At 40.6% G+C, this 1,153,433-nt stretch overlaps 4 protein-coding genes, 1 long non-coding RNA gene, 3 other non-coding genes and 2 pseudogenes across 64 annotated transcripts; 8 read left to right on the forward strand and 2 right to left on the reverse strand.

Annotated features, from left to right (window-relative positions):
- Window positions 1-73,946: 73,946 nt before the first annotated feature.
- Window positions 73,947-592,540, forward strand: ANK3 (ankyrin 3). Of its 50 annotated transcripts, none has more exons than XM_067025591.1 (51): window positions 255,696-255,908; window positions 365,059-365,160; window positions 365,656-365,754; window positions 365,963-366,061; window positions 372,777-372,875; window positions 378,009-378,194; window positions 378,880-378,903; window positions 380,083-380,181; window positions 408,188-408,286; window positions 428,357-428,455; window positions 433,519-433,716; window positions 435,565-435,663; window positions 438,397-438,495; window positions 441,121-441,219; window positions 444,192-444,389; window positions 446,240-446,338; window positions 446,626-446,724; window positions 452,959-453,156; window positions 458,135-458,233; window positions 465,501-465,599; window positions 465,687-465,785; window positions 466,317-466,412; window positions 470,480-470,552; window positions 470,714-470,776; window positions 492,212-492,335; window positions 497,479-497,584; window positions 513,461-513,567; window positions 518,973-519,197; window positions 519,716-519,814; window positions 521,916-522,070; window positions 534,493-534,704; window positions 536,282-536,489; window positions 537,547-537,643; window positions 538,254-538,482; window positions 539,142-539,267; window positions 540,035-540,157; window positions 540,599-540,625; window positions 541,705-541,786; window positions 546,028-552,519; window positions 554,449-554,523; window positions 557,621-557,752; window positions 558,669-558,812; window positions 561,453-561,761; window positions 562,041-562,131; window positions 564,602-564,980; window positions 566,759-566,809; window positions 568,796-568,882; window positions 575,665-575,748; window positions 575,873-575,932; window positions 577,359-577,449; window positions 591,119-592,540. In XM_067025591.1, exons 1-50 carry the CDS (start codon window positions 255,795-255,797, stop codon window positions 577,425-577,427), a joined length of 12,531 nt encoding a protein of 4,176 aa, XP_066881692.1. In that variant the 5' UTR covers window positions 255,696-255,794; the 3' UTR covers window positions 577,428-577,449; window positions 591,119-592,540. The 50 variants fall into 50 exon arrangements, with proteins under 50 accessions (XP_066881667.1, XP_066881664.1, XP_066881685.1 ...); XM_067025598.1 differs by having other exon boundaries at window positions 546,028-548,613; XM_067025580.1 differs by lacking the exon at window positions 561,453-561,761 and having other exon boundaries at window positions 546,028-553,824.
- LOC131751503 (SWI/SNF-related matrix-associated actin-dependent regulator of chromatin subfamily D member 2 pseudogene) lies at window positions 381,820-384,122 on the forward strand (annotated as a pseudogene).
- Window positions 497,884-497,956, forward strand: TRNAD-GUC (transfer RNA aspartic acid (anticodon GUC)). The gene has a single exon. It is a non-coding gene; the product is annotated as a tRNA-Asp (tRNA).
- LOC136793557 (uncharacterized) lies at window positions 563,246-679,929 on the reverse strand. Of its 2 annotated transcripts, XR_010838972.1 has the most exons (5): window positions 678,555-679,929; window positions 660,991-661,090; window positions 569,600-569,780; window positions 567,282-567,366; window positions 563,248-564,305 (listed from the first exon to the last, which is right to left on the reverse strand). It is a non-coding gene; the product is annotated as an uncharacterized lncRNA (long non-coding RNA). The 2 variants fall into 2 exon arrangements; XR_010838973.1 differs by lacking the exon at window positions 567,282-567,366 and having other exon boundaries at window positions 563,246-564,305.
- LOC131751688 (small nucleolar RNA SNORA72) lies at window positions 590,659-590,787 on the forward strand. The gene has a single exon (XR_009334257.1). It is a non-coding gene; the product is annotated as a small nucleolar RNA SNORA72 (small nucleolar RNA).
- Window positions 679,930-696,731: 16,802 nt separating the features above from the next.
- CCDC6 (coiled-coil domain containing 6) lies at window positions 696,732-811,464 on the forward strand. Of its 4 annotated transcripts, XR_010838971.1 has the most exons (10): window positions 696,948-697,676; window positions 751,418-751,567; window positions 768,562-768,690; window positions 785,383-785,486; window positions 787,637-787,797; window positions 792,655-792,811; window positions 795,475-795,575; window positions 805,931-806,055; window positions 806,177-806,253; window positions 806,857-807,531. XR_010838971.1 is itself a non-coding variant. In XM_059055076.2 (9 exons), the coding sequence occupies exons 1-9, from the start codon at window positions 697,368-697,370 to the stop codon at window positions 807,316-807,318; spliced, it is 1,431 nt and encodes a 476-aa protein (XP_058911059.1). In that variant the 5' UTR covers window positions 696,732-697,367; the 3' UTR covers window positions 807,319-811,464. The 4 variants fall into 4 exon arrangements, 3 of the variants coding, with proteins under 3 accessions (XP_058911059.1, XP_066881708.1, XP_066881709.1); XM_059055076.2 differs by lacking the exon at window positions 806,177-806,253 and having other exon boundaries at window positions 696,732-697,676; window positions 807,124-811,464; XM_067025607.1 differs by lacking the exon at window positions 806,177-806,253 and having other exon boundaries at window positions 696,850-697,676; window positions 806,857-811,464.
- A 22,865-nt stretch (window positions 811,465-834,329) lies between these two features.
- On the reverse strand, window positions 834,330-835,284 carry LOC131751375 (heterogeneous nuclear ribonucleoprotein A1-like; annotated as a pseudogene).
- A 15,294-nt stretch (window positions 835,285-850,578) lies between these two features.
- Window positions 850,579-863,601, forward strand: MRLN (myoregulin). 2 transcript variants are annotated; one of them, XM_067025609.1, is made up of 3 exons: window positions 850,579-850,668; window positions 852,506-852,691; window positions 863,584-863,601. In XM_067025609.1, exon 2 carries the CDS (start codon window positions 852,526-852,528, stop codon window positions 852,664-852,666), a length of 141 nt encoding a protein of 46 aa, XP_066881710.1. In that variant the 5' UTR covers window positions 850,579-850,668; window positions 852,506-852,525; the 3' UTR covers window positions 852,667-852,691; window positions 863,584-863,601. The 2 variants fall into 2 exon arrangements, with proteins under 2 accessions (XP_066881710.1, XP_058911083.1); XM_059055100.2 differs by lacking the exon at window positions 863,584-863,601 and having other exon boundaries at window positions 852,506-852,735.
- A 6,456-nt stretch (window positions 863,602-870,057) lies between these two features.
- SLC16A9 (solute carrier family 16 member 9) lies at window positions 870,058-935,195 on the forward strand. 3 transcript variants are annotated; one of them, XM_059055071.2, is made up of 6 exons: window positions 870,174-870,439; window positions 899,726-899,958; window positions 914,344-914,487; window positions 926,749-926,844; window positions 932,611-933,528; window positions 934,172-935,195. In XM_059055071.2, exons 2-6 carry the CDS (start codon window positions 899,763-899,765, stop codon window positions 934,357-934,359), a joined length of 1,542 nt encoding a protein of 513 aa, XP_058911054.1. In that variant the 5' UTR covers window positions 870,174-870,439; window positions 899,726-899,762; the 3' UTR covers window positions 934,360-935,195. The 3 variants fall into 3 exon arrangements, with proteins under 3 accessions (XP_058911055.1, XP_058911056.1, XP_058911054.1); XM_059055072.2 differs by lacking the exon at window positions 914,344-914,487 and having other exon boundaries at window positions 870,058-870,439; XM_059055073.2 differs by lacking the exon at window positions 899,726-899,958 and having other exon boundaries at window positions 870,163-870,439.
- A 55,123-nt stretch (window positions 935,196-990,318) lies between these two features.
- On the forward strand, window positions 990,319-990,425 carry LOC131751760 (U6 spliceosomal RNA). Its single transcript, XR_009334317.1, has one exon. It is a non-coding gene; the product is annotated as a U6 spliceosomal RNA (small nuclear RNA).
- Window positions 990,426-1,153,433: the final 163,008 nt, after the last annotated feature.

The following is a 1,153,433-nucleotide window of genomic DNA, read 5'->3' on the forward strand; positions in this document are numbered from 1 at the left end:
GGCTTAAAGATTTTTTTTTTTGGTGCTTAATTGTTGCTGTGATCTGAAGGTTTGTGTCCCCTCCAAATTCATAGGTTGAAACCAAATGCCCAATGTTATGGTGTTAGGACATGCATGGTACCTTTGGGAGGTGATTAGGTCCCTTTTAAAAGAGACCCCAGAAAGCTCCCTTGCCTCTTCTATCATGTGAGGACATAGTGAAAAGATGGCCATGTATGAACCAGGAATTGGGTCCTCACTAGACACCCAGTCTGCTGGTGCCATGAGCTTGACTTCCCAGCCTCCAGAACTGTGTGTGAGAGAGAGGTGTCTGTTGTTTATAAGCCCACCAGTCTGTAGTATTCTGTTACAGCAGCCCGGATGGACTAAGACAGTTGCCAAGCCTTTCTCTGAAGTTGTGGGAAGATACGACATTGGGGCTTCTTGGTTTTTTGTTTGTTTGTTTTTGCGGTTCGCGGGCCTCTCACTGTTGTGGCCTCTCCCGTTGTGGAGCACAGGCTCCGGACGCGCAGGCTCAGCGGCCATGGCTCACGGGCCCAGCCGCTCCGCGGCATGTGGCATCTTCCCGGACCGGGGCACAAACCCGTGTCCCCTGAATCGGCAGGCGGACTCTCAACCACTGCGCCACCAGGGAAGCCCTTGTTTTTGTATTCTTGAAGCCATGTACTATTGGAGCTTTCCAACGTTCTTCCCTGGAAACTTTTTCTTGTGGGACATGTGAAGATAGCTGCTTCTACAGCAGAGTAGAGACTCTGCACAGAATGATGGGTCATAATTCAGTATTTTGGAGAATCAATAAATGTATGAATTGCTCCTGGATAAATGTGGGGCAGCTGAGAGAAAAATGTAAGCACAAACAGTGTTTTGTCAGGTATAGCTTGCATGGAGGAAGTAAGTAGAGTTTGATAGAAAACATTTAAAAAGCTGATCTTCTAATCATGGTGTTATTGTATAGAGGAACCCTTTTGCAAAGAGTAGCTTTAAGTAAAGTTGAGAATAAAATACTCTGAATTGCCAAGCTATGGAGTTCTCAAACAATGATGTTCATCTATAACTGACACATAGTCCTGACAGTTTTATGGATGAGGGAATTAGTAGCTTAATGGATATTATCAATCTGGGATGGGTGTATTGAGTTTAGGAAAAGAATAAAATTAAACATTTGGCATTTAGTGAATGAAGGGTTTATTGTTGAGAATGCGTTCAAAATATTATTGTGTGCATTCATTTTCTCTGCCACAGGATATCTTGAGCAGTGGGTAACAGAATGCCGTGGTTAAAAGCATAGACTTTGGAGTTAGACTGCCTGAATATGATTTCTGGCTTGATCAGTCACTAGCTCTGTGAGTTTGGACAAGTTAATTAACCTCTCTGGGCCTCAATTTCCTTATTCATACAATGGAGATAGTAACAGTAACTGTGTTATAGGTTGTAATGATGGTTAAATGGATTTACATTTGTGAAGTACTTGTTACAGAATGTGCTATTTAGGTGTATGTTAATTAAAATGGAAAAAAGTAGGAAGGTTGGGGCTTTGAGTCACCCAGCTGAAGACAGCTGATCAGAGGGCGAACTTCTGACCGAATCAAAGATTAATTGATGTCAAAGTCTTCAGATAAACAATACCATAAATAATGAGCTTGTTTCATTATTTTTAGATTTAAAATTACATGCAAGACATTGATATAACATTAGTAACCTTTTACACTGTATACCAAAGTTCCATTTGCTAGCAAGCCTATTCAAGCTCAACAAGAATTCATTAACCTTGACCTTTATGATCTTCAGTCCTTGTAGAGAGGTTTTTGACATCAGAATACAGGCACCTTTTCTTTCTTTTAATGGCAGAAGATAATGAAGTCAAATAGAATTTTTTATCATCATATACTACCCTCCTGTATGTACCATTTTTTCCCCTTGATGGATTACTTAACAGAAAAATTAAACAAGATAAATATAATTCTCAACAGAAAAATTAAACAGAAGATAAGTATAATTCTCTCTAGAAGTTGCAGTTTGATTTGGTAAATAATTTATTGCTATAGTTAAATTCCTTTTATTGTAATGGATCTAGGTTGTTTATTTATTTTTATTTTTTTTTGGTGTACGCGGGCCTCTCACTGTTGTGGCTTCTCCCGTTGCGGAGCACAGGCTCCGGACGCGCAGGCTCAGCGGCCATGGATCACGGGCCCAGCGGGTCCGCGGCATGTGGGATCCTCCCGGACCGGGGCACGAACCCGCGTCCCCCGCATCAACAGGCAGACTCTCAACCACTGCGCCACCAGGGAAGCCCCCTAGTGTCTTTTAAAACCAGTGGCTCCTCTTACCTTTGCAGTTCTGTCAGGGCATCAGCATCTCCCAGGCACCAAGGGTCAGTATTTGGAAGATCTGTGAATTCAGTATAATTACCAATAGACATGCCAAAGCTTTACTTCAAGGAATTTTAATCAACTGACTCTGAGTAGAATTTCCAAGGCCCCTCAGTTTGAATGGGGAAAAATTACTTTATTTCAGTAATCTCTAAGTCAGAATTTAGCTTCTCCTTTTATGCTGAATATAAGTAAGAAACCACAGTAATGTTAATAGTACCCGTGACTTTGTCACCAATAGTAGTTATGAATATTTTCAGATTATATTAAATTTGTTGAGGATATCTTGATATATCTTTTATAACTTCTTGAAAATTATAGTCGTTATTAGATGGGCCACTAGATTGTACAATTTAATGCATTAATAATGAAGCACCTTTATAATTTTATCCTGAATTTGTTTTTAAAAACATTTCGATAGCTGTGTTTGGTTTCCTTTAAATACTGTTTTGTTTTATGCCTTTATACGCATTATTTTGAGAAGTGCTACAGAGGCTTTACCAGTCTGCCAAATGAGTCTGTGTTCCAAAATATGGTGAAGAACCCCTGCTTTCCTGTAACATGCTCATATAAAATTTGAAAGCCATTGTAAGGTTTGAATGGTACTGCATGTTTATTTTTCATTGAGTGTTTTAAAAATACCTTCTTATGTCTCAGGCATTATTTTAACCAGTACTTTTTCTTAGTTTTTAGAACCAAAATGCCATTATTTTATAAGAACCATGGATTCTTTTGAACAGTTTTTCATATAGCAAAATACAGATTAAGGAATAGGTTAATTTATTCACACTGCTCTGTGTGTGTGTGTGTGTGTGTGTGTGTGTGTGTGTGTGTGACTTTCTAGTGTGACTGCAAATAACAAAGAACTGAGCAAGCTTCCCAGCAATTTATCAAACAGGATTCCATTGAAGATATTAATAAACTGGAAAAGGGGAGATAGGAAGCGAAGGGGTGGATGCGCCAGGTATGATCAGAGACCTGACTGAGCTCATTCCCCTTAGCAGCTCCTCATATATAAATTGGGTACTTTGGAAAATAAAGTGATTTTGATCATCTCTAGCCACATAGTAAAATGTTCTCAAGCTCTTTGGGTTGTCCGTGGATTTTAATTAGTTATACTTCTTACTCCTGATCTCCGTTATCTTGGAGGATTGTATACTTTCTAAAGAAAGAAATTAGCTAGGGAGAATGATTTCATTGAATTATGTTTACTGCCTTGCGATTCAATTATCTATTACTTCATAACAAACCATCCCAAAGCATAGTGGCCTAAACGACACCGTGTTATTTATTATCTCTCATGGCTCCGAGGGGTTCTTGCCTGGGGTCCCTTGGGCGGTGGCTGGCATCTAAAGACCTCCCACTCTGCATGCTCAGGGTGCTTCTCTACTTATGCTTCTGGTACCTCGGTGCTTCTCTTGTGGCCCCCTCTCAGCAGAGTGGCCTGGACCATTTTTTATGGTGGGTCAGGTACTAAGAGGCAGGAAGCAGGGCCTCCCTGTCCTCTTAAAGGCCACGACCACAGTGGGCACAGCATCACGTATGCTGTGTTCTGTTGGCGAGGAAAACTTCCATGGGGTGAAGGAACAGGCTCCAGCTCTCGACTGGGGCTTCAGCATGTGTACACAGTGAAGGAAGGAACCGAAGGTAGGCAAACTTCTTGTTTCCCCTGCTTCAACCTTGCTTTCCTCTGCAAACTAGCTCTTCCTTCTGGTTCCTCAATTTTTACTTATTAATAATTTAATTGGTTACTTTCTCCCAGGTGAACTCTATTTAATTTCTAATAGCTACTCTGGTCTGTATCCATTTTTGTTTGTTTTTTCTCTGTAGCATCAATCTACCACTGTTTTTTAGTCTCTTGTAACTTTCCCCCGCGCTGTGATGGAGGCTTTTCCTGTTGGTTATTTTAAAGTTTGGAAGTCTCCAAAATCACCCTGACTTCTGACACCAACTGCAAGTTTGGGCTCACAAGAGCACCCTCAGATTTGACAATCCACTAGGAAGACTCTCAGAACTCTGAAAGCTGTTATACACACAGTTATGGTTTATTACAGCGAAAGGATGGCAGCTTCAAATCCGCGAGGGAAAGGGGCACTTAGATCAAGGTCTAGAAGACTTCCAAAAGCTTCCATCATCCTCTCCCAGTGGAGTCACGCAGGCAGGATTTACATCTCCCAGTAGCAATGTGTGATAACACATATGGAGCACTGCCAACCAAAGAACTCACTCAAGCCTCCGTGTCCAGAGTTTTCACTGAGGCTCGGTCACATAGAATTGGTTGGTCACACAGACATTATTTTTTATTTTTATTTTTTCAGATGCATTGGGTCTTCGTTGTTGAGCACAGGCTTACTCTAGTTGAAGCAAGCGAGGGCTACTCTTTGTTGCGGTGCGCGGGCTTCTCACTGCCGTGGCTTTTCTTGTTGCGGAGCATGGGCTGTAGGTGCATGGACTTCAGTACTTGTGGCACGTGGGCTTAGTCGTTGTGGCGTGTGGGCTCTAGGGCCCTTGGGCTTCAGTAGTTGTGGCTTGTGGGCTCTAGAACCCAGGCTCAGTAGTTGTGGTGCACGGGCTTAGTTGTTCCGCGGCACGTGGGATCTTCCCAGACCAGGGATCAAACCCGTGTCCCCGGCATTGGCAGGCGGATTCTTAACCACTGCGCCACCAGGGAAGTCCCTACACAGACCTTATTAACTTACTCTCCAGTGCCTCCTGAGATCAAGCTGATAGCACAGGCTCACAAGCACCCACCGTAAATCACATTGTGAGTATAGCATATATGCTGTGGCTCCAGACACCAAGGTAAACAATGACACTGTTATCAGACAGGTATTCCAAGGGCTTAGAGGCCACTGCCCAGGTGCAAGAGCAAATGCTAGACCTCTCTTCTGACAAAGTTAATCCTTTACTACAGACTTACTTTATCTCTTTCCCCTTCCACCCCATCTCACAAGCTCTTGCCAGAGCAGTCTTTCTAATGAGTAGTCTTAGTCATGCCACTGTCCTGCTCAACAACCTGTGAGGTCTTGTTGTAATTTTGTCCCTCTGCTCCAGTTTTTACAGGTGTTTTTGATTATAAATACTCTCTTTTCTCGGCCCCATAAACCAGTAAACTATCGAAGTTATCCCATAGTACTTAGTTGTCCTATGTGTTTCTAACTATTCCTTTACTCTTGATGTCTTCCCAAACTCTGATGCACTTGCCCATTCAAAATCCTGCAGGCTCGTCTGTGCACCCACTATCATAAAGTCTTAATTGCTTAAAATAGATTTATTTGAGTCCTCTATGGATCCCTTTCCTTGTACCTCTCCATGACACTTGCCTTTCGCTGAAGTTATTTTTGTACCTGTCTCATTCTCTTTATTAGACAGCGCATGCTCCTTCAGAGCAAGGACTGTGCCTTATTCCTCTTTATATTCCCTGTAGAGGCCAAGATAATGCCTGGAACCTGGAAGGGACAGAATAAGTGCAGAATTTAATTCCTATCTTTTGGAGAAGATCCAGCAAACAGTCAATGTCACAAGAACAGGCTCCTTAAAATGGTGGCTTGTCTATTGTACTCCAGTGCCAAATGAACATTATACATAATAGACCTTCTCAGGGTTGGTGGTGGGCTGGGGTAGTTAGGGAGTTTCTTTTGAGGATTTAGCTTTGTTTTGAAGAACTGAGTTCACATGAGCAGATAAACACAAGGAGCAAGCGTTGTGTTCCTTGGTCCGTCTGCAGCATTTGGCACCATAGAGAGATCAGTGATTTGGGGAATCTAACCTAAAGGATCTGAGTGGGTCTTGTTGGTCCCAGTGTGAAAAACAATCTTATAGAATTCACTTAACTCCAGTTCTAGGTCTTTTTGTCTCTCCTGTGTTAAACCCTACCTCTTCCCCCTGCCAGGATTCCCATATGTGTTACACTGAGAGAGACAACTCTTTTTTTTTCTTTTGTTTTTGCGGTACGCGGGCCTCTCACCGTTGTGGCCTCTCCGGTTGCGGAGCACAGGCTCCGGACGCGCAGGCTCAGCACCCGTGGCTCATGGGCCCAGCCGCTCCACGGCATGTGGGATCCTCCCGGACCGGGGCACGAACCCGCGCCCCCTGCATCGGCAGGCGGACTCGCAACCACTGCGCCACCAGGGAAGACGGAGACAACTCTTTTAATGTATTCATTCGTGTAATGATTCAGCATGTATTTAATGAACATGTATTTATCAGGCAGTTTGTCAGGTGTTGGAGATACAGTGGTGAACAAGACAGAAATAGCCCTTGTCCTGGTTTTCTCCATTAGAAAAGATTGTAAAACTCTAAGGCACATTTTCTGTTGGTTTACTTAACCTCCAACTCATTAATTTCCTTATCATGCCTGTGAAACAGGAGAGCTAAATGGATAACATCTGCAGCAGATATTAGTTGAGCACTTACTGTGTGCTAATAAGCGCTCCACCGCCATTACCTTACTTCATTCCTCACGACCCTGTGGGTAGAAACCTAATCATCATTACATTATAGATGAGAAGACTGAGGCTGTGTTTCAGGTCTTGCCTCCCTAGACCTCGTACTTTTTACCACTGCGTGATAGATTACTACTAGACTGAGTAAGCCTTCCCACCTTTTGCTGTGGTTGACTTTGACCTTGCATTGTTATTCTCACCAGGTGATCAAACATAGCTCTTGCCTGTGTTAAAATTCACACTTGGAGTTGCCCCTACAGTATCCGCTGAAAGAAAGGATCAAATCCGTTACCTGTTCAGGGTAGCAGTTCTTATCTTTGTTCTTTACTTTACAGAGCCTTATTATATTGCTTGGCTATCATCTTAGAAAAAAAGAGGAAGAGATGATATTAGACATGTTTTTTAACTAGCTACAAGTTGCTAACCGTAATTGTGCCACTTGAAATTTTCTGGTAGTTCATTCTAAGTACATTAGTTGGTCTGAGTTCAACAAGTAAATGATGACTTACCAACAAGTGGGTTGACATTAAGCTTCTCAAACCTGCAACAAATCACATGACTCCCAGAAGGTCTGGAATGGTGGTTTGTCAGTGATAAATTGTTTCCCTGCTCTCTGATGCAAGAATATCATGAATGTTCACCATCTCAGTTTATTTATTCAAGTATATTTGAAATGATATGTTTGGAGATCGGGGCATTTTGAGCTTTATGACAGGCTTATTTCCTGAGGGAGAGATTAATAAAGTGTCAAATTCAGGACTAAACAATCTAGAATTTTAATTATCTAAGTAAGTGAAGGAGATAGTATTGCTTTTTACTGTTCTAATGACTCTATCCCCTAAAGGTCCTTAAAGTGCTTCATTTCAGGAGACATTCCTCTTGAACATATCGGCTGGTGCGTTTGTGGATATAAGGGAACACATTACATTGTGTTGCTTTGCACAGTTGCATTTGCAGTGGAGAAATATTTGCCCAAATTGCTTTTCACTGATTTAACCAGTGTTATTTCAGTAGAATAGATTGAGGGCAGGTTAGTAGAATGGCTAAGAGTAGGGCTCTGAAAATTGGCTTTGAGTGGTGCCTTCACTACTTATAAGCTGTGTAACTAGGCAATTTAATCTAATGTCAGATTCTTCATCTGTAAAATGGGAACAATAATAATTCTTGCCTCATGTTGTTTGAAGAATTAAACATGTTTTGTGCTGGCTATATATTAAATACCCATTAGCTCCAAAAGGCTAGTTGTTGTTTTATTTATTTTTATTGGAGAAAGTATGTTCTCTTTCTATTTATTAAAAAATTTTCCGCTTTAAGACGATAAGTGGTTTTTGGTGATTAGCATTATTAAATACAAAAGTCACTGCAAGGAAGAAAAAAGAGAAACAACACAAATAATGGTCTCTTAACAGGGCTGTTTTCGAGATGTCATACTTGATTCTAGCGGGCAACATACAAGAGTTTTGAATTCATGCCTAATTCTTGGTAGCAAATGAAAAGCTTTTGGAAACTACAAGGTATTGACATTCTGTGGACTATGGAGCCACCCCATCTGGGTTCAAATCTAAACTTATGTATTTACTGTTACTTATTTACCGTGTAACTTTGGGCAAGTTACTCTCTCTGTGCCTCAGTTTCCATGTATGTAAAAGGAGATAATAAAAGTACTGACCTTATAAGGTTGTTAGGTGAGGATCGAATGAGAAGGTATCTGTGAACCCTTTAGAACAGTACCTGGCACATAGTAAGTACAATATGAGAACTTATTCTTTTAGATTGTTGGTACAAACACAACAAAACTTGATTCCCAACTATAATGGATATGCATATTGAATCGTGGGTAGAATAATTCTGGGTTATTGTAGACATTGACTGACTGGATATATACATAAGGAATATGTCAGATATGGAAAAATCACGAATTCAAGATCTCCTTGGAAATAGGGTCATTATTTAAAAGAAGATATTCATAAAAGTGTACATAGTTATTGTAACTGATGTTGAACCTTTTTTACTTAACATTCATAGCAGCATAATAACCTCCACTCCTGCCTTTATAAACTCAACATGATTTGACCTACATTTCCTTGCTTGTTGCTTTAAGAGATTATTCAGTCAAGGACGAAACAAGAATTGTGTAGGACAGTCTCGAAGTAATTACCGTGGACTTCAGAATAGTCTTGTTGGAGAATAACTGCTGAGAGATGTACCCTAATTTCCTCTGTGGCTCTAATAGAAATTGTAAAAGTTTAGTAACTGTGGTTCTGGGGACTGTGAGAGTCAGATTCAGGCAACAGGAAGAATTTTGGATTTGACAGCAGGAATCTTGGGCGCCATTTCCATTGCTGCCACACGTTGAGCATACAGGTAATCAATTCACTGTTTTCTTTGCTCTTCACTTTCCTCTTATAAATGAACAGTGAGAGTGTCTATCCTCCCATTCTCACAGGATTGTTTTAGGGGCGTGTGGAAGGCAGCTATGCTCACTACTGTACCACAAGGTGGGCGGGAGGGAGGAGTATGTGAGTAACAGATACACACTACTGTATATAAAATAGATGAATAATGAGAACCTACTGTAAGGCACAGGGAACTCTGCTCAATACGCTCTAATAACCTCTATGGGAAAAGGATCTGAAAAAGAGTAGATACGTATGTAACCGAATTACTTTGCTGAACACCTGAAACGAATACAACATTGTAGGTCAACTATACATCAATAAAAAAAGGTAATTAGAAAAAATATGCAGGTGGAAAAAGTTAAAAAAATATACATAACGTGGAACCCCTGGGCACATAAATATGCTTCCCATTTTTATTAACGTCAAGGCAAGGATGAAGAATTAAGCACGTCTGTTTCCCTGAGGAACCATGGGTACATGGTTTTGGCCAGGAGAAGAGAAAAGCAGAAGGGATATTTTCTATCTAAATTCTATTCTACTAAATTTATTTATTTATTTATTTTTTTTTTTTTTGTGGTATGCAGGCCTCTCACTGTTGTGGCCTCTCCCGTTGCAGAGCACAGACTCTGGACGCACAGGCTCAGTGGCCATGGCTCATGGGCCCAGCTGCTCCACGGCACGTGGAATCCTCCCAGACCGGGGCACAAACCTGTGTCCCCTGCATTGGCAGGCGGACTCTCAACCACTGCGCCACTAGGGAAGCCCTATTCTACTAAATTTAATTGTAATTAATTTAATTCTATTTAATTTATTCTAATTCTGTTTAAACATATCATTTTCCCTTACAGCGTATGATTTTGACCTATTTAGTAGTATGAGAATACAGGAGAGGGGGAACTTGGATTGGGTTAAGGGAGAGGAGATGGTCCTTGTGTAAAGCTGAAAAGGGTATGTGTGGATGCGTTTCGTCAAGCCTTTGGTTTTTTTTTTTTTTTAATTTTAATTTTTTTTTTTTTTTTACAGTAGGTCTTTGTTGGTTATCTACTTTAAATATAGCAGTGTGTACATGTCAGTCCCAAACTCCCAATCTATCCCTTCTCCACACCCTTCCCCCTGGTAACCATAAATTCATTCTCTAAGTCTGTGAGTCTGTTTCTGTTTTGTAGATAAGTTCATTTGTGTTATATTTTAGATTCCACATATAAGCAATATCATAAGGTATTTGTCTTTCTCTGTCTGACTTCACTTAGTATGATAATCTTCAGGTCCATTTATGTTGCTGCAAATGGCATTATTTCATTCTTTCTTTATGGCTGAGTAATATTCCATTGTATATATGTACCACATCTTCTTTATCCATTCCTCTGTCGAAGGACACTTAGGTTGCTTCCATGTGCTGGCTATTTGTCATCCAGATGAGGACTTACCAAGATTCTCAGACCTCCTCTGGGGGGAATAAGGGAAAAGATGGTAGGAACAGTATGTTTCGGAATCCGGAGAGGTTTGTGAGGGGAGGCATTGGGGATTCCTGTTAGGGAGAAGGGAGGAACCTGGCTGATAAAGGAGCTCTCCCAGGAAGGGGCAGAACTCACCCAGAGAAAGAGCATCACCTGGTTAATTACCTTCTAGAAAACACAAGGGTCAACTTTATTTGAAGGTTTTTAAAAACTGCAGGTTTCTTCTATCTGCAGTTTTTAATGCCCTGTCGATTTTTCAATAATTGCTAAAGTCAAACTATCCTAGAGCAGCACAGAAAGACATGTATTTATCTGGGTCAGGCCAGTAGAAGGAAAACTTGCCTTTCCAAAATGCAGTGGGTCAGAGGGAGGGGAACAATTTGGGTCAGAGCTTGGGTGCTGGCCGTGAAAAGGAAAGCAGATGGGCCAAATCTTATTCATATTTGGCTTTTGCTCCAGCAGGTACCCTCAACCATAATGGGTCTACAAAGAAGGAGGAGAGGCTACTCTACTCTGGCTTGTCCCTTCTACTCTACTTTTTATCACCATTTCCAGCTCCTCTGCTAACTCCCAACTGTCTTTTTTCAAGAGTTTCTATTTTGCTTTAAAGTCCTACCCTTTTCTGCCTCCAGTGTTTATGCCCTCAGTGGACCAAAGTTATAGAAGTTCTTTTTTCTTTCTGTCTAGGTGATGACTAGGGAGGCTTCTCAGCCATGTCTCTGCATCTCCTACTAAATTCTCTTTCCCATACAAAATCGATAAATCTTGAAATATTTCTACAAATAGTAATGGATGATCTACATTTCTTCAGATCAGATGAGAAGTTAGCCATCATATATTACATTAGTTTCATATGATGTTTTATAAGGTCTAAATGAATTTATACGGCTAAGTTTGGGACAAAAGATATTGCTGAGTTGGAGACTGACTGTATTACGCAGTGGTAGGATGGTTGCAATGGAAAATGAAAAGGCACTGAAATCAGGCAACTTGGGTGTACATTCAGGCCCCACTATGACTTTGGGCAACTCCTGTTACCTCTTTAAAATTCAGTTTCCTCTGTGGGATGGAGACAAAAATATTCAATCTCACAAAACCAAGCATAGAAGGATGCTTCTTCAGTATCATAAAGATTACCTGTTTTAAATCCATTGCCAACATCCAGCTCATCATATGAGGCCCTAGAATTTTAATATTTTAATCAGTTAAAAGATACGGATATCAGTGTTTACCGTGACTTTTAAACATTGTTTGGGAAGTTTTGTTCTTTGTATCAAGGCATGACAAAGAGAGAGAGAGAGAATGGGAATGAAATGTGGGAAGAAAAGAGCATCCTAAGAATAACCGAAACGAAAAGTGGGTGGGGCCTATGTAAAGAAAAAACAGGGCAGGATAGCCAAGAAAACTTAGAAAAAGAAGGTGGAGATATTTCCCCTACCAAATATTATGTGTTCTGTCATCTTTACACTGTGAGCACAAGAATTGACAGATGGATCAGAGGGAGAGAAATAGCCCTGAATCTGGGGTCCAGCCATTGACTTCTTTTTTAAAAAAATTACTTATTTACTTATTTTTGGCTGCATTGGTTCTTCGTTGCTGTGTGCGGGAGCTCTCTAGTTGCCGCGAGCGGGGCTACTCTTCGTTGTGGTGCACGGGCTTCTCATTGTGGTGGCTTCTCTTGTTGCGGAGCACGGGCTCTAGGCGTGTGGGCTTCAGTAGTTGTGGCACGTGGCCTCAGTAGTTGTGGCGCACGGGCTTAGCTGCTCCGTGGCATGTGGGATCTTCCTGGACCAGGGCTCGAACCCATGTCCCCTGCATTGGCAGGCGGATTCTTAACCACTGTGTCACCAGGGAAGTCCCTGCCATTGACTTCTTGAGCACATGTGCTGTGCTACACACTGAAGTAAGTGCTTTCTGTAAATTATCTAGCTTAAGCCTTACTAGGAAACTGTAAGATGGGTATTGTTATCCCCATTTTATTTTTAAGGAAAAATAAGATTTAGAGAAGTTAAAGAACACTTACCCTGTTGTCAAAACTGACATTAGAGCTCAGATTGTACCTCAAGGCAACTGCTCTCAAAGTGAATCTTATAAAAATGAACCATGAAAGAATGAGTGATTTTACCAGTGGTGTTGGGGAAAAGACTGAGAGAGGGGGTCATTAGAAATCACACAAGTACTCGCCTCACACCATACCAACAATAAATTCTACACAGATTGAAAAAAAAAGAGGCAAGGGTAAAAGGTAGTAGCAGAGTTGGAGGGCAAGTAAAAGAAAATATAAGTAGCTATTCCATTGAAATTGGACTGGGGAAAAACTTTCTAAGCAAAGAAACCATGGAAGAAACCACAAAAGAAATGATTGATATGCTTGGTTACATAAAATTTCAACTTCTGTGCATCAGAACCATTATAAAGCAAACCTAAATGCAAAGAAGAGACTAGGGAGGCAAATGAAAATATGTATATATTTATAATACACAAATGATTAATATCTTTATTGTATAATGAACTCTTACAAATCAATAAGAAAACTACAAATTTCCTAAGTAAAAATGGTCGAGGAGAACTCATAAATTTTAAAAATTATTCCACAGTAATAATAAGAAAAACTAATTAAAATTAAAGGTAGATATTATTTTCGTTATGAAATAAAAGTGTTTAATGAAAATATTAAGGTACATTTGAACATTTTGAGAAATAGGAACTGAGCTGCACTGTTCATTTTCCTTTTGGTGGGAAATCTATAGATTTTTGTCCTTTTGGTGGGCAAATTATAGATAAATGCCAGGGGAAAAGTTTATGCCTTTTCTTCAGAAATTCCATTTCGGTGAGTTTCACTTAAGGAAATTAGCCAGTATCATGTTGAGATTTTTATACAAGGATATTATTTCAATGTTAGATGTACTAGACAAAAAGAAAAGCAAGACGATTTAAATAATAAGTATCAGAAAAAAAATTTTTTTTAATTTAAATTTATTTATTTATTTTATTTTTGGCTGCATTGGGTCTTTGTTGCTGCGTGCAGGCTTTCTCTAGTTGCAGCGAGCTGGGACTACTCTTCGCTGCGGTGCACGGGCTTCTCATTGTGGTGGCTTTTGTTGTTGTGGAGCACAGGCTCTAGGCACGCGGGCTTCAGTAGTTGTGGCACACGGGCTCAGTAGTTGTGGCACACAGGCTTAGTTGCTCCGTGGCATGTGGGATCTTCCCGGACCAGGACTCAAACCCGTGTCCCCTGCATTGGCAGGCGGATTCTTAACCACTGTGCCACCAGGGAAGTCCTAATAACTTTTTATAATTATATATAAGAGCAATATACATTCATTGTAGAAAATATGCAAAATGCAGAGAATTAAAACCCATCACAACCCCACCATTTAGAAGGAAATTAACATCTTCTCTTGTTCCCTTTCAATATATAAAGTTATACACACAGTATTTTAAATGAGATTTAGAATTATACTGCATATACAGTGTATCTTACCTTTTCCCCTTAACATCAAATCATTTATATATATAATAGTCTTTGGAAACACAATCTTAATAGATCATGCATCCAAATCTTCATATTCACAAAATTCATTCAAATATTTTCTGAGGACTTCGCTGGTGGCACAGTGGTTAAGAATCCGCCTGCCAATGCAGGGGACACGGGTTCGAGCCCTGGTCCAGGAAGATCCCCCATGCCGTGCAGCAGCTAAGCCCGTGTGCCACAACTGCGGAGCCTGCGCCCTGGAGCCCGCGAGGCACACCTACTGAGTGACAACTACTGAAGCCTGTGTGCCCTAGAGCGCGTGCGCTGCAACTAGTGAGCCCACACGCTGCAGCTACTGAGCCTGCGTGCTGTAACTACTGAAGCCCGCACGCCTAGAGCCCATGCTCCACAACAGGAGAAGCCACCACAATGAGTAGCCCATGCACCGCACCAAAGAGTAGCCACCGCTCGCTACAACTAGAGAAAGCCCTCATGCAGCAACGAAGACCCAACGCAGCCAAAAAAAAAAAAAAAAAAAAGATATTAATGTTATTGTTTTAGAAGATGTAAAGATTAAATTTAAAAATATGGCTAAGAATAAAGTAATGTTTTAGAAATGTTAATGTTATTTTCCTTTAATGGAACCTTAGATAGAAACTTCAAATTTCAGATTTAATTATTTATGATTTGATAGTGGATTTTTAAAAACTGACAGATTAAATAATCTTTGTGGCATCAATTTGTATTGGTTTTGGTAGAGCTGAGTTAACTAATGCAAGTGTCGCTAGAACTGAAGGTCCAAAGCACAATGTTCCTTTCTTCATATTCTACATACATAAGCTTTGATTCCTGTTGGAATAATTTGCATCTTGCACATATTGCTGTATCCTAATAGGAAACGAGCTAAGAGCATTTTTTTTTTCCTGATGGAATAAATTGAGCATTTTGTAGAAGCAGAAAGTCAGCCATAACCATCATCTTGAAGTACCTGTTCTCAAAGTGGGTCCTTAGTTTTCTCTTTCGAGGCTGTAATAATATTATAGGAGCCACTTGTCATCTCTTGCATAATCAGGCTTTTGGCTTTTACATGCCTTGTTATTTCTGGCTCTTGGTAAACAATATTTGCGATAATGAAGTTTGAGAAAGAAAATGGATTTCTCATAATAGCTGTGGAGGGAAATGGTATGGAAAAATGTTTCACCGTGCCAGCATTTTCACACAGAGGAAAATTTTTTTGCCTTATCTTTGCTGTAACTATCGAAGCTGTATCTCATGGACATATTCATTTCAAGTTCAGGGTCATACTTTTTGTGCATTTGGCATAACTTTGTCTTTAAAAATTCTGTTCAGATTATTGATGCCGTTGATTGATTGTGAATACTTCCGAGCCTTTCTTTATTGCATAGTAATCTAAGCATTTCCTGCAGACTTCTTTCCCTGTAATCCATCATATTTCCTCTGTTTTTCTTTGTGTCCCCTTTTAAGGCACTTCCTAGGTTTTTGTTTTTAACATCTTTATTGGAGTATAATTGCTGTGTTAGTATGTGCTGTATAACAAAGTGAATCAGCTATACGTATACATATGTACCCATATCCCCTCCCTCTTGCGTCTCCCTCCCTCCCATCCTCCCTATCCCACCCCTCTAGGTGGTCACAAAGCACCGAGCTGATCTCCTGTGCTATTCGGCTGCTTCCCACTAGCTATCTAGTTTACATTTGGTAGTTTGTATATGTCCATGCCACTCTCTCACTTCGTCCCAGCTTACCCTTCCCCTACTTCCTATGTTTTTAAGTCCATTAATAACAAGCATTTGTAAACTATTCTCATGGTAAATATATGAAATTCTTTCATGTTTGCTAAATGTTGATTTCTTTGTTTTTAGGGTGACTATGGATCCTACTATTCGCAAAGCTCTGGAAAGGTAAATAAAAGTAACAATAACTTCAACAAATATATTATTTTTTTTGTTTTCTTTCTTTGTTGTAATTGTAAACAGGGACTCAAATGAATTTTTTATATGAGATGCTACTTTTAACTAGTTTATTAGTTTTTTAAAATTAGAGAATAAGTTGAAAGCTTTTATAGTTTGCCTAGTGGTGTGACCTGGTCACCTGGACACGTGTTCATGGTAGGATGGTACCTTGAGGATGCTCACTGTGTTCCACACCTGGTCCTCAGCTGTGCAGTTTGAGGTTTGAGTTTATGGCACGTGAGAGTAGCCATGTCCCTCGGAGACTGATGCAGTGTCAATTTCCCAGTTTATGGTGCCATGAGAGCCCAATGCTTGGCTTACCTCATTAGTACCTTCCTTCTCTCCTGTTTGAAAAGCCTGCATGGGAGTCCAATTATGATCGGTCATTGGCTTCTAGATCTGGAATTAGAACAAGGAGAGCCAGTTTGAAGTTTGTAATAGGGAAAGACTTTTTCGCCATGATAACCTGATGTCTCTGTCTAACCTTGAGGGGTGTTCTGCTCAGTGGGCCATGTGGGTGCCTTTTCCCCATACAGTGATGAGTATAGGCACCCCTTGTTTTATTGCGCTTCACTTTATTGTGCTTTGCAGATGTTGCATTTTGTTTTTTGTTTTTGTTTGTTCCGCAAAGTGAAGGTTTGGGGCAAGCCTGCATAAAGCAAGTCTGTTGGCGTCATTTTTTCCAACAGTGTTTGCTCACTTTGTGTCTCTGTGTCACATTTCAGTAATTCTTACAATACTTCAAACTTTTTCGTGACTGTTATATTTGTTATGGTGATCTGTGATTGCTGAGCTTTGATGTTATTATTGTAATTGTTTTGGGGCTCCATGAACCACGTCCATATAAGATGGCAGACTTAATAAATGTGTGTGTTGACTGTTCCACTAACCGGCCTTCCCCCCTATTTCTCCCTTTCCTTGGGCCTCCCTCTTCCCTGAGATACAACAATATTGAAATTAGGCTAATTAATAAGTTTACAATGGCCTCTAAGTGTTCAAGTGAGAGGAAGAGTTGATACCTCTCACCTTAAAGGCCAAAAGCTAGGCTTCTTGCTCCAAGCAGCTGAGTTGTGAATGCAAAGGAAGAGTTCTTGAAGGAAATTAGAAGTGCTGCTCCAGGGAACGTACAAATGATAAGAAAGTGAAACAGCCCTATTGCTGATATGGAGAAAGTTATAGTGGTCTGGATAGAAGATCAAGCAAGTTATCCAGAAGATCTCACTAAGATTTTGAAGGTGGCTACACTGAACAACAGATTTTCAATGTGGACACATCAGCCTTCTATTGGAAGAAGATGCCATTTAGGACTTTGATAACTTGAGAGGAGAAGTCAATGCCTGGCTTCAATTCAAAGCTTCAGAGGACAGGCTGACTCTTGTTAGGGGCTAATGCAGCTGGTGACTTGAAATTGAAGCCAATGCTCATTTACCATTCTGAAAATTCTAGGTCCCTTACAAATTACGCTAAATCTACTCTACCTGTGCTCTGTAAATGGAACAACAAAGCCTGGATAATAGCATGTCTGTTGACAACATCGTTTACTTAATATTTTAAGCCTACTGTTGAGACCTTCTGCTAGGAAAAAAAGATTCCTTTAAAATTATTACTGCTTATTGGCAATGCACCTGGTCATCCAAGAGCTATGATGGAGATGTACAATGAGATTAATGCTGTTTTCATGCCTGCCAACACAGCATCCATTCTGCAGCCCATGGATCAAGCAGTAATTTCAACTCTCAGGTCTCATTATTTAAGAAACACATTTTGTAAGACCATAGCTGCCATAGATAGTGATTCCTCTGATGGATCTGGAGAACGTAAACTGAAAAAAAATTTTAAAAAGGATTCACCATTCTAGATACCATTAAGAACATTGGTGATTCATGGGAAGAGGTCAAAATACCAACATTAACAGGAGTTTGGAAGACGTTGATTCCAACCTTCATGGATGTCTTGGAGGGGTTCACAACTTCAGTGGAGGAAGTAACTACAGTTGGGGTGGAAATAGCACGAGAATTAGAAGTGGAACCTGAAGATGTGACTGAATTGCTGCAATCTCCTGATAAAACTTGAATGGATGAGAAGTTGCTTCTTATGGAAGCAAAGAAACAAAGAAAGTGGTTTCTTGAAATGGAATCTATTCCTGGTGAAGATGCTGTGTGAAGATTGTTGAAATGACAGCAAAGGATTTAGAATATTACATAAACTTATTTGATAAAGCAGTGGCAGGGTTTGAGAGGATTGACTCCAATTTTGAAAGAAGTTCTGTGGGTAAAATGCTGTCAAACCGCATTGGATGCTACAGAGAAATCTTTCATATAAGGAAGAGTCCATTAATGCAGCAAACTTCATTGTTGTCTTACTTTAAGCAATTGCCACCTTCCGCAACTACCGCCCTGACCAGTCAGCAGCTGTGAATATTGAGGTTAGACCCTCCACCAGCTAAAAGATCACTGACGCACTCAAGGCACAGATGATGGTGAGCATTTTTTAGCAATAAAGTGTTTTTTAATTAAGGCATGTACATTGTTTTTTTAGACATAATAATATTGCACACTTAATAGACTACAGTGTAGTGTGAACATAACTTTTATATATGTACTGGGAAACCAAAAATTTGGTGTGACTCGCTTTATTGCAGTATTTGCTTTATTGTGGTGGTCTGGAACCAAACCTACGCTATCTGGAACCAAACCTACAGCTTCTACCATTCATCTTTCCATATGCTCATAACTTCCACTGGTCTTTCTGCTTTTAGTCTGGGAGGTATCATGCTTCCAACTGTCAGGCTAAGGCAACAGTTAAGACAGACTGCTTTTGAATGTCATCTCTACTTGACTCTGTGCTCTTGGACAAGGTACTGAATTTGCTCTATGCTTCATTTTCCTCATTTGAAAATAGTAAGAGTACCTACCTCATAGGTTTGTTGTGAGATGAAACATTTAACTCAGTGACATAATAAGAGCTCAGTAAATTCCAAACAGTATAATTCATGTTATTACGGCTTAGTGTTTGTTCTAAGGTGACTTCTGCACACATATGTGTAGATTTTATTAGGTTGAATGATGTGAAATTGCCATTTTGGTATGTCAAAAACACCAGCTATTTCATATGGCTAAACCCAATGATAACTTATGATTCCATTTCTTGTCTATAGAACCTTTAGTTATTTTGCTTACCCATGTCACTACCCTAATTTAACATATAACTTCCCTTGAATTATCTCCCTTAACTCATGTTATTTTGTTGTTGTTCAATGAAATGACAGAGTAATACTGACCTTGGAGGGTCATGAGCTACTCATAGAATGATAATGTCGTCTGTGGAGATTTTTACATCAGTTCAGTAGGCATTTCTCATCGTGTCACCGGCAGGGTCTCACCTCTGCAGGATGTTGCAGTGTTGCTGGTCAGTGTTATTTGTGTCACTAGTGATAAGCTGAAACCAGATTCATCTGAGTCCTACACTTAATTTCATCTTGCCCGTGTTTCATATGTCTGACCTCTTGAAGAACTTTTGCATGTTTAGGGTATTTTCTTTTCCAATAATTTTAGGGGACAAGAGTATGACTATCTTCATTTTCTAAAGTTAAAAAAAAATGAATCATATGTGAAATGGATCAAAAGCATAGATCCCTGTTAGTGGCTCTGCAGAGATCTGAATGGAGATCTTCAGAATTTCAAAGCTAAGGTAGGTTTTGATTGGTTTCATTTAAAACTCTCATTTTATGTAGTTAGATAAATAAAAATCTTAAAAGGTTGTCTGAAATAATGATAGTAGAATCAAAACAGGAATGGCTGTCTCCCAGCTTCCCCCATTTTTACTCTATTTCTAGGATTCTTTGGTTGCTCAAAAGCATTCTCTGCTTTAGAATCTTAAATCTAGCATAGTTAATAGTTGATACCATTTTCAGAATGAACGAAACATGAATTTTACCAGTACTCTGGCGAAGAACAAAAATATACGTTGTCACGTTTCGCGATTGAAACGTTTTTGCTGATCTTAAAACTTCTATGAGAATGAAAGAGCTAGTCATGCATGGATTTAGAACTTCCTTGTTCTGTTCTACTCATGTATTTGTGCACAGACTGACCTCCTTTATTTAGCCTTTAATCATTTAAACAGCTTCTGGAATGAATGTGTGATCATGCTACCTGCCTCTATAGCAGTCTTTTACGCGTGGTTTAAATGCTGTTTTTGCTGAAGTCCTGGCTTTGTACCTGTGATGTCTGCAGACCTTAGGCAGCTGTTGGGAATGCCAGGCTGAAATGATTTCTCTAGGGGCTCTGACAGCATCAGGAATTCAGTTAGGCGAGCGATCAAGACTGACTGGGGCAAAAACAGGCTCAGAGCTGATGCCTTTTATCCCCAAAGTGAAGGGTTTCTTCTGCTTTTTTGGAGGGATCTTGGCAGTATCTCTTCTGGCCTCTATTTGGTTTGAGTATAAACTCAACTGACTTGGTGCTTTGGAACCTGACTGGTCTGTCAGCTGAGTCTGCCTTCTCCCTTGTCAGTTTCAAAGAACATACCAGAAAAGCCAGAGATCTGAACTCTAAAGAGGCCCCTCACTGCTTGATACCCACTCCAGCCCCTCCCTTTCCAGGCACTTCATGTTCAACCCACTTGGCTAGCAAAACAGGGCCCCAGCAGGCAACATAGAATCCCTGTCGTTTTTTTCAGAATCCTTGTTATTGAATCCTCTCACCCAGTTAAAATAAAGTCTTCCTGGGATTAGAGAATGAGGAGAAATGACTTCATGGTGCATAAATTGAAGGGGCGGCTTGGGTGAATTCTGAGTTTAATGAGATAAAAAGAGTATCAATAAAAATTAAAGGAAACCCATTTATTATGTCTGGTATTGGACTCTCCCCCCCACTTCTTTGATTATATGTTTTTATAGAATGTGAATCAAATGGCAGCATTTAAGAAACCGAGGTCACTTTTTAAATCTTGTCTGCCAAAGACTTGCCTAGGCAGGCCTTTGATTTAGATGTTTGTAGATGTGACTTGACATCTGCACATAGGTGTGCTGTCAGAACCTTTGATTTAGTTAATAGAAAGGATGAAGTAAAGCATGAGCTTCTCTGATAGAATTCTTTTGTCTCTGAACTGAGGAATATGAGTAATCAGGAACGGTGCTCCCTCGTGTTGGGCACTCTGCCTCCTGATGATACAACTCTAAGAACTATCAGAATTGACTCATGCTCACTTTAAGGGTATGGGTTACAATGAATCTGACTAAAAATACCTGGATGATTGGTGGCGTTTGTGAAAGTGTGTTTTCCTTCTACGTTCGGAACAGATCAGAGCTGCCACCATGCAGATGCACTGCTGCCCTGAAGGTCTTTATGGGGAGAGACTGACCGACGTGAGGTTCTGATGTGAGAGAGCTCTGGCTGCACCTGCTGTCACTTCCCTTAGTTCAGGACCAATCTGAAGGCTGAACTGTGTCTTTGCTCCTTCAAGTGGGCCGTTCTTGAAGGTGTGTGGTCAGTAGGAAGAAAAGACTCACACTTTCTCTTGGGAATATCAGTCCTGAAACATTTTTTCATGACATTCAAGGAAGATGTGTTGCTTTGATTTCTGTTCTAAAGAGAATTCTATTGTTGGTCCTTTAAAAACAGTGTTAGGAATACGTGTGTGTGTGTGTGTGAGAGAGAGAGAGAGAGAGAGAAAATGTGATGGGGAGAGATATGGGGGTATGTAGAGAATGAAAGGGGGATTTGGAAGGTTAAAGAATCATAACTCTTACTCAGAATAGTTACAAATGTATATAATTTACCTGTATCAGAAATCATCTTATAAATGACAAGTCGTTAGTTAACTAACATCTAGTTATCATACACAGTAAAGTAACTTACACAAACTCAGAACCTATGAGCTTAGAATCCTGGCCCAGCAGACCAAAGAATCAATAACCAAAACGTGTTAATCTCATGCTCTCACAAAATGGTCCTCCCTGGGATCCTTCTACACAATGAGAAAATCCAATTTTTCAATTGACCCTCTGTTTTCCAGTACGCCATTTTAGAGCTGTTAAAGATTTCGAAAATGTTGTCTGTTATCACAGTATTTTCTCCCAGATCTCTGATGCGGTCTATTTACTGTCTCCCTGAAAGTTCAGAGAATAACCTATTTTATTTTTTTTCTGCATGTTTATGCTCAAGTCAGTGGTGAGGCTGTCATATTTGCCCTGTAAAAGGACTTAACATATGATGGTGACACTACTAGTTTGGATTGGTTACTAGATTCAAGAGTTTGGCAGTTGATAAAGTTCCATTTCTAAAAGTACAATATTATAAAAAAATCTTTCCAAAAGGTCCCCATCCTTTTTTGTTCATGCTTAGTAAACATTGTTTTATCTTAGTAAACATTTAACCTCTTCTTTTGTGAATTGTCTATCCTTGTCTTTGGGCATTATTGTTGTAGGGTATTAACGTTTCTCTCGTCAATTCATAGGAGCTTTTTATATATTAATATCCTTAGTCCTTTGACTCCATTTTGGTGGAAATATTTTTCTAGAGTTCCTTTGCTTTCTAATTCTCTTTATATTATGTTTAACTTGCAAAATTTAACTAAAAAATTTAGTAAACAAGCATATATTTTCCAACAATGGTATAACTGTTAACTGTAGAATTGTTTTCAAATATGTTAATTTTTAGAAAACATGTTACGGCACAGTATTGGGTCATATTTTTGATCTGAAAATCAAAATGTGGTAATTATGGCTGAAAAGGTAGGCTAGAGTCATGCTGGGGGCTTCGAATTCTCAGCTAAGGAGATCAATCTAGTATAAACCTGCTTCACATCAAATTGGATGCAATTGCAGATCACAATATAGTAAGGTATTGAATATGTTAATATTCTCTTTGGAGCATTGGAGCAGACTCCAAGCTACCTGGACACTGTCTTATAAAAAATTTCACTCTTTTTTTAAACACTTATGGAAGTCCCTTTGTGGCAGACCTTCTTATGAATTAATCCATACCACATCTAAATCCATGATCACATCTGAAAGGCTTACTGTGTGAACTGAGTCTCTAGAACTCAAATTAGTACCCTGGAATTCTAAGGTAAATTCTTACCTTACAGCTCTCACCTTTATGATGCTTTCCGTGTGGTTCTAGCTTGGGGAATGGTATGGTTCTTGATCACAAACCACCTTCTTCCAGAGGACAGGGTAGCCTACTGGTTCAAGTCTGGCAGATTAGTTACTAGTTGGGAATTGTGAACAAGTTACCTGACTGCTTATATTCCTCAATTTTCTCATTTCTAAAGGGGAATAATAACAGGTCCTTACCCCATAGAATTATTATGAAAATAACATGAGAACTCACCATTCTCAAAAAAGTTCTGGGTGCATTACATGTATTTGCTAAATGTTAAGTATCATCACCATCAACATGCAGATGCCACTTCCTCCTTCCTTTTCCTTGGTTGATGGCGTTCTAAGCCCATCTTCCATGTGGTAGGTTTTAAGAGAACGGTGGTAATATCCAGAAAATTATGAGGACTTAACATTTTTAATAGTGTAGTAATGAAGCAGTAGGCAAGAAGTTGCTGACAGATCCGGGCAATGATGCTTTAAAAGCCAATTTCAAAACGATCAAAGTTTCTTCCCTGACCCGCATGGCATACACCATTTGTGATATTCTAAAAGTTGGACCAAAATAGATGAACAGGATTTGAGAATGTTAATCTCATTTTGGTCTTAATGATAAATGTTTATCAGTCTGTCTATGTATTTATCCACCTATCTAATGTGTATGTTATCACTATATATATATAGGTATCACTATATCTAATATATATGTATATATGTATACACACGGTTGCGTGCACACACACGTATAGCCTGTATTTGTATAACGTATATAGTGATGGAAGTTAGAGCTCTAAAAAGTCTTCATAATTCCAGATTCTTGCTGAGCCTCTTGCTAAGAGCTGCTCTGCTAATTCATCCACTGGGAGGGCCTGGGGGGAGCCTCAGCGTGATAAATGCTGTTTACGCCAAGCTCTGATGATGTGCTCCTTTCTTCACGGTGGACTGTAATGCTTATCATCCACTGCTCAGCCTGTAATGCCAACTCAAAAGTGATTCTGTCTCAGGTCAGAAAGAAAACAGGACACGTATGTGTTCTTTTTTAAAAAATTCTTTTCCATTATGGTTTATCCCAGGACATTGAATATAGTTCCCAGTGCTATACAGTAGGAACTTGTTGTCCATCATTTTATATGTATTAGTTGGCATCTACTAACCTCAAACTCCCAGTCCATCGCTCCCTGACCCGTAATGTACTCATTCTTAGGTTCACGAAAGAGAAAAAGACTTCCTGATGTAGTTGATTGTAGTTTGTCTTTAGAACATATAACCAATCTGCTGATACTTAATGACTTCAGATCGTGCAGTAGAAGAAAAGGAAACAAGCTAACATTTATTGAGTGGCCATTATGTGCTGCATGCTGTTAACTCATTTGATTCTTGCATGAATCTGTTAGGCTGGTTTAATTACCCTTAACTGAGCCTCGAAGTAGTTGGTAAATAGGAGAGCTCCGATCTGAACCCCAGTTTAACTGATCCCTGAAATCATGCTCTTTCCAGGGCTCTGCTGTCCGCTGATATATTAGATTCTGAATAAGGGAGGCCAGGAAAATTGTTCCATTTTCTGTGTGTGACATTTCAAGTACTGGCCCTGGCTGGCCATGCGCAGGGAAGTCGGCAGGTGCTGCTGCTGACAGTATGAGCTGTGTGAAGTGGGTTCCCCCTCCCACGTAAGATCCCCCCTCTCTCTGTTCTCTCCAGCTGCTCCCAGATTTGGGGGGCACAGCCTTGCTCTTCACGCCTCACCTTGGCCTTCTGGCTTCTAACCTGCCCTCTCCCTCCCACCAAAGTTTTAACATTCACTAGATTAGCTTTGTAACTGGTAAAGCCATATTGGTGACAGCTATTTACTTCACTTACTTATTTCTACTCCAATCTAGTGTTTTGAATATCCAGCTATAATTTGAGGCATGTATCACCTCCTGAGAAAAGAGTCATCGATTAAGATGTCAGCCTTGTCAGGATTCCTGAGCACTGTGCTGATAGGTACTTGGAAATGATATAGTTAGAACATATGCTAAAACCTTCTGCCATGTAAATATGTTGCTCTTTAATGGAAAGTTTCCAGAATTCAATAGGCAGCCTTTTGCAATGATTCAGGTATTCTGTGTTGGATTTGGCCTTTCTTATTAAGATTTTTTTTTTAATTAGAAAGGCAGGAAATGTGTAGATGAGCTTGAAAGTCTGATTGATGCAGACTCAAATTTTATTTATTTATTTATTTATTTATTTATTTATTTTTGCGGTATGCGGGCCTCTCACTGTTGTGGCCTCTCCCGTTGCGGAGCACAGGCTCCGGACACGCAGGCCTAGCGGCCATGGCTCACGGGCTTAGTTGCTCCGCGGCATGTGGGATCTTCCCGGACCAGGGCACGAACCCGTGTCTCCTGCAGACTCAAATTTTAGCCCCATCTCTCACTGCCTGAGTGCCCCCAAACAAGACACGTTACTTCTTCTAATTTTTTCTTTTTAGATTTTTTTTTTGATGTGGACCTTTTTTTTTGCGTTACGTGGGCCTCTCACTGTTGTGGCCTCTCCCGTTGCTGAGCACAGGCTCCGGATGCGCAGGCTTAGTGGCCATGGATCACGGACCCAGCCGCTCCGCGGCACGTGGGATCTTCCCGGACCGGGGCACAAACCCGTGTCCCCTGCATCGGCAGGCGGACTCTCAACCACTGCGCCACCAGGGAAGCCCCTGATGTGGACCATTTTTAAAGTCTTTATTGAATTTGTTACAATATTGCTCCTGTTGTTTATGTTTTGGTTTTTTGGCCGCGAGGCATGTAGGATCTTAGCTCCCCAACCAGGGATCGAACCCACACCCTCTGCACTGGAAAGCAAAGTCTTAACCACTGGACTGCCAGGGAAGTCCCTCACTTTACTTCTTGCAGCTCTGGTTACCCATCTATAAATTAGATGTGATACCTACCTTATGGGACTGTTTATAACACCCAGTATGGTCCCTAGCACAGAGCTTTACTGAGAAAATATTAGTTCTTTGTGTCTTGGCCTGGAAGGCAATGCTTTTTTTTAAGTTCTTGCCTTCAGTGAACACATGTATATGTGGGAAAGACTGATTCAATAAGCCTTTCCTCTCCTAAAGACTGTATTTCCTTTGCAGTTCTGTATCTGTTCCATTTCAAATAAAGGTTTAAGCTCTCTCATTTCCCTGATACCTCTGCATGAAATAAGGCGTGAACTCAACATACAACAGCTTGTTGGGTGTATCCCATACATCTGTTCTGTGCAAGTGTTCTTCCTGCCGGATCTGGGGTGCAGGGAGCTGAGAGTCACATTTGCTAGTAGACTTAGTTATTGATGATTCAAGAACATTTATCATGACGTAGGTGATGCTTTTGAGGTTGTGCAGGAAGCTGAAATGAGTAATGTGACAGGTCAGGGCTTATAGCCATGGGAGAAACACTTCTCACCTGTGTAGCGACAGTTTTCCATTTCACATTCCTCTTCTCTCTTCTGTGATATTGTGCTCCCTGCTACAGACTGGCCTTTCCCACCTGCCTGCCGTATTAAGTGAACTCAACAGTTTCTGCACATGATGTTAATATGCCTAAACAAGGGTTAACCGTTCATGAGTACATGCCTAGCAAGGTTTCACCTTAAATTAATCAGCTCTTAGACACTCTCCAGCATCTAAAATTAAAGTTGATAACTCTTTTTTTACTTTTAATTCTCTCTCTCTCTCTCTCTCTCTCTATATATATATATATATACATATAATGTATATATATATATATATATATATATCTGCAAGGCATACTTTTTAATGAAAAAGTAAATTTAAAAAAATTTATTTATTTATTCATTTATTTAATTTTTGGCTGCATTGGGTCTTCACTGCTGCACGCGGGCTTTCTCTAGTTGCAGTGAGTGGGGGCTACTCTTTGTTGCGGGGCGCAGGCTTCTCGTTGTGGTGGCTTCTCTTGTTGCAGAGCACAGGGTCTAGGCACGCAGGCTTCAGTAGTTGTGGCTTGCGGGCTCTAGAGCGCAGGCTCAGTAGTTGTGGCACATGGGCTTAGTTGCTCCGCGGCATGTGGGATCTTCCCGGACCAGGGCTTGAACCCGTGTCCCCTGCATTGGCAGGTGGATTCTTAACCACTGCGCCACCAGGGAAGCCGGAAAAAGTAAATATTTTTAATCAACAAATGAGGGAAGACTTTTCTCTTTATAGAAATATATGTTTAAAAAAGGATGATGTAATACTCTGGTTTCTCTTCATAAGCAATAAATCTTTCGCCTTTTACTAAAAAAAAAAAAAAAAAAAGGATGATGTGTACATTTCCTAAATCATCTCATGAAACCAATTAATTGGACTAATGAGAGCTTTTAAATTATTTTAAATTCTGTACTGTTATCAGTGTTCCAAAGGAAAATGTTCCCCAGCACAATTTACAATTGTGTTTGCTTTTTGTCGTAATGCAACCATCGAAAATCTGAGATACATCATTTGTTAAAATCAGGAAATAATAGGGAACTGAAGAATGATTACTTTTTTTTTTTTTTTTTTTTTTGTGGCTGCACCGTGCATCTTGTGGGATCTTAGCTCCCCGACCAGGGATCAAACTGGGGCCCTCGGCAGTGAAAGTGTGGAGTCCTAACCATTGGACCACCAGGGAATTCCTGAATGATTACCTTTTATTTTTTATGTTTCTTTTCTAGCTGTCAGTGTTGCTGCCCATCAACAGCTAGCACTATATTTTCTGCTGGTTTAAAGTCTAATGATAAAGCTGCGTTTTTATTTTCCCAAGCACTTCGTTATAGACAGAAATAAGCTGAAATAATGTTACCGTATACTAATAATGTGGATCTCTGGAGATAATCAGTACCAGCATGACACCCCTACAACGTAATTCGAGGAAGCAGGACGTGTTGCACAAAATGAGAAAGAGTATTTTGAGGTTGTATGTGCTTCCTGTTATTTTATTTTATCGATTTTTTTTAGGCCATCCTTATGAAATGGGCAGAGATGCTCTTCTTGATATAACTTTATAGACAAATGGAAGCTGAATTTATATGACTTAACACAAGTCCCATAATTGACCTTCCTGTAACTAGAGCCCAGACCTTGGTCCAGTTCTGTGTTCCACTCTCCCACTTATCCAACTCATTTAAGAGACCGCATGCCACCATTCATGTCATTTCCCTGTGAGAAGCAGGCACGGCCTCTTCCTTGGTGGCATGGACATTAAACATGAATGGATAGAATCTGTAACTAAGTATAGAGAAACTAACACCAGTTCACCAATGAACACGAACCATTCTCTGTGTGTCTCTGCTTTTCCCTTCTCTAAGAGCACCTGCGTCTGGACTCATCACACCTTGCTTTCTCCTTTCGGAACCAAGGTGGAGACAGACCGGTCTGTGCCTATCACTTGTGGTGATGCCAGTAAGTTTACTCATTATGTTTACCAGGCTCAAGCTTTTTTTTTTTTTTTTTTTTTTTTTTTTTGCGGTACGCGGGCCTCTCCCTGTTGTGGCCTCTCCCGTTGCGCAGCACAGGCTCCGGACGCGCAGGCTCAGCGGCCATGGCTCACGGGCCCAGCCGCTCCGCGGCATGTGGGGTCTTCCCGGACCGGGGCACAAACCCGCGTCCCCTGCATCGGCAGGCGGATTCTCAACCACTGCGCCACCAGGGAAGCCCCAGGCTCAAGCTTTTAAGATGAGTCTCTATGGAAATAAATTGCTCATTTTAGGGATTGTCTAGTGCTGTGATCAGACATAATCAAGGATGGTGGAAGATTCTAAAAGAAAGTTTTAATGGTGTGTTTATTGGAAAACGAAGACAGCAAAACCTAAAATAAATCTTGTTCTGTTGTTCAATGGCAATCTTGGGCACAGCATAGAAAGTGAGCCATGAATAGTGGTGTTTATGGAGCAAAGGTCCACTGCCTACCTTATAACTCTTGAACTTAGTAATTTAGTTTTGTGGAGCTTGGTTGTTTTGTTTCAGTGATGACACACACTTCCTATGGGTGTTGGGGCCTTTCCTTCCCAAAATGGGAGTTGTCTGCTTAGAGCATCGGTGGTGAGGAATTATCCTAGAGGGGCTCAAAGTATTATTAGAGAACTTCCTTCTAGGTCTTTGGCTCTAGAAACCCTAAGGGCAGTATTCTGTCTTCCTTTTTTTCTTTTGCAAATATAGGTAACCTTGAAAAATACAGTGAGTAGTTAGCGTCTATTTCCATAGCTCTGGCATGGAAATTTCTTACAGGCTGGAGCAGCTTCTTAGACTGGTTGCTAAGCAACCAAGAGGAGTTCACAAGCTTTGTCACAAGCCAGCAATCAAATGAGAGACAATGTTTTCTTTTGATTATGTTTTTTTTTGGTCAGCTCTTGTTTTTGGTATTGTGTATTTACATCCTTTGGGGAGTATTATTTATAGAAATGCCTTTTACAAAGACACTTTATTTGTTGAAGGCATTTTGGGTTGATCTTTTTAGATAAAAGGTGACCAGTAGGTGTTGAAATTAGGCCTTGAAGCTGATGAAATTGTTTTATAAAACGTGGTGGGAGTCACACATACTGCTTTAGCCACTCTTTTATTAGGAAAACATACAGGTAGCTTTCCATTCTGCTATTTCTGGTTTTTATTTATTGTGCACGTCTCTGACATAAACCAGTGGCTTTGAATCTGCGGTACCTCCAGCTCTTTTGTCTTTGAAAGTCATCTCTGAATAGAAGATCATTTAAACCTTTGTAATCAGGACTTATTCTGACTTAATTTTTTGGAGCCATCTTTTATGTAAATTTTTCTTTTTTTTAATGTATTTATTTATTAATTTATTTATTTAGGCTGTGTTGGGTCTTCGTTGATGCGTGTGGGCTTTCTCTAGTTGTGGTGGGGGGGGGGGCTACTCTTGGTTGCGTGTGCGGGCTTCTCATTCTGGTGGCTTCTTTTGTTGTGGAGCACAGGCTCTAGGTGCACAGGCTTCAGTAGCTGCAGCACGCGGGCTCTAGAGTGCAGGCTCAGTAGTTGTGGCTCATGGGCTTAGTTGCTCCGTGGCATGTGGGATCTTCCTGGACCAGGGCTCGAACCCGTGTCTCCTGCATTGGCAGGCGGATTCTCAACCACTGTGCTACCAGGGAAGCCCATAAATCCTTCTTTTTAAAACATATTTGTATCCTGTTTTAAATTGAAGTTTAGTTGACTTACAGTCTTATATTAGTTTCAGGTGTACAACAGTGATTTGATATTTTTATACATTATGAAATGATTACCACAGTAAGTCTAGAAGCCATTTGTCACCATTCAAAGTTATTACAGTATTATTGACTATATTCCTTATCATGTACATTATATCCCCATGACTTATTTATTCTAAAACTGGAACTTTGTGCCTCTTAACCCCCTTCACCTATTTGCCCATTCCCCCGTCCTCACCCCCATTGTAAATCCTTGACCTTTACAGATTTTGTCTTTCAAGTACTAACGAGTCAGCTTTTAAACAAATGCTTGGGTAAATGCTTATAACTGATGTTTATATTTTTAATTATACATTGATGTTGATTCAGTGCGGCTGAGGAGTGTGCCTCAGAAGAGTGTGTCTTACAGGTAGAGAAGAGGAGGTAGGGAGACTGAAGTGATACAGATCTTCTGCCACTGTTCCAAGGGAGGAAATGGTGGATTATAGAAACTGCATATCAATGAGCATGATATTGATATCTGGCCAAATAGCAGCTTGGGTTATTGAACTAATAGCGGTGATGACAACGAAGAACTGGCAATAATTAGGAGCCAAAATGATTTCACTAGGAAGAACTCATGTGAAATTAAACCTGTTTTCTTTCTGATGATTTTACTATGCTGGTGATTCATGTAAATCTATAGCCACGGGATACGGATTTTAGTAACATGTTTGATGAAATTTCTTATGATAATCAACATTTCATTACTGCAATCCCTTGCTTTTATGCTTGAAAATAGCACTTAGCAATTTTTTTTCTGCAGATGGCTATGTAAATTATTTGAAGAAATGAAACAGAACACTAAAACTGATATAAATGTTTTTGAAATTCAGAGATATAACATTTGCATATAAACATTATCATTTGCATTTTCCCCTTGTAATTTGGCTTACTATGGGAAAAAATTGTTTTTTTATTTTTTACAGTCAGTATGGAGTGTTTTATTGCATGAGGCCACGCTCACATTTTAGGACAGAGCAATTCAAAGCATTTAGGATGAGCTTTCCCACTCATGCCCTCCCAAAGCAAGTGGGGTTCTAGCTCAGGCCTTTGTCACTGCTGCGGTTTTGTGTATGAAGTGTCAGTGTATCAGTGACTATTGGAAAGAGGACTGATACCTTGTCTTAGTTCTTTGTAGAAGTGAACTATTTTTTATAAATCAAACCATAAAACAGTAGTTAGGAATGCTAATTTCTTTCATTTCTTCAACCCACAAGCATTTGCTGAGTGGTGCCCTTCGCTGGTTTGAAGATAGATGCTTTGTTGTTCCATCTGAACTCTCAAACTGACCTTTTTTTAGGCTTTTCTGGCCAACTGATGAAGCCTATGAACCTCTTCTTGGAAAGAAGATTTTAAATACATAAAATAAAACATATGAGAAGTTAGTTATATTAGAATAGTTACCAAAGATTAAAAATTGTGATTAAGTAATAGATGTACTTACTAATGCATTAAGTAATAAAGTCTAGCAGAGTTTAACATCAGCTATATTTTTGAAATCATGATGAGTTTAAGCAATATTGTGAGCTATCTGCCTAACTATAGTGTGTGATAGGAAAGTAATCGTTTTTTCTATTGGTGATGGTTGCAGGTACTGTTAATACCCTGTGGTTTGTATCATGCCTATATTTATAATGCAAGGAGATGCCAGATTTCAGTTAGATGTTCCTGAAAATAAAAATGTACTTTTCCCCATTCCTGAATCCATAGATCCATGATGGGGGGGGCAGGGTGTCCATATACCCCAATTAAAAAAACCCTGTTTACATGTTCACCATTAATGGTATCATAAAAGTAGTTGTCTTAAAAACAAAGTAAAATATAATAGTAATATAAGATTATGATATATTCTTTCTAGATAGTAAACTCACTGAGATTAAAATCCTTGGGGATATTCCAGTTGATGTGTATAGCTCAAACTATATTAAGCATGTGTAACAGCAGCGGCAAATGAGTTTCAAACATGTATATTGCCCATGTGGCCTAATTATCAATAGGCAGATTTTTACAGAAGATGCCACATGCTTGGGTCCTCTGTCAGTCTTCCATTATATTGTTGAAGGAGCATAAGAAATAAAGCCATAATTTAAACGGAGCAATTTCATCTCCATAGCCTATAAAAGGCCAAGGGAAAATACCCATCTCATTAGTGAATAATGCCGTAGTCATATTGGAAATCTTTTGTATTCAATACAAATATTAGCACTGATTTCATAGGTATTTGTAAGTTAATACATACATAACACTTAGAGTCATGCCTGACACATAGTACGCCCTGTAGTAGTACTATTATTACTGTTCCAGCCTAAGTTATTACTGCTGAATTCTACACATTTGTTGCGGAGGCTTTATTTCTTATTTCAAAGAACTGTATTTAGAGAAAGAGAAATATCGTATGATATCCCTTATATGTGGAATCTAAAAAGAAAAGGATACAAATGAACATATTTACAAAACAGAAACAGACTCACAGACTTAGAGAACGAAGTTATGGTTACCAGGGGGGAAGGATGGGAGGAAGAGATAGTCAGGGAGTTTGGGATCGACATGTACACACTGTTATATTTAAAATGGATAACCAACTGTATAGCACAGAGAACTCTGCTCAATGTTTGTGGCAGCCTGGATGGGAGAGGAGTTTGGGGGAGAATGGATACACGCATAGGTATGTCGGAGTCCCTTTGCTGTGTGTCTGAAACTATCACAACATTGTTTTTTTTTTTTTTTTTTTTTTTTTTTTTTTTTTTTTGCGGTACGCGGGCCTCTCACTGTTGTGGCCTCTCCCGTTGCGGAGCACAGGCTCCGGACGCGCAGGCCTAGCGGCCATGGCTCACGGGCTTAGTTGCTCCGCGGCATGTGGGATCTTCCCGGACCAGGGCACGAACCCGTATCTCCTGCATCGGCAGGCGGATTCTCAACCACTGCGCCACCAGGGAAGCCCCACAACATTGTTAATTGGCTATACTCCAATATAAAATAAAAAGTTAAAAAAAAAAGAACTGTATTTACATATACGACAGTGATCACTTAGGGTCTTATCAGCCCTTGATTGTGGCTTACTTAACTTATTTTTTTGAATAGATAATACAAGAATATAAAACTTAAAGATACAAAAGTGAATATGTAGTGAAAAGTAAATCCTTTTTGCTTTCTTTTACCCCAGTCACCCCATTCCCCTTCTCATAGCAATGTGTTTTATATATATGCATGTAATAGATTCATCTTTGAAGGGACATGTTATGTATATACAGGTTCATGTACACATACTTATAGTCTTTTAAATACAGAAATGGTTGCATGCAACACACCTGTACTTCACCCTGAGCATATCAATAAATACTGTATCTTTGAGATTGTTCCATATAGAGTTGCCTTGTCTTTGTAAATAAACTTTTAATTTTAGAATAATGTTACACTGACTTAAAAGTTGCAAAGGTAGTACCACGTTCCCATATTCTCCACACCCCATTTCTCCTACTCCAAACATCTTACATGACTGGGGTACATATGTCATAACTAAGGAACTGGCACTGTTTATTATTAACTAAATTCTTCACTGTATTCGGATTTCACTCGTTTTCCCCTAATGTCCCCTTTTCTGTTTCAGGATCCATGTTATATTTAGTCATCAAGTCTCTTAAAGCTTCCCCTAGCCTCTGATGGTTTCTCAGATTTTCCTTGTTTTGACAGCCTTGACAGCTCTGAGGAATGCTGGTTAGGTAGTTTTGGGAACGTCCTTCTGTTGAGTTTGTCTTGTGTATTTCTTATGGCGAGACTGGAGTTACAGGCTTGGGGGAGCATGGCCGAAGAGGCGAGGAGCCTTTCTCATCACCAGTATCAAGAGTACATGCTGTAGACATGGCTTATCAGTGGTGACACTAACCTTGGTTGCCTGAGCAAGATAGTGTCTGCCAGGTTTTGCACTATAAAGTTACTTTTTCCTCCTTATCCATACTCCACTTTTTGGAAACAAGTCCCTAAGTGCAGCCCACCCTCAAGTGGGCCGAAGTTCCACTTTCTCGGGAGGAGGATGGCGTGTGTGTGTATGTTTAATGACTTTACAATAGTCCCTTGGACTTTACGTGGCATGTAAAAGTCTATTTTTGGCTTCTATTCATTCTCTCCAGAATAAAAATTAAATCTAGAGTTCTAAAAGCTACCTACCAAAATCTATCCTTTCTCTCCTTATGTATTTCTTACTTGGGGACACCTCTCTTTTATTGCCCCGAGACTGCTTTTTGTCTGTTTATTATTTCCTAGTTTTTTTGGTCATGCTTGTACAGAGAGCTGAAATCAAAATAGACCATGTACTGCATTATTGGTTCTGTTGATATTCATAGATGATAATTGCTAAGCTACTTACCTGACAACAAATTATTTGCTGCAGGTGACCAAATAAGCAGTTCTCATAGAGCCACATTAAAAAAATAAATAAATTTATTTATTTATTTTTGGCTGCGCTGGGTCTTTGTAGCTGCGTGGTCTTTCTCTAACTGCAGCGAGCAGGGGCTACTTTTCATTGCAGTGCGCCGTCTTCTCCCTGCGGTGGCCTGTCCCGTTGCGGAGCATGTGCTTCAGGCACGTGGGCTTCAGTCGTTGTGGCACGTGGGCTTCAGTAGTTGTGGTGCGCGGGCTTCAGTAGTTGTGGCACGCAGGCTTAGCAGCTGCGGCTCATGGGCTCCAGAGCTCAGGCTCAGCAGTTGTGCCGCACGGGCTCAGCTGCTCCGCGGCATGTGGGATCCTCCCGGACCAGGGCTCGAGCCCGTGTCCCCTGCATTGGCAGGCGGACTCCCAATCACTGCGCCGCCAGGGAAGCCTTAGAGTCACATTTTTGAAATCACTAACATCTAGGGGTGCTGCTGTCTTATGAAAGTTTATGTGTAACTTTGAAACATAAAACTTCAGTAGGGACTCATTTGGGGGCTCTTTATTCAGTTAGCAGTTATTTACTGAGCTGCCATTGCTGAGTGGTGAGTACACAAATCAGGTGCCTGATGTAAGGCAGATCATGTTTCTAGTGCGAGATACAGACAATAAACACATTAAAAATTAATGGAAAAGATAATTTTAGAGAGTGATAAGTGCTTTAAAGACAGTAACCAGGGTGAAGTGCTAGCACATTACTTGGTCCTGGTGGTGGCGTAGGGGCCGCTTTGATTCTGTGGATTCAGTGAAGTCCTCAGGAGAAGGCAGTTGAACTGAAACCTCACTGTGCAGGAGGACCAGACATTTAAAACCTGGAGTTGGGAGGGGCTTGATGAGTTCCAGAAATAAAAAGAAGGCCAGAGTGGGATAAGTGAGGACAGAGTAGAAGAGACGGGGCTGTAGAGGTAGACAGGGCTTCACAGGCAGAGTTACCTTTTTGGGGAGGTCTCTGGATGGTTTTAAGCAGAAGAGTGACAAGATCTGATATCTGTGCTTTAAAAGAACCTTCCAGTTGTTATGTGGAAAATGGATTTTAGGGGAGAGAAGCGGAAGCAAGAATAGTATGAGTTAGGAGACCATTGTAAGAGTCCACGTGAGAAATGGATGGTGGCTTGGACTAGCAGTCAGATGGACAAAAGTAGATAGATTAAGAAATATTGGGGGGACAGGACTGCCAGAATTGGTAGCTGAATTGGATTAAATTATTACAGCAGATGTGAATCAACCAAAAAGATAAGATAATGATGCCATATAAACTGCCTCAAATACAGATCATTTCATGCAAGTCTAATGCTTTAAAAGAAGAGTGGTATTGGTCTTCCCTGGTGGCGCAGTGGTTGAGAGTCCGCCTGCCGATGCAGGGGACGCGAGTTTGTGCCCCGGTCCGGGAGGGTCCCACATGCCGCTGAGCCTGCGCATCCGGAGCCTGTGCTCCGCAACGGGAGAGGCCATGACAGTGAGAGGCCCGCGAACCGCAAAAAAAAAAAAAAGAAGAGTGGTATCAAAGATTCACATTAGTGCACTAGGCATAAGTTAGGGAGCCATGTCCACTATAACTTAATTCACACATCAGTAACAGAAAAGCAAACTTGCTTACCAAGTTAATGAGCTCTTCATTTTTATTATCTAATAACTCTGTCATAACCACCAAGCCTACAACAGCAATAAGAGTTTGTCTTTAGGGGTTAATAACAAACTGGGGGAGTTAATCAGCCTATTTACTTGATCATTACCCCTCAGGAAATTCTCATCTTAGTAATAATTTTTTTTTTTTTTTTTTTTTTCGGTACTCGGGCCTCTCACTGTTGTGGCCTCTCCCGTTGCGGAGCACAGGCTCCGGACGTGCAGGCTCAGCGGCCATGGCTCACGGGCCCAGCCGCTCCACGGCACGTGGGATCTTCCCGGACCGGGACACGAACCCGTGTCCCCTGCATCGGCAGGCGGACTCTCAACCACTGCGCCACCAGGGAAGCCCAGTAATAATATTTGATGTAATGTTTACTGTGAATCACTTTTATGTTATAATGATTGAACTGTTCAGCAGAGCAGAGCACGTTTCAATCATATATTGATGTTTCACTTTGGAATCATGGAGAAAATATATCATTTTTGTAGCTATTACATGTAAAATGCCTGTTGATAAAGGGTTTTGCAAAGCTTTCTTTGGAATGAGAAACTAAATGTAGTCACAGTTTTGACATTTTGACATTTGTATCAAAGGTAGGAATTCATTTTGTGAGGACTTGGGATTTAATATTTGGTTTGTTTTAAATTTTCAAGGTATTTTTATTTTTGCTGTATAAAGAAAACATTACTGTTAATGTAATAAAAACCTCATTAGTCTCAGTTTAGTATTTTGGGGCAAAGTAGGCAAGGTAAGGATGAGTTATTTTGTATTCTAGAAATAAGGGTTTGCTAAGGAACTGATGAGGTAAAGAGAAGGGAAATATTTGCGTTTTTAATAAACTTTTTAGAAACTGAAGTAGAGTTGATTTGCAACGTTGTGTTAGTTTCAGGTGTACAGCAGAGGGATTCAGATATATATATATATATATATAATTTAGATTATTTCCCATTATAGGTTATTACAAGATATTGAATATAGTTCCCTATGCTATACAGTAACTCCTTGTTGCTTATCTACTTCTTATATAGTAGTTTGTATCTGTTAATCCCATACTCTGGGCTTCCCTGGTGGCGCAGTGGTTGAGAGTCCGCCTGCCGATGCAGGGGACGCAGGTTCATGCCCCGGTCCGGGAAGATCCCACGTGCCGCGGAGCGGCTGGGCCCGTGAGCCATGGCCGCTGGGCCTGCGCGTCCGGAGCCTGTGCTCCGCAACGGGAGAGGCCACAGCAGGGAGAGGCCCGTGTACCACACACACACACAAAAATCCCATACTCCTAATTTAAATCTCGCCTCTCTTTTTTCCTTTTGGTAACCATAACTTTGTTTTATATGTCTCTGAGTCTGTTTCTGTTTTGTAAATAAGTTTGTTTGTACTGTTTTTTACATTCCACATATAAGTGATATCATATAGTATTTGTCTTTCTCTGTCTGACCTATTTCACTTAGCACGATGCCCTTCAAGTCCATCCATGTTACTGCAATTGGAAAACTTTCATTCTTTTTTATGGCTGAATAGTATTCCATTGCATATACGTACAACATCATCTTTATTCATTCATCTGTCGATGGACACTTAGGTTGCTTCCATGTCCTGGCTGTTGTAAATAGTGCTGCCGTGAACACTGGAGTGTTAATAAACTTTCAAAAAGTACTGCATAAGTAGATGGATGTCACTGAAATTAAACAGGTGGGTGGTGGTGGTGTGCAAACTGTCTGTTGGTTCTTGTCTGTTTATTAGGGCAGGTGTAGCTGTACTTTAATTTGATAATACATAGTGAATTTATGTTACAGTGTACCAGAAAGCCCTGTATCACTGTGTATATTTTTTTGTTTTTGTTTTAAGAATAAGATGCTATAAGTTGAAATGGGTTTCCCTATGAAAATGTAAGTTAGTATCAAACAAGGAATTCTGTCCAAGTTTATTACTTGGAATGTAATTAACTCTGTGTGTCAAATATTCTTTAGTATAATCTCACTGAAAGTTTTAGGAGTATTTTAGTGAGCAAAGTCCAGAAATAGGAAGTAAGCTTTGTGAGCTACTTAAAAAATATATACTTTAAGAATTATGAAAATAAAGAAGAAATATTAAAATTGCTTCAGTTGGTATACCAAAAGAATGTTTTGGTATTTCATCTGGTTATTCTTTTTTAAATTAATTTTTTTTGGAGTATAATTGATTTACAGTGTTGTGTTAGTTTCAGGTGTACAGCAAAGTGATTCAGTTATACGTATACATATATCCACTCTTTTTTAGATTCTGCTCCCATATAGGTCATTACAGAGTACTGAGTAGAGTTCCCTGTGCTATGCAGTAGGTCCTTATTAGTTATCTATTTTATGCATAGTAGTGTGTATATGTCAATCCCACCCTCCCAATTTATCCCCCTTGCCCTGTTCATCTGGTTATTCTTCACAAAGAATCGTGGTTCTGATAGCCCAAGGAGATTCTATTCTCAAAGTGACACACAGTAAAAAATAAAACCAAACCATAAGTTGCCATTATGAATTATGTTGCTCCTTTTAAATCTACTTGAACAAAGAGGAAAGCTCTGGAGAAGGTGGCGTGGTAGGTATGAAGAGGATCATGGAGCAATCTTTTCTGCAAGAATTTAAATCTAGTTGTGGAGGGAGAGTCCTGCTTATGTTCCCTTGAGCTCTTCGTGTCTGTGCCTCAAAGGGTGACTGCACCATGCCAGGAGAGTATGCAGTAGGCAGACTAAGTCCAGCCGTGAGAAATTCCATAAAATTTGGCATTTGAACTGACTTTTGAGGGAGCTGTAGAATTTCAGCAAGTGGAAATGACAGGGTGCAAGAGCTTTGAGGAAAGCGACGGAGGTGGGAAGTGACAGCACCTCTTCTGGCTCTGCTGTTACAGGCAGGAATTGTGTCTGTCACTTTCCTGGTCACTGGTCAGCAGTTTATAAAGTGCCCTGAGCAGAGAGGCTGCTGAACAACTCCAGTCGCGTGGATGCGTAGTGTATCTTTACACTGACGGTATACAGATTACTAATGTGTATCTGAATCAGTTAAACAAGGTAATATAATCACATAAACTATATTCACATTATGATGTCTTAGCAGTCTGTTCTATTCACTTCACATCTCATTTGCAATTCCTGATTTGATTGCTGCAAGGCAGAAGGGGAAAGAACATCTTTGATAGGAAAGAGAAGTCAAAAGAATTTCTCTGGATAACTGTTGGTAGAGATCTCTGAGATGAGTTTTTGGTTTCTAGTCTCTTGGTCTGGAACTCTGCAGAAGGATGGTTGTTTTAATATTTCTATTTTCCGATATTTGGGGGTCTCGCTTTAGTGGAGAGGAATGCTAAGAGTTTTAAATGAAGACATTTAAATGGCTGTAATTTTTTAATCAGAAAAATTCCACATTCAGAGTAAATCCTTTTGTATGACATGGAGTCAATTTTTTAAAAATGTATATAGTGTTTTTGAAAAATAATTTACTGGTGTAAAAAACTTGGTTTCTTATATATATGATTTTTGTTTTGTGTTTCTAGTCTCCTGGTCTAGTAGGAGTCTATACATGAACAGTTGATTTAATGCCTCTATTTTCTTATATTTGGGGCTAACTTCAGTGGTATGCATCCTAATCATATTTTTTTAAAATTTTTGAATTTAATTTATTTTTTTATACAGCAGGTTCTTATTAGTCATCAGTTTTATACAGACTTCTATTTCTATTATTTTTGTATTTATTTTTAACATTTTTATTAGAGTATAATTGCTTTATAATGGTGTGTTAGTTTCTGCTTTATAACAAAGTGCATCACTATACATATACATATATCCCCATATCTCCTCCGTCTTGTGTCTCCCTCCCACCCTCCCCATCCCACCCCTCTAGGTGGTCACAAAGCACGGAGCTGATCTCCCTGTGCTATGCGGCTGCTTCCCACTAGCTATCTGTTTCACATTTGATAGTGTGTATATGTCCATGCCACTCTCTCACTTCATCCCAGCTTACCCTTCCCCCTCCCCATGTCCTCAAGTCCATTCTCTACGTCTGTGTCTTTATTCCTGTCCTGCCCCTAGGTTCTTCAGAACCATTTTTCTTTTTCTTTTTTAGATTCCATATATGTGTGTTAGTGTACGGTATTTGTTTTTCTCTTTCTGACTTACTTCACTCTGTATGACAGACTCTAGGTCCATACACCTCACTACAAATAACTCAATTTCGTTTCATTTTATGGCTGAGTAATATTCCATTGTATATATGTACCACATCTTCTTTATCCATTCATCTCTCGATGGACACTTAGGCGCTTCCATATCCTGGCTATTGTAAATAGAGCTGCAATGAACATTGTGGTACATGACTCTTTCTGAATTATGCTTTTCTCAGGGTATATGCCCAGTAGTGGGATTGCTGGGTCGTATGGTACTTCTAGTTTTAGTTTTTTAAGGAACCTCCATACTGTTCTCCATAGTGGCTGTATCAGTTTACATTCCCACCAACAGTGCAAGAGGGTTCCCTTTTCTCCACAACCCCTCCAGCATTTACTGTTTGTAGACTTCTTGATGATGGCCATTCTGACTTGTGTGAGGTGATACCTCATTGTAGTTTTGATTTGCATTTCTCTAATGATTAGTGATGTTGAGCATCCTTTCATGTGTTGGTTGGCAATGTGTATATCTTCTTTGGAGAAACGTCTGTTTAGGTCTTCTGCCCATTTTTGTATTGGGTTATTTGTGGTTTTGATATCTAGCTGCATGAGCTGCTTCTAGATTTTGGAGATTAATCCTTTGTCAGTTGCTTCATTTGCAACTATTTTCTCCCATTCTGAGGGTTGTCTTTTGTCTTGTTTATGGTTTCCTTTGCTGTGCAAAAGCTTTTAAGTTTCATTAGGTCCCATTTGTTTATTTTTGTTTTTATTTCCATTTCTCTAGGAGGTGGGTCAAAAAGGATCTTGTGATTTATGTCATAGAGTGTTCTGCCTATGTTTTCCTCTAAGAGTTTGATAGTGTCTGGCCTTACATGTAGGTGTTTAACCCATTTTGAGTTTATTTTTGTGTATGGTGTTAGGGAGTGTTCTAATTGCATTCTTTTACATGTAGCTGTCTAGTTTTCCCAGCACCACTTATGGAAGCGGCTGTCTTTTCTCCATTGTATATTCTTGCCTCCTTTATAAAAAAATAAGGTGACCATATGTGCATGGGTTTATCTCTGGGCTTTCTATCCTGTTCCATTGATCTATATTTCTGTTTTTGTGCCAGTACCATACTTTCTTGACTACTGTGGCTTTGTAGTATAGTCTGAAGTCAGGGAGCCTGATTCCTCCAGCTTCATTTTTCTTTCTCAAGATTGCTTTGGCTATTTGGGGTCTTTTGTGTTTCCATACAAATTGTGAATTTTTTTGTTGCAGTTCTGTGAAAAATGCCATTGGTAGTTTGATAGGCGTTACGTTGAATCTGTAGACTGCTTTGGGTAGTATAGTCATTTTCACAATGTTGATTTTTCCAATCCAGCAACATGGTATATCTCTCCATCTGTTTGTATCATCTTTAATTTCTTTCATCAATGTCTTATAGTTTTCTGCATATAGGTCTTTTGTCTCCTGAGGTAGGTTTATTCCTAGGTATTTTATTCTTTTTGTTGCAGTGATAAATGGGAGTGTTTCCTCAATTTCTCTCTCAGATTTTTCATCATTAGTGTATAGGAATGCAAGAGATTTCTGTGCATTAATTTTATATCTTACTGCTTTACCAAATTCATTGATTAGCTCTAGTAGTTTTCTGGAAGCATCTTTAGGACTCTCTATGTATAGTGTCATGTCATCTGCAGACAGTGACAGCTTTGCTTCCTCTTTTCTGATTTTGATTCCTTTTATTTCTTTTTCTTCTCTGACTGCTGCGGCTAAAACTTCCAAAACTATGTTGAATACTAGTGGTGAGAGTGGACAACCTTGTGTTGTTCCTGATCTTAGTGGAAATGATTTCAGTTTTTCACCCTTGAGAATGATGTTGGCTGTGGGTTTGTCATATATGGCCTTTATTATTTTGAGGAAAGTTCCCTCTATGCCTACTTTCTGGAGGGTTTTTATCATAAATGGGTGTTGAATTTTGTCAAAAGCTTTTTCTGCATCTATTGAGATGATCATATGGTTTTTCTCCTTCAATTTCTTAATATGGTGTATCACATTGATTGATTTGCATATATTGAGGAATTCTTGCATTCCTGGGATAAACCCCACTTGATCATGGTATATGATCCTTTTAATGTGCTGTTGGATTCTGTTTGCTAGTATTTTGTTGAGGATTTTTGCATCTGTGTTCATCAGTGATATTGGCTTGTAGTTTTCTTTCTTTGTGACATCTTTGTCTGGTTTTCATATCAGAGTGATGTGGCCTCATAGAATGAGTCTGGGAGTGTTCCTCCCTCTGCTATATTTTGGAAGAGTTTGAGAAGGATGGCTGTTAGCTCTTCTCTAAATGTTTGATAGAATTCGCCTGTGAAGCCATCTGGTCCTGGGCTTTTGTTTGTTGGAAGATTTTTAATCACAGTTTCAATTTCAGTGCTTGTGATTGGTCTGTTTCTGTTTTCTTTTTCTTCCTGGTTCAGTCTCAGAAGGTTGTGCTTTTCTAAGAATGTGTCCATTTCTTCCAGGTTGTCCATTTTATTGGCATAGAGCTGCTTGTAGTAATCTCTCATGATTCTTTGTATTTCTGCAGTGTCAGTTGTTACTTCTCCTTTTGCATTTTTAACTTTGTTGATTTGAGTCTTCTCTCTATTTTTCTTGATGAGTCTGGCTAATTGTTTATCAGTTTTGTTTATCTTCTCAAAGAACCAGCTTTTACTTTGATCTTTGGTATTGTTTCCTTCATTTCTTTTTCATTTATTTCTGACCTGATCTTTATGTTTTCTTTGCTCCTGCTAATTTTGGGGATTTTTTTTTTCTTCTTTCTCCATTTAGGTGTAAGGTTAGGTTGTTTATTTGTGATGCTTCTTGTTTCTTAAGGTAGGATTGTATTGCTATCAAATTCCCTCTGAGAACTGCTTTTGCTGCCTCCCATAGGTTTCGGGTCATTGTGTCTCCATTGTCTTCTGGGACCCCTATAATTCGAACGTTGGTGCTTTTAATGTTGTGCCAGAGGTCTCTGAGACTGTCCTCAGTTCGTTTCATTCTTTTTTCTTTATTCTGCTCTGCAGTAGTTATTTCCACTATTTTATCTTCCAGGTCACTTATCCATTCTTCTGCCTCAGTTATTCTACTATTGATTCCTTCTAGAGAATTTTAAATTTCATTTATTGTGTTGTTCATCATTGTTTGTTTGCTCTTTAGTTCTTCTAGGTCCTTGATAAACGTTTCTTGTATTTTCTCCATTCTATTTCCAAGATTTGGGGCCATGTTTACTATCATTATTCTGAGTCGTTTTTCAGGTAGACTGCCTGTTTCCTCTTCATTTGTTAGGTCTGGTGGGTTTTTACCTTGCTCCTTCATCTGCTGTGTGTTTCTCTGTCTTCTCATTTTGCTTAACTTACTGTGTTTGGGGTTTCCTTTTCACCGGCTGCAGGTTTGTAGTTCCTGTTGTTTTTGGTTTCTGCCCCCAGTGACTATGGTTGGTTCAGTGGGTTGTGTAGGCTTCCTGGTGGAGGGGACTGGTGCCTGTGTTCTGGTGGATGAGGCTGGATCTTGTCTTTCTGGTGGGCAGGTCCATGTCTGGTGGTGTGTTTTGGGGTGTCTGTAGCCTTATTATGATTTTAGGCAGCCTCTCTGCTAATGGGTTGGGTTGTGTTCCTGTGTTGCTAGTTGTTTGGCATAGGGTGTGCAGTACTGTAGCTTGCTGGTCATTGAGTGGAGCTGGGTCTTAGTGTTGAGATGGAGATCTCTGGGAGAGCTTTTGCCGTTTGATATTACGTGGAGCTGGGAGGTCTCTGGTAGACCAATGTCCTGAACTCGGCTCTCCCACATCAGAGGCACAGGCCTGACACCCAGCCAGAGTACCAAGACCCTGTCAGCTACATGGCTCAGAAGAAAAGGGAGAAAAAAAGAAAGAAAGATAGAAAGAAAATAACAAAGTTATTAAAATAAAAAATAATAATTATTAAAACTTAAAAATAAATAAGAAAAGTAATAGAAGAAGGAAAGAAGAGAGCAACCAAACCAAAAAAACAAATCCACCAATGATAGCAAGAGCTAAAAACTATACTAAAAAAAAAGAAAAAAGCAAAAAACCATTCAGACAGAACCCTAGGACACATGGTAAAAGCAAAGCTATACAGACAAAATCACACAAAGAAGCATACACATACACACTCACAAAAAGGGAAAAGGGAATATCTATATCTATATCTATATATATAAAAGGAGGAAGAGAGCAACCAAATAATAAACAAATCTACCAATGATAGTAAACTTTAAATACTAAACTAAGATAAACATAAAACCAGAAAAAAATTAGATGCTGAAAGCAAACCCCAAGTCTGCAGTTGCTCTCAAAGTCCACCGCCTCAATTTGGGATGAGTCGTTGTCTTTTCAGGTATTCCACAGATGAAGGGTACATGAAGTTGACTGTGGAGATTTAATCCACTGCTTCTGAGGCTGCTGGGAGAGATTTCCCTTTCTCTTCTTTGTTTGCACAGCTCCCGGGGTTCAGCTTTGGATTTGGCCCCACCTCTGCATGTAGGTCGCCTGAGGGAGTCTGCTCTTCGCTCAGACAGGACGGGGTTAAAGGTGCAGCTGATTCGGGGGCTCTGGCTCCCTCAGGCCGGGTTGAGGGAGGGGCACGGATGCGGGGCGAGCCTGTGGCAGCAGAGGCCAGCGTGACGTTGCACCAGCCTGAGGCGCGCCGTGCATTCTCCCGCGGAAGTTGTCCGTGGATCATGGGACCCTGGCAGTGGCGGGTTGCACAGGCTCCCGGGAGGGGAGGTGTGGAGAGTGACCTGTGCTCGCACACAGGCTTCTTGGTGGTGGCAGCAGCAGCCGTAGTTAGTGTCCCATGCCCGTCTCTGGGGTCCATGCTGATCGCCACAGCTCACAACCGTCTCTGGAGCTCCGTTTTTTTTTTGTTTTTTTTTTTCCGGACGCGCAGTCTCAGCGGCCATGGCTCACGGGCCCAGCCGCTCCGCGGCATGTGGGATCTTCCCGGACCGGGGCACGAACCTGTGTCCCCTGCATCGGCAGGCAGACTCTCAACCACTGTGCCACCAGGGAGCTCCTTTAAGTGGTGCGCTTAATCCCCTCTCCTCGTGCACCAGGAAACAAAGAGGCAAGAAAAAAATCTCTTGTCTCTTCGGCAGTTCCAGACTTTTTCCCGGACTCCCTCCGGGCCAGCTGTGGCGCACTAGCCCCTTCAGGCTGTGTTCACGCCGCCAACCCCAGTCCTCTCCCTGCGATCCGACCGAAGCCCGAGCCTCAGCTCCCAGCCCCGCCCGCCCCGGTGGGTGAGCAGACAAGTCTCTCGGGCTGGTGAGTGCCGGTCGGCACCAATCCTCTGTTCGGGAATCTCTCCGCTTTGCCCTCCGCACCCCTGTTACCGCGCTCTCCTCCGTGGCTCCGAAGCTTCCCCCTCCGCCACCCGCAGTCTCTGCCCGCGAAGGGGCTTCTAGTGTGTGGAAACCTTTCCTCCTTCACGGCTCCCTCCCACTGGTGCAGGTCCCGTCCGGAGTCTTTTGTCTCTGTTTATTATTTTTTCTTTTGCCCTACCCAGGTACGTGGGGGAGTTTCTTGCCTTTTGGGAGGTCTGAGGTCTTCTGCCAGCATTCAGTAGGTGTTCTGTAGGAGCAGTTCCACGTGTAGATGTATTTCTGATGTATCTGTGGAGAGGAAGGTGATCTCCACGTCTTACTCTTCCGCCATATTGAAGGTCTCTAATGAGAGTTTTTAAGAATACATTTAAGAAGCTTTATTTTTTTAGTCAGAAGAATTACATATTCAGTGTGAATCCTTTTTTGTATGAAATGGATCCTTTTTTTTTTTTTTTTTTTTTTAGCTTAAATTGTCTTCTTTGAACAGGTTTCAAAAAGGTTGTACTTTTGTGTATTGGATTCACTTTATGTAGAACCTGTTCAGTATTCTGCTGCCTTTATATTAATCCCGTTAGAGCATCCAGTGGAAAAGTCTATGGGTGCCTCTCAGCATTTTGTTCTAGAACACTATCAGGCTTGGAGAATAGATAATCTGGAAAATTGTTTTTTGACACAATATAAAAATATGAGTTTGTTCAAACGGAGTCCATGGTAAGCTAACGACTATGAATGAGTATAGATCTACTTCCATGTTTGATGAGAACAAGAATATTTGACATAGAAAATATGGCTCTTGTAAATAATCATGACAATGGACTTTTGGCAGCAGATTTTAATTTCCGTGTTGGTATTTCATTATGTTGAGTGTTCAGCCATTTCAGAGCTTGTTAAAGATCTATTCCAAGCATTTGTTTTTCCTTCTGAACAGTTTCTCAGCACCTAATTATTAAGAGAACACACAGTATGTAGAACAAATTCACATGTGCAGAACTGACAATCCCACAAGTATTCTTATTTGCATTACAGTCTTATTCATGTTGGGTAAAATCCATGCATTTCTCTAAATTTCTCCTCCTTTTCTCGTGGAGCCTCTTAGCAGAGATGCAGTACATGATATTGCAGGCATGCTGTCAGGAATATTAAAAAGGCTAATAAGAACCTCACACTGAAGAATTACATGGAAAGAAAAGATTCAGCATGAACTGTCAATCTTTTTTTTCTGGTCTTTTAGGTTCTTTGACTTTCTTGTTGGCAAAATGTGGATCTCTTTCACCTGCCATTTTAAAAAACTCAGTCTTCTGAGGATTTGTTTGACATGCCCTACGTTTAATATCAAGGTCTGAACATTTAGTTTCTTTCTCTAGAATGTTCCATTCCCTCAGATATCAGAGCTTTCAGTGGGTCCTTACCTTGTTGCCATTAAGCCAGAATGCCATTAAGCCAGAATCAGCCTGCGTTTGCTAATAATTACCAAAGGAACAATTACCATTCCCTGTAAGGTGATTGCAAAGAAACCAGAGAGCGTGTATTTCTCAGGCAAAATCAAGGACTAACCCTGTAAGCTTCAAAGACCTCATCACAGTGAGGCTATTGCTGTGTCATCCTAGGCCAAACAAAAGTATATCTGGAATAAAAAGAGGCTTGCTATGAATATAAATTTTCTGCGGATCAAATACAGGCCACAAAATGGCAAAGATGTGTTAAAAGTTTTCCGTATGTGCATTGTACTTTTATAGATGTGTATCTATCAGAAGAGGCCTATATCCTTCTCCTTATGTGTAAAATGCAGAAAGTATGATAGTGACTAGGTTAATAACATTGTTTTGCAAAATGGGTGATAATGAATGACTTTGAAACATAATTTTGAAAGAATGAGACTAAAAACATCAGGTACATGTGGCGATCCATTCTCTTGGAAGCAGTTAATAAAGTCGACAACTGAAACATGGACTTATTTTTAAAGAAGGCACCTTCTGGACCAAGCAGCATACACTGGATTAGTAAATGCTGCCAAGTCTGGTAGAAGTGAAAGCAGTAGTCCAGGGATTAGCCTTAGATTGCGTGAGTCTTTCCGTGGCTACAGCCCCTGCTTTAACTCTTTTCAGATGGAAAGATTGAGGGGATTTTTTGGGAAAGAGACAGAAAGGTAGATAGAATTATCTGGGTAAATGGACAGGTGAGAGAGAGAGGGAAAGAGAGAGAGAGAGAGAGAGAGAGGACAGATAATTTTAGATTATTTTCATGTTTCATATAAAAATTAAAATAGGTAATTCCTTGAGAAACTTGATTTATATAAATCCCCTCTTTGAATTTTGGTCACTTACCCAATGCCAGGATATAGGGAAGAAAACCTCAAAGGGAGTATATCAACATGTGATTTATCCAAATTTGTATTTTAGAGTACGAGGGAAATTGATATTAGTTCCATGTCATCTACCTTTAATGTATAATGTAAAGCACTAAGTTAGTGCTTTCACTGTAATAGCTTTTGAGTCAAAGGTTACAGGCCTTTCACTCACAGAAACCCATGAAAACAACTGCATTTTTTTTCAGTGTCTAGGTTTTATGTCAGCAGAAAAATAAAGGGATTAATCCTCTAGTGAGGAAAATAAGCAATTCACCATACTTCCCTTGAAAAAGAGTATTTTTCTTAGAATACTTTCATCAAAATTGCCTCCAGTACGTACTTAATTTTCTTGTAGTAAACCCACATTTGTCCAGCCAGCCTTAAAGATCCTAAAGGAAATTAACAAACATTGTTTATACTTGTGGAACTATTGAGAATGGCCAGAAAGCAGTAGGAACCTAAAAATTATAATTTTCGTATCATTTTCCTTTTCCTGATTATGGATTAAAGATTTTCTTTGTGACATGAAAAAGATTTGGAGCTGTTGTTTGCTCTGTTTATCTGCATTTTACACTTCTCTGACACACGTACTTGATTCTCTTTACAGTGAGTTCTTGGAGATCAAGACAAGACATCCTGGGGAAAAAAATCTAGGAATAATCTTTTACATAAGGCAATAATTCATACATTTTGATTAAAATATGTATTTTTCACTTCCTAACCGCAAGATAAGCACAAAATGTTTTAAAAGGGCAGGGAAAAAATTGTCATCAATTCCTTAGGTGGGGTGGTACCTATAATGATGAGAGTTAATAAGGACATAAAACTCCTTAAGACTAATTGTTATGTTTACTTAAATATCAGTTATCTTTCTAGGCACTCCTGTAGCCATTGGCAACTCTAAAGATTTCTATGTGGTGTTGATCTCAGCAAGGACCTAGGTGTCATCCATACAGGTTGATGAACAGAAATGCTAAGTAGCTTCCAAAGAGAGAGAAGCAAAGGGAAAAGAGCCCCTCATTTCCTTTCTGCCCCTTCTCTCCACCAGGATCTGTGCCTTTGGAAAGAAAGAGGGCATTTTCCCTGGATTAGTTGTAGAATGCTATCTTTAGCCATAGCTTCGTAGAGCGTTTAGCCAGTCAGCAGGCCAGAGAGCCTACCAGAACTGTTGGAAGGAATATGTGAGGGGAACACTCTCAAACTCTGGTCTGTCTTGAACTAACTCAGTCCAAATTTTGAGTAGCTCAGCTACTCTGGTATTCACTGGACTCCCCTGCAGTCCCTCTCTGCCTTACTTTGCATGTTGACTGAATATGGTGTGCACTCAGGCACCATCATGCACACTCATCTTTGTGTTTACCCTCTAGTTCATAGCCCTATCAATTCTATACTCTAAAATCATTTAGTATCTTGTTCTTGGTTGCAAACAACAAACTGATTCTGGCTAACTTGGGCAGAAAGATAATCTGCTGAAGGATATCTGACAGTTTGCAGAATTGAATGGAAGCCTGGACAGCAAAGCTTGGTGTTACGGCAAAAGCCTGGGAATGTGCACAAGCTGAGTGAGACAGCCAGTCATGCCACAGAAAATGTTCTGGTTAGGACTTTACTAATGGAATTTGCATGATCACTGCTGGACGCTAAGCCCTCTCATCACTTCTGTGAATAACCTGTTATGCCCCTATGCTTTGCATCTGTGGCACCCATGTGTCCTATGAGGCATCTAGGATAACTGCTGCGTCTTCAGGAACTCTCAATATGGTGTCATCAATGTCGTTAACCACTGTGATTTCCTGTAGGTTGGCAAGATGGTCAGAGTTCTTGCAGACTAAATGTTGGAACACGGCCAGGGTGTAGAGGTGATCCTGAGGCAAGACACTAAAGGCGTTACAGCATCCTTGCTAGGTAAAGCAGGCTGTGTCTGGTGTTTTTTAGGATTCAGCATTTGCACAGCCAGTGGTTGCCTAGTGGGTTTCAGGGGCTGAAACAGCTTGTTCTGGTGAGCAGACCATGACCAGCATGATAGGCAGAAGTCCCTTCCCCACCTGATTAAACATATGACAATAGACTGTTGTTCTTCAAGATCCATTTTCTTTCTGCACAAAGGAGGACTCACCATCCCTGCATGTCTCAGGTCTTCATGCTGTCATTAATCCCTGCCCTTCCTTCAGGGATGTTATATTACTTTGATTACAGTTTTGACCATGAGGAAACAAAGCTCAAAGGGCTTCCACTTGGCTGTTCCTACCGAGGTAACCCGTATCTCATGCTTCAGTGGGTTTTTTTCTTAGGAATATCTCTAGCAACTCTGTACTCAAGAACTGAGGAAATAACCACAGCGTGGGTTTGAGGTGCCACTGGGCTTCATGGGAAGTAGATTGAGTCAAAACTTCACTTATAACTTAACCCCCAGAAACCTCCATCCTGACTGTTAGACTGCAGTGTCATATGCCCAATAATTCCTAAGAGGCCTGGGTATTTTCCTTCTCCCAGTATCCATGTCTGCTAAACAGCCACAGAGTCCTTTGAAGAAGGCTGGATAGAAGATTCATGAACTGTGTTTGTGATGTTACTGAAGATATATAAAAGACATATATCTTTTGTTAATGTCATTCATAACTTTAAAGTTGACCTTAAAAATATAGTAAGATTGGGCTTCCCTGGTGGCGCAGTGGTTGAGAGTCTGCCTGCCGATGCTGGGGACACGGGTTCGTGCCCCGGTCCGGGAAGGTCCCACATGCCGCGGAGCGGCTGGGCCCGTGAGCCATGGCCGCTGAGCCTGCGTGTCCGGAGCCTGCGCTCCACAATGGGAGAGGCCACAACAGTGAGAGGCCCGCGTAATGCAAAAAAAAACACAACTATATATATATATATATATATATATATATATATATATATATATATATATAGTAAGATAGAAGCATTAAATCTGAAATACTCAATTCCCAATTATTTGTGTGAATGGACTGGCATTTCCATTTATCTTGGCCAGTCTTCTTTTCAAGTGGTTCTTGACATGAGGTCTACTTTCACTGTAGCCTACAAGAGGTTGGAAAGTATAGACGTAATTCTTACTTCCAAACAGATTGGTGGCCGTCATCTTCTGAGGAGGTGGTGCTTTCCATTCTTAGCAAGTGAATACGAAACCAGGAGTAAGGAAGATGGGAAACTACTACACTGTCCTATATCATTAATTCTTTTGAGCTGCATCTGCACAATGTTGATTTATTATTTCTTTTGACTCACTTATGATCAGCATACTCAAGCCTTAGATTTGAGATGGCAATATTTCACGTGGCTAAGAACAGGGCCAGACAACCTGGCTGTGAACACCAGTAGCCGAGTGACCTTAGACAAGTCATTTAATGTCTCTAACCCTGTTTTTTCATCTACATAATGGAGGAAATAGTCCATGTCTTAGAGGCTTGTTATATGGATGTAATCGAATAATTGTAACATATAGCAACCATTCAATAATATTAGCCAATATATATTTAAAAGCTTATACAATTTTTAATTATAGAAACAGAGAGTAAGTATTGCCAAATGTAAATGCTTTTAACTTCCATATTGGATTATCTGTGCTGCTGATTTCCTTAAGAGTTCATTTATCTGGCTTGTATTTCTTTAATACCTACTATGAGGAAGGCTCCATGCTGATTTTTACATGATGTGCTAACCTTGACCTCAGGTGGCTAGTTGGCCATTGTTATAGGACACAGAGTAGTGGGAAGCTTTGTTGGTAAAACGCTGGGCACATAAAAGTTGTTCCTTTTCTCCCCCCATCTGGGTTCCCTCCTATCCTGACTTCCTCAGTGCACTAAGATTTAGCCTATGTAAAATCATCAAACACTACATTAGTATTATTTAATAGAAATATAATGTAAGCCACAAATGTCATATATATAATTTTAAATTTTCTAGTAACTACATAAAGAAGTAAAGTGAATGAGATGAAATTAACTTTAATAATATATTTTATTTAGTCTGCCATATCCAGAATAACATGATCTCAACATGTAATAAATATATAGAACTGTTGATGAGATATTTTCATTCCTTTCTTCATGCTAAGTCTTTGGAGTTCAGTGTGTATTTTACATTTCACATCTATTCACACCCCTTTTCAAGTGCCTAATCTCTACATGTGTTGGCGAGTGGCAACTTTTAGTGGACAGAGCAAGGCTAAACTGTGTTACTAGATTCTAAAACTTAGCCATGAATTCTTCAGTAAACAGCTTTGAACTATTCTCAGATCCTCACCTTGAAGGAGAAATACAGAAAGAGAAAGAATGAATTGAAGTTATGTAAAGTGCATTTTCAATATGTGCTTTTTATAAAGCTTATTCATGGTAAACGTAAAAAAAAGAGTTTGTGGATCAAAGATCATGTCGGCTATTTGTAGAAATCCAAGTAGCAGCTAAGAATTGTTAGGCAAGATCTAAATTGTGGAAACTTAAAGAAAGGTTATGTCTTTAGTTATTATTGGTTGGGAAGAAAATCAACAGCTATTTAGTGATGTTGAAAGGAAGTTGGTTGAAATAGTAATTTTAAAAAAATGAGTATGATAAATTACCCATAATAGTCAATGAGAAATTACAGTGTTTTTTCCTTTCTGATTGGGGGTACCACTGTCTTTTTTTCTTTATACTAGTTATATGGTCTACAGTGGAATGAAGTCAGTTGTGTAGAGATTAAGGCACTCTCTTTTTTTGTGCCATCTGTTGCTAGAATTTTTTCATGCTTCATGCCACAGTCATCTGTGACTTGTCTTTCATATGGTTGATGACCCAAGTCAACGTGCCACCTGAAACTTTAAAAAAAGCCTCTATCAATAATTTAATATAAATCATTTATTATAAATCATTTATTATAAATCACACCATGCTTATGTGATGACATTACATAGAGAAGAAGCATAAACATTTTACTTATTAGGCATTTGCATTTTTGGATCATAATCATCAAGGATTTTACATGAGATTAATATTATTTTGCCTGAACGTTTTATTACAGAAAATTTCATATATATGCAAAATTAGAAGAGGATGATGAAGCTTGATATAACCTTTAGTCAAACTTCAACAATTATTAACTTATGGCTAATTTCCTTTTCATCTATAGCTGTGTCCCCAGTTACCTCAAGGTATAATTCCAGAATCATTGGCAATTCATCAGTAATTTTAGTATCTTCAATGAAATACATTGCACCTAAAATTGAATAATTTTAGTATCATCAGTCGATGTCCATATTTCCACAGTTTCCTTTTTTAATATAGTAAGCTTGTTTGAATCAGGATATAGTATGTACCTATTGCATTTGATTGATAGGTTTCCTTCTCTTCTTTTTTTTTCCCCATCTCGTAATATTGTTGAGAGAACTAGGTAATTTGTTCTGTACGTTTCTTACAGTCTAGATTTTGCTGATTACATCCCTGTGATGTTGCTTATCATATGGCTCTATCCCCTGCGTTTTTTGTAAAATGATAGTTAGATCGAAAGTTGTTTTTTTTTTTTTTACCAGATAGATTCAGGTTGGTTTGTTTGTTTTGGTGAAAATATTTCCTAGATGCTGTTGTGTTCTTTTATGTGGAAGCATGTAATCTGTGGCTATCTCTCTTTTCATAGTGTAAACATTTTTTAAAAATTTATTTATTTATTTGTTTACTTTTGGCTGCATTGGTTCTTCATTGCTGTGCGCAGGCTTTCTCTAGTTGCGGTGAGCGGGGGCTACTCTTCGTGGTGGTGCGCGGCTTCTTATTGCGGTGGCTTCTGTTGTTGCAGAGCGTGGGCTCTAGGTGAGTGGGCTTCAGTAGTCATGGCATGTGGGCTCAGTAGTTGTGGCTTGAGGGCTCTAGAGCGCAGGCTCAGTAGTTGTGGTGCACGGGCTTGTGGGATCTTCCCGGACCAGGGATCAAACTCGTGTCCCCTGCGTTGGCAGGCGGATTCTTAACCACTGCGCCACCAGGGAAGTCCCCATAGTGTTAACATTGATGGGCATATTCATGTGTCAGCAGCCTGAACCATCCAGCCATTAGAAAGTTCTCCACTTTTCAACAAATAGTTTTAGCAACCACTCATGATTATTGCTTTTGATCCATCATTTCATGAGGGATTGCATAATAGTGATATTCTAATTCTGTAATTTCTTCTTAATTTACTAGCTGGAATATTTACACAGAGAGAAACGTGGCTTTATCAACAATTTGGCTAATCTGAGGTACAGTCTGTATAGCAAAGACAGGATTCATATTTGATTCTTTTCCTTTATTTAGTAGTTTTCAGAATGAGTTGACCCCTAAAGTATCCTCCAAGGGTAAATAATATTCTTTTTTAGTATCGGAATTCATGGATTTAAACATATTTGATGTATTTCAAACCATTCTATATATTACTCTTTTTGATGCCCCACTTCTGACTAGTGGAAGCCTCTTGAAGTTGGCTCTGAGTCCTTTTAACCTGCCTCCAGTGGACTTTGATAGCTTCTTTGCTTTCTGGAATGACAAGATATTCTAGGCTCATCTTACATTTCTCTGTCCCAGATCTTGAATCAGCCATTTCTCCAAGGAGTCCTGGTTTCTTTAAGTGAATAAATGGTATTTAGAGAACATACCTGGGCACCTCAGGTTTTAAGCTTAAGAAATTTTCAATCTGGAGTCTGTATTAGTTAGGAAAACTCCAGTGAAAGTAGCCCCAGTCTCAGTGGCTTAGTGAAATCCAAGTTTATCTTTGCCTCGTGCATTGGCAGGCAGTCCTCTAGGTAGTGATTTAAGGACCCCCAATCCTTTTATCCTGTAACTCCAACAACCTGTAGTGCCTCAGAATTGTCTTCTTTTAGCTGAGAAATGCAAAAAGGAAAAGTGGAGGCACCTACTTTTTAACTACTTTGGCCTGGAAGTGATACACATAATTTCTATTCTCATTCTCTTAGTGAGAACTAGTCATATGGACCTGTCTCAAAGCAACATGACAGTAAAGGTAGTCCTTGGCCGGGGAAACTTACACTGTGGCAGAGTACACATCTTCGTTGAATGTCAGGCTGTCTCCGCCAGAAACCAACACTTTGCCATCGAAAATCATGGGCTCTACCCAACTTCCTCCAAAGAGACAATCCAAAGTCTCAGTCAGTTACTGGATCCAGCTGAAGTACAGGCACACTTCGTTTTATTGTGCTTTGCTTTATTGCACTTCCCAGATAATGCATTTTTTTTTTTTTTTTTACAAATTGAAGGCTTGTGGCAATGGTGCATCAAGCAAATCTGCTGGTACCATTTTTCCAGTAGCATTTGCTCACTTCATGTCTCTGTATCACATTTTGGTAATGCTTGCAATATTTCAAACTTTGTCATTATTATTATATTTATTATGGTGATCTGTGATCAGTGATCTTTGATGTTACTATTGTAATGGTTTTCGGGTGCCATGAACCACGCCCATGTAAGACAGTGAACTTAATCGATAAATGTTTTATGTGTTCTGACTGTTCCACCAACCAGCTCTTCGCTCTCCACAATTAACCAAGAAAGGGCTCGTGTGCCCACAGTGCAGCAGGCCAAACTCTTGACAGCAGGTGTTTGCAGCAAAGTAAGGGTTTATTTGCAGGGGCCAAGCACAGAGAATGGGCAGTCATGCTCAAAAGACCCGAACTCCCCCGATGGCTTTAAGCAAGGGTTTTTAAAGACAGTGTTGGGGAGAGAATTGTAGGATGTGTGATTAGCTCATGGATTTTCTTCTGACTGGTTGGTGGTGATCAAGAATGTCAATTATCAACCTTCTGATTCCAGCCAGTCTGAGGTGTGTGTGTTTGTGGTCAGCGGCTAGTCACCATCCTCCACCTGGGCTGTGGTGGGAGCCGTCTTAGTTTCTACAGAACAACTCAAAGATATGCATCACATTGTTCTCTCTTTCCCTTCAGGAGGGACTGGCAGGCCTGTGACTCTGTTTTCCTAATCATTGGTTGCTTGAGCCTGCCCTTCGGAACTCGGGGAAGGCCTAGGAGATTAAAGCCTTTTTTTTTTTTTTTCCTATAAACAAGAAATAGGGGACCCAGAGGGGCTTTTGTACCCTGGAAGGCCCAGCAGGCTCTTGCTTTGTTTTAATCCCCCATTTTCTTTGATACTCCTCAATCCTGAGGGGAACAGGGGCAGGGACAAGAAAGGGGATAAAGTTTTGGATCCAAGATTAATCACACACTCAGTAAGGGAACTCTGTTTTAGGGGGACTCAGTTTCAATAGGGCCCCTCCCTATTCCCTGAGACACAACAATATTGAAATTAGACCAATTAATAAGCCTGTAGTGGCCTGTACATGTTCAAGTGAAAGGAAGAGTCAATTGATGCTGCAGACTTCACTGCCGTCTTATTTTAAGAAATGACCGCAGCCCCCCACCCTTCAGCAACCACCACCCTTGACCAGTCAGCCCCCATCAACATCGGGGCAAGACCCTCCCCCTGCCAGCCAAAAGATTGTGACTCACTGAAGGCTCAGATGATGGCTAGTACTTTTTAGCAATGAAGTATTTTTTCATTAAGGTATGTACACTGTTTTATTAGCCATAATGCTATTACACACTTAATAGACTACAGTATAGTGTAAATATAACTTTTAGATGCACCCGGAAACCAAAAAAATGTGTGTGATTCACCTTAATTGTGATACTCACTTTATTGCTCTGGAACCGAACTGCAATATCTCTGAGTGATGTATGTAGACCATCTTCCCGCACCCCAGATCAATATATGGTGGAACATAGACAGGACAGCCATAATAAACACTCCCATTTGGAAAAGATAAGAAGGATACGGAGCACAGGTTGATGGCCTGTAGAAATTTTGGAAACTCTTGTGTACACATTATGAGGTCTTGCACTGGCATTGGATGAAATTCCTTGATTAGACTTGAATTCTACTCTCAATTGCTGTAAGCAATTTCTTGTCCACTACTTTCTATGGCAGTTTCCTCCACTTCTGGAAGATTTGTCCTTATCCATTTCCATACCTATCCACATTTGAAGGTTATTGAAGACTATGAGATCCCTAGGAGCTATATGTTTTTTGCAGTCAGCTTCCTATTCTTGCAAGTTGGAAGGTAACTTTGGAGATTGAAAGGGTTATTTTTTTTTAAGGCTCAAACTCTGTTTTTTAAAAAAAAAATTATTGAAGTATAGTTGATTTACAATGTTGTATTAGTTTCAGGTGTACAGAAAAGTGATTCAGATATCTTTTTTTTTTTTTTTTTTTTTTTTTTTTTTTGTGGTATGGGGACCTCTCACTGTTGCGGCCTCTCCCGTTGCGGAGCACAGGCTCCGGACGCACAGGCTCAGCGGCCATGGCTCACGGGCCCAACCGCTCTGCGGCATGTGGGATCTTCCCGGACCGGGGCGCGAACCCGTGTCCCCTGCATCGGCAGGCGGACTCTCAACCACTGCGCCATCAGGGGAGCCCCTCTATCTCTCATTTGAAAGTGGCAGTTGAGAGGCCACCTGTAATCGTCAGGAGAGGACCACATTCTTAATCTGATCATTACCCCAAGGCTGAATCCCAGTGGGCCCTTGGCCTTAAAGCTTTTCTCAGTTTTCTGTCCTACTGTTTAGTGCCCTCAGCGTTTCAATCCTTGCAAGTCCCCACATTTCTGGGGTTTCTCTATCCCATTTTATTTCTCATAAGTTTTACCTGAGCTCATCTCTGTCTTCCAAAACCTTGCTAGATGCTGCCAATAACAACCAACATATGCAAAACATAGTCACAGCAAGCTCACCGTCTGCCTTTCAAGTCACCACAGGTGGGACTTGCCAAGTGTTCTGCCACCGTGTACACTGGGAATCGCCAGGTTTCCAGCCTCCAGCATCACTTTCCTTGCTGCCTGCTGCCTGACTGCGAGGCTAATTTTAGATTTTTATTATGGCAGCACCTTGCTTGAAGGTACTAATTTCTGTATGTGCTGGGGTAATGCTAGCTGCTGTAATAGAGACTGTCACCAAATTAGAGAATCTGGGAACTAAAAAAGGACTTCAGAGACCTTGTAGTACAGCCACCTCCTCATTTTAGGAATCAGGAACCAAGACAAGAAGCAGTGAGGCTTGCCCAGAGGCACACAGTGATCTGGAGCCATACAGTTACCAGCTGGACAGGGCCTTAGTGGTCCATCTTTGCCCTTCAGCCCTTAGCTCAGCCTGGCGCCTGCTACAGGCTTAATGGATATCTCCAGCTGAACTGGGAATGTGTGCTCTGACTCTATTACAGCATCACTGAGGCTCAGACAAAAAGAGAGGAAGGAAGGGAAATTCAGGAAACAGAACTTCAATAAAAATATCTCAAGAAAGATATAGGTTAGAAGACCTGTGTGCTTTTATATATTTTCATGCTTTTGATCTTAATCACAATGCTAAAGACATTTTTAAAAATTTATTTTATTTTTCGCTGCGTTAGGTCTTCATTGTTGTGCACGGGCTATTTTTCTCTATTTGCGGTGAGTGGGGGCTACTCTTCGTTGCGGTGCGCGGACTTCTCACTGCAGTGGCTTCTCTTGTTGCAGAGCACAGGCTCTAGGTGCGTGGGCTTCAGAAGTTGTGACACATGGGCTCAGTAGTTTGGGCGCATGGGCTTAGTTGCTCTGCAGCATGTGGGATTTTCCCGGACCAGGGCTCGAACCTGTGTCCCCTGCATTGGCAGGTGGACTCTCAACCACTGCGCCACCAGGGAAGCCCGCTAAGGACATTTTGATGACATCATTTTGAGATAGCTGTTTTTATATAGTCTTAATAATAAGCCATTTCATATTTAGCTTAAAAACATTACCAAATAATTGACCCAGTGTATGTCCCCTTAGCTCTAGTTCCCACTCTTACTTTCACCATCTCTGACCTTCATTTTGGATGGAGGGTTGGTCATATTTGGGGTGAGATGGGCCAATGTTAAGGAAAGGGATGGTTTGGGGAAACAAAAACTATTGTTCTATTTTGATGCTGAAGGGGAAGTGGCCTGCTGAGATTGCTGTATCAAAGCCCTCTCCCACACCATATCAAAATGTAAAGAGATAGGACTGCAGATTGTAGATGGCATGACACTTCCTGTGTAGGACAATGCCTGACGTGCCACAGGGCTCCACAGTTCTGTTGTTTGTTAATCCAGGTGGTATTTATGAAGCACCTGTTCTGTACCAGGCCCTGTGCTGGCACTTAAGATATATACACATTGTGATACAAGTGCTGTTCCAGGAGCTTACAGACAGTGTAATTTATTAAATTTCAAAATCTTGTACTAGACCATAATATTGGGCATAACATTTTCAAAGGTGATAAAAGTTTGCATGGACATAGATGTCACCCTCTTGAATACTCTATCTTCTCCCACATAGGTAGAGAAGACAAACTTGGAGTCAGTTTTTTAAGGAATTTTTTTGCCCTTCAAGCCTGAAAAAGCCCTGCTCAGATAGGATAGGCCAGACTCCCTGTGGAGGGGTTGTGTCTACTTATTTGAGAACATTTGCAGTTTTTGGATAAGCATATCTTTGGTTTTTAAGTCAAATTCGGTGTAGAAGTTGAATTTGCTTTTGTGGACATTTTTTTTGCAGAATGTGCTACAAGGGTTGAATAATAAAGAATGTATATACTAATAAAGAATGTATATACTTTATTAATGTATATTAATGAAGAAAGTATTAATAAAGAATGTACATACTAATAAAGAATGTATATACCATGCACCACAACTCCTGAGCCCATGTGACACAACTACTTAGCCCATGTGTCACAACTACTGAAGCCCGTGCACCTAGAACCCATGCTCTGCAACAAGAGAAGCTGCTGCAGTGAGAAGTCCGCGCACTGCAACAAAGAGTAGCCCCCACTCACTGCAACTAGAGAAAAATAGCCCACGCGCAACAATGGAGACCTAACGCAGCCAAAAATAAAATAAATTAATTAATTGTTTGGAGTGCTTTCTTTATAACTTTGTAGGATGTTGTAGTGAATCATCCCAGAGAAAAAATAAATTCTCATGCAGAATCATTCTATAAAGATTAATTATGTCAAGCTAACCATGATTTATGTGGAAACTTCCTTGTTCTTTTAAAAACTCTTTTACAGAGGGGGTTAGGAAGGAGCAGAATGTGGACATGTTTATTATTGCAATGTTGGGTTTGAGTTAACTAAAAATGGCACGCCAATAAGTGGTTTGTTTATGCTGGCTGTCATCTGAATAGGACTATTTAGAAACTGATTTAGAAATCAGTTGAGATTTTCTCATCACTTATTCATTTCTCGTTTTGATTTAAGAGTAGAGGCTGTGTGTTTTCCAGTCCTCTGATTCTTACGCCTAGAAATAAATTCGTCTTCCCTGGTTATCTCGATAAACTTGAGTACAGTCTCAAAATTAAAATCCACAAAATAAGAAATACAAGTCGTTAGTAAACATGAAGGGATTCAACTTTTCCATCAATTAAAGAAATGCAAATTAAAACCTAGCATAATAATATTTTTCTTTTGTCAGTTTGACAAATATTACAAAAGATTGAGGCTAACCTATGTTGGTGAAGGTGTAAGTAAACACATCTTTATACATGGTTGAGGAATGTTTTGATTGATAACAAATGATAAACTCTAGAGGAATGTCATTCTTCCTTATCCTCATGTGATTTTCTTTACTTTTTAATTTTTTTAATTGAAGTATAGTTGATTTACAGTGTTGTGTTAATAATTGCTGTACAGCAAAGTGATTCATTTATACATATATGTGTGTGTGTGTATTCTTTTTTAAAATATTCTTTTCCATTATGGTTTATCATAGGATATTGAATATAGTTCTCTGTGCTATACAGTAGGACCTTGTTGTTTATCCATTCTATATATAAAAACTTACATCTGCTAACCCAACCTCCAACTCCAAGCCTCCCCCAACCCCTTCCCCTTGGTGACCACCAGTCTCTTCTCTATGTCTGTGATTCTGTTTCTGTTTCACAGAATGGTTCATTTGTGTCATCTTTTAGATTCCACATATAAGTGATATCATATGGCATTTGTCTTTCTCTTTCTGACTTACTTCTTAATATGATAATCTCTTAGTTGCATCCATGTTGCTGCAAATGGCATTCTTTCTTTCTTTTTTATGGCTGAGTAGAATTCCATTGTATATGTGTACCACTGATGTGATTTTCTGAATAAAAATCTTACCATGTCTTAAACGTATAAACCATTTTAAATTTGAGGCACATTTATTGTGTCAAAGGCATCAATATTAAAAATAATCTGAGGACGATTGTAAAAGGATGGACATTGCCCTGGAATCCCTCACTTGAAGGGGAATTTGTGTTCTCACTTATTTGGTTGGAGGAATATAGGTCAAGGACCTATATATGAGAGATCCAGAGTACTGCATGGCAATTGATATAAACTTATTTTAAAATTAAGGATATTACTTTAATTTTGTAATTCTTACTTCCACTTAATCTGAAGATTAATCATGACATGATGAGAACATCATTGTCTGGAGCCAATGATGGCTTTAATCCACTGTTGTCTTTGACCATGGGGCTAAATGAGGCAACATCCTGGTTTCACAGGTATGTGGGTAAAGGTGAAATAGGAGGCTCTTCCAGCAGCTGTCATGACTTTCCTTCCACAAACTCCACTTCCATAACCAGTTCCTCTTTCACTGTAGTTTCTCCTTTATTTTTTAATTTTTGCTGCTAGAAAAACCTCTCAATCTCATTCATTCTCCTGTTCCTAAGCAAATGATTTCAGGCAATTGTGCCAGCAATTATTAAGCAGAACAAAATAACAAGTAGGAGGTATGCAGACATACTCATCACTAAATCATGATGGCTTGAGTCAAGGTAGTATTAACCTTAGTATAAAATTTTAAGATACTATGAGATATAGCTTAAGATAAGGTTTTAAAAAATCTGATTTTTTTCTAATTCCTTTTATTTTTGTAGGTGAAGGAATAAAGGTCTCAATATTACTAAGCTGGTTGGGATGTGGAGAGGTGAGAAGCTGCTATTTTGGGTGGACATTTGATGAAACAGGATGCCGGCAGAGCTGTGTCTGGCCCTCTTCTGCATGGCTTTTCTACAACAATAAAAGAAAGCCCAGCAGAACCACTAACTCCATGCATTTGGGTGTGGACCCAAACATAAGCATTCATACTTCTTCATCATTTTAATAGTAATGCTGCTGGAGATTATCTTTTACAAAGCAAGGAAATGTCTTTAGAATCTGTCACCATGGTTCTTTTAAAATCATTTAGCGTCTCTATTGTTATTAAGTAAAACACATGGATTTAGGGAAGATCAAAGCAATGACTCATCAGTCCGTCACCTCACAAAAGTATGTATATCTGGCATCTATATATCACCGAGCTTCAGAAGAGATGGTTAGCCTAGTGAAAGAAAATTACCCTGCTCAGAAAATCATACTGGTGAAAATGCAAAGGTTCAGGACAGACCTTAAGCAAAAAACAAAACCACCCCTTTACAGGCTATAACTCTTTGAACATTCTGTCTCTCCCTGTTTTACTAATCCACGCTGATTATATCATTATATATTTAATGGGCACATAGCTGAATAATGGGGAAAGAAAGAACATCCAGGACAAAACGGGAAAATCCTGCTCTGGATCTGCCTGAAGCCTTCCTACGCTTTGTCAGAAGTGGAACTACCATTATCAAAACTGTCGTTTCACAGGTAATGTTGCTTAGAGCAAAGCTAGGTTAAAAAAAAGTTTTTAACCGTGTATTAATGAGTAGTACGGATGGCCACTGACTATGGCAGAAATCACAATATTTGAAATGGGTATTTGAAAATGGGCTGAAAGTTGAGATTCAGTTCATCGTCTCATTCTGCTTCCCCTCATGCCCACACCTACCTGAATTTGCAGTTGCTCTAAGCAGACGTACAGGTGTCACCGTGTCATCGTTCACTCTGAAGACTCAAGAAGACTGGAAGTTTGAATACCTAGCCCATGTTTCTTCAGATGTTTTCACTCATATTAGATATATCAAGACATTGTATAAAACATAATGGCTTTGATACATACAATTACACTATGATACTTTTCATATTCATAAGTGTAGTGATGGCCCAACATTCACACAGAATAGGGCGAGGTAAATACCAGAACCCCATAGTGAGGGTTCTGTGAGATGCACCCAAAGAACCCTAGTTATGTTTTTTAAAATTTTTATTTATTGGGCAGTGGTTGAGAGTCTGCCTGCCAATGCAGGGGACGTGGGTTCGTGCCCCGGTCCAGGAGGATCCCACATGCCGTGGAGCAGCTGGGCCCGTGAACCGTGGCCGCTGAGCCTGCGTGTCTGGAGCCTGTGCTCCGCAACAGGAGAGGCCACAACAGTGAGAGGCTCACGTACCGCAAAATATATATATATATATATATATATATATATATATATATATATTTATTTATTTATTTATTTTTCTATCTATTTTCAGTTTAAAGTACATGCATAGGGACTTCCCTGCTGGTCCACTGGGTAAGGCTCTGCGCTTCCACTGCAGGGGACCCGGGTTTGATCCTTGGTTGGGGAACTAAGATCCTGCATGCTGCATGGAGTGGCCAAAAAAATAAATAAATAAAATATCTTTTAAGAAAAAGTGCATGCATAACTATTGAGGACAAGTTTGCCTACTGCTGAATATTTTCTCAAACCTTGCTGTGGGTTCGTTTCACCCTCTCTGAGAAATACTTGTATAGTGAAAAGAAAGCCCTTAGGAGGAAGAGTCAGTACAACTGCCTCTGCTTCCAGTTCTGCTGTTAACTGGCCAGGTGACCCCAGGGAAGACCTGTCAGGGCTGCAGGTGGCTCTAAAGATTCCCCTGTTTCCAGGAAAGAGCTAATCTGCCTGTAGTTTTGTCCTTATCATTACAAGTATTTTAAACATTAAGGACTAATGAATGGTATTAGGTAATGCTATTAGTAAGATTTAGCAACTATTTAGCTTGCCACCTAGCAGTGTAACTTACAGTAAGTACATGATGTCTAGCCTTAAAAATAAAACTAGTCTATTCATATAGGCATTTCTGCTGAACTTAAATGGAAAGTTTTAAACCTGGCCTGAGGAGCAGGGGTGGGAGCTTCGAGACTATGGTGGTGCGAAAGCTTGAGAGAGGGTTTATTCATCTGTATTAATCACTGCTGTGTTTCCTGAACATGCCTATGAAACATACTGAAGAATGGTGCCTGAAATTTGCCGAGTGGATCAAAGGCTCTTGGCGCTCCAGCCAGGCATCATGGCTGTGCCTCTGAGGTGGGAGAACCAACTTCAGGACACTGGTCCACAAGAGACCTGCCAGCTCCACATGATATCAAATGGCGAAACTCTCCCAGAGAGCTCCATCTCAACGCCAAGATCCAGCTTCACTCAACGACCAGCAAGCTACAGGATGGATACCCTATGCCAAACAACTAGCAAGACAGGAACACAGCCCCATCCATTAGCAGAGAGGCTGCCTAAAATCATAATAAGGCTACAGACACCCCAAAACACATCACCAGACATGGACCTGCCCACCAGAAAGACAAGATCCAGCCTCATCCACCAGAACACAGGCACTAGTCCCCTCAACCAGGAAACCTATTCAACCCACTGAACCAACCTTAGCCACTGGGGACAGACACCAAAAATGATGGGAACTACGAACCTACAGCCAGCAAAAAGTAGACCCCAAACACAATAAGATAAGCAAAATGAAAAGACAGAAAAACACACAGCAGATGAAGGAGCAAGGTAGAAACCCACCAGACCTAACAAATGAAGAGGAAATAGGCAGTCTACCTGAAAAAGAATTCAGAATAATGATAGTAAAGATGATCCAAAATTTTGGAAATAGAGTAGACAAAATGCAAGAAACATTTACCAAGGACCTAGAAGAACTAAAGAGGAAGCAAGCAATGATGAACGCAATAAATGAAATAAAAAATACTCTAGATGGGATCGATAGCAGAATAACTGAGGCAGAAGAACAGATAAGTGATCTGGAAGATAATATAGTGGAAATAACTACTGCAGAGCAGAATAAAGAAAAAAGAATGAAACGAACTGAGGACAGTCTCAGAGGCCTCTGGGACAACATTAAGTGCACCAACATTCAAATTATAGGGGTCCCAGAAGAAGAAGAGAAAAAGAAAGGGACTGAGAAAATATTTCAAGAGATTATAGTTGAAAACTTCCCTAATATGGGAAAGGAAATAGTCAATCAAGTCCAGGAGGCACAGAGTCCCATACAGGATAAATCCAAGGAGAAACACGCCAAGATACATACTAATCAAACTATCAAAAGTTAAATACAAAGAAAACATATTAAAAGCAGCAAGGGAAAAACAACAAATAACACACAAGGGAATCCCCATGAGGTTAACAGCTGATATTTCAGCAGAAACTCTGCAAGCCAGAAGAGAGTGGCAGGACATATTTAAAGTGATGAAGGAGAAAAACCTACAACCAAGATTACTGTACCCAGCAAGGATCTCATTCAGATTTGATGGAGAAATTAAAACCTTTACAGACAAGCAAAAGCTGAGAGAGTTCAGCACCACCAAACCAGCTTTACAACAAATGCTAAAGGAACTTCTCTAGGCAAGAAACACAAGAGAAGGAAAAGACCTACAAGAACAAACCCGAAAAAAGTAAATGATAATAGGAACATACATATCGATAATTACCTTAAATGTAAATGGATTAAATGCTCCCACAGAAAGACGCAGACTGGCTGAATGGATACAAAAACAAGACCCGTATATATGCTGTCTACAAGAGACCGACTTCAGACCTAGGGACACATACAGACTGAAAGTGAGGGGATGGAAAAAGATATTCCATGCAAATGGAAATCAGAAGAAAGCTGGAGGAGCAATTCTCATATCAGACAAAATAGACTTTAAAATAAAGACTATTACAAGAGACAAAGAAGGACACTACATAATGATCAAGGGATCAATCCATGAAGAAGATAAAACAATTGTAAATATTTATGCACCCATAATAGGAGCAACTCAATAGGTAAGGCAAATACTAACAGCCATAAAAGGGGAAATCGAGTGTAACACAATTATAGTAGGGGACTATAACACCCCACTTGCACCAATGGACAGATCATCCAAAATGAAAATAAATAAGGAAACACAAGTTTTAAATGATACATTAAACAAGATGGACTTAACTGATATTTATAGGACATTCCATCCAAAAACAACAGAATACACATTTTTCTCAAGTGCTCATGGAACATTCTCCAGGATAGATCATATCTTGGGTCACAAAACTAGCCTTGGTAAATTTTAAAAAATTGAAATCGTATCAATTATCTTTTCCGACCACAACGCTATAAGACTAGATATCAATTACAGGAAAAGATCTGTAAAAAATACAAACACATGGAAGCTAAACAGTACACTACTTAATAACGAAGTGATCACTGAAGAAATCAAAGAGGAAATCAAAAAATACCTAGAAACAAATGACAATGGAGACACGACGACCCAAATCCTATGGGATGCAGCAAAAGCAGTTTTAAGAGGGAATTTTATAGCAATACAATCCTACCTTAAGAAACAGGAAACATCTCGAATAAACAACCTAACCTTGCACCTAAAGCAATTAGAGAAAGAAGAACAAAAACCCCCCAAATTTAGCAGAAGGAAAGAAATCATAAAGATCAGATCAGAAATAAATGAAAAAGAAATGAAGGAAACGATAGCAAAGATCAATAAAACTAAAAGCTGGTTCTTTGAGAAGATAAACAAAATTGATAAACCAATAGCCAGACTCATCAAGAAAAAAAGGGAGAAGACTCAAATCAATAGAATTAGAAATGAAAAAGGAGAAGTAACAACTGACACTACAGAAATACAAAAGATTATGAGAGATTACTACAAGCAACTCTATGCTGATAAAATGGACAACCTGGAAGAAATGGACACATTCTTAGAAAAGCACAACCTGCCAAGACTGAACTAGGAAGAAATAGAAAATATGAACAGACCAATCAAAAGCACTGAGATTGAAACTGTGATTAAAAATCTTCCAACAGGGCTTCCTTGGTGGCGCAGTGGTTGAGAGTCCGCCTGCCGATGCAGGAGACACGGGTTCGTGCCCCGGTCCGGGAAGATCCCACGTGCTGCGGAGCGGCTGGGCCCATGAGCCATGGCCGCTGAGCCTGCGCGTCCGGAGCCTGTGCTCCTCAGCGGGAGAGGCCACAACAGTGGTAGGCCCGTGTACCACAAACAAACAAACAAAAATCTTCCAACAAACGAAAGCCCAGGACCAGATGGCTTCACAGGCGAATTCTGTCAAAAATTTAGAGAAGAGCTAACACCTATCCTTCTCAAAGTCTTCCAAAAAATAGCAGAGGGGGGAACACTCCCAAAATCATTCTATGAGGTCACCATCACCCTGATACCAAAACCAGACAAAGACGTCACAAAGAAAGAAAACTACAAGCCAATATCACTGATGAACACAGATGCAAAATTTCTCAACAAAATATTAGCAAACAGAATCCAACAGCACATTAAAAGGATCATACACCATGATCAAGTGGGGTTTATTCAGGAATGCAAGGATTCTTCAATATATGCAAATCAATCAACATAATACACCATATCAACAAATTGAAGGAGAAAAACCATATGATCATCTCAATAGATGCAGAGAAAGCTTTTGACAAAATTCAACACCCATTTATGATTAAAAAAACCCTCCAGAAAGTAGGCATAGAGGGAACTTTCCTCAACATAATAAAGGCCATATATGACAAAACCACAGCCAACATCATCCTCAATGGTGAAAAACTGAAACCATTTCCACTAAGATCAGGAACAAGACAAGGTTGCTCACTCTCACCACTCTTATTCAACATAGTTTTGGAAATTCTAGCCACAGCAATCAGAGAAGAAAAAGAAATAAAATGAATCCAAATCGGAAAAGAAGAAGTAAAGCTGTCACTGTTTGCAGATGACATGATACTATACATAGAGAATCCTAAAGATGCTACCAGAAAGCTACTAGAGCTAATCAATGAATTTGGTAAAGTAGCAGGATACAAAATTAATGCACAGAAATCTCTGGCATTCTTATACACTAATGATGAGAAATCTGAGAGTGAAATTAAGAAAACACTCCCATTTACCATTGCAACAAAAAGAATAAAATATCTAGGAATAAACCTACCTCAGGAGACAAAAGACCTATATGCAGAAATTATAAGACACTGAGCAAAGAAATTAAAGATGATACAAATAGTTGGAGAAATATACCATGTTCTTGGATTGGAAGAATCAACATTATGAAAATGACTCTACTACCCAAAGCAATCTACAGATTCCATGTGATCCCTATCAAACTAGCACTGGCATTTTTTCCAGAACTAGAACAACAAATTTCACAATTTGTATGGAAACACAAAACACTCCGAATAGCCAAAGCAATCTTGAGAAAGAAAAATGGAGCTGGAGGAATCAGGCTCCCTGACTTCCGACTATACTACAAGGCTACAGTAATCAAGACAGTTATGGTACTGGCACAAAAACAGACATAGAGATCAATGGAACAGGATAGAAAGCCCAGAGATAAACCCACACACATATGGTCACCTTATTTTTTTTACAAAGGAGGCAAGAGAATATACAATGGAGAAAAGACAGCCACTTCCATAAGTGGTGCTGGGAAAACTAGACAGCTACATGTAAAAGAATGCAATTAGAACACTCCCTAACACCATACACAAAAATAAACTCAAAATGGGTTAGAGACCTAAATGTAAGACCAGACTCTATCAAACTCTTAGAGGAAAACATAGGCAGAACACTCTATGACATAAATCACAGCAAGATCCTTTTTGACCCACCTCCTAGAGAAATGGAAATAAAAACAAAAATAAACAAATAGGACCTAATGAAACTTAAAAGCTTTTGCACAGCAAAGGAAACCATAAACAAGACAAAAGACAACCCTCAGAATGGGAGAAAATAGTTGCAAATGAAGTAACTGACAAAGGATTAATCTCCAATATTTATAAGCAACTCATGCAGCTCAATAACAAAAAAACAAACAACCCAATCAAAAAATGGGCAGAAGACCTAAATAGACATTTCTCCAAAGAAGGTATACAGATTGCCAGCAAACACATGAAAGAATGCTCAACATCATTAATCATTAGAGAAATGCAAATCAAAACTACAATGAGGTATCCCCTCACACCGGTCAGAATGGCCATCATCAAAAATTCTAGAAGCAATAAATGCTGGAGAGGGTGTGGAGAAAAGGGAACACTCTTGCACTGCTGGTGGGAATGTAAATTGATACAGCCACTATGGAGAACAGTATGGAGGTTCCTTAAAAAACTACAAATAGAACTACCATACGACCCAGCAATCCCACTCCTGGGCATATACCCTGAGAAAACCATAATTCAAAAAGAGTCATGTACCAAAATGTTCATTGCAGCTCTATTTACAATAGCCAGGACATGGAAGCAACCTAAGTGTCCATCAACAGGTGAATGGATAAAGAAGATGTGGCACATATATACATTGGAATATTTCTCAGCCATAAAAAGAAACGAAATTGAGTTATTTGTAGTGAGGTGGATGTACCTGGAGTCTGTCATGCAGAGTTAAGTAAGTCAGTAAGAGAAAAACAAATACTGTAAGCTAACACATATATATGGAATCTAAGAAAAAAAAATGTCATGAAGAGCCTAGGAGTAGGACGGGAATAAAACACAGGACCTACTAGAGCATGGACTTGAGGATATGGGGAGGGGGAAGGGTAAGCTGTGACAAAGTGAGAGAGTGGCATGGACATATATACACTACCAAACGTAGGTTGGATAGCTAGTGGGAAGCAGCCGTATGGAACAGGGAGATCAGCTGGGTGGTTTGTTGCCACCTAGAGGGGTGGGATAGGGAGGGTGGGAGGAAGGGAGACGCAAGAGGGAAGAGATATGGGAACATATGTGTATGTATTACTGATTCACTTTGTTGTAAAGCAGAAACCAACACACCATTGTAAAGCAATTATACTCCAATAAAGATGTTAAAAAAATGGAAAGTTTTTTTTTAACTTTTAATTTGACCTACTTTAATTTTTTAGCCAAGAAATTACATTCAGTGTATTTTCAAGCGAATTTTATTCAGAACATAGCTTAAAATTTTTTACTTCCTGATAATCCCATTCCTGTTATTTCTCCTATGGTAAGCCACTTTCATTTTAAAAATAGATCTGTTCTACGAGACTTAACTTGGCCCTGGTTGCTGTCCTCTTATGCGAGTTATTTAATTTAAAAATAGAACTGTCTCAGTAGATCTGTATCAACTAGTTGATGATCATTTCTATCCTGAATAAACTCTAATAAGGCAGGCAGTTCTGTGGAGTCATGTTTGGGAGCATTATAATCCAGTTATATTTTCCTCCTTGGTGACCTGACAGAAGGCTTTTGTGTCCAAGTTGATGATTTCAGTGTATTTAACTTATAAGTTTTTTCTTAGGCTAAATTTAAGTTCCTAAAGGGCTGGGGGAACTTTATAATTTGGATGAAAAAGAGATTATCATTGGAAAATGGTTAACATTTAACGTTTTTGTAATAAGTAATCACCACTAGAATCTTTTTAGATCAATCAGATGACTCTTTAACCCAGAGCAATTTTAATCAAAATGCATTTGTACATTTTGGGTGTATTAAATACAATCAGTGTTTCTGTGAATACATATTTCTCGAGTATAAGGGTACGAAACACCATTAAACAATAAGGAATAATTTTTCTATTTATTGAGTTTAAGTTGTTTTAATTTTTCAACCTTTAAACAAAATTTGTTTGTCTGATTTTACAAAAAAAAAGTCTTATATTGTTAGAAATTAACTTACTATTGATTTTGTGATGTTATAACGCCTTAATTCTAACAAGAAACCTTTTGCTTTACAGACTTTTAGAGATGTAGTTATTTGTTCCTTTCAAAAAGTCTGGAACTTAAGTTACAGAAAATGAATATAAAACATGTTATATATCACATATATTTATTATTAAATATTAAATATAGCTTAATGCATGTTGTTACTTAAGTATATAATTTGATATATTTTATAATTAATTTTCAAAACTGGGCTCTCTATCAGACCTGATTATACAATATCACATATTGTTCAGTCAGATTTATGAGTTCATCATCAAGAAGGATAATTCCTTCCGCAAATGATCTTTTGTAGGATTGGGCCATATGATCCTATCATTAAAAGTCCTGTGTTTTTCCCAACTAACCAGCAGAGAGCACTTTAGCTTGTAATATGAGCATTGTATGTATAAGTGAATACAGTCAAGATGATGCTTTATCAAAGAAATGGCCAGACAGTCATCTTTACTCATAACCTCATTCTTTCCTGTTAATTGCATTTTGTTTCATCAATTTCCTAAATTTTTCATTAATTTAAGCATACTTTCTTAGTTTAAAAAAGTTATTATAATGACATTTTCCCCAAACACATCCTTGCATTATTTACTTGGCCAGAAAATTTCATGTTAGTTGTGTTTTGTATATTTTATAATCTTAATTAGTTTGTAAATTTTTACATGAATGGACTAAGTTTAGTCTCAATTTCTGTACACTTTTTTTTTTTTTTTAATAGGCTCCTACTCTGTGGATACTCAGTAAATAGTTGTTGACTAAGACTTCCCTGGGGAGGTGATTCAACTCAGTGATTGTTTAGACACTAGGAATCAAAATGTCAGAATTCTACTCTAAATGGATACACTATCTTTGTTGCTTGACTAGTGAAGAATGCAGAGATTTAGATAGTCTTCCTTCAGTTCTCTTGCTTATATCCTTTAGCTCAGCGGTCCCCAACCTTTTTGGCACCACATACGAGTTTCGTGGAAGACAATTTTTCCACAGACCGCGGCGAGGCGGGGTGCGGGGGGGGGACGGCTGAGGCAGTAACGGAGTGATAGGGGTGAAGCTTCACTTGCTGGCCTGCGGCTCACCTCCTGCTGTGCGGCCTGGTTCCTAAGGGCTCCCCGGGGGTTGGGGACCCCTGCTTTAGCTGACACAGAATTTGTATAAAGCACCCCCCTCACCTTTGTCCCTCCAAAGGCCCGCAACTAACAAACCCAGGCTTATCCGATTGTAGTAAGTGAAGGATCCAGGCAGTAAATGTACAGCCAGTTTCCCTGATTTCCCTGTGTTTTGAACATGAACGAGGGAAGAATCATAGAAGAAGTTGAAAAGTTTATTCTGCCACGTCATGATTTTCTACTTTTCATTGCTTAACAAGAGGAATGTTGAGAAATAGAGCAGAAAGTAGGAACGGTGGGTAGGTAGCAGTTCCAAGTCAGCAGAAACAGGTTCGATCCCTGAGGCCATTCAGAATTCTGGCCACACCAGACTTACTGAGATGTAAGTAATTAAATAATGTGGAACCTCACAGTGGAAAAGTGGCTCAAGCAGGTAACCCACAGTTGGTAAAATACATTTTGCTCTTTGCAGGGTCACTCACACCCCTGTTCCCGGAGTGCTGGGACATGGGGACCCATCTCAAGCTTCCCTCATCCTCATCTCTTTCTGGGGGACTCTGGTGGTTTGAGGTGTAAGGGATGGAATATTAATTGCATGTAGACCCAAACCCCTTTTGTATGATAGGTAGAGAATGGAGGATATTTTAGCATACACATCTGTCCTTTTGGTTCAATATTTTAGCATCATTTCCTCAAACCAGAGCTAAATCCTCCCCCACACACCGCTGAAAATTAGCCCTTGGGACATATTTTTCCCTGTGCTTTATATTAATTTTAAGCCACTTACTCCCAAATACTAAAAATGTTAATATTAATTTGAATCCAAGTTCGAGTGAGGAAGTAATATGATTTATTACTAGCTTCTGGGCCCCTAAGGATGGGCTGGCTCTGCTTTCCATTTTCTCCTCCCCTATCCACTCGTCCCTGTCTTCCTACCCTGCACCTGTGTCTGTTCTATGCTCAACGAGGTCCATAGCAATCTTAGTAGTTGCCCATGGTAGCTGGTAGAACCTGGTTCCTTCCTGAATCAGAATGTATCTGACACTCTCCAAGAGAGCTTAAATGACACCTTCTGGTACGAATTCAGCTATGTTTAAATGGATGGAAGGCCTGCGGAGGGAGTTTCCACCTAGGTGTGAAGCCCCCCAGATACTGAGAAAACATCCCGAAGCCTCAGGCTTGGGATGGCGTGCAGCATGGCATGTGTAATGTGTTACCACGGTCAAGAGGCACAGAACGTTTCTGCAGCATAGACAGCAGCTTTGCTCTTAGTATTTCCTGAATATTCTGGAAGACTTGTAGTTGGTTGGTTGGTATATTCATGGGAGACCAATGAACAGTGGCCAATTGGGGATGGGGCTTTCTGTAATTAGCCCTTCGTTAGGAATCTTCAGTTGAAGATTGGCAATTTGCCCATCTTTTGGCTTATCGCATAAAACAACTAATCATGGAGAAGTGTAACCTGTGGTTTTTCTAGTAGTAGTAGGTCTCTTTTATTGTTTGAATCACTGAGTATTTTTTAAGAACCAGTAACCCGATCTTTTGTCACTCTGGGGACCCGCCTCCTCTGTTCTGCCCGATGCATTCAACACATGTGTTCTCCTGGGAGGCCCGGCAGCACCAGAGCAATTTACATTCGGCTTCCCAGCCTGCGAGGGGCAGCAAATCAGCCTCTGGGAAGGCTTCGGAGACTTGTCAGCAGTCTGTAGCTTATTTCTGTGTGTGTGAGGGTGTGTGTGTGTGTGTGTGTGTGTGTGTGTGTGTGTCTCTCTCTCTCTTTCTCTCTCTCAACATTTACAGGCTGGAATCACTGTGGAGGAACAAGCGACAGAGTCTTGTCAGGATTTTATCTCAGGGTAATGATTAGTTAAAAAATGAAAGGCAGGGATACTGATTTTCGTTAGAGGAAGAATTGACTGCTTGATGTAGAGAACCCCCAGTTTCTTCCTGAGGAAAGCTGAACAGGGCGACTGCAGCCCGTGGCTCTCTGACAGCAGCAGGGGCTGGGTTTCAGCAGCGGCTGCTGGCCTGGGGAGCACCCGTAAATGGACTTGGGGCTCAATGCTGTGACTCTTTGTCGTGGCTTTGGATGTGGGAATACCGGCGGTGATCTCCCGTCTTTTATAAACTCACCTGATTTAAAGGAAAGATGAGTGAAGAACCAAAGGAGAAAAATGCAAAACCTGCTCACAGGAAAAGGAAAGGGAAAAAGGTAAGAAATGAATAAGCAACATGTTCTCTTGTATTGTTCTCTGGCTCCGGGGAAGGGAGTGATCTTTAGGCTGCATTTTAAGAGATGGGATTTTAAGAAGCTGTTAGAATCAAAATGCTTTTGTTTTCCTGGTCTATTAATGGGTGTGTTCTGTGTTGCGGAAAAGCATCACAACTAGGATGCATGGCTAAAATATTTCAACAGTTAAATACAGTCATGTAGATTTCACTGATGTGGTGTGTTTTTCATAGTGATATTCGGGATTATTAAGTAAACACATGTCCTAATTATGTGGGTGGGTGGGTTTTTTTTCCCTTTAAATTTTCCAGAATGCTTGTTAATCAGCAGGGTACAATTACTAATGAATATTACTGTGGTATAGATGTTTAGCTTTAACACATATTTTAAGCAAACTGAGGGAAACCTGTAGTTATACTTTAAAATTGCAGCAGGGAGGTGAACTCCATTTTAATTATTTATCAGCTTATGGCTGACAAATCTCAGATTTGTAGTCGACTCTGCAGTGGTACAGCCGTGTGCCTAATTTGTCCATTATAATTTATAAAATCAGTTTTGTTTGACACATAAATTGAAGAATCTTCGAAATAGCAATAGGTGATTATTGTAAACCTGTAGATTCATTTTGGTTTTCTTGCATGTGTATATCTTGAAATGTTCTCCTAACTTTTTCATACATTTTGAAATGGGCGAAAGAGGTAATTCCCTAGGTCTGACATTTGCTTTTGATCCATTGTGGTTTATAAACTGGCTTCCATAGGGCGTGCCACAAATGGAAAAGACAGTTGTATATCTGTAACAAAGAAAAAGATATCCTTAAAATAGGATTCTAGTTCATAGCTGTTTAAGGAAAATTTGGATGATATTTTTTTAATCCATACTCAAAATCTTCAGATGTTATATTTTAATCATTAGGACTGTTATATATAATTGTGATTCGTTAAATGCTTCCTTGACCCAGTGTAATGTATGCTCAGCCAGTGGACACATAGAGCATGGTTGGTTAGAGTAGAGAAGATAAAGATTTCAACTACTCATTGAATTGTCAGGCATTTAAATTTTTTTAATAATCTCTTTATTATTTATGAAAAGTTTCATTTGAATACAGTGTTCTTAAAAGAGCTACTCTGTCAGCAGACTACTCTGAGGACACGTTCATGAACACGCCAACATTCTAGGGCAGTGGTTCGACATCCTGCAGATGGTGAAGCTGTTCAGGCTGACTTGAAGTCAGCCCTGACTCCCTGTGCATTGTCTCCGCGGGGACCGATGATGTTGCAAAGGTGCTGTTCTGATTTCCCAAGGGAGCAGGTCACAGCTGCCCAGCACATACAATTTGTTTAACGCGTGGCAGAGTGGTGCTGGTCTCCAGGAAAGGTGTCAGCTCTGCTCATGTTTATGAGATATGGCCTTAAGTGTCTGACAGGCCCCACCATGACTCTGAACACAGGGTGTCCAGGGAAGCCAGATAGACAGCATGAGGCCTGACAGTGCAGCCCAGATTAAAGCGAACAGTGGCTGGGTCAGTTGTAAATCATTGAGCTTTTATGTGACATCCTTTAACATGGGCATTTTTTTTTTTCTCTCTTCCTTGAAAATTGTCCAGCCATGTTCCATTTCTCTTCCTATCAGGTTATCCTACTCAGAGCACAATATCAAGTCAGTTGCTTTGAGTCCTTCCACACTCTGCCAGCTGCTGCCAGCTGCTGCCAGGGTCCTCTTTACGAAAACCTTCAACCTCACACTCTGCCCCACGACCTTCCAGTCCCCCTCCCACCTGCTCAGTGAAGTCCAAATTCCTTGACTGTGGAGCGTGAGGCCCTTCACAGTCTAACCTGCACCCACATCCTGGGCTTTTTTCCCCTTCACCATTGACTTCATTCATATCGGATTCCATCCAGACTGGAGTTCCTACCAGTCCTTGAATAAATCCATTTCTTCGGATGCTTGTCAGAAGCCTCAGAAGAAATGCATGGAGAAAACAAACATTTCTATGCCGGCCCCTTGATGAAATCCTACCCATCCTGGCAGGTCCAACCCAGATCCCACTCTCTTCTTGAAATCTGTCAATTCACCCTAGTTAGAAGTCAGTCAGTCTTATGGACTGACACAGCACCGGGTCCTTTCAGGACAGCTGACACATTCTACTTCTTTTTCAAGTTATCATGTACCTGCTCTGTTCCCTGCCTCACATTGAGCCCACTGATATTTGCCTCACAAGGCACTCAGCATGCTCCTTGTATGCACTTGACACTTAATAAATGTCTCATTGAGCTGTCCCTACCATTTGCTGACCAGAGTTCACCAAGAATTTTCAGTGGGAGAGCAGATGCATATCAGATAGGAGATATCTTTTAAATGAATAGGCCTTTTCTTCTCATATTTTCTGGATAAAGGATGCAACATTTTTTGTCCTTAAATAAACACACACACGTGTATGTGTGTGTGTGTGAGAGAGAGAGAGAGAATTCCATTTCCTCCTAAACCAAATATTTCTCAAGGTCTCTGGGTGTTTCAGATGACCTACACTGTAGCACTGGTGGGTGTGGTCAAATGAAAGCCTTTCAGGTGGGAAATATATGGAACCTGCCAAATTTTTTGGCAAGCTCCCCAAGTATTTAAAATTTTTCCTAGTTATTTATGGAGTTATTTTCATATAAAGTTTAATGTGGAATCCTTTTTGTATAGGAATATATCTCAAAATGGCCTTAAAAATTATATGTTTGTGTTGAGTGTTTTCAAAGCAGATTACATGCTTAGGGCATTTGGGTATAATGTTTCTCATGAGACCTGTTTAATATTGGAGTCAGCAAGATAAATGTGATGGAATCATTGTATTATTCCTTTGTTAGCACATACTGAGTATTTTGGATTCTGCTCAGAGATATAAGGATTGAAATTGATGTTAGGAAATGTTTTTTCTAATAATTTCTGTATTTAGTTCTGGAATGTGAAGAGGATGTGTGCGTGTGTGTGTGTCTGTATGTTCCCCCATCTCATAGCTGTTTCTCTCTCTTTATGCTGGTTACAGGAGAAGAAGCATTTACTGCAAGTCAGGGGACCTGAGTTTTAATCTAGTCCTGCTTCTAACTTAGTATCTTGTCTGGATAAAACAATCAGACTCTTTACTTATAAAATAAGGTTCTTATACCTGGCATAGCTGTCAGGGATATTATGAAAGTAAAATAAAAATAGTAAGACTGTATTTTCCAAAGAGGTTTTAAAATGATAACATCTAAATTCGAAGTGGTTATCATTGTGGAATTTCAAACTTGCTGTAGAGTGGCTGATTCTATAGTAGAAATGACATATGAGGACATATTGTCCCATCTGATATTATACTGCCAGAGGTGCTTAGTTTAACTAGCCACCAAAGAGTAAGTGTAAAAGTAGCATGTAATGATTTTATTTATTTACCATCTGCATTAGCCAGCTAAGGCTGCCATAACAAAATGCCATAGACTGGGTGGCTTAAGCAACAGAAATTTATTCTCTAACAGTTCCGGAGAGTGGCAGTCCGAGATCCAATGCCAGCATGATTGGGTTCTGGTGAGGGCTCTTCCTGCCTTGTAGATGGCTGCCTTCTTGCTCACATAGCCTTTCCTTGGTGTGTGCAAGTGAAGGTCTCTCCCTGCTTCTTCTTCTAAGGCCACCACTCCTGTTGGATTAGGCCTCACCCTTATGACCTCATTTAAATTTAACTACCCCCTAAAAGCCCTGTCTCCACATACAGACACATTGGAGATTAGGGCTTCAGCATGTGAATTAAGGGCATGGGGGAGATGCAATTCCAATCCATAGGAGCATCCAAAGAAGGTTCCAAAGAAGTCTAGGTTCCCAACTTAAATATGCTTAATAAAAAATATGACAGTGATTGAAGCTCTTTCAAGTAATTTAGTTATTCAGCAGATGCTATATGGTAGATAGCCTGAGACTCATTACTAGACTGGAGCCAACTATAGTATACCAACCAATCCCTGCAGAAAGTATAGGGTACCAAATAAAGGTGAGTTCAGGTTCCACTGGTGGCAGAAAGGAGGGAGTGGTGAATCCATTTGAGGATGAAATCAGGAAAAGATAGATAGAAGAAGCCATGCTTGAATTGATGTTTAAAAGATATCTGTTTTTCCAGTGTTCCCCACAGGGTCAGAGGCTTCCAGATAGAGAGTGTGGGATAAAAGAGAAAGATTTGAAGTAGCCGGATATACTTAGGGATGTAAACATTAGTACAGTGATGTGTTTTAGCAAGATATGGGAATGGAGAAAAAGGCAAGGACCATCTCAAGGAATTTAAGCTAAAGACCTCTATTTTTTTTTTTGTCCTGGTATTTAACAAAAGTCTTTAAGCAGATGAATTATCAAAGTAAGATTTGTTTCTTAGAAAAGCATCCCTAGTATTTGGTAGAAATGCTAGGTCTGTATTTTACACCGTCATTCCATCTAGTAGGAATATATGTCATTATGTCATATAGTTTCATTGCCAATGACTACTGCGGAATTGGTCCGTTGAGTGTTATATTCAGTGATTTTTTTTCAGTGTTAGGTTGAAGAAAAATACTTATTTAGACCCTACGAGGTAATGAGTGCAATGAGTTTGCTTGTTTTCTAGGGTACTTCAGTAAAGGGATTTTCATCGTTTTAGTTCAGTTGCCTTTTTCATCTTCAGAAACCAAAATAACTTGCTCTATGTAAATTTGTTTTTATAGTTTTTTTTTTTCTTCTGAGGGTAGACATCACAATGTTCTCTCTTTCTCTTTTCTGTCACATCCTTGCCTTATGTGTGAGAGCTGTACTTGTTTCTTCTGTGATGTAGTTTAAACTATCTAAATGTGTACTCATTTTTTGAGGGACAGTCAAGGGAATGTTCATTTCTGATTTTCATTCAGTATTCCTAATGCTTCTGGATTTTCATTGTTAAATTTTTCTTTGATTCCAAGGTCTCTAATGAGGGTGCCTTCAATACCTAGTTCCCTCTTTAGAGTGATGGTGTTCTGTCATACCAAGAGCATATGGCAGTTGTGTTGACCTGTAATTTTTATTTGTGTATTTGGACATTGTTCATTTGCTCACAGCTGCTCTACAAGTAGATATCCCCTCGAAGTCTTTTATTGGTTATTGGGATGAATTATGTAAGTTATGGTTCGCTGAGCATGATCACGTGTCCAATGCAGTGTAACTTCTGAGGGGCTAATGACACACTCCCCCTTAAGTGGCTTTTATATCTTTTACCATTTCACTATATGCATCCATGTCAAAATGTTTTTTTCTCTTGATCTTTTATAGTTAGAAATTTAAAAAAATTTTTTTAAGCTTTTTTTTTAATGTGGACCATTTTTTTGAAGTCTTTATTGAATTTCTTACAATATTGCTTCTGCTTTATGTTTTGGTTTTTTGGCCCCGAGCCATGTGGGAGCTTAGCTCCCTGACTAGAGATTGAACTTGCAGCCCCTGCATTGGAAGGCAAAGTCTTAACCCCTGGACTGCCAGCGAAATCCCAGAAATTTTTAAATGTTTTTTATTCTCTTAATAGTCTTCCTCTCAGTTGTTATTCCTTCCATCACAAATGCTATCAACTTTTTAGTTCATAGGCACTTCCAATGTTTAAATGTCTATGAAGCAGAAATGTTGGCTCTTCCGATAATTCATTTGTAATGGTATTTTCTTGAACTTAGCATTGGAGTTTGCTCCTTTCGGTGCACATATTTCCATGTTGTCTTTGTATAAGGTTTTTGTGCATTTGGAACTTTCTTTCTGTACGGGGAGAATGAATGGATTCAGAGAACCTGGGAAATAACTTCTTGATTTCAGAATTTCATGAAATAATAGACTTTCTTTATAATACCACCTTTAAAAAGTCAACTATAGTGAGGTAGGTTTACCTGGAGATTTTTTTTTTCAAATTTTTTGTTAAAGCTTGGTATAAATTTCTTTTATGTATAGCAGCAGCCTTGGGGCCTGGGCTTGGAGCATGGCTTTTAAAACAAGGGTCTGATATTCCACAGGTTTATAATCTCTTCGCCATAATTTCAAAATCCAAACCAAAAACCTAAAAATTTCTTCCTAACTTCTTTGGCGGCAAAATCTGACCTAACCCGAACTCATTTCGCAACAAAACCTGTACTGACCTTATGTGAAGCTATTTATAGTCTTTATTTATCCTCCTTAGCGTGAAGTGAATATTCATATGTTTTGCTGCAGAAGTAGAAATTCTGTGCTTATGGGATGCTATCCCGAGATGCTGCTGGGGGTGTCCATAGTATTGATATATACCTTTCTGAAATCTGAAAAGTTCTGCATTCCAAAGTGTTTCTGGCTGCAAGGAGTCCAGATATATAAATCTGTATAGACTTCTGAGCTGGACTAGGGGCGAGCCAGTAGGACTAAAGGTTAGTTTGGAGTGAAGGAGAGGGGGCTTTTTTGTCCTTAATAAATTCCAGATAGAATGGAGCTCTGTAATGCTGGGCATTGTATGTATCAAAGGTCCCTAATGCAGTTTTCAGTCTTGTAGGAAAAATTATTTCCAGGAGCATTGTAACAGATACTGGCTTGCTTGGTAATAAATCTGAACATTTGGACAGGGGGGTTTGAAGATGTTTATAAAGCCTGGTTTTCTCTTTCTTTCTTCTTCCTTTCTTGCTTCCTTGCTTGTAGTGAATTGTGGCTTGTCAATTAGAAGGAAAAAGAAAAGGTCCTAATGTATTGTTTATATTGTTTAGGAAATTCTTAATTTTTTATTGTTCATGACCATTTGATGAGGTCATAAAAAATAACTCCAGTATATATTTTCTGAAAGAAAAGAATCTAGACTTTGGGGAAAATATTGTTTGAATTGTTGTGACTGCTCGCCAAGAAAATACTGTTAATCATATGAAGGATAATTAATTTCCTACAGTGAGCACATAAAATGACTTTCTCTTGCATCCATCTTAAATAAAAATTCCCATTTATGGGCATATTTTTTACACAACTTAATTTTTAAAGTTTTCATTCTATTTTTCCTCTCTGTCTCACATAATTGTAAATACAAAGCAACTTATTACATGGCTATGTTAATAGCTTAAAAGCTAGAAGTTTCTCTCAACTCCCTATTCCTCTATTAATTTTGTAACTCTCTTCTTTGGATTCTGTTGGTCCTTCCACCACCTGGGAAGTAGTAGGAACAAAGCAGATTTAAAACATACTGTCATAAGACCTCTCTTCAGTGTTTTAGAGATACCAGTGGGTATACTGGCTTTCACAGTATCGTTAAGAAAAATAAATCTCTAACTCATTTATGCAGTTTTAATGCTTAAGTAGAGTTTAGAGTGGGAAACTAAATTTGTCTACAGAGACAGAACTTTCATCCTTCACTCCCAGCTCACTTATCTTTTGATTACATGTTCCACAGCACATGAGAAATGTTGGTCTGGCATTTGTGCCGTGTGTGTATTTTAAAATACAGTATAACCATGCCAAGCTATTGAATAGATCTAGTTCTTCATTTTAGTTCTGTCTCAATATCATACCATTTATTCTTTCAACAAGTATTTTTTGAGCACTTACTATTCTAGTGCAAGGGATTCATCAGGGAACAAGACAGACAATAAACAGACAAAATGGGTAACTAGCAATAAGTCAATAGAAAAATTCCACCTGAGGCTGCTGTGCTGGAGGAAGATTCAGAGAAGGGGCAACTCTTATAGCCAGGGTGGCAGAGAAGGTGACCCTGAGCTGTGAGCTCACTCACCACAGGGATTTGGTCAGCTGTGCAAAGATGACATTTTAGGCAGAGGAACTGTTTGGGAAAAGGGCCCCTGTGGTGTTTGGGTTCCGAGGAAAGAACATCACTTTAATGGACTTTCCCGGTGGCCCTGAACTTTAAAGATCTCTACACACAGCTCTTAAATGTTTATTTTTGTTTGTTTGTTTTCCCTCCTGGAATTCAGTTAATGTTTTATGAGTTTTAAGGCTAAGGGATAATATTTTAGGGAGTCAGCTGGGGATTTCTGGTATCTGAGCAGCGTAGCACCCGGTGAACTTGTGAAAAGGATGAACTTTTATTCCGCTTTTCACTTTCCCTTCAGTGCTACCCATTGTTAACGATTGTGACGTAACTACAATGAGGAACTTAAAAACTTCTTGCAGAAACCCACATCTCTTAAGCCTCCAATTAACAATTACTTTCCCCCTTGGTACACAGTCTACTGGATAAATTAGAAATACAAATACAGGCAAACATCAGAAACTGAATTTAGTAACCCTTGATATGATGTTTGTGTACAATAATTTTGCAAGTTGCATGTATGTAGCCTATGAAATATACATTGCCTTAGAATATAGGCTCTACGATATTTATGTCATATTTACTGTCAGCATTCTGTGGGTACTTAGTGAAAAATTAAGCAATAATTGTAGCAAACCAAGCAAATTCCTGACACAAAGCTTCATCTCTAGATAATTTATCCGGAACACTGTATAATTTCTCTTTGTTATTTTCATGATACTGGCTTATTTAGTCTTTACATGCAGTGATTTCATCACTAGATAATTTACCTTGGCATTTTACAGAAATGAAAAGGCTCTCTGGAACATTATCATGTTATCGTCAATGATGGTTTCACTGTTTTTCAATCTAGTTCACTTTAACATAGAAGGAACGTTAAAGATACATACAGAAGTTGAACCATTATGGTCTGATTATTAATGAAAAAGATCTTGTGTGTAATTATAGGTAATTAAGGGAAACATGTACTCAAGTAAATATATGAATAACTTCAAAGTTTCTTTTTAAAAGCAAACGCAACTGCAGTTACTATTTTATGGATTCCCACCCCCCTGCCGCTGCAGAGATGTTTATCAGAAATTTAATGGATTGCCTCCTACTATACATGTGGGGTTATTTCACTCAATCTGTTGTTTTGGACAAATAGAGAAGCACAGGAAACAGCTTGGTCTCAGATATTCGAAGTTCCCTGTTCTTACCCATTAAGCAGGGCTCATCTTCCTCATCGGTTCTTTATGTCTTAAAATTAGAAAAAAATGTAGAGAGCATTTATGAAATTAGAATAGTAATGATAGGTTCCAGGATTCCTGCCTTTAAAAAAAAATTTGCTAATAAGTCTTTTGATAAATTCAGTTATGTGAGTGTGCTTAAAATAGGTGCTAGCAACTTGCTTCAGCACATTCGTGCTTGAGAAGTTTTCACTGTCTTTCACAGAATTTTGTAATTTTAGGGGATCTCTAGAACAAAGCTCTAAAAATGAAGGTCCTCCATACTACTGAAGTATAAAAATTACAAAATATTTTAATTGCTTAAATTAATAAGTTTTCTCTCAGCAGTTTACCTGATAGAAAATGTTTTTAGCACTAATCCTTTATCTCTATAAAAGGTCTTTTGGGGTAAACTTTAGGCATTCTGTTACAATACTTCATGTAATTGATAAACATGCCAATTGTAGCTTTCTCTTTAGAAAGTAGATATACTAATGTAGATGAATTAAACTAATGTGTCAACATTTGCCTTTTATCTTCTACCTTTAAAGCTTTTCTGTAATCTTTAAAGTGGAGGTTCTCCTAAAAATATTATGATCATGGGCTTATTATGGTTCTAGTAAGATACTCTTCCTGGTGAACTGGTGAGAGCAGAGAACAGAATCATATACACTTGAGCATGAATTTGTGTCCCACCATTTAATAGCTATTTAAAGTTAGTCAAATTACTTAAATTTTCCTTGTTTCCTAGTGTATAAAATGGGGAGACTTCGCTTACCTAGAGGTTTAATGTGAGGATGGAAATAGTATATGTCAAGTGTTTGGTACAACTCTTGGCCGAAAGTAGGCATACAGCATGGAGTAGCTGTTGTAGTAATTAGTGTTAGAAGCATTGCTAGTATGAGATTAGTTTTGGTACTGCTTATTACCTATGAATAAAATCAAAATTTGAGGGATATAATTATAGTTCATCATCTCCTTGAATCAGAATTTTTATGTCTAATTTTAATATGACATGCTCTCCTTTCTCTTTACAAATCAGAATAGCTTGTTTTGTGATGGTAAAATTAGTGTGTCATGTTGATTTCCTCCTCTTTAATAAGAAAATTAGAAATTTATCTTCCAAACATCATGAGCTTTTAAAACAAGTATCTTTTGACTTGTTTTAGAAAATTACATATTTAGTCTATCTCTAGTAAAATTTTGATTTAGGAACAGATTTGTGGAACATACTGCCTTACAATCCTAAAAATGGTCAGAGATAGTTTATGATATCTTTGTGTAATGTTAACTTCTGATGGTACATGCCAGATAGGATTTGGGTTATTAACATTCGTATTATATTAACATGGTAGTGTATATTTCACGCTTGTGTTTGTGCTCTAAAAATCCTCCCACCCTGTATTTTACTTAACCATTTAGGATGAGGAAACGGGGTGGTATGGAAGAAAGAACAACACTTTGTGGATTTTCTTCTTGGCTCTGGTGTAACGGCAGCAAGAGGTAGTGGAGTGGAAGGAACATAAGATTCAAAGATATTTACATTGAAGACATTTAAGACAATTTATATGAAAATATAAACATGTTCAATGAGTTTATCTATGTGACATTGAACTGAAACCTCCCGTTTTCTAATGTCTGAAATGTAACTGAACCAGATGATACCTATGATGCTTATGGGTTTTAAGACATTACTTTCTACCAAAGATACTGAATTCATATCTTCAAAGCAGTAGTGTGATAGGCGAGATGCAGGGCGGTGTTTGCTGAAGGGAGGGGAAGGCCTGAGAGCCCCCCTCGCTGTATTTCTTCTCTTCTAGTCAACATCTCTAACGTCATTTTGCCTCTAACAATATAGCCCCCTTATATCCTAATTTGTGTTCTAGTTTTTACGTTTTTAGGATGGAGGTGTGAAGAAAACAAGGAGCCATCGCCTAACCTTTCACCTTTCAAGTAGAATTCCAGTTGCCATTCCGTTATTATATTGAGCAACAACACCACATGAAGCATTCTGAATTTAAAGTCTGGCATCTAAGGCAGTTTTAGAAAGACCACCCTATTTGATGTCAAAGTGCGTAGTCAGGCCCTTTAATTCTGAGCCTTTCATCGAAATCCACTCAGGGACGATTTCTGCATTGTTTAACATCTGGATCATGGACAAATTGGTCACTCTGACTTGTTTTGTTTGTTTGCTTGCTTTTTTTTTTCTGCAGTAAAATACTCATAGCATAAAACTTATCACTGCAGCCATTTAAAAGGGGGATTCCGTGGCATTCACTCCACTCACAATGTTGTGCAACCATCACCAGTATCTAGTTCCAGAACTTTTCATCACCCCAAATGGAAACCCCACACACATTAAGCTGTCGCTCTGTATTCCCTCTGTGTTTACGCCTATTCTGTATATTTTATATGAGTGGTTTATATAATACCCGTCCTTTTGTGTCTGGCCTCTTTCACTGGGCATATTTTAAATGTTTATCCATGTTGTCACATGTATCAGTACTTTATTCCGTTTTTTAGTTGGATAATATTCCATTGTATGGAATTCCACATTTTGTCTATCCAATCATCTATGGATGGACATTTGGGTTGTTTGTATTTTTTGGCTATTGTGAATAGAGCTGCAGTGAACATTTGTGTATTTGTGTACAGGTTTTTGTTTGAACATCTGTTTCCAGTTCCTTTTTTTTTTTTTTTTGGCTGCACCGTATGTCTTGGGGGAATCTCAGTTCCCCAACCAGGGATTGAACCCAGGTTCCGGCAGTGAAAGCTCTGTGTCCTAACCACTGGACTGCCAGGGAATTCCTGTTTCCAGTTCTTTAGGTTATGTTCCTAGGAGTGGAATTGCTTGGTCATACAGTAATTCCATAAACATAAAGCTTATTGAAGAACTGTCAGAGTGCTTTTATAGTTTGATTTCTATTGTATTTGTATTCCTATATCTTATTATATATCCAGTCACATGATAGATTATTCTTTTGGAGTTTGGGGGCTAAATTATAGTGAAAATTTGTATATATTTATTATATATAGAGAGATAGTAGGGAGTTTGTGGAGAAAGACAGTGACACTCACTGATCTCCTGCAAACAGAGAGAAGAGCCCCTTCTGGGCTTTCAGTGAACGGCAGTAGGTGTACCCCGGAGCATCAGAGAACAGTAAAATCATCATCCTGGGAACATTCCTGATGGGAACTTTTACTTGAAATATGAATTTTGAACAGTGGCAGAACTGAGAAACTTTGCCATTTGTGCTATATCCCTTAGCACAAGTCCCTGGCTGTCCAAGAACAGAGTGTGTGAAATGGAATCTGATCTTTACACGAGGCCAGAAAAATAGATGGTGCGTTGAGCCACATCTGGCTTCAGGTTTCTCCCAGAGAGAAGTAATTTAGAGGCTTATAATATCAGACAACCTCTGTATTGCTTATGTTTATGGTTAACTGTAGAGCAAATAGTATATAATTCTCATTTCATAGTGTAGCTTCATTCATTCTCAGTTGTTTCTCTTTCAATATCTGGAAAGAGAGGATACCCCTGGGAATGTCCCAAAGAGGTTTCTGAACCAGGTGGGCTGTGACTGACAACTATAGCCACAATTTTGGTCAACTTTTTGGGGGCAAAACCAGGTGAGCTGCTCTGCTGAGGGTTTCCTCTAAGAGCTACCGAATAGTGATTGTAATAGGAAGAAGGTTGATGTCAAAATAAGCAAGTATTACCTGCTTTGCTCTGTGGTAGACACTGCAAGAGAGAGGAAAGTATTGGAAAAGTATTTGCTTATGGGTCACATGATCTTTACAGAAGCAGCAGGAAAATTCCCAAGGTATTAGATTCCTAAATCTCTTCTAGGTAGGGTAGGTCTTTTTCTTTCCTTTTCTTTTCCCTTTCCTCCCTCCCTCCCTCTCTTCCTTCCTTCCATCCTTCCTTCCTTCCTTTTTTTCTTTCTTTCGTGGCACTTAACCTCATGAAAATATGCAATTAGTCAAGTTATTCCGCTGCCTACTGGGCAAAACTGGTGTTACCCTATAGGTCATGTTACAGTACTGAAGATTTAGAATTAACTATTCTGGAAAGCCATTCAAAGCCTATGGTCTTCCAGTGCAAAATACAACTTAACTTTCATACCTGAATGGTTTTTAAATGTTTCTTGCCTTAAATTTATTTATAACTAGAGAATTTTTATAATTTCAGTTCTAAGAGGATATGTTACAATGAAATATGGCCTCCTTATCTAAGTTTTCGTAAAGCTTCTTGCTTTAAATTGATGTATAACTGGAAATTTTTATAATTTCTATTCTTAACCATGTTTTTCTCTTTATTTCCTACCCTCTTCTCTGAGAATTTTGAACTCAGGTCCCACTTAATGATGGAACAAAGACAAAACTGAAAAGTTAGAAATATTCCTCCTGAGAGAATCAACTTAGAAGCTATTTTGTGTTTTAATTTCAAATAAAAATTTCCCCAGGTCTCTTCTAAGGTCTCATATGATACACATATATTGACTCATGATTTTGATATGATGTTATAACATATAACTCAGAAAAGTGTGTAATAATTATGAAAACTGTATGTAATTATAAAGATAGCACTATAAAGATAAATGGTAAACTGTAGTTGATTTTTATCAGGAAAATAAGTTTATTAGTAAACAGATATAGGAGAAGATCCACCTTGATACATATCATTGAAGATGTCAGGGTCTATTGGGTGGGTTTTAGATTTGTTTAATGAGATTCACAGTGGTTCTTGGCTTGTCTATGGACTTTAAAATGTCGTTTAATCCCTTGGACTTTGATTGAGCTACGAAACCTTATGCCACTCTAGTTTCTGGCTTCATGGTCTTGAAACTGGTGGGCAGGCTTAGGATTCAGCATGAGGGCTCTTGGATCCCAGGAAAAATCACCTGTGCTTACCTGCACTTCTGGTGAAACAGTGTACGGACCTCCATGGGAGCTCCTGTCTCTGCTGTCAGGGACATAATAGTCTCATGGTTGACTTCAGAATTTTACTTAGAGAAAGAGCTCTGGGTGTTGTAGTTTGAAAAGGGTAATACATGTAAAAAATAAAAGAATAACAGAAGACCAGTAAAGACACAGACCTAAGTATATTTTGTGCTATGGTGTGTGACTTGAAATTGTTTTTCACCTGAAAAGGCTTTTCTGGAGAGAGCTTGTCTCGGTGTCAAACTCACATGATTACAGAGTCAAAGAAGTAATATAAATGAATAAGTTGTAATCATTGTGGCCAGATTTAGTGATTATTCAAGAAAAGCTAGAACTTCTCTGAGAAATCTCTTGATATTAAGATATTGAAGCTAATTAATAATTTTTAAAAGCCAAAACAATCATGCAAACTGATAATCAACCAGTCTCCTGGACTCCAAGTTTGTACATCTGTTTTTAGTTGTGTTGTGAAGGGTTGGATACTGTTTTCAGTTCTCTCTGACTAGAACCTTAGAATTGAGGTCCTTTGTAGAGAACCTCTGTGGTAAATATTTATCTAATATAAATCTATCTTCCTTTATTTTATCGGTTAAAAAAAATTATTTTACTCTTTTGATTGTTCAGATGCTGATGTCAGATTTTACCACACCCCTGCCCCAGACAATAATTAGAAATTTATCCTTAAGGCAATTAATAGATTATTTCAAGTGGTGGAAACAATAGAGAAATTGCTGGAAGAACCTGGATGACCCTTGAGAAGCTCAGGAGCTTTAACATGGAGGCTGAAATTCCGGATTTCCAAATTAGTTTTTGTCAGGCAGAAATTTATTTTATTAAAAATGTATTGTAAATCAACTATTTCAGAAAATTAAAAGGTAACATTTCTGAATCCCTGCCATGTATCAGGTATAGTCTATGAGATTTACACGCTCGGTCTCCCCTTCTTAAGGCCTACAGCAAACCAGTGAAGGGTTCTCTTCTGTTGCACGAGTCATTATCCTCAACCTAAGAAAGTTGTGTGAGCTCACCCAGCGGGTGTGTGGCAGACCCAGGATTCCACCTATCCAACACCTGATTCCTTCCCTCCTGCCTTTTGGGCTTTCCTGTTTCAAGGAAGTTTACCATTTAAGCAGTGTAGTTAAATTTCAGACATTGTAATTTATCAATTAATTGTTATTAACATGAAGTAAAGGAAGCAGAAATACCTTTCTTACATTTAGCAAAATAATTAAGTTCTTTATACTTTATTACTATATACAGCAAATTTCTAGGATTCTACAGCAAACTAGATTCATAAAACTTCCTTTTCATAAGATATGGCAGCTTACTGGATAGTTCTTTATTGTAGTTTGACTAGTCCTAGCTCATGTCAACACAAACAAAGTTTCTTTGTGAAAGTGTAGTAAGTACTCTTGCTTATTTCTTTGAAGGCATTCCCTGTCTTCTACTACTGTCCTTGATAACAAACTTCTTACAGGTACCTGTGCAGACAGCCCAGAGTAATATGCCACCTAGTGACCCCGTAAAGAAGTCACAATTTTCAGTCAACAATCCAGCAAGCATTAAAGCCATTTCACAGTATAGGTCTTTATCAAAATGCTTTTGAACAACACCTGTGTATGTATTGTTTTGGATCTTCTTTTTAATTTATATTCCCAAATGTTGTTTATGATAAGGATATTCAGATTAGATGTAGAAAAAACCTCAACATGTAATTTCATTCCTCCTGACCTAATTAGAAATGTGATAGTCCTCAATAGAATCCAAGTTAAATGGCCAAATTGCCTAGAATTCTGGGCAGATTAATCTTTGTGCCTGGAATAAGGTTTAAATGAGTTTAAAATATATTGTAAGCATTAGTTCAGTTAATTATGTACCTTAGGGAGAACTATTAGGTGTTTTCCCTGATGGAGAAATAAGAGTTTTTGTCTTTGTAAATTTATTTATTTTTATTTATTTATTTTTGGCTGTGCTGGGTCTTCGTTTCTGTGCGAGGGCTTTCTCTAGTTGTGGCAAGCGGGGGGCCACTCTTCATCGCGGTGCGCGGGCCTCTCACTGTTGCAGCCTCTCTTGCTGCGGAGCACAGTCTCCAGACGTGCAGGCTCAGTAGTTGTGGCTCACAGGCCCAGTTGCCCCGTGGCATGTGGGATCTTCTCAGACCAGGTCTTGAACCCGTATCCTCCTCATTGGCAGGCAGATTCTCAAGCACTGCGCCACCAGGGAAGCCCGAGAGTTTCTGTCTTTGAATAGCACTTACGTTAGTTGTAAGAGAAATGTTGTGTTATTATAACATTTACGCTCTTAAAGAGCAAGAATAAAATGTTAAACCATAGTAACTTAAATAGTAAGAACAACAATTTAATGATATTCCAGAACACGATAACATTATTGAATCATAAGCCATAAGCCAATTATTAATTGTTAATGTTTTAAACTATAGTTTTTGAAACCTATTTCAAAGTTGTTAAATATTTTAGATTCGTGGTGTGTAACATCTCTTGGAAAATCATGGTATTTTTGTTTACACGTCATCACGATGGTAGGGTGCATGCGTGCGTGCGTGCGTGCGTGTGTGTGTGTGGAATGAGCCCTTCTCTCTCGATATGTGTGGCAGTGCTTGATTAGCTTGGTTTCCTAAAGAACTGTATTATCCTTATAGGTCAAGTATGCTTATTGAAAAAGAGATCTGATTTACCTGGGGTGGGGAGGCGGCGGAGGTTGGGGGAGGGAGAGTTGGTTGAAGGTGGTCAAAAAGCATAGTTATAAGGTAAATAAGTACTAGGATGTAATGTACAACATAATGAATATAATTAACACTGCTGTGTGTAATATATGGAAGTTAAGAGAGTAAATCCTGAGTTCTCATCACAAGAAAAAATTTTTTTTCTATTTCTTTAATTTTGTGTCTGTATGAGAAAATGGAGGTTCTCTAAACTTACTGTGATAATCATGTCATGACGGATGTAAGTTAAATCATTATGCTGTACATCTTAAACTTATATAGTGCTGAATGTCAATTATATCTCAATAAGGCTGGAAGGAAAAAAAAAGAAAATCAAATTCCTCATGAAGGGCATTTTGAGGCAATAAAGATCACTGACTGCTTAAAAAACACTGTTATTCAGAAGGACTGATAGTAAACACTGGGTTTCCTATTTAATTTCTTTTGAAATTAGAATACCCATGAAAGTGCAATTAGTGAATTTGACAGTTATACTTCCCGTTATGCGTATTATTTGTCTTTAGATATGAAGTTGTGGATTAAGTGAAGAGAAGCTATAAATTCTGATGACAGAATGTCCTCAACTCTCTTAGCTGCAGTTTTCTCATCCTTAAAAATAGGGATGATGTCTTGTCTGCCTCATGAAATTGTTTTAAGAATTAAATGAGACTGTGAATGTGAATCTATTCTGTGGGTCATCATTGTAGAACAGTAGTATAAATGTAAACCATAATAATCCTATCCTGTAGTGTTTTAAGAATTAGCTACATATGAGAAATGGAGTGATAAAATATTACAATCAGTAGGAACTAATACAATATATTTACTTGAGTATATAAATGAAGGATGTTAATAAATCAAGACCTAGCCCTCATTTTGAACCCTCAGACTTAAAAGTTTTGGGGGAAATATGTGAAAATGGGTTTGAGACTCATTGGTTATGTAACACAGGAGGTTTGAGATTTTCTGAAATTATGTATATGTATGATAATTGGATATTGTGCATGTCCTCTGTGAATATTTTCAAATATTTACTTCGGGGTGTTTTCCTTTTTGGGAGAAAATAATCAGAACCTGTCCATAGGGCAAATTGTGCTCATTATGCTGTTTCAGACTTGTGTGTTCCCTGTGTGGTGCCTTGTAATTTTACCTAATTATTTCCTTTTCATATACTGTTTATTTTTCCTTAGAAATTAAATCAAACCTAGGGCTGTGATGTCGATCTGATACCACCCTTCCCTATTGCCTGTGGTTCCTAAAACAGAGTTTTATAATAAATTTTAAAGTTTGAATAGATAAGATCCTGCCTTCTGCAGTTTCCTGTTCTTAAGCACATTATTCATCTACTTAATAGAGCAATTTCCTTCTCCCTTTTCCTCTAAATGCATATACTTTCTCGTTAGCTGCAAAAGTTGTTCAAAAAAATTTCACTGAAGAAACTGGTAAGGAAGATGACAAAGAGAAGCGAGCTTATGGGTGAAGGGGGTCGAAAGGTACAAACTTCTAGTTAGAGATTAATAAGTCCTGGGGATGTAATGAACAGTGTGGTGACTATAGTTAACATACTGTATTGTATATTTGAAAGTTGCTGAGAGAGTAGATCTTAAAAGTTCTCATCATAGGGAAAAAAATTGTGTCTACATGTGGTGATGGATGTTAATTAGATTTGTGTTAATCATTTCCCAATACATGCATATATCAAATCATTATGTTGTACACCTAAAAGTAATGCAATGTTATCTGTCAATTATATCTGAATTTTAAAAAGCTCTTAAAAGAATAAAACAAAAGGCAGTGTTTGCATATACAGTGGTTAAAAGTATGTCTGGTTTCAAATCTAGGCTCTGGCATTTACCAGTTGTGTGACCTTGGAAAAATTACTTCCCCTCTTTGTCACTCAGTTTTATCTTCTGTAAAATGGGGTTAATACTACCTACTTTATAGAGGCGTTAAAAACATTTCCTGGCACTGGAAGGCGCTCTGTGAGAGTCTGCCAAATAAAGTGGCCTGATGTATCCTTTCTTGATCTTTTCTTTTGATGTGATTATGTATTCTGCATGCTTTCCATTTTGTAATTATTGCTTTTCCTGTTTGTGTGTGTTCTTCTTGCCTTGCAGAAATTAAGCTCAGTTGCTTGTTACAGGAGGGTCGTGTATCTGAAAGAAACGAAGGTTGTGCAGGAATAAAGGGGCAGGTGAATGGAACAGAATGTTAGTAATTGCTAAGTTATAGTGCAGACAGAATGTACTGGAATATGACAGTTTATCCTGAAGGTACATGAAGCTTCTTGGGTTCGCCTTACGTTACTAAATGGGCAGTCATTTCTGTGGATCCTCTTCCATTCAGGGAGAAGCTCTAAACTAGAGAAACACAATTGCTTTCAGAAAGATAGAAACCGAATTAAGGATTGCAATAGTATTGCAATGTCACTAAAATTACGAATGTGGAGATACTTTGTAAATTATAAAGAGGCCATCAAGGTGTTAGTTATTCTATCTGTTGTATCTTTTGCCTTCTACCTGGGAGCCCCGCTTTCTGGAAGATTGAGGAGCTGATTTGTAGAGCCTGTTACTCCTCAATCCCTCTGGGCTGAGGCCCCCTTATGGAAACTCATCACAGCATCATCTTACCTTCTAAGTGGATAATGGCACAGATCTAGGATTGTGCCAGTTGTATAATTTTAATGATAAAAACTGAGGCGGTATTGCTACTGTGCAATGTCGGTAATTTGATGAAATCTAAATATCGTATACTCAGTTTTTAATTTATTGTGCTCTCCCCCTGTGTCTGTTCTGATCTTTGACCTTGTGAGTTTGCTCTTAATACACAGTATCCTTTACTTTGACTTGATGAATGCAGTAGGCTAAGTCTATTGTTTCTTTCAGTCCCTTGGAAATCTTATCATGTGAATGTTTCTTGTCATCATATTTGCAGTCTTAAGGGCTTCTTGAATATTTGTTCTTCAGGTTTTATAAGCAAGGTCTGTAATACTTGCTGGCACAAAATTGACCAGAAGCCCTAGTAACTATTTTTTCTTTATATGACTTAGAACCATAGAACTTCAGTTTTGCAAGTACCTCAAAAAACATTTAGTTCAATAAAAGATTCTGGTACTCTCTCCAGAGACCCAGAGCTGGAACACAAGGTAACATTGCTGTCCCTGGACAGATCATTTCTGAGGCTGCCAGTTCTGTAATCTTACTTTTCTGTTCTTCTCTAGGACATTGGCCACTTCCTTGTATCACTTTGTTTCTGTCTCTTCTTTGCATCTGATCTTCCTGATCATCTTTGTAGCATTGGTACCTTTTCCTTTACACTCCTGAGTGCTCCAGTTCCCACCGTAATACCATTAGTATCCCTCAGGATACAAATTCTCCTATTCTCTGTATCTTTTATACTTAATGATTATGGTTGTTTAATTTTTTAATGCAGAGATTTTTGTAGGTAATTTAAAAGAATCTTCCTGGGAAGAATCAAGAAGGGACAATCTTAGCCAGAATAACATGGTGCTTTCTTCTAATTTCAAAAACTAGAAAATCAGATAACTCCGCATCTACCGCTGATCTCCTTGAGGATTTTAAATGAATTTGTGTTAAAATATTATTTGTTGAGACCAAGCAATATGGAAATTGGTACCCATCTGTCCTGAATATTTAGACTTCTTCAAATTTCCGAGGTTAAGCAGTACTATAGATTAACACAAACAAAATGATCAAGACAGCCTTATAAATAAGAAAAAAATGGCTAGAACATACTTATGTTATATTATTTCAGTTTTCCGTGTGTTATTTTAGATTAAAATCTAAGTCTGTCATTTTAAAGTGAGTTGTCTAATAATACTTTCATATTTGTAACTGCCATTTAGAGATAACTTCAAGTTCAGTGCAAAGTCATTATTTTTTAAAGGAAGAATTTGTTAACCTGTCAGCATTGAAGATATTAATGGGTGATTAAGCATGAGAGAAAAATGGGAAGCAGTATTTCAACCGAAGTCCTGAAGAAAGCAGGACTGTGGCAAAGGTGGCAAATGACACTGTGGTATTCTTCGTTTATATGTATAGGGTTTAGGAATCATCTTTTCAGTACTCTTCTTTATCTCTCAGAAATTGGAATGATATCCTAATTTTAAATTCTCATTAAAATCAGATGGTTTATTGACTTAAAGGGTAATAGCTCTAGATGGGTTGAAATATTACAAGATTAATATTCTTTCATGCCAGCACATGTTGAGTCAGCTCTTAGAATGAATATGGATATGGATATTTACTGATGCCTGCCCCATTCTCTGGGTTACCTTTGGGATATTGCCATTTATCCAATACAGTTTGCTTTATCTAAATCTCTGAGCATCCCGAATGTAGATACACATATCTATACTTTGCCCTGTAGCAGGTCACAGGGAGAGATGTAGCCAAAGCCTTTCCCTCACCCCATCTTCCTTCCACTCAGGAGTTCATTGAGAGGATGGGTAGTTAAGCAACAAAAACAACAAAACAAGTAACATATAAAGCAAAATGGAGGCATACACTCTGTCCTGTAGAAGTTTAGAAGAGACAAGAGTTTAGTCTGAGTGGCTGGGAGAGTTCCATGCTGGAGCTGAGATTTGAACTGAAGCTTGAAGAGTTTGACAGTTTTAATTAAGTAGTTGGGAGAAAATAGAGGTTGTGAGAAAATGGAGTTTGTATTAAGAATTGTAAAATTGCTGAATTATTTGGAAATTTTAGATAAAATTTTATGAGATTAAAAAAAATTTAATAATAAGTACCGCGTGTATATGATGAAGATCTAAATGTATAAAGAAAGAGTGGTACAAACACAGTGACAAGGAAATCACTCTCCAAGAGACAATCACTGTTACCATTTTCCTTACAGAAGAGATAGTTTATATACACTGAAATGTGTGTATGTGTGTGTCTGTCTATCAATTTGTCTCTCTTTTTTTCTGAACCTTTTTCCACACAAAGATACCTTGTTCTTTGCTACAGCTCATCTCTTTATGTGAAAGAGTATACTTTATTTAAGTACTTTATCCAGTCACCTACTGATGGATATTTTACTTAGTTTTAATCTTAATTTTTACAAGTACTGCTGCTGTAAATATCTTGTACATTTATCTTTGCACATATGTGTCAATATGTCTGTGGAATACATTCCCAGAAATGTAATTCCGGGAGCAAAAGATGGGTACATTGTCAATATAGAGATACTGCCATGTTTTCCTCCACGGACCATCTTCCATTTGGTCCCATATTTTCCTATCAGTAATATATGGTAGTTCCTCTTTCCCCACCGCCCCATCCTCACAGAGTGTGGTCAGACTTTTTGATATTTGTCAACATGAAAAGTGAAAAACATATGTCACTGTAGTTAAATTTGCATTTCCTAGTTTCACAAGAATTTAAGTAATATAAATAGCGTGGTTCCTCATAGACTGTTTAAAACAGGACATTTTTAAAAGATTTGTGGTGAATTTTTTACAAGAAGGATTACTCATTGGATCAAGTTTCAGTGATATGAAAAAGCCATACTAAGGGTGAGCTGAATCGCGTGGGGTATGTAGATTACAAATTACCTCTGCAGTTTTCTGGTTCCCACAGTTTAAACACGGTTAAAATCAGCAAGAGGGAACGCAGTGCTTCAAACCTCAGCCTGGTGCTGGCTGGGGTCTCACTGCTGGTGTGAATGACCCACTGCGTAAATGGGAATCATCACCATTAGAAAGGCGAGGTTTCCAAGGTTGAAAAGACAAACTTTCTGCTCGAGTTTTATTCCCTAGTCATCTCATTATTTTCATTCTCTTCACCCAAAGGCTAGTGAAGGAAGGATGAAGGAACATGCATTATATCACCCTTGGTCTCCTGAAACCACAGATAATGTAATTTATAGATAAAATGGCTCTGGGTTTCTTTGTATGATTTTACCTCCTTCTTTAGATCCACACCTGCTATGAGGCATTTTGTAACTTAATAAAGCTGTAGGGTTTATCTTTTTAGTAAGAAAACAAAACTGCTTACAAGGGAAAAATCCAGCCAATCTAAACATTCTTAGCATTTTTCACGTGGGCTGGTGTAGTGAAGGCAATACTGTCCCCAAAGAAAATGACAATGAAGCTGAGACTTTAGGGTAAATTTCTGCTGTGGTTACTGTAATGTGGACCTCAGACACAACAAAAGAACCAGACAGTTGCCGGGGATGGGGACTCTTGTATTTTTTTCTGAGTACCGTCAAGTGAGTCCAAAATTCACAGGAAAGGGAGAAAAGAAATTTTAAAAAGGATTACAGCCAAACAGTTGGTAATTGGTGTGTGGCATTCACAAGTATGAGGGGAAGTGAGAGGACATCTCTTGGCATGACTGTCATTTTCCTAAAGAAACTACAAATGTGTTTACAAATGAAGAACACACTCCTCTATGGCAGCCCAGTCCCAAGGAAGTGGATCTCCCGTTGCTTGTTCACAAATGGAAAGGCTCTGCCAGGAGCTTTGCCTGCTGTGCCAGATGAAAGAATCCTCACAAATAGGCAAAACTGCCTGTTTCTTTTCTTTCTTTTTTTTGAATAAATTTATTTATTTATCTTCGGCTGCATTGGGTCTTCGTTGCTGTGCGCGGGCTTTCTCTAGTTGTGGCTAGTGGGGGCTACTCTTCGATGTGGTGCGCGAGCTTCTCATTGCACTGGCTTCTATTGTTGCAGAGCATGGGCTCTAGGCGCGCAGGCTTCAGTAGTTGTGGCGCACAGGCTCAGTAGTTGTGGTGCTCGGGCTTAGTTGCTCCACGGCATGTGGGATCTTCCCGGCCCAGGGCTCGAACCTGTGTCTCCTGCATTGGCAGGTGGATTCTTAACCACTGAGCCACCAGGGAAGCCCCAGTCACCTGTTTCTGCAGAAAAGTCTCGGCTTTATTTTTACCCTCAGTACAATGATCTCCCATTTTAGCCTTTTGGGGAAGGCTTCTCAGGATGCTATGACAGCCCTATTTTTCATTCCCCAGAGGAGCTTCTCCTTTGCCAAAGCCATATTCTAGCCTAGAGAGCGGTGCAACTTCCTCTCCAGCCTCACTTTTAGGAGTACTCTAGAGAGTATGGGTGTTATTCTTCAAGCTATTTATAGCAAAGGGAGTTAAATGAAAGTTGGGTGCTGTGTGGTATGGAGATTATTTTTTGTACCTTCAGCACTTTCTAAAACTGCCGGCTTCTATGAGCAGGCTGTGAACTCACTAAGTTTCTTTCTTTACAGGACTGTAGTGCAGTTAAAAAGAGAGAGAAAGAAAGAAAGAAAAATTTATATTCCCTCACATTTCTAGATCTGTGAGTTTGCTTACCGTTTCCATATAGTTGGACATTTTCTGAACAAGCATGGATTGAGTTTAGTGTCTTTATTGGCTCACCGATTAGAAGCATGCTGCACACTTGTGAAAAAATGCTAACAATGTAGAAAACAACAAATCAGAAAATGAAAATCCCCCTTTAATCCTGGTCTAACAAAATTCTCTTCAGTGAAGAGTCTGGAGGAGACTCTGACATTATTTTTTGCATATTCTGATTACATGGATAAGTACACACACATATGTGCTTATGTTTGAACCCAAGATGATATTATATATTCTTTTGTGAAGCTTTGCTTTTCTCCATTTGCCAATATATTTTGATCGTCATTGCATGCCAGTACATGTAGAATTACCTAATAGCTTTTAAATTATCTGACGTTCTGTTATGACTGTGCTATACTTCAGTAAACCAATTGCCTTTTGATGTATATTTATGTTATTTCCAATTTTTCACTATTAGCAGCTGCTGCAATATGTGTAAGAATGCATACTCATGCAAATACTTCTGTAATATGTTTGGAGTGAAATTTCAATATACACGTTAAAAAAACTGAAGATTTTGAGCAAACTGGCACTGTCATGATAGGCTTTGCAAAGGTAGAGTTATTTTAGGAAACCAAGTAGAGACTAAAGCCAGTGAATGGCTCCACTGGTGGTAGGGCCCGGTAACTCTCCATACAGGGTGCCATGATGCAGGAGTCTGTCTAATCTCCTGAGTTTTCAGGACGTTCTAAGCTGTCCTTTGTGTACCTTTGTGAAGCTCCCACCATGGTGTCTCTTTGGTTCACTGTCATCATATCTCCATCTCACCATCCCATGCTTTCTCTTAGCTGGCAGTGTTTAGGATTAATTTGGTACATGGATTCCTAATATGCTTCCAGATGGGGCTAGGGTAGCAATTTAACCCAGTTGTAATAACCGTGTTTTAGAAAGATAAACCCATTTGTAATACTTTAAGACAAAAAGAGAGGAATTTATCTGAAGGATCCACATGGATCTCTTGGACCCCATGGCCTTAAAACACATGGGACCTCAAAAGAGATTAGAACCATGGAAAGCCATGCAGAACTGAGGTCACTCCATCTCCCGAGGACCAGGTGGTTTCTCATCTCTCCTTCATTCTTTGGATGATCCATGGTCTTGGCCCACCAACCAGAAACAAGTTACCCCAGGCCATCTTTACATCACTGCCTGATTTAACCACTTCAAAAGATAACAGGAGTCCTGATTCCAAATTCCCAGGACAGACTATCTCACTGGTTGGCTTAGTCATGTGTTCACCCCTGGATCACCAGGGAACCGAGGTGAAGGTTCATCAACATGCCTGGAGGATTCTTCTTACCATTCACTTCCTCCTCCTCGGGGGTTACCATTTCCCAACCACCCAAAATGTGCCCCTTGCCCATGACTTTCCCTCTCATGATTATGCATTGTTATTTCATGGCACTTGACCTTGAGTTACTTGTTTTGCTCCCATTAAAATATTAGGTTCATGGCATAAGGAAAATCTTCATTTTATTCATTGCCGTAATCCTAGGGTCTAAAATAGTGCTTGCTTTTCAGTAGGCCCTCAGTATATACATGTTGAATGAAGACACAGATGGACAGACCTAAAAGGTGCTCCTGTATCTTGCAGAGGCTATCCTATGGGTATTTTTAATGACAAGTGAAATTGTACATTTCAGCTTCTCTGGGAGTACTTTTCTCCTTTATGTGTATTTGACTCCTTTTCTTATTTGGAGAACCATATCTTTCACTACTTCCTGTTTTTGTTTTCGCTTGTTTTTTTTTTTTTTTTTTTTTGTGGTACGCGGGCCTCTCACCGCCGCGGCCTCTCCCGTTGCGGAGCACAGGCTCCGGACGCGCAGGCCCAGCGGCCATGGCTCACGGGCCCAGCCGCTCCGCGGCATGCGGGATCTTCCCGGACCGGGGCACGAACCCGTGTCCCCTGAATCGGCAGGCGGACTCTCAACCACTGCGCCACCAGGGGAGCCCATACTTCCTGTTTTAAATAGGGCTTGCCAGCTTTAAATTGCTTACAGTTTTGTTAATTTAATTTTCATGGCAGACTTACCTGATAAGGAAGTCAGGGATCATTTTGTTAGGTGGAAGCATTAACTGGGATGCTGGAGGATTTCGTACTTTGTTCAAAGCCAAAAACTTAGTAGATGATAGATCTCACTCTAGAACCCAGGCCTTCTGGTTCCTATGCTAGGGTTAATCTCAGTAATCTCTAGCTCCTAGGATTCATTGTTTGGAGTTAGGAAGGAACTTTTAGTTCAGACCCAAAGGTGCTATTTCTTAATAAAGTAAAGCAGCAAAGGATCATGTAAAAAAAATGGTATTATAGCATATACCTTAAAATTCCTATGGAATCATTTTTATATATATGAAATTTCTAATAATCAGAGCCATATTTTCATAAATGTCTATTTTAATACTATATCAATATAATTGCAACATTTCAGTTGTGAAGTGTTAACTTCATGTTTGTATTGATGACCTATTTTACGTTTCCCTTGGTTATGAATCTCTGAAGATACAATACCAGAGAACAAATACTATGACACTGGCATCCTTCTTCATTTAGCTTTTGCCACTACTCATTCATTTGTGTTAACAGAGAGATACTGTGTGTTGTGTGAAAGGAGCTTCATGGATACAACTTGGGTCGGTTAAATGTGTAAAAACCAATGGTAAACTCCAAATTGAATGCCAAATGTGTCTATTAGAAATTGTTTCTATGACTGTAATACAGAGATTATTATTTTAAATGTACTACTTTTTTTTGAGAAGATGTAAAAGTAGTTAAAATGGACAATCTTGATATGAGTCTCGTGAGCAGTAAATGTATATTTACTACTTTCTATATAGAAGGAGATAGTCTTTGCCTTTGGAAGTTTTAAATGTAGAAGGAAAGTTACATTCAAAAAATAACTGCATACATAATACTGTATGTTAAATGTATATGAACATTCCTTCATATCTGGCCCAGTGTCTAGTGGTTTCATAACATGTAGAAAAGACTATGTAGGTGTTTGTTAAGTGACTAAGTAAGTGAATGACTGAGTAATTGAACAAACTTCCAAGCAGAGTGATTATAGCAAAATTTTAAGAGACAATGCAGTGGCCAGAAGATGAGTATTCCAGGCATAGGGATTTCATATGAGTAACAATTTCCTCTTCCAAGGAAACAAAAGATAATGTACTATGGCATACAACCCGAGGACAAACAATAGTATGAGGAGCTGGCTGTTATGAGAATCATGTACCCTAAACTATAGGACAGGTCCTGTGTAGAAGCCTTTTCTTAAGTGGTAGACAGTAGGTTGTTTTTAATTGGAATTCTGTAAAGTAAATTTCCCTTGTCTGTTATTCTTGTTCACCACTGATTCCTTTTCTTTGGCCTACTCAATTTCAATCATCCTGAAATATCTACTCTACTTCTAAAAACAACTGTCAAAGGACATGTGACCCAACCCAAATATGAGGCCATGGTTGGTGGCCTCATGGTCAGTGAGTAACACAAAAGTAAGTATAACCACATTTGCCCTGGTCAGAGTGAAATAGCATTTCTGTGAAAGTGGTTTTGGTGCGCTCAGATTCCTTACTGTTATTTTTAAAAACAGTTTAGAATTTATTCATTTCGCTAATACATTTTAAATTTATTCCTTCGTAAGAATGACTCATCATGAATCACACATTATGGGAGCATCTTAGTCATTGTTTACAAATGAAATGGTAACATGAAAGAAAATGAAATGTCACCTTGTTTGTTCCATGATGTTAAGTGTGGCTTACAATTCAGGTTTTATTTGAGGATATCATATGGCTAATGCAATTACAGTTTTATATTTTTGAATATTAAATATGAAAATGTTTATTTCTGTAATATATGGAGCTCAATAATATTTATTCTATTTGATCAATGTTTATTTTCATAATATAGAATGTTGTAAGTATGCTTTGTAAATTTCAAAAGCAAACTTCTTTTGGCCAATGACTTGGAGTATTATCATGAATATAACACAACATTATATATTAAGAGTGACTGATTAATCTGGTGGTTTATGTGGTAGAAATTTTACTCAGTACCATCACTTCCTCCATTATCTGTGCATAAGATAGATACCCATGTGGCAGTTTGAGATTCTCAATTGAAGATGATCTTCATTGTTTTCTTTAAAAGTACTTTTATATCATAATCTTAAAATAATTAGTGTGTTCAAGAGATACATGGAAAACCTGAAACTAGATTTGCATTACATTAAATTGCTGAATTGTTTAACACGTCACTTTTTAATTTTTTTCCCCACGTCTTACATCGACAGTTAAGAAGCTGACTAGCTATAACAATGCCATTTTGGAAAATAAGATAACTATTTTCATTCTACAAAATGACAATCCCCTCATGAAAACAAAACTCTTGTTTAGTTGAATGTGGCATTTAAAATATTTTCCCCACATTTTCATTTCTTACAAGTCCTTCTACTGATATGTGATTTTTGTGTGTGCCATTTTTTTTTTCCTGTATGATTTTTCTTGAAGCTGAACGTCAACATTAGCATCTTCTGCCTCTTGCTGAAGCAGGCATTTAGGTTAATGCTTCTGCTGGCTTTGTTTCAGCCAGCTGAAGAACTTTGGTTGTGATTATTGGGATTACTTTAATTTGGAAGAGTGCCGGTCCCTTTTTGTGGGCATGATTTATTCTTGCATAAATCAAATGAAAAGTTTTTATGGCCAGCAGACCTGTCTTCTTGCTTCTTTAATTCTCAGATGCACTCTTATTTCAATAAGAAGGAACTGGAAGAAATGGGGCATGATTTATCACTAGCGATGATGCATTCTGTGTGGAGCTCCCCAGTTGACCTGCAGTTAACTGGTTGGAAGCTTCTTGCTTACCTTTCCTTCTAATGGCAGAATTGGCCATTTTTTGTTGTTTATAAAATTCATCTTTTTTTTAATTTAATTTTTATTTTATATTGGAGTATAGTTGATTTATAATGTTATGTTAGTTTCAGGTGTATAGCAAAGTGACTCATTTATGCATATATCCATTCTTCTTCAGATTCTTTTCCCATATAGGTTATTACAGAATATTGAGTAGAGTTCTCTGTGCTCTACAGTAGGTCCTTGTTGATTATCTATTTTATACGTAGTCGTGTGTGTATGTTAATTGCATGAGAAGATCCCAGAAAAGGGAATTTTGTGCCTAAACTTGTTTTGAGTATGTTTCAGCATATTCAGAAAAGATTGTCCCTTTTCTTGATCATGAAATGTTTTAGAAACTTACCTATTACTAAGTTTTTAAATGAGGGAAATATTTTTATGTTTAGCTTGTAATTTGCTTTGAAAGAATTTTTGAAGGGGGGAGCAGATGAGATGCAGGTGGTATTTGTCTCTTTTTGCTATTACATCATTGTGACAGTACGCGGCTTTCTTAATTTTTCATGCATGCTTTTGAAATTTGTGCATTATTCTGCAAAACAAGTATTCTGGAGTTTAACAGAAGGGATGCAGATTATTACATCTTTAAAATAAGGTTGTTAAATTTTTCATCAGCAGCTATGAAATGATCTGTGATTAGGAATTTGATAGAAGATAATTATATCTATTTTACTATGTTTAATAAGAGAGAAATAGTACGTCGATTCCTGTAAAACGACATGATCAACTTAATAAAAGTAGTTTTTGGTCATTCCTAACAAGATCACAGACCCTTGGTAAAAATATTTGTAACCATATAGAATTATTTTGTGCTTTGTTGTAATTTCCAGTGGCTATCCCAAGATGAAAATAATTTGATTGTTATTGAAAGCTTGAATTTAAACAACAAATTTTTATTTCCAAAATAAATATTGTGATTGTTTTGGCTGGATGTTTCAAACAGTTGCTTTGCCAATATCTAGAGCATTGTTTCTCCACCATTGTTTCATTATCCCCGCCCCCCAAGAAGCCTCTTTAGGCATGTTTTCCTAATCGCCCCTCCCCCAATGAAATTTTGATAGGATATACTGTATATCTTTAACTATACTGTATGTACAGTATATCTGTGCTTTATATATAAAAATCATCTGTAATATCTAAAATTGTTTCACCCCTCCCTCAACCAGTGTTTTCCCTGTTGGGGGGGGCATTATTGCCTCATTGAGAATGCAAGGTCCAGAGCAGACTCCATTCATTCCTACCTGAGGTAAGATCCATATCATGCCAAGAAATTAAGGCCCCTTCTCTTTATTGCTAAGTAAAGTGAAGGATACATAATTTCCTTGCAGATAACATTAGGCTGCCTTGTCATGTCATTCCACTACATACAGCTAATCCGTATTTGCAAATTGTGATTCAAAGGCAAAAGAATGATGAGTCTCTTCAGATGAAGGGGCTTCCAGAGCCTTCTGAAATAAAGAGAGTCTGTGCCCAGAGAGGAGTAATTTGGCTGGATGTCACTGAATCAGAAATTTCAGGTGACCTTATTTTCTCCTACTGCTAATAAACTAGAGAAATGGAAAGTAAGGAATTTCCCAGGCAGGACTTGGCTCACATAGTGTATTAATTTAATATCTGGGCTAAATCTAAAAGCCCACTGGCACTGAGTGATGATGAAACTGCGAACATCAGAGGCCAAAGGTTTTGTTGTTTTAAAAATGACAAATGCTGTGATTTCAGGTCACTAGCCTATAGTGACCATTCCTGTGGTAGTACTCAACGGTTTGATGAAAAGAAAAAATGTGTCTCAAGGTAGCAGCAGCTCTGCAGACCTATCTCCAGTTGTGTGGATATTCACCTAGCTGTGGTGAAATTGGGTTTGGTTTTGAGAATCTATGAAGGCCTAACAGTGGAGGCTGTTTGACCCTGGTTGATCCTGCTGAGGTTCTTTTCTTGAGTTTGTCTCTGGCTGAAGGGCTAGGGAAATATTTTTGCATCCTACAGCCTTGGGACTTTGTTACAAGCCGGTAGTTCACCAATTGCAGTAAGAAGATACATGCATTTTCCTCATACTTGAAGACAGGAATTTGTCATTTGAACTGTTACAGCTGGCTTAGGGCTATGATTCCGGACTATAGTTTTCTCACCTATACTAAGAGCTCTAATTTAGAAGTTTTTAATAATCACTCTGGGGTGGAACTTCCAGCTTCTGAGAAGTGGAAACTTTGTGTATCCCCTAGAGGAAATTTAGGTTGTTGCAAATGTAATGTCCTTACTTACTGTAATGAGATGTATTATTTTTCTTGAGTGTGTTTGTGTTTTATACACAGGACTCTTTAACCAATTTCAAGTAATAATAAAAAAAAAATCTTGAAGGCTTCTTTGACTTGTTATTGCAGCTTAGAATCTCCATTTATCTCTCATGGTATGGTTGACTCTAGACCTTTGCAAATTTAACAGTATAGTCCCAGCATTTCCCAGGTGATCCAGAGTAATCTGCAGTTTTCCTGAGACATGGATGTATTTGGAGCTCTGGAAGGCCGGTGCACAGAAGCAGATGACTCGGTGAGCTAGTCCATTCACCCACTCAGGACCTTACCACCCACGGCACTAAAATTGTCCTGTATTCTTTGTTGCTCCCACCTGTGGAGAAAATTATATGCAGGAGGGGTCCGTGACCTTGGGCAGCCACAGATGTCTCTGTCTCTCCTGGTTGTACATATCAGCATGCTATTGTAATTGTCATTACTATTCTGAAACATCAGAGCAGCCATTCTCACCGCCAACAGGAGATTCTAACATGGCCCTCCTGAGAATCCCTTCCATAGTGATAGTGTGTCGTGAAACCTCAGGTGTGATGGGCAGAAAAAAAAAGTTGGAAAAAGAAACCCACTGGAATGAGGCTTGAAATATAACAATAGAAACAAAACCCCTTAATTTCTTATTAATTGTTTTCATATATCCAGTGTTACCAAGTAACAAGAAATCTTGTTGATGTTTGAATGAATGAGGGGATGATGATTAAGTCTTTCTTGCAATTAGATAAACACAAGTCGAATGGTGTAAAGGGGCTTGAGAACAATCTGTGGTGTAAAGGGGCTTGAGAACAATCTATGTCCTCCTCCCCACTTTTCTCCCCTACCAGTTAATCTTTTTACATTATAAATTTACCTTTGGGGAAATTCCCGGGCGGTCCAGTGGTTAGGACTCAGTGCTTTCACTGCCGGGGGCCTAGGTTTGATCCCTGGTTGGGGAATTAAAACCCTCCATGCCGCAATGCGGGGTAAAAAAAAAAAAAAAGGAAAAAAAAATACTTATCTTTGGAATGTAAAACAACCATTTCCTAAACATAATTCAGCCCAGCTCATGACAAAAATAATATGCATTGCAAATAATGGGGTCAGAAATGAATTCAGTTTTACTCTGCACTGTATCCACCCCCCACCCCTGTCACCTCTCGCTCCCAGCTACTTTTTCCAATGTCACTGATGCGTCCTCCAGAACCCACAGAAATATCCTCCTCTTTAACTCTACCTCCTATGGTGCTACTAAGCCATAATATCCCCTAGCTTTATCTTTCGTTTCTGAGAAGCACTTACTGATAGATGTGGGAGTGCTTAAGTGGATTAGACAAGGCAAGCGCCTGGGCTGGCTGCAGACGAGCCCCCGCCCTGGAGGAGAAATAGGCTCTCAGTGGCCGCTGGGAGCCACTGAGCATCTCATCTGCTGTGGTTCACAGCTTCCTCAACTGTGAAATGGTGGGCTTTTCCTGGATCACAGAGATCCAGTCCAGCTGTACAGTTGAGAGTCTTAGTAAATTTGATCAGTCTTAGTCACTGCTTCATTTACACAGCCAGGGACCCCTGTGTGACCCAGGCCTGGCGCTGTCTCCGTTTGGTCTCATAGCCCAGTCCAGATTGGGCAGCGAGGTTATAAGACAGGACGGGCAGGAGGTGTGCTGATGAGAGCAGTGCCTCCCAGCCTTTAGCGTTCAAGGATCAATTTCACACACAAGAAATGTTGCAGGAACATCTTAAGAGATTAAATCGCATTGCTACATATTACACTTTTTTTAAAAAAAAAAAGATTTACTTATTATTTATTTATTTTATTTATTTTTGGCTGTGTCGGGTCTTGGTTGTGGTACGCGGGATCTTTGTTGAGGCATGCAGGATCTTTCGCTGTGGTGCGCGGACATCTCTCTAGTCGTGGCGTGCGGGTTTTCTCTTCTCTAGTTGAGGCATGCAGGCTCCAGGGCGCGTGGGCTCTGTAGTGGCAGCGTGCGGGCTCTAGTTGAGGCACGTGAGCTCAGTGGTTGTGACACGCGGGCTTAGTTGCCCGGCAGCATGTGGGATCTGACCAGTTCCCTGACCAGGGATTGAACCTGCGTCCCCTGCATTAGAAGGTGGATTCTTCACCACTGGACCACCAGGGAAGTCCCCATATTACACTTTTTACTGTATGAATTTTCTGCTGGTTGAGAAAAACTGTTTGTAATCCTAACCCAGCTTTCTTACATACTCCTGAGGGCACCTGTTAAACATTTAATTACCTTTATCAGGTGTACCCAGTACAAACTGCACAGTGTAACCTGCATAGCTCAAAGTTCTGACTCACATCTATACCCGTAAAGTTTTGCATCTTTGATTAAAGTGAAAATTCTTATATGTGGTGACCATATTTGGCCGCATGTTTGAAAAGGGCGTGTTGCATCCTGGTTGAGAACCAGTGGACTAGAGAAGTGGTTCTCAAAGTGCTTGGGCCAACAGCAGTAGCGGCAGCATGGCTGTCATTTAGAACATGTTCTACATGCAGGTTACAGCCCGTCTCCCTGACTCTACTGACCGAGAAGAAACTCTGCAGTTAGGATGATGCAGTTTGTGTTTTAACAAGCCCTCCAGGTCATTCTAATGGGTGCTGAAGTTGGAGATCTGTTGTACAAAGAGAATTATTACCACACATATACTCAACTGAGAAACTTAACTAATGGTGAGAAGCAGGAATGGGACTGAGGCTGCCATATGCAAATTCATCTCAGTAAAACATTTGGATTATCACAGTAGACTTTGGTTTTAGGAAGTGATTCTTAGACTCTGGCTGTGTGTCATAGTCAGGCCTTTACGCAATACAGATTCTTGTGTTTCATCCTGGATATTGTTATTCAGTCTAGGATGGGGCCCAGGAACCTGTTTTAAATAAACTCTCCAGGTGGGTCCACAGCCAGTCTACGAATTGTTTGTGAATCAGTGATTCTAGACTTGTGCTTCTGTGGGGTCATTAGCATCACCTGGAGGGCTTCTGGAGACAGGTTCCTGGCTGACATCCAGGGAGTCCTCTCAACTAGGTCTGGGATGGGACCAAGAACCTGCTCTTGTAACAGGCTGCTTCTTGCGCTCCGGTCTCAGATGGTGAGGTGATTACTTCTGAGCTCCTAAATAGATGGCACACTTTTTTTACGTGAGCTCACCTCTTCTGGCCCACAGTCAGTGATTTTTTCTTAGTAAACTGTGTCTTTCTAGAGATATTTATGTTTACACGGGTATACATACATAAATATTAACATACTAAACCTTCTTTTTATTTAAAATGCTAGCACTCACTGGTCTGTACCTTGTTTTTTTCACGCAACTAATATATTGTGTGAATCTTTCTATTTTAGTACGTGGAGGGCTCCCTGGCTGGTTCTTTGTGTGCAGCTGTGTAGTACCCATCATCTGATTGCCTCATAATCTATTTAAACAGCCTCCTCCTGATGGGCATAATTGAATTTCCAGTCATGGAGTCCACAAATAAACCAAAGAGCAAACACCCGAAGTCCAAAAACCATGTTGGAGCAAATTGCCTTATATTCTCCATTAGCTCTTGAAGAGATTGCTTTGTGGCATTGTTCAATAATTATATTCTCATTGATTCTAAGTAAACAAGAACCACATTTAGTTTTGATCCGTGCAAAATATAATTTTCTAAAATTCCCTGACCTGACTTGATTTCTGACCTGTCTTGAATAATCCTTTGGTGAGGATTGAGATATTAAATGAAGAGTTCTAGTGGGTGAGGAAAGGTGGAAAGTAATAGTTAATGTGTACACCTTGTGGGCCGGGCTTTCAACTAACATGGTCTCAAACTCAATCATTAAGAGGCAACGCTTTGGTGAATATCGTCATGTTTTTTTCTCAGAAGCAGCATCTGGCTCAGAGAAATTAAGGTTTACAGCTAGTAAATAGTGGGCTAAGGTATTAACTCACTTTTTATTGACTCCAGCGTCCTGTGCTTTCCCTCATGACTATCTTCAGTTTAGGGATGTGTGTAAGGCCTCGGGGTTCAAATGACAGATCCAGCACTCCCAATCCGCGTGGACCCCGCATCTTTCTTAGAAGGGCTCATTCTAGGCTAAGGTCAGTGAGCCACCGAAGGCGCAAAATTCAAGGAGGAGCTCACTCTTGGAGTCATGCACTTGTGCCCTATGTGTTACATTCTCTTACCCTAGTCAGACCCCGTGCCTTAGTTTTCTTATCTATAAAATGGGGATAAAGACTGTACCTTTTTCATAGGGTTGGTTTTGGGTTTTTTTGTTGTTTTTTGGGGGGTGAGAATTAAAGAAATTGAGGATTAACGTAGTTTACATACATAAAGTATTTATAATAGTACCTGGCCCACAGTAAGTCCTAGTTCAAGTTAATTATAATTACAGTTCAGTTTCTTGATTATTCACTTATATAGAACAGTCTTAATCCTGCTTAAAGAAGTGGAACTATGGAAGCTAAAAAATTTTTTCAAAAGAACAAAACAATATTTTTATGGCTTTTTATGAACTTTCTTTTATGATCTGACTTGAATAAGAAGATCCTTACATCTCCTTTGAGGTCATCGTCTTCCACAGATGCCCCCAACAGAAGCTACTCTCTGGCCACTGAGGTTGGCTTCTGTCTCAGGGATGGGGGGCTAGATGGCAGGGCTCTGGCAAAGGTGGTTCTGCTCCAGGGGGTTAGGCCAGGGGCAGGCTTCCTTGTGACTCAACTTTTATTTTCTTCCCCTTCAGAGCAGGAGGTGGGCTGCGGGGAATCCCATCTCCTATTTAATGCCAGCTTTGATTCAGTTCCTTTTGAGAATTCCCTCCACCCCACACTTCCTCCTACTCATATCCCAAAATATTAAAGCCTGAGAAAGAAAGTGAATTCTGAGGCTTTTAAGTAACGACTTCAAAAATGTCTGTCATGTATCCTTATGTACTTGTAAATTGTTTAAAATGTAACAGAGCTGCTGTCTGTGTGTAGATGGTGATGGTGTCTAATAGCTATATTGTCACATCTGATATAGCCCAGTGCTTCATGGGAACCAGGGCGAGCTGATTCATGATTAAAAGCTGTTCAACGAATGGTTTTTTGTTTGTTTGTTTTGGTTTGGTTTTTTTTTTTTGTGGTACGCGGGCCTGTCACTGCTGTGGCCTCTCCCGTTGTGGAGCACAGGCTCCGGACGCGCAGGCTCAGCGGCCATGGCTCACGGGCCCAGCCGCTCCGCGGCATGTGGGATCTTCCCGGACCGGGGCACGAACCCGTGTCCCCTGCATCGGCAGGCGGACTCCCAACCACTGTGCCACCAGGGAAGCCCCAATGAATGGTTTTAAGGCATGTTTGTTTCTTTCCTTTAAGAATGAATGTGCTTTCAGATCACGTGAGCATGTGTTTGAACTTTGCCATTTTTGCTTTGGATAGGAGGGACGTGACCTCAGCACTGTATGTGTATATATATATATATATATATATATATATATATAGGTACCTACCCTGGAGGGTGTGCACAGGAGCCCATATATCACCCATCTTAATTTTCAAAAATAAAGGATATTGATGAAGACTCCATCAATTTGCGGGGATGGTGCGTGGAAGATCTGTTTGCGACTGAGAATCTCTTCCACCCTGTGCATCTGGGAAGACAGTCGTTTGGCTCCTGACTGCACTCTCCTCATGTCTGTGACTAGGCATTTGAGAACATTCTGTGATCTGGTGTTCAGAGGCTTCCGAAAGCCTTTGCTGGAGAAGAGTATAGCAGGCCTGATGACTGCATGCTGGGCCAGCCTCTCTGAGATTGTTGTTTTCCATGCTTCACAGACATGTTTTCTTTCACCCTTGTTGTCTACCCCCGGTTTAGCTTGGGAGAGCAGCTGCTTCTGCATTCTGCTGTGAATGGGTCTTTGCCTGCCGTGGGTAGCGTGGTGCCCTCGTGAGCGTCCTCGGTGTGCTGGTAGATCACGGCATTCGTGGTATTGATGGACCTGTCTTATCTTTCACAGATGGCTCAGATGTGAAACTCATGAAAATGTCCATATTGGGTTAGCATCTTGGCATGATTATAAATGTTAGTGGCAACCATCCCTGTTCTCCAGGCCTGGGTGTCCACACGATTTTAATCATTCAGTCCATGAATAAAAAAAACCAGCCCATGCACTCAGTATATAGCAGTGATTCTCAAAGGGGATGCTTTTGTCTCCCTGGGGAACAATTAACAGTGTCTGGAGACATTTTGTTTATTACCAGCAGGGAGGGGGATGTATTATTGATATCTAGTGGGTAGAGGCCAGGGGTGCTGCTAAACATATTAATGCATAGGACATTCCCCCCCCAAACAAAGAGTTGTGTGGCCTCAAACGTCAACAGTGCCGAGGTTGAGCAGCCCTGATATACAAGTTGAACCGTAGGAAATTGCACACAATTTCTAATTATATGTATTAGGGTGAACCATATAAAATGCTGATGTTCCATCAGTTTTTATTTACAAAAATGGTAGTTTCATACATTTCAACATAATGTGTGTAATTATAGATTGTATGAATGAACTATTCTACTGATGAATTATTTACATTATAAAATTCACAAATAGGCTCTTTTAGAGTCTATAAAAATTAATGTATAGTTTCAATATTTTCTTCTTGTGTCCCTGTGGATCATTTTGCCCATGCCCGCCTTGGAAAGTACTGCTGTAGACTGCAGTTTAATCTGAAGTTTTGTCTGATGACCATTGGTTTACTGGTGCTGTGCTGTGCTCTTTGGTATAGTTAGGGGTTCTTGGGGTGACTGGCTGGTGCTTATAGGGTAGACCTGTAGGAATCTTGCTCTGGTCTTTTTTTGCCTCCTCAATCAGGGCAGCTCTCCCCTGCAAAGCTTAGATATTGAGCAGCCATTTAGATTGCATTTATAGACAGGGTGTAGCAGGCAAAAATTACACTTTGACAAGCACTGCGCTGGTCAGTGACCTCTGCAGTGAGGGACTATCTCCTTTCTGTGTGCCCTTAGTATGTAGCGTGCAGGAGCAGCTCTATAAATGCTCTTTGGAATGAATTCCAGAGGACATTCTGCTTGAATTGAGGAGGACTTTTAATTCAGGAGAGGAGAGTCTTTTCTCTTAATAACATCTCCTTAAAAAAATCTGACTTTCCCAAGGTTCTTATTCTTAGGGAGGTTTATATACTATTTTTACTTTGTTGGCTATGAAGTGGTATTTATTAAGAACTGATTTGGGTGTGGGTGTTTCTGAACTTCTCTTTCTCTTTTGTATTCTTAACTTGTCTGCAATGAATATGGATTACTAAAAACAAAAGACCTCTCCCTGCATATGGTGGCATGGTGTGCAATGATTCTGTGAAGCACGTTGAAGAAATTCAGTGTTTATAGTCTTACCACTCAAGCACTGGATAAATGTTAGACTTACCTGGAGAGCTTTTAAAAATGCAGATTCCTGATCTGGGGAAGGTTTCTAACATCAGTATTTTTAAAATGATCTTCAGGTGATTCTAGCTTTCAGTCAGAGCTGAGAGCCCCTCATGTAGAAGTTAAATACATTTGTTTTCTGTGACATTTAAAAAATATAATTCACTCTCTAGCACTTTATGTAAAAGGTCTTTAATATCTATATTTAAGTGGAAAAAGCCACAAGATATGGATATATTATATGTATATAAATACACATGTATGAGATGAACACTTATGCATATATCTCTATTCAGGCAAGAATTTATGGAGAGATGCCAAAATATTTAGTACTTATCCCTAGGGTGGGATTTGGAGCTTGGTGTGGAAAGGAGACTCACTAATTGTCTGCTTTGCATTTTCTCCCGAGAATGTATTTTTTAAAAAACAAGAACAGAACCTGGGCTTAGCTGGTGGTGCAGTAGTTAAGAATCTGCCTGTCAGTGCAGGGGACACGGGTTTGATTTCCTGGAAGATCCCACATCACGGAGTAACTAAGCCCATGCGCCACAACTACTGAGCCTGCGCTCTAGACCGTGCGAGCCACAACTACTGAAGCCCGTGTGCCTAGAGCCCGTGCTCCACAACAAGAGAAGCCACTGCAATGAGAAGCCCGCGCACCCCAACGAAGAGTAGCCCCCGCTCGCCGCAACTAGAGAAAGCCTGCGTGCAGCAACAAAGAGCCAACGCAGCCAAAAAGAAAAAAAAAGAGCAAAACCAACAAATAACACCCTACCAATCTATGTTCTTTATTTCTTCATATTAGTCTTTTTCTAAATACTCCACTGTAGGTCTCTCATTCCTTTCCCACTGCATTGACATAATTTCTTTGGAAATCTGTTGAAGAAAATATTAATTTTTCATTGGGGAAAGCTGGTTAGCTGTCTCCTAACAGCCTCCTTAGAAAGATTCTGATGTATTCTTAAAACAATGCCTTTTTTGTTTCAAATTCTTTATGGGCAAGCATATTATATGAAAGAGCTGTTTTATCACAATGGCCTAGAATAATCACTACTGACATTTTTATGAGTCACTGCAAAATTCAGAGAATGTGTGATGGAATGCACACTAAAAGGGATTCAAATGTACAGAATCAGGGTATCAGGAATCTGTTACATATTATAGTTGCCTCAACTGAGATGGATTCTGTCTTTAAAGTTGCTGCTGATTTTACTGTTCCAATAACATTGATAAAATCATACTGGGGAAACCTACCTTATAGTCCTCTGAGAACAATGGATTAAGTGCGTCTATTGCATAGTGAGGAAACTGAGTTTCCAAAGCCCTTCTCATTTCCCTGTTACTCTGTGTAGAAAGATGAGTATATTTGATTTCACTGCCAGGAGTCAGTTAACAAGGAAGGTTTACAAGTGAAAAAATACCATTAGGATTGGGAATTCTTTCATGTATGACTTGTTGCTTCATATTGTCACGAGGAGTCAGTTTCTGACAAATGCCATATAACCTGGGCTAGATCAGATAGGTTATCCGTAAGATTCAAATATCCTTTCTTTACAATCTGTGAAGTGGCTTGATCAGTAGGGCCTGGTTTTCCTTGATCCAGCACCAGGCAGTCTGGCCCAGCTCCTTTTTAAAAAATTTTTATTATATATATATATATATATATATATATATATATATATATATTTTTTTTTTTTTTTTTTTTTTTTTTTTTTTTTTTTTTTTTTTGTGGTATGCGGGTCTCTCACAGTTGTGGCCTCTCCCATTGCGGAGCACAGGCTCCGGACGCGCAGGCTCAGCGGCCATGGCTCACGGGCCCAGCCGCTCCGCGGCATGTGGGATCTTCCCAGACCGGGGCAAGAACCCGCGTCCCCTGCATCGGCAGGCGGACTCTCAACCACTGCGCCACCAGGAAAACCCCCAGCTCCTTTTTATACAAATAATGTTATGGAGGTCACGTCTGTGTAGAATAATGGAACTGACAGTCATGAGGCTTCTGGAGGGGCTTCGTCATTTACAAGATGCCTTATCCCCTTTTCTCCCTGCGGAAACACAGATGATGGAGGCATCCTGTTCTCTCATGTGGCACGTGGGGCTCAAGGAAGTTAAATTGAGTGTCCAGATTCACAGAGTTGACACAAATAGAACCAAAACAGGTAGTAAACGGGGAAACATCCCTTTTTCTTGGCTCTGATAGTTGACAAAGTCTAATATGCTTCCCCTCCAAAAGGTTTGCAACTACCAGGGGCAGAACCCATGTCTCGAATGTTGGCAAACAGTGCAGTTCTGTGCACACAGTAGGTTTTCAGAAAGCATTTAGCATCTCTTTCCAAAGATGCCTAATACTGAGTTCTTTTAACATCATGGTCTCTTTCTTTAAAAAGGCACCAGTCTCTTCAAGCCTTCTTGCTTCTGTTATTGAAGGAATGTGTAGTGACCTTCCCTCACGTCCTTGCAGTTCTATCAATAAACAGTATTTACATGGATTTTCTGACTTGCTGAAGGATAACTGTGGTTATTAATACTGGGAATGTGACTTGAAAGTTTTACATGGTTTCTGGGAGTGAAAACGATAAAATCGTGTCTCTTTTCAAGATGGATGTTTTTATTTATAATACATCCTCTGAGATTTTTGCTCAAAATGGGAAACTTCTGCTTACTTTTTAGACTTAACCAGTTCCTCCTGCAGTTTCCCTTAAAGAATTGTTCTTTGGGGTGAGGTTTCTAAAAAGAAATCAATGTCAAATGAAATTATTAGAGGGAAAATAACGTGTCTAAATTATGTTTTGGTGTTGAATATCACAATGATTTCAATAAATAAAAACTGACAAAGGACAATGTGTGCTTTATTATTGATTCAGCTTGTAGTGTCCAATTACATTGCAAAGCACCTCACTTTATGGTTTCAGTTCATCATGTGAGCTGTAGGATCATGGACTGTTTATATTTTGGGGTGATTCTCCCGTTCAGCCTTGAGAGTGTGCCCTCTCAAGAGTTTGAGATGAATAGAATTTCACTTGACCCCAGTCTCAGTTTTGTTTGTTTGTTTGCCTTGGTTAAACATAGGGCTTTACTCAGCCAGGAGCTTTTATGATTGGTTCTCTTCTGCGGACCACTCTCTTCTTTGCCAGGCACGAAGGTGTTGCCCCTTCTAGTGTTTCTCCAACTTGCCTGATCATTAAAATTACTTGGAATACTTAAGATTCCCAAGACCTTTCCTTGGAGACAGGATGTTAGTTAGCCTAGGAGATTCTTGTCATAGAAGTTTGTAGCCCCTTGGTTATACCACCATGCCTAGGGCAGGCAGTTGGTAGACCTAGAGATAACCCAGATGGTAGATGTGGGAGAAAGAGAGGGGAAGGCCAGAAGGAACTGGATGTTTTACTGCCTCGTGGACACAGGAGTTCCACAGCAACCCTCTAACTTAATACAAGAAAAGGCCGGGCCAAAGTTGTGTAAACCTTTTGAACAGCCCAGTGTATGTTTATACATGTGGTTGCACATATACAAGTTTGTTGTTATTAAATAGCTGCCATTTGTTAAGCCCTGGTAGGCCCTCTGCACTGTCTCATTTAATGCTACAACAATTTTTTTCTAGTGGTGGTGATGAAAAGAGTATATGACCACATCTTTTACCATTAGAAAAATATACGTCTCTGAGAAATTACTTTTAATAAATGTTTTCATTCACAAAGGTCTTTTGCACAAATTTACGTACGTGTATACCAGGCAGAGTTGTCAAAAACTTTGCAATGGACGAAATAAAGATGACTAGCTGTCTTTTCAATGGAATGTTAGGTGAAGTCTACTGTATTCTTTCTTCCAAGTTACTAATTCTCCAGAGGTGTGTATCTTTTGTTATTTTTAACATAGGTTGCAGAAAACTGATAGTAAGGCAAATAAATTTTGTCTTATGGAGACTCAGTTGACACTACCCATCTTCCTTGTGGAAGAGGCCAGTTTAGTATCTATTAATTCATTTCCGCATTCCAGATTGCTTATGTATGTATCTGTTCTTTGATCTGATTATAATATCTTATTGGTTCTTTCATTATTTGAATGACTTCTGTAAAATCTTTGAAACACATTCATTTTATGTTCATGAAAGAATCATCATTTTAACCTTTAAAAAGATTATCCTTGGGCTTCCCTGGTGGCGCAGTGGTTGGGAGTCCGCCTGCTGATGCAGGGGACGCGGGTTCGTGCCCCGGTCTGGGAAGATCCCACATGCCACGGAGCAGCTGGGCTCGTGAGCCATGGCCGCTTAGCCTGTGCATCCGGAGCCTGTGCTCTGCAACGGGAGAGGCCACAACAGTGAGAGGCTCATGTACCGCAAAAAAAAAAAAAAAAAAAAAAAAAAAGATTATCCTTTAACTCAATTCATCCTTATGAAGTCTTATAAGGATATATAAAATGGTCATTATTGTCTCCATTTAACAGATGAGAAAATTTCAACCAGTGGATGGGATTAGGAATCCCAGTCATCTAGTTGAACTGGATGAATACTTAGGAGCTTTAGGTTATGCTGGACCAGAGGATCTGGAACTCAGCAATTTAGAGTGGAGGCTCAGGTAGGCTAAAGCCAGACAGTGGGCAGAAATCCAAAACCTGGGTCTAGGGTGGAAAGTAAAGTATCAAAGATTTAAACAAACAGCAGTTGTGGGACATAGGGCAGAGGAGCTGAAAAGTTTGAATCTCGTGAAGGGGTGAGACAGCAAGGAGCCCATGATCCAAGCAGAAATCTGACCAAACAGCATGCATTGCTTACAAAACGTGCATCTTGCTATAGAGCCTTAGCGGTCTCTTTGTGTCAGAGCCATTCTGTGGCCCCTGTCAGCAGGAAGCAACCCCAGCTTGGGCATTTAAACTAAGCATAAAATTGGAAACACCTGGCCCAGTGAGGGAGCTAGTGGGTTGAGGCAGGCAGGGACTCCTGAAACCCACATCAGGACAATGGCCTTCAGCTGGGCTCAGCTGCAAGGACTTGCATTGATTTTTTAGCCATGTGGTTTACTTCAGAAAACTGCACACTTTCCCCAATTCCCTATGGAGCTGACATTTTCTTAGTGCCCTGATTAATCAAACTGTGTTCAAAGTGAAAAAAACCTTCTCTGGCCAAGCTATTTTTAGTTTCTTGATGGTAGCAATGTTACCTGGTCTTTTTTTTTTTTTTTCACTGACTTTAAATTATTCCTGAAGTTATGTCTGCTGCCATTCTAATTTGGAAGCAAAGTAGGTATTTTGGTAGCGTTCATTATGTGCTGCAATCAGGAAATGGTGATGTTTTGGAAGTAATTTAGGAAATAGTGGTGTTTTGGTAATTACTTTTTGGGGTAGGACAATCTTCATATTAAGGCAGCCCTTCTCACAGCTTTGATCAATTACATTACAAAGGAAAAAAGTGATTCCAGATTCGGCCCTGCATGGCTTGCAAGAAACCGTGAATAATGGTTTAAATGTGACATGTTGAAAGTGACTTGGGTGCTCTATTCCACATCATTATCCAATGATGCTGCCACCATTTTACATTAATCTCTAATTTTAACTATCTTGCAAAGTTAGTTAGAGATCTTGCAAAGTTAGCTCATCCTGATTACAAATGAACTGTAATCAGACCTGTCATAAATTTGCTAATTATTTTTTGTGCTCAGGTTTCAACCTCTGCTCAGAACTTCAGGCTCTATTGAAACTCTAGGATGCTTAGTACAAGTATGCTTTTTTTCTGAGTCTTCTCTAATCAGAAAGCTAAGTAGCTAATGGCTAATTAGGAGAGTACTTCTTTGCTTTGGACACGTTAGTTTTTTACCTTGTATAATGTCTAATATATTCCTTTATATGCTGGAAGTCTCTGTACTAGATAGCTTAATAAGTTATTTGCAATATGATACCATTCATTCTTAATATACTGTGACTTGACTCATAGAATCACTAGAACTCGAGATATAGACACACTGAAGGTCTTCTATAAAGAAGAAAAATAACACTTTTATAGCTGATACACAAAGAAAAGAAACTGATAAGAAGTCCCTGATTATTCACAGGCATGATTTGCCCCTGAATAGATGAAACTTGGCTGTATTCATCAAAGGGCTATAACTACTTTTATTTTTGAAATAATGGATTTTGTAGAAAATAATGGCTGGTTTGCTGCTGAAACATAGTGCTCAGATGTGTCGATATCATGAGTTGAGCTACTCTGTGAATCAAACTTTGAAAAAATATTTAAGACAAAATTGCAAAATGGAAAAGGGACTAAGACTTTTGGGTCAGGTATGAATTCAGAGAATTTGAAACATATAAACTCTACATGTAATTGGTCTGTTAATATCTAAAAACTGTTTTTTTGATGTTTACTTTTGCCAAGGGGTCGTATCATATAAATTTTCAGAAGGACAAGTTTTCTGGATGGACAGCAGAGCTTGTGCCCTGAGGTACTTTGTTAGCCTCTGTGTTGGGGCTTGCTATTCTTTCATATCTCACCCAGGGCATTGGGTCTGGGCCAGGGGCACCTCTCACTCAGCTCGTTAGATATTGCAACCTTGCTTTTCTTTATTCTCCTTACGCCTTCAGCAAGGAGGGAGGCGAAGGTAAGATTTTCTGTGTTCTTCACCATCTGCAGGAAGGGCTTTTATGATGAAGGGGGAAAAAAAACTTGATTTCCCAGCCCAGAGGCAGCAGAGAACATGGTAGAAAGAAAGAAGGCTGGGAAGTGAGCCAAGGGTGAGATGGGGAAGCCATCCAGTGCTTCCCAGCAAGGCTGGGGCTGGGCCCTTTTATCCTTTGGATCAGCTGCAAATGATCAAAATGCCTACAGGCATTGGAGGCAGGTTTGCACATTGGCTTGCATAATTAAAAGCTGTTTCCAGAAACCAATTTGTATTCAAGCCATTGGTAGTCTTCAGGTGAAAATCGTCTTCCTGTCATTAAGGTTTATTCTAGGAAGCTGAAGAGAACGGTTTCACAGGCCTTGAGACTAGGGGTTGGAGGGGAGGGGAAAGGGGTAACCAAGTACTGACTTGTCACTAGTAGTCTACCGGGCGTGCAGTGTATTCCAAACAGGCCCAATCAGAAGCCCCATTTGGGGTACGCATTCTCAGGGCGCCCCCTGGAGGAGATTCAGATTCAGGCGTTCTGTGGTAGGGGTGGGAATCCGGATTTTTAACAAGAGCCCCAGGTGATCCTGATGATGGGGTGTGAGAACCCCTGCCTATTCCTCGGTATTTAAAGAACCCAGTTTGCAGTGCTCCTACCAGAGAGCATGCGCTCAGACGGAGTCCGGAGCAGCAGCAGCAGCGGTCCTCCTCACGCGAGCGTGTTATCTTCTGGGAAATGGGAGCTCGCTGTTTTTCAAAGCCTTTTGATAGAGGCTCCCACGAGCCATTTTATTTGAAGACAGAAGAAGTAAGTGCATTTTACGTAAATTATTTGATGACTACAACAGAAGCCTCCGGCAACGTGAAGTAAGTTCTCTCACGATTTCCTTCTTGCCCCAGGCTTTAGGGTTAGGTTTGGCTGCGGCGGCCTCTAGGATGGCGTGGTGCTGAGGTACTTTGGCTGCTCAGATTAATTAGGCAACGTTTATTAAGATTCGGTAGGTTCCATGACTTTGCCAGGCAAACAGATGATGCCTTTTAGGCTTCACGAACTCCTTGAGACATGGTATTATTCTTATCCTTAGGACGAGATGGGTTTGGAGGCACAGAGAGGCGAGGTACAACTTGCTTGGGGTTACACACTAGCCAGTGTGATGATTCTCTGGTTCCCAAGCTTGGCTCTGAAGTGGTCCCCTCTGCTGGGTGCTGGGGAGGGTGGTCTCTAATGCTTGTTCCGTGTGTACCCCCAGGACTTAATTGTTCTTCTTTACAGAGTGCATTTCTCTCTCGTTTCTTATTAAAAACTTTTTTTTCTTTTATTATTGTTCTGTGTTTTACAACTTACAAAGTACTTTCACGTGTCAAGTTTTATGTGATTCCCCACAGCAATCCTGAGAGGCAAGTTGTATACATGAGAAAAATGAGTCTTCCCTGGTGGCGCCGTGGTTGGGGGTCCGCCTGCCGGTGCGGGGGGGCGCGGGTTCGTGCCCGGGTCTGGGGGGGGGTCCCGCGTTCCGCGGGGCGGCTGGGTCCGCTGGGCCTGTGCGTCCGGGGCCTGTGCTCCGCGGCGGGGGGCGGGCCGCGGCGGTGGGGGGCCCGTGTGCCACGAAAAAAAAAAAAATTAAAAAAAAAAAAAAAAAGGTAATGACTTGCCCAGAGTTTCAGTTACTCTTTTATTTTACTTGTGTTTTTTAAAAAAAAAAATTGAATTAAGCTTTCTGAAGAGGTAATAAATACATATGGCACAAAGTTCCACCAGTACAAAGGGTACCGGTAAGAGTAAGCCGCCTGAGTATTGCTTGCAGCCTTGGGGCCCTTCCCCAGAGGCAAAATGGGGGCTGGAAACAGCTCTGCTGATGCTAAGCTTGTGGTCTCCCCACTGCTCTGTAGCTCTCTTCTAGGGTAGCTTTTTTTTTTTTTTTTTTGGTTTTTTTTTTTTTTTTTTTGCGGTACGCGGGCCTCTCACTGTTGTGGCCTCTCCCGTTGCGAAGCACAGGCTCCGGACGCGCAGGCTCAGCGGCCATGGCTCACGGGCCCAGCCGCTCCGCGGCATGTGGGATCTTCCCGGACCAGGGCACGAACCCGTGTCCCCTGCATCGGCAGGCGGATTCTCAACCACTGCGCCACCAGGGAAGCCCAAGTCCCTAATATTTTGAAAGAATGTAGAAACTTAGTTCTATAGATAAAATAAATGTGGTGCTTTAACAATTGTTTCTCACCATTTCTACCCATCCCTACCAGACACCAACACACCAGACATGTACATTTAGCTGTTCCTGAAGGTGGTCACAAAGGAGAATTTTCTTCTAAAAAAAAAAAAGAAAGGGGGTGGTGGATAATGCAGTTCTTACACTGCTGTGACCTTTGCAGACCTTAGGCAAATGCAGGCAGTGGAAAGGGCTTTGGAATAGAGCTTCTCCGGGCTTTCAGTCTGCCAGCTGGGCATGGTCTTGGGCAAATTACCTGCTCCATTCTGATCCTGAGTCTCCTCATCTGTGACACTGGTAAGACTATGAAGGGGAAATGAGGTTTACCAGAATAGGTCTTGGTTCTCAATACCTGTCCCTTTAGTCATATGAAATTGTGTTAGAAGGAGTTTTCCTTCCTATTTCAGCACAAAACGCTTGATATTTTTTCTTTTTCACAGCCACCCTTATGAACATTTGATTTAAGATAAAGCAGTGCTCTCTACCTGTGCATCTTTTTCAGTGTTGTGGAATTGAGTCCTTTGACTGTTGGATAGAGGTGACCTATCACAATGTCACCTCCTCTTTGGTCATCCTAAGAAGGACCCTTGTAATTTCCCCATTATTTTTTTTAAATTAATTAATTAATTTTTGGCTGTGTTGGGTTGTCTTTGCTGTGCGCGGGCTTTCTCTAGTTGTGGCGAGCAGGGGCTACTCTTCATTGAGGTGCACGGGCTTCTCAATGCGGTGGCTTCTCTTGTTGCAGAGCACCGGCTCTAGCCATGCAGGCTTCAGTAGTTGTGGCTCACAGGCTCTAGAGCACAGGCTCTGTAGTTGTGGTGCACGGGCTTAGTTGCTCCGCGGCATGTGGGATCTTCCTGGACCAGGGCTTGAACCCATGTCTCCTGCATTGGCAGGCGGATTCTTAACCACTGCGCCACCAGGGAAGTGCTCCCCATTATTATTCATCATGGTTCCCTGATTATTAATTATCTTTGCCATTGTGAATTTTGCCCTAAGCACTGATTAGCACTTTGGTGGACTTCTTTGCTTGATGTCATCTATCTCCACCATTAGAGTGTAAGCTCCCTTAAGGCAGAGGATATATTTACTTTCTTCACTGGTGTTTATCCAGCAGCAGCACAGTGCCTGGCACATACTTGGTACCAAAGATACCAGTGGAATGAATCATTTTTACCAATGTAATGAGACATTACTAGCTTTCAGTATTTGACAATTGGTTTGCTTCCAGATTTCTCTGCTTAGCTGCTTTCTTTGACTTCTAACCCTAAGCAAGGCAGAATATGTGGAAAGAGGAATTTTTCATGTCCCACTGTTATAGCCATGAATCCTGAAGTCATTTCCTTTGAGAATAAAACTTGCTAAGGGACAGTGATGGGTCTAAAATACCCTGCTAGTCGTGAACCACTGGGATACACACAGCCTCTTGTAAATCCCAGGCACTGATATTTTAATTATGACTTAAAATTACATCAAAGCACTTTATTAAAATGAACTCTTGAAACATTTTTTCTAGGCCTTCTCTGTCAGTGATTTATTTTGAAAAATTCTTTCTCTTCTTTGGGTGGGCTCCTATGTGAGCATGGTGATCTGCTTTCTGGAATATCAAAATTCTTGTAAAATGTTTAATTTTACTTTCAATCCGAGCCAGACCAGACCCTACTTAATGTGCACAGGCTGGAACCACTGGGGAGTATTTATGGCCAATGCTTCCTGCAGTCACACTTTATTCCCCAAGTGATAAGAAAACTGGAAAGTGGCTGATAAGTTGATTTAATCATTTCTGCCCTTGTTTGACCTATGATGTCAGCTGTTTTCTAGAAGTATTCATACCGGCATCATTCCACAATGTGTAGCATAATACATTACCTTTTGTAGGCTCCTGGTCAGAATGTTCTGAATGAATAAATAGTATTGGTCTAGTATTCTTTTTTTAAAATTAACTAATTTATTTATTGCTGCATTCCTTGGGTCTTTGTTGCTGCGCATGGTCTAGTATTCTTATTTTTCGTTAGGCCTATTTAGCTTTAAGCTCAACATATTCACATTTATCCAATGGCAATTTTTTTTCCCTTTAAAAACTTAGCAGTCTTGTTATATTAGAGCCTACAGAGAGATCAAGTTAGCCTCATCAACCATGGGTGAAACTCTTGACAATCACTGTTGACATTTTATATGAAATATCTGAGAGAAGCAGCTCATTAGATGCACCTTTCATTTATTTGCTGTGTTCTTACTAAGTACAATTTTGATTCAGGTTGACATGGTTATAAGCAACTTGGAAACTGATCACAAGTCTAGTGAAAAGTTTCATCCTCCAGTGGCTCCATTTTCTTCTTTACTTGGAGAGCTTTTTAATGGGTGGGTTTCAAAGAAGAAAGGACCTTGGAAGGGCAGTCACAGTGTAAGGTTGTGACTTTACAACCTTACACTGTGACAGTGAGGGAGCGAAGGAGTGTGGGAGAGTACCGAGGTCCTCACTTTGTTTTGTGTTTTCTCTCTTCATTTCGGACTTGAAGGAAGAGAACCCACACAAGAAAGCTCAAATAGGAAGGAACCTATTTTGGAGGCATTAAAAGAATGGATCTTGGAGAATCTCACTGCCAGACGTAGCATTATAACTCAGAGGATCAGGAGGGTCATCTGGCAGCTACACTGTCTGTCCTTTTTGTCTGAGCTGTGTGATCTCCATCTCAGCTTTCCTCTGTCCATCCACTTTGATGTCTTTTTTGGATGCACTTTCCTTCTCTTTCACTTTCACGTGGTCCCACATGGCCTCTCATAATAGGCATCTCCGCCTCCATTGGCCGGCTGACTTGGTCTCAGCATTTTTAAGTTCAAATTTTAGTTGAAATTGGACTAGCATAGATCAGTTGTCTATCTTTTGTTCCAAACCACTCTGGGTAGGGTTTGGGGCATCTAGTACGAATATGACTGCACAAGTGCATCCCTCCAGGAGGGCCTGGGGTGAAGGCCAACTCTCTCTGAATTACATGCGAGCAAAGAGGCAAAGATCTGCATAGCTAGGTGAAGTTTTCTCTTTTCAAGTAGATTGGCCTCGGTCATTTGAATAATTTCTGGTCTTTGAAAGTTTACATTTGCATAAGGTGCTACAGGTGACAGGCAGTGTTGTCATACAGGATCTTTCTTAATCCTCCAAACTTTGTTGTAAGTACACATCCTTATCCTGATTTGGTAGGGGAGGAAGTAGGTTCAGGTGTGTGAGGTGACGCTCTCAGGGCCATAGCAATGTGGCTGGTAGACAGGGGTTTCCAGTTTCCTGGTCATTGTACAGCTCCATCAATGCCTCTAATCCAGACTTTGATTCATACACATGCAGTCAGTTGGGCAGATCACTAGACACTGTTCTTTGTTATTTTAAAAAATGATGATATACAAATTGATCTTGCAGCTAAAGGTAGGCAATTTTGAGCAAAGAAATGTTAGAACTGGGGCTGATAACCCACCAGGTGAACCAGGCCCTGTTCTGATGGGCCAGTGAGCCCTTGTGATTGTTTAATGCCTAAACTGGGCGGCTTATCACATTTGGAATATCATTCCTGATTGAGAGTTTTTTTCCCCCCTTTTGGGAAACTTCATTTTATCAACCAGCTGATTGATTGTATGTACCAATTTTTAAGACTATTCTAGTTCTGTAATAACTACTTGTTTCTTACTGCTGCCTGAGTTGGTATTATACATAAGAATGTCTGTTAAAAAAACAAATGTTTCCCTTTTCATGAATGCTATACAGTGCTTTAAGAATGTTATACAGATGGAGTTTCTAGTTTTTCACAGTGTGTAGAAGGCAAACAGTAAAGTACATTTAGTGGGAGATTGATATGTTATCCATCTGAAGCCATTTGACTGTCAATTTCGGACCCATATTTCATTTTAAACCTTTTTACCCCCCTAATCAATACTAACCCCTATTCTAGCCAAATATCCCTTAACTTCCAAAGATTCATTCCCCTTTAGTTTTCACCTGCTTTGAGTTTTACTTCCTCTAGGAAGCCTCACTTGATTCACTATGCCAATCCAGAGTGGTCGCTCCGTGGTGGGAACTTTCATAGATGATGGCACTTGTATCAGAACGAATAGTTAACCAAGTACAAAGGAGAATCTTGACCAGCAGTTGGCCTTTTATGTTTAAATCTCCCCAACCGGCTTTTCAGGTCTCTGAGAGCAGTGGCCATGCCTTACCATCTTTGGGGCCATCAGAGCACCTCACACCTAGGTGGGTCCTCATTCATCTATTGAGTGACATTGAGCACAGCTTGTGTAGGGCAAGTACTATTTTTCATTCTAGAAATGAGTTCTCATTATTATCAACAATTTCATGAAGGAGGCAGGCACATACATAGTTGAGTGAGAAAACCACTAATAGAAATATGTACCTCGTGAAACAAATTCAGGTTTCTTTGTCAGTTGATTTCATTCCTTATCCCAAGAATTGAAACAAAGCTATTGTTTTTAACATTAAAATTGTTCATGATGAGAAAATTCCTAAGTGCAGGTTATTAATGAAAATTAGTAAACATGAATCATTTAAATTATGAAAAATTGTTCCTCCTTATTTCTATGTTTCGTTCACCTTAGGTGAATTAGCTGTATCTCCCTCAATTCAGACTACCATGTCTCTTTCCCAGCTGTTTATGCAGTCTTAACTTTGTTTATTTTTTTGGAATAACCAAGTAGGGTTTTCTTATGCCTGTCATTTCTCTGTTCTGCATCAAAACCATAGCAGTCAGTAATATTGTTATGTAAAATTGTATTCCCTTAGCGATTTTTCCAGACTGTCAGAAATCTTTGAAAGAATCTTCCTCCTGTTAAATTAAGAGGCCAAGAACGTCTAAAGCCAGTAAATTATTGATAGCCTCCTAAGCCAACAGCAAAATTGTTTCTCTTACATTGCAATGAATAATTGATTTTTTTTCTTAAGTGTTTTTCTCCTGTGGAAAGATCTTTTTGCTATTTACTCAGTGTGAAAATAATCCCTGGCATATATTTCATGACACTTTCCCACTTGGTGGTAACTTTTAACATTTGAAACCAGTAGGGTTTTTTCACTAATTAGATGAATATTTCCTTTCAAAATTCTTTAGTTAAAAAAAAAAAAAGTACAAGGAATATTAGCACTGCTTGATACAGGGGCAAAAAGAGTTCAAGATATGAGTGAGCATTGGTTTTCAATCACTGCATTAAGACACCTCACACAAAATGACGCTACTCAATTCTCTTTCTATGTTTTTGTCTTGTTTTACATTCCTGTCTCTGGAGAGGTTAAGATGACGTTTTTCTTCACAGGGTAAGACTAGATTGATGGCTGCATGCTGTACTTTTTTTTTTTAAAGGGATGGACAGAAAAGGTAAATTCTCTGAAACCAGTGACATGTATCTGTTTCCAGGAAAGGCGATTTCCTTGGGTGTCATCTGTAGTGAAGTTGAACACCCTGTGCTCTATATGGAGAGCTGCTAATGTTTCTAGAATGTAGATTGCTTCAGGATGACTATTTGTTTTTGACTCAGTGGGCCTAAGATTTGTTTGACATTGGTGGCTGAGATGTATAAATGTTTCAGAAATTCTGTCACTACCAGGGATGTTTGAATTCCTCTTTAGAAAGGAAAATACTCTATACTACTCAACTTGCAGAATCCCCTACCATTGGAAAAAAAAAAAAAATGTGCTTCACCACTATCTTGCTGATGTTTGTGTAAAGGGTTGAAAGTGGTAGATAAAAAGCAGGAAGGCAGTCAGGGATCGGAAACTGGGTTCATCATCTCAATATTCTACAAGAGCTGAGGTTTGGTCTCTGGATGAATTGTGCTTAAAAAGAAGCTGGAGGCCATGTGCAGTTATCTACAAATGCTTTGAAAGTAATATTCTGAGGCATTAATTGCTATTTGCATAAAAATGACTCCTGTAGTAAAGAATCTGTAAGGTGCATTAAGCACTTATTTTACCTCTCGCTGCCAATAGCTGTTATTATGCAGTTCCGGAGTATATCGGTGTGGTTTTTTTTTTGTTTTGGGGTGTTTTTTTTTTTTTTTTGGCGGGGCCACAGGCTTGCAGGATCTTAGTTCCCTGACCAGGGATGGAACCCAGGTCCCCTGCAGTGGAAGTATGGAGTCCTAACTACTGGACCACCAAGGAATTCCCATTGGTGTTATTCCTCTACCACAACAATCACCTTTTAGAATCTTATGGAATTCACACAAAACACAATGACTTTTGGAGCTGCTTTTTCTTTTCTTTAGTCTGACTCCTTGTGTTATCATATTCACTCCGTAATTCTCCAACGACTAAAAATTAGAGCCATAGTAACAAAGTGTCCATCACAGACTTATTTCTCAGTGACCAGCATTCTCTTGCTAACAAATTCAGAGCAGAAAAGAGAAGAGACAAGAAAACGTTTGGACAATGTTGATATCAATTTGAATTAAAATGGGTTTTAAATGAACATACATGCTTATTTTCTCTCCAGAGGGTTCAGGTGGTATCCAGAACAGTCAACATGTGTGGGAGAGAGATCTAAAATACAAATGTAAGGAAGAAGGTGACGAGGCCTGATAAATGTTATTTTATTCCTTCTAAAGAAAAATGTTCAGTAGACACATATGTCGCATTATCCTTATAAAGAGGAGATGGTCAGTCATGCAGTTGGATGGAAGCAGTTGGTCCAAAGAATGTCTTGTGGTCTTGGGCCCCTCATTGCTACATTTCTAAAGCTGTTATCTTATCTGTAAAATAGGAATCTTTTATCTTAAGAGAATTTTTACTAAACTAAGTTGAGCTTACCTATGTGAAAATGCTTACCATTTTACTTGTAACATGTTAGTAATCAATGACTATTAACTGAATCAGATCCTATGACTGGCCTCAATGAGAAGGTGATTAGTAGAGGGGATAAAACCCACACACATGTCAGAACATTCAAAGGAATATTTTGCCCTTCAAAGTCTTTGCTCTAGAACGTGCTATGCATATTCAAGAGATACTTACCTTGATGTATAGATGTCTGTGTACAGCTGTATTCATTTACCTATATATCATCTGTCTACCTACCTGCTTATTTATCTCGGTGATAACCTAAATGAAGGCAAATGTTTTATAAGGGTGAATTTGATTTTGGAAAATGTTATCTGATAGTAGGTAAAGGACCACTCTCCAGGTAATAAAGTTATTAGTCAAAAATAAATGCCACCATAAAGTAATGAGACCATTGTCTTGTGGAACTCATGTCTCAATATAGCTCCAAAAAAGGGTTCTAAAACTAGCTAGAGAAAAGCTACTGTAGTAGTTTAAGCCCATAGCTTCCATGTAGGGAATGCACTGAGAGACGCCATTGACTATAAAAGGCTCTATTAAGTATATTTATAATATTATATAATCTATATACTAGGTATTAATCCTAGGAATAATCCTTGAGGGAACTTTTGTGAGACCAGTCTAAGGATAAGTAATGATTTGATACTTGCAAACTTTGATCCACTGAAGCATTTTATTTCTATCAAGCACTTATTGTTAGTAGTTTAATGGAATGATGTTTTCTATCTTACAGAAAACAGCTGTAAAACCACATTATTGTCATAGTGATGTTTTTTGAAGTGCACAATTATAGGCGCTTCTTCAATCTTTCAGTAATATGTCAAAATGAATCCCACGAGGGAAAGAACTTGGTATCTTGACTTGGGGGTCTGTAAAACTGAAGTTGATAATGAAAATGTATCTTTATTCTAGCTTTGTCACTCCTGGCCATGTGGCTCCAAGCAAGTTACTTAATTTCTGTTTCTTCTTGATTGATAGAAAATGAGAACAATACTAGTTCTTGCCTCAAATAATTGTTTAAAAAGAAACCAAAATAGTTTATACATATAAGATGCTTTGGTACTTGGCACATGAGAAGAACTCATAAGCTATTACTATAATTTTAGGTAGATCTAGATATGGTTCATTTTACATTTACTTTTTTGTTGTTGCTCTTTCTATGTCCCTGGGGCATCGGTGTTTGGGTATTTCCTATGCTTTGAGAGGAAGAGGAGTATTCATGCTAAAACATGCATTCTTAAATGTATAAGGGCAAAATTCTTTGGGATAGCAAACAGTGATGGTGTTTGCTGTTCTATTTATGGCTCTTTTAACTGTGAGTTGCCTCAGAGATCATTGGCAAAGTCTCAGCAATAACTAGCACCATTTTATCCTATAAAGAAAAAGCTGCCACTGATCTACTGACAATCTTTAGATACCTCTTAGGGAAACACCCTCAAGATCTTTATGTTGCATAGAATCTAAGATTTCTATCTCCTGTTCTATTGGCACATCTTTCTAACACACTGGAGAAGAGTTGTTTATCAACTCATCATAAAAGGAAATAGTAACTCTGCTTCTGTATCCAATTAACTTTTACCTGTTAAAGGATTCACAATTTATGGGTGGGGGAAGGGAACTTGTATTTCCAAATGGTGTTATTAAAGGCCCCGAGGTTATATTTGTCTTTTCCTTTATCACATAATCTGCTTTACATCAAAGCTAATTAGTAGAGATGTGAAGAGATAATTGTGCCTTCATGATTAGAGAGTTTTAACCCTTTTGCTCTTCCTTTTGCAGGTAAGTGAACATGGCTTTGGGCACTGCTCTTTATACTTGCCATCTGTCCTTTACTCATGTTGCCATTTTATGGACTAAAACTCAACAAGGCAGTTAAAAGGAAATATGCAGGTACTGTGGATACTATGGAAGTGTCTGTTCTAAGAGAGATGGTAAGTGTTTTCTATTTTAACCCTACCTGATGGTACTGAGGTGGGCAGCCCCACTCCTTTCCCCCTCCTCCCAGCAAAAGTGGCTTTATTGGTTTAGTAAGCATCTCTAGCTGGCATGGCTAAAAAAAGGAGATTCACTTTCAGGCCTGTTGGATATGCTTTTATGGAGGACAGTTTTTACCGAAAGCCTGAAATCATTTGGCATTGTTGGTGTTTTAAGTACATCTGTGTCACAGGGTGATGTATTTCACATCTGGCTGGTTTGGAATGAAATGTATATTGTGATACTACAGTGATGTAATTGTCCATGAAATGGTTTTTGTAGATCAGAGAAAAGGAATTCTAGGCTGAAAGAGCCCGAAGTCCCACCCGAAGTAAAACAATTCTAAATTAGTAGTTGCCTAAAGTCTAGAGTATTATTAGATCGTTTTTTTAAAATTTACAGTTCTAAATCAAAGAAGTATAATTGGAGTTTCCTTTTTAAATATTTGAGGGCTGTATTTACTGTACTGTTCAAATACTAGATCTATATTTAGAAGGGAATTTTAAAGCATTTTAAGCTAAAAAGGAATGTGAATTCCTATTCGATTCACTATTGAAAGGATGTACTGTCATTAAAAACTTCTAAAAGTATTAAGTAGCTTTTTAATATTACAGGACTGTTAGAGCTAACTCCTTTATATATTTCCTTTGTCAATTCCCTTGGAATTACAAGTATAGTGACATTTTTGCCTTTTTTTTGAAATTGGGAATTCAGTTTACTAGCTGGCCATTTCTTTTTGTTGAGAATGATGATGATGATTTTTTCACTTTGGTTAAAAATTAGATCCAGAAATGTTATATTTAAATATAAATACTTGGTGGGTTTTTGTTGTTTTCATTTATTTTTGGAAAACATATTGCATTAGTGTATGCATTAGTGTGTTTTTGAAGTATGCATTAGTGTGTTTTCAGATTGACATGAAAAAATATCTGGATTCACTGGCTTCTTGTTATAGCATCATGTGGAATAAATAGAAATATTGTCGTTACTTTTAGAAATTTTACTCTATAGATGCTCAATGTTATGAGTATTCCAAATGCTCACCTATTTCAACTTAACTTTTTTTCTAAGAATATGTTTAGATGCTATATATTTGAGACTGATTCTTTTAACTCTTAATTGTTCTGCTACTATGACACTTTAATCTTTGGGGGATGATTATTTTAATAGAAAACAAAATTCTCCCTCAAAGCGCCAAGTTTTGTACACCTGACACTTTCAAATAGCCAGTTTCTAAATGCTGGATGGATGTGTGTATAAATCTCATTTTAAAATGGTGGTCATGTTCTTCATTGAAGTGTTATCATTCACATTTCACAAATAGGGGAGCTATGATTTATAAATGAATGTTATTCTCACTAATTTATTTGTAACGTGACTACTTTGACTGCTAATGGTAAACGTCCTTTAAGAAAGGACATAAAAATTGAACTTTAAAAATGAGGCCTTCAGAGCATTGGACATGAATTTCAGACCTGTGAAACCTTTAGTTGATCTTCCCGGAATCTTAAATCTTGTATGTTGTAAGTCTTATTACTGGTTTATTCATCAGAAATAAAAACTCAATCGACATTGTGATTTGACCCAATAAACATCATATTATCGCTTCCTAATATCACGGATTTCACTGGGGAACTCCTAGGCACACGAGTTTTCAATTCTGATTAGAAGCAGTCAGGTCTGCATCACTGAATTGCTGAAATCCAGAGCCTTGGATCTTGGGGAAATCAAAGGTTCTTTAGAACCTTCTGAGAAGCTTAAATATCACTTACAATACTGAATTGTGTTTTATGTTTGGAGCATATGGTTTTTACCGTATCATCTCATTTAGTCCTAAAAGATGCCCCAGCCGTCTTGGGTGAGCTTTCCAGAGCCTCTCTGGAATTGAGTGATTTTTATTTGCGATGTGTGTCATTTGTACAGTCCTTAAATGGTCCTGATGGCAACCAAGCTGCCTTCCTTATAGGAGCTGAATCATTTTGGTGGCCTTTATTGCAGGACAGTGCCTTCTTTTATTAAAATAATTCCATTGGATGGGGAAGGAAGTAGTTGTATTTGCATATTTTTCTGTGTCAGGGAGCATTCTTACGACTTTCCTTGTTGATATTTGAAAACATGAGGTAATCACCCAGTCCTTTTTCTGCTCTACTGTGCTCTTCTGAGGAAATGGATTTGAGGGGTTACTATGAATACAAGTAGTTACTTAACTGCAAGAGGAAACTTGATCCAGGTGGCTGTAGAATCAGGGTGTTTTTGAGGGCTGGCTAGACAAGTTTGAACTTAACTCACACAGTGAAACTCACCTTTTCACTGTGTTAGGTTACTTGATCTGTTTGGGATGATAATATTTTTTGTTGTTGGAAGATACACAGTTGAATTTCTATAAAATCAAAAGATTTTTTTCTGACTCCTTTAACTTATTTCAGAGTTTTCCTGTATAGATAGTAGAAATATTGCCCCTCAACACCCCCCAAAAATTGGAAGATTGTGAATCAGTTGGCGTGTCCTAATTTTCTTCCCACGTCAACTGTACCTCTGGACCCTGCCTCTGATAGATTTTTGCATCATAAGTAACTATACATATTACACATCAAATATCTACCAGTAAGTTTAGAAATGTCAGTAAATATAAGGCTTAACTCACAATAGTGACAAGGAAGAATTTCAGTTGTATTTTCCTTGTAACTTTCCAAGAGGAATAGCTAATGCTTAATTTGAGCGATAATTAGCCCTCATGAGTTAAACATTAATGACAAACTAATGGAAAATCTTAGTGGACAAAACAAGAAGAAGTTAACATTGAACAAACTTAATATAAATTGATTTTTTTAGTCTGTAGGTAAAATGTCAGCTCTTTCAAAAACATTTTATATATCTACCTCTTATTTTCAAAGGTCAGGCATTTTCTTTAAAAACATTTTTATTGGAGTGTAATTGCTTTACAATGTTGTGTTAGTTTCTGCTGTATAACAAAGTGATTCAGCTCTATGTGTACATTTATCCCCATATCCCCTCCCTCTTCTATCTCCCTCCCACCCTCCCTATCCCACCCCTCTAGGTGGTCACAAAGCACTGAGCTGATCTCCCTGTGCTATGCAGTTACTTCCCATTAGCTAACTAGTTTACATACGGTTGTGTATATATGTCGCTGCTACTCTCTCACTTCGTTCCAGCTTACCCTTCCCCCTCCCCGTGTCCTCAAGTCCATTCTCTACCTCTGCATCTTTATTCCTGTCCTGCCCCTAGGTTCATGAGAACCATGTTTTTTTCTTTTTTGTAGATTCCATATATATGTGTTAACATACAGTATTTGTTCTTCTCTTTCTGACTTACTTCACTCTGTATGACAGACTCTAAGTCCATCCACATCACTACAAATAACTCAATTTCATTTCTTTTACGGCTGAGTAATATTCCATTGTATATATGTGCCACATCTTCTTTGTCCATTCATCTGTCGATGGACACCTAGGTTGCTTCCATGTCCTGGCTATTGTAAATAGAGCTGCAATGACCATTGTGGTACATGACTCTTTTTGAATTATGGTTTTCTCAGGGTAGTGGGATTGCTGGGTCATATGGTAATTCTGTTTTTAGTTTTTTAAGGAACCTCCATACTGTTCTCCATAGTGGTTGTATCAATTAACGTTCCCACCAACAGTGCAAGAGGGTTGCCTTTTCTCCACACCCTCTCCAGCATTTATTGTTTGTAGATTTTTTGATGATGGGCATTCTGACCATTGTGAGGTGATACCTCATTGTAGTTTTGATTTGCATTTCTCTAAGGATTAGTGATGCTGAGCATCCTTTCATGTGCCAGTTGGTCATCTGTATATCTTCTTTGGAGAAATGTCTATTTAGGTCTTCTGCCCATTTTTGGATTGGGTTGTTTGTTTTTTTGATATTGAGCTGCGTGAGCTGCTTGCATATTTTGGAGATCAATCCTTTTTCAATTGCTTCATTTGCAAATATTGTCTCCCATTCTGAGGATTGTCTTTTCGTCTTGTTTATGGTTTCCTTAACTGTGCAAAAGCTTTTAAGTTTCATTAGGTCCCATTTGGTTTTTTTTTGTTTCTATTTCCAATTCTTTAGGAGGTGGGTCAAAAACGCTCTTGCTGTGATTCATGTCAGAGTGTTCTGCCTATGTTTTCCTCCAAGAGTTTTATAGTGTCTGGCCTTACATTTAGGTCTTTCATCCATTTTGAGTTTATTTTTGTGGACGGTGTTAGGAAGTGTTCTAATTTCATTCTTTTACATGTAGCTTTCCAGTTTTCCCAGCACCACTTATGGAAGAGGCTGTCTTTTCTCCATTGTATATTCTTGCCTCCTTTATCAAAGATAAGGTGACTGTATGTGCGTGGGTTTAGCTCTGGCCTTTCTATCCTGTTCCATTGATCTATATTTCTATTTTTGTGCTAGTACCATACTGTCTTGATTACTGTAGCTTTTTAGTATAGTCTGAATTCAGGGAGTCTGATTCCTCCTTTCGGGGTCTTTTGTGTTTCCATACAAACTGTGAAATTTTTCGTTTTACTTCTCAGAAAAATGCCCTTGGAAGTTTGATAGGTATTACATTGAATCTGTAGATTGCTTTGGGTAGTATAGTCATTTTCACAATGTTGATTCTTCCAATCCAAGAACATGGTATATCTCTCCATCTGTTTGTATCATGTTTAATTTCTTTCATCGATGTCTTATAGTTTTCTGCATACAGGTCTTTTCTCCCTAGGTAGGTTTATTCCTAGGTATTTTATTCTTTTGGTTACAGTGGTAAATGGGAGTGTTTCCTTAATTTCTCTTTCAGATATTTCATCATTAGTGTATAGGAATGCAAGAGATTTCTGTGCATTAATTTTGTATCTTAATGCTTTGCCAAATTCATTGATTAGCTCTAGTAGTCTTCTGGTGGCATCTTTAGGATTCTCTATGTATAGTATCATGCCATCTGCAAACAGTGACAGCTTTACTTCTTCTTTTCCGTTTTGGATTCCTTTTATTCCTTTTTCTTCTCTGATTGCCGTGGCTAAAACTACCAAAACTATGTTGACTAATAGCACTGAGAGTGGGCAACCTTGTGTTGTTCCTGATCTTAGTGGAAATGGTTTCAGTTTTTCAGCATTCAGAATGATGTTGGCTGTGGGTTTGTAATATATGGCCTTTATTATGTTGAGGTAAGTTCCCTCTGTGCCTACTTTCTGGAGGGTTTTTAATCATAAATGCGTGTTAAATTTTGTTGCAAGCTTTCTCTGCATCTATTGAGATGATCATATGGTTTTTCTCCTTCAGTTTGTTAATATGGCATATCACATTGATTGATTTGCATATATTGAAGAATCCTTGCATTCCTGGGATAAAACCCACTTGATCATGGTGTATGATCCTTTTAATGTGCTGTTGGATTCTGTTTGCTAGTGTTTTGTTGAGTATTTTTGCATCTATGTTCATCAGTGATATTGGCCTGTAGTTTTCTTTCTTTGTGACGTCTTTGTCTGGTTTTGGTATCAGGGTGATAGTGGCCTCATAGAATGAGTTTCGGAGTGCTCCTCCCTCTGCTATATTTTGGAAGAGTTTGAGAAGGATGGCTGTTAGCTCTTCTCTAAATGTTTGATAGAATTCGCCGGCGAAGCCATCTGGTCCTGAGCTTTTGTTTGTTGGAAGATTTTTAATCACAGTTTCAATTTCAGTGCTTGTGATTGGTCTGTTCATATTTTCTATTTCTTCCTGGTTCAGTCTCAGCAGCTTGTGCATTTCTAAGAATTTGTCCATTTCTTCCAGGTTGTCCATTTTATTGGCATAGAGTTGCTTGTAGTAATCTCTCATGATCTAGTCAAAATTCCTAGATAAAGTATTTTGTTAATTCAGTTGAGTTGAAGATATTCTGTAGTCATTTAAGAGAGCATTTGAAATGTGTCTTTTTTTTTAAAAAAAGACTACATTTCATTTCTGAACATTCCCTTGTATATGAAGAAATGTAATCTCCTTTGGCAGCACTATGGTTTGTAATATGGAAAGAAAGTGAGTTCCCTGTAATGTAGTTTGCATTCAACTAGGATACAGGTTAGAAGGGGTTCTCAGTGTTGATACCTTAACTGTGCCCTCTCCCCCGACCTCCTGTCTGCTCTCTGGCCCTGTCCTTTCCACCTGCTTCCTCCTTGGCTTACCTGAAGTCAGAAGCTCTTACAAACATATTGATTTGGGCTTGCAAATTCCCTTATTAGTCACGAATACTTTTGGATAGAGAAGCCACTTTGTTTTTTGATATCCTTTTTTCTTTTCCTACTTTTAAATGACCCAATGTAATGATTACATAGTTAAGTTGAGACTGTAAAGTCCTGGAAGGCAGAATATTTATATGGTTTATTTGCATCTCTCAAGATAGTATTTTCAAATAGTAATATTTGTTTAATAAATGGGTGAAGTTACCACAGTCATCTAATTGAGAAGTGCTTATTATGTATGTCTGTAACAGATCTCAAGGTGAGAACTTTAGTCCTTCAAGGAAAGTTGTTAGAACACTCTAGAGCAATGATTCTCAAACTTTGGCGCTGTAGGAATCACCAGAGGTAGTCATTATAAAATGCAGCTTCTGAGATCTCGCTTGGTAGTGATTCTGATTGAGTGGATATGGGGCAGGGCTCAGGAGTCTATTTAGAACATTATTCCACTTGCTTCTCTGCTGGTAATCCTCTTACTACAGATGGAGAATCGCTGCTCTAGGGTCCTTTGTCTCAAAACTGTACTGTTTTTAATGCTGTTTCAGAGTGCCTGCACTTACTGTTAGGGTAGGACCTGAGAATTGTTAAGCCGTTCAATAGCTTTCGGAACCTTATCTCCCCTTGGGGTGTGTGTGTGTGTGTGTGGTGTGTGTGTGTGTGTGTGTGTGTGTGTGTGGTGTGTGTGTGTGTGTGTGTGTGTGTGTGTGTGTACGTACACACACACACACAGGGTATCTGGTATCCTCATGTTATCTGTGTTTCAGATATATTCCCAATTCCTTCTACAAATGGAAACTCCTGTTTCTTCATCATCCATAGCTAGGTGTCTCCAATAAAAACCAAGAGACTAATGTGAGGTGGGGTATGCATGACTGGTGGGTGTTCTACGTGTTACCCCTTCCCAAAGTGCAGTTTACAAAACTCAGATGAATAACTCACATGGTGAAAATTTAGCTAAGAAGACAGATTTGGAGGATAGGCGTGCAGGCAGAAATGATTGGGATCAAGGATCGTTCTTTCTGGAACTATTCCAGTCATACCACCTAGGGAAGCAAGATCACCCATATCTGTAATGCTATATTATTAGTAAGTAAACCCAACCAAGATGGTAGCTTTTTCTGGTCAACAATGTATGCCACCATATATACAAACATGGAATCATATGTTGTATACCTGAAACTAATACAAGGTTATATGTCAATTATATGTCAATTTAAGAAAGTAAGAGATGCTGCAGCAACTCAGCTAATTGAGTCAAGCGCTCTGATTTTTGATGTGCCATGATTGTCTTACAGTGGATAGCATTTAGTTAACCTAGATGTTTTTGTATTCTTTAAAATCGGTAGGTATGAGGGTAGAAGGAATTGTGGGAATCCTGGCTGGAACAAGACTGTCCTTACGTTGATAATCAGTGAAGCTAAGTCGTGGGGACATGGTGCTTAATTATACAGTTCTCTCTATGTTGCATGTGTTGGAGATATTTTTTAGTAAGACAGTAAATTAAAATAAGCTGCAAGCATCTCACTAAACTTGGTCCAGCTCTCTTTTTTGCTGTCTTGGAACTGGTTCCTCAGAAAGGGAGCGTTCTTATACTCCCAGGGCCCAGCTCCTCTGCAGGCCAGGCTTACACACCGCAGAGCTGAGCACAGGAGGGGAAGACGTACTAGCGTTAGGAGAACATTTTGTTTTAAGTAGACTTCATTAAGGCGGTATTTTCCTCCCACATCTCTCACATTTTAATTTGGACAGGAAAGGTCAAACCAAATTGATGTTTGGATGTTTGTTTCAGTCCTTGATTATGAGATTTCATGATGTCTCATGAATTGTTTATAGTTTTCAAAAGAGTTGAGCGTTTTAGTCTTCCTTTTGACTATTTATGAAAAAATATATTGTGTATATAACTAATAGTATAAATCATACATTTTATAGAAGAATGATAATTCCTAAGAGGTGCCCAAATGCAGCTGAATAGGAGCTATCTAATTTCTTTTGGGCATGGCATATTATAAATAAGATACCTGTGAACTTTCGGAAATGACTGGTATGGCTTTTTATACATGACCTTTGCAAGAGAGACTGTATATTTTTGTCAAGTATCCAGGTTGCTAATTAATCTTCATGAACATATCTAGGCTGCTAGACCCTGTGAGGGCAGGAACATGTCTTCATTTGTCTTTTCTCCCCTGAAGCATCTTGAGGACAATATCACAGACACCTTGACTACAGCAACAAATAAGGGCACAGTGGTTAAAAGAGATGCCACTTTACCATATACTGTGATTAAGAAGATGACGTGCCTAGATTGTTTTAATCAATCACTCGATACGACAAGGATGTATTCTTTGAATTCAATCATTTTCATTGAGTTAGTGTGAAGTAATTCTAATATCTTTATCCTTAACATGGCTGTGTTGATCTTTTTACAAATATATTTGTAATTGGCCACATTGAAATTTGGTATTTTTAATAACATACAGTAATATCTAGTTCTTTGCATGGCAGTCTACCTAGCAAAATCAGGCAAGTCAGTTAAAGATGATGGAATGGCATAAAATGTTCAGTAAAAGAGTTAATGCAGGACTTCCCTGGCGGTCCAGTGGTTAAGGCTCCATGCTTCTGCTGCCAGGGGCGCAGGTTCAATCCTTGGTTGGTGAACTAAGATCCTGCATGCCGCATGGCATGGCCCAAAAAACAAAAAGAGTTAATGCATGCATTGCAAAATGTATTATTGTAAAATTAATCCTAAAAATAGGCTACGTTCAAATTTACAGTCTGCTTCCAAAAGACTGTCGTCTAAACAGTAATACATGCAGGTTCAATATATTTAAAGAACTACACATTACGAAGAAACAGTGTTTCACAAATGAAAGTTTGTTTTCTTATGAAATTCTCTTGGACCTCAGGAGTGTGTGAAGAGCAATTATTCTAATCCCACGTGGAACGTGAACCACTGCCTGTAGTCGAAGGAGAAAGAAGGGAGAAAAAGGTCTGAGAGTGTAGAGGTGGAAATGAGAGGCTTAGGGAAAAACTGGAAGAAAAAAGAGATGAGAAGCAACTTTGGAGGTAGAGGTTGTGGGTGGATTGTCAGGAATCCGATGATGATAATGGATGCTCCCACAAGGGGAAGGCTCTAACGCAGATAAACCTCTAAAAATACTTTGTTTTACTGAGACATGCTGGAATTTCTATTGTCTGAGACAGAGGAGTGAAATTGTATTGATTTGGAGCAACCCTGTTTTATCTTGCTGAATTTTCTGTGCTTTGCATGGTACATCTTAATCCCTATTTTATCATTTAGAACAATGCTTTTCCAACTGTGTGCATGAGAATCACTTAGGTAGTTTGTTAAAGCTGTGAAGGGGACTGGAGCATCTGATTTAAAATAGATGGCTGCAGTGCCAATCAACTGAAACTTTTTAGTAGGTGAATATTATCACACAAAACCCCAAGCAAAATCTCACTGTTCTTTATAAGCTCCTGGAGAGCCATGTATAGGAATACCAAAATGAAATAAGAACAAAAGCTTAATCATGTATACATTGAGTTCCCTTGTAGGATTTTGCTTTATACATTTTTTGGGGGGGGTACGCAGGCCTCTCACTGTTGTGGCCTCTCCAGTTGCGGAGCACAGGCTCCGGACGCGCAGGCTCAGCGGCCATGGCTCACGGGCCCAGTTGCTCTGCGGCATGTGGGATCCTCCCGGACCGGGGCACGAACCCGTGTCCCCTACATCGGCAGGCGGACTCTCAACCACTGCGCCACCAGGGAAGCCCGCTTTCTACATTTTTATGCTTACTTGTATCACAGACTCAGAGCACAATCTGCACACCTGGCTTCCTAGGACTTCAGTGTGTGTGTCATCTATTGTTGACTTTTGCAATTTGAGTATTTTTAAGTGTACCTGAGTAAGTGCCAGGACAGCCATAATCTCTGAGGATGCCATTGAGAGAGTGCACATCTTAGGTACACATTGATTACAAACCACTTGGGCCATTTTTTTTTTTCAAAGCCTGTATTGTATTCAAAAATAGAAACAAATTCTTCTTGCGACAAGTCCTTTCTCAGAGAGAGCTGAACATTGGTGGTAGGTAGTCTGTGTAAATGTTGGTGAATTAGGAAGAGAAAAAGATGTGGTACCAATGGGTGAGAAATAAAAGACTCAGGCCTTGTTCCTGCATCTGCTTCTCAACCCCCTCCCAGCCAAGCACTTCAGCTTTACCCACCTAGTGTTTTTCTCCTTTGTAACTTAGGATGATCTTTTTTTTTTTTTTCTTTTGGTCTCGAAAGGTTGTGCAAGGAATACCAAATGGAAGTTCAACGTGTTTTTTATCTTGGAAGGAAGGTTCTCTCGCCTGTAGAATAATTAAAGTTGAATAAATTGAGCCATAATAATAAAAAGGAAAGCTAATATTTATGTGGAAGTTTTCCTTGAAGTCATTTTGGAGAAAAGTGAGAGATTCAGTTTCCCCAGAGATAGAATGCTATGCAGTTTTCTAATTATGAAGAAATAATAATTATAAAGAAATAGCAGGGACTTCCCTGGTGGCACAGTGGCTAAGAATCCGCCTGCCAATGCAGGGAACACGGGTTCGAGCCCTGGTCTGGGAAGATCCCACATGCCTCGGAGCAGCTAAGCCCGTGTGCCACAACTGCTGAGCCCACGTGCCACAGCTGCTGAAGCCTGCACGCCTAGAGCCCGTGCTGCACAACAAAGGAGAAGCCACCGCAATGAGAAGCCCACGCACTGTGCAAGGAAGAGTAGCTCCCACTTGCCGCAACTAGAGAAAGCCCGCGCGCAGCAACAAAGACCCAACACAGCCAAAAATATCTAAATAAATTAATTAATTTTAAAAAAGAAATAGCAGAATACAACTAATTTTGCTTGGCTTGCTTTATCAACAGTTTGCTGGTGTTTATCTTCAGTTACTTGGTAGCAACCAAACTGCTGAAAGCATCAGAAAGGACTTCATTCATGATTCTGCCATTAGAAATATAATAGCGTCTGTGGAGAGTTATGTTGGTTTAATACATGAAGAAGCAAAAGGAAATGTTTCTTAACGTCCCAATACTTGTTTGAATTGTAAGCACTACTTGGTATTGAGTTACTCAGGGCAACTCTTGGGTTCAGTAGATGACCGGAGACTGGAGAGGACAGCAATAAGAGTTCCATGGTTCCATGTTGAACCTTGGTGGTGTCACTGCTGGTCCCTCTCCAAATATTAAATCATGCATCAGGAGAAGCAGAGACTCATTTTTGTGTGCATGCATGCATGCATTCATTCATTCAATATTGAGCTCCTTTATGTAGCAGTCACCATGTCCACCCTGGTCATATAAAAATTAGGAGCAAGCAGTTTTGTGAGGGGCTTCCCTGGTGGCGCAGTGGTTGAGAGCCCGCCTGCCGATGCAGGGGACACGGGTTCGTGCCCCAGTCCGGGAGGATCCCACATGCCGCGGAGCGGCTGGGCCCGTGAGCCATGGCCGCCGAGCCTGCGCGTCCGGAGCCTGTGCTCCGCAATTGGAGAGGCCACAGCAGTGAGAGGCCCGCGTACCACAAAAAAAAAAAAAAGCAGTTTTGTGAGTCTTGAAATCTGGGGACAGAAGGGGGGCCCAAGAAAAGAAAAAGAAAAATGCAACACTCACACACCAGGGATCTGTCCTTAATTCAGATTACATCAGCTATAAGAACACCTATTAAACGCCTTTTGGAATAGGGATTTGCAAAGACAAGTTAATTATTAAAGACAAGCCTCTGGAGTCTCCTAAAGAATTCATAACTAACGGTTGCCTCTCTGCTTGAGGCTTGCTGTCTTTTAATTCTTTGCCCCACTTCATGTTATAATTATATAATTGCAAATTTATTTTTTTTTCTTCTCTTCCTTCTACCCTTTATACTGGAATTTGCAATAAGATTACAGAAATTTCCTCTCCAAGTATTAATAATTGCCTCCAGTGCTTTCACAGTACTTCATAAAAAGGCAGCTGTCATGTCATTGTTTAGTCTTGAGTCAGACTGTTGCCCTTTGCTTTTTGCTGGAGCCCTTGTGCACAGTGAACAATTGAGCGCTGCACTCAAATTGAGACTAGCTGTCATGAGTCATGGGTTCTGTATTATTTCAATGAGAACTTAAGCAAGAGGTCAAATGACGAATACTCTTAGAAGCATGTTTCTCAAACTGTGATATGTCTTCCAAGCATTTAGGGATCATCATCATACAGATTCTGATTTGGTATGTCTGGGTGGAGTCCAGGAATCTGCTTTTCAACACCCTCTCCGGTGGTGACAATGGTGCTGATCCATGGACCACTCTTTCAGTAGTGAGGTTCTACAACCCTGACGTAAGTCTTAACTTGAGGGGTCTTAGTATAGTTTTATAGGATATTGACCTTGAAGTGTCACCATTGCTTTATAAAGCTTTGGATGGAGCTGCTTAGAATTGCCCTGTCTGGGCTTCCCTGGTGGCGCAGTGGTTGAGAGTCCGCCTGCCGATGCAGGGGACGCGGGTTCGTGCCCCGGTCCGGGAAGATACCACATGCCGCGGAGCGGTTGGTCCCGTGAGCCATGGCCGCCGAGCCTGCGCGTCCGGAGCCTGTGCTCCGCAACAGGAGAGGCCACAATAGTGAGAGGCCCCCGTACCGCAAAAACAAACAAACAAACAAAATTGCTCTGTCTACATGACAATTGCAACTTGCTGTTGATCTGAACATTTTGCTACTGTGTGGATATTGTAGGAGATAGTGGTCTCTCTCTTTTACAAAAGAATGAGGGTTTACAGGTTTATTTCCGCCTTCTGCTATTAATCTGAACTTTTGGAGAAGGCATTGTTAGATTTCTCAGTTCCTTTTAAAGGTAGAGTTATCTACGTTTGTAAATGTCTTTGCTAACACCTATATAATTCATCTGATTCTGTGGTGATGTTTTAGAATGATAAAGTCAGTTTGCATTAGATATTATCTATATCTGTATCTATCTGCCATCAATTCTATGTTGTAGATAATATTTTTAAGTAGTAGTACTTAAAAACATCAAATCATGACATAAATTTGTCCTACCTTTTAAAGTGTATTTATTAAATGTAATTCAGAAACCATCTTTCATAGTAACTAATCAAAAAATAAAACTGATCAATCAAATTTTTAAAGGAAAGCCTAAAATTAAACACTTTACAGTACTGGTACCAGTTTTTATTCATCCTACAAATATGTATTTACTGCAGAAATTATGCCAGACATCAGGATAATCTTTGGAGAGAGAACAGGTAAATAGTATTTTTATTATTCTTAATTATGCACTTTTAAATACAATGATCAAGAAAAAGAGGGCTTCCCTGGTGGCGCAGTGGTTGAGAGTCCGCCTGCCGATGCAGGGGACATGGGTTCGTGCCCCGGTCCGGGAGAATCCCACGTGCCGCGGAGCGGCTGGGCCCGTGAGCCACGGCCGCTGAGCCTGCGCGTCCGGAGCCTGTGCTCCGCAACTGGAGAGGCCACAGCAGTGAGAGGCCCGCGTACCCCCCCCCCCAAAAAAAAAAAACAAAAAAAAAAGAGAAGTGCCTATGTTGAGGTATATAGAAATATATATCAGTGTCAATATTTTTTTATGTATACATACATACACATGACTCATGTATCAGGTAGTATCTCTCTTACACTTTCATATGAAATTTGTTTTCTCTCTGTTTTGGTAATAGCACTGTCTTCCTATTTCCAGTCTAATGGTCCCCTTTCACGTCCAGCATGGATACCTTTCATCAGTGTGTCTTCTGAAACTCTGACTCAGTATGGCTCACACATTAAAAACAGTTATTTTCTCACTTGGCTGAAAGTCCAAAAGTGAGACAGACTTCAAATCTGGTTGATACATTAATTCAGCAGTTTCATTAGAGGTCAGGTTCTTTCCTCTCCTAAAACAAGGGAAAAATTTCCATAAGTCTCCCGCCATACTTCTCTCTGGCCTTAATTGGGCCCATGTCTATCCTAGTTACTAGCAGGGGAAATTGAATGATCATGATTGACGTGTTCTGATCATTTCTGGTAAGGTAGAATGGATGTTGGGCAAAGTGGCCACTGTTCTCTTTCTCTGCCAACTTTATTTTTTTTTATTTTTTATGTTTGTAACTAACATTGCAAATTCTTATTACACTGAATATGAGACCCAGAGGAGCAGAAATTCCTGTCTGTTTTGTTCTCTGATGAATCCCAAGTGCCTGGAGCAGAGCCTGGTATAGAACAAGCACTCAATAAACATTTGTTTAATGAATTACATTTCAGCTTATAAATAACCAGTAAACATAGAAACATTGTCGGTTCTCAATTACACCCAGTCCAAAGGAAAAGGCAATCACTTGAACTCTGGACACTGCAAAGAATGGGGGAGATATTTCCAAAGCAGCTCCAGCTACATTTCAGTTCAATCCAGACAACACGTTTCTGTGCTAATTGATGCCGTGCTGAGTAGAGGGAGATGCAGACCAAGATGCTGCAGTAGTCGACTTCACAGGGGACCATCTGCGGCCCCAGGTTAGTCCCCACAGATGGAGAGTCTCAGTACATTGAGTTCCGCAGAGCAAAGGAAGGCTTCTGTCCTGTCTTCTGACTGATCTTTAGGTGATTTCTCACTCTCTCTAATGTGCAGAGCAGCCCTTACGGTTTCAAATTGTACGCCTAGTTTTTAATCTGTTCTGCTTCCTCGGTCAGGGTAACAGGGACGTAGCTGATCAGAAAGTCCAAAATCCATTAGGATAATCAAATTGGGGGAGTGAGGGAGGGTGGCGTTCGGCCATTTTGCCAACTTTAAAATGTTATATTCTCTAGGATTGTGTTTGGGAACCTCTTCCATTCTTACTGCATCCTCTTTCTGTAGTTCGATTCACTCCCGTGGCCTAACCATCACCTTATGTGTGATGACAGTTCCCATGTCAATACATTCGATGCAAAATCTTTGAGAATTTCACATCTATGCATTCAGTTTCTTCCTGGAAAACTCAAATTGGGATTGCCAACAAAGTTCCAAATTCAAGATAATCCAAAATTGAGCTTATTATCTTGACTTAAAAACCCCAACTCCTCTACTCCCAACTTGTCAAGTCCTTTCAACTAAAACCCCAGGCATCGTCTTGGACCGCTGAACCAGTCAGTAAGCAAATTCTGTTGATTCTTCTTCCTTCTTTTTTTCTTGGTCTGTTATCCTTCTCCTTTCTGTGTTTCTCCTGCCTCAGTTGGGGCTCTTGCTATCGCTGGTCATGAACATTATCTTTTAACGATTTCTCCATCTCCACTTTTGTCACTCCACCTTGCAATTTCTTCTTCACATCTGCTAAGTCAACTTTCTAAAGTCATACCTGAACATGGTATTTCCCGATTAGAGTCAGCAGCTCCCCTTTGTCAAGTGCAATTTCCTTACCGTGACATGCCGGGATCTGCCACATCCAAACCTCATCTCATGCCCTGTCTTTCGCAGGACTCTCATCTTCAAAACTTGCATTTTCATTCAGTTGGCTTTTCTTTCTCCCCCCAAATGTGGAGTGCTCTTCCTGATAGTGCCTGTGTTTATGCTGTTTCATTTACTTATTTTTTATGTCTCAGCTCAATCAGTATCCTCTTTTGAAGACCTCACTACTCTTTGACTCCCTTCACATCCCCAGGGGAACTGAGGAGGAGGATGTGGTGGTGGTGATAACTAGTATATATTATATTTCAGGCTTACTATGTGATAAACACTGTCCTACGTGCCTTATTCATGTTAAACCACACGAAAAGTACCTATGAAGTAGGCACTGTTATATTTCTATCTTGTTGATGAGGAAACTGAGGCACAGAGAGATGAAGCAACCTGCCTGTGGACTCAGAAGCAATAGGCAATGACATGTGATTTGACCGTAGAGAGTCTGGTTCTTCGGTCTGTGCTCTTTGGCACCACACCTTAAAGTGTCACTCATTTGATCAGTCTTTTCTTGGGCATCGTTGTACTTTGGATATTTTTATTCTTGTACTTCAAATATTTCACTGCACTGTGTTTTCTGTCTTATTTCCCCAACTATACCAAAGTTTCTCTGAAGGCTGAAGTAATTCTTACTCACGTATGGTCCTAAACTCAGTAGGCACAGAGTGTTGATAAGGTGAGAAAGGAGTGGAAAGAATGTTTGGTGTAGTATTTATGGATAAACAAATGAGTCACATATGTCTCTCAGACACTTTAAAACTGTTATTCCACCTCGGGTTCACAGTAGCAGGGTTTTTGATTGAATCGTGTCTTTCGGAAAGAGGTCTTCCTGCATTTTGCAGAAGCTGAAACTTAAGAACAGGTGATTTATTCAGGACACGTAACCCAGGTTCCCTCACTGTATATGTTTCCTTATTAAATACAAATCAGTCTACAGAAAGACATACATGGATGTATGCCCAATTAATACATGCAAAGTTAATCTTAGTTCTATAAATCAGATCACTGGTGGCCTGGGTGGATGAAGTGGAGTCGATTGGAAACGGGCAGGAAGGAACTTTCTTGGAGATGCTTTATGATTTGATTTTGGTGTATTTACATGGGTTTAGACAATTATCAAAACCTGTTAACCTGAATACTTAGAGTCTGTGCATTTTATTGGGTGTTAATCAGATCTGAGTTTTGAAAAGTGGTAGCAGTAACTAGCAAGGGAAGGTGGGGATCAAGAGAAATTTCTGTTAATGTGGGAAAAATAACAGCAAGTTCATATACTAGTAAAAATGATCCAGTTGAAGGAAATATATTGATGAATAAAATAGGACGGAGAATTAGTGAGTGAGGGAGAGTACTTAAGTAGGAGAGAGGCTGGGGTCAAGTGCCCAATGATGGGACTACTTCAGGAAGGCCGTGGGTACAGCGGGGTCGGGGCAGGTGATGTAGTTGCAAATGATGGTGGATGGTTGGTTGTGGTGTTGCAAGTCTCCACGAGTCTTCTTTGATTTTTTTTTTTTTCCAGGGAGAAGTAGGAGGCCAGGACAGTAGTTGACAGTGAGGGTAGAGGAGGAGGTGCAGGAGATCTGAGGAAGTATAGAACAGTGGCCGTCAAACTGTATCAGAAGCATGAAGCATGTTAAAACAATTTTGCTGGGGCTGCCCCAGAGTTTCTGGTCCAGTAGGGCTGGGAAAGACCCTGAGAATGTGCCAAGAAGTTTGTAGACGATGCCGATCTCGAAAAGGTTCTAAGAACCACTGGTGTAGAGCTTGCATTTTTATTACCGAGACAGCCAGGCTTTGAATAATCAAATGGTTCAGCTAAGGTACCAGAAGTGTGAGAAGTAGCCCAGGCTGCCGTCTCCAGCCCTGGGTTGTCCTGAATGTCCTCTCTGACTTCAGTAAGGGAGAGCAATGGAAAGCCATGGGTGTTGGAGGTGAAGTAGGGGGCGAGCACTAGGAGGGAAACATAGGAGAAAGAAGCTGGGGTTACTAAAGCAACTCTGGCTCAGGTCACCTTGGTTGACCGTGCCCTGAGCCCTGATGAATAAATGTGGACAAGAAATTGTTTTGCCCTGATAAGTATACACGAGCAGAGCTTCGGATTATAGGAAAGCTTTGTTTTGTTTTCTACCGTAAAGGAGGCTGGCTCTTAGGTAGTACATTAATGGAAGTATGATCACATTTTTTAAAAGGTTGGTACTTACTTCATTTGCAATCACATGTTTTCCTTCAGACCTAGTATGTATATTTCACAAATTATAAATACGATCACATGACTATGATTGCCAAAATATTATCCATGAAATTAATATTTAAAGGCCCCTTAAATTAGATATAATCTATTGGAAGGCAATAGTGAAATGGGACTTGAACTGTAAATACAGTATACCCATTCATAGACCTGTTGATTCTCAGGAAAAGCTAGACAGAAATGTGCTAAACATTAGCTGTGGCTTTTTTGTGTGACCATAGATGATTTTAATCTTTTTGTTTTTTTCATGCTTACAAAATGAGTGTAAGTTATTTTCATAGGTCATTTAAAAAACAAACTGTATTCATAATAGCTAATATAACATAATATAATAACTAATAACATACAAACAAATTTTTTTAATGCAGTGGCCTTGAGTCCTCAGTGCTTGAGGTGTATCTGTGATCAGGAAAAATGGCCCTGTCCTTTAAGAATTTATATTTTTGAGGCATCAGTGATGAAACTCACTGCATCTTAGTGAAGCTTGTGATACTATTGGGTATTTCAGCACAGGTGCAAATTTATATTTTGGTTGGAAGTACTGTTATTCTAATTTATGTTGTTTGCCTCCTTTGGGTTGTAAATTTCTTGATGACGGACTGTGGGCATTGTAGAAACTGTTATTTATAATAAAAATGCTGTAATTTTGCCTTCAATAAATTAATAAATCTGTTTGACAAGTATAAAAATAGAGTATATAGTATGCATTTTAGGTTGGAGTTTATTCATAGATATGAGCAAAAATTCCCCAGAGTATAATATTGAATCATACTACATAGGATCAACTCTTTGATTTAAACAACTTAACAGCTTCCAGCATATGATGTATTAGTCTAATACATAAATAAAGGCTTTTGTAAGAATTCTTCCTGCCTTAACACTGGGTTTAAAAATACATTTTTCGGCAATGCAAAGGTTGAAGAACATGCTGCATGCTGCAAGGAGCCTTGAAAAATTAGGCTAAGGGAAAGAAGCCAGGCACTAAAGGGCGAACATATTATGTCATTTAGATGAAATATCTAGACGAGGGAAATGTATAGGGACAGAAAGTAGGTTCCTGGTTGCCTAGAAAAGGAGGCAGGATCAGAGGGGTTTCTACTGGGGGTGAAAATGTTCTAAAGCTGTGGTGATGGTTGCACAACTCTGAATACACTAAAACTATTGAATTGTACATTTTCAGTGGGTGAACTATATGGTGTATGAGTTACATGCCAATACAACTGTTGTTCTTTCTGGGTATTAGGAAACTCCTTTGCTTTAGTGTTTGCTTCATGAAGAGTTAGGCCAAAATGGTCATCTGAGAGATTTGATTTACTTTTGAAGACTGCTTCTAAAATGTTTTAGTTTTTTCCTTTAACTTATTTCCTTTCTACTTTCTTCTTTCTCTTTTTTAATACAGTATAATGGGTGACTCCAGGTGACGAACTAGATATTCTGGGCGTCCCAGTTGATTATCTTCCAAAAACTTACAGTACAGATTTCTCATAAAATAGTTTAGTTTTATCCCCCTCTAAAAATAACTAGATCTTTAAGTTTCTTTTGTCTCTCCACCTGTTTTAGAAGGAATAATATATATGCATTATTAAATCTGGAAAAAAGGATACATGGCTTCTCAGCTTAAAAATTTAGCATAAGTAGCGTTGAATTTTAACTTTAAAATTTTATTTTGTTTAGAAGACTATAATAATAAAAGCTAGCATTAACCATGTAACTTAGAAATTAAGCCTGTTTTGAAAAGCGTGTTTTAAAAATTGTATTACTGTGTTTGCTACAGAAAGTTGGAGATTTCTTTATGTTTGCATGAATAAGATCAATAAGAGAAGTTATTAGTTTCTTTCCCTGTATATTGTTGAAGAACGCTTTCTTCTCAATTCCATGGCTTGGAGTCTTTAAGAAGACAGTTGACTGCAGATGGATTCCAGAATAGAATCAGAAAAGTGTGAAATTCAAATATGCTTATAAGATTCGATCATACTCTTATTACTAATAACCATAAGTTTTAATCGGGGCTTAATATTTAAAACTGATAAGCAGCGCTTCTTCACTATTCTTTTTATTAGAGTGTGAGAATTAATTACTCTTCCGATTGCATGTGTTGATATCATGGTCAGGGAATTCCTGTTCAGAGTTGCTCCTTCTAGTGTGTGGGTAAAGCTTTCACCAGTTTGCACACCTGGAGCATCAGCCTGTAATATATTATATTCCATTCTTTTTGAGTTAAGTTTTCTTTTTCAATCTCTGAGTAGGTATCTTTCTTCAAGAGCCCCCTTCCTCTGTCACTGGTTTCCTTTCTCTTGTCTCCTTCATTTCACCAACTCCATTCTACTTCTTCCTATATCCTCTCTTAATGATAACTTTGCGAATCCCTTCCCATTTTAGTATCTAGAACGTCTTTAATGTGCTACTTGAAATTTACAGCTGCTTCAGATGGAATATTCTCAATGTGCCAGTTATGCTCGTGTTTTCCATGCCCTCCTGTGTGATTGTTACTCTTCCAGCAAACATAAGTCAAGAATGCCGGACACTGTTCTGAATGCTGGAGATACACCGTGAATCAGAAAGCCACAGGCTCTGCCCCAACAGCTCACATAGCTAATTACAAATCAGTACAGCAGATGCACAGATTTATTAACAGGGAACGCTAGGTGGGGACACCTCACTCACCCTGGGAGAGCTGTGCTCACAGGTGACTTATCAGCATCATCTTCCCTATCCACCTATCTCCCTCCGTTTCCCCCAGAGATCTCGTGTCCTTTGTTGGTGTCCCTAAAAGCCCCTTAAACAAGTCTGTCGCAGAACTAAGCACATTGCTAACTCTTCCCCGGGGATAATCCCATCCACGTGACTGGGCTATAACTCCAGGACTCCCTGCCTGTTTGCATGGCTCCATCCACATCCGATGAGAAGGGCCAGAAATAGACTGCTCTTTGCTGCTCTATCAGTCAGACTTGGTGAGACCTGGAGATGTCCTAAAATTGGAGGTGTCATAAGCTGTGGTGAGCACTGGGTTCCTGAACAGGTGTAGCCATGGGAGAGACAGATTTCAGCTTCTGGAATGTCAGAACTGAAGGAAACTTCGATGGCATGTAATAGAATCCAGTCATAGTACAGATGATGAAACTGGGACTCAAGCATTGAATGACTTGCCTGAATTTACGTAGTAAAAGTTACAGCCCGTATGATTACTTATATCTTCTAATTCTTCATTTATTCTGCTTCTTTCTACCATACTGCTTCTTTGAAATTAATAGTTTATTATTTTTTTGGTGATTTTCATGGGTTCTATTACCAGATTTAATTATATCAATGATATAGTTGAGTAAGTTTCATTTTTACAAGGGTGAAAATATAGACACATGTGTATACATATATATATGTATAATTTCAAAATCATTATTTTATTCGATATAATGATAAGGGAAAAGTAACATGAGGGTCATCTTAAATTCATTGTAAAACCAGGTAGTAATTTCTCAAAAGCTTGACTTAGAGTTAGAAATTGGAAATTCTCAATTCTGTGGTTCACTGTGTGATAGTTGGAAGTTGCTTGAATTTTATGTTTTTATTTGCACAATAGTAATATTGAATCTATCATCAGGGGAAAAGAAGTACTTGCAATGAATTGAACATTCCTGTCTTTCCTTTATGTGTGTTACCTAAGCCTTTATTTAATTCTCTCTGGTAATGAACAGCCTAGACTTCTTTTAAGAGAATAATATAATGAACCACTCTTCCCTGTCACTCAGTTATCAATTCATTGCCACTCTAGGTTTGTTTGTCTCCTCCATCACACATGCTATTTATTTATTTGTTTACTTGTTGCTGGAATTCTTTAAAGGAAACCCCAAACATCCTATTATTTCATCCCTAAATACTTTTGTATGTATCTCTAATAGGTACAGACTTATAATATTTTTAAAAAACCATTATTGCATATAAAAATAATCCTTTGAAATCACCTAACACCTATCTACTCAAATTTGGCCATTTGGAAGAGCCAAGATTTGAATCGTGAATTCTCTAGGCTGGCTCCCCACCTTTTGTTAACTAACCTGATAAAACTTCACTTGCACTGTGTCCTTTGCTTTGTAAGCGTGGCCATCACACACATTGCCTGTAGTGGTTTCTCATTATTCTCTGTCCTCCCCACTGATTTGTAGATTTCCTTGTGCTCTCAGTTCTCTGAATTTGTCCATATTTGATCTCTGAATGCCTCATAGATTTTTAATACCTCTCTACCTACCACCATTGGTGGTGGTAAATTTTAGCAATACTTTATTATTGCTTATTTGGGATGTTAGTTTAATAAGAAGAAAAGACATCTCTAAATGCATGCAGGTGGATGAGGAGGTAAAAGTTCAGGGTCTTCGAGTTAGCTTTACTCTTTTTAACAGAATGAACTTGGGCCAGTTTCTTAGTCACTTTGAATTTCTATCTGTAAAATGTAGTCAGTCCTGGACATAATTTTGTCCCACTATATTTATCTTTTACAAGTGTAGCCTAGCCCTCTTTGGCCTAAACCCTGGCATAAATAATTACACATTCTCTCCTTGTCTTCTCCAAAGTTCTTGGTCATTGGAATAGACAGAGCTTGCAGAGTGTGCAGTTGACTTGGGTCCATGGTTAGAAGGTCTCCAGAACAGTTTATGGGGGCTGGAGGGAGAGATCAACAGAAAAGCATATAAACTTGAAAAACTATTACTTCCCTAAAAGCAGAAGCATAGCAGAATACAGTTTTATTTTCAAATTGCTGTATCTTTGATATAAAACCAAAGAAAACGAGAAAAAATGCCAGTTAACTTTTGTAAACATACAAAAAGAACTGAATGGAGTCCATTGGATCAAAGCTTTGTTGCATCCTTTCTCACCATGAAGAAAATCATCTATGAAGAAACATGAGTGTGGAAATAGGAGGAAATGGCAAGAAGTGGAAAAGGATGTTCTATTTACCGACCTACACATTAGATAGTTATATATTTGGGGAAGATTACATGGGATCTGACATGTAAAATATTTTGCAAGTGTTAGGTATTTCCATTACTTTCAGAATTAACTTTTAACGATAGAGATATTATAGGCAGAAATCACTTTGCTTACTATGAACCCTGATTTTTTTTTCCTACCTTTCCCCCAGGAAAAATGACATTTTAGGGTGAGTGAAAGGCTGGGCCCTGGAGTCAACCCGACCTTGTTTCAAATCCCAGCTCTGTCACTAACATTTCTGTCGAGACGAACAAAATTCATAACTTCACCAAATTTCATTTATTCATCTACAGAATAGAAAAGACTTCTTATAAATTGTTACAAGAATTAAACAAGATAATGGACCTAACAGAGGTTAGCACTGACACATACATGATAAGCTCTAGAAGGATGTAGCGTTCTCCTTGATAACTCAGAATTCAGTATAATCCTGGGATTCATTCCCTAATTTTTCTCAGTTCACAGATTTTTTTTCTGTTATATATGTGTTACATTGTGGGCTTCCCCCCACCTTAGGATCAGTCTATTATCTTGAGTAAAATTTTAATTTAATTTTTATTTCTCTTTAATAAATGAAACGTCTTAGATGTTGATAGACGGTAGTTGTGGTTATTTTGATTCAGCTTCTGAGAACACTTGGAAATCTGATGGAGATTTTATTTTGAGATGGTTGGGGATTAGATGTGAGGGAAAGACAGGGAATACTTTTGGCTGGGGAATTAGGAGATCTGGGTCTTAACAGAAACCAATTCCCTGACCTCCCTTGCTGAATTTGTCTGGACACCTGTGTCCTCTGTTTGAAGGAGGGGTTTGGAATAGGTGATGGTGCAGACGCTTTGCATTTCAACATCCTATGACTATCATTGGGCAGGTAGCACTTTGCCATTTGAGCCTCAGAGAGAGCAAGACAGGAGCAAGGCTTATGGGTAGGAGTTGGGAATTCGGGAACAACAGGAGATGACAGAAGGTATTAACTTTTCAGAATGAAGGGAGCGATATGAGGAGTGGGAGGAAATAAGAGAATTAAAGAACAGAAAGGGGGAGCAGTGCCAGAACTTCAGTCTGACTTATTTTTTGAGCCTTGCCAGGATTTCATAGCAACGTCCACTATTGCTTCTGGTAAATATACTTTTTTAAAGGGAATCTCTTTCAGTGAGTGTGTACTCTCAACCCCAATTCTCAGGAAACTCTAAATCTTTGCTACTTATTGGAGATAAAGACAGTGTGTTTGGTGTTGGTGCTAGTTTGCAAGCGGAAGTACGATGTGATGGTTTTTGCTCTAGGGTTAATAGATTCAAATGTGTGATTTGTGTTCGTAGCCAATAGGGACCATGGAATTTCATTCAAAAGCCAGGCAGCAGAATGTAAGGCATGATTTTGGCTAGAGGCCTTGATATTAGTCATGCTCACAGATACGCTGAAATCACCTGAAAAACATGTGCATAAGTTGCCTCGTGCCAGTCTTTCTGTAAAATTTCCAAATATCCCCATCATGACAACTTGGAGTTGGACATAGGCCTGTAGAAAGATCAGCATTTAGCAGTAAAGTACTCCTTGCTACACTTTGGCAAATAGTATCCTGCGTTGTTCAGGTTTACTAAGGTCTCTTTGAGCAACCTTTAAAAGAAAGTTTCAGAGTTCCATGATTAACCAGGGAGATTGGATGGTTACTCAGAGTATCTCAGTGAGGTCATGAGCTCCTAAAATCTGGTGCTTGGCTTAGGAGTCCAGAAGCATCAATTGTCAGCTCTTTCATTGACAGTCTATTTCAAGGAAACTGATCAAAAGAAACCAAATCTGTAAGATGCTGATGTATAAACCAACATGATAGTTTATAGTGAGACATGAATGGAACCAAAACTATGTCAACTGTTTTTCTATCCGAAGGAAAACTCATCTGGAAAGGCCGTCGTTACCATAGTTTGTGGAAATAGTCGAATGACTGTATCCTCAAGTTGTATTACCATCTGTAGTTCTGGGACAGAACTACCAAAAGTACCGAATATCCAAGTTGCTTGACCAGGGAGCTCCCCCGATCACCTTTCTCTCCCTTATTTCCATATCCATCACCTTCTTTGATTCCCTCTATCTTGTTTATCATTGTATTTCCAGCTTCTGCCAAAGTGCTTATCACATATGTGCTAAATAAATGATAGAATGAATGGTAGGGTATTCACATCTATTGACTTAAATTTTGTTGGAATTAAGTAATAATCAGGTGGGTTTTTTTTTTTATCGAGCTTTTATATCCTCCTTTCTCTTATCTCTTCTCAATGCACTTGACTTTTCCCAAATCTCTGGGCCACTCATTGGGTTACTTTGTAATCTTGTCCATTCGGTGTTCTTTCAAGTTTCATTCTCTCTCCCCGCCCCCACAGCTTCTAAACAGTCTGTCAGAATTCATCCGTTCCCGTGACTTTAAATACCTTTAAAATAGTGATGATTCCTACTTGTAAACCCAATAGGTCTTGGGCTCTCATGGCCATTTCAAACTGAACATGACCAGACTGAATTCATCATGGTCCCCCAAATCTGCCCTAGAATTCTCCTTCAGTAATGACTCACATGCTCATGGCAGAACCTAGGAGTACCTTTGACCCCTCCCTGTCTTTACTCATCTAATCATCACAGGTGTGATATGTCAGGGTTGAAAAGCAGTCACATTTCCTAAACAGTAGTTTTGTTTCTCCCAGGCTGTGCCCACCAGCTTTTTGTATGTATTGCTAACCTCCAAATGTAATACATAGTTAGTATATATAATGTAGTAGAAGAAATCAAAGTCAAATAAGACCAAGCCCTTTTCCTCAAGAAACTTACAAGGGACAAAAGACTTGTTCTACAAACGCTGAAAACAAGTCAGTGGATGGTAGGTAATAAAAAGCATTGCAAAGTCCTGGAGGTTAATTTTGGCTGTATATTCGAAGGCTTCAGGAGATCATTATATGTGAACTAAGCCTTGAAGGGCCTGATGTTTGATAAGCTTTGTTGGCAAAGTCCCCTTATATGGCACCAGTCTGTAAAAAGAGATACTTAAATGGGAAGGTCTCTACCTCTTTGGGGCTATTCAGTTTTCTATTGTTGCCTTGTAATAAGGAAATATATTTCACTTGATGACTTTGACAAATATTTAGCTGATGTATAATTTTGTGATTTGATCCTATGGTTTCTAAAACCCTCAAAACCCGGAAATGAAGCTGTCAGTACATCTCCTCAATACACACTTTTGTTTAAGGAGGAAAAATCATTCAGTTCCCATGATCAGTTTTTATTATTTGAATTTCAATCACTTCCTAGTACAACCAATCACAGTTTTAGTTCAACTTGTTAAAAATTGGTGAATTAAATAAAATCTTGGAAATAGCTTTAGTTGCATGTGTCTAGAGATATTTGGTTACTACAGGTAAGATAGTGGTTTGGGAACAGCTGCATTCTAAAAATTATCAACAATATTGACGATAGGGCTTCCCTTGTGGCGCAGTGGTTGAGAGTCCGCCTGCCGATGCAGGGGACACGTGTTCGTGCCCTGGTCCGGGAGGATCCCACGTGCCGCGGAGCGGCTGGGCCCGTGAGCCATGGCCGCTGAGCCTGCGCGTCCAGAGCCTGTGCTCCGCAACGGGAGAGGCCACAACAGTGAGAGGCCCGTGTACCTCAAAAAAAAAAAAATTATTAAAAAAAAAAATAAAAACAATATTGATGAGATGATAATAAAAACAACCACCATTTTCATGAGCCAAGAACAGTATTATGTACTTTTCATGTGCAACCCTATTCAGACTTCCTAACCATCCTACAAGATAGGTATAATAATTCTTATTTTTATAAGTGAGGAAATTAAGTTTCAGAGAGGTTCTTCTGACCCTAACCCAGGCCTTCTGACCCTAAAGCCTGTGCTCTTAACCACTAACATGTTGACATTTCATTTTCTGTGATGTGTGTTAATGAAATATATTTATCAAATTTTGCTTTTTTTTAAACAAGAGTGGTTCCATCAATGACTATGATGAGCTCAAAAACATCATTTTCTCCTCTCACTTTCTTATACTTATTTGACTAACAAAATTATTTGTCAAGGTGAATTAAGGTATCAAAAACTTATATTCTGGTACGGTTTTCCCACATTCTTAAATGATGTGCTCATATTGTTAAAAATGATCTGTATATATTTGAAAGAAGTACCACTGATTTCATCATCGATTGTCTTTAAGTATTGCTGTCAGATTTGAAATGTAGAGCTATACTGGTAATTTCACATAGTCCCATTACTTACTCTTCATTCTGTTTGGTTTTTGTTTTTATCATTGTGTAGATTCCTCTACCATATAACCCACTATAGAGCTACAGAATTTTTTTTTAGCATTACTGAAAATGTTTGACTCTTATGAAGAGAATCAAAGTATGGGGAATGGCTTTTTAAAAAGTTTTTAATTTGAACTTTTAATAAGTCCATGAAAAGGACCCCATTTGGTCAGACTAATAACCTACCCGGATTCGTTTGCTAAAAATGTTGATTGCTGGCTGTTTCACAGATGGACTCTTCGGAAAATCTGTCCTGAATGTTACGTCCCAGTAGAGAAACTGAAATTTGGGGGGATTAATGATGAATTCATTGTCCCCCATCCTTTTCCCCAAATGAAGATGGTCTCTCTTTTCTCATTAAAAGAATATCTATTTAGTGGGTATTGGTAATGGACTTCTTATATAATTATCAAGTATGAATTTTACACTTTACAAGCTTACCTGCCTTCATATTGTCCCAGATATCCTTCCTGTGGGATAATTATAGATTCCATGAAATTGCTTCAACTTGTCTATTTGCAACCTCTTTTTAAATCTTACTGCTTGTGCACTATAGAAAGAATGAGGACATACACTTCAAGTTCCCTAAATGGTTTCAGAGTGACGCTACCATCTTTTTTTGCTTAACTGTTTTCTCTGTCATTTTGACTTTTATTGTGGGAGTATCCTGAGCTCTCTAAAAGCTCTCAACATATATGAATTTTTTTTCAGATTGAAGCAACCAAACTGGAGCCAGTATTCAATCTTACTGCTCTGGTTGGTTGCAATAGCCCTGTAGTAGCACTTGATATTTTCTGCTATTCTTCATTCTCCTCTGTGTATGTGTGTACTTAAATTTTGCTATGCATTCACCTGCACTTTGTGTCCCAAGATCTCTTTTTTTCCTTCAGAAGTTAAAACATAATTCAGGACCTAATAACATAGAAAAATGGTTTCTGTGACTGTTGGACTTATTTTCCTTGTTGCACTTTGCTGCTCATTCTGTATAATTCGGGAATTTGGCCTTGTAAGGTCTTATTCCAGGTCCAATTGCATATAAGTTTCTTTCCTTTTTTTCAAACAGAAATTGGCCATTCCCCTTATGCTTCTCGTTTGTTGCCATACTTATTCCCTGCCAGTTAAATCCTGTAATTATGAAGTCTCCAGGGGAAGAGTTTATTTTTATTTTTAAAGACGGTAGCATCAAAGGCCCTCTGTTACCCACCCAATCCACACTTCCCATTCTTAAAATTAAAATGTGTATTTTAACTAGTAATTTTCTGTGACATGCAGAATTATGGTATTGCTTTTCAAGGGGGCTCACTTGGAGAGTAAAGTGACCTTTTTTGGTGAGTGTTCTAAAAGATTGCTTGCAGGCCTGATTTCCTTGAGTGTGCTACCTGTAGCAGTCTTGAAGCTGAAAGATGCTCATCCACAATCTTTCATATAAACTTAGGAGAGGAAATACTCTATCCATTCACGGTAGTAAGTTTTCAACTAGAGTTGGAAAACGCATAGTTGTTGGCTTTCTTTTTTTATTGAAGTGTAGTTGATTTACAATATTATATTAGCTTCAGGTGTACAGCATAGTAATTCAATATTTTTATAGGTTCTACTCCCCTTAAAGTTATAAAACATTGGCTGTATTCCCTGTGCTGTGCGATATTATCTTTGTAGCTTATTTATTTTAATATATAGTAGTTTGTACCTCTTAATTCCCTGTCCCTATCTTGCCTCTCTGCCCTTCTTCTCCCTTCATGTATCCACTAGTTTATTTTCTGTATCTGAGAGTCTGTGTTTTGTTATATTCATTTGTTGTTGTATTTTTTAGATTCCACATATAGGTGATATACAGTATTTGTCTTTCTCTGACTTACTTCACTTAGCATAATGCCCTCCAGGTTCATCCATGTTGTTGCAAAGAGCAAAATTTCATTCTTTGTTATGGCTGAGTAACATTGCAGACTGTGTGTGTATGTGTGTGTGTGTGTGTGTGTGTGTGTGTGTGTGTGTCTTCATTTATCTGTTGATAGACATTTAGGTAACTTCCCTATCTTGGCTATGATTGTTATTTTTCATTTTGTATTCATACTCTAATTTTTAAGTGAGGAAATCATTTTACAGATGAAAGAACTGAATCTCCAGAGACTCATTGACTGGGTCAGGTTGATACAGCCAGTAAATAAAAGAGCCAGGATTCAAATCCAGACTTTTGCATATAAATGTAGTATTCTCACCGTTAAAGTAGAGCTGTGATTTTGGAAATTGCCCCATTAACTTCATCAAGAGCATATGGTGAGTGTCTACATATAATTTTTGGCATTGCATAAGTTAGTTTAAAATAGCAGAGTAACTACCCTTAGGAGCTTGTAGTTTTATATAAAGTCCTTTGTTAGTTGGGGAAAAACTTTTTATTGTTTCTTGAACAAGAAGAAATCATTTAAAGAAGAATGTTATTTATAATCAGCTATGCCTGGAGAAATTACATTACTGCTTATCCCCTGAATATACAATTTACGTTATGAAATCATGTGTGGGCTGTCATACATTTGGAATGTAGATGGGTCTTAAAGTTACTGCTTTTGTTCCTTCAATTCTACTACCTCCTTCCCTATTCATCATGAAAACTGTTCTGGAGAGCAAATTTAAAACTCTGCATTCTTTTTCTTTCCTCCATTCTACTCCTTTTCAGAATGCTTAATTTCATTCTGAGATCCTTGTTACCAAATTCATAACAAACTTCTAAGTATCCTATTCCTTCTCTTAGCTTCTGGCCTCACAACTGAAGACAAAATATTAACACAACAACATCAGACTCTGAAGATACGGAGTCCTATTTTTTTTTTTTTTTTTGAAAAATTTCCTTTTAGTTCTTGTCCTCTCTGCGCATTGGTCAGAGATGATACATTCGGGGTTATGAATGCTTACTTTTAAAGTGGCTCCTTTTTGGTTGAGTTGGAGTATGTCCTGGCATGCTGTGCTTCGGTGCTCCTTGGCTACTATGGAACTAGATTTTTAATTTATTTTTATTTTTGCTGTGTTGGGTCTTCGTTTCTGTGCTTGGGCTTTCTCTAGTTGCGGCGAGCGGGGGCCACTCTTCATCGCGGTGCGCGGGCCTCTCACCCCCGTGGCCTCTCTTGTTGTGGAGCACAGTCTCCAGGCGCGCAGGCTCAGTGGTTGTGGCTCACGGGCCTAGTAGCTCCGCGGCATGTAGGATCTTCCCAGACCAGGGCTCGAACCCGTATCCCCTGCATTAGCAGGCAGATTCTCAACCACTGTGCCACCAGGGAAGCCCGGAACTAGATTTTTAAAAAAGCAATTGCATGCCGTAAGGCCAAAGTAAATGTGGTGGCAAGATGGACAGATGCATTGGTGTGATACAGTCAGTCTTTGAGATGGGCTTTTCGCTTAGTCAAGAATGCATCTGTGTATAATTTGGAGTGATGGCTTACGTTTTCTTTCTTTGATGAGAAAAAACATCATTTTAAACTTTATGACTGGGTTTTGTTTACAGAGCTAATAGACTACTTCAAAATTAAATTATATAGTCTCCTTGTGAAAAACAGTTTTTCAGATGCATTTGGGCCAGGAAAAATGTATCACATAGAAATATACTTTCTGTCTTGAATAGGTAAAATCTGAGTTCTATCAATTTTGAAATAGAACTAAAACATGTTTGTAGAGCTTATGTAACAAACAGAAGCCAAAATTTATGGACACAGTGAACGGGAAATCCATTTGTTGTCTACAGTTGGTTACCATAGTTATGGGGTGATTATCTTCAATTGGCTTTATATAAAATGGAGAGATGGTAACGGTTGTCTTGTCATGGTTTATCCCGCATGTGTTTTTCCAGTAAGGATTATGGTTGGTAGATTGGGTTATCAGTGGGTCTGTTTGCCTTTATTTTAAAAAAAGCTGAGGTTTGTATTCAAGGTTTCTTTTTCATTCAGCATTAGTATATAGTGGTATATGTGTTTAAATATTTTTGAATGAGTCAATGCTGCCATCAAGTTTTATGAATTTTTAATTTGAATTTCTAATTGGATTTGAATGGTAGCACCTGAATGGCACATATTATTTCAGTAGGTAAGTCAATGAAGGTTTGGGGTTATTTAGCAAAATAATATTTATATTATATAAGTACATATGTATATATATCTGTGTGTATGTATATATATATATATGATTTCTCATCTAGTTATAAAAACCTTATAGAAAAAATTTTAATGCAGAAAAATAAAAAGAAAGCAAAAGTTTCCCATATTCCCCCTTTTAGAAATATAGCTACTAATCACATAGTAGTGTATACGTGCTAAAAAAGCATACACACACGAGTGTGTTTCTTTCAAAATGAGCATGGAATATTTTAAAATAGTGCAATTTCATGCATAATAATTAGATTTTAGGTTCACACTGGAAAACCCCTTAAAAGCCCGCAGAGCCTCTCATTAAGTCATATTCTTTCTTAACCAAAAGAAAAATTCAGGGCTAAGTCCTTTGAAAGCCTGTAATTGCTGGAGGCCAAAGTATGGACCCAGATCCTGAAATTGTCCAGCCTGACTATTCTACTGCACATCCCTGAAGGTTTTAATATAAAGCTGGGCAATGTGTATTGCATTTCATTACACCTGCTGCTCCTGTCACTGATCCTCCTGCTTTCAGAGAGAAGCAAAGCCACATTGAGTCTTGAGTCCCCTCTTTCTTACTTTTTATTTTTTTATTTTTAGTTTTTTTGGGCTGCACCCTGTGGCTCGTAGGATCTTAGTTCCCTGAGCAGGGGTTGAACCAGGGTCCCCACAGTGAGATTGCCAAGTCCTAACCACTGGACTGCCAGGGACTTCCCAGATCCCCTCTTTCTTGTCGGCTGCCTTTTCTTTGGAGTGACGTTAGCAGTCGAAAGGAAATTTGGTCCTCCTCTGTCATTAGAACACCCAAAAGATCTCTAACTCTGTGTATGCTTGGGGGTCCAGGGGAGCACTGTCTGAATAAAGAAGTCTGCACATTGCCCGCCTCTCTGGGTACGTATTCGCCTCCCTTTCCTGCATTCTCCAGACTTTTTGGAAAAACTCCTAAAGGACAGTGAATTGATAGCCGTCACAAACTGTAGCAAGCTTGAAATTCCATTGGAAACTTTGGAAAATTTTTTCCTTATTTTGGAAATTCATGTAAACATGGTCTTCTATTTTATTTTTTTAATTTTTATTGGAGTATATTTGATTTACCATGTTGTGTTAGTTCCTGCTGTAGAGCAAAGCAATTCAATTACACATATACATACATCCACTCTTTCTTTAGATTTCTTTTTCCCATATAGGTCATTACACAGTATTGAGAAGAGTTTTCTGTACTATACTGGCCTTCTATTTTTTTTCTTTTTTTTTTTTTTGTTTGAAGTTCATACTCTTCAATTTTTTTTTTTTTTTTTTGTGGTACGCAGGCCTCTCACTGTTGTGGCCTCTCCCATTGCGGAGCACAGGCTCCGGACACACAGGCTCAGCGGCCATGGCTCACGGGCCCAGCCGCTCCGTGGCATGTGGGATCCTCCCAGACTGGGGTGCGAACCCGTGTCCCCTGCATCGGCAGGCAGACTCTCAACCACTGCGCCACCAGGGAAGCCCCATACTCTTCAATTTTTAAAAAATTTATTGGAGTAGAGTTGATTTACGATGTTGTGTTAGTTTCAGGTGTACAGCAAAGTGATTCAGTTATACTTAATACATATATTCATTCTTTTTCAGATTCTCTTCTCATATAGGTTATCACAAAATATTGAGTAGAGTTCCCTGTGCTATACAGTAGGTCCTTGTTGGTTGTCTGTTGGCCTTCTATTCTATCATAAGGCAGCATTTGTTTTGATCGAAGGGTAATGGGTCAAGCCATTACCACCCACTCCTCCCTAGGCTGTTAAAAGGCACTCCTGGAAGATGTCCACGGTTTTCCATTCATCTTCCAACCTCCTCATCCCCAGCATGTGTCCATGAGGCTAAGAAGCTGCTGAAGTCATTTGTTCAGTGAAGCTCATCACCGAGTGTTCCTACATGAACACGATGGAAGGTGGTGCCTTTCTCAAGGGGACCTTCACCCTCGCCTTATTGTTATTTTTGTCATAGGATCACATTGGAGACGAGCATGATTGCCTCAGTGTTTTCTGAGTCACCTTAGTAAATAGAAAACCCTGAAGTTGTTATGTTTGTGTATTTGAATATAGAATTAATATGTAGACAAAGAATACTTAGGTTTCTGGAAATTTTGAAGGATTGGAAAGAAGATTTGCATCCTGTTTTTACTTTAAAAATTTTTTTATTGAAGTATAGTTGATTTACAATGTTGTGTTACTTTCTGGTCTACAGCAAAGTGATTCAGTTATACATACATATACGTATTCTTCTTCATACTCTTTTCCATTATGATTTATTACAGGATATTGAATATAGTTATCTGTGCTATACAGTAGGACCTTGTTGTTTATCTATTTTATATATAGTAGTTTTATATCCTGTTTTTTAAAATGAATAAATACAGGCTCTTACTGTAGTTATTTGTAAAAATGTAGAAAATAGAAATATGAAGAGAAAATCAGTCACTCAGATAAAAATCACTTTTTTTAGACATTTCCTTCCAGAATTTTTTTCCACTCAAATATGAGTGTGAATGTTTGTGGGTGAATGTAGACATGTCCGTGGGTATTTACAAACTTGGAATCATGTATTACATCCAATTTTGTATCCTGCTCTTTTTATTTGATGTTGTGAGCATTTGTTGGTATCGTTAAGTATTCTTTTTTTAAAATTTTTATTTATTTATTTATTTTTTATTTTTTGTGGTACGCGGGCCTCTCACTGTTGTGGCCTCTCCCGCTGCGGAGCACAGGCTCCGGACGCACGGGCTCAGCGGCCAAGGCTCACAGGCCCAGCCGCTCCGCGGCATGTGGGATCCTCCCGGACCGGGGCACGAACCCGCGTCCCCCGCATCGGCAGGCGGACTCCCAACCACCGCGCCACCAGGGAAGCCCTCGTTAAGTATTCTTAAGTTGTCTTTAAAATATTCTCAGTTGTGCACTCTATTACTTATTACTTATTAAGTAATATTATTACTTAATAATATTACTTAATAATATTAATATATTATATAATATAACAGTAATATTAATGTATCAATTATATTAATATAATAAGATATATAATATATTAATCTAGTAATAATTATATTAATATAATAATATTAATAGTAATATATATTATATAATATATATACTATTACTTAATAATATTACTCTATTACTTATTACTTACTCTATTACTTGTACATTAGATAATACCTAATACATTAGATAATACCTAATACATTAGATAATACCTAATGTGGTATTACCTAATGTGTGTGGGGAGGGGGTGGGGACATCGTGGAAGGTAGGTTCTCGGTTTGGTAAAGGGTTATTGCTCCTGTTATCAGGGTTTTCAGGGTGCTTTCCAGAAACTCCACGGGCACAGTGTGGAAGGGAAAATGCTCTCAACAGCAGTGAGTGCTGTGAGTGTGCAAATGTGGGGTAAATTAAAAACCTCAGTTTTTCTCGGTGATGCCGACTTATTCGTTGACCACACACTTAGTGAGTTTCCACCATGTGTCAGGGAATGTATGCGTGTCATGGAAAGAGTAAGACATGGTTCCATCCTCGGGAATGTGCAGTTGTAGGAGTGAATCTCTGCTCAAAGTAGGAGTGCTGATCCTTAAGACATCAGTGAGTATTTTAGGGGGAGAAATATTCATTGGTCTGATACGTTTGCAAAATGCTGCAACTCTATCTCATTCTTACAGACTCACAGAACTTACTAAGTCTCGAAAAAGTCTTGCAGAAAAAAAAAATCAGTTTTATTAAATCAAGTATTTCCTGAATTTATCACCAAAATATTTACCCCAACACACTAGGATTCTCCCAAGTTCTCCTAACAAATACCATGAATTACTTAACACCACAGAATTTTTACTGTTTTTGTATATTTATGAAAACTTTTAGGTTTAGATCTAGGTTGGAGGTGGGATTGTTACTGGAAAAATCAATGTGGTGATATAAATTACCAGTGGACACGTTCCCTTGCCCTTGTCTTGAGTTAGTCTCAAATAACAGCCTAAGGACATCAATGCCAACACTTTATCTTGAGATTTCAGCACTGCTTCATAATTGTAAAGAAGATTGCAGTGGTGCTTAGCCATGTATGTCTGCTTACAGACAGTGCAATTAGTCTCTGCCTTGAATCCCTGAAGACCTCTCTTTCCAAGTCCATTATTTGACATCTGTCAGAGCATGACCTGAAATGCTAAATTAGAAGCCGCTTGATCTGGTAAGATCTTGCCTCCTTCTCTAAAAGTTTTTCTATTAAGTTTCTCTGAAATAAATTCTGAGAATGTAAGGGCTTTCTCTGAGGACTCCTTATCGAATATTAGTAATATTTTTAATCTGCTCTGCTCTTGGCTCCTACTTGTAACTCTTGGGAACCTTTATTAACAGTACAGCAAGCATCCAGTATCCAGTGGTGGCACCATTAAATGAAAGCAGTTTTGACAGGTGTTGATAATTCACATTTCCATCTCAGCTGACTTATTATTTGGGGTCTGTAAGTGTTTTCTGGCACAGACGTACCTCAGAGGTACTGTAGGTTTGGTTCCGGACCACCACAATAAAGCGAATTTCTCAGTAAAACTAGTCATGTGAATTTTGCTCGGTGCATTTAAAGTTATGTTTTCACTGTACTGTAGTCTGTTTAGTGTGCAATAACATGATGTCTTAAACAACACACATACCTTAATTAAAAATAATGCTACTTCAATTAAAATACTATTGGAAAAAGGGTGCTTATAGAGTTGCTTGATGCAATGTTGCCACAAACCTTCAATTTAAGAAGTGCAATAAAGCAAAGCACAATAAAATGAGGTACGCATGTACAGTATTTCTGAAATGTATCCTGTTGTCAGTCTTTGGGGAAAAATGTATATTAAGTCATAGAAAGTACGGGAAAATTGGTAGTTTTTTATTCTATTGATGGGAGTTTTAAATTATCCTAATGTTAGGCAGTTTGACAATTTTTTCAGTAGTTAAAATATCTATAATCTTCGAACAATTTAACTGCTACGAATTTATCCAGTTAAAATCCTCATAAAAAGAAGCTCCCAAGATAATGTACAAGGATAGTCATTTCAGCTTTGTCCTCCTGTAAGGTATTAAATTAATGTTATTACCTCCATGTAATTGAATACCAGTCAGCCATTAAAACGTATAAACGTATTTGCATGGGAAGATCTCTAACGTGTAATAATAAGTTGATAAAAGCAAAATGCCAAGAGGCTTATACAGAATGATACCTCTTATTTAAAATGAACGCCAACAAAAACTGTTAAACTTTTGTAACACAAACACACAAATACATACACATGAGTGTATATGTATGTATATAGGGTTTTTTCCCCAAGGACTATGCACAAGAACGACTGGTTTTGTTTACTTTAGACATAGGGGCTTACTAGCTTGTATTTTGCCTTTTATATTTTTTTGTATTTGAAATTCCTAACTTTGCATTTATCACTTTTTTTTGTCAATGGGGTTATCTGTATGATGGGTTTTTTTCTAATATTAAATGAGATAACACATGTTAAAAAAAAAAAGCCTAGAGCACTATTCCATTGATATTTCAATATGATTTTTTAAAAATCAGTGTTGTTCAGAAATAGTAAGGGCCAGAGGAGATGAAACGTAATATACCATGGAGAGTCAGAGGAGTGGAAACCAGGGAAAAGCTATGAAAAGGAAGATTTGTTTGGGAAATGTGGGAAAGAGTGGCTTTTTCAAACTTTACCAACTACATTTTCTTCCCTTTTAAGTTTTATTCTCTCTGTCAATGTTACTCTTTTGCAGTTGCATTTCTGCCTTATTCTTCAGCTTCTTTAGCATTGAACTCCATCTCTGTGCTGTTATTTTCTCCTGCTCCCCATCTTTGGTCCATGTGGCTTTTTGTTGTTCTCTTGTCAGGTTAGGGTTGCAGTGAAGAGCGGGGATTAGGGTGTTGGGACCAGGATGACCTTAGCATTGATCGTGCCCTTGCCACTGGCCAGACACACGGTTGATGTCTTCCCTTAGCCTAACCTCTGAACTTCCTTTTCCTTATTACATCAACTGGTTCTGATGTTGTCTAGCCTTGTTGGAGGAGACAGGGCTTGCTGGATTTTTTTTTTTTTTCAAAAAGTGGTTATGAAATTGCTTAAGCATAATACTTCATTGATATGATGGGAAAATGAAATATTGCCTAGTAGAAGAAAATATTGACTTGCAAGAAACCATGTTGGTTTATTTATTGTCATGATTATCTAACTTAATTTACCAAACACAGCCCCCCTACTTGTAATCATATAATTGAACAGCTGAGGCCTACACAGTTACCCAAACTGACTAATCCCTATCCAATTAAACAATATCGAGCTTTAAAATGCACATTCCCCTTGTGATACTGTGGGTTTCTCAAAGCTCAAAAGCTTAATATCCCTCTGTTATTGTGAATTTTCTGACTTTACTAGTTGGTAAACCAAAGAAAATCCAAAGCACTTTGCACACCAATATGGAGGATTATTATAAATAGTTCCTTATCTATACGAGGAAGACAGCATTTAACTCTGATTCTGGTCTCCATTGGCTTTTCTGTATCACTGAGTCTAAAGTTAAGAGCTTGAGGAAAGCAATTACACACAAATAAATAGGTTATCATTGAATTCATCTGTGAGTATTTGATCTAGCCTCTAAAGCTCAATGCCTGTGATCCTGAGTTCTGTCTATGTGTCACAGTTGATTTGGTGAGAGAATTGGTTACATTGGAACAGATTGATTTTCCAACATGGTAAATGAAAGGGTGTGACTTACTGATAATGTGTTGATAGCCGGATTTTAAATACTAACAAAAGTACACAACTGTAAAAAAAACAAAACAAAACAAAACAAAACAACTATGTTCAGTTCATGTTCAATGTGAGTTCAAAGTGGTCTACAGGATGATGACCACAGAGAAATATTGAAAAGAATATTGATCAAGACAGTGTTGTCTTAGTATTTCATTTTAGCATTATCTTTTAATTAATGTATGGCATAGAATAACAAATAATACTAACCTGTGTTTACTGAATCATGTAAGGTATTATGATGAAGTGCTTTAGTTGCGACATCTCATTTATTCTCACCTTAATATTGGCTTTTCCATCAGCTCCATTTTAAAGGAAAGTTAACCTACCAGAGTTCACCCAGCTAGTAAGTGGCAGAGCTGGGGTTTGAAACCAGTCCAGAATACCCTTATGGATGAACCAATAACTAGAGTAAACAACAGGTTGGTTTGGAGACCATTGGAAATGGAATAGGAAGAGAGTACTGATCTTTATAATGTGATTTTGCAATTTTAGTTGAAATGTAGTTTTGTGTAATATCAGATAGTCATACTTAAATATGACCATAGCCTAATTATAGCTGTTCCTTTGTGTTTCAGAAATATGCTGTACAAAAATCTGTTTTGCTTAATTCACCAATGAAAGTTTCCCTACAACGTATGGGCATTATATATTTTAAGTGTGAATGGTGTTGGATCACATAAATCTGTAAAATTTATTTTTTTCCATTTTATCAGTAAATACAATTGTTAAGTTTAACTTTGTATTAGTTACTAATTTCAACGTTGTGTGTATGTGAATTCAATTAGTTTATCTTTCTTTGATCTGCAACTCTGTTTATTAGTTTTCCCCAACTTTTGTATAGTCTAAGAATTCTATGGAATAAACTTATTTTTTGTTTTTTGCTTTTAAACTGGTTTCCTCTTCGTTTAATTACATGTTCTTCTCTGCCATGAGGAAATGCCATGAGTATGAATAGATAGTTTACATGATATCCTGGGAATTATTTTTGGTTTAAAAAAATACAGTTTAACCAATTTTACTCTTATTATGAAAAATTTGAATATAAGATGTGTTTTTAGTGTTTCTTATAAATATTTAGGTGAAAAATGTTCTCATGAAAGATGAACAATGCCAGGCTGTGACTAAATATACATTCGTTAATAATTTTGACATTTAAATGTAATAAACACAAAATTGTTTGGCAATTACTTTTGCAATCTTCTGTTAGTAATGCAGCCATACTTCACAGATCTTGTGATGGTTCCCACATCCTGTTAAAAATGAATTCAGGATCAGGGTGATAAATGTTGGTGGAATAATCTTATCAAAATGAAATGAAACTTGTGCAGTGGCTACATAGGGAGAGGAAGAGTTAATATACATGAGTGAAATGGTTGAGTCAAAGCATAAGAAACGACTCCACGGTGATATTTGAGTTCGTTCTTTTCTCCTATGAAAGTTTGTTGTTTTAATATCAAGTAACAGGGCTGCAATAACACATTAAATTGCCAAGTAATTGGCTTTTAGTCAGTTAATACATTTTTCATCTTGGATAAATTGCATATATTTCCTGAGCTTCATTAACCGTATCTTTTTTTTTTTAATAGCTTTGTTGAGATAGACTTTACATGATAATTCACCCATTTAAAGTCTAATACTCAGTGTTTTTTAGTTTATTCACTGTGGTATAATCATCAGTACTAACTCTAGAACATTTTCATCACCTGCCCCCACCCAAAAAAGAAGCCCCCTTCCTATTGGCAGGCATTGTCCATTACCCACCAATTCTCCTCCACCCCACCCCCTAGGCAACCACTGATTTAATTCCTGACTCTCCAGAGTGACCTATTCTGGACATTTCACATAAATGGAATCATATTTATATGGTCCTTTGTGACTGGCTTCTTTCACTTAGCATAATGTTTTCAAATTTCATCCATCTTGTAGCATGTATCAGTACTTCATCCTTTTAATGGCTGAATAAATATCTTCATAGGGATATACTACATTTATTTATCTTTTCATCAATTGATGGATGTTTGACTTATTTCCACTTTTTGGAAAGACTATTGCCTTGAACTTTGATGTACAAGTTTTGTGTGGATCTATGTTCTCAATTATTTTGGGTATATACCTACGAGTAGAAGAGCTAGGTCATATGGTAACTCTATATTTAACCTTTTGAGGGTCTCCCAGACTGTTTTCCTTCCAAAGCAGCTGTACTGTGTGTGAGGATTCTCATATCTTTACAATAGGAATAATAAAACCTGTTTCACCATTGTTGGGAAAATTAAACAAGACAACCTATGGTCAAGTGGTTAGGGTGGTGTGGACACATAGTAAGGGCTCACTAAATGTTCCCTTCATTGGTTTGTTATCATTAGAAAGACCTCTTCTATCTTGAGCCAAAGCCTGGAGCCACGGGAATCCCACTGAGGACAAACAGAATGAATTGACTGCCTCTCCCAAAGCTAGCCCTTCAGATTCTGGAAGGTAGTTATGATGACCTCTTTATCCAAGGTTTGGCTTTAACAAGTTCACCTTAACCCTATTAGCTGTACCTTGTACACAAATAGACTCACATAGTCTTTCTTCTATAATTATGGAAGTGTTCAAGAGGACTAAGGAGTGACTGGTGTAACCCTGAGTGTAATGAAGGGGCAAGAGCTCTTGTATAGAATCTACTCCCATCTTAGCCACTAACTATGAGTCATTGAACTGTTACTTCATGCATCTATAAAATAAGGACTCAGACAAGATGATCTCTAGGTTGCTTCCAGCTCTAATATTTGAATTCTAATAGAGCCAGAAAAGTAGCTTAACTTTATAAATATCTTGACTTTTCCCAGCGAAATACCTTAAGCCTTTCTCCTAAGTCATCGTTTTTTGTTTTATGTTTTTCTTTTTTTCTGAGTGAAAAGCTTTGTTCCCATTAGATCTTGCAATGCTGGGGAGCATTTCATCAGGTTTTACTACTGAATTCCAAAAACTCAGAAATCATTTAAGAATAGATATCCCTGCCTCTTAATACAAAGATGTATCCTAGAATGTTCAGCCGAGGTGGCAGAAGCAGCTTAGCTTCTCCCTCTCCCTCTGATCTTACATCCTTGCTCATTTGAGTTTGGTTTAATTATGTTCCTAAATTCTCCTAGAGGAATGTCTTTCCTTTCTTCTGCACTCAGTTTCCTGCCTTATGGGCACAATAAATGAGGACTGATCAGGAATATATCCCCTTTTGCTGGACATTGAATGGGTAGATATAGATTTATGTTATTCTAAGTAACTTCAAAACCATAAAGATTACTCCACAATTTTGTGTAGAGTACATAGGAATTTTCATGGCCCAAATAAGGCCCAGCAATCTGGAGTTTCTTCCTTGTTAGACCCAAGGGAAATAATCCTCCAAATGCTTCCTGGAATTTGGTAACTCACTGGCAAAACTATACAAGTTTCAGGAGTAAATTAGTTTTCATGAGAAGTTCATCTATCATAGAAACAAGGTAAGAAAATAGAACCCTGTACCCTTGGCTTTGGAGAGCCTAACAGATGTAGGATGTGGCTCATTGACTTATAGATAAAGAATGAGCTGCAGGGCTTCCCTGGTGGCGCAGTGGTTGGGAGTCCGCCTGCCGATGCAGGGGACACGGGTTCGTGCCCTGGTCCGGGAGGATCCCACAGGCCGTGGAGCAGCTGGGCCCGTGAGCCATGGCCGCTGAGCCTGCGCATCCGGAGCCTGTGCTCCGCAACCAGAGAGGCCACAGCAGTGAGGGGGCTGCGTACCACAAAAAAAAAAAAAAAAAAAAAAAAAAAGAATGAGCTGCAGAAAGTGAAGGAAATTATAAGCATTACTTTTCAAATTTTTAGGGTATATATTTTGCATTTTGTATCATGTGTATAGAATTAGTTCTACACATTGCAACCAAATTATAAGTGGCATTTGTGTTACAGTTTTGTTGTTGAATATCTGCCATGAGGCAAATTGACATTGGGGCATACCAAGTCAAGTTAAGCTTAATATACTAAGTTTTTGAAGACTTAACTTAGTATATTTTGAATAAATTAGTATAATTAGAATAATTTAGTATAACTTAATATACTAAATAACTTAGTATATTTTGAAATACAGCAAAAATGTTCCATCTTCATATACTAAAGAAGAGAAACAGACACTTTGGCAAACAGTAGCTCCTCAGTACATTATGTCAGGATGTTCTCTGTATATGGATAACTTTTGGTTAGATAATGTTTAAGATTTTTTACTTGGAGAATACTCTTGTAAAGACTGCCTATCTCCCTGTCCTCATAAAACCAGGCTTTATGAGTCTTTTTTTTAATTTTAATTTTATTGGAGTAGAGTTGATTTACAATGTTGTGTTAGTTTCAGGTGTACAGCAAAGTGATTCAGTTGCGCATATACATATATACACTCTTCTTCAGATTCTTTTCCCATAGAGGTTCTTAGAGAATATTGAGCAGAGTTCCCTGTGCCACACAGCAGGTCCTTGTTGGTTATCTATTATGTATAGTAGTGTGTGATTGTTCACCCCAAGCTCCTGATTTATCCACCCCCCCCACGTTTCCCCTTTGGTAACCATAAGTTTGTGTTCGAAATCTGTGAGTCTGTTTCTGTTTTGTAAATCTTTGACCAATTATGGCAGAAATGTTGAAATAATTAGGTTATTTCTTTGTCCACTATTATCTAGTTTACCAAAAAATTGTTTGTTACAAAAAGATTTGTTCATTTGAAGCACCACATTTTAAAGTGAGAAATGAACAAAAATGTTGTTTAAAAATGTAAAAACAGAAGGAAAAAAATCCCAGTGATCTCATAAGTAGAATGTTTCTTTCCTGAATAGGTAATTCGTATTGTGCTCACTGCTTTATTAGCTCCATGATATAAGCTGCTCTAATGAGTGGTGACAAAAGCACCAGTTAGCACACCCCGACCTCTGGCATTAGCATCTCCCAGTAGACTTGTAGGTGTTTCTTCCTTAATGTGTGTGCCTTGGGTCCCCAGAAGGGAGGTGGACTTTTAATACAGTGTGGAGATAAATTCTCCATGTTAAACAACCCTTATTTTCTCTGTGCTGCTGGACCTTTTCAGAGTCTGAGAGGAGTGCATTTCTTGGCAAAGAAGAAAGAATCTTGAGTTCCTCAGCAGAGAATTGAAATGTCTCGTTGATGGAATGAAGCCACCGGTCCTCATGGAGCCCTGAATACATGTAGAGCTTCTCTCCTCCAGATAAATATACACTCTTCCTAGAGGAGGAGGAGTCGAGTCAATTTTATTATGTTTGTTCATTAAATTAGGCTAGAAAAAAATGAAAATGGAAAGTATTTGCCAAGAATATCTATCAACCCTCTCAAATCTGGAAAATTCTTGCGTATTTCATTTTCTAAAAAGCACGATTATTAAACTGACAGCTGAGAATGAAATGAAGCAGTTCTGCCATGTCAGACTTTCCTTAGCTTTGACAGGGTTGCTAACCTGGTTGATAAGGGAATTTCAGTGCTTGTTAAGTTCGCTCTTGATTTTCTTATGGAAAGGATGGAGAAACGCCAGGAAGAGAGAGAATGGTAAATAGTTGAATGATCCTACCTAAAGATGACAGGGCTTATTAAAAACAAACAAACAAAAAAACATGCCACACGGTTCTGTCTTAGGCCTGACCAAGCCATTATTTTTGTCAGTGGCCAGGATAAAACATAGGCAAAATGCTTCTGTGATGCACATGCCCTCAAATCTGGGAGGGCAGGAAATATATTGACCGACAAAAAGACGGTTAACAATCTGGAAAAGTAGATCAAAGAGATGATTCTTCATAGGGATAAATGTAAGAGTCAAGAAAATCTATGGAACAAGTCCAGAAGAAATTCTTAGCTATTAAACCTAAGGGAAAGATTACAGGACAGAAATTCTCAGTTTTGGTTATACACTAAAATCACATGTGTGGGTACCTGGGAGCTTTTAAAAAATGCCAATACCTGGGTACCACTCCATCCAATTAAGTCAGAACCTCTGGGGGTGAGGCCCAGGTATTGGTATGTTTAAAAATCTCCCCAGATGATTTTATTGTGCATCGATGCTGGAAAACTACTGATTTTCTTTTGTGGATAAATGCAATAAGGAAGTAACAGTAAGATGTCACTGTCTACCTCTTTACAAAAGCTAATGTTTTCTTAAATAATCAGACCACATTTAGGCTATTGTATGGAACAGGAGACGTACTCGGGAAGAACAAAGTGAAAATGGTGAAGTGATTGAAGGGTCTTGTCTGAGAACTGTGTAGGAAACTGTGAATGCTTACATGGCTAATATAAACGTAAGGCAGTAAACATTTTTAAAGAAGAGATCTCAGTATGCTTACCTTTATACTCAGGTTTATCAAGGAAAAGTTTCTGGGTTATTTTCCTGGGGATGTTACAAAAAATATTAGGCTAGATTGTCTACAAGGAATAGGAATATTACAGAGAATTTCTTGTTAGAAATAGGAGCCTAATTAAAACAAGTCATTTTGATAAGTCTTTGACAGTTTGGGGTTGTACATGTGTATCAACCCTTCTGGTATTTTTTTGATTGTTTCAAAGATAATATATTCATAATTTCAGGTTTTAAATCAATCTTTAGATAAGTCACCAAAGACTTCATTATGGTAGCAGAATAAAAGATAATATAATCAGCTGTGAAATTTTTTAAAATTTCTGTTTATATTGTACTATAGTTGATTTACAATGTATTAGTTTCAGGTGTACAGCAAAGTGATTCAGTTATGCATATACATATATCCATTCTTTTTCAAATTCTTTTCCCATTTAGGTTATTACAGAGTATTGAGCAGAGGTCCCTGTGCTCTACAGTAGGTTCTTGTTGGTTGTCTACTTTAAATAAAGTAGTGTATATATGTCAATATGTGTGTATATGTTAACTGTGTCAACAGACTAATCTAGAATATAGAACCCTGGCTTTCCAGTAATGGAAAAGCACTCATTGCTACCAGTCCTTGACCATATCTTCCTATTCACCACACCTTGTTTTAAATAGTGTAATAAATCTCTTCTTTATTTAGTTTCCTTCTTGGAGCACAAGTCTCACAACCCTAAGCATGCGCTTCCTCTGTTTTTCTTCTGGTTCCTTTGGGCACCCAAATTGCTGGGTGCTTCTTTCCCATCTGAGAAGTATCGTGAAGAACCTCCCCTTTCTCTCCACTTTGAGGTTGGCAGGCAGCTGAGGCTGGCTTGCTGATGACAGAACGGGGAATAGTGTGAGAAGAGGCTATTTTCACTTCAGTCCCTTTCCTCTGTCAGAACTGAGATGTGTGAGTTTATATTTGATTGCGTGATGTTTGACCTGGCCCAATCTGAGCTTGCGAGGGAGTCATTGCAAACACTTGAGCTGATATTGAGCCATTTGAAGACCTGTTATACTTGCCCTGTTGCTAACTGGTCCTCAAGTTACTGATTGACTTTTCCTGATGACAGTTTTGCTGTGATTTCTTCTCTTTTTTTTGCGGTTCACGGGCCTCTCACTGCTGTGGCCTCTCCCGTTGCAGAGCACAGGCTCCGGACGCACAGGCTCAGCAGCCATGGTTCACACGGGCCCAGCCGCTCCGCGGCATGTGGGATCTTCCCGGACCGTGTCATGAACCCGCGTCCCCTGCATTGGCAGGCGGACTCTCAACCACTGCGCCACCAGGGAAGCCCTTGCTGTGATTTTTGATAGGATATTGGGGGCAGGGCATATACCTCGACTAGAAAGTCCACCCAAGTATGTCTTATGTGCCTTGAATTCACTTTCAGCCAGTGTGGTGTTGAACTCATCCTGGCTGACAGGCTTTACTTTCCCTCATTTATTGATGTATCTACAACATCGGCAGGAGAAATTCTCCGTAACAGATGTCTGGACATTGCTACTCATTCGCAATCAATCTATGCATCAAAATGATCATTTTGGTCTGGTTGTTTTATGGTGAGTCTACTGTAGTAACTGTGAAGCCTTATTTAGTAACGTGTTATTTTCAATCTAACTTTAATTATTATTTGGCAGTGTAACGAAGTGGCATGGGAAGTATAGCATTCATTAATTGTTGAAGTGTGAGAAAAGAGTTTCTCCCTCAGTCTCAGCATCAGGGAAAGGATGCTTGCTCCATCAGGGAGCGGGTCGGAAACGAGGGCCTTCCTTTTAATGAAATGTTAGCAGCCTGTGATAGGATGTGATGCTATGGAGAGGCCATACGAGGCCAGTGGGACCGGTACATTGGTGCACAATTAAAAATGGGTGTGCAATGAAAGCTCTGGGACCTGTGCTCAGATCAGACCCCTGCCTGTAGCCAGTCATTGACTGGAGGTAACAAATTATGGGCTTTGATATCTTTCTCTAGAAAGTGAGAGTATTTGGTCTAAATAATTCTAAAATCTCTTCTTCCTCAAAAACTGGTATTACATCTACAGTTATATGGTATGGTATTCTAGGTTGTAATTTTGGCATTATAATTATAGAACCATACCTCATTTGTATATAGTATCAGAATTGTATCTTCATAAGATTTACTAGTTAATTCCGATGTTCATCCCTATTTTCAAACTTGCAGTTCTGCTTACATAGTGTTGTTGACACCTTTACACACAAATGATGAGAATAAAATGAATTCTTAGGATTATGAGTAATAAGAAGAGGTACAGTTTTTTTGGGGGGTAATACTTTCAAAATCAAGAGAACTAAGACATTTTCCCCTCAAGTTCTTAGAGAGTTCAAAATATCAGTGATGATATAAATTTAACATAAATACAGGTATAAAATGATACAAAATAGATAACCCAGGAGCATGAAGTTTGAACACTGCCCTTCAGAAAGCCGTGGGAAGGCCAGCCAGTCTAACTGTACCACAGAAGACAACGTGTCGGCTTTTTAAGAAATAATCAAGAGACATAAGAACAATGAAATGATCTGTCTGTTGGAGCTGTGCGATTTCTATTGTATCTTGAACAATAGGTCTGTACCCCACCCCTTGCAGATAACAATTTTAATTCTGGGAAAATAAGAATTTGCATCTTGATCATAGCCATCTAGGACAACTGACAAAATAACCCAGATGGTGGTTGTGTTTTTTTTCTTTTTTCTTTTGGTGGTGATGGTGATGTTGTTTTAAAGTAATTTTCTAAGACCATACATTTTCTAGATGGTATGGGTTTATGGATTCTAACATAGTACTTTCTGGCCATTATCTTTTTGTGCCTTCACATTGCTGAGGTCAGTACCATGCAAAGTTTTATTTTATCCCTGAGTTCCTAATGATTTTTGCTCTCTTAGATATTGCTTTTCTGGCTCCTTGAGTTTGCTGAATCATTGTCTGTCTCTGGGAGACATGCTGTTATTTCCCAAAGGAGTCACTCCTGACAAGAAGTGATCACCGGCATATTCGCAGCTTAGGTGTTTTTGCTGTTTGGCTTCTCTCTAGATAAATCACAGTTTTTGCAGAGCAAGAAATCACAGTTTTTGCAGAGCAAGAGTGCAGCTAAGCTCCAGATTAGGAGATGGTGTGGTGAACGTGCTCAAAGGAATTGGTGACAGGTTCTGCATGGGTTTTGTCTTCAGCCCTTGCTCCCGACCTCAGAAGGAAGGTGTGCCATCTGCTTTTTTTTTTTTTTTTTTTTTTTTTTTGTGGTACGCGAGCCTCTCACTGTTGTGGCGTCTCCCGTTGCAGAGCACAGGCTCCGCAGGCTCAGTGGCCATGGCTCACGGGCCCAGCCACTCCGCGGCATGTGGGATCTTCCCGGACCGGGGCACGAACCCATATCCCCTGCATCGGCAGGCGGACTCCCAACCACTGCGCCACCAGGGAAGCCCGCCATCTGCTTTTTTGAGCCGAGGTGTTGGTTCCCACTCTCAGTCTTGTGTCTCATGCTCTTGACTTGACTTTTGAAGCTGCTGCCACCAGAGCTCTTGTATATTTCAGAGACGCGCACAAGTTTGACAAAAAGCAATTGGACAGCATTTCTAACTGTGTGTGTAGCTTTCTAAAAGCAGTGGATTACTGGAGATGTCCTCACCTGGACAGTCTGTTGAAGAAATTCGGGGCGCTTGCTCAGAGATCACTTGGGTTAATTAAGGCCATATTCCAAAAAGGGGCTGCATTTTACTTTCTGGGTGATAAAAGCTGTGAAAGCTTAAGAAAATAGTTTTAAACACCGTCATGCATCATTAATTAAAGCTGACAAAAGAAGCAGTCAAAAGGAGAAAAGACCGAGCATAGTGTGTTAGCATTGAAAGCAGATGATTAAAATTGGATAGAAGAGGTTCCCAAGCAAGTGCAAAAACAAGTAAGTCTTCAGGATCTGGAAAAGTCCACAGTGCCTCACACATCTCAGCCAGGTGTGTGATTCCGGTTGAAGTTTCTAGTTAGTACAGGACCCAGTGGTGGTTTCTCAGACCTGCCAGATGTTAGGGAGGTTTGAAGTGAGGAATATGGTAAAAGAGACATCGAGATGTGCCTCTTATTACAGATGATGTAGACAATTTTTAGATGAAGGAAAACTGAAGATACTGGCAAAACGTTTGACTCTCAGACCAAGAGACCATTAAATGTCGCAGGAATAGAATCTCATATTGTTGTTTCTATAGCACATCTATCTATTGAAGAGGGAGTAGATTTGTTCCTTGTAAACAGATTGTCCCAAGGTAACACTGGGTACTTTTCGGTTTAGGTTCTTTGTGATACATGCTCCATCACTTATTTTGATGTACTGGATTTTGTGGTACATTTTAGTTTGCTTTTTATTTCGTATAAAAAATCCCACCCATAAATAGAATAAAGATATCATCTACATTTTTTTTTTTTTTTACCAGTAGCATTAAGGCCAATCCAATTCTCTTTGATAAAGGAGATGCATATCCATAAACTCCTTGTGGTTTCTGGGGTATGAATAACAGGTTTCCTACTTTCCCTACATTACTTATAGACCCTAAAACATGAGCCTGATTTTCTCATCTTCATGCAGGCAAAGCTCCCAGGAAATGATTGGGAACCTTGTGTAACTCTGGGTCAAGTTAATAACTTTGTTTGCTTCCATTCCCTTATACTACTCATTGCTATGTGGTGGATATTTTTACGTAAGCTTATTTTTTTGTTTCCCTTTCATCTACTCAAAGTAATATTTGCAAGTTCACACGGAAAAATAACCTTTCTGCTTTAATCTCCTCTTCTCCCAGAGGACAGAACTGGTGTTCTGTCTTTACCTCCCTTATGTTCTTGCTGAATTTTCTCAGTACAACTGTTGTAACATACAGCCCTTGTTTGTGATGTCACGGTCAGCTGGCATTTGTCTGTTTGTTTCTCTGCGTTGTGAACTCCTGTTTGGGGGGGATGGATGTCTTATCATTATTCATCACAGTGGCCCAAGCTATAGCAGATACAAGGTAGGACCCTAGGAAATGTTCAATTGTACCTTCCTTTAAGGGGAATTATGAACCACACTTAGGGAATCCACGACACCTGGGCTGCTAGCAAATTTCATTTCCTCGATTGACTTCGATGGCAACATGAGATCATCGAAAAGAGCTAGTTTCAAACAGAGAAACGTGACAGAAGAGACTATACTTCCATTTCTCAGCAATTTCCTTTCTTGCTTGTAGGGTGCCAATTCCGAGAAGATGCTTTTCTGCACAGAATAGCACACTGGAATATTTTTACAAGTGGGGAATAATAATAGCAGCCAACAGTTTCTGTTCCTGCTCTGTGCTAGATACTGCTAAAGGTTCTTTCCATCCCTTACCTATTTTAATGCTTACAGTAACCCTATAAAAAAGATAGGACATTCCTCAATAAGTGAGAATTTGTAGAGAGAGGTTAATTAGCTTCACCAAGACCACTTTGGAAATAGCACAACAGAGCCATGACTGAGCCTGTTTCCGATCCAGATCACATCTTCTCTTAACTCTATACTATACTCCTCCCCCCACACTTCACCACTGATTCGCTCTGAGAATCGGTTGGTTACTGGCAGTTTACACTAGACCAGGAGCAGTGAGGATCCAGAGATTCTCCAGGTGTGAAGGGAGAGTTGCTTCCTTTAGCAATAGTACAGAACCCAAACCCTTCAAGGAGATTCTTTTGAAGGAGACCGTGAGGCCCTACTTCCCTCTCCCTCTCCCCCTCTCCCCCTCTCCCCCTCTCCGTTTCACCTTCCCTGTGAGGGGAAGACGATCTCTTTACCCTAGGACTTCCGGGGTAATATGGGATGATCCCCTTCTTTTGCTCCATGAACGTAGCAGAGACCTCCGGAACTTGCAAAATGCCAAGGGAGAACAAAACTGTTATAAACACAACTTTAGACCATATTAGCAATCCAGGCTACAAATGCCAGGCTTCTGTTTTACCTGACTTCACCTTCTACCAGGACTGGCAGATCTTTTTCTTCTGCTCATTTCCTTCTATATCCATGTGTTACCGTGGTGAGTCCTAATGGTTTTTCCCATCATGAGGACAAGTTTACTTACTTAGTGCACAGACAGTGTTTGTTGCATATGTGAATTTGTAGGCCTTTTGTAATGGCTGTGCTCATCATTGCCACCCCTTTCTTGTAGCCACAGTTTAGCTCTCGCTTTGCACGTGTTTAGCTGCTTTCTACGTGTAGGGTGTTATCACTCTCTGCTCAGGAGCCCCTTCTCGTTTGTGACAAACCATGATTAAGGCCAAGGTAGAAAGGTCCTCCTTGTCTCTTACGTGAGGTTGTCTGACTGGTCCAGCTTCTTAAGAGAGTTGCTTCTGCCTCAAGTGGTGGAGGCCGGAAGTGGAAACCCACCAACGTCTGGCCTGTTGGCTAGAAGAGAAGTCCCAAATGGTGTTGATTAGTTGAAGTTCTAGGCAGGAATATTAGCACAAGACCCAGGCTCAGGATAGAGGGGAAGAGGAACCCTCTTGAGTGGTAGAGGGCAATCAGAGAAGTAGGTCAATGTTGGTCAACATTAGGAACCTGACAGCAAGAAGCAGAGACCGAGTTTTGGAAATGGGGGTGCAGGAGTCAGATGTCAATCCCTGAGTTGACTCTCAAAAGGCAAGACTTGAGTTTTGGAGAAACTTGGGTAGGGATCAAAGCAAGACCAGCAGCTAAGTCTGAATTAATGTTGGCCATTGAAGGTCAAAGGTGGTCCAGAACCTGCGACACGGTCATCCTGTTGGTCACAGCGCCTCAGATGCAGGAAGTCAGGATACAGGGTGAGGAGACACACGTGTAAATGAAATTACAATGTTCAGTTTCGGTCTCCTGTGACCATATTGTTACCATATCGATCCCTGCTTAGTTTGGTTAGGTGAGCAGTTTGGGGAGATATCTGGAATATGGGAGAAATGCTGGAAAGGGTGTATTTCCTTTCTCTGTGCCATCAGGCTAGAAGGTAGGTAGTTTGGAAAAAAAAAATATTGACTAGCGTATAATTTTTTTTACTCAGGGTATCAACAGCTCTATTATTTTTGTAATGCAAAGTGTAGAAACTAAAGGTCCATGGATCTTTTTGGCTAGTGGTAGGAAATTAAGTGATTCACCCCAAGGAAGTGAATTATAATCTCCTGGGAAGGTGAGCTATTTTTGTGTATCCAAAAGGGGCACTGTTGGCCTGGCTCCTAACTGGATTTTTGGCCAGCTCTCACGGGCATGTTATTTCCCTGGTCAGAGGCAGGGAAGAAGAGTGTGCTTTCAGAAGAAAACCCTGGCAGGTGTCCTCCACTGATTTGGGGATAATTGATTGAGGCTTTTTACTATAGGTGGACCTCCAAATTATGTGGCCTGCATGACATTTTAAAAAGATGACATGCTGAGCCAAACCAGCTATGAAAACCAAGCATTCCCTGCCCGGGCCACTCGTAAGATAGATTCGCCTTGGACCAAAAAGGACTTGTTTGGATAGATTGAGGAGGGTACTGTTTAAAAATCTCATTGCAGATGTTTTCACCCATATTATCATGTCTCCCAAGAGGAGTGACTCTTAAAGGAAGTTAGAGTGGAAAGAGGATTGACACCAATAAGACCGAGGAAGGATTCATTTTCAGACCAGCAGCCAAGACTGAGTTGACATTGCCTGATGAAGGCAAAGAGGGGTGTCAGGGCTCAACCTGTTGATGGGACCATAGCGCCTCAAATATAGGAAATCACGATATATAATGAGGAGACAGGCACATAATTAAAGTTATACAGAGTTAACTCTTTTATTAAAGTAATTTTTGAGTGTGATATGGACAAATGATTTCTATTTATAGGCAAAATAAATTTTAAACTGTGTTTATAAAGCAATAAAGATAATAGTTTTAAAGTGACCAGTTATAAACTATTTAAAAACTATAATGAAATAAAAGATGTTGGCACACTGAAGTCCTCTGGTGTATTAACTTTTGTGGCCTGGTCGAAATATTTTGTATATACTCTGAATAAAGCTTGTAACATCATCTCTGTTTAATTGAACAGCAGGGTAAAAAATTAAAAACTATTCTTTATTAGTTATTAATAGTTACTAATAGTTGTTCCATAATGATTCTGTAGTAATTAGGCATTTTTGAGTATTGGGCACCCCAAAAGAAAACAGACATAATGTGAATGCTGAAACAAATAATATTATCTATGATGCTCAGTTTGAAATTTGGGAGGTAAATCAAAGCAACCTCATTATTCTCACTAATTAACCTTATATAGTGAGTAAATTTAGTAGTAAAATGAGATTTTCTAAACTTTTCATACTTAAAACGTCTTTTATCTGTTCTATGCATTGAAGGTTTCTTAAGATTTTGAGAATGCTTACCGTGCTTTAAAAACATTTTAACAACAATAAAACAGACGTTTGGACACACCACACTAAAGAATGGTACTTATTGCTACATATTATGATGGAGAAATGCAGTTTTCACAATAATTGACAACTTTTTCAGATTTAAGAATGTGTTCTTATTTTTCCCACTTGTTCAACTTGTTTTGAGTGATTTAAAAAGAAAAAAAAAAAAAACGGAGAAGAGAATGCTGTATAAGCTTTTACTGTCTTCACATGAGAATTTTCTTGGTAGTAACTAATTCAATAAGTGATTCAGGCCCAAAAAGCTTATTTGTGAACTCCAGCGACTTCAAGTAGGGAGAGAGATTGTTTTATCCTTGATTTTCAAGTAGAGGCAGGTTGAACAGAGGCACGTTTTGTGTCTGTAGTAAAAACATCATCCCAGGTTGTCCTACTTCAGGCAGAGCCAAGGGTGGCCTATTTTCATCCTGGAGCATTGAATGGGGCTTCTCTTTGGCAGGGGGCATCCGGTAAACTGACCTCCCTGGCCTTCTTCCCTGTTGGAAAGGAAGTGCTCTTCCTGTCCTTATCAATGTTGAGGTTACCATTTCATGGGGCTCTGAAGCCATGAGACACATGGCTGGGAGGGTGCTAATGGAAACTGAAGGAAAAAGCCAGAGGGCAGTCTGTGGGTAAGAAAAGAGAAGGAAAACTGTCACTCTAGATTGTATTTTCCTTCTGCTGACTTTCCGTGGATTGTGCTTTTTTCCCCCCCTCACTTTCCAGCATATATAAAACAGTACATTTTCATGTGCTGTTAACAGTGTTATCGGAAGATGTGGCCCTTGAGAGCGTCCTCCTCTGAAGCAGCACGACAGTTGAGTTGTTAGAATTCCAACCACGCATATGATTATGTAGATGGAACAAAATGCAAAGGAAGCATTCAGTTTCTTGTGCATTGATATCCACCCTTTCAGAAGAGTGGTGGATAAAAATGATTTTTTAAAGACCTAATTTGCATATAACAAAGAAAACATGCCAGCTGTTTGATTCATTGTTAAACTTAAATGATGAGAAACCTATAAACCAGTCCTTTTCAGTCTGGCTGTAAAATTTATTTTCCACTTGTTTTCAGTGTCTGGTTACCCACAGTAAGCAGATTCTCATAAATCAGTGCTAATGGGAACATACAGGATGATTGCTAATATTTAGACAAAAGATTTGAAAAATGAGGATGTCACAACTTCAGAAGTAATCACAGCCCGGGAAATTCCCACTTAGCTATATTTTCTTTGGCTGTTTCTTGTTGGTTTGGTTCTAGTGTCACAAAAGATCCGTCTTCAGTTAGAATAAAGGGGAAAACAAGGAAAAATGTCAAGCAGAGTTTAACCTTCTCAAACCTTTGTTAAACCGTTCTTTTTCTTGTGTGTCTTCTAGATCCTGTCCAAATCCCAAGGTCATTTACTGTTTAGCTTTGAAGTCCCTAAGACACAGAGAATTTGATAGCTGCACACAGAGAGAGATAAACGTGAGACATATTTTAATTTCCTTTAAGAACAGAACACCATGAGAACAATTTAAATGACTGGAAAATGTATTTAATTAAACAAAGAGTTCTTAACTTGAAGGAATTGGGATGGATTATGGAAGTAGGTCATGGGATTTTATTTTCCAGAAAGCATCTGGGACAGAGCTGTGAAAGAGGGAGAGAGAATGCCTAGTTGGGCATTTTGCCAGGGTTGTGTACCTTCAAGCTTCCCACCCAGTTTGCAGACTGCATATTATCCTTGACACTTTATACGCGAGTAAACTAGCTCAGAGGTTAAGCAAGTTACCCAAGTTTTCACAGCTAGGAAATGCTGGAGTGAAGATTCAAATTCAAGTCTTCATGTTTCTAAAAGCCAAGTTCTTCAGCCACTCAGTGTGCTGCTTCCCCTAGAGATAATTTCCATATGTTTAGTTTTCTTTGAAGCAAACAACAAATTGGACTTGCAGAGTTTCTTTCAGCCCCCCTGCTGCTGTGTGAAACAGAGCAGACACCTTACCAACGTGGACAGCAGATCCCTGGCTACCACAGGAAGTGTGTCCAGGATGGTCTGTGTCCAGGTGTATGTGACGACATCCTTCTCCAGAAGCTGTTAACACCTGAATTCTTTGAATTCAGCTTACGCGAAATTTTCCAACAGTCACAAAACAATAAATCTTCCCAACAGAGCTATAAAAGGAGAAATTAAATGAGAAGAGACATCCAAGTTCTATAGGCAGTGCAGTATTGGTGGTATAGTGGTGAGCATAGCTGCTTGCCAAATCCTACAGGCAACCTGTATACAATTTAGATCAGAAGTATAGTCTTTGGAAACCTCATTGAAAAAATACAAAGCCTTGGGCTTCCCTGGTGGCGCAGTGGTTGGGAGTCCACCTGCCAATGAGGGGAACATGGGTTCGTGCCGCAGTCTGGGAGGATCCCACATGCCGCGGAGCGGCTGGGCCCGTGAGCCATGGTTGCTGAGCCTGCGCGTCCAGAGCCTGTGCTCTGCAACGGGAGAGGCCACAGCAGTGAGAGGCCCTCATACCGCAAAAAAAAAAAAGAGAGAGAGAGAGAGAAAATGCAAAGCCTCATAATTGGATGAAGCTTGAATTTCTAGGCAGCTTTATAAAGTTCTGGAGGATTTAAGATGAGAAGATTCACTTTGTGGACTGTGTTTGGCTTACTCCTTGGAGATGTTATGCAGGCTCTTTACAAGGGCTTGACCCCCTCTTGAGACTTTTAATACATTGCTGGCAAAAAGAATATTCTCTAAGGTCTGTCTTTGTTTCACCAGGTATAGAGTATCAAGAATACTACAAGAGTATAGTAGGTGATTTTTCAGTGATTTTTCCTTATGAAAGATCCAGCAGAGAATACTGCCTGGGACTCTGGCCATGGCTTCACTCTTTGGGGCTGGCTCTGCCGTTCCTGCATTTCTCTCTGCGAGGTCACCCTTCCGGTTAGCACCTTTATCAGAATGCAGATGTCTGTAGGAGGGTCTCGTCCACAATGAGAAGAAACTCTGGGCTCCTGATGTTACTTCCAATGCTCCAAGATCTCTTTGGAAGAACAAGACAGCTGTTGCTCTTGACAGTGAGCCGCCATTCTGGATCCTGCCAGATCTTCATCCCCGATCGACTGTGCTGGTTGCTAGGAGGAAACCACAGTGGAAGAACTGTTGGCGCCGAGGGTGCCTGTAATAATGGTGGTCACACTGAGATCAATGGGGGCACATTCCTGGCATTGTGGAGGGCAGAGCAACAGTTCCTTGAGGTTTGTCCCTGGCAAAGGAAGTGGCTTAGAGTGTTCCCCAGCTGATCAGTCCACTCTGCTGGTTTGTACCATGCTCTCTTCCACGCGATGGACGTCACCTCTCTTACCCCCCGGGATGATCAAGGTTTCTATAAGTTTAAAAGTAACATTTTCGGGCTTCCCTGGTGGCACAGTGGTTGAGAATCTGCCTGCCGATGCAGGGGACACGGGTTCGTGCCCCGGTCTGGGAAGATCCCGCATGCCGCGGAGCGGCTGGGCCCGTGAGCCGTGGCCGCTGAGCCTGCGCGTCCGGAGCCTGTGCTCCGCAACGGGAGAGGCCGCAACAGTGAGAGGCCCGCGTACTACAAAAATAAATAAATTTTAAAAAATAATAAAAGTATCATTTTCAACGAGTTTGCAGGAATGTGGTGTTCTGGGTTTATTTTTTTTCCCCTAGAAGGCAAAGCACTTCGGAGTTTATGGAGCAGGACATGGAGTGTGCCTGACACCCATGTGCTGGTGAGATTCCTTTCTGGTTTTAGATGTGACCTCGCTACAGGGCTTCCAGTGTCCTAGAAGATGGTAGAAACCCCTGGGATACACTTGTCAGATCCTTCAGTGATGGCAAAAATCACTCAGTTCCTTAAGTGACTTTTCTCTCTCGGGCCAGGCCAAAGGTTGGCTCCGCACACACCAGCAGACTGTGAATCATGAGAGCAAACAGCCCAGAGACGGCTGCCTCTGGAGCTGCCCAGAGGCCCAGCACTACCATGAGGCCAACTCACCCTGGCCTGGAACCGGCAGCCTGCCCTGGCCTGGATGCTCACACACACGACCGTGGTACAGGCAGTCGGGGCTATAAGGAAAAGACAGATTAAAAAGCATGATTCCATATTCTTGGTGGGAAGTGAAGGTGACGTCTTGCTTTTTCCCATCCTGAGGCAGCCTCGTGCAGCTTCTGTTCTTGGAAGGGCAAGGCCATGTGTAATACTAGATAGAGCACCGGACCAACTGCCAAGAGACTTGGTTTCAGTTCCAGCCTCACCAAGTTCTAGACCAATGGTTGTAAACAGATAATTTCACCTCTCTGAAGCCTTTATTTACTGCTTATCTGTTTAGAGGTTTTAGGAGTTTCCTAAAGCCACCATAACAAATGACCACAAACTGGGTGGCTTAAACAGCAAAAATGGATTCTCTCACACTTCTCGAGGCAAGAAGTCCTCAATAAAAGTGGTGGCCAGGTTGGCTCCTTGTGGAGGGAGAATCCATGCGAATCCTCTCCCCCAGCTTCTGGTGGTGGTTGGCCCTCCTTGGTGCTCCTTGGCTCATCGTTACATCATTCTAATCTCTGCCTCCGTTGTCACATGACCTTTCCCTCTGTGTATCTCCCTGTCTCTCCTTTTCTGTCTCTTACAAGGACATCAGATTCAAGGTCTGCCCTAATCCAGGATGATCTCTTCTTGAGCACCTTACCTTAATTAAGTCTGCAAAGACCCTTATTCCAAATGAGGTTACCTCCTGAAAGTCCAAGTGGACATACTTTTGTTGTATTCAACCCACTACAGGCATGGCGCTCTCTTCTCAGCCTACTGTACAGGTCCGTGTAAGGAAAACGTGCACTAAGGCATATGCGTTTTGTGAAAGCTCAAGTGCTATGTTGTATCTTAGTCCTCTCCAACTTGGAGGCCTTTGTAAGTTCCTCTTTTTCTTTTTTTTTAAAGGGCTTCGAATGTTTGGCTTATTTATTTATTTATTCATTTATTTATTTTTGGCCATGTTGGGTCTTCATTTCTGTGCGAGGGCTTTCTCTAGTTGTGGCAAGCGGGGGCCACTCTTCATCATGGTGCGTGGGCCTCTCTTGTTGCAGAGCACAGGCTCCAGACGCGAAGGCTGAGTAGTTGTGGCTCATGGGCCTAGTTGCTCCACGGCATGTGGGATCTTCCCAGACCAGGGCTCGAACCTGTGTCCCCTGCATTGGCAGGCAGATTCTCAACCACTGTGCCACCAGGGAAGCCCCCAAGTTCCTCTTTTTATGGAAGAAAGCCTCTCACTGTTCTTGTACTCCATTTCTGTTATCATCTGATCCTAAGCTATCTTGCTGGGTTCATTTTGTGTTGTATTCCCTAAGGTATTTAGACCAGCCCAAAGAGATGACTTGTATTTTGAATCATCATGTATTTTCATCCTCCTAGCTTTTCCCATGTACCCTTCCACCTTACCATGAGTTCTCTTTCCTCTCCTACTTCTCTTTCAAGCCTGGGCTGATACCCCACTTTTGACCAACTGTTCTTCCCCTAAGTTGAAGTTTTTCCAGGAGTGTGCTGGAACTAGCTCACACCGATCAGAGCTGAATGCTGATTGTTAAATATTCAGTGATACTTTTGGCAGCTTAAAATTAGCCATGCAGGGAGTATTTACATCATGGAAATGGGCAATCTGTACAAATGAAAGCCCCTCCCTCCTGCCCATTCTCCTTCCCTCCTTCCCTTCCTCCCTCCCTCCTTCTTTTTCTTTCTTTGTCTCTCTCCCCTTTTTTCTCCCAGCACACCCCTGAATTTTTCCCTCCTCTGCACCTCCATACCACTTTGTTTTTATCTCTATTTTAGCTTTTTAAACATTATATGCTATTCTTATTATGTAAATAGCCATTATTTCTGATAGAGTTCCTTGAGGCCAAAGGAGTATTCTTTGTTCTGTAGGGCTGTCTTGTATCCCATAGCACTTGCTATGGACTTAGTGGTGTCCCTCCCACCTACTAATCCATATGTTGAAGGCTTAACCCCCAAGGTAGCTGTGTTTGGAGATAGGGGCTACAAGGAGGAACTAAGGTTAAATGAGGTCATATACATGGGACCCTGATAATAATAGTATTAGTGTTCTTATAAGAAGAGATACCAGAGGGTGATTTCATTTTCTCTCTATGTGAGGACACATCAAGAAGGCAGCCATCTATCAGCCAGGAAGAGAGCTCTCACCAGAAACCTAACTGGCTGGCACCTTGATCTTGGACTTCTCAACCTCTATAGCTGTGAGAAATAAATGTCTGTTGTTGAAGCCACCCAGTCAGTAATATTTTGTTATAGTAGCCCAAGCAGACTAATATAGCACCTGGTACATACAAAATGCTCAATGTATTATATGTTTGTTAAATTAAGTAGGATGAAGGTATGAAGAATAATAACATTTATAGAGCCCTCTCTCTGTGACAACAACTCTGTACAGTACTATTGCTAGAACCATTTGATAGATGATAATTGAAACTTAAAAAGGTGAGTAGGAAGAAGAACTACAATGCTGCAGCCTGTTGAACAAAAACCACATTTACAGAAAGATAGACAACATGAAAAGGCAGAGTGCTATGTACCAGATGAAGGAACAAGGTAAAACCCCAGAAAAACAACTAAATGAAGTGGAGATAGGAAGCCTTCCAGAAAAAGAATTCACAATAATGATAGTGAAGATTCTCCAGGAGCTCGGAAAAAGAATGGAGGCAAAGATCAAGATGATGCAAGAAGTGTTTAACAAAGACCTAGAAGAATTAAAGAACAAACAAACAGAGGTGAACAATACAGTAACTGAAATGAAAACTACACTAGAAAGAACCAATAGCAGAATAACTGAGGCAGAAGAACGGATAAGTGACCTGGAAGACAGAATGGTGGAATTCACTGCTGAGGAACAGAATAAAGAAAAAAGAATGAAGACAGCTGAAGAGACCTCTGGGACAACATTAAACGCAACAACATTCGCATTATAGGGGTCCCAGAAGGAGAAGAGAGAAAGGACGCGAGAAAACATTTGAAGAGATTATAGTCAAAAACTTCCCTAACATGGGAAAGGAAACAGCCACCCAAATCCAGGAAGCGCAGTGAGTCACATATAGGATAAACCCAAGGAGAAACACACCGAGACACATATTAATCAAATAGGCAAAAATTAAAGACAAAGAAAAATTATGGAAAGCAGCAAGGGAAAAACGAAAAATAACATACAGGAGAACTCCCATAAAGTTAACAGCTGATTTCTCAGCAGAAATTCTACAAGCTAGAAGAGAGTGGCATGGTATACTTAAAGTGATGAAAGGGAAGAACCTACAACCAAGATTACTCTACCTGGCAAGGATCTCATTCAGATTCGATGGAGAAATCAAAAGCTTTACAGACAAGCAAAGGCTAAGAGCATTCAGCACCACCAAACCAGCTCTACAACAAATGCTAAAGGAACTTCCCTAAGTGGGAAACACAAGAGAAGAAAACAACCTACAAAAACAAACCCAAAACAATGAAGAAAATGGTCACAGGAACATACATATCGATAATTACATTAAATGTGAATGGATTAAATGCTCCAACCAAAAGACACAGACTCGCTGAATGGATACAAAAACAAGACCTATCTATATGCTGTCTACAAGAGACCCACTTCAGACCTAGGGACACATACAGACTGAAAGTGAGGGGATGGAAAAAGATATTCCATGCAAATGGAAATCAAAAGAAAGCTGGAGTAGCTATACTCATATCAGATAAAATAGACTTTAAAATAAAGAATGGAATTTGAGACAGGGAAGGACACTACATAATGATCAGGGGATCAATCCAAGAGGAAGATATAAGAATTATAAATATATCTGCACCAAACACAGGAGCACCGCAATGCATAAGGCAGCTGCTAACAGCTATAAAAGAGGAAATCGACAGTAAAACAATAATATGGGGGACTTTAACACATCACTTACACCAGTGGACAGATCATCCAAACAGAAAATTAATAAGGAAACAGAAGCTTTAAATGACACAATAGACCAGATAGATTTAATTGATACTTATAGGACATTCCATCCAAAAACAGCAGATTACACTTTTTTTTCAAGTGCGCACAGTACATTCTCCAGGATAGATCACATCTTGGCTCACAAATGAAGCCTCAGTAAATTTAAGAAAATTGCAATCATATCAAGCATCTTTTCTGACCACAACGCTATGAGATTAGAAATAAATTACAGGAAAAAAATGTAAAAAACATGAACACATGGAGGCTAAACAATATGTTAGTAAATAACTTAGAGATCACTGAAGAAATCAAAGAGGAAATCAAAAAATACCTAGAGACAAATGACAATGAAAACACAATGATCCAAAACCTATGGGATGCAGCAACTGCAGTTCTAAGTGGGAAGTTATAGCTATACAAGCCTACCTCAAGAAACAAGAAAAATCTTAAGTAAACAATCTGACGTTACACCTAAAAGAACTAGAGAAAGAAGAACAAACAAAACCCAAAGTTAGCAGAAGGAAAGAAATCATAAAAGTCAAAGCAGAAATAAATGAAATAGAAACAAAGAAAACAACAGCAAAGATCAATAAAACTAAAAGCTGGTTCTTTGAGAAGATAAACAAAATTGACAAACCATTAGCAAGACTCATCAAAGAGGGAGAGGACTCAAATCAATAAAATTAGAAATGAAAAAGGAGAAGTTACAACAGACACCACAGAAATACAAAGCATCCTAAGAGACTACTGCAAGCAACTCTATGCCAATAAAATGGACAACTTGGAGAAATGGACAAATTCTTAGGAAGGTATAACCTTCCAAGACTGAACCAGGAAGAAACAGAAAATATGAACAGACCAATCACAAGTAATGAAATTGAAACTGTGATTAAAAATTTTCCCACAGACAAAAGTCCAGGACCAGATGGCTTCACAGGTGAATTCTATCAAACATTTAGAGAAGAGCTAACACCCATCCTTCTCAAACTCTTCCAAAAAATTGCAGAGGAAGGAACGCTCCCAAACTCATTCTATGAGGCCACCATCACCCTAATACCAAAACCAGACAAAGATACTACAAAAAAAGAAAATTACAGACCAATATCACTGATGACTATAGATGCAAAAATCCTCAACAGAATAGCAAACAGAATCCAACAACATATTAAAAGGATCATACACCACAATTAAGTGGGATTTATCCCAGGGATGCAAGGATTCTTCAATATATGCCAATCAATCAAAGTGATACACCATATTAACAAATTGAAGAATAAAAACCATATGATCATCTCAATAGATGCAGAAAAAGCTTTTGACAAAATTCAACACCCATTTATGATAAAAACTCTCCAGAAAGTGGGCATAGAGGGAACCTACCTCAACCTAATAAAGACCATATATGACAAGCCCACAGCAAACATCATTCTCAATGGTGAAAAACTGAACGCATTTCCTCTAAGATCAGGAATGAGACAAGGATGTCCACTCTCACCACTATTATTCAACATAGTTTTGGAAGTCCTAGCCATGGCAATCACAGAAGAAGAAGAAGAAATAAAAGGAATACAAATTGGAAAAGAAGAAGTAAAACTATCACTGTTTGCAGATGACATGATAGTATACATAGAGAATCCTAAAAATGCCACCCGAAAACTACTAGAGCTAATCAATGAATTTGGTAAAGTTGCAGGATACAAAATTAATGCACAGAAATCTCTTGCATTCCTATACACTAATGATGAAAAATCCGAAAGAGAAATTAAGGAAACACTCCCATTTACCATTGCAACAAAAAGAATAAAATACCTAGGAATAAACCTACCTAGGGAGACAAAAGACCTATATGCAGAAAACTGTAAGACACTGATGAAAGAAATAAAAGATGATACCAGCAGATGGAGAGATATACCATGTTCTTGGATTCGAAGAATCAATATTGTGAAAATGACTATACTATCCAAAGCAATCGACAGATTCAATGCAATCCCTATCAAATTACCAATGGCATTTTTTGCAGAACTAGAACAAATCATCTTAAAATGTGTATGGAGACACAAAAGACCCCGAATAGCCAAAGCAGTCTTGAGGGGAAAAAAACAGAGCTGGAGGAATCAGACTCCCTGACTTCAGACTATACTACAAAGCTACAGTAATCAAGAGAATATGGTATTGGCACAAAAACAGAAACATAGATCAGTGGAACAAGATAGAAAGCCCAGAGATAAACCCATGCACCTATGGTCAACTAATCTATGAGAAAGGAAGCAAAGATATACAATGGAGAAAAGATAGTCTCTTCCATAAGCGGTGCTGGGAAGACTGGAAAGCTACATGGAAAAGAATGAAATTAGAACACTCCCTAACACCATACACAAAAATAAACTCAAAATGGATTCAAGACCTAAATGTAAGACCAGACACTATAAAACTCTTAGAGGAAAACATAGGAAGAACACTCTTTGACATAAATTACAGCAAAATCTTTTTTGATCCACATCCTAGAGTAATGGAAATAAAAACAAAAATAAACAAATGGGACCTAATGAAACTTAAAAGCTTTTGCACAGCAAAGGAAACCATAAACAAAACGAAAAGACAACCCTCAGAGTGGGAGAAAATATTTGCAAATGAAGCAACTGACAAAGGATTAATCTCCAAAATATATGAACAGCTCACGCACCTCAATATTAAAGAAACAAACAACCCAATGCAAAAATGGGCAGAAGACCTAAATAGACATTTCTCCAAAGAGGACATACAGATGGCCAAGAAGCACATGAAAAGCTGCTCAGTATCACTAATTATTAGAGAAATGCAAATCAAAACTGCAATGAGGTATCACCTCACACCACTTAGAATGGGCATCATCAGAAAATCTACAAACAACAAATGCTGGAAAGGGTGTGGAGAAATGGGAACCCTCTTGCACTGTTGGTGGGAATGTTAATTGATAGAGCCACTATGGAGAACAGTATGGAGGTTCCTTAAAAAACTAAAAATAGAACTACCATATGACCCAGCAGTCCCACTACTGGACATATACCCAGAGAAAACCATAATTCAAAAAGACACATGCACCCCAGAGCACTATTTACAATAGCCCCCAGGTCATGGAAGCAACCTAAATGCCCATCAACAGATGAATGGATAAAAAAGTTGTGGTACATATATAAAATGGAATATTACTCAGCCATAAAAAGGAACGAAATTGAGTCATTTGTTGAGACGTGGATGGATCTAGAGACTGTCATACAGAGTGAAGTAAGTCAGAAAGAGAAAAAGAAATATATATTAACGTATGTATGTGGAACCTAGAAAAATGGTACAGATGAACTGGTTTGCAGGGCAGAAATTGAGACACAGATGTAGAGAACAAACGTATGGACACCGGGGGGGAAAGTGGCGGGGTGGTGGGGGTGGTGGTATGATGAATTGGGTGATTGGGATTGACATGTATACACTGATGTGTATAAAATAGATGATTAATAAGAACCTGCTGTATAAACAAAACAAAACAAACAAAAAAGGTGAGTAGTTTGCCTAAGGTCACAAAGCTAATAATAGTTGAGCCCATAGTCTGACTCCATAGCCCAAATACTTTTTGTTTGTTTGTTTATTCTTTTTAATTTTATCGAAGTAGATTTACAATATTGTGTTAATATCTGTGCAGCAAAGTGATTCAGATATACATACATATATTCTTTTTATATTCTTTTCCATTATGTTTTATCACAGGATATTGAATGTAATATAGTTCCCTGTGGTATATAGTAGGACCTTGTTTTTTATCCATCATATATGTAATAGTTTGCATCTGTTAATCCCAAACTCCCAGTCTTCCCCTATCCCCCTCCCCCTTGGCAAGCACAAGTCTGTATTCTATGAGTCGGTTTTTGTTTCATAGATATGTTCATTTGTGTTGCATTTTAGTTCCACTTATAAGTGGTATCATATAATATTTGTCTTTCTCTGCCTCACTTCACTTAGTATGATAATCTCTAGTGTATCTATGTTGCTTCAGATGGCATTATTTCATTCTTTTTTATGGCTGAGTTAATATTCCATTGTGTATATATATGTATACACATACATACATACCATATCTTCTTCATGCATTCATCTGTCAATGGACATCTTGGTTGTTTCTGTGTCTTGGCTATTGTAAATAGGGCTGCTACGAACAAGGCAAAATTCTTAAATACATTAAATGTTTCTTGAATAAGATGAAACGTCCTATCCCAGACCTCCACCATTCAGTAGAGTAGCCACTAGCTACATTGTGGCAATGGCGCCCTTGAAATGTGGCTAATCTGTATTGAGATGTGTAAGACACATACTGGATTTTAAAGATGGTGTGAAGAAAATGAATGTCAAATATTGAAATGGTAAAAGAGTAATATTTTATATATATTGGGTTAAATAAAATATAGTAGCTTTTACCTTTTTATTGTGGCTACTAGAAAATTGAAAAAAAACATGTGGCTCTATTATGTTTCTATAGGAGCATAGACTATTGTTTCCTAGGACCTGGAGCGCTACTCAACTGCTGCATTATATAGTAGCCTTCATATATCCAAAGAGATCTACCTTTTGTGTAGGGCTAAGACATGACAATTCAGAGACTCTTTCACACGTCCCTGGCCTTCCTCTGAATCTGCCTTTTGGCCATTTCACTGACCCTTTGAAACTAGGCATTTTGTTGTGGGTAAGGGGATAAAGGTCAGTGCTTCAGTCAGATTGGCATCTTGTGAAAAGGTCAGGCAACCAGGGAATCATGGAAGAAGGTTGGAGCCACTGGCCAAAATTTTATCTCTGAATGATCTGTGAATATCAGTTACAGTAGTTAAAACTGAGCGTATGCTCAGTTGAGGGCAGCCACAACTGAAAAGAAGATATTTCAAAGGAATTAGTAATCGATTCCTCGCTTCCTCTAGGGCAGGAAGCTGCTTCCAGTAAACATAGCATTGGCCCTGCTAGAATACCACAGCTCTCCACAGCTAGCAGGTTGAGGTCATGGGGGTGAGTCATCACTTTCAAACAGCTGAGTAGAGGAACAATACACAAAGCAGGTAACTAAGGGTTAGCCGTTCTGCCCTCACCAGGTTATCACAAGAGGCCCATGGTAAGGGAAGAAGTTGTATGTTCTGTATAAATAGGTCAAATCTTTTGTAAAACAGAAAATGGGGTACCAATAAATGTCAGTAAATGAATCATCAGCCTCCCTTGCTTTTATGTTTCTATGCCAGGGGAGCTCTCATACACTCCAGTCAGAGTCAAAAGGAAAGAAAGTTGTGGGAGCCCTAGTTTTCCTGCCTTTCTAATGAAGAAATAAAGTCCAAAAGTGTTATGATGACATTTTATGTTTCTCCGGAGTGCCATAGTTTCATGTAATTATTTCAGATTTTTTTTCAGTGCTCTAAGTTTCTCTGATTGTCAACCCCTAGAAACATCATGAATCTCCCCAATTTTGCAGACACAGAGCCTAGACGTTTGTGCCTAGGCTGTGGCGTTCATGGTGGTCTCTGAACAGTTGCAGAATGCTGCACGATGTGTTTCCTGCCATTTCTCCTCTGGATTTCCCAGGTGCTTGGGACCGAGTCTTAGCTAAACTCCTATGCTGGGAATGAAAGGGCTTTGTAAGCAGTGTCAGGGGGAATTGCCTCTGGCAGGTGGTGCCCGTCTGCTCCTCCATTTACAGAGCACTATGTTAACTTCAAAGGATCCTAAATATATATTAAGATCATTCCTCTAAAACGAACAAAACCATAGAGCTTTACAGATGGTAAAGATTCTTAAAATCATCTAGTATCATCCCGTAATTGTTAAAGGAAGTGACCCAGCAAGGTTAAATCATTTACAGAGGGTCACATAGTCTGGGTCTCCTGACTGCTAGCCCACCCCTTTCCCCACCATGGAAGGTCCTCACATTTCACCATGTACTCTCTAAGTCCTCATTTCATCCACAAGAATAAGCTGAATAGCATGAGCCTAGTTCTTTTGTGGTTTTTTGTTTTGTCTGGCTGCATTGGGTCTTCGTTGCTGCGTGCGGGCTTTCTCTAGTTGTGGCGAGCGGGGGCTACTCTTCATTGTGGTGCGCGGGCTTCTCACTGTGGTGGCTTCTCTTGTTGCAGACCATGGGCTCTAGGCGCGTGGGCTTCAGTAGTTGCAGCACACAGGCTCAGTAGTTGTGGCTCGTGGTCTCTAGAGCACAGGTTCAGTAGTTGTGGCACATGGGCTTAGTTGCTCTGCAGCATGTGGGATCTTCCCGGGCCAGGGCTCGAACCCGTGTCCCCTGCATTGGCAGATGGATTCTTAACCACTGCGCCACCAGGGAAGCCCCATGAGCCTCGTTTTAAATCAAGGTCAGGACTAAGTGACTGTCACTTGGGGTCCTTAAATGTGGAAATCTGTGACACAGGGAACACCTAGTCTCACAATGATTTGGGGATTCCTGGCTGCATCTGTTTCGTAGTGGACATCATTTGTTTCAGTTAATATAGGTGACAAGTACTGAGGCGCTCTTACTACAACAGCAAAGGTCCCTCTCCTTGTTCAGCGGGGGAAAACAGTGAATTTAGTATCCTTCCTGAAGTGTGTTTCCTTGGGGAGAATTACCTTCTCGAGCAGCAATGGAAATGCTCCTACTTTTGCCCTTTTCCTGAACCATCACCATACTTCTCACCACATTCAGTGATGATACTTTATCCCCACCCTCCCTTTGTCCTGATTCCCCCCTCATCACACACAGGCTGTGACATGTTCACAGTGTTTCAAAGTGAAATGCTTCATGTTCTTGGTGGTTTTTTTCCTCCCTGTGGGGAGCCCTCTGGTCTTTCTTAAACCTGCGTCTCCTTTTCCCCGAAGTACGTGTGACGGTGCCCTGGCGCCTGTGATGTGGTAACGTAGCACTTGGCAAGGCGGGTGGCCCTGGGAAAGTGCCCGTTCTCACACTGCACTGATATTTCCTGTCACTTGTGGAATTTCTTTCCTGTTACCCTTGCTAACCCGTCAAGGTTCGTATTTTAAGCAGGCACTTCCGGCTTCCGGAGCATTTCTCATACCCAAGACACAGACTAATCTCAGGATGAAACAGAACGAGTAAATAAATGGTCAAGTAAATTCATCTCAAGTGGCACTCTACTTCCACCTTCCTCTCGGATGCCATATTATTTTTTTCCAAAGGTATTTTCATTGGGTGTGGTAGTTTGGCATAAGGCTTAATTTGTCTGAATAATATCAAAATACCTTGCAGTATCCTAGTCTCTTTCCCATAGATACACCCCCAAATTAACCTTTGAAGTGGGAACTGCTTTTAAAACAACCAATGGCATTGCTATTTGAAAAAAAACAAAACAGTATCAGGCTCAGTAGCTTGTGCATGTTATTTGCCCTTGGCTGTATAGAAACGCTGGAACAAACAAGGAGAGAGAGAAAGGGGAATAAAATACTTTGTTTTGTATGTCATTCTGGCTTTCCTTCAGAATCCAAATGTCTGAATGTTATTCTGAACCCAAAGAAGTCGCCAAAAAGTCTCTAAATCTCTAATCCACCTCTAAAATGAAAACTCATACTAATTTATGCTAATTTTAGGAATTAAGAGATGAAGAGGATAGGGGAGCAAGCCAAGCCTATCAGATGCTACCCAGAATTAATATTAATTGATCCCAAGTCAAGCTGCTTAAGCCTTGGAGATGAGTGAGTTCCCAAGGCATTATGGAGCATGCCCTGAGATGCAATTTTCTCAAACCCTGTTGGCCTTGGATGGGTGCATTTTGTTCTGATGGATGAGATATTTGCTTTGTGGGAGTGTTTTCCCTCACTGCAGGCAAGAAAAATTGCTCTTTAAAATATACCTCTCCATGATTGGGAAACACAAAACCCTTCATGGTTTAAAATTCCAAGTGGCTGGCCATTGTCAGAAGTACCAAGGCATCAAAGCACCCAGGCACTGGGTGTGGATAGCAGGCCAGAGATCGCCTCTGCTTTCCCTTCCTCCTTGTTCTTTGAACACGTGGGTTATAATTTTAAAAACAGCATTAATGCAGACACATGTTGATGATAAATGTCAGAGGTTGCGTTGGGCAGGGAGAAAACACACTAGCTCTCTGGATTTGCATGCTTTTCCTTCATGGTCCATGATCATATGACAGAGCCTTTGTCTACTGTCAGCGTCTGGTTTTTTGTCATTGATTGACAGGCTCATGACAGTCGTGGGAAACAAGATATAACCCTGCATCAGCTCCTTCAAAAAATTCTCTGATGAACCTGGATGGGCTGAGAAGCTGGGGAACTATGGCGCATTGTTTAGGTTACTATTCTGATTGGGAGTTATCCAGAAATTCTTGTTTGAAGCTCTTATTACAGTTACCTAGGAAATCTTGTTTGCCGATGGTATGGGAAACCTGCATTTGATAGTGAGATTTGTGAAACCAGGGATGGTATTTACATCTGAATTTCACTTCTCATTTTACAATAAGATGGAAGATGGAGGGGAATAGACTAGAGGCGGACTAACCCTGGACCCCTGAAATTTTCTTTTAAATCAGTGTTGTCAGCTTAATAAGTATTTATCGTGATCCCAGTGTGCGCCAGTAAGCATGTTTTCTCTTTTTCCTAAACATGGAATTTCAAATTATTTTTTTCTTGTGACTTGGAATGTTGCGTTAATTTGTGCTTCAGAATTGCTTCAAAATCAAGTTTATTAAAGAATAAAATTGGCTCTCAGAACAGTGACTTTTTCTTGCTACTTGTACTTTTACAGCTATATAATTGTGATACTAGCAGAAGGGATTCATTTTCAAAATGATGGAAATGCAAAAAAGAATGTGTCAGAGATTTAATTTATCAGCATCAAGATTGTGCTGGATTCAACTGGAGGTGCTACAGAATTGTAACCAAAGCAACACAGAAAATTAGAAGGTCCTCCAGATACCACATGGCCGTCCATGACCTTTACGATCTAGTCACATTTCAGTACTTAAATATATGTTGAGCATATTAAAGAACAAAAATAAGAATGTTTTTCTTAGCCGTTTACAAACTTAAAAAGAAAAGAACAACTGCTCCCTCTAGTGACAAATTATATACTAGCAACAAAATGAGATTGGGTTAAAATTCTAAACCCTGGACCAAAAAATAAAAAACCCTGTGTTTCAGATGAAACATGATTTATGGCTGAAATCAATAGAGATTGAAATATGGGAAAATGGGTGTGTGGAAAGCCTTCACTCTGTGTTTTTAAGTGTTAATAGCCACTCCCTGTCTAGTCTCTCTCTCCATTCCTTTATTAAGCCTTTACTTTCATAATACTAGCTTTTTTTTTTTTTTTTTTTTTTTTTTTTTGAGAAGCAGTATGTCATGTGAATGGGTTTAAATGTTAAATCTTGGAGGTTGATTTGGAATTCTTTCACAATTTTTTACTTTAGTAACATTCAGTTTTGGTTTTTAGCTGGGGTTAAATATTTTAGTTCTGATACTATATCACTTTGCCAGAATTTCAGTACTAGTGAATGCACAGTAAATGGATATAAGGTGGAGGTAGAAGCAATAAAGAAACCCAAAGAAGAAAATGAACAGTTCCATCTCATTCCTCAGAAACATCATTGTTGACATTTGAGGTAGATCTGTATCTTCTCTCATTTTTTTTTTAAAGAAAAGCTAACATTTTCATGCTTAATATCAATGCCTAAGCAGCAATGGGGTGGCCCCTGGTTAAATGAAAGTGAGTTCAAGGGCTTAAGACACCTCAGGAAAATATATAAGGCTGTGTATGTTCTGATCTGAGTACTTCTGAGATGCATGTGGCTCCCCAAGCACTGGCTGCCATCTTGCCTGGTGGCTGCCATCTTGCCTGGTGGCTGCCATCTTGCCTGGTACCTGCCAGGGGGTCAGATTTGTCTGCTGAAAGAATAAAGGAAGCAGTGCACAGCTGAGACAAGCTTTGAAGGGCGGGAAGGACGTGGAGTGTAGGAGGGCTTTGTGATCATACTAGACCAAGATCCACAGCGTGTTCTGATTGCCCCCAAGCCTCTGCTGGTGTCACAGTCCAGCACTCTCCTTGAGATTTTAAAGGCTTTTATTTTTAATCCACTCTTTAGTGCAATTCCCAGAAGGAATAATGTTTGAATTTGAAGTAAATTGGGTGAAAGGGAATGGGTATCCTGGAATCAAGATAAGGTTTGGAGTGAGCATTGAAAGATGTGATAGGGAAATTTTGGAAATTTGGGGTTTGCTAGTTTTGCAAGGCTTGTGCAGAATCTTTTTTCCCTTTCGTCGTTGTCTCAGGGACCTAGTAAGGAATCAGATGCAGGGCAGAGAAAGCTAAGCATTTCATCTAGGTCATAAGACAAGAATGATCCATCCTTACCCACCTCCCCTGCATTCACGCATGCTCGCTCGCTCGCTCGCTCGCTCTCTCTCTCTCTCTCTCTCTCTCTCTCTCTCTCTCTCTCTCTCTCTCTCTCACACACACACACACACACACACACACACACACACACACACACATATACACACACTGTTATGTTCTAATCAAGTCCTTTGTTTCCCCGCCTCTATGCCTTTCCTTCAGTTGGATACTAGGGGGAAGTGTCGTAAACAGCAAAGGGACACAAATAGATAAGAATTAATAGAGATCTTATGGTACTTACTATAAATATAAAACTATATGTATTTAATTTTATTATTTATTTACTTATGTTGGATATAAACGTTTTCTAAACCTGAGTAAGTTATTTAAGCACTGAACAGATTTTTATAGGAATTCTTCTCATGCAATTGCTGTTATGTATGTGTAGGACCTGCATACGGCATTTCTGAGAGGAAAATGCTAAATTTAGGAAGCAGAAATTAAGCTGAAGAAATGTTACTTATTAGCAAAAGATCCAAAGGAAAAAATATAGCTTTTGATAACGTGAATTAGAGGTGTCATTGTATATTATACTAATTTACTACATAGTAAGAAGAGTAACATTTTACTTAGATTTTTTTTAAAGTACATTAGGATTTTAATCCTGGATTTTCAATTCTCAAGAAATTATTTGTTCTAAGGCTATTTCTAACAATTTTCTCCTCTCTATTATATCAGACATGGAATGATATTTTGATTAATGGTTGTAAAAGTAGGAAAGCGCATTGAAAGCAAATCCAAACAACACAACAGGAATGGTATTACAAAGAAAGTAGAAATCACCCACAATCCATGTTACTACCCAAACATGACCATGGCTAATGCTTTAGTGGATATCTTTCTACCCTTTTTCCTACCTTCTGTTTCTTCCCCTGTCCCTTTGCTGGCATCCTCCTGCTTATAAGCAGTAACCCTTGAATCAATATTGCTGGCTCAGACGTGTCTCCTGAGAGCCACTGGAAGGTCCCACAAGCTCGTCAAGCTCCATGTCATCTGAAGATGCGTTTATGGAAAACCATCTCTTCTTAGTTTTCCATATACGGGGCCTCAAATGTCAGTTCCAGTCGTTGAGGTGATCTGTGGACTCGTGCACTGGACCTCCTCCATTTATTTAGGCTTTTGGATAAGACTGATGTACTTTCCGCCACATACGTCTCTCCACATTGGGAACTCTCAAACTGCAGAGCAATCACCCAGGGAGCAATTTCTGTTACTCAGTCCTGGAGGTCCTCATCTGGTGGGTCTTCTGGTGGGCACCTCAGGAATGCCTGCATCCCAGACTGCCCACACCCCCAGGGGACTGGGGACAGTTATTCTCAAGCCTGTATTTTGAAACATTCCACATATCACCAAGAACAAGCAGATGAACGTTATTTCAGTTGTTATTCTCTCTTCCTCCCACGCTGACCCCGTTTTCTTAGTTTTTGTTTTGTTTTGTTTTTGCATAAATTGTTGGAGCATCCAAGGTTGTGAATACCTACTGGCAGCTTCAGTGTTCTGTGTGACATGGACGGTTGCTGGGGGCACTCAGCGGGGAAGGACATATTGAAATGTACTTTGTACAGATTGAAAAACTCAGTGTATGGAATGTGTTAATTAACTATTAATTTTTTTTTTCCCCATGAAATGGAATTTGCTACAAATGGTTTAGGTTTTCACACAGATTTTTTCAGCTGGTAGAAGGAAGATATCGAGGTGGGTGGGAATTTAGGAAAACCTTAAAGTACAATTGTGAATTGTCAGAGCTGCAGGGACTTCAGAGGTCACTGGAACCAATGTTCTTGTTTCATGGGGACTAAAGCCCAGAGAGGTTAGGTGTCTTGCCCAAGACTGTACAGCAACTTATGGTCAGAGTCAGATCCAGAACTTAGTTCTTCCCCCTGAGCACTGCCTCCTCTGTCTAGAGTTTGTTCTTACCCAGGATTGGATGCATCCCTGAGGCTCCCAAGGGTTTAGTATTTAATACCCCCTGTGGTACCTGGTTCCAGTGTTTCCCAACCCCAAACAGAAGTTCTCAAACAAGGTCTATTGTGTGACGTTTAAAGAACTTGTATGCCAATCTGTCCCGTAGGACTCTGTTTAATGTAGCATGTTTGATAAATAAAATTTTCCCTTCCCTAGCAGTTTGTAGAAGTAGCTACACTAAACCACCACATTGAACCTTATTTACAGTGGAGTCAGAGCCCGTTCGGTGGCCAGGGTCTAAGAGTCAGGGCATATCAAAATTAGCCTTGAAAAGCTCTTAGTAATGTGTCGTCAGTAATTTTAACAACACCAACGTATCCTCCAGCTTTGGAATAGATCCTTGTTTCTTTGGTTGAATTGGTTGGTTTGTGTTTGAGGATGGTGTTAGAAGAAAAACAGTCATCTTAACACTAGAATCACAGGGGCTCGCATGTCCTGGAGATCCTGAGACTTTCTGAGGGCACAACAGACTCTGATCACCTGATTCGGGACTTGGGGAACATATGCTCGTTCTGTGGAACGGCCAAAGGAATTTTCCATGCCCTTACAGTTGTGGCTCGCTCACTCCCAGCAGCCAAGGACCAACACACGAGCTCTTGGGGGAACAGAAGCAAAATGTGATGAGTGGAAAGATCCCACAGCTCCGATGCATTTTCCCTTGTGGTGAATTACAGAGAGCAGAGTCCTTATTCTCTGCCAGCTCCTTCCTTGCATAATGATCGCTGGCTTCTCAGAGACTATATGCAGGTATTGTACTAGGCACAGACTCAGTCTTCTTCTCTTAGAATGCACTTTTTCCCCTTAATCTAATGACCAGTCAGACTGATCATTGTGAGGTCATCAGTGGCTGAAGGTGGCCTATACCTTCACGTTTGACTGTTTGCTCCCCGTCCTTGCATTGGAAACTAGGCTTTTTACTGCTTTAACTCAAGAAATAGGGCACCAGAGGTTGGAATGTCTGGAACTAGGTAGATGCTGAAAGGGATACAGTAGAGGAGGGGGAAATTACAGGAATAAATTTCAGTAGGAGCTTCATTTTCCCTTCTTTCAATGGAGACCTGGTAGTAGTCAGGGTTGCCGAGCTGTTATTTCAGGAAGTATAGTCCTGGGTTTTTGATGCCTGTCCTCCCACCCATCCCAGCCTCCCAGGAGAACAGCCTGGTATATGGAAAGTTACTTGTAAGCTAGGTATGTTCAGAAGACACTAGTCGATCTAGGAATTGGGAACAGAGAAGCACGCCCAGTGATCCCATCCAGGGCTCAGAGTGAATGTCCCTTAGGGAGTGTCCAGCCTCCTTTCAGTTTTAGTAGACAACTCAGGTTCTCCATAGGGAAAAATTAGTAAATAGTGCCTTTCTGTTGTATAATAATGGTCAAAATTTTGATAGAAGCACAGAATCTTGGAGTTTGTAAGAACTTCAGTGCTGCTAACTCACAATGGAGAAATTAGTAAATAGTGCCTTTCTGTTGTATAATAATGATCAAAATTTTGATAGAAGCACAGAATCTTGGAGTTTGTAAGAACTTCAGTGCTGCTAACTCACAACAATGTGAGTCAAGGGAAAGAGAGGCATTCTGGAGACAAACATCAGTCAAATCTCACTTGCAGAGAGAGAAGCAGTCCCAGATGAGATACTTAATCCTTTGAAGTCTGCTTCTTCATCTGACAGGACAATGAGGATGAAGAGATTGAACACAGAAGCTGTTATGAGTACTTGTTCTGGGTCAAGAGAGTAATACATTCGCCTCTCTGTTCCACCGTCTCCTTCTGTTTGCGTATTTCCAGGGACAAGGAATTCATGAATTCCTTGGATAACCATTTGCATAACTGGGAAGCTTGAGTCTGTTCACTCATTCTTTTATTCAGTAAGAGCAATTGAACCCCTCCTCGGTGCCAGGCACTGTGCTTGAAGTCTAGCTTTTCCTTATATGGAATCCCGAGTTCATCTCCCTGGAACCTCTGTCCTCGAGCGCCCCTTCTGGTCTCTGCACCAATGCCAGGTTCCAACATAGCATCCTTTGGCTGAGTACCAACAATCCTCGTGTCTTTCATGCCTCTTTTCTTCAAAGAAATGTCTTCTGTGTTCGCCAGCCCCTTCACTCTCCTGTCCACCAGCAACTGGTTATATTTCAATTTTTTATTTCCCTTAAAATACGGCACCCAGGGCTTCCCTGGTGGCGCAGTGGTTGGGAATCCGCCTGCCGATGCAGGGGACACGGGTTCGTGCCCCGGTCTGGGAGGATCCCGCATGCCGCGGAGTGGCTGGGCCCGTGAGCCATGGCCGCTGGGCCTGCGCGTCCGGAGCCTGCGCTCCGCAATGGGAGAGGCCACAACAGTGAGAGGCCCGCGTACCACAAAAAAAAAAAAAAAAAACGCACCCAGAAATCCTGTCCCATCTGCTGTTGGGCTAATACTGAGTCTTCATGGACTCTATTGATAACTTCCTCTGATTGGGGCTGTCTGCCTGGCCTGATGCATCTGAAGACTGCATTTGCTTTCGACCAGTTTTACCTAGTAATTGTTCATTTTTGATGTGTAAACATACGTCTGAACGCACTCTGAAGTCAGTTGTAGCCCTGTGAAACAGAGCCTTTGTTACAAGGGGCAGTGTTCCGGGTGACAGGAAGGAACAGCATGGGGTAAGGACGGAAGCTCTGAGCATAGGGTGCTGATGAGAATGGTACACTCTGACCCCAGTCTTCATCTGACCGAACGAAGATAAGACGGACATTGTTTGATAACACACTGTCTGCAGTGCCAAGCTTAGGTCTATTCTTGTTCTGTTTCTGTTTAAATCCACCACAGGATTTGTGGATTAAGATCGTGTTGTTATGACAGCAGAACCAGAAGCAATCAAAAGGGGAAAAAAATAGATTGGACTCAGCCAAGTAAAAACTTACATGCTTCGAGGGATACCATCAAGAAAGTGAAAGAGCCACAGAGGGGGAGATACATTTGCAAATCAGTTGACAAATAGTCTGTAGTATATTTACAAAGCTGTGCAGTCATCACCGTCATCTAATTCCAGAACATCTTCATGACTCCAAAAAAAAATCCTGTGCCCGTTAGCAGTCACCCCCACTTCCTCCCTTCTTTCCCGTGTCATGTAAATGGAACCACACAGCATTTGTGCTTTAACATCTTGCTGGTTCCATCCATGTTGTAGCATGTATCAGTATTCTATTCTTTTTAATGGCTGAATAATATTCCATTGTATGAATAGATTGCATTCTGCTTATCCATTCACTGGTTGATGGATGGTTCAATTTTTCCACTTCTTGGCTATTATGAATAATGATGCTATGAACATTTGTGTCCAAATTTTAGTATGGAAGTATTTTTTTAATGTTATTTAAATATAGTTGATTTACAGTGTTGTGTTAATTTCTGCTGTACAGCAGAGTGACTCAGTTAATCATATATATATTCTTTTTCATATTCTTTTCCATTATGGTTTATCATAGGATATTGAATATAGTTCCCTGTGCTATACAGTAGGACCTAGTTGTTTATCCATCCTCTATATAATAGTTTGCATCTGCTAACCCCAAACTCCCAACCCTTCCCTCCTCCAGCCCTCTCTCCCTTGGCAACCACAAGTCTGTGCTTTATGTCTGTGAGTCTGTTTTGTAGATAGGTTCATTTGTGCCATATTTTAGATTCCACATATAACTGATATCATATGGTGTTTGTGTTTCTCTCTCTGACTTAACATCACTTAATCTCTAGTTGCATCCATGTTGCCTCAAGTGGCATTATTTCATTCTTTTTTATGGCTGAGTAGTAGTCCATTGTTCATATATAGCACATCTCCTTTATCCATTCGTCTGTCGACGGACATTTAGGTTGCTTCCGTGTCCTAGCCATTGTAAGTAGTGCTGCTATGAACATAAGGGTGCATGTATCTTTTGGAATTATAGTTTTGTCTGGATATATGCCCAGGAGTGGGATTGCTGGATCATATGGCAAGTCTATTTTTAGTTTTTGGAGGAACCTCCATACTGTTTTCCATATGTGGCAGTATGTTTGTAATTCTTTTGGGAATATACCTAGAAGTGGAATTTCTGGGCCATGTGGTAACTCTGTTAATTTTTTTTTTAGGAACTGCCAAATTGTTTTCCAAAGCACTGCACCATTTTACATTTCTACCAGCCATGTGTGACGATTCCATTTTCTCCATATCCTGTCAACACTTGTTTTGTAAATCTTTTTAATTATAGCCATCCTAGTCAGGGTGAAGTGGTATCTCATTGTGGTTTTGATTACATTTCCCTCAGCTAATTATGCTGAGCATCTTTAATATACTTGTCTGCTATTTGTATGTATTCTTTGGAAAATTGTCCATTCATATTCTTTGCTCATTTAAAAAATTGGGTTATTTATCTTTTAATTATTGAGTTGTAAGAATTTTTTTTACATATTCTAGAATTTTTACCCAAGGAAGATTTTTGAGAAAGCCCTCTATGGTGATTAGAACTCATCTAGAGGAAAGATTTTATAAGGAAAGAGAATGTGCTTGAAAGTAAGAAAAATTAATAGGGAGACAGAACCACACTTGTTTCTCAGGCATTCATTATGTATTTTTTTGATAGGTGGATCATTATCTCTAATGTAAGACATCATTTATATCAAACCAACAGGAAAAGAAAATTTATATACAGACTTTCAAAAACATTCCAATAACCAACATGAAAATCAAATATCAACCCATAATCCTATAATGTCTTATAATACCAGAAAACAATATATTAAAATCTTGGGCAAAACATTATGTCCTCTGATGAAAAGCACTTTTTCCTGTGCTAGTCCTGTTATCACTATTATAATAACCCTTTCATAGTTCTCAGGAATGAGATTGGACCATAAGAATAGATGCAGTATTCAGGTGACCACAAGTATCTTTTCAGTAAGATTTAACTATTATAGCTCATTGCCTCATGAACTCCCTCAGTTACTTCTATTGGACATTTTCACAGAGCTTTACATGTAAAATCTTATTCAGAAAAAAGTGAACATACTTAAAAGGAACTCCCATTCACATGAAACAGAAATTGTTACATTAATCAAAAATGGAACATCAGTGACTTTTTAGTTATTCGGAGAGGGGTCAGTGAGAAATTCTGTAGTATAAAGTCCTTGTAGATATATAAATTCTGAAATCATTTGATTTGAGCTTCTACAAAAATGCATGTACAGTAGTAAATAACAAAAAGTTGAGTGCTCTGGGGAGGCATGGTTTTGTGGTATATTCCTACTAAAGTTAATCTTTCAAGTCTAACTGTCTTCTCAAAATATTCCACAGGGGGGCAGTGCAGGAAAGCGATAGACTGGTAAAAAGTCTATTCAAAGTGAACATTCTGGTACACTAACAGGGCCTGCTAAAGAATGTGAGATTCCCTACCTACAAAAGACTGTTTTCTGAACGTTGACTCCTAATTCGGTGATAAACGGGATTCGATTTTAAAAATAAAACAAGGTGGAAAATGATTCACATTGCAAATTTTTTGGCTATTTTTTTAAAAAACCCACAATTATTCTTGGCATATGAGTTCATGTACAATATTCAACATGTGATTGGATTTACATGCCACATGCCAGTAACCCCATAGCACAGTAATTAGACTAGATTGCTTCCAAATATTGCAAATGTGGGCTGAGACTTGAAAACTAGTCGTAAGCTCTTCCACATACCTGCGTATTGTGTTGAAATCAGGATGAATATACACAAGTTAAGGTAAAGCCATATTATTTAATCAGAAATAGGAGAGATCACAAAAGTATTTTTTGATATTCCAGAGATTTTGAATGTTTAACCAAAACCTTCCTTATTGTACATAGCTTTAAACATATTTTTAAATCACTTGCTTGTTCACTCTATCTGCCTCACTTTTATGAAACATTTGACTTTTTTTGAGTTAATGAACAATAAATGTAGCTGATACTTGCTGTGAATTTCTACAAAACCCTTTCGATACATGTCAAGTCTAGGAATTTTTACCAGCTGGGACAATGCATAGTAAGAGAGACTGAGAATTACTCTGCAGCCCATGCAAACCCCAATCCTGCTGGCAGGATTCAACAAGGAAAGCAATATTTATCTGAGCTGCATTTGATGTGTGCTCAGGACGTGGAAACAGATCAAGAACCTGCATTACTCTGGGGGATTGTATCAGTGATGTAGTAAGAATGTTTTTCTAAAACAGTCTGTAAGCATGATCAAGTAATTTCAGGCCTTTTTCCTGTTTCCTGATCCTATCTCTGCCTTGCATCTCCTTCCTCCACCCCACTCACTCCCCCACCCCCCAGTTTACTTAAGGATCATTTCTACTATTTACATTTCCCTTTTCAGTGTTCTTTCTTGTTTGCCTTTAAAATATATATATTTATTATCTTTGGCTGTGTTGCGTCTTCGTTTCTGTGCAAGGGCTTTCTCTAGTTGTGGCGAGCGGGGGCAACTCTTCATCGCGGTGCGCGGGCCTCTCACTGTCGCTGCCTCTCTTGTTGCGGAGCACAGGCTCCAGACGCGCAGGCTCAGTAGTTGTGGCTCGCGGGCATAGTTGCTCCGCGGCATGTGGGATCCTCCCAGACCACGGCTCGAACCCGTGTCCCCTGCATGGGCAGACAGATTCTCAACCACTGCGCCACCAGGGAAGCCCCTCGTTTGTGTTTTTTTAATGTTTATTTTTGTCTACAATTTCTAGCCATTTAGTTTCTGATTAGCACCTGAAATGGAGCATTTTTTAAAAATTTATGATAGATTTTATTATTTTCTTAGAGCAGTTTTAGTTTCACAGCAAAATTGAGTGGAATGTAGAGATTTCCCACACACTGTCTGCCCCCAGATACACACAGCCTTCCAAGTGGGGTAATTTTTTTTAAAGAGCTTTGGCATTTCAGTTGTCATTATCACACTGTCTCAAAGAAAGCTCCTTCTCCATGGCCAACTATTGGCCGAAGCTGGAAAAAGAAGGGGATATTTGATGCCGTGGCCTGATGCAGGAAGAAAGGCCCGGGGGCAAAGTTTTCAACTTAATCATGAAACTGTAATAGTTCCTTCTGTACGTGACTTTCTCAGAATGGTGGTGGAGCCACACTGGGGTAATTTCACTTGACAAGAACTTGGCATACTCTACTCATTACTGTGAGATCTTAGAATAATGCTGATCAACGCTTTATTCCTGACCTCATGCAGGGCCTCTCCCAGGCTCCCACCTTAATGTATAAGAACTGTAGTATTCGGTCTCATGCTTGTTCAGCTTTTTCAAATGCAACTCAGATGTTTTATAAGTTGTCCATTTTTATTATTTTGTCATCATTTTTTAAGAAGTGAGATGCCATATTCCTCTATGTCTAGTCACTTCCTGGGGTTAATAAGGAATACAATGGATGTCTTTGAATGAAGAGTGCAATGAAGATGCTTACTGTACAAACGTTAGCAGGTGTACTACTCTGAGTGCCACCTGGAATCAGAGCAGAACCTAGGAAGTCTTGGTTATAGGACATTAGATCCTGTCAGCCTAATGCCATTAGAGAAGACCTTTGGGTCGACTTTCTGAAAGTTTATCCCCAAGAAAATACAAAACACCTCATAGACTGTCTTATTTCTGGGCAGTCAGAACACTTCACTCTCAAGGCCCTCATATAAAACTAGAGAAAATCTGATTTGAGGAAAGAAAAATCAATTTCATTCGTAATAGTAATCACTGAATTATTTCTTCATTTGTGAAGATGGCAGCCCGGAGCCCTACACATTAGGCCTACTTGCTGTGATGATAGTCATATCTACTTTGCAAATAGCCATCAGAACAGTGTTTATTGATCACCTCTTTAGACGTATTTTAAGCTTCTTTGAACACTCTGAATTTTTCCTTCAATCCATGAATAGGTAGGATGGAGTATGACATAAAGACAGTTTGTGGTCCACGTGGCTTGGAAAATAGGCTAAAGACAGATGGATAAGAATGAGTCAGAAGGGCAAAGACATAGGAAGAGAAGAATCATTGAGAAGTATGTGGTTGGACATGGGACATTTTTGTGCCAGACAGTGTTCTAGAATTTATATTTTAATGATCATAATGGTGTAATTTAGCATTTGTTATGTTCTAGGCCCTTTGATAAATCCCTTGTAAGCATTAGCTCATTTAATACTTAAACCTATAAGGCACACATTTCTTTCCCTGTATTTATAGATGAGGATACTATGGCTCCGAGAAGTTGTTTCTTTAGCCTAAGGTCACCCAGCTAGGATGTAGTAGAGTTAGAATTCAATTCCAAATCTTTGATTCCAAAGTTAAGATTTTGACTTATGAAAAATGTTTTTCAAACTCTATAAAACTGATTCTCCAGGAAATGAGGGAACAGGAGTTCATTTTTGTCCCCTCATTTCCCCCAAGCTGATTGACTATATTCTATTCTAATAAATTCTCTGGAAAAAACCATGTCTTCATTCAGGCTGTCATAATGAAGTACCAGAGACTGGGCGACTTATAAACAAAAATGTATTTCTCATACTTGTGGAGGCTGGAAGCCTGATATCAGGGTGGCAGCAAGGTGTTGCATTTTGGGGAGGCCTGTCTTCCAGGTTTCAGCCTTCTGACTTCTCACTGTGTCCTTACATGGAAGAAACAGAACTAGCTAGCTCTCTGGCCCTTCTTACAAGGGCACTAATCCCATTCATGAGGACTCCACCCTCATGACCTCCCAAAAATCCCACCTCCAAATACCATCACAATGGTGTTTAGATTTCAATATATGAGTTTTATGCGGACATAAATATCCATTCCATAACAAAATAATAATACATGTAACTAGAATGACTATACTCGTGGATTGCCTGGGACAAACTCTGTTCATATCCGTTGCCTTGGTGTAATTATTGGGAGCAAACCCTTTCCCTTTCAGTAGTGTCCCAATTAGGAACAACAAATTATAAGGTCATCGTATATATAATCTCCACATTTCTGCCAGAGCAGATCTGAGTAGAGAAAAGACCTGTCAGTTGGGAGTCTGTGAGCAGAGGGCTACCCATCTCTCTTGCTTTCCTGTGGACTACCTATCCCAGTCCACTTCAGGCATCTTTAGAGGAATGACAGCTTTTTGTCTTTGGACTGTTTTGAGTCTAGATATTATACACTGCAGATCAGTAAATTCTGGCTGGTGTTCCCTTGCACTCCCTGTATCCAAACACCTCAATCTCCCTTCTTGATTTTCTTGGCATTTGGCCTTCTGGAAGTGTCAAAACTTTCTGTCCAGACTTCGAAGGCTACGAGGCAGTGACCACTCCAGATCCAATCAAGGGTGCTAGTCAAATGCACTAGACAGAAAAACTTTAAATAATGGCTCCTCTAATGAACATTCTATTCTGATGGACGAGATAAGATGCTTAAGTAAAATTTCCAAAAATACCACGTCATACGATTGTTGATCACTTGTCCTTAAGCAATTCTGGAACCACATAGGATAAGCAGATCGTCTTATGCACCACAGTTAAGTAGGACTAGCAGTTTCCAAACTTTATTTTGCCCTTGAGAAAAAGAGTATGAGGATCAAAGTAATGTTTTTTGTTTTTTTTTTTAACTTCACCTCATCCCATATTTTAACCTAAAAGTGATGAAATATTGAATAATGTATGCTATTAATAACATATTTGCATATGCTGCTCTGGTTTTTCAAAGAAATTTTGCATCTATTACCTTAGTTGATCCTCCGGTGCTCCTGGGATTAAAGTAGGGCAGGAAATTTTATTTTTATAGAGGAAGCACCTGAGCTGAGGAGAGGCTAAGTGACTTTCTGTCACTTGCAAGTAAAGCTAAGGCCCAAACCAGGAACTCTCCTCCCAGACAAAGCCTCTTCCACCAAACCGTAGAAAGCCTTGACTGTTCATTTCCATTTCATCTGCATGTTCACTGAAAAACTTAAAAATCATGCTTGCTTTGGTTATATTCACTTCTTGTTTTTTTCCTCCAAAAATAAAATACTAATGCATAAAGAATTTTCTAGAGAAAATGATGTCCACTCGGTTTGGAGTGGGTTACCCTTTTCTGTTTGGAGTGGTTGTACCTTTTTTCTCCCTTGTGTTTCCCTCCTATTCAACATCTCATTACATAAACTTTTCACCTCCTCTCTTACGCTCTCTAGCTTTTTAGAGAAGTAGGTACTGTGCTTGGAAAAAGAAAAAGAAAAATGCTCCTCAAGTTATGTTGTTTACCGGTGACTCAACAATTGTCAGTTAATTGGACCTGATGGGCTACAGAGTTTCAGGATCATAACTTCAAAAACACATGACTTCGTATCTGAAGATGGGGCTCTGGGGTCTATAATCACAATAATATTTGGCAGTGGAATTACAGCCAGAATATAATACTGAACTTTTGGGTTGCCAAATGCATTCGTTGGTAATATTATTCAATAAAATATGTAGAAGTCTCAACATAAAGAGAAGTGCTTATTCCTGGGAATTGGATAGTAATTGAAATTGAATTGCCTTTTTCAAAACATGGAAGGCAAGTTAAGACAGGTCTTCTTTCTATCAAACAGAGAAAACCTGCCTGTTAGAGTTCCTCCTTTGTGCGTATTTGGTACAAGTTGATGCAGTTGTTAAAATGTCATAGCCCATTCTCTACCATGGAAACTAGGTTGGAAACCACCCAGCTCTTTTACTGAACTTATAAGGGAGAGGATCGTACTGATTTATCCAGGGAAACTGAACATGTCTCAGATCCAGGCTCTTTTGAAGTCTTAGGATGTGATTGCAACGCTGTTGGAGTTTCTGGAAACGAGTGAAACCATAGAACGCGTTTAGGGACTTAGTAGAGCATAGGTTCTTCTGTCTCCTTGCAGAAAGAATTCAGCAAGAGGCAGAGTAACAGGTAAGGAAGGAGTTTATTAGCATAGGACGCTTGTGAGATTTACAAGCAGGCAGGCAAGGGAGTGCCACCCCAAGAACTTAGTGGGTTACAATTGTATAATCAAAGGAGGAATGGAGACGGGGAGAAGACCACCTTCTTCCTCATTCTTGAATAGACGTGACACTTACATCATCAGTTCCTCCTCCACATCAGGTGGGGGAGTGTTTTCTTGTCCCTACATGGTCAAACTAGGACTATCTTGGCACAATGGAAATGAGCAAAAAGCCAGTAACATATACTAAAATATTGTAAATCATCTCAGGTTTCAGTATAATGTCACCTTTTCCTTACTTTTTTGTTTTTAGAGTGTGCAGAGGAGCATGTCCTAGGAATCATTAACTTACCTCACTGGGCAAGATATGGGTCTCATTCCACCATTATTTTATTGTTTCGGGGCATGTCTCTGCCTTCTGTTGCATGGTTTTGTTGCGAAGCAAGCCTGCTTGGTTTTGTGGTTAAACCTGTTTTCTTAAGTGATCATTAACTTACAGGGGTCTCCCATATTATTTTCTTTAAATAGTTCCCCAGTAGGGCATGATAAGTAATCTATTCATTAACTCTTTAGTCAACTGCTTTGTCCCTTTAGTCTGTCCCTATCACAAGTGTCGTGTGGTGTCGCCAGTCTACGTTCAGGGTTGTGGTGTCATTCTTACACCTCTGGCACCCCTGGAAACGTCTCAGGACAGTGATGAAGCACTTAAATCACTTGAAAGTGAACTGTGAGGCGCGTGAAAAGTGCGGGGAGCAGCTTCTTTGGGGGTACTTTAGTTAGATGGCTTCTTATGGCCTGAGCCACCAAAGAAGTCACAGCACCCTGACAAATGACAAGTTGTGTCTACAGAAGCTATAACCATATTTGAAAGGAATGCTGAGCACAGAGTCTAGGAGTGGCTGCATGTTCTTAGCATTTGCTAGAACTGCACTCCTCATGCTTGGTAGTGTTTCAGACAGCCTCATTGTTGGAACTTGATTGTTTGATATGCTTGTTTAATTCAGTGATGATCCAAACAGGCTTTGGAGGGACTTTATAAACAGCCGCGAGTTCACCGCCTAGACTCAGTGCATGAAAATGCAATTGAATTAGCCATTCAGAATTGGGTATTGGAGGAGACGAAGCAGTTGGGAGAAGCGGTGGAGCTGGTTGCTGCTGCTGGGGGCTCTGACTTGGGTAAGACATAGCACTGCTGACTGTCTTCTGGGCTAGATGCTGACTGCCTCCATTTTTTTTTAGCCATTTTTTAAAAATTATTTTTTTATTTTGTTGGCTGCATTAGGTCTTTATTGCTGTGCACGGGCTTTCTCTAGTTGCAGCAATCAGGGGCTACTCTTCATTGCAGTGCGTGGGCTTCTCATGTCAGTGGCTTCTCTTGTTGTGGAGCACGGGCTCTAGGCGCGCGGGCTTCAGTGGTTGCAGCACGCAGGCTCAGTAGTTAGGGCACGCAGGCCCTAGAGCATGCGGGCTTCAGTCATTGCCGTATGTGGGATCTAGAGTGCAGGCTCAGTACTTGTGGCCCGTGGGCTTAGTTGCTCCACGGCATGTGGGATCTTCCCAGACCAGGGCGCAAACCTGTGTCTCCTGTGCTGGCAGGTGGATTCTTAACCACTGTGCCACCAGGGAAACTCCCCATTTTTTTTTTTTTTTTCAAAACAAGAGTTCCTGGATGAGTGGAGGCCTTTTGGATGCTCACTAGGAACCGTGTTGTCTAACTGCTGGTGTAGATGTGTTCCTTCCAGAAGGAACGTGGGTGGTGCTCACGTAGTCTGTGTACCTGCAGAAAATCTGGGTTCCAGTCTGGCTCTACATCTAAGCCACCAACTAACCTGGTGACCTTGGGAAAGTCACTTGGCTTCTCTGAGCATGAGGATTGGATGCATGAGTATTTTTCCACACTTTTTCTTTTTATGAGCCCATGAACCCTTTTAAAGTCATTAAAATGTCATGCCCTTTTGCTGTTTTTTTAAAATCACAGAATGCCCACGGTGCCTACAATGAAAACAGTATCGTGCTGAATATGTTATTTTTGAAAGACGTTTCACAGACTTGATTCTGCTATGCCATTTCTTTCACTTCCCAAGTTTAAATCTGGGAGGTCTCTGAGGGCTCTGAAACCCTACATTCTCCATCATGAGACCCACTGATACAAAAGTGCTTCTAAAAGAACCACCATGTGGTTTTTCTTCTCTCTCTGGTTCATCGACAAAATCAGGAAAGCTCACTTCATTGTTCACTTTATTCTGGGTATGAACTTCCCATCAGAGGGTCAGAATGTGTCTGTCTCTCGATACATTTCAGGAGTTAATTTGTACTGGAAAGAAATGTTTACTGCCATCTTCTTTGATAATCTCTGATTGCTTACTTGATTTAGATGTAACATTTTGCTGACTTGGTTACCTGCATTGGATTGTTGGGTGTCAGTATTGTCCTGAGTCCATGGGTTATTCTCAGAATTACCTTCATCAAATGTTCTGTTAGTTTTCCATATGGTTACACATCCTTTATCACTTGTTTTACCGGCCTGGTTGCGTAGAACATCAGAGCTGGACAGGAACTCGGCATCAGAATCAACCCTCTTGCTTTCATAGACTAGAAAACTGAGTCTCCAAGTTCACTGCAGTTGAGCCTCTTTTGAGTGTCAGTCATTTTGATTTTGTTCAAACCAAGGCCTCCCTCTTAATATGGTTATATGATGCCTACAGTTTTTCATAGGATCTGTTGCCATCAGCTGTTCTTCACATACAGGCTTCTATACTTCATAAATGTAGAACTTGGGTGACCTAATTAAGCATGCTGATTTATGCTTTGCTAAAAGCTTCTAAAGCTATAAATAAGTAATTGTGGGAAGAGGCTTGATGGCCTTTCAGCTGAAATAATAATCTCTTGGATAGATAGTTTCATTCTTAAAAGAGCTAAAAAGCGCCTCTTACATATTAACACACTTGCATTCAGCATATCCTTGGGAAGCTACAGAAACAATCTGTTGATCATCCAAGGGATTCAACAAAACTTTGATCAAGGCTTTGTTGAATGATGCGCTATGTGTCCTGCCTACAGACTAAAATCTCAGTTATTGGGATTTAAAAAATTATAAGGCAAAATCCTGGCTTTTCTCATGGTTACAATGAGATAGACCATTATGAGACAAGAGAGAGGCCATCAGGAGGCTTTGTAGAGGTTACTAAATTATGAAAAGTGGAAGATGGTAATTACAACTGGAGTTAGCAGCTAAATATGGTGCCACAACAGCTGCAGGAGCAAAGGGGATGGAATATAGACTTCTGCTAAAGCAAGGAGATGGGAGGAGAGAGAACTAGCATTATGATCGATGGTGAGGCATCAGTGATACAGCTAAAGTTTTATGGGCCGCAGGAAGCAAGAATAGACCAGGGGAGAAGGTTAGAGAATGTGGTGGGCTGCAAAGGTAAAAATACAAATCAACTGAAGGGGAAGAAAAGCACTTTAAAATTGGTATACATTTGCAGACCACTTCAAGCTTTTTCAAGTATTTTTACTGCCCTGTATAATCTCTAAGGCTGGTTTTTAGTCGAACAGGAGTCCACTATTTTTTTCCTCTTCACAGACCTGAAAGATAGGGTGATTCGTCCTCTGCCCATTTTAGATGGAAAAACTAAGGCTCAGGGAAGGTAAGGAGTTTTCTCAAGGTCATATGATTAGTAGTAAAGACTAAACAAACGCAATATCTCCTGATTTTCAGGAGACTCACATTCATTGTTCTACTTCGTTTTCTTCCCCTTTTGTTATCTCTGAGCCTAGCTGAGGTGATGGCCAAAACCCAGTCCTTTCTGTGGCATTTGCTGACTTCCCTCAGTCCTTCCCTTGAATACCGGAGGGCCCCCCTGAACTGCGTTAATCTTTCATGAGCCACTTGCTGTATATATTTTAACTGAGGCAACAGCCTGCCTCAGGAACCAAAACTTAAATTCAGAGTATGACTCTCTCGTTGGGATTGGCTGTTTATTTCAGCAAGGGCTTTGGCCAAGATGAAAGGCATGTGATGAAGAACCGTGTTGAACAAGCGAGGCTTCCAGAGGTGAAATGAAAGGCAGAACCTTTCCTACTTGCTAATAGCCATAGCTGCTGCAAGGAATGTGTTATTTAAACCCACGAGACTTGAAAATAGATGTGGGAGGGGAAACAATCACTGCATATTCCGATATGACTTCCCAATGCTTACTTTACAGTGTCACCAATAGCCTCCAAACTCTTTTGCTTGCCTGTGTTACTGTCCTCTGAACTCAAATCTGTCTTTCCAACACTGCCAGAGATAGTGGCGTACAACCTGCCTGTGTCATTTACCTACAAAAACCCTTTAGTAGCTCCTCATTGGCCTAAAGGAACAAGCCAGCGTCCTCAGCTGGATATACAAAGACCCCATCATTTGGCCTCCATGCACCCCCCAGCATCCCTTTCTGTCCCTCACCTACTTTGAAATGTATCACCACATTGCTGGTATTTCCACAAGCTCCCTATGAAACAACACCTTCTCATATCGTTACTTCTTTTGTTCTGTCTACCTGGATAGCTTTCATCTCTCTTATTAACATGACTGACTATTCCTCATCCTTCAAGGTTCAGCTCTACCTCTAATCAGAGCTCAGCCCTGTACTGTATCTCTTTCCCACCCCTAGTTGGCCTAAGAGCCCCTAGTTAGGAGTTATATATCTGTGAGTGTGTACTATTCAGTAATTGAAATAATACACGGAATATCTGAAATACTAATAATGTCTTTAAACTTCACTGCTTACCATGCACCATCACTGTGCTGATGTCTCTTTCCTCCCTGTAACTGCCTCGTACTTGGCAAGAAGGAGGCAATCAGGAAAGGCTTGTGGAATAGAATCGATGAACCTATGAGAGAGGATTATGTAAATTTCCTTTGATAAAACTCATTTTCAAAGTGATTCAGTGACTTTCCCAATGTTCACAACTAGGAAGTGGGAGCGCTAACTGCTGTACCACACCGCACATCAGCACTCTGCTTGAATTTCTACCTGCTGCACCAAATTGTAAGGACAAAATTTAAGGTTCAAGTAAAGGAATGATAGCTTTTTTCTCATTCCCTACAGCCCAGCATGTTAATATAGTAGATGCCCAATAATGGTCATTGAGATTGACCTGAATTCTCTTCCTATACCCCTTTTGATTATTTTTATTCTAGAGATAGGGGCCATCTTTACCTTTGAACATATACTGTATCTTCCAATAGTGAATAGTCACTATTTAAACTATGTTACAGCCAACAGACATTGAAAAAGGACTTGTTTTTTCCCCCTAATATTAGTTTTCTAGATCCTTTTTTTGGTGACATTGTCATCTGTCTCCCAGTGACTCTGAATATAATGAGGATGACTACATAATTGATCAAACTTTGAAGGATGAAAGGGAGTGCTATTAATAATTACATCAAGAGAACAGATGGGAATGGAACTTTCCGGGCAAACCAGGATGTGTGGTCACCCTAAGTATAATGAACTCACCAACAGGAGAGACTTAATACAAAGCTTTTGACCAAATCCTTAAATCACACTGTATTGTCTTCCGAGTTTCTCATATTGTAGAAAAGCTCTGGTCTTCTAGCACATATTCTCAAAATGTTAAATTCCTAGAAGAAATCAGAAATGGCCAAAGAAGTAATATGTACTTGCTAGTGTTAATATGTTTGTATGAACTTCAAACTTTATTGTTCTTGGAAACCACCATTGGAGGTAAATTTTATGAAAGGGGAGTAGGAGAGTTGTTTGTAGCCGGTGCTTTAGAACTGTAGTATTCCATAAGCCTTTCATGGGAATACTGCCGAATTTGGATCATCGTGGAAAATGTATATTGTGGGTCTTCATGTCTTTACTAGAATGCCTGTGGCATGGCATCCTCACTGAGGTAATGGGACATGAGATGCAGTGGAGAGGCGGGACCAACTTCCTCTGAATTAAGAGAGAAAATGTTGGTCGACATGAAGCCGCTGGCAAAGAGAAGGTGTTTTTCCTGAAAGATGCAAGAACTATGCTTTGATGGTACGTAAGAGATACAGTCAAAGCAGCTGTCCTCCAATAGTCACTCAGCACGAAGGGTCTCCCTATGAAGATTGGGACAACTTCAGATGCTGTTATAGACACTGTGAGCCAGTGTGTCGCTATGGTTACTAAAAGTTCTGGTAATAAAATACTAGCGTGTGCTGTGCAAACAGAAAGATTGGGAAGTGCTATTGCAGAGTAGGAATTTCATCTTGCTGTACCCCACATGGTATTAAGATTTTTTTTTTTTTGACTGAGAGACAGCTGTGGACATGTTTCTTTTTCTCTCTCTTTTTTATTTATTTTTTTTTATTTAGTTATTTTTTTTTTTGTGGTATGCGGGCCTCTCACTGCTGTGGCCTCTCCCGTTGCGGAGCACAGGCTCCGGACGCGCAGGCCTAGCGGCCATGGCTCACGGGCTTAGTTGCTCCGCGGCATGTGGGATCTTCCCGGACCAGGGCACGAACCCGTGACCCCTGCATCGGCAGGCGGATTCTCAACCACTGCGCCACCAGGGAAGCCCTCTCTCTCTTTTTTAAACCAACTTTGTCAGTAATAAAGGAAAGGTCATGTGCAGATACTTGAGCTGGAAATAGACCACAAGTTTTTCAGACTCAAGTTTATCTTCTTTTGTTCTCCTCTTGCCCTACAAAGGTATTTAGGACATGTACCTTTGGAGAATTTCACTAGATTGGTTTTCATCTGGACTAATACTACCTCCCTAGAGGTCTTTAGGAATTATTTAGGGGTGTTTTGATTGTCACAGTGACTGGAGTGATACCATTGACATTAGTGCATGGAGGTTATGGGTAGTGATCATCCTACATGATAAAAATCACCCTTCCCCAGTGTCAGGGGTGCCCCGTTGTGAAATGCCTTGGAAAGCATATACTGTTCTGATTTGGAGAGTATATATTCTGTTTTTCCTTATGTATGAGAGGTGAAGCAAAGTCTTCAGGTTTTAAAGTCACTGAAAATCACTCCAGGGTAAGCTTTTTATATTTTGTTAGTCAGTGTGATTAATTGAGATTTTTTTTTTTTTTAATATTTGGCAAAGCTCTCTCTATTAGCTTGTGCAATATACCTACTGCCTATTTGCATTTTAAAAAGTTCCCTTATTGCAACAGCTGTACAAAAGCCATTACAGGTTAGGAGGGGAAAAAAGAAATTATATTTATGAAGCAAATTAAGGAAAGGCGAAAGGAAAATGTTTTGCTCAAGCTTTGTGACGACTTAGAAATGAATAAAATAATCTTACTAAATTCAAATAGAAGTGAAATACTAAAGATAAGAATCTTATAAAAAGATGTTCTACCTCTTGCCCCTAATCTTGGATTTTAAGCAGATATCTATGATTATTTCAACTAACTTGGATAGCATATAGGGTCTGGATCTCTTGGCAAGTCACCCAAAGTTTAGAGCAGTCTTTCTCAATTCAGATTCATATTGCTCATCACAGGTGAAAACAGAATAATTCTGTAGGTAGGAGATGGTCAGCAGATAAGAAAGAGAGCAAGAAGGAGAAAGTTCCTTGTGGCTTTTTAGTAGCCAGGCTTCTGTGGCTCTAAACCATAGTCAAAAGTTATCAAAGGGAGAATTGTTTGGTGGGGGGGCTTTGGTAGAAGTTATTCAAAATGAAAAGCAAGACAAAGTCAACATTTAAAAAATATTCCGGGCTTCCCTGGTGGCGCAGTGGTTGAGAATCCGCCTGCCAATGCAGGGGACTCGGGTTCGTGCCCCGGTCCGGGAAGATCCCACGTGCCGCGGAGCGGCTGGGCCCGTGAGCCATGGCCGCTGAGCCTGCGCGTCCGGAGCCTGTGCTCCGCAAAGGGAGAGGCCACAACAGTGAGAAGCCCGCGTACCGCAAAAAAAGAAAAAAAAAAGAAAAGAAAGCAAGCAGTGATCAGAGCCTGAAAGTGGATGTCTTCTTTATCACCAAAACCCAACCCGTTTCTGAAACCCTGCTCCGTAATATCCACAATGAATTTTTGTCCAAGCCCGTCTATATTTTCCTACTATCTAGTTCTAACAATCCACTTTGGGATCTGGGCCCTCTAAACAAAAGCCACATTTCAACAAACTCTCCCTTTGGCCACCGGTGTGCCCCCTAAATTAATTGATGCTTGTGGCTTTTACATATAGAGCTGACTGATGCAACTGGATTACAACCACCAAGTTTTAATTTCGGCACAGGTGCTATGTTAACAATGTGAGAGTGAGGTTGGATTTTAACAATAAATTTTTTAAAGTCTCTCGGGATGACTTGTGCCTGTTTAGCATACTCCTGAGTGTCTGCTCAGCATAAGCGACAGGGTTTCACTTAACTATCCCCTTAGAATGAGGGCTTCAGGGGTGCTACCCAAGAGAAAGGTGAGGTCACAGGACCATGCCACTGCTGCATCTGCAGAGATTCCCACCCTCACCCTCACCCTCCGGTATAACTGCACTTCCTCTGTCAGGGCCCCTCCTCACTGACTTTTCCCTTGAGAAATCAAGACCTGATTTCTCTAATCCCAAAGGCCAGTAGGTGGCGCAAGTGCCTCTCTTCGCTCTCCACCTGTGTCACTAAATCGCATGGAGTGCTGAGGTTTTAGCCACGCCCCAACCCGCTTTGCCAGGCCCATATTATTAAAGAAGAGCCCCCCCCATTTTAAAACTTGTGATAAAATATATAAAACATAAAATTTGCCATTGTAACCCTAAGTGTACAATTCGGTGGCATTAATTATATTCACAATGTCGTAAAAGTAATCCCACTATCTGTTTCTAAAACCCCTGCATTACTCCAAACATGAACTCTGTACCTATTAAGCAATAATTCCCTATTGCCCTCTCTCTCTAGCCCCTGGTAACCTCTAATTTACTTTCTATCTTTACGAATCTGCCTATTTTAGATATTTCATGTAAGTGAAATCATATTATGCTTATCTTTTTGAACGTGGCTTATGTCACTGAGCATAATGTTTTCAAGGTTCATCCGTATTGTAGCACGAACCAGAATTTCATTACTTTTTATAGCAAAATAGTATTCCATTGCATGTCTGTACCCCATTTGGTTTATGCATTTATCAGTTGATGGGCACTTGGGCACTTGGGTTGTTTTCACCTTTTGGCTATTGTGGATAATGCTGCAAAAGGAACATTTCACATACAAGCATCTGTTTGAATCCATTTTTTCACTTCTTCAGGGGTGAAATCCTAGTGGTGGAATTGCTGGGTCATATGGCAACTCTATGTTTAACTTTTATTCCCTTTTGGGAAAGAGATCATCTCCTTCTCTCACCAAGTCTGGAGATGGCCAGGTACATTATTAAAGCTTTCTATAGTTTTATTTATACCTCAGAATCTGTGCCTTATGTGTAAATAACTGCTCATTTAGAGGGGGGAAGGAATGTCAGATTCATTCAGATAACTAATACACAGCACGATATTGTCCTGCAAAAGTTTTCCTTCTACATGCTTACTTCACAGAACGCTGGTTTCTGCTGTTCTGGGTGTTCCCCTGTATCCCTACGGTAGCCTGACCAGTAATTGTACCGCTAGCTTGTACCATCCACACTCTGAAGAGGAAGGACAGTAGTAATAAGGCTGGGGTCACTTCCTTTCTTTTGATGCTTGTTCATAAAGTTTCTTCTCTCTCCGATGCTTTTCATCTTGAGGACAGATGCTCTCTGTTCCGGGCTCCTCGAACATGGTGTTTTCACAGTAAAATGCTGGTGAATATACCAGTGATTTGTATAGCATTTTATTCCGCCTTCACATAGCCTCATGTGGACTTTTAATATGTTGGGTGATAAAATATGCCTCTGTGGTGTTTAGAGAATCAACCCACTTTGGGCGCCTTTCCGAGTCTGCTCACTAGGTCTTCCCTATGGTGTCTGAACACAGAGATGGTCCAGGTAAAACGCTCAGTTCTGGTGGAGAGACGCCCTCGACTGATTTCCTGCAGCTGAGGCTGAAATCCTAATGGCAAAGCAAGGATAATGGCTGTTAGAAGATACATGCTAAGATGTGTAGAGAAAAGCAAGGCTCAGAGAGGGGAGATGTAACAGAATGACCTTCACAGAAGAACGCTGGGGTTATCATGTTGTATTCTGATACTGTGGTTTTCCTGAGGCCTACCTCATTGCAAAAGTAGGCAAAGTACCTTCCCAGAAGTTAGGGGTTCCTTCCAGAAGTCTATATTTAAAAGAGGCAGGTGGCTGAACCAAAAATCTGAAATCAGAAAGCAGGCTGTGGTAGGCAGAAGGGAGTCTGTTTCCCCCTGCATGGAACAGACCAAGAGGGCACCCGCCATCTTGGTGCAGACTCTGCTTCCAGTGGGCCCTTGTTTTCGGTGATGTCGTATTTGAAAAGTGAGACGAACCCAAGAGGGAGTGGCATCTCAGTGACATAAGGACTAGGGTGCGTGGAGATTTCCTGCCAGTCCTGGAGGGCAGGTGTACTTTATATATGAAAGTTTCCCAGCAGACTCAGGAGTAGCCCAGGTCTGCGGACTCACAGTCTGTGCTCATTCCTTCCTACCAGGTCTCATGGCATTGGCTTCCTCCAGTTATAGACTGGTAGAGTTGGAGAAGGGGGCTTTTGGAATCATTTACAAATCCCTCTTCATTTCATAGATGGAGAGAATGGGTTATGTGCCGTGCCCAAGTTCACATTTCAAGCTAATGACCGAGGTGAGCCTGAACTGAGAGTTCCAAACTCCTGGCCCAGTACTTTTTCTATTATATTCATCTCTTTTCAAAGGATGTGTTTTAGAGCTTGTGGGACATTGATAAATGTTTCTAAAACTTTAAACTTAGTTTGAGAACACAGATGTTTATATTCAGTAGAAGATTGAATTCACACATTAGCTCTTTGAAATAATCAAGTTGAGAATTTTAATTTAAAATTAAATTACATAATAAATAATGAAATACAGTTTAATTTATCATACTTTATTTTTCAGATTAAAAACACTTAGGAGAGGATTCTTTTCCCCTGATAGAGATTATAAATACAGCTCTAACATTTTTACCTTTGAAAGACTTAATAAAAATGTGGATTTAGAGCATGGGTTTTGATCAGTTTAAGAAGATGGAACGTTATGAAACTCAGGGTACTTCATACTTCTGAAAAGCTCACCCTAAATAAAGAGCACTAAAATAATTTTTTCAGTTCTCTGAAAATTTCTATTTAGAGTTGCTGTGTAAAATACAGAACACCCAGTTATATTTGAATTTCAGTTAAAACATAATATTCTCCAGTATAAGCATGTCCATGCATTATTTGGGACATACTTATACAAAATATTTATTTGTTGTTTATCTGATACTCAAATTTAACTGGGAGTCCCATAAGTTATTTGCTAAATTTGGCAACCTTGTTTTTATTATAATTTTTGACAGTATTACTATACTTTTAGATTTTTAAATTATATCTAGATCATCAATAGTTTAGGTGCTAAGTACAAAATATATAAAATACAGGGCTTCCCTGGTGGCACAGTGGTTAGGAATCCTCCTGCCAATGCAGCAGACATGGGTTTGAGCCCTGGTCCTGGAAGATCCAACAGGCTGTGGAGCAACTAATCCCGTGCGCCACAACTAGTGAGTCTGTGCTCTAGAGCCCGCGAGCCACAACTACTGAAGCCAGACAGCCACAACTACTGAAGCCCCGTGCCTAGAGCCCGTGCTCCGCAGCAAGAGAAGCCACCACAATGCGAAGCCTTTGCGCAGCAACGAAGACCCAATGCAGCCAAAAATAAGTGAATACATTTATTTTTTTTAAAAATGGATAAAATACATTTTTCCTTTAAGAAATTTAGAGCAGACCTAAACAGATCATGCTAATATTGCATTAAGTGCAGCTAAGGGAGCAAAGAAAAAGGGTACCTGGCCAGCCTAGTGGTTTAGGGAAGGCTTCCCCAGGAAATGATATCCAGGCTCAGGTTTAACAGATGAGGGAAAGTTAACCACAGGATGAGACGTAGAGAGTGGTCCAGGCAGAAGCAATGGGAAGAGTGAAAGCTAAGAGGTGTGAGTCAGCAGGGTGTGTGTGTGTGTGTTGAGGATCTGGTGAGGGTCAAAGAGTGGACAGAGGTTTAAGTGTGGTCAGAATCATGCTTCAGACAGACTGCTCTGGTGTGATCTGGAAGCTGCATTTCAGGAGGGTGGGATTGGACGTAAGAAGGTCAGCTTGGAGGCTACTGTCATAGTCCACCTTGCAAATGTTGAGTCAGAACTAAGGCTGTGATCATTGAAGGAGAAGGAACAGACCACACAATCACTCCAGAGAGAAAAATCACCAGTGCTTGCTGGTTCCTTAGATGTGGGCCTCACAAATAGCAGGTGATAACTAGACAGGTGTTTTCACTTCAGGACAACAGGATTGCAATGTGCCGTCCAAGTATATACAAGTTTTACAAGACCCTTTCCACTGTAGCTAATAAGTGCATGAGTTTTCTTTTGAGTGATTATCTTGATATACATACATGAATGCCTGTTTACCAGGCAAGTGAAGATGGTCTAAGGGTATTCAAGACAAAGACATCGGTGCTCATTTTCCCAAAGTTCCTTCCCCCAAAATTCTCTATAGGGAGTAGGATCTGATTTCTGTTAGTTTTTGTTGTAGCATCATCCGCTGGCCATATTGTCTGCCCAATGCCCCCCACCGCCACCCCGCCCTGTAGTACCAGCAAACTGTCCATGAAAACCACTGAAGTTCACGTAGGTTTTCATCACTCTTTCTGCAGGATGCTGACCACATCATAGGTGGCACATCAGCCTTTCACTTCCATCTTTTTTCTGGATCCATTGGAGTCACATCCTCCTCCAAACAATGCCTGCCCAGATATCTGCGTTTGAGTTCAAAGCAATCATTCAAAACACCAACCCTATCCAGAATGTTTGTGCTCCCAGGAAGCAGGCCTGTACTATTAAACTAGCTTGACAAACAGATCAACTCCTACAGGTGTGTTTGTTCCATGTTTCAGACCCTGGCTGTCTCGATGACTTTTTCTGTAACCCTTGAGGCGCTCAGTTTTCTCTGCTAGCCGCAGGGAAGTTGCTCTCAAACCACCCAAATCTCAGCCTAGTGATTCATTTTTTCCTTCAAGACACTTTCCAGAACCTTTATGTCCAACAGCTCTCTTCCAGGACCTACTTTTCCCCTGAATATGCATATTCTCCAAAGGCCTCTTCCAGGTCTCAGACTCCTTGCCCGCTCACCTCTGTTCAGGGAATGACGTCGTTTTCAGTCTGCTGTATGCTGCAAAATGTCCTACACAAATCTTCCTGCCTTCTCAAAAGATCTGCTCTACCTTGTCACTGCTCAAAGACATCCTTTCTGTAACTGCATCTACTTCCCTTCATAGTTACTCTGTCAGGGTCATTTTCTCTCAAAAAGTATCTTTAAGTCATCTTTATTATGGTATAATTAACACACACACACACACACACACACACACACACACACACACACACGGTAAAATATCCCATTTTAAGCGTTTAGTTTGGTGAGCTGTGACATATGAGACCCACACAACTGCCAGAGAAATCAAGATATACAATGTTGCTGCCCAATTACACTTTTGGCAATGATAAAAAAGAAATTCCATTCTGTGTTTTCCAATACAGTAGCCACTAGCCATGAGTTGCTGTCGAGCATTTGAAGTGGGGATAGTGTGGCTGAGGAATTGAACTTTTAGTTAATTAAAATTTTAAATAAATTTAAATTTTAATGAATTTAATTTTTTAAAATTAATACATTTAAAATATGGCTATCTGATTGTGCAGCTCAGATAGAGAACTTTTTCATCACGTCCAGATGTTCCTAATGCCTCTTTCCAGTCAACCCCCCATGCCTGTTCACTAAGAACCCCCGATACGGAATTTTCTTGCTTTAGAACTTAGAGTCATATATTGTTTGTTCTCTTTTATGTCCAGCTTTTACAAACAGAATTTTGAAATATAATTCACATACCACACAATGTACCCATTGAAAATGTACAATGCAGTGGTTTTTAGTGTATTCACAGATATGCGTGCATCTGGCTTCTTTCACTTAACATAATATCTTGTAAGATTTACCTGTGTAATGGCATGCAACAGTAGGTGGTCATTTTAATGTATTTTCTATCTTAAAACCAAAATATAAGTTATGATTACTGTAGCCCAAGCTACATGTGTGTACAGTATTTTTTCCGAAATTTGTTTATTTTTTTACTGAAGTAGAGTCGATTTACAATGTTGTGTTAGTTTCTGCTGTATAGCAAGGTGATTGAGTTTTATATATATATATTCTTTTTAAATCTTTTCTATTATGGTTTATCATAGGACATTGAATATAGTTCCCTGTGCTATACAGTAGGACCTTGTTGTTTATCCATCCTATACATAAAAGTTGACATCTGCTAACCCCAAACTCCCACTCCATCCCTCCTCCAACCCCCTACCCCTTGGCAACCACCAGTCTGTCCTCTATGTCCGTGAGTCTGTTTCTGTTTCATAGATAGGTTCATTTGTGTCATAGTTTAGTTTCTACATATAAGTGATATTGTGTGCTATTTGTCTTTCTGACTTCACTTAGTATGATCATCTCAGTTGCATTCATGTTGCTGCAGTTGACATTATTTCATTCTTTTTTATAGCTGAGTAGTATTCCATTGTATATATGTACCACATCTTCTTTATCCATTCATCTGTCGATGGAGTATGTCCAGTATTTGAATGAGCAGGATTCATGAATCAGAAACAACTCGATTCAATGCCCCTACTTGCCCAGTGAAATCTTTTCTGAGGTGCTATTTCCTTTGCTCCTTGGGTAAAATATTGGGACAAACTCCATGACTTTTTTGGGTCACTCTCTATCACAGGAATACTCACATTTAGGAAATTAATAGATTCATTCACATATAGTAATAATTTAAAACCTTGGAGCTTCATTGGAAACAAAAGCCCTTCCCTCCTTCCGGCTCCAGCCTGAGTGGAAGCCTGCAGCATGGATGGGAGTGCGGGTTTGGTTCCCAGTTTCTCCAGCCTCCCCTCCCCCGCTCGCTGAGCCAGCTCGTGGCCCTTCTGGCGTTAGAGCACATGGAAGGAGAAGAGGCATCACCCTTGATGAAAGCTGGCAGGGGTTCCCTCTGGCTGTTTACGAGGGAAAAGCTTTGCAGATGATCAGGGCTGCCTCTGTTTGGAGTTTTTAGGGGGTCCCCTTTGAAAACATTCAACTATACTTCCCATGCCCTGGGATGGGCTCTCATTTTGCCTTCCTTCTCCTCTGGGACTCCTGGAGGCCTGCAGCTTCTTCCAGGAGCCCTGTTGCACTGGATTTTCAGTAGCTCTTGGCTGAGTCTCCTCATCCCCGTGGGCCACAACTAATCACAAGAAATACCTGGACTCTGCTTCAGGTGGGACAGGGGATTGTGGGCAGCGGCCAGTGCAGCCTGGTTCTTTCCCTGCCTGTGTCCTCCATCCAAAGTCACAGCCGCTTGCATGGAGACTCACCCGGCCCGTGATGCTCCAGACTTGCAAGGCAGTTCCTTGACTCTGCTCTCCCGGTCATTGGGGGTGGGTGGGTTGGGAAAATCAGAGCATAGTGACCTCTCCAAAGGATCCCCTCTGATCTTCAACTGTCTCCTCTCAGCCTTTCTAGTCTCTTACAGTCTAGAGGCGAGAAGTAAACCAGGACATCAGAACTGCTCTCAGACAGTCCCTTTACACACTCTGCTTAGGTCTCTAACACCTCACTTCCAAGGGTGGACATGGTTGCCAGTGACTTTTTCTCCCGGCTGGGGGCATGTTGAATCAGTCTCATTCACCATCCTGTTGAACATACACAATTTTGATGCATACGATTTCCACCAGCGTTATTACACCATCGGTCTTTCTGCAGTAGTCCATTGCATGTGGGAGAGAAGGTATATTAACATAAGCCCTATCCACCCTCCAAAGCCCATTCCTTCACGGTGGCTTCCTTCCCTGATCTTCAAAGGCGATCTCCCTTGTTTGTACCACCTTTTCTTTTTGTAATTACTTATGAGGTCTTGTCTTTTACTGTAGTTATTTGTGGATATGGCTTGTGTTTGCTAAATTGCACTGAAGATCAATCTCTATTAAATAAATAGCCTTGTACGCTTCTGAGACATACTTGAGGATTTGTGGATTCCCGTTACATTCTGGAGTCTACTCCACCACGTGAGGATGGGAAAGGCATTCAGTGGCTGAACACAAAGAGTTCAGTGTGTCCCTGCCCAGCAGGAGGTATGTTTGGGGACTTGCTGAGAATAGGATTGAATCTACTCAGCAGAACACATCTCTTGTTGACATGTTTTACATGATGAATATAAATGTTGGTAAGTTAAAATGACATATTTTCTGTGTTGTGAGAATAATAGAAACCATCTTTTCTTTCTCAAAATACAAAGATTTTAAAAATTGGGGACAAAATAATAGTGCCTATATAAAGTCAGGTTTTCCTTTGGTGCTCAATTTTCATTATGAATTATTAGCACTTGAGTATATCTTATTCTATTTATTAAATATTTATTAAATACTCTTGTCATTCTGAATAAAACATTTCAACTCCTTTTTTGGAAATAAAATTGCTTCTCTTCCATACTTTTGCAGAATCACGTACTTTATTTTGTTGTGCAAGATCTTCTAGATTTCCCCAAATTTAGGGTGATATTTGCTGGTGAACGATGTTTTGGAATTCAAGTGATGGGTCTTACAGATTTTTATACTGTCTCCAAATAAAAGAGGAGTTACTTAATAATGACCCTGGGAGCTAGATGAGAAGCTTGTCAATATAATGAAGATTTTATCTATCATCTGTTCAAAACTTGTTCTTTAGAGCTCAAGCTTAGGAACTTGGCATGAAAGTATTACAGATACAGACCTAAAGCAGTATGGTAGCCACTACTTTCACGTATCATGAATTCATTACTTGTGTACTGTGTGATATAACTTCAGAAGAGGAAATAGACTTCTTTTTTGAACTAGTATGCCTTCTAGTAAATTGGCTAAAATTACGTTTTCATTCAAGGTCATAAAACTGTAGGGAGAAAGAAGTGGCTAGAATTGCCACCATCCCCTTTATAAAAGGGTTCAAGCTTGGTGTCATAGAAAGTGGTGATTATTTTGTACTTCGCCATTCAGTTTTATAAACTCAGATTTTACAGTTTCACAAATGGCAGAGGAAGACTATTAATGAGTTGACAGTGGGTGATCCATCCCTTTATTGATTCATTAATTCTTTCACGTTGTATATTGAGTCTCTATTGTGTACTAGACATTGTGCTAAGTGAGAATGAAAAGGTAGATGAGGTATGAAGTCACTGCCTTCAAGTGACTTGAGAGAGAGATAAGATAGGCACATTAAAATAATCATACTCCTAAATAGAAAGTTTTGATGTCATTAGAGAGACAAAACCAATCAGTTAAATATTTGTTACAGATCTTCTCTGTGGAGGTGCAATAATCAGCACTGGGGACACCATGGGGAAAATAAGAGACAGTATCAGCTCTCAGGGAGCTGGTATGGCTCAGTCTTCCCAGTAGCTGGGTAATAATTGACGGTGAGAGTTTTAAACATTTGCATAGCTTATCTCCCTGGTGGCTATCAGCATCTCCCCAAATGCTTCCTAACTAGCAGTCAGTGAGGAATCCCCTCTCTTGGTTCTTCTGTGGTGCTCAGAAGCCTTTGAGAGATTCAAAATACTAGTTTCTCTTCCAGAAAAACTCTAGAACCCATTATAAGTAGATGGTACATAGTTGAGATTCATTGCCCCGGCTCTGAGTCTATTTTTTTTTTTTTAATCTCACACTTAACATAGCACTTACTGGGATAAGTGCTTTACAAATACTAACTCATTTTATCTCCATAAAGACACTATGAGTAGTTTCTTCTATACCCTCATTTCCACATTTTAGAAATGTGGAAACAGGCACAGAGAGGTGAAGTCACGTGTCTGAGGCCATTCTTCTAGTTAGTGGTAGCTCTGGGCTTCAAGCCCAGCAGCCTGGTTCTGGAATCTGGGCTCATCTCTAGTATGCTGTGGCTACTACCCCCAACCCCAGTTTTGTTGAGATATAATTGGCATATAACTTTGCGTCAGTTTAAGGTGTACAAAGTGATGATTTGATGTCTGTATATATTGCAGGATGACTGCCACAATAGTTATCATCGATCACCTCATATACGGTTGACCCTTGAACAATGTGGGTGTTAGGGGCACTGACCCTCCCCAAAGTCAAAAATTAGCTTGTAACATATAGTCAGCCTTCTGTGTCTGTGGTTTTGCATCCGCAGATTCAACCAACCATGAATTGCGTAGCACTGTAGTACTTAATACTGAAAAAAAAAAGATCCACATATAAGTGGACCCATGCAAAAACCCATGTTCAAGGGTCAAATGTAGTTACAATTGTTTTTTCCTGCGATGAATTCTTTTATGATCTACTCTCTGAACAACTTCCACATCTTCATTCGTATTCAGATGTCGCAAGGTTGGTAAGACTTGCACACAGGTGCCTCACCCCCCAGCTGGGGTCCAGCTCCGTTCCAGTGTTCTCCAGTATTAGAAGCAGACCACCTCTAAACTGGTCCCTTCTCCCCAAGATGGCTCTGTGTGTACAAGTGCTGCTGTTTTAGTTGTTGTTGTTCTTATCTCATACCCACAAAAGAACCAGCAAGAAAACAGAATGTCTTTATCCTTAATAGCCCAACTTTATCTGGCAGGGAGGATTTTAACATTTCTCTGTTTAGGTTGCCCTGAGCAGAAAGTACAGTTATTGCTAACCAATTGTATATTTCACATTGAAACATATTTACCGTCTGAACCCTAAACTTAGCATAACTTTGCTCCAAGTGAGAAAAGCAAAATAGTCTACATAAGGAAATTCACAGACAGAGGGCGAGAACTGCTTAATCTTGTCTCTTCTGAACTCTATGAATTGGCATAGCCTAACGGCTAAACAAACAACCCGAAACCTAATACAGTAAAAGGGTCTCTTTCTGGTCCACATCACAGTCCAGTGGGGCTTGGTGCAGGGGCTGTGCAGTTACTTGCAGAACAGCTTGGGATCCCATCACCCAGGCCCTTGGAGTCCATCAGTGGATCCTTGGTAGCTGGTCAGCAGCCACCAGAAGAGAGGGAAGGAGGAGGGAAAGACTGTGTGGGAAGTTGTAAAGGGCCAGGCCTAGAGGTGCCATATGTCACATCAGTGTTCATCCTTTTCCATTCTCAGTCACATGGCTTCACCCAGCTGCAAGGAGACAGGAAAGGTAGTCAAGATGTGCACTCAGCAGGAAAATGGAAATTGTATGGACACCATCTCGGTGGTGTCTCCTATACCAACCAAAGTTTGATAAACACAAATATTCTCACTGGTTTTTTTCCGCCCTTCCTCCCTCCCTGCCTTCCTTCCAGCAGATGTTTAATGAGAAGCTCCTATTAAGTGTCAAGCCCTCTAAGCTCTATGGAATTACAACTTGAACAAAAACAGACATTGTCCCTTCCCCCCTTGTTTGTGGAGCTAACAACCTGGTGTAAAGAATTCAGACATTAATCAAATATGCACAAAAAGGAAACTTGCATCTCTAACTTGTGCTTTGAAGGGAGGTGATACTATGAAACCTACGAGGAAAGAAGTTGGCTTGGTCAGGATATCAAGGATGTAGTGTTTGAGCTGATACCTGAAGGATGAGGACATCATCCAGGTGAAGAGGGGAGGTAGGAGGGGTGACAGACTCACAGACGCCAGAGTGGCTGGACCAGGAGGAGTGAAGAGCGTGTGTGTGGGGTGAAGCTGAAAGCTGGGTGAGGGTTAGACCACGTGGCCCAAGACCTAAGGAAGGTGGCAGAAGCTTCTGTCTTATGGGTGATGGTGCCATTGAGCAAAGGAACAGTGGTAGACTTAGGGGACGCACATCATGTGTTTACTCTTGTATGTGGTTAGTTTGAGACATCCAAGGGAAGGTGGCAAATAGGCAGTTGAGTTTGGGGGTTGGGAGCTCAGAGGAGGGGTCTGGGCTGGGCCTCATCTAATGTAGGTGATAGATGAAGCAGAGGGTGTGGATGAGATGGTCCAGAGTGGGAAAAGGAGAAGGCTCAGGATGGAAGGGCTCTGATATTCCGTGGGAGAGCAGGCTGGGTCTGCAAAGGGGACAGAGAAGGAGCCAAACTCCTTTACAAAAGCTACTTCCTAATCTTCAGTTTCAGTAGCTAACCCATGGAAAGTAAATCAGGCTAGAGGCTTTATATACTTATACTTAATCAGAAAAGAACTCAGTTTTGTTTTGTTTTGAACAAGTAGCACACAAATAGACTGATATTCTAGACAATGTGGTATATGCAAGGATGTTTGTAGTAAATTCATTTCAGAAAGGAGCCACTAATACCAGCTGATGAGAAAGGGAAAAATAATACTGTCACTTTCTTTTGGTCATCCTGGAACTGGAGAAAGTACCATTTGGGTTGGTGAGAAGCTTCATGAACCAAACATTCAAGCGATGAAAAATGAGACTGCATGGCTAGAGCTGTAAAGTGAGACTCCTTTTAATTTTAATTTTTTTATTGAGGCGTAATTGACATAACATTGTTTTAGTCGCAGGTGTACAGCACAATGATTTGATATTTGTATACATTGCATAAACAATCACCATAACAAGTCTAGTTACCATCGGACACTTCAGAAAAAAATCCAACTGAAAGGAGAAATGAGCTGCAACCCTCACTGCAGCAGTAGCTATGTCTATCATTTCAGGAAAGAGGAATTTGAACCCAGCTGGCAACTTGCAGCACAAATTTTTACTTTGCCTTCTTTCCTAGATGTATTGACATTGCTGCTTGCTTAACGAGGACTGGAGTGTCAGGCAGAAGCCACATAATAATAGCATTGCTCCGTGCGTGTTTGTTTTCTGAACCCCTCACTGTTGTTAATTAGTTCACGTTCCCAGTGTTATTAGCTGATCTCAGAAGCACATCTGAGAAGGTGGAGTCTTTACCCAGATGGCTCTGAGTTGGTATAAAAGCCTGGCTAGGGGAAGAAAGCAAAGAAAGAAAGAGAAGAAACCTCAGGTCCAGGAGGAATGCTTCAGCAAGAGGCTGCAGGGACTGGTGTGTTTGGTACATATCCACTGGGAGGAAGTATCTCTTGAAATTGCACATTCTTTAAAGTTTATAGACTGATGTGTTCATTCCTTTTCACTCACTCTTCCAGTCATTCTTTGTTACAATGAGAAAGCTTGAGCAGTGTAGTTGACTGTTCAGGTATCATTGGCCACGTTCAACGTGTTTAAAGTGCTTCAGAGGAGAGGGAGTCCCTGACTCTATCGCCTTCCACAGTTTAATTCTAGAGAAGCTGGGAATAAAATGAGAAAACATCAGGTGGGGCCCATGCTGGGAAGCGAGCTGAACAGATGGCGGTGGTGGATGAGGGTTAGCCTCACAGACGTTACTGACCTTGGGCTGCACACAGAGCATTGTGGGAGATTTGGAGGATGGGCGTGGAAGGGAGCCTCCTGGTCCAGTCCTTCACTGAGCTAATAAAGTGGCCGGTACAGGACAGATGTACCAGAAAAGGGCAAAGCAGTTACAGAAACATGGGAAACAAGTGATATTAAATGCACCTTCTCAGTAGTTACTAAAAGTCTCCAGAATGTTCCATCTGTGCTAGATAGTGGCTCTCTCATGCCCAGCCACGGGACATTGGGAAAGTAATTTAATTACTTTTAGCCTCAGTTTACACAATTTGTAAGACAGGAATCATAATACCTACCTTATAGAATTTGGGTATGGATTCATAAGGTAGTTTATGTAAATCCTGGCACATAGTAGGTATTTCCTACCTGTTGATGAAGGAATGAATGAATGGAAGAATGAAATGGTTAACAGTGTACCCGGCACATAGTAAATGCTCACTGAATAGGTCTGTTACTGTTCTGATGGTATTAACAATATTTTGTAAGCCATTTTAAAGAAGGCAGAAGATGGCTCTTCACTTGTAACCTAATGCTTGGCTGTACTCTTGCAGCTTTGCCCATTGATATGCTAAATAATTAAGAGATGGTTGGACAATTTGCACCTGCACAGTTCTGTAGAAGGGAATACATTACAAGTATCACTAACGTTTTACTGCCTCAGTTGCTTCAAGGTGTTTGGAGAGAGGCCAAAGACCAAAGAATGTAGAGGCACCAGGCGCTTAAGGAAAAACTTGATTTTCAGTGGGATTTTGGGTACAAATAACATAGCTGGGCGAAAACAAGTAAGTGAAATCAAGCAGGTTGGAGAAATGGCCTGAGAGAAACTCAACCAACTCACTCAAATATGGAGTGAGGGGTGGTAAGTGGCACTTGCATGTGTTTAAGCAGAGCAGAAAACCTGAGGGGCTCTCAGCGCATTTTTGTGTGAAGATTATCCTAGAAAATGCAGGAAACATAATGCATTTCCATTGACATCACAACTGGTATAGATTTCCTAAATAAAAGGTCTACTGTGCTTGATTAGTTCGGTCGAGCAACATTAAGCAGCTTGTTTTCTTATTATAATTTATCCAGGCCCTGAGGGGTAGTGGCAAAAATAATGAACAAGAAAAAGGCAAGGTCATGAAAACACCAACATTTGTTGAATATCCACTATAAAACTATGGCACTATGCTAGTTATTTCATAAGCATTTTCTAATTTAATTGTTATAATAATCCCATGTAGTAAGTAAAACACAGGTCAGCCTGGCTTTAAAATCAATCCTTTTATCTATACCCTCTGTAATGAGAAAACTTGAACTATCCTAGGGATAAGCAAACTATAACTTATGGGCCAAATCTGGCCTCTGCCTATTTTTGTAAATAAAGTTTTATTGGAACACAGCCATGTCTTTTTATTTCAAAATTGTCCATGGCTGCTTTCATGCTGCAAAAGCAGAGTTCAATAGTTGTGACAGAGACTGTATGGCCTAAAATATTTCCTATCTGACCCTTTACAAAAATATTTGACATCCTCTAAACTACTACTTTTCTATTTACCTCCCTGACACTTTAAACAGGCCCTTTATGAGACAGTTTTTTCAGCTGTAAAACAGAATTAATGATGCCAGCCTTGTCTATCTTACAGGATTGTAAGAAAGTAACCTCTTGTATGTGAAAATTGTATGGAAACAAAAGTTGTCTACTGTGTAGCATCAGTTACTTTTTCTCCAACATGCTATTAAGACAATTTTACAAATATATAAAAAAGTTGAAAATTGTACAATGAACACGCATTTACCCACCATCTAGACTCAACTATTAACATTTTGCTGCATTTGTTTTATTACCTATATATCCATCTCCCAATTTCTCTATCCACCCATCAATCCATCTTATTTTTTATTTATTCATTTCAAAGTAAGGTGTTGACATCAGTACAACTAACTGGAGATCAGTGTTTACTTTTTTAAGGTAAGAGGTACACGCAGTGGATTGCCGAAAATGCAAATGTACCATTTGATGAAGTTTTACAAGTGAGCTGTGTTGAGATGTCAACCATTACTGTCACCCCCGAAAATTCCCTCATGCCCCTTTTCAGCCACTCCCAGAGGCAACTACTGTTCTGATCTTTTTCACTCAGCATTATGTGTCAGAGACTCAGTGTGGTGTTGTGATGTTGTGTATAACAGCAGTTTGTTGCTCTTTGTTGCTGAGGAATATTAACTTTATGAATGCACCATAGTTTATCCATTCACCTGTTGATGGACACCTGGGCTGTCTCCGTTTTTAAGTTATTGTGAGTAAATCTACTTTGAACATTCTTACACAGGTCTTGGGTGGACACGTGCTTTTTTGTCTCTTGTGTAAACATCTGGGAGTAGAGTTGTTAGGTCATAAGGTCAGAAAGTGGGAAATCTTTGTTTCCAAAGATTGGAAATCCTTGTTTCCAATTTCAAACCCCTACTAACAGTGTATTAGAGGTCTGGTTGTTGCATATTCTTGCCAACATTTGGTGGTGTCAGTCTTTTTAATTTTAGCCTTTCTGGTAGATGATAGTGGTATCTCATGGTGGATGTAATTTATTTCCCTGATGACTAACAATGAGCAACGTTTTTTGGTTGGACCTTTGTAAGTGTCTGGTGAAGTTGAATTCCTTGTAGTGTATAGTGTGAAGTGGGGGTAGAAGTTATTATTATCCATATGGGTATGTGGTTGTTTTACTCAGTTTGTTTAAAAGACATTGTTTCCCTGTTGACTTGCTTTGTGCCTTTATTATAAATAAATCAAAGGTATCAATGCAGGTCTGTTTCTGTTCCAATGATCGATTTATCTCTCTTAACACCAGTACCATAATCTCTTGATCACTGCGGTTTACAGTAAGTCTTACATTCAGGTAGTGTAAGTCTTCCAACGTTGTTTTTATTTTTCGAGATTACTTTAGATATTCTAAAGGTCCTTTACATTCTGATACAAATTTTTGAATAAGCCTGTCTATTTAAAAAAAACCTGGTGGACTTTTGACAGGAATTTCATTGACTCTATAGATCTGAGGAAAATTGATATTTTAACAACGTTGGGACTTCCAGTCCATGAATGGGGGATATCTCTACGTTTATTTAGATCTTTAATTTCTCTCAGCAGTGATTTCAGTGTAGTTTCAATGTGGCGGTCTTGCCTGTCTTTCATTAGAATTATTCCTAAGTGTTTTATGGATTGTGATGCTTTTCAGAAGTGGGTTTCTTGGGACTTCCCTCGTGGTGCAGTGGTTAAGAACCCGCCTGCCAGTGTAGGGGACACGGGTTCGAGCCCTGGTCCAGTAAGATCCCACACGCTGCGGAGCAGCTAAGCCCATGCGCCACACCTACTAAGCCTGCGCTCTAGAGCCCATGAGCCACAACTACTGAGCCTGTGTACCACAACTACTGAGCACACGTGCCACAAGTACTGAAGCCCGTGAGGCTAGAGCCCGTGCTCTGCAACAAGAGAAGCCACCTCAGTGAGAAGTCCGGGTACCACAATGAAGAGTAGCCCCCGCACACCGCAACTAGAGAAAACCTGGGCGCAGCAACCAAGACCCAACGCAGCCAAAAATAGATAAATAGGGCTTCCCTGGTGGCGCAGTGGTTGAGAGTCCACCTGCCGATGCAGGGGATGCAGGTTCGTGCCCCGGTCCGGGAGGATCCCACATGCCGCGGAGCTGCTGGGCCCGTGAGCCATGGCTGCTGAGCCTGCGCGTCTGGAGCCTGTGCTCCACAACGGGAGAGGCCGTAGCAGTGAGAGGCCTGCGTACCGCAAAAAAATAAATTAATAAATATGCCTTTAAAAAAATAAATAAATAAATTCATTTTTTTAAGTGGGTTTCTTTTTTTAAATTTCATTTTCCAGTTGTTTACAGCCAGTGTATGTGATTTTTGTGTATTGATCTTGTATTCTGAAACCAAGCTAAATTCACTTATTGGTTTTAGAAATTGTTTTGTAAATTCCGTAGCATTTTTCTAGGTAAGTAATCATGTCATCTGTGAAGAGTCAGGTTTACTCTTCCTTTCCAATCTTTAAGACTTCATTTCTTTTCTTTGCCTCATTCTTACACTGCTAAGATCTCCTGTATACAATTGAATAGAAGTGGTGAGAGTGGACAGACTTACCTTGTTCTTACCCTTAGTAGGAAAGTATTCGATATATCACTATTATGTATAATAATAGCTTTTGTAGGCCTTTGATAGACTTTTATAAAAATCATACTGAGGAAATTTCCTTCTGTTTCTAACTTGGTGAGGTTTGTTTTAATATCGTAAGTGGTTGGAATTTTGTTAAAAGAATCATCTGCGCCTGTTGAAATGATCATATAGATTTTTTCCCTTTATTAGTTATTGTGATACGTTGTCTTCCTTGATATTTTTTGACTTGTTAAATCAAGTTTGCATTCTTGGAATAAACCCCACTTCACTGCTAAATTCAATTTTGCTAATATTTTCTAAGGCATTTTTGCATTTATCTTCATGAGAGAGATAATTCTGAATTTTTTGTTGTTAATTTCTTTGTTAGGTTTTGGTATTAAGGTTATGCTAGCCTTGTAAAATGAGTTGAGTCTCTACCTCCACTATTTTCTCAAAGAGTTGGTATAATATTGATATTTCTTCCCTAAATGTTAGCTGGAACTCACTAGAGAAACCATATGTGTGTGGAGTTTCCCTTGTGGGATGATTTTATGTGATTTCAGTTTCTTTACAAAAATAAAAAAAAGCCTTTTAAGATATTCCTCTTCATCTTGTGTAAGTTTGTTTTAAAAAGTTTATTGAAGTACAGTTGATTTACAATGTTAATTTCTGCTGTACAGCAAAGTGACTCATTTATACATATATATTATTTTCCATTATGGTTTATCACAGGATATTGAATATAGTTATGTGTGCTATACAGTAGGACCTTGTTGCTTATGCATCCTATATATACTAGTTTGCATCTGCTAATCCCAAACTCCCAATCCTTCCCTCCCCTACCCCCCTCCACCCCCTTGGAAACCACAAATCTATTCTCTATGTCTGTGAGTCTGTTTCTGTTTCGTATATATATCCATTTGTGCCATGTTTTAGATTCCACATATAAGTGGTATCATATGGCATTTCTCTTTCTGACTTACTTCACTTAGTGTGATAGTCTGCACCCATGTTGCTGCAGATGGCATTATTTCATTCTTTTTATGGCTGAGTAGTATTCCATTGTGTGTGTGTGTGTATATATATATATATATATACATATATGTGCCACATCTTCTTTATCCATTCATCTGTTGATGGACATTTAGGTTATTTCCATATCTTGGTTATTGTAAATAGTGCTGTTATGAACATAGAGGTGCATGTATCTTTTCGAATTATAGTTTTGTCTGGTATATGCCCAGGAGTGGAGTTGCTGGATCATATGGCAACTCTACTTTTAGTTTTTAATCTTGTGTACATTTTGATGAGTTGCATTTTTGAGAAATTTTTCCATTTCATCTAAATCTTCAATTTATTGGCATAAAGTCATTTATAATATTCTTATCTTTTTAATGTCTTAGGCTTTGTAGTGATAAGCCCTCTTTAATTCTTAGTATTTGTAATTTGTATTCTCTGACTTCGAAGGGCATCAGTTACGCTGTGTAGCAAACCACCTCAGACTTAATGAGTTAAAATAGTAACCGTTTATTTCACTGTGGGTAGGCCATTTGGGCTAGGATCAGCTAGGCAGTTCTTAGGGTCCAGCAGGTTCACGCAGGAGTCTTTGGACAGCTGCTTGTCAGTTAGGTGCCTCTGCTTCTGGGGCTTTGGTGGCTTTGGCTGGGGCAATGAGGGTGGCAGGCCCATGTGTCTCCTCATCGTTTAGGCTCACCCAGGCTTGCTGACATGATGAGTCAGCAGTGTCCCTGGAGAGAATGGAAGTATGAAAGTCCTCTTAAGGTTTAGGTGTAGGACTGTAATTGCTCTTTTTCCACATTCTTTTGACCAAAGTAAGTCACAAGAACAACTCAGATTTATAAGGTGGAGAAACAGACCTACCACCAATTCCAAACAACTGTGAGTGTGGGGAGGGGAGAATTAAGACCATTTTGGCAATCTTTCACGTATTCAGGTACATTATTATACAACAACTGTTATCAATTCAGCAATTTTGTGTAAATACTCTGGTCTTACCAGTATTGTGGTACAACAATCTTCCTGCATCTTTCTGGATTATACAGAACATTAAGTTCTTTGGTGTCGCATCAAAAGCAACCCCATTTTTCCTATTAATACTTAGGACGATTTTGATTGTTTACAGGTTTTTGTTTTATAAGTCAGTATATATTTTGGTTGTCTACACAGCCTCAAACCGTTAGAGATCCAAGCTGTTTTTTGGTCCATAATACTTTTGGAATTCAAAATCTGGCATTGGTAAAAATGATCATAGACGTGTTGACTTTGGGCTTAAGAAACAGTCTGGGTCTTAAATAATTCGCATCTGTGAGTCAATTGTACGTAAAAAGAAAGCATAGCCTCTTTAGGTAGCATGGGTAATATATTTCTCTAGGTTTCTCAACATGTGTCAACAGAGAAATTCTTGGACACAGAACATAAAAGTCGAGTTGGGAATGGGATGATAGATTTAAACTGCATTTTTATCAATCCGTAAAGTATTCAGTTAAGCCTATCCATTAAGTCAAATTTGTTTTACCTTTCCAGAAATCTACCTCTAGAAATTTATCCTAAGTACCTGTGGTTGTGTGAACTCATCTGGTGATGAGTAAGGTCACTTAACAGCATTGTTTCTCTCATGGAAAAATTAAAGGCAATCTAAATGTCTAATAAAAGGGGAGCGATTTTTTAAAATATGGCATATTCATCATGTGGAATATTACACAACCATTTAAAAGTTACAGAAGAAATTTAGTGAGCTGCATGGATGTTCATTATATATAGTTGACATATACACTTAAAAGCAGATTTTGTTTCTACTTGTATGATTATATTTTGGGTAGATAATTATATATAAATACATGTATGCAAAAAGAAAGGCTTGGAAGAATATACAAGAAAATTTTAATGGTTATTTCTGAATGATGGCAATATGATTTTTTATAGTTTTATTGAGATATAATTGACGTATAACATTGTATGAGTTTTAGGTATACAACACGATGATTGGCTATATGTGTATAGAGCAAAATGATCACCACAGTAAGTTTAGTTAACATCATCACCTCACATAGTTGCAAATTCTTTTTCTTGTGATGAGCATTTTTAAGATCTGTTCTCTTAGCGACTTTCAAATATATGATACACTGTTATTAATGTTAGTTACCATGCTGTATATTAGATTTCCAGAACTTATTTGTCTTATAAATGGAAGTTTGTACCTTTTGACCACCTTCATCCATTTCACCCGCCCTCCACCCACTACCTATGGCAACCACCAATCTGCTTTCTGTATCTATGAGTTTGATTTATTTTTTTTTAGATTCCACATATAAGTGAGATCATACAGTATTTGTCTTTCTCTGACTTATTTTACTTAGCGTAATACCCTCAAGATCTAGCCATTGTTGTCACAAATGGCAGAATTTCCTTTTTTAATGGCTGAATAATAGTCCATTTGTGTGTGTGTGTGTGTGTGTGTGCGTGTGTGAGTATACAATTTTCTTTATCCATTCATCTGTTGATAGACGCTTAGGTTGTTTCCATGTCTTGACTATTGTAAATAATGCTGCAGTGAACACGGGGGTGCAGATATCTTTCTGAGATAGTGATTTCGTTTCCTTCAGCTATATACCCAGAAGTAGAAGTGCTGGATCATATGGTAGTTCTATTTTTAGTTTTTTGAAGAACTTCCGTACTGTTTTCTAATTTACATTCCCATCAACAGTGCACGCGGTTCCCCTTTTTCCACATCCTTGCCAACACCTGTTATATATACACAGAAGTAGAATTGTGTTTTTGGTAGTAGCCATTCTAACAGGTGAAAAGCCATGATGGCAAAGTGGTTTTCATTTTCCTGTTTATAAATCCATGATATGAAATTTTTAGAATGAATATGTATGAAAGATATGGGAAAAGTAAATAAAAATTATTTTTTACAAAGCCCTACAGAGCCACAATTTCAGGATTATTTGTGTTTTTTGTTGCCACTCTCTATGTAATAAGAGCTTTTGAGCTTTGTAAAATCTACAGAACTGGGACTTCCCTGGTGGTCTAGTGGTTAGCATTCGGCGCTTTCAGTGCCACGGCCCGGGTTCAATCCCTGGTCCGGAAACTGAGATCCTGCAAGCTACGTGATACGGCAAAAGACTGGTTTTATTGCCATCCTAATAGAAGATGGCATCATGAAATGCAGTAGTTCCTTTAGGATTTTTGTTTTGCTGTTAACATTTGCAAGAACTCATAAAGACTAGGGAAATTTTTCTCTAATAAATATCATGTTTTTATTTTAAAACATCACCATTGTAAAAAAGTCTTGTAAAAGTTTGGGTTGGAAGCAGAATCAGCATTCTTATTTCTTTCTTATAACTTGAATAATTGTAGGATCCAGAGTCTTTAAAAAAAATCTGTTGGCTAGAAAATTACTGTTAAAAGTAGACACAGGTATTGTTTCTGTGTTAAACTGCCAAGCATGATTCTGTGCTTTTCTTGCCAGTCTAATTGATAAGCTCCCTGACAGGGTAGCATACGTTACACATCTGTAGTACAGTGGTATTTATATTTAGTAAATTCCATCATTATCACTATTATCACTGGTGGAATATAGACTTTGGCCAAATTCTACTAGATTTTACCATGGCTACAAAACAAAACAAAACCCTGTATTGGAGGTTTGGATGTCTGTTTCACTGTCATTGAATAGACTGTTTAGACCAGTTTGCATCTAAAACATGGTTAATATAGTGTGTCATCTGTAATGAACAAGGACATCTTCAAGGGCTTGTTGAAACTTTCTGGGACCCAAATGAAATTTGATTGTGCTGGAGAGGATTTTTTAAAGTGGGGTAAAGTGTTGTGAAATCACCACATCTGCAGAATAGTCAACACTTTAAAACGTTTGATTGATTTATTTTATTGGGTTTGCTGCCAGAAGGAACAGAACGTGGCTGGGTGTGCAGAGCTGGGTGCACGGTTACCTGGGGCGGGAGGAGGTCTTGGGGAGGATGGGGCGACACCCAGGTAACACCCAGGAACCCGCAGCGCTCCGTGCCTGCAGCGTCGATGTACAGGCAGCCTTTTCCGTGTCAACACCTGTTCATTAGGAACCGGACCAAGACTCCCAACGAGCTCTCAGATGGCCTGAATTCTGTATCTCTGCCAATCTGCACTAGAATTTAATAACAACCTTGAGGTGAAATTTGGGCGTTTCCTCACTGCTAATCCCCCAAACCATCTCGCTTTTCCTTTCTCTGAATAACAGTTTAGTTTATGTGGGGAGGGAGGGAGGGAGGAGGCTGGGGCCAGAAGAAGGGGAGCAAACCGATCTTACATTTCTTAAAGGACAGTCCACTTTCCTTCAGAGCAGATAGAGTTTCTTGTAGGTCCGAGGCCTAAGCTTGTCCTTTCCATAGCTTCCCCATCTTCAATTGCCAGATCATTGTTGAAAATTTGCACCGTTCATTAACTACTGACAAACCTCCAAGTTTCGTTCTTATAACAGAATAATGCAAAAAGAGGCATGTAAGTCTGTAATCGTGATTCTGATATATTTTTTAAAAGGTTATGTGTTTTCTCTTTAATTTTCCACTAGGTTTAGCACACTATTAGAAATATGGGAGATACTCCATAAATATTTGTTTATTCCCATGCCTTGCTCTGCAAAGGAACTGAAGTAATTTAGTAGGAAACACATAGACTATAATAATAAGTGGCTAATAAAATAGAAGGCTTCAGAGCTTCTTCTGCCCTGCTCCCACCCCAGGGGAAGAAACAGAACATAGTGAACCACGTGTCTGTCTTGTGCATTGCGCAGAGAATAGCATAGCTGTGGACCTTTTGGAGGCTCACTGCAGGGCAGATGGCCATTGAATGGAATGGCACATGGGATCAGCTGTACTACTGCAAGTTGCCCTCACTCATTCTCACTCTCCTGAGTGCTTGTTAAGTTTGGGTGTCTTAAATACACGTGTAGGGTTTTGCTGCTTCAATAAAGGAGGTGCCCAATAAATATTCATAAATGAGGGAATTCATAAAGAAAGTTTGTGTGTATACAGTATGGAAAATGCCCGTAGCAACATGTCTTTCCATCACTCCCATGACAGATACTATGTTCAAATGCAAAGGATAGATTTCCACAGGTATTACATAAATTCACACTCATTCACACCTGTGTGTACTTACATGTATGCACACGTACATGTATATACACATAAACATTCTTCGCATCTGGTTTTTGTTTTTTGTTTTTGTTTTTTTTTGTGGTACGCGGGCCTCTCACTGCCGCGGCCTCTCCCGTTGCGGAGCACAGGCTCTGGACGCGCAGGCTCAGCGGCCATGGCTCACGGGCCCAGCCGCTCCGCGGCATGTGGGATCTTCCCGGACCGGGGCACGAACCCGCGTCCCCTGCATCGGCAGGCGGGCTCTCAACCACTGCACCACTATGGAAGCCCTCGCATCCGGTTTTGACCCTACTGTCTGTTCACCCTCTTTCTCAGAGACCCTCACCATGGTATGTCCCCAGCATTGTGAGACCCTAGAAGAGGAGACAGCCTCATTTTGTACAGCCGGCAAGCTGAGAATGGTATTTACATTTTAAAATGGTTGAAAACAAATCAAAAGAAGAATACTATTGGGTGGCACATGAACGTGACCTCAAGTTCCAGTTTCAGTGTGCACAAATAAAGTTTTATTGGAACCCAACCATGTTTGTTCATTTACCTACCGTCTCTGGCTGCTTTTGCACTATGGCAGGAAAGTCGAGCAGGTGTGACAGGCCAGCTGGACTGCAGAAACCCAAATCCTTGCTCTCTGGCCCTCTACAAAAAGGTTTGCTAATCCCTACATTAGAAGATACAAAAAATGAGTAGGATGAAATCTACCTGGCTGAAGCCACACCTCACAATATTTGAGAAAATATTTCCCCAATTCGCCCTTTCTTTTAGGACAAATGAGAAAAGAATAAGAAAATTGTTGTCAACTTTTTATCGTTTTCAAAAGGGCCTCATAACTTTTTTTTCCCCAAACATAACTTTATGTCCCAGTAGTTACTCTGGTGATTATATCCTGGCATGATATAATGGAAGGGCAAGTAAAAAGGTGCCAAGTGGTGGAACATATAACAGAAAGTTTAGTCTGATGTACAATTTGCCTTCAGAATCAACATGGAAGAGAAAACCTACCAAGACTTACCGAGTTTGTAGGACAGGAAGGAATCACAAATACATTTAGGGACCCTGAGTGTCTGTCTCTATTACAGTGTGCCCTGACTTGATAATGCCTTGTGTGTATGTGCACTGTTTTTGTCTTTTGTGATCATGTTGTTTCATAAACATAAGCTATTGGAACATACTGGTAAGAAGCACATATTGTTATTTCCATTCCAGAAGGAAGTGGCAGTAAACTCTGCATGTAGGTCTTTCTATGGCAGTAAATCAGTGCCAGATCCAAGAAAATGCAGGTTTGTTTTTTGTTTTTCTTTTTTTTTGCCACACACAAATCTCTGCATGGTGCATATGGTCCACAGTATGATAAAGAATTATCACCTGAGTTTTAATGTGAATATTTGACTATTTAGTGTGATTTCCTCTGTGGCATCTGGCATAGTGTTTAGTTGTTACCCTACCTGTGGCCACTATAATATGACCTCATGAATCAACTAATTAGATACTTCATTCTCTAAAACTAGGAGTCTTTGCTTTCTTTTGTGCACCACTCTCTTGTATCTGGGGTCAGCAAATGGTCCCTGAGTAGGCCAGAAGTTTCCTGCATCTTCAGATCCCACCTCCTCCTTCATACCTTTGCCTTTTTAGTTGTCTTTTAAAAGAAATGTGTTGAAAGTGAACTCACTGTCCTTGTATCTCAATCAGAATACAACAAAAGAGGAAGCATACATAAGTCAATCATTGCATCCTACCGTAATGGCATTTCAGCATCACAGAATGTGTATGCCGGCAGAGAGACTGTAGAATTCCTTTCCATACCTACAGATATGGAGCCAGGGACTCAGGAAGGATGAGGGATGTCTCTAAGGTCTTACAGTTACTTGTAGCAAACTAGGGAGAACAGCTATTTTGCCTTCCTTGTTTGTTTGCGTTATCTTCCTTTTGGGCCACCTTAAGTATGATTCTGATATAAACATTAAATTAACAAGAATTCAGTGAAATGTCACAAGAATATCTTTTCCTAGAATTGTTTGGCTATGAAACAGTGAGACTTGATTCCATAGATACATAGGAAAATTACTTGGTGGATATATTACGTCAACCTTTTTGGAATAGTTATTAATCTATAAGATAATAGAAGGTGACAGAAGCTATAATTATCCAGATAGTTTAGGAGAAACGTAATACAAAAGCATATTTATTCTTTATCTTCAGTAATAAATATATTTGAACTGAGCCTATTATTTGAGAAACCATTCACTTTCATTATCAGCCAGTGCAGTCAGTTTCTTGGTTGAGAGGGCCATTTGGGGGGGAATTACTACCCTAATAGAGTGGAAGACTCAACTCAACTGGCTCCTCACTATCTAGATTTGTTTTTCCTAGAGAATCTAAAAATGGAAAGAAGTAGAGAGTCCACGACCAATTTTTCCTCATCTTGACACGTTCATTCCAGTCATATGCTTTATTTTCTTCCTAACACTTGTGACTATCTGAAATTTTCTTCTTCATTGATTTGTTGACTGGTTTACTCCCCTGTCCCATACTGCCAAGAATGGAAGCTGCAGAAAGGTGACCTCGTCTGTCTTATTCACCATTGTGTCACTGGCACCTATGAGGGTGCCTGGGCTCTAAAAGGAATTCCATATTACCTGCTCAGGCATGAGCAGTTGGCCATGTTGACTAGAATGTGAAGTGTTGAACTGTGAGGTTGTAAAGTCTATGGATGGGGAAGAGAGTCTTCATAACTGACCTCGAAAGCATTGTTCTGCATGCTGACCTCTTGGGTCTTTATTAAATGTCCCCACCCCTGCTTCCACAGTACCTGTACGTGTGTTGTAATTGTCGGTTTCCTTATCTCTCTCTCTCTCTCTCCCATTGATGACTTGAGGGATAGGACCAAGTCCCATTCACCTATATGTCCCAGATGCTAAATGCAGTGGCCAGCAGATTGAGTGAGTGAGTCCGTGAGTACGCGCATGCTGCTTTTAGCACAAGTGCCTGAGAACATACTGTATCTTTGTGCTTTACCTTTTCACGTAGAAAGCATAATGACTGACTGCTAAGTGTCTTTTAATACTTGTTTGGAGAAATACCTGCCTTCAGGAAAATACTTGCTTGCAAGTTGGGCTCCTTTTGTTAAGATAAGCTCTTTATATAGACTGTCACTGTCCAGTAGAAATGTAGTGTGAGCCACACATGTAATTTTAAATTTCAAATCACCACATTTAAAAAGCTTCTTAGGGACTTGCCTGGTGGTGCAGTGGTTAAGAATCTGCCTGCCGACGTAGGGGACATGGGTTTGATCCCTGGTCCGGGAAGATCCCACATGCCGTGGAGCAACTAAGCCCGTGTGCCACAGCTACTGAGCCTATGTGCTCCAACTACTGAAGCCCGGACACCTAGAGGCCGTGCTCCGCAGCAAGAGAAGCCACCACGATGAGAAGTCCACGCACCGCATCGAAGAGTAACCCCTGCTCGCTGCAACTAGAGAGAGCCCGTGCACAACAACGAAGACCCAACGCAGCCAAAAATAAATTAATTAATTTTTTTAAAAAAACCTTTTTAAAAAGTGAAGTTAATTTTAATATATTTTATTTAACTGAACATATCCAAATATTCTCACTTCAGCATGAATCAATATATAAAATTATTACTGAGATATTTTACATTGCTTTTTTTCATACTGTCTTGAAATCCAGTGTGTATTTTATATCTCAGTGAATTATCATCAGGAATACTTGATCTGTATTTTATTTCATAAAATTGAAAGTTGAAATAGTAGATTCACATATCCAAATTGTTCCAACACTTAAATTTGTTCCAGTATCTGAATTGAGAATGTTTTAAAATTTAAATTTCTTAATTAAATAAAATTTAGAAACTCAGTTCTATAGACACACTAGTACTGTTTTATTGCCAATCACTAAATATGGCTGTTGGCTACTGTTTTGGCCAGCCCAGATTGTAAACTCTTTCCTTTTTTTAAAATTTTATTGAAGTATTGTTGATTTATAACGTGTTAATTTTTGCTGTACAGCATAGTGACTCAATTATACGTATATTCTTTTTCATATTCTTTTCCATCATGGTGTTTCACAAGATATTGACTATAGTTCCCTGTGCTATACAGTGGGACCTCATTATTTATCCTGTACATATAATAGTGTAAACTCTTCTTAAATAAACCTTTTCTATATATCTTCCTTTATTTTCAAACGCCCACCACCTTCTACCACTTCAGATCGCTGCATGTTGCGTTCCTGAGTGGGTGTCTTTGTGGTCATCTGGTCCCACGTGCTCCTCCTATAGGACCAGGGGCGCAGAGAGGAAGTGGCTTGTCCAGTACGATTGTCCACGGCTCTCAGTGCCAGCTTTTCGCTCACTCCTCCACCAGGCACTGCCAGCTCCCTCCTTTGGGAGGGACGGAGTCCGGGCCTGTGCCTGCAGGGGATCTTCCGTGCACAGCCAGGGATCCCCTTCTCTCTGCCGGCCAGTGGACCCCAGGGGAGCCGTCCCCGGTCGCCTCCCCCTGCCGCCCATGGGAGGTGGCAGAGACAGCTGGCAGCTTGGACCAGCTGGCTGGCTCCAGGCTGAGGTCATGCTGGTGAGTTGGACAGATAGCCTGCTCCAGGGACGGAGGGCAGACCGAGTGCAAAGACAGATGGAACCAAGGCCAGCGCTCATTTATCCAAAGGTGCTGCTCCTACAAGGAGGGTGGAGAGGACCGCCAGTCCCTCAGTGTGATTTAGTCAGCGCCTTTTTTCTTTTTTCATGCGTCTCATCTGAAAATGAAGAATCGTCTGTGACTATGAGTTAAGCATTTCCTAGGGTGCCTTTTTGTCATTTATAACCGTTGACAGGTTTAGTACTTGTTTTCTTTCGTGTTCCCCACGTTGTTCAGAACCCACTCAAGATCTCTTGACATGATCTTTATCTAGGGTGCCAAAATTAATGCAGTGACAGTGGATCCATTTTTCTTTCTGAAGGAAAAATATTTTGACTCTCTTATGGTGAGGCTGGTCTGCTTCTAAGAAAACTGAAGTGGGTGCAACACGAAATAGTTCTCAGCCTATCAAAACATGCACTTTCCTCGTTATCAGGAGCCGCGGGCAGGGTTGAGATGCTGCAGCCTCCCTGGTGACGGGAAGAATCGCTCTTTTTCCTTTTTTTCCTGCTCGCATTTCCCATTCTTCTATATACTCCCCACCCTCCACTTCTCCACATCACTGTGTCATATGTTTTTCAAAGTGCACTTTGAAACCATTGGAACTTCAAGATCACCAAGTGACAGTATCACCTCCACAGAAATCAAATACATGGTTGTTTGTGTGTCATCTCAGCTCAACCATGTGGAGACACAGTATAAAATGACAACCAAGAGTAGTTTAATTGGCCAAAGAATAGTCAAAGCTATTAATTGGCTGAAGAATACTCAAAGCTTGTCTCGGAATCCTGGCAAGGTGTTTGCCAGAACTAAGGGGAAAACAGTCCCCTGGCACTGGTAAAACGTCTAGTGTATTGATTTGGTTTTATTTTCATTGGCATATTTAGTCACAGTGTTTTGATTGTTGGATTATCATTTATTTGGGGGGGGGTATAACCATTACTCGAGATGCCAAACCGGAAAGTGATTTTTACTTTTTTGTGCTAGTTTTATTCTCTAATAATTCATGGACAAGAAGAACGCTCGATGAAACATGTCAGGCTGGTAAGAAATCAGGAATTATTTTGAACAAGATGATGAGGAAACTTTTAATAGGAGGAATCACTTTTTGATATAACTTCTGTTATCAAAGGTACATGTCCAGGAAAGATCAGGACTCTTTGGTGGTGTGTTCCACATTTCAAATTTCCAACCATGCTAATCCAGCCTGCCTTCTGGAGGAAGGTTGGGGGAGCTGAAAAGTTGGGACTCTAGGACCCTATTCCTTCCATTCAGCCAGGCAACTCCACTCTCAGGTTTATTCTCAATGCCTTTCCTGTAGGACTTATTCAAGGAAAGATGTGTGCAGCTAATGAAAGTTTGAAAGAGCACTCTTTCACTTTATTTCGAAAGGCTGGTTTAGGAATTCTTGTACCTGGGATTTTTATAAAACCAGAACACTTACTTTTCCCTTGAGAGGAGTGGCCTCAGAACTGTTGTTTGCTAACCTTCTATAGCTTCAATATTCCACGCATGGGCCACCCCATCCCACGCAAGTCCTGTTTCTGCATCTCCTTGTTCTTGCCGTCAGAGACCTGCCACTCTGCTCAGAGACCTACTCTTGTGCCAGCTGCACAGTTTTACTTTGAAGATTCATACTAATTTGCTCATCACCCAGAAGACAACAATCTCTTGAGACTGAAGTGGAAAAGTTTTATAAAACTTCAGCCAAAGAATGAAGTTTTAAAAAGTTCTTTTCTTGTTTGTTTCAGCTATCATAAGGTCTTGCTTTCTAGAATTATTGACAGAACTGTCAATTCAGTTTGGGAGGAATAAAAGCTAATATTGGTGACAATCTTGGGTAAATGCCTTTGCGTTGAGAATAAGTACACCAGGAACATGAGAGTTACCTGTCAGGGTGTGTGCTGGGTAGGGAGAAGGCGACTAAGGTTTTAGTAATATTATCATCAAATCTAGGACTCATAGGGCTGCCCTCCTTGGCAGTGATGCTGTTTAAAGTTCGTCTAGTTTAGAAATGGCAGACAAAAGCCCATATTTTCTTTAAGGAAGAAAATCTAAACAAGCAACGTCTTAGAATTTACTTTTGGTGCGTCAGTCGCTTACCACAAAATCCAGTGTAACAAAAAATTCATATTATGGTAGCATAGAAGTTGTGACAGATTCTCAACTTCTGAACATTTTGGAAAAGCAAGGAATTATTCCAGTTGAAAAATACCTGAGCCTGTTTTCCTAATTTCCAGCTATGCTTTTGCTGATAGAGATCAATGGGAAAGTATAGCTTTGCCAGCCTTAGATGAAGAAGGTCAAGGGTGCTTATAAATGTATTTTAAAGTCTCATTAGTGTCTATAAAGGAAGAAAAAAAAAAAAGAAGGTCCTAGAGCCAGTAGGAAATCAGCCAGTTTTTAAGCAGGCTGTCCACTTCAGCTTACTGAAAATAAGGAAAGGAAATTGTACAAATGCTCTTCACAAGTCCAGGATGATTTATATCAGGAGAAAGCATACAAAAGTTTTACTTTTTATTCTTTTCTCCGCCTCGCCTATTACTATTACAATAAAAATTCTTCTGATAAAAAATACGCTTATTTTTTATTAGGAAGATCCAAATAGAGTTTATCACTTTGGGATCTGAGTCACATTTAGTCCCCCCACATTCCTCCCCCTCCCCCTTTTGTCAGATGTTGGTTTTGTAGGCAGTGGAGAACCTTTCCAGAATTCTTCCCTCGTGTAGAGAGTTTCTGCGGGAGGGCAAGTGCATAAGCGGCAGTGCGCGCAGTAGGCCCTCGGGAATGTTGGATCGGAGTGGTTTTCCTGTGGTTTGCAGTGAGACCCGAGAGGAGCATGCGGTCCCCTTGTAGTGGAAGGCCACGCCCTGCTTCTCCTTTCCCTTCCGTTTTCTATCACTGCCCAGCGGAAAATGAGACCCCCTACAAGGGAGGAAGGAGGAAGGTCCTTGATCTCCAAATCAGACATACAGTGAGTAGTCATTGGCAGGAATTCACACTTGGGGCCCTTAATGAAGCAGGTGGGCAGCAGCTCCAGAGACCCCCAACCAGATCCTCACACAACACCTCCGCACTTTGTGCTCCCGTCTCCACACATTTTAACAGTCAGTTCTGCAAAGTCAAATGCACCGATCTCCAAAGTCGAGGGCTTTGAGTGTTAGAAGCACACACACGAAGTCTTTTCAGTGAAGCATCTTCTTTTATTTATTTTTTTTCCTGCTCATTTTCTTGGTGAATTTAGGTTTTCTCACCAGCACCTAAAAGGTTTTAGGTCCAGTCTGACATTTCAGCCATTTCTTGATAAAGCTGTGTGGGTACCATGTGTCTGTTGTGTGTGAACGATTCCTGACTGAGTAAATTTCTTCCAGCGCGTGTGTCCATCCTAGCAGAAGATAGCCCAGCGGGCCTTGAGCACTGCTGCTACTTTACTTCACATCATGAATATTCAGAGGCTGCAGTCATTGAGGACTCAGGTGGCAGAAATAGTAAAGTGATGGAAGGCCAAGTCCACATTTCAGCGACTCAGAACCCCTGACTGCAGCACAGATTTCCCATTCTCTGAGCCTCGGACCTCAGGAGAGGAGAGTCCTGGAGACTGCTCTGAATAAGGCATCTGTTCCATACACCAACATGCTCATGGCTTGCTGTATGATGTGTTGTAATCAGCATGTTGTTTTTAAAAGACAACAGGCCCTTCTCTGCATCCTCCCCCATAAAATGCATTTAGGCTGATAGTTCAGCATAAAGGACACACTGTTGAGACGGGCAATGCATGCATTGTTTCCCCGTCATGCAGTCAGTATCTCCATAGCAAAATCGAGTGTCTTCTGTAAAATCTTATTTTATATATTTTGTCACCGTCAGCAGTTACACTCAAGTAGGAACTGCTCCATTCTATTATGGGTTAAATTCTGCTCTGTGCAGACCTAGTGGTGATGTATAAATTGCAGCCCTGTCTTTTTTTCGAAGGATTCTAAAATAGGTTTTCAGAATTAGTGCTGGATTTTTGCTCCTGCATGTGTAGTGACTCTTGATTTTTTCCCTTCGGAGAAGCCTCTTTTGCAGCATTCCCCCTTACGAGGAATCACTTAGACACTTCCAGCTGGTGGCAGGGGATACAGCCATAATACAGCTTCCTCTGTCCCAGCTGTCTTTTTCACTACGCTAAATGCATTACGATGGCTGCACTCTCGTGGAAAGGTTCAGGTAGAGGGAGGTGTAGGATGAGGTCTGGAGACCGCCGTTGGGGTTTTTAAGGCTTCAGCTTCCCCAGCATCTTGGCATTTTGAATGTCTTCGTGCTTCGGGTCCAAGGTTTCTCTCCACTGATTGAAATGCTGCTGGAAGCCTGATTAAAGGTGCCTAGAGATAACACCTTCTACCAGGAAGCCCTGCGTGCTTGAGAGGATCTTTTTCAATGCATTATGGCTCATGCAGCCTCACAATTAAAGAAAAACAGGGATTTAGAAATCAATGCTGAAGAAGAGACTGAGAAAAAAAGGAAACACCGCAAACGGTCCCGGGATCGGAAGAAAAAGGTAGCTATGTATGCCAGCGCCTAGATCTTGCCTGTATTCTTTTTGTTTTAATCTTCTCTTGGCATCCGTTAGAAGCATTCGGGGCTATTTTTACATGCTGTGTAGAGTGTAAACTGGGTGTGTAAGTTGGGAACAGATGATAGAGACCCTATGGTGGACAGCTGGTGTAGGGTGGGCACAAGGCAAGGGAAGATTTTACCCTGTGTGTGGATGATTGCAGTGCTGATGCGGAAGGCTTGCACTTCACATAGGCATGGGCATGCTTCCATGACACAGAAAGGAGTTGCAAGGGAGTTAAACGGAGTTTCTTTCCAGCCTGGTCAAGGTGAAATGCACGGCGGTGACTTAGGATTGAGGGAGAGGCTGGAGAACCAGCCTTTTCACTTCTTACAGTTCTGTCTGGTGGAAAAGGAGCTTTTGTGCTAGAACTGTGTCACACGTGTGCATTTCTCAGGCAGATCTGTGACCTTAAAGATGTAGCAGAAAAGTCATTTCCTGCTTTGTTTTTTTTTTGGTTGGTTGGTTGGTTTCTTCTTTCCTTCTGCCTCTTTTTTCTATAAGGTACTTTTAGGTAGGTTGTGCAATGGAACTAAACTGCTGGAAATAACTTTCTTTTGTTAAATACAGATAAAACCAGAGAGGTTGGTCTTTCTCTGCTGGCTGAGAGTGATTATCCTGAATGCAGGAATTCCCGTGACATGGCAGGGACTTGCACCCTTCAACACTGATTGCTTTAGATCAAAGCATGGGCATTGATCCTCCTCTGCTGATGTTCTAATGCAAAGGGAGCAAATAGGAGGACTATTCTAGGTCAGTTGTGTTTTATTACAGCCTGGGAGTACTTACTGTTTGGTGGCTGTGCCCTTAAATATGACTCCTGGAAAGCGACCGGGGGCGTGAGGCCCCAAAGCACTTTTCTTCCTTGACAGTTAATAAAAATTGACTAAAACTCTGCGATCTGAATAGGTCATAAAGCATTTTTATGTCTCTTTGTGAGAGTTCCCAAAGGAAGGATCATCTTAATGTGCTTTGAGCAGTGATGCCTGTGCTTTGCAAATGACATGCAGATTTCATCCGCCACATGCACCTTTTTTCAGGAGTGAGCGTGAATATTTTCGGTGCCTTTGCCATTTTCTTCCAAGTGAGGATCTAGAGAAGAAGCCTCTCTGCCTTTTGTTACCTGGCAGACTTTCTGAGACTGAGTTTGGAGGGCTGCAGTGGTTCTGCTGCAAGATGTTAAATATAGATGGTTCCTGCTTCAGGATTCTTGTAAATAAACTTCTTGAACGTATTTTCATGGAAGTACAAGCTTAAGTTAGGAAATTCTCCGCAAGTGTGTTTCAGAGCCTCGCACAGCAGAGCTGTTGTGAGCTTGCTGTGGTTTGCTAGGTTCTGGTATAATCTTACTGAAGTTAGGTTTGTCTGTGGGTTGTGGTCACTGTAGTTTTGACGCCTCTCTGCACATCTCGCCCCCACCCCAAGTCCATGGTAAACTAGCTTCTGAGAAACACGAGGACAGGAACATAAATCTGAATAAAGATACAGCTTCATCATTAATGTCGATACTGTACTTAAGAGTTATTATAGCCAAGCCAGGCTTATGGACAGCAGTTTCCTGAGGGAGCAATGATAGGTCCGTTGCTTGTGTCTTGTCCCCTATTTGACTTGGAAGCAAAAGAGGGAAGGGATGAGGCAAAGGGGGTTTCTGGGGTCACTGAGCTGAAGCAAATGCTTTGTGGACCAAAAAATGCTTTGTTATGAGTACAACAGAGTCTGTCCAATGTAAATCTCTTAGCAACCAGAAGGGAACATGGAGAAATATCAATATCGCTATTGTCACTGTGCAGGCAGATTTAAACGTTTTGTTCTCGGGGCACTCACAGAGGAGATCCAGAAAGGGGCTGGTGGATAACACTTCCATTGCTGTTGTGCTTGTTCATTCGTAACACAATATAGTGTGTATATTCCCTATCAAAGGTACCTGTATAACAGAAGATGTTAATATTCATAGTCCAATGATCGCATGGACTGCTTCTAATTTGCAAAGTTAAGATTAAACGACTTGGAAGACACAATCTAGATCTCCTTCCTTGACACAGCATATGTAACACTTACTCTCTCCAGAGTGAATTGTTGCAACTTTGAGTTTCTTTCTCCTACCTTTTCCTAAAATCCTAATTCAGGCTTCTGGGTTACTTGGGTTCCATGTTGTCAGCCGCACGTCAATTGGAAAAGCTGCTTTTAAACATGTTGTCGGTTGCTATGGGAATCACCCCCCTTGCTCATATGCAGAAATATCCTCTAGGATCTTTTCATTACATAAAGGAAGAGTGAGCACTCTCATAACATCACCAAACACAAAAGAAAAACTTAAAGAGTATCTAGTTCATAAAGTAAGGAATTTGACTCATGGTACCCCTGCAATTCAGGTTGGAGCAAGCCGAAAATGAACCTTTCTTGATTATATCTCTATGACACAGAATCGTACAGTACGGGACGTTACTAAGCATTATAATCAAATCATAATACACGTGTCAAATGAACATAGGATTCAGGTGTCATCCGTTTTTTTAAACCCAGTGAGTTGCACATTTGGATATTTTTGAATATTGATAACCATGAATAAGTAATTAGCTGTCAAAACGTAGGAAACTTCTAGGAATTTATAATTAGTTGAACTTGAATAACGATATATTTTCTTCTTGGCATCGCAACTTTCCTGTCAAGAACAAGAAAATCTTCCTGTTTGTTAAAAGGAAATTCGTCTAGATAGATGAACCCTTAATCATTTTATCATCAAGTTTTCTGACTTCAAGCAAAAAAAAAAAAAAAGTTTCAGTGAGTATCTAGTGTAAAAGTTCCTTAACCACACTTCCATAGCTCTTCCCTGGTTATCTTTTCCCCTTCATTCTCCTTCTCTCCTGATGGGCTTAGTTTGGCTCAAGTGGGAGGCATGACAAAGGTAGACAGCACCTTTGGGCGGGTCCCTATTGGATCCATGCCCTCACTAAGCAACTTGCAGGGAGGAGCTCTGTATCTCCTGCACCCAGCAGGTCCCTGGCACACAGGTGGTGGTCAGTAGAGGGTCCAAGCCGCCATGAACCCACAAGGGTTAGAATCACAAACGCTCTTCAGCCCCATACTTTCCTTGTTGCTGTTGGCTTCTGGTGCCATATTACCTACATGGTTTGCCCTCTCTCCACATAAGCTATAAAATACATTTCAGTATTAAGGAGTATTAGGAGAATTGACCTTTAGTCAATATTTTTTATGTATGCTTGTATGTACTTAATACGTCCTGTCGGGGAAAAAAAAAAGCAACAACTTTGAGGTGGCCCATGAAAATTTATACTAAAAAAAGGAAACATTTATGGAATTCCCTTCTCTCTATATATGACTGACACAGGAATATACTAGGATAAAGTGACAATTAATTCTATGATTAATATCCTTTCTGATTATTGGTGTCAAGCTCATACAGCTATTCAGTGGCAAAGCAGGAGCGACTATTCACTGCTTCATTTTTGCATTCGTGCATTCATTCAGTAAATATTTATTGAGGGATTTCTGGCATCAGGCATTGCATTCCCCATTGGAGACGAAGCTAAACAAGACAGAGTGGGAACAGTATGGTAGCTCCCTGCAGAGTGGGGAGGAAGAGAAGAGCACCATTAAACACCCTACAAAAAAGGAGCCACAGCAGGACCCCCAGTTCATTAACTCGAATGGGCTCACGGAAGGTTCTCGGCATAGCTGAACCTTGGAGGAGGAGTGAGTGATAAACAAGCAGAAGGAAATCCCAGGCCCACAGTTGTTCAAGTATGAGAGAACATTCAGGTGTGTGAGAAACAAACGGTGTTTTGGAGAAAAGGGGACATGAGTATATGGCAGGAAAAATGGCTGGAAAAGTAGTCAGGGGCCAGATCACGAAAGTCTTTGTATGTCATCTTACGGGATTGGAAATTAACCTGCTCAAAGGAGAGAGGGACTTAAATCACCTTTGGTGGTGATGGTAGGGAGAGGAGACCGAAGAATTTTCTGAGTTTAGAACCATCCATCAAGCATCAGTGTTGTAGACAGCAGCTGGGAAAGCCGTCAGGAAGCACCGATGGTGATGCAGGCATGAGAGATGCTGAGGGTCTGAACCAAGGCAGAGACGATGCCAGTGGAGAAGCGGGTGTTGCATACGAGAGATATTTAGAGGAAGACTCAGTAGAACTTGGCAGTGGATTGCGTGTAGGATGTGAGAGGGAGAGATCGGATTCTAGGGTAACTGCCAAGTTTCTGGCTTGAAGCGGAAGATGAAGAATTAAATTTCCCAGATTCATTTCTTTTCTCCCAGGACATTTCTTGACCTCTTAAAAAATGCACCAGGTAGGGTGTTCAGTTGCTTTTTTAGGTGGAGGCTCATTTAATCTTCACAACAACCCTGTGAAGAAAGTATTTCTATTATCCCCATTTTACAGATGAGAAAACTGAGGCATGAGCCTTTAAGCTGTTCCCTCAAAGTCTCCACACTAATTCATGATAGAGCTGAGATTGCAATTTGGGTAGCCTAACTGTCTAGCTTGTGTTCTTAAGTACTACACTACACAGTGTATGTAGTTAATATTTTCACAGCTACACATCAAAGTGGGCTTGAGTCAGAGAATCTTCTAAAAGAGAAGCTATTTTCTAAGCATCTGGAACCTTGAATAACAGGCTTTATATCTCTAAGTAATCCAGTATCATAGAGAGTCTCTTTTTCTTACCCTCTGAAATAGATTTTAATGTTTTACCTTAGGAATTTCTTTTTTTTTTAATTGTGAAAAATTACCAACACCAGGATATCAACTCCTCAAAGACATGTTGCTGTAATAACATAACAGTGTCTTAGGTGCTTGCTGTATACCAGGCAGTGTACAGAGTGAGTCCCATGGATTATCCTATTTTTTTTCTCACAACTTTTCTATGAGGCAGGTATTATTTTCATCCCCATTTTTCATAGCTAAAACCACGGCTTAAAGAGACTAAATAATTTGCCTGAGGTCATACAGCTAGTAACTGGAGGGCCTAGACTTAAACTTGGGTCATAGGACTTTGGAATCTGTCAGTCTGGGATTATTGTAATGAAACTCTCAGTCCCTTTAAGAGTTAAAGCAACTGAAGGATTTGAGAACAGATTTCGGGAAACCTGAACTATTGAGTGTGATCTCTTGCCACAGAAGCTTAATGCTTCCTGACATTTTACAGGCTGTCCCATGCCTGGTTACCTAGGTACCTGTGGCACCCATGATGTGAGATGCCAGGCAGGGTGAGGCCTTTACTGCAGCACCTGGACTTTGGGGAAGAGGACTGTATGGACCTTTTTGGGACAAAGGGAACCTAGTCGGTTTCCTGCTTTGCTGAGTCCATAGGCTCCAGACATCTAGGGAGCCCGGTTTCTCTCTCAACATGCTTGACACTCTGCACTGTAATTATGTGTTTACATGTGTGTCCTACCCAGGAAACTGTGAGTCCTTGAGGTCAGAGGTGGTATCATACTCACCTACTACCAAACTGAGGCTTGCAGAGTAGGTGATTCAGTGAGAGGGTGGGGGGAAGGGAAGGGAGGGAGGGAGAGAGGTGGCTGGGTGGCTGGCAGGACGGATGGGTGGATGAGAGGCAGTATCATATGCTTCGGAACCTGGACTGTAGGGTCAGACTGAGTTCAGGTGCTGGTGGTATCACTTAGCTGCTGTGTTCTTGGGTGATTTACTTAACCTTTCGATGCCTTCGTCTCTTCACCTGCAAAATGAAAGCAGTAATAGTATGTACTTAGCCACAGGGTTGTAATAAGACGTCAGTGAATTAGTATTGGAACAGTGCTTGGCACAGAGGAAGAGTCATAGAGTGGTAGTTGTTGTGTCTGTTCATAATGAACAGACACATAAACAAAGAATGAATGGACTGTTTCCAACCTGAGGCTTCAGGAAGGATTGTGCCGGCAAGTCAACTCACTGAAGCGGGGCAGGTAAGCCCCCTATAGGAGCACATCCGGCTGCTGCCCTGTCTTTACTCGTCCCCATTTGGAAAAGGATGGATGGAAGAAGTCTTAGCTCACTCATAGGAAAGGCTGTATACCTTTGTCCTTTGGTGTGCCAGAGATTTAGGCATCGGGAGGCAGTTCAGTAAGACTTGCCAGCTGATTGGTTTTCTGTCCTCTGTTACCATATCATGGTACATTTTTTTTTCCTCAGTAAAGTCATCTGTTCATTAAAAAAAAAAAAATGCTATTAGATTAGAGCCAAAATGACTCATACCTTTATACTGAACATGGATCAGGAATGATCTTATAGCAGTGTATCATAATGTGATTAATTATGGCTTCAAAATTATTGCTTATAACCTAGTACTACAAAATAAATGTATATAATACTCCTCCCCAGTACAGCCAAAAACTTAAAACACTGTCTTGCTCTTGATCAGTTACCGTTATAACCAGTACAGGGTCATGTTAGGGATAAATTCTACATTTATTAATGTCCAAATATGTTATTTTAAAGTTCTTTTTGTTAGTTTTGTCGCCAACATACTGCAGCAATTGAACTGTTTCTTCCTCGTTCTCCGAGCTGTTGAGCTTTTCTGTCTTTTAATCTTCCTTTGGCATGATGGTATATTATTGTGTGTGTATTTTACTGAATTTCAGTATGGAAAAGTGTTACCTTTTCATAGGTATGCTTGGGGAATACGCGGATTTGGCAGTGTTTTCAGTTATTTACAGTTATAAGAAAGCTTGCGTTAATCACATCACATTTTACCTGCATCTGTTCATTTAATACAAAGGTATTGTGCACCTCCATTGTGTCTGTCACTGTACGGGGAACTGGTAAGATGAAGGATGGAAGCTGTAGGTCCGTCTACTTGCTCTCTTTGGGATTCTGCTTGTATTACTCTACCCAGGTCGGGGTGAAGGACTGAATTAGAAAATGAGTATTTTTTAGTGGGCCTGCAATATGCTGAGTGCCTTTTGCATTCCTCATCTTATTTGAATCTATGTCAACACTATTCCATAATGTTATCCACATGTACAGAGGTATTAGCCTAAGCTTAAGTTTGTTATGTAACTTGCCTCACTTACAGAAATAGCTGGGCTTAAGGCCAAGGTCTCTGGTTGTAAGTCCCTTGCTTGGGTCATCAGAACCTCTACAGAAGAGAGTTTTTTAAGGGAAGTTCTTATTAATAGACATCTATGGTGAATCCTTAGGTCAAGAGAAGAGTTATCACCTTTGAAATGTTAAAAGTTATTTAGTAATTGGGATTTTTATAAATTAATCATTTAAATTTAACTGCAAAGTCTAAATATTGTATAAACCATTACACTTAAGTCAGTGTCATTCCACATTTAAAAGAATTTTTAAGGGAAATTCAGTCACTGAAAGAAAAAAAAAGAATCATTAGCTTATGTCTATTGACTAATATATAGGTTAAATATTGAAAGAGAATGTCTAAATACAATGTTACACTGTCAGTTACATAATCGAAACTTTATTCTAGAGATATTTCTATAGAAAGGTAACATTTGGAAACAAGCAGTCTGCTCTAATTTTACCCAAATTGTTGTTTCTAGTTTGTACAAATGAAAAGCAGAAGAGTTGAAAGCAAAGCAATGGAAATCAAGCTTGAATCTTTTACATATAAATCGTATTTTTTTGGCACTTATCCCATTCACTCAGGATTATGCTTTCCTGGTCCCAAAGTGGTGTCATGAACTAGAACAGTCCATCATTGCCAAATATAGGAGCTGCCTATAAAATGTGTAGATTTCAATTTAGATTTAGTTGGTTCCAGTGAATTATTTCTCAGTCTTAGGTGGCCTTCCACTAATGAGGCTCATATCACCAGTTCTGTTTGAATGTAGATGAAGCCCATGAGAATGGGTAGAAACTAATGTTCATATCTGCCAGCTCTGGGGCTTGCCTTTAGGCAGAACAAAAGGCAACTGGCACCATCACCATATGAGAAGGATGTGTGGGCTGCATGGAAAAGAACTGGGAGAGAGGAGTTGGCTAGAGGGGGTTAGATGGAAAGAAGCCCAAGATTTTCTAGTGACTGGAAGTCAGTGACCTGGAAACATTTATAATTTACATGTAGATGCCCAAGACCCTTGTGATGTTAATATAAACAGCATTATTTTATCCTAATGAAATATAATTTTGTAAGAACTCTAGACAGTGGAAGAGGTAAATGGTCAATTTTGTTTAGTAGGGGATTAAAAACAAAGTAGGCAAGCAGTAAGGAGAAAGATGTGGGGAAAGGGCTAAGTACTACAATTCATGGTTCTGGAAAGAATGCGCTTTGGGGCTAGATGCGAGTTCATATGGCAGCCACTTCTGATGAGCTGTGTGGCCTTAAACTAAATTTCTTTGGGCTTGAGTTTCCACCTTGGTCAAATGGGGCTATTGATCCTTTACTTGCATACATATCATTAAGAGTAGAAATACCGTAAAGGCGTTTTTGCCAAGTTCCTGGCATAAAGGGACCCTTACAAGGTCTCCTAGCTTCCCTTATAGTGTGGGCTCTCAAATGTAATCAAGTGACTGTAGCCAAGAAGGGGGCAAAGGAATTGAGAAAAATAAAAGGGAATGTTTTGAAGAAGCTTTACACCCAGGAAGTACTCAGATTATTTGATGAATAAAATTTGACTCATAGACTTGTATCCTCGAACAGTCATTTGAGTCCTGCAGTTCAGCTCTTTGCAGACTTTTCTGTAGCCCTCAGGGAGTTGACATCTGTCATTTTGAGAAATCCTCCCAAAGACTCATATGTTAAATACATTTTCCATTCATTAACACTATTATTAATTAGCTCCTCTCAGTAGTTAAATGATAGCCTAGGTAGATATTAAAGAAAGCTTAAGAACCACATGTACAGGTAGAGATATCAGATAATTCTTTTAGCAAATGAACTTTATTTTGCAGATTTGGGCATGAAGGTTGAAATATTTATAGAGGGAAAGTACTTAATTGGGCCGAATGAAACAATCTTCACTGGAGAGTTTATACATTATAATTAATGAGAAGAAACAAAATGTTACTTGTACAATATGTCTATAAGATACATATACTGTATTTCATCACCAAGTAAATGATCACCTCTTCTAGGGAGCATGGCCATTAAAGAGAGTTGCAGGATAGTTGGGGACCGAAGGAAGAGTGGATAATCTGGCCAGTATAAAGTCATCACCTTTTATACCTGGTTTCAGAACCCAAAGTGGCCTGTGGACTGTCTTCCTTTACCAGCACATTCTCTTCTCCCTGCTTTCTCACACTGCCACCGGGAAGGGCCTCTACCATTTTCAGGCAGACACAGCATGTTACCCTGCCTTGGACCAGATTGGCCCAGTTCAGTATCTGCCGCTTAGAATTACCTGTGTGTTTAAACTCTCTCCTTCACCCTAAACCAAATAGAAAAACCGAACCTGAAACCTGGACTTCTCTCCTAAGACATTTTTATTAAAGACTCTATGTGATTTTTTCACTTTTTGAAGAGGACTGTATAGTGAGATACTCAACAGCAAAAGTATATGGAACATAATTTACCCTTTCTTTCATTTATCGAGCTGTAATTCATTGAGGAACTACCGTGGCCCGGGCAGTCTATCAGGTGCTTTGAATATCGTATTGAATCCTCATGCATGGGTGGTACTATCCTCATCCTCTGTATTAGGGGAATTGCACTCTGAAAGTTTCAGCAAGCCCAGGCTTGCACAATTAGCAAGTATAAAGCTCGAGTTCAAACCCAGATCAGCCTGATCACAATTTTCCCGGAATACTGAAATCAATCTTTCCTGGACTATGGAATGCCTTGCTGGGGTTTCTGCCCCCTAGAAAATTCCTAATAGGATGCTTCTTGTGCTTTATCTCTTCCCCTACCAAACGAAAAGTACAAAATGGGGCATGGAGCATGGGAGGGTGGTAATACTGAATGTGATAAATCAATTTACGTAACTTTAAGCCACTTTCACTTCACACATTTACTTGAACTGCATCCTACCTTAACAAAATCATAATCATGCTAATGATTAAGATATATTAATCATAATCTATCATCTATCATAATCTATCTACATAATTTATTGTACCATATTGTGGTACAATAAAGTAATGTAAATATAATTAATTCCCAAATGTTGGTATTTTCCAAGATAAGCGGTGAAATCATTTTGTGTTGGCTAATTTCTTGGGTTTTGAAATGAGTATATTCCCACATGTTTGCTGATGCCTTCCATCTCATGCTTATCATTTTTTAATAAGAAATCTGTGGAAGAAGCTGCTTTTAAATAACCCACTCAGGGCCTCAAAACAGATGAATTTTCAGAGCCTAGATTAAAAATTAAAATATGGTTTGTAGGATGGTAAGAAATTAACACCAACATCAAAAATCTACTTCAGCTGATGACATAGACAAAATGTTAGAATTTGAGTCACCATTGCTTTGCCAGATTCTTTTGTCATCATCAGGATAGAAAAGATCTCTTAGGGCTTATGAAGTGATACTCCTTTTTGTCCTTGACAATAAGGACAATGGGTAAAAAACTTTAATTTGGGGAGGTGAGTTGGTAAAAATTGGAGTCTCCAAAAATGTTATTAGTTAGAACAGATGATTTTAGGCTTTACTAGGCAGCCTCAGAGTGAATCAACAGGAAACTCGCTAGCAAAAGTTAGGTTCCAACAAGGTCCTACGGTATAGCACAGGGAACTCTGCTCAGTGTTTTGTGGCAGCCTGGATGGGAGGGGAGTTTGGGGGAGAATGGGTACAGGTATATGTATGGCTGAGTCACTTTGCTGTGCAACCGAAACTATCACGACATTGTTACTCGGCTATACTCCAGTATAAAATAACAAGTTAGGTTCCATTTACAGTAAAATAATTGGTAGGTGCCAAAGGCTGTTATCTCTGTTACTACTTACATGAACCCTCTGAGTTAGGTGGCTTTATTCTCATTTTGCAGATCAGGAGAATGAGGCTCAGACTTGAATTTATAAGTAACAGGGAGCAAAAAGGAGAGGCAGGGGCTTCCCTGGTGGTGCAGTGGTTGAGAGTCCGCCTGCCGATGCAGGGGACACGGGTTCGTGCCCCGGTCCGGGAAGATCCCACATGCCGCGGAGCGGCTGGGCCTGTGAGCCATGGCCGCTGAGCCTGCGCGTCCGGAGACTGTGCTCCACAACGGGAGAGGCCCCAACAGTGAGAGGCCCGCGTACCACAAAAAACAAAACAAAAAAAAAAAAGGAGAGGCAGAACTTGAACCATGGCTGTCAGACTCGAAGGCCTTCCCCCACCCCTATTTCCCTATTTCACTGTCCTGCCTACAGATTATTCACCAGTCATATAATCTTCTTGCATTTGGAGAAGTCTTTTACTTTCATTTTTCGTTATTTTATTTTCTAATCCGTTTCTAAATCATTTGTATGCCTCCCTGTCGCCAATATTATCATTCATTTGTTTTCTGTGATAAGTACTGGATAAGAAGTGCTTTTTAAATAATGATGCATGTTAAGCTCTATGTTTTTACCTTCCAGTGTTACATGGGGACTTTAAGTATTATTGCAAAGCACGGCAATTTTGAATCAGGTACAAAAAGATCATTACTGACATTCGCACCATGGATTTCCAATAGTCCAGGGAAGCAACCTGTGTCCGAGCCATAACCTTGAGCAATGCATTCTGTTTTCTATTAGTAAATCTTCCACATGTCCAGTCTCATAACTCCTGGCTACATTCCTGCTACCTGGCTGCTGAGAGGTGAAGGAGAGAGGATGTGCTGGAAGGTTCTGAGGTCACTGAACCCCACACTGCCCACTGCTCCCTCCTCTGCTGTGAACACCCGCTGTCCCTGTGTGCAAGTGGCTTGGTCACGGCTGCCTAATTCAGCAACATCATGAGTATATTTACTTAGCTCTGTCAACACTCAAAATATATTTGCCCGCCCTTAAGTAACAGGAAGATAACCATACTGATGTTTAAAAACGCTGAATGCAATTAATTTCTTCCCCTTGAAGAATGGCCATTGTTAATGATCCCCTGCTTTACTAGGCCTCTTGGGCTGGCGTCGTTCTTTGCCGTCTAAAAATAAATGGTTTCGCTATGCACATTTATTCCATCCACATTCATTCCAAATGGAATTAATGTATTAATACTGGTAATTCAGGCCTATGAAATGCACGTATTCACTTGTCTTCATTAGTGTAGGTTGAGTGATCCTTATCCTCCTCATTTCCAGTCTGTGATGCGTTTCAAAAGGTTTTGATGGTGCCTTGTCTTAGCTGAAACTGGATCTTTGAGGGGGACCATGAATACATTGAAAGTAGGTATTTTCCCTGCTGACTGTGTTATGACCTGGTTAATGTGAGCCCCGGTGGTGATTTTCTGCAGACGTTTGGTGTGGTTAAGACAGCCGGGCTTTTTCTTGCTCCACTGTGTGTGGGTCCAGATCCTGGTCTTTTTCCGAGCTTTCCATGGAGGAGCCTTGTCTTCACTGGCTGGCTGTCATTTGATTTTACATAACATGTTTTAGTGGATTTTCTATGGGATAAGATTAAAATAATTATGTAGCCATCCATTTCGCATTTGATGAGCATGATCTTTTTATTTTCTGGTGGATTAGTTCGGATTTGGTTTGCAGTGTCAGGAAGGGAGAGTGTTCTTAGGTTGCATTCGGCATTCTTCTCTGACCTGCTTTCCTAGAGCTTCATTTCAGCTTTAGTGGAACCTAAATTATTAATACGATCTGTGCTGTGTCTGCCTATAGTACTTAATCCAGCCTCTTTTTTTTTTTTTTTTTTTAAAGTGCTGTTGGGGATCTCAAATAATAGAAAAACTGATTTTCTGTGGAAAGAGCGAATGGTCTGGTTGTGAGCTGTGGAGTCACACAGGCTTGGATTTGAATCTCACCACTGTCACTTCTTTGCTGAGTAGTCTCAAGGTGGTTTCTTAACCTCTCTGAGCCTCCGTGCCCTCTTCCTTAATAACATCTACTGCTAGGTAGATAGATTCCACAGAGGACAGTCAAACCCGGAGCCAGATTTCATTAGTTTCCATTAGGAAGAAATGTGGTTTGTGGCTAGAGCCTTGAAGGTGGTCACTGAAGGTGGTGTGGGACACTGGGGTCCTTGGGAGGTGCAGGGCTTTCCCAAGATCACTCAGCACGGGGCACCCAACATCCAACACAGGTGTCTCCGTCTGCTTGGTGGACTTTCCAGCCTGAGTGAGAATCCAGTCCTTTTCCCTGGGTCGGCCTTCATGGGTTTACCTTTGCCTTCCCGTTAAAGGTCTCTCACTGGCAGCTGCTCCTTGGCTCCCAGAGTGAAATCCACCTGGAGGAAAGCAGCCAGCGCAAGTTCAGTTGTAGCGACTCTCCTCTAAGTGTGTCGGAGCCTGTCTCTGATACACGTTTCCCAGGGACAAAGAAAGAGACGTAGGCAAATCACGGACAGACAGGGTGTCTTGCTAAATATTACTGTCCGATCACAGAAGACTTCTTTGAGAGCCTTTGACAGTATTTAATACCTGTTGTGCCACTTCTACTCCCTGCTGTTTGACTTGTCATCGTCTCCTAGGACGTTCTGTGAGTCCTCTTACTTAGGTATTCTCACCGTGTAAATCATCGCCGTCCATTGTAAACACGACATTCCACACAGGGAGGCCAAGATCACCCTGAGAGCATTACTGTGACCTTTTTGAAATACGTCTTCCCAGCCTTTTTCTATGCGTGGATATACTTGGTGTCTTCTTTCCTCTTTCTTGCCCTTTTCTTCCTTTCCTTCTCTTGCCCTTTTCCCCGGGAATTAATAGAAATGAGGCAATAGCGGTATCTCCTATTTTGTGACCTCATTTTTTCTCACTGAACGATACAATATGAATGTATGTTCATGTCAATAAATATATTTCTGTAAGGCTTTCAGTGGAGCTGTATAGTCTCCTACTTAATGGATGTACCAAATTGTATCCATCTGATCTCTTTTGTTAATATATTGAGTTCATTTCAATTTTTGTTATTATGAAAAGTGGCACAAAGGACAGTGCGTCTTCATCTTTTCCCGAAACCACAGTGTTCTCATTTTCAGCCCTTCTTATTTCTGGTGGTTCCTTCGCATCACATTCAGGGTCCTCCGTTCTCAAACCAGAGCCAGCATTTGCAACATCGTTTTCCACACATCCACTAGTTAAGCCTAGTTCTAGTTGGAATGACTCTCTTTCCCCCTTCCCAGGAGATGCTCCTGCTTTCCCACCGCTGATCTTCATGTCGCTCTGCCTGCAATATCTCCTTCCCCCCTTCCCCTTCCAGGTGCCAGGGCTCCTCTCCAATCCCACCTTCTTCCTGGGACACTGGTGCACCAGCTGGAAGTCATCTCTTTCCTCTTAACTATTACAACTCTTTGTACCTCTTAGGAAACTTAAGATACTCTCCATGAAATTACAGCCTTTCGTAAATGAATGCCTCTCGATGAAAAGTTACAAGTCTTGATCCTGAATCTTGGCAAGGCCCATACATTTGCAACTTCAGCTGCTTTTTCCTTGCGTTTTATATTGAGGCCCGTGGCACAGGGCTATGGAGAGGCCTTCCCAGCTCCGAGCGCTCGCTCATGCTCCTACTGGGCTACAAATACCTGGGACCCAGACCATTACTGATTGATAGCCTGTCCTGCCCAGGCCCCCTTGGCTCTGTCCTGTTAAATGAATAAATGACAGTGACCACACAGCTCTCCGCCCAGGGCTCTGTGCCCTTCCTCCAGCCTTCCGTCGAAAGTTTTTAGGCCCATGGCTCTTAACTGGCCAGAGAAGGGGGCCGTGTCACATTCAACTTGGGATAGTGTGACCAACCAGCCTGTTTTGTCCGGGACCGAGGGGTTCCCCAGCGTGTAGGACTTTCAGTGCTGAAATTGGGACAGCCCTGCCCGTCTCCCCAAGGGTGTATTGGAATTGATAGAACATGGCTGGGGAGGGGCTGGGGGTCTCATAGTAGAGCAAGGGGGAGGTCCTCGGTGCCACCTGTCTCTAAAACCCTCTCAGCCTTGCTTCCTCTGAGGGTCTTGCCTTCCATCTATAATTATGACATCACTTTCTCCTCTGGAGTCACGTTCCCATTTTTTAATTTCCAGTGTCTTCAGCGGGCATTATTTCTTCCTGAATTTTCTACCATCTCCTGATTGTCTAAGCACACTGGACCGTGCCACATGCTATGCCAGAGCAAGTATAGGAAACTACATAAAATTGAGCTTTGGGAAACAACTCGTGCTTTCACCATATAGCGTCTCATCTAGGACCCAATTGCTTGTTGCTTGGCTTTTCTCTCTCTGCCTCTTTAACTCCCTGGATCGTGTATGGCACTCACCTTCTTGTTCTGTCTGAGTGTTCCCAGCTCAGACTTGCCAAAGCTGTCTCCTCCTTCCCCCCACCTGAGCCCAGGGAAGGGGACACCCCAGCCTGCCAGCAGTCTCATCCCTGGAGAAGCCCTGGCCTGGTTGCCACTTTCCACCATGTAATGGGGCATCGGACACAGACAGAAAGAACTTTACTACTTTTCAATTTAATTCTGGTTTAGAGTTTCACATCCTAGTCAGAGGGAAGCTACCATTGCTTTTTTAGGAAATGTTTAGATGGGGGCCTCTATGGATTGACATAACTAAAATGTTACATGTGTAGGAGAATCACATTTTACTCTGATTTACATGATTAAGATAAACGTGACTGTTTACAACAAGTTGAAGTACTGAGTTTAAAAATTCATTTACCATGCCTCCATTTTCATACCCATCACTAAATCATATATAATGGATTAGAAGTGACTTTTTTGGACTGTAGATTAAAATATATGATTCAGTCACTTCATTAGAAGGAGTAAATGACTGATTTCATTTCATTTCAATTCAATGAAGAGCTACTGTAGAAATCTAAATTTGAACCTGTAGGACTTACTTCAAGGACAAATACGCGGGTTTTGAAGGGCGCAGCAGTGTGGAAAGTCCCCGCAGAGCGTCTAGAGCTGTGGGACGTTAGAGGTGAGAGGAGCCTCTGAGGTCGCTGAGCTGCCCTCTGCAGAGCTTGCCTCTCTTTGACACAGTCTGGAATTGCCTGTCAGTCTCAGTGTGTGGACTGCCTGTGAGTCCAAGCGTCCTGCCTCTAAACGTAGCCCACACTGTTTCCAGACGGTTCTAAATGTTAGAATATACTCTCCTTTTGAGACTAAATCTAGCACCCTGTTATGCCCACCCATATGCCAGCTCTTTACAGACATGAAGAGAGTGCGTGCCAGGGCTGTTGCTTCTCTCCAAGCTCAGTGTTCTTTGGTCCTTTAGCCGGTGCTCATGAGACAGTTGCAAGACCCCTTGATTGCCCATTTAGGAGTTAGGTGGATTAATTAATCAAGGAATCCTGAGGCTTCCCACTTAGAAACCATGTGGCGCCCTGAATTGATATAATAGTTGTCATGTGGGTTTTCCAGCCCATAATACGTTGATACGGCACAGACTCAGCTGTTGCCACTAATGTGTAAAAGGGGCCAAGGTCACAGTCGTTTTAGGGAGAAGACAGTTGAGAGCCTGTTCAGTCCCTTTTTTTTTTTTTTTTGCGTTATGCGGACCTCTCACGGCTGTGGCCTCTCCCGTTGCGGAGCACAGGCTCCGGACGCGCAGGCTCAGCGGCCATGGCTCACGGGCCCAGCCGCTCCGTGGCACGTGGGCTCCTCCCGGACCGGGGCACGAACCCGCGTCCCCTGCATGGGCAGGCGGACTCTCAACCACTGCGCCACCAGGGAAGCCCTTCAGTCCCTTTTCATGGGAACTTTGTTTCCGTTTTGCATATGGATTTTATCCTTCCTTCTTAACTTTCAGTTTGGCCTTCCGGTTGGCACTGAAGTGCAGTGTATACATTTGGCTGATTTGTGAATACGTTGGAACACTTATAAACAGTACCTAAAACTAGACTTATAAAGATGCGAAAGCTTTGTTCCTTCTAATACTTTTATCTTCTGTATCTTCCATTGCAATATCTCCCATTACTTTATCCCTCATACTTAGTAATTATCTTCTAAGTGATTATTTAGTACCAACCATATGTCCTGCACGGTTCTTTCTCTCCTTTTTCCTGCTTGGCTTCTGCCCTTCCATTTTGTTTTTTCTTATCTTCTTTATCATAAAAGCATTTACTAGACTGCACTAGAACAGATGGAAATACTTCATTATCAGTTGGATACCAGAGAGGAACAAATCGTGTAATGTGGTAAACTTTATCAAAGGTTGATTTTTCATATATTTCAGATTAACCAATTTAATAGTTAAACACTTGGCTTCTTAGAGACTTTTATGAACTGATTCCTTAGAAACTAAGGCATATGGAATTATTCTGACAGAAAAATTAGCCACTAATAAGGGCATAAAAAGAATAAAATTCTGAAGTAAGTTGTTACAGTCCAATGACTGTGAAATATACATATTGTTTTGATTCAGAAACATTTCAGCTCAACAAATATGTATATGCCTTGGGAATACAAAGAGAAACAAGACGTGCTTCCAGTTCTTTGGGGACTCATAGTTTCGTAAAGGAGACAAGTTTAAAAGACTTGAAATGGTCTCATAGTTGATACAGAAAATGTATAAAGTGAGTGGAGGTCGTAGGAAGGGGCAGGTCTCTCAGGACAGAGGGCAGAGAGGTGCAGCCGTTGAAGTAGCTCCTGAAGACTGAGAAGCGTGGGCAGATGACGTAGAGAGAGCACAGCTAGAAAAACTCGCAGAATTAGGATGGATTGGACGCGATGGCCTAATTGAGGTGGAAAAGAAAGGAAGGAGCCAAGAAGGATGGGTTGGAGATGTCAGCTGTGGGCATCTGCCAGGCTGTTACACCTTGTATTAAGAAAGGCATGCAGGGACTTCCCTGGTGGTCCAGTGGTTAGGACTCTGTGCTTTCACTGCTGGGGGCCCGGGTTCAATCCCCTGGTCGGGGAGCTAAGATTCCCGCAAGCTGTGTGGGAATGCAGAGGGCTTGGCTTACATTTATGCAAGATGTGCCCCCTCCCTTCTTCCTGCTTTCCCTTATTCCTGTCAACTGTTACTATTTTTGCAAAGTAAAAAATGTTATTGTATGGTGGCTTTTAACTTGGGTTTTCAGTATGAGCTCAGAGATATTGAAGTTCTGTACTTGGACCACCCAAGAGCAGAGAAATCCACTCAGCTGATCAATTAGAAACCTAGAGAATAATTCCTGAATTATTTTGAGAAATGTTGAAGCCATTGCTTTTGGTCTAGGCTGTTATTCATTGGACATGATGAATTTAGAAATGCTAGTGAAAAGGCTTCTTAACTTTAGATTGTGACAGACTTCATGGTGAGAACTGTGATGTTATATTCATGTTCACCCATATACTGTAAGTATTTGTTATATTCACAATAAACTCTTTATAACCATGACACGCTTTTAATGTATGCTTCCATTTTGCGAACAATGTATTTATAGTGATTTTTTAAAAAGAAGTAGAAAAATCTAAGAAAATCACCCACAATAAACTACATAATCAATCCATTTCTTTCACATCTTTAAATGTTTAATTTTCAGAAGTTTAGAGAAATGAAAAAGAAAATATCTTGAAAAACAATTTAATAGGAGAACAGTTTTTTCCAGCAAATACATTCATTAACAAAAATGGGCTTAATTTCACTTGAAAAATAAGAGTGCTCTGAAAGTTTGCCAAAATGATTCTAGTAACATGCACTAGATTTAACTTTTCTGAAATGTGTTGCTTTTACTGAAAGAATAGTTCAAGTTTGAAGCTGCATTTTAAAGACTTATGCAAAAAAAAAAAAATTAAGTGTGCTCGGCTGACCTTTTATAAACCACTTCTGGGAAACATACATAGTATTCTGATGAAAAATGTTGCTTAAGTATTAAAGCCCAAATACCCGTAAGGAATGTCATTACCCCCAAATTCATGAGATTAATTTTTTCCTAATTCTTGTGTGGTTGTGTTTGTGTCTGTTTGTATATCTGTATTTTTAAGTTCATTAGCTTGACAGCTGCATATCAGTATTTGCAGTTATTAGTTCTAGCAGAAATGAACAGACATCTAATCTGAGTTTAGCTTAGTTGAGAGTCAACATAGATAAAATTAGAGAAAACAGTGCACAGTTTGTTTTTTTAAAGATAAAACAGATATCTATGGCTCAACGTAATAGATAGTTACGTTAAACAGGAAGTTCCCCTGGATAGAATGTAGCAAAATACATGATGGCCCTTGACAATTTTAAAAAGTCCTTTTATATTAGGATAATTGTGTCTTGATGTATCTGTCTTTGAGGTTCACTATCCAATTACGTAAATGAGGCACACACATAGTTTATGAAGAGAGGCCTTCCTCGCCTCAGTGTTTTGTGCTCTAGACCACAGCTGGGACATTTACTTCAGATATGGCTGGGGAGTCCCAAGGTCCCTCATGTCATAATGGGGAATGTGGCAGGAATGCCTAGCCCACAATTTTAGCTTGAATTTGCAATTTAATGTAACGCTTTTAATTGCATGCTCAGCGATATTTACTTTCATCATAACAGCAAACCGTTTATGGTAATGTCTTAGTAAATTGTGGCACCAACGCAGAGACGTGTGGCACCAGGAATGCCTCGGCTTTTATGTGAACTTACAGCAAAAGGCGTTCTTTCTGATTTGCCTTGCAATTATATGTCTGGGAAATTCTGAAAGGAACTCTGTGCATAGAAACTTATTGTTTTTTAATGTTTCCAGGAGAAATTTTTTAGATCGAGTTATAATTCACTTGAGTCAAATGCAGTGATGCTAAGTATATATTTACTCAGTTTTGACAAGTGTATAGTTGTTTAAACCATTCATCCAACAAGGTAAGTGTTACATTTCATCACCTCTGAAAGTTCCTCTGTGCCAGTCAGCATCCCCTCATCCACTTGAAGCAGCCAGTGTTAGGATTTCCAGGACCATTGTTGATCAGAGATCAAAGAAGAATCTTTAAAATTATGTTTTCTTTTTAAGGAATATTTCCCCCTTAGGGAATCATCCAGAAGTACATGCATTGACCAAGAATAAGGATCAAAAACTTGGCCATATAGAATTTCAGTGGATTGCTTCTAAAACACATGCAAGCATCCTAAGTGTTCAGGTGTTTCTAGAAGAGGAGCAGGTCCATTTCCAGACTGTCAAAAAGATTTCAAGGCATTTTATTTCTCATTGCATTTTAAAATCTGGCTCTGTTTTAATTCCCAGTCTGGTAAAAATTGCCAGCAGTGCTTTGTGGTTGTTACCTTAACCTTGTGTGATGTGTACACCCTTGTGTGGGGTAGGATAAATGATCCATCAATGGAAATTTAGGACGAATGATCGGTAAATGTCATGGATGAAGCTGACAAGCTCAGTTAACGCCCCCCAAATGTAGAGAAGCAGTGTTTGCCTGGGTATCCTCTCAGCCTCTGTGGGGGTAATAGGAGAATAAGTAAAATATTCTTCACATCTATTTCTTCTCCATGAGTATGTACCATTGCTTCAAAGGTGAGGCTTTATCATTTGGTTCGCATAGTGACCAGACAAAGAGTACTTCTGTTCTCTCCCCTGGGGTGCGGGAAGGGGGAGAGAGAGAGGAGCATTCCATATTGCCCCTAGAGATTTTCTTTTCTCTTTTTAGCTAATGTGCTCTTCTTGATAAATAAATTTCAGGGACAGGGTTAGAATAGACTGAACAACGCAGAGAGAGAAAAGATTCCAGGATGGAGGGCTCCTTATACTTCAGTATTGCAACCCATGGCATATAGAACGAAATTGCACTGCCATTGTAATTCTCTTTATTAAAATAGACAAGCATTAGACAAGCAATAAAATTTCCATCTGCATTCACAGCAGGCTCCCACCATCTGAAATACCCGCTTCTCTCTAAAACACCCAGCACTGAAACATTTTAATATTGGGGACCAACAGAATTATAGTATTTAATTTGTGGAAGCAGTGGATCTCCTCATCTGCTCTTTGGATTACTGCATCCATTTCAAAGGGTGTCACTGAGGACATGGGAGTTGTGTCGAAAAGAATCTGCAGTGCAGCAGGGGGAAATGAATGGGCTCCCGACTTGGTGATTCTGCTGGACTTCTGCTTTCATCACATCACCAGCCTAATCACCTTGAGAAGGAAAACAAAAGGCGTTTTGACACAGTGAGCTGATGTTCAGTCCAGAAGTGAAGCACCCATCGTCATTTTAGCACATTTTTTGCCATTGCCCGAAGGACAAAGGCTTCTGATAATGGGCTTGCCGTTATTAAAAGCCTGGCAAAGGGAAAACCTCCTTCTTGGGCTACAGGAAAAATTCACTATTATTCTCGCTAATTTCAAAGCCAAACACTTGCTTGACACTTCAGGCCTAGAAAGCAGAGAGTCCTGAAAAGGTGGTTCAAAAGGTAATTGTAAATTTTAATCTTCGTTTTAGCAAACTGTTCCCTCACTTGGAGAATATTCTGCTTCAATTTTTTATGAAGGCAGTCTGATGAAAAATTTAAATGCACTCTTTTAGGAGCAAGCGTCCGTCAGGTGTCATGCCAAGCGCCGCTTTGGTAGGAACGGTTACGTAAGGTGCTCTGTGCCATCTCTCTAAATAATGGACATCTCTTGTGAGTCCAAGGCTCTCATGCTAGCTTGTCTATCCCTGAAGACGTCATGTTGATGGGGCTTCTGCCTTGGTTAACTTACATGTAATAGAACATTTTAATGTAACTCTGCTGGAATAGCATTGGCCAGGGTGGGGTTTGGGTTTGCGGGTATCCTTCTCCCAGAGGGTAAAATTCAGTGTAACTGGTACAATCATGGAAATTTAGTAAGAATAAAAAAGATGTCAGAGTAGGTTTGCCCACTGGCTGAAATGATAGGGTACTGCAGTGCTTTGAGAGGAACTTCTAAGGGCACTGAACAGAGAAGCTGTGAAAAATCAAAGTTTTGGAATCTCAAAACGTGTGTATTGCCTTGTTATTGACAAAGGACTTTCACCTCCATTATCACATTTGCTCCTTGTAACTCTGAAAAGGATATTCTCATACTCAAGGAGTTCTGTTACTAACTCAAGGTCCGTTAGCTACCAGGTTACTTTGAATCCTGAAAGATTTTCTCCCTCCCTCCTTCCCTCCTTCCTTCTTTCCTCCTTTCAACATGTGAGAGCGTAAAATGTTCTCTTCTGAATATGGGCGTCCTGGGGGAGGCGTCCTTAGGTTCCAGTGTTTCTCTTGAGAATAGCTTAAGCCTTGAGACACAGGAGTGGTATTTGAGCTCAAATTTAAAATGTAAATATTGTGTGTGTGTGTGTGTGTGTGTGTGTGTGTGTGTGTATCTCCTACATGGGACTAAAACTGGAGATTCAGGGAGAGTTTTATGCTTGGCGATAAAGCAAGCCGTCAGATTGTTTTCTATACCAGGTAAACCAGTTTATTCTTCTGCCATGTGTTGACCTCACTACATCCTCTCCAGCATTGAGTGTTAACTTTTTTTTCCTTTGCCAACTTCATAGTTGAACAATGTTCATGTCATTATTGTTTCAGTTTGTAATACTTCATTATTAGTGCACATGAGTATTGTTTCACAGGTTTGCTAGCCATTTGCATTTCTCGTTTACAGGTTGCCAGCTCACATAACTCACGTTTCCTGCCGTTGTTCATTTTTTACTTTTTATGTTAATCCCTGTCTTTCCATTCCGAAGTAACTAAAAAGGCCAGTTCATGAGGTTCTAAGTTTACTGTGACATGCCATAAACATGTAGAGACTGAGTTGGTATCAACATAAAACATTAAAGCTGAGGTCTATTTTTAAATAACGAACACCCTCATCAAGGAACTAGAAATACAGAAACTCAGAAGGTACCGATTTTTGATATTTCGGATAGAATAAGCAGGGCCAAGTTAGGACCATGGCATAACCTGCTATGAATAGCAGTTCCCAGAATTTGTTTAAGCCTAGAGAACGAGCACATCTAGTTTGTTGCTTCCATAGACTTTATAATATGAGAAAACTGAGATGATATCTCTTAAGTATGCACTCAGAGTACAGTTAGGATAGCTATTCATTTTCTCTCTGGCACCAAAGAACTGCAAAATCTAGTACCTAGTGTCTTTCTTCTGCCAGAGCAACAGCTTCAGGCGTGTAACCACAGGAAAAGCAGTGAAGAAAGGTCTAACCCTGTCTAGATAGTATCCTAGAGGCCTGGAAGAGATGTTAAAAGTGTCTGCTCTCCTGGCAAGGTCAATAGCACCAAGGTTAAAAGGGAGACAGAACAGTTGGGTTTTGATCAAGAATTTTCAAGTACAGTGATTGAATACTTGAGTCCTAAAAAATAAGTATCTTGCCCTTGGCAGCAGAGGAGCAACTGAGGTTTGCTATATCTTAACAAAGATAAAGTATGCATGAAGTTGCTCCAGCGACTGTTGAGTATGGTAATTTAGTAGTAGTAGTATTACCAATTATTATCATCACCGTCACTGCCACTGACACCATTGTAGTTGATCGCGGTGTGAGGGGTCAGGTCTGTAGTCAGATTCCCAGATCCTCTGTGTGTGACTCCCGTCTCCATCGCTTTCACTAACTGTGTGGGCTTGGATTCGTTCCTTAACCTCACAGAGTCTGTCTGCTCATCAATAAAATGAAGACAGCAGTAATCTCTGTCTTTGAGGGCACGGTTGGGAAAATTTCCTAAAATGGTCAGCATAACCTTAGCATGACATTCGGAAGGGCTAAATAAATCTCTGATGCTTTCTTATTGCCCCAGTAAAGAACATACTTCAGATTCAATCTTGTATGAGAATTGTATAGATAAGTTTCTCATTATCAGGCAACAGGAGGTCTTTCTTTAACGTTAGGCAACCGAGAGAGAAATGCTCCTGACAAGTGAGAAATACTTTGTAGCCTTATTCGGTATAATAGAATATTCGATCTTCCCCTCTCAGAGCAGATTGCCCTTTGCTGTTTCAGAGATTGCCTGAAAATCGTTCAGTGGCAATGGTGATAGGTATTATCTATCTGGTTTTGACTAATAGAATTGAGAACGGAATTTGAGAGTGATCTTCAAAACATGTTCATCCATAACCTACTTCATAAGAATGTATCCACTGTTGGTTTTGATTTCATTAATACCATTTTGCAACTTATGTACATTTTATACTGAATGATTTTTCTGTGACTTGAAAAAACTGAGTTCTTTATAAAGAACATTTTGTTCACATCGGAAGTTTTCCATTTTCCTCTTCCCTCCTTTCCTTCTATTCCCCCCCCCCCTTTTTTTAACAAATATTTTAGCACCTGTTTGTCAGGCTCTGTTCAAGATGCTGGGAAATAGTGGTCAGTGCCTTACTCTCTTAGATTTTAAAGTCTATGTTTTTTCACACCTAGTTTATTTTACACATCTTCTATTTCACACTCAAATGTGTGGTGATTTTTGGTGATTTGGTTATTTCTCAGAGAAACAGAGCCACAAAATAGCACCTGTTAGGATATTGTCTCTCATTCTTTGGGAATGTAGGAAACGTCTCTATGTTTAAGTTTCATTGTTTTTGTTGTTATTGTTTTCTTTAAAATATGTGTTTCCTCTTATTTATTTATGATTGTATACATTGTCCATATTAAAAATGATTGCTGTGTTTTCCCAGTACCTTCGGAAACAGTTTACTAGGACATACGATTTGTTATGACAATAGTCTGTGTATTCATTGTCTTATTTTTCTAACAGATTATATACATGTTTATCATTAGTTCTTTCTTCTCCTGAGATGTGTCTTTACATCATATCTAGATCCCTTGAGCAGCCTGAACAATCTTACTTTTTGACCCTTCAGATGACCAAGATACATGATAGTCTAGAGGCTGTTGTTTGCTTTTCTCTTAAAGTTAAAAAACAATCACTTTCTCTCATTTAACTCCAGTGGGCTGGTAGCACTTGGTTGTTAGCTTTAAAAAAAAAACAAAAAAAAAACCTGGCCTTATATTTTCATTTAAACATTTAATGTTTCTACCAGAAGAAGACAGGATATAGAAAGGACACTATACACATACATTCCTTTTGCCTGGTTGCACTGCCTTTTTCACTCTCACTTGTTTTATTAATGTATTTTATTAAAGTGTAGTTGATTTCACTCTCACTTTTGATTCTTACATTATATTTACCCTTTGGTTCCATAATTCACATTTGGGTTGTCTTGTTTCGGGTACTTTTTTAAAATATAAATTTATTTTTAGCTGCATTGAGTGTTCGTTGCTGTGCGTGGGCTTTCTCTAGTTGCGGTGAGTGGGGGCTACTCTTCATTGCAGTGCATGGGCTTCTCATTGTGGTGGCTTCTCTTGTTGTGGAGCACAGGCTCTAGGCGCGCGGGCTTCAGTAGTTGTGGCATGTGGGCTCAGTAGTTGTGGCTCACGGGCTCTAGAGTGCGGCTCAGTAGTTCTGGTGCATGGGCTTAGTTGCTCTGCGGCACATGGGATCTTCCCGGACGAGGGATAGAACCCATGTCCCCTGCATTGGCAGGCGGATTCTCAACCACTGCACCACCAGGGAAGCCCTGGTTTTGGTACTTTTGAAGTGGATGTATCTTAAGGAAACCACAGTGCTTCAAATTCATTATCAGATAGTGTCAACATATTTTCTAATAAAAAAACGTTCACATGCCCTTTTGCGCCTTGACACTTAGGAGGTATGTCACCCTGTATTCCTAACTATGCCTCCTGATCTTGAAAGGGCTGTATGCTGTGAACCTAAGAGAGTTGTTGCAGTGCATGTTCTGAACCCTGCAGCCATCCTCCCTATATTGCCCTGTCTTGGCCTCTATTCCACTAATATTCTTGCCTCTGTCTAGACACCATCTTGGTTGGAGGAGTGATGTATTGGTTAGGAATGCCTTCAGCTACAAATAGGTGTATCTCTGGCTACCAGTGGTATAAAGAAAGAGAGGTTTATTTTTCCCAGGAAACAAGCAATCTGAGGGTAGACAGCTACTGGTGTAGTTCAGAGGTTTAATTATATTGGCCTTCACTCCTTGCTTGCCTAGCTCCCTGCCTCAAATCTGCATTGAGAGACAAAAAGAAGCGAAGGACTAGCTACTTCTGTGCCTTTATCAGAAAAAGAAAATGCCTTTCCAGAAGCCCCTAGGCATTTCTATCTCACTGGCCATAACTACCTCTTCCAGTCCCCCTCTAGCTGCAAGGGAGGCTGGCAAAGTTAGCCTTTCTACTATGGAGGCAGCAAACAAAGAGGCTGGGGCGAGTCATCCAATAAAAGACCAGAGAACACAAGTCTACCACTGTCCAAGGTAATCCAACCCATTCACCCTCCCAAGACCAGCTCTAATGTCCCTTGTGTGAAGACTTCAGTGAATTGCTCAAGCAGAGGTTTTCCCTATGAACCTACTGGTCCTGCATTTGTTATCAGCCAGACAGAGCATGCTCCCTGAACAAGAACCGCATGACCGTACACGGTGCCCAGTGAGGGCTGCTGGAAGAATGAATTAATGTGGAGGTGTACAGATCCCCTGGATGTTGCCCAAAGCCAGCTGCTGGAGGTAATCAGAGAGTGCTGAATGAGGAAATCTCCCTTCCACCTGACATGCCATCCTGGTCCAGGGGATATTCCCCTGATGAAATGCGAAACCACAACCCTGACCACTTGTATTCATTAAGGTACTATGGGGAGTTTTTGCCAAAGCACTGCTGGCTCACATGTGATAGAATTATTCTTGTTTGGGACAGTAGACTTCCTGCTTTCCTAGAATTTTTATACACAGGTTTAAGTAGTGATGGTCATTTGGTCTCTTGATGATACAAATTTGAACTCAGCATAGCAATCAGTGTACAGTTCTCCAAAATGACAAAATATACAAAATAATCTATTCATAGGAAATATTCTTGGTTGTACCTGAATAATGTAAAATATAGTTTATACTTTGGGAATTTGTCCTAAACAGATAATTAAACAACTGTGCAAAGATATATATGCAAAGTTTGGGGGATTTTTATAGCAGTGCTTTATAATAAAATTTGGAAACATTCCAAGTCATAACTAGGATTTGGGTTAAGTAGATAATGGAACACTATGGAAGGATTAAAAATGATCATGTAGGTTATCCTAATAGCACAGAAATGTTGCTGGTTGTATCAAGTAGGCTATGTGGATGTGAGGCATGATCCCATATGAGTTTACACAGCTGAGATTATGCATTTTCACCAAAAAAGGTAGACAATGACTGTTTCCAGGGCATGATTTTTTTTACTTTATTTAAGTTCTTCTGCACTGTTTAATTTTTAAAACAATGTGTGTGCATATGTTTTACAATCAGACAATATGATTTTCATAAATAATTTTCAGAAAAATATACTTCAGTTTAAAAGTAGTTTGAGGTACTATACGTGAAACTTCTACTGACTAGAACCAAACTAACAATAAACTCGAATGAGCAGATCTTTTTATCTTTACTTTGTGTTCACAAGAGTGGGAAACCAGAACAAAATGATCTGTAACCAGGAATATATTGTAAATAATGGTTTTCAGACTATGTCTTGGAATGTATCTCTTCCATTCCCCTCAATAACTTATTCTCCTACAGTGAATAATATCCATGACTGTGAACTCCTGTAGGTTCCTTTCTTACTCAATAAAGTAGCTGAACTATATGAAACACAAGTGGACTAAGGCATTTATAAAACATTTTCAACATCAAGGGCTAAACAAAAAAGTATTTTCTGAAAAGTTTTTAATTGAACAAAAATTAAATTCATAATTCCATTCCCCCAACATTCCAGTTAATAAACCATTCACCAGAAGTGGTTTAAAATTCCTCTTTGGAATTCCAATATGTCAATATTACTAAAGACCACAGGTATAAGTGAAAACTTCCAAGAGCAGATCGCTTATATTCTATTGTTTTGGTTTCTTCTATGTAGCATAATTATTAGTGGCAGAAACTCTGATTGACTCAAATGCAAAATGTGTTAGAAAAGATGAGGGCACACATCAGCACTGTGGAATACTGAATGCTTCCTTGGGTGGTTGATAATGAAAAGAAGGCCCCAGAAGAAAGATTTCAAAAAACAGAATTGATCTGATGTCTTGATTCAGGACCCTATTTGATATCACTCATCATCTTGTTGATATAAGCTTGCATACAAATGTAGAGTTTTCAGGCTAAAGACTAAAGATTTAATATTGTATTACTTAATAAAACAGATCCATCTGGACTTGTGTTTTTCATTGATAGTTTTTTTTTTTTTTTTGGTTTATTTTATTTTTTTTTATTTTTTATTTTTTTTAAACATCTTTATTTGAGTATAACTGTTTTACAATAGTGGGTTAGTTTCTCCTTTACAACAAAGTGAATCAGTTATACATATACATATGTTCCCATAACTCTTCCCTCTTTTGTCACCCTCCCTCCCACCCTCCCTATCCCACCCCTCTAGGTGGTCACTAAGTACAGAGGTGAACTCCCTGTGCTATACTGTAGCTTCCCACTAGCTATCTAATTTACATTTGGTAGTGTGTATATGTCCCTGCCACTCTCTCACATCGTCACCGCTTACCCTTCCCCCTCCCCATATCCTCAAGTCCATGCTCTAGTAGGTCTGTGTTTTATTCCCTCCTACCACTAATCTCTTCATGACATTTTTTTTTTTTAGATTCCATATATATGTGTTAGCATACGGTATTTGTTTTTGTCCTTCTGACTTACTTCACTCTGTATGACAGATTCCAGGTCTATCCACCTCATTACAAATAACTCAGTTTCATTTCTTTTTATGGCTGAGTAATATTCCATTGTATATATGTGCCACATCTTCCTTATCCATTCATCTGTTGATGGACACATAGGTTGCTTCCATGTCCTGGCTATCGTAAATAGAGCTGCAATAAACATTTTGGTACATGACTCTTTTTGAATTATGGTTTTCTCAGGGTATATGCCCAGTAGTGGGATTGCTGGGTCATATGGTAGTTCTATTTGTAGTTTTTTAAGGAACTTCCATACTGTTCTCCATAGTGGCTGTATCATTTTACATTCCCACCAGCAGTGTAAGAGTTTCATTGATAGTTTAAGCAGCTGTATTATTTTTTATTTTCATCCATCCTTCTTAGAAAGAAGCTCTTACAAAGAATCCTTCTTTGTAATGTCAACTTCCTTTTTCTTTTATGAATAGATCATAGGTAGAAACCAAGAAAAATAATTCCAAGTTTCCGTTTTTAAGTAAAGGTTTTGCAGTATTAGATTGAAAAGTTAAAAGTGATTTTTCATCCAAAATATCTTTTGCCTTCAATAAATCCATTTACCTATCTCCTTAAATCTCCTGTCACTAGAAAGGAAAAGAGAGTGTTTTAGGTAGTACCCTTCATTTGCTCCTTATGTGGTGAGAAATATTTCATGTCTACTTTATTAAAACAAAATGAAACAAACATCACACTCCAAGTTTCTTAACTTTTTAAAAATTAATTATTTTTAATATTTTGGCTGCTTTGGGTCTTCGTTGCCGCACACGGACTTTCTCTAGTTGCAGCAAGCAGGGGCTACTCTTCATTGCAGTGTGCGGGCTTCTCATTGCGGTGGCTTCTCTTGCTGCGGAGCATGGGCTCTAGGTATGCGGGCTTTAGTAGTTGTGGCGCACGGGTTAGTTGCTCCACGGCATGTGGGATCTTCCCGGACCAGGACTCGAACCCATGTCCTCTGCGTTGGTAGGTGGTTTCTTAACCACTGCGCCACCAGGGAAGTCCCCAAGTGTCTTGACTTTTTAGCTGAGTAGTCTTGTTCATTTGGCTCCCTGGAATAAAACAAGTTTTATTAATAAAAACTAATAAATAAAATTAAAATTAATAAAGTTTAAATAAAGTTAGATCTGCATTTAATTCCTTAAAGTCTTGGTCAAAACAGGTGAATACAGGAAGCCCGAAGGTGCAGTTGTCACTTGCCCTTCCATGGGCGCGCGTGCGCACACACACACACACACACACACACACACACACACACACACGGAAACGTGCACATACACAGTACCAAATGCGTTGAAATGTAAACCTGTGGTTAAAAACTATAACTATCAGAACTGTTGCTTGGATTCTGGGTGGGGAAAGGGTGTTTTAAAGTTTTTTCAGAGTCAGGTCATTTTTTTTGTCCCTTTATTGTAGTTGAGAGGTGTGGAGAGAATTACTGATACCAAACAGTAGAAAGCTTAGAAATGACTAGTAGAGCTGTGCTTAACCTTCTAAATTTGGTCAAAATTAGATTTCCTGGTGTTATGGTCATGAATTTTAAAGTTTCAGGTAGCATGTCTGAACTCTTTCCATTCAAACTGGCACGTGATTTAAATTAGCTTTGTTTTAAAAGGAATCTTCAAAGGGCCAATTGATAAGGACTTTGATTGAATTACTCTAAGGAAATTGTAAAGCACACAAACGGAATAAACTTGGGGGTTGAGAATACATGTGACAGATGTTTCAAAGAACGTCAAACTGACATGATAGGGTGCTTTAATAAAATGCAGTAGCTCATTTGAATATGATTTGAAGAGATTATCTATTAGCTCTTCACTACATTAAAGCTTGGTATATATTTGCAGAGAGAAATTATTCTAAGGACACTGTTCTGATCAGTACTTTCAGTCAAGGTGGTACATAGGCTCAAGCTAGAGAGAGTGCCATTGAGGCCACAGATATCACTGAGTGTCAACCCAGTTGTGAAAGTGAGAATAACAGGTGCTTATATAAAGAATATGTAGTCAGAACAGTTTACTAACTGATATTAATCCTTGTTACCATTTATGTACACACAGCAAGTAGTCAAAGATCAGATATTCCCTGAGCGCTTCCCTTGTGGCAGACACCTTTCTAAGTACCAGGGATACATCACTGACTGAGGCAGCCTGAGACCCTCCAAGGATAGAGCTTGTATCTAGTGGAGGGAGTTAATAAACATGCAGACAAATAGGCCAATAAGACAATTGCAGGTCCAAATACATGCCACAAAGAAGGCAAATTTAACCTAGGTAGTGACTAGGAGAACTGCTTTATTTAGAATGGTCAGAGGAGGTCACTCAGAGGAAATGTCGTTTGAGTTCTGATCTGAATTATTAAAAGGCCCTGGGGATGAATCATAGCTGAATGTCCTAAGCTCCAAAAGGTGGCCAAAGTTCCAAGAGTAAAGCATACAGAAGAAGAGTGATAGAAAGTCTGGTTGAATTGAACCTTGATATGCCTGCTCTGTAGCCAACTGTAGCTCCATCAGCAAGACAGTCAGATATGTAAGTATGAATGATGGATGACAGTCAGGGGTCCAAACCTAAAATATGAGACAGTCATCTGTGAATGTGTTGGGTGATTTTTAACCAATGGAGTTTGGTGAGGGGGTAACTAAAGAACAGAGGGTGACAGAGCACAGAGCTCTGGAGCACCTTAATATTTAGAAGAGGAGGAACCAAAAAAGAGACTGAGAAGTACCACCCAGTGAGATGGGAAGAAGACCAGGTAAGCCTGCCTGATTGTCTACAGAGGAAAGTAATTTATGAAGGAGGGTGTTAAACAGAGTTGGCAGCTGACTTTGTAAGGTGTAGGCTACTGGTGATCTTACTAAGGGAGTTCAAGAGAAGAGAAAAAAAGCAGTGAGAGGACCTTATGTTGAGACATTTTATGGTGAAGGAGATGAGAGAAATGGGGTGCTAGACAGAGAAGTGGGGCCATGGGAGAGGTTTGGTTGGTTTGGTTTTTAAGCTTGGGGAGGATGAGAAAAGCATCTCATTGATGGGAAGGAGATTGTAGAGGTGAGGAAACTGACAGTACAAAAGAGAGAGGGGATAATGGCAGGAGCTAAGTTCTTAAGTCAAGAGGAGCCCTGGATGATGTGAGGCAGCCAGTGTCCACATGGAAGGGCTGGCCTGAGGAAAAAGCAGGGACACTTCTTCTGTTGCAGAGAGAAGGAAAGCAGAGGACCTAGAACAGATTCGGGAAGGTTGGTGGAATTGCTGGTCAGAAGATGAAGTCGTGCTCATCCTATTGTGTCTGTTTCTCCCTAAAGTATGAGGCAGCAGGAAGTGGGCTGGTGAAGGAGGTTTTGGAGAATGAAGAGAGAAGACTAGGGGTGAAATCATTGCTTTGTTTGGATGGGAAATCGTGTGCTAGGGAAGTTTTATAAGACCATCTGGCACTTTGGAGTGTTCATTCATGATTTATGGCAACAAATTTGAAGTCAGTCCAGTCTGTGAGGTCAGGTGATTTTCTCTGGAATTGTTCAAGTAGCCAGATCCAGGTGCAACTGGATTTGCTCGCACATGTGCAGGGGAGTTTCCAGGAGGGTGTGGTTGAAATGCCCAGGGCGTAGTGTATAAAGGGAGTGGTTGGCTAGTCATGCTAGGATGTGAAGTATAAGCTAATAGGGAAGAAATTGAAGATAAGACAGAGGTGTTGGATAGAGGAAAAGTGGAAAGGGCCGAATGGAGTGGAGTCCTAGAACCAAGAGACACAAGGTGGTGACTGATGATTGTGAGGCTTACAGTGTGTATTTTGGAGGTGATACAGCTGGAGGTTATCAGGTGCAGTGTATGGCCGTGTGAGTGTACGGCTGAAATGGACTGGAGTAAAGGAGGTCAAGGACTTGAGAGATCAGAGCCTTGGGAATCGCTTTGTGAATGTTGAAGCTGCTAAGAAATCTGCCAGGAGCAGTGATGGAGAAAAAGCTGTTGGGCCATAGGATGCTGTCTTCAGTGAATGAATGAAACAAGGAAGACTAATAGTTGATGGTTTAATGTTTCAGAGGATCTGTTTTTTTGAAGGAGGAGGGAGGAGAAATGGTTTGCAAGCTGCACAAGAGAGCAAAAAGGATACCCACTCCCACTCCAGGCCCTGAATTGTGGGAGCTATGGAAGTAAGACAGACACATGAAAGGATGACAGACCCATCTAAGGAAGCCAGCCCATTTCTGCTAGCGTAACAGGGCAAGGAGAAGATGCAGTGTGTGTCTGGGATGCCTGGACTTCTGATAGGGCCCAAGGGGTTGTTGGATATGAGGTAGGGTGGGACTGCACCTAGAAATCTCTCAGAGGAAGGGTGTCACCCGACAGATTTCAGAGCATTTAGCTGGGGCCACCTCATAGCTGTTGCGTCCTCAAGCCACTGCACATGGTGGGTGGACAGAGACTTCTTCAGGGGACTTCTCTGTTAGTCAGCTTCCTGAGCCCGGGGTACCCAAGAGAGGAACCGGGACAGTAGTTTCCCTCAGGCCAGTAGATGCCATGCCTACATCTACCATAGATGCTCATGCAGCCAGAGGAAATCTCTGGGCATCTCATCTTTCCAGTGGCAGCGGAAGTACCACTGACTATTAAGTGTAGAGTGGAGCCAGTAGATAAATACATGCTAGGAAGTTGAGCATGAGTACTCAACTCCCAGATAATTTCAGAGATTTATAAATTGTATGTATATGAACTCAGAATGTATTTCCTGTGAACGTTGTGTTGTAACAGTGGAGGGTGTCTAGTTCTCAGGGGAGTCCATGAAGACATTTCACACACAAGGTGGATAAACCAGAAATCTAAGGAGGCTACAGTGCTCAGCAGCCTTGAGGCCATTTTTATTGGAAAAGTACATTCTACTCACTGCTCCTTCCCTGGGCTCCCACATAACCAGCCAAGCACATGTTTCATTCTTTCTTGTGAACTTCTTAGGTATGTATTGCAATGACTAGACTGTAAGATCTTGGAAGGCAGGACTATGCCTGAAATCATATCTTCATCTCCATATCACACGGCCTCACAGGCACTCGGAAGTGTGTCATTTCTCTTCCTCCCTTGTCCTTCCTGGGAGGGCAGGAAAGCCAGCGTGAGAAGACAGGAAGGAGAAACGAAAGAAGGGCGAGGACCCTTACTGGTCTCATTTTCCACTTTTGTCTGAGATGTAGAACTTTGTTTAAAGTGATCAGAGGGCAAGATGCTACAGACTACATTTAAGCATATGAAGAAAAGGAGCCAGGAGAAAGATGTTGGAAAGTGTCTTAAAATACAGCTTTCATATGTGAACAAAGAAATAGTATACTATGACTATGGAGGTGAAAGGGTACTGGTAAGATTTTTGTGTGAGTGTGGAGAAAATGGAGCCTGTAAGGTAGTTGTTCATCCAGCTTGTTTTTTTCTCAATTAGAGACATGTTTTCGGAACTGTCTTTGGCCTCAAATGTCTCGCAGAGAATAAATATGATAAAATTGTAGCAAAGACCTTACCCCAAAACTAGGCTGCATTTGACAAAGTCTTCCTCTACAGTGATAACCCAAATAAGGACTAGTTAGGCCACGAAAGGCCCCTGATGAAACAGGCTGTTCAAGACAGTGGCATAAAAGCCAAACTTGAATTAAAAAATTTGATCATTGATTTTTGCCTCTTCACTGTCTTTGAGGGGAAAGCAAATACATTGACTTCTTGACCAGGTTTGTTTTTAGTTAAACTTTTTGGAGAGAGTGCTTGTTTTTTGCTTATTTGAAAATAATTCTTGAAAATTACAATTCTTGAAAGCTGTGAAAAATACAGACTATGTGAAGAAAAAAAGCAATCAGAAATAGTCTCAACTCCCAGGATTAACTCTTACTAACAATGTAGCGTATTACCTTCTAGTCTTTTTTTCGATGTCCTATATTTTTAAGTAGCTAAGTTATATTCTATAAACAGTTTTGATAAAATAAATTTGAAATCTGTTCTTAGATTAAGCCACAAAATATAAGATCTTATAGTCCTAAAATTAATTATGAAGATTATTGGATTCAGGGCTATTTCTTTTTTTCTGTTTATTTTTATTTTTACTTATTTATTTATTTTTTTTTTACTGAAGTACAGTTGATTTACAGTGTTGTGTTAGTTTCAGGTGTACAGCAAAGTGATTCAGTTACACATATAAGTACATATTCTTTTTCAGGTTTTTTTTCCATTATAGGTTATTGTAAGATACTGAATATAGTTCCCTGTGCTATACAGTAGGTCTTTATTGTTTATTTTGTATATAGTAGTGTGTATCTGTTAAACCCAAACTCCTAATTTATCCCTCCCAGATCTTCTTTAGCAGAAATGTTGAACATGGAATTCTCTTTATAGAATATAAAACTATCAATATCTAAAAATTAATACAGAAGGAATGGTATCTTTAATTTTAAAATCCATAAGCATATGATAAACTTGTATTACAATAAAAGTTTCCACTTTTTATACAACCACATTTTGGGGGGCGGGGAACTTCCTTAAAATAGGATAAAAGCAAAGAATTAACATTAACAATTTCTATCACAGTCCTTTCTCTCAATCAGTATCTAAGCAAGAGCCAAGAAGAACTAGGGCAAGGAGCTATTTTTATGCTTTATGTTCTTTATTTCTTGGATTTGCAAGAAAAAATGATGGCAAAGAGTTTCCTGACTGCTGTTCTTTAACCCTAGTTTATTTGGAAAGTGTTATTTTAAGGTAACATGGGTTCTAGTTATTTTTTCATTAAGGATTTACCAATGTCAAATTCAATTTTCTATTGAGTTTGAAGATAGCCTCAGCCCTTTTTTGTGGTAATAAAAGCATTCACTCCCGAGAAGAGTTTTTCCAGCAAGTGAAGATGCATGCCATCTCTCGTCTTTAAAGAAACGTGTAATTCCGGAATAATCACTTAGTTATCTGAAAGGCTTGAAGCACTCTCACTTAAAAAATTCTCAGATTGCCAACAAACACATGAAAGAATGCTCAACATCATTCATCATTAGAGAAATGCAAACCAAAACTACAATGAGGTATCACCTCACACTAGTCAGAATGGCCACCTTCAAAAAACCTAGAAACAATAAATGCTGGAGAGGGTGTGGAGAAAAGGGAGCGCTCTTGCACTGCTGGTGGGAAAGTAAATTGATACAGCCACTATGGAGAAACAGTATGGAGGTTCCTTAAAAAACTACAAATAGAACTACCATACAACCCAGCAATCCCACTCCTGGGCATATGCCCTGAGAAAACCATAATTCAAAAAGAGTCATGTACCACAATGTCCACTGCAGCTCTGTTTACAATAGCCAGGACATGAAATCAACCTAAGTGTCCATCGACAGATGAATGGATAAAGAAGATGTGGCACATATATACAATGGAATATTCCTCAGCCATAAAAAGAAATGAAATTGAGTTATTTGTAGTGAGGTGGATGGACCTAGAGTCTGTCATACAGAGTGAAGTAAGTCAGGAAGAGAAAAATAAATACCATATGCTAACACATATATATGGAATCTAAGAAAAAAAAGGTCATGAAGAACCTAGGGGTAAGACGGGAATAAAGACACAGACCTACTCGAGAATGGACTTGAGGATATGGGGAGGGGGAAGGGTAAGCTGGGACAAAGTGAGAGAGTGACATGGACATATATACACTACCAAACGTAAAATAGATAGCTAGTGGGAAGCAGCCGCATAGCACAGGGAGATCAGCTCGGTGCTTTGTGACCACCTAGATGGGTGGGATAGGGAGCGTGGGAGGGAAGGAGACGCAAGAGGGAAGAGATATGGGAACATATGTATATGTATAACTGATTCACTTTGTTATAAAGCAGAAACTAACACACTATTGTAAAGCAATTATACTCCAATAAAGATGTGAAAAAAAATAACTCTCTGAAAAAAAAAAATTCTCAGATCTTCTCTCACATTTATTCTAACAAATAGGCCACCTCTCTTGGGGGAGGGGGAGAATGGCTTAAATCCTAATGCTTTATTTCCACCATCATTGAACAATTCACAGAGTCTTCTGTGATCAAGTCTAGCTGATTGTAGAAGGTGGGATGGAACTGAAAACTGGGCTTTTCTTTAGATGTCGATAGAGGGTATACAGTACTCTGCAGGGGACAGCACAGTCCCCATGACATCATGGAGTGCATGTGGGCACGGAGATGCCCCAACCAAGCACAGCCACTTCGTGCCTGGTCACGGGCTGCGCTGATGATGACAGCAATACATGTGGCTCTCCTGGCCCTGCCTGCTGACAGCTACTGTTAACAGGCTGGGATCTCCCTGGAAAATCCAGAGAGACCATAAGGGCAAAGGTTAATGGGGGGGAAATGGTAGGTTTCTGAGTCAGTGTTTATTTGAGAATCAGTCTTCATTCTAAAATTCGCCCCTGTGATCTTCGTATTCTGGGAGTGGTTGTTGATTGTTCCCAACCTCCTCTTCCCCCAGGACACGCAGGGGCCCTTGCAGGGATTGGAATGAGGGATGGGGCCTGTCATATTCTTCCTGGGTGCTCACCTGGGGCCAGTGGGCCAAAGGTCTCAGTCACCCATAGCATCTTCCAAATAGATATAGTCTCAGTTTATGTTAATCAATCAACACATTTAATAATGAAAGGAAGGTTGTGTGGCCAGAAATCCTGTAGACTGTGAACAGTATGAGAATCCAGAAGTATACTGGGCAAGGGTCATCAAGGAAATTTTTACAAAGGAGTTTAAATTGAAATAAATAGATTTTCAATTAGGTGATGTTCCAATCCTGGCTTATTACAGTGCATGCGGTAATAGTTCCGGGGGACTCGTATGAACTAAAGGAACTTAGGATTTAAGATTCAGTTTTTATTTTTAATTCACTTATTCATATTCTTTCTCTCTCTCTCTCCCCATCCCTTTGTGCCGCTTTTCCTTTCTCCTTCTACCAAGAGAACCCAGTTTGCTTTACTTAAGCTAAATAGGAGCCTCATGCAGCTGCACTGTGCGTGTGTACTTACAGCCACATGGTGTTGAAGCTGTCTCTGAGACTTAGAAACGTTAGTGGAATAGGAAAGTAAATGGTTCAGAAACTTTTATTTTCTCTTTGTTGGTCACCCAACCCTCTCTTCTTTTGGAAAGAGAAGGAAAGAGGGAGAAACAAATGTTGAAAGCATTGAAGGAGCAGTCCAAAGGTGCTGGGATCATTTCATAAGAATACCTCGGGAAGAACGTTCTCATCTCTGCTCTTGGGGCTTCATTTTAATCAATCAGTGTCAGGCACCACGGTTTCCTGGGATCTGCCAGCTCAGCTGTTCATCGACTGGAACTTCTAAGTTGTGCAGTTACTATGAAGTGAAACTGTCTGTATTTGTTCAGGTGTGGACTCTTTAGCCAGTTCACAAGTATCCGTGTTTGTGTAGGGGTGTGAGTGAGGTCGAAGGCAGACCTTCAGGAAGGGCTTTAGTATCAGAAGTGGGAGGGCTTTTTACTCAGGCTCTGTTTTTCAATTTGCTGCTTATTTTAATTGCTAATTCAAATAGACATGAGAAATAAGTCGCCATTGCACACCTATATTTTAAATTTAAAGTAGGATTATTTTTCTTTCATCTTAAATGCAATTTCTGGATGTTTGCAATGCATTTGGCAGCTAAGCTTTTTGTTTTATAATCCTTGTTAGAAAGCAATTTTTAAAGGAATAAGGATGTACCTTTTCATTCGGATGGTTGCTAAGCTGTTCAGTGGAACCCTGCTGCCCTGAGCAGCTGTCGCCTGCCCTTCTCTGACTGCCCCCGCGCCCCCTCTACGTTCCCTGTGACTCACCTTCATCTTTCAGGAGCCTGGATTGTAGGTAGCTGCCTCCTTTCCTTATCCCGCCATACAGTTTTCCCCTAAAATCTCAAGGCGATAAGATTCAAAATAGAAATTAACATCTTGACGGGGTCTGTAATTTTTGCACATTTTAGTAAGAGAACCTGGACCAAAAGATGCAAATGAGTGGTCTTTTGTTTCCTCTCTTCAAATAGGGAACTTCCCAAATGCTCCTGCCCTCGGATGGAGCAATCTATGTTAGCACTGAAGTGAATAATTCTATATTTGGCAGTTATATGTCAAAGCAAGTCTCCTAAACGCAGCAGATGTACGTTCTGGGTGACTGCCATTAGCGTGCATCTGGGGAGTTATTTGCTGGTTTTACTGGCAGATTTGGGGTTGGGGGATGGCAAAGGAAAGGGAATGGAGGAGTTCCCTCCTCACAGTTTTATCTTCTGAGCAACTGTCCTCAGAGAAAAACCTTCTGAGTCCCAATCCCTAACTGAACCTCTTTCTACTTAAATGTCTGTGGTCCTGTGCGCTGTGGGCAGATTTTGGATTGGGGGTTTTCCAATGAATTAAGAGAAGGAGGCCTGGCCTCTTTCATTGTTTACATTCTAATTGTTTTCTAAAAGCAAAGTATTTGAGGAGGTACATCGGTGCTCTCTTGAGTGGCATTGTCGCTTTGGGTAAAGTCGACTCAGGGAATTGTTCATGTGAAACCAATAAAGCAGCTTAAGTAATTGGAGCTGAACTTTTCTCCCTGGAACACCATCAGGCCAGTGGCCTGGGAAGCACGGCAGGGCAAGGGGAACCCAAAGGTGGGGCAGCTGCGTCCGCTTTGTTCTCTTCTCCCACCTGGTGAGTCGGGGGCTTTTGGAACCATAAAGGCCCCGGGGAACCCAGTTCACTTTTTCCAGCACATGCATCCAGAGGCCCCATTTTGGTCACTGACCTGAAGTTCTCACTGTAACGTTTCTCCTTTTCCTGTTGCTCCAACCTTCTCTTTTATCTCGGTAACAGTTCTATTTGTAGCTTTCCACAGCTGCTTTTCCTTGAGAGATTTGGGCTGGGGTTTAAGAGACTCTTGGGGTTAGATTTCTAAAGTCTCTTTCCTGGAGAAGTAAGATTGAGAGAATTGGCCTGAGCAACCAGAAGGGCCTCCTTCATCTATGGAGACAAACCTGGAATAACTCCTGCAGATTACTTAGTATCTTCTTATCTCCCCTCACCTGTAACTTGCCAAGAGTTAGAGGATCCCGTCTTGCCTGATCACCATACAGTAAAGATCTTTTCATCCTCTAAAGGTTTTTGTTTTGTTTTGTTTTGTTCGCAGTACGCGGGCCTCTCACTGTTGTGGCCCCTCCCATTGCGGAGCACAGGCTCCGGACGCGCAGGCTCAACGGCCATGGCTCACGGGCCCAGCCGCTCCGCGGCATGTGGGATCTTCCCAGACCAGGGCACGAACCCGTGTCCCCTGCATCGGCATGCATATTCTCAACCACTGCGCCACCAGGGAAGCCCCCTCTAAAGGTTTTTAATCACATTCATTTAAAGCCATAGCACTTCTTTGTGGTTTTTTTTTTTTTTTTTTTTTTGCTTCTATTCCTTTAGGCCGCTCCCTCCCTATTTTATTCCCCTTCCCCCATACCCATTCAGTCTCTTCTGAAAGCCAGAACCTTTAGCTACCATCCGAGCTCACAATTAATTAGCCTACATTTACTGGCTATTTACTGTGTACCTTACTATGCATATTATATTATCGATATTTGTATTAATCTATACACATTGTCTTATGTCCCCTACTAGATTGTAAATTCCTTAAAGACAAGTCATTACACATCTTTGACTCTCCCTAGTATGGCGTCTTATACATAGTACCTATTGCGTACTGAATAAACGTGGCTAGCACTGTGGTTTTCAATCGATTTGAAAAGAATGTAAATGAGGGATATGTTAGTTATTAGGTGTGTACTCCGCACCACTGTATGCCCTTCCATTTGTTTCTAGGAAAATGCTTACTAACTGGATAGGATTCTTTTTATCCCAGTCTCCTGCTGTTATCTTATCACGTTTCCCTAAGTCTCAACTTACCTCTCGAAGATGTGACTTGTCCAGAGAGCCAGTGCTCATGAGCTTCTTTTCTTTCCATGAATATTTGTGTCAATTAGAAGGGAGAGCAGAGAGGGTGAGAATCTCTACTTTTAACCTCATTCTAGCTCCTGTTCCAATGATCGCTACTGATTTTTAATTTTCTCCTCTCTTTCACTGTGTTTAGAAAAAATAAGATTCACGCAGGATTTTAGCAAATAAGCTGAGTTATCTGTATCCAGGGAACCTGAGTTATTTTGAGGCCATCTATATGTGAAGCATGGATTTATGAGAAGAAGAAGGATTAAGATTTTCAGATATTTTAGGGGTTTTTTTGGTGTTTTAAGACAGGGGGATATGGGGGTGGATTTTAGACGCACTGAATATTTCATGGATTTACTTATGGAGCAGTTATCTTCCTTAGCATCAAACGGTTATCCTCAACTAATCTTTGTTTACTATTTTCATGAGAACTGAAGGACATTTTCTTCAGTTTTGAATTGCCTGCCAAAGCTATAACACACGAGGTCTTTGTACTTCTTTTCCAGTAGTCAATGAAATCCAGCATTCAGACGATCTGCAGAGACATCTTGCAGAACAAGATCTTTTTCTGATTTCTGTGGTTGAATTCATGAGATCACAAGTTAAACGAAAGGTTGGAGTTCAAGTAGCAAATAAAAGGCCAAGTTGTAACACCAAACAGCTTGCACCAAAAATGTTCTGCATTTCTCTATTTAAAGCAACTACTTTAAAAAAAAAAAAAAAGCAACTACTGCTCTGCTAAGTTGTGTTGATGTTTTCTTCTTTCTTTGTTTCTCTCATGAGCCTGTACTGTCACCACTTACTCAGTCCTGGAGCAAGGCTTCCTCAGAAACCAGTACATGCCTGGGAGACCAAAATGGCAATAGAGGGCTGTAAATATGTGTGGGAGATATGCACGTTGCATTAGTATCGCTTCTGTCTTTAGACGTTGTAGTCTAAGCTCTTTTAGCAGATAATGGATATGTTCCTCTTCACTGATGATACAATTACTGAGAACCTGTCGTGTACATGTCATACTCTACCAGCCATTGTGGGCCTATAGTCTGTATGAAACAACTGTAAATTGATGGCTTGTATGGCTTATGAAATCACATTTTTTTTAGAGGAGCCCCTTCTATAAAATAGAAATATAGTATCTCATGAGTTATAAAACTGCTACTACTGTTGGCACCTACCAAGTGTAGGGGTCTTACATTCTGTTATGCATCCTTGAGGTATATCCCATTTAAACTTCTTAGCCCTCTGAAATGGGTATTTATCCCTGTTTAACAGCTGGGAAAGCCTGAGATTCACAGAGGTTAAATTACTTGTCCTGGGTCCCATGGCTAATGTGTTTCAGAGCTGGAGTTCAAACCTAAGCCTGTCGTACCCCTAAGCCAGTGTCCTTAGTCACTTCCTCCTACTTTCCCTGGAGGTTGTCAAGTACCAAATATCCTGAAAGAGCCAGAAAGTTCCATCTAGTTCTGGGGTTTTCTTTCATGCAACAGGTAAGACAGGTATGTGAATAATTAAAACCCAAGGACCCAGGTTTCGGTACCACCCAGACTCGGAATGGGCTAGCTGGGGTGACAGAGACATAATACTCAACGAGAGTTTGCTTGGAGAAGAGCAGCAAGCAAGATGCAGGGGCCCCCTTTTGCCCTTCAAAGAATTTGTTATCCATCCTTGCTCTGTTGCTAATGAGGCTAGAAAGAATGTGTAGGAAACCAAGCCATTTCCAGGCTGACACCTCCAGTGCGAGGGCAGTAAGCAAGGGAGAACGTGGTGGTGGTGAGGGAACAGGGCTTACAAGTTCAAGGTCACACCTGAAATCTCAGAGCCTTTTTCACTTAGGCTAAAAATAAAAAGAAGCTGTGTTTCAAAATGGTCACACACTGGGCTTCCCTGGTGGCGCAGTGGTTGAGAGTCCACCTGCCTATGCAGGGGACACGGGTTCATGCCCTGGTCCGGGAAGATCCCACATGCCGCGGAGCGGCTGGGCCCGTGAGCAATGGCCGCTGAGCCTGCGCGTCCGGAGCCTGTGCTCCGCAACGGGAGAGGCCGCAACAGTGAGAGGCCCGCGTACCGCAAAAAAAAAAAAAAAAAAAAAAAAGAGGTCACATATTGTTAAGTGTTTAAGGTGGTGGTTCTTCGAGCTTGTTCCCCGGGCCAGCAGCAGCATCAGCTTGATGAAAATACAAATTCTCAGGCCCTACCCCACATCCAATAAGTCAGAAATTCAGGGGGTGGGGCCCAGCAGTCTATGTTTTTACAAGGTAATTCTGATGCACTGTAAATGTGACAACTGCCGGTTTAAGGTATACCTTTGTTCATCATTGCAAATAGGTCTAATAAAGCAAGCAAAAGGGCCTGGTTTATAATAGTATCAATTCACCTGTCTGGAACTTAACCATTCATTTATTCACTCACCATTTCTTGCCAAGGACTTTGACAGATGTCAATTTATTTCATCCTTATAATAATCCTGTGGGATGTTCTTTATCCCCGTTTTACAGTTGAGAAACAGAAGTTTAGAGATATTAGGTGACTTGTCCAACAGCACACAGCCATCTTGGGATTTGAACCAAGTTTTTGGACATGCTCTCTGAGAATTAGACAAGATGCTGCATCCCAAGGAGCTCACAGTCAAGCAGGAAAATGGATACACAGCAAAAATTAGAAACCCCTCCTATGTCTATATGCTTTCCTGGTAGTGAAATTAACCTTCTCAGCATCCAGAGAGCTAAGCAAGTGAAGGTTCCCTTAAAAATATCCACATAAACCCTTCTCAAAAAGAGGTATGGTAAAGAGATTAAACATGCAGTCTTTTTGTCTGTAGTTCATAGTCATGGAACACTGTGTAAATAGTTAAATTTTAAATCCATGATGCTTTAAACACCTGCTAGTGTGCACACTCATTCAGTAAACGTTTATCTAGTGTGTTCAGTACTGCATTAGGTACTGGGTAGAAGCTAAAAAAAAATAACAATAATAATAGACGGTTTCAAGTCACTTAAAAGATTCTTTGTATGAAATCATTAGAAAACAATAAAAGATAGAATATCAGGGCTTAATTAATATGATGCAACAGTGGTTGAATAAAGGATGAGATCAGTGATGGTCATTCAACCCACCAGTGTTTTACAGGAGAATAAGTCTATATAATCAGTACACTGAAGTTTGTTATTCTGGGCCTGGGGCAAAGAGGCATAAGGCATAGCTGCTTACTCTGAGTGGGTGAGTGAGTGAGTGTGTGTGTGTATGTGTGTGTGTGTGTGTGTGTATGTGGAGTGGAGGGATATGGGGGAGGAAGGGAGAGACAGTGTGTGCTTATATGTGTGCACAGATCTGCATATGTATATTTCCAATTTGTGAGAGTGGCTACGCACAAGTAAAATCTCAACAGTAGTTGCTAAAATGCTCCCTGAATAGATGAATGTAGTTGTACTTTCTTTAACAAAATATGATAACCTTATCTCCTTCATGACTGGATGTTTATTATCACTACTCTTAAATCTCTACCAATTTAATAGTAAAATAATGTTTTACTTTAAAGATTTACAAGTTTAAATAATTTTTCATATGCTTATTTTGTCTTTAATATCATTTGCCTGTTATCTTTCGTTGGAGGGTTTCCTTATTTGTAAGAATTCTTTGTACTACATAGACGGCAGCCCTTTGTTGTATGAGTTGCATATATTTCTTCCTCTTTGTCCTTTTTCTAACCTTAATTTTTTGTGTGTGCCTTATATAAGTATTGCATTTTTACGTACACAAGTGTACAGACTCTATTCTCTATGACTTTCGGATTTTGTTTCCTACTTGGAATTCCTTGCTGCAAAACTATTAAAAATACTCACCCATGTTTTCAACCAGTTGTTCTATGGTTTTATTTTCTACACACTCTTTAAAGAAATCTAAATTTTATGTAGTATAAAGAGTGAGCAAGAGACCTAACTTCATTTTTTTCTTCTAATGACCAACCAAGTTCTCTAGACCCAATCGTCATATATAATTCACTGACTTCAGATGCCACCTCTATTGTATATTGAACTCTCAATTTTACTTGAGTGATTTCATTATTTTTAAACCAGTTTGAAGACTTCCTGGCATCCTCCCCAGTTTAGCCTGTAGTCCTAGAATGGATTTCTGGTTAATAAAGAACCACACTTGCTTCCTGTGAATACTGCTTCCAGTACACTTTATAGAAAAGGAGAGAGATATAAACCCTATTAAAGGGTACATGCATCAAGAATATACTAGTATAATAAATATAATAATATAATAATAATAGGGTTCATGATTTTTAATGACATATTCTCCAAGAATGTGAGCCACATGAGATTATGGAGCAACATGTAGAGAAGAATAGATTCTCAATAAATTGAATGAATGAATTGGTAATTTGGTATTGTCATATTATGTCTGCTTTTCACTTTCTAAAGGATTAACATATTTCATCTAGATAAAGAAGCAGTACACCTAAATGGATATGGTTCAGCGATTCTGAATTTGATACAATGTGTCAAAAGCCGTAAAAGTTGTCATAATCTTTAAACCAGTAAAACTTCTAAGGATCTCTCCAAAGGAAAAAAAAATCAAAAAGGAAGGGGGAAATTGCATGTATAAAAATTCTCATTATAGCACTCTTTATATCATAGATATCTTGATAACAAGGAACCAAAATGGCCAATAAGATAAATTACTGAAAACAGTAATTAAAAAGCATAAATCAGGATATAGTATATCAACTATAAAAACCACTTATAGTGAAAGCCTAGAATGAGCAACAGCTAAATGATTAGTTGTGCTGGGAGTGATATTTTGGAGTTCACTTCCTACTTTTTTCCAAATGTTTATAATGCTAGCTTTTTGCTTCTATAGTAAAATGAATAGCACCGTAAATCTAATTTAATGCTTGATTGAGGTACAGGCACATGTAATTGGGCATTGCTTTACTTTATTGACTGCTGATCCAACATTTTGAGCTTTATGCAGTGAGAAATGGGTAAAACAAAATGACATCTGTAATCAGGGTAAGTTCTTGAAGACCCACCTATACAAATGTCAAAAGTTCTGCCAGCCTTTTGAGAATAAGGAAGTCCAAAAGAGATGTATACTTTCTAACCTTTGTGTGGACACACAACCCATTTGTTTAAATCTCTTTCATCTTTCAGAGCTAACTAAACATTTAGTTTGAAATTACAAATCACACAGTACATTTGATTGCTTGCACTTAATCTGTAGATTCTTTGGTGGCTGTAAAATAAGAGGGAATGAACTACCTCTCACTCATTAATCCATTTCTGAACTCTGTTTTCAAAGTTGTATACACTTAGTAAAATCTCAGTCTTGGTCAGATAGCGTCACTGTATATTTGTGATCTAAAACATCTTAAAAGAGTTTTTAAGTTCTGTATTTTGTACCAATAGCAAATGTAAAAGATCTAAGATATTTTCGGGGGTGGGGGGGCAGTGGAATGATGACATTTTTAAGAGGAGCATTCTTTGTAATGAGCTGTATCCTTGAGAATTCCATGGGGGTAGACCACTTTGACCTATTTCCGGTGTGTCTTTGCTTCGTTCCTTAAACTCTACCTGTTGAGCTGTTATCTCTATTCCTCACATCTCTGATCAAATCTAGATCCTCACAAAGCATCTTTGGCATCAGGACAAGCTCAATAGCTATGTTTCGGTTTATTCTTCAGTTGTCTAGTCCCATAGGAGAACCTTTCTTGATGACATTGGTCTTGGCTTCCATGGGGAATAATGAAGCCGTGGACATGATATCAGACACCTGAAATCAGTTCACAGATTGCTGTGAATGCTCTCTTTGCACCTGTACAAAGAGTCACCTGTTGGAATTGGGATGTCGAAAACAGGTCATTTAAGTGGAAATGTCAGTGAAGGACAAACAGGGTCTGCTTTTATGGAGTTGGTTTAAAACTAAGTGGTTATTAGGATGTGCTTCTCCTTTGCCCCTTCACACATTCAACCATGAGCAGCCACTCCAAAAATAAGGGCTCAGGTCCATGGATTATCAGGATGGCATTTGCCCTAGAACAGTGGTTCTCAAAGTGTGGTCCCTGGACAGCAGCTCCAGCATCATCTGGGAACTTGTTTGTTAGAAATGCATTTTCCCACTGAATCAGGAACTCTGGGGCAGGCTCAGCAGAGACTGTTTCAACAAGACCTCCAGGTAATCGTGATGGACACTCAAGTTTAACAACCATGACCATTACAAGAACAGAAACTTAACCCACAAGCACACTCTTACCACCGTCGTCTTTACTTACGACTGCGTAATTCATAAGATCCAATGAGTTCAAACTTTAGGGGGAAGCACACATCTACCTCTACCCTCAGTCCTCAGAGGAGCCATTTTCATCATTTTTGTTTTTAGATATATTAGCAGTGCTTCCCCTACTCTAAGATTTATTCTTCTTTATGTAAAAGTATTTATTGCTACCTTCTTTGAGAACTAAGGATTTAGTTTACTTATACTCCCTTCCCTTTTCCCTGCCTCCTCTGAATTTTTTATCATGTACATATTTTTTTTAATTTTTGGTTCTTCCAGAGATGACCTTTATAACTTTCAGTGATATACTTCAATTCTTAAATCTTCACCGTTGAACTTAGTACTATGTCAAGTGAAGAAATTGGCATTCACTGCCCCACCTTCTCCTTTCCCTTCCCTCTTTCCGATAATTTTAGGCTGTCGACGTTCCTATTTTATTATGATAAATCACTTGATAATTAGTATCTACTTTGCTGCTGAAAATTGGAAATAGTGTTTGCAATAGAATGGTTATGTCAATATTATTGGCTGCAGAAAGAAGGTCTTTGACTTAATGCCTTGTCCCCCTGGTGTGTGTCCTCCTGTGCTTGCCTGCTGCCTGGGTTTGGTCCACAGCCTTAGATTATTCCATGACAACACATCCCAAAGTGTTTTCTGTAGGGGTGAAGCAAAAATGTGGCTAAGTGAGTTTGGGAAAAACCCAAGCAAACTTAAACCTGCTACTGTAGGACTCTTCAGAGCCTACATTTCTAATGGGAACTCTGGGGCAGGCTCAGAGCCTCTTCATTTCTAATAAAAATTATGAATCTTCAAGAGAGGGATTGGCATATAGCATCTCTCAAGTGGAACCCCTGTTTCACAGGCATCTCAAGGAATTAGTCTGATGTGCAACTCATTGTGGAAAGTGCTGCCCTCTGGAATTTGTGGGTCCTCCGATCCAGAAGACCTCCTTTCCACCTGGACTCTGCATACTGCCTGTTGTGTCAGTGCTCAGATTTAGTGAACCATTGTGGACTGAGATCCTAGCTCTTACTTGGACCAAGAAAGTACTTTTCTCCTCAGCTACCATAATAGCTTCTAAGAGCCACATGTGTATGACCTATGATGTAGTCAAGTACTGCCAGCACCGTCTGGCCTCTGTCCAAATACTTGGCCACTGGTTTTCTTGTATCAGATAATATGACTGTGATTTGCATGCTTCCTAAAGGCTTGGTTTCTCTGGTTTTCCTCCAACTTCTCCTAGAGATAATGACCTTAACCAACCTCCTCCTCGGAAGAGATTTTCTTTCTGAAAAACAGAGCCATTTAATAATTAATGGACTCATTTAATAATGAGAAAACCCCTGAAGTACTTTTTCAATTCTTAGATTTCAATATCTGAATTCTTATCTACTTAAATAAAAAGGTCCTTTATGTTGGAAAACACTGTTTTGAAATGTGACAATATAGGAGAACATTTCATTTCAGTCTGATTCATGCTTTATTCATGATTTATTCAAGAATAAATTAGACCGTTCTTGAGGACATGGGCCTTGTCATATTGCAGAATCTAGGAGAGCACAGTAAATGGACACAGTAGATTTTCATAAAATTATTTATTAATCAATTTTACCAGAATGAAAGCTGCCTTCCTTTGCTCCTACAAATTCAGGGTCTCTTGTTTGTTTGTTTTTTCCCCTTTCTCATAAATGTATAACTTGTCGGTGAGAAGGAGCAGGTTTATATTTATCTTTCTGGAAAGTATCCCCAGCTAAACCTCCTTTGAGCCACTTTGTTTCATAAACCCGACCGTCGTATCCTAGAACCTGACATTCCCAAGCGAAACCCATGCCCTCATGTGGATTAACCCAGGCATGGGATACTTAAAAACCAATCTAGATATTTTTAACCTAAAATTAGCCCTTCCTATTTCCTTTGACTAAATCGAGTATTTTGCATAACCAATCATTCCGAAACCAATCACTCAGTGGCTCCTCTGTTTAAAGCATTATATTTTAAGCACTATATTTAAAGCACTGTTTAAAGCCAAGCATAGAGCAGCCCACAAAGATGAACAAGACATTATCCTAACCCTTAAATGCCCACTCTTTAAGTGGGAACATTAGACATGCACAAATACATAAAATGCAGAGCAGAGGCATGCGTGTAACAGGACCACAAACACAGTTTTTCTTGGAGATGGGGAATTCTCTGATCATACATAGGTCATTTTCATGGAACCTCTGATGTTATTCAATCATATCAACTGATGATGCATCCTAACCAGTAGATGCTGGGAAGAATATAAAGAAACATAAAACCTGGTTTGTGTCCTTGACACACTTGCTCAGGAGACAAGCCACGAATGTAAAAATGTAGGCAGTGATAGAAGAGGTAACCAATGTAAGCCAAGAGATATGTGAGCTGTTATAAAGCAGAACATGATTAATCACAGATACGTAGATTTGCATTTCAAAAGCCCTCGCTCCTGGCTTCCACTGGTCTTTTACACTTTCTCAAGAAACGGGAATGTCCCAGATGCTTAATAATAGAAGTAATAACTGTGTAGAGCTAAGCAGCCCATGTCAAGGTTGGAGAGAAAATAAAGGTCAGAATTCTCAGGAGCAGAGTTACTAAGGAAGTGGTTAGGCTTTGAGGGGTTTTGAGCAGGTGCAAGAAAAGCTAAGAGGCAGACAGAATAGACTAATGATTTAGTTTCTGTTCTCAATATTATTGGGTTTGAGTCCCAAGGTCTACTACTTGGCTCATTTTGAAGCCTTGAGCAAGTTTCTTAATCTCCTAGGCCTCAGTTTTCATATCAGTAAAATGGGAATGACTACAGAATGTAGAGGGTCGTTGTGAGGATAAAAAATACCGCACAGGAAGTGCATAAAATAGGGTTTGCACAGACTAAGTGCTTAGTCAATGCTGGCTGCCCGGTGCTGCTTCCATTCTTACTATTACCTCTACAGTCTCCTCCCTGATCTGTAAAAAGGATAGTAATAGTAACTCCCCATAGACTTTTTGGGTGAGAATTGGAGGAGAGAAGCATGTAAGATGCTTCGCCAGGGCTGCAGCTTACTATCATCTGATTTACGCTTTGCACATCTCCAGAGGGAATCAGTCCCCTCATGGTCATCACAGATATACGTAGTGATGAGTACATTTTCTTGAGGAAGGAGATCTTTCCAATATTTGCACAAAGTCATCATGCTGGTTAGCAGTGAGCACATAGTCAACTCTAGCTAGTACTAGTGCTGCTACTACTGTTACCACCTCTAGAACCCCTAGTATTTTTCGTTCTACCTCTTCTCATGTTCCTTGCCTCCAAAAGCCTCAGCTCTGCCCTAGAAGGAGGAAGTTGTCTGGACAAGTCAGAAGAGCTACTCTGGTTTTATTATTTCATTTAGTATTTGTAAAACTGTGCAGACAGGCTTCCCTGGTGGCGCAGTGGTTGAGAATCCGCCTGCCGATGCAGGGGACGCGGGTTCGTGTCCCGGTCCGGGAGGATCCCACATGCCGCGGAGCAACTGGGCCCCTGTGAGCCATGGCCACTGGGCCTGTGCGTCCGGAGCCTGTGCCCCGCAACGGGAGAGGCCACAACAGTGAGAGGCCCGCGTACCACCAAAAACAAACAACAACAACAAAAAACTGTGCAGACTAAATATTGTGTTTTGCATTTTATAAAAGAAGAAAATGTTTCCTTCCTTGCTGAAAGGCCCATGACCCCTAAGCAATAAAAAGATAGAGCTGGAATATAAACCCAGGTCTGTCTGTTTTGTTTTGTTTTTTTACCCCATTAACACATACTGTTAATACCCAGATGAAATGCCCATCCTTGCTTTCAGTGACAGGCAGAACTGACTCAAAGATCATGTGAGAGGATTATGGTCATATAACTATGTGAATGTAGGGTCTTTCCTGGTGGCCTAGTGGTTAAGACTTCGCTTTCCAATGTAGGGGGTATGGGTTCGATCCCTGGTTGGGGAGCTAAGATCCCGCGTGCCTTGTGGTCAAAAAACCAAAACATAAAACAGAAGCAACATTGTAACAAATTCAATAAAGAGTATAAAATTGGTCCACATTAAAAAAATCTTAAAAAATTAAAAAACTATGTGAAAGTGAAATGGTGACATGTTTAGTATCTAAGTGTGGCTATCCAGGAATTCCCATTAACACAGGCAGGTAGAGGTCATAGGCTAGAGCCTCTCTTTTCCTGAGAGAGAAGTCTTGGGATGTGAAGAAGGCTCACGCATGTTTTACCTCTTTGCTAATATTTTCCTGTTATTCCACAGCCCAGAAATATTCTTGGCCTCTGAGTAGACTACATTTTCATAGCAGTGTGGAGGATTGAACTCCCACAGATGTTAATGGAAGCCATATAGCTATGCAGCACTTTCAAAATGTACCACTTAATGTCTGAACCTTTTAATCACGCTAGAAATTTTTTTTTCTAGCAAATAAACACAAATCTATTTTTGAACTAACAAAGAAAAGAAACAAGCACACATCATTCTGTTGCACTCTGCTCTTGGAGTATATTCTGATTCTCTCTTTGGAAAGTCACCAAACATCTGTGAAGCTTTCCCCCAGACTTGATGGCTTCCAGACTTAACTATGACTCCCATTTATTTGGAGACACACGACCAAACAAACAAAACCCTCAAATTTTTCTACGTTAAACTTCTATGGGGAATTTTTTTTTTCTAGGAAGAGGCAGAGAACAAGTCTGTTTCATGGATTTATTTAGAAAATCCATGTAAAGAGTTTAACCAAAGGATAGGGAACATTTAGTCTGGTCTTCTCTATCTTGTAAACTCATCACAGTACACAGGGAAAACTGGAGGAGCAGTAGACCCCATAAGGGCTGGGCGTGCACCATTGTATTCCCATTGCTTGGCACGTGGTGACGTATCTTGGACGTGCCCAGATGCCATTGACATTACAGAACAACAATAACAGAAAGATTCTTTATGATATTCAACTTGAGAAATGAGTTTGTTTATTGCCCTTTTTTCCTTCAATACAAATTCTCTAAGTGTGGTCCCTGGACCAGCATCTCAGCAGCATCTGGGAACTTGTTAGAAATGCACCTTCTTAAGCCCTAATCCAAATTTACTGAATCCATAACCTCTGAGACAGGGACCCAGTAATCTGTGTTTTAAACAAGCCCTTGAGGTGCTTCTGGTACACATGGACATTTGAGAACCATGGGTCTAAGTACTGGCTAAAGCGCTGAATTAGCCTGAGTTCTATTTGAGTGCCTCCTGGGTGGGTGGAGGTTTATTCTAGCCTCTTCTCTGGTCATCTTACTAGTTAATCACGCTTGATTGTATTTGTCCATCAGTGCTCTGTTTTGTGCTGTACTGAACTTCAGTGTGCAGAGAAGTGGAACCCAAGACTCAGGAGAAAATCAGGAATGGAGAGAGAAACAAGGGACCAGGCAGGTACACAGATCTTAGTACACAGTTGAAAGAGTTCAGGCATCAGCCTTCTTCCTAATGGTTCACAGCAGCAGTTCGAGCATTTTTGAGCTATGGAACTGAAATTACAAAAAGGGTTAAGACAAAAAATGTCATCTGGAAAGTCAAATATAAAAGCAGGTAACAGGTTAAATTCAGGGCTACTTTATTGACACTTATGTACAATCTGCTTTTAACTACTATACCACTCCAGGAATATGTAGTTCTGCTGTAGCCCTAACCATGATGTATGGAGATTACTGGTTAACTTGTGTCCATAACTGTGAAGGCAGGGAATACCATGCTTTATTCCTTTTTGGTATCCTTTAGTACATGACTCACACATAGTAGGTGCTCAATGGCTATCTGTTGAACTGAAGCAAACACTTCTGGTTTGGGGAGAGCAGCTCGCTTGCCAAGTAGGATATCACTGAGCATGAAAGGGAAACAGGCAAAGAACACAAACTTGGGAAAAGCTTAAGAGATTGTGGGGTCCGAGGGGAAGCATGGCACTTAGTAAGGAGAATATTCAGTGGGAGCCTGATAAGAGAAAATGCTGTGATTGCAAGCATGAGTCTGTGATTGCCAAAGGGAAGGAGATGATAGGCAAATGCGATGTTTGGAGAAAAACAGAAAACGTTGCGTATGAAGAGGGGAACTCAGATTATAGCAGTTGACAAGAATAGAGCATTCAGACAACAGAACGGAGCGAGGTGGCAGTGGCAGAGAAAAGACGGGATGGAAGATATGAGAACACTGTCAGCAGGAGAGAAGATGAAAAGCCTGGAGGAGGGGGTGGGGATGAGAATTTTATCTGATCAGCTAGACTTAAGGACTTGAAAGTTCACTGCTGCCTTATTGTTTCATCAAAGTCCAACTCACACAATTAAGCTGTCCACGCCCCGTAGCTGCCCCACCGTCTTCCCTGAGAGCCTCCGCTGTATATTTTGGTCCTTGGCAATGGAAACTCTTCCTCTTCAACTGGTTTTAGAGGCTTTCTCTGGATGACAAGCCACTGAGAAGCAATCCCTTTCTTCAGTCTTGTTAATCTGTCCCTGAAAACCAAGACGGAAGGGCCAGCGGGCTCCAGGGTCAGCGCTTCCATCAGGAGCCGTCGCCCAGTGGTCCAAGGAAGGATTCCTTCTCTTTGTTTCGGGGTTGGGTCCTTTTCTCACTGAATATATGTCCTGTGCTTTGGGGATGCTCCCAGCCAATTCCAGGGCTTCAGTGGGCCCTGTGCTACGGGGTCAAAAGTATCAGCTAATATCAGTAGATATGTCAGCTACTCATTTACAGTTGTCATCAGCTCAACGCATGTTTTATTTTGTTTTTAATAGTTTGCTGTTACTTTTTTCCTTCAAATGTTTGTTAATTTTAGAAAATATAAGTAAGAAAAAAAGAAATTATGATTTCTCTAAATCTTACCAAACCAGAAATAACTGTCATCATCTCGGCATGAGACTTTCTGGTATGTATATGTGTTTGCATCCTAGCAAAAGTAAACACATTCCTTCAGGAAAATGCATTGGTGGGAAAGTATGTCAGTCCCATAGTTCGTATGCTCCATTGGGAGCTATCAATAGTGTAATTTATTGAATTGAAGGATACAGTATGAGAAAATGAGACCCCAGGTTTTCATGGGTTCCCTCTCACTCTTGCATTTTAAACTTTTCTCCTCAAGTTCCTTCACGTCTCCCTGCAGATATGCTCACTTCTCTTCCAATCTAAATTAAGCCTGGGTTGCCACCTAGAGGTAGCTGTGCAACTTGGTCAAGTGTCTCAACCTCTCTGTGCTGTTTGCCTCATCTGTAAATTAGAGATAATAATAGAACCTACCACATAGGATTTTTATAAGGATTAAATGAACTAAAAGTTACAAATTACTTAGAACACTACTGAAGAAATAATGATCATGATCGTGTGGGTGATGGTCTCCCATACCTGCTGGTTCCATGCAGGCTAGGTTTTAAATCAAGACTGATGGGTTCATTAAAATTCTGACCACTCCATTCATAATTGCTCAAAATTCTAAGTTCCAAGAACTGTCTTCATTGCCTGCATTTATACAGCCTTGACCCTTTGCCTTTATTTGCTATTCTACAGCTGTTTGTAAAGTCTGGACTTGAGGTGCAACAACTTTCCTCTTTCTCTCTGCTGAACAATAGGAATGGATCAGGTCTAACTTTTCTCCTTGGCAGGGGACAGAATTTTGTAGATTAATTACCTGGAAGAGAACAACTTTCAGGTTAAGTGCTACCAAAACATTTTCCCTCCTCTATGCAGAAATTATTTGCTCTAATATTTACATATAATATAGATATATGTATTGTGTATGTACTTTTTTTTTTTTTTTGCGGTACACGGGCCTCTCCCGTGTTGTGGCCTCTCCCATTTTATTTTTTGTATATATATATTCCTCCGAGAAAACATTGTTCCTTGAGAAAACAAAAACTCTTTTTTTAAGCTACCTAGAGGTTGAATAATGTAAAGTAGACAAGTTTGTCCTTAGGACTCCTATCTGTAGCCTTCACTTCCCCCAATACCCACAACTCATGCTTGTTCCTGGTTCCCAGGGACCTCTACTACCAACTTGGAAACATCCTGCACCCTGGAATGCACTCTTTTTCTTTAACAATTCTCACACACACACATACACACACATGCACACGCACTTGCTGAAGTCCCATTTTCTCAAAGTGGCATAAATCCTCGTAAAGGACTAATCCCTAGGACCTTATCTTTAATAAAAATCCAAGTGCATCCTGGAGAGTGACATTAATAGTGGGAATTTAACCTCTGAGTATCTCATGAGAGCAATAGACTCCACCTTCCCCCCACCCCAGATTACATTAACACCTAGTAGGCACATACTTTTGGGGGGATTTGTGAATTTCCTGACGTTGGCCCATGGAATCCAAGTTAATAAATAAAAACCTCGAGTTTAGACAATTATTTCTATACCCATAAAATGCTAGCAAGGGAAGCATTTTTCTTTGAAGTATACTTTCAAATTTAACAAATCTTAAAGATTATTTAATGTGGTCGGACTGTAAATATGTGAAGCCCTGTTCATGGTGTTAAGTGTTAGTAAAAATCTTTATTAGGTAATAAAGTACAAGATTAATTGGTACCCAACATAACCAAGACTGCAAACATTGTGTAAGAGTTGTGAATACTAACAGAAATTTACCTAATTGTTGTCACCTGGGTTTTTTTCTAACCTTTTAAAAAAGTTTAGTGTTAAGCTCTGCTCTCTTGAAATTCTAGTGAGCATTTAGCTAGGGAATGAAACAAAACATAGCTAAAATGTATTATACATCATTAGTGGATTATTGATGGAAATAAAAGAATGATATAATTAGAAATTAATCCAGGATTCAGAATAGCAGACTATATGTGCCTTGTTTCATCTTTTATGTAGAAAAGAAAATTAAAATCACTTTAAATATACTATGGAGATTTGGGGACTGCAGATATATATCCACATGACCCATTTTAGACTTCTTTATCAGAATTAAAAGATTAAAGAGACTTTATAAAATCTGTAGTTGTATATACACATTTTAAATAGACCTTGCCAAATAAGTCTAAAATTTGCTCAGAGTTATAACATTTGAACCGTGCAATTTATTCTTATTTCTCTTTATCCTTTCAACGGTTCCATTCTCTTTGTGTTGTAATCACTTTTCACAGCTCAGTGATTTCTCTGATACTGTCTTAAGGCACAGTTTCTCCAAAGGGTTGAAATTAAACAGCATCCCAGAAACCCCAGGGGCAGCACACAGCCAACAAACAGCCTCAGACTCATGGTTGCAGAAGGCAGTTATCAAAATAGAACGATGCCGTTATTTAATATGGTTTAGAATTTAGAATCAGGTGCTTTTATTTATGTATTTGGTTTTTGCCTTTTCTGAGTGTCTGCCTGTGTTCCTTCTTTTTTCCCCTCGGCAGCTCCTGCCAAGCAAATGTGGCAATACTGACAGTTGCTACTTTAAGCAGCCTTGCCATTCCCTTCTGTTCCCCCTCCATGTGTCCCTCTAGCTGGGCCAACAATGAGGTGACTACAGGGGGGTACCACCAGCAGAAATTAGTAAATATCATTCTAAAGTTAGAAAATAACACACTCTCTATGCATTAGATAGATGCTTACATCAGAGCAATGGAACCAACATCTGCAGACACAGCCCTGAGAAATTCATACTGGCATTAGGTGAATTCGTACTTGATTTAAGATTAGCTTCTAAAGGAAAATCACTGGGTGTCATTTACTCTCCACATTGTATTAACATATTTTGCATGTAATTAAGCTGCATATGTCTTCAACAGGAACTCTCTAGTCTTTCTGAATAAAGCCCTGAGTTGCTTCTTTATACTTTTCTCAATTTAGGAGCAGACATTAAGGAAATGTGCCCATTTGCATGCACTTATAATAGCAGAGAGAGGAGTGTCTTAATTAGTTTTCATCATGAGGGGCATGGTAACTAGATGATGTGCATTTATGCTGAGCTTAGCACAATAGAAAATGGGCTTGGATTGCAACAAAAGAACTTGTGTTACCTACATGGATCAATTTCCTGATGTTGTGAGTTGTTCACATGAGTTATTCAGAGACTAGATCTGTAGTTTATTTTTTAAATAAAGGTAGTGAGTCGTCGGGAGAGATGAGCCAATTCTTTCTTCTTTTTTGATTTACTATCTTTAAAATAGTTTCTCTGCAGAAGTGAACTGCATTTAATATTCATATCTGAAGGCAGTTAGGTCACTTCAGTTTTAATTGATTGCTACTTGTGATAAGATAGTATATTTTAATTTAGATTGTGAACTCTTATTTTTTAAATCTCCTGGAAGAATAAATTTGGTGTATTTATTAGCCTGTGGTAACTCAAGGACAGGCTAATGTGTTTATCAAAAAGAATGACCTGTGTGGGTTCACAGTGGAAGAAAGATGAGTGGAAACTAGATTCTGAATCACAAGCAGGATTGATAGATGACCTGGATGGTAGCTATAGCAACCATCTTTTTTTTTTTTTTTTAAATGAGGCTGGTTTAACATCATGGTAGTTTCAAGGTTTTCCTCTACTTCTTTCTACTTTAATGACATCTTAACTTTTGCCAAACATATAGACGTAATCATTCTCATTTTTGTAAATATTTATTTAATGTCTGCAAGATATTCCACAAGGATATATTTATTTATTTATTTATTACTTATTTATTTATTTTGGCTGCACCGGGTCTTAGTTGCAGCACACAGGATCTTCACTGCGACCTGTGACATCTTTTAGTTGTGGCATGTGGACTCTTAGTTGCGGCATGCATGCAGGATCTAGTTCCCTGACCAGGGATCGAACCCGGGCCCCCTGCCTTGGGAGCACAGAGTCTTACCCACTGGACCTACGAGGGAAGTCCCTCCACCACAAGGATATAACCCTTCTATTTAACCACCACTTGATTATTAAACATTGCTTCTACTTTTTCCTTATTTATAAAGAATGTTGCAATGAACATTTACTGGTAAATCCTCATCCACATGTAATATTGTATCTTTAGCAATAACAGTTTCAACTCCATCTTTGTCCCATGATTTAAAATTGACACCACCTTAAAGTTGATTTCAAGCCTACATCAGTCTATAGAAGAGATACGTGGTGTTAAAAATGTTGTTACCGAAAGTGGAGTCTGGCTGCTTGCCTCTTGAAAGCCAAAACTTGAGAGGCAAGGTTGGTGGAAAGGAAAGTCTGCTTTACTTCAGAGGCTGGCAACCCGGGGAGAGGGCAGACTCATGTCCGAAGGTCAACTCCCCACTGGCAATCAGTGGGCAAGAACTTTTAAACGGGAGTTTCGGGGGTGAATAGGTAGAGGGAAGAGGCCTTGTGCAGAAAAGGCACAGCCAACTCTGACAGCTGTCTTGAAATTGGTCCTGTGCTGGTGGTCTGATCGGTGTCATCTTGATTGTTTTGCGTACAGTTAATCATCAGTTCCAGGGTCGGTTTGTTCCCATTTCTTTGAGGCCAGTTCTAGGAATTGTGGCAGCTTGTGTCATGGCTACACTCTGGTCATCGTGTAGTTAACTTTTTCCACCTGCTGGGGGTTTCAGTATCAGCTAGACAGCTCATAGGATGTGCCTCAGAATATTATCTGTAGCCCTTGAGGAGGAACTAAAGGGTCCTTGATTTTGTTGGATGAGTAAACTATTATGATTTTATCCTGTTTGACTGCTTTTCTTTGCTTCGGTGTTTCTTATTTCTCTGATTAAACTTATTCTTTGGATAAAGTTTTTCTACAAGACAAGAGGCTGGCTGAGGACATGCCAGGGAAGGGACATAGGGTCCTGCTCGGTTTCAATGTCATTGAGACTTTTATTTCTTGTTGTATTCACTTATATTGTTATATCAACTGTTGTCTCTCAGAAGTATCACGAGCTACATAGACGTCAGTTGTTTTTCTTAGAAATACCTACTTTAAATGAATCAAGCCTAAATTTTAATAGGCAAAACAAATTTGAAGATGATTGCACACCTTTTAGAAAGCATTCTATTTAAAGAAAAGATTCACTCAAGAGTTCATTTAATTGGTACCAACCCAAGTGTGTTTAAAATATAACTGAATTCAGTAAACTTTAGTGCATGCACACCTTTCTGAAAATAAACGGTTTGGGCTGTAAAGTAGTTTTTGCAAACCTGGCTGCGGATCCAGGTTACCCGAAGAATGTCTTCGTGATACAATTTACTAGGACCACTAAATCAAAATACCTGAGGGGTGGTCCTGGAGAATTGGTATTTTTTAAATCCGATCATTTGATTCTGAAAATCAGCCAGATTGGAGAGCTGTAGAGCCAAGGGCATCTTGTAGCCTTTATCCTATGATGCTTTTTAGTTTTAGAAAGACATCAGACAAAAGGAAGGAGTCTTGGAAGAGCCAGGAGACTCTACGAGTTAAGGCATCACAGACTTTAAGCCTCTATTTTATTTCTAAGAAATCCCGCGGCACTCTCCCACATCCTGAGCCTTGTTCTTTTCTAGACCGTTAAAAGGGGCAATGAGGGGGCTTCCCTGGTGGCGCAGTGGTTGAGAGTCCGCCTGCTGATGCAGGAGACACGGGTTCGTGCCCCGGTCCGGGAAGATCCCACATGCCGCGGAGCGGCTGGGCCCGTGAGCCATGGCCGCTGAGCCTGCGCGTCCGGAGCCTGTGCTCTGCAACGGGAGAGGCCACAACAGTGAGAGGCCCACGTACCACAAAAATTTAAAAAAAAAAAAAAGGGGCAATGAGGGAGTCTGGATCTAGAAAACGGTGTAATTCTTATGGACTACTTTGCTTCATTGTAAGGAGAAAAAAAGATTAGTAGAATATGGGAGTCATTACCCCCAAAGAAGTTTTCATATAAGGCAGCATTCACCATCCCACTGTTCAAAATTTACACGTTAATATGTATTGTATCTATCTGCTTATAAAGAAGAAACAAACAAACAAACAACAAAAAAAAACAGAGCTTTGGGCTTCCCTGGTGGCGCAGTGGTTGGGAGTCCGCCTGCCGAGGCAGGGGACGCGGGTTCATGCCCCGGTCCGGGAAGATCCCACATGCCGCGGAGCGGCTGGGCCCGTGAGCCACGGCCGCTGAGCCTGCTCGTCCGGAGCCTGTGCTCCGCAACGGGAGAGGCCATGACAGTGAGAGGCCCGCGTACCGCAAAAAAAAAAAAAAAAAAAAACAGAGCTTGGTATCCTACCTAAGAGAAAATTATTTGCCCCCTCCCTACCTCAAAAGAGAGAGGAAGATCTCCTTGAATATTTATTTACTTAACTCACTGCATATACTGATTATAAGTAGCCCTAGGCACGTGTTAAAGGACAGACATAGCAGTGAGACTGATCATGACTTGACGTCTTACACTCCATCAATCCTACAACTAAATCAATTGATCTGGCTCCTGGCTTTTTCCCTCCCCATTCCATGAATATTTGTATGAAAGCCCCATGCTCAGATAAAAATAAATATATCCAGTCCCTGCCATGTTGAAGCTTACTTTTTTGTGTCAACATTTTTTTACTGAAGTATAGTTGATTTCCAATGTTGGGTTCATTTCTGCTGTACAGCAAAGTGATTCAGTTATACATATATATGCATCCTTTTTAAAATATTCTTTTCCATTATGGTTTATCACTGAATATAGTTCTCTGTGCTATACTGTAGGACCTTGTTGTTTATCCATTCCATATATAAAAGGCGACATCTGCTAATCCCAACGAAGCTTACTTTTTAACAAGGGAGAGAAGATAAGCAAGCCGTCCACATCTACCTGTTCATATAAACAACCGAACAGCATCAGCAGAAGGGTCAGGGGGCGGGAGGTGGTCCTGGTATACTCAGAGATCAGGTGGTAGAGGTAGGAGACTGCTTCCGGGAGCCCTGTCTCTGATTGAAAGAAGAGAAGGGTGTGCTATTAGAAACTGGAGGGGAAAATGCTTTCTCAAGTCCAGATACTTAGGGGAGGGGGGGGGAGCAAGGATGGATACCCACATAAGGATAGAGAAGGCTTTGGAAACAAAAGTGGGTAGGTAAGGGACAGGCTCCTGGTGGAAACTTTTCAAGACAGTAATCAGAGCTTCACCACTGAACTTGAGTGTACTGACAGTATGGAAGCTTTTACAATGCAGCACATGGACACCAGCTGTGGCTTTCTTAAGCAAAAGGTGACTTACTGAAAGCTAGTGGAGCTCTCTGCTAGGAGGCGACTGGAGAACTCCGGCTTGGAAAACAGCAGAGAATCCAGAAAAGTTGATTGTGCATGCTACCTGTCAGGGGCAGGGAAGTGAAAATCCCCTCCTCAGAGTTCTTTGGTTCGTTGCAGGAGGGGAAGAGAGCCCTGGAGGGCTATCCTGGCAATTAAATGCTCCATCCAGAAAATGACATGTCATTTCCACCCACAACCCATTGGCCAAAATTAGTCATTTGTCTCCTCCCAACTGCAAAGAGAGGGTATCCTCCCGCAAGCACAGAGAGAGAGGAAAGCCAGATAGAGGTGCCCCTGGGGTGGACAGGAGGCAAAGCCCAGGAAGCAGCAACGCCAGGAGCCTTGACTGGGTGCTTCTGTTGGGATGGATGAAGCCAAACAATAGTCAAGACTCTGTCGTTGTCTCTAAGAGTCACATGTCAGGGAGGAAACGTCCGATTGGCCTAACTGGGTTGCAGTGTTTCCCATCTTACCTGGGTAGCCGGGTGCATGATGGGCAGTGGTGACGGGTAAAAGGTAAATTCAGAGGGGATCAAGGTGCAGCAGCCCAGCGTATGAATAGGGGGTGTTTGTTAAACAGCAAAAATATCCACCTCAATTGAGAGGCACCGAGAAGTTTCTCTTCTCAGTATTCACTGAGTATTTATGGAGCATCTACTACGTGCTCTTCTGAGAACCATGGATTAGAGCAGAGACACAATAGACAGTCTTCCCTGTTGCTCAGCTTACCGGTTCAATGGTCAGATAATCATGCTTGGTGGATTGGTTGCTGGTGTGAAGAATATTCTGGAATTGCAGGGATAGGAGAAGATGATACGGTCTAGGCAGCCAAAGTGAGAGCTCTCAAAAATAAATGGTTTTAAAGAGCTTAAGGGCCTTTGTGTGTCCCTCAGTCCCATACGACTCCAAACTGACACTGACGGGCCGTTTATTGCAAACGTTAGGACATTTATATTATATTTATATACATTTATATTAATAATATTATAAATATTTTATATCATTATAATATTTCTGTGATGTGAGAGGGCGAGATAGAACAACCTTGACTTCGGTTCCTTCCAGCTCGAAAGTTCACTGAATTAATGAGGGTCCAATAAAGTAAAGTTGTCCTTGGGAAACAGAGACCTGGCGTGAGAGAACTTGAGCAACATTATCACCGGGGAGGAAACCTTTCATCTTGGCAACTGAGGGCCCCATAGGTCACCTTGAGTGGAACTGTACACCCGGGAGCCGGGCGAACACTCTGTGAGCGAACTCGGCAGGCCCGACCGCCACCTCTGCTCCCCCGCCACCTGTACCCTGTCTTCTGTCCCGGCCCAAGCTGTCCGTCCTCCTCCCTGAGGCCACACACTTGACGTGGACACTAGATCCCTCCGTGCTTAGCCGCTCTAGGTCACCGTTCCAGCGTTTCTGTCTCTTCTCTTTCTGTTACAAGGTTTCTCTCCTTTGTGGGTATTTCCCATGTGTCATGTCTCCTTTCATCAAAAAAAAACCCACCCTCTCTGTCCCCTGTCTGCCTCTCTCTGCTGCCTCATTCCTCGGTCCCCCCTTTATGGTTAAAATCTCCTAACGAGTCGTTCACACTCATTGTCCCCCGCCCCCAGGAGCTCTCTGGAAGCAGGCATCCTGCCTTCCCCTCCACCATTGCTGCTCCGGCAAGGACCCACAGCCCTCCCCGTGGCTACATCCTGTAGTCTATTCTCAGTCCTCGTCTGACTTGACCTGGCATTTCACACATTTGATCACTTCCTTCGCTTGGAAACACTTTGTTTCACTTCGAGGACTCTTTTCTCCTGGTTTTCTTCCCACCTTGCTAGTTATCGACACTTTTTCTCATTCGCTTGTCTGGTCCTTCTCTCTGACTTCTAAATCCTGGCATAGCCCCAAGCTCAGTCCTTCAATGCCAGTCCTTTTCCATTTTCCCTTCTTCTCCGATCACCTCATCCAGTTTCATGGTTTTAAAAACCTGCCAATATGTAGGTAACCCCCAAATTTCTACTTGCATTCACTGAGCTCTCTCACAATCCAGGCATATATATCCAGCAGCCTACTCCGAATCTCCATTCGCATGTCGGGATAGACAGTGTCATTGCCCCGTCCTGCCTTCCGTGAATTTGGGCCTGATTTCCAACTGCAAACACCTACGACTTTACGGAACACTGTCTGCTAGGGTCCACGCACCCACGTATGGAGCTGAGCTAACTCTCTCTAGGAGCTCCCTTCCACCAATGGCTAATGGGGGTTGGTGGATAAATGTCCCAGCTCCCTTACCCTTAGGGGCCCCTGTGCCCCTGCAGAGAGGTGTGTTCTGAGGTATGTTCTGTTTCCCAGAGAGACTGAGCTCCATTTACCCATGGTACCAACTGGCTTGGTAAGATACTCTGTGGAGTCCTTCTTCACACCCATCTCATTTCTCCAGTCCCCTTTAGTGTTTCCTGGGATTCTCTCCCAAATAAACTGTCGATACTTGGACTCAAATACTTGTCTCAGGGTCTGCTTATGAAGAGACCTGTACTTAGGCAGATCTCAGGTGGGCATCCCCAACTCTTAACATGTCCAAGCTAAGGGCAGGATCTTCACTCCACACCTGCTCTTCCCAAGGTCTTGCCTGTCTCAGTAAATGGGTAATTCTTCCAGTTACTGGCCAGAAACCTTGACACGTGTCTGTCTCTCACACCTCACACCCAATTAGCAGATGAACCTTCAGAATTCAAACATTTGGTTTTCTCCATAGGATTTCATGCTCTGGCATAGTATAATATTCAACACTGAAGGATTGTTTGTCTTCAGACAATTAAATATAATTCCACGAGGAAAGAAATATTCACGTGTTTTGTTTACTGTTTTATATTCCGTGGCCATAAGAGAGTCTGGAACACAGACTCTCTTGTGAACCCTCAAATATTTGCTGAATGCGTTGCATGGATCCTGAAAAAACTGATTCATGAGAAAATGCTTTGGGGATGAAAGGGTAAAAAGATGCTACTTAGAATGCTTAAAGATGTTAAATGGAGCTTTTTTTTTTTCCAGAACAAACTTCTCTGCTTGTTATTGAAATATTTGTACAGTTAGAAAAAAAAAAAAAAATCCTCTGGGGATTACACTATAGGGTCAGACCACGGTAAGATGCTGTGTTACGAAGATGGTGAGATCAAATGACTAATGAATCATTTTTTAACAATTTTTATTGGAGTAGAGTTGACTGACAATATGTTAATTTCAGGTGTACAGCAAAGTGAAGCGGTTATGCATAGGTACATATCCATTCTTGTTTAGCAACGAATCATTTTTAATAATGCAGCCTGTCTCCTCTTCCCTCCAGCACCGAGTAGTTTATATGTTCATTGTTACAGGAACACACCTATTCGTTCAGGTATTTTGAGAAAAAATTTGCAATTGCCGGGATCACTTTGAATAGGTGAATTACTCCCAGGGTCAGTAAATGAACTGGCATCATGACCCTTCTGTTGAACAAAAGGCAACCAAGGAGGCAGGGTTGCCTCGAGGTTAAGGCCCTGGGCTCTGAAGTCAGCCTGCTGATTTCTGTCCTAGCTTTGTGGCTCACTGGTGACATGACCACGGGCAAGGTTACGTGACCTCTTTAACTTCGGCGTATGCACTTGCATAACGGGGAAAAAATAATCCTCTGGGGATTGCACCCTAGGGTCTGACCCCGGTAAGATGCTATGTTATGAAGATGGTGAGACACGGCAGTGCCTGTTTAATGAGGTTGTTGTGAGGATTAAGTGAGCTAATACATGCAGTATTCAGAGCAGAGTGCTTGGCTCAGAGTAAGCCCTGAGTAAGCGTGAAATACCCTTCTCTGGTTGGTTTCTATATTTACCTGTCGTATGTCCCAGACGACACTGTAAGTTCCAAGACATAAGCTGGGCTTTCTCATAGCATCGTTATTCTGTTTGTATGATGCTTTCCACAGTTTTTCATGCTTTGTACATTTCATGTTCAAAATAGCACCTCTATAATCAGAAGAGTAGGTATAATAGCAGTCACAGAAAGTTTCCCTATAATAGTATTTTCCTCACAGCTGCGGACATTGCAGAGGAGCTGGCTAGGAGGATTTTGTCACTCTACACATACCCACTAGAGATTCAGGGTCACTGCCACACGAAGCCACTCTTAGCAATGGGGTGGGGAGAGGAAAGATGAGGGATTGCGCCCCACAGGTGAAGTCCACCTTGCTGAGTGGCGTTTCACAGTTGTGTAAAATAAGCAACAATAAACCTTTGCTGTCCACGCTCACGGCCCCTCCAAAACAGACCACGAAGGCCACCTCGCCAGGTTTTGCCGCATCCTGGCTGTTCCCTTCAGATCTTTGTCACCAGTGAGACTCCCCGGTGCTGTACACAGAGTGACCTTCAGATGAATTAGCGCTTTGAGTACAAGCACGGAGAGGGCTGGAGTGGGAGCCTCTGTACTTTATCCAGCAGTGTGTTTCTCTGCTTAAAAGTCCCCAAAGTGGGAGCAAGAGGTCGGGGCAGAGTCGAGATGATGTCATGTACATGGTCCCAGGCCACTCTGAGGGGACAGTCGTAGGTGGTAGTAGGGCCATTGCCAGGAGGGTGGACACAGAGCCCGGCTCCTTGGCTACTCCAGAAAAGAAAGTGACTGGAAGCAGAGTGGAAGTCACTTGAAGGCATTTAAGGAAGGAGAGCCTGGCTTAGGAAGACATCATAGGTGTGAAGAAGAAGCACTGAAGGCTGCGGGAAAATCATGTCCGTTTCCTCCAGGAATTCTCTGGAGCACCAGTTTGAGAAACACTGGTCTAGGGTTGTGAGGGGGAAGCTGGAGTGAATGGGGAAGAGACTATAGAAGAGCTTTTAGGTTGCGAATAATCCTCATCAGGTGATTGAATGAATAGGCGTGGTTTATGGACAAGATAGAGTTAGAACTCTCAGGCTACTCAATATATACTTTTTTTTTTTTTTTTTTTCAAAATCTGAACATAATGGCTTTTTGTAGCCAAATAGAGAAAGATTTCTTCATAGCATAGCTGTTATCTCCAAAGACTTTGCCCATTAACTGGGTGGAATACATATACCCGCCAAGGATGTAAGCTCCTTGGAAGCAAGGCCTCATTCACTGTATAGCCCAGCCCCGAGCGTGGTTCCTGATGCCTGGTTAATGATTGTCTAATACATGATGAAAAGAAATGAATACGTGAAAGTGCTTTAGAGCAAGCTGGAAGCTTACCCAAAATATATATTAAAATACATATTAATATACAAAATAGAAGACATATTTCACTGTAACAGATTCTACAGTGCCATCCATTTGTTTTTCCGCAGTCTGGCATTTTTGCATTGTTTTGTTTCCATTCCAATGAAGGGAGGCTGTGTTGATATGCCTAACCTATGTAAACATGTTAGAAATTAAAAGACCTAGTTCTAGTCCAAATTCTAGTCCACCCAGATCCCATCCAGCCACCTGATTTGGGGAAAGGCTGTTAAACTGAGCATTGGTTTCCTGGTCTATTAAAGGGGGGTTATAGGACCCGCTCAGGGTACCTCATATCTCAAGTACTAGTGATGGTCAAATGAAATAATACATGTAACACAACCTTGGAAACTGTAAGCATCCTTCTGCAAATACATAACTAATATAACAGTCTTTGTATAGTGTTTTTAAAGTTTAATTTACTATATAATCTGGCAATACTTTGAAGAAGTCAGTAATCGTTTGTAATAAGAACACGAGCTCACCACTCTTCCGCAGTGAGTTAGCGAGAATGGGACAAGGCTCTGTGAGGCTGCGTTGCTGATGAATGAAGTGTTCTTGAGAACTTGGTGTCATTAAATGGCTTTGTACTTAGGATCACACTGATCTTAAATGCCGTGGGCACTTGGGGTAATTGTCAGGGTTTCTTAGGCTGAGGAAAGTTTTCTTCCAAAATTAGTATTTTGTAATTTTCTAAACCAGATATTTAAGTATCCGATCACTATTAGCATCAAGAGATAGTGTTTTGAAAGGCGGCCCCTGCCCTGCCCTGCCCCCTGTCACGTGCAGTGTGCCCCTTTAATGTGCAAATCCGTATAATACATGGAGGTGGAGAGATGGATGGATGGATAAACTACCTCTGCGACATGGATATATATGATACAGGATTGTATGTATTAGGTTTGGGGATTTTTTCATGCTTGGTCTCTATTTTTATACAGACTTTTTTTGTTGAGGTATATTTCACATGCAACATTATATTAGTTTTATGTGTACAATATATGAGTTGATATTTACAAAATTATCACCATAATAAGTTTAGCTAAAATCCATCACCATGTATAGCTACAGAATTTGTTTTTTCAAGTGATGAGAACTTTTAAGATCTACCCTTATGGGCTTCCCTGGTGGCGCAGTGGTTGGGAGTCCGCCTGCCGATGCAGGGGACGCGGGTTCGTGCCCCGGTCCGGGAAGATCCCACGTGCTGCGGAGCGGCTGGGCCCGTGAGCCATGGCCGCTGAGCCTGCGCGTCCGGAGCCTGTGCTCCGCAACAGGAGAGGCCACGACAGTGAGAGGCCCGCGTACCACAAAAAAAAAAAAAAAAAAAAAATCTACCCTTCTAGCTGCTTTCTAATATACAATAGAGTATTACTAACTATAGTCGCCATGCTGTACGTTACATCCCCGGGACCTACGTATCTTATAACTAGAAGTTTGTGCCTTTCGACTCCTTCACGCATTTTGCCCACCCCACCCCCAGCTTCTGGCAACCACCAGTCTGTTCTATCTGCGAGCTTAGGTTTGTTCGTTTGTGTTTTTTAGATTCCACATAAAAGTGAGGTCATAGAACTATATTGTTTTTAATAGGATACTTTTAAAAGCATTTTCTCTTCCTTTTTATAAACATTAATAAGGTAATTACAACTAATATTTTTGAATACCTACTGTACATGTATTAAATAACCTCTTTGTATGTTACATATATTTGCATACATTAACTTATTTATTCCTTGTAAATGCCCTATGAAGTAAAACTATTATTATCCTCATTTTTAAAATAAGAAAACTGAGAAACAAAAGGCCGAGTAACTTGCTCAAGATTAAGAGCGAAGAAGGGGCAGAGCACATTTTAAAGCCAAGTAGTTGGCCCTTGAACTTACCTACTGAACCATGACACTCACAGCCACTTTGTTTTTATGAGGACATCTAGTTTGCTAAGGAATCATAACTTTACTTAGATTTTCTTATCCTGTTTCTGTTCCCAACAGTTAATAGTTTTCATAGGGTCAAGTACCAGGCTGCACTAGAGTCTGCCTTGATGGCAGCTTAGAAGACTCCACGAGTTCATAAGCACCGCCTCGTGGCTCACCAAACTCGGGGAATTCGCAAGTCCTCCCTGTCTCTCTCCATAGAAGCTGCGACATAGGAACCCTGGTTTCAGCAGTCTTTTGTTGCTGAGGGAGCCCTGGGTCTCTGGAAATCCTATCTTCTGTGCTGACTTGAGTAAACTAGAAATTCAAAAGCTGTTCTTTAACATTTCCATCAGAATTAGCCTCAACACATAGTTTGAAAGCTGGGGAGAGTTCATATACTCCTGAAATATAACCATCGGACCATTCTGAGTTATCACTTTTTAACTCATAGTATCCATTGGTAATATCATGTTGGAACGCCTAAAACAAATACTGAACATGCTAGTTAAGGGGAGAATGATGATAAACGGGGCCAGCTGACTCTTGGCTCAGTAAAACCAGCCTGGGCCTTCTGTCAACGTGCCCTGCGCTCCTGCATCAAATGTTATTCATCCAAGGAAAGTGAGGCTCATGTTTTCAGTCCTGATTGTGCTTTTACAGTTTCATATTCATGGGGCTGCTCCACAGAAATATGCTTATTCCTTTTCTGGTGAGTCACGTATTACTCATAAGACACATATTCCCAGGACTGTGTCCTCATTTACATTTCTTGCCTGATCCAGACTTGGCTCTATTTACATAACACGATTGAAAAATTGTTATTCGAAGGGTTAATTTGGTTCCCTTCTGTTGGGGTTACTGCTCTGCATATTCTCTCCAGTAGAACACAATAATAAAGAGACCTTTCACAATTCACTTATAGAATGAGTAACAGTGACTTCTTATGGCATTATGAAAATTAATAGGAAGATGAATGCACAATGCTTATTGCAGGGCCTGAAATATATCATAAATGTTCAATTAATATCACTAGCATTACATATTTCTGATTATATTGATCACATTAACTGGGTATCATTTGATGAAAGCTATATAATATAATTTTTTTATTTTTTATTGAAGTATAGCTGATTTACAGTGTTTCAGGTGTACAGCAAAGTGATTCAGATATGTATATATGTATATATATACTTTTTCAGATTCGTTTCCATTATAGGTTATTGCAAGATATTGAATATAGGTTCCTGTGCTATACAGCAGGTTCTCATTGTTTATCCATTTCATATATAGTAGTTAATCCCAAATTCCAAATTTCTCCGTCTTCCCCACTCCCCTTTGGTAACCATAAGTTTGTTTTCTGTCTGTGAGTCTATTTCTGCTTTGTAAATAAGTTCATTTGTATCATTTTTTTAGATTCCACATATAAGTGATATAATATGATATTTGTCTTTGATTTATTTCACTTTGTATGTTAATCTCTAGGTCCATCCATGCTGCTGCAAATGGCACTATTTTATTATTTTTTATGGCTAAGTAATATTCCATTGTATATATACCACATCTTCTTTATCCATTCATCTGTCGATGGACATTTAGGTTGCTTCCGTATCTTGGCTGTTGTAAATAGTGCTGCTGTGAACATTGGGGTGCATGTATCTTTTTGAGTTAGTTTTCTCCAGATGTATGTCCATGAGTGGGATTGCTGGATCATATGGTAACTCTACTTTCAGTTTTTTAAGGAAGCTCCATGCTGTTCTCCACAGTGACTGCACCAATTTATTTTCCCACCAACAGTGTAGGAGGCACCCTCTCCAGTATTTATTATTTGTAGACTTTTTGATGATGGCCATTCTGACCAGTGTGAGGTGGTACCTCATTGTGGTTTTGATTTGCATTTCTCTAATAATTAGCGATGTTGAGCATCTTTTCATGTGCCTGTTGGCCATCTGTATGTCTTCTTTGGAGAAATGTCTATTTAGGTCTTCTGCCCATTTTTTGATTGGGTTGTTTGTTTTTTTGATATTGAGTTGTATGAGCTGTTTGTATATTTTGGAAATTAATCCCTTGTCGGTCACATCATTTGCAAATGTTTCCTGCATTCCGTAGGTTGTCTTTCATTTTGTTTATGGTTTCCTTTGCAGCACAAAGGCTTTTAAGTTTAATTAGATCCCGTTTGTTTATTTTTTGTTTGTTTCCATTACTCTAGGAGACAGATCCAGAAAAGATATTGCTGCAATTTATGTCAAAGAGTGCCCTGCCTATGTTTTCCTCTAGGAGTTTTATAGTATCCAGTCTTATGATTAGGGCTTTAATCCATTTTGAGTTTATTTTTGTATATGGTGTTAGAGAATGTTCTAATTTCATTCTTTTACATGTAGCTATTCAGTTTTCCCAGCACCACTTTTTGAAGAGACTGTCTTTTCTCCATAGTATATTCTTGCCTTCTTTGTCCTAGACTAATTGACCATAAGCGTATGGGCTTATTTGGGGGCTTTCTGTCCTGTTCTATTGATCTATGTGTCTGTTTTTGTGCCAGTACCATACTGTTTTGATTACTGTAGTTTCATAGTGTAGTCTGAAGCTCCACTATACATAGTATAGTCTGACTATACTATAGTATAGTCAGGGAGCGTGATTCCTCCAGCTCTGTTTCCTTTCTCAATTGTTTTGGCTATTCAGGGTTTTGTGTTTCCATACAAATTTATTGTTACAGTTCTGTAAGAAATGCCATTGGTAATCTGACAGGGATTACATTGAATCTGTAGATTGCCTTGGGGAGTATGGTCAAGGACATGGTATATCTTTCCATCTGTTTATGTGGTCTTCAATTTCTTTCATCAGTGTCTTACAGTTTTTGGAGGACAGGTCTTTTGCCTCCTTAGGTAGGTTTACTCCTAGGTATTTTATTCTTTTCGATGAGATGGCAAATGGGATTATTTCCTTAATTTCTCTTTCTGATGTTTCATTGTTAGTGTATAGAAATGCAACAGATTTCTCTATATTAATTTTGTATCCTGTAATTTTACCAAATTCATTGATGAGATCCAATAGTTTTCTGGTGGTATCTTTAGGATTTTCTCTGCATAGTATCATGTCATCTGCAAACATTGACAGTTTTACTTCTTCCTTTCCAATTTGGATTCCTTTTATTTGTTTTTCTTCTCTGATTGCTGTGGCTAGGACTTGCAAAACTATGTTGAATAAAAGTGGTAAGAGTGGGCATCCTTGTCTTGTTCCTGATCTTAGAAGAAATGCTTTTAGCTTTTCACCATTAAACATGATATTAGCTGTGGGTTTGTCACATATGGCCTTTATTATCTTGAGGTTGGTCCCCTCTTTGCCCATTTTCTGGAGAGTTTTTATCATAAATGGATGTTGAATTTTATCAAAAGCATTTTTCTCCATCTATTTAGATGATCATATGGTTTTCATTCTTCATTATGTTAATGTGGTGTATCACATTGATTGATTTGCATATGTTGAAAAATCCTTCCATCCCTGGGATAAATCCCACTTGGTCATGATGTATGATCCTTTTAATGTACTGTTGGATTAGTTTGCTATTATTTTGTTGAGGATTTTTGCATCTGTGTTCATCAGTGATATCATTTGATGCAATCTATGTAATTGAAAAATTTTGACTTTTAAACTTGATTCTCTCAAAGTATTCTTCTAATCAGACTCTCCACTGAAGTAACTGTTATTTATTCAAGCACTAAAAAATTATGTACTGACTATTAGGCACTGTTCTAGATATGAGGGATACTGTGTTAACCAACCGTGTTAACACAACAACCTCCTGTCCTGGAGAAGCTTAAACTCTAGCAGGGCGATAGACAATAAAGTAATAGAGATATATATTAATTCATATAGAGATAAGAGCCAATAAGAAAAGTAAGGCTAGAGTAATGAGTGGGGAGGGCTGGAGATACTATTTTTAGCTAAAATGTCTACCATAGTCATCTCTGACAAGGTAACATCTGAGATGCTGTGATCAAAATTAGAAGTGATTTATAAACTTCTTACAGTGTCATCTGTTGAACTATTTATTCTTTGGTTCATTTGAAACTTCTTGCAGAACTATTTCTGTAAATATGGAACATGTCATGTTAGCTGAGTTTAATGAGCATGGTTTGAAACCAGAGGAAGGAATATTTTATGGAGGTGCTGAGTTGCATGTGGAGAGCCAAGGGCAAATTGAAGATTCAAGAAAATCAAGTGATTGATGGTTAAAGAAGTTCAAGGAGAAATGAATGGCCCCAGAGGACAGGTGGAGAGATAAGCATAGGACGGTAAGAGAAAACTTATATATCCCAGCTTACCATTTCCTGCAGGAAAGATAACTAATGATACAGTGAAGTCAGCACTTTTCCCTTCTCTCTGAAAAGGACATTATCCACCTGAGTCAAGTGAAGCGCTCATTCTTTCAATCTTGACTCTGTTTTAGGGTATTATGTTCATACAGTTTTTACAAGAAAAGTGCTTATTCCTTTTCCTATGACTCACATATTACTCAAAAGTCACTGGCTTCCTGTAACTTAGGAACTCCAAAATCTCTGGAGGATATTTCTCCAATTGTGTGTTGAATCTAACAAAACCGCATCTCCTGTCAACCTCCCGGCCCTGCAGTGAGAGCCGTTTCCACACTGGGCATGCTCGGTTCAGGTCTTGGGTACTGTGATCATTAAAAGAGGTGCAAAGGGGAATGGAGCACCTTCCCTGGAGGTGAACCGCTACCAAGTCCAATGTTCCTGGCAAGAGCCCCGCCATGTGTGTTCTGTACCCTTGGGAGGATGCAGCTGCTCTCAGTTGGGCCTCGTTGATGGCTTTCAACCCCGGAGATGCGAAGTCTACTGTCTAGTGAGGCCAGGCCAAGGCACTGGAGCAAACTGCAGAGCAATTTCCCAGCTAAAGGTCATAGCTTTGGCTCAACTGCAATTAATCATTGCCACATGGAAATGAAGGGCTGGTTTTGCCAAAGCATCTGATTTTTTAAGAAGAGGCAGATATCTGGCTTTTTCTGAGAAATGGCTTTATTTTTGAATGTTGGCAATAATTAGAATATATTTTTTTTAATGTTAGAGCCTTAATGAGGTTTTTAATGAAGGAAAATGTGGAACCCACTAACGAGCACTAATGACTTTGGACAAGTCATTAACCGTGTAAGGATTTCTTATGGGGGAAATTGGGTTCCGTTGTCTGTGAGGCTCCTTCGGGATCTAAGATTCAGTGTTTGCCACTTGGAGATCACAATCAAATAGCTATGACATGACAAGGTCAGAATGTAATGGGACTGGGCCCACCTTGCCTATACAGGCCCTCTTTATTGCAGGAACAAAGCATCCAACACGCCTACGTTTCTGAGCCACTAGTAATATAGGGAATAGATGCTTTCAACATTTAACAGACATTGAGGGCTTTCTCTGTGCCAAGCCCTGTGCCAGGCACCATCCTTTCAGCTTCCTTATGTGTATAAAGAGATTTCTGTTCTTTCCAACTCTGAAATACAGGGCACTCAGCCCAATGCCAGGCTCAGAATAAGGGCTCAGTAATTGTTACCATCCCTCTCCTGCTTCGCTGAGTCTGTCCCCATGGAGGATACTTCCAGAACTCACTCTGCTTGATTTTTCCCTTCAGCTAGGATATGCTCATCTTCCTTTAGCAATTGTAATCGCCCTCAAAAGACAGTTCAAGCCTGTCTTTTATTCCTGCCTACGATCTCTGAACTCTGGTTGTTCTCATTCTTTTACAAGTATTTATTGAGCATCTGCTACATTCTTGATCTTGTTCTATCAGTGAACAAGACAGACAAGGCCCTGCTTTCACAAACTAAAATTCTGTGAGGGTTGGGTGGGAAGGAAGAAACAAACTGTGAACTAATAAATGAAAACTTTATCAAATAGTGCTACATAGAAAATAATGGTATCAGGGTAGTTATATTAGGGCTACTTTAGATTGAGGGCCAGGAAAGGCCCATCTGAGGAAATGCTATTTATTCTTTGGCCTCATTGATAAGAAGGAACTAGCAGCCCTGGAAGATCTAGGGGAAAGGAGCATTCTAGGTGTAGAAAACAGCAAGTGCTAAGGCCCTGGGGCAGGAATAAAATTAGCATTTGGAAGGATGTGAAAGAAGCCTGTGGGATTTCCCTGGTGGTACAGTGGTTAAGTATCCACCTGCCAGTGCAGGGGACACGGGTTCGAGCCCTGGGCCGGGAAAATCCCACATGCCACGGAGCAACTAAGCCCATGCACCACAACTACTGAGCCTGCGCTCAAGAGCTCTCGAGCCACAATTACTGAGCCCGCACGCTACAACTACTGAAGCCCGCGTGCCTGGAGCCCGTGCTCTGCAACAAGAGAAGCGACCGCAATGAGAAGCCTGTGCATGGCAACGAAGAGTAAACCCCGCTCGCTGCAACTAGAGAAAAGTCCATGCACAGCAGCAAAGACGCAACGCAGCCAAATAAAAAAGAAAAGAAGAAGAAACCTGTGCAGCCTCAGCGTAAATTCAGGGTGGGTGGGGTGAGAGTGTAGAGATAATAAGTGATCTCAGATAATTTGTTTATATATAGATTGTTTTAAAATTATTTTATGCAAATAAGCTTTCTTTTCCCTCAATTAGAGTCTAATTTCCTTAAAGAAGGGAAGAGGACTAAATCTGTCTTTTTTTGGTCCTCTGTAGTACCCAGTTCCTTAGTTAATATTTAGTTAATTGACTGAATATGAAGAACTTATCCTTTAGTGTAGCAAAGGGGAGTTACAGTTCAGTGTGGTTTGATTTACAAATATTCACTATGGGGTACATCTCATAGCCTAGGAGGTTTGCAGGGGGACATTCTTGTCCAGGTGCTGTTTCAACAGTACCCAAATGAGTACATACGATCTTCCCTTTCTTCCTAGTTTATCCATGTGCTGTTTTGACTGCGTGTTGCTTTGGAGCCAGTGGCCAGCAGACCTCCATCTGTTTTAGGAGATAAAGAAGCAGGGACCTTAACACAAGTCTTTGTAGTTGAACAGCCATCACCCCAAGATGGCCTTTCTCCCCTGAGTCTGGCACTTTGAGGAAAGGAGGAGGTCTTTGTCCTTCTCTGATAACTGACTGCTGCTTCCCCCACCCCCACCCCCTCGTGCCCTGCTGCCTGGGAGAGTTGAAAAATGGTTCGGAATGTGGGCTGGAGTCATCAAGTGTTCTCACCCCTTAGAACACAACACATGACAGACGCCAGTCCTTTCTGCTCAGCAGCGGGCCATCATGTGACTTGTTCCACTTGACCTTTTCAGTACCAGACTTGAGGAAAAGGACAGTGCAGAGAGGAATGATGTGTGAAGATATTTAGTATTTAGTTTTCCCCTTGTTGAATTTCTGGGGAAAATGTACTTTCAGTAAAAAGGAAATAGCTTTCATTGTTCTATCGTTTCTACACATTTTAGACATTGGAGTTGCTTGTGTCAGAATCTGGGGCTCATCTTGATAGCTGTCCAACTGCAGTCTGTTTGGAGAAGGCATCAGAGCTGCCGAGTCCAGACTTGCTTCTTAATAAGTCACAGTGACTTATTAAATTGTTTCGGCTCCTAAGGGTAAGCTGGGATGAAGTGAGCAAGTAACAATGACATATATACACTACCAAGTGTAAAATCAATAGCTAGTGGGAAGCAGCCACATAGCACAGGGAGATTAGCTCAGTGCTTTGTGACCACCTAGAGGGTGGGATAGGGAGGGTGAGAGGGAGGGAGACGCAAGAGGGAGGAGATATGGGGATATATGTATATGTATAGCTGTTTCACTTTGTTGTACAGCAGAAACTAACACACCATTCATTGTAAAGCAATTATACTCCAATAAAGATGTTAAAAAAATTGTTACGGCTCCTCAATTTATGTTGATAAGTGCATTTTTAGTTCCTCCTATTAAACTTTTATTTACTCTTTTCCTTAATCTATCCAAATCATGCATAATTTTTTTTCTAAGGAATAATTTTCTGGATTAATAGTTAGTGTTCCATTTATAAAAGACAACCAGGGACGTCCCTGCTGGTCCAGCAGTTAAGGCTCCATGAGTCCAGTGCAGGAGACATGGGTTCGATCCCTGGTCAGGGAACTAAGATCCCAAATGCTGTGCGGTGCGTCCAAAAATAGAAAAAAGACAACCAGCTTTTGTCAAAGAATTATCCACATTTACTGTATCTCATATAATATATGTGTGTGTATTTGTAACAAAGGCAGTGTCTGGAGCAAGGATCTTAATTTCTTCATTGCACTTGTGGATGAATATCTGTCAGCCATAAGTCAGAATGAGAGCATTGCAATTAGAGCTGAAGAACCATTAGAAGATTCCTGGAAACCTAGGTCATTTTATATGCACACGCACGTGCGCGTGCACATTTTAACCCTATGCCATAAGATATTTAAAGAAACTGTGTACACTGATTTCTGCATGATAAAACACAATTTAGAAAACTATATGCTTGGTTGATTTTGTGCACCTAAGTCCAATTCCTCTCTTTCTTACCTTTGGTTTCTTCCTTTCTGATGGTTTAAATAGAGAGAAATTTTAAACGGTTGGTATATTTCTGCAGGTGTTTTTCCTTTACTCACAAGTGTTAAACAGAGTATGTTATTCCAGCCTTCCGGTTCACCTTCGGAAATGTGTATGCGTGTCACGTTTTCTGGACACCCGCCTAGAGTAATGTGTCAGTGCTGAGAATGCACAACTGTAAGTTGATCATCTCTAAAGGTGTTGTTCTTAAGCCAGTCGGACCCGCAGATTTCATCACGCTTTCAGACTCCCAAGCCCTGATCATGCACAACCATAGAAACATAGTTTCATCTGAGAATATGTACCTTCAGTGGAGCCCCTTGGAGCTGGGGGGAGTGATCATTTCATAATCTGTTCTGAATTTTGCATGCTTTGTCTTTATATATTGAAGAGCCTATGAAATCACGAATAGCTATCTTGCCATTCTGTTTCTTCAGGCTACCCTGAACACAGCTTTGGTAGTCCAGAAATAACCTGGCTTTCTACGTGGGATGTGGGCTCATAAAAACCAGTGTTCCCTCTTCATTAGTGGAGGCACCTTTTATAATCTGTTAGCAGTAAAGTGTGCAGGTATTGCGATCACACATATATGAAGTGCTGAAGACAACATAGGTTGTTACCACATGTCATTTGTTCTCTTGTATCTTTGTATGCATATGGCCTCGTTTGCATACAAAGGAAGGAAGAAGAGAGAAGCTCTGTTGAGTCCATCCATTTCATTTCTCCCGGAATACAAGATGTTAAGGGAGTGTGGTAGTGGGGCTTGGGGAGTAGGGGAATGTATGGATAAGAGTAGGAAGCTGTGCAAGTGGGGGAGCGGCGCCTGAAGGAAAATGTGTCCAGTGCAAGAGGAGTTTGTGGCTACTTTCTGTTGGGGATAAACCAAGCCTCCTGAGGGTTTGATGAATTGGTCATTTTCCCCTTAGAATCGGTTGTTTTCATAACAGTAACCTGTGAGATAGCTGTCGTGTGTTCCCGCCTAGATGACACTTCACTGCATTTTGGATTTTGGATGGTGAGGGCTTGGGGCCCTGGGGATGGAGAGGTAGGGGAGGGGCGTGTCTCCTTCCTGACCACTGGGCTTCCTTTCTCCACCCTCCCCCATGGTTCCCACAGGAGCCATCCCAAACCAGTCTCCTTCCAAAGTCAAGGGGCTCCTGTCCCATCTGAATCCCTAAACTTTTCTTTTATCCTTCATCTTGTGTGTTTTGCTGCTGATAAAGGAGAGTAGAATATGCCCTGATGAAGATCTGAAAAATACTGAATATGGCCAACCAGATTCCTCTGCTCTTTAAAAGCTGCCTTGTAGATTAGATCATTGGCCCTCCTAGAAGCTCAGTGAGCTGCTTTTTCCATGTGTTCCTGTGAATAGTGCCCGTGTCATGGTCTCAACTGGAAAGAAGGGGGAAAACAAGGAGAAGAGAGAACACACTTTGTTACTCTACAAGTTATCAAGAGTCACGTCAGTGATGTCAATACTGGCATCGTTTTGTTCTCCTTTCAAAACACATTTTATGTTTTGTCTGAATGTTGGACAGAGGAAATTACATAGGATCTAGGTCCTAATGCTCAACATTTTGTGTGTGACGCACAAAGAGAGGATAGAGAGTATATTAATACTTTAAATTATTGCATGAAAAGACAGTGATGTTTTCTGACACATAAAGCTAGTGGGTGAATGCATCCTACTGGGGTTTTGTGGCGTTTCTGTCGTTTTTTTCAACCTCAACGACCAGACGGCATCCTAGGTATTCAGGACACTCCCCTGCCTTTCCAAAAGGTGTCATAGGGATGCAACCTCCAATCCCCTGGAGGTAGATCAGGGGTTAGCCAGTGTTCTCTGAAAGGAGGCAGAAAGTATGTGTTTTAGGTTTTGTTGGCCATACAGCCTCCCACAAGTTTCAACAGAACTTTATCTGTGAACACGGAAATTTGCATTGCATATTATTTCCACGTGTCACAGAATAGTGTTATTCATCTAATTTACTTCCGCCGTGTAAAAATGTAAAAGCCAGTTATAGTTCACAGGCAGCAAGAAACAGGGTCAGTTTGGGCCCTCAGGTCATAGTTCAGAGACCCGCTGACCTAGATACTAGCGACATCTCTGGACAAACCGACCTTCCCAATGAAAAAGCCGGGATGTGGGAGGCCCATGTCTAGAATGGACAGGATGAGGGAGGGGCAGCTCTGCAGACGTTTGCCTTCTGGGTCTGGAAAGGATTTGTGGAGCTGCGGGATTTCAGGAATGATTTCAGCACAGGCACAAAACCCCTCTTCCTCTTCTTTGTAATGGTTTCTGACCTTGGGGATTATCCCCGAAACCCACTAGCTCTGCGGATGCTACCGACCTCTCCCCAGTTCTGCCCTGCCTCCTCTCACCTTCCTGAAATGTCCGTTGGGAACACACAGAGGAGCCCCTGATTGGGGGCTTGGTGACATGCAGACCCAGATAGCACAGAGCACCCACAGCCTGCAGGCAGGGCCAGAGAAGTGAGTGGAGGGTCTCACGCACGGAATGAGCAGCACCCCCGCCCCCAGCGCTCCGCCGGCCCCGCCCCCATCCTCTGCTCGCTCGCAGACAAAACTTCCCCTGCCAGACCCAGCTGGGTGACTCACGATTCAGAGTGGCTTGACACGAGTGGACCCTGGATCCTTGGTTCCTAGAGGGGAGCCTGGATTGATGGAAAAGGCCATAACTTCTAAGATGCTCTGTACTTCACAGATCCATGTAGAAAAGTATCTCCAGACTTTGCTTGCCTTACACAGCCTGATGCAAGTTTCTGCCCTTTCGTCTGAGCCTCCAAATGATGAATACCTGAAGGATGCAGGTATCATTATTCCTCGGGAGCATCGTTCCTCATGAGCAGTATCCGTGTCCCTAAAAACATCACAAGTTGAATCCCATTTTGTACATTAAATCACTCGGTAAAAACCCTACGTCCTGGTGCTTGTTGAAGGACTCCATTATGAATTCTAGGCACAGCAATAGCATCGATTCACAGTGTACCCTCATGGAACCCCTTGGCCTTCCATTTCTTCATCTTTCAAATGATGCGTTTTGAGTAAATGAACTCCACGGTTGTGTGGTTCACTCTACTCTTTATCTTTTGTGAGAAAGATATTTTTAACGATTGGGTTTCGTTGAGGTAGTATGCAGTTGATTTCAGAAAATGGTAGAAAATGTGACAATCGTATCTCATTATGGAACATTTAGGGTTTTTTTTTTGGGGGGGGGGGTTGGGAACATTTAGTTTTTAATGTAGACCCACCAGCCTCCCAGTTCAGGCTCCACCAGCCTCCCACATCAGCCCATGCTCACTGTTCGGGGAAGTTACCTTCTGTCTTTGCTTCTCCTTTTGCAGCTACGGTACCTGGGAAATGATCCATGATCGCAGGGGAAACAACATGTCCTGGCCAGGGGGTGGGTTGAAAGAGACAATTATGGGAATTATTACTCTTCTTATTTGGTGTAATTATAGAGCGTTGTTCTCTGAAGAGCTCCACGGAAAGGTTGAATCGGTTGGGATTATTTATCCCTAGGGATGAGAAGACCGGAGGGGTGGGGGGTGGGGGCGGGGATAACTCAGTAACACTTTTGAGTATTTGGGAGATGATAGCCAACTGTTCTGTCTTCTCACTGAAGACAGGAGATTAAGTCTGGAGCCGGAAGTCTTGCTCTCTGATTTTCATTGTGAACGTGAGGGATGGCCTATAGTATCCCAGGGGCAGATCCACAGACCTGCACTCCCAGGCCCCCAGCATTCTGATAAACCAGGCGTATTAACACAGACATCAAGGGTGGCTTCAAAGAGGAGAGAAACACAGTATCATTGGAAGGAAGCCTGCAGCTCCAGAGGAAAGAGCAGGGCTTGGGGATGCAGCCTAGAGTTTGACAGAAGAACAGTTCGTCCTCAATCGGGTAACACCTGGCCTGGGGAGGGTGAGGGACCTTTCCCCTTCCCGGCCCTGTCTCCCACCCACCTCGGGTCTACAGCAGGAGGATCAGACCTGCGATGTTCCAGGGCTGACTCTGACTCTGCCTCCCTGTGTGTCAGTCCAGAAGGAGGCACAGAGCCAGTGAGGGTTTTCCTGGTTTTCTCTGCCAAAGCGTCGTTTCTAGCGCGCGTCAGGTGCTCACTTCCCGTGGGGTGACGGGACAAGTGATTGGATGTGGGAAAGGGGGGACGACAGAGTTGTGCAGACAGCAGGTTCCCCCAGGCATTTCAGAGCAGCGCCTGACCCCTGACCCTCCCAAGGGGGTCGTGCCCCTCTTGGGGGCCCTGAGCCCTTCTGGGATGACGCACTCCCTTGGGAATCACTAGCGCTATGGTCAGAAGCACAGGCTTTAGAACAGAGGCCCACCTCGATGTGCCTCTGGGCAGCCAGGCCTCTAAAGTCAAGGAGTGAAGCAAACCGTGGTCAGACTGCAGGGAGTCCTTTGGGCAGAGGCGCGAAGCCATCACTCAAATGTAGAGACGCGGCCCAGCAGAAATGTGCGCTCAGACTTTCCAGATCCTGGCATTATTTACTTTTCTAAACAGGAACTCTACATTTTGATGTGAAACATCTCAATTTTTAAGTGTTGACAGCTGAAAATATTTTTAAAACACACTGAGGGCCAAGAAAACATGCATTTGCTATTTTCTGCCGGTATGTGACCTTCCCTTTAGAATACTATAGAATTAGATGCAAATCCTGGCTACTTGCTAGCTGGCGTCCTTGGCAAGTTCCTTAACCTCTCTGAACTCTAGTGTCTCACTCATTGTAGAGAGAAAGAGTGCTTTGCGGTGTAGTGATCTGTAAGAAATTAACATAGTGCCTTGCCTGCAGAGTCCTTAATTACTATTAAATGATCATGACAATGATGGCCATGATTATATTATTATTAGACTAAACCATATGAAATTGCTGGTATGTACATGGATGTGACCTACAAGACTGGCAGTTTCATGTGGTTATTAATTTTATAGAGTATAATTCAACTATACTAATAATTATATTATCAAGATAAAAATCCTACCCTGTATACATTATTTTATCATTATTAGTAATATTAAGCTTACACACCCACTCCCTAAACACATACCAATGACCCCCCTTTTTTTCCACAGTACCTGTCCTGCTGATCAAATTCAATAGCTTGTTTATTACGTTTATGACTTAGAGTCTGTCTGCCCCCTCCCTGCTCATATATAAGCTTTATCAAGGCAGGGATGTTTTTCTATTTTGCTCATTGTCTTTCTCTGCCTACACCACCCCAGCACCTAGAGGAGTGTCTGACACATAGTAGGCTCTCTATAAACAGGCAGGGAATGAATAGACTTATACCCTGGCCTTCGCAAAATTGAATTCAGTCCACCATGGAGGCTTTTTCCTTCAAGTCTGACTGGTTTGAGGGACGCATTGATTAGAATGATTCTAAGTAAAACATAAATGCAAGTTCTTAGGATGATGGTTTTTTAGGGCTTTGACTCCTGAGCTCAAGGGTAAGACTAGTAAAAAGTTGCCTAAGTATTATGTGCCCCAAATCTGAAAATTCATTTATTTAAAAAAAAAAAAAACACACCTCAATTGAAGAAAATTGACCAGAAGCATTCAATGAGTATTTTTTTCATTTTCTTTTTACTGGAGTATAGTTGATTTAAAATGTCGTGTTAGTTTCAGGTGTACAGCAGTATTTTTTTTTCCTGATGATACACATGAGCTTTGTAGAGTGCTATATTTTTTAAAAGATCATCTATTATATTTGTCCTTAGGCAGAAGGAAATAATTACATTTGTAAGATAACTGTCCTTGGCAGTACAGTATGCTTTCACTGTGTGTGTGTGTTTGTGTGTGTGTGTGTGTGTGTGTGAGTGTGTGTATACACACTCATCCATATATTCAATAGTGAAGCTAATGCAGCAAAAGAAATGACAAGTTTAAAAAGCCCAGTAGTAAAGGACAGGCCTGAGTGAATCCCAGAGGAGGATAAAATGGTGGTATTGTCTTTAGAAGGAATGTCAGAGTAGCCTGCCTACAGAGGAAAGTGCTGATAAGCGGAATGACAAAAGCTGGTTTCATGAGTGATTCCCAGCAGCCAGGGTACACTCCCAGCTGATTGCCCTGCTATTTTCGGTATCCCCATATCATGACTAAATACACGCAGCTTGACTGGAAGCCACAGATATGGTAAGTCCGTGAGGAATGCTGGGAGGTACTAGATTGTTTGTAAGGACCAAGACGTCGTCCATCCTCCCCTCCGCCCACCCTTCCTTGCAATAGTTCAGAACATTCTGACCAGCTCCGACCTCCTCACTAGGAGGTAGGGGAAATCTTTACCTTTCCCAAGGCGGATATTTTTAGATGTGATGCTCTGTCCAAAGTGTTAACTAATTGAGTTATCAGGTTTCATACTTGGCCACAGAGAATGACAGTGGAAGAGGGAGAGAGCTTCCCAGAACAAGTAAGCATATACGGTTGCCGAATGAAATGCATTCTCTTTACAGAACTGCCGTTTTGGCCTGAATGGTTGTGCCTTTTACAAAATGTTTGTTGGCAGATAGGAAGGAAGCCTGCCTCTCTGCACGACGGATTGCCCGAGTTCCATGTGTGTGGGACGATGGGCTGTCCTTTCTTTTTGTTTTGCTGGGGTCTGGATTCTAGGTATGTTTTCCCTCTGATATAATTTGGAGTGTGCTCAGCTCAGGTCCGTCTTAAGAGGATGCTTATTGAAATGCAAAAAAGCTGGTGGGCGATTCGGGGTGCAGGAGGGGCCTAGTGGACCCAAGAATGTAAAAAAGTTTAAATTGTCAGACTTTTCTCAAGAGAAATCTGAGAGCTTTGACACTCAGCCTTTTCTGGTGTATTAATTACAAGGGGAAGGATGGTCTTTTACAGTTGGGGGAGAAACATTATGGAGTTAAAATCTGTTTTTGAAACTTATGTAAGTAGTAGATGGAGGATGTCATTTGGAGGTTGGAAATGTAATTTTACTGTTTTTTAATAGAATTGCCCATAGGTATAAATTAAGTCATCTCATTTAATTTTAAAGAATTAGCATAGCAAGCCATTTCCCCTTACGGGATACTGTATGGGAAAAGGGGGTTACTATTTGGTGTATGTTTATAAAATTTTGACGTACTTGATTCTGAGGGATTCACAAAATTCTTTTTAGATTATGGCAGAGTTCAAGATTTCATGTGATCTCTTGCTTCTACCTGTGTCTTTTCAGTTAGTGCCAGTTTAACCATGAGAATACACATGTACTATGAATAGAAGGGAGAAGTATTTGCTATTAATACAATATATTAAATCCTGAGCATAAGATGAGCATTTTGTATAAAATACTTATAATGACTAGAAGAAGAAATCATGAAAATGAGGACATTGGTGCTAGATCCAACCTCAGGTAGACAGACATGCTAATGGTTTTGAGAAAAGAACTGTCATTTCTTAGTGCTACAAAAAGCAATTCAGAGAAGTCTCTCCCAACTTCGAACATTATTTTAAATGGATTCAGTTTGAATCTTGGTATTCTTGAAGATAGATTAATCTTTTAGCAAAGAGTATTCTTTTATGATCTTTATGGAATGTCACTGTATTCCAGAGTAGACGTTTATGAGATTTTAATTTGAGGGAGACTTTGCAAACATTCTGTGTGCCTCAGAGAAAGGCCTTTCTAGATTAAACACTGAGATTCAGAATAAAGATATAAATGTTGTTCATGCATTCCTGGCATCAATTGTAATTTACTAGTAATATAAGCCTATTGGCAGATGAGTCCTAAAAATCCTGTTATGTCACTCTAAAAATAATCAGCTCCTCATATATGTGGAATCTACATAAGTGGTACAGATGAACCTATTTGCAGGGCAGAAGAGAGACACAGACATAGAGAATGGACGGGTGGACACAGAGGGGGAAGGGGAGGGTGGAATGAATTGAGAGATTAGGATTGACGTATATACACTACCATGTGTAAAATAGCTAGTGGGAACCTGCTGTATAGCAAAGGAGTCTCAGCTCGGTGCTCTGTGATGACCTAGATGGGGGGAGTGGGGGGGTGGAGTGAGATCCAAGAGGGAGGGGTATATATGTATACATAAAGGTGATTCACTTCGTTTGACAGCAGAAACTAACACAACATTGTAAAGCAATTATGCTCCAATAAAAAAATTTTATAAAATAATCAACTCACCCGTCAAAAATTATGAGCTATATTGAAGGTTGAATTTTCGATATGCATTCTGTTCCATTAGCTGTGAAACTGAAAACTTTACATATAATCATAATGACATTTACTGATTACCTAGTGAGACTTGGCTTTGAGGAATATTAATTGCAAGGAAGTTTTGAGCCAAGTGCAAATATAACAAATCTTAAAGCATGTACCTGAAAAACTTTGGCCTTTAGTGAATTAATTAATAAGTTAATTTTAAAAACCAAGATCTGAGATCTGAAAGGAAAAAAATGAATAAAAGCAGACCATCTTTTTTTCTGCCTCGTATCAGAATATATCAACTGAATGGTAAAAGCATTTGATCTCAGCCCATATGTGCAGCATTTTCTGTTTCGGTGGGCATGCTGTTGAAAGACACGTGTAATAAAATGACAGGCTGAATTTGAAATTATCCTGCCCGAAGCAGGGACTCTGGAAGGGTACTGACCTGATAGAGATCACACAGAAGTCCCGTCACAATAGAGTAGCATGTACTCTTGCTGGACTGGGCTTAGTTGGACAATGAATAAGAATTATTCATCTCCTGGTTTCATCTCTGACTTGAAGACTGAACAGTTCATCTGCATGAGCTGAACTATGGATCAAATTCTTGCAAAAAGGGTATAGTAGATAATTACATTTTTTCCAAATGATCTTTAATACCTCTTGCTCCTTCTGTTTGGCTTGTAGTTTCTGTAGTACTATTTAGAGATTTTCTACAAGATTGCTTAGTCGTGTTTTAGGAGAAACTCCCAGTGATTTTACAACTTCTTATTGTGAAACATTTGCAGCACAAAACTTTTAAAAATGTAGATATATGTGTACATTTGCCAATTTTAGAAGTTCTCATGGGTTGCTAATAATCAAGCCTTTATGGAAAAACTAATTTTGCCATAAATGATTGATGAAAAATTAACTCTTAAACTTTAACTTTTAAAGAATGCTCATGGCCAAAAAACAAAAATCTCGATTCTAATATTGAGCAAAGCTCAAATTTAATACAATTTTATTGTACATTTTAGAAGCAGTTAATGATAAGATCTTTCAATAGCTGTGAATTATTTTTAAATCCTATAAAGGTACTTTATGGAAATTGTTGGTATTATTTGATTTTCTATCTTCCAACTTGGTTGTGTTCTATTTCGTATATCTGGTTTTCAGTAATCCATTAATAAATACATATTTATCTATTAGGAGAATCCCTAACTTTGTTATTGATGATTTTCACTTTAGGAATTTGGGGGCAAGTAGGAAAATGTATATAATCAAACTCAAAAAAGGAATCACAAAACCTATCGTTTTACTGTAAGACTATATCGTTTCTTATATCAAATTGAAAATGTTTAGTTATGTAGTAAGTATGATATTGACTTATCAATTAAATTTGTTTTCTTCTGTGATGATACACAGATACTACTCAGTTATAAATTTGGGCAATAACCAAGTTTAAGCAACATTTATTAAACACAAGAATTTAAAATCTGTCATGTCTTTTTAAACAGTCATTCTCTTTATAATGTTAAGGCCTTTTTAGTCACAAAGCAAAATACATTTGCCAACTCTTTTATCCTAATACAAATATTTATTTGTTATATTTTCTTTTTATTATGGTCCCCAGAATATATTGCAAAAGCTAGTAATAAAAATTAAACTATACCATCTAATTAGACTGTTGATAAATATATTATTAGATTATATAACAAATTTCAGAATATATCAGGGACACATATACAATTACTAAGTAATCATTTTTTAAGCGTAAAAATCTATAAAGAATTTAACTGTTTTGTTTTAGCAGCCCCTTTTTACTGTTATATGAAATGAAGGCATAGATGTATGTAGATGTTCAAGATAGACACTTATTTCCAGAGAATAATACTGGGAAATTAATGCCATTTTTCTTTGGCCAAGTGGCAAGTGAGTGATGGGACCATTTAAAAAGTAGGAAAAGTCAATAATGTTAAATCCTGCTTTGTAAAATCTGGGTAAGCTTCAGTTTTCTTTAGTCTTGAAGTCTTGATTATATTATGTTCTAACTCAGCGTCACCCTGATATATTATTTGTTTTGCAAGGTTCTGTAATTCAGTGATTATTCTGTTGTATTTTGAAAGCACTAAGATCAAAAAGATAAATTATACTTTAAATAACACTGTAACTTTTTTTTAAAACACTGTAACTTTTTAAACAGACTGTCTTACTCATCTTTGGATCCTCAGAGTCCGGCACATATTAAACGCTCAATAAATAACTTGTTAGAATTTTGTAAACAATTCTTCATCTCTGAAGAGTGTAGCTTCTCTTCAAAAGAATATTGAATTAAATTGAAAGTAAACTTGGTATTAGTTACATAGATTAAAAGGAGCCAAAAATTTTTCATAAATTAGATTTAAAATAATGTTTGACCTTCTTGCCACCATTTAGTCTTATAATAAGGGCAATTTTCTTAGATATTTCAATATTTTAAACAGAAAAGTGAACTAGTTAACTTTCCATCTTAGTGACCAAAATGAGACTGGTTTTTCCAGTCCAGAAGTTTCCCAGAATACAGGATTGGTATCTAGAGCTGCGCTTACGCAAGGACAAAGTTTCTATAAAGAATTTTCACGCTGTCGTTCTGATATGGTGGCACCACTTGCAATAGGATGTGTTGTTTCTCACGTGTCACTTCCAAGAACGTTAAGTTGACATTCTGAGGGCCGTATTATCCACTGAGAAAGTGTAGTAGCATCAAAGTATTTGGAGTGTGTGGACAGTGGCCCCTTGGAAAGGTCCTATCTAGGAAGAGGGGTAAAGTAAGGTAGCCGAAAGGCAATAAATAGGCAGCGATTCAAGAGATCCTGCTCTGTACTTTGTGAAAATAGCAGCACTGCATTTATTTAGGCTTTGCCTCCCTGCTCATTCATGGCTCTTGCCTATATTATCCTGTTAGGATGTGGTAGTCCTTGGTACCATGAAGTAAGTCTTTGACAACTTAGCCGTAGACCAGCCATTCTCAAAGTGTGGTGCAGGAACCCCTCGGTGTCCCTGCACCCTTCCAGAAGAGCACCTATGAGGTCCCTCCTTTTCTAACTACATTGTTTCCTTGAAGCCAGATTTCATTTGCATACTTTAACCAAAACAACACATGGCCAAAGATTGAATGCTGAGGTAGATATAAGAATCTGTCTTCTATTGTCAGACATTCAAGAGATTTGCAAAACTGCAAAACACTACCAGTCTTCTCACTTTCTGGTTTGTTTTGGAAAGTCTAGGTACTTTTCATGAGGTATATATTTTATGTTACCAGGTAAGAAATGATGTGTCCTTTTAAAATAAAATTAGTAAACATTTGTTTCTCAGTTTTATCTTCTAATATGGTCAGTAGTATAAGTTATAACCCTATTAGTCAAAAGCTCTTTGGGATTCTGAATAATATTTCAGAGTGGAAAGGGACCCAGAGGCAAACAAGTTGAGAAGCACCCCTGTAGGCAGAAGGCACTGTGCACATTCTCTGGCCTGGTTTGTATGCTTAGCTTAGTTGCTGAAGCATTGATCAAATCAGATCAATTTATGAGTTTAGTTCCTTTGCGACCAGTTATGTTCACTTGGCTCTCGTGGTCATAGCCATGGCCAAGCAAGCTAAAAACTTAACTTTAAAAAAATTTTTAAATGGTAATTGTGGATAACATTAATTGAGGGCCATCTGTGTGCCAGGCTATTTCTAACTGCTTTGCATATATTATCTCCCTTAATCTTATCGACAGCCCTACAAGTTAAATTTTATTGCTATTCTCATTTCATAGATGAGGAAGTGGAGCTACAGTGTGTTTAAGTATCTCATCCAGCGTCACACAGTCTGTAAATTGTAGAGCCAGATTCAGAACTGAGGCATGTTGGCTCTGGAGTCTGAATTCTGAAATCATCAAGATATATTGACTTGCTGATAGGAAGGGATGAATTAGGTTAGATCTCACTCCAAACACTTAAAAAACACGTATGACATGCTATCCCTGACTTAGTACCTTTATCTTCTACATGAAGGGCAGCTCCTTAAACATGAGCCATCCTTCCCATGATCCATGTAGTATGTCTTAGCTGTTAGATTATAATATAACTGGACATTTCAAAGTCTCCTACCGTGTTGTGACTACTTATGACTACACTCCATTGGGTACTTAACTTTGGAATAAAGTCTATTCTTACATGTTTCACTTTATATAGTTAAAAAAAAAAAATCCTTCTTTGTCTTTACCACGTGTTTTCATTGTACTTTTAAAAAGATCTTTGGGACATCCCGGCACCACTTGCCTTCTCTCTCTCTTCCCTTTTATTGCATTCAGTGTAAAGATGTTACATCTTTTAATTACAAATCTTGTCCTGGAAAAATGTAAATGTCACTTGAAGAATATTTAAGAATCCCAAATCTATCTATCTAGCCAGCTAGCTAGCTTTGACTTAACTAGTGACTTAACCTTATTTTTAAATTTTATTCATTCATATAAGAACTTAGTTAGCTGTCTTTGTTGATCATAGACTCAAGTAGAAATGAAAAGTTAAAATGGAAAAGAGCAATAGCATTTCAGTATATTGGTTTTAAAAAGAATCAGTAAAAAACATCCTCCCTTCAAGGATCCTGAAAAAAGGCGGATAGTTTCATATACCAGCAAGGTTCCAGCTGCACCAGCTGGCATGCAACATTTTAGGATGATAAATTCAAGAACCCTTCCTCTCACTGGCTAACGCCTCCTCTCCCTCTGGTATTGTGGGTCTCATCCTTCAGTTCCTCTGGGTTTTCAACCCCAGGCCTCTAATTATCTGACCAGGAAGCAAAGTCCAGCATATTGTGATTTCCTGGCTGATCCCCTCCATATAAAGTACATTTATGCACTGGAAGAAAATAGTTACGTTTGCAGCATTGTCTATCCACACTAAAAACCAAGCTATTTATTTCCTGATCTCAAAACAACAACAACAACAAAAACTGTTGGGAAAATGTTCATCTCCTCGGTAATACTTTCTCTTTTCTCCTGGTACCTAGACCAGTATTAGTTTATCACTGTTTTCAGTTGCTATATTTAAAATGTGAATAGTTCCCTGGATTAAATAGTTTAGGACTTGTGCCAATACGTCCTACATAATAAGGATCCTTAGGTATGAAGCCCTGACATCCTCATTCTGATGCATAACATACCAAATAAATGGAAAAATCCCAAACAGTTGATGTATTTTATATAATCCACCACGTGTGATGCCAGAAGTAACTGCTCTGTGTTTCCTAAATGGTAAAGCAGCGATATCTTAGTATCACAAGGTGCGTTTCTAAGGGACTCTGCAATTTGTCATCATGATTGTTGTTTAGCCAAGGTGTGCAACAACCTGGCATTTGTTTTGTAAATAAAGGTGCCCACAGACTCCCAGATTTTAACTGCATAATACTATACCACTGGGTCATAGAGAAGCTTCATCTGACGTCTAAAGAGACAGAGTTGTCTGTTGTTTTTAGCCCTCTTTGTCTGTGAGGCATGGGGCCACACTGGTGAGATGCATTGTTGTACCTGATAGTGTCCTCAGGATGGCTGTGTCGGGAGAGTTGCAATGTGGGTGGGAGGCTGGGGATGGAGAGGTTGGACCAGGTGACCTTGGAAATCCCATTCATCTTAGGAGTCTGGCAGGAAAATCTTCAGCCAAGTCTTTTCCCTAGTTCAAACCATAAAATTGTGCACGAATTCATTCTTGCTCTTGAACCATGAGGTAGTGGGGAGAACATTAAATCCAGAAATCTTAAATTCTATTTTCAGCAGTTTTCTAACTAATCAAGCAAATCGTGCCTGCTTTTGCTTCAGTTTCCTCTTTATACAGTAGAGATAATATGGTGACCTCAACCTAACACGAAAAAACAAGATGTGTGCAAAAAAAAAAAAACAACAACAGAAATGTACCTTTTTTGTTATTGTTAATACAAAGCAAAGCTATTTCTTAAGACTAAGATTTAATCATCCATATATTAAATCTTTGCTTACCAGTGTACTAGTTTGGGGCTGTGTGTCCTGAGATTTAGTAAATATTGTTGAGGTCAGTCAAGGGCACGTACACCACTGACAGTCACGGTGTAACACAATTGTAAACAAAGGCGCAACGAGGTACATGTCAACTGATCTTTCCCTGGGTGAGGCAGCCTGCTCGTGTAAGACAACCATTTCCCAAAGTGAACAGTGAAGTACAGATTATGCATCAAGCATTTTATAGGCAGCCTCACTCATGGGAGAGCAGAAACGAATTTCTTAAAAGACAAGTTCACTTGGGAAATAATTGAGACAGACGAGCTAGATCAAGCACAGCAAGAAAGGAGGAAGGGATGACTGATAATAAGAAACTTTAAGACCCCGAGTGGCTCTATACTTTTTGTTCAGCACTCAGTTTCTGCCTAACAAATGGAAAAATGCATTTGGTCATACATTTTAGAGAGCCTGACATCTACAAAATGGACATGTTACAAACCAGCAGGAACAGCTAACTATGTTATGTAATCTTCCATTGCATTCTTGTTTTAAGTCAATGGGGAAAATAATTCCCTGAAATAAGATGATTAAAATTTCCAAAAGGACTAAATCTTCCTCATAGTAATGTTCCATCTTTGTGAATGAAAATAGAAAAAGAAAATTCTCCAGGGCTGTTCTATATTCTGAATTGCTGAGCACTGAGAGAGCTGCGAATAGGCTTGTTTTTTTCCAAACAATGTGTTACCGTTTCTCTAGTGCTTCTTTGTCCCCAGGGATAACCAGAAACATGTCTAAACATAGCAGAGATATCAAACAAGCCTGGTAATGAATATACCTGCAAAACAGACTTTGCAGAAATTATTTCTCCATCTGTGGCTATTTCCCAGGCTTACTTATTTATTTGGATCTTTATTGTTTCAGAAAAACCAAAGATAAATATTTTACAAATCTTAAGGTAACATGTCCCTGTGGTATACCTTCACTCTGATGTGAGTCAAGACTGACTCACCCTGTCCTAAAATGTCCTTGAATGGAATGAAGAGTTCATTTGGTTTGCGTTTTAAACTTCAAAAGTATTTTAGATAAAGAGCTACACCTTGTTCCACAACTTGTGTGAAGTATTGTGGCTACAGTAGAACTTTCATGAACACTTTTCCATTTTTGTTCACTGGGGAAATAAACCATTTATTTGCCATAAGCTGTAAGAGTGCTTTCACATCATTCAGTATCAGAGAGCTTTTAGGGAAAGTGGGGACTCACCTGTCATTTAGTCAAATCATTCTACTCTATCAATTTCCTAACATTATTTATGGTTTCTACCTAACACATAATAGTGTCAGGACATAATCTGTGTCTACAGCACACTAAGAGAACCTGCAGCTTCTACTGTGTGAGGAAATTTATTTAAATGAAAGTTTTAAGTCCAAATGATTTGAAATTCTGCTCCAAGCTAGTACAGATCAGGACAAAAGATTACTATATTGCCCTCATGTTATTAAAACATAGAAAACTCTCCCCCCCTGACACATATGGGTTTTATATCCCTTGGGAGGCAGGTGAAACTGGCTCTTTAAATCCTACTTTGTATTCTCAGAAAATTTCAGACAAACTCAAATAAATCCTGTAATGCAACTGAATAGAATCAACCTTACGTTGAGAAATATTGGAAATACCCACTCGCCCACCACCGATAACTGACGTGCTTTTTTTTTTTCTATGAGAAACATCTTTCCTCTCTGTATTTATTTTTATTTCTAATCAGTCTCCAGGAGAATTTTTAGGGCTCTGAATTCTGGGTGAGAAAAGATATCATAAGGGGCCTGTATTCTGGGTCTTCTTCTTGATGTAAACCAGATCATAATAGACAGACTTGATGAGAGTGGATTTATCGGCATGGCAAGGTAAATCTGTATTAAAAACAAAACAAACCAAAAAAACACTGCCTTTATAAAAACAAAAGCCTGCCAGCACTGTATTTATTTTTTTTAAAGGATTCCCATTCCCCTCTACCTAAAGATAAAGGTAGAAATGCTGCTTTGCCTCTCAGTTTCGGAGGAGCTACTGTGTGCAGACGCCCTGGCAGGTTTGAAATGTACAACAGCAGGGGCCTCCCTGGCAGAGGTCCCAGTGAAAAGATGCTAACCATGCCTAACATGTGTTAGGGGACAGTGACCTCATTTTCAGGGATGAACTGACGTTACTTCCAAGCAAAATCCCTACAAACAAAGGCAGCCTTGTAGCAATAGGAAGGAATCTGTGGATGCAGCCCCTTGCACTTGGGGTGGTTTTGATAGTGGTGATTACAAATGTAGATAGCCGTTAGGAGCATTTTCCTTGCTGGGTAAGCCCCCAGCCCCTCGTATTCCTCCTCTTCCCACTTTATGGATGGAGAATGCTGGTTTATTTCCAATAACTAAGTAGCACTTAAATAACAAAGAATGAAAACTTCTTCTTCTTCTTTTTTTTTTTTTTTTTTTTTTGGCTGTGTGGCATGTAGGATCTTAGTTCCCTGACCAGGGATCGAACCCATGCCCCCTGCAGTGGAAGCACAGAACCCTAACCACTGGACAGCCAGCAAATTCCCCAAAAAAGAATGAAATCTTAATAACAACAGGTCTTCCCTAAATAAAAGGTTTCAAGTTTTTCCAAATACTTGCCATGCAAAAGACACACACATAATTTCCCTTTGTTTAATATCTCTATACCCCACCTCCAAACACACACCTAAAATGTATCTATTTGCTGACATAATACTCCTTTGGGGGAAAAAAAGGAAAAACCAGTCTCCCAAAAGTCTGAGGTTTTTATTGACAGGAGGCAGACCGTTGCATGAAATTCACAGTTGTTTTAAGTTGCGCAGTTGGTCGCATTCTTTTGAAACTGGTCAGAAATTAGATCACTGTGTAAAATACCTATGAAATATCAGCACATGATATCATACTCTAAAGTCACTGGAAACTTTGAATGGGTACTATCTGAATGGTTATCATCCAGGGTATAGCAGTGATTCTGCTCTAATCTAGTGAGAAAAAAAATCCATCCCTTTTCACTCTCTTCCCACTTCATGTGCTTGGAAGCACCATGGCCCCATATCTGATCTCAAAGCCTGAAATGCAGAAAAATGTGACTCTCAAGTCACTCGATTTGTTTCCATTGAACACGGTTTTATTCCAGGTAAACACACTGGGTTTGGATTTTGAGAAGTTCCACAAAGCAGCTCCATGTCTGTTTCAAAACTGTAATTGACACTGAAATCACTAATTAAGGAGCAATGCCATAGAGGATTTGGGGTTCTTGATAAGCAGGCTCCGACCCTGTGTAAGTCTCCTTCCTGATGGAGAAGAATTTGCAAATCTGTATTACTTTATCCATCAAAAATTACTGCTAATGCTGCCAAGAAAAGCTTCATAGCTTTCATTTCTGCCTGTAAAAGTTTGCTTTAAAAAGGGGGGCCACAGAAAAGTAAGAAAAAGGGGACGAGAGGCAAATATGAAAGCCAAAATTTACAAATTCAGCGTTGAGAATTTAATCTTTTACATGAAATTAAAAGTTGGTCAGCGGATCTTCAAAAGGCCTCTCATAGCACTCCCTTCTTTTCCGTTCTGTCTGCTGTCCCCTCCCCGAAATCTCCAAATCAATAGAGCCATATTTTTACAGCAACCTAATTCAGTGGTGCTTGCCTCCATTTGTGTATTAGAATCACTTGAGTTGTGTTGATCAAAATGTCCCATCTCAGACAGTTGAATCTCTGGTTGGGACATAAGTGGTTTGACTGTTTCTTTTTAATCTTCCCCTGGAGATCCTTGAAGGATGGTGGATTGACAACCATTGACCCACAGATCTTTTTGTCTTCATTTCCCCCACCACATTCTAATCTGCCATCTTGCTGGGCTAAAATATAGATTTAATGACTCCTTTTCACTCTCTAAAACCCTCATTCTCTCCTGGTATCTTTAGGGTGAAGTTAAATCAGATTTATCTGCCACTCCAAACCTTCTGTGAACCTTTCCTTGGCTATTCTCCCCAGGGGACTGTCCTTTTCAGTAGAGATTGTCTATTCACCATTCTTTCAACCATTCCATTTCTGAATCTCTGGCCACTGCTCCCTCCTTCCTGTCTCCACTGACTAAGTCCCTTGTTGAAGTCCTGCCGCCTCCTCTTACCTCTCTTCCCACCTGTATCCAGGATGCAGAAATGCTTTTCTCAGGGAGCTTCTATGGGCTTTATCATCTGCTGCAGGTTCTTCTATGAATTCTCATTCCACGTGCTGCCTCCAGATCATTGAAAGACAAAACTGCATCCTTAAGGTAGAGGCCGAGTAGACATTACTCCTTAACTGCTGGGTATTGAACCCTTTATTGCGTATGAACTGTTTAATCCTGGTGATGGAATAAACGATGGAACATCCGCTTTGAAGATGTGTTTTAATAGCAAAGATATTTATGACTTCAAGACCCAGACTTGTGGATTTCACTTTCAGCACAACCTCCCAGTGAGGTAAACCATGTGGATTTAAGAAAACAGATTGATTGACCTTCTGGGTATGTCTGCATAAATACACTGGTACCGCCATTCACATTTATATTATTACATCCAATATGAGAATTTTAGAAAACTGTGCTCTTCCTGGGCCGTATTCTCTGATGTGTGATCAGAAACCAGGCAATGTGGTCTATTGGATCTGGTCACCTAGATAAGAGATTATTACTTGTGGAGATTTTTATTGGAAGAAGCTTTATTAGAGGTGTCTTAGAACCTTCTTGAGAAGTAGAAAGCATGGTCAAATAGAAGGCCTTTTATTTTTTAAGATAAAAACATCTTTTTATTTTGGGGAAGCAGATGTCATTTTTAAATTTTTTTATTGCAGTGTAGTAGATTTACAATGTTCTGTTAGCTTCTGCTGTACAGCGAAGTGAATCAGTTACACATATACCTATATCCATTCTTTTTTAGATTCTTTTCCCATATAGGCCATTACAGAGTATTGAGTAGAGTTTCCTGTGCTATATAGCAGGTCCTTATTAGTATCTAATTTATATATAGTAGTGTGTATATGTCAATCCCAATCCCCCAATTTATCCCTCCCCCAACGCTTTCACCTTTGGTAGCCGTAAGTTTGTTTAGAAGGCCTTTTTTTTTTTTTTTTTTTTTTTCGGTACGCGGGCCTCTTACCGCTGTGGCCTCTCCCGTTGCGGAGCACAGGCTCCGGACGCGCAGGCTCACGGGCCCAGCCGCTCTGCGGCACGTGGGATCTTCCCGGACCGGGGCACGAACCTGCGTCCGCCACGTCGATAGGCGGGCTCTCAACCACTGCGCCACCATGGAAGCCCTAGAAGGCCTTTTTGTATAGCAGTAGTTCTTGGGTTAATTTTTTTAAATGGTTAGTGGCCAGGAATCATAAAGTTATTCATATTTGTTAAACATTTGATTTTTACCTTAAGCCACATAAATGCATCGATACATTCATTTGTCAAATGTGGGAGGTGAAGATGAGGACTCTTCACTGAGCACAGAGCCGCTGACTGGAGTCCAGGTTGTCCTCCCATGGTTCCCCACACTTTTTCTGCGAGTCTCAGGTTCTCTGTCTTTAAAGGAAAGCTAGAAAGTAATGTAATCTGACTTCAGAGTTTTTCCGAATTTTTCTGATTTGTATTATCTTCCTTTCCAGTCATGTCATCTATATCTGACTCACCAGCGACATTTTTAGGAACATCTTTCTAATGAGTCTTTCCAAAGCATTTAATTTCGTTTTCATAAAAATACTCTTTCTCTATATACTGTTTCGCAGCTTAAATAATACCTAATTAAGTTACATGATGATAACATCCAGAACAACTGACATAAACATGGTAGAGGAAAAAGAAACAATTGACTACTTGTAGGAACGGGTGGGTGTGGGAAAGGTCTCCTGTTTTTGTGCATGGGTCCTGTCGGACAGAAGGAATGGTAAGCGAGGGAAGCTGGTTGAAAGAACAGTTCCCACGCTCTAGCTGTACTTCCCTGGATGTGGCATCACACAGACCTGAATTTGAATTCTCGTTCCAATGCTGTGTGGCTGTGGAAGATGATGCAGCTTCTTGAGCTTCTGTCTTCTCATTGAAAGCACAGAAATAGCAAATGGTGAGGATCATGAAATAAGTTCATCCATGAGCAGCGTCTAGCCGAGTGCTTGCCTGCCTCTCCTGTGACTCTAAATAAATGTTGCAGCTGTTTCTTTCCTTCTTTTCTTAGTGAATCTAAGTTCCTTTTTGCTCTTTGATAAGTCTGGAACATTTAGCCAAGGAAGGCATTAGATACTAGGGGTTAAGGCCAGAGCTCTAAAACCAGGTGGACTTGAGTTCTAATCCTGGGTCTGCCAGTTTCTAGAAGAATGCCCTTTGGAAAAGTTGCCTGACCTGACTTTTCTAATCTGTAAAATGTGGGTGATAATGGCACAGACTTCACAGACCACTGAGAATAAATATGTGGCAATCAATGAACATGCCTTGTGTGTTATAAGTGCCCAGTGATTGTTAGTTACGTTACCATATTATTAGATACAGGACACTTAAATGCTTTATGATTCATTAGGCCAACAGAACGCAGACTTTACCTGCATATTCTCTCTTTTTTAAAAAAAATCATTTTATTGAAGTATAGTTGATTTACAATATGTGTTAGTTTCTGGTGTACAGCAAATCCATTCAGATCTCATATTCTTCTCCGTTATGGTTTATCACAGGATATTGAATATAGTTCCCTGTGCTATACAGTAGGACCTTGCTGTTTATCCATCCTATATATAATAGTTACCATCTGCTAATTCCAAACTCCCAGTCCTTCCCTCCCCTACCTCCCACCCCCTTGGCAACCACAAGTCTGATCTTTGTGTCTGTGGGTCTGTTTCTGTTTCGTAGATAGATCCATTTGTGTCATATTTTAGATTCCACATATAAGTGATATCATAGGGTATTTGTCTTTCTCTTTCTGACTTTACCTGCAGATTCTCTCTGACAGTTACACCTAAAACAAAAACATTGCTCCATTGGTGATCCCAGCAGGCATATTACAAATCAGGCCATATGCCCAACGTGAATGAAGAAACCAGAATAAACTCAGACCCACTCCTTCATCTTCTCTTCACTTTTGGAGAACTTCTAATTCTGTCACTAGGCTCTTTCTTTAGTGAAATGAAGGGGGAGCAAGAGACTAGAGAGGATACGAAATGGACTTTTTTTGTTCCCAATTAAGTTAGTGTAGGTTTTTGTTTCTCAAGGAACAGTTAGAGCACTGGACTCTGCAAGAGATGAGCACGTCTTCATTTAGCGTTTCCTGAGAGTCTGTCACGCAGAACTCAGCTCTGAGCAGGACGTGGACTTACCCTAAAAGAGAATAGAGTCCATCTTGAGGTGACAGCTGGTATCTAAGCAGAACCAAGTGCTTTAGGAGCCTGGAGAAAGAAGGGCTCATGTCTGGTGTTTATCAGGGAAAATAGCAAAGATGCAGTGACATTGGAGCTGGATCTAGGGTAGAGTGGATGAATCTCTTGGTGGGGGAGGGGAGCGAGGGGTGGCGGTGAGCCTGACTGCTGAAGGGATGTCGTGGGTGATGTCACAGTACCGGGGACTTATGGAGCCTGTTGAGAAATCATAAGCCTTTGTGGGATGGTCAGCTGTCTAGATTGCCTTCAAGATCAGTATTTGTGTTTTAATTTAGGCTGGAAGTGTTGGGGGCAGGTTTTCAAGGGCCTTAGAGACTATGCCATAGGAATTGATTGAATACTATGGTTTAAAAGCAGAAACATTTTTACAAATGAAGCATGTCATCACACGTTAATATATAAACCAGATAAAAGTAGATCTACTTGGGCTGACACTGAAAATAGGCATATGGAACTCTGCTTACTTGGCCTTACTCTTTTTTTTTTTCCTTTTTATTTATTTATTATTATTATTATTTTTTAGAGTATAGTTGATTTACAATGTTGCGTTAGTTTTAGGTGTACAGCAAAGTGATTCAGTTTTATATATACATATATTCCTTCTTTTTCAGATTTTTTACCCATGTAGGTTATTACAGAATATTGAGTAGAGTTCCCTGTGCAAAACAATAGGTCCTTGTTGATTATTTTATGTATGGCAGTGTGTGTATGTTAATCCCAAGCTCCTAATTTATCCCTCCCACCCATGTTTCCCCTTTGGCAACCATAAATTTGTTTTTGAAATCTGTGAGTCTGTTTTTGTTTTGTAAGTATGTTCTTTTGTATCATTTTTTTTTTAGTTAGATTCCACATATGGATGATATCATATGATATTTGTCTTTCTCTCTGGCTTCACATGGTATGATAATCTCTAGGTCCATCCATGTTCCTGAAAATGGCATTATTTCATTCTTTTTAAGGCTGAGTAATATTCCATTGTACATATGTAGCACATTTTCTTTATCCATTCATCTATTGATGGACATATAGGTTGCTTCCATGTCCTGGCTATTGTAAATAGTGCTGCAATGAACATTGGGGTGCATTTTTTCGAAGTATGGTTTTCTCCAGATATATGCTCAGGATTGGGATTGCTGAATCATATGTTAGTGCTATACTCAGCCTTACTCTTGACCTCAGGATTCGTGAACCCTAAGGCTCCACAGAACCTCTGCTGTTGAGGAAAGAGCCTGGGCTTATTATCAAGCAGTTATGGGTTTCAGTTCTTGCTGCCTACTTATTAGCTGCATGACCTTGGGCAAGTCACTTACCTTTTAGGAAACTCAGTTTTTCACATTTGTAATGAAGATTCCTATCTTGATTGAATTGTTAAGAAATAAATAATAATAAAGCATGTATAATGATACAAAATAATATATATATAATGCTCAGTAAAGTCCCTGACCTGTAATAGACCCTTATTAATAATGCAGCTATCATCCTTGTCATAATTTTCTCAGAGCTCTCAGTGGCTCCTCACACTTTCTTGAATAGTGTTCAGTGCTTCTGGAATATTCAGCTAGAGACAGCAAGCTGACTACTACCTCCTGGAGGTTTTTAGATGGATCTGGGCATCACATGGCTAGGGCCCAAACTGGGCAAGTAGCAGGGTGAATTTTTTAAAAAAAAGATTATGTGTATTTCCAGCTGTAAAAAAAGTGAAGATGTTAGGGTAATGATAAAAATAAGTCTTCTGAAGTGTACTGTGAACTGGCACAGAGGTAAGGGATCTTTAGAGGTGAAAAATGACATGAAATCAAGGGCCAGTTTTACTTGGCTGCGTAGACACAGGACATGGGAGACCAAGATGGACAGTCTAGTGAGAGCCTTCCAATAAGCTGGACCCCAAAGGGTGTAGCTCCCAATATAAAAGGTGGCCAGGAAATAAACCCACCGCATAGAAGAATAGAGCAAAAACTTGCCTGTCTCAATTTGTTAACAGAAAGAAAGAAAAAAATCTCCCCTGAGAATTTGTAACCACAAGGAATCCCTCATATCCATACCAGTTTGAGGTATAAATTTATCTATTTTTGTTTTTGTCTTTAAAACAAAAACAAAAATACCTCAAGGCAAGCATTTATTTCAGAAATAATCTTGGGTTGATAGTGCCTCTAGGCAACTGGCAGACACAATCTAAAATCCCTGTTTGGCAGATGGCACTGTTAACCCAAACCTTAAAGTATTCCCAAAGATTTTTTTTTTTTTTTTTTTTTTTTTGCCATACACGGGTCTCTCACTGTTGTGGCCTCTCCCGTTGCGGAGCACAGGCTCCGGACGTGCAGGCCCAGCGGCCATGGCTCACAGGCCCAGCCGCTCCGCGGCATGTGGGATCTTCCCGGACCGAGGCACGAGCCCGCGTCCCCTGCATCAGCAGGCGGACTCTCAACCACTGTACCACCAGGGAAGCACCCAAAGATTAATTTCTAAGGACTATGAGCTCACAACCAATCATCACGAACTACAGAAAGTGTAAATTGGTACCATCACTTTGGAAAACAATTTGTCATTAACTAGTTAAGTTGAATGAGCACATGCCCAATGACCCAGCATTTATGATCCTAGGTATATACCTTAGTATCTTGCCTGTGTGTACCAGGACTGGTGCCATAATGTTCATGGCAGCACCGTTCCTAGTAGACTGAAACCAGGAACAGCACAGTTAACAACTCCACAGTGCATAGATTCTGTTATAATCACATAATGAAATCTTCTGCAGCAGCAGTGATAAATCTACCACAGGTACACATGTCAACAAGGATGACTCTAATACAGCATTAGACAAAAGGAACATGTCACAGAAAGATATATATAATGTATGATTATATATAATGTATTATATATGATTATATATAATGTATATATATATCATAATGTATACATCATAATGTATGATTCCACTTATAGAGAGTGCTAAGATAGCCAGTTATATCATATTTGGCTTATCAAGGTTTATGTAGATGTTAAAACTATAAAGAAAGTCACGAGAATGATTAACTAGAACAGAGGATGCCTTTGGAGAGCCAGTCAAGGAAGGGCTCATTGGAGGTCTACAAAGCTGCTTGTAACTTTGATTCTTGAGCTGACCAGGTATGTGGGCATTGCTCTTACGATTTTTCTTTAAACTGTTCATATATGTTTTATGCAGTCTTTTGTATGTATGATACACATTCTGATAAGCACTTTTTAAAAGGAAGATGGAAACTGTAAAAGCCCCCAGTGACAGAATATTTGATAGGATTCGTGTGTGTAATTTTCTGGGAGGGTTTGAGGGGAATAATGAAGAAGAAAGACATACTTAAAGATTCATGCCTCTCAACACAAGAAAAAAAATTATAACTATGTACAGTGATGGATGTTAACTAAACTTATTGTGATCATTCTCAATATATACAAATATCAAGTCATTGTACACCTAAAACTAATGTAATGTTATATGTCAGTTATACCTCAATTAAAATAAAAAAGATTGACACCAAAGTTGCATGCCTGAGGGGTTAGGATAATCTTGGGACCTTTAAATCGAAATAAGGAGATCAGGGGAGTTTATTACTCACATCTCTGCCATGGGTAGTTAGTTGCAGTGACAGAAATGTGTTCTCAGTAAATGTTTGTTGTTGCTATTGAGGTGAGGAAATTGTGAGACCTGGAAATGGAAATGTTTTAGGATAGATACAGATGGACACAACGTAGATATAGAGTGTTAGGCATACAAAGAATTGTGGAAGTCGTGATAGTGATGAAATCACTTTGGGACGGCGCGCAGGAAGGAAAGAAATGTGAGATCTGAAAATGGAAAAGGCCCATTTTTCAGTGATGGGTTGAGGCAGTGAAGAACACAAAGGTGTGAACAAAGAGTTGAGAGAAGCTAAAGCGAAGATGTTGAAGAAAGAGAAGGTGATCAGTACTGTCCAATGATTCAACATTCAGAGGAGAGAATTATAATTAAGTAATGGGATTTGATGATTGGAAGGTCATTGGTGATTGCATACAGAGACTTTATTGATTAGTGCGAGACGCCATATTGCTAGGGACTCAAAGATGAGTTATCAATAGTATTAAGGATATAGAAGCAGTGAGACTAACCTAAACCAATCCTTCAAAACGTTTGATATTCACAGAATGATTTTAAAATAAAATCATAATCATTTACTGAGTGCTTGCTATGCACTCACCCTGTTAATTACCCTACATGAACTCATTTCATTCTAATAATAGATTAGTTTATCACCATTTGACAGCTGAGAAAACTGAAGCACACATATGTTAAGATACTTGCCACAGGTAGCGCTGCTAGTAAGTGGAATTGTTGGGATACAGACCAATTAACCAGTCTACCACACTGAGAAACAGACATGCCGTGCATGGGTGCTAGGTAGAAGACTGGAAGGAAAGGGGCTTTTTGATTGTATGTATGTAGTTTGTTTGGTTTTTTTTTTTTTTTTTTTGGCGGTACGCGGGCCTCTCACCTCTGTGGCCTCTCCCGTTGTGGAGCACAGGCTCCGGACGCGCAGGCTCAGCAGCCATGGCTCACGGGCCCAGCCGCTCCGCGGCATGTGGGATCCTCCCGGACCGGGGCACGAACCCGTGTCCCCTGCATCGGCAGGCGGACTCTCAACCACCGCGCCACCAGGGAAGCCCTGTAGTTTGTTTGTTTGCTTTAGGTTTAAGAAACACCTGAGTATGTTGGTAGGCCGAGAACAGGACACCAGTAGAAAAAAAGAACCTGAAGCTTACAGGAAGGGTCATCTTCCCTTCATATGGTTCCCAGATAGTTGGGAAGATGAGATGTAGGAAAAGGATTGGAGAATTGGTTGATCCCAGGTATTAATAGGCCTCAGAGACTGCTCCCTGTTGTTTAGAGGCAGTGGAGCAAAGCTCTGTTAGGTACTCACTGAGTCACCGGTCTGCATTTCTTCTGGCGAGATACTCTTAGCCTGATCTTGAGCCTTGAACTCAATGAAGGGATTGTGCTCCCGCAAGGATGTACCTGAAGTATTGCCTAGATAGTTAATTCAATGGATGAATGAACAGATGGACAGATTGATTGATGGAAGATGAATGAACTAATTAACCAAGAGTTACTGGGCATAGACTATTGACCAAATGTTTATTAAGCCCTTTCTTTTTTTCTTTTTTTTTCCTTTTTTCTTTTTTTTTTTTTTTTTTTTTGCGGTACGCGGGACTCTCACTGTTGTGGCCTCTCTGGTTGCGGAGCACAGGCTCCGGACGCACAGGCTCAGCGGCCATGGCTCACGGGCCTAGCCGCTCCGTGGCATGTGGGATCTTCCCGGAACGGGGCACAAACCCGTGTCCCCTGCATCAGCAGGCGGACTCTCAACCACTGCGCCACCAGGGAAGCCCTAAGCCCTTTCTTAAAGTAGTGATTAATAGCCTTGACTCTGGAGTCAGACTCTCTGAATGTATTCCCTGCCACTCACAAGCTGTGTGTCTCTGCAAAAGTCTTTCATGCTATAGCCCAGTTTCCTCATCTATAAAATGGAGCTAGTAGTGCTTACTTGCATTCGTTTCTTAGGGCTTCCATAACAAGCCATCACAAAGTGGCTTTAAACAATGGAATGTATTCTCAGAATTCCCTGGCAGTCCAGTGGTTAGGACTGGGCGCTTCCACTGCTGTGGCCCAGGTTCAGTCCCTGGTTAGGGAACTAAGATCCTGCAAGCTGCACTGGACACAGCAAATAAATAAATAGGGGACTTCCCTGGTGATCCAGTGGTTAAGACTTCGCCCTCCAGTGCAATGGGTTCAGGTTCTATCCCTGGTTGGGGAGCTAAGATCCCACATGCCTTGCAGCCAAAAAACCAAAACATTAAACAGAAGCAATATTGTTGCAATATTGTAACAATTTCAATAAAAACTTTAAAAATGGTCCACATCAAAAAAATCTTTAAATAAATAAATAGATAATCAATCTTTCACAGTTCTGGAGGCCAGAGGTCCAGAATCAAAGTGTCCTCAGTGCCACACTCCCTCCAGAGGCTTTAGGGGATAATTCTCCCTTGTCTTTTCCAGCTTCTGGTGGTTCCTGGCAGTCTTTGTCTTGAGGCAACAATACTCCAGCCTCTTCCTCCATCTTAACATGGTTTCTCTTATGTGTCTGTGTCTCCTCCTCTTTTTTTGTAATTGAGATAGAATTGCTATATAGCACTATTATTAGTTTCAGGTGTACAACATAGTGATTCTATATTTGTTAATCTTATCTTGTTATTAGGACATCAGTCATTGGATTTAGGGCCCATTCTAATCCAGTATGACCTCATCTTAAATAATTATGTCTGTAAAGGTCCTATTTCCAAATAAGCTCATGTTCTGTAGTTCTAAGTAGACATGAATTTGGGGCGGGGGGCAGCATGATTCGACCCCACTATACTACTTCATGGAAATATTATAAGGACTAAGTTAATATAAGTACTTATACAATTATTACATATTTTATTAAGTGACTAATGATATAGTCAAGTGCCAATAATATAATTAAGTTAGTCTAAATGCTTGTAATAGTATGTAGCACATAGTCAGAGGTATGAAGTATCAGTTATTCCTGAGGTTGGCACTCAAGAAATGCTTATTTTTTTCCAGTCACTGCTTTTTGCTGAATAATACCAATATTCAGTACAGGTGAAAATTCTGAGTTAGTAGGTTAATTTATAATGATGTTTGATTCTATCCTTGAAAAACTTTCCTTGAAAAACACAGAAGGTTCATATTTCTTTCCTGTCTAGTAAAATTACTAAGTAGACAAGACATCAAAGTGGCAAAAGACACTTTCATTTGCCAAGTTATTCCTTCAGATTTTCATCATCTCAGCAGGGAAATGAAATGATGACCAACTTACTCATATTCATTTTGTACCAACTAACTCCATAGGCAATGGCCTCCTCAGTATGACTTTCCATGTGACAGTGCTCAGCCTCTCATGGGACCTCATTTCCTTCCATAGTAATTTGTCTACAATTGACTTTAAGGAGACGTTGTTTGGATAGAATGTTCCAGATTAAAAACAGGCTGTAGCCTGTGTTAAGAGTAACCCCTAGTTACTTGATGGAATGATAGCTAAGAGATGCAACACATTGATATTAAGCCTAATATCAAAATATTGTATATATTTTTAAGATTAAGGAAATAAACAACAGTATATAGGTACTACAGGCAGAATCTGAAAAAAGAAAAAAATGAAGACTCCATTATTTATCCTGCCAATGAAGCAGCACAGTTTGGGAAAGTGTAAGGGTGAGATGAAGGCCAGCGAGCGTTAATTGGTACCACATCTGTTTTGTTCTCCACCATACAGCCAGATGTTGGCATGACTAGTTCAAAATTGATGTTCAACAAATATTTGTGGAAGGAAGAGGTGGCTGTGTGGCTTGCAGGTGGTTGTGACTAGAAGGAAGATCTTAGTTCTTTGTGGGCTGTAATAATTGCATTTCCTAAGTCGTCCTGTTTCTTCAAGGCAGTCTTCGTTTCCCTCTTCCTGCTTTTTCTTTGTATTTTCCTCTTCCTCTCCCTAGACTTTTTCTTTGAAGTACAAGCAGTGGCTGATTATTATGTATTGGTGTATTGGACATGTCTGCACGTAACAGAGGGCCGGGAGAAATGAAGAAAATAAATCTTTGTCCTTTTTCTTCTTCCTAAAGTTCTCAGGTGATAAATTAGCTACCTCAGAGAATTATTTGATACCAGGGTTATTGGCTGAAATAGATATAGGGAGGGTATCCACCAGAGAATTATCATTAGAGCAGGTGTTCTTAAACCTAAACCTGTGAGCAGGCTTAGCAATCCTGAGCCGTATGAAATAGCGGGGAAATTGTGTTTGCATATGCATGTTTGATGTGTGTATGCAGATTTGATGTGTGTATGCAGATTTGATGTGTGTATGCAGATTTAGAGTATGTATGCAAATTTGGTGTGTGTATGCAGATTTGGTATGTGTATGCATATATGTGCAATTGTTGAAGGAAAGGAATTTATTCGTTAACTTTTGTTAGTCTCAAAAGAATCTGAGCTCCAAATAGGTAGGCAACCACTGAAATAGAAGATTTGGTTTATATTGTCTGTATTTTGTTTTGCTTTAGAGTTTCTGGTGGGAAAATTCTGAGAAAATGTGGGAGAAAAATGACAGCATGTAGCAATGCCAAACTTTTCAGATCTGGAATCAATTCAGGGGCTTTCCTTGAATTCTGACACCTCTTTTTGAACTTCTTTAACTGCTGTTTTTGTGTACTCAAAGTCAGGGTTTGGGGTGCTTACTTAATTCACAGTTATTATCTTTGGCTGTTGAAATATCCCAGCAGACTAATGTCATTTGTTTCCAGAACAGCGTCAGAGCCCTTCTGGGCAAATTCCCTGATAAGTCACTGAGCTGGCACAAAGAAGATGGTATTTTATGGTACAATGACCCATCTTTGCATAGCTAATTTATTTCTAACTGAACTTATAAACCAAACAAAAACTAACCTTCTCCAAGTACCAAAGCTGTTTAAAGAGTGAATTTTATTTTTCTTTAAATTTCTGGAAACTTTGGTTTGTTCTTTGATTTGAACCAAATCTGTGGTCTTCCTCTTACTTAACTCTCTGCCCTGATTAAATGATCTTCATGCTTGACTCAAATCCCAATTTTACTTTATCAGCACCTACATGTGTTCCCAGATACCCAACTCATGGCTCAGTTTATGCTCTCTGCTGTTCAGCTTTGTATCATAGTAACTTAAGTAACTGCTGTTGTTGTTGTTAATAAAGCCTCCTGTATTGTTCTAGGAAATAATCAGTTATTTCCACATAATTTACTTATTTGTTGATTCATTCATTCACAAAACATTTATAGGCACCTGCTGTGTGCCAGGGATGCTTCCAGCTGTAGAGGAAAGAGAAAGATGGATGTTATACATATAGTCACTGCCTTGTGCTAGGTCAAGGCATATGGCAATGCAGGCAAGCCAAAGATTTAAGACTTTTGAAACCTACAGTCTTTCAGCAAATTGGTTTACCACTTATTTAGAGCAATGGTTCTCAACAGGGGCGGTTTTACCCTTCACCCTGGGAAACTTGGAGACATGAAGACATTTTTGGTTGTCACAAATAGGAGATTCTACCTGGTTGGTAGATGCTGGAAATATTGGTGAACATAGACATTGAACAGGACTGTCCCCATATCAGAGAATTATCTGAATTATCTGGATCAAAATGCCAATAGTGCTGAGGTTAAGAAGCCCTAATTTAGAAGAAGCAGTACTCCTTCAGAGAGAGGCACACTGCTGTACATGGGAAGGGAGGAGACCCTGAAGACAGTGCCCTTTTTCTTTGATGTCTTGAGCAAGTCAACTCAGCTGAATTGACCCGCACCAGAACCAAAGATCCTTCTGAGGGATGGGATTTCCTTCGTGTCAGGTACATTTCCAGGGTTCAATTAGTATTCCTCAAATTGGCATCTTGGTGGCTTTCCAGTTGCCTGCCCCTTAAATCTGCCTCTGCTTTTTCTTAAACGGCTTACAGTTTAGGGAAGAAGGACAGTTATACCAAAAACTATGATACTGGGTGATAAATACCAAGAGGGCTCAATGAAATCAGTGCCTTGTGAGCTCTGAGCAGTTAAGCTCTGCCTGGCGGTCTGGGAAGCCTTTACAGATGAGGTGGTAAGTGAATGGAAGTTTGAAGGACGTAGTTGGCAAATGGCTGAAAGAAGACACTTTCCTCTTTGAAGCCATACCCTGCATGATTGCATTTATAACTAGTGATGTTTTGGGCGGCCCTTTCAAGAAAATCTGCTTCTGTATTGTTTTACATGGAACAAGATTCCTTTACAAATGGTACAGACTCAACTTTGCAGTCTTTCTTCTCATCACCTTCTTTCTATTAAAAAATGTCCAATAGTAGATGATTTCAGCTGCGTAATTGTAGGTATTAGAGTTTAGCAGTAGTTCAGAGTTGTATGCTTTCAGTGAATGAATTACAGACTTGACTTTTGTTGTTTTAAAAATGTGTATATATTTCTTTGAACCTGCTAATGCTTCTGATAAAGTTTTCTGCAGGCTGTGGATTTAGCTAGCTTGAAAATATATAGAAATTATGCTTCACAAACTGTGTAGACGTTTATAAGTGAATGCTTTTCAGATACAGTCTATGTTCCAGCACATGGCTATGTCCTGCAGGAAAATACAAGAGAATATCATTACCCACAAATTCCTGTTAAACTAGTGTGATATTAAATGTATTCGTGAAGCTATTAATTGAAAAGTTGGAGAGATACAAAAGAATGGAGTAGATGTTAAATTTCTTTTTTTAAATTATATGAGTTTCAGGTGTAGCCTTATAGTTCAACATCTGTATAATTAAATTTCTGATTAAAGAGAATAGTGAGGTTTATAATAATGTAACTACCAGAAAGTTACAGGATTTTTCTTAACTTTCATGAAATTGCATGTTGATTTAACCTACCTACACATCATGGAAATTTTCTCTTTTGGTTCAGAATCAGTTATGACATCACAGAAGGGGTAACTTTATACACTTGACACTAACTTTAGAAGAACTCGTTCTTTTCCTGGTGACTTTATGAAGACCTTTTATTAATGTTTTCACGTTAGAAATAAAATAGTTCAATTGAAAAAAATCTCAGTTTTATTTTCTTTTTAGTTTGGACAATAATTCTGGGTAGTTAGCAACATGCATATTAGTTTCGTTTTTCATCAACAAGTTTTTTCTTTTTTATTCAGTCGGATGCCAATGCAAGTTACTTAAGAGCAGCTCGAGCCGGACACTTAGAAAAGGCCCTTGACTACATAAAAAATGGAGTCGACATCAACATTTGCAATCAGGTTAGTTGTGGTGATTGTTGTTGTTATTTACGTTTTTATTTTATTTATTTATTTTATTTTATTTTATTTTTTTATTTAACATCTTTATTGGAGTATAATTGCTTTACAATGGTTATTTAAGGTTTTAGATAAAATTTTAAAATTCCAGACTTCAAACTCCTTAAATCTTTCATTAGATATTACCAAGACTTTCTCTTTTTTGCCAGTGTTTTCTATTAAATGTCACCAGCTTGAATTATCAAGTTATTCTCTGCTTTGTTAGAGAAGCATTCAGAAATGTAGATATGTATACTTTAATAACTAATTCCTAAAATTTAGTACGTAATGACATCAGAACAACCTACCTAATTGCCACGAATACTTTTATTCCTAATGCAAGTTCCTACACTAAACACATACAAGTGGTTGTTGGTGGGAACTCTTCGGAGTTCTTGGTTGACTGTTTACTCTTCTGTTTTCAACCTGCTGAGTAAAGCTTTCCCTTCACTTAATCAGAATGGGTTGAATGCTCTCCATCTTGCTTCCAAAGAAGGCCATGTAGAAGTTGTTTCTGAGCTGCTACAGAGAGAAGCCAACGTGGATGCAGCTACGAAGGTCAGTATCACACATTTCGTGCTTTTTATATCAATTGCCCAATTCAGTGAGAATTCAGCCCTCGGTAAGAATTGGGGCACGCTTCTCATGAGATACCTTTCAACCTTGTTCTCTTTGGGGAACTTATAGAGGGATTTGATATTTTGTAAAATGTTGAAAGTAGAGAGAAAGATGGGTGACCTCATGTATCTTGCCTTTTGTTTTACAGAAAGGAAACACAGCGTTGCATATAGCATCTTTGGCGGGACAAGCAGAGGTGGTAAAGGTCTTGGTTACAAATGGAGCCAATGTCAATGCCCAATCCCAGGTAAGCCTGCAGCTCTACTGCCAAGAAATGTTGTTGTAATGATTCATAAACAATGTTCTGGGTCAGGTGCTTGCTTGGTTTATGTATCTTCTAAGAATATAATACTTAAGAGCTATATCCCATGAATAGCCATATTATTCTGGATTATTCAATTTCATATATATCCTCATTTGCAGTACTCTTTGTGTGAGATGTAGAGGTTTTTAAAAGTCATCCATCTGTAAAACTGGTATGTATGGCTAGTAGTCATAGACACAAATGATTAGAGGACCTCTGTAATGCAGAAACAGACTCTATCTACAAAACAGACTCTCTATGTCTGTGAGTCTGTTTCGTAGATAGGTTCATTTGTGTCGTATTTTAGATCCGCATATAAGTGACATCATATGGTGTTTGTCTCTCTCTTTCTGACTTACTTCACTTAGTGTGATCATCTCTAAGGACCTGACCATTGTTAAAACTGGTCCCTACTCAAACATTCCTTCCAGCTGAAGGCTGACATCTATGCTGGTTCGTCTGTATCTACCCCAGGGTATTAGATTTTGAAACAGTTGACTGTAGAACAAAGCTCCAAGTTTTGCAAAAGATGTAGGATTTCATGAAGTCAGGGAAAGTGAAGCTGGAGGACTGCTGTGGGGTCGTGACTTTCTGGCAGTAGTTGCCCAGACTGTGTGAAGAATTTGGATGATTTCCTGACACGTGTTTCAAACTCGAATGATTTGAAAATCAAAAGATTACATGAAGAAAAAAAATTAGGTGAGGCCTTTGGTTCCCAAGTAGTTTTTGCAAAGGGACTATCTTTTTGCTTATGCTCTGAAAATAAAAAGTGAAGGATGTCAAGCCATCATATAATTTTTTTGGAAGAACATCATACATTTTCTCCCCCCAAATCATAGTTGGTTTAGTCTTCATTCGCTCTGAGAACCTGTACATGAATGCAGTTGTAACCTACCTTTTGTTAAATCATGTAAAGGCATTTTTACAATGTCTGGTTTTCTCTTTCAAGATGAAGTCTCAATCTAACTTTTTTCATTATTTACTGCGGCCTTTTGATCTCCACTTTAAATGCCCTTGATTTCCTCAGTCTTTCCCAGTACTGATTATCTTTGGATAACAGGAGCCTCTTGTATTTTATGGGTCCACAGAATTGCAGTGATTCTCTCCCTTGTCACTCCCACTGTAGCGATGAAAGCTCTGATGCCATTGAATAACAGTGTCATGGAAAAGAAAGGGCACTGTACTTCCAACCACATGATTTCTTGTATAATTGGTCTAACCTCTAGTTCCCTATGGTTGGACATTTGTTACATGGTCTATGCCACCTGTGCTGATTCCCTTTGATAGCTCACTTACTTTCTAAAGCTTTTCTAGAAAGGAGTGATATAAAGTTGAATACTGACAGTATGTTGCTTGAAGAGAAATACAGACCAGCTGACCACAAGAGGAGCATTATGGTTTTCAACCAATTATTTTTAAATGCCCCTGTAATTTTTACTTAGAAAATAGCTAGTATTAAGCTCTGAGATAGTGGGAAAACTCTTTAGTCCATTTTCATTTTCCTATTTTCCCCCCAAGGGAGGGAAGAATTAACCTTCCCTTCTTTTAAACATTATGCACATTCATGACTGATGCTTCAGAGGAGGCGTGGTTTTAAACCTTCTCTGCAATGCCTGGGAGAAGCTGTAGTCGAAATAAAATCCTAACCATATTTGATTTCAATGTATACACATCCTCTCCGGATGATGAAGTGTGCAGAAAGAGAGCGTGGGCTGTGAAATTCTCTGTTCCTTGCAGCTGTGCTAGGAATACCCAGCCACCCACTTGACAGAAAACCTGCCCCCCTTTCCTCTGGACACCTGCCCCCAGCAGCTTTCTGAACTGCATTGTTTTGTGGACAGAATAAGTAATGAGATTGCCATGCAGCAGAATGGAGTTTCAAAGACAATTCCTGGCAGCAGCTTTTCAAAAGGAACTTTGAAGAACAGCAAGCAATAATGCCATGAAATGCAGTGAAATTCCATTTGGTGGCAGAACATAAAACATCCCAGGAATCTTATTATTCAAGAAAGTGTATCCCCGTCTAAGTGAAATTTTATCCTATAGAGAATATTTAATAGCCAACAAGAAACAGCATAAAGAGAGCCCCTCATCTTCCTTAAATATAAAAATTCTCCTTGAAAATAAAAATGGCATGGGACAATATCAAGTTCTCATGAACTGAGGCTCTATAAACTAGGAATTTGTGGATATTCTTGTAATAATTTTTGTCATTGCCTTGATCTTAGGTCTTAATAAGTTATTTAACTCTTTCTTATATTGCTTAACATTCCAGGAATCATTTAGGTCTACCCTAAGAAAGAAATTGGGTTAGATAACTAAATTGTGATTTTAAAGAACTCTACTACGATTCCTAACTTCTTAACTCTACTAAGTTCTTAATATTTATATGAAGTACAACAATGATTAACAGTGTTTGCTCTTGAAAAATCTCAAACTGCCATGTCAAATGACATCCCTCATGCTTTTCTCCTTCTCTGTCTTTATTCCTTAATATAAGGTACCAACTATGTTTATTTCGTATAATATTTTAACTATCAAAGTATTCTAAATTGACAGGTTTTCACGGTGGTTTTAACAAAGACAAGACCCTTTAATTAATTAAATTAATTAAACCAATGCTTCCTTTGTCTTTCTGGGTTTTTTAATGTTTCCTATGTGTGGGGGGAGGTCAGGTCCTGATGAAGTCAGACAATGGATGTGGTCCAGATAGAGCCTTTCTGACCTTTAAACTAATAGCCCATCTCTGATGTAAACAACCCTAACAAAAATTAGTACCATATGTAAATCAGTACAAATATATCACCATGCCCTTAACATTTTAATTAATAACAGCACTTTATGATATACAAAGGCTTGGTTGGAGGAAACTAGGATGGATAAAATTTCATGGATGAAATTTAAGTCCTTATTTTATTTACATTGTTTCATTTCATTTTTATTTTATTTTATTTTGTTTTATTTTAGTGGGTATTAGGCAGCATGCCTCAGTACTGTCTATAAAACTATAAGTCTGCAACTTTGCATACTTATAACACCACAATACTTATAATAACACCGTAATCAGAGCAGAAGGTACTGAAGATATTAGATAAAATCAGACATCAAAAAGCATATCAGTCTTGAGCCTTTTGAGAATTCAGTGTATTGTTGCTACAGAAAAGGAAATGTAAATTGGGCCACCCATATGTTCCTTTTTGGTCAGCTCTTTGTTTTGGAAATTTCCTAAGTTAGGAAATTGATATAAAACCAGTGAAGTACTTTTTTCTCTTAGGAGAAAAATAACATTCTTTCTGAAATATTACCATCTTCCCAATCCAGGTACTATTTCATGAAAAATCATTACAGCTCTAGGTCATCCACACTGGATTACTTGTGCCTTAACCCTCTTTGCACTAGAGAGTAATGGTAATATTTTTATTCACTCTTTCAAAAAGGTGTTTATAATTATCTTCCTAGAACCGTAACTAGTGTGTATGTGTTCTCACGCCTTGTTGATCCTTTCCCAATAAATGAAATTTGTATTAATTACTGTTAGTTCCTATTGCTTTAATCCAAATAACTTGAGCAATTTGGAATTATATGCGGAACCCATAGAACAGAAGGGTAAAGAAGCTTTCAGAAAGCTTTGGAAACTAGGTAGTTGGAGTGAGAGAACCTAATCAGAAGCTGAAGGGTAATAAGGTTGCCCTTTGATACAGTCCCTACAGGCCATTCGAGGCGGGCGGGGGTGGGGGGGAGATTTGGTAGAAAAGAGAATTGAGAAGGACATAGAATAGATGGGGACGAGCAAGCAGAGCCGCGCCACACGTGCGTCCACGCTGTGGTTGAAGAAGGACAGGCCGGTTTACTTCAAAGTCCAACCAAGACAAGTCCTACCTACACATCCATGAAGGTGTAGTTCCTCTAAAGAAAATAGAAACAATACTGCCAAAGGAAGGGACCAAAATAAACACACAAACACACACACTCACATACCCAGTATAAAATTGAAATTTCCATTATGGAGGCCTCACCAAAAACATTTTGTCAATATGGTCAGCAGAATTAGAATGAGACCATTCAATGCCATTTACTGGATGGTTCCATTTACATGAACTTTTTACTACAGACCAATCCATTGAGATGGAAGGCAGAGGAGTGGTTGCCAGAGGACATGAGGAGGGGCCCATGAGGAATGAATACTAATGGTCCAGGGTTCCTTTATGAGATGATGGAATGTTCTGGAATTAGATGGTGGGGATGGTTGCCCAACTTTGTGAACAGACTTTAAAAACCACTAAATTTTACACTTCGAAAGAGTGAGTTTTTTGGTGTGTGAATTATATATACATAAAAATATATAAAGATGAAACAATGTGAAAGAATGTGACCACTCAGAAAATGACCAGCTTTCAGGTAATAGCGGTACAATGGCAAACACTCAAAAAAAAAAGAGGAAAAGCTATTGTGGAAACTGTTCACCACAGAGCCCCATCTTGCTGTGACCCGTGTCTACGTATTATTTCTGAGAAATTCCAGTTGTACGCATTTCACTCTCTGCCATTGTGAAAAGGGCACACGGAGTGATCTAAAAGTTGTACTTCTTAAGAACCACTCTTTGGAAGCTCCAGGTGTGTAAGAACAGCATCTCCTAAACCTCAGTGCCTAGTTTTGGATTTCCTTCAGGGGTCATGAAATGTTTGGTTCTGGCAGGTTTCCTCCAGAACAGTGCAGGTACACTGGGCTAGAAACCAGGCATTTGTAGGTGAACCAGTGTTTCATAGGTAACTTGAACTACAGCAGACCCCTGCCCTGAAGTTGAGAATCCACTGACATACATATATTATCTACTTGATATTTATGTCCGAAAGAATGACATCCATTTTGGAATTTTTCCTTAAGAACTTTACTCCTAAAATCTGAATCTTCCATCTGGAAATTTTGCGTGATGTGGAAAGATATATACTCAGTTCATAGAGTGATAAAAATCCATGCTGCTTTCACCTTTTCTTTTTAATGTTTTTCCTTTTTTTTTGGTTAAGAGATATTTAAATCAGCCAAGGATTTAAAAATCTTTCATTTTGGTCAAATAAGAAAATGAGAAAATAGCAGTATGATAAAGGGTAATCCTAAACAGCTTTCAGGTTCCGTCATAGCTCTGGGAAGAGTGACAGAGATGAAACACACACACACACACACACACACACACACACACACACATTGGGTTGCAGTTTTTCCATGTTTCGTGTTTAAAATTGATAAAATCTTTCATAACAGAATAAAGCAGCAGTGAACTTAGTGATGTTACTAGGTAGATAATTTAAAAGGAAGAAGCTTGACTACTGTGTCATATTCTACTGCCTCTTATTTGGTGTCTCTAATCTTGAGCTTGGCAACCAAATAACCTAGTTTATTACATTTATGTGTAAAATAGAATAAGTAGAACAGAGGAACTCTCTGATGAATAAAGTATATATGCTATGGTAGATTTGTTATGTGGTAATACTTTTACCAAGAATATTTTTAACTTACTTCCTAATTCTGAGGTATAAGCCAAAAAAGGGAGGTTACCAGAGGCTGAATTATGTTATTCATCATATAGGAATTAATACTTATAACAATTAACCTAAACCTTTTGAATCACAAAGTTTTGAGTAATATTTGGTAACATTTAATTTCGAATGTATTTACATTTATTCTTTGAGATTGCGTAATGTAAACAACAAAATTTCCAGATCATTCAGTTAAACAGAACTGAATTCTGAAAATGTTTTTCAAAGAGAATTGATTATAGTTTGAAAAATACCTGTTTTGGTGTATATATCTTATAAAAGTTTTTTTAAAATATTACAGTATTTCATAGATGTGAAATACATTGTTTTAGAGAACAAACACGTATGTGCAACATATTTTTACTAAGAAGCTTAAGATGTATGTATTCACTTGCTTCCAAGTTCCTTGGCATTTGGGCACATTTCGGACAAAGATGCACAATAGAATATATAATATGTGAGTGTGTGTGTATGTATTCTGAACACGTCTTTGCAAAAAATGCAAGGAAGGCTACTTATAAAAAGTAGACTACTAATAGAATTCTACTTTAAAATTGAAGATACACCCTTTTCAAATTGGTATTCTTTCCTTTGCTCTAAGTCACCCCATCTGTGGTAAGTTTGAAGCTGTATGAAATTAATATAAATTCTTCCCAAAGTAGGAGCTATTTCAGGTGTTTAATTTTATGTAAAAGTATTACATATTTTATTTAAGATAAATAATTATTGCTTGGGATAAAAAAATATTTATTGGAACAATGACCAAATGTATTTTTCTGTATATTCTCATGGCATCTAGTAAAATCCTTTACTCATGGTAAACACTCAGTAAGTAGTAGACGGTTAAATGAATGTACATATTTATCTAAAGTGGATATATTGGTATGAATTACACTTAAACAAGTAGCAATGAACCACACTCAAACTATGAATTAGGAAGTATAATTGTGAATTATACATTCTGCTTAAATTATGGTGCTTAGGTTTTCTAATAAATATGAATATATTAAAGTATTATTAAAATTATTATGTGTGAGATTTCTTGGAATATATAATATCATCAGTACAGTGGAAAGATAGACTTGCTTTAAAAAGCCACAAACATTTTAATTCTTATTTTGCAGAATGGTTTCACACCATTGTATATGGCGGCCCAGGAGAACCACCTGGAAGTTGTCAAGTTTCTCCTTGACAATGGTGCAAGCCAGAGCCTGGCCACGGAGGTAAGACACTTTGGTTCTTTCCATGGGTAAGTTCACATGTTTATAGGGCATTTTATAAACCTAAAGCTGTAAATTGAGAATTTGTCCCACTGGTATTTCATTGCAGTTGTATATTAATGTGTGGGCTCGCAAGTTTTTATGAAATATATTAGAAAACTCTATTCCTAGTCTTTCAAGAATCTTCCATTGCATAGATAACCTTTCTGCTCTTAAATGCCTGGCTCTACCCTATAACTGAGCTGTTTATTTACTATTTACATATTTGCTTGAGAACACTTATCTGCTTCTTACAATTTTGCCTCAAAGGCAGCCACTGTTTTGAAATATTTCGGGGATAAAACATAAGTTTTAAATCTGTTTTTTTCCCAAATTTAAGCTAGCATAATTATAATGAATGGATTTATATATTTCTAAAGTTAACTAATTAAACTCACACTTCTAAACAAAACTAGTACACATTTTTAAATACTAGATAAAAGTGGTATTTAAAAGAAAATGTTTGCAGTCATGAATAGAGGAGTTATTTAAACATAAAAAGTTATTTAAGTCACTGGTACTGTTTTAGGTAATACAGTTTATTTTTTAAACTAATCTGGATGGAAGATTGTGATCCCTTGTAAAGTGTATCACTAGAAATCTATTGCTAATACTAAAGGACCAATGTTTGGGTATTCTTTATTTTTAACAAAACAATGAATTAGAACAGATGTAGGGTTATCCCTGTAGTAATACCACTCCTCTGACTTTCATTCTGAAGTATTTCCTGAATGACACAAGAAAGATGGCAATACAGGAATTGCGTATAACCTCACCCAGGTTTTGAGATTATGCCTTCAGGGGAAGCTACTAAGTAAATGAAGAGGCAGTTCACACAAAAAGAAATACAAATGACCATAAATGTTTAAAATACCTCACCTTCCCTCATAGTCAAAGAAGTATTAATTTATTAATCAGAGAAAGAATGAGATCCAGTCTTTTGCCCATGGGATGAGGAAGAAATTCAAGGGGTAGAAAAAATTGGAACTTAACTACCTTATTGGTGAAGTTGACCATTGGTTACAACACTTTTGCAGAAGCAATAACTATCAAAATTAGTATTTATACACCTTTTTATACAGCAATTCCACTTCAAAGAATTTCTGTCACATATATTAGAAGATAATGCAAAAAAAATAGTTATTATATAAGAAGCTCAACAATATGATTCGTAATAACAATTCTTTAAAAACTAGGAAGGACAAATGGGGAAGTCATTGGATAAATACTGCTCTACTTAGAAAGTAAAATGCTCTTCTGCACTATTAACAAGGAGACAGACTCTATGTACTGATACAGGAAAATGTCCATAGCGTATTGTTACCAATGGTTTATTCTGAAAATTAGGAGGGAGTCTTACTTTTCACTTCATACCCTTCAGTTCCCTTGGTGATTTTTATCTTGAGAATGTATTTTTAAACAATAATATCCTTAGAGGAGCTTGGTAAGAAATAACAAAGGAACCAACATTTGTAGACGTTGAGCAGGGCCCGTCCTCACACTGGGAGGAGGTAGCCTGAGTGAGTCCCTCAAGTATGACGAAGCGCAGGTCTCATCATGCTTTGCAGGGAGGATGGGCAGCAGCGATTGTTGTAGAAGAGAAAACCCATTCGCATTTTTGGATGGAAATACGAAATAATATAAATGTCCTGATGACAGCAATTCCGTAGTACTGTTTTCGTCTGTGAAGGACAGGTAGTATTCTTTTTCAGGCTGCCGTGGACAGAGCATCAAGTATCTCTCCTTTAGAAGCGAATATAAGCCCAATTAACTGCTAATAGATTAGAGTTAACTTGTCAGGTAATTACCAGTAACTCACTGAGTTCTCCAATTGTTTTTAAGCTTTCAAGGCCCCAAAAGAGGCACAACAACCAAGTAAAAAGAAATATTATATGAGATCCTCAAACAACTAATTCAGTCTTTTAGCAAGAAGATAGGGAGGGAGGGAGGGAGATAGATAGATAGATAGATAACAGATGGATGATAGATAGATAGATAATGTAGATAAATATGTAGATGATAGATATCTAGATAGGTAGATAGATATGTAGATGATAGATCTGTGGATAGATAGAGATATGTAGATAGATATATATGCACATAGATAGGTAGGTAGATAGATATGTAGATAGGTATGTAGATAGATATGTAGACAGACAGGTAGGTAGTTAGATATGTAGATGATAGATATGTAGATGATAGATATATAGATAGATATGTAGATAGATAGAGATATGTAGATAGATAGATAATGCAGATAGATAGATTTTTTTTTTACTCCTTTATATTAATTTCAAGAGGTTTTGGGGGGTTTTTTGGTAGCTTTAAAAAATGAATGAATGTCCTAAGAACAAACCACATCCATGTCTTCATGAGGGTGCTAGTACATCACTGTATAAACAACATCTATCTGATTGTCTAGAGCTATTTGAAGCTTTGACTGAATTTTTATCTCTTCTTTTGGATTATTAGTACTAGAGACTAAAAGGAACATCAAGAAATAAGATGTTTCATTCACACAATGTTCTAACTACGATTTGCAATAATATTGGTATCATTTACACAGAAGTCTGTATTTACAGAACGAATAGTAGTGGGCAATGAAAGGATTCCTTAGATGGAAAAATTTTCATAGGATTTTTAATTTATTATATGATGTGATATTGCCAAGGTCCGTCAATACATTTTTTCTTCCATATGTACCTTATATATATGTATCAAGTCTTTGGCATGGTTGTGGTTTTCAAAACCTTTCCTGTATTACTGTGTATGACATTTATATCTTTTCCATGTATATCTTCCTTCTTTTCCATGGATATCTTCCTTCTTTTGCTAATCAAAATTTTGAAGCATGAGGTAAATTTATTTGTTCACTTATATGGCACAAGTAATTATTAAGCACCTATTATGTGCCAGACACTCCACAAGGCAGTGAAGTTTCTCAAGGAGCTCCTATCACATTTCCTTTCGGCTTGTATTTTTCTCTTAAGAGTAACTGTACAGAGCAAACCAAACCGTTTAAACTTGGTTTGGAAACAAAATCTAGAGCTGCTAATTTTAGCTGTTAACACCTTAGGGCTGGTATTTTGTGTCTTTAATTGGTTTGTGCAGGAAGCACATTCTTGTTAGTGCTAATGTCTCAGCTGCGTTGATTTTCTGGTGCAAGATAGTTTCCTTTATGTATAGGCCCTGTGGATTGAAAAATTCCTATCAGTGGAAATGCAACCATTTCATTTTGCTGCAGAACCGAAGTGAGCTGTCATTTTTACCCCTTAGGTTTTGCTCAGGTTTTAAAAGTGAGATGCAACATTAACTCTTAATACACAGTTTTCCTTTCACCATTCCATTTTTTAAAATGTATTTTTCTCTTTTTTTTCAAAAGTAATAAATAAATGAGAAAGTACAATAAAAAGCAAAAAGAAGAAAAAGCCATGGTTAATTTTTCCTAGAGGTAACATTCTGTTTATTCATCCAGAGTTTTTGTCCATGTTCACAATGCACACATTTATCTTAATGAAAATGAGATCAGATATTTACATGGTTATGTAGATTCCTTTTCCCATAACATTAAATTACACTCTAAACTTTACGTCCCTAAGTGTAGCCTGTGATATCATTTTGATGACGTCCAGGTTGTATCCAGCCTTTCTCTGTTATCTTACATATGGTTGCAGGGAATGTCCTTGTGTTTGCATTCATGCTCATCTTCTTCCTCATTTGGGTCTTCTTGGAAAAGTTGAAAGGAGCAAGTGGAACTTCAGCCAGATCTTGAGGCTTGGAGCATAGATAGAATTTGTGTATGTAGAACAGGAGGAGGACATTTCAGGGTGCAGCAAATAGCCTGAGTTTGGATGTCAGGGTGGAGAGAGTCCGCACGTCCACAGTTAGTAAGGAGAATGGAGATTTATACAAGATTTATACGACAAGAGCCTGGGCAATACTGTCACTTAGGCGATTGGGGCCAATATTTTACACATCCTTGAATATAAATGTGCTGATTTGCATTCAGCCAAATAAGTGGTAGGAGTGGTAGGGATTTTCCAGCAAGGAATACAGTGGTGAAAGTGGTCTTTTAGGAAAACCAACAAGACATGAGTATGCATGTAACTCTGATTTTTCTTCCTCCCTTATAAGCACTCTTCCATTAGAGCAGCCCTCGATTTGTGTCACAGGGACTACAGATATAAAATATCATGACCCGAATAAAATAATAAGTAACTTACTTATTTAACTTACTTAACTTACTTACAATAATAAGTAACTGTCTAGTAAAAATAATTTTGAAATGTTCTTTTGAGTGTGTGATAATGAAAGCGTTGCAGAATTAAAATTTGGGAGCCAGTCCTGGGATGTTCTGCTCTGTGCTGTCTGTTCTACAGTCAGCAGATCATCCACAAATTAATTAACCACAGTGAAATCTGTAGCTGTCTTCTCTTTGTCAAGTCCCAGGGCCATACAGTGGGGAGACTCAGTGTATAGATGTGTGAGTATGTCTGAAATGCCTTTAGTCACATTTTGTGTGATCCCTTCTTTCATTGGTCCAGAGAAGCCATGAGTCTTTCATGTATATCTTTCTTAAAACAGCAGTGAGTATAGTTCATTAATTCACATATACTAATTGAGCACCAGATATACGCTAGGCCACAAGGTACAATGATGAAGCAGACAGGATACGCTAGGCAACAAGGTACTGGATGAAAGTTTTAAATTATCAGTGGAAATGTTTACAGCTTATTTAAATGAACTCCTTTGAAAACTTTGCCTGGATTTAACCCGAGATGTAATTGTTTTCGCCGAGATTATTTTATGGATACTGAAATTCTGCCGTCTTTTTCTTCTTTAGGTAGGACTTTTGAAATTTACCCACTCTTTCCACAGAAAGAAACCCATAAACTTATTACGAATTTTTAAATTATTTCCTACTTTTTGATGTATGTGTAGTTTTAAATTTCTTTCCACATATATGTCTACTTGAGTGTGTCAGCTTCAATAACCCTGAATAAAAATTGACACTTGGTCACTCGGTCACCTTCTTATTTGTTAATGAAGAAGAAAATATCCCTAGGGACCAATCTTGACCCATCCGTCTATTTACAGGATGGCTTCACACCGTTGGCAGTAGCTTTGCAGCAAGGTCACGATCAAGTAGTGTCGCTCCTGCTAGAAAACGACACGAAAGGAAAAGTGCGTCTTCCAGCCCTTCACATCGCTGCCCGGAAGGATGACACGAAAGCTGCCGCCCTGCTGCTGCAGAATGACAGCAACGCGGACGTCGAGTCGAAGGTGAGGGCCTGGGAAAGGAGCCCCTCGTGCGGCATCACAGTTGGGTGTTATGCACCCAACTGTGAAGAATGCCTGGCCTCCCTTTGGAGCTTATGCTAAACGCTTAATGGCACTGAAAGGAGTAAAATCAAGTGCCCAAGTCATCCAGCTGAAGGCACATTCCCCCACCTTTGGCATCTAAACCTGGGAGGGAACTGTGGGTGCTGCCCTGTGTGTGCCAACAGGAGGCCACCTCCAAAGAAATCAGTCGATACGTACCCAATAGTGTCCTTCCTTTGAACATATACTTTTAATGCAGTTAACACGTCAGCTCAAACAGCAAGGTGAAAAATTACAAAATGGTAGCCACGGCGTGCACAAAATAAACCTTTGGTCGCTCTCTAAGATGGTAAGCAATGCACTGAGTATTGATCAGCTGTGGCAACCATGCCAGCAGCCAGGGTCCCAGCCGACAACTCCCATTGTCTAGACACTTCCAGGTCTCAGTGAAGGAAATGTGGCATTTGGAATAGGCCATCGTGTAGCCCTTCGTTCAGTCTAGCTTTCTTTCTGTGCCTATTGTGCTTCCATCAGAGCTTTCATCCTCATCACTTAGCTGTCATGAGCTTTCTTCCATCCATGGTCACCGATAGCAAACTAACCGTTCATTTTTTCCTCCTCTTTGCTTCCAAATGTGTTAACCTAGATGGTGGTGAATAGAACAACAGAGGTATATATATACATATATATACGTGTACATATGATCTATATCTGCATCATCATTTTTCCATTTCTTAGTGCTGCTGCCTCATTTCTTTCCCTTCTTCTTTGCATCGCCTTCTGTAGGCTAGGTACCTGCTTTATACCCCCACCCCCAAAGTAGCATGTGCCAGAGAAGATAGTAGTTGGATTCCCAGGGCTTTCTGCAGCTGAGTCTGGTGTCGGAAAGGAAGTATGAGGAAGCCTTGAAACTTACGGGTATTTCAATAGCGTTCTGTGACATGAAGTGTTTTGACACTTGCGAAACTTATCAGCTGTACCTAAAGCTGCAGACAACCCCTGCCAGTCTACTCATCTAGGATTGGTTCTTTAGAGTTCTGCATGACACTTACCCTCAGTGGTGTCAGCAAGACGAAAGTTACCTCAGAAGGGTACACACGTGACCCACCCTTGACAAGAGTCAGTCAGATCTCTAGCATGGCTGAGAAGCTTGCGAACAATTTAGAAATGCATCTAGTTCCTATAAGGTTTAGATCTTTGGGGACTAAGTGAATCGCTGCATGTTTTAGCATTTTTTTTAAGGAAGTAAAATGACCTTGGTGTGAATAATCCAGAAAAATGTGTTACCGAGTAGGCATTTGCTAATAAAGAGACCAGCTGGTCGATTTCTTTATGAAATGCATTCGCCACGATTCAAGACCAATTTGTAATAGTACCTCTTCCCCCCAAATTGCTTTCATCATTAAAATTGGCTTTTACTGTTTGTTCATTTGACTCTATATTGAATATATAAAACAAGTTAAATCTTGACAGAGTTTCAATGGGCAATTCTGTGGATAATAAAACAGTGGTACTAATCGAACTTTCTTTGAGCTATCAAGATATTTCTTGTCATCCCTATTTTAACTTTTGGAAACACTGGCTTCTGTGTAGTTCTGCTGCTGGATTACTAAAATGGCTCAGTCTCCACCCTTGGTTCCTTCCTGGCTCTTCCTCTGCCTGTGAGTTTGGCATCTCTCTGAAATCCTATGAGCAATTGGCACTAATGGAAAGAAACCTAGTACAGAATGGAATGTGGACCTCAGCATATTTTGCTTCCTCGTTTTTATCTGGGCAGGGTTATGGTATTAACATGTCAGACAAGGGGTCGGCAGGAATCAGTTGAACGTCTGCTCTGTTTTCTTTCCAGAGTGGCTTCACTCCGCTCCACATAGCTGCTCACTATGGAAATATCAACGTAGCCACGTTGCTGTTAAACCGAGCGGCAGCCGTGGGCTTCACTGCGCGGGTAAGAGTGCTGCAGCCTGATGTGCGCTTCAAGCATTTGAAACGATTCTTAACCCTCCTTCCCCAACAGGAGGAGGAGGTCGAGACAGTTGACCTCCAAGGGTCCTCCCAGTCGGTGGAAGGTGTGATGTCTACTTATCCTAGTGCGTTTCCTTGCTTGCATACAGGTGTGCCTATTTCCTAGGAGGAAAAGAAAACCAAGATTGGGGTCAGGAGTAGGGGTGGGTGATAAATATCTAAGTGAACATATAGAAAATGTGATTTAAATATTCATGACTGGAAACTACAAACTGTCCTCCAAGTTGAAATTTCTGAGACTGTAGAAATGGGTCGGATGGCACTAACAGTGCTCTAGAAATCAGGGTCTTGATCTTCCAGGTGGGAATGAGTTGAAATGTCTGGATAAGGCCCAAACTTTAGAACCCAAATAATAGAGGCCACCTTTTTTTTTTTTTTTTTTTTTCTTGCGGTAGGCAGGCCTCTCACCACTGTAGCCTCTCCCGTCGCGAAGCACAGGCTCCGGACGTGCAGGCTCAGCGGCCACGGCTCACGGGCCCAGCCGCTCCGCAGCACGTGGGATCTTCCCGGACCGGGGCACGAACCCGTGTCCCCTGCATTGGCAGGCGGACTCTCAACCACTGCACCACCAGGGAAGCCCTAGAGGCCACCTTTTGCTCTTATCTTCTGTCCCCTATAAACTTTCAGAATGAGTAACACAATTCTGTAACCTGAGTAAGCTCATAATCATAGGGAAAGGAATTACTGTGTCATGTGTACCCCTGGACAGCAACTCAGACATCCAGAGTAATATGGCCCTGAATGTAAAAGCTGGTCGAGCTCTAGGCCTGATCGTCAGCAACAGCATCATCAGAAGTAGAAACAAGGTAGGAAGCAGAATAGAGAAGTGGCTGGATGTGAGGACTCAGGATTCAGACTCCCTGGGTTCCCGTTTTGGATTTAACTTTTCTTTCTGTGTCCATCAGTTTCCTCATTGGTAAGATGAAGTTAATATGGATTATGAAATTAAATAATAAATGGTGATCAAAAAAATAACATCCGCACTCCTGCACTGGGTCACTGAGAAATAGGAGTGAGCGTACCCAGAGCACCTAGTGCAGTGCCTGACACATCAACACCAGCAGCGCTGTGATTTTGCACATAGCATTTGAAGTATTATTTTTGCTAAAAATCTCACTTGTTAGGGGAGAAGTGGCAACAGACCCGATAGAGAGAACAGTCATAATACTAGTACCAGCAGTAGTTGTAGCAGCAGTAAAAGTAATACCATCTTTGAAGCAGATGCCAAGCTGAGCATTTTTATCTCATCCTTGTGTTACAGAAGGGGAAACCAAGGCTTAGAGATAAGAAATAGCTGGTCCAGATCACAGAGCTAACAAATGAGAAATGGCAGAATTTTAGCCCCAAAGCTCTTCACCCCCCCCCCACCGTCTTCTGCCTGCTTCCACTGATGTTAAGGGTTCATTTTTCTTTTCCTTCTTATAATTCATTAGTTCTATAAAAATTAATATGAACTCAGAAAGGGCTAATATAAAAGCTATTTCCAGGGACAGTGCGATGTCGGGCCGTGGCCCTGGGGGCTCCGCCTCTGCCAGCGGAACCCAGCACGCTGCCCAGACCGGCGCTCAGGGGGCCCGGGCTGGCTAGAGGCATGGGGGGGCCCCGGGGCCCTGCGGCGCAGTACCAGAGGCCTGGCGGGTCACCAGGGAGCCGGATGCCCATGGCTGGCTTGCAGGTGGGACCCCCTGCAGGCTCCCCATTTGGCGCAGCTGCCCCACTTCGACCTGGCATGCCACGCACCATGATGGACCTATTCCCAAAACGCCTGCTTGTGCCCTAGGCAGAGCCCCCGATGCCTGCCCAGCACCGGGGGTTAAAGAGGAGGAAGGTGGCAGATAAAGTTCTACCTCAGTGAATTCAGGAGCTTGTCCCAGAGCCTCAGGCGTACATGGATCTCTTGGCTTTTGAGCACAAGCTGGACCAGACCATTGCTCGATAGAGGATGGAGATCCAGGAGGCCATCAAAAAGCCTCTGACGCAAAAGCGAAAAGCTGCGGATCGATCTTTCTAGTATGTTCAGTCCCAGCAAAGCAGAAGGTGGTAGTGCAGGAACCGCAGGGACCCCTGGGGGAAACCCTGCAGGGGACCAGGTGGCTTCCTGGGAACTCCGAGTAGAGGGAAAACTGCTGTGTGATCCTGGGAAACAGAAGAGGAAGTTTTCTTCAGTCTTTAAGAGCCTCATCACTGAGCTGGACAAGGAACCGTACGGGCCTGACAACCCCCTGGTGCAGAGGTACCGGATGCCCCCACCACCCGGGAGACAGATGGCCTCCAGGTGAAACATCCTGGAGACCTCAGCGTCAGGTGTGCCCTCCTGCTCATGCTGGATCATCAGCCTCCCCAGTACAGGTCGGACCCCTGACTGCGGAGGCTGCTGGTGGGGCACACACAGACAAGGGCTGCCATCATGCAGGCCCTGTGGCTCTACGTCAGACACAACCAGCTGCAGGACAGCCACGAGCGAGAGTACGTCAACTGCAACTGGTACTTCCGCCAGATCTTCAGTTGTGGCCGACTGCGTTTCTCTGAGAGTCCCATGAAGCTAGCCGGGTTGCCGCGGCATCCAGACCCCCGTGCCGTCAACCGTGTCGTTAGCGTGGGCCCTGACGGCCAGAAGAAGACAGCCTGTTGTGACATTGACGTGGAGGTGGAGGCCCCACTCAAGGCCCAGATGAGCAGTTTTCCGGCCTCCGCCACCAATCAGCAGATCGCCTCCCTTGATGTCAAGGTCCATGAGACCACTGAGTCCATCAACCAGCTGAAGACCCAGAGGGATCTCATGCTCAGTTTGAGCACTGACCCCCAGGGCTTCATCCAGGAATGGCTCCGTTCCCAGCCCTGGGACCTCAAGATCATCCCTCATGTGACTGGTAATCCTGAGGAGGAGAGACGAGCTGCTTTCTAGCACCAGCCCTGGGCCCAGGAAGCAGTGGGGAGACACATCTTTGCCAGGGTGCAGCAGCGAAGGCAGGAACTGGAACAGGTGCCGGGAATCCACCTGACCTCAGACTCAGGGATCCCTTCCTTGCTTCCCAGGCCTGGAGCACCCCCCTCCTCAGCCTGGAAGGGGGCCACCCTCTGGGGCACAGACATGTAGGATAAGGAGGGGGGAGGGGTGTCTCCTGTCACCCTCTGCTCCCCAGCTTTAGTTTCCTAAGTGCAGTGAGAGGATTCCTCGTTGCTTAGTCCCCAGAGCCTTACTACTTACACGTTGGCTTTAATTGGAGTCACAGCAGAGGCCTCCTGTGCCCCCTGCAGGCAGGCCCAAGTAGGACCTGGAGGCTGTGCTTTGACATCGCAAAGGCCCCTGGCTTTGCTTGTTTACAAACGCCCTTGGGGAGAGTGTCAGCGCTGGCTCTGCGGAGCTGGACCAGGAAAAGGGGCACAGCTCACACTCTTCCTAGCCTTTCCAAACCAAAGTTCTTTGCTATTCCTACCAACCCAGCCTTGCTGCTGGTTTTTTTCCCTTTCCTTTGGGTATTTGCACTATTCGTGGAGCAGGTTTTTCTATGCAGGAGCCACTTTTTTTGTACAGGAGTAAGCTGGGGTTTTTCAGGGAGCCCTACTTGGTATCTCCTTCCTTATTTTCTTTTCTCAGTCTATGCAAGCGGCTCTGGCCGCCATCATCTCCTGAGAGGCCAGAGGGCTGCCGCCCCAGCTCTTGGGCCCAGGGGTAACGCCTCCTAGAGGGAGGACACACTAGTTCTCTGGCGGGGCCTGAGGCATGGGTGAGTGTGCTGGGGGAGGGCAGGGAAGCGGAGGGGAGGACTGTTGTTCCCCTTTGGAGCTTGGGAAGGAGAGTGGGCCTAGGGCTTGGTAAGTGCCACTTCTGGCAGGTTTGGAAATTTCCAAATAAATCTTTGTTTATTGGTGGCAAAAAAAAAAAAAAAAAAAAGCTATTTCCTATCCTATTGTCATCAGTCTGCTAAAAGCCTTTATCAGTTGAAATGAGGCAGCTCATGTCACTCTAGAGCCATGTTCTTATTGCACCAACAGCATCCTTGGGTTTCAGCAACATGGCAGACCCGAGGCCTAGTGTGACGTTTTGAAGGACAAAGTTAAGTACTTCTTTAAGTCATGTATAAACAGGGCACGTCGATGTGAAAACTGAAGCTCGTGTCTATAAGATGCATTCTTCTGGTTTTATATCTCTAACTCACAGAAAACCTCATTAAGTCACGTCTTCTAATTAGGACATTTGGAAAATTCATGTCAGGGTAGTGTTTGAAGTTTTGTCTTTGTGTCCTTGTTCAGAAATTTCCTGATGCTGCTGAAAATAAGGAGACTGGGGTAATGTTTAAGCAATTTAAGAGGACAAATTGCAGTATTTTCAGACTCCTTCAAGCAATCCCAAAGCATCCATTTACGTTAAAACAATGACTATGGTAATTACAAATGATGCTAATTTATTGATTAAAAATCAGTGGACTCTATGGAAGCTAAAAAAAAAAAAAAAACACACCAAAAAAAAAGTTCTGACGAACCTAGGGGCAGGACAGGAGTAAAGACGCAGACGTAGAGAATGGATTTGAGAACACAGGGAGGGGAAAGGGTAAACTGGGACAAAGTGAGAGAGTGGCATGGACATATATACACTACCAAATGTAAACTAGATAGCTAGTGGGAAGCAGCCGCATAGCACAGGGAGATCAGCTCGGTGCTTTGTGACTACCTAGAGGGGTGGGATAGGGTGGGAGGGAGATGCAAGAGGGAGGGGATATGGGGATATATGTATACGTATAGCTGATTCACTTTGTTATACAGCAGCAACTAACACACCATCGTGAAGCATTTATACTCCAATAAAGATGTTAAAAAAACAACAGTGGAAACCTCAGACCCACGTTGTGACATTGTTAACCTTGTCTGAATTACCATATGTGATTTAAAAGTCACATTGTGCTTTTGTTTAAAATCTGTTAAAATTCAGACTTTTTGCTGATTTGGAAAAGCGTTTTCTCCAGACATTCCTAATTAATGAGGCCTCATAGCATTCTGAACTGAAGGCTGCGGTGGAATTTAATTATACTTACTGGGAGGCCTGTACTGTTGCTTACACCCTACAACACATGCTTCCCCACTGTAGAACGTGACGGATGGCTTGCAGTAGGATGTCTGAGCAGAACTGGTCTTCAGGAAAAGCTTAATCGGAGGCAACTGCTAGTTGCCTCCAGAAACCCATTGTAGGTTCCAAATCTCCAGTAATTTTATTATGTAACAATCCAGCATTTAGCCTTTTGTATTACAGGGACCTCTCCCTTCCCAACTTGAGTGGGGTCCTTCTAGGTCAGAGTTCTCTCAGGGATGTAGCAGGTGAAAGAGGCCCTCGAACACAGATGGGATCCGATTTTGCCTGGTCAAAACAATAAAGGAAGGATCATTAAGCCTCAGTTGCTAAGAACTAGCTGCAAATCATAACCATAAATCGTATGCTTCAGGAACTGGGTTGAGATGGAGGTATTGATTAGAAAATTCGAGGTCAAGTTAAAAAATGACAGCAGCAACCTTTGTCTTAGGGGGCTGTGATTTCTGCTTCCTGGCTGGGACAGATCATTGAGGAAAGGCAGATACAGTCTTGTAGTTCTCTGTGAGCTGAGGGCGTGACCTCAAGAATAGCTACCTGCTGGTGAAGAGAGCTGGGGATAAGAGTAGGGGTAGCCCTTCTGGAATCATTTCCTGCGTGTAGTGCATGTGCAGGTACGAGGCAGAGCCAAACGCGGTGTGACTAACGGGAAAACACAATAGAATGGATTGCTTTATATGCTTCTTTGTAGTGCTAGCTAATTTAGGCAGCAAGAAAGCAGATCCTAGCCAGTGGTGAATGTATACCCCCGAGCAGCAGTGATGGTAACTGATTTATAGGATACTTACTTGTTCTATTAACACCTTTCCTTAGATTTTTATTATAATGTAAATTTTGATTTTTGTGTTGTAATTTTGCCAGGTTTATGTATTGCATAAGATCTCCTGTCTGACATCTAAAATATTTTCTTTTGGATTATCCAGACCTGTTCAGCCTCAAGGGTCCACTGCAGGGAGTTAATAGAACAGCTGCTGAAGACTGCAGTGCAGTGTCAGCATGCTTCGTTCTCTGAACTGTGTCTGCTGAGATGGTCTTGACACCATCTGAATTTATGCGTGACCCTTGCTCTCTTAGCAAATCATCCTAGCTCTCTTGGGGAAGAGACTGTAACTAAGACACACCAGAGCTGCTCCTGGTTATCATTTGCAGTAAGGGGCATTTATGCACTGGAGTAGGTAAAGGCCAAATTACATTATTGGATGCCAGCAAAATTCCTTTCATTGAAGAAGCTGGCTAAGACATTTTTCATCAAATATAATGGACCACCTAACTTAATCTGCACTCTTGTTATTAACCTTTCTCTTGTAAATTATTATTTAACTTCCCATTTGGGGAAGATGATTGAATAAAATACCCTTCTCTTGGTCTTGGTCTTTTTGTTTTGATCTCTGAAAGGATTACGGATTTATGTGTTTGAGTGCTATACCTCATTTGTTCCCAAAAGGATTTCAGGAGGTTTACAGATTAAAATATACAAAGTAAGACATGTAAGGATGAAACAGAGAAAGTAAATGTTACCAAGCAACTGGAAAGAGCTAGTGAATACAAAGCCCTTAGATTTAGGCTTTAAGGGCTTTTATACATGTAGCAGAAAAGGAAGGACGGGTTATATAGTTTTCACTTTTTGACAAAGGAAACCTTAGTTATCTACAGAGACAGTTTTTTGTGTGTGTGAAATAATTCAAATGTGATTTTTATATCATGTGAATCATTCTATTAAGAGCAGTGAGTTTCCACAGACATAGAGAATAGACTTGTGGTTGCCAGGTGGGAGTGGGGGAAGGAGAAGGATGAACTGGGAGTTTGGGGTTAGCAGATGCCAACTATTACATTTAAAATGGAAAAACAACAAGGTCCTACCATATAGCACAGGGAACTATAACCAATCTCCTGGGATAAACCATAATGGAAAAGAATATTTAAAAAAAAGAATGTATGTATGTGTATAACTGAGTCACTTTGCTATACAGCAGAAATTAGCATAACATTGTAAATTAACTATACTTTAATGAAAAAAAAGAACAGTTTCATAGCTGACAGTATCTTTATTTTGTTTTGTTTTGTTTTTGCGATACACGGGCTTCTCACTGTTGTGGCCTCTCCTGTTGCGGAGCACAGGCTCGGGACGCGCAGGCTCAGCGGTCATGGCTCACAGGCCTAGCTGCTCCGCGGCATGTGGGATCTCCCCGACCGGGGCACGAACCCGCGTCCCCTGCATCGGCAGGCAGATTCGCAACCACTGCGCCACCAGGGGAGCCCGACAGTATCTTTAATAGCTACATTTCAAAAGGTTCAACTCCTACCACCCCATACTGCCTAAATCTCCATCTGTGAAGGCGCCTTGCCCCAGGAGGCTGAGACACTGTGGCCCAGCAACTTAGCTGTGTGATGTTCTAATTGCATGTGATAGAACTTGGCACGTGTGCCACAGGTCTGTGACTAGTTAACATGTCCAACTGGACTGCCTTTCTCAAATAGCAGTTGTTTTGAACAAAGCTTCAGCAGGGGCTCGGCCACATTTGGAACTCAATTATGTCATAAGAAAGGCTATTTTATCTAAAGTTCTTAGATAAAGGCTACTTTATCTAAAGTTCTTTTTGTTAAAGTGAGAGCAGTGTTTTTAGACAGTTGAACTCCTAAACCTGTGGATGGAAACATCCAGGTGTCAGATTTTACGTTCTGCCCAAATAAGAGGTCGACACGTGGTCAGCACATGCATAAGCAAAATGACATCCGTGGATCAACATTATCTGGAGATTTCCTTTCTCAGTTAAATTCATTCTAGCAAATATTAAAGAACTTCTCCTATAAGCTAGACCTGGAGGTCCAGACTCAAGTAAGCCACTGACCTGACACTACTAATTTGTTGAGGTCCCCATGTGCTCAACTATATACCAAAAAGTCTCTCTCTCATAATTCCCCAAAGCACAACTAAGCTTTGGCTCTAGTGCTGAACAAGACTTCTCTAAAATCTTTGGGACTGATGAAGGGAGTTCAGAGCAGAAAGGCAGAGCTTATTACTCAGGCATATAAAGAAATGAAATAGTGCCATTTGCAGAGACAAGGATGGACCTAGAGACTGTCACACAGAGTGAAGTAAGTCAGAAAGAGAAAAGCAAATATCATAATCACGTATATGTGGAATCTAGAAATATGGTACAGGTGAACTTATTTGCAAAGAAGAAATGGAGTCGCAGATGTAGAGAACAAACTTATGGTTAACGGGGGGGAAAGGGTGGGGAGGGATGAAATGGGAGATTGGGATTGACATATATACACTATTATGTATAAAATAGATAACTAATGAGAATCTACTGTATAGCACAGGAACTCTACTCAGTGCTCTGTGGTGACCTAGGTGGAAAGGAAACTTTAAAAAGAGTGGATATATGTATATGTGTAACTGATTCACTTTGCTGTACACCTGAAACTAACACAGCATTGTAAAGAAACTATATGCCAGTAAAAATTAATTTTTTAAAATGAGATTTAGAAAAAAAAAGGCAGAGCTGAAGGACCTGTTCTGGATAACACTGTCCCCAAAGTCCACGGGCTATGACCCCTTCCTCAGGAAAGGGCTCCCTTGTGAGCCCCCTGAAGCCACTGTGTTGGAGAGTCTCTCTTACTTCCCTTAGCGAGAACCCCTTTTACCGACACTACGTCTCTTCTGGCCAGAGTCTAAGCCCCTTAACCTAGTCTCTGGTCCCAGAGAGAGGGGGAACCCTGTTTCCTCTACACCTGGGCTCTCTTAATTCAGTAGCCACTAACTACTGAGTACTAACTTTAATTTAAATTAAATGTAGACTTCTGTGCCTCTTTCCCCAGAACCACATTTCGGGTGCTCAGTTTCCACGTGTGGCTAGCAGCCATTGTATTAACACTGTATAGGTAACGTTTCCATCATCACAGAAAGTTCTTTCGAACAAAGCTGAGACACCATCAGTCTCAGGCCTCCTTCCCTTCAGTGTCATAATTATCTCTAAATGCAACTCTCCCCTCCAAGGGAAGTGATGCTTTAAGTAGAAGCAATTTTACTCCTAATAGACTTGCCCCTTTGGGCTCCAAAAGCAGATTGGTGCCTTTCCCATTATGTAAGCAGAGACCACCATGACCACCAACAACACTAAAACTGAAATCTTCTTCCAAAGAGGACTAAAAATACTTCTGGCAACTTGAACATAGTAATTTCTCCCCAGTTCATGCCGTGGAGAGTTCAGAAATATCAGAAATTGAGAGAGGTCTCCAATTGCCAGAGATTATGCCACAATTACTTCTGTGAGCCTCTGTTTTTTAATCTGTGTAAAAGATGCTTGTATCCTGTTCCTCAAAGACGCTTTCTCTGCCCCCCTAAGATAGGTCTCTCCCCTCCTTGCCTCAGTGTGTGTGCTCACCGTGCCCTGTTCTTCCTCACCCGTGGTTGGCCTTGAAACTTAATTCCGTGGGAGTGTTTGTCTTGACCACTGTGTTTATTACCTAAGCCCCCTGCAGCCTGAGATGCCTTATTCACCCTCTATCTCCAGCTTCTCACATGGGACGTCTTTCCTCACCTGGTAAATATCCGCTTTCCAAATGCTTATCACATTCCTGCCTCTGTGATAATGACTTTACCATGAACTTCATCTTTTCAACCCTCCAGTGAAGGATTCAGCCATGGAGAATGTGTCTCTTGCAATTTAGATTTTTTTAAGAGAGGTAGGCATTTTATTTCAGAGAACCATTCCTCATGGTACTGTGGGAAGGCAGGACCTTTATTTTTGCTGCCTGGCAGCCCTTGATCTGCCTCCATGAGTGGTACCTTTCACATACTGATGGAGCTACATTCCATTAAGCCAGAGGGTGAAACCATGAAAGCATCCAGGACCTCGCCTGCTGCAGAATAAGTGCTCCTTTTCTTCCTTTCTTCTGTAGGTAAAAATGTGTAGTGGTCATGATATAAAATAGTCGTGATTTGAGTATTTAGTAAGTTCCAGCTTCTTTGTTAAGCATTGTGCATGCATTAGCTGAACAGTCCCATTCGGGCTAAAGTAGAGGTGTCGTGAAATACGCCTCACACACCCTGTGCTTCACCTCCCCTGCAGGACTTTGAGTTCCTCAAGGGCAGACCTACGTGTTATTACACATTTGGGGATCCCTGGAGTGTAACCCAGTACCTAGCACTGGGAAGGACTCGATATATATTTGGTGAATTCAAGAATGAATCAACAAATAACTTCCAGGCCTCCTTATCCACTATTGCTGGGCACCCAGTACCTATTCAAACCTGCTTTCCTCAAGCCCCAGTCCTCTCCCTGGTCTATCAGAATTTCAGGCTGAGCTTCACATGGTGTTAGGGACCCACTTCCCGAACTGATGTGAGCTGCATTAAGGGGGATGGGAAATCCATAGGATTCTAATAGAGGGGTATAGGCAAGTGCACCAAACCCAAGTATTGAATGTCAGACACTGAGAGGCAAGTTGATTTGAGCAGCCAAGAGTCTTGTGATTCAGCAGTGTAGTTGACCCCGGAAGACACGCCTAGAACAAAGGGCTAGTCACCAAAGTCTGTTGCCAGGCTTTGTTCAGTTAAGGGTGTTTGAAGCAGAGCCTCAGTTTCTGAGCTATCAAAGCGCAATCCAGGCCACCACCAGCCAGTGCTAGGAAGAACATCAGCCGCTCAAACGTGGAGAAGAGGTGAGCATTGCTTCAGCAGGAGGGTGACTTTTTTTTAATGTTTTTATAAGGCTCCAGGGCTTCTGGAGACACTACTGTAGTTTGTGTGGCGATGCCATTGCAAATACATTAAAATATATATATTTTCCCAGCTTTATACAATATATTTTTTAAAATACAATAAAGCAAAAGAAAGAAAAGAAAAACCGCCCATAAGAGTCCTATTTTGTTAACGTTTAGATGTCTGTCCTTATAAAGCCCAAACACACACACACACACATTCATTTTTACTGATACGTATTTTCAAATATAAAATAAATTATGTTTATCTCCTAGTATAGGTTCAACAGCATTAAAGATAGTTTTACTGCGTTATATAAACCTCCTTTGGAATGAAAATGGAGATTTGGGAGCATTTAGCAAAGGAATGTGAGTTATGGAAAAGTCGCAGTTAACCATATTCTTGTTACCATGGTGATATTAACATCTCAGGAAGAACAAAACCAGTAAGTAAGCAGAGGGCAGAGTGGCGGGAGATAGACCTTTTCTAGAGAATTGCTCTATGCATGCCATGCAATCTTGTTCCTGCCTTTTTCATTTAATCCCCTGAATGCCACCTCAAAGGAGAATCTCCTATATAATTTTTTAAAGGAATGTTTTTGTCTTAAACCCATTAGTACATTGGAGCTTATTAACATCCTACCTTGTGGGATGGGACCTGTGTTGTTGTCATCTGAAGAGCTGAAGTTTCTAAGCTGTAGCAGCCTAGGATGAGGAGGAAGGTCCTCAGACACACATGCTGGAGCCCTGGCTCTCATCCTGGCTGTATCATTAGTCACTGATGTGGTCCAGGGCAAGCCTCTTCATCATGTAGGCTGCATTTTTCTTATTAGCCAGATAGGAGAGAGATCAATCAACCCCAAGCCCTTCCCTTCTGCCTGACCACCTTATCTGACAGGGATGGAGGACTTTCGCAGAAGAGAGTAGGTATAGTACAGTGTCAAAGCAAACAGCAAGGCAGTCAGATTGCTGGAGTTCCACACTGGTACTGTGGCTTTGTATGCTCCTGGGCAAGTTATTCATGCTTCCTCAGCTTTGTCATCCATAAAATGGGTCCAACAAAAGTACCAAATGTGTAGCATCATTGTGACCGCACGAAATAATCCATATAAATTGCTTAGCACATGGGCCAGGGTCCTCGCCATGTTTGTGCTGGCGGTGGTGATTAATGCTTACATTTGGGGGGAGACCCATCAGTGTAAGACACATTCACCTGTCAAGCGTGACAGATGTCGAGCAAGTGACATCACGTCAGCTCTCTAGAGTACTTGTGGAGCGAGTCAGAAATGTTGCGTCCCAGAATGTTGGAGTGTTACAGTGTTTGCGTGTGTCTGTCAGCATGAGAAGGTCAGCCTCTACCAAACGATTAACATGACATTGTTTGAGACAGTAAGAACTCCAGTAAACAAAAATCATAGAAATTGGAAGGTACATATTTCCCTTTGTTTCACTTTTCCTCTTTGAATATATGCCCTGCTTCCTGCAGTGTTGCTCTAGAATTGTTGCTCTGAGAACATGTTTAAATGACCCGAGTAAATCCTATTTTGAAATTCTGTGAAATAAAGTTCTATTAAGGTAGGAGTTGGCAGTGCTCGCTTTATTCATTTGCGCTTTAAAAGGGAATAATTCATTAGCTGTAGAATTTTCATTTCCTCCACTGTGCCCCTCCGCTGAACATTCGGACCATTGTTCACACTTCCTGTTGTCAGAAGGTGCACTTGGATAAGCTCAGATGCACCCTGGTCCCCTCCTGGGCATCATAGTTCTTTCATGAGGAAATCTTGCTCTTCTTCCTCTGGTGGTTTGAAGCATATACAGGAAAGGCGAAGGGGCACCTAGAGCGAAGCGTTTAGGACTTTGAAGCACCAAACGTTGCATAGAGGTGAACTGGGGACACATGCACAATCATTGGCTCTCTCACAAATCCAAGCAGTAGGTTCTAAGAAAACAAGTTCAGGTAGGAGATCAGCATGGACTATCATAGTTGAAAAAAAAATTGAAAAGCTAAGCTGTGATGGACATAAAAGGATTAGAGTGAGCTCAGGAAGTGGAGACTGAGGCCCATTTGCACATGTGAAATGAGGCTGGAGATGAATGGCGAGTCCAAGCCTGCGGGAAGGGACTCCCCGAACCCCTGGCTGGGCTGAGGGCACTGGCCTGGATCCTGTAGGTAGAAGGGAGTAATTGCAGTGTTTTTGGTTTGTTGGTTTGTTTTTGAGATAATTGGCATGATACATTGTGTAAGTTTGAGGTATACAGTGTGTTGGTTTGATACCTTTTGTATATTGCAATATGATTATGACAGTTTTTGTTAGCTAATAACTCTAACATATATAATTATCATTTCTTTTTGGGGGTGAGAACAGTTAAGATTTAGTCTCTTAGCAACTTTGAAGTTGATAATACAGTATTGTTGACTGCAATCACTGTGCTGTACATTAGATCTCCACAACTTATTTGTCTACTCTTTGCAAGTTTGTACCCCTAAACGACATCTCCCCAACTCATTGACTTCCCCGCAGCCCCTGGTCACGGCCATTCGACTCTCTGTTCTTACAGGTCTTTAAATGGAGAGGTGGAGGGATGGCTGGCGTGTAATGGGGCAGGGCTGGGGTGGCTAAACCCCCTTCAGTGCGTGGGACATCCTGATGCCAGTGACAGTGTCCCAACCAGAATGCCAGTGGAGCCGGTGTTGCCCCCTCTGAGACAGCATTGCTGGACGGATCATCTGTTTACAGCCAAGAGATGGAGACGTGGGAATGTGCCCAGATGGGAAAAAAGGGCCCGGCAGTTCATGCTCACTCTGGAACTGCTCTGCAGAGGGCATCAAGCTTCCCCCATAATGCACCCCTCAGAGATGGTTGGACTGGGAAACCCTGAGGGTCCTTTCTGCTCTTACTACTGAGACTTTGAAATAGGAGGTGGAAAAAACTTATCCAAAATTCAGACTAATTTAGGAAATGGCTTTCATTTATTACTACCTACTCCAGTAAGTTTCCTATACATTGTTTCATTTCTTCCTCACTCTCATCCCGTGAGATGTGGTATGAGTTCCATTTTACACCAGGAAGCAAGAAGTTAAATAACTTGTGTTTCAATTAAACTGTACGGCTTCAGGGTGGCAGAGCTTGAGCTAAGAACAGCAAAGTAAATAAGTCAAAATAAGACAATGAAAACAATCACATAGGGCTTCCCTGGTGGCGCAGTGGTTGAGAGTCCGCCTGCCGATGCGGGGGACATGGGTTCGTGCCCCGGTCCGGGAGGATCCCACGTGCCGCGGAGCGGTTGGGCCCGTGAGCCATGGCCGCTGAGCCTGCGCGTCGGGAGCCTGTGCTCCGCAACGGGAGAGGCCACACCAGTGAGAGGCCCGCGTACCGCAAAAAAAACCCCCCAAAAAAACAAGTAAAATAAACTACATTCAGACTGTGTAGTTCATAATATTCTAACATCAGAGGGAGTGTGTACTGGGCTTTGGACTTAATCCAGGGTCATCCCAGGAAAACCAGAACTGCCAGTATTCTCTCTTCGACCAGCTGGCTATTTGTTTGCTGCCTGCACCAGTTGCAAAATGAATTAAATATATTTTTTAAGATTTTAAAGGTTTTTTTTTTTTTTAACTTACTACGAAATCCCATCACACGTATAAGGACGTTTTAATTGAAAGATTAGCAAACTTAAAAAAACTGACAAATGATCAAGTTCATTCTGAAAGGTAATGCATTCATATTTCCACTACATTTTATTTATTATCTCTATCAGTTCTGCATTTTTGAATCCCTAATGATCATGCTTTGAAATGGACTCTTGATATTTAGAAACGTAATGGCGTTATGACAAAAAGGTATCAGGTATGTTTTCTGGTGAGAAATACAAGGCAGGCTTGTCCAAGGAGCACGTCCCTCTGAGTGTGAAAATGAAAAACCATTTTTTCATAGCCTCCAAGTCAGGGCCTTGCAGCCGGTTTTCCCTAGTTGGCCAGCATCTTCCCATTCCCCTGGACTGGGATTCAGTGTTTTAGGGATACGGCCTCGCAATCTGTGTTTTTTTAACAAGTTCCTCAGGTGATTCTTCTGATCGAGCATATTAGAAAACATTGACTGAGGCCATGCTATGAAAATCTTTTCTTCATATAAATTGTCTAAAGTTGAGTCACAGAAATTGCAATAATTTTTTTACTTGTAAAAACTACCTTTATGTTTATAAGCCCATAATAATATAACCTTGAATTTACAGCATATTTACAGCTTATAGCAGCGGTCGCCAACTTTTTTGGCACCAGAGACTGGTTTCGTGAAGATAGTTTTTCCACGGACTTGGGGGCAGGGAGGGGGGGTATAGTTTGGGGATGATTCAAGAGCATTACATTTATTGTGCAGTTTATTTCTATTATTATTACATCAGCTCCACCTCAGACCATCAGGCATCAGATCCTGGGGGTTGGGGACCCCTGGCTTACAGAATACTTTTATGTACAGTGCATCATTTGAGACCCACAAGAATAGATAGTTTTACAGATGAGAACTGAGATCCCAGGAAGTCCTTGGTCCCAGGTCCTACTGAGAGTAAGATCAAAGAACAAGGATGTGCATCCAGACCTTCTAAGTCATTTTTTATGCCTCAGTGTGTGACCATCAGCCCCCAGCAGCAATGCCAGATGGAAGCTTAGGCTGCGATGTGGGCCCCTGGGTAGCTGTGGTCTTCTGGTCCCTGGAGGAGCTCCATCTCCTTGGAACAAGTACACTGCCCACAGATAAAGCCATTTGCACTAGACTGGCTTTATTTCTTTCCAAACCATCTTTCTTTAGAAACTTCAAAGACATTATTTAAATTTTTGACGTGTTTGAAACTTCAGCAAGAATCTAATTTCTTGAAAGGCCAAATGAGGGTAGGATACTTGAGAAACTAACAGTGTCAAGTTCACTGACATCGCCAAAGCCTGAAAGAATGATTTATCTTCTGGAGGGGAAAGAAAAGTATTCAACACAGAGATTAATTTAGTTTCAGATTTATTCAAAATGATATGAGTGTGGAAAATTTATAACTATAAACCACCTTCATTTTTTTGTTTTTAAGAAATTTTACTAGTAGACTGTTAGAAAAAAAGATAGACTGTTATTAAAGTTACAGCATTCATTAGAAAGATTACAGGAAATCTAATATCATTAGATTAACTCATTTTAAATAATTAAACTTTTTTAAAATTTTATTTTATTTTTTTTATACAGCAGGTTCCTATTAGTTATCTGTTTTATACACATCAGTGTATACATGTCAATCCCAATCTCCCGATTCATCACAACACCACCCACCCCCACCCCGCCACTTTTCCCCCTTGGTGTCCAAACGTTTGTTCTCTACTTCTGTGTCTCTGTTTCTGCCGTGCAAACCAGTTCGTCTGTACCATTTTTCTAGGTTCCACATATATGCGTTAATATACGATATTTGTTTTCTCTTTCTGACTTACTTCACTCTGTATGACAGTCTCTAGGTCCATCCACATCTCTACGAATGACAATAATTAAACATTTCAAAACAACTTTCCTCAATATATAGAAAGCAGTTTACTACTTGGTAAATGAATTTTTAATGCCCCTTTTGGTTCCATTACTATTTCCATTTATAAATACTTCCAGCTGGGAAGGGCTTTCTTTACTGTAACACAGAGAGCAGGCTTCTTTTGAATCAGCACTGACAGTGACATCTTTAAAGAAATATGAAAGCCATGAGTTCTTATTTAAAGTGTCAGAATTGAACTAGCCACTCTTTAGATGATGAGTATTTTTATGGCTTTGAGATATGCTGTTTCCTTTTGGTTGGAAATTGTCTGCAGGCAGCATTTTCATTTAAGGGCTATGCTACTTGGTCTCAGAGCTAGAGCTGGTGTTTGCCCAAGTTGGAAGAGACTCACTATCTGGATATATTTGTCCTATTCGACCCACTGGAAAGAGCCAGAACAGCTTTTGGAATCACAACTCAGGTTCAAATCCCAACTCTGGCAATTTCTAGCTCTGGGACCTGTAGCTCCTTTCAGCTTCATTTTGCTCCCCTGTGAATTTGAGTTAATAGCATCTATTTCATGGGTTGTTGTGGAGATTAAATGAGATGATATATGTCTCTTTGGGCCTGCACAAAGTGAGAGCCTAATAATTGGTAGAGACTTTTTGGTTTTTCATTTTAATGAAATAAAATTCATTCTCATGTAAAATGAAGAGTTGCTTGGTCTAAATCAGTAGTTATCACTTTTTTAGCAGAATTCTTTTTTTTTTCCTAAAAAATTATTACAAGATCAAAAGGTAGTTACTATTTCAATCCTCAATGGCTAACAACTTCTCATTGTTTATGGAATTGTGCAAACCCTGAAATGTATACTGAAAAAAAAATATTTTGGGAGCATGTATTGAACTTCCATTGGGATGGCTACCAACCAAAATAAAAGGAGGAAAGAGGCGGAGAGAGAGAGGAAGGAAGGAAGAAAGAAAGAAAATAACAGTTGGCAAAGACATGGAGAAATTGGATCCCTTGTGCTCTGTGGGAAAGTAAAATTGTATTATAGCTGCTGTGGGAAAGAGTATAGAGGTTCCTCAAAAGGTTAGATATAGAGTTACCATATGATCCAGCAATTCCACTTCTGGGTAGACATATACAAAAGAATTGAAAGCAGAATCTCAAAGAAATATTTGTATACACATGTTCATAGCAGCATTATTCACAATAGCCAAAATGTGGAAGCAACGAAAGTGTCCATTGACAGATGAATGAATAAACTATATGTTGTGTATACATATGTACAATGAAATATTATTCAGCCTTAAAAAAGTAGGAAATCCTGACATATACTACAATGTGGATGAACCTAGGATGATAGCTAAGTGAAGTAAGCCAGTCACAAAAAAACGAACACTGTGTCATTCCATGTATATGGGGTAACTAGAGTAGAGCATTAGAGTACCATCAAGGTTTGATTTTCTGTGTCAGACTGTGAAGGCTGGGGTCTTTTCTTACCTTATATTCCATCATTTGAAATATTCCTGGGTATATCCTTGAAATCTCAAATCCTAATCACTGAAAGAATCATTTCTTTTCATGTGTTTTATGGATTTCTTTTTCTTAATTAAAAAAATGTTATTGAAGTATAGGTGATTTGCAATGTTGTATTCATTTCTTCTGTACAACAAAGTGACTCAGTTGAGCATATATTTATATATATATATTTTTCTTTTTCATACTCTTTTCCATTATGGTTATCACAGGATATTGAATATAGTTCCCTGTGCTATACTGTAGGACCTTGTTGTTTATCCATCCCATATAATAGTTTGCGTCTGCTAATCCCAAACTCCCATTCCTTCTCTCCCCTACCCCACTACCCCTTGTTTTATGGATTTCTTAAAGCATTAAAAAGTCAGGCATTCTCATAAAAAGAAAGGAGGTACTGATACATACTAAAACATGGATGAACCTTGAAAACATTATGATAAGTGAAAGAAGCCAGACACAAAAGGCCACATATTGTATGTTTCCATTTGTATGAAGTGTTCAGAATGGGCATATCCACAGAGACAGAAAGTAGACTGGTGGTTGCCAGCGGCTGGGGGGACAGAAAAATAGGAAGTGACTGCTTAATGGTATGGGGTTTCTTTTGGTGATAGTTAAAAAATACAATTCAGCTGAGTAAATTTGAAGATCGAATTGCCTTTATTCAACAACGATTCATGAATCGGCAGCATCCCATCTAGCAAAGAGAAAGGAAGTCTGCGGAGCTATACAAAATAAAAGACTTTTATAGGCAGAATGGGAGTGGAAAAAGGATGTTTCTAGCAAAGAGTAGATTATTCCAGGCAAGGTCACCTTCCTCTGGGGGAAGGCCAGGGTCTGTCAGACAGATTACCTCACTTGTGCTGACCAGGTAATTCCAGATTGACTGGTTCAAGGTCACGTTCCTGGGAGAGCTGAACTACAGTTAGGTTAGGTATCAAGTCTTGGTGGGCCTTAGCACACGGGATTCTGTTTGGGGCCTGTTGTTTCTTTTTTTTAACAGGATGATGAAAGAGTTCTAAATAGATACTGTGGTTGCACAACTTTGTGAATATACTAAAAAACCACTGAATTGCACACTTTAAAATGGTCAGTTTTATGATATGTGACCATATCTCAATAAACCTATTACAAAAATAAAGTATCCAAGAAGACTTGCAGTGGTCAGGGGGTAAAAAATTGTCCTCTGCTGTTCTAGGTTCTTCTGGCTGGACTGAGAATTAAGTTGACATGAGGCAGATAAACAGGAGAAAATCAAACAAAAGTTTAATTACATGGAAGAGACCAGGAAAACTGAGATACTTGCCAAATGGCTGAAATTCTCACTTTAAATATCAACTTTTTTTTTTGTCCTTAAATATCATCTTAAGACAAAAGAAGAAGCTGGGAGTAGTGGTTTGGGACTTGAGAGCGGTGGAAGGCAATTCACGTGGAGATGAAAAAGCAAGCGTTTGGAAAACACGTGTTTGCTGGGCCAGGCAGAGAAAACAGGACCCAGAGTGGACTCTGATCTCTAGGCCCTGCTGAGTCCCCACCACCACATATAGCCCATCTTCTTTGCAGATGTGTCTGGTGATAGCTCTATCCCAGGACCAGGCCCTCTATCTGCCTTCTTTCAGGCAATTAGGGGGCAGGTCAAAGGTTCTTCCTGAGTCTTCTGGGCCTTGATTGTTTGCACCTTGAAATAATCTGCATGGCAAAGAGCCACATTTTGGGCTGGCAAATTCTATTCCCCTCCACATCGGAAAACCAAAAAACTTTACAGGAGAAAAGAGTTTTTATACTCTTAAGGAAGTAGAGAACAGAACAGAAATTAAGTGGGAAACAGAAATTCAATTCCCTATTTTTCTACATTGTATCAAAATCTATATTAAATATCATAATTCTATATAATATTTAATTATATGTCTATCTTATATAAATCTATATTAAATATTATAATAATATCTATATTAAATATTCTTTATCAAACATTTATTGAGTACCTGCTCTGTGCCTGGAGATAAGCAGATATGACCCTGGAGAGGAAGGAAAAATAATTTTCCTCTACCCTCTTAGGTTTAGCTCTTGGGGTTCTGCAAATTATATGGCCAAAAGAGAGGTTAACAGGAGAAAGGTTTATATTTGCACACTGAGGCCTTCATAGAAAAGAAGTGAAAACTCAAAGGGGCAGTTAAACCCTGGAGGCTTATATGCCATTTTAACAATGGGTGATAAATTTGTAGGAAAGGGACAGGAAAGGGGCTTTGAGCTTCTAGGGGTGGTAAATTGTGGGAAGGTAAATATACGCAGGGCAGGGGAGTGGTGGGGGGGCTAATGAAAGAAAAGGGTAGTTTAGTTAGTAAGCTTTGTTATGCTGATTAAACTCAAGCCTTCTCCTTGATTAAGAGGCCGGAATCCTCTTGCTGGCAAGGGAGAGGAGACACCTTTACTAAGGGAAATTTAGGCACTGTTTTTAGACAGGAGCAGAACAGAGCTCTCAGAACAATCCTTATGCCAAAGTGACATACTTTGGGGTGGCCTACACTGATCTCCTTCAACTTCTCCTTTCAGAAGCTAAAAAACTTTTCAAAAGATACATATCTATTGGGGAAGCAAGGATTCTGGCAAGCCTTGCTTAAATGTCTTTCTGGAGCTTTCTCTGAACCATTTATTGATACTAGTCATTCTCCTGTTGCTGCTTACACTAGGGATAGGGATGAAGTATAAGAGAATAGAATGAGAAGAAAACATACAAATCTTAAAATGTGTGTTTTCAATTCAAATCATTAATACATTGAAATCTTCATCTTCTGATATCTTGTTTTGCCACGTTGAATTTTTTTAATCAGAGTAGTCATTTAGGGGTAAAAATTAGTACAAATGGGAAGAATTAGCAGAAGATACCAGATTCCCTCTCTCCTTAACATTTGATTATTTTAGAATTTGTCTTCAATTGAGACCATATCAAGGACCGAAACTAAAAGGGTCATCGTCACTTACTATGTAGAAGATTTTGCGTGATACCATCCACTTACTCTTTCACTTCGTGATAACCACTCCTGACATTTTTTAAGAAAAAGAAAGAAGAGGGGTTGGAACAAATCAGTAATCAACTGCCCTTTATATACTTAAATGGAATGAAAAGTCTGCTATTTATCACAGTACGGTAGAAAATGGCACTTAGTTCACTTTGGGGAGTTACAAAAGTGATCTTGCTTTGTTGATTATCTCAAAAGGGAACCTGGCTGGTTTTTCAGTGAGAATTGAGAGGGAAGAAATAGGCCAGCAATTCCACCATTTCCCAGCAGAGGTAGCTGTTTCTTCCAGGTCGCTGTTTTTCAAAGTATGGCACTCACATGTTTTCATCACGTTCTGTCACATATCGTGTTATGTACCACAGGAATCGATCATGTTCTCTCAGCCACGGACCTTCTGAGGTTTCACAGACTTAGCTGTGCTAAGCCCACACTTCTATAACACCTTGGCCTCCATCCTGAGAACTGCTGACTTTAGCACCTTCTTAGAGTTCACCAATTACTTCAGATCTGCATGTCTTTTCTACCCAAACTGTTCCATAATGTCATTGTGAGATGCAGTCATTTCATCCATTTTAAATGTCTATATGGTAAACAGTAAAGAATAGAAATAAGTGATACTTGTGGTGTTTGCTAAACGCCAAGCACCATTCTTAAGACTGTGTGCTAATTAACTAATTTAACGCTCATGACGATTCTGTAGTACAGATATTATCATTAGCCTAATTTTGCAGATACAGAGAAATTAAATAAACTTGCCTAAGTTTATGCACCTGGTGTGGAACAGGCCTGGGATTTGAACTTAAGCAGTCTGGCTCTAGAATTTTAGCTCTCGACTCCTGCAGGACCTGACCACAATACACTCTATCTCTCAGTTCACTGTGAGGTACTCCAGAAATGCTCTAATAGGAAGAATTGTTTATATGTTTGCGCTACTTAGAAATGCAGAGGCAGCATGGTCTAGTCTAGCAAAGGAACCATGAACTTCGTAGTCAAATTTATGGCAGCTTTGTGACTTTTGACAAGTTATTTTGGTTTGTTTGAGTTTTACTCTCCTCATCTGTAACATAAAGAAAAAAAATAGATAATACCCCATATTAGGGTTGTTGCGTGGGATAAATGAGATAAGAGATATGGAATACCTGTGAGTTTCCTTTCTCTTTTTGACATGAATTAATCTCATCTCTCCCCTTGGCAGTCCTGTGATGGAGGCACTGGAGGTGTTATGTCCATTATACAGATGAGAATATAAGTCCATAGAGGTGTGGTTGGATATATTTCACTATTTTGAGATAATTCCCTACCATGATCTCTTCAAATATTTCTTCTGCCCTATTTTCTCTCTTTTCCTTATGCATCTCCAATCAGCTATTTTATATCATCCCACAGCTCTTGGGTGCTCTGTTCTTTCTTTCCATTCTTTTTTTTTTTTTTCTTTGTGTTTCAGTTTGGATCATTCATACTGGTGTATCTTTCAGTTCACTGATTCTCTCCTCAGCTGTGTGAAGTCTACTGATAAACCCATCAAAGGAATGCTTCATTTCTTTTTTTTTTTTACTTTTATTTTATTTTTTTAACTTAATTTTTATTTTATATTGGAGTATAGTTGATTTACAATATTGTGTTAGTTTCAGGTGTACAGCAAAGTGATTCAGTTATACATATATATATATTCACTCTTTTTCAGATTCTCATATAGGTTATTACAGAATATTAAGTAGACTTCCTTGTGCTATGCAGTAGGTCCTTGTTGATTATCTATTTTATATATAGTACTGTATATATGTTAATCCCAAACTCCTAACTTATCCCTCCCCCCAACCTTTCCCCTTTGGTAATCTTACAAGTTTGTTTTCTATGTCTGTGAGTCTGTTTCTGTTTTGTAAGTAAGTTCATTTGTATCAATTTTGTGTGTGTGTGTGTGTGGTACACGGGCCTCTCACTGTTGTGGCCTCTCCCGTTGCGGAGCACAGGCTTCGGACGCGCAGGCTCAGCGGCCATGGCTCACGGGCCCAGCCGCTCCGTGGCATGTGGGATCTTCCCGGACCGGGGCACGAACCCGTGTCCCCTGCATTGGCAGGCGGATTCTCAACCACTACGCCACCAGGGAAGCCCTGTATCAATTTTTTTAATTCCACATATTAACTGTATCATATGATATTTGTCTTTGTCTGACTTCACTTAGTATGATAATCTCTAGGTCCATCCATGTTGCTGCAAATTCATTATTTCATTGTCTTGTGGCTGAGTAATATTCCATTGTATATATGTACCACATCTTCTTTATCTATTCCTCTGTCGACAGACATTTAGGTTGGGAATGCTTCATTTCTGATAGTGTGGTTTTCTTATCAAGTGTTTCCATTTGACCTAAACTCCCCAACTTTTGTTGCATGTAGTTCACCTGTTCCACTAAATAGAATGCAGACACTGAGGAAAATAGTATCCCTGCTTGGAAACAGCACGTGTCTTCTCCTGTCAGGCTGTAAATGTGGAAGCCCGAGCCGGTTGAGTCCAGAGTTGAGCTGAGTTTACATTTTGTTTGCACCGCAGGTTTCACGTTCCTCTAGACGGGGCTGCACCACCTTACGCTGAGGGTGAGGGCCAGCCATCAGAGATTTTCCCTGGTGGGTGCACTTCCCCCGCTCAGCTCTACCTGCATGCCTGTAGCACAGAGTCTCTCTCTCAACAAGCTCCTGCCCGACCTCAGGAGCCGGCTACAGTCGCTTGTTACGTTAGGCTGGGGCTGAGGGGTCTTTCATTCTGGATCCGCTTCAGTCTTAGGGAGTGTGCCTAGGCCTCAGATCTGGGTCTGTCTCAGCATTCCTGCCCTTTCTACCACGGCAGCCAACCTCTGCCTTGTATACACGGTTGTGATCTGGGGTGGCCACAGCCTGCAGCGGCTTGAAGCTGGACTTCAGTCTGGCCAGAGATTGAAGTCAGGCCGCGGCAGTGAGAGTGCTGAATCCTAGACGCTAGATCACGAGGGCCAGTAGCCAATGACAAGGCCCTGGCCCATCAGCTTTGTAGAAAGGAGTTTCCACAAAGAGACGGAAAGTAGTGAAACAAGTCAATTGTATATTAGGAGGAAAAAGAGTACATGTGAATAGACACACACAGGGCAGACTCAGAGAGAGAGTCGTGCCTTTGTGGTAGTTTGTATCACTTTTATGGGGCATTTCTGCCGGCTTTCCTCTGGCCAATCATCTTGCTTTTCCTGGCTCTGAGTCTGTATTGGGTTTAACTCAGGGTCCTACCCTATGTGCGCATGCATCTCTTAGCAAGATGGATTGTAGCCCAGAGGCCTACAACCTTGAACCAACCTTCCAGAGGGAAGGTTGACATCACCTACTATGATGTGCCCCCTCCCTTTTTGACCCCCAGGAGGCTTTCTGCACATGTGTAGTTGGGAAGGTCTCCTTGACCTCAAGAATGAGGAATATGTGGTCTCTTTTATCTGGGCATGGCTCAGGTTCTCCTCCCTCCTGTATTATGTTCAACTGGGAGTGTCTGTCCACAGGGGACAGACTCCAGATGCTCGGGCTGGGGCCCATCTATCTCCTGTCTCAGTTGTAGATTTGAAGGTTCCTCGTATATACTGCCAAACTGCATCCCAGAAAGCAGGCACACATTTACGCTTCCCAAGCAGCTAATGAGGGTCTCCTAAACAAGCCTTTTTGTCTTTAACATCATTGGACTCTTTTGATTTGATGGAATTCCATAATTTTGTGACTCACTTGTATAATGGAAATGCAGCAGTGGACATGGTGCCTAGTAGAGCATAAAAGATTTTTATTGGTTAACTGAGGAATCTAAATAGAAATGTCCTGTTGACTGGTCCAAAGGTCCCACTTTGATTTTGACTTGTTCCTAATTGACAGAAGCAGTCACTACCTGACTCAGGAATACAAAAGTATGTGTTTCACTCAGAAGCTCCATTTGACAGAGATGAGAAGCATAGTCTTTAGACAAAGCCTTTATGATCCCTGACTGGAAATACCACACACACACCCACACCCTACCCCGAGGATCTAGAAAACTGAATTCTGATGCTGATTCTGCCTCTAATTAGTTGGCTCTTAATATACAGATTACTGATCAGTTCTATCCCTTAGTTGATTTATCAAATAGGATTAATGATATATATCTTACTTCAGTAGATTGTTGTGAAGAAAAAAGGAAATTACATAAGTAATTTACAACACTTAATTAAGTGCTGTAGAAATAGAAAGTATTACTCTAGGAGGGGTCAGAGCAGTGTAGAAAAATGTGTGAGTTTGAATTTCAAGGCACCATTTTGACATCTACACATCACCGTAAGATAGAGTCCATGAATATGGAAGAGAGCAAAATTAGAAATAGAGCTCTTCCTCTCACTAAAATTAGCCTACTTGTGATAAAGGTTAATTAAGCCCTTCTCCACCAGGCAAGGGCACATCTTTAAAGGGAAATAGCTTGTCAGCCCTGACTCACGCTGGGGAGCGATGAGGTCTTTGTGTCATATCCCACTCTGAGCTCGGTAAGCTCTCCTGTTGGACTGTGTTTCCTATACACCTAATCTGATGCTCCATCTGCTGTCTCAGGCGTAGAATTCATCCATAGTGCTGCTTGGCTCATCTACATACTTGCACTCAGACAACGGAGACAAGCAAGACCATCAAAAAGTTTCTTTCTAGGGCTTCCCTGGTGGCGCAGTGGTTGAGAGTCCGCCTGCCGATGCAGGGGACGCCGGTTCGTGCCCCGGTCCGGGAAGATCCCACGTGCCGCGGAGCGGCTGGGCCCGTGAGCCATGGCCGCTGAGCCTGCGCGTCCGGAGCCTGTGCTCCGCAACGGGAGAGGCCACAGCGGTGAGAGGCCCGCATACCGGGGGAAAAAAAAAAAAAAAAGTTTCTTTCTGCCAGCTTTCATTCATACCCAAAATTATCCACCCCAAAGAGGGACAAAGCATATACAATGCACAGCCTCTATAGTTGTAATTCCTCTTTTGTCACCTGTTACACACCGTTGAAACCGTCAGCCACAAGCTGATAGGTCTAGAGCAGAGATCAACCAACTACTGCCCACAGGCCAAATCCAGCCCACCAGCTGTTTTTGTAAATAAAGTTTTATTGGAACACAGACACTCCCGTTTCTGTGCATATCACGTGGGGCTGCTTTATCACTACAAAGGCAGCACTGACAAATTACAATGAAGATGGTATGGCCTGCAAAGCCAGAAATACTTGATATCTGGCCCTTTGCAGAAGAAGTATGCCTACCACTTGGTCTAGAGCAATGATACTAGTCCTGTCCACTCCCCACCAGCATGACTAAAGCATATCTGTTTTACTCAGATCTCTTTCTCCTCCTTTGACTTGACGAACTAATTATTGTGGAACTGATTTATACTTTAGCACCTAAGAATAATGAGGTAAAGAGTTGTTCACATGGGAGAACGTATAATGACTAAAAGCATTTAACTAGAAAAGCTTATAGAAAACACAAAAGAATGTGTTAAACAGCTCTCCATGAGGATGCAACTACACAATAAATTCCCCAGTTTTTTCAATAAATATATGGGCATGGAAAAAAGAAGGTGGAATACGGCATCTATGGAGATTTTAAAAGAGATTTAAGGGAGTTTTCAACCTAATGCAAGTTGTGGATATTCTAATCTGAACCACTGTACTGAGATAATTGGGGATAATGGGAGAATGTAAACATTGACAGATCTTGGCTTTTTGAAATAATTATTTTTACTTAGATAAAATTAATGATATTGTTATTATTTGTTTACAAATATCCTTATCTGTTAGAGATCATTAAGTTGCAGTAATTGGGGGTGAAATAATATGATGCCTAGGATTTTCTTTCTCCTCTTAAACTCCTTCAGGCAGAAAAAATAGTAGGGAGTATAGAAGAAATAATATTGGCAAAATTTGACAATTATTGAAGCAGAGTGATGAGTACATACATTAAGCTTATTATGGCTTTCTCTCAAACTTTGTGTCTGAAAATTTTCATTTTAAAGCATTTTTTCAAAAGCATAAGTTTAAGAGTCATATTTTAATTTGAATCTTGGTTTTGCCAGCTCTTTCTAATCTGTAAAATGGTCATTGTGATTCAGATTGTATGTGACATTGTAAGGATTATGAAAACTAAATGAGATAGTAAAGAGTTTAACGCAGTGCACCATAATTCACAGGAAATGAATCAATACCTGGTAGCTAGTATATTGTATCTGCCATCACATGACAAGAATGTAACCCCTTATGAGCCTCATTCATTTATCGTGTAATTGACTTTTGGGAACTGCAGACATTAAACCCATACTGTTGCTACACAAGAAGGAGCCAAAATAGAGAATATTTTCACTATGTGCACGTATTTCCTTGACAGTCTGGAAATAATCACAGCACCTGTCAGATGAGTGGAGGAAAGGACTGTGGTATCCAGGGGATCTTGATTGGAATGTCAGATTGTCCTGACAATATGTCTATTCCGCAACAGTAGTTAAAAAAAAAAAAAAATCAACATAGTCATTTTTCTGTGAGATTGCTGATAAATGCCTGTGAACACTTTTTAGCCCACCGTGTGTGGGAAGCCCTGTGACCGTGTAGGGCACTGACAAACTTCCCAGTTTGAGTTCCTCTTGTCTCTCCTTGACGGCTTGTACTCAGATGACCCAGGGCAGGCTCTGAGTAACATGACACTCCTTTCAGTACGTCTCGGCTGACTAATCAGCCACTCACTGAGTCAACCATTCAGTAGCCAGTGTGCATCACACACATTAATAGGAAAATGTGTTGACTTAAATGTGCAGGATGTTAGAACAAAAACTATCACCATCTCATCCATCAATAATGTCAATCAAATGAAATAAACTCGGACCCTGCCCCCACAGAGTGTGTCCCTTAAAATTACTCCCTTTTTGAGGTCTCCTTCTGAGTAAAATTACCGACAGAGATGTTGGGAAGTATTCTGTTCACGATGGATATTTTTTAAAAAGGTAGGAAATGTGTGAGGATGTGTTAGGGAAGGTTTAGGAAGCAATGTTTTGGTTAAACTCAAGATAACACTGTACTTTTTTCCCTGTTCTTCCACAGAATGACATCACTCCTTTACATGTTGCATCTAAACGAGGAAACGCCAATATGGTAAAACTATTGCTTGATCGAGGAGCTAAAATTGATGCCAAAACAAGGGTAAGAGTGCAACTTATGTACATGCTTACGCTTATTTTCAGGAAGCAGGAATACTTCTCCTAATACTTTTGTTGCTGGTTCAGCCCTGGCTTTATCTTTATTTCCTTTGTTGTAGTCTCTTTAAAAAATGACTGCTAAGTTGATTCTTCTTAAAATGGGATAATGATCCATATTTATAAATCTTTAACACACGTTTAAATAGTACCTGGCTTTAATTATAGAAACGAACACCTAAGTCCAGAGTTTTAGTTGAGTTAAATTTTTAAGAAGTTAATCACTACTTGATATTGCAGGCAGAGCTGTTGGGCCAGTTTGATATTAAGACTGACAGTTATTCTATTTAAAAACAAATCTGTCTCCCTTTGCATATTGCTGGTGGGAATATAAAATGGTACAACCACTGTGGAAAACAGTAAGGAGGTTCCTCAAAGAAGTAGAAATAGAACTAGCATATGATCCAGCAATTCTACTTTGGGGTATATACCCCCAAAGAATTGAAAGCAGTATCTTGAAGCCATATTTGCACAACCAGGTTCATTGAAGCATTATTCACAATAGCCAAGAGGTGGAAGCAACCCAAATATCCACCAACAGATAAATGGATAAAGAAAATGTGCCGTGTACATACAGTGGAATGTCATTCAGCCTTATAAGAAAATCCTGTCACATTCCACACATGAATGAGTCTTGAGGACATTAAGCTAAGTGACAGAAACCAGACACAAAAGAACAAATACTGTATGATCCCACTTACAGGAGGTATCAAGAGTAGACAATCATAGAAACAGAAGTAGAATGGTGGTTGCCTGAGGCTTGGGGGACAGGGAAATGGGGAGTTGTTGTTTAATGGGATAGAGTGTCAATATTGCAAGATAAAAGTTCTAGAGATGTTACACAACAGTGTGAATACAGTTGACACCCCTAAACTGTACCCTTAAAAATGGTTAAGAAAGTAAATTTTACAGTGTGTTTTTTTACCACAATTAAAAAGAAAAATTTTTTTAAACACAGATCAGTCTAGCCAGGTGTTTGACATGTTGCCTGTTCTGTGTGATGCACTGTGTGGGGAGGGGAAAGAAGTAAAACCTGGAATGAAGTTGGAATCCTGGATGGTGAGCTTAGCTGGTTGTCTTAGGTTGGCGATGTAACCTTCTGCATGTAATTTCTCTATCTGAAAATACAATCAATGGCCACCTTGAAGCATTGTTGCAGTGATCAAGCTATTGTTTGTAAACTGTGTTGGCATAAAGTAGACCAGAAATAATCTCAGCCATTACTAGTAGAGGCACACCTCAGAGGTATTGCAGGTTCGGTTCTAGACCACTGCTATAAAGCGAACATTGAAAGTATGTGAGTCACAGGAATTTTTTTGTTTCCCAGTATATATAAAAGTTATGTTTATACTATAGTCTATTAAGTGTGCAATAGCATTACCTCTTTTAAAATGTACATACTTTAAATTTAAAAAATACTTTACTGCTTAAAAAGCAGTATCTGAGTCTTAAAAAGCATTATCTGAGTCTTTAGCAAGTCATAATCTTTTTGCAATAGTAACATAAAAATCACTGACCAGAGATCACCATAACAAATGTAACAATAATGAAAAAGTTTGAAACGTTGTGAGAATTACCAAAATGTGACACAGAGACACAAAGTGAGCAAAGGCTGTTGGAAAAATGGAGCCGATAGTCTTGCCTGATACAGGGTTGCCACCAACCTTCAATTTGTAAAAAAAAAAAAAAAAAAGCTGTATCTGCAAAGAGCAATAAAGCAAAGAACAATAAAATGAGGTGTGCCTGTATAACTCAGAACTCCACTTAACATTAAACTTCTAACCAGGGATTTTCTTTTTCAGCATTTCACGTAAGAGCAAAATGTGGTCTCATAAACATCCTCCTCTCTAAGAGTTTCGGAGAGTTTTCCCTGTCCTGTAACTGTATCTCCCACAATCCTCTGGTTCCTCTTGCCAAGAATCCTGATCTCCATGTTTCTAAAACCGGCCCAGTCACCTGAACTTGATTCCCGTAGCTCCTGGATTCACTACTTTATTATTCCCTGCATGTATTCCCTCAAATCAGTAAATGATTATTGAGTGCCCACTGTGGGCCAGACATAGCTGATTAACAGAGCAAGATGACAAGACACTTCCCCTGCCCTCATGAAGCCGATGGGTAGTCTGTCTGCTGTGTGCTCTGACCCAAAGACAGCCCAGCCATGAGTATTTAGCAGCAGACCCGGACTTCTTTTTCTTGGTAACTATTAAACCTGAAAACCATGTGTGTAACGTAAAAGAAACAAGCTTCCTGGAGAGGAGGAATGAAGGAAGTTGAAGGTTGACCCCCTGCAAGACTGTCTGACTGGGGAAGTAAATTGAAGAGAGGTCTCATTGCATTGTCTTGGTATTATTTGCTAAGAAACCATCACCAGTATGCTAGAACTGTTGTTTTAAATGGTAGGGGTCTTCCACCGAGTACAGGCTGCTTAAAGTAGTTGTAACAATAAAAGTTAGAGAATCGTTGCTTATGCCACTTGGTTACCAATAGAGCTAACGAGTCACTTGTGAATAGGGAGAATTTTTGTGAAGAGCAAAGAGGGATACTGGAGCCAAGGCAAAAAGAGAAGCTTGGAGAAGCTATACCTGGATATCCAGCTGGGGTTTAACTGAGTGTGTGGATTAGAAGTGACCTTATTTCTCCCTCTTTTGATACAATCATCAATCACCAGAACAGCAAAATTGCTTGTCAGTCATTTTGCATCATTTATCAAACACTTACTTGCTGTATTTGGTACAGTGGGAGGAGGACAGGGTATAGGAGATTCAAGTCCCATCTTAAAGGGGCCCATGGTGTCACAGGGGAGGGCCAGGATGAAAACATGCAGACACTTCTGGATAAAAGCATCAGACATACGGAATACTGGACGTAGGCGAATTCAGTGCACACTTAGTTTCTATGCCCTTTTGCCTCCCTGTTCTGAAAGGCTGTCTTATTTTAAACAAGATGTAGACTTCTTTTTACCATGCATTCAGTTTCAACGTGGCGTTACTTTTCTTCTGTGATATATGAGTGCCATGTGGATGTGAAGGAGACTTGGAAAACTGAGAACAGAAAAGCCTGTCATTCTTCTATTGTTGTCCTGCACGGGGTGTGGGGTGTCACTCGGGCACAGACTGAATTCCTGGCAGACCCTATGAAAGAAAGCATAGTACATACCCCAAATATGTCAGCTATTTTGTGTTCTCCCCATCAGAGCTTCCCTTCTCTCTTGCTGACATGACTGAGTAGTGACTGGGTGTATGGGTGAAAGGGAGAGAACCATAAAATGTCAGAAAGCCCTGGGAACAAGCTTCAAAGTGGAAAGCAAATTTTTTTTTATAAATACAAGTTCTAATGACTCCATGCAGTAGCTCTTTAGAAAATAAATATTGTTATCGACCCATCTACTTCCCGCCAGGTACTTCCTGCTTCTGTAGCTGCCTTGTTGCATCAGCAATCTGACCTGCTGCACACCAATCCCCTTGGGTTTAGAGACAGGAAAACGAATCAGGGTTTCACCTCAGGGGCGAGCACACTCTAAGGGACCTCGATGGCTTGCTCTGTTGCCTGTGCACGGCTTACCGACCTAATAAAGGATTCAGTTTAAAAGCAGACTCTTCTTAGTGCCCTTTCAATCAGCAAAATGAACTTGAATTGTGGTCAGAGTAATTTAAGTAGGATCTGAGCAAGATCTGACCAGCTGGAAAAGCAGGATGAGAGTGATTTTTATTTTTTTTTTACGCTAGTGCCTGATCTCTAGTCTTAAGTGTGACTAGCAAGTGAGATCATGAACTGAGGAAAGTTGATCCTCCTCAGTCTAAGTTTCCATCTCAGTACAGTTAGCGGGTTGTTCCCAGTGATTTCCCAAGCTCTCCCGGCTGCTGGGGCACTCAATGCTGTAACTTTAAGAATAATTAGTTATAGTGAAAGTCAAGATGGTGGTATATGTTGGGGTGATGTGACCAAAAGATGGCGAAGTAAGAGACCCCAGCCCCCATCACCCAGGAAGATCAACAATTAGACAGTGATCCGCGATCAAAGAGAGCTCAGGAGTCCGCTTAAGAAACTCCGGCAACACAGTGGAGCAAAAAACCTGAGAATACTGCACAGAAAGGGAAGGAAGAAGGGCTTCATTTTGCCTGCGTCAGCCCATTCCCCAGGCCAGCACTGCTCAGGGCCAAGAGTGAGCCTCCCCAACTCGAAGGAGTTCCCCTCACCAAGAAAGGGAGAGTGGGGTGAACCGCCAGCTTCCCCAGCCTTTTGGGGCACTGAGCAAAGGACCCACTTGGGTTTCACCCCACCCAGAGGCTGGCAAAGCTGAGATGAATAGAGATGGAGAGGAACAAGGAAAGAGAACAAGGGCTGCCAGCATCAGCCACGCAGCAGAAATGATGGTGGTTCCCTGTGACCTGCTCTGCAGAGCCCAGCACCTTTCGCCACCAAAGTAACTGATGGTCAGCAGAGCAGCCACAGACCCCCTGCAGATGTCCCTGGGGTTTGCCCCACAGATACTCACATTCGCAGGCACCAGCCACCTGAGTCCCTCCCTGCTCTTTACCTCTCACTACCCCGCTGGGGCCCAGGATCCCCCCCCACCAGCGGCCAGCCCAGGCCTCTGCAGCCACACAAGTACAAGACGCCAGCCTAGACCCCCGTGGGTGACCCTCACTTCTGTGCATGTGCTTGGGGCTGGCCCCTCCAGCTGTGCCCTGGCACCCTGCTGGCCTGACCCTCATCACAGGCTTCTCCCGCTGTAAGCACACCCGTGGCAAGATCCCGCAGCCACGGAAGGGCAGGCCAACTACCAAGGCCCTCGCAGCTGCTTGTGGACCTGAATTTGGCTCTGGCTCTAGTCACTGGCCTCCACCACTCAGCACGTGTGCACCTAACCCCCCAGCTGTGCACCTGCACGCACCCGACCAGACTCTCATGCCCCCACTGCCATGTACTCCCCTAGGGAGACCCTGAAGCCACAGGAGTGCACACCAATAGCCAGGGCCCCCATGGCTCTTCTGGGCCAGACCTGGCCCTATCTCCTGTTACTGGACTGCGCCACCAGGCTCACCTACAATGGGCCCCTCCAGCTGTGCACCTGCATGCCTCCAGCCTGACTCCTGATACCAGCCCCCACTGCAGTGCACCCATGGTGTGATCTTGCAGCCACAGTAATGAATGCTGACGGCCAAGGGCCCCCACGGCTGCCAGTGGGCCTGCAGTTAGCCCAGACCCTTGCAGCTGGCCCTTGCCCCCATCTCTATGTGCATGTCTCAAACGGGCACTTGGCACTACATAGGCCCCTGCAACCGAGTGTGTACACACCACCAATTCCAGCCACCACCAGAGCCTGCCCAAATCCCAAGCCACTGGACCTGTGGTGCCCCTGAGGTCTCCAACAGCCCTTGCAGTCACTATGGTCAATGCTGTGGACCCCAGTGGCCCGAGCGGATGAGACATCACCCCCACCACCCAATCCTGCATTTGGCACCTTGCGCCAGTAGACCCAAGGTCAGAGCATATGCTCCCACCTGCAGGTTAAGGTCTTTCCATACCAAAGTCAACCCATAAAGTCTGAAGAGGTGACTGCTTCTTTAAACGCACAGCATCTGTGTAAGGCTGCAAGAGTCATAAAGGATCAGGGTAACATGACACCACCAAAGGAACACAGTAAGCTTTCAGCAACTGAAAGAAATGGAGAAATGGAGATATAAGGATTGCCCAACAAAGGATTCAAAATAACTGTTCTTAAGATGCTCAGAGAGCTACAAGAAAACACAGGTAAACAATTTAACAATATCAGGGGGAAAATACAAGAACAAAATGAGAAGTTCAATACAGAGATAGAAAACATAAAAAAACAACCAAACAGAAATTTTGGAGCTAAAGCTTACAGTGACTGAAATGAAGAATTCAGTAGAGAGCTCCAACAGCAGACTGGACCAAGTAGAAGAAAGAACATCTGAAACTATCCAATCAGAAGAACAAAAGAAAAAGGAATAAAAAGGAATGAAGAAGGGACTTCCCTGGTGGGCCAGTGGGTAAAACTCTGCACTCCCAATGCAGAGGGCCTGGCTTCGATCCCTGTTTGGGGAACTAGAACCTGCATGTCACAACTAAGAGTTTACATGCTGCAACTAAAGAGTCTGCATGCCACAACTAAAGATCCAACATGCTGCAATGAAGATCCCGCATGCCACAACTAAGACCTGGTGCAGCCTAAATAAATAAATAAATATTTTTTTTTAAAAAGGAATGAAGAGGGCTTCCCTGGTGGCGCAGGGGTTGAGAGTCTGCCTGCCGATGCAGGGGACACGGGTTCGCGCCCCAGTCCAGGAGGATCCCACATGCCGCGGAGCAGCTGGGCCCGTGAGCCATGGCCGCTGAGCCTGCGCGTCCGGAGCCTGTGTGCCACGACGGGAGAGGCCACAGCAGTGAGAGGCCCGTGTACCACAAAAAAAAGGAATGAAGAAAACCTACAGAACTTACAGGACACTATTAAGTGAAAACAATCTACCCATCATGAAAGTCCCAGAAGAAGAGAGAGAATCACTGATGACTTAATAAGTAAATTAGATTGATGACACCACCCTCAAATCTGGGAAGTTATTGGGAGTCAGCAGGAGAGAAGACTAGACAAAGAAGGTGGTGCCCCTGAAATATAGGAATTGGAGGGGTTTTTTAAATTATTAAAACACCCACTGGTTGTATGGGGGAAAAAAACCCACTAGAGCTTTATTGATTAACTGATAAAGCTTCAATATTAGCATTTAAACTGCATTTCCAAAAGGTATTTTGGAACATTTCAATAAAGGTCAGTAATCCCACTTTTGGGTATATATCCAAAGGAAATGAAATCACTCTCTTGAAGAGATACCTGCACTCCCATGTTCATTGCAACATTATTCACAATTGCCAAGACATGGAAACAACCTAAGTATCCATCAGTGATATCAATGGTCAATATATATGGAATGTTACTCAACCATAAAAATAAAAGGAAATCCTGCCATTTGCAACAACATGGATGGGCCTTGAGAGCGTTACGCTGAGTGAAATAAGTCAGACAGAGGAGGACAGCTACTATGTGATATCACTTAGAGTGGAATCTGAAAGCATTGAACTCACAGAACAGAGAATGGAATGGTTGCCAGGGACTGAGAGATGAGGGAAATAGGGAAGTGTTGGTCAGATGATACAGAATATCAGTTATAAGATGAATAAGTTCAAGGATCTAAGGTACATCATGGTGACTGTAGTTAACACTACTGTATTGTACCCTTAATGAATTTTCACCGTAACAACAACATAATTTATGAGGCAATAATGGTGGCCAATGTGCCAAGATATATACACATGTCAAGGCAAATGCTTCAATCTGGTCTATATGCAGCATCCTAATTTGTTTCTTTATAGGAATGCTTTGGTAAGAGTGACTACTTACGGTAGCCGCTATTTCTTTCAATTTAACTCTCTCTCTGCAAAGCTAGCATGTGTATTTTTATCCTTTTTGAAGGAAGATACTTTGCAATGGGTGGTCTCTTGTCATTTTTATTCTCCTTTATTGATTATTTGCATCGATTCACAGCCAAATCAGAGGCTCAATATGAACCCTAAATTAGAACCGGGTTAAGACTTTGTGACAACTTCTGAGTTCTCCATCCAATAATAAAGGCAGCTGTGCTTTTATTTAGTGCTTCAGAGAACATTCAGGAGTTCCAGGTAGAGTTCCTAATAATAATACTCTGATTCCCAGAATGCTACTCTAACCATTCCTCTTCCAACTTCCAGCCTTTCTAGCAAGGTGCTACTGCCTACATCCCCATATAATCCCATTACTACAAAATTACATCCAAGGCTACACCCTGACACTCAGCAACACACGTCCATCTTAATATCTCTAGCACTTAGCACACTTCCTGGCACATACTAGATGTTTAATAAGTATTTGCTGAGTATATAAATAAGACACACTTCTTAATGTTACATTTGCCAAAAGGTCTTACTTTATTTGACTTTATATTGGTCCTGTGATAATGTAATTTTGCTTCCTGAAGTTAATGGCATCCAGTGGTTTTATAAGAATAAAAGTATGTGTGCACAGGTAGATAAAGTGTTTTCAGAGTATCTCAAATCTGTCAGTTGTTAAATTCTTACTATTCTGGGAAGGTGTCAGGAGTCACTTAGATGTCCTGTAGTTTTAGCTTATCTTTTCCCAGAAGTGCAACTGGTTATATTTCTCAGGTTAAATATGAAGGAAAAATAAATATTGGTATTGAGTTTTGCTTTTATTGTATTTGCAGTGTGTGATTGCCTTGGTTAAAAATAAATCCTTAAAGAAAATATTAAATATTTCATAGTCATAAAATAATCTCTGTCAAAGAGAAAATTCTAATACAATACTTGCTCCTTGGAGTTCTAACATAGACATGTTGACAAGAGCATTTGAAATAATGCAGAAGACTCTGGGTTTCTACATTAGTCAAGACTAATTTGAAAATATTTCTTTATGTCATTAAAAATATATTCATTTTTAATTTTTATATCATAAATATTAAAAGTTAATTGAAAGTATTTGGATTCACAGAAGGACAAGAGCACCCTCCCCAAATTTAGCTGTAAAACTTAAATTGCTCTAAGAAAAATAAAGTCTTAATTTAAAAAAAAAGAACGAACAAGTAATCGTGAAATTCTCTTAGCTTCCAAACATGAAAATCTCTTTGAAGGAAAGAATGTTTTTGAGAGTTGCAAAGAGTTCTGAGAACATGACAGAAGCATCTTTTTTTCTTCTCTTTCTTTCCTAATGATTTTACACCATGTTGGAACCCTCATTTGCCTTACCAGATTAGAGACCTGAAAGAATTGGGTAACTTTCATGTGCCACTGCAGCCTGGCTCTCTTGAAGAATCTACAAAGCAGCTTCGGGACAGTTATTATTTTAGTTAACTGCTATATAGTTCCAAGTGCTGGTTCTCAGAAAGTAAACTACTATCTCCTGTTTTCCCTGGATGTATGTTGGTAATGTTCACATCCTATTTCTTTTAAATAACTCTATATCTATTAGGCACACAAGCACTCTACAGTTATCAACTATAAACGTCTTCCAGTTACCCTCCTTCCTTAAAGGAGAGATACAGTAAATGTCATTATTGGTTGTTTTTTTTTAATTGGGAATCTTAATTTGAATTGTTTTTTTCCCCATGTAACATCTTCTAAGAACTTCATAAAAAGCAACTTTACATATTTAAAATTATATTTTATAATCAGTTATTCAGTTTCTGTTTACTGAAACTTCAAGAATTCTCTCATCTATATAATCAAAAAAAACCACAGACTCTGGTGGTATAGTGTGTAGAAGCCACATATTCATCTTTTTTCTCAAATGTAAAGTTCTGCCTTTAAATAATGATAGAGTAGTTTGTAATGAACCTAGCCTCCTGCTGATAAAAATCATAAACTCTGGAAAAATATTTATTGATTTAAAAAAAAAAATTTTTGTCTGCATTGGGTCTTTGTTGCTGCTCGTGGGCTTTCTAGTTGTGGCGAGCAGGGGCTACTCTTCATTGCACTGCACGGGCTTCTCATTGAGGTGGCTTCTCTTGTTGCGGAGCATGGACTCTAGGTGTGCAGGCCTCCGTAGTTGCGAAGTGTGGGCTCAGTAGTTGTGGCTCATGGGCTCTAGAGCACAGGCTCAGTAGTTGTAGCACATGGGCTTAGTTGCTCCGAGGCATGTGGGATCTTCCTGGACCAGGGATCAAACCCGCATCCCCTGCATTGGCAGGCAGGTTCTTTTTTTTTTTTTTTTTTTAATAACATCTTTATTGGAGTTTAATTGCTTTACAATGGAGTATAATTGCTTTACAATGATGTGTTAGTTTCTGCTGTATAACAAAGTGAATCGGCTATACATATACATCTACCCCCATATCTCTTCCCTCTTACGTCTCCCTCCCACCCTCCCTATCTCACCCCTCTAGGTGGTCACAAAGCACCGAGCTGATCACTCTGTGCTATGCAGCTGCTTCCCACTAGCTATCTATTTTATTTTTGGTAGTATATATAAGTCCATGCCACTCTCTCACTTTGTCCCAGCTTACACTTCCCCCTCCCCATGTCCTCAAGTCCATTCTCTACATCTGCGTCTTTATTCCTGTCCTGCCCCTAGGTTCTTCATAATCTTTTTTTTTTTTTTTTTTAGATTCCATATATATGTGTTAGCATACAGTATTTGTTTTCCTCTTTCTGACTTACTTCACTCTATGTGACAGACTCTAGGTCCATCCACCTCACTACAAATAACTCAGTTTCATTTCTTTCTATGGCTGAGTAATATTCCATTGTATATATGTGCCACATCTTCTTTATCCATTCATCTGTCGATGGACACTTAGGTTGCTTCCATGTCCTGGCTATTGTAAATAGAGCTGCAATGAACATTGTGGTACACGACTCTTTTTGAATTATGGTTTTCTCAGGGTATAGGCCCAGTAGTGGGATTGCTGGGTTGTATGGTAGTTCTATTTGTAGTTTTTTAAGGAACCTCCATACTGTTCTCCATAGTGGCTGTATCAATTTACATTCCCACCAACAGTGCAAGAGGGTTTCCTCTTCTCCAGACCCTCTCCAGCATTTATTGTTTGTAGATTTTTTGAAGGTGGCCATTCTTAACTGGTGTGAGGTGATACCTCATTGTAGTTTTGATTTGCATTTCTTTAATGATGTTGATGTTGAGCATTTTTTCATGTGTTTGTTGGCAATCTGTATATTTTCTTTGGAGAAATGTCTATTTAGGTCTTCTGCCCATTTTTGGAATGGGTTATTTGTGTTTTTTGATATTGAGCTGCATGAGCTGCTTATAAATTTTGGAGACTAATCCTTTGTCAGTTGCTTCATTTGCAAATATTTTCTCCCATTCTAAGCATTGTCTTTTTGTCTTGTTTATGGTTTCCTTTGCTGTGCAAAAACTTTTAAGTGTCATTAAGTCCCATTTGTTTATTTTTGTTTCTATTTCCATTTCTCTAGGAGGTGGGTCAAAAAGGATCTTGCTGTGATTTATGTCATAGAGTGTTCTGCCTATGTATTCCTCTAAGCATTTTATAGTGTCTGGCCTTACATTTAGGTCTTTAATCCATTTTGAGTTTATTTTTGTGTATGGTGTTAGGGAGTGTTCTAATTTCATTCTTTTACATGTAACTGTCCAGTTTTCCCAGCACCACTTATGGAAGAGGGTGTCTTTTCTCCATTGTGTATGCTGGCCTCCTTTATCAAAAATAAGGTGACCATATGTGCGTGGGTTCACCTCTGGGCTTTCTATCCTGTTGCATTGATCTACATTTCTGTTTTTGTGCCAGTACCATACTGTCTTGATTACTGTAGCTTTGTAGTATTGTCTGAAGTCTCAGAACCTGATTCCTCCAGCCCCATTTTTCTTTCTCAAGATTGCTTTGGCTACTCGGGGTCTTTTGTGTTTCCATACAAATTGTGAAATTTTTTGTTCTAGTTCTGTGAAAAATGCCATTGGTAGTTTGACAGGTATTGCATTGAATCTGTAGATTGACAGGCAGATTCTTAACCACTGTGCCACCAGGGAAGTCCCTGGAAAACTATTTCTAAGAAACATGTTTGGAGACATTGAAAAGCATCGACAGCAGGAATAAATTGGAGTGGATTCAACTTTTGAAAGAACTAAATAACACAGGAGGAGATCTGTATGTACATGGCACCCTCACTAGTCAGTACAGCATACTATGACAGCTCACGCAGAAAGTCAGTTTTATTGTCTTGAGGACAGAGGATCAAGTTTGGGGCTATAAGAGTGCCTGGACATTTAGGGGGGAAATCCCTAAAAGAAGGAAACCACAAAGGAGGGAAATAAACATGTAACTCTCCACAATCCTTGGTTGACCCCTGAACTATGCATGTGCAGGTAAAACTCCAAGGTGATCAGAGGAAAATAACAGCTAAAAGATTGAAACCTTCAAAGAAACTTCAGCAGCTACCTGCTACACAGGAGACAGAATTACCACATCAGAGAGGCTTGGTAAACATCTTTGTCCCAAGACTAAAGGAATCACTCTGGGAATAAGAACAAAACTGAAATAGACCTATTGTTGAAAGCCTAAAAGCAAGTCCCCACAGGTTCCAGAGTTGCTATAACATACAATTTACAATACCCAGTATATAATTTTAAAATTATTATACATTAAACATGTTAAATAATCTGAAGGAAAAGACAGATATAATGGGTGAAGAAAAGAAGAATTTCAGGAGAAATAAGGAAACCTTTAAAAAAATTTAAGAAAAAGCAGATAGAAATCCTCCAATAGAAAAACACAATATCTGAATTTTTTTAAGTCATTGGATGGGATAAACAGCTGATGGAGTATAAAGAAAGAAAGAATTGGTGAATTTGAAGACAAGTCATAAAAATCATCCAAACTGAAGAACAGAAAGCAAAAAGATTAAAAATCAAGTTAACACCATATCACCAATCTGTGAAATAATAGCAAGCCAACTAAATACATACAATAGAGTCTAAGAGGTAGAGGAAAAAAGAGAATGGGTTAGGAAAAAAATATGTATATATATATATTTTTTCCAAATTAAATCATAAACTACAAATCCAGGTAACTTAGCAGGCCAAGATGGATAAATACAAAGAAAACCACACAGAGGCACATCATACTGAAACTGCTGGATGTCAAAAATAGAAAATTTTTTAAGCAGCCAGAGGAAAAGATGCATTATAAATGGAAAAACAATGATGAGGATGTTATCTGACTTCTTAGAAACACTGGGGGTCAGAAGATAATGAAATATCTTTAAGGTGCTGAATAAAAAATATCTGTTAACCTAGAATTTATATCCAGTACATGTATATTTCCATAATAAAAGTAAAATAAAGACAGTTTCAGGTAAACAAAAGCTGAGATAACTTGTTACCATCGAACCCGTACTGAAAGAAATACTAAAGGAAGTTCTTCATTCTGAAGGGAAATGATACTAGGTAGAAATGTGGATCTAAATAAAGTAGAGATGAGTTAGAAGTCATAAACAGATAAAGAATTATTTTTATTTTCTTAAATTTTAAAAAAGTTGATTAAGTAATAACTGTTATGAGGTTTATAATCCATGTAAAAGTTAAATATATATTTACAGCACAAAAGATGAAACTACTAATGTAAATGGAATTATTGCAGAATTCTCATGCATGAGAATAATATTGGTTCAATACATAATATATAAATACTGTAACTATATAATTAATAATATTATTTCGACTGTGATAAGTTAAGGATACATTTTTTTAAATAAATTTATTAATTTTATTTATTTTTGGCTGTGTTGGTTCTTCTTTGCTGCTTGTGGGCTTTCTCTAGTTGTGGCGAGCAGGAGCTACTCTTTGCCACGGTGCACAGGCTTCTCATTGCATTGACTTCTCTTGTTGGGTAGCACAGGCTCTAGGCACATGGGCTTCAGTAGTTGCGGCACGCGGGCTCAGTAGTTGTGGCTCGCGGGCTCTAGAGCGCAGGCTCAGCGGCCATGGCACACGGGCTTAGTTGCCCCGCGGCATGTGGGATCTTCCCAGACCAGGGCTTGAACCCATGTCCTCTGCATTGGCAGGCGGATTCTTAACCACTATGCCACCAGGGAGGTCCAAGGATACATCTTTTAATCTCTAGAACCACCACTAGAGAAAAAAAGGAAAGAAAAGGAAAAAGAGTTTAGTTAAAAAGCAAAAGGAAGAGATAGTTAATGATATATATGATGACTCAATCACTAGAATACTAAATAATACTCGGTTAACCCAAAAGAAGATAAGAAAGAAGGATCAAAAAACACAAAGAGCAGACTGGAGAAATACACAACAAATAGTGTACAGGTGTGTTCTAGGCTCAGAGAGAAAGCTCTAGTTTTCCAAGGAGAAAGAACAACAGAAGTATTTTACCTTATTTTAGTTTAATTCAAAACATGTAGAATGTATGGCATGACAGCAAGGAAGAGTGTTAGAAAGAGATTTTTTTGTCTCCTATGTATAAATGGCAGAATGAATTCTTGACCTTAAAAGGAGATTGCTTCGTAGAGTAGAAGAAATCCAGTCCCTCTGACGGAGGCAACCCTGAGTGTAAGTTCTAATGCGAACCATTAACTTGCCTGTGACCTTGGGTAGTTACATTAATCCTGTGGAGCAGCTTTCTCATCAATAAATGGAACTTCTGATGCCTTTCTCATGAGTTGTTATAAAAATTCACTAAAATCACAAATATAAAGAGCCTGTGACAGCAGAGGGGTTTCAAAAATGTTATTTCACTTCCTCTCAGGCCAAATCTACAATTACCGAACATGCACAAAATGGGGCCACAGTCAGAATTTTTAGAGAAAAATACAGATATGAGAATAGCTTTGCTATTGAACTGTAATTGGTGCCTTTTAATTGATCTCTGGCTATCATTATAACTGTCCTCTTATGAGCACTATCTGCCTTCTCTTTCATTGTTTTCAATCTTCAGTTAAGTATCACATCCTGTTTTATATCCATGACATAGAAAAAAGTATATATCCACAGAGTTCTCTCTGCTTGATTTCCTTTTCCTTCTATTGAGTATGTTTTTTGCTTAAAAGGAAGAATAGAAAGGAACCTAGAGGATAGTAATCAAAATAAACTATGTTTCTTTCTGAAAGTATTTCCCGAGTCATGAATTTGTATCATTTCATTATTGGCTTTGAGCAGATTCAACCTCTTAAGGACATATTCTGGGTTCATTATTCCTAAGTGTGATGGTTTAATGTCCCGCTCCATGCTTTTCAGAAAAACCAGGCTCGAAAGAAAATCTTTTTGACCTTCGAGTGTGCAGGATTTTGCTCTTTGTGCAAAAGAGCCTTTTGTCCAGCCAATAAAGTGCAGTTCCCCACCTCCCTAATAAGATTACTGTCACTGAAATGAAATATGAGATCTAGACTCACCAGTTTTTGTTGCTTCAGAATTCTGCCCAAGGGAATACTTGTTCATTATGTTAGCACTTTAGAAATCAGGGGAATTGGAAAAAAAAAAAAAATCACTAACCCCATGCAGTTTCATTTCCTTCCCATAATGTTACTATGGCAACTCCACATCCTCTCTCCTTCTCTCCTGTCCAACTGCATATGCTGCCTTTCTTGAAGCAGCCTCCCTTGAGCCTCAAGAATTGCCTTTGTCAAGCATTTTTCAACTGGAGGTCAAAACTATATACTGTCCTATATGGTTGAAGAACTGCTTTTTAGTCTAGGACCCATTCAAAGTGACACTGTACATTAATTGTAAATTACCAGGGATTGGGAGCAGGTAAGAATCCTTATTTTGTATTGGAAAAAGCATTCCTCTAATTTTAAGGAAAGGAGTTCTCTGCTATGTAAACCAGTTCACTACTGTTGCAAAACACAGTGTCCAAAATAGATTTTTTAAGCTTACAGTGTTCTGAATTACAAAGAGGAAAAAAATCTTAGAGCAAGTATTCTCATATTTCTCTTACTTTTGTATTCTTTTTTTATTGAAATATAGTTGATTTCAGTGTTGTGTTCATTTCTGCTCTACAGCCAAGTGATTCAGTTTATATATAATATATATACTATATATATATATATTCTTCACATTCTTTTCCATTATGGTTTATCACAGGATATAGAATATTGTTCCCTGTGCTATACAGTAGGGCTTTGTTGTTTATTCATTCTATATATAATAGTTTGCAGCTGCTAATCTCAAACTCCCACTCCATCCTTCTCCCACCCCTCCTCCCCCTTGGCAACCACAAGTCTGTTCTCTATGTCTGTGAGTCTCTTTCTATCTCGTAGATAAGTTCCTTTTGTATTGTATTTTAGATTCCACATATAAGTGATATCATACGCTATTTGTCTTTCTCTTTCTGACTTACTTCACTTAGAATGATAGTCTCTAGTTCCATGCATGTTGCTGCAAATGGCATTATGTCGTTCTTTTTTTATGGTCTTACTTCCTTATTCTTAATGCTAAGAAGACTGAGTCATATTCTTCAGTGTAATTCCAATTTATAAGTCACTTATCTATTGAAAATTTTATTTTTCTGGGACAATAAGGTATTATAATAGCACTTCTGACACACAAAATCAATCTAGTCTTAAACATAAAGGATAAGAAGGAAAGGAATTATTAAGCAACTAACTAGAAAATGTTTTTAAAAGACTAGCCCCAAAACCCATTCATTCACCCACTCATTCATTCATTCACTCAGTCATTTTTAGTAAGCAACTTTCACCAGCATGATACTGAGTTACCTTCTCTGTGAGATTCAAGTATCCCTTTTAAGCTAGTAACTTTGTCGTCAGAAACAGACTCATTGGAATGATAGTGCAAGCTCACAAAGACTAAAATACCAAGTAAAAAGTCCTAGGTTCCTCCAAAGAGGTTCAGATAAAAATGAGGGGAATCCTGATGGTAGAATGGTTATGTCTGGCTTTGGGAAAGTCTTCGAAGGAAAACTGTACTTTAAACGGTAAGGATTTGGATCTTGGCGAAAATAGAAAGGGAACTTCAAGGTACATGAAGTAGTGTGTGCAAAGCAGAGAAACTAGAACATGAGAGGCTTTCTCCAAGAACTGCGAAGAGTTTAATTGAAGTAGAAGAGAAGGGAATTAGGGGAGAGTCAAGTGTAGCAGCGACTGACTGGAAGGCTTTGAATGCTAACCTGAGGAATTTAGACTTGGCTGAGGAATGAATGACAGTTATGAAAGATCTTTTTGAACACAGGGTTATCATGATAAGAACAGTCCATCAGGAACATGAATGATAAGCCACACCTATTTCAAAGCCAAAGAAATTAGTTCGAAATTTAAATGTTTACTTCCCCCCCCCCGCCACCGACAAAATTGGAATTAAGTAATGTCAATGCCTGCTTTTTTTTTTTTTTTAACTGAACTGTGAATCACTACATGGCAGATCCTTTTGCAGCTCCCTGTGGTTTAGCTGGTCGTGTCGGTCTTCGTGACTGTAGAAACTGTGGTACTAATTGAAGATCTTACATCAACTCTAGGCACTAGTTTTCCACTGACCTGTGACTGTCCCAGCAGCCAGGCCAGCACTGTCTGTGAAACCACACAGTTGTGACATCTTGTACAGCTTCCTGCTGAAAGGGCTCTCTCCTGCCAGGCTTCTGGCTATTTGAAGAGCCACACACTTTTGAAAAATTTCAAAGCAAATTTGCAGAAGATCCAAAGGAGTCAGCCATTTGCAATTAGTGTTTAAAATACTGCAAGTAAAACTACAATTGAAAGAGCTATGCTTCAGGTAGTTCTTTGCAGTTGAGCAAGGATGCTGAGGCCTTCCTTGGGGAACTCGAGGACTTTGTCATGGAAATGAGGTGATAAAAGGAGCTGTGACTAGAATGGAAAGCCCTTCACAGCTCTGACCCTGCAGAAAAAATTCACCTTTCCTGGCTGAGTCTCCAGATTCTATAAGTTTTTAATAAATAAACACCAGAGATCAGAGGTAGCAGCTGCAGAATGTAGATAAAAGAAGGTGCTGAGTGGCTGAAAGTTTGAGCAGAGGGGCTTTGTCTTAATAACTCCTCCCAAGATATGCCTTAGTTGTCCTGCAGTCAGCACTGGCCTCATTCTGAATTCGGCCCATGGAGCCTTGGATGAGTCATTTAACCTCTTTGAGCCTCAGAGTCTTTATTTACAAAAAGAAGATCGTACCTTCCGTATAAAGGTAGTTGTGAGAATACAATGGTCGAATGTTGTGGATTTGCTTCAAAACAATATAAGAAAGGAGAGGAGGTCAGGATATAGATGAATCAAGGTGGATCCTAAGGTGACATTTATTGATGCTGTCCACCAGGTACCTAGACGCACATTACACTCTGCAGTCTACTTTAGTCTGAAATATGTTTGAAATTTTTCATAATTAAAACTTTTTTAAAAAGATGAAATCAGCAAAAATATATGTCTGTAAGGAACAATGTACTTCAAAGGATTAAGGAGTTGAGATAGATTTTACTCTTAGATAGTCAAGCACTTTGTTATTCAGTATGTAGGATTTTGCTTGGGGGAAGATCATTTTCAAAGATAAATGAGTTTTCAAAGGTAAATAATTTTATGTCTGTGACCATAGTGTGAAAATGCCTATACATATTGTCACCCCTTATATCATAGAGTCTACTTATGAGAAAATGAGAGAATTAAAGTTGACCTTTTAGTTCATAAAAGGCAATCACATTCGGAGAATGTGAAATTTTTTTGTGTGTTGCAAGGTAGATGTGATTATTGTATTATTTCTCCTTCAGATATTTTCAGATTTTACATTACTGGGAAGACATTTGGCCTTCAGGGTATACTTTTAATTTATTCTCAGATTTTATTTTATTCTATTTTATTAAGAGAATGCTGTTTCCACTTGAAAGACAGTTATATTGCTTAACTTTGCTTTAGAAGAGCAAATGTTTTAAATCAGCATAAAAGGTAGAATATTTAAACATGCTCAAAATATACAAACCAGATCATGTCATATTTGCAATTCAAATCTCATTTTTCAAGGAATTTTAATTCTACTGAGATTTAGCTAGTAGTTTAGAAATAGGATTGTACCTTATTGATTATATATTAGGATAATTAGGCTTACTTTCAAGATCTGCTCACACAATCTAGAAAGTGATTTGAATGCATTAAATCGACTTCTGATGTATTTTTAAATGTGACTATCCTTAGGGTAGGTATTAAGTGTCAAAGCAGGATTCTTCAAGTTAGGGAACACGTAAGCCAGGGTGTGTGAAAACTTCTCCATACGATTTGGAGACACTTAGATAGTTTTAAGTGAATAAATTTCCACTTCCTTATCTCCCTGTTAATTGTCTTATCCCACCTATGTTTTAATATAATAGCCCTTCGTAATCGGAAGGAAAGGCCTGACTCTAACTCTAAGCCACAGGACCCCAGGGTGCAAAACCTCTGAGGGGAAGGGGAGATGGAGAGTGGGAAAAGGGAAGAGTTGAAAATACTGGTGTCCTATTAAGAACTCATGAGTCTGGTGATTAGATAAGCAATTCTCTGCATATCAAATGCTTAGAAATCCTATTGCTGCCAACAAAAAGGAAAGACCTAATGGTCCTTATGTATCATTGGAAGAAATCTTTGATGAAAGTTTATTAAGTGATTTTTGGCATGTAATTCAGGAGTTTAGAGAATTAGCGGCACTGCCAAAACAAAAGTCCAACTACTTATTTATGCAGACAAGATGTCTTAGCACTAGCATTTATAAAAACAAAAATTAGAGAAGTATTGTTGCTGAACCCTGTCTCATCTTAGCAATAAATAATACTCATTAGCAGATCCGTGAACTAGTTGTGAAAAAAATACATCTCATTCAGAGAGGAATTTTTAATAAATTGTTACTCTTGCTTAATAATCATAAAATGTGTAATATATTTTTGCTGTTTTGATCCATTGTGTTTGAATAATTATAATGCCAATCAGGAGATTTATTTCTGATTCTTAAATAAAGGCTTATGTTCTCAGGAAGGCTTTAAACCTTTTTAAAAAGTAAATTTATGTATTTTTGCAGCAGGGAAATATGACACCGTAATCAATAAAAAACACTCAAGCATAAAATTATATTACATGAAGATAAAATTATATGGGGGAAGTGGAACGGAAATAGACATGCAGGAGCAAAAAGGACCAATGGAAAATTTCTGTTACAAATTCCTATTTTAAAGATTTGTGTATTTTTTAAAGTGGTGGATATCAAATTACTTATAGTGTTTAGATTCCATTGGATAGACGAAAGAGTAGTGGAACAGTTATATTTTTAAATGTCAGTTTTGTGTGTAATCACACACTTGGCAACTACTTAAACTTATGAAAAATTCTGTCCTCTAGTTGAAAATATAAAATTGTTTTACGAGATACATGCGTAAATGTTTGAAGCTCGCTGGCCCACAGCACCTTGGATGCCGCGCCGAATCTTGACCGAATGCACTCATTTATAGAATTTCCCATCAACTGTAACTGAAGATGTTGCCTTGTTTGATAGGATGGGCTGACGCCACTGCACTGTGGAGCGAGGAGCGGCCATGAGCAGGTGGTGGAGATGCTGCTTGATCGAGCTGCCCCCATTCTCTCCAAAACCAAGGTAATTTCTCCCCAGGTGTTTGGTCATCACACTGTATTGAGCTTTGAATCGCTTGACTGGTTATTTCACCCAGCCTTTCAATCACATAGAAAATGCCATAGTTTGAATTTAGCAATTAGCGTGGCTCTGTGCTCCCAATCTCTGGTGACCCTCAAGATTAAGTCTGGGTTTATGAGGCCTTCAGACGCATGCCCTCTATCACCAAGTCATTTGCGTGTGTTGCTTTGTTTTTATTTTGTTTTGTTTCAAGAACACTTACTGCTTGATTTTATTCTATGAAACTTTCATAGCTCAGAAATGATTGCTTGTTGAGGAAAGAAAGACTGCAAGATCTACAGTGTAAAGTCTGGGTGCTGGTGCACTTTCTCCAGCCCTTCAGTTTATTTCTTGAGAGTTCACAGACTATTAAAAAGGCCAAGATATCATTTAACTGAAAAAGACTGGAAACTTTGGAAAGACTATACCTTGCTTGGGCCTTTGGAAAAGTTGACATATCTGAAGGGAATACATGATGATGGCCTGAAAAAAAATAATGTTTTACTAAGTGTCTTCTGGATTTTTAAATGGTAAAACCATTTGACAGTATTTGAAAAAGAGAATATTTGTAAATATATTTTGGGACATATAAAAACTACCTCAGAGTCGTTATTGTTTTTATAAATCAAACCAGTGAATTTTTGAAGCTATGTTAAGCTTTATAAAGAGCCCTGATTTCTAAACATTAACAAAAAAAAACCTCAAAGCACATATTACTCCTGTTTGTACTCTGATGGGTATTTACTCCACAACTCTAGTGAAGATGCACAGGGTCAAGGTGGTCTGAACAATTTCATCACTCATTTGAAATGCAGGGTTTAGATTGATGAGCTGTTGGAGATATTATCCAACAGAATTAAGCAGCCACCATTTTTCCTTGCACGTGATGACATCTTGGACTTTTGAGTGCTTCTCATCTAAACCATTCGATTTGTTGTTCTTCCTTTCACAAAGTCCATATCTGCCTTCTCTCCATCCCACTGTTATCTTTGAGCTACCTCATCTTCCTGAACCATCATAATCACTTCCTTACTGGTCCCCCACTTCCTCACCTGCTCCTTTCCAATCCAGTTCCCATTTTGCAGTCAGAGTGGCCATATAAACTGTCAACCAAATCATGTCAACCTCCTGCCTAAAAAGCCTCCAAGTAATTCCCGTCGTTCTCTTTAAAATTAATTTTTATTTTATCAAAGCAGTACAGGCACAATTAAAAAGCAAATCATTGTCTCGTCATTCTTCTCCTAGTGTTCATCTCAGTATCTATTTGGCTTTTTTTCCTGAGAAATCTCCTTGACTTTTTTCTTTGATGCTTTTAATATGCGAGAACATTTTCTTGTCCTCTGAGAGCTTCTTTTCTTAAAGCATCCAGTTCTTGTTTTATGGATGCTATACATTCTGTTTCCTTTTGGAGAACATTCAAGGTGACATTTCTTTAAAAATTCTTTCTGCCTCTCATCTGTCCCTAACTCCTCAGATTTCCTTTTTTCTCTTTGTTGGCTTTGGCTCTCTTTTTCATCATGGGGGTTGCCCACGAATGTCTGTACCTGACCGTGTCAAGCACTCACCTTTGAGTGGAAGCTCCATGAGAGTGTGGGCAGGGCTCCTCTCAGGTGTATCAGGTGGTGGGCGGTTGGAGGGGTCCCTAACATCAGGATAAATTGCCCTTTTCTCTGGAAAGTTTGGGTTTTTTGAGGGATGAGTCCTCTAACCTTTTGTCATGTACATCCAGATGAATACATTGAGTAAGAAAAAGGAAAAGGAGCTGTCATTCTCCTGGTCCTCTATGCATACCTTAATCATAACAATAACAACATTTACATAGTGTTTACTACATACCAGGCTCTAAGCACTTTACATATATTAACCCAGTTACTCCCCACAACAACTCGAGGAGGTACTGATTTTACTATTATGCCCTTTTTATAGATGAGGAAACTGAGACCCAAAGAGAGAAAGTAACTTTCTCGAGATGTCTCAGCTAGTGGCAGACCACGGACTTGAACCCAGGCAGTCTTACTCTAGAGATCATACTCTTAACACCTATGCTGTCCTTCCTTCTTCTGTGAACACCTGTTCTCAGTCCAGAGCCTAACCACTGCCCTCTGCTCTGCCCCAGCCTCCACATCCAGAATCTCCACAAATTAAATTCCTGGTGTCCTGCAAGTTATGAGGGGGCAGTCATCTGGCTTTGCTGGGTTGGAAGGGCTTGGAGACCTGACCACTCCATAGGCAGCTAAACCAATCCTGCTTTTGGCCCCAAGCTTCATCTTTATCCTCCAAGGTACTCTGTTTCCGTATTGTCTGCCTTTGGGGCATCTGAGAGGTAAATCCGTTGTCTGTATTATACCCCGTGGTATACTGGAGCCTGTTGTGTACATCTCTTTCCAGTTGTGGAAATGTTGAGAATGTTGAACCTGTTGTGTACATCTCTTTCCAGTTCCATATTCAGTAACATCATGTTGATAGCTTGAAATCGGTCATAGCATAGAGGTCTTTACACCTTGGAAATTGGCAAATGCCATGTCTCAGGGCTGTTCTTCTTCAAAGAGCTATTGTGAAACATTTACCAGCACACCACGGATTATACCCTTCAACAGGCACTTAGGTGTCAGCCTTTTCCTCTCTGCTTGATGAGGTAACACTTAAAATATTTTCTCATATTCCAAAGTTTATAGACATCACACATCTGTTTTTGTTTCCTCTGCCATGTTGTATAGGTGGGTGTGCATGCCCTGTGGGTTTTACCTTTTCAATTCCATTCATGTTTTTTAGTGGAGTTTGTGAAAGGATGGATAAACACGCATGTCACATCTACCATGTTTATCTGGAAGCTGCCCCGCCCACTGCACTGAGAATTCCTTACCAGAATCTGACCACCTCTTTGCCTCATCTCTCCTTCTGGTCCTTACCTTCTTCTAGCCAAGCAGCCTCCTTTCACTTCCTAGAATACACCAAGTTTGTTCTCATTTCCCATTCCCTCAGACTGACCTCTCTCAGTCTGTCCCAGAGCTCTGCAGTCTTCACACATTTCTCAACTCAAATGTCATCTTCTCAGAGAGGCCTTCTTAGTTTCTTTACCTGTTTGCTGTCTCTTTCTTCAGTGAAATGAAAACAAGAACTTTGTCTTATTCAGTGCAGTACCCCCAAGGACCTAAATCAGCACCTGGCGCATAGGAGACCTTCCCCAAATATTTGTTGAATGAATAGTAAGGGAATGAAGTCATTCCGAATTTTAAGACTGTCTGTCTCATTCTTCAAGACTTTCATCTTTCTGAGCTAAGGAGAACCATCACACTGTATCCATGATTTTAGCTTGATGACAATGCCATACGTAATATGACCCCTGTCCACATGGCAGATGATCTTCCCTTTCTTCTGGTCCTTCCCCAGTGACCTATAAGTTACCCACTCATATGTGGTTGTTTTGTGTATCATTAGAGAATTTCCTTCTTTTATTGACACAGCTTCCCATTTCTACTCTCCACTAAGTCATTTGTTCTCTCACATTTTGTTTCTTTGTTTACTTCGTGTTTTCCTCAAAGACTGTATCAAAACATAAAGCGGAGGAATGTTTTGGCAGGAAATAAACAAGTGCATATGCTCGTGGGTGGCAGTATCTCAAATGAGAAATGTTCCCCTCCTTTCTTGCACCTTAGTTTCTACTTTGGTTCAAAATGTTGGAGTGGAATTTTTTAGGCAGAAATATTCTGCTTGACTGGCAGTGTATGAAGGCTTTAAATTTACATAATTATTTATGGAGCTCTTTCTATATATACAAGGCTCTCTGCTGGGCAATATGGGGAAATTATAACCCATGAACCTTCTGTTTTCAAGAAACAAAAATAGCTGAAATACATGACATGGTGAGTGAATGATGCCATGAGAGTGGCCAAAGGAAAGCTTGCTTTTTTCCCCCTCTTGAACTGTTGTTTTATGTCGTTCAGATAAATTAGGGAAATTTAACTTGGCCCGGAGGATTCAGAAATACCTAATTCATTGGTGCATATTTAGTATATCATTATTTTCAAAGTTCAGTGTTGATGATTTTTTTGGAAACTGAATTTACTATCACTTTTCCCTCCCACGTTGGTTAAACTAGGTTACAGTAATTACTAGAGCCTCTCTTGATAACTGGATTCTCTAGGAACTTCCCAGGCTCCAACACTTTGTCTCCACATTTAAAGGAAGTGTGCCTGGAAAGACTGATATCTTAATACCTTGTTTTTGCCTTCGTTAGAAAACGTGTGTTGAATGCTAAATGTCACTCCAATCTTTTTAACGGTTTTAGTTACCTTTGACCGCACTCATGCCTTCTCTCAGCTCTCTAAATGAATTTTTTACTTATCCGTATTGCATATGATGACCTGTCATTGAACCCAATTGATTTAAACTGAGGCAAGCATTAATTAGTTAATGAGTTCGTCACAGGCTTGCCTTTCCTCGCCACAGACACATGGGGGCACCAGATTGATGGAAAAGGGCAAAGTTTTCCTTTCTACATTGATGTGAGATGAAATGTGTTGTATTCAGATCATTTTTCTAAAAATTGATCAATATAATATTCAATAGCAAGCATTAATAACACAGGAGCACAAAATAAAAACCATGAATACCATTCTGTTTCTGCCTTTATTTTATCCTTTTCAGTCTTTTGTGGTTGTTGTTATTATCAGTACTTTTTTAATTGAAGTATAGTTGATTTCCAGTCTTCAGTCTTAAATATTAAGAATTCACATTCACTGGAAATGCAATCAATAGTGGACCTTAGTGCAATTCACACTATTTTTTAAATCAGAAAGAGAAATTATCGTCGAAAATTTATTTTTGATTGATATAAGAAGGAGGAGGACTAGTTTGGAAAGTAGCTGCAGTTCAAACCAGTTGCCACAAAACCTTTTAGAAAGAGAAGGTATTTCCGTGTGCACATCTAGGGTTTTCATCTGTTCACATTTGTACTGTATTCTGTGTTGGGCACATTCGCATTTGAAAGGGAAAACAGTAAACTCTGCTTGTCTTCTGTGTTCCAGAATGGATTGTCTCCACTGCACATGGCTACACAGGGGGATCATTTAAACTGCGTCCAACTTCTCCTCCAGCATAACGTGCCTGTGGACGACGTCACCAATGACTACCTGACCGCCCTGCACGTGGCTGCCCACTGTGGCCATTACAAAGTCGCCAAGGTTCTCTTGGACAAGAAGGCTAACCCCAACGCCAAAGCCCTGGTGAGTAGCTTGGCTCACAAGTCCAGCCTGTGTTGTCTTGCCGACCACGTGCTGCCCCCGCACGTAAAGGGATTCCTTTTCAGGAGGTGAAAATGGAAGCTCTAGTTAAGTAAAGTGTACTTCTTGTCAACCTTCAAATGGCCTTCTGGAAAATCTGTAAACCCTTCTATTTCCAACATACGCAAGACTGGTGAGGCTAAATCATTAACTTCTTTATGGTCACACTCGTGATTCTCTTACATAAATAAACCCAAAGACTGTACAAGTACAAAAGGACTGAGCTGGTCGACTTATCTTCTGGTAGGTAAAGTGATAACTGTGAATTAAAAGTTTTTTGTGAGATCTAACAGTACGAGGCAAAATGATCAGAAAACTTCATCTTAAACATGAAGGGTCTAGGAATTTGTGAGCAGAAATTCGATGTGAGGATGTTGGCCATGTTAAGGTAATGAAATATCACCTGCCATTGTTTCCTCGAGATGCGAATCAAAAATTTGGTCTAGCTTGTAGTCTTAACTCCTAGAATGACATGCTGCTTTAACCTTGAGCTTTGCTGTATAGTTCGGTTTTCACAAGGAGATGGTGTTTGTTGTCTTTAGAAAAATAAATGGTCCCAAGTTAGTAAGCTGTTTAAATTTAGTTCAGAAGAAGCACTCATGTTCAGGAAAAAAAATATGTCACCAAGTGCTAGGGAAAATGTGCATTTACTAGCAATTTTGCGGTAAAGGCTGTCATCTGATCAACCATTTTAGGAAGGGTCTCTGCTCCCTTGCGGCTCTTATGGTCACCTCTGGCACTCTGTGGGCCCTGAGATCTGGAGTGGGCAGGAAAGGATGGGCAGAAAGGAGCCCTCCAGACCCCAGGCAGCTCCATCACCATCGTAATTCTAAATGCTTTTCCTGGAGCAGCATTTCAAGAGCTGTTGACTGGCCCAAGATAGCAAACATATCTTTGAGAGGGGAGGAGAAGAAATGAGCAGTCATGACTTATTTTTCCACACAAGAAAAAAGCCTTACAACAGGGTGTGGTCTCATCCTCATTTTCCTCTGACTGAAGACTTCACAACATTAGGAGGTTCTGGAGGTTGTAGGCAGTCATCCCCGGATGGACTACGGCCTGGGAAATGGTCTCAAAACCTCCATAGAAGCACTCGCTGTGACTTTGACCTAAGCTTGCATGGTGGGCCCTGATATTCTGTAGTTCTCTGTGGCGACAAAAATATGCTCCATGGTCTCTCTCACTTAGCGGACAGTACAGTTTGATAAGTAATTTGTTTAAAAAGCAGGTTCTTTTATTAGATTAAATATTAACCCAAATGAGCCAACTAATGTTGGGTTGTTTAACTTTCTGCTTCCTTGGAGTAAGCACCTACTTGAATCTTAAAACTTGGAAGAAATAAAAACATTTCCGAACAGGTCTTGAAGTTGTCTTTGAATGCAGCGGAGAAGTCGCAACAGGCAGTGGTGAAGTTTTGGCTGTGAGGACAAATTTTGGCCGAGATGTTTTTAGTCTGTGTTTGAAATGAGGTAGAGGAGGGACATATTTGGAAAATAAATTCCAGAATAAAATAGTCTAAGAAGACGCATGACCATTTTGCCTTAACTACCGGGAGATTATGACAAAAATTTGCTTCCTGTTCGTGATTAGCAGGGCACCTTGGGTTCCTGGGAGCAGGCAGACTACCTGTGCTTCCAGAAAAGGATCTGTATTCGGTTTAACCCCTCGTTGTTGCCACTCATTTCCAAATCTTTACACAACATCACTTTTGCAAAAATATTTTACCACACACGGTGGAAGTAGATCTCAACGGAAGGTAATCCAATAGGTCTGTGACTTTTCCCCTTGCAGAATGGCTTTACCCCTCTCCATATTGCCTGCAAGAAGAATCGAATTAAAGTAATGGAACTGCTTCTGAAACATGGCGCATCCATCCAAGCTGTAACCGAGGTGAGAAGAGGAGGGTTTCTGGGGTTCCCCATGTATAGCCTCAGCAGGCAGAGGGCCAGGGCCCTCCCTGACGACCAGCTAGTTTTGCTGTGTGTGGTTGTCATACTACTTTCTGAACCGTTCAGCCAAGGGGCTGCCAGTCCTTAGGAGAGCAGACAAGAGTGGGAGGAGAGTGCAAATACCTCACCGTGACGAGAAGCATGACCCAAACACATGTGTCGTGCTCAAGGCGGGTGGGGGGATGGGGGGGTTGCCATCACGCCAAGCGTAATTTACATGAAATCCATTCATGCACTGCTTCTCAAACCCTGTAATGCAGTGCTTAGGGGTGGTTTTGCGTGCTAGGAGGCATTTGGCCATGTCTGGAAGTATTTCTAGTTGTCACAACTGGATGGTGCTACTGGCATCTAGTGGACAGAGGCCAGAGATGCTACTAAACATTCTACAGTGTACAGCCCAACCTCCAACAACAAAGGATTAGCTGGCTCAAAATGTCACGTGTGCCACAGTTGAGAACCCCTGCACAACATAACCTCTGCATACTGATGACGTGAGGATTGCTTTCAGGAAAAACTCAGAATTAACGAAACACAGAGTTGCTGAAGTTAGTAAAAGGGTAGCTCTCGGTTTCTTTCATACAAACTGACATAGAACTCAGAGAAGCGATTTATTGGGATCAGGGCTGAGCCTGCAACCCGCAAACCAAGCCTGGCACCAATTCCCCTAGGCTGCACTCCCTTTTGTTCACTCCATATCTCTACACCCTCCATGCGTCACGCCCCTCCCTTTGCAGGCTAGTTCTGTATGTCTTTCAGGACCAGATCTGGGGCTGCCTTCTCCAGGAATCCTCCCCTAACCCCTGGCACGGGCCAGGAGCTCCTCCTTGGGACCATCGTCACATCCTGTGCATATTTCCGTCAAAGCTCTTGTCCAGCTGGCTTACTTATGACCCAGCCACTCCCCTCCACCCCGCCCCAAAACTGCACGCTCCACCAAGGCAGGCCAGAGTCTTACTGGTCTTAATTATACCCGCAACACAGGAGATGCCATAGTAGATCATTCAGTAAAGTTTTGTGGAATGCAACCACGAAGACTCTAGGATTTGAAGCTAACGTAAAAACTAAGGTCTAGTCCAGTCATTGTTGCTTTGCCTCAGTTTCTCATCTGCAAATGAAGTATTTGCCTTGATTTCTAACACTTACAACTTCGAAATACTAAATGATAGAAAATATTAATACTGATTTGCTCTTTTCTGAGTCTTCTGGCTTCATGGTAGGCACCCAGTTATTTTCATTACAAATTAGTAAGTTTATTCTCAGTGCGCGGCAGCCCTTTTTAAAGATCAAAATGGTCTTTGAAATAAAAGATTTTTCACTGGCGTCTGAATAAGTGTCCAGAGTTGCCAGCCTGTGATGAGAAGCTTCCACTGCCAGCCCTGTACTCCCTCAGAAAGGCTGTGCAGACCGTGTCCTAACAACTCCCCCTGCTGAAGGGAAAAGGTGCCGAATTATAACAAAATTCTCCTTCCCCCCTGTTTTCCTCAGTTCCCACTATTTGAAGTCCGGGCAATCAAAATTCTGCCTCTTCTGTTTTCTATCTTACTTTCATTGTACAGAATTCCTTTAACAGATTTTTTGACATTACTTAAATTTCTGTTGCAATTAGTTGTCTCCTTCTCTCTCAGCTTTTTCTTGCTATATGAAGTATTTTTTTTCCAAATTATGATGTTCATGGTATAAGTGGGATTAAATTCCGAAAAGTTGAAAATGGAATCATTTTATGCAAGAAGCACCAGACGTTGGGGGGGTGGGTGTGTGAGGAGGACTTTGAAGCACACATGAAAATTAAGGTCTAGTCTAGTGACCATTGTTCTATTTGCCTTAATTATATCACCTTAATTTATAATATGCAGAAAGATAAAAATTTTAATGATTGGGACCGTTAATGCTGATCTGCTCATTTCTTAGAGGGATGGCTTTGTGTTCCCACCCTGCTCTTTCACATGTAATCAGGGATTCTGAGAGCATGGGAGTCCTTATTAAAAGGCCAGAATAGGAGCTGAAATAAAAGTTGACTTTTTGCTATTGTGTATGTGATCACACAAGTGTCCCCTCTCCACACACAGACACAGACACACACACACACACACACACACACACACACACAGTCATATGGATAAGGAAGGCTTAGTAGCAAAGGGAAAAAACCTTCAAGGTATTTCTCTAAATATTTTTTATAGAGCTATATAAAATGTCTGAAATAAATCTTTCTGCTTTAATGGTTATGAAATAGGCCTTTCATAATCACGGAACATGCTTTAGAGAAATGATGAATATTGATACGTTTGCCTTATAAAATATATGACGTAATGGTGATGTCTTGATGTTTTCTGATCTCATCAATAAATTGGTTATCTTAGCCTGGATGGATGGATAGCAGGTAGGCAGACAGGCAGGCAGACAAACCCTTTTTAAAATAAGCCAACAGGGGCTTCCCTGATGGCGCAGTGGTTGAGAGTCCGCCTGCCGATGCAGGGGACGCTGGTTTGTGCCGCGGTCCGGGAAGATCCCACATGCCGCGGAGCGGCTAGGCCCGTGAGCCATGGCCGCTGAGCCTGCGCGTCCAGAGCCTGTGCTCCGCAACGCGAGAGGCCACAGCAGTGAGAGGCCCGCGTACTGCGGGGAAAAAAAAAAAAAAAAGCCAACAAACTGACATTTCTGTCTTTTTCCCCAGTCGGGCCTTACCCCAATCCATGTTGCTGCCTTCATGGGGCATGTAAATATCGTGTCACAACTAATGCATCATGGAGCCTCACCAAATACCACCAACGTGGTAAGTATCCTTTGAACAAAGTAGGTCTAATTGTGAGCATTTATGAAACTGGAAACGATTGCTCTCAATCTACTTATTTTTGTTACAGGTAAATTAATTCCCATTTAACCTGAGTACTTAAGAGGGCAGAATTTTGAAAATACCTGTGGTTTCCTTTATTTCAAAGGCAAGATCCATTCGATCACTAACTGGTCACAAATTGCTAAGATTTAGGGACTGTGTATATTACTACTGAATGTTATGCTTTAAAAAATAAAGTTTTGTGGACGGGGAGAGTTTTTTTTTCAACAGAAGCATTGTGTTGCATGCATGATGGACCTAGAGATTATCATACTAAGCAAAGTAAGTCAGAAAGAGAAAGAAAAATGCCGTATGATATCGCTTACATGTGGAATCTAAAATGTGACACAAATGAACTTATCTACAAAACAGAAACAGACTCACAGACATAGAGAACAGACTTGTGGCTGCCAAGGGGGAGGGGGTTGGGGGAGGGATGGATTGGGAGTTTGGGATTAGCAGATGCAAACTAGTATATAGAGGATGGATAAACAACAAGGTCTTACTGTGTAGCACAGGGAACTATATTCAATATCCTGTGATAAACCGTAATGGAAAAGAAAATGAAAATGAATATATATGTATAACTGAGTCACTTTGCTATATAGCAGAGATTAACACAACATTGTAAATCAACTCTACTTGAATAAAATTTTTTTTAAAAATAAGTGTTGCATGTTGAGAAGGTGGTTCCAACACTCTCCTTATTGTGATTTCAAGTAACTTCAAAGTAATTTCTCTTCAGCGTGCTCCACAATGTTATCGCAAACCCATGGAACTCAGTTCATTATTGGATGTTGTTGTTTTCCCACACTAAGCATTGCTCTGCAGAACCATGAGACTCACTTCATAGTAAATGTCAGAGGAGTAACATCACCCTCCATCTGCGTGTGGCCTTTGACATTGTTTTACAGAATTTTAAGTTTAGCAGCATAACAGTCTTAGCACCCCAGACCACAAGCATAAGAACACTAGTTGGACTCATGAGCACCAAAGAAATAAAAATAAAATGAGGAACATTCTGGCACAGAAAGGGCAAACCATAAGGTCCTGCGTCCTCACCCTGAGGGTAGGCCCCCAAAAGGCTCTGTGTCTTCCAGCAGCTTGAGTCAGCACATCCACGTCAGACCAGCTCTCAGCTGAAATGCAGTCTTTTCTGGTACTAATGCCAGGAGAGAAGGTTTTCCTTTACAAAGAGAACACCGGGTAACATGGTCACCTACATCCTCAGCACCTTTCCAGGAAACACAGCAACAAGTTTCATGTGAACTGTATCTCTGCATATCCTTCCATGGAGGTGGATGGAAAGCAAAGCAATATCTATAAAAAGTAATTTAAAGGTGGGCATTGGGGCTTCCCTGGTGGCGCAGTGGTTAAGAATCCGCCTGCCAATGCAGGGGACACGGGTTCGAGCCCTGGTCCGGGAAGATCCCAAATGCCACGGAGCAACTGAGCCCGTGCACCACAACTACTGAGCCTGTGCTCTAGAGCCCACGGGCCACAACTACTGAAGCCCGCACACCACAGCTACTGAAGCCCGCGCGCCTAGAGCCAGTGCTCCGCAACAAGAGAAGCCACCGCAATGAGAAGCCCGCGCACCGCAAGAGTAGCCCCTGCTCGCCACACCTAGAGAAAGCCTGTGCACAGCAACGAAGACCCAACGCAGCCAAAAATAAATACATAAGTATATAATTTAAAATAAAATAAAATAAAATAAAGGTGGGCATCACTTGTGTGGGGGAGAATATATTTGATTTTTATTCCTTTTTACATTTCCATCCGTATGTGTTTTCTATGTTGTTTTCCTTTTTTTAATTATTAAATAAACGAAGAGATCATCTGAATTAAAGTCCGTTTGGTGAAAAGCAGCAGGGGCGGGGGAAGTCCAGTGGCAAAGAAAATAACCCCTTGGGATAATGCCCAAAAGGATAATGACCTGCTGAGATAAAGCAGGAAATGCAAACCAAGGGCAAGCCACGTCTGGCCCTTGGGTGTGTTTTGTGTTGCCTGTGCAGCATTTTTGGTTTCCTTTTGTTCTGAACTCTGATGTTTTGACCAACATTCAAGAAATATACACAAATATCCAGACTGCCGCTGTTTTTGAAAAGTAGGAAGGGATGGCATGCTACAGCTGGCATCCCAAAGGGTTACTGAAGTAGCCTGCTGATGCCGGCTAGCAGCACCTCCCTCGGCCAGGATACGGCCTGGCCTGTCTCCAGGAGCACTCCCCATCTGCGCTCCCCACTCACCTACCCTCCTGTTTGCCTCCATAGCATTTGCCTTTGAACCCCCAGTGAGGCTACATTGTAGATTACTGAGCATGGCTTCTGATCCTGCCGTGCTCTCTGGGCTTACACTGATGTCTTCCATCATGGACCAGGTTCCTGGGAAATTCTTGTGTATTTCATTTCCTATCTTTCCTATTTTCAATAAGGAAGTGCTTGGAACTACTTTTTATTTAAAAAAAAAAAAAAAAAAAAACCCTCCATCATCAACTTTATGCAAAGAAAATAGGCCAGTCTTCTTTAGAGCTGCCGTTAAGTTACCTTGGCTCCTGTTCCCCAGAGAGGAGAAACAGCGCTGCACATGGCAGCTCGCTCCGGCCAGGCCGAAGTCGTGCGGTATCTGGTGCAAGACGGTGCTCAGGTAGAAGCTAAAGCTAAGGTATGTGCCGAGCGTGGAAGTGTTTGCTGCCGAGAGAAGAAATGATTTTAATAAAACCTTTAAACATAGGCATGCTTTCTTCCAGGATCACTCTTTTAAAGTAAGGAACCACCACCAATGACAAAAGCCTCTACCCAAGGGATATTGAAAACATCCCTTCCCTGCATGTGTATCTACTCAATTATTTAACAAAATGAAATACAAGAACTTTGTGTCCTTGGCACATTGCTCATCCCTAATGGCTTAGGAAACAAACCTAGAATTGGCCCAGAGGTGTTTGTACTCTATGGAGAAGGGCTCATGCACAAAGCTTCTAAAACAAGCACAGTTTGGAAGCATAATTGAGTTCTTTTGGTTGACCTAGATGTCAACTGTCAGAGCCACAAAAGGAAAAAGGGAGTTTGAACTTTTTCTCTGCAAGTTGTGAAACCATAAACCCTGAGACTTGGTCAGAGTTGTTCATGGAACATAGAATATAGAAGAACATCAGGGATGAGTTTGTTTGTTTGTTTGTTTGTTTTCGGCCACACCTCACGGCACGTGGGATCTTAGTTCCCAGACCAGGGATCGAACCCACGCTCCCTGCATTGGAAGGTGGAGCCTTAACCACTGGACAGCTGGGGAAGTCCAAGGGCTGAGTTTGAATGCGTCATTCTCTGCCTGGCATTTACCCTCCAGAAGAAACTCACTATCTGTCTCTGTCTTGATGGTAGTTGGTCTGGTTATCAAAATGGCAGTTTAAAATTTGTTGTTTGTTTATTTATTGATGTTTAGCTTTTTTAAATGTTTTTTTAGTGCATGAATAAACTATAATTTATTTACCAATTTTTTTTTTAAATGGCAGTTTAGGTCAAGAATCGTAAATAGATATGTAAATACCTCAACCATTTAATTTTAGCCGTTCAATATACAAATGTACATTTATTTGTCATTTAATTACATACTTTGTAGTTTCTACTTTAGGGTTAAATGAAGAGAAAACTGAGGCATTTGCAAAGCAGTTTGAGTACAGGATATTTCTCAACTTTTATAATTTTCCCCCAGTCTCTTCAGCTCTCCTAGCCATATGTAGTTTGACCATAGTTGGTTTTTATCAACATCTACCAAGGCTCTCCAAGGCTTTTAACTTAGTGTTCTTAAAGCCTTTCCTTTCGTACTCATATTTTACCTGTTAACATATTATGTAATTATATAATTAGTGTAAATATAGTACAAACTAGAAAAGTACTAGTATAAACATACTAGTGTGGGAACAAACACAACTAGTTCTTTGTAAACATAAAATCCACAGGTGGGTACAAAGGTAGTGGTAACATTCTAGTCAGCAGACTATAAATGTTGAGTGTCCGGTGTATCGTGGTGCCAGCTGCTAGATTTTACAGAGGACCTAGAAACAAAGCTCAGCAAACTTTTTCTGTAAAGGGCCTGATCATAAATATTTTAGGCTTCACAGGATATAGTCTTTGTCCACAGTCTCTCAACTCTGTTGTTATAGAGTGAAAACAGCAATAGTACATAATTTAATACATCAGCAAATGGACATGACTGTGTTCCAATAAAACTTTATTTACAAACACAGGTGGCAGCTGTATTTGGCCCCTTGATTTTACTGTTCTGACCCCTGATCTAGAGGATGTTGGTTAATCAGTTAAGTAGATTGGTTAAGAGAGGCTGTACTCTACCATTACAAGAAACCTCACATTTTTGAGTGTTGTTACATATGAAGCATTTCGTCTAGGAAATGGTTTCACCCACAAGCTGAAATTGACCATAAGATGTATAGTTATCTCATTAAAGAGATAGTACGTATCATTGTGAAGAGCCTGACTTCCATAGCCAGGCTGCCTGGGTTCGAATCTTTGTCCATCATGTACTACCTGAGTAACACTTGGCAGGTTAATTAACATCTCTGTGCCACATTTCCTTCTCTAGTTTCCTGATATAGAAAATGGGAATAATGACAGTTGTAATAGATAGGATTGCTATAATGATGAATGAATTAATGCAGGTAGAATACCTGGAACGGAGCCTGGGGCGTGCACATGCGCAGTTGATGTTTAGCGGTGGTGGAGGCAGTAGCAGAGTTGTATGAGATTCAGTATTTCTCTTCTTGCTTGTGGCGTCTCCCCTAACTTCTCACACTTCCTACTAGTTACATAGACCCTCTTGCTTTGATCTTGACCATCATCTTACTTACCTTTGCACAGCAGTGCCCTGTGCTCCAGCCTCTTCTCTCTACTTGCCCTACATAAAGTATTTACCTGGACTTTTTCAAATCCCGGTAGGGGATTTCTCTCCAGAGGGCACCTTTGGGCAAACAAGGAAAAGATACCCCTCTAACGTGGGGATAAGGCCCTCAGGGTGCAGGACTTAGGAGTGCCTTGTGTCCTTGGGTGAACTGTAATAAGTTGCCTTCCACTCCAGGCAGAGGCAGCCTGGATGACAGCTCGGCAAGCAGCGGATGGGCTGGCTGTCAGCCCCCATCTTAGCTGGGAACCTTCCTCAACCATCCTATACTGCCCTCTCCCCTCCTCCCACTTTTGACTGTGGGAAGGCAGCACCAATAAAATAATTCATTACATATGAGTACATGAGAACTGGTGGAGGTATAATATCCCTCCCAGGTATTTCCGTTTTCCCAGGATACATTCCCTTATCTCCCCCAAAAAGGAGTCATCAGAGGTTTAAAAATTGCTAAAGTATAGCAGGAGGGAGCAGGGATAATTTCTAGATAGAACTGTCTTTCACAATTCTCGTGCTAATAGGTTACTCCAAGGGTGTTTAAGGTGCTTAGATCTGCCATCCCCACCTTTCTGAAACTTTAAGAAAAAGATAAATTAGGTTCTTTTTAGTATTGAATCAAAGAGTTGAATGTAGCCTCTGACACCAAGCAGTGAAATTTCCTGTATTTTTCACAGTGGCACCATTGTTTTCTCAGCTCATCAGCCCTGCATTTTTACCTTGTCCTATAGGATGACCAAACCCCACTCCACATTTCTGCCCGATTGGGGAAAGCAGATATAGTACAACAGCTGTTGCAGCAAGGAGCATCTCCAAATGCAGCCACGACTTCTGGGTACACCCCACTCCACCTTGCAGCCCGAGAGGGCCATGAGGACGTAGCTGCATTCCTTTTGGATCACGGCGCATCTTTATCTATAACAACAAAGGTATGAAAGCCAGTCTTAGAATCCTGCTGTGTCCCCAGCAGTGGCGAAGTGAGAGAGTGGCATGGACATATATACACTACCAAACGTAGGGTGGATTGCTAGTGGGAAGCAGCCGCGTGGCACAGGGAGATCAGCTCGGTGCTTTGTGACCACCTAGAGGGGTGGGATAGGGAGGGTGAGAGGGAGGGAGACGTAAGAGGGAAGAGATATGGGAATATATGTATATGTATAACTGATTCACTTTGTTGTAAAGCAGAAACTAACACACCATTGTAAAGCAATTATACTCCAATAAAGATGTTAAAAAAAAATTTAAAAACATTCTCTTTACAGTTTCCTGCATGGTAATAGGTACAAAAGCTGTACAACAGCAACTATACTTGGATCCCAGGATTAACATGGCCAGCAAAGCCCTGGGGTGGGGCAGGGTGATTTGGTGTGTGTGTATGTCTTACATTTCTCAGTACATTATCTTCTAATGAAACCTTATTGATGTCTGGAGTCAGATATGTCTTGCAAGTTATTTGATAGATTTAAAGGGTGCTTTAAAAACACAGCCACAGATTTCTGTTGCTGAGGCCAGGTATACAAACCACATTATCAAAGCTCAGTTAGTTAATGCTTTTATAAATAATACTTTCAAAGCAGGAGGTGGATTTTTCTTGGTTTGTTGTTGCTGTTTTCTTTTCTGATTTATAGGTTGTTGGTTTTTTAATCTCAGCTCTGATGCCTTACAGTAATAACCCACCACACAGTTACTTTTCAAGTTCAGAATGCAAAATTTAGGGCTCATTTTTCTTTGATCCTCCATAAACTAGCAAGTGTGATAGCAAGATGAATTGGCCCATGGCATGTCTTAGAAAGCTAGAAATTGGTGTTATACCCTTTCTTAGATGCAGAGAAGAAGCATTAATGTGTAATCAATGCAGAAGATAATTACAGTGATTACAAATACTTGGAAAACGATCTGAACAAATGATGACTTTCTCAAAAGTCACCCCCTGTGATTCTTTAGGATCTTCAGTAGAGATGCAAGTTCCTGGATCTCATTTAACATGTGAAACAGAGGAATGGGTGATGGGGTTTTGAGTGTTCCAGCCTTTCCACTGTACGAGCTGCCCACTGACTCTAAGTGGCTATAGTCCCATGGGGTCAAATATGTTAATGACCCTCTAATCCCTGCCTTGTGCTTGGGGCCCTAACTGTGCATGGTGACTGAACAGTTGATACCCAGATCCTTGTAAGAGCTGGAAGCAAGAAGAAGGGGCTGCTCGACTCTCAGTATCCAACTCTCGCCTATTTATTGAGATAGAACCCTGTGTTATTGTTCAGTTCACCTGTAGTGGCTAAAGTGTGAGAATCTCTGACTCCTACCCCTAAGGACTGGGTCATACATACAGACGTGTGTATACGTGTGGCAGTAGAGAAAGTGCAAGAGAGAGGCTCCAATCTGGTGATGTGGGAGGTTGTGGGAGGTCCAGACTTGTCCTAGATTTTTCCAAGCCCTCCAAATCCAAATTGGGCCTGGACCCTATAACCTATTCTTCCCACAATGTGAAATCCCCAAATGGCCCTAGAATAAGCCCCAGATCCAGCTTTCCAACTTCATCCTTGTCAGATACCTGACTAGTCCCAGGATTCGTGTCTTGTGGCCAAGCCAGCAGAAGGAGAAAGATTAAATATGCTGCTCATCTTTGTTGCAAAGGGGACTCTGTAACTGTTATCTACCAGTCTTGGTCCTTAAATACAGGCTTAACTGCTCTTCACCATTAGAATAATGCCTCAGTTCTAGAAAAGTGATGCCTTTGTATCATTTCTATTATTCATTATTTTTATGTTTATCTTTTCAGAAAGGATTTACTCCCCTTCATGTGGCAGCAAAATATGGGAAGCTTGAAGTAGCCAGTCTCCTGCTACAGAAAAGTGCATCTCCAGATGCTGCTGGGAAGGTATGGGGTCATCGGCCAACTTGTAACAGGCCACTGCCATGATAACAAAACACAAGCACTTGCTAGCATTCACCAACAGCCACCTAAATTATAACTAATCCATATTTAAGTCTCATAGGATGAAGATCACTGCAGAAATAGGAGGTGAAAGCTGGGGTCCAAGTGTTGTGGAAACTGGAATGTAAACTACACTGTGTCTTATATCCAATCTAATCCCATCTCCTAAATCTAGGCCTCTGACCTTAAGGCGCTTTGACACTGGTTGTTGTTTCTGCACGTGTTTTCAGAGCGGTCTAACTCCACTGCATGTAGCTGCGCATTACGATAATCAGAAAGTGGCCCTTCTGCTTCTGGACCAAGGAGCCTCACCCCACGCGGCTGCAAAGGTACCTGTAATTTGACAGCATGAGACTGATGGGCAGTCAGTCTCTGTGTGTATATTTACTTTGGCTTCATCTGTATCCCCCTCCTAGTTTAGGCATCACTTAAAGATCATGGAAATATAAGTGCCTTAGGAAATCTGTGCCTTCAGCTATTTAGTCAACTCCTGTGGTAGATGCTCAATAAATATTTACTTGTCCATTGATATTCCTTGAAAATCCAGGACATCCTGGAGCCTGGGGAAAATCCAGGAAAAAAAAAAGCTAAAGTCCTCTTTAGCCAGACTGAAAACATAAGAACAGCTAGAGGGAGTAAGAAAGTTCTCATTTGTCAAAGTTATAAAATGTGTGTTACATTTTCCTGGCCATAAAACATTGCCTTCAAGTGGTTTATGTGTGTTTAATAAAATAAGTTGGGAGGTTTTGCTCATGTGTTGTTATTATTGCTAAGGAGAATCTTTATTCTTTTTTTAAAATTTATTTTATTGAAGTATAGTTGATTTACAATGTTGTGTTAATTTCTGCTGTACAGCAAAGTGAATCAGTTATACAGATATATGCATTCTTTTTCATATTCTTTTCCATTATGGTTCATCACAGCATATACACTATAGTTCCCTGTGCTATGCAGTAGGAGAATCTTTATTCTTATTGTTAGGTCCTTTTTGACCGGTAGATAACAGAGATTTCTCAGAAAAGAGATACTTAGAGTGAATGGCTTTCTTATGACTCTGGTATTCTGACTTGAGAAGCAAATCATAAAGAGTTTATTTAAAGATAGGTTAGCATAGTGCTGTTGGTTTAATGAGTTCGCTCTTGTTGAGCAGGTAGCTATGATCAGAGAACCCTGGAATGATACAGAGCACAATTTACATGCTACCCCATTCTTTTCCTAAATACTGTTGGTTGAAGGAACTTTGAGCATCCCTCCGACTTTTTATATTTGTTTAGCTCTTCCATTTGGGGGCAGCTATAGTGTTCTCCTTTAACCTTAGTGTTTAGATTAAATCTCTTGTGCACACAAATCAAAGAATTTGGGGTATTCTAAATTACTTTGGATACTTTCAGAGATAAAGTTTTCAGGTACTTTCTCCATTTAGAGAGTATGTGGTCTTTGAAAGTTATTTCTCTCAGAACCTTTTTCCCTGTATTTCTCAATCATCTCCTCCCCCATCGTCTTCAGAATTGTACCCAGTGAGATCTACAATTCAAAATCAAGCCCCCAAACTTGCTTTTCATCTAAGAGCAGCTTTTCCCCATAATTTCTAGCCCTGACATTCTTTCTATCATAAAGCCATCCCTTGACTTTTGAAAAAACTTCATTTAAAAAAAAAATGAATAGCAGCATTATTCACAATAGCCAAAGTGTAGAAGCAACCCAAGTGTCCGTGGAAGCATGAATGGATAAACCAAATGTAGTCTATACATGCAATGGAATATTATTCAGTCTTAAGAAGGAAGGGAAGGGCTTCCCTGGTGGCGCAGTGGTTGAGAATCCGCCTGCTGATGCAGGGGACACGGGTTCGTGCCCTGGTCCGGGAAGATCCCACATGCCGCGGAGCCGCTGGGCCCGTGAGCCATGGCCGCTGAGCCTGAGCGTCCGGAGCCTGTGCTCCACAACGGGAGAGGCCACAACAGTGAGGCCCGCATACCACATAAAAAAAAAAAAAAAAAAAAAAAAAAAAAAGAAGGAAGGGAATTCTGACGCATGCTACGACATGGATGAACCTTAGAGATACTATGCTGAATGAAATAAGCCAGGCATATCAAAGGACAAATACTGTATGATTTCATGTGGAGACACAATGTAGACTGCTGGTTGCCAGGGGCTGAGGGAAGGAAAGAATGGGGAGTTAGTGTTGAATGGGTAGAGTTTCAGTTTAGAGGTGGATGGTGGTAATGAATAGAGAACATTGTGAATGTACTTCATGCCATTGACTGTACACTTAAATGGTAAGTTTTATGTAATGTATATTTTACCACAAGTTTTAAAATGAGAAAAATTTACAATGAAATTTAATAGTTGTCCATTTCATTTGTTTATTTTCATATCCCTTTAAGCCTGGGCCACTTTTCTTATGTTATAAATACCCTCAGGTTCATGGCAGGCAATCAATCAGTAAATAATTAATAAGTGAACTATTCATTCCTCACATGAGAGTAATAATTTTGTGCTAAGTAGTTTAGAATTGACAAAAGTCATAAATAAGTGAAACAAAATGAGTCCAGTCCACCTTTTCATCCACAAATAACTCTGAAAAAGGCCAATAGTTGTTATATTTGTAGTTGATTTTCAGCTTCGTATTTGTCCAACAAGGCTTCACGGTTCCCTATCTGCAAAACATCTTTGACAAAGAGTCGAAAAGCAGTTCTTTAACAGCCCTATAGCCTCAGCATATCTTTTACAGTCAATTGAACACAGGCTTTTCTAAGAGGACATTCATTCTCATTCCCATAATGCAGTTGCCTCCGTAAGAGTCTCTGTATGCCCTGTCTGACACATGTCCAACCATCCCCACTTTCTGAGGCAGTGGTCCTGGTCAGGAGCTTTTTCTAGACTTTGATCCTGAGCAAAGCCAGTTCTATCAGTTAGGGTTTGGTTCACCTGGTAGAAAAAAGACTTAGCTACGGTGGATTAAACTGATGAGGTTCTATTTTTTATCTTGTCATAAACAATCTGAAGGTAGGCAGGTGTTGTTGCTGGTTCAGTGTTTCCAGAGTGCTAAAGAAAATTTCCTGTGATTTTTTTGGGTCTTTCTTCCAGCTATTGTCACTCAGGCTGCCAGGTAGTAAAGAAAGTCAGGTACAAGTAGCCCACAGGGGCAGCTCTTACTGTTCAGGCAGGCCCCCTTGGAGGGCCTGTCACATATAGGTAGCATGGGTTTTCATAGGGACTAAACTTTTTTAAACAAAATTAAATTTGTTTTGTCATTTTTTTCTGATTTCTTTAAACTGAATAGGACATCACAAAAGAGGAACAGTGGGTTGGAAGAAGGTAGAAGAGTAATATTTGAAAAGCAGACTGATAAATGTGCCCTCATAATGTGGTATTAAGTACCCTAATCACCAGTAGGATGGATTGAGAAAACACAACATTAAAAAATAAAAATAAAAAAGAAGAAGAAGAAGAAAGAAAGTCAGACAGCAGGGCATTGCCAGAAGCTCCACCCAGCCATTTCTCCTTACATCTCATTGGCCACTTCTTTCTGCAAGGGAAGCTGGGAAATGTAGTTTTCAGCAGGGCACAACACCAAAGATTCTTTTATTAAGGAAGGAAGGAGAGTGTATATAGGGTAGGCAAATAGCCTTCTAAAGCCTCTAGGGTGGCTACAGCATTTCTGAATTCAGGTAGTGGTGAGAAAGGAGGGACAAAAACTCAACAGAGCTAAGCATGCATATGGCTATGACGGACAGCCGTGCCTTCCATGCTACCTCTTCCTTATTCACATCCTTGCTTCTTGGAGTACGTGATGCTTTCTTGTTGCCCTTTCTTCCCTTTTGTAGAATTGTGGGCATATTTTTTTACCCACATGTGCCCTAGAAACACGATGTGACTTTAGCTAATGGAAGAGGAAGGAGGGTGCTGAAAAACTAGATGGGCTTCTCTAATCCATTTTAGCCAGTTCTATTTCCTGAGGCAGGACACTGTGCTGGAAAGAGGATTGGCTTGAGTTCGGGAATAACCTGGGCACAGGTTGTGGAAGGGTTAGTGAGCCTTAACTTACTATTTGTCAGATTTCTCTTTCATAAGCTGTACAGTATATCTGTTGGCATGGATCAGTAGAGATTGTGAAGGTTTGGGGGAAAAATATAAAGTACAGTGTAAATATATTACTTTTAATAATTTAAAATTACATCTGCTCTTGTTTTTAATCTTGAAATGCAAAAGGACACATGGCATGCACTTTGTCCTCTACATCAAGAGGAAAAAAGTATTGAGATTATTCTCTAGGTCAGTCTCTCACTATTTTATGTCTCTTCTGATAAATGTATCTGTCTCCTTTAGTATGGCAAGTAAGAATCTAACTTTCTAGAAATTAGAAAGAAGTTAGGAAATTTAGAAAATTTTTTTAGAGGTCTCAAGATAAACTACTTGTTTATTATTCGAAATATTTCTTAAGTCTTTCTGAGATGAACTAGCCATTCTAAAATAATACCCTACATTGTTTTTCCCTTGCTTTATACTTTCCTTTGTGTCTCAGGTAAGGAGCTCAGAATAAACCCCTCAGTAATAATGAGTAACTTGTCTGGAATTGGCATGCATTACACAGATGTCAGAGCTTCTCTGTTTTTTAAGAATCAATGATTTCCTGGTGGAATTAAAAGTAATCAAGAGGATTGTCACATCTCAGAGGATACTGACTTACCTTTAGAGGTTGAGAAGTTACTGACTGATAAGATGCATGATTAGAAGCTGCGCTCTGACTTTATCTTGCCTTTACCACTCTAATTGCTCGTGTTAAGAGCCTTGACTAATCAGGTTTCGTAGCACTGCTTTGTGAATTTTCCCCTTTTATTCAGGGGTGGGGATGGTAGTAAAACAGCTCACCCCCTCCTGTCACTCACTGTAGAGTTGGGCTCAATCTAAAGATCTGCATGAGGCTCTGAAGACATCTCTTTAGGGTGTGTCTGAGCAGAGGGCCAAATGCTTCTGAGGTCAGCTGGGGTTTCCAGATGGCAATAGGTCAAAACTAAAAATAGGAGCATAAAATCTTCTACCCTGGCCCATCCTGTTCAGCAGAGGCTGGTTTCAGAAGAGTCTGGAAGTGGCATTTCCACTTTCTTCAGCTGATATCCAGCAACATTAAATCTTCTAGAATCAATTACAGAAAGAATGTTTGTCAAGTGAGCAATGCTGTCACAGTAGAACATACCACTGACATAAACATGAGTGTTAATTACAGTAGGCTGGTCGACCAGTAGCCCCCACTGCCCTCTGAGTTGTTTCTGACCCATCCTTATGGCTTGGAAAGATTGTGACTGATCTATTGTCCAGATTTGGATCATATTCCCAAATATAAATCCTATTTGTATTTTATAAATTCTAATTATTCTTTTTTCTTTCTATTTTCTTTCTCTAAATCCTCTTGTCTATACCAAAAATTAAAATTTCTAGTTTTTCATTGGCATTTTTTATGTATTTAGATCCAGGCCCATGTTAAAATGTAATCTTGCATTCCTCTTAAATGACTGTGAGTCAGGACAGGGTTCCCTAAGGCAGGAGACCTTTTTTCTTAGGGCAGAGGACTCTGAGGGCTCCTGAAGCAGCTTATTAATAATTTGTCAAAGGAATTTTTGGTTCCTTCCACCTCTGAGCATCAGAGGTCAACCAAGAGAAGGATCCCAGGATGTTCTGAAAGCTCTAGTAAGCTTGACTCAAATCTAAGGATTTGCCAGTCATTGCCAGGCTCTAGAGATACAAAGACAAATGCGGCACAATACTTGCCCTTAACAAATCTGCATTTTAGTAGGAGGAGACAGATACATGAAGAACAGTGCCACTAAACATCTCCGGGATTTTGATTGGAGTCAGCCAAGTGAGGGGCAGGTATAAGAGTGGAAGGGGAGGTGAAACACTTCATGGGGGTGTGACCCTTGAGCTGAACCTTCAAGTGAAAGATGCTGGTTCCAAGGCCATGTTGGAGAAAAGCATTCTCGGTAGAGTAAGGCAAGACAGAAACATGAGCCATATGTTGTTTGGGGACCAGTCTAGCTGAAGCATGACTGGAGTTTCATAAAAGAGGCAATCAGAATGGCAAATGGGCTTAGATTACAGTATCTTGACTACCATGAAAATTAAAAATTTTAACTTGTAAGCAATAGGCTAGTAAAGGGATTTTAAAGGTTGAATAATGGCTCTGAACCTGCCCCGGTGGTACCATTTGTTTGTTTCCTAGTTGGGTTTCCTCTCATTCCTGATATACAAGGCAAGTAATTATTGAGCACCTACTAACACAACTACCTGTGCTAGGAAGTGCTACCATCCATTTGTAAAACCACTGGTACTCTGACTCTTTTGCTTTAAACTCTATAGTACGTTTTCCCTATTTAGGAATGTGGGAGATGTGAGGGCACTATGTTTAATAGTACTTCTTGATTTCTCAGTGTTTGCTTACTTGCTAATGATTTTTTTAAACCATCAAAGAAAATCACTAGAAAGGGAAGCATACTATTTGAAAGTGCACTGTGCACATTTTTATCTTATGACTGGGCATGTGACCAAGTGATTTCTCTTGACAGAATGGTTATACACCAATGCATATCGCTGCCAAAAAGAACCAGATGGACATAGCAACAACTCTGCTAGAATATGGTGCTGATGCAAACGCAGTTACCCGGCAAGGAATTGCTTCTGTCCATCTTGCAGCTCAGGAAGGACATGTGGACATGGTGTCACTGCTCCTCAGCAGAAATGCTAATGTGAACTTGAGTAATAAGGTAACCTTTTTTTTTTTTCCTCTGCAAAGCATACAGTGCAACAAAACGTCACCTTCAACAGATCACTAAGAAGTCATGAAAAATTCAGGTCAAATAGAAAGTGCAAAGTGTAGTATGCACAAAAGTGTGTACCAAAATGTTATTTATCATAGGAAAAACTTGAAAAAAATCTGTTTAAACAATAAGAGAACGTTAAGTCAATAACTGCAAAGTCATACTGGTGAGTAACATAGAGCCATAAAAATGAGGTCCACAGGGCTTCCCTGGTGGCGCGGTGGTTGAGAGCCCACCTGCCGACGCAGGGGACACGGGTTCGTGCCCCCGTCCGGGAAGATCCCACATGCCGCGGAGCGGCTGGGCCCATGAGCCATGGCCACTGAGCCTGCGCGTCCAGAGCCTGTGCTCCGCGACGGGTGAGGCCATAGCAGTGAGAGGCCCGCGTACCGCCAAAAAAAAAAAAAAATGAGGTCCACAAAATTGTTCTAGTAATGTGAAGTTTTGTTACAATGTAAAGTCAAAGGGCAACCAGAACAAAGTAAATAAGAAGTTGTAGGTTGTAAATAAAAAGTTGTAAGTTGATCTATGCCACAGACATTTGGGGGGTACCTACTCCCTGTCCCAGTTTTAAGTCCTAGGTTACAAAAAGAAACTGGAAACAGGTCTGCCTTCAGAGAGTTCATTTTAATAACCGAAACTTAGAGCAGCTGTCTTACTCCATAGATCAGAAGGTTAGTCTCTGTAGGTGAATTGGTAGTGCCAGGGAACTTTTTAAGTCTCTGTTCCCAGAAGTCTTCAAACTCCCCTGACCTCACATTTGACATCCCCATGGTTAGTGAAGAGCTTTGTGAAAGTCCAGCCCACAGTTACCCAGAGACGTGTTAAGGAGGTCACTGTGTATAGCAGAGAATTTGGGTTTGCTGACCTGCTTATTAATACCCGAGTCTGAGATCTGCCCAAAATACAAGACAGATATTCCTTAGTCTTCAGATTTTAAAAAACCTGCAAGAGTGTCCCCAAAATCCTGATAATCCAAACTCCCTGTTATTTAGCTTCTCCTCTACAGGATGGTGATGGCACAGCTATGACATTTCTCAGCCATAGCTCTGATATTGGAGTAGAGTTTCAAGATAGCAGTAGTTTTATGGCAATGAATAATAAGTAGTTTAAATATTTTAATATATGCGGCCTGTGTTTTGCAATCACGGAGGCTTTGAATTTCCTGGGTGTGAATCCTAAATCTGACTCTACTTGACGTGTAACTTGATTGGACAAGTTATGTGACATCTCTGAGCCTCAGTTTCATTCTTTAATAAACAAAGACAACACTATTTACTTCCAAGAAATGTCAGGAAGATGAACTAACATTCAGCACCTTCTTCTAAGTAGAAAAAGAATAGTTGTCTTAATTTTAGACTTTTCACAGTTTGGAGAAAAGGTTACTCTGCACTAATCTGAATTCCCAAGGTGGTAATTTAACAAATTCTATAAACCAAAAGACGTACGTAAGAGAATAGGAAAAGCTTTTTTCAGTTTTAGTATCTTGAAAATCCTTTGTGATCATTGCAAACAAAACACAATTTTCATTTTTTTTCATGTGTACTGATTTACTTTTCTCATGTCTTTCTTTTTAAACATTCCTTTGGAATGTATGCCTCAGCATTAACAGGAATCACAAAGCAATTTCAAATAGTCATTATAATCAGGATTTGTTTGAGCTGTTGAATTTCTAAGGTTCATATACTGATATATAGACCAGCCTTATAATAGTTTGCTGCAAAATTCAACCTGTCTTACTGAGATGGAGGATGTGGCCTTCTCAAATTGAAGCACATTCTGGCATCCATTAGTGTATATTTTCTTAGGAGCCCAGAATATTATATCTCATTAATTCTTCCAGAGACAATACAAACCTGAACAATTGTTTAACAGGTGAACATTTTCTATAGGTTTGACACCAAAGTACTGTGTAATAAACATTTTTTTTTCCTTTAAATTCCTTTAGCTAGCCAATGGCAATATACATATTTAGCCTTGAATTCACCTTAAAATCATCTTTTAAAAATTTAGGCTGAGAACACTTCAGAAAGAATTTCTCAGTGTCTACTTTGGTAGACTAGAGGGAGATTAGCCAAGGGAATTCTGAGGACCAAAAGACATAGTAGACCAAGGAAGCCTGGAAATGTCCAGCCACCTTCCTGAACAAACTCTACATAAGCAAATGTATCACCAAGGAAATTCCCATTAGCACACTGTACTTAAGAACTTTCAAGAACTTCACAGTACCTAGAAATGGTCTAATAAGAGGGCATTTGTAAGTCTTTGCTTCCTTTCTCAGTAGTCATTTTCTGTATCAAGTGTTAAGTAAGTTCCAGTGTGAAAACAGAAAATCAGCAGAGCTGTATTCAATAAGGACTCTGACAGGTTTTCTGTCCATTTTTCCTAAGTTGCCAGAGTTTTAAACATCAGTTACTCTCCCTCCATCCCTTCCCCCTTCCCCATCCGACTTCCCCATTTCACACTAGACTTTATTTCCTTGCTAAACAATGAATATTAAAAGTAAGATTTAGCTTTCGTGAAAAGTATTATTGAACCAAACACTTTATTGGTTTTTTTTTAAACACTTTATTGTTTTCACTTATTTCTTTTTCTGCTATTCACCAGCAGTTCCCAGATTTTTAAGAAAAAGAGACCATGAACCTAAGTTCCTGCCGAAGTGCTAGTGTTTGATCTGATGCAATTTTGCTTTTGACGTTCCCACTTTCCAACACGAATTTTGCAGACCACAAGTAGCTATATTTCTTTACACAGCTAATAGAATACAAAGCAGAGCTGTTGCTATTCCAAGTTGGTGATATTCTCTCTGTGCCCAATAAATGCCATTTTTAAATTGAGCCATGCTCAAAACCTTTATAAAAGGTTAATAGATAACTTCTGAACTCACACAGGCCTGTTTTAACCATCACATTTTGTTTTTTAAATCATGAATGTAAAAATAATTTTTTCTTTATTTAATTTATAGTATTTTACTGAAAGATGCTTGCTTTTTCCTCTGACTCAGTCGATTAGTTGGATGGATTAAACGCTAGATACTCAACTGGTTATACAAGGTATAACCAGTTTTTATATATATATATAAAGGTATATATAAAAGGTATATATAAAAAGGTATATAAAGGTATATAAGAGTTTAAATGCAGGATTATGATGCTCTTGACAGAAGTGAGCACGTAGGTGGTTCGCACATAAATAATAACAGTGAAGCCTTTTTCAAGACCAAGGGAGAGAGAGGGAAGCCCAGGAAAGCTGGAGGTGACTCCAGGCCAAAGGTAGAGTGGACAGCATGAATGTCCATGGGGGAGTGTGAGAAAGTAGGGCACCAGCCACAGTACATCCCCCCAGCTATGCTGAGAACCCCTCGGTAAAGGTCTTCAGAAGGTTTGGAAAGTCTCAAACTTAGAATAGGGGATTGTGACACTTTTACAGAATGTTACAGCTGCAGATATCTGTTGCCTCTAAAGTGGAACATGGAACATTGTTCTATGATTATGTCAGTGTTTGGGTGGTGCCAGTTTCAGCCCCAGGCTTATTTTTCTTGGATTTCAAGTGAAGGCACCAGTCCTCCTTTTCCTGTTTCCTCTTTTATTCCGTTTGGGTGAGCTTCTTCCAAAAGTCTGTAAACAGTATTAGAAAGTCAAGAGTGAATGCCTCTTCCTGAGTCCTGTCATTAGTTTGATGGAATAGCAACCCCTAAATAAATACTGTTCAGCATCTCGAGGGTTCTGTGCCCTTCCTGATGCTGCTTTTGGTTCATGCCTTTCCTCTGACAAATAGGGCAAGTTGATGGCCTTGCTACACAGATGCGGAGGAGGAGAAAGAATGCCGTTAGGACTCAAGACATTAACTTGTGTGCTCATAATGGATGAAAGAAAAGAATCTGGATGCACTTACACCAGTTTACTTTCTCTTACATGTTATTTATGAAAAATACAGCTACAGAGGATTTTTAAACCAGGGTGCAGTCTTAGTGATTCTTTTCTTGGCCATTGGGATAACCACATAGCCTGTCCATTCTGTGGTAGAGTCAATTTCAAGTATCCAGTCTCATTAAATGACCTGGAAATTTTCACAAGATAGCCTTCATATTACATTGTCATGAGACAGCCTTTTGTACTACATTTCACAGACCATTTTTCCTACCCAGAAGCAACATAAAGAAAATATTTGTCAGCCTTGGGTATTAATATTTAATGGAGAAAATGATATCTTATGTCAGTATTCAATTTATAAACAGTTTTTATTTTAATAAATTTTTCTAAAGCTAGTAATGCATTGGTAGTGCATTAGAACTCTTGCATAATTTTGTAAAAAAATTAAAAGTCTCTATTTTAGAAAGTGAACACTGAAGTACATAAGAGAAAAATGATATTACATCTGGGATTTGCTTTAAAATACTTTCGCAAAGTAGAGAACAAACAGGAAGTAGGGCTGGATGAAGCAAACATAGGAAAACCTTGATAATTGCCGCATCTGTGATCAGTACACAAGGTTCACCCCATTCCCTCCACTTTTGAGGATGTTTGAAATTTTTCATTAAGCCTGCAGATAACCATGTTATCACATGCTAGTATGTAAACTTACTCTATAGTTTTTGGGGGTTTTTTTTGCGTTACGCGGGCCTCTCACTGTTGCGGCCTCTCCCGTTGTGGAGCACAGGCTCTGGACACGCAGGCCCAGTGGCCATGGCTCACGGGCCCAGCCGCTCCGCGGCACGTGGGATCCTCCCGGACCGGGGCACGAACCCGCTTCCCCTGCATCGCCAGGCGGACTCTCAACCACTGCGCCACCAGGGAAGCCCTCTATAGATTTTTTTAAACATAGGAATTGTAGACTTACTCTTCTTGAAGTCCTAAATTGTTCCTCCAGCATGCCTGTGTGTCCTCCATCCCTCCTGTAAGATGACCACTTCCATCTTTTGCAGAGTGGCCTGACCCCACTCCATTTGGCTGCTCAAGAAGACAGAGTGAATGTGGCTGAAGTTCTAGTAAACCAGGGGGCACACGTGGACGTCCAGACAAAGGTACACAAAAAGATTGTGCCCATCCAGAGTGTCATTGTGACTCCTTGCATGGAACAAGTACAGTTTTCTAGGGGGAAAAATAAATCTTCCATCATATCTTTTATACTCAGTATTTCAAACGTGTATCTGTACAAGGGACACCAGTGTCTCTGGTTGTGGTGTCCCAGGTGCTTTTACCTTTACTCACCTGAATACTTTATGTAGCTGCATATTGCTGCCTCCTGTGTTAATGCAGTTTATTAATCCTGGTTACAACACATCTGCCCATCAAGGGCAGAGTGTGAAAGCTTGAACCTTTTTTAGCTTTTGTGACTGAGTTTTAAGAAATGCATACAGAAAAATTTGTCAGTAATTGATGACCTCTAACTTTGTTCAGGTATAGTCTGTGGAAGAGGATACATTAAGTTTTATTCAACTACTACTCACTTGCTAAATTTCTTATGGTGTATATGATCACTAGCAACTCCTTCCCTCTCTCAGCCAAAATAGTTATCTTTTCAAAAAGAAGTTTCTGATTAATCTCATAGAATGCCACCATTTCAAACCCACATAAGACAAATGGATGTTTTGTGTCATCATCAAAGATAGGACTTCATGTAAGTCTTTCTCTGAATATTTTCTTTCAGCACTTAATTTTGTTACTCTTCATATCAAACTTGTATGTACTTCAAATTGTAACTTTGTTTCTGTGTGTCACATTTTTGACACAAAAATGAATACTTGTTAACTGTTATACTGTGAATAAGAACATTTTTTGTGTATAATATAGATGGATTCTGAGGTGTGTGGACAGATATTGAAGATATTAATAATATAGAAGGGTCACCAGGAATTAGCCAGGTAAAAAGGTATTGCAGACATCAGAATCAGGCTGGATTTACAGGACGAGCAGGCTACACCCTTTGCACGGTGTTCTGACTCTCTAGGGCTGTGGCTTCTCCACCTATACTGCGTTCTATTAGAAAGAATCTGCCCAAAAGAGACATGACCAGGCAAGATCCTTTATGCTTTTTAAACTCTATATTAAAATAGTGACGCAAATATAATAGTCCCTGGCTGGGGTAGTCCTAGACAGAGCTGTGATCCAGGTAGCCTCCCTCACCCCCATTTCTGAAATGCCTCGTGCCCTTCAAGTCGCCATGGCCTCTATGGTAGCCTAAGTGCCCAGTTTTCTCTATTCTGTTTCTTTCCAAATTTTTCATTCTAAAAGAACCCCTTAGCCCTGAATGCCTTCCTAGATAGCTGAATGTTTAACAAAGAAACCAGTAAAGGCAACAGTAGTGGCTGAATCGTTTCTTGTTACTTTCCATGAAAATACAAGCATTTTTCAATCTAAAAAGCTCAGACTGGATTTAGCTTATATTCTTTACTGTGCTTGTACACTTTCATCAGAAAAGAAATCTTTACTTTAGAAATTTGCAACTTCACGGTAAATAGATTCACGCTGTGTTGTTCTATTGACACACACACACGTACACACACAGACTTATAAACATTTTATTTGGTTCCCTCTCCCTTTATAAATTAAAAATTTGAGAAGGCAATAACAGGGTTCTGTTTCTCAGTACTTTTTATCTCAACACATCCAACATATACACCACCAAAATTCAGTCAGGGATTAAGGCAGTGTTTCTCAAGGGCAGGTTGGGAGGAGAAGAAATGGTGCCATGAAACTTCTGTTCCAGATTTGCAAAAGCAACCCCACAGTTTAAGAGTATCGGGTCTGCACCAGGGTTTCCTCCTAACCCTGTCCAACTCAGGTCACAGTCTGTATAATCATTTTTGTACTCAGTATAATATTTCTGAAGCATGTACCTTTTCCTGCCCTTTACAAGTGATGTAGTTCAGAAAGCATCTCTCTGTCTCTTAAAAAAAATTTTCTCTTCCTTTTTCTTCTCAGCAAAGATCACAGCACCAAAAAGAAGTGAGGCTGTGATTGTCCCATAGTTGAGTAGAGCAGGAGTGCAAAGAGATGGGTTGCTTGGATTTGCTTCCTAGCCTTGTAAATAAGGAGTTGATTATATCCCATGAGCTTCCAAATTCTTCCTGGTAAAGGTGACATCCCCAAGCAGCCGACAGGTAGAATGTATGGTACCATTTGAGTCACTGTCTTCAATTTTAAAATAGTAATAATTAAATTATCAGGAGCTCTTCTCTCTTGTGGGGAAGAGACCGGAACATCCTGGTAACAGCCGTGCAGCCTTCCTACTGGCCTGCGGACCCACCATATCTCCACCTCACTTTGTGTTTGAAGTTCACCAAATCAGTTCAGACTGAATTGTGCGGCTGGCCACAGGGTTTAATGCTCAGTGTCATACAGCTGAAATGAAGCCACTTCTTTTGCTTTTTAAAAGGATAATCTCCGGTAGCATTTTATTTAGACCACCTCAAAGCACACCAAAGCGCTGATTCTCAGAGGTACTGATTAGCAAGTAAATAGTTAAATTAGCTTTCTTTTCATGTGTGTAAAATCATGAAAAATGTTTATTTGATACATACTCATTTCACATTTGTTTCTAGAGCTCTTACTAGTTCTTAGATTCTTACCTGGGTGATATGTTCCTTGTCCTCACAGAATTCATAGTCTAGAGAGGGAGACACAACAATAAAAATGTAATAATAATAGCAAAATTTACTACTCATTTTCTCTGTGTCAGATACTGTTCTAAGCATTTACCCTTATTAATTTAATTCTTATGACTATCTTATAAGGTTGATAAAATTAGTATCCCTATTTTACAGAAACTGAGGCACAGAAAAGTAATTACTCATGTAAGGTAACATAGCTAGTTGGTTCAAAGCCTGATTTTGACCCCATGTATAAATAAATAAATTTAGAGATACTGGCGTTAACTGAATTATTGACAAAGGTGGGAGTATAGACGGGGTCTATAGCTGGTTCAGCATCACAGGAACGTGAGAAAAAATTGGGGGCACGCCCCAAGATACTGCTAGATAATTAAGATGATCTCAGAGGGCCTTGACGTGCCAGGCTTAAGTTTTTAATCCTGTTTGTACTGGGAAACCTTGAAAGGTTGTGAACAGAAGATGGTAAGATCAGATATCTGGTTTAGAAAGATCCTAGGAGACAATGCAAAGAACAAGTTGGCAAAAGAGTTTGGAGCAGGGGCCGTTAGAAGGCTATTGCTGAGGTCCAGATGAAGAATAGAGAAGGCCTCAACTAAGGGGCAGATGGGATGTTGGTAAACAAGAGAGAAATGGAAGAAATACTTAACAAGTACGAACAATAAGACTTGAGGCCATGTGTATATAGGGACTAAGGAAAAGTGAGAAATTCAGGATGAATCTAAGGATGTCGCTCTGTAACCAGGTGATCACAAGTCCCATTCAATGAGACAGGAAGTGAAGGAGAAGAAGCTGGTTGCAGAGAGAGCACCATGAGTTCTGTACTGGGTGTATTGAGTCTTACATCACCTAGGGGCTATCTAGGTAGAGACAGCTAGTAAATGACTAAAGTTTTGGTCTGGGATACAGGAGGGGCGTCTGGACTAAAGATACCGATTTGGACATGGTCAGAATAAATGTATCAGTTGAAGTTGTGAATGTGGACATGATCGTTGAGGAACAGTGTGGAGGAAATCAAAGACAAAATCCCTACGATCAACGATATTTTAAAGTGGATGGAGGAGGTGGAAGGAAGAAGGCCTGACTGAGGGCAGGAGGGAAGTCGGGAAAGAATATGACATGGATGCCAAGTAACTGAAGACTGTCAAGGAGAGTGTGTCACAGAAGAGGAAGCACTAAAACACGTGCACTGGAGTGGCACCGGGGTTATTAGAGGGCAGTTTTACTGGAGTAGTGGAGATGTGAGATATGGGGAAAATGGAAGGGAATGGTGAATAAAGATTGGTTTTTTTTCAAGAAGCTTTAGAGAATATAGACCCAGGAAAGGAGAGAAATATTTGAAAGGAGTGATTATTGTTTCCAAGTTTGGAAGTATGGCAGTATGTTAGCAGGCTAAGAGGAAGGTGCCAGTAGAAAGAGAAATGGTCAAAGAAGTTATAAGGGATGTCAGAAGTGGGATAGGCTGGGTTAGAGATGGAGATGAAAATTGCCTTATTTTTCTTCTATCATTATGGAAATACTCTTTCATAATCTTTGACTCCTCTGTAGTCCCTGAGAGGATCTTTGTTTTGTTTTCCATTTTAACCCCACACTAATTTTGGAGGTGAACAATAAAGTAAAAAAAATCACAGGAGAAATTTTTTCAACTTTTTTTCCCTTTTAGCGTGCTAAGATGTTCAACTGTAGCACCTTCAGGAAATGAGATACTGAGAGTTTATTTTCAGAGTTTGTTTTCTAAAGGAAAAATCTCTGTCTGTTACTAAATGCACCTTTTCAATCTCAATCAGTTTTATTGAACTAAAATTATGAAAAAGCTATTTATAAAAATATCTTACAGCCTGACATATTATTAAGTAATATTTAGTGTAACATGTGACAAGAGAAAGGTATTCCCTAAAACAATAGTATCAACATAAAAAATTTGAAAACAGAAATATTAACTGAAATAAAAACAGGGAATAATTGTAGTTGTGAGTGGGTGTGTTCACTGAGGAAAACGACGCCGAGTGCAAGCAAGGCCAAAGACAGACTCGAGAGAGCGCAGGTTTAGGAGGTGAGGAAATAGTGTGGATTTCCTGCTCCCGCTTTCTCAAACCATGTTGCATAGGGAGGCACCTAACTACTGCTTAGTGAGATCTCATGCTCAGGTACCATAGATCAGAAACACCAGCCTGAATATTCCATTTGTACCTGTTTGCTCTTCCTACACAAATACACCCTTTCAGTATTGCCTAAAGAAGATGACTTAACTTCAGCTTGTAATGATGGTATAAGTAGGCAACAGTGAAAAAAGGAAGCAAAGACTGCTCAGTTATCTGAACTACGACTGTTCCTTAGCTATTAAAGAAAGAAGAGTTGGTCTTTCCAAAATGTATTGCCACTAGTTGAAGGGAATTTCCCAAATCACATCTCTGTGGGCATGTTTGTGCAAGGTGCCATTTACCATAGGAACTTTGTGACCCTCCATGAATGGAGGAGCCCCAATTTTGGTTTCTCTGGATGAAAACTAAATCTTCCTGGCATGCATATGTATTTTTAATAAAATACTGTAGTATTTGTGGAGCAGCAAGAAGACCAATGTCTTAGAGCAGCGTGAACAAGGGAGAGACTCATAGGAGACGAGCTCAGAGATGTAATAGATGGAAGGTGGAGAAGAGGGTCCAGACCAACCATGTCCTAACAGTCCACTATAATGACTTAGGGTTTTACTAGGAGTGACAGTGAAGCTATGAGGATGAGAAGAAACTGTACATTAAGGTACTTAGAATAATTCAATTTCTTTTAAAAATCTGATCAATACAGTAGCACAGTAGCCATTGGAAACTGTTGCATCATTGCTTAGACATGTTGACCAGAAACTTGAAGAGTTCCTTAATATTTAAAATTTTAAAATATTTTCTGTAATCTTTTGGCTTGGGATCAGTCCTCTGCCACTAACACAGGGAATAATGTTACTTCAGTCAATTAAGCTAATTGTACTGAGAACTGGTAGGAGAAAACTGTTTTCATGCCTCCCTCCCAAAGCAGCATTCTGCTTCCTGACACTGTATCCTGAGTTCCTCAGTACCAAGAAAGAACCCTGCAAAGCAGGCAGGTGATTTCTGGTCCCCAAAATGGGATACCCTTCCATCGTGCATGAAGCAGCTTTAGGGGTCCTAAGTCAGACTCATATATATGTGGTTATGGTGAGCTTATCAGCAGGGTCTGGTCAGTGTGGCTGCACTTACAGTTCAGTTCATGGACTAGAATCTAACCAGAGTCAGTTCTCTTAGGGCAGCACATCCCTGCTGAGGTGTCTTCACCTTCCACAATCAGCTGTGTTCCAGACGTCCCCTTTTCAAATTCAAATACACCCATTTGCTGGTGTGTCTTAGTTAGTTTAGGCTGCTATAACAAGAATACTATAGCCTGGACAAACCTTTATTTCTCAGAGTTCTGGAGGTTGCGAAGTCCAAGATCAAGGTGCTGGTAGCAGGTAGAAAAGAGAAGAGGCAGGCTGTCTCCTTTCTCTTCTTATAAGGGCACTAATCCCATTCATGAGAGCTCTACCCTCATGACCGAATTACCTGCCAAAGGTTCCATCTCTAAATACCATTACACTGGGATTAGGGTTTCAGCATACAACTTTTAGGGGATACAAACATTCAGTCTGTAGCACAGAGTCACCATAAAGACACATTAATGCCATCACATAGGAGATGCAGACACTGGAAAACATGGACCCCTGACCCATGCCCATTTAGAAATATTATTAAAAGTCCACGCTCTGCCTTTCAGTGATCTGGTGCTGCCAGGGTCATCGTAAACAGAGATTGGCCATGGGCACTGAAATTGTGTGGTGGAGTCTGTTACATTATGGCCATCTAGAAAAAATATCTGGAATATCCTTTTTTAAAAAAATAATTATCTAGAATATATATGTGTGTGTATCTATATATACATACTCATACATACACACATGATATATTTTTTAATAGATGGAATTTATAGCCCCTCAGGGGTCAGTGGATATTAATTGGAGAAGCCATCCATTGCTTTGTCTAAATGAGTGGTTTTCAAACTGTGGGGCTCTAGCTAGGCATGCAGAAGACTTTAACTAGAGCATCTATTCCTAGATCAAGTTCATACATCACAGACCTCCTGAACTCACACCAGCCTCTCCCGCTTTGGTGTTTCTATCCTTCCTATCTCTGTCATGCATTCTGAGCATCATCTACTGCTTTCATGATCACTTAACCACTTCACATTTTTTAACCTCAATTTTATGCTTTTAGAGAGTAGAGTGTTGAATAAATGCTAGTCCAAGTCTGTCCATTGAGCACGCTTCTGACCCTCTGCAAGAAGCCACTGGATCCCTCTGTCTAGGCTATCTGTTGTTCCATCTTTTCGTCCTATCTTGAAAAGTTGTTATGGGAATAAAATGAGCCGATGCTAGAGCAAGCACTTTGGGACATTTAGTAACTATTTCCATGTGAGGTGGTATTGTTATTTATACCTTAGATTAGCTCTGAGAATTATCAATGACATTTGTTTTATATAGGGAAAAAAAACTCTTCCTGCCTCTTTAAGAAAGGTTAAATAACACTTTTGCTTCGTTTTAGGATATCTGTTACTGAAAGTATACTTAGAATGTTTCTTTTAAAAAAAAAAAAAATATATATATATATATATATAATTACAGATGGGATACACACCGCTACATGTGGGCTGCCACTATGGAAACATCAAGATTGTTAACTTCCTGCTCCAGCATTCTGCAAAAGTGAATGCCAAAACAAAGGTAAACTCCTTTGTCCTTTGCATCTACCAAGTCATTGATCTTGTGTCCAAGGAAGTAAGAGTCTTTTCTTCCATCTTCCTTCTACAGAATGGGTATACGCCGTTACACCAAGCAGCTCAACAGGGACACACGCATATAATCAATGTCTTGCTTCAGAACAATGCCTCCCCCAATGAACTCACTGTGGTAAGAGCAAAGGGCCAGCTAAGTGATGGTGGGGGGGAGCTGGGCCTGGGCGCTGGTGTCTTCTTACATTTTTTATTGGACAAGGTTGCTTTTTGACTTTCTATGTTTAGTAGGCATAAACAGAGCATTCAGCAGAATGGAGGGAAGAGGACAATAACTGTATTGTTGTGAGTTGTCCAGAGAGAGAGATGTGATTAATGTTTCCCACTTAAAATCTACAAACCCACTGCTACCCAGTAGGGAGTACATACATAAGAAGAAGCACATGTTTGTTTCCTTGATTACATGAAACATTAAAAAGCCCGTTGGATTCCATGTGTAGCAGCCCAGACTCTGCTGTATGAGTAGGGACAGGTTAGGTGGGTTTTGTGCAAGGTATGTCTTTAGTGAAACGGCGTTTGGGGTATGACAGTGGGAAAGGACTGGTGAGACACTCACCTTACGTTTGTAAAGGCAGATGTGTGGAAACACACAGGCGCCGAGACACGTGGAATGACTTGTAATTCCTTGTCCGTGTTTTCCTCTTCCCAGAATGGGAACACTGCCCTGGCCATTGCCCGGAGGCTTGGCTACATCTCGGTGGTGGACACCCTGAAGGTGGTAACTGAAGAGACCGTGACCACGACTGTGAGTAGTGGATGCCAGACCTTGTAACCCCGTCACCCCAAGAGCCAGTTCTCAGATTGTAGATTTTTCCAGGCTTTGGGGAGATGAACGTTTTTTCCTCCATTGAGAAACTAAGCACTGTATTTCCAAATGCTGTCACCTCCTTGATGGCAGTCAGCAAAGCAAAACTCTCATTTCTGATGGGAAGAAAAATCCAAAACAGTAAAAATACCTTTTTAAAAGTTATACCTTTCAAAAAGCTACAGAGGTTTTAGTTCCATAGAAAGCTAAATGTATTTATTCTGATATAAAAAATTTTTGTAATGAGATGTTTTGACATCCTTCTTGGAATTTTTCAATGCAAGAAAGATGAAAACTCTAAGTTGATTCCTTAAAATATTTTAACTCACAAATGATAATGGGTCCATTGTCATCATTATTGTAAAAACATTTTTGCCTTGTTAGAGAAACATTAGAGGTAGGATCCAAATCAGTTTTTCCTGCCACGCTTGCTTCTCTTCCATTCACCTATTGGAGTTTTCCTAGGGAAAACAATAGGATGTTGTATTCAAACTTAAAGTAAATCTTTACCAGGAGGCCTTATTGCATCACATATTTTTACAAGCTGCCGGCCTCTAGGATAAATCACTTCTTTGGAACCCCGTCTGGTGCCTTTGAACTCCATCAGGATTTGCTAACTTTGGAATCAAGAGCAGATATTGCCCCATGTCTGAGGTTTACTTGAGTTATTCCTGTCTGCATGACTCAACACACAGGCCCGAGATTGAGTCCGTACGGTGTCAGTTTAGGACTCTGCAACACTTGGAATTTTCAGCTGTGCTTCCTTTTCTCATATGCCACCTTCCAGCACGAAGAAGGCATAGTTCACGTCTGCAGTCTGGATATACAGTGCTTCGTACAAAACATCATGGTTTGAAGGACTCTGTTGCTACCTGCCGGTTGAGTTATTTGGCTGTGTACAGGTTTTAGAAACTAAAAATTCAGCCTGCTGATCACAAAAGAGAAATGTTGTAATTTGCAAAAGAGAAAACAGTAGCTTTAATGGACTAGAGCAATGGTTGTCAACCAGGGCACGTTTGTAACTTTAAGATACAGCTGGAATGGAAATAAATTCCTACATATTGCTTTCATATACCTCTTGAGTATTTCATCATCTTAAAATCTATCATTAAATTCTCGAGAAAAGAGTTTAAATAAATAATGTTTATTAACCTTAATTTTTAGGTATGCCATGTAACTCTCTTGAGAGTAGGAAAGGAGAGAAGGACAAGGTATTAAATAACAACCAAGTGTCACCATGCTATAAAAGATTTGAAGTCACTGAAATAAATATGTGACACTTCCATTTCAATGTTAGAGAATTGAAGATGGTATAATAGTTCAAAATATAACTCTTATATGATTAAATGTCAGTGATTTTCTCACCTGTGACGAAAGTTCAAAATGTTTCTTTGATGTCAAAAAGAGCTTTAGGAGAAAATAAAGTCGCAGACAGGGAAAGTAAAGTTACAGCCTCAGGAAATGGACTGAGAGAAAAGGGTTTTAGGGCTCCGGTTCCTAGTGAACGAATGTGCACGGGAGTCACTGCCATTTCTCACTCAGCATCGTCAGCTGACTCGGTAGGTGATTTCCTGCCAGAGAGAAAAGACTCCTCATGCTAACAGGAAGGTCCAGTTTGCCTGGCGAAGTAAATGAGGCTTCCACCAAATGAAATGCTCACATGGACTAGAAAAGAGTCCATTGAAGTCCCGAAGACCTAGTCCAGCCCTGTGGTATTTGAGACTTTATTTCAAGCTGAGACACCACCTTGTCAGCCCTGCCTTTGCAGTCGCCCGTCATCTAGCTCGGAGAGGGCTGACGGATTCAGGGTGGGGTGTGTGCCCGTAAGCTAACTAAGCACAGTGCAGCCTCCACCGTTATGGAAGCCCCAGCGACCATTGTCTCCTTAAGCAGGCATCAGTTCTTCAGCAGCCTTAAAAAGAATACTGCGTCTTTGATAGGAGTGCCATGTTGGGTATGGCAGTTCTGAGAAAGATGCTTTAGTTAATGACATTACATTCATGGCAGAGGAGGAAACTGAGTGGCTAGAAGCAGATATTCAAAAGATACGAATTAAGCTATTTAAATTGCCTTGTTTAAAATTCCCCCAGTAGCAACGAGCAGAGTACTTCTATCACTCAGATGTTAGTTTCTAACAGCATTCTCTAATGGAGGGAACCAGGGCTCCTTGGAGAAATGACCAAATCTACACCTGGGGCAGGAAATATACAAGATGAGCCTGGAACCTCTGGTAGTGCCAAAAAGTAAGGTCCTCCCTGTAAACAAATAAATAAACATACATACACAAAATGATGGAACGTGTTAAAGGGACACGGGAATCCACTGAAAGACTTCCCAATGGCCAAAGCCAGAACAATTTGAACAAAAGAAATAAAATTGTATTGGGGTATAGTGCAAAGTATAAACTATATATCCATGAGTTTATACTGATACGGATAAATGATTGAATAACTATGGAGGAAGAGGCAGATTTCTCAGGCAAAAGCATTCCAAATAATTTATGAAAATACTTTCCCCTCCGAGAGGTAGATCACGATTCCCCACTGCTCAGGTATGTCTGAGTATAGTCAGTTCCCTCGGAAGAAAACTGTGGAGACCAGGGGAAATAAGAGTACATTACAGTGGAGAAAGCTGACCAACACTGCTTCAGCCAGATGACCAAGTACAACATCAGCCCTGGTAAATCATGTTGACAGTATATGCCCTTGATGTGATGTAGTGAAAATGACATTTTACCACAGTGGTCCTCCTCCCCAAAACATATAACCCCAGTCTAATCAATGAGAAAAACATGAGACGAATCTCAATTAAGGGACATTCTACAAAATACCTGACCAGTTCACCCCAAAACTGTCAAGGTCATTAAAAACAAGGAAAGTCTGAGAAACTTAGCCATAGGAGCCTAAGGAGATTGACAATGAAAGGTAACATGGTCTCCTGGATGGGATGCTAGAACTGAAAAAGGATATCTGGCAAAAGCTTAGGAAACCTGAATAAAATATAGGCTTTAATTAGTAATAATAAATCAATATTGGTTCATGAATTGTGACAGAGGTACCATGCTAATATGTGTTAATCATAGGGAAAACTGGATGAACACTCTCTACTATCCTCGCAATTTTTCTATAAATCTAAAAACTGTTCTAATATAAAATATTTATGTTTTGAAAATGTTCAATTACAGTATTACATGCTGGAAAAAATACAAAATAATGCTTTACTTCAACATGACTTGTACCATTAGTCTTTTATATGCTCAGATTAAAAGAGGACTCATTTTAAAACTAAAACATATTAAGTCATTAATATTTTCAAACAAGTAATACTGTCAGTGTTCTTTGGATGGATACAATCTATCTAGGTGAAAAGTCATCAAAGAGCAAGTAAAGCCTTTGCTCTGTCATACTGTATACCATTCTTTAAAATTTTGTGGCAGTTAAAATTATCTGCAAATGCATTACCTCTAAAATATTTTCTGCAAACTTGTGGTTGTAAAAGTTATATAATTTATTGGAATCTCAATATTGTGATTTATTCTAGAAATTAAAACATACACATAGGAAGGGAAAACGAGAAGGGGCTGGCTGGGCACAAGCAATAAAGACATGCTTCTTGCTGATCATTTGGCTTATCTTCAGCTAAGACTTTTAGTGGAATGGGGTGGCAGATCCATGAGGACCGTGAAGAAGTATAGCAATGAACTAAGGGAGGCAGTATCTCTCTCCTTTTTTTCCTTTGGAAAGCTTTATTGGGGACCTAAAGCTTTTAAACTGGTGCGCTTTGCCACTAGAATTCTTTCACCTTGTATTCATTCTCTGCCATGTATATGATGAGGAACTTAGTGCTACGAAGACATAATTTTGACGTCATTTTGTATGAGGGGGCCTTCAAGATATTCAACACACAAATCCCATAGTAAACCAACAGATTAATTTAGGAAGAAATGAATAGTCTCAGTAAAATGTCCTGCCTGCTCATACTAAAATGACTGCTTTCTTTGTTACTAGACTGTCATAGAGAAGCACAAAATGAATGTTCCAGAAACGATGAATGAAGTTCTTGACATGTCTGATGATGAAGGTATGAAAACCTCCTTTGAGTTCGTAATAACAAAGAGTGACTTTGTATTTCTTTCCTGAAGAAAATTCATTGCAAAATGTTTTTAGAAGCATTAATATGTTTCATTGTAGTATCAAGAGTATGCATTTTTCACACTTACATTGTTCACTTAAATCATGCAGTTCGTAAAGCCAACGCCCCTGAAATGCTCAGTGATGGCGAATATATCTCAGATGTTGAAGAAGGTATTTGCGAATTTTTATTGTGATAAAATTTAACCACCAGCTTTATCTTCCATTTCTTATCTTTGAAATGTAACCCTTCCTTGAGTTACTAACTTTTCATTTTATCTTGCAATTATTAATTAATGTATCATGTAAGCAACATGTATTTGGTATCACTGACTGTCTTCTTTTAGTGTCTTTAAATCCCCTCTCCTTGAACGCATTTTTCAATTTGAAAATGCAAGTGTTACTAACTATCTGGATTACTTTCTTACTATTTGTTTCTATTAAGCAGAAAAAATGGTTTTATTATTTACATTTGAAAATCTAGAAAGTAAAATCTGATTAATGTTCATATCTAAGATATTTTTTTGATAAGAGAGGGTTTATAAGGGAAGGAATCAAATGCCCATTCTAAGATGTACTCTAAGCTTTGCAGTGAAAGCTACTTTTGAACTTGAACTCATAATGAAAATTCAACCCGAACAAAACTGCTTTCAAAATGTAAGTTTTCAATATTGATTTCATGAAAGAGACAAATTATAGATGATTGTAACTATTCTTCATGTGCTTAAAAGAAACTACTAGTTTTCTGCCTCACTTAAAAATCAGTGCGTATGACCAGGTCATGTTATGTAGCTATATTAATGAATGACATCCTTATTGTTCATTGGAAAATGAGCATTTTTACAGTAAATAAATATGATAAAGATGGCAAATTTTGGCCTTTTGACTGAAATAATGAAATGTTTACTTAGAGTAGAATTTATATTATATTTATGTTTCTTTTCTGCATCATGTGACTCTCCCAAACGGTGTTCTGATTGCTTCTCCATTTTCCTCTCTCATGTTTTATTTTTCTCTTGGATCAGTCTTAGTGCAGCTAGATTTTTCTCTGCCTCGGGGCTATCTGTATTGTAATTACTGGTTCCTTCTTTGATTTGTCCAGATTTCATTGGAAACCTAAATAGTGGGAAAGCCTACCTGATCCAAAATCACTTTAGCTTTTTCAGTTCCAATGACTGCCAAGTGTAAGTGCGTTGTAGCCAGGGATTGCCCGCCTAGGAGAGCTAATGTCTTGATGGTCATTTAGGGACCTGAAAGTACCTGTCTCATTGTTTGTAAATGTCGTTTTGATAAATATTAAAGGCTCATCATTTTTCTTTCTTTTTCTGTAAACTATCAACTATATGTTTACCTCTGTTTATCCCCCAGTGGATAATATTTGCATCATCGTTAGGACTCTACGAGTAATATGCCTTACTGTCATATTATATTTCGCTGCTTTCTTTTCTTTTCTTTTTTTTTTTTTTGCGGTACACGGGCCTCTCACTGTTGCAGCCTTTCCCGTTGCGGAGCACAGGCTCTGGACACGCAGGCCCAGCGGCCATGGCTCACGGGCCCAGCCGCTCCGCGGCATGTGGGATCCTCCCGGACCGGGGCACGAACCCGCTTCCCCTGCATCAGCAGGTGGACTCTCAACCACTGCGCCACCAGGGAAGCCCTCGCTGCTTTCTTATGCAACATTTTCAGAGTAATTTTACCTGTGCAGAAGATAAAAGGAAAATGATGTTCTCACAAAGATGCATACACTCACAAAATATGGTGTCAAATGAAATTATTATGAGATATAATGTGACAGTCCCAGACCTAAAAATTTGCTAGTTTCTAACAAGATATCCCCAAATAGCTGCACTGATGAGAGACCAAGTTTGAATGGACTATGTAACAACCTTATACATGTGGATAGCTAATTTCCAAAAAGAAGAAATTTTGAATCTCTTCATTTGAAGATATTTCATTTAGCTGTTTAACTAGAAATGACAATCATTTCCTTTAGATTGATCTCAGCTTGGGAATTTGAAATGAATAAGCAAATATTCATCCTCATTTTATCCATCTTTCTTTAAACTCAGCCCTTGCTTTATGGATGTGTCCAGGGGCTGTTGGAATAAAATGGCTCTTGACTTCATAATGTTGTAGCATTTAATGTTGAAAGGGAGTTGGTTAAAGGTGACTTCGTCTGAGCACCACCCGTCGCCTAGTGCTGGAATTACCTCTGTTATGAGATCCTATGCCCAAATGCCTCCATGATGGGAATTCCCTAATCGCCAGACTGCCTATTCCAAGTGAACAGCTCTGACTTCAAAAATTCTTCATTTTAAGGAGCATCCTTGTCACTGATTCAGGCTTTAACTCAGTGATTCAGGCTCTGATCTCTTTGGCACTATTTACAACAAAAGCTGCTTCATTCGTGTAACAATCCTTCTGATATTTAAAAATGCTTTTCGTATTTCTTCTCAGTGTTCCTTCCTCTGGGCATACTATTGGCACTTCCTTCCCCTGTTCCCATACCATCAGGGTCAGTCTCCTATGTACATTTCATTGTGTCTGTATCCATCTCAAACTGAGGTGGCCAGAACCAAACACCATGTTCGAGGTATAGTCGGATCAAAGCCGAGTATACAGGGCTATTGCTTTGTCCATAGATGATAAATACTAAAAATCTACGATTGAAGATGAAGATATTTCCAAGGTTATAATATATACTTAATTGACTCCTAGTAATATTACTATCAGCTAATGTCCCTAAGTTTCTCTTTCATGAGGTCTAGTAAGCCACAGTAGCCCTTTATCACATATTTGTATCATTCTCTGCTGCATGAACTAGCATTTTCTATTTTACTCCAAATCCCGCAACGAATCATTTTGAAAGTTAAATTCTAAAAGGATCCCTACAACTTTAGTTTTGCCAGGGCTTTGCCACTGTAGGCTGATTTGGTGCTGCCTGTCTCATTAAGCCCTTATGGACGGAGGCAAATGTTTATTTCTATGAAACCACAGCATGTTGTGAATCTCTCTACATAAGAACTAGTAAGTTCTTGAGGTATCCCAGGTGCTAAGAATATCAGCAGCTTTTAAAAGCAAAAAAAATAATAATAATAGGCAGGGCTTCCCTGGTGGCGCAGTGGTTGAGAGTCCACCTGCCGATGCAGGGGACACGGGTTCATGCCCCGGTCCGGGAAGATCCCACATGCCACGTAGCAGCTGGGCCCGTGAGCCATGCCCGCTGAGCCTGCGCGTCCGGAGCCTGTGCTCCCCAACAGGAGAGGCCATAGCAGTGAGAGGCCCGCAGACCACAAAAAAAATAATAATAATAATAAGCAACATATGCTGCCGGTTTTTCTTAAGAAAGGAAGAATGAGTTTGTAACATGGGAAAATGTAATTTTAATCCTAAATTATAAAAGTTGAGTGGAATATTAGGAGAAGCATGCCAAAGGTAGTCTCTTTTCCTCCTCCTTTCTCCTTTCTTTTATCTTTGCTTTCTCCTTCTCTTCTCTCTTTGAGCCACTATGAGAAATTAGTAGAGGTAAAAAAACACTTAGATTAATTTCTCAAAAAAATTTTTTCAGAAAAATAAGGCGATATATGTTACCAGTTAATGGCCTAAGGGAACAATGGAGCCAAGTTACAGAGTAGAACAGAGGTTGAAGTGTCAGCACAGCAGAGATAAAGCGACATTTTTAAGCAGGTGATAAGCCCGCATGTTCTATGGGTAAGGGGTAAACAGAGCTCCTCAGAGGGCCAGACTGATTCACAAATACCTTAATGCTCTACTTTCTTCTTTCCCAGAAAATACGTGTGACACGCATATAAAATTAATATACATGCAAAATTATTGTTGATTCTAGTACCACTTAGAGTCTTATGTTTTGCAATTCAGTTTGTAACTAAAAAGAAAGAAAAAATGAAATTGGGAGAGAGAAAGGAGGGAGAGAGGGAGGAAGGAAAAAAGGAAAAAAAGAAGAAAATTGAGATTAAGATTCGAGTTGTCTTCTAATTTGAGTCTCCCTCCCAGGAGACTTCACCATTGGCTTTGGTTCAACGATGATTTTACATTGTAAATTCCTATAAAATGTATTTTGTCAATTAAAAAAATGTATAATGCTGTTACTTTAGCTTGCAGGATTCTAGTGGGTTGGGTTATAGTAATAGATTCAAAGAACTATAGATGGGACATAATGAGAACTGGAATTAAGCCATGGAAAGTAAAAACACAAAAGGCAGCTCTGTGAAATAGGACTCCACTGAACAGGTTTACAAAATAACTGGGTGACACACCCTTGTTGGGAAGAATTATTTAATTCTTAGCTTCTTATAATTCTGATAGTACCATAGAAGCTCTTTCAGGATCAAATGTAGACACTAAATATTAAAAGAAAAAAGTAAGAGTCTAAGTACACTTAGATATAACTGTCAGTTAGGTATACTACAATCTACCAGATTGTGAAGTTTCCTATTGAAGGAAATCCAAAAATCTGGAAACCAGATTCCACTATCCATCAAGGAGCACAGACAGGGTTAATGAAGCAGAATAAAGCTGTCTGACCCAGGAAAAAGCTAATCATGTGTACTAAAACTGCTATCCACTGGTCCTTTGGAATTGAAGCAGCAGAAATCTAAAGGCTTGACATCAGGCTTGAGCCTCTCAGAATTTAAATTCTTAATCAAAATCTGTATATTTTTCTTAAAGAGTGAGATTCTTACTTTATGTAGTGGGTCAAAATCTTTGGATACATTATTTATAAAAACTTACTTTAAAAATTCTAAAAAAATAAAAATAATTGTCAGTAGGTATAGGTTTGAGATATAATCAAGCACTAACGTTTCATCAGATATCATGACAGAGTCAAGCTCACCTCAGCTTTGTACCCAAATCAGTGCCTAATGGAAGCCCCAGCAAAGTGAAATCCACAGATTTTGGAGAACTCAAAGGGCAGGTTAGTAACCTGTAGTCCAAGCTCTCCATTATACTGATGAGAAAGTAAAGCCCAAATAAATGTTGAGTGACTTACCCAACCAGGTTAGTGGCACAGTGGGACAAAAAGAGGTGAAAGTCTGTGGAATTAGGTCATCTCTTTCATAGCTACTTTAACGTGACCAGTGTTCTTATATATAGAACTCAAGAATGAATTTTTTTTATTGGGGGAAATGTCCTATAGGACCTCTTCTCACCGAATGCTTTGGACTATCCTGATCTTCTAGTCATCGTAATAAATAAATCAGACTATTACGTTTTTAGCTTTACGGATCTGGAAAGAAACCTTGGAGATTAGCTTGCCTCCAGGTCCTCCAAGGGAGTGGTGACTGTTATGCAGAAACTGTCCTTCACCTAAAATTTTATCATTTTACAAATACCTGTTAAATCCTAACATCCAGCCAGCCTTTTGCCTGATATCTCTCTGCTTACAATTGACCTTTCAAACAGACATTACATAGTTGCATGCTACTCTCAGCATAAAGTCAAAATGAAACACCAGACGCAGAGACCTAATCTTAGTCTCTGGTGTATCCCCAGAACCTAGTACAGGGCCTTGCACACAGCAGCTCTTCAATATGTGTTTGCACAGCTGCATCCAAGAGGAGGGAGACTGAAAGGAAAGGATAGTTTTACAGGTTTCTGAGAACAGGCAAAGATGGAGAAAAGTTGCTTGCCTTGCTCTCTTTTCCTGCCATTATACCCCTTCTCACCGAGACAGCCTTAGGCTATGTACAGCTTTCTAATGACTCTCCCAAGGGGCGTCTGCATCTCAAAGAATAGTTCGTGAATGGTTTGTTTTGTTTTGTTTTTTTGCGGTACTCGGGCCTCTCACTGTTGTGGCCTCTCCCGTTGCGGAGCGCAGGCTCCGGACGCGCATGCTCAGCAGCCATGGCTCACGGGCCCAGCCGCTCCGCGGCATGTGGGATCTTCCGGGACCGGGGCACGAACCCGTGTCCCCTGCATCGGCAGGCGGACTCTCAACCACTGCGCCACCAGGGAAGGCCAGGTCATATCAATTCTGCTTCCAGCATACATCCCACTTCCTTCTGCTTCACACCGCCACCACCCTAATCCTACCCGCCGACATTCCACCCGTGGAGTAGTGCAGGAGCCTCTTTACATGTCTCCACGTCTATGCTTTCCCCACAGACTCGGCCTTCTGCACAGCATCCTTAGCAATCTTTTAAAAATGGACATTGGATCATGTTATTCCATTCCCCAGTTTCAAACCGTCCAAAGTTCACAGCTATGTTTTCAAGATTCATTCAAGTTGTTGCATATAATTGTAGCTCATTCTTTTTCATTTCTATATAATATTCCATATGCCTGTATCATAATTAAGTTGTCCATTCTAATGTTGATGGAAATGTGGGTTGTTTCCAGTGTGGAGCTGCCGCAAACCAAGCTGGTACAAACCTATATATGTTTCCTGGTATACATACATATGTGTACATTTCCATAGGGTGTAGACCTAGGATGGTAGTTGTTGGGTTGTAGGTTATGCAGAGACAACAGAATTCATCCAAACCAGGTAGGGCTAAGGTAAGATTATAAAATTAGATAGGGAGGCTATTTTTTATAAAAAAACAAACAGGAAAATAATATCATAAAGAAAGCAATTACCATGAGGAGGGAGGAGGAGGCTGTGATGGGGATAGGAATGGGAGAGGCAGCTTCTGAGGGCTGATGTCCTATTTCTTAACCTCTGTGGTATTCATTTTACACCATCCTGTTAAAATATATGTTTACATTTTACATACTCATCTGTGGGGTTGCTGTATTTAATGATAAAGTAGCCCCCCCCCAAATAATACACATACAACCCCCAAAATAGTACAGAGACAAAGCTAAAATAAAAACTTCCGAAGGCTTTATGATGCACTTAGAGTAAAAGTCAGGGCCTTTCCACGGTTAGTGAGTCCTTTGTGATATGGCCCCTGGCCACCCCTTTTCTGTTCTCTCAATCACACTTTTTGATTTCTTCCTCATACTCATCTCAATATATTAGTCATTAATTTCAGAGGGCTGCAAACTTTTTCTGTAAAGGGCCAATGGTTAATATTTTCAAATTTTCAGGCCACATGGTCTGTGTCCCAGCTACTCAACTCTGCCTTTGTAGCCCAAAGCAGCCAGAGGCAATATCTAACTAAACAAATGGGCATGACTGGGGGGCAATAAAACTTTACAGAAATAGGCAGGAGACTGGATTTTGCCCAGACGGTAGTTTGCCACATTTTGATTAATTTTATTTTCTTTCAAAGTAGGTTTTTAGCTCCATGGGAGCAGAGCTGTGTTTATCACTGTCATAGCACTCAGGACATAGACATAGAAGTCCTCGGTTGGGGGTGGGGGAGTGCATCCACACATTTACATGTGTCTCTATCCCCCTGCCCCCAGGATTCCATATAGATGAACACTCAACGTCACAAACAAGGTGCTTACCATTTATTGAGCCCTTTCTATGTGCTAGGCATTAAGCTCCATACATTTCATGCATTATGTCCTTTAACTCTCACAGTGACCCTCTAAGTTAGAGCCATTGGTATTCCCATTTTATAGATGTGGAAAATCAGTTCCAGCAAAGTTAACGACCTTGGTCAAGGTCATCCAAGTCAGTTCAGGGGCTGATACTCAAATCCCTGTCTCTAACCTCTAACCTCCATGGTGCCTGGTAATTTAGATAAGAGCCGCACAGCGATCGGATTATTGTAAGTTTTAAATGAGTTAATGTGTAAAGTTTAGCCCAGACATCTCAGTGAACATTAGTTACAAGGCACCTTATCTTGCTTAATTTTCTCAAAGTAGTTGAGAGCATTTTTGGTACTGTCATTACTCCTAGTTTACATTTAGTCCTAATTCAAAGTCCTAATTTAAAGTTTTATTAATCCTTATTTTTACTAAGGAATCCAAGGCTCAAAGAGTTTAAGATATTTGTTCAGGTTCACAAGCCAAGGAAACTGGAATTTGAATTCAGTTTTTTTGACTTTCAATGAGATGCTGTAAGAGAACACATGAAAGTGACAAGGAAATTCAAAAGAAGGGGAGGTGAGTGACAGCCTCAAGAAAGCTGAATTTTACGGAATAGACAGAATGTGGACAAGCAGAAGTTTGGGGGGTGGGGAGAGGGTGGGGACTGGAAAGAAGTGTTCCAAGTTCAAAGTCAAAGCATCAGAGACTGAAAGCTGAAGACCCCACAGAAGAGCTGGGCATGAGACAGGGCGGGGCGGGTGGGGGGGGGGGAGCCGGGCACTGGCCTTGGAGAGGACCCCCCGGCAGGGCACAGGGTGGAAGGGAAAACTCCAGGCATACTGACAATTAAGAGGAAGAGGAGTGCCAGAGGATATGGAGAGAGAGTCGTGAACAATGGAGAGAGAAACCAGAAGAGTGAGTTCCAGAGGACGCCCTGGGAGAGACTCGCCTGGGGGAATCCCTGCTGACCTCAGCAACTGCCACGTCCAGGACCTCATGGATTCAGACCCAGAATATGTAGCTCTCCCGCGGTGCAATTTTTTTCCTCAAGAAGCTGTGACAGATGCAGCTGGAGCAGCCTGTGGCTCGAGTGGGAACAGGAATTGTTGAAGAGCTGTCAGGGAATTAGCACGTTTATTGACTAAGGTCAATAGGTGGTTTCTTCATTTGCCCAAAACAGGTTGTAATTTTGTTTTTTAAATAAATTTATTTATTTATTTTTGGCTGCATTGGGTCTTCGTTGCTGCGCGCGGGCTTTTCTCTAGTTGTGGCGTGCGGGGGCTGCTCTTCGTTGCAGTGTGCGGGCTTCTCATTGCGGTGGCTTCTCTTGTTGTGGAGCATGGGCCCTGAGACACGTGGGCTTCAGTAGTTGTGACATACGGGCTCAGTAGTTGTGGTGCACGGGCTTTGTTGGTCCGCGGCATGTGGGATCTTCCCGGACCAGGGATCGAACCAGTGTCCCCTGCATCGGCAGGCGGATTCTCAACCACTGTGCCACCAGGGAAGCCCAACAAGTTGTAATTTTGAATAAGATTTGCCCCCCACCCCCAGTCCTTTTAGTCCCTGCCCATCTACCCAGAACGTCTGACCTGCTTCATGGGAAAATGGGGTCTCACCTGGCCACCCGTACCCCCGCCCCCGACACTGGGATTCTTACTACAGAGAAAGAAGAGAGTGGAGGGTGACACCACAGGACATCAGCACCGAAAATGATTGGCCGGGGAAAGGCGGGATGGTGGCCAGAGGGTCTGGAACAGGAGGGGTTAGAGAACAAGGGGAAGATGTTAACGCATGGGAAGGGGTGGTCTGAGCACCTGGGCCAGAAGCACAGTGAGGATAAGAATTGACAACAGGCCTGGCCTGTCTTTACCTTGTATGTGCACACCCTGTAGGTAGAGGTAGGAGACAGAAAACAAACCAATAACAGGTGCTTGTTGCCCTACATGGTGAAAAGCAGTTTGGGTGGGGCTTCCCTGGTGGCGCAGTGGTTAAGAATCCACCTGCCAGTGCAGGGGACGCGGGTTCGAGCCCCGGTCCAGGAAGATCCCACATGCCACAGAGCAACTGAGCCCGTGCACCACAACTACTGAGCCTGTGTTCTAGAGCCTGCACACCACAACTACTGAAGCCCACGCACCTAGAACCCCGCGAGCTGCAACTACTGAGCCCACGTGTCACAACTACTGAAGCCCATGTGCCTAGAGCCCTTGCTCCGCAACAAGAGAAGCCACCTCAATGAGAAGCCCGCGCACTGCAACGATGAGTTGCCCCGGCTCGCCGCAACTAGAGAAAGCCCGCACGCAGCAACAGACCCATCGCAGCCCCCCCAAATAAATAAATATTTGTTTAAAAAAAAAAAGCACTTTGGGCGTAAGAGAAGGAAGAGGCCAGATCCTTGTGTACAACATGTACATGATGCTGGCACTGCTTCATACCTGGGGGCAGTGAGCATCTTCCTGTTTTGCACACACGGTCCTTATACACCCAAGTAATGAAGAGCCAAGACCAGTGAGCTCTGGATGTGGGGTTGAGTCTAGATGAATAGCTAAGAAAGACTGAACAGCAGGAACCAAAGGGCATGACACGGCCACTTTGAATTTAGCAACCTAATTTCTCTGTACATGAGAACCATTTTAGTGCCTGATTTCACAGGGCTAGTTTGTGGCTAGTAATTTATTCATTTTCTAGTCTTCTTTAAAAGGGGCATAGGTTTTAGGTAATGAGAACAGTGCAAGTAAGCTTTCCACCTGCATTCCGTCTCTCTTCTTCGGTGTCTGTTTGACCTAGTCAGTATAACATCTAATCTTACTTAGGTGACTGAGGGTAATTTCTGGATTAGGGTTAAGGAGTACTGATAAAAATAGGAAAAAATTACAGTGTCTGTCCCAACACTGTCTTTTTCTAGCTCGTCACAGGAAAGACACAGAATTCTTTTTCCTTTCCGGGATGGGTTTGTTTATTAACCCAACCAAGATCACAGGGGACGTTTTTCATTGCTACATCTGGAAAGGTTCCAACACTGAGTCATGCGTGCTTACTTTAGAAACTATATCTAGCCTGGATTAAGGAATAGTAAACTGCTATACAGTTTTTAAAAAGAGGTACATCTAGCCACAAAGAACAGAATAATGTTTAAGAGGAAAGAGCCAAACTGACTTTGTACTCTTAAAAAAAAAAATCATCCTGAGCAGAAAAGAGTCATTTGTTCTGTGGGATAATGGCTACTTGTTCTTGTCGTTGCTTAAGAGATGTGCAAACCCTGCCACTTAAGCCTGATTCCTTTTTTACCACCTGTGAAGCCAGGATCTTACTGGCACCTGGAGTTAGGGAAATAGAGAAAGAAGACAGTGGGTGGCCCTCTCGTGAGAGATACTCAAATCCCTTAAAATGACATGCACTTCTTTTTTCTGGGGGGGTGCATTTTGGGTCTTCATTGCTGCCCATGAGCTCTCTCTAGTTTCAGTGAGCAGGGGCTACTCTTTGTTCCGGTGTGCAGGCTTATTGCGGTGGCCTCTCTTGTTGCAGAGCCCAGGCTCCAGTAGTTGTGCCCGTGGGCTCAGTAGTTGTGGTGCGCAGGCTCAGTAGTTGTGGGGCACAGGCTTCGTTGCTCCGCAGCATGTGGGATCTTCCCAAACCAGGGCTCGAACCCGTGTCCCCTGCATCGACAGGTGGATTCTTAACCACTGCGCCACCAGGGAAGCCTAACACGCACTTCTTAAGACCACCTATGTCACCCATTGCTCATCTAACCATTGTCTCAACTTACCCCATTGCTCTCACATCTTTTGAGAAGGAAAGCAAGAAAACAGTATATTCCAGAACTTACTTTCTGTTTTGAAAGGACAACCACTGCTTCCAGGAGATGCTGGAAAACAAAGGGCTGAAGCGAAGGACCCAGCATCTGCTCCTTCCTGACGGAGGAGGCAGCTGGGGAGGGCGGGGGCAGGAGAGAGAGCTCACTGCATTCTCCACCTTGGGCTTGGGCAGCCTCGCCCTGAACCTCCTTGCATCCCAGAAGATAATGGAGTCCCAAGCATCTGCTGGTCCTCCAGCCTGACCCAGAAGTGCCTGTGCCACACACAGGGACCTCAGGAAGTGGGTGGCACAGCCCCTCCACTGTCGGCACAACATCTCCTTCCTTTTATCAGCCTCTCAGAATGTGCACAGGAGTTCTTGCAAACTGCAAAACGAAAAGTGAAATGCATGAGCATCTGGAATCTAAGTAACTTTCCCCTTATTTATTGTGTGACTCTAGGTTAGAATTAGACTTTTAGAACTAAAGTTTGGGAATTCTCTGGCGGTCCAGTGGTTAAGACTCCGTGCTTCCACTGCAGGGGACACGGGTTCGATCCCTGGTCCAGGAACTAAGATCCCACAAGCCACGCGGTGCAACAAAAAAAAAAAAAAAAGAAAGAAAGAACTAAAGTTTGAGTGGATCAGCATCCTCATACTATCATATTCCTCTTCCCTCTTACTCTTGCTTCCTTGCTCTTCTGACAATGCAAATATTGGAAGATTGAGGGAAAAGACATGAGCAAAGAGAGTCATTAGGATTCTTCATGATGAAGACTTACTGTCTAAACATTAGGGGAGCTAGACATCTTTTTATAAAGTTTTGAATTTATGGAAAAGATTTTCTCTTCAAAATTATCTGGATTTTTATGTTCCTCATTTGAACCTTCCAAAAAATAAAATAGGCTGAGTCTTATTTGCCTTTATTTGTCTCTAAAAGGGTTCATAATACCATGGAGTTGCTGAGATGATGCAAAGAAATAATATACACGTAAAGCACTTAGAACAGTGACCAGCGTACAGTAGATGCTCAAAAAATGGCAGTCCTTCTTTTTTCTTAATCAGATGGATACGACTATCTATGTATCCTATTTCCTGCACTAGGATTAGAATTAGGCCAGGACAGCACTGAGAGGAAGAGAGAGGGCTTTGAGAGTTTCAGTCTTCAGTTTAAACAAAAACGAAAATAATGTGGGTCGACAAAGTCACTGCATTGTCACCCACTAATGGGTTTATGTTGCTTGTCACTTGGATGGCAGTTGTTAGTCTGTAATCCAATCTCAAGGGCCCTAAAAATCTAACCCAACCAGCCCATTTCCTTCAAGTCAGTTGCCTGTATCTTTAGTAAAGCAGGCTGCTCGCTGGTCTCCAGCATTCCTGTTCTGTCCCTCTGGGCTGCATCCTGTGGCCTGGGACGGCCAGCTTCCTGTTTCCACCCCTCTCTCCCTGCCTCTACTCACACACTCTCCATTCAGCATCTGCCAGATCTACAGTCCCATGTGCTGCCCTCTTCCTTTGTGTTCTTGTAATACTTTGTAACTTCTCACACACACCTGGTGACGAGGTGGGGAAGCGCCTGGTCTCTGCCGCCCAACTGCGTGAGTTCTAATCCAGGCTCCTCCGCTAACTAGATGTGTGAGTTTTGAAAAATAACTCTGAATCTGTTTCTTCATCTATAAACTGGAAATAAGAGTACCTGCTTCACAGGGTTGCGGATTAAGTGAGACGTGCATGTAAATGCTCAGTTAGTAAGCACAGCGTGTAGCACGCACAAAGCACGATCTCAGTAGGAAGCAGCAGGAGTGTAGGACTACAGTATTTGCATCATGGTTTGCGTCCCGGTGTCAGCTTCTTTACTAGACGCTAAATGCCTCAAAGGCAGTAGTTGCCTTTACTCCTAACATAGGTCCTAGCCCAGTGCTCCACTGTCTAACCACTCAAAGTGGTTAGACAGTGGAGCAAGTCACCTGGGGGCTTGTTATCCATGCAGGATCTCAGGGCCTACCCGAGACCTCTGGAATCAGCATCTGCATTTTCACAAGGTCCCCCAGCTGATACAATATACCCCTTGAAATTTGAGAAACACTGCACCCATTCCTTGAATTCACTTGCTGAGCTGATATTTTAATTATGCTCATAATAGCCACTAGGAAAACAGACACTGAATTCTATAGAATCAGTACTGCCATTAGATCACCGTCATTTATAAGCGTCCTTTAGACCAGTGGCTCTCAAAGTGTGGTCCCTGCACCAGAAGCATCAGATCCACTTGGGAAATTGTCAGAAATGCGAGTTTTCAGGTGATTCTAATGTATCCTCCAGGTTGAGAACCACTGCTTTAGAACCCTGGGAAGCTACCAGAAGTACCACATTAATATTGTGCATCCCTTCTTCCTGCCTTGTTTCGTTTCATTTCTTCTCTTCCATGTCTTAAAGAGGCAAGTAAGGTCAAATATCGTATGTATCGTTTCCTCTTTGCGGGATACTTGCTGGTGCACATACACATCTTAATGTCTACCTGGCAGACTGACATTTGTCAAACTACCTTTTCTGGTGTATGGAACACACAGATGACTTACCTGCAGTCCCTGTGTTTTGTTTTGTTAATTTTATTCATTTTTTGAATAGGTGATAGACGCACATGGTATAAAATTCCCAAGGTACAAGAGTTTACGGTGAAAAGTAAGTCTCCCTCCTTCTTGCTCCAGTAATAGAGTTCCTTTCTCCAACAGCAATCACTGACCTTTCATCTCACACATTTATTGAGCACCTAATATGTGCCAGGCATTGTTCTGGGCACTGGATATGGAACGAAAAGACAAAATCCCCTGCCTTCATGGAGCTGATATTTTGGTTACTGATTTCTTGTTGTATTTGTTCAATAGCATAGAGTTTGGCAGTAGTTAAAAGCAGGGCTCTGTAGTCAAACCAACTAATTTTGAATCCAATTTTCCCCATGTTCTAAGTAATCTTAGCTGTTTATTCTACCACTGTGAACTGGGTTTTCTTTATCTTGAAATGGAGATAACAATTTATTCTATAAGGTTGTTGTGAGAATTACATGAGATAATACTTATAAAGCACCAAACAGTGCCTAGAACATAGTAAATGCTCAATAAATATAGGTGTTGATTATAATGATGTGATCTCATTCTACTATTCTTTAACATAGACTAGAAGTGGCTAAAGGATTTACTTTCCCAGTAGCTTACACTTCCTCTTTGCTATGTGATGAGCAAGAGAGCCACTGTTTTCAGAACAAGCACAGTAAATTTGTCTTCTCAGTTCTGATCTTTAACTGCTTCTCAGTAAGACTATTTATGGAGTTCTATCAAGTAATCAACTCCTAATCAATCACCAGAGCACAGAGACTGTGTTCCTCTTTATTCTTTTTAGTCTAGCTTTTTAAAAAATCCCATGTAATTTGGAGATTTTCTACTATCATTTCATTTGGAGGTGTTTTGTACCATTACTTTCAGCATCGTAATGTTACAAAGTACATTCCTTGGGGGAGATTCTGCATTTCGCATCAGAGGGATTAAACACTTCTGAGCAAAGTTTCTGACAATATAATTTGATATAGTTACCTTAAGGAATATTCTTTGTGATTCTAGTCTCCAGCCAGATGGGAAAGCAACTTTCAACCGCTGGAAAAGCAACAGAAGTATTCCTCGGTAGTGGTCTTAAGATGGAAAAGAATATTACATGCAAAAAAAAAAAAAAGAAAAAAGAAAGAAAGAGAAGAAAAGAACTCCTAGGGCATGAAAACACTTAAATAATAAGACCAGAACTGTTTCATTTATTCACCATGAAAAATCATTAGCGGGCATAATGAAAGATTGCAAGGAGGTTGGGTTAGGTATATTCCCTCATGTACTGATTCTGAACCAGTGAGTTGAATTCTAAAAGGGAATGAGGCACAGCTACGTGACCAAGCACAGTCCTGATAACCATTTAATATATTCGCTTTCTCTCCTTTGTCCCTGATTCTATTTGATATTATTTCCTGGTAGACAGAGTGTATGAATCTTTGGAGGGTTGACTGTAGCACAGGAAACCTGTTCTGTGAACCTAGTCATCATAGGACTGGGAGGAAGGGGTAGCTGCGAAATTGACATGAAATGCCTCTGAACAGCTTTCATTATTTGGGGAATGGTGAGATCAAAGTAGATTTGGGGTGTTTGGGTTTTTCTTTAAACATTTTCCAGCCTCTGGTATTTTATTGTCAGAAATGGATTAGCAATAAGAACATCAGTGCTCATAATTTTGAAAGGTGTAAAGGCCCTTCCATGTAGGTGAGGCCTCCTCTGGTGGCACTTACCCGTGTGCTTCTCCCAGACTTTGTCAATCGTAGAACGCACTGCAGAGCTCACTCTAATTGCTTAGGGGTGCATTAGGCACCCTGTCTGTGACCGCTTTGCCTTACCTTTGGAGCTTGCCATTTTTCATTCCCCTCTGTTCCCACTACTTATTAACTCTGGGCTCAGTGGTTTAATGTATTATCATCGTCTCCCGTGCTTGTGTGAGTTAACAGGGCTCAGCTGGGTTCTAGACAGCCTTCAGGAGTTTGCAGTCAGATGGTAGCTAAGGTGGGAGTCACATGGCCAGACGTTCGATGTGACGTCATCGTTCGAGGGTCTGTCACCTCGGCCGGGATGGCTGGAACAGCTGAGAGCTGACTGACATCTCTCTCCACATGGCTACCTTGACTTTCTTTACACCTTTACATGAGGTGGCCTCATGGTAGTCAAATTTCTTGCCTTGGGATTGACTTCCCCTTTGGAACAAGTACTCCAAAGAGACTCGGGCAGAAACTGCAAGGTATCCTTGAACTCAAAGTCCAAAGTCATGTAAAATCACTTCCCCTGCATTTTAGTGTTCAAAGATTGAGCCAGCTCAGATTTAAACAAGGGCAGTACACAGGCATGGATACAAGGAGAGTTGGTTCATTGGATGGGGTAGAGAGGGAATTTTTAAACACTAGCTACCGCACCCTCTTTGCCAGAAAAGAGTCAGATTTATCTTCAACACAACAGTTACGCCACTGCGCCAAACCCTTCTAGGAGACACAAACCCACACGAGTATTTTTTTTTTGTGTGTGTGGTATGCGGGCCTCTCACCGCTGTGGCCTCTCCCATTGCGGAGCACAGGCTCCGGACGCGCAGGCCCAGCGGCCACGGCTCACGGGCCCAGCCGCTCCACGGCACGTGGGATCCTCCCAGACCGGGGCACGAACCCGTGTCCCCTGCATCGGCAGGCGGACTCTCAACCACTGCGCCACCAGGGAAGCCCGAAGCTCAGATTCTTGATGTCTCGTGGCAGAAAGAATTCAGTGAGAGACAAAGTGATAGGTAAGAAGCGGATTTATTTAGAGAGAAACACGCTCCACAGACAGAGTGTGGGCCATCTCAGAAGATGAGAAAGGCCCACACGAGTATTTAGTAAGTGAAAATTTGTGGGTTCTGGTTTTTTAACTAAGTATATCTGATATTGTATGAGTGTTGTTCATTCATAGAAATATTACTTTTGTTATTTTACCAATATAATTATTTGTACCTGTTGGTCAGAAGCTGTTACTAATCAAAATATTTGGGGATTATAGAATGGATTAGAGGCAGTTAACAAGCTACTCAATATAGCTCATCTCATTCCTTTCTAATCTTTGGTATATTAGTGTATCGCACTATACAATAAATATAGAATATTTTGTTTACTGAAATGAGAGTTAGTTGTATTAAATTAATGTTGTTCCTCCATTCATTCCATCAACAGGTACTTGTTGAGTACCTCTGATGAACCTGGCCCTGTGGTAGGCAATGCAAAGCAGGGAGGCTTGGTGCTGTGGTTGGATTTTGCCCCAAGCAGTATCAGTAGTAACATTTTAAATGCTAACTATATGAGTTCATGCATTCAGATGTCTGAACACTAAAGAAAGCTGTGTTACTGAATGCTACTGACAGTTCGTGCTGACTAAACCCTTTCTTTGTGCGTTATTTCATTTAATCCCCCCAAGAGGCCTTAGGATAGAGGCAGAGCTGTTATCCCAGTTTGGTAGAGGTTGAAACTATGACTCAGAGTAAACAGTATCCCAGAGTTCACCTAATCAATAAGTGATGAAGCTTGAAGTTGAATCCAGGCACCACCTACTATGCAAAATTGCATTAACATAAGACCATTGCCTTTACCTCTAAATTCTGTGCCTTGTAAGAAATGTTTTCATCATTCTAAAGTGGTAAATGCATAATTACTTAATTACTCTTAATAGTCATAAGACTACTTTAATCTTTGGCCAAATGTATTAACAGCTCCCATCCCCATCCCAACTCTGGGCTTCTTTTGGTTTCGTAGAGACCATTTCTGAAGTCTAAGAAGGATATGTAGAAAAAGAATAGGAACTTAATTTTATTGAAATTTTACTGTATACCAGTCATCAAGCTTGGCATGCCAAATGAATATGAAGTTGCTGTGGCATGGAGATGGGAAAAAAAGCAAAACCACAAACCTCTTTAATAAAAGCAATCATGAATTCCAAAAATATTGATGGGGCACTTACAATATGGCAGGTCCAGGAAAATCTGGGTTCTTGTTTTGGGGTTCTCATCTCACTCTTCCATGGGAGGGACCAAGCAGGTGTTTTTCCTGCCAATACGCTCTGATAAGGGAAGACCACATGAGGGTCACCGGACTTAGGATGGTGAGTGGAGGATGGGAGGAGTTCTAGAAAGAGTCCAAGATTGGAGAAACTACTCAGGAGAAGAAGAGGGGTAAAGATTCCATCAAGGGAGTCCACCCTATGTAGTGGTTCAAAGTCTAAAGAGTTTCAGGAATTCTAGGAACTGAAAGAATTATATGTAACGGAAAGGCAGGATGGGTGTGTAGGAGTGGCCGGAGAGAAGCTGGCCAAGAAGTCATGAGGAAGGAACCTTTCTTTGCAGGTCTTGTTAGGAAGCTTGAATGAGCGAGCACCATTGAATCAGGCTTTGCTAAGTAGTTTGGATTTCTTTTTTTTTCTTTTTTTTGCCGGTACCATACCATGTGGCATGCGGGATCTTAGTTCCCCGACCAGGGATCAAACCCGTGCCCCCTGCAGTGGAAGCGCGGAGTCTTAACCACTGGACGCCAGGGAAGTCCCAGTAGTTTGGATTTTAAGTGCGCTGGTGGAAAACAGATTGACGTTCAGACATTTTTTTCCATGTTACCCATGACTTCCCCTTCCATTCTTTACGGAGTTGGAAATGATTCTTTTTATTATGTTTATATTATTATTGGGGGAATATTTTTCCATATGTACCAGGCATTATAAATGGCTTCTCTTCTCTTTCTGGGTATTTTCAGTGTTGATTATAGCCGGGCGGATCAAATTAAAGCACCAGGTGTCGTATCGTCTGAATATTAGATGAGTCATTATTTATGCATTGATCCAGGAACCAAAAATCTGTACCCCACCTCCTCAGTTCTACAGATTCACATTTCTGTATATTTAGGTAACATTCGAAGAGATAGATGCCATATATGCAAAAGTGCTGCAGACCACTTCCTTCAAGATAATGTCAAAACCCTTGACCCTTTCTATCCTGACGCTCCAGCTCTTCTGAGAAAAAGCAACTGAAATTGCCTTCTCCGTGTACCCCGATGGAGGATGCAGAAGTCCGGCTAGCTTTTCCCTCCACTGCCAACAAAAACAGGCTGGAACAGCTGGGAAGGGAGGCCAGGAGCCCCAGAGAGAGGGAAGCACTGGAACAGAGCAGTGACAGAAGCACCTCCGTGCCTGCCTGCAAACCCTCGCAGCCAAGACCTCCCCAGCCAGCCCCGGTTCCTCCGCCTCTCCCCCTCTCCAGGGACCCCTCAAGGAGGGAGGACCAGTTAGTGACTTTGATCGTATCAAAGAGTTGAAAGAGCTTGTGCTGAAGTTAAAACAGAATATCCACTCCATTTTCCCGGCTTGTCTCACTTCTCCTTTCCTGCAGCTCTGGATCAAAAGCAGCGGTGATGAGCTTGTTCTCCAGTGCTTCTTGGAGAGTTCTGAGGATCGCGGCCGCTTCTCTCTGCCCCACAGTTTCCCAACCTCTACCCGGGGGCAGGTCCTCCCTCCCTCCCTCCCTCTCTCCCTCCCTCCCTCCCTCTCTCCCTCCCTCTCTTTTTTTTTCCCCTCCTTCCACCTGACAGGGACCATAAATAACCCAGGCTCCTGGTGTTCCCAGCTGAGAACAAAGTTAAAATTTGCCTGGAGCTCTCTGCCACTCTCTGCCTGGGCCACTTCTTTGTTTTCTTCTCCTGTTTTTCCTCTCTACCTGGGTTGGCCGTTCCTTCCTTCAGGTTGGAGAAGAGTCGCCTCCTAATTAAATGCAGTGGCTCACTCGCCGGCCCTCCCTAGATTTCAGGCCGCCTCTGCTAGCGGGTTAGGCACCGGGCATCGGTATCAAATTACCGAAAGTCTACACTGGAGCAGTCCTCATATTTACATACAAATAACTCAGAGGCTTGCATTTATGTCACCATTCGGTCCTGCTAGAGGCTTGCCAGAGGAGTTTTTAATCCAATCAGAAGGAGTTTTAAAAGGATGTCTGCGGAGTGATCAAAAAGGATCTTGATCTCAATGAAATGTAGCCAGATTTGGGGTTTGGGTGTGTTTTGGTTTTTTGTTTTTTTTTTTTCATCTGAAATATTGAAAATCTTTGAACACTGATGGGCAGGAAAAGATGTATAATTCTTCAGTTGCTGGCGAGGAGACGAAGATGCTGAGAGGAACTTGGAGGAAGTGGTGAAGACATTGGATCCAACCCAGGGATTGGTTTGTTTGGGCTGATTTGGAGGTAGAGTCTAAATCACTGCTTCAGGGATTCCTGGAAACATCAGGAAAACATTTGATCAGCCCAGCCTGGTGGAAATGGCTTTGCCACAGAGTAAGATCTTTCTTTAAGTCGTACTTGGTGTGTGCTGTTTTTGTTTCCTTGCAAAAAGCCCAGGTGTAAATAGTTACTTAAAATAATCTCTTGGTACCGGGTAGCCGGGTAGCTGTGGAAAGTTGATCTGTTTGGTTTTTACACTTGCGAAAATGGTAGTAGATATTGGATTTTTAGATTTGATTGGTAGCTTAAAAGCTGAGCCCTTGTGGTTTCCCGAGTTTAAATGAATGGAAATTATAAACAGTGCTGAATGAAGGACTGGAAAATAGAGCTGGAGTGGGTGAAATCGCTTACCTTTGAGAAAACATAACATGTACTCCTTTGAAATCCTGCTCAGCCAGCCAAGCTTGTCTCCAGTAGAACAAGAGTCATAAAAAGGAGATAGGGTTTGCCTGTTTGTGAAAGGAACTTTTCCACAGCCCGTGCTGCATTTTGAGAAGGATGGGAAATGTCCCAGAGGGCAAAAGGCATCTGGAAAACCTGCCCCGTCACCACTGGAATGTGGTTTATTCCCGTGTGAGGTCATGTTATACGTGTGTAGCTAGTAAAAGTATTTTATGCGATTAACTCTTTGTATAGATGGTTCAAGAGCAATTTATATCATCCTTCTTTACAACTGCTGAAGCCCCCATTTGCTCTCTATTGAAGGTAGAGCTGCTTTCCAAGCAGGGTTCAAGCACTGGGGCAGCTGGACTGAGCTGTTAATTTGATAGATTTCGAAACAGTTCAAAATGGATGTGTTTCAAGGTTCCCCAGTTGAGCAGTTGTAGTTCAGATTAAATAACTTGCTAGTTTTTTACATAAATCCCAAATTGAAATCCTGGGTGTGAGAAGAACATTTAAAATAAAGTCGGTTCCCTTCCCACATATAATTTGCAGAACAGTAGTGAAGAGGTGCCTCTTATTTTGCAATCCAGGTCCATTCAAACAAGCTGCCCTCATCACGGTTGGGCCGGGAAAACTCTAGCTGACAGAAGAGATCAACCTTTCTGGTCAGCTGGGGCTTGAGGCAGGGAGGGGGGAGATATGGAAACGGTTTAAAATTGGTACCCAATGCCAGGAGCTCTTTCTGCTGCTTAAATTCACTATTTTTTTTTAACATCTTTACTGGACTATAATTGCTTTACAATGGTGTGTTAGTTTCTGATGTATAACAAAGTGAATCAGCTATACGTATACGTATATCCCCATATCCCCTCCCTCTTGCATCTCCCTCCCACCCTCCCTATCCCACCCCTCTAGGTGGTCACAGTAAATTCACTACTGAAATGATGAACTAACCTCTACCTATACTTTTTCCTTCTAATGGCAGTTTCACATATTATCCGGGGGGGGGGGGATGAGGGTAAATGGACATGAGAAAAAATGGGTGATTGGCCAATGACCGGAGGAACAGTTTTCTCCCCAACAGACACATTTTCAAAAGGGGAGCTTCTGATCTGGGCTTGCTTTGTGCATCCGCAGGTGAAGATGCAATGACAGGCGACACGGACAAGTATCTTGGGCCACAAGACCTTAAGGAATTGGGCGATGATTCTCTGCCCGCAGAGGGCTACATGGGCTTTAGTCTGGGGGCCCGTTCTGCCAGGTATTTTATCGTTGCTCTTTTCTCACAGTTAATTTAAAACAACCATGATGTGTCATAAACCGAAATCATTTTCATTTTTCACATTATCCCCAAGTTTGCTCTTTAGATAAGGATGTGAATTTGGTGAAATGTACACATGCTCTGCTGTCTTCTTTTGTGGTTTTCAGTCCTTAATTTTATGCAATTGAATGTGTTAATCGTTTGTTCTTTTTTTCCCCACGTGGCGGTAGTGCTTCAAGCATAATAGCAAAAGAGCTCACTGGCAAAACGGGGAGAACCAATCTAGGTCACATGTTTTAAAATTAAGTTTTGTTCCATAGTGAAAGAAAGATCCTCTTTTCCAATAAGTAAGAAATATTGTGTTGATTGTTCACTATTCTCTCTTCGTGACTGAAAGAACAATTTATGATTGAGACTTAAGAGAGCATTCTTGGGGAAAAAAAAAATTATGTATTGTTTATTGGAATTGTCAACTGAGTATCTCTTTGAAAAGTATGCCATTAGTTTGTTTAGAAGGGACATGTTAAGACTGAAACAGTGACTTAACCAAAAGTCACAGGTAGAATGGTACCAAATTCAGCTCTGAAAACTGAAGCTACAACTTTTGTATGTGGAAAACCTTGGCTCCAGCCTGACACTGGTTGAAAGAAACAGAACCTTGTCCAGAATTTGGGGACTTCTTTTCCCTGGTTGGATTAACAGCATGTTTGCTGACAGTCAAGTTATTTTAAGCTAATAATTAAACCTTCTAAGCTAGCGCCCTGAGGACATTTTCCTATAGTTTAAGGATCTGTTGTTAAAAGTTTCATTGTCTAATAGTAAATGGCACTTCCCTCAAAGTAAACCTGGGAGTTTATTCTCAGAGTCTGTTGATGTGGCCAGTTTAGACACTGAATTGATTTCTCTTTGAGATAATTTTTTTTGTTTAATAGAATTTGGAGCCTCATGTAACTTATTAGAATTTGGGCTTTATATATATATATATATTTATAAAAGGCATTAAAATCTTACTGTAGCAGGTGTCGTTAATAAGAAGGGGAAAATAAGTTTTTAAAAACATGTCTTATTTCAGGTAATCACAGATAACAAGTTACAACTGAAAATATTGCAGAATCTTAAGGGACCTCAAGGGAAAAGTCTATTTAGAGATTTAAGAGCTTTTGTAATGCAAGAACTAGCTGCTTCTCTTCCTCTGATAATATATAAAAGCTACATTTCAGGACTCAATCATTTTTATATAGGAAATTGTAGCAGCTGACCTCCAGTGAGAGTTGAAACCAGTATATTGTCTCTTATAAATTTTTCACAAGACATTTCTGAGGCTTTCATACTTCTAGTTTGGATTGCACCATTATTATTTGTTGCTATTATATGTAACTCATTTTTTTTACATTGGCAACTGATGTTATGCTCAGAGGCAAATTTTAAAAATCTATAAAGCCGATATGTTTTTTAAAGTACTGTTAAACTGTTACCAAGTGTAATATTCTGAGTGTAACATTTAAAAAGGAATACATTAAATGTGTAACTCATTCAACCATAACTTTTTTTTTCTTTTTTCCCTGATTTTTTTGCTTTCTACTTCTTCTGTTTTTTCTAAAAATACTTAAAAATAGTCCCAAGATCAGGTAAGAAGATACGGCACCTTGACAGTGTTTCTCTGCCCTTCCTTGACTCATTTTCTCATCTTTATTTTCTTCAGCATTGTGCTGTGCTGTGCTGTGCTGCCATGTGCTTTTTCTTTTTTATTTCTCTGCTCAGCTTTAGAAAATCAGTTTTGTGATTTGAGAAAATAAGCAAGTAACTAAATGTATGACAAGTAATGTTACTTATGCAAAGTTGACTGAATACGTGAGGAATTTATTTCCCTTAACCAAGTTGTATGGTGCATGAAGTAACTGGAGAAATTGCACTGGGTTTAAAGGAAAAGTCTTGATTGGAAGGGCTGTTTGTTTGCTGGATGCTGTTCTGAGTTGTGCTAGGTACTTTAGTATAACTTCAGAAATCTGAGGCATGTGCTTTTCCTAACATTTCCTCTGTTTAACACTTAGGGTATACTGATGGCTGCAAATAATATCGTTGACCTCAGTGAGAAACAATTTAATGCCTTCCAGACCCCCATGCAAATAATCTCTCATTTTAGTAGCTGAAAGTATCAATACTTCAATATATTAAGGATTCAGAGTGCAGCCTGATGCCTTTAATCGGCTCCATCTGCTTAATGTAAATTGGTCAGGAGTAGGAATTATGTCAAATGTCATTATGTAAAATGAGGACATCTTTAGACTTTTCCATTGGTAGCTCCCAATTCTAGGCTCTGTTCTTTCGTTGGCACTCCTACGTAAGTTAAAAGAAAGAAAGGATGTTTAAAAAAAAAAACAACACATCTTAGATATGTTTAAAAACTAAAGTTAAAATGAATGTGTCATCATTAAAAAAAAACTTGTGTTTGTTCACATATACAATAAAACTGTTCTCACGTACCACCAACATTACCATATGCCACGGGAACCAAAATTTAAAGAAATGAATATCCGATGCAGAGTGTGGAACTTCCTATGCCCCTCACATCACATCACTGGGGCAAAATGGAGTCTTGCTATAAGTACGTAGAAGTTGCACTATCTAAGGATCTAGCTGCCAGGCACATAGGATTATTTAAATTAAAATGAATTAAAATTAAATAAAATTAAATGCAGTTCTTCCATCATACTAGCCGCACTTCAGGTGCTCAGTGTATTGGACAGTGCAGACTGAGTACGTGTCCATCGTTCTGTTGGATAGTGTTGAGTTAGAAAGTAGAAAGAGAATTCCTGCCTTTAGGAAGCTTATATTGCATCTGAGAGAAGGGATGGGGCAAGAAACAGGAGTAACAAAAGTTTGCAGCCAAAACAGGAAAAAAAATAAAAGAGTGATGGGTCAAATATGATTGGGCACTGGAGGCCCAACGGTGCAAGAGGTCAGAGTCACATGGCTTACTGGGTAAGCTCTGTGCAGGGATAATGCTCTTTTTTTTTTGCTTCTATATCCATTTTCTGATATTGTGTCCCTCTCATAATAGTCACTTAGTAAGTATTTGCTGAATACACCAAATAATGACTCTGTAGAATGACGGTTATTTTGGAGAAAGCAAGGCTCTCATCCTAGAAGCATGTACCTAGCCATTTATGTAGACGCTTAGAATTACGCCTGTCATTTGGGGGCCTCTGTATCTTGATATAGAAATCCCCACTTTTGGATACTCTTTGGTATATCTAAAATATATCCATATATGCCTTTAATATAGGCAGTGGGGGAAGAAATCATTTTGTGCAAGCACAGAATCACTCCTCAGTTACCTCTCCTTTGCTCTTTCCCCTGTCAAGCACAAACAAAGGCACGGCCAGGCCAAAGTCTGCCAGATTCTGCTGGTAAAGATTCGAGCAGCCACGTTTAAATTCAGACACTTTATTACTTCCTAGGCAGGGCTGACTTCCCGTGGCCCTTGTCCTCCACACCAGAAAGGATGACACCAAAACCAAAGGGGCTGTATGTCTACCACGCTAGCTGTGGGCTGCCCCATTAATAAGGAGCCAATTCCAGACCGTTCTCTTCCAAGGAGGGCACGGCAGGAAGCCTCAGACCTCTTTCAAAATGGGAGGCAGTGAAAAGCTACCTCACGACAGCCTAGCTGGTAGGGAGGCAAGTGGAAGATGGCCTCGGAGCAGCTCCTCACAAGCCTCCATCCTCTTTGTTCCTGAAGGATCACGAGGGTTCCACCAAGGCTCAGATGAGCTTCCGTTCCAGCCTGCCTGTGTGCCCTTTGTGGATATATGCAGGGTTACCAGGGTTCCTGACTCTATTGGTCTCTTTTTTTTTTTAAATTGACATATAAATGACATATAACATTATGTTAGTTTCAGGTATATAACATAATGATTCAATATACGTATATATATATTGCAAAACTGTCATCACAATAAATCTAGTTAACATTCATCACCATGCATAATTGCACATTTTTTATTATGATGATGATGAGAACTTTTAAGATTTTCTCTCTGGAATTCCCCGGCGGTCCAGTGGTTGAGACTCTGCACTTCCACTGCAGGGGGCACGGGTTCAATCCCTGGTTGGGGGACTAAGATCCCACATGCTGCGTGGCACGGCCAAGAAAAAATAAATCTCTCTTAGCAACTTTCAAACATACAAAACAGTATTATAAACGATGGTCAGCATGCTGTACATTAAATCCTCAGGACTTATAACTGGAAGTCATATAAAATAAAATGTGATTTGAGAAAATGAAAATAAGCAAGTAACTAAATGTGTGGAGTATTCACATTTTATAACTGGAAGTTTATACGTTTTGACCACCTTCACCCATTTTGCCCATCCCCCAAGCCCTCTTGGTATTTAATTTAGAGGTCAGGGTGGTGAGTGGCACTTCAGGACGTCGGGAGTCCTGCATTCTGGGAAGGTCAAAGGCTGTGTAGAGGATTTGAGAGAGGCTAGAAAGGAGAAGAGAAGAAGCAAAGAAAAAAAAAGCATACAGTAAGGAAAGACAAGATAACCATACATGGAATTTGAATTTTTCCAGGCCAGAAAGATGGCAAAGAAGATAATGTAAGGTGTATTCATAACCCTCCTTCCTTCTTCATGTTTTCCATGAGAAGCAACTATAAACCAGAGCTCTCGATAGGTTAAATCCACATCTAGTTCCCAAAGCCTTATTAACGGATACACTTACAGCACCATAATTCCATTCATAGTGCGAGATAGACAAATATGAACCAGAAGGGGAGGAGACTCTAAAGGAAGGTCTTAACCAAGAAAAATCTCTCTAGTTATCAAATTATCTGCAGTCATCTGGAGTCATGTTGGTTTGACTCTCATAGTGAAATATCCAAGTTTTCACACATTTCGCCTTCCCAAAGATTGAACACCGACTCGCCTAATTTTAAACAAAACCTGATCATGAGGTTGTCTAAGCTTAAGAAATTTCCTAAAGTATAAGGGATTTTATTTTTGATGATGTCTTTCCAAGAACGACTTTTGTTGATGTTTTTGGCCATCTTGCCTGTTCTTAAAGTTGCATGCATTAACGTTCTTTTATCCATCTCATCGTCATCTCCCACTCTTGAATGGTTAACTGTAACTACAGCAGCCTCCGCTCCTTCAGTTCGGATAGGTCTTACACCTTGAACAGAAGCTCCTTCGCGCGGGACAGCATGACCATTGAAGAACTCCTGGTGCCATCGAAAGAGCAGGTATGCGTTCTTTGTCGAATCTTCTTCCGTTGTTAAACTTTCATGTGTATGATGGAATCACCTTCCTTGTCGCATGACAAAAGCTCTGTTTCTGCATGTTTGGTTTTGCATTTGTAAGTCTTTCTGTACTGCCAGTTAAAGAAAAAATCAATTGTACCATAAATTGAAATATCCCTCTCTTCTGCATATCAATCTCATCCCACAAAGAGGAACTTAGAAAAGTTCTAGGAAAGGCATGGATACCTTTCTCATTTCTTGGCCAAATCTTGCAGTTTTTAAAAAAAGAGAGTTAAGGGAATTCCCTGGCGGTCCAGTGGTTAGGACTCCGCACTGTCACGGCTGAGGGCCCAGGTTCAAACCCTGGCCAGGGAACTAAGATCCCACAAGCTGTGCACCGAGGCCAAAAATAAATAAATAAAGTAAATAAATACATAAATAAGTAAATAAGAGGTAACAATAATTGGTAGCTAAAGTTGCTGACATTATCCACATGAAAGTTAGGTTTTGCTCAACAAACTATGTATGCATGTTGGAATTTGCTGAAATTGTTTTTAGCAAGTTAAAGATTAGATTGGTCATGTTTTTGGTCCTTTAGCTTCAAAGCTTCCTGGAATGGGCCTTCTCAAGGCGTGCCAGTATTTTGCTTTCTACTAGAACCTCTGCTAGGTTCATTTGGTGTCTATGCAATTTCTTCTTTCCGTTAACTGTGGTTGAATAAATACTGGTTTATTACAGGAAGTCTCAGTAACAGAGTCCTGCTGCGTAGGGGCTCAGGATGGGTCATTATTCTAGATACACACAATACCTGATGTTACATGTGCACAGTCAGGAGCTGGTGATGGATGAAACTGGACCATAAAACTAATTTTGAAGGTGGCCTGTAATATTTAAACAATGTAAATGGTGAAATTATGCTGGACTTATTGATTCACTACATAATGAAGGTAAATTGGGGTTAGGTGAATAAGTGACGGACACTTATCATCACCAAGTTACAGGTTAAGCTGCGGGTCGTCACACCTTGAGGGTTCCCATCTATCTGGAGATGCCAACTTCCAGACACACAGATGTACGTTGTACTTCACAAGGACCTACAATTCATATTTTAATGCTTTATACTCTCTGGAACATTCTTAGCAAGCAGGTCTTACAGAGCAGACTGCAGTGACTCTTCAGTGTTTGCTCAAAAAAACACCCTTTGTAGAATGATTATAGGTACATGCCATGGTTTAAATGGGCGTTAGCACCAGAGAAAGCACTTATCTCAAATAATGAAGCTAAGTTCTTGGGTGTAAAGTGTTGCCCAGGTATTGGTTGAGATTTTCTGAAGAACTCTCTGCTTGGTTGGCTGTGGTCATTATCCTAGTTGGGTGATCCTGATCTCTTTATGGTCCCAATTGAAATGAAATATTAGTGGATATATTGCTAAGACTTACAAGTGTAGAAATACGTGAAATTCTCTGTGCTCGAAGGGAACCCCACAAAACTTAAAAAATTGCAAGTGAAAGGAGATTCCTTGAACATTTTGCTATTATGTAATGGAGTAGCAAATTGTCAGTTGACCCTAATTATGGTTTATATTTTTGAATATATACTTGTTTGGGGGGCAAAGGCCCGAAATGGAGGCCGCCACCACCATTCTCACCGTGACCTCACCTCCACTGCCACATCACTTGCACTGCCATCTCCACCACTTTTACCACCATAGTTACACAGCCTCTCAATTTCTGCACATCAACCTTAAAGTAAAATATAAATGCTTGCGACGCTACAGGGCTACAAACAGGCTTCTGAGTGTTCTCACACCATTACCTGTTAGCTACCGCCAAGACCTACTTACTCAGGTAGATTGGCGGGGCAACATTTACTCAGAATGAAGGATTCGTGAAAAGAAATGAAGGCCAGAGAGAACCTTTGAGGTAAAGCTGATGTTCTTTTGTATAGTTTGTTCCTGCTCCAATTTCAAAAATACCTCTGTGGACATCACAAATCCTCTGTAGGCCAGTCAGAAGAAAGGAGAGCTTAGGACACCTTGAAAACTTCACAGATAAATCTTAAGTTGATAACCACAGAATCAGGAGGCCGCTTCCTTTAATGGCCACAGAGAATCCGTGGTCTGACAGGCATTTCTCATGGAACGAGCACGTTTACTGAGCACATCACATGACTCCATGATGAATTCATGGAGACTTGGAAAAAAAGATTTGAATATCATAAAGACATTTTAGGGACAGTTGGGGGCATTTGAAAATGTACAAGCTATACTGTTAGGAAATTAGTGTTCATTTTCTGAACAGTGGTAATAGTATTGAAGCTATACAGGGAATATCTCTCTTCCAGGGGTATGCATGCTGCAGTTTTCAGGAATGAAGTCATCTTTGTCAGCTATTTATTTTCAGATGGTTCAGCCAAAAGTATATGCGTGGAGTGAGAGAAAAAAATCAAATATGGCCAAATGTTAATTGTTGAATCTAGGTTGAGTGTATATGAATATTCCTTATACAGCTTTTTCAACTTTTTTATTTTGTATAAAATTAAATTAAATTAAATTAAAAGAAAAACTTGGAGGAAAGGAGAAAACACATTCTGAAAGAGGTGTATTAACTTATTTCATCCCATGTCTCATTTATCATAGAAGAGAGAGAAAAGGCTAATTCCTCAAAAGAGAGGCTTTAAGAGGGAAGAGTCAGGTTACCCTGGGCGTGACTCATGAGAAGCATTTACTTAAGAAGTGCATTTAAACACTTTATGTTAGAATTAAGTGACAAAAATTTATTAGTTGACGTCTGTCATGTCTCGAAATCTGCATGGATAAATTTCAAAATGGAGTTTGTCCGCAGTGTTGATTTTGTCTGAAAGCATGCAAGAAATCTGAAATGTTTAGAATTCCTAAATTTAGCAATGATACATGACTTACTGTCCGATTTAAAACTGCCTTGTCATTGCCCAGTTAAAGTTGCTTTGACAAGAAAAGGTGAAAAATGAATAAAAATTAACTTATCGTGAGTTTTTTTTTTTTTTTAACAACAGTCGAGTTTACACCATACAAAGCATAGTTGCCTCTTTATTATTCTGCTGCTGATTAATCCGTTTGCACATTAACCACAGTTAAAGTACAGTTGAGGTCCAGGGTGGCTAGGCCTGCCACCCCCATGTTCCTAAGAACCTGTGCTGGTTTGAAGGCCGGTGTGGAGGCCAGAGCTGGGGAGTAAGGCTGAGAGAAGGAAGCCCATCCCCATTCCTTGCTGGGCCTTAGTCACGATTAGTTTGTAAACTACTTAATTCCCCCATGGATATCAAGAGTTGACATGTTTGTACTGTGATATTGGATTATCCATGAACTCTGTTTTCCTTTACCTTCCCTTTACCTTGTAATCAAGAATCACCTGTAGATATGCTTCTGAAAATGTGTATGTAAATAAATCATGTCTTGCAAATATTTGTCAGAAGGTTTTGTTATTTAAGGCAGTAACACTCAGCCCCAATTGCTCCCAAGAATCACCCGGAGAACCTTTAAGGACATGATTGTTCAGTTCCTCATTCCGGGGCCCTGGGGGGCCTCGTCATGCGATTTTTAAATGCACCCAGAGTTGAAAGCCCCTGATTCCTAGTCAAGAGTTCTTAGTTGAGGGCACACATTGGAATCACCAAGTGGCTCTTTGGAGATTAAGATGTGTACCGAATTGGAGTCTCCCTGGCTGGGTTCTTGGGCACATGTGTTTTTCAAAGTTCCACAGATGATACTGGGATGCACCTCTCGTTAGGAACCACTGCCTGAAAGCAACTATATGGCTGGGGTCTTTCTGTATATTGGTCAGTCAACATCTAATGTATTTGTTTTATAAGCTGAGATTTGTGTGTGTCAGGATGTCTTAGAGTAACATCTGTTGCTCTGAGAAACATTCCTTTCCCAATAGGAGGTAATAAAGAACAGGGTTTACTCTCATCTGAAGCCTAGTTGTAGAGGATGAGTATAATAGACAGGTTCTTTCATTTCTTCTGACATAACTATTGAAAGCAACTGTCTGGTATGGCTCTTGTAATTGCCGAGTTATGATCCAGGTCAGCCAGTCCCCATGACATAAATGGAATACTGTTCATTAGATGCCATGGCATCAGGAGATAAGGTGGTGATGCTTGTGGTGATGGTATTGAAAACAGCTCCTACTATGTGCCAGGCACTATTCTAAGTGTTTTAGAATCAGTACTGAATAGTTTAGAATGAATTCATTTACATTGCACAAAAACCCCTATGAGATCATTTCTCTGCTCCATTAAAAAGATGAAGAAACTGAGGTACAGACAACTGAAGTAAGTCACCCCAGGGGACACAGCTGGAAAGTGGCAGAATCACTGGCCATATGGCTCTAGGTTGCCTCCTTTTTGCCTCCTTTTAAAAAAAAATTTACTGAAGTATAGTTGCTTTACAATGTTGTGTTAATGTCTTCTGTAGAGCAGCGTGACTCAGTTATACATGCATATTTTCACACCACTCCACTCTCTATCTGCATCACTCAGAGTGAGAAGGGAACCAGCGGAGAACTTCACACTCTGCCCTCCAGGATCTCAGACTTGTTAGTATTCTTAACATGGGGCGGTGCCATCCTCTGTATCCCTTTTTTTAGCATGAAAGATTATATTTAGACACATGTTCTTCATTATGCTTGTTTCTAATTCTAAGTTCTTATTGAATGTGCTTTAAAAGGAACTGACAACAGTTACAGCTTATATTCAGCAGCAAGTTATGAAAATTATGGAGAAAATTATTATACTAAAAATTATGGTATAGAAGCCATCTTTAAAGGAATGGAGGAAATAGTTGACCTTTACATAGATATGAAGTAGAAGGTGTAATAGTGCTCTAAAAATACTATGCAGGCTACCCAGTTAATTACACTTCCCTTGAATGACCCCACAAGTCATTGGGATGTGTACTCTGGGCAGAGACATTTAATTCAGTATGATTTCTGGCAGTTATTCAAAGATGGGAGAAGAGCAGAAATCACTTAGGGACATGGGTTTTCACCTGCAGACACCCATCCCACTTTTTTTCTTTTTTTTTTTTTTTTTTTTTTTTTTTTTTGTGGTACGCGGGCCTCTCACCGTTGTGGCCTCTCCCGCTGCGGGGCACAGGCTCCAGACGCGCAGGCTCAGCAGCCATGGCTCACGGGCCCAGCCGCTCCGCGGCACGTGGGATCCTCCCGGACCGGGGCACGAACCCGCGTCCCCTGCATCGGCAGGTGGGCTCTCAACCACTGCGCCACCAGGGAAGCCCCATCCCACTTTCTTTAGGTGACAGTGACAGGATCTGTTGCTCAAACCCCTATACCCACTCTTTTCTCAGTCAGTGTAGTTTAGAAGGGGCTGAATCCCTCCCTCTCCTCTTCCCCAAGGGTGGGCCTCAAATCTGGCCATTCAGAGGATTCCTTGTCCTGGGTTATAGTGATTACATTGAGGTGAAATACAAAATCTCAGCCAGTCTAATGAGATTTTTGTCTAGCCTTCGGGGTTGCTAAACTGTAAAGATGATGTAAACCCAGAGCTCCTGGGGATGGAGCACGAAGACGAAGAATTCCTACCATCTTTTGAGCCGCGGCTGGATGCAGTCATGCCTGAAGTTGCACCACCCAGACTTTCCCACTATATAAACCAGTACATTAATCTCAACCTGTCCCCACCCCTGGGGTGAGCTAAGCCAGTTTAATTTGGGCTTCTGTCCTCACTCATATGCTTGCTCTTGGTGGTGGTCAAACCTGGCCTGAACAACCACCTAACAAGGGCAATGTAGAAAGTCTTCTAGAATCTCAAAGTACAGTTCAGCCTTGAGATTCTGTTATTTATGCTTTCTCTCTAGGAATAAATCTAATTTTAACTAAATAAAAAGAAAATGAGGGAACTCCCTGGCAGTCCAGTGGTTAGAACTCCACGCTTCCACTGCTGGGCTCCCGGGTTTGATCCCTGGTCAGGGAACTAAGATCCCACAAGCCGTGTGGCACAGCTCAGAAAAAAAAAAAGAATAAAGAAAAATAATATATTTTAAAAATGAGCTGTGATTTAATAGCTAGCAACCTGGGTGTTTCCCAGCAAAAATGTCTAGAAAGGCATTCTTTACCAGTTGATCACTAAGGAATGAGGATCTTCCGTTGCCTTTCAGTTCTGTTGACATACATGCCATGTGTCTACAAAAAGAGAGAAATGGGGCAGCTGCGGGGCCCTGTCCCTCTCTCGTTAAGTTGCTTTCATCTCGCAGACTTCCCTTTTCAGAACAGATTCGCCCACGTGGTTTGTGCCTAAGGGGACTAGTCGCAGTGGGGCTTCCAATGGTGACCAGTTTGGAAGGTGTAACTGAACTAGTGTGTAAACAGTCACACTGGCTGTTAGGTAACAATGGAGATCATTCTGGAGCCAGTAGTGGAGGCCTCTTGATAGCCTCCCTGTATCTGTATCTGGAAGAGGCTGTTACATTGTCCACCCCCTAACTCTTCGCATTTATCTCCCAGTCTAGGATTCTAGATCCTTTGGGTTGGACTTGGTCTTTTGGCAGGCTAAGGATGATCTCATGTATATTTAGTTACATATTGTGCTGTGTACTAATACTTGGCATATTAGCAAGGAATGTGCAAATTGGAGAGTTCTTTGGGAGAAATTCATATTTATTTTTTCAAGACCCGCCCTTTCCCATGATCTCAGTAATAGAAAAGGAGAAGAATGAACAACCCCAAAGGCTGGTTATGCTAATAATCCTTTCCTCCTGTCCCTGCCAACCCCTGCCCGCCCCCTTCCCCCTCCATCGGCAGATTAACTTCCCTCTTTCTTTCCTTGAAGCTCATTTCTAAAGGGCTCTCAGAAATGTGCATGGTGGCAGAAGGTCACCAGCCTGGGATTAAAGATATTCTAGAGATAGTCCCTTGGAAGATAAGCACCTTTGACTAGTGACATTTAATATCCTGCTTTTTCCTCTTCAAGGTGCTTTGCCAGCATTACTTAGGTGATCCACTCAACACCTCTCACAGATTGGTCAGCAAGATTACAGATTTTTTTTTTTTTTTAAGGCAGAGAGGTTTGTGTTGTAACTTAAGGTAGTACAGTTGGTGCAGACGTCTTGAGCCGGATGTTGATGTGTTAACGCTCTCAGCTTCTATGCTGACCTTGATTCACCTTCTCTTGTTGAAGTTAGTAGCTAAATTATCTTGAAACCAATCCGATTTGGAAATCGCCAGAACACAACTTCATTTTGGTTTGTATTCTGGTCTCAAATAAGTCTTGGGGGTAATAAGAGTTGATTTCAAGAAAAGAAATACTTTAGGGGAAAAAAAAAGACCTGCTTTAGTAAGCTCTTAATTTGTATTTTATTTTGCTGCTTGAATGAGGTTTTCTTTTATGGTATTTAAGGTATACATGATGTTTTGAAATATGTCTTCATTGTGAAATTATGTCCACGGTCAAGCTAATTAACACATCAGTCACCTCTCATAATTACCATTTTGGGGGGTGTAGTGAGAACACTTGAGATCTACACCCTTAGCAAATTTCAAGTATATAATACATTTTTATTCATTGCAGTCACCATGCCATGCATGAGGTTTCCAGAATCTCTTCATCTTATAACTGAAAGTTTGTCCCCTTTGATCCATATCTCCACTTTTCCTCCACCCCCCAGCCTATGGTAACCACCATTCTATTCTCTGTTACTATGAATTAGACTTTTTTTTCTTTTAAGATGGAATCCATTTCTTAAACGAATATTTCCAGATAGTGGTGGTGGATGTCCAGACAGACCTACTGTCTATTTCAGCAGCAGTTTGCCATTTCACTCAGTATCTGCCATAGATCATAATAATTATAATACTCAGGGCAGCACCTGCCATACATTTTATTAAACGGATCATCTCACTCTGTGCTTTCAGCCACCTTAGGGACTAGGTATTATCAGTACCACTTCACAGACAAAGAGCCTGGGGCTGAGTGTTTTACTTGCCCATTGTCACATTAGGTGACATTCGGTGGTACAGCTGAGAATGAAACTTAGGTCTGATGGCTGCTTGAACCCATTCTGCTGCTGCCCCAGGCTGCAGTGCCACTCTCATAAGCAAAGTGTGGCAGGCCTGAGTGAAGCATATTCAGCTGGAAGAGTCAGTGTTTAGACAAGTATTTTGTCACGGTCAAAAGGCCACTATTATTTTTTAATCCAGCAGGCGACTCCCTATGGTCTGATAAAACATATGCCATCCTAAAAAGCTATATATGGGGGCTTCCCTGGTGGCGCAGTGGTTGAGAGTCCTCCTGCCGATGCAGGGGACGCGGGTTCGAGCCCCGGTCCGGGAGGATCCCACATGCCGCGGAGCGGTGGGCCCGTGAGCCATGGCCGCTGAGCCTGCACGTCCGGAGCCTGTGCTCCGCAACGGGAGAGGCCGCAGTGGTGAGAGGCCCGCATACCACAAAAAAAAAAAAAAAACCCAAAATAAAAAATCGCAGTGTTATATAAATTTAAGAAAGAAATTCAATTATAAAACATCTGGGAGTATCAAGATGATTATTATTATCTGTGATTCTGTTTGCATAGCAATTTAGAATTTTCATATCACTTTCATATTACTTGGGTCATTCCATTCTCATGGTGAGTGGGACAGTTAACATTATCCACCCATTACATGCAGAAATGAGGTTTTTTTCAGTGAGGTTTTTTGACTTGCCAGTAACTGGGCTATGAAGTGATGCAGCCCACCTCAAACCCAATCATCTGTTCTCTGTCTAGGGGATCTGACACCTACCTGGGCCCCCCTGCCCTGGCCCTGTCCAATGTGTGGCCACAGGCTCAAGTTATCCTTGACAAGGATAACTACTAAAGCCACCAAGTGCTGGGTATTGACTTTGAGAAGCCTTTGCTCTCCTGGGCTCCCAGTCTGGTTGCATCCTCGAGCTGTTTCCCAACTAGATCGTGTTTACAGTTTTTCAGATTAGATGCACTTCATTCTCCGTGTGACCTGTTGCTGTGAGTTTTACCTGGGGCCGGTAACATTAGCAATATCAAGACCACCAGTTCATCTGTAGGACCAGCTTCTGCCAGGGGTAGCCAAGCGGACAGACAAGGACCTTAACTGGTGTCATCCAGCACTGGAGGTTGACAGTCAGCAGCCTGGAAAATTAGCTGATATGGGAATTAACTGGATTTCTTTTTCTTTTCCTTGCAAGTATTTTCTTGCCTTCTACTCTTTTCTTCTGTGCCCAGACATTTATTTCCAGTCCTGGGCATTTGGGTGTGTCCTCACTGGTGAGGCCAGTGTGTACTTGCTCTCCTCTTTTCTCTGATGAACAGGGCTAGTGAGAAAGTATTTTGGGAGAGTATGAACCTCTCGGAGACAGTGATGTCATCATTAGTCAGGCTTTGGACTCTATTGAGTAATGTGCATTTTGATTTTAATAGTATCCTTGATATCATTTCCAAGATGAAAAATGATATGCTTATTCGTAATCATTTTTGACTTGGGAGTAAAAGGTCTTCTAAGTCAGTGTGAACTTTTCCTTAACATAGTGTTCTACTAAAGCCACGCAGCACCGGGTATTGACTTTGTGTTGTCAAATTTTTCAAGTCTCTCTCTTGAACTTCAGTTTCCTCATTTGTAAAATGGTATAATATTATCTCCCAAGGCTACTCCATCCTGAAGAGTCAAAGAACAAAGTAATGTAAAGGCCTAGGATAGTCCCTGACATTGAGTTGACAGAGTAGGTTGCTGTTAACATAGAAACTTAAATGTTTTTGAGTCAATAAATAAGACTTAGGCATTTAGAAGGTACATTCTTCTAACTGAATGGGCTGTGTTGATTTCATATAGGCATCCTGTGTATATAACTGTAAAGGACCAGTGCTGGCCCTGGAATATATTTGTTTTTGCTCTGCTTTCTCCACAAATTATCAGATTTTAACAAATGAGCTCACATAAATAAAAGTCCTTTGAAAAGTAGGAGCAACTGAAAAAAGAAAAAAATAGAAGCGATTATACATATGTCCTTTGAAAATCCTTTGAAAAGTAGAAACGACCACAGCCTGCCAGCCCTGGCCTCGGTACAAGATTTCTGGTGTACATTCTCATTTAATCTTCCTATCAACCAATCATCAATTTGAAAATGAGGAAACTGAGACTGAGAAAAGTTAAGAGACACTCTAAGGATCATAAAAGCAGTAAGTAAGGTTGGGGCATCTCCAAGGGGGCTTTTAATAAATAAAGAAAAAGAACAGTCAAAGGCAAAATACCTCCTTTTTTCCTGATGGAGGCCAGGTTGAGGGCTGGCTGAGTGTCTGAGCCAAGTGGGCCTGGTAACTGAACACCTGAAGTGAGCAGACCCCCTACCCAGTGGCCAGCATCAGCGACCCAGGGCAGGCAGCCCCCTCACGGAGGTCTGTTTAGGGGAGCAGAGGGGGGAATGTCGGCCCTCTGTGACCAAGCTCAGGCCCATGAGAGTGAAAGCTGGATCTGAGAGGAGCTTTCCCAAATCTACCACTTAGATAAAGAAATCACATTTCCTGAATATAAAGGGACAGGGCGAGGCCCACAGTGACACAACTGAGTTGCCTTTCTAAAATGGAAAACTTAGGAGTGGGAAAGAAGTGCTCTCTATTCACAACTGGCATAGGCAGTTTTCACATCCAAGCCTGTGACTCAGCTCTAAAGCCAAGCTTTTCCATTAAGCCCTGGGAGCACTCCTGCTTGCTGTGGGAGGTTTAAGAGCCATCGCTAGTTCATCTTTTTTAACCATCACCACACGTAGTGACCTGTTTATCATTTTAAATGTCTGTTGGTTCAGTAACCAAGCAGAAGAAGAGCTTTTCCTGGTACCATGGTACCATGCACAGTGACGTGTCAGAACATCTTGAAATTCATATTGTTGACTAATATAAGTAAGCAGTTCAAACGGCACGTTTCAGTTTTAAGTCAACATTAACCTGTACAAAAAAGTGTTCAGAGACAGGTAGCTTGCAAATGAAGCCACCGCTTAGTCTCTGTAAAAATCATAGGCTCAGATGAAGTGCCTTTTTGTTTTTTGAGGTATGCGGGCCTCTCACCGCTGTGGCCCCTCCCGTTGCGGAGCACAGGCTCTGGACGCACAGGCTCAGTGGCCATGGCTCACAGGCCCAGCTGCTCCGCGGCATGTGGGATCTTCCCGGACCGGGGCACGAACCCGTGTCCCCTGCATCGGCAGGCAGACTTTCAACCACTGTGCCACCAGGGAAGCCCGAAGTGCCTTATTTTTGTGTTTCAGTGGATGCATTGTGGGAAGAGCATTTTATTTGTCTGTATTTAGGCTATTAAAATTGCTAGGCCTGCCCATAAGCCTCTGCAAAACTCTATGGAAAAAAAGAAAAACTGGGACAAATATCGGGACATATGGCTCATTGTTTTGAGCAAGTCTTTTAACTGATTATATATTTGCTCATTTGTGTTATGACAAAGTTCCTGTGAGTGACTAGGAGGTTTGAGAGTTGGGGAGTTAGGAAGTAGTCAAAGGGATCCCCATGTGCTTGCACACCCCAGCCTCAATAAATATTACATGACGGCACTCATACCTTTCTGTGGGATACAATTCATTGTTTCAATAATTAATGTCGCCAGTGCATGTTTCTAAGTGTACCAAAGGTAAATAATTTACTGTAATTACCAAAGAGGAGTGATATTATTTATTTCTTAGAACTTTAAAAAAAACGTGTGTTTTGGAAAATAACCTTAGGGCTGCCCCAAATGGAGGAATTGTAGTTTGCTAAAAAATAAAGTAAGCAGCACCGCGTACTTTATATTAAATATTTTGCCCCACTCTGAAGGTGGGTTGGTTGGGGTCAGTAAAATTGGTAAATGAGGCCAGACAAAAACCAACACCTAATCTTTGGTTAACCCATAAAGAATTCGGGAACTTTCTGAAGTGATGTATTCATCTTTGGGGGTTAGGACCCTAGTTCTGTAAACTCTTATTACCACCATTGATCGCATACCCGTCCACCAGATGTGTCCTCTCACTGAATGCACAGACAGCTGCTCCTTATTCATTTTTGTATTTTCCTAGGGTCTAAGTAGGATAGTGCCTTACACATAAGCGCTCTGCAAATTATTGTTCAATTTGATTTCAGGGCTATTTTTTTAATCTTTGTAATTCACAGTAATTTTTAAATTTAAGTTTTCTTATTATGAACCTTACACACACAAATAAAAAGTCATCACCTATTTATTTAGAACTTAGACGGAACCCTGTGGAGATCTTCCCCTCAGCTGGCCTAGATTTATACAACCTTTGAGCTATAGCTCAATCTAAAACTGTGACTAACCTGACAGCAAGCAGGAAAGATCTTTTTGCAGTACCATCTTGAAGGAAAGGTCCAAGCAGCATGGAAATGAATGTGTTAAAGTCGCTCCGACTGGATTAAGGGTCTCCTGGCCAGTAAGCATCTTCCCTTTGTCTCAGCAGGCCCCCAGCTGGCAGATGGGCTCACAATTTGCTTTCAAATATCTTGGCCTGGCCATAGGATCTGGTGTTTAAGAGGAAAGAGGCACATGCAGATTTCCCCTGTCTGCAACACTCTGGGCAAAGAATATTCTTTGCCAGGTGATCTTTGGCTGTTGCAACACATGAGAATTAGCCGTTCAAATAAAGGTCCTTCTCCATTTGAGGAAAAAAAAAAAAAAAAAAGTCATGTTCTTTTACAAGACATACTCAATACGATTAAAAAAAGAATCCCCATATACACCTTCAGCCCCCATCTTCTCCTCTCCAGAGACACCTGCTCGGGGTACCTTTTGATGACGGAGTACTAAGCTTATGGGATGCTGTCTGCATGTTTGAGGGCTTAGCATCTGTGATTTCCACTAAAGTGATAAGTCTGGGACATTTCACTGGAAAATGCCAGAGAAGACTCCCCATTTTCTGCCTCAAGGCTCTGTCCCTAACTGTCTGTCTGGGAGACCAGTAAAGGTAGAAGGCTGGGTCTGAACATTCATTATATAAACTTTCAGTTAATCTACATTTTCTTTTTTTTTTTTTTTTTGCGGTACGCGGGCCTCCCACCGTTGTGGCCTCTCCCGTTGCGGAGCACAGGCTCCGGATGCGCAGGCTCAGCGGCCATGGCTCACGGGCCCAGCCGCTCCGCGGCATGTGGGATCTTCCCGGACCGGGGCACGAACCCATGTCCCCTGCATCGTCAGGCGGACTCTCAACCACTGCGCCACCAGGGAAGCCCAATCTCCATTTTCATTATGGTGTCTCTCACCTTCTAATCTTCTGCCTCTGGTCTCTATGCCTCTAGATTTCTGCCAAGGTTGATGGGGGGTGGGTTATTTGGCAGCTGATAAATCAGTGAGGGGATTATGGAGATCGGATTACTTTTTAGAGAGACTTTCAACCAATCCTTGTTTTTCTGCTGATGTCTTCTCTTATTCTCTTTGCCTATGTGTGTGTGTGTGTGTGTGTGTGTGTGTGTGTGTGTGAGTGTGAATTCTTGACTGTCATTTTACTGGGGTTTCAGTAGAAAGCAGATCTTTAGAAGGATGAAAATTGAGATTGATTTCGTTTTTGCTGTGTGAGCCAATATCTTTCATCAGATTTGGAACATTCTTAGCCATTCTCTCTTCAAGCATAGCCCCTACCTTATTTTCCTACTTCCGAGAGTCCAATTACACACACGTTAAAACCTTTCACTGTGTTCTACATCTCATACTATTTTGTGTGTTTTCCATTCTTTAAAAAAATCTACCCTTGACATATACACACCACCACTATATTTAAAATGGATAACCAGCAAGGACCTGTATAGCACAGAGAACTCTGCTCAATATTCTGTAGCAACCTAAATGGGAAAAGAATTTGAAAAAGAATGGATATATCTATACGTATAACTGAATCACTTTGCCGTACACCTGAAACTAACACAACATTGTGAATCAACTATAGTCCAATATAAAATAAAAATTTTTTTAAATCTACCCTTCATTTTTTATATTTTTCCATTAACACTTCCCATATATTAACCCTATTTCCTATTGTGTTTAAGAACTGACATTATACCTAGAACTGAACAAAGGCCCATTTGATTTCTTACGTATATTCCAGCCCTCTGTTGAATCATCCACCTTTTAATTTCTTTTCTCTATCTTTTTCCCTATTTTCTTAAACATACTAATCATAGTTATTATGATAACTATAATCAAAGTTCTTATTAACTTCCTTCAAAATGTAGGCTGACTTGGGAGTCTGTTTATAGTATATGGGTTTGTTTTGTTTTTGGTTCATGTGCTCTGGCCATGCTTGGCAGTTTTTCATTGCATGCTGGACATGATGTATAATAAACACAAGTTTGTAGACACAACACACCCAATGATGATAATATGCTTTCAAAGAGGATTCACTGTCCCTCTGCTAGGCAAAGAGTGGTGGCTGATTCTTCTCATCCAATCAAGATTTTGCTGAAATGAGGCTTGTTCACAGCCCTGGTAAATCTCAGGCTACCTCTGGTCTGTCCCTGGCCCTTCAGGGTCCTTATTTGAAATTCTGGTATGATCTTTGGGTCCCCTCCCCTTCCAAGTCTCACACTCTAAATCTTTTTCTCATGAAACTGCCCAAAAGCTCTATTATGCCTTTCAGAGATTTTCTGGTTAGTTTTTTAGCTTCCTGTTCTGCACAGCTCCAGAATTTATTTATTTTTATTTTATTTTATTTTATTTATTTTAATTTTTGGCTGTGTTGGGTCTTTGTTGCTGCACTCAGGTTTTCTTTACAGCGAGCAGGGGCTACTCTTCGTTTCGGTGTGTAGGCTTCTCATTGCGGTGGCTTCTCTTGTTGTGGAGCGTGGGCTCTAGGCACGCGGGCTTCAGTAGTTGTGGCTCGCAGGCTCAGTAGTTGTGGCTCGTGGGCTCAGTAGTTGTGGTGCACAGGCTTAGTTGCTCCGTGGCATGTGGGATCTTCCCGGACCAGGGCTTGAACCCATGTCCCCTGCACTGACAGGCAGATTCTTAACCACTGGGCCACCAGGGAAGCCCCAGCCCCAGAATTTAGCAAATGTTCTGAACAGAAATCTGTAGCATGCTTGAGGCCACCCAAATCTCCACCAAAACTCCCTTGGTTTTTCTGTTCCCCAGCAGGTAGCCCCTGTAGGCACAAAGCCCAAATTCTGTCTGCACTGGTAATTGAAAAATGCCCCCAAGTTAAAAATGGCAACAAAAAGCTCAACTCTTCCAGGTAACCACCTCTCCAAATATAGCTCCTCAGTTTTGCACCTCAATTGTTCTCTGCTGCCCGCAGAGATGATTTCCACACTTATCTGTTGTGCTTAGCACAGCACTAGGCTGCTGCTGGCTTCTCTACCCCACTTGGAAACAGAAGTCATCAAGATTGAATTTTTTTATTTTTATTTTGAGATTCGGAAAAGAAATTTACAATTGTCAGATTAATTTAGAGATTGTTGAAGTACTTAAAATCATGGTTAGCATTACTTCTGTGATATTCCTTGTGCCATGCCAATTACTCAAGATGGTTTCTTAAAAGATTGAAATAATACAGTGTATCAATGAACTTTATTTCTAATTCTTGAAACTTCAGTGTAGACCTATGGAGGAATGTACAGTCAGGCCCATAGATGCAGAGGGCCAATGACACTAGTTATTTTATATAAGGTACTTGAGCATCTCTGGATTTTGGTATCCACGGGGATGGGTGGGCGGGGGGTGTCCTGGAACTGATCACCTGAGGATACTAAGGGACAACTGTAAAATATATATATATATGCTTATTTTGAATGTTAGACTGTCTGGACTATGGAAACATACAGGTGTATTGTACGTACAGAGAAACCACTGTCTTGGATGGGTTGTTGACACAATATATCGTTTTATTTTTCAGCATCTAACATTCACAAGAGAATTTGATTCAGATTCTCTTAGACATTACAGCTGGGCTGCAGACACCTTGGACAATGTCAATCTTGTCTCAAGTCCTGTTCATTCTGGGTAAGTAACCAAAAAGTCACTTTTCCTATTAAATTAACATTGCACTTACTATTTTCAGTTATAAATTCATATTGACAAGCTTCACATATATGAGATGTTGATCTTCTAAAGGACTTCATTAGTGAGTATATGTGGCATATATTTGTAAATCATTAGTAAATATTTTTTCTAAACAAATCTGCATATCTATTTTTATTGGTAAAAGCACCATGTTAGAAAGGAAATTAATAAAAGTATTGGCGCCTAACAATTTCCTGGCTATTCTGGCACTACTTTTAGGTCTCTAATTTTCCTTTTCAATAAAAAAAATTTTAATATAGTCATTTCTCTTAATTTTACTTTATTCAAATGAAGTTTTTTTCTGAGTATCTGATTTTCCTGAAATAAAATTATAATGAAGTTGTATTAAATTAAAAATTTTTTTAATAAATGAATTTTTAAAAGAAAAGAAAAAGTGAATGTACCAGTGTGTGTACCCTGGAAGCGCTATAGTAAAAACCACATCCAACAGGCTCCTTGTTGCTGCGCTGTCAGTCAGCAAAATTTGAGGCAGGTGGCTAAAAGGTGACCTGCTTCAATTGCTGAATTGATAATTATTGTATTTTTAGATATTGGATTCTTAGCCTACTATAGGTAATTAAACTTGGGATAATTGATTCACGTACAAATGGAATCGAAATAATTCATTAAGATGATGAAAATTTCAAAGTATTTTCACCTCTGAAATTGACATTTAGGCCATAAATTAGTTGTGATCCAGGACAAGTGCAGATTCAACTTATTTAATTCTGAATTAAATAAATTAACAATAATTAACATATGTGAAGTGCCTTATATATTTTATGAAGTATTTTTTGCTGCTTTTAATTACAATAAATTGTAATGGCTAATCTACCTAGTGCTTTTTTCATGCATCTGGCATTGTGCTAAATCTTTTACATGTATTATCTTATTTAATATTTATTTGAACCTTAAAATGACACTGAGATAGGCTTTACTCATTATCCCCATTTTACAGAGGAAAAGTCCTAGACTCCGAGTAATGCTGCAGGTTTTTTAAAGTATTCTCACACAATTGTGGCTTGTAACACCACAGTTGTGAAAAACAGGTCACTGCAATGTCACTTAAATGGAAATAATTCACATGAAAGTGCTTTATAAACTATAAACTACATGGTGGTTTTTGAATCATTAATATTGCATTTCTTTAATTCAGTTAGAAAAAGCTTTAATTATAGTAATATTACATTTTAAACTGCTTAAAATAGTTACATGATTTATAGTAGATGTATTTGGGTCTAAAATTGCAAAAGCAAAAAACAAACCAAAAAAAAAGTTGAGAAGGAAAATATAAAACACCCAGAATACATTCATTAAGTGGGCAAACATTTGGTTTTTTGAACCAAACTTGGTGAATTGCCACCATGTGACAAAAATCAAGAACCAGCACTTTGTATTCTACATAGGAAAGAAAAGCACTAGGGTTTAATTTAGTAAATTGAGAAGTTGAGGGATCAAGTTGAGGGATCATAGGATAATAAAATCAGAAATGAGCTTTCCCCTGCACTGGAGGCAGTATAGTATTTGAATATGCAACTAATCTCTCCTTCCCCTTGAATTCACTGAAGACAGTAGACTTTTGCAGAAAAGGAAAAGTAATGGCAGCTAGTTGGGCTTATTTGAAAAGGAAAATATACACTTGGTATACACTTGGAAATAGTTCACTAATGCCAGGTCTATGGTGTAGCTTCTATATAGCCATTTAAGGCAAATCTTTTTCCAAGTTGTCCCACAAATGCCAAATGCCTTGGTTTCATTTTCTGATGGTTTTTATTTTTCCTTTGCTTATCATTGACATTTTCTGTTGCTTGCTTCTAATTATCTTACATTAATTTTTCCCATTTGCTTTCTAAATTATTTTGCAGCTATTCTTCTCCACTTCCTCAGTATGATTCAAGGTGATAACTGTGTCTTTTATGTGAACCATCCCTTTTTGTATTTTTAATTTATGTGAATTTTTCCCACAGTTAGATTGTGTCAATGTCTGTAGTGTATCAGCATTTGTCATCCTGCTGTTCCTAAAGCTAGAAACATTCATGTGTTAGTTTTAGGATCATTTGTAGAATTCCTGCTTTAGTTTAAATATTAATAAGATACAATGAATATGATTAAATATAACCTTTTCATTTGTTTCTATAAGTTATATTGCATGAAATTTTATTTTGCATACAATATGTAAGGGATGAGTTTAGAAAACAAATCACTATATTTCGTAATGCTGTTGAATAATAGGACTCTGTATCGGGCTTAAACATCTACTCCCATCTTTCCTCAGTCTTTTGGCTCTATAAAATTGAAAACCATAGAACAATAAATGATCAATAATGAGCGCCAACTATGCACTGGTTGCTCCACAGAACACAGACAAAGAGATTCTTCCAATTTTATTAAAATCTTCTAAGCCATGGTTTTTCCATTTGGTTCTGATATTCTTTGTAGCTGGGGTATTTTTATATTGACACTGGTAACCTTATACTACCTTCACTTTCTATATATATACTTTCTATATATAAAATATTTATATATGTATATATTTTTTCCATATTTTTTTTCAGGGTTAGTAACCAAGTCTGACCTAGGCAGTTTCTGAGCACACTTAACAAAATGGTTTTGTTCACTGGTTTATTCAATAAACATTTACTGTGTGCGTATTATGTATGGGAACTGTGCTCAGCTCTGTAGGTTAAGCAGTGAACAAGACAAACCTGATCTGAATTATTATCTGTATTAGTGAGACTCAGCTGTTTGTTGCCAGGGCACAGCCCTCTCAGTGTAAACACCCAGTGTTTATCTGTATCAATACTAATACAACTGCATTTTCAAACCCAGAGTTTATCTTGAATCTTTTTTTTTTTTTTTTTTTTTTCTATTACGCGGGCCTCTCACTGCTGCGGCCTCTCCCATTGCGGAGCACAGGCTCCGGACGCGCAGGCTCAGCGGCCACAGCTCACAGGCCCAGCCGCTCCGCCACATGTGGAATCTTCCCGGACCGGGGCACGAACCCATGTCCCCTGCATCGGCAGGCGGACTCTCAACCACTGCGCCACCAGGGAAGCGCTTGAAGTCAATGAATTTTTAATTCATTCTGTTACTGTTAGTCCCAAGCACAAGTTGATTTTTAACTACTGGAAGCTGGGAAAGATCAAATTTTTGTGTTGGGCATCCTTATAATATGCTACATTGTCTTTATTACTGAATAAAAGTAGTTGTTAAGTATGTATATGTCTAAAAAAGTATAGGCTCCCCAGAGCAGTTTCAAGTGACCCTTTTATCATTCAACACTGGAGACAATTCATCTGGACACTTGTATAAGCGAACAGGTATCTTTCTCTTTGACTAGGGAGGAGTGATTTTTGTTTTGCTTTGTTTTTGAGAGATTCAGTCTCTTGCCCTCATGCCTTTAATATCCTAGTGGTTCTGGTCTCTCAAAGTATGTATAATGATATCAAAAACATATGAAACCACTAATTAATCCAGAGGAAAACAGCTAAATCCACAATGAGCAAAAAGGGTGTGACGTTGATTCCGCTTCACTGATGACCAGAGTTGGTTCTGAAAACCTGATAGGCTGACAAGTGACACCCATGCTCTTGCCTCTCTCCATGGGGATGGTGGGTCCATTTGCTTTGTTGAAGAGGTTACTCTTCGAAGGTCAAGAGGCATCACTCTTTAGGAAAGGGTCTCCAGCTAGGACCGCCAAGCAAGGTCTGAAATCTATTTGTAGGATGTTAGAACTGTTTTTTAGAAGAGTAAATTAGTAGAGGATTTTGATGGATGGGATTATCCCCCTTACCCCCCCAGCCCAAATACTGTAGGTATTCAAACAGTTTTCTAAATATCAACATTTGGTGCTCTTCCACTAATAAGCGTATTTTCACGTGTGAAAATTAGAATGCAAAAATACGTGTTTCTGTTCCGCAGTCTCTGACTGGCACTCTTCCATATGTCGGGCTCATTGGTTTACATTGATCAGAGTGCTTTACAACCCGGTAACAGTGGTGGGAGGAGTCACAGGGGTCTTTTTTTCACAAACACATGATAGGAATCAAGCTATTACCCAAATAAGTTTGGGGTTAACAGATACAAACTATTATACGTGGGATGGATGAACAACAAGGTCCTACCTACTGTATAACACAGGGAACTATATTTAATATCCTGTAATAAACCATAATGAAAAAGAATATGAAAAAGAATATATATGTATAACTGAATCACTTTGCTATACAGCAGAAATTTACACAACATTGTAAATCAACTATACTTCAATAAAATCTTTTTTTAAAGATATGACCCAGGGCTTCCCTGGTGGCACGGTGGTTGAGAGTCCGCCTGCCGATGCAGGGAACACGGGTTCGTGCCCCGGTCCGGGAGGATCCCACGTGCCGCGGAGTGGCTGGGCCCGTGAGCCATGGCCGCTGGGCCTGTGCGTCTGGAGCCTGTGCTCCGCAATGGGAGAGGCCACAGCAGTGAGAGGCCCACATACCGCAAAAAAAAAAAAAAAAAAAAAAAGATATGACCCAAATATGACACCATGAATTCTTTACATCTTCATAGCTACATGCAGACAAATAATTTTTCCTCCCTAGCTTTAATATAACAGCCAATGACAGAATATATAACTTAGAGATATTTTCTAAAAAGTCTGTTCAATCATGTTTATATTGCTGTACAGATACTCAAATGTAGGTTATTTTAAACAGTTTTTAAGCCAAATTGTATTGAAAAGATTAAACCCCTTTCCATCAAAATTGCCTTTAGTAAAACTTTAGTCACCTTCTGCTTTTATTCTTATCTTCTGCTTTGTGAAAATAGTAAAAATTAGAGTGTCGGTATGATTAAAGATACATTCATTTTATGAGTTGTACATGTTTAAGACATACTGTGGAGTTTCATCTTACTTGTTGAGGGGGAGAGATTCCATAGTCGGCACATGGCTAAAACCATTGATACTTAAAATGACCCTTGAATGTAAACTTAAACCACCCACGGGGACCACATACAGTGGGTTGGTTTTTAAATGCAAGACAGTCGTTTAATAGCCAGTTTTTATCCCAACTTTGAAACAGTCACTCTTCCTTCAGTTTGAGCATCTGACAGAGTGGTTGGCTTCTGTTCGGAGGCCATATGCACCGTCAAAAAATAAAGTGTCGCGTTTTACTTTTTGCTCAGTTCACAAGTCCAATGCATGTTTGATGTGACTCCACTGTATTTACTTCCAATGTATTCTTAAAGAGAGGGAACGATAGCTACCTTGTCTGTCACTTTAACATTCAGTTTCCAAAGTGGCTGTGCGACCAGCCTCTGTCTCTCCTTGATTTGGCCTCTGATCTCACCTCCTGCAGGTTTCTGGTTAGCTTCATGGTGGACGCAAGAGGCGGCTCCATGAGGGGAAGCCGGCACCACGGGATGCGGATCATCATTCCTCCTCGCAAGTGCACTGCCCCCACCCGTATCACCTGCCGCTTGGTAAAGAGACATAAACTGGCCAACCCACCCCCCATGGTGGAAGGAGAGGGATTAGCCAGTAGGCTGGTAGAAATGGGTCCTGCAGGGGCACAATTTTTAGGGTAAGTCCTTTTGTCAGTTTTCATCTTGGCCCTCGTACCACATCTTTGATTTTCTTTACCCTTGTCAACTCAAGTAGTTAACAGTTAAATCTGTTGGGTTGGACCATTTCAGTCGAGTATGGCATTCATGTAGTATCAGAAGTCCCAAAGCTGTGCAATTCTCTAAAGAGCTGGTAGGCTGGTACTTCCTTAACTCAGTTTGCTGGCCAAAGATTTTACTAACCGAGAAGCATGTTCTCTGCTCAGTGAGTGCACGGAACCCCAGCGGCCCCCGTGGAAGTCAAGGCACCGCTCTTATTTATCGCACATTGAATAAATGGCTATTTTGGGTACATGTCTTTTTAATGATAATTTTTGGGGGAACAATCCACTGTGATATGGTATTTTACCAAAGGAAAAAATGAATTTATTTTCTGAGGTGGCACTTGGGTGCAAATCAGGCAGGCTCTGTCGTGACGGACAGTTTGTTCACAGTTTCCCCTTCTTGTTTCTCTTCCTGCTGCATGGATGTTATTCAGTAAACTGCATCTTCCTACCAATCCTCCCCCTGTAAATGAGGGTGAGAGCTTGGTTAGCCGAATCCTGCAGCTTGGGCCTCAAGGAACAAAATTTATTGGGTAGGACCTTTATAGACAAGATACAGAATGTCTACAATTCTTTTTCCATTTTCAATTTTTTTCTGTCACACCCATGGTCTTATTCTTGTCTTAATTTTATTTTTGGTTTTTAATGCTTTCAGTTGATGTGTGTCACTGAAAGAAGAAAAAAAATCATAGTGGCTTGACTTAATGCAGCACCGCTACCTCTCTTGTGCTTTTCAAGCATGTGGAATTCACTGCAAGCATTCTGCTTTCATAACTTTGTGCTTCTGTAAACCTTTCTTTAATTTGAAATGTTTCAACTGATGATGATAGTTTTTAAGACAGGCCGATAGTCTAATTTTAACCCAGTGTAAAAGAAGATACTTGCAGGCTTTGAATCAACATTTGCTGTAAATGCTATATATGTATGTGTATATATATATATATACCTGTATATATATATGTATGTGTGTGGAGTTACATTTTTTTAAAAAGTACTTATGGGCTGTGAGAAGGACAAGTCATCAATAAGTAAACTGATTTTGAAAAAATGTTGGGAATACAAGATATTTAAAGAAAATCAAATAGGCAGCAGGTAGTATATTCTACTAAAGTTATTAAATTGTTTTGTTCTGTTTAAGCTGAAATGTGTTGGTATTTGTCTGCTTATCTGTCTGATTGGTGTGTTTGCATTGGCAGTCTGCATGAAGAAACCTGTTATGAAAAGTTATGCTTGGCTTTCACCTTGGTCCCAGACCCTTGTTCATTTCTCCTCTCCAATATTGTTGAATGTCATACACAAAACCACATTCTTGAAATATTTAGAGTGACAGTATCTGATGCATTAACCTGCAAAGATTGTATCTAGTTTTCAAAAAAAGAAAAATTTAATGTCTAATCACCAGGTGTGGTTAAAAACTAAGGTAAACATCTTAATAACTCTTGAAATTACTAACACTATTAGGAATAGTTGATTTTGTTTTTACCCACTGAAAAATAAAGGGATTATAAAAAAATTTTCAAACCCTTAATTTGAATTAATTATAATTCTTTTGCCCAAAGTAAAATTTTCATATTTATCATCCCATTTTAAGTGAATGCTTTTGTAATAAATCAAATATTAATATGTTTTTATTTATGTCATTTGGTCATTACAACTACTATCCCTTTTTATGCTATTACCTATTTAAGCCTGTATCTTCTGTTACCACATGTACATAAACACATAGGCTGAGAGGTGAGGTTACATACAACCTCTGTAGGAGAATAATGATACTGTCTACTTAAATGTCATAAAATAAAGCTGCACAATCCAACTACATAAACTGTGTGTGATTGTGGTCTGCTTACTTCCATTCATCTTTTTTAGCATTTATCCTACTTCAAAATTTAACAAAATTATTCCTGTGCTTGATTGGCTATCTTCAATTTGCAGCCATTTTTTCACCTTCTTTTGCAAAAGGACACTGTCAAAAATTAATAGATCATTATATGACAATTTCAAACCAATAGTGCTTTTTCAGAAAGTTTAATTCCTATGCAGTCCTACGAGAGCTAGGAAATTACGCTGCCCATTTCTCAACGTAAAAATCAAAGAAACTGTCTTGACTGTACAGGCCATGAAAGTTATGAAAACTGACCGTTGGAAGGAGTGGATTGTTATATTGATTGTTTTCTCGCTAAGGGAAAAAAAAATCAGTAATCTTTCAAAGTAGGCAATTTACAGAATTTCTTTTTTAAAGAAATGACTGTGTCCTTTTAAATCATGAGCATTTTGTATAATACAATATACTATTGTGTTTTTAAAAATGGACCAACTTTCTTTCTTATGGTCTATTTTAATAACTTTCAATTCCTCGATTACTTATGTGTGCTGAATATTTTCCCCCTATTAAAGCAAATGCCTAATATATGATAGGCCCCCAAGAATTGTTTGTGAATGAATGAATGATGGCATGTTTTCAGGTTTCTAATTTATTATTTAATTAGCAAATGATTCTGCAGCTTTGAAATCATTCCCAACCTTAGTGGCACCTCTGATTTTCAAATGAATACTGTCAGTGAAACACCTTTAAAAGTATGAAACTATAAACCTATTTCCTTTGATACCAAAATAATGTGGCTTTTTTTTTTCCAGCCCTGTCATAGTGGAAATCCCTCACTTTGGGTCTATGAGAGGAAAAGAGAGAGAACTCATTGTTCTTCGAAGTGAAAATGGTGAAACGTGGAAGGAGCATCAATTTGACAGTAAAAATGAAGACTTAACCGAATTACTTAATGGCATGGATGAAGGTAATTACGATGACTCCCTGTTTCTAGGAATGTCTGCAGGAAGAAATCAAAGGAATGGCTAGACTAAAGGAAACAGTACTTGAATTTCACTAGTTTGTATTTTAAACTGGGAATCGGGTTCCTCAGCATTTACTGTTTTCTGCGTCGAAGGCATGAAGTTCCATTTAATCTAACAAACTCTGCCCCCCCATATTAATATATAAATCTTCTGATAATTCTGTGTCTTACATCAACTGTATCAATCTTTCCAAAGCTTAAGAAAGTTTTCTAAGTCAAAAATGTGTAAGGAGGGAATGGAATAATAATGGAAGGCATGCAGAACATGAAGAGCATTTTTAAGAAAATACATTCACTTCTTATTTTTGCAATCATTATTTTCGTACCCTTTCTTTTCTCTCAGTCTTCTCCCAGATTATTTCAGTATTCTTCTGGATTTTTAATTTCTCCTGGGTTCTAATCAGTTTTTTTATAAAAATAGGTTTCAGGCTAATGATTGGAGTCTGTGGTGCTTCCAGTGTCTTATTCTTTGACCTGGTAAGACTGGCCTATAGCGAGCATGTCACTTTCTCATACACCTTCTTCAGGCTGTCTGACCCTTAGAATCATAGCAGGTTTCCTTGGTAGACATTGGGAATAGACTTGTTTTGAGAGTGGGTACTTGGTGCAGTGTCTTGCTTTAAAAATGTAAAAAAAAAAAAAAAAAAAAATAGAGAGCAAGCTCATCATAAAATAAAGCTAATCTTTATACTGACTTGCTAATCACTACAAATCCAGCAACTGTTTTATATAACAGCTTTACTGCAGAAATTACTCACATACCATAAAATTCACTCTCTTAGCATTTAGTTCACTAGCTTTTGGAATGCATCTAGCATAGTCTCTCCTGGTTGTGAAGTGTGGACAGAGGAGCTAGACAGACTCGAGTCTGTTCAAGGGATGACCGCGGACAAGCTCTTGTGTCCCCTTGAGCCTCTGTTACTTCTATAAAATGGAGATCACCTTCCTCACTTCATAGGGTTGCCGTTGAGAAGAATTAAAGTCATTATGTGAAGCGTTTTTCAAATACAGCCCTTGTTACAGACTAAGCCCTTGATAAATATCAGCTGTTGTCACTATTATATTCATTCCCTAGGAAAAATTGTCATGCCAAAGGTATCGTATAAGACATAGCGAATCACAGCCAACCAAGAATTTAAAGATGTCTTTACAGCAGGGTAGGGGGAACCTAATCATTGCTGAGCATCTAGCATTCATGAGGCACTGATATATGCCCCTATATATGAAAATTTTAAATGAAAGCATGGTACTGCAAAGTAGGTAGTTTTAATCTCACTTTATAGATGGGGGAACTGAAGGTTCAAACAAGTCAAAAGGTTACCCCAACTCAGTAGCGGCACAGGGGATGAAATCTAGTTCTACCTGTTCTCAAAAACTTTTAACTATCCCACTTACTTTAGAAATATGTGTCCTGTGGAGAAGAAAATAAACCTAAAGAAGAAAATTCCTACAAACCCCTAGATTTCAAGATCCCGAATAGGCATTTTAAATGTTATACATGTAATGAGTATACATTAAATGTTTATACATAATACTGACATTTATATCCTGTACCATTCACAACTTCAGATAATTTCTGATGGATGGGAACTTCCATTGGCAATTTAGATTTCTTATTGTTATTACCTTAATTTATTTTAAAGCATGAAATATAGTTTTTTAATAAGGAAATTTATAAGAAAACATAATCAAAAGTTTTAAAATGAATAAATCCTAAGGGAAAGAACTGAATTAGCATTTTGAAAAGAGTAAAAGAATATGGATGATTGAGAATAAAAATAGAATAAGATAAATGGGTTTTCCAGAGGATAGGGTTTTTTTTTTTTTCTGTTTTAAGGAAAATAAGGTATAAAGATATTTTCATGTATCCAGTATTTCTTAAATACTATTGTAGATTACTAGTTTTTTAATGCAGCATCCTCTCCACAAGGATTTCTTTTTTTTTTTAACCAATAGCTACCTTGATAGTAAGCAGCTGAGGGCAGAGTACATGTCTTAATCATGTACGTGTCTTAATCACTTTTGAGTCACCAGTATCGGGCACAGTGCTGATTTAGACGCTGGCCCAGTCCTGGAGAAGCAGGCAGGAGGAACCTCATTATAATATTTAGCTGGGGGTGGGGGGAGGGGGGGAAGGGGGTGGGGGGTGAACTGGGAGGTTGGGATTGACATGTATACACTAATGTATACAAAATAGATAACTAATCAGAACCTGCTGTATAAAAATAAATGAATAAAATAAAATTCAAATTAAAAAATAATATATCGCTCTCTGGAAGAAAGCTCTTGTTAGTCTGTTTCTTCTCCCCCAAACATCATTAATGTTAATCTCCTGGGGGAAAAAGTTAAAGAGGAGCATTTACTTTGGGGAGAGTTCTGAGAAAGTAACAATATTTTAGGAAGAATACTGAATATTCTAAGAGAGTGTTGTCCAATAGCACTTTCTATGATGATGGAAATATTCCACACCTGTTGATGATCCAACAGTCATCATTAGTCACATGTGACTCTTGAGCACTTGAAATGTGACTAGTGCAAGTGAGGAAGGTAATTTTTAATTTTGTATAATTAATTTCAAATAGTCGCCTGTGGCCAGTGGCCACCTCATTAGACACTGCAGTTCTGACAAAAACACTGGATGCTAATAATATGTTCTTTATTTTTGAGCACAGATTATAGTATCAGGCACAGGCAGATTTTTTTTTTTTAATTTTAAGGTTTATTTATGGAATGGATTGCCATGATTTCATACTGACATGTCTTCATTTTGTTTTTAATAAGCCAGTTTTCAAATAGGAAGTTAGTCCTATCTTTGCTTAGACAAATGACACCCCAAACACTGCCACACTAGGGGCGTCTGTCCGATGTTTTAAAGAAATGATGATGTAGCCCTATCCTGGATTCTACATGTTATCTTGGAAATAGTGGATAGAGTTTCTTTGCTACATTTTTTAAGACCAGATAAAGTTTGGTTCCATTTTAGACAATTAAAAGGAAATGCAAATACTTCCAAGTTTAAAGAATCAAGCACTGGAGGCCACAAAAGGAAAACTGAGGACTAAATTTTCAAGGCACCGTGGTTTTCTTCATATGTTACATCTTGATCTATGAAATTAAATCTTCATTTAATAAATCTTGATCTAGTAAATCAATAATAATGAAGGAACCAAGACACACATTTTATAACTGAAGCTCAATTAATCAGATTTCATACCAAGCTCAAGCACCACTAACCACCACTCTTGTCCTGTCCCCAGAGAAACTTAGCTCTTACTGGAACTTCCCTCCTCTAAAAACAGACAGGCAAAAATAAAAATCAATCTGTCTCTAAAATTCCAACCCTTCTTTTTCCTTCAAGGTCCAACTAGTCAAACTTCTCGTGGGGAGAGAAGCATAAGCATGGTTTAGGAGGTTTCATGTTATTTCTACCCCCACCACTCTGTGCCCCTGGATAGCTGTTAATTAGCAAGATAAAAATAGTACATAAAATAAGCCAGTGACCAGATCACTCAAGACTTCCTTAAAGAAAAAGAGAAATAAATCATTCTACTATTATTTTATTTACCCTATCAATTTACCCAGTTCATAACAATTAAGCCTCATCTGTCATCTATGGCAAGTGACCCTTGATAATACCTGTCTTATTATAAATGTCTCATTTTAACCCTCTTTTCCATAAATGAACTCTATATGTTACTTTATAACTAATCTGTGTTCTACTTTTATAACTAGTCCTGTTGCACCCTCTTCTCTGAAAATCTTAAAACCCAAGTGTTTAGAAAGCATCTTAGCCAGTATTTCGACCAGTGATTTTTTTCACTGAACAACACAATTGTAAAGATTAGATTATGGTCCTGTAGTATTTTAAAACTTGCAAAGCCTTTCCATGTGCACAAATTGTAACTCCAGGGAAAGACAAGTCCAAGGAGGAGGATAATTTGCCCAATGTGGTGTGGTCGTTAGGATTGTGATCTGTGGATGTCACACAGAATGGAATTCCCATCCTGGCTCCACGGCTGACTAGCTGTGCGGCTCCAAGAAAGCCCTCGATCTCTCTAAGCTCATAGAGAACTAATGGGAAATAGATGAGCTAATATGTGTAAATTTCTCAGCATGACGTCTGACCCATGATAACCACTCTTGAAGGTAGCCGTGGAGACGGCTGCCATGTACAGTTGTGCAGGAGAGCAAGGGGCGCAGACGTCTTGCCTCTTCCACTTCCCAAGCCATCTGCTGTGACACTGGCCTTCAGGACAAAGGGGCACCTTTATCTACTTTCTTCAAAGTTACTGTCTAGTTGCCTACAGGGGTGTGTCCACTCCACATGGATGCTTTTCCAGATCCCACGAGGACACCTCCAGGGCTAGTGGAATCCCTGGTCACAGCTAATGAAGGTTACCCCGTGACTACCACCCAGTCAGGAAATAGTTAAGTAGACAGATCTAGACTTCCAAAATCTAGACTTCTGACTCCAAATCTCGTTGTTTCTCTACAATACTCCCTTGCCTCTGTATCTTCTCCAATGAAGGATGCCTAGGCAAGTGCTTTGTGTGGAACAAAAGGTGACATGAATGTCAGCTTCTATTTAAACTTTCCATTATGAATCAGGGCACCCTCCTAGTTCTTGTATGACTCCAGAGGACATGGCGTGTATTCAGGAAAAACTGTCATTGCAGAATAAGGTGGGATCGAGAGTTGTTTGTGGCACTAGTAACCTCAGAGATAAAGGCATCTCAGTGGTTATGCTAATGAAGCAGGTGTGTCAGAGCAGCTCTATTGAAATAACAGGCTAGAATGACACAGAGGACAGTTGGTCTGGGTGTGAAGAATCTGCTGTTACCACTGAGGTATCAAGTGGCAGGAGCAACTTTTCTCTTTGGCAGCAGACATAGATCTTGTTCTAGCACTTGTTCATCCGTGTTTTCTCAGGAGAGAGAGAGAGATTGCAAAACAAAAAAATACTCAATCTGCGCCCCACAGAAACATCATCTTTAAAATGCGCCAAATTGAATCCACTTTGTAAGTTTAATTAAAACCTTACTTGAGTTAAACTCACAAAGTTCAATTCAACATGTTTAAAATTATGCCTGCCAGGGGCGGAGAGGGGGGAGGGTTGGATTGGGAGTTTGGGATTAGCAGATACAAACTACTATATATAAAACAGATAAAGAATGAGGTCCTACCGTATAGCACAGGGAACTATATTCAATATCCTATGATAAGCCATCGTGGAAAAGAATATGATATTTACGAGTAGAAGAATCCTTCCTCCTTAGAGATCTTATGAACTGCTCATAGAAGTAGCTGAGCACTGAAAAGTGAAATATGTCGTTTTACGTTGTACACAGCACCACCTGTTGGGGAAATCGATTAACAATTTTGAAAAATTCTGGAGGAAAAAGGAAAAATTGAACTTAACCAAATCAGGACTGTGGTTGGGGTGTAAGAAAAAAAATAGAAAAAGCGAAAAAGCCCAAAACTATTAATTAAACCGTAACAAGATGCTAATCTGCTTTCAGCCCACTGCCATAAAACATTTTAAGTGGATTCAGCGATGCCTACCAGGTGCATAACTGGGCCAGAACAGTTCCCTCACCCCTATTAGTCAGGAAATGAAAATGGGACCAAAGCAGAGGAACATTAAAAATGCCAAGTTTTATATACGTCTGTGTAACGTACTTCTTGCAATTACATGTCTTTATGAAACATTAGTGGGTAAAAAAATGACATGAGACACCCTGTCCCATGTGTCAGGCAGAGTGGGGCTCTGTGCCCTCCAGGGACAGTGAAGGGGTCTGAGAGACCGGGTGTTCTCTGCCGTCACCTTTAGTGTCGATGTGAATAGAGGCCGATGTGCCAGACATGGCAGGTCTAGGCGCCTTAGAGCTCAGTGCACTTCCGTGTTTGCTGCATATGCCGGGTTACGGATTGATGGTGTTTAGCTTTAAGATATTATATACGATCCTGATTTTGAAGATAGGATTATATAAATTGTTTCTTGTCTGGATATAGTACCGATGGTTAAATGGTTAAACGAAGGGTTGAAGAAAGTTTGTAAGGGGGCTAATTGCCTGAAAGCCTTTTCATTTTCACAAGTGGAAAAGTAAGCAGATGTGGAAGAACACTTTTCTGGAAAATAACAGGGAGAAGCAGATGCAAAGAATACAAGGCTTCTGCAGTCGTGGAGGAGAACTTTAGAATGATTATTCCAGCAGGGCCAAACACACCCTCTCTCACTTCTCTGTTTCCAGGAAGCCTTCCCTAAACCCCAGTCGAATAAGTTAGATACACTTGGTAAATACTTGTATCGCACCTGGCCTGTCTTCTTCTGTAGCACGCAATTTTGAACTTTGCTCTCTTCCTTAGTGGAATGTAAAGTCCATGAGGGCAAAGGAATGGCTCTGACGTAAAGACGGTTGACCGTCTTTATGCCCAATGAATATAACAGCTCTCAGCAGTGTTGTCACTTCATCACAATTTGTTGAAGAAATGAATGAGTTGTATCCAGGCATGTGCTGCCACTCTTGGCAATACATTTCCTCAATAATGCGGTGACCCATACCCAAGAGAGGAAGCAACTTTCTAAAAGAACAGATGCCACAAACAAATGGGGAGAGGAGGTCTGGGAAGCAGGAGAAGGGCACGTAATGATTAGGAATTAGTTTTCTAAAAATAACTTTAAGATATATGATTATCAGCAATTATACGGATTGCTACAACTGGAGGGAAAAACAAACAGGTATATCATTGTTTCCAGACATTCTGCATCATTAGCACTCAATTATTTGTGCAAATCTGAATAACAAAGAAGGTCCCTACCTTGGGTAGTTAAAGATGTAAAATAATGCTGATCCAGACACGCGTATGGCAGATGCCAGAATTCAATAAGAATATGAGTTAAATGACTAAAATTATGGGACCTTTCTGTACTGTCTTTGCAACTTTCCATGAATCTAATTATTTCAAAATAAAAATGGAAAAGTTTCCTACTGTGTTTAGGTTGAGGAAGAAGGGTCAAGTCTATCATTTGAGGGTTTTTTCCTGTAACATCAAGGGTGGGCTTTTTCCACAAGTTGCATATTTAGATGGAGCTGAACTTTAATTCCAAAGAAATGAATGTCTATAATTTTCTGAAATATTTCAGTGAATATATTACAACTATTCTATTGTTCCACATATTCTACAGCCAGAGTTAAATATTATAAATTTATCTTTTATTTCCTTCGTTTCCCCCAATTTATCTGCTACTTAATTTTCTATGATTGGTGATGTTTTCCCTTAAAAACTGAATGAAATTAAAATGATAGCAGTTCCGATTTATATACTTGTAGAGATGCAAAACAGAGACAGTGTGATTAAAAAAAAAAAAAAAATCCAACCTCGGATCTGCCACAGACTGGCTCTATGGCTCCCCTCTGTCTCCAAGGTTGTATGACCTTGGAAAGAATACGTAACCTAAATTATTATGTCAACAGAACTGTGCTGGCGGTTTTGTATCATTTATTTGTCATATCCACCCCAGAGGTAACTTTTCTTATCCTGATCTTATAAACAAGTTACATAGGGCTCAGAGTTAAGGAACCCCTCCAAGATCCAAGCTCACTGGTTTGAGAACTGGATTTGAACCGAGGGTACCTGTCTACAAAGACTTTCCACAGACCCATACTAGCTAGCATGCCTTTTTGAATTCTGACATTCTAAGATTGCCATTTTTTCCCCACCGCTCAGTATCAAATACGCCATTCGTAGAAGAGCAAGCTGAGAGAACATTCACATGACCAGAAATGAAACCCTAGATAAAGAAATCATCCTTTGTGAAAACTCGAGGTTGTATTCCTTCTATAGACTATTCACACTCAAACCTGACCAGATCACAAACAGCCTTCAGAAAACAAATTCCATACAGGAAAGAGAGTCGTGGCCCCATTGGACCATGTTATCAAGACATTGAGTGTGTGTAAGAGTGAGGCAGAACTAATCAGTGTGATCGTTTGAATGCTTTTAAGAGAAACTCATTTTGTGGGAACATGATTTCAATCCTGTAATTTATGATTCATTGTATTATGACCTTCACACCCATTCATATTTGCAAAGCATTTTATCCTTCTTGCTCTGTTGCAAAATCTGTTACAGAGAATGCTGTCCCAACTTTTACAAATAAACTAAAGGAGTTACAAGGTACTTAAGAAATGTATCATTCATCAGCGAGGCAAGAATGCTGCAGAACATTAGCTTTCATTTCTTATGCAGCAGAAAGTGCCACTATCATGAGAGCTTTGTGCTCCTGGAGTGGGCCAGTAAGAAGTCATGTCACCTTTTGGACCAGGGTGTTTGCACATCTATCCATTACTCATCCATTTATCAACCCACCACTGCCCACGTGCCAGCTAGTCTGCAAAGACACTGTGTGAAATGGTGGTTGGAGTCCATGTCTGTGTGATTTCATCCGTTCTCCCAACCTGGTCTTAGGTTCTAATCTCAGCTCTAAAGCAGACCAGCTAAGTCACTTTGGGAAAGTCACTTAACGTCTCTGAATTTCAGATACTTTACCAAAATGCTACGTGGGCAAAATAGTAATTGACCCGCCACAAAGTAGACATTCACTAAGTGTAAGTTTTAACCTTCTTCCTGGCCAAACCTATTTCATAACTCACCTCTCTCTTTTCCCTGTGTGGGGTGTGTGTGTGTGTGTGTGTGTGAGAGAGAGAGAGAGAGAGAGAGAGGAAACTTTGCTAGTAACAAATTAGAAAGATAGAAAGAGAGAGGGATCCAGGGTTCTTTCATAGTCTAGGCATTATGAATCACCCTGAAAGGTAAAAAGCTCTTAATATTTTTTTATGCCCTTGCCTCCTTTAATTCTATAGCTATGGAGTGGTTTAGTATATCCTTTTAAAAATAAAACTATTTTAAACTAGTAGATATTTATTGTTGCCCCATAAGCTCCTCTTCTCAGATTGAAACATCCTTGAGTTGTTTTTCATGGGATCCTGTTGTCATGTTTTTAATAATTTGGGTGCTGGATTTTTAAGGACAGATACAGGGTGAGAGTGTACTAAGACCTTGCTTCTCAAATGTGTCAAGTCATAAAGTCACCTGAGTTGAGCATGGAAATTTCAGGTTCCACCCCTGGCCTACCAACTCAGAATCTCCATGAGAGAAGCCTAGGAATCTCTGCTTTTTTTTTTTTTTTTTTTTTTGCGGTACGCGGGCCTCTCACTGTTGTGGCCTCTCCCGTTGCGGAGCACAGGCTGCGGACGCGCAGGCTCAGCGGCCATGGCTCACGGGCCCAGCCGCTCCGCGGCATGTGGGATCTTCCCGGACCGGGGCGCGAACCCGCGTCCCCTGCATTAGCAGGCGGACTCTCAACCACTGCACCACCAGGGAAGCCCGGAATCTCTGCTTTTAATAGGTAGCACCAGTGTTGCTTCTGATCTGGTCAGTCTGGGGCACACTCCTCTAGGAGCTAGGCTCTCTGTGGGTAGGAATATGATCCAGGCACCATGTTTGTGGTGCACATTACTTTGTAGAGTTTATCTCTGTATGTAAAGGGTGGGAACAAAGCAAAGATTCTTGGTAATATATTCCTGTTTCTCTGGTCTAACTAATAGACCATTTTCAACTCCGATTAAATTCAGTCCTGGACAGAACAGTGGTGGTGTTCATTTTTACATGATCAAACTTCATTCCTATTTGCCTGGAAATCTGACCTTTTTTGGATACACCTTTTTAGTTTACAAATAGCAATACAGGACAGTATACCATAGTATGAATATATCATAATTTAACCTCTGTCCTATGATAGCCAATAAAATCTTGTGGTAGGTATCCAGGCCGTAAGTGTCCTGTAGTGACTTTACTGGTTTCACCTCCTCCTCTTGCCGCCTCACGTTTACCTACTTATCCACATCATTTACTTTCTTATTTGTACAGATATCCTAGAGTGTAATGGCCCAGCCTTCAACTGTAGCTCTTGAAAAGATTATAAACCAATATTTAATATTAGTATTTATACATTTCTATTAACGTTTATTCTCAGAGGAAAGAAGTTTAAAGTATTTTAAGTATACATATATACAGAATGTAATCTGGTTAAGGGAAGATATCTTTTCTCCATTTCATCATGCAGAGGCCTGGGAATATGATTAATTCAAGAAGGTGTATGATTCTACTTAAAAAATGGGGCATGGAGGCGCCAATGCCTAATATCCACACATTAGTTATTCCATTGGGTTAAGCCTTATCTTTAAAGTACCCATTAAAATACACACTGAAGGTCAATAATTATGCAAGTGTTAATGGTGACAGAGGAATTGCTAAAAGTTTCAAAATAGAGCGAGTACAACACAGAGGGTCCCTGAGTCACTGGCAAATCCGGAAAGATGTCAGAAATTCAGTGTGGACTTAGAAATCTGAGCTTCTCCATTTACCACTCATCTGCTGCATCTGAGGCGTACCCCCTCACCTTCTATTTGGGGTGGCCTTAATGCTTCATCCGAGGTAAGACGGCATAACTGTGGCCAGACGACCTCTACCACGCCAAGTGTAGTTCTTCCCAATCCACTGTTATTAGTTTCCAGGGGTGATACATCTGTCTCTACCTTAACTCCTCACAAATGTATGTGCACACACCCAAACACACACACAAGCAGCTGAGAAGTGCACATTATCACAATTCCTCCGAAAGATGCCTCACTCCCACCAGTAGGTCCAGAATAATCTTGAGTAAACTTAATACTCACAGGGTACATGCTTGTTACATGCAGAGTTAGGAGATCTGTTTTGTTGGAATGGTGTAATTTCATGGCAGAGTCCATGTAAACTACTTGTGGAGTCCTAAGCCTTTTCTAAAGGAGAACATAATCACAGGTTTGCAGCTGAAATTTTAAAAGTATCTACTTAGCTGATGGTGATGAGCTGCACAGCAATTTAAACAAATTATCAGAACTTTTCAGTTGCAGCATGAGTTATGAACTCTGAGAATTCAGCCTTTTTTTTTTAAATAAACTGGTTTGACACTACATTTTAAATTTTATTTATTTATTTATTTTTGGCTGTGATGGGTCTTCGTTTCTGTGCGAGGGCTTTCTCTAGCTGCGGCGAGCGGTGGCCACTCTTCATCGCGGTGCGCGGGCCTCTCACTGTCGCAGCCTCTCGTTGCGGAGCACAGGCTCCAGACGCGCAGGCTCAGTAGCTGTGGCTCACGGGCCTAGTTGCTCCGCAGCATGTGGGATCTTCCCAGACCAGGGCTCGAACCCGTGTCCCCTGCACTGGCAGGCAGATTCTCAACCACTGCGCCACCAGGGAAACCCCTATATGTCTCTTTATATCTGTTTTATTGTGATACTTCTAGGTTAAGTTTTCAAATCTTATAAATTCCCCCTCACAAATCTACTTTTCCAAAATACTCTTGGTTACTCTCAAATATTATTGCATATGGTTTTTTTAAATGGTTTATTTCAATTAAACCTACCAGAATTCTGCATAAAGCTGGGCTTTTGAAAGAAACCCACCTGGCAGCACCACGGGAGGTAGACTGGAGCAAAGGGAGGCGAGTGACAGGGAGACGGCTAAGCGGTGGTGCCGGTAATCTACACAAGTCGAAATGGTGTCTGAACAAGGGGTGGCAGGAGAGCAAGCCCTTTCCAAGATAGAATCAACAGGACTTTGACCTTTGGATGCAAAGTGTAAAGTCAGTCAGTCAAAGCTATTGGACTGGAGGACTGGGCAAAGCATAAAATAAATCAACCTGAGTTAGGACTACAAGGCAAGAAGTAGGTCTGCAGGTGGACAGAAGGGAAGAAGATGTGTCCACTTGTAAGTAGGTTGAGCTTGATGTATGAGGGCTATTGATGAGCAGACAAATTGGTGGTGATGATACAAATCATTTGGGTAATTTTAAAATATTTTAAAGAGGTTTTCACATAAAGTTCTAGAGCCTTTCACACATACTGAAGTGCTTACTTTTTTTTTTTTTCTCCTTACTTTCTTATGAGGCCTTACTTTTTTCTGCCTCATTCTTACTTTGGGCATCTTGAGGGCAGGTTATTGTAAAGAAGCACAGAATTAAGGTATCCCTTCTTGAAGAGTAGAAATCTGTCCATATGTGGTAAAATGCCAGTTTTTGAAACTGTTTATTCCTCTTCAGTAGAAATATTTTTCTACAAATACTGTGCATGAATAGCTTTATAATATTTTTGCAAAGCTTGGTATTATTTTAAGGTCACTGTAGTTTTCTCTTTATCATAAAACTGTTTATACTACTGAATCTAAATAATTTTAACTATCAATATGACACATCAGTTTGTCTCAAGGTATTGGGTAGATAGGCTTATTCTCATGGTTTTTTCATTCATTTTTCTTTTCAGAACTTGATAGCCCAGAAGAGTTAGGGAAAAAGCGTATCTGCAGGATTATCACTAAGGATTTCCCCCAGTATTTCGCAGTGGTTTCACGGATTAAGCAGGAAAGCAATCAGATTGGTCCTGAAGGTGGAATTCTAAGCAGCACCACTGTGCCCCTCGTCCAAGCTTCTTTCCCAGAGGGTGCTTTAACCAAAAGAATTCGAGTGGGCCTCCAGGTAATGTTCACAAAAAGTTGTTGTCCTTGGTACATGGAGAGAGCATGTGAGCATGTTCTGCTCTGAAAACTGTTGTCATGACTCATGCTTATGATATATTGCTAATCGAAGAATTTGGGCCATTTTGGGAATCATTAACCTGTTTTAAATAAAAAGTATTACATATAAAGTTAGCATACTGGCTTTTTAAAAAAGGTACATATTTTAGGGTTTTTCTGTTTAGAAAAACAGAAAAAACTTGGTTTCTGATGAAAAATCATTTTTTTTAACTATAGGTTATTGGTCTCAGTATGTGGAGAAACAAAGCACCAAACAGCACATATACCATTAAAGGAACAAATTATATTTGATTTGGTTTACAATATGCCACATCATAGAAATCTATAACAGTGAAACTTGTAGGCTTTCAGATTTTAGTTCAAGTAAATCATAAATGCTGGGTTTTCACCAAACCAGTTGGAACTTGTTTTGGTTTGGAAAGCTGGCTGAAAATCTTGGCAAGAATGGTCTTTCTTCCATTTATTCATTTCTGTTAGAACTTAACCAGTACTTTTTTTTCTTATTGAATAAGAAAAATAACCTGAAATAACTTAATTTGTGTTGTTACTTAATATAGTAATTAATAGTTTAACTGAAAGTTCGGTAAACATTTGGAGCTAAAGATACCACCTTACATTTCAGTAGTATGAAGTTCCCTGCAACTGTCTCCCACATTGAACATTCTACCAAATTGCAAAGAAATGAAAAGAATTGTTAGACTAGAATTGATATCCTTTGAAATCTTGTACGCCTTTTTCCTACTAAACTCTAGAAACCACAATAAAAATTGAGGGAACAAGTTGCCTTTGTAATAGTTTACTGAACGCCCTGCATAGATTTTATATATACTGGACTCAATATTTGTTGTCCTTTGGATTAGACTGAGAGGTTTCTCTGCCATGAGATCTGACTCCCTGTCTCTTTCATGCAAGCCCATGCCATCTGTGTTCTACTGGAGACATACTCTAGCTGTAGGTCCTGCTACAGTGTTAGGTTGTTTTTGTTTTTGGTTTATGCCTTCCTGAAATAGTGAGAAAGGATGAAAAAGAAAGACTTTTTTTTGCCCCATAAAATTTTTAATAAGATTTCTTTAAAATAACAAAATTTCTGGAAAGTTATGTTCTCTTCCATTTCCAAATACCGATAAGCATATTATAATGTTAAACTTGACTCAATAAAATATCTAACATAAAAAAAGACTGACAATACCAAGTGTTGGCAAATACATAGAACAACTAGGACACTCACACCTGCTGGTGAGAATAAAAACTGGTACCGCAACCAGCATTTTGGAAAACACTTTGGCAATTATGTCGTAATGGTGGTCATATGCGTACCAAATAGCAATTTGGCTCTTAGATATATAACTACCAGAAACACATGTGGCCATCAGAATGCATACACAAGAATGTTAATAGCAGAAGAAAGACATTTTTTTTGGTGGTTGTTTTTGGGTTTTTTCTCCTCGGTTAAAAAGTCAACTTTCTGATAAGAGAAAAATGTCCACTTTCATTTAAGGTCGTTTCTCTTGTCTCTAGGCCCAGCCTGTTCCAGATGAAACTGTGAAAAAGATCCTTGGAAACAAAGCAACATTTAGCCCAATTGTCACTGTGGAACCAAGAAGAAGGAAATTCCATAAGCCTATCACAATGACCATTCCAGTGCCCCCGGCCTCCGGAGAAGGTGTCTCCAACGGGTACAAGGGAGACACCACACCCAACCTGCGCCTTCTCTGTAGCATTACAGGTTTGGTTAAGTTGTTGCTGTTTTTGCTATTAATGCTATAGCATTTGCAGTGATTCCGTACAAAGATGGAAAACCTTTGAACATCCCTGCCAACATTATAAGAGTAGAAAAAAAAAAAAGAATAAAACATTTTACTTGTCCATCACCTCATCTCTATTATCCCTGTAATTATTTCTTTAAGATGCTGATAGCATGACATTTTTCAGTGGTATCATTTTTCCTGCTATTAAGTTTAGTGTTAATAGTAGTGCTTTTTTAAGGTGATTGAGGTATTATTGAATCTACTGGAGCATCTAGGTAATCGCTCGGTGACTGAGGTAACAGACCTAGCAACACCCTTTAGGCTATAGGAAATTGGATGGACTTTGGGGGAAACAGAGGCTCCCACAGAGCGCCAAGAGTAGGGAAGAGCCAAGTGAGTATATGATTCTTCTCACCTACTCTATTCACAAGTGTAATCCAACAGACTAAATATGCAGGACTTAGGTGAACACATTTTGTGATAAGCACCCGGAATCCAGAGCTAATTCATCATTTGATTAACCTAACATGAGTTTATAACTTAAAGATAGGTATTCCTGTTTGTTTTTTTTTTTTGAAGAGTAATTTTAATGGCTGATTCCCCTTTTAGCCTGGAAAATTTAATGATTCAGGAAGTATAAAATGACCTTCATCTTAACTTTCCTGATAGTTCTTGACTTTTTTAAAAAATAAAAGAATTATGCTATCTGAAACGACAAATGTTTGCACATGTAAATTGTGGCTTAAGATGAATGGCTTAAACTTGTGTGCCCCAAGTTTAAGCCATTCATTAGTATCCAGACAAACAGAAAAATAATTTTTTTCCTAACCTAATATTATCTTACAAGGAGGTCACTATAAGCTGGTAAAAGTATGAAAGGAGAGTAGAGAGGAGAACTATCTTTCGTACGTGTCATTAATGAAAGTGCTGAAGTTTTGCGAGTTACTGGCTATACAGAAAGAACAGGATGACGTTAAAATTTTTACAAGGAGCATCTCGCATGATAAAGTCACATATCTGGTGTTGTTCTCTCAGGGGGCACATCGCCTGCTCAGTGGGAAGACATCACAGGAACTACTCCTTTGACGTTTATAAAGGATTGTGTCTCTTTTACAACCAATGTTTCAGCCAGGTATGGAAACAAAAGGATTCCAAAAAGTACTGGGAATTATTTTTATTACCTTTTGGAAAGTAGAAATTGTTGTGCTCAATACCAGTATGATTTTTCTGTAAAATGCTGATGGTGAAGTTGGGCCTAACTCGGCAATTTTAAATTCACTTGGATGTCATTTTATCCGGTTCTCCCAGGGAGCTATAAGGTGGCAAACTTGCTTCTTAGCAATTCATAAAAACCGATAAGATCTTCCTTTCTCTCCCATTATTTTCCCCCATAAAAGTCTTGTTCCTTCCGATGGTGAAGTAATAAACTCTGAAGCAGAAGTAGAAAGGAAGGCTTATCATGGGTATGTGTAAGAGGGGAAAAAGCATTTTATGGAAAAGAAAATCGAGGAGAAAACTCCTTAGCATTTTCTTAGCAAAAGCATAACAAATAATAAATGTAGCGTTTCTGTATTTGATAAACAGTAAATATCTCTGCTGTTTGTTCGAATGAACAAGTTAAGGTTTTGGTTTAGTTCCTTTATATACTCTTAATTGTTTTGATGGTGAATTTTTTTAAGACTTGGCTTTGCAATCTCCTTATTTTTACACTTTTGATACTGTTCTGTTTTTGTCTCCGTCAGATTTTGGCTTGCAGACTGCCAGCAAGTTTTAGAAACTGTGGGGTTAGCTACTCAACTGTACAGAGAATTAATATGTGTTCCATATATGGCCAAGTTTGTCGTTTTTGCCAAAATGAATGATCCTGTAGAATCCTCTCTGCGATGTTTCTGCATGACAGATGATAAAGTGGACAAAACTTTAGAGCAGCAAGAGAATTTTGAGGAAGTTGCAAGAAGCAAAGATATTGAGGTACCTTGTTTACAGCAAGTTCATTCAGTTACATTCTCCAGACATCGAGTTTTATTTTGAGGTCATAATACAGCATGTACTATAAATATCAATTACATTATTGATTTTAGTTTTTGTTTTAAAATGTGATACAGATTCACTCTCAAATTATTTTAAATGTCTTCGAGGTTATCTTAGTTGGTTAAAATGTAGTACCAATGAATCTAGGTCATGGTCGCGATTCTCCTGTAGCTACTTGAGTTATTTTCATGTTCACTGTCTAGACACATCACCATGATTTTCCTTTTTCAGTCACTGGATAAAGTATCTAAGAGTCCAAAAAAACTTTCAAACTGTATGGATAAGTGGTTGATATCAGGCACTTTCTCAAATATGTTTAAAGTTGGTAGAATAGAAATAAATCTATATTTATATTTGGTAGTATAGAAATAAATCTATAATTCTGTCTTGTACATGTCCATGTTACAGTTTCCAATCGCAGTTACTAACTGAACCAATAGAGTTATTTTTGTGGCAAATAGCACCACCACCAGAAGTAATTTCTCAATTAGAAGACAAATGTGACATAGAAACATGACGGTCTTTTAAGGTTATATGGCTTAAAATCTCAGAATTCTTTCCATTTAACATTAAATAATGTATTTCTTTTACTCCAAAAGGTTCTGGAAGGAAAACCTATTTATGTTGATTGTTATGGAAACCTGGCCGCACTTACCAAAGGAGGACAGCAACTTGTTTTTAACTTTTATGCTTTCAAAGAAAATAGACTGCCGTTTTCTATCAAGGTAAATCACCTTCCACAGAGACCCTGGGGATTTTTTTTTAATGCTCTTAAAGAATAAAAAAGACTCTAATGATTTATTCAGTTGGAAATATCCCACCAAACTTCGATTCATAGGAACAAAGTCAGATTTTTGTCCTAGTTCTACCTGAGTGTACTTTTGAGCCAGGAAAGCTTTCTAATTAGTAAAAAGAGTCTCTACCTTTGAAACAGCTAAGTGATCATTTATATTTAGGCAAACATTTGTCAGACCAAGCAATCTAGAATAACAAAATGCATCATATCTGGAATGCTTAGTAATCAAATAATGGATGAGATCCAAATTGAATGTTCAAGTTTCATCTTTATTTCTGGTGGAACCCGGGGACATTCTGGAGAGACCATCTTCCTTTTCAGAGAACCAAAGGACACAGGAGAATTGTTTTATTATTATTACTATTTGCTGCTGTCACGGTTGCTAAAACTGAGGCTTTGAAAAAAAAGAAATTATCAGACAGGAAGAAAATACATATAACTCAGACTATACACTGGATTGTCAAGATGAGACCAGCAGACATAACATTTCTGTGTTTAGACTAGGAATTGGGCATTCTAAATCTTGCCAAGTTTAAATGTGACTATGTCGGCTGACATGTAATCGTTATCACCTTTTCCCTTTACTTTTCCTGGTTCTCGAAGGGCTCCATAAAACAAACACACTTAACTCTTGTGCAGATGGGAATCCTCAGAAAAGTCTCTTTCTATAACTGTCAACTACCTAAATTCTTCTAGATTAGAGACACCAGCCAAGAGCCCTGTGGCCGTCTGTCTTTTCTGAAAGAACCAAAGACAACAAAAGGACTGCCTCAAACAGCTGTGTGCAACTTAAACATCACTCTACCCGCACATAAAAAGGTATCTTTTAATACTGGTTTATTTTAACTTTCTTTCCCTGGCCTTGAAGAAGTGGGCCCTTGGTATGCAATTAAGGAATGCTTTGTAACATGATTAAAGCTCTTGAAACTCAAGTTTTATTAGTCTCTTTGTGTAGACTGACTAAGTCTTGTGACCGTGGTGTCAGATTCTTATGGTTTGTACCATGGAGTCCTCTGTTTATTGCTTCTGCTTCTGCTGGTAGTTCATAGATTGTGTTTGTTTTCAAATAATGTCACACATTAATTTGCCATGGATGTATAGCTTTGATATTTTCTGTTGGCTTCCTTTGGTTTGCTTTGCTTTCTAAAGCAGCTTGCATTTTTGTGCTCCCCTACTCAGTCCTTTTCATATCCTGATATTCTTTTCCCTGCTGTCCATTATAATATTCCTTGTCTCTGCAATGCATCTTGGAACCAAAAGGAGACAGAGTCAGATCAAGAGGATGAGGTAATATGAACACTTCTGCTTTTACTCTATCAGAGATAGAATAGAAATGGAATCTGTATAAAAGAAGTTGCAGAGGGCTGAAGTGTGGGAAATGTATTATATTTTTGCAGATCTTAGCTTAAATGAGGTAAAGGATACATACTTTTTCTTAAAGAATAATTTACTCTTCCACATGTACAGAAGAGTACTTTAGTATAATCAACAGAATTAAAATCCAGCTAATGACTTAAAAAGAGGAACTAAAGTTCTTTAAGCATTTTTAAAATGTGATAGATTGGCATGGATAAATATACATTTGTACATATTTTCACCTAGTATCCACTGTTATAACTTTCAAATCAAAGATGATGATAACATGACACTTTACATGTTTTATGTACTATAAAAATATGCGCTCGGTGGCTATTGACAAATATTTGGTATTGTATTTAAAGAAATTTATCTTGGCCATTTTATAAGAGTATCGTTGTTCAATTAAGTTTTAAATAAATTTTTTCTTATAAGTTATCTCCTAGTATTTCTCCAAGTTATCAGATCACTGGATTTTTAAAACTCACACCGCAGTAATAATAAATAGAATCAGTAGCCTTAAGACTCAGTAACATTACTTCAGTAAAACTGTTAATCTCTTTTTAATCTCCTCATCTACATTTTTATGCCTATTAACATACAGAAACAACAGCAGTAATCGTAATAATAAACTTTGTGTGCCTCTTTTCCTTGAATGTACTCACAACGAGTGAGTGTACATCATGATATATGTGCTTTCAATATGAACAAATTTGGGAAAATTTACTGCTCAGCATCAGAAGTCTCTGTAATGCTTGTCTTTTATTTGTAGTTCCCTGTAGTCTGCTGTGTTGGTGCTCTTATATTTTGCTAAATGATGGTTATTTGGCTAAGAATTGGGGTGGGGTTGTAGAATCACAGTAGGAAATTAGCATTTCCCTGAGGAAAATCCGTAAGAAGAAAAATAAGGATAAACAAGATATCAACATGCCATTCTACAGAATGTTTCAAAGTGATGAAAATGTCACAAGGAAGTGGAACATAATCGTCCTCTTCTTTTTCTTTTCCAGACCGAGAAAACGGATAGACGACAGAGCTTTGCGTCGTTGGCTTTACGTAAGCGCTACAGCTACTTGACTGAGCCTGGAATGAGTGAGTTTCCTAACATACTTACTAATCTATGTGGATTTTTATAAGAAGAGACATTTTTTTCTATACTAACTGAATTTTGGGGTCATGTGAAAACCCAGTGGCAGAAGAAAATTGCCTGCGGGAAAACTTTATCATGAGATCTAAGTAATATATTGTATATAGTTGGAGATGTGAGGTACAAACACCCCCAGATCGTAGCTTTAAAAGTTTTTTTTAAGCCAGTAGCTATTTTTATTTTTTATTAGAAACATCTATCACTTGAATTTGAAAACCTTGATTTCACTTCGGTAGTTAACTGTGTTAGGTGATAATGTTGTACCAAGGTTGCTTTAAATCCACGCTCCAAAGAGAAGATATTAACTTTCATGCATGTGGGACGGCATAAAGGATGAGAAAGTAACTCTGGTCATCTCATTTTTCTTAATATAGGTAGGTCATTATATCTTAGTCCTGATTCCTTTTTGTCCCAGTTGGCAAGAATTAGATTCTCGTACCTTCTTGAGTTGAGGTAGCACTTGTTTACTGATTTCTCTTGCCTCCCTCCCTCTCTCTCTCCCCTTCCCTCTGCTCTTTATTAAATATCAACTCTAAGGCCGGCCTTCACTCGACGGGTTAAACCCTTTTCTTCTCTCAATGATTGTTTTGGTTCATTGCTAACTGGCTTGCAAGTATCAAGGCATAGACTCATTCAGTCATATTCGTTCATTCTCTCTGTCTCCCCTCCCCGCTCCCTGTGTTTCCTTCATCCTTATGCTTATCACCTCTGGTGATCACTGCCTTCAAGATAACCCTCTCCACCAACAGGAACTAAGAGTGCTGAGAGCAGCACTGCGTTTGACGGATGTAGCATGGTGCCACTTCAACAATCGGAGGAGGATTGATACAAAAATTATTTTTAAATTAGTGAATCATTTCTAGCTGCTTCCCATTACTCACAGTTACTGGAGTTCAGGGAGGATTGGAAATGTACCAGTAAGAACCACAACTCTGGTTTTTCCCATCTTGCCTGAATTCTTGTTTCTGTGGCCCGACATAGCATATTAAATGTGCAGCAGGAAACTACTACTTCGCTCAGGTGGTCTTAGCACAATCTTCTGCAGTCTAGCTTCTGGAGTACATACTAGGGAAACTTTTATGTTCAGACACAAAATGGGGAGCATAAGAGAAAGGAAACCCAACCACTCTCACGAATGTTCTTCCAGATCTTTTTTTTTTCCTCTAGCATAAACGTCTAAATCTTTCCAAAACCATAAGAGCTGAAATTAACTCCCATTATGCTACAAAGCAGGGATGGTATGTGTGTATGTAACTAGATGGTTTTTCAATACAACTGAATCTCCTGGGTGGAAGTTTTCCTTGGGATACTCTTTTGCCCCAAAGCTAAGGCTCTCATGGTGTAGATGCTTGGGACTCCCAGGCAATAGCCTTAAGCTCTGGACAGTCTCCATGGACCACCTACTTGAGGTTGGGGTACCTCTGGGCAGGCAAGCTCCTATCCGATTTTGGTCCCTAAGGTATTTGGGGAATATATGAGTTGTAAGGTCAGGTGTGTGTGCTGAGTCAATTGAATTTTTCCCACCTGTGAAAGGGTTGCTACTTCTTGGTTAGCTTCAGTGAAGGTAAATGTAGTTTGTCTTCCTTGACTTTTGACAGAAGGAAGAGGGAGGGTACTTTTCTCTCTGTTTTACAAGAGGGAGCATAATGGTGGACAGAAGAATGGGAAGAACTAAGAAAGGACTCAAAGAAAAACTAAGGAAATGTTATGGCCCCTGAATTGGTGTTAGAACTCCAAGTGAAGGCAGCTTTTCCTGCACTACCCTGTCCTTTCCAACGCCCCCCTCCAGAAAAAAGATTCTCCTGTAATTCAGTGCCTGACACCCAGAATTCCCTTTGTTATAAAGGGTATCACAAAATATGTATCATTAAAGCATAAAATATGTAACTAATCATTAAATTGGTTGCTTCGTGCAAAGTATAAAACCCTGGATGTGTTTCAGAAGACTGCTCTGCTTGGTGAAGCCAGACTTCAGTGGTAGAGGAGAGATGCTTTGCCAGTTTCTGGTAGTTATAAAAATAAGTTCTCTTGAGCCATTTAACTGAGCCCAAATCACTGAATTGAAGGAATCCCTGAACCTTCCATTTGCAGTGTGGTGTTTCCAAAATTAAGCCAATATTGAGAACTGTGACTAGGAGGGGTAATGAATGGGTGAGTTTTTTCCTTAGTTCTTCCACTTTTCTTTAGAATCATATGTAAGCCTAGAAAAGGATATGTTCTGAATGTCTGAATTTAAATGCACACCAGGAATGAAAATCTTCACCCTTGTGGAAGTCGCTGGTAATCCAAGGACTGGATTGTAGCAATGGCATGAGCACAGCATGAAGAGCGTAAAGATGAAGCAGATTCTCATTTCCTCTTCGTGTTTCACTCTTATTCTGAGCACCAATGCTTTCTGGAAGCGAAACTGTACTCAACTTTGACATAGAACATTAGCCCTTGGCAGGCATTCCGAACCTCTGTGACCAGCTCAGTTTGTTTCCTAGAACTGTAGAAGTAGAGAGGACTCAGTGTGTGCTTGCTCTCCCCCAGCGAGGGTGCTTACCTCATTCGTATGTTTCTTATCCCGTTGCCAGAAGAATGCTGGTACTAAATCCATCCTTCCTGCTGGTAGGTCTGCCTCATGGTTGCACCAGTGTTTGGGGTATCCATGAGTCCCATGAATATTCTGGGAAGGCACCAGAAATGGTCCCTTTGCTATCAATAAAATATATACACGGATATATACTGTATCCTACTGTAGAGAGTAAAATATGGGGTGTTAAAAATATGACAGCTTTTAAGATTTCCCCCATGATACCTTTTGAGAATTAGAAGTAAATGGATTATGAAAAATATCTGAGATAAACTATGTGCTTTTATCCGTAATGAAGACAACACCAGACGTGGATACATTCAGTTGCAGATGGATTTTTCATATGCAGTATTAAATATTTTCCTAAAAAAATCTCAAAATGGGACTTCCCTGGCGGTCCTGTGGTTAAAAGACTCCGCACTTCCACTTCAGGGGGCACGAGTTTGATCCCTGGTCAGGGAACTAAGATACCACAAGTTGCGAGGGGCAGCCACAAAAAAAAAAAAAAAAAAAAAATCTCAAAAGGTACCAAGACTTCACATCTCATGGAAAAAGTGTACTCTTCTTTCTAAATACTCTTGTGAAAGTATTTTTAAAGTTTACACATTGTGCATAATATGGCATAAAAATTGTATTACTTCTTTGGCTCGTTTGCCATGATATATCGCGCATGAGAAAATGTTTTCAGTTGCTTTGCTTGCTTATGGTAACCATGAACCATATTTCTGTTTTTTTCCCCCCTTGTGTGTGCGTACACATGCATTCTAAAATCATTTCATATTATGTTTCTTTTTTCCTCACCAAAAGGAATATACTGCATGGAAAAGACAAATGCAAACATTCCTTTTCTTTGTTTTTTTTCTTTTAAAATTCTAACTCAGAAAATTTCTTGCTCTTATTGGCTTTTTACGGGCGTGAAGCATAACCGAATTGTGCATGGAAGATACAAATTTAAAATCCAGTGGCTTCACAGTTTGCACATCAGTTGCCTGTCACTTAAAAGTTATTTTGGATTCTGCATGAAATAGGCTTGAGTGGTTTTCTAAAATAAGAGTTTTAGACATTTAATGTATAGCTATGCACATTGATATGGTTCTAAGTAGGTGCAATCTGTATCACCAAGAGGTCCAAGGAGATGGAACATTAGAAATTACTAAAATGAGAGTTATTTGGTTGCACGAAACAAACATGTACCTATACGGGCAAAACAAAACGGCTACTGATATTTCAAAACCAGCACATAAGAAAGTCAATAGGAAGTAAGGGAATAGTTTTTCCATTGTGGTTATTTTTCTCATCACTGTTTCCTTGTGTTGTTTTTTTTTTTTTTCATTGTTGGCCTATTTGGTTGCAACGTGCTTTTTCTGTCTTTTCATTTCACACTGCTTTGTGTTTTACTTAGTTTTATTTTTAACGTTGGATTAGTTATGTCTGTAGCAATTTTGTTTTCCTCTTAATTGTTCCTTTTGCCTCTTCCATTCTAAATCATGCAAACAATTGTACTTGCTTTTGTAATATTTCAAAGTTTACTGACCAATTTTTTTCTCTGGTCTCTCTGTTTCTCAACCATTTTTGTTGATTTTTGTGTTTGATTTCATTTTAAAATTTAAGAAACAGTTGAACGGAGTGCAGGACCAACGAGATCCCTCCCCACCACTTATTCTTACAAGCCATTCTTTTCTGCAAGAGCATACCAGTCCTGCACGGCAGCTCCGATGACAGTGCCCGGGCCGGCCACGTCAGGCTTCACTTCCTTATCAAGTTCCTCCTCTAATACGCCATCGGCTTCTCCATTAAAATCAATATGGTCTGTTTCGACTCCTTCTCCAATCAAATCCACGTTAGGCGCATCAACTACATCTTCGGTTAAATCCATTAGTGACGTGGCATCTCCAATTAGATCCTTTCGGACAATTTCTTCGCCAATAAAAACAGTGGTGTCACAGTCTCCATACAATATCCAAGTTGCCTCTGGTACCCTGGTTAGAGCTCCCGCAGTCACGGAGGCCTCGCCTTTAAAGGGGCTGGCATCCAATTCTACGTTTTCCTCTCGAACCTCCCCAGTGACTACAGCAGGATCTCTTTTGGAGAGGTCGTCCATTACCATGACACCCCCTGCTTCTCCCAAATCAAACATTAATATGTATTCCTCAAGTCTGCCATTTAAGTCAATTATCACATCCACAGCACCGCTAATATCTTCACCTTTAATGTCAGTGGTGTCTCCAGCTAAATCAACAGCTGATGTCATGTCGTCAGCTAAAGTTACGATGGCCTCTTCTCTCTCATCACCCGTGAAACAGATGCCTGGACATGCAGAGGTAGCATTAGTCAACGGATCTATTTCCCCTCTGAAATATCCATCATCTTCAGCTTTCATTAACGGATGCAAAGCCACTGCCACATTGCAGGAAAAAATTGCTACAGCTACAAACTCTGTGAGCTCTGTGGTTAATGGAGCCACTGATGCAGTCGAGAAAGCATTCCCTACCACCACAGCAATGCCGTTTTCCCCACTCAGGTCATATGTTTCTCCAGCACCATCAGCTTTTCAGTCTCTAAGAACTCCTCCTGCAAGTGCACTGTATACATCCCTCGGGTCGTCAATACCTGCAACTACCTCATCTGTAACTTCATCAATAATAACAGTGCCAGTATACTCTGTAGTCAATGTTTCGCCAGAACCAGCATTAAAGAAACTTCCAGACTCTAATTCACTTACAAAATCAGCAGCAGCCTTGCTGTCGCCCATTAAAACATTGACTACGGAGACACGTCCTCAGCCCCATTTCAATCGAACTTCATCTCCAGTTAAGTCATCTTTGTTCCTTGCACCATCTGCCCTTAAGCTGTCTACGCCATCTTCTCTGTCCTCCAGTCAGGAGATACTAAAAGACGTGGCCGAAATGAAGGAGGACCTAATGCGGATGACTGCAATACTCCAAACGGATGTGCCTGAGGAGAAGCCATTCCAACCTGAACTCCCCAAAGAAGGGAGAATCGACGATGAAGAACCCTTCAAAATTGTCGAGAAAGTGAAGGAAGACCTGGTGAAAGTTAGTGAAATCCTTAAAAAGGATGTCTGTGTGGATAATAAGGGACCACCCAAATCACCAAAGAGTGACAAAGGACATTCTCCCGAAGACGACTGGATAGAATTCAGTTCAGAAGAAATAAGAGAGGCAAGACAACAGGCTACTGCGAGCCCTTCTCCATCTCCGCCAGAGAGAGTGCAAGTCAGGGCAAAGGCTGCCTCCGACAAGGATTATAACTTGACCCAAGTTATTGATTACCTAACAAATGATATCGGGAGTAGTTCACTGCCAAACTTAAAGTACAAGTTTGAGGACGCCAAGAAGGACGGTGAGGAGAGACAGAAACGAATTTTGAAGCCAGCAATGGCCCTGCAGGAGCACAAACTCAAAATGCCTCCGGCCTCCATGAGGTCCTCCACCTCCGAGAAAGAGTTATGTAAGATGGCCGATTCCTTTTTTGGAACAGATACTATTTTAGAGTCTCCAGATGACTTTTCTCAACATGACCAAGATAAAAGCCCCTTGTCTGACAGTGGCTTTGAAACAAGAAGTGAGAAAACACCTTCAGCCCCACAAAGCGCCGAAAGCACTGGTCCCAAACCCCTTTTTCATGAAGTCCCCATCCCTCCGGTCATTACAGAAACGAGAACTGAAGTGGTGCATGTCATCAGGAGCTACGAGCCCTCAGCTGGAGAGGCTCCCCCGTCCCAACCAGAGGAGCCCATGTCACCCAAACCATCACCTACTTTTATGGAACTGGAACCAAAGCCCACCACCACTTCTAGTATTAAAGAAAAAGTCAAAGCGTTTCAAATGAAAACCAGTAGCGAAGAAGACGACCACGGCCACGTTCTGGGCAAAGGCGTGCGTGTTAAAGAAGAGACTCACATAACCACAACCACCAGAATGGTTTATCATTCTCCACCAGGCAGTGAAGGCGCCTCTGAGAGAATTGAAGAAACTATGTCAGTCCACGACATCATGAAGGCCTTTCAGTCCGGGCGAGACCCTTCCAAAGAGCTGGCAGGTCTGTTTGAACATAAGTCGGCAGTGTCCCCAGACGTTCACAAGTCTGCTGCTGAAACCTCAGCCCAGCACGCAGAGAAGGACAACCAAATGAAACCCAAACTGGAGCGTATAATAGAAGTCCACATCGAAAAAGGTAACCAAGCTGAGCCCACTGAAGTCATTATTAGAGAAACCAAAAAGCATCCAGAAAAGGAAATGTATGTGTATCAGAAAGACTTATCCCGGGGAGATATTAACCTAAAAGATTTTCTGCCAGAGAAACACGATGCTTTTCCTTGTTCAGAGGAACAGGGTCAGCAAGAAGAAGAAGAACTCACTGCTGAAGAGTCGTTGCCTTCTTATCTGGAGTCTTCCAGAGTAAACACTCCCGTGTCCCAAGAAGAAGACAGCCGCCCTAGTTCTGCTCAACTCCTCTCTGATGACTCTTATAAAACACTGAAGCTTTTGAGTCAACACTCAATAGAATACCATGACGATGAGTTGTCAGAACTAAGAGGGGAATCTTACAGGTTTGCTGAGAAAATGCTTCTGTCAGAAAAGCTAGATGTGTCTCATTCTGATACCGAGGAATCAGTTACAGAGCATGCAGGACCCCCTAGCTCAGAGTTACAGGGGTCTGATAAGCGGGCCAGAGAAAAAGTAGTCACTGCCCCCAAAAAAGAAATTCTCTCCAAAATCTATAAAGATGTGTCTGAAAATGGTGTAGGTAAAGTGTCTAAGGATGAGCATTTTGATAAAGTGACAGTCTTGCACTATTCTGGCGATGTTAGTAGTCCAAAACATGCCATGTGGATGCGCTTTACTGAGGACAGACTAGACAGAGGTAGAGAGAAGTTGATATACGAAGATAGGGTGGACAGGACCGTGAAGGAAGCTGAAGAAAAACTGACTGAAGTGTCACAGTTTTTTCGTGACAAAACCGAAAAGCTCAATGATGAACTGCAGTCCCCAGAGAAAAAGCCACACCCTAGGAATGGCAAAGAATACTCATCTCAAAGCTCTACCGGTAGCAGCCCTGAGAAAGCACTGCTGACAGAAGTGCTGGCAAACGGTGACGAGTGGGTCAAGGCGAGGCAGCGTGGCTGTGACAGACAAGGCTTCCCCAGAGCCGATGAGAAGGACGCAGTCAGTCTGCCCGGCAGCCCGGAGGTGGTCCCTTCCCAACAGACTGAGGATAGCAAGTCCACAGAGGAAGCCAAGGGAAGTCGTTCACAGAGCAGAGAATCAGAAGGGCCCCAGTCTGGGTTTCAGCTCAAACAATCTAAACTCAGTTCCATTAGATTAAAATTCGAACAAGGCGCGCAGGCCAAAAGTAAGGACGTTTCTCAAGAAGACAGGAAGCCAGATGGCCAATCCAGAATCCCAGTTAAAAAAATCCAGGAGAGCAAGCTACCTGTCTCCCAAGTGTTCGCTAGAGACAGACAGCAGAAGGCCATAGACCCTCTGGATGAAAGTGTCCCTGTGCAGAAAGATCTTACGGTATTCAAAGCTAAAGATGAGCATGCCCAGAGCAATGAAATGGTGGTAAATGATTTTGGCTCTGATGATGTGAAAAAACAGAGAACTGAAATGTCAAGTAAAGCGATGCCTGACTATTTTTCTGAGCAGCAGGCTAAAGACTTGGCATGTCACGTAACCGCAGAATTAGCAACCAAGGGACCATGGGACAAAAAGATCTTTAGAACGTGGGAAAGTTCTGGAGCTGCTAACAATAAGTCGCAGAAAGAGAAACTTTCGCATGTCCTTGTTCATGATGTAAGAGAGAATCACGTTGGTCACCCTGAGAGTAAAACTGTTGATCCGAGGGAGGAATGTTTGTCTGTGACTGAGAGAGAACACAAGTTGTTAACAAATGGCTCTCTCTCGGGAATTAAGGAAATGACTGTAATGTCTCCCTCCAAAAAAGTCTTATATAGGGAATACGGTGTTAAAGACGGGGAACATCCAGGTGGATCTCTTGACCAACCATCCAGGAGAAGTGAGAGCTCGGCAGTGTCGCACATCCCAGTCAGGGCTGCGGAGGAAAGGAGGACGCCGTCTTCTAACATCCCCGATGGTTTTTGCAAGCAGTCGACATTTCCAAAACACGAACTATCACAAAAGTTATCCCAAGCAAGTATGAGTAAAGAGACAGTTGAGACACAGCACTTTAATTCCATAGAAGATGAAAAAGTTACCTATTCAGAAATCAGCAAAGTTTCCAAACATCAGAGTTACGTAGGCTTATGCCCGCCTCTCGATGAAACCGAGGTCTCCCCGACCAAGTCTCCTGATTCTCTAGAGTTTAGCCCAGGAAAGGAGTCGCCCTCTAGTGACGTATTCGACCACAGTCCCATTGATGGATTGGAAAAAGTTGTACCACTGGCCCAGACGGAGGGAGGGAAAGAGATAAAAACTTTACCTGTTTATGTCAGTTTTGTCCAGGTGGGGAAGCAGTATGAAAAGGAGATACAACAAGGAGGTGTAAAAAAAATCATAAGTCAGGAATGTAAGACGGTACAGGAGACCAGGGGGACCTTTTATACAACTAGACAGCAAAAGCAACCCCCTTCTCCCCAGGCTAGTCCAGAAGATGATACTCTAGAGCAAGTGTCTTTTCTAGACAGCTCTGGGAAAAGCCCTTTAACCCCAGAGACGCCCAGTTCAGAGGAAGTGAGTTATGAATTTACATCTAAGACACCAGACTCGCTTATAGCTTATATACCAGGCAAGCCCAGCCCAATTCCCGAGGTTTCGGAGGAATCTGAGGAGGAGGAGCAGGCCAGGTCAGCCTCCTTAAAGCAGACTGCAGGGGAGGAGACGGCAGCAGTCGAGCCCCAAACGCCTAACCATGTGAGCAAAGACTCTAACCAAAGACTCAGAACTAACAGAGTTGCCTACATTGAATTTCCCCCTCCTCCACCGCTGGATGCAGACCAGATGGAGTCTGATAAGAAACTTCCTTATCTCCCTGAAAGAGAGGTTGACATGATCGAAGTCAGTCTGCAAGACGAGCATGACAAGGACCGGCTGGCGGAACCTGTCATCAGGGTGCAGCCACCTTCCCCAGTTCCTCCTGGGGCGGACGCCAGCGACTCCAGCGATGACGAATCCCTTTATCAACCGGCCCCGGTCAAAAAATACACCTTCAAGTTAAAGGAGGTCGACGACGAGCAAAAAGAAGTGACAAAATCCAAAGCCTCAGCTGAAAAGGCTCCCACCCGGCAAGCGTCAGAAACGAATGGATCTGGAAAAGATACTGAATTTGGCCTTGGCCTTGATTCACCTCAGAATGAAACGGCCCAGAATGGGAACAATGACCAGTCCGTCACAGAGTGTTCCATTGCCACCACGGCAGAGTTCTCTCATGACACAGATGCCACAGAGATCGACTCTCTGGACGGCTACGACCTACAAGACGAAGATGACGGCTTGACAGAGAGCGATTCTAAATTCCCAAGTCAAACCCTGGAGCTGAAGAAAGATGTCTGGAACACGGAGGGCATTCTGAAGCCAGCGGATCGCTCCTTTAGCCAAAGCAAGTTGGAAGTTATCGAGGAGGAGGAGGGAAGGGTGGGGCCCGATGAAGAGAAGCCATCTTCTAAGAGCTCTTCATCTGAAAAGACTCCCGCTAAGACTGATCAGAAGTCGGGGGCCCAGTTTTTCACACTAGAAGGCAGACATCCTGACAGATCAGTGTTTCCTGATACTTACTTCAGTTACAAAGTCGATGAAGAATTTGCCACTCCTTTTAAGACAGTAGCTACCAAAGGTCTAGATTTTGACCCCTGGTCTAATAACCGAGGGGATGATGATGTTTATGACAGTAAATCACGGGAAGATGAAACTAAGCCATTTGGTCTGGCCGCGGAAGACCGCTCTCCAGCCACCACCCCTGATACAACGCCAGCCCGAACGCCAACTGACGAAAGTACCCCTACTAGTGAGCCTAACCCCTTCCCGTTTCATGAAGGAAAAATGTTTGAGATGACTCGCAGTGGCGCAATTGACATGAGCAAGAGGGATTTTGTTGAAGAGAGGCTCCAATTTTTCCAGATTGGTGAGCATACTTCTGAAGGGAAGTCAGGGGACCCGGGGGAAGGGGATAAAAGTACAGTCACTGCCATACCACAGCCACAGGCAGGGGACACCACTGTAGAAACCAATCTAGAGGGAAATGTAGAGGCACCTACAGTGGAACCTAAGCCCAGCATCCTGACCAGCGGAGAGTGTCAGGAAGGCACATCCAGTAGTGGCTCCCAGGAGAAAGCAGCAGCGGCCACTAACACGTCTAAACTTGACCCCAAGTTGCGCACGCCTATAAAAATGGGAATTTCTGCATCCACCATGACCTTGAAGAAAGAAGGCCCTGGAGAAGTGACAGATAAGCTAGAAGCTGTGATGGCCAGTGGTCAGGGATTAGAGAATGAACCTGTAACGGTGATCTCAAATACAGCCGATAGCCACATGGGCGTTAGGCCCCAAGAAAAACATGATTTTCAAAAAGATAACTTTAATAACAACAACAATTTGGATTCTTCCACTATACAGACAGATAACATTACAAGTCACGTAGTTCTGACAGAACATTCTGCACCCACTTGTACCACAGAGAAAGCTAATCCAGTGAAAAGCTCATCAGGAAAAAAGACAGGGGTACTGCAAGGACATTGTGTGAGAGATAAACAGAAAGTTCTTGGAGAGCAGCAAAAGACAAAGGAATCGATAGGGATTAGGCGAAAATCCAAACTTCCCATAAAGGCCACTTCACCAAAAGATCTCTTCCCACCAGATCATATGCCAAACATTCATGTGAGTCAAAAGAAGCAGGTTAGTCAACCTGAGAAAACCAAAACCCTCACTGCTTCTTCACGTGTAGATGTAAAGTCCAGAATTCCAGTGAAGAACACACACAGGGATAACACAGGTTCAGTTAGAAAACCGTGTGCTACACACAAGCAGGGGCAGCCAGAGAAAGGCAAGGCCAAACAGCTTCCATCCAAGTTACCAGTAAAGGTAAGATCCACCTGTGTCACCACCGTCACCACCACCACCACTACCACAGTTAAAGTTAGGAAAAGTCAGCTTAAGGAAGTGTGTAAACACTCCATTGAATATTTTAAGGGAATTAGTGGTGAGACCTTAAAGCTCGTGGACCGCCTCTCCGAAGAAGACACAAAGATGCAGTCCGAGTTGTCCGATGAGGAAGACAGTACCTCAAGAAACACGTCGTTGTCCGAGACTTCCCGGGGTGGCCAGCCTTCGGCTACAACGAAGTCTGCTAGAGATAAGAAAACAGAGGCAGCACCTTTAAAATCAAAGAGTGAAAAGGCCGGCAGTGAGAAATGGAGCAGTAGGCGGACTGGTGAGAATGAAGGCAGTCAGGTCTCTCGAGCACTCTTTGCTCACATCCTGGAGAACGAGCATAGTTTGTAAACACTTTCCGACTCGTAGACCCTAGTGCATGAACTGTTGTGATTGCCTGTGGAGTGACCTAACCGTAGTTTCTCATTCTGTCATTGTCATCTGTACGTGCTGTCTATATACTCTTCTTTCTTCCTTTTAACCCAACGACACCGTAGACAGCTAGGGAAGCATGCTGAAGAGGTCGGTGTCATTCAAGATGAGCAACTTTTTCTTTTCAGTGTGCTAATGGATATGATTCTGTCAAAGTAAAAGCACAGATGTTGAAATGCCATCGTGGTGTTTTCACCAACACGACACTTCTGTAACTACTGTAAAGTAGCCAGCTTGTCAGCATGTTGAATTCCATTACATTGAGCATATCCATGTAGTCTGACATTTGGCCTGATGCAGGTGGAAATCAAGTGAGTCATGTGAAAAGAGACGTGTTCATGTAGGTGATTAGGACACATTTAAGTGTACAGTGTTAGCAGTCTCTCTGTAAAATCTGAATACTGCTAAAAGCAATTTTCCAGTATCGTGTCTTTCTTGATGATTATTTTAATTAAGAAATTGTAAATCGTAGGTCCACAGAGTCCATGTGAACGGACAGATATCAGGATGGCAATAGTAGCCGATCACCTGGGACTTAGTTGGACAGGTAAGTGTGTATACACCTGAACGAAACAAATCGTTTCTTAATTTGTCTTTTTCACAAGCAGTTTATTATTTAAAAAAAAAAAAAAAGCAATGAGGAAAAAACATTTTTATCACTCGTAATTCTATCTACCCAGTTAATTATAGATAATACCTCGTATACTGTGTTTTTCAAAGCTTCTCTATGCATATACCCTAAAGAATAGAAATTTAAATCTTATTTTACCTTAAATTTAAGCACTTTCTTCGCAATGCCATTTCTGGTAATATGGGATAACCTTTTACCTAACAGCAAATTTATTTTGTGGCATATAGGAAAACGTAGCTAAGGCCTGTGGTTTTTAAATAATCCAAAAGTTTTAACTATGGTTTATGCCCTTAGATCAGCTCTCTTAGGGAAGAGTTCAACTAATCCATGCGTAGGTTTCACAAATCTTAATCATTTATGAGTCAGTGTCACAATTTTTATGATATACACATATTATTTGCTTGCTTATTGACCTGATACTTTTAAGTGGACTCACTTTTATGCTCAAAGATTTATTTAAAAGGAAATCTTATGTCACTTTGATAATGGAAAACAAGGATCATGTTCAATAACTATATAAACAAGAAAACAAAGGATGACAGTTAAGCTTAAATTTTGAATTAAAATTTTAAAAATAGGATACAGGTGAATGAATCTATTCAATTTACAAAAATAGTTGAGCTCTGTGAAATGAATGAAACGTTTTATAATCAGTGTGTAGAAGAGGAATTTTTGGCTTGATTTCACTTCATTAAAGATGAAGATAAGGCTCTGTGTCAACTGGACAATACTGCTTTGTAGTTTTGATGTTAACTGGGCCCCCCAAATCCTACTTCACATGAATCAGAGAAATTTTAAGTTTTATAGGTTGACTATTTTTTTTAATGCACAACCAAAACACAACAGTTAAATATAAATAAATGTAAATTATTGTCCTATTTAAAGTCATCTTGCATACTGTCAGCGACATACATTCTCTAGCAGGGAAACAATTATCTAGGCTATCAAAATGGAGAACATGAAACTGGATCATGGCACAGAAGGTCATTTACATTTATTTCCTTCGAATGCCCTGAATCCCAGGCCTTCCCCACCCTCCGCACATTAAGGCCTCCTCTCTCCTTCCGCCCAGCCCTGCACTCAGGCGCACTGCTACTGACCTGGCCTAGTGGAGCTCTGAAGAGACAGTGGGTCTGAGTGATCCTTTGCAGACTGTTGACAGTAATTCATTATGTATAAGTATTTTCGAACATAAAATTAATAATAGTATTATATTTTAACAGTGGACACTGTAACCTGAAAATATCCTGGAGCTCATGTTGATTTTGTGTATTATTTACCCATAACTATTATTTTCCTTAAGCAAAACCAGTCCTTAGTTTGTCAGAGTAAACTCTTGGAGAATATGTGACATAAGAAGAGCGAGACCAAGTCATAAAACTGTAAAATTCTTAGTGACAATGTGTTTTTACTCTTCACTGGGTCTCTAGACAAAGGATATGGTTTGGTCATGAGGGTAGTAAGGATTACTGCCCTTAAAACACAGAGATAAAGCACTTTAAAAAAATTAACTTTTCTAATTTGAATTACTATATGCTCAATGAAGATTATTAGGAAAATTAGCATTTAGAAAAACAAAATTTAAATCCATCCCTCAGAACCACTGTTAACAAACAACTTAATGTACTTTGGTGTGGTTTTTTTTTTTTAATAAAAAGCTTTTAAAATGTTATATACACAATGTAATTTTCTGCTTTTTTATTTACTTTCTGATCTTGGTTTTAATGGACAAATAACATCCAATAGCCATACTTTACAATGGTGTTTTGCTGTTGGTCACAATGCAGTAGTGAGTCATGAAATCAATTCATGCTTTGTTTTTGTTTTTAAAAGGAAAAGAAAATGTCTGTCTGTCTCATATATTAAGGTTGTTTTGCTCCATAAAGATGTAGTTTCATTTATATAAGCACCATGATATACAATGTATTTCTAACTGTGGGCTGTGATCAGTTTGCCAGCCACTGCATTACATTAATTAACTCCTCTCCTTTTGTTCAACACATGCTTTGTTTTCAATTTTTCAGTAGTACAAGCCCTACAGTGAGCATTCATGTATGTAAATAATTGTGTACAACCCTGTGTACTGTCACCATAGATTTCTAGGAGTGAAATCAGTTGGTCACAGGATACAGACTTTTTTGAGCCTCTGAATACATTTTGCCAAACTGCTAGAAATGGTTCTTAAGCAGGATAGAATCGTCCAATTCCTTTTCCATGGATTTTTTTTTCCCATTTCTTACTTTTTATAATCATTTAAGGTAATAAACACCTGACACATCTCTTTTTAATGTACAAAAAATATACAGTGAAAAGTAAGTCTCCTTCTCACCTTTGACTCCCAAGTTTAACTCTCCCAAGGCAACTACGCATATCACATGTATCCTTCCAAAGACACACTCTGCATTTACAAGATTGAGTGTATGGTTATATACACTTAGCTGGACAGAAAGCTTATCTCCCTTTCATTTTTTACACAAGTGACAGCATATCATAGACAATGATCTGGCTTGGAGTCATCATTTAACCTCCCAAGTGGCACTGATGAAACTTGAAGGCATATAGAATAGAGTATTATGTGAGTAAAAGATCGACTTCATGAAGGTTGCCGAGAGAAAACCCTACCGGCTCCTCTTGTGGCATGTTTATGAATTGTCTATCCCTACCTATCTTGTATGAAGTTTGCTCAAATTGCAGACAATAATTTGGCTGAGTTAAAAGAATCTAACAACATCCTCTTTGAACAGAGCAAGAATCTTTATAAAATAATCTCCAGAGGGAATCTGATTATAACCAAGGAATTATCTTAGGAGAGATAAGTCACAGCCTGTATATTATCAGTATTTTCCTGTGAAATCAAGTATATAAAGATTAATGCCCAAGGCTGTACTTGGGTTTTACTATAAAATCCTTTCCTTTTTTTTTTTGGGGGGGGGGCAGTTAAGCCTTACTTTTATGAAATATATGTAATAAAAGTACAATATGAAATCTTAGTAACTCCTTTTCTTTTCTACAGAACTGGCAAGGGAACTGAATTTTTCAGTGGATGAAATCAATCAAATACGTGTGGAAAATCCAAATTCTTTAATTTCTCAGAGCTTCATGTTATTAAAAAAATGGGTTACCAGAGACGGAAAAAATGCTACAAGTATGCTAAAATTATATTACTTTAACTTGCAAAATTGCATATGTCTAATATTTCAGATAAGCCTACTGTTAATAAAATCACAGTGATCGTAAAGTAATGGCAAGTCTTTTGAAGTTATACTTGTTTAATTTTGTGCTAATATTCTAAACTTGTCTTTAGGAAGCTTTTTAGGAAGGAAGTAGTAGGGGTTTTTTTTTTTTGCATTTTGTCTATATTTGCATTTTTTGCATTTTTCTCTGTGACCAGCAAAAATGAAAATATAATTCTAGCTGTTCAGTCATGGGGCGGTAGTGGGAAACAATGTGAAGTTACTGCTATGGCCAGAAATGGATGTGCAGGGAGGTAAGAGAGAAAAACGATAGGATCAAATCATTTTATCCAGCCTGGTCTGTGATGGCAGAGAACTCCCCAGTATTCCTGGGTTTTGTGTGGTTTAGGTGGCGGTAGGGGAGTGGTGCTATACTGTTTCAAATGCCAACCCATAACGATGTGGAATCAGTTACTGGGTGTTTGCCTGGGTCAGCCTGACCTTAGTAAGTCATTCATGCTAAGCATCAAATATAAGGGTGACCTATTTTGACAGTCTAACAGGAGAGGAATGTGTTTATTAGATCCCCTTATAACTAACAGGAGTCTAGCTGTTTTGAGGCCTATCTGCTCTGCGCCTTACAGAGATGCAACGAATGTTTCTGTCATCACACACAGCTTCACAAAATGATTCTTAAGACCCTAACATATCTTCCCTGGAGCAGCGAGCTTTCTGAGCCCTCTGGATAGTGAATATTGCAGAGGTGCAGTGAGGAGGGACTAAGACGCTAGGAGGGTCAAGAGAGCCATGGCTTTGTGTGGATATTTTGATGACTTAGAAGAAAATAATTTAATTGGGTTTTCAACCTTTTTTTTCCTCCTCTTTCAGCTGATGCCTTAACTGCGGTCTTGACAAAAATTAATCGAATAGATATAGTGACTCTGCTAGAAGGACCAATATTTGATTATGGAAATATTTCAGGCACCAGAAGTTTTGCAGATGAGAACAATGTTTTCCATGACCCTGTGGATGGTAACTGAATTTAGTGTTCATATTTACTTAATCATTTGATAAAATTTGAAAGTGCAGTAGGACAAGGCAGTCACGTAAAACCAACTAAATTATGATTTGCTTGACTTAATTTCTCATTTTCGCGGCACATTCTCTGCCAGAGTCTGCAAACAAACACTCTGATAGAACAAACTCGATGTCTCTGTTATATAAAATACAAATAATGAAGTATATAAAGGCATAAGTTAACTGAAAGAGTTGGTATCTCAAATATTTTATATGACCAAATGGAAGAAAATTTAATATCTAGAAAATATGTTGCTTTTGTCATTTTTATATTAACCTAAAAAACTAGGAAACTCTTTTATTCCTATTTAGGTAAAACCAAATTGTGGGCTATTATACAAATTGTTAAGTAAAATGGTTAATTACTGTTTTGAGAACAAGTATTTAAGCATCTACTGAAAGAGACGAATGTATCACTCAAACAGGTGTTTTAGTTATTGAGCATTATTTTAACTTCATATGCTGCCATTTTTTGTTTGGAAAAACACTACTTGACCCATCATATGATGGGTAGCATAATTTCTAATTCAATGGGCATAGATGTGGCTAATAACATAATAATTCCTCTTTTACATTAGCTTAATTTATATGATAATATTGTCATTTTTCCTTCATTATGTAAATTGGGGCTTTTTTCAACAAAGTATTAAGAAAAGTAGGACAAATATCTTACTATGTTTTTCAAGATGTTCATCTTCCTTCATAAATGGAAATTTATTCCTATAATGAATTTTGAGTAAAAAAATGTTGATGCTATGGAGGCAAGAAGAGGAGCTAGGGATATTTTTCTACGATTTCAATTTTTAAAAAATATGGTGATATTTTTTCCATTTTTAACAGCAAAGTTAGACCACCAATAATCAATAATTTATAATTCTGCATATGTGACAAAACATCTCAAATTCCTAGAAAGTTTCTGCTTACTAAAGTCAACAGAAAATTTAAAGTGTACCTTGTTATCCCCATAACATAAACATGTGGGTAATAATGTCAAAAATGGTTTCTTTTAAGCTTATAAATACCACAGAACCTAGAAAAAAGCTCTCTTCAAGGCCTTGTCTTATATGTGAGACCATATATTGATAACCAAACTCTCTGTGCACAACATCAAGATAGACCAGTGTTATATCAAATTTTGGGTTTTTGCCAAGTTTATAGAATATTTTAATATTCTTTACTGGGAAACTTTTTTAAGAAAAGTAGTTTTAACAAACAAGATCATCAGAAAGCAATGGAAGTATTCAGTGGAATTGAAAGTTTCATTTAACATTTTAAAATCAGAGTATCATTAAATAAATCCACAAGGGCTTTTTGTTGCTACATCTTAATATTTTATATTCCCTATTTTTTAAATTCTTAGGGAAATTTAGGTTTATGAAGTAAATTTTACTTGTGCAGATTATAAACTTCATGTAGTCTTTGACAAATTTTCAACGTTCTGGTTTATGGGTGACCATAACAGAAAAATATTCACTTACCTATAGTAATTTGAATTTACAACCAAAGCTAAGTGGGTATTTAACTTGGACTAATGGGAAAATTAGGCTTTAGTTTTGTAGACCAATAAGTCAGAAAGTGTGCCTGGTTGCCTTTTTGTTCCGGTCTCTCCTCTTCGTTGAACTTTTGTGAAACTTCCTTTCCTCACCATGACCAGACCTTTGTTGATGTTTCTCTCTGCTGAAGGAGAAAAATAACTCCCTGAGTCCACGCAGCAAAGTTTAAAACAAGGGAATTTCTCCCTCCTTCCCCTTTGTGTAGGCTGGTTAGTAAAACCTCTGTGTTTCATAGCATTGTCATGAATATTCAGAGGGCTCTCTGTAAATGGTTTTCCTCCTGTCTCTGTTGTGTATCATTTCTTTTTTCTCTTTATTTGTGCTTCTGAGTGGACCCCTACCACCAAATTCACCAAGACTTCCATACGTACACAACCCTTTCATCTCTGTCACATAATGACGCCTGAAGAGTTTACATGGAGTCTTTTCTACTTTATCTGCTTTTTAAATCCTTTTCCTAACATCTTTCTAGATTTCTTTTCCCAGTGCTACTGCTCTAAAATCTAATGGTCATTTCTTTCCAAACATTAAATTCATTTTTCTTTGCTGTAAATTTCATGTGAAGTAAGTTAAGAATTAAGAGTTGGGTAGCATCACTCTTATGTACAGTTCTTAAAATAAGTTATAAGTAATTAATTATAAAAATTGGTTTCTTGTGGCTTGCTGTATTCAGTCCACCACAGTGTGGATTTTGCATGCTAAAAGTAGAAAGATATTAATTTGGCCATGCAATAAATGTATCTTACATAATGACAGCTAACTTTATATTGGATTAATTGTGTATTTAAGTTACTGTATTAAAATTACCAAAATCGATAAACAATTTATATCTTAAGTAACTAGTATTCTATTTTATTGTAGTTTGCGCTAGTCTTTTATTTCATTGTATTACATTTACTTGAACTACACCAATAAATTTATCAACATTATTCTGTAATTCATCACACATTTTCATACCTAATATAATTTAAGTCATTCCATGTGTTTTTGTTTGATGTGCTCTAATTCATTCCAGTCAGTCCAAATGTACTGTCTTCCATAGGTTATCCTTCCCTTCAAGTGGAACTGGAAACCCCCACAGGGTTGCACTACACACCACCCACCCCTTTCCAGCAAGATGATTATTTTAGTGATCTCTCTAGCATAGAATCTCCCCTTAGAACCCCCAGTAGACTGAGTGATGGGGTAGTGCCTTCCCAGGGAAACGTAGAGCATTCAGGAGATGGACCTCCAGTCGTAACTGCAGAAGACACATCCTTGGAAGAGAGCAGACTTGAAGACTCAATGCCTTTGACAGAAATACCTGAAGCAGTGGATGTCCATGAGAGCCAGTTGGAGAATGTATGTCTGAGTGAGTATCCTCAATACCTCGGAAGGATGGCTGGGGTCCCAAAAGATCTTAAACCAGCAGAGCCATTGGAACAGACTAGAAAAGTAGGAGTGAGCTCTGAGCAGCAAGAGAAAGGAAAATCTGGTCCTGATGAGGAGATGACGGAAGAAAAACTCAAATCTCTATTTGAGGATATTCAACTTGAAGAAGGAGTAGAGTCTGAGGAGATGACAGAAGAAAAAGTACAGGCTATTCTTAAACGTGTTCAGCCAGCAGAACTGGAAATGTCTTCAATTACAGGTTGGCTGAATGAGACATCAAGTGGAAACCTCGAGTCCCCTGCTCAAGCTCGAAGAATAACTGGTGGGTTACTAGATCGACTGGATGACAGGTATGGCTCTGGGTCAGAAAAAGGAAAGTGAAATGCAGGTTACATGTTAATAGTTGGTTTTCTTTCTTTACTTTGTGGCTGCGCCATGCAGCTTGAGGGATCTTAGTTCCCTGGCCGGGGATCGAACCTGGGCCCTTGGCAGTGAAAGCATGGAGTCCTAACCACTGGACCGCCAGGGAATTCCAGTAGTTTGTTTTAAATATATGCTTTTTAGCAATTACTGTTTTTCTAAATTACCATTCCAATTTCAGGATAATACATGCTTTAAAGGTCGGTTCATTCTGCTAATCTGGAGAGGGAAAGTTACATTAAACTCAAATATAATTCTTAAAACTACTGATAATTCGCTGAAGTAAAATGCAAAAAGTTATACACATGCTAAAGATTAATACATTTTCTTTACTTTAGAAGGCTACTCTTTTCTACTTTATTACCTGTTGTATTATTCTTTTCACATGGCCAGAAATTACTGCTCATTTAAAATAATGTAATAAATAGAATTCTAAGTCTTTTAGAAATATAAGCATTTCTGTTGTTTCCTGACTTCAAACATAATTGTGCTTATGATACAAAATTTTAAAATACAGATTTAAAAAATCAATACAATGCCATCATCTAGCAATAACCACCACTAAAATTTTGGTGAATTTCTTTTACATACGTGTTTTTAAATGTCACAGAAAAACGCAGAGAAGCAAAAAAGTCATCTATCCTTAGCATACTAAGAAAAACAACTAACACTTTATATATCCTTCCTTTTTTCTAAATGAATATTTTATATAATTTGCAATATGGCATATGTAATTCTTTACCCCCAAATAATATGGGCACGATAGAAATTTGTTTATAACCAAAATAATTCCCTAATCATGAATCTGGTTCTTTTTACAGTAATCTTCCTCTAGAACGGTAAGAGCTAGTGTCCTTCAGACACTGGTTCAAACCCCACCACCATTAGGTTTGCACTTTTTGACTTTAGACTAGATTAATTTCTAAGCTCTAAGAATGCCACTGTAATCGGCTTTAAAAATACTACTTTCCTCAAACAGGTTTATAGATTGAAAAAGAAAGCCTGTAGCATGCCTACCCAATGACTGGTACAAATAGTCTCTCAGTGACAGTTGGCATTATTTTATTTATGCACACATAAAATATATTTTACTTCAGTGGTAACTAGTGATAAACCTCAGTTCTTTTCATACAACTTATTTTATAAGCATGTTTAATATTTTCATATTGCTGGTAAGCTTCTTGCTCAATGAAAATTCCCAAAGAGGGAGGTGACAACATTTGCAAAGAGGAGTTCACAAAACTCCTTTTGAGGAATGGGAGCATCAATGAATTCTATGTTCAGCCTACAGAATAGAGTATGGAGACAAGAAATAGTACTAATTTTGATGTCTGTCTAGGTTCAGATATAATCACATAATTTATAGTTGCATAACAGGAAATTAGATTTAGCTAGGAGTTATAGTTATCATACAGTGTCTTCACAGTATGCTGGGACTGTTTGTCCTTAAACGTCCAGAATAGGATGTGCTATTAATATTTTTTGATAACGGTGTTTAATCAGAATTTGATTTATAAGAATACGCACATACATATACATAATACATATATTGTACATAGAAAACATTGCACTCGTTTTATTGCCTTCGGAGTGCTACAGGTAATAAGCAAAGGTGCTAATAAAAACAATATACAAACTATAAAATAAAGTAAAAGTCTATATTGAAACCAGTAAAAATTTGAAACCAATTTAAAAGAAAGTAACGGAAGAGAAAGATTTTTAAGAGTCAAAAGGAAAACAGTCCTCACAGGTAGTAGAAGCAGCAGGTGAGCATCCAAACCCTTATCACCAGAGAGAGTCAGCGGAGGTCAGGAGTGGAGAAAGATGAGAACCCAAGTAAGGTTCTCACGGTTCTTCCACGGTTGGAAAAGCATGGCGGTAGGCTTCACAACTGGAAACACATACAAAGACTGGAACGTAGGGTTCTTGAGGATGCCAGAGCTCTCATCGCAGGAATTCATTTTGTTCTTAGTCATCAGTTTTTTCACTGGCAATAGAAAAGCATTTTGAGATTGCCTCCTCTTTTAGATTGGTGGGTCTGGAACTCTGGGTATGTCCATGAACCTCTCAGGATTACTTTTTTAAAGATACAGAGTCCAAGGAGCTGTGTAAGTACAATTAAACAACACAAAACAAAAACAGTGACAGCACAGCCAGCCAGCTAGTCTGGGAGTTGGGGTGCAGAGGATGCCTGGAGCCTGTGTATCATCTCCTCACCCCCCACCCACACCCGTAAACAGGCCCTCACAGTTTGAAATCTGATGACCAGATTTTTTCATGCTTTTCTACTGTATGTCTTTAAAAGTAGTTAAAAACACGGCTGTTGAAAATTGAGAGCTTTTGAAGCCCGTTTGCAGCCATATGTTACCATTATAAATTTCCACATCTTCTCTGTTGTAGCCCTGACCAGTGTAGAGATTCCATTACCTCGTATCTCAAAGGGGAACCTGGAAAATTTGAAGCAAATGGAAGCCATGCAGAAGTCACTCCAGAAGCAAAGACAAAATCTTACTTTTCAGAATCCCAGAATGATATAGGGAAACAGAGTGCAAAGGAAACTCTGAAACCAAAAATACAAGGTTCTGGCCGTGTTGATGAACCAGCATCATCACTAGTGGCATATCAGAAAGCTCTCGAAGAGACCAGCAAGTTTGTCATAGAAGAGCCTAAACCCTGTGTGCCTGTCAGTATGAAAAAGATGAGTAGGACTACTCCTGCAGATGGCAAGCCAAGGCTTCACCTCCACGAAGAAGAGGGATCCAACGGGTCTGAGCAAAAGGTACGTCATGTGCTGTCATTTAAGCTGAAAGTACTGACGCTTCAGTGCTTTTGATAATCTTGTAGCACTGGGCCCAGTGTTCATTACTACTTCCAAATTATCAATGTGTGATTGAAAATTGTAATACTAATAATGGGGGTAAAGAAAGTAATGAGTAAAATATATGCTATTTGTCATCCCTTCTTTCATTGGGTAGAAAAAAGGAATAAACATCTTCTTAGCCATTTTTCAGGAGGGAAACGAATACAGGGATGTTAAGTAAGTAGCTTAAGGTCCAGTTTTAATTTTCTCTGGGATTTAGGTTTCCTCACTCCCAACCTAGTCTTCTTTCTTGAGGATGGAGGTTAATTATCCTGACCCTTTCTGGTTCTTTTGCACAATTTAAAAGAGTCGCTAGCATTGACCCATCTAAGAGTTCTATCCTATAAGGTCTGTTGCCTGAAAGGGTGTTTTAAAAATTGAAGAAACACAGTTCCCAAGCCTAAAATGAGGTGGGTGTACTACTGTTGGTTGACGGCATTTAGAAATGCAACATTGAAAGTATCATTTGAATTATTTTCATATCTAAGTTGATAATTATCTCAATATTTGTTTTTAATAATTTAAAAAACCTTACTGTCATATAATTATCTGCTTGCTTTTTGTACTTATATGTTTTTGTGCTACCATCTAATAGATTTCATTATTCTTTGAGGGTAAACATTTTAAGATATTAAAAATTTTTTAATTGAAATTATGATTCATAGATGATATAAGAAAATTAAGATCAGTTCTGTTTCCTATATTTGTGACTGCTTTTTGCTCTCTCAATTTTTGTGTCTTTTCATGAACTAAGCAGGAGAAATAGACTGAGTGTTATACATCTTTGGAATAGTAGTACTTGAAGTTTTCCCTAAAACATCTAGTTTACGTAAGATCTTCTACAGTGTTTTGGGGTAGAAAAAAAAAAGAAACAAATATTTTGTAAAATAATGAGGCCGTGATTAATTTGAGGTTTAGAAAAATTTAGTAAACTCCTAATCACTCAGGAGCTAATTATTGGCTTATTAACTAATCATATCCTTCCCTTTCCCTCCTGCAGGCTATTTTTTGGATCACTTTCCTGCTTGTTAGGAGGGAAAGTGAGAGGAAATAAAATCCTCAGGACTTTCTTTCATTTCCTTCCTGACGAGTGTTGTTTTGAGTATTGCTTTCTGCCTTTTAATTACCTCTTAGCATGTTTAAGCAATATGACTTTGGATAGAATGTTCCCTTTTAAAATGAGCCTGCAAAATATAGGGAGGAGAAGTAACATAGTGATGTTTTAACTATGAAAATGTATTGTGCAAAAACCTATTAAAAATCGATAGGGACGTTCTGAAATATGTAAGTAAGCATTTCGATGGTATACATGTGCCTACATATTGCCCATTGGGGAACCATGGAGAAGGCATAAAGAGGATTTGAAAAAGAAAGTCTTAACCCTGAATGGAAATGCAGCTGAATTCATCAGTAATGGAAAATAATTACTGTCAGAAAATGTTTTCGAGATTTCTTATAAATGAGTTTGTGCCTTTAGCATTGGTCACTGGTCCTACTCCAATGCATAAAGGCTTCAGGAGCATAGCAATTCATAGTGAAGTTAAAGCTTCTGGAACATAAGAGTCTGACCTCACAAGAAATTTGAAGAAGTCCAGGATGTATTTTTTGTGGCTAGACCATAGTACAATAGTAATCAACTATGTCATTGGATGTATGATCTCAGAAAACAGCCCCCTTTTTGTCCCCTGAAAAATCAGGTCAAAAGTCCGGGTGCGGCTCTTAAACGGATGACTGCCTGCTGTTACAAGGTAAAAATCCTGCTGCTTTCCACCTCTTTACATGCCGCAACCCATGGCAAGGAATACTGAGAAAATTCCATTTGGTCTCCTACTTACCCTCTGTGCCACTGCATAGCGAATTCTCTAAAAGGAATCCTGATCAAGATTCTACTACCATCTTCTCTCTACCCTTTACCTTAAGACTGGCAGAGACTCCCTGGAGAAAATGGAAATAAACATCAGCCAAATGGCCACTTTTTCTTTATGTGAGGGGCTGGTCTCAGATGATCCTTGATAGGATTATAATTGACATCTAGGTTTGTTGTTAGTGTTTGCATTAACATATGTTCTTCTTCTTTTAAATGTTTCAAGTGAAAAACCTTTCCCCAGTCTAAGATTCCGGGTATGGATAATTCAGATTGAATTTTCTCTTCTGCCTCATCTAATCTATTAATTGCTAAATGCTGATTAGTAATTCTTTTGCAATATGAATTCGTCTTACCTTTTTCTGCTTTTTCTGAGCCATTGTAGGGCCTCCTTTCACAATATTTAGGTCATTCTAAGTGTCCTGAATTTATGGTCCTTTTCTAAAACAATTTTAAAGTAATGGGGAATTTAGTAGCCAGTATCTTTGCAAGGAGTAAGAAACTTGAAAACTATTTCCTTTTCATACCATATTATTCAGTAGGGTATTTTGTTCAGATGAAATGTCCTACAAAGTTAAGGTTGACATTACTATAACATTTAAAAATATTTGGCAAGTTTACCTTTGGTAAAAAATGGCCTGCTTTGTTATCTATTTGACTAACATTTCATTAATAATTTTTACTAACACTTACACCTCCTGTAACAATTTTACTTATTTTTTTTCCTATTTTTACCAATTCTGCCATTGATTTTTCCAATGGATATTAACTACAATTTCTATCTCTGGGACTGTCAGATTTGGCGTAACTAGTACACTTAGAAAATAAAATACTAGAATTGTTTTCAGAACTCCACCACTAAAATTTAGAAATAAAATTTTTCAGTGTATACTCCTGACCATGATATTTAAGTAGAAGCTGAAGATAATTTTCACTTTGTCTTATGAACTGTTTATCACTTGGTAGTTCTTCCTTATTCCTATCCTTATTGCCTAAAAAGTAATATTTTGTGTAATTACTGTATTCTTATCTGTACTATATTCTTGTCTGTGCAATGTTGTTTCTATTCTAATTTCATATTAGTTCTTTAAAATAAAACCTCAGGCTTTCAAATATTTTACATTCTTTCATTCATTTGAATAAACTCCTACTGAGTTCCAATTACGTATTAGGTATGAATTATGCTGATAAAAATCTCCTGGCAAATTATGCTGATATAAATTGTATACTTTTCATAAAGTTCAAAATAGCTTTTGATAAAGTTGTCAAATCTGACCAAAATATCATAAAAATCAGAAATACTATGCCTCTTTCTGTAGATCAAGTGAAAGATGGCCTTTAACTGTAAGGTTATACATTCATGTCAAATGTATAATATTTATTTTTAAACTAGCTTTAAATCTATATTATTTCCCCAAACTAATAATTAGTAGCATGTATGTAGTTTCTGATGCCAGTCTCCATCACTGTTATTTTTAATAATTTACAATTTTATTATCTTGATCTTTACCTGCATATATATACTTATGCATTTACATATGCATTGCATTTGTATATACACATAAGCATATATATATGAATATACATATGCAGGTAAAGATCAAGGTAATTAAATATATATATTATTTATGTATACTTTATATATATTTATATACACATATATACATACACATACAGAGTAATTTCATTTAGAATTCTGCTCAAAACTTTCTTCCACTTAAATTTTTTTTAAGATTTCCACAAATATACATCATGATTTTCCTTAAGTGCGGGGAACCAGCAGTGAAAGATTCTTTCTTGATTTCCCTTCTCAGAATGTCTTTTATTTTAAATGTGATGGTAAAATTCTACTAAAAATGCATTTACTTAGGACTTGAAAGGCAGTGAGAGTGATTCAAGCTCAGAGGAAGAACGGAGAGTCACTACCCGAGTTATTCGCCGGCGTTTGATTATAAAGGTATCCCGAAGCCGGATCAGTATGGGGCATTGCTGTATTATTAGAACCTTTCTTGTGGTTTGGAAAATTCAGCATGCTTGGTAACTAAATGGCTCTGTATGTTTCTTTGCATATTTGAAAACTTATAAAAACAACCACCAAAAGGAAAAACTCACGTTGCATGGTAGTGAGTATTCTGTCTAGGCCTGTGTTTGACATGTGGCAGTTGTAATTTTATCTGAGAATTCTTGGCATTTGTATACTGCTTCCCTTGGAGAAGTGTTCTATGTGTGAACAAAGATTCTACCTTGGTGAGAGAATAGTTCAGATCAAACGAAATGTTCAACTGAAACCCCAGAGGCTGTAATGAAGTATGAGGTAAGATAAAGACGAAAGAGAATGAAAGAATTAAAAGGCTCCCTTCTCAGCCTTAACAGTTTTTAAGTGAAAACCAGTTCTTCGTTATCAATCAATGACTAAGACTTCAGTGTTATAGCCTGGCATGGAGGTATATGACATGATGCAAACCAAGCAAAAACTTCTGAAATAGGTTTTTAACTTGACTGACATACAAAAAATCAGGCTGTTTTTTTTTTTTTTTTTTTTTAAGGCTGTATTTGTAAGTAGAGGAAGCAGCTCTTACTGGAAGTGAAAAATGTAATTCTACCCTGTTACAGCACAGCTGAATACTATGAATAAGTCTTGATTTCCCCCACAAAGGCCTTTTGAAGCACTGACCTTATGTACGGGAGGTCCTACAGACAGCTTCTCGCAGTCTGCTGCTTGTCTTCATTACTCTGCTTTTAGAGAGATCTCTCTTGATGTTAGAATAATTGAGTGCAGAGAACTAGGAAGCCATTTTCAATACACAGTCCTTTGAATGTGGTCCAAATAACTTGAGGCTCCTTGGTTGGCAGTTCTGAAGAGAAAGAAAGGAAAGGAAATATCTATTGAAAACCATTTATCAAACTTATCACCCATTTCCAAAGTGTCAGGACACCAAACCAGAGACGTAGGGAAGTTGGCTTAGGTATCCAAAACGTCTTAATCCTGCTGCTTGTACTTTTCTTGTAGATCAGATGAAAGAAGAGAAGAAAATCTGCCAAATCTGCTCTAGTATAGTTTTTCTAAGACTCTGGAAACATTAGAGAAGAAAATCAGTCCTTGTCTAAATCCTAAATTATCCACAAATCAACCTTAAGCTCAATAGGGGCCATGAAAAAAAAGTATGAATCACTTTGAAAATTCCACACGGGCAATCCAAATTACTTACTGGTATCTAGCATATTTGCAAGCATTCGGCCTGCTATTTATGAAGTCCTCATAATCAGTCACCTCCCACACATTTTCTGGGATTAGGGGGAAGAAATCCTTAATTTGGTTTTTCTGAACATGTAAAGCCATACTCTGTTCAGGCTTTGCTAGTCCCATGATTAAAGTATTACTTCTTGAAGACACTAAAGTGAAACATCTAGAAAAAGTACACCAGACATACTGTCTTGTAACTTGCTTTTTTATGCTTAACATATGACATACTCATGTTGCATCAAATTCACCTCATTTCTTTATAATAGCTGCCCAGTACAGAAGTTGACTCCTCTATATATGACAGAAGAAAATAAGCACAATCCTGCATAGACAGTGGGAGAAAGTGTAGAGAAGTTTTACTCTGGAGAATATTAAAACAATAGAAACATCAACCCCCTCCCTAAGTCAATGAGGGTTATTTCTTTTGGTCTCCTAGAATTCTAGAACATGCATTAGCAAGTTAGCTTTTAAGTAATTTTGTTAGAATGAGTTATTTATATATTTAAGCTTAACATATAATTATATATATTAACATTTTTATTAAGAGCTTAAGTTTAAAAGACTGAAATATACTGATGTTGTAGGCTTCATAAAACAGAGGAGACTGTGTTCTCTTCAAATCTTCACTTCTTGAAGTCAGTGTAATTTTAGGGAGGTTGAGTGGAAACATCAGAGAACGCGTTTTATAAGTGCGGAGGGCGTTGTATAAAGAATGGAATCACTAAAACAAGCTTTGAGAAATGTCTTTCATATGTGACAGAGAAACCAAAAGCTTAAGGATAGCTATAATTATAATTGGAAGCTATAGGTGTAAGAAAAAGTCTTTGTCAGTGACATACATAGAAATCTTTCTGGTTAATATTTTTCTGTTTAGATTTTAGGGGCAGTTGAAAAAGATCACATTTCTGTTGCCTTTTCTCTTTATTCCATATGTTGGTACCTTTTTTTTTTTTTTTTTTTTTTTTTTTGCGGTACGCGGGCCTCTCACTGTTGTGGCCTCTCCCGTTGCGGAGCACAGGCTCCAGACGCGCAGGCTCAGCGGCCATGGCTCACGGGCCCAGCCGCTTCGCGGCATGTGGGATCTTCCCAGACCGGGGCACGAACCCGCGTCCCCTGCATCGGCAGGTGGACTCTCAACCACTGCGCCACCAGGGAAGCCCTGTTGGTACCTTTTTAATGTAAAGGAGCTTGAGGCTGCAGTACTACACGGTAAATGTGACATGGGATCCATCTCTGTCAAAACACATAAAATGACAATGTTAGGACCTAAAGGAGTCATTGAGACTAAAATTACTTCTTTTCCTAGATGACAAAAACCAAGGATCGGAGATGAATTGAGTTACCCAAGACCACACAGCTGGGTGGTAACCGTTCTGAGGCCAGAACCTAACCCCTGGTCCTCTAGAGAAGTGCCTCCTACCTGCGTTTTCCACAATACTGTGTTCCTTCTTGTCCAGAACAAAGAAAAAAGGAATACCTTTTCCTAGACTAAATTAGGCACTTGGCCATTTAGACTATTCTGGTGGCATAGAAGAAGGCAGCATTGAGCTATCTTTCCTGGAAACTATTTGATGGGGCCAGAATGCTAGGAATTTGACCGACTTCATGGAGGCTGTCCAACCTTGGACTGAACCAGCCACAGTAATTCCCCTAGGACTTAGAATCCTGGAGTGGAAAACTATTTGGTGGCTGTTCCATCCTTCCCAGAGCTAGCTTTGGCCAGGAAGTGTCAATGAAAGCAGTAGATATATTCAGGATTCCATTATCACAAGTCTAGGCAAATCTGTGTTCTTAGCCATTCAACTAGTATAATAAATGGAGTGAAAGTAGAATTTTATGATTTTTCTCTTTAATTTCACATGTGGATTCATTCTTTTTTATGTTTTTATATTTTTACATTTAATATTTTCAAGTCCTTAAGAAATGAGTCAAGTTAACAAACTCTCCCATTTGTTTTGGGATTTTAAAATTTTATAAGCATATTCATTTATTTCTATATAATATGATAATATCACAGTGGTTTCAAATGCTTGGAAGCAGTTTAAATTGACCAGTCCCTATGAGCTTGTTTACATTATTTGCTTAGCAAATGCAGTGATTACAAAGGTAAAAACTTTAAACCAACTCAAACCATTGTTAAGTTTGATTAGATTCAAATAACTGAAGTTTTACTATATAGTTCAACTATATTTTTATTTCTACTTCTGAGCTTTTTTACTGACTTTCAAAATAAGGGTTTACATGTATGTTTCCCCCCATCAAACAACTCAAAAATACAAAAAGTTCAATCTATCCATTCCACTTCCCATTGTTCACAAGCTTCAGATAACCATTGTTCTGGAACGATGGAACAAGGTAATGATTGTTCACAAGCTTCAGATCGTTTTATACACATACACCAATATGTATGTGTATACAGAATATACATGTGCTATATACATATACACATACATCCCCAGCAAGCGGGTTTCTCAGAATACATATTGCTTAGTAATTTGCTAAGTTTACATATATAGTTTCTCTCATCTCATGTTTTTGAAAGTTCAAGTTTTAATGTTGTGTACATCACAGCAAATTGGTACATTTCACGTTGTTATTTTTTCATTTTATTCAAGAAGGAGAGAGGAATAAAAATTTTTAAATGCAATGTTTCCAGCAGGGGTCCAAAGGAAAGTACAGTAGTCTTCACAAAGGTGGCCACCAGGAATGATACTGTGACACCATATGTGCTGTAATTTTCCTTTGAAGTAGGAAAGAAAAAAAAGTGTGGGTAGGTGTTGCCAAAAATAATGCCATCACCAAAACTAGCGGGGAAATTTTATTTACTTAAAAGTACAAAGATTTTCAAGAACCTTAGAAACTAATTAGAGATTATTTTCTCTCATTAAAGAGAGGCCCTAAAGTAACACCTTGGTAACACCTGATCTCCAATGTACCTGATAGAATTAAAGATGGATGAAATTTTTTTTAATGTATTTTGTGACTCCTTACTAACTTTCCTATCTATCCAGTCAACTACTATCTAATCCATTCCCTCAGTTTAGTGAGTTTCTACATAATCATATATCTTATTTTGACCTTATATAAAGCACTAGTTGACTATAGTTAGTGCCCATTTAAGACTAAGACAAGTGGGGCTTCCCTGGTGGTGCAGTGGTTGAGAGTCCGCCTGCCGATGCAGGGGACGCGGGTTCGTGCCCCGGTCCGGGAAGATCCCACATGCCGCGGAGCGGCTGGGCCCGTGAGCCATGGCCACTGAGCCTGCGCATCCGGAGCCTGTGCTCTGCAACGGGAGAGGCCACAACAGTGAGAGGCCCGCGTACCAAAAAAAAAAAAAAAAAAGACTAAGAGAAGTATCTTCACCTTTAATTATACGTAAGCAGTATGAATTTTCAGTAGGAAATAATGAAAATGCCCACATACCACAGCAGATCTCAACAACCTATATGGCTTGTTATTTATAACTAGGGCTTCGCTTTTTTCTAAGGCTATTAATATAAATCAATGTATCTAAATGTATTCGCTATGCTTATAAATATACCTACTGCACATTTCAGAGACTGTCTGCAAATTAATTGGCATCCTTCCCCACCAAAGGGTCAACTTATAACATACGTAATAGTATGCTATTTTAATGGATTTTCCTGGGATCCTGGAATTGTCTTAACACTCAAAGAGCTAGACATGTGCAAGAGTTAGTTCAAACATATCTCGCTTATACTTGTTTAAACTATAGTGAAACTTTTCATGACCCTTTTTTTTTTTTTTTGGCTTTTCTGCTGTCTTTGAGCCTTTACTTGTAAAATAAAATGAAATTGTTTTTTTTCCAGATATATGAAATCAACCATAGGAAACATAAATAACACTCCCATAAGAACTTGTTGCAGATTTTAGTGCATTCAGGCAGGAATGCACTAAAATTTTTTCCCATTTCCTTCCCTCGCTTAACTGTGCTAATTGAAACTAATCATAAGCAAGGTTCAAGGTGAACCTTGAAGCAAGCATGAGCAGCAAGAAACATCATGTTTTATTTTCATCTCACCTTTATACCACAGTGAGGTAAAATGAGTCAAACATCCCACCTATGAGCCCACAATCTATAAGAATACAAAGTCACTTTGGAGAAAGAAAAAAGAATAAAAATAGAATTTTGTTAGCAGAACAAGGTAGTGTTTCAGTCTCTACTCTGTTGTTTTAAACCACAACTGCCTTTCTACTGGTTGTGACATAAAACAATCATAGAATTTTCTCACCATTGGCTGGCACTGACAAAATTAACAGAGCTACTACCTTTCCCATGACAATAACACTGAAAGGGTTAGAATCCTGGCTCTCCCAGAAATGCAGCTGTCTTCTTTGTGATTTGCCATTTTTCCTAAAAAACCTACAGGTGTACAATAACTACAGTACACAGTACTATAGCACTGCACAGGTCACCTCTTCAACAAAAGAAGTATGATTAACAAGTCAGTAGGTCTCTAGAATGGGTCTGCACTTAAGATGTTTGTCCTTGTTCCCCAAAACTGTAAGTGAGACTGACCTAAAGTTGACACCAGTGAAGAAGGTAATGTGTTACAAATACAGCCCTATATTTGCTCTCTGAGTGGTTTTTTTATCACACAATCATAGAGCTAATAGACACTAAGGAGCCATCTAAATCTACTGACCTGCCTGTTAGCGGGAAAATATGATGCCACCTGGGCAAGTGAAGAATTTATCCCAATTTTTGTTAACTCACCAGAGGAAGATCCTTGACCGTTTCCCCTTCTAAATCAGATAGCAGTCACTAACTGAAAGGCTGTCCTCTTACATTCCTTTAGTAATCAATCAGTCATCACATAAGACCCATTCACTTGATAATATTCTGAAACTGTGTACTTCATCAGACATTAATTATTCTCATTTACAACTTATGAAAGGCTCAGTCTGAAAATAAGAAATAAGGTTTTCTCTGTATCCTGAACTTTTCTCATAGTATTTGAAAAAATATTGCCTTTAGTAAAGGAATTTTTAAATTTAACAAACTAACAAAGGGTGATTAACACCCCAACTAAGGTGCTACCTCAATTCAAATCAGACAAAAGGAAATCCACCAAAATGAGAGATTTCGCAGGACTAATGAAGAAACATTATTCAAAGTGAAATGATCTAAATTAGAGCTCTAATCGTTAGCTAAATCTTTTTTCAACAAATGAAACCTTTTTGTTTGTCTGTCTCTGTATAACTGTATTCTGTGATTACGTATTTTCAAATTCTTCCTTCTTGGAGTTTGTTGCTAACCATCATTCTTGTACCTACTTGAGGTTTAGTGCTTTTAATGTTGTTGACTGCTAAATAACCATCCGTGGAGTCAGCCTTTTCCCCTTGCCCTGGAATTGCAAGTAGAGTTTATACTTTCTTTTTCTACAATTCCACAGAGCATGTGTGTGGTGTATGGAGTGATGTGGAGATCTATCCATCTAGTATGTTGCTAATCTCTATGCCACATCCTTTAGGGAGAGGAAGCAAAAAACATTCCTGGTGAATCTGTCACAGAAGAACAGTTTACTGATGAAGAAGGCAACCTCATCACCAGAAAAGTAATCATCACTGGGGTTTCATGCTTCTCTTGGGGTTTAGATGTTCTACCGTTTGTTTGCTGTAGTGTCACCTCTTAAAATAGAAAACAGGAAAATCTCTCCTTTTCACTATTGCTTCCTACAGATCACTCGGAAAGTACTAAGACGAATTGTTATCCCACAAGAGAGAAAATATGATGACGTGGTAATGGAGAGGGACTGTCAAAAAGAAAGTAGAGAATAAAAGCTTTGTGAACTCTCTAGAATAGGCTGCTAACAGGCTGGCATCTGCAGTGTGGCAGCTTGAAGCATTTGCTGCTTTTGACATCTTGTGCGTTTGATGAGGGTCAAAGAAAAAGATTTTCCTTCCTAACATTCTTTAACAGTACGTACTCTTACTATCTTCAGAGTTTTCACAGAGATCATTTCATTTATGGAGGTTGGAACATGCCGGTTCGAGCATGGGAGACAAAATTAAAAACCCTCTACCACCACCAAACCCCTCGGCCATGCCCCACCCCTGCCCAGTGCTTTACCTGCAGCCCATTGCCTACCTGGGACCCAGATAGAGAGCACTTGTTTCCAGCAGATGCACAGGGTTTAATTAAAAGTTAGAATGACAAAAAGCTCGTCTCGAAATCCTTAACATGTAATCTATACATTTTCTCTTTCCAGTATATTCTACAGGGAAATATGAATTCCCCCATCTTAACCTGAGGAGGATTCTCCTCTCTGGGTTAATAACAGCCCATTTCCAATGTGCCAGTTAAAGAACTAAAGTCATCACTGAGCAGTGTAACTCAGCAAGTGAATCTCTAGCTCCCAGAGGAAACATCTCTGCTTATTTTTCATTTCTTTCCCTTTCTCAGACCTTTACCCTTTTCATTGAAAAAAGAGAAACTTTGATAGCCTGTGTTTACATAAGAAAAAAGTAAACTGAAAATTTCTAAGGAGTAAATGAGAAAATTGGGAAGGCTACTGTGTTCTCCATTATAAATAGGGTAAAAGCTGAGTATTTGTGCAACCACTTTGCTCTTAGAGAAGCGTGTCCTTGGCGCTTGGTGAAGACGGGTCTTATTTTATGGAAAAGGGATGCCTGCCTGGTCTGGTGTAAGAGGACGGGCTTGGTAACTCCACAAATTAAAAAAGAAAAAGTCTCTCAGCTCAACAGCATTTCCATGGTCTTTAGTTCACGATTAGTGCTTTACTGAGAAATTTCAGTCTCATCACAACAGGTTATTTCACATTCTGCTGGCTTAAAAAGGCATAAATTATAACTTACTAATATTTTTATAACTGGGGTTTGAGTGCCGTGAGAGTTTTGTGAGTGATGATCTCCTCTAGCTTTACAGGAACTGGACAGCTGCCCCGTTGTTTGACTGATCACTGACCTACTGAATCACTGTGAAGCACGGCGGCGTGTTCCTTCTGACGGGGCTCCCTCGCTCGCCCGGACGCTGCTGAGCTGTGTGCTTGGGGCAAATAGATTATATGTGGGAACGTGAAGTGACAAAGTACTTGAAACTGTGTTTCGCTTATCCTAATCCAGCCTCAAGGGACCAGAATGAAAAACTGCTTTTTAACGAAAACCCTCTCACCATGAAATCTTAACGTGTACGTTCCTTTTAAAGCAGGGAGAAGGTTATAAGATGAAGACGAAGAAGGAGATCCGGCATGTGGAAAAGAAGAGTCACTCATAACAGTAAATGGTCAGTCAAGATGGTAAGTGTGCTCTTATCAACAACAGTAAGACGTAACTTCCTGTGAAACTTCTCATTTCACCAGATAAGACATTCCATCCCCCTGCCACCCCCCTTCCTCTCTTTTGCGCCGCATCGCAGCTTTGAATATCCAACAGGCAGTTGGTGGCCATTTTCACGTTCATGTACACATACATCTGCACACGAAAACTGTGGCCTCTAGCTCAGTCCATAAACCACCTCTTCACAAATTAGGAATTTAAATATAAATGATGGTTGCAGAAGCAAATGTAAATAGTGATTGTTGAGTCTCCTCTTCAGAGCGAAGGCTTAGTTGTGAAGTGCAGTAGCATTATTCTCTCTAACAGGAAGAGTATTTGGCAACAAACAGTTCATACAAATGTATTTGGAGATTTGTATTGACCAGCTTGTCACCATTTTACCACAACAGCATCTAAGAGTATAATTTTGGCTGAAATACAGTGGTTGCCAAGCTTAAATGAAATGAGCAAAATCCCTATATACTACTTCATATATTTTGTATAAACCAAAGCAAATTAAATAGGAGGTTAATGGCACTACTATGTTTTCAAAGTTAAAATGTTTAGTGAGCTTTGTTTAAGGTTGTCTGAACTTTTCTTCATGGAGAAGGATATTTTCCTTTAACACTGTTTTCTGAACTTTGTGCTGTTTCTTTCTATGTAGCTACAATTCAGAAGCCCATTTGGGGTGAAAGAGCGGATAGGGCTTTGAAAAGCTCTGTGTAAGTCTGTGAGATAAAGCAGGATGAGTCCTTTAGGGCTGCTCACCAACAGTTCTCCTATAGCCCCAAGTAACAAAGAGCAAACAGACCCCAGTTTCCACTTGCACTCATCTGCCGTTCCCCAGTTACCAGAATCCTGGTACTCGGAGCACTCCTGCAAGGAACTGAGAAATCACGGAGTCTCACTGCCCCAAATTTTGTACGCAAGGTAACTGTAACTAAGGCCCAAAGAAATTCTGCATCCCTCCACCTCCAAAAACAACTTATTCTGTATTTATTCACTTAAAGATTTATTTCATTTCCTCTCTGTGACGCTTTCTGCCTAGGCACTGGGAAATCATCGGTAAACAACACTAGGGAGGTACTGGCCCTCTCTGACCTTACATTTTGGAGATTTAACGGTAGTCAGTCACTTCACTATTTAAGGCATTGAGAAAACTCCTAAGAATTGCAGAGTGCTCTGGAAATAACAGCCTTTGCTATCCATACATACTCTTCCAGTGTTTCAGGTGTACTCTTCATTTAATTCTCTTGGATCGGTGCCTTTATCATCCCCATTTAACAGGCCCCAAATTGCCCAAGGTCACCTAAATAAAAAGTGGCAGAAAGGATACAAACCCTAACAGGCTGCCTCTGGAGCCCACACACTCAACCCTGTTAACTGGAGATTTGACCTGGTCTGAGGGTGACAGGGAAGGTTTCCCTAAGAAAATGATGCTTGAGCTTAGTTTTAAAGGATGAACAGGATTCATCTGGGTAAAGGGGAGGAAATTGGATGGTGTTTGGGGTAGCTTCCTAGGCACAGGCTCCAGTGTTCTGCAAAGGCCAGAACTGGGAAGAAACAAGAAAGGAGAACAGGTCAGTGTAGCTTGCAGAAGGTTTTGTCATTGTGTCTGGAGAGGTAGGAAAAATCGGAATATCTGGGCCTCATAAGCTTCTTTTCACTAAAAGTTTAGGTTCTCATCACACACTCTAGTTGCAGGGCACAGAATGAATTGGAGGTGGCAATAATGGATGAGCAGAAAACCTATTAAACTACTGAAGATGCTGGCTTGGGCAGTAAGGATGGTAAGGGGTAGGCTGAATCGAGAGATAGTGACATGAATTGCTTTTTGTCAGATGACAAGGGTGAGAGATGAGAAAATTAAGGATGACATCAGTGTGGCAATATCTACAATGAACCCACCCATTATGCATGTCTTACAGCTGAATCTGGTAAAAGACATATACAAGATTTTTCTAAATTGAGGTGTAGATGATTTCTAATATTAGTTTCAGATGTACAACACAGTGATTCAAAAATTTTATAGATTATACTCCATTTAAAGTTGTTATAAAATATTGGCTATATTTCCCTGTGCTATACAATATATCCTTGTAGTTTATTTATTTTATACATAGTAGTTTGTACCTCTGAATCCCATACCTGTGTCTTGCCCCTCCTGCCTTCCCTGTCCCCACTGGTTAACCACTGGTTTGTTCTCTATATCTGTGAGTCTATTTCTGTTTTGTTATATTCATATGGGTATTTTTTAGATTCTGCATATAAGTAATAACAGAGTATTTGTCATTCTCTGACTTCTTTCACTAAGCATAATACCCTCCAGGTCCATCCATGTTGTTGAAGATGACGGAATTTCATTTTTTAATGGCTGAGTAATATTCCATTGTATATATGTACCACATCTTCTTTATCCACTCCTCTGTACAATTTGTTTATTTTTGCTTTTGTTTCCTCTGCCTTAGGAGACAGATCCAAAAACCTATTGCTACAATTTATGTCAAAGAGTATTCTATGTTTTCTTCTAGGACTTTTATGGTTTCCAGTCTTACTTTTAGGTCTTTAATCTATTTTTAGGTGTTTTTTTTATATGTTGTGAGAAAATGTTCTAATATTATTCTTTTACATGTAGCTGTCCCGTTTTACCAACATCATTTATTGAAGAGACTGTCTTTTCTCCATTGTATATTCTTGCCTGCTTTGTCATAGATTAACTGAGCATAAGTGTGTGGGTTTATTTCTGGGCTCTCTATTCTGTTCCATTGATCCATGTGTCTGTTTTTGTGCCAGTTCCATACTGTTTTGATTACTGTAGCTTTGTAGTATAGTCTGGTCAGGGAGCATGATAACTCTAGCTCTGTTCTTCTTTCTCGAGACTGCTTTGGCTATACAGCAGATTAATAAAACACTAAGCATGATTTTGCAGTCTTAAATTGCTGTGTTTAAGCAATTCTGATAAATGAAATAAAACTAGAAGAGAGTTCAATCAGCTTTAGTATGCCCCTAAAAGTTTAGCAACTTGTTCAGTAATAGTCTCAAACTCTGGGTGGGAGAAAACCAAAAAGGTTATCAACACCAGCTGAGCCATTTTTCTAGAGTAATATATACCTAATATCTATGAATAAATGACACCAAAAAATATGTGACAGTGCTATGCTTCCAGGGTCCTCTAGAGTGAATTAATACAGAAATGACTAGGTCACTAAATGTACAAGATTTTTAAAATGATAAATAATCCACCCTGTAAAGCTGTTGGCAGGGCCTTGGCTCACTTGCTACACCACTCAAAGGGGAGAGAAACTCACTAGGAGAATTCATATGAATGTGAAAATAGCTTCAGCATAAAGCAAACTTAATGTGTCAGATGGAAAGAACAGCGATTTGACTGCAAGCCTCATTTTACTCTCCAGGGTGGTATTTGCCTTTCATAAGTGAACTTAGAAAATGAGTCCAAGAAGACTGCCTGGAATTCCAGGACACTGAATGTGTGCTCTGGAAAAATCAATTTGCAAGTATATTGAAAGTTCTTATGGCCCTGCTGGCCTTTTTTTTTTTTTTTTTTTTTTTTTTTTTTTTAAATAACAGAACAACTAAGCACATGGAATGTGACCCAATTTCACTGAGTCTCAGATGGTGACATCAAAATTTTTATTCTGCATTTTGTAACCAGTTGAATTTTGAGCTATCTGAACTCTACCCTGCTTTTCTTTAATATTGAGTCACAGCCATCCTATTTTTAATGTAAGGGAAAAGCTGATGGCTTAAAATAAGTATAACATTTATACATAATATATAGTGATTTATAGTTTATAAAATGCATTTACGTTTTTGTCTTATTTAATCCTTCAAACAAGCCTCCAGGAAGAGGAGACCAATTTTGATTGCTACCTTTTACAGATGAGGATACTATGGCTTGGAGAGGTCATCTGACATTTATTCTTTCAAACAGCTGTGACTGGAAGAACTGGGACTTGGCCTCAAGATTATTGACACTTCACCTAGTGTCCGATTCCACTAAGCTGTCTTTCTAAAATTAGTTATGAATAATAATAATAATAGTCATAGTCTATAAAAGATCACTATATGCCAGGTACTAGGTAAGATCATTACATACATTACCTCATAGAGTCCCCAAAACAATGCTATAACGTAACTACTATTATCTCTTTTTTAATAAACAAGGAAACTGAAATTTAGAAGAATTAAATGATTTACCCAAGGTCCTATAGTTAATGAGCAAAAGAATAAAATTTTAACTCAACCAGAGCCTAGCTCTTAACTATTACTCATATTAATAGTTGAATAGTACTTGATGATTATCAGAAACCTAAAAGCAAATTTTCAATCAAATGTACGTAACAAAGGCAAACTGTAGTAAATTTCTTCATACAATACACAGTGAAAATACTCAGTTTTTTGGTTTTTTTTTTTAAAATAAAGCAAAACTTCACAGCCATAACCTTCAAAAATACCATTAGAGAGCTGATTAGTGAGGCTGTGACAACGGAGGTACCCCAGACGCCTGTTGGAAGAGACTGGAACAGCTGTATTGTAAACCTCTTAGGGGAATGCTCGGGGTCTCACAGCCACGTGGAAGCCAAGAGCAGCAGCAACAGCATGAGGCTTCCCGGGGGAAACACTTTATCTGAGGCCAAAAAGTTGGCTCATTTCATTCATGCCTTCAAAAAAGGACTTGACCTTCCACCTGGTTTAGAGTGAAAAGGCTAGTAATAATATACAGTGGTGAATAAAACCTTCACGGCCCCTGCCCTTCTGCATCTCTCAGCCTGCAAGGGGGAAAGAGATGGAACATGAATTGTTTAAGGGCTAAAAATACAAAGTCCAAATCCAATGGAAGAATAACAGGAACATATTTAGACTTGGGGGCTGGGGAAAGTCCCTCAGAAGTCATGACATTTATGCTAAGACCTCGTAGGTGGTGCCAACAGTGTAAAGAATGGGGAGAAGGAGAAGAGGAGTCCAGCAAAGAGTACAACGTGGGCAAGAGCCCATGTGTTAGGTGGGAAAAGGCCTAACACATTTGAGGAAATGAAAGAAGATTAGTGCAACAGAGCCTGATGAGCTGGTGAGGGGGGAGGCAGGCCCATGATGAAGTGAGAAATGCATCATCATAGGCCAGAATATAGGATATGGATTTCATTCTAAAAAAATGTGAAGCCTTTGAAAGATTTTAAGCAAGAGTCTGACCTGATGTTTTACTTATTTATTTTTTTAAACACACCAGCTATGTAGAGAAGGATTGGAGGGAAAACAAGAATAAACTGAAGGAGGCGAGCTAGGAGGTTATTGCTGTAGTCCAGCTAAGCCACCATGGTGGCAGGGCTAGGACCTGGGCAGTAGTTTTAGGAAAGTCAACAGTACCTGATGGCTTGGGGTTAGGATGAAGAAAAAGGGTTGAGCCAAGGATGATGCCTTGACTCAAGGTTTCAAGGGTAAGCAGGTGTGTGGTGGAAAAAGGAACAGGATGGGTTTTAAGAAGAATATCAAGCACTCAGGCTTTTGTCGATACACAGGTCTGGAGCTTTGAGGAAAGGTTGGGCTAGGCGTATAAAAATGTGAGTGTTATCACTAAAGAGGTGAATACTGAATATCAGAGAAAGGGAACACCAGAGAATAGGTGTGATTACCTAGGGAGAAAGTGAAAGTGAGCGAAGAAGGGGCTCAGGATCAAGCCCCAAAGAACAACATTTTGAAGAGTAATAGAGAGCTGTAAAAGGTTGCCTCTGACCTCTTCCTTCCTAGAGATCTCCAAGCTGTTCTAGCTCCTCTAATCTATGATCATATTCATCCTCGGCCCTCTAGTATATATTTTTAAAACTTTTTTCATAGCATATTCTTTTCTGAAGATATTTCTAATCTTACTTCTATTCCTTTATGCACTATAAATGTAGCTCTCTCATATTCTGTGTATAATAATTCTAAATTGGAACCCAATGCACGACTGCTTCTGCTGGTTCTTGCTCATTTTTTCCCCTGTGTCCCTGGTCCTCTAGTATATTTGTTTGGTTTTACCCAAAATATTTTAATCCATGCAGTTTGGCATCCGTGGATGAAAGAAACTTTCCTATAATGCAGATTAGCTGATAAGCTTTTGTAAATAACTGACCATGCACATTTAGAGCCCCTTTACTTCTTAGTTTGTGACACACACTGTGTAGGTGGTCGAGGGAGTCCAGCATTGAAGACATTATCCTAATATTTTTCAGCCATTAAAAAAAAGAATGAAATAATGCCATTTGCAGCAACATGGATGGACCTAGAGATCATCATATTAAGTGAAGTAAGCCAGACAAAGATAAATATCATATGATATCGCTTATATGTGAACTCTTAAAGAAAAAAAAGATACAAATGAACTTATTTCCAAGACAGAGACTCACAGACATAGAAAACAAGCATATGGTTACCAAAGGGGTGGGGGAGGAACAAATTAGGAGGTTGGGACTGACATATACACACTACTATATATAAAATAGATAATCAACAAGGACCTACTGTATAGAACCAGGAACTATACTCAATATTTTGTAATAACCAATAAGGGAAGAGAATCTGAAGAAGAATATATATATATATATTTATTTATATATTTATATTTATATATATTTATATATTTATATAGAAATATATATAACTAAATCGCTTTGCTGTACACCTGACTTGTGTTAATCAACTCTACTTCAATTTAAAAAAATATATTTAAAATAAAGACATTGGGCTTCCCTGGTGGCGCAGTGGTTGAGAATCCGCCTGCCGATGCAGGAGACACGGGTTCGTGCCCTGGTCCGGGAAGATCCCACATGCCGCGGAGCAGCTAAGCCCGTGAGCCATGGCCGCTAGGCCTGCGCGTCCGGAGCCTGTGCTCCGCAACGGGAGAGGCCACAACAGTGAGATGCCCGCATACCGCAAAAAAAAAAAAAAATAAAAAAAATAAAAAAAATAAAGACATTATCCCCAGCATCACCACTCACTTGAGGGCATATAACTGTACAGTCTAGTCCAAGAGGCAAACATGATAGTAAGTAACACAAATCAAAATATAGAGCTATAATAAAAGATATAAACAAATCACTAGGAGAATCCACTGGAAGATGTAGTAAATGCCAATGGAGGAGATCTTGCAAAGCTTCTTGAAGTGCATATTTGAACTGGCTTTTGAAGAAGGGGTGGGATTTAAGACTGGGCAGTGTGATATGTGCTGTGCTTAGGAGTTTGGCCTTCATCCCAGAGACAATAAGGTACCACTGGAAGTGTTGTCGAAGGAGAATAATACAGTCAGATGGGATTTAGGTAGCCCTAGTGGTAGGAGAGGGAGTTAGTGGTGAGGAGAGTTTGAACACAAGGACCTCAGTTATGAGACGGGATGAGGGCCGGATCCTGGGCAGAGACAACAGAAAGGAGAGGGCAGATTTGAGGAACATTTCAGAAGTATAACAACCAGATTAACTCCATAGAAGGAGTGAGGGTTGTGGTCCTGTGTGTAATCACTACCAAAAATACAGAACCTAAGAAAAGGAAAACAAAATTAGGGACTGAAATAGGTCAGTCTGTAGTGCCTTAAATACTTGTCAGTGATGAGGGAGAGAAGTCTGGGCTAGCAATCTTAATGTGGTTACAGAAGTGGCCTGAGTGAACGTAAATCACACGCTTACTAGCTGTGTAAGCTTAGCCAGCTTATTTAACTTCTGTGCCTTAATTTCCTCGCCTCTATTAGGATAAGAGTAACATATCTCACAGAATTGTTGTTAGACTTAAACGAGTGAATCCATGTAAATCACTTAACCGTGACTGGCAAGCCCACAGTAAGCCCTCAGTCAATTCAGCTATTATTAGTAGTGCTAAGAGGTGGGAGCAGGAAGATAAATCAGGAGCTTGGGATGAACATATACACACCACTGTATATAAAACAGGTAAACAACAAGGACCTACTGCATAGCACAGGGAACTCTACTTAATAGCTTGTCATAACCTGTAATGGAAAAGAATCTGAAAAAGAATATATACGTATATATAACTGAATCACCGTGCCATACACGTGAAACTGACACAAGATTGTAAATCAACTCTACTTCAGTTCTTTAAAAACCATATAGATTTTTTAAAAAGAGAGAGGAGAGACAAGAGCCGAGACTAGCACCCAAAGAGCCTGGATTCCGGAGGCCAGTGGACAGAGAGCAACAGCCGCCAGGTGTGCTAGAACACAGCGGTGGGAGAGGTCAGGACAGCAGCATCACTGAAGTCCTCTGCATGTCACATCGCTGTATACTTCAGAACACTTTCAGTTATTTCATATGACTCGTTTCTCACAGTAGCCCTGGGAAATCATTAAAATAGGTATTCTCATTCCTCTTTACTAAGGAGAGACAGCAAAATCGCCGAGGCTGTAGTTAATAAGTGATAGGTTTGGCTTTTCACCTAGACCTCCTGATTCTGCTTCCTGGAAGTCAGAACTATGGTCTGAATTGCTTCACTCCAGATTCAGGACCCTGCCCTCCAGAATATTTTCCAGAATTCATCTGAAGTAGATAATGTTTTTATGTAGTGTTTTTCATTTTTCTTTCCCTTTAAAAAAATCCCTAATTAACCGAAAGCAGAGGTCTAGAGCCAGGTGGCTTGACTTCCAATTCTGGCTCGCCCATGTACTAAATGTGCCACCTACAGTATAATAGCTGTATGGCTCTATTTTCTTATTTGTAAAATGGAAGAGATAGTACCTCACTGTTATTAGGATTAAATGAGCTCCACCTTAGAACAGTGCCTGGCACATCATAAACATTTAATAATAACAACAACATTATTCGCTGTACTACTAAGTTAACTATACAAATTTATTAGGGTTAGAGTTTTCTTCCATAGCCAACATGTACATCAGTACTTTACCAGTAATTACTTTTCATTTTTTTAAAACTGGCCCTGTGACCTCAGATATTTTTTTAATCACAAGTCACTAGAAAAGAACAAACAAAAATTAAGTCCCACTTATTGGTATTAGTTGAAGAACAAATCTACACAAATGGAATTATTTTTAAATGGTGCAGTAGTTTATTATGATTACATAAAGTAGTTAGAACTAATGCTTAGGAAAAAATGTTTTTAGCCCCATGACTTGCTTAAGACGAGAGAGAGAAAAGGAGAAGGAAAGGGAAGAGAGAGGTGGGTTAGGAAGAGAACTAGAATAACGAATTCTCTGTTCTCAGTGGGCTATAGGGAAGGCATATCAGAAAAGACTTTCCTTAGGGCATAACAGAGCTAAGTCTTTAACGATAAGTAAGAGTGAGCCTACAGGGACTTCCCTGGTGGTCCAGTGGCTAAGACTCTGCGCTCCCAATGCAGGGGGACTGGGTTTGATCTCTGGTCAGCGAAGTAGAGCCCACATGCTGCAACTAAAGATCCTGCATGCCGCAACTAAGACCCAGTACAGCCAAATTAATAAATAAGTATTTTTTTTTTAAAAGAGCCTGCAAAGGTGGATCTCACTAGGGAGAAGATAGACCACACTTTCAAAGAGATGGCATTTGAAACACCCTTGAAGAGTAAAAAGAAGTTAGAGATAACGGAAGATGACAGCAGGGGATTATAGGTGGATATGAAATCACGAGCAAAGAAAAGGAAGTTGGAAACCAGCGGGTTGATGACTGGCATGTAGTCTAGATCCTCTAGATCCTCCAAGTATGGTCGCTGGACCAGCAGTATCAGCGTCACCTGGGAGTCTTGTTAGAAACGCAGAATCTCTGGGCTCACCCTGACTACTCCATCAGAATCCACATTTGAAGATCCCTGGGTGATACGTATGCACTTTAAGCTTTGGGAAGTGCTGCTCCAGAACATATTACTGGCCCTTAATCTTGGCTGAACATCAGAATCATCATCTACAGAGGTTTTTTGGTTTGTTTTTTTAAGTGTTTGATGCTGGGCACCACCCCTAGAAATTCCAAATTAACTGGTATGGGAAGTAGCCTGGACACTGGGATTTTTTTAAATCTCCCCAGATAATTCTAATGTGTACCCAAGTTTGAAAACCAGTGGAGACTGTCAAACAATGCTTTTCAGTGGAGAGTATGGGCATTAAGCATGAAAAGGTTTATTGGGATGAACTGCAGAGAGCTAAAGGTGTAAGGGTGTGGGGTGGGAGGGGTTGTTGTTGGGGTTTTTTTTAGCTAGCCACTAGGGGCTAAATACCACCAGTATGTGAACCTATAGAGGAAAGATTGGTTTTAACCTAAATATATTCCTGACTTGAAAATGTGATATGGAAAGTACAACATTCATCTGTGAAATATAACCTGAAATATAACCATGAGAATCCAATGAATAGCTGTTTTTCTATATTTTAAATGTTTCTTAAAATTTAAAAAAAATGTATAGTGAAATGACTAAATGGAATGATTGGTTTTCTGACTTGTTTTCTACTACATTTGGGTTTGAAAAGCATGAAGACCCAAGGACAGATAGATTCCTCAATGCAAATGCTTCTATCTCAGATCCATTATCTAAACCCAGAAAGAGAAGATGGCTCAAATTCTATTTCTGAAATGTCATCTTGATGTATCCTGCCCTTGCACCTTTCCATCAGATGGCGATCTCATCACTGTTTATACACTGTCAATATTTATAACAGGTCCACAGCCAGTCAGCCAAAGCGCTCATGCTTTTTGCGAACTCTGTACTTGGTATAGGCTTTTGCCTAGTGAATAACCTTCCTGCACCCCGTGTAGTTGGGGCCTACACACCCTGATTGCGTGACCAAGAACAAGAGAGATTTATAAGGGGAAGTAACACCCAACTTTTTAAACTATCACCCACATTATACCTGAATATAAATGGGGATAAGTAATAGTTTTTTTAAATTACAGAAACATATCCACTATTTCTAGAAAGATAATGTTCGCTTACATTGAGGTGCTAAGAGAAAGACCTTGCTTCTTACTGCAAGATTAATTGGGAAGCTGGATTGGTTTTTGGAAGATGAAGCAAAACAAAAAAAGTTCAGCTGGGCTGTAGTGATGACTGCACATCTATATATACATTTACTAAAAATTATCAAGCTATATATAATAGATGAATGATATGGTATATAAATTATATATCAGTTAAGCTGTAAAAATTTGGGAGGAGGGTCGATTCGAAAAAAATTGCCAAGAATTCTCCCTAAGAAAACAAAGTGAGATCACCACGGTAACATTATCGTAGGACCATCTGAGAAGCCTGGCTCCTGGAAGATTAGGAATAGATGGTAGAAGCAGAGGTGAGAAAATCCTGATCTTCTTACTCTGATTTGCACACTCTCTGGGACAAGGCCTACCCAAATGGGTCACTTTCCTTCTCTGGAACCTCTGCAGAGTCATGGGAGTGGGGCAGGTGTTGAAATCACCCCAGAAGGAATTGATACTTTGATATTCTTGGCTCCAAGCTTTAGTGACCTGGGGCATGGAGGTCAGTGCCACTTTTAATACAAAAAAGGAAGGCAGGACCATGGTGGGGCAGACAGAGGAACTGCTGTAGTAACATGTTTACAGAAGCCAAGGTAGCCTGGGTGATGCATCTAAAGGGAAAGAAACTTGTCTGGGGTAAGTAAACAACCTCAAGGTCACTGAGAACACTTTTAGGCCCCAACAGAAGCAGAATTCTAAAGGTTCTCCTGGACCTGCACAAATAGTCTGCTGCATGTATGTTAGTGAACAAGCTTGTTCCCAAAATTAATCTCGCCTGACTCGCCTTTTCTCTAGGGGCTATGTCTTGTTCTTGGGCAGGCTTTCAGGTGTCACCCCTTCACAGTGATCAGGAGGAAGGGACATACGAAGGAAGAACTCTGTTTTATGGAGGAGGAGTTCCTACCAAGAACAATACTACACAAGAGTATGAAAACCTCTGACAAAGGATGTTAATTTATTTTGACTTATTAAGACTGGCTCTAAAACACTGATACTTTATGCAGGTATTATCCAGTAAGGCAAGATGTTCTTAGTGGAGTCTCCATAAAAAAGCTCAAATAAAATTAATTTATCCTGTCATGACTGACATGAGGCAGGAGAAGGGAAGGTATTCTTTGCAATGGCAGAAGATACTCTTCAATTTGAATTTGCATATGGAAAAGCAATTTCATAGTAAATGAAGTAAGGACACTGTTCTCCCTTTTTGAAAGGCTGCATTTTGCAGGGTGAGAGGCTTATTATACGACATAGAGGCATGACCGAGATGCTCCATCCTGACTCCGTATCCCTGGCCCAGTGTGCCCTTGAAAACCCCAGACATTTTGATGGAACTCTCAGAGCACCTTTGTCAGCCTCCTTACTTCACAGATAAGACTGACGCCTAGAGGTCTGCAAATAGCTTTCCCCAGTACCTGAGTGAGTGACCTGAGCATCAGAGACTTCAGAACTAGAAGAGGGTCTTTCTGACTCAATACCTGAAACCCCTAATATGGGAAACAATATTCTGTGGAGGGGACAGGGTCACCCAGAGAAGGTCATTGCCTTCCAAGAGCTTTCTAGCACACTTCAGGGCTTTGTTCTCTGAGGCATCTAGCAAATCGCCTCAGTCAAAAGTATGTTACAGTTTACCCTTCCCCCTCCCCATATCCTCAAGTCTGTGCTCTAGTAGGTCTGTGTTTTATTCCCGTCCTACCCCTAGTCTCTTCATGACATTTTTTTTCTTAGATTCCATATATATGTGTTAGCATACGGTATTTGTTTTTCTCTTTCTGACTTACTTCACTCTGTATGACAGACTCCAGGTCCATCCACCTCACTACAAATAACTCAGTTTCATTTCTTTTTATGGCTGAGTAATATTCCATTGTATATATGTGCCACATCTTCTTTATCCATTCATCTGTTGATGGACACTTAGGTTGCTTCCATGTCCTGGCTATTGTAAATAGAAGTGAGAGAGTGGCATGGACATATATACACTACCAAACGTAGGGTGGATAGCTAGTGGGAAGCAGCCGCATAGCAGAGGGAGATCAGCTCCGTGCTTTGCGACCACCTAGAGGGGTGGGATAGGGAGGGTGGGAGGGAGGGAGGCGCAAGAGGGAAGAGATATGGGGACATACGTATATATATAACTGATTCACTTTGTTGTAAAGCAGAAACTAACACACCATTGTAAAGCAATTATACTCCAATAAAAATATTTTTTAAAAAAAGATACTTAAAAGTCACATCCTGCAAATATTCTTGCCATTCTGATTTAATAGTCAGAGCAGGCTAAGAATTTGCTACACTAAGACCATGCATGTGTCCCCAGACCTAGTTCTTTCCCTAGGTCTGGTTTTATAAATGCTGGTGATAAATCAAGTCTGATTTATATAATGCATCTTATGTGGGAAATGTCCGTGACTCTAGGTATCTGATCAACCTCGAGAAATTATAGCACAACTAGTGTAATAACTTTTGAAGATAACTATTGCTAATTTGGTGATTACCAGTTGCCATTAAATGAATTGTTAAAAAAAAAAAAAGTATGTTAAACCACCCCAATTAGGAAGTCGAGGGCCCCCATTCTCTGAGGCATTTCTGCTGAATGGCAAAGGAAGATTTTGGCAAGTTCTTTAAAATAAATAAATAAATAAAAGGAAGGGGGGAGAAAAGCTAAACTCACCACCTATTGTTTCTCTATCCACAGGATCATATTGTTTTTATTGCCAGTATTGAGAAATTCATGGAAGATAAGTCAGCAGGAAGTAAAAATTTACGGAGAAGGGTGTGTGTGTTTGCTGCTTCCACACATTAATGGCATGATTTTTTTTATGCAAAAAGAAAAAAACGGAAAAGAAAACCACCCACATTTTAATTTAGCATGAGCCAATTTACAGAGCATGAAAATTCACTTTCATTCCCAGGATTGGCACGTGTGCAATTAGCAATGCAGTGTATATACGAGAAGCCATGCTGTTAACAGTTTATCTCAAGTAATTTGGTGTCATTTACAAAAGGAAGAAATTCCTGCCGCCAGAAGAGACAGAAGGAGATGGAATGATCAAATCATGGAGAAACACTAAAATTACTAAATCCACAACAGCTCGCCTTATTTTTCTTGGACCCAAACTGTCAGGGTATAAACACTATTTGTTTCTTTTTTAAAACATCTATAGTTTTGCTGTAAATAATAACACTGTATAAATTCTAACAGAAAAATGAAATAAATGTCAATAAGGCACTGCCTCTTAGAACACAAAGAGAATATTGCAGATGCATTTAACATAACGGGGGTCTCAAGTGACTTCACCCCAAAAGGAGGAGGAGGGGTGATGGGTAGGAGTATCTTCACCGATTCTTGTATATTAGCAATTATAATGTTTGTATACGCAAAACTGCTAGCTTGATTTTAAAAAAACAAATCTTTAAAATCTGCTGCAAATTTAAATAATTCCCCAAATGAGGAATTCTGTAGTTCTGTGAAAAAAATTTTTCTTCAGAATACTAATATTTTGATGCATGTGTATCACCTTATTTTGATTAAATCTTTTCCAATTTTGCAAACACTACAGTATACTGCAACACAGAAGATTTTATCTGTAAACACAAAGCCCTTCATCTAATATTTGTTGCTATTGCCAATTTTTCAATGAAATGACCTAAAAATGAAAAAAAATAAATAACCTATACGGTAGTTGCTTTAGGGGGAGGGGGGTGCTGGTAGTGCTTAAAAGGGTAATGCTTGCCGCTTTAGAGGTGGATGGTGCTCATAAGAGGCCCCTGTCAGGGGTATTTTCAGTGGACTGCACAGAAATTCTTAGCTAGTAGAATGGCAGCACGCTGTAAACTTATTCCTGTATCGTGTACTGGCTGTAAGATGTAGACACCTTTCAGTAAGCCAATCATTTGTAACCATTCTAGCCATGTCATATTAGGTTAATAAGGCTGCTGTGTTTAAAGGGCATTTTTATTTGGGTTTTGGTGAAATTCTTTAATTTGTTGATTATATTCATATAAAATCAGCATTTATTGACACATAGCTCTAATGACATATGTATGAGAAACCATACACTGGATGACCTAGTCGATTATTTAAGCATAAAATAAATTGTGTTAAACTCTTCACCTATCTGTGCTCTACAGTGTCCTTGTGTTCTCTGGCAAAAAGGTAATTGTCTTAACTCCTTGTCACTTGGCCTCAGCTGTCCTCCTCACCAGCCCGTTTCGTGCCTCTGCCTCTGTGGTCACTAAAGAGATAGTCCCCAACATTCAGCCCTGCCCTGCCGACTCCCAACTTAACACAAATTCTGTGCATTTCATTGAGAAGCCAAAAATTACAGATTGACTGACAAGTGATCTTTGCCCACAGCTGGTATGAGCTGCCTCCCAAAACGTGGAGAATTGGGGCTGTAACAGCTGGCACGTACAGAAGTTGTAAAATAGCACTTCCAGGAACCATTCAGACAGCAGTTGTCTGTAGCCCATAAAGCAACCGTTTTTAAATTGACATTCACTGTCTGTGCTTGTAAGCTGGGAGATTTCACATAATAACCCAAATTTCTAACTTCTCTTGAAAAGCAAGATTTAGCAACCACAAGTCTCACTGCCAGAAGGCAACAACCTGCTGGGCCACACTGCCCCTGCCTGTTCCAGCCAGGCCTGGGGTCTCCAGGCACCACAGTCCCATCCCCACTTCTCACACTGTGAGAGCCCTGAGTGGCCTGTAGGTGCTGGAGTCTGTGATCAGACAGTACATGATAAACTCAACAAGGCGGAGACTGTGTCTGTTTTAATTTTTATTCCAGCCCAGAGCCTGGCATATAGTAATGGTGGTAGGGGCAACCGTCCTCCCCATTGCTGCAACCGGAATGCCCGCAGTATGCCAGACTAGTCTAAGTGTGTTGTGTTTATTAACTCAGTCTTCCTAACAACTTTATGAAGTAGATACTGTCTTGGACAGTAACAGTCCCTGTATAAATATTCAATGGGTGCTTAGAGCCATTCAGCAATGTCACAGATTTTCTGTCATTTAGGATTATTGCCAAACGGGACAAGTTGTTCCCAGTCAGGTTTCAGTATCAATGCAGAACACATGTATAGGGAACCTACTGTGCATGAAGAATGGGGCTAGACTGCATTTGCACGGCATCCCCAATAAAAAGATATTCATTTGGCACCCTTAGCCCTGCATCAAAATCATCTTATGATGAGCAAACCAAGACCCCAGGAAGGTTTTTTAAAATCCAGGTCTCCTAACTTCCCATCTAAGTGTTACGAATTTCTGACTCACAGTCCTTGACAGAAAGGTATTTACCCTGAACTAGAAATTCAGTGAAGTGCACTTGTTTGGGTATTAAATGGTTGTTATGTTTATATACCTGAAAATTTGACTTCAGGGACACGTGATGGGCTAAACTTCAGGCCAAGCAAAAGTTCATAAATTTTCTCAAAAAGAGAAGTATCCAAAGTAGGATAATCAAGATTTTGTTTGCATATACGTAGGTATATGTATACATTTATATATGTATGCATGGATTGAATGCGGGCATGCGTTATATACAGTCTTCAGCCTGCTAGCTTATAAAAATGTATTTTAGCTTTCCTTGATTTACATTGCTATTAAAAAAAATGAACTGTGATTGACAGATTCCTGATATCTGCTGTGTTTTTCAATTTTATAATCCTGCCAAATTCCTGAGTTTCTTACATTTAAATGTATTATCATTATTGTATTGCCAAGTTATGGCAATATATTGTGCAGGGTTATTTCACCATTTCTAAGAGGGATCTACTTCACTGAACACATAAGCAGCCAGCCTTCTATTAATAAATTCTGCCTTGGCATCCTGATGTTCCACCATGTTCATTTTGGTGCCACCCTGGGGTCCCATCAAGACATGTTTTTTTCCAGGGCAAATAAACAAACGGAAGAAGTTGTGTGCTTGCCTTTATTATTATGAGCATCAAGTCACATCTGGCTGTATGACAGGGATATGTGAGAAGCCCAGAAATAGAAATCACAGGAATGATAACATCCTGTGAGTTTCTGAAGAAACCAGTGATCTAAATGCTAACTTCCTATCTGGGTGACTCTGGATGTTCTTGATGTGTTAAAGAGGCCCTGGCGTATTAAGAGGTGTGTGATTTCCTGGTCCTATGACACTGTTTCTCTTTCACGAATTAATGATCAAACAGTCCATAAGTAAACATGTCCAACACGGGGATTCGAGGCCGACTTTACAAGAGTTCTTTCAATAACAGAGACAAAAGGTTACCCAGCTAACCAGGCACAAATACAAAACCAATCAATAAATAACAGTGGACTCCCATGAGCGCTCTTAATAACAGGCCCAATAGCTTTCACTTTTTTCAACAGAATTAAATGCAGACAGTTCAACACAGGAGCAAAAAGAAATGTGCCATTATATCTGCTACACTCAATGACTGACAGCTATGAATAATAATGACAACTAGGTGAACCTGCAGTGAAGAAATTTTATTCCTTATCCCTTGGTGCTTCCTGTGTTAAGGAATAAACACCCTGAGGGCTGCATCTCCAACAGGACATCCTGAGACGCCTCACCGATTCCAAAGGAGCTCCCCAGCACGCAGAGATGAATACCCTCAGGGGGTTCGAAAGGAGTGAGGAGCCACTGGGCCACAGGAGGTGCCCCAGAAGCAAGAACTATTAGGACTTTTTCTCCAGGACCACCTTAGAACATGTTGTTGACATCCAGAAAAACAGGTGATCTCCTGGCCCAATTTCCCCCGCCATCCTCAACTGCCACTTTTCTCCTGACATCTAACTCAAGCAAGGGCGTAATTCTGAGAGCTGGGAAGCAATGATGATTTGCCAGCTTTTCAAAACAGTTCCAGCATGTGAGCACACCAGCAGGCCCTCACACCACACTGCACAGCACTCTGAAGGGAGGGACTTCGTTTTGTTCTCTGCTGTATCCACAAAACCTAGAATACCGCCCGACACCTCATACACAGGTACTCAAAAAACATGCATTGAATACATGAATGAATCAATCGACGAATGTCAAAGGGCAAAAGGAACAGTAAATGGGAAATGTTACTGCGGGCACCATCTTGTGCACTACTTTCTTCGCAGGTTCAAGCAAGCTGTGAATCAAAAGAAAACACTGTTGTTGATTCTAATGACTTAACTCACCAAGGACTGACTTGTGTCACCATCCTCCACTAGCCCTTTCCAGGCGCACAATCCCCTTGCTAGCCACAAAGTCTTAAATAACTGGGTTTGCCTCATAAGCGAACAGCACATCCGTCTCACTGCTGAATTAGGCATCTCTGCCACGGCCATGGGCTTTTTAGTCCACATCCTCATCACTGACGGGCCACTGAGAAACCAGGCGAGAGATTGGAGAACCCATCAGGAACCCTCGTCTCTATGAAAAAAGTCAGCTGAGCCTCCTCTCTTTCAGACATAATATCCAAAATTTTTAAAAAGTCTGACCACCTCGGGGCTTCCCTGGTGGCGCAGTGGTTGAGAGTCTGCTTGCCAATGCAGGGGACACGGGTTCGTGCCCCTGTCCGGGAGGATCTCACATGCCGCGGAGCGGCTGGGCCCGTGAGCCATGGCCACTGAGCCTGCGCGTCCGGAGCCTGTGCTCCACAACGGGAGAGGCCACAACAGTGAGAGGTCCGCGTATCACAAAAAAATAAAAATAAAAAATAAAAAATAAAAATAAAATTAAAAAAAAAAAGTCTGACCACCTCAAGAGTTCCACCTCAGCACTGCTAAGTGTTAGGGCCCGTAAAGGACCAGAGGTCCAGAAATGACACCCTAGAAGCCCTTGGACCAAATCCAGCCTGTAGCAACGTTTTGTTTGGACCACAAAGAGTTTGAAAAAAAAACAACCTTTTTTAAAATTCAGGAGATTGTAGATGAAAAGTGGATTTCAGCTTCTTTTTAAAATCTGACAAAGTGACAATGCTGTTCCTGAAACACCTCAGGACAACAACCAGGTAGGGCAGAACCACACCTGCCTCCTTTGGACAAGCTGTGTTTTACTGTTCACCACCGTCCCTCCTTACCCTGGAGCTTCTAAAACCCAATCGACTTTATTCATTTCTATCCCCAGTCTCTGATCTAATGGGAGGAAGGAGAAGAAGGCAAACTGACGAGAGCCTGTTTAAATTCTTCCTTCTTCACGGCAAGCCAAACATCTACCTCGTTTTCATCCTGTCTCTCTCAGGGCCATTAAGAAGATGGAATAAAAGAGTGAGTGACTGAGAAGAGGAAGATGAAGCTTGTGGTTCTCCAAATGCATCCATCCGTCTCGTTCGACAACGTGCAGTCACTGCCCGCCGCTTTTCAGGTGCTCGCCTGGGGACAGGATACATCCATTTTCTGCCCACTGCCTTCAAAATGAGGAAGGCGTGAAATCTAAATCTAGGGCTCCTCAGGAAAGGAAGCCCTGCAATGACGTGTGGAAACAAAACTCCTAGCAGCCCGTCCTCAGCAGTGCATGCCGGAGAACAGGGCAGGCCGTGACGGATGGAGAGGAACGGCCCACGCCGCTCAGCGAAGCCCCTGCGCACACCTGCTCTTCACAATTAAGTGAGACTCAAGCCTGACAAAAGCATCAGTTTCAGTAGAAAGCTTTAAAACATTTCAAAGGTATTTTTAAAACTCTACAAGAGAATGCAAGCCATCTTGCTTCCAAAGACTCTAAATTTAGGTGAAAACAGTTGAAACTTTCAACTCATGTTCGGTGTTCTTCACCTTCCCTACGTCAAGTCCCCCCTAATTCTGACGGCCTCACCAAGCCTCCCCTGCTGGTGCCAACCTACCCTGGTAGCTCAGGTGAACTAAATGAGTACCCCATGAGTAACCAGCACTCAGGTCTACATCCTTGATGGTTCCTCTGGACCTCTTGCACTTCCAAGGACAAGGACTGTGTTTCCCACAGTCCCAAGAGCAAAGCTGGACGCATAGAGGGTATAATCAATACTCAGCTTCACAGGCCTCATCACTTCTTGTTCTTTATGGCTGTCTTGCCAGACCCCAGCGCTGCTGCAATACGCACTGGTGCTCAGTCTGGGCATACATCCCACCCTCTGGAAGTCAACGCCTGAGTGCGATAAAGAGCGGCGCTAGAGCTGCCTCACAGCCTGGCTCACTAACACTGCCATGGCGGTTGGTGTGCCTTGCCAGGGGAGCTGAAAGCAAGTAAATAACAAGTATCTAAGGAAAAGCCTGTGAAACCGTCACCCGTTCAAGGCCATGTAGGTAGTGTATTTTTCTTCATGCTCCCTTTCCCTGTCCTTCAACACCAGAGTTGCTCCACAGAGGGACTGCTCCCTGGCCCGCGGTGAAGATGAACCCCAGCCGACCCACAATGGGCATGCGGCGTGAGCCAGAAATAAACCTTTCGAGTCAGCCACTGAGATTCTGCAGTCATTCGTTAGTAGAGCATAACCCACAATTCATATTCAAGTCAGGCAGAAGACACAAAGGGGGGGCAGGTACTGGATAAGCCCGTTCCCCTTCTAAGAGTCTGCCTTGTGGGAATACAAGCCCAGCTGTCAAGTTTTTTAAACGTTGGCAGTTCATTTGATTATTTTACCCAGTAATGTTGTGTGGATCAAACAAAACATGCCTGTGGGCCACTAGTGTTCAACCTCAGCCACTGGCTCTTGGCATCTGCAGAATGAACACATGCCTGGATTATACTATACACACCTATTGAGATGTGATTTTGAATTACACAGTCTGAAGGTGGTGTGCATAAGCAAATGTCTCAATTCCCGAGTCAGCTGATGGGTGACTTATCCCCTCCACCTCACTGCAGCGTGGTTGTTCTCTAAGTACCATTTCAAATGCTGAAACTATCATTAAGTGTCTGAAGAAGTCACTTGACCTTTTTACCTGCATTTTATTGGATTTTAGGGAAGAGTTCACCTGCACTTGTCCACCTGGGCCTGACGTGGCTCTGCCCACCTCTATAACCAAACCCTCCCATCCTGCCCTTCTCTCTCACTACACTCCAAACCAGTGATAAAGTATAGTCCAAGGACTGGTCTTAGTCTGAGGATTTTTTTTTTTTTTTTCGGTACGCGGGCCTCTCACTGTTGTGGCCTCTCCCTTTGCAGAGCACAGGCTCCGGATGCGCAGGCTCAGCGGCCATGGCTCACGGGCCCAGCCGCTCCGCGGCACGTGGGATCTTCCCGGACCGGGGCACGAACCCGTGTCCCCTGTATCGGCAGGCGGACTCTCAACCACTGCGCCACCAGGGAAGCCCTGAGGAATTTTTTGTTGCCTGTTGCAATGAGATAAAAAACCTGATCTAAGGACTTCCATGGTGGCACAGGGGTTAAGAATCTGCCTGCCAATGCTGGGGGCACGGGTTCGATCCCTGGTCCGGGAAGATCCCACATGCTGTGGAGCACCTAAGCCCGTGCACCACAACTACTGAGCCTGCGCTCTAGAGCCTGCGAGCCACAACTACTGAGCCTGTGTGCCACAACTACTGAAGCCCACGTGCCTAGAGCCTGTGCTCCATAACAAGAGAAGCCACCGCAATGAGAAGCCCGAGCACCGCAATGAAGAATAGCCCCCGCTCAACGCAACTAGAGAAAGCCTGTGTGCAGCAACAAAGACCCAACGCAGCCAAAAATAAATAAATTTTATAAAAAAAGAAAAAATAACCTGATCCAGATTTTAAAGCAACTATGTTACTAAGCATGTTCTTTATTTTCAGTTAACTTTTTTTTTTAATATAGTAAGTCTTTCTTGAGAAGGTAAGGGTGCACAGACTTACAATCTGGTGCAAGTTCCTTATCCTGTTGCAGACGGTTCCTTATCTTGTGCAGAACTCCACATAGCACAGTTGTAGCCATACAACTTCCTTTCTGTTCCTCAAATAATACCAATTTCCTCCTCATCTCATTCCTATTTGTACTTACCCTCTGCCAGGGGAACTCTCATCTCAATCTCCAAATGTCCCCTCCTCAGGCCTTCCCTGCACACCCTCTCCAAAGCAGCCTGACACCCACCGCCCAGAATTCTCTGCCACACCACTTTACTTATTTCCTTCACAGCATTTATCACTGGAATCATCCTTTTTGTTTATTTGTACACTCCTTTACTATCCTCCTTATTCACTGCTATATCCAAAGCCTCTAGCACAGGCCAGGTACTAGTTGGCACTCCACATTTGTTGCACAAATGAATGAGGGGAGGAGGAAAGCACAGACAAGTATGGCTTAGGCCACATATCTGTGAATGCCAAGGAAAAACAGCACCATCTTCAGTGACTCACTGTCAACTGTCAAAAAGATTTCATTTTCCCAGGAGGGCTGCTGAGCTTCCACCCCCGGTGCAGACTTGCTGAGAAGAGCTTTAGAATTCAACTCCCCCTCCACAGCCTCTTGCGAGAGCTTTGTTACCAACCGTCAGGTATCATTGTGGTGTTTTTCCATCTTGCACAGAGGCCACATGATGGGAAGGTTTTTAAAATCATCTAGTATGTGTCAGCAGAGCTTCAAATGAGTCTTTGAATCACCCAAAGGCAGCGCAGCCCCTGCTAAACTGGTGCTTAAAAAATGAGCCATCTTTCTGGCTGAAACAAAAATCTTGCTGCTGGACTAGTAACAGAACAGAGAGACTAAGTGGCTACATTGTATAATGGCTGCAACTCTTCCTACCCTGAAGGGGCCAACCTGCAGCTGGACTCTAAATTCTCCTTGGGCTTCACAAGAGTCAAAAAATCAGATGCTACGGGGCCTGGTGCAAGGCATTAAAGAGTAGTAGGGACTGTGGAAAACCTGAGTGCATGTGCCTCAACTAAAACCACAGTGGTTAGCTAGCTCTAACAAAATATTATAATGCAAGAATGCAAGCCCAGAAATTGTCAGCTTTTCTGATTTTTCAAGAGACACTGGAAATCTGTAAGAAGGGATGAAGGTGGGGTATGGATGTAGATGAGTATGGATACACATCAAATTCAACTCAAATGCTATTTATTTAGTTCATACTATGTCCAAGTCACTGTCCTAGGCATGTACATATGTCCTAGACACAGCTGTTTATCAAAAGTAAAAAGGAATAAGAGCTGAGACTCATGGACTCGAAAAGATTTAATCTTATCAAAAAACCAAGACATGCTCTTAAATAAATAGAACATAAGACAATATGGGGAGTGCTGTGTATTAAATAAGTCTGTGTATAAAGCACAAAACAGTCCTGACACATAGTAAATCCTACGTGTGTTGGCTACCATTGTTGACTGTATTACAATCATGATCTCAGGATTCCTCCTGACACAGTGAACTGGAGAAGGCCTAGATGAGAGTCTTGCACATATTAGGTACTTAACAAACACTAGCTGAATGAATGAATACTTGGTGAAAGAGCAGCATTTGAGTTGGGACTTAAGAAATAAGAAGGATTTTAACATTGTGAAGAAAGGAGGCCTAGGCAAAAAGAACAAAGAAGCTAGAAGGCTAAAGGCATCCAGAAACATGAACAAACTTTGTTCTGGTCAGAACTTCAGGAGAAAGAACAGGAGGCAAGGATGGAAAGAGCAACTCACTATGGACAGCCTTGAATGCTACTCAAGACACCAAGTGGATCACAGTAGACACTTGAACTCCACGTAAAGCCTGCTCTGCACAGCCTTCTAGATTGCATAAATGACTACTCAGCCAAAAGTGAAACTAGTTTTCAAAAGCAGGCCCAAATTTTAGGTATTTAAAACAGAGAACAGAGTTTCATGTGCATACATGCTTTTATGTAGTTTACATCATGCTGTACTAGTTATATGACCTTGGGCATTACACTTAACCTTTATATTTCTTCATCTGGGAAGCGGAGGTGATCGTTTTATCAACCACAAATGGTGGAAATGAGATCACCCACATAAAGCACTTCAAACAGTCTCTGGCACAAAGTAAAATGCTCCATAAATGTTACCTACTTGTCATGATTTGTGGTGCTGTATTATATATGGAGAGGTAAAACAGAAGAAAATGCCTTACTTGGGCCTCTCTGGTTTGTGAGCAGTAGTGTTGCTATGAGACCTGTGACACAATCTTTTATGCTCTAGGATGCTACCCGCTGCTACAGAGGCCAGGGGACGTCCACTCAGGGACTTGTAATCCAGCCCTGCCCCACTGCCTACCAAGGCCTCAGGGCTCCAGCAGTCCCCTCGCTCCCACACTTGCCCCTGGACAAATGGGCCTGCATGCCCAGCTCAGACACCAAAAGGGAGCATCCTCCTAGAAACACCCCCTCTGTCCCCACCACGCAGCCCCACCCCTCTCTAAAGTTAGTCACACTAACTCCTTCTCTAAAGAAGGAAGGTCCCCTCTTGACACAAGAGTCTCCAGTCTCATTCTTGTTTCTCCAAATCCACTTCCTCTGCACCACAAGAAAAGAGAAGTGTTTTTCTGCTGTTGTTCACAAAGGCGTAAAACGTGTGGGTATCTGGGGTGAGGAGTGAAGGAGGACTCATGGGACACTTGTAACCAGACACGATTTTTTATGAGTTGGACCCACAATTACACCAAAAGATTAAAAGGAAAAGATTTTGATTCTTGGATGATTTAACTACCTCTTGATCATCCAAAATAGTACTGAAGTTCACAGCTTACCAAGTCATAATGAGAGTGAACGCCCTGCAAAAATCAAATCAGATATTCAAATGGAGAGCTGCCTCTATTGTGTACAGGCTGGGCAGGGGTCCACAATGGAAGCACGATGACTTCCAGGTATGAGAGACAATGCCACACGAAGGATCCAGGATCACGGGCCCAAAGTCAGGGCCACAGTCGGGACTGGAGATGCACATTCTCATGAGGACACTGGGAGGCTTTTGAAAGCAATAACCTAGAGGCCAAGCTGAGTTTGGCAACCAAGCAGTTGGCATAGAAGGTGAGTCAGGAAACCGGATTCAGGATTGTTGTCTAATGGCTTCCCTGTTGCCTGAGCCTATTTCTGTTACACCACCTTCAAATGTGGCAGCTTTCCATCCAGCAGCAACTTAGAGGCACCACACGCTTCAGACACAAGTCCCCTGCAAAGTACAAAGTACCTCAGCAACACAGGTTGTTTTTAATGGTATTGCTAGGGAACACTGAAAGGTGGCTGCTTCATCAGAAATCATTCAGAGCCTATTTGCTTTTCACAAGTGTCTGTTCTATTATCTTAGCCCAGGGAGGAGGCATTCTTAATTTCAAGGCATTGTTGCTTTTATTTCTTTGCTACTGTGTAGCTAACAGGAACAAGAAAGCACTAGGCTCTAAAGACTTATTTTCTCCTGATTTCTCTAGCTTTCCAGGTATTGTAAATTTTCCTTGTTTTTTTTTTGTCTGTTTAAAAGCAGCAGAGTGATAAAATGTAACTACTAGTTAAAGGGAGCTTATCCTTTTGTCATAAAATTCTCCTGCACAGCAAAGGAAACCATCAACAAAATGAAAAGATGACCTAAGGAAAAGAGTCATGTATCACAATGTTCATTGCAGCTCTGTTTACAATAGCCAGGACATGGAAGCAACCTAAGTGTCCATCGACAGATGAATGGATAAAGAAGATGTGGCACATATATACAATGGAATATTACTCAGCCATAAAAAGAAATGAAATTGAGTTATTTATAGTGAGGTAGAGGGACCTGGAGTCTGTCATACAGAGTGAAGTAAGTCAGAAAGAGAAAAACAAATACCATATGCTAACACATATATATGTAATCTAAAAAAAAAAAAAAAATGGTCATGAAGAACCTAGGATCAGGATGGGAATAAAGACGCAGACCACCTAGAGAATGGACTTGAGGACATGGGGAGGGGGAAGGGTAAGCTGGGACAAAGTGAGAGAGTGGCATGGACATATATACACTACCAAATGTAAAATAGATAGCTAGTGGGAAGCAGCAGCATAGCACAGGGAGATCAGCTTGGTGCTTTGTGACCACCTAGAGGGGTGAGATAGGGAGGGTGGGAGGGAGAGAGGGAGATGCAAGAGGGAAGACATATAGGGATATATGTATATGTATAACTGAGTCACTTTGTTATAAAGCAGAAACTAACACCATTGTAAAGCAATTATACTCCAATAAAGATGTTAAAATAAATTAATTTTTTTTTAAAAAGATGACCTAAGGAATATCAGAAAATATTTGCAATTCATATATCTGATACAGGGTTAATATCCAAAATATATAAAGAAATCATGTAATTCAACAGCAAAAATACAATCCAATTTAAAAATGTTCAGAAGATCAGAACAGACATTTTTCCAAAGACAACATACAAACGGCCGATAGGTACATAAAAATGAGCTCAACATCACTGCTTATCAGGGAAACGCAAATCAAAACCACAATGAGACATCACCTCAGAACTGTTAGAATGGCTAATTAACAAAAAAACAAGAGCTAACAAGGGCTGGTGAGAATGTGGAGAAAAGGAAACCCTCATGCACTGTTGGTAGGACTGTACATGGGTACAACCACTATGGACAACAGTATAGAGGTTCTTCAGAAAATTAAAGATAGAACTACCATATGATCCAGCAGTCCCACTTCTGGGCATTTAACTGAAAAAAAATGAAAACACTAACTCAAAAAGATATCTGTACTCATCTTCATTGCAGCATTGTTTATAATAGCCAAGATATGGAAATAACCTAAGTGTCCACTGATGGATGAATGGTGAAGAAAACATGGTATAAATACAATGGAATATTATTCAGCCAGAAAAAAGAAGGAAATCCTGCTATTTGTGACAGCATGGATGGAGCTTGAAGGAAGGAGAAAGATAAATATCATATGATTTCAATTATATGTGAAATCTTTAAAAAGAAAGAAAAAACAAACTCATAAATAGAGAACAGACTGGCAGTTGACAGAGGTTGCGGGGGAGCGGCGTGGGCAAAATGGGTGAAGGGGGTCAAAAAGTACAAACTTCCAGTTATAAAATAAGTCCTGGGGATGTAGTATACAGCATGGAGACTACAGTTAAACAATACTGTATGTATATTTGAAAGTTGCTAAAAGAATACATCTTAAAAAGTTCTTCTCACAAGAAAAAAAATTTGTAACTATGTGTGGTGATGGATGTTTACTAGACTTATTGTGACCATTTTGCAATATATACAAATATTAAATCATTATGCTGTACACCTGAAACTAATGTAATGTTTCCTGTCAATTATATCTCCAAAATAATTCTCCTGAAGACATCAAGCGAGAAGAGACAGAATGCAGAAGTGGCAGAGGCACAGGCTTCTCAGTGTGACAGACCGGGGTTCACATTCTCACTCTGTGACCTTGGGAAAATTATCTTTCCATATGTAGGTGGGATACTAACCCCTCCTGGCAAGGGTGTCTGAGGATTTAAGATCGTGTATGTATAAGTCCTTGTCCAGTAATGGTAGCTATTATCATTTTAATCACAGCAAAATGATGACCAGGAATTAAGTTACCAGGGCACTAACAGAATCCAGCTGAACACTGTGCAGACATAGCTAATGAGTCCTTTTAAAGGTTCTTTGTGCTGTGGCAGGAGCACAGCATGGTTGGGTAGGAATGAAAAGAAGCGGTATGTGAGGGGCAGGAAGTAAATGGATCGTGAGTCAAAAACATGCTCTATCTTTAAATGTGTCTCATTATAGTTGCTCTGAAAACTGTACTAAAGACATATGTTTCACATTGTTTATGGAGAAAATGAATTGTTTAAAAAAAAGACATCTTTCCATTCTTGACAGATAGAATTGAAAATGTCTACCTTTACCTCCTCCCCCAAAGAGGGGGGAAAAAAGAGAGAGAAATTTGCTTTTGTCTTAGAAAATGTATAATGATTAAGATACCTTGTTAATAAGCACATTTTCTTGACTTCTAAAATGAGTTCTACAGGCCAGTATTAAATCAGAGTTATGCTTATTGCCTGTATGTAGGGGGAAAAAAAGAATGGTTTTAAGTACATTTGCATCCCTTTATTTGTCTAAAATCCTAAGCATCCTGTTGTCATGGAAATACATTCCCTGACCATCAAATATTAGGTGTGTTTGTATTCTATGCAAAGAGATTGCCAGTATTTTTCACACTTGCCAATCTCATACAGAAGAAAGCTGATTATTCAGGATTCAGATATAACACAGCATCTGGCATGATTAATCCACTAGCTTGAACTGAAATCGTGTTGAAAGGAGGCATTGATAGCTATGGAATGACAAGAAGAAAGAGAAGGATTAAAAAAAAGAATAAAATCAAAGAGCGAGGGAGACTTAGATAAGAACTGTCACAAAATAAGACTGCATTTTTTTTTTTTTAATTTTGGGCAAGCTGGGCTGCTGGTAGGATCTTAATTCCCCGACTAGGGATTGAACCCCGGCCATTGCAGTGAAAGCACCGAATCTTAACCACTAGACCACCAGGGGACTCCCTGCATATTTCTTCTCTGTACTTTTCTTTAACATCTTTATTGGAGTATAACTGTTTTACAATAGTGTGTTAGTTTCTCCTTTACAACAAAGTGAATCAGTTATACATATACATATGGTCCCATATCTCTTCCCTCTTGCGTCACTTTTCTAATGCTGATAGGGAAAGGTTACCAGTCAGGGTTCTTAGCTGAAAACAAAGGAAATCCACCTGGCTAACTTGAGCAAAAAGGAGTTTACTGAAAGAATGTCAAGCAGCTCACAGAATCCAGAGAAAGGTTAGAGCTTTGGAAAACGAAGCTGGGAGGCTGGAACTGGAGCCAATGTCATGTCACAAGAGAAGCCTGCTTAGGGAGACCCTGCAATTTGTCAAGGACACTCAAAGCCACCACTGCTGGCAGGGGCTTGAACCCAAAACTGTCTTTGCTTCTTTGTGACACTCACTTCAGACACAAAGTCTTGGATGGGATGATCAGATAGGCTGAGCTCAGGTGGTCCTAGTGCACAGGAGTCAAAAGGATACGGCCTTTTCAATTTCCACAATTGGCGTTTTCCACCTCCTACCAGCCTCATCAAACAGGAGGAGGCCTGGATATCGGGTAGTGCCCCCAAAACATAAAGGTTCCCCACAGAAGTATTCTTCTGTGTTCATGGTTTATATACTCTACCTTCAGAAAACACTTAAAAGAGGCTAATAATAAAAGGCACAGATTCAATGGATGTGGGGGGATCGGGAAGGACAGGAATTTAGAAGCCATGGAAAAAGACCAGAAAGGCCACAGGAGATTGGGGCAGAGAGGTGCTAGTAGAAAGAAAAAAATGGTTTCTATTATTTCTGTTACTCTTTTCCCTTACATTCTTCCTATGTTTTTCTCTCTTTCTCCTCCTATGCAATTTCTTTCATTCTCAGTAGTGTGAAAAGGTATAAGCTGCCTCTCCCAATCCATAGGATTTCTAGAACTTGTTCTTCAGTTATCCTGGATGTGTTTGAGATTTAGACATAAAGGACTACTAGTATACGATGTTGAAATTCTATCATGTTACTGGCCAAGGTTTTAAAAGAAAAATTCTCTGAATCTCTCCAAAAAATGATGAGTTCAAGTGCTATGATGAGATGAGCCTAAGCCTGAGTCATCAAAAAAACCCATATTCTAGTCCAAGGTTTTGCCTCTTAGAGGTGAGATGACCACAGGAAACCACCTAACGTCCATCTCAGTGCTCAGAGCAGCTGCAGTGACAGAGACTATATACACGAAAGCTGAAGTGCTTCTGAACAACCCTATGGATTCGTTTATCCATTCACCCATCTACTTATTCACTGAGAACTTACTATGTGATCATCATAGTGAATAAGACACAAAGGTTACTACCCTAAAGCTTATATACTAAAACTGTATTTACAGTTTGGACAGAAACTCAAATGCCTTCAGTGGCCAGGAAGGTAACATAAATTGTGAAACAGCCATTTTTGTACAGTGTTGTGGGATGGAGACTGGCTGTGTGCAAGTCCTACCCAAAGGCATTCAGTCTGAAGTACAGAGAAATCTGTTGCATTTCTATACACTAACAATGAAAGATCAGAAAGAGATATTAAAGAAACAATCACATTTACCACCACACCGTAAAGAACAAAATACCTAGGAATAAACCTACCTAAGGAGGCAAAAGACCTGTACTTCGAAAACTATAAGACAGTGACGGAGAAATCAAAGATGACACAAACAGATGGAAAGATATACCATGTTCTTGGATTAGAAGAATCAATACTGTCAAAATTACTATAATACCCAAAGCAATCTACAGATACAATGCAATCGCTGTCAAATTATCAATGGCTTTTTCACAGAACGGGAACAAAAAATTTTTAAATTTCTCTGTAAACATAAAAGACCCCAAATAGCCAAAGCAATCTTGAGAAAGAAAAAGGGAGCTGGAGGAATCAGCCTCCCTGACTTCAGACTATACTACAAACCTATAGCCATGAAAACAGTATGGTACTGGCACAGAAACAGAAATATAGATCAATGGAACAGGATAGAAAGCCCACAAAAATAAACCCAAGCACCTATGGTCACCTAATCTATGACAAAGGAGGCAAGAATATACAGTGAAGAAAAGACAGTCTCTTCAACAAGTGGTGCTCGGAAAACTGGATAGCTACATACAAAAGAATGAAATTAGAACATTCTCTAATACCATACACAAAAATAAACTCAAAATGGATTAAAGACCTATATGTAAGACGGGATACTATAAAACTCTTAGAGGGAAACATAGGCGGAACACTCTTTGACATAAATCGCAGCAGTATCTTTTTGGATCCACCTCCTAGAGCAATGAAAATAAAAACAAAAATAAACAAATAGATCCTAATTAAACTTAAAAGCTTTTGCACAGCAAAGGGAACCATAAACAAAACCAAACGACAACCCACAGAATGGGAGAAAATATTTGCAAATGATGCGACTGACAAGGGATTAATCTCCAAAATTTACAAACAACTCATGAGGCTGAATATCAAAACAAAAAACAACCCAATCAAAAAATGAGCAGAAGACCTAAATAAACATTTCTGCAAAGAAGACATACAGATGGCCAAGCAGCATATGAAAAGATGCTCAACATCACTAATTATTAGAGAAATGCAAATCAAAACTACAATGAGGTATCACCTCACACCAGTTAGAATGGCCATCATGAAAAAGTCTACAAACAATAAATGCTGGTGAGGGTGTGGAGAGAAGAGAACCCTCCTATACTGTTGGTAGGAATGTATATTGGTGCAGCCACTATGGAGAACAGTATGGAGGTTACTTAAGAAACTAAAATTAGAACTACTATGTGATCCAGCAATCCCACTCCTCGGCATATATCTGGAGAAAAACACGGTTCGAATGGATACATGCATGCAATGTTCACTGCAGCGCTGTTTACAATAGTCAAGACATGGAAGCAACCTAAATGTCTATTGACAGATGAATAGACAAAGAAGATGTGGTACACATATATAATGGAAAAGTAGTCATAAAAAAAGAATGAAATAGGGCTTCCCTGGTGATGCAGTAGTTGAGAGTCCGCCTGTCGATGCAGGGCACGCAGGTTCGTGCCCTGGTCCGGGAGGATCCCACACGCCACGGAGCGGCTGGGCCTGTGAGCCATGGCCGCTGAGCCTGCGCATCCAGAGCCTGTGCTCCACAACAGGAGAGGCCACAACAGTGAGAGGCCCACGTACCACAAAAAAAAAAAAAAAGGAATGAAATAATGCCATTTGCAGCAACATGGATGGACCTGGAGATTATCATACTAAGTGAAGTAAGTAAGACAGAGGAAAAACAAATATCATATGATATCGCTTATATGCAGACTCTAAAAAAAATGATACAAATGAACTTTTTTACAAAACAGACACTCAGACTTAGAGACCAAATTTACGAACTTATGGTTACCAGCAGGGAAGGGTGGGAGGAAGGGATAGATTGGGAGTTTGGGACTGACATGTACACACTACTATATAAGATAGATAATCAACAAGGACCTACTGTATAGCACAGGGAACTCTGCTCAATATTCTATAATAACCTAAATGAGAAAAGAATCTGAAAAAGAATAGATACGTGTATATGTATAACTGAATCACTTTGCTGTACACCTGAAACACATCATTGTTAATCAACTATACTCCAATATAAAATAAAAATTTTTTTAAATTATTCTAAGGGTATCCCAGGGATGTTTACCATAATGATTAAAAGGTTATCTCTAAGAAACCCAGCACTAAGAAAAGGGAATATTTGTAAACTTATTTTTACTTTATGTTAAGCAGTGCTACTGTCAATATAAATGTGCATAAGACATCGAAGTCCTCCAATTAGGCCTTCAAAAATCACTTTTTCAGGACTCAGTGGTCAGTACATAATGTCATAATGATAAATTCTTTGGCCCCAAATACTTTTCATATGTTTTATCATTTGCCATTGAGAAGACTTCAGAATCATGATAAAATATTCAGTATCAAATAATATATCCATGTAACAATACAGCTTGTATCAATATTGACTTGTATACAAATTTCATTGTGGAGAATCAGGCACAAATTTTCTGTGTACCTTTTCTATCTTGATTTGACTTCTAGGTTGTTTTGAAATTGTTTTCAAAATGCATACAAGGATCACAGAAAAATGTTGCCTCATCCTGTGAGCACAGTTACTACAGAGCCTACCAAAGATGTTTATTAAAGGTGATTCCACAAAAAAAAAAAAAAAAGGCATTCAGTCTGTTTATTTAAAAAAGAAGGCGGGACTTCCCTGGCAGTCCAGTGGTTAAGACTTCGCCTTCCAATGCAGGGGGTGCGGGTGTGATTCCTGGTCAGGGAGTTAAGGTCCCACATGCCTTATGGCCAACAAAACCAAAACATTTTTTTTTTAAAAGGCATGAATACAAATAAGTAAACAAAATACAGGACACTGAGTGCAATAAAGTATGCACATATTAATACAGAATTGAAAGTGATTTGTTCTGCCAAGCGTGGGGTGGTAAGGGTATTACAGAAAGTTTCCAAGAGAACATGATGCCTGAAGAGGGTTGTGAAAGACCAATCGGAGATTCCCAGGCAGGAGATTCCCAGGCAGATGAGTTGGGAGAAGTGCATCTCAGGCAAAGTTAATATCATGTGGAAAAGTTAATATCATGTGGAAAAGTATGCAGGACTGAAACATTCAGTGTATAACAGGATCCACAAGATGTTTGAAGTGATGGAAATCCAGAGGGAATCAAGAAAGAAATGAAGACTAGAGCCAGGTGCTAGGGACAATGAATGGAGGGTCTCTTGTGACCATCTATGGGCAAGTGGGAAACAACACAGGGGATTCAAACAGTGAACAGGGAGGATCTGGAAGGAGTCAGGTGGATAGATTTGAGAAGCATAAAACTTCAAGTAAAGAGAGTTAGGAGAAGGGATGGCAGCATCACAGATGAGAGATGAGGAGGCCCTAACTGAAGGGACCGTGAAGATAAGAGAGATGCTAGATTGAAGGACTGTCCAGGAAGTAGGGCAGATAAATGTCAGTGGTTTAATAAATCTGTGCATTAACCTAGTGTGCTGCCATTGAAAGAGATCTCTGTGGATCAGGGAGGTAGAAAGAGAACAAGGAGGCCACAGTGTCATAAAGGTCGACAGAGGAGACAATTTTAAACGGAAATGGATGTTGACAGATTAAAATGTTATGAAATGGTTAACTAAGTCAGGGGCAGAAACATTTTTGTAAAGGTTTGATGTTTGTAAGGCTTTTAGACATTTTGGTAAATGCAGTATAAGCAGTTTTAATAAATGTTAGGGGTTACCCCAAAATGGAGAAATAAATACATCTCAGAAAAGTAAGGCCATTGTGAAGAGCCTACCCCACAGCCCTGTACGGTAGATGCAGGAAGGGAGAGGTGAAAAGGCCTATCTGATGGCTCTTGTTTTACCACCCAAACACTCCTCCTCCTTCTAATGACAACATCTTGATTCTCCTTTGGAGAACTAATCCTCCCTCTCCCAGAACCTACTTGGCTGAGGACGGACATTCCCTAAGCTGTACGAACTCATGACCCTCGCCTGGTCAATCAGAGGATTCCATTCCCTTGGCTAAAGCAACTGATTCAGACATTAGCCCATAACACAAACTAGACCGTGGAGACACAGTGCATTGCTGTTTTTTGTATGTGTGGTCTTGTTTTTACATTTTTGGTTTGGTTTGGTGTGAGTTGGGTGTGCTTATTTGCTTGTTTTAGAGCCTTGGGGCTCCTTTCTTCCGGAAAGCCTGTGGGATATATGCCTGGAGATGCTGGAGATCATGAAATGCAGAAAGCCTGCCTAGGAACAAGGCCAACACAAAGGAAAGGAGAACTGAGAGATGCAGATAGGGGCAGGGGAGGAGAGAGAGAGAGAAAGAGATTAGATTCTAAAGTCATCGTTTGATCACCTGAAGCCAGCTATACTCGCACACTTTTCAGTAAGATGAGCCAATAGAGCCTCTTTATTTTTATTTAATCCATTTAAGGTGGTTTTCTGTCTCTTCTAACCTAAAGAGCCCCATGTGAAACAGCAGGTGGAGAGGTGTTGGAAGCAAGCCAGTTCCAGTACAGCCTTGCCTGGGGCCAACTCTGATCACAGATCTCCAAGTAAGCTTCATCTGCCCCTCCATCAGCTCGTACTTTAGGGGCTGTATCATCCAACTCCTGCAGGGTTCACTGAGGAGCAGTTGTGAGGAAACTTGCAGAATCCTAGCAGCTTCGTCCTGAGTCTGGACCATACTATTACTGATGGAACCAGGTTTCTGGAACCCAGCACTGAAGAAAGAGATATAGTACATTTCCTAGAATTCTTAGAGCCAGGACTCCTGACTGCTGCTATTCAGCAGGAACTCAAGGACCAGACCACGCTTCTCTGCCAAATAAGCCAATGCTAGAAATGCAATTACCCATAAGAAAGGGAATTCCAAACCCCTGCCACTCTGCATTTAAAATGGGTTATCAGGGCTCTTTTATCACAGCTGTACAAGCCATGCAGCACTCCACTGTAAGGGCAGCAAACAAAACACTGTTCAACCTGTATAGCCATATGCAAAGATCCTGGCAGATACTCACTAATGAGCTAATTGACATTGGAATCCTGGACTCTTAAGTACAGAAAGTCTTTGCACCTGTGTCAACTACAGAGCACGCTGAGAATGAGAGAAACCATTTGCAATAGCTCGGACAGCAAAAACCCTTCGCATTTCAGTTTTTCAGAAATGAGCCGAGTTGCCTGTGTGAAACCACCTTGTCCTGGTCCTCTGAACTGAGTGTGGGGCAGGGTTCACTGTCCAGGTTAACTCAACAGTCCATCCCGGTCTGAGCCCCTGTACCATTCTCCTTCCCAAGGGGAAGTTAAGCAAACACCAAATAAAACAGCTGTTCCTCAAGAAGGCACCTAGATTTTTGGCAAGAGTGTGATTGAGCTAATTTATATTAAAAACCAGGTAGACCTAATTTAAATGTGCAGCAGAGTCAGAGTGTGGAGACTCTTTTTTTTTTTTTTTTTTTTTTTTTTTTTGGTTTTTTTTTTTTTTGTGTGTGTGTGTGTGTGGTACGTGGGCCTCTCCCATTGCGGAGCACAGGCTCCGGACGCGCAGGCTCAGCGGCCATGACTCATGGGCCCAGCCGCTCCGCGGCATGTGGGATCTTCCCAGACCGGGGCACGAACCCGTGTCTCCTGCATCGGCAGGCGGATTCTCAACCACTGCGCCACCAGGGAAGCCCTGGAGACTCTTTTAAACCCTCAGCTTCCATAGTGCCCCTTTCTCTTCCAGATATGTGACACAGTAAAAACAGGTTCACACCGCGTGCTCGTATGCAAGTTCAGGTAAGAAATGCCCAAAATCTTTCCAAGGCCTGATATTGAGTCTACCCTTCAAGATATGAACAGTGTGTCAATGAGGCCTAGACATGGATCTTTGCTATAATCAAGCTCATGTGAGAAGTACAGAGATTGTCTCTATCTCCCCAAAGCAGAGTAGGGTCTCAAGGACCAAGTAATCAACCTAAACCTCAATTAGAGCAACACTGAGATAACAGTATTACGTGGGTTTTTTTTTCAACTCAGTAAAACTAAATATCCATCTTTCTTTTTTTTTATTTTTATTTTTTTATTTATTTTTTTTGGTATGCGGGCCTCTCACTGTTGTGGCCTCTCCTGTTGCAGAGCACAGGCTCCGGACGCGCAGGCTCAGCGGCCATGGCTCATGGGCCCAGCCGCTCCGCGGCATGTGGGATCTTCCCGGACCGGGGCACGAACCCGTGTTCCCTGCATTCGCAGGCGGATTCTTAACCACTGCGCCACCAGGGAAGCCCTCCATCTTTCTTAAGTCTTCTGTAAAGCTGCAAAATATTAAAAAATAATCTTCTCCCTAACTGTAATTACCATAGGCAATCTATTTGCACTCACAGGTAAAATTTGATTGGAGTTTTTGTTTGTTTTAAACAAGTGAGAATTTCTACTTGTAGCTAATGATCTCCTCACTTTACCTGCATTCTTTTCTAAGTAACAGAAGCTTTCACCTTGGATGATCTACCTTTTAGAAGTCTATACTGTGCATTTCCAAGGAGGCACTGTTCTAAAAAGAGAACCGCATTTGCAGTTGGCACCGGCCCTTGTCTTCTTTCTGTCTCACTTACCATGACAGGCTCTCCCAGCCCAACATGAAATATTCTGCTAGTCTACATCTATGCAAATCGAACAGAAAAATCTTTGGTTCCCTTTAGTTTTTCAGAGATATGAATTATGGCTAGAAGGTCATAGCAAGAACAGTTACCATTTATTAAGTAATGAACATGTCTCTTATCCTAGAATAACCCAGCAAGAGAGGTAACGTGAGCTTAATACCAAGAATTATTTGGTGTTACAGCTGGAAGGATCAATATTGTCAAAATGACTACATTACCCAAAGTAATCTACAGATTCAATGTAGTCCCTATTAAATTATCAATAGCATTTTTCACAGAATTAGAACAAAAATTTCTTACACTTTGTATGGAAACATAAAAGACCCCAAATAGCCAAAGCAATGTTGAGAAAGAAAAAGGGAGCTGGAAGAATCAGGCTCCCTGGCTTCAGACTATACTAAAAAGCTACAGTCATGAAAACAGTATAGTACTGGCACAAAAACAAAAATATAGATCAATGGAACAGGATAGAAAATCCAGAGATAAACCCACTCATCTATGGTCACCTAATCTATGACAAAGGAGGCAAGAATATACAATGGAGAAAAGACAGTCTCTTCAGTAAGTGGTGCTCATGTAGCTGGACAGCTACACATAAAGGAATGAAACTAGAACATTCCCTAACACCATACACAAAAATAAACTCAAAATGGATCAAGGGCCTAAAAGTAAGGCTGGACACTATAAAACTCTTAGAGGAAAATATAGGCAGAACACTCTTTGACATAAATTGCAGCAAATCTTCCGTGATCCACCCCCTAGAGTAATGAAAATAAAAATAAACAAATGGGACCTAATTAAACTTAAGTGTCTGCACAGCAAAGGAAACCATAAACAAAACCAAAAGACAACCCACAGAATGGGAGAACATATTTGTAAATGAAACCACTGACAACGGATTAATCTCCAAAATATACAAACAGCACATGCAGCTCAATATCAACAAAACAAATAACCCAATCAAAAAATGGGCAGAAGATCTAAATAGACATTTCTCCAAAGAAGACATAGAGATGGCCAAAAAGCACATGAAAAGATGCTCAACATCACTAATTATCAGAGAAATGCACATGCACAAAACTACAATGGTAGTCGGGCTTTCCTGGTGGGGGGGGCTTCCCTGGTGGTCCAGTGGTTAAGACTTCACCTTCCAATGCAGGGGGTGAGGGTTCGATCCCTGGTCAGGGAGTTAAGATCCCACATGCCTCGTGGCCAAAAGACAAAGAAAACAAAATAAAACAGAAACAATATTGTAACAAATTCAGTAAAGACTCTAAAAATGGTCCACATCAAAAGAAGATCTTTAAAAGAACTACAATGGTACTTGTATCATCTCACACCAGTCAGAATGGCCATCATGAAAAAGTCTACAAACAATAAATGCTGCAGAGTGTGTGAAGAAAAGGGAACCCTCCTACACTATTAGCAGCAATGTAAATTGGTACAACCACTATAGAGAACAGTATAGAGCTGCCTTAAAAAACTGAAAATAGAACTACCACATGATCCAACAATCCCACTCCTGGACATATATCCAGAGAAAACCATAATTCAAAAAGATACATGCACTCCAATGTTCACTGCAGCACTATTTACAATAGCCAAGACATGGAAGCAACTAAATGTCCATCAACAGAGGAGTGGATAAAGAAGACGTGGTACAGAGACTTCCCTGGTTGTCCAGTGGGTAAGACTCTGCACCCCCAATGTAGGGGGCTTGGGTTCAATCCCTGGTCGGGGAACTAGATCCCACCTGCATGCTGCAACTAAGAGTTCACATGCCGCAGCTAAGAGTCTGCATGTCACAACTAAGAAGCCCGCGTGCCTCAACTGAAGTTCCCACATACTGCAACAAAGATTCCACCTGCCACAACTAAGACCCGGTGCAGCCTAAATAAATAAATATTGAAAAAAAAGAAGAAGATGTGGTACATGTATACAATGGAATATTATTACTCAGCCATAAAAAAGAATGAAATAATGCCATTTTCCATAACATGGATGGACCTAGAGATTATCATACTAAGTGAAGTAATTCAGACAGAGAAAGACAAATATCATATAATATCACTCACATGAGGAATCTAATTTTTTTCCTAATATATGATAATTTTTTCATTTTATTTATTTATTTATTAATGTTTTGGCTGTGTTGGGTCTTCGTTGCTGCAGGCAGTCTTTTCTCTCTAGTTGTGGCAAGTGGGGGCTACTCTTTTTTTTTTCTCGTTTTAAATATATTGACTTATTTTTGGCTGCATTGGGTCTTCGTTGCTGCACGTGGGCTTTCTCTAGTTGCAGCGAGTGGGTGTTACTCTTCATTGTGGTGTAAGGGCTTCTCATTGTGGTGGCTTCTCTTGTTGCGGGGCACAGACTCTAGGCATGTGGGCTTTGGTAGTTGCAGCACGAGGGCTCAGCAATTGTGGTTCGCAGGCTCTAGGGTGCACAGGCTTCAGTAGCTATGGCGCACAGGCTTCAGTAGCTATGGCGCACAGGCTCAGTAGTTGTGGTTCGCAGGCTTAGTAGTTGTGGCTCACAGGCTTAGCTGCTCCACGGCACGTGGGATCTTCCCGGACCGGGGCACAAACCCACGTCCCCTGCATCGGCAGGCGGATTCTCAACCACTGCGCCACCAGGGAAGTCCCCTAATTTTTTAAAATGATACAAATGAACTTATTTACAAAACAGAGACACACTAACTGATATCAAAAACAAACTCATGGGGGCTTCCCTGGTGGCGCAGTGGTTGAGAATCCGCCTGCCGATGCAGGGGACGTGGGTTTGTGCCCCGGTCCGGGAAGATCCCACATGCCACGGAGAGTCTGGGCCCGTGAGCCATGGCCGCTGAGCCTGCGCGTCCGGAGCCTGTGCTCTGCAACGGGAGAGGCCACAACAGTGAGAGGCCCTTATACCACACACACACACAAAAAAAAAAAAAAAAAAAAAGAAAAGAAAAGAATAAAAAACAACTCATGGTTACCAAAGGGGAAATGTGGTGGGGGAAGGAATAAATCAAGAGCTTGGGATTAACATACACACACTACTATACATTAGATAGATAACCAACAAGGACCTACTGTATAGCACAGGGAACTCTACTCAATATTCTGTGATAACCTACATGAGAAAAGAACCTGAAAAAGAATGAATACATGTATATGTATAACTGAATCACTTTGCCACACACCTGAGCCTAACACAACATTGTAAATCAACTACACTCTAATAAAATTTAAAATTAAATAAATAAAATACTATTATTAATCATTTTTACTGTGATCAAATTTATCTATATTTAAATAAATATAATAAAAATGGTGATTTTTGCTTATTCCACTGGCTTTTATTTTTTTATAAATTTATTTTTATTTATTTTCTTTTTGGCTGCATTCGGTCCTCATTGCTGTGCACGGGCTTTCCTCTAGTTTCAGTGAACAGGGGCTACTTTTTGGTGCAGTGCACAGGCTTCTCATTGCGGTGGCTTCTCTTTCGGTGGAGCATAGGCTCTACGTGTATGGGCTTCAGTAGTTGTGGCTCGCAGGCTCTGGAGCACAGGCTCAGTAGTTGTGGCGCACAGGCTTAGCTGCTCTATGGCATCTGGGATCTTCCTGGACCAGGGCTCGAACCCGTGTCCCCTGCATTGGCAGGTGTATTCTTAACCACTGCGCCACCAGGGAAACCCATTGCACTGACTTTTAAAAAAAATAAAGATACAGTTTTTATTACTGTTTTAAACATTTTATCTTGAGAATTTTTCTGGAAATAATTATAACAGCTATGCAATTTTCATCAAATAAATGAATCATTTACTAAAAAAAATAAAATTAAAGTTAAAACTTCAGCTGATTTTACAATCACACAAAAAACAAGGTCACAGTGAAATAATGAATCTTCTATTTCTAAAGAAAAATAAATTATAATATTATCAAACATATGCTTTTGAAAACCACAGAGAAATTATAATCTGAAAAGAGAGATTCACGGAACTGTAAAGAGTTGAGCAGTTGGTGGTCAGGGGTTCATAAGCAATTCTGAAGTCTTTTCTGTGTTTGTGCATAAGTGCAGTTGGTGGGAGGAGAGGAAAGGGAGTTTATAATATCAGATTCTTAAAGCAGTATGTGACCCAAACAAGGGTTAAGATTAATTGTAGTGAAGTATGAGAAAAACATTTAAACCCTGTCAATTATTGGAAGCTCTATCTTTGACTGCAGTCCAAAACAAGAACTAGCAAAAATGTAGGTACAAAATCTCTGAATGCCAACGCTCAGCACAAAGGATCTTTCTGGAGCAATAAAAGAGCTGACTCTGTCTGTGGCCCTTAGTAACATCCAGAGAGCCAATAATCCATCAGGTCATTGTCCCTCTCTATCCACCAACAAAGGAGCAAGCTCAAAATGTATAAGGGATTTGCTTTGTTTTTCTGAATACAGAGCCCTAGCCGTTCACAGCAGCTGGAGTCAGTCCAAGCAGCATGCTGGAAGAGGATGGGCTGTGTATTTCATTTTTATAGACCAAATGGCTTCTCAATAATTTATCATCTGTGTGATGGAGAAAAGTACCAATAAAATGTGACTGTAAATCTTCACCTTCTTCCAGAATCAAGGAAGGAGCTAAAGAAAGCTAAAATGGAAATGACAACACATTTTGTGAGCTAAAAATGTATGTTTTCCAAAATCAAATGCTGCCCCCATTTCTTGAACTCAACGTCCTTGAAAATGCCTAATTTGAAAAGTAGGGGAAATAGGGTCGGGAGTGAGTAGAAGAACTGAGCATATGTGGGCAGCCTATTGACTGGCATCTTCCTGAGGTAGACTCTTTGATAAGAGTTCCCTATGAAATATTTTATCTGCTATATTCTGTTAACACGCATTACTACATCACTGTAATATCATCACAGAAGGGTTTTCATAGATAAAGGAAAATAAATCATGCACACGAGGAGGAGGATGGAGCTCATATTACTAAGGATTATAAGAAATAAAACTCAAATAAAATAATTAAAGAGTTTTTTTTTTAAGAAATAAAATTTATCACTGAATGGATTTCACCACAATCTATTTCTGGGATTGCTCCCATTTATACATTTATGGCATTTTGCCCCTAAGAAGACATTTTCATTTTAAGATTTTTTTTTCCCCTTTTTCAGCAAAACCATGTGGTACTAGGTTCTCTCAGATGCATCCCCAGCAGTTTTAAAAGGTTAGCATAGCTTTGGCCTCTGAGCAGGCTCTATACTGCTCTCTGCAAATACAGGAGCTCATAAGAATACCAGACTGCACTGGACAACCAGGCTGGAGACTGACTCCTTTTTCTATCTTGTCAATGTCCCAACAAAGGTCAATGAACACAGGAGGCTATTACATATTTATAGAACAGCCACAACAGCTACCATTTACATAGAGTTTACTGTGGTGCCAGGCGCTATTCTAAGCATGTTACTTCTCAAAAACCCTATATAGTTGTTACTATTATTACCCCATTTTACAGATGAAGAAATTGAGACACAGGAAACTTTAATAACTTGACTAAGGCCACACAGTTAGTAAGTAGTGTAACTATGATCTAATTCTAATAACAATGCAATGGGTACAGATAATTTTCCCTACTTTTTGGACAAGGAATATAAGCGTCAAAGAGGTCAAGTGATTAACCCAAATTTACACAGTTACTAAGCAGCAAAGTCAGAATCAAACACAGGCCAGTGAGTGCTATTTCCCCTTTTTGCAGGCCAAAAACACAGCTTCAGTAGCATTTAAATCCTTTACAAAACTTCTTGCTTTGGATCTTTTTGACGGAGAGGAAACCAAAGACCATTCATTCAGACAGAACAAAAGAAATCTAGAAATAAAGCTCCCACGAAGTAAAAATGTTCACTAGATATCTTGCTCTCCCCATACGTGAAAGATTAATACAGAAGACTAATGTGCCTGATTGCTTCAGATTTCACTGGCAAGAGTAAACAAGTTTGAAGACTTGCACACACTAATATCAAGAGCACAGAAAAGCAGTTGAAAGTACATATCAGTGTCCTGGCAAGAACAAAGGAATTTCACCTTTCTTCACTTTAAGTTAAAGGTGAGATATACTGGCTCTTTATTTCTAATAAATGAACTATTTACTTAGGCCGACATTGGAGTAGAACTTGCTTTCCAAATAACAATGTCATCTGTAAAAAATGCACTCATCCCTGCATAATAAGGACATTTGCACTGACTTCATGTGTTTATAATCTTAGAAAGAAAACAAAAAGGGTTTTGGCAGAATAGTTGTTAGGCCTAAAGTCAGTTAAACCAGGGCTGAGACAAAGAATTTTCCCTTGGCAATGTTTTGTAAAGCAGCCAAATTTTGCTGTCAGCACCTCTCCAGCTTACCTACCTTCCCTGCCTCCAGGTATGTTCCTAGGAGAGACGTACTGTTCCAAGGATGTTCACCATCAAAATCATGCCACGACTGCCTCCCTGCAGAGTCTGAGGTGGCCACAGAGACCCCTACCAACGCTGCCTCCCTGCAGAGTCTGATGTGGCTCTCTGTTTTTGTTCAAAAAAGATTCACTTTTCTGCCTTCAAGTAGAGAGAATGTTAGGACATGTTTTTGAGAGGGGAGAGGTGTTAACTGGAAAAGTGGAAGATATTGCTAAATATCTCCCCAATAACCATTTGCTCACTCTGTATTTTTGTAATATAACTCCTCTGCCCAGCTATAGATTACAGACCAGAGCATTCCTTCCACCTCACCATGGCCATGCAACTGAGCAAAGTACTGGCAGATAGGATAATGAGCAGGAGTGATGTATGCAACTTCTTAAAACATCTTCACTTCTTAAAATGAGTCACTTCGTCTCCCTTCCATTTTTGCCTTCCATGGGTGCTGGTAAGCCAGTTTCAAATATATGGATGAGGGTAAAACCCCAGGGAATGGAGGAACAACAAAATAGAAGGAACTTGGGTCTCTGGATGTCCTCAAGGAAAAAAACTGCCTACAAACCCAGGACCATAGGCCTACCACTGTATCACAGAGAAATAGAAAGAATGTTAATCCTGATTGAGCCTCTGATATTTTGACTCTATAGTCAAACCAATATTCTAAGTAGTATGGGCAAGAAGAGAAAGTATAAGAAGACCTTTTCAGGGCTTCCCTGGTGGCGCAGTAGTTGAGAGTCCGCCTGCCAATGTAGGGGACACGGGTTCGTGCCCCGGTCCAGGAAGATTGCACATGCCGCGGAGCGGCTAGGCCCATGAGCCATGGCCGCTAAGCCTGCGCGTCCAGACCCCGTGCTCCGCAACGGGAGAGGCCACAACAGTGAGAGGCCCACGTACCGCAAAAAAAAACAACAAAAAAAGACCTCTTCAGAAGTGACATACTACACAGACAGAACTCCTCTGCCCAATTTTTTCACCTATTAAAATGAATAATAATACCTCTCTTTCAATGTTATTGCAAGGATTAAATTAAATAATGTATGTAATGCATTAAATACACATCTTAAGGTTCAAGCAATGATAGCTTTAACAAAAACCAGAATCTTCTCATTTGAAACATTGAATGTGCTTTCCTTCCCACATATCCAAATGCAAAATATCTTTATCAGAGGATTCTGGGAAGATGGCAGAGTAGGAAGCATCAGAAATCTTTCTCCCCACCTAGACAACAATTGTGCTGGCACAATTTGTCTGATGTAACAATTCTGGAACTCTGGAGCCTATTGAAGACTTGCAATTTCAAGGGGAAGGCTTAAACTATAAATTGTGGTAATTTTGGTCAATTTCAGCTGCTACCACAGTAACAGCTACCCATGGCAGGGAGCCTTGCACATGTACCCAGAACAGCTTGCACACAGCTTTCAGGAGTCAGGGTGGACATAAAGGATCCTGTTCTCCAACTATCAAGGATCTGTGCTGTAAACACTGACTGCTGTTTCATATCACAGAAGAGTAGACAAAGAGGCAAGTGAGAATTATTGTTGTACCTTTCTCCATTGTTGCAAGTCTCTCCCCCTCTAGATGAAATGACTGCCAGCAAATTTAAAGGACTGGCACACTTTCCCCTCCCCTTCATTTTTTTTTCTTTTTCCTCTTTTGGGAGGCAGACATTAAAGATAAGGACATTCAAAAACAACAGCATATATAGAGAAAACTAGAAAGTGACTACACATGCCCAGCAAAAGGTACAAGGTCAGAAAGATCTTCTTAAGTTTATAACTAAGATTGATCCTTGGCACAAAGAGAGCCCACAACAATCAAAACAACAAAAACAATAACAAAAACAGCAAGCTCTGGGGAAGAGGGAAAATCTGATTTTCAGAGTCACCACATTATTAGATTCAAATGTCCAGTTTTCCACACACACAAGGCATCCAAACAACAACAACAAAAACCAGGGAAGTATGGCCCATTCAAAGGAAAAATAAAAATCAACAGAAACTCTCCCTGAAAAAGACCTGACAGCTGATCTACTAGACAAAGACTTTAAAAGAGCTGTCTACAAGATGCTTAAACAGCTAAAGGAAGACAAAGAGAAAGTCAAGAATGTGATGTAAATGAATGATGTAAATGATGAAAATGAATTAAATGGAAATATCAATAAAGAGAAAACCTAAGATGAAATGAAATAGAAATTCTGCAGTTGAAAAGTATGATAACTGAAATGAAAAAAGAAAAAAAACTAGAGGGATTCAAAGGCATATCTGAGCAGTCAGAAGAAAGAATCAGTGAACTTGAAGATATAGCAATGGAAATGATCACAGAAACAAAAAGGTTTAAAGAAAAGCAAACAGAACCTAAAAGACCTTTTGGACACCACCAACAAACTAACATGTGTATTGTGGGAGAGCCAGAAGAAGAAGACAGAGAAAAAGGCAGAGAGAATATCTGAAAAAATAACAGCTGAAAACATCCCAAATTTGATGAAATGAATGAATGAATACAAACATCCAAGAGCTTAATGAACTCCAAATAAGATAAACTCAAAGAGACTCTCACTGAGACATATTATAACTGAACTTTGGAAAAACAAAGACAGAGAGAATCTTGAAATCAGCAAGAAAGAAGCAACCCATCACATATAAGGGATCCTCTATAAGATAATAAACAGATTTATTATCAGAAACTTTGGAGGCCAGGAGGTAGTGAGCTGATATATTGAAAGTGCTTAAAAAAAAAAAAAGTCAACCAAGAATCCAATATCTGTCAAAACTGCCCTTCAAAAGTGAAGGAGAAATTAAGACTTTCACAGGTAAGCAAAACTTGAGGGTGTTTGTTATCACCAGAGCTGCACAGTAAGATATGCTCAAGGGACTCCTGCAAAATAAAATGAAAGGATACTAGACAGTAACCTGAAGCAGTATGAAACAATAAAGATCTCAACAAAGGTAAATACATGAGCAATTATAAAAGCTAATATTATTGTAACTTTGGTTTGTAACCCATGTTTTGTTTTCTACATAATTTAAGAGATTAAAGCATTTAAAAGAATTACCAGTTTAGGGACTTTCCTGGTGGCACACTGGTTAAGAGTCCACCTGCCAATGCAGGGGACATGGGTTCAATACCTGGTCCAGGAAGATCCCACATGCTGCAGAACAACTAAGCCCATGCACCACAACTACTGAGCCTGCATTCTAGAGCCCATGACCCACAACTACTGAGCCCGCAGGCCACAACTTCTGAAGCCCATGTGCCTAGAGCCTGTGGTCCACAACAAGAGAAGCCACTGCAATGAGAAGCCCGCACACTGCAATGAAGAGTAGCCCCTGCTCACCACAACTAGAAAAGGCCCACGCACAGTAACGAAGACCCAACACAGACATAAATAAATAAGTAAATTTATTTAAAGAAAAAAAATTACCAGTTTATGTTTTGGGGCACACATGTGTAAACATATAATTCTGTGACAACAACAACTGAATGAGGTGGGGGTGAGAGCCATAAAAGAACAGAGATTTTATATGTTATTAAAGTTAAGCTGGTTTAAATTCCAATTAGAGTGTTACATCAATAGGATGTTAAATGGAATCCCACAGTAACCGCAAAGAAAATAACTAGAGAAATGGGAAAAGAATTTCACTACAATAATATCCCCATGGTTACCACAAAGAAAGTAACTAGAGAAATGGGAAAGGAATTTCACTACAAAAAAAAAAAAAAAAAAAAAACCAACTACAAAAAGAAGACAGTAATGAAGGAAATAAGGAACAAAAAAGCCATAAGGCAAATAGAAAACAAAGTGACAGAAGTCCTTCTTTATGAGTAATTATGGTAAATGTAAATGGATTAAACTCTCCTATGAAAAGACAGACTGACAGAATGAATAAAAACATACAATCTAACTATATGCTGTCTACAAGAAACTCATATTACAGCCAAAGACTCAAATATATTGAAAGTGAAAAAACAGAAAAAGATTTTCCATGTAAACAGTAGAGAGAAGGAGTGGCTACACTAACATAAGACAAAACAGACTTTAAATCAAAACAGTTTACATGAGACAAAGGAGGACATTATATGTTATGAAAAGCTTCAATACAGCAAGAAGACATAACAATTATAAACATGTACACACCTAACAACAAATGATCAAATTATATGAAGCAAAAACTGACAGAATTAAAGGGAGAGATAGACCGTTCTACAATAATAGAGACCTCAACACTCCAATGTGAGCAATAAATAGAACAACCAGACAGAAGATAAATAAGAAAACAGACAACTTAAACAAGATAAAAACCAACCTGATCTGACAGACATAGCACTCTACCCAACAACAACAGCATACCTATTCTTCTCAAGTGCACATGGAACATTTTTCCAGAAGAGTCTATACATTAGGCCACAAATTAAGTCTCAATAGATTTTAAAAGAGAGCTATCATAAAAAGTATAGTTTCTGACTACAACAGATGAAATTAGAATTCAGGAACAGAAGCAAATCTGGCAAATTTACAAATTTGTGGAAACTGAACAACACACTCAAACAACCAATAGATCAAAGGAAAAATATCAAAGGATATAAGAATACACTGAGAGATTAATGAAAACAAAAACAGAACATACCAAAACTTATATGATGCAGCAAAAGTAGTGCTAAAGAGGAAATTCATAGCTATAAAAGCTTACATTTCAAAAAGTTTTTGTTCAAATTAATAATCTGACTTAAGAAACTAGGAAAAGAACAAACTAAAGCCAAAGGTAGTAGAAGGAAGGAAATAAAGATTAGAGCAGAGATAAATGCAACAGAGAATGAAATATACAGAAAATCATTGCGAATCAAAACTAGGTTCTTTGAAAAGATCAACAAAATCGATAAACTTTTAGCCAGATGGACTAAGAAAAAGAGAAGACTCAAATGATTATAATCAGAAATGAAAGTGAGGACATTATTACCAATTCTTCAGAAATTAAAATGATAAGAAAGTGCTATGAACAACTGTATGGCAACAAATTTGATAGCCCAGATGAAATGGACAAATTCCTGAAAACACAAACCTATCCAGACTAAATCATAAAGAAACAGAAAATCTGAATTGACCTATAACTAGTAAGGAGATTCAGTCAGTACTCAAAAATCTCCCAAAAACAATAAAAAAGCCATGAACCTCATGGCTTCATGGTGAATTCTATCCAATATTTAAAGAAGAACTAACACCAATCCTTCTCAAACTCCCAAAAAATTAAAAAAGAAAGAATACTCCCAAACTCATTCTATGAGACCAGAATTACTCTGATATCAAAGACACTACAAGAAATTAAGTGCAAGAAATATAGACTAATATCTCTTATAAACATTGAGGCAGGGCTTCCCTGGTGGCGCAGTGGTTGAGAGCCCGCCTGCCGATGCAGGGGACATGGGTTCGTGCCCCGGTCCAGGAAGATCCCACATGCCATGGAGCGGCAGGGCCCGTGAGCCATGGCCGCTGGGCCTGTGCATCTGGAGCCTGTGCTCCGCAACAGGAGAGGCCACAGCAGTGAGAGGCCCGCATACCACAAAAGAAAAAAAAAAACAAAACATTGAGGCAAAAATACTGGCAAACAAAATTCAGCAGCATATTTAAGGGACTATTTACCATGATAAAGTGAGATGTATTCCTGGAATGCAAAGATGGTTCAACAAACAAAACTCAATCAATGTAATACACCACATTAACGGAGTAGATGGAAAAACTACATGATCGGGACTTCCCTGGTGATGCAATGGTTAAGAATCTGCCTGCCAATGAAGGAGACACGAGTTCAATCCCTGATCTAGGAAGATCCAACATGTCACAGAGCAACTAAGCCTGTGTGTCACAACTGCTGAGCCTGCACTCTAGAACCTGCGAGCCACAACTACTGAGCCCACACCACAACTACTGAAACCCTCACACACTAGAGTCCATGTGCCGCAACTACTGAGCCCACATGCTGCAACTACTGAAGCCAACACACCTAAAGCCCATGCTCCACCACAAGAGAAGCCACGGAAATGAGAAGCCTGTGCACTGCAACAAAGAGCAGCCCTCACTCACCATAACTAGAGAAAGCCCACGTGCAGCAACAAAGACCCAAGGCAGCATAAATAAATAAATTTGAAAAAAAACTACATGATTACCTCTACTGATGCAGAAAAAGCATTTGACAAAATTCAACACCATTTTACAATTAAAAACACTAAAAAACTATGGAGGAGACAAGATGGCGAAGTAGAAGAACTTGAGTTCACCTCCCCTCACAAAAACACCAAAATGAGAACTAATTGCTGAACAAACATCGACAAAAGAGACTGGAAACTACTGGGGAAAAAAAGATATTCTACGTCCAAAGACAAAGAAGAAGCCACAACAAGATGGTATGAGGGGCACTTTCACAGTATAATCAAACCCCATACCCTCCAGGTGGGAGACCCACAAACTCAAAAATAATTATATCACATAGGTTCTCCCACAGGAGTGAGAGTTTTGAGCCCCATGTGAGGCTCCCCAGCCTGGATATATGGCATTAGGAGAAGGAGCTCCCAGAGCATTTGGCTTTGAAGGCCAGCAGGGCTTGAGTGCAGGAGCTCTGCAGGACTGGGGAAATGAGGACTCCATTCCTGTAGCATGCACACAGGTTTCACATGCACTGGAACCCAGGGCAAAGCAGTGATTCCATAGGAGCCTGGGCCAAAACGATCTGCAGGTCTCCTGGGGAGGCAGGGGTAAACTGTGGCTCACTGAGGGACAAGGACACTGGTGGCAGAGTCCTGAGGGAATATCCACTGGCATGAGCTCTCCTGGAGGTCGCCATCTTGGCATTGAGACCTGGCCCCACCCAGGAACCTACAGGCTCCAGCGTTGAGATGCCTCAGTTGAAACAACCAACAGGGTGGGAACAGAGCCCCACTCAACAGCAGACAGGCTGCCTAAAATCTTCCTGAGCCCACAGCCCTCTCAACACACTAGTTAACATGGCCCTTCCCACCAGACGGACAAGACACAGCTCCACTGACCAGTGGGCAGGCACCAGTCCCTCCCATCAGGAGGCCTGGTCTCTGGACCAACCTCACCCACCAGTGAGGGGACACCAGAAGCAAGAGGAACTACAATACTGCAGCCTGTGGAACAGAAACCACAAACACAGGAAGTCAGACAAAATAAGACAGCAGACAATTATGTTCCAGACAAAGGAACAAGATAAAACCTCAGAAGAATTAAGTGAAGTGGAGATAGGCAATCTGCATGAGGAGATAGGCAATCTGCATGAAAAAGAATTCAGAGGAATGACAGTAAAAATGATCCAAGATCTCAGAGAAAGAATGGAGGCACAGAGCAAAAGATACAAGAAATGTTTAACAAAGAGCTAGAAGATTTAAAGAACAAACAAACAGATGAACAATACAATAACTGACATGAAAAAATACACTAGAAGGAATCAATAGCAGGATAAATGAGGCAGAACAACTAAGTTAACTGGAAGACGGATTGGTGGAAATCACTGCCATGGAACAAAATAAAGAAAAAAGAATGAAGTGAGGACAATCTAAGAGATTTCTGGGACAACATTAAATGCACCAACATTCACATTATAGGGATCTCAGAAGGAGAGAGAGAAAGGGCCTGAGGAAATATTTGAAGAGATAATATCTGAAAACGTCCCTAACATGGGAAAGGAAACAGTCACCTAAGTCTAAGAAACACAGACAGCCCCATGCAGGATAAACCCAAGGAGGAACCAAGACACATGTTAATCAAATTGACAAAAATTAAAGACAAAGAGAAAATATTAAAAGCAACAAGGGAAAAACAACAAATAATATACAACAGAATCCCCATAAGGTTATCAGCTGACTTTTCAGGAGAAACTCTGCAGACCAAAAGGGAGTGCCATGATATATTTAAAGTGATGAAAGGGGAAAAGCTACAACCAAGTGCAGGAGCACTTTTTCCACTGAGCAAGGCTCTCATTCAGATTCGACACAGAAATAAAAAGCTTTACAGAGAAGCAAAAGCTATGAGAATTCGGCACCACCGAACCAGACTTACAACAAATGCTAAAGGAACTTCTCTAGGCAGAAAAGAAAAGGCCACAAGTAGAAAAAAGAAAATTACAAATGGGAAAGCTCACTGGTAAAGGCAAACATACAGTAAAGGAAAGAAATGCTGAACACAATTATGATATCAAAACTAGCAATCTTGAGAAAAGGACAGTACAAATGCAGGATACTGGAAATGCATTTGAAATTAAGAGACCAGCAACTTAAAACAAGGTTGTAGATAACAGACTGCTATATCAAAACCTTATGGGAACCGCAAACCAAAAATCTACAATAGAGACAAACAAAAAAGAAAAAGCAATCCAAACACAACGTTAAATGTGGTCATCAAATCACAAGAGAAGAGGACAAAAGAGGAAAGAAAGAAAAGAGACCTAAAAAAACAAATTGAAAACAATTCACAAAATGGCAGTAAGAACATACATACCAATAATTACCTTGTAATGTAAATGGATTAAATGCTCCAACCAAAAGACACAGGCTCACTGAATGGTTACAAAAACAAGACCCACATATATGCTGTCTACAAGAAACCCACTTCAGACCTAGGGACACATACAGACTGAAAGTGAAGGGATGGAAAAAGATATTCCATGCAAATGGAAATCAAAAGAAACCTGGAGTAGCAATACTCATATCAGACAAAATAGTCTTTCAAATAAAGACTGTTATGAGAGACAAAGAAGGACACCACATAATGATCAGGCATCAACCCAAGAAGAAGACATAACAATTGTAAATATGTATACACCCGAAATAGGAGCACCTCAATATGTAAGACAAATATTAACAGTCATAAAAGGAGAAATCGACAGTAACACAGTAATAGTGGGGGACATTAATACCCCACTTTCATCAATGAACAGATCATCCAGACAGAAAATCAATAAGGAAACACAAGCCTTAAATGACACATTAGACCAGATGGACTTAACTGATATTTACAAAACATTCCATCCCAAAGCAGCAGAATACTCTTTCCTCTTACATGCACATGGAAGATTCTCCAGGAAAGATCACATGCCGGGCCACAAATCAAGCCTTGGTAAATTTAAGAAAACTGAAATCATATCAAGCATTTTTGCCGACCACAATGCTATGAGATTAGAAATCAACTACAAAAAAAAAAAAAAACCTAAAATACACAAATATGTGTAGGCTACACAATATCGTACTAAACAACCAATGGATCACTGAATAAATCAAAGAGGAAATCAAAAATTACCTAGAGACAATTGACAATGAAAACATGATAATCCAAAACCTATTGGATGCAGCAAAAGCAGTTCCAAGAGGGAAATTAATAGCAATACAATCTTACCTTAGGAAACAAGAAAGATCTCAAATAACCTAACCACACACCTAAAGCAACTAGAGAAAGAAGAACAAACAAAACCCAATGTTAGCAGAAGGAAAGAAATCATAAAGATCAGAGGAGAAATTAAAGAAATAGAGACAAAGAAAACAACAGAAAAGATCAATGAAACTAAAAGCTGGTTCTCTGAAAAGGTAAAATTGAGAAACCTTTAGCCAGACTCATCAAGAAAGAAAGGGAGAGGGCTCAAATCAATAAAATTATAAATGAAAAACGAGAAGTTACAAATGATGCCACAGAAATGCAAAGGATCATAGGAGACTACTACAGGTAACTACATGCCAGTAAAATGGACAATATAGAAGAAATGGACAAATTCTTAGAATGGTACCATCTTCTAAGACAATCAGGAAGAAATAGAAAAGATGAAGAGACCAATCACAAGTACTAAATTGAAAACATCGATTTAAAAACTTCCAACAAACAGAAGTCCAGGACCAGATGGCTTCAGAGACGAATTCTATCAAACATTTAAAGAAGAGTTAACACCTATCCTTCTGAAACTATTCCAAAAAAATTGTAAAGGAAGGAACACTCCCAAACACATTCCATGAGGCTACCATCACCCTGATACCAAAACCAGCCAAAGATACCAAAAAAAAAAAAAAAAAAGAGGAAAACTACAGGCAATACCACTGATGAACACAGACACAAAAATCATCAACAAAATACTAGCAAAATGAATCCAACAATACATTAAAAGGTTCATACACCATGATCAACTAGGATTTATCCCAGAGATGCAAGGATTTTTCAATATCCGCAAATCAATCAGCGTGATGTACCACATTAACAAATTGAAGAATAAAAGCCATATGATCATCTCAACAGATGCAGAAAAAACTTTTGACAAAATTCAACAACCATTTATGATAAAAACTCTCCTGAAAGTGGGCATAGAGAGAACTTACCTCAACAAAATAAAAGCCATATATGACAAAGCCACAGCTAATATCATACTCAATGGTGAAAAGCTGAAAACATTCCATCTAAGATCAGAAACGACCAGGATGTCCACTCTTGCCACTTTCAACATAGTTTTGGAAGTCTGAGCCACGGCAATCAGAGAAGAAAAAGAAATAAAAGGAATCCGAATTGAAAAGAAGACGTAAAACCGTCACCATTTGCAGATGACATGATACTATACATAGAAAATCCTAAAGATGCTACCACAAAACTACTAGAGCTCATCAATGAATTTGGTAAAGTTGCAGGATACAAAATTAATACACAGAAATCTCTTGCATGCCTATACACTAACAATGAAAGATCAGAAAGCGATATTAAGGAAATAATCCCAATTATCATGGTATCAAAAAAGAATAAAATACCTAGGAATAAACCTATCTAAAGAGGCAAAAACCTGTACTCTGAAAACTATAAGATGCTGATGAAAGAAATCAAAGATGACACAAACAGATGGAAAGATATACCATGTTCTTGGATTGGAAGAATCAATATTGTCAAAATTACTAGACTACCCAAGTCAATCTACAGGTACAATGCAATCCCTATCAAATTATCAATGGCATTTTTCACAGAACGAAAACAAAACATTTTAAAATTTCTCTGTAAACATAAAAGACCCCAAATAGCCAAAGCAATCCTGAGAAAGAAAAAGGGAGCTGGAGGAATCAGCCTCCCTGACTTCAGACTATACTACAAAGCTACAGCCATGAAGGCAGTATGGTACTGGCACAAAAACAGAAATATAGATCAATGGAACAGAATAGAAAGCCCAGAAAAATAAACCCACACACCTGTGGTCACCTAATCTATGACAAAGGAGGCAAGAATATACAATGAAGAAAAGACAGTCTCTTCAACAAGTGGTGCTCGGAAAACTGGATAGCTACATGCAAAAGAATGAAATTAGGGGCTTCCCTGGTGGTGCAGTGTTTGGGAATCCACCTGCCAATGCAGGGGACACAGGTTTAAGCCCTTTCTGGGAGGATCCCACATGCCGCAGAGCAGCTAGGCCCGTGCGCCACAGCTGCTGAGCCTGCACTCTAGAGCCTGTGAGCCCCAGCTACTGAAGCCCACGTGCCACAGCTGCTGAGGCCTGCGCACCTATAGCCCATGCTCTGCAACAAGAGAAGCCACCGCAATGAGAAGCCTGTGCACTGCAAGGAAGAGTGGCCCCCCACTCGCCACAACTGCAGAAAGCCCGTGCAGCAATGAGGATCCAATGCAGCCAAAATTTTAAAAAAAGAATGAAATTAGAACATTCTCTAATACCATACACAAAAATAAACTCAAAATGGATTAAAGACCTATATGTAAGACCGGATACTATAAAACTCTTAGAGGACAACATAGGCAGAACACTCTTTGATGTAAATCCCAGCAGTATCTTTTTGGATCCACCTCCTAGAGCAATGAAAATAAAAGCAAAAATAAACAAATGGAACCTAATTAAACTTAAAAGATTTGCACAGCAAAGGAAGCCATAAACAAAACGAAAAGACAACCCACAGAATGGGAGAAAATATTTGCAAATGATGCGACTGACAAGGGATTAATCTCCAAAATTTACAAACAACTCATGCAGCTGAATATCAAAACAAAAAAACAACCCAATCAAAAAATGAGCAGAAGGTATAAATAGACATTTCTGCAAAGAAGACATACAGATGGCCAAGCAGCACATGAAAAGATGATCAACATCACTATTAAAGAAATGCAAATCAAAACTACAATGAGGTATCACCTCACACCAGTTAGAATGGCCATCATGAAAAAGTCTACAAACAATAAATGCTGGGGAGGGTGTGGAGAGAAGGGAACCCTCCTACACTGTTTGTGCGATTGTAAATTGGTACAGCCACTATGAAGAACAATATGGAGGCTCCTCAAAAAACTAAAAATAGAGCTACCGTATGATCCAGCAATCCCACTCTTGGGCATATATCTGGAGAAAACCATAATTCAAAAAGATACACACTAAAGCTGCTGTGATTATTTCTGCACCAATCTTTTCGTGGTCATTTACCTGTGTCATACACATCAAGCTAGAATTGCTGGAGCACAGGAAAAGCATTTTCATAGTATATTAGATCCTCTAAAAAGTTTTCCATAGGGGTTGTACCAATTTACACTCCCATAAGAATGTATGAAGGGAGCTCCAATTGCTCCACATCATCACTAAGACTTGATTTTACCAAGCATTTTAATTTGAACCTTTCTTTAGTATGTATGGTGGTATTTTACAAGGATTTTAATTGGCTAACAATGTTAAGCATGCTTTCATCTGTGTAAAATCTACGTTGATAGCTTTTTCCATGAGTTTTTACACATCTTTTTGTTGTTGTTCTTTTTCCCCAGTATTAATTAGAAGTTCTTTTTATACTCTGATTTGAGTAATATGCCAAAGATATGTAACACAAATATTTTCTTCTAGTCTATGCCTTATCTTTAAGTCTCTTAATGGCATCTTTTGATGAACAAAACATCTTAATTTTCAAGAAATCCAATTTCCAAATTATTTTATGGTTAGTTTTTTGTTCATTGTATAAGAAATCTTTGTATACCTCAATGTCATGGAATTATTTTTCCACATGTTTTCTATATTCTATGTTGTTTACTTGTCAATTGGTCTGGGATTATTTATATGCAGTTTAAATATAGTTTGAGTTAATGTAAAAATTAAAAAAAGATACACGCACCCCAATGTTCACCGCAACACTAACAATAGCCAAGACATGGAAGCAACCTAAATGTCCATTGACAGATGAATGGATAAAGAGGGTGTGGTACATATATACAATGAAGTATTACTCAGCCATAAAAAAGAATGAAATAGGGGCTTCCCTGGTGGCACAGTGGTTGAGAGTCCGCCTGCTGATGCAGGGGACATGGGTTCGTGCCCCAGTCCGGGAAGATCCCACATGCCTCGGAGCTGCTAGGCCCATGAGCCATGGCTGCTGAGCCTGCGTGTACGGAGCCTGTACTCCACAATGGGAGGGGCCACAACAGTGAGAGCCCCACGTACTGCAAAAAAAAAAAAAAAAAAAAGAATAAAATAATGCCATTTGCAGCAACATAGATGGACCTAGAGATTATCATACTAAGTCAAGTAAGTCAGACAGAGAAAGACAAATATCATATGATATCACTTATATGTGGAATCTTAAAAAAATGATACAAATGAACTTATTTACAAACAGAAACTGACTCACAGACTTTGAAAACAAAGTTCTGGCTACCGATAGGGAAAGGCTGAGGGGGAGGGATAAATTAACAGGTTGGGATTAACAGATACACACTACTATATATAAAATAGATAATCAACAAGGACCTACTGTATAGCACCAGGAGCTCTACTCAATATTCTGTAATAACCTATATGGGAAAAGAATCTGAAAAAGAATGGATATATGTATATGTATAACTGAATCACTTTGCTGTACACCTGAACCTAATACAACACTGTAAACCAACTAAAATCCAATATAAAACAAAAATAAAATTTTAAAAAACACTCAAGGATTTTCCTGGCAGTCCAGTGGTTAAGACTCCATGCTTCCACTGCAGGGGGCAAGGGTTTGATCCTTGCTCAGTGAATTAAGATCCTACATGCCAAGTGATGTGGCCAAAAATAAATAAATAAATAAATAAAATTTTTAAAAAACACTCAAAACATTAGGAACAGAAGGGAACTACCTCAACATAATAAAAACCATATTTGAAAAACCCAGAGAAAACATCATGGGGAAAGACTGAAAACTTTTCCTCCACTATCAGTAAAAGACTTTGATTGCCACTTTAGCCACTTCTATTCAACATAGTACTGGAAGTTCTAGGCAAAGCAATTAGGCAAGAAATAGAAATAAAAGCCATCCAAATGGGAAAATAAGAAGTAAAATGATCTCTGTTCACAGATGACATGATCTTATATGTTAAAAAAATTAAAAACCTAAAGATTTCACAAAAAAATTCTTAGAACTAATAAATGAATCCAGCAAAGTAGGAGGAAATAAAGCCAACACATAAGTCAGTTGCATTTCTTTACACTAACAATGAAAAATCTAAAAAGGAAATACAAAAATAATTCCACTTAAAATAGCATCAAAAAGAATAAAATACTTAGGAATTAACTCAATTTGAACAATGCAAACTACAAAACATTTCATTAAACAAGACAAAGATAAATGGAAATACATCACATGTTCATGTATTGGAAGACTTAATATTGTTAATATGTGAATAATAGCCAAAGCAATCTACAGATTCAACGCAACCCCTATCAAAATCTCAATTGTATTTTTTACAAAAATAGAAAAACCCATCCTAAAATTCGTAAGAATCTGAAGGGACTCCTAATGGCCAAAATAATCAAAAACGAACAAGGCTTGAGGACCCCTACTTCTGGATTTCAAAACTTACTACAAGGCTAAAGTAATCAAAACAGTGCACACATACCAGTGGAATAAAGAGCCTAGAAATAAACTCTTGCATATATGATTATATGCTTTTTGACAAGGATGTCAAGAGCATTCAATGGGAAAGGACAATCTTTTCAACAAATGGGTGCTGAAAAACTTGATAGCCACATGCCAAACCATGAAGCTGGTCCCTCAACCCAACAACACACACAAAAATTATCTCAAAATGAATCAAAGACCTAAATGTAAGACCTAAGACTATCAAACTCTTAGAATAAAACACAGGGGAAAAGCTTCATGAGATTGGATGTAGCAATGATTTCTTGGATATGACACCAAAGGCACAGGCAACAAAAGGAAAAATAAACTGAACTTAAAAATTTTTTAATGTTATGCATCAAAAGACAATATGAACAGAGTATAAAGGCAACCCACAGAACAAGAGAATGTTTGCAAATTATATATCTGCTAAGGGATTAATTTCCAGAATATATAGAGAACTCCTAAAACTTAATAACAAAAATGATCCCATTTAAAAATGGGCAAAGGCCTTGAGTAGACATTTCTCCAAGGAAGATATAAAAAATGACCAATAAGCACATGAAAAGATGTTCAACATCACTAATCATTAGGGAAATTCACATCAAAACTACAATAAGAAACCATCTCAGTCTGCCAATACTTTTTGGCTACTATCCAAAAACAAACAAACAAACAAAATCAAAACAACAAGTGTTGGGAATTCCCTGGTGGTCCAGTGGTTAGGAGTCCAACCTTCCACTTCATGGGGCACAGGTTATATCCCTGGTCAGGAATCTAAGAGCCTGCATGCCACATGGCATGGCCAAAATATAAAATAAGTGTTGGTGAGGATGTGGAGAAATGGGACCCTTCTGCATTCTTGGTGGCAATATAAAACAGTACAGCCACTGTGGAAAAGTATATGACGATTCCTCAAAAAGTTAAAAATAGAATTATCATATGACCCAGCAATTCCACTTCCAGGTATATACCCCAAAGGACTGAAATCAGGGTCTTAAAGAGATATTGGTAGTCTCACATTCATAGCAGAACTACTCACAATAGCTAAAATGTGGAAGCAACCCAAGTGTCCACTGAAGGATGAATGGATAAGCAAGATGTGATATAATACATACAATGGAATATTATTCAGCTTTTAAAATGAAGAAAATTCTGACATACGCTACAACATGGATGAACCTTGAGGACACTATGCTAAGTGCAATAAACCAGGCACAAACAGACAAATACTGCCATACTGCATGATTCCACTTATGAGATATGTAAATTAGTCAAAATCATACAGACAGAAAGTAGAATGGTGGCTGTCAAGGGCAGGAGAGCAGGAGAAATGGGGAGTTACTATTTATGGATATATGGGTACACAACACATTATGAATGTACTTAATACCACTGAACTGTACACTTTAAAAATGGTTAAGACAGTAAATTTTATGTTATGTGTACTTTATCACAATAAAAAATTGGGGGGAAAAAAAACACCATCATCCACCTTTTCTCTTAATTCTCACTGTATTGCTTAAATCTGGCCAAAGGTAAGCAACAGACTATCCACAAGCTGAATCCAGGCAGGAGACATTTTTTTTAAAAAATTAGTCACCAATATAAAATCCAGGAGTCTCCAGATATCATTTTCCACTTAGGAAAACCAGGATTCTTTGGAGAAACAGACATTTCCAAGTTTGGGCAGGAAATTTTAAAAGATGAGCTGTAACATCTTTTCATATAAGATAGGAAAGAAGTTACCAAAGACTACTAAAGGTAGTTTCAGATGACTCAGGAGAAACTTGAAGAAGTTCAGACAGATAATGTGCAATGATTTTATCATCAACAAGAAGAACTGCAATGGATTAAAAAACCATCAAACATAATTAAATTTGTGAGTCCATAATCATAATAAAAACAATTAATTGATAACCATGGAAGACGCTTGGGAACCAACTCTTTATTTTGAAAATGTATAAGGAAAAGATTCAAACATTCATCCTGAGCAAGTATACTGTTAAATAACCAAACAATGGATGAGAATACTCTTTATAGAAGTATCCTAGCTAATAAGAGTTTACAAACACAAACACACTCTACATATACACATATATATAAAATCAATATAATATAAAATCACTATTTTGCAGCCTCTAAAAAACTAGTTGAACCAGATATTCAATATGAATGGCTGCTAAAATTATAGAGAGACAATCGTCTTATATGTCTTCTGGCATATGGAAGAAGACAACACTTATTTTAGTAGGTCTGCCCAAAACTTTGAGCTTAAATCTGATCAAGCTTCTATATCGGACCACCAGTTTACAAAAAATAAAGATGAAAGATGAAAATATTAAATGACATTTCAGGAATGCAATCAGAAAATCCAGACTCCGGATTTATAGGACAAACATCCCAGTTTCTTTAACAAATAAATTTCAAGAAGAAAATGCAAGATAACCATAGAGAATTATCCCCTAACACTCAACAGCATTGGGATAAAGTACAGACTTTGAGTATCAGAGAGACATACAGTCAAGCTTAGGTTTCCTCACTTGTAAAATGGTAATTTATCTCATAGGGCTGTTATGATTATTTACATAATGAACATAAAACACTTAGCTCACTGCCTAACTTATGGTACCTGCACATTTTTATTATCCTCATCATTAGAAAATATGTGTTACACAGATGATTAAATGAATGACTAGAATTAATCTGCTAAAAATATTGAATGTGAACCATTCTTAGAAGATCACGTTGGTCATGTCATTTACTAAATATTTATTGTGCACTGGAGCCGGTGTAGGAGATACAAAAATGAATCAAATGTGACCTCCACCCTTGTACTTTTGCCTTTTCAAAAAGAAATCGTCGGGCTTCCCTGGTGGCGCAGTGGTTGAGAGTCCGCCTGCCGATGCAGGGGACACGGGTTCGTGGCCCGGTCTGGGAAGATTCCACATGCCGCGGAGCGGCTGGGCCCGTAAGCCATGGCCGCTGAGCCTGTGCTCCGCAACGGGAGAGGCCACAACAGTGAGAGGCCCGCGTACCGCAAAAACAAACAAACAGAAAAAGAAATCGTCCATGTCTTATCCCAAGGAATTCAACTAATGAGGGTGTCAAGGCCCACTGACAGTCTGACGGGAAGAACTTTTAGTAAAGCGGGCCATCAAATGTTCGTTCTTTCATACAGAACCTGACTGAGGGGTGGATAATGCTCACTGTCATGATAGTTTACGCTGCATCACTGAATCATTTCAGAATTACTAACATTCTTACAGACATTGGCTACTCTTGCTACTCCCACTTGTTCCCCTTTTCTATCCACAAGGCTTCCTTTCACTCCATATACTTCCTGAGGAGCAAAAGCCTAGGACAAATTCATCTGTATGTCTTGGATGAGAAAGAGAATAAACAAACAAGCTTGCCAGAATGTTAAGAGAATGAATACTTCCTCATTAGAGAAGAGACAACTGACCTACTTAAAAGTTGAGATACAAATGACTAATGCAGTACAGACAGTTCCCACCTTATAAACACTCTGCTTACAAATGACCCAGACACTACTTCCCTTCCCCAGCCGCAGCCCAGCAAGCTGCTATTGCCATGGAAACCACTAGGGGCAGGAATGGGGGAAGAAAACAAGGTTTTAGAAAATCAGGGGGTTGAAAATAAAAGGGAAGAAATTGAGAAAAGAACAGCTTGTCTTCCCAAGCGTGAACTCTGTATTACTGCCTGATTTTAGAATTATGGAGGGCCATGATTAGCAAGCAGGACTTTTGAAAGAGACAGCTACTTCTAACGGGAGCTTTGGCAATAATACTCTATTATTTTGGGGCTAACTTTTCAATAATGATATGATTCTTAATATCAGCATTTTAATCAGAGACAGAAAGGTGCTCTGACTTCGTCAACCGTGATGGGTAGTCAGCATCCTAGGCACAGCATGCTCAGCAAGACACATTAACTCATAAGTACAATTCACAGCCACCACGTGTACGAAACCCTAGCCACCATTCGCATCCACCTCTAAGATGGATGACGTATGCCTGAGACAGTCAGTAGCAAAGCCTGAGCCCTGGAGGAAGGCCAACTGAAGTAGGAGAGAGGGAGGCCAACACTCAAAGAGAAGCTGATCTGAAAGATGGACAATGAAATAGAGCTGGGGTGGGGGGGGGGGGAATTCTGATGAAGTCATTTGAGCTCCTAGAAGTTATGTACTTCCTAGTTATATAAACCAGTCTCCTTGTGTTTAATATACTCTGAATTGTGGGGCTTTTTGTCCCTTATAAACAAGAGCCCTAATACAGCTTCAGTCTCCGACCCACTCGCAGATGTATTTGCTGATGGTCTTCTCCCTGATTACTCAGCATATTTCCACCTGGTTTCCTTGAGTTTTGACCACTCTGCCCCAAGGCTTTGTCCCAAGGGCAACTCCAGGAGTGACACTGGCCAGTGTCCCCGGATTAGTTTCTCTCTCTGGAGTTGGCCTATGAGGCGTAAATGCAGCACCCCTTCGAGGTGCAGCACCCCTTACTAGTTGTGTAACTGGGCCTCATTTTCCTTCTGTGTTGCTGGATACACCTTGAACTGTACTAAATATAATTCCAAATATTTTTTAGTAGCTTTTGAAAATAGCAGAGATACACTGTGAAGGTCACAAAAGCTGGGTTGCTAATATTTGCATTGGTAGAATAAGTGAAATTGAACAGTGGAATATTTTGTGTAACCAGTGAGCATTTGTTTGTTTCATTTCAGGTTTTTAGTTAAGATTTTTGCCCATTTTATTTCAATTGGCATTTCCTAGAAATTGCATGATCTTCTAGGATCTTTCTAATTTTTTTTACATTTTATTACAAGAGGGAAAAAACTATATTTTTAAAAAGACCTTGTTTAATTGTACCTTTCTAAAACAAGTATTTCCTTCCAGTTTATATCTAATGTATTCATATTTTCCACAGGTGAAATCACAGTGATATAACTTTGCCTTTTTGTTTTTCACTTATATTAATAAGAAGTTTTTCTCCATGCCTGATCTTCATAAATAGTAATATAATTTAATAGGTATGTATGTAATATAACTATACACATAAATTTAATTTAATAACTCTATTCCTTCCAGTAGATATATAACTTACAGGATACACCTAATTTATATTCTCCAGTTGTTGGACATTTTTATCCCAAATATATTATGAATAGTGCTACAATGAAAAGTGGAATTTCTGGGTCAAAAATCTATGAACAGCTCTTGCTGTGTTTTATGTAAAATAACCCAAAGAATTTTCCGGAGTTACCCCACCATCAGCAAGTGTGGGCATATGTGTATGGACGTTTCCTTATAATACAGGAAATCCTGTCTTTGGTATTATCTTATTTTTCTTTTCTTATGTAACATGTATAGCATGTTACCGCTTAGTGGACACCATATAAATTAAAATCTGAATTTCCGAAAGAGAATAATTAAGACCAAAGAAAGGAGACAAAAATAAAACCTTGTAAATATGTAGATTTTCTCTAAATCTCTTGAAAACTAACATTATTAACCTACACTATTTATAATTCCTTTCCCTCTTTTAGACACCATAACTTATAGAGGAGAATGTAATTTTGCATGGACGTGCTATCCTACCAATAAGGACTCTGGTTTCACAGGGTATTAAAACAAGGATGCAAATTTGTCATTTTATACTCTTCCAAAAATGGGGGGTGTATTTTATAAAAGACAAAACTGTAACAGAAAATGAACATCAGAGAGGGAAAAACCTAGAGATTTCCTTTGAGAGGTTTTACTGAGTTACAAAGAAGAGGGATTCAAAACTTTATGAACCGATATTATCTAAAAATATCCCACGTGTTTCTGACGCTTGATGCACTACCTTCTCTCTTCCAAAGTTTGAACCTTGTATCCAAGCTGTAAAACTCCAGGGTGCAGTTACTGCGGAAGCAGCTAACAGGCTGAGGAGGGCTAAGTGGCCCTTGACATGGGCTCCGGAACCGTTTAACTCTGGAATTCTGCCAAGAATGAGAAGCAGCTCTGGGCTAGACTTAGAACAATGAAGAGTGAAATGACAGACACGTTAAACAGTCATGGTCAGACTGCAGAGATTAGCAGTCCTAAAATAGACTGGATGCAAATGTGAGAGACGGTTTCCAACTCCTTGCTTACTTATCAGAGAAATGTACGTAGACTTCATAAAAGTAATGGAAAGGTACCACATACCTAGTGATATAATGATCGTATTCCAAATGCCATACTCTATAAACTCTTGGATTTAAACTATTCACCCACAGGTTTTTCTTGTTAAGTATGTAAAATAGCAAAAAAAAAAAAAAAAAAGGGCAGGTTAAAACAAAAAACTATTTCCAGTTCAAATTATTCTACACAGTAGGTTATGGAGAGGTAATATATGTGAAGGGCTGAGTGCATTCAACCCACCATTCATTCAGCAAATTTTTATTGAGCACCTGTTAGGAGTTAGAAATTCAGTGGTGAATAAAGATAAGTGAGGTCCTTGCCCTCTCTGGGAACATACACTTTCAGAAGTGGAACAAGATGGGACAGAGTAATAAACAGAATTAATTAAATTAAACTAATATATATAATGAATGTTATAAGAGAAAATTACATTAAGTCCCTGAAGAAACACACAAGGAACTGAGATGGAGAATGACAAACTTGAGGAGGTGGGGAGACTCTAAACAAGAAACGGCTCTTTGAACTTACGGTTACCAAGGGGGAAAGGGGTGGGGGAGGGATAAATTGGGAGACTGGGACTGACATATACACACTACTATATATAAAACCGAAAACTAATAAGAACTTGCTGTATAGCACAGGGAACTCTACTCAGTACTCTGTAGTGGCCTATACAGGGAAAGAATCTAAAAAATGAGTGGATACTATCAAATGTAAATTAGATAGTTAGTGGGAAGCTGCCGCATAGCACAGGGAGATCACCTCTGTGCTTTGTGACCACCTAGAGGGGTGGGATAGGGAGGGGTGGTAGAGAGGGTGATGCAAGAGGGAAGAGATATGGGAACATATGTATATGTATAACTGATTCACTTTGTTGTAAAGGAAAAACTAACACACTATTGTAAAACAGTTATACTCCAATAAAGATGTTTAAAAAAAAATGAGTGGATATATGTATAACTGATTCACTTTGCTGTACACCTGAAACTAACACAACATTGTAAATCAACTCTACTCCAATAAAAAATAATTTTTTAAAAAAGAAAGAAACAGCTCTTTGCACTTTGCAGCATCTATCATTCTGAAGATCTGTACCAGTCCCTCCCTTCTTCCTGTGGCCTCTGCCAGTCTAGAGCTGCCACAACGTCCTGCTGGGGCTCAGGGCAGGCCGCTCCAAAATATGCCACAATGGCAGAGTGATTATTTTGAATTAAAGTTACTTAAGAAAGAGCCAATGCCAGAGGGACACTCTGACCCTCCTTTCTGTCTCCCTGAAAGCTGAAAATAAATCTGTCACGTGAAAGGCACACTCCCTGCATCTGGAGGTAGAAGGACACTCTTATCGCCAGAGCTGGGGAATTGGGGCCCAGAAGCCTGTATAAACAAACCTTGTTACTTCTTGAATTTTCCACCAAAAGTCTAAACTCCGTTCAGATTCTTCACTAATTGAGCACTCAAAGCCTAAGTTTCTTTGTCCCCTCAATTCTTCACAAATTCATTGCTTCTTTGCCTAAAAAATATAAAAGCTGCCTCTCTGGCCACTTCCTGGGTCGTATTTCTATGAGGCCTCTATGCTCACAAACTAAAATGTTTCTTTTTCTCCTGTTAATCTGTGTCAATCTATGAGTCCAGTTTACTAGTCCAGCCAGAAGAACTGGAGAGGAGTAGAGGGAGAGACTTCCCCGCCCTACATGCCCAAACAGTCACACATACTCACTCCTCTTTTCTGATGACCCCAAGACTTGGCTTAAGATTATGAGGTTACAAACCCTTGCTTCAAAAAAAAAAAAAAGGTTCTGAAGAACCTAGGGGCAGGACAGGAATAAAGACGCAGACGTAGAGAGTGGACTTGAGGACACCGGGAGGGGGAAGGGTAAGCTGGGACGAAGTGAGAGAGTAGCATGGACATATATACACTACCAAATGTAAAATCAGTAGCTAGTGGGAAGCAGCCACATAGCACAGGGAGATCAGCTCGGTGCTTTGTGACCACCTAGAGGGGTGGGATGGGGGGGTGGGATAGGGAGAGTGGGAGGGAGGGAGACGCAAGAGGGAGGAGATATGGGGATATATGTATACATATAACTGATTCACTTTATTATATGGCAGAAACTAACACACCACTGTAAAGCAATTATACCCCAATAAAGATGTTAAAAATAAATAAATAAAAATAAAAAAATAAAGAAACTGCACACCATAGGCATTGCTGGCAGCCCCAAATGAGACGTGGTTATTGGAACTGCAGCTTGACACTTTTTTTCCAATCACCATGTTCATCTCTCATAACATAGTAACCAAAAGACTACTGCACATGCACCATTTGAGAGAAGGAATAGCTGACTTTAAACACAGAGAGAGAAAAACTTAAGGGTAAGAAAGTAGTATCAGCACTCACGTGTGTTTAAGCCAAAGCACTTTCTCCAGCACCACTGTTTTCATCGATTTTCCTCCATGGAAAGTCAGTATCCACGTTTGCTATCAACATGGACAGTGCAGAACTGGCTCTCCTGAAGTCAGAAACAGTCTAACTCCAGTTCTCAATACAGTCCTCACCAATTTAAAAGAAAGTAGACAAATCCTATCTTGGAACTTGCAGCCCGAGGCAGCTTTCTTCAAGTCCCGGAGGAGAAATGCAGAAATCCCAGCAGTGGGGATCACACCAGCAAAACACATGTCACCTGGGATTGCAGGGTGAGGAGGAGGGGCAAGTTCCTGACTGTGCTGCCCACGCACTCCCACCTGTGTGCTTAATTAACGCGCGAGGGCAGGCATACATTGATTTCCGGTTTTTTGTCCCCTCGGTGGGGGGGGGCATGTGGGATCCTAGTTCCCGGACCACGGATTGAACCCACACCCCCTGCATAGGAACCACGGAATCTTAACCACAGGACCTCCAGGGAAGTTCAGGCCTTCTTAAATGAAAACCAAGAGTCATGTTCTAGTTCTATAGCTCTGCCCCAAGGCACAGGTCCTGATTTTTTTATTTTGGCAAAACTTCAAATACAGTTAAAGTCAGGGAAAAGAGCTCAAAAATGCCGAAGCACCTTGTTGGATCTTGCAGGCCACAGCTTAAAGAGATACCACATGAGGTCCCCTTAATTGGACTCACTTGAGATCATTTAACCTTAAAGAAGAAGCAAATGAATAACAAGTTTTGGTTTTGTTTTTAAATAATATGCAGTCATCAAGAAAGAACTGCAGTTGAAGTTGATCATATTAATTATATAGAGTGCTGGTTAAAAGTAAGATTCACCCAGACCCGTTGAGTTCTTATATGGTCTGATAAATCCGTTGACATAAAGGTACAAAAAGAGTGTCTTAATTCAAAGAAATAAACACCAAAGTGTGATGTTTGGGGCTTTAGCACATAGTTAGGAGAGGTCTTAGTGGCAGCCTCTGCCCTCACACCCAGACAGGTCTTTTATTCAATCTATGTAAGGTTAGCACTGCTGGTTGACAGTGTTACTTATGCAGCTGCCACTGACATAACATTTATTGGTCATTTGTAGGCTATGTGTAGAATGGACAATCAGAGAGAGAGGCAGAGAGATCCCAGGTCAGCTTATAGACAATAGAAAGACCAAAAATTTAATTTTGTATCAGTGGGATAAAAATGTAATTTAAAAGATTTTTTAAATGCATTATTCCCAAGCAAAGCAGCCACCCCAGCGGTGCCTGGTCCACAGCTGCCAGAGGATCTGCTGCTCGTGTCTCAGGTGGGTGTTGAAGAGCCCGTATGGTATGATGCTCATTTCCTGCCTGCTAGGCAAATGGCAGGTGGACTACCTTCCCAGTGCCTTTTAACAGGCAAAGCTGCTAAAAATTCCTGAATCTGGCAGGCAAGTACATCCATGAGAAAGGTGGAGAGGCACTGAGGGAGAAATAAGCACTTAATAATAATAATGATAATATACTATAATGAGCCAACGTGTGAGAAGATTAAATAAATGTATTTGTATTTATGGTTAACTCTAGTTCCTAACTGACTTGTAGCTCTCATATCAAGAGCCATGTAGTTTCTTTCTCATGTAGAGAGTTTTACCTCTTTGTCATTAAAGTTGAGCAATGAGGTTTACTGGTATAAGAGAAGCCCCCGCGGACAAGAAGATGAAGGAGAAATCCTGCCCCAATCAGCACCTGGAAATCATAGTTAGGCAGGGTTAGGGAGAAGAGGGGAAGTAAGCTGTCTGACACATGAACTGACTTTGATCAACAGGGCAGAGGATTATTACATAGGCTTGAATAAAAGACCAAAATCAGAGGAGTTTTTGACCCACTCCCCATTTGGAATCCTGGAACGAGGCATCTATGCAAGGAACTCTGCCAGCCGCTGGTGAGGGGTTAGGGTGAATGGGCTGGGCAAAAGAAAGAGAGGCAGCGCCCCTTGTTCCCTATGGTCTGTGCACGGTGTGCATAGGAAGTTCCCGTGTGCCCTGGTGAGGGTCTGGAGAGAGGCTGGAAGGACTGTGAGACTGGCAGAGGCCTGGAGACCTTCAATGACAGGCGGCAATGTCAAATTACCAACAGACAGCAGTGAATACCACTGTTCACCAAAAGGTCTAATGGAACTAGTTTTCCTGCAATGGATGTCAGTACAGACTAAACCACCCACCCCATGGCAAGACAAGTTAAGACAGATAACATATGAACTTCCTCTGTCACCAGACCTCATAAGCTTTTCCCCTACACAGAGAAACCCATCTGTGAGATAACAGAAAAATTATATATTGGTTTCTGCCCCCAGTTCCTGGCACAGAGCTCCCCAAACCCTTGTAATTTCCTAAGCAATAACAGCGCTAGGAGCAGCTTTTGTTCTAACTGGTCTCTGACCCCAGCTCGTGACAGAGGGCTCCTAAATCCCTTGGAATTTTCAGGGTGATAGCAGCGTCTTTTCTTCTAATGAGGTGACTCTAAGTGGGTCCCTGAATGGAGATTCGTCACCAGAAAGACCAAGCCATTATGAGAAGCTTGGAATTTTCAGTCCTAACTCCCACTCTCCAAGGGGAAGAGACGCTGGAAATGAAGTTAATGATTGATGATGCCTACAAGATGAAGCCTCCATAAAAACCTCAAAAGTATGGAGCTCAGAGAGTTTCCATGTTGGTGAACACGTGAAGGTGCTGGGAGAGTAGCAGGCTAGAGAGAGCGTGGAAGCTCTGTGCCCTTCCCACACACCTTGCCTTAGGCGTGCATCTCTCCCATATGGATGTTCACCTGTATCCTTCATCATATCCTTTTACAATAAACTGGTAAGCAGTAAGTAAATTCTTCCTGGTTCCTGTGAGCCATTCTTGCAAATTAATCAAACCAAAAAAAGGAGTCACAGGAACCTCTGATTGATAGTCGAAAGGTCAGAAGCACAGGTGACAACCTGGACTTGCAACTGGCACCTAAAGTAAGGTGAGCACAGTCTTGTGAGACTGAGCCCTTAACCTGTAGGATCTGATGCTATCTCCAGGTAGATGATGATAGAATTGTAGGACACCCATAGGATGTTGCAGACAATTGCTTGGTGGGGGAAAATCCACACACATCTGTTGTCAGAAGTGTCAAGAGAATAGGGACTTCCCTGTGGCGCAGTGGGTAAGACTCTGTGCTCCCAATGCAGGGGCCCCGGTTCGCTCCCTGGTCCGGGAACTAGATCCCACATGCATGCCACAACTAAGAGTTCACATGTCACAACTAAGAACCTAGCGAGCCGAAACTAAGGAGTCCGCCTGCCTCAACTACGAACCAATGCAACCAAATAAGTAAACAAATATTGTTTTTTTTAAAAAAGTATCATGAGAATAAAAGAGATACTACATAGGAGGAAGACTGAGGTTTTCTTTACACCATCTTTGGGGAAAAAGATAAAGGCAGGGGTCAACTGCCCCATTATGAAGATAGACTTTCGACTGACAATATTTGCTTAGTAGTCTTTTAAAACCAGAAGGTAACATGGTTTCTCCCCCCCGCCACCCCCAAGAGCAGGCCTCTGCTGTCTAGCAAGGGGTTATAAGAGATCTCTTATAGGACGTAAAGAAGATCCATTTTCTTTGTACATCTGGTAGAATGTATATATTTGCTACCTTGGTATTGTAGCTATCATTTGAGTGTTACTACATGCCTGGTACTGTGCAAAGTTTTTTTTTTTGAATTTTACTTTATTTATTTTTTTTATACAGCAGGTTCTTATTATCTATTTTATACATATTAGTGTATACATGTCAATCAAAATCTCCCAATTCATCACACCACCATCACCCCCTGCCCTGCCACTTCCCCCTTGGTGTCCATATGTTTGTTCTCTACATCTGTGTTTCTATTTCTGCCCTGCAAACGGTTCATGTGTACCATTTTTCTAGGTTCCACATATGTGCATTAATATACGATATTTGTTTTTCTCTTTCTGACTTACTTCACTCTGTATGACAATCTCTAGATCCATCCACATCTCTACAAATGACCCAATTTCGTTCCTTTTTATGGCTGAGTAATATTCCATTGTATATATGTACCACATTTTCTTTATCCATTTGTCTGTCAATGAGCATTTAGGTTGCTTCCATGACCTGGCTATTGTAAATAGTGCTGCAATGAACACTGGGACGCATGTGTCTTTTTTTTTTTAATTTATTTTTGGCTACATTGGGTCTTCGTTGCTGCGCATGGGCTTTCTCTGGTTACAGTGAGCAGGGATACTTGTTGTGGTGGTGTGCGGGCTTCTCATTGCGGTGCCTTCTCTCATTGAAGAGCAAGGCTCTAGGCATGTGGGCTTCAGTAGTTCCGGCACGTGGGCTCAATAGTTGTGACTCGTGGGCTCTAGAGCACAGGCTCAGCAGTTGTGGCACACAGGTTTAGTTGCTCTGCAGCATGGGGGATCTTCCTGGACCAGGGCTCAAACCCATGTCACCTGCATTGTGGATTCTTAATGACTACGCCACCAGGGAACTCCCTCTAATTTGTTTTTTTGGTTGTTGTTTTGTTTGTTTGTTTGTTTGTTTGTGGTACACGGGCCTCTCACTGTTGTAGCCTCTCCCGTTGCGGAGCACAGGCTCTGGACGTGCAGGCCCAGCAGCCATGGCTCATGGGGCCAGCCGCTCCGCAGCATGTGGGATCCTCCCAGACCGGGGCACGAACCCATGTCCCCTGCATCGACAGGTAGACTCTCAACCACTGCACCACCAGGGAAGCCCTGTTTTTTTAAAAAAACTGATTTATTTATTTATTTTTGGCCACATTGGGTCTTTGTTGCTGCACAGGGGCTTTCGGCAAGTGGGGGTCACTCTTCGTTGCAGGGGGCAGGCTTCTCATTGTGGTGGCTTCTCTTGTTGCAGAGCACGGGCTCTAGGCATGCGGGCTTCAGTAGTTGTGGCTCACAGGCTCTAGAGCACAGGCACAGTAGTTGTGGCGCACAGATTTAGTTGCTCCACAGCATGGAGGATCTTCCCAGACCAGCGCTCGAACCTGTGTCCCCTGCATTGGCAGGTGGGTTCTTAACCACTGCGCCAGGGAGGCCGCATGTGTCTTTTTGAATTATGGTTTTCTCTGGGTATATGCCCAGTAGTGGGATTGCTGGGTCATATGGTAATTCTATTTTTAGTTTTTTAAGGAACCTTCATACTGTTCTCCATAGTGGCTCTATCAATTTACATTCCCACCAACGGCGCAAAAGGGTTCCCTTTTCTCCACACCCTCTCCAGCATTTGCTGTTTGTAGATTTTCTGATGATGCCCATCTAACTGGTGTGAGGTGATTCCTCATTGTAGTTTTGATTTGCATTTCTCTAATAATTAGTGATGTTGAGAAGCTTTTCATTGTGCTGCTTGGCCATCTGTATGTCTTCTTTGGAGAAATATCTATTTAGGTCTTCTGCCCATTTTTTTATCAGGTTATTTGGGGTTTTTTTTAATATTGAGCTGCATGAGCTGTTTATATATTTTGGAGATTAATCCTTTGTCTGTTGATTCGTTTGCAAATATTTTCTCCCATTTTGAGGGTTGTCTTTTCGTCTTGTTTGTAGTTTCCTTTGCTTTGCAAAAGCTTTTAAGTTTCATTAGGTCCCATTTATTTTTGTTTTTATTTCCATTATTCTAGGAGGTGGATCAAAAAAGATCTTGCTGTGATTTATGTCAAAGAGTGTTCTTCCTATGTTTTCCTCTAAGAGTTTTATAGTGTCTGGTATTACATTTGGGTCTCCAATCCATTTTGAGTTTATTTTTGTGTATGGTGTTAGGGAGTATTCTAATTTCATTCTTTTACATGTAGCTGTCCAGTTTTCCCAGCACCACTTATTGAAGAAATTGTCTTTTCTCCATTGTATATCCGTGCCTCCTTTGTCATAGATTAGTTGACCATAGATGCGTGGGTTTATCTCTGGACTTTCTATCCTGTTCCATTGATCTGTATTTCTGTTTTTGTGCCAGTACCATATTGTCTTGATGACTGTAACTTTGTAGTATAGTTTGAAATCAGGGAGTCTGATTCCTCCCACTCCATTTTTTTCCCTCAAGACTGCTTTGGCTATTTGGGGTCTTTTGTGTCTCCATACAGATTTTAAGATTTTTTGTTCTAGCTCTATAAAAATGCCACTGGTAATTTGATAGGCATAACATTGAATCTGTAGATTGCTTTGGGTAGTACAGTCATTTTCATAATATTGATTCTTCCAATCCAAGAACGTGGTATATCTCTCCATCTGTTTGTGTCATCTTTGATTTCTTTCATCAGCATCTTATAGTTTTCTGAGTACAGGTCTTTTACCTCCTTAGGTAGGTTTATTCCTAGGTATTTTATTCTTTTTCTTGCAGTGGTGAATGGGACTGTTTCCTTAATTTCTCTTTCTGATTTTTCTTTGTTAGTGTATAGGAATGCAAGAGATTTCTGTGCATTAATTTTGTATTCTGCAACTTTACCAAATTCATTGATTAGCTCTAGTAGTTTTCTGGTGGCATCTTTAGGATTCTCTATGTATAGTGTCATGTCAACTGCAAACAGTGACAGTTTTACTTCTTCTTTTCCAACTTGGATTCCTTTTATTTCTTTTTCTACTCTGATTGCCATGGCTATGACTTCCAAAACTATGATGAATAATAGTGGTGAGAACGGACATCCTTGTCTTGTACCTGATTTTAGAGGAAATGCTTTTACTTTCTCACCATGAAGAATGACGTTTGTTGTGGGTTTGTCATATATGGCCTTTATTATGTTGAGGTAGGTTCCCTCTCTGCCCACTTTCTGGAGAGTTTTTATCATAAATCGGTGTTGGATTTTGTCAAAAGCTTTTTCTGCATCTGTTGAGATGATCATATGGTTTTTCTTCTTCAGTTTGTTAATATGGTGTATCACCTTGATTGATTTGCATATACTGAAGTATCCTTGCATCCCTGGGATGAATCCCACTTGATTATGGTGTATGAACCTTTTAATGTGTTGTTGGATTCTGTTTGCTAGAATTTTGTTGAGGATTTTTGCGTCTATATTCATCAGGGATATTGGTCTATAATTTTCTTTTTTTGGTAGTATCTTTGTCTGGTTTTGGTATCAGGGTGATGGTGGCCTCATAGAATGAGTTTGGGAGTGTTCCTTCCTCTGCAGTTTTTTGCAAGAGTTTAAGAAGGATGGGTGTTATCTCTTCTCTAAATGTTTGATAGAATTCACCTGTGAAGCCATCTGGTCCTGGACTTTCATTTGTTGGAAGATTTTTAATCACAGTTTCAATTTCATTACTTGTGATCAATCTGTTCATATTTTCTATTTCTTCCTGGTTCAGTCTTGGAAGGTTATACCTTTCTAAGAATTTGTCCATTTCTTCCAGGTTGCCCATTTTATTGGCATAGAGTCGCTTGTAATAGTCTATTAGGATGCTTTGTATTTCTGCAGTGTCTGTTGTAACTTCTCCTTTTTCATTTCTAATTTTATTGATTTGAGTCCTATCCCTCTTTTTCTTGATGAGACTGGTTAAAGTTTTATTAATTTTTATTGATAAGCTTTTATCAAAAGCTTATCAAGCTTTTATCAAAAGCTCAAAGAACCAGTTTTTAGTTTTATTGATCTTTGCTATTGTTTTCTTTGCTTCTATTTCATTTATTTCTGCTCTGATCTTTATGATTTCTTTCCTTCTACTAACTTTGTTTTTTGTTTGTTCTCCTTTCTCTAGTTCCTTTAGGTTGTTTAAGATTCTTCTTGTTTCCTGAGGTAGTCTTGTATTGCTATAAACTTCCCTCTTAGGACTGCTTTTGCTGCATCCCATAGGTTTTGCATCATCGTGTTTTCATTGTCATTTGTCTCTAGGTATTTTTTTATTTCCTCTTTGATTTCTTCAGTGATGTCTTGGTTATTTAGTAATGTATTGTTTAGCCTCCATGTGTTTGTGTTTTTTACATTTTTTCCCCTGTAATTGATTTCTAATCTCTATAGCGCTGTGGTCAGAAAATTGCTTGATATGATTTCAATTTTCTTAAATTTACCGAGGCTTGATTTGTGACCCAAAATATGATCTATCCTGGAGAATGTTCCATGTGCACTTGAGAAGAAAGTGTAATCTGCTGTTTTTGGATGGAATGTCCTATAAATATCAATTAAATCTATCTGGTCTATGAACAGGTTTGCAGGGCAGAAATAGAGACACACACGTAAAGAACAAATGTATGGACACCAAGGGGGGAAAGTGGCAGGGGTGGTGGTGGTGTGATGAATTAGGAGACTGGGATTGACATATATACACTAATACATATAAAATGGATAACTAATAAGAGCCGGCTGTAAAAACAATAAATAAAATTCAAAAGAAAATTTATCTGGTCTATTGTGTCATTTAAGGCTTGTGTTTTCTTATTAATTTTCTGTCTGGATAATCTGTCCATTGGTGTAAGTGAGGTGTTAAAGTCTCCCACTATTATTGTGTTACTGTCAATTTCCTCTTTTATAGCTGTTAGCAGTTGCCTTGTGCATTGAGGTGCTTCTATGTTGGGTGCATATATATTTATAATTGTTATATCTTTTTCTTGGATTGATCCCTTGATCATTATGTAGTGTCCTTCTTTGTCTCTTGTAACATTCTTTATTTTCAAGTCTATTTTATCTGATACGAGTATTGCTACTCCAGCTATTTTTTTATTTCCATTTGCATGGAATATCTTTTTCCATCCCCTCACTTTCAGTCTGTATGTGTCCCTAGGTCTGAAGTGTGTCTCTTGTAGACAGCACATAGATGGGTCTTGTTTTTGTATCCATTCAGCGAGCCTGTGTCTTTTGGTTGGAGCATTTAATCCATTTACATTTAAGGTAATTATCGATATGTATGTTCCTTTTACCATTTTCTTAATTGTTATGGGTTTGTTTTTGTAGGTCCTTTTCTTCTCTTGTGTTTCCCACTTAGAGAAGTGCCTTTAGCATTTGTTGTAGAGCTGGTTTGGTGGTGCTGAATTCTCTTAATTTTTGCTTTTCTGTAATGCTTTTGATTTCTCCATCGAATCTGAATGAGATCCTTGCCAGGTAGAGCAATCTTGGTTGTAGGTTCTTCCCTTTCATCACTTTAAGGATATCGTGCCACTCCCTTCTGGCTTGTAGAGTTTCTGCTGAGTAACCAGCTGTTAACCTTACGGGAGTTCCCCTGCCTGTTATTTGTCGTTTTTCCCTTGTTGCTTTCAATAATTTTTCTTTGTCTTTAATTTTTGTCAATTTGATTACTATGTGTCTCAGTGTGTTTCTCATTTGGTTTATCCTGCCTGGGACTCTCTGCGCTTCCTGGACTTGGGTGGCTATTTCCTTTCCCATGTTAGGGAAGTTTTCGATATAATCTCTTCAAATATTTTCTTGGGTCCTTTCTCTCTCTCCTCCTTCTTGGACCCCTATAATGTGAATGTTGTTGCTTTTAATGTTGTCCCAGAGGTCTCTTAGGCTGTCTTCATTTCTTTTTATTCTTTTTTCTTTATTCTGTTCCACGGCAGTGAATTCCACCATTGTCTTCCACATCACTTACCTGTTCTTCTGCCTCAGTTATTCTGCTATTGATTCTTTCTAGTGTATTTTTCATTTCAGTTATTGTATTGTTCATCTCTGTTTGTTTGTTCTTTAATTCTTCTAGGTCTTTGTTAAACATTTCTTGTATCTTCTCGATCTTTGCCTCCATGCTTTTTCCGTGGTCCTGGATCATCTTCACTATCTCTTTCTGGAAGGTTGCCTATCTCCACTTCATTTAGTTGTTTTTCTGGGGTTTTATCTTGTTCCTTCATTTGGTAAAAAGTCCTCTGACTTTTCATTTTGTCTATCTTTCTGTGAATGTGGTTTTGCTTCCACAGGCTGCAGAATTGTAGTTCTTCTTGCTTCTGTTGTCTGCCCTCCAAAGTGTTTTAAACCTTATTTTACTTAATCCTTACTGTGAAGTAAGTACTATTATTATCCCCCTTCTTACAGTTGAAGAAATAGAGGCATAAAAAGATTAAGTAACTTTCTCAAAGTCAGCGATGGGGTGAGTATTTGAATTCAAGTACTCAGATGCAGAACCCATACTCTTAACACCTCTACTGTATGTTCTCAAAAACCTTCCTTTTATATATTATATATGTCAAAGTGCTTCCTACATAGGTCTCTATTTACTTGCCCTAGAATTATTTTGAAACTATATTGTTTGATGACAAAAGGATGCTACCAGCAAATCTGGAGAGTATGAACCTATTTACATGAACTGTGTATGAATTTTTAAACACAAAGAATTATCTGTAATGATATTCACCAAAAGATTTAGGATTGTTGACCCTAGATTGTAGGATTTGGAGTGATTTTTAAATTTTTCTTTATTCTTTCTAATTAAAGTTTAATTAAAAACTTTATAAGATTATGAATTCACTTTGTAAGTAGAAAAATACAGTGTATTAATCAGGAGAGAACTGGCTTCACTACAATAACAAATCCCTAAATCTCAGTGGTTTAGCACATGCTATTTTATTTCTTTTCTGCTGGAGATCTGGCAGCTCTACAGGGAAGCTTCCTTTTGAATGGTAACTCAGCAAACAAGTCTACTTCTATCTTAGAGTTTCACCATTTCAACCCTCGGTTTTTAGGGTCACAGAGGTAGGGGATGAAAGAGAATGAGGAATTTACACCTGCTGTTAAATGCCTCCATAGGTCCAGAACCGGATACATTGCCCCACCTAAACTGCAAGGGGTGGGAAGTGCCCTACAAGGAGAGAACTTGACATAGCAAATGCAATTAACCTCTACCATAATGTGATTTCCACTTTGAAGACCATAAAAAAAGAGCATGGCCTCTAGAACACAGGCTGCCTGAGTTCATATCCCAGCTTAGACACTTACTGACTATATGACTTTGAGCAAGTTATTCTACGCCTCAGTTTCCTCTCCTGTCCAATGAGGATAACAAGGTTTCTGTGCAGATTAGGTGAGATTATACAGTGATAAGCACAAAAAGTGTTCACAAAATGACCATGATAACCTATCCTTGTGCGCCTGCCCAACTGCAATGTGATTTTCCCACTCTTCCCATAAAAAGGTAGGGTTTATCTCCCTGCCCTTGGATCTGGGTTGTACCTATGACTTGCTTTGACCAATAGAATATGGTAGAAGTGATGTTGGGACTTCTAAGTCTAGAACTTAACCAGTCTTGTGGTTTCTGCTCTCACCACTTGGAATTCTTCCTTGAAACTCCCATGTGAAGAAGCCCGGGCTAGCCTACTAGAGGATGAAAGGTCAATGGAGAAGACACAAGCTGTCCCAGTTGAGGCCCTCTTACACCAACCAGCTAACAGCTACCACCAAGTGCCAGACATACGAAAGGGGACAACTTAGGCCATTAGAGCGGCCAGATAATTTGCAGCCACATGCATGAACACAGGCAAGAAAAGCAGAAAAGCCATCCAGATGAGATGAGCTCAAATTGCTAACTCACAGAATGGTGAGTAAATAAAATGGTTGTTGTTTTAAGTCACTAAGTGTAGCAGAGCATCTGTCTTAGCTTCATCATACTACTTAGCACAGTGCCTGGCACCTAATAAGTACTTAATAAATGGCAAGTGGCATTATCATTATTATCTTCATCTAATTTAAAGCTCATAATATTTATATAAGGCAGCCAGAGCAGGGATTTCTAATCTCATTTCACAGATGAGGAAACGAAGGCCCAGAGATGGTAGATGGTTTGTCCAATATCACAAGAGTCCCTAAGGAGTCAACTGAGCATTTAAGATTTGACCTTGTGAATCCTTCTCCAATGCACAACTATTTTCCCCAAATAAATCCGTTCATGAACAGGAGCAAGGGACGACAGTGGAATATTCGCTCCAAATGAAGTTTTCAAATTACCAACTTCCCACCAAAGTGCACAATCAGCCTCCACAATTGCCCACGTCTTTCCTGTTGATAACCTTCAGTACCTGCACATTCAAGCTGAACATGTCGACTTGAGAAAAAGTAATTTTTTTTAATGACAAAGAAAATAGTTTCCTTGGAGGAGACTTGAAAAAGATGACCTTCTCTGTGACATCAGAAATGAGACTGGCGGGGTATCCACATGCCTGATTCAGCAGTGACCAAAATTTTCTCAGAATGATTCCGACCACCTTTTAGTGATAGACCTCCACTGACCTGTCAATCACAGGTATTTACAAGTTCCCAAATCTACCAGTCCCCCACCAACTCCTGCAGGCATTTTTTTGGTCATGAATGTATCTCAGTTATTTTTAAAGTTTCTTGCTCTTTTACAGGTAAAGGATGAGTTCTATCCCATTGAGCCAACAGAGATCTATTTCTTCTGCATGTAAACACTTCTAATCCTTCTACCTCCCCGAAGTAGAACTGCAAACATAACTAATGCATCTCTTCCCTTCATTCCCTCATGAACAATTCATCAGCAAGTCCTGTTTGCCCTTTCCTTCGAACTCTACCCTAAGTACAAACACTTCTCACCATCTCTACTGTGACAGCCCCTTGTCTCTCACTTGAACTAGAACTGGTCTCTCTGCCTCCACTGTCTATAACAGTACTGTCCAACAGAACTTTCTGCAGTCCTGGAAACACTGCATATGTACACTGTCCAATATGGTTGCTATTAGCCACATGTAGCTATTTGAAATGTGTCTGGTGCAACTGAAGAATTAAATTTTAGTTAATTTTAATTAAACTTCAGTAGCCGTATGGCACTAGGGGCTGCCATATTAGGAGAGCACAGATAAATAACAGTAGTCGAATCACACAATTTATCTGCTTGAAATCTTCCACTGCAATTAAATAAAATACAAATTCCCTGCCTGGCCCACAGGGTGCCTCATGGCCTGGGCCCTGCCTGCCTTCGCTCCCTATTTCAATACACTCCAGCCACAAGTCAAATCCAGCGAGTGCCTCAAATATATCAGGTTCACTCCCTCTGGCATTTGCTGGTCCGTCTTCCATGGATCCTTACATAATGAACTCCTTCTTCTCATTCAGGTTTCTGCTCAAATTTCACCTCTGCAGAGAGCCTTCTTTAGCCAGCATCCCTAAAATCTATCCTAAATCCTATCACATTTATCACAGTATAAGAAACATTTATAACATTTACCATAAACTGAAACTATTTGTTTCCAAGTATTTGTTTTTAAGCTTGATTGTGTCCTCCATCAGAAAAAAAAGGCCACTAAATTCAGGAACTTGGTTTATCTATCACTATCTAGTGTCCTGAATGATCCCTTGGAGTGACAGCCCAGTGGCAGTGACAGTGGTACAGTGTTTCTTTGAATAGGAGAGTACTACATGTTTTTTCTATGTCTGAACAATTATCAAGCACAGGCAACATATCTTAAAAGGGAATGAACTAAGCCCTGGCTGATGGGTTTAGAATTACTCTGGGAAGGTGTGAGAGCTGAAAAAATCATTTAGCCTTTCTTTCTCTTTCTCCATAAGATTCTGTCTGTTTCTTCTTACCGGTGACAAAAGAAATAACCACTGGTGAGAATGAAATGATGGCAGGTCTTTGAAATTCTCTCATCTCTCTGAACACACTGAATGTGAATGAAAGATCTCAGGAAAAATCTTCACAAAGTTTTTTGCTCACTGACCAGCCTTTGGGAGGAATTGTGGATTAGCCACTGTCTGCGTTAAGGGTTAAAGTCCATGAAAACTAACAGAGCTTTCAAGGCAAGCCCAGGCTGCCGGTAATGAGGAGCTGCTGAGACTCGAATCTGCATTTCAGCACTAACTCACCTTGAAGCTCTCTGATTTCCTGAAAGATCTGTCACGAGGACACCCATACTTACTAAACCTTTCTTGGCCTAACCCAGACTGAAGATGAAACCCAAAAGCCTAGGGATTTAGCATTTTAATCATGTTCTTTCATGCGTCAGTACCTTTAAGGTAGACTCACAAAGACTGGCCATGAAGTAGTTAAACGGCAAAATCCCTGACTTCTGTAGTCAGTGAGAAATGTTTGTGTGTCATAGGGTCAGGACTTCTGCGTGGAGAGGGAGACATTTCAAGGCAAAGATTCATCATTCATTCATTTCCTTCAATAGACATTTAGGAAGCTCCTGTTATGTGCCAGTAACTCAGGAGAGGTATGGCGACACAGACAAATACAGTGTAGCCTATGGGTTTTTTGTTTGTTTGTTTGTTTGTTTGTTTGCTTTGTGGTACACGGGCCTCTCACTGTTGTGGCCTCTTCCGTTGCGGAGCACAGGCTCCGGACGCGCAGGCTCAGTGGCCATGGCTCACGGGCCCAACCGCTCCGCGGCATGTGGGATCCTCCCAGACCGGGGCACGAACCCGTGTCCCCTGCATCGGCAGGCGGACTCTCAACCACTGCGCCACCAGGGAAGCCCTAGCCTATGGTTTTTGACCTAGGACAATTCCCCACCACCTTTCTGATAACAGACAAACCCTTCCCCAGAACCACAGCGTTGGCCAACCACAGGGCTCCATGCCCCTGGCCTCAGTCAGAGGCCATCCTCTCAGGAATTTTTATCTGGGACGAATAGGAAAGACTGCCATTTGCCTCTGGGGATACCTTTCTGGAAGCCTAGTACCATCATGGCCAAATCATCCATCTTGTGGAGGAACAATGTCTGCAGTGGGAGTGAAGGAAGCCAGCACAGAGATTGAAGCAAAGGGAGGGAGGAAAGGGGAGGAGGAGGGAGAGGGAGACCACTGGGCATTGTTTGCTGCGGGTCATGCCAAACATCAGTACTGCCCTTGCTCTTTTAAAATCACATGATCTTGGGATCTCCCCGGTGGTCCAGTGGCTAAGACTCTGCACTCCCAGTGCAGAGGGTCCAGGTTTCATGCCTCGTCAGAGAACCAGAGCCAGCATGCATGCTGCAACTAAAGATCCCACGTGCCGCAACTAAGACCCGGCGCGGCCAAAATAAATAAATAATTAATTTTTAAAAAATTTTCATAATCACATGATCTTGAGACAATAAATCTTGCCCTCCTCCTACGCACACTTTTCCTTTTCTCTTACACTGATTTTAGCCACCTGCAACTGAGAGAGTTTAGATGAAATCAGAGGATATGAGGTCAATTTAGTAGCGGAGCAATCATATGCATAAATAACTGCAAAAACATAATAGAGGCAAAAATACAATATATAGTCACAGCACAAAAGAGAGAATGATCAACTCTGCTTGGATGGTTCCTACCCCATCAGCCAGAGCTTGGTTTATTCTTTTTTAGGGCATTCAGTAAATGCTAAGTCGCAGAAAAAAACAGCATGCAGTTGCCCTCTTACTCAAGCTAGGTTTTGTGACACCGGAGTTAAGTCTAGCAGAGCCTAAAGCGGCCAAGCCAAGGATCTGCAGAAGATGCAAATGCAATAGTATCAATACTAGAAAAAAACTAGACCTATGGTTCAACAGACGTGGTCTACTTGGTGTGGTAAATTAGAGACACACACACATTCTTTCCTACTCATCCTAGTGAGAGGTGGGGTCTAATTCCCCTCCCATGGACTGGCCTTCATGACTTGTCTAATCAATGAAGTGTAATAGAAATGATGTTCTGGGGTTCTTAGGTCATAAACGGTTGTTGTTTTATGCCATTAAGTTTTGAGATGATTTGTTATGTGGCAACAGATAATCAAAATACTTCCCATTGAAGGAGAGTGAGTTTCATGCTGGGAGATAAAACTAGAAAAATTGGCAGATCCTTGAGGGCCACATAAAGAGCTTGGATTTTATCTAATGAGTCTTGAGGGACCATTAAATACTTGCACTCTTGAACAATCATTCAGACTGTATTATGGAGACTGGATTAGAAGGGAACCAATCTAGAAGGAGAGTTACCAGTTATAGATAACTGCAGTAATCTAGGCAAGAGATGATGAGGATCTCCCCTGAAACAATAACAATGGGGACTGAGAGGAAAGAGCAGTGACAGGACATGATGTGTGGGCAGAAACAGGATGCCTAGTTACTGATTAGATGAGAAGCATAAAGGAGTAAGGCAAACAACAAGGCTTAGATGACTGAAATGGCCATTAACCAGCTTAGAAATTATGGAAGGATGAAATGATTTGGTGGGAGTGATTAAGAGTTCAGTTTTTGAAACAATGAACTTGAGGAAATCTGAATGGAGATACCTACTAGGCACTGAGCTCACAACTGCAGTTAAATAATTACTTATATAATGTTTTGTTTAGCAGCTGCCTTTCTCAGCTAGATTTTGAACAGAGCTTATTTTTCGTACTGATCACTAAATACCCAGCCCCTGACTGACAGTGTGCCTAGAACACAGCCAGCTTTCAAGTAATATTCATTGAATTAATGAATAAATGAAGTGAAGTCCAGCAGGGGACTCTAACCACCATGGTTCTCAACTTTAACTAAATACTGAACTCATTTGGATAGCTTTCAAAGCCACTGATGCCTGGGTTACCCCCTCTACTTCCCCGTTCTTCTGATTAAATTGGTTTTGGCTGCAGCCTTGACATTAGGGCTTTTGAGAATCCCCAGCTGATTCCGATGAACAGTAAATCCTGGAGGTATAAATCTGGGCATAATCGGCATATAAACAGCTATGACTTTAAAGTTGTTCCTATTCCAACAAAAAGCTAAGACGGACTATAAAACTCTTCCTAATATAAAATTACTTCCCACTGGTTCTGTCCACAAAACATAGAGCAGAGGAGCAAAAATAAGAGCCCTTACCAGGAATCCAGGAGCCATTAGCAAGCATTTTGCCATGGGCCCATTAAAGGAACTTAACCTCCTTAAATTTCAAAATTACACAGAATTATACAGTAGATAACAGAAATAGCATTAGCCAGACTTATAGAAACCACAGAAATCTGGTTTGGGGCTTCAAACAGCACCATTAAAGAAAGTGAAATAGAATTCACAGACTGGGAGAAAATATTTGCAAAACTATCTGATAAGGGGCTTGTATCCAGAAAACATAAAGAAATCTTATAGCTCAATATTAAGAAGACAAATAATCGAATTTAAAAGTAGGCAAACAGTTTCAACTACCTTCTGTATGATAATGACTCCTTTCATCTGTATCTCCAGCCCAGGTCACTCTTTGGAGCCTCGTATGTCCAACCTTGCAGGGCACCTCCAGTAGGATATCCTGTGGGACAAAAAACCTTATAGATCCCAAATTGATTAATTATGGGGCCCCATCAAATTGTCCAACTCATAATCTTGAGAGTTATCTTCTGTCCCTTCTCCTCTCTCATCGCCTATATCCAATCAATCACTGAGTCCTACTTCAGTTATGCACAGAATGATCCACAATGCCACGCCTCTATCTGCTTCTACGCAAAAGTTCATCTTTTGTTCTCGCTTTTCACCTGGCTAACTTCTACTGGTTGACCTTTAAGGTTCAGGCATCATGTCTTCATGAAAGTCTTCCTTGATGTTCCCACTCCTACCCCACAAAGCTGATGAGGTGTTCCTTCTCTGTGTTTCTTGATTCAATGTTACCCTTTACAGCATTGTTCATACCCTTATAATAGCTAGTTGTTTTTTTTTTAATTGGTCTCCATCACTAGATTTAAAACTCCCTGAAGACAGAGATTTGTTTTATTCATTGTGGGCTTCTATTACACATAGCATCACAAGCCTGGCACATAGTCATTGCTGAACTCAATTTCAAGGTAGACTGGAAATAAAGCCTATATTAGTTATATGTGAGAGCTCACATATAAAAGTCTTCCCAAAGTGTGTTCCACGAAATGGTACTTCCTTGGAGGTGGGAGGAAATACGGTTCTGTGGTCAAATAAGTTTGAGAAACAGAACATACTATATCTTCCTCTTAAAGATTCTTGAAGATTCCCAGTGTTTTCTAGCATATCAAATACTGTGAGAAATCCTTCAATACAGATGTCCTTTTACATTTCCCATCCAGCTCCCCAAGCATATTGAGTATGGGGTCATTTGTTAATATCCTGTAGAGTTGGTGGTCTGCAGATTTCTTTTTACAATGCCACACCAGTTCATCTCACCCTTCTTTTGCAGGAACTGCTCCCCTCCCCCTAGATTGGGATAAGCAACCTTCTTCTGTAAAGGGTCAGAGAATAAATATTTTAGACTTTTCTGGCCATATATGTCCCTATCACATATTCTTCTTTTTTTGCTATTTTTTTTTTCAGTTCTTTACAGATGCAAAAAACATTCTTTGCTCAGTGGTCTGTGTGCTAGAGGGCCATAGTTGCCAACATCTGTCCTGGATCTACATGGTTATCGTATGGGTTGCCACTCCCTTGGCCACAATATTTGGTCTCGAGGTGGGTATATAACCCAAGTTGTGACAAGCAGAACGTTTTCCATAGGAAATTAGAATATGACTAAGAAATATCTGATTGCTTTTTTAAAATGAAGAGAGGGAAGCTAAGACTAATTAGCAATAACTGTGTCCTGCCATGTGGCCTGAAAATGGAAGACCAGATCTTGATGAGCAGTAAGAATGAAGCAACTGAGAAGGAGGTATTAACATAGGATAGGGGATTTCCTGGGTGTTCTACAGTACCCAGTGTTTGTGTCCAGTCTTCAGTGTATTGCTGCCCTTGGATACAATGAATATCTCTCCTCCACACCATCCTCAAAATAAATTCTGTTCTTTTATTTAAGATAGGTAGAGGTGGTTTCTGTCATATGAAACCAAGAGTTCAAATAAATTCACTTGTGAGAAATTAGAAAAAGAAAATAGGGAACAGATTTCAACAGACATTTCTCCAAAGAAGAACATGCAAATAGTTAATAAACACAAAAAGATGCTCAACAACATTAGTGATTAAAGAAACACAAATCAAAACTGCAATGAGGGGCTTCCCTGGTGGCGCAATGGTTGAGAGTCCGCCTGCCGATGCAGGGGACGCGGGTTCGTGTAGCGGTCTGGGAAGATCCCACATGCCGCGGAGCGGCTGGGCCCGTGAGCCATGGCCGCTGAGCCTGCGCGTCTGGAGCCTGTGCTCCGCAATGGGAGAGGCCGCAGCAGTGAGAGGCCCGCATACTGAAAAAAAGAAAAGAAAAGAAAAGAAAAAACTGCAATGGGACGCCACTTCACAAATGCTAGGATGGCTAAAATTTTAAAAATAATAACAAAATAACAAGTGTGGGCAAAATTGTTGAGAAATTAGAGCCATCATATATTGCTAGCAGCAATGTAAAACGGCACAAGCCACTTTTGAAAACGGATTCACAAAACGTTAAACGTAGAGTTTCTATGACTCAGCAATTCAATTCCTAGGTATCAACACAAGAGAAATGAATGTTCCATACAAAGACTTGTACTTAAATTTGTTCATAGCAGCATTATTCATAATAGCCAAAAACTGAAAACAATCCAAATGTCTATCAGCTGGTGAATGGATAAACAAAATGTAGTATATATCTACACAATAAAACACCATTCAGCAATAAAAAGGAAAAAGTAGATTTTTAGGGCAGTGAAAATTCTCTGTATGATATTATAATGATGGATATATGTCAGTATACATTTGTCCAAACCCATAGAATGTACAGCACCAAAAGCGAACCTATAAGGTAAACTATGGGCTATGGGTGATTATGCATCAATGTAGGTCCATCCTTGGTAACAATGTACCATTCTGGTGAGTAATGTTGATAATGGGGGGAGGCTAGGCATGTATGGGGGCGAGAGGTATATGGGAAAACTCTATCTTCCTCTTGGTTATGTTGTGAACCTAAAACTTCTCTAAAAAATAAAATCTTTTTAAAAATACACTGTTGGGACTTGGTGGCGCAGTGGTTAAGAATCCACCTGCCAATGCAGGGGACACAGGTTCGAGCCCTGGTCCAGGAAGATCCCACATGCTGTGGAGCAACTAAGCCCATGCGCCACAACTACTGAGCCTGCGCTCTAGAGCCCGCGAGCCACAACTACTGAGCCCACGTGGCACAGCTACTGAAGCCTGCGCACCTAGAGTCCATGCTCCGCAACAAGAGAAGCCACCACAATGAGAAGCCCGTGCACCACAATGAAGAGCAGCCCCCACTCGCCGCAACTAGAGAAAGCCTGCACGCAGCAATGAAGACCCAATGCAGCCAAAAATGAATAAATAAATTTATTAAAAAAATAGAAGACAGCAGTCAAAAAAAATACACTGTTGATAAACTAGAAATTTTGGATTACTATACTGACATTACTATATATAAAATAAACAACAGGGACCAACTGTATAGCACAAGAAACCAAGGAACTATATTCAATATCTTGTAATAACTTATAATGGAAAATAATCTTAAAAAGAGTATATATATATATATGTATACACACACACATACATACATATAAAACTGAATTACTTTGCTGTACACCTGAAACTAAAACAGCATTGTAAATTAACTATACTTCAATTTTTTTGAATGGTTAAAAAAGAAAAATATATATATTGTTGATTAAGAACTGATACAGAATAATGCATTCTATATGTTTCCATTTTTATTAAGTTCAGAAACTGGCTAAACTAATCCATGGTATTATTAAGGATATTGGTTTCTTGTAAGGAAGGGGTAAAGCTGGGAACGGTACATGAAGGGGCTTTTAGGATCCTAGTAATGTTCTATTTCTTGATGTGTATAGTGGTTTCTTAGAAGTGTTCACTTAAACATTTTTTATTGTGCTTAAAATATGTGCACTTTTCTGTACGTAAGTTATACTTTACAATAAAAATGCATTTTTAAAAGGAAAAAAAGGAGCAAAGTACTGATACATGCTACAATATAGATGAACCTTAAAAACATACTAAGTGAAAGAAGTCATACAAAAACACCACACATTATTTAATTCCATTTATATGAAATATTTTGAAAAGGCAAATCTTTGGAGACAGAAAGTAAATTAGTGGTTACCCAGGCCTGGGGATGGAAATGGGAGTGCTTGCAAATAGGCATGAAATTTCTGTTTGGAGTAATGGAAATGTTCTAAAATTAGACTGTGGTAATAGTTGCACAACTTTGAGAATATACTTTTAAAAAAATTACACGCTTTAAATGGGAGAATTTTATGGCATGTTAATTATAATCTCAATAAAGTTGTGAAAAATACAGATGAAATGGACAAATTCCTTGAAAAAGACAACTTACCAATTCTAATACATAAAATTGTTACTATACGCAGATGACATGACACTATATATAGAAAACCCTAAGGACTCCACACAAAAACTACTAGATCTAATAAATAAATTCAGCAAAGTAGCAGGATACAAGATTAACATTCAAAAATCGGTTGCATTTCTTTACACTAACAATGAAATATCAGAAAGGGAATGTAAAGAAATAATACCTTTTAAAATAGCATCCCAGGGACTTCCCTGGTGGTCCAGTGGCTAAGACTCCACACTCCCAATGGAGGTGGCCTGGGTTCAATCCCTGGTCAGGGAACTAGATCTCACATGCCACAATTAAGAGTTCACATGCTGCAACTAAAATATCCCACACACCGCAACTAAAGATCCCGCACATGGCAATGAAGATCCTGCACACAGCAGTGAAGATCCCGTGTTCCACAACTAAGACCCAACGCAGCCAAATAAATTTAAAAATATTTTAAAAATAACAATATTCTTCTTAAATAAATAATAAAAATAAAATAGCACCCCTCAAAAATAAAATACCTATGAATAAACCTGACCAAGTAGGTGAAAGACTTATATTCTGAGAACTATAAAACATTTTATTAATTTAAAAGGAAATTAAAGAGGATTCAAAGAAATGGAAAGACGTTCTATGCTCTTGGAGTGGAAGAATTAATCTTATTAAAGTGGCCATACTAACCAAAGCAATCTACAGATTTAATGTGATCCTTATCAAAATACCCATGAAATTTTTCAAAAAACTAGAAAAAATAATCCAAAAATTTATATGGAACCATAAATGATCCACAATTGCCAAAGCAATCCAGAGGAAAAGAAACAAAGCAGGAGGCATAACTCTCCCAGACTTCAGACAATACTACAAAGCTACAGTAATCAAAACAATGTGGTATTGGTACAAAAACAGACATACAGATCAATGGAACAGAACAGAGAGCCCAGAAATAAACCCACACACCCACAGTCAATTACCTTCTTCTTACAGGAGGTAAGAATATAAAATGTGAAAGAGACAGTCTCTTCAGCAAGTGGTGCTGGGAAAATTGGACAGCTTCATGTAAATCAATAAAGTTAGAACACACCATGTAAAAAAATAAACTCAAAATGGCTTAAACACTTACTTAATCATAAGATATGACACCATAAAACTCCTAGAAGAAAACATAGGCAAAACATTTTCTGACATAAATTGTACCAATGTTTTCTTAGGTCAGTCTCCCAAGGCAATACAGAAGTAAAAACAAAAATAAACAAATGGGACCTAATCAAACTTACAAGCTTTTGCACAGCAAAGGAAACCATAAAAAAATGAAAAGACAACCTACAGAATGGGAGAAAATATTTGCAAATGATGCTACAGACAAGGGCTTAATCTCCAAAATATACAAACAGCTCATGCATTCAACAACAAAAAAACAAATAACCCAATGGAAAAATGGGCAGAAGACCTTAATAGATATTTCTCCAAAGAAGACATACAGATGGCCAGTAGGCACATGAAAAGATGCTCAATATCAGTAATTATTAGAGAAATACAAATCAAAATTATAATGAAGTACCACCTCACACCAATCAGAATGGCCATAATTAAAAGTCTATAAATAACAAATGCTGGAGAGGGTGTGGAGAAAAGGGAACCCTGCTACACTGTTGGTGGGAATGTAAATTGGTGCAGCCACTATGGAAAACAGTATGGAGGTACCTCAGAAAACTAAAAATAGAACTGCCATATGATCCAGCAATCCAGGTGTACCCAGACAAAACTATAATTCAAAAAGATACATGTACCCCTACGTTCATAGCAGCACTATTCACAATTGCCAAAACATGGAGACAACCTAAACTTCCATCGACAGATGAATGGATAAAGAAGATGTGATACATATATACAATGGAATACTACTCAGTCATTTAAAAAAAGAATGAAATAATGCCATTTGTGGCAACATAGATGCAACTATGAAGTAAGACAGAAAGAGAAAGACGAGAAATACTCTATGATATCTCTTATATGGGCAATCTAAAATGTGCCACAAATGAACCTATCTACAAAACAGAAACAGACCCACAGACATAGAGAACAAACTTGTGGTTGCCAAAGCGATGGAGTGAGGGAAGAAGGGATTGGGAGTTTGGGATTAGCAGATGCAAACTATTATATATAGAATGGATAAACGACAAGGTCCTACTGTATAGCACAGGGAACTATATTCAATATCCTGTGACAAACCATAATGGAAAAGAATATATATAAAAAAAGGAATGTTTATATGTGTATCACTGAGTCACTTTCCTGCAGAGATGGCACAACATTGTAAATCAACTATACTTAAATAAATAAAAATCTAAAAAGAAGAAGAAATAGAAAATCTGAATGAAATTAAATATCAATGACATACATCCTTAAGTAAAAACCTTCCCACAAAGAAAACTTCAAAACAGCTTGTGGTAAATTCTTCAGAACACTTTTAAGGAAAAAAATAAAACCAATCTTACAAAGAAACAAACAAAAATAAACTCACCCAGAGACTAGAGAAGAGGAATATTCTCCAACTCATTTTATAAGATTAGCATAACCTTGGAGTTTCATTCTATCACTGGATTACTGAGAGTTTATGAAGAATTGTTAAATTTTATCAAAAATATTTTTCTGCCTCTGTTGAGATGATTATATGGGTTTTCTCCTTTATGTAAAAAGGATAATATATTATGACCAAGTGGAATTTATGCCAGGAATGTAATCTTGGAATAAGAATTGAAAAGCACAAATTATAATAGCCTTAAATTAGACCACTAATATTAAAGAATTTCTGTAGAAAAAAGAAATAACAATTGTGGCAAGGATATAGAGAAAAGGGAACCTTTGTGCACTGTTGGTGGGAATGTAAACTGGTACAGCCACTATGGGAAACAGTATGGAGGTTCCTCAGAAAATTTAAAATGACCAGGATATGGATCCACATGACCCAGCCTCTCAGTATTTATTCAAAGAAAATGAAAACACTAACTAGAAAAGATATCTGCACTCTCATGTTCACTGCAGCATTATTTACAATAGCCAAGATACGGAAACAACCCAGGGATCCATCAATGGAAGAACGGATAAAGAAAATCTTGCCATTTGTGACAACATGGATGGACCTTGAGGGCATTATGCTAAGTGACATAAGTCAGACAGAGAAAGACAAATACTGTATCATCTCACTTATATGTGGAATCTAAATTTTAAAAAAATAGGGCTTCCCTGGTGGCGCAGTGATTGAGAGTCTGCCTGCCGACGCAGGGGACACGGGTTCGAGCCCCGGTCCGGGAAGATCCCACATGCCGTGGAGCGGCTGGGCCCGTGAGCCATGGCCACTGAGCCTGCGCATCCGGAGCCTGTGCTCCGCAACGGGAGAGGCCACAACAGTGAGAGGTCCACGTACCGCAAAAAAAATAAAAATGAAAAGTAAAAAAAATTTTAAACCCACCAAGCTTATTCATATAGATACAGAAGACTGACTGGTGGCTGCCAGAGGTGGTGGTTAGGGAGGGGGGCAAAATGGGTGAAGGGGGTCAAAAGGTACAAACTTCCAGTTATAAAATAAATAAGTCATAGGGATGTATTTAAGTCCTGCTGTATGTTTTACAGCATGGCGGGTGTAGTTAATAACACTGTACTGTATATTTGAAAGTTGCTAAGAGAGTAGATCGTGAAAGTTCTCATCATAAGAAAAACAACTGTAACCATGTATGTTAATGGATATTAACTAGATTTATTGTGGTGCTCGTTTTGCAACATATAAAAATATCCTATCATTATGTTGTACACCTGAAACTAACATAATGTTATATGTCAATTATAGCTCAATTAAAAACTAAAAATAAAAATGACCAAAAACAAACAATGAAAAGATGTACTATGGGGAAAAAAAACTAACCCTAATAAAAACCAGTGTACCTACATTAATAGCAAACATATAAATTTAAAACTTTTTAAAGATCGCTAGTAATAGTTACTATGTAATGACAAAAGGTTCAATTAATTAGGAAGATACAATAAGCTCAATACTGTATGCATGACATTATGAAATATATAAAGCAAGAAACGTACAAAGCAAGAACTGACCATACTATAAAAGTATAAATACACCACTGAGTAATTTTAACCTGTCAATAAGGCCTCGCCCAGTGATCAAGGTTAACATCACCAGTGATAAATCATGCTGATATCATATACCCCTGGAATGATGTGATGAGAAGGGCACTTCACCTCTGTGACCTTCCTCATCAAACCCATAACTCCAATCTATGAGAAAAACATCAGACAATCTGAAATTGAAGGACAGTCTACAAAATATCTGATTAGTATTCCTCAAAACTGTCAGTCATCCAAAACACAGAAAGACTAAGAAATTGTCACAGAACAGAGAGTACCAGGAGACAGGATGACTAAATGCAACTGGGTATCCTGAATGGAATTCTGAAACAGAATAAAAGACATTAGTGGAAAAATGATTGAACTTTGAATGATTCTGGAGTTTAGTTAATTGTAATGTATCAATGTTGGTTTGCCAGTTGCAACAAATGCACCATGGCAATGTGAGATGTTAGTGTTAGGGGAACCTGGGTGAGAGATATACAGGGACTCTCTGTACTAGCTGTACAACTTTTCTGTAAATCTACAGCCATTCTAAAATTGAAAATTTTTATTTTAATTTCTGTTCATCAAAAGACACCATTAAAAAAATAAGATACCATTAAGGGAAGGAAAAGACAGAACACTGACTGGGAGAAAATATCTGCAATAAATACATCTAATAAAGAACTCAATTCTTAAAAAAAATACATATATATATATATATATATACCTACCACCTAGACATATATAAAACACATATATGTGTGTATATACAAAAAACATCCAGTGGTATACAATGGGCAGGTCAGTGGAAAAGTCTGCCCTGGCTACAGACAATAAAATGTCATATTTTGTTTTTGTTTTTGTTTTTCTCCTTCTGACTTACTTCACTCTGTATGACAGACTCCAGGTCTATCCACCTCATTACAAATAACTCAGTTTCATTTCTTTTTATGGCTGAGTAATATTCCATTGTATATATGTGACACATCTTCTTTATCCATTCATCTGTTGATGGACACTTAGGTTGCTTCCATGTCCTGGCTATTGTAAATAGAAGTGAGAGAGTGGCATGGACATATATACACTACCAAACGTAGGGTGGATAGCTAGTGGGAAGCAGCCACATAGCAGAGGGAGATTAGCTCGGTGCTTTGTGACCACCTAGAGGGGTGGGATAGGGAGGGTGGGAGAGAGATGCAAGAGGGAGGGGATATGGGAACATAGGTATATGTATAACTGATTCACTTTGTTGTAAAGGAGAAACTAACACACTATTGTAAAACAGTTATACTCCAATAAAGATGTTAAAAAAATAAAAATAAATAAATAAATTTTTTTAAATGGCATACTGTCTGTGGAGAATGTAAAAGCAATAATTAAACTGACTAAAAGTCGGTCTACACATTATTACCATGCACTGGAAATTCCAAACAATGTCATAATAAAATACTTATCTAGAGAAAACATCTTTTGTGGGTGTAAGTTCTGAACTTAAAGTATGATCCAAAGACCTGGAGTAACCTAAGATCCTTTCAGAGAGTCTATGGGGTAAACATATGGTCATAATAATATAAAACATTATTTGCTTTCTCACTGTGTTAAGCATGTACACTGATGGTCCAGAAACAATGGTGAGTAAAAGTTCCCACCCATGAGCATGAGTCAGGGCAGTGGCATAGACTGTACCGGTACACACTGTGTTCTTCACCACTACACACAATTAACAACAATAACAGAGACCTAGCCTTACTGAAAAATATCCCTAATAAAACAGCAAACATTTTACTAAATCTTAACCCTTAAGCACCCATATTTTTTGTGTAATGAAATGGAAAATAAAGCCCTTCTGCTATCTCAAGGGAAAGCACTTTAGGGATTATTTGAATTGTGAGCTGATCTATCCACTTTTTTAATGAAAACACCATTTTGACTTGAAAAAACAACTGAAAGACTATAGTTATTCAGACCTGGTTATTCAGCAGGCATTATCGCGAAAATGAACAAAGTGAGCTGGCATTTCAGGGAAAACAATTTAAATATTTGCTACCTAAAATTTGAGCTTTCAAACCAAAACTGAATGTTGGAAACACTGTGAGCCTGAAAGCTTCTGTGCATTTGCAGACTCTTCTGATAAGATCAGTGGTGGTATGAACAAATATGTTTTTGCTATCATAAAACTAAATGTGTCACAAATAAAAAACCACCTTAATGTGTGAACATTTAGAAAAGTTGCATGAACCCTGGGAAGTAATATTTTCCAAATCACCAACGCATAATGCTACAAAGTCATGCATGAGTAAAAAGATTTATTCAGAATGTAAGGAAGACCAACAGATTTTAACATAACAGAGTATGAAAAGTTCATTTATGTGGTTTCAGAACACATTATAACTAACCTGTAAGAAAGTACTTCCTTTGTCAAGTTTTGGTATAGTATCAAAGAAGAATACCTACACTATTTTTAAAGCATATTAAAATGCCCTCTTTTCTAACTACATATTTGTGTAAGGCCAGATTCTTATCATATACTTTAACTAAAACAACATATTGCAACAGATTGGATTCAGAAGCATCTATAAGACTCCAGCTGCATAAATGTAAAATGATGTCACTCTCATCATTAAATTTTCCAAAATGTTTTGGAACATTAATTATTTTTATAAATGTTCACTATATATGTTAATATTCAGTGAATTTTATGTAATTTTAAGATGGAAATTTGCTTTTAAAATAATTATTTAAATTTTTTCTGTTTTAATTTCTAATAAGGTAAATATCAATAGATATTAACTCACATAAACAAAAGCAAAGAGCTCAAAAATTTGTAAGAGTGCAATGAAGTCCTGAGACTAAAAAGTTTGAGCACTGCTGTTCTAAACAGCTACTGATATTATTGTTGAATTTTAGTAATACATTTAAGGATCAAATTAGCACATCTTTATTACTTTCTCTGCAACAAGCATTTATTCTATGTGGAAGTTCATTCAAAGAATTTCACTTTTACAGTTAGCTCACTACACATAGACTCAGCTACATGCATCCATTTCAGAGAGTAAATTCTCAATTCAGAATCATTGAAGCTTACTTCATGCATAGTTCTTATCTCTACCCCTGTAGTACTACACATTCCTACTTTCAAACAGTGGATTCAAAATAAAATGATAGAACAGTGATCATAAAGACAAACAGAACTCAAGTTACTTCAATTCTGTAATTCTATGTGACCATGTGGAGCTTTTGTTTGTCTAAAATTTAAAACCATGAAATAGTGTGAACTGTTCAGTATAAAGTTTTTAAGAGTGAATTTTAGTTCATTTGTGAAATATTTTGCTGAATTTTAATAATATCTATAAAACTGAAATGTATTCTTTTTTAACTGTTCATTGTTTTTAACCTAAAGAACAAATCAAGAAAATAATTATTTTTACTAATTATTTCTTTTATCTTTCCTTGTTTTTTTGCGGTACACGGGCCTCTCACTGCTGTGGCCTCTCCCGTTGCGGAGCACAGGCTCCAGATGCACAGGCTCAGCGGCCATGGCTCACGGGCCCAGCCTTTCTGCGGCATGTGGGATCCTCCCGGACCAGGGCACGAACCCATGTCCCCTGCATCGGCAGGCGGACTCTCAACCACTGCGCCACCAGGGAAGCCCTATTTCATTATTATTGTTGAAAATAATTTTGTCATAGAGAGGAGAGGGCCATTAACAAATGATCCTCTTGGGGTGTCATATACCCTTGTAATCACTGTTACCACCACACTGAATGATGAGATATTGGATATTTTCCTCCCAAGTTCATCGTCAAAGAGCTTGTTTTTTAAGGCTGTCCACAGAACCTTTATTCATACACCCTCTTTTGTGTCTGATTTTTATCCCACTAAAAATTATGACTGTGAGATTCATCTGTGTTGTTGGATACACCAGTAGTTCAATTTCTTCAATCTTCTAATCTGGTGTCATTTTTCACAACCCTGACCATGTCAACTCTTAAGTGAATCCCTCTCAACTCCTTATGCCATTAGGTGCTCCTTTTCTGGTCTCACAGCATTTTGTAGGTATGTAACTCAACTAGATCACTTATCATATTGAAGTCAGTCTATCATCTCTTTTAAGCTGGAGAGCTGGGGAACCCACCTCCTAGCCCAGGACCTGACACATAATAGGATCTTACTTATATTAGTCAGGTTTCTCCATCGAAGCAGAACCAATAGGAATATAGCTATATCTATTTATATCTGCATCACAGCTATATCTATACACATACACACATACACCCACACTCACACACACACACCTATATAGCTGGAGACAGGAAAGCTGATGGTGGAGTCCAGAAGCCTAAGAAGGGCTGAGACATACAAAGCTCTAAACCAAATGCCAACAGGCTTAGAACCCAGGAAGAGCAGATGTTTCAGTTTAAGTCCAAAGACAGGAAAGAATGGATATACTACCTTGAAAGCCCTCAGGCAGGAGGAGTTCCCTCTTACTCAGTTCTATTTGGGCCTTCAACTGATAGAATGAGGTCCACCCACATTAGAGACAGTAATCTGCTTTACTCAGTCTACCATTCAACTGTGAAAGTCATGCAAAAACACTCTCAAAGAAACACCCAAATAATGTTTAACCAAATACTTGGGCACCCTGTGGCTCAATCAAGTCGACACATAAAATTAACTATCATATTAATTAATGTTTGCCTGGCTGTGTTGGTCTTTGCCATCAATATTTCAGAAGAATAGACATGTAAAGATCATATTTATAAAGCAGAATAAAATAGGGCTAATGATGGGTATAGAGGATTCAAGTTTCACTTCAGCCAGGAGATAGTTTTTCACCTGAGCAGTAAGGGATGAGTAATTGTGACAGGAGGAGACGTGTGTAGGGGGGGCAGGATCTTACAGAGGAAGCAGCTTCAACCCAGAAGGCTCTTTCCCAGTTTCAGTTCAGATCACATTTGTAAAGCGAAGTCTTTGGCTAAAGAAGGTTCCTGAGACTGGTACTCAGATAACTAAAAACACAAGGTACGACCCAACCTGGGGGACATCCAAAAAATTTTCTAGTGCTAGAACTTCCATTGGTGTTAACCTCAAGGATCAGTCTTGGCTCTGAATTAGTTACCATGGAGACCATCTAAATCATGCTTTTCCTTAGTGATGTCCAAGAAAACCCAGACAGAATACCTTTTCACAAAACATTCTAATATATGGCTTTACACCAATAGATGACTAGGTCCTCTGTAGAAAACAAAAGCAATGGTGTTTATGCAAGAATGTGGAGGCCAGGGTTCCCTGAAAGTGCAAATCTTGCTAAGTAACTATAATCACTATTTATGGTTTATGTCACTTTTCTGATTTCTAAGTAAAACATGTTTATTTTAGAAAATTTGAAAAAAACATAAAAACACAAAAGGGAAACTTAAAATTACCCATAGTCATTTTTCTCCTTTTACGGTGGGAAAGAGTATAAAGTAAAACATGCAAGCCTTTTCCTCCTCGCCTCCAATCTCAACAACCCCTTCCCTGAGACAACCACCTTTGTCGATTTGGTCCTCATCAGCCCTGCTAATTTCTCTCTTGCTTATTCATTTATTGATTCAGCAAATATCTACTGAGTGGGCATCTTGGGCCAAGCACTATTCTAAACATAGCTGTTTCACTGGTGTTTAAATCTGATAAGATCTCTGTTCCCATAGATTACACTGTAGTGAGAGAAGACCCACAATAAAACAGTAAACAAATGGATAAATAGAAAAACACTAGCTAGTAATAAATGTTATACAGAAAAAAAAGATGGCAATATTATACCTGAGATTAAACTGTGAAGATAAAATCAGTCCAGTGAAGACTGAGGGAAGATACTGCAAGTACAGAGAAGAGTAGGGGAAAAAAAAACCCAAACAAACCCTTAAATGAATACAGAAAGAAGGCCAGGGTGGCTCTTACAGCATGGTGAGAGGGAGAGAGTTAGGAGATGCCGTTGAAGCCATGAGCCTGGGACACATCGTGGAGGGCATTGGGGGAGAAGGATGTCAAAAGAATTTGGCCTTAAAGAGCAAGAAGATGCTGAAGGGTTTTAACAGGGGAGTGATACACTCTGATCTGTATGTTCTAAATGTTTACTCTGGCTTCACCGTGGAGAACACTAAGAGCAAAGATTCCCAATATGAGGTCAAGAGGTCCAGGGACACTCCCAAGAAGTCCACAAAAACAATTCAGGGGGTTCGTTACCTTGAATGGGAGGAAATTACCTGGCCCAGCCACTTAAAGAAGTAAACATCTCAAAATGGCTCTACTTTGTCTATCCTCCAATTCCTCTTTTTGAAATATCCTCTCTGGTTTCAGAGTGCCATAGCGGCGGGATTCCCAGCCTCATAGGCAGGTTCTTCCTTTGCTGGTTTTCCCCTTAAGATCATGTTTAAATCTAAACCCTGCTGGAGACCTACTAACTTAAAAGGCTCAGATTCAAAGACAAACCCCACCTTAGGTAAAGTGAACAGATTGAGAGTGACTTGGGGTCAGGGTAAGAAGAGTCCCCACAACTTGAACCCAGCACATCCACAGTCTACTGCAACACACCCCAGAGGCTGGTTCCCTGCGGCCAGCCGCAAAAGGGAAGCAGATATTAAAAATACCTTATATTAAGGCAGGAAAATGGGGCACGGGAAGCACATTTGTAGAGTAAGAAGAAATCAAATGCTGCTTGCAACTATTTGCTTAGAAGTACTGTATTTCCCAAACACGGGCACTAGTTAAATATACAAATTCCTGTGCTCTACCCCAGACATATTGACTCAGAGTACCTAAGGGCTGGGCCCAAAAATCACCTCCAGTGATTATAATGATCAGCCAGTTTGGAAAACACCATAAATATTCATGAGGAATAATCTCGAATACCCATGGAACACGATGCTTAGCAGGCCTGGACTGAGAAACCACAATCTTACTCCTTTACTCCTCACACATGGTTACTGGCTTAAATAATTATCAGCATTTTCAATGATAGATTATTAGAAGGGTGACTAGCATATTAATAAACTAAACAATTTATATTCAATAAAACCACTGAGATTACTGACATTGAAAGAGAGAATGACTAAATTTATCTTCCATTGTACGCTTCAAGGTGTAAAATTATTTCTTTTCATGCTGCCAGAACAAGTGGACTCCATTTAGTGTGGCTGAGGACCATACAATTTATTAAATGACACTTGGAAGCCCTCACAAAAATGATTAATATATGTGCACTCAGAGTTCTGAGTACCGTCATTTTTCAGATAGTCTATTTGTTTCTACATTCAGAGAACCAACCTGTGTGCGTGTGAGCTTTGTAGGAGAAAGGTCTGTTTTGCAGAAGAATTCCAGAATATTAGAGAATTAGATTTGGTGATCTCATCCAGCCTCATGGCTTTAAATGCTGTTTCTACATTGCTAGCTCCAAACTCATACCTCTAGCCCTGACCTCCCTGAACCTCAGATTCTTATATCCAACTGTTTATCTGCACTTTAATAATGCATTTAAAACTTCACAAGACTAAGACTGAACTTTTGATCTTCACTGCATTCCTCATCCTTTTCCATCTCAGTTGATAACAACTTTTTTCCACTTGTTCGGTCATTCTTTTTTTTTTTCTTTTTGTGGTATGCAGGCCTCTCACTGTTGTGGCCTCTCTCGCTGCGGAGCACAGGCTCCAGACGCGCAGGCTCAGCGGCCACGACTCACGGGCCCAGCCGCTCTGCGGTATGTGGGATCTTCCCGGACCGGGGCACGAACCCGCGTCCCCTGCGTCGGCAGGCGAACTCTCAACCACTGCGCCACCAGGGAAGCCCTATTCAGTCATTCTCGATTCTTGTTTCTCTCTCACTCCACATCCAAATCCATCAACCAATCCTTTCTAATCTCCCTTAATAATATATCCAGAACCCACCACTTCTCATTACCTTCACTGTAACCATCCAAAGCCACCATCGGTTCTCTCCTCGGCAAGTATAGGAGCCTCCTAACTGATCCCCTTTGCTTCTACATTTGCCCCCTTCCAACTACTTATTAAGCAGCAGCTGACGGGTTCTGGTTTGTTTTACTTTTCATTATGGAAAGTTTTCAACAAATGCAAAAGAAGGGAGAACAGCATAATGAAACCCCACACCTACTCATCACTCAGCTTCAACAGTTTTCAATGCACAGCCATTCTTGTTCCATCTTTATCACCATCCATTTTCTCTCCACCACACTGGAGTGCTCATTCAACTCCTCCAGTGCCATCCTATCTTATTCAAAATAAAATCCAAAATCCTCTCAGTGGCATTCAAGGCTTCTCAGTCTCCCTCACCTCTCTACCCTCACCTGTCACATTATCTCCCAGCTATCTCTCAGACACATCAGGATGTTCCTGTCTTGGAGCCTCTGCATTTCTTCCCTCTGCCTGGAAGGCACGCTCCCCCACCCCCACCCCCGTCCCCATCCCCCAAGATATTCCCCCTGGCAAGCATGTTCCCTGTCTCCCTCAGGTCTTTATCGAGTTTCCTACAGCCTGGTTTCGCTGATTACCTACATATGGCAAGAATGAAATAATCAGCCCTTTGCGTTTTCTACAAACTGGCTGCTGAGTCATAGTTTTAAAGGTCCGCACTGTTCGCCCCTCAGCTACTCATCCATCTACAACTGTGTGGGTGGGAACTTCCATCTAGTGACTTCTACCTGACGAGATGCAACTGGCCTTTGTAAAAAGGCACTCTCATCCTTCCCCTGGGCTGACTGATATGCTCCCCGGCGCACTTAGACTAACTGGTGATCAACGTATATACTTACTTAAAGAACAACTGCATCCAATCCTTCCTGAAAGTCAAAGCAACTCACCTGTCGGCCACATTAAGAACTTTGAATTTCATTCTTAGTGCCGCACTACAACGTGGTAAGAGTTCAAGAAATGCTCTTTGTTATTAAAGTTGATTTTCACAAATGAAAAATGGTGGTAAATATACTTAATGACACTGAAATGTACGCTTTGAAGTGGTTAGAAAGGTAAGTTTTATGTCATGTGTATTTTCCCACAATAAAAAAAAATAAAATTCAAATTGGAAAAAAAATACATATATATATATATAAACACATACACAAAATTGGGCTCTTCAAGCAGCCAGAACCAGGCATGTAAACTTCACTGGGCCCGGAGGTGTCCACTGCCCCGGCCTCAAATCCCACCTGCACCTCAGAGATCCGGGTGGGCAGAATCAGTGGCCTGAGGCCAGTCACGTCCCTCTCTCCAAGGCCTCAGGGGACGTGCCTGGACTTTGAGTATGAGCCCTGCGTGTTTATTAACTTGTACACACATTCATTCATGTATTGACTCACCATTTCTGACCCACTACGCAGGAGAAAGCAGCTGCAGGTCGGCTATGGGACACCGGAACTTGCAGGAGCAAAGCCTTCCTTGCCGGCGTCCTCTCGGTTGCGGTGCCTTCTGGGAGCGGTCTTCCCGCTTTGCACTGCGCCTGCGCGGCTCTCTGCCCTGCCTCACTGGTACCACTACTCCTCCGGCGGGCTCCAGAGGACGCCTCTTGTAATCTTGCTCTGGCATGGGCCTCTGTCTCTTTTCTTACATTGCCTAGGCCTCCTAATTTAGGCCCCAGGGCACCGAGGCCAGCCCCATCTTTCTACATCATCCAAACCCCATTCCTTGATAATGGCCCTTCCCCTACATCACCTTAGCCTAGCCTTGTACTCCCTGGCTGCTTTCATAAAGGACTCTTAACATTTTTTAGAGCTTTGGATGTGGCAAGCATGGCGATAAGTGATTTACATGCATTGTCTCATTAAATTTGTAACAGAATTTTAACTAATAAATTAGAAAGCATGTACACTGGGACTTCCCTGGTGGCGCAGTGGTTAAGAATCCGCCTGCCAAGGCAGGGGACACGGGTTCGATTCCTGGTCCGGAACGATCCCACATGCGGCAGAACAAGTAAGCCCGTGTGCCACAACTACTGAGCCTGTGCCCTAGAGCCCACGAGCCACTACTGAGCCCATGTGCCACAACTACTGAGGCCTGTGCACCTAGAGCCTGTCCTCTGCAGTAAGAGAAGCCCCTGCTCGCCACAACTAGAGAAAGCCTGGGCACAGCAACGAAGACCCCACACAGCCAAAAATAAATTAATTAATTAATTAACTTTAAAAAACAAAGAAATGGGGGACATGGTAAGGCTTTTGTGCCCAGGAGGGACACACAGGGTGCTGCTCAGTTTCAATCCCCCCTTTCTTTGATACTCCTCAGTCCTGAGGGGAACAGGTGTGGCATCAGAAAGGGAACAGCGTTTTGGATAGAGAGGTTAATCATGAACTTGGCAGAGGAACTCAGTTTGAGGGGCACTTGGTTTTGAAACTGCACAACTCAGTTGGGACTTGAACCCACAGGCTGGGATCTGAACCCAGCCAAAACCCAGACTGGGATTTGAACCCACTGTCTTTTAATTATAATCACACACCTGGTCTCAGGACCTACTGAAGTTCAGGTTCTTTATGTCTCAGCACAGAAGGAATTCAGTGAGAGACAAAGCGATAGGTAAGAACCGGATTTATTTAGAGAGATACAGATTCCATAGACAGAATGTGGTCCCTCTGAAAAGGCGAGAGCGGCCCCAGGGCATGGGGTCATCTTGGAAAGTGAGAGAGACCATGGGAGAAACACACTCTACAGGCAGAGTGTGGGCCATCTTAGAAGGCAAGAGGCCCTGAAACATGGGGTGGTTAGTTTTTATGGGCTGCGTAATTTCATAGGCTAATGAGTAGGAGAATTATTCCAACTATTTTGGGAAAAGTGAGGGAATTTCCAGGAATTGGACCATTGCCCACGTCTACTTTTTGGCCTTTTATGGTTGGCCTCAGAACTGTCATGGCACCTGCGAGTGAGTCATTTAGCTATTGTATTACAATGAGCATATAATGAGGCTCAAGGTCCACAGGAAGTTGAATCTCCCACCATCTTGGACCTAGTTGATTCTAACCAGTTTATGTCGTGTCCACAACGGTTAAGTCATTCTTTTAAAGATGGTGCCCTGCCCCCTTCCCTCCTGTTTCTGTTTCATATTAACAGGTGTCCAAAACAAGAGAGGTTAAAGACCTCTTCTGCTCTGATGGTTAAGATGCACGTAATACACCGATGTCAGCTGGAATTGCACAGGCTCTTAAGAACCTGATCAGATTGGAGTCCACATCTCAAGGAAGGCCAAAGGAGAGTTCCGTAGATTCCACAGTCTCCAGGCTCCTATTGTGCACAAAGTATTTGTATTTTGCACTATATCAACCCAGATGAGGAACCAAGTCCCTTTCTTAAGTTCACAAATCATACAATCTGACCCAAAGCTTTCCAGGATATAGTAAAATTTATGGAGATCTGTAACAGAGTAAGCATGTTAGCAGATCCTATAATCACATACGAGACATTTCTGTACTGAAATCCTTTCAGGCAGGAAAACATTAGGACTTTCCCAGGGGTAAGCTTCTTCTCTCTGCTCTCCTCCTCATCCAGTCCTTTCTAAACTACAGATAATCCTTCTTTACCATGGAGAGCAATCTACCCCTCCCAAAGTGCAAGGGCCTTTTGTTTTTCAAATAGAAAGTTTAGTCTTTGTTACATTCGGAGGAATTTCTTCTCTGTTCTTCTTCAGTGGCTAGACCAGTAGTTCTCAACCAAGGGCAATTTTGTCCCCAGGGAACATTTGTAGACAAGTTTGTTTGTCACAACTGGGGAGGGAGGTGTTGTATTACTGACATCTAGTTCTTAAAGGCCAGGGATGCTGCTATACTATGTGTGGAGCACCAAACAGTCTCCCACAGCAGAGAATTATCTGATTTAAAATGTTAATAGTTCCAAGACTGAGGAGCTCTGGGCCCCTAAGGAACAGAAGCTTCTCCAAAAGAAATGCAAAGATGGTAGTGAAAGAACTTAAAATGGTACCAAATGAGAAATGGCTGGAGGAACCATAACTGTTTAACATGGAAAAAGGGAGAACTTGGGAGAATTTACAAATAAAATTTATTTTTGAGTCGGCTCCAGTAAATAGTCATTCCAGGGAATGTTGCGGGGATTGGAATTATGAATATATCACAGTAAGATAAAAACAAAACCTACAAACTCCATCTCCTATATCCATTTGATATCTTTTCTTCTACTGCCCCATTCCTTCCCAAATTACAGAAATATGAAGAAAACTTTCTTTATAAATTTGTTACTGTACGGAAATACTGTACTGATATTGCCAACATCATATGTTTCATTATTTTTTTTTTGCCTATGGGGAATGGGGAATTCAAGGAAGGCCCTTAAAATTTTTAATTAGTACTTTGCTGGAGAAAAGAAATATATTCCTAAGTGGTGAGCCATTCCAGAGAAACTTTAAAAGAAAAATTTCATTTAAAATTGACAAGCTTTGGGGGAAAGAGAAAGAAAAGAAAAAATAACGTGTTCACAGTGAACAAAATCAAAGAATTAAAGGTAATTCTCCAGGTGGTATATAAATGTCTCCAAATAATTTCAAATGCATGTTTGAGTCTACCTCATTCTTGCTGACAAACATGTAGAAATCCATACATGCACATCAAAGATATAAGATTGAACTCCAGCCCATAATTTTTCTGGAGTGGAGGTGAGTTGGTGACCTGCCAGGCTCCCCTTTTTTTTCAGTGTAAGTTTTCAGTGCTACTTGAAGGGGACGTGGAAATACCCTTTGCCATTCTGTCAGTTTTACTGTAACACCTGTATTGGAAATGAGAATTTATTCCATGCAATTGATTTATTAAGACATTATTGCGCTTAGTGCAAACTTTGAATTTATGTGCAATTTTGTCTGTGAAAACATTAGGTGAATGTAGGAAACTGCACCCAGCTGAACTGTATTCTGACATTACCAGTTTACACCAAGGCCATGCTTCTCATGAACTAGTCCTGGCCAATGACTGAGTGCAGCAGAGATCTAAGGCAGGCCCATTCCTAGGAGATGGGGACTCATCTGACATGTCACCTTGGCTCAAAAATTCACTTTGCTGCTGGGGCTTCCCTGGTGGTGCAGTGGTTGAGAGTCCGCCTGCCAATGCAGGGGACACGGGTTTGTGCCCCGGTCCGGGAAGATCCCACATGCCACGGAGCGGCTGGGCCCGTGAGCCGTGGCCGCTGGGCCTGTGCTCCGCAATGCAAGAGGCCACAGCAGTGAGAGGCCCACATACCGCAAAATAAATAAATAAATAAATAATTCACTTTGCTGAAAATTTCTTAAAATTGCACTGAGGTCTAAGACTTTTCCTACCCCACCTCCTTTCTCTTCTCCACAGTGCCACTGCTTGCCCTGCAGTCTGGCAGCTCTCCTAGCCTCGTCTGGCTCTCTTCCCCTTTTCCCTCAAGTATTTTCCGCAATAAATTTTTTGGTCATTTTATCCCGTCTTCACAGTTATTTGTCAGAGTACCAAACCTAACACAAGAATAAATGGGGCTGTAGATTTTTTTTAAATTGGCCATGTAATAATTGTTGAAGGTAGGTGGTGGATCTGTCTGACCCTCCACTACACTCTCAAATGAATAGGAAGTCCATTATAGAGTCTATTTTGAATCTGTGGTAAAACTTCCACAGTGGAAAGTTTAAAATGGAAGGAAGGAAGGGAGGGATGGAGGGAGGGACAGAGGAAGGAAGGAAAGAAAAGAATAACAAACCTGGATGAGATGGTCATTCAGGCTCAGCAGACCCTGCTTTGTGATCACTGGTTCATCATATGAGAACATGCATTTTAAAAACTAATGAACTGTGAAGGCTTCCTTTTTGTATATGTGGCCTTGAACAATACCCAATAGCAGTCAACCCTCATTTCTCCCTTCCCCAAGTCCTTGGAAGCCACTAATTTACCCTCTGCCTCTATAGATCTCTCTCTTCTGGACATTTCATGAAAATGGGGTCATACAATGTGCCTTTTATGTCTGGCTTCTTTCACTCAGCATAAAGTTTTCAAGGTTCATGTATGTTGTAGCATGTCTTATTCCTTCTAATGGCTGAATGATATTCATTGTATGAGTATATCACATTAATTTATCCATTTATCAGTTCATAGACATTTGGGTTATTTCAACTTTTTGGCCATTGTGAATAATGTTGCTACGAACATTTGCATCCACATTTCTGTATGAACATATATTTTCAGTCCTTTTGGGTGTATGCCTAGGAGAGGAATTGCAGGGAGATACCACAGCTTGCACCTTTCGTGGAAATATATGCTGTAATATTTTAAATTAAATACGGTTGATTCTTGTTATTCATGTAATTATGGTCTATACTGTCTCTGAAAATGCTGAATAAACAGCTGTTAGGGCTCAGAGCAGATCACCCAAAGATATGGCCCAATAGTATATTGATTATTTTGATTTAAAGTTATTTGAGAAACAGCTGGTGGAAAAAAATTGATATAGAAAAACATTCTGACCCCACTCTTTCTCCCTGAAAGCAGGAAATGTATCTCCCATGTGAAAGTATCCTTCCTATAACAGGAGGATAGAAAGTATCCTTATCACCAGAGTTACAGAATTCAAGACTAAGTAAGATGTATAAACAAACTTTGTTACTTCTTCATTAGTCTGCTACCCTAAGCACAAGGACATTTATTAAATCTTCACAAATAATTGTCTAAATATGATATATAGACAGCCTGCTTTGGTCAGTTCAGGGCTCCCATTTCTGTGAGCTCTCCAGTTTGTTTGTTTGTTTTCCTGTTTATCTGTCTTGTGCCAATTTAATTATTAAATCAGTCAGAAGAACTCAAGGGAGGTAGGAGGGAAATTTCCCTGTCCCTACATAGCAAATTAGCAAACATTAAATTAGGAGTCATTGCTTCACAAGAACAAGGTTAGGTTCCTGTGAATTTCTGGTCACAATTTTTCATCAACCTATCAATACATAAGCTTGCTCTATGTGTGTTTCTTTTAAAAGACACTTCGTTTAATGAACAATATATAATTGTTCATTGACTAACACCGAACTCATGGCCAACACCACTATACATAACATGCCTGCAGGCACCAAAAATCTAACACACTAGGCGGCACAGTTCTTACACACTTGAGGGCCATTTAAAGTAGTGAAACCATCAACAAAAACCACAAAAATGCAAAACACGAAGCACTAAACAGACCACAAAAAGGACACTTTTTAAGGCAGTGCTGCCTTCTTCTGCCTCAACTGGGAATATGGGTATCAAGTGACTCAAGTTGTTTGACACTGTGCATGCCTTCCAGAGACCAAAAAAGCCCCATGTGCATTGATCTGGGAATTACAAATAAATTTTAGGGAGTAGGCAAATTCATAAGCATGGTCAATTGTATTTTAAACGTACAGAAAAATATTGAGCAGCCTGGCACGCAGGATCTACCCTTGTCAAATCTTAACATTTTCTTACATTTACATCTAATCCTTTCTATACTTTTTTTTAAGGAAATAAAATATAACAGACACAGTTGAAGTGCTCTGTTATTTTCTTTCCCTTCCTAGAGGCAACCACTATCCTGAATTTGGTGTTTATCATTATATATAGCTTTTGGATATTTACTACTTATATTTACTACATATGTAAGTATTCAGAAATGGTCATTGTTTCACCTACTTTTGAATTGTATGTAAATTGTATCATATGTACCATGTCTCTGCTACTTGTTTTGTTTCCCCTTAACATGTTTTGGAGAATTATCCATGTTGATACATATTGTCCTAGAGAATTTAGTTTTCTTGCTGTATAGAATGCGTTCTTCTTCTTTCCTGCTGATGAACATTTATTTATTCTTATGTTTTGCTCTTTCACAAAGAGCTCTTTGCTCTTTGCAAAGATTCTGTTAATGTCTCATTGTCTTTGCATGCAATTGTTTTATAGAATGTATATTAAGGAATGGAATTGGTGGATTACAAGAAATGTGCATTTTCAACTTGATTATTACCACATTTTTTTCCTTTTTATGCTTCTGTTAGCAATGAATGAGAGAGTTCTCACTGCCTCATGTCCTCACCAATGCTTGCTACTGTTAGATTTAAATTTTGTTGCCAATTTGAAGGTTATGCAAGGGTATCTCACTGTAATATTATTTTGGATTTCACTTATTACTAGTGAGATTGAGCATTTTGTCCTTTGTTTATTGGCAATTTGGTTCTGTACTTCTATTGAATTGTCTGATCAATAGCTTTTGCCTTTTTTTTTTCTTAACGGATTGTTTTTCTTTTTTCTTATCCACTTATAGGAGTTCTTTCTATATTCTGATACTAATCCTTTGCATATGAGATGTAAATATCTTATCTACTATATGTTGTCTTTCAGGGAAGGAGGCTGACAGAGGTTCTGCCATCTTGAATTTGGGTTCTTTATGGTAGAGCTGGAGGTCATCATTACAGTTAGTCATAAAGGAAAAAAACATGAAAGCTTGTGCTTGAAATTTTTAATTCTCCATGTGTGGTGGTGGCATATATCACTTTCACTTATATTCCACTTCAGGAACATTGTCATATACCTACACCTAACTGCAAGGGAAGTTGGGAGATATGAACAATTTTGGTGAATAGTTAGCAGTCTAATAGCATTTAACTTTCTTTCTTTCTTTCTTTCTTTTTTTTTTAAATGTACTACCCTCATCTGGTTTTAGTATCAGGTTTATAATCCTCATAAAATAGTTGTCGGTTATTTCCTTGTTTTTCTACTTTCTGGAACACTTTGTATAAGACAGGGCTTATTTGTTCTTTGATTGTTTGGTAGCATTTTCTTATAAACCTTTCAGATGACAGTGGAGAGATTTTGGGGGGGAACACTTTAAACTTCTGACTCAATTTGTTAAATGTTTACATTCAGGTTTTCTATTTGTTCTTGGCAAGCTATTTTTTTCCTACAAAACTGTACCTTTTGTCTAAATTTTTTATTTCTTACCATAAAATTGCTTATAGGTATTGGCCCCTTATCTTTTTTTCCTTGCTGAATCTTACTATCTGTTCCTCTGTTATTTTGCTGCTTTAGCAGTATCCCACATGTTTGATGGGTAGAGTTTAAGTTATCATTGTTATAAATGTCTTAATTTTTACATTTAAGTCACTTCTGACCCACAATTATTTAGAAACAATTTTAAATTTCTAAATATACATATTATTTTAGTCATATTTAATTAATAATTCTCATTTAATGGCATATGATCAGAAAACTTGCTACTGATTCTTTGGAGAAGCAAGAGATCATGGCTGTTAAGAGTATATGCCCTTGGTCTTCCCTGGTGGCACAGTGGTTGAGAATCTGCCTGCCAGTGCAGGGGACGTGGGTTCGAGCCCTGGTCTGGGAAGATCCCACATGCCGTAGAGCAACTAGGCCTGTGAGCCACAACTACTGAGCCTGTGCGTCTGGAGCCTGTGCTCCGCAACAAGAGAGGCCGCGATAGTGAGAGGCCCACGGACCACGATGAAGAGTGGCCCGCGCTTGCTGCAACTAGAGAAAGCCCTCGCACAGAAACGAAGACCCAACACAGCCAAAAATAAATAAATAAATAAATAAAAGAGTATATGCCCTGGGCTTCCCTGGTGGCGCAGTGGTTGAGAATCCGCCTGCCAATGCAGGGGACCCGGGTTCGTGACCTGGTCTGGGAAGATTCCACATGCCGCCGAGCAACTAAGCCCGTGCACCACAACTACTGAAGCCCGCGCGCTTAGAACCTGCGCGCCTCAACAAGAGGAGCCACCAGCACGCGCACCACAATGAAGAGTAGCCCCTACTCACCGCAACTAGAGAAAGCCCGGGCAGCAACGAAGACCCAACGCAGCCAAAAATGAATTAAAAAAAAAAAAAGAGGAGCTTCTCTGGTGGCGCAGTGGTTAAGAGTCTGCCTGCCGATGCAGGGGACGCGGGTTCGTGCCCCGTTCTGGGAAGATCCCACGTGCCGCGGAGCAGCTGGGCCCATGAGCCATGGCCGCTGAGCCTGCGCGTCCGGAGCCTGTGCTCTGCAACGGGAGAGGCGACAACAGTGAGAGGCCTGTATACCACAAAAAAAAAAAAAAAAAAAAAAAAAAAAAAAAAAAAAAAAAGAATGACAGCTAATATAGATGTAGAAGAAAGGACAGAACTATACCATAACCATTTTGGAACCCTTAAAGAAATGACTCTTTGAACCTAGGTCATCCATGAATGTTGAAACCGTTAGATCAAGTGATGATGGGAGACAGGATGACAACGTACCCATTTGCCAAAATACCACCCCACCAACTATTTGCTGGGAAAAAAAGGTAAACCATAGCATTGCAATGGTGGAACCGGAGTGTCATCTCTTTAACTCAGTTATTAATCTTAGCATCCATTTTTAGTCAACAATCAGGCATTATGTGCTTCCTAACGTATTGTGATGTGAAGCACATAGACTCACGTATGAAGTATTCGTGCCAAAAATATTTAACCTGAATCTAAACAAGCTTTAGACCTAACTTCTGGTTTACAGGATATACAAAGGGCAGAGAAAAATGTTAAAGCAATATCTAAAGAAAAAATTGGGCAAATCTAGAAGTGGGATATTCTACAATTATCTTCAGGATTTTAATGACACGAAAAAGTGATGAGAGGCCTTTATTAAGATAAAAGAGACTAAAGAGACAGAAAACCCCAAGTGCAATGCAATGTGTGATCTTTGGTTAAATCTTTTTTTTTTTTTTTAACATCTGTTTTGGAGTCTAACTGTTTTACAACGGTGTGTTAGTTTCTGCTTTATAACAAAGTGAATCAGTTATACATATACACATGTTCCCATATCTCTTCCCATTTGGTTAAATCTTAATTCGAATAAGCCAGCAGTAAATGACATGCTGGAGACAACTGGGAAAATTTTGATATCGATACAGTATTATATGATATTAAGGGAATCGCAGGTAATTTTATTAGGGATAATAATTGTTTTGTGGTTATATAGGAAAATTATTTGGAGAGAAGCATTATGATGTCTCTGTTTTACTTTAGGATAAACACCTCCTCCTTAGAAAGAAAAAGACAACAGTTCTGATGTTATTTCCTACAGGATAAGCTATTTTTTTTTTCTACTCAGGATGCCCTGCCCTACCTTCTCCATGTAACTGTGAAAATTGATGTCCATGTATATGTGCACATTTGCACACCCATGGTCACCAACACCAATATTAAACATTTTTAATGGTGGCACATGGGCTGTTATAAATATATAAAGTACACATAAAACTGGAAGGATTCATATATATCATGGAGAAGAGGTTGGAAATCGAACTGTTAATGGTTGTTAAAGGGGACTTAACTATAAGGGTTCTATGTCTTTTTGAAAAAAGGAAAATACTAGAAGAAATATGACCAAATGGCAAAACTTATCAATTCAGGGTGCTTAGAACGTGTACTTGCACGTATCTTTTAAAATTTTCTCTCTGAAGAAGTAAAAAGTGCATATCTGCAGACTACATTAGTTTGAAGAGCAGTCCAATTTATCAGCTGATGAGTTCAGGCAATTTTCTTTATTTCTTTTTAGCCTGAGTTTCCTCATCTTTAACATGGGGATAATAATAATACCTACTCCAGTAGGGTTATTGTGAGGATTAAACAAGTTAATACGTGTGAAGCGCTAAAGCATTTGGCCAGTGCCTGGCACAGAGTATGCGCCTAATAAATATAAGATATTATGTGTTGAGACTTGCTTTGAGATGTAGTTCATTGTCAGTTTTGGTAAATTGTGTGCCTGAATAGAACGTTTGTTCTATTAATGTCAGGTGCAGGTGTATACACACACACACACGCACATTTGATCAAGGTTGTTAACTGTGTTCAAATCTTCCACATTCTTTTAAATTTTTCATTTGCTTAATCTTACAACAGAGAGATGTGCTATGATCACATACAATGATTGTGGATTTGTCAACTTATATTTCTGTTAATTTTTAATACACGTATATGAGGCTATATTACTAGGTGCATAAACACTTTGTTAAATTTTCCTTGCTATTTGTTTCTTTAGTTATTAGATGTCTGCTTTCTGTTATAGTTTATACCGCTTATAGTGCTTTTGATTTCTTTGAGGGGATTATTTTAATATGGCTTCTTCAGTTTTTGTATAATATACCTTTTTTCATTCTTTTAATTTTTTTAAGTCCTTAGTTTTAATGTCTTATTTTTAAAAAGCTGAATTTTTCTTTCTTTTTTTCCAATCTGATTATTGCTATGCTTTTATAGGTAGGGTCAATTACAGTTATCATGCTTTCTCATATGTTTGCATAAATTTCTCTGATTTTTGTGTTCATGTGTGTGATTTCTATTCATTCTGATTTTCTCTGTTCTCTTTTCTCCTTTTATTTTTTTAAACCTCCTAGTGCATTGATCAGCATTTGCTGTTCTCTTTTATTCCCCTTGACTGATTTGGAAGTTAAAAATTCCATTTCTATTCCTTTAATGGTTTACTTTAAATTTTTAACATGCATTATTCAATTTAACAAAAACATGAGTCAGTATCTCTACTCTCCTATTAAAAATAAAGTTTTTAGAACACCTTAACTCTAATTCCTCTCTACTAATTTGTTGTTGTTTTCCAGTATTTTAGTTCTCCCTAAAATAGTAATTATTAGTATTGTTGGTTTTTTAACTCCCATTATTCATCATTATTATTATATATTTATGTAGATAGTATTTATTTAAATTTATCCACTTCCTTCCAGGTTTCTTTGCTCATGGTTCTTTCTTGTATCTTGTTCCTTCCAGTAGAACATCTAGAAATTCTTTCAGCTGGACTTTGTTAGTGGTATTGTATTTGTCTTAAAGTGTCTTTAATTGAGTCTTCTTGTTAAATAGTTGTATAGCTGTGCACAGAATCATAGTACAGTTATTTTCTCTTAGCATTTTTATGTTATTATTGTACTGTCTTCTGGCTTTTATTGTTGCTATTAAGAAATCTGTTGATGGGAATTCCCTGGTTGTCCAATAGTTAGGATTTGGTGCTTTCAATGCGGGGGCCTGGGTTTGATCCCTGGTCAGGGAACTAAGATCCCGCAAGCTGTGCAGCATGGCCCAAAAAACAGAAAAGAAAAGAACCCAGAAATATGTTGACACTCTAATTTTAGGTAGTTGTCCTTTATAGGTAATCCCTGTTTTCTTTTTTCTCTCTGGTTTTACATAAGATTGTTTTTATTTTTTTTTTTGCACTTGGTCTCCAGAATTTTTACTGGTATATGTGTGAATTTCTCTTGATAGATATACCTTTATTTTTATTTATCCTATGCCATTATCATTTTACCTCCTGAATATGACCATTCGTACTTTCTAACAATTATGGAAAGTTCTCAGCTATTATCATTTTGAATATTGCATCTCCATCCTAAATATCTATAATATGTATGCTAGACCTTGTCATTCTATCCTCTAAGTCTCCTGTCTGCTCTTATAATTCTGTATGTCTCTATGCTGCATTCTAATTTCCTCAGATTTATTTTCTACTTTGCTAATTCTCTCTTCAGCTATGTCAGTCTGCTAAATAATTTAACTCCTTGAGGGTTTTAAAAGTTAGTCACTTAATAAAATTAAAAACTGATGGGGGAAGTTCAGGTGTTTATAACTGAAAAACAGTAATGCTAACAGAGTAAAAACAATGACCAGATAACACCCCTCCATCTAGGTGTTTGGAACAAGACAGAAACAAGGACACTCTGCAGCCATAAGAATAATTAAACATAGTACCCTTGACTAATGTGAGTGACTACTGCTTCTTTGCCAATTATAACTCCAGCCATGCTTTAATATTCCTGCTTTTTACATAAAAATTATCAGGATATTCAATCTCCAAATTTCCTCCGCTTCTCAACAACATCTGATCCAGACCCAACACCTGCTTTCTTAAACCCTGCTTAGTTCACCCAATTCAAGTACAAATTCTATAATAAAGCCCTCCAACAACTGCTCTGGTGTACATTCTCCTTTGCTATGGCAAGCTAGTTTTTTTTCACTGCAGGTGTGTTCCTAGTCTTTGGTTAATGGGTTTTTACCATACTATGTTTTTAAGTTCTAAATGTTCTATTTAATAATTTTGTGATTCTGATTGTTCTGTCTTAAATTCCGATTGTGTTTTTTTTTCTGTCTTATGCTTTCTATTCCTTCCTTTATGGCTCTAGTTATTTTAAACATACTTAATTTTATCCAATCCAATTCTGTCCAACACTAGTCTTAATTAAAGTTCTAGGGATAGTGATACCATCCTGTTGTTTATTGTTTGCTAATTATTGTTCAAGGTGGATTATTTCTGTGTGTTTTATAATTTTCAATTGTAATCCCATCTTCATTTTGAGACTGCTTCCAGAGTAAATTTGGATTTGTTTCTGCCAGGTACACTAGGGATATTAACATCCCTATGCCAACTATTTTTTGTCAGTTTATTTTTTTGGTTGGATTTTACACAGAGTACAAACACCCTTTTAAAGTATGTTTGATGAGATTTGACAAATGTATACCTTTGTGGAACCATCACCACAGTCAAGAGATAGAACACTTGCATCACCCAAAGAGTTCCCATGCCAGACCAACTTTCAAGATGTTATATCATTTGGGGGATTTCTGGACCATGTAGCTAGTATGAGGTATATATGTGAAGCCCTTAACACCATGAGCGTTGGGTCTAGATTGTAACTTTTCCAAAGAGATTTTCTTTTAAACTCTGACCCCAGTTTAAGGAAAACAATCTTCCTTGTTATCTTCCTGTTTGCTGGTAGGAAGACCTTCCCTTCCAATCCAGCCTTTCAGTGTGGTGTAGCTCTTTGACAGTCTGGTATTTTGTAGGTATATTAGATACATCTTCCTGCCTTATATGGCCCCAAGGCCTCAAAGTCCTGTCCTTGATGAGCATTAAACTCAAATGTCATGGTTAGGAAGACTCACAATTCTACTGCTCCTGTTTCAGCTACCAGGTTACTGCTCTGTTTTATAGTATGCTGCCCCTTCCCTTTTTGATTCATACATTTTATTGAAGTATAACATACATATAGAAAAGAACACAGATTATAAATATATAGCTCAATATTTTTTCACAAGTGAACGTACCTATGTGACAGGTACCCAGATAAAGAAAAAGAACATTACTAGAAATCTCCTAATGTCCTTTCCAAACACTATTTCCTCCCAAGAAGAATCATTATTCTGACTTCTATCATCATAGATAAATTTTGCCTATATTTGAACTTTATATAAATGCAGTCATACAGCATACATTCTTTTGAATCTGGCTTCCTTTGCTTATCACTGTATTTCTGAGGCTCACTTATATTGTTTCCTGTAGTTTGTTTATTTTCATTGCTGTATATTATTTCATTGCATGAATATAACAGGATTTATATTGTAGGTGGACATTTGGTTTGTTTCCAGCTTTCCTCTTTGCTTTTGGAGCCTGGGATTTCCCTTTCTTTCTTTCAAGCTCTGCTGTGTGTTTAGTAGGATTTAAAAAGCATTTCCTGCTCAGCAGTTCTGTATGATCTGTGTCAAGATGTGTTTTAGGTTTTGCAGACTGCCAAATTTTCAGACATGTAAGTCATATATTTCATTTTTTGTTGAAAATCTTGATTCTCACTTGATTTACTGATGACAGTTCTTTAGACTGCTGTTGGTAGAAATGGTTTCGATTCCTATAAACAAATAATGAGTAAACACAAGTGGGAGGGTAGAGATGAGATATGTAATTAATCTTGTAGGCTTTATCTCTTGCCTGGGTTGGATACTGCGTATGAAAGGGTACTTAAATGTTCATAAGTGTAAATATTGAAAAGGCATGTTAAAGAAATGGGTGATTGAAGACAAACAATAGTAAGAAGTGTGAAGTGTGGATATGACTGTTTGGGTCCAGGATCTCCTGGCTAGTTGACACTGGGAATTGGTTCGTGGTTTTGTTGTTGTTGTTGTTTTTTCTGTAGCGCCATGCGGCTTGTGGGATCTTAGTTCCCCAACTAGGGACTGAACCTGGGCCCTCGGCGGTGAGAGTGCAGAGTCCTAACCACTGGACCGCCAGGGAATTCCCAGACACTGGGGATCTGAAATGAGAGGGAGCCTCTCTTAATGGCTCACTGGTATGTTATCAATAAGTTGCCTGAAGAGCCACTCCAAAGTGGGCCTGCTTTTACCCTGCAAAAGTAATTGTTCTACTAGACCAGTGGTTCTCAACCTTGGGCAATTTTGCAACTTCTGGAGACACTTGGTTGGCATGCTATTGGTGTCTAGTGGGTAGAGGCTGGGAATGCTGGTAAACATCTTACAATGCACAGGACAGCCCCTCTACCCATGCCCCCAGTGAAGAATTTTCCAATGGACCTAGAGATTATCATACTAAGTGAAGTAAGCCAGATGGAAAAAGACAAATATCATATGATATCACTTATATGTAGAATCTGAAAAAAAAAAAAGATACGAATGAACTTATTTACAAAACAGAAATAAACCCACAGATATAGGAAACAAATTTATGGTACCTCAAGGGGAAGGTGGGGAGGGAGAAATTAGGAGGATGGGATTAATACATACACATTAGTATATGTAAAATAGATAACAAACAAGGACCTACTGTAGAACAATAGCACAGGGAACTATACTCAGTATTTTGTAATAACCCATATGGGAAAAGAATCTGAAAAAGAATAGATATATGTATAACTGAATCACTGTGCTGTGTACCTGAAAGTAACATGACATCATAAATCAACTATACTTCAATTAAAAAAAAAAAAAAAAAAAGAATTTTCCGGCTCCAAGTGTTAATAGTGCTGAGGGTGAGAAACTGTACCAGACTTAGGGACTAGACTTAGCCTCTAAATAAAGATATATTTAAATAAACACTATCAATTACCTTTCAAGAAATGATAGCGGGCTTCCTTGGTAGCGCAGTGGTTGGGAGTCCGCCTGCCGATGCAGGCGACACGGGTTCGTGCCCCGGTCCGGGAAGATCCCACATGCCGCGGAGCGGCTGGGCCCGTGAGCCATGGCCGCTGAGCCTGCGCGTCAGGAGCCTGTGCTCCGCAACGGGAGAGGCCACGACAATGAGAGGCCCGCGTACCGCAAAAAAAAAAAAAAAAAAGTAATGATAGCACTTCAGTGGCACATTTAAAACTGCAATGGTGTGTTCTGCAACCACCAAATCCATTCAGAGTTTGAATGAAATCACTTGTATCTCACACTAACGTAATTAGATACGTACAGCAATTTATTTATAGCCATTAAAAATTAAACAACAAAAATCGCCTATGATTTATGCCCTTATTTTAGCTTTATTATTGAAAGTTCCAAGGCCATGGAGTAAATCAGCCGCACAACTGGCATCAGACAGACTTTGATGTTGTGCTTTGTAGTTAGACTATAAGTAATCTTTTTCTTTGTTGTCATATTTTTGCAGCTTGAATTTAGGACAAAAGAAAATTTTATTATTTCTCCAGTGGAAGTGATGATCTAAATTTGTCTCTTCTTCCTCCAGGCAACACAGACTACCATTTAGTCTTCTGATTCATTTCCCCCGGAAAGCTGAGAAGAAGTTTTTTTAATGATATTATTGGTTTTGTAACTCATGTTTTCATTGTAATGCGATTACTGAACCAGTGTTGTGATAAATGGTCTGTTTATAAGGGGAACCACTTTTACAAGAAGTAGAAAATTAGACACGCTTCTGCTTTGCAATAACAATAAAAAACCACAGTGAAAAAATATTCTCCAGTTTATTCCCATCTGTATCAGCAGGGAAGCTTTAGAAGATAGCTTTCTCCCTAAAGTCTTCTAAACACAGTTACTGCCTGTGAGTACCATGTTAAAATGCTGTTTTCCTCCAAACCCTGTTCAAGACCAATCCATTTTAAGTTACCATAACCACAGGCCCTTTAAGAAAGTCAGGAACTTTAAACCCCACCCCTCTGCTGACTTGTAGCAGTAGGTCCTCTTTCTGAGGCAGTTGGTGACAATGCTGAGAGCCAACTTGCCCTCTGCTTTGCCTGGAAGGAATGTTTCTAAGTAAGCTTGAAAAGTGGAAGCTTTAAGATACTGTGGGATAGGGAACAATGGAAACTTGTGAAGTATGGAAGCCAGACTGGCTCTTAAGATTCTATCACGGTGTTGGATAAAGTGGAAAGAATGCTGTTAAGTCTGAGTTTCGCCTTGTGGCACTGCTCCCTGCTAGGATTGCTCCTCCATTTCACCCAGCAAGTGAGTTTTCCAGAAGCCGCTTCCAATTTAACGAGCTGCTTGTCTCATGTAGCAGATCCCCAAAAGGAAAAGTCAGCGAGAGGAGTCAGTTTCAGTGAAAATTAAACTGGATCACTTCTAACAGAATTATTTACATTGGTTGTAGGCTTCTGAAGAGTAAAGCCAGCTCTCCATTGTTTTTTTTCTTTTTGTTCCTGCTACAGCAACAGTGACTAAGTTCAGAAGTCCTCTAGTACTAAACTAAAAAATAATTAGGAGAAATTTGGGGTTTAATTGCAGTTGGCATTTTGGAGCTGTCTGCTAGAAGCAGCCATCTTGGTAAAAGACCATGTCCTTTGGAACACTTGGAGGTTTCAGTTTACTCCTGGGTACCAGTTTTCATTAGCCAGTGAATAACAGTGTAATTATTAAGTCAAGTTTAGGTTTAAAGATAATGGAGGAGTTGGAATAAAAATCATTAAAGCCACTTCTTTATCCTTCCTAACACTTTATAAACTTTCACCAGAGCTCAAAGCAATAGAAAAAATTTTACACTTTTTTTTTTCCTATTTTTTGTTTCCATGTGTTTGTTCTTCCGTTGGCTAAGCTTGGATAATAAAACCAGCCTGGTCAGTTTCATTTTCTGATTTTTATACATAAGTGAAAGCTGTTTTGTGTCAACTGTGTAAAGTGTTTAGAATCATCTCACCTGCTGGGCCAATTTCCTGTAAGCCTTTGTTTGGGAGGGGAGAGGGGAAATACAACTTTTGATTTTGAATTTCTTATGCTTTTCAAAACTAGAACCCTGAATTAGACCACAGTAGCATAATTACTCTGTTTTATTTTTGACCTACTAAACTTTCCTAGAAGTGGGCAAAATGATCGTAAAGAAGAATTACGGTTATGTTGTATTCCCACTTAATCACCACTATTAGTATAGCCGAGTGCTCTGTCTGCAGTTACTTTGGAAAACTGGCACTTAAAAGAGATGTTTTAATCCACAGAAAGTGTTTCTCTTTTTTTCTTTTGGGATTAGATAAATGTTACTGTCTTAATCCTATTGCTCGACAGGTCCTGGCATTGTCTGCAAGATGCAGAGAAAAATAAAAAGTTGCACCTTGTTTAAACAATTGAGCGCAGTGTGGTTTACGAGGTTATGAGGAGGAGTAAAGAGGGTGGTGTGTCTCTTCTGCAATTTTTTTCTTAACGCGGTTAACCTGTGGCTGCTGTTGCCTCGCCCTCCTCGGCTCCTTGCAGGGTAACTTTCTGTTCTGTGAGCACTATCCGAAGCTTCCCAGGCAAGCTCACGGAGATCAAACTAAAAGGGCTGCTTGTATGTCTGAAACAGACAGAGGGAGGCAAGAGCACACACTGTCGCCGGAAGATGGGGCCACGGGTTCGGCCGGGGCTGGATGCCAGAGCCGGGCTGACCTTTCCACGTGTCCCCAGCACCTGCGAGGCTAGTGGGGCGTTAGGTTTCCTCCTCCCAGGAGCGGGCCCGAGCCCGGAAGAGGCTGGGCGGCCTCGGGCTTAGGTCAGGGGGCTGGGAGGCCCACCCTCGGAACACTTGTGGTCGGCGAGCGGCTGGTGCGTAGGCTGGCCTGGCCTTCCCGCCCCGGCCGGGGCCCGCACTTCCCCAGCCCGCCGGCGCACGCCAGGAGGAGGGCGGCGGCGGTGGCGGGCGGGTCTCGGAGCTTTCGGCCGGCTTTGCAGGACGGCCTACGAGCGCGCCAGGCCCAGCTGGAGCGAGCCCCAGTGCAATACTGCCCGAGCCCGGGCGGGGTCTCTGTTCGCTGGCAGAGGAGGTCCCTTGGCAGCGGGAAGCTCCCTCTCTTTCTCTCGCAGCCGCTCCGAGTCTGCGCCCTGCTGCCAGGCTCCCAGCTCGGCGCTCCCCTGTGCTCGCCCGGCGCCCACTCATTCGCAGCCCAGCCTTCGCCGCCGCCACCTCCCTGCTCCTCCTCGTCGTCTCCCCAGCCCGCCGCGGCCATGGCGGACAGCGCCAGCGAGAGCGACACGGACGGGGCGGGGGGCAACAGCGGCAGCTCGGCCGCCATGCAGTCGTCTTGCTCGTCGACCTCGGGAGCCGGCAGCGGCGGTGGCGGCGGGGGAGGCGGCGGCGGTGGGAAGTCGGGGGGCATTGTCATCTCGCCGTTCCGCCTGGAGGAGCTCACCAACCGCCTGGCCTCGCTGCAGCAGGAGAACAAGGTGCTCAAGATCGAGCTGGAGACCTACAAACTCAAGTGCAAGGCGCTGCAGGAGGAGAACCGCGACCTGCGCAAAGCCAGCGTGACCATCGTGAGTGTCCCCCAGGGGCGCGCCGCAGCGCCGACCTCCGCCCGCCCCCGGGAGACGCTGCACCCAGACCCGGGCGGCCCCCGGGCTCCCCAGGACCCGCAGAGACCACGATCCCTGCCAAGACCCGCCGGCCCCGGAGGGTGGGGGAGAGGGAGGTGTCCCTTCGGGGCCGCGCGGGGCCGCCCTCCCCGGGGTCCAGGCCCCTCGCGGGGTGCGGGAGGAGGCTGCTAGAACCACCACTCGCGTTTCCTTGTCGCCTCTGGGGAGGAGGCCCCTCCCGGGCGGAGCTGGAGGCTTGGCGGCGTGGCTGGGGAGGCGGGGTGGGACTTTTTTCAGTCCTAGTTTGCTTGAGGGGTGCGTGCAGAGACCGGGAGCCCTAGGCAGAGGGAGAGGGAGGAAGCCGGGGCCTGTTCCGGGGGCCTGCGTTGGGGTTCGGGGGGTGCGCAGCTGGGCTGGGCACTTCGTTGGCATCAGGACGGCGCTCTAGCTGGATCGCCCGGGGAGGGGCCGGGAGAGAGCGGCCGGGAATCCGGGAAGTGGAGTTTTTCTGGCCAGGATCGAGAGGGAAGGGCGGGTACCGGAGCTGATGCTCCCACCTCCATCGGAAGCCCTTTCCTTGGGTGGGGGGTGGCGGCGGCGGCGTACAGCCGGGAGAATACAGCATCTTATACCGGCCTGGACAGAGTGAAGGCTACGAAGCCTGAACCGGCCGAAACCTGGGTGAAGGGGATCGACTGCCTCCCTCGCTGAGCAAGATGTACGTGTGTTTGCTTCATTGGGGGTGGAGTGTCTAGGGATATTTTGCTTCGGAGTCCAGATACTTGACGGGAGAACGGGCTGTCTGTTCTGTTTCCACCTGGCCTCCAGAGGCGCCCCCGAAGAGGGGAAGATTAGGGCTGTAGGTCTCCCTTTTAGTGTACCAGCCTTTTTAGAAAGGCCACTATTAGCTATGATGAGGCGAAACATAACTGGAGAAAGTACACTGTGTGCTCTCACCTACCATCTCTGCCAGCTAGCCACATCATTAACTTGCAGGATCCCCATACAGACAGCCCTGTTGAGATCAAAACAGATTTCCAGCCGGGAGGAGAGAGGAAAGTGTCAAGAAACCAAGGGGATAAATTGCTCTTGCTGCTACACAATAGCTGATTAGGCTGAACCTTCAGATGGAGAAAAAGGCCTGAACTTGGGAACAGATCAAAGATCACAGCCCTGGAAAGGACATGGGGCAAGTTTAGGGTTCCCCTGTGCCGGGAAAAAGTCTTCAGTGGAGGAGGGTGTGTGTGTGTGTACGCTCCCCCCCAGTGCTGGCTCACATTTGGGAACTGGATGGCATTCTGAATTTGCTTAGATAGCAGGTTTTCACCCCAGTTTCAGTGTGTTGGGCAGCCTAAATAGAAATTGATTGTTGAAAGACAGTCCGCATGCTCAAATCCAGCCCTGGTGAATGGCATAGGAGCCATATTCATGTGTCTGCAGACTGTAAAGTTCTTGAAGTGCCCTTTTGGTAGGAAGGGGGAGGAATTTGCAGAGGCAGCCACTTCCAAGCCTCTTGAGTAGCTTTCTTGGCTGAGAGAGATGTCTATGGTGAGTGGGGGTTTGGGAAGAGGGGGAAGCTGGTGGAAGCAATTTAGTTAAGGTTGGAGTTAGTAAATGAGAGGGTTCGTTGGTCTCTTGCAGAATGTGAACCACCAAAAGCAGTAACACTTTCGCGAAACACAATCTCTGGCTTCCTGCGTCCTGTGAGCAATTCAGGCTGTTTTTGTTTGGGAGGGAGGATAAGGGGGGTGGAGAGACTAGGAAGGGGTTGTATGTTTGACACTTGGCCATATTAAAAAGTAGGTCTGTAAATTGTACACCACACGTTGGCTTTGCATGGACAAACACGTTCATTCCTGGTGTGTAAGATCAGAGGCCTCTGAATACTTGGCGTGAAGACCGCGCGAGGTGGTGGCTTCCTTGGCACCTCCCTCAACTAAAACTGACATTTCACCAAGTACGCCTTGTGAAATGTTCTGTGGCCTCACTGAGTCAAATTTTAAAATTGTTTTAGATGACAGCCTATACATACCAGAAGTCTCTCCATGCTTCTTTAATCTTTGATTAATATAATCAGGGAAACAAAGTGCTTGTGGTTTCCTGAGTTCCCTAGTACTTGGCAGTTGTTACGAAGGCAGATGCAGAGGAGAGATTCCTTTAAGCTTTTGAGGGTTTTGTTAGATTCCTAGGACACAGATTGTGTTTGGTGGGTTTGACCTCTAGGGTGTGTAATTTGCGAGGAGAAATGTGTGCCAGCACTTGAAGTGGGTGTGTGGATGTACGGATTCCATTGAACAACACTGGCATAGTCTATGTCAAGGTTAAGCTGCACAGCCCCTGACAACTCTCACTGAAATATAGCCCTTGCTGGTAGCTGCCCAGGAAGTTTTTGACAAGGTGTAGATATTCAATTCAGTGAAGGCTTTGCTATATTTTTCACTATCTAGTTTATTTGAAGGGAGGATGGTACCAGAATCCTATTACTACCTGCCTTCATGGCTGTTACTAGTTCCTTTAATTGTGATATTAACTTTCATGTTTTGAGCACAAAAGGCGATTTATGGATGGATGTCTTTCGTTTTCCTTGAACGTATTCAGGAAGGTACCTTGCTCATCAGCCACACCCTGGGAAGAGAGCAGTGTGCTTTTATTAAAATATTTTTAGAGTAGTTTTAGGTTTGCAGAAAATTTAAGCAGAAGGTGCAGAGATTTCCCCAATATTCCCTGCCCTTCCTCCCATACTCCATTATCAACATCCCCTGTCTGAGTGGTACATTGGTTACAATCAATGACGCAACATTGAAACATTTTTTTTTTTTTTTTTTTTTTGCTGTAACGCGGGCCTCTCACTGCCGTGGCCTCTCCAGTTTCGGAGCACAGGCTCCAGACGCACAGGCTCAGCGGCCATGGCTCACGGGCCCAGCCGCTCCGCGGCACGTGGGACCTTCCCGGACCGCGACACAAACGCGCGTCCCCTGCATCGACAGGCGGACTCTCAACCACTGCACCGCCAGGGAAGCCCTCAACATTGAAACATCTTAATCACCCAAAGTCTGTAGTTTACATTAGGGTTCACTCTTGGTGTTGTACATTCTATGGGTCTGGACAAGTGTAAAATGACATGTAGCACCATATTAGTATATAGAGCAGATTCAGTGCCCTAAAAATCCCCTGTGCTCTGCTTTTTCATCCATCCCTAACCCCTGGCCCCCACTGATCTTTTTACTGTCTCCATAATTTTGTTTTTTCCAGAAAGTCATATAGTTGGAATCATACAGTCTGTAGCCTTTTCACATTGACTTCTTTCACTTAGTAATATGCATTTAAGTTTCCTCCATGTTTTTTCATGGCTTGATAGCTCATTTCTTTTTAGTGTTGAATAATATTCTATTGTTTGGCTGTACCACAGCTTACTTACCGTTTACCTACTGAAGGACTTGGTGGCTTCCAAGTTTTGGCAATTATTAATAAAGCTGCAGTAAACATCTGTGTGCAAGTTTTTGGGTGGACAGAAGGTTTCAGCTCATTTGGGTAAATACTAAGGAGCACAATTACTGGATGGTATGGTGAGAGTGTTTTTATTTTGTTAGGAAACTGCCAGACAGTCTTTAAAGTGGCTGTAGCATTTTGCATTCCCACCAGCAATGAATGAGAGTTCCTGTTGCTCTGCATCCTTGCTAGCATTTGATGTTGTCTGTTTTGGATTTTGTCCATTCTAATAGGTGTGTAGTAATATCTCATTATTGTGCCCTCTGTTTTTAAGCCAAGTCCAAAGGCCAGTAGAAGTTCTTAGCCAATGGTCTTTTCTGTCTCTTTTGGTATGTAGGCGTTTATTCTGGTCAAGCTACCCATTTAGTAAAGGACTGTTTTCATGGGTCTGTGTTTTCTGCATCTGTATGATAGAGGTAAACTTCATCTGTGGGGAAGAACCAACTATACGAGGCGCTTCAGCCATGTCTACAAGTGTCTGGTTTTACCACTTGCCCCTGGTGTGTTTTCTTTGGGTTAGAGGTGGAATGGAATGTTCTGAGTGATTATCTGATTTCTCCCAGTAAATCAGCAGTGGAACCGGATTGCTTATTATTGATCAGAATTTCTTCTTTGGAGTGGAGAAAATAAACAACAGATGCTCAGTCACACTGTTGAGTAGCTTTTAGATGTTAGGCTAAGTCTATCTGGCTTGGCCTGTGGGTTAAAGTGTAATCGGAGACTATCTGACTCAGTGTAGTGAGATGTGTCCAGGGGTCGCGGTCTCTTGAGAAGATGAGGAAATGCAATTGTGGGCAGTAATTGAATGGCTTCTAAGTTCTGGACTAGTTTCTCAGGGTATAAGCAGGATCTCATACTTGCCGTGGCTAGTTCTCTAGTTCACTAAGATGTGTTTTCTATACCACTTCAGGCCTTCACCATGTGTTTGGTCAGAAAAAAAATACCTATGTTAAATCACTAGAATTTAGTTGTCTTTTTCCATCTATAAAATTAATCTTTCATTATAGAAGTTTAGGGAAATAGGGGAAATACAAAGGCATTTTCAAGTTATAGTAGAAAAACATGTTAGTACGGCATGATTAGAAAACCTGGCTATTTTAAATATCAACAGTGTAATGATTTCATTAACCAGTAAAAGCCACCGTATAGTTTATATTGTGGATTTTGGATTATTTGTTCTGGAAGCCTAATACATTATTTTCCATTTTTTAAGACTTTGTTTTGGCAGACTCTATGAAGCTATCAGATCAACATTGCCCTTATAAAAAGGTGTAATGTGTGTCATTTTTTTTTTCCTACTTTAAAACTTTTTTTCTTAGATTCTTATGGTAACACCCAACTTTATACACAACTCTGAGAAAAGTATGACCTCACAGTTAGGTCTAATTATACACAAATCCAGTCTTCTTAAAGAGGCTATTCTTAGATTTCTTCTGTATGTTTCATATAATCTCTTTGTATTTGATAAAAAAAAAAAATTCCCACAAAACCGTAGAGGACAGTTGTGACAGTCTTTTCTAGTGCTTTTATTTATTTTGCTGAGGATGGGGAGTAGTTCAGAGAATCACCAGTATCTAGTTTGTGGTGACTCTTGTTCAAGACCAGAGACACTGGTCTGAAGCAGAAATCCAAGTTGGCTGTTGCTTGCTCACAGATTTTCAGTGGCTTCCATTGCCCTCTGGATCGAGGTAAACTTTCTGTGGTTGACCAGGTTCTGTGTGCTCTGGCCCCTGCTTGCTTCACAGACACACCCCTCACATTCTCAAAGCTCTCTGCTGAACTGCTGGTTGCTGGAATTTCAGTAGATTTCTCTGGCTTCTCTAAGATGTACCTCCTGCCCTTAAATGTCCTTTCCTACTCCTTCACCTAGTAAATGCAAGTAGACTAAACTTCCTCCCCGACCCCAGCATGTGGTAACGCTGCCTGTTTAGTAGCCACACGCTGGGTTCGGTGCCCATTCATGAGACCGCCCCCTCTCCAGGCCCCCATCACATAGGTCTCCCCTTTGGGAGATGGGAGATGTGTTCATTCATTCCTTCAGGGGCAGAATTTGCCTTGTTCACTTCCGTTCCTCAGTGCTTGGCATGCTGTAGACACTCAAGGAGATGTTGGGTTGACCGCAGAGGCATTGGGTGATGAGGTGTTTTTGTTTTGTTGTGTTTTTTACTGGGCAAGGGCACCAAGACTGTCTGCTGACCTTGTGCTCATAGAGCCGCTCTCCTACCTGTGTCAGGAACAACAGCAAATGCCATCTTCACCATTGTTGGATGGATGAATGGATATATTGTATACTTTGGCGGAACACTACAATCAGTGTATGTCCCAAGCCTTTGCTTTCTAACTATGGATGATGTTGTAGGCCACCTTGTAGCATATACCTAGGCGTTCATGATACATTTCACCTCTAAAAGAGGACAAAGTGTCTTTGGGTTCACCTTGCCAAGGGCTTTGTTGGAAGTGTTCAGATTGGCCACCTCAGTTTTGGTGATGGTGGCAGGTCACTCCAGGCATTTCTTATAACCTTATTTAATGTTGAAATGCCCCACAGCGGCTTCTGGGAAACAAGCATGGCCATCAAGGGCGGGGAGGCATCAGGGCAAGTACCAGGTACCTGAATCTCCAAACTGAGGAAGTTGCTGCAAACAGGATGGGGAGACTCGCTGAATTCTTGTGGATTTCCACATGTGGCTTGCAGAGTGGAGTTTGGGGGGGGGTTGATAAGAGTGTCACACCCACTGTGTACTTGAATTCTTTTTTTTTTTTTTTCTTCTTTTTCCTCAAATTATGCCTTGCAGCGTTTACACCTAGAAATGCTAATCTGAGCTTTTAGACTTATACAGCCAGGTTGAGCAAGGAGTAACAGTCACCTTCCTTGTTCCCTCAGTGGGTAGGTGTTGTATTTTGTTTTCAGTCACCGTGCAGTTGCTTTTAGATGGATGGATCATCAAAGCTAGCAAAGTAAATGTTCACAGGTTCAGGGTGTTCTTTCTTGGTTTTGGTTGAAATTTTCTTGACAGGGGAACGAATGTTCTGGAAAATATTTCTAATCGTCAGGATCTTGGAGGGGGGTTAACTTGCAGACTCTTCCTATTTTACTTCTCCAAGGCTGTCAGATTTTATCTTTGATGCTTCTCAAGCCCACAGCTGTGGATTTTATCCTGTGGATTTTATCCCAGTGCTCCTACCAGTAAATTGCAAATGTCACACTGTGTAGGCCTTCTCGTTTAGGAATATTATTAAACAAAGGGTTAATAGTTTGATGGTTATTTAGAATGAACTCACCTCCTTACTGTTTTTTTTTTTTTTTTTTTTTTGCGGTACGCGGGCCTCTCACTGTTGTGGCCTCTCCCGTTGCGGAGCACAGGCTCCGGACACACAGCTCAGCGGCCACGGCTCACGGGCCCAGCCGCTCCGCGGCACGTGGGATCTTCCTGGACTGGGGCACGAACCCGCTTCCCCTGCATCGGCAGGCGGGCTCTCAACCACTGCGCCACCAGGAAAGCCCTTCTTACTTATTATTAGTCCCTAGATTCGATGCATGGGGTGCAGTTTGGTGATGAAAGTTCATTTTGATACTCACTCGTTTAATGCTGGGAAATTTTCACCTCTTCAGTAAGGCACAGAATGGCGTGTGATAAATACAGCCTGAAATAGGATTCAACCTGCAGGTACTTGGGAACTACCTACTGTGTGCCAAATACTCTGAAGAAGGAATGTAAGGGCTTCTCCAGCAGGATTGCACTTGACTTGCGTTCAGCTTGGCCCCAGCTGGGTGCTGTAGGGAATTCAGAGCACAGGGAATGGTTCTTCCCTCTCCAGCACTTTGCAGCCCGGAGAGTTGTGAAGTGCAGAAATAACCAACCTACAAGTGGAGACAAGAAAGGTAGTTCAGGCGGACTGGTGCCAGGCTTCCAGGGAGGCCTGGCTTAGCTTCCACCTTCCAAAATGAAGTTCATCTAATGCGGTGAATACATCTAAGGGAAACAATGTGTCATATTCACTCACAGTTTAATTAGCTTGGCGTTTATTTTCATTTTGTAAGGCAGAGATGGAGAGAACTGTTGCTTAATTTGTCTGTCCAGGTGGCACCGAAAGGCTTTTTGTTTGTTTTTAATTTTCTTTTTATGTGGTGATGATTGAAAAGAAATGTCATTGATGTTTTTAATTTCATAATTTACATCTGCCTGTAGATCGAAATTATGTAGGTGGTTTTTTCATCTATTCCTGTTACACTCTGGGGCCCACCCACCTTCCTTACATGGAAATTGTTGGATGGACCAAATTTCTTAAATCTTTAATGGGAAACTGTGTTTACCTTAAAGTTAATTAGAGATACTAGTTTATGCACAATTTCAAACCCCAGTTTTTTTAAAAAGTGGTGTTGATTGATGGGATAATTTTCCACGCATCTGTTCCAAATCAAACCAGCCTCTGTGGGTGCCAGGTTTGTGTCACCAGTGAGCTGGTTAATACCCTCCAGGGCGTCTCAGGGCACTTGGGATCAAATGAGGCCATTCGGTGCTGAGCAGTGCAGTTGGCATATTCAGCCAGACAGACGTAGGTCATAATTCAAAAAAGTTGTCCATAGAAGGAAAGAGGAAAGTAAAAGAAGGAAAACAACATGGAGTATGGGTGAGCTAAGGAAAGTTCTTAGAAATCTAGCACCTGCATTAAACCCTTCACATGTTTCTTTTCCTTAGTGAACAGTCTTGTGCAGTCAAGGTTTTTGAGACTGAATTAGAAGGACTAAAATAGTCTTGAGAGAAAAATTATTTGGTGTTTAATTATAGGGAGAGCTTCTCAACTCATGAAATTATTTGCATGTAAGCAGTGGGTTTTTTTTTTTTTTTTCAATTATCTTAATATACCAACTCAGATAACTTTTATTCTATTGAGATTTTTGTTTTTGTTTGGGGTTTTTTTGTTGTTGTTGTTCTTCACTAGGCAGGCCTTAATTTATCTAAACAAAGACATTTGCTAAGAGTCAAAACATTGTGTCTCTGCTTCGTTTAGTAGCTCCTGATTATAGAAACAAAAATTTGAGGAAAAAAATCAGCTAGATGATTTTAACGTCTTTGTTAATCAAAGAATAACAATTTTGAGTATATGTGCCATAAAGCAGAGGTTTGGACTTCTTTAGGTCCAAATCACTACCTGGTAAAGTGCCATGTCCTTTGAAAAATATATTAAGTATTTCACATCATTTTAAACCTTGAGTGTGTGTAGCTTATTATTGAGAAATACCCTAAGTACCCAGAGAAGAGGGCCAGTGACTTTTTTTTTTTTTTTTTTGGTAATTTTTTTTGTTTTGGTGGTAATATGTACACGACACAAAAGTTACCCTTTTAACCATTTTTAAGTGTACAATTCAGTGGCGTTAGTTATATTCACAGTGTTGTGCAACCATCACCACTGTCTCTCTCCAGGACTTTTTCATCATCCCAAGCAGAAACTCTGTTTCCAATAAACAGTAGCTCTCCATTTCTCCTATACCTCCAGCTCCTGGTAACCTCTGTTTCTAGTGACTTTAAAATTTGTGTATTTTTTATAGGAAAAGTTTAGTCTTATCCACAGAAGCAGCTAGCTGCTTTTTCTTGTCGTGGTGTTGAAGTTGTGAATTAGGACCCAAAGCATTTTAATTAAAGTGCTGTTGATATCTTGCTCCGACTTCAATTTTTATTGCTTGTTGGCTATCCCACATCTGGTTCTTTTCTGTCATTCAGCAAACATATGGCACCCCAGCTCTGGGCTGTGCACCATTGCTCTGAATTTGCCTTTAGAGTGAGCACGCAGATGTGGAGAACCTGGAGAGGGACTAACCCACAGTGAAAGCTTGTGCTCTGGGAAAAAGAAAGGACTGGGAAAGGAAAGAAACCTTGTAGATGATGGTTGCCCTTTTTTTTTTTTTTTTGCGGTATGCTGGCCTCTCACTGTTGTGGCCTCTCCCGTTGCGGAGCACAGGCTCCGGACGCGCAGGCCTAGCGGCCATGGCTCACGGGCTTAGTTGCTCCGCGGCATGTGGGATCTTCCCGGACCAGGGCACGAACCTGTGTCCCCTGCATCGGCAGGCGGACTCTCAACCACTGCGCCACCAGGGAAGCCCGCCCTTTTTTTTTTAAATGAAATGTCTCATGTTTAATTTCCTTGATGGCATTTCAAATAAACCATAATTTAAGGAAGTCTGAAAAAGAAAAAAAAGCTTGAGATTCTTCCTTACCAGCATTGCTCTACTTACAAGTCTTTTTTTTTTTTTTTTTTAAATCTGGAAAGCAGCCTGGTGCTGCTTTTATTTTTTTATTTCTTTATTTCTTTCTTTATTCTTGGCTGCCTTGGGTCTTCGCCTCTGTGCGAGGGCTCTCTCCAGTTGCAGCAAGTGGGGGCCACTCTTCGTCGCGGTGCCTGGGCCTCTCACTATTGCGGCCTCTCCTGTTGAGGGGCACAGGCTTCAGACGCGCAGGCTCAGTAGTTGAGGCTCACGGGTCTAGCTGCTCTGCGGCATGTGGGATCTTCCCAGACCGGGGCTCAAACCTGTGTCCCCTACACTGGCAGGCAGATTCTCAACTACTGCGCCACCAGGGAAGCCCCTTGCAAGTAGTTTTGTGCTGCTGTGACGACAGCTAATGTTTACCCAGTGCTTTTACTATGGCAAAGGTGCTGTTGGGAGGGCTGGCATATATCCTCTCATTTAATCTGCACCACTGATGGGTAGCCTGCAAATTTGCAAATTTAGGCCAAGAGAGGTTGTGTAACTTGCCTGAAGACCCAAGGCTATCAGGGGGGGCTGGAATTTGAACTCCCAGTCTGTCCTCAGAGTTTAAGCACAAGGCTACCCATAAATTAATTTATGAACAGTTTTATTTTTATCCTGTTGGGGGCGTTTTCCTCTTAGTTGTTCCCACACTGTTGTATCCCTTCATTGAGAGTAGTGAAGGCTGCCCCATTAGCACAGCAAATTCCCCGGATGCCAACCCAGGCCTCAGGGAGTGTATCCAGGGTAGCAAACTCCCTGCTTTGGAAAAGAAACAATGATAAAGAGGGTGCCTTCAGTAGGTAGGGGAGCGGTTTGTCAGCACCTTTCTGGCTGTCTCGCCCTCCAGTGTTGGGCCTTGGTCTGTTCCATCCCTGACCCTGTCTAATGCACCCCAGAGGTGCCACCTCTGCTGATAGCTCAGCCATCTGGGCGCCTCTCCTCCCTGCCTCTCCCCTCACCCAATCCCAGGTTGGAACAAGTCTCTTTGTACTTCTGTTATAACCTCTACTTAAAAATAGTCTGACTAGCACAATAAGAGTGGGTTGTTTTTCAAGCACTGTATTGATCACCTGCTGTATGCCAGGCAGTGTGCCATGGGCAGCAGCTGGGAGGAGACGGCACTCAGGGAGCTGGGGGAGGGCCCCTGACTTAGGCGGGAGTGGGAACCACAGTCCAGGAGGGCTTTCTCTCTCTCAGGAGGTGATGCTGAAGCTGAAACCGGAAGGGTAAATTGAAGTTCATCTAGGTGTGGGCAGGGCTGGTGGCAGGAGGAGGCATTCCATGAATGTGGGGAAAGAAAGGAAACTTGGGAGCTGGGCAGGGCCGGCATGGGCTCTTTTCCTGGGTCCCATCCAGGGGCTAAAAGAGTAAGAACGTTGCTGCATTTTCATAATCTGCTCTGGCTGCTTAGTGCAGACATGGGTGTTTTCCTCCTAAACTCCTGGGAGACGATGATCTGTCTTATTCCGTGATAATAATAGCTACGTATTATGGTCTCACTTTGTGCCCGGTGCATATCTGAGCACCTTCCTTTCAGGGACTCACTTCATTCTCATAGCAACGTTTTGCTGTCTCTGTGTCCCAGGATTTGAACTGGGCAGCCTGATGGTACCTTGGTCGGCGCATAAAACCCTGCCATTTGAAGCATCGTTTGCATTTTTCCATGGCCTTAGCACAGCAGCTGCTCAGTAAAGATTGTGGAATTTATTTTGTGGGGTGCCCAGGGTTACTTCTTATAAACTCTAATGGAGTTAAATTTAATACAGCAAAGTACCCAAGCTTTGAATGTACCAATTTATGGAAAAGTGCTCAGTGAATTTACACATGAGTTCACCAGTGTAAATCATTACCCCGATCAAAATGCATGCTGGTGTCAGCACCCCCCGAAGTTCCCTTGTGCTCCGTTCCACTCATCACCCCTCCAAAAGTAACCTTGTTCTGACTTCTATCACTGTAGGTTAATTTTGCTTCTTTCTGAGCTTCATAAGATAAGTGACTTTATACAGAATGTATTTTGTATGTGTGTAGATTCTTTGATTTCTTATCCTGGTTCCTACACTGACTAATTAGCCAGCATCCGTGTTACCTGTAGCGGTGGTTCTTTGCCACTACTATGCAGTCAGTATTCCACTGTGTGAGTATCTGTGGAATTGTTTTCCATTTAGCTCTGCCCCCTGGTAGCCCCACCCCCTTCCCTGGTGTTGATCACTGGGCACGCAGAGGGGACACGGGCCCTGCAGGACCTGTCTCCCAGTTAGTTGAGGTTCTAGCTACCTTGCTAGTTATGTTATGCTGCCCTCAGAGCCTTTGAGCCTTGGTGGACTTAGCTGGTTAAACCAGAGTCTTGAGGGTTAGTACCTGTCTCGCTTCCACCCACTGTCGTAATGAGGATCAGATGAAACAGTGCACATCAAAGTGTTCTGGTAATTTGTGAATTATTATTCTTGTAGAAAATGATATTAAAGATGATTAGTAACACCCCCCCCATACACACTTTCTCTTGTTCTCCAAAATGTGTTTCAAGATCAAAACTGTTCTTGTTAATCCTATATATAACATGATGGTGCAAAGCAGTGTCTGGCAAGCCGAGAGGCGAAGGTTTGAGGCGGCAAGAACGAAGCTCTGCGGAGACCTCAGGCTGGGGAGCTCTGCAGCCTGGCTTCTCAGGGCCTGTGTTTTTCTGGCACTTGGGGATGGCTGGGAACTCGGCCGATTTCCTAGGGTTTGGTGAGTCAGGATGAAACCAGCCTGTGTGGCCATGTAAAAGTAACAGGACAGCAGGAGGCAAACGCGTTTCCTAAAAGATCCATTTTTTTTCTAATAGGCCAGTTGTGGGGCTCCTTCCATTATTTCATGAAAGAAGACCCAGCGCCTGCCTTTGCCCGGTTTTCTGCCTTTAGCGCGGCGGGCAGCAGGCAGTCGTCCTGCTTCTCTGTCTTGTGACTTTTGACCCTGTGTCATGGGGGTGTGGGTTCTAGAGGGTGGACTTTGATGGCTGAGACACGAATGCCACCCCTGCTTAGCGGCTGGTCTGAGGAACGGAAAGCAAAACAGGGCTCTTTGGAACTGCCCGACTTTGCAGGCTTGCAGTGCCCACGTGCTGGAGGGACCGCCCGGCCTGTGAGCCCTGAGTGGGTCTGCGGAGGCCAGCAGTTTGCTCGCTGGGGACTCCTCAAGGGACTGGTTTTTTTTCTGTTGCCTCTGGCTCTCTCTCTAGCAGTAGAAATGGTAGCCTGGGGACGTCATGAAGGTTGCCAGGAGTGTGCTTTTCACCAGGGCACCGCTGGGGTTTTACTGTCCTGCTGTGAAGGCTTTTGGTGTGATGAGAGGGGCCAAGGAGGACAGACAGACAGACAGGCAGTCGGTGTAATTCAGGGACTCAGCTGGCATTGTCAGTAAGCGAGTTGCAGTAAGCCGTCTGGGACCCAGGAACGCCCTTCCCGCCTTCGCTGTCCTCTGTCTGCTCTAGCCAAGGCTGTTAGGGTCTTCTGGTTCCTCCCTGCCTCGCTCCATGGCTACTTGGAGTGCCTGCCCATCGAACCCTTTGAGGTGAGGGAGAGAGCAGCACTGATCTCTTGAACCCCTGATTTGTTTGGTTCTTCCTTGACCCCGTGCCTTGCAGCGCTGGGTCCTTGGTACCTGATGGGTGATGTGAAAAGGCACCTGGAACCCACCTGTCAGCCCACACGCGGAAGCCAGTAGGCTGTGCTGATTTTCATGAGTACATTCTTTCTCTTGTTCTCAAATTCCCGTGGGCTCCGCCGCTCACATTTTTTGTTCTTAGGCTTTGACATGTTGTGTATTAGCATTCTCCGTGAGGCCGTCTGTGTAAATCATCCCTTCTTTCCTTTTATGCATTAACTCCTTTCTGTTTTTCCACCCCTGGGTTCTTGGAGAGAACTTGGTATAATGGAGAGAGACTCGGAAACCAGATAGTGAGGAGCTGTACTTAAATTTCAGGGATAGTGTCTGTATGTCCCCACTGTGGCATGGAACATATGTGTGCTAAAAAATTATTTGTTGTTTATTTGAAATGTGAATTTAACTGGGCATCCTGTATTTTATCTGGCAATCCTAAAACCCATAGGACTTAAAAAAATAAACAAACAACCAAACAACTCAGTTCTGCTCCTGCCTCCTTATGTGATCATATGGCATCTTACCTGGCCCCTAAGCCACTGTGCCTTCTCTAAAGGCTCATGCTGTCTTAGCTCTCAGGTTTGGGGGATAACTGATGAGACTCACAGAAGCCCTCAGGACGCATTCAGTATCTTCCTTTTCTGTCTTTATGTGGTGATGGTGGATTTGCTTCTTGCCCTTCCTTTTTCTCCTCTCCTCCTCTGTGAAGCCAGCCCACACTGTCCTCTCCTTTAGTGTGGCTCCTTTTTTTTTTTTTTTTTGGCTACACCGAGTGGCTTGCAGGATCTTAGCTCCCGGACCAGGGATGGAACCCGTGCCCCCTGCAGTGGAAGCGCGGAGTCTTAACCTCTGGACGCCAGGGAAGTCCCTAGTGTGGCTCTATGGGGTCTTCTCAGGGCATCGCCTCCACTTCATCCTCCAGCTGCTCTCAGTTCGCTTTCACTTTTTCTGTCCTTCCTCCACCAGCTTCCTTATTTCTTCCTCCCTGCAAGCTGCCTTTGACTGTATGTCTCAGGTGTCTCCCTTTATTTGGCCACATGTTACCAGCCCTCTTGTTTCATTTCTCCTTTCCTTCTGAGCCTGCAGTGGCACAGGGAGAACAGGGCCTTTCAGCCTCTCGCTGTAGGGCCAGGCACAGATCACAAATACCTTTGGGGCCTCGGTTTTCTCCTCGGTTCACTGAGAAGGCTTGTTGAGAATTCAGGGTTTGCAAACGGGCAGGCTGCTTTTGGCACACAGGTGAGTGGTTTGGCTTCAGAGTTTGGAAAGCCCTTGGAAAGAGAGGTCTTAGGACAGGAAAGGCACGGATGCTCTCGTTTGCCTTGGGCATCGTCTCTGTCTGTCAGCTTCACAGGCTGGTTCATTTTGCATCCTGCTGGCAGTCGGGTTTGAAACCCCCAAGCTATGTTTCAGGTAATGGCTGATGAAGCCAGCATGCACTGTTTCATTGAGCTCTTGAAACAAAACTACAGGGCACAGTTGGTGCAGATTTACAGATCGAGAGAGCCGAAGTACAGAGAGGTTACCTTGCCAGAGTCATTGGATTGGCAGGACGGCTCTGCAGCCCGCATTCTTAACCACCATGTTGTATTTCTGTGACCACTTGCAGCTGTGAGGTTCCGTGAAATTCCTTGTAGGAGTGCAGAGTAGAGCAAAGTTTGTCTTTTACATTCATAATCTTTTAAGTCCTTGTCCTGTCATCTGGGCAGTTGCTCTGTATTCTTGGGTAGTGAATCCTTAGTTTCCTCTCAAGGATCCTTTTTCTTTCCCTTTGTTACCTGAAAACTGGGTTTGCCTCTTGGTGGGTTTCAGGCCAAAAGACACAACCAAGCCAAAGAGCAGGAGAAGGAAGGATTTATTACTTGCGGCAAGTAAGGAGGACACCGGGGATCTTTCCCCAAAGCAGTATCTCCCCAACTGCAAAATTGGGGTTAGGGTTAGCTAATGGTTCATGAATATTCGTGAAGTGGCTTGAGCAGAGACTTCAGCATAGAATTGGGGCAAAGTTTGACGGAGTCCAAGCTTTAGTTTATTGGAGTCAGGAGGGTCAGAAAAGGTCAATATCATTCTGTCCCCCACCTGGGTGGGGACCTTTGTCCCTGAGGAACTCAAAGATAGGTATCAGATTATATATCCCTTGAGGAGGAGCTAGGACTGTGTTTTATTGCTCAGCTGTTGTTTCCCGGCTGCTCTTCCTTTGTTTTTGCATTCCCTCACTTCCCTTAAGATCGTTAATTACTGAGACCTGTTCAAGGGCAAGAACTGTGGCTAGGCTTTGATCACAGGATGGCTTAGGCCCAAAATGGCTTCCCTTATGTCAAGAAAGCCATGCCTGGTTCTCTTTCTACCCTATCTGCTTCCACCGTAAAGATGTTTCCAAACGTTTTCTCTTCCTGTGGCCTGCCTCTAGCGCTTAGAGATGATCAAGTGTCCTTGGCGTTCATTTAACTCAGTTTAGTTTTTGGACACCTACTAAGTGCCGGCTGTATGCTTAAGATGTCCTTTTAGGAGCAAGGCAGGACATCCAAAGCGCAAGAAGACTTTGTGAAGGAGCTCAGAGGCTGCTAGGAGACAGGTGAGAAGGCAGTGGCCACAGCATGGTTGAAGGAAGATGGAACCCATTTAGGGTTCACACAGGAAAACAGACCCTGCAGAGTAGGAGGGAGAGAATTTAATCCCGGGAGTTGGTTACCCCAGTGATAAGAGTCGCTGAGAATACAGCTCACCGGGGAGGTGCAGGGAGACAGGCCAGGGGTTTGGATCAGCAGGACAGCACTCCCATACCTCCTCCTCCAGAGGGCAAAGGGTAGAGGTGGTGTTATCAGAGCCCAGGGCAGGGGTCACTCAGGGAGAGGGCTGGAACTTGAGGGGCCTTGAGACAGGAATGCTGCCCAAGGTGGAGAGGACAGGGGAGAAACACCCCAACCCTCCCTCCTACCACCCTTCCAGCCTCCGGCCTGTACTTCTCATTGGCTCAATCGGCTTGAAGATCTCCGATTTCAGGGAACAGGGAGATGCAGCCTGCAGAGGTTCCCCCTCCCCCGCTGAGCAGGAAAAGGGCAGTCAGCACAGGGCTCTTGCGCCAGACACACCCAGGACTGGCTCGGGCAGAAATGAAAATGGAATGAGTGGTGTCGGCCTGGGTGGTCTCCGAACGCTTCACAGATGACAGAATGTTGGAGGACTTGTAGGTTTTCATGGCGAAGGGCATTCCAGGGAGGAGGACCTGCAGGGACCAAGGCACAGCAGCCGGAAACAGCAGGCTCCACTCGCAGCATCGCAGGTGGCTCCAAATGGCCGAATTGGTACCCGCGGTCTTGTTCTGTCCCTCTTTCTTCTGCATCAGAAGCCCCTTTCCCAGAGTGCTTTCTCGTGTCCGTGTTCTCATTTACGGCTGAAGTGAGTTTTCCCACGGGGAAGGCCGAGTGGGGAGCTCTGCACCTTGCTCCCTCCTTCACAGAGCACACGTCCTCTCACAGTACTCAACAGCTCGGGTGCCTCGGGAGCCCAGAAAGCAGTTTACGGCCAATGCCAGTTACATGTGGTGCCTGGGACCCTTCCCGCCCCAGGGCTCTGATGAAGCTGCTGATGCCTTGGGACGAGACAGAGCTGCTCACATTAGTGACTTTTAGTGGCTTGTCTCCTAGCCCCGAACGTCTGGCACTCGATCATGCTGTTAGAATCCATTTCTCACTTTCCCCTGCTGTGAAATCTGTTTTTATGATGATGGAGGATTTCGTTTAAACTTTTTTTATGATGGAAATTTTCAAGCGTGCACAAAAGTAGAGTGACTGTACACACCGCTTAGCTTCACCAGCGATCAACAGATGGTCAGTCTTGAGGTGGTTTCACCCAGAAATGGTTCAGTTTGCATCTCTGATAAGGATTTTATAACCACCACACCATTATCACGTTAAAAAAAATAGTAGTATTTACTGTAGTAAATTTGTGTTTGAAAGGTAAACAGCAGAGGCTTTTCTGGAATCAAATGTGTTATCCTTGCGTCCCCTCTGCTTTAAAGCTTTACCCCTGTGCCCTGAGGCACAGATGGAAATCTCTTCCTCACCAGCGTGCTGTGCTGTCCCAAGGCTCTGGGACCTTTTACCTGCTGCCCTGTTTCTGGGTACGAGTCCCCCAGGCATCCCAGTCATGCTAGATCTGTCTGTCCTCGGGAAAGTATGCGGACTGGCTTCCCAGCCCCCATGGCACACAGCGGTCTGAGTCTCAGGTCACCACCTTGTGCATGTAGGGCGAGAATCGTGGCGTCTGCAGCTCTGCTGCGAGGAAATCTCCTTTGCAGCCTTCCCTGGAAGCCGGGAAGTGTTTGCTGGGCATCCTGGAGGAATCATGCCATAGCAAGGTGGGCAGGCATCTAGAAAGTCTGGCGCAGTGTTGTGTGTGAAAGCCACGCAGGGCTCGAGAGCAGCAGACAGGAAGCCACGGGCAGCGTGTGCAGACAGATGGCTTCTGGACAGGTAGAAAAAGAGCGTCTTTGCACAGAATCTGCAGCTGTGAAATTTGCAGCTTGTGCAGCATCCCCAGAACCTGTTTCACTGGAAATCTCACAGCAAGTCTGCTGGTCAATGGGACAGTGGGCTTCCAAGGTAATGACCCGACTCCCAGGCCAGGATGGTTTCCACTTGGCTAGCTCTTCAGCAGGAAAGGAAAAAAAGGGATCTGGGCCTTCCACACTTAGAAGCAAGGGGGACTGACTGTAGCTTTGACGGAAATGCATGAAGGAGAGTGAGGTGACAGGTAGCAAGTGTCCTTTTACCGAAATTTATCCAGATACTTGCCAGACCTCTGCCAGGTGGGGCCAGTCCACGTGGGTAATGAAGCCTCACGGGGGTTGGGGCAGGACGGCCAGGCCTTTGACTTCTGTGAGTCTAGGAAAAGAAACGGTGGGCGGTCCAGCTGTTGAAATGACCTTCAAGGGACGGTCCGGATTATTTGACTTTGCTCTCGTTTGCCTGTGTCAGCTAGTGTTTAAAATGGGCCGCTGGCTTGGGGGCTTGGGCCTTTGGTTACTTATGGAGCCGTTGCTCCATAAGCAGCAGCTTATGACCTCTGTAGGCAATAGTCTTTCACCTTTCACTGTGTGGTTCCCACACTTTGCTCTCCATCTGAATCCCCTGGAGAACTTCAGAAGTCACGATACCTGGTGTCACGTCCTTCAAATACTGGGGACAGAAGCCAGGCATTAGTTTTCGTTTTTTTTGTTGTTTTTAAAGGTTCCTAGGTAATACATTTTTGAGTATATATTTATCTCACCTGAGGCTGGAGAAAAACTGCTGCCCCTTTAAACTGTTCTTTTGGGTTTTTTTCCCATTAGTTATTTTCCCCCAGCTTTATTGAGATATAGGTGACATAAAACATTGTGTAGGTTGGAGGTGTTGATTTGATAGACTCTTTTTTTTTTTTTTTTTTTTTTTTGCGGTACGCGGGCCTCTCACTGTTGTGGCCTCTCCCATTGCGGAGCACAGGCTCAGCGGCCATGGCTCACAGGCCCAGCCGCTCCGCGGCATGTGGGATCTTCCCGGACTGGGGCACGAACCCGCGTCCCCTGCATCGGCAGGCGGACTCTCAACCACTGCGTCACCAGGGAAGCCCCTGATAGACTCTTATATTGCAAAATGATTAACTACTACAGCATCAGCTAAGCCCCTGATAGACTCTTATATTGCAAAATGATTAACTACTACAGCATCAGCTAACCACCTGCATTGCGTCAGTCATGTAATTACCTAAAATGTTCTTTTATTTTTTAATTGCATTTTCTGAATAGCAGAGGTAGCTCATGATATGCTTTCCTCCTTCCCTTTTACACAAAAGGTGGTGTAAATGATTCTGTGTTCCGTGCCTCTCCCACTTAATTATATTTTGGAGATTTTTTGGTAACAGTCCACTGATTGCTTCCTCATTCTTTTTTACAGTTGCATAGTGAGCCATTGTATGGCTGGGTGTTACCGTTGGACCTCTCATTTGTTTTCAGTCTTTGGTCTCACAAACAATGTTACCGTAACCTTGAACATGGATGATTTTGTATGTGGGTGAGTATATCAAAGGGGCTACATTGCATTTGTTAACGCTTACCTAGCGCATATTACGTACTGGCTATTCTTTTAAACCGTTTCCTTCTGTTGGCTCAATCCTCACATTAGTCTGTGAGGTAGCCAGTATTATTACCTCTGTTTTACAGATGAGGAAACTGAGGCTTAGAGAGGCTTGGGTGATTTGCCCAAAGTCAACACCCCAGAGAGTGGCAGAGCCAGAAGTCACACGTAGGCAGGCTGATGCCGGAGGAGTCCCTTCGCTCTGAGATATACTGCCTTATACCCATGTCTGGGTAAATTCCCAGACATGTCATTGTGGGGTCACAGGTGCCCTATGCATGTGTAATCTGAATAGATGTTACCACATTGCCCATGATAGGGCTTGTACTGATTTATTTACGCTTCCATGTGCAGGATGTGAGAGAGAGTGTGTGTGTGGCCTCCTACCACGTTTTTATCAAACTTGGATTTTGCCAATCTGGTAAAAAGATAAAAAAATGTCGAACTGATGTAGTCTCTTTGCATTTCTCTCAAGGGTGTGGGTAAGCATCTTTTCATATGTGTGTAAAAGCATTTGGATTTCCTTTTCTGTCAATGCCTACCTAGTTCACAGTCTTTCTCATTTGTCTTGGGACGTTGGTCTTTGTCTTACCCATTTTTCTCAGTACTCTCCATATTACAGGGAATTGCACTTTTTTCTAATTTTGAGTTGCAAAAACATTTCCCACCTTGTCATTTATCTTTTGACTTGGCTTTAGTGTTTTTTTGTTTCTAAAGCCACAGTGAAATTTCTTTATGCTTTCTTTTTATTTATTTATTTATTTATTTTATTTTTTTTTAATTTTTTTTTTTTTTTTTTTTTTTTGCGGTACGTGGGCCTCTCACTGTTTGTGGCCTCTCCCATTGCGGAGCGCAGGCTCAGCGGCCATGGCTCACGGGCCCAGCCGCTCCGCGGCATGTGGGATCTTCCCGGACCGGGGCACGAACCCGTGTCCCCTGCATCAGCACGCGGACTCTCAACCACTGCGCCACCGGGGAAACCCTCTTTATGCTTTCTTAATGCCATTTATGATCTACAGGAATTACTGTTATGGTAAAACTGGGTATTTACACTTTGGAAAAAAAATGTAGGACAGACTTCTGTTGCAATGGTAAACAATGCATTTAAGAGAGATTCAGAAGAAATCATAGAAGTAAAAATGCTAGATACTCTTTAAAGTTTATTAAACTCCTTGAATTCATAGCTGAATAATAGAGGCACATCTCCTGGTGTCTTTCCCCCTCATCTTTCTCTGCAGTATCACTTTATATTCATATAAGATCTTGAATTAGGATAAATCCCCTCCTGTGAGGAACTGATCAATTCCTGAATTATGTGCATTTTGGGTATTATTACTGTAGCCTTTTCCGCTCTCCAGAACCTTCTTAAATGACCTTCCATTTAATTGGCATTATTTCTCTCTCCTGGTCAGTTTCAGACTGTTTATCTGGTGGTTTTATTTTACTCTGCAGTATTTTCCATTTCCCCTGCTTAAAGAAAGGTTTGAAGCTCTGGACGTTAAATTTAATTATCTTCCATATTGACCAATTAGCCAGTCATCTTTGTTCATCTCACAAGCATTTCTGAGGATATTGTGTGTGCCAGCTGCTGTGCTAGGGTTTAGGGGACAGTCCCTGCATCTCGGAGCTTATATTCTAAGGGGGCGATGGTGGGAATTTCCCGGACCGGGGCACGAACCCGTATCCCCTGCATCGGCAGGCGGACTCTCAACCACTGTGCCACCGGGGAAGCCCGGAAGTGTCTTTTGATGTGTAGTTTTTCCCTGATTTGTATGAGAACTCTTACGAAGGTATAAAAATTAAGTCATTTAAGAATTTTGTTGAGTAACATTTATTAAAAACACCACACAGGGAATTCTCTGGAGGTCCAATGGTTAGGACGCAGCACTTTCACTGCTGAGGGCCTGGGTTTGATCCCTGGTCGGGCAAATAAGATCCTACAAGGCGCATGGCACAGCCAAAAAAAAACAAAAACAAAACAAAACAGCCCCCCCCCCACACACACCATACAAAAGGGAAGAGAATGCCTTCTAGAAGGTGGGATCTGCTGAGACCACTTCCGTGCCTCTAATCCTGCAGCTTCTGTACACCCTTTAGTATCTAGAGCATCTAATTCAAGGAGCAATGCTGGTGTATATGTCTTTTAAGTTAGGAATAGGTGTTTATTCCAGTGTCTGTGCCAATCTAGAACATTCTTCAGATGAATAAATTTGGCCGGCAAAAGTGGCATTTAAATCCATCCCTTTATAGTTTTTCTTTAGGATGTGTTTTTGCCAATAGTCTTCCTGTTTCAAAACCCATATGTGGCAAAAAAAGATTTACTGCTTGTTAAGCAAACCTCCACTTGGCTGGAGGATTGAAGAAGGAATAAAGATGGGAGGACTGTTGATATATAGTAAATGTGTCCAAAAATGGGTTTCTCCCTTCCTCGCCTTTGGTTCACACTTTTATTCTGTGCCCGTTTGAAGTTGAAAGATGAGTAGCCCGCTCTGGGCTTTCTTTGTACAAGGGAAGAAAAAAAGGGAAGTGGCCGAGGGTTTGTTCTTTCTACATCTGTTAAGAGTCTTAGATCCTTAGGTGGTGGAGGGCTCTGCCCTGTCCTCAGTGGGATTTCTTGGCATCTTAGTAATGTTGAGGAGTCCTGCAACCTGTATCTCAGTGAGTCAAAGCCTCGAGACCTTCCCTTATTGGAGCCTGTACATTTCTGTGCTGTGCTTGTCTCTCTAACGTCTCAGGTACACATTTCAGATCTCGGCTGCTTATGTGAGCGATGGAAAGGAAACCTGGAAGAAAACGTGGATTCAGTGGTATGACCAATGAGGTGGGCCAGAGGGGAGGTTAAAGTGAGTGGGGTGGTCTGGTCAGCAGAGGGCACCAGGAACCTGAACAGGGCTTGCTCAGCAAGGTGGTAAGGTCGAGAGCTGCTCTTCTGTGTTTCCTGCCTACGGATGTCACATCTCTGCTTACTGGTGGGTTTCAGTCTATAGATGAAGATAGTCAGGAAAGTTCTACTGGCATTTTCCTGTTCTGTATTCTGTGTTCTTTCTTAACCCCCTTCCATCATTTAACATTATTAACTGTTCATGTTTTGTCCCCAGCTCTGAGCCCTCTACTGCTGTTTACTTTGCAGAGAACATCTGAGACGCCTCTCTTTCACAGATAAAAAATGCATAGCCTCCATGTTAAAACTGAAAAAGCGAATAGTTTTATATTTTTAGGAAAGGTAGGTTTAAAAAATTACATAATTGGTGCCTTTGGAATAAAAGCCACACAAACATGAAAGTTAAGTCTCTCTTATCCTGGACCCTGGTTTGTCCTCAGAGCCGTAACCGCTGTCACTAGTTTCTTAGGCAGTTTCTTAAGGGTTTTTTCTGGATATATTTTATGCAGATGCACGTGTGGGCCTCTGTTGTCCCCCTTAAAACATACACAGAAATGGGAGCTCATTGTACATGCTGTTCTGGCTCTTGCTTTTTTCACTTAGTAGTGTATGTCATGAGTTCATTCCTGTCGGGCCTAGAGCTGCCTCATTCTATAAAGGGCCCCCTATAAAGTACTTCATGAAATGGGATTCCATGAAATGGGAGCTCTCTATTTTTGTAACTCTTTCTCTGTTAATTGTTTCCAGTCTTTTGCTTTTTACAGACAAAGCCAAAGTAAACATTCGTTTTTTGTTTTTGACACCTGCAGCAACTATTTATTTATTTATTTGGCCGCACTGCACAGCTTGTGGGATCTTAGTTCCCCAACCAGGGATTAAACCCGGGTCCACAGCAGTGAAAGCCCTGGGTCTTAACCCCTGGACCGCCAGGAAGTTCCCTACAGTAAACATTCTTTTTTTTTTTTTTTTTTTTTTTTTTTGCGGTACGCGGGCCTCTCACTGCTGTGACCTCTCCCGTTGCTGAGCACAGGCTCCGGACGCGCAGGCTCAGCGGCCATGGCTCACGGGCCCAGCCGCTCAGCGGCATGTGGGATCTTCCCGGACCGGGGCACGAACCCGTGTCCCCAGCATCGGCAGGCTGACTCTCAACCACTGCACCACCAGGGAAGCCCAGTAAACATTCTTTAATAAAAATTTTAGCATAAATCTTAGTGATAGTTGGTATTATCTCTGGGATAAATATCTAAGAGTGGAATTACGGGTTTCAAAGTGTATGTGTTCTTAATGTTCTTGTTTATATTCGCTTGGGCAGTATCAAGTCATGTTTTGCTTATTGTCATCTCTCTCTGCACTTGTAATCCTTTCTTCTTTTTACTCTTTTGTCTGTTTCAGCCTTTTCTTTATCCCTTAGGTAGAAATGTCTATTATTCTTTATCGAGTTTTGGAGGGATTGGTTTTCCTTAGAAATAACTGCCATGTTGTTTACCCTCCTCCCTGCCCCTGAACTTAGTCAACTTTCTTAGCTTTGAAAACTCCTTTTGTCTGCATATTGATAACTTAGAAGTCAGTGAGAGAACAAAGATACATGGCTTTTATGACCAAACTCTTTTACTAAGAATCTGAATTGGTCGATGTTGGGAGTTCAAAACTGTTTTTGGAGTACCAGTAAGACCTGTCACTAGCATGGCCCACTCCCTCAGGTGACAGAAGGAGGTGACGGTCTTTGTGAGATGCTAAGAAGTGTTAGGAAATTTGTTTGGAGTTTGGGGCTCTCTGTTGAGGGTTTTGAACTCTGACAACAACACATCAAACTTTACCTGGTATGTGCTGTGTACAAAGTTCAGTTTCGTAAAACAGGTTCTATCCTGATCTCCATCAGTTCACTAACATGATAGGAATCTTAGCCCCATGTTCTCAAAGATATTTTAGGGAGTTTTAGAGTAAAGTGGATTTCCTTATTAAGTACATAATCAATTGAATTCACTCCAATTTATGTAAGTTGAACTGATAAAAGGAACACAAGCTTTTAACATTATGGTTCGGTTGGACAGGATATATAATTTGAGCAACGTTGCAATAAGACTTACTACTTAGTTAATGATAGTTTTCCTGTCATTGACTCGTGCTTACATGGGTTCAGTTGATAGAATAGGAAAGTACAAAGAGAAGGAAAAGGACAGCCTGGATTTCTAAATACAGAGCTGCGCTAGGTGGTGGCTCCCATGAAAGGTACTAGCACAGCTTCTGGTGTCACTTGTGACAGCTGGGTCATTGGCTACCTCTGAGTGTGTCTTAGTTTTTGAACCTTTCATCCTTTGCAAGGTGTTGATGCCATCCTCTCACTTGGAAGTCACAAAAGGGCGTGCGTTCATTTCCCTTCCCGGTTTCTGGTCCTCCAACTTCACTGTCGTGTTTCCTTCATTGCTATACTTTAGTCTTTTGCAGAACTGATGTGTTTTGCAGAACTGGAGAGACACATGGTGTTTGAACTCAAAGACTAGGATCCTGAAGGCAGCGCTAGTACCGAGCAATGGAGAGAGAAAGAGGTCCGTGGGCAGCGAACCCAGCTGATACTAACTTGAGATGACCCTTCAGAATCCCTGTTACTCACTGTACTTTGGGGGTAACAGTATATCCCTTTTTTTTTTTTCCTACTGAGTTTAATATTTTTTTCACTTAAAATGTAGACAGATCAGGGAATTGATTCCCTAGCGGTCCAGTGGTTAAGACTTGGTGCTTTCACTGCTGTGGGCCCAGGTTCCGGGGAGCTAAGATCCCGGAAGCTGTGTGGCACAGTGCGGCCAAAAAAAAAAAGGAACGTAGACAGATCAGTCCAGCAAAGACACTTATACTCCTCACCTAAACTCCATCCGATTCCATCACATACATCTTTCCCTTCCTCTCTCTGTCTCTGTCTCCTTTTGCCCAAGCCTCTGAAAGTCAGTTTCAAATGTCAGGCCACTTCATTCCTAAGTACTCAGTGTGCGTCTCCCAGGAGCGGGACGTGAGAGTGAGAATATTTTTCAGGCTGCCATCCACCCTATCACACAGTGTCCCCATTATGGGGAGTCACAGAAGAAATTGTTTTCTTAGGTCTTAATACCAAGTAAAGCTCCTCAGCTTTTGGGCAACACAAGCTGCTAGGCTGCCAGGACACTCAGAACTAGATTTTCAAAATGCATAAGACCTGTTGATTAGCATCTCTGTAACTTTTAGCTTTATTTGGCTATTAGATTTTTTTCCCCCTGTGACCTTTCCTACGTCTTTCCCTTTTAAAATCTTACATATTTATGCAGAGAACCCCCATGAACTTGAGAATGAATTGATGTATAAAAATTAACTCGGGAATTCCCTGGCAGTCCAGGGGTTAGGACTCAGCGCTTTCACCGCCGACGACCCGGGTTCAGTCCCTGGTTGGGGAGCTAAGATCCTGCAAGCCATGCGGTGAGCCCCCCCCCCCTCCCAAAATTAGCTCAAAGTGAATCTGAAATTGCAGTATGCCCTCAGCTGACCCTACAGAGAGGAACAGGTCATCATGATCCAGCCCCTTTATGCTCCTTCTGGGTCATCAGGACAAAGCAGGTGGAATTTCCCCCACCTAAAGTCCCACTACTTTCTTTTTTCTTTTGAATATACTGCCTCGATGCTCATCTTAAGGGCATTCTCATCTTAAGTCTTACAGGATGTGTCACACTTCGGTGCACGCCCGCCTCTCAGAGAAATCCCCAGGTCTCACGGTCTCTTTGGGAGAGCTCTGCCCACTCAGACCTTGGGTGACTTCGGTACCATCGGCCCCTGACACTGGTGGGAAGTGAGTACCCTTTTGGTGGTTACATCTGTGAGAACGAAGTGAAGACAGTGGGAGGGGTCTGGCTTGAATGATACAGTGCTGTGGGGTTCTGAGAAAGGATGGGTATTACCTGACTTAGTAGAGGACGTGGAGGTGGTCAGAAGGCACCAGTGGCTGGAGGAGCCTGGTGAGACCTGCTGAACAGGACTAGAAGCCCAGGTCGGGGGAGGAGGAGATAAAGGGAGTGCGGATGGTGTCAGACCTCAGTCTGCTCCGTGCCATCTCCTCAGATCATGCCGGAGATGACCACTCCTCCCCGAGGTGTAGGGAGGGGACCCTGGGTGCAGACTGGGTGTCGGGATGTCCAGTTGGTGGAATCACCATGTTCTGAGCGCCAGCCTATCTACAAGTGTTGTCTCATGTAGCCCTCAGAGGGACCGTGTGAACTTTAAGCACTTCTCCTCATTTACCGATGGGAAAGGTCAGGCTCAGAGAGTTTTAAGAAACTGGCCTTAAATGTGGACCTGTGTTACCTCCAGATTCTCAGTTAACTGGAGGCTGCTCTGTGCCATGCTGCTACTTCATCCCCTCCCCCTCCCCTTTTAAAACATATATTCAGGGCTTCCCTGGTGGCGCAGTGGTTGCGCGTCCGCCTGCCGATGCAGGGGACGCGGGTTCGTGCCTCGGTCCGGGAGGATCCCACGTGCCGCGGAGCGGCTGGGCCCGTGAGCCACGGCCGCTGAGCCTGCACGTCCGGAGCCTGTGCTCCGCAAAGGGAGAGACCACAACAGTGAGAGGCCCGCGTAACGCAAAATAAATAAATAAATAAAACAAAAAAAAATAAAACATATATTCATTTATCTGGCTGTGCCGGGTCTTAGTTGCAGCATGTGGGATCTTCGTTGCAGCATGAGGGATCTTTTTTAGTTGTGACATGCGGACTTCTTAGTTGCAGCATGTGGACTGTTAGTTGTGGCATGCAGGATCTAGTTCCCTGACCGGGGAACGAACCCGGGCCCCCTGCATTGGGAGTCTTAACCACTGGACCAATAGGGAAGTCCCCCCTGCCTATTTTTTAAACTTATTTTGAAGTATAACTTAAATAATTTACACATATGCTAAACATATGGCTGGATGAATTTTCACAAATTGAAGGCACTTGTATAACTTGCACCTGATCAAGATACGGGAGAAACACCCTGGACCCTGCTTTCCTCCTTTCAGTCATTATCACTCCTGAGAGTTACCACTGGCCTGAGTTGGAACTCCATCTAAGTGGAATCTTACAGTATATATTCTTTAGTATTTGACTTTCTCCCAACATTATGTCTGTGAAGATCCATCCATGTGGTGGCTCTCTTCCTTTTTGAGATTGGGTCTTGGGACTTAGAGTATCTAGAAAAACCATTTATACTCCAGGGCTATAAAATTCCCTTAGTATACAGTTAGAATTTTCAAAATTTGTAAATTTGGAAAATGTAGTCAATTAGGTGTCATCACAGTTTGCTGTCCTTTGAACTTTAGAAGAAAAAGCTTTCTGGATCTTCAGGGTCCTTGGTGTAAAGGATTCCCCGTATATTCAGGGAAATGCCTTTTGGTATTTTTAAAAAGAACGAAGTAAAACTCTTGATGCATTCCGGGTCTCCGTCAGAGACATTTTCTCTTACAGAGGGCATGTACTTTTATGCAATAGCTAGGATCCTGAAAAGTTTGTTTGTAAATGAAATAAAATTTGTTTTTATCAAACAGTAAGCTTATGTGGGATTTTCATGGGAGAAGAAATTAGAAATCTGCAAAGTGAAGGTTGTGCCTGTTTACAAAAGACCACCAGGAACACACCTGTCACTGAACAAACTGAGTATATTCCTCACTGCAGTGAAGAACACTGGCTGGACTAAGAGTGGGTAGAAAGCATATCTACTCTAGGATTTGGGCTTGGGTTGGCTTATCTTGGGAGGGTCGGCAACAGCACAGGTTCCTTCTAGGTTGGTGTTTCCAAAAAGCGGGGGCAGTTCTCTACTTGGGTATCTCAATAAATCTTATCTAGAGCGAGGGCAGAGTAGAGTCAGATGAAAGCTGTATCTGGTTAATTGGTAAAGAAGCAGCAGTCACTGATTTTAGCCGAGAGAGGGGATGTTAGGTATTTTGTGGGTTTCACGGTGATCTTGTTTAGTCTCATTTTGTCGTGGTCTTAGAGTGACCTTGTTTGATGTGGATTCTGTGAGATTGTTTATGTCCTACGGGAGAACATCACAGCTTAGCTGTGTCACATTGGTTGGTAATGTAGAGCTTTAGCTGTGAGCCGCAGATCAGCTCCTGGATATCAGGGGCTGCTGCTGTTTGTTTTGTTTTGTTTTTCCTTCCTTTCTCAAGGAAAACTTACAGGCTTTTGTTTCCCATAAATCTATACCTTATGAGTGTCCTTAAAATAGGATTGACCTTTAGTAGATACTTATGCCTTAAGATACTAAGTAACAATTCCAAACAGAAAGTGTATTTATTTATTTTTTTCTTTTTTCTTTTTCTTTTCTTTTTTTTTTTTTTTTTTTTTACTTTCAGAAAGCGTATTTAGAACATGACCCTTTAGATCCTTGTTTCCAGGCTTCTTAAGTGACTGGGTTGCCCTGTGGGTACTGGTTTTTAGTGGTTTTAGGTAATCCTTGTTAAGTCACATGGGCCTTTGGCAATTGCTCATTCACACCAGACCCTTCTCTCCTTACCTGTTGAGTGAGGGTAATTATAACAGTGACCCCACTTTTTTAAAAAAAATAAATGTATTTATTTATTTTTGGCTGTGGTGGGTCTTCATTGCTGCGCATGGGCTTCCTCTAGTTGCTGCGAGCGGGGGCTACTCTTCGTTGTGGTGCGCAAGCTTCTCATTGCAGTGGCTTCTCTTGTTGTGGAGCACAGGCTCTAGGCACGCAGGCTTCAGTAGTTGTGGCATGCAGGCTCAGTAGTTGTGGCTCACGGGCTCCAGACCACAGGCTCAGTAGTTGTGGGGCATGGGCTCAGCTGCTCCATGGCGTGGCGTGTGGGAATCTTCCCGGACCAGGGCTTGAACCCATGTCCCCTGCATTGACAGGCGTATTCTTAACCACTGCACCCTCAGGGAAGCCCAGTGACCCAGATTTTTTAAAGGCCTCTTGTGATCTAATGGTTTGATCTCAGGATGAGATGATACCTGCTCATTCATATTGTACTTGCTTCCAAAAGGGATTCAAGGTGGACAAGGTGATATGCATTCCCCTTTGAGCAGTCCAACCTCATCTTTTACGTTTTTTTTCTTTCCTTTCCCTCATGGCCTGGCCTAAAGGAGCAGTCACAGTTGTGAGACAACTCTTAGCCCACAAAGAAAAAATTGTTTCTGAAGGCAGTGGGGGGTGGGGAGTGGTTCTTCACCTAAGGAAGCTACATCTAAGGATGCCCCATGGAGGTGCTGAAATACCTCTTGACTGCGTTAAAATCTTTTTCATAATTTTTTTTTTTACTTTTTAAAAATTGAGGTGTATTTGTTGTACAGTATTATATATTTCAGGTGTACGACATAGTGGGTCACAATTTTTAAAGGTTATACTCCGTTTTATTTATTTATTTTAAAAATTTTATTCATTTTTTTATACTCCGTTTTTAGCTATTATAAAATATTGGCTGTATTCCCTGTGCTGTGTCATATATCCTTGTAGCTTATTTATTGTATACATTGTAGTTTGTGTCTCTTACTCCCCTGCCCTAACTTGGCCCTCCCTCTACCCTGCCCCCCACTAGTAACCACTAGTTTGTTCTCTGTATGCGTCCTCATTGCTTTCTAAAGTAGGGTGTGATCAGAGGGCTCTCATTGGGCTGGCCCAAAAGTTCATTCGGGTTTTTCCGTAAGATGTTATGGAAAATCCCGAACGAACTTTTGGGCCAACCCAGTACTTTGGTGAGCTCTGCATTCTGGTCGCTTATGAAGAGTTAGGGGTTTGTGTGTCACATGTGGGTCACCTTAGACTCCTGCCCTTTTCACAGGGGCCAAGGATGGGGCTTGATCACATGCTTTTCTCATTTTCTTGTCTGACAGAGCATTTAACCTTCTGATTTCTGGCCCCCTCCTTTTTGCGGCTTGAACGCTTGTAAACGCAGCCTTATTTGTGAGCTGCAGCTGTGTATGAATTCTCATCCGGTTTCGTGGACTGGGAACTGGCTATAGCGAGAGTGGTGTTTCACCATGCGTCATCCAGCCTGGCGATATTTAAGAAAAGGAAGGGGAAAGGATGAAGAGAGGGGGGTTTGGAGCAATTGAATAAGAGCTTCAAGCCAATGCAAGGAGGTGACAGAAGCAAGAGAGGAGCTAGAAAGTAGATATTTCGGGGGTTGTGTAGCACTTCTTGTGCATGTTTCGATGTACGGTCTAATTTTATTTTTGTCTAAATCTGTGGCTACTTATCCCATTGAAATACCTTGAAATGGCATCTGAATTCATAAATACCCAGCTTTAGTTACGTACACTGTTTTCTGATTTTTTTAATCTCTGTATTCCTGTGTGAATAACTCTATTTTGATTATTATAACTGTATAGTAGTTTTTACTCTGCCCTGCGTCCAGTTCTGGCACATTGTTTTCAGTATTGTCCCGGCTGTGATGACTTCCCCCTCCGTGTCTCAGCCCTTAAGTCCTGTGGAGGTTTTAGTTTGGGGAGAATTAACATCTTAAAAAATCTCCTGTTTATCCATTGATTGAGGTTCGTATTTCTTTATTTTAACCCTCTAGTGAGGCTTTTAAAGCTACTCTCCTTCATGTAGGTTTTGCGGGCTCTCTTTTTTTCTTGTATCTTGTTCTTGCCGTTATGAATAGGAATTTCTGTTTTACTTTCTCATATTTAGGTATGATTATTGTGTGTGTGTGTTTTTAATATGTTGCTTGGCTTCTCGTTATGTTGCTCAACAGTTATTGGTTGGTTCCCTTAGACTTTCTAGGTGGATGACATCTGGAATGACAGACTTGTGTTCCCTCCTTTCTAGCATCTTCTAATCCCTTACCGTAGAATCAGGTCATAACGCTTAATTTAACATGTTCAGCTATTTATACCTAGTAAACAGAAGAGAGTACTAATTTAAACAGTGTTGGCCCCTCTCTCTTATTCCTTGAGCATTTGTAGGCCCTGGGTCTGTCTCTCCTTTCCTTGGTTGGCTGCTGATGTTTCCTTGTACCTTTGCACTGGTGCGTGTGTTTTTTTGTTTTCGGTTTTTCGTTTTAAAGCAGAACAGGATGCCCTACCCCTATCCCAGCCATATCATAATCAAAGGAAAACTGACTTTATGCCATTTCCCACTTACAAGCTGACCTTGAAAGCTAACCCAAACATAAGAAGCCCCTCCACCATATTTCCTGTTGATTGCAATTAAGATGTTCTGTATGGCGTTGAATAATATTGATGATAGCAGTTGCCCTTCTCTTGTTCCCAGCTTTAATGGGAATGCTTCTAGAGCTTTATTCATAAATATGTTGTCTGATGGAAAGCATTTGGTAGAAGCCTGGACATAGGGTTTTGCTTTGTTTTGTTTGCCATTATGAGTGAGCAGAGTTTTTGGCAAATGTCTTGCATCTGTTAATATCTTAAAAATCTTAATGTAGTGAAATACAATAATCATCTCATGCTGAACTATCCACTTATTCTTGAGATCAACCTTCCTAGGTAATATTTTTAATTTTAATACAATGCTGCATTCATATTCATTCTGCTAATATTTTAGTCAAGATTTCTGTACATATATTATGCAAAAGTGGCCTTTGGTTTTTTTGTTGTACAGGTTTGGAAGCATGGTCACTTTGGGGTGGCTTTTCTTGATTTATTTATTTTTTAAAATATTTATATAACATGGCAGTTATCTTTATCTTAAAAATTTGGTGGAACTTACTGTAAAAAAAATAAAAAACTTCTGGCATGGTATCTTTTCTAGATAGAGAAGGCCTTCAAAAATGTCAGAAGCTTTCGTGGTAGGAGAATAGTGGTGGCAAGTAACCTATTCAGTGAGGCAGCTGGGCATGTCACACATCAGTGATGATGCTTTTTAAAAAGTGACAGGGGGCTTCCCTGGTGGTGCAGTGGTTGAGAATCCGCCTGCCGATGCAGGGAACACGGGTTCGTGCCCCGGTCCGGGAAGATCCCACATACCGCGGAGCGGCTGGGCCCGTGAGCCATGGCCGCTGAGCCTGCGCGTCCGGAGCCTGTGCTCCGCAACGGGAGAGGCCACAACAGTGAGAGGCCCGCGTACTGCAAAAAAAAAAAAAAAAAAAAAAAAGACAGGTGTGTCCACACATTCTCATCTGTGTGCGTGCATGTTGCTCACACACATGGCTTGGCGTTGTGAAATTGCTCCTCAAGGCTTTTTAGCAACCACTATTTTTTCAGGATTGCAGAACTTACTTTAGTGTTTTGGTATGAGTAAATAGTACCAAATTATATCCACATATCAGTGTTCTTTGCATAATTATCAGACACATTCAGAATGCCATTTGGCAGGTCTGGAGTGGTCAGTGCTTTTGGTTTGGTCAGTTTCAGCCAGTTCAGTGCCTATGTAGGTCTTAAAATATCAAATTGCGTATAGGGGTTTCTGCCCTCACATGATCTATGTGTTCCTGAAAAATGTTGCATTCTGCAAAATCACACACTACAAATATCAGGGCTTGAGGGAACACCAGTGTTGAGGCAGACCACTCACTACGTGACATTGTAACTGGAGAACTAACCAAATGGTTTTTGGTAACTTGGGAAACACAGCTTGGACTTGTGGAGTCGTTTTCAATAGATCAGCAACTTTCAAATGAGCTGCCAATGCTTGATGTTCCCACTGTGTGCTCAGATAGAAAGATAAAAAAGTTCTTTTGTCCTTGAGGTTCACCTGGACAAGAATCTTTGAACTTCTGTGGTTTACTAACCTCTTGCATGTTCTTCGTCACCCCTTATAAAGAGTTTGTCCATCCCAGGCCTTCCCTGGTTCAGTCATGAAGGAAGCTGTCACAGTCATCCTAGATGAGCAGATCTCTGCCAGATTTTAAGGTTTTTTTTTTTCTGGAAGGTAAATAATTATCTATTGCAGAAACTTTGAAAAACAGGTTCACTGTACAAAGACTGTGTCATCAGTGCCATCCCTCAAAACCCCCTCTATTGCTCCGGTTTGTGAGCTTCTATCATTTCTGACGCATCCGAGGGTTGGTGTGGATCTTTCCAACAAGCAGAATTGGGATCGTGTTGTTCGTCCTACCCTGTTCTTTTCCTATTGAATGCATGTGACAATCGTGCTTGTTCTTAATTATGGCAGCATAATTATTCCATCGTTAGAATAAACTAACATTTATTGGTGCCTGCTTCTGCAGCAACAAATTACACACATGTAGTGGCTCGGGGCAACATAAATGTATTATCTTACAGTTCTGTAGAAGTCCAGCACAGGTCTCCCTGAGCTGAAGGCAAGGCATGGCAGGGCCGCCTTACATTCTGGATGCTCGAGAGAAAAATCCATTTCTTTACCTCATCCGTCTTGTAGAGGCTGCCTCTCTTCTTTGGCTGGTGGTCCATCCTCTATCTTCCAAGCCAGCTATGGCAGAATGAGTCCCTCTCACTTGGCCTCTCTCTGACCTCCTCTCCGCCTCTAGTTACCATTTTAAAGGACCCCTGTGATTACATGAACTCATCCAGATATTCCAGGATAATCTTATTTTAAGGTCAGTTGATTAGCAAGCTGAATTCCATCTCTTCCCTTAATTACCCTTTGCCATGTAAGTTCTATACTCGCAGGCTCTCAGCTTTAGGATGTCAGGATCTTAGGGGGGGGCGGGGGGGGCACATTGTTCTACCCGTGCTTATCTCCTGGTTGATGAATTAATGGGTTGTTTGCATTGGTGTGGATGACATTTCAGTGAACACCTGCATGCGTTGATCTCTGTGGATCTCTGGTTAATCCATGGACCACCTTTCTGTACATGGAATATTTCAAAGTGATCATTTCCATATGCTTGACAGAAAAAAAATGATCAAAGTACTGAAACTCCAGTCTTGGTTGGGTAGGAGAACAGGAGGCAAATTTAGTGCCAAAGAGAAATTTTCAGAACTCGGAGGAGATCATTTTGTCCCTCTGTTGCATCCCAGTTAGAGTGCATGGTTGTTACTCATTAGAGCCTTATTATATTCCCTGTGCCTTCTGACGTATGTCACATGCGTTTCTTTGGCATCTATGTGGTATAAATGAGTAAGGAAGTTACATACACATGCACGCATACACGCTTCACCATTAAACTCCTTCTTTCACTCTGGTTCTTTTCCAGTATTAAATCTTAGTAGATAATCGGTCTGAATTACTAGCCATGGTTAATTTTGCAGCATTTTGGGTGTTGACAACTGTTCTGTGATTAAATGTAATACTACCTGGACATCACTGAAATGGGGGACATCGATTCTCACATCGAGCATTTAAGATGTACTTGGATGTTCTGTCTTGCTAATTTTTTTGGCTTATTTTATTTTTTTACTTTTGGCTGCTTTGGATCTTTGTTGCTCTGCGCGGGCTTTCTCTAGTTGCACCGAGCGGGGGCTACTTTTCGTTGCGATGCGCTGGCTTCTCATTGGCTGGCCTCTCTTGTTGCAGAGCACAGGCTCTAGGCACGCGTGCTTCAGTAGTTGCGGCACTCAGGCTCAGTAGTTGTGGTTCCCGGGCTCTAGAGCGCAGGCTCAGTAGTTGTGGCGCACAGGCTCATTTGCTCCACGGCATGTGGGATCTTCCCGGACCAGGGCTCGAACCCGTGTCCCCTGCATTGGCAGGCAGATTCCTAACCACTGCACCACCAGGGAAGACCCCTGTCTTGCTAATTTTAAAGGCTAAGTATGTGTCCTGTGTTCTCTGTCTTCCTCCTTCCTTCCTTTTTCTTTTTTAATACAAAAAGTTTATTATAAAATCTTCACAGATTTATATAAATACCAGTTGCCAGAAAGAGTGAATGAAACCGAGAGTTACTTCGGAATAAGCAGAATCAGATGACACTTGAAATGACTGTTCTGCAGTCCCTAATCCATGGGGTCAGATATGTTTGAGAATTAAGGGTTTTGGGTGGGGGGGTGGGGGTGTATGCGTCTCCCAGGGCTTCCATAACAAAGCACCGCAAGCTTGGTGGCTTAAAACAGCAGAAATTTACTCTCTCACAGTTCTGGAGGCTAAAGGTCTGAAATCAAGGCGTTGGCAGGGCTCTGCTCACCGGGTAGCCTTGAGGGGAGGATCCTTCCTTGCCTCTGCCAGCTTCTGGCAGTTCCAGGCGTTCCTGGGCTTGCAGCTGCAGCGTTTCAGTCTCTGCCTCTGCCTCTGTGGTCACATGGCATTGTCCCTGTGTGTCTGTTTCCCCTTCTTATAAGGACACCAGTCATATTGGATTAGGGCTGATCCTAATGACCTCATCTTAATTTGATTGCATCTGCAGAGGCCCCACTTCCAAATAAGGCCACATCCATGGGTACTGTTGGGGTTAGGATTTCAACATATCTTTTGATGGGGGAGACACACACATTTGAACCCATAACCGGGTGGGGTGTGGGAAGGTCGTACTGAGCACATGCAGTACACGTGCTGGATTGGAGCAGCAGCCCATCATCAGACGCACAGGCAGCCACCCTAAGGCTGGTACTAAAGCTGCAAACAGCCTGAGGTCCTTCCAGATCAGGCTTTGCCACCACATGAACGCAGGCCAGGCTGGTTGGCTTCCCGCCAGCTGGCTGTAGCTTTCGATTTTCAGAATCTCTTGGCTTTGGAGTTATGTTTAAAGGATTGAGGACCTGTGCTAGCTAGGTTTTCACCTTGATTCCTACCAGCCGGTTAGTGAGCTTTCTTGGCAGTTCTGTCAGGGGAGAATTGCTGCACATGTACTATCTAATGTTGCTGTCTTCTTCGTTTTCCTTTTTCCCTATCTAAGGCAGTTAGTTCCTCCGCCCTGAGTATCAAGGAGCTGATGTAGCTTGACCCCCATATCCTCATGTCTGACCAGAATGGAAACTTTGTTCTGAAAGTTAAACCCTTGCTCGAGGTTAAAACTCCTCTCCCTCCTCCCTAAGCATCTCCAGACATCAACAACCCCCGAGTCACAAAGCCAGTCTTCTGTTTAACCAAAGCATTGTGCCTTTCCCCTCTTCAAAGGGGTTGGTGTCCACAGAAAGTCAGCGTAGAAGCCAAACCCCTAGACACCTTGGAAGGAGCACGTGGAGGGGGAGTGGAAGGTCGATTGGCTACCATCTCCTCGCCTGCAACTGCACAGGAAACAGACTCAGCTTTGTAGCTGCCAAAGTAGGAAGCGGTTTGCTTACATCCCCACATCTCAACTGCATACGGAAACCTACTGGAAGAGGAATATCCAGCCAGAACAGTATTAGACATTGTTGAAGCATGTTCATTGTAACAGTCCTTATGGCAGAAGTATTGGAAGCATCTGGGATATCAGGGAGATAGGACATTCGTGACATTAAAAATTATTAGAGGAACATTTAGTCACAGAGAATTCTTATAATATAATAAGTGAGGTGAAGGGATACAGTTTACCTGTAATGGGAACTAATTTTGTCAAATATGTAAACATAGGGTCTAGAAAGCATGGATAAGAATGTTAGCAGTGTTTTTGCTAATAGACTACTTACTTGCTTTGTACTTGGGACTTTTCTGCTTTTCCGCAATCTCTTCTTTTCCTTTTTTCTCCCTTCCTCCCCTCTAAGTCCTTTGGTCTAGGGGCCTGTTACTTTGTAACAGAGGATTGTATCCTCTTATGTTTAATCACAGCACTATCCTCATTGCTTCCAGTTATCAGCTGAGTTTGGGGGATGCCATAGGGGTTAGTGTTCCAAGCCTGGTAGGATGCCCAGCACCCCCAGGGCAGGATGGTGATGAAGGAAGAGGGGTCTACTGACCAGCCCAATTGCTTGGCCTCAGTTCCTCTGATGACAACAGGTTTTCCCTATAGAGTCCGTCTTGAGTAGGTGACTGGTTTTTCTCAGCTGCTGTGTCATAAGGGATTGTCTCACAGTTTACAGAGGGGGGAGTGTAGGCTTAGGGGAGAAGGAAGTTTGCCGAGGTTCATTAGACATTAACAGCAAAGCCAGGGCCAGAGCTGAGGTCTCCCCGGGGCCGCTGCAGTGTCTGTCCATGTGCCGCTGGTTGGAACCCCTGGGGCCCACCCCTCGGAGCTGGCCCAGTGTGCGGGGAGAGGGGCTGGGCATCAGTAGTTTAACTCCCACTCCCACCCCGTTTTTGTTTTTGCTTTTGTTTTTTTTTTTCCCTGTGAATAGAGGATGTTCAATATTTCTGTGCTGGTCAGACAGAACACAGGTGGGGAATACATAGGGGAGGGGTGCCTTGTGAAGGGGTGTATGTGGGGCTTTCCTGGGAGATAGTTCAAGGAGTCTTCGCAGCAGAGGGGCCTGGCCTGGGGTGTCATAAGCATCACACACACCCAGTCCTTGGCCTTAAGTTGGGGTCCCCTATAGGGGGTCTGCGGAGGGTCTCACTTTTTTACCAGCTCCTTTGCTGGAATCCACACTCCCAGTGCGATAGGGACTTGGTCCTGGAGAGAAGGGTCTGGAGAGCCCCCAGTGCGGAGCCCAGGGTTGGGAAGAGGGCTCCCATGCCCAGCGCTGAAGGGGCCGAGGACCCCACGGGGTGCGGAGGGCTGCCCATCTCCTCCCCTCTGCCTGCTTTCCTTCCCCCGGGCCGGACAAGAGCAGAGGGGAGGTGAGCAAGGCCGCCAACCTCTACTGAGTCCCAGGGTCCTCAGCGGCGTGGAGGGAGGGTGGAGAGAGAGGGTCTAGGCCACCAACAGTCACTGTAAACTTTGGTTTAAAACAGTAACTTAAGTTGGGGAGGGCTTCCAGCCTGGGGCCGGGAGAGCAGGGGGTACTGGAGGCGACAAAGGAAAAAGCTGACAAAAAGTTTCGCTTTTTGCTTCCGGCATAAGAAAGGTCTTTGGTCATCTGTGTCAGTGGCAGGGACGGGGAAGGGGCGCTGAGGGTGGGCGGGGGAAGACGGCCATGGGGGACCTGAAGGCTGGGGTGGGAGTCCTGTCGGGGCACAGCAGCCACCGTATTCATCGCACCCGCCCCTCAAGCCTGGTTTCATACTGGCCTCTCCCGGGGACACAGGCAGATGCTTCCCGCGGGCCTGGCCCCACGTGGGGCCCCAGCTCCAGCCTCAGGGGCAGCTCGGCCACCTTCAGCGGCGCCACCTCCGCGAGTCCACCGGGCCCAGGCCTCTTCCTCTGCTCCCTGGCCTGGGGGGCAGCACTCAGCAAATGGGGGTGGAGGCCCAGCTCGGCCTGCGGGGAGACCCGGAAGCAAGCAGCCGTGCTCCCACGGACCCCTCCCCCCGGGCTCTCCGCTTGTCCCCCCTCACCAGCTGTGGCTTTTGAATGGGCACGTCTGAGGGAGCAGGTTTTTCCTGGGGCTGCTCTAGACTTTAGCTCCCCGCAACCCAGGCCAGGGCCGGGGTAGGAGCGGGGTGGAGTTATTTCTTCACAGTATGGACAAGGAGGTGGAAGGGAGCACAAATTCCCCCACCCCGCTTTTTTAAATGAGTATTAGGTGATGCAAATGCAATTTCAGTACTGGATTTTGGAAGTCCTTTGCCTACAAGGCAGTCCCTCCCGGGTGGGGGTGGGTGTGTACACGTGTGTGTGTGTGTGTGTGTACACACATAGAACTGCAAGGTAAGTATTCATTTTTATAGTACTTGAGTGCCCAGTATGTACAAGGCAATGCTGTCTGCCTTGTGGATGTCGTGTGACAAATTAGTCACTTAACAACTCCGGAGGCACTGTTAACATTTCTGGGGCGCAGTTCTATTAATTTTTAAAATATTTATGATGGTTTAGATACTTGATACTTATATACATTTATATAATATAGTCAACTTTTATAATTTATATTTATTATTAAATAAATGCATTTTATATACCCTTGTTAAATAAAACTTTATTCGTGGTGGGATCATAATACACATGCTCTAGGCTTTTGCCTTTTTAATTTCCTACATCTTGCGGGAGCTTTTCATTTCTAAACTTAGATCTGCCTCTCGTACAGATGAGTTTTCTTTTCAGGAATCGTATTCGTTAAAGTAGATGCTAAACTGCTGAAAGGGAGACACCAAAATCCTTGAGTTTCTTTTGCACCCGCTTAACAGCCCTGGGGGGCTCGATGAGGTTGTTCACTGGCCAGGGGGTAGCCCTGGCCTCTGGGGTGGGAGCTGGCTCCTGACCACCAGGTCTGCTTCCAGCCCGTGGGATGCAGGAATGATCCTGGATGACGCCCGCTTCCTTTTTTTTTTTTTTTTTTTTTTTTTGCGGTACGCGGGCCTCTCACCGTTGTGGCCTCTCTCATTGCGGAGCACAGGATCCGGACGCGCAGGCTCGGCGGCCATGGCTCACGGGCCCAGCCGCTCCGCGGCATGTGGGATCTTCCCGGACCGGGGCACGAACCCGTGTCTCCTGCATCGGCAGGCGAATTCTCAACCACAGCACCACCAGGGAAGCCCATCCCGCTTCCTTTTTAAAGAAAGATATGGGGCTTCCCTGGTGGCGCAGTGGTTGAGAATCCGCCTGCCGATGCAGGGGATACGGGTTCGTGCCCCGGTCCGGAAAGATCCCACATGCCGCGGAGCGGCTGGGCCCGTGAGCCATGGCCGCCGAGCCTGCGCGTCCGGATCCTGTGCTCCGCAACGGGAGAGGCCACAACGGTGAGAAGCCCACGTACCACACAAAAAAAAAAAAAAAAAAAGAAAGATATGACTCCTGAGTTGTTGCCCGTCACTTCCATTCGCCTCCTGCTGACCCTCAGAGGCTCGTCTCGTGGCCGCACCTAGCTGGCGGAGAGGCTGGGACATGTAGTCCAGTGGGTGGACACGTGTCCATCTAGGACGTGGGAGGGTCCTGTTAGCACAGGAGGAAGGGGCAAGTTAATGCTGGGGGTCCATCACTCACTGTCCGCTGCAGCTCGAGCACTGGCCAGCAGTGGTGACAGGCTGCCAGGAGGCAAGTTAGAGCTGCCGAGTACCGGGCTGTGACTTGGCAGTGACAGTGTCTGTGAAAGCAGACGTCGGGGTGTGAAAGGCTCTGAAGCGTCTGGAATGACTGGCCTGTGAGTTCCTCCAAGAGCAGTGATAGTGCCTTCATCATTTTTTCTGTCTTGAGAACCCTACTTAATGCTTTGACCATCAGCTAGCCAGCAGAGGAGGGGAGGGAGAAAAGGTCCAGAGATTAAGAGAAGGTTTTTCCCGCATCTTAGCGTGCTCCTGTTGACACAGCGTTTGCGCGCTTGCCCTATGCCAGGTGCGGTTCTGGGCCCTGAGGCCGCATCAGTCCCCAGCAGACCCAGCTCTGCCCCCTAAGCCCACATTCTGGTGAGGAGTGACAGGGTGGCAAACAAGCAAGGGGGGGAGAAAATTCCAGTAGCAGCAGTTGCTCTGATGAAAAGAAAGCAAGGTCGTGGGATGGCAAAGCAACTGGAGGCTGACTTTAGGTTGGGTGCAGGGACGGCCCCTTTGGGGAGGTGGGAGATTACAGGTAGCCAGCCTGTGTGGCAGAGGGTCTAGCTAGTGCCCAAGTCCCACCACAGGAATTGTGAGCATGGCGTGTGTGGGAACAGATTTGCTGGTGTGGCCCGAGCATCGTGAGCTTGGCTGGGAGAGGCAGGTGGGGGCTCCATTGCAGGAGGGCTGGCGGATTATGGGAGGGAATCGCTGTTCCTGAGGATGGCGAGAAGCCTTTGGAGGGCTTGAAGCAGGGCAATGAAGTGATGAGTTTTCTGCCTCTGAAAGCACAATGGATGTAGGATGGAGCGTAGATTATATGAGAGCAGGAGTGAATCAGCAGGGCCAGCTGTTGGAAACCTGAAGAGGTGGTAGCGGCTAGACCAAAGAAGAAGAGAACGGAACATTCTGCATCTGTTTCAGTTAGAAACGGGGCTTTCTGGTGGATTGAATGGGCACGAGGCAACGAAGGAGAGAAAAACCAACGTTCACTCGAGATGTGTTGGGGATTGGTTGTTTGAGGTGCCTTTATAATCTCCAGTGGGAGCTGGTGAGTAGGGAGTCGATTAAGAGCCTAGAGATCTGGGGAGATTTTTCTGGCTAAGTGGTCTCAGGTCCATCTTAGGTGGCACTTAAATTCCGGACTTTGGGTTATAGCTTGTACCACTCCACTCTCGAGGAAACCAGGCACAAGCTTCCAAGACTGCTCTCCCAGTAGAGTCATCCAGGATGTACTTAATTCCCCCAGCAACAAGTTTTGACAGCCCACGTGAAATGCTGTCTACCAGGGAAGCTCATTAGACACACAGCACCCAGACTGTTTAACTGGAGACTGGTCCTGTAGGCACCCTCTGCTTAACATGTACCAAAATTTTAGACTCCTAAAGGAAAGCAGGTGTTCATCACAAACCCTTTTGTTTGTAAAGTTTTGACACAGTGAGCCACTTTTATCGGGGTGGTGGGAACCCTTCCCAAATCCAAGCGCAGAGTCACCAGCCAAGGGCCGCCTTGTAAACAGGCTTGCAAAGGATAGAAGTTTGGCCTGCTACATTAATTCTTTTCTACACATGGAGAGTGTGACTTTCCTTATCCTGCAGTAGACTTCTTTGTAGACTTGAATCCATATCCTCACTGACCTGCCTAAGGCAGACCTGTTTCCCTGGGCTCTTTGACATGTCTCTCCTTACCCCCCCCCCCCCCCCCGCCACAGCTACACCTTTATTCACTGTCTGAAGGAGGAGGGGAGAAGAGCTTGCTGTCGACACACAGGGATGATACGTACATGAACACATATGATGTGTGTGCCACCAGGAAATATGTGGTCTCCTTCTTGTATCAGCAACGGTAGCAGTAGCAAAAAGTGGCTCTTTTGCAGTTCTTAAAGATTATCTGTCATTCACCTAACATTTACTTACTTTGTTCAGGCAAGGAAATTACAGGGTATCTCCTTGCAAAGATGAACTGCTTTGTGATACTCAGTTACTGTGTGACAGCACAGATGATGTTGGCTTTAGTAGCAAGTTAGTGGGTTTGGCTTCTGGAGCTTGGTTCTACAGCCCTTGTCCCAGTGGAAAACGTTGTTCCTGGATGGTGGGGTAGGACATAGAAGGACTAGGCACTTTGGAACCAGCCCAGGGTTGAAGATTGTAGCCCTGATGTTCAGTAGCTTGGACCCTTGGGCAAGCTGCTTTACCATTCTCAGCCCCTGTTTCCCCGTATATGATATGGGGCTAAAATGTGTGGAGCCAGTGTGTGGATGAAAAGAGAGCCCATATGGAAGAGGCTGCTACAGTGACAGAAATATAATCAATTCTTGAACACTGACTGCCTTTATTATTTATTATAGGAAGAGAGTCCAAAGAGTTAAATACTCATTTATAAATAAATATATATATATACGCACATACAGACACACATAATATAAAGTTTGTATATTTGTGTACAATTACGCTTCTCAATATTCAACAAGTGTATGAGTGCTTATGTGCCAGAGCATGTCTTCTGTTACCGTAGTGGATACAGTACGTAGCTTTTTCTTCTGTGCATCTTAATCTCATTTTAAATCCCTTGGTTCTTCAGGCTATTTTATAGAGCCAAGATCATTCCAAGCCCAATTGCTAAATGTATGGATTAAGATGTTACTTTTGGGCTTCCCTGGCGGCGCAGTGGTTGAGAGTCCGCCTGCCGATGAAGGGGACGCGGGTTCGTGCCCCGGTCCGGGAAGATCCCACGTGCCGCGGAGCAGCTGGGCCCGTGAGCCACGGCCGCTGAGCCTGCGCGTCAGGAGCCTGTGCTCCGCAACGGGGAGAGGACACGATAGTGAGAGGCCCGCGTACCGCAAAAAAAAAAAAAAAAGATGTTACTTTTCTTTAATTGCTAGAAGGATTATACACCCCTCAGGGCGGGGACAATGTCTGTTATTCACTGCCATGTGCACACAGCGGATACCATGTACGAGATACTCTGTCATGTGTATTGAATTAAATTTAAAAAATCTAACGACTGTAGTTTGCTCTCACTTGTCAGCGGTTCTGGTTGGGAACTTCTTATTGGGGGAGGGGGGAGCATATGGGGGCGATGTCTTTGGGAGTAGCAATGAGGCTGATCCCTACCATGTCAGAAACAGTGGGGATGTGGTTAGAAGCACAGGTTTCCTGATATAGGGAAACTTCAAGTTAGGCATATGACGAATCGTGTGTGACCAGTATTCAATCTGGAATCATTCATTTGCAGTCAACTTTACCTTCAGGGTGAAATTGACTGCCAGTGAGTTCATTCTTTGCTCAAAATTTTGTTTTGTCGTTTTTCATTTCCTTCACCATTTCTCATTTTGGGGGACTGTATCTTGTATAAGGGGAAGAGTGGAGGAGGGGCAGATCCCTCAGTCTTTCTGTCCGGAATTGGCCTGCCTTCCTGTTCCGTAGAGGTCACTTGCCCACAGCTCCCCCTATTGATTCTTTGGCGTAGAGCTTGCCTGACTCTGCACAGGTGGCAACAGAGAAGCAACACGCATTTTTCTAGAATGTGGAGCTGTAGACACTTCATATCCCTCTTCTCCGGTTCTCCGTCACTGCCCCGGCGCCAGGTTGAGAAACCTCAGGGTGTTTGGGGTGGAGGTAGAGGTATGGAGAGTGTGGCATTGGTGGTTTACTTGTGAAAGAAAATGATAGAGACCTCAGTTTGTGTGTTTTTAAAAATTAACTAATTAATTAATTTGGCTGCGTCAGGTCTTAGTTGCAGCACGAGGGATCTTTGCTGCGGTGCACTGGCCTCTCTCTAGTTGTGGCCTGCAGGCTTAGCTGCTCTGCGGCATGTGGGATGTTAGTTCCCCAACCGCGGATCGCAACCCGTGTCCCCTGCACTGGAAGGCGGATTCTTAACCATGGGACCACCAGGGAAGCCCCAAGACCTGTTTTAAGGACACATCTTCCAAGAGCAATGCATAACTTCCCCCATGGCTTTTGAGCCAAAGTAAACCCTGGAGATTATTTACCTGTTGAATGTTACCTGTTTCCGTGGAGCTCTTTATTTTTTTTATTATTGTTTTAAATATATTTATTTATTTATTTTTGGCTGCGTTGGGTCTTCGTTGCTGCGCACGGGCTTGGCTTTCTCTAGTTGCGGTGAGTGGGGGCTCCTCTTCGTTGCAGTGCACGGGCTTCCCACTGTGGTGGCTTCACTTGTTTCAGAGTATGGGCTCTAGGCATGCGAGCTTCAGTAGTTGCAGCACGCAGGCTCAGTAGTTGTGGCTCATGGGCTCTAGAGCGCAGGCTCAGTAGTTGTGGCACATGGGCTTAGTTGCTCTGCGGCATGTGGGATCTTCCCGGACCAGGGCTCGAACCCATGTCCCCTGCACTGGCAGGCGGATTCTTAACCACTTTGCCACCAGGGAAGCCCCGTGGAGCTCTTTAAATGTAATAAAAGAAAAGCCTTGAACGCAGACGTAGAGAATGGACTTGAGGACACGAGGAGGAGGAAGGGTAAGCAGAGATGAAGTGAGAGAGTGGCATGGACATATATACGCTACCAAATGTAAAATTGCTAGTGGGAAGCAGCTGCATAGCACAGGGAGATCAGCTCGGTTCTTTGTGACCACCTGGAGGGGTGGGATAGGGAGGGTGGGAGGGAGACACAAGAGGGAGGGGATATGGGGACATATGTTTATGTATAGCTGATTCACTTTGTTATACAGCAGCAACTAACACAATACTGTAAAGCAACTATAATAAAGACGTTTAAAAAAAAAGGAAAGCCTTCAGTTAAATTTTTCTTTTTAATCAACGTGAAGATCATGGATTGAAGTTAATCAGTGATGTGAACCATAAACACACAACACTGATGTGGTCCTTTCTCCCTTTGCATTTCTGTCCATACATCTCTGCATCTGTCTAGTTTGTGAGCCCTGTTCTTACAAATCTGTGTGGCTTGAGACAGGCACTGATATTTTTTGTCTGATCTCTTTTTACTTATTGCTGATAGATCTGAGATTACCCATGATAGTACTGCAGGACCCATTCCTGTGTTTATAATTGGGAAAATGGATTGTTACTTCGCCAGGAGACTACATTCTCTAGTGCTGTCAGCCAGAGAGGAATTGAGTTTAGAGAACAAGTATATCCTGTAAGCTTAACAAGGGAAAACCTTCTGACTGTACTGAATTTGTTGGTGGTCATTACCAGTGTAGGTAGTCCTCCCACTTAGATCTGACTGCACACACTAACCAAATTCTAGAGTTGCTCCTTTCCCATTCTGATCCATTACCAAAAAACCCTGAGAGATTTTAGGAAATCTGTGCCTTCAAAAGAAGGGAAGAAGCTTTGAAAAAGGGAAGTATTCTGGTTGAGTGTGGTCACTTGAAAATCACCAGCACAGTATTTGGCTGCCCCTGCCATTAAGACATGGAGTCTATTTGAATCTATTTCCTACCCCTTGATCTTGGATCATCTAGCTCAGCTGTACCTCCAGCTGAATGCAGCCTTGTGAGTGAGCGCCATGAAACCAACCAAGGAATCACCCACCCATCAACCTTTAGAATAATGACAAATAATACATACGTTTTGGAATGGTCTGTTACATAGCAATAGGTAACTGATAGAACGAACTTGTTCTGAATGAAAATACTGAGGCAGGTATCCTATTATGCCCTCCTGTCTTCTGAGGAAAAAAAAAAAAAATCATCAGGATTAGGAAAAAAGTCTTTCACATTTTAGTATAATTTAGCAATCAATCTGATTGCTTTCTTCAGCAAAGAAAGGGCTGCTAGGTGCTCACAGCTTTGTTTTGTAATGGAAAGAAGGTCGCTGATTTGGGGGCCTGATTCATTTTGGGGAAGGGGTTGTTTGGGAGTTATACTGGAGTGGGAACTTAACAGCAGTTTGAGTATACTATGGATCTGGTAACTGTTGCAGTAGGAGATGAAGAATTTTGAGAGGAAAAATGAGAAAATACCAAAGAAACTTTTTGAAAACTGTCTTGAACAGCAGTCTGTTGCTAAAGAAGGGGCAAGGGTGTGAGTATTGTGCTGTACCCCCAAAGCTGAACTTGGTGTAATGGTGAGAGACTCGGAAACCAGATAGGGTTGGCAGATTGGGCAAAAACAAACACAGGATGAGGAGCTGCGTTTATTTATTTATTTTTGGCTGAGCCCTGAGGCTTTTGGGATCTTAGTTCCCCGACCAGTGATTGAACTCCAGCCCAGTGATTGAACTCCAGCCCGGGCAGTGAAAGCACGGAGTCCTAACCACTGGACCACCAGGGAATTCCCTCAGGTCTTTCTTTAGATTACTTACGGGATATTCTCAGATTGCATATGTTTGTAGAGTTGAAGCCACCATCTCTTCAAATATGCCCCCTCTCTTTTTCTCTACTGTTATTCACCCTAGTCTTTAGTTAGTTGTGTGTTACATCTTTTCATTTTCCTTCCTGTGTCAATTGATGTCTTTCACATTTGTGATCCTCTTGTTTCTTTGTGCATGTTTTAGGTAAAGTTATTTTATAGTTTATGAGAATTTGAATGTCTGAAGCCTTTGCTTATCGTGAGGATAGGGTAGTTAGTGTCTGTACGTGGGATCATAAACAGATAGTTTCTGTTAACTGATGCATAGTGGTTTGTGTCCCTGATGTGTGGTTTTTGTTTGGGAACTCAACATGGGGCCCTTCCACCTTTACCTTCGCTATTTCACTTGGCCATTTGTTGCGAGACATCTTTTTATGACGGTACATACAAACCATATTTTTTTTAAAATGGTTCCACTGTGTTCCCCTCCCCCACCCCGCCCCGGGGATGTGCCATAATTCTGTCCATTTCTTTTAGCTAAATGGAGATTCTGTAAGATTTCACTGTTTTCTCATGAATCATCCTGTACATGCCCCCTCCTCAAGCTTTTTTGTAAATACCTCTTGAGTGCTTACTCATGCGAGGTACTATGATAAGCTCTTGATGTGAATTATGTTATTTTGTCTTCATAACCAACCCAGAAGGAGGTGCCATTATTTTCACTCTACAGAGGAGAAAGCAATGGCTCAGAGAGGTCGCATGGCTCCCCGGGGGTCACACAGATGGAGGTGGCCATAGGTACCCTGCAAGCCAGGCAGCCTGACCCCAGAGTCTGATGGTGTATGTGCAGCTGCCCCCACCAGTGACACTATTCAGAGTTTGGCCTGTGGACCTGTACTCTTTGTCACCGGGAGATAAATTCTTAATCCATAACCCATGCAAACATTTAGCAGCTTCCCTAGCAATTTCTCACTGTTCTGTATCCAAGCAAGTGACCAGTGGACTTATCTTCCTGAGCCAGGCATGGACCAGTTTGGGTGTTGTTGAATTCATGGGGCGAGGCATGTCTGTGGAGCTGTGTTCTGGTCATGTCTAATAGAACATGCACAGAGGGATGTGTTGTCCCCTGCAGATTGGTGGTGAGGACTCAGTCTTTCACTGAAGCTGGTTTGAGAGGCACTGTAGCTTGATGAAACTTGGTCACCATTAGGGTCCTTTTTAACATCAAGATTCTCTGAGTTCTTCTTGTCCTGAAAGTCACCCTTTGTTGCCGTTTGCTCTCTTGCCCTCCAGTCCTGGAACAGTGGCCTGAGCGTAGTGTCTGGGGCAGAATAGCCCAGTTGTAAGGGCTAATAATGATTCTCTTCTGGCTCTTGTGTATTTAGTGATTTGCTGGCAATACTGGAAGAAAATAAATAATATAAGTGCCTTCATCCATCAGCTATTAATTGCTTTTACTGCCGCCTGGTACACGGTGTGAAGGAAGCACAAAATTACCTGGTACTTTCACGGACTCAATAGAGAGGTGTAATACTTAGGCATGTAATTGACATCACCTCCCTAGTTCTTTTTTTTTTTTTAAGTCACATTTTTGCTGTTTTATTTCCCTAGTTCTTCTAATAGAGGGAACGTAGGTGTGTGCTTTGGGCTTGTCACATGTATCACTTGTCACCCACCCCTGCGGTCCTGGCACTTAGTGTTAGCCAGTGCAGGACAACCATACCATAGTGGTTTGTGTTGATAAACCCATGGGTATGACCGATGTTCAAGCGAATCCTATAAGAGGTGCCAGCCATCAGTCATGAGCTCTACTGAACGCCGAGCATCTCCCAGAACAATTGATATGGGCAGTGATGCACCTAATAAATAGGACAGCAGAGAAAAGAACTGAGTGTTACTTGGTGGCCTGGCTTGGTGCTGGGTGGTGTCTGCTATCCTGACAGTTTGGTTTCAGATGCTCTTTCAAACTGAGGTGTTAAGATCATTAAAATTTGTATTGTTAAGTGACTAAGCAACAGGATAATAAATTTAAGTAATTAGAATAATACATTTAAATAGGTTCCTAAATTTAAGGAATTTAAATAATTAAAATAATAAATAGAGCCTGCCTGGATTCTTAAGCATTAGAGCTTCAAGGTATCTTATTATTTATTATGATTTTTTGTTATTAAAGCAAGTCAGCCTTCAACTTAAAAGTAATTTTTTAAAACAAATGCAAATGTGTTATCTTGGTAGGCACTTGAACTTTTCTCTTGATTATATCCTTTACCCATGCCTTGTATGAAATAGATAGTGCCTATATTTTTTTGCTTTGGAAACTGTCCTTTTTTTAAATTCTTGACAGATGATGAGTTGCATCATTTTACATAACTTTGTTCTTGGTACTTGAATTTTCAGCAGTGCTATTGTTGAGTTTTTGAATTCTCCTTTCTGTACTAACCCTTGATCTCCAGAATACCACTGATAAAGAACAGAAGCACTAAACAATCACATGGGAATCTCCTATCAAATTTGTGCCCCAGTCATGAGAGCAGTGGGTGAGAATGATTTCCTTATCAGAAAATTGTGCTCACCTAGAGTATGGTTGCCTCAATATGTGGTGACTCAAGAGAAAAGAATTTTTTTTGTGTGTGTGTGTGTGTGTGTGTGTGTGTGTGTGCGCGCGCGTGCGTTTCCCAGAGGACTTGGTAAATTGCTCCTGTCTGTCCCCCCTCTCTCCCTTTCCTTTTTTTTTTATTTTTTTATTTTTAATTGGACTCTGGGAGGATGGGGAAAGAGTGATGGGGACTTGCTTTGTACTCTAGTCCTCACATCACTGTAGACATTGAGTGATCCCTGCTGGGTGAGGGTCAAAGTAGCAGACACCGATAAGTGAATAAGGTTATACCAACATTCACTCTGCTTCTGAATGTAGCAGTTAGAACCTTATTGAACATGAAAATATAATCACATTTTTAATTGAACTATAGTTGCTGTGTAATATTATATAAGTTACAGGTGTACAATATAGTAATTCACAGTTTAATAAAGTTATGCTCCATTTATAGTTATTATAAAATATTGGCTATATTCCCCATGTTGTACAATATATCCTTGTAGCTTATTTTATATCTAAATTGTTTATACCTCTTACTTCCCTACTCCTCTAATGCCCCTTCCCCCTTTCCCTCTCCCCACTGGTAACCGCTAGTTTGTTCTCTATATCTGTAATCACAGGTTTTTAAAAATTTCCCCCCAGATTTTCCAAATCTTCAACTCTACAAACATATGCAAAACAAAGAGTTCCTAATTTTTTGGTTCACATTTTCTTTTGAGAGTTTATGGAATTATAGGCAAACCTTGATTTTAAATTGTAAAATAAATTTTAGCATTGGAAATATAGTTTTATTTTTGAATTTGTTTAGGTATGCTGATTTTAAAGCATTGCAGTTAAAAGCGAAATAGATTTGATAAAACTGATGAGATTCCATGTTAGCCTGTTTTATCTTTGCTCTGTCTACCTGCCGGACCCCTAGTTGCTTGCAAATGGCATGTGGCCTGTTTTGCTCCTAGGCCTTTGTCTACTTAGCTCTTGGCTTGGGGGAAATAAATTAGAAAGGTAATTTGTTTTACGGCCTAAATAAAAAGGCCTGTTTTGGTGTTTAGGGGAAGAAAAAGCCAGGATTTAAGAGTAAGATTGAGAAGATAATGCACAAAGAATGGGAAGAAAGCTGCAGGGAGAATTCCAAATGGATGCTTCCTGCTTGTCTGTGATGCATGGTACCTACTCTGGTTGTCAGAGCTGATCTTTTAAAGATTTAATTTTTAAATTTATTTTTGGCTGCATTGGGTCTTCGTTGCTGTGCTTGGGCTTTCTCTAGTTGCAGCAGGCTGGGGCTACTCTTCGTTGTCGTGCGCTGGCTTCTCATTGCAGTGGCTTCTCGTTGCAGAGCACAAGCTCTAGGAGCGCGGGCTTCAGTAGTTGTGGCTTGAAGCCTCAGTAGTTGTGGCGCATGGGCTTCGTTGCTCCGACGCATGTGGGCTCTTCCCAGACCAGGGCTCGAACCCGTGTCCCCTGCATTGGCAGGCGGATCCTTAACCACTGCGCCACCAGGGAAGCGCCTGGAGCTGGTCTTTTAACCAATTTTCTCTGGGGTTGTATTGGATACAGCACCTTGTCTTTTGTCCTCATTTGCGTGTTAATTTCTAACAGTGCCCCATGACCAGTTGCAGAAAGGGTGAACTGGGGTTTTATGTTTCGGGGGCCTGGAGGCTTGCCCTTCAGATGTGTGGTTTTTCTCTGGGATGACAGTGGTATGCAGAGTGACAGTCCCCCGTGCTAAACCTCAGCAAAAGGAAGGCTTGAACAAAATCTGTGCCAGGCCTGCTTAACCCCTTGTTAAGCTAGAAAGGCTTTAACTAGCTTCCACAGAACAGTTCCTCACACTAGTGGTGGGTCCTGAGAGTGGAGTTTTCTATGAATGGGCTTTGCCTAGAAATAAGTGGCTACTCTAAAATGGTGAAGAATTTTGTTGGCTAAAGCTCGAGTCTCTCACAACCATCACTCATTTTGGAAGGCACTTTCAGAGCAGATCTAGCTCAAACATCGCCCTCTCCGAATCCTTTTTATTTTATTTATTTTATGTTTTGGCCAGGCCGCAAGGCATGTATGTGGGACCATAGTTCCCTGACCAGGGATCGAACCCACGCCCCCTGCAGTGGAAGCACGGAGTCTCAACCACTGGCCCACCAGGGAAGTCCTCCCGATGCTTTTTATAATAAATTTGCTACTTTCCCTGGGAAGAGTTGCAAAGGAAACCCAGTGCTCTGTAAAAATACAGGACCCTGTTAATTATTAGAGTTTTTTCCCTTAATCTAGTTATAATTCACATACCATAAAATTCACCCTTTTCAAGTGTACAGTTCGCTGGCTTTTAGTATATTCACCAGGTTACACACCCTGTTAGCACTAATTCCACACCATTTTTGACACCCCAGAAGAAGTCCTATACTCAGAAGCAGTCATTCTCCATTCTCCACATCCACCCCTCTCAGCCCCTGGCAACCACTCATCTATTTTCTATCACAGAGTTTTGTTTTATATTACACTGAGACCTGTTGCCCCTGTAACTTAATGATTGGATGAAATATGGGAAGGGTGAGGGGCTGAGGTGGAAGTTTCATGAATAAACTCTTAGGGCCTGTCCTCTTGTTCTCAGCTTCTCACTTCTGGGTCCTTGTGCACAGGGGGAGGTAGTCTGCTGGGCCTCTGAGTCTGGTTCTCTGTTACTGCCTGTGGGTAAATTTCCCAGTCACTGAAAAGAGGGAATGCCTGGTAATACACAAGAAGTTGAGTCTGACTTGATAATGAAATGAATTTATGGCAAACCTTTTGAAATCTAAGTGCACAGTCACCTGCAAAGGCATTACAGTTCCCCTCTCTACCTTTTTTGTCCTGTAGCTTTTAGAATAATCAGAATTCAAATCATATAGAACTTTGTCAGTCAAAACCAGAAAAACAGGTAGCTCAAACAGATTGCGGGGTTGGATATGTGTGTCAGATATGCCTGAAAGAAATGCTTTGGATTCCTGCCCATTGCACTAGGGTGAGATCTTGAGGTCTGAGAGTTTTGAAGCCGAAAGCCGAGTTGGAGGTTAATTTAAAGGAGAGGGGAGGTGCCAGTCCTGGGCAGTGTTCCTTTGACCATGGAGTAAAGAGTATGACCTTGAGAAGTGCTAATGAATTACGGAGTGTGTAAGGGCCTGGGAACCTAGGGCCTGCTCCCGGGATGTGCTTGGCTGGTCATAAAACCTTATTAGCTGATGTGTTCTTCTTTGCTGTTCACGTCTCCCGGCCTATCCCAAAATGCTGTCTTAAAGAACTGGACTGCAACACCTCCTCCTGAAGTTTCCATTTTCTACGTAGCTCTGTTTTTCAGTCTAAGTACTACATACACGTGGCTTTCTTTGGTAGATTTGCTAGGCAGGCAGTTCCAGGCCCTGGCATCCTTCTCTCTGCTGTAGTGATGGGGAGCAGGGAGGATGGGCTCCCCAGAAATCAGTGCTCTCAGGGGGGCCTGGGTGTCGGGGAAGTCAGTGCGTATGTACAGAAATCCAAACCAGCTGATTTGGGAATGGTTGTCGGACCTTTTACAATAAAAGGTGTGGTAACTGTTTAATGTAGGTGCCCTTTTGTCTCCTGCCCTCTAGCTCTCTTGTATTATTATAAGTGACAGGTACTAGAGGCTTGGAATTGATGCAGTTCTCCTTCCCTGGACTTGGCAGATGAAACAGGAATGCATTATTGGGAATTAACACATCAAAATGCTGCAGTTTAAAAAGTACTTTGAATAGAGTTGAGCCCATTTGAAAGAAGTACCCTTTTTCTGAAAAGATTAATTTTCTTCAGGGATGGCTCATTATTCTGTTTATTCTGTTAGAACATAGGTGGAGGAAGGGATCTGCAGAAAAATATTTTCATCTCCATTGAATTATGCCTGACTCCCTTTTCTTCTGTTTTTAATGCTCAGTAATGCCTGTCTGTGCCCTCACCTCCAGAAAATTCCCAGTAGGGAAATAAATAAGTGAAAAATGACACTCTCATCCATCCTTACTCTTCACTCCCTGGATTCGTGCTGCTTTGCAATTAACTACTTTTTAGCCGTTTGCTGTGTTTCCTTCCAGCAACGATTCAACGAACATGTAAATTAATCCATGTCTATCTGCATTGCTTTTTAAATTGCATATCGAAACCCTTTTAGTAACATCTTAAAGAGGTGACATGATTTGACGATTTCATTTTTAAGCGAGAGGTACTTCTCTGCTTCAGTAAAAATGTTGCCTAGATGTTTTAACTCTGAACCTTTGGAATGTGGAGAGTTGTAGAGAGTTGTCATGAATCGATGCATATACCCCAGTACTGAACCCCTCTGCCCTAAAGGAGAAGAAGCTTTCTGTATTCTGGTGATTGACTTGGGATGGCTTCTAAAAATTGCAAAACAATCTTTGTTAATTTCTTTGGAATATCTCTTTAAGAAGAGGGGCCATGCATAATACAGGGAGGCCCTTTGGGGTAACAGATTTACTTTTATGGTTGCTACTGAGTTCCTCTGTTTTATGCTTCTTGGGGTATATTGGCTCACAGTTAAAAATAGAGCTCTAATTAAAATGGGTGCCCTCTCTGGAAATAAGAACTATATTTCAATTAGTAAATTCCTGTTTCCTTAACATATTTTTTTGTTCTCTTTTTTATTTTAACAGCAAGCCCGGGCTGAGCAGGAAGAAGAATTCATCAGTAACACTTTATTCAAGAAAATTCAGGCTTTGCAGAAGGAGAAAGAAACCCTTGCTGTAAATTATGAGAAGGAAGAAGAGTTCCTCACTAATGAGCTCTCCAGAAAATTGATGCAGGTACTTCTCTCTCATCTTCCCTGCCTGTTTTCTTCTCTAGGAAAAAAATGACTTTGATACAAAACTTTGCATGAAACGTTTGCTGATAAGGTTGTAGCTAAAATTCTTTAGAGATTAAAAATACCTAGTAAAGATGGCAGCAGTGTAATACTCAAGATTGTGGTTCTGTGGTTCCTAGCTCATCTGCTTAGGTAAGGTAAGATATTTTATACCCTGAGCATTTCAAGAAATTGCTGATAAGCCTGAGGCTTTAGCGCAGGAGTAAATGCTGTATGCAGTATTTTGGAATTATGAGGATTAACACCAAATACGAGATTTCTTTTCCTTTAATGTTGAATCTGTAATGAATACATAAACATTTTTGGCAAGCAGAAGTGGGTCTTTTGCACGAATATATGAGGACACAAAGGGAAATGTCAATTTGGGGGGAGAAAAAGATGTGTATCTGTGATAGTTAAAATTTTACACAATCGTGTTCAGATGGGTGAGTAATATGTTACTGAACAAATAACAAATGTTGAAACTTAACATTTATCGCTAATGGTGTATAGAAGACAACACACAAAACATATAGAAGTTTTGATTTTTCTAGTTCAGAGATTCCCCTTCCTGTTTTGTTTGGTTTGGTTTGGTTTTCCTGGAAGCTTCCTAGCAAAGTACAAAAGTAAAATTTGTTTAGGGTGCAAATATTTTGCGGTTTATTTAATATGAACTTGAGAATAAGTAGGACATTGAGTTTTCATTATTTAACAAAGCGTGTCCAAAAGAGTGGGCAGGTATAAAATTTTCTGAGGAGGACCACTATTACCATTTTGGCAGATGGCTGTAAAAGGTAGGAATACTTCCTTGTATTTTCTATTCACTGGTATTACTAACAATTTCACTCATTAATTTGATTGAAATACATATTTTAGTGAGATTACAACAAAAGGATATTAGGGGCTTTTAAAAAACTTCCTAAATTCTTCTCTTACCTTCTAACATATAAAATGTTAGAAGAGAAGACCAGAAACCTTAGTGTTAAGACCATGTAATGGGGCTTCCCTGGTGGCGCAGTGGTTGAGAGTCCGCCTGCCAATGCAGGGGAACGGTTTCGTGCCCCGGTCCGGGAAGATCCCACATGCCGCGGAGCGGCTGGGTCCGTGAGCCATGGCCGCTGAGCCTGCGCGTCCGGAGCCTGTGCTCCGCAACGGGAGAGGTCACAACAGTGAGAGGCCTGCGTACCGCAAACAAACAAAAAACATAAAATGGTCCAGGCAACTTTTACCCCATCTTTCTTTTCTTCTCATTTTCCTACCTAATTACTGAATAAAGATACCATTGCAGTCTTGTACAAAATTTGATTTATATGGTAGCTGATGGAATGTGAAGGATAGAGGTACTCAGGCATTATTGTCTAGCAGAGATTTATGGTGAAATTTTTGCATTGAAACTTTTTCTTTATTCCTGTGTATTCTGAGTTAGACAAAAAATGAGGAAGAAGGTTAGTTTGACCTTTGACTCTACCTCACCTTGGCAGCATTAGACAAATTATTCTGCATGTTGCTTCTAGAAATATAAGGATGCGATTGATTATGGTTTGCTTTTCTGAGTTTAGTGTGTAATCAGGTGTCCTAATTTTTAACACTTCAAGAAACATTTTTTGGTTTTCAACTTGCATAGTCGTTGGTATTTGGAGTCTGATTAAAGTACTTATAAAGCAGTCAAAACCTAGCCAGATTATACTCCTTTTCTCTGTAAAGACTCATTTTCATTGTGACTGGTCTGTAGTGTGTCGTTTATAACTAATCTCTCATTCACTTATTATCATGACCCACCTACTTTCCAAGGACATGGATGTCCCTTAAAATAAGCTGCTGAATAGAGTGAAAGCACAAGAGACAAGTGCAACGAAAAGGAGGTTAGTTATAGAAATATACTTGGCATAAGGAGGTTTGAACTTAAAATTTAAGCTCTGAGCATCCTATAAATAAAGCTATAACTTGGAAAAACATAGTGATTTTTCTTCACAATTCTTACATTAAAAGAAATAGTTTTGCTTGGTCAAGAGAAAAAAATTTTCATATATTAAAAACTTAGGAGGGCTTCCCTGGTGGCGCAGTGGTTGAGAACCCGCCTGCCGATGCAGGGGACACGGGTTCATGCCCCGGTCTGGGAGGATCCCACATGCGGCGGAGCGGCTGGGCCTGTGAGCCAGGGCCGCTGAGCCTGCGCGTCCGGAGCCTGTGCTCCGCAATGGGAGAGGCCACAACAGTGAGAGGCCCGCCTAGCACCAAAAAAAAAAAAAAAAAAAACTTAGATTTTTTTGAGGTGCGTGGATCTTTCTAAAGATACTGAATAATAAACACACTGAACAGCACAAGAAACTGTTCTTGCCTAAAGCAGTCTGTCATGTGGAGCGCTTGTCTTCACATGGCGGGGTCTTATGTTTGCCATCAGTCAAAACAAAGCGTCCCGTCCGAGGGTGTGAGTCTATTGTTTCGGGAGCTCTAGGTGGGTCTGTAGCTCGTCAGTGGTCTCACCTGTCGAATCTGGACAAATGGATGGTCAGCATGTCTCTGAGACAATCTCTCATGACTCTCAGCTTGGTTCTTACGCCATATATATTTTTTGTTTTTGTAGTAAAATATAAATAACATAAACAAACAAAACAAAATTTGCCTTCTCACCCATTTTTGAGTGTATAATTCAGTGGCATTGAGGATTGTACATTCACATTGTTGTGCAACGATCACCACCATCCATCCCCAGAACTTTTTCAAACTGAAACTCTGAACCCATTAAAAAATAACTCCTCATTCCCCACTCCTGGTTCTTCCTTTTGAAAGGACACGGTTGGCAGGTAGTTCGAGGTTGAGGTCTCTGGCAAGTTCTGGAGCTGTGTCTATTCTGTGGCATGGTAGGTGATCCCCCCTTGAGACACCAGATGTCACAGCATGCCATTTTGTGGTAAATACCCAAGAATCCCTCCTACCGTTGGCCAGTTGGAAGGATCTTGTATAGATGCAGGGAAGAAGAGCTGTAGGCCTACTGTACCCATCCCCCAGGCTTTCCTGAAGGATTTCAGCCAGTCCTTTGTTGAAGGCTCACATCTTCTGCCACCCAGTATGGTAGAACTAATCTCCATCTGGAAGATTTTTAGAGTAATTGGTATCGGTAGACTTTTCCAACTGTGTAATTACTTCAATAAGACTCTCTAGGATGCTTGCTTCTGGATAAGACCTTGTTATGATAGCCTACTAAGAGAACCTGTGTTGCAGGTGACACTGATAGACAAAGAAGTAAATTGACCTGTTCACCAGGGAAGTGTTCAGCGTTTTTCACCCAAAGGCTGCTTAGAGGCTATTTATGAAACAATTTTGGTTTTGTCATTTGTTCTATGGCTATTGTCTCCAATAGTGATTGAACAGTGCTTTTATGTGCATTTCAAAGGAATTCTTTAGTCCTGAGAACAAAACGAGATTATTACTATAGAGGAGATACCTCCCTTCCCATCTGCTATGATAGAGGTGGTATCTAATACCTTTAAAAACTGAATCAAGTTTATTTAAGTGTAGATGAGTGGACATCCTTTGCCCTTTTAGAAGATCAAGTTTGGAAGATAGCTTACATGTCTCCAAATATGTTATGCCCGTCTGAAACAAACACACACACACACACACACACAAAAGCATGCAGCTTTCCTCCCTCATTTTTGTATATATCTGCAAGATAGTTACCTTGATTTTGTGAACACCCTTGCCTAAAAGCTCAGACCATGGGATTGATTGACCGGATTGGTGAAAAATGTCTGGAAAAGAGCCTTCTAGTCTAATGCCAAGCCTACATTAGAACTAAATTCAGCCCTGGAATGCCTTGAAGAGAGGTTTTAGTTTAATCATAATTTGTAATTAAAATTTATAAGAAATGTTTTATGAGCAAACTCTTTAGAAGAATATGATATATAATATCTATGTTAGAAAAAAAGTCTAAAAGACTATTCTCTGAAACGTTAGCTGTAATTATACTTGGGTGCTGAGCTTATAGGTTATGTTAATTTTTTTTTGTCTATAAAACTTTTTTTATACAGCAGGTTTTTATTAGTTATCTATTTTATACATATTAGTGTATAGGTGTCAATCCCAATCTCCCAGTTCATCCCACCACCACCCCCCCATGTTAATTTTCTTATGCTCCTTTCCTTCTCATTTTGTAGAAAGCAATGTGTGTTACCTTTTTTTTTTTTTGCGGTACGCAGGCCTCTCACTGTTGCCACTCCCGTTGCGGAGCACAGGCTCCGGATGCGCGGGCTCAGTGGCCATGGGTCACGGGCCCAGCCGCTCCGCGGCATGTGGGATCCTCCCAGACTGGGGCACGAACCCGTGTCCCCTGCATCGGCAGGCGGGCTCTCAACCACTGTGCCACCACGGAAGCCCCGCATTACTTTTGTAATTGGAAAATATCTTACTTTCTAAAAAGGAAATTTAAAAATTCTGTTGCCTGTTTTGTCCTTACCTTTTGAAACCTCCTTCTGTGTCACTGACTTTTAGAGCTCACAGTCCTGCAGTTGCTACTGAACCAAACTTTAGTCTGCTTACCTGATGCACAAAAAACCTAGTCCACTGATACCAGTTGTGGTGAAGGAAAGTACAGTGTTTATTGCAGGGCACCAAGCAAGGAGAACAGGCAGCTTATGCTCAAAAGACCTGAACTCCCTGATGGCTTTTAGGGAAGGGTTTTTAAAGACAACGTGAGGGGAGAGGGTTACAAGGTGCATGATCAGCTCGTGCACAATTCTCTGGTTGGTTGATGGCGAGGTAATGGTGATGTTTCAGGAATCTCAGTCATCAACCTTCTGGTTCCAACTGGTCTGGGGTCTATGTGTGCTCGTGGTCAGCATGCAGCTAACTTCTTCTACCTTGTGGGGGTTTTAGTATCTGCAAAACAACTCAAGGATATGGCTTAGGATATTATTTATAGCCCTTGAAGAGGAACTAAAGGTCTTTGACTTTGTTTTATGGCTAAACTATTATTATTCTGTCTTGCTTGACTGTTTTCTCACTTCTGTGATTAAATTTGCTCTTTGGAACTCAGAGAAGGCCAAGGAGGCTAAAGCTTTTCTACAAACCAAGAGGCAGGGGTTCCAACAGGGACAGGGATAGGATGGAGATCTCTCCCTGGTAAGACCCTGAAGGGTCCTACTTAGTTTCACTGTCATAGTTGCATCTGTTTGTCATGGAGAGCAATACACGGGATCTCCTTGCAAAGTCAGGCTCATTTTGCAGTGATGGAAGATTCTGGACTGCTCAGATCGTTAAGAGCTAGCATAAACAGAATGCTCTAATGATTGGCTTACTTGTCTTGTCACTCTTGATATGATTCTGTCCATTGGTCCCTCAGTCTTAAAACTTTAAAAAAAAAAATCCTTAATTCCACTGCCTAACTGTTAACCACCAACCACCCATCACCAATGCCAATTGGAAGATCTGTTGTTGCTGAGATTGATAGTGGTTTTAGCACTCATGGATTTTCTCCTCAGTTTTTTGTAATCCCAAGGCATCAGGTTCACTTCCTGCTCTTGGGAAGCGCTGTTCAATTGTGGCCTACACTCTTCTCAACCAATAGCACTGCCAAAAGGTAATGAATATTTTTTTTTAATCTTTTTTTAAAAGACTGGAACAGGAGTGAGATAAGAGTACTAGGTATTATATGTATCTCTGAATCTTTTCACTCTAATCCAGTATTCAAATTTTAGACCTTAAAATAACAGATAGGTTTGTAGTTTTGTTCTTTTGATTCACACTTGAAATTGGATGTGGTCCTCAGAAAATAACGCCACTATAGCTGTAATAGAAATTATTGCACTCATTATGGGGGAGACACATTCTTATTGATGATTGAAAGCACTTACAAATAAAGGTTTCCTGGATTTCTTGTTAAGTGGCATGGCTTATTTTTACTATTATTGACTTGCTCCCTGAGGTGAAAATGCCTCCTGGAATTAAAGCAGTTGCAGTTTCCTAACACCTATGGAAAGATGATATATGGAGGGAAGGAAGGAAGTTGTGGGCAAAAACCACTGCTGAAGCCACCAATACCACATGATGTATTGCTGAGCAGTTCAGAGTGAAACTGAGAGGAAGGATTTCAGTAAGTCCCCAAATCTGTCTATTCATCTAGGCAAAGGCTTACCTTCATTTTCCTTCTCCCTCTCCTCCCCTCAGTCTGGAGAAGTAGTTTCTTCTTCCAATACCAAGTGAATGGATGCAGGATTTTCCTGCAGCCTGTACTTCCCTACCCCCTGCAAGGCTGTGTCTCTGGGCAGCAGGAGTGTCCACAGGCGTTAGACGTGAGTGTAGACCCCCAGTTCCCTTCTCAAGCCTGTTCACCAGAATCTGAGGCTGCCTTTTTTTTTTTTTCAATATCTTTGTTGGAGTAAAATTGCTTTACAATGGTGTGTTTCTGCTGTATAACGAAGTGAATCAGCTGTACATATACATATATCCCCGTATCTCCTCCCTCTTGCGTCTCCCTCCCACCCTCCCTATCCCACCCCTCTAGGTGGTCACGAAGCACCGAGCTGATCTCCCTTGTGCTATGCGGTTGCTTCCCGCTAGCTAGCTATTTTACATTTGGTAGCGTATATATATCAATGCTACTCTCTCACTTTGTCACACCTTCCCCTTCCCTGTGTCCTCAAGTCCATTCTCTAAGTCTGTGTCTTTATTCCTTTCCGGCCACTAGGTTCCTCAGTACCGTTTTTTTAGATTCCATATATGTGTGTTAGCCTACAGTATTTGTTTTTCTTTCTGACTTGCTTCACTCTGTATGACAGGCTCTAGGTCCATCCGTGAGGCTCCCTTTTTTTTTTTACTTCAAGTTCTCCAAGTCACTAAGACGGCGGTGCAGGGATTTTGTTTGTTCAGACAGCAAAATCACATGTCAGGGTGATAAATATGTATGAAACTCTGTTCAGTTCATTTTAAAGGCACCAAGGCTAACACTGCCATTGCATCCATTCAGGTGAAAACTTGTTCCCTGATGGCAGGGGAGAAGAGACCTTGAAATATGTTCTTCATTAAGCTGGCTCAACCAGTGGGCCTCTTGGCTTTTAGTTTTTCAGGGCTACTAATGCTGAGCAGAAAAATTGGCTATCACCTAATAGCTAACAGAACATTTGGGGCAAAGTTGGGTTTTCTCGTTGTTGCTATTTTTCATTCCAAATTATCTGAACCTCAGCTTTGTGTGTTGTTTGTTTCTTTTCACGGAGCAAGGGGCCTATACATTGTGTTCATAATACATCTGCAAAGGGCTTCTGGGATGTTTTCATTGCATTTTAAATGCTGCAACCACCAGAGGACAAATTATAAGCCAAAACTTTCCTGGTAGCAGCATGCCAGAAATCTCTCAGTCTAACATAATTTGCATTGTGATTAGGAAATACACGAAATTTGATGCAGTTCTTTAGTCTTCAGAAATCACTGAGTTTTTTTTTTTTTTCAAAGTGTGTGCATGTGTGTTGTTGTTACGGCCGGAGTTAATGTGCCAGCCTCCCCAAAGTGTAAGGGCAAGGGCAAGGGCTTAGAAGCCTTCCAGGCTGACTTCTTTGACGAAATACGGGAAAGCACAGGTAGGAAATAAAGGTAGAAGGAAAAGGAAATTAAAAATAATGAGGTGAAGCTGGAGTGAGGTTGCTTTCTTTACCAGGGTAGGGGTAAGCATTGTTATTTCTAATTGAAAAGGTGAATCTTGGTGTTTGAAGGATACTTGGCTTCACTGTAGATGGACTTGAGCTATCACTGGAAACACTTTTCAAATGATTTCAAAACTTTACAGTTATAAATGTTGCAACGTTTTGCATTTCTTGGGTAAATTTTTTTTCATTTTCAAAACAGTTTACACTCAGCCCAGTTAGTAATTACCTTAAAATACAGAGTTATATCCTGCTGCTAATTATCTTTACTTTCCTTTTTCCTCTTTATTCATAAACTGGATAAGAAAGATGGGGCTTTTTACTTTAATTTACAGTAAGGTCTCAGCTTAGAATGAATTCTTTCTTTGGGCTAAATACTCTCTATTCCTCAAAGAAGAAAAGGCTAGTTTTTGCAAAATGGATTTTTTTTTTTTTGCAGGTTAACTCTAGAGCCTAAAGGACTTCTTTATCTTATTTGTGGAGCATCTTTTTAAAACCTCCCTCCTAACCAGATATCTTTAAAGGTGTTAATGCTTTAAGCAGCATGATGCTACTGGGAATCTAGGAAACTCAGACTTAGCCCCTTAGGTATTGTGAGTGGGCGGGAAGCCCCATGTACTGGAGCCCTCCGCTCAGAGGTGAGAGCTTGTCCTTGGTGTTGAGGATGCTGACAAGAAAACAACATTTAAAAAGTAATTTTCTGGGGCTTCCCTGGTGGCGCAGTGGTTGAGAGTCTGCCTGCCGATGCAGGGGACACGGGTTCATGCCCCGGTCCCCGAAGATCCCACATGCTGCGGAGCGGCTGGGCCCATGAGCCATGGCAGCTGAGCCTGTGCTTCCGGAGCCTGTGCTCCGCAATGGAAGAGGCCACAACAGTGAGAGGCCCGCGTACCGCAAAAAAAAAAAAAAAAAAAAAAGCTTATTAAAAAAAAAAAAAAAAAGTAATTTTCTGGAAGGGCCTACCTATTTTTTTCCCTTGCAAAAGTTATATATGAGTTTCCCTTTAGAAAATGACAGGTTCGACAGTTCAGGCAAACCTCACCGAGGATAAATGAAAGAACTAACAAGATCGTGAAGAACTGTTGGAGATCTGGGGAGGGTAGGAATTGAGAGGAGACCCAGCACCCGAGGCTCCTTTTGTCCTGAGCACATTTTCTATTTATTTGTTATAGAACAGCCAAGAAACTGAATTGTGCTTTTGACAGTTGTGTGGAGCTAGGGTTACAGAAGTCAGAGCTCGGGGCTGGCCAAAGGTGAGGACAAAGAAAAATCACCCCCACTGTAAGCTGGAATCATGAAGAGCTACACCCTCAGGACAAGAGTGAACCAGTTTTGCATCATCTGGGTGAGCTAGAGAGCTAGCTTTGGTTTTGGTTTAAGGTAGACTCAGACTTCTGGTGCCTGGCAGAAGAAGATGGAATTTTCTAGAGTAAGGTACCATTCACCCTAGGCCACAAGTTTCAACTACAAATAAAATTTTATTGAATTTTTGGTGCATTTTGAGGGGCTGTCCTACAGGATTTTAGGAGAGATTAGAAGTGGGTGTGAGTCAAAGACAGGATCATGGAAGACTTTGGTTTTGGCCTCAATGACTGGAAGAATAGAGTTCTTTCCCACCATTTAAGGTGGAAAAGATGGCAAGTGGAGTAGACTTGGAGTGGCAAGGTCAGAAGTGCAGTTGAGATGTCTAGACATCCAAATGTAAGTAACAAATAGGCAGGTTCTCTCAACAAGGGAAGTCTGGGCTAAAGATATAAATTTGGGAGTGTTGTTATTAATTAATTAATGCCTGGAGAAGAAGACCAAAGACACAGGAAATCATGTAGAGAGAATGCAGGGACAAGCCACAGAGTGGAGGAAGGTATTTTCAACATATGTAACCAACACAAAACTACAAATCAGCAAGGAAAACAGGCAACCCCAAAGAGAAATGGCTAGAGACTTGAACTGGCTCTTCATATAAACACGTAGCAAAATGGCCAGTAACCATATAGAAAGGTACACAACCCAATTAGTAATCAGGAAAGGTGAAATAAATCACGGAAAGAAAGATATTACTAGAGAATCCCCATGCATACTGTCAGAGAATGGAAATGGTTTCAACCATTTTAAAAATAATTTGGCATTACCTAATGAACTTGGAAATATTCATTATCTTTAACCCAGCAGTTCCACCCCTAGGTACATCTTATAATGGTTGCACGTGTGTACCAGATGTGTAGAAGAATGTTCTTTGTGACATTGTTCATAATAGTGAAAAACTAGAAATGACCTGAATACCCATCTCTGTAGAGTGGATAAATTTTGATATACTCATCCAATGGGATATTATCAGGCAATTAAAATACACACCTCAGTTATACTCAATAACAGGGGTGAATGAATGAAATCACAATTTCATTTAGCAGAAGGTGCTAGACAAAAAAGAATATAAAATCAAGCAAAAACTAATGTTTAGAAATAATAGTAAAATCTTTTAAGATAAAAGATGCAAAGAAGTGAATACCATAAGAATCAGGAGAGCAGTTACCTCTAGGGGATAGAGGGTGTGATCTGGAAGGGATGCACTGGGCTTTGGGTTGCTGCTGGCGATGTTATATTTCTTGATTTGGGGCCATATATATATATATATATATATATATATGGGGGAAAGAGTCTGTAGGAAGTGAGGTTATTACCATTCATCTAGTCAGTATTTGCATAGATAAGACATTTTTCTAGATGCTCTGGGGTAGAGTTGAACAAGTCCTGGTCACTGCTGTTCATAGAGCTCACAGTGCTGTAAGGGTGATTGAGAGTGTACCCAGGTGCTCAAGGGTGGCAGCACACGTCAGGGAATAAGAATAAAGGCTTTGAAGCCAGAAGCCTGTACTTTAAGCCAGGTTCTACCTGTGACCAGCTGTGTGACTCTGGGCAGCTTACTTCATTTCTCTAAGCTGTGGCTTCATAATGTGTAAAATGCAGATGGTAGTATCTACCACAGAGTTAGGAATATTAAGTGCATTGGTGTGCGTGCATAAAGTGCTTGCTACATAGTAACTAGTGCCTTGAAGTATTAGCTGCTTTTTGAAGTAACTCATAGAAAGGATATGAAACCACCATGAACAAGATGTGGAGATGCACTGGAAGCACACTGCGCTTATCCCAGCCTGAAGAACGGGGAGTATACATGATGCTGAGGGTGTATGGGAAGGAGCTGTGGGAGTTTCAGAAAGTTGGAGGGAGGGGTCCAGGTACTCTAGGCAGAGGGCAGTGTGACCAGGGCTATAGGCTTGGGGTGCAGCAGCCTGTGTTAGCGTAGTCCTGTGTGGCTGGCAGGGCTTGTGGTCTGGAAGCCCCTGGGCTGGAGTGGTCTGCAGACACGTTTGCCTGGCATGATAGGCTTCATTTTTTAAAATGTGTTTTTTCAGGGAAAAAGTCTTTAGAAGAAGACACGAGCTATGCCTCTAACCGCAGTTACCACCACTCTCTGTGCTGAGACCCATCATTCTTTGCCAGATGCCTGGACCCTGAAGGCATTGATGTTTATAAACCTTAGACTGTCACTTGGGCTGAGTGTGAAAGTAGCATGAGGAAACCGTGGGAAGCTTGCACGGGGACTGGATCATGGGAGTAGTTGAACATCATACCAATGAGTTTGGACTTACTCTGCAGGTAGTATGGAGCCATTGCAAGGTTTTGAGCATGGTATTGAATAAATAGAAAACTCTATTAGTTTAGTCTAGCATGATCTACGCTGGACCTGGGGGGATCCATTAGGAGGCTTTGGCGGTGGCCCGGTGAAAAGGAATAAAAGACTTGAACTAGAGCACAGAAAGCACAGGGTATATTTGACAGCTGTTCCGGGGGCTGACTTAATGCCATTTGGTAACTGATGAGGTGTGTGTAGAATGAGAATAATAGTACCAGTAACAGAGGGGGAAGGAGGTGGGCATAAGTGTGGGCCCAGGAGGCATTTAGTGGTGAGGCACTGAGTTTGAGGTGGGAGGCAGGCTTTCTGCTCAGCAGAATGGTTCAGAGTTGGTTAAGAGACTCAGTGTTGTGAGAGAGAGTTCTGAACTTTTTTCTCAAAGGCCATGTTAACTGCATGATACAGTAGGTCCTCTACATGCAAATGAGTTCTGTTCCGAGAGCATGTCTGCAAGTCCAATTTGTTCATTAGTCCAACAAAGTTAGCCTAGGTACCCAATTAACACAATCATCTGTATAGTACTGTCACACAAATAATATTAATACATAAAAAACAAACACACACACGAAAAAACATTTTTAATCTTACAGTTCAGTACCTTGAAAAGTACAGTAGTACCAGCTACATCACTACTGCTTTTACACTTGCTTCCGGACATCCTGGGCTTGAAATAAAGATACTGTACTACTGTACTCTATACAGTACTTACAATAAAGTACACAAAAGCACCACCACTCGTAGAGGATGCACGCACATGACAATGTACGCCAGACACGTGAACTAACTTACGTGATTGGATGTGTCAAACGCACGTTCGCATCTTTGAAAGCTTGCAACTTGAAGGTTCGTGTGTAGGGGATTTACTGTAATTGTTTTTGACAGTCCAATGACTTAATGTGGTCACTGTCCTATGGTGAGCTTTACTTGGTCCAGTGCAAATGGCTCTAGTCCTTGGTGGTTGTCAATAAACCAGGCACGTTGGTTGCAGAGCTGTGGGTTGTACACAGAGAGAATGATTAGTGTTGACTAATCTGAAAACAGAGGTGGGGGCATCTTGGGTTTATCCTCAGGTTGCACTGAGAAAGCTGGGTCCCGGGGCTGGTGGCCAGAAGGCATGCCTCATTTGGCACTGGCTGGATTGACAACAGGCCCAGACACACTTGCAAACACACTTCGCCCAGCCTGGGATTTGGCGCGCCTGCTGTGTGCTAGGTGGGCGGCCAGCCTCATCCACGTGCACCTGCGGTGGTGCCTTTACCTGCTGGGGAGAATTTTGCCCAGAAGAAAAGCCATTCAGTGAAGAGTTCTTGAATCTCCGATATAAGAAGCCTGGTTTACTGAAGTGGCTCCAGAAAGCTTTTGTAAATTATGAGAAAGACAACAATTATTGGTAATTCACTGATGCTTAAGGCTTGCCTGTTTTTAGATCAGCTTAATGCTATACTTGTGCTTTTTAATGGGCTGGAAATTGGCTTTGGGACTCCATGTGTGAGTGGATAAAGTCAAAACATGCTCATGTTTGAGTACTTAGAATATTACAGGTTTGTGGTTGTATTTTTGCTTATAGCCTTTTCACTTATGTTAATATATTTTTCGTGCTGAATCCTAAGGAACAAATCTTTATTTATATAACCCTCATTATATTGAAAATGTGCTGCCAGTGGATCATCGGTTATATAATATAATTACCATTTTGTAAGGTTTTTTGTTGTTAATGGTAACAATATATTGCACAGGTAGAGTTCCAAATCTCTTCCATAGTCTTTGAGATTGACTTTATAAGAAGTATATTTACAGAAAATTCTGATTTTGGAAACATTTTGTGGTACGCGGGCCTCTCCTCGCTGTGGCCTCTCACTGTCATGGCCTCTCCCGTTGCGGAGCGCAGGCTCAGCGCGGCCGCGCCTCGGCCCAGCCGCCGCTCCGCGGCATGTGGGATCTTCCCGGACCAGGGCACGAACCCGTGTCCCCTGCATCGCAGGCGGATTCTCAACCACTGCGCCACCAGGGAAGCCGTGATTTTGGAAACATTTTAATCTACTTAAGCATTTTGCTTTAGATATTTTGAAGGCAAACACATGAATTTTTTTCAAACCCATTAATAGAATTTGCTTGACTACTTACTTCTTAGGTTGAATGAGTTTTGTTCTAGTTCAGGATCTCTGACCTAATTGAAAGATTTAAAATTGTTCATAAAGTGTTAAGACCTTTGGTTAGAAATGTAAAATCATGTCTTGAATTTTATGCCCATGTTGAAGATGCTACCCAGAGATGAAACTGGAGTTTCGTTCTTTTGATAGGTCCTGGGTCAGCCTAATCCAGGCTTCCTTTTAGCGATTTTGTTTATGGTGTCATGGGCTATAGCTTTAAAATAGTCAGGTGGGGGGAATTTCCTGGCGGTCCAGTGGTTAGGACGCCGCGCTTCCACTGAAGGGGGCACGGTTGGATCCCTGGTCAGGGAACTAATATCCCGCATGCTGTAAGGCGTGGCCAAATGCAGAAAATAATAAAATAAAATAGGCAGGTGGATTCGGGGTGTTGGTTCCAGTCTTGTTGGGGCCAAATGGCTTGAATATACGTGGTATCTTTTTTTTTTTTTGCTGTATGCGGGCCTCTCACTGCTGTGGCCTCTCCCGTTGCGGAGCACAGGCTCCGGACGCGCAGGCTCAGCGGCCATGGCTCACGGGCCCAGCCGCTCGGCGGCATGTGGGATCTTCCCGGACCGGGGCACGAACCCGCGTCCCCTGCATCAGCAGGCAGACTCTCAACCACTGCGCCACCAGGGAAGCCCACGTGGTATCTATTTAAAACAGGAACGGTTTCTGAATTTTTCTCAGGCAAACTGTTATGAGGCAAACTCTATGGCTATTAGTTCCTCAAGTTCTCTTGCCCTGCTCTGCCCCCTTCTCCTTGCCCATCTTAAATCTCATCTCATAATTGGTTTGGCGGGGGTTGTTTCTGTATTTTTCTCTGTGTTTTTCTTTTTATTGGTGGTTTTTTGGTTCCAAGGAAGAACCAGATTTTCTGTTTCTAGTATTCTGTTCAGAAACTCCATGCCCTGCCCCGAGAGTGCCTGTTGCCCGAGAGATGGCAAAACAAAGCAGGCAGCAGAGCCATTTCTTCCAGGTCTGTCTTTGGGGGATGATGAAAACTGTTGTCTTTGGCAGAGTTAGAGCTCAGGATGGCTTGACATTTTCCCAATGGGTTAACATAACCCAGGGACCTCGCTTGAGTTCTGGTAACGACAGCTTAACCATCCAATTTTCCTTAGGGTATGGCTCTTGAGAGGAAAAAGCCTTTTCAAATTGAGAGCTTTTTATAGATTTCATTACTAGTTGAATCTGTATTCTTATAGGAAATACCTAATCAGATATTGACGGTGTTAGGCCATCTGTCTGTATATGAGTATTTTCCTCTAAGCCAATGAAAACCTTACCTTTGCTCAGATTGATATTCTACGACAACTGCTGCTTGGCGGGGCGAGAGATTTTTCAACATTAGATTGCATCCTTTATTGTTTTAATTTACTTCAAGGCAGAAGCATAACGCTAAAAAAAAAAGGTGGGAGGGGGCTCTTTCAAATAAAAAAGACAGCAATTGAAAACATATTAGAGGAAAACATAGCTAATATTTTTTAAAAGCTATGCAAATGGTTTAAAGGTTTTAAGACTACAGTTCATTTTTCTAAAACCAGTAGTTACCATTTAAGCTTAGTGTTCATAAACTATTTTAGGGCAAGGATAATGTCTTAACCATAGATTGTACTCCCTCTAACATAATACATTCAGGTAGAAGACATGCCACACAGGTAATGTTTATAGAATACAGCTGTTAGTGGAAGATGTACATGTTTTGCTATTTTTTCCTCGTAAGTGATGCTTTTCCCACTGAGGTCTTTGTGTCCGAAATGCTGGAAACTCTTCTCATCCTCTGTGCGTTACTCTTAGTTCTTGTAATTACTGCTTGGTCTTGCAGAAACTGAGTTTTAAAGGGTTATAGCTAAAAATAGACTCGTCGCCGTAAGCACCTCTTCACATCTGCTTTCTTTCTCCGTCCCTGCAAGGCTGACCAGTTTTGTTGGAGTTGTGCATCAAAAACAGTTGGAGGGAAAACAGCATCTGTTTAGTCAACATTTCCAGTGTTGGAAGAAGATGTCAGATTTTTAATTTTTTTTGTTTTCTTCTTAAACACCAAGTATGGTGCTTTCAGAGCAATGGAAATTGTTTCAAATGTGGAGATGGTTAGGTGTAGCCTTTGGAGGTCCATCAGGCCCACTGAGCTCTCTGTTGTCCATCTCACCCTGTGCGGGGTTTACAAAGAGACACAGCATCCACAGGGCGGGCGTCTATGGCTCACTGTTTTCTACATTTAGTCATTTGACCTTCCGAAAGCCAAGGGCGCACTAGGCACATGCGGTTGGAGGAGTGTGAAGCCAGCCCCTCTTGAGGTTTGCTCAGGATCCGGTGGGAGAGCTCTGGTTTAGAGTTCAGAGCAGGGTTTGGGCCCCAGGCTCTGCCGCCTTCCAGATGAATTGCCTTGGTCCAGTAACCTGTTTCGTCACATATGAAATGGGGGTGATCATGCCTGCCTAACACATGTGATGAGCCTTGTACGCACTGCCTGCCTGAGGAATTGGTTTTGAAGGTAGAATTAGGGAGTAGTGTCATCTAGACCCCGCAATCAAACTATGTGTGCTTCATTGTTTTTAGTAGTTTTTGCTTAATGTGCCCATGGTTCTGAAAATACCAGGTCCTGTGGCTCTCATTCCCTTCACCCCCTACCATGAATCAACAGCCCCTCCCAGCTGGGAACATTAGAAATAATGCATAGTGATTCATGAGAACCCCAGTCGTTGTGTGTCCACTGAATTTCTTTTATTCTCTTTTGGTTTTGAAGGTTGGAGTACATTTTTTAAAAAATTTCTTTTGCAGCAACACCATAACCTTATCTTTTAATTTCATAAATAACAGGCCTTGCCTTTTGTTTTTTTAGGAAAGATGTAGGAGGTGTGATGTTTCCTCTCATTACAGAAAGTTAATTATTTGTACTTATTTTTGCCAAGCATGCTTACTAGTACATTGGGAAACAGCATTCATAATAATTTACTAAGTATTTTTTGTGATGGTAGCATCTCGTCCCTCTCTCCACACATTGTATAAATGCAAGTAAACCGTAATTCATTCAATAAAAACCGACAGTTGCAAAATTTCTATTTTTTAATAATTTTTATGCTCATGGTATAAAAATTTAAGAGTACCAAAGGGTTATATATATGCTGGAAAGTAAGTTTTCTTCCTTTCCTCATCCTCAATTGTTCCCTACAGAGATAACCACTTATAAGTTCTTAAAAATTGAAATCGGTGTTTAATCATGGTTTGATGCTCTGATATATTTGCCCTATCATTTATTGGCCTTTTGATTAAGATCAAGTGCCTCTGACTATGCACTATAATTTTTGGTTATAAGTTAGAGGAATCAGGAGCAAGTTACTAGGTGTACACTTGGACATATGAGCAGAAATGACTGTAACTTTTATGATATCTTATCCTCGGTTTAACTAGCTTTTGGAGCTATCGTTCCCATGGCTTTTGAGTGTCTTGATTTCCGCATCTGTGTGTTTTCATTTTCCAGTTGCAGCATGAGAAAGCTGAACTAGAACAGCATCTCGAGCAGGAGCAGGAATTCCAGGTCAACAAACTGATGAAGAAAATTAAGAAACTGGAGAACGATACCATTTCTAAGCAGCTTACGTTAGAACAGGTAAAAATGTATGGTTCTCTTTGTACCCTTTTTAGGGTAGTTATAGTTTTATATATATATATATATTTTTTTCTCATATCATCAACTGTTCTTTCAAGCTTTCAGAGGTCCTGAGGAATATCAGTGAAAAATATTTTTCAACTTTTTCTTCCCACAGCGGCGACTTCCTGTCTGAAGTACACATTGGCAGATCTGCATAGCACCTGCTCACTCTTTCACACACTTGTGCTTTTTTTAACCACAATTAATAAAGTTTCAGGAGATACGTTGTGATGTACTGATTTATAGGCAGGAAATGTTAGGTTCCTTTTGCAAAAGGGGGAAGAATATGTTTTTAACCACAGGATCGTTTCTGTGAAAGTTCCTGAGACAGTGTGGCTATGGAACTAAAACTTTTCTTTCAAGGGTTCTTCAGAACAGTTAGCATTTTTTGTCTTTGAATTATTAGCAAACTTATATGAACCCTGTCTTTTCCCACCTAGATTTGTCAGTACAGGTATGGAGTCCTAGACTTAGTTGCTCATCCTGGTTCAGCCACTAATTAGTTTTGTGACCTTGCATTAACTTCAGAGAAGTTAAACTTCTCTGGGCCCAGGTTTTCCATTTACAAGCAGAGAAGCACAAACTAATGTCAGGCGTGGCAAGCTTAAAAAGGTACAGAAGGTGGAAGGTGATAGTGCAGTTTCTTTGGCCATTGCCCTTGGTAGACGTTGGTATTTGAGCACAGGTCTTGCCTTAGGAGGCCAGGCTGGTCTTTATCTGCCAACTCACAGAATCGTGGGCCACTGTTATCAGTCCTTCCAAGTTAGGGTGTCAGACAGAAGCCCCTAGTGCTTTTCCCCATGCTATTTTCCCAAAGTTAGGAGAGGCTCGGGCTTCCCTAGTGGCGCAGTGGTTGAGAATCCGCCGGCCGATGCAGGGGACACAGGTTCGTGCCCTGGTCCGGGAAGATCCCACATGCCGCAGAGCCGCTGGGCCCGTGAGCCATGGCTGCTGAGCCTGAGCGTCCGGAGCCTGTGCTCCGCAGCGGCAGAGGCCACAACAGTGAGAGGCCCGTGTACCGCAAAAAAACAAAAAACAAAAAACCAAAGTTAGAAGAGGCTGACCGTAGTCTAGTGCCACCTGGTTTCCATGTCAAATTCAGTGTATTCACATTTTCTAGTGCTTTGTGATGTAGATCCAAATGACCACTTTGATGATTTGGCCAAGCTCTTCATGCAAAGTTGTCTGACTTTTCCCAAGTTTAGAATCTTTCTGTGCATCTTAGTCCATGCTGACTGGTTCTTGAATCACCCTCAGGACCATTCTCATTTCATCATTGCGCTTGAGACTGAAACGGTGACGGGAATGTCACGCTTGAGAGGAAGTCAGGGTTAGTTTTAAACTAATTGGACTGACTTTTGGTTTTTGTGTTATTCTTGTATCTACCTATATCAAAGGGTGGAACGTCGCTGGGTTTTCTAAGACTATGAATAATGGCCTTGGAAATTTTTCCATTCCTTCTAGGTTAAAGAACAAAACAGTTTCATTTCCAAGGCTTGGCTGTTTTACACATATCCAGAGTAATCTATTCTTACCTGTCCTCTTTGGAATTCAGATGCAATTTCTAAATTTAGAAAACTCCTCCACATCCCCCGCCCCCCCCCGACCCTGCTCCCAGCTTAAATCATTTTATTCCAAAGTTCACCTGTTTGATTTCCAGGGTAGGCAATAGCAAGTTCTTTTCAAATTAAAGTTTTGAAGATTCTTGTTTAAGTCCCTGACATACCAAGAACTCGTTACTGGTACTTGTTAATCAAGAGTTAACCAAGCGGCCAGGTGAAATTTTCACAGTGGTTGGTATTGTGAAAAGTTCACTTGGTCACCAGCTTCCCTGTGATGGCTGTCAATACCGGAAGTAGCTTCTATCTTGTATTTGTTTACAGGCTCCTTGAGGAGACTTTGGAGCTCTGACCCGTGGCCACAAGGTGGAGGTAGTGGCCTAGAGTCAGAAAGAGAAGGGTTGGCTGATCGTACCATCCCTGGGAGAGAGGATGGATGGCTCTTAAGGCTCTTTGGAAACTTTAGTAACTAAATGCTTTTAAAATGAGGCCCAAGGCATACATTCTCCCAAAGTTAATGATTTAGTCTGCTGTAAGGCTTATTTCAGACCTCAGCACTAAAGAAATGGATTTCCGCAATGGCATGTGTGCATTGCAAAGCCCTAAACTAGAAATTATCCTCAGATCTGGGATATCAAGTCTTATTTTATTCTTTTAATTTTTAAAAATTTTTATTGGAGTAGAGTTGATTTACAATGTTGTGTTAGTTGCAGGTGTACAGTGAAGTGAATCAGTTGTACATATACACATATCCACTCTTTCTTTGGATTCTTTTCCCATATAGGCCATTACAAGTCCTCATTTTAATTAAGATGGAGAAAAGTAACACCATCCTAAAACTTTCCCCCCTTTCTCTTGGGTATGTCTAGGATACTTGTATGTTGGGGAATTTATTTGTTTTAGCTACAAGTAATTTTAGTCGGTGTTAGGGGGGAATGTTTGTTTTTTTCTACTGTAGAAATAAATGTCTTCCATGTTTCCATGGATGTGATCTGATCCTTTCTTGTGGCCATCTCTTGGGATTATCATCTGTATTATAATATTTACGATATATCATAGTCTGTATAATATAATATATCCTATACTGAAATTATTATCAGAAGAGCCAAGGCATGTGCTGTACTATGCATTATAATGATATATGTGTGTAGTACATACCTTTGCTCTTCTCTCTGACAATAAACATATTTTTAAAACTAAAAGCTATTTGAAGGCAATTATCCTGTGTGTCCCGTGCCTTGCCACTGCTTTTTTGGAAGAGTTTAAATAAAGTGTGGATTTAGACAGGTGCCTGGAGAGCTGTCATTTGTACTTTGAAAGGCAGTGTAGGGTAGGTTCAGGGCCTGGGTACTGGACTTGAATGGAACCAGATGTGAACCTCTTTCCTCTGCTAAATATCTTAATTAATTTATTTTTTTGGTAGAGCAGCTTTATTGAGATGTAATTCACATACCATTACAAATCATCCATTTAAAGTGTACAATACAGTGGTTTTTAGTATATTTAGTGTTGTGTAACCATAACCAAAATCAATTTTAGAACATTTTCATCACCTCAGAAGAAACCTTGTTGCTCAATCCCCTAGTCCCCTTAAGCAACCACTACTCTACTTTCTGTCTCTGTGTATTTGCTTATTCTCGACACTTTCCTATAAACGGAATCATATAGTGTGTGGTCTTGTGTGACTGCCTTCTTTCACTTAGCGTGATATTTTTATCCACGGTGTAGCATATATCAGTACTTCATTCCTTTTCCTGGCTAAGTAATAATCCATTATATGGATGTACCACATTTTGTTTATCCGTTCATCATTTGCTGGTTATTTAGGTTGTGTCAGCCTTTTGGTTATTATGAGTAATGCTGCTGTGAACATTCATGTACGATTTTTTGCATGGACATGTGTTTTAATTTTTCTTGGAAATAAGATTGGAATTGCAGGGCCACATGGCAACTCTCTATTTATCTTTTGAAGGAAATGCCAGACAGTTTTCAAGGTGGCTGCACCATGTTATTGCAACCATCCTGGTGGATGTGAAGTGGTATCACAGTGTGGTTTTGTATTTCCCTGAGGCTAATGATGTCGAGTATATTTTCAGGTGCTTCTTGGCCATTTGTATATCTTCTTTGAAGAAATGTCTATTCAAGGTCTTTTTATTACGGAATTATAAGAGTTCCTTATATATCCTTATACATATAATATATGTATTTTATAAGATACAAGTCCCTTATGAGATACATCATTGCAAATATTTTCTCATTTTCTGTGGGTGTTCTTTTCACTTTCTTGAGCGTGTCCTTTGAAGCATAGAGGTTTTTTAATTCTGGTGAAGTCCAATTATTAATTTTTTTCTTTGGTTGCTGTGTTTTGATATCATATCTTAGAATGCAAAGTCACAAAGATTTACCCCTGTTGTCTTTTTTGGGTTCTCACATTTAGGTCTTTGATTCCTTTTGAGTTAATTTTTATATGTGGTGTAAAGTAGGGTCCAAATTCATTCTTTTGCATGTGACTATCTAGTTGTCTCAACCAGTTCATTTCTGAGCCTCAGTTTCCTTATCTGTAAAATGGCAATAATAGCAAACCTGTGTCAGGTACAGTGAATGAGAGAGAGTGTAAGGTGATTTGCATAATGCCTGCTACATAAGCACTCAACATAAGATAGCTGCTGCTGTTAATTTTTAAATAAGCATATATATGTGTGTGTATAACGGAATCACTTTGTTGTACACTTGAAACAAACACATCTTTAACTATACTTCAATTAAAAATAAAAAGAAACTAAAAAAAAATCATCTATATTTTGAACCTAATGGGTTGAACCTGCAGAAGGGGTATTGGAAGGCCTCTGCCGTGGATTCGTGTTGGCCGTAACATGTTTGTTTTGAAGGCATAGCTTAGGTTGTAACGGTTTTTAAGAGGGCACCTGGGGACTTCCCTGATGGCGCGATGGTTAAGAATCCGCCTGCCAATGCAGGGGACGCGGGTTCGGGCCCTGGTCTGGGAAGATCCCACGTGCCTTGGAGCAGCTAAGCCCATGAGCCACAACTACTGAGCCTGTGTGCCACAACTACTGAAGCCCGAGCGCCTAGAGCCCGTGCTCCACTACAAGAGAAGCCACTGCAATGAGAAGCCCACACACTGTTTAGAGGAGTAGCCCCCGCTCACTGCAACTAAAGAAAGCCCACACACAGCAGCGAAGACCCAACGCAGCCAAAAATAAATGAATTAATTAATTAATTTAAAAAGAAAAGAAAGAAAGAAAAAGAAGGCACCTGCCTATTCTCTGTAAAGCAGAACTTATCTGGGTTTGGGACTAAGTTTTAGACTCCTTGCAAGGTGGACTCCAATTAACTCACGTGCTGGAGGCCTAAGTTAATCTCACCAAATATCAGGCCTTCGGCATGGACCCTCGAATTAGTCAGATAGCATTTGTTCTTCTCTTAGAATCTGAGATCTTTTCATTCTTTAAAAAGGGAATGTTACCAGCTTGATCATCAAGGGCTCTGGGCTATCAGTGGTTCTGTCGGTGTTCTGCAGGATGAGAATTCATAGAATTGTAGAGCTGGAAGGCCACATTGCAGGGGAAGACTACCTCTGTCGTTACTTTGTCCCCAGCCCCTCATGGGGATGTGAGAAAGTGGGGAAATCATGAGGAAATCCAGGGGCAGGGGCATCAGATCTGCCCAGGCTTTGGAACCACAGCACCTGCACCTGTTTCCTCTTCCTCCAGAACTTGCTGCCTAGGAAGCAGACTTGGGAGGGAAATGGACCAGCTTGGCCTATAGGTGGCCTAGCCTGCTCATACGTGCTCATACTTTTTCAGAGAAGGAAACCCAGAGGGAGATCAAGAGGTTTTCTTCAAGTCATACAACTTAGCATTCTGAATGTTTAACTCCAAAAGATACTTTATAAGCAGATGTAAAAAAAGCATGTTCAGAAAAATGTAACATTAGGAGGTTTTGCAGCACTAATAATTAGCATTAGTCTAATAAACTGGATTACTTTAGTCAATATGACTTTAGTACTCTTAAGGGCTCTTTTTAACACACACTGGTGGGCACTGCCTATAAATCTTTATTTGAAGACTTTTGTTCCAACATGTGGTCACTGTTACATTTAGGTGATAAGAACATTTCGAACTTAAAATATTCGCTAAGTGTCAAGAACTCTTCATCAGAATGTGTTCTGTCAACTAGGATAGATTTTCCTTCTCCAGAGGATAACTAGCATGAAAAGGCACAAATTAGCTTATTTATTAAGTGAAGTTCAGCTCAGCAGATGTGAGGACCTTCTGTGTGCTTTGCACAGAAAATTATAGGAAAGAAGAGAACAGCAGCCATGAACAGGTGGATTTGACACTTAACTGTTATTAGCTAGTACAGTAGAAAAATCTGGAATAAATTAGTTGGAGAATTAGTCATGTAATTCAGTGAACACTTAATGACAAACAGGGATGCCAGTCATGTACTAGACCTCTTACTTTTTTCTCCTGTGGTTGGCCCAGTAAGTTTTCTCAGTTATTTCTAGAATTTGGGGTGTATATTCTTATTGGAGATGTCCTTTCTTCCCAAAGCACAGACACCCAGTTCTAAAGGTTGGCTTTAGGATTGGAATGGTCATTTTATTTATTAGCATCTGTGTGTAATTACAGTATCTTAGCCCCTGTAGTTTCGGGACGCTCTTGGGTTCATATCTCCCTTTCACTTGAATAAGCTGTGTGACTTCAGGCCAGCAGTTTGATCTCTTCTGTGAAACAGACGTACTCTCTAACTTGTAGGTTGGGGGGATAAATCTTCTGTTCTGCTTCTCCTCCCGTTCTATTGAAGTTCTTTCATTTCTCTTGTCGGGGAAGGAGAAATTATCCTCTTCCCTTCTAGGTTTTTCTGGCTGGTTGAAGAATGATATTGACATGAGACAGAGAAAATCAACAGAAGTTTAATGACATGTATACGTGGGAAAGAAAATTCGCCAAAATTGTCGAAACCCTCACTTTAATACTGTCTTCAGCACTAAAGACAAAAGAGGATGTCACGGGCAGAGGTTTGGAACTTCAGAGGAGGGGAGGAAGGCAATTGACATGCAGAGGGAAAAGCAAACGTTAGGCAAATGTTTGCTAGGCAGAGACAGTGGGACACAGAGAGGAATTTTAACAAACAGGCTTTGCTGGATTCTTCGCACTCTACACACCTAGGTCATGCTACCATTGTCATGGTGATAGCTCCCTTTCTAGAACAGGTCCTCTACCTACATTCTTTTAGGCAGTTAGGGGGAAGGTCAAAGGTTCCTCCTGGGGCTTCCCTGGTGGCGCAGTGGTTGAGAATCCGCCTGCCAATGCAGGGGACATGGGTTCGTGCCCTGGTCCGGGAGGATCCCACGTTGCCGCGGAGTGGCTGGGCCCGTGAGCCGTGGCCGCTGAGCCTGCGCGTCCGTAGCCTGTGCTCCTCAATGGGAGAGGCCACAGCAGTGAGAGACGCGCGTACCACCAAAAAAAAAAAATCCTCCTGATTCTTTGGGGCCTTAAAAAGAATCAGCCTAAATCATTTATTTGTTTATTTATTTAAAAATTGAAGTATAGTTGATTTATAATGTTGTATTCTGTGCAGCCAAGTGACTGACTCAGTTATACATATATATACGCTCTTTTTCATATTCTTTTCCATTATAGTTTGTCACAGGATATTGAATACAGTTCCCTGTGCCATGCAGTAGGACCTGTTTGTTTATCCGTTCTCTGTATACCAGTTTGCATCTGCTCTTCCCAGACTCCCAGCCCATCCTTCTCCACCCCTCCCACACCTTGGCAAACCCCAGTCTGTTCTCTATGCCACAATCAGCCTAAATTAATCCTTGTGCCAAATAGACCTATTTTGGGGTGGCAGGTTTTGTTTCCCTGCACAGAATTGTTCCCATGTGGATTGCACAGAAGTAAATAAGTTTACATGGTAACCCAGCACACTGATGTTTTTGTAACTGTGTTTATGACCGGGACAAGTTCTGTGAAACACTTGCTTATGTGCTTTGCACTGATTTTCTGTTCAATCCTGTTTCGTTTTTAGTAAAATGTAGGTGACAACTGACTTGAACTAATTTCCTAACCCAATAGTGGGTCACAACCTGCAGTTTAAAAATCGTGCTCTGATGTGCCCAGTGCTTTCCTGCCCCCAGGTTTCCATGGATCTGTGTGGTCTGCCTGGCCCATTGTCTCCCTCCCCTGCCCCATCCCTATTTAACTGTTACCCAGTTTGCTCCTCTCGTCACTTTGGGGTCTGTGCTCCAAAGTGTTTCCATAACGTTCAGTCCTTTTCCTGTACCACTTGGTACACAAACAGCAATTAACAATTAAATCATTTCTTTTCCGTGAGCTCCTCATAAGGTAAAGGAGGGAAGGTACAATGTTAACCTCACCCCTGTATCCCTGGTGACTCACATATAGTAAGCGCTCCAAAGATTGTATGTGCTGCCATTAATAATCAAAGTTTTCATCTAATTTCTGTGGTACTTTGCCCTCCCCATTTTCCAGGAAAATGAGCATGCATATTATTTGAGCCTCAAACGTCTCACCACCTTCCTTGATCTGGTTATCCATCTCTTTAATCCATGGATCCGTGTGGCTGTCTTTTTTTGTCCATGCTGCGCTTGTGTGGCTCACATTCTGTGTTAATTCAACACACCTTTATTAACATGCCTGCTGTGTGCCGCAAACTCTACTAAAAAAGATGACGTCAGGTCCCTGGCCTCGTGGAGCCTGGTCCAGGGAGGCCAGTGGACCTGTGGACAGTGATGAGGGATGCTCTGGGCAGTGCTGTGCTTAGGGGAACAGCATTACTACTGCAGCAAGATTCCTCCCTCCTGCATAACCAACTGAGAAGGACCTGAAGCTCCTTGGCACTTGGTTTAATTGTTTGTTAATTAACACACATGGGCTGGATAAATCTCAATCGAGCCTTGTTGCAGGGAAGCAGGGATGTGAGAGGAGACAGAAATGGGAGAGAAGATAATGCAGTAAAATGTAGATACGGGTTGCATGGAGTAGAGATGCTGAGAACACAGAAGAGAGCTCCTGCAGAAGACGTGAAGTTGAATCCCTCTTCTTTGTTACTGGGAAGGGGAAGAGTAGGGGTTTGTGCATTCTGCATGTGCCGTGTCTTTGAGGACGTACGCTAGTCTTTACAGTGAGTGTCTTGCAGAAGGCAGCCACGTGGCTGTACTAGGACTCATGCAGGCCCCGGTGCTGACACGTGCCCGGCGGTTCCCTTCAGCCACTAGCCAACATCAGGTGACTACAGAGACTTGACAAGACCCCAGCTTCCAGGGGGCGTTGCAGGGGTGACACCCACTTCTCTCAGCATCCCTCACCATCTACAACTGTAGCAAAGAACAGGGGCTGGGATTTAGAATGAATTTCAATCCTTGGCACAAAATTTTCTTTTTTTGTTCAATTTCTAAAAATGACATAAGGAAACCTTTAGCGTATTTTAAGTTCTATAAAGAAGAAAGGAACGTTTTAGGTTTCCAGCTCTTAGAACAATGGTTCTAAGTTAAGGAAACATGGTTGCCTTTCTGCCTCTTTTGTTTAGAAGGTAATATAAGCCAACGGATGTCACAATCAGTCCACATACAATTCTGATGCTACTTATTTGTAGTAGCTACAATGCCTAACTCTAGTGAGTTACACAGATCATCTGTGTGACCTTGTGACTTAGCAGTGAATTGAGTGGCTAGTGGCTCATGTTCAGGTTTGCATCCTTGATTGATGTTTTAGTCAGAATAGGTATTTCCTTAGTCCATGGGTAGTGTGGCCTTACTGGGTTTTATTAGAATTCCATTCATGCCAGCGGCTGCCCTTGCAGATTCTGGCAGAGTGGGAGGGCTCTTGTGGCAGTAGCTCTGGGGACCACCTGCTGGTTCCAGAGAACAACCATGTTCCTTGAGGGTTCATCTGCATTAAGGAGCTGAAATTTAGTGACCCCTATGCATCCTTTGAAGTTTGATTTCAAATGCTAATCTCAAATTATGGAAGTCTTGAAAACTTTTTTAGTCAAGCATTTGCATTGGAAAAGTAAGCCATTGCTCTTTCAAGAAAATGTGGAAAATGTAAACATTAGAAGTACAAACATGAAAAACCATTACCTAGACTACAATCCTCCCCAGACAACTGCTATTGATATTTTTTCTTGATGTGATAGTGTATTTGCAACATGCCCTATGGTATGTGTTCTTTCCCCAGGATTTCTCCACTGGGCTCTTGATGTAGCAAAGGAGTTTACACCCCAGACTTTGAAACCTGCTTTCCACCGATGGTAATTACTTGGTAAAAGAGTCCCCTGGAATTATGACCCCATTACGCACATTTGTATAATACTGTGCTGATGTCAAAGTGATAAAAACTTAAGCTCAGAAACCATATAAATCTGACTAATTATATATGTGTCTATTTCATAAAAGACCTTCATTTTCAGTATCATTGAACAAAAGCAAAATTTATTGAGCTGGTAAACTATGAAAGTGTTATTTTCACATATTAAATATTAATGAGGTATTAATATTATCCTGAAGTTCTGTCCATTTCAAAGAACAAGTCTAATTTTTATAGGAACACAGTGTTTGAGAAGAAAAAAGTTATAAGCTATGGTAAAGAAGGTTAACTCTTGGCTATCTGGAAAATTCTGTCTTCCAGGTAGCTAAGCCTTCACTATCATTTCTCCTCTGAGAGTTTATTGGTTCACTCTGTATTTTAGATATGTGAATTAATATCCTAAATTAATGGATGTACTATTAGGAAATTGTTAATTTTTAAGATTAGATGTCTTTAAATTTTTTTGTTATTTTTTTGTTAAATGTTCATTAAAAAATTGAGTGGGAGCTGGAAAAGGTAGGAAGATAAATTTACCAACAACATTACTTTCACTTAAGGGCCGACCCTATTTATCTTGCTATATAGTTCTTCATGATTTTTTTTTTTGCATTTTTTTCTGTTCTCTATCAGTATATATATATTTTTTTCATTTTGAGGCCATGCTGCGTGGCTTGTGGGATCTTAGTTCCCAGAGCAGGGATGGAACCTGGGCCCTCAGCAGTGAAAGTGAGGAGTCCTAACCACTGGACCACCAGGGAATTCCTTCTATCAGTATATTTCTTTTTCTTTTTAAAAAATATTTATTTATTTATTTGGTTGTGCCAGGTCTTAGTTGTGGCAGGCAGGCTCCTTAGTTGTGGCTCACAGGCTTCTTAGTTGCAGCAGGCTGGCTCCTTAGTTGTGGCATGCGAACTCTTAGTTGTGGCATGCATGTGGGATCTAGTTCCCTGACCAGGGCTTGAACCCGGGCCCCTGCACTGGGAGCTCAGAATCTTATCTGCTGTGCCACCAGGGAGGTCACCCTATCAGTACATTTCTGATGCACATAGATAAATTTCTTTTCTTTCTTTTTTCTTTTTTTTTTCTTTTTTTTTTTTTTTTAATTTCAGACCACCTAGACTTGAAAGTGGTCATCCTTTGTCTCCTTTTCTCTTGCTCCTTACTGATGAACTTCCATTGGCTCTTTCTGGGCTCAACATTACACAAGCCAGTGGTGATGAACTAGCACTTGTTTTTAATTCTGAAACCATCTGCAGCTTGATTGATCAAATAGGTACCTTGGGAGCTCTGTAGTCTGTGAACACCTGTCTTATCTGTAACACAAATTGGCTGCTTGATTTCTTAAAGACATATATATATGTTTTCCAGAAGGCAAAGGTCTGATGTCTTCCAGCGTAGAAAACTGCCAGGGCTAAGCAAAATTCCACTGATTGCCACACCAACAGAGGCAGTGTTTAAGTTTTACTTTACTTGTCTCTGATGGTTTAATTTGTGAGGGACCTTTGCCACAGAGCAAGGACCACTGTGCACGATTTCAGTGCGTTTCACATCATTCGCATGTGGTATGTTTTAATAGACACTTCATGAATCCTGTTAGTCACTTCTTTCCTATATATAAGTAAAACTATGATTAACTCAGATGTATTGGCAAAGTAGGATGGAATGAGGTAATATCTTTTACTGTCTGTACTCTTGCAGTATAAACAAAACTGTCTTAGCCCATTTGGGCTGTTATAACAACACAGACTGGCTTATAAACAACAGAAATTGATTTCTCACATTTCTGGAAGCTGGAGATCGAGGATCAGGGTGCTAGCTTGATGGAGTTCTGCTGACTGCTGACTGTGTGTGTCCTCAATTGGTAGAGAGCAGAGAGCAGCAAGCTGCAAGGTTGCTCATGACTAGAAAGGACACTAATCCCATCATGGGGGTCCCACCCTCATGACCTCAGCTAAACCTAATTACCTCCCCAAGGCCTCACCTCCAGATACCATCACACTGGGGATTTAGGCTTCAACGTGTGAATTTTGTTGTTGTTGTTGTTGTTTTTGTGGTACGCGGGCCTCTCACTGTTGTGGCCTCTCCCATTGCGGAGCACAGGCTCCGGACGCGCAGGCTCAGCAGCCGTGGCTCACGGGCCCAGCCGCTCCGTGGCATGTGGGATCTTCCCGGACCGGGGCACTAACCCGTGTCCCCTGCATCGGCAGGTGGATTCTCAACCACTGCGCCACCAGGGAAGCCCTCAACGTGTGAATTTTGTACACAAACATTCAGTCCATTGCAGAAACTGCATTCATTTTACTGACTTTGATTTAGTCATGTTTTGAATATTGTACTTTTATTTTCCCAGGTGATTCTGATATACCTCCAAGGTCCCCACTTTGAACATCTATGGTATTATGTAACAAATTGATAGGAAATCGGGCTGAACTGTTAATGGCTCTCAGGTGCCACCTAACTTGGAAAGTTTTGCGGGATTGTGTTAATCCCCACACCCATTTGTTTTCTTAGGATTTACCCCTATCTCTTTAAAAAACCAAAAACCAAAAAAAAAGAGTTAGCCAACTAATAAGAGTTTGGTCAATGTAGGTCTTAGAGTACTCTGCTATTTCTTACATCTGGTATATACCTCTTGTATCACCATCATTCTAAGTACTTTTTGCCACACGTTGTAACAAACTTTGCGTCTGTGTTCCGTGTATATGGTAGCCCTTACGTGGGTTGGTTGTCATGGGCTGCCTTCCAGAATTCATTTTTTCAGTCAGATGTTTGGGGTTCAAAATATATTTTCCCATAGAAATGATGATAATATGGCGGTTAGGCTGAAACAAAGTAGCTTAAAAAGTTGCACTAAAACCTTTCAAAGTTCTATCGTTGAGCGCAGTGGTCGTGCTAAAGTTCTCATCAGGCTTTTTTTTGGCCAAGTACTCCTTTCTGCCACCTCTTCCCCCAGCCCAGCATGATGGTTCTCTTTAAATGGGAAAATGCTACCCTGAGAGAAGTGCGATGGTGTTGAGAGCTGACTCTTGGCTGCCCCCTTTTTCTGCTTTTTTAGTGGTGAGTGTCTGCCCACTGCAAAGACACAGCTAGGGTGGCCTGTGAATTCAGACGAGCCAGCTCTCTTTTTACACTCTATCCATTAAAGAAGCTGTGTATTTATTAGGGGGATATAATAACAACTCTTGGTGCCATGTTAATTAACTTTCAGTGGGAGGAAGGGCTACTGAAGAGGAGTAAAGAGTTTGGCTGGGAGGCCACTGACCTGACTTAATTACAAAGCAGCCTTTCAAATAAGTATTCTACGAATCGGCTATATCCGTTGCTGCCGTGTGCTCACAGACTATGCAGTCAGAAGGGGCTTGGGGTGATGTCTGGCAACGGAAGGTGCCTGTTGTGCGAACACTGAATGAAAAAGGCCATTAGCTATTATGAGGAAGGAGATGGGGGAGAGTATTACAGATGGAGACCAGCATAGAAACGATCATCTGCACAGGCAAGGAATGCAGCACTGGGCTGCTGTTTCCACTCCAGCAAGAATTTCTGACTTTGTACGCTGTAAATTTAACATATACCGTCAGATTTGAGGGTTGTTCGATCTCAGGGCAATGCAAGCACTGAAAATCTGCTTCTGTACGAATTGACAGTACTGGTGTGGACTCTTTTTAGGCTGTGGGATTAGATGGACAGGAGATGGAAGTGCAGCTCTGATAAAGAACTTCAGGGGGAAATAATCATGATCATAATTAGTACCATTTCCTCTAACTTCTCTGGTCTTTAGTGTAAGAGCTCCTCAGCGATGCTGAAAAGTTAAGATTTTTTTAGCTGAAAAAATAAGACTGGAAGCCCTGTTCTTTCTAAGGCCAGAGAGAATATGAACTCCCATAGCCCTGCCAGCCTGTGTAATGAAACACCCAAATCCAAGCTGCTGCGCTGGGCTTCCAGTGTTGCCTGCTTCATGGAAACCAATTAGTAGAGCAAACTGGTACAGCAAACCCAAGTTGCACCCCCAGGAGGCCTTGGTTCACTGAAGTGGGCAGCAAACTGATAGCTGGTAGCTCTACCAATAGGTACCAAAAAGAAGCTGAGATTCGTGTTTGTTTTCACCTCCTGTTTTTCCTGCTCTCTTACTTGGCTTCTTCATACTCTCAGACTCACTAAGCTACCCCTACTCAGCTACTCCCAAGTATTATTGGATAATTTACCCCAAATCCCACTTGCCCCTCAAGATGCTCTGAACTCGCTGGTTGGATGGTACCCAGCTCTTTTGGTCACCACGGTGACTGATACCCATTCCTCTTCTGGCAGCATCCATCACTTTTCCTGAGTCACACCATCTCCCCGGCCAGTGGTTTCCTCAGCTCTAAAATGAAAGGGTGGATTTAGATGATTTCTCTTGCTGCTTCTGGCTCTAAAAATCTCTTATGGAGCTAGTTCAGACTGAAGACAGCTGCCCACTTGGATTGACAGAGAATGAGAGAGTGGGGTGGCTCTTGAAGGGACCTCGGCCGTCATGAAGGCCAGCGTAGATGAGGGCAGGTGAGTACCTACCCAAAGCCGCACGTCAAGTCAGTTATACGTGGGCAAAGAGAGCTCTGTCTTGACCTGGCTTTTCAGAGTTACTGATTAGCATGGTGCATGATTACTCTAAAATTAAAAGTCGTTGGGCATAAGTTTCTACCAGGCATCTCTACTACGAAACGATGCCTTGCTTGAATTTTTTTCTCACCTACCAAGTACCCCCTATCATGTTTTAGTTAAACCTGGGAATAGAGTCCTTAAAGGGTAAATGCCTTGGCATTTTGTTTCTTTAAATAAATGGCTGTGAATGGTACTTCAAAACTTGGCCCGAAATGTGGTCAGAGGATCACCAAGGTTCTTAGGAGTTCTGCGAGGTGTTCCTGTGTTTCTCCTCCTCACTGCAGGTGGGAACTGTTTAATATCTTGAGGAGCATTTGTGCATTAGGCGGCTCCAAGCTTCAGCACAGAATGCTTCCGACTCAGTGTGACTCCCCTGCCTTTCCCCATGCGAAGCAAGTGTACTGAGGCTATGTTTCCAGTTGACTCTGTGTGATCTTGGCTCATTCACTTGTGGAGTAAGGTCTGTCTGCTTTGGTTGCTTTAAAAGACTACCTTTTGTCCGTGGAATTGGTCTCCCTTTACTGTATATATAGGGATCTTTGATCAAAGAGAAGCTTGCCTCTAACCTGCTAAAAAGATACGAACTCTGCTACTTCGACATCTTTACAGCTGTGCAATCAAGAATAATTTGTTGAGTCTGTGATTGAAAAGGTGAATTGCTGTTGGTTGAAGAGACAGCATGGCGCAGTAACCCAACCTTTTCCCCCTTTTAAAAAAGATTCCTGGGCTTCCCTGGTGGCGCAGTGGTTGAGAATCCGCCTGCCGATGCAGGAGACACGGGTTCGTGCCCTGGTCCGGGAAGATCTCACATGCCGCGGAGCAACTAAGCCCGTGAGCCATGGCCGCTAGGCCTGTGCGTCCGGAGCCTGTGCTCCGCAACGGGAGAGGCCACAACAGTGAGAGGCCCGCATACCGCAAAAAAAAAAAAAAAAAAAGATTCCTGTTAAATTTACATAATGTCTCAAGCATATAGACAAATACAAAGGATGATATCACACATTCCCTCTACCTGGCTCTGTGAAATCTGTTCATTGTGGCACTTTCTACCCGCCTCACTAGCCCTCTTTTTCTTCATCTCTCTCTCACCCTCTACCAAAGTCTATACTTTGTTTCCTTTACTGTCTTGGCCCCACTACAATGTAAGGCCCCTGAGGGCAGACATTTCTGACTCGGTTCCCTGTTAACCAGTATCTGACATTGTTCTCTGTATTTGCATATTGCTCTGTATTAGTGGATTAAATTAATTGCTTCCGCGTATGGCTTCTTTTCATGAAGTAGAATGCAGTTTGGGGTTCCCTCTGCAACCGCTCCCCCCCCCAATCACATTTCCCTTCTTCCCTACCTCACCATAGGTAACCTGTATTGTGAATTCGGCGTTTATCCTTTTTGCATATGCTTTTTATATCTTAGGACATATTTATGTGTACCAGTTAACCACTACGTAGAATTGTCTTCAGGTATTTGAGTTATTTATATAAATAGTAATATAACCTTTCTGGTTTAATGTTGAACTACATGCAGGAATGGGGGGACAAACCCAGTTAAGTCCCGGGACAACTAGTAAGCAGAACTCCTCAAACCCTCTTTAAGGAAGACTTTCCATGTGCCTTGAATAAATGCTGCAGCAACCAATGTGATTCACATACCAGGTAGCAATTAAGCTTTAACATCAAAGAATGAACCTGTCTCGATGTTGTCAATTAAAGTTTAAGAACTAGATGTGCTTAATGTATCTGTGCCAGAAAATTGGCCATTCCTTTGCAGTTTTCCCCATGAAAAGGAGTCCTAATGGTCCAATCAAAAAAAAAATCTAGGGCTTCCCTGGTGGCGCAGTGGTTGAGAATCCGCCTGCCGATGCAGGAGACACGGGTTCGTGCCCTGGTCCGGGAAGATCCCACATGCCGCGGAGCGACTGAGCCCGTGAGCCATGGCCGCTGGGCCTGTGCGTCCGGAGCCTGTGCTCCGCAACGGGAGAGGCCACAACAGTGAGAGGCCCGCATACCGCAAAAAAAAAAAAAAAAAAAAAAAAAAAAAAATCTAATTAACGAAGTTTAAGTGGTCTACAATTCTCAGTAAAACTGTTTTCCTTCCTTCAGCTGAGACGAGAGAAGATTGACCTTGAAAATACTTTGGAACAAGAACAAGAAGCACTAGTGAATCGTCTCTGGAAAAGGATGGATAAACTTGAAGCTGAAAAGCGGTTTGTTTAGTCTTGCTGTTTGGTGTTCTGTATGTACGTGTGTGTTGGAGGAGTGGGGTAGCTTGCTGGGTGTGACTGAGGAATGACAGTGGGACATTTTAATGTGACAAGTGGAAAAAATGTTGATAGCCTATCCTCCTGTTGGTCACTTCTTTATACTTCTCCCTCACTGACCCAGTAGAATTTCTTTTCATTTGGTATTAAAGCCTGTGAAGAAATTCATTAAGGAGCTATTGTTCACCTCTATTGTTCTAGAGGATGGTTGCAGTTCCAGCTTTTTACCTAATTGAACTGGCTTCCCCATTCATTTTCTGAAGTGCTTAGGATATGTGCTATGTACTGTGAATTATCACACATTTCTAGAAGGTACTTACTTCATTAGGAAGGCTGGGATTTTGATAGAAAAATGATCATCTGTGTGTTTTAAGACTTGCTATAAAGAAATACTGGTACATATTTAAGGTTAGGGTTCTTGGTGTTAAATATATGTACATGGATATGGACTACTCAGCAGCACATATTTCTTGAACCCCTGTGTGCAAGATCCGCTGGGGCCCTTAGATTTAAGTACTGTGTGCTTTGGGGTGGGTGGAGCGGAACTTGAATAATGGCAGGAGGTTCTGTTGGTGGGATGTGTGTCTGGGTGTAGAAAGGGAGCTCCTTGAAAATATTCATTCATCTACTTCACCACTATCTTCTGTTTGCCAACCAGAGACATTTGCCGTAAGTACTTGGTTTGGATGAACATCCATAAATTGAGTTCATCTCAAGGTTTGCAACATAGAGCCAGGCCACAGGCTTTAAGAAAACTGACAATCTAAAGCATATCTATAGGGAATTATTCAAGCAGTAGTTGAATCAGCTGTGTTTTGCCTTATTACAGTAGTGCTAATAAATTGAAGCTTGAAAAATTATTTCATATAATAGACGGAGGGACCATTACAATATTTACCTTACTAGTTTTCTCAACAAGACTAGGCCTGAAGGTAATTCACAGTTTGCACTTGGGTGAACCCAAAAGGTAAAAAGGTGAAAACCAAACTAAACCAGAAACTTCCCAGCAGCTTGTAAAAGGGGCAGAGAGGTCTGTTGCCAGTCTGTCTTCCTTTGCAAAAAGCAGTGGGAGGTTTTATATATATAAGTACCAAATGATTGCATCGAACATTATGAAATTGTCACTTTGTAGATTATTCATGTTTTATGTGCTTCAAAATAATGATAATCGGTAGAGAAGGTGGCACCACCAGTTATTAACCCAGTACATTTTGGTTGTTATTTTTTTTTTTTTTTTTTTAACCCTTGTTACCTTTGCTGTGGCCAGAAGCAAAGGGCCTTCAGTGCAGTTTGCCATAACTTCAGGATTGGTTTTTCAGGAGGGGAGTTGAGAAGTCAGTCTCTTTACCTGATCTGATGTCACTCTCGAAGGAGAGTCATAGTCTGTAGTTTGTAAGTTTCAACTGAAAGCCTTGAGAGGAAATTCCTCCAGTGTCGCCGTTCCCTCCAACCCAGCACGTGGACCGTTTAGTCAGCGGATCATTCTGATCGCCCAGTGTATTCCAGCATGATAATCAGAAGCCAGTGTTACAGACTGTTTTTTCAGTAAGGCTTAATTACCAGTGGCCGTTTGAAAGGAGAAAAAGGAAGGTGGCTCCTTCAGCTCTGCCCTTTGACTTGACTGTCAGGTAAGGGTGACCAGAAGTTGATGGAAAATGGGCACAGGAGTCAAACAATTCAATGAATTTTGGCGATTAACATGAGCATGCTGTTAAACCGCCCTGCTAGAATTTGGTTTTTTTTTTTTTTTGCGGTACGCGGGCCTCTCACTGTCGTGGCCTCTCCCGTTGCGGAGCACAGGCTCCGGACGCGCAGCCTCAGCGGCCATGGCTCACGGGCCCAGCCGCTCCGCGGCACGTGGGATCTTCCCGGACCGGGGCACGAACCCGTGACCCCTGCATCAGCAGGCGGATTCTCAACCACTGCGCCACCAGGGAAGCCCGAATTTGTTGTTTTTGTCTTTTATTTATTTATTTTTCTGATTGCTGAGAACTTATTCATGTATTTTTTAAATAGACGATGGTGAACATCAAATCAACGTTTTGTGTTTTAAAGGCAAACTGTTTTTCATTGTTGGCATTTTCTTTTCAATGAAGAATCCTGCAGGAGAAATTAGACCAGCCGGTGTCCGCTCCCCCATCGCCTAGAGACATCTCCATGGAGATCGACTCTCCAGAAAACATGATGCGACACATCAGGTTTTTAAAGAATGAAGTGGAGAGGCTGAAGAAGCAACTGAGAGCTGCCCAGTTACAGCGTACGTAGCACTGGTGTCACTGGTCATCTGTCCACAGAATTAATCCACTTACCAAGTACAGAGTTTTACCTATATTTACTATTGAATTTGTATAAATCAAATTCATATTGTGTTTCATTGCCAGTACGTATTTATATGTCTGTCATCCTGCATTAGATAATTTTTTTAAAAAATTACAGTAGGGCAGGGCAAACAGTTTAGAATACTTCTAGAAAATCACATAATTTCAGGATGGTCCAGAATCAGAGGTACTATTTCTTTCTTTTTCTTTTTAAATAAATTTTTATTGGAATATAGTTGATTTACAGTGTTGTGTTAGTTTCTGTGGTACAGCAAAGTGAATCAGTTATTCATATACATACATCCACTCTTTTTTTCTGGATTCTTTTCCTGTATAAGGTTGTCGCATAATATTGAGTAGAGTTCCCTGTGCTGTACAGTAGGTCCCCATTAGTTACCTATTTTATATCAGAGGTACTATTTCTAACCTTCTCCCTGGTGTTCATCTCTCAGGATGGTGCTAACAAAAGCAGTGCAGGAGACCCCAGTGTACTTTGGGGGCATTAAGCAGAGAATAGTCTTTATCTTCTTTACTACCGAAATTTGGCCTCAGCTAACGATTGTTCACGGTGCTTGAGGAATAAATGCTTTTGAAATTTCTCCTTTTTAGTTTTGGAAATCAAAGGAACTAATTTCTGGACACTTGATTACATCACTCTGCATTCACTTGGGTTTCTTCTGTTTTGGTTTTTAGGCCGTTCAACTTATTTGAATAGATAATACAGTGAAAGGTATGCAGGGGAAAAATAAGTCTCCCTTTCACCCCTGATTCCCAGCAGCCCAGTTCTCACAATTAATACATTTTAAAATATATTCTTCAGGTGTGTGTGTGTGTATAGACTTCTTTTATACAAATAGTAGCACAATGAACATACCCTTTTGCGTTTTTCTTTTCGCTTAATATGTCTTACAGTTTTTTTCCCCTGCCAGTATATACAGAGGTGCCTTCCTCCCCTGACCTCTTGTTTTTTGAAAATCTTTTGGCCGCACCGTGCGGCATGTGGGATCCTAGTTCCCCGACCAGGGATTGAACCCGCGTCCTGTGCTTCGGAAGCACGGAGTCTTAACCACTGGATGGCCAGGGGAGTCCACTCCCCCTGTTAAAAGCTCTGTAGTATTTGAGTGTATGGATACACTGTAACTTATTTAACTCATCCCTTACCAACAGACCCCTTTGGGTGGTGATGCTACAACCATAGTGAACATCTCTGTACAAACGTTTGTTTGCTAAGCACGCACACCTTCAGGGTAAATTCCACGGCGTGGATTTGCTGAGTCAGATGAAATGTGCATTTAAAATTTCAGTGCTTCTTATCTTTATGTTTTCTTCTCTGAAGTTGAGTTCGAGTTCTCGTCCAGTAGTGCATCTGGGATGGGTGCATCAAGGTTATCCTGGGAGCCTTTAAGAAGTACAGTGTGTTCAGTTTCCTGTTGCCGCTGTTAACAAATGAGCACAAACTTAGTAATTTAAAACAACACAAAGTTATTATGTCAAGTCTTTTGGAGGCCTGGGTTCAAAATAGGTCTCACTGGGCTAAAGTCAAGGTGTCAGCAGGGCTGGTTCCTTGTAAAAGGCTCTAAGGGAGAGCCCGCTTCCTTGCTCGTCCCAGCTTCTGGAGGTTGTCTGCATTCTTTGGCTCATGGCTCCTTTGCACTGGTACCACTCCCACCTCGGCTTCTTGTGACATCTTTTCACTCTGACCCTCCTGCCTTCCCTGTATAAGGGCTCTGATTGCATCGGGCCCAGCCAGATAATCCAGGAGGAGTTCCCATCTCAAGGTCCTTAATTTAATCACACCTGCAAGTCTCTTTTGCCATGGAAGGCAACATGGACACAGGCTCCAGGGATTAGGATGCGGACATCTTTGGGAGTCCACTGTCCTGTCTAACCCCATCCAGGGTTCTGGGCTTTTACTCTAGGGGTGGAGCCTGGTCCTCTCTATTTTTTTAAATAGAGGTGATGCTGATATGTACCCCGGCTTGAGAACCATATGGATGTGTATTCTGTGAAAACAAATCAAGGAGTTCTCAAATATTAGTTGCTTTAGGTTAGGATATTTTTTGAGTTTTTGCTGTGTTGGACAGACACAGGTCTTGTAGCACCTTTCTGAACTCTTTCCACTGCTATCAGTTTATAGTTTTCTTTCTTGTATATACTTGCCTTATTGTTCCCCAGACAACATTTTTAGAAGAAATTTGGGAAGAATATCTTATTTCCTCTGCTTCCTTCCTGCTGTACTGTTTGGTCTCTGGAGAGACTGTGGATATCAACAGAAGCTTCTGTAAAGTGCTGTTTGGATTTTGTGAGGACAGGGAAAGCCGTGGCACTTAGCGGCTCACAGTAGGTTTGGGTTGGGTGTAGAGTGTGAGTTAATGACTTTCTTATCCACCTGCCCTGCCTCCTTAGGTTGGATAACCTTGTCCACTTTGAAAGCTCCTGGGACGCTTGGTCCCTCTCCCCCAAGTCCAGCTGTGTCTGAACTTGAACCGCTCTCCCAGTAGCTCTCAACTGACATTAGAGTCCCCTGGGGAGTTTTTGGTAGACCAGTGGAGAGGCTTCATCCTCGGGGATTCTGATTTAAGTGGTTTGGATGGGGTCTGGGCAGCCCATCCAATATGGCTAGTATTTTCTAGCCATAAACCTGAAAGGGAATTTAAAAGGTACAGGCCACCTCTTGGGATCAGGTAGGACTCATGTCTTGGGAGACTGTCTGTAAGTTACCCTCAGTTGACACTATCTTTGACTGACTGCTGTGATATGGCTGAAGATGGGGGCAACATAACCTCTGGACCCTAAGTCCTAGGGAGCTCTTTGTGGGAGAAAGTCTCCTGAGAGTAAATCCAGTCCTTTGAAGTCAGGTGTGTGGTAGCCAGCAGAGGGCACCCAAGGAATGCCACGGCGTCAGCCGTCTGTGCCCTGGTCTCTCACTCCCAGAGGCTGTGGGCCTGGTGCCTTCTCGGTGCCTTCAGCTTCTGGGTTAATTGCCAGACTGCCAGGAGGTCTTTTCAGCCATCACCCCTGGTGACTGATGTTCTTGTTGGTAGCTTATTGTTTAAGGATCCCCCTGCTGGTTTCCCCAGATGCTAGAGGATTGCCATTTTCTTTGAAAGACAGTGTTTCCTCTTAAATAATTTATTCTCAAAGCCTCATGAATCCTCAGTTCTGCGAAACTTTCCTATTTATGGAAAAGAAAGGCATCTGACAACTGTCCCTCTGGTCTAGAAACAGTAGATACTCCAAGAGGCCAATGTAGCAATGCCTGTAGAGCAAGTGAAAAATTCCGTCTGCTGACATATTTGGGATGAAATAACTCAAATCATTGATATTAAAAGTGTACTTTGTGAATATTTTCCCAGCATGCCTTCCATTAAAGAGATTTTTGCATCTGGATTAGACAGCAGGGTTTCTGGTTAGATTGAAAACGGCCCAGGGATATAGTGTTTAATAATTTTGGTATTTTCATTTGAATTTCTGAAATAGGATATTCAAGATAAGTATTCAGGATACTTAGTAACAACACATTGTGTCTGAGGTAAACCAGGAAAGCAGGGAGGGTCGTGTTTTCCCTTTGCCTGGAAGGACGCTAGAGGGCGCCACAGACTCCTGCACGGAGCCGCTCAGAAGGGCAGGGGTTACAGTGAGTCCAGGCAACTCAGCAGAACGCGATTCCAGAGCCGCAGGAAGGTATCAGTTCCACATTTCAGATTCACAAGAAGGATGATCTGGCTGGCTTAGCCTGGGTCCAGCGTCTCGCCCTGGGGCTGGTTAGCTCTGGCCGGTGCCGTAGCAGAGACCTCTCCGCATATGGGGCAGCTCCCAAGGAAGGGGTATCTGTCATGAGCGTGGTGCCATCCCAAGATCCAGGCTGCATGTAGGTCTTTACCTGCTGTTTGACTCCGAAAGACTGTGCTTAAGTCAGGAAACAGTAACACAAACACCAAAAACTAGACTGATTTGAAATATTGCTCTAGAGTTGCTTGTTACGTCAGTTTCTAGTTGTATAAAAAGATTTATAACTGTTACTTAGCACGTTGAGTACACTGGCTCTCCGTGTGTAAACCGCCCCCCCCCCCCGCACCTCCCAGTGCACTGGGGGATGTGCTAACAAGTGTGACCCATGAGTGGGCTCCCATAGGTGACCTACCCCGCTGTGTCTGGAGTTGACAGGCCACAGAACTGGTGTCTGGAGGGGAGCCCGCGGGCTGAGTCTGTTTCCCCAGCTGGACCCCTTTCCCTCTCCGCTCCAGCAGTATAGAGGGAGCTCTGGGAGCTGCTCAGGCCACACGTAGCTCCAGCATTCCTTCCTCTACAGAAAGCACTTTAGAAGGCAGGGAAGATGCCTGACCTGACAGCACTGCTTTTCGTATGTTTTTCTAAATGCAAATGGTGGGTCAACCTTGGTGCTTGGGATAAACTTGAAATCCAGATCTCATCTGTGTGTGGGAGAGTGAAAAAGGCTGTCTTTCAGCCCTTCTTGGTCTGTGGCACGGGAGCTGGACCCCACCGTCTTTTTTTTTTTTTTTTTTTTTTTTGTGGTACGCAGGCCTCTCACCGCCGCGGCCTCCTCCGCTGCGGAGCACAGGCTCCGGACGCGCAGGCCCAGCGGCCATGGCTCACGGGCCCAGCCGCTCCGCGGCACATGGGATCCTCCCAGACCGGGGCACGAACCCGCGTCCCCTGCATCGGCAGGCAGACTCCCAACCACTGCGCCACCAGGGAAGCCCCCCCACCGTCTTTTTGAAGAGTGGACTGTGACTGCACGGACCGTGGTTTAATTGAGAACTCTGGCTTTTCAGATTCCGAGAAAATGGCGCAGTATCTGGAGGAGGAACGTCACATGAGGGAAGAGAATCTGAGGCTGCAGAGGAAGCTGCAGAGGGAGATGGAGAGAAGAGAGGCCCTCTGTCGACAGCTCTCCGAGAGCGAGTCCAGCTTAGAGATGGATGATGAAAGGTGCGTGCATGTCTCAACGAGCCTCGGGAAAACAACAGCAGCCCAGGCTCCAGACCCGCCCCGCTTCACCTCCCGTAAGATGAGGCAGCAGATGGCAGGAACGTTTATTTATTGTGATGATGAATATACCGTGGCCTCAGTGCAGATGCTGATAATGGGAGAAATGAAGAAGTTTGACCGTCCTCCTTAAACACAAAAAGAAAAAAAAAATGGCCTTTCCCAAATTACTCAGTGGGACAGACATGGAGGCGGGTTTCGTGTCGGGAGGCAGCGTTTGCAGGTGTCGTTGAATCGTCTCATCCTGGGCCGCGTCTCTTTAGAGCATGGGCGCATATCTTAATCCCTAGGTACAGGTGAGTAGGTGGTTCGCGGTACAGCCTGAGGAAGAAAATACCTCCAGGGGGCGAAAGAGTCCACGGTGTGTGGGGGGGGTGGCGGGTGGAAGTTGTTGAAAGCCAGAGGCTTTGGTTTAACACACTTGGTAACTTTTCAACCTTTTTGCAGCTACTTTTCAAAAATAGAACTCACGCAGTGCATTTATCTGCTCAGGTCTCGCTATCAAGTCCTCTCACTTGTCCCACTGGGAAATGGGCCGGAATAAGAGAGGCATCCTTTGGTTAACTAGAGGACATGACTCAGTTCTCCTTGCTCGCCCAGATTTTCCTTTCCTTCCCCACCTGCCCTCCTCCTCTGTACTTGGGAGTGAGGTGATCGTTAAGATAAGCAACATCCACCTGGGCTGGGCAGCCAGTGCCTCAGGCCAGGGTCTGCCAACGGCTGTGAGGACCTAGTAGTAGCTGTTGATGCCAGAGCATGGTGTTTGAACACATGTGGGCAGTGTTAGCAGATCAGCACTCTGTTTCTCTTATTGAGTAGATCCAGAGGGCTAACAAGGCTTTTGATTAATTTGCTGTGGACAGTGGTATTATCGTTTCATGAAAAATGTAAATTTTTCTATAATGAAGATCTACTTTTTATTTTTTATTTTTTTTTTGGCCGCACTGCACAGCTTGCAAGGTCTTAGTTCCCCTACCAGGGATGGAACCCCCAGGCCCTCAGCAGTGAGAGCACAGAGTCCTAACCATTGGACCGCCAGGGAATTCCTGATCTATTTTTATAATTTAAAAAACTTTATAAAAAACAGACTTAGATCTGTTTTTAAAAAAATATGTTTTCCTCATTTGAAAAGAATAAAGAGGATTCTTTCTCAGCAGTTTATATCATAAAACTATCAACCTCAACTCTGAATTTCACTGATCTGCTTCTGACAGTGTCTCATTCTTTCTGAAACTCTTATCCTCTGAAAACCATTTCATTGAAAACATAAGTTACATTAGTAGATAACTTATTAACTACTTTTTAAACTACCTTAAGACGTGGAGCAGAGAGTGTATGAACACACACAGTACCCTGTGCTTGATTTTGAGTACAACGTACTCTGAGGGACAATTTCTCTGACTGTGGTGACAACACTGAAGCTACTTCAGGCTTTCCAGATAAAATTTTTTTTTCCAGAATTGGTATTCACTCCAGAAGGTTTGCCTTACCTTTTTAGGTCAGATTATCCCAGGTAGAGTACAGCTGTTCAATAAAGACATCTGCTGTCTCTACTGGGAATGATGATGTCATATTTGGGAGAAAGAAAATAGACACTTGAGACGTCTACAAGTGTGTTTAATTCCTTAAAGACCAAGAGGCGGTCTTAGCCACCCCACTGGCTGTAGAATACAAGAGGTCCAGCCTCGTGGCACTGTGGTGGGCTGTGCTAAAGAGGATAGGAAGAATTGATGGTAGTTAGCTCGTTGAGAGGTACATGCCAGACTCGGCAGTCTGGTTTTCTTCGAGTTGAATAAACTAGCATAGGAATACTATGTTAAAAGTTCCTCACGTGAACTGGTTGCATATCAGGGCTGAGACGTTTCCTGGGATAGAAACGCCTGCACATGTGGCCGTTCCTTCCTTAGGCCAGAAGGCCTGGGAAGGATCGCTTATTAGGGAGTCTCTCAAGCAGAAATTCCTCCTCATCAGCTCTCTGTGCTTGTTCACAAAGTGAGGCCGATGTGACTTCCGAATCCAGTAATAAGTCAGACCCAGCACGGCGTGACCTGCAGAGGTGCTCAGCCCATGTGACATTTATAATATTCCACGTTCTGCATTTGAACACGTGACTGTTTGCTAAGCAAGGCCTGCCTTGTAGAAAATTGACATCCATTTCACGGGATCACATTATCTCTAATTCAATGATATGCGTCTCAGAGGGCTTGTTTGGTTTTGCCTTTCAAGTAACAGTTTACAGGTAGCCACTAGAACGTGGATTTGTCTAATTCTTGGGACAGTGGTGGTGAATTTCTACATAGTTGTAGTGTGATGGAGAAAAGCCTGATCCTCTCTGTTGCATGACGCAGCTCTGTCACCAGGCCTCCAATGCTGAGCAAAAACACCCCGGATTCCCTCACCTGTGCCCCTGGGGAGAGAGCTTTGCCAAGCAGTGGAACAGCATGGCTCCGGGGTCCATATTATACATGTCTCCTCACTACAGCATTGATTTCTAAACTTTCAGGAGTTTGACCTCAAGATGTGAACCCCTAACATTTTCTCATAGGAGCTTTCTTAGGAACTACTGGAATGTAGGTGGCGCTAACCATCTCCCGCACTCCTCTTAGGTATTTTAACGAGATGTCTGCACAAGGATTAAGACCTCGCACTGTGTCCAGCCCGATCCCTTACACACCTTCTCCCAGTTCTAGCCGGCCGATATCACCTGGTGAGTACGTGTTCTTAGCTACCTCTGTTTCTGCTGTATTTAACGTATCCCTGAATTCATTCCCCTCTAGCATATGAAAATCTTGTGAACAGAGAGTGGTCACGTGTTGTCCAAAAACATGAGAAACGATCAGTGCTATCACAACTGAGTCTTAGCTTGCAATTTTAAAACAGTGTCAGCTGGTGGTTTTCTGGAACCAAAAAATTAACTTAACTATAAAAAACCTTTTTAAAAAGACTATCTTTGACTATGATTTTAAGTGCCGGTGCTTTGACAAAAACCTTGGGCAGATTTCTGAGATGTATCATAGCATATCTTTTATGGGTTCTCTCATTATGGTCTACATACCTCATCTCCTTTTATCCTCAGAATAATTAACGCAGGCGTCGTGTTAAAACTGAGGAAGCAGTCATTTGGTGGTTCTGTAGCTACTGGTCACATGGCCATGAAGTGGCAGTGGCCAGGCAGAGCATGTCTTGCTTCACGCAAAGCCTGTGTTCCTTCGAGCACAAGCTGCCTTCTGCTATTTCCACTGATGGGTGAGCGGGCCTCGGCCCTAGTAGGCAGGCTGTGCAAGAAGCAACTGGCTTCGCTTCTGCCTCCGGCTTTGCTCCTCAGAAGCCTTTCCCTCAAAGGCATGCTTGTCTTCATCTGACCCTGAAAAACTCTCTCCCCAGGGTCTCTGGCTCGGTACCCACACAGCATGGGGCTTTCGGGCCAGGAGGGCAAGTAAATGATCCAGCAGGGAAGAAAGAGGAAGCAGGGGGCCGGAGTGGGGGTTGTGGGGGCAAGTGGGGTGGAGGGAGGAAAGAAAAGGTAGTCGGCCAAGGGGTTGTGTCTTGTGACTGAAGTGTCCAGGCTGATGTGCTTGTGCGTGCTGGTAAACAGATTTTCAACAGAGTTGGGGAAAAAAGTGTGTGGGGCGGGGGGAAGGGCGGTGGAGGAGCGCTTTCACACAGAATACAGTGAGGTGACGGCTTCCAAGGGCAGCAGCAATAAAGGTTCTGTGGCTTTGGACAGTAAAACAGCTTCAGGTTAGGGTGCCATCTCATTTTGTCTGTTGTAATAATTAGACACCAGGGACGCCCTTCAGGCTGACAAAGGGGAAATGCTGCAGCCTCGCAGGTGGCTGTGGAGAGTGGCAGGCAGGAGGGGCTTGGTTTTGTGAGTTTAGGATCCAGCCCAAGCACTATGCTGCTGTGACTTTTTGTTTTTGTAAAGAGGGGTGATTTTTTAAAAGTCCAACGCAAAGTGTGTCAGCTTTTGTCCACTTGGGCCCGGCACGCTGCTCTCTGGAATGTGACAGGGGGAAGAGGGGCTGTTTGCGAACCAAAAGGAGTTTCTGTTGTAGATCCACAGCACAGTTCTCAGCTGTTCTTGCCCAGAGGATGTTCCTGAATCTGTTTCTCCTGCTCTGCAGTGGCCTTGAGGTCTCTCCAGAAGCTTCTCTTCCTAGCCGCCTCTCAGTTTTCCCCAAATAGCACTTGAGTTTCGTTACCATGATAAAGGTTGTCTTTGCTTTCTGATTTATTGATGTAAAAGGAAGTCATGAGTTAGGAAGAAGCAAGAAGGAGGGAGGCTTTTATAGTGGATCGTGATGCTGATTCATGCTAATATAAATTCATGTTCTCTTTGTTTTATTTAAACCTACAAGCATGTAACTTCCAATTCATTAAATATAGTGTCCTGGTCATTGAAGAGAGAAAAAAACAAAAGTGAGGCCTTGGTTGGGAATATTAACTTCTATGGTAACAAATACTCTGCAGGAAGATTTCATTCCACGCACAGAATTTTGGCTTTCGCTGCCCCTGTTCCTGTAATGTGGGGCTTGCTTGTATAGACAAGCTAGCTAGTTGGTTTTCCCTTAGACTACATCATAATAAGTAACACTTAGATTTTTTTTTTTCTGTCAGCCAGCCTTAGTGAGAACATTTGTATCGTATTTTAAGTTCTATAATATCATCAAAGTAGATTATAATCTCCTATTTGGCGGTAGAATTACTCCTGTTCTAATCTAGTCCATTGGATACATAATACATTAGCAAAATCTGAATTTTCAAGTTTTCTTTTCACTTTATTTTTTATTGGAAGAATTTGTGGTTCTCAGTATTAAGAATATCTAATCACTTCTTTAGTGGAATTATGCTGTTTATATAGTTTTCATTTCCATTTTAAGCATTTTGGCTCTTCTTCTTCCCTTACCATTTCTGGTTAACATTGGCATTGGCAGTCTTGCATTTTCACTGACTTGGAATATTTTGAGGGCTATCTCACAATTTGATTGAAAGGTACATTTCCCAGTACTTATGAAAAATCTTCTTGCTTACATGTGGATTTATATATATGGATTATATAGAGAGACAGTATTATTTTTTCAACAATTTTTTTCAGGTTCACTATTTTATGTAGCCTGAGAAAAAGACATTCCCAGTTAACATATTTTCATGTGCCTACATCAGCCATGGGGAATACTGAAGTTTTTAAAAGGATCTACACCCCACTGGCAGCAGGCATACCCACCACCCAGATCTTGGTTTCTAATTCCATTCTCCAATGAAAAGAACTAGGTCTCTGGAAGAAATGGATGTTTCTAGTGCCTTGGGCAGGGAACATACAAGATGAACGTGGACAATCTGATAATGCCAGAAAGTAAGGAGAAGCTCAAAAAACAAAAAGATAAGGATAGGTCCAAGAGACATAGGAGCTAACTGAAAGTGTGTTCCCAAAGACCCAAACTGGAACAATTTGAGCAATAAAATAAATAATGTGATATTAGATTATAACCCAAACATAAAACAAATATGCATTGGTTCACACTGATATAAACACATGACTGACTAAGTAAATAAACACGGGAGAAGAGATAAATCACCTATACAGAAGAATTCCAGATAATTGACATAGAGACTCCGTCTTCACGGAAGTGGAAATAGCTCCCTACTCTTTAAATGTGGGCTAAAGATAGGGACTTCCTTGCAAAGAATACAGTGTGAAGGGGAGGGGGAAAAAGAAGAGTACCGTGGGACTTCCCTGGTGGTCCAGTGTTAAAATCCACCTTACAATGAAGGGGACGCAAGTTCAATCCCTGGTCAGGGAACTAAGATCCCACATGCCGCGGGCCAGCTAAGCCTGCGTGCCACAACTCGTGATCTCGCGCACCTCAACTAGAGCCCACGTGCTGCAAACTACAGAGTCCACGCCCTCTGGAACCCGTGCACCACAGCTACAGAGCCCGGGCTCCCTGGGGCCTGTGTGCCACAACTAGAGAGAAGCCCGCGCAGCACAACAAAGATCTTGCGTGCCGCAGGTAAGACCCGACACAGCCAAAAATTTAAAAAATAACTAAATAAATAATCAAAAAAACTTCTTAGCTATTTAAAAAAAGAAAGTACCTTTACAGAGGAAAAACTTGACAGGCACTGCCTCATCTGGGAGATCAAGGTCAACATCGACAGTGGTCAGTCATGTCAGTAGTATGTACCCTTGATACGATGTGATGAGAAGGGCCCTTTACCTCTGTATACTTCCTCCTCAAAACGAATCACCCCTGTCTAACCACATGGAAAACATCAGACAGTAGAGGGACAGTCTGTCTATAAAATACCTGATCAATACACCTTAAAACTGACAAGGTCATCAAAAACAAGGAAGTTTCAGGAACTATCTCAGCCAAGAGGTGCCTAAGGAGATGTGAAAACTAAATAGGATGTGGCATCCTAAATGGGTTCCTGAAACAGGAAGAGGCCATTAGGCAGAACCTCAGGAAATCCAGATAACCTATGGACCTGAGTTAATAATAATGTGTCAACATTGGTTTATTAGTTGTGATGAAGGTACCACACTGGCATACGAAGTTAATAATAGGGCATCTGTCGGAATTCCCCAGTGGTCCAGTAGTTAGGACTCCACACTTTCACTCCCGAGGGCCTGGGTTCAATCCCTGGTTGGGGAACTAAGATTCCACATGCCTCGGGGCACGGGCAAAAAATAATAATAATATAATAATAATGGGGAATCTGAGTGTGTGAGATGCAGGAACTCTACTCTTTTTGCCACTTTTCTGTAAACCTAAAACTATTCTAAAATAAAAAATTTATTTTAAAGAAAGCTACTAACATAGATGAAATCACCTAGTCGTGGAAGATGGAGGGAGAAGAGAAAAACCCTCCCATCTGATCCTGAACGATGTAATAGTTAGAGGTCAAGTGCAGGAGGAAACCTGGTGAAGGAGATTGGGAAGTTGCTACCAGGGAAGGGGAAGGGAAAATGGTATCCGATGTCACTGAGGTTAAGATAAAGCATTTCACCTAGAGGGGTGGGATAGGGAGGGTGGGAGAGAGGGTGATGCAAGAGGGAAGAGATATGGGAACATATGTATATGTATAACTGATTCAGTTTGTTGTAAAGGAAAAACTAACACACTATTGTAAAACAATTATACTCCAATAAAGATGTTAAAAAAAAAAAAAAAGATAAAGCATTTCAGCAGGAAGGGAGGGGTCAGCTTTGTCTGTCGTTGCCCCAAGGTCAAGTGCAATGACCGGTGGAGAGTAGCAGTGCACCTGGCAGCACGGAAACACTGCTGGCCTTGGCAAGAGCAGCCTTGATGGAGTGATGGGGACAGAGCCAGATCAGAGAGCGTTAAAGAGGAAGTCGTATCTCTAGTGTATGAATGTTAACAGAGACATGTCTGACTTGTGGAACTAAGATAAATTTCAAAGGAACAGAAGGTGTCTGCCTTTAGTTCAGTTCGATGACGTTTGTTTTTTTTTTTTTCTTCCTTTAGCAAAGATTTATTAGAGGGAATTTGGGGGCAGTCGGAAGGATATAAAGAAGCAGAAATAAAATCATCCAGAATCCTTTTATCCAAAGGCAGTGTTAATATTTTAGTGTTTTCAAGTGTCTCCTCTCCCTATCCCCCCGACCTCTTGCAGTTTTCCTTTAGGTAGTTGGTTTTCTATGGATTATACACTTTGGTATCTTGATTCATTTTGCTCAGTGGTTTTTGGTCATGAATTGCTTTTCATGAGTCATTTTAAAAATGTGTTGTCTTGAGCTTGTGGACAATGAAATAAATCTTAAAATTTTTACTCTAGTTAATGGATGTGTGTAGCACAGCAAGAGCAATTTATTCCAGGAATAGCTTTATAAAGCCACAGTATTCTGTTTAGGAGATATTTTCTACCTAGGTTTTTTGGGATTCTTATTGTTTATTGTATTCCTGGGCAAGAGGGTCAGATGCATGATGATTAAGGGAAAACAAAAACTAGTAAGACATGTTCTCTGGCCTCTAAGAGCTTATAGGGCCTAGGGAAGTAGGGGGCAAAACACAAGAAATAAGATAATCTTAATACAAGGTCAAGTATAATGAGGTTTTTTTTTTTTTTCGGTATGCGGGCCTCTCACTGTTGTGGCCTCTCCCGTTGCGGAGCACAGGCTCCGGACGCGCAGGCCTAGCGGCCATGGCTCACGGGCTTAGTTGCTCCGCGGCATGTGGGATCTTCCCAGACCAGGGCACGAACCCGTGTCTCCTGCATCGGCAGGCGGATTCTCAACCACTGCGCCACCAGGGAAGCCCGAGTTTTATATATATATATATATATATATATATATATATATATATATATGTTTTTTTGTTTGCTTGTTTTTTAACAAGCAATGCCTTTTTTATAAATTTATTTAATTAATTTATTTTTGGCTGTGTTGAGTCTTCATTGCTGCACGTGGGCTTTGTCTAGTTGCAGAAGGCGGATGCTACTCTTCATTGCGGTGCATGGGCTTCTCATTGTGATGGCTTCTCTTGTTGGCGGAGCATGGGCTGTAGAGCGCAGGCTCAGTAGTTGTGGCATGCAGGCTCAGTAGTTGTGGCTCACGGGTTCTAGAATGCAGGCTCGGTAGTTGTGGCACACGGGCTTAGTTGCTCCGTGGCATGCGGGATCTTCTTGGACCAGGGCTTGAACCCACGTTCCCTTTGTTGGCAGGCAGATTCTTAACCACTGTGCCACCAGGGAAGCCCGAATTTTATGTATTTTATATCCCCTAAAAAGTTAAGTTGTGGTACACCCACTCAATGACATATACTACCCAGCACGAAAAAGGAATTAACTTGATACACACAATAACTTGTATGGATCACAGGGGCATTGTGATGAATGAAAAGCTAATCTCAAAGGGTTATATACTATATGATTTCATATCTATAACATTCTCAAAGTGACAAAATTACAGTGATGGAGCACAGATGAGTCATTGCCAGGGGTTAGGATTAGGGGGAAGGGGTGACAATAAAGGGACAACACAAGGAATCTTGCTTGTGTTTTTGTAACAGTTCTGTATCCTGATTGTGGTGATAATTACTTGGATCTACACAGGTGATAAAAATTACACCTGTACCCATACACACACGAAGAATGCATTAAAAACTGATGAAATCCAAATAAAGTCTGTACCTTAGTCACTTGTGTTGGACCAGTGTCAATTTTCTGGTTTTGACAGTGTGCTCTGGTTATGTAAGATGTCACTGGGGGGAGCTGGGTGAAGGGTAGACAGGGACCCTGTAGTATTTTTGCAACTTCTGACAAATCACAAACTATTTAAAAATTGAAAGTTAGGATAAAATTAAAAGGTATAATTTTTAAAAAGCGCTAAATAATTTAAAGAGAGTTTCAAAGAGGAGAGAGCTACCAGCTTAGAGAGCTTTTGAGAAGAACCCTGAAGGAGAGGTTAATGAGCTGAAACATGCTGAGCCCTTCTTTTGTGCCAGGCACTCATTTCATCCTCACAACAACCTTATGCAGTCACTGTGATAATCTCATTTCACAGTTGAGGGATCTAAAGTCCACTGTCGCTCAGCACCAAGTGGCAGAACTAGAGCCCGAGATAATATGGCAGTCGGCTCTGGAGTCTGGGCTCTTTGCCCCTCCAAAGGCTGAGTGAGGTCCTGATTGACAAGGGGAGAAGGCGGAACCAAGTCCTGCAGTAAAGAGAAGACATCCCAGGCAAAGGCCATGGTGGGAACTGAGACGCGGAGGTCAGAATCAAAAGTGATCAGCTCGCTGAGGTTCTTATCACTGGCTGTCCTGGGGTCCTGCTCCCCATAGATTCAGATTCACTTGATTTGGGGGTCGGACGAGGGCTTCAATTCTTGGTATTGAGAACCACTGACCTAGAACATCAGGAGATAGTTTGGAGCCAAATGCAGGCCTTTTTAATAGCCAGAGAAGGGACTTTTTTTGTTTTTTTGTTTTTGTTTTTTTTTTTTAATTTGTGTAGGCAATAGGCAGTCTTTGAAGATTCGTGATTAGCAGTTTAACATGCTCAGCATTAACCTTGTCATACTGGGCAATGGGCTTGATCTTATTTATTTATTTTATATTATGAATCGAACCCCCTGACCTTCTCTATCTGGGGATAAGGACCTACTTTCAAAGCTTTTCTCTTAAATTTCATCACTTTCATAAGAAATGGAATTAGGGTTGTATTTCCCAAAGTTGTTTAAAGAAAACCTCTTCCTCCCTCCCCAAGCTGAACGAAGTTCTTGAGATACAAATACAAGTCACAGTAAATGACCACTGAACTCTCAAAGACTTGTGCTTTACCCTAGACCTCCATTTTCTACATGTGAACCAAAAATCCACAATTGGAAATGGAAATATGTCAAATAGAAAGCAGCACACTAGTTGATAGTCAAAGCAAGAAATACAATCCTTAACAATAGATGTTGAGGGCACAGACAAATTCCGGGACAGGACAACTAAAGATAGGCGTGGTGGCTGCATGTCTCAACCATGGAAGTCAAAAGACACTATAGAAGAGCGTCTTTAAGGACTTCCTTTGTGGTCCAGTTGTTAAGACTGCTTGACCACTGCAAGGGTACGGGTTCGATCCCTGGTCAGGGAACTAAGATCTGGGCATTAAACTTTGGAGCTGATTCTGGGGTCCTAGATGAAGACTATGCAGAAGGTTATAGTGGGCTGGGGGTGTTTCTTCCTTAAATATCAGTTTCTTTGGGGGGAACATTGGCATATATAGGGCTTTTTGTTTTCTTCATTGAATATCCTGAAGTTGCCAAGTTCTCAGTGGTGATTTTTTTGTTTGCTTTGTGGCTGCTATACACACCCATTGGTTTTGTCTTGTTATTATTGGTATATCTTTTGACACTTACCCTTTTCTTGCATCTGATTTTTACCCCTTTGCTCTATTTTTTCCACTTTACTCTTGTTTCTTCTCATGTCTTCTACTTTTGTACATCTCAGTTGGACTCCTGTCAAGGCTGGACTTTGGGTTTTTTTAGTCATAAGAACACTTTACATGAGATAGTCTACCCTCGTAACACATTATTAACTGTACAGTACAGTATTGTTTAAAAAGCACAATGGGGTTTCCCTGATGGCGCAGTGGTTAAGAATCCACCTGCCAACGCAGGGAACATGGGTTCGAGCCCTGTTCCGGGAAGATCCCACATGCTGCGGAGCAACTAAGCCGGTGCACCTCAGCTACTGAGCCTGCGCTCTAGAGCCCACATGCCACAGCTAGTGAAGCTCGCGCACCTAGAGCCCGTGCTCTGCAACAAGAGAAGCCACCGCAGCCCACGCACCACAACGAAGAGCCTGCTCGCCGCAACTAGAGAATGCCCACAAGCCCAATGCAACCAAAAATAAAATAAATTTTTTTTTAAAAGCACAATGTTGTGCAGTAGATCTCTAGAACTTATTCTTCTTATAAAATTGAAACTTTGTGTCCATCGGACAACAGTCCCCCATTTCCTCTACCCCCAGCCCCTGGCAACCACTCGTGTGCTCTCTGCTTCTGTGAGTTTGACCTAGATCCCTCATGTATGTGGTATCATGCAGTATCTGTCCGTCTGTTACTGGCTTATATTAGCATAATGTCCTCTGGGTTCATCCATGTTCTTTTAAAAAGGAATTTTCTTTTTAAGGGCTAAATAATATTCCATTGTATGTATGTACCATGTTTTCTTTATCCACTCATCTGTTGATGAACTTTTAGGTTGTTTCTACATCTTGGCTACTGTGAGTAGTTTTGTAATGAACACATGAGTGCAAATTTCTTTTCAAGATCCTGTTTTCAATCCTTTTGGATAAATAGCCAGAAGTGGGATTGCTGGATCATATGGTAGTTCTATTTTTAATTTTTTGAGGAAGCTCCATATTGCTTTCCATAGTGGCTATACCAATTTACATTCCCATTAGCAGTTCCCTTTTCTCCACATCCTTGCCAACACTTTAAAAATGTTTTTTATTTTTATTTTTCATAATAGCCATCCCAACAGGTGTAACATGATATCCTATTATGGTTGGGTTTTTTTTTTTTTTTTTTTTTTTTTTTTTCGTTATGCAGGCCTCTCACTGTTGTGGCCTCTCCCGTTGCGGAGCACAGGCTCCGGACGCGCAGGCTCAGCGGCCATGGCCGGGCCCAGCCGCTCCGCGGCATGTGGGATCTTCCCGGACCGGGGCTCGAACCCGTGTCCCCTGCATCGGCAGGCGGACTCTCAACTACTGCGCCACCAGGGAAGCCCCCTATTATGGTTTTGATTTGCTTTTCCCTGATGACTGGTGAAGCTGAGCATCTTTTCATATACCTATTGTCTATTTGTATGTTGTCTTTGGGAAAATGTCTATTCAAGTCATTTGCCCATTTTTAAATCAGGTTATTTGTTTATTTGCTTTTGAGTTTTAGGAGTTTCTTATATATTTTGGATACTAACCCCTTATCTGATATATGGTTTGTAAATATTTTTTCCCATTCCATAGGTTACCTTTCTGTTGATTATTTCCTTTGCTGAACAGAAGCTTTTTAGTATGCTGTAGTCCTACTTGGCTATTTTTGCTTTGCTGGCTGGGCTTTTGGTGTCATATCTAAGAAATCATTACTAAGACCAATGTCATAAAGCTTTCCCCCTGTGTTTCCTTCTAGGAGTTTTATGGTTTCAGGTCTTATATTTAGGTCTTTAATTCATTTTGAGTTGATTTTTGTGTATGGTGTAAGATAGGGCTCCACCTTCATTTTTTTTGCACATGAATCTCCAGTTTTCCCAGCACCGTTTGTTGAAGAGACTACCCTTTCCGCATTGCATATTACTGGCACCTTCACTGAAGATTATCTGACCATTTATGTGTGCACTTACTTCTGGGCTATCTTGTCTGTTCCAGGGCTTGACTTTTATATCCCTTGTTATCCATCCAGCAGGCCATTTGGTGAGCCCACCACTCCTCTTATCTGTTTGCATTTTTGTGGGTGACTAAGAACTTCTGCATTTTAAAGCCTCCTAGATGCTTAAAGATACCAGATAGTTGAGTTTGTAATAATACTTACAAGTTGTTGTTATATTTCAGGTCTCTCGTATGCAAGTCACACGGTTGGTTTCACGCCACCAACTTCACTGACTAGAGCCGGAATGTCTTATTACAATTCCCCAGGTCTTCATGTGCAGCATATGGGAGCATCCCACGGTATCACGGTAAGTATCCATGGGGCAGGAAGCAGCGCTTCACTCCTGATGGTGGTAGCGACTGGTCCTCCGTGGAAGCCAACATTGATGTCCTCGGACGTTTACCTTTCTTCTTTCTTCCTTCCTTCAGTTCACCTTAAACTTCTAGAGACCTCCCAACAGTTTGATGCTGCATTCTGGTGTTGAAACTAAAATCCTTCCCAGGAGGCAAGACTTCACCTTCATTTTCTATGAAATATTGCCTTTTGTGAAACGTAATTTGACCTCCGGCCTATGCCTCGTTTGAACTCTAGCCAGCTCCTTGCCATAGCGAATTATCGTTGGTTGCCATAATGTCTAAAATATTTATTGTCCGCACCTTCACAGTTCACTGACCCTCAGTATTCTTCCTGAAATTAGACTTGTTTCTAGTTTCATCCAAAATTTTCTTTCCTGGAATTAGAAGGAACCTTAAGGGTATCTGGTTCAGACTCTACTCAGGGGAGTGTTTTCATTAGAGCTGGCTGTTTAGTTGAGTAATAGACCGGTTAGAAATGTCGCTAATAGGGGTTTGAGTATAGGGTAGAACTGAGGGTATTCCCAGTGAGGGAATCTTGAAAAGAGGAACCCCATTCTCTAAAAAAAGCACGTAAGAGATTTCTGAATCTGTTTTGCTGGTTTGATGAGCATTACGTTAAAGCAGGAACGTTTTTGGTTGAGCTGTAGCTTTCATGATATTGACAACTTGTTTGAGGGACTGAAGGAAGTGGAGACGTACAACGAACAGAAAAGAGTCAAGGGGAGGCCGTGACAGCTGTTTTTTAATTTTAGGACTGTCTCATCGAAGGGTGAAAGTCCAGTCGTTCGGTCGATGCACGTTTCATGGTGATTTTGCATAGCTTTTTCATAGATGTCGGTGTAAACTCTACCTTGTTGAAGTTTTCCTGACGGGTTCAGAAACCAGTAGGGATGGACAAGGACCTCGCTGGTGTTTGGTCTCTGTTGGTCCGCTGTGGGGCAGCCTGGGCGCCGAGTCACGCTGGGGTAGGGTCGGCTGTCTGTGCCTGCTCTGACCTGCTGTTCCTGTCCTGTCTGCAGAGGCCTTCACCGCGAAGGAGCAACAGCCCTGACAAATTCAAACGGCCCACGCCGCCTCCGTCTCCCAACACACAGACCCCCGTCCAGCCTCCGCCACCTCCGCCTCCGCCACCCATGCAGCCCGCGGTCCCCTCGGCAGCCGCCTTGCAGCCCGCCCCCTCGCAACATTCGGTGCACCCCTCCTCCCAGCCTTAATGCGTGTGCGCAGTCCGAACCTCACGTTGGGACTCGTTCGTGCAGTGGAGCCGTCCACTCAAGACGCCACAGGCTTCCTTCCCTGGCATATTCGGATCTGACTTATTTGCACTGAGGTTATCTAGGCTTCACTATTCATTGTGTTGTAAATGTGTGTCGGAAACGCAGCCAGTGTTGTGGGTCTACAACACGATAAACAGACGACTTTCTCCATCGGTGTTTTACTTGAATCTTCATGTGCGTCCATTCCCTGGCTGGGACATTGGCTCTTCAACAATTTGGTAGTTCAGCAGCGGTGTGCAATTTTTTTGCTTGGCCCCAGAGCTTCATTTTCCTGGCTTTTAGGTTTTGTAAAATAAAAAGGGATATCTTTTTTATATTTTTTTCCCATGAATTTGCAGAAAATTACTGAGCTGTTATTACCGCCCCCGCCCCCCCCATTAGAATAGCGTTTACCAAGCATACCAGTAATTCAGCACTACAATTCAGACCTTTGAAAATCTAGCTGTCACTGTAGAATGGGAAGTTGGATGCATCAGTGCCCAAGACAATGTTTAACAGAGCTTTCCGGATACACTTTGTATGAGTTATTTTCAGTATATCTCAACATCCATGTCTCTTGTAAAACAGATCTCCTGAAGTATTGCATCACATGGCTGTACCTTTTCCACATACATGGGATAGATCATTATCGTATATCCGGGTGTGAGTCTTTCTTTATCCTTGATGTTACCCTACCCAAACTGGCCCTCTCACGTGAGTCGATAACTGTTGTCCTACCCGCCAGTGGTTGCGATGGCTGATTAGAACGTGCTGTGTGATTTCTGCTGCAGAAGGCAATGTGATGGTGACAGAAACAGCTATTTTCCCTTTCCATTCTCTACTTGCGTTCCCCTAAAATAGAGTTCGAACAAATATTTTAAAGGTGCAGAGTACTATGAGAAAATACTATGTGAAATGAACATTATAGGAACATCTTGGCACAGTGGCCAAGATGCTTTATTGCTGGCAGGAAAGAAAGAGGCGTAGAGGAAAGTAGCACATTAGCATTGAGGACTGCTTAGTTCGCCCAGTGAAAGCAAGCGCAGTGTACAAAGAAGTATATCCTGAATGCGTCGTTTCCATTCATTTAGCACAAATAAATCGTTTGGTTTCACTTTAAAGTGGAACGCCATGAGTCGGTCTTTTCTTAACACTTGCAACACCTTTATTTTGGCTTTTCAGCAGTTAACTGTTTTGTACTTTGGTAGTAAAGTGATTTTTACCACCTGTGTTTGCATATTTATATATGCTGTGGACAAAACTAACTTACTAGAGAATGTATATTTTATGATGAGAATGTGTATCTGTTGGATGTAATCAGAGAACTGAAAATTAATTTATCCGTGATTTTTAAGAGTCCATGTTGTGTGACAGCCGTCTCTAATAGCTAGAACATACTCCTAACCATAAGGAACCATGACATTGTAGATATTTAATATTGTACAGTAGAGAAACCTCCATTTTTGCCTTTGAATGAATTTTTAAGAGTTACAGAATGAGAAAAAGTCTCGCTGGCTAATAGTGTTTGACCAGCATCTTAAGAACTTGAGGGTAAAAGCAACAATAGGGGTTTTTTTTTTTGGCTCTTTCAGTTCCCACCTCCAAACTGAGAGTGTCACTCCTCAATCATTTGAAAGAAATCGTAGGTCTCTATAAATTTTATTTATAATGTGTGATATACATAATCATAGTACAGTTTTCAAATATGGGGAAGAAGTTTGGCATTTAATTATTGAGGCTTGAGGTTTTTAATTCAGTCTGATGGGGTCCTGTCCAACCCCGGGATTTCACCAACGGCTCACCGTCCCTCCTGGCACCTGGCCATTTTGAGGAATTCTGAGAGCAGGCGAACAAATATTGCCCGATCGTACAGTTCTCAGTTTTTCTTATAGGAGAAGTGGTATATGTTTACAAGAATCTTCTAAGAGACGATAGATTTCAGTGCTGTTGGATAGTGTCTTGCACTCAGACAAGAAAGTCCAAAATGTAATGATCTTCCCTCCACTTGCTAGCAATTTAGTGACCTCCTGAAAGCACAAAAGTCAAAACATTGCCCTGTGGTGACTGAAAAAAGCACTTGCAGTGAGCAGACAGTTCTGATAAATGCCTTTTGGAGACAGGTTCTTGACATCCAGACTTCTACAGAAATGTAGCGCCGGTTTCCTTAGACAGTCATTTCATTGCAAAATAAAACACAGCTCCTTCAAACGGCACTTTTTCACCATAAATCTAGTTGCCTCTCCTGGTGGACATTCTGGATTGATAGAACAAACACTACTCTTTTGAAATGATGCTGTTTCATGTCCTGTTCGAGTGTTTTATGACCCCGTGTGGAGCCTGTCACACTTGGGCAGTACCTGCTAGGGCAGCTCCTTGGCAATGATTTAGCCCCCAGGGACCCCGAAGATTCCAACCCCAAGGCCATGAGAAGCTGACTTATCTGGGAGCACTTCTCGTGGGGGCTGAACTGGGTCCCTGCTATTCCTGTTGCCTACCCGCCCAGGGCAACCCCGCACTGACTCCCAGAGGCCCCAGAGGCCTTGGAAGGCGGGTGGGAACGACAGCAGGTTCAGTAGCTTCATTTTCCTGTCTTGCTGACAGAGACCCTTGGCTACCGCTGTGCTGCTAATAGGATAAGTACTCTTCGCCAGAGGACCATGCCTTTTAAACAAAACCAAATTACTTTCCCTAACACCTGAGGCCTCTCTGGGCTCTGAACTGCTCTCTTTCATCCAGCATGCTGGCATTCTAGACAGACTTCCAGAGATTTGGCAGATGGTGGAAGTATTTAAGATTTGATTTAACTTGCTCCTTTGTTAATTGAAAGGAGTTTTAAATTCTGAGCTCCTGAGAGACTGACCACAACCATGGAATGAATGTGTGACCAGAATGTGGCTTTTACACCAAGTGCTTGCTGGCGCTTTGTAATCAGCTTCTAACTGATTTGACCAGAAATAACAGATAATGTGAATTTTCATTAACTTCAATTGTAGGAAGATAGAATATGTATCGCCCTTTGTTAGGTAGACACGAACTTTTCCTGCACGAAGCCTTGCTTGTAGAGGATGCCCCATAAGGCAAGAAAAAGCATAGTAACTTGTGCTTGGAGAGCTCACTATTTTTATCTTATCAGTACAGAAGAAATATTTCTGCATAACTTGATCTTCTATCTAGTACTTGTCTTATAGGTAACCAACACTGAAAACTTTGTAGTGATGACTACCAAAGAAATACATAGTAAAACAACCTTTTATTTCCAAATTACTAAAGATCCAGCCATTGACGCTGCTACGTGAGTTCCATGCTCAAGAGCCATTGTAAGAGATTAAGGGGTTTTTAGGTTTGGGGATTTTTTTTGTTTTTCTTTTTTTTTCTTGTTGTTTTTGGTTTTTTAAGTTTTTTTCCTTTTTCTCTTTTTTTTATTTTTTATTTTTTGATAAAACATACACACACAGCTGTTAACATAAAATTATGGGGGGCATGCTTCAGTATGCTCAGCAGTTGTGGTTAACTGCCAAGCCCTGGTTGCCTCTCTCTAGGCAATGGAAGGAATCCTGTGTTCATGATAGCGTGGGTGCTGTGTGTGTGCACATGTGTGTGCATTCATGCCTTAACTCGGGTTACTGCTCAACTTTAGTTCTTCACTTAGTCTGCACCGTCATCTAGACTGTATTGTACATCTCGATCTGAACTTCATCCTGGCAAAAACAAAGTTGCAGGTACAACAGTTTGAGAATGCATTCCTCCAGCAGAGTGTTGGATCAGGTTGACCCTGAGCCTTCTTTGGACTTTATTTGGACCTAGGCATGGACAGCAAAAGTGGACTGTCCCATGGAAGGACATCAACAAGGAAGAGAGGAGAGCCAAGTGCTAGCATGTCTTTGGCCTCTGTGTATCTGTGCACACTGTATGTCGTTCATGATAGCTTGTCTACAACTTGACTAGGTTGGAGTTCTGGTAATAGTGGCAATCTTGACATTCTTGGTCAGAGTTTAGAGAGATGTAAGACTTCCAATTAATGTCTTATTTACTTCTTTATGTTGATTAGTCTTTGATACATGTGCTGAATCAGAAACCTAAATAAAGATAATTTTTTAAAACGAACCTCTTGAGCTTTATACCCTATCTCTTTCTTTCTGGTCTTTGAGTCGGAAAATGAACATTGTTTCCCTGTGATTTCTGATAGACATCCAGCTTAGGTTTTGAATACTAAAGGCTGCCTTAGAAAGTGAACTTAAGATGAGGACAGGGCTTCCCTGGTGGCGCAGTGGTTGAGAGTCCGCCTGCCGATGCAGGGGACTCGGGTTCGTGTAGCGGTCTGGGAAGATCCCACGTGCGGTGGAGCGGCTGGGCCCGTGAGCCGTGGCCGCCGAGCCTGCGCGTCCGGAGCCTGTGCTCCGCAATGGGAGAGGCCCCAACAGCGAGAGGCCCGCGTACTGCAAAAAAAAAAAAAAAAAAAAAAAAGATGAGGACACAAAAGGGATTGGTACTGCTCTGTTTCTTATTCAGGATGCTGGTTACCTGGATGTATTGAGTTTTTTAAAATTCATTGAGCTGTGCGTTTATGATCTGTGCAGTGTTCCATATCTGTGTTGTATTTCACTTGAAAACCGTAAACCTAGGAGATTATGAAAAGGATAGGAAAACCACACTCATTCCCAAAATGTTACATATAAACAATTAGATATATGTATATACACGCACATATATAGTCAGGCTTTGGAAATTACACTCAGTATATTAGCTTATTCTTAAATTTTTAAGTCTGTTTGTATGGTTTTCTCTTCCTACGTATATAGGAAGCATGGCTTTAGAATGAGTTCTAGGTTTGAGTACCAGTTCCTTCATGGGCTCAGTTACTTAAACTCCCTGGAACTCAAGTTTCTTACCTGTAAAATAACAATACTATATGTCTTGCTAAGATGAGAAAATCAAGATGAAGCCCTCTAGCACAGGCCTTCACATATACAATAAGACGCAAGTCATTTCCACGTCCATTCCTTTAGGTAGAAAGGTAGAATGAATATTGGGGGTGATGTTTTATACACCTTGCATTTTAGGAAGCCTCTAGCAGCTAGTCCACGTTCTGTAGGGGAAAAGCACAGACTTAGGATCCTACCCTAGGAGCACAGTCTTCAAGAACACAGTTGTGATATCGTCTTAGGAGTGCAAACTGTTTAAATCTAGGTCCTTTTCCATATTAAAGAGCTAAATAAACCTTGAGTGAGTCTTGACTCATTTTGGCTTAAGCAAGATCTCCTATTAACTATTAGTTAATGAAAAGAGTTTTTAATTTGATTTGCCATTTGGTAAATTGACCAAAATCTCAAAATGCCTCTGTTCTCATGGCAGCGAGGTTTTAGTTGTAACTTGATGAAAATGTTGACCAAGAAATTACCCAGGACCTCTGAATTTAGGACTTGGCTGCATCTGCCAGCTTCAGTTTTCTAATCTATATAGTGGAGATAGCCATTCTTATTTCATGTAGAATTTGAAGAAAATGGGATTCAAAATGAAGTGCTTTAACAACATGTAAGTTATAAAGTTTAAGCTATATGTACACTTTTTTTCTTTTAACACCTTTTAGAGGCTGCGTGTCCATGTGGTGCTTCTAAGATTGAAACGGTTGGTTTAGAAACTTTTTGTGTTTACGTAAAACTCTGTAGGTAAATCTGGGTCCTTGTTTTAACGTATGGGCTATTTAAGTTAAAAAATACTTGGGGAAATTCAATTGTATTCACTAATGTCTAATTCAGGCCCAAACTTTTAAACATTCTTTTTGGAAACAGAGGAAGACGTCAGTGCATGGTAAATATGGTTTGTGTCAAATGTTTCTGTCAACATGAGACGTTGAATTTCTGTCCTTTAAAGCTTTTTTTTCCATCTTTTACATCACCCCCATTTCCATATTACATTGAATCCTTTTGAACTAAATGTATTTAGATCTTTCTCTAAAGATCGTATTTTCTGATACCCTACTAATGATTGAGTGCAGCTTTCAAGATTACTAATTATCCCAAAAAGAGAGCTTAGTAATTAAATCTGAAAATTTTTCATCTTAAAAATCAAGACAAGGAAAAGCCAGACTCAGAAGTGAAACAAGACGATAGGATTAGTAGACAAGGATGTGAAAACAGCCATTATAAACATTCTTCGTGCAGTCTAGAAGGCAGAAGAATACATGAGCATGATAAGGAAAATGAAACACTAAAAAGCCTCCAGTTGAACTTCTAGAGACAAAAAATACAGTATATGAAATATGTAAAGCAACAAACAACTTAAGTCTTTTGTGGATTCGTATTTGTGCTCTTTAAATGTTCCTTTGAAAGGCAACTGCTGAAATTCAAGTTATGCCCCCTTAACCTACTTTTCTCCCACCGCATCTCCCCAGGGATAGCTTTGTCTGGGTCCTGGTGAAATCCTACTGGGAAATCATTAACCTGGGGAACTGACTGACTACTGCTATTTGTTACTTTAATGTTGGGCACGAAGCCTCAGATTTAAGGTACCCAGGTACAGTAGAAAGTGTCCTGTGGGTTCAGGTATGGCCTAAGTCCAGTTTTCTGGGCTTTGGTTCCCTCACCTACGAGGTAAGAATGAGAATGTGTTCCCGAGTCCAAGCTTGTACTGCTCACCAGATGACAGGCCGGTACATCGAGAGATGAGTTGGAGAGAGGAACAGCGACTTCGTTTGGAAAGCCAGCCAACTGAGAAGATGGTGGACTAGTGTCCCAAAGTACCATCTCACCAGGGATAGAATTCAAGCTTCTTTTATACTAAAAAGGGACGGGGAGGGCGGGAGGGAGGTTGGTTGGTGCAGGCTTTGTGGTGCCGGGATGCTTTGTTCTTACGGCGGTCCACATAGATCTGGCCACCGTGTTCCCTGTGAACCTCCAACCAGACAGATGTTATTCTCCGTTCTTCAACTTTGCACCTCTGAAGGTCAGAGCCTTGAGAATCCTCCGTGTATTTCAGGCTGTGGGCAACATTCGTTTCCAGAGGTGCAGAGCCAGCACGACTGAGTACAGGCCACAGAGCACAGGGGTTAGAGCTAAAGGAATAGATCTAATATGCCGTCAACGTTTGTTCTTCTCTGTTACAAATGGGGTGGTTGGGATCCGGTGAACATTGTTAAAACATGGGAGTGTAAGAGTCTTCATAGTGTCGCTCCTTAACTACTTCTAGGTTCATTTCATTCACTCTGCAGCTGTTTTAAAAATACTGGTCACGCCAGCCGTCGTGTGCGGTGCTGGGAATTCGGGGGATGAGGCGGGGGGAGAGGGGACATGAATGCTGACTTCCTTCCCTTTTGGCGTTTCCCAGTGTGGTGGGTGCTGTGAGCGGGGCAACAGCGCAGTGGGACCCACGGCATTAGAAGAGAGGGAGAGTCAGAGAGGATTTCCAGAGGAGTCGATCTCTAAGCACCTTCTTTTTTTTTTTTTTTGCGGTATGCGGGCCTCTCACTGCTGTGGCCCCCCCCCGTTGCGGAGCACAGGCTCCGGACGCGCAGGCCTAGCGGCCATGGCTCACGGGCCCAGCCGCTCCGCGGCACGTGGGATCTTCCCGGACCAGGGCACGAACCCGTGTCTCCTGCATCGGCAGGCGGATTCTCAACCACTGCGCCACCAGGGAAGCCCTCTAAGCACATTCTTGAAGGACAGGTGGAAATTGGGCGAAGAGTGTTTGGGACAGAGGAAATAGCATTGCGGAAACCTGCAGGTCCTAGCATGACACAAGTGGTGACCGTTTGGGTTCCCTGAAAGCAAACTGAAGCAAGGGACTTGGGTGCAGGGAGCTTCCCTGGAAGGGGAATCCAGAAAGCGGAATGAGAACGTGGAGAAGGTGAGGCCGGTGAAGGGTGCGCGGATGAGCCCGTTAGCCCTTGGGGGGCAACTGGAATTCAGTCCCACTGGGTGTCCCCGAGGAAGAACTGAGAACGTGCCTGAGTATTACCCCACCAGAGGACAGGAATGCTATCCATTGCACCTACTCCTTCCTCTAGGGGTTGAAGGTGACCCCCGGGGAGAATGACTCCCACATTTGAATTTTCTCCGTCGTGTGTGCGGCTTCCTGGAAACCCTGAGACAACAAAGCCAAGAGTGGCTGCCCCATAGTTTTGTTTGTTCATTTGTTTAGCACTGAAATCTGCAGTTTTGAAAATCCTGTGTCTGGGAATGGAGGTATCAATATCGTAGTTCTGAAATGGTCATGTTTTGAAACTCAGAAGTAATGTTATATCTGAGTGGAATGCATATTTACAGACTCCCAGTGCTTAGTCATCAGGATGCGGGGACATGCATGTGTACAGCACATATTCGCGGGAGAAAATTTACATCAGCGATGACAAGTTTTTAAAAAACATACGCCAGCCCCACAATAACCATGAGATTCTGTTGACACCAATTATTTGGACCAAGCTTCTTCATCAGATCCCCTTGTAGACACTAATTCAGGTATCGCTGTCCCGGATCTTGTGGCCCCAGAATAGGCAGCTGCTTGTGTGATGTGGCTTAAAGTATTGGACAGGTCCCTTCAACCCAAAGTATCTGTTCCTCACTCTCCCCTGCTCATTGCCTCCTTCCAGGTGCTGGGATTCCCACAATTTTATTATAATCATTTACAGGCATGTTTGCTTGGGACCGTGGTAAATAGTCAAGGATGTACTTCAATAAGAAGGATCCTTTATTGAAGCAAAATCTGTCAGTTACAAACAAGTCATGGAAGACCACAGTACCCCCTCCTCCCTCCAAAAAGAACACTGAAAATGAACGCATAGCACCCTCTGTAAAACACAGCAATGCTTTCTTCTTAAGGAGAACCATATTTTAATCTATTTAAGATTAAATACTTTCACAGTTATTTAAGAACCAGAGTTCAGCTTACAGGGTGTTCTCAGTCTTCTGCAGAATCTTGTGTTTACCAGCTCCTCATGGATGATCTAAAGAACATAGAAATGAATTAGTGCCATTTACCGAAGCCAAAGCCTGAGCACATGACCCTATTTCTCAAGACAACAGAACCATACTCTATGCTTTTAAAAAAAAAAAAAAATTTATTTTTGGCTGCGTTGGGTCTTCATTGCTGCATGCAGGCTTTCTCTAGTTGTGGCGAACAGGGGCTACTCTTTGTTGTGGTGCACGGGCTTCTCATTGCGGTGGCTTCTCTTGTTGAGGAGCACGGGCTCTAGGCACACGGGCTTCAGTAGTTGTGGCACACGGGCTCCATAGTTGTGGCTCACGGGCTCTAGAGCGCAGGCTCAGTAGTTGCGGCACACGGGTTTAGTTGCTCCGCGGCATGTGGGATCTTCCCGGACCAGGGCTCGAACCCGTGTCCCCTGCATTGGCAGGTGGATCCTTAACCACTGCACCACCAGGGAAGTCCCAGAACCGTACTCTATGCTTAAAGTGACCTTCCTACAATGTCCTTTTGTCCCTTTCCACACCATCACCCAAGACCCAATAGTAGTTTTCTCTTTAATCTGTAGATCATTTTCATCACCCCCAGAAGTTTCCTCATTCCCTTTTGTATCCAGTCACCTCCTTCCGCCACCACGGGGCAGCCACTGATCTGTTTTGTGTCCCTGTGATGGTCACTCCGTGTTTGATGAGGGATGCTGGCAAGGTGCATGAGTGTTCACAGGGAAATCAGGTGGGCTGGGGGCGGGGGTGGGATGGATTGCATCAGCTCTGCTACAGGTGGCCTGGGGGCTAAACATCTCCCACCATCATTTGGTTTGGCCTAAGTATGCATGAAAAACGTTTTTTCCCCAAAGGTGGAAAAATGTAATATGTTTTATTTTCCTCTTTCCCCCGCATCTTATTGAGAAATAACTGACATATAACATGGTGTAAGTTTCAGGTGTAATGTAATATTTGATACATAGATATTGCATAATGATGACCGCAATAAGGTTAGTGAACATATCTGTGGCTTCCCATAGTTACAATTTATGAAAAGTTGAAATACCTTCTGATTTTGAAATGAGGGAGACTTTTATTTTTTTAAAAAAATCCAGATTTCTTATTACTCTTAAAAAATAAGAGCTCAGCAGGGCCTCGCCCTCCATTGCTCAGTCAGCAGGGGCTGAGTAGTAGCTATGCCAGGGGAGTGGAGAACACCTGCCCCTCCAGAGCCACGGTGGTCTGCCTGCCCACCACACAAGTTATTACAGTGTGGTCCCTGCGGGCTTTGAGTTCGTGGACCCCTGGTATAGGCTCCTTGAGAAGTGAAGGCTAGAGCTTGTGTGTGTGCATGAGAAAGAGAGAAGGAGGCAAAAGTAGGAGAGTGAGGGGGTGAAAACTGAAGCCCTGTTTGGAAAGAGGCCTGTACCAGAAGCTCCCAGCACAAGTCCAGCTAATAAGAAAGTGGTCTGGGGACTTCCCTGGTGGTCCAGGGGCTACAACTCGGCACTCCCGATGCAGGGGGCCAGGTTCCATCCCTGGTCAGGAAACTAGGTCCCGCGTGCGTGCCGCAACTGAGACCTGGCGCGGCCAAATAAATAAATACTAAAAAAAAAAAAAAAAAAAAAAAGGTGGCTTGTTGATGTACAATGGACTTTGGGACATCAGTCTTCCTTGTGAGCCTCATAGGGAAGGTTGGCCAAGATTTGATGTGGGATTAAAGTGCTCCTGGATTCTCTTAGCTGTGATGCCATCTGTTTTGCCCCTTGTTCTCCCCCAAATTCAACAGACAGCAGTGGTTTCAGCAGGCTGAGAGGAGGATGTACCCATGGGTGGAGAACTATAGAGGAGATGAGTCAGACAGGGTTGTTGATAAGTATCTGCCCTCTGGGAAAATAAACCTTGGTTTTTGTATTGCTTATGGATGTTCCCACCGCAGCTGATTTCAAGCCACCAATGTGAAGTCGCTAAACTTGGAGTTGGAGAGAGAGGTGCAATAGTAACACCGTATATGGTATTTCTACCGTACAGATATATTAGGTATAAATAACCTTAGATGCATAGTAATAGTAAAATGTAGTCAAATAATTAGGAAGAGGGGTGGTTTGAGTATTTGTTACCTACGTGTGTTTTTCAACCTGTGGGGGGTTTCTGGCCACCCGGCGAGGCCTGCGGGATCTTAGTTCTCCTTCCGGGGATCAAACCCGTGGCGCCTGCAGTGGAAGCGCGGAGTCCTAACCACTGGACCACCAGGGAATTCCCTTCACCTGTATTTTCAATACAATCTTGTAAATTATCTTAAATAATTTAGTTTTTAATAGTATCTGTGTTTAACAACCAGCTGACAGAATTCCTGGCAATTTAACAGTCAGCTCTCTTGAGCCTTTTGAGCTTGTTCTCGGATACCTGTGGGCCAGAGGTCAGGGGAGGCTCCTCTATCAGAGAGGCCTCTGGTGTTTATATGTCCCATTGCAAGGGCAGTGGTGATGGTAGGGAAAGTGATTTACTTGAGGCCACTTAAACCCGGAGCACAGGTGCAGGCTCTGAGCAAGGCTGGATCTGGACTTGGCAGAGGACAAAAGGTTGAGGGTGAGACTCCCTCAGGAATCTCAAGGCAGCTGAGGCAGCTGCTTTTGCGGGAAGGATCCCAGGACTGTTGCTTAGACCCAGGCACGCTCAGGCAGCACAGTTTCTGCAGTCACAGTTTTCCCCCTACTCTCCCTTTACCCCCCCACCATCCTAGGTTTCATCGGGACAGGAGGTTAGAGCTTCATTCTGCAGAAGCAAGGGCGTGACCAGGGTGCTGGGGAGCTCTGCGGGGTGATGGGTTCTCCCTCGGCTGTCCTCGAGACCGACTGCCTCTCATCCCGTTCCTCTTTGTCTCTGTTGGACTATCAACTGAGCAAGACACGTAAAGTTTAAATAACTTGCCCAGAATCACGAAGTAAGTGGCAAGGCCAGACCGTCTGGCTCCAGATCGTGCAATCTCAACCACTTGATGGAAAAGAAATGTGGTAACGGGGTGGTTGTATCACCATGAGGCGGGCCTCACAGACTTAAGGAATTCTGGAGCTGTGGTCATTGGCAGCTGCCACAAAATCCTTAGGAAGATGTGTTGGGATATGGGAGCAGAGGAGTGAGGTTGGAGGCGTTGGTTCAGAGTGGAGGGAAGGGAAGCCTGTGAACGTTGTTTGGAAAGATGCCCCATTCATACGTGTGTTTAGGTGTGTTGGGGGACTGACTGGGCTCTCAGAAGCAAAGAGGCGCCCAGTCCAGTACCTGAGAGACCAGGGCCACCTGGATCAAAGCAGAAATGGATCCAACAGCCCCTGGATAGTTGGTATTAAATTCTTGTTCATTTCTTTTCCAGCTGTGATAATGGTATTGTAACTGTTTCCTTTTTTTTTTTTTTTTTTTAAGGTTTTTATTTTAGCCAATGACTCTTTCCCTTAGAACCTGGGCCCCAGATCCATGAGAAATACGAGGACCATGGAATGAAGGTGCTGGGGAAGGCTACAGAGATGGAAATCCATCTGGGGAAGATTCCAGGTTTACCATGAGACCTTTCTCATGGCTTTAGGCAGCTTATTTACTTGGGGGAGCTTTGTCCTTAAACATGAGTTCAAACACTTACTCAGCAGAGCCATCAGAGCTAGGGTTGCCTGAGAGGCCACAGAGTATAACTGCAGAAGGACAGACTTCCAAGTGACGTAAGATGCAGGTTACAGATAGACTCATTCTTGCCTGGCTCATGACTTTATGGAAGTTCCTAAATCTCTCCAATTTTCCTTTTTTTTTTTTTTCTGTTTTTTACTGATATGTAAGATGCATTCATCCTATTGTTTATCTGTAAATAAAAATAATATTTCTAAAACATCTGTATCTTTTAGAAGTTCCTAAATAAAATACTTACTGATGCAATGATATGGTATCGTGGGTTCTCTTTAAAATGGTTCACTGAGGGGGCAGGCGGTGGGCAGGTAGATGTGGGTATAGAGAAAACAGGAGAACAGGGATGGGGAGCATGTCGATTCCCTAAATTTGGTGATAGATGCCTGAGAGTTGGTTATACTATTCTCTACACTTGCATGTTTAAGATTTTCTTAGTAAATTTTTCAGAAATGGGAGGGAGGAGATCAAGAGATTTTTAAGGATGGAAAGGGAGAAGGGAGTCTTGGGAAAGTGAGAGAGACGCCGCCATGGAAGATTCTAATTTTTGCAGGAAAGCGGGAGCGTTCTGTACACCACCCTCCAACCTGCGAAACCCGGCGATAAGTTGCTCTGAAATGAGCATGCGTATCTGGGTTTGGGCGTTGTGGACGCTGGGCAGATCGCTTGGAGTGACTGATAACCTGGTGAAGTTCATCAAAAGAGAATGTCCTCTCCTTTTTTCCATTTTGTTCTCATATCCACATTTCCGCAGATAGCAGGGCTGGCTGGCATGGGGGGGGGGGGCTTCCCTTTCGCTTGGGAAAGGCCGCTGCTTGCCGGTGTCCCGAGGGGTTCTCTTTTTTTAGTCGAGACGTGATGTCACTGTCACTAAGTTTGGGGTTGGCCTTATGGAATTTAGGGACCATAAGAGGCTTGGGGTGAATTCATACAGCTTGGGAGTCCGGAAGAAGGTAATCGGTAACGAGGTTTCTGAAAAAATAGTCTGTACTTAACTGAGTCTTGAGTGAGGCTCCCATTAGTATACCTGAGCTTACAACGAGATTAGGGAAAGAAAATCACTTTGGCTTTTCAATCTCTTTGTGGGACTCTGGGGTTCAACTTGGGGATGCTTTTTATTTTATTTTATTTTTTAAGAAATCCAAGAAGGGGCTTCCCTGGTGGCGCAGTGGTTGAGAATCCGCCTGCCCATGCAGGGGACGCGGGTTCGTGCCCCGGTCCGGGAAGATCCCACATGCCGCGGAGCGGCTGGGCCCGTGAGCCACGGCCGCTGAGCCTGCGCGTCCGGAGCCTGTGCTCCGCAATGGGAGAGGCCACAACAGTGAGAGGCCCGCGTACCACAAAAAAATAAAAATAAAAAAGAAATCCAGGAAGAGTTCATTTTATTTCTTTTTATTTTAATTCACACTTTCTTTTTTTGAATTTATTTATTTATTTATTCTTGGCTGTGTTGGGTCTTCGTTGCTTCCCACGGGCTTTCTCTAGCTGCAGCAGGCAGGAGCTATTCTTCGTTGCAGTGCGCAGGCTTCTCACTGCGGTGGCTTCTCTTGTTGCAGAGCACGGGCTCTAGGCTGCAGGCTTCAGTAGTTGCGGCTCGCGGGCTCTAGAGCGCAGGCTCCGTAGTTGTGGTGCACGGGCTCAGTTGCTCCGCAGCATGTGGGATCTTCCCGGACCAGGGCTTGAACTCGTGTCCCCTGCATTGGCAAGTGGATTCTTAACCACTGCACCACCAGGGAAGTCCCTGGGGGTGCTTTTTAAATTGCTGGACTTGCCCTGTGGGGAGCGTTCGTCACTCACTGTATTAGCCTTTCAGGTTATATAACATGTAACCCCAGGTCAGGTAGCACAATTAGGCATAAATCAAGGTGAGATGCAGAATAAGGGGTCAGTCCTCCAAGGGTCCAGCACTGAAGTATGCTTAATGTCCGGTTTGACCAATTTCAGACTTTGGGCGCAGCTTCTAACTGGCTTGTCTCACTAACCCTAGGTCAGTACTTAAGAATAGTAATTTTTTAAAAATTTAAATGTCCACATGGGTGTGGACAGCACATTTCTGATACTCTGAGCTCCTTCTCTTAAAGGGATCATCACATATTTCTTGTTGGCTGGGAAAGCGAATGGTTTAATAAAACTAAATGCAAAGAAATGTTGGCTGGAGGAAAGCTCTTAAATTCTCTACTCTCCTCCTAGCTTCCCCCCAAGGGTAGAATTTGTTCATTTGACTGGGTGAGAGTTTGGGACAGTGACGTTGTGAGCCATGGAACCAGCAAAAGTTTGATTAGATTCTACCGGTCCCCAGATTCCCAGACACCTTTCCTCATCTGAGGAACCCTGTCTTCAAAATTCCATTCCCTCATCTGGAAAAGTTTGGTTTTGGATCTTTGGTTTCCTTGGTCCTCAAGAAAATACTTCAGAGACTAGTTCAGCTCAGCTCTCCAGAGCTGATTTACCAGATGGCAATGGTAGCAAGCTTAAAGGGGAAAAGGAATGATTTTATTTGTAAAGCAATTTAAAACCAAGTGCTCTTTAATGTTACTATCTGTGTTTTAGGAAAGCCAATGCCTTAAATTGGCATTAAGATCCTCAACTGTTAAGTAAGTTTTATTACCATTTAGATAAAGTGCAGGTTATTCATGTTATTGGCTTTTTTTATGCATTCAGAGTCCCTCCAAAGGTTAGGTGGGAAATACCCACATTTCAGTCTGAGCCAGGTTTGAAATGAAATATCCATGAACCCATACCGAGTTGCATTTTTGTTTGTTTGTTTTTGCGTGATAAATGGAATTCCCTATAAGCTGGATCGGCCTATTTATGTCTCTGAAGGAAAGTTCAGTCTGTATCTAAAGAGGGTGCTATGGACTTCCCTGGTGGCGCAGTGGTTAAGAATCCGCCTGCCAATGCAGGGGACACGGGTTTGATCCCTGGTCTGGGAAGATCCCACATGCTGCGGAGCAGCTGAGCCCGTGTGCCACAACTACTGAGCCTGCACGCCTAGAGCCTGTGCTGTGCGGCAGGAGAAGCCACTGCAGTGAGAAGTGCACCGCAGTGAAGAGTAGCCCCTGCTCGCCACAACTAGAGAAAGCCCGCGTGCATGCAGCAATGGAGACCCAAGGCAGCCAATAAATAAGTAAATTAATTAATTTTTTTTAATTAAGAAAAAAAAATAAAGAGGGTGCCAGCGCTCATCCGATTGACATTTCTGATCAGCTGATATGAGGTGTGGCTCCCTCAACTTTTTTTCATTGCATCACAACATATGCTTTTAGGGAATTCCCTGGCGGTCCAGTGATTGGGACTCCAGGCTTTCACTATGGAGGATGCAGGTTCAATCCCTTGTTGGGGAACTAAGATCCCACAAGCTGCATGGCATGGCCAAATTAAAAAACTAAAAAAAATATATGCTTTTGTTGTAGATACCCATGTATATTTTGAAAGCGTTAGGAGAGAGACTGGGCCTTGGGACCTGAGTGCCTGATTTTAGATATTGGCTCTGAAACTTAGATCCTTGGACAAATTGGACAAAATTTGGACAAAATAACCACTCAGAGTCTGTTTTCTCATCTTCCTCATAGAGTTGTGTGGAATAAGTATGTTCCTACAGTACAGGTGAAGCTCTTAGGACAGGAACCTAGAACTTAGGAGAAGTTAAACCCTCAATATACAAGAACTATTATCATACATTTCTGTATTCCCTGGGTTTACCATTCCAGAATTGTCATAATATTAAGTTCTAATGATAGATGTCAACTTAGTTTCTCATACCTCTAAGTTTTTCTTTTTCTTTTTAAATGTTTACTTTCTGAAAATGCAATTAAAAAAAAAAAAGACAGTTGCAATTTTCAAAATTGACTTACTTTTCTTGCTGGTAGTGGTGTGTAAAAGATGCATCCAGGTATGTAAGATTACCTTACTGATTTTTTCTGAGTTTTGTTTAGTCTCCTTTGTAGTGTCTTAAGAATTACTTATGCGCTTAATCCTTATCAACTTCCCACCTGGAAAATGTGATAATGTTACCGAACCAAACTTGGGTCCACTCACCCGTGTACAGCAAAGCCAGTCTACTGACACCGGCTTGTGGTAAAGGAAAGTGCAGGGTTTATTTCAGGCACCAAGCAAGGAGTCCAGGGCAGCTAGTACTTAAAAGACCCAAACTCCCCAAAGGTTTCAGGGAAAGGTTGTTAAAGACAGGGTGAGGAAGGGGGTTATGGGATGTGTGATCAGCTCGTGGACATTCTTCTGATTGGTTGGTGGTGAGGTAATTGGGAGTCAGCATCATCAACCTGGTTCCAACCCGTCTGGGGTCTGCGTGCTGGTGGGTAGCATCAGTTAACTTCTTCCACCCGGCGGGGCTTTCAGTATCTGCAAAACAGCTCAAAGGACCTGGCTCAAAGGATCTGGCTATCTACAGCCCTTGAGAAGGAACTAAAGGTCCTTGGCTTTGCTTAATGGCTAAACTATTTTTATTTTGTCTTGTTTGACTGTTTTCCTTTCTTTCTGCATTTTCTCACTTCTCTGATTAAATTTATTCTTTGACTCAGTTTTTCTATAGACAAAAGGCAGGTGGAGGACATGATGGGGTGGAGGTCCTGCTCGGTTACAGTGACTTGCCTGTCAGTCCCGAAAACTCAGCAGAACTCTCTCCCTCTGAGGTCCATGCCTGTATCAGCCACAGAAGTTTCCCCAAACTTGCCCAGAAATTGAAACTGGGCCAAAGTTGAGCCGTTCAGGGCAGAGACACTAGGCAACAGCTTTTGATGACTGTTCTCTATCACTTCCTCTCCACTGCCCCCTACCATGCCCAAGCCATTCTCATCTCTTTAACAAACAGTGGGCTGATTAAGGACAGGACGTTAATTTCCTGATAACTATCAAGGACTGAAGGGCAGTCCTTTAGCTGCCTGTTGCCAATTACCTTCACTTGAATGAACCTTCCTGCCAGGAGCCAGTCCCCCTCCCGCAAACATCCTGTGCTTTCCACTAAGCGAAAACACCAGCAAACATCCTGTGCTTTCCACTAAGCGAAAACACCAGCGGGCTCTATCTGATGTTAACAGTATTGTCGAGGGATAGCCGTGGGCTTGTGAGAACGCGTTGGTTCTTGAATCTTATCGATTGAGGATTCGCTGAGTTTTCTTACCAGCTTCACGGACACCTTCATTCAACACACATTTATCAAGCCAGGTTCTGTTTCATAACAAAAACCCACGGAACTCCCTGGCGTTCCAGTGGTCAGGACTTTGCGCTTCCACGGCCGGGGGCCTGGGTTCTATCCCTGGTCCAGGAAAAAACCAAACCAGCTTCTTGAGTTGAAGTTGGGGAAAAATACTTGAGAAACAGCTTGCATACATAATTCCGTAGGGTGTTTTTTTTTCATTCTTATATTCACTGGCAGTTTTTAAACTACAGCCCTTTTCGAAATTTAAGAAATAAATGTGAGAGGTCTGCCTCCTGCAATAAGAATGGATGTTAGAGGCAAAGTATTTAAGTTTGTATAACATGGATTGCATCAAAATGAATGGAATAAAAGGAATTTGCCAAGGGGAGGTGGCTTGAGGTACACTTTTATCATATATATATATATATATATATATATATATTTGGTGTGAAAAGACTTAGCAGCTCAAAAGTAGCCCCTCTCATCTCCCCCAGTGCCTGAATTTTCCTTGCTGGTTCTTCAGGGTTAAGAGCTGTGATGTGAGGCAGAGATCTTATCCCTGGAAAGGACCCAGTTCTCGGATTGGAGTGGGGTGTGTTGAAAACTGCATAAACCAGGCGTCAGGAGACAGAGTTTCAAGTCTAATTTGTTTTGTTTTGTTTTGTTTTAGTTTATGTATTTATGTATTTATTTATTTTTGGCTATGTTGGGTCTTCGTTGCTGCGTGCGGGCTTTCTGTAGTTGCGGTGAGCGGGGACTGCTCTTCGTTGCAGTGCGCGGGCTTCTCATTGCAATGGCTTCTCTTGTTGCGGAGCACGGGCTCTAGGTGCACGGGCTTCAGTCGTTGTGGCGCACAGGCTCAGTAGTTGTGGCTCGCGGGCTCTAGAGTGCAGGCTCAGTAGTTGTGGCGCATGGGCTCAGTAGTTGTGGCTCACGGGCTCTAGAGCGTAGGCTCAGTAGTTGTGGTGCATGGGCTTAGCTGCTCCGCGGCATGTGGGATCTTCCCGGACCAGGGCTCGAACCCATGTCCCCTGCATTGGTAGGCAGATTCTTAGCCACTGTGCCACCAAGGAAGTCCCTCATGTCTTCTTTGGCGACTTGCTTGCTCTGGCCCTGGACCAGTTCCTCAGCATCTCTTGGCATCAAGCATCTTGCTGCGTGCCGGGCACATAGGCAGTGCTCACAAACTCCTTATCCTTCTGCATCTTACCCACTCAAATTGCCTAAACCACAGATCTGGCGCTGTCCTGGGCTTCTTGCAATCTCTCACACCCAGTTCTCAGCAGGCAGTAAGTCTGGCCAGTTTTACCTGCTAAATGCTGCCGAATCCTGCTCATCCACTGCACCCCTGCCCCAGGTCAGTTCGTTCTTATCGTTCATTGGACCCTTGTAGGAAATAGTTTCTCTGTTCTGGCCTCAGGTCCTGTTCCACCAACCACATCTCGCTCCTGATTAGAATAGGAGCATTAGCCCCATCTTGCCTGTAGAATGAAGTCTTCAACATAGTGAGAATAGCAAGCACTTTCATCGTTCTTACTGTGTGCTCTGCTAAATGTTCCATGCATGTTAACTCACTTAATTCTTGCCCCAGCTTTATGTGAGGATGACTGTACTGATCTTCAGTTGACAGATGAGGAAAGTACTGCGTAGAGAGGTTCAATAACTTGATTGGAGTTAAACTGCTAGTAAGTGAGGAAGCAGAACATTAAAATTTTATGTATCCCTGTTCAGTCTCAGTCTTGTCTCTGGCCACTTCTGCTTTTTTGGCTCAGTGGACATTAGACTAGAACCCAGACACCAGAATCTCTGGGATCCTGTCTCCATCTGTTACAGATAAGGGCCGCGTAAAGAGATAGCTGAAGTCCTTTAGATTTCCTGAGATTCTATGAACCACCTAAGGAAAAGAAGGCAAGCAAGAAGTCCTCAGTTTGGATAGCCTGAGAGTCCCAGGAAGCTGGAGGTGATGCTCAGGCCTTGATTTTCACCTATTGGTGAAAAAAGAGAGTTATGGGGGGATTGTAGTTGAGGCAAACTTAGCTGCTACCTACTTTCCCTCCTACAGACGGGAAGCAGAAAGCGTCTTGCCGGTATCCCTGGCCTGAGTGTGGAATCATCTGTGGGGCTAGTCAGATGTCTGAAAGCCTCTTCTAAATGCAGGGTCCCTGTAGAGACTTGGAAGACCGAATACACAGTGTCCAGGATATAAATAAAAATGTAACCCTGGCCCACAGCTTGCTGCAATCTGCCCAGGAAGCCAGGCTACTAGCAACAGTAACCAGTCCAGGAAGCCAAATCATAACCCCTGTGGCAGTTGGTCCCAAACAGCCAGGACTTGATTAATAATTGACAGCTCTACTAATATTTGCACCCACTTCTAATTTAGGACATACAGGAGAAAGCCAGTATGCCCCCCCAACCAATCACACAGGAGCCCTTGCGTCTAGCTGGCCTGTCTTTTGCTTCCCCGTGCTAACAGCCTCCAGTCAGGGCATACCCGAAACCTTTCCTTTTTTTCTCCAATAGAAAACTTTCACACTCTTCTGCCTGCTTTGGGGTTTTTGCCCAATGCAAGTGATGGTGGTCGACTCCTTTGCTAGAGCAAGCTTTGTATCAATAGCCTTTGCTTGTTCTCATTTGGATGGTCTTCATTCATTTCCACAAATTAGAAGTTCCCTGAAGCTCTGGGTATTCTATTTATTTTTTTTCCACTCTTGGATCCAATTTCCCTTTCTTTGAACACTGGAGAAAGTTTTTTGACAAAGTTTTTCAATAATTTGCCCAGACCCACCCTAAACATTGACCAGGATTGGGCATGTTTGTGCTGGAAAGAGCACTGCTTTCTCTGAGATGAGAGAGAGCATCTGGATTCCCAACTCAGCCCTCGGTGCTGTGAGTCAGCAAGTCTCTTAGCCTTTTTATACTTCCATCTCCTTACCTGTAAAATGGGACCAAGAAATGATTGCTTGCTTAAGTGTTGGACCATATCCCATGGTCCTTAATGTTTACAACTAGAGGTGCACCCCTCAGCACTTTCTTACAGTCAGATAAAAACAAACGTAGATGAAGGTATGGAGAGCCATTCTTTGGAAAGACAATTGCAATGGGGGAGGGGCACTGTTGCAATAGAGAGCACACACAGAGCCCAAGATCTGTAAGAGTCTCAAACGTTGTGTCAGACAGGTTTGGTCAGGAAGGGCTATTCAGTATTCTGAGGCTGGCTCAGGTTGAAAGTGGGTCAAAGTTCAGGCGCCTGTGGGGAAGGAAGAAGCCAGAGTAAAGTTAGGTCAAGTCACATTAGCAGGTATTTTGTGCCTATTGGTCAGTGGGGGTCAAACAATTCAGCTAATCATTGATGAGACAAAGAAGGGGAACTTGTAGCTTGTGTCTGCCTTCTCCTAGGTAAATAAAGGGGTATCCATGAATCTTATCTAAGTTACAGGAAGAACGTTTTTTTTTCTTCTGATTTTATGGAGGTATAATTGACATACAGCACTGTGTTAAGTTTTAGATGTACAGCATAATGATTTTTTAAACGTTTTTATGGGAGTATAGTTGCTTTACAATGTTGTGTTAGTTTCTACTGTACAGCAAAGTGAATCAGCTATACGTATACATATATCTCCTCTTTTTGGGATTTCCTTCCCATTTAGGTCACCACAGAGCACTGAGTAGAGTTCCATGTGCTATACAGTAGGTTCTCATTCGTTATCTATTTGAAACATAGTATCAATAGTGTATATACGTCAATCCCAATCTCCCAATTCATACCACCCCCTCTTTCCCCCTTGGTATCTATCTGTATGTTTGTTCTCTAAGTCTGTGCTGCTATTTATGCTTTGCAAATAAAATCATCTATACCATTTTTCTAGATTCCACATATATGCATTAATATACGATATTTGTTTTTCTCTTTCTGACTTCCTTCACTCTGTATGACAGTCTCTAGGTCCATCTGCGTCTCTGCAAATGGCACAATTTCATTCCTTTTTGTGCCTGACAGCATAATGATTTGACTTACATACATCATGAGATGATTACCACAGTAAATTTTGTGACCACACATCATCTTTTGTAGACATAAAATGAAAGAAATAGAAAAAAATGTTTTTTCTTATGATGAGAACGCTTTGGATTTATTCTCTTAACAACTTTCATATGTAACATACAGCATGTTAATTATATTTACCGTGTTGTACATTACATCCCCAGTACTTATTTATCTTCTGAAGGGTAGTTTTTTGCAGTAAGCCATTCTGATGCATAAAAGCATGGGGGGGGGTTTCTTAACTGCTGTTTTCTAGGAACATAGGGCTCAGGGGATGAATGGATGAATGGATAAACGACATGTGGTATATGTACTCGACAGAATATTATTCAGCCTTCAAAAAGGAAGGAGATTCTGACACACGCTGCAACATGGGTGAATCCTTTTTTTTTTTTTAACGTCTTTATTGGAGTAGAATTGCTTTACAATGTCGTGTTAGTTTCTGCTGTACAACAAAGTGAATCAGCTATGTGTGTACATATATCCCCATATCCCCTCCCTCCCACCCTCCCTATCCCATCCCCCAGGTGGTCACAAAGCACCGAGCTGATCTCCCTGTGCTATGCAGTTGCTTCCCACGAGCCACCATGTATGAATCTTGAGGGCATTATGAGAAGTGAAATAAGCCAGTCACAAAAAGACAACTACCGCATGATTCCACTTATACGAGGTATCTAGAGAAGCCAAATTCATAGAAACAGAAGGTAGAGGGGTGGTGCCAAGGGCTGAGGGAGAGGAGAGTGGGGAATTAGTGTTTAATGGGTATAGAGTTTCAGTTTTGCAAGGTGAAAACCATTCTGGAGATTGGTTGCACCACAATGCGAATGTACTTGACACTACTGCACTGCACTTACACTTAAAAATAATTAAGATGGTAAATTTAATGTTGTGCGTATTTTACCACGATTGAATTTTTTTTTTAATTCAACATTGTCAGTCCCTCGTTTTGTTCAAGATGAATAGATATCATTCATCACTGAACAGCTCAGCGGTGATCCTAAATCTCCTCTGAGTGGGCAGAAGCATCTAAGAATTAGTCTCCTGAGGACTCTTGTTGGTGCTGTTCTTGCGAAATCAGTTGAACCATCTATGGAGAGATGGTGGCTAAGATCATTTTTTTAGTCTTACTGATCAGCGCCTTATGAGAGGGATAACTAGAATGAAAAAGAGAAATATTAACATAAATAGTTCTATTAAAGGGCCAGGAGGTGAACCCTGGGGATATCCAATCCAGTGGATACCAGGAGATAGGTGGATGGAAATCTTTTGGTAATGCAACGGTGCTCATTGAGTTTGTTGTAGCCAAGCTGTCAGTGCGCTTGGCAATGCTGTTCATGGTCTTGGTTACCTCTCTGATAAGGGCGTGCGTGACCTGAGCATTTTACTAGACTTTTTTTGGTAGCCAAGACAGTGCCTTTTCCAGGGAGAAATCTGTCCCTTGCATGGGCTGCTGTAGGGATAAGTCCTTCAAGGTATATATCAAGTCAACAGGGCTTTAAACTGTAGTATTTCCTCAGATGCTGGGGGGGTTGGGGGAGGGGGTATGGGAACGCCAGCTGCAAGGCGACCTAGAGTTCCAGTAAGAATCTGGGCAGTCATATTTTAGTTTTTGGTGATGCCAAGGCAACAGGCAGGGAGAGAACATTGAAAATGTTAGTTTGTATGCTTATGGGCAGCTTCCCAAGGAAAATAAAGGAACTGAAAATTTAATAAGGTTTGACAATGCATGCAAGATGATAGGATCTAGTCTAGTTTACAGGTGCTGATATCTATCAGTTACCTGCAATTTACAAAGGTTTAAACTAGTTCAAAAACAATGACCAGGGCCAGAATTTGGTAATCCACAGGGTGTGCTATAGTTTTCCATTGAAACACAAAAATTCTCTGCCTAGTTACCTCTGTTTTGATCAAAGATAATCTCAAAGGAAGATTATTCTTTTTTTTTTAGAACGATTATTCTTGATCATAAAATAAAGCTCGTCTCATTAGATATGGCCTGATTATTTACCCAGGCATAGCACGAGTGGTGCTTAATGTATAGCCCTTTTAAAGTTTGCTTTGCTGGAAGTCTTCATAGCGAGTCTTAGAACGGACCTTTAAAATCTTCTTGAGGCTGGGAAGTCAAGCCGAGAACTAACCATCAGGTTTCACCTGCATTACCCATAAATTTGGGTGTATTCCTCTCTTCTCAAGGTCCCTCAGATAGCCCAGCTTTCCTGGGCCCAGCAGCAAGAGTTCATCTCACTCACTTGTAAGCTGGGAACCCTATAAGCCACGTACCACACTGCTTTTCCCAAGAGAGCTTTGTAAGCATTACCCCCATAAAGTCAACCCTAGTTCCTTAAAACTGACTGGTCTTATCTCAAATATATATAACATTCTCAAATGTTCTCAAATATAACATTCTGGACAAAGCCTTTGTTGTATAATCAATGTTTTCTATCATATCCTGTTAATAAGCAGGTCAGATTCTTATTGAACTGATGCAATTAATTATATTACCATGAAAATAAGAATATTCCATAGGAGTTTCTGAATTTTGGAGGAGTCAGACAGGGAGAAAAAGGTATATGTTTCATTTCTATTTTTTCAAAAACATAGTCACCAAAATCGTTACAGACGGTTTACGGGAAAAGAGAAAGGAGCTCCCTATATACAGAGAATAGAATATTAAAGTATCAGCAACATTCCAAACCATCCCTCATTAGCTCATTCACTTTTCTGTGTGATTCTTGTTCTGCTGCATCTTGGTTTAGCAGCCTCGGGAACGCAGGATGGAGTGCTGAGAATCCTGACTCAGTCCAGTGATGTGGTCTCAAAGTGGTTTAAGCAATACCATCAGAAGCCGGGGCTCAAGGGTACTTGGCTTAGCCCTTTCCCATGTGCCTCTGAGAGCATTCTTTGTTAAAGTCAAAACATTCTGGACTGTAGTTGATTGGCAAACATGTTCAGGAAACCAACAGCGTAAATTAAAAAACTATCTGTAGATGGTAAAAGACAAAATGGCCATGGTTAGCTTATTAAAGATAATTTTCAAAACTGAAAGATCTGATAAAAGTTTATTACAAGTTTGGGATTAACATATATGAACCACTATATATAAAATGACTCTACTATTTATAAACTAGATAACCAACAAGGACCTATGGTATAGCACAGGAAACTATATTCAATATTTTGTAATAACCTATAAGGGAAAAGAATCTGAAAAAGAATATACTTATCTATGTATATGAGTGTGTGTGTGTATGTGTAATCCCTTTGCTGCACACCTGAAACTAACACCACGTTGTAAATCACCTATACTTCAACTAAAAAAAAAAGAGTTTATTACAAAAACAATGCAATTGACAAGGAAATTTGGTTGTTTCTGGGCATATGCAAAACAAAATAAAATAAATCTGAAATCAAAGTGACCAAAAATATTTTTTAAAGTAGGAGATGGCATGATTGTTAAGAACCTTAGCTCTTCCAAAAGTGAGAAAACTTTGTTCCTTTAAGTCATCAAGGACATGATAAAGTCAAAATAAAGCACAGAGGGCTTCCCTGGTGGCGCAGTGGTTGAGAGTCTGCCTGCCGATGCGGGGGATGTGGGTTCGTGCCCCGGTCCGGGAGGATCTCACACGCCGCGGAGCGGCTGGGCCCGTGAGCCATGGCCACTGGGCCTGCGCGTCCGGAGCCTGTGCTCTGCAGCGGGAGAGGCCACAACAGTGAGAGGCCCACGTACCACACACAAAAAAAAAATAATAAAAAAAATAAAGCACAGAAAAGTATTCTAGTAAGACACAGGATCTTTGCCTTTTAGGCAGATTTCTCAGAAGGTAAACAGAAACCTTTTATAACCTCTTAAGAGGCAGATCAATAATCCAAGAAAATTTTGTCATTTAGCAAAGAGAAAATAAAATTTCAGTTTTGCATCAGTATACTATTTGATACTAACAATCTTTTAAAGAAAATCTTATCCATGACACATACAATTCCCTTTCTATAAATTTACAACTTTCTATATCCATTCAGATTTTGTCCTCCACATTCCTATTCCTTGTTCTGGAGCAACCGATCATTTTACTTTAGGACAAAGCCACTCTTCTTTCCCTTAACAAAAGCACATCCTGAATACCTTGCATACAAAGTTATTTTACTATGCAATTATCTCTCCCAGAGAATCTCATTCACATATATTGATCATAACTTTTAATCACAGTAACTTTTATTTCACAGAAATAACTATGAGGTGGATAATTGTGAACTGTGTGTAACACACCAATGTTTTGTAGCAGAGCTTATGGCTCACAACTTTTTATAGCCATATACATCTTTACAGTACAACTTCTCAATGGCAAAAATGAACACATTCATTAACAGACCAAAATATATAGTCTTAAAATTATGTTTAGTAGTTAATATTTCAGTATTTTATCTTATCAGAAATGATGTCAATAATCTGGCATACTTTTTTTTTCAAGAGGGTATTAAATTGTTTATTTATTACACATGATAATGGATGATACACAAGCTTCATTCCCATCTATATCTGGTACCATAATCCAATTTAGATATATTGCGTAGGATGTGCCAACAATCATATTAATAATCAGAAGACTCCATGACTTTGCTTGGGTGACCCTTTTCACGGTGAACTCCAGGTCACAACGCAGTAACTGTCAGTTCAACTACACCAAGGTTTCGGAAGACAATAGCTTCTCCACCAAAGCAGGTTGTAAATAAATTTTAAATGGAACCTGGCATCACCCTGATGATGGGTGATGGGTGACTACCCCAACAGTTTTCACACTGTTGGGGTAGTTTACCAAAACAGCTTCAGAGTAGACTAACTTTACACAGTACATTTTAAAAAAAGACACATTTATTCAGCGTCATGATCAGACTATTACATTTAGCAATCAACAGCATGGGTGCAAAAAAAAAAAAAAAAATCTACATTAAAACCCTTTGTTGGAATGCTTTACACTTTCCACAGAACAGAAACTAAAATAACCTGTTATACAATTAGTCACAAATACAGTCCTCGAGTTTTTTTGCTCATACACATGAGTATTGTCTAAAACATGTCTTCTTTGTAGCAGCTAGGCCCTGCCACCACTGTGCTTGGCTGAGTTCACAAATCTGTTGTAACCTGTAGTTTCCCTGTCACTTCTCTGGCTCTCCTCTCCTGCTAAGCTTTGTTTCCTGGCAGTAATCAAAACCTCCTGCCACTGCCATAGCTACTGCTGCTGCTGGAACTACCATAGCCGCCTTGGTTTTGGGGTTTGGCAAAGTATTGGCCTCCACCACCATAGGGGCCAGAACTTCTGCCTCCAAAGTTTCCTCCTTTCATGGGTCCAAAATTTGAAGATTGATTGTTGTAACTGCCAAAATCATTGTAGCTTCCACCACCTCCAAAACTGCTTCCATCATTACCAGATCCATTATAGCCATTTCCACTGCCACCACAGCCACCGCCACCACGGCTGCCACCAAAGCCACCTCGACCACTGAAGTCTCCCCCACGACCAAAGCTGTCATTCCCACCAAAACCACCTCCACGACCGCCACCAAAGTTTCCAGAACCACTTCGACCTCTTTGGCTGCAGAGGCACTAGCCATCTCTTGCTGAGATAGGGCTTTCCTTACTTCACAGTTATGACCCTTCACAGTGTGGTGTTTCTGAATGACAGTCTTGTCTACAGAGTCCTGGTCATCAAAGATTACGAAAGCAAAGCCTGTCTTTTTGCCACTGCCTCGATCAGTCATGATTTCAATCACTTCAATTTTCCCATACTGTTCAAAATAATCTCTTAGATGATGTTCTTCAGTGTCTTCTTTAATGCCACCAACAAAAATCTTTTTCACAGTGAAGTGGGCACCAGGTCTTTGAGAATCTTCTCTTGAGACGGCCCTCTTTGGTTCCATAACTCTTCCATCCACCTCGTGTGGCCTTGCATTCATGGCTGCACCCACCTCTTCCACAGTGGCATACGTGACAAACCCGAAGCCTCTGGAGCGTTTGGATCCCTTGTGACCACACAATCTGTGAGCGTTCCCCACTGCTCAAAATGGCTCCTCAGACTCTCATCGGTTGTTTCAAAGCTCAAACCTCCGATGAAGAGCTTCCGCAGCTGTTCGGGCTCTTTGGGTGACTCTGACTTAGACATGACGGCCGTGGAGGGGGGCGGGGGAAGACGTCAACGGTGCTTACTCGGCGGCGTCCACGAGCAGAAAGGCTAGCATACGTTTTTAAGTTACCAAAAGACCTTAGAGACTATCCTCAAGCTGACACATACTAGAAAACATAATTACTGTTAAAGTATGTCCGAATAATGATAAATTTGGTTAAACCCAAATTTACAGCTTTCATCATCTCAAACACCTGGTAGATACAATGCTAATTTATTCAGTCAATACACCTGTGTAAGTTCAGGAAGAACATGCCCAAATAGAGTAAAAATGTATGCTTGTATTATACTTAATTCTGATAACTGAGAAGACATCTGTTTTTATTAAACCAATAATTTTAAACTAGTCTTATTTGTGAAAGATTAAACTTTGTGAACTTGAATTCTTAATGCATTTGGGTTAGTTTTTATAAGAATACTTTTTAAAGTATTAGAAGTTAAATTTTCTTAGTTTCTAGAAATTTTAGGAATATTTAATTTATGTAAGGGCTTATTTAATATCAATCAACGTAAAGCTCCTTTAGAGGTGTTTATAATCTAACTTGGTAATGTCATCTGAAGGTAGGAAAATTTTACGCATATATAACGTACCTACATTACATACATGTAAACAGAGAGGCAGATACAAATATGGGGTCTTATGGCTTCAATTCTAAAATTTCAATTCACTGGTTCATATGAAAACGTGGGCTCTTGTCCTTGTGCCACTGTAATATTTTTACCAGGATTATGTTTCTGGCAGATAGGGTAAGTTGAGGTTATTTGCTCAACATGAGGGCTGAAGTGTCCTCCAATGAGGAGGAGATCCCTTAAGATTTCCTTTGCCTTGATGTGTGATCTTATGGAAGCTAAATTATGCGCTAAATTGAGGGCGAGGGCCTAAGCAGGACCAAGAGGCTCTCCAGGTGTCTCCAAAGCTCATCCTTGTGGATAAAATACCCAGCCTGCTTCCAGGTAGTTTTTTCAGCCTCAGATGATTGCTCCTGGGGTCCTTGAGCCCCTCCAGAACCCCTGACAGGGGGAGGGCCACCTAGACCTCTACTGGCTGTAGGGAGTTGAGGGGCCAGAGTGGGAGAGGGAGGGGAGAGAGGGGTGGAGCAGGTAAAGGTTCTGAAGGGGAGGAGATGAAGCAGTTCAAGGGAGTTTAAGGGACGGTCAGATTTAGTGAAAAGGAGGAAGGAGCATCGAGGGGCAGGGAGTGACGGGGAAGGAGGGGTTCTAGATGAGAGTCAGGTGGCGGGGGTTTCCTAGTTTCCAGAGAGGCCACTGAAGCTCCCAGTGGCCCTGAGTAAGATGTGGCCACTACTGAAGGTATCGAATTGAATTCATGCCACGAGGGCAAAGCATTTAGTGAGTGTCAGAAGAGGAGGGCAGGCGCCAGATAGAGAATTACTGTTACGGGTCAAATTGTGTTCCCCCCCCAAAGATATGTTGATGTCCTGACTCTGGTAGCCATGGATGTGGCCTTCTTTGGAAATGGGGTCTTTGCAGATGTAATCAAATTAAGATGAGGTCATTAAGGTGGGCTCTAATCCAATATGTCTGGTGTCCTGATGAGAAGAAAAGACAGAGACACACAGGGAGAAGCCAGGTATATGATGGCAGAGGCAGAGATCAAAGTGCTATAACCCAGGACATGCCAAGGACTGTAGGCAGTCACCAAACACCAGGACCAGGCAAGGGAGGATTTTCCCTTAGAGCCTACAGAGGGAGGATGGCCCTGCTGACACCTCGATTCCAGACTTCTAGCCTCCAGAACGCTGAGACAACAAATTTCTACTGTGTAGAGCCACCCAGTCTATGGTATTTTGTTATGAGAGCCCTAGGAAACTAATACATGTAGTAACCCATGGGGTTCGAGAATTACATCAGACCTTAAAGACGACGGGAAAGGGGCTTCCCTGGGGGCGCAGTGGTTGAGAGTCCGCCTGCCGATGCAGGGGACACGGGTTCGTGCCCCGGTCCGGGAAGATCCCACATGCCGCAGAGCGGCTGGGCCCGTGAGCCATGGCCGCTGAGCCTGCGCGTCCGGAGCCTGTGCTCCGCAACGGGGAGAGGCCACAGCGGTGAGAGGCCTGCGTACGGCAAAAAAAAAAAAAAAAGACGGGAAAGATCATCCTCCTTGTGTCACTGCTGTAATACTCCTTGCGCAACCGCAGTCCAAAGAATCCTCCCTCATTTCAATTCTCAGTTGTGGAGCTGAGGGAACTGCCTCAAAAAATCTCCACTAGAGGAACAAAGGACAGAAGAGGCCTTGCAGAAGAGCTAGAGGAAAGTCACTTTGCCTGAAAGAATCATTGTAACTCAGCGTGTTATGACAGACAGATGTCCAGAGCCCTGGTTGAGGATCCTGTATTCCCAGGATGCAGAGGGTCAGAGAAGCCGGCGTAAACACCTGGGTGATCACGGCGTGGTCCAAGGTATGGATGGCACTCCGTCTGAGACACGGCACCAGAAAACTGTACAAGAAAACAAATCCAGATTTAGGTAAGGGGGCACTCTTTGAAAGGACTACTGTAGGGGGTTGCCAGAGGCTGCGGGGAAGAGGGTCGGTGGGCAGCAGCTCTCTAATGGGGATGAGAGTTTCAGTTTTGCGAGATGAAGAGGTTCTGGAGATTTGTTGCAGAACAGTGTGAGTGTACTTAACACAACCGAGCCGCACACTTAAAAATGCTCAAGGTGCTAACGTCTACGATATGTGCTTTTTGCCACAACTTTAAAAAATATTGCCAAAAAAGAGAAAAGACTTACAATATGGGCAAGGGGCCTATTGCAAAACATAAAACACATTGACCACAAGATCTGCAAGCATCTCAAAGATCAGGTGGAAAATGGCCTTTTCTTTTCTACAGGGGAGTAAGAAAGGCCAGAAGGAACTGGGTGTTGGCTGTGGGGTGAACAGGTTGATGGCTGGGCCACTGCTCAGGGAAGGTCTTTCTTCGTGGTCAGCTTGTTTTGGGGGGAGAAGGGCTATCCTGAATCCCGATACTGGCCCAGGTTGAAGGTGGGTCAAAGGTCAGTGGCCTGTGTGGAGAGGAAAAGCCCAAGTTGAGTTTGGTCAAGACAACTAGTGGGTATCTTGTCCAGATTGGTCAGTGGGGACAGACAGTTCAGTTTATGACACAGAGAATGGAAACTGGAGAGTGTCTGTCTGGCCTTGTCCTCAGTAAACAAGGGAGCCTCCAGTCTTGTCTAAGTCATTTGAGGAAGGGTCGTTCTCGGCAGTGAGCTTTTCCTGGAACATGGAGAGCGAGGAGCCTTGTGCAGGGCTGCTTTCCAGGAGCACAGGACTCAGGTGCTGTTCAATCGACAGCCTCCTGCAGCCGCTTTCCCTCTCTCCCCCAGTCCTCACCCTGCCAGCGAGTTTCTGAGTTGTGAGTTTTTGAGGGGATGCTCTGCCCAAGTTGGCTAGCCCCATCGTCATTGATGAAGGCCCAGTAAGTATGAGCTATTGCTTGTATGCTCCTGGCGCCCTGCTGAGGCCATGGCACTCCTTAGGGCACTTATTTCTCAAAATAACCTGATTAAGTGGGTGGATTTTTTTTTTTCTTTTTGTGGTACGCAGGCCTCCCACTGTTGTGGCCTCTGCCGTTGTGGAGCACAGGCTGCGGACGCGCAGGCTCAGTGGCCATGGCTCACGGGCCCAGCCACTCCGCGGCACGTGGGATCTTCCCGGACCGGGGCACGAACCCGCGTCCCCCGCATCGGCAGGCGGACTCTCAACCACTGCGCCACCAGAGAAGCCCCAAATTGTGAACATTTTTAATAAAAATACTTAAGATATAATAAAAAAAGAAAAAAAGAAAGCCCTGTACCCGCTCCACTGCCTCTCACCCATCTATTCAACTGGTGTATTACTTTCTCTTTTTAACAATGGCCTCCACGGAAAAACACTCACTGTGCGAGGTTTGCAGTGAGATGTTCTGGCCTCCCCACCGCCAGCAGTAAGTTGAAAAAAAGTTTAATTTGGAAAAAGAATAGTTACGAGGCCTGAGCCAGGGCGAAAGGCACCTGGATCCTTCAGAATGGGGCAATTGGACAAGCATTGTTCCCTTCAAGTTTGTATCTTTTTATATTCCAATAACTTTTGTGTGAGCCTCAGTTTACTTTTAACACTTCAGACAGACGCAGAGTCAGTGTTTAATATAATTTAAGTCTGAAGACAGGCCACTCCTGGTCTGAACAATATGATGTCAGTGCTTGGGGGAGGGGAGGCATAGACTTTTGGAGTTTTTGGAAATAAGGCTTTTCAAAAGGGAAGACCCACTGTAATCCAGTAGCCAGGTCACAGCTGCACTTCCAGTCTTCGGACTTAAATTCTACAGTTTCCCTCGTATGTATGATGCTGTCTGTCCCAAGACCCGCTCCACCTCCCCACCCCCGAGCACACACATACATACACTTTGCCAGGAACGGTTTTGGAAACATTAAGGGAAAGAGGTAAACATACGCTCACAGGTAAACAAACCTCAACAAATTGCTCATGTGCATTTGAAAATCCATTTGTTTATATATTTGAAAAACGGAGGAAGTCAAAGTGAACAAGGCAAAAATGCATAGTTTGAGAAGGTATTCAAATATCCATGGAAAAGAATTACTCAGAAAAACAAAGGAAAATATGACATTACAGGAGTGGAGACATTTTTCAAGAGAGTAAAGAGTTTTTGGTTAGTTGATTGTTGAACCCTGAGGACCTTTGACATGAGTCTATTGATTGTGGAGGGGCCCCTCCCCTCCTCATGGGTTATTTGCGCTCCTGTGTGGGCCTGAGGGTATTTTTGTCATAATTTATCCCACCTGTGTCTGTCACTTCCTCCCCACTCTCCTCCCGTGACAGCCTGGCTCAGGTTTCTCAGGAAAGTGCTAAGCCAGTTATTAATAACAGCCCAGCGAGCCTCCCAAGCCACCCAGGAGCAGATGGTGTTTTTCACAAAAGAGAGAGATCATCTCCTCGACTTTGGACGTCGCGTATCAAACCCCTGAACAGTAAGTTTCGGTTTTCTAAAAAACGTGGCTTTTAAAATGTTGACGGAGGAGGAGAGTTTAGCGGTAATCTTGCTTCCTTCCGGTAGAGGGAATATAGTAAGTGCAAAGACGCCGAAAGCCTGTTTCCCCTCCCTGCATTTCAATGTCTTTCCAATTTTTATAAGGCTGCTTATAAGATTGATCAAAGAATTAGAATTCGATTCCTTCCATTTCCTTCTGGCTCAGTAAAGGCAGGAGGAGAAGCAAGGGGTTAATAAGATCTCAGTGACTTGAGCCAGCCTTGTGGCGGTGCTAGATATTTCCGCCTTTCTGTGTTTCCTCTCTAAAGAGAGGATTTCAGTGATTCCAAAGAGAAATTTCACATATGGAAAGTGTCTTCAGGGGAATGTTGGATGGGAGACTTGGGCCCTGTCGTTTTCCATGTTTGAGATTTGGTTCAGAGAGGGCACCTGTCACGTTCCACAGATTCACTGCCTTCCTGAGATTTTAGCCAAAGGCTTTGTCTTTGCAGCCTTTTTGATAATGGTTGCTTCTGAGAGTCCTGCAAAGTAGGTCACTGTGTTTTCTGTCTGGAAAAGGAGGACCCTGAAGCTGGTGCCCTGCCTGGTCCTCTGAGGAAAGGTGAAAGCTGACACTCTGGTCCCTCCTCAGGACTACGGACTAAGACAGTTTTCTGCTTTGGTTACATACGTTCAATTCTCTTGAACGTGTGCATCAGGCTTCTAAATAAGGGAGGCATAACAGGGAAGTGGAAGGAGGCAGATGCTGGCTTGGTATTGATCCCTGGCTCAACAAGCTGTGTGACTTAAGCAAGTACTCAACCTCTTTGAGTCTCCGTTTCCTTGTTTGTGAGATGAGAGTTATAATCTGTTTGACAGGGTGGTGGGTTTTACTCATAATGTATCTAAGTGGCCAAGTATGGTAATATTATTGATGAAATCCCTCATTTGAATTTTTCCTGAATCTTCTTAACCAGGAGCCTCCAATGTGGTCTTTAATGGGAAAGTTTAAATTGTAGAGACAATAATTGGCTTTTACTGCTTTTAAGAACTTCATCCTTAGGATGGTATCAGCACTGGGAATGCTGAGGATGGGGGCATTGGAGGATGGCATATGGTTAGTTCAGGACATTAGGCTACGGCTAAGATCAGTGTGACGGGGAACTTCATCAAAACAATTTCAAAGCATAAACTATTATTTTAATAAACTTATCTGCTCTACTATAATCAGCGTTCTAAAATTTTTCTGGGACTTGCCTGATGGTCCAGTGGTTAAGACTCCACACTTCCAGTGCAGGGGGTACAGGTTCGATCCCTGGTCGGGGACCTAAGAGCCTGCATGCCGCGAGGTGCAGCCAAAAATCAATAGATAAAAATAAACTTTTTCTTTTGGTTATGTGCTTCTGTGGTTCCAAAGGACTGCTTTCCCCCCTTGCTAACTTCGATTCTGTGTCTGGATGGGACAGAAAGGAGGGTTGTCTCAGAGAATACCTGCTTCCCAAAGTGTTACCCTGTACACTCTGGAGACAGGATGAGATTTTTGTTTTCCACTGCAAGCTGTCATTCTGCAAATGTTTATTTAATTCCCACTGTGTGAACACACAGTGCTAGATTAGCAAAGGGTCAGTAAACTCTAAATATGGTAGGAGAAGGAAGTCATTTCATGAGTAACTCTTGCAAGTCAAAATGGGCTTGTTCCATGGTACATGACAAGTACAGACATGATCTGGCTGGCATTCCACAGGGCAATCATGTCCAATACTTATCCACCGAAAGTGGGAATTATTGGTCAGACTTCCCCTTGGAGAGCTGTACATTCTTAGAAAACAATTCGGTGCTTTTCAGGGCTCCTCATTGGGTTCACCTTCTAAGTAACAAGCTTCTGAGGCACAGAAAAACACACCATAACGTCGCATCTCATCCTCCCCGCCTCCAATTTTTTTTTTAATTGAGCACCTGTTTTGTTCCAAGCCCTGTGCTAAATGCTAGAAGTATAATTTGGGGATTTCCCTGGTGGCGCACTGGTTAAGAGTCTGCCTGCCAATGCAGGGGACGCGCGTGGGTTCGAGCCCTGGTCCAGGAGGATCCCACATGCCGCGGAGCAACTAAGCCCGCGGGCCACAACTACTGAGCCTGCGCTCTAGAGCCCGTGTGCCACAACTACTGAAGGCCGTGCGCCTAGAGCCCATGCTCCCCAACGAGAAGCCACCACAATGAGAAGCCCGCGCACCGCAATGAAGAGTAGCCCCCCCTCGCCGCAACTAGAGAAAGCCCATGTGCAGCAACGAAGACCCAATGCAGCCAGAAATAAACAAATTTATTAATTAATTTTAAAACAGAAATATAATTTGGTCTTAGAAGAGGTCACAGTTTTTCATTGAACTTGAAATTCTGTTCACCAACCTGGCCATCTACCTTCTCAGCTAAACTTGACTCCAGATAACACTTAGCTGGTTTCTGAAATCAAATCTGCACCTTAATAATAGGTAAAAACCTGCCACCAATGAATTTAGGCAGAGGAGTGTGTGTTGCAGGCTGAGAAGGGAGTTTAAAAGGTTTGGCCAAATGCTTTTACTAAGTCAAACAGGTCCAGAGACCTCTCCTCCACCCCAAACCTGGAATGACACACGTTTGGATATGTGAGTTCTGCAGATAAAAACCCCAAATGCAACAAATAAGCACCTGGCCTCAGCCCCACTCCTGCTTTGTCACACGTGGAAGAACTGGCGGCGTGTGGCACTGCCCTGTGAGGTTCCCGGGCCACGGCCACAGCTCTGGGCAGTTCATCTGGCCTCATAAGAGTGAGCTGCAGCTGTAATTCTTGGCGAGGGCTGGGGAACTTGGCAGGGAGAAGGTTGAAAACATTTTGATTATTTTGGTTCCAGAATCTTTCTTAATGTAAAGTACCTGTAACCGAGTAATTTATGTCTTCTTAGGGGCAATGCCATCTCCTATTTGGGGCCAGGAATGGGGTAGCGGGAAACCTCAGCCTTTGGGTGTCTTGGTAGTGGATAATTAAGAGGAGGTGCTTGTTCACATGTGGAAAAACAGTTCACTTTAGGGCCAGAATATTTACTCAAAACGTTTGAGGCACGGTCATAGATGGCTTGGAAGGCCCAAACTGGACAGATATTGACATGCAGAGAAAGCATGAGAGGTACAGCTGAAGAGGAGAAAAGTAGAGAGGGATTCCACACAGGTCTGGGACCCCCCCCGTACCCCTGGGGGATCGGGTGGACCCTCATGGGTGCTGCCAGGCCAGACAGTGCCCTGTGGCCTACATGTCTGTGCCTCTGCCTCAGCTTCCCGGGCTTCCTATCGCTTAAGGCCATTTGTTTGCTGTCGTCCATTGAGTCCTTGCTCACCTCTCTCCCTCCTTGTTGGGCTGCAGGAAGCGGCCACCTTTCTGACTCCAATGCTTTGTCATACCCTAACCATTATTTTACCAAGTGCCCGGCAGCATGCTGGGCTCTTGGCTCACCTCTTTTACCAATCCTGAGATGCTGCAGTGGCTAAGGCTTTGGAGCCAAACACATTTCCATTCAAATCCCCGGTCATCCCCACTGTGTGATCACGAACAGCTCACTAAAGTCTCGGGTCATCAATCTCTCCAACTAAGGAAATAGGAGAATTAGTAACTCACCTCATAAGGCTTTTATGAGATTAAAGTCACAGTGTGTGTAGGCCCTTCTTAACTGTAGTTACAAATAAAATCCTTTCAATACCCTGCACAACAGATTATCTCTGTCTCCAGATGGGGTAGCAGGTGAGGTGAAATGCCTGATCCACGGTTCCAGCACTAATACCAGCCAGAACCAGGGTCACAAACCAGTTCCATCTGGCTCCCAAACCTTGCTGACCCACCATCTGTGACGAGGCACGTGGTTCTGTTTCCAGGCGAAGTCCACTTTGTCAAGTTTTGTGAGTCTGACCTGCCAAGTTTTCCAGTTTTCACTTGTGATTTATGCTATTCTGGACACTCTGGTCTTCCCTTGGCCTGAATCAAAGCAGTTGGGAGGTGATGAAGGTAGAATATCTTCAAATAGCCAAGTCTGATGAAACGCAGAATCCAATTTATCATAAATGTCAAAAACTCGCTGAGGCAATTAGTGTAGTAGCTCAGAAGAAAAGTAGCTGTGTGACCTCAGGCAAGGTGCCTTCTTTCGTTTGTCAAATGAGAAGTTTTAAGAAATTTCAAGTTTCTTTTCCGGTGCCAACATTTCTGTAATATTTCAGATTTTCCACTACAGTTGTTTTTTTTTTTAGCTGGAGAAAGATCTCCTTGAAATCGTATCTTAATCAGGAAACAAGGTATAACAATCATGCCTGTAATCATTTAAGTGTCAAGCCATATGCCACTCATTATTATTCTCATTCAAGCTTTCTCGCATACAATGCTCATATCACTGATGAGTTAATTTCTCAGATGTCTGTTAAATTCCCTTCCTCATGTAATTCCTCACATAATTAGTTCAGAAAATGCACCTTGAACTCCATTTTAGAAGCTTACAGAACACACAAAACCCATTTTCTGTTGAATATGCCTGAATTTCAGTTGACTTCTGAATGACTCATATTTGAGCAGTTTATGTCTCCTGTCCTACCACACCATCGTCTATTTCTGGGTTCTTAAGGGGACAAATCTCAATTATGCCAGAGAAACAGTAGTCATCCCAGCAGGACACTTCGAATCCTAAAACCCTGTAGGCCAGTGCCAAACTCTTGCTGCCTTCCAACAACTTGACTAGCTTCCCTAATTACAAGCAAACAAAAACAAAAGCAAAAACATCAACAAGATATAATTCCCATATGATTTCTCAAGTTTCTAAAAGATAACTTTATTAAACATAAATTTTATGGGAAAGAGACATTTTCCATATGGAGACAATATTGAAAATACCTAACTTCGTGATTTTCTTTTTTTTTTTTTTTTTGCGGTACGCGGGCCTCTCACTGTTGCGGCCTCTCCCATTGCGGAGCACAGGCTCCGGACGCGCAGGCTCAGCAGCCATGGCTCACGGGCCCAGCCGCTCCGCCGCATGTGGGATCTTCCCAGACTGGGGCACAAACCCGTGTCCCCTGCATCGGCAGGCGGACTCTCAACCACTGCGCCACCAGGGAAGCCCCGTGATTTTATTTTTGAAGAATAAAAATTTGTGGGAAAAGTAGACTTAATATATGGTTTTTCTTGTAATCATCTTTTGAACAAAACGAACTTTTGTTCTTCCAAGAAAGCTTCTACTTGATGTGCAGTTATTAAATCAACATTTGTTGAAAACTGATTAGTATCCAATACCATGAGGCACCAGAATCCAGGATGGGTAAGGCCATCCCCACTTTCTAGGAAGACAGCCCTGCCAATGGGGGGGTGGCATGCAAACAAATAACCACAATACATGGTTGTCAGTTGCAATATGTTACAGCAAGTGGACAATAGATTCTGCCTGAGGATGTCAGGAAGGATCACAGAGGAGGTATGTTGGATTTCAAAGGATGAGTAGGTGTGTGACAGTTTTGCATGTTTGGGTGTCCAAAGAGAAACTGAGAAGACTGATTTATTCAAGGGGTACCATCTAGGAGGTAATGCGGTAGAATATAATTAACAATGATAGTCACTCTTGCTTATTAAGAGTGACTTGTGCCTAGTAGGCACTCGGCACTAGGCACTCACTTGGCAGAAGTATTGATATTATCTCATTTAATTCTCACATTACCCTACTCTTATTATCATCTCCATTTTATTGTGTTTTTTTGTTTGGTTGGTTTTTGTTTGATTTTTGTGGTACACGGGCCTCTCACTGTTGTGGCTTCTCCCATTGCGGAGCACAGGCTCCAGACGCACAGACTCAGCGGCCATGGCTCACGGGCCCAGCCGCTCCGCGGCATGTGGGATCTTCCCGGACCGGGGCACGAACCCGCGTCCCCTGCATCGGCAGGCGGACTCTCAACCACTGCGCCACCAGGGAAGCCCTATCATCTCCATTTTATAGAAGTGCTAACTGAGGCACAGAGAGTTAATGTAACTTGTCCAAGGTCTCACGGTAAGTAGCAGATCCAAGTCAAACCCTGTCAGTCTTATGCCAGACCCATCTCTCAACCACCAAGTCCTGGAAGCATTCTTGTTATTTCTCTGTCCAGCTAATGTTAATAAGATCAAGGGGAGGAGTTCATTGGTGGTCTAGTGGTTAAGATGCGGTACTTCTAACTGCCGGGGGCATGGGTTCTGTCCCTGGTCGGGGAACTAAGATCCCACAAGCCACGTGCACAGCCTAAAAAAAAAAAAGTTCAAGGGGAGGAACTTGTCAGTCATAAGTTGATCAGTGGGTAGATAACAAACTAATAATAAAAGAAAATAAAATTGCAGAGAGTAAAAGCTAATAAAACAGATTAAAAAAACTGAACTTTCACCTAATCAGGTTGCTAGACAGTAAGCTCGTAGTAGTGGCCTGTGAATGATCCATTTACAAAGAGCAGATTGTTTTGATATGAATAAAACGGACTCTTGTAAAACTATTCAGGCAAATTTAGGGTTCTCAGGCCCAGAGGGATAACTGCAAGACTATCCATCCCATTGTTCAACCAGCAATTCACATATATAGAAAGGAGCCAGGACTGAGGAAGAAGAGTGGCCACTGATAATTACATGTGGATATTTCCATTTCGGTCTAGTCCATTTCCTTTTCATTTGAAAACATTAATAAATCCATGTAGTTGAAACAGAGTGTCATTTGGGGATGGAAGTCCTGGGTTCGTAGCATCAAGGCTCCAGCATAGAACCTTAAGCAGTTGCTCCATCCCCCAGTTGTGCATAATCACAGCCTGGCACATACTAGACCCTTAATACATGGTAATTATTATACTTAAGTGACCTATTCAGCAAGAGTGTCTCATGTTTCAACATTTGTCTCTCGGGAACTTATGTCAATATTATCTTGACCATTAGATATTGATGGAAACAAGGAGTAGGATTAGCAAATTCTTATCAAAAAGGGAAATATTTTGGAAGTGTGACTGGTGTTTAAGACTATAATCTGGAATCCAATGAAAAGTGTTTTCTTTTGATTGAAAAAGAGACTTTGCAAAGTATGTTCTGTTCTTTTTCTTGACGAGGAATCCACGCCTAATAAGGGGAAATAGTAGAGGCTGAGAGAGATTGAGAAACAGGTGAAGTCTTAGTACCAGTAATAATTTTATATAATAGAGGGGGTTTTACTTGTTTGTTTTGCATTGTTTTATTTTTGCCAGGGGACCAAGCCATTTAGCAAATGCACTATGGTCCCAGGAGTCAGAGTTGACTTGATAAACTTTGTTTTATATAAAAACAAGGTTATAAAGGTTTGAAAGGCCAGAGCCTACAAACTGATGGCAGGGTGAAGAACAGAGAATGCAATGAAGTTCAACCCCCAGGGACCAAAAGTTACTGCTACTCGCCATTAGTCTAACTTACCTTGTGGGATTCCACTATTCAACCATTCAATGAACAGGTCAGTTTGGATTTAGATTATTTGGACTCTTGATGGAATCAAAAGAAAATATAATAAAGACAAGTTTTTAAAACTAGATAAGAGAGTATTCATTCTATTTTAAGTATAACATTCTATAAATTAATTTCTACAAAATACATTGATTCTCAGTGCCTTTTAGAAATAGGGAAAAGAAAGGAATGTAGAGGCATTTAAATGGGAGGGAAAATTATTTGCGGTCATCTGAAATTTCAACATGAAATATATTAGGCCCCAAATAACCTAGGATGTCTTAAATTTTATTTTATTTATTTTTTATACAGCAGGTTCTTATTGGTTATCTATTTTATACATATTAGTGTATACATGTCAATCCCAATCTCCCAATTCATCCTGCCCCCCCACCCCCGCCACTTTTCCCCCTTGGTGTCCATACGTTTGTTCTCTACATCTGTGTCTCAATTTCTGCCCTGAAACCGGTTCATCTGTACCATTTTTCTATAACCTAGGATGTCTTATATCAGAGATTGGAGGTGATGTTATTTTAGCTACGACTTTTAAATACTGCATTCAAGATAAGACCACGGTCTTGAGATAGTCACACTCAATACATTGTAGCATACTTTTAGAACTGTCCTAGCTTGTTTCAAATTTATTTATTTTTTACATTTATTTAGTGCATGTTTTATCCTATAAAAAAACACTACAAATCATTTTTTCCCTTAAAATGCTGCTGTTAAATAGCCTTTCCTCTAAAAGAATGTCCCTGCAAAGAAAAAACACGTGATTACCAAGCTTCTAGATAAGTAAGTAAGAACTAATTAGGCAAAATGTAAATCAAACACTGTGACAATCATAATTTTAATCCACAGTAAAATCTCAGTGTGCTAGTAAACTTACCATGGTACAGATTCATGTCCTTCCAATGATTTAGATCTAGAAACAGATCTAACACTGAGAAGAACCAAACAGAAACCACCAACATTCCTTTCTCCTGAACATTTTGAATGAGACAAGAACATGTTCTTTAGCCAGAGACAATGTAAACTCAAGGAAAATGAAATGTCTCAGTGAAACATTTTAATGAAAATATGTAATTTATTGGATAAAGTGTAAGTCAAATATTTTCATTAAAATCTTTCACTGACATTTAATTTTCCTGAATTCATATTTGTTAAAATGTTTGGTTTGACAAAAATAAAATCAGTATACATTACTTTTAAGTATATGGGAAAGAAAGAGGACTAGCAGTTATGGGACTGCTTTCTTTAGTTTTCTGAAGTGATATAAGCAACATCCTTCTAAATGAAAATGTGAGAAATGGAAAAAGCAAGGAAAAAAAATCACATACAGTCCTTCACCCAAACTCGACCACTATGACCATTCTTGACATTTGTAGATAGTCCTGTTTCCTTTTTAAAAATATTTTGATTGTGAAGTCTAACATACCTACAGAAAAGCCTATAAAATTTCTTTGTGCAGTTTAGCAAGTAGTTAAAAAGTGATTGCCAATGTAACCGCCAGCCAGGACAAGAAATGAAATACTGCTGGAGGCTCCCCAGACCCACGCAGCCCTTCCCTTCCCTTCCCTAACACCACCACTACTCCCCTCACTAACACCACCACTACCCTGATTTTATGGTAGCCAATCCTTTGCTTTTTTTGATCAATTCACCACCTACACCATTGCCACCCACATATACACCCCTAAACCATGCACCTTTAACTCTGTTTTCCTACTTTACATAAATATATTTACACTGTGCATTTTCTTTTGTGCCTTGCTTTTAAAAAATTCAATATTATGTTTATAAAATTCAACACTGTTTTTGTATGTAGCTGGAGCTTAATTTTCATTATTGTAAAAATTCAATTTTATGTTTGTAAAATTCACTGCTGTTTTTGTATGTAGCTGGAGCTTAATTTTCATTATTGTATAATATTCCATTATATGCATTTATCTATCTACTAATGGGCATTTGGTTTGTTTTTAAGTTGAGGATATTACAAATAATGTTTGGATATGTGTCCTGGTGTGATTATCCATGCTTGTCCAGGAGTGTAATGGTGTTCATAAGGTATGGCTTTTAATCATAATTAAATATTTTAACATAATTTTCTAAGTAGTATTTTCTGTTATTTCATAGTTGTAATAACCATCATTTTGTTAGATAATTTTCTGTTTATGGCTGAATGTTACAGCCTGGTCTTTTGTAATAAATTCACTCCTCCACTTTCTAATGCTTCTAGTGCTGGAAACAATTAAAATCTAGTCTCTTAGCAAATTTAATGTTTATAACACACTTTTATGTCTATGCTCACTGTACTGTGTATTACAGTGGTCTCTGGGACTTATTTATCTACTCATTGCACATGTGTAACCCTTACACATCTCTTCCATTCCCTCACCCCCTGAGAACTATTGTTTTAAAAGCATGGTTAAGACTCCCTGCTTCCACTGCAGAGGGTGTGGATTCAATCCCTGGTTGGGGAACTAAGATCCCATATGCCCCATGGCACGGCCAAAACATAAAATGAAAAAATAAAAGCGTGGTAAATGTTTGGCCTGCCAGGAAAATTATAGAGTTCATTTTAAACTTTTTGTGCAAAGTTTAGTTTTCAGCTATACAATTCTGTGGTATGTTGAAATCAACGTGTCACGTTTGCCGAACTTCACTCTTCGACATCTCCTTCCTGACTTCTTTGAGAGTCATTTTAGAGTTTCTCCAGGCAGGCTCCCTGCCCGGCCACTTCACAGACCTCCTCAGCATCCAATAAAAGCTTTTGCTGTGCTTTGACACAGGAACCAAGGTTGCTAAGAGACCACCTGTGCTGAATACACTTTGTTCTAGCAAGAGCAGCTGGAGAGAAAACCCAGGAGCAGCATTATCTACCACTACCCGGGATTAAGTCAGGTGAGAAATGGGTTTCTGCACACTCTTCGACCCCCACCAGTTGTCTGGTCTTTCCCTCACTTCCTATTCAGTCTCTCTCTTTACCGCTGTTGGAGAAAACTGAAGGTACCCCTCAGAGCACAGACTGAAGAAACACAAGATGGAGGTGGAGGCCATAGGAGGGAAGGAAAATTGCTTTGCAAACCCATGTGTTATTCTTACCCCTTCTTTCCCAAACATGGGCACAAGGAATTGTTGAACTTAAGGGAAATTCTAGGCGTTTACTTTGCCAGTGATTGCTGTGTAATGTGGGGCAAGTCACTCCCTCCTTCAGGAAGGGGGTTAGTTATGACAGAAATTAATCAAGGTTGCTAAAAGTGGAAGAAGATGGATGATACTTGTATAAATCTCATCTATCTCCCCCTCTCTCTTTCACCTTCTCTCTTAAAACTCAACCTGCCTTTTTGGGTTTGAGTGAAAAACAGCAGAAAATATTTTCCCACCCCGATCTTGCCACTTTCTAAAAATATTGATGCTCATTTTTTAAAATAAATTTTTTAAAGTTTATTTATTTATTTTTGGCTGCATTGGGTCTTTGTTTGCTGTGCGCGTGCTTTCTTTAGTTGTGGAGAGCAGGGGTTACTCTTCGTTGCGGTGTGTGGGCTTCTCATTGCGGTGGCTTCTCTTGTTGAGAGCAGGCTTCAGCAGTTGTGGCATGTGGGCTTAGTAGTTGTGGCTCTCGGGCTCTAGAGCGCAGGCTCAGTAGTTGTGGTGTACGGGCTTAGTTGCTCCATGGCATAGGGGATCTTCCCAGACCAGGGCTTGAACCTGTGTCCCCTGCATTGGCAGGCGGATTCTTAATCACTGCTCCACCAGGGAAGCCCTTGATGCTGATTTTAAGTTGTGTATAAGGGACTTGGATGTAAGGCTTTGAAAATTACTTAACTCATTTGACCTTACATTCCTGGAAAAAGGAGTTAAGAATGGTTCTAAACTCCCTACCTGACAGGCATGTGAAATGTTCCAACAGTGTGCTAAACAGACCACAAATTAATATCTTTAAAAATTCCGTAATACTTAAAAAAATTTAAGATATTAAAAAACTGTTTGATTAACACAGAAGTGTGGAAGAAATTAAAATATTTAATGTCCGATTAAGTGACCAAAATATGAGAAAGGATTTTGAGGAAAGATCAGGGAAATGAAAAATACCTTTTGTTGTTTAATGTTTAAAAATTTTATCACATGCCTCTTTCCATGTCTTCAAATTCTCATTTCCTGGTAATACCCACTGTACAGGTTAGAAGAATGGCAATTTCACTGATGCCTAAGAATGATTGTAAATGACTTTGTAGATAAGACTTCAAAAATCAACTAATTATGGATAACATTGAAAAGAGAAGGGTAATTCTGGTAGTTCCTTGAGCTGTTTTTTTGTTTTGTTTTGTTTGTTTGTTTTACAATTTTATTTATTTATTTTTGGCTGCATTGGGTCTTCCTCGCTGCACATGGGCTTTCTCTAGTTGTGGAGAGCGGGGGCTACTCTTCATTGTGGTGCATGAGCTTCTCATTGTGGTGGCTTCTCATGTTGCGGAGCACGGGCTCTAGAGCTCAGGCTCAGCAGTTGTGGCGCACGGGCTTAGTTGCTCCGTGGCATGTGGGATCTTCCCAGACCAGGGCTCGAACCCGTGTCCCCTGCGTTGGCAGGTGGATTCTCAACCACTGCGCCACCAGGGAAGCCCTGAAAGACGTTTCTTGATCATTGTTTCTTTCCAGTGCAAGTATTAGATTGAGTTTGAAGAATCAGGATTATAAATGTGTTCATTTAAGGACATTTTCTCTTTCTTTTTCCCCCTAGGGAGCAGGAGCATTTTGGATATGACGTGTAAAAACTGGATGTTAATTTCTACTACTAACCCCACAAGTCTGGAAGATGAAATTGTGGGAAGACTTCTAAAAGTTTTGTTTGTAATCTTTGTTGACTTCCTGTCTATTGTATATGTTGTTATAACTTCTTAGAAAGCTGACTTCCCTTACTTTACATGTGAGTTTCATATTGAATTACAGTGAATAAAATTTTGTAACTTAGTATGTTGAGTGATTTTAATTTGATGACATCTCCAGTTATTCTAGAGGCCAAAAGGACATTGCAATAAAAACAACATTGTGTATCATTTAGTACTTTATGGTTTATAAAACATTCACATAAATTGAAATGGAATTTTTTCCAAAAATCTACACTACTCTCATAAAACTTCTTGATTTTTAACATGATCGTTAGTTGATAGAGTAACTAAAATTTGTAGGTGTAATTATGAGTGAAGTTGTTTCTTAAGGATGCGTACCTATGTGAAATTTTATATGGTTCTATTTTTTAAAATTTATTTTTAAAATTTATTTTATTGAACTATAGTTGATTTACAATGTTATGTTCATTTCTGCTATACAGCAAAGTGATTCATTTATACATATATACATTCTTTTTCATATTCATTTCTATTACGGGTTATCACAGGATATTGAATATAGTTCCCTGTGCTGTACAGTAGGACCTTGTTGTTTAGTATATGGTTCTATTTTTAACACATCAAGCTTAATGTAAGATGATCTTTCCATACTGTATACTAATAGTTCTCCTTTTCTTACATACACATTTCATCTGTGTGTAGGTAGATTGTTTTTCTTAACCCTCCACAATTTTATGTTTCTACTAACAAAAACTTAAAGTTAGGAATAGAAATGCTTAAACAACATTCTTTTAGGAAAATATAATTTGTAAGAAAGGAGAGAAAACAAGGTGCAACCTGTGTTGATTTTCTGTTTGGGACTAAATGCTCACAGTATGTCATTTAATGTAAGGCTCCCAGTAATCCTAGGAGGCAGGAGTGAGTTGTCCCATTTCACAGATGAACACACTGAATCCTGGAAGAATTATGCTAGCTGGAGACCATATCTAGGAAGTGGCAGAACCAGGTCTTAGGCCTTCACAATCCATCGTATCATATTGCCTCCAAAGTAAATAATAATTAAACAAGTGTGGTTAAAAAACAATCTGTAGAGCTCAACCTTTTTTCACAATATTGTCTTCAGGACCCTATGGCTATATTTGAGTATTGCCCTGATTTCTTTTCTTATTCCACATTTTAAAATCTTCTATCGAAAAGAGAGATTAAGTTTACCCTTTTCTCATATCCAAATGGACAATGCATTCTCTTCCACAGTTTTCTTGACTCCCTGATTTTCTGACAGTGTTAAAATATAACTGTTGAACTTCTGCTCTGTAAGCCTTTGAAAAACAAAGTTCTCTTTGTCCTTTAGACTTTTTGACTTTTTACATTGGACACACATGTTTCATAAAATCCTGATCTCTTCCATGTGATGACCATCTTCTCAGATTTGGCCCAGACGTTAGGGCAAGGTTTCATAAGAGACCTAATGAAGTGTGAAAGGAATCTGGGACCTTTGCAACTTATTACTTCAGTGACTCTTACTTAACCTTTCAGTGGTGTTGTATATTTAATCATAAGCCAAACAGAGTCAAACTATGTGAGCATTTGCTGTAACAGAATCTCTTTTTTCCCTACATCATATTGTTGAACACTTCCTTTTGGATATAATGTGGATGTGATGTGTTTCTCCCCAAGCCCCTCTATTTGGGATTTCTTGGAGCCTATTAATCAGGCTGTTGACAGGGAAGTCAAGTCACTCCCAGGCTCAGGCAGTTGCTTCTTTTCTGTGCGTTTCCAGGCAGTCAACAGCGTGGTTAGAAGCACGGGTGCTGAAGCCGGACTGCCTGCGTCCAGGTCTTGGCTTCACCGCTAATGGTTTAATAACCTTACGTCTCCGCTTCCTTACATATAAAATAAATGCCTGTGTCACAGGTTTGTCGAGAGGATGCCATGAGATGACGGGTGCGACGTGTGCAGCCGAGTGCCTGGCATATGGAAATCGCACAGTCCGTGGAGGACTGCTGTCGCCAGCAGCCTCAGGTGATGCCGAATGTTAGCGAGTCTCCATCACCCCGCCGGTTCTATGCCTCCCCCTTGCCTTAGAATGACCTCATGTTATCCCATCCCGTTGGCCCAAGGATCTGATTCTGTCCCACTGACCCCTGGCAGAGTTCTGCAGCAAGTGTAGGTATAAACTGGTTGAAACTATGGGGCTTTTATTTGGTTATGTTATTTGGGGACCCGGCGGTGACAACTGGATGTCATAATGTGACTCCAGACAACAGAGGATACTTGAGGAATAGCCTATTAAAAAAATGTTCATTGATTGATTGATCACTTGATTCTTTTTTTTTTTTTAATTTTTCTTTCAAATTGGGCTACAGTTGATTTACAGTGTTGTGTTTCAGGTGTACAGCACAGTGATTCAGTTATACATATACCTATTCTTTTTCAAATTCTTTTCCCATTTAGGTTATTAGAGAATACTGAGCAGAGTTCCCTGTGCTATACAGTAGGTCCCTGTTGATTATCCATTTTAAATATAGTGGTGTGTATATGGCAATTCCAAACCCCCAGTTTATCCCTCCCTTCCCACCTTTCCCCTTTGGTAACCCTAAGTTTGTTTTCTAAGTCTGTGAGTCTGTTTCTGTTTTGTATAAGAAATCAGAGTCTTAATATGCAGTCGACGTGGCTTTGTAATTGGAAATAGGTCACTTTTCCTCCACTCTTCAAAAATATTTGTTCAGTTCCTTTTTGGCACGTGTGGTGCTGGGCGCCCAGGTCAAACCAGTGAATACAGCATAGTTCATGCTCTCCTGGAGTTCATAGGTTAGTGGGGGAAATGAATGAATACCCAAATAGTGCAACGGCCACTGGGGGAAGTGTTAGGATGGACATGACTGGGGTGTTAGGAAGGGTGTGGTGAAAGATGTTCTGAGGACCACCAGGGGCAGCACCTCCTGGGAGCTTGGGACACATGCAGAATCCTGGTTCCCCTCCAACCCCCCAGAGCTGCTGAATTCAGAATCTGCATTGTAACCAGATTCCCCAGTGGTTCAGATGCACTGAGAAATGCTGACATGGAGGGAAGCTCACGGACTCAGTGTTCCTGCTGGTTGGCACTGAACAGGTATGTGACCTCGGGGCAAGCTGCTTAACCTCTCTGGGTCTCCTACTCCTCCCCTGTTAAAACAAAACAGAACCAAGAAAAAAACAGAAGTGGCATTAATACCATCAGCTTCAGGTATCACATAGAAACACTGTGACTCTTAAATGAACTGGACTGATACTTACAGGAAGATAGATAACAGAAAGGAGTCCTAGAAATCTAAAACGTTGTTATAAACATCAAGAAGACAGGAGTAGCTCTGTGCAGTAAGGGACCTGTGACTACCTTCAGCAGGGTTGGAAAAGGATTGTTTTCCTAAGTGGCAACGATATCCACGGCGTATATGTATGTGTGCAGCCCGGGTTAGGTAAACACGAGTTTTCTGGAATTGAGTGACAAGTACTCTACAGTTGATGAAGTATTAGTGATTCTTTAAGTGTTCACTCGAATGAAATAACTTACAAGAAAACTAAGCCAGATAGCCATTCTGAGTTAGAATGGACAGTTCCTAACTTTGGGGCGTGATTGGGACAAACTGCTTCTGTAGAAACCAGTCAAGGTTTTTGGGGATTTAAAAAAAATTTTTTTTTAATTTTATATTGGAGTAGAGTTGATTAACAATGTTGTGTTAAAAAAAGAAAAGAAAAAAAAAACACTACCAAATGTAAAATAGCTAGCTAGTGGGAAGCTGCCGCATAGCACAGGGAGTTCACCTCTGTGCTTTGTGACCACCTAGAGGGGTGGGATAGGGAGGGTGGGAGGGAGGGAGATGCAAGAGGGAAGAGATATGGGAACATATGTATATGTATAACTGATTCACTTTGTTGTAAAGGAGAAACTAACACTATTGTAAAACAGTTATACTCAAATAAAGATGTTAAAAAAAAAAAAAAAACCAAAAAAAAATGTTGTGTTAGTTTCAGGTGTACAGCAAGGGGATTCAGTTATACATATACATGTATCTATTCTTTTTCAGATTCTTTTCCCATGTAGGTTATTGCAGAATATTGAGCAGAGTTCCCTGTGCTGTACGGTAGGTCCTTTGAGAGAAGATCTGAAGTGTGTGGTGTGCACATGACCACACAGATGCAGGCTGCTGTTCTGTGCTGCTTCTGCATGGCTATTGTTTGCTGCCCTTCCCGCAAGCGGTCCTACTGAACAAGCTGAAGGCAAGTTGCCACATAGGCCACTCTGGGATCAGCAATGAGCCTAGACTTATTTATAAACCAACAGGAAAGGCCCCAGAGCTGTTCCGCCACCTGACCTGGGACCACGGTGAGGGAAGATTAGTGAAGGAGCACAAGGAAGTCCTCGGTGGCCAACTGGGTTTTCAGTCTCAGCCCTTTGCCCTTTCAGCCTGGAGGTGGCTACAGACTGTTCTCTGAAGGGTCAGTGTCCCTGGACTCCTGTCTGAGGTGTGGCAGGTACTGAGGCTGACCTTTCGGATGTTGTTTACAAAGTTGATTGTGACTTGCCCCGTGGAGATCATTTACTCAGTAAATCTTTATCAAGCACTCCCTGCCCATCTGCTAGCTTTGTAGGCACAGGGAAATATTTCAGTCCCTGTCCGTGAAGCCACATCCGGCCTCTGTACCCCGACACCGAATGAATTAATTTTCAGAGGCAGAGCTCTGGGTGAAGTAAAAAGAATAGCTTTATTGCTTTGCCAGGCAAAGGGGGTCACAGCAGGCTAATGCCCTCAAAACTGTGTGTCCCAGCCTGGAGGGAGTAGTGAGGAGTTTTATAGCAATGGTTCAAAGAGGAGGGCGTGATCAGCTCCTGGACGTTCTTCTCACTGGTCGGTGGTGAGGTAATTGGGAGTCAGCGTCATCATCAAACTCTGGTTCCAACCATTCTGGGGTCTACGGGCTTGTGGGCAGCAGATGATTAACTTCTCCTACCTGGTGGGGGCTTCAGTATGTGTAAAGAGCTCAAAGAAATCGTCATGTGTATCCCTTGAGGGGGAACCAGGACCCTGCCCCAAGGCTGCATTCTTGTTTCTTGACTGCTCCTCCCTTGTCCGAATCCCCTCCCTTCCCTGATTAGCAACTCTTTGAAGCTGCTGGTTGGAACTCAGGGAAGTCATGGAGGCTGAATGAAGCCTATTTCCTGTAATCAAGAAATGGGGGACACAGAAAGGCTTTTGTGCCCAGAGCCACACAGGGTGCTGCTCAGTACCAACCTCAGGGAGCTTGCCTTCTGCCGTGGGAGGCGGACAACAAACTGATAAGCACATGAGAGTTTCACATAGTGCTGAATGCTGTGCAGAAAATGAAGTGGAGGCATGAGAGAGAGGGTTTATGTGGGAGAAGAATATGTTAACTAGGAGGCGCTAAGGAGCTTTTCCTGAGAAGGTGACGATGGAGCAGAGGCTTGACTGATGAGGAGCTAGCCAGGTGGAGATCTGGGGACAAGTGAGGACTTCCTACAGGAAGAGTAGCAGGTACAAAGGCACTGTGGTAGGTGGAGCTCAGCAAACCCTTAGGAAGGCCAGTGTGACTACAGCTTAGTGAAGAAGTGGGGAGTTAATTTTGCAGGATTGATAAAAATTAGCTTCTGCATAACTTCTCTGGTTTAGGGAAACTTTCTCATGGCAGAATAAAGAGAGAATGTGAGACTCTCTGATGTTCCATGTCCTTTGTATGGTACACGTCACAACTTACTTTAAACAAGGAATCCTCTCTCCAGAGGTTGCAATTTTTCCATGATTATTCCAGGCTGATCATGTCTGGCCCCTAACTTGTCACAATGCTAGGGAGCTTCATGGCTCTACTAGATGAATGAAAAAGCTGTGTTTTTAGGACAGCTTTTTAAAAACTGTAAGCAGAGCTAAAACGGCATCTGCTGTAGCTTATTTTACAGCAGCCTTATTGACATATAGTTCATATTACCATACAATTAATCTATTTGAAATGTACAATTCAATGATTTTTTTAGTATATTTACAGAGTTGTGCAACTATTACCACAATGAATTTGGAACAATTTTATCACCCTAAAAAGAAACCCTGTACCCATTAATCCCCATGAGCAGTTACTTCCGATTTTCCCTCAACCTAACCTGCCCCCAACCACCCCTCCTGCCAGCCCTAGGCAATACTAATCTACTTTTTATGTGGGAATTTCATATAAAAAGAATCATACAATGTATAGCCTTTTGTGCCTGGCTTCTTTATGGCCAAATACTATTCCATTATATGGATATACCACATATCATTTATCCATTGATCAGTAGATGGATATTCGCATTGTTTTTATTTTTGTCAATTATGAATAATGCTGCTATGAATGCTCATGTACCAATTTTTGCAAGGGCATATGTTTTCATTTCTCTTGGGTATACACCAACTTGTGGGATTATTGGGTCATATGGTGACTCTTCCTTTAAACTTCTGAGGAACTGCTGGACTATTTTACAAAGCAGATGACCCACATCTATAATCCTTGAAAAGGTTTCTCTTGATCTCTAAAGGAAAAAGAACATTCTTGTCACCCTGATAATCCTCAGAATTTCAAATAGTAAATGGTAGGTCATGAAATAAAGGCTAAAGATGAAAATATTTGCTCCCTTTCTCTTGATCTGAGTTTTAAAACTTCATCTGTTTTCTTTAAATCTCTATTTTATGCTATCTAGCATTCAGAGCTCATTCTTTGGGCTCCTTTTTACCCATTTCATATCAGAGTTAATTACATAAGAAATTCCTCACATTTCTTTCAAGTACCTTAGGTCACATAATAAAGATCAAAGTTAATATGAGATATTTTTTCATTGATGGCAATTAGATTTATTCAATTAATTTTCACTGGATACCTACTCTAAGCCAGGCATGTTCAAGGTGCTGGATATTTTCTGTGCTGTTTTCAATTCTAAGTAGTTCACTTTATTAGTCATGTGGTTGGAGGAGTACCTTGTAGTGCAAATGATTCTCATAGCTCATAAGCAGTCTCTCTGCAGATTGAGTTTTTGGCTTTTGGTATTCATCAGCTGCAAACTTCTTATAAAATATACTCTTTTGCCACATTTAGTGAATCAAACATGTTGTAGATTATAATTTTCAGCATGGCAGGAGTTCCATTTGGTATTTCTTTTCCCACCCACAGCAATATTCATTTCTTGATTTCTTTGGTGGTATACTGTAACACTGTGGGCTAAGGAACTTGTTGAAAAATAATCTTGACCAGCCAAAGAAAAGTTGAACTAACAGCCTTGCCAAGAATGACATCTAAGTCAAAATCCAACCCTTCAGTTCATTAAGACCATAGTTGACAGGAGATGGACCCAAGTTGTAGAAATATTGGGGTGGTGTGGGGTGCGGGCAACCCTTGAAGAGAGATTTAGGTCTATTTGGTAAAAAGGTTAATTTTCAGACTTGGTGTGTCACTGAACTTTGTTGATTTCCTGGGCTGGTTATCATACCTGCTTGTCACTATAGGAGCTCTTCTTGAGTGAATTTCAAGAACTCAGATGCAGGTTTTTATTTTACCATCTTTATTGGAGTGTAACTGTTTTACAATGGTGTGTTAGTTTCTGCTTTACAACAAAGTGAATCAGTTATACATATACATATGTTCTCATATCTCTTCCAGATGCAGGTTTTGATGAGACATCCTTAAAGGATATTGTATATGACAACTATTCGTAATCACTGTAAATTTGTCAATGGGTAGAATTTTCTTCTTCTAATTATGTATAGGAAAGGTAGGATCAGATTCCCAGCTGTAGTTCTTTGGTATATTCATGAATACAAGCACTCGTATGACATTTATTATGTTAGGCTATTTGGAGCACTTTATGTGGTTTAATTCACTGATTCTTCTCAACTACCATATGAGATAGTTATCATTCTCCCACTTTTACAGATGAGGAAACAGGTACAGAGAGGAGAAGGAACCTCTTCAAGGTTACAGAGCTAATCAGTAGTCAGGCTTCAAGTTGTGTGCTCTTATCCTCTATTCTCTCCACCTCTTATTATTCAACCTCTTGGAGCCTGTTTCTTCACCTGAAAAATTAGTAGCTTAAATGCTACAGCAAGTGTGAGGTTCTACCTGCTGATCCTCAAGGCCTCTTGACTAGTTCTAAGACTCTGATTCAAATTCAGCAGTCTCAAAAGAACATGCATGACCGCGTGTAACTAAGAGAAATAATCAGGGCACAAAGTATCCGGAGAGCTGAAATACTCAAAAAGCAGCCTCTTTGAGACTCCAAGGATGTCTGGAGGACCAGGTTCATGGAAGGAAATGCCCACAATTATTGTTGTCCATATGTTGAGAGTAAATTCAGCTTTCACTTGGTGGGTGCCAGCATCTGTGTGATCAACCCAAGTATTGATACTGTGGGTCATACCACTCTAGATTTAGAAATGTAGTGGTTTTTCATTACATACAGACTGATGGATCTGGTTGTGGGTATTAGAGCTGTTGGCACGCCTCTGTCTGAGCCAGCTCAGACATCAGACATCACAAATATCAGAGAGAGCTGATGTTTGCTTGTTGTTGCCAAAGGATGTGGCCCCTTCCTTCTAAGGTCACTTTAACCTAATAATCAACCCTGACTCTTCTCGGTGAGGACAAGCCTTTTTCCAGTAAAACTTTGGCATGTACTTTGCACGTACCACTACTCACTGTACTGGTATTGAATAGGTTTCTTGCTCTTTGTTTCTGTTGCTTATGTTCACCCACCTATGATCATATTATCCAAACCACAGATCAGGAAATGTGAGTCAGACAAAAGAACTTTCTACCATATCCAATTGCAAAAGAAATCTTGGAAATATATTTTAAATTGGAGTTTCTTGGAAATTTTTAAATGTTTTTTTAGAACAATGAGATTCAATATTTGAAATTTGGACTATTCTAGAGAATCCTTCAGTGTGAGGCACACTTCCCTTAATTTTATAGCAATTCTTTTTTTTTTTTTTTTTGCAGCACGCTGGCAGAGCTCTCACTGCTGTGGCCTCTCCCGTTGCGGAGCATAGGCTCCAGATGTGCAGGCTCGGCGGCCATGGCTCACGGGCCCAGCCGCTCCACAGCATGTGGAATCTTCCCGGACCGGGGCACGAACCCGTGTCCCCTGAATTGTTAGGCGGACTCTCAACCACTGTGCCACCGGGAAAGCCCTATAGCAATTCTTTATAAGCTCTTATGGGAAACCTGGAATCCATCCCCAACCTTTCTTTCTACTAATCCCCACACCCATCAGTTACATGGCACTTCTTAATCTCTCACATTGGTCCCCTTATTTCAGAATTCTCTAGGTGTTAAATTTTCAAATATATATTTTTGCCTCAGCTGTTAAATCAGCCTCTGACCATTTTCTCTCCCAGTGCATCTTCCAACGTGGTTTCTAAGAGTGATGGTTTTGAAACACAAAGCCAACCATGTCATCCACTGTTTAGAATCCTTCAGTGGTTCCTCTTTGCTTCCTGGAGAACGCCTTCATATAGAGGCACAGGGTCTAACCCACTGTAGAGGACATTTATTGTGTTTAAGCTAGTCAACATCCCATTTTGCTTTTGGAGAGTTCTCTCAGACTGCCTTGTCTTCCTCTAAGTGAGATGGTTACATTGCCCAGACTGGGCCAGTCACACTTTCTCTTCCGGGACTTTGCATCCTGAACAAAACCCTGCAAAGATGGAGAAAATAAGACAGAGCCCATTCACTTCCTGATGAAGCAGTGTAGCCCCTGCCCGTTAGATCTCCACGTGGACCGGAGTCCTGGGTTCTCCCTTCATGCTGTCCTGCCAAGAGATGCGAGCTGTTTCTAACAATCAAAAGCCCTATTCCTGTTTACCTCCCACTTCCTACAAGTACTCTGACTTTGAATCATTTGTAATTATCCACTGTAGTTCCCTAGCCTGGGAGTCTTTTACTCCATTAAGACTTTGCAAATGCTCTTCCCCCAGTCTTGGAATGCACCCTTCTCAACCCAAGCCGTGTTTCCGCCTCTCTGTTCTCTTAACGTAGCACAAGTACCCTGACGGAGGTACTTAGCACATTCTAGTGATTATTCAACTGACAGTCTCCTAGATTGCAAAACCCTTTGTTTTCATGTAATGCCTGACACAGCATAAATGATTAAGAATTATTTGAAGAGTGAATAAGTAAGAATTGACAGTATAGCTTTTAGTCCATGCGTGGAGATTTATGTTATAGACAAGTGAGGCACATTTCCAGAATTCAAGAAATGGGTTGCAAGTTGCAGATCATAGAATCAACATAAAATGCATGAGACTCACCATAAGGTAAATTGCTGATGAGATTAAGGCAAAGTGATCAAAGTAGCAATGGTAAAGGCACAGTCATGTGGCAAACACTGAGCATTTATTTTACAAGCTAAGTTTTTTTTTTAAACTAGGTAAGTAATTTTAAGACATTATTTTTAATACTGTTTGGTTAAATAGTGTAGTGATTAAGAGCACAAAATCTAGAGTAAGACAGTCTTGGTTGAAATTGCGTACCTCTGTTTTCTCGTCTGTAAAATGAGGGACAGGGTACCTCCCTCATAGGGATATATACAAGTATGCAAAGTACTCAGCACAGGGCCTGGTCCTTCTCTCTCTGCCACTCTCCCCAGCCCAATCCAATGTCTGCCTTCATTGCCCTGCTTTGTGCCCCAGGAGGCTGACCCCTTGTGGGCAGCATTTTCTGGGCTCCCTTGGTGCCTGGCTTCTGCCTGGCTTTGACCAATGGTAGGTGCCACCAAGAGATCTGAGAGCAAAGAGAGAGGTAGGGGTATTCTCTACACAGTCACTTTGACTCTTTGCCTCTGGCAATAAAATGATATCTCTTCCCAATTCCTGCTCCCTTTGGGTGGTCTCTCCTTTGTAGGTTCTCCTCTCCAGGCACTGGTAACACTAGGTCTTCCCTTTGTTACTTAAAGCCCAGGAGCAGATTGTCAGGTGACCTGCGGACGGGCCCTCAACTCTTGCAAACCAAGTCGGGGGGACCCCACTGGTGCCTTGGAAGCTGCAAGGTAAAGGCTTTTGGTGCTCCAGCCAGGCGTCAGGGCTGTGCCTCTGAGGTGGGAGAACCAACTTCAGGACACTGGTCCACAAGAGACCTCCCAGCTCCACGTAATATCAAATGGCGAAACTCTCCCAGTGATCTCCATCTCAGCACCAAGACCCAGCTCCACTCAACGACCAGCAAGCTACAGTGCTGGACACCCTATGCCCAACAACTAGCAGGACAGGAACACAACCCCACCCATTAGCAGAGAGGCTGCCTAAAATCATAATAAGGCTACAGACACCCCAAAACACACCACCAGACGTGGACCTGCCCACCAGAAAGACAAGATCCAGCCTCATCCACCAGAACAGAGGCTCTAGTCCCCTCCACCAGGAAACCTACTCAACCCACTGAACCAACCTCAGCCACTGGGGGCAGATACCAAAAACAACGGGAACTATGAACCTGCAGCCTGCGAAAAGGAGACCCCAAACACAGTAAGATAAGCAAAATGAAAAGAAAGCCCAGGAGCAGTAATCACTTCCCACCGTCTAGTATGGGTGTCTCTTGTTCATTCCTTTAATGTTGTCCACGTTGCATTAAATATCTAATTATAGATATTCTTTCCCTTAAGATTCCTTTTCTTGGCTATCTGGGATAAATTCTGTTTCCTGCCTGTGCCCTGACAATACACTGCATATATTAATTGCTTAAAAATGTGAGCTATTATTATATTAAATTGTTAATCTGAACAAATATATAAATTAAATAGGTAATTATTAACATTAAAGATTATGATGATATTAAAATACACATGGCTATCGAGTAGAAAGCAGGATTCACATGCCTCTTTGAAATCAAGCAGAAGATCTCAAACACATTTTACTTCTACAGCTGGTTGTTTTGCCTGTGGTTTGAAATAACTCCCAAGCACTTTGATGGGGAAGTATAAGAAGCTTTACACTGTGCTGGGTGGTAGAGATATAGAGGTGAGCATACCTTTCTGTGTGAGCACAGCCCTGATGGGGGAGGTGGATGGAGAAAATTCATTCATCAATTCATCAATTTCCATCTGTATTCAAACTTTCTTATGGAACATGTTTGACTTTACATTTTTTCTTTATAACTTTTTTTTTTTTTTTTTTTTTTTTTTTTTTTGCGGTATGCGGGCCTCTCACTGCTGTGGCCTCTCCCATTGCGGAGCACAGGCTGCGGACGCGCAGGCTCGGCGGCCATGGCTCACGGGCCCAGCCGCTCTGCGGCATGTGGGATCTTCCCGGACCGGGGCACGAACCCGTGTCTCCTGCATCGGCAGGCGGACTCTCAACCACTGCGCCACCAGGGAAGCCCTCTTTATAACTTTTGTTACATGGTTTAGTTACCATCTTCTAAATTTTACCCAACAAACCAAAGTTGTAGCATATTGAACAGGTGACCAAAAAAAACGTTTACATGCTGAAACCATGGAGCAAAGTATTTGGACTGTCCACAAATTTTGGAGTGAACAGACCATGAACATGGAGTAGAGGTCATGCTTTTTCTCCCATGTCATGTAATGAAGAAGACAAGAGGCCCAAAACTTGCCATGTTGACCTGAAATATTGTTTGGAGCTGTCTGAAACTTTGTTATGTAATGCACATAAGTCAGACACTGAGGCAGAGGCATATTAAAAAAATTGGCACTGCTTCATAAAAGATTCAATTCAATGGTCTTATGATCATTTAAAAATAACATTTATCAATTGCATCTGTATTTTCTCAAGAAGAAACTGGAACCACTGGTACATTTGAACTGGGCAGCCTACCTTTGGAGGTAAACCCTTCTATGGTCATCTATTATCCAGTATGATTACATCGTAGATCATACAAGTTGAATTTGTAAGATACACGATGCCATGAGTGAATTCAGATGTGGGAAATGGACTTAAACTGTCCTGGACCCATGAGGGAATTTCCTCCTTCTCTCCTTCAGTACGTTTATGGAGGGTCTACTATGTGTCAAGCACTGCACTTGATCCTGGGCTAGAGCTGTGAACGAGCACAGTGAGGGGCCAAACAGCCAAGCCTCACCAGTGGGCATGCTAGGCTCACACTGCCAGTGTTTACCTCCTGTCTCTGCCGCTTTGGTGCCCCAACTTTGGGCAGCTCATTTAATCTCAGGGGGTCTTAATTCCCCATCTATAGGATGAGTAAAAAGTAGTAGTTGCTCTATGGGATTCAATGAGATGATTGTAACTACTTAGAATACAGCTTGGCTGAGTAAGGCAACTGAAGAATTTCAATGATCTACTGTAGCAAAAATATTACTCAGAGGGACTTCCGGGCAGTCCAGTGGTTAAGACTCTGCCTTCCAATGCACGGGGCATGGGTTCGATCCCTGGTCCGGGAACTAAGATCCCACATGCTTTGCGGTGCAGCCAAAAAAAAAAAAAAAAAAAAAAAAATATATATATATATTACTGACAGTTTGAGCATGCATTCATTCCTTTGTTTGATCATTCATTTCTTCATTCCTTCATTCAATGAAAGCTCACTAAGCAAAGTTCTATTCTTGCTGCCACTGTGCTCTAGGGAATGGTGATGAACAGGACACATCTGGTACCTGCTCTCGGGAGTTTATAGTTTTGCTGTGCAGACAGACAATGAGCACATTACAGATGCTGCCAATCCAACACCTGGAAATAAACTGGGTGTTTCGGAAACAGTATCCGTGAAGATGTAGGTTGTTTTCGGTTATGGCCTTGAAACCATGCAATGCAGGTCAGAAGGATGTAAAGTGGAAATTGTGTATATGTGTCCACACACGCCCCCCCCACACACACAGAAGGAGACATACATTGCATGTAATTTTACATCTCTCATTTCCATTTTCATGAGACAGGGTAGTGGTTCAGAGCATGGCCCTCTGTAGCCTGTATGCCTGGATTTGAACCTAGCCTACCCCTCATTAACTGTGTGATTGGGGTTAAATTATTTAACTTCTTTCTAGTCATTTTCATCACTGGCAAAACGTGGATGATAATCAGAGCACCTACCTTTTAGGTTTACTGGGAGCCTTAGATGAATTAATACAAGTGAGAAGACAGTGCTCCATTAGCTTGTACCAGCCTTGGCTCATTTTTCTAAGGTAGACTGGGAACAGCACAGGCTTAGCAATTAGCCAGACGAATTACTCCATCACTTACCAATTGAGTGACTCAGCAAGTAACTTAACTTCTCTAAATTCCAGTTTCCTCATCTATAAAATGAAGATAACGATACTTAACCACATGAGATTGCTTTGTGGTTATGAGACTGCATAGTTCTTGGCAATTACCAGGCACTCAAAGAACAGCATTTATCCCTGTTCCCCGCCTTCCTCTAAGATTAAAAATCCTTTAAGCCAGATAGCATGATGAAAGAAAAGGCAAGAAAGAGATGAAACAATATTCTGGAGAGTTGCAAGAAAAAAATGATATAGGGTGTCTTTAAGGTCTTTTTTTTTTTTTTGCGGTTCGCGGGCCTCTCACTGTTGTGGCCTCTCCCGTTGCGGAGGCTCCGGAGGCGCAGGCTTCAGCAGCCATGGCTCACGGGCCCAGCCGCTCCGCGGCATGTGGGATCTTCCCGGACCGGGGCACGAACCCACGTCTCCTGCATCGGCAGATGGACCCTCAACCACTGCGCCACCAGGGAAGCCCCAGTATCCATGTTTCTTGAAATGCTTTCCCTTAGGTCTCTTTCTTCCCAAGGGAGGCTCATTTAAATCCGGTTTCTTTCATGACCCACCTTTTCCTCTCACTCCACCTTGTGGAAAATGCGTCAACTTCTGGGTCCTAGAGAGACCCAGAAGGGCAGGGGCTGCACAGAGCTGTAGAGCCAGCAGCACTGAACTTCTCTGACCATCGCCTCACAGGCGGATCTTGCATCTTCACGTCACCGGGGATAAAACCTCTGGGTAGTCGAGAGGTCATTTTGGTCTTTACCGATTGAGAAATTTAGCGAGTAACAACCCTCTCAACTCCAGTTTCCTTCTCTGTGAAGTGCAGCTAACAACACTCAACCACTTGAGGTTGCTTTGAGAGGTGCAGGAGGTAGCACAGTCTCTGCCAAAACCTGCTCCCCATCCCCGCGCTGTCCTGGGGCAGGGGTTGATCAGGAACTCATCCGTGGCTTCTCTGGGTCAAATTCCACTTCATAGGTAAAGTGTCAAGGTTGGACTAGATTTCTGAGTTCTCTCGTGTGTCTAAATGCTCTGCTGAGGTGTGACTGAACAATAAACCTTCACAAGAAGGTGGAGGCAATTTTCACATTCCAGGCAGGCAATAATTTCCTAAGCCAACGGGCGCCTCCCCCCAACCCCCGCCCCGCCTCCAGCAGCCAGCCGGCTTCCACGCTCCTTGCCTTCTCCAGGCTGCATTCTGTCCACTTCATTCGCGACATTATGAGTCTGGACGCCCAGCCATTTTGAGTTTTTGACCCCGGAATTCAGTCTTACACTAAAGTTGGAACCATGCTGTGTGTAAGAATGAGCTAATTTTCAGTTCTCAGTTGATAGGCATGGACTGTCTGAGCAGACATGGGAATGCTGGTCATACATTCTCTTTATAAGAAATCTGGGAAATCTTGGTGGAGATGAGAACAGGGACATGGCAACTTCAGAAACCCACTGGTGAACACAGAAATATCTTTCAAGCAGGGTTTCCCTGTCCCCCAAATGTAATTTCATATACATTGATTGGTTCGACCAAGTATCAAGAAGATATTTGCTCTGGTGGTTAGGGAGTATCCAAATCAAAGAAAAAGCTTTCTAACAATATCTTTTATCAAAACAAGTAGAGAAAAATACATAAATGACCAGTGTACAGGTCAATGCATATTACAAAGTGAATGCACTTGAGTAACTGCAAACCAGGTCAAAAGTAGAAGAGGATGGGGCTTCCCTGGTGGCGCAGTGGTTGGGAGTCCGCCTGCCGATGCAGGATGACGCGGGTTCGTGCCCCGGTCTGGGAAGATCCCACGTGCCGCGGAGCGGCTGGGCCCGTGAGCCATGGCCGCTGAGCCTGCGCGTCCGGAGGCTGTGTTCGGCAACGGGAGAGGCCACAACAGTGAGAGGCCCGCGTACTGCAAAAAAAAAAACAAAAACAAAAACGGAAGAGGATGAGAAGCCCCCATTGTATCCCCTCTCCATTTTTCCTTCCAGAAACTATTTGTGGGACCACCTTCCTCTGATTCTTACTGTGACTTTTTGCCCTCTAATCTTTCTCCCTCTTAAGACAAAACAAAATAACATCAACTAGCACTGGCCATTCTTTTCCCCATAGCCTGAATGAAAGTCGGTAAATTGAGTGGAAAGAAATGACGTGAGACAAATAGATGAACTGCTGTTTTCCTACCTGTAAGAACACTCGCCAGTGTGGCCAGGGTCCACAGGTTTTTTTGGAACTTTCATCTCACATAGACTTCTGGATGTGGGCAAGATGAAAAACCATGGGTAATGAAGCTTATGCAGCCTCATTTGGACTTCAGAAACCAACCCCCTGCAAGGTGTAGGGTCTTTGTCTAGGTCAGAATTAGAGGAGGTTCAGTGTCTAAAGGAAATTTTCATTTCGGTGATGGGTGGTCCCAGCCCCCTTTGAGAAGCTGGTAGAAGATATGGTGTCCCTTCTCAGAAAGACCTATATACACAGGAACACAAAAAGCGCCCATCACTTTACGGGGCTGCCACACCTGGTAAGCCCTAGGTACCGACCTATGGACTGTCCCCAGTCTGCCGCAGTGACTGTGGGAATCTCAGCACTCACGCTCATTACCTTTCAGCTAAAGATAGGAGTGTATTGTTAGTACGGCTCACCGCCATACAGACTAAACGTCCTCAGACGCAGCCTCTCTCCCTCAGCACACTATGTGCACTTCAGGGGCGCCCCCCTTTTCCACAGAGCTGTCACAAAGGGCAGCACTTGGCATCCTCACTCCTCACTGCCCAGGAGCACCGACTCCACAAAGTTCTGGTGCCCGTCTCTCTGGGATCACTGCCAGCTGGGGATACAGCTCCGGCCAGGAGGGCGCCAGCCGTCCAGGAACCTGGGAGACCCGGGGAGACTCGCACTCATCTTCAGACCCGGGCTCCCTCCAAATGCACACTGTCCTGGGCTGGCCGGCGCGGGCACGCGGTGGGCGGCGGAGCGCAGCGGCGCCCGGGGACGCGCTCGTGTGCGCACGGAGAGGGCCCGCGGCCGGCGGTGCCCAGCTCTCCCGAGGCCTTGGTGGCTCCGGGCCGCAGCCGGGCCGGGGCAGCGGCCCCCGCAGAGCCCTCCCTCCGCCTGGCCGGCCCGGCCCGGCCGGGAGCCGCGAGAGCGGGAGCAGCGCCCCCTACCGCCCGCCTTTCCACCTCCATCTCCTCCGCCTCCTCCTCCTTCCCCACTCACTCAGTCACAACCGGTTCAGACTGGCCGGGGTGCCCCGCAAAGAACAGAGACGGGACGGGGGGTGGGGGGGATTAACTTCCCGAGGAGGAGGACGAAGACGAGAAGGTGGAGCCCACAGGAGGGGCCGGCTCCCTCCCTCCACGTGGCCGCCGCCGCCGCGGGGCTCGGCGGGGGCAGAGGGCGGCGGCTCGCGGGGCAGCGCGTAGTGGGACCGATTGCCCAATACTCCGGTAGGGGCCGGGGACGGGCCCCCGGATAAATAGCCGCCCGGCAGGCCCGGAGCTGCAGGGGAGAGCGGCGGCCGCGGTCCTCCCCGTACCACCCGCCCGAGGCACTGCTCCCTGTGCTGCGCCCCGGAGACCCGCCGAGGCCGGTACCCAGGTAAAGCGCTGGAGCTCGCGGGGAGGGTGCCAGCGGTCGGCGGCCGCCCGTCTGACTAGCCTCTCGGAGGCGAGAAGTACCTCCTGCGTCTCGGAGCCGTAGGAGGAGGTGACTCTGCCATCCACGGCCGAGCAGCTCGGAACCGGTTCCTTGTTGGAAGTGTGTGCCGGGGGCTGAGAGTGTCCTCCCTGCGTTTGCGCCCACCGCATGACCCTCGCAACCCTTTCTCCGCGGTGGGCCAGTTTACCCGGGGTTCCGAGGGCGGCATTTGGCACGGAGTTGGAAGAGGGGAGAAAGGGAGTCCTGGAGGGAGGCCGGTGCCCTCGGATTGGGCTCAGGGAAGAGATCTGCTCCTGGACTCCCGAGACAGCTTCTGGGACTGCTGGTGGCAGAGCGGGGTGGGGGGGGGGCGGGGGGGAAGCGACGCAGGTGAGCCCCAGTTTCCCAGAGGGCAGCGAGGCCTCGCTGGTGCACGCAGGTGTCCCCGGGAGGGTCGCGTTGGGGGCGCCCGCAGGGGGCTCCTGAGCTGGGAGGAAAGCAGCGCGCAGCTCGGGCGAGCGCAGGAGGCACGGGCGCCTCGGCCACCTGGACACAGAGTGGGAACTTGGGAGGACTTGGTGCTTCACGTTCCATCTGTGGCTCTCCCTAGGCAACCTGCTCTAGCTTCAGCAGCTGCCAGAGGCTTTGGAGGGACCTAACAACCCCTTAAAACCTTGGTCATCAAAAACAGATCAGTGTTTTTAGGATGCCTTGTCTAATCTAGCCCAAGACCATCCATCCCGGAGGTTTAGGTAGGATTTACACTAAATACGCATATTACTTACATAGTAAGTTATTTAATATAATATTTTTTGGATGAATCTCCTGGGTCACAGTTAGTTTGGGTGTCTTTTTTTAAAATCTTGAATTACCTGGATTCTAGTTCAGATTGCAGGTGGGTTCCTCCCCCGCCCCTCAGTAGGATTTTCAGTTGTTTCATCAAATCCTGTTAATTTGGTATGTCCGAAGTTTCTTAGATTTGAGTTGGCTTCAGCTGTGAGAAATTGTTCTGGCTGGTTCAGGCAGAGGACTAAGGAAGATAGAGAAGATTCTGAAGTGAAAGCACCAATTATTAATTACAGGATTATACCTTCTTTTAAATACCTTGTGGATCCAGATAACAGGATTACCCATATCATTGCTAGAAAAAAAATTTTTTTAAGGCCCTGGGAAGTGGAAATGACATAATAAAAATAGCTTAACCTGCAATTTTGCAACAACTCTGCACTGACTGCCTAAGAACATCCTTCTCTGTTTCTCCTCTTCTGTGAGTAGGCAAGAGGGGTAACAAGGACCCCTCCTGTCTGTGGGATGAATATAGAAAAGGATAAAAGATATGCAGAGGTAGATCAGGACACTAGGAAATCTTTTCTGATTTCTGACTGCGACTCAAAAGATGGTGGTGATGGGTGTCTGATCCGTATCAAGGCAGACTGTGGTGCTTTGGGGGTGGATCTGGTCATGAAACTAGTGCTAGAGGATGACAATTAGATGTAGTCAGATTTTCAAGCTTTATTTTGTCACCTCAATTTTTTTTTGGGGGGGGGTTACGCAGCAGGCCTCTCACTGTTGTGGCCTCTCACTGTTGTGGCCTCTCACTGTTGTGGCTTCTCCCGTTGCGGAGCACAGGCTCCAGACGCGCAGGCTCAGCGGCCATGGCTCACGGGCCCAGCCGCTCCGCGGCACGTGGGATCTTCCCGAACCGGGGCACGAGCTCGTGTCCCCTGCATTGGCAGGTGGGCTCTCAACCACTGCGCCACCAGGGAAGCCCTCACCTCAATCTTTTGAACCCCTAGGTTTTGTAGTCTTTTTCCGAAGTGAGCTATCTCTTGAACTTAATTCATACAATGCAGTTGGGCATAGAAAACCAGTGGGAAAGTACAAAAGAAACAAAGTCTTGCTGGTTTAACTGTAGCTTTACAAGAAAGTATCACCTAGTGACTTTAATTTTAATTAAAGATTGCAAGAATGCATATATTTTGAGCTAGTTGGCCCTTTCTTTGGGAGGTTCTTTGCAGACCTCAGCGTATTCCCTGCAGATAATGAGATTGAACTGTGACTTAAAACTGAGTTCAAAGAAAGAACACATGACCCGTTCTTTCGAAGAGTTTAGTCTGGTGGGAAAGATAGGCATGTTTACAAATATCTATAATACAAGATAGTAAAAATGGAATCATAAGGCGGTGACATCAATAGTGTGCTATTGAATGGCAGAGAAAAGGAGAGGTTTATTCAAGGTTAAGAACTGAGAAAAGTTGCGTGGTGGGTGTAGCATCTGAGCTGGCACTTGAAGAAGGAAGAGGATTTTCTTGACGGAAATAAGGGCTGCTGGAAGTCTGGTGTGTTCCAAGGTAGCAGAGCAGTTTGGAGTGGCTGGAGCCTGGAATTTAAGATAGATAAGGCTGGGAGGTCGGATGGGGCTAGATTATGGAGGACATGACAAGCCATGCTAAGAAATTAAAATATGATTGAACATTATTATTGTATTTATACCAACATTGTTAACATCCTTAACTGTAGTTTATTCCTTGAAGTTCAATTTTGTGAGCTTTCCCTAAAGAAGTAAATGAATAAAATCTTAATAGTATTTGCTTCCTATAAATGTAAAAGAGTAATAATGTTTTTCAAATAGCCTTCAGTGCTTTATTCAAATCCAACAATTATTTTCCCTCTGACTCTGTAATCTTATGGTATAACAACTTTTACTTTGATTAAAACTTTGGATAGGAAAACACCTGCACTTTCCTGAGCCACTATGCAGGGTAAAGCCACTTTCTGTTCACTGTTTCAATTACAGATAATAATAATTATTATTATTCATCTTTATTAAACACGGTATGTCAGCTGAGCCACATACCTTATTTTATCTAGGGAGGCATAATTTTTATCTTAATCTGAGAATTTTAATAAGGTCACTCGGCTTAGTAAATGGCATGACCAGGATTTGAACCCAAGAAATCTATCTTGAGAGCCTATCCTTTGGGTAGGGGCATAATATATGATACCTGTTATTAATAGTAGTTAGCAGTTGGGCCTGCTACCTGTAGGAGAAGTGGTTCTCTGTTTTTTCTTTGCATGCTCATTCCCATCCTGATTTTATTTTAGTTTATTTTTTAATTGAGATACAATTGCCATATAACATATTACTTTTAGGTGTACAACACAATGATTCTAAATATGTGTATATTGCAAAATGATCATCACAGTAAGTTTAGTTAACATGTATCACCGCACATAGTTACAGTTTTTTCGTGTGTGTGATGAGAACTTTTAAGATTACTCTCTTGGCAACTTTCAAATATTTAATACAGTGTGTTGACTATAGTCACCATTATCCATTACATTAGCCATCATTCTGATTAATTTTATTTTACAGATTCAGTGATGGCACATATTTCAATGTTTTAACACATCTTCAAACTATTACATGATCTTGTACTTTTATGACCCACTCAGAAGGAACTCTTAAGCTCTTTGAGAAGAGATGGCATATGAGATGAGAAAAACATTAGTGAATGTAGCAGCCTTAAATACAAAGACCAGCCAGATTCCCTGGAAGAGTGTCAATCTCATGTATTCTTTTCACTATTCCCAGCAGATCCCCCCAACTGCACCAGAATTTTTTGTGTTTCAGCATCCCGTATATAATACCATGTGTCTTGATTTTTTTTTTTTACTCTGAAAGTGATATAGCAAATCTACTCGTTTGTACACGACATGCTGAAGTGTATATTCAGACAACAGATTGGAGTCTATATAATCATGTGCAAGTTATGCAAAACACATACTAAAGAAAAGGACACACCAGTGTAGATAGCATCATCAGAGATTTCTTCACCAGAACTTCACCACTACTGCTTGGACCGAGCTTTGTGGGATGTGGGTTGTGTGGAATCAAGATAAGCTGAAACAAGAGCCTGGCAGCATAGCATGATATGAGTGTGGGATAAAGGGAAATGATGGTACCAACTTGCATCTGAGTGTCTGGCCCTCATTTTGCCTATAATGACCCTGTTAAATCTCTAGATCTTTTCATCTTTTCTCAGACTCTGAATGATTTACAAATTCCACTATTTTCTCTTCTGAGCCTGAGAGCAGGATTGGAAATAGGTGGCCATTCACTGGATGGGTCAGTAAGGGCTCTTGAGACTGATATCTCCCCTAATAAGACATCTCTAAACCTCAGGCTCCTTGTACAGAGGAGGAAATTGAGGAGTTCTTAAGATCGAGGATAGCATGTTCACAAGGTTCACCCAGGGCAGACAGGCATCATAGAGGAGCAAAGCAGGCTGGCATGGGAGGTAGGGAGAGCACAGGTGAGACTCTCAACACAAGTCGACCTACATCCTGTGTCAGGGAGACGAGAGGGAGTGGAAGGAACGGGAGAGAACATGCCCATTCAACGAGGGCCAGAGCTACTCAGTTCCAGCCAATTGTTACATAAGAACAGGGCCCAGTGTTGCCAGATCTTCTGAGTTTTGAAGAGAATCCGGGAATTCAGATTTTGATGTGCAAACATTGGCAATTCATTCAAAATGGCTAAAAATAAAAAATAAAATAAATAGAATAGAATAAAATAAAATAAAATATTGGGTAGGCCAAACGAAATACCTCTAGAGATCTAGAGATCAGATTTGGCCCGTATGCTGTCAATTTGCTAGGTGATTTCCAGGCTTCCTTCTGGTTTCAGAGTTCCATGATCCTACCCTCAGTCCATCAGATCTCTAACCTGTTTCTCCTTTGCTGAAACATATTCCAGTACATACCATATCTAAAGTATGATAGCTTTGGAAGAGCTCTTTGGCAAATGCTGGACTATGATAGATTTACAAGGCCTTTAAGGTCATAGAATGCCCTTTTTCGATAGCCATGCTGTTGACATAATTTAGAGGCCCCAGCAGTTAATTGCTTGTGTTAATTATCCCTTTCAGGGACAATTAGTGCGGTTTAATTCTAGGACTCAGAGCTGTTCTCTAAATATTTTCCTTCCTGCTCTTCCTTCTCACCCCAATGTGAGATAATCATCAGCTGGAAAATCAATCCTGGTTTCCACTTGGACAAGGTGTATTTATAGGCTTGTCTTATGGTGTTTAGACAAAGCAATCTTCATTATCTTTACCCTGGCAAGATTTCACCATGTAGTCTGTCTCTCTACTTAAAAGAGAGCTACCTGGGGATGGCCTTGAATTGAATAAGTTAAGGGTTTGACTTTTGTGAGATTTTTTTTTTTTTTTTTTTTTTGGTGGTATGCGGGCCTCTCACTGTTGTGGTCTTTCCCGTTGCGGAGAGCACAGGCTCCAGACGCACAGGCTCAGCGGCCATGGCTCACGGGCCCAGCTGCTCTGCGGCATGTGGGATCTTCCCGGATAGGGGCACGAACCCGTATCCCCTGCATCGGCAGGCGGACTCTCAACCACTGCGCCACCAGGGAAGCCCTGTGAGATGTGTTAATACGGAAGTGTAGTTTAGGTTTTTTTTTTTTTTTTTTTTCCATTCCCTCTTTTTTTTTTGGCCAAGCCACGTAGCCTGCAGGATCCTAGGTCTCCAACCAGGGATCAAACCTGGGCCCTCAAGAGTGAAAGCTCAGAGTCCCAATTACTGGACTGCCAGGGAATTCCCTTTCTAAAAAATTTTTATTGGAGTCTAGTTGATTTACAATGTTGTGTTAGTTTTAGGTATATAACAAAGTGAATCACTTATTACATATACAATATATCCCCTAGGGTCTTTTTTTTTTAAGCATATTTATATGGATCCAAAAAAATAAAATGAGAACAAAACTAGGGGACTTGCATGTGATTGCAATCCCAAATTCTTTTTAATAACTCTGGTTCCTAGGAGAACTACGCAGTTAAATTCTTTAATATCATAGTTTTAAAGCTGAGTTTCTTGGGTGTGATGTGTTCTTCACTTTATGCCAAGGAGCTGTTTTACAAACAAGTGGGCCTGACAATACCTGAAAAGTTCAGAGCAGACATTGACAATGGGAAGGAAGCATTGCGTAAATAAAAGAAGCACGGGGGCTTCCCTGGTGGCGCAGTGGTTGAGAGTCCGCCTGCCGATGCAGGGGACGCGGGTTCATGCCCCGGTCCGGGAAGATCCCACGTGCCGCGGAGCAGCTGGGCCCGTGAGCCGTGGCCGCTGAGCCTGCGCGTCCGGAGTCTGTGCTCCGCAACGGGAGAGGCCACGACAGTGAGAGGCCCAAGTACCGCAAAAAAAAAAAAAAAAAGAAGAAGCATGGCATGTTGTGAGAAACCACATAGCTTATTGTGACCCAGCTGACTGAGAGGGGACCAGCAGAAGGCCCTCAGTGACAGTTCTGAGCCACGGTTTGTCCTTGTCCTGGCTCCAGTGATGAGTCAACCCCCCCTCGCACTTCCAAGAGTGTGTCAACCAACTCTGGATGTTTAACATTTAATCTGAACCTAGAGACTGTCATACAGAGTGAAGTAAGTCAGAGAGAGAAAAACAAGTATCGTATAATATTGCTTACATGTGGAACCTAGAAAAATGGTACAGATGAACTTATTTACAAAGCAGAAACAGAGACACAGAGGTAGAGAACAAACTTACGGATACCGAGGAAGGAAGGGGGGTGGGGTGAACTGGGAGATTGGGATTGACATACGTGCACTACTGTGTGTAAAATACATAACTAATGAGGACCTTCTGTAGAGCACGGGGAACTCTACTCAGTGCTCTGTGGTGACCTAAATGGGAAGGAAATCTAAAAAAGAGGGGATGTATGTATATAGCTGACTCACTTTGCTGTACAGCAGAAACTAACACAACATTGTGAAGCAACTGCAGTCCAATAAAAATTAATAAAAAAAACCCCAAACCTGAAAGAATCGGGTGATTATCTGATCATTGAAGACATACCACCTGATATTACATTGGTAAAAACTTTTTTTTTTAACATCTTTATTGGAGTATACTTGCTTTACAATAGTGTGTTAGTTTCTGCTTTACAACAAAGTGAATCAGTTATACATATACATATGTCCCCATGTCTCTTCCCTCCTGCGTCTCCCTCCCACCCTCCCTATCCCACCCCTCTAGGTGGTCACAAAGCACTGAGCTGACCTCACTGTGCTATGCAGCTGCTTCCCACTAGCTATCCACCCTACGTTTGGCTGTGTATATATGTCCATGCCACCCTCTCACTTCGTCACAGCTTACCCTTCCCCCTCCCCATATCCTCAAGTCCATTCTCTAGTAGGTTTGTGTTGTATTGGTAAAAACTTTGAATTAAAAAAATCAACTTTATGTTTATCCGTGTATTTAGCTAGCCTTTCAGATTCAACTGTGGGAGCAGGCTCTAAGCTCCAAGGAAGCAGAGACCACATCACCTTCACTCCACAATACCTTCTAAATGCATTCAGTTCATTTTCTTCTAAATACACAAATGCCTTCCAACTGTACCCAATTCTTTTTGTTGAATGAAAGCTGTTTCATGAATCATTTTGATATACAGGAGATTTAGGTCAGTAGGTTCTCTACACATTCATTCATTTATTCATTCTATAAAGATTTGTTGAGCTTTCACTGTATGACAAGCACAGTTCTCAGTGCTAGGGACTTAGTGCTAGGGCTTGTGGGCTACATACCTTAACAAATAATAACATGTTGTGATAAAAGTAGTAAGAGCAAAGATTGCCCAAAGTATTGTGAGACCTTCGAGGAGGAATGACTAACTGTTGGCCAAGGGCCTGGATGGCATCAAGTAGGGGAAGACATTTAGGCTAAGTCTTGAAGGAGGAGCAGGAGTTTGCCAGTAGGCTAGCTGGAGAAAGGATTACAGCCCTCCAGCAGCTGGTCGGACTGGAGGGTCAAAGGCACACAGGAGGGAAGGAGCCCAGCTTAAGGGCTGAATTGTGACAGTGGCTTGGGAAGCACAGGTTTTGGGACATCCTGGAGGGGTGGTTAGGGCTGAATCGTTGCAAATCTTTATAGGAAAATGGAAAGAATTAGGTAGCTAGCTGTGTATTGAAAGATCTAAATACCTAATATCATATGGACAAAACATGGATTTGTAAAATCATTTTTTCATTTTTATTTATAATTTTTGAATCACATTATTCATTTATGGCAGGCTAGAAGCTCCAAGAGGGCAGGAATAATCATCTTTGGTTGTCTTTGGCACTTAGAAATTAAATAAAAACCACAGTAAGGACGTTTTTCTTGTCTGGATGCGTGCAAGCCAGAAAATACTGAGTTGAAGAACGATTGGGAAGTGAAAAATTGGAGCAGGGGGTACTCTTTCAAGTTTTTCTAAGCAAACCTTTAAAAGATGCCACAACAGTAACAATACCTATAAACATTTACTCTGTGTCAAGTACCACACCTAGTGCTTCATAGAGTTTATTTCCTATATTCCTCATAAAAATCCTAAGAGGAAGGAGTTCTTCCTATTCTATTCTCATTTTATAGATGAAGAAACTGAGAAGGTTTTTAACTTGCTGAAAATCACATGACTAATAGTCTGCTATTAATTGTGGTCTAACCTCAACTCAGAACTCAGGAAAAATGACTCCAGGGTCCATGTTCTAGACGAGGGGCTTTCAGTGTTTTTGACTGTGATGTGTTTTACAGCCCATCCCTGCCTGCATACACAGGCACGCGTATAAACACTGAAGCCAAGTCTCAAAAGTAGCACTTAACCCTTACTATGATGCAGGAGGTGCTCTTGTATTTTCTACTTTCATTGATTTCATTTGAGTCTGAATTTCAGTTTTAGTTAGTGCTGCTCACAATTCACAATTGATTTGACGACCCACGATGCATTACAGAGTTTGGACAACACTCCTCTAGCCCTCTACTATGCACTGCTTCCCAAACTATAGCTTAATACCCTTTTCTGTTAAATTCAGCAAACATTTATTCAGTGCCTACTACATGCAGGAATGTGGAAAGAACATAAAGAATATAAGGTATGGCCTGACCCTGAGGAATTTTCAGTATAGTGAAGAGAAAGACAAGTAATGGCTAATAATAACGCAGGCCAGGAAAAAAAAGAAAGAAAAAAGAAAAAGAGAAAAGAGAGGCACAAGCCACATGTAGTGGGAACATAGAAGAAGGAGTGATGAATGCTGGCTCTCAGTGTATATACTGATTTAACTAGTAGTGTTTAGTGGTTTGTGTATGTGTGTGTGTGTGTGTCTGCTATAAGAACATTAAAAGACTTTTATGAATAAATAGAAATGTCTTTGGTAAAGTCTTTTGGGACTTAGGGCCAAAGCAGATCTGAAGACCATAATATTCTGTGTATTATTCTCAAAGGTGCTTGAAGTGGAAGTTATCATTATTATTATTTAGATATTAGTTTGTCCAGTATAAGCCCTTGAAAGATGTTAGCATGTTCAGTTATGTTAAAAAGTATCCATTAAAAAAAGGTTTCCAATCAAATTCCCAAAGTAGAAGAATGCAAACCTACGGACCATTTATGAACCTGCATTAGGTAATAAATGCTAGGGTTAAATGGAGAGAGCCTTAAGTAGAGTCTAGCAAAAATCCTGTGGTTATACTGGAGGTAGAAGGAGGGTTATTAATATCTTCCTAATATATCTTATGTACATTAAAAAGATAACATTTGAAAATCCTGGCACTGTGTCTGATACATAGAAAGTGTTAATAGAAAATGGTAATTAAAAGTTATTCCTTGATATGGCTAAGTAAGAGTACAATTAATTCTTGGAAATTTTCTTAGTTCCACTGTTTAGAGAATTCCTAAGAAAGGATAGTATTATGATACCATTGGGATTCCAGGATATTTGAAATCTTTTTCCATAGCCATGTTTGATGTGGGTTAAAAAAAAACTATCAATTTAAATAACTAAAAGCAGTCAGGTCTTTCATTTTAGGCTTGTCCACCAAGAGGAGCAATTATGTAAGCTAGTGCAGTGGTCCACTCCTTTCGGTCAGGAACTTGACATGGAGATCACCTGGAGCCCTTTAGCAACCTGGCCTCAACCCCAGAGATCCTGTTTTCATGGGTCAAGAGAAGGCTCAGACATTGGTCACTTTTAAGCCCTCAAGGTGATTCCACGGTGCAGCCAGGTTTGAAATCCCCTGCAAAGTCTATGTTTGATGATTAGAAACATGCTTCTGTGGAGATGCAATTTATATATGCAACCTTAAAATGGGGTCCCGTGTTTGCTTTTGTGATGCCCATAGCGTCACCATTTTTCCTTGAGAACTAGTTTAGAAAACAAGATCTTAGGTATCTTATAATTATCATCATCACCATTAACAGTATCATCATCGTCAGAATCTTCTCAGAGTTTCCCCTCCCGCCCTCATGGCTGCTCGGCTGGGGACTATAGAGGCTGGCCGGGTGACTGTCTCGGCACAGGCTGCCTGCAGATTCTTTTTTGTTTGTTTGTTTGTTTTTGCGGTACACGGGCCTCTCACTGCTGTGGCCTCTCCCGTTGCGGAGCACAGGCTCCGGACGCGCCGGCTCAGCGGCTATGGCTCAAGGGCCCAGCCGCTCCGCGGCACGTGGGATCCTCCCGGACCGGGGCACGAACCCGTGTCCCCTGCATCGGCAGGCGGACTCTCAACCACTGCGCCACCACGGAAGCCCCCTGCAGATTCTTGAAGCTGCGCTTCCTGGGTCTTTTCTTCGGCCGCTGTGCAGCAGCCGGATGGCATTATGGGAGGTTGCGTGATGCTCTAGAAGCAGTGCACCCAGGCTTGGCCATTTTGGGGACGAGGGGAAGAGACTGGAAAAGACTTCTTTCTCTCCTGGCTGGCAATGGTGTTTATGTTTGCGATCTTTGGAGCTGCAAAGGTGAAACTGCTCATTCTCTTGCCAGAAACCAGCTAACAGATTTTGAGGACTTGCCACATCAAAGGGTGGAGTTAATAGCATTGCCACCACCACTGAGGACAGAACCAAATGTCACAAGTGAAGAGGGAGCAGGCAACTGTCCATTCTTTTTTTTTGCCTCTGCACTCCAGGGTGCTTAGAAAAATAAAAGTCATGCTGTCCTGAGACAGTCCAATTATTCTGCTCTTTTGTTTTGTAAACTTTTGATTCTTTGGAGAGAGATGCTTACCTTCCTGTAACCTTTCAGTTCACTTAGGTGTGTTAACATGGTGGAGGTATTTTATTTTTGTTTTTTTTACTTGTTTGATATACTGTCTTATACCACTTTCTCCTGTTTTCATTAAGAAAAACAGATAAATGGATGTAATCATCTTCTAATTTTTGTATCATGATCTCCTGCATTGATCCCCTCCTGCATTTTTCACATTTTATAGAAAAGCAGGAAAATAACTTTCACCATGGTCATCACTCCTATAAGAATTTTGGCTTTTGCTTTTATTTGAAACCTAGAAGTGACGATCGGTAGAGAGGGTGGCGGGTACGTAAGCTTTGTCCTTGACAGTATAGGTGACAGGGTAGAGCTAAAAGGACAGCCAAGTGCTGGGTGCTGCGTTGGAGTGGATGGGCCCCAGGCAGAGAGTTCCCACTTGGTCCATTTACTCCCTGCTGCCAGCTGCTTTTTATCTTCTTCCCTCCCTCACCTGTGTCCTTCCCCCACTGGGATGAATATGGGACAGTTGGTCAGAAGGTGCTCTATCCGATAGGGCAGTGATTCTCACCCCAGCTGCACATTAGACTGGCAGGAAGGGTTAGGCTCCACCCCGGAGCAGGCTGGTGGTAGGACCTGGCATCAGGGATGTTTAAAAGCTTCCTAGTTGATTCTAGTGCCCACTGTGGTTGGGCGACAGTTTTTGGAGTGTATCTATGGGTGATCTGGGTCAGAATCATAGGGTGATTTTTTTTTTTTTTTTTTTTTTTTGACCATGCTGCTCGACCTATGGGATCTTAGTTCCCTGAGCAGGGATTGAACTTGGGGCTACAGCAGTGAAAGCGCCGAGTCCTAACCACTGGATTGCCAGGGAATTCCCCATAGGGTGACTTTTTAAAAATGCAAATTCTGGGATTCCTAAACTTGAAACCAAAATCCTAGTAGTAAACACCAGTTTTGAATCATTTCAAATTACAGTCTGCCAATATCCAGATCTCGGTTTAAATGTTCTAAGTATTAGGAATAACTGAAGATCAAAATGTCTTAGAAGCCCTAGATTGATAAATGATTCAGTTGCTGTCGAGCTCTGGTGTAAGTAACTAGGAGCTACTTCTTAGAAAATGGCTACCAGGTCCCTAGAAATCCCTTATAGTTACAAAATCAGAGGTAATGTTTAATAAAGTGCTATGTGCTAGGCACTGAGCTTTGCACTTTATTTTCTTAATTAAAAAAAAATTGTATTGGCGTATAGTTAATTTATAGTGTTGTGTTAGTTTCTGCTGTATAGCAAAGTGAATCAGTTACACATATACATATGTTCACTCTTTTTTAGATTCTTTTCCCATATAGGTCATTGTAGAGTATTGAGTAGAGTTCCCTGTGCTATACAGTAGGTCCTTATTAGTTATCTATTTTATATATAGTAGTGTGTATATGTCAATCCCAATCTCCCAATTTATCCCTCCCCCCTCCCTTACCCCTTGGGAATTATAAGTTTGTTTTCTACATCTGTGACTCTATTTCTGTTTCGTAAATAAATTCATTTGTACCCTTTTTAAAGATTCCACATATAAGTGAGCTTTGCACTTTAAACTGTTATCCCATTTTACAGATGGGAAGCCTGAGGCACAGAAACATTAAGTAATTGGCTCAAAAACACATGGTAAGTAGTGTAGACTGGATCAGAACCCAGATATACATGTAATAACAAAGCTCATGATCTTAACCATTACTCAGTTCCTACCTCTGTGGAACCAGATACTAGAAAAACTTCTCTTCCTCTTTACCCTGTCTTTATGGTGAACTATCAAGCAACTGAAACTATTGTTAACTTGCTCCATATCATTTTCTTTCCTTCTTTCTTTCCTTCTTTCTGCATTGCTGCACGCAGGCTTTCTCTAGTTGTGGTGAGCGGGGGCTACTCTTCATTGCGGTGCGCGGCCTTCTCATTGTGGTGGCTTCTCTTGTTGCAGAGCATGGGCTCTAGGTGCACAGGCTTCAGTAGTTGTGGCATGTGGGCTCTAGAGCGCACACTCAGTAGTTGCGGTGCATGGGCTCAGTTGCTGTGCCGCATGAGGGATCTTCCCGGACAAGGGCTCGAACCCATGTCTCCTGCATTGGCAGGCAGATTCTTAACCACTGCGCCACCAGGGAAGTCCTCCATATCATTTTCTATACGTTCTTCTATATGTACACAAGGCAGCCAAAGATCCCTGACGTTTTCTTCAGAAACCTGGAATTTATGTTTTATTTTTATTTCTTAGATTCTTTTATGATGTGTAGTTGTTTCTGCACTTAAACAGAAGCTCTGTTACTGCTTTCTTTGAGGAGCTACAATACAACAGAATAAGCAAAACATAATCTGATTTTATTGCCCTTATGTAAACCTGTTTCTGGGTTAAAAATCTGGGTGTGATCATGAGCTAACTTGATGCTCTGACTTGGGAGGTGACTGTGTCTGCATTAGTTAAGTTACATGAAAGAATCATGAGCTGGAGGAGTCATTAAAGAAACTGTCAGGCCAAAAAGAAAAAAAAATCTGTGTGTGTGTGTTGGGAGGTGTGTGGACATGGAGAGGAGCACCATTGGCCTGTGCAAGGGGTCTTACATTTATGAAAGGCCTCAAACAGATATTGTTGATTTTATCTCCAAAGCAGGCCATATATACGGTCACTGGAACTGTGTGTGTGTTTATAACATTAATTATTTTTCTTTATAAAATCAGCTTCATTGAGGTGTAATTTACATACAATAAAATCCAATAGTTATGTGTACAATATGATGAATTTTGACAAATGTATTCAGTTGGGGTTTGCATTAATTTTTAAATGACAGCTTTATTAAAATATAATTCACAAACCTTATAATTCATCTATTTAAAGTGTACAATTTGATGATTTTTAGTATATTCACAGACCTGTGCAGCCATCGCCATCATCAATTCTAAAACATTTTCATCATCCCCAAAAGAAACCTCACAACCCTCAGCATTCACTTCTCATTTTCTCCCAACCCTCCTAGCCCTAGGCAACTGCTATTCTACTTTCTGTTTCTGTAGACTTGCCTATTCTGGAAGTTTCGTATAAATGGGAACCATACAATATGTAGTCTTCTGTGATTGGCTGCCTTCACTTAGCATAGTGTTTTTAAGGTTCATCTATGTTGTAGCATGTGTCAGTACTTCATTCCTTTTTATTGCTGAACAGTATTCCATTATGTACAGAAACAGACTCACAGACATAGAGAACAGACTTGTGGTTGCCAAGGGGGAGATGGGGTGGGGGAGGGATGGAGTGGGAGTTTGGGGTTAGCAGATGCTAACTATTACATATAGACTGGATAAACGACAAGGTCCTATTTTATAGCACAGGGAATTATGTTCAATATCCTATAATAAACCATAATGGAAAAGAGTATAAAAAAAATATCTATCTATCTATATATCTATATATAACTGAATCACTTTGCTGTATACCAGAAGCTAACACAACATTGTAAATCAACTTTACTTCAATAAAATAAATTTTAAAAAATTAAAAAATACAAAAAATAAAACTACCTACCACCTCAGTCAACTTGGAGACCAAAAGGTAAATATAGTTTATAATAAAGGAAAAAGCTATTCCATTGTGTAGATATACCACATTTTATTTATCCATTTATCAGTTGTTGGATACTTGGGTTGTTTCCACTTTTTTGGCTGATAGCATTAATTTTTTTTTTTTTTTTGGCCACGCCTCATAGCATGTGGTATCTTAATTCTCTGACCCGGAATCAAACTTGTGCCCCTGCAGTGGAAGCATGGAGTCTTAACCACTGGACCATCACAGAAGTCCCTGATAGCATTAATTTTTAAATTAAATTAAACAGATATCTTGATTTTTATAGCCTCATTTAGGCTTCTTTTCCCCTACACTGTTTAATATGCCAGGAGTCTGAAGTGGCTTAGTCCTTTCTTCTGAGACAATCTGATTAGATCACCACAGTGGAATTTACAGTTGTACTAAAATTATTATTTGGAGTTCATTCTCTCTTATAGCTATTTAATATTGTAGAAAATGCTTGTAGAATTGTAGATATAGAAATATATATGTGCATGTGTATATATAAAATAAGGATGACAATATGATTTTACAAAGAGTTTTAATAGTTAATTTAGAAGGACAGTAGGGTGGGTTCTCTTTCTTTTCCTTTAAAAAATAATACTGGGGACTTTCCTGGTGGTCCAGAGGTAGAGAATCCACCTTCCAATGCAGGGGACACAGGTTCAATCCCTGGTCGGGGAACTAAGATCCCACATGCTGCCGGGCAACTAAGTCGGTGTGCCACAACTGCTGAGCCCATGCACTCTGGATCCTGCACACCACAACTATAGAGAAGCCCGTGTGCTGCAAAAAAGAGCCCACGTGCCGCAAGAAAGATCCCTAGTGTAGCAACTGAGACCTGACACAGCCAAAAATAAATAAATAAATAAAATAATAAAAAAATAATATTGATATATAACTAAAACTGTTTTACTTTAGAGGAGAAGTCATAAACTGCACTGATAATGAAATGTCATTGGAAAGTGACAAAATTGATCCAGTGACTCTAACTTTTGAAGGACTAATGTGCTAATGTGACTTTGTTCACTAATATATGAATCAACAAATAGATTCACTTGAAAGTTTACGTTTTTGACCCAGAGGGAGTTTATATATTATTTTAAAGCTTTATAGTACTCATAAATTATCAAAAATCAGTCATAACAGTGTTGACACTTTTGTTACTGATAACTGCAGATGCTGCACTTCTCATCCCTCAGACACATGGTAAAATGGAAGTGCTTAAGAAATAGGAAAGTGAAAGTAGAAGTGGAATAATAGCTGTGTTAAAAAGAGGACTCAAGAACTAGGAACAGGCATCATTACTTACACATTTTTTTTTGGTAATAAGTCTTTTTTTAAATTGAAGTATAGTTGGTTTACAATGTTGTGTTAGTTTCTGGTGTACAACGAAGTGATTCAGTTATATATATATTCTTCTTCAGATTCTTTTCCCTTATAGGTTATTACAAGATATTGAGAATAGCTCCCTGTGCTATACAGTAGGTCCTCATTGTTTACCGATTTTATATATAGTGGTGTGTATATGTTATTACCAAACTCCTAACTTACCCCTCCCCCTCCTTTCCCCTTTGGTAACCATAAGTTTGTTTTCTATATCTCTAGGTCTATTTCTGTTTTGTATATAAGTTCATTTGTATCACTTCATTTTTTTAGATTCCACATATAAGTGATATATGATATACCTCTTAACTACCTTGCTTATACTGTCTCCCAGTAAATGAAATTTAATTAATTTATGTTCAACTCTGAGCTTTAGTATGTATTAGTGTATGTTTGTTTATATTTTAATAGAATTCACAAAGAATTATTTGCTTACCTTTTTTTTTTTTTTTTTTTTTTTTTTTGCGGTACGCGGACCTCTCACTGTCGCGGCCTCTCCCATTGCGCGTAGCACAGGCTCCGGACGCGCAGGCTCAGCGGCCATGGCTCACGGGCCCAGCCGCTCCGTGGCATGTGGGATCTTCCCGGACCGGGGCGTGTCCCGAACCCGTGTCCCCTGCATTGACAGGCGGGCTCTCAACCACTGCGCCACCAGGGAAGCCCCAAATTTGCTGTTTTTACCTACTTCTGTAATTCAAGTAGAAAATATATCTGGGACTCTTTAATGAGATATTTAAAGGTAACATTCAAAAAGAAGTTATTAGAGAAAAATAATTATGGGGGAACAAAGGCAAGAGTCAGCTATTAACTGAAAATAAGATCAAACAGTTGTAAATCACTCTGTGTTTGGCAAAAAATAATACAGAACATTTGCATACATTTCAGGGACAGGAAGCTTCTGTGTCAACATTAAATGTTCATAAATGTCAGATACGCAATTCTGACATCCTATATCTGGGAGAAGAAATTTTCAGCCAGTGTAGAGTTAAGGAAATAACAAAGACTTGACATCAGTTGAACCGAACTGAATGCAGTACTAGACATCGGAGCTTAAAAGTTTATCATGAGTGAAAAGTAGACTTTCAGCAGTCCTTTCTTGGAATTTACCTAACTTTTCTTTCCCTTTAACAAAACAAATTCTAGCTTTAAGAGACATGCTATCCTTTATACTAATGATAATAGAACTTTGTTGAGTGATGATATTTTATAATATGTGGAATATATTTAATTTTTTAAAAAAGATCAACTTTTTTTTACTTCATTAGGGATTTTATTTTTTTTTAATTTTTAATTTTTTATACAATTTTTAAAGGTTACTTTCCATTTACAGTTATTACAAAATATTGGCTGTATTACTGCTGTTCTGCAATACATTCTTGAGCCTATCTTATACCCAGTAGTTTGTATCTCCCACTCCCCTACCCCTGTATTGCTCCCACCTTGCCACTGGTAACCACTAGTTTGTTCTCTGTATCTGTGAGTGTGCTTCTTTTTTGTTGTATTCACTAGTTATATTTTTTAGAGTCCACAAATAAGTGATATCATACGGTATTTATCTTTTTCTGACTGACTTATTTCATTTAGCCTAATGCTCTCCAGGTCTATTCATGTTGCTGCAAATGGCAAAATTTCATTCTTTTTTATGGCTGAATAGTATTCCATTGTATACACATACCACACCTTCTTTATTCATTCATCTGTTGATGGACCCTTAATGAGGTAGCTTTCCTACCTTGGCAATTATAAATAATGCTGCTATGAACATTGGGGTGCATGTATCTTTTCCATTAGTGTTTTTGTTTTGGGGGGGATATATACCCAAGATTGGAACTGCTGGGTCATATGGTAGTTTTATTTTTATTTCCTTGAGAAACATCCATATTGTTTTCCACAGTGGCCGCACCAACTTACATTTCCACCAACAGTGTATGACGGTTCCCTTTTCTCCACATCCTCGCCAACATTGTTATTTATGTTCTTTTTGATGATAGCCATTCTGAAAGGTGTAAGATGATATCTCATTGTGGTTTTGATCTGCATTTCCTTGATATTAGCGATGTTGAGCACCTTTCCATATGCCTGTTGGCCATCTGTATTTCCTCTTTGGAAAAATGTCTATTCAGTTCTTCTGCCCATTTTTATTTATTTATTTATTTATTTATTTAGACTGTGTTGGGTCTTCATTTCTGTGTGTGGGCTTTCTCTAGTTGTGGCGAGCGGGGGTCACTCTTCATGGCGGTGAGTGGGCCTCTCACTGTCTCGGCCTCTCTTGTTGCGGAGCACAAGCTGCAGACGCGCAGGCTCAGTAGTTGTGGCTCACAGGCCTAGTTGCTCTGCGGCATGTGGGATCTTCCCAGACCAGGGCTCGAACCCGTGTCCCCTGCATTGGCAGGCAGATTCTCAACCACTGTGCCACCAGAGAGCCCTTGCTGTGCAAAAGCTTTTAAATTTAATTAGGTTCCATTTGTTTAGTTTTGCTTTTATTTCCTTGACTTTAGGAAATGGATCCAAAAAATATTGCTGCAATGTATGTCAAAGAGTGTTCTGCCTTTGTTTTCCTCTAGGAGTTTTATAGTATCCAGTCTTAGCTTTAGGCCTTTAATCCATTTTGAGTTTATTTTTGTATATGGTGTTAGAGAATGTCCTAATTTTATTCTTTTCCATGTAGCTGTCCAGTTTTCCTAGCACTGCTTATTGAAGAAACCATCTTTTTTCCATTGTATATTTTTGCTTCCTTTGTTTTAGAGTAATTGACAATAAGTATGTGGGTTTATTTTGGGGCTTTCTATCCTGTTCCTTTGATCTATTGTCTATTTTTGTGTCAGTACCATACTGTTTGGATTACTGTAGCTTTGTAGTATAGTCTGAAGTCAGGGGGTTTGATTCCTCCAGCTCTGTTCTTCTTTCTCAAGATTGTTTTTAGCTCTTTGGGGTCTTTTGTATTTTCATACAAATTTTAAAATTATTTGTTCTAGTTCTGTGAAAAATGCCATTGGTATTTTGATAGGGAATGCATTGAATCTATAGATTGCTTTGGGTAGTGTGGTTATTTTAACAATACTAATTCTACCAATCCAAGAGCATGGTATATCTTTCCATTTATTTGTGTTGTCTTCAATTTCTTTCATCAGCATCTTATAGTTTTCAGAGCACAGGTCTTTTACCACCTTAGGTAGATTTATTCCTAGGTATTTTATTCTTTTTGATGCAGTGTTAAGTGGGATTGTTTCCTTAATTTCTCTTTCTGATATTTCTCTGTTAGTGTATGGAAATGCAACAGTTTTCTGTATATTAGTTTTGTATCTTGCAACTTTACCGAATTCATCGATGAGCTCTAGTAGTTTTCTAGTGGCTTCTTTACGATCTTCTGTATATAGTATCATGCCATCTGCAAGTAGTGACAGTTTTTACTTCTTCCTTTCCAATTTGGATTCTTTTTATTTCTTTTTCTTCTCTGATTGCTGTGGCTAGGACATCCAAAACTATGCTGAATAAAAGTGGTAAGAGTGGGCATCCTTGTCTTGTTTCTGATCTTAGAGGAAATGCTTTCAGCTTTTCACCATTAAGTATGATTTTAGCTGTGGGTTTGTCATGTATGGCCTTTATTATGTTGAGGTATGTTTCCTCTGTACTCGCTTTATGGAGAGTTTTTATCATAAAATGGATGTTGAATTTTATGAAAAGCTTTTTCTGCATATACTGAGATGATCATATTGTTTTTATTCTTGTATTTTTTAATGTGGTGTACCACTTTAATTGATTTGCAGATATTGAAAAATCTTTGCATCCCTGGGATAGATCCCACTTAATCATGGTGTATGATCCTTTTAATGTATTGTTGGATTGGGTTTGCAAGTATTTTGTTGAGGATTTTTGCATCTATGTTCATCAGTGATAGTGGCCTGTAATTTTCTGTTTTTGTGATATTTTTGTCTGGTTTTGGTATCAGGGTGATGCTGGCCTCATAGAATGAGTTCTGAAGTGTTCCTTCCTCTGTAGTTTTTTGGAAGAGTTTTAGAAGGATAGGTGTTAACTCTTCTTTAAATGTTTGGTAGAATTCACCTATGAAGCTATTTGGTCCTGGACTTTGGTTTGCAGGGAATTTTTAAATTACTGCTTCAATTTTAATATATGTGCTGCTGAAGTGAGCACTAAATTACTGCTTCAGTTTCATTACTGGTCATTGGTCTGTTCATATTTTCTGTTTCTTCCTGGTCCAGTGTTGGGAGATTGTACCTTTCTAAGAATTTGTCATTTCTTCTAGGTTGTCCATTTTATTGGCATAGAGTTGTTCATACTAGTCTCTTAGGATATTTTGTATTTCTGTGGTGTTGGTTGTAACTTCTCTTTTTTGTTTCTAATTTCATTGATTTGAGCACTCACCCTCTTTTTCTTGATGAGTATGCCCAAAGGTTTATCAGTTTTGTTTACTTATTTTTTATTTTATTTTTTCTTGGCCATGCCACGTGGCATGCGGGATCTTAGTTCCCCATCCAGGGATCAATCCCATGCCCCCTTCAGTAGAAGGGTGGAATGCTAACCACTGGATCACCAGGGAATTACCATCATTATATATATATTTGTTTTTGTTGTTTATTTTTTCAAAGAACCAGATTTTAGTATCATTTTATGATCTTTTCTATTGTTTTTTAAGTGTCTATTTCATTTGTCTCTGCTCTGATCTTTATGATTTCTTTCCTTCCACTAACTTTGGGTTTTGTTTGTTCTTCTTTCTTCAATTTCTTTAGGTATAAGTTTAGGTTGTTTATTTGTAATTGTTCTTGTTTCCTGAGGTAAGCTTGTATTGCTATAAACTTCCATCTTAAAACTGCTTTTGCTGTGTCATGGGTTTTGGATCATCACATTTTTGTTTTCATTTGTCTCTAGGTATTTTTAAACTTCCTCTTTGATTTCTTCAGTGATCCATTAGCTGTTTAGTACCATGTTGTTTAGCCAACATATGTTTATGCTTTTTGCAGTTTTTTTCTTGTAGTTGATTTCTAGCCTCAAAGTGTTGTGGTTGGAAAAGATGCTTTATATGATTTCAGTTTTTGTAAATTTACCAAGAATTGTTTTGTGGCCTAACATGTGATTTATCTTGGAGAATGTTCCATGTGCACTTGAAAAGAATGTATATTCTAATGCTTTCAGATGGAATGCTCTCTCTATATATGAATTAAGTCCATTTGGTCTAAAGTGTAATTTAAGGCTTGTGTTTTCTTACTGATTTTCTGTCTGGATGATCTGTCCATTGGTGTAAGTGGGGTATTAAAATCCCCTAGTATTGTGTCATGGTTGATTTCTCCTTTTATGTCTGTTAACATTTGCCTTGTATATTGAGGTGCTCGTATGTTGGGTGCCTGGCCCAGGCTCTTATCAAATTACTGCTTTTTCCCTGGATCCCAGTGCCTGTGAGATTCTGTGTTCACCCTTTAAGGGTGAAGTCTTTATTTCTGCTAGTCCTGTGGGGCTGCCAAAATTAAACCCTGGTGGCCTTCAAAGCCAAATGCTGTGGGGACTCATCTTCCCAGTGCAGAACCCTCGGGTAGGGAGCCCAATGTGGGGCTCAGAACCTCACTCCTGTGGGAGAGCCTCTGCAGTATAGTTATTCTCCAGTTTGTGGGTCACCCACCTGGAGGTATGGGATTTGATTACATCACAAGTCTGCCCTTCCTACCCATGTCATTGTGGTTCTTTCTTTATGTCTTTAGTTGTACTGATGCTGAAAGCTCGACCTCTGTGCACCAGTGTCAGATCAAATCTCAGAGACAGGGTTTTGGGTGAAGTAGGAAAGAATAGCTTTATTGCTTTGCCAGGACAAAGGGGACACAGTGGTGTCCCACTCTCGAAAACTATGTGTCCCAACCCAGGGAGATTTGGTGAGGAGTTTTATAGCAAGGGTTCAAGGGTGGGGGTTGCTGATAAGACTAGGATGTGTACAGGGCCTGCACTCCTTTAATCTGGTCTCAGGTAATCTTTTTTTTTTTTTTGCGGTACACGGGCTTCTTACTGTTGTGGCCTCTCCCCGTTGCGGAGCACAGGCTCCGGACACGGACGCGCAGGCTCAGCAGCCACGGCTCGCGGGCCTAGCTGCCCTGCGGCATGTGGGATCCTCCCGGACCAGGGCACGAACCCGTGTCCCCTGCATCGGCAGGCAGACTCTCAACCACTGTGCCACCAGGGAAGCCCCTCAGGTAATCTTTTAATGAGCTTCTCTGGTTCCTTTAATCTGGTCCCAGGTGGTCTTCTCTGGAATGAAGAATGCTGACATCTTCCATTTGTTGGGGGTTTTATTTCTATAAATTGTTCAAAGATACTGTTCTGTGTATCCCTTCAGGCTGAACCAGGACCCTGCCCCAAGGCTGTACTGTTGTTTCTTGGCTGCTCCTCCTTTGTCTCTGCATCCCCTCCCTTCCTTCTAATTAGCAACTGTTTGAATCTGCCCTTTGGGGCTCAGGGAAGGTCATGGAGGTCATTCCCTACAAGGAATGGGGGACAGAAAGGGTCCGTGCCCAGGAGCCCCACAGGGTCCTGCTCGGTTTCAGTAGAGGATCTTTTCTGATAGTTTCCAGTCATTTTCATCGATAGCTGTTCTGCAGATAGTTGTGATATTGGTGTGCTCATGAGAGGAGGTGAGCTCAGGGTCTTTCTACCCTGTCATCTTTGGCTGCTCTCCAGAATACATTTAATTTTTAAGTGAAAGATAAGAAATACACTTAAATTATGTTAAAGTTAATTTTGTGATATCCCGTCAGACTCTGTCGTGTGACAAAACTACCCCTAAATTACAGTTCTGTTCAAATTGTCTTTCAAAATGTCTTCTAATTTTGAGTTTTATAAGATGTTTTGTCATGCAGAGTCTGAATTTGTTAACACAGGTTAAAAGATTCCAAATTCTCAAAGGATGTACTAGAATATACTACAGTGCATGTGTTTCCTAGAAGCATATTTTTATACAGTCATATGAATACATTCCCAAACCTTTGAATATACTCATGGAATAAAACATGTTCTGGTACTTATTGATCCTGCTATTTTTTAGGGAAAAAACACACCACTTAGATAATATAAATGGGTTATTATTAGTGCCAGGATTTATTACAAAAAGTGTAAAAAGAATCCTATCTTGGGGCTATAAACACAGGCTTCTTGAGACACTTTCCTGTTAAGTTTCAGAGGAGAGTGCCTCTTTCTAATCTAATTTTCCTCTGGGAGCCTTGTAAGGTCTGCCCTCTTCACTTTACATGCAACCTATTAAGCCTTTTCCTGATTCCACACCCATATGAATCTTGATCCTCTTGTCCGAGCCCTGCTTTCATGAGTCTCTACATTATTCTTTAGAACAAACCTGCTTTGTGAGGGCTTCCACTCCTGCTCCTGCCTTGATTGCCTCATTCCCTCTGACTCCTAAAGGTTTACTATCTACCCACCTCTGTGGCACTTAACTGTATACTCTCTTGTGAGCGTATCTTACCTTCTAATGGGGTTATAAGCTCCTAGATGGCAAGGGCAATGCCTTATATTCCTTCTGATTTCCTTTGGTATCGAGTGCAATATAATTTAGGTTGAAAGTGATCAAAAAGCTTTTTTCAATGAAGACCCCATTTTTATAACACTGCATTTCTGTCAATATTAGGATAAGTGGGCTTAGTGGAAATTTCACTTAATTTAGACTTTTTACATACAAGAATGCCAGGGAAGGCATTTTATCATATTGGATCATAAGTTGTCCAGAAGGAGGATTAATAAGATGAAATTTTCAGAAAAAAAGGTATGGCATATCTATATTTCCTGTATTTTGTGGTCATAGACTATACTCCTAAGCTGAACCTTTTGCCCAAATAGGAGCAAGCAGGGTATGGATGGTTAAAATAATCAACTTGAAATTACTGCATACTCACCACATGTTTATTCTGTTCCACTTAAAAGAAACAAATACCAGGGCTTCCCTGGTGGCGCAGTGGTTGGGAGTCCGCCTGCCGATGCAGGAGAAGCGGGTTCGTGCCCCGGTCCGGGAAGATCCCACGTGCCGCGGAGCGGCTGGGCCCGTGAGCCATGGCCGCTGAGCCTGCGTGTCCGGAGCCTGTGCTCCACCAAGGGAGAGGCCGCGGCAGTGAGAGGCCCGCGTACCGCAAAAAAAGAAAAAAAAAGAAACAAATACCAGCTAACAACCAATTAACCAAATAATTTACTATGTTAGCTCATAGAATGAAATGGAAGGCTGGAGAAACCAGGCTTGGGTATCCTTAGGGAGCAAAGATAGTAGGATCTGACAGAGGGTTTCTTTTTTTGTTGTTGTTGTGGCCTCTTCCGTTGGAAGATCCAGGTGCTCCAGAGGAAACAGTACCATTAGCAGCAGGGAGGAAAGGCTAGTCTGTTTGTGAAATCGCCTTACAGAACATAGAATATCAGAGAAGTAGCAGGTGAGCGACATCTAAGGAATAGAGGAAAGTACAGGAGAAAGGTGTTGCCCTGACAGAAAACAAGAAATCACTAAATGGTATTTTTCACCATGTTCTCTTCAGGCTACGAGTATCTCAAACTATGTGACAATTAAAGGTCAGAAGCTCTTAGCCAACTCTTTATAAAAACTCGTGTTTCTAGTCTAAGTTGATATATATGGAAGCTTTGTATTTCAAAGGTTTGCTCTCCCAAATATTTACTGTGAAAAGAATTTCTCTGGCTCCTGTCCTGTGTGTTGAAATGTCACCCAAGGCAAGGCAAAGCAAAACAAGGCAAGACAAAGGTACTTGGTGTATAAAGGCATTTCTGTCTACTTCAGTTTGCAGACTGGCAAGGGAGATATGCCTCACCCTTTCACTGCCTTCCCTCCTGCCCTCCAGAAAATACTGGCTTTATTTATGATTGTGCTGCTTTGCCTTTGTAAATGTGTACTTTTCCTGGAGTGCTGTAATTTGAAGATTTAAATGAAGGACAGTGTCTTATGCATTTGTTTTTATACAGCCTTTTAGTCTCATTAGGTGTTTGGCTATTGCTATCATATATTATCTAGTTTAGGAAATTAAGGCTATCTTTTCTTTAAAAGGTATTTAAACAGGAATTTCAGAGTACTACATTGTCATTAGGAGGAACAGAATTTTATTGTTTACTTTTACAATAGAGTAGGTACTGGAGAGAGTAAATTTCTGATGAAGGGACATACCTGAACACTTCAAAGGGTTTCGATATTTGGAAGTTTGGAGTATTCTGGCTGCTAACACAATCATGTGGTCTGGGAGACTGGATTTTAGACTCCACAGTTTTGGGCACAACTTATAATATCTTTCAGTTTTCAGTTATGAAACATTGAAAGTTAATTTGTACAAAATCCTGTGGCAGGTGGTGAGTGATTTTTGCCCAGGGCTTTGAATGTCAAAATGGAGAAATTTACTGAGGCTCAGCTAAATTGATGGGTGTAACTATTACTCTCTTAAGGTAGCCACATGCCTCACCATCTAATTAGGGATATGCATGAATGGATGAATGATATTCCTACTTTCTTTACCTATTATCTGATGAAACTACAGCCAAGGGGATGGTTTGGCAAAATCTGTGGGCAAAGAAGACTGTTGAACCTGACTGTAAACCTGGCATGGTGAAGAGAGACAGGAGGTGAAGATTAAGTGGGCGGCTCTGTTGGGGGCAGGAAGTTCAGGCCTTGGGCCTCCAAATCTGTTGCCATGTAAACTGTTTCAGAACTTATAAAGAATGAATGTTTTCAAATTCCTTTAAAATATCATTTTGATACCAAAACCTAGTCAAAATTAAAAACAAAAAGAGACAAATCTCACTTATGAATTTAACCCTCCCTCAAACAGACTGACATAATCAAAGTAGAGCATGAACCAGGGAGGATTTAGTCTACTAATTCAAGTATGGTTCAATAGTAGAAAATACAGATTTTGTTACATTCAAAATTAAAAGAAGCAAATCATAATAATCTCCGTATGCACTGGAAATGCATTTCAGAAAAGTGTAATAAACATTCTTTATAATAATACTCAAAAGTAGAAACTTTTTTTCTTAACTTTGTGAAATATATCTATCTCAGCCTCAGAAGCAGCACCATGACACTTGAAGGCTTTCCCATTGAATTTAGGAACTAGACAACGATGTGTACTCTTCTTATTTAACATTATTCTAGATGCTTGTCGCATGCAAAGGCAAAAGAAGGAAGATAGATGCATAAAAATCCGAAGTTAGGGGGTAAAACTACCACTGTTTGTAGATGGTTATATAACTTTATTGTATTATAGATTGTATGTATCCAAGAGAATCAACCAAAAATCTACTTCAAACAGATTTTATAGTAAGGTAGTGGAGTCCAAAATTAACATACAGATATTAATAGCTTTTACACATACAAACAGAAGACAAATCAAAGAAATAAGCCCAATTATAATATTAGCAAAAAGGATAAGATATATAAAAATAAAAAAATTTTGGGGAAAATTTTAAACACTAAGAACACAAAAGTAGACTTGAACAAATGGAAAGATATGAAATGGAAGATAGAAAGATTCAACATCATAAAAGGAGTATTTTTCCTTAAGTCAATTTATAATTTAACTCAGTCCTAATGAAAACACCATCAGATTTCTTTTAGAAGCAGACAAACTGATTCTGAAGTTCATATAAAAAAGTAAACAAGAGGAACCAAGAAAATATTGAAAAGGTGTGCAATGATGGAGAGAGAGGGAAGGAACTATTTCCACTGGAACTTAAAATATATTAAAAAGACTTAGGGGGGGCTTCCCTGGTGGCGCAGTGGTTGAGAGTCCGCCTGCCAATGCAGGGGACGCGGGTTCGTGCCCTGGTCCGGGAAGATCCCACATGCCGCGGAACGGCTGGGCCCGTGAGCCATGGCCGCTGAGCCTGCGCGTCCGGAGCCTGTGCTCCGCAACGGGAGAGGCCACAACAGTGAGAGGCCCGCGTACCGCAAAAAAAAAAAAAAAAAAAAAAAGACTTAGGGAATTCCCTGGTGGTCCAGTGGTTAGGACTCTGCGCTCTCACTGCCGAGGGCGCGGCTTCAATCTCTGCTCGGGGAACTAGGGACCCTATAAGCCTCATGGCGCGGCCGGAAAAAAAAAAAGACTTAGTAGTTAAACAAATGTGGTATGGTGAGTGAATAGACAGATCAGTGGAACAGAAAGAAAAATCCAGAAACACCCATATATTCCCAAGAATTAGATACGAATTACAAATGGCTTTTCACCTATGAAACGACACACATCATTCAGAGAATGTTGAGAAATGCAAATTAAAACTGTAATGAAATACTGTGTGTTTTTTTTGCGGTACGCGGGCCTCTCACTGCTGTGGCCTCTCCCGTTGCGGAGCACAGGCTCCGGACGTGCAGGCTTAGCGGTCATGGCTCACGGGCCCAGTCGTTCTGCGGCATGTGGGATCTTCCCGGACCGGGGCACGAACCCGTGTCCCCTGCATCGGCAGGCGGACTCGCAACCACTGCGCCACCAGGGAAGCCCTGAACTACTGTTTTAAAGCGAACAAATTGGCAAAAATCGAGAAGTTTCACAACACACCACACCCAAAGTTGCTGGGGATCATATAAATCGGTTTAATCACTTGAAGTCAATTTGCTAATTTACAGCTACAAATGTATATTTGTAATTGACTCAGCAATTCCTGACAGGTATGTAGAGAGATAAATGTGTATGTAAGGTTATTCACGGCAGCATTGTTTTTCATTGGAAGCCATGGGGACTGGTTAACAATTGAGAATTACTGGAACACAATGTAGCAGAAAGAAAGGAATGAGGAAGGTTACTATGTATGCATTGCCAGGTATTTGTCAAGTGAAAAAAAGCAAGACACACACCAATGTATATAATATGCTATTTTTTTGTGTCAAAAGTTAGAGGAAATCTGTATATGAGTTAGCTTATGTACTCATAAATTAATTCTGAAAGGATATAAAAGAAACAAGAAGCATTGGTTACTGGTGGAGAGAATGGAAGTTAGGTGGGAACTAGGTAGATGGAGACTGTATATTTGTCATTTTTTTCATTTTTGAACCATGGGAATGTTTTGCCTATTCAATAAGGAAAACAAACAAACAAGTATACAGCCATATGTGTGTATTTAAGAAAGAAGACTAAGGATGCTCCCTATGTGTTGACAGGGAAGCATTCCCAAGGATGTTAAGCGAATAAAACAAGGCATGGAATAGAATGTACGATATCCACTTTTTGTTGAAAAAAGGAAATCTAAGACTATTTGCTTGGTTTTGCTTGCATATTCATAAAGAAACTCTGGAAGGATACTCGAGTGTGACCATTGTGGTGTGCTGCCTCCAGACCCCCTTAGGAATGAAAGATTTCTTGCTGAAGCAGCTGAAGGGCTGCTGACAGATGGCCTTCAGCGAACAAACCCCATGGGTAATGATTGCCTCTTTTGCAGAGAGTCACCTTACCTGAGGTCATGCCTCCTTCTGGGGTGGCCTGCAATCAGTGAATTAGCAACATGGGGATGTGAAGGGCCAGCTTCCCACCCCCAACTCAGGGCAACTCTGAAGGGTCAGCCAGCTTTAGAAATCCCTCCCCTTCCTTAATCTGCATGGTAATTTACCTTCTCCTGCTGCTGTCTGGTCTCTTCCATAGAAAGAGAACACTTTTAGGAAACTCCTCCTCTTGCTAAGTAAGAGTGTTTCCTGGGGAACTCAACGTGGGACAGGAAACCCAAAACAGTGATTTCCTGTGGTTGGATTGGGGTGGGAACCTGGTGAATGGGGGCAAGTTTGGGGAGAAGACTTTACACTCTATGCCTTTTTAAAAAATTGAAGTATAGTTGATTTGCAATGTCGTGTGAGTTTCAGGTGTACAGCACAGTGATTCCGAGTCTTTTCCCTTCTAGGTTATTACAAAAATATTGAATAGAGTTCCCTGTGCTATACAGTAGGTTCCCGTTGGTTATCTACTTTATATATGGTATAGTGGGTATATGTTAATCCCAAAGTCCGAATTTATCCTTTTTATGATATAAAAAACATCTTTTTGGAAACGTGGATGTATTACTTATTCAAATCAGAAATCAAAATTTTAAAGTTAACTTGGTATATCGATGATATTTTATCCTTTTCCTCATATTTTTAGAGAACTTTTTTTATGTTTCAATTTGGGAGGAGATATTTTTAATCTAAAATACCATGCCTCACCACACTCTAAATATGCTTTTCTTTTTTTCTTTTTGTTTTTGCTTAGGACCTACAGAGAAACACCGCCTTGATCTCACATTACAATGGAATTTAAGAAGCCACCTGATGGTGGCTGGGGCTGGGTGATTGTACTGGCCTCCCTCTTTACTCAGTTTTTGTGTTACGGATCTCCGCTAGCTGTTGGCGTCTTGTACATAGAATGGCTGGACGCCTTTGGTGAAGGGAAGGGAAAAACAGCCTGGGTCGGATCCCTTGCAAGTGGAGTTGGCTTGCTTGCAAGTAAGTGGAGAAACTTATGCTTCTCCTCACTCATTAATCATTTAATTATGTTTGCTGCATCATTCACATTGTGCAAGACATAGGAGGCTATTTTCTTTTTTTTAAAGTATAGCACCTACTTTGCTGCCTTCACTGAGATTATAAACCACTCTTTCACTGTCACAAATCTATGTGACAATACAGGAATTCCACCAGAGATTCAGTTGTCCATTCATTTATTCCTTTATATATTTATTTGCTACTGTGTGCCAGGCAGTGTGCTAGATGCTGGATATGAAAGGATGAATGGCAAACACATCATTTCTACCTTTAAGAGGCTCAGTCTAGTGAGACACACGTTTCCACAAATAAGAAAGATACAGGGGTATGAGGGCAGTGATCCAGGTATGTCCGATGAATGCTGGTGACCAAAGGACCAAATATTTTTCAGTAGTCCTGGGAACAGTTCCTCTATGATTCATAATTACTCCTCTCTGATTCGGATACACTGTGATCAGATTGCATGTCCTACATTTATGTCACCTTCTTAAGAAAAATTTGATATGACAAAAAATAGTCCCTTCTCAACAATGATAATGACATTAAGAATTTACATATAGTGTTATGTATAAGATGTATGTGATGCATTTTGTGTGATCTTCATAAAATGTCTCCAAAAGTAATATCCTATTTTTAAAAAAATTTATTTTATTTATTAATTTGTTTTTGGCTGCATTGGGTCTTCATTGCTGCACGTGGGCTTTCTCTAGTTGCAACGAGCAGGGGCTACTCTTAGTTGCGGTGCGAGGGCTTCTCGTTGCGGTGGCTTCTCTTGTTGTGGCTCATGGGCTCTAGAGCACAGGCTCAGTAGTTGTGGCGCATGGGCTTAGTTGCTCTGTGGCATGCGGGATCTTCCCGGACCAGGGCTCGAACCCGTGTCCCTTGCATTGGCAGGCGGATTCTTAACCACTGTGCCACCAGGCAAGCCCCAAAAGTAATATTCTTGATAAACATTTATCAGGTATGATATAATAGTGATTCTTAACATCTTTAGAGAGCACAGTAGAGCGGCTTTTTTTTTTAAGGACTAAAATCATATGCACTTCAATTTCTGGAGTCATAGTTTGAACTCTGCAGTTGTATTTAGTGATCATCAGTCTAACTTACTTGGAACTAGTTAAGAACAGACATGCTATATACACACTACTATATATAAAATAGATCACTAATAAGTACCTACTGTATAGCACAGGGAACTCGTCTCAATACTCTGTAATGGCCTGTATGGGAATAGAATCTAAAAAAGTGGATATATGCATATGTATAACTGATTCACTTTGTTGTACAGCAGAAAGTAACACAACATTGTAAATCAACTATACCCCAATAAAGATTTTAAAAAAAGAACAGATATGCTAAGATGTAGACCTGGAGTCTCATCCTGAGCTATGACCTTTACATTATTCATTGAGCAAATCACAATCTCTCTTCTTATGGGGAAAATAAGGACAGTGAATGTGGTGATTTATAAGGTACTTTTCAGCTGTAAAATGATTTACAAAGAAAATGCATTGGCCATTCCTTCTTTTAAATCTGTTATCTTTCCAGTTCACTAAAGGGGACTTCTTAAAACAAAGCAAAACAAAAACAGTTGCTTCCAATTGATGAATTACATTGTTAAATTAAAAACAAGACTTGAAAAACAATGCTGGATCATCTGGCCATGTCAGATAAGAGAACTAAACAGTAACTAAACAAACAAAAATAACACCGTCATTATAAGTGTCAGAAAAGCAGGAAACATTTGCCAAGGTTTGTTTGAAAGAGTTTTTCAAAATGTGGATTGTTTGTAAAGCTGTCAAAGTACAAGTGGATGATGATTGATATGTTTGAGAATATAATTTTTAGAAAATGATCTGGTGAGAAGAGAATTTTTAAACGTTCTCCAATTAGTCACCATTTCTTTTTTGGCTGCGTCGGGTCTTAGTTGCAGCATGCAGGATCTTTGTTGAGGCATGCAGGATGTTTCACGGTGGTGCAGGCTCTTCGTTGTGGCGCACGGGCTTCTCTCTAGTTGTGGCGGCAGGTTTTCATTCTCTAGTTTTAGTGGGCAGGCTCCAGGGTGCGTGGGCTCTCTAGTTGTGGCGTGCGGGTTCCAGAGCACATGGGCTCGGTAGTTTGCGGCACGCAGGCTCTCTCATTGAGGCGCAAGAGCTCAGTAATTGTGGGGCACGGGCTTAGTTGCCCTGTGGCATGTGGGATCTTGGTTCCTCCACCAGAGATCGAACCCCGAGTCCCCTGCATTGGAAGGCAGATTCTTTACCACTGGACCACCAGGGAAGTCCCAATTAGTCATCATTTCTATTAGCAAATACAAAGTTAAACAGAAATTCAATTACCTTGCCTTCCTGCGAGGGTCAAAGGGTAATTGAAATGCTATCTCCGTCAGCACATACTTGGAGAACAAAGCTCTTTTTCAGGAAGTCTGTCCAGGTAAGACTTGAAGGTTTGAGGTGTTAAGGGAAGCTGAGATCTTCTTAGGGATGGATGGGGTATTGGTGGTCAGAGCTGATGCTGAGACTCTGAAAACTGAACTGCACCTCTCCACTTTCTGCAAGTTCCTAAGTGGATGGACCAGTCTGTCTCAGGGGCCACAAGCAGCCCCCTTCACTTGTAGGCAGGACCAGCTACATAATTTGCACTACCACGTGCAAAATGAAAATGCAAGGCCTCCAGTTAAAAAAGTTAAGAATTTCAAGACAGCAGCAGCAGGGCAGCAGACCAAGTGTGTGGCCCTTCTCAGAGCTGAGTCCTGTGCAGCTGCATTGGTTGCGTGCCTACGAGGCCAGCCCTGCTTGATGGGCTGGAGAGAGAGAGAGAGCATCCCACCAAATGTCCAGGGAATGAAGAAGTACTGGGGGAGTGTTGGGCTGAAGTCAGAGCTAATCTGAGTCCTGGCTGTACCACCCTGTAGCTGAGGGACCTTGTGCAAGTAACTTATCTTCAGTCTCTTCAGCTAGATGCGAAGACGTTTGAAGCAGCTAATCAAAGCTTTTGTAGATAAACATAGAATACGGAGACCAAAGGGTTCCAGAATGAGGAAGCAGTGAGAAAAAAAATGATGACTGGAGAGCTAAGACTTATAGGTGTGTGTTTGTGTGTGTTTGTGCACATGCTGTGTGCACTTTAGTTAGTGGCCACTGAGTATCTGTGTTGTTGGCTTCCCTTGGCTCTTCATAGCATAAATTAAGGGACAAATCCTGAAAGCTATGTAATACAGTATTAGCAAGAGGGGTCTAGTGGTGTTTGAGCCACATTCATCATCTAATTTGTTGACAACTTTCTTCTACACAAAAACAAACGGATCGGTACTACCTTGGAAATAGGAAAATTACATCTCATCATGATTGTCAATGATTCTTGACCAGGGAGATAATCAGAATCATCTATAGAAAGATTTCAGCATATAAATGCTTGGATTTGACCCTCAGACATTCTGATTCAGTCAGTCTTAGTGGGGCCCACATACGTGAATCTTTTTCAAGCCCCCAAAGTGATTTTCAGTTGGGAGCTACCACTGGCTTAAGCCCTCTCTACTTAGATTGCAGTCTTGCACTTCTTGATGATTCTCAAATGTAAATTGGTGTTGACATATTTATAAAGGGAACTCTTGTAGGTTTCTGCTTGAATGTGTCACTGTGTATGCCATGGAAACCATGACAAATTGTGTCCAGTGGCCCCAATTCTGGGGAAAAAACACATAAATGGACATCTTTGCATCCTTTTTGATAAAAATTAATTTATATATATATGTGTGTATATATTTACATAAAGACATCTTTGATAGTTGCTCTTAAAATCGGGAGTACATATGAATTACTTGAGCTTGTCTAAAAAGCCAATTTCTTACTCATCAGTGCTGTGAGGTGGGGGTGGAGGGTGGTCCCAGGAATGTTCTTTTTAACTAGTTCCCCAGATGATTCTGATGCAGCAAGCCACATCATAGCTGAGAAACATGAGTTGTTTTCTTTACCCAGTTTTGTCCAGAGAAGGCCTGGTAGGTGTCATCCTTGACTAGTTCTGTGATCCAACCTCTGGAGATTTATAATTGAACAAGCACAGCAGAAGTACATTTGCTAAGCAACATACAAATTCTACTTTTCATGTACTTGTCCCTTTAGTTCAAAAAGTGCCCCTTGTGTGCTTGGCTCAATACCAGACACCTTCACTTACTTGATCTTGGTTGATCCTCATAACAACACACTGAAATAGGCATTATTGTCCTTAAGGTTTAGTGACCTGCCCAAGATGAACACATTGTCTAAGAGGAAGATTGGAAAAAAAAAAACAAAAAAGGAGAGAAAGATTGACACCCAACAATGGTTTTTCTAGCCTGTTAAGTCTGTTTCTGCATCTTTAAATTGGAGATAATAAAAGTACCTACCTGGGACTTCCCTGGTGGTCCAGTGGTTGACTCCACGCTTGCACTGCAGGGGGCGTAGGTTCAGTCCTTGGTTGGGGAACTAAGATTCTGCATGCTGCACGGCACAGACAAAAAAATAAACAAATGAAAAATAAAAGTACCTACCTTATATGATTGCCATGTAGAGTACTTGAGATGGTGCTTGGCATATGGTAGGTACTCAACAAATATTAGTTATTAAAGAACAACAATCCCCCACAAATAAAATTACTCTCCCAGGCAGTCCCAACCAAACTGTGGAATCTGCAAAAGAAAGGGACCCTTCAGCCTGAAAGACAAAGACATTTCTAGGGGGATGGGCAGGAGGGAGAGCTGTCAAGATTATTAAAGACAATGGGCCCACCCATTTCTTTAACAAACCCAGATTTGGACAGTAGCTAAGAATAGCGGAAAGACATGCAATTCTTAACTTTACACTCTTTATAATCTTAATTCTTTCTCTTTGAAACTTGAGTAATTGAGAAAATACTAACTAAGAAGTAGACCTCTCATCTGAATTGTTTTTCCAGATGATCCTTAGGATGAATAAAGCTGAATATCAAGGATTTGGCCTCCCTGGGTTATACACCGTCATTATACACACTCAGAGAGTCCCTTCTCCTGTGTTAGAGAGGCCCAGACATCATCTCTGCTATAAGGGATTTAGAGTCTCAGGGAAGAGGCAGGAAAAAAGGGTAGTAATGCCTTGAGACTTCACCACAAATACCAAGAATAGCAAGAACAAGGCAGTCTCTGGAGTTTTATAGAGATAGGCTGTGAAGTGGGCCAGAAGGGAGGGTGGGCCAGGCCAGATGCATGGGCAAGGAGACGGCAGTCCACGCAGAGTCCCTGTATGCAAAGCCCTGGCATTGCGCTGCAGGTGATGCAGTCTGGTAGAGTAAATTTGGCTGGAGAAGGAGTGATGTGTTAGGAGGTGTGATAGCCGGTGTCCACTTGGCTAGGGCTGCAGTTCCACGGTTAGTCAAACAGTCATGGAGGTATCTCTGTGAAAGTATCTTATAGATGTGCTCCAAGTCCATAATCAATTGACTTGAAGTAAATGAGATTATCTTAAATAATCTAGGTGGATGTGATTCAATTCGTTGAAAGTCTTTATGAGTAGAAATGAACTTTCCCAGAAGAAGAAATTCAGCCTACGGCTATAGCTTCATCCTGTGGGAGAGAGTCCAATCTGCCCTTCCTGACTCCTAGTCCTGTGGATGCAGTCCTTGCCTAGCCAGGTGCCAAAACCACATAAGCCAGTTCCTTGTAATAAATCTCTTAATTAAGTCTTCTTCTGGTTCAGTTTCTCTGGTCGAAACCTGAAGGATTCAGAAGGAATGGCAGGAAGGTAACAACTAAAGGGCGATCATGGTCTTACATTGTTTTAAGTTGGGAGAAAGCACTCTTTGGTTGGGTGTTATCATTCACATTCAAGGAGAAGGGTGGGACCATTTTTCTGACCACAGAGTTGCTGATAGAGCGGGGAGATCTTTTGTTCTGTAGTTTTGTACTCCAGATAGATTTAACAGTCCCCTCCCTGTCTCTTTTTTTTGTCTTTAATTCCTCCAAAGATCTTCAAATCCCTAATGAGTCAGTACATCTATCTCCAGGTTAATATAATGAGTCAATATAGCCAACAGGCTTGTTCCATTAGTTGTGAGTATTGGTAGAGCTGGTTTTCAGCATATCTGTACAGTTTTACCCCCTGTTAACTCCTTGCATAGGACTGAATTCCTGCCTCCTACAAGGATGCTGTTCCTCTGGCCCGTTCCCAGTGTGCTAGGCAGGTCTAGGGTTTGGTGAGAATCTTGGCAGGTTTTGCTGACTTGAAGAAAGCAAATGTATGTGATACACCAAAGCAACCGACAAGCAAGGTGATCAGTATACTTGAAAGCAAGGATTTGAGTGGGTGTGGTTCTGTAGTGCCTTCCTCTTCCTCAGGAAGATGAACTTAAAATTCCTCGTCTCAGGGACTTCCCTGGCCGTCCAGTGGTTAAGACTCCGGTTCCAGTGCGGGGCGCGGGTTTCCTCCCTGGTCGGGTTCCCTCCCTGGTTGGGTTCCCTCCCTGGTCGGGGAACTAAGGTCCCACATGCTGTGGGGTGTGGCCAAAATTTTTTTTTAAAAAAAGGGAGTAAGAAGTGAGAAACCTGCCAGTTTGTTGGGCTCCCGCCTTGTAAGTAGAGAGATAGGACTCGTGGGCCTAATCAAACTGCTCTCTTAGGAAATCCTTGCAGCGCTACAAGCACACAGCCTGGTTACTGCTATAATTTATTTCTCATTGTACCATTGGCCTACTTACGACAGTAGGCCTGGCCATCTTACCACTCTGGGGACTCTCTGAAACTTTTTGGGGGAGAGAAGTGCACGGAAGTTGATTTCTTTCCCAAAGGGAATAATTTCTTTTCCAAAGCTGTCTTATGAAAATGACAAATTGGAGAACCACATTACGGTCCTCTTCTCTCCATTTAGAATGTATTTTCATCTCTTTTGTCAATACTTCACAGCCCAGTTCAAGGCTCAGTTCTTTGGCCCATGGTGACCTCCCTTTTCTGAAATCCCCAAACACATGGTCTGAACCTTTCTTTTGGTGCTTATTGCCCATGGCCTTAGGTATTGATATGTGTTTGTTTTGCCTTTTGGTCTAGGTCAGAAATTTTGCGTCTTCTCTGTGTCCTTATCTACCATGATATGAGACTCCAGTGCTGTGTGGTCCAGTACAGTAAGCACTAGCCCCATGTGGCTATTGGGCACTTGAAATGTGGCTAGTTCAAGATGAGATGTGCTATACGTGTAACAAATACACAGTGAATTTCAAAGACTTAGTACAAAACAAAGGAGTGTAAAATATCTCTTTAATCATGTTGAAATGATGATGTTTTCGATATATTTGGTTAGATAAAATATATTATTGAAATCAATTTTACCTCTTCTTATTTATCTAATGCAGCTAGTAGAAAGTTTAAAATTCCATGTGTGCCTCCTTATCTTTCTATTTTGCAGCAGTGCTGCTCTAATGGATGCTTGGTAAATAGTGAAGGAATGGTAATGGTCAAATATTTACTCTTTTGTTTGATTAATGCAGACGTAAATTTATGTTACTAGCAAACTTTTAAAGATGTGTATTTTTCCTCCACGTTAATTTTAATAGCCAGCAAAAAATTTAACTCCATTTCTTCCCACATTACCCTGAAGGGCTAAAGGAAACAATTTCATCCCTTAACATGTACATCATTCTGACTTCTTTAGAACAACTCATCTTTCTCATTTTCTTTCTTTTTTAAAAAGTTAATTTTTATTGGGGTATAATTGATTTTTCACTGTTGTGTTAGTTTCTGCTGTACAACAAAGTGAATCAGTTATACATATGCATATGCATATATCCACTCCTTTTTAGATTATTTTCCCATATAGGTCATTACAGAGCATTGAGTAGAGTTCCCTGTGCTATACAGTAGGCTCTTATTAGTTTTCTGTTTTATATATAGTAGTGTATATATGTCAATCCCAATCTCCCAATTTATCCTCCCCCTCCTTTCCCCCTTGGGAAAAAAACCCGTAAGTTTGTTTTCTACATCTGTGACTCTGTTTCTGTTTTGTAAATAAGTTCATTTGTACCATTTTTTTAGATTCCACGAAAAGCAGTATCATATGATATTTGTCTTTGACTTACTTCATTTAGTATGATAATCTCTAGGTCCATCCATGTCACTGCAAATGGCATTATTTTGTTCTCTTATGGCTGAGTAATATTCCATTGTATATATGTACCACATCTTCTCATCCTTCTCATTTTCTAATTCAGCCTTGATCATAACAAAACACTTTTTCCACAAGAGTTTTCGTTTTCATTTCCTTCATTTAATTCCCCTCATTGGCTGAGAATGATATTAATCAGTCTGATTTGCAGATGACCATTAAGAAATGATTTTATGCTTTTGTTTCATGTTGTATTTAAGAGGTTGTAGGGCTTGAAAGCCCGACCGCATCCTCCTTTCGTTCCTCAGTCATCACTTTGGTTTAGAGCGACAGTCCCTGACCTTTTAGGCGCCAGGGACTGGTTTCGTGGAAGACGATTTTTCCATGGGGTGGGAGATGGTTCAGGCAGTAATGTGAGCGGTGGGGAGTGATGGGGAGCGGCAGATGAAGCTCCTCTCGCTGACCCACCACTCACCTCCTACTGTGCGGCCCAGTTCCTAACATGCCTCAGGACCAGTACTGGTCTGTGGCCCAGGGGTTGGGGACCCTTGGTTTATAGAGTTACTCCCTAATATATAGGTTCTTACCTTTTTTGAGGGAACGTGTCAGCATTGTGCCAAAGATGTTGCCAGGCTACTATGCAGGAGAGTAGAATATCTTTTAAGAGCCCTGCATACATCTTAACGCCCCACCTGCCACCTGCCATCCTCAGACCAGTCTTCTGTTCTGACTGCTAGCTCTGCTACTTAGCATTTTCAGTTCATCCAACCAATGGAGATTAATCACCCAGACAGAAGGTAGTAATGGTAGTAATGGCCCAATACACATACAACTGTGAGTTCAAGAAAACTTTTTGTGAAAGGCAAAATGAATATAAAGGCAGTGATATGTAGTGCCTTTACATATGTAAAGTGTGTGTAACTATCTTCTTCATTTTTTTTTTTTAGGAGATTTCTTCACCTATTTATAAAAATCCTCTGATAGAAAAAAAAACCACAAGGAAAATTAGGCAATCTTTTGAACTGATTGATAATGAAAATAATATATTATTTTTTTCATTAAGCCAAAGTAGTGCTTAGTGGGCAATGTAAGCTTTAAATTTGTATACTAAGGAAAAATAATTTCTATAACCATTTTCCAGGACAGAAGTCTGGCAGACTTGGCTAGGTACGCTGCTTAGGGTCTCAGAAGGCCAAAATCAAGGTGTCAGCTGTTCTCGGCCCTTATCCGGAGACTCAGGGAAAGTCCATTTTAAGGCTCATTAGGTTGTTAGCAAAATTCAATTCTGTGTGGCTGTAGGACTGAAGTCCTCATTTCTTCAGTAGCCTTTGCCCAGAGGTCATTCTCAGTTTCTAGAAAGGAACACTGTCCAAACTTGTTTATAAGGTTAAAATTATCCTGACTCTAAAACCAGACTGATACATTACAAAACAAACAAACAAACAAAATGAATATAAAGGCAGTGATATGTAGTGTGTGTGTGTGTGTGTGTGTGTGTGTGTGTGTGTGTGTGTGTGTAACTATCTTCTTACTGGCTTCCATTTTACTCTGAAATTGTATCCTTCTCACTATTTCCTTATTAAAATATTCCTTCTTCCTCTAACGAAATGGCAGTGATAATAGATAATTATTACATTTAAAAATGTCTTTACTTGTTAAAATAGGAAAATTGGCAACCCAGTGATAACGTTCCTCCCTCCCTTTTTTCTAAAATTTTATAGATTCCAAGGAGTGGAGTTACTGGTTCATATTACAAGTTAACTAACTTTTGTTCCAAAGGTCCCTTCTTCAAAGTAAAAGACCGGAAGCCTCATAAGAAATCTCCCCTGAGAGTAGTCCTTTGATTTAATGAATCTCTTGAATTGAAACTAGTCCACTGCCAAGGAGTAATCTATGGTTTATCATCTTGGAGAATTTGCCTGTTACTAGGAAGAGCTAAACACATAAATGTGTCAGTTTTGTCGATGTCACTTAGTGGTCACTTCCAGTTATACTTTGCCCTAATTGTTATTGATGAAACCTGGGGCTATTGTGGTTTAAATCTGTGTAAATCGAGTCTAGAGATACCCTGGTTCTGAGGATGAGAATAAAATAGTTTGCTCTAAACTTTTAAACACCAAAATGAGCATAAATGTCATGTTTTCATCTTCCGTAAATTCATAAAATTACTTAGGCTGTAAGATATTAACAAAAGTACATAGGTGTTTTTTTAACTGATATTTCTAGAAAAACATTAAGGTGCCAATGGAAATACGTCTCAATTGGGAAGACTGCTGGACTGACTTTGGCCTTAGCCCTGTCATTGATTAGCTATGGATTCTTGGTCAAATCACATGATCCTTCTGAGCTACAGTTTCATCATTTTTAAAATGAGGTCTTTGGACCCTTTCCAAGGCTCCATTCAGCTCTAAAATTCTTTGTCTTTAACCTCTGACATCAAGATTTTTTCCTCTAAGTAAGCAACAGATGGTGGTGTGAAAGTAGAGAAATATTTTTCTTCTAGTTTTGTTGAGATATAATTGACATACAGCGCTGTATAAGTTTAAGGTGTACAGCATAATGATTTGACTTACATCCATCATGAATTGATTACCACAATGAGTTTAGTGAACCTCCATCATTTCATATAGGTACAGCATTAAAGTGATAGAAAAAATATTTATTTCCTTGTGATGAGAGCTCTCAGGATTTACGCTCTTAACAACTTTCATATATAACACACAACAGTGTTAATTATATCTATCATGTTGTACATTTCATCACTAGTACTTATTTATCTTATAACTGGAAATTTATACCTTTTGACCACTATCGTCCAAGTCCCTCTCCCCCATCCCCTACCTCTGGTAACCACAAATTTGATCTCTTTTTCTATGAGCTTTTTGGTTGGCTTGTTTGTTTTTGAAGTATAACTGACTTACAACACTATATTAGTTCCAGGACACAACATAGTGATTTGATATTTCTACACATCTTAAAATGATCACCACAATGAGTGTAATTACAGTATGTTACCATACTAAGATATTACATAATTATTGACTATATTCCCCACACAGTACATTTCATACCTGTGACTCATTTATTTTGTAACTGGAAGTTCTAACCTCTTAATTTCCCTCATCTATTTCTCTCTCCCCCTACGCCCCTCCCCTCTGGCAAACACCTGTTTGTTCTCTGACTCCGTGTATCTACGACTCTGTTTCTGTTTAAATATGTTTTTTCATTTGTTTTGTATTTTAGATTACACATGTAAGTGAAATCATACAGTATTTGTCTTTCTCTGACTTATTTTGCTTAGTATAATATTCTCTAGGTCCATCCATGCTGTCACAAATGACAAGATTTCATTCTTGTTTTATAGCTGAGTAATATTCCATTGTATATATATATACCACATCCATTCTTCTATTGATGGGCACTTAAGTTGCTTTCATATCCTGGCTATTGTATATAATGCTGCAGGGAACATAGGGATGCATATATCTTTTCGAATTAGTGTTTTTGTTTTCTTCGGATAAATACCCAGGCGTGGAATTGCTGGATCATATGGTAGTTCTATTTTTAAGTTTTTGAGGAATCTCCACATTGTTTTTCATTGTGGCTGTACCAGTTTACCTTCCCACCAACAGTGCATGAGGGTTCCCTTTTATCCACATCCTTATCAACACTTGTTATTTGTTATCTTTTTGATAAAGGCCAGACAGGTGTGAGGTGAGAAGTTTTTTAAAACCAGTTTTCAATTTGCTGTTTTCATCTGTCAAAGAATTTCTGCTCATTTCTTCCTTAGGCTTAATTTTATTCAAAAAATCATGTATTAGGCAAACATGATTTAAAAAGACTTTATCACAAAATTGATGATAATATTATACATTTTATAAAATAGTGGTTTTGGTTGTACATGCTGTGAAAATTATTATCCTTCACCCCACCCCCATCTTCCCAAACTTTGAGTTTCCTTGTAGAGTTAACATGCCTCAAGGAGCATAAATTTAAAGCCCTGCTTTGAGGGTGAAACTTGAAACTTTTCAAGTATGCCAGTAACAATCTCCATTTCAATTCCATGTGCCTGTTAAATTTGTAAACACTGACTGTCAATGTCAGTACAATTTGGTAAACAACGTAGAAGGGTCAGGACTTTATGATGTCAACATCCATGTATGAAATTTGAGTCTTAAAATCATTTCTATTTTTGAAGTATCTAAGTGTTTCTCGTTGGGTATACACATAGCTCAGATAAGTTTGGTCTTTCAAATGGATTTTCCTCCTAAAACACTGGAGTAGAATATTCCCCTCTGTTATGTAAATATATCAGTCTGCTCTTCCATACTGGCTCACACAAGAGGGCTTGAAATGACAGGGGCTGGTTCATGACCAGGGAGGAATGTGGGATGGCTCTAGGCATTGAAAGCTGGTGGTATCTCAGTGGTCATAACCTGGTCTTAAATACGTGCTTAAGAGACTCTCTGTTATTGGTAAGAATGGGCTTGGTATCATCAGCTCCTGGCTCCTCCACTTACTAACATTGAGACTCTGGATGGATGACACTATCTCTCCATTTGAGGTTTCCTAAAATGTTTTAAGATATGTACAGAAAAGTATGCATATCATGAGAGTATAGCTCAGTGAATTGTTTTTACAAACCAGACACACCCGTGTCATGAGCACATTCACATCCAGAAACAGGACGTTAGCAGAACCTCGAAGTTGGGCTGTGTTTCCTTCTGGTTATAGCTTCCTACCCCCTACCAAAGATCCACTGTCCTGACTTCTGACTGTAGATTAATTTTGTCTGTTTTTGTACTTCCTATGATTGGAATTACACAATATGTACTTTTTCTTGTTGTACCTTTCACTCCACATACATTTGTGAGATACACCCGCATTACTGTGTGTAGCTGTAGATCATTCATTCTCATGGCCCTATGATGGTCCATTGTATGAATACACCAGAATCTACTTACACCTTCTACTACTGAAGAACATCTGGATCTGTGGGTGCTGGCTGCTATGCCTAGTTCTGCTGTGACCATTTATGTCTGTGACTTTTGGTGTACGTGTACATAGAAGTAGAACTTCTGAGTTATACAGCACCGTGTTCCGCTTTAAGAGACCGCGCTAGCGGTTTATGGGGGCTGTGAATGCTCCACATCCTTGCTAACACTTATTATTGTCTGTCTCTTACCATTCTGGTGAGCATGCTTTTTAAAAATTGGGAATAATGATTTGTACCTTGAGAGGTTGTTGTGAACTCAATTAAGATGTTTTTCTTTGCTTTTAAATGTTGGGCTCTTTCTTCTAACCATGGCCATACACAACCCTTCTGAGCTTCAGTTTCCTTCCATGTAAATAAGACTACTGGGCTGAGTAACCATTCATGTCCTTTTACTTCTAATATGCTAAGCTCCGTAGTTGTAGATACTGTCAAGGTACAGTGCTAGTGAGAGAGAATTTCACTATCACTCAAATCCCAGTACACGAGCAGTTGCCCACTTCCACACAGAACTGGTCCAGGTAATGGTCCCTTTTACCTATCAGTCAACAGTGCACTTCCTCCCCCAAATTCCAGGTTACATGTAATAAGTAGGACAGTGATACTGACAAAGTCATGCCTGGGTGGGTAGGGTAGAGGCATTTGCCCCACCTGCCAAAAGCTTCTCTAGGAAGGGAGTAACTACCCTCACTTCATCCCTTTATAAGGATGCTATTGATAGCATTGAGTCAATCATTAAGTTTATTTTTATCATCAATTACATGACTGGCCTTGTGCTGGATAGGCGCTCTGGGTAGAAAAGATGTATGGCAAGTACAGGAGACCAAAATCCTCCGAAGAGTGTGGCGGTTAAGGTGATGGACTCAGCAGCCAGATGGCCTGGGTTTTTACTTCTTAATTGTTACTCTGAGGGTGGCTGCTGCTGTTACTCTCATTGAAAATTTAATAAAGTCTGACTCCAGAACCCCGATTTCTTAGTTATGTGACCTTCCTCTTCGGACACTTTTAATTTCCTTATCAGAAAAATGAGGATAACAAAAGCACCTACCTCCCAGGAATGCAGTGAGATTATAATGAAGGGAGATTGTTTATGTGAAGTAGCAGGGTGTCCAACCCATAGTGAACACACAGTAGCTTATTATTGCTGTTGTTGTTTTACGATGGAAAGAATCATTTTAAGTTTTGGACAGATGATAGGATGTGGAGAGGAGGTTACTGTTAAATAAGTGAAGGTTTCATTTATGATTTTAGGTCCTGTGTGCAGCCTGTGTGTCTCATCTTTTGGAGCAAGAGCCGTGACAATCTTCAGTGGCTTCATGGTGGCAGGAGGCCTCATGTTGAGCAGTTTTGCCCCCAATATCTACTTTCTGTTTTTTTCCTATGGCATTGTTGTAGGTAAGAAACTTGGTCCCCGTGACGCTTTTCTGAGCTTTGAGAGTTAAATGTTTTACCCGTGTGACGTTTCATATTCAGTTAATGGAAGGAGTGAAAATGCTCAGGAATAATTCACTTTCAGCAACCACTTCACCAAAAATTGTTGCTTTAGCAAAACGTCAACCATGTGAATCAAAATACTTCAAAGGATAAATGTGTTTTAGCAATGCCCGTTTTGTTTTCTTGCAAGGCATGGGGAGGTTTTTTTATTTCAGCACTTGTCTCTCTAGCACAAAAAAGGAAAAGAGGGAGAGAAGCGTGCAACTTAGATGTCCCTGACACCTTCCACTTCTCACTGATGTAGGAAGTGGTCCCTTTCCTATTGGGCGGTTAAGCAGGGCTCTGTTGAACTGTTTGTGTTCTAAACATCCTTGCTGTTCCACAGCACCTGTCACCAGGACCCCAATCACAAGGTGATAGCAAAAGTAAAAAGCAGATTTTAAAGCACATAATAATTATTATTTTTGTTAAAGATAAGGCATGAGTGAAGAAAACTGAGTGGTGAGGGTGATTAATGATGATCTTGGTTACAGAAGAGGAAAGGGTACAGGGCTCAGGGCCTGAGAGCACTGGCAATTGTAGGAGGAACGCTTTTGTGATGTATTGTACTCATTGTATTCAATGTCAAACATCACCACACTCAGGATCCCTAGGAGCTGTCGGTGGGGAATTTTTAAAAGACTCCGACTTTCAAAGTTTCTTCTTCTTTTTTTTTTTTTTTTTTTTTTTTGTGTGTGTGTGTGGTACGCGGGCCTCTCACTGTCATGGCCTCTCCCGTTGCGGAGCACAGGCTCTGCGGCCATGGCTCACAGGCCCAACCACTCCGCGGCATGTGGGACCTTCGCGGACCAGGGCACGAACCTGTGTCCCCTGCATCGGCAGGCGGACTCTTAACCACTGCGCCACCAGGGAAGCCCTCAAAGTTTCTTCTTAATGTCTAAAAGAACTGAATTTTTTTTTCTTTTAAATAATAAAAATTTATTTTGTAAAGCAAATAATCACTTTCAAATGTATCCTCTATGTAAGTCCAAATGTTTAGGAATTAGATTTTTTTAATAATACACCAATGTTATCATTTATAATTGGAGGGAATAACAGTTGAAATACAGTGTAGGCAGAAGTTGTTCTAGTTTTTCATATTCAATTTGAACAAATAGAAAAGTATATTAGTCACATAGAGAGAATGAAATATTTTATTTTAGATCATACAAATATTATGCTCACTCTATTATACAGTAAAATGTAATTGAATATTTGCTTGAGTAATGAAAGGGTTAAGAAATGATTTGGGTTATAATCAGAGGAACATAAGTTATAAATCTGTAGAAAGATTGATATTTTCCAAATGAAATTCCGATAAAAGGCTAAACAGTTTCAAACATTTTATATGACGAATGAATTATTCATGATAAACATGTTTTTGCTTTAGTGTCAGAAAAGTCACAACACATTTGATAAACGTATGTTAAGAGCCAGTTTTCTAGACATGAGTTCCATAGTACCATCTATATGACATTTGTTCAGAAATGATGGCAAAATTCTTAGAACACAGCATATTAGGGTGGAGGAAGAGGTGCCTGCCAATGCTGACACAGCTAATTAACAGCAGGAGAAGCTGCAAAGGAAAAGACTGGAACAGAGAAGATCTCATTGCTACATGTGGCAGCGAAGGGAAAAAGCACAGCTGAGCCGGACACAACCCAGGCAGGGACACAGACGCTGCTGCTCAGGATTTTGGTGTTTAAAGACTTCAGAGACAAATTCCAGCAAGATGGTTGGTTTGAGTCAAGCCTGAAAGAATTTAATTTTTTTGACTACCAATATTCCTCTTTTTCACGTGGGAATATTTCCCCAATAATAAATAATAGAAATTATAGCTGCTAATATTCCAGTAAGTAGTGTGTGCTAGTCTCTGCTTTATATGATCTCATCCAGTCTTCATGTGAGCCCATTTTACAGAGAGGGAAAGTGAAGCTCAAGCAAAGTGAAATTACTAACTAAAGCCACATAGGTAGGAGATTTGGGGTTGAATCCATTCAGTCTGACACCAGATCCTGACCTCTTTTACATATTTGTAATTATTTGTAGTGCTTTTAGAACTCTTAAAGTTTATTTTAAATTTAACTACATACCCAAATTCTACTCAGATCATAATCTAAGTAAGCAGGTCACTTGTTAGTTCTTTGAGAACAGGTTATATGTTTGATATTTTATATTACTTATTCCCTGTAGTGCTTAATACAGTTTAAACCTATACATGCAAATATGTTCATCTCTGGGGTAGAATTTGAAGGTATTCATTGAATAGTCATCTTGCATTCTTGTCTAACATCATGAAAATTAAAATGTAGATATCTGTGTTTGTGTATGAGCATCTGATTTTTCCTTTTAGGACAAACCCCTTTTTACATAGAAAGTTGAATCATTGTGCCATTGGCATGATTTGGGCATTTCCCCAAAACTTTGGACTAAGCATTTAAAATTTCATGGGGTTTTACTCCCTCACATGGTTTCAAGGGTAAGATATAGCCTTTGTGAGTACATATCCAAAGTTGTCACTGACTCAAAAATTGACCAAGAGTGAGTGATACCATAGTATTTGTATCCCCCATAGATAAAAATGAATTTTGAAAAAGAAAAAAATAATGTGCATTGTTTAAGATTTTATGTGCATTTGATTGTGTTGGAAGCATATCTAAGGGTATATAGAAAGAAAAAGACAAAATTAGGTAACTCCCATAACTAAATTTCAAAATTTCTGTAGCAATGGAGAGAGCTTTACCAACCTGTGAAACTGATTTTGATTTGGCTTATGGTGTTGGAACCTTTCAGTAGCTAACCCTGTCCCTTCTCCCCATGAACCCATGATCTTCTGTTAATGAGATAGAATTTGATATTGGTCTTGACTTACTCTTCTGGCTACTGCTGGCAGTGGTGGGCTTACAGGGCTTCCACTTGGCTTTCCCCACTATGGTAACTTTTACTTCACTGGCCAAAAACAATGTAGGTAGAAGGTTATACCACCTACTATGTACACGTGCTCCAATTAAATATCAGGAACTGGGGAAATGACTAGGATGGGCCCATGGAGTCAGTGGACCCACTGTGAGCCAGACCTGGGCCATGATCCCGTATATTACCTGGCCCTCATGTGACCCCCCCCCCCCCCCCCCCCCCGCAAGGGTAGGCCATGTAAGTGCCTCAGGCCCCTAGTTAGCAGTGCCAGTTCATTTCCTGTGTCCTACGGTGCTCAAAAGGCTCCCACTGTCCCTTATGTATGATACCTAAATAAATGATTGTCGTTCTCTTCGGGGCAAGATTCAGGATATTATTGTCTATATATTTGCCATAGTGTTTTGTTGTTGTTGTTGTTTTGTGGTACGCGGGCCTCTCACTGTTGTGGCCTCTCCCTTTGAGGAGCACAGGCTCCAGACGCGCAGGCTCAGCGGCCATGGCTCACGGGCCCAGCCGCTCCGTGGCATGTGGGATCTTCCCGGACCGGGGCACGAACCCGTGTCCCCTGCATCGGCAGGCGGACTCTCAACCACTGCGCCACCAGGGAAGCCCTGCCATAGTGGTTTTTGCAATGTCTTTCCTTCTGGAATCCTGGCCTTTCCTTCACTTAATGGAAGCTGGGTCAGAAAACAGGCTCACGTCTGAAGATTTTATATGATTCTGATTTGGCAACAGGTTCTGAATCCCTGTGGCTGGGAGGAGACTGTCAGCTCATGGCGAGAGCCCTGGGCTTCGGGTCAGGAGACATAGGTCCTGTGAGCTTGAGCAAGCCCCTCGGTCTCCAAGAATGACTGTCTTCTCATCTGTGAAGGCAGACTAAGAAACCTGCCTTGGGCTTCCCTGGTGGCACAGTGGCTGAGAGTCCGCCTGCCAATGCCAGGTACACAGGTTCGTGCCCCTGTCCGGGAAGATCCCATGTGCTGCGGAGCGGCTGGGCCCGTGAGCCATGGCCGCTGAGCCTGCGCGTCCGGAGCCTGTGCTCCGCAACGGGAGAGGCCACAACAGTGAGAGGCCCGCGTACCACAAAAAAAAAAAAAAAAAAAAAAAAAGAATAAAAAAAAAAAGAAACCTGCCTCACGTAGGTCTTGTAAGGACTAAGTGAAGTCGAGCAAAATAAAAATAAGGTAAATGAAAGAGTTGAGTTGGATTTCAATAGAAAAAATCAATTTAATTTTAATAATAATTGTACAGGTTCCAGTAGTTTTAAATAATTTTTTAAAATTTTAATTTCAATACTTAAAAAGTCATGCACTGTAGTAATTATTGGGCCCCTGTGAGCTACTTCTTGCTAGGAGATCATTAACACTTACTATCATGATTGACTTCTTTGTGGTTTTATTTTGTCAGTAGGCTCAGAATACAGGGCTCATGGAATATTGGTAGGGTAAATAAATGGGAATTTAATGAACAATGACACTTCCATTCTGTCGCCATTGGAAGTAGAGTATCCAGTTGAAAAGGAAGTGACAGGAAATTATTACACCGTCTAAACTCCTCCCTTCTGTATTATGAATTCCTTAGAAAAAGCAAGAAAGATTCAGTCTAATGATAACATATATTGAGTACCCATTCTGTGCAGTATTCTAAGCATTTTCCTCTGTCTGGAATGAACTAGATGGCCTCTTAAGATAACATGGCCCAGGCAGGAGCAAGCACTAACAGTCCAACTCTGGGGTTGGGCCATGTGGGTTAATCTTATCTTACTCACTTGCCAGCCATGGACTGTAGACGTGTTACTTACATACTGTTTTCTCATTTTTTAAACTGAACATAATAATAGTAACTACCTTCTAGGGATTTTGGATGGATGAGTTAAAGGAGTAAATATTCACTAGCATCATTATCAGTTTTGTGACCTTGGAAAATTATCCAACCTCTCTGAGCTTCCGTTTATATTTCTTATGAAATGAGACTAACGTGACTTCACAGAGATATTGTGACTATTCATGAGATAATGTATGTAGAGAGGCACACGGGTGTTTAATGAATATTGGTTCCCTTCCCCTTAAATTCCTTTCTGATCTCTTAGTTCAGGACCACAGCAGCAGCTTTTTGTAACTGGAGAAGCTCTATTGAATCAGAAATATTTGTATAACAGATTAAATAATATAGAGAAAGAAAATTAAAGTTATATGGTATGTTTATAATATAAAACATCAAAAAGAATACTGAAGTTTATTAGTTGGCATAATTCTGTTTTACCATTTAAAAAAAATAGTCTTGAAAATATGATGTTATCTTGTTTGGGTTTTGTAGCTAGAATAAAATGGCAGCTTTCTGGTTTTCAAGTGACTGTATGTCATGCTGCCAAACCTGGTAATTCAGGCTCCTGTGTTCTCAATAACTTTACTAAAATCAGGAAAAAGAAAATGTGGTGCGAGGCTGGGAGGAGTAGTAAGAGGGGCCGCAGGAAATATGCCCTTAATGACTTGCTCAGGCTTTTTCCCAATTATCTCCCTTTGCTTTCCTGAAAAGCACAACTCAAAATCAATTTCTTGCTTTCTCTTTTCCTCAGATTATATTGTTCCTTAGCTACCTGATTACTGTTTTCTTAATAATCTCTTCTTGATTTTGCAAAAATTCAATTTTCTCTTCCTTCATTTTCTTGGTAATATCTGCATAGTCCATTGAGCTTGAGGAGGGCATAACCCACTTTCACAGACAATCTGATTCTCCTTCTCTAGTGATGGCAGATTAGATAAAGGTTGTTTTCTGGGTATTCTCTTTAGCAGTTAGTTTTATAAGCCCTTGTTTTCTGTTTGTTTTTAAGAGTTGTGCCATTAAAGATCGCCTTTTGTCTCTCATGGGTGTTCAGTTATAAAAAGGAACTATGATTTTCTAATTAGTCTGAGGCTAGAGCTATATAATACCATAATACTCAGGTGGAAAAGTGAAAAAATAGTTCAGCATAATGACTATTTTTGGGTACTTCATTATATTCCAAGCACAGATACTGAAATCTTTTACATTTTTTATGTCTCTTAATCTTTACAACTATCTTCTGAGATTGTTTTAAAGATAAGGAAACTGAAAGTCACACAGCCAATAAGTGATAGAGTTGGGATTTGAATCCACGCCTGCCTGATCCCAAGCCTGTGCTCTTGACCAGCCAATGTCATGTTCAGGGTACTCAAGCTAAGCATATAAAGTTTGTGCTTTAATCAAGCCAGTGTCCAGTGTCAAAGCTATATGCTTTTGTAAAGCCATGTCAATCAAAAAGCTAGCCAGTTGCTTAAACTTTTTCTTTTTTAATTAATTAAATTTATTTTTAGCTGTGTTGGGTCTTCATTGCTGCACATGGGCTTTCTCTAGTTGTGGCGAGCTGGGGCTACTCTTCGTTGTAGAGCGTGGGCTTCTCATTGTGGTGGCTTCTCTTGCTGTGGTGCATGGGCTTAGTTGCTCCACGGCATGTGGGATCTTCCCGGACCAGGGGTCGAACCCGTGTCCCCTGCACTGGCAGGTGGATTCTTAACCACTGCGCCACCAGGGAAGTCCCTACTTAAACTTTTAAACTTTTTCCATGCAGATGTTTTAGGCTAGAAACATAAACAGTAATTAATTGCATTTGGATGCTCTAAACTTATCTTTTTCAGCATCCAAAGTTCCATTCCGACAATTTTATTTCTAGAAGTAGATACTTCTGGAATATTATAGGCTATTGCCTACCTTAACCTTTGGTCAAGATGATAAATCCTACTGGCTCAGCTATTCTAAGAGGTGATCAAATACTTGTTTCAGAATATAGAGAAGGGAAATTCTTCCAGATGACCAAGAGGTAGGCCAAGAGGCACACACAGTGACCAGCTGTTCTGGTTTGCCCAGGATGAAGGGGTTTTCCAGGATATGAGACTTCCAGTGGCCAAACCAAGGAAGTCCTAGGTGCTACCCTAACCCCTATTTTACACATAGAGTCTGGATTCTGTAAGTTTACCCTCATCGCTTTTTAAGATTTCCATATTAGAATGCACTATTACTAAAATATTCCCTTTTCATAGAGATAATACTGCAGGGAGAAATTTTCATATGTAAAAGTAGGGGCTTGATAGATGTCTGTTTATTTAAATACACAAAAATATGTATATAATGAAAGAATATTTAAAAACAATTCGTAGACAATTTTCAAAATATGTATACAATTTCCAATGTTTACTGCTTGTCCGTTTTGTGTGATTTTATTCATATGCTGTTTCCTTAGAGATGCTTGCTTTATATTTCTGAATTAGATGCGTTTTATCATATTAGAGTGTTTCACTTCAGTTATATTTTCTTCTTATATTTCTCTTATCAGTTTAATTGATCTGATTGTTCTTTAGTTACCTGATAGAGATTAAGAAAAATGAGGAAATGAGGCTGTTTAGTGTAATTTGCCCAAACCATCATCCTGTAATACATATGTTGTAAATTAGTTGTATCTTTTTTTTTTCAAACCATATAATTCTAATGATGCCATCCTGTTACATGAATTATTGTGAAAGTAAAAAATCTTAAATATTTTTACAGCTAAGATTTATTTTCTGGCCTAAGTTAAAAAAATCAGCATCATTTAGTAGTAAAGCAGATGTAAAGATATATTTTTTAAAATATATATTCATAAGCATACATATATACCGTGTGTGTGTTTGTTATATGAATAGAGAAAATGAGACACAGAGAGGAAGAGAAAAATGCAAGAGAGAGTGACAGCCAGAGTAAGAATAGATAGAAATGGTTGAAATTAGCCAATGTGACTTAATATTGGGGAATTCAAATGAGGTTTATGGGAAAAAGTAGTAGAATAACTTTAACACCCTGTGCCAGGCTCAGACCTGGAACCAGGATACTCAGCTGAATAAGACACAGCGTGCGCTTAGGTAGCTGGTTGTCTAGTTGGGGGAGGAGACTTGTACATATGTAACTTGTAACCCAGTAAACTAAGTGCAATTATAAAATGAAAGCAGCATTCAGTGTGGGTATAGTATGTATTTGTGGGAGAGGGGCTGCAGAAGAAGGCTTCATGAAGGAACTGGTGCTTGAGCTGAGTCTTGAAGGGCGGCTGGAATGTGATCAGGTGGGCACGGGTTGGAAAAGGAGTGAGGGTGGTGGGAGAAGGACATTCCAGGAGCTCAAATGTTCAGAGGCATGAGATACAGTGGTTAATAGTGGTCTTTTCAGAGATATTTGTTTAAGGTATGCACACGTCACGAGGGGACTTGCAAATATGTCAAAGCTTGGTTTGCAACAGAGACCTGGTGACGGAGGGTTTATTTGGACTTTATTGCAGGAGAGTAATGTGACTAGAACTGTATAACAGTGGGTTAGACAGTAGATTGGTGGAAAAAGTACTGGAGACTGAGATGGTGATTAGGAGGCCATTGTTCAGAAGAGAAAAGATCTGGAGGAGGTGAACTGAGGCAGTGGTAGTTCACACGGTGGGAGGTTGATAATTGAGGCAGTGGGGGTGATAAAGAGCGTGATGTCTGGTTTGATGGGAGGATATCAGGGAAAAGAGGCCTCTGAGGTTGTGGTCTCACCCGGAGTATGTGGAATGAAACATAAGGGATGGAAAGGAAATGCTAGAACAGGTACATATGTTTAGTTTCACCTGTGTAAGTAAACGAAAACAATTATATTTTGCTAATGATTATGTTTTGAATCGTTAGTAGTTTAGGTATTTCATTTTAAACATGATTATGTTTATACTGGAGGTCGATTCGCAAAATTTTTTCACTGGTAGGAGTCTGATCAAAACTGATTGGAGTGGCTTCCCTGGTGGCGCAGTGGTTAAGAATCCGCCTGCCTATTCAAGGGACACAGGTTCGAGCCCTGGTCGGGAAGATCCCACATGCCGCAGAGCAACTAAGCCCCTGCACCACAACTACTGAGCCCGTGAGCCATAACTACTGAAGACTGCGCATCTAGAGCAGTCTCCGCAACAAGAGAAGCCACCACAGTGAGAAGCCCGTGCACCACAACAAAGAGTAGCCCCCGCTCACTGCAACTAAAAAAAGCCTGCGTGTAGCAATGCAGACCAAACGCAGCCAAAAATAAATTAAAAAAAAAAAAATGATTGGAGACCAGGGAAGTCCCTGGTGATCCAGGGGTTAGGACTCAGTGCTTTCATGGCCGTGGCCCGTGTTCAATCCCTGGTCAGGGCACTAAGATCCCACAAGCTGTGTGGTGTGGCCAAATTAATTAATTAATTTTAAAAAATAATTGGAGACCAAAGAAGGCTTTAAGGCAGTGGTTTCCAAACTTTATATTCCTGGAACCCTTTACACTCTTTTATTTAGGACCCCAAGGAACTTTTAATTACGTGGAATTTACTTATTTATATTTATTCTGTTAAAATTTACTGTATTAAAAGGTGAGAAATTTTTAAATATTTGTTTAGTAATTCATTTAAAGATAATAATAACAAACCCAGTACATGTTAGCATAAATAACACACTTATTATGAAAAACAATTCGATTTTCCAAAAGAAAAAGTTTAGTGAGAAGGATGGCCTTGTTTTACTACATTTTTGCAAATCTCCTTAATGCCTGGCTTCATGGAAGACATCTGGATTCTCATGTCTTCTCTGTACTCAGTCTATTGCAATGTGCTTTTTTGGTTGAAGTTTATGAAGGAAATCTGGTCTCACACAAAGGAAAAGGGAGGAGTTTTCAATAGTCTTTTCAGGTAACTGTAGAAACTCTTCTTTGATACTATCCCAAAACTTGATGTATAATAGGGTTAATTGCAATATGGAACCTGAAACCACATCAATATACTTTTTGTGCTCTGTAATATTAAATCAATTTGTTTATTCTGTATTTTGAATAGGTCAGCATTCAAGTCTGATTTTGTAACATCATGAATTGTTTATGTGAAAAATATTGGTTCTCTGAGTTATGCAAGAACTTTAAAATGTTGACACATTTTTAAACAGCTAAAAAATCACTTTTGTTAGTATCACCAATAGGCTTATCAGAAAATCTTTCTGTGTTGGGAAGCTGTCAAATCATGGTGTTGGATAAAAGTTTCCAAAAATTCTAAGTTTTGCTGGAAAGCTTAAATTTTATCATTGGTAACAATTATTGTCAGTTAATTTCCTTGTTTGTTTTCAAGAAAATGTCTGCCAAATACTCAAGTCTGAGTAACCACAGTTTGTGTCTGTCAGACATTCTTTCAAATACATACAGGGTTACATGGAAAAAGTGGCTACTTTAGCTGGCTACTAAAACAATTGCATAAGTGCTTTTTCTTGGCAACAATTGTAATTCAGATGAAGCATTTTAAAAAAATTTGTTTGCTTTTACTGTGAGTGAGTGGTGATGAAACATATAAGATATGAAGTTGGATACCAATATCTTGATTTGTACTAAGGCTCTTGAAGTTTTTCTCACCATGTCTTTTGCACCAATAGAATAAATGTGAACACAGTGAGAAAAGCAGGAAACATGTCAGTATCATTATGAAAATAGTTTTGACTTCATGGACTCCATTGAAAGACCTTGAGGACCATCTTTTTAATAACTGGTGGTTTAAGGTCATCCTAATACAAATGTGGGAAAGCATCATGTCACCTTCTGCTTTTTGAAAAGTTTAGAGAAAAAGCATTTCAAATTTCTGCTACTTAAAAAAAAATGAGATGATCTTATCTGAAACCCATGGCCTTGAAATAGTTTTTTAAAATTTCTTTCTTTTTAGTCTAAGGTAAAATGTTTAAAGGATACTGTTTTAACTTTTCTAGCATTGGCATTTAGTAATGAGAAATGCCCTTTTTTTTTCTTGTCTCTAATGCCTACCATTTGACAGAGCCCTGACAACCAAATCACACAAAAGTGAATTCATTCCCTCTCCAAAGGCTTTCTGAAATATAGCTTTAGTTAAGGGTGACATTTTTTGGCTTCACAAAATTCAGGAGGTCTTATTTCATCAAAGTATATTACATGTAATAATAATAAATGTATAAATCAATCCAATTCATGTTTTAATGAGATAGTATCTCTTCCCTTAAATCATACAAAAGTGTGCTATATTTTAAAAGGTTTATTTAAAGTATTAATTATTTTCATCTATCTCATTTCTTTAAGAATAATTTTTAATGCAATCACAGATGATCATCTGGGTCCTGAGTTAAATGCTAATTTCCTAAAATGTTTATGCGTTGTATTTGTTAAGCCCATGTATTCTTTCTAATCATAGTCCAGGTCGCAATTTGAGAGTAATGAAAATGACCTTAATAACCCACCTAATGAGTCATAGTTAAAATTAGTTTTTAGACGATGGCTTTTGTGTTGTTTATAGGGTGATCCCCAAGAACAGACGATGTTGCAGAAGAAAGGCAAATGTTATGAGTTAGAAGCCAGAGGAAATTTTTATGAAAAACAAAACTGGGGTTATTAGATACTTAATAGGGAGAAAAAGATTAAGCCAACAAACAAGAGCCTTAAATATTGCCCTGTGGTCTCAAGAAAGGGATAGTGAGTTGTAAGGGTGTTTTTTTTTTTCTAACTGTAAAAGAATTTCAAATTTACAGAGAAGCAGAGAATAGTATAGCAAGCAACCATATGGTCACCACTTAAATGTAACCGTTGTTAATATTTTATTGCATTTTCTTCCTCTTGTTTTTTTGCAAAGATATTTTAAACTAAAGACATGACACTCTACTCCTAAATAAGGTAGTTTGCATCTCTAAAAGATAAAAACTTAACAAATATACATTTTACGATGATGGGATGATCTGAGAGCGCCTTTGTTTTGCACACAGGGGTGTGCCAGGCTATGAAGTCTAGCAAAATAGCTTGGCATGATGAAGGGGATTTTACAAAATTGTTTAGAGGACCTAGAGGAGGAAGAACACTGAACCAAGGGTAAAGGTGTGGAAGAGAGACAGAGATATTTTAATGGGAAAGTTTGATTAATTTTTGCTATTTGGTGTGTGATTTAACCATTTTCTCTATCTCTCCATAATGTCTTAATTTAAATTTACATTATTCATTCATGCTTTAGAAACTGGATTATTTTTTTGACTTGGCCCTGACCTTAGGGTGGGTGTGGAGTGAAAACCAAGGCTGCCCAATGTGTTCATTGGAACTGCACAACTCTAGGAACCCATACTTTGAAGAGTTTTAGCCAGTTAGTAACAGAATGTCCTATTAGAGTTATTTAATTATACCTCTTTTTTTTCTTGCATTGAAGTAATACTGTCTGGCTTAATTTGTGCAATGTCGTCTTGTGTTTAGGTCTCGGATGTGGTTTATTATACACTGCAACAGTGACCATTACGTGCCAGTATTTCGACAGCCGCCGAGGCCTTGCACTTGGCCTGATTTCAACAGGTACATTTTCAATATAAGTACAGCATTGACACTCTTCAGCCTTCTAATCAAAGTTAGAAGTTACAAGGCACAGATATGTTTAACCAACCATGCCCCCTGCTGCTATTCAGGTAGCACAATTTATTTTACTCTAGTCCTAGAAGGAAATTTTATTTTCCCCTGTAAATATGGGTGTAGCTTTCAAAAAACCCTAAAGATACATGTATGAAAAAGCTGGGGCATTAGATGTCCAGTATAATATAGGAAAAGAAAACTTATGGGTCCAGTAAATTGAGAGTCACATGCTGGTGAGAGCCTTGCTAAAAGAAGCAGAGAGCACTTAAGTAAAGCACCTGATTCCTGGGAAAGAGAGGAGAAATGGAAGGAAAATGGGTCCCTTCAGGCCACTGTCAGGAAGAACAATGCTGACCCGTCTGGGGCTCCATTTATTGTGGAACTTAGGGTTTTCCCAAAGTACTGGTTTGTGAATACATCTCGTTGGTCTATTTGCATATCCAAACAACAGACTGTTTACTCTTGTTATTCTTTTAATAATCAAGAGATGAATCACTGTGGGGGGCAGTGTGCGGTATAAGTGTGTAAGTGTAAAAGCCTTCTGGACTTGCTCTGATATTGTAAAGTGGTGTTTTACTTTTCAGATGGATTTTTTTCTAAGCTATTTAGAGAACTTATCAACGTTTCTGTGGCCAATGCTTTATGAGTTTGCTTAGGAGATAAAGCTGCCAAGCTTACTAAAACTTGTATTTAAGTTTACATTGCTACTTGTTCGTGGGTAGATATTCCTGGGAGGTCATACTTTCAGATAAGCTGAAGTACTTCAGTAGTGTACCTGGCAGCAGGATCCAAACTAATGTTTTGTTCCCGAGGCCAATGCAATGGCAACAAAGTGCTTCCAGATCAAATTAAATCGAGCTGGATATTTACCCAAGGTGGTTTAAGGAAGCATTGCCAGGAAAGAAATGTGAATCCTGGCCTAGGAGGGAACAGGACTGGAGTCGGAGGGCATGGCTAAGGCAGAACTGGGAGACGAAAGAGAAAAAAACAAAAGATGGAGAATCCAGAGAAGTTGGAAGGCAGTTTAAAGAACCTGACAGCATCTCCCACAAGTGTGGGAGGGAGTGTGAGAGGAGGCCTGGCAGCTTAAAGGATAATAGGTCTTACCTATACTGTATTTTTTGTAGAGGCACTATAACGTAGTGACAACCCCAGACCCTGGAGCCAGTCTGCTTGGTTTTGAATCCTGTGTCACTCAGTAGCTGTCTGGTGATGGACAGTTTACCTGTTCTGTGAAATTAACTGTTAAGCCTCAGCTTTCTGAGCTGTGAAATGGGGATAATAATAGTACCCATCTGTTGGGCTGCACCCTGTAAGGCCTGTGCTTGCCCAGCCTCAAGACGGAAGAAAGAGCCTGGAGTCAGCGACAGAGACATCAGTGGTTTAATGGAAGTGGGGAGTTTACAAATCCAAAGCAAGATCCTGGAGTGACGCCTCACCGTGTGTGGTAGAGGGTGGGCAGGACATGGATGCGGGTTTTCGCTCCCGGGGTGGGGAGGGGGAGATTGCCAGTTACAGGGGAATTGACATCAGGTTGGCTCATTGGTTACCGGGAAACTAGCAGAGAGGCACACATCTCCCCACCTAGTGATTGGTTAAGAGTAATCACTAGGTGGGGCCTGGGGCCAGTGTATAGGAAGGTCAGTCATGCGAGTAGGTGTAGGTGAGGCAGGCACTGGTCAGGCAGGGGATGGACAGAGAGCAAGAGAACAGCCATCTTGGTGGCCTGACCATACGCCATCACATTGGGTTATTGGGAATATTAAAGGAACATATGTGTAAGGCACATGGCAGGGGCTCTAAAAGTGTTAGTCATTATAATTATGACCTAGGTTTCCTTTAATGTCTGAATTCATTTGTGAAGAAGATGTTGGAAATGGTATGCTGAGAGAGCTGCTCTTGCTTTCACTCAGTCTAAAGAGGAGAGCATAAGAGACTGGGCTGTGGCACACAGAACCAAAATGGATCGACTGTAGACTGTGGACTGTGCCAAAATGGACTTGGCAGAATTGGGGAGCTTTTAGTTGTAACACATAGGAAGTTAGATGAGACAAAATTAAGGAGCAGCATGAATCCACTGTCTTTGTCTATTCAGGCTGCTGAAGTAGCATAGATTGAGTGGCTTATACACAATAGAAATTTATTTCTCACAGTTCTGGAGGCTGGAAGTCTGAGATCAGGGTGTCAAAGTCAGCGTGATTAGATTCTGCTGAGAGCCCTCTTCTGGGTTACAGACTGCCACCTTCTCCCTTTGTCCTCATGTGGCAGAAGGGAAGAGGAAGCTCTCTGAGGTTCTCTTTTATAAGGGCACTAATCCCATTCAGGAGGGTTCTTCCCTATGACCTAATCACCTCTCAAAGGAGAAACTTCCTAATTCCATCACACTAGGGGTTAATATTTCAATTTACAAATTTTGGAAAGACACAAACCTTCACACTGTAGTATCCACCTTCAGTGAAAATGGTGACAAGAAAAACAAAACTCACAGTAGAGTTTTTCTTTAATTGAAAAAAAAAAAAACCCAAAAGCAAAATAGTCGAAATAATGTGACCTGGGACTTCCCTGGCGGTCCAGGGGTTAAGACTTTGCCTTCCAGTGCAGGGGGTGCGGGATCGATCCCTGGTCAGGGAGCTAAGATCCCACAGGCCTCGGGGCAAAAAAAAAACAAAGCATAAAACAGAAGCAGCATTGTAACAAATTCAATAAAGACTTTAAAAATGGTCCATGTCAAGAAAAACATCTTAAAAAAAAAAAAAGAAAGAAAGAAATAATGAGACCTAGTTGAAATATTGTGATCCAGTTGAAAGAAAGAAACATGGGCATGAAATGGAGGTTTTGGGGAAACGATCTTAATCCCTGGTGAACAGGGATTGATAAACTAATGCCCATGGACCAAAACTGGTCTATTAACTTGTTTTTGGATAGCTCGTGAGCTAAAAATGGTTTTACATTTTTGTTTCGTTGAAAAAAATTGAAAGACTATTTCATGGCACATGAAAACTAGGTAAAATTAAAGTTTCAGTGTCCATAAATAAAGCTTTATTGAAACACAACCATATTCGTTCCTTCATGATTCTTCTCTGGATGCTTTCACACTTCAAGGGCCGAGTTGAGCATTTGTGACAGAGATTGTATGGCCCACTATGCCTTAATTATTTACTCTCTAGCCCTTTATAGAAAAAGTCTTTTGACCCCTGGTCTTAATCAAAGCATGAGTGTATCTCTTATTGTTCCAGGTTCCCTGAACATCAATTCATATTTTCCCTCTTTGTGATAATGTATACTTTAGGCATGCATGGAAGCATAATTAGTGTTTTATTTCACTTTTTCCTTTATAGTGATGATTTTTAAATTGGGATTTTATTTTTGAAGATTAAAAATTATGGTTTTACAGTTTACACAGTTCCACAAGAGAGCTCTAGTTACTCTTCACTGCCATGAAAGAATCCCTGCATCTTTTCTTTTTCTTTTTTTTCCTCTTCTTTTCGGCCAAGCCTCGTGGCTTGTGGGATCTTAGTTCCCCCACCAGGGATCGAACCTGGGCCCTCTTCAGTGAGAGTGTGGAGTCCTAACCCCTGGCCCACCAGGGAATTCCCTCCTGCATCGTTCTAAGCCATAACTACATTCTCATGGGCTGTGGGCTAAAGAAACTAGTGTCCAAAGTGGAATTTTATTTTGCTGCCCTGTCGTACACTTAGCCTATCATAGGTGTTTGATAAAACCTACTGAATTGATTTTATATGTTTCCCTTATATTTCATGATGTTGACAGATAAAGTTAGTTGGTGAGCAATGGGGAATTATTTATTTTCTCAACTTAAGGTCAAAATACAGAACTTTCAAAATACCAAGAATATTTTTAAGCATCTAATTATATGGCACTTTGTTAGAACTTCTACAAAGAAATAGTGTTAGAGAAAAATATGAATTAATAATGAATGGATGATAATGCAGTATGGAATTATATGAAAGGTCCTCTTTTCATTTCTTTCAGTTCGTTTTCTGAAATGCTTTCAACTTTTGAAGTATATGCCACTTTTAAAAAGATAAGGCAGAATTCAATTCATCTACTTTTATAACTTCTCAGTGGTCAGCAAAGAGATACTTTCTTGGTAGCCACAAAAAATACTATTTTAGCTGTCATTACATTAATGTGAGCAATTAACGTTTGCAAGCCAAGGTTTTTTTTCTTTGGGGATGAAGGAGTTAACTTTAAATATATTAGGAAGGGACAGCTGTGGTACCAAAAAAAAAAAAGTTTTCTTATAACTCTAAGACAGAGCCATTTGGTTATTTGTAAGAATTTTTGATGGGTTTTTACCATAAGTTTGGCATCTTATTGGGGTTTTGCTATAATTTGGTAATAGACCATTTAAAAAGTATGATCAACCTATTTAGACTATTTTTTTTATTACAGATCTACTTATTTCTTTCCTGTGTTTTCACGTGACATTTCTCAATGGCATTTAAATTTTAAAACAATCAAAAACTTGAAATCAGAGCCATATAAGAACACTGAAAATTAATTGGGCTAATGTAACTTTCCATTCCAGTGTGGTTGGTGTGATCTATGCTTAAAAAATGGAGTATTGGGGCTTCCCTGGTGGTGCAGTGGTTGGGGGTCCGCCTGCCGATGCAGGGGACACGGGTCCGTGCCCCGGTCTGGGAGGACCCCGCATGCCGCGGAGCGGCTGGGCCCGTGAGCCGTGGCCGCTGGGCCTGCGCGTCTGGAGCCTGTGCTCCGCAATGGGAGAGGCCACAACAGTGAGAGGCCCGCGTACCACGAAAAAAAAAAAAAAAAGGAGTATTTACAGTGTTGCCCAAATGTGCAAACCAGGCATATTTTGTTACCCTATCAGAGTTCACTTTACTCTTCTCATAGTTTATTAATATCAAGCATCCATTCTGGTGGTTAGCAATGGATTTGAACTATCAAACCACTATAAATATCCTAAAACTAAAATATATCCTTCATCTCAAAAAATAAAACATGAGAATTTTTCTTTGCCAAAAGTAATGCATACATAACATGGAGCCAGAAAATTACTTTTTTGGTACTTTTTTTTTTTTTTTTTTTGTGGTACGCGGGCCTCTCACTGTTGTGGCCTCTCCCATTGTGGAGCACAGGCTCCGGACACGCAGGCTCAGCGGCCATGGCTCACGAGCACAGCCTCTCCGCAGCATGTGGGATCTTCCCGGACCGGGGCACGAACCCGTGTCCCCTGCATCGGCAGGCGGACTCAACCACTGCACCACCAGGGAAGCCCTGGTACTTTTTTATGTACTCAAAAAGGAGTTGCATAGGTATTTGTTAAGGACGTTGGGCTCCTCTTGTCAGACTGGGTGTGAATCCTTCTTATGGCATTTACAGCTTTCTGATGTGTGGCAAATTTCTCAAACTTTCTTGCCCTAGGTCACTTCAAGTGTAGACTGGGAATAATAATAGGACCTACCCAATAGGGTTATTGTAAGGATGAAACAAGATGGTGCAATGTAAAGTGTGTAACACAGTGTCTGACCTACAAATGCGAATTCTTAAAATAAATTGTCACTACTGTTGCTTTTATTATCTTCAGCATTCTTGTTGTGATTTTAATATGAAGGCACACACATGAATGCCAGTTTAAAAAAGAAATCAAATTGTAATACTAATAATGCTTGTCCTGAGAGCCCCAAATGATAAGAGATTAAACAGTTCCCATTTCCTTTTTAGGTTCAAGCATTGGACTTTTTATATATGCTGCTCTGCAGAGACTGCTGATTGAGTTCTATGGACTGGATGGATGCCTGCTGATTGTAGGTGCTTTAGCTTTAAATATATTAGCCTGTGGCAGTCTAATGAGACCCTTTAAGTCCTCTGATTGCACTTTGCCTGAAAAAATAGCTCTGGAAAATGTACCAGATAGATACTCGACTTACAATGAAAAAGAAAAGAACCTGGAAGAAAACATAAACATTCTTGAAAAGACCTACCGTGGTGAGGAAACATGTAAGAGCACTTTAGCCAGTGGTGACTGGAAACCAGAGAGTCTACTTCATAAAAACCCAACAACAATGGCACACACAAAAGAGACTGAAACGTACAAAAAGAAAGTTGCAGAACGGACATATTTTTGCAAACAGCTTGCCAAGAGGAAATGGCAGTTATATAAAAACTACTGTGAAGAAACTGTGGCTCTTTTTAAAAACAAAGTATTTTCAGCACTCTTTATCGCCATCTTTCTTTTTGACATCGGAGGATTTCCACCTTCATTACTTATGGAAGATGTAGCAAGAAGTTCAAATGTGAAAGAAGAAGAGTTTCCTATGCCACTTATTTCCATTATTGGCATTATGACAGCAGTTGGTAAACTTGTTTTAGGGATACTGGCTGACTTCAAGTGGATTAATACCTTATATCTTTACGTAGCTACCTTAATAATTATGAGCCTGGCCTTGTGTGCAATTCCATTTGCCAAAAGTTATGTCACATTGGCACTACTTTCTGGGATCCTTGGGTTTCTTAATGGTAATTGGTCTATCTTTCCTTATGTGACAACGAAGACTGTGGGACTTGAAAAATTAGCCCATGCCTATGGGATATTAATGTTCTTTGCTGGACTTGGAAATAGCCTTGGACCACCAATTGTTGGTAAGATATTTATCTTAAAGTCAATCAATTTTACTGTTCTTCTTTGTAACATCTCTGGATACAGAAATTCATACTGTAATACTAGCACAGATTTATACAAAATAAATCTGCGTGGAATGTCTCCTGATCATGATTTATTCAAAATCATTTTGATGTAGTTGGAAAAGCCAGTACACTTGCTCAGGAATTTGTGTTCCTTCTTCATCTGGGAGAAACCCAAAATGCCTGCATATTCTTGTACAACTATTTGATAAATTGTCCTCCTCTAACTCCCATTAGGCAACTTTGGGAGTAGATTGGGTAATATATATCCTAATCTGCACTGTATATAAATTTTTTAAATTAATTTTTTTATTGGAGTAGAGTTGATTGACAATGTTGTGTTAGTTTCTGCTGTACAGCAAAGTGAGTCAGTTATACATACACATATATCCACTCTTTTTTAGATTCTATTCCCATATAGGTCATTACAGAGTACTGAGTAGAGTTCCCTGTGCTATACAGTAGGTCCTTATTAGTTATCTATTCTATATATAGTAGTGTGTATATGTCAATCCCATGAACTGTATATAAATTAATGAAATTAGAGTATTCCTATTCATACTATGTCTATCACACTCACTTTTTCTTCCTCTCTTTTCAGGTTGGTTTTATGACTGGACCCACACCTATGACATTGCATTTTATTTTAGTGGCTTCTGCGTCCTGCTGGGAGGTTTTATTCTGCTGCTGGCAGCCTTTCCTTCCTGGGATACATGCAACAAGCAACTCCCCAAGCCAGCTCCAGCAACCTTTTTGTACAAAGTTGCCTCTAATTCCTCTAATGTTTAGAGGAATATTGGAAGGCACTGCAGACTGTTTTCTCATAGCAAAATTTCACTGTGGCTGATCTGAATTAATATATTTTTTTATTTTACATATCCTGTTCTCTGTGGACTGAATATGTGTAGCCTCTATCTCCTGTATTTTTTTTTCTCTTTTTTCCTTTTTCCAAGAAGTGGGACTATTCTGTTTTACTATTATTCATGAGTTCTGGACATTGTGATAATTTTGGCCAGCCTCAGAGGGCTTTCTCTGTGTAAAGAAATATGATTTATCTGCAGACTCCATTAGTTCCATTGCAAGGCAGCCAGAGGAGACTCTATAGAGCTATTTTAAAACTGGTGCAAGCAGCGTGACGAGATGTGTGTGTAGCCTGCCAGGGACTAAATCACTCTCTTCTCTCTGCTAGCCTCACTAGTAAATAGAAGACTTTGAGCCAGTCAGGAAATGAAAGGGTTCCTAAAACAGCATTAAGAATTGCGGTGGCACAAAATTGATCATTTAAAAAAAATTATATTTTAAACTACCGTCACCAGTTTTCATTACAGTAAGTCGCCTACCTATGAACCTTCAAGTTGCGAACTTTCAAAGATACGAAGTGCGTTCGCATGTCTAATCACGTAAGTTAGTTCACGTGTCTGGCATAGATTGTCATGTGCGTGCATCCTCTACGAGTGGTGGTGCTTTTGTGTACTTTACTGTACAGTACTGTATAGAGTACAGTAGTACAGTATCTTTATTTCAAGCCCAGGATGTCTGGAAGCAAGCGTAAAAGCAGTGATGATGTAGCTGGTACTACTGTACTTTTCAAGGTACTTACTGTAAGATTAAAACTGTTTTCTTTATTTTTTGTGTTTGTTTTTTATGTATTATTTGTGTGAAAAAGTTTTATAAACCTATTACAGTACAGTACTATAGAGCCGGTTGTGTTAGTTGGGTACCTAGGCTATCTTTGTTGGACTTATAAACAAATTGGACTTCGAATGCGCTCTCAGAATGGAACTCATTTGTATGTAGGGGACTTATTGTATTCTGTTTACCTTGATGAACCACCCACATGTTTGGTGCCCACTGAGGATACATCCTTTCAATTCCTAAGGTGTTTGCTGAGTTGCAGGCGATCTCCAAACAGAGGAGTAGAGTCACTGTAGCCTTTGTTCACGGTTGGCCGGTTGGCCGGTTGGCCGCTGGAACCTCCCTCACTTTTGTTTGTCAGCATCCACTCAGCTGATGTTTCCCAAGAAGTGCTGATTTTACCTGTTTCCAAATTGGAAATGCATATTTAAAGCATTCCGTTCTGGCAAATGGGAAACATCCATTTGCTTTGGGCACAGTGGAGATGAGTTGCAAGTCCTTGCATGTCTTGTCAGTGAAGCATTTATTTGCTACTATCAGATTTTATCACTATCCAATTTTAACTCAAGGGCAGAACTAAAAATTTGTGTGTGTGTAGATGTGTGTGTGGATGTGCACATGTTGTGCTCTGAGCCTGTGTGCTATTCAGTACGTGGGAAGGGAAAAAGGCAATAAGAAATTGATACCCTCCTCCAACTTTATTCACTCTTAAGAAAAATATTCTAGGAAGAAAATAAACATTTAATATATTGACATTTTTCTAAAGAAATGTTTTAAAAACTTTGCTATGCAGCAGAATCTTCTATAGATCCTTTTTAAAATGTAGTTGCCTGAGTACCATTAGTAGAGACTTTGATTATGTAGTTCTAGGCTGTGGGCTAAGCTTCTGTATTTTTTTTTTTTTTTTTTTACGGTACGCGGGCCTCTCACTGTTGTGGCCTCTCCCGTTGCGTACCACAGGCTCCGGACGCGCAGGCTCAGTGGCCATGGCTCACTGGCCCAGCCGCTCTGCTGTATGTGGGATCCTCGCGGACCGGGGCACGAACCCGTGTCCTCTACATCGGCAGGCGGACTCTCAACCACTGCGCCACCAGGGAAGCCCAGCATCTGTATTTTTAATGAACTCTTTAAGTGATTCTGAGAGCACAACCTGACTTGAGAATGACTGTTTTAAGATTGACAGTAGAGAAACATTTTTTTTCTCTTAAATAAAAAAACAAAAAACCCATTGAGGTGAGGGGTTTTTAATACATAGGCAAGTTTGGTTCTTGAAATAGGAGGCTCTCTTCCCATTGTGCCAAAATTGTCTTTTCATTTCTTTTGAAATATGTAAGGTTATTTTATACTTCTATGTTGCCTTTCTTCAAAGGCACCTGAAGCACTTTATAAGCATGAATCCCCGCAGCACCTCAGTGAGGTCGGTAAATAGTGCTTTTCTGGGCAGTAAACCTGGAGTGTGGGGAATTTCATAACTGAGTAAATCCTATTCAATAACCCAATAATGGGGCTCCAAAGCACCTTGGACTTCTGCTCCATATTCAGACTTCTGGAAACTTTTCTATGCCTCACTCTTTAGTCACTGTCAAGGTTAGTAAGTAAAATAAATAGCATTAAAAAAAAATTAAAGGAAATGTTTCTGTGATAAAAGTTCCTTTTTGCCATTATCATGTTCGAGAAATCCAATAACCTTATCTTAACTTTTATGCCATCTCTACATTCGTCAATGTTGATACTGTCCAAGTGCATCTTTACCTTGTCTACTAATGTCTTCCAGCATGTGCATTATCCATTGTCTAGGGAATGAATTTTAAGTTACAATAAAATACTTTTTGTTTGTTTTGCCTCAGTGTGGTTGCTTTTTCTCTTCTTAGCCCCCCGAATTACAGTCATACTTGAATGTAAAAATATGAATTCTCTGATTTCACTTCAGATCCAGAATCTGGTGATATAGATATTAGCATATTCAAAAGTCAATTTGCTAAACCATTTTGACCATTGCCTTCCAAAAAGTGAAAATATCAGTCCTACAGAATCCTTTTGAGGAAAGGGACATGGACGCCCCTTTGGAATTATTAGTATTGATCTTGCTACTCATCAATGGAATTCTTGGTCTGTTCCAATCACATTATATTATTCATCCCTCATAATAGCCCTGTGAGATGGGGTTTATGACCCTCTTTGAATGGTATGAAACATAATTGCCATGACATAAACAACATACACAAGTACTTTCCAAAAGCAAAATGAGAAAGGTTTCTAGCAAACCCTTTGATTTCCAACGTGGCTAGGAAATGGGGCCTAGCTGGGAGGGTTGCTCTAAAGCCAGTCCTTTAGGGAATAGAGGAGTCATGTTTACGTAAATAATTATTCTTGACTTGCCTATTTCCTAAGCATTTAAAAAACCCATTTAATAATGAAATTTTATTGATTAGAATACGATCTTTTTTTTGTGACTCAGAAGATATTTCTTGACATTCCAAGTGCCTGGGGCTGATTTGAGGAAATATATGAAATGAGAAAGTCTTCACTGACTCTGACATCTCCTCACTTCTGCTTTCTGCTTTCTCTCCCTCTCTCTCTCTCACTGATGGGCCTCCTAGAAGCCAGTTGGTGATCTGATTTTCTCTAGGGTGACCGTGTCTTCAGGGGAGAAGGTTCAGCCACCAACTTTTAAAGTCCCCATGAGAAACAATCCCAATAATCAGGAGTTCCTGCTCTGGGAGGTCATGACCGAGCAGGATGGATGTTGTCTTGTACTGGCCAGAAAGGCCCGTGACCTCAGACAGCCTCAACTTCTAGTAATCATTGTAGGATTATCTCAACTCGGGACGTTACAGGAAATGAAGAGCTCTGTTTTTAATAAAAGAATGTCTCCTTTTTTCTTTGACTTGGAAGGAGTGTTAAACACGTAAATACACAACTTACATGAGCAGTGCCATACAATTTCTCCTTCATTAACAATTTTGGGACCTTTTGTTCTATAGCTGATTGTGTCTGAAGAATGACAGTTAGTAAGATGCCTCTGAGTAAGGAGTTTAATTCCAATCAGTTAAAATGATCCGAGATCTGTGAATGACACTTGGAGAGACAGTGTACGTACTTACTAGGGTTGTGATTCCTGGGTTCAAATCCCAGCCCAGTTCCTGTGGCTGGGTGATTGTCAGCAAATTAGTTAGCCTCTCAAAGCCTGTCTTCTCATTTGTTATACACGTTATAGGGCTATTGTGGGAACTGAATAAGATAACCCATATATATACCTGGCACATATTCAGTAAATATTAGCTATTATTATTTTTGTTGTGGTCATTATTCTTTAGTGAGTGTGTGGCTTCTCAGTACCCAGGGGAAGTACCAGTGTTCCCGGGCCCAGGTGTGGGGTATGTGTTTGCACTGAAGGGTCTCATTTAGAAGAAGGAGAATGAGCCTTCTGTCACAGCTCTTGCCCTCCCCCATGCATGTCCTTGTCAAAATCTTGCATCCTTAGGGATTCATGACTCAGCACATTTTTCTGAAATTGCCATTCAGAAGCCCTGACACGAAACAAAACACACGCTGTTCCTCCACAAATCACATAGACTCCACTTTGCAAATTGAATTACTATGGGAATTTGAACTTTTATTTTTTTCCTTAAGAACTGATCACCCAAGCTGCTTGGAAGGCGGGACTGAAATTGGGCGGAAAGCAAAATGCTCCCGTTTGTTTACTGAGCACGAATTGGCTTCAGCGCAGGGCCCTTACCTCACTGCCTGCCCACTATGCCTTTGAGATTTACCCTTGAGGGAGTGTAATTCCTTGCCAGGTCCTCTGGGATTCTATTCCCAGCAGATTCTATTCCTAATAGTCGTGTTAGTTGCTTTTTACTACATACATTCCTTGTCCCACCGAGTCATTTACTTTTATTTTCCCTTCAAAAATAAAAAGATATATATCTTAAAATATTTCATCAGTTTTCTCTACTGTGATAGTCTAAAATCTTTGGTAAGCAGCATGTTTTCGGAAAAGAATAATGAACTGCTGTCAAGGTGCTGAACTGCTGTAGGTTACTTTAAAACTACATAGCCACAGAGATAAGCCTGGTTTTTCTTCCTGGGAACGTCATCCATTCAGCTTACATCTGAAAACTCCCGAACATTACAGCGTTAAGAGGGCATTTCTAGGACCAGCCCAGATGACTCTAGCACCATAACAACAAAGGAGACCAGGTGGGACTAGTTAGATCAACCTCTAAGGAGTGATGGACCAGGGTCAGCAGCTCATTTGCATACAGTCGCCAAGGCTGCTGGGAGGCTGCCATTTTGAAAAGTCCTGGGAAATGTGTCTCCTTAAAGATCAAAGGTGAGCAAGAACCAGGTGGAGGAAACATTTGAGGCCGGTGAGAGGGCCAGGTACACACAGAGTGGGGACGAGCTCAGGGCCCTGGACAGAACTGTATGTAGAGTGCAGGTTTGTTCCATTAAATGGGACCGTCCATTGTCCAAGACTAAAAACGACTGTAACTTTCAAGGGGCATGTAGCAGTCACCAGGTGAGAGGCATAGGCGGGGCCAAGAGTTCTGTCTGTGCCTAATTCTCAAAGCTCTGGGAAGTGGTGTGAACCAAAGAAAGGTGACAACAGAAGCACCGAGGAACCCAAGCAGTCAGCTCTGATGGGACTAGGAACGGATGTGGCAAAGAAATCTGAAAGTGTGTGTATCCATGCATGCACGGCTGCGTGCATGAATGTGTGAAAGAGAGAGAGGTTGAGAGAAAGATGGGGAGAGATGTGTCTTCATTATCTCAGCCCACAGCCCACTATGAAACATCTCAGGAAGATCTTCTTTCAGGACCTGGGGCATCCCAGTCTTTCCAGAAAGACCTGAAAATTGAAAACCTCTGGGTTGTTTTTAGGCAAGAGGAAGATTCTTTTCAGCTGGGCTTCTTCAGGAAGTTCGAGGTAGATTTCCTCTGTGGGTTATTGGCTTTGCCTTGGAGGGGTTTGCCTAACCCCGCCCTCCTGAAAGGAACTTCGGGAAGGGCGTGGGCTCTCCGTAATGAGACAGCAGGTCAGTGCCTAGTTTGCTAGGTGAGGTCTGTGAGTGCAAGTATACCCCTAGGAAATCCGGTGGAACGCCGAGGGTTGCTGCAACTACCGGGTAAGCTGGACATCAAAGATAGGTGGTAATAAGAAAATAGCCTGGCAGAGGGGAGCAAGCATGGGTTCTGGAGTCCAGCAGAGCAGGTTTTGACGTCCTAGCTCATCCAGTTACCCCCTCGCTTGATGGGTAATCTTTTAGTTTGTTAAACTCTTTGAGCTCAGTTTTTGTTATTGCTGAATGTATTGTTGGAACGTTTAGAAATAATAGATGCAAAATGTCCAGTGTGTTGTTAATGTCCAGTTGTTTCTAAAAAAATAGAAATTATTTTTAACCCCTGCTCCGGAAAGGGGCATCTTAGAAAACGAACCCCAATATCATAAAAGGAGGAAGTATATGGTAAAATAGTAGATACACAATATATGGTAGATTGAATTCTTGTCTCACTGGGCATAGTATCAAGCTGTTGTTCTGCAAACAGTTTTGCGTCTGTGCTGGTGGTGGTAGGGGACAGTGTATTGCTACTAGGACTTGTCCTAGGTGCTAGAAATACAGGAATAATTAAGAAAGCCTCTTGCTCTGAGGAGTTCATGATTTAACAGGAGCAGCTAATATCCAATTAAGTATAAATGCATCAGCTGCTTTTAAAAACTTACTTGTTAAACAGTTTATGTATCCATTCAACACATTTTTATTTAGCATACACCATGGGCCAAGTACACGGGCGTTGAAGTAATGCTGATGAACAAGACGGACATGTCCTTGTGTTCACAATGATTTCTTAAAACAAAAGGTAGATCCCATGGTACTCTAACTGGTATTTGGGATTTAAGGGCAATTGTGTGTATGAGGTTGTCCTGGGGGAGAAAAAGATATCCATGTTCGCTGCTGTAGTGGATGCTGTGGTTTGTCACCCTAATATCCCTGCAGCACTTTGGCACTCCTTCCCTCAGGGGCTGGGACTGGCTGCTGAGGGCTCCCAGCTGAGCCGTGCCTTCAGCTGAAGGGATTACACTCCCTCCTCAGGGGAAGCCAGACTCCAATAACCCTGACCTCAATACGAATGAATGGCCTCCTTGACTCTATTGGGACAACTCTGAAATGCTGTTCTCTCTCTAGAGTTTCCTGTAAGAACTGAGGCCTCTAGCAATTGCATCACAGCTCAACTTTTCCTACTGCTTCCCCTGCTCTCTTAAAGATGCTTTTCTGGAAAGCACACTCCAATCAACTTCCTGTGTGTAAACTCCCTGGCATAGTCAGCTTTTCATAAGGAAACCTGACTGAAGACACCTGTGATCCCAATACAGTGGGATAATGCTCTGCTCATCAGAGCAGAGGGGGAAGGGAGACATCTTTCTTGAGGGCCTATATGTGCCCAGTATTGTTCCAGATACTTCACAACCAAATCTTGTCCTGTTTAAGTTCCAAAGACTTTGGCAAAGATTGGGTGTCATCAGGCAATGCTGGCTATTTAACTGTCAAGATGCCACAGAGATGCCTTTTAACCTGGTACATTTAGGGCCCATCTTTCTTGTGGCAGATCTAGATTCTTCATTTCTTATTCACCCAGCTCATATTAACTGAGCATCTACTAGGTGTCAGGCACTCTCCCAGGGACCAAGGATATAATTGTGAGCAAGATGGGCAAGGTCCTCGACCTCTGTGAGCTTGTCAGGGCCCCGGAGCTAGTTTCAGCAGAAGCCTCAGATCTTATGGGAACCCCTGGATATGAGATGGCCCTTCAGCATTGTCCCAATTTAGTTATGTCACCTCTGACCCACACGAAGATTCCCAAAAGAATGGATATAGGGGCCAAAATGCCAATTCATTAATTTGCATGAGAACTTTCCAGTTCACTTGCTAGCCACCCTTTCCTGGTAGGTAAGTCCAGTGGGAAGCCATATACTAATCAGAAGGTGTTTGAGGTTCTTGGAATCAGGGCCATGGTGGCTCGTTGAGTGACATGAGTATTTAAGAGCATCACGAGAAGATACCCAGGTTCGACTTTGGCCTCTCTAAGGCACTGCCTCTGGACCATGCATAGTTGAGCACAGAGACTGTTTGCCTCCACGGCAATCACCACCATGGCTGAGCAACCCCTGTTCTCTCCCCTGATGTGTTAATACCTTTAATCAGGCTACAGCCAAGTGCTGCTGGTCAGAACCGCTGTGCAAATGTCTGCTCCGAGGCATGATGTTTGATCCATACTGCTCAGATGGGAGTCTACTTAGGCAATACATAACTTTTGCTGAGGGAGCCACCATCACCATGAGACAGGTGGGGAAACCGAGGAATCAAGGGAATCAAGCCACCTGCTCCAGGTCACCCTGCCACTGCTCAGGCCCAGCTCCTGTCCAGTGATGGAGGCGGGGAGGCGAGAGCACATTCAGAAATGATCTGATCCACCCCTCCGAGCTCACAGAAGAAAACACCGTGGGCCAGAAAGAGACAGGGTCCAGAAGAGAACTCTTCTGCCTCACTCTCTACACCTGGAAACTCATGACATCACTCCCTCCCCTTGAAAACAAACAGGCATTTACTAGGTAACCAGAACTTTATGATTAGTAAGAACCTTCTTCTGTGTTGTGCAGTGGGGTGGCCACTGGAAACATAGCTACTGAGGGCTTGAAACGAGATTTACCTATTGATAAATTGAGATGTGTTGTATGAAGTACCCACCAGATTTCAATGAGTTAGTACACACAAGAAAAGTAAAATACCTATTAAAAATTTAAAATATTGAGTATATGTTTAATGATTATTTTATAATTAGATAATATTTTGGCTATATTAGGTTAAATACATTATTAAAATTAATTTCACCTGTTTCTTTTTCCTTTAATGTGGCTTTGATGAAATTTGAGATTACACATATGGTTCTTATTATATATTTATTGGGCAGTACTATTCTAGATATTATCATCCAAAAGCATACTTAAGCAATGTTAACACATTATATTTGGTTGATATGAATCTTAAGTCTTTTTTTTTTTTTAGATGTTGGGGGTAGGAGTTTATTAATTAATTTATTTATTTTGGCTGTGTTGGGTCTTCGTTTCTGTGTGAGGGCTTTCTCTAGTTGCAGTGAGCGGGGGCACCTCTTCATCGCGGTGCCCGGGCCTCTCACTATCAAGGCCTCTCTCGTTGCGGAGCACAGGCTCCAGACGCACAGGCTCAGTAGTTGCGGCTCACGGGCCCCGTTGCTCCGTGGCATGTGGGATCCTCCCAGACCGGGGCACGAACCCGTGTCCCCTGCATCGGCAGGCGGACTCTCAACCACTGAGCCACCAGGGAAGCCCTGAATCTTAAGTCTTTTTTTTTTTTTTTTTTCCCGGTACGCGAGCCTCTCACTGCTGCGGCCTCTCCCGCTGCGGAGCGCAGGCTCCGGATGCGCAGGCCCAGCGGCCATGGCTTACGGGCCCAGCCGCTCCACGGCATGCGGTATCCTCCCGGACCGGGGCACGAACCCGTGTCCCCTGCATCGGCAGGCGGACTCTCAACCACTGCGCCACCAGGGAAGCCCCTTAAGTCTTTTAATTTAAGATTTTTCTTTGATTTATTTGTTAAAGAAATTAGATTTTTTTTTGGCCTGTAGAGTTTCCCACATTCTGGATCTTGATTGCACACTCCTGGTATCATTTTAAAAACAATATTTATTTATTTATTTGGCTGTGCAGGGTCTTGGTTGCAGCATGAGGGGTCTTCTAGTTGTGGCATGTGGGATCTGGTTCCCTGACCAGGGTTTGAACCTGGGCCCCCAGTATTGGGAGCTCAGAGTCTTGGCTACTTTACCACCAGGGAAGTCCCCTGGTGTCATTTAATATATTCCTTTGTAGCCTGTATACCTGGAAACTGGGAGTTATATCTAGAGGCTTGGTTACATTGAGGTTTGATTATTTGGGGAAGAAAAATTCATTGGTGGGTGTGTACTTCCATTGAGGTGCACTGAATATCTATCTGGTTGTATCATTTTTTTGGTGTTAAGATTGAGCAGTGAGTTCAGCATGATTATCCATTATACATTTTCCCATAATACTTTCTTCACGTAATGGTTTTTGTAGCTGTTTATGATCATTGCTTATGCTCTTTATTTCATTAGAGGTTGCAAAATGGTGATATTCTCTCATTCCTTCATTTATTAGCTGACATCCCTCTATAAAGAGATGATCTCCTTGTCAACTACCAATTTCCCCAAGGAGCAGCAGATACAAGAAAAGTAAGGTACATATTTGATTCTTTCTCTTTATTTATCATTTTCAGAAAAATAGGTTGGTTTTCTGTATCTTTTTGCGGTACGCGGGCCTGTCTCTGCTGTGGCCTCTCCCGTTGCGGAGCACAGGCTCCGGACGCGCAGGCTCAGCGGCCATGGCTCATGGGCCCAGCCGCTCCGCGGCATGTGGGATCCTCCCAGACTGGGGCACGAACCCATGTCCCCTACATCGGCAGGCGGACTCTCAACCACTGCGCCATCAGGGAAGCCCAGGTTGGTTTTCTGACAAACTCCAAATGTCACCAGTGGGTCCGCCTGCTCCGCCTTGAGGGAAGACCTCATTATGAACTCATGGATTTAATATTTTGCGGGGTGGTAAGTTTACAGTAATAGCAGTTTTTTCTTTTTTGATGCTCAAAACTTCCCATCAAGTTGACTCCTGAGTCCTAAGGACACAAACTCGGTAGTCTTTGCTAGTTTCTTTACTTTTTGAAATGCCACGATATTTTAGGCTCATCTTGTACATTTTCTGTCCCAGATTTGGAATTAGTCATTCCTCCAAGGAGCCCTGCAGGATGGTTTTTAGACCACATTCTGGGCACTAGGGTTGTTCATCACTGGTGGGTTGGAGATCATTTCTACAAAATCGGTATTTTGTTTTTCAACAGAAAATGCATCATGAGTTAATACCAATAACTCTAATTTAAATTGAGAATCACGTATTTTTACCTAACTTCATTTTCTTTGATGTTTAAAATCCTGATTTTCTTTTCTTTTTTTTTTAAATGAAGTATAGTTGATTTCCAATGTTGTGTTCATTTCTGCTGTACAGGAAAGTGATTCAGTTATATGTATATATGTATACATATATATATACACACACACATTCTTTTTTAATGTTCTTTTCCATTATGGTTTATCATAGGATATTAAATATACTTCTCTGTGCTGTACAGTAGGACCTTGTTGTTTATCCATCCTATATATAATAGTTTGCCTCTGCTAATTCCAAACTCCTAAGCCATCCCTTCCCACTCCCCTTCCCCCTTGACAGCCACAAGTCTGTTCTCTATGTCTGTGAGTCTGTTTCTGTTTCGTGGATAAGTTCATTTATGTCACATTTTAGATTCCACATATAAGTGATATATGCTATTTGTCTTTCTGACTTCACTTAATATGATAATCTCTAGTTGCATCCATGTTGCCACAAATGGCGTCAGTTCTCTCTTTTATGGTTGAGTAGTGAAAATCGTAATTTTCTAGTGACAGTATTTGTTCTATCCTACCATGTATATAACATTTTCAAAATAATGATATAACTATTATGAATAACATGATTACTGAAAATACTTTAAAACTGCTTTGCAGCTCTTTTTGTCCTTAGGGTAACCTATTCAGGATGTGAAATCAGATTGTTATGTTTTAGTCCCTTGAAATAATTCCTCTCCATGTGATTAAGTCACAACTTGAAACTAGGTTTACTTGTGCAATACTAATTTGCATTTCTCCTGTTACGAACGAGGTTGAGCATCTTTTCATATGTGTAAGACACATTTTAATTTCTTTACTTGTAAGTTCTGTTTTTCTATAGGGTTACTGGCCTTTTTATTCTCTATTTTTAGAAAGTCTTTATATGTTAAGGATATTTGCCCTTTGTGATCTTTCCAGTTTGTCATTGTCTCTTTACTTTGTTCATGATGTCTTTTGCCATGGTGAAGCTTTAACATTTTTATGCATGGCTCATTTTTTATTGTATGTTTTGAAATCAATTTTAATTAAGAATTTGTATATTTTAGATATTAGCTATGTGCATGTTTTAAGTTTTTTATTTACTTATTTTTGTAATTATCAAGTTTATGAGTTATGGAGTGAACATTATGAATACTTCTACTTATGCCTTATGAGTTTTGTGTTATGCTTAGGAAGGCCTTCTCAGTTTCAAGATGATAAAAAAAGGATGAGAATATTTTTGGCTGTAAGCTATAGAATATCAAATTAAAGGTTGTGAGTGTATTAAGGATATGTATTATTTTGCATAGCCAAAAATCTGGAGCTAGGAAAATCACAGCATTGATTAATTTTGTAGTCCAACAATGTCTTCAAGGACCCAGTCTCTTTTCATCTTTTTGGTTTGCAATCGTAAGCATAAGAGTTTATCCTCTTAGGCTGAATCTTCTGGCTTCAGAGAGCCACCACTTTTCCAGGTATCTCATGCAAACAACTACAGACATAGGAAAAGGAGGTACCTCCTCAGATTTCAGGTTTTGAGAATACAGAAAATCGTTCTGAAGAAGCCCTGTGGCAAGTCTTAATTGTGAATTGTGTCCTGTGCTCATTTCTAATGTAGTCACTGGCATTGGTGGTAAAACTGGCAAGAATGACTAATGAAGATTTAACCCTGGGACTTGAGAAAAGCCTAAAGCAAATGATCATCACATATCTGAGCCTGATCTGGGTTTTGTGAGCAAGGAAAAATGAAGGAATCACTCCTGTGTAGTTCTGCAGGTTTATTTCTTAAATATAAATCTTTGATCCACCTAAAATATGTTGATGTAAGTAGTAAGCTAGGGATCAAGCTTATTTTTTCCTTGAACAACTAGTTAAGTGTCCTACTTATTAAATCATTTATCTTTTTAATCGGCTATCTTATGACAGTTTCTAAGAGGAAACATTGAGGAAAATCTGCTGACACCATGGGAATCTTGGGTCAAGCTTTTTCAGTTCACACTCTTATATAACACTCCGTGAGACAGCACTTTCAAATCACATTCTGACACATACCAAATCCATAATGTAGGAACTTGATCACTGATGTTCTCTCTCCATCTAAAATCTGGACAGACAGTATAGAACATATCTTAAAAATCTTGACTCCTCTGCTGAGAAGTCACATGATATGCTAGCTTTTAAAAATACCAAATCTTTAAATGTACCCGTATCTTATTTATTATAAAAATAACTAAATGCCCACTATGTGCCAGCCACATGGTGTCCTTAAAAAGCTTAGACTTTAGATAAGGAAGAGAGACAAGAGCAGATATATTCCGTGTGTGTGTGTGTACATTGTACATATACAGTGGAAGAAAAGCAGAGTAAAAAAAAAAAGAGGGATGAGAATGCTAGAGGATGGGGAGTGTTTTAAAATATGATTGTTAGGGAAGTTTCCACTAGGAGGTGACATTTGAATAGAGGTGTGATGCAGAACAAGCTGTATGGCTGTATAGGGAGAGAGCAGTCTGGGTGGAGGAACCAGGTGCCAAGGCCCTTAGGCAGGAGTGTTCTTCAGACTGGTGGGTGGAGTAGCGTGAATTGAAGAGAAGTGAAGGAGCTTATAGGCTTTCATTCAGGGCCTTAGAGACTGTTGGAAGGATGTTGGCTTCTCCTGTAGATGAGGCTGAGACAACTCTAGTGACGAGGGGAAGGAAGGAAGGAGGAGGGAAGGCAGGAGAGAGGGATGGAGGGAAGGAAAGAAGGGATAGGTCTGAACAGTGTTTTAAGAGGATCCATCTGGTTTTTGTGTTGAAAACGAACTATAGGGAGGCAAGGGTGGGAAGCTGAAAGATGAGGTAGGAAGCCGTTGCAGTGATTCAGTTGAGAAGTGACTTGAAACAGACGAGAGGTGGTGAGAAGGAACCAGATTCTGGTTTTACTTTGAAGGTAGAGCTAAGAATAAATGTTGACAGGTTTGGTGTGGGGAGAGAGACAGAGAGACAGAGGAGAGACAGAGAGACAGAGACAGAGAGACAGAGAGACAGAGAGACAGAGAGACAGAGACAGAGAGAGAGAGAGAGAGAGAGAGAGAGAGAGGGAGGGAGGGAGGGAGAGAGGCAAGGATGATTCCAAGGCTTTTGGCTTTAACAGCGGGAAGGATGGAGTTGCCATTTGCAGAGATGTTTTGCAGGCTGTAAAATAAGAGTTCTGCTCTGCACACATCAAGCTTGAGATAGCTACTCTCCATTTGTGTGGAGCTGCTGAGCAGGCAGTTGGATGCACAGGCACGATGTTTAGGGCCACTGTCTGTGCCGTTGGAGTAAAGCCAGGAGTCAGGGTGAGATCTCTAGGGAGTCAATGTAGTTAGAGAAAAGGGTAAAGGACTGGGTCTGGATCATCACTTAAAATTTTGGAAGATAAGATGAAATCAACAAAGGAGGCTGAAAAGGAGCAAGTCTGGAAGACAGGAGGAAAAAGAGAATGGTGTCCCTGAACCCAAGTAAAGGAAATGATTTAAGGAGGAGGGAGTGATCAGCTGAGTTACTGATGCTGATGGGTCAGGCAAGGTGAGCACTGCAGACACGTTGTCGGCTTGATCAGTGTGGAGATCCTTTGGTGGTCTTCTTAAAAAAATATGTATATTTTATTGAAGTGTAGTTGATTTACAATGTTGTGTTAGTTTCTTGTGTACAGCAAAGTGATTCAGTTATAGGTATTCTTTTTCATATTCTTTTCCATTATGGTTTATCACAGGTTATTGAATATAGTTCCCTGTGCTCTACAGTAGGACCTTGTTGTTTATCCATTCTATATATAGTTTGCATCTGCTAATCCCAAACTCCCAACCCAGCCCTCCCCCACTCTCCTCCCCCTTGGCAACCACAAGTCTGTTCTCTATGTCTGTGAGTCTGTTTCTTTTTCATGGATAAGTTCATTTATGCCACGTTTTAGATTCCACATATAAGTGATATCAGATGCTATTTGTCTTTCTCTTTCTGACTTACTTCACTCAGTATGATAATCTCTAGGTCCATCCATGTTGCTGCAGATGGCATTATTTCATTCTTTTTTATGGCTGAGTAGTATTCCATTGTATGTATATACCACATCTTCTTTATCCATTCATGGACATTTAGGTTGTTTCCATGTTTAGGGTATTGTGAATAGTGCTGCTGTGAACTTTGGGGTGCCTGTTTTGAATTATGGTTTTCTCCAGATATATGCCCAGGAGTGGGATTACTGGATGATATGGTAGCTCTATTTTTAGTTTTCTGAGGAACCTTCATACTGTTTTCCATAGTGGCTGCACCAGTTTACATTCCCAGATCCGTTGGTGGTCTTGATAAGTTATTTGGAGAAGCAATCAGCATACAAGGGTATTATTAGAGTAGGTTCAAAAGAGAATAGAGAAAAGTGATGGGAGACCATGAATATAAATGACTCTTAAGGAGTTTATTCTTACATATGATGAAAATATGTTAACTCTGTTGAGTGACTTGGGCCTGATGCTAATTAACCCCAAATTACTGTTTCTGTCCCTCTGTGAGCCTTGAAGACAGGGCCAATTTGTTTTGCTCTGTTTCATGGCCAAAACAAATTCTTGACTTTGATCATGCATGTTAATCACCTCTGGGGGTGACCTGAGAGATCGTGGACAAATCACTACAAACTCACCCACAGTCCTAGAGAAACAACTTGAAATGTCTGTCTAACACGTGACTCCTGGCCTTTTTGCTGTGAAAGTTATCTCCACTAGGTGAAATAAACTGGGACAAGGCATTCACGCTGGGCCTGCTGGACAGCAGGTGCTCTGGATGAGTGTGGAAAATAATAACCCCCTTTGATTGTATAGCACTGCCTCCTTTAGTTAGTGCTTTCTTATCTAGTATCTCATCTGATCCTCATAAAAACCACGTGATGTTGGCCAGGCAGATGATGCCCTCACCATGTTACAGAGGAAGAAACTGAAGACTTCGGTGGCTGAGGCATTGCTTTAGAGCTGGGATGTGCACCTAGGACTTCTGACCATCTTATTCATTCGGATTCCACTGGCTAAGTCAGCCCTGTTCCACTTAGCTCCAGTGATCAGCAACCTAGATCTGCTTCCTTGTGTCATGTGTTCCTGCTAACAGACAGGGAAAGAAGGGCAGCATTTAGCTCTCACTGTCGTCCTTGAACAGCCGGAGGCTGCCCCGTCCTGCCTCAGTGTCTGGAAGTCATCAACTCTAAACTCTGCTCTCTTCTCTTGGGCCCTTCCAGATTGTTTTTCATGAGTTATGTCTCAAAGTTTGATGGGCCGTAACAAGCCTATCAGATTGTGCTGGATGACGTCCACTTCTATTAAAATCAAGTGTAGCTCCTTTTAAAACCAAGAGATTAAAGCATTAGGTAAAGTGACCTATTAGATGAAATGACAGGGGGCCCTTCATTTTGTGTTCCTGAAATTATGTGACTTCTCTTCCATTTCCAAGAATGTTCTCGGAACATTCTTGGAACTAACTTTAGAGAGTGTAATTCACTTATCAATGTTCCTAGTCAAAACAAATGAAATGCATCTGGTATGTTATGCTTGGATAGGAGGGCATTAAGGGGCAATTTGGAACTGAGGTGGTGGAATTGATGAAGCTGAACTTTTTTCTGAAATGGATCATGCCTCCTTTGAGACGTTAGTTAAAAAGGCCTCAAGGTGAGATTGCTAGTATCCTGAAGCAGAAAACCCATGTAGAGTGTCTGAGAGTCTGCAGAATGTGGGGCACTGGTCTGATTACTAATTACGCAGTAAGGTGCATTTACACATGCCAGCTTTCATTATTCCAGGTTAACTTCCAGTTTTCTAGCTCTAGACACCTGATGGAATTACTAAGGGCATCCTGAACTCTGAGAGGAGAGAAAACAGATGGAAATTCCTTCACTAATCACCCTTGACACTGTAGCCCTGAGGGCCAAGCATCATAGGTCAGTCTACCAGAATGAAAGGCACAAAGACGGTGGGAAAATGGGTGGTGAAGCCATGCTTGTCTAACAGTGGTCGCCCTCCAGCCCAGCAATGAGCATGTATCCAAAGAGGCATGTTGCCTGGGGGTGGAAGAGAAAGGTAAGAGGATGCATGCACTTGGGAGACCTCCGATCCAACAGGCTGCCTTGAAAATAGTGAACACACATTTGATGAATAAGTGCTGATATAGCCACTCTCATATGCTTGTGATAACAGATAATGAAGTAAACTCTTCATGGACAATTTGGCAATATCTATCAAAATTTAAATGGACATACTCTTTGATCCAGCAAGTTCACTATGAAGAATTTATCCTTTTCTTGTTGATGTGTGCAAAGATGTACACAAGTGCTCATTGCACCATTTTTTGCAAGAGCAAAGCTGGAAATAACCTCAATGTCTAAGAAGAGAAGTTGATCATTGCATTATATTATACTGATGCAGTGAATCATAGTGTAGCCGTTGGATAATTATATAGACTTAGATGGAATGTGTTTCAAGACATACTAAGTGGAAGTGGAAGTGTATGTGTGTGTGAGTGGGTCGGGGCTTGCATGTATTTTGTGTGTATCAGTCAGGATTCCCTTTGGGAAAAAAAATTTGCCTCTGATGTTTCAAATATTGAGACTGTAATGAATGGACTGTTTACAGAAGTGTGGGCAGAGACACTTAGACACCAGCACCAGTGGAAGAAGCCACTACCTCCCTATAATGGAAACTGAGGTTCTCCACCCAGATCTCCTTTCCAGGGCTGATGTACCCATTCCCAGGGACTGGGAGTATCAACTGTTGTTGACTCACAGCGGACCCTTCACTGGGTTGCCCTCAGCCACTGCAAGGGACAGCTTCATTCAGGTTACACTCCCTCCTGGGGGTGGCCACGGCCAATGACTATGTGATGCAGGAACACAAAAGCCCAACCCCCTTTTCTCAATCTGGGACGTTTCTGAAGGGCCACCCCAGCTCCAGAGCTCCCTGTAGCATCATCTGAGGCCTCACTGAACTGTATTTCATGTTAGCCTCTCCTTCTGGTCAGTCCTGCTTTCCTCCTTTCCTTACAGGTATGTCTCCCAAGACATTCCTCAATAAGCTATGTGCATGCACCTCTCCATCTCAGTCTGTTTCCAGGAAACCTAGATTAAGGTACATCCTTGGAGCTGATGGGGCTGAAGTGCTGGAGCCTGGAGTAGGGGCTGTGCACAGCAGCTTTAGGTGTGGAGGCATGCAGCTACCATCAGGGACATGGGGCCAAAGCAGAGGAAGAAGAGATACCCAAACCTCTCTTTCTTTGCATCCTCCAATCCCCTTCCTTCCATGTTGTTCACTGGACAGACCCAATTGGAAGCCAGCCAGCAAGGAAGTCTGAGTAATGAAGTATGCAGGGGCCACCTCTTGAGGACAAATAGGACATGAAATGGATTGAGAATAGGAGTGGCAAGTGGATAATAAGTAGCACAGTATCTTCCATTAATCGTAACAGGAGGAGGGCTTCCCTGGTGGCGCAGTGGTTAAGAATCCGCCTGCCAATGCAGGGGACACGGGTTCGAGCTCTGGTCTGGGAAGATCCCACATGCCACGGAGCAACTAAGCCCGTGCACCACAGCTACTGATCCTGCGCTCTAGATCCCGTGAGGCACAGCTACTGAAGCCTGCGCTCCTAGAGCCCATGCTTTGCAACAAGAGAAGCCACCCAGAGAGAAGCCTGAGCATTGCAACAAAGAGTAGCTCCCACTCGCCGCAACTAGAGAAAGCCCGTGTGCAACAACAAAGACCCAATGCAGCCATAAATAAATAAATTAATTAAAAATATATTAACAGGAGGATATGTAGATATATGCACATATGCAGAAATATATATTCAGAATATATATGCATATAATTCATATATATACATAAAATATGCTTATGCATACATTTGTAGAATGATCTAGAATAAAATGTAGTGACTGTTTCTGAAAGTGGGCAACTGTGCAACTAGGGTATGAAGGAGACTTGCCCTTCATTAATTCTTTTCTGACCATTTGAAAATCTTTTATGTATGTGCATATGTTTTAATATTGTATTTGAAAAAAGTTTAAAATGAAAGTATTGAGCCTCTTGGTAGGAAATTAAGAAGAGAGATTGGAGTAAATGTTTGGTTCCTTCACTTGTGGATGGTTACTAGGTGCTTTATTATATTGCATGACTTCAAAGAGGAAAGGTCTCTGCCCTCCAGGAATTTACAGCTTAGTGTGGTGTATATGGCGACAATAAAGCAATGGTGTTGCCAGAAGGGAGACCTCTTCCAGGGCCGCAGAGTGGGCTCTTGTCTAACCCTGGAAAATGAATTGTCCGAGGAGGCATATGTGCTGACAAAGCAAAAGACTTCATTGGGAAGGGGTGCCTGGGAGGAGAGCAGGAGGGTAAGGGAACCCAGCAGAACTGCTCTGCCTCGTGGCTTGCAGTCTCATGGTTTATGGTGGAGGGGTTAGCCTTTTGGGTTGTCTCTGGCCAGTCATCTTACTTGTGCCCATATTTGGTCTGACTCAGGGCCCTTCCTGGTGGTGTGTGCACCTCTCAGTCAAGATGGAGTCCAGCGTGGTGGTTTCTGGGAGGTTGGCAGGACATATTATGGGCTGGTGTCTCCTCCTTCCTTTTGACCCCTCCCAAATTCTTCCAGCTGGCGGTAGCTTGTCAGTTCCGTGTTCCTTACCGGGACCTCCTGTTGTGAGATAACTCTCGAATTTGATTATTATCGTGCCTGGCCAGGGTGGGAGGTTTCAGTCAGGGATTCCCTAACAGTGGGACAGGACTGTAAATGGAGGTGGACTGCCAAGGTACAGTGGACCAGAAAAGAAAGTGGGTCTAAATCTCTCTTAGCAAGTCTTCATCTTGAAGGAGGTAGAGCCAAAGCTGAAACGATGGATACCAGTGTCATCATACTTGCCAGTAAAACTCATTAAGGATAAGGGGAGGATAGTGGATAAGTAATAGCAAGAGGAAGAAGAAACCTGTGTGCCATAATAAAGAGTTTAGGTATTGAGAATCCTTGGAAAATAGTTTCTGTTATTTTATTTTATTGTTATTTTTTTGGTTGCACTGTGCAGCACGCAGGATCTTAGTTCCCCAACCAGGGATTGAACCCGTGCCCCCTGCAGTGGAAGCGCAGTCTTAACCACTGGACTGCCAGGGAATTCCCCAGTTGTTTTTTTTTTTAAATTGAGGTAAAATTAAGTGTACAAGTTAATGAGTTTTGCTAATTTCCATCTGCCTAATTTCCATCCCAATCTACATTTCTATTACCCTGGAAATTTCCTTAGGCTCCCCTCCACTCAAGCCTCACTACCCAGAAGCAACCACTGTTCTAATTTCTGTCACCAAATATTAATTTCACCTCTTCATGAACTTCATATAAAAAGAATCATTTAGGATCTATGCTTTTGTGTCAGACTTCATTTGTTTAACATAATATTTTTGATATTAAGCCATGTTAAGTTTGTGAGATAAAGTATAGGATGCTCAGTTAAATTTGAATTTCAGATAATAAATTTGTAGTAAAAGTATGTCCAATGCAATATTTGTAATTTGATACAAATTACATATTTGTAATCCATATCATTTTGTTTTTAGTAGTTCATGTTTTGAAAAATGATGAGTAATACTCTATAGTATGAATGTACCACAATTAGCTAATTTTTCTCCTGTTAGTGATTATTTAAGTTGCTTTTGGTTTAAGATGCCGTGACCATTCTTGTGCAAGTCTTTTTGTGGTTATGTGTTTTTATTTCTCTTGGGAGAAACATTTAGAAGTAGAATTGCTGGGTCGTGAGGTAGAAATGCATTTTTTTTTTGTTATAACAAACTCCCAGTTTTTCATTTTATACTCCATGGAAGAATTTTGAGCATCGGAGTGATGTCAGAAGACAGGGGCAGTACTGGAGGCAGGGAGGCTGTCTGAGACCATTTCAAGAGTCCAGATGAAGATGATGGATGCTTGCATTGTGGTGGAGGAGAGGATGAAAGGAGAGATATTTAGGAAGCTGACACAATAGGTTTCTTTCTTTTTCTTTTTTTCAATCCAAAAGTCCCCACCCCTTGCTATCCCCTTTGGTAACCATAAGTTTGTTTTCAAAGTCTGCGAGTCTACTTCTGTTTTGTAAATAAGTTCATTTGTATCACTTTAAAAAAATATTCCACATATAAGTGATATCATATGATACTTGTCTTTCTCTGTCTGACTTCACTTAATATGACAATCTCTAGGTCCATCCATGTTGCTGCAAATGGCATTGTTTCATTCTTTTTTTTATGGCTGAGTAATATTTCAGTAGGTTTCTTTTTTAAAAAAATATTTATTTATTTATTTTTGGCTGCGTTGGGTCTTCGTTGCTGTGCGCGGGCTTTCTCTAGTTGTGGCGAGCAGGGGCTACTCTTTGTTGTGGTGCACGGGCTTCTCATTGTGGTGGCTTCTCTTGTCACGGAGCACGGGTTCTAGGCGTGCAGGCTTCAGTAGTTGTGGCTCGCAGGCTCTAGAGTGCAGGCTCAGTAGTTGTGGCTCATGGGCTTAGTTGCTCCGCAGCATGTGTGATCTTCCTGGACCAGGGCTCGAACCTGTGTCCCCTGCATTGGCGGGCAGATTCTTAACCACTGTGCCACCAGGGAAGCCCCATGGACTTTGAATTTAGAAAGACCACAGCACCGATTTGCTGTGTGATATTAAGCAAGTTGTTTAACCCCTCTGAGTGTCAGTTTCCTCCTTTGTAAAGTAGGAATAAATAGTCGTACTCATCTCTTTGTTTGGAATGATTATTAAGGTAAGGTCTGGAAACACCTTAGCATAGAGCTTGGGACATCATGAGCATGTAATAAAGGGTAACTGTGAGGCTGGCCACAGCCGGGGGCTGTACTCTTGGAAGGTACCATGTTCCTCTTTAATCAAGTCCACACTACTTTTGTCACTATGGGCTTGTATCTGCTGCTTCTGCCTCCTCATCCATCTAGTGGAAGCACTGGGAGCCTGGGGGATCACTCCAAGTGCTGTGCATTTAGATGGGCAAGACATTTCCTCTGCAGCCTCCTTCAGCTTCAGAGCAGCTATGACTAGAAGGCTGAGAGAAAGCCCTAGAGCAGAGTTCTTGCTCTCCACAGTAACGAAAGCCTTGCTGTGCTTGCCAGGTGTAGGGCCATGGGTCTGATTCTTTAAGGTGTGCAAACAAGTTTCCATGTCCCCCAGGGGGCACAGTAATCCAATGCCTTGTCCTCTCAAGCTGACAAGGGATTCATCACTGGTGAGTCAGGACATAAATATCTGCTCGTCCTCCAAAGATCTAAGTAAAAATGGCTTCATTTCCAAGGCCTATCGTTGCAAGGATTATGTAAGAGCTACAATCCAAGAGGTGAAAACTTAACTATCCTCTACCCAGGAATTTTTGAGTCCAGTAACAGCTTGGAGATGTTACCAAACCGGACTTGGGTCCGCTCGCCTGACATGCAGCAAAGCCAATCTGCTGACACCAGGTTGTGGTGAAGAAAAGTACACTGTTTATTGCAGGGCAGCAAGCAAGGGAGTGAAAGACAAGCTTCAGATCCAGCCACTTGGTCTTTTTTTTTTTTTTTTTTTTTTTTTCTATTACGCGGGCCTCTCACTGTTGTGGCCTCTCCCGTTGCGGAGCACAGGCTCCAGACGCACAGGCTCAGCGGCCATGGCTCACGGGCCCAGCTGCTCCGCGGCACGTGGGATCTTCCCGGACCGGGGCACGAACCCACGTCCCCCGCATCGGCAGGCGGACTCTCAACCACTGCGCCACTTGGGGAAGCCCGATCACTTGGTCTTTGAGTGAAGGGTTTTTAAACAGGGAAAAACAAAGAGTCTGGGATTAATCATTGTCTTGTGACATTTCTTAATTGTCATTTCAGGAGTCAGGATGTCTCTGATTTAGCATTCTCTGGCCAGGAAGTCTATGGCTCGGGGGCCTGTTAGGTCATCTTGCCCTGGAGAAACAATCTGCGTTTGTGCATTAATGATGATACCTATAATAGCAATTTTAGTACATTAACAATATTATCAACAACAGCAATTTCGTTCATATGACTCTGATTGATTAGGCTCAGCGCAGGATTGAGGACGAGAGGGGAATAAAGTTTTGGATAGGGAGGTTAATCATAAAACACAGTAAGGGAACTCGGTTTTAGGGGGACTTGGGTTCAGAGAGACAAAGACATCTATAGATGAGAAACAGAATGAATGGGGATTTGAAGAATCAGATTGAGACCTTGAAGTACAGACTGAAAGTGACTTGGTCATTTTACACCACAAGGATTTCCAACAAAATAAACTCTAGATTGTAGCCTTCTTGCAGACCCTTCAGAGATTTCCTGCTCCTCGTTTTTCCCAAGTAGCTTAACCCCCAGGGGGAAACTGTCCTCAGAATCTCTTTGGGAGAAGTCAGCCTCCTTTCTGGATGTGGAGGCTGGTCTGAGGGCCACTATGTGGCCTTCTGACACTGCTCAACAGTCTTTCCATTTCTTACCTTCAACCAACATATATACGAAGGAAATACGTGCAACATACATCTCTGCATTTTCTCACAGAGCTGTGAGCAGGAAATAAAGGTCTGGTTAAGACTTACCCTGCCACCCATGACCACACAGTCTCCTTGGGGAAACCAACATACAAATACGTAGAACACAAATTGAGGAATGCCACTGATACAGAAAATGCGAGCTTTATAGGTGTGGGTGAGATGCAAACTGTTTGACAAGTAGAGTCACTGCAAAGGCGGCATTTCTCACCAACAACCAAGGCAGAGTGACTGAGTGGAGGCTAGATGCGCATGGGGCATTTGTCTGCAGGGGGCCAGCACTCCTGCCAAGAGTGTCAGCTCCTGTGGGTCCAGGCCCATTCTGGGGGTGGTGGGATGGACACAGGAGATGAGGAGTTTACCGTGAGCTGGCTGCGGTGTGGACACTGCAAGGCTGAGGGACTTGAGCACCCAAGGCTCTGAGGACACAAGGAGGGGCTGGGGGACCAGGGCGGTGTTGTCGTTCTGCTGGTATGAAAGTATTTCAGTATTTTACAAACGACATGCGTATCAGTGCTTTGCTCCTAGAGTGGTAATATCCAACAGACATGCGATGAGAGCCACATATGTAATTTACAATTTTTTAGGAACCCAATTAAAAAAGGGAAATTCATATTTGATTTCACTCAGTAGATCCAAAATGTTACCATTTCAACATGTAATCAGTATACAGCATGATTAATGAGATAGTTTACATTTTTTTGAAATCTAGTGTGTATATATATATATATTTAGTTAATTTATTTTGGGCTGCTTTGGGTCTTCGTTGCTGCACGCGGGCTTTCTCTAGTTGCAGCGAGCAGGGGCTACTCTTTGTTGTGGTGCGCGGGCTTCTCATTAAGGTAGTTTCTCTTGTTGCAGAGCACGGGCTCTAGGCACACTGGCTCAGTAGTTGCGGCTTGCGGGCTCTAGAGTGCAGGCTCAGTAGTTGTGACGCACGGGCTTAGTTGCTCTGTGGCATGTGGGATCTTCCTGGACCAGGGCTCGAACCTGTGTGCCCTCCACTGGCAGGAGGATTCCTAACCACTGCACCACCAGGGAGGTCCCTCTAGTGTATATTTTAAAACTATAGCCCATCTCAGTTAAGAAAGTACCCATTGGGCACATGAGGATACTGTATCGGACAGCGCAGGTCTAGAAAGATTGTGGGGAAGGCTGTCCTCTTTCTCTCTGCTCCCTGGATTTTAGGAGAGGTGACCTCCCAGTTGTCTAGAATTTCCTGCGGGATGTTTCTGGGGTTTCCTTCACTGTTTAGCCCACCTATAAATGCACACAGACCTTAACAGCTGTAGAATTTACAACAGAGACACGGCTTTTTCAGCTCTGAGCTCAATTACATTTTACCTGCCCTGTTGGTTAGTGCTGGCTTCATTAACAAACCAAAGCATGACTTAATTGCTCTTTAAGCTCCTTTGAATTTTCAGACCTAATTTACATGTAGCCTGAAACTTGGACACCTGTGGATTTACAAGGCTAACTGGGAATTCGATGCGTGCTGCCTTCCTTGCTAGGCCCTTCCTAGGCCTGCATCTTCCTCATTAATTCAGCTGCCTGAGATGAGGGATCTTTGCTTTCCTTTTTTCCCTCCTCCTAGCAGGTGACGCCCACAGCTTCCGAAGCATTTCCTGTGCTTCAGTGCCACCTTGTGGTTTCGGCGGAAAAGTCCAGAAGTAGGCCTCATCCATCTTGGGATCGTTGAGCATAATTAACAGCCTTGAAGGACCATCTGGCTTTTGTTGTCTCCTTGAGGCTGAGAGGAAATGAGATTTGTTACTGGATATGGAAGGTCTCCTACAGGCTAACTGCCTGCTGAGAAATCAGGCGGTGTAGTGGGTCCAATCTGAGCTAAGCAGAGAGTCATGCAGAAACATAAATCCGGGCTGCTACTGTTCTATTATTTAAATTGAATTGTGTCCACATTTCACAGATGACTCAGCTCAGCCAGAGAACTTGGCCTTTCTAGCTGCTGTTACTGTAAAATGTTGAGCTCATGTTTTGAGTTGCTCCAAGTTAGGAATTAGCTCCTGGCCGTTGGTGATGGTGATACACCCTGAAAACTGCATTCACTCGACCTGCAGATGAATTTCACTAAGATATGTGGGTTTGGCCAGCGCTGGTTGAAAATAAATAGCATTAGAAAATGGATAGATGGGGCAGAAGCTTAAGCCATATCTATAATCTCACCTACTTCCCTATTATCTCGCACCCATACTCCTTTATCCCTTTATCATTTGCTTCTGGCAGAAAGGTTACAATTTCCTTACTGGTCCAGAGAGGGCAGTTGACTGCCTGTGGTCACACCGTTCGTCCCTGGCAGACTCTCGCTGAGTAACTTACCACTCATAATGATTGACTGCTTTGTCCCACAGATCTCCTATTAAAAATAAGTCGTCAGTTTTGTTTTTTTTTTTTTTTTTTTGCAGAGATATGCTTATGTTCAGAGTGATAGAGTCAATAATACCCAGAGGCCCCCGTCTCCAAACACCAGAACTTTAGGGGATGTGTTTAACTGTTGTCACCCATTCAAATCCACACTCTCTCCTTCATTAGCTGTGGAACTTTGGCAGCATGTTTACTGGTGAGATTTCTGTGCCTCAGTTTCCTTTTCTCATTAATAACATATAAAGGCCTTATAACAGGGCCTGGGACCTGCTAAGGATTCATTGACATTGAGAATCAGGGCTAAGATGAGGCAAGTGAGGGTGCAAAATGACTCTGAAAGTGAGTACCTGACTCATGTCCTGGCCCTGATGATAATGACGATGATGAAGCTGATACATGGCATTTGCCTTAGTCAGTCTGGGCTGCTGTATCAAAGGACCACAGACTGGGTGGTTTATAAACAACAAAAATTTATTTCTCATGGTTCTGGAGACTGGAAGTCTGAGATCAGGGTGCCAGCACAATTGAGTTCTGACGAGGACCATCTGGTTTGTGGATGGCCATCTTCTCATTGTATCTTTTCATGACAGAGAGCAGAGAGGGAGAGATGGCTCTCTTCCTTTCTTCTAAGGACACTAATCCCAACATGGGGGCCCAACCCTCATGACCTCATCACCTCCCAAAGGCCCCTGCCTCCTAATACCATCACATTAGGGGTTAGGATTTCAACAAAACATTCAATCCATAACGGCATTATTTGGAGTGTTAATGTTATTGTTGTGTCCAAAGTGAAACAAGGAGACATTCTCAGGGGCACCTGGACAGCCCTGTTCTCATCATCTTTCTCTCTTTCTGAGATTTTAGCGTAAGGGCTTCAATTCTAGGGTAAGGCGTGAGAAGACCTCAGGAGAACAACACATTAAGCTCTTATCCTGTCCTGAACATTTTCCAAAGATTTATCTTGAGAGGAAGTTTTTAGCAGGGATTACTGGGGGAAGAACAGCAGAGGACAAGAGACTTGGAACTGATTAGAGAGGAAAGAGTGCCCCCCCCCCCCGCCAAAAAAAAAATGTGGAAGGGGCAGTTTCCTCTTCTGCACTCCTTTCTTTTTTTTTTTTTTTTTTTTTTTCGGTATGCAGGCCTCTCACTGTTGTGGCCTCTCTCCCATTGCGGAGCACAGGCTCCAGATGCGCAGGCCCAGCGGCCATGGCTCACGGGCCCAGCTGCTCCGCGGCATGTGGGATCCTCCCGGACCGGGGCACGAACCCGTGTCCCCTGCATCGGCAGGCGGACTCTCAACCACTGCGCCACCAGGGAAGCCCTGCACTCCTTTCTATGAGGATGGACACCTTTCTCAGAAGCTCCTCAAAATGCCTCCTTTTAAAAAAATTTATTTAAATTTATTTTTTATACAGCAGGTTCTTATTAGTTATCTATTTTATACACATTAGTGTATATATGTCCATCCTAATCTCCCAATTTATCCTCCCCCACACACTTTCCCCCCTTGGTTGAGGACCACTGATCTGGATGGGTCCCATGCATTTGCCCCAGCTGTGACATTTTTGGCCTCTAGTGTGGGAAGTGGACACTGCCAGCAGGGAAGGAATAGGGGTCATGTGGTCAGAGAGACAACTATGTGACTGAAACACAGGGCAAGAACCTTAATATCTCTCTCCTCAGTTTCTTCATCCATAAATCGGTGTTTCAGAATTACGTTCTGCTATAGAGTGAATATTTGCATCTTCCCCAAATTTGTAGGTTGAAATCTTTTTTTTTTTTTTAAATTTTTGTGGTACGCGGGCCTCTCACTATTGTGGCCTCTCCCGTTGTGGAGCACAGGCTCCGGACGCGCAGGCTCAGCGGCCATGGCTCACAGGCCCAGCCGCTCCGCGGCATGTGGGATCTTCCCGAACCGGGGCACGAACCCACATCCCCCGCATCGGCAGGCAGACTCTCAACCACTGCGCCACCAGGGAAGCCCCTGTAGGTTGAAATCTTAAGGTCCAATGTGATGATATTCAGAACTGGGGCCTTTGGATGGTGATTAGGTCATGAGGGCAGAGCTCTCATGAATGGGATTAGTGCCATTATAAAAGATGCTCTGGAGATCTCCCTTGACCCTTCTGCCAATGTGAGATCACAGTGAGAAGACGGCCATCTATATAAACTAGGAAGAGGGTCCTCACCAGGCACCAAGTCTGCTGGTGTTTTGCTCTCAGAATTCCCAGCCTCCAGAACCATGAGAAATAAATTTCTGTTGTTTGTAAGCCGCTCTGTCTGTGCTTTTTTGTTAGAGCAGCCTGAGCTGAGACACGTTCCTAGCAGAATTCCTGACACACGAGTTGAGCTCCTAAAAGTGTCCTCTTCTGCTTCCGGCATCCACAGCTCAAGAATTTCATAGCTGTGTTATCCCAGTGGTCAGGTGTCCTTTGGTCATGAGGGCCAGACAGGACAGATGATGGGGACAGGTGAGCTTGACTTCGATAGGGTTTGCTTCTTCCTACTAGACCTCACAGAAAAGCATGATGGGGTGGTGATGAGGAAGCGGGAGTGGGGGAGGGTACACTCTGCAAGGAAAAAAAAAACAGCCTTGAATACTTTCTATTACTGTATACAGAGTACTTCAGCATGTGTCCATTTCCAAGACTTATTTCATGATCCCACTTAGGAAGTTGACAACCCCTTCCTAGCTGCCCTACGTGGGTGTCATTTTAAATAGTGTGGTTGTAAAGCAGAAAGGCATTGGGCATTATTTCATAAAGATGTGACAAGGTTGACACCCCACCTCACACCGTGCTTAACACAGAAGGCAGATGTGGGTACTTACACATTCACATGTGGCCGTCGTGGCAGGAATGTTAAAGGGCCATTGACATGGTTTGAACCCCAAGTGACTAGGACATCCGTGATGCTCAAAGGAGCGTAGACACTAAATACACAGAGAAGGAAAGAAATAGGAAAATGTCATTTGGGAAGCTATAATGAGAGTATTGACCCAGGTAGGCACGATCAATCTGTGTAAAATGTCACTAGATGGATGGGCAAGGAACAACTGAACACTCCTATACTGTCCAAGTAATACCACACAGGTACATGCTCAGGGGCAAGGTGCAACCTTTACAGTAATAAGATACCAGACCATCAGTACCTTAATCCAGGGGTCGGGCTTAGCGCCACCAGTGGTGTATGGAGATATTACAAGTCTTCTGGTGTGACACGCCTTGCATCCACTCAAGCCTTCAGATTGAACTTCTGTTGTACAGGGACAGCTAAACAGCACTGTAAGATAACAGCAAAGGCAAATCCAAGTCCAGAAGGTGGGGCATTTTCCAGGATATTTGGGGCTATCGATTTCACGTCAGAACTAAGTTAAAAGAGACTGAGGGAAAAAAGACAAAGGTGCAATGCCATCATCGTCCTGGGTTAGATATTGGTTTGAACAAACCAGCTAAACGGCATTTGGAGTCAGTTGGGGAAATTTGAATATTGTCTGGCTGTTAGCCGATGTAATAATGTAGAGATCATTCATTGAAAAAACAGATAATAGTGTATGATCTTACGTCAAACATAAGTAGATATATATGTAGAAAATGACCCAGAATGACATGCAGTAAGGTATTAACAGGGGTGGTCTCTGCATGGTTAAAAGGTGATGTTTTTATTTTTAAAGTTTTACTCGTTTGCATTTTATTTTCCACAATGGGTAGGTCCTGTTTCTATAAATAACAGCTTATTTTAAAAGGTTGTTTTAAGAATTATTAAACCACACACACACAGAGGGGAGAGAATGGAAAAGCCTTGCCTGGTTAATTCTCAATTTTGCCGAAATCTGGCTCGATCTAGAAAAACAGCTCTGAAAGCTAGCTGTACTGTTTATTCTCACTCCCCCTTTCCCTTCAGGAGCAATTGTTGAAGCTGCTGGAAGTGGCCGCCTTAAATATTTTCTGTGACTGTCACGCAATTGTAATCAATCTGGCTACTTCCACCCAGCAAAGGCATTTTCTCAGTAGGGTTCTTGGAACATATTTGAAAGCTTAAGAACTTCCAGGACAAGGTATATTGAATGCTTTGGCTTCTTAATAGCTGGAAAGAATTGCCTCTCCATATCCATGCACAAGAAAACCTGAGATCCAGAGTCAGGAAGTGATTACTCTAGGACAGACAGCTGGTTAGAGGACAGAAACACAGGCCTCCTGATGCCTGATCCTCGGTTTCTTTCTTCCAATAATTTGTTCATCGTGTATCATCATCTCTTCTATGTGGGTGTGAGGGGTACAGTGAAGCAGGTACCACTCCGGCCCACAATCCTGGGCCCCTCTTAGTGCTTTGTTCCTCGGGGAATGCCCTCCCCTAGTTCCAAAGATCCTTGTCTTTTGGGTAATGAACTAAAAATCCAAAAGTGCTTGTATAAATTTTCATGTGAGAAATGAGAGATTCGAAGTTCAGCATCAAAATTCAACGACAGGGGCAAGTGTGTGTCTTCGCCCGTTTGTTGGGAAAGTCAACAATCCAATGGTTATATGTGGGGAAATAAATGGGAAAGTTTGTTTTGCAAAATCAAGGCTTCTCTCTGAACCACATTGTATCTGGGGGAAACTATTCTTTACCGACCACTTTCTCTGATACTCAGACAGAGCTCTTAAGAGATTTAGGGACTCATTCTTCTGCTGACTGATCATTTTGCAAGTTTTTCTTAAATGACCTTTGCAGGCAGAAGCCACAAGTCAGGTGTGGCTGGAATGAGAAAGGCTGGGCTCAGCATTTAAGTTTGAATCCTTTCTGTTTTCCATAGCGGAAGAATTATCCCTAGAGGGATGGAGCTGGACATGGAAACAGATTGTTCCAATAACCAGTATTGATTGTTTCAGCAGTACAGGCAGGGCCTGAATTCTTCTTTGGGAAGACTGCATTTTATAGCTCTGTAAGAGTGCATTCCCTTATATAGCATAGAACATATGATAAATATCCATGAGCTCATACTGATGAGTAAAGGATAGAATAAATTAAAATATGGGGGCAAAGAGGCAAATGTCCAATGCAAAAGGATTCCAAATAATTTATGGATCTGTTCCCCCCTCAATGAGGTGGAGATTGGCACCCTACTCCTTAACTGCGGGCTGTGCGTGGCAACTTCCTTCCAAAGAGGATGGTATGGAAAGGGAGAGGGGAAGAAAAGAGTAACCGTATGATGGAGAAACCTGACAAATACTACTTTATCCAGTTGATCAAGGTCAACATCAATAGTTATATATCATGTTAATACTATATACCCTTGATACAATGTAATGAAAATGTTAATTTACTTCTGCGGTCCTCCTCCCCCCAAGGCCTGTAACTATAGTCAAATCATGAGAAAAACATTGTACAAATTCTGATAGTGGGACATCCTACAATACACCCGACCATTACTCCTCAAAACTGTCGAGGTCATCAAAAATAAGGAAATTCTAAAAAACTGTCACACCCTAGAGGAGCCTAAGGAGATATAATATAACATAGTCTGGTTGGGATCCTGGAGCAGAGAAAGGGCATTAGGTAAAAAACTAAGGACGTCTGAATATACTGTTGACTTTAGTTAATAATGTATCAGTACTGGTTTATTAATTATAACAAACGTAACTGTCCTAATGTAAAACCTTAGTAGAAGAAACTAGGTGTGGGTTGGGTATGTGGGAGCTCTCTGTATTATCTTCTCAATTTGGGGGAGGAGTAAAATTTAAAACTATTCTAAAAGAAAACTCTATTAAAAAAAAATATGTTCTCTACCAAGGAGGTTTGGGGAGATCTTGTATTAGATCTTGTAGGTGAACAGTTGTTCTGGGATAGACACTAAATACTCAAGTGGCCATAGAACAGTGTATATGGTGACACAGTCACTTATTTATTTATTTTTTATGGGGGTATAATTGTTTTACAGTGTTGTGTTTCTACTGTACAACGAAGTGGAGTTCCCTGTGCTGTACAGCAGGTTCTCATTAGTTACCTATTTTATACATAGTAGTGTATCTGTGTCAGTCCCAGTCTCCCAGTCCATCCCATGCCTGCTTTCCCCGCTTGGTGTCCATATGTTTGTTCTCTATGTCAACACACTCACTTTTTTTTTTTTTTTTTTTTTTTTTTTTGCGGTACACGGGCCTCTCACTGTTGTGAGCCTCTCCCGTTGCGGAGCACAGGAGACGCAGGCTCAGCGGCCATGGCTCACGGGCCCAGCCGCTCCGTGGCATGTGGGATGTTCCCGGACCGGGGCACGAATCCGTGTACCCTGCATCGGCAGGCGGACTCTCAACCAGTGCGCCACCAGCAAAGCCCCACACTCACTTTTTAATGGCTCTTTTCTTTTTTTTTTAAATAACATTAGCTTTGCAGATGACATATACATAATCTAAATAGTACATATGAAAACAGTATGCTTTTGTGTAATTGATTCTTAAATAGCCTTTTTTCTGATTACAAAGTTATATTTATCTTAGAAAATTTGAAAAATATCAAAAAGCTCAAAGAAGAAAAATCTAAAGCCATCTCAAAACAAGAAGTCTCAATGTACCAGGCATTAAAGATGTTTGATATCTTGAAGGGCTGCAGCTCTTTCCATGGGTGATTTCCAACTGAAGTAGCTTCTACATGTGTCTTTTCTCAAAGGTCAGGGCTGACAGGACATCCTGCAGAGAAGGTACCAGTTTCCTCTGTCGTCCTGTTCTTATTGCTGCATCCCTAGGTCAGAGGGGGGAATTGCTCATTAAATTGTCTGCAGTTAATTTTACTCCAGAACTGAGAAGGTCAGGAATTAACAACATGATTGGCATTTGCCCTTTCTAGAAAGTGGAGTGTGTGAAAATTATAGTAAGTAGATTATTATCACACATTGTACTAGAGCTCTGTGCTTATTTGGATATTTTTTGAAAAGGTAGTTTTTCTCATTCAAGGTTATTGTGGGAAAACCAGAGAGTATACTGAGAGATTGAAATAGGGTTTATATATATGAAAGGAGCTTTAAAAAGTTCAATATGAAGAATGCATTTCTTTTCCTTTTTTTTTTTTTTTTTTTTTTACTACCTGTACCGGGGTCAGCAACATTTTTCTATAAAGATCAGATGGTAGATATGTTAGGCTTTGGGAGTCGTGTGGTCTTTGTTACAACTACTGAACTTTTGTAGCACAAGATCAGTCATAGACAATACAAGTGACATGACAGGTTTCCAATAAAACTTTATTGATAAAAACAGGTGGTGGGCCAGATTTGGCCAAGGAGTCATAGTTTGCCTGGTCCTGATGGGCACATTTAGGTCCTGATCTATATCCAGCTTTGCATGTTCTTCGGGACAAATTGGCTTTGGTGACTATGCATCGGGTGAAGCCTGAGGCAGTGAATGGGCTCAATAGTGTTATAAGAGGGGGGAGGGGGGGAGATGGGGAATGCCATTACCACCAAAGTGACTGAGGAAACAAACCCAGAGACTCAAGACTGACCTGTAAGAGGATGTCTTTGTGGGTTGGCTGCCAGGAGCACAAGACCCCAAATCTTCCCATCTTCTTTTTAGAATTCCAGCCCACCATGGACAACTGACTCTTCCCCTTTTTTCTCACAGTACCTGTGAGATGCAGCTGGGACAGTCAGAAGAAGACTTTGCTAAAGCCTAGGGGGTAACAAAAGGGAAACATGCTACAGAGAGCACTGTGAAATCTGGACACTGCTGCACGCGACTGGTGCTTAGCTGCTGGCGTTTCTGCACAGTTGCAACTGTGGGGCTCCAGAAAGAGAGGGAAATCCAGAAAATGATTTTCTTTGACTTATTCACTGATTTCCTCCCCGGGTTTTGTTTGTTTCAGAATTATTATTTTGACATAGTGGTAGGGAGAGTGGTGGCTGCAGTGATGAGAGGAAGATTAGGCAAGAACCACCGGAAATGTCTATATACCCCCAAATCTCCCCCATTAACACCATCATGTCTGCCTTCACCCTATAAAGTCCTAGCGCTGAGACCCTCAGGAAGCCGGTGCCAACGAAGGAATGATCCCAAACAGGCCTTGACTTAATTGGGCGGGGGGCAGCAGGGGTCAGTGGCATAGAAACGCATATGTATTTGTTTATTTGCTTATTTATTTTTAGGGGCGAATAACCTTTTAATATGGTGATAACTAGTTGCTACTTATTGTTTGACAAAGATCCATTAGTCTCTGAAGTTAAGTTCTTTTTCTTTGTACCAGCTGCTTCAAAATTTTAGACCCATTACAGGCCAGTGCATTATCCAGAAAAAAAAAAAAATTCTAGATCTTTAGACCCTATATGGTGACTTAAAGGTTTGATTCCCTTTATGATAGTAGCTTTAAATGTTGCCTATTTATATGGTGCCGCAAATCTTTGTCCTGTTTTGCCCGTCAGAATTTATTTTGAAGATCACTTTGTATCTACCATCTCATAGCTTATAAGTTTCAAATGTTTTCACCCAAGTTCAAAGCTTTTCTTAACTTAAAGAATATTTGCTACAAACTCTTTTAATCAAAACTTTCGCTTACAATAATAATCTAAAAGGATTTCTGCCAGATTCTCTTTCCATTGTCTATTTACTGAGATGGCCATCTCTTTCTCCAAAGTTCCTTTAAAGCCTACCCAACTTAAAGTCATAAGCGAGATGTATTGGGGATAGGGGTCCCCACATTATAATGTGTCCCCCCAGGATTCCAAACGTTGTGACTGAGCATTCAAGAGATAAAATAATAGTATCAGTCAGCTGTGGATTAGAAGGTGAACACAGCAACATTAATTGTAATACAAAGCCGTGGCTTGGCGTTTTTAAGGCTCATAACCTTTTTGTCCAGATATAAACCAAAGATGAAGAAAAACCCTGAGACCATGTCAGCATGTGCCTCCTCGGCTTTATAAATCATGCTATACTCTTATTTAAAGTAGAGTTAGATCAGGGCACCCAGCTAGCAAATGTTCCTCTAATAACACAGTTATTTGGAATGAATTCAAGCTTTATTTTGGCTGAAGAGGGAGTGAGTTATTGGGAAAAGTCTGCTCTCCTAGGATATCAGCATTGTGTGTAAGGGATGAAGTCTGCTAGGAGATCTGAGAGGTTATGGCTTGGGGACATTTTGCTATTTAAACAGATGTCTAAAGTTTCATAAATATGATTGAGGTCCTCCAACCATTTGTTAAAAAAAAAAGGTTTTATCATGGCATATGAGTTCAGTAGGAGAAATATGAGAAACATTTTTCTTGCCTGCTGTAAGTTACATAAGATACTTCAAGAATATTCAGTAAGGAGGGACATTCTAAATACTGATGTTTTAAAGGAAATTATATTTGTGTTGTGTTACTACTAGAGGTAAAATCTGGCCTAGGCTAGAAAGACGCAAAACCAGACTTAGAACGTAGGGTTCCTAACTACCATGTCAGGCTATTTGCACTATGCTCTGTGGACTCATGAACTAAGAGTTACATGTGGACATGAAAAACTAAAAGTTCTTGTTGGAGATCCAAAAATACTTTAATTTACTGCTGGATCTCATTGCTCTATTTATGAAGAAGAAATAAGTGATCAACTTTGGCATCGAAATATAAATAAACTGTCCATCCGTCATTTTGTGAAGGTAAAACTACACTTTAAGCAATATAAGCAAACAGAAAATTTGCTATATTACATAATCCAATTCTACTGTATTAAAAATTATTTTTAACTTTTTATTTTGAGATAATTGTAGACTCACATGTGCTCATAAGAAATATTATAGAGAGGGGCTTCCCTGGTGGCGCAGTGGTTGAGAGTCCGCCTGCCGATGCAGGGGACGCGGGTTCGCGCCCCGGTCTGGGAAGATCCCACATGCCGCGGAGCGGCTGGGCCCGTGAGCCACGGCCACTGAGCCTGTGCGTCCGGAGCCTGTGCTCCGCAGCGGGAGAGGCCACAACAGTGAGAGGCCCGCGTACCGCAAAAAAAAAAAAAAAAAAAAAGAAAAAGAAATATTATAGAGAGTCCATATACCCATCACTCAGCTTCTCCCAGTGGTAACATCTGACATAATTTATAGTACAATATCACAACCAGGAAATTAACAGTGACATAAACCATTGACCTTGTTCAGATTTCAACAGTTTTACATGCACTCATGTGTGTGTATGTATTTAGTTCCATGCAGTTTTATCACATGTGTAGAATAGTGGGACTACGTCCACATTGAAGATACAGGATAGTTTCATCACAAGGAGCCCTTGCGCTACTCTTTTATAGCCACGACCACCACTTTCTTTCCTGTCCCGCTTCCTAACTCCTGGCAACCACTAATCTGTTCTTCATTTCTATACTTTTATCATTTCAAGAATGCTATGTGTATATAAATTTTTGAGATTTTTTTTTTTTTCGCTTAGCATAGTTCCCTTGAGATCCATTCAGGTTGTTAGGTGTAGTAGTGGTCATTCCTTTTTTTTTTGGCTGTATGCGGGCCTCTCACTGTTGTGGCCTCTCCCGTTGCGGAGCACAGGCTCCGGACGCACAGGCCTAGCGGCCATGGCTCACGGGCTTAGTTGCTCCGCGGCATGTGGGATCTTCCCGGACCAGGGCACGAACCCGTGTCTCCTGCATCGGCAGGCGGATTCTCAACCACTGCGCCACCAGGGAAGCCTGGTCATTCCTTTTTACTGCTGAGTAGTATTCCATCATCTGGATGTACTGCTGCTTGTTTAACCATTTACTGGTTGAAAGGCATTTGGATTGCTTCCACTTTGGGGATATTATGAGTAAAGTTGCCGTGGACATTTGTGTACAGGTTCCTGTGTGAATTTAACTTTTCATTACTCTGGGGTAAATGCCCAAGAATAACTGCTGGATCACATGGTAAGCATATGCTTATTTTTATAAGAAAATGCCATCCTCTCCTGCAGAGTGGCTGTACTATTTTACATTCGGACCAGCAATGTATGAATGATCCACTTTCTCCACATTCTTGTAAGCATTTTAGGTTATCACTATTTTTTATTTTAGCCCTTTTGATAGGTATATAATGATAGCTCACTGGGGTTTTGATGTGCATTTCCCTAGTGGCTAAGGGGGCTGAACCCTGTTTCATGTGCTTATTTGACATCTGTTTATCCTCCTCAGTGAAATATCTGTCCTTGTCTTTTGCCCACTTTCTAAATGTTTATTACTAATTGTTTTTTTAAACTGTTGAGTTTTGAGTGTTCTTTATATATTCTAGATACAACTCCTTTGTCAAATATGTGGTTTGCAAATATTTTCTTCTAGTTTGTAGCGTATCTTCTCATCCTCTTCACAGGATATTTCAGAGCCGAAAAAAAATTTTCTTTTGCTTTTGATGAAGTCTATTTGTCAATTTTTTATCAATGTTTCCTCTTATGGATCATGTTTTTAGTATTACACTTTATTTTTATCCCTGTCTATTTTCTTGAGTTATACATATTCGCAGATAAAAGGAAAACTGTGAGTAGGGCACTGTTGTGAGTTCCCTATGTTTTCATACTCAGCAATTTACTCATGTTGGATGAACTTTGATTACTTGCTTTATAGCCAGCTGAGCAGTGCAGGTGGTGACTGGAGTCCTGGGAAGTGCTGACTGCATTTATTAAGACATTTTCCTCCTTGTTCTCACAATTGAGATTCTTTCTCAGGCTTTTTAGTGGTTCTGGTTTTGGGGATTGCACTAGTCGGTCTGTGCTCCAAACTACAAACCTAAGAGATGTACAAAGGCTGTTTTACTTTATTGCAAGGAGTCTCTGTAGCAGAGGGGCAAGTGCATGCATGGAGTTCCAAGGCAGCCATGCCCAGACTTGAATCTTCCAAGCTGTTTGAACTCTCCAGGCTTCCATTTTCTCACCAGCAAAGTGGGGATAATAATCCTCACTACTTCATAAAGTTGCTGTGAGAATAAAAGGAAATAGTAATGCATGCAGGGTACGTTACAGAGGATCTGGTATACAGATGTGCTGAATAAATTACCTGTTTTGATCATAACCTTTCCTTTCTGCATGCATTCACATTCAGATTATTTCTACCTAAAGTGCAGAATTTCAGAGTTCCGTAGCTGCTTCCACCTCCTCATCAGGGAGAACATGGAGATCTACAGGAAAAAGCACTAGTGATAGTTGGTCCCTTATTCAGGAGGGGGAGAACACAATGGGTTTACACAAGGGGGAGGAGTGAATCTACTTTGCTTATTTACAAAAGAGATGTTATCCAGTAAATACCTCTTCCTTTGCAATTGTTTAACAGAATATATATCTCTAATAAGTTGTGTGCCCTCAAAAACAAACCCCAGGGCTTCCCTGGTGGCGCAGTGGTTGAGAGTCTGCCTGCCGATGCAGGGGACGCGGAATCGTGCCCCGGTGCTGTGGGCCCGTGAGCCATGGCCACTGAGCCTGCGCGTCCGGAGCCTGTGCTCCGCAACGGGAGAGGCCACAACAGTGAGAGGCCCGCGTACCGCAAAAACAAAACAAAACAAAAACAAAAACAAACCCCAGATAAGAATTGAAGTTTATTTAGAATATGATCAGAGAAGACACCCTGGAGGAGTAGGCAAATATAACAAGGAAACAGGGAAAGGCAGCCACCAAAGGATGTGTTATCAGTAAGATACCACTATAGGCAGCAGGGGTTGAATTCCTCTAAGTCTGTGAGACAGTAGAGAAGCTGGGACTCAGAGTTATCTCACTGGAGGAGTGAGGGATCTGGAAATTTGCCTACCAATTGCCCTTGGCATTGGAGGATGTGTGCTCCAGGGTGGGAATGGATTCATTCCCTGGCACGTCCTGTAGCTCCAGGACAGAGAGAGCCCCCAGGCCACTGGAAATTGAGTGAAGAAAATTGTAAGTGTCAAGGGGATGCAGGGAGGCTTTGATGGTTTCTGCTACAGTCTGTTTCTTGCCTCTTACACCTCCCCTTGTGTCTCATTTTAACTTTCTCTCATACTGTTTCTTCAAGTTTGAGGCCAGTCACTAGGAGTTAGTGGACAAGCTACAGTCCCCGCCGTTGCCATTGATTTCAGGGACATCACTGCTACTTATCATCTCTTTTCTCCACCGTGCACTCGAAATCCCCTCACCCTCAACCCGCACCTGAGCACCTGGAGGTCGCTTACCAGCAGTCCCCAACCTTTTTGGCACCAGGGACTGCTCTTGTGGAAGACAGTTTTTCCCCGACTGGGGGGTGGGGGGGATGGTTCAGGCGGTAATGGGAGTGATGGGGAGCGATGGGCGGCAGCAGATGAAGCTTCATTCTCGCCCGCCGCTCACCTCCTGCTGTGCAGCCTGGTTCCTAACAGGCCGCAGACTGGTACCAGTCCTCAGCCTGGGGGTTGGGGACCCCTGGCTTACACAGTGGGGGAACCCACACCTTCATCTCCTGCGGCCTGGACCCCTGTTTGGAGTCTTAGTGATTCTGTAGTTACAGTTGCTTGGTTAGAGTTCCTGGAGGGCATGGAAGCATCAGGAGGGCTCTGATGACTTCTCTGGGTTTCAGGCCTATTCCTCCTTGCCCCATGATATAGCAGCAACCCTATCTGCTTATAATTATCAGAGCTGCAGTGCCAGAGCTCTGGCAATGTAGACACTCCTTGCTTGACCTGCCCATGATGAGAGATTTGGGTGGAACCCTTACTGTTTCTTCTGGTAGAAGCATTACCCTCACCATCGGCCCATCCACACCCTTATTCCCCAGACCTAAACTAATGGGGGAGTTTTTTCTGGGGTAAGGATATCATCTAAATTATGCATCTGGGAATGGAGAGAACGATCCACTGAGAGACAGACTTGGGCCAGTTCTCTATTTACTGCCTAGTCTCCCCTTCACTCCCTCCACCCCACTAAGAGGCCGGATGGTGACTTGCTAGGACCCTGTACCGAACAGTCTTCAAGTGATCCGGTCATTCTCTTCTCCTCGGTGTACAATTACATGGGTAAATGGCTATGGGTCCTTTGGGCATAGGATTAGGGGAATTCTTCTGTGTACTTGCTCTGGTGTCGCAGGTCACATGCCTTCAGTGGCTTCAACTGGTTGGCTCTGGATCTGAGAGCTGATTGGTCTAGAAACGAGGCAAGGACTTCCCTGGCAGGCCAGTGGTTAAGACTCCACACTTCCAATGCAGGGGTCGCAGGTGCGATTCCTGGTTGGGGAACACAGATCCCACATGCCCTGTGGCATGGCTAAAAAAATGTAAAAAGAGATGTTAGAAGCAGGCCAGAGTCGGAGGGCCTGTTCATCCACTCCTATCAGTCACTGGTTGAAGGCTGTCCTGGGGGAGCATGAACTCCCTGGCATTCCTGGTCTGCCCAGCAGGAGCAGAGTGGGTTCCTGTGATCGGACAAAGCCCTTAGGCAAAGAGCTGAGGCACTGGCAGTAGGAATTTGAGCAGATAGGCACCGAAATGATAAGCACCTAGGGACTGCTGGGTGTGGGGCTCCAACCACATCGTTGACAAACTAGTTCCCACTACTTTGGAATAATTTGGTCATAGTATTACCCACTGGTATCAGAGGGCTCAGTGGATTTCTGCATCAGCTAACTCCAGCATTTGTCTTTCCCTATAATACCAGTTTATAAATTGCCTGTGGCTAGGATTTATTTTTCCCCTCTAAATAATAATAATTAAAAAAAACCCTCATCAATAAAAATCATCATAAAAGGCAAAAAAGTAAACATCAAAACAAAATGAAAAAGAGACATTAAAAAAGTAAATCAGGGGCTTCCCTGGTGGCTCAGTGGTTGGGAGCCCGCCTGCTGATGTAGGGGACACGGGTTCGTGCCCCGGTCCAGGAAGATACCACATGCCGCGGAGTGGCTGGGCCATGGCAGCTGAGCCTGCGCGTCCGGAGCCTGTGCTCCGCAACGGGAGAGGCCACGGCAGTGAGAGGCCCGCGTACCGAAAAAAAAAAAAAGTAAATCAACTATACTTCAATAAAATTAAAAAAAGAGAGACATAAAAAAACCCACAAATATGATCATTGAGAAAATACTGTAATAGGGGCATGGAGTAAGAGCCGTAGGTGCACTGGAGAGAAATTTACTATTCTGATGAGCAAGTTAAGGGAAGGAAATAGGCAGAGACCTTGAGTATCTCTGCTGATTCCCTGGTCTCCAGCCTCATCTCCTCCAGCATCAGAACATCCCCAGGAGATAGATAAGATGTGTAATATCGTTCTCACGTTATCAAAAAGGAAGATGAATAATAAAAACATTAACATGTTCAAGGTTGCATCGTGAATTTTAGGAATACAACTGTGCCTCTTGATTCCCAGTTTAGTATTCCAATGCCTGCCCACCTATTCTTTATCTCACTTCAGTTGCGATCTCAAATTATATTGGTAAGCTCATACGCCACAATCTGTCTTCTCTGGGGGAATATGGAGAATGACAGCCTGTTCATCATCCATCTTTGCTTTAGAATGAAATGTGACTCTTATGTAACTACAGTAAGATATGTATGCTGTAAAAATGCCTTGCAGTCTGAAAATGCTACAAATAAATTGGCCAATGAAGACTAATGTGCTACTGAAAGGTTACAATTTTCAACTCTTTTAGCATGAGTCAGACTCCGTGCGCCAGTGCTCTCTTGAAATGGCATAGACAGCTCTTCAGCGCTGAGCAGAAACACGATGGAATTCCTCTCGCACTTTGTAAGTGTTGTACCCACTACCACAAATGACACATGGAACTTGGGACCTCTTGTTGGAAGAGTGAACCCAAAAGCCATGTAGCCTATAGCGATATCTTCCTGTTAATTTTGTTCATACACAATTTGTTCATGCTGAAATTTCCCTTTCAGGAGTATTTTACATCAAATGGCCCTGTGATGTACTTTCAATTATATTCCCACGTAGAATGCTGGGAGATTTGTGTACAGGTAGTGTCAGACCTTTATTCTCAATATTTAAAGTAGTTTTAGCAAAAGCTGCCATAGGTACCTATATACGGTATATATTATATATATGGCAGGAAGGAATATATATGTGAATAAAAAATTAATTTTGCAAGTGCTTCATCTACTCTGTACTTATAGATGAAGACTTGGGGCTGAATGCTTATAACCGTTCAACTCCCAGAGAGTTTCAGCTTCTCAGCTGTGGCCATTTTATGGATCTTTGCTCCAAATCCTTGCTTTCTGTTCAGACGTGGAGTGAACATTCAGTTCCCTTCCTCTCTACCCTCATGAAGCACGAAGGTGAAGTTAATTGGAGGAAAGGAACGGGTTTGATGTCTTCTGTCACCTCCCGGGCAGCCACAGAGCCATCGCACCACTGGTAGATTGCATTAAGCCTTCCATTTCTCTTTGGATAGTTAAACCACTTAGAGCTTGTAGAATCCACTTTCTTCTTTTATTTTGTGAGGATGGGGATGATTAATTATGCGTTTTCTTCTCTCTGATTCCTCAGAGGTTACCAACGGCAGTTCTCTGTGATCCTGCACTGTTCTTTGTCTGCTTGAAACTCATTTAGAACACCTAGGTCCTCATTTACAACTTCCCGATCCATCTGTGGCTTCAATTCTCTCTTAACAGTATTAATTTCACCTTTCCCAGCATGACAACAATGCTTTTAGACAGAGCAGACAGAAATAAAACAGAAGCTGAATGAACACGTTTGTTCTTGTGCTTTGTTAGCATTAATTATTTTCCCCTAAAGCATATTTAATACAGTTTATATTATAACCTAAAACAAAGCAAGGAACAAAAAAATTAAAAAATAACAACACTATTACCAACATTGTCTCCCCTCTACCCCCATACCCCAATTTTTAAAAAGTCATTATTAGCTAATTAAAATATTCTCTTCATTTTGGCTCTTAACTGTTTTGGTTTATTAGTTACAGCTCTTAATAAGCCATCCCCAAATTATACATTTTTTTAGTTTTCTCATTCTACTGAAGAATATTATACCGTTTTTATTTTTAAATATTTTCAATGCTTGGGGCTTCCCTGGTGGCACAGTGATTAAGAATCCGCCTGCCAGTGAAGGGGTCACAGGTTTGAGCCCTGGTCCGGGAAGATTCCACATGCCGTGGAGCAACTAAGCGCGTGAGCCACAACTACTGAAGCGCGCGCGCCTAGAGCCCATGCTTTGTAACAAGAGAAGCCACCACAATGAGAAGCTCACACACCACAACAGAGAGTAGCCCCTGCTAGCTGCAGCTAGAGAAATACCTGCGGAGCAACGAAGATGCAATGCAGGCAAAAATAAATCAAATAAATTATTTTTAAAAAAGTATTTTCAAGGCCTGCAACTGACCCATGTTTTAAAAATTTTAAAAATAAATTTATTTGTTTATAAAAAAGAGCGGGGACCACTCTTCGTTGTGGTGCGCGGTCTTCTCATTGTGGTGGCTTCTCTTGTCACGGAGCACCGGCTCTAGGCACGCAGGTTCAGTAGTTGTTTGTGTGCAGGCTCAGTAGTTGTGGCGCATGGGCTTAGTTGCTCTGCAGCATGTGGGATCTTCTCAGACCAGGGATCAAACCCATGTCCCCTGCATTGGCAGGCAGGTTCTTAACCACTTTGCCACCAGGGAAGTCCCTGACCCATTTATTTTGAATGATGATTGGCGAATTGAAATTGCTAAATGATTAGGACTTTATTATTTCAGGTGTGGGCTTTGGAATCTAAAAGACTTTAATCTCCCCTTTTAAATACTTGCATGACCCTTAGCAAGCAGAGCAACATCTTTGAACTTTTGTATCCTCCTCTATAAATGAGCTGTTAGGATTCAATGAAATAACGTGTGAAAGCCCTGCCCAGTGTGCCTGATACATGACAGGAAATCTGTGAAGTGTCACATTCCCCCTCCTTTGAAGGTGTGAAGGGATTGAAGAAATTTTAAAAAATTTTTATTTTATATTGGAATATAGTTGACTTACAATGTTGTGTTTGTTTCAGGTGTACAGCGAAGTGATTAAGTTATACATATACATATATCGATTCTTTTCCTATATAGGTTATTACAGAGTATGGGGTAGAGTTCTCTGTGCTATACAGTAGGTCCTTGTTGTTTATCCATTCAATATATAATAGTTTGCATCTGCTAATCCCAAACTCCCAGTCCATCCTTCTCCAACCCACCCTCCCCCTTGGCAACCACAAGTCTGTTCTCTATGTTTGTGAGTCTGTTTCATAGATAAGTTCCTTTTTGTCATATTTGAGATTCCACATAAGTGATAGCATATGGTATTTCTTTCTTTCTTTCTGACTTACTTCACTTAGTATGATAATCTCTAGGTCTATCCATGTTGCTGCAAATGGCGTTTTTTCATTTTTTAAATGGCTAAGTAATATTCCATTGTATATATGTACCACATCTTCTTTATCCATTCATCTCTTGATGGACATTTAGGTTGCTTTCATGTCTTGGCTATTGTAAATAGTGCTGCAATGAACATTGGGGTGCATGTTTCAAATTATGGTTTTCTCTGGATGTATGCCCAGAAGTGGGGTTGCTGGATTATATGGTAGCTCTATTTTTAGTTTTTTGAGGAACCTTCATACTGTTCTCCATAGTGGCTGCACCAAATTACATTCCCACCAACAGGGTTCCCTTTTCTCCACACCCTCTCCAGCATTTATTGTTTGTAGACTTTTTGATGATGGCCATTCTGACTGGTGTGAGGTGATACCTCATTGTAGTTTTGATCTGCATTTCTCTAATAATTAGCGATGTTGAGCATCTTTTCATGTGATGCAATCAATTTTGATGCATTATGGAAAGCTAATTTTGTTTTACAGATCTTTATCTGTAAAGTTGAGGCAAGAAAAGTAAGGCAAACTCATGAATCAGCATTTTGAATATTTTTTAAAAAGTATCAGGACTTCAAGCTCTCAAGATGTATTTTCCAGTCTTTTCCTAACAGGATTCATTTTTCCAAGTTTATAATTTATGATGACTGATATCAATACTGTATAATTTGTCAGAGAGCCTGTAGTCAACATGCACTCTTTCTCATAAACAATTCATCATACATAATTGCTAGCTCTACACAAACTAACATACTTCACCCTAAGAAGTTTTCTCAGAGGATGTGGAGTAGAGATTGGTTTTGATCTCCTATTATTGTTATAAATCAGGCTTGTGGGAAAATTTCTTATGTATTATATTACTTCCATTATTGAAGAAGAAGTAGCTATGAATTTAACACAAAATGAGACTTCTTTTGAAATAGAGAACTGATTGAAAAAACTAAATTTAAAAAATTTGTATCAATATTTTTAGTTCTTTTAAAAAATTGTTTGCTGATTAAAAACCCAATTCAAACCAGGCTAAGTAAAAAGAAAAATTTATTGGAAGGGTACTGGGGTACTCACGGGAAAAGCAAGCCATGTGGATGGTAGAGATGCTGTTAAATCTTAGGAAGTAAAAGCTGGAAACGGACTGAAACACAATCAAGACTTGACTTCTGTCCTCCATCTCTGATTCTCTTTGAGTCTCATCCTTTTCTCTTGCCATAGGCTTGCTTTCTCCACACGGCATAAACCATGAGCTGGTGGCTTCTGCATTTATAGCTTACTGCTCCATCCAGCAGAGAAAGAATAACACTACTCTCATCACCTTGAAGACCAACAATCCTAGGGAAGGTGGTCCTTGGTGCAGCTTAGGTCAGTGACTACTCCTGGATCAATCTAGAGAGGGATGGAGTCTGGTGAACACATGACAGGTCCTATAAAATCATTTAGGTAGTATGGGAGGCAGGTTGGTAGTTACTAGGTAGAAAAAAGCAATAGGTGTCTTTACGACTGGGCTCTGCTCTTTCTCCAAAGCCATCTCCCATGGCCTTGTTATACTTTCAGCACTGTGCATACTGCACCAATGTTTTTCTTTTTAAAAAAAAAAATTTATTTATTTATGGCTGTGTTGGGTCTTCGTTGCCACACACAGGCTTTCTCTAGTTGTGGCGGGTGGGCTTCTCATTGGGGTGGCTTCTCTTGTTGCGGAGCACGGGCTCTAGGCGGGCAGGCTTCAGTAGTTGTGGCTCTTGGGCTCTAGAGCACAGGCTCAGTAGTTGTGGCGCACGGGCTTGGTTGCTCTGCTACATGTGGGATCTTCGTGGACCAGGGATTGAACCTGTCTCCCCTGCATTGGCAGGCGGATTCTTAACCACTGCGCCACCAGGGAAATCCCACCAGTGCTTTTCATTCATGGGATTTTGCTCATATTGATCTTTCCACCTGAAAGACTATTCTTCTTCCCTTCTCTTAGTGACTCCTACTTCCCCTTTTATTTACCACTTAAATACACTGACCACAAGAAAACCTTCCCTGACCCTCAAGTTCAAGTTCCAACCTAACCTGTTCTAGGGGATCCAGTTATAGTCTGAATTTCTCACAGCAAGGCAAATACCATATTATATTTTCTCCAACCCTGAGTAGGCTATAAAATCATAAGCGTGGAGAACTCATTTATCATGTTTATAGCTATATCTTTAGCCCTTGGCCCAATATCTGGCACGAATAAATGTTCAGTAAACAACTGTTGAGTACATGAAGGCTTGAACACAGGAACAGGGAAGGAGCACAGTTTAAGAGCTGTGGTAGCCTAGAGAAGGCAGCAGTCATGGTAAACTACCTAGAGAGCTTGAGGGTTTCTTGGATAATCCTTTTAGCCAACTTAGAACACTGTACATCTGGCACTGTGCCTAAAACTTAACACACATTATTTTACTTAATCTGTACGGGTTGGTTTTAGAATTCCCATTTTACATTTGAGGGAGCTTAAATAACATGCCAGTGGTTCCACGTAAAGCACACATGGTAGCTGTGGGTTTAAAACTCAATATTAGACTCCAGTTCCTATGTTCTTAACCATTAGTTTGCCTTGATTCCTTTGTTGGCAGTTCCCAGGTGAGAGAATGCACTCCTAGATCTTCTAGCCCTTGAAGTCTATATGACACTCATTTTTCAAGAAGGAAGGAAATCTTCGCAATACCTTTAATACATTGGCCTGTAGGTTCTTTGGTAATTGAACAGATTGTTAAAATCTTATTCTTCCTGGTAGTGAATGAAAACGTGAAAAATAAAAATTAGCAATCATAGTTTAACCACAAGGGAGAGAAAGAAAAGTTGTTAACTGCTTAGTCGTTTGCTGAAGTTTGCTGAGTTTCAGTAGGTATTAATTATGTAGAATAAAAATACCTGCTAAATTTGATAATTATTTTCATTCTCTGGTTTTATTATGGGCATAAGTAAAACTTTCCAGAATCTCATGAATTATCAGTACTGAATGAGTCTTAATTTAAAAACAATGCCGTAATTACCTAACTTTTAAAATTTGCTCTATTTTCCAAGTTCATGTTTACATATAACAAGCTTGCAGGTGACTCCTAAGTATCAGAATTTCTTCCAGTTCTATCCTTGGTTCATCCTGATGGCAAATTTGTCTTGGGTAGCTTCCTCTGAAGGCAAGTTTCTTCTGTTTCCCTCTGTTCTGTCTTTATGACAGAATTCAAAACACATGTGTGACAAGTGAAACTGCAGCCCATCATTCAGATGGCCTTTTCATTTTGGTGCTGGGTAAATTCAACTCTAGAATAAAATAGACTGATGGGCCTGTCATTTAGAGTGACATGCCATTATATAACTATGAAGGATAAAGGTAGGCATGTGAATCGACTTCCCTCTATGCATTAATGTTTTTAACTGTGATCATTTCCTGATCTTGTAATTATAAACCACCAAGTTGGATTTTGAGTGTAATTTACTAGAGCTATAGTTCTTGATGAAACTGCGACAGCACATCAGCCTCTTTGATGAATCAGAGTGTGCATTCATGTCAACGATCAAGCATATGAAGAAGTTACATTTATATATGTCTTTGTTTTTGTCCTGTCTCCCCTATAAGTTAATAAACTTCAAGAGGAAAAGATACATCCGTTCCTTTTCTTTTACACTCTATCTCACAGTGTCCCCCGCCGGGCAGTGCTTTAGCACCCAAAGGGCACTTGATAACAGTGAGTAATCGACACTTCTCTCTTCTGGGTGTAGCTGTCTTTGGAGAAGTAATGTGGGAGTTTCAGTGTTGTGTTCTAAGTGTGATGCTAATCCAGAAGCTTCCATATGACTTGGCAGTAATTCATTTCTCTTTTTTTCTTCACCTGCCAGAACCAGTTCATTAGCAAGTCTGGTTAACTCTGCCTTTAACGAAGATCCAAAATCTTTGCACTTTTCTCCTTCTCTACTGTTATTAACCCAGAGCAACTCGTCTTTTTAGGTTTATGTAGTAGCCTTTTTTTTCTGGGCCGCACCCAGACGCTTGCAGGATCTTAGTTCCCCGACCAGGGATTGAATCCGGGCCTTCGGCAGTGAAAGCACGGAGTCCTAACCACTGGACCGCCAGGGAAGTCCCTGTATTAGCCTTTCTGTCTGCGTTCCACGCTTTCTACTATTGCCCCCATCCTCCACTCTCCAACGTCCCCTCACCCTTTCGGTTTTCACACAGCAGGAAGAGAATGTCAATCAGATCCTATAAGCTCACTGAGCATCAAATACTTGACGTTTATTCTACCCTGGAGCCTTTGCACTTAATCCTTCTACCTGGAAAATTTGAAAATTCTCCCCTTCTATGGCTGGTTCATACTGTCAGTTGCATCAAGCTCAAAAGTCTTTTCTTAGGTTCTGAAATCCTTTGTTTCTCTTGAAACTCTTCTCCTGTCTTTGCCTATTCATAAATATATACGGCATTCATTAAACAGTCTTATATCAGACAGAATAGTGAATTTACAGAGGAACTTACCTTTCAGTACTTTAGAACTCAGAAGCAACTTTAAAGATTTTTTTTTCGAGTTGTAAAATTAGTCCGTACTTATTAAGGAAATTTGAAAAAAATAGAAAAGTAAAGGAAGATAACTAACTCCACCTTCCAGAGGTAACTGTTATTAATATTCTGCTAGTTTCTCTCTCCTTTTGTGTACAGTCATATTTATCATGCACTATTCTTTCTCTTTAGGATGCTTATCTTGTGATACTCTTCCCTGATAATCTAGACAGTATTTATCTCAGTATATCTCATTAGAGCTTTGTTTTAAACCCAACCATTTCCAACTGTATATTAATGTCAACTTAACACCACATTCTAGACATGTTCTTTCCCATCTGCTCTCCATATCATGCACAGTCCTATCCTGTGACTTTTGCTTAGGCTGGGACCCTCCCTGTAAATCTTTATCCTCTTTTCCATCAACCTAAATCATGGATTCATTCTATTTTTTTTGAACAGTTATTTTATTCAAGTATAGTTGACTTATAGTGTTGCGTTAATTCTGCTGTACAGCAAAATTATTCAGTTATAAATATGTATAAATTCTTTTTCATATGTTTTCCCATTATGGTTTATCACAGGATATTGAATATAGTTTGCTGTGCTATACAGTAGGACCTTGTTGTTTATCCGTTCAATATATAATAGTTTGCACCTGCTAATCCCAGGCTTCCAGTCCATCCCTCCCCAACCCACCTGTCACCCTTGGCAGTCACAAGTTTGTTCTCTATGTCTGTGAGTCTGTTTCATAGATAAGTTCATTTGTGTCATATTTTAGATTCCACATAAGTGATATCATATGGTATTTGTCTTTCTCTTTCTGACTTACTTCACTTAGTATGATAATCTCTAGGTCCATCCATGTTGCTGCAAGTGGTGTGATTTCATTCTTTTTTATGGCTGAGTAATATTCCATTGTATACATATACACCACCTGTTCTTTATCCATTCATTTGTCAGTGGACATTTAGGTTGTTTCCATGTCTTGGCTATTGTGAATAGTGCTGCTATGAACAAAGGGGTGCATGGATTTATTTATACAAATATCTATTGAGGACCTACAGTGTGCCAGTCACTGTTCTTTGGGCTGGGAATATAGCAGTGAATATAACAAAGTCCCTACTCTGATGAATTATATTCTATGAAAAAACTAATAAAATCTAGATAGTGAGAAAGCTGGGTGAATGGCTAAGAGTCATGGCAGTGAGTGAGGAGTTATTTTAAATAGTGTTGTTGGGGAGTTTTAAGAAAAGACCTGAAGGAGGTCAATGAGTGAGCTATGGAGATGTCTGGAGGAATCTCTCTGGCAGAAGGAACAGCAAGTTCAAAGATCATGAGCCTGGAGTGCACTTGAAGGGTCAAAGGAATGACAGCCCAGCATGGTGTGATCTCGTCCAGTGTAAGGAATAGGAGACAGATCAGTGAGATCAGGTGGCATCGTGGTAAGGACTTAGGATAGCCCACTATTCTGAGTGAGATGAGACACCAGTGGGGGGTTCTGATCAGAAGAGTTCCAAGGTCCCATGGATATTTAATGAGTTCCCCTGGTTGCTGTGTGGAGAAGGGGCTGGAAGGAACCAGGAGTGGGAACAGGTGGCTGGTCAGGAAATTATAGAAGAAATTCTGGCAGGAGATTACAGTGTTAGTGAGGAGTGGTCAGATTATAGATATGTTATGAATAGAAAACCAACAAGACCTGCTTTTGGAAGTGGGGACGGAGAGAAGGAGAGGAGTCAAGGTTGATTGTAGGGTTTTTGGCCTGAGCAAATTGGAGAATGTATTTACCAAAATGGGGGAGATTGATTAGGGTCAGGGTGGCAGTGGTGGGGTGCATTGAAAATTCAATTTTGAATGAACCCCACATAGAAATGACATGTATGGAGCTGGATATATGAGTCTGGATTTCTGGAGAGAATTAAGGCCTGGAAATACGAATGTGGAATTGCTGTGCTATATAGATGGTATTTGAAGTCATGGAGCTGAATCCAGCCTCTGTACCCCGACACCAAATTAAATCTTGAAGACAGAGTTTTGGGTGAAGTAGAAAAGAATAGCTTTATTGCTTTGCCAGGCAAAGGGGGCCACAGCAGGCTAATGCCCTGAAAAACTGTGTGTCCTGACCTGGAGGGGCTAGTGAGGAGTTTTATAGCAATGGTTCAAAGAGGAGGGCGTGATCAGCTTGTGGACGTTCTTCTCATTGGTTGGTGGTGAGGTAATTGGGAGTCAGTGTCATCCTCAAACTTCTGGTTCCAGCCAGTCTGGGGTCTGCGTGCTTGTGGGCAGTAGACCGTTAACTTCTCCCACCTGGGAGAAGTATCTGCAAACCAGCTCAAAGATAATATTATGTGTATCCCTTAAGGGGGAAGCAGGACCCTGCCCCAAGGCTGCGCTTTTGTTTCTGGACTTTTCCTCCCTTGTCCCAGCATTCCCCCCTTTACCTGATTAGCAGCTGTTTGAACCCGCCCTTTGGAACTCAGGGAAGGTCATAGAGGCTAAATGAAGCATACTTCCAAGAAGTGGGGGACACAGAAAGGCTTCTGTGCTCAGGAACCCCACAGGGTGCTGTTCAGTATCAGTCATAGGACTGGATGAGGTTACCAAGGAGTGGTTGTAGAGAGACGAGAGAAGAGAAAAGAAGGAACTAGAAGGGGATGGGAGGGGAGAGAAGAGGTTCATGGGCTTAAAATCCTTAAAAACTCAGGGTAAGTCTCACTTCGTTTTCAGAACTTCCCTCATTATCTCAGCTATATTTATCTTTCTGTTTCTTGGTCTTTCTACACCACTGGAAACTATATGATGGAATTTAATATTCAGTTACACCCTGTAGTGTTTTGTCTATTACAGGAATATTCATTGGAATACAGGAATATTCACTGCATGCCAGGTGCAGCGCTAGGCAAGACAATGGTGAACCAGATAGACAGGAAGCTTCCTACGGGGAGTTTTCATCCTGGTGAAGTAACTGTGTAGTGATATAGTATATAGTCTATACCTAGAGTATGCCTCTTTGCACAGAGCATATAGTGATATAATATTATTGACTACTAAATATTGGGTCCATATCCTCTCCTTCCTCTTTCTTGATATTTCCTCAGTGGTGTTAACTCTGAAGAATGGGAAAGAGTTAAACATTGATACATACATCATTCCTTTGATTGATCAAAGAAGTATTTTCAAAGTATATAAATAAGCATGTTTTGAAATTTGATCTGAACATTGTATATTTAATCAGAGCCTAGCATGTGTTTTGTTGTAATGACAAGAAGCATCTGTTAAAAATGATTCTCCAGAATGCCATTCCAGCTTGGCTGATTCTTAATGGTTTTCCAGCATATTTCTCTGTTGAAAGAGCACTGCCCTTCACTATGGGAAGAGCCTACCTGCTTATGCCACGCGCTCCCCCAAAGCAGCATGTCCTTGCTTTCTTGTCTCGGCTCTCCCTCTCTGTTCTACTGCCCAGTAGCTGTGCTCTCAGGCCCACCTTCCCTCTCCCCATTCCCAGTCCACGTTTTGGCTCTCCACCTCAGGTGAGTAGCCAGGCAGAGGGGTCAAAGCCGGCTACAGAGGAGAGGGTAATAAAAGACTATCCCAAGCCTAGTGAATCCTAATTTCTGAGAGTGAGGCCTAGGAATCTGAATTTAACAAGGCACTCCAGGGGATTCTGATGCAAATTAATGTTTGAGAACCATAGATGAGTTTGGCAAGATGGTTATAGTACCGCATGGCCCAGGCTGGCCAAGGACTATAAGTTTGAAGAGTGTATTAGGTGAGCTTCACACAGATTAGATTGGCTTCTTGGGCTGGTCAGCTGAGTTTTTTGCAGCCCCTTTCAGTTTTGCACCCCAGGGGAGTCCCTCACTTGCTTCACCCTAGTCCTGGCCCTACTTGGAATCTGTGTACTTCCACAGAAGGCAGGATCAAACACTGCTTAAGAGCAGGGAACCACTGGCACTGCCACTTAGCTGTATAATCTTAGGCAAGTTATTTACATACTCTGTACCCCAGTTTTTTCCTTTGGAAAACAGGAGTAATAATCACACCAACTTTACAAAATGTGCTGTGAGGGATAAATGGAATAATCTACCTGAAGAGCTTAGTACAGTGCCCATCAGAGAACGGGGCACAGGCACCACTGCTTATCCTATGGACCACTTCTGTTTTCCTCTATGGGAAGGCTTGGCCTGACTTTCACGGGACAAATTCACAAGTTTCCAGAACACAACCCATTCATAACTTGGGGATGTCTAACCTAAAAGGTTTCTGGCTTTGCCATTGTTTGGAGGAGTTAATCAGAGGCCACAGTTATTCTCATGCTAATTAAAAGGCTAAAGCCCCAGGCAGCAAACCAACCCCAGCTGCTTCTGGATGCTTTTACATCAGCCAGCATCTTTCTTTAGAGGTGCCCTAAAAAACTCGATTGATACTATCAACTTAATAAACAACCTTCACAAAGTCTCTCTGAGGAAGATGTATGATTAAAATGGGATTGTTTAAAACAAAGCCTCTTTTCAAATAGGGGAAAATGTAAAAACTTCAAAAAATATACTAAAGAAGGAAAGCCAAATCAAAGAAAATTTGAGAGTATAGGCTCAGTGAGAGAAAAACAGTTTCAACCGAGTTTCTCTATTGTCACAGGTAGAAAGATCAGTGGGAAATTGCAGATAATTTTAGAGGCACATGGTTGGGGGGGGATTGTGAGTTTCCTATTTCTTTTTGTTGGCATCTATAGTGGTCCTTTATTTTATATTCCCACAGGCCATCCCTGTATGGCAGATATCTGTATCTGCCTCACTTAACTGGGGACCATTTACCCAAACTTTCCCTGTCTCACAGCTCGCTAGAGAGCGTCCTGAATATACTCAGTACAAATCCCACTCCAGGATCTTACCTTAGGGGAATCCTCACTGAATTCTGCCTTCATGCCTTTGACTTCATGGCCTCCCGTCCCAGCCTATCTTCTGTAACACCTTTTTTTTTTTGTGTGTGTGTGTGTGGGGGGTTTGTTTGTTTTTTTGAAGATTTTTTTAAACATCTCTATTGCAGTATAATTGCTTTACAATGGTGTGTTAGTTTCTGCTTTACAACAAAGTGAATCAGTTATACATATGTTCCCCTATCTCTTCCCTCTTGCATCTGGAGTGAATGCCAATGTACATTGTTATTTTTCTCTCTATTGAAGCCCCTTCAGAGCAGGAAGAGGGCCTCAGGCTTCTTTGTATTCCCAGCAGGCTGGGTCCTTTATGCTCAATAAACATTTGTTGATGGTGATGATAATAATGTTGACTAAAAATTGGATTGATTCTCAAGGCTCTTCTTGTGATTAAATTCTGAATTAATTTCAGGTCTATTACAGCAATGAATAAAACCCAAATTGCTGCCTACTTGGGAGAGCAGGGCTGTGATGAGAAAGAGTAACTCCCAAAGAAGTTCTAGGTCAGTTCCTCCCTTTTCTCTGATGCTAGTTTGCACCAGGATTCCCCCCCCCCCCCCCCCCCCCCCCCCCCCCCCCCCGATGTGCAGGCCTCTCACTGCTGTGGCCTCTCCCATTAAGGAGCACAGGCTCCAGACGCGCAGGCCACGCAGCCGTGGGCCACGGCTCACGGGTCCAGCCGCTCCGCGGCATGTGGGATCTTCTTGGACCGGGGTACAAACCCGCGTCCCCTGCATCGGCAGGCGGACTCCCAACCACTGCGCCACCAGGGAAGCCCTGCGCCAGGATTTTGAGAAAAAGTATGGGCAGGACCTGGAACCTGCCACAAGAAGGTTTTTACTATTTACTACCATGTGCTTCCAGCAGATGATTAAACACTAGATGTATTTTTAAAGTTATCCCAAGAATTCCAGATTCCTTTCTTTCCCTCAGCTGCAGCAGGACAGCAGGTTTAATTTGCGGCTTTCCCCCATTGCTCCCTGATTCACAAGGATACATTTAAGAAGGAAGCTGGCAGGGAGTGATTTGTACAAGTCATCAAAGGCATGTTATTAAAAGTTAATGTATTTCCCTAGCCAGGTTGGGGACTAATGTAGCAATAAATTGAATGAAGGTGGCACAGACAGTTTACACAATGAGAAACAGCTAATATGGAACTAGAGAACCTTTTGTTTTACTAGGGGGGAAGGGCAGGAGGTGAGCAGTGTTCAACGTTTGTTTACAAAGCATTCACATTAGCAGGAGAATCCAAGAGATGAGGGAACATTGCCTTTGTAGTCAGGCTATCCCAAATTCAGTCTCCCCTGCTGGGTTTGGGGCCGGTGTGGTCATGTTATAGCTGACATTCCCAGGCACCTTCGGAAGTTTGTGATGCAGGGAGAGAAAGTCCCTGGTTCCCTTTGCATCAGGGTGAAGAGTGCAGGCTTCCAGCCAGGGTTTGAATCTCGATCCTTTCACTGACTCTGGTAAGCTGTTCAACCACTAGGTCTCACTTTCCTCCTTTTGGGGCAGTGAAGAGTACCCCATTCGAGCTGTCAGGACGAAATAAACTCAGAGTGTAACAAGCAAGGAGGGCTCCCGTGCCCGTTGCGCAGAAAGCCCAGTTCTGACAGCAGGTGTTTGCAGCAAAGTAAGGGTTTATTTGCAGGCACCGAGCAAGGGTGCGAGAGACAAGTCTCAGGTCCACTCCAACTTGGTCTTTGAGTTTGGGGTTTTTAAAAGAGGAAGAACAAAGAAGCTGGGGTTAATCATCATCGCGTGACATTTCTGCGACATTTCTTAATTATAGTTTTGGGAGTCGGGAGGTCTCTGGTTTAGGATTCTCTGGCCAGGTGGTCCACGGCTCTCTTGAACTTCCCATAGAGGAAAACAAAAGTGGTCCACAGGACAAGCAGTGTGACGGCCAGTGGTGCCTGTGCCCTGTTCTCTGATGGGGTCTGTTGAACTCATCTTGCCGGGAACGAACTCATATGAGTTTGTTCGTTAATGATGATATCTGTAATAGCAGTTTTAGTGCTTTAACGATGTTATCGACAACAGCAGTTTCGGTCATCTGACTCTGATTAGTGTTCATTTAGCACAGGTTTGGGGACAAGAAGGAATTAAGTTTGGGATAGAGAGGTTAATCATAAACTCAGTAAGGGAACTCACTTTTAAAGGGCTTGGTTTCAATAGCTGAAGAATGCATAAGAGTGCCAAATTCATAGTATTTTCACCGTAAATGGTAGCTCTTTTTGCTATTACTACTGAGGAATTTTAATCAGCTCCACTCCTTTTGAATTGGCAAAAACTGATTCAAGATTCTTTCTGTATTTTCTCCTTCCTTCTCATCTTTCTGTTTCTCTCTCTTCCACTTCATTTCCTCTTTAAGCCTTTATAATTCTACTAGGCTTCCTAGAGAAATAGGACATGTTTCTGTTTTGTTGTTGTTATTGTTGAGTGTAATAATAAGTGAGGATAATGTCGCAGGGTATAACAGGATGGGCTAAAGTTCCATTTCAAGAACGGTGGGCAGTGCTCGCTTCCGCAGCACATATACTGAAATTGGAATGATACAGAGAAGATTAGCGTGGCCCCTGTGCAAGGATGACACACACATTCATGAAGTGTTCCATATTTTTAAATTATTGCCCAGGCATAAAAAGAAACAAAATTGAGTTATTTGTCATGAGGTGGATGGACCTGGAGTCTGTCATACAGAGTGAAGTAAGTCAGAAAGAGAAAAATACTGTATGCTAACACATATATATGGAATCTAAAAAAAAAAAAAAAAAAAAAGGTCATGAAGAACCTAGGAGCAGGACGGGAATAAAGACGCAGACCTCCTAGAGAATGGACTTGAGGACACGGGGAGGGGTAAGGGTAAGCTGGGACGAAGTGAGAGAGTGGCATGGACATATATACACTACCAGATGTAAACTAGATAGCTAGTGGGAAGCAGCCACATAGCACAGGGAGAGCAGCTTGGTGCTTTGTGACCAAGTAGAGGGGTGGGATAGGGAGGGTGGGAAGGAGACACAAGAGGGAGGAGATATGGGGATATATGTGTATGTATAGCTGATTCACTTTGTTATACAGCACATACCAACACAGCAATTATACTCCAATAAAGATGTTAAAAAAAAAAAAAAAAGAGAGACGTAGGGCAGCTGTTACATGACAAGAAAGGAAATGGACTTCCCCTTTCTGGACCTTGCAGTACCCCCTGTGAAATGAAAGACTGAGCTAGGTACCATGCGTGAACAGAGAAGAGCATCACCCAGAAATACAGCGTTAAGTCACACCCCACTGCAGTTGCCCACCAATAGTGCACCCTGGGAGAAATGCAGGATGAGGTGCTTTGTGCTTTGGATATAGGGGCCCCTAGATAGTTAGATGCCTATTTCAGGAAGAATTTCAATGAACTCAGATTCTTGCATCTTCCCATATATAAGAGCACTGAAATCATTAACTTGAGATATCTTAGTGATTAGCAGTAATCTTCTACCAAGATGTAATCTTGACTGCATGTATTTCCTAGCCCCCAAAATCATATATATATGGGCCCCTCCCCTACCTCTTCAGAGCAGTTCCTCAGCAGTAACTGAGCAGCTGTTTCTTGGCCTATAGTGCTCAAGAAGACCCTGAACAAAACTTAAATGCACAACTCTTATGCTGTGTGTTTTTCTTTAAGTTAACACATGTAACAAGGCTTCAAGTGTGTCGGTATTTTCCCCTGGCTAGGAATGGGTCACATGTGGTGATAAATTGACTGTCTCTTTCAATAAGAAACTACTTTAGGAGCATCCTGGGATCTAAAAAGGGCTGGGAAAGGGCAGACCCCTTCCCAGGTAGTTTTCAAGTGAGGCAGGGTCTTGACCTGTGCAGGAGCAGGTGTGATCAGTTGAGAGCGGTGAGCTGGGTGTGGTGAAGCTCTCGGGGAGCCGTAGGCCAGTCTGCTACTCAGAGGCTGCTGATCAGGGGTCTGAAGAGCCTGGGGCCTCACAGGGGTGGAAAAACGGATGCGCCTGGCAGGCAGGTGAGGAGCTGAGAGCAAGGGGTTCTTTGGAGTTGACTGGAGGAAGGTCATGGAATGCTACTGGTTAACGTGTGCTTAGAGGAAGCCACGGAGGCAGCCTAAGAGTTGAAGGAGCCCTGAGATTGTCTGAGACGGCAGCACGGTGGGAGGAATAGAGATTACCTTCCACGACGCAGGGAAGGTCTGCACCCTGGCTTGACTTCTTCCTAACTAAGCCAGTGAGTGGGGAAGCTGTTTTACTGCTTTGGCCTTGGTTTCTTGATTTATAAACGGGGGACCTGAAAACCAGTCTTTCGTAGATGTCATGAGAGTGAGAGGCAACCCGTGCACGGCGATGTGCTCATGAAGCAGAGGTGATTATTTGTAAGCCCCTCGTTTTTTCAGGTAAGAGAAGCAATGCGGAGGATGGGACATGACTGAGCTATCAGTGTGAGCTACATCAGTGTTCTCCAACTGGAAAGTGCACAGAAACCCCCCCGGGGAGCTTGCTAAGAAGGCACAACCTGGCTTAGTAGGTCAGAGTGGGGCTGAAGCTTGCACCTCTAACCAGCTCCCGGGGAGGCCCATGCTGACTCGGGCCACATTTTGGGTAGTAACAACCTACACACCACCACCTGCAACGGCTGTGCTGAGATTTAAGCGTCGTGTAGATAAAGCGCTTAGCAAATAGCCTTTTTAGGTGGGCCTCCACGAATTTGTTTGGGGAGCTGTGTGCCTTTAATTAAGTCTGAGCAGGGCAGGGAGGAAGGTACTGCAAAGTATCAATAGAAGGAAATTGGTAGAGACCCTCCCAGGCAGGGTCCCCAGGCTCTTTCTAGCTGTTAGTTATCTGGGGGAAGGGTTATTTAATAGGTCTGTCTTTAGCAGCTCCAGCTGCTAGGGGACAAGCCAGGTGTGGCCAGCCAGTGCTGATGCAGAGTGTTTCCTGAAGGTGGCCTCCAAGAGGCCAAGGATGAGGAAGGCCATGCAGCAGAAGGACCGGCCCTTCTTACTGGCCCTCCACCTAGGCAAGTTTATGGCCCAGAAAAGTGCAGACTGTTCTCTGGCCCAGCAAGCACAAATTTTCAAGTTTTAGGAGGACATTCCAGCACTTACAGTGATATCAAATATTTAATGCCTGTGCTTTGCTCGGCGAAGAGTGTTCTTTTAGAAGTGGCACTAGGTACCAGGCCAAGCTGCTCAGACATCTGCTTGTCTGGTGCCCTGTTGAAGCCCTTCTTGCACGGAGCTGTCACAGACCTCTTAGAGCTGACACTCATTTGATATGGCCTTGACTCATTTCATATGGCCTTGACCCTCTGCAGGTGTGTCAGAGCACTAGGCAGTTCCTTTCAAGGGCCAGCTTATGGAATAATTTCCCGTCATCAGACTTCTATCTCAGTGTCTTAATGGAATTCTTACTGTGCTGTTCTGGCTTTCTGTTAGAGTCACAGCAGGATTAAGGAAAGTTCTGTATGTACTTCACATTAATAAGATCAGGTCCCAAGGACATCTGTGACATATAGGAGAGACTCATTGCTTTTTTTTTTGCGGTAAGCGGGCCTCTCACTGTTGTGGCCTCTCCCGTTGCGGAGCACAGGCTCCGGATGCGCAGGCTCAGCGGCCATGGCTCACGGGCCCAGCTGCTCTGCGGCATGTGGGATCTTCCCGGACCAGGGCACGAACCAACGTCCCCCGCATCGGCAGGCGGATTCTCAACCACTGCGCCACCAGGGAAGCCCGAGACTCATTGCTTTTCAAGGCACTTGACAAGCTTTTAGACAAAGGCACTGATTATACAAAAATAGATTAATCCCTGACCCAAAGGCAAGACAAAATTATAAAGTCAGTGAAACTCAGGTTCTGTGTTTTGTACTCCTATTTTCAATAAAACCAACCTTAAGAAATAAATTCTTTTACATTTATCAGAATATCCTAGATCCATGTTTCTCAAAGAGTGGTCTGAGGACCCCCTAAGTCAGAAGCATCTGGGTAGTTTATAAACAATGTATATCACCTGGGCCCACCCCAAGCCATCTGAAGTTGTGGAATTAGGGCCCTCCAGACCTGCATTTTTAACCCCCATGATTTGAGAACCACTGAGTTCTTTTTTTTTTTTTTTTTTTTTTTTTTTAGTTTTTATTGGAGTATAGTTGATTTACAAGAACCACTGACTTCTTTAAGAGCAGTAGCTGGGGTGGCTAAGAGAAGATGGTGTGAGTGGGCTTCTAGCTGTAATTTACTTCTTTATCTACATAAAATTTTATTAGTAGGAAATGTTTCCATAACCGAAAGAATTAGAAAATCTCTGGTATAGTGTATAGAGAATGGGTTTTCTGGGGTTCAAATCCTGACTGCCAGTGTTTTGCCACGTAATCTTAGGCCAGGGGTTGGCAAATGACTACTGATTGCCAAGGGCCAGCCAGCCTGTTTTGGTAAATAAAGTTTGATTGAAACACAGGCCTGCCCATTTATTTACCATCATCTATGGCTATTTTCAGCTATAATGGCTGAGTTGAGTAGTTGTGACAGAGACTGTAAGGCGTGCCAAGCCTAAAATGTTTACTAACTGGCCCTTTAAGAAAAAGTTCAGCAACCCTTGACTTAGGTGAACTAAGATCTCTCTCTTAGCCTCAGGTTTTTACATCGATAGTATGGGATTAAGAGCACCTATCTTGTATGGTGTTGAAATAATTAAATGATATAATCAATGGAACATTTCTGGTCTGGCTTCTAATAATATTGGCTAAAATTGATTGCTTGTGTGCTAGGCACCAATTTAAACATTTTACGTGGATTTTCTCATTTATTCTTTGTTATAATTCTGTGAAGTCTCATGATTATTTCCATTTTTCAGATGAGAAAATGGAGGCCAAGGGAGTGAGTTATCTGGCCAAGGTGACACAAACTACAGTCGTCTGAGTCAGGATTTGATCCCAGAGCCTGCGTTCTTTATCGCTGTGCTGAATTTCTTCCAATAAGGTTAGTTTCCTACCTTCCCTCCCTCTCCTGAAGTTGGTCCTGCTTGTACCCTTCCTCACAAATCTTAATCCTGAGAGTATTCTGAAGTGCGAAAGCGACTGCAGAGTTTACCCAATAAAACTCATCATTTTAAAGTTGAGGAAACGAAGACCTTGCGTGCAAAGCCCCGTAGTCAGATACGTGCAAAGCCAGGACTGGTACGCAGGGGAGCCCTCGCTCACCAGTCAGCTGACCGCACTGAAGAGTGGACTAGTTCCCCTCTGTGTAGGAAAGCATGAATTGTTCTTTGGGGAGCTGAATAAGAACTAAACACTTAGGTACTTGCTGCCCTCAAGGTCCCTAACACTTTGAAGTACATACATGAGAATTGGACAGGCTTAGCTTTAAATGCCTGTTAAACCCAGACCACCTGCATACTGTGTCTCTCATGTCTCTGCCCTTCCCCACCCACAGGGATTTGGAGTTTTCAGCAGTACCTATCAGTATAGCCATACTGGTTACTAAAATATTGAAATATTTCTGCATCCATTGGAAATCATGGCTTTCCTGAGCCTGCCTAGCGCCCTTCAACTGACCTGACTGTCTTTACCCTCTCTCTCAACTTCCCACAAACCAGCAATTAAAGAGTCAAGCCCTGGCAGGCCAACAGGCTTAGAGGACCCTGCTTCTCTTCAATTGTGCAGTGCAAGTTCGGAGCTAATTACTAAATTCAGTCCTTTGAATGTCACCCCAGCCTGGCAGTGGCTTCTTTGGTTCAATAGAATGAGCTGAGCCAGTCATATTCTCTCTCTCAAGAATTTGTGCCTAGAAGACAGGGAAGTGGGCCCTTTAAGTGGGAGTTGGAACAGCAAGAGGATTGTGAAGGGACTCCCCTGGCGGTCCAGTGGTTAAGACTCCGAGCTTCCACTTCAGGGGGCGCGGGTTCGATCCCTGGTCGGGGAACTCAGATCCCACATGCTTCACGGCAAAAAAAAAAAAAAAGAGGATTGTCACCAGGGTGGGCTCCGGGCGAGACTGGGATCTGAGGAAGCCGATCTCAGTGAGCTGGAGAGGGTGGAGGCAAAGCCCGTAGAGAGACGGTGACAGCGTGAAAGAGAGCAGGTGCCCGGGAGAGGGATAGCAAGCGGTCAGTCCCAAGATTCACTTTGATCGTTGAGTACTTTCTAGGTCCATTAAGACGCTCTATAGGTGCCCAAACCAAACCCCTTTTTCCTGAATGAATCTGTTCTTGAAATAAAAGAGCCAGGCAAATCAGTAGGGTTTCAAGCCAATCATCATTCATTCCATGAAAATTAAACCACAACAGGAGACCCATTTAAATTAGAAGATCTGGGGACTTCCCTGGTGGCGCAGTGGTTAAGAATCCGCCTGCCAATGCAGGGGACACAGGTTCAAGGCCTGGTCCGGGAAGATCCCACCTGCCGTGGAGCAACTAAGCCCATGCACCACAACTACTGAGCCTGTGCTCTAGAGCCCGCGAGCCGCAACTACTGAGCCCGCGTGCCTAGAGCCCGTGCTCCACAGCAAGAGAAGCCACCACAATGAGAAGCCCACGCACTGCAATGAAGAGCAGCCCCCGCTGGCCGCAGTTAGAGAAAGCCCGCACGCAGCAACAAAGACCCAATGCAGCCAAAAATAAATAAATAAAATTAAAATAAGTAAATAAATAAAGTATAAGATCTATTGCAAGCAGCACCACAGCTATTGCTGATAGCATCTGCGTGACTGGCCTGGGCTCTGAGCAGATAGACCCTCACTTTGACGAGGTTAGGGGAGGTTAGCAGCTGAAGCCTAGCAGCCTGAAGAATTCTCTCCTCTCTCAAATTGGCCTTGATTCAGCACTGCTGCCCCTGAGCATGAATGATCACTTCTAATAACCAAATGGACATTGAAATGGTAATGAGAATATTATGGTTTTCCAAATGAAAAGCCTCAATCTAATACATTTTCCTTTGAGAACACTAATTTGAAAATAAAATCATAGTTAATTTAAGCTGAGTTAATTACAGGGAACCATGGAAAATAACCAGCCAATGCCACTTACACCACTGTTTTCATACGGGTTGCCCATGTACCTATAGAGTCTATCTATAATTTCTTACTTCCTGGGAAACTGTGAGAGTTCTGTCTTAACTAAATTTTTTCAGATGATTGTAAAATGTACTGGAACTACTGAAGAAAGGGATGAGAAGATTTTAAGTAGGAATATGGATCATAGGCAAAATGATTCCAAGGGCTAGACCAGAAATGGAGTTGCAAGGTGATGCAACACTCAGGAGAGGAAAAAAAAATCCCTTAACCTAATACTCAAAGCCCAATATTCTTCATTCTCTCTGCCCTCTTCCTCCGCACCCTCTGGGCCCCCATCTCATGGACCGTCCTGGGGTTTGTCTGTCTCTATCTCTGCTTGTCCTTTTCCTTCTGTTCAGAAAGCTGAAATCTCTGATGGAAATTCCTTGAGTCCTTCAAACCCTCACACTCTCCTAATCCCTATTCTGACTCTAAATTTTTATTGCATTTTGCACAGCCTCCTGCCCCATGACGTTTAAAACATATTATCTTGTTTTCCAATGTTTAAGGTACATGTTGTGCTTCTATTATAAGCTACCTTGAGCTTTGGCACACTTTTTGTGCCCTGTATACCTGAAATATCTATGTCCTCCCTGCCGTACCTCCACCATTTCTAATTAGGTCTTGCTCACCTGCAGGGGCCTATTCAAAAGACACTTTTCTGGGGAACCTTCCTGGATTTCTCAGACTAAGTCAGGTACCCACATGTCTTCTTGTTCTCTTTTGGTTGATATTTATATAATTATCTAGTAAATGTCTGTCTCCCACTCTAGACCATCTGGGGCAATGTGAAACATACAGACCCCCAGGCCCTGGAGATTCTGGTTCTGTGGGTCTGGGCTAGGCCCTGTGGGCGGACGGGGAGTGCTGGGAATTTCTACATCTAACATGTAAGATGCTGGTGATTCTTATTATCAAGAAAACATGGCAGATGCTGCTGTAGGTCCCCAGAGGCTTATACTCCGTTGGTCTGGAGCAAGGCCCCTTGGCAGACTGTGAGAAGAGACGATATTTTCCATGTCCAGTTTCTGTTTTAGCTTCATGCTGTTTTGTAGAAAGTCTTGCCCCCCCCCCCCATAATATATTGCTTTTATAATCCAGACTGATGAGAATATCTAGCTCCTGGGTGAGAAGGAGGCTCAGAGCAGTGACCTCTTTTCATTAAGGGCCTGGATCACACCTGTTCTATGCAGTATTCCTTTCCTGTCTCTGCACATATGCTGGTAAACATCCTCTTCATTTGTAGAGTTGGTTATGGCTGAGATCACCGCCAGTCCTTTCTATATCGTGCACTCAGGGAGCCCTGGGGTAAGAAATCAGACAGGGCTTTTGGTCAAAAGAATTTGGGGAGAGTTTATTGGCCGTAGAGTATTTCACAAGAAATTGGCACCAAAGCAGTAGGCTGGGCTAAATCTGACACAAAGAGAGAGCTTTCTGGGTGATTTTAAAAGGTTATGCAATCACTTTCCAAATCTACCGTTTCCATCCCCTTCTTAACACACAGGAGTCAGTGCATACATCTGAGTGACCCATGGAGAATGGAGAAGCTGAGGCAGGCTTGCAGCCCTCATCTGCCTTGGCAGTACCTGAGCCCACCTTCCCCTTTAGGGTACTTATATTTTCTGCCCTTCGGCATGTACTGTAAACACTGAACCCAGAAATGAGTTTCAAAATTTTAAGAAACCAATTATAAAACTTTCTTGGAGATATTTTGGTGAAAAAATTTACTTTATTTCCATTTTGAGCACATTATTGAGAGTCCTCAGAATTTTTGTTTTTCAGAAAAAATTTAGATTATAACCTAAACTTCGGATTAGAAACCTTAACTATATACACTGATAGTTGGAAACTTATGTGCATGATGACCTTATAAGACATTTATCGGAAAGCAAATATTCTCCCATGAATCATCACTATCTTTTATATCAAAACGTATTACAGATAAAGAACTCAACGTATCTGTTTCTTCCAAGCATCTTTAAAGCAGAGCTGGTTTGAATGTGGCATTTCTTTTCCGTCGGAAACTGGGGCTCTCATCTGTGCAGGGAAGTTAAGTGCCATTTAGGTTTCATTCCACTTGGGGTCAGTATTGTGCTCCTGATCGTCTCTGTGTTCTTGTTTTTGTAACTTAAAAACGTGAATTTGGGAATTTCAGAGGAAATATCCATATAGTAACAAAATTGGAAGATGCCAGGGTGCTCCAGCCCTGGCTGCTGCCACCTCCTTGACTGCCAGGTGCAAACTCGCTTTGTAACAAATGTGGTGGCCAACTCATTATGACTCCTTTGTCTCGACATCTTTCTTTAGTAATTCTGAACCTTTCAATCCCTATGAATGCTTTAGAGACCCCACCTGCAGTGACAGCTTATCATCACACAATAGTGACAAAGGCTTAGCAACATGGGGGCTGAGAAGGCAATATTTTACCTCCAGCTCTTTCTCCTTGTTGCTCTTAGCAAAATCCCCTGGATTCTTCCTTAAAAGAGAGAAATTACAGTTACTTGTTTAAGGTAGAAATTAGACATAAAAACAGGGGTTCTCATTCTCGGCTGCACATTACGATCACCTGGGGAGATTAAGTAAAATTCTGATGCCATTACCTAGAACAGAGATGGAAATTTCCGGGGGGGAGAAAGGAACTTGGGAATTAGCATTTTTAAAAGCCCTCCAGATAACTTCAATGTGTAGCCAGATCGAGAACCACTAACCCAAATCAAAATTTGGAGTGCTGGAGCTAACGGTAAATACAGAAGAATTCCAGAGTTAAAATAGGCCAAAATTGAGCCCCAAATCAGAAAATCTGGTTTCTATTCCTTCTCTGAAAGGTGGAGAGAAGCGGGTGGACTGTTTAGGGACACCAGGATTCAAGGAATGACATGACAGTGAGTTCTCTGGGTTTTCTTTTTCCCTCTTATATATCCCAGACTTCTTGCTAGAAAAGCCCACAAGCTAGGAACTTCAATGGGTACAAACAAAGTTCCAAGAAAAGTTTTCTCTCTCTTGTCAAAAGACTGGGAAAGGCAGCCAGCAAGACAGAAACTCTTTGACAGTGGTGGCCCTACTCCAGGGAAACACCAGGCAAGAAACTGTGTCACACCCTTACCTTGTCAAAAGCATCGCGAACGCTGGGTGGAGGACCTAGACTTCTGCCTTGGACTGGAGTAGTGGGTGCTCCCCCCGCGCCCCCCATGCTGAAGCAGTGCTCAAGGAAGCCAGGTAGGGAGCCTGGATTCCTACCCATCCTGCAGTGATGAGGCAACCTTCTCTATACCCCTACCCTACTGTTCAGTGGAGGCCACCCAGAGAACCTGCATTTCCAGCTACATCTGGTGAAGTCTCTATTTTCATATCCTCCCAGTGGTAAAGGGGAAGAGAGTTAGTGCCTTCCTCCCACCATCGGCCTGTTTTTAAGTGTAAGAGAGCTAAAGCAAAACATTTAAATAAGATCTAGGGACTTCCCTGGTGGTCCAGTGGTTAAGACTTCACCTTCAACTGCAGGGGGCATGGGTTTGATCCCTGGTCAGGGAACGAAGATCCTGCATGCCATGTGCCGTGGCCAAAAAATTTAAAAAACCGAAACAAAACACAGATCGAGTCTTAAGACACAACACCCCAAATGCCCAGACTACAATTTAAAAAAATCACTCATTACGTCAAGAACCAGGAAAATATCAACTTGAATGAGAGAAGAAAATCAATAGATGTCAATATGGAGATGATGTTGGGATTATTTGATAAGTATTTTTAAGCAGACCTCTTAAAAATGCTTTAATGAGTGTTTATGAACATGCCTGAAACGAAGGAAAGCAGAGTGTTCAGATGATTTTTGTGCACCCCAGTGTTTGAAGATCATCAGTTCAGAAAGTTTAGGCTTCTCTGAAGACATGAAGTAGGCAGCTGGCCAACCAGATCTTTGTTTCTTAAACTCTAAACATTTCTGTGGAGGGCCTAAGCCTGCTTAGTCTTAAATATCTCTTGAATGCTTGCAACTTATTTCTTGGCAGTATCATGTAAAGCTAAGTAGGCGGAGTAGTGGCAAATATAGTATTCAACCTCGTTGGTCTTTATGGCTAGAGATTTAAGGAACCAAGAATTGCCATCCATTTGCAGTCCCAGAATCCAGTGATGTAGTCTCTGACTAGCTCCTTATCTGACTTAAGCTACATCTCTTATTAGGGAATGGACCATCACTTTGTTTCTCTCTCCTACTGGCTACCCAATTGAAATGCCCAGTTGGCATACCCCTTCCACCCTCAGCTTACTGCTTCACCCCAGTGTCAGTTTAGGGGAGTTTGGTGGGTGATTCAGTGGCAGCTGTTCTTGTGGCATTTGGTAAAAAGTGGGGGAAGAAGGCGGGGGGATTGGGTGTCCCTCTTTCCCCTTCCACTGCTGCCATTTTTAGTGGGAGCTCTAACACAGCACTCCTCAGCAGCTTCCCTGCTTCCCTTTTGTCAAAATCTTCCACCTACCCTCGGGCCCCATCCAGGAACTTTTTTCAGAGATCCCAAACTACTACATTAAAAATGCCCAAGAAAGCTTGAGGCTCGGTTTTCTTTCGCAACATAGATCAATATCGTTAACCCAATTAACCATAGGTCCCATTCATAAAACACCTGTCATCTGGCTTCCTTCTTCTTTAGGATCCCGTAAGACAAGGAAGAGGGGAGTAAGTTCTACTTTAGTTTCCCACCATTGACAGCATGGAAATTGAGGTTTAGAAAAACCTGAAGGGCTCTGTGCTTGGGGAGAAAGGAAAAAGCCTGTCACAGTGGCTCATAGCTTCCCCCTTTCCAAAGCCACTGTTCTGTTGTCTTCTCAAAAGCCCATAGTCTCTGTGACTGAAAAGGTTCCTTCCTGCCGTTCTAAGGGGAAAGTGGTAGGTCACTGAGAAGCACTAATGTTTGCTGATGTACCTGGACAAATTGTTACCTAGACACCTCCTATTCTCAATCTTCTAAATTGACATAGATTGACTTGTCCCCTGGGAATGGGGCGGGAGCATTGCTTCTTATCAAGTGTTCCTTTTTCAGACTCTAAGATGTTTCTCAAACAAAAGCAGAATTGTTCTTAGTCTAGTCCAGCCCCATGGTGATTCCTAAGGGGTAATTTTCTGGGCAATCAGCCATTCTCTAAATGCTGGGTGATCTTCCAGAGAGGAAGCTGGGGGTGAGGTCAGTCCCATCTTGATAATGTTCCTCTACCCCACTCTACTTGGTACATTAAATATGGCTAGTTGATGGCTGACCTTGTTTATTCGTATAGATGTCGTTTTTGGCAAAAGCCTATTTAATCTGCTACCAGCAGCAGGTAGGGTTTAGGAAGGAAAGGAGTAAACAATAGTGAGGCTCTTGGGTCTATTTTTTCCTGGTCTGTCTGTATCTGCTTATGCAGGTTGGATGAGTAAGGTGACTCTTCTCCTCCTTTCATAACAAAGGGCTTTGCTGAGCCAGTGGCAGCAGTAGCTTTGGATTCCCAATTCAATGTCTTTCCCTTTACACCATCAGGTGGATCTCCAAAATAATCAATAGACTGGAGGAGCTTTGTGGTGGGATTTTAAAATATCAGCTGTAGCTTCAAAGATGAGATAGTAATGAATTAGGCACTGTCATGATCCAGACTTAATGGGAGATGAGATCATCACTGAGAGAAGTGAGGACGTTCTTGGCTAATGTGATCACACAGCAGATGAGGGCACGGATTATGAGCCACGTGAATAAAACAAAACTGTCTGCAGTGATAGATTGTTTCAGGAAAAAAAATCTAAGACCTCTGTAGTAGAGAGTTTTGAGGTACGTTCTAGACAGGTGAACCTGGATGCTGAGGACGTGTCTTATTTTGTACGGAGTAACAGCAATCCCTAGAAAGGGTGGCTGAAATCTCCAGAGTCTCCTATCTTCCATTCCACCCCCAATAACCAGTGAAAAAGTGCTGCCACAGCACTACAGCTGTCCACTCCACCCCCAACCCAGGAAATTGGTTTTGGTCAGGAAATGTGAGATCAACCATCAAATGGATTAGGGTTTATAGCCTGAGTGATTTTGCAAATGAGCATTATCTAGAGGTTGAGTTGTCTGCCTTGGCAAATACAAATTCGAAATAAAAAGACAGTGTACTCAGGTTGAGTTTCTTGGCTAATGTGAAAAGATGTGTTAAGCCGAACACGTGCAATCCATGACCATAAAAGATGTAAGAAGTAAGATCCAGGGGCTGGAAACATGAGTCCTGTTGTTCATTCTTCTGCGTCCCGTCAGGATCATGTGTTTCACGCTTGTAAATTCATTGCTCTCATGGGCATCCACCCCTGCACAAAAAAACCCCATCATTTTATTGCATTTTTTTTTTTTGCACTTCGCTTTTGTGAAAACTGGTCTCTTTTCCTTTGAGAGGATAGAACAGATGACAGATGATCATTCCCCTCTGACTAGATAATGCTCCATATACAACATGCTTAGCAAAATAATGCTGAGATTCTGCTTCAGTCTAAATAATCCCTTTCTTTTCTTTGACATTATTTTAATTATCTCCATTGCTGTTATTTGATTTCCTTTAAGACCAAGAAAGCAGACTGAACATAGAAATGGAATAAGAAGAAAAATGTACAGAAGAGAAAAATAACCTTGTGGGTTTTTTTTTCTATATTTCCACGTATTAGGAGCATCCTGACTTAATTCTTAGTACTATATGGGACTTGCCTAATTTCTACACACAGTTAATCTGAGTTAGCGGTATGTTCTGAACTGATCTTTTTTCTAGCTTTATTGCAGGATGATTGACATATAATGAACAACATATTTAAAGTGTAGAATTTGATCAGTGTTAACAAATGTTACACCTGTGAAACTATCACAACCTCAAGAAAATGGACATTATCTCCAAAAGTTTCCCTTTGCCCCTTGGTAATTCCTCTCTTCTACTCCTACCCACCTCCCCCACCCACCACTGACCTATTTTTGGCCCTACAGATTGGTATATTTCTCAATTTATTTAGGGTGTTTTAATTTATTTCAGCAGTGTTTTGTGGTTTTCAGGATAAAATCTTGAACATCCTTTGTCAGATTTATTCTTAAGTATTGCACATTTTTTCACGTTATTGTGAATGTATATTTAAAATTTTTAATTTTAGGTTGTTGCTGGTATATAGAAATACAAGTGATATTTCTACATTGCCTTGAATCTTGGAATCTTACTAAATTCACTCATTAGTGCCACTACATTTTTTGTAGTTTCCACCAAATTTTTCTGTGTAGACAACATATGTCAGTGAATAAAGAGAATTACATTTCTTCGAATTACATTTCTTCATTTACAATTTGGCTGCCTTCTATTGCTTTTTCTTGCCTTATTGTGCCGGCTGGGATCTCCAGTACAATGCTGAACAGAAGCATTGAGAATGAACACTCTTGCCTTGTTTTGGATTTTAGGGGGAAAACATTTAGTCTTTCACTGTTAAGTGTGATGTTAGCTGCAGAGTTTTCAAAAATGCCCTCTTTTTCAGCCTGAGGAAATTCTTTTCTGTTCCTAGTTTGTTGAAAGTTTTAGTGAAGAATGGATGTTGGGTTTTGTCAAATGCTTTTGTGCTTCAATTGAAGTGATTGTATGATTTTTCTCTTTTTAAACTTCATGTTGTGATTTGCGTGGTGTTTCAAAACTTGTACTGACTAACCCCACTTAATTATGAGGTATTATCTTCTCAATATATTGTTGGATTCAATTTGCTAACTTTTAAAAAGAATTTTTGCAATCTGTGTTCGTGAAAGATATTGGTCCATAGTTTTCCTTCTTGTAATGTCTTTGTTCAGTTTTGGTATCAGAGTAATAGTGTCCTCAAAGAGTGAGTTGAGAAGTGTTCCCTCCTTTGCGATTTTCTGAAAGAGTTTGTGTAAAATTGGTATTATCTCTTCCTTTGGGGAATTTACTGGTGAAGCCCTTGGGGCCTATAGTTTTCTTATTAGAATGTTTTCTAACTGCAAATTCAATATATTTACTGGATATAGGACAATTTAGGTAACCTAATTATTTTTTTCACATTTTTTTCCTTCAATTTTATTAAGATATAATTGACATCCAACACTATATAATTCTTCTTGAGTCACATACGGTAACTTGTCTTTCAAGGAACTTGTCAGTTTCATCCAAGTTGTTAGATTTACTGGCATAAAGCTATTCATATTATTTCCGTATTATTCCTTTACTATCTATAGAATCTAAAGTGATATCACCTTTCCCATTTCTGATACTGGTAATTTGTGTCTTCTCTACTTTTTTCCTGATCACTTTGGCTAGACATTTATCAGTTTTATTGATCTTCTAACAACCTTTTGGTTTCATTAAGTTTCCCTATTGTGATTGTTTTCTATTTCATTGAGTTATGTTCTCATTTTTATTATTTTATTTCTTCTATTTGAGTTTTATTTGCTCTTCTATTACTGTTTTTTAAGGTGGAAGCTGAGGTTTTTTATTTGAAAGCTTCTTTTCTAATATAGGCATTTAGTGCTATAAATTTCCTAAGTACTATTTTATCTGCTTCTCACTTTTTTTTTTTTTTTTTTTTTGGTGGTACGTGGGCCTGTCACTGTTGTGGCCTCTCCCGTTGCGGAGCACAGGCTCCGGATGCGCAGGCTCAGCGGCCATGGCTTACGGGCCCAGCCACTCCGTGGCATGTGGGATCTTCCTGGACCAGGGCACGAACCCGTGTCCCCTGCATCAGCAGGTGGACTCTCAACCACTGCGCCCCCAGGGAAGCCCCTCTCTCTGTTTTTTGTGTATCTATTATAGTTTTTTGATTTGTGGTTACTGTGAGGTTCATATATGTTGACCTGTAAATATATCTACTTGTTTTAAACTAACAGTCATTTAAGTTCAAACACATTTTAAAAGATTTATATATTTTTTACTCTTTTTTCCCACATGGTTTTGATCTCATTTTACATCTTCATGTTTATCTTTGAAGTGTTTATTGTAGTTATAGTTGATTTTACAATTTTTGACTTTTAATCTTAGTGCTAGCTTAAGTGGTTGATCCACAGCCTTTCCTGTGTATTTCCCTTAATTAGCGGGATTTTTCCTTTCTTAGGAATTCTTCTTGTGATAGTTTTTTCCTTTCCACTTAGAGATGACCCTCTAACATTGCTTTTAGCATCTGTTTAGTAATGGTGAACTGTTAGTTTTTGATTGCCTGAGAAGCTCTTTATCTCTCCTTCAATTCTAAATGTTAATCTTGCTGGGCAGAGTATCCTAGGTTACAGGTTTTCCCCTCTTAGCATTTTTTTCTTTTGGCCATGCCCTGCAGCTTGCGGGATCCTAGTTCCCCAAACAGGGATCGAATTGTGCCCCTTGCAGTGGAAGCGCAGAGTCCTAAACACTGAACTGCCAAGGAATTCCCTTAGTATTTGAATTACATAATGCCACTCCTTTTTGGCCTGCGAAGCTTCTGCAGAAAAATCAGCTAATAGCCTTATGGGGGGTTCCTTTGTACTGATTCTTTGTTTTTCTCTTGATGCTTTTACAATAGAATTCTCTCTTTAATTTTTGCTATTTTAATTATGGTTTGTCTTGGTGTGGGTGGGTTTGGGTCATCTTGCCTGGGACCTTCTGTGCTTCCTGTGCCTGGATGTCTGTTTCCTTCATCAGGTTCACGAAGTTTTCAACCAGAATTTCATCAAATACATTTTTGACCCCTTTCTCGATTCTCCTTCTGGGGCCCTTATAATGTGAATGTTAGTATGCTTGATGTTGTCCTAGGGGTCCCTTAAACTGTTCTCATTTTGAAAAGCTTGTTTTTCCTCTTGCTGTTCTGATTGGGTGATTTCCATTATTCTGTCTCCCAAATTATTTATGTGTTCTTCTGTATCACCTAGTCTGCTGTTAATGGAGTGAAAAACATACTAGGAGGAATTTATTGTATTCTTCAGTTTTGACTTGTTTTTTAAAAAATATTTTCTAGTTCCTTGTTAAAATTCTCAGTGTTCATCTATTCTTTTCCCTAGTTCAGTTATCATTCTTATTACTGATGCTTTGAACTCTTTATCTTATAATTATTTATCTCCATTTCATTTGTTGTTTTTTCAGTGTTTTTTCTTGTTCTTTGATTTGAAACAAATGCATCTGTCTTCTCATTTTGTTTAACTTTCTCAGTTTCTGTGAAATTAGGTGAAACAGTTACCTATCCCAGTCTTGAAGGGGTGTCCTTGTGTGGAAGCATCCCTATGCAGTCTGTGTGTGCCCAGTGGCTTTGTTATGAGACATGGATCTGAGGTGAGCATGGGAGGGGCTAGAGCCAGAGCCAGGTGTGATGAGGCGTCTTCTATGCTCAGTGGCTGACAGCCACTGGCTGACTGGGGGCTGGTGGGGGTCCCAAGGTGCCGGAGCAGAGCGCTTAGTTTGGGTCCAAGATGTTTCCATCCCTTCTAAGTGTGTGCTCTCCCCCTCCCAATGTTGGCATTTTTCCCTCACTGGGGAGCAGGGCTGGAGCTAGAGGGTCCAGAGTATGTGTTCGGTGTGGTCCTGCTTGTGTGCTGCGTTGGTCCTGACACACCATTCAGAGTTCCAGACCACCTTCAATCCGCTGCCTCTACAAATGTCAGTAATGGCCACCCTCACCCTGTTCAGTTGTAGTGCCAGGTCTAAGCCAGCTCCATCCCCCCAACTATCCATTCTTCTTAACAGTGGCACCCTTTGCCCTAGTGGGGAGCTGTGCTCGTGGGACCAGAGTGGGCCCTTGGCGTGGGCTGGTATGCATGCTGGGGTGGTCGTGGGAAACTGATCTGAGTCCCAGGCAATTTGAATCTGCTTCCTCCACTTTGTTCCTGGGATTAGGCAAGCACTTGGGCACTCTTCAGGAGTGGAGTCTAAGTTTCTAACAGCCACTTGCTTTGCTTCTGCCTTTTCTCTGTGAAAGTTTCTCTCCAAGCTTCTGTTAGTGGAGCCCTCCTAACAATTTCTGGTTTGGGGCTGCTCGATGTGAATCAATTTTTCCTCAAATAAACTCTTAAGATTAAAAAAATAATACTTGATGTTGAATGATTGGGGGTTATTAACCAATTAATTGACTAATTTTATAACAGTGGACCAAGGTGGCAGTGGAGGAGATACAGAGAACTATTTAGGAAGCGAGATAAAAAAGATTGGTGAATCTTGTTTCCAGCAAGCTTTGGGGAGACCTGGTGATGACAGTTCCTGGGTCTCTACTCCAGTGTTTTTGCTCTCAGTGAAACTCAGTTACCCTCCTCAGGTCTCTCTTCTGTCCTGCTACCAACTGACCCTTCCTTCCACGTACTTCCTGCTTCTTGACCCATTCCGTCCATTTGGACCTTTTCACTACAGTTCCCACTGCTCACACACTATTATTTTTTTAGCATGTGTCTTGGTTCAAATTTCTGATTGATCTAGTTTATTGTTGTGAGCAAGGCCACACAGGTGTTTAGCCAGGCATTGGAGCAGTGGTCCTCTGCATGAGCTGAACGGGCATGTGAAAGTCAGTAGGGTTACATGAGAAAACATGGCTGTCTGTTTCGTAGAGGCTGTGGGTGGGGAAGTGTTCCATAGGAGGACAGACAGGCAGGGCAAGCACAGTGGCTGTTACACCCAGGGTAAGTTTCACAATAAATCAAAATTTCCAATGACAACCTCATTTCATCCACATAATAACATTGCGAGGTATGCTTAGCTGGGATTATCTCCGGTTTGTGAATCAGAAGACAGAATTTCAGAGAGAATGTGGTTTGTAGAGGTAAGTACAGCATCTTATCTGTACTTTTGATATCCTTTCTCAGTCTCGAAATATTAGAGATGGAGAATTAGATTCTAGTCCAGCCACCTGTCTCCTCACTTGCACCAAGCAGCATTTTTACATGTATGCAGAGACCCAGAGAGATCACCATGTCCACTATGGAATCTATTATATTTATTTGAAACAAAATGAGAAACTTCAGATTTCATTTAGTGCAAACCTTGGGAGAGTAGCAGGAGTTCACTGTTTTAACAAGGCTGGCCGAATTATAACACTATTCTATTTTTCTTTATCTCATTTTGTCTCCCCTTTACAAAGGAATCACTTGAGATTGCAGAATGAAAATTTGAGACTATCCCATAGGATTTTCCTGATTTTTAAAAAATCAGTTTCTTGTGTGGATCCTATATGAATCTCTCTGGTGGCCTCTCTCTTTCAGGCTCTTCTTAACACAGACTGTGTGGGATACACACAGGAGCACATTGCTGGCAATGAACACAGAGCTGCTGGACTGTCAGATAAAACAGGTAGGTACTCACAGAACTTCCATAAAGTGGTTTTTTAATGGAAAATGTGAAGTTGCTTCTAAATGTGAAAGAAATTAAGAACTTAGGCGAAGTGTACCAAAATAAGATTCATTTGGTTTTACAAAACATATCAGACCACCTGCAATAATCTAGAGATCAGACAGTTCAGCAGTTGGGAATGACTTGGTTAAGAGTGTTCCTAAGTTTTGCATGTAAAAAAGAAATGAAGGAGAAGAGAGTGGTATGTAGGCTACAGTACGAGCTATAGTCAGGGAGCTCAGATTCTAACCATGTTTCTGCTGGTATCTAGTTCCCTCACCTAAATTAGGGAGCTAAGTTAATTTCTCAAGGGAAGTGTTTTTGGTGATTAAAACAAGGGTTTGACTAGGTGATTACTAAACTCTTCTTCAATTCAGTGATGTTGTGAAATTTGTCACAGGAAAACCAATTCTTCACATTTTCTCCCTTTGGCCTAATTGCAATTTCTGACACCCTAAGTAAAACCTAATTAGCTGGTGTTGAGAAGGTTATTCACAGTATATTCTAATCATCCTGGACATCTTGGACATCTCGTTCTGTTCTTTCAATCCCCTCTCCTATTCTCTCCCCTGGGGAATTTGAGACATACCTGACACACTTCATAAACTGAGAAGTGATACATTTTTAAAAACTGGAATCACTTTAAACATTTTGCAAAAATGTATTTAATTCTAGGAGGTGAAAGACTAATCTGATTTATACTTTCCTTTGTATAATAATTTAAATGCAGCAAAGATTGCTTATTGGAACTCAAAAGAAAAGGTAGGCAAGAGCTATATTTATGTGCTTATCTTGCCTTTAAATCACCTCCCTTCCCCCCATTTTTTGCCTGAGCCCTTTGGTTACCATAGAAACTGGCATGGCCTCCAACTGAGATTCCCGGGAGACTTAATTGCATTCCCAATTTCATAAACTCTGTTAACCTTTGCTTGACAGATAGATATGTATATGATGTAAATAAGTTACATTAATAGTTCAAAGTGATGCATATACTTTTAGGTTGTGCCCAATGCTCTCTTTCAGTCAATTAAACATACTTAAAATAACTGTGATAGTGTTACTGTCTCTTTTAGAAAATGTTGGATTTAATGTATACATATCTAAGAGATAAGACTGTTTCTCAGGGAAGGTTCAGAATGGAAGCTGATTGTGTCTATATGTATATGTCTATATGCTATGTCTATATCTATCACATGTATGTTTGTGTTGGGTATGGTACTTAGTATTTAATATGTGTTATTTTATTTAGTTGTCTTAACAGCTCTATGCAGCAGGTTCCAGGATGTCCACCATTTTACAGTTGAGGGTCCTGAGCCTTAGGGAGTTACAGGTCCCACAGCTAGTAAGTGGCAGAGCTGGGGTTAGAACCCAAACCTGTTTGACCCCAGAGCTCTGAAGCCTTCCATGTGTATCCATTTGTATGCTTCTAGAACCTGCCTGGGGATTGTGTGCAGGGTTCCAGAGAAAGTCTCCTTTTCTAGGTGAATCATTCATTCATAGAAGCAGGGCAAGTGGATAAAGAAGGCGCAGTCCTTGTTCCCGTGGAGAGGCTGGAGGCAGGGTTGGGGGCGGGTGAGAGGATAAAACAGACATGAAAGTATAATTACAAGTTGCTGAGTCTTACAAGACAGATGTCACTAGCTTAAAGCTCCAGCTTCACTGTGCGGTCATGTTTAACGACACGATAGCTTGAATGTAGAATGACTGAAAAACTTTATTTAGTATATAGAGGCTATTTTATTTGAAACATAAATTCTACTTATTATCTCTATTGTAATTCTTGGTATTTTTTACAAATTAATTTTTTTATTGGAGTGTAGCTGCTTTACAGTTTTGTGGTAGTTTCTGCCATACAGCAAAGTGAATCAGCTATACGTATACATATGTCCACTCTCTTTTAGATTTCCTTCCCGTTTAGGTCACCACAGAGCACTGAGTAGAGTTCCCTGTGCTCTGCAGTAGGTTCTCATTAGCTATCTATTTTATATACAGTAGTGTGTGTATGTCAATCCCAGTCTCCCAGTTTATCCCACCCCCACCCCTTCCCTGAATGTAGAATGACTGAAAAATAATTTAAACTCTGTGGAAATTTCTCTAAGAATGCCAAAGGCAATGTCTTTTGTACAGCCTAGCAACACATCTGCTTCCTCTCCTCCCCCACATATCTCATACCTACAATAGCAGCCATGGCACCAAGGTACCGTTTTGGCATGATTCAAGCACTGTTTGTTGAAAGCTCTCCCCTCTTTCACTGCAAGCTTCCCCAAACTGTCTCACAGACTTGGCCCATGCTGTCTGTCTAGTTGCTCTCCAGTCCCCTTTCAGGCTCATCTCTTTATTATACTGATTGCCTTAACCTCTCTGCTTTCTTTTTTCTTGTTCTTCCATCACTTAAGTTTTGTATGATGAAGACTTGCTTGGGAAACGGCTAGAAGCTGGGTTTTGTCCTTAAAGGAGAGATGGGTTAGGAAGAAGACAGCAGACCCAACTCACTACCTTTAAAACCAAAACCAAAACCAAAAACTTGTGCCATGGAAGAATAAACTTTGTACAGTGGGAGTCAGGGAAGGGCAGGCAGAGTCTTTCTTACCTGGGGAGTGAGAGAGAGGGATTCACGGAAGCTGATCTTTCCAAGGATGATGGGGTATTTTCCAGATGGTGAGTAGGAGAGAGGCGTTTTAGCTTGCAGGGGCAACATTAAGCCAAAGTTCATTGGCATGCACAGGCATGGTTTATTTGAGGAATACATAAATGACTTTTTTTTTAACATCTTTATTGGATTATAATTGCTTTACAATGGTGTGTTAGTTGCTGCTGTACAACAAAGTGAATCAGCTATACATATACATATATCCCCATATCTCCTCCCTCTTGCATCTCCCTCCCATCCTCCCAGCCCACCCCTCTAGGTGGTCACAAACCACCTAGCTGATCTCCCTGTGCTTCCCACTAGCTATCCACCCTACGTTTGCCTCCTTTATCAAAGATAAGGTGACCATATGTGTGTGGGTTTATCTCTGGGCTTTCTATCCTGTTCCACTGATCTATATTTCTGTGTTTGTGCCATTACCATACTGTCTTGATTACTGTAGCTTTATAGTATAGCATAAATGACTCTTTTTGAGATAAATCCCAAATATTTAGAAGCAAGAGGAAAATATAAATTGGTTATTTTGAAAAAGATGTTTGAGCTAAGAGGATCACAGAGAATTTAGTCCAGTCTTTTTTATTTTACTGTCTTGGAGATAGAGGGCCAACACATGCATTATTTTTTAAAATTAATTTATTTTTCAAATTGTTTTTTAAATTGAGGTATAGTTAATGTACAATATATGTTTCAGTTATACAATGGTGATTCACAATTTTTAAAGCTTATATTGCATTTATAGTTATTATAAAATATTGGCTATATTCCCTGTGTTGTACTATATATCCTTGCACTTATTCTATACAGAGTATTTTGTACCTCTTAATCCCCTACCCCTATCTTGTCCCCCCTTCCTTCTCCCCCACTGGTTACCACTAGTTTGTTCTCTATATCTGTGAGTCTGTTTCATTTTTGTTATATTCACTAGTTTGTTATATTTTAAAATTTCACATATAGGCGCTATCATACAGCACATATTGTCCTTCTCTGTCTGACTTATTTCACTTAGCTTAATACCCTCCAAGTCCATCCATGTTTTTGCAAATGGCAAAATTTCATTCTTTTTTATGGCTGAGTATTCCATTGTATGTATATACCACATCTTTATCCATTCATCTACTGATGGACGTATCTTGGCAATTGTAAATAATGCTGTTATGAATACTGGGGTGCATGTATCTTTTCAAATTATTGTTTTTGGGTATTTTGGATAAATACCCAGGGGTGGAATTGCTGGGTCATATGGTAGTTCTACCTTAAATTTTTTGAGGAACCTCCATACTGTTTTCCACAATGGCTGCATCAATTTACATTCCCATAAACAAAGTACAAGGGTTCCCTTTTCTCCACATCTTTGCCAACATTTGCTATTTGGGTTCTTTTTTTTTTTGTTGTTAACATCTTGATTGGAGTATAATTGCTTTACAATGGTGTGTTAGTTTCTGATTTATAACAAAGTGAATCAGCTATACATATATATATATATATATATATCACCATATCTCCTCCCTCTTGCATCTCCCTCCCACCTGCCCCATCCCACCCCTGTAGGTGGACACAAAGCACCGAGCTGATCTCCCGGTGCTATGCAGCTGCTTCCCACTAGCTATCTGTTTTACATTTGGTCGTGAATATATGTCCGTGCCAATCTCTCACTTTGTTCCAGCTTACCCTTCCCCCTCCCCATGTCCTCAAGTCCATTCTCTACGTCTGCGTCTTTATTCCTGTCCTGCCCCTAGGTTCTTCAGAACCAATTTTTTTTTTTTTAGATTCCATATGTATGTGTTAGCATATGGTATTTGTTTTTCTCTTTCTGACTTACTTCACTCTGTATGACAGACTCTAGGTCCATCCACCTCACTACAAATAATTCAATTTTGTTTCTTTTTATGGCTGAGGAATATTCCATTGTATATATGTGCCACATCTTCTTTATCCATTCATCTGTTGATGGACACTTAGGTTGCTTCCATGTCCTGGCTATTGTGAATAGAGCTGCAATGAACATGACTTGCAATGGTACATGACTCTTTTTGAATAATGGTTTTCTCAGGGTATATGCCCAGTAGTGGGATTGCTGGGTCGTATGGTAGTTCTATTTGTAGTTTTTTAAGGAACCTCCATACTGTTCCCCATAGTGGCTGTATCAATTTACATTCCCACCAACAGTGTAAGAGGGTTCCCTTTTCTCCACACCTTTTCCAGCATTTATTGTTTGCAGATTTTTTGGATGGCCATTCTGACTGGTGTAAGGTGATACCTCATTGTAGTTCTGATTTGCATTTCTCTAATGATTAGTGATGTTGAGCATCCTTTCATGTGTTTGTTGGCGATTTGTTTATCTTCTTTAGAGAAATGTCTGTTTAGGTCTTCTGCCCATTTTTGGATTGGGTTGTTTGCTTTTCTGATATTGAGCTGCATGACCTGCTTGTATATTTTGGAGATTAATCCTTTGTCAGTTGCTTCATTTGCAAATATTTTCTCCTATTCTGAGGGTTGTCTTTTTGTCTTGTTTATGGTCTCCTTTGCTGTGCAAAAGCTTTGAAGTTTCATTAGGTCCCATTTGTTTATTTTTGTTTTTATTTCCATTTCTCTAGGAGGTGGGTCAAAAAGGATCTTGCTGTGTTTTATGCCATAGAGTGTTCTGCCTATGTATTCCTCTAAGAGTTTGATAGTGTCTGGCCTTACATTTAGGTCTTTCATCCATTTTGAGTTTATTTTTGTGTATGGTGTTAGGGAGTGTTCTAATTTCATTCTTTTCCATGTAGCTGTCCAGTTTTCCCAGCACCACTTATTGAAGAGGCTGTGTTTTCTCCATTGTATATTCTTGCCTCCTTTATCAAAAATAAGGTGACCATGTGTGTGTGGGTTTATCTCTGGGCTTTCTGTCCTGTTCCACTGATCTATATTTCTGTTTTTGTGCCAGTACCTTACTGTCTTGATGACTGTAGCTTTGTAGTACAGTCTGAAGTCCAGGAGCCTGATTCCTCCAGCTCCGTTTTTCTTTCTCAAGGTTGCTTTGGGTATTCGGCATCCTTTGTGTTTCCATACAAATTGTGAAATTTTTTGTTCTAGTTCTGTGAAAAATGCCGTTGGTAGTTTGATAGGGATTGCACTGAATCTGTAGATTTCTTTGGGTAGTATAGTCATTTTCACAATATTGATTCTTCCAATCCAAGAACATGGTATATCTCTCCATCTGTTTGTATCATCTTTAATTTCTTTCATCAGTGTCTTATAGTTTTCTGCATACAGGTCTTTTGTCTCCTTAGGTAGGTTTTTTTTTTTTTTTTTTTTTTTTTTTGCGGTACATGGGCCTCTCACTGCTGTGGCCTCTCCCAATGCGGAGCACAGGCTCCGGACATGCAGGCTCAGCGGCCATGGTTCATGGGCCCAGCCGCTCTGCGGCATGTGGGATCCTCCCGGACCGGGGCACGAACCCGCGTTCCCTGCATCGGCAGGCGGACTCTCAACCACTGTGCCACCAGGGAAGCCCTTTAGGTAGGTTTATTCCTAGATATTTTATTCTTTTTGTTGCAGTGGTAAATGGGAGTGTGTCTGTAATTTCTCTTTCAGATTTTTCATCATTAGTGTATAGGAATGCATTAATTTTGTATCCTGCAACTTTACCAAATTCATTGATTAGCACTTGTAGTTTTCTGGTGGCATCTTTAGGATTCTCTATGTATAGTTTCATGTCATCTGCAAGCAGTGACAGTTTTACTTCTTCTTTTCCAATTTGTATTCCTTTTATTTCTTTTTCTTCTCTGATTGCTGTGGCTAAAACTTCCAAAACTATGTTGAATAAGAGTGGTGAGAGTGGCCAACCTTGTCTTGTTCCTGATCTTAGAGGAAATGGTTTCACTTTTTCACCATTGAGAATGATGTCTGTGGGTTTGTCATTTACGGCCTTTATTATGTTGAGGTAGTTCCCTCTATGCCTACTTTCTGGAGGGTTTTTAATCATAAATGGGTGTTGAATTTTGTCGAAAACTTTTTGTGCTTCTTTTGAGATGCTCATATGGCTTTTATCTTTCAGTTTGTTAATATGGTGTTTCACATTGATTGATTTGCCTATATTGAAGAATCCTTGCATTCCTGGGATAAACCCCATTTGATCATGGTGTATGATCGTTTTAATGTGCTCTTGGATTCTGTTTGCTAGTATTTCGTTGAGGATTTTGTATTTGTCTTCATCAGTGATATTGGCCTGTAGTTTTCTTTCTTTGTGACGTCTTTGTCTGGTTTTGGTATCAAGGTGATGGTGGCCTCGGAGAATGAGTTTGGGAGTGTTCCTCCCTCTGCTATATTTTGGAAGAGTTTGAGAAGGATAAGTGTTAGCTCTTCTCTAAATGCTTGATAGAAATCGCCTGTGAAGCCATCTGGTCCTTGGCTTTTGTTTATTGGAAGATTTTTAATCACAGTCTCAATTTCAGTGTTTGTGATTGGTGTTTATATTTTCTATTTTTTCCTGGTTCAGTCTCGGAGGGTTGTGCTTTTCTAAGAATTTGTCCATTTCTTCCAGGTTGTCCATTTTATTGGCATATAGTTGCTTGTAGTAATCTCTCATGATCCTGTGTATTTCTGCAGTGTCAGTTGTTACTTCTCCTTTTTCATTTCTAATTCTATTGATTTGAGTCTTCTCCTTTTTTTTCTTGATGAGTCTCGCTAATGGTTTATCAATTTTGTTTATCTTCTCAAAGAACCAGCTTTCAGTTTTATTGATCTTTGCTGTTGTTTCCTTCATTTCTTTTTCATTTATTTCTGAACTGATTTTTATGATTTCTTTCCTTCTGCTAACTTTGGGAGTTTTTTTTCTAATTTCTTTACGTGTAAGGTTAGGTTGTTTATTTCAGATGTTTCTTGAGGTAGGCTTGTATAGCTATAAACTTCCCTCTTAGAACTGCTTTTGCTGCATCCCATAGGTTTTGGGTCATATTTTCATTGTCATTTGTTTTTAGGTGTTTCTTGAATTCTTCTTTTATTTCTTCAGTGATCTCTTGGTTATTTAGTAGTGTGTTGTTTAGCCTCCATGTGTTTGTATTTTTTACAGATTTTTTCCTGTAATTGATATCTAGTCTCATAGCGATGTGGTCGGAAAAGATACTTGATAAGATTTCAGTTTTCTTAAATTTACCAAGGCTTGATTTGTGACCCAAGATATAATCTATCCTGGAGAATGTTCCATGAGCACTTGAGAAGAAAGTGTATTCTCTCTTTTTTTTTTTTTTAAACATCTTTATTGGAGTATAACTGTTTTACAATAGTGTGTTAGTTTTTCCTTTGCAACAAAGTGAGTCAGTTATACATATACATATGTTCCCATATAGAAAGTGTATTCTCTTGTTTTTGGGTGGAATGTCCCATAAATATCAGTTAAGTCCATCTTGTTTTATGTATCATTTAAAGCTTGTGTTTTCTTATTTATTTTCATTTTGGATGATCTGTCCATTGGTGAAAGTATGGTGTTCAAGTCCCCTATTATGATTTGTTACTGTCAATTTCCCCTTTTATGGATGTTAATATTTGCCTTATGCATTGAGATGCTCCTATGTTGGGTGCATAAATATTTACAATTATTATATCTTCTTCTTGGTTTGATCTCTTGATCATTATGTAGTGTCCTTCTTTGTCTCTTATAATAGTCTTTATTTTAAAGTCTATTTTGTGTGATATGAGAATTGCTACTCCAGCTTTCTTTTGATTTCCATTTGCATGGAATATCTTTTTCCATCCCCTCACTTTCAGTCTGTATGTCTACAAGAGACAGCATACATACAGGTCTTTTTTTTTTTTTTAAATTATTTATTTATTTATTTTTGGCTGTGTTGGGTCTTCGTTTCTGTGCAAGGGCTTTCTCTAGTTGTGGCGAGCAGGGGCCACTCTTCATCGCGGTGTGCGGGCCTCTCACTATCGTGGCCTCTCTTTTTTTTTTTTTTTTTTTTTTTTTTGCCGTATGCGGGCCTCTCACTGTTGTGGCCTCTCCCATTGCGGAGCACAGGCTCCGGACGCGCAGGCCCAGCGGCCACGGCTCACAGGCTCAGTCGCTCCGCGGCATGTGGGATCTTCCCGGACCAGGGCACGAACCCGTGTCTCCTGCATCGGCAGGCGGATTCTCAACCGCTGCGCCACCAGGGAAGCCCTCGTGGCCTCTCTTGTTGCGGAGCACAGGCTCCAGACGCGCAGGCTCAGTAGTTGTGGCTCACGGGCCCAGTTTCTCCGCAGCATATGGGATTCTCTCAGACCAGGGCTCGAACCCTTGTCCCCTGCATCGGTAGGCAGACTCTCAACCACTGCGCCACCAGGGAAGCCCCATACAGGTCTTTTTTTTGGTATCCATTCAGCCAGTCTGTGTCTTTTGGTTGGAGCATTTAATCCATTTACGTTTAAGGTAATTATTTATATGTATGTTCCTATGACCATTTTCTTAATTGCTTTGGGTTTGTTTTTGTAGGTCTTTTCCTACTCTTGTGTCTCCTGCCTAGAGAAGTTCCTTCAGTATTTGTTGTGAAGCTGGTTTGGTGGTGCTGAATTCTCTTAGCTTTTGCTTGTCTGTAAAGGTTTTAATATCTCCGTCGAATCTGAATGAGATTGTTGCTGGGTAGAGTAATCTTGGTTGTAGGTTTTTCCCTTTCATCACTTGAAATGCGTCCTGCCACTCCCTTTTGACTGGCAGAGTTTCTGCTGAAAGATCAGCTGTTAACCTTATGGGGATTCCCTTGTATGTTATTTGTTGTTTTTCCCTTGCTGCTTTTAATATTTGTTCTTTGTATTTAATTTTTGATAGTTTGATTAATATGTGTCTTGGAGGGTTTCTCTTTGGATTTATCCTGTATGGGACTCTCTGTGCTTCCTGGAGTTGATTAACTATTTCCTTTCCCATATTAGGGAAGTTTTCAACTATAATCTCTTCAAATATTTTCTCAGTCCCTTTCTTTTTCTCCTCTTCTTCTGGGAACGCTGTTTTTCAAATGTTGGTGTGTTTAATGTCTGAGAGGTCTCTGAAAGTATCCTCAATTTTTTTCATTCTTCTGTCCTTTTTCTGCTCTGTGGTAGTTATTTCCACTATTTATCTTCCAGGTCACTTATCCATTCTTCTGCAACAGTTATTCTGCTATTTATTCCTTCTAGAGGATTAAAAATTTCATTTATTGTGCTGTTCACCATTGTTTGTTTGCTCTTTCCTTCTTCTAGGTCCTTCTTAAACGTTTCATGTATTTTCTCCATTCTGTTTCCAAAATTTTGGATCATCTTTACTCTCATTACTCTGAATTCTTCTTCAGGTAGAAATAGAATTTCTGCCTACTTCCTCTTCATTTGTTTGGTCTGGTAGGTTTTTACCTTGCTCCTCCATCTGCTGTGTGTTTCTCTGTCTTCTCATTTTGCTTAGCTTACTGTGTTTCAGGTCTCCTTTTCACAGGCTACAGGTTCGTAGTTCCCATTGTTTTTGGTGTCTGCCCCCAGTGGCTAAGTTTGGTTCAGTGGGTTGGGTAGGCTTCCTGGTGGAGAGGACTGGTGCCTGTGTTCTGGTGGATGATTCTGGATCTTGTTTTTTTGGTGGGCAGGACTGCATCTGGTGGTGTGTTTTGGGGTGTCTGTGACCTTATTATGATTTTAGGCAGCCTCTCTGCTAATGGGTGTTGTTGTGTTCCTGTCTTGCTAGTTTTTTGGCATAGGGTGTCTAGCACTTTAGCTTGCTGGTCGTTGAGTGGAGCTGGGTCTTAGCATTGAGATGGAAATCACTGGGAGAGCTTTCACCGTTTGATATTACATGGAGCCGGGAGGTCTCTGGTGGACTAATGTCCTGAACTTGGCTCTCCCACCTCAGAGACACAGGCCTGACACCCAGCCGGAGCACCAAGACCCTGAGGGTGAAGTGAGGGTCCTTAGCTTGAAACTCTGTCTGGGCCTCCCAGGTCTCACAGCAAGGGTGGAGCAGGCCTCTGCGGTTCCTCTTTTCTGGAGTTACATTATTCTCATATGGGAGGTATCTGGAGAAATCATGGCACTCAGTGAAAAGCAAGTTTGAGAGTGTGCCGGGGACCTGTGCTCATTTGTTGCTGGGTGCTGCTTAATTACCAGAGAGTTTCTGTTGAGGATTTTTTGCCTTCTTTGAGTCCAGACCTGTCTGAAGCAAGGTCCTGGAATAACACCCCACTCTGTGTGGCAGACGGCAGGCAGGACATGGAGGCAGTCTTCACTCTCTTTGTGTTCTTTTTTTTTTTTTTTTTAAATAAATTTATTTGTTTATTTTTGGGTGCGTTGGGTCTTCGTTGCTGCGCACAGGCTTTCTCTAGTTGCGGTGCGCGGGCTTCTCATTGCGGTGGCTTCTCTTGTTGCGGAGCACGGGCTCTAGGCACGCGGGCTCGGTAGTTGTGACACACGGGCTTAGTTGCTCCGCAGCATGTGGGATCTTCCCGGACCAGGGCTCGAACCCATGTCCCCTGCATCGGCAGGCGGATTCCCAACCACCGCACCACCAGGGAAGTCCCTCTTCGTGTTCTTTTTGACGATAGACATTCTGACAGGTTTGAGGTGATATCTCATTGTGGTTTTGATTTTTATTTCTCTGATGATTAACGATGTTGAGTGTCTTTTCATGTGCCTCTTGGCCATCTGTATGTGTTTGTTGGAAAAATGTCTATTCAGGTCTTCTGCCCCTTTTAAAATCAAATTATTTGGTTTTTTGATGTTGAGTTACATCAGGTGTTTATATATTTTACATATTAACCCCTTATCAGTCATATCATTTGCACATATTTTCTCCCATTCAGTAGATTATCTTTTTGTTTTGTTGATGTTTTCCTTTGCTGTGCAAAAGCTTGTGGGTTTAATTAGGTCCCGTTTGTTTATTTTTGCTTTTATTTCCTTTGCTTTAGTAGACAGATTCAAAAAATATGACTACATTTTATATCAAAGAGTGTTCTGCCCAACAAGTGCATTTTAAATGAATCTTCTCATTTGGTAAGACCACTTGCTTCAAGAGCTCGCAGGTGCTTCAGCCCAGTTCAACAGGTCCCAGGTCATGGGATCTGCTAGAACTAACTCATGATGTTCTGGCATCACATAGGAAGGTCTTTCCAACAGGTTTTATCCAGATAAATTCATTATTTATATTCAATCAACTAATTTATTAGCTATCTTTAAACAATATATTTCTGATTTACTGACCTATCTCAGTTAGTGTGGTACAACATTGAATTGTTATTTTTCTGTTATCACACCCCTCAAGACCTATGTTAAATCTCCCTTCCCTCCTGTACAGCAGATCCCTTAATAGCATCTTAGGAAAAAATAATAATTTCCTGGTCCTTGGTTATTAGAAGACTGATTTGTTTGAAACTTCAATTTCATATGTTTTCAAAATTTTCCTTTTATAGGGACTGTAGTGTGTGTGGGGGTTGGTGAGGGAGAGGGTTATGATGTGCTCTTTTATTCTGTATCCCCCTTCCTCATACTGGAGGACTGAATGAGCTCATTTAGCCTTTACCTCTCCCTTTGGGCTCTAACTCTTCATTGTGTTGGAACAGGGAGGAAGGAGAAAGAGGACAAGAGTCTCTTATCTAAGTGACTGGTTGTGTTGTTCTCTCTGTTGGTTGGTGATGCTTTTCTGGCCAACACTGCCTGTGGGACCACTGAAGCCCACTGTGTGGCAAGTGTCTAAATGCTGGGTCTTGTGGGGTAAGATGCCTAAAGGGCAAATCCACCCCAGTGTTTGTTCCTTGTTGTGGGAGATCTCACTATGATTGAACTTCTCCCAGTCTCCCTGCTCCCAGCTCCTGCTCCAGGTCATTCACCGTCACCTCCCATCCTGTTGTCAGTGTGATTCCCTTCTGTAGCTGAGACTCCTGGGTGGCTCCTTGCAAGACAATTGAATTCTACCTACCTTGAGTGAAGTCTACTTGACCTACAAAACCTCACACATTTTAATTAATTCAAACATTGGAGCAAAGCTGCTTGGAAAGTAATTAAAAGCAAATAAATTGGAAGGGAAGAAGTAAAGCTGTTATATATTTACAGATGACATTTTTGTGTATGTAGAAAATTCTATGAATTGACAAAAAAGCTGCTATGATAAATGAGTTTATCAAGGTTACAGGATATAAGGTCAATATACAAAAGCTAACCATATTTCTGTAATCAACAATTGAAAATTGAAATATCATTTATAATAATATCAAAAAATAAGAAATACTTAGGAAGAAATTTGACAAAAGATGTGCATGACCTGCACACTAAAAACTACAAAACATTGCTGAGAGAAATTAAAGAGGACCTAATTAAATGGAGGAAATATATCATGTTCATGTATTGAAAGACTCAATGTTAAGTTGTCATTTCTCTCTAAAATGACCTGTAGATCCAACATACTCAATTGAAATCCCGGAAGGATTTTTTTGTAGAAACTGTTAAATTTATTTTAAAATTTATATGAAGAAGCAAAAGACATCAAATAGAACAATTTTGAAAAATAAGAAGAAAGTTGAATGACTAACACTACCTGATTTCAAGACTTACTATATAGCTACTATGATTAAGACAGTGTGGTATTTGGTATCATGATAAACAAATAGATCAACGGAACAAAATAGAGTACACAAATAATCAATACATAGAAACTGATTTTTGATAATGGTGGCATGACAATCAAATTGGGAAAGAATCACTTAAGAAATGGTACTGAAATAATTAGACACTCATATGCAAAAAACCCACCTTCAACCCATATATAAAAAAGAAATCAGAATGGATTATAGACCTCAAATGTCAAACCTAAAACTGCAAAACTTCTAGAAGAAAACATAGGAGAAACTCTTAGCTTGAATTTGCTAATTTTTGGATTATTTTCTCCTAATATTTTATGAATGCATACATGTGTGTGGTATAATTTTTTATGAAAATGGGATCATGGTATACATATTATTTTTCCTTCTTTTAAAAACCTTTCCCTGGTTTTACTGAGATGTAATTAACATATGATAAACTGTACATATTTATAGTATGCAATCTGATGAATTTTGACATATTTATATACCAATGAAACTGTAGCCACAGTCAATGCAATGAATATATCCATCACCCCAAAGCATTTCCCAAAGGTAGTCCTTCTCTAGTGGCCCTTAATATCTCTCCTTTTACAACCTCTCTGCCCTGTTCTGAGGCAATCACTGATCTCTTTCCTGTTACTGTTGATTCATTTTCATTTTCCAAATTTTACATAAATGGAAACACAAACTACTTCCAGAGAGGGAAATACACTGAAAAACAAGGAGTACCCTAGTGGTCTTCACCTCTGTGTGTTCACAGCGCAGTTTTGGGGTTCTTTTGTTTCTTTTTTTTTTAAGTGAAGTATAGTTGATGTACAATGCCATGTTAGTTTCAGGTATACAGCGAAGTGATTCAGTTATACATACATACATATATTCTTTTTCAGAATCTTTTCTATTATAGGTTATTACAAGATGTTGAATATAGTTCCCTGTGGTATACAGTAGGTCCTTGTTTATTTTATATATAGTAGTATGTAACTGTTAATCCCAAACTCCTAATTTATCCCCCACCCCTTTCCTTTCCCCTTTGGTAACCATAAGTTTGTTTTCTATGTCTGTGAGTCTGTTTCTGTTTTGTAAATAAGTTCATTTGTATCATTTATTAAGATTCCACGTGTAAGTGATATCATATGATATTTATCTTTCTCTGACTGACTTCACTTAGTCTGATAATCTCTGGGTCCATCCATGTTGCTGCAAATGGCATTATTTTGTTCTTTTTAATGGCTGAGTAATATTCCATTTTATATTTTTACCACATCTTTATCCATTCATCTGTTGATGGATACTTAGGTTTCTTTCATGTCTTGGCTATTGTAAATAGTGCTGCTATGAACCACAGCACAGTTTTAATACTGTGATCCATGACAGAAGATTTATTGAGATTAAATATTGAAGAAATCAACATTAACAATAATTTTATTTATATAATTATAATATATAATTAAACATATAAGATTATTATATATAGTGTATAATTAAATATCAAAAATATATATACAGTTTTACAAAAGAGCTCTACTAGGTGAATTCTAACCCTTGAAAAATACACTTAAAAAATACTTAGGCAACTAGAAAAGATTCTTGATGATATTTGACAATCAAGAGCACATATTTATTAACTGGCTGTCCTTGCATAATGCTACTAAAAATGTATAGAACATCATATAGGTTTTTACAGAGGCTTTGCACCTTTGGAGAACAGGCTGAGAAGAAAAAAAAAAGACTTCTCTGCTCAACATCATTAGTCATTGGGGAAATGTAAATAAAAACCACATTAAGGTATCACTTCACACCCATGAGGTTGGCTACAATTTAAAAAGAAGAAAAAATCAGAAAACAAGCTTTGGGGAAGATGTGGAGAAATTGAAACCCTTATACATTGTGGAGGGAGTATAAAATTGTTCAACTGCTATGAAAAACAGTTTGGTGACTCCTCAAAGTTAAACATAGAATTACCATGTGATTTAGCAATTCCACTTCTGGAGAAATGAAAGCATCCACTACCAATTCTACACAAAAGAATTGAAAACAAGTTCTCAGACAAATACTTGTACATGTATATTTTTAGCCCCACCAGTCACATTAGCCAAAAGGTGGAAATAGCCCAAATGTTCATCAACAGATGAATGGATGAACAAAATGTGGTATATCCATATAATGGAGTATTATTCAGTCATAAAAAGGAATGAAGTATTGCTACATGTTACAACATGGATGAACCTCAGAAACATTATACTAAGTAAGAAATGCCAGATGCAAAAGGGCCACATATGCATGATTCCATTTTTATGGAATATCCAGAATTGGTAAATCTATAGAGATAGAATGCAAATTGGTGTTTGCCAGGGCTGGAGAGAAGGAGGAATGGGGAGCATATGCTTAATGGGTATGGGGTTTTGTTTTAGGGAGATGATGTTTTGGAACTAGATAGGGGTGGTAGTTGCACAACATTGTGAATGTACTAAATGCCACTGAACTGTATACTTTAAAATGGTTGATTTTATCTTACATGAATTTAACCTCAATTTAAAAAAATCTTCTGTTGGATTATTGCAAAGGTATAGAAAAGAAGAAAGATGTGATCTGTGACCCATAAGGAGTGCTGCAAATATTGTTCTCATATTTGTAAAAACATATCTGTCTAGGACCCCATTCCCTCATGTCCCTACCTAGGCATAATCTAATATTATACATTTAACTGGGCAAGTGTTGTGTTTTTGTTTTAAGTTATCTCTCTCTCTCTTTTTTTTTTTTTTTGTGGTACGTGGGCCTCTTACTGTTGTGGCCTCTCCCGTTATGGAGCACAGGCTCCGGAAGCACAGGCTCAGCGGCCATGGCTCACAGGCCTAGCCGCTCTGCGGCATGTGGGATCTTCCCGGAACGGAGCATGAACCTGTGTCCCCTGCATGGGCAGGAGGACTCACAACCACTGCGCCACCAGGGAAGCCCTAAGTTATCTCTTTCAGCAAGTGTTTGCATTTAACTCAAGAATTTGCAAACTTAAATCCAATAGGATTATAATGGAGGAAATTCAGGAAAGGTGGAGGAACATACGTTGGTCATATTTGGGCTCCAGTGGGCCCTCCTTTGAGCTGTATACCTCACTATGTAGGGAGTTGGCTTTGTTCTTTATTTGTATGGTTGGTCCTATTGTCTTTTACAGAGTATGAGAATTTGTTTGGATGCTTGAGCAAAATTTCAAGCAATCATATTATTTTTTAAATTTAATATTTGTTTTATACTGGGTTATAGTTGTGTTGTGTTAGTTTCAGCTAAGTGAATCAGTTATACATATACATATATCCATTATTTTCAGATTCTTCTCCCATATAGGTTATTACAGAATTTTGAGTAGAGTTCCTGTGCTATACAGTAGGTTCTTTTTGATTGTCTATTTTATATATAGCAGTGTGTATATGTTAATCCCAAACTCCTATTTTATCCCTCCTCTCCACGTTTCCCCTTTGGTAACCGTAAGTTTGTTAGAAAAGTCTGTTTATGTTTTGTAAATAAGTTCATTTGTACCATTTTTTTAGATTCTATATGTAAGTAATATCATGTGATATTTGTTTCTGTGTCTGACTTACTTCACTTAGTATGATGATCTCTACGTCCACCCATGTTGCTGCAAATGGCACTATTTCATTCTTTTTGATGGCTGAGTAATATTCCGTTGTATATATGTATCACATCTTCTTTATCCATTCTTCTGTCAGTGGACATTTAGGTTGCTTCCATGACTTGGCTATTGTGAATAGCACTGCAGTGAACATTGGAGTACAAGTATCTTTTCAAATTATGTATTTTTCCGAGTATATGCACAGGAGTAGGATTGCTGGTTCACGTGGTGGTTCCATTTTTAGTTTTGTGAGGAACCTCCATACTGTTCTCCATAGTGGTTGCACCAATTTACATTCCCACCAACAGTGTTTGAGGATTCTCTTTTCTCCACACCCTCTCCAGCACTTACTGTTTGTAGACTTTTTGATGATGGCCATTCTGACCAGTGTGAGGTGATACCTCATTGTAGTTTTGATTTGCATTTCTCTGCTAATTAGTGATGTTGAAGATCTTCTCATGTGCTTTTTTGGCCATCTGTATGTATTGTTTGGAGAAATGTCTATTTAGATCTTCGCATTTTTTGATTTTTTTGATATAGAGCTGCATGAGCTGTTTGAATATTTTGGAGATTAATCCCTTATCAGTCATTTCATTTGCAAATATTCTCTCCCATTCTGTGGGTTGTCTTTTCATTTTGTTTATTGGTTTCCTTTGCTGTGCAAAAGCCTTTAAGTTTAATTTGGTCCCATTTTTTGATTTTTGTTTTTATTTTCATTACTCTGGGAGGTGGATGCAAAAAGATACTGCTGCAGGGCTTCCCTGGTGGCACAGTGGTTGAGAATCCGCCTGCTGATGCAGGAGACACGGGTTCGTGCCCCAGTCTGGGAAGATCCCACATGCCGTGGAGCAACTAAGCCCGTGAGCCATGGCCGCTGGGCCTGTGTGTCCGGAGCCTGTGCTGCGCAACGGGAGAGGCCACAACAGTGAGAGGCCCGCATACAGCAAAAAAAAAAAAAAAAAAAAAAAAGATACTGCTGCAATTTATGTCAGAGAATGTTCCACCTATGTTTTCCTCTAGGAGTTTTACAGTATCTGGCCTTAAATTTAGGTATTTAATCCATTTTGAGTTTATTTTTGTGTATGGTGTTAGGGAATGTTTTAATTTCATTATTTCACATGTAGCTGTCCAGTTTTCCCAGCACCACTTACTGAAGAGATTGTCTTTTCTCCATCTTATGTTCTTTCTTCCTTTGTTGTAGATTAATTGACCATAGGTGCGTGGGCTTAACTTCTGGGCTTTCTATCCTGTTCCATTGATCTATATTTCTGTTTTTGTGACAGGACCATACTCTTTTGATGACTGTAGCTTTGTAGTATAGTCTGAAGTCAGGGAGCCTGATTCCTCCAACTCTGTTGTTCTCTCTCAGGAGTGCTTTGGCTCTTCAGGGTCTTTTGTGTTTCCATACAAATTAAAAAATTTTTTGTTCTAGGTCTGTGAAAAATGCCATTGGTAATTTGATAGGGATTGCATTAGATCTGTAGATTGCCTTGGGTATTATACTCATTTTGACAATATTAATTCTTCCAATCCATGAACATGGTGTATCTTTCCATCTCTTTGTGTCATCTTAGATTTCTTTCACCAGTGTCTTACAGTTTTCAGAGTACAGGTCTTTTGCCTCCTTAGGTAGGTTTATTCCTAGGTTATTTAAAAAAAAAATTTTTTTTTTTTGGCTGTACCACACGGCATGTGAGATCTTAGTTCCCTGACCAGGTATTGAACCCGCAGCCCCTGCAATGGAAGCGTGGAGCCTTAACTACTAGACTGCCAGGGAAGTCCTGCTACGTATTTTGTTCTTTTTGATGTGATGGTAAATGGGATTGTTTCCTTAATTTCTCTTTCTGATCTTTTGTTGTTAGTGTATAGGAATGCAAGAGATTTCTGTGTATTAATTTTGTACACTACAGCTTTACTGGATTCATTGATGAGCTCTAGTAGTTTTCTGGTGACATCTTTAGGATTTTCTTTGTATAGTATCATATCATCTGTAAACAGTGACAATTTTACTTCTTTTTTTTCCAATTTGTATTCCTTTTATTTCTTTTTCTTCTCTGATTGCCATGGCTAGGACTTCCAAAACTATGTTGAGTAAAAGTGGCAAGAGTGGACATCCTTGTCTCATTCCTGATTTTAAAGGAAATGCTTTTAGTTTTTCCCCATTGAGAATGAGGTTAGTTGTGCATTTGTCATATATAGCCTTTATTATGTTGAGATAGGTTCCCTCTATGCCCATTTTCTGGAGAGTTTTTAATCATAAATGGGTGTTGAATTTTGTGGAAAGCTTTTTATGCATCTTTTGAGATCATATGTTTTTTATTCTTCAGTTTGTTACTATATAGTATCACACTGATTGATTTGCATATATTGAAGAATCCTTGTATTCCTGGGATAAATCACACTGGATCATGGTGTTTGATCCTTTAAATGTATTGTTGGATTTGGTTTGCTAGTATTTTGTTGAGGATTTTTGCATCTATGTCCGTCAGTGATATTGGCCTGTAACTTCCCTTTTTTTGTGTGGTATCTTTGTCTGGTTTTTGGTATCAGGGTGATGGTGACTTCATAGAATGTCTGAGTGTATTCCTTCCTTCACAATATTTTGGAAGAGTTTTAGAAGGATAGGTGTTAACTCTTCTCTAAATGTTTGGTAGAATTTGTGGAGCCATCTGGTCCTGGACTTTTGTTGGAATATTTTTAATCACAGTTTCAATTTCAGTACTTGTGATTGGCCTGTTCATATTTTCTATTTCTTCCTGGTTCAGTCTTGGAAGGTTGTACCTTTCTCAGAATTTGTCCGTTTCTTCTAGGTTGTCCATTTTATTGGCATATAGTTGCTTGTAGTAGTCTCTTGTGATCCTTTGTATATCCTTTGTATTTCTGTGGTATCCATTGTTACTTTTCCTTTTCCTTTTCCTTTTTCATTTCTAATTTTACTGATTTGAGCCCTCTCTCTTTTTTTCTTGAGGAGTCTGGCTAAAGGTTTCTCAATTTTGTTTATCTTTTCAAAGAACCAGCTTTTAGTTTCATTGACCTTTGTTCTTTTATTGTTTTCTTCATCTCTATACATTTATTTCTGCTCTGATCTTTACGATTTCTTGCCTTCTACTTACTTTGGGTTTTGTTTGTTCTTCTTTCTCTATTTGCTTTAGGTGTCAAGCAATAATTTTAGTGGGGTAAGAGAAACTGCTTTAGAACTGTAGTGAGTTCATAAAAAATAAAAATGACTTTTAGTTTTATCTGGTTTACATTCAAAATGAAAGCACCTTTTTTGAATCCTTTGGATAAAATGTATATTCCTACAACCAGGTTGCTTGTGGAACTAAATAGAAGACTGCCATGAGAAAATAGTCATTATTTTTGGAGCCACTAAAATCTTAGCATTTCAGCATCTTTGAAATATATAAACATTGGAGAGTTTTGGTAAATTTTCATTTAAAAAATGATGACTGTAAGAGGAAACCAGACAGGCTTCATATATCCTACCCTTTGGACGTCAAAGATAATAAAGGTAAACCTTATTATCTAACTTATATCTAATTGTGATTCTGATGCTTGATGAAGTGTACCCATATGGAATTTGAGGCCATGAGAACAAAGTTACATAAACAACAGAGAGGGTACAAAGGAAATTAGAATAAACGTGGTCCCTGTTAGTATCTACACTTGTGTAAACGAGAAATTTGAACTTGGTTTTTTTTCCTTCCTAGCTAAAGAACTGAGAAATGGATGGTTCTGTGGGGAAGTGATTGTGTATTTCGGCAATCTGCCTGCCAGGAGGAATTTGCAAGGTCTAGCAGAATGTCAGAGCAGTGCTGTAGCTGAGAACACATATTAAAGAAATGCGTTACTATAGGTGGAATAAAATCTGAAAATCACCTTCAATCTCTTTCTAACTTTATTTTTAATTAAGTCTCCTGGATGGAACAACATGGATCTCTGATTAGTTATATGAAATTGCTAATTTCTTGTGGAAGAAGCACATTAGTCTCTTGACTTTAAAGCTTCCAAAATGATACAGCAAAACCTACAGAATTTGAGGCTAAATATCTATGTTTTATCCTGTGATGAAATCTTTTCTTCTTACCTCTCCTCAGAGTACAGATTAAATTCATCATCATTTTCAGTTTCTGCTTTATCAAATATTTATTGACCATTGAGTCTGTGCAAGGGATGCAGAGCAATATTTTATAAGCCACAATGTTTTAAATAAATGATTTTATAATTTATCTGGGGAGATGGTTGTACTTTGTTGGATAGTGTTCCTCCCATCCGCACCCCCAAATTCAGGTCTTTCCTGAAACCTCTGAATGTGACTTTATTTGGAAATAGGTTGTTGCAGGTTTAATTTGTTCAGAAGAGGTCAGATTGGAATAGGGCAGGCCCTAAATCCAATATGACTGGTGTCCTTATAAGAAAAGGAAAAGAGACAAAGATGGTATGTGAAGATGGAGGTAGAAATTGGAGTGATGAGTCTATAAGCAAAGAACTCCATGGTTTGCTGGCCACAGCTGAAGCTCTGAGAAAGTCATGGAATAGATCCTGCTCTAGAGCCTTCAGAGAGAGCATGGCCCTCCATTCACCTTGATCTCAGACTTCTAGCCTCCAGACCTGTGAGAGAATATATATCCTCTGTTTTGAGCCAGCAGGTTTGTGGCACATTGTGATAGCAGCCTTACAAAACGAATACAATAGACATAAAAAATAAAGCTCCTATTATTCAGCACCGGTTACATTCCAGGTCTCCTGTCTTTGAGCTGTTTTCTGCCCTAAGGTATCTTCACCATCACCCCCAGAGGAGCAACCAGAGAGCAAGAGAGGCCTAACAATTGCTCAATATCATTCAGCAAGTGGCTCTAACCCTTGTCAATGTTACTCCAGTGACCATTTGCCTAACCACGGGAGGAAGCCCATATGGCAGGCGGGAGGCAAAATGACAGGCAAGAGCGGACAGACCCCGAAGCTGGCACTAGCCCAGGTGTCCATGAAGAGTTATACAGAGAAAATTGCCTGAGGTCCGTCCATAGGATGGGCTGCTACAGGGGCACAGAAAAGCAGTGTGTGGCAGCAGGCAGTTGTGTGGGCAAATCTCTAATGCGTTCTGCTAAGTGAAAGAGGCAACACGCAAGAGAGTACATACTATATATTGATAGTTCCCTCTCTCCAAAGTTCTAGAATAGGAAAAACTAGTCCGTGGTGGAAAAAAAAAAAAAAAACCAGTGGTTTCTATCTCTGGTGTAGATTATCTGTGGAGAACTTGACGTCGAGGTCCCTGACCTTTGGGGGTTCAGGGGGACAGAGACAGATCCAAGCCCGGCTTCTCACACACTGGGTAGCCGTCTCTGTGTACACAGCTGGGAGTGGAAGAGTCTCTAAATACCACGAGGCCAGGGACCATGCCAGTTTTAGGACCGTCCTTTTCCAGGGACTGCCACCGTTCCTGGCTCATAAATGTGTGTCCCTCAATCAATATTTGTGGCATAAGAGAATCCACTTGCAAACAGGGTATTGTCTACGATGTTGATACTCATCATCCTTGAATTCCCACAATTTGTGCCACGTAAGTGAGCACTTGATTATATACTGTAGGGCCGTGTTCTCTCACGTCTGTCATTTTATCAGCCCAGTTATCTGTACTAACACAGAGAGAGCGAGTGGGAGAGAGTAAGAGACAGAAAGGCGATGAGATTAAGAGGTTCCGCTGTAACTCCGGAGATTGTGTAGCAAATTTACATGACGGCCCTGCAGACTCTGTAGTGTTTCTAGAATTGCTGGAAGTTTGTGATAGTTTAAACGAAGTAAATAAATGTACCTAGCTCTGGGCTGGGCACTGGGGGAGAATTGAGGAGAGGCGGAATCCATGCCGTTGGGCTGAGGGACTTCACTCTCCACCGGGAAGGGAAGGTCCACCTGACTGTAGGCGGCTTACTGCCTGCGGGGAAGCGCGGCCCTGCTCTCACCTGCCGGCTGCAGGGCAGGCACCAGCACGCAGCCAGGCCACTCTTTCCCTCCAAGACCCGGACTGGCTCAGGGTGTCTTCCCACTTGCACCCCCAGAGAGCCACACTAAACCACCGGGATCAGTAGGTGAAGGCAGTCAGTCACGAGGAGAGAGATGTGGGTTTCAGAGGTCATGGACGGCCTCGTGGAGGAGGCGCATTGATCTCAACATAAAGCACGGCTCACGCGGTGGGGTCTGCACCTGCGATCGACCCGCCCGGCCTCAGGCTGGCAGCTTGGAGCTTCCGCAGGGACTCCAGCCTTGACTCCTGTCAAGAGGGGCTGTGCTGTCGATTCGGCTCCATTCCTCCCCATCCTCTCTGGTGCCGAAATCTCCTCCGAACCAAGGCTGCCCCTTGGTGAGGTGTCACAGATCCTGCAGGGGAATAGGAGGGGTGGCCAGGAACCCTGTAGGATGGGTCTGGCTTACAGTGGTGGGTTACCACACAGCTCAGGTGTTGTTTTTGTCTTTTTGTTTGTTTGTTTTGAACAGCCTGCTTGCTGTTCTTGAGTGATGACTTTCTAAAGTGAAGCATCTCTGAAAGAATAACCCTCTATGAGGCTGCCGCTCCTACCGCCACAGAATCCCAGGGCAACCGTGCCATTAATCGGCGCCGTGAGATGTGTGGCTCACACCAGACCTACACTTGAAGGCCTGAGCCTCCTAGGGCGCCGCTTGCAGGTTTCCAGACCTCGAGTCTGGACAGACGGTGCCTCTGCTTAAACAGAGCGGTTGTGTTGGCTTCTTTAGAGGTGCCTCTGCTAGGAAGGGTGGAGAAGAAATTCTCTTCCGAGGTTGGGCCTTAACAGGCGCTTGTAGCTACAGAGGCTTGTCTAATAAAGAAGGATGAAGGCTTTTCCTTTCAACTTTTTTAAAAAAGAGCAGCAATCTTTCTGCTTCAGCCGGCACCAAACCCTAGTCAGTTGTTCTTTTTTGTGCTTTGCCTGCTTCCCAGAAGTATAGAATGTGACTTGAAAAAAAAACAAAACAAAACCAAATGTCAAGATTGTTGACTCTTGTGGGGAGGTTTGTCTCAGGAGTTATTTTCTTTCCTGCTCTTTGGTGTCCTTGGGGGGATTTCCAGATGCCCAGCTCCATAGCATCAGCCCTCCTGGTGATGACCTCAGTTCCCCACCTGCTCTCATTCTGCTCTCTGACGTCCGAACAGGAAATTTGCATTTTAAAATTGGTTGCTTGCTGATCTAAAGGAGATGTTTCTTATCTGAGGTCTGAGGTTAGGTGAGGACCAGAGAGAGGGAGATTTTATTGGGAGAGTCTCCATTAGAACAGTACTCACATCTCAGGGCCACAACTTATTCTGCTAATGGTTAAGACGACCTTGACTTTGATTTCTGAAACCGCTACATTCACACTTTTCCAGTAGGGTCAGTATTTGTATTGAAAAAGACTCATTCTCGGCGGTGAAACTTCCCCCAACTTTTGTTTTTTACTGACTTGATGGCTTTTTCTAGAACGCATGATAGATGAAGCCAGGACGCAGTCTGGCCATAAAAGACATATGGATTCAATCAGATTTGCCAGAACACAGCTGCAGGGTAAAATCTAAAAAGTGACTCGAGACATCAAGATGCTGCCTAGGCAATTTCTTGGCCAGGAATCTTTTGGCTGCTTCTTGTTTTAAATTCTTTCGTTTTGCATTTTGGGAAATGACTCTCAAATGAAAGCCAAACTCCTAAGTGCAGAAAGATAAATCACATGTCTTTTGCTATGAATTCTGATTATTTCCCTTGAAGGAGTAGCCAAGAGCTTGTTTCTCACATAAAAATACTTTTGCCTGTTAATGAGAAACAGAGTTAATTGGGTTCTACAAAGGCCAATTTTAGCTGAGTTAAAAGACAAATACTTTAGAGTCAGAAAAGGCCTTAGAGACACCTAATTTAATCCCTTCTTAGGGGATCAGAGAGGGTGAAAGCCTGGCCCGAGAGCACACAGCAGGCTGGGTGCACAGGGGGGACTGCGTTTCATCCCGTGCTCACTCAGGCGAGTCAATTCTCTGACCTTTCTGACTGTTAACTAACGAGGCTCCCTGCCATTATTTACATAAGAATATCTCAAGGATGAGATTTCATTCCTTGGAACTAAGAGATGAAAATAGAGAAATCATATCACACGTGTAGCATCAGCACCCAAAAGACCTCTTTGTTTAAATAAAATGCGAAAGCCAGTGTGCTATTTGAATGAATTCACCTGGTGGCCTAGGCTTGCATGGTGTGGAATTCTAACCCAACAGACACAGAATACAGAACCCAGAGAAAGGCCCTTTCAGAGTGAAACATGGAAACGATGTTGAGATCATATCAAGGAAACTGAAAAGTAAATATTAGCAGGGCTTGCTGCAACAGGATAGCACGGGTGGGGATGGAACAGAGCGTTCCTCAGCTTGGCATGGCCCAGGGTACGGGAGGGACCAACCCCCAGAGCCTGCTGGAAAGCTCAGCCATGCCAGGCACTGAACTGAGCCACGATGCCTTCCTGCCCCTGTCATTTGGGAATTGTATGTGGTCAGGATACAAATGATGGCCAGCCTTCTGGCAATGAATGATTAGCATAATAATTCAGCCAATGCATTAATTTTAGATTGCGGCAAGCGATCAGACTCATGTTTTCATTTGCAGTTTTGTAAAAGAGGCCAGCTTGCTCCAAACACTTTTCTATAATACTTCATATTGCAATATTGAATAAGGATGTTCTGATTATTTTATTTTGAGGCGTATACTGAAAGAAGTCTAACATTATTGCTCTTCTCATCTATTATTCAATGAGTGTTTTCCAGCTGGATGGAAAGACAGATCTATCTGTTCAGACAGATCTGTTTTCTGTCTGAGTCATTGTTGCTAACAGTTGTTAGGGAAGTAGAAACCTTCTCAGTCAGTTGATGTGTTCCAGCTGTGCAACTTTGGAAGTCATATTTCTACTGCAAAAAGGATTGGTGACTTTTTCTAATGTTCCTTCCATTAAAAAAGATAGTTTGTCACGGGATGCCACTTTTCAGTTTTTCAGAAAGATTTAAAATTGACGATGAATTACTTTCTTGCAACCAAGACAGAGTTGTATTGAAAGGAGCTTCAGATCCTCAAATAATTGCCTGGCTTCACGCAGAAGCTTTCATGGTGGTTCCAAATACCCAACCTCCAAACCCAACACTGATATTTTATGCACTGAAAGCAGCAGCTGCTGCTTCCTATTCCTCCTCCTCTTCCTCCTCTTCCTCCTCCTCTTCTTCCTTTCCCCCCTTTTTAAAACAGCTTTATTGAGATATAATTCACATAGCATACAGTTTACTCATTTGAAATGTACAATTCAATGATATTTTTAGTATATTTACAAGAGTTGTGCAACCATAACCACCATTAATTTTAGAACATTTTCATTACTCGGAAAGGAAGCCGTGCTCCCCTTATCTACCCACCCCATGTAGTACCCAACGGTTCCCAGCCTTAGGTGACCAGGAGTCTACCCTCTGTCTCTGTAGACTTGCCTATTCTGGGTATTTCCTGTAAATGGAATCATACAATATGTGGTCCCCTAACATAATGTTTTCAACATTTACTCATGTCTTAGCTCCTCTCAGCACTCCATTTGTTTTAATGGCTAATAATATTAATATTAATAATAATATTTAATGGAAAAATATTCCATTGTATGGTTATACCACAATTTGTTTATCCATTCATCTATGGATGGACATTTGAGTTATTTCCATTTTTGGCTTTTATGACAAGTGCTGCTGTGAACATTCATGGACAAGTCTGTGTGGATATGTTTTCATTTTTCTTGGGTATCTACCTAGGACTGGAATTGCTCCATCATATGTTAGCTGTGTTTAACCTTTTGAGAAACTGCAAGACTGTCTTCCAAAGTGACTGCACCATTTTATGTTCCCACCAGCAGTGTGTGTGTTCCGATTTTTCCACATTCTCTCTAAAACTTATGTCTTTTTTTTTTTTATAGCCATCCTACTGGGTGTGTGGTGGTGAAACCTCCTTAAAACTATTTTGAAAGTATTTTAGTAATGCCGTTCAGCCCAGATGGATTCTGTGTAGTGAGAGAGGAAAACAGATAGCACCAGCCCCACACGTATCCAGACATGAGCTGTAGGAGGACAGTGACTTTGTTCACCACTGTGTCCCCAGGGTCTAAAAAAAGGCGTAGCACATAGTAGGCATGGAAACATTTGTAGAATGAATGCCTAAATGAGTTCATGAAGAGTCTACTGTGTGCTAGCATTGGTGTGGGTGCAGAGGTACACAAGACATCGCCCTGCTCCCAAAGAGCTTAACTTTTTGAAGGAAATAGAATGGAATTATTCCTGAAAGGAAGTTACTGATGGAGAAGGGTACATGTTAAAGGGAAGTGTACTCATTTCTAAGCCACTGAAATGTAGATGATGAAAACCTGAGCTCTCTGGTCTTAGCCTGATTTGTAAAGTCTGGCTTCCAGGAAATGGTAGGGAAAAAAAAAGTATTAGTCGCTCAAACTGCAATGAGGGGGAGGTGGCCTTCCACATAATACCTGAAACCTCCCCAGGCAGTACAACATTGTCCCCCACCACCCTGTCTCTTAATGTGACTGTGGGATCAGAATATAATATGATTCTTCTCCTCTTTATTTTTTGAATTTTATTTTTTAAATTTTTTTATGCAGCAGGTTCTTTTTATTTTTATTTTTTTTAACATCTTTATTGGAGTATAACTGTTTTACAATAGTGTGTTCGTTTCTCCTTTACAACAAAGTGAATCAGTTATACATATACATATGTTCCCATATCTCTCCTCTTGTGTCACCCTCCCTCCCACCCTCCCTATGCCACCCCTCTAGGTGGTCACAAAGCACAGAGGTGAACTCCCTGTGCTATGCGGCAGCTTCCCACTAGCTATCTAATTTACATTTGGTAGTGTGTATGTGTCCCTGCCACTCTCTCACTTCGTCACAGCTTACCCTTCCCCCTCTCCATATCCTCAAGTCCATGCTCTAGTAGGTCTGTGTTTTATTCCCGTCCTACCACTAATCTCTTCATGACATTTTTTTTCCTTAGATTCCATATATATGTGTTAGCATATGGTATTTGTTTTTATCCTTCTGACTTACTTCACTCTGTATGACAGACTCCAGGTCTATCCACCTCATTACAAATAACTCAGTTTCATTTCTTTTTATGGCTGAGTAATATTCCATTGTATATATGTGCCACATCTTCTTTATCCATTCATCTGTCGATGGACACTTAGGTTGCTTCCATGTCCTGGCTATCGTAAATAGAGCTGCAATAAACATTTTGGTACATGACTCTTTTTGAATTATGGTTTTCTCAGGGTGTATGCCTACTAGTGGGATTGCAGGGTCATATGGTAGTTCTATTTGTAGTTTTTTAAGGAACCTCCATACTGTTCTCCATAGTGGCTGTATCAATTTACATTCCCACCAGCAGTGCAAGAGGGTTCCCTTTTCTCCACACCTTCTCCAGCATTTATTGTTTCTAGTGTTTTTGATGATGGCCAATCTGACCAGTGTGAGATGATATCTCATTGTAGTTTTGATTTGCATTTCTCTAATGATTAATGATGTTGAGCATTCTTTCATGTGTTTGTTGGCAATCTGTATATCTTCTTTGGAGAAATGTCTATCTAGTTCTTCTGCCCATTTTTGGATTGGGTTGTTTGTTTTTTTGTTATTGAGCTGCCTGAGTTGCTTATAAATTTTGGATATTAATCCTTTGTCAGTTGCTTCATTTGCAAATATTTTCTCCCATTCTGAGGGTTGTCTTTTGGTCTTATTTATGGTATCCTATGCTGTGCAAAAGCATTTAAGTTTCATTAGATCCCATTTGTTTATTTTTGTTTTTATTCCCATTTCTCTAGGAGGTGGGTCAAAAAGGATCTTGCTGTGATTTATGTCATACAGTGTTCTGCCTATGTTTTCCTCTAAGAGTTTGATAGTGTCTGGCCTTACATTTAGGTCTTTAACCCATTTTGAGTTTATTTTTGTGTGTGGTGTTAGGGAGTGTTTTAATTTCATACTTCTACAGGTAGCTGTCCAATTTTCCCAGCACCACTTATTGAAGAGGCTGTCTTTTCTCCACTGTATATCCTTCCCTCCTTTATCAAAGATAAGGTGACCATATGTGTGTGGGTTTATCTCTGGGCTTTCTATCCTATTCCATTGATCTATATTTCTGTTTTTGTGCCAGTACCATACTGTCTTGATTACTGTGGCCTTGTAGTATAGTCTGAAGTCAGGGAGCCTGATTCCTCCAGCTCCATTTTTCGTTCTCAAGATTGCTTTGGCTATTCGGGGTCTTTTGATGCAGCAGGTTCTTATTAGTCATCCATTTTATACACATCAGTGTATACATGTCAATCCCAATTGCCCAATTCATCACACCACCATCCCCACCCCCTGCCACTTTCCCGCGTTGGTGTCCATACGTTTGTTCTCTACATCTGTGTCTCAATTTCTGCCCTGCAAACCGGTTCATCTGTACCGTTTTCTAGGTTCCACATATATGTGTTAGCATATGGTATTTGTTTTTCTCTTTCTGACTTACCTCAATCTGTATGACAGTCTCTAGATCCATCCATGTCTCAACAAATGACCCAATTTTGTTCCTTTTTATGACTGAGTAATATTCCATTGTATATATGTACCATATCATCTTTATCCATTTGTCTGTTGATGGGCATTTAGGTTGCTTCCATGACCTGGCTATTGTAAATAGTGCTGCAATGAACATTGGGGTGCATGTGTCTGTTTGAATTATGGTTTTCTCTGGGTATATGCCTAGTAGTGGGATTGCTGGATCATATGGTAATTCTATTTTTACTTTTTTAAGGAACCTCCATACTGTTCTCCATAGTGGCTATATCAATTTACATTCCCACCAACAGTGCAAGAGGGTTCCGTTTTCTCCACACCCTCTCCAGCATTTGTTGTTTGCAGATTTTCTGATGATGCCCATTCTTACTGGTGTGAGGTGATACCTCATTGTAGTATTGATTTGCATTTCTGTAATAATTAGTGATGTTGAGCAGCTTTTCATGTGCTTCTTGGCCATCTGTATGTCTTCTTTGGAGAAATGTCTATTTAGATCTTTTGTCCATTTTTGGATTGGGTTGTTTGTTTCTTTAATATTGAGCTGCATGAGCTGTTTATATATTTTGGAGATTAATCGTTTGTCTGTTGATTAGTTTGCAAATATTTTCTCCTATTCTGAGGTTGTCTTTTCATCTTGTTTATGTTTTCCTTTGCTGTGCAAAAGCTTTGAAGTTTCATTAGGTCCCATTTGTTTATTTTTGTTTTTATTTCCATTACTCTAGGAGGTGGATCAAAAAAGATCTTGCTGTGATTTATGTCAAAGGGTGTTCTTCCAATGTTTTTCTCTAAGAGTTTGATAGTGTGTGGCCTTACATTTAGGTCTTTCATCCATTTTGAGTTTATTTTTGTGTATGGTGTTAGGGAGTGTTCTAATTTCATTCTTTTCCATGTAGCTGTCCAGTTTTCCCAGAACCACTTATTGAAGAGAATGTCTTTTCTCCATTGTATATCCTTGCCTCCTTTGTCATAGATTATTTGACCATAGGTGTGTGGGTTTATCACTGGGCTTTCTATCTTGTTCCATTGATCTATGTTTCTGTTTTTGTGCCAGTACCATACTGTCTTGATTACTGTGGGTTTCTAATATAGTCTGAAGTCAGGGAGTCTGATTCCTCCAGCTCCGTTTTTTCCCCTCAAGACTGCGTTGGCTATTTGGAGTCTATTGTGTCTCCATACAAATCTTAAGATTTTCTGTTCTTGTCCCATAAAAAATGCCATTGGTAATTTGATAGGGATTGCATTGAATCTGTAGATTGCTTTGGGTGTATAGTCATTTTCACAATATTGATTCTTCCAATCCAAGAACATGGTATATCTCTCCATCTGTTGGTATCATCTTTAATTTCTTTCATCAGTGTCTTATAGTTTTCTGCATTCAGGTCTTTGGTCTCCCTAGGTAGGTTTTTTCCTAGGTATTTTATTCTTTTTGTTGCAATGGTAAATGGGCGTGTTTCCTTAATTACTCTTTCAGATTTTTCATCATTAGTGTATAGGAATGCAAGAGATTTCTGTGCATTAATTGTGTATCCTGCAACTTTACCAAATTCATTGATTAGCTCTTGTAGTTTTCTGGTGGCATCTTTAGGATTCTCTATGTATAGTATCATGTCATCTGAAAGCAGTGACAGTTTTACTTCTTCTTTTCCAATTTGTATTCCTTTTATTTCTTTTTTTTCTCTGATTGCCGTGGCTAGGACTTCCAAAACTATGTCGAATAATAGTGGTGAGAGTGGACATCCTTGTCTTGTTCCAGATCTTAGAGGAAATGCTTTCAGTTTTTCACCATGGAGAATGATGTTGGCTGTGGGTTTGTCATATATGGCCTTTATGATGTTGAGGTAGGTCCCCTTTATGCCTACTTTCTGGAGAGTTTTTATCATAAATCGGTGTTGAATTTTTTCAGAAGCTTTTTCTGCATCTATTGAGATGATCGTGTGGTTTTTTTCCTTCAATTTGTTAATATGATGTATCACATTGATTGATTTGCATATATTGAAGAATCCTTGCATCCCTGGGATAAATCCCACTTGATCATGGTGTATGATCCTTTTAATGTGTTGTTGGATTCTGTTTGCTAGTATTTTGTTGAGGATTTTTGCATCTATATTCATCAGTGATATTGGTCTGTAATTTTCTTTTTTTTTGTAGTATCTTTGTCTGGTTTTGGTATCAGGGTGATGGTGGCCTCATAGAATGAGTTTGGGAGTATTCCTTCCTCTGCAATTTTTTGGAAGAGTTTGAGAAGGATCGGTGTTAGCTCTTCTCTAAATGTTTGATAGAATTCACCTGTGAAGCCATCTGGTCCTGTATTTTTCTTTGTTGGAAGATTTTTAATCAGTTTCAATTTCATTCCTTGTGATTGGTCTGTTCATATTTTCTATTTCTTCCTGGTTCAGTCTTGGAAGGTTATACTTTTCTAAGAATTTGTCCATTTCTTCCAGGTTGTCCATTTTATTGGCAAAGAGTTTCTTGTAGTAGTCTCCTAGGATGCTTTGTATTTCTGCAGTGTCTGTTGTAACTTCCCCTTTTTCATTTCTAATTTTATTGATTTGAGTCCTCTCCCTCTTGATGAGTCTGGCTAATGGTTTATCCATTTTGTTTATCTTCTCAAATAACCAGCTTTTAGTTTTATTGATCTTTGCTGTTGTTTTCTTTGTTTCTATTTCATTTATTTCTGCTCTGATCTTCATGATTTTTTTCCTTCTGCTAACTTTGGGTTTTGTTTGTTCTTCTTTCTCTAGTTCCTTTAGGTGTAAGGTTAGATAGTTTATTTGAGATTTTGTTTCTTCAGATAGGCTTGTATAGCTATAAACTTCCCTCTTAGAACTGCTTTTGCTGCATCCCATAGGTTTTGGATCATCGTGTTTTCATTGTCATTTGTCTCTAGGTATTTTTTGATTTCCTCTTTGATTTCTTCAGTGATCTCTTGGTTATTTAGTAACATATTGTTCAACCTTCATGTGTTTGTGTTTATTACATTTTTTTCCCTGTAATTGATTTCTAATCTCATAGCATTGTGGTCAGAAAAGATGCTTGATATGATTTCAATTTTCTTAAAGTTACTGAGGCTTGATTTGTGCCCCAAGATGTGATCTATTCTGAAGGATGTTCTATGCGCACTTGAGAAGAAAGTGTAATCTGCTGTTTTTGGATGGAATGTCCTATAAATATCAATCTATCTGGTCTATTGTGTCTTTTAAAGCTTCTGTTTCCTTATTAATTTTCTGTCTGGATGATCTGTCCATTGGTGTAAGTGAGTGTTAAAGTTCCCCACTATTACTGTGTTACTGTCGATTTCCTCTTTATAGCTGTTAGCAGTTGCCTTATGTATTGAGGTGCTCCTGTGTTGGGTGCATATATATTTATAATTGTTATATCTTCTTCTTGGATTGAACCCTTGATCATTATGTAGTGTCCTTCCTTGTCTTTTGTAACATTCTTTATTTTAAAGTCTATTTTATCTGATATGAGTATTGCTACTCCAGCTTTCTTTTGATTTCCATTTGCATGGAATATCTTTTTCCATCCCCTCACTTTCAGTCTATATGTGTCCCTAGGTCTGAAGTGGGTCTCTTGTAGACAGCATATATATGGGTCTTGTTTTTGTATCCATTCAGCAAGCCTGTGTCTTTTGTTTGGAGCATTTAATCCATTCACATTTAAGGTAATCATTGATATATATGTTCCTATGACCATTTTCTTAATTGTTTTGGGTTTGTTTTTGTAGGTCGTTTACTTCTCTTGCGTTCTCTCTCTCTTCTCCTTCTAGGACCCCTATAATGTGAATGTTGTTGCTTTTAATGTTGTCCTGGAGCTCTCTTAGGCTGTCTTCATTTCTTTTCATTCTTTTTACTTTATTGTGTTCCACAGCAGTGAATTCCACCATTCTGTCTTCCAGGTCCCTTATCCGTTCTTCTGCCTCAGTTATTCTGCTATTGATTCCTTCTAGTGTAGTTTTCATTTCAGTTACCATATTGTTCATCTCTGTTTGTTTGTTCTTTAATTCTTCTAGGTCTCTGTTAAACATTTCTTGCATCTTCTGGATCTTTTCCTCCATTGTTTTTCCAAGGTCCTGGATCATCTTCACTATCATTATTCTGAATTCTTTTTCTGGATGGTTGTGTACTTCTACTTCATTTAGTTGCTTTTCTGGGGTTTTATCTTGTTCCTTCATCTGGTACATAGCCCTCTGCCTTTTCATCTTGTCTGTCTTCCTGTGAATCTGGTTTTTGTTCCCCAGGCTGCAGGATTGTAGTTGTTCTTGCTTCTGCTGTCTGCCCTCTGGTGGATGAGGCTATTTAAGAGGCTATGTAAGTTTCCTTGATTCTTCTCCTGAAGTTCAGATTTTTAGTGATGTGTCCATTTTGGCCGTTTGCCTTCTACCTGTCTCCCGCATCCCTCTTTTATCTATCTATTTCTGTCTATCTATCTACCTATCTATCTTCACCACCTCTCCAACAACAATCTCATCTCACCAGCTCTGAGGTATATTTTATATGTTTCTGCAGATTTAATGCATAATAACTAATCTAAGTGAATGTACCATCATTTCCTTAATTCTCTTGGTATTCAGGTTTATTTCCATTTTTGTTATAAATAATGCTTCAAAGGAGCCTATTCATGACTTTTCTTTTCCAAATTTGGATTTTTCAAAAAAGATAACAGTCCAAATGAGTTCCTGGTCTTTAGGCTTTCCTGTCATGGTGATTCAGGAACCCAGGCTCTTCCACCTGTGCTTGCCCATCCCCTATGGCCTCTGGGTCTGCTTCCAGTGGACAGAAGGGGCAAGATCATGGAAGGCACCTGCTTCCTAACCACATGGCTGAGAGGTGGCACCCAGCCTTTCTGTCTCCATTCCACTGATGACACCTTGCTACATGGTGCCACCTGGTTGCAGGAGGTTCTGGCAATGTAGTCCCTGGCTGGGCAGACACTTTCCATTAACAACTGTATACTCTCAAAGGAGGACTATGAATTTTGGGTGGACAGTTAGTCTTCTCTGCCATTATAGACTTTTAGTGATCTGATCACTGTTCATTTTGATGACTTGGTACATTTTGCCCAATAGTCCCCACCGCTATTCCCATCGAAATATTTTCATTTATTTATTTCTGATTATGAAAAAAGACATACATTTGGTCTTAGTCAATTTCAGTAATCTATTCATGAAACTTGTTTATTGTATGTGGAACCAATGTGTCTACTACTACAATTTTTTTCTTCTGTTTGTTACTTTTTACTTTAATGTTTATACAAGCATTTTCCTTTTTCCTGAGCTACTTATTTTGTATATATTTGCTGTTGTTTTCAAAAATGATTATAATTAACATGTCACTCTTTTTAGATGACTTTTTTGGGGGCTTCTTTTTCAAAGTCTCTGAGACTTAGGCTTTGGTTTAGAATACTTGCCCCCACCTCTTCCACCCATCCCCACCCCCCAAAACATCTGAAATAACAATAAAGGAAAGCAAGTGTTTTAAATGTTAAATTACTGTTACAATGCAGGTAAAGAAACAGCAAGATTTTTGCTCAGCTAAAATGACTCTCCGTTTTAGTTGATCCAATCCTTATTTTTTTCTTCAGGAAATTAATGAGGTATAATAAAGCCTAATGAAGAAGAAATTTTGATGTCAGCTATAGATACTTAATTGGAATATCTCCTAAACTTCACAACTTAGGGAAGGAAATTGAGGAGGCAGAGTAAGGAAATTTTGCAAGATTCATTCATTCATTCAGTGAATATTGAATTCCCTTCATGTGCCCAACACTGTTCTAGTTGGAGTCTAGCTAGATGTGTCTAGGGGTCTAGATGCCTCTAGATGCATCTGAGAATGAAACAAAGTTTCCTGCCTTTGAGAGGCTTTCACATTTTAGCAGGGTGTGGTAATAGAATAAGTAACAAGTAAACTACATAGTAAATTGAAAAGAGATGTGTCCTACTCTGCTTCATGAAGAGGATGTTATTAATAATTTGCAGTTATATTTTAAATGTATCATCTCAGAATAAAAATTAGCATGGGGCTGAAAGTTTAAATGAGATAGCCAGGTTAGGCCTCATTAAGAAGGACCCGAAGGAGGGAGCCAGCCAGGCATCCATCTAAGGGAGGGGGTTTCCAAGCAAAAGGAAGCAGTGCAAAGGCCCTGAGGCTGAGGTGTACCTATAATTTGAAGAACAGCAAGAAGTTCAGTGTGGTTGGATTGGATTTGGGGTCAGTGGGGAGATCAAGGGATGAAGTCAGAAAAGAAATGAGGGATGTTAGACAAACAGTGTAAAAAGTCTTGTGGACCATTGCCCATTTTAAGGACTTTGGCTTTGTTCTGAGAGGAATGGAGACCCATCAAGTGTTTCAAACAGAGGTGTGACATGATCTGGATTACATTTTTGCAGACTTATCCAGGGTGTTGTGTGGAGAATGGGCAGTAAGGAGACAAGGGCAGAAGCACAGAGGTCAGCTGGGGGCTACTGCAATATTCCACGCACGAGATGGTGGTGTGTTGGACCAGGGAGATGGCAGTGAAGGTGGTGAGAAATGGTTGCATTCTGGATATATTTTGAAGATAGAACCTACAGGATTTTCTGATGGATTGGATATGAGGCCTACAGGAAAGAGAGGAGTCAAAGATTCTTGTAGTATTGCCAGAATATTTACTTACCCTGCCTACTGCGTCCATCCCTCTGGGAGAATTATCCTGGCACCCCACTGCTATCAAGCTTGGACATGTGACTTTCTCTGGCCAATGAATTGGGAATGGAAAGTGATGTGCCCTCTCTAGCAGAATCTTTTTTTTTTTAAATGTGTGGTGAGAACATTTTTTTTAAAATTTAACATCTTTACTGGAGTGTAATTGCTTTACAATGGTGTGTTAGTTTCTGTTTTATAACAAAGTGAATCAGTTATACATATACATATGTACTCATATATCTTTCATCTTGGGTCTCCCTCCATCCCACCCTCCCTATCCCACCCCTCTAGGTGGTCACAAAGCACCGAGTCTAGCGGAGTCTTTAAATACTACCATGTTGGACCTCTTCTATCCTTTGCCAGGAGAAAGTCACAGTCCTAGATGGGGTGCTCTTTTAGCCTGCACCCTGGGGCAAAGAAGGCATGAAACACACCCTCTCCTGATATGTAACATGAGCAAGTAGTAAACATTGCTCTGTGAGATGCTGAGATATTTTGTTGTTGCTGTTACAGTAACATAACTCAGTGAAAGCTCATGGATACAGATGCCTGCAAGGATTTTGTCCTGAGCAATGGAAAAGATAGAATTTTCATTCACTGAGATGGAAAGATTATGGGAAGAGAAGGTTTTAAAGGGAAGGTGAGGAGTTTAGTTTTGAACGCATCAAGTTTGAGGTGTCTGTCATAACATTCGGGTATGGCTATTGAGTAAAAGACCCTAAAGTTCAGGGGAGAGGACCACGATAGAGATAAAAATTGCGGGGTCATGGGTCATCAGCATAGCGTTGGTAGGGTTTTTAAAAAAATTATATTGTAGTTTATTTACAACTTTGTATTAATTTCTGCTGCACAGCAAAGTGACTTAGTTATATATACATATATATACACACATATATATATTCTTTTTCATATTCTTTTCCATTATGGTATCACAGGATACCGAATATAGTTCCCTGTGCTATACAGTAGAAATGTGAACAAAGAAATTGGTTACAGCAAAGATAGTTAATTCTTTTGGGTTTTTCTCTAAGCTGGAGCCGAGAAATGGGCAATCACTTGAGTTAGAAGTTGGATCAAGTGAGGGCTTTTCTAATAGGATAAAAACATCAGGCAGATGCTCTTCTTGAATATTTGAGCACAACTGTTTTATTTCCCATGGTTCAAGATGCTGTACATAGGACTAAGCACATTCACATATTCATTTACTCCTTACAGCTACATTGGGAAGTAACTGTGATTAATTTTCAGGGTCCCTGAAAGGTGAAGTATCTTAATGTCTCACAATTAGTAGTGATGGAGCTGAGATTCAGTCCTTCATCTTGTTTTTTGACGCAAAGCCTGTGCTCTTTTCTCCATGGTAATTGCCTTCCAAAAAGTTTTTATGTTTTCTGAGGAGCAAATTTCATGAATGTTTCCTATATTGCTTCTCAACTAGCGGAGTATGGTATAAGATAAAATTTCTAGTAGCTGGTGAATTTGTGTTTTCCACACCATTGTCCAGTGTTTACCATTGAGCTATGTTCTGCTACCGTTGACTCTAAATTACAAGTTGTTACCCAACCTGAAATACGACTTTAAACTCACCCTTGGTGCCATTTAGAAAGTTCCAAACCCACCAAATACTAGGTGAAAAAGCCAGTCTCTTGTTTGATCAGGGCCTGGCAACCAGTTACCAAACTAACAGGTTGCTTTGAAGTTTGGTAGAAATTTCATAAATTCATAATGATGATTAAATACATGTGATGTAAAGCTTCAAAATGGTGTCCTAGCACAGAAGCCACTTCTGCTTCTGTTGGTTTATTTAATTCCCACCCACAATAAGCAGGTGGACCAAGTAGCCATGGCTGGGTTCTCATAATGCTAGCTTCTGTGATAGAAATCTTAAAAACAAAATGTCTCTCAATGAATTGTATAGCTGGAGGCCTAAAAACTCATCATGCATTGTCTTATTTTAAAAGATACAGCAGGACTTCCCTGGTGGCTCAGTGGTTGAGAGTCTGCCTGCCGATGCAGGGGACACGGGTTTGTGCCCCGGTCTGGGAAGATCCCACATGCCGCAGAGCGGCTGGGCCCGTGAGCCGTGGCTGCTGAGCCTGCGTGTCCGGAGCCTGTGCTCCGCAACGGGAGAGGCCACAGCAGTGAGAGGCCCGCGTACCGCAAAAAAAAAAAAAAAAAAAAAAAGGCTACAGCAAAACCCACTTTCTGTTGAAATATAAAGAAATATATAAGGATATAAATTCGCACATTTTTGAAGGCTACAGTAACTCCTGCTACTTTAACATAAACAGTGATTTATATATAAGGATATAAATTTGTACATTTTTGAAGGTTACAGTAACTTCTGCTACTTTAACATAAACAGTGGCAGTTAGTGCATGGAAAAGATGTCCAGGATTTGTTAAAGTGGTGTGGCTCATTGCAGAGCCTGAATTTACAATGGGAACATTGTATAAAGGCTGGCAAGTTATCAGAAAATGTGGGCACTTACTTAAGATTCTTCACATCCTAAAATTATGTGATATACTTAGCCTGCATGGGGGGAACAAAACGAACCTTCCATTTGTAGTTAACTCTGATGGCTAACTGGACCTGTGCATCAGGCCTCTGGGAGAGATTCTGGCCACAGAGATGGCCATGTGACCCAAGCAAGGACAATTAGAGGGCTTCCTTGGGATTACATTGATTTCTGATGGCTGGAGAAAACATTCTTTCTTTCTGGTAGGGTTGCCAAACTCTCAGTGGCCATGTCTCTGCCACCCACCCAGGGAAGTCCTGTCCGTGGTAGGAGGTCAGGAGATTGATCAACATGTGAAAGAAAACAAGTTAAGAGGAGATGAGATAAGAGAGAGCTGTTGAGTTCAGTCCCCAGTTCTCGTTCCAGAGGCCAGGCTTCTGAAACTCATCCTCTGTAAGCATTAATTTTTCAAAAATTGATCTGCTGTTCACTAATTTTCATACTTCAGCTATGATCCAGTGAAAATATCAACTGCTCAAATTACTACGATAAAGAAACCTGGTTTAGTTTGGAGACTTAACTCACGCTGCTACAACAAAATACCATGGACTGGATGGCTTAAGCAACAGACTTTTTTCCTCACAGCTCTGGAGGCTGGGGAGTCCAAGACCAAGATGCCAGCAGGGTTGGTGTCTGGTGAGGTATCTCTCCTTGGGTTGCAGATGGGCACCCTCTCGCTGTGTTCTCACATGGCGGAGAGACACAAAGAGCTGATCTCTCTTCCTCTTCTTATAAGGACACAAATTCCGTGATAGAGGTGCCACCCTCATGATCTCATCTAAACCTAATCACCTTGCCTAGGCCTCACCTCCAAATAGTGTCACATTCCGGGTTAGGGCGTCAACATTTGGACTTCAGGGAGACACACACATTCTTCCTTAACACTTGGGAAGAGATTCTCTAGTAAAGTAGAGGAAGGAAGGAAGAAAGAGGAAGAAAGGAAGGAATAAAGAAGGAAATAAAGAGAGAAAAATTTCTATTGCCCCCAGAAATTTTCCCTCCCAATTCCATGGGTCAGTAAATTCTCTCTCATTCTCTTTTGTTTCACCTATTTTAAATTGGGTTTCCGTCCCTTGCAAGTGGTTAATTCACTGTTCCTTTGAAGGTGTTACAAAGATTATTCCACTGCATGGAATTGTATAAAGAATTAGGGATACATTTCTAATGGGAATTTCTCCAACTCATGTGTTTAAATAGTGTCCTCATCCAGAGATTCCCTCTCATCAAATGTCATAAATGCCAACTGTGACTCTGCCCTTCCTTGGGTAAACATGAGGAAGGCATCATATTGTAAACTCCCAGAAAAGAGCCGATGAAAATTCAAAGTGAAATAAAAGGAAATATTAAAACTATTAAATCACTAAATGAAAACATGGGCCAATATAGGTTCTAGGAGATGCTGATGAAAGATGAAAGTGATGTAAATGTAGAAAGATGTAAACTTTTAGGGAAAAATCTTCATTTTCTAACAAGTAAAGTTAATTTTACATTCCATTTCAGTACAACCAGACTGTTTCTTCTATATTTCTCTCATTAATTTTTTTTCATGTTAATGTCCTACTCTGTTTCACGAAGAAGATGTTATTAATAATTTGTTGTTGCATTATACATGTATCATCTCAAAGTTTGGGGTTTGATTAATATTCTCTCCCAGGGTTAAGATCCTGCCATCTGGTTTCCTGCTTAGGCAAAAAGAAAGTGAACTAAGAAAGTGATGAATGAAGCAATATAACTTTAAAAATGACTGCATCTTTCTGGTTTTAATTTGAGTCAAATAAGAGAAAGAAAATTGGAAGTGTTATTAGAATATTTAGAAAAAAATAAGCAGTAGATAAAATTCCAAACAAAATTAAAATGTGTAACCTAAGTTGATGGATGCAATTACAGAAAAAATTTAAAGATTATTCCTAGCTCGGAGAACACTTAGTAGAGTAGGTGCTGGTTTTTCAAAGCTTTACATTTTTCTGATCCTTTAAAAAAAAAAAAAGAATGTCCTACTTGTTTATCATTTCTCTCCTTATTAGATGAAGTTAGCTGTCCTTTGGTTGCAAATAAGTTCCAACGTGCCCTACCCCCTTAAAGAAAGACGAATCAAATAACCAGTGGTATTGTATAGATGGAGAAAGTACAGCCCAGAGACCAAAATGCTGCTTGACAGGGGGTTCTTTTCTTTCTGAAATATTACTGAGTCTCAGATTATATAATAGATTGCAGAGCCTAGCATCCTAAGGTAGGATGATATTGTGGGAAAGGGTTTTGTATTTCACCAGACCAGGATGTGAATTCTAGCCTTTCCCCCTTGCTAGTTATGTGAGCTTTGCAAATTCCTTAATCTCTCTGAACCTCTATTATCTTTTTATAAAAAACAAGGATGACATTTCCCCCACCCCCATCACAAGCTATGCAGATGTAAACAGCTGTGAGCTGCTGCATGATGCTAAACGTGAAGATGACTTCTTTTTTTTGTAAGTCAGATCTAGCTCTGAGCTCTACTTTCCAAGGACTCTGAAAGTCCAAATGTTAAGACAATGAGAGTAGAGGCCATGGGTTATAAGTCTTTTATCGTTACTGGAGTTTGTGCGGGTACCTGGCTCTAATCATAGTAGAGACCTCTGCTCTGTGCTGGGTAGTCAGAGGGGCCCTCAGTAATGCTCTCCTGGGATCCTTGCAGCTCGCATTCCAGAGGGTTTGCCCCTCTGTAGGACTTGCAACCTTCCCATTCCTGTCCCCCGAAGTCTCGGGGGAACCGCATTAAAGGATTAGGCTCCTTTTCCTGTAGCCCTTCAATATCATAGCCTCCTTCCTATCTACTCAGGCTAATCAGAGGTCTTTTTAAAAAAGAAAGATTTGGTCATTCTTCACAGGGGGTGAGAGAATCACAGATCCCCAGGTCTCCAACACCTCCCTCTAATTTGTGATTGCAACAGAGAGAACAAGGTAGTTACTTTTTGAAGTAGGTCATTCAGTTACATTAACTTAAAGGAAAATTGCTCTTCTGTGTAAGCTACAAATTTTTCCATGTTTTTTCATTTACAATTCAGTGAGCATTGGTGTCGCTTAAATCATACTTTAGGAAGGCGTTTTGCAGTGAGACAGAGGAAAGGAGGAAGAAAGGAAGGAAGAGAGGGAAGGATAAAGAGAGACAAAGAAGAACCAAAAGGAAAGAAAAACAGGATATAAGAAAAAGGTGAAATTTCTATTCCCCTTAGAAATGTTCCATAACCTTAGGAAAATTAGATTTTAAAAGTAAACGAAACTTCATACATTGCTGGTGGGAATGTAAAATGGTATAGCAGTAGTGGAAAACAGTTTGAAAAAGTTAAACATAGTTACCATATAATGCAGTATTTCCACTCCTAGGTATAATCCCGAAAGAGATGGAAACATACATCCACATGTACACGAATATTCTTGGCAACATTATTTCTAACAGGTGAAAAGTAGAAACAACCAAATGTCTATCAACTGATGAATGGATAAACAAAAAAGTGGTATGTCCATACAGTGGAATATTATTCATCCATAAAAAGGAGTGAAGTATAGATACATACTACAACAGAGATGAACCTTGAAATCGTTATGCTACATGAAAAAGCTGCATGCAAAAGCCAAATATTATGTTTCTATTTATATGAAATGTCCAGAATAGGCAAATCCATAGAGACAGAAAGTAAATTATTGGTTGTCTAGGGCTGAGGGGATAGAAGGAAAGAGGAGTGACTGCTAATGAGTATGAGGTTTCTTTTTAAATGTACTATAATTAAAAAGTGTAAAATGTACTAGAATTAGATAATGGTGATGGTTGCATAACCTCATGAATATACTAAAAACCAATGAATCAAACACTTGAAAATGGTGAATTTTATGGTATGTGAATTATAGCTCAATTTAAAAAAAGAACTATGTAGAACAGAGTAGCATCATTTTTTGAGGTCCCATTGAATTTACAGAAGCCACATTCAGCAGGGACCTCGGCTTATAACAATTATTCATTACTAAACTTCATGTTCTGTTCCGATTCTCTTAACAAAACACAAGGTTCTGTTTTACTGTCTCCATTTTATAGATGAGAAATGGAGGTGTCTCAGAGAGGATAAGTGACTTGCCTGAAATTGCTCATCCGGGAACTAACTCTAGACCTGAGATTAATGAACTATCCTTGGGAACACAGGCCTTATGAATTCTACCCAGAGCCTCCCCTGTTCCCTGTTTCCGTGTCTTTGAGCTCAGTAGGATCTCACTCACCATGCCAAGAAGAGAGAGCTAGAAAGCTGCTTTTACATCCCTTCCCTACCTCATGGACCAAGGCCACCTGCCTTTCAGGGTCCCCCCACTGCACACCCCCAAGCCCAACTGCCTGCCAGAATTTTTGCTTTTAGGAAGTGACTTGTAGGAGAATTCGCAGGTTGTATTGCTGTTTGGAAAGTGAAGTGCTGAGCAGACTGTCAAGATAGATTTGGAAATTAGCATCGAGGTTTTGTTGAAGGTAATGTGGAGGCAACATAATGCCTGCCAAAACTGCCTTTCTCTAATGAAGAGCAATGTATGCTTCTGGGTTGCTCAGAAGACTGCAGATTATTCCTTCCCTTTGAGGTGCCTGACAAGTTAAAATATTCTTCCTGGTTTGCTGCATGTTAATAAAGTACATTAACTGGGTGATGGGTCTCTAAGTAATGAAGGGTAATTTGAGCTATGAGAAAAGCCAAGGAGATGGAAATAGACTTGTATCGGTGGGACACTAATGAGGTGGAGATAAGTGTATATGAGGTCAGGAAAGCCAAAGGCATACTTTTGCAATAGGAAAAGTCCTGTGCTCTTAGATATCTGGTCATGGTATTGAACTTCGTATTTCTTTAATAACAATCAGCTTCCCAGTATTAGCTGCCATCTGTCTGCACAATGCTAAGAGTCCCAAGGCTTCTGCAAGGAAAGGAAGGGGTGGAGCAGAAAGGAGAAGGGTGGGTCATGCAAAACATCCATGATGATGGCTTAGAAAAAAGGAAATATAAAATATGTTCTTTTTGTAACCCTTACCGGTTATAAAACAGTAGAGTAAAGCAACAGAACAGAGTAAAGCATGGGTCTTAAATCATTCATTCATCAAGCACTTATTGAACTATGCATCAGATGCCTTTCTAGGCACTGGAGATGCAATTAACAAGACAGGACAAGACTCTGCCCTCAAGATCTTATAGTCTCCAGCTACATATTTAGAATTGATTTGTTTTTAGAATAGTCCTAAAATTAGACCTATATTTGTGTCTTCAATTAAATGGATTTTTAAAAATGAGAATTTAGCTTTTATCAATAAAATCTGGACAGGGACAGAAGTACTTAACAAGTGCTCTGGGAGAACCAAGAAGGGAAAGATTGTGTAGACAGATGGAACAAATAGAACGTTCTGCACAGAGACACAGAGGACTGGTATGTCTGTGAGAAATGTTAAACAGGTCCTTTTGGCTGGTAAATGATGCATGATGGGGAGTAATGGGTGACACAGTTGGGAAGGTAAGAGCTGTAAACTATAAATAAATACATAAACTCTCCTTTGGTGGAAAGGACAAAAATGGTGAATTTGCCTCCTATGGGAAGAACATCTTCTGTTAAAAAGCACATCTGAAGACATTACTAAAATTTACTTCCAAATTCACATTTATCCACCCACTTTTGGTTTTCAGTGGCTGCAAGCTGGCTGTGAAATAGGTTTTTGCAGGAGTAAATGAGTTGTGATTATAGAAAGCCGTCACTATAATAGAGCAAAGGAATCGCTTATGGTCACAAGGTTATGTATATGTATATATGTGTGTGTGTGTGTGTGTGTGTATGTATGTGTGTATGTGTATATGTATATATATTTTTTCCAACGTAACATAGCATAGCTTTTATACTATAGTCTTTTACTTAAACAAAAAAGCCCACCTTGGAGCTCAGGATAAAGTACGAATTACAAATAGAACTTAACATGGAGGACATGCTCAGGGTGCCTAGAAGTCTTGTTGAGCATCCTTTGGTTGTTTCAGGCTCTGTCCGTGGTATTCTGCACATCTCATCCTAAGTGTCAGAAAGTGGCTGTCATTCTGGCTTGTCTGAATTACCTGGTTTTCTTCTGCTCTTGCTGACCTCTCCTGCCCTCTCTGCCACACACACGTACGGGAGGCTTGAGACACTGGTCTTCTGAGTCCTAATCACACACTCAGTTACTTATTCTCCTTCTTGTCTCATTTCTGTGTCTTAATTGTGAGTATGACTCTCAGTCCACAAACCCAGCTTTGAATGAAATTTTAAATCAAGATGGTGTTAATTCTGAGTCTATAAGCCTGCAGTCAAGGGGGAATTAAACTTCAGTCCCCACTGGGGAACTTGCCTCAAGGAATTGCCCTCTGACCCAGGGCCCTTCTCTGCTGCTTGCTGACAGCATTCCAGGGAACATACCCATTCCCTGCTGCGAGCCCCAGGGCACTGCCAGGGTGGGGCTCCACCTCTCCCCAGACCCAGAATCTCTCTCCATTTGGTCCTCCTCCTACGTAGAAATGGAGACTTGCCTTCCTCTTTCTTGTGCTTGCTTCTCTCCCCCTGGCATATATAGCACATCTGGTAGGGGAGATTAGGCTTTTGAAAACAACAACCAGGAAAGGCAAAGATCTTAAAGGCCATAAACCTTCTCTGGGCAGAAGGCCTGCTTGTCTGCAGTGACTCCCCTTCTCCTAAGCTGATCTCTCAAGGCAGCTGTGACAGCAAATGGGGAGGGGACGGCATGGAGCCATGAACACTTGCTCCCTTTCCCAAAGCGGGAAACCACCCACGTGTCTGTCAGCTCATGAATGGCTAAACAAAATATGGTACCTCTGTACAACGTCAGTGGTATATTTGTCCAGGAGAAGGAATGGAGTACTGAGACATGCTGCAACACGGAGGAACCTTGAATACATTCTGTAAAGTGAAGGAAAGAAGCCAGTCACAAAGATCTTATATCGAATGGTTACATTTAAATGAAATGGACAGAATACGCAAATCTGTACAGACAGTAAGTACATCAGTGGTCGCCTGGGCTGAGGGGATTGGGGATGGATGACTGCTGCAAGGTACAGGGTTTCCCTGTGGGGTGATGAAAATGTTCTAAAATGGGCTGTGGTGATGGTTTCACAACTCTTTGAAGGAACTGTAAAGATCATTGAATTGTACACTTCCAATAGGTGAATTGTGTGGTATGTGAATTCTATCTCAATAAAGCTTTTACCAAAAAAATTTTAAAAGGCACTAGGTTGTAATTTGCTGACTCCTACTCTGTGCACTGTCGTCAAAGACATGAATGTTATCGTGTTTCATTAACATTAATGTTCCCTTATCACGAATTCCTGGTAAGTGGCAGCTCTTCGGATAAATCACTTTTCTAGGATGCAAAACAATCTTTTTTACAGGCATCTCTCAGAACACATTGGGCCACTAGCTTTGTCCCCAGGCTCTTGAAAGAAGGGAGGGAGAGACCTTTCCAAGTTACACCTGTAGTGCTTGCTTCCTCCGAACGCTGAAGAGCCAACTTTAATTTACTAAAGTTGCGAATCTTGCACTTGGAAGACATCCTAGAAACAATGCAGCCCAGTGGTTTTCAAATGTGTTTAGTATAATCTAGAGCTGCAGAGCAGGGACCTCAGGAGCAACCACAGGAGGAAACTGGGTGGGGGTGGGGTATGTGTTCTAAACTGGGCCGAGTGGGCCCCCACCTCAGCTTCAGTCAGGGCAGCCCTGACTTCATCTGACGTGTACACTGGGCTTCAGCAAGACTTTGAAGAATTCAGCAGCTAACAAATGTTTAAGGTTCCTCTGATTTCTAGTTCCATAGAAAATGGAAACGAGATGCAGGGAAAAGACTCCAAGTCCGCATATCCATCTGGTGACAGAGCAGGGCCTGGAATCATAGACTTCTAAGGATGGGCGGGGTAGTTGGTATCCCTTAATCAAGCATGTGAAGCTTGACTTCTCACGACTTTACCACTCCTGCCCAGTGAAGGCGAGAGAGCATGATGGACAGGCATGTGGACTCTGGAGCCAAGTGGCCTGAACTTGAACCCTGCCCGGGCACATAGCAGCTGTGTGATCTTGAGCAAGAAACTCATCCCTGCCCATCCTTGGCTTCCTCATGTGTAAAATGGGGCTCATGGCAGTCCCTATTCCAGAGGATTTAATGAGATGATGTCAAGTCTGGCCCATAATTGGGGCCAAATAAATAGTAGCCATGATTATGACTTGTCAATACAGACTCTCCATATGCTTTGGTCTCCATAAGTTCACTGGCCAAGAGGCAGATCCCCTGTGAAGTTTTCATCTCCATCTGCCTTGACTGGAAATCAAAGTTGGTTTCACATGGCCTGTTTTTCCCATTCTGTACTCCCATTTGTAAGATTTTTCATTTGTTTCAGTTCAATTTCACCTACCTTTTTGGGTCATTTATCTCAGACTGTTGTGTTATTTTCCAGTCCCAAGTGAAAAGACCATGGCCAAGTCTGTCTGACAGCTTGGTCCCATTAGGAATCTATACTTGGTCTTGGAGTTTGGTCTATGCATAAGGATGCTATTTGGTAGATGGTACTAAGTAACCCTTTTCGGGGGTCCATGCTTCAAATTGTGGCTAGCTGTTGACCCTTTAAAAAAATTTTCATTCCTGCTTTGCTCCTCTCATCTGAGGCCCAATTTCAAGTACTTTCCTTCTCTTTCTGCTTTATTTTCCAAAAAGAGTCTGGCATCCCCCCCATCCCTTCCTCCCTTCTCCCTGAACCCCCAGCATGTAGGCACCTCTTGATAGACTCCCTTCTAAGCATGACTCCCTTTAGGCTTAACACCTGTGAATTTCCCCAGTAAGGCATAAGCAGGTCCTGACCCCACCTGCTGGCCAGATTCTGTTCACTTAACTCTAAATATGTTTACTTTTTATTTAATATCCAAAATTAAGCCATTGAGCTACTAAAAAGTATCCACTATTTCTCAGCTCTGAGGACTCTTTAGTGCTAATATTTAAAAATTTCTTGATTTACAAGATAATGCATATACCTTTGTGAAAGTAAAAGATCATCCACTCCAATAAGACAAATGTATAGCCAGAGTCGTAATGCAAATTCCATAGACTCACATACCCAGAGTTCAATTAAATTTTTTTCTTTTTTTTTTGTGGTACGCGGGCCTCTCACTGTTGTGGCCTCTTGCGTTGCGGAGCACAGGCTCTGGACGCACAGGCTCAGCGGCCGTGGCTCATGGGCCCAGCAGCTCTGTGGCACGTGGGATCTTCCCGGACCGGGGCACGAACCCGTGTCCCCTGCATCGGCAGGCAGACTCTCAACCACTGTGCCACCCGGGAAGCCCTATCATGCAGTATTTATCTTTCTCAGTCTGGCTTGTTTCACTTAGCCTAATGGCCTCCAGTTTCATCCATGTTATTGCAAATGGCAGGATTTTCCTTATTTTTAAAGGATAGATTTTTGCTGGATCATATGGTAGTTTTTCTTGAGGAGCCTCCATAGTGTTTTCCATAGTGGCTGCATCAGTCTACAGTCCCATCAGCAGTGTACAAGGGCTCTCTTTTTGCCACGTCCTTGCCAACACTTATTGTCTCTAGTCTTCTTGATAATAGCCATTCTAACAGGTGTGAGGTGATACCTTGCTGTGGTTTTGATTTGTATTTCCCTAACAATTATTGATGTTGAGCACCTTTTCATGTACATTTCGGCCTTTTGTACATTTTCTTTGGAAAACATGTCTATTCAGGTCCTTTGCACATTTTTCAATTGGGTTATTTGTTTTTTGTTTGTTTGTTTTGCTATTGAATTGTATAAGTTCCTTATATATTTTGGATATTAACCCCTTATTGGACATATGATTGGTAGATATTTTCCCCCTTTCCATAGGTTGCCTTTTTATTTTGTTCATGGTTTCCTTTGATGTACAGAAGCCTTCTTAGTTTGATGTAGTCCCACTTGTTTATTTTTGCTTTTGTTGCCTTTGCTTTTGGTGTCAAATACAAAGAAAGTATCGTCAAGACCAATATCAAGGAGCTTACTCGCTATGTTTTCTTCTAGAAGTTTTATGGTTTCAGGCCTTATGTTCAACTCTTTAATCTATTTTGAGTTTTGATTTTCATGTATGATCCAGATTTATTCTTTTTCATGTAGCTATTCAGTTTTCTAAACACTGTTTATTGAAGAGATAATCATTTACCCGTTGTATATTCTTGGCTCCTTTGTCAAAAATTAATTGATCATATATGTATGGGTTTATTTCTGAGTTCTCTATTGTGTTCCATTCATCTGTGTGTCTATTTTTATGCCAATGCCATATTATTTTGATTAGTAGCTTTGTAATGTAGTTTAAAAGCAGGAACTGTGATGCCTCCATCTTTGTTATTCTTTCAAAGCAAAGGATTGCTTTGGCCAATTGGGGTTGTTTGTGGTTTAATACAAATTTTAGAATTTTTTTCTATTTCTTTGAAAAATGCCATTGGAAATTTAATAGGGATTATAATCTGTAAACTGCATTGGGTAGTATGGAAATTTTCACAATATTAACTTTTCCAACCCATAAGCATGGAGTATCTTTTCTTATTTCTGTCTTCAGTTTCTTTCATCAGTGTCTTATAGTTTTTGGTGTACAGATCTTTTACTCATGGTTAAATTTACTTTAAACATTTTATTCTTTTTGATGGTATTGTAAATAGGATAGTTTTCTTAATTTCTCTTTCTTATACAGTTCCTTGTTAGTGTATAGAAATGCAACTAATTCTTGTATATTTATTTTGTATCTTGCAACTTTACTGAATGCATGCATTAGTTCTAACAGTTTTTTGATGTAGTCTTAAAAATTTTGGCAGATAGAATTTGTCATGGTTAACCTGCTGCCAGCCTCACCGGAGCACCCTTGTGGCTGTCAGAACCACTGCAGGATTTGGCATTTGGCACCCAGAGACACTCCCAGCTGGGAGAAACCATGTGCAATGAGGGTACCTGCCCTGCCCCAGAGGGAAAGTGAGCCTCCCATATTTCAAGGACTACTTATGATCACCTGTACCAAAACACACATATTTTATAAGTTAATAATAAACTCACAAGTAAAGTGTGGTCATAGAGCCCAGGCATTTGGTTATGTTTTAACTTACAGAATCTTGGGCAATTTAGGTAGGGCAGCAAGTCCTATGTATGGCCCACTTATCTCATGCTTTCAGTTTCCAATGGAAAAGAAATTTGATGACAATAAGAATCAAAAAGGCACATACATGAGTTGCTTTATAAGAGAGAAGTTTTAAGCTTTAACACAGATTTTTATATTTAAAAATACTGCCAATCAATTTTGCACTATCTACTAGAACTTAAAATGTGTATATTTTAAGACTTGTACATTCTATTTCTCAATCATACTCCGACACCAGGAGGTACCTACAAAGATGCTTATTGCACATTGTTCATAGTAGTTACAAATGGCAAACAATAGAAATGTCCATCAGTAGAAGTATAATTATATAAACAATGCATAGTCATACAGTGCAAAAGAAATGAGATAGATCTGTATGTATTGACACAAAAATACCCTCAAGTTATACTCTTGAGTGAAAATAGCAAACTATAAAATTATACAATAACTATAAAACAGTATGATAATTTTCTTTTAAAAACCATGCCATGTTTTACGTATACATATATATGTATATAAACCAATAGTAAAAGATTTAAAAGGATAAATGTCAAATTGATAAAGTGGATGTCTCTAGTAGCTGTGGCTAATAGTCAGAACTTTAATCTTTTCCTAATGTTTTAACTTTAGAAAAAAATATGACAGGCAGAAATCTGAGATGGCTCCTGAGAACCTGCCCTCTAGTGTACACATCTTGCATAATCCCAGGGACTATGAATTTGATGGATTTTATTTCCATGATTAGTACAGTAATTCCCCTACATATAAACCTTCAAGTTGCGAACTTTCAAAGATGCGAACGTGCATTACATCAGTGTCAAGCGTGAGTGAAATTGCAGTTTGCCCTCCATCTCCTATTGCTGATGATCCTTCAGCTCCACCACCTCCCACCCCCTCTCCCTCCTACTGTCAGTAACTCTTCTTGCCTGTTCACTCAATGCCAGCCCCTGGATGCCAGCTGTTGTACTGTACTACTGTACTTTTCAAGGTACTGTACTGCAACATTAAAAATGTTTAATTTTTTGTGTTTGTTTTTGTGTGAAAAGTATTATAAACCTATTACAGTGCAGTACTATATAGCTGATTGTTTTATTTGGGTACCTAGGCTAACTTTGTTGGACTTCCGAAAAAATTGGGCTTAAGAACGCACTCTCAGAATGGAACTGGTTTGTATGTAGGGGACTTACTATATATGGAACTCGTTTGTATGTAGGGAACTTATTGTATATGTTTCATGGCATAGTTGATTAAGAAAGGGAGATTTTTTCCAGGTGGGACTGACCTAGTCACAAGGACCCTTTAAATCTGGGTCTAGGGGTCAGAGGCAGAGAAAGTCAAATATTCAAAGCAAGAGGGACTCTTCCATACTTGAGAAATTCTGTATTTTTTTTTTTAAATATATTTATTTATTTTTGCTGTGTTGGGTCTTCATTTCTGTGCGAGGGCTTTCTCTAGTTGCGGCAAGCTGGGGCCACTCTTCATCGCGGTGCGCAGGCCTCTTGCTATCGCGGCCTCTCTTGTTGCAGAGCACAGGCTCCAGACGCGCAGGCTCAGTAGTTGTGGCTCATGAGCCTAGTTGCTCCGCGGCACGTGGGATCTTCCCAGACCAGGGCTCGAACCCGTGGCCCCTGCATCGGCAGGCAGATTCTCAACCACTGCGCCACCAGGGAAGCCCAGAAATTCTGTATTGTTGAAGAAGGTCCAATCCCTTAGGGGTTGGTTCTAATTTGTAAGTGGTATGACCGTCCTCAATGATGACAGGGAACTCACTGCTCCACAAAACCCCATTCTATTTCAGACAGCTCTAATCGTTCTGAAGTTTTCTCCTAAAATGTAACTTCTTGTCAGCCCCAGCTTGGCCCTTGGGGTCACTGGAGCTCTCTTATAAATGATGGTTCAAACAGACCTCACTTGTGTCCCTGTGAACATTTTCATATGGTCTCCTTATTATTCTTCAGTGTAAAAGAACAACGCAAAACACCTAAAATACTGCTTCTACAGAGTTCTCACTCTCATTGGAGAAGTATCCCTAATTTATAAGTTGAATATGAATTTCTCAGGGTAATGCCTCATTTGAGAGCCACATATCCCAAGTGTTCAGGGAAGCTGAGCATCAAAGTCATCATGTGGCTGAAAGATTTATGAATCATTGATGTACTTTCTGTGCCATCAGAGTGGGGAAAGCAGGGTTTGTCCAAAATAAGTAAGAACAAGACAAGTAAGAACAAGATGTTTCCACTGTACTTAGCAAATGTTTTACAATTGACTGCTTTCATTCACACGTGATTTTGTGGCCACAGCCATAGCATAAAGCAGAATCAAAGTATCTCAGAAACGAAAGGACCTAGAAGCTTTCATAATCCAATTATCTTCCCAAGACTAGTCTTTTTTTAAAGCAACCCCAGATTTGCTTGAATACATCTGGTGACAAGGAACTCGCTACTGATGAGGCATCTAGGTGTATTAATTTTTTTTCACAGTTAGAAACATTTTTATACTGATTTGAAATCCGTGTTCTTTTAACTTTTAAAAATTTATCATCCCAGTTCTGTCTTTGGAGTCTAAACATAGGTCTGTCCAATCCATATTCCTTTCAAGTACTTAAAGGAAACTGTCACATCCTCTTAAGTCTCCTGTTCTTCAGCTAAACATCTTCAATTCTTTTACATTTAATCAAAGGAGCCTAAGGGGATAGGACATTTTATTTTGTGTGTGAATGTGTGTGTGTGTGTGAATGTGTGTGTGTGTGTATGTGTCCATTTTCACATTATCTCTTAACTGAAGTTGTAATCAGTGAAGAACCCTGGTCATTTACATCTGAGCTGATAAGAGGATGAGGCTGAGTCTTCTTGGCTTGGTTTGCTGCAGAGTGCTAAGGAGAAGTACAGGGTGTACAATGTTAACAGTTATCAACTAATCCAAAGACATTTAGGTGACACTCATTTCATTTTCGTCCCAATTCCTGTGTGGACCTCAATGTCTACTTCACTTTACCTCTAGAACCTACAGTTCCAGTTTCTAGAGCTTTGAGAAGTTTTAGTTCATGGTACGTAACATATCTAAATATAAATTTCTAGGTATACATTTAATATCTAATATCTAAATATGTATTTAATCACAAATGGTAGGACATTATACACACTTCTGCAATTTGCTTTTTTTTTTTCATTAACTGTATATTCTGGAGATCTCTTTTTTTTAAATTTATTTACTTATTTTTGGCTGCATTGGGTCTTCATTGCTATGCACAGGCTTCCTCTAGTTGCAGTGAGCGGGGGCTACTTTTCGTTGCAGTGTGCGGGCTTCTCCTTGTGGTGGCTTCTCTTGTTGTAGAGCATGGGCTCGAGGTACGCGGGCTTCAGTAGTGGTGGTGCGCGGGCTTCAGTAGTTGTGGTGCGCGGGCTCTAGAGCACAGGCTCAGTAGTTGTGGCGCACGGGCTTAGTTGCTCCGCGGTATGTGGGATCCTCCCAGACCAGGGATGGAACCCATGTCTCCTGCATCAGCAGGCGGATTCTTAACCACTGCGCCACCAGGGAAGTCCCATATTCTGGAGATCTCTTGATATCAGAACAGATGAAGCTGCTTTGTTCTTTTTAAAAAAATTCTTATTTTTAATTTTTATTTATTTTTTTAATTTTTAAAAATATTTTAAAATTTTTATTTATTTTTTGGCTGCATTGGGTCTTTGTTGCTGTGCATGGGCCTTCTCTAGTTGTGGCAAATGGGGGCTACTCTTCATTGCAGTGCGAGGGCGTCTCATTGCGGTGGCTTCTCTTGTTGTGGAACATGGGCTCTAGGCCTGTGGGCTTCAGTAGTTGCAGCACGTGGCCTCGGTAGTTGTGGCTTGTGGGCTCAGTAGTTGTGGCTTACAGGCTCTAGCTCGCAGGCTCTAGAGCGGAGGCGCAGGTAGTTGTGGCACACAGGCTTAGTTGCTCTGTGGCATGTGGGGTCTTCCTGGACTAGGGATTGAACCCATGTCCCCTGCATTGGCAGGCAGATTCTTAACCACTGTGCCACCAGAGAAATCGTGCTTTGTTCTTTTTAATGGGTGCATGGTATTCCATTGCATAGATGTGCTCTAATCATTTAATGCATTCCTTTTGATGGATATTTAGGCTGTTTCTTTTTAAAAAATTTTTACAATTATAAATAGCACTGCACCATACTTTTCTTTACATGAATTTTCACACAGGAACAAGGATATGTGTAGAGCAATAGTTCTCAAACTTTAGCATGTATAGAATCATCTGGAGAGCTTGTGAAAACACAGATGGCTGGGCTCCAACCCCTGAGTTTCTGTTTCAGTAGGGTGTGACCCAAGACATTACTTTCCTAACAAGCGCTCAGGTCATGCTGGTGCAACTGCTCTGGGGAACCACGCTTTGAGAACCACTGCTGTCGGAGCTCCAGAAGTGAAATTGTCCATCAGAGGCTTTTTGTTAATTCACTTCATCTCTGTCTCCTAGTGCTCCAGTTAAATGTGAAGTATGTGTGCCAGGTAGTGCCTGGTAAAGGAGGACTCTGAGTGAGACTGCTTCTGCCCTGCCCCATGGTAGGGAAGGAGGGGAGGGCGGAATAACCAGAAGCACAAGTCTTGGACCCTCGTGCCAAGTCTAGGGACTTTATTATCCTCCAGGGCTTTTGTTCTGCCATCTGAGATGTCAGTTAGGGCATCACTGCGTGCAAGCTCTTGAAAGGTGTCATTAGCTCTTTAATAATCTCCCTGTCTGCATATATGGGACAGGAAGACACCACTGGGCACCTCCGTTTTTCCTGGACTTGGGGGATCCCTGCATTAGTCAACAGAGTCAGATCCTGTTAATACTTTTACAATATGGATCTGTATCAGGAGGGAAAGGATGGTTTCACTGCTGTGAAGACAGGATGTCCATCCAGGTGCTCTCCTTAGTTTTTCATGACCCTGTGTGTCCCCAAGTCCCACAGAACGATTCTTCCTCCCCTTTTCTCCAACCTGGGTCTTGGGTGTGGGGAAAGAATTTGTTGAATATCCACTGTGTGCTGGGCACACAAGAACGCAACGGAATAGCTGTGTGCTATTACCTCCATCTTATAGATGAGGAAACGGGGGCTAAGAGTTGGGAGGCTACGAAGTGGCAGGGCCGAGAGTCGAGCCCAGGTCCAGTCAGTTGTAGAGCCTATGATTACAGCCTGTGCTGTCTGTTCTTCTCCACCTCCTCTCGGGTCGCAGCGGTCAAGTTCAAAGGGAGTGTTTTGGGCTCAGTGTAGTGCTTGTGATGGTTGAGTTTGCAATGACAGTTGCACTTGGCACAACTGAGGTGAGATCCTCGGTGTCTCTCCTCATTTCCTCCAATGTGATTCTGAGTCAGGACAGTGTCACTGAGGCTTGTCATGGTGACTAGTATGCCACCCTCCGAAAGAAGGGAGTTTTCGCATCACTTAAGACCCTGTGCTTCAGTGCTTATGCTTCTGTTTCTTAAAGGAAGGAAAGCAACGGGGATGAAAACAGCAGAGGGAATAGACCCAGGCACAGAGAGAGCTTGCCCTTGGCTCGGGCTCAGCCCTACCATTTATGAGTCCTAAGACCTTGGGCTTCGGTAACTGTTACGGCACCTCTTTTCTGTAAAATAGTTACCGAAACGAAAGGCAGTGCCCCTAATGCAGGGTTTCCCACTTTGCCTGATAAGATCATTAAACATTGAGATTCCTGGGTCCTTCCCCTAGAAGATCTTGGTCAGAAGATGGAAGGTTGGGCCCAGGAATGAGATTGGCCAGGTTCATTCATGGAGACCACTTCACTGAGTCAGGAGCGCCCCGCCAACCTCAGAGTTATGTAATCGGATGAAAGAGTAGGTCTTGTGCATTGCACCTAACTCAGGAACAGAGACGGTCATCATTGAAGGCCCTCAATACCCTCCTCCCCCCAGCTACCACGTAGACTAACACCTGCCCAAGGCCAAGTACTTTCCTGAACTTATTGCTGCAGAACCCAAACATTTTTGGGAAATAACTGAACTGGCCTTTAGACCAGCAATAGTGCTTATCCAGCCGGCACAGAACTGGGAATTTGAGGCACATGGGTTACTGTGGAGGAGACGGGAGCCTGGAACTAGGGTGGAGGCCCAGAACAGAACAAAGTGCTAACACATGCTTAGGACAAACTTTTATTTCATGACCGTATCGAGGACTGGTCCCCTAATGTTAAATTCATAAAGGAGAAAATAGAAAATTCCCTATGTTTGGTAGGAAATTATAATAACAAAACTGATTTCTAACGTTGATTGAGTGCTTAGTCACTGCCTAAATTGATTTCCACAAGACGGAGGAAACTTTTACCAGTCAAAATTAATTCCTTATTTCTCATTTTCACTGATGATGCTTCCAAAGGCAAATGGTTTTCTACACCAATAGAAAGAACCTACTCTGGTCTTGCCCCTCCCAAATCAGCCTGGCCTTGAATTTTCCTGCATGTGATTTGCTGTGTTCTCTGGTTTGGTGGCAAAGGCTTCAGGTAGGGATCTCTCCAGGGCATGACCGGTATATCATCTGCTCATTCGCAGAAAACAAAGCACAAAAAACACAACAACGAAAAGACCCAGATGCGATCATTCCGTTGTGTAGCTGATGAGTGAATAGCACTTGACAGGAGATCATGGTCTAGGAGAAAGAATGAAATTAGGAAATAACTTGTCTGACCTGTGGTTCTTGCTGTCACCTCTGGAATGGAAATGGGAATGAATCACAAGAATTCTAGCAGCCTTGGGATAATAAGTTTGGTCCTGTGTCTGCTGCACATTGGCACTGCTTTTGTATGGGCTGCCTGGAGGTGAGAGGTGGCTCTTTTTGGATGCAGATGACAGCATCAGGCTGAGTAACTATTTGAAAATCTGTGCTGGGGTATTAAGCCTAAGAAACTTATTTTAAAATAAAATGTGAATTACAAATAAATTATAAATAAAGTGGAAGAAGATTTTATTTCATTGAAGTATAGTTTATTTACAATGTTGTGTTAGTTTCTGGGTTACAGCAAAGTGATTCAGTTTATATATATATATATATTTTTTCATATTCTTTTCCATTTTAGTTTATTACAAGATATTGAATATAGTTCCCTGGGCTATACAGTAGAACCTTGTTGTTTATCTGTTTTACATATAGTACTTTGTATCTGCGAAACCCAAACTCCTGATTTATCCCTCCCTCAGCCCCTTACCCTTTTGGTAACCATAAGTTTGTTTTCTATGTCTATGACTCTATTTCTGTTTTGTAAATAAGTTCATTTGTATCATTTTTTAGATTCCACATATAAGTGATATATGATATTTGTCTTTCACTGACTTACTTCACTTAATATAATAATCTCTAGGTCTATCCCTGTTGCTGCAAATGGCATCATTTCATTCTTTTTGATAGCTGAGTAATATTCCATTGCATACATCTACCACATCTTCTTTATCCATTCATCTGTTGATGGACATTTAGGTTGTTTCAAGTCTTTGCTATTGTAAGTAGTGCTGCTGTGAACATTGAAGTGCATGTATCTTTTCCAGTTAGAGTTTTCTCTGGACATATGCCCAGGAGTGGGATTTTTGGATCATGTGGTAACTCTATTTCTAGTTTTTTAAGGAACCTCCATACTCTTCTCTGTAGTGGCTGCACCAATTTATATTCCCATCCACAGTGTAGAAGAGTTCACCTTTCTCCACACTTTCTCCAGCATTTATTATCTGTAGACTTAAAAAAAAATTGTTATTGGAGTATACTTGATTGATTTGCAGACTTTTTAATGATGGCCATTCTTACCAGTGTGAGGTGATACCTCATTGTAGTTGTGATTTGCATTTCTCTGATAATTAGTGATGTTGAGCATCTTTTCATGTTCCTGTTGGCCATCTGTATGTCTTCTTTGGGGAGATGTCTATTTAGGTCTTCTGTCCATTTTTTGTCTGGGTTGTTTGTTCTTTGTTATTGAGTCATTAATCTCTTGCTGATTGCATCATTTGCAAATGTTTTCTCCCATTCTGTAGGTTGTCTTTTTGTTTTATTTATGGTTTCCTTTCCTGTACAGAAGCTTGTTAAGTTTGATTAGGTCCCATTTCTTTATTTTTGCTTTTATTTCTATTTCCTTGGGAGACTGACCTAAGAAAACATTGATACAATTTATATAAGAGAATGTTTTGCCTATATTCTCTTCTAGGAGTTTTATGGTGTCCTGTCTTATATTTAAGTCTTTAAGCAAGTTTGAGTTTATTTTTGTGTATGATGTGAGGGACTGTTCTAACTTCATTGATTTACGGTGCAGCTGTACAGCTTTCCAAACACTGCTTGTTGAAGAGACTGTGGTTTCTCCATTGTTTATTCTTGTCTCCTTCATCAAAGATTAATTGACCTTAGGTGTGCAGGTTTATTTCTGAGCTCTCTATACTCTTTCATTGATCCATATGTCTTTTTTGTGCTAATACCATGCTGTTTTGATTACTGTAGCTTTGTAGTATTTTCTGAATTGTGGGAGGGATATGCCTCCAGCTTTGTTCTTTTTCCTCAGAACTGCTTTGACAATTCTGGGTCTTTTGTGGTTCTGTATAAATTTTAGGATTATAGAACTAGAACATATGTTCTACTTCTGTGAAAAATGTCATGAGTAATTTGATAGGGGTCACATTAAATCTGTACATTGCTTTGGCTAGTATGGCCATTTTAACAATGTTGATTCTTCCAATCCAAGAGCACGGAGTATTTTTCTATTTCTTTGAATCATCTTCAAGTTCCTTTATCAATGTTCTATAGTTCTCAGCATCTAAGTCTTTCACCCCCTTGGTCAGCTTTATTCCCCAATATTTTATTCTTTCTGACGTAATTTTTAAAAACTTTTGCAGTAGATCTAATTAATTTGCCCATTTGAATGAAAAAAATATCTTTTTTAGCATCTTTATTGGATTATAATTGCTTTACAATGTTGTGTTAATTTCTGCTGTACAACAAAGTGAATCAGATATATGTATACATATATCCCCTCCCTCTTGAGCCTCCTTCCCACCCTTCCCATCCCACCCCTCTAGGTCATCACAAAGCACTGAGCTGATCTCCCTGTGCTATACAGCAGCTTCCTACTAGCTATCTGTTTTACACATGGTAGTGTATATATGTCAGTGCTACTCTTTCAATTCGTCCCAGCTTCCCCTTTCCCCCCATGTCCACAAATCCATTCTCTACATCTGCATCTCTATTCCTGCCCAGACACTAGGTTCATCAGTATGATTTTTCTAGATTCCATATATGTGCTCTAATACATGGTATTTGTTTTTCTCTTTCTGACTTACTTCACTCAGTATGGCAGACTCTGGGTCCATCCACGTCACTACAAATGACTCAGTGTCATTCCTTTTTATAGCTGAGTAATATCTCATTTTATATATGTACCACATCTTCTTTATCCATTTATCTGTTGATGGACATTTAGGTTGCTATGTCCTAGCTATTGTAAATAGTGCTGCAGTGAATATTGGGGTACATGTATCTTTTTGAATTATGATTTTCTCAGGGTATATGCCCAGTAGTGGGATTACTGGGTCATCTGGTAATTCTATTTTTAGTTTTTTAAGGAACCTCTCTATACTGTTCTCCATAGGGGCTGTATCAATTTACATTCCCACCAGCAGTGCAGGAGGGTTCCCTTGATGCAATTTTATTTTTTTTTTTTTTTTTTTTTTTTTTTTTTTTTTTTTTTTTTTTTTTTTTTAACATCTTTATTGGAGTATAATTGTTTTACAATAGTGTGTTAGTTTTCCCTCTACAACAAACTAAATCAGTTATACATACACACATGCTCCCACATCTCCTCCCTCTTGGCTTGATGCAATTTTAAAAGGGATTTGTTTTTTTTACTTTCCATTTCTGATATTTGTTAGTGTAAAGAAATGTGACAGATTTCTGTATGTTAATCTTGTATCCTGCTACCTTGCTGAATTCATTTATCAGTTCTTGTAGTTTTTGTGTGGAGTCTTTAGGGTTCTCTCTATATAATGTCATGTCATCTGCATATGATGACAATTTTACCTCTGCCCTTCTCATTTGGATACCTTTTATTTCATTTCCTTGTTTGATTGCTGTGGCTAGGTCTTCCAATACTATGTTGAATAAAAGAGGTAAGAGTGGGCATCCTTGTCTTCTCCCAGATTTTAGTGGGAAGGCTTTCAGCTTTTCACTGATGAGTATTATGTTGGCTGTGAGTTTGTCATAAATAGCTTTTACTATGTTGAGATATATTCCCTCTTTACCCATTTTGGTAAGAGTTTTTTTTTTTAAATCATGAATGGATATTGAGTTTTGTCAAATGCTTTTTCTACATCTATTGAGATGGTCATGTGGGTTTTGTCTTTTCTTTTGTTGATTTGGTGTGTCACCTTGATTGATATGCATATATTGAACCATCCTTGTCACCCTGGGATGATTCTAACTTGATTGTGGTGTATGATTTTTTTATGTGTTGGTGGATTCGGTTTGCTAATATTGTGTTGAGAATTTTTGCACCTGTATTCATCGAAGATATTGGCCGGTAATTTTTGGTAGTGTCTTTTTCTAGTTTTGGTATCAGGGTGATGGTGTCTTCATGAAATAAATTTGGGAGTGTTCCCTCCTTTTCAGTCTTTTGGAAGAGTTTGAGAAGGATTAGTATAAGCTCTTCTTTGTATGTTTGGTAGAATTCCCTAGTGAAGCCGTCTGGTCCTGGACTTTTGTTTGCAGTGAGTTTTTAAAAAATTACAGATTCTATTTCACTTCTAGTGATTGGTCTGTCCAAATTATCTATTTCTTCTTGATTCAGTTTTGGTGGGCTGTATGTTTCTAGAAACTTGTCCATTTCTTCTAAGTTGTCCAATTTGTTGGCATATAATTGTTGATAGTATTTGCTTATGGTTTTTTGTATTTCTGCAGTTTCAGTTGTTATTTCTCCTCTTTCATTTCTTGTTTTGTTTATTTGGGCCCTCTCTCTTTTCTTCTTGGTGAGTCTGGCCAGAGGTTTGTCAATTTTGTTTACCCTTTCAAAAAACCAGATCTTGGTTTTATTGATTTTTTTCTAATTTTAAAAATCTCTATTTCATTTATTTCCTCTCTGATCTTTATTATTTCTCTCCTTCTGATGACCTTAGGTTTTATTTGTTCTTCTTTTTTTAGTTCTTTTAGGTGGTAGGTTAGGTTGTTTATTTGAGATTTCCTTGTTTTTTGAGGAAGGCTTGTGTCAGTATGAACTTCCCTCTTAGGACTGCTTTTGCTGCATACCCTAGATTTTGTATGGTTGTGTTTTCTTTGTCATTTGTCTCAAGGTATTTTTAAATTTCCTCTTTCATTTCATGGTTGACCCGTTGGTTTTTTCGTAGCATGTTGTTTAGTCTCCATGTAATCTTCGTTTTTTCTCATTTCTCTTTCTGTGGTTGATTTCTAGTTTCATCCTGTTGTGGTCATAAAAGATGCTTGAAATAATTTCTACCCTCTTAAATTTGTTGAGGCTTGTTTTGTGTCCCAATATGTGATCTGTCCTAGAGAATGTTCCATGTGCACTTGAAAAAAATTCTGGGGTGTATCCTGTGTTTTCTTTTGTTTTGTTTGAATGTAATGTCCTGAAAATATCAATTAAGTCTAACTGTTTTATTGTATCATAGGATCTCTGCTGCCTTACTGATTTTCTATCTGGAAGATCTTTCCATTGATGTGAGTGGGGTGTTAAAGTCTCCTAATATTATTGTATTCCCATCAGTTTCTCCCTTTATGTCTTAGTATTTGTTTAATATATTTGAGTGCTCTTACGTTGGGTACACATATGTTAACAAGTGTAATATCCTCTTCTTGTATTGGTCATTTTATCATTATATAGTGACCTTCTTTATCTATCTTTATGGCCTTTGTTTTAAAGTTTATTTTGTCTGATATGAGTATTGCTACCCCTGCTTTCTGGTCATTTCCATTTGCATGAAATATCTTTTTTCCATCCCCTTGATTTCAGTCTATGTGGGTCTCTTGTAGGCAGTACTCTGTAGGCTCTTGTTTTATTATCCAATCTGCCACTCTGTGTCTTTTGATTCGAGCATTTAGTCCATTGACATTTAAGGTAATTATTGGTAGATATGTACCTATTGCCATTTTAAACCTTGTTTTCCAGTTGATTTTGTATTTCTTCTTTGTTCCTGTTTTTGCTTTTTGTTTTTCCTTTTGTGGTTTGATGATTTTTGTTTTGTTTTGCTTGCTTGAGTTCTCTTCTTTTTGGGTTTTTTTTGTGAATCTATTGTATGTTTTTGATTTGTGGTTACCCTGTTTGGCAAGTATGCTAACCTATTACTATATCTACTTGCTTTAGGCTGATAGTCATATAGGCTCAAACACATTCTTTAAAAAAATCTACATTTTATTACTCCCTCCCCTACATTTTATGATTTTGGTGTCCTCTTTTACATCTTCATGTTTATCCTTTTGCTGTTCATTGTAGTTATCATTGCTTTCACAAAGAATTTTTTAAAAAATCTGTGTACAGCCTTATTTAAGTGATTTACTTTCCCATTGTGATTTTCTCTTTCCTGTAGATTCTTGGTTCTTTGCTATTTAAAGAAGGCCTTCCAATATTTCTTTTAGGATAGGTTTAGTATTGCTGTATTCTGTTAGTTTTTGCTTTTCTTAGTAATTCTTTACCTTTCCTTCTATTCTAAATGATAATCTTTCTGGGTAGAGTATCTTAGGTTGCAAAGTTTTCCCCTTCAGGACTTTGAATATATCTTGCCACTCCCTTCTGGCCTGCAATATTTCTCTGGAGAAATCATCTGATAGCCTTATAGGGGTTCCCTTTTCTCTTTCACAGCTCCCTCCCAGGGCCCATTCTGATTCTTTTTTTTCTCTTCTTCTTCTTTCATTCTACCCAGTTATATGGTGATCTTTCTTGCAGTTTTGGTTGTATGAGATCTTCTGCCAGCATTCAGTAGGTATTCTGTGAGGATTTTTCCACATGTAGATATATTTTGATGTATTTTGGGAGGATGTGAGCTCCACGTCCTTTTATTCCACCATCTTTATCTCCCTCAAAGCTTTTTTTTAAATCATAAAATTCACAATGAAGTGTGTCCCGTGCTATAAGTTTACTCTAAGTGGGCTTTCCTGGTGCTAGTTAGTCTCAGGGAATGTGGATCTTCAAACACCATTTAAAAATAGCATAACACAAAGCAGTGCCACACCAGTGGGACAGCTCTCACATGATACTGCTTCAAGTTTTGGCTCCACATGACTCAGTGGACAGTACATCTCTTTTTGTCAGGCCAGGAGTTGTCTTTCCTTCTAGAAGGAGTGCTAGTGTAGAATAGACACCTCCTTTGATTATCAGAAATTGCTTCCCGTCTCTTAAAAGTTGAAGCATAAGACATTTCTTTAAAGCAGTGAATCTACTAGAATCTGAATTCCACAAACATGTTTAGACAAAGAAGAATTTCTCATATAGAACACCCTTCTCCTTTGGGGAGAAAGTGGGGTAGGGAAATGCTACCCCATTGAAGGGAGAGGTGCAGAAGACTCCCAGTATTAAAAGTCTTTTTTCTGATGTTGGATCTATTATTTTTTTTTTGTTGTTATAAGTTTATTTATTTATTTTTGGCTTCATTGGGTCTTCGTTGCTGTGCGTGGGCTTTCTCTAGTTGCAGTGAGTGGGAGCTATTCTTTGTTGTAGTGCGTGGACTTATCATTGCAGTGGCTTTTCTTGTTGAGGAGCACAGGCTCTAGGTGTACAGTCTTCAGCAGTTGTGGCCTGCCAGTTGAGTAGTTGTGGCTCATGGGCTCTAGAGTGCAGGCTCAGTAGTCATGGTGCACAGGCTTAGTTGCTCTGCAGCATGTGGGATCTTCCTGGACCAGGGCTCGAACCCATGTCCCCTCCATTGGCAGGCGGATTCTTAACCACTGCTCCATCAGGGAAGCCCTGGATGTATTATGTTCTTAATTGTCTAGAGTGTGCAATTTGTATGAAAAGAGAAAGATTTATTCATGAAATAATCAGTAAAGCAAGGCAGTGAGTGATGAAGAATGGACATTAATGGTGCAAACCATTTACTTAGCACGTTCATTCATTCCCCAGCTTGTTTCAGAAAGAAAATGATCCAGGCTGAGTTTAGCCAGCCTTCAGAAAACTAGGTGGGGACGATCAGTTGAGGCTGGAGTGGTTAAGGAAGGCTTCTGGGAGGAGGCCGAATGTGAGGCGAGTCCTCTTGGTTGAGTAGGATTTCTATGGGGATGTGTGTGAAGAATGAGAAGAGTATTCCAGGTAGAGGCAGCAGTGTGGATGCAGGTAAGGCAGTAAAATGACTCTCTGTGGATGTAAAAAGGAATCATGTGGTGGGAATAGAGTGGGTATCCAGTTGTAGGGAGTAAAGGGATATCCAGTTGTTTAGGAAGAATGGAGACATACTATAAATCACCTTCTGTGTCTGTCACTTTAGTGTTTGTCCCTGGAGTCCATAGGCCATGTGAAACCACTAAAATTTCCCCAGCAAAGAGTGACAGAAAATGGATTCTGTCCCCTGGTTTAGTAACACATCACTGTATGGCATTTGTCCTGCATAGGAACAAATTATCACCATATAGTCTCTTCCTGTCTTATAGGCAGACCCTGATGCTTTCTGTGATTTTAAGTTTGTCCCACTGAACACACACACTCTTTCTTCCAGCTGAGTCCTCCCTCTCTGTCTCCCTCCATTCCCCTACTCCTGTTTTCTCCCTATTTCTCTCATCTTGGCCCTTCTAGCAGGCTCCCGCCTTTCCCTCCTCTGTCTTAATTCCTACTCTTCAGAGCTATGGTCGTCTTGCTCCAGCAAGGGATGGATAAGCTTCTCCAGTTGACAGTATATTTCATGTCTTTGTGTCACAGTGGGAATCTTTGTTGCTTTCCTCATTTCTCTACAAAGAGAGTATACAGTGACTTTGCAAATACATTCTACATTTGAGAAATAAAAGCAATAAAAGCATCAGTAAGGTAATGGAGAGAGCTGGCTTCAGGACTCCTGAGGGTATTCTGTACTGAATTTATTCTTGCTACCTTCTGAAGAAACGTAAATTTCAACAGCTGCTCTGCCTATTTTTATCCCATAAAGCTTATGACATAAATTCTTAAGGTTGTAGAATTTTTCTTTCAGGTTTAGTACTACAAATTGTTGGTTGTAGAAAATCCAGGAAAGAAGGGCTTCCCTGGTGGTGCGGTGGATGGGGATCCGCCTGCCAATGCAGGGGACACGGGTTTGAGCCCTGGTCCGGGAAGATCCCACATGCCTCGGAGCAACTAAGCCTGTGCACCACAGCTGCTGAGCCTGTGCTCTAGAGCCTGTGAGCCACAACTACTGAGCCCACGTGCCACAATTACTGAAGCCCGTGTGCCTAGAGCCCACACACCATATCAAAGAGTAGCCCCTGCTCGCTGCAACTAGAGAAAGCCAGCATGCAGCAACGAAGACCCAACGCAGCCAAAAATAAATAAATTAATTTTAAAAAGAAAAGAAAATCCAGGAAGGAATATATGAGTTTGGCAAGTATTTTGACGTCTGAAAGCATTAGCTTGATGAAGATGAGGTAGGTAAACCCCAAGCTCTTTCATTCAACTGCCTTCAGTCAGTGTTCCAATTAGGACTCAGGATGGCACCAGGAAAGTGTCGCAAACTTAGTTGCTGCTCCAGCAGCAGAGGAATGAGTGGCAGTGATATTTTGGGGTTGGCAAAAATAGCAACAATAGTGAGGAGACCTTCATGCAAATATATGCATCATTTTTCAATGTAAGGTTTTCATAATGCTTGGGAACTCATGAACCTTCTTGAAACAATTATTGAAACTTCTTGAAACAGTCATTGGTAATGATGATCTTACGGTTAAAAAAAATGACAAGTTCTGATATGCTCTAGCCATATCCAACAAGACTTCATTTATCTAGTAACCTTGAAATAGAAACATAAACATAAATTTATGTTTATAAATTTATTCCTGATAACTGAAACTCTTAATTATATTATAACCATGTTTGATGAAAAGACTTTGAAAACCCTTGCAAAGCCATGACTTCTAAATGAAATCCCTTATTTAGAATGTATATGTATGAAAGTTATGGAAAACCGATATTGCCTTAAATAGCAATAGGAATTTTTTTTTTTTTTTTTTTTTTTGCGGTATGCGGGCCTCTCACTGCTGTGGCCTCTCCCGTTGCAGAGCACAGGCTCCGGACGCGCAGGCCTAGCAGCCATGGCTCACGGGCTTAGTTGCTCCACGGCATGTGGGATCTTCCCAGACCAGGGCACGAACCCGTGTCCCCTGCATCGGCAGGCGGATTCTCAACCACTGCGCCACCAGGGAAGCCCAGCAATAGGAATTTATTGGCTCTTATAACCGGAAACTCTAAAGCATGGACGTGTCAGACAAGAGTTGATCCAATGGCTCAGTGATATCAGGGAACACTGAGTGCTTTTCTGTGTCCCTACTGTGTTCTCTATGGTGTTGGCTTGAGACCAGCTTGCTTCATGAACACAGGATGGGTGCCAGTAAACTGTGGGGATGCATCCTGCCTTGTTTGCTCCAATAGGGGAAAGAAAGTCGCTTTACACAACTATCTAACAAAATGCTGGGCTCTAGTCAGAGGAGACTAATAAGTCAAGTCTGCCCATCCAAATGCCATCCTGTGACTGGGGTGGCGATGGGGTGAGGGGATTGGGGGGGAGAAGACCATGCCCTGAATTAGGCCTCTGGTACACACCAGTCCTTGATCCAGTCACTGTGGCAAGGAGGGTAGCATTAGTCTTCATTTTAGAGCTTAGAAATTTTCTGATTGTTACAACACCCAGGTACTCTTATGCTAATGTTTAGGCAGTCATGGTCATCAGAGGATCTCAACATTTATTATAAGCAAACAAGGTATCCTTAAAAAAATCTGCTGGAAAAGGGAGAATGCTAACTATTATTAAAGCTTAGAGATGGATACATGAGGGTCCCTTAAGCTATTTTCTTGAGTCTTGTGCATATTTCAATATTTCCATAACAAAAAGGAAAGAAAGAAACTATCTATCTATCTATCTGGTCATCTTTTTTTTTTTTTTTTTTTTTCTTTTTGTGGTACGCAGGCCTCTCACTGTTGTGGCCTCTTCCATTGCGGAGCACAGGCTCCGGATGCACAGGCTCAGCGGCCATGGCTCACGGGCCCAGCTGCTCCGCAGTATGTGGGATCTTCCCGGACCGGGGCACGAACCCGTGTCCCCTGCATCGGCAGGCGGATTCTCAACCACTGCGCCACCAGGGAAGCCCATATCTGGTCATCTTGAGGGTGCCCAAGTTTTCAGGATCATTTAGTATTGTCATCTGAAAAACCCATTAAACTAGTGTTTTAGCCTGTGTTCCCCCACAGGGTAGAGCCTGCATCCAGGTGTTATGTGGAGGTCATTTATTTATGTAAGTGCACCCAAGGAACAGGAGTGGAAGTCCGGTAAGAGTGTAATTGGGAAGCTGGGAAAACTGGTCACTGCTGTGGGCAAATGGACCTCAGTCCTGCCGAGACCCCTCTGAGGAGCCAGGTAGCATGCATGCCAGGATTGTTCCCTCCAGACAGGAAAGAGGGCAGTGTTTATCTAGGGACTTCTATTGGTGCAGGGTGGCTCACACTCCCAGATATGCACATGCATCAGATCGGCTAGGGAGATTCCAGCAGATGCCACGAAGCCCCATGTGCAGCACAGCAAGGTGCTGTCAGCTTGCATGCATGCACAGGTGGTTGCCACAGCCAGAGCTGGAAGAAAAAGGGTGAGCAACAGGGCATATGAGGCGTCTGATATAGCCGGTGTGGTCTCATCGCTTGGTTTTCTATTTACAAGTGCAGATCTGCTTCTGGATGCCCTCCTAGAATAGAGAAACAGACTCCAGCATTCTCTTCCTGATGCCCAGTGGAGGGAATCATCCATCATGAGATTTTCTCCTCATATGGACAACTTCCACGCAGTTGATTTTAGCCTCCCATCTCCCTCCTTCTCCTGCCACTCCAGGCAAGAGTTCACCTTTTGAATTTTGCTTAAGGGTATTCATGCTCCAGGACACGCTGTGATGTGAAAAGGTCCAGCGCAGGGATGGAGGGATGATACATTGCCTCCAAGAGAGCACGGGGGATGAACCGCTGCTGCTGGAGACAGATGTCACCTCCTAACTGGGTTTTCACCAAACGTTAGAACTGACATCCAGAAAACCCAGGTCATACATCTCACAATTCCCCTATCGTTTTTCTACTTCCCCTGAAGTAGATGAGTGACAGAGGATGTGGTTCAAATTTTTTGGTAAAAAGGGATGGAAAAAAGAAGTGCCTTGAGCTGGTACTGTTTCTATATAATTGATTATATTTTGGAATTTGGGGTATACAGCAATTATGTAATAGGACTATTTTGAACTTCTTATTTTATTTACTTACCTATGTTTAAAGGTAGGGGTTCCAACCCCTCATCAGTCCTCCCATTGTGCTCTAACTTGTAGGGAACAGACCCAAGGAGTCAGTGAGAATCAGTACATCAGTTTCATGAATGGTGATCCAACGGTCCCCCAAATACAGGGCTCCCTGAGAAAGCAGAACTGAGAAAGAGGCCAAGGCTGAGATCAAAATGAGGGCATCCTATTCACATCTGCTTGTGACTCACTGGTGGGGAAATTGGAGCAAAAATAGACCTTGAATTCACTCACCTAAAACTGGAGTATCATAGCGCTCACATATGGTGCTGCTGACAGATTCAGAAGTCCCAGGGAACAGCCTTCAGCCTTGTGTCTAGAAGAGAAGCCACACCCAGGTTGGCCTTTTGCCTGGAGCAACAGAGGAGGGCCACTGACCTGTGACTGATCTGTGAGGTGGCAACACAGAGCAGGCAGAAGAAGGTCCACGTTACCTCTTCCTCCTGTCCACCCTGGTAAAAATAACAAAAGCAGCAGCAAAATCAAGAAATAAAAAGAAAACAAGGTGCCAGGAAAATGCCTCCGGTAGATACCATGTGCTCATGAGTTGGGTGTCTCGTCCTCCCTTGGCAAGGAACAAGATGGGAAACGGTAACTCTCCCTGCCTCAGTGGGTAGTGGAGTACAAACCCCTGACACAGCGCTGCAAGAGGAGGAACACGGGAGGGAGAGCAGCCGTTTCCCCTCCGATGGAAATGTGAATCCAGATCTGTGGGAGCCTCCTAGGAGTCTGAGTTTCATTTTCCTATTCACACTGGGATTCGATGATAACAACCCATGTTTCCCATTGTACGAGGATTATAGATTTATTGTCCTTCTCATGATATACAAGCTGTGGCTCTATCTCACACAAAAATCCTCAACCAGCAGTTGGGAATCCACAGTTAGAACTTAAGTCGGTAGTGTGAGGTTGATCTCAAAGCAACTCCTGTGCTGACACTCCTCTCTGGACTCTTTGCTGGAATTCCCAGGGGCAAGATGGCATAGCTGACAGATGTTGTTTCGCCCATTACCTTCCACTGCTCAAGCACGGGTCTGGTCAGCCCTTGGCTTCCTGGAAATCTCAAGCATCTTAAGCAAATAAAAAACAGATCACCTATAATAAAAAAGAAAGTGGAGGGCTCTCATCTGTTTCTGTAGTCACAGCAGTGCTGGGCATGACCTCATGCTTTGTGGTAACAGGGCTTGAGGCAATGAGGTGTCTAATTCCTGAAATCTGGGGATTGCAGAGAATAGATTAATATCTTAATAGCAGAGATAGATTACCCTGCTGTATAAACTAGGTCCATACACCTTTTTTCTTGTGGTAACAGGGCTTGAGGCAATGAGGTGTCTAATTCCTGAAATCTGGGGATTGCAGAGAATAGATTAATATCTTAATAGCAGAGATAGATTACCCTGCTGTATAAACTAGGTCCATACACCTTTTTTCTTGTATCCTGTGGCAGAAAGACAAGTTGTTGGCTATTGACTTCTATTCCAATCAGTGCCTGTTTTGTGGATTTTAGCAAACAGCTCTTACACTTGCTCTCTGGGTTCTCTTTGCTTATTTTAATTGACTCTCAGAAGGTGTGACCAGCAGAGATGGAAAGAATTTGGTTACATGTTAATTTTTTTCGGTCTTCTCTGGCTGGGGATTCTTCCATGTATAAGAACAAGTGTTAGGATCTCCAGCAGGGTGGCAGAGGCAGATGCATATTCTGCCTCTGTGGTATGGACCAGTGGCTGGAACCTGCTGCCCAGCTGGGGACTGCGTTTCCCAGCCTGCCCTCACACCCTCCTCGCTCCCCCGCCCCCGAATCTGCAGGTGACCATGTGACTAGTTCTCACTAATGGAATATGAGGAGAAGTGATAGGTCCCTTGTAGGTTGACGTGGTGATGAATGATGAAGCAGGTGTGCCTTGCCTGTCCTTTTCCCATTTACCACCTAGAAATGAAGGGCTTAGGGACCCTAAAAGAAAGTGTAGCCACAAGATTAAAGTAACCTGGTTCCTGGGTTACGGCCTGCCCAGCTCCAGCATTTACATGAGTTAAATGGGTGAAAACAAAGTTCCCGCGATGTTGGGCCACTCAGATTTTGTAGTTTGCTTTCTCTCTAGCAGAGTGTTATTTTAATGACTATAGCCATCCAAGTTTGTTCCTGGAAGTAGTACGTGCTCAATGTTTTTGAATTAATGAGTGAATGCACTTACTTTCTTTTGGAAATTTGTTTACTGAATCTACATAAAAGGGACAAAAAATGGTTAATGAGTAAACCCACAGATGTTGCAGAGAAAGATTTTGTTGGAAAAACAACACAGGCATTAAGCATAGAGTAAATTACTTCTGAGTATTAAGAGACAGCATTTCCAGATGGCACCCAGATCAGAAGTTGTTGTTTATCTGACAATAAGCATGGAACTCAATTAAGTTTCTGTCATCCCACAGAGGAGAAGGCATGCAAGTCAGCTGCAGCACTCTTTTTACAATAATGGAAAGGAATTGTATTTTTAGCATGTGTGTAGTTACAGAAAGAAAATACATTCTAATAGAGGCAAAAATAGCCAGAGTTGTAGAGAGGCATTCACTTCCACTGCAAAAGACAGGTTGAGAATTCTCCGCTGTTGCTTACATTGGTGAGAAATAGGGAGCAGCCTGATACTGATCAGGCAGGCCCCTTCATGAGATGGCCACCTTACCACCCCACCTCAATGCAGGTTTCCCAAATAGCCTTTGCTCCCACAGGCTGCAGGCCTTTGCACACATTCTTCCCTGTACCCAAACAATTGGACCATAAAGAGCCTTCCAGTCTCACCTGTGAGGTCTTGTGTATGTCCACTCAGCCTTGCAGGCTCAGTTGAAACGTCATTTCCTCCGTGAAACCTCCTCTGGCCTCTCTTTGTCTCTTCCTCTTCTATGTGCCCACAGCACAGTTTCATCCTATGGTTAGATATCTGTTTGTATCATTGTAGTTTTCTGTTTATAATTGGTTTCCCCCACCAAACTCAGCTCTGTGAAGTTATATACTGAATTCGATTGATTGTTACAGCCTGAAACATGCCACAGTGTTAAATTCATAGGAGTTAAATGATAGTTCCAAGTGACTGATGAATTAATAGTTAATAAGAGTTTGGAGGGCATACCTGAGAATATCTCAGTTTATCTTAAGGTACAGTAGAATTTGTTTTCTTAAGCTAAGGATGAATTATTTTGAAAACTTTCAGTAAAAACTTTAGTTTGTTGGTTTGTTTGTTTTTGTAAAACCACACAGTGTTTCTACAGACTGGAGGACTTTCCCTTCTTGTTAACCCCTAACTCAGGAGTTGCTGAAAATAATTGGAGCACATTCATATTTTCTATTATTCTCAATATGTTAATACTTGCTTTAAAAATAATTTTAAGAGTTTTAGATTTACAGAATAATTGAGAAGAGAGTAGTACAGTGAGTTCCCTGTCACCCCCAATTTCCCCTATTTTCGACGTCTTGCGTGACTGTCATACATTTGTTACAGCTAATGAACCAATACTGATATGCTGTTATTAACAAAAGACCATAGTTTATTCATATTTCCTTAGTTTTTAACTAATCTTCTTTTTCTGTTCCAGAATCCCATCCAGGATGCCACACTACATGTAGTTGTCATGTCTCCTTAGCCTCCTCTTAGCTGTGGCCGTTTTTCTGATTTTCCTTGTTTTTTATTACCTTGATAGTTCTGAGGAATTATGGTCAAATGTTTTGCAGGATGCCCCTCGATTGTAATTTACCTGATGTTTGTCTCACAAATAGACTTGTATAATGGGTTTTGGGGAGGAAAGCCACAGAGGTAAAGGGTCATGTCACCAAATGCCTCCTTTCACTTAGTCATATGCAGTTTAGATGTATCCGTGTCTTTTTGTGACTTGATAGCTCATTTCATTTTTTCCCTCTTTCAATACATGTTTATTGCATATTTACTATGTCATCCATATTGTGGTAAAACATCCATAACATCAAATTGATCATTTTCATCATTTGAAAGTATACAATCGAGTGGCTTTAAACACATTCACATTATTGTACAATCACCACCGCCGTCTGTTTCACCATCTGCAACTTAAATTCTGTACCCGTTACTCAATAACTCCCCATTCTCTTCTGCCTTAAGCCCCTAGTAACCTCTATTCTACTTTCTGTCTCTATGAATTTGCCTATTCTAGGAAACTCATGTAAATGAAATCACACAGTACTTGTCCTTTTATGTCTGACTTTTTTCACATAACGTAATGTTTTCAAGGATCATCCATTTGTAGCATGTGTCAGAATTTCATGTCTCTTTAAGGCTGAATAACATCCCATTGTATGGATATATCACATTTTGTTTATCCACTCATCTCTTGATGGGTATTTGGGTTGTTTCCACCTTCTTGGGTATTGTGAATAATATTGCTATGAATATCGGTGCTCATTTTATTTTATTACTGAATAATATTCTATTGTATGGTATCACATTTTATCCATTCACCTGTTGAAGGGCATTTTGGTAGCTTCCAGAGTTTGGCAGATATTAAAAAAGCTGCTATCAACATTTGCAGCTGGTTGTTTTGTAGACATAAGTGTTCAGATCAGTTAGGTGAATACCTAGGAGTGAAATCACCATATAATATGGTAAGATTATATTTAAACTTTGTGAAAAACTGCCAAACTATCTCCCTAAGTGGCTGTATCATTTTTCATTCCCACCAGCAATGAATGACCATTCTGTTGGTCCACATCCTCAAGAGCATTGGATGTTGGCAGTGTTTTGAATTTTAACCTTTCTAATAAATATGTAGTAGTATCACATTGTACTAATTTGCAATTCCCTAATAATATGTGCTGTTCAACATATTTCATATGCTTATTTGCCATCTGTATATCTTCTTTAATGAGATGTCTATTCAGATCTTTTGCCCATTTTAAAATTGGGTTGTTTATTTCCTTATGGCTAAGTTTTAAGAGTTCTTTGTATCTTTTGTATATAGCTCCTATATCAGATACATTTGCAAATATTTTCCCCTAATACGTGGCTTGTTTTTTATTCTCTTTCACAGACTAGGTATTTTAATTTTATTGAGATCCAACTTATCATTTTTTTCTTTCAAGGGTCATGCTTTTGATGTATCTAAAAGCTCAAATCTATGATCAATTAGATTTTCTCCCATGTTTTCTTCCAGAAGTTTTATAGTTTGTTTTATATTAGGTCTATGATCCATTGAGTTAATTTTTGTCAAAGGTTAAGGTCTGTGTCTAGATTAATTTTTTTGCATTTGAAAGTCCAGTTGTTCCAGAAGCATTTGTTGAAAAAACAATTCTTTCGCCATTGAATTGTCTTTGCTTCTTTGCTAAAGTTCAGTTTACCTATTTGTGTTGCTCTATTTCTGGGCTCTTTGTTGATTTCTATGTCTGGTTTTTGACAGTACTATGCTGTCTTGATTGATATAGCTTTATAGTAAGCCTTGAAGTTGAGTAGTGTCAGTCCTCAAATTTTGTGCTGCTGCTTCTTCTTCAGTAATATTTTGCTATTCTATGTCTTTTGCCTTTTCATGTAAATTTTAGAATCAGGTTGTTCATATCTACAAAATAGTTTGCTCTGATTTTCACTGGAATTTCATTGAATCTGTAGATCAACTTGGGAAAATTAATATCTTAACAATATTGAGTTTCCAGTCTATTAACATCAAATATCTCTCCATTTACTTAGATATTCTTTCATTTCTTTGTTTCTGATACTTTTCTTAGTTCTGAAGTCTGCTTTGTCTGAAATTAATATGGCTATACCAGCTTTCTTTCAGTTGTTACTAGCATTAGCATGATTAGTATGATTAGTATACTAATCATACCCTTAACTTTCAGCCTATGTCTTTATATTTAAAGTGGATTTCTTGTAGACAAAATTATAGTTGGGTCTTGTTTGTATCATCTCTGATAATCTCTGACTTTTAATTGTAGTGTTTGGAACATTCAGATTTAAAGTGATTATGATATAGTTAGAGTAATATGTACTATATTGGAACTATTTTTTTGTTTGCTGCACTTACTCTTTATTTCTTTTTTCCTTCCCCACTTCTCCTTCCTTCTCTGGGTTTAATGAACATTTTACATAGCTCCATTTTCTCCCTCTCTTCATATATCAATTATACTTCTTTTAAAAACTTTTAGTAGTTGCCCTAGAGATTGCAATACATATTTACAATTAATCTACATCTGCTTTTTAAAAAAACACCCAATTGCTTCTCAGGTAGAGCAGGTACTTTATAACTCAGTATTCCCAGTTCTTCCTTCCTGTCCCTTATAAAATTGTTATCATTTATTTCAGTTATTCATATGTTATAATCACACAGTATGTTGTTACTATTATTATTTTGAACAAACATCTGTTTTTTCAATTAATAATATGAAAAGTAAAAGATTTTATTTCATCTAAATTTATTCCTTCTTTGATGTTTTACTTTTTAAATGTAGATCTGAGCCTCTGACCTATATCATTTTGCTTCTCTCTGAAAAACTTCTGATGATAAATTCTGTCAACATTTTTCTTCTAATGTTAGACTTTATTTTCAGCTTTATTAAGGTATAATGGACAAATAAAACTGTAAGATATTTAAAGTGTACAACGTTATGATTTGATATACATATACACTGTGAAAGGATTTCCCCATTAAGTTAATTAACACAACTGTCACCTCACGTATTTACCCCTCCCCCCTTTTTTGAGAACATTTAAGTTATATGCTCTTATCAAGTTTACTCATACAATATAGTGTTATCAACTATAATCACCATGTTATGTATTATATCATAATATCTTATTCATACTATCATTCAAAGTTTGTACCCTTTATCCACATCTCCCCATTCTCCCACATCCCATTCCCTGAAAATCATCATTCTAGTCTCATTCTATCAGTTTGGCTTAAGATTCCACATGTAAGTGATATCATACAGTATTTGTCTTTTTTTCTTCCAGTTTTATTGAGAATTGAAATACAGCACTGTATAAGTTTAAGGTGTTTGGTATAATTATTTGACTTACAAACATTACTACATGATTACCACATTAAGTTTAGGGAATACCCACCATCTCATATAGATACAAAATTAAAGAAAAATAAAATTTTTTTCTTGTGATGAGAATTACTCTCTAAACAACTTAAATATATAACATATAGCAGTGTTAATTATATTTATCATGTTCTACATTACATCCCTAGTACTTATTTATCTTATAACTGAAAGTTTGTACGCTTTGACCCCCTTCATCCAACCCCCCCACTCCCCACCTCTGATAACCACAAATCTGACCTTTTTTCTATGAGCTTGTTTTTTTGTTTGTTTTTGAAGTATAATTGACCTACAATACTATGTTAGTTCCTAGTATACAACATAATGATTTGATATTTCTACACATTATAAAACAATCACCATGATAAGTCTAGTTACCATCTATCACCATACAAAGATATTACATAATTATTGACTATATTCCTCATGCTGTACGTTTCATACCCGGGACTCATTTATTTTGTATCTGGAAGTTTGTACCTCTTAATCTTAATCTACCTCACCCACTTCTCTCTTCCCCTAACCCCCGTCCTCTGGCAACCACTTGTTTTTTCTCTCTATATATGACTCTATTTCTGTTGAGTTCCATTTATTCATTTGTTTTGGTTTTTAGATTCCACATATGAGTGAAATCATACATTATTTGTCTTTCTCTTTCTGACTTATTTCACTGAGCATAATACCCTCTAGGTCCATCCATGTTATCACAAATGGCAAGCATTATAGCTGAGTAATATTCTAGTGTGTATGTGTGTGTGTGTGTGTGTGTGTGTGTATCTCACATCTTCTTTATCCATTCATCTATTGATGGGTACTTAGGTTGCTTCCATATCTTGACTATTGTAAACAGTGCTGAGATAAGCATAGTGGTGCATGTATCTTTTCAAATTAGTATTTTCATTTTCTTCAGATAAATACTCAGGAGTGGAATTCTTGGATCATATGGTAGTTCTATTGTTAATTTTTTGAAGAACCTCCATGCTGTTTTCCATAGTGACTGCACCAACTTATATTCTCACCAACATTGCATGAGGGTTCCCTTTTCTCCACATCCTTGCCAATTTTTGTTATTTGTTGTCTTTTTCATAATAGCCATTCTGACAGGTGTGATGTGATATCTCATTGTGGTTTTCATTTGCATTTCCCTGATAGTGAGTGATGTTGAGCATAATTTCATGTACCTGTTGGCCATATATCTGTTAATATTTGCTTTATGCATTTAGGTGGTCCTGTGGTGGGTGCATATATATTTACGATTGTTATATCATCTCGTGGATTGATCCCTTTATCATCATGTAATGTCCTTCTTTGTCTCTTGTTACAGTCTTTGTTTTAATGTCTATTTTGTCTGATATAATTTTGTTACCGCAGCTTTCTTTTTGTTTTCATTAGCATGGAATACCCTTTTTCATCCCCTCACTTTAAGTCTTTGGGTTTCTTTGCATCTGAAGTGAGTCTTTTGTAGGCAGCATATAGATGGGTCTTGTTTTTGTATCTATTCAGCTGCTCTATGTCTTTTGATGGGAGTATTTAGTCCATTTGCATTTAAAGTAATTATTAATAGGTATGTTCTTATTGCCATTTTGTTAATTGTTTTTGGGTTGTTTTTGTAGTTCTTTTTTGTTCCTTCCTATTTTATTCCCTTGTGATTTGATGACTTTTTTTTTTTTTTTTTTTTTTTTTTTGCGGTACGCGGACCTCTCAATGTTGTGGCCTCTCCTGTTGCGGAGCACAGGCTCTGGAGGCGCAGGCTCAGCAGCTATGGCTCACAGGCCCAGCCGCTCCATGGTATGTGGGATCCTCCCGGACGGGACACGAACCCGTGTCCCCTGCATCGGCAGGCGGACTCTCAACCACTGCACCACCAGGGGAGCCCGATGACTTTGTTTAGTGTTATGTTTGGATTCCTTTATCTTTTTGTGTGTATGTGAGCTGTAGATTTTTGCTTTGTGGTTACTATGAGGTTTATATATAGCAATCTATATCTGTGTCTGTCTATCTATCTAGATATATATGATTGTTTTAAGTTGCTGATCTCTTAAGTTTTAATGCATTTTAACAGCACTTCTTTTTACTCTCCCTCCAAGTTTAATGTTTTGACATCATATTTCACACCTTTTTCGGGGGTAGCCTTTACTTATTGTGGCTATAGATGATTTTATTACTTGTGTCTCTTAACCTTCCTTCTAGCTTTATATGTGGTTGATCTACTACCTTTACTGTATATTTGCCTTTACCAATGAGATTTTTCTTTTCATAATTTTCATATTTCTGGTTGTAGCCTTTTCCTTTCTGCTTAGAGGAGCACTTTTAAGGATTCTGTAAATCTAATTTTGTGGTACTGAACTCTTTTAGCTTTTGCTTGTCTATGAAACTCTTGATATCTCCTTCAGATATGAATGTAGCCTCGCCAGGTAGAATATTCTTGGTTGTAAGTTTTTCCCTTTTATCACTTTTAATATATCATGCCATTCTCTTCTGGACTGCAGAATCTGCTAAAAAGTTACCTGATGGCCTTATGGGAGTTGCCTTGTATGTAACTAGTTGCTTTCCCTTTTTGCTATTAATATTCTCTCTTCAATTTTTGCCATTTTAATTACAACGTATTTTGGTGTAGTCGTCTTTGGGCAGATCTTGTTTGAGACTCTGATTCCTAGACCTGGATGTTTGGGGTTTTTTCCCCTTAGGTTAGGGAAATTTTCAGCCATTATGTCTTCAAATATGTTCTTTGCCCATTTCTCTCTTCTTCTCCTTCTGGACCCCTATAATGTGACTGTTAGTATGCTTGATGTTGTCTGTTAAACTGTCCTTATTTTTAAAAATTCTTTCCTTTGGGCTTCCCTGGTGGCGCAGTGGTTGAGAATCCGCCTGCCGATGCAGGGGACACGGGTTCGTGCCCCGGTCCGGGAAGATCCCACATGCCGCAGAGCGGCTGGGCCCGTGAGCCATGGCCACTGAGCCTGTGCATCCGGAGCCTGCGCTCCGCAATGGGAGAGGCCACAACAGTGAGAGGCCCGCGTACCACACACAAAAAAAAATTCTTTCCTTTTTCTTTTCAGCTTGAGTGATTTCCACTACTTTGTCTTCCAGTTTGCTGACCCATTCCTCTGTATCATTTAATCTACTGTTAATTCCTTATAGTGTATTTTAAATTTCATTTATTGTATTCTTCAGCTCTGTTTCATTCTTCTTTGTATTTTCTAACTCTCTGTTAGAAACTTCTAACATTGACTGTGTTCATCTGTTAGTCTCCCTAGTACTTTGAGCATCTTTATGATCATTACCTTGAACACATTTTGGGGTTGATAGCTTAGCTCCACTTCACTTAGTTTGTCTTCTTGGGTTTTATCTTGTTCCTATGTTTGGAACATATTCCTCTGTCACCTCATTTTGCCTAATTCTCTGTTTTTATTTCTATGTATTTGGTAGGTTGGTTATATTTTCCTGTTTTGGAGAAGTGGCCTTATGTAGGAGATGTCCTGTGGGGCCCAGAAGTGCACTCCTCTCTGTTCACCAAAACTACATGCTCTGGGAGTGCCCTTTAAGTGGGCTGTGGGCCCTTCTGTTGCAGTGGGCTAACTACAGTGGGTACACTATAGGTGTGGCTGGCCTCTGGTCTGGTTAATTGCCAGGCCCTTCCTAGTGTGGAGGCTGCTGGCCACTGTTGGGTGGGGCAGGGTCCTGGCACAGCTGGCTGCATGACCTGGGGAGTCCTGGTCCTTGTGCTGGCTCACTGGGGGGCAGTGCCAGGTCATGAGGCACCTGGCTGAAGAGCCCTGGGTGGTCCTGGAGCTAGTGCTGGCCCACTGGTGAGCAAAGTTGGGTCTTCAGATTGTTGGCTCCAGGGCCAGGGATTTTGGAGCTAGTGTTAGCCTGCTCATTCATGGGATCATAGCCTGGGGAGGGTCCCAGGCTGGTGTTGGCCTGTTGGTTCATGTGACCAATTCCTGACATGGCTGGCTGTGGGTTCTGGGGTGTCCCAGAGCTGGTGTTGGCCCACTGGTGGCTGGGGCCAGTGCTCAGTGGTGTCCCAAGGCTGGTGCTGGACCACTGGTTGGTAGGCTGAGTCCTGGGGCTAATGCCAGCCTGCTGGAGGGTGGAGCTGGGTCCTTGAGTCTCTGGCTGAGAGGTGTGGGGATCCTAGAGCTAGGGTTGGCCTGCTGGTTGGTGGGGCTGTGTGTTGGGTCCTCTGGTGATAGGGCCTGGTCCCAAGGTTGTTGGGGATTCATGAGGTCTTATGGCAGCCAGCCTGCTGGTAGGTGAGGCTCTGTCCCTGCCTGGCTAGCTGCTTGGACTGGGGGTCCCAGGACTGGTGCTGACTGGTTGGTGGGCAGTGTTGGGTCCTGGTGGTAATAAGCTAAAAGGAGAATTCCAAAAGGGCCCTTGTCAACACCAGTGTCTTCATGGTAGAATGAGCTTTTAAAAATGGCTGCTTCCAGCATCTTTGTCCCCAGGGTAAGTCCTAGTGGCCTCCTGACTCTCTGGGAGGCTCCCCAAGATCAGCAAGTGAGTCTGACCCAGGCTCTTTTCAAATTACTGCTTCTGTGCTTGGTCTTGGAGCATGTATTGGGTTGGCCAAAAGGTTCATTTGGGTTTTCCCATAACATCTTACGGAAAAGCCCGAACGAACTTTTTGGCCAATCCAATAAGATTTTGTGTGTGCCGTTTAAGGTTGGAGTCTCTGTTTTCAGCCCTCTGGCTCTGCCAAAAGTAAGCTCCACTGACCTTCAAAGCCAAATGTTCCAGAGACTTGTCTTCCCAGTGCAGGACTCCTAGAGTAGGAAGCCTAGTGTGGGGCTTGGATCCCTTGCTTCTAGGGGAGAGCCCTCTCAATTGTAATTATCCTTCCATTTGTGGGTAACCTACCTGGGGGTATGGGTCTTGACTGTACAGCATCTCTTTCCCCTCCTACCCATCTCATCGTAATTCCTTCTTTATATCTTTAGTGGTAGAGTATCTTTTCTGCTAGTTTTTAGGTTGTTCTCATTGACAGTTGCTCTGTAAATAGTTGTGATTTTGGCATGCCTATGGGAGTAGGTGAGCTCAGGGTCTTCCTACTCTGCCATCTTGGCCACACATCTATAGTTTGTCTGACTTATTTCACTCAACGCCCTCAAGGTGCATATGTGTTGTTGCAATGGCAGGATTTCCTTCCTTCTCATGGCTGAATAATTTTCCATTATATATATATATGCATAATATATATATATATATATGTTGTATATATAAAAAACACATCTTCTTCATTCATCTGTTGATGAACACTTAGGTTGTTTCAGTATCTTGGCTATTGTGAATAATGCTGCAATGAACATGGGAGTATAGATATCTCTTCAAGATCCTGTTCTCATTTCCTCTAGATATATACCCAGAAGTGGAATTCCTAGATGAGATGGTAGTTCTATTTCTAATTTTTAAAGGAATCTCCATAACGTTTCCCATAGTGGCTGCACCAATTTAATTTCCAATCAGCAGTGCAAATGTGTTCCCTTTTCTCCACATCTTTGCCGACACTTGTTTTTTCTTGTCTTTTTGATGATAGCTGTTCTAAGAGATGTAAGATGATATCTCATTGTGGTTTTCATTTGCATTTACCCAATGATTACTGATGTCAAGCACTTTTTCATGTACCTGTTAGCCATTTGTACATTTTTTTGGAAAAATGTCTATTCAGGTTATTTGCCCATTTAAAAAATTGGATTATTTGTGTTTTTTTGCTATTGAGTTATATGGAGTTCTGTGTATATTTTGGTTATTAACCCCTTATCAGATTTTGTGGTTGGCAAATTTTTTTCCCATTCTATAGGTTGCTTTTTCATTTTGTTGATGGTTTCCTTTGATGTACATAAGCTTTTTTAGTTTGATGTAGTCCTGCATGTTTTTTTTTTTTTTTTTTTTGCGGTACGTGGACCTCTCATTGCTGTGGCCTCTCCCGCTGCGGAGGACAGGCTCCGGACGTGCAGGCTCAAAGGCCATGGCTCACGGGCGCAGCCATTCTGTGGCATGTGGGATCTTCCTGGACCGGGGCACGAACCCGTGACCCCTGCATCGGCAGGCGGACTCTCAACCACTGTGACACGAGGGAAGCCCAGCCCTGCTTGTTTAGTTTTGCTTTTGTTGCCTTTGCTTTTGGTGTCAGATCCAAAAAATCATTGCCAAAGATGTCAAGGAGTTTACTCCGTTTTCTTTTATGAGTTTTATAATTTCAGATCTTACGTTCAGGTCTTTAATACATTTTGAATTGATTTTTGTGAATGGTGTAAGGTAAGTGTCCAGATTCATTTTTTGCATGTATCAATCCAGTTTTCCCAGCATCATTTATTAACGAGAATATACTCTACCCATTGTATATTCTTGGCTCCTTTGTCAAAACTTAACTGACCATACATGCATAGGTTGATCATGGGCTCTTTATTCAGTTCCATTAATCTATGTGTCTGTTATTGTTTTGTTTTATTTTGTTTTTATTTTTGCTAATATTTACTATTTTACTGTGATATAGTTGGAGGTCAGGAACTATGATGCCTCCATTTTTGTCCTTTTATCTCAGGATTGCTTTGGCTATTCAGGGTCTTTTGTGGTCCCATAAAAATTTTAGGATTTTTAAAAATTTCTGCAACAAATACAGTTGGAATTTTGATAGGGATTGCTTTGAATCTGTACATTGCTTAGGGTAGTATGGACATTTTACCAATATAAATTTTTCCTATCCATGAACATGGAGTATCTTTTCATTTATTTGTCTTCAGTTTCTTTCATCAATGTTATATAGTTTTCAGTGTACAGTTCACCTCCTTGGTTAAACTTATTCCTAAGTATTTTATGCTTTTGGTTGCTATTGTAAATGGGATTGTTTTCTTAATTTCTCTTTGTTTTTATTAATTTTTAAAACATCTATTGGAGTATAGTTACTTTACAATGTTGTGTTAGTTTCTGCTGTATAACAAAGTGAATCATCTATACGTGTACTTATATCCCCATATCCTCTCCCTGTTGAGTCTCTCTACCACCCTCCCTATCCCACCCCTCTAGGAGGTCACAAAGCACTGAGCTGATCTCCCTGTGCTATGTGGCTGCTTCCCACTAGCTATCTATTTTACATTTGGCAGAGTATATATGTCAGTGCCACTCTCTCACTTTGTTTCAGCTTACCCTTCCCCCTCCCTGTGTCCTCAAGTCCATTCTGTACATCTGCGTCTTTATTCCTGTCCTGCCTCTAGGTTCCTCAGAACCAATTTTTTTCTTAGATTCCATATATATATGTGTTAGCGTACAGTATTTGTTTTTCTCTTTCTGACTTACTTCACTCTGTATGACAGACTTTAGGTCCATCCACTTCACTACAAATAATTCAGTTTCATTTCTTTTTACGGCTGAGTAATATTCCATTGTATATATGTGCCACATCTTCTTTATCCATTCATCTGTCGATGGACACTTAGGTTGCTTCCATGTCCTGGCTATTGTGAATAGAGCTGCAATGACCATTGTGGTACATGACTCTTTTTGAATAATGGTTTTCTCAGGGTATATGCCCAGTAGTGGGATTGCTGGGTCATATGGTAGTTCTATTTGTAGTGGTTTTTTTTTTTTAAGGAACCTCCATACTGTCCTCCATAGTGGCTGTATCAATTTACATTCCCACCAACAATGCAAGAGGGTTCCCTTTTCTCCACACCCTCTCCAGCATTTATTGTTTGTAGATTTTTTGATGATGGCCATTCTGACTGGTGTGAGGTGATACCTCATTGTAGTTTTGATTTGAGTTTCTCTAATGATATATGATGTTGAGCATTCTTTCATGTGTTTGTTGGCAATCTGTATATCTTCTTTGGAGCAATGTCTATTTAGGTCTTCTGCCCATTTTTGGATTAGGTTTTGTTTTTTTGATATTGAGCTGCATGAGCTGCTTGTATATTTTGGAGATTAATCTTTTGTCAGTTGCTTCATTTGCAAATATTTTCTCCCATTCTGAGAGTTGTCTTTTCATCTTGTTTGTAGTTTCCTTTGCTGTGCAAAAGCTTTTAAGTTTGATTAGGTTCCATTTGTTTATTTTTGTTTTTATTTCCATTACTCTAAGAGGTGGGTCAAAAAGGATCTTGCTGTGATTTATGTCATAGAGTGTTCTGCCTATGTTTTCCTCTAAGAGTTTGATAGTGTGTGGCCTTACGTTTAGGTCTTTAATCCATTTTGAGTTTATTTTTTTGTATGGTGTTAGGAAGTGTTCTACTTTCATTCTTTAACATGTAGCTGTTCAGTTTTCCCAGCACCACATGTTGGAGAGGCTGTCTTTTCTCTATTGTATATACTTGCCTCCTTTATCAAAGATAAGGTGACCATATGTGCTTGGTTTTCTATCTGGGCTTTCTATCTTGTTCCATTGATCTATATTTCTGTTTTTGTGCCAGTAACATACTGTCTTGATTACTGTAGCTTTGTAGTATAGTCTGAAGTCAGGGAGCCTGATTCCTCCAGCTCCATTTTTCTTTCTCAACATTGCTTTGGCTATTCAGGGTCTTTTGTGTTTCTGTAGAGATTGTGAATTGTTTTGTTCTAGTTCTGTAAAAAAATGCCAGTGGTAGTTTGATAGGGATTGCATTGAATTTGTAGATTGCTTTGGCTAGTAGATACATTTTCACAATGTTGATTCTTCCAATCCAAGAACATGGTATATTTCTCCAACTATTTGTATCATCTTTAATTTCTTTCATCAGTGTCTTATAGTTTTCTGCATACAGGTCTTTTGTCTCCTTAGGTAGGTTTATTCCTACATATTTTATTCTTTTTGATACAGTGGTGAATGGGAGTGTTTTCTTAGTTTCATTCTCAGATTTTTCATCATTAGTGTATAAGAATGCCAGAGATTTCTGTGCATTAATTCTGTATCCTGCTACTTTACCAAATTCATTGATTAGCTCTAGTAGTTTTCTGGTAGCATCTTCAGGATTCTCTATGTATAGTATCATGTCATCTGCAAACAGTGACAGCTTTACTTCTTCTTTTCCGATTTGGATTCCTTTTATTTCTTTTTCTTCTGTGATTGCTGTGGCTAGAACTTCCAAAACTATGTTGAATAAGAGTGGTGAGAGTGGGCAACCTTATCTTGTTCCTGATCTTAGTGGAAATGGTTTCAGGTTTTCACCATTGAGGATGATGTTGGCTGTGGGTTTGTCATATATGGCCTTTATTATGTTGAGGAAAGTTCCCTCTATGCCTACTTTCTGCAGGGTTTTTATCATAAATGGGAGTTGAATTTTGTCAAAAGCTTTCTCTGCGTCTATTGAGATGATTATATGGTTTTTCTCCTTCAGTTTGTTGATACAGTATATCACACTGATTGATTTGTGTATAATGAAGAATCCTTGCATTCCTGGAATAAACCCCACTTGATCATGGTGTATGATCCTTTTAATGTACTGTTGGATTCTGTTTGCTAGTATTTTGTTGAGGATTTCTGCATCTATGTTCATCAGTGATATTGGCCTGTAGTTTTCTTTCTTTGTGACATCTTTGTCTGGTTTTGGTATCAGGGTGATGGTGGCCTCGGAGAATGAGTTTGGGAGTGTTCCTCCCTCTGCTATCTTTTGGAAGAGTTTGAGAAGGATAGGTGTTATCTCTTCTCTAAATGTTTGATAGAATTCACCTGTGAAGCCGTCTGGTCCTTAGCTTTTGTTTGTTGGAAGATTTTTAATCACAGTTTCAATTTCAGTGCTTGTGATTGGTCTGTTCATATTTTCTATTTCTTCCTGGTTCAGTCTTGGCAGGTTGTGCATTTCTAAGAATGTGTCCATTTATTCCAGGTTGTCCATTTTATTGGCATAGAGTTACTTGTAGTTATCTCTTCTGTATTTCTGCAGTGTCCGTTGTTACTTCTCCTTTTTCATTTTTAATTCTATTGATTTGAGTCTTCTCCCTTTTTTTCTTGATGAGTCTGGCTAATTGTTTATCAATTTTGTTTATCTTCTCAAAGAACCAGCTTTTAGTTTTATTGATCTTTGCTATCGTTTCCTTCATTTCTTTTTCATTTATTTCTGATCTGATTTTTATGATTTCTTCCTTCTGCTAACTCTGTGTTTTTTTTTGTTGTTGTTCTTCTTTCTCTAATTGCTTTAGGTGTAAGGTTAGTTTGTTTATGTGAGATATTTCTTCTTTCTTGAGGTAGGATTGTATTGCTATAAACTTCCCTCTTAGAAATGCTTTTGCTGTTTCCCATAGGTTTTGGGTCATATTCTTTTCATTGTCATTTGTTTCTAGGTATTTTTGAATTTCCTCTGTGATTTCTCCAGTGATCTCTTGGTTATTTAGTAGTGTATTGTTTAGCCTCCATGTGTTTGTATTTTTTACAGTTTTTTCCCTGTGATTGATATCTAGTCTCATAGTGTTGTGGTCCAAAAAGATACTTGATAACAATTTCAATTTTCTTAAATTTACCAAGGCTTTATTTGTGATCCCAAGATATGATCTGTCCTAGAGAATGTTCCATGAGCACTTGAGAAGAAAGTATTCTGTTGTTTTTGGATGGAATGTCCTATAAATATCAATTAAGTCCATCTTGTTTAATGTATCATTAAAAGCTTGTGTTTCCTTATTTATTTTCATTTTGGATGATCTATCCATAGTGAAAGTGGGGTGTTAAAGTCCCCTACTATTATTGTGTTACTGTCGATTTCCCCTTTATGGCTGTTAGCATTTGCCTTATGTATTGATGTGCTCCTATGTTGGGTACATAAATATTTACAGTTGTTATATCTTCTTCTTGGATTGATCCCTTGATCATTATGTTGTGTCCTTCTTTGTCTCCTGTAATAGTCTTTAGTCTAAAGTCTATTTTGTGTGATATGAGAATTGTTGCTCCAGCTTTCTTTTGATTTCCATATGCATGGAATATCTTTTTCCATCCCCTCATTTTCAGTTTGAATGTGTCCCTAGGTCTGAAGTGGGTCTCTTGTAGACAGCATATATACGGGTCTTGTTTTTTTATCCATTCAGCCAGTCTGTGTCTTTTGTTGGGAGCATTTAATCCATTTACATTTAAGGTAAGTATTGATATGTATGTTCCTATTACCATTTACTTAACTGTTTCGGGTTGTTCTTGTAGGTCTTTTCCTTCTCTTGTGTTTCTTGCCTAGAGAAGTTCTTTTAGCATTTGTTGTAAAGCTGGTTTGGTGGTGCTGAACTCTCTCAGCTTTTGCTTGTCTGTAAAGATTTTAATTTCTCCATCAAATCTGAATGAGATCCTTGCTGGGTAGAGTAATCTTGGTTGTAGGTTTTTTTCCTTCATCACTTTAAATATGTCCTGCCACTCCCTTCTGGCTTGTAGAGTTTCTGCTGAAAGATCAGATGTTAACCTTATGGGAATTCCCCTGTGTGTTGTTGTTCTTCCCTTGCTGCTTTTAATATATTTTCTTTGTATTTAGTTGTTGACAGTTTGATTATTATGTGTCTTGGAGTGTTTATCCCTGGGTTTATCCTGTATGGGACTCTCTGTGCTTCCTGGACTTGATTGACTACTTCCTTTCCTATATTAGGGAAGTTTTCAACTATAATCTCTTCAGATATTTTCTCAGTCCCTTTCTTTTTCTCTTCTTCTTCTGGGACCCCTATAATTTGAATTTTGGTGCATTTAATGTTGTCCCAGAGGTCTCTGAGACTGTCTGCAGTTCTTTTCATTCTTTTTTCTTTAGTCTGTTCTGCAGTAGTTATTTCCACTATTTTATCTTACAGGTCACGTATCTGTCCTTCTATCTCAGTTATTCTGCTATTGATTCCTTTTAGAGAATTTTAAATTTCATTTATTGTGTTGTTTACCATTGTTTGTTTGCTCTTTAGTTCTTCTAGGTCCTTGTTAAACATTTCTTCTATTTTCTCCATTCTGTATCCAAGAGTTTGGATCATCTTTACTATCATTACTCTGAATTCTTTTTCAGGTAGACTGCCTATTTCCTCTTCATTTGTTTGGTGTGGTGGTTTTTTAACCTTGCTCCTTCATCCGCTGTGTGTTTCTCTGTCTTCTCATTTTGCTTACCTTACTATGTTTGGGGTCTCCTTTTCACAGACGGCAGGTTTATAGTTCCTATTGTTTTGGGTGTCTGCCCCCAGTGGGTAAGTTTGGTTCAGTGGGTTGTCTAGGCTTCCTGGTGGAGGGGACTGGTTACCCGGGTTCTGGTGGATGAGGCTGGATCTTGTCTTTCTGGTGGGCAGGACCACATCTGGTGGTGTGTTTTGTGGTGTCTGTGAACGTATTATGATTTTAGGCAGCCTCTCTGCTAATGGTGGGGTTGTGTTCCTGTCTTCTAGTTGTTTGGCATGGGGTGTCCTGCACTGGAGCTTGCTGGTCATTGAGTGGAGCTGGGTCTTAGTGCTGAGACAGAGATCTCTGGGAGAGCTCTCACTGATTGACATTAGGTGGGGCCAGGAGGTCTCTGGTGGTCCAGTGTCCTGAAGTCAGCTCTCTCACCTCAGAGGCACAGGCCTGACACCTGGCCAGAGCACCAAGATGCTGTCAGCCACATGGTTTGGAAGAAAATGGAGAAGAAAAAAGAATTAAGGAAAATAATACATAATAAAATGAAATTATTAAAATAAATTATTATAATAAATTATTAAAATAAAAAAGAGAGCAAAGAAACTAATAAACAAATCCACCAATGATAAGAAGTACTAAAAACTATAGTAAGATAAACATAAAAATCAGAAACTAGTCAGTTCCATTCTACAGTCCCCAAGTCTATAGTTGCTTCCAAAGGCCATCGCCTCAATTTTGGGATGATTTGTTGTCTATTCAGGTATTCCACAGATGCAGGGTACATCACGTTGATTGTGGAGATTTAATCCAGTTCTCCTGAGGCTGCACGGAGAAATTTCCCTTTCTCTTCTTTGTTCACACAGCTCCTGGGGTTCAGCTTTGGATGTGGCCCCGCCTCTGCATGTAGGTCACCCTCTGGCATATGTTCTTTGCCCAGACAGGAGGGGGGTTAAAGGAGCGGCTGATTAGGGGGCTCTGGCTCACTCAGGCTGGGGGGGAGAGAGGGGTTCGGAATGTGGGGCAAGCCTGCAGCAGCAGAGGCTGGCGTGACATTGCTACAGCCTGAGGCACACCGTGTGTTATCCTGGGGAAGTTGTCCCTGGGTCACAGGACCCTGGCAGTGGTGGGCTGCACTGGCTCCCAGGAGGGGAGGTGTGGATAGTGACCTGTGTTTGCACACAGGCTTCTTTGTGGTTACAGCAGCAGACTTAGCATTTCATGACCGTCTCTGGTGTCCACACTGATAGCTGCGACTCACGCCCATCTCTGAAGCTCATTTAGGCAGTGTTCTGAATCTCCTCTTCTCGTGCACCCTGAAACAATGGTCTCTTGACTCTTAGGCAATTCCAGACTTTTTCCCAGACTCCCTCCTGGTGAGCTGTGGCGCACTAGCCCCCTTCAGGCTGTGTTCACACAGCCAACCCCAGTCCTCTCCCTGGGATCTGACCTCTGAAGTTTGAGCCTCAGCTCCCAGCCACCACCCGTCCTGGCGGTTGAGCAGACATGCCACTCAGGCTGGTGATTGCTGCTCGGTCCCGATCCTCTGTTTGGGAATCTCACCGCTTTGCCCTCCTCACCCCTGTTGCTGCACTCTCCTCAGTGGCTCCGAAGCTTCCCACCCGCCCACCCCCTGCTTACACCAGTGAGAGGGCTACAACTGATGGAAATGTCGATCAGTTTCGTAGTCTCTGGGGGGCACTGCACCCAGCCCCTAGATGTGTGCTTAAATTATAATCTTGACTTTCAAGCAGCAGCTTTTGAAGTATCTAGATGCAAACCTTCCCAGGGAAAGACTGAGGGACGGGCAATTTTTCCTGCTCTTTCTGAGCTGAACCCTGAGGGAATAGTCATAGCAAGTCCTTGCATGCCCATTAGTTTGCTATAGTCTTGTGGGTCTCGTGGATGCAAGCTTCATTGTCTTTCAGAGCTAGGAATTTTGGAGGGCCCATTATTCAGGTAGGAGTCTTGAAAGTTGGGCCACTAAATGTGGGGTCCAAACTATTCACTGAGGGAGAAGGTAGAGGTTGGGGTTTTCCCCCAATTGTATGATGTTATGCTGGAGGGGGGGAGAGTGGGTCTCAGTCTTTTCTGCCTATTTCTATGTGGGTATTTTCTCATCTGCCCAATGTATAGGAGTCACTCAGCTAATTTTTGGACTTCTTTCACAGGGAATTGTCTCAGGTATAGTGGTATATTCAGTGTGTCTTTGGAAGAAGAGAAGTTCAGGAGCCTCATGTGTCACCATCCCTCTCTTCTCAGTTTTTGTCTCAGAAAATCTTTATTTCTCCTTCACTTTTGAAGGATAATTTTGCTGGTTATATAATTCTAGATTTTTTTCTTTCATCATTTAAAATATTTCACTCTGCTATCTTCTTGCTTGCAAGAAAATTTTTCTTCTTTTTTTCTGAAAAAAATTATGCTATAATTCTCATCCTTTTTACTCTATAGGTAAGGTTTTTATTCTCCCCTGCCTTCTTTCAAGATTTTCTCTTTGTTTTATTCTGGAGTTTGAATATGATATTCTTAACTGTAGAGTTTTTGGTATTTAGTCTGTTGGTGTTCTCTGAATTTCTGGATGTATAATTTGGTATCTCTTGTTAAATTTTGAAATTTCTTGGCTATAATTACTTCATTTTTTTTTTCTGCTGTGTTGTCTCTTCTTTTTCTGGTATTCCAATTATTCTGTGTTATACCTTTTGGGATTGCCCCATAGTGCTTGGTTATTCTGTTCCATTTTTTTTCCTTTCGGCATTTCATTTTGGAAAGCTTCTACTGATGTTTCTCCAGATTCACTGATTCTTTCCTCAGTTGTGTCTAGTCAACTGAAGAGTCCGTCAAAGGCATTCTTCATTTGTTACACTTTTTTTTTCTAACATTTATATTGATTCTTTTTTACACTTTTCATCTCTCTGCTTACATTATTTATCTGCCCTTGCATATTGTCTACTTTTTCCATTAGAGCCTTCAACGTGTTAATCAGATTTACTTTAAATTCTTGGTCTGATAATTCCAAAATCTGTGTCATATCTGAGTCTGGTTCTGATGCTTGCTTTATCTCTTCAGACTTAATTTTAGCATTCCTTGTGATTTTTGTTCTTGTTGTTGTTAAAAGCCACACATAACTTACAGTAAGAAATGAGATACATAGATCTTTAGATTTTATGTTAATCTGGCTATTAGGCTGTATTTAATAACTGTAGGTGACATGGCCTCAACTTTCTCTGGTGTCCTTGAGTTTGTCCTCACTATTACCTTTGCACTTCCCTGAGAACCCCTTCCTAAGGAATGTGAACCTTGCAGCTCTTTGAGTTGTAATCTGCTGTTATACTGGAGCTCTGTTGATGTGGTGGTTAGGAGTGGATTAGGAGTAGTGTTCTATAATCTTAAAATTAAATCTCAATTTTTAGTGGGCCTTTGTTACTGGGATGTGAGTTTCACAAGAGTTTCTTAACTTTTTTCCCCTCTCTCTGCCCTATTTGGGTGAGACAGGAGGCTAGCTAGGACTGGAGCTGGGTAATTGCTCTTATGCCTGTGTAAAATAAGGCTCTACTGAAGTCTTTTCAGTAGAGAGTAGTCCTTTGTTATGGAGAACACAATGAACATATTTTTAAACGATTATTTTCCCCCACCCTTGCCAAATACATGAGATGATTTTTCTTGGCTCTCCATTGTTAAGAACCTGGTGAGGTTCCTGGATGTATAATCCATGAAAGTGTGAGGGTCTCCCTAAAACTGCAGCCCCCAGGAACTTCTCATTTTCCATGCTAGTCTACACTCAGCCTCCAGCAATTCATCAAAATAACTATTGAAGTGTTCCTACCAATTTATGGCTCTAGTGGCTTTTGCTCTGGATAAGCTGACGTCAGCTGTGTTTCTTTGTATTCTTCTGTCTCTCTAGAATTCAGAGTGGCTGTCTGCCCTGTGACCTCAATTCTCTGATGGTCCAAGACAACTCACTGATTTTAAGTTTATTCAACTTTTTCTTATTCTAAGGATGGAAGTGACAACATCTAAGCTCTTTATTTGTCAGAGATAAAGCCATAAGTCTCTTAATATTTACCTTTTATATTTTGAAAGCTTCTTCAAACCAGAGGCTTTGATAAATGGCCCTCTATGAATCTAAGGTACAATTATTGTTAAACTTTTGTGAATTTGATAGACTTTTGTCATCTTGGAAAAGAAAGGAAGGAATTGCTGTTTGAATGAGGAAAGAGGATATCTTTCTTCTGCTGTCTGCGTGGGCTTGATAAAAAGATGTGTCCTCAGTATAGATCACATTTGGGTCTTCTGAATCTGAAGTGAAGTTAATTGGAAGGATGTGATGTTTTATCTTAATTAGATTATAAGTATAGCCATATGGGTCATTTATCCCCCTCTGGAAGCTTGCAGAGAGGAACCATTAAAAATCTTCCACCTTTGGCAAAATGTAGAACAAATAAAAGTGGAATTTCCCCTGGCCCTTCCCCAATCTGCAGACATCAAAAAAAAAGAGAAGTGAAAATGGAAAATAATGGTATATTTGAACTGTTAGAAAATACACTTAAGCTTACTGGCTGGAAAATTACAAGTGTGCACACACAGAGGACTTTAACAGAAAGCAGGATCACCCTAATTTATTTCAAATGTGTCTGCTGTCCTATCAGTGAGAAATAAATCATGTCGACTTGATAAGATGAGTAGATATTCAACTAGGCTGTGAGACAAACATGAAATTCCACACAGAGAAAGACCTGTAGGGGAACATGCTACCAATTTCTTCTGTTAGATTTTATCAGAAGCAGCCAGAGGGTAGCACAGCAGTTTGGTTTTAAATGCCAAAAATCTCTCTAAATGGACCCTTATGCCAAAGAAATGAACTACAGATGGTGTTTCTTATTCAAGGTTCACAGACACCTCCCACAAAAACCAGACAAAGATATAGTCAGGCATTCAAATGAGAATAAGAATAAACATCTAAAATTGAGAAGCTATCTGAAAAATGGCAGTAAAACTTTGATCAACTGATCATAGCAAGTAGCAGAAGACTGAATATATAGAAGGTAGGCAGATTTATTACATAGCATCCTACTAAATAGAACCTCCAATCCTGAATAGAGCTGAAATCCTTTTAGACAAGTTAGAAAACAAAATATTATTGTACAGGTATAACTTTTTAAAGCTCATTGCCACGAGTATCTTTTAGAAACTGTTTTAAAGTCAGTTCACCTTTAGTCCATTGGCCTGCAGTGTCTGCCAGTCTATTTTTAGAAATAATCTCTGAAGAATTAAAGTCTAGAACGATGATCCTGAACCCATAAAAATAGACTTAGTTCCATTCCCCATATTTATATTTTTAAGAATGACTCATACATTTTGGAAACTCTGTTTTTGCAAAAGTTGTTTCTGCCTAATCCTTAGGTAATCAGAAAATCTGATCAGCATGAACATTTTATTATTGTTTAGTATTTTAGTTAATGTTTTCCTTTTATCTGTTGTCCTTTAGCTTGGACCATAGTCAAGTACAAAGTCAGTTCTGTTCAAGGGCATTTGGGGAGGTAGCATTCAGTCTATGAGAAAAGTAGGTCAACATCAAGATAAATTCTCTTTAGTTTATAAAAACATAACAAGTTTAAACCAAGCTAACATTCCTGTTGCATCATTTTATAATCATGAGCTATTGTACAGGAAGGGACTTGATCCATAAATACACAGGCCATTTTTTCTGAACCCTAAATCAGGCTCTATGGTAATACTTTATGGAGAATGATCAATTATTTGAAATGTTGGTCTCTCCTAGAAAATTCAGGATGAGGAGTCACTGTATTCACCATTATTATTTTCCACTGGCTTGGAAAATTTTAGAGACTTCCTTAAGAGACTGCCAAATCTATTCATTTATTCATTTAAGGTTCAGCCTTTCCAGATGCCAGGCATTCAAATACAGCAGAAGGTCTTCTAGTTTGAGTTGCTTGGTTTCTGCTTGACCTGTGCAAACGCACTTTTCTTGAATGGAAGATGGGCCTCTTCTTAAATTTCACTGTGATGGAGAAGCATGTTTTTCCTATTCTGACAGATGTCTCAGTTAAGTCTTCGTTGCAGACTTTACACCAACTGGCCTTAGCCCAGATGAAGTTTTTGATCAGTCCAGAATATTTAATTAACAAAAGCAAAAAGCTTTGGTTGCTTCTGATTCATGTGAAGGTCAACCAGTGGAAATAAGAGCTCTAGGCCAATTTATGAGTACCCCAGAATGTCTGTAGTTATTCATTTTGAAAAAGGGAGCAAATAACAAAGATAGAGGCAAGTGTTCAAGGCTTGGTCTTTTGATTCATTTGTTTGTTAGAGTTTTTTTTTTCCCCTTGAGGAAGAGTCGAAATGTCTTGCACTCTTTCAAAACATGAATGTGAAGACAACCGTATGCTTAATTTGATATATAAAAAGCTTCTTATAGATCTTTAACCTTTTGCATTTTAAGGTGATTATTATTGTTATTATATTAATAATATTACCATTATCATATCTGGCTTCATCTGTTTTTTTCATGTATTTAATTTCATTCATTCAATAAGTATTTCTTAGGCAAAGCGCTGGCAGCATGGCTGCTCTCCCCTTCCCCTGCTCATGCACATTCTCTATTCAGGTAAACCTTAATAACTACTAATCATTTCTGGCATTCATTATTATCTGTTAAATAGCAAGTGTTTACTGTTACACTATAGGAGAATATAAATATTGACCTTTCCATGGCTTGAGTCTGTCCTGGGCACAATCCTGGGGTTTAGGAAAAATGTGTGTGTGTGTGAATCAATTCGCCTTGCTTTTCAGCATTTCCAACTATACCTTCTCCTGGTACCCAATTTCTTCTTCCTTTCTCTGCTGAATACCTGTATCCCAGACTCAAAGGGCTTGACTAATCTTTCCAAGATGTTAGCTAACAGTGGCTTAGCTGTTGTCACCCAAAGGATGATTTCCTACTCCTGGGGAACATTTGAAGGGCAGAAAATCTTCGAAATTCAAGGCAATACATCTCTAATATCAGAATTTCAGGTTACTTGAGGTCTTGGTGGAGACATATTTCTTTTCGGCCAGCAGACAGCCTGTCGCATGTCACTTCACACCAAGCGATCCATCACCCATTCTACTTATAATGAAATCACACTTGACCTTCTTTGTTTACAGAATTTGACAGCTAAATTTTTTTCAGACTCTGGCAGGCACACCTTCTGGATGCAGTATATTCATTCAGCTGAGATGGAGGAGGAAGGGAAGAAGTCACTAAAGTTATATTTAAGAGTCCAAGTGTTAATTTCTCTTGGGAGCAGATTCTTTTGGGCTTGCACCAGCTCCAAGTTTGACATCTGGAAGTTGTAGATTTTTTGGGGGGGTACGCGGGCCTCTCTCTCACTGTCGTGGCCTCTCCCGTTGCGGAGCACAGGCTCCGGACGCGCAGGCTCAGCGGCCGTGGCTCACGGTCCCAGCCGCTCCGCGGCACGTGGGATCCTCCCGGACTGGGGCACGAACCCGTGTCCCCTGCATTGGCAGGCGGACTCTCAACCACTGCGCCACCAGGGAAGCCCTGGAAGTTGTAGATTTTATAGTGTTTTTCGAGCAGAAGCTCTCTTATGAACGTAAGTATCCTTCAGTACAGCTCACTCAAATATGTGCTCAATAATTCCTTAATGACTGAGCGTATATAGGCAATTAGTGGCTGTTCTCTTCATCAAGAGAATATATCTGTCCTCATTTTTGTATCTATGAATCCGAACATCAGGCAACAGTAAACCAAAAATGATTCCTTTCAACATCAAAGATGATGAAGATTAATACTTAAGTATTCAAAACAGAGTATACAAATAGAGTTAAAAACCAATACATTTTAGGGGCTTCCCTTCCTTGGTGGCACAGTGGTTGAGAGTCCACCTGCCAATGCAGGGGACACGGGTTCGTGCCCCGGTCCGGGAGGATCCCACATGCCGCGGAGCGGCTGGGCCCATGAGCCATGGCCGCTGAGCCTGCGCGTCCGGAGCCTGTGCTCTGCAACAGGAGAGGCCACAGCAGTGAGAGGCCGACGTACCGCAAAACAAAAACAAAAAACAATACATTTTAAAAACAATTTGGGGGGGGAGGGTTAAATTGGGAGATTGGGATTGACATATGCACACTACTATATATAGAATAGATAATTAATAAGAACCTACTGAATAGCACAGGTAACTCTAGTCAGTACTCTGTAATGACCTATATGGGAATAGAATCTTTAAAAAAGTGGATATATGTGTATGTATAACTGACTCTCTTTGCTGTATAGCAGAAACTAACAAACATTGTACGTCAATTATACTCCAATAAAATTTTTTTATTTGGATTTTTAACCTTTTGATAAAACAAAAACAAAAGCAAAAACCTAGACATTAATAGTTTAGATGTAATATGATGTTTTATCCTTCTAATGAGAAACATTTTATATATTTTTCTTTCTAATTATGGAAATAACACATTCATTGGAGAAAAAAATTAAAAATCCAGAAAAGAAGTTTTTTAAAATTTATCATTCCAAAATAACCACCATTAGTATTTTGCTGTATAGCCTTCCATTCTTTTCAATGAATATTGACATGTATTTCCTTTTTTGATTTTTACATAGTTTGAATCATGTTAAAACATAGAGTTGTGTAACCAACCTTCTTGTCCTACATATACTTGGCTTCGCATATTGATTAATAGCGATCTAAATCGTCACATGGAAATTCCATGACACAAATTTACAGAGGCAGCTGGGCCTTTTCACTGTTAACATAGTTTTACTACTACTCACACAACATTTGTTGAAAACTTCTTGCTCTTGACCTGGTTTGAGAATGTGCTTTCAAGGCCTCTTAAGTGAGGATGTTGAGTGAACTTTATAAATCATTGAGCAGTCACCATATATGCTAGGCCTGGGTTGCTACTGATTCCGGTTATTTATAAATATCTGAATTCTCAGGCCCCTGCCTTCATCAGGAAGGAACATGCTGCCCCTCACAAACGGGGCAGTGCACTTTGAGAAACTGAAATTGGTTTTTCAGGCAACTTGAAAAAGTGTGTATCTTTCTTCCCATCCCCTCTTTCATATCATGCTTACCCTGAAGGATTTGGAAATCCTTTCACATTTATCTACATAGCTCTTACTTTTCCTACAGAAACATTCCACTTTTCAGAAATACCAAATAAATATTTGTTGAAATCTGTGTCACGATGAATTTTCTGCCTACTACTAATAATATTATGTGCAGTAGGAGTGGGACATTTCAAATTTAGGAACAAGAATTTTTCTGCAGGAAGACTTGCCATGTGGGTTCAGCTTGTGGGTTGTTCTTCAATTATCTTTTTTTGGAAATAAATCCATTTGCTGATTTAACTCCAACTTGGATTACTCTGATTTTGCTGCTGAAGCAGGAGGAAAAACTAGTTTCTCTAAATATTTTTATAAATATTTTATCAGATTGTGTTTTGACATCCCAGAATTTTAGCTTCTGGAGTCAGAAGGAATTTAGAGAGTGCATAGATCCTTAACCTGGGGTACTTGAGGGAACTTAGGGAGTCCATAAACCCCCAGAAATAACTGACAAATGTGTGTGTATCCATTTTTCTTACAGACAATGTCCAAGGCTTTCATTAGATTCCCAAAGGAATCCATGATGGAAAAAATGGTTAAAAAATGTCCAAAGCCCTCATTTTAAAAAAGAACAAACTGAAATCCAGAAAGCTTGCCTAATGTCAGAGACCTAGTTGATAGCAAAGGACAAGTTGTACCCTCCTCCTAAGTTCTCTTTCTAGGCAAGTGGAGTCCAGAGTTTTGTGCCATGGTGTCATGGCCAATGTTTAACAATCAGCTCTCAAAAAAAAGTATGCATATATGTAAAAACATAACTTTATTAGAAATTTTATAGACATAAAGGATGTATATCACATCATGTACAAATAATGAAATAGTATAATATACTTCCTTATAAGTTCCATGCGCCTATAACTTCGGCGTGACTTGCTATTTCTTGCAAAGTCTATCCTTTTCATAACTTGCCAACAGTAGTGTCACAAAATCAAACAGTGATGACTATCCAGTGAAGAAGTCACTTACCTCACTGACAATCAAGTGTAGTTCCAGCATAAATGGTGAGTATACAAAAGTGAAGTAACCCATTCGACAATGAGGTGCGTGACTTCTTGGCTGAAACTGACAGTTATTTTCAAATACTGTGATACTGACAATCTAATGACTATAGACACCCACACTTTTCAGTCTAATCTGAATTATTAACATATTCCTCATCACCTTTTTAGCCTAAACAGTCAACAAAACTATACTTCAAGCCCCAATTTGCATTATTTATTGTTTTCCATAGTGTAAGTATTCCCATCATGGCAGGTTTCAAGCTAGCAATGAAATCTCACTGGCTGAGGAGTTGGGAAGAGATGCCTGATAGCACACTATTATGTAGTGTCTTCACTATTCAGAAACAATAGACATAAATAACCTCATAGCGGAGACAATAGTAAAATGTAATAAAAGATTCAGAAGTGATCATCTTTTAGTATTTTTTACCCTTATTTTTAATGTAATTTATTTCATTGTAAGTTTGTATGATTTAATTTTTAGTAATGACTGAGTTTAACAACGAACTTTCAAAGTTCCTGAAATTTTAACAGTTGGCTTTCATGATACAGTTAAAGTCAAGTCCAGCCCACCCCTGGTTCTGTCCCTGCAGTGGTTTTCAAGGCCCTGGGCTGCGGGTGGAAAAGGAGCAAAGCTGGGCTAAGTGAGTCCCAGGACTATGAAGCATGAGGGAATCAAAACAGTATGTGTGGCAAAGACAGGGTCTATAGTCAAGGAGACTCTAAGTGCTCGAGAGGTTATTAAAGAGAATGAGATATATCTATAAGCACTAAAGGAGAAAGCTGTCCATAACTCATTAGGAAGTAAAAAACTTACTTACCAATAAACTCATTGTTTTTAAGTGTCTGTGACTCTGTGTGTGTGTGTGTGTTTGTAGGTCAATATACAGATACACCCTGAACTATTAACTGTGTCTAACTGGAGAACTGGTTAGGTAGAGGGAAAACTTTTACTCTTTACTTATTACCATTGTTTTTCAATGAATATTTGAACGTTAAGAAATGGCAAAGGCAAAAAAAAAGAAAAAGAAAAAGGACTAAGCCAAAATATAAACAAAGAAATGAACAAAAACTATGGTAGGAAGCCTAGAGTCTATAACCAGGGAATATCCATAGGGAGTAAGAAAATGAAACGATTCTAAAAGGCAGCAGGAGACAAATCCCAAAGAAATTTCCTTGGTACGGAAACATAGAGAAGCAGATTTGCTTCTATCAAGAAGCCTGCAGCCTTCATGCTGGGAAGAAGAGACTTTGCTAGCAGTAAAAATTCCTGTTGCCATAATCAGCTGCTCTGCCTTCTTGGTTCTTTTAACCATTTTAACAAAAAGTGTCAACATTACCAGCATTTTAGAAAAGAGAAGAATGTTATTTTCATAGAGGTACAAGGACATCAGAAACATTTTCTCACCAAATAAAAATATAATATTCATTAAAAGGAAAAAACACAAGATGTTAATGGTTACTAATTCAAAATGGACTGCACATGTTGAAAAAACTAGAAATTTCTCACAATGATAGCTGCAAAGGCCAGGGCATGTCTTTAGATGATAGTATTATAAACACCAGGAATAAAACTGTTTCCTTGAACAGGAATGCTCAATGTTTCATTTATTTCAGAGAGCAGAACTTAACAGACTGACCTGTTATTTTTGGTTTATCTCAGTTGCAAAGTGTTTTTTTCTTCCTTTCTGAAGATTGGTCATACTTACTTATAATGACAGAGGTCAGTGTGTCTGTTTTGCTTCCACACTCAGAAACAAAGTAATTCGGAAAGATTGACAGTGAAGGAACAGAAAAAAATGTCTGGCAACTGAAAACCAAAGCACAGTACGTGTCATGTTATTAATATTAGAAAGAGTTTAATTCAAATTAATATTAGAAAATTAATAATTTATTAATCTAATATATTAGAATTATTTATTAATCTAATTATATTGAATAATAATTAATTGTAATATAATTTCTAATTAATATTAGAAAAAGTTTAATTCAAACCTATGCTGATAGTATACTGAGGATCAAGCAAATCGGAAGAATAAGTTAAAATTCCTGTAAGATAGTCTTCTGAGGGAAACTGGTTGGCTAGAGAAAGAATGAGATTTTGTTAATAATCAGTTAATTATTATTTTGAATCAAACTATTGATAATTTCATGAAGTTCAAATTCAGTAGTGGAGGGAGATATGAGTTGCCCAGCTTATGCACGATTAAGAATGTTTGTGTTACTATATATAAAATAGATAAACAAGGTCTTACTGTATAGCACAAGGAATTATATTCAATATCCTGTAATAAAGCATAATGGAAAAGAAGATTAAAAAGAATATATATATGTATAACAGTCACTTTGCTGTACAGTAGAAACTAACAACATTGTAAATTAAGTATACTTCAATTAAAAAAAAGAATAAGTTTGTGTTAGAATACTTGCTAAACTTAAATGTTTCTTTAAAACCATCCTAAACCTCACTGGATGGTACAAATGATTATTATTTTGATGTTTGTCCTTCTCCTTTTTCCTTTTTACAAGTGGTGTAAAAGAAAAGAAAAACGATGAGCAATTTATAATTAAGAAGGCTTGACCAAGCATCGGCGGCGGGGGGCGCTGGGTCACTACTGCGTTACTCTCACCTGTGCTCATCTCTGGGGATGCCTGAAACCATGATGCTGACCTTGGCTAAACCTAAATGCAGTGTACTGTATTCCTGGGCACCAAGATCAGGCGTAAACAGCTAGTCAGCATTGTTTATAGAAAACATACTGAGAGATTTTTTTTGCATCTGACTTGTGTTTTCTTGGCTCTGCTATTGAGAATGGTCAATGTCCTGGTTTTGGCTGTGTGACCAGAAGGGTGCAAAAGGCTCCTCTTTGAGTAAGTCGTTCTTCTGAGACCAAGTATCACGCATATATCTTGGAGGTTCTGGACCTGAAGACAAAGCCCATCCTGTAAAATTGGGAAAGGACACTAGAATCTGTGCCTAGAAACTTGTTCCTCTCTGATGTTTGCCTGGGCTTTATTTCTGCTACTGTACTGTAATCCCTTACCTTCATTGAAACCTTTCCTGAGTACAGCTTGAGGAATCCATGCATTCTTTCAGTTATCTAAGCCTGTATAATTACTGCAGCAAAGCTAATTTTTCTTCCATACACCTTAACAGTGACTCAGAAAGATTGAATAGGCAAAGATACATCAGGCAACTACAAAACAAAGGAACACAGACATCACATGACTATTATCAGGCAACCCTCCATTCATGGGTAAAAGTCTTTAACAGTATAAAGGTGAGTTTATAATGATAAATAGTATTGGTATTGGCCAAAAAGTGCCTTCAGTTTTTAAGTAAAAATAAAGGAAATTTTTCATTTTCACCAAGAGCTTTATTAAAAACATATTCACTCCTTTATTCCACAACCTTCTGCCATTTTTCAGGCAACTTCGTAATTCCATTTTCCCAAAACTTTTTATCTTTTTGAGCAAAGAACTGTTCCGGGTGCCTTTTATAGTTTTCCAGGGAATTGAAATTTTTTCCATTAAGAGAATTTTGTAAAGACCTAAATAAATGGGAATCTGAAGGTGCAGTGTCTGGTAAATATGGCAGATGAATCAGAGCTTCCCATCTAAGCTGTAACAGTTTTTGCGTGGTGATCGAAGAAACATGCGGTCTTGCGTTAGTCTGATGGAAGATTATGCATTTTCTGTTGACTAATTCTGGACACTTTTCATCGAGTGCGGATTTCATTTGATCTAATTGGGAGCAGTACTTGTTAGAATTAATCGTCTGGTTTTCCGGAAGGAGCTCATAATAGAGGACTCCCTTCCAATCCCAACATATACACAATATCAGCTTCTTTGGATGAAGACCGGCCTTTGATGTGGTTGGTGGTGGTTCATTTCGTTTGCCCCACGATCTCTTTCATTCCACATTATTGTACAGTATCCACTCTTCATCACCTGTCACAATTTGTTTTAAAAACAAAACATTTTCATTATGTTTAAGTAGAGAACTGCATGCAGAAATTTGGTCAAGAAGGGTTTTTTTGCTTAACTTACTTGGAACCCAAACATCAAATTGATGAACATAACCAAGCTGGTGCAAATGATTTTCAATGTTTGGTTTGGATATTTTGAGTATGTGGGCTATCTCCCGCGTGGTGTAACATCGGTTGCTCTCCGTTAATGTCTGGATTTGATCGCTATCAACTTCAACTGGTCTACCCGACCATGGAGCATTGTCCAGAGAGACACCTCCAGCACAGAACTTTGCAAACCACTTTTAACACGTTTGATCAGTCACAGCACCTTCTCCATACGCTGCAGAAATCTTTTTTTGTGTGGTTCCATTGCGTTTTTACCTTTCTTGAAATAATAAAGCATAATATGCTGAAAATGTTGCTTTTTTCTTCCATCTTCAATATTAAAATGGCTACACAAAAATTCACCAATTTAAAGTTTTTTTTAAAAAAATGCACGCCGAGATGACAGCTGTCACATACAGTCTAACAAACTGTTTCGAATGCAGTTATGGACAACTAATTGCTACTAGAGCCATCTTATGGGAAAAAAACCAAATGAATCTTTTGGCCAACCCAATACAATTCACAATGACAATATAACTGAATCTTTTGGAGCAAATAACAGCATTATGGGAAGACTAACACAAATCTCAAAATCATAAAGGAAGGTGGTATATGATCACTGGACAAGCAGCTCTGTGTCCTTTTGGTCATCACACAATTGTGACACAATGATTACCTGCCCAGGCTCTGCAGACAGAAAGCCAAAGTTAACATCCCAGCTCTTTACATCTTCACAAGCTCTTCACATCTAGCTCTGCGATGCTGTTCAAGTTATCTAATCACTTTAATTGTGTTTCCATAGAGCAAAAAAGGGGATGATGATAGTATTACCTACTTCATTGGTTACTCTTTGGGTTTAATGAAATAATACATGTAAAAGTGCTTGGCATTTAGTAAGAGCCAAATAAAAGTCAGATGTTTTTGTTTTGAAAAGTATTATAACAACCTTGTTTTGAAGGTTAGTATCATTTCTCCCAGTGTCTTCCTTCTGGTTATCTTGACCACTGGGATGGAGAAAATGAAGATCTGCTTTTTCACTTACCATACTCCATAATTTAAGAATCTCATTTCATAAAAGGGGGTTTACAAAAAAGTGACCTGTTCTTCTTTGGGTGTATGATTAAAAAACAACAACAACAGCAACTTTGTCTCTGAGAACTATAGCCCCCAAAGAGAATCTATTCTATCTTATTTCCATTGCTCTAACAACCTTTTAAAATCTTAAAAAAAATTTTTTTATTTTATATTGGAGTATAGTTGATTTACAATGTTGTGTTAGTTTCAGGTGTACAGCAAAGTGATTTAGTTGTACATATACATACATCAGTTCTTTTTCAGATTCTTTTCCCATGTAAGTTACTACAGAGTATCGAGTAGAGTTCCCTGTACTATATGGTAGGTCCTTGTTGATTATCGATTTTATATGTAGTAGTGTATGTATGTTAATCTCCACCTCCTAATTTATCCCTCCCCCCATCTTTCCCCTTTGGTAACCATAAGTTTATGTATTTATTTTTCTATTCTATCAGTTTTCTTTTTTAAAAAATTTTTAAATTTTATATTGAAGTATAGTTGTTTCACAATGTTGTGTTAGTTTCAGGTGAACAGCAAAGTGATTTAGTTATACATATTCGTATATCTTTTCTTTTTCAGATTCTTTTCTTATATAGGTTATTACAGAGTATTGAGTATAGTTCCCTGTGCTATACAGTAGCCCTTTGTTGATTATCTATTTTACATATAATAGTGTGTATATGCCAATCCCCAACTCCCAATTCATCCCTCCGCCCCACTTTCCCCACTTGGCAACCACAAGCCCACCCTCTAAGTCTGTGAGTCTGTTTCTGTTGTGTAAACAAGTTCACCTGCATCATTTTTTAAGATTCCACATATAAGTAATATCATACGATATTTGTCTTTGACTTAGATCACTTAGTATGATAATTTCTAGGTCAGTCTTGTGTTGCTGCAAATGGCATTATTTCATTCTTTTTGATGGCTGAATAACATTCCATTGTATATATGTACCACATCTTCTTTATCCATTCATCTGTTGATGGACACTTAGGTTGCTTCCATGTCTTGGCTTTGGTAAACAGTGCTGCAATGAACATTGGAGTGCATGTATCATTTCGAATTACGTTTTTTTCCAGATATATGCTCAGGAATAGGATTGCTGGATCAAATGGTAGCTCTAGTTTTAGTTTTTTAAGGAATCTCCATATTGTTCTCCATAGTGGTTGTACCAGTTTACATTCCCATCAACATTGTGGGAGGGGATTTATTGTTTCTAGACTTTTTGATGATGACCATTCTAACTGGTGTGAGGTGATACCTCATTGTAGTTTTGATTTGCATTTCTCTAATAATTAGCAGTGTTGAACATCTTTTGATGTGCTTTTTGGCCAGCTGTATGACTTCTTTGGAGAAATGTCTATTTAGATCTTCTTCCCATTTTTTGGTTGGGTTATTTGTTTTTTGATAATTGAGCTGTATGAGCGTTTTGCATATTTTGGAGGTTAATCCCTTGTCGTTTGCTTTGTTTGCAAATATTTTCTCCCATTCTGTGGGTTGTCTTTTCGTTTGGTTTATGGTTTCCTTTGCTGTCCATTTTAAGTTTAATTAGGTCCAATTTGTTTACTTTTGGTTTTATTTTCATTACTCTAGGAAATGGATCAAAAAAGATATTGCTGTGATTTATGTCAGAGTGTTCTGCCCATGTTGTTTTATAAGAGTTTTACAGTATCCAGTCTTACATTTAGGTCTTTAACCCATTTTGAGTTTATTTTTGTGTATGGTGTTAGAGAATGTTCTAACTTCATTCGTTTACATATAGCTGACCAGTTTTCCAAGCACCACTTACTGAAGAGACTCTTTTCTCAGTTGTATATTCTCACTCCTTTGTCATAGATTAATTGACCATAGGTGCATTGGTTTGTTTCTGAGCCTTCTATCCTGTGCCATTGATCTATGTGTCTGTTTTTGTGCCAGTACCATACTGTTTTGATTACTGTAGCTTTGTAGTAACCATAAATTGAATAATATTTTAAGCAAGATGTCTAAGTCCATGGAGCATAGTAATTGGATATGCTTTATGTGACCTAGTTAACAGAAACAGATAAAAATCTATTAAAAATATGTATCACTTTGACCTTTGGAGTTGGACTCAAGGCTGAATGGCAAAAGCCATAATTTAGTACCTAAATAACTTCATAATTTTATTTGTAGCTATTTTACTGAAGATTATTTGAAAAAAAATATTCTTTTTTTTAACATCTTTATTTGAGTATAACTGTTTTACAATAGTGTGTTAGTTTCTCCTTTACGACAAAGTGAACCAGTTATACATATACGTATGTTCCCATATCTCTTCCCTCTTGCGTCACCCTCCCTCCCACCCTCCCTATCCCACCCCTCTAGGTGGTCACAAAGCACAGAGGTGAACTACCTGTGCTATGTGGCTGCTTCCCACTAGCTATCTAATTTACATTTGGTAGTGTGTATATGTCCTTGCCACTCTCTCACTTCATCACAGCTTACCCTTCCCCCTCCCCATATCCTCAAGTCCATGCTCTAGTAGGTCTGTGTTTTATTCCCGTGCTACCCCTAGGCTCTTCATGATATTTTTTTTCTTAGATTCCATATATATGTGTTAGCAGACGGTATTTGTTTTTCTCCTTCTGACTTACTTCACTCTGTATGACAGACTACAGGTCTATCCACCTCATTACAGAGAACTCAGTTTCATTTCTTTTTATGGCTGAGTAATAGTCCATTGTATATGTGTGCCACATCTTCTTTATCCATTCATCTGTTGATGGACACTTAGGTTGCTTCCATGTCCTGGCTATTGTAAATAGAGCTGCAATGAACATTTTGGTACATGACTCTTTTTGAATTATGGTTTTCTCAGGGTATATGCCTACTAGTGGGATTGCAGGGTCGTATGGTAGTTCTATTTGTAGTTTGTTAAGGAACCTCCATACTGTTCTCCATAGTGGCTATATCAATTTACATTCCCACCAGCAGTGCAAGAGGGTTCCCTTTTCTCCACACCCTCTCCAGCATTTATTGTTTCTAGAGTTTTTGATGATGGTCATTCTGACTGGTGTGAGATGATATCTCATTGTAGTTTTGATTTGCATTTCTCTAATGATTAATGATGTTGAGCATTCTTTCATGTGTTTGCTGGCAATCTGTATATCTTCTTTGGATAAATGTCTATTTAGTTCTTCTGCCCATTTTTGGATTGGGTTGTTTGGTTTTTTTTGTTATTGAGCTGCATGAGTTGCTTATAAATTTTGGATATTAATCCTTTGTCAGTTGCTTCATTTGCAACTATTTTCTCCCATTCTGAGGGTTGTCTTTTGGTCTTACTTATGGTATCCTATGCTGTGCAAAAGCTTTTAAGTTTCATTAGATCCCATTTGTTTATTTTTGTTTTTATTTCCATTTCTCTAGGAGGTGGGTCAAAAAGATCTTACTGTGATTTATGTCATAGAGTGTTCTGCCTATGTTTTCCTCTAACAGTTTGATAGTGTCTGGCCTTACATTTAGGTCTTTAACCCATTTTGAGTTTATTTTTGTGTGTGGTGTTAGGGAGTGTTCTAATTTCATACTTTTACAGGTGGCTGTCCAGTTTTCCCAGCACCACTTATTGAAGAGGCTGTCTTTTCTCCACTGTATATCCTTTCTTCCTTTATCAAAGATAAGGTGACCATATGTGTGTGGGTTTATCTCTGGGCTTTCTATCCTATTCCATTGATCTATATTTCTGTTTTTGTGCCAGTACCATACTGTCTTGATTACTGTAGCCTTGTAGTATAGTCTGAAGTCAGGGAGCCTGATTCCTCCAGCTCCATTTTTCGTTCTCAAGATTGCTTTGGCTATTTGGGGTCTTTTGTGTTTCCATACAAATTGTGAAATTTTTTGTTCTAGTTCTGTAAAAAATGCCAGTGGTAATTTGATAGGGATTGCATTGAATCTGTAGATTGCTTTGGGTAGTATAGTCATTTTCACAATGTTGATTCTTCCAATCCAAGAACATGGTATATTTCTCCACCTATTTGTATCATCTTTAATTTCTTTCATAAGTGTCTTATAGTTTTCTGCATACAAGTCTTTTGTCTCCTTAGGTAGGTTTATTCCTAGATATTTTATTCTTTTTGTTGCAATGGTAGATGGGAGTGTTTTCTTAATTTCCCTCTCAGATTTTTCATCATTAGTGTATAAGAATGCCAGAGATTTCTGTGCATTAATTTTGTATCCTGCTACTTTACCAAACTCATTGATTAGCTCTAGTAGTTTTCTGGTAGCATCCTTAGTATTCTCTATGTATAGTATCATGTCATCTGCAAACAGTGACAGTTTTACTTCTTCTTTTCCTATTTGGATTCCTTTTATTTCTTTTTCTTCTGTGATTGCTGTGGCTAGGACTTCCAAAACTATGTTGAATAAGAGTGGTGAGAGTGGACAACCTTATCTTGTTCCTGATCTTAGTGGAAATGGTTTCAGTTTTTCACCACTGAGAACAATGCTGGCTGTGGGTTTGTCATATATGGCCTTTATTATGTTGAGGAAAGTTCCCTCTATGTCTACTTTCTGCAGGGTTATTATCATATATGGGTGTTGAATTTTATCAAAAGCTTTCTCTGCATCTATTGAGATGATCATATGGTTTTTCTCCTTCAGTCTGTTGATATGGTGTATCACGTTGATTGATTTGCGTATATTGAAGAATCCTTGCATTCCTGGAATAAACCCCACTTGATCATGGTGTATGATCCTTTTAATGTGCTGTTGGATTCTGTTTGCTAGTATTTTGTTGAGGATTTTTGCATCTATGTTCATCAGTGATATTGGCCTGTAGTTTTCTTTCTTTGTGACATCTTTATCTGGTTTTGGTATCAGAGGGATGGTGGCCTCGTAGAATAAGTTTTGGAGTGTTCTTCTGTCTGCTATATTTTGGAGGAGTTTGAGAAGGATAGGTATTATCTTTTCTCTAAATGTTTGATAGAATTCGCCTGTGAAGCCATCTGGTCCTGGGCTTTTGTTTGTTGGAAGATTTTTAATCACAGTTTCAATTTCAGTGCTTGTGATTGGTCTGTTCATATTTTCTATTTCTTCTTAGTTCAGTCTCGGCAGCTTGTGCAGTTCTAAGAATTTGTCCATTTCTTCCAGGTTGTCCATTTTATTGGCATGGAGTTGCTTGTAATCTCTAATAATCTTTTGTATTTCTGCAGAGTCAGTTGTTACATCTCCTTTTTCATTTCTAATTCTATTGATTTGAGTCTTCTCCCTTTTTTTCTTGATGAGTGTGGCTAATGGTTTATCAATTTTGTTTATCTTCTCAAAGAACCAGGTTTTACTTTTATTAATCTTTGCTATTGTTTCCTTCATTTCTTTTTCATTTATTTCTGATCTGATCTTTATGATTTCTTTCCTTCTGCTAAATTTGGGTTTTTTTTGTTCTTCCTTCTCTAATTGCTTTAAGTGCAAAGTTAGGTTGTTTATTCGAGATGTTTCCTGTTTCTTAAGGTATGATTGTATTGCTATAAACTTCCCTCTTAGAACTGCTTTTGCTGTATCCCATAGGTTTTGGGTCGTCCTGTCTCCATTGTCATTTGTTTCTAAGTACTTTTTGATTTCTTCAGTAATCACTTCATTATTAAGTAGTGTATTGTTTAGCCTCCATGTGTTTTTATTTTTTACAGATCTTTTCCTGTAATTGATATCTAGTCTCATTGCGTTGTGGTCGGAAAAGATACTTGATACGATTTCAATTTTCTTAAATGTGTCAAGGCTAGATTTGTGACCCAATATATGATCTATCCTGGAGAATGTTCCATGAGCCCTTGAGAAAAATTTGTATTCTGTTGTTTTTGAATGGAATGTCCTATAAATATCAAGTAAGTCCATCTTGTGTAATGTATCATTTAAAGCTTGTGTTTCCTTATTTATTTTCATTTTGTATGATCTGTCCATTGGTGAAAGTGGGGAGTTAAAGTCCCCTACTATGATTGTGTTACTGTCGATTTCCCCTTTTATGGCTGTTAGTATTTGCCTTATGTATTGAGGTGCTCCTATGTTGGGTGCATAAATATTTACAATTGTTATATCTTCTTTATGGATCGATCCCTTGATCATTATGTAGTATCCTTCTTTGTCTCTTGTAATACTTTTTATTTTAAAGTCTATTTTGTGTGATATGAGAATTGCTACTCCAGCTTTCTTTTGATTTCCATTTGCATGGAATATCTTTTTCCATCCCCTCACTTTCAGCCTGTATGTGTCCCTAGGTCTGAAGTGGGTCTCTTGTAGACAGCATATATATGGGTCTTGTTTTTGTATCCATTTAGCCAGTCTGTGTCTTTTGGTGGTAGCATTTAATCTGTTTACATTTAAGGTAATTATCAATATATATGTTCCTATTACCATTTTTTTCTTTGTTTTGGGTTTGCTAATGTAGGTCTTTTCCTTCTCTTGTGTTTCCTGCCTAGAGAAGTTCCTTTAATATTTGTTGTAAAGCTGGTTTGGTGGTGCTGATTTCTCTTAGCTTTTGCTTGTCTGTAAAGGTTTTAATTTCTCCATTGAATCTGAATGAGGTCCTTGCTGGTAGAGTAATCTTGGTTGTAGATTTCTCCCTTTCATCACTTTAAATATGTCCTGCCACTCCCTTCTGGCTTGTAGAGTTTCTGCTGAAAGATTAGATGTTAACCTTATGGGGATTCCCTTGTGTTATTTGTTGTTTTCCCCTTGCTGCTTTTAATATGTTTTCTTTGTATTTAATTTTTGACAGTTTGATTATTATGTGTCTCGGTGTGTTTATCCTTGGGTTTATCCTGTATGGGACTCTCTGTGCTTCCTGGACTTGATTGACTATTTCCTTTCCTATATTAGGGAAGTTTTCAACTATAATCTCTTCAAATATTTTCTCAGTCCCTTTCTTTTTCTCTTCTGCTTTTGGGACCCCTATAATTCGAATGTTGGTGCGTTTAATGTTGTCCCAGAGGTCTCTGAGACTGTCCTCAGTTCTTTTCATTCTTTTTTCTTTATTCTGCTCTGCAGTAGTTATTTCCACTATTTTATCTTCCAGGTCACTTATCCGTCCTTCAGTTATTCTGTTATTGATCCCATCTAGAGTATTTTTCATTTCATTTATTGTGTTGCTCATTGTTGCTTGCTTCCTCTTTATTTCTTATAGGTCCTTGTGAACTGTTTCTTGCAATTTGTCTATTCTATTTCCAAGATTTTGAATCGTCTTTACTATCATTATTCTGAATTCTTTTTCAGGTAGACTGCGTATTACCTCTTCATTTGTTAGGTCTGGTGTGTTTTTATTTTGCTCCTTCACCTGCTGTGTGTTTTTCTGTCTTCTCATTTTACTTACCTTACTGTGTTTGGGGTCTCCGTTTGCAGGCTGCAGATTCGTAGTTCCCGTTGTTTTTGGTGGCTGTCCCCAGTGGCTAAGGTTGGTTCAGTGGGTTGAGTAGGTTTCCTGGTTGGGGGGACTAGTGCCTCTGTTCTGGTGGATGAGGCTGGATCTTGTCTTTCTGGTGGGCAGGTCCACGTCTGGTGGAGTGTTTGGGGATGTTGGTAGCCTTATTATGATTGTAGGCAGCCTCTCTGCTAATGGACGGGGCTGTAGTTCTGTCTTGCTATTTGTTGGGCATAGGGTGTCCAGTACTGTTCGTTGCTGGTCCTTGAGTGAAGCTGGGTCTTGGTGTTGAGATGGAGATCTCTGGGAGATTTTCGCTGTTTGATATTGCGTGTAGCTGGGAGGTCTCTTGTGGACCATTGTCCTGAGGTTGGTTCTCCCACCTCAGAGACACAGCCTTGACACCTGGCTGGCGCGCCAAGAGCCTTTAATCCACACAGCTCAAAATAAAAGGGAGAAAAAATAGAAAGGAAAGAAAGGAAGGAAGGAGGGAGGGAGGGAAGGAAGGAAGGAAGAAAGGAAGGGAGGGAGGAAGTAAGGAAGGAAGGAAGGGAGGAAGGAAGGAAGGGAGGAAGGAAGGAAGGAGGGAAGTAGGGAAGAAAGGAGGGAAGAAAGGAAGAAAGAAAAGGGGAAGACAAAATAAAGTAGGATAAAATATAGTTATTAAAATAAAAAGTAATTATTAAGAAGAAAAATTTCTGTTAAAAAAAAAAAAACCAAAAAAACGGGTCGGTCTAACCCTAGGACAAATGGTGAAAACAAAGCTATACAGACAAAATCTCACACAGCAGCACACACATACTCACAAAAAGAAAAAAGGGGAAAATAATAGTATATCTTGCTCCCAAAGTTCACCTCCTCAACTTGGGATCTTTTGCTGTCTATTCAGGTTTTCCACAGATGCAGGGCACTTCAAGTTGATTGTGGAGCTTTAATCCGCTGCTTCTGAGGCTGCTGGGAGAGACCTCCCCCTCTCCTCTTTGTTCGCACAGCTCCTGGGGTTCAGCTTTGGACTTGGCCCCGCCTCTGCGCGTAGGTCATCCGGGGGCGTCTGCCCTTCGCTCAGACAGGACAGGGTTACAGGAGCAGCTGATTCGTAGTCTCTGGCTCACTCAGGCGGGGGGGGGGGGGGGGTAGGGAGGGGCACGGATGCGGGGCGAGCCTGCGACGTCAGAGGTTGGCATGACGTTGCAGCAGCCTGAGGCGTGCCGTGCGTTCTCCCGGGGAAGCTGTCCCTGGATCCCGGGACCCCGGCAGCGGCGGGCTGCACGGGCTCCCAGAAGGGGTGGTGTGGAGAGTGACCTGTGCTCTAACACAGGCCTCTTGGTGGCGGCAGCAGCAACCCTAGCGTCCCACACCCGTCTCTGCTGTCTGCGCTGACAGCTGAGGCTCACGCCCGTTTCTGGAGCTCCTTTACGTGGTGCCGTTAATCCCCTCTCCTCACGCCCCAGGAAGCAAAGAGGCAAGAAAAAGTTTCCTGTCTCTTCGGCAGCTCTGCGGCCATTTCTGGAGCTCCTTTACGCGGCGCGCTTAAACCGCTCTCCTCGCGCACCAGGAGGCAAAGAGGGCAGAAAAGGTCTCTTGCCTCTTCAGCAGCTCCAGACTTCAACCGGACTCCCTCCCGGCCAGCCATGGTGCACTAACCCCTTCAGGCTATTTTCACTCTGCCAACTCCAGACCTTTCCCTGGCATCCAACTCGAAAAAAAATATTCTGATGTGAAAATGATATACCACCTTTAAGTGCTTCATTGGGAATAGCATTTGAAAGACTAATGACAAGCATCCTTTTCTACTTAGCCCTAGTGTTTTGAATTCCACATATAAATCATTAATAAATGATTTTATTATATTTGGAGAACTACATATGTGAATTAAAATGGTATCACTTCATTTTGCTGTATATAACCTTGTTGACTCATTTTTCTTTTGAGATCTATTAAGCAAAGTCTTTGGGGGAAGTTTTTTTAAATTAATTAATTTATTTTTGGCTGTGTTAGGTCTTCATTGCTTCACACAGGCTTTTTTTTTTTTTTTTTTTTTTTTTTTTTTTGCTGTACGCGGGCCTCTCACTACTGGGGCATCGCCCATTGCAGAACACAGGCTCTGGACACGCAAGCTCAGCGGCCATGGCTCACGGGCCCAGCCGCTCCACGGCATGTGGGATCTTCCCAGACCGGGGCGCGAACCCGTGTCCCCTGCATTAGCAGGCGGACCCTCAACCACTGTGCCACCAGGAAAGCCCCAGGCTTTCTTTAGTTGCGGCGAGCGGGGGCTACTCTTCATTGTGGTGCGCAGGCTTCTCATTGTGGTGGCTTCTCTTGTTGCAGAGGACGGGCTCTAGGTGCACAGGCTTCAGTAGTTGTGGCTTGCAGGCTTCAGTAGTTGTGGCTTGTGGGCTCTAGAGTGCAGGCTCAGTAGTTGTGGTGCACAGTCTTAGTTGCTCTGCAGCATGTGGGATCTTCCTGGACCAAGGCTCTAAGCTGGATCCCCTGCATTGGCAGGTGGATTCTTTTATATTTTTTTAAAGACTATTTTCTTTGCATCCTTTTAAAAAATATTTATTTTTGGCTGCTTTTGGTTTTCAGTGCTGTGTGCAGGCTTTCTCTAGTTGTGGCGAGCAGGGGTTACTCTTCATTGCAGTGCATGGGCTTCTCATTGCAGTGGCTTCTCTTGTTGTGCAGGCAGATTTTTAACCACTGCACCACCAGGGAAGCCCTTTTGGGGAAATTTTAATTTGAGACAAAGCTTATATTTCCATTCACCAAAATTAATTCCACATTGGCTATGCCCTAAAGGAACTAGAAACAGCTTAAATCATTATCATTATTAAGAAAAAGGAGTCTTAGATTTTTATTAACTTAATTTTTCATACCAAAAAGGTAAGAATATGGGGAACTGATTCTGGGTAATAGTTAGAAATAGTCTTCCAAATTAGGGTAGCAGAGCCACATAAATTAAAATATTTATAAGTTGACCTCGATCCATTGTTCCCTCTTTTCTCTCTTAGAATCACATGAGTGAAATAAGGAAATTTTATTTTATGATAACAACAATTGTCTTCAACAGATTGAATAGATTTTGAGCAGAGTACTATGCAGTAGCCTAGACAGAACATTGTAATACATGCTGGAAGTGAGGAAAGAGGAAGCAGGTAGTGGGAGGAAGAAAAATATAAGATTTAAGAAAGCTGTAGTATACCGAAGGAGACTGGGCAGTTAGAATAATCAAGGTCTTCTATTATGTGTCAAATGAGTGGTAAAGAGAGTAAATGAGGTCACATTTTACATGAATTTGACATTGAACAATGCATTAATGACACTCATGTTTTGGCCTCCGAATTTTTAAAAATGTGCCCAATTTTCACAGCTGGCTGGGTGTACTGTAAATTGAGTTTCGTGTTTTGAATGTGGCAAAATGTTGGTACCACTTTAGTTGGTAAATAGAAATACCCAACACTGTCAGAGTTGCTTACTATTGTCTATATACATGTTATTTTGATGACTACTGTACTGTCATTTTCACACTCTTATTATTATAATTTAAAATGTTTTTTCTGTAACAAAGTCATTTAAGTATTCATTAAGTGTCATGCTGGTATAAGAGCTAATGTTAAAAAAAAATGCCCCAAACGAAGATCTTTGGAATAAAAAAATAAAGGTGATGAATCAAATACATAAGAGAAGCTAAAGTAATCCCCACCCTCCAAGAATTTCTTCTAAAGAGTAGAGATGATGGTGAAAAAATAAGCAGAATTAAAGAAAATCTACAGTGTTACACGTTAAAATATACATCTCCTCTGTGAGAATATTCACATGAAAATCTATCAGTTTTGAATTATGTCAGGTCCTCAGATATATAGTTCTCATATAAAACATTATTGTTGGGCTTCCCTGGTGGCGCAGTGGTTGAGGGTCCGCCTGCCGATGCGGGGGACACGGGTTGGTGCCCTGGTCCGGGAGGATCCCACATGCCGCGGAGCAGCTGGGCCGGTGGGCCGTAGCCACTGGGCCTGCGCCTCCGGAGCTTGCTCCGCAATGGGAGAGGCCACGATAGTGAGAGGCCCGCATACCGAAAAAAAAAAAAATAATAATAATAATTTAAAAAAACCACAAACATTATTGTTAGTACCCTAAAGATTCACAGGAGGGATGACATGTCTAGAAAAGGCAAATTTATAGAGACAGAAAGTAGATTAGTTGTTCCTGATCTGGGGATACAACTGGGATTAATTGTAAATGAGCATGAGGGATCTCATTGGAATGATAAAATGTCTAAAATGAGTCTAATGGGGCTAAAATCAAGGTGTTAGGAGGGCTGTGTCCTTCTGCAGACTCCATGCATAAGTCTATTCCTTACTTCTTCTAGAGGCTTCTGGCATTCCTTGGCTCCTGGCTACATCACTCCCATCTCTGCATCCACTGGCACATCACCAACACCCCCTATCCCTACCCCTCTAACCCTCTGCTTCTCTCTTATAAGGATCCTCGTGATTACATTTAGGGCTCCCACGTCATCCAAGGATCATCTCCCAAATCAGGCTCCTTAACTTAATGACCTCTACAAAGACCCTTTTGCCACATGTAGTAACACATTCACAGGTTCTGTAGATAAGGACATCTTTGAGGGCCATGATTCAGCCTACAGTAGGTGGGTAGAGAGAAGAAGGCAGGGACTTGGATTTCTTCAGCTTTGCTCTCTCTATGCTTAGCACTACTCAGTGCTTGGTGAATATGCATTTGGCAAATTGAGGAGAGGACAGGAGGAAAAGTACAAAGGTGGGAATAAGCAGTATGTGGCCTGGGGACTCTGACTAGATTGTTAGATGTGGACTGAAGGATTCTAGCATTAAGGGGGGTTGAAACTGGAGTAGAAAGGCAGGTTGGGGCCACATTGCTGAGTACCGCAAATATCAGGCTTTTAGACTTAAACTCATGAGGAATTATTAGAGGCTTTTGATTATGGGAAATAAATGATGATAGGGGGTTTTGATAAAAGGTTAATCTGGCGAATACCAACCAAATTAGAGAGGAAATACTGGAGGCAGATATACATTTAGAGGTGACTTCAGCAATCCAGCCATGAAACGATGAGGTTTCAGCTTCAGCTGGTGTGGTCCTAAGAATGACAAGACAGAAGCTGAAACAGTATGAATAAAGAATTGCCAGCACTTAATAGTTGAGTCACTATAAGGGGGTATAACTGTTAAGATTAACTGTATTTGACACATATATACTAATATGTGTAAAATAGATAACTAGTAAGAACCTGCTGTATAAAAAATAAATAAAATTAAATTTAAAAAAGATTAATTGTATTTGTGCTACAAGGAATATAAATTCCAATGTAATTAAAGTTGTTTATTTTCTTTTATAACATAGAGACTGAAGGTAGCTGGCTGTGAATTCACATAATCGATTTTTCCTGTGAAAAATTATTGAGCAAAACCCAGATGGGAGTATTGGGCTGCTGGGAGTTAGAACAATCTTTTTGAAATAAAGTGGGAAATGTAAATACAAAATAAACAATGTTACCCCTGCAGAATGGAATGAGCTGGAAGAATGTTACCCTTAGGAACTTTCAAGTGTTTCTCAACAATAAGTGATACTTGACTAGGTGCTCACCATCCTTTGAATGACCTTGAGAGAAGGCAAGCTATAAACTCAGGACTTGTATAAACCTCACAGCCTTGGACCATTTCAGATCCTTTGTTGTCTATTGATTGTATCTGCCATTGGAGTTGGAAGGTGTGAGGAATAGGAAATGTATTTTTTAATGGGCTATTTAGTGATTTTTGGCAACAACCATATCTCCTTTCTCTCTAACATCTTAAGAAAAAGAAAAAAGAAGAGAGCCTTTAGGTCATCTTTGGTGGTCACATATGGGCAGGAAGCAGAGTAAAAAGCCTTTTTATACAAAAGTTTTTCCTTTATAATTATACACAGCTGTCTGAAAATCTTTTAAAGTTCTTATTATATTGTAGATATGGTGAACTCATAAATACACAGATAAGGAGAGATTGAATATTGGCAATTTTCAAAAAATAAGAGGACATAAACTAATAATCCTGAAATTAACCAAGTTACTGATGGTTTGAAAAAATAGGCTGAATTACCTTGAAGGTATTCTAGGATCATAAATACACTAACACTAAACATTAATTCCACTCTTTACTATAACTTTAAAAAGGAAGCTTCCCAGAGCAGAAACTTTGGCTGTCTGTACATGGCATTCAACCCTGCCTGCATGTCCCAATGAGTCCCTTCCATTGCTGAAGGTTTTTATAATTTCATGAAGCAAGTAAGACAAAGTTTCAACCACTACCATGCTTTAAGAGAAAAGTTTAAAAACGTTGGTTGTTTATCAGTATGATAAAAGAAAATATCCACAGTCACAAGAGCAAGTCACATGCCTTGCCCAGTTCTGCAGTATTCTCCCCAACACCCAAGGTGTCAGTTTTCCTTTCAGGCAGGAGCAGTTTCTTGTATTTCAATCATAAATCAGACCACATTTACCAAATGGTTTCCATCTTAAGGCCTCTCTCTCACTCTCCCTTCTGCTCTATGCCGGCAGCGGGCAGGTGAGTTGAGAAGTTTTACTCTCCAGGTTTGGACTTCTCTTCCCAGGTCGTGTGGGCTCAGACCCTATCCTGCAAACTGGCTCTCTCTACACATGTGTCTGAGAGAGTTTAGGCTTTCGAGTCACAAGGCAGTAGAAGACCTATGCCTTTTGTTCCAATTCCATTTCTTCACCTCTGCCTCAGGGGTCATCAGATGCTGGCTTGAAGGGTAGTTTTTTTTTTAAAGTATAGTTGATTTACAATGTTGTGTTAATTACTACTGTACAGCAATATGATTGAGTTATACATGTGTATATTCTTTTTTTAATATTCTTTTCCGTTATGGTTTATCATAGGATATTGAATATAGTTCCCTGTGCTATACAGTAGGAACTTGTTGTTTATCCATTCTATATATAAAAGCTTACATCTGCTAATCCCAACCTCCCACTCCATCCCTCCCCCATCCTCCTCCCCCTTGGCAACGACCATTCTCTTCTCTATGTCCATGAGTCTGTTTCTGTTTCATAGATAGGTTCATTTGTGTCATATTTTAGATTCCACATATAAGTGATATCATATGGTTATTGTCTTTATCTGACTTTTATCTGTCTTTATCTGTCACTAAGTATAATAATTTCTAGGTCTATCCATGTTGCTGCAAATGGCATCATTTCATTCTTTTTTATGGCTTAGTAGTATTCCATTGTATATATGTACCACACTTTCTTTATCCATTCATCTGTCGATGGACACTTAGGTTGCTTCCATGTCTTCTTGGCTATTGTGAATAGTGCTGCTGTGAACATAGGGGTGCATGTGTCCTTTTGAATTATAGTTTTGTTTGGATATATGCTCAGGAGTGGGATTGCTGGATGATATGGTAATTCTATTTTTAATTTTTTGCAGAACTGCCATACTGTTTTCCATGGTGGCTGCACCAACTTACACTCCCACCAGTAGTGTAGGAGGGTGCCCTTTTTTCACAACCTCTCTAGCCTTTGTTAATTGTAGTTTTTTTAATGATGGTCATTCTGACTGTTGTGAGCAGATACGTCCTTGTATTAATTAATCTTGATTTGTATTTCTCTTATAATTAGTGATGTTGAGCATCTTTTCATGTGCCTATTGGCCATCTGTATTTCTTCTTTGGAGAAATGTCTGTTTAGGTCTTCTGCCCATTTTTGAATAGGGTTTTTTGTTTTTTTGTTGTTGAGTTGTATGAGCTGTTTGTATATTTTGGAAATTAAGCCCTTGTTGTTTGCATCATTAGCACATCTTTTCTCCCATTCTGTGGGTTGTCTTTTCCTTTTGTTTATGGTTTTGTTTGCTCTGCAAAATCTGTAAGTTTGAGTAGGTGCCATTTGTTTATTTTTGTTTTTATTTCTATTGCCTTGGGTGACTCACCTAAGAAAACACTGGTATGATTTATGTCAGAGAATGTTTTGCCTATGTTCTCTTCTAGGAGATTTTTGGTGTCATGTCTTATTTAAGTCTTTAAGCCATTTTGAGTTTATTTTTGTGCATGGTGTGAGGGTGTGTTCTAACTTCATTGATTTACATGCAGCTGTCCAACTTTTCCAGCACTACTTGCTGAAGAGACTATCGTTTTCCCATTTTATATTCTTGCCTCCTTTGTCAAAGATTACTTGACTGTCAGTGTGTGAGTTTATGTCTGGACTATTCTGTTCCATTGATCTTTATGTCTGTTTTTGTACCAATACCACACTGTTTTGATTACTGTAGCTTTGTAGTATTGTCTGAAGTCTTGGAGGATTACGCCTCCTGCTTTGTTTTTTTTTCCTCAGGATTACTTTGGCAATTATCAGTGTTTTATGGTTCCATATAAGTTTTTGGATTATTTGCTCTAGTTCTGTGTGAAGGGTACTTTTAAAATTCAGTCCCACTCTTGTCCCTTGAGTAGAGAGGAAACTTCCAGGGGCAGGAAAGAGGTGGTGGTCAGCAGAGCATTGTTTCATCCCTGGCTGTACTATCATTGAATTCCTTCACACTTAATTGTCCTCCATATAACTTGGTATGACCAGTTTGGAGAGTCATGTGGCTATATTAAGTAAAGATAAACATGCATATATACTCTGGCCAGCAATTTCACTCTAGGTGCAGTGCTTGAGAAGCTTTCACACATAAGAAGATACATACAAGAGAGTTTGTTGGAGCTTTGTAATAGCCAAAAAAAAAAAAAAAAGAAGTAGCCTAAATGTTTATCAATGAGAAAATGGATAAATTGTGGCATGTTGATAAAATACAGTTTTATTCAGCAGTAAAAAGTGAACCAGCTAGAGGTTCCACACCTCTCATTTATAGAAATACTATGTATGCATAGAAATGCATATGTATATGAGAACAATGATACATATTTCAATGGAGGCATATACATTGAAATGAAAATTGAGTTAAATTTAAATTGAACAATTTTTTAAAAATTAAATAAATTAAATTGAAAATGAGAGACACCAAATTTTGGAGAATGATTAATTCTGGGTAGGGATATCAAGAAATAGAACTGTAGAGAGGTGCAAAAGGGTTTTAACTGTAATATTTAAAAATTTCAGGCCATGTGTGGGATACACATATGCTCATTACCTTATTTTATATACATTTTCATATGCTTGAAATATTTTATTTCTAGGAATCTTCCAAACCCCTGAGAGATGCCAATAATATGACATATTGAACATTTACAAAAAGAGATATATTTTAGATAAAAATACAAGTAATAACTGATTTCTCCTGAGAAACTTTGCTGTTTTTTTCCACTAACAAGGTAAATCATTCACTATTAATATTTCCCATTTCCTTTGCCTGCCTGAAAGCTCAGAAGCAAATTTGAGCTCCAACTTTAATAACCAAGTAATATCTGTACGCTTTCTCCCTGAACTTGATTTTCTATCAAAATGTGCATTTTCCCTGATCCTGCATTTGTTTATTCTATTTTGTAGTGCTGTAGCCTCTTCCCCATTCTTTGAGGGAGAAAAAGAGTTATAAAAAATATAAAAATATTTTTCACGTTCTAGTTTTCTCTCTGTTCACACAAACAAACAGTATTTGCACAGGGCAGGACTGTGCATCTGCTTGTTTACCTTTGTACCCCTCTGTGTCTAGCATAGTGTCTGGCACACAATGGGCATTTCATTATTTTCTGATTAAATGAGTTTAATAAATCCACAAATTTATCCTTAAACAAATCTTGATTTTTACACGTTTCAGAGGTATCCAATTTGTCTTGTTACAAATTTAGCTTTAGTAAACATCTTGGTGAATAGAGTTCTGGGTTATTTACTGAGGTTATTTTTCCAGAAGTAAAATTACATGTGTCTAAAGATATGAGCACTACTCAGCCATAAAAAGAAATGAAGTTCAAATATTTGTAGTGAGGCAGATGGACCTAGAGTCTATCATACAGAGTGAAGTAAGTCAGAAAGAGAAAAACAAATATTGTATGCTAACGCATATATATGGAATCTAAAATAAATAAATATAAATGGTACTGATGAACCTAGCTGCAGGGCAGGAAAAAAGAGGTAGACATAGAAAATGGACTGGAGGACAAAGGGTGGGCGGACTGAAGCTGGGGCAAAATGGGAGTAGCATCGACATATATACACTACCAAATGTAAAATATTTGGCTGGTGGGAAGCAGCCACATAGCACAGGGAGATCAGCTAGGTGCTTTGCAGTGACCTAGAGGGGTGGGATAGGGAGGAGGGGAGGGAGGCTCAAGAAGGAGGGGATATGGAGACACATATATGCATGTGGCTGATTTGCTCTGTTGTACAACAGAAACTAACACGGTATTGTGAAGCAATTATACTCCAATAAACATCTATTAAAAAAAGGTACATGTACACCTTCCCTATGTCTCAGCAATTCACTTCCAGAGAAAGAAAATAATATATGTCCATAAAAAGAAAAAAAAAAAGTCACTTTGACTCCTGTGTTCATTGTACCATTATTCCCAGTAGCCAAAATGTAGAAACAACTCAAGTGTTCATCAACAAATGAATGCATAAACAAAATGTGGTCTATACATACAATTGGGATATTATTCACCCATGAAAAGGAATACGTTTGTTATATATGCTGCAACTTGATGAACTTGAAAATATGCTATGTGAAATAAGGCATTGACAAAAAGACAAATATTGTTAATTCGATTTATATGAAATAACTAGATAGGCAAGTTCATAGAGACAGAAAATAGAGTAGAGGTTCCCAGTGGCTGGGAGGAGAGGGGGATGGGAGGTATTGTCTTATGTTTATAGTTTCTTTTCGGGATGTTGGAAAAATTTGGAAACACAGAGCAGTGATGGTTGCACAACAGTGTGGGTGTAATTAATACACTGAATTTAACCCTGAAAATGATTAAAATGGCATATTTTATGTCATATACATTTGATCACAATAAAAAAATTTAACCCCCCCCCAAAATATGAGCACTTAATGGCTATTGAAATGTTTTTCCAAATTGCTCTCCAAAAAAGCTTTTACCAGTTTCTACAGCAACAAGCAATGTATGAGGGTAACATTTCCCCATAACACTCTGTGTTGATGCAAAATTTTGTTTTGTTCGGTTTTGAAATTTAATAGATGTAAAATTATAGCTTGATGTAGAGTTAATATTTTTTAAATGTTAGTTTACTTACAATTTTTAAGGTGAACTTTATGTGCTTTTGTGAAAAGTCACTTGTTCTAGACCTCACCATAGATTTTCATCATTTAACATAAACCAGCAGAGAAAAATCACCGATGGAAATTCTTGAGGCTTCTTAATTCCTCAAAACTGCCTTTATGACATATGGATAATAAACCTCTTTGGGCTTTGATTCCTCATCTATAAACTGGAGATGAGAATATGTACCCTGGATGCCTATTGTATGACAAATCATGTATATAAAATACTACCACGTGGCAGGTGTCCAGTAAATAATAACTATTATTATTTTAATTTTAACCTATAAAATTAGGTTCATGATCTAGATGGACATTGAGTTCATTTCCTGGTCTGTGTGCCTAAGGAACAAATATATACTAATGATGGATTCTTTTCATAACCCATCTTGAACTACCTTAAGCAAAAAGTGGAATTTACCAACAGAAGGGTAGAATAGTGAGGAAGAAGAAAGGGCAGGGGTCTAGCAGGGCCTCTAAGTACAGAAGCCCTCAATCCTGATATTGCCAGAATGTTCTCTCATCAGCTCCTGTCTTTGCGTCTGAGTGCCATTCTCTTTCTCTACAGGTGGACTTTCCCCACACACCTGCCGAAAGCCCCCAGGTTTTACACCTTACAATTTCAATTTTTGAGGAGAGAGTGTCTGACAGGTTCCCTCATGTTCTGAGTCCAAATAGGGAAGGGGCTTTTTGACCTAGCTTGGCTAGGTGCCCATAGCCCCAAGTTTGAATCAACTCTGGCTGAGGTGAGGAAGGGTATGTTTGGGTCACTTGAGAATATAACAGCTTCTACAGAAATTGTCAAGAAAAAGAGAAGGGGTATTTCCAGAATAAATGAGGGATGAACAAAACTTTCACTCTTGATCATAAATTTGAATGCTCAAGAACCTCTTGCCTGGGAGGAATTGAACTTTTGGGGACAGATATTCTTACCAGATCTGGCATAAAAACATGATTTAGAATAAAATATTAGGTTCTGAGTGGTAGGAGGGTGAGCCATTGCTGTATAAGAAGAATATGTGTGTGTGTGTGTGTGTGTGTGTGTGTGTGTGTGTGTGTGTGTGTGTGTGTGTATGTGAGTGCTTTGAAGGTCTTGCAAATTATCCTTGCTCAAGGTGCTGAAGAAATAATTGTTGAATGAGGAGAAACATTTAATAAATAGCCAAGCACAATACTTGGCTCATAATATGTGCTCAATAAACAGTTGTTGAATTGAGTAACTATGAGGCTGGGTTATACTCTGGGTGTAATTCTAAAGCTGAGTTTGAAATAGGAGCCTGATGGTGACTGGAGGAGATAATCCAAGAAATGGCATCACAGTAACCAGCAGAATTCGTGCAAATAGCAAGTTGACGGTCAAAAGCAACTCCAGGTAAGAGCCCTGGACCCCACTGAGATAGTGTATCAGGAATGGCAGTGGGGATCTGGTACAACACAAGCCAAACGCCCTTAATTTTTCATCTCATTATGTCGTCTCCAGGGACTGGAGGGTCCTGAGTCCTGTAGCCAGGTAAAACTAATTAGCAGTGGGTCTGCAGGGGACTATTTGCTATCATCAGTGTTAGATGTTTCTGGTGTCCTGGCAAAGAAATATCAATAACTCCAAAAGAAAACATATATTTGAGCATCTGATTCATTTCATTTCTCTAGAATTTTTTTCAGTCTAGGCTACATGAACTACAATCTAGACTACAGAGTGCAGCACCTCAGTGATTGTCTTGGTTCCCTTGGTCCTTCTGCTTCCTTAACTTTGTACATGTCTATTCCTGGATAATCCAAAACATAGCCCTTTTCTGCTCCTACGTGTAGGTACTCCTAGAGATCATCACACAGTGAAATTGGGGCCACCCAGAATTAAGAGCTTTCAGTCCTACCTGGGCTCACTGTCTATTTTATAGCTTTCTTGTCTTGGTCAGTTCCCCTCCCATTTGCCTCTAGTGCTGTCCTCAACTTGAGCCATTCTCCTCAAGCATTATATCCATAGTTCACCTCCTCAGTCTGACCATGTGTCCTAGGCAACTAGTTTCTCAGAGAAAATGGAGGCCATCTACTGGGAAATACCTAAATATCTTGTCTTTCCCACCTTAAACATACCTCCACCTATATCAGTGGTTGTCAACACTAGGTGCATGTTAGCACTACCTGGAGAATTTTTTTTAAGTCTCTGTCTTGCCCTGAGATCCTGATTTAATTGGTCTGGGGTGGGAATTGGTACTTTTAAAAAGCGTCCCACACTGTTCTATCAATATGTTCAGCCAGGGCTGGGATCCACTGACCTATATCCATTCTTCTGTCATTTTCCCAGATCTCTGAAACACATGCCCTAGCAGGTCAAAGCCAAATCCTTAAACAGTGTTTTCCTTCAGTCCATTTGACTTTATTACTTCTCTTTTTTTGGAGGACAGGGAATTCCTGTCAGGAGTGCTAGTCTTATGGGCTTGCCCCTAAGTCTTGTCCTAGGAGCAGTTCGTATGACTTGCTCCACCCAAGTAACCAGAAGAAAACACACCCTGAGTGATAAGTACAGATTGTGCCTGGGGAGGGCAGTGGGGTACATGAGCAGTGGACCTGAGACTCTAGATCTCTCATATCAGAGTCCATCAAAGCAGTTCAGTTCCTGCTCTGTCACCCACCAGCTGTGTGACCTTGGCAGGTTCTTAAACCCCTAAAGCTATGTTTCCTCTTATGTAAAATATACTTCCTTCTTTGGTGCTATGGGCATAATCGAGATGAGTATAAAGTTCTTTACACAGAGCTGATAGGACATGATCAATAACTGGTGATCATGGACAGATTGTTAGCGCTAAGCATCTTTTTAAATTTTTTCACTAAAAGCTCTCCATGAGTGATTTCATCTGCTTCCATAGTTTCCCAAGTATATATCTCCATTCCTTACGTAAATCCTGAACTTCAGCCCATCTCTGCCTAGGTAATCCAATCTAGATTTCTAATCTCTCATGTAGGGCATTTGTCAATCAACAAGTCACTCATGCACTAATCATTCAACAGTTTCTTTTGATAGTCTACTCTATGCCAGACACTGGTCTTAGAACTGCGGATATAGGTATGAATAAAACAAAGTCCCCATCTTCAAGTGTGTATATTTTGCTGTTTCTTTTCCATCTTCACAGTCATTGTATTAGTCAAGCCCATGGTACCAGGGCCCCCTAGACTGGTAACTAGCCTCCCTACCCCTATTATTGCTTTCTTCCAATTCATTCTTCACAGAGAAGTGGAGTAATTATTTTAAACTTGCAATCTTTAAAAGCCAACATCCTGCTTAATATGCCTAAAAAATTCCCAATAACTTGCTGGATTAAATGTAAACTTCTTAAAAAGACCTTAATTCCTTTCCTGTCTGCTTCCTCAGCCTCATTTCTTTCCAAGTATTCCTGCAAATTTGATATAGCAGCAGCAACACTAAACCTTTGTGGTTCCATAAACATTGCATGTTGCTTTGTGTGTCTGCATAGACTTCCCTCTCTGTGTGTCTGGAAAAGTCCTGTTAGCTCTTTGAGTATCCTGCTTTCCCTGATTCCTCACCCTTCTCTGATAGAATCTATCATTATGTCTGGATTATGTTAAATCTCATAAAATTCTACTATGTTGTATTTCTTATGATGCTATATTTATTTATCTACATATCTATCTTCTCTTAAGCCAGAAGACCTTTTAGGGCAGGAATACAGTCTTACTTTTCACCTAGCACAATGCCTACACATAATATGTGTACCTACATTTACTGAACTTCATAAAAAGTTAGTTAGAACATATACATAACAAAATGTTCAAATGAGGCTCATTCTGTCTCATTTTTGGCTGAGGCTCTAAGACAGTAGTTGATGAGAATTCCCATATGCATATTCTTGGACCACTAGTGCTGGATTTGAAAAGAGGTAGCTAAAAGTCAGTTTTGTAACCTCAGGGAACTCACCCCTTGAGGGTATATGCATGTTTAAGACAAAGTGACCAAGGAATGGGTATTTAGAGATAAGGTGTCTTCAGAGGGAGATGCAGTGTGTTCCTTTGAAGATGGAGAGAAGGAAAAACCTCTCTCACCACAAAAGCTTAGGGGGTTTCAAGGAGATGACTTGAAAAACTTTACCTGTTACCCATGAAGACTGAAGGCTAATTTAAAATCTTTGCAAGGAAAAGCCTAAACACTAGAAAGTGAGGTTAGCAAGCAAAGAGAGATTATTGCCTTGGAAATGGCCTGTGGTCTCAGGGTTTGTCAGGGTGAAAAATGCATGAGAAATGGGTATCTTGATATAGAGAGCAGACCTGGAGTCATTTTAAAGGGACTTTGGACATGAAAATCACTTCAAGGGACAGTGGAACTCTAACTTGCATGACGTGCTCTACCAAAAAACCAAGGGCTGACAGTCTGTGATGGTTAATTTTATGTGTCAACTTGAATGAGTCTAGGGGTGACGAGATACTTGGTTAAATGTTATTTCTGGTGTGTCTGTTAGGGTGTTTCCAGAAGAGATTAACATTTGAATTGGTAGACTGAGTAAAGCAGATGGCCCTCCCCAATGTGGGAGAGCATGATCTAATCTGTTGAGTATCTGAATAGAACCAAAAGGTAGAGGAAGGGAGAATTCTCTCTGGTTGAAAGCTTGAACTGAGACATTAGTCTTCTCCTGGGACTTATCCCACCAGTGTTCCCTGTTCTCATGCTTTTGGATTCAGCCCAGAACTACCCGCCTGGCTTTCCTGAGTCTCCATTTTGCAGATGGCAGATTGTGGGACTTTGCAGCCTTCATAATCCTGTGAGCCAATTCTTTATACTGTATCTTTTTATTATTCATGTACGTGTAACATATATAATAAACATATAGCTATATATTTTACTATATATAATTTTTTTGCAACTGCCCTATTCATTCTGCTTCTCTGGAGAACCCTAATACAGAGTCATAACCAGCCAGCTACAGGGGAGTGCCACCCTGTAGGAACCTCAAATAAAGAATGAGATGCCTTCTGAAGTGGAGGGGATTCTGAAGAACTTGTATCATACATAGGCTCCAAGAAAGAGAATCCCTTTAAGCATTCAGCAAGCTCATTTCCTTTGCTGTAGCCAAAGGAGACCAATACTAGGTATCTCTTTGTTTTTCTAGTAAGATATTGCCTGCCCTTTTTTTCTTCTTTTAGTTTGGGTTCCCACAGAAGCAGGCTGTTAGATATGGATATGAGCGCATATCGTTTATTTGGGAGGTGATACCAAGAAGCACGGGCAGGGGAATGGGTAGCGAGATAAACAAGGGAAGGAAGCCAGTAACACATTAGAAACTGAGTAGGTTTCTGCTATGGGAGCTGAAGCTCAGTCCTGCTCTGGATGCAGTGAAGAAGGTACCCCAGAGTTATCATGACCAAGGGAGCTGGGTCTCCATCAATTCTTGTCAGTCATATGTTGAGGGATGCTCCTCGGAACATGAATTCCTCAGAAGTTCTGGCCTGATCTGGATGCACAAGGAGTGGGCTCCAGTGGCCAAAGGACGTCCTCGTGTGTAGACTCATGGCACTTGGAGGTGGAAGCTGAGGGCGCCCTGCACTGAGCGTGATGGTGATGGCAGAGCAATGACAGCAGTTGCCTCCCCCCCACTTGAGTGCTGGAGGTGGGGAGAGAGGAGGAACAACACCCTGCTGGGAGACAGGAGAATCCCACTGTTTGAACACTTCTAATATTGCAGTAGCCCCAAGCTGAAGGAGGGGAGAAACTCAACAGTTGAATGGAGTGTCGAGTTTTACTTTTGCCAGAACTGAGCATTTTGATGCCTGAAATGAATACTCTTGGGACTACAAGTGACCAGAGGATGATTTACACTCTGTTAGTCACCAGGAAAGTCATGGGACCTGCCCTAGATTTCCTTGAATAAATGGGGAAGAACTACAAGGAAAGGGCTTAACCGATAGTGTAAAACATAGTGGTTTTCTCATTGCATGAGTTCCACTCATATGCCATTCAGCTGAAAAATAAAAAATTTAGTTAATCAGATTTGTTGTCTATAGAGTAATAAATACACTAATAAAAAAGCGTTTTTTGAGAAATTTCCCTGTGACCAACTCTGCACTAAGAACTAAGATATTGTACAGGATCAATCCTTGTCTCTAAGTGGTATTCACTACAGTGTAGTTGGGAATCCAGATTATTGGCAGAATTTTTCATTAGTAACTGAGTAATTTTGTGATCTCAAGGACTGATTTTTCCATCCATTACTTAGATACCATGTTTCTTATAACTACTAGTAATTTTCAAATAAGCCTTTAATCCCTGATGGTCTACTTAAGTGTTTATTATTACGCTCACTGGCAGTTGTTGACTTAAAATTTCTGAGTGGGAAAGAGGCTTAAGGTGAAGTAAAATCACAAATCTGTGTATAAAGTTTTATTAAGTACTGGATATATTACTTCACTAATTTGAATTCAAATTAAGTATATCACCCTATATGATTATATAACTGATGATTCCCAAAGCAACTGAGATGTTTGTTAGCTCCGGAAGTATCATGGGGTCAGCAGAAGCAAAGGTGATAGAACATTTAAAATAATTTTTCCTTAAAATTAATATCAACACAATTTTAATTAAACAAAAATAAAATCATTGAAGTTAACATAATAAAAGATGCAAAATGGGACAATATGCTGTTTTTCCGGTTTATCAGACCAACTGGTATAAAAGTGTTCGGTAGAAAATCAGACCTGATCATACGTGTTGGGGGGAGGTCCTTGAGAAAAAGTTTATTAGACAGTGTATCTCTCTTTCTTGGTCTCTTCAGAGTGGTATGATATGTTCCTAGAGGGAATTGAGACCCCCTGGTTATCTATGGTGGGTAAGGATTGGGGTTTAGGGAGAGGGGGTAAGATTCTCCATTGACCTGGACACAGTGATTGCGGACTTGTCATCCATGTTGCGGCGATTGGATGCTTTGGACGGAAGAGGAGGCTCCTGTGACGTAGTGAAAGAGGAGGGATTTGTCATGAGGAAATCAGGATTTGAGTCACACCTTTGCCCCCTGCTCTGATTTGAGGCAGTTCACTTGTCTCTGAGTCTCCCTTTCTACACCCGAGGAATAGAGATGCTAATTAAACTGAAAGTGAGGCCCTAGGTTCTGGCTCATGAGCTCATGTGCCTGTCAGATTGGAGTAATAATCAGAGGGTCAGTGGATTTTTGACCTGAAGAGAAAGGCATGAAATCCCAAAGCTGTGAAAAGAACTAAAGATCTTGATGATCTTTGGTTAGTAGGTGTCCACCACCCAGTCATTGCTAATGTCATATAACATATTTTTACTTTACTGTACACTTTTAACTTTGCTACAAGGTGCATAGCATTGTTATCCCTGTTTTCTATACAAGGAAACCAAAATTCAGTGAGTTAAAATATCTTGCTTAATGTCACAAAGCCAATAGGGAACAGAGGTCAAGCTAGGATAAGAATCCAGTTCTCTTTGTCCTAAATGCTGTGTTCTCATTAAAAGAAAATTTGTTCGGGAAAAGAACTGGGCATGTCCAAAAGCAGAGTCAAGGAGCTACAGATGAGAACAAGAGTAAGACAGGTCACTAGAGAGGTACAGAATGCAAAGGATTGGGATTTCACGTGAGGGATAGAGAAGACAAACAGAAACCCCTAAGACACCAAGATTAATAGTAGAAAATAAGGTGTGAGCCAGAAATTTTCTATCATCCAAGAAAGAAAGTCAGCAAAAAAGCTGAAAAGCGCTCAGGTTGTGATTTCATCCCTGAAAAGATCTGAAGGTCGATATTGGGGAGGACCCTCACACCCTCACTAAACAAAACTATTCTACTTAACATTAATCACTACAGTTAAATTCACTGTGTCAGAGGAAATTGTCAGTCATTTTATTGAATAGGGGTTTCTGTAAAAAACCAATTGAATTAACTTTTTTTTTTTTTTACTTTTAAAATAGATGCTTGTTATTATGCAGACAGAACCTACAGGTTTTATAGATGTTACTGACTTTTCTACCCAGCTCCTCAAAAAGTAATATTTAAATACCACTGTCTTAGCCACAAAAACCAGGCCAACCATGTTCTGATTTTGTCATGGATACAAAGTCCAATACACAATTTGGTCTTATATCACATTCACAGAGGAAATTGGTCCAGAGATGTTCAGGAATTTACCCAGAACCAAGACTTGAACCTAAGTTCTCACGTTAGGTTCTTGTTGTTAACTAGTCTTTTATTCCTCCAAGCCAATCAAATAAATGCCTAAGAATAGTAGATGGGTTATGGTGACGGTTTGGATTGTTCTAAGAATGTTTTTTAATATAAATAATAAATGCAACTGAAGACAAACTTATTATAAATGTGATCTCTGTAAGGGAGAGTGATTCATAGCTCATTTGCATCATGACTCATAGCTCTTGGAAAAGAACAAGATTCCAAGGAAATAGTGATTTTTATTCAGATCTGGTCAGTTGTTTAACCACTTTCATCTCCTTCTTTTTGTAAAACAACAACAGAAGTACTACAGCCAGGTAGAATGCTTGAAAAAGCATCAATATATAAACCTTCATTACCTAAATCACATGATAATAGAAGTTCTCTGCTGTGTTCATACATCTGAGAGAACTGATAATAGTTATTTCTGGAAAGAATAGCTATTGATGAGAGGCTTTAAAAAATAAGGATTAGGAGTGCATTAGAACATCACCATTACTCATTATAGACTTCTCCATTGCCATGACTCAGTCTTAACCCACATGTCTTTCAGAACCTATAGCATATCTTAAAGATTAGCTTCTCATAACCCAAATTGGAGAGGCTATCAGAATTCATTCAGACTGAAAGTGTAGTAGATGATGGGATGAATAATAAAATGTGCAGGAGAAAATTCTCTCAAGAAAATAATCCTCCCCCAACAGCTTCAAGGGAAACAAAAACAGCTCACTGCAAAAAAGTACATCTCTTGGTTTCCCAGCTAGGAGATTATTTGAAGAATACCTGTTATTTGACACCAATGCAGAATCTCTCCTTATCCTTTTCATATTTCTTTTTCCTTTGTCTGCCTTCTATTGTAATCCAGGATGAAAATGAAAATAGATAACTTGTGTAAATCAAGTCAGTTGCAAGTAATAACAAAATCAACAAAAACTCAGCTCAGACTAGATTATAAAGTGACTGATTTATTGGCTTATGTAACTAGAAAGTTCAAAGGAAATCAGGCATGGTTTAGTTTAGGGACACAAAGGATGCTAGTGTCTTTATGTCTGTGGGCGTCTGTCACTCAGGACTACTGTTCTCCATACTGGTCTTGTTCTGAGGCAGACTCTTCCCTGGAAGTGAGATTTACTGAACCCAATTTCCAGTATACCAGTTTATCAAGCTTAGGGAAAATGGGGAGAATTTCTATTGGATCTTTTCCAATAAATTCAGAGAAACACTTAGACTCCCATTGGACCAGCTTGTGTTGAACTCCCCACCCTGAATCAATCACTGAAGCTAAGGGGATAGACTGTGTTAACGGTCAACCCTGGGGGTCATGTGGCTACCATGGTTGAGAGGAGTGGGGCAAAGAGGTGAGGTCAGCTGATGTGATCCCCATGGACTGAAAGCAGGGGAGGAGAGCCATGTTTTCTGTTACTGGAAAAAGAGATGGGCAGGCAAAAGCAATTTATATTTACTGTATAACCTGCTGGTTACCATGTTTTGAACCCAAAAGTGTTCCCTAGGGCCCAGAGCAAACTCTTCTTTCCTCTGACATTGCTCCTGAGGGGCAAAATGGATCTTCCTCTCAGCAGCCTCTGCTGTGCCTCCATCTTGGACCCAAATTCTCTCTCTCTTTTTTTTTTTAAAAATTAGTTAAAGTTATTTATTTTTTTAAACATCTTTATTTGAGTATAACTGTTTTACAATAGTGTGTTAGTTTCTCCTTTACAACAAAGTGAATCAGTTATACATATACATATGTTCCCAGATTCTCTCTTAATAGCCTGCCCCCTTGCTGGTTTCATCACAGCCCAATTTGCCTACAAAAGAACCATGTTCTTTAACCTGCCTGGAGTATATCACTATTAAACTTGAGAGGAAAGAAGCTTAGCAGAGAGTGAAGAGGAAAAATACTTCTTTCTTTCCAATATTATAGGAATTCATGTTGATTACATTTCCTTTTCTCAAAGAGTCAAATTCTCCCATCAATCTGGACTTATTAACACAAGTACAAGAGACTGTAATGACTAAAGGATTAGATATGGGATGGTAGCATGATTTGCCTTTGTTTACAGTCCTGACGTGTCAGACTTACCTGTGTCTAATAGATGTTGAAACATTTTTCTTAGATTTAAAAGAGTTAAATCCTTTCAAGAAATAGAGCTCAAAATGAAATGAGACAGTTGGAGCAGCTGAATTAATAAAATCTCTGCTTATGGTTATACTTTTACTCCTAAGGAATTTATGGGGAGCTGAAATTCTCTGGTCTGGAAATGGAAAACAGCTTGATGAATATTGACATTTATTTAACATCTAGTTCATGTTTTCTGTGCAAACCAGAATTTAGCTCACTGTTCAGATAATGTCTGCTTTGTTACATCCCTGCTGTCTTAAATGTTTGGCAATTGAATTGAATTCACAACGAAGGTGCTAAGGCATTTTGCTCATCTGGAAACTGAATGCAAAACCACAGAGATGACAATTTTTAATTTCTTTTGGTGTAGCTTCCAAGATTGTCATGTTCTATGTATACACATGCCAAGTACCTTCTCCCAAAGTAAAGGATGAACTGGGCAGGTGGCCAGTGGGTCGAACTGGAAGATTCTTCCTACGTTGTGCTGAGATGAGGCCCCAATCACTGGTATAACACTGGAACTTGATTTGAGTGATGACTTATAAAGAGACAACCTTAAACAACTGACTCACAGAGTGAGTCACCCTTGCTGAGCTGTGTACTTTCATTATCCTCAGAAAACTATCAAGAAATTGTCTCATCACTTGCCTAGTGCAAATGGAAATATCTAGCATATCGATTCCACTCCCTGCTTACACTCTGGATAGAGACCAATTTACACCTGGGGAATGTGCCAGGATCCTGCTGGGGCAAAATTGTAAAACAGGCAGAAATTGTCTTCCTGCAGCAGTTCTCAAGCCCCCTTCTAGTGCATATGTACCCCTTACCACTCAGAACCCAAGCTTTTCCCCTCTCCTCCCCTCTTCCCTCTCTCTCTGTGTCTCCCCCTCTCTCTCACACACACCCCATGCATTCACGCACACACACACACACACTCTCCCAGTCACTTCCTGGGTTCTGATGGCGGGACATCGTGGTTCTCTCACCAGATGACACGTTCTGCCCTGAAACTTTCCCCAGTCCCTTGCTGCCTTCCTCTGCACCAAACTAATCCTCTAAATTCCTCTCCCTTGGGCCTTGCTAAGTGGTTGAAGTTAATCTGATAAACATGGATTTGCGTATTGAGCTAGGTAGTTGACAAGAGATATTTACATAATATCAGGAAAACCTAATTTATGGAAGACTCAAAACTTTCCTTCCGGCCAATATTTGCATACTTGGCACCCGAATAACTACTATTTGGAAAAGCATCACGGTTTGATACAAAGTATGGACCAGGAGTTAGACAGATTGTCTTCTCCATCTGGGTAATCTTGAATAAGTCTTTTAACGTTTTTGAGATTAGGTATTCTTACCTCTAAAAAAGGAAGAACCAGTGCTTTCTTTTCTCACTACAGTGGCCATCTGCTGGTTATGCCTGCTTGGCAGATATTTCCCCTCCTTCCCGATTTTCCTTTGCACAAACACCTCTTCCCACACTCAGTCCATGTGCTTTGCTTTATGATACCCTGGACCCCAGTCAATTCAAAACAGTTTGAGTTAGTCTGGGGACTTTTGCTGCAACTACTAGAAAAGAAGTGAGCTCTTTCCACTGGTAACTTCACGTGCCCAGTGGCCACATTTGCCACCACTTGCAGAGAGCTACAGACCTAAGACACCAGGTTGGCACCACCAGCAGAAGTGTGTGATCAGCTTCTTTCTCTGGAGATCTGCCTGTCAGTCATAGGAAAGATCACTGGCTGGCCCTGATTGGGTCAGGAGCCTGCCATTCTTGAATCTGGCCATGCTTGTTGCCAGATCTATTCCTAAGCTACGATAAATCTTCCTGTTTGCTTCAACTGTATTTGAGTTGGGTTTTGTCACTTATGGACAAGAGAGTTCCAACGAATCCAGCTTGAAAGTAATAAAAAGAATTCCATGAACAACTGGCTGCTGTTCTATAGCAGGGTTTGGCAAACTTCTTCTGTCAGGGGCCAGGTAGGAAATATTTCAGAATTTGTGGGTTACAGAATCTGTCACAACTCTCTATCTCTACCACTGTAGTAAGAGCAGTCCTAGGCAATACAGAGATGATTAGTGTGCCTGTGTCAGACATTTGTTTTTATGTAGAAGAAACCATATTTCATCTATAAATACTTTTTTTAAAAACATCTTTATTGGAGTATAATTGCTTTACAATGGTGTGTTAGTTTCTGCTGTATAACAAAGTGAATCAGCTATACGTATACATATATCCCCATATCTCCTCCCTCTTGCGTCTCCCTCCCACCCTCCCTATCCCACCCCTCCAGCTGGTCACAAAGCACCGAGCTGATCTCCCTGTGCCATGCGGCTGCTTCCCACTAGCTATTTTACGTTTGGTAGTGTGTATATGTCCATGCCACTCTCTCACTTTGTCCCAGCTTACCTGTCCCCCTCCCTGTATCCTCAAGTCCATTCTCTACGTCTGTGTCTTTATTTCTGTCCTGCACCTAGGTTCTTTAGAACCATTTTTTTTTTTTTAGATTCCATATTTATGTGTTAGCATACAGTATTTGTTTTTCTCTTTCTGACTTACTTCACTCTGTATGACAGACTCTAGGTCCATCCACCTCACTACAAATAACTCAATTTCATTTCTTTTTACAGCAGAGTAATATTCCATTGTATATCTTTATTATATGTATATATATTTATTATTATGTATATCTTCTTTATCCATTCATCTGTCAGTGGACACTTAGGTTGCTTCCATGTCCTGGCTATTGTAAATAGAGCTGTAATGAACATTGTGGTACATGACTCTTTTTGAATTATGGTTCTCTCAGGGTATATGCCCAGTCAAAAAATCTATAAATACTATTTATGGATGCTGAAATTTGAATTTCATATATCTTGAAATATTATTCTTTTGATTTTTTTCAACCATTTAAAAATGTAAAAATCACTCTTAGTATGAAAACAAGAGGCATGCAGTGGTTTTCTCACCCTTGCTCTACCAGAATAGTTGACTGCAAGACTCCCAGCAACTGCCTTTCTGGAGATTAAAAAAAAAGGTTCAATTGACAAAGAACGCTTACAGCCTTCTGTATAGTCACTGAATCAATCATTTTCAGTGACTCTGTGTTCTTTGTTTTTTTTTTTTTTTTTTTTTTTGCTATCCTGACAGGTAATGTCTGCCTAGTTAATAGAATTAGGCACAGAGTGAATTTGATATGAATATTAAATGATCCAACCATTAGATTTTCTATATATTTGTCAAATTATATTTTTCTCTAAGGGACCTTTTAAATAATGTAATCGACTCAGACATTGAATTGAAGAGATCCCTAAGTTAAGTAATTGATCAGTGTAGTCAATAAAAAATAGACTCAGCTGATAGAGAATACATTAAAGGGTACTTATCCATAGAGAGGAATTATTGCAACTGATTTATGGTCAAGACATGAATATAAAGATGGTGGCTAAGAGAGGAAGGTAAAATGGGGTATAAGAAACTCCAAATACTGAAATAGCATATGTACCAATGTACACTGTGCTTTATCATCATCATTAACACTCTCCAGTTATAGGCATGCCTATGTGCTAGTGGCTATTTACTTGTTTTATATATCTATAACAAATTATGTGGACATCGTTTTATGTTAGTAAATTAAGTGATGCCAGTAGAAAGTTGTTCAAGGACAAGAAGCAACAAAAATATTAAAATTTTCAGGTAATGTTGAGGCATTTGAGAGTAAGTAACCCAACACCCCATTAGCTCTCTTTTCAAATTGTTCTGGGTACAGTGATTATTTTTTAACACTACGGATTATTACCTAAAACCATTATTGCCCATGGATTACCAAATCACTCTGAATGAATATAACTGAAAGACACTCCAAATACTTGAAGTGACTTCGAAATAATCTTCAAGAGCTAACCCTAAGGTCCTCCTTTCATATAGAAGAGTTCCTTAGCTGAAATACACCTTTAGAATGACTATGTGAGAAAAGCGAGGCAGAAATATACCTGAATGTCCAATCACCCTGACACCACAAAATGAACAGCAATTTCGTTTAAAAACAAAAACCCCGTATCTTCTGTGCAGCACTTAAATTTTATTGAGATAGATGTATTCTGTACACCAAATCCAACCTGATTCCCATAAATAGAGTTGAGTGGGAAAATGCAATCCTCCACTTTATTTCGCTGCAGAGAAGAACTGATTCATGAGAATTGGTGGTTTTCTGTTTTGTTTTGATTTGATTTTTTACTTTAGCACAGTTTTCAGACACCCAGACCTACAAGCTTTAATTCCTGTTGGGACAAAGGGACCTAGAGAGGTAGCCATCAGTAACATCAGTGTCAGGCTATAGTGTCTCCAAGTGAAGATGGCTCCAAGCCAAAGAGATTCTTACATGTACAATAAAAAAGGCATGCCCTTTCAAGCAGGATGAAAACAGTGATAAAATAATTCTCACTACCAACATCTTTCCATCTGGTTTTCTATTATTTCTAGACCTCAGTGCTTAAAGCACTTTTTCAAGAAAAGAAGTTCACCTAAAGTTGCCTTCTCTCTCTTTTCTATTTATTTCTCCCGTTCTCTTCTACTTTCTGTTCTAAAATCACTGCTCTGACATTTATTCCCCCATTGAAAAACTTTCAGGGGCTCTCAAAGGCAAAGAACACGTGAAGTTCAAACTCTCAGCGTAATATTCAAGGTGGTAATTTTGAATATTCAAGGATTCAGATCTCCACAGGAGATTTAAACTTGCCTTCCCAAACTTTATTCCCACCAGTGCCCTTCAGACATTGTTAAAATTGTTAAACAATCAGGAAGTTTCACAATTTCTGATGCATACTCTTTCTTCGCCAAACATTTTCGCAAACTGTTTCTTCTCACACTATCTGCTGAAAGTCTCTCTGTCCTTCAAATGTAGTCAGTTTTTCTAAGAAACCTTCCAGTATCTCCAGTGGGGTTTGGATATTATTGTGTTTCCACAGCACTGTTTTATAGCACTCATTCTAATGAGTGCTATAATATCAATTAAGCACTCATTATATTAATTATATTAATGTTTGTATTTTTACATGTCATCTTTCCTAGTAGAGAACAGAGGTGTTTACAGAGAATTACTAGATTTTCTTTGATCATTGTATCCCTAGGATTTTGCTTTAAAACACAAAGGCAGTTCATAATATGTTTGCTGTATTAGAAAATAAAATAATACTTTTCTCTTTCCTTCTCCTTCCTTTCTTACTTCCTTCATGCCTTTTCTCAATTTTGGGGGCTGTCTTTTTTCCCTCTGTAATTCTACAAACTTTCTTCTTTTCCTTTTTCCTCTTTTTCTATCCATTTTTTTCCTTCATTCATTTTTCCATTTCTTCACCTGCTGCTTCTTTTGCTGCTCCTTATTTTCATCTTCACTATTGGGGATTTAACATGTATTTCCCACCATTTATTTACCTGTCCTTTTGTATTTTTATTGTAAAATGTTGAACATGTTCTAAAACAAATTTTGGCAATGCATAATTATTTAATAACTCACTCATTTGTTTTATTTTTATTTTATTTATTTATTTATTTTTTTAGTACGTGGGGCTCTCACTGCCGTGGCCTCTCCCCGTTGCAGAGCACAGGCTCTGGACGCACAGGCTCAGCGGCTGCGGCTCACGGACCCAGCCGCTTCGCAGCATGTGGGATCTTCCCGGACCGGGGCATGAACCCGTGTCCCATGCATCGGCAGGCAGACTCACAACCACTGCACCACCAGGGAAACCCCCATTTTATTTTATTAAGTAAATATTTTGTTGTTTAATCACTAGTGCCAGGCCCTGTTCTAAGCACTGGAGATCCGAATTGGCTAACAGAGTCACTATTCTCACGGAGATTATGTTATTGTTGGGGGAAACAGGAAAAAATAAATCTCACAAAAAGCAAAAAATGTTCTGTAATGATGAATGTTAGGTACAGAATTTGAAAATAGACATTAAATGGCAAATGATTAATCCCGGCAATGACAGTTATGAGGGTCAGACTCACCCTTTCGCCACACACAAATGTGAAATTCTAAAAGATAATAGGCAGCAACTCTTTTCAGGCATTTAACAATAGACCTACTGAACAGTTATCCTTTAAAAAAACAAAAAAGCAAACAACCCATGAGGTGAACAACACATTTACCCTGGCTTTCTGGTTAGGCGCACTTTCCAAACCATAGCACAGTGAAATAGAAAACAGAGATCAGCAGTGTCCAAGGTAGGAGTTTAGAGATTTGTGGGAGATGGAATTGTGAAGCAGGTGAGTAGAGAGAAGGTAGCTGTTTAAAGATGGAACTTCAGAAATCTTTACCAAGATTCCCTTGAGCCACTGGCTCTGCAGTCAGAGCCAAGACTCCATGAGACTCAGAAGAGAATTACTTACGAGCTGTGAGATGGAGATTCTAGAGGTTGAATAATGCTGAGAAACATTAAAGGTCCATTGAGGCAGAGTAATGGGACCTTGTTCTGAATGAATACATTGGGTGTTGGGAATTCAGTTGAGATGCCAAAAAAACCACATACTAGGGCTTTCATCTCTTCTTGCCCTGGAGCAAGAGTTCCTCTAGACATGTTCTAACAAAGCCTAAAACCAAGCCTCAAAAGGATCAAATGGAGCCACCACCAGCCAGAAGGAAACTCAGTACTCTTCAAGAAAAAAACCGAACATAGAGATTGAAAACAAAAATTATGGTAAATCTGAGGCTGTACACCTATAACTAACATGCTATTGTAAATCAACTATAATTAAAAAACCTCAAAAAATATTTTAAAAATTGTGGTAAAAACCACATAACATAAAAGTTACTATCTTAACCATTTTTTCAGTGTACAGTTAAGTAGGACTTACTATATTCACATTGTTGTGCAACAAATCTCTAGAAATTTTTCATTGTGCAAAACTGAAAACTCTATACCGTTTGAATATTTTTCCATTTCTGCCTTCTCTCAATCCCTAACAATGATTATTTCTGTTTCTATGAGATTGATTTAGATACTTAGTAAGAGTGGAATATTACAATATGTGTCTTGTTGTGACTTATTTCACTTGGAAAAGTGTCCTCAAGGTTCATCAATGTTATATAATGTGACAAGATTTCTTTCTTTTTCAAAGCCGAATAATATTCCAGTAGATGTTAATACACTTTCTTTTCATACTTTTTATTGAATAAAGATTCTTTGAATTCTATAGTGCTTTACAATTTTCAAAAGTTTCACATGCATGGTTTGATATAGTACCATAATAACCCTTATTTTCCCATCCCTTTTTACCCCCTTTTCTCTCCCTCTCCCCACTGGTAACCACTAGTTTGTTCTCTAAATCTGTGAGTCTGCTTCTTCTTTGTTTTATTCAGTAGTTTGTTGTATTTTTTAGATTCCACATAAATGATATCATACAGTATTTGTCATTCTCTGCCTGACTTATTTCACTTAGCACAGTGCCCTCCCAGCCCACCCATGTTGCTGCACATGGCATTATTTCATTCTTTTTTATGTCTGAGTAGTTTTCCAGTGTTTGTGTGTGTGCATACCACAGCTTCTTTATCCACTTATCTGTTGATGGACATTTAAGTTGCTTCCATACTTTGGCAACTATAAATAATCCTGCTATGAACATGGGGATGCATGTGTCTTTTTGAATTAGTTTTTTTGTTTTTTACTGATATATACTCAGGAGTGGAATTTCTGGGTCATATGGTAGTTATATTTTTAGCTTTTTTGAGAAACACCCATACTGTTTTCCATAGTGGTTGCACCAATTTACATTTCCATGAACAGTGTAGGAGGGTTCCCTTTTCTCCACATCCTTGCCAATATTTGTTATTTGTGTTCTTCTTGATGATAGCCATTCTGACAGGTGTGAGGTGATATCTTGTTGTTTTGATTTGCATTTCCCTGATGATTAATGATGGTGAGCATTCTTTCTTGTGCCTATTGGCGATCTGCATTTCCTCTTTGGAAAAATGTTTATTCAGTCCTTCTCCCCATTTTTAATTAGGTTGTTTGGTTTTTTGCTGTTTGGGTTCTATGAGCTGTTTATATGTGTTGGATTTTAATCCCTTATTGGCCATATTGTTTGCAATTATCTTCTCAGTAGGTTGTCTTTGTTTTGCTGAAGGTTTTTGCTGTGCAAAAGCTTTTAAGTTTAATCATGTCCCCCCCCCTTTTTTTTTGCTTTTGTTTCCTTTGCTTTAAGAGACAGATCCAAAAAATATTGCTACAGTTTATGTCAAAGAGTGTTCTGCTCTAGGAATGTTTGTTTTCCTCTAGAAGTTTTATAGTATTCTCTCTTACATTTAGGTCTGTAATTCATTTTGAGTTTATTTTTGTATATGTTGTTAGAGAATGTTCTAATTTCATTCTTTTACATGTAGCTGTTCAGTTTTCCCAGTACCACTTATTTATATTTATTTATTTTTTTTGGCCGTGCCACGCAGTTTGTGGAATCTTAGTTCCCCGACCCGGGATTGAACCTGGGCCCTCCGCAGTGAGAGTGAGGACTCCTCACCACTGGACCACCAGAGAATTCCCCCCAGTACCACTTATTGAAGAGACTGTCTTTTCTCCATTGTATATTCTTGCCTCTTTTGTCATAGATTGATCATAAGTATGTGGGTTTATTTCTGGGGTCTCTATTCTGTTCCATTGATCTCTGTGTCTGTTTTTGTGCCAATACCATAATATTTTGATTACTGTAGCTTTGTAGTGTAGTCCAAAATCAGGAAGTGTGATTCCTCCATCTCTGTTCTTCTTTCTCAAGATCATTTTGGCTATTCAGGATCTTTTCTGTTTCCATATAATTTTAAAAATTATTGTTGTTCTATGAAAAATACCTTAGCTATTTTGATAGGGATTGCATTGAATCTGTAGATTGCCTTGAGTAGTATAGTCATTTTCACAATGTTGATTCTTCCAATACAAGAACATTGTATACCTCTCCATCTGTTTGTATCATCTTTAATTTCTTTCATCAGTGTCTTATACTTTCCTGACTACAGGTCTTTTACCTCCTTAAGTTTATTCCTAGGTATTTTATTCTTTTTGATGCAATGGTAAATTAGATTGTTTCCTTAATTTCTCTTTCTGATAGTTCATTGTTAGTGTATAGAAATACAACAGATTTATGTATATTAATTTTGTATCCTACAACTTTATAAAATTCATTGATGAGCCCTAGTAGTTTTCTGGTGGCATCTTTAGGATTTTCTATGTATAGTATCATGTCATCTGCAAACAGTGGCAGTTTTACTTCTTTTCCAATTTGGATTCCTTTTTCTTTTTTTTCTCTGATTGCTGTGGCTAACACTTCCAAAACAATGTTGAATAAAAGTGGCAAATGTAGATATCCTTTTCTTGTTCCTGATCTTAGAGGGAATGCTTTTTTTTTTTTTTTTTTTTTTTATAAGAGGGAATGCTTTTAGCTTTTCACCACTAAGCATGATGTTAGTGGTGGGTTTGTCATATATGGCTTTTATTATGTTGAGATATGTTCCCTCCATGCCCACTTTCTGGAGAGTTTTTAAATTATAAATAGATGTTGAACTTTATCAGAAGCTTTTTCTGCATCTATTGAGATGATCATATGGTTTATATTCTTCAATTTGTTAATGTAGTGTATCATATTGATTGATTTGCCGATAGTGCAAAATTTTTGCACCCCTAGGATAAATCCCACCTGATCTCAGTGTTTGTCTTTGAATATATTGTTGGATTTGATTTGCTAGTATTTTATTGAGGATTTTTGCATCTATGTTCATCAGTGATATTGGCCTGTAATTTTCTTTTTTGTGTGGTATCTTTGTCTGGATTTGGTATCAGGGTGATGCTGGCCTCATAGAATGAGTTTGGAAGTGTTCCTTTGTCTGCAATTTTTTGGAATATTTTGAGAAGGATAGGGGTTAACTCTTCTATAAATGTTTGGTAGAATTCACCTGAGAAGCCATTTGGTCCTGGACTTTGGTTTATTGGGATTTTTAAAATTACTGATTCAATTTCAGTACTGGTAATTGATCTGTTCATATTTTCGATTTCTTCCTGGTTCACTCTTGGGAGATTGTACCTTTCTAAGAATTTGTCCATTTCTTCTAGGTTGTCCATTTTATTGGTGTATAGTTGTTCGTAGTAGTCTCTTATGATCCTTTATGTTTCTGTGGTGTTGATTGTAACTTCTGTTTTTCATTTCTAATTTCATTGATTTTTTTTTTTTGATGAGTCTGGCTAAAGGTTTATCAATTTTGTTTGTATTTTCAAAGAACCAGGTTTTAGTTTCATTGATCTTTTCTATTGTTTTCTTTGGTCTCCATTTCATCTACTTCTGCTCTGATCTTTATGATTTCTTTTCTTCTACTAACTTTAGGTTCTGTTTTTCTCTTCTTTCTCTAGTTCCTCTAGGTGTAAGGTAGGGTTGTTTATTTGAGATTTTTCTCATTTCCTGAAGTTAGCTTCTATCACTATAAACTTCCCTGTTAGAACTGCTTTTGCCATGTCTCATATATTTTGTGTCATCATGTTTTCATTTTCATTTGTCTCTATGTAGTTCTTTATTTCCACCTTGATTTCTTAAGTGATCCCTTGATTGTTTAGTAGCATATTGGTTAGCCTCCATGTGTTTATGATTTTTGTAAATTTTTTCTTGTAGTTGATTTCTAGTGTCATAGCATTGTGGTTGGAAAAGATGCTTGATAAGATTTCAGTTTTCTTAAATTTACCAAGGCTTGTTTTGTGTCCTATCATGTGATCTATCCTTGAGAATATTCCATGTGCACTCAAAAAGAATGTGTATTCTGATGGAATGCTCCCTATATATAAAGTCCATCTTGTCTAATTTACCATGAAACGCCAGTGCTTCCTCATTGATTTTCTGTCTGGATGATCTATCCCCTGATGTTAGTGGGGTGTTAAAGTCCCCTACTATTGTTGTGTTATTGTCACTTTCTCCTTTTATGTCCATTAATATTTGCTTTTTCCTATATCGGGTGCATATATATTTACAATTGTTATATCTTCTTGGATTGATCCCTTGATCATCTCATGTCCTTCTTTGTCTCTTGTAACATTTTTAATTTAAAGTCTTTTTCCATCCCCTCACTTTCAGTCTATGTGTGTCTGTAGATCTGAAGTGAGTCTCTTGTAGGTAGAATACCTACAGGTCTTGTTTCTGTATCCATTCAGCCACTTTATGTCTTTTGGTTGAAGCATTTAGTCTGCTCACATTTAAGGTAATTATTGATATGTATATCTTATTGCCTTTTAAAAATTGTTTTATATTTGTTTTTGTCAGTCTTTTAAAAATCTTTTTTCTTTTGTTCTCTTGTGATTTGGTGACCAACTTTACTTTTATATTTGGATTCCTTTTTCTTTTTTATGTGTATATCTATTATAGATTTTTTTGTTTGTGGTTACCATGAGGTTTTTGTATAACAGTCTCTCTCTCTCTCTATATATATATATGTATATATGTATGTGCATATATATATATGTGATTGTTTTAAGTTGTTGATGTCTTCATTTCAGATGAATTTTTAAAGCCCTGCATTTGTACTTTCCTCCTCTCATGATTACTATTTTTGATGTCATATTTTACATTTGTTTTGTGTATCCCTTATCTGCTTATTGTGGTTATAGATGATTTTACTACTTTTGTCTTTTAACTTCCCTACTAGCTTTGTGTTTGGGTGATTTCCTACCATTACTGTATGTTTGCTTTTTCCAGTCAGCTTCTGCATTTTGTAATTTTTTTGTTTCTAGTTGTGACCTTTTCTTTTTCTTTTTTTTTTTTTTTGCCTAGAGAAGTTCCTTTAAGTTTTGTTGTGAAGCTGTTCTGGTGGTGCTGAACTCTTCTATTAACTTTTGCTTATCTTTAAAGCTTTTGATCTCTCCATCAAATGTGAAGGAGCACCTTGCTGGGTAGAGTATTCTTGTTTGTAAGTTTTTCCTTTTCATCACTTTGAATATAAATATCATGCCACTGCCTTTTGGCCTGCAGAGTTTCTGCTGAAAAATCAACTGATAGCCTATGCGAGTTCCCTTGTGTGTTATTTGTTGCTTTTCCCTTGCTGCTTTTAAAATTTAGTTGTTTGGCCTGAGGCATCCCGGCAGTGGCACATACAAGCAGTTGGGTGGGGACAGGTTTCGGCGCTAATGAGCTAATTGTGCCCACCGTCACTGACTTCCATGTGGTAGAATGAGTTCCCAAATGTGGCTGCTGCCAGTGTCTTATTTCCTCAGGGTGAGCTACAGCCACCCCCTACCTCTCCAGGAGACTCTCCAAGACCAGCAGGTAGGTCTGGCCCAGTTTCCTATCAAATTATTGCTTTTGCCCTGGGTCCCAGAGTGCGTGAGATTTTGTGTATGCCCTCTAAGAGTGAAGTCCCTATTTCCTGCAGTCCTTTGGGACTCCTAAAATTAAGCCCCACTGTCCTTTAAAGCCAAATGCTCTGGGGGCTCCTCTTCCTGGTGCAGGACCCCTGGGCTGGGGAGCCTGATGTGGGGCTCAGAAGTCTCACTCCTGTGGGAGAACCTCTGTATTATAATTATTCTCCAATTAATGAGTCACCCACCCAGGGGTATGAGATTTAACTATATCATGAATCTACCCCTCCTACCCATCTCGTTGTGGTACCTTCATTATATCTTTAGTTGTAGAAGATATTTTCTGGTATCTTTTGGTCTTTTACATAGGTATTGTTCTGCGGATTTGTTCTGCAGATAGTTGTGGCTTTGGTGTGCTCGAGAGTGGAGGTGA

Source organism: Kogia breviceps, chromosome 2, assembly GCF_026419965.1.
Source record: "Kogia breviceps isolate mKogBre1 chromosome 2, mKogBre1 haplotype 1, whole genome shotgun sequence".
NCBI classification, from domain to species: Eukaryota; Metazoa; Chordata; class Mammalia; order Artiodactyla; family Physeteridae; genus Kogia; species Kogia breviceps.

Excerpts from the sequence above, each read along its gene's own strand:
- MRLN (XM_067025609.1), top strand. The coding sequence starts at position 852,526 with ATGACGTGTAAAAACTGGATGTTAATTTCTACTACTAACCCCACAAGT.
- CCDC6 (XM_059055076.2), top strand. The coding sequence starts at position 697,368 with ATGGCGGACAGCGCCAGCGAGAGCGACACGGACGGGGCGGGGGGCAAC. Across the intron at positions 768,691-785,382 it reads AGCAGCTTACGTTAGAACAG|CTGAGACGAGAGAAGATTGA; the intron begins GTAAAAATGTAT and ends TCCTTCCTTCAG. Across the intron at positions 795,576-805,930 it reads TAGCCGGCCGATATCACCTG|GTCTCTCGTATGCAAGTCAC; the intron begins GTGAGTACGTGT and ends GTTATATTTCAG.
- ANK3 (XM_067025557.1), top strand. The coding sequence starts at position 255,795 with ATGGCTCATGCAGCCTCACAATTAAAGAAAAACAGGGATTTAGAAATC. Across the intron at positions 538,483-539,141 it reads CAAGAAGCAAAGATATTGAG|GTTCTGGAAGGAAAACCTAT; the intron begins GTACCTTGTTTA and ends TTACTCCAAAAG. Across the intron at positions 540,158-540,598 it reads CTCTACCCGCACATAAAAAG|GAGACAGAGTCAGATCAAGA; the intron begins GTATCTTTTAAT and ends TGGAACCAAAAG.
- SLC16A9 (XM_059055071.2), top strand. The coding sequence starts at position 899,763 with ATGGAATTTAAGAAGCCACCTGATGGTGGCTGGGGCTGGGTGATTGTA. Across the intron at positions 914,488-926,748 it reads TTCCTATGGCATTGTTGTAG|GTCTCGGATGTGGTTTATTA; the intron begins GTAAGAAACTTG and ends TCTTGTGTTTAG. Across the intron at positions 933,529-934,171 it reads CCTTGGACCACCAATTGTTG|GTTGGTTTTATGACTGGACC; the intron begins GTAAGATATTTA and ends CTCTCTTTTCAG.